General features: G+C 45.0%; 3 protein-coding genes across 3 annotated transcripts; 1 reads left to right on the top strand and 2 right to left on the bottom strand.

The window, feature by feature from the left end:
* Window positions 1-112,438: 112,438 nt before the first annotated feature.
* On the bottom strand, window positions 112,439-118,784 carry LOC138282624 (myelin P2 protein-like). Its single transcript, XM_069220411.1, has 4 exons — window positions 118,629-118,784; window positions 115,029-115,201; window positions 113,826-113,927; window positions 112,439-112,654 (listed from the first exon to the last, which is right to left on the bottom strand). Exons 1-4 carry the CDS (start codon window positions 118,699-118,701, stop codon window positions 112,604-112,606), a joined length of 399 nt encoding a protein of 132 aa, XP_069076512.1. The 5' UTR covers window positions 118,702-118,784; the 3' UTR covers window positions 112,439-112,603.
* A 268,223-nt stretch (window positions 118,785-387,007) lies between these two features.
* On the bottom strand, window positions 387,008-505,488 carry MRPL53 (mitochondrial ribosomal protein L53). Its single transcript, XM_069220409.1, has 3 exons — window positions 505,356-505,488; window positions 438,208-438,320; window positions 387,008-387,385 (listed from the first exon to the last, which is right to left on the bottom strand). Exons 1-3 carry the CDS (start codon window positions 505,445-505,447, stop codon window positions 387,267-387,269), a joined length of 324 nt encoding a protein of 107 aa, XP_069076510.1. The 5' UTR covers window positions 505,448-505,488; the 3' UTR covers window positions 387,008-387,266.
* Window positions 505,489-666,147: 160,659 nt separating this feature from the next.
* PAG1 (phosphoprotein membrane anchor with glycosphingolipid microdomains 1) lies at window positions 666,148-1,149,485 on the top strand. The gene is made up of 10 exons (XM_069220408.1): window positions 666,148-666,709; window positions 747,356-747,446; window positions 874,199-874,261; window positions 990,080-990,248; window positions 1,052,827-1,053,003; window positions 1,065,648-1,065,699; window positions 1,096,556-1,096,652; window positions 1,112,222-1,112,826; window positions 1,128,834-1,128,893; window positions 1,148,070-1,149,485. The coding sequence occupies exons 5-10, from the start codon at window positions 1,052,879-1,052,881 to the stop codon at window positions 1,148,427-1,148,429; spliced, it is 1,299 nt and encodes a 432-aa protein (XP_069076509.1). The 5' UTR covers window positions 666,148-666,709; window positions 747,356-747,446; window positions 874,199-874,261; window positions 990,080-990,248; window positions 1,052,827-1,052,878; the 3' UTR covers window positions 1,148,430-1,149,485.
* Window positions 1,149,486-1,153,433: the final 3,948 nt, after the last annotated feature.

Below are 1,153,433 nucleotides of genomic sequence, written 5' to 3'. Positions count from 1 at the left end.
GTGTGGCATGACGATCTCCACACTGGACATTGGTGTGTGGCATGACAAACTCCACACTGGACATTGTTGTGTGGCATGACGATCGCCACACTGGACATTGGTGTGTGGCATGACGAACTCCACACTGGACATTGGTGTGTGGCTTGATGTTCCATCATTGCCCATTGGGGCTGTGGGATCCTGGACCCGCCTGGGCTGTGACTCTGGCGGTGGTCTCTGGACCAGTAACGATACTTGAGCCCTCCTGGGCTGTGACTCTGGCGGTGGTCTCTGGACCAGTAACGATACTTCAGCCCTCCTGGGCTGTGACTCTGGCGGTGGTCTCTGGACCAGTAACAATACTTGAGCCCTCCTGGGCAATGAGTCCGTCGGTGGTCGCCTGACCAGTGACGATACTTGGGCCCTCCTGGGCAATGACTCCGGCGGTGGTCTCCTGACCAGTGATGATACTTGGGCCCTCCTGGACAATGACTCCGGCGGTGGTCTCTGGACCAGTGACGATACTTGGGCCCTCCTGGGCTGTGACTCCGGCGGTGGTCTCTGGACCAGTGACGATACTTGGGCCCTCCTGGGCAATGACTCGGGCGGTGGTCTCCTGACCAGTGACGATACTTGGGCCCTTCTGGGCTGTGACTCTGGCGGTGGTCTCTGGACCAGTAACGACGGTGCTGGCAGTTGTGTCAGTACCGCCAGAAAATATGGCGCACTTCTCCGCTGTGACACTCACAACAGGTTCAGGAGACTTTTCTCGGGACCTTCCCCACCTTCTTTGGAGTTACAGCTGACTCACCAATCGCCTTGGATCCCATTTCACTTTTTGTCCCACCAGGAGTCTTGACACGGTCCCGTCGTCCACTCTCCAATTTCAGAGCCTTTACAGGGGGTGGGCTGACAGTGCCTTGGCTCCGGGTCCTACTGCCTGCCCTGGTGGATGGGGCACTCCAAAAACCTGGAACACGCACCACTGGTACTGGAGGCTTTTTGGCTGAGGTGCTACGACGGGACTGATGAATTGGAGGGGGGTGGGGGCAAAAAGGTCAATTTGACATAGGGACAGTTTCTGACGTACACTGGGATGGGTAGCTGGAGGGGCTCTGGGAGTGGAGAAAGAGGAGGTGGTTGTAGGAGGTGTCACTTTAGGTGTTTTGGGTGCAGGTGCAGGTACTGGAGGCTGTTGTGAGGTGGATGGATGTTGGGTGAGTGACTGCCGGCGTTTGGGTACTTTGGGAGGGGGCGTCACAGACATACTGGGAGAGGACACAGGGGACGTGTATATGGCAGTGGAGGTGGTGAGTGCAGGAGAGCGGCTTGTGGTGCTGGGTGTCCTGGTGCGAGTCCTAGTGCCTGTAGATGTGGTGCATGCAGGTGTGTGTGTAGACGACACTGGGAGGGAGGAGGGAGAAGAGGAGGAGGGGGACACAGTGGAGACAGTGGATGTTGCTGTATCTGTAAGGGTGTGATGCTTGTGTGAGTGCCTGTGGTGTGTGTGGTGCCTATGTTTGCTTGAGCTACTTGTGTGTGTTGACTTGTGTGCATGCTGGTCTGTAGGTGTGCTTGGGATGGGCTGGGGTACAGGGGATTGGGTCTGGGTGGAGGAAGTTGGAGGGGGGAGGCTGGACACAGGGACAATGGCTGCCATCAGTGGTGAGGCCAGAGATTGCAGGGTTCGCTAAAGGACAGCCTGACCAGAATGAATGCCTTCCAGGAATGCATTACCGTGTTTCAACTCTCGTTCTACACCCTGGATGGCATTCACAATGGTGACTGGGGCAGGGCCTGAGGTGCCTGGGGCGAAGGTGATGCCCACCCTCCTGGGTGAGCGGGCACGGGGCGAACGCTGAGGGGCTGCTGGGAGGGCGGTGCTGGTAGGGGAGGTGGCGGCTGCACCTGTAGAAGTGGGGCGCACAGATGGTGCCGCCACCACAGGGGAGCTCCTATCGGCGGACGAGTCCGTGTCGCTGGTTGGTGAGTCCGTGTCACTGGTTGGTGATCCTGTGGCCGACGTGAAGCTCCCCTCGCCCTCCGTCCCACTGGTGAATTCAGAGTCTGTGGTGTGGCCCTCCATGGCCATGTGGGATGCAGCCCCCTCGTGCTCTGGTTCCACTGTACCTCTGCCTGTTGATGCTGATGTACAGAAGGACAGGGAGAGCAGAAAAAGGGGGGGAGACAGAAGAAAGAGAGTTTTAGTGCATGGCATACCGCTAACGTTGGCGGACAAGACAGACGCAGCAGCCCCATGCATTATGCTGTGCTCCTGCCCTCTGCACATGCTATTTCTGGGATATGACCTACATGGCAATGGTAGAAATCTGCCCACATGGATGGCAAAGGGGCAACTATACATCAATTTGCCTTTTTTTTTAGCTGGGGTAGAGTGCCACATGGCCTACATAACGGAGGGGCCTTGCCTACCTAACTCGCCCTGGGCTAGGGACACCCACAGCCCACCACCCCCATCCAGACAGCTCCACTGCATGCAAAGTCCATAGGATGAGGTTGTACTCACCCCCTTGTGTCTGCTGTGATGTCCTTAAGTGCCCATCCAACTCCGGGTAGGCCACCGCCAGGATCCGGAACATCAGGGGGGTCATGGTGCGACGGGCACCCCTCCCACGTTGGGAGGCCATCCCCAGCTGAGCCTCCGCCGTCTTCTTGCTGCAGCGCCGAATGTCCTCCCATCTCTTCCGGCAGTGGGTGCCCCGTCTCTGGTGGGCCCCCAGGGTCCGGACTTCCTTGGCGATGGCACGCCAAATGTCCCTCTTTTGGTGGGCGCTGACCTACATGACATGCACAAGGAAAGAGGAACAGTCATTACCTACTGCACCGTCGTTGTAATTGGCCCCCTCCCAACTCTATCCCTGTGGCCGATTCATCCCCATGCATGACTGTCTTATGTACTCTGCCCCTTCCCTCATCCACCCAGCCCTCTCCACCCAGGCCTAGCCCATACAACGTGCTCCCTGTGTACTAACCTGTTGGTCTGGAGGACCGTAGAGTAGCGTATACTGGGGGAGGACCCCATCCACAAGTTTCTCCAACTCCTGTGCAGTGAAGGCAGGGGCCCTTTCCCCAGACGCAGCAGCCATCGTCGCTTCCAGACCGAGGTCACAGCAGCACTAGCAGTGTAGGTCATCTCCTGTCGAAGGTCAGGTATCTAGTGATTGAAGAGATAGAAAATGGTGGTGACGTCCGCGGCGGTGCGCATCATCACCGCCAGTACACCTGTTCATTGGCTCCTGGGACCCATAGGGTCCAATGTTAACCAATGCAGCATTGCGCCGCGCTCTACGACCACCTACCACGATGATGTCCAACGCCAGCGCAGTTACCCCACAATTCCATTGCCCCAGTTTAAAGGTCAGGCAGCCGCCATTTCAGGGGCCCACATGGCTTCAATTACTACTGCGTCACACATACCGAGGCCTACACTCAAAACCTTTCCCGGATGGGTTAATTGTCTGGTGTAGTCTTGTGTGTGACTATGGGTACATACCTTGAGGAATGCTGACAGTTTCTTCGCTGTTGTCCTTCTTAGGCACCGTCAGTTGGGACATACTGGAAGATGGCGGAATCCGCCGGTGTACTGACCGCTGGTGGACTTGTTGACAATGGAAGAGCAACATGTCATCGTGACCTACCGGTTTGACCGTGCCACAATCCAGGAACTATGTACCCAGTTGGAGCCAGACCGGATGTCACCAATCCGCCATCCGACTGGAATCCCCCCTGACGTGCAGGTGCTGTCAGTGCTCCATTTCCTTGCAAGTGGGTCTTTTCAGACAACAGTGGCCATGGCATCAGGGATGTCCCAGCCTATGTTTTCCAATGTGTTGTCCAGAGTGTTGTCTGCCCTGCTGAAACATGTAAGGAGATACATCATTTTCCCTGAGGTGGCGGATTTGCCTACAGTGAAAGGTGACTTCTATGCCCTTGGACATATCCCCAACGTCATAGGTGCCATTGATGGGACCCATGTAGCTCTGGTCCTCCCGCAGGAATGAAGAGGTGTACAGGAACAGGAAGAGTTATCATTCGATGAATGTCCAAATGGTCTGTTTGGCAGACCAGTACATCTCGCAGGTAAATGCAATGTTCCCTGGCTCAGTGCATGACGCCTACATCCTGCGGAATAGCAGCATCCCTGATATGATGGGTGAACTCCAGAGGCACTGTGTATGGCTATTGGGGGACTCTGGTTACCCCAACCTGTCATGGCTACTGACCCCAGTGAGGAATCCCAGGACCAGGGCAGAGGAACGGTACAATGAGGCCCATGGGCGGACTAGGAGGGTGATCGAGCGGACCTTCGGCCTCCTGAAGGCCAGGTTCAGGTGCCTCCATATGACAGGTGGGTCCCTATTCTACTCACCGAAGAAGGTGTGCGACATCATCATCGCCTGCTCCATGCTCCATAACTTGGCATTGCAACGCCAGGTGCCTTTTCTGCAGGAGGATGATCCAGATGACGGTGTTGTTGCAACGGGTGAGCCTGTGGAGCCTGTGGACAGTGATGAGGATGAAGCTGATGAAGATGAAAACGACAACAGGGAGTCAGTCATACAGCAATATTTTCAGTGAGACACAGGTGAGTACATTTTCATGTTTCACATAATATTAAATTTCACACGTCTACCTCTATCCTGTACCTACATTTCACTCCCTATTTGTTAACCGAGTTGTCCCCTTCCATTTCAGTTTCAGTAATGTGGTAACCTACGTGTCAACAGCTTGCACCTTTGAAAGGCTTGTGATGTGTGACATTGGTATGTTGGCCTTCCAATGGGTAACCTTTTTTAACACTGTAATTGACAATACAAAGTTCACAATCATTGACTGACTCCAATATTATTAAGGTTTCAAGGGTGTTTATTTAAGTGCATAAAAATGTAGGGGGGGTTGTGAAATGGGGATAGGTCATGGTGGAAGAATGTCCATGGCAGAGTCCAGTCTAGTACTCTCACAGGTACATTGCACATCTGGCCATTGAAAGTGGAGATGGGGCAGTTCCAATGTGGACAGGGTAACAAAGTGGGACAGTGGGGGGACAATCAGGGTAGTTTTATTTCCTGGTGGGGGTCTTGTCATCTTGCTCTGTCCTGTTCCTGGATCTCAGGGACCACTTTCGTGGTGGTTCTCCATCTGCAGGGGGTGGGGTGCTGGTGTGTTGGTCCTGTGGTGGGGCGTCCTGTCCACTAGCGCCGGCGGAGGTGGTGGGCAGTTCGTCGTCCTGGCTAGTGTCAGGGGCCCCTTGGAGTGCCATGGTGTCCCTCAAGGTCTTTTGAATGTCCGTCAGCACCCCTACGATGGTGCCCAGGGCGGAGCCTATGGTCCTGAGCTCCTACCTGAACCCCAAATACTGCTCCTCCTGCAGACGCAGGGTCTCCTGCAACTTGTCTAGGACCATTGCCATCGTCTCCTGGGAGTGGTGGTATGCTCCCATGATGGAGGAGAGGGCCTCGTTGAGAGTAGGTTCCCTTGGCCTGTCCTCCCTCTGACGCACAGCAGCCCTCCCAGTTCCCCTATGTTCCTGTGCCTCCGTCCCCTGGACCGTGTGCCCACTACCACTGCCCCCAAGTCCCTGTTGTTGTTGGGGTGGTGGGTTAGACTGGGTGCCCTGTAGTGGTGGACACACCGCTGATTGACCTGTCCTGGTTAGGGAGGTATGGGCCCGCTGGGTGGGTGCTGTGCTGGTGTTAGCAGAGGGTGTAAGCTCGGTGTTGGGCTGTGGCTGGGCAAGGGGAACTGACTGTCCCGAGGCCCACGATGATCCGGGCTGGTCATCAAGATCCAGTAGGGCAGGGCTGCTGTCATCACTGTGGGCCTCTTCTGGGGGTGGAGTGGTGTTGTCTGGACCCTCTGGTGTGGTGACGTTCCTTCGGGATCCTGCGGGGGTATGAGTACAGGATTATTGCATGTGTGTGTTTCATGATGTGCAATGTTTGGGTGTGCGTGTACCCCAGTGCTAGCATTCCTGTGTGGGAGCTTGTGTGGTGATGGTTGGGGGGTGTTCTGGGTCTGTGCAGTGGGCATGCTTTAGTGATGGGTATCCATGCTTAGTTGTGTCATGCAGGTCTTGGGGTTGGGATGGGTGGTTGGTGTTATGGGTACATTAGTGAGGAGTTAGGGTGTTAGTGGAGGGTGTGAGGGTGGGGGTGTGTGATAGCATGCAGGTAGGGTGGGGGATATGATAGTTGAGATTTGACTTACCAGTGTCCGTCCCTCCAACGACTCCTGCGAGGCCCTCAGGATGCAAGATGGACAAGACTTGCTCCTCCCATGTTGTTAGTTGTGGGGGAGGAGGTGGGGGTCTGCCACCATTCCGCTGTACCGCGATGTGGTGCCTGGATACAGTGGAACGCACCTTCCCCCGTAGGTCGTTCCACCTCTTCCTGATGTCCTCCCTATTTCTTGGGTGCTGTCCCACAGCGTTGACCCTGTCGACTATTCTTTGCCATAGCTCCATCTTCCTGGCTATGGATGTGTACTGTACCTGTGAGCCAAATAGCTGTGGCTCTACCCGTACGATTTCCTCCACCATGACCCTGAGCTCCTCCTCGGAGAAGCGGGGGTGTCTTTGGCATGACATGGGGTGGTGTGTGTGATGTGTGTGGCGGTGTATGTGTTGATGGGTGTGGTGAGTGTAGTGGTCTGTGGTGTTTTGTGCGTGGATGTTGTGTGGGTGATGGTGTAGTGTGCCTTTGTGTGATGGGGTTCTCTATTCTGTGCTGTCTCTCTCTGGCCTTCGTCTCTAATTTTTGGTCATAGGGGTTTGTGGGTGATGTGGGTGTGTGTTTTATATTGTGTTGGGTGTGTGGGAGAGTTGTTTGTATGTGTATCAGGTGTGTGTATTTGGAATTGTCCAATGTGGTGGTGTTTTGGAGATGTGTGTGTATTTTGAGCACGGCTGTGTGTACCGCCAATGGAATACCGCGGTTGAAAGACCGCCGAGTGGATTTGTGTGTCGTAATAGCATGGGCGTGTTTCTGTTGGCGTGGAGGTGGAGGATTTGTTTCTGCATGTTTATCGCTGACCTTTGGTGTGGCGGTATTGTGTGGGTGTCTGAATTTCGGCGGATTCCGTAATGTGTCTCATAATAGCTGTGGGGGTCTCCCGCCGCCGCCGCGGTGTATTGGCGGTCTTCTGCACAGCGGTAAGCACCTTTTCCCGCCAAGGTCGTAATGACCCCCATAATACCCAGAATAGTACTCAACCAACCACACATTCTACCTTTATTACTATTATCTCTAGTATAACTCATGATCTGTAAAGAATCAGAAAAAAAAATAATGCAAAGCAAACAATCAACTTGAGGACGATTTAAAAGCTCTTTTTTTTTTCTCTTCTCTGTGCAAAGTCTCTCTGTCTCTCGAGTATTTACAGCATTTCACTCACTCCAGGACCCCTTTGTCAAATCGGGTTAGCAGCTTGTCATAATCGGTTTTTCAGAGGCAATTCAGGTTCACAGTGTCACATCCGGTAATTTATCAGTCTCTTTTTCATCTTTTCAGCTTTTAATTTCAATTGAACACAGTTTCTTTCTAAGGTTTAATCCAGGTGCCGTAGTATTGACCTGGAACCTCTCGATCAAAACAGAACGCCAAGAATTCTTGTTGCCATTCAGCTGATGTTGCATACGCCCATTCAGGGCCTGCGTACCTTCTGTTTGCAACTCTCTTTCTTTTCAGTTTGCGGTCACACTGTAACTCTCCTTCACTAAGATCTTCTTTCCTGGTTGTGTCAACTTCTTCCTCTATTGTATCATTAGGGATCACTTTCTCTCCTGCAGCTTGTGGCTCCGGCCACTTATCTCCTTTAAGTACTTTCTTTCTGCTTGGCCTTTCAGGGCATTGAACAGCGCCCTCCTCTTGTGCTATGGTGTTTTCTCTTGATGGCTCTGCAAGCGGCTCAGGAGGAGTCAGAACACCTCGACTTCCTTCTGCCTCACTCCCTTCGCCTTCAGGGTCTGTTATGGGCTCAACCTCAAACCCGTATCGTCTACTTCTGGGAGAACATCTCATTGTGTCGGGTCCCTTGTTACCTCAGCTGAGATAGGCTCACCGTCACCCCTCTGGAACTCGTTTTGAGTGACTAAGCCGTCCTCAGCGGGTTGTCCTTCAGTCTCAGTTCCCCTTTAAATACTCTCCGGCCCTGAGACTTCCTTCTCTGCAGCTGTCGTTTTGGACATTTCAAGTTCCTCATCAGTTGGACACGTCACCTTCTTTGTGCGACTGGCATGTATCCAATTTGGAAGACCTGCACATTTCACAGCAGTAGTAGTTGTCAGTATTACTTGATACGGCTCCTTCCAACGTGGCTCCGGACATAACTTCCTCACGTGTTTCTTGACATCCACCCAGTCACCGACTTTCAGGGTATGACCTGGATCACTTATCGGTGGCAATGTCGTAGCCTCCACCTGGTGAGAGAAATAGCGGACCACGTCAGCCAGACCCTTGCAGTAACCAACACCATATCATCCGTGATATTCACAAGTGCATTTGCAGGTACTGCGGGCAATCTCATAGCTCTGCCCATTAGAATTTCATGAGGAGACAGTCCTGTTTTCTTGTCAGGTGTATTTCTCATTGACATCAACACTAAGGGCAATGCATCGGGCCACAAATTGGTAGCTGTGCACATTTTTGCCATTCTCGACTTCAAGGTACCATTCATCTGCTCCACTAGTCCTGATGCTTCAGGGCGATAACTACAATGCAGCTTCTGCTCAATGTTTAATGCAGCACACAAGAGCTTAATCACCTCATTGTCGAAGTGTCTGCCCCTATCTGATTTTAAAGAGATCGGGAATCCGAAGCGTGGTATTAACTCCCTAAGCAGCAGCTATGCTACTGTGAGACTGTCATTCCTACGTGTAGGCTAAGCTTCAATCCAGTGACTGAAAATGCATACAATCACCAACACATATCTCAAGCCTCAACACACAGGCATCTCAATAAAATCCATCTGCATCCTGCTAAACGGACCTCCAGCTCTCCCGACGTGGCTCATATTCACCATAATCCCTTTTCCCGCATTCATCTGCTGACAGATGATGCACCTGTGACAAATAACCTCTGCAGCTTGTCTGAATTTCGGATTGAACCAATCGATTTTGAACAACCTCATCACTGCGTCTCTTCAAACATGTGCTTGACCATGGTAAAACCTCGCAAACTGTGACAAAAGACTGTTTGGCAAAACCATTTTCCCCTCTTCTGAAACCAATAAGTCATCAGACCTCTGTACACACTGCATTCTCTGCCAGGAACGTTTCTCCTCTTTGCTGGCACGTCCCTGCAAGGATTTGAGCTCATCTAATTTGTCAACCCACTCTTAATGCAAAGTTTAAGCATGTCTCATTTTCAGTTTCCGGTAACAATTCCCACTGGTCTCGAAACGATATACAGTTCAATGCACAAAACCTTGCGACTTGATCTGCATATCCATTTCCTATTAACACAAAGTCTTGTGACTTAACATGAGCATTGTATTTCACCACAGCAATTTCAAGAGGTAACTGAATCGCGTGCAACAAATCCTTAATCTTTTCACCATTTTTCACTGGAGAACCAGAAGAGGTCATGAAACCCCTCTGTGGCCATAACTGGCCAAAATCATGTACAATTCCAAATCCGTATCTGCTGTCAGTATAGATAGTGACTTTCAGGTTTTCAGCTGCGTTGCATGCCCTAGTAAGAGCAATTAATCCAGCCACTTCAGCAGAGTACACTCTTTCGAGCCAAGAAGCTTCTAAGATACCAGTGATTGTACACACAGCATGTCCAGCCCTCAGTACTCCTGCTGCGTCTCTCAGGCATGAACCATCAACAAAAATGATGTAATCATTTTCTTCCAGTTGAGTATCTTTAATATCAGGTCTTGGTTTGGTGCACAGATCTGTTACCTCAAAAAACTAATGTTCTACTTCCTCAGCATCATCAATGTCTGCATTTTCAATAGGAAGTAAAGTTGCCGGGTTCAATACAGTACATCTCTTAAGGGATATGTTAGGTGACCCCAGTATAATTGTCTCGTATTTAGTAAGATGACCATTCGTCATGTGCTCTGTTTTTGTTCGGGTCAACAGAACTTAAACTGAATGAGAGACCATTACTTTTAAGGGATGTCTCATCACTATACCTTCACACTGAGTGAGGCTTTGACCAACTGCTGCAACTGCACGCAAACAACCGGTAAAGGCTGCTGCGACTAGGTCCAAAGTAGCTGAAAAATATGCTACTGGGTGGTTTGCACCTCCATGGACCTGTGTCAGGACAGACAAAGAACAAGCATCACGTTCATGACAAAACAGTACAAAAGGCTTTGTGTAATCAGGCATACCTAAAGCTGGTGCCCTGCACATGCTTTCCCTCAATTCCATGAATGCCTTCATCTCTTTCTCGGACATGGTTATGACACCTGGGCCATCCTGAACTTCCTTAACAGTCAATCTCACCAAAGGTTTAGATATAATCGAGAAGTTGGGAATCCACTGACTACAGTAGCCCACCATTCCCAAAAACATCCTGACGTCTTTTTTGTTGTCGGGGGATTCATCTGCAGTATGGCTGTCACCCTTTCCTTGGATATTTTTCTCGACCGTTTCCTAATCAGGTGACCTAAGTACTTCACCTCTCTCTGACAGTATTGCAGCCTCTTTGGGGACACTTTATGTCCGTTCTTTCCCAAATGGTTCAGTAAGGCAATTGTGTCATACCTGCAGTCATCTTTTGTCCTGGATGCAATTAATAGATCATCAATGTATTGCACTAAAGTCAAACTAAAAGTCAGTTCTAATGATTCCAAGTCCTTTTTCAATATCTGATTGAAGATGGAAGGTGACTCAGAAAACCCTTGAGGAATTCTGCACCAACTGTAAACCTTATCCAGGAATTTGAAACAAAACAAATTGGCTGTCCTCATGAAGAGGCACTGAAAAGAATGCTTGAGACAGGTCCACAACGGTGAACCACTCTGCATCACACGGAACCTGAAACATTTCACAGCTGGATTTGGCGCTATGAGCCAGCATTTTACCACAATCTCGTTTATTTTCCTCAAATCCTGCACAATTCGAACTTTCCCACAAGGCTTTTTCAGACCCATTATTGATGAATTACAAGGGCTATTCAGCAATTCTTTCAGAACCCCTTCCTTCACAAAGTCCACAATTATTTGTGTTACTTGAATGAGGACATCTTGTACTATGTGGTACTGCGGTACCTGGGGAAACACTGCATTTGGCTTTACCTCTACTTTAACCGGTTCTACTCCTTTTATTAGTTCCATTTCCTTTCCTGTCAGGTCCCACACTTTCTCTGTCACTGTTCCCTGCAATTCAGGTGGTAAGTCAGTCACTGTAAGCATCGGGAATAAGGTTATCAAAAGGTATTCCTCATTTGCAGTCTCCATCTCTAACTCTGGAAACTGACCATCGTCACCTTCATCATCACTGTTTGTCTGCACCTCAATTCCTTTGTTGGAACAGGTAATCGAACACCTCGTTTTGCACAATAAGTTTCTTCTGAGTATGGATACGGGACTTGAATCACAGACTACAAATTTGTGTAATCCCTGTCCAAGTTGAGTTACCAATCTCAACTTGGACCAGTTCTGTAATCGGATTTGTCAGGAACTGATTTACTACTCCTACCACCCTTATTGTATGCCCTGAAAGTGGCAATTTCGGAACCTCTGCACTTCTGACTGTAGAGCGTGTAGCTCCTGTATCAACTAGGAACGAAACCTTATGACCCATCACCCTTCCCTCTGCATAGGGTCCCCTCTGGTCTACTTCTAGGGACGCTGCAAGCCTGCACTCCTTACTGTCTGAACAATCATCCGACCATTCATCATTTATTCCATCCTCACCCCGCAATGGGAACTGTTGTACTGTATTATTTTGACACATTGTTTGACCTGTGACCTGTTGAGGAAGCATCATCTGTTGCTGTTCCATTGGAGCTAATGGTATCGGCATTTGCTGTCTAGGTACCATAGGAATCTGTTGCTGTGCCTGCTGCATTTGTGCTGGTTGAACATGTGGCATTTGCATCTGTTGCACAGGTTGGAGACCCTGCGTCTGCACCATGTTATTCTGAAAGCTCTGATTTTTACCCCTCATATTTGGATCCCTCACGTTTTGAAATGTACCGACATCATTGCTTTGTTGAACAACACCATCCTGCACCACCATTGGGCATTCCCGCTTCCAATGCCCCACGCACGCGTGACATGGTGACACCTTTTTCATCCCTTGCACATCAATTTGAACCACAACAGTATTCAAGTCTGGACCACGGTTCACAAAACCTCCTCGACTTCTCAGTTGTGCCTGAAATATTCCATTCCCCTGCGGTTGCTGTTGTACCACCTGCTGTATTCCATTCCCCTGCATCCCTGCTTGCGCTGCCTTAATCTGCATTACCATCACCTTCTCCTTCAACTTTCTCTGCTTCAACTCAATCTCGTCACTAAAGTATTTTGCATACTGCAACACCTCCTCAATCTGCTTCGCTTGCCAACAGATCAAATGATTCTTAATGATCTGGCTAATCTCTGGTCTCAGCCCTTCAACAAACCTGAACACAAGATGATTCATGTCTTTCGGCTCAATGACCTCAGTGCCACTGTAGTGTTTGAATGCTTTCAACAATCTCTCATAGTAAGCATGAATCGACTCTTTGGCCTCCTGTGATGTCCGATCGATTTTCTGCCAATCAGTTACTTTCGGCAAGACTTTCTGCTTCAAAAACTCAATCACTTTGTGATAATACTTCATCACTTCTGCAGACGGTGCTCCAGTCACCATATCCCTTGCCGGCTCCTCTGTCAGCCAGTCTACGCCCCTCTTGCAGTCAGGCCATAAGTCAGGTGGAACTATAGTTTCAAACAGGGAATTCAAGTCCTCCCAGAGACATTTTGCAAGCTTCACAAACTTGTCCGTCTGCAGGTACCATTCTATTGGCTTTTCTCTCAACCTGGGATAATCATTTGTGAATGACAAAATGTCACCCCTGGACCACGGTACATGGACTAGAACCCCTCCGGCTGTTTCTCTCATTGATAACATTTTTATTGTCCCTGTGTCCGGTGCGGTTTTAGCCTGCTTTAGTTCCGGACCATCACCTTTCTCTTTATCTCTCTTCTTTGCCCATCTGCCTTCCCACTTCTCTAAGGCTGCCCAAATTTGAGCACTCTGCAGTATTTCTTTCAGATGTGCTTTCATTCCGGTGGACCTCATGTGATCAAAATCTTTAGACTCAAAGTCTAATCTGTAGCTTCTTTTCAAATGTTTAGTACTCTCAACGTCTATGCTGTATTTATCCGCCAGGTTTGCCAACCTCTGATGCACCTTGCTCACTTCTTTAGTTATTTTGGGGCACAGATACCTCAATTCTGGTTCCGTGTATGACTCTAGTCTGTACACCCCCATTGTTCCTTCCACTAGTTCCATGGCTTCTGCACCCAGTCTCACAAAATTCAGGTATTCTTCCCTTTCTGACCTCTCTGCGGTCACTGTAGTAGTCTGCGGAGTATTAAGTTTGTCTAACCACTCGTTCAATTGTTGCGCTGTTAAGACTTGCAACAAAATATTTTCAGACTGCACCATTGGTGTCTGTGTTGTATTTGTGCTCATTATCTGTGGGGTTAGCGTTCCCAACCCTGCTTGCCTCATCGTCTTCAAAGGAACCCCAATCGGACTAAAGTCTAACAAGGACCTAGATCCTTCTGCTGTCTGATCTCTTGGTGTCATTCCTTGGGAAGTTCCTGTGAACCCTCCTCTTATCGTCTCTTGGGTCATTACTCCCCGATCACATGCGCCAGGCTTACCTTGCGCATCCAGCGGTACTGGTGGACCAACAGTAATTGGCAGTGAAATAGCAGCTGGGGACTGACCAAACCCCAAACCCTGTGGAGCATTAACTCCCATAGCTTGATTCATCATTGGTGCTGTAGCTACTGACTGCGGTCCTGCAACAGAAGTGTAACTCGGAACCAGCTGTTTCTGCGGCTGGGGCAGCAATTGCGGAGTTTGCTCAATCTGCACTAACTTTGATCTTGTGTATATTTGATCAGGTGGCACCACCAGACTTTTAGTTGTCTCTAATACTGGAACATCAGGATAAATCCTTTGAATCTGTGGTGGCTGCAACCTTATCTGTGTCTCTGGCGCAGTTGGTACACTGACACCATTCTGTATCAAAACAGTATCACTTGTCTGCACTGTACTTGAGACACCCTTATTTTGTGCCGGGTCTCCGGAACTCACACTAGTGCTCTGTACGTTATCATTTATGGCATATGGTGGTGGGCGATCATGCTACAACTGATTAAGAAACTCTTCATCGTCTGAATCATCTGCATCTGCCCAGGACCTCTGAGTCTCCTTTGGCTTACTAGAGCCCTTGTCTGTCTTACAAGTGGCTTTCTTTCCCTGTGTCTCGTCTTCTTATGTTATTGCCGGAAACATTTTAAGTCCGTCAACTATTCCCCTTCTCCACATCCTGCTCTCATTATCCCATCTAGCCTCAGCTAAAGCCTTTTCTGCTCTCTTCATTCTCCTTTCAAATTTCTGCTGTCTCTGTCGTATGGCCATCAAATCCCAGATTGCCAATACCTCATACTGAGCTGGTCTCGAAGGTGTTTTTTGCACACTTAACATCATTCGCAAATTCTCCAAAATTCTTACATTAAACGTCCCATATTCCGGAAACGTTAAACATCCTTCCTTCTCTGTCAATTTGCACCATTGTTTTAACCAAAGACATGGCGCGACTCCCTTCTTCTCCATTACGATATAAGCTAGAGTACCCTCAGGTGGTGTAGGCTCCCCCACACTCGCTGTAATGTATGTATCTCCCCTCAAAGCACTCTTTAGAGCCTTGAAAAACTTAATTTTTGTGTCTTTTCTTTTGTCTTATAATCTAATCAGGAAGTGACTTTAATTCCCAGACCTCTTTTCCCCATCCTTTCTCAACCTATTGCCTCTCGCGGACGACTGCCAATCCATGCACGACCCCTCTCAGCAACTGACGTATGCCAGCACGGAACCACTGATGTCACACGCACACACACTGCGGCTGACAAAGCCTCACGGCTTGTCGTCATCACGCAAAACTAATACAAAATATTGCGAGCACCTTTAACAACAAAAACCTAAATTTGCCGGTTTACTACAGGAAGGGTAACACAATCACTTCAGAACTGTACAGAGATTTCACTTGAAGCCTCGGCCGCTACTCTCTCCTTCTCAGCTCCCACACTCGCAAGCTAAATTCAACCTGCAAATCCTACTCTCGCTTTGTCATTGGTTTGTTCCAGTGCACTTTTAGAACTTGCCAAATCTACATCGAAGGTTTCACTCACACAATTTGACTCAAACTCGACTTGTCAACCACGCCCAATTGACCTATTAAACGCACAAATTACAACATAAACCCAAGTGTCTCCTACACTTGTCAATATACTCCGGAGTCTTAGACCACGACGGGTCCGTACATCACCAACAACCATGTGGACAATTTTTGAGCACAAAGTGCCACACTCACATGAAGTTCGCCGACTTCCCTACTCTCATACTGTGGAGTATGCCCACTCCTACTAAAACAACATTACCTGACCTAAATCCACACAAACTTCACAAATCACCTGCAATATGCATAAGCTGAGCAAGCACAAATTCTATACCACACAAACTAAAATGCCAAGAACATACCCAACTCACTTAGGCAGGCTTCGAGATTCTGGGAAAGTCATGGGGAATTTAGAAACACATCATACCTCCAATTTGCATTATCTCGAAAAAACAATTTTAAACAATAATCCTCAGTCCTAGGGCTCCAAAGGGCCTAAACTGTCGCTCTGCTACCAGAACTGTTAACGCGTCCCTTTACAACTAATTTACTCACTTTGGGACTCGTTTTAGGCCAATGAATCTTTTGACTGATTGAAGACACCTTAGGACAAGATAACTAATCAGCATGTCAATCAATATGTCAATAACGTCATCAAGGTTTACTGTAATAAGACAATTCAGATTAGTCAAAGACATTAATAAAACTCAGAAACCACCATGACCTTTCAGTCATGAATAACCACACCAGTTTAGTACTATTATATGAAGTGTATTCCTTATTGATTACAATTCTACCAGTAAGTTTATTAGTCTCAAAACCAAGAAACACATTAGCATAGTCACAATATGGCAACTCTGTTAAGATTTCATCAAATCAAGAATCACGAATATTAGAACATAGTACAACGTCAACATAGGTTATCCTTAGCAGAGTATCATTATCATGTTATTCAACAAAGCATAGATTCAGCCATTTGTCTATTTGCGTCTGTTTAGTGGACCCCTCATCTAACCTCGAATTAGCATTGGCATGTTGGGCTTCGTGCAAAACAAATTTGTAACACCAATTTGGAAAAGCATCTAACTATGGTCTCTGTCAAAAGAAGCAGTTGGTACCTAGAAAGGAAAAACAAACAGACAATCACAATTTCATTGTCATATAGTTACCCTCCGTATTGGGTCAGCACTCAGATTAAGCCTTCGTCCTCAGGACATCAGTTGATTCGCCATCAGCCAGGAATTCAGCAAGTCGGGTAAAGGGGCACTTCCCTCATAAGGAGGTAAAGTGTAAACAGCAATATAAGGCAAGAATGGTTTTAAGAACCAAACAGCAAAGTCTCTCTGCAGAGTGACAAAGTGTCTGGGTCATAGCAAATCGCAATAGCATCTCCCCCTCCTCTATCTCCTAGTCTCCTATTCACTTCCTTATGTCAAGGGATTTTATCCCTTTTCTATTGAACAGTCTCCTAATTCTTCATTGGTTGAGGGGGTTGCACCCCACTATCTCCATCCAATAAGTTTTCAATTCGCTCATCAAATTTGTCACCCCATAACTGTTCTCACATAGTTTATTGGTCCTTATGATTGACGTCTTCAGCGGGTAGAATGTCCGGTATGATTACATACTCTTGTGGTCCTGTGTACATCTTCAGTCAGTGGCTCCATTTTCTGTACTGGTTCAGGCGACCTTGTACCTGCGAGTAGTCTACACTGTTGCATTCAGCAAGAATGTTTCACTAAGCAAGTCGAATTTCATGAGAACGGATCTACTACAGTTACATTCATCTTCTAACTCTGGAAAAACAAGAGTTCATGTCCTTCAGCAAGTCAGCACACTGTGCGTTAGAAAAAAACACATTTAATATGAAACCGGGCAGCTAGGCCTCGACTCATGCTAACTAAGGCCTAATGATTTATTAGCAGAACTTTAACATATAACCTTTTAATATTAGTGCAAAATCATATTTTAACATAACATTTCATCATGATTAATCAGTTTCATTAGTCATTGTATATATTGGCGGCCACTCCCCGTGGGCACAATTCAAGTGCAGGTTTAGCAAAAAAAATATATTAATACATTTTCTATGTGGCATTATTACACATTAGTTCATAAACATTTCATGTTAATTTCTAAGTATATAAGCTATGCTCACCCAGGATCAAGATGCTTCTTATGAGAACAGCTATTCAAGTAGGACAAATCCGAATCCTGCTAGAACAATGGCCATTCTGGGTTTGAAAAAATATATAGGTAGTGTCCATTTAGAACAAGTGTCAGAGTTTGCAGTTTGACAAGTAGATCAGTTGTTTTTGTGGATGCTCTTGTCTCCAGTACTTGACTAAAGGTCAGGTGCAGAACCAGTACAGATCTCCAGCTGTACCCAGGGAACGGATTTCTGGAAAAGAAAATAATTCAAATAGTTGGTTTTCAATCTACCCATAGCTTTGTTTCAGTTTGTTTCCAAGTTTCTTAGTAAAACGTTCTGAAGGAATACTCACCAATGATAATAGCTATCCATCTTGAGGGTAAATCAGAAAGGCAATAGAATGTTTTTTTTTTTTTTTTTTTTTTTTTTTTTTTAAAAAAAGGACCGTAGGGTTTAAAAAACAAAGAATTAAGATAATTGATGGTAAGTTATCTTAAAGTAGCTCTTTGATTTAAATAATGAACATTTTTGGAACTATAGAACGGATTTACAGGACTGGGAACAAACTCAGGAGATTTTAACTAGACTACTGATTTTCTAAAAAAAAAAAAACTAAAAAAAAAAAAAGGCTCACTTTCGTTGAAACATGAACAAGAATAATGGTATGATTAGTGAATTATCTAGAAACTAGTTTAAACCTGGTGACCTCCGATCATTGATATACAATATTTTTTTTAGGTATATTTACCAACTAATAATTGTTCTCTTTGTTTATTCATAGTAAGTGTCATGTTATTACAACTTTTAACAAACATACTATCTTACAAGTTATCAAGAGACCGTTTAAGTACAATTTACAATTAGAACCCTGTTAGAACAGTGAGGAAGGGTTTCTTGATTGTGCATGTATATGTGGTGTGTATTTCCCTGGTAATCTGACTGCACCTTTTCCTTTTTGCCTTGAAAAAACCATACCGACTGTCAGAAATTGGGTCTCTAGTTGGCAGTGGTTTGCACCATATCCAAGTAGGGACCATCACTCTAGGTCACAGTAAGGGAGCCACACAGCTAAGGTAAGATAACTCCTCCCCCCCTTAGTAGTTTGGCTGAAGCAGTCAGGCTTTTCTCAGAGACAATGCATAAAGTATTTGTACCCACACACAGTAACAGTGAAAAACAGCACAAAAGTGCTTCAAACCAGTTTGGAAAAATAGCCAATATTTATCAGAATAAATCAAGATCAAAACGACAAAAAATTCAACATACACGAGCAAAGATACAAATTTTCAAAGATTAAACTTCAGGATATCGCTTAGAAACACAATAGCTCCAACTGGGGCTATCACAGCGCCTTGACCGAGTCATTCCCAACAGTCTGACACTACTCACGAGGGAGTGTGAGCTGGTCACGGAGTCGCACAGCCCCCAGGTACAGTACCTTTGAAAAAAGATGAAACAAAGACAGTGCACAGAGTCGGGGAGGTGAGCCATCACTGGAGCTGGGGTGGCGTTGGTTCTTTATTGCTACCGGGAAGGTGAGGCATCAGTTCCTTACTGCAAGGCAGGGAAGGTGATGAGTTTGTTCCTCATGGTTACAGATGATGTGATGTCGGTGGCGAGGCGTCAGTTCCTTACGATCTGGCAGGGTCAATGAATCCAGCAGGGGAAGACGCGAGTTGTCGATTGTGATCATACCACGGGGCCACAGGTGCTGCTGCTGGTTCAGGTGTTCTGGACGTCGGGGACACGGCACTCAGGACTCACATGGTGTCAGGGCCTGCAGCATCGGTCACGGTCATTGCACTCAGCAGGGCCCACTGCTCGGGGCAGCCAGTGGCATGGAGTCGGTCAGTGGTGCCAGTTCTGAAGTCGCTCTGGAGTCAATGTACTTGTTTCTTCTTGGTTACAACTTCAAGAGGACAGGAAGTGGATTTGGCACCACTTGGTGTGTCAGGACTCTCAGCAAGATAGCTCAGGTGCCGGCAGATGTAGTCTTTGATGTACCTGAGACTTCTAACAGGAGCAAGCTCAGTACAAGCCCTTGGAGACCCTTTGGAAGCAGGATGTAGAAAGCAAAGTCCAGTCCTCTCACTCCCAGGACCGAAGCAGCAAGCAGCAGGCTAGCACAGCAAAGCAACAGGCAGAGTGACAGTCCCTCCTACAGCATCCAGCTCTTCTTCATGGCAGAATGTCTTCAGTCCACAAGGATTCTAAAGTTGTGGTCTCAGGTGTCCAATCTCATTTATGCCTTTGAAGTAAGCAAACTTCAAAGGAAAGTCTTTGTAGTGCACAAGACCCTGCATTTCCTGTCCTGGCCCCAGACACACTCCAGGGGGTTGGGGACTGCTTTGTGTGAGGACAGCCACAGCCCTATTCGGGTCCAAGTGTCAGCTCCTCCACCACTCTAGCCCAGGAGAGCTCCTCTGGATACGCAGGGCACACCTCAGCTCCTTTTGTGTGACTGTACAGAGCAGTGGTCTTCAAACTATTTACTGCCACCCAACCCCCACCACTCATGGGGATGGGGGGGGAAAGAGAAAAAATAATTGGGAGCCACCCTGAAAATGTTTCACAATTGTTTTATTAAACCGGCAATGCTTAAGTATGTCTAGACCTATTTAAACATTTCAGTTAAGTTCTGTTACCGATTTAAAATTGCAAACAATTACATGATTGCCAAACATATTATTCTGGTCAGGGAGGCTTTACTAACTTGTAAAAATATCCACATTGTGAGATTATTAGAATTTGGGGTGAGGGGTTTGAAGAATATTTGAAGCCCCTTCCCTTTTGACACCTTCTCCCAGCCAGGATATAAATAACAAAATATGTTAGTGATGCCCCATTCCAGAGCAGCTTACTGCTGCTTGCTAAAACAAAACACTGCTATCAGTATAATGCTCCATTTAGCCAGAGCCTGGCGCCCCCCGGATCACTTGAGCCCCCCCTCAGTTTGAAGACCACTGGTCTAGAGTGAATGCACAAACAGCTCAATTGTTGCATAAAATAGTTAAGCAAGAAAATTCCCACTTTCTAAAATATAACACCTGAAAAACAGTTGCCACTGCTGACCTTACATTGGAAATAATTTGTTTATGTTTGTGAGCACCTCAATCAATGGGTATGATCACCATTTGTTTACTACATAGTATGTGTGCTATTGATTCAAAGATATTTGCATACAAAATTGTCGTACAGAAGAAAACAAAACAAGTATAGCTAAATTATATTCATGCTAATCTTTCTGTAAAGCCCCGTACAACACATAAAAAAATTGTGAAAAAAAACAGTTTGGTAAAACATATAGACATACATGTGTCGTCGTTCTGGCATTTAACAACCAAGAGGGGCTTGTCTCTACTACATGAAATGTTTTGCTACCCCTACAAATGGAACAAAACCAGAAGGTATAGATCAGTTGTGCAACACAGTACTTCAGAGGGTTGCCACTTATTTCAACGTGCCTTATTCCCGTTTGTCCAAAATGTATTTTACAGCACTCCCCGGTTTAACCACTGTCGACGTGTTTGGAACTTCAATTCGACTTTCGAGTTCCCCTCGGGACACAGAACTGAAGGACACTACATAAAAAAAGATCAATTTAAAAAACATCATTCAGAAGATTGAAACACTACCAAGGGATGTAACAAAGTCTGAAGTAGCCCTCACTCTCTTCCACTTACCTCTTGGTGCTCGGTTAGTGAGACAAATGCCCCGTCCAACATCATGCATGTCAGCCGGGTCTAAAAAACAAAGAGATGAATGTGGCTGGCCACGTCGCACGTAGGGCGACAATAAGGGGGACAGCTTCTTAGCGTCGCTCCCCTGTTAGAGGGAAAATGGCCAGGAGGGGCCTCCAACTTAGGGAGGGTGGTCCACCCCCTGTTGATGGCACAAAAGGTGCGAGGAGATTAATGTATCAAGGATCCCCGAAAAAGAAGATAATGGTCAACTAATGTAGTGTATACCGAGATCAAAGGGGAGCTTTGCCTTCAGATTCACATTAAGATTTCGTTCGAATATCGTGTGTTCAGTTGTGTCCCCTCATTACTATGAAGCGAAAAAACATCTAAGTCACCTGGTGGCTCAAAGCCTCAGTGATAAAGCTTAAAGCGAGTTGACGCAAAGGACGCTCGCTGCAAAAAAGGTAATTAAAGCGTTGAAAGAACGAGTGCTGGTTGAGACCTCTGAAGAGAGATCAAAAAATGAGGGGGTTGAGGGAATACATAATCGAGCAAGCGCTGAATACAGTGTAGCTGTTCATACACAGGATACATAATAATTAATTTTACAATCGTGCAAGTGCAGGTGAAACGCACAAGGACTACAAACTTTGCTGGATACAATGTAGCGATTCGTACACACATTCCGCAATTCAAGCCGCTGGAATAAACCTCATTACAATCTTCTCAGCTGCTACAAAGGGCTAGAGGCGATCAAGTGGGAAAACTGGTGGTGAACCCTCGTGCGATAATAGCACTGACACCTGTATCTGTATCTGTCGGGAATAGGCTGCGAGCACTTACTTTGTTAAAGTTGAGAAACCGCTTAAGTCCAGGAAATGTTGGAAAGCCGTCTCGCTGAAGGTGACAGTGCTCGAAATGGACGGAGAAGATTTAAACTAAATCGATCCAAACCGGTGTGAATGGCTGATTGGATGCTGGAGCATTATGGGAGATGTAGTGCGCTCATCGGCTTCTACATATTGTTTAGCTAGAAATGCATTGGTTCGGCTCGCGGGCAACGAGACGGGAGCTGACATGGCAGTCATAAAAAAGGAAAAGTGCTAAAAAAAAAAAAAAAAAGCAAAGTGGATAAAGACCAAGCCTCTGAATAAAAGGGAAACTCGGTGCGGACATCGTGTAAAATGAAATTAGTCAATTAAATCATCTCATACTGAGCCAAATCCAGTGCTTTAAATGGAAAAAAATAAGTGCAGGTACTCACCAAATTGAGTTGTGGGTTATGGGTACGGCTTGGGGGCTATGGGTGGTTCTAAAGTGTGTGGCCAGAAGCACATATTTAATTTGATTGCGATTATCTTGGTGTGCAGATGAGCATAATCATACAGACGATTTTTGGTATCTTTTGAGTATTCCATTTGTCCTTTTTGATACAAAAGGGTGCATTTAATATTATCTTTCAAATGTTACATGTGGATAGATTGCTTCTGTGCTAGGCACATGAAGGACATTTTGAATGTTTACATTATGTGCAGTAATGTATAGTATGGTCACTTTCAGGGGCTGCACCTCTATGAAAGAGGAGGAGCGTCACCCCGCTGTAAAAATGCACCAGAGCAGCTGAAAAATAAAATGGTAATAAAGTTCATTTATCACCATTTTATTTGTCAACAACCAATCCTGAACCGAGTTTCAGGACGGGGCAGGGCAAATGCTGCTGAGTGGCAGCAGGGAGCTCTGCACTTATGATTAAAGTGCGCATGTCACTTTGGCCGGCCGTCTTGCAACAGCCAGTTTGACATGGGCATTTTAAACTTCTCTAACCAAGCTGTCTTAAGACGCTGAGTTAGAGAAAGCACAGGCCTCCAGTGCTCTTAAGAGTGCTGAGAGAGGCCGCTCCCTCCAATCCTGCCACTTCTCTCATGTTGCTTAACAGCATGAAAGCACACCAGGACTGAGTAGTGCAGTTTCCTGGGTCCAGAGCTTCGAGGAGAGAAGACACCAGAGCGAAGAGGATGTTTATTGTAAGTGAGGAAGTTAAGTGCCATTTCCTTTTTTATTATTATTATTATTTGAATGCTACATGTATTTTGCCCGTCCCACCACTCTAAATACATAGCAGTCGCCACTGGTCACTTTTAAGAAAGAAACCTTGAAAATTAGACTCCATAATCACATTCTATTTAGAAACAGCCTTATCTGTTTAATAGCATTATAATAGATCTATAGTACTCAGTGCTCAAAAACTTCAAACCACGTACACCAACCACGTTGTCTTTCAGCATGTTACTCCACTCTATGACCCTTACATTAGCCAGTGGCATTGCCTCTCTTTTGGCATTAAGATGAAATGTAATTTCATTCTTGCACACCCACAGCATCACACCCTTTACAAAGTATGGCAACGGATGTTTTTTCATAGAAGTTGTAGATTCCAGTAAAGAGACCTTGGTTTTGAACGAACTTCTAGGGGGCATTAAACAGCAAAATGGGCACATTTAAAGGGATGCCTGATGAAAACTCCTATTACATTACTTCTAGATTGCAGATTGAAAAAGAAAACATGTCTGTGACTGAATTCACTCCGACCTTCACTTCTGCGGGTTCCAGATCCCACAAGCCAACTTGTAGCCTTCAACGATATGCCTACTCAGGACACTGTATGAATGTAATCACATCCTAGCTTTGAAAGCTTGGCATCACCCAATGTTGACATGGTTCATTTTGTTATTGAGGGAAAAATCCTTTAGCGATATTCGCTGGGCATGAAAATGAGTACTACAATGAAAGGAAGCACCATCATCTTTTGAAAAAAAGCCAAGAATACATGTCAACAAATACATCCCCAACTCTGCAGGCAACAGAGGCCCTTATCATGGGAACTTCTTTGGATTTTCCAGATATTTTTCTTTCCTACGGCTGCATAGCAAAATAGAAGTGGGCTTCCCATGGTACAACACTTACATTACATATGAATTGCACAAGCTATTTTTCATAACATTTTTTGGATCCATAACATTTTTGGGAAATGTTTATCTAAGGTAAAACATATTGTCTCACTGCCTCCTAGCAGACATCACCCAGTTGCTCCTAAATGGTATTGCTTTGCTTCAAAGCTCCTTATCTACTGTAAAATCTGCCTGCCACTCAAACTCTAATTTTACGTGCAAACTATAAAGACAAAACAGTGACCTTTGTTATAAAACATGAGAGAAATTAAAATATAGCTATCTGGTGGCTGAGTTTCACAATGTGAAACCAGAAATTCTGGGATCAATCCCAGCTTCCCCCCTTGCCCAATTTGTGTGCTCCTAGGTAAATATTTCATGTCACCAAACCTTCTTTTTCTTCATTATCTCACATGCTAGTATATTCACATACGCAAATTCAGGATGTATGCCGTACAATCACATCTTGTGTTAGAATTAATGCACTATAGTGTTTGTTTCATCCATGGAAATAAAATAGGCCATACATAATGTACACATGAAAATTGACTTGCTTCTTATTTTAATAGTGGGATTGACATCATGATGGGAGCACAACCATTTCTAACTTCACTTTCACTTTTAATAAACTCCTGTCAATGGTAGGATATAAGCTTATGTACCAAGGTGAAATGCTCCCACATGTTAAAAATTACAATTGTATTTAAAATTTTAATGTTTTCAAGGCTCGACTTCTGCATTTCTCTTAAAGCGAAGCCAGACTCTTGGTTCGGCTCTGACTGGGGTCTCCTTGTTAATTTGTTGGTTGCCCATCTTTGCCTCTCCCAGCTACTCCATTAACCCAAGAGAAAACAGACTATTAAAAACAAAGTACAGTGGTGTAGAGGCACTGCAGAAAAAAACATATCTGCACTGGAGAGAGAGAGTGGCGTTGCACTTGCTACAATTGATTTTTTTAACGTTTGCTTCACAGCCAAACTGTAAATGCAGGGCTTGTCGGGCTGGCAGCTATAGAGTGACTGTGCTGGACATTGCAGACAGCACTCACGCACACAAGAACACGCACAGTCACAAGCACTCATACATGCATACGGGCATTCAGTTGTTTTGTTTTTAGAAATGCTCACATAAGCTGATGTCTGTCCACATTATTAAACCTGGATTCCCAAACGCTCCGCCACAGAGTTACTATCACCACCTTCTTCCTCACAATGGCACCAAACAAGTGCTAACTTACTCTGCTGTACAGCAGGAAGCCTTCACTTAGATTTACTTCAATTACGATGTATGGCTGTTAGATGGCTCTACTCACACACCTACATTGACTCCATTGAGCCTGACTGGACACTGTGTCAATAGTCACAGTGTGACTTGCCCCCCCCCCCCCCAACTCCCTGGCAGCTCTGAATCAAATGTATGGGGCTGCTGCCTAATTAGCACAGTCTAAGGGTAGATTAGCACTCGATTATCAGAGTGCTGCACGAAAACGGGCCGACTTGTTGTCTGCAGTTTTGCGCTTCTTTCTGAGACTCCCATTTTGAGGTTGCCTTGTTGCCCCGTGAGTACCGGTACTCTCTTTGGCCATGGAGAAGTTCCGGTACTCAAGGGCAGAAAATTCAGAAGTGCCGGTACTTAGTACCGGTGAGTACCGGCCTATTTAAAGCACTGGCCAAATCAATAATACATATTAGGGTGGAACATGTGTTAGGCCGGGGAGCGCTACGGTCAATTACTTGCATCTTACTGGAAACCAGTTGGAATCAAGAAGTGACATCTGACTGAAGATGGCAATGCTCCGAACAGACATGGAACTGAATCAAACCAATCCAGTCTCAGAGACTGAATTTATCCCGAAGCTTTCTGTGAAATGTAGTAAGCTCATCCACTTCTACACAATTTGTAGATGGTGCGACAAACTGAAAGCCTGGCGTGGACTGTCTAAGTGACAAGGTAATACATACCGGTTGACTTGCACAAAACAGGGAGGGAGTAGTGCTAAGCTGAGAGATGCATATGTAAGCTGAATCTATGAATAAAAGGGAGCATCTAAAGCGGAATTAGTATGGAAAGGGGATCAATGAATCTGGTCATCTTGTGTAAAACCGAATCGCAATAGTAGACAACACGACTATCATAATCGGACCGGCATGCCAATAAGAAAGCCTGTGTCAGTCTAAATTGCTTTGTGATGACAATTGTCGTGATTTAAAAACATAAGTGGAACACATTACATTGTGCTAAACTAAGTAGCACAATAGAAAAAGTGAAGCGTGGGAAGGTTACACAAAATCTGTTGGAACGAGCCATAAATTGTGAAGTTCTGTCATGTCATTTAAGCTTTTTCTTACTGTTTTAAACCGGACTATTAACCCCTTCGCTGCCAGGCCTTTTCCCACTCAGGTGGCAGGCCTTTTTTTTGGCTATATGGGGCTGTTCGCCCTTAGGCCCTCATAACTTTTTGTCCACATAAGCTACCCACGCCAAATTTGCGTCCTTTTTTCCAACATCCTAGGGATTCCAGAGGTACCCAGAGTTTGTGGTTTGCTCTACAGGAGACCAAGAAATTAGCCAAAATACAGCGAAAATTTAGTTTAAAAAATAAAATAGGAAAAAAAGGCTGCAGAAGAAGGCTTGTGGTTTTGCCCCTGAAAATGGCCTCAACAAAAGGTCTGCGGTGCTAAAATCATCATCTTCCCAGCTTTCAGGAACAGGCAGACTTGAATCAGAAAACCACATTTTTCAACACAATTTTGGCATTTTACTGGGACATACCCCATTTTTACTATTTTTTCTGCTTTTATTCTCCTTCCAGTTAGTGACAGAAATGGGTATGAAACCAGTGATGGATCCCGGAAAGCTAAACATTTCTGAAAAGTAGACACAATTCTGAATTCACCAAAGGGTCTTTTGTGTAGATCCTACAAGGGTTTCCTACAGAAAATAACAGCTGAAATAAAAAAACATTGAAATTGAGGTGAAAAAAAACAGCTATTTTTCTCCACGTTTTACTCTGTAACTTTTTCCTGGGATGTCAGATTTTTCAAAGCAATATACCGTTATGTCTGCGGTACTCTTTTGGTTGTGGGGATATATAGGGCTTGTAGGTTCATCAAGAACCCTAGGTACCCAGAGCCAATAAATGAGTTGCACCCTACAATGGGTTTTCATTCTATACCGGGTATACAGCAATTCAAAAGGTGAAATATAAAGAGTGAAATATAGCTATCAAGAACACTTTTGTATTTCCAAAATGGGCACAAGATAAGGTGTTAAGAAGCAGTGGTTATTTGCACATCTCTGAATTCTGTGGTCCCCATACATGTAAATTACTGGGCATTTCTCAAATAGACATCTTTTTCGCAGTCTTACATTTGGAAGGAAACAAATATAGAGAAAGACAAGGGGCAATAACACTTGTTCTGCTATTCTGTGTTCCCCCAAGTCTCCCGATAAAAACTGTACCTCACTTGCGTGGGTAGGCCTAATGCCCACGACAGGAAACACAACATGGACACATCACATTTTTACATTGAAAACTGACGAGTTTTTTGGAAAATGCCTAACTATGGATTTTGATCTCTAGCTCAGCCGGCACCTAGGGAAACCTACAAAAACTGTGCATTTTTTAAAACTACACACCTAGGGGAATCCAGGATGGGATGACTTGTGGGGCTTTGACCAGGTTCTGTTACCCAGAATCCTTTGCAAACCTCAAAATGTGACCAAAAAACAGTTTTTCCTCACATTTCAGTGACAGAAAGTTCTGGAATCTGAGAGGAGCCACAAATTTTCTTCTACCCAGCGGTTCCCCAAGTCTCCCGATAAAAATGGTACCTCACTTGTGTGGGTAGGCCTAGTGCCTGCGACAGGAAATGCTCCAAAACACAACGTGGACACATCACATTTTCTCAAAGAAAACTGTCCTGTTTTTTACAAAGTGCCCAGCTGTGAATTTTGGCCTGTAGCTCAGCTGGCACCTATGTAAACCTACCAAACCTGTGAATTTTTGAAAAGTAGACACATAGGGAAATTCAGAATGAGGTGACTTGCGGGGCTCTCACCAGGTTCTGTTACACAGAATCCTTTGCAAACCTCAAAATGTGGCAAAAAAACAGTTTTTCCTCACATTTTGGTATCTGAGGGGAGCCACAAACTTCCCACTACCCAGCGATCCTCTAGGTCCCCCAATAAAAATGATACCTCACTTGTGTGTGTGGCCCAGGTGCCTGCAATAGGAAAAGACCAAAAACGTGTAGATATTGAGGGGCTAGCACAGCGAGTTGATAAGCACAATTTTTTCTTTTATATATTTTTAGACCGATTCTGCTTTGGGGACCCACACAAGTGAGGTATCATTTTAACAACAGAAAGATCAACAGATGTGGCTGTGTAAGAATGGTGCGCACTTCCAATATGTCTGCCACAATAGATGGTTGAAGTTTATGCTGAGAGAGTCATTATTCGTGAGGAAGAGTGCTCCAGTGGTACCACACCCAGCCACAAGGTGTGAGGGTCGTAACCTATGTAGGTCACAGTCCATTTTAAGTAAAACAGAAAACCACGGCACATCTCAAGGTCACAGTAAAAGCCATTTATTCCTTGGTGATTGTAGCAAGAGAATTGGTGAAAGAAAACAGCCGACACGTGTTTCGTCACACTGGACTTTTTCAAGGCTGTAAACATATACAAATATGATGTGTGAGTAACAAAAATTGTCTATGGATTGTTGGCAAAACAAATAGTGATGCCAGTCATAGAACAGAACAAATATTAATGGGTCTTAGAGAGAGACCACGTGCCAGAGATACGTGATTGTGAAAAAACATAAGCTATACTAAAAACGAAGGGAGATATCTCCTTCTGTTTCCCATATGTGTGGTAAGACACCTGAAAAAAAAACACCTATGCCGTGCGCTAGTCCAAGCAGTGATCGTCAGACAAGGAATGAGCAAGAATGTCCCAAAGAACAGTAAATAACATACGTCAAAAAAGAGGGTGTCATACATCAAGTGAGTGATAAAATGTTAATTGCTCTGTGAATGAAGGAAATCACCCATGTGGTATACAAGAAATCGACTCGTCTCCATATAAAACCATGCACAAAGAAGAAAGAACAAGAAAGAAAGAGAAACTAGCATACCTTTCGTAGATTAGAGGTATTGGTAATGTATAGTATACTCCAGTGGTCATGAATATAAACCAGATATGTGTGGTATGTCAAGCGTTAACAGGGGGAGTCCGTAGACCATGATACGTATGAGAAGAAAGGAAAAGGAAATATTTTCTCTCTTTTTAGAGAAAAGGAACATCTACAAAACGATTGATGAACCATGTAAGCAGCAATAAGCAGTGAGGCTAGGATCAAGTTAAATCCTGTGTATCGAAAGCTGATTAATGAATGCAGATAACTTTATAGTTGCGCAGATTTATGGTTATGTACTATATGGTGAATGCCAATATTCAGCCAACAAGTCATAACGGGTTGTGCCCATGTGTTAGTATTTCACAGATATTGTAGGCTACATAGCCGGGTCTCAGTACCATTTGAATGGAAATTGGTCATAGATTACTAGTTGATCAACCGGTATTAACATAACTAGCACCGGTGAAGAAAGCCGTCCAGGCATATTAATATAGTGGTGGCACGTCTTTCGGGGAGTTAACGGTGCGTCTTACGGAGAGTGAGCGGTGCGCGAGCCGAACGCGTTATGCAGTTTATAAATGAACTAAATATCCCAGGAGGAGCAGTGTTAGAATGGACAGTGACGCTAGCAATCGGTAGCGTCAGTCACCGTGCATATATCTTTGTTAAGAATAAATCAGAAATGAAGAATACTAAAAAGGTATGGGCAGATGCCCCATTACCTGTTACCGGTCTCCCGTCACTACTGCTTATGGATCGCGTCGCATCTGAAGCGAACGCCGACCCGTTGCTGGGATTTTAAATCCCGACCGCAACCGGAAATGAAGAGTAAACAACAAAAATGGACTAAGAACCCTGAAATAGCGTGGTCCGCCATCTTGGGAGGAGTATAAGGGGTTGTACCGAAAAGGGCATGCAGGTAGAGAGGGGTGGGCCCTTAGAAATAGTAATGATCGTGGCATGCCAACAAGTGATAAATGACCAGTGAGAGGAAAGGAAAGAGACATGCACCCCCGTAGCGATTTGTATGGTAGCATGTGATGCATCCCATTATTCGTTTTCTTTGGAGACATGAAATAAATCGTCAGGATGTACAAACATTGCATTTGCGTAACAGAAAAAACAGAAAAAACAGGTGGATTAACACAAACTTGATCAAATGATTCTTCCGACATCTCGTATATGTAAAGTTATAAAGAAAGGTAACAAAGAAACTTCCAACAAGTAATATGTCTACTGTAAAGATGTGATTTGTTGCGAATCTGTAGATTGCGGCAAATTAATTTAGAAAAAGGGGAAGAAACATGCAGGAACATAATGCATATTAAAAAAGAAAGAAACTTTGTTCTTACAAATTCGTTATATTGACCAACGGTTGATAGTCTAAAGAAATGCATGCAGATCTTTATCAGAGTTTAACCCCTCCTCCACCGTGCGTAATCTGACAATCCATCTACTCTCAAACTGTCTCAGGAGGAGAGTTCACTTGGCAGACTGAGGGGAACGTTGGGTGGTAGGAAATTTGTGCCAGCGCAGTGACCCTACAAAGAAAAGTGAGGATAACATGCTTTTTTAAGCACATTTTGAGGTTTGCAGAAGAATTTGGGTAAGAAAATGTTGGGGGATCCACGCAAGCCACACCCCCCTGGACTCCTCTATGTGTCTAGTTTTTGAAAATGTCTGGGCTTGGCATGTTTCCCTAGATGACCGCCGCACCCGGGACCAAAAACACAGGTGACCCCCCACCTTGAAAAACAGGTAGTGTTGCAATAGATCATTTTGATGTGTCCATGTCCTTCTGTGATGTTCATAACACTAAAAATGTGAAAAGAAACACACTTAGGTTATGTTAAGAAGACCCCAACCCCACCAACACAGTTGGTGGCATGATTCATCATCGGGGTCTCACCGAGACACCTAGAATGTCATGGGTGTGCTCTGACACCTGATTACAGTAGGAGCAGGTTTTGTCATTTTTACCACACAGTAATGTTTACCACACATACTGGTTGGATTTGGCAAGAGTGTGAGTGATGGTTCAGCGGATCAAATTTTATTAACAAGAGATTTAACAAAAAATGAAATTCACTGTTAATAACTGAAGGGCCAAAAAACTGAACCAATGACTCACAGCTCGTGAGCTGTAAAGCTGCGTCAAGGCACCAACCACTTTACAGTCCATTCACACACCTTTCATACCCGACATGCATAAGGCCATTCACGCCACCAGCCACAGGCCCAGCACATTACAACACTCGCATCAGCAGACAGTGCCATTCAAGGGTCCACCACTTTCATATGCCCACATTCCTGATACAGCAGTCACACCAGCTGATGGGAGCATGTGTACTGGCGTTTGGCTGGCAGTGTGTTGCAATGGTAAACAGCAAGTCACTATTTACACTGCCAGCCAAACGTCACTCCACGCACACCTCTATCACTTTTTAAACAAAAAAGAGACCACTAACTAATTACAAATAAGTAAATATCTACAAACTCAAATGCGCTACCTAAATGCATAACAGTAATGCCAACAGTGAAACTGAACAAAAAATATAAAACAATACAGAACAGGCAGTTTTCACTCATGGTAGTTCCCAGTAATTCTTTTGGGTGTGGTAACTTCTAAAACAGCCAGCCACACACCTCCCAGGCTTAAAAAAGGACAATGAGGGCAATAGTTCTGAGTCTCCCTCCGGATACCTCTTCAGGCACAGACTCTACATTTCTTAGTGGGAAAGTCTTTTTTGGGAGTGGGAGGAATGTGATCAGGAAGGTGGTGATCTTTCAATCTAGCCACATCCTCCACCACTGCTTCTCTAGGAACTCTGGCCTATTCCACCACAATAAGGCTCTCTATCACCGACTCCTGAAATTTAACAAATTTCATCCTTGACTCAGGGAAACAATCCTTGAACACAATAAAAACATGAAAAGTTGCTAAATGAAACCAAAGGATGGCCAACTTTTTATACCAAATGTAAGACTTACGATTAGCAGTGTAAGGTTCCAACCTCTGATCTACTCTATCAACACCACCCATGTGCTTATTGTAGTCTAAAATGCACACAGGTTTGCGCACTTCAGCAACTTGACCCCAAACAGCCACAGGTGAAGTACTCTCATCATGTATTGTAGTTTACATGTAGACATCCCTTCTGTCTGCAAATTTCAGAGCTAGCAGCTCATCGTTCCGCAAGGCACTACACAGTCCCCTGTCAAGTTTTTTACAGACAATCTCCCTTGGATAGCCTTTCCGGTTAGAGCGGATTGTGCCACACGCCACACGCAACAGTGTCCACTATGAACAATTCCTTGAACAACTCCACTCCAGCGTAGAAGGTATCTGCATACAAATGTTGACCTTTGTTAAACAGTCTACCAAGTTCCCACACAATTTTCCACTAACTCCAAAAGTGGGCAGACAACCAGGGGGGTCAATACTGCAATCCCTACCAGTGTAGACCCAGAAATTATACACATATCCTATATTACTTTCTGACAGCATATACAATTTAATTCCATACCGTGCCTTCTTGCCAGGAATGTACTGCTTAAAAACCAAACGCCCCGTGAACAGCACCAAAGACTCATCTACAGATATTTCTTTCCCTGGAAAATAAGCCTCTGAAAACCGATCTACAAAATGATCAAGCACAGTCCTAATCTTAAAAAGACGGTCACAGTCAGGGTGATCTTGTGGCAAGGCTAAAGTATTGTCAACAAAATGCAGCATCCGAAGAAGAAGCAAATACCGATTACGAGTCATGGTTGCAGAAAATATAGCCGTTGCCTTCAAGGGGACTAGTAGACCAATGAGAAGCCAGCAACAGCTTCCTTATCAACCCCATCAAAAAAGTCAAACCTATGAACTTTTTCAACTCTTCCAGATTTGTGGGAATCCACTGGGTAACTCTATACTGAGGCCTAAGCCTGGCAGCGTTGTCCCTCAAATACTGCTCCGCATACAAATTAGTCTGCTCAACAATCTTTTCCAAAAATACATCGTCCATAAACAACAGAAAGAAATTGACAGGCAAAAAGTTTTCCGTATTAACTCTATACCCTAGGAGACCAGTAATTGCAGGCAACTGTGCCTGCTCCATGTTTGGGCCAATACAGGTGTCAGGTATTCCAATGGGAAACCCTTCAGCCCCAGGCTGCTGCACTATCGGCACATCAATGTCCTCCTTTAAAACAGGTCCTTCATCTGCACTGAGAGTGGCTTCCTTATCAAAAGATTCCTTGGACAGAAAACTCACTGCCAGAATCTCTCACTTCCTCCTCTGCCTGAAATGCAGAGTCAGTCTCATTATCATGGTCAGAAGACGACTCAAAAAGCATGCCAACAACCTGATGAGTGGTCACTCTGTGGCTAGCCATGATCCTTTCTAAAAAGTTTAATTTGACAAAAGCACCAACAACAACCAGCATTGTCTAAAATAAGTAATAAAAAAAGTGTGGCCTTATCAAAAGAGTTATGTACTCAAAAACTATACCAGTCACTTGCCTGAAAAAGCTAGACTCACCGGCAACTACTCTGCACAGACACAGCAATCACCAATGATATCACCTAAAAAGAAAAAAGAAAAGAAAATTAGACATAAGACAACATAAATATCATTGTGCACAAATCTAAGGACAATTTCACACACAATCCTGCATTGAGTACACCACCTACAAACATGGCATTCATGCATGTCAACAATACTCCTTTGGAGTAAGTTGCTTTTACTCACCTAAAACATGCAACTACGCAAACCGCAGGTCAACTACTGCCAAAACAACAACTATCCACGGGAAAGGAAGCAAAAGCTTTGAACTATAAAAAGGGAGAAATAAACTGTTATAATCACAAATACAAATACTTCTCCAGTTGACAAACACCCCGCCACCAAGTATTTCCAAATTTTCCCTGGTGCCTAAGTGGACTCTGCCCCCCGTGGGGGCAGATGGACCTACAAAAAATAGACCAAGCTGCCCCCAAGGGGGTAGAAATTGGCATCAGTAATGTGCCCCCTTTGGGGGGGCGACCCTTGCCAACGGGGCCACCCCTCACACAAAGCACACACACAAAAGATCCCTTGTGCCTAAGTGGATTCTGCCCCCTTTGGGGGCAGATGGCTCTAAAAAAATAATAGGCAGATATGCCTCAAGTGGGGCAGAAATGGCCAACAGTTCTGTGCCCACTTTGGGGAGCGACCCTTGCCAAAGGTACAAAAAAACACAAAGGGGAAAAAAAATTCCTGCCATCTGGGTGGATTCTGCCCCCCTTAGTGGCAGATGGGCCTAAAAAAAATAGGCCAATCTGTCCCCACGGGGGGCAGAAATGGCCAACACTAACATCCCCCCTTTGGGGGGGTGACCCTTGCCCAAGGAGTGTCCCCAACGCACACAAATCAAATATGGCCGATCTAGCCCTGGGGGGGGCAAAACCTATAAAACAATATTGCGCCCTTGCCTAAGGGGTCGCTGCCCTAAAACATTAGATAAAAGAAACTCCCTGGTGTCTAGTGGCATTTGACCCCCGCCCTCGGGGGCAGATCGGCTGAAAAAACGGCTGATCTGCCCCCAGGGGGAGCCGAAACACAGATATATTTATGCCCCCAGGGGAGCGACCCTTGCCCAAGGGGTCACTCCCCTAAACAAACATCCCTGGTGTCTAGTGGGTGGATTCAAGCTCCACGATCGCAGGCCTCGCCCGTGATTGTGGAGCAGGAATCCACTCAAAACAGGCACAGGGGGAAAGGAAAAACTCTTTCTTTTCTCCCTTTGTCTGTTTTACCCCCTCCAAAAACCCCAACGAGAATGACTCACCTTTACTAGGTCCTCTCTGTGAGCGCGCTGACGTCATCAGATTGCCGGTCGGGGTGGGGGGTCAGGGGTGAAAGGGGAGGAGAAGCAATTCCTTTCCCATCCCCGATGGGGGGTGCGGGTGGGAGGCCCATGGCCGGGTGCAGGATGAGCTGGGCTCGTCTTCCGCACACGGCAAACGTGGCCGAGGGCGAGCCCAGCTCGTTCAAGGCACCTGAGGGGTTAAATGGGCCTCTTTTTTCATTAGTCCTTTCCTCTGCTACCTGATTGAACGGTCAACAGAACTGTCCACCTCAAGTCATTCTTAGACTGTGATTTCTCCATGAAATGATTGAATAAAGGGGCAAACGGTACCTTCCTCCTTATCCGGGACTTGTGTTGCATGATTCTTTGCTTACTTTCTTGATTAGTCTTTCCTATGTACAGTTTTTTGCAGGAGCGGACCCCCTCCATACACGTTTTTCGTTTTGCAGTTTGAAAATTCTCTATGTTTCCATGTAATGTTCCTATGCGTAAATTCCTGCCCCTCAATCGTTTGGCTGTAGCAGGTGCAATTTCCAAATCTATGATGCCCTTCCAATGGCGCTAAGTTCAAAAACTGCCTTAAGTTCCTCACACCTGTGGGTGGTGGTCTGTAAGCACGAACTACTTGACTTACTATTCTACAGTGTTTCTTTAAAGCAAACAAAGGTTACTGGAAAGATTCATGTAAGATTGAAATCAGGTGTAGAATGACTTTTTTGAAGTGGTTAGTTTGGGGGCAGAAGGTCAAAACGCACACTTGCTGTTCTCAGGCTGCTTTGTCCTTCTTGACCTGTAATACTTTGCTATGCGTCAACCAAGCTTGCTTCATGGAATGTTTGAGCAGTTTCTTTAAGTTTATCGCTTAGTATTCGTGCGTGATAAAAGAAATTTGATTTTTCTGAGCAGTTGCGTCGGATCCTCAAAAATTGCCCTAAAGGCACTTTGTCTCTGAGGCCACGGGGTCAGTGTCTAGAATAGTGAAGAGCCTTATTGCGATCCGTGAGTTTAGTATAAAATGTTGTCATCAGCTTTCTATCTCTTGTGAAAACTTACACATCTAAAATCTTGATTATTTCACTACTGCTGTTCAAACAAAATTTGATGTTTGGTGATCCAGTATTTAACCAATTAAAAAATTGATTAGAATGATCCTAATGGCCTGACCAGATGCAATGGATGTCACCTATGTATCTCAATTGAAATCTGCTGTTGAAATGGGTTGTCATGTTAGATGAATTGATCTTCAAATTTTGCCATATACAAGACAGCTTGCTCCAGAGCAAAGGACAACTCATAGACGTCCATTTGACCTGCACAAAAAATTGCTTGTCAAATTTGAAGTAGTTTTTCTTTAACGCTTACCGGGCCAACTTTATTGTGAATTGAGTAGGAAATTGATGTGGTCTGGGTCGTTAGTCCAAAAAAACTTAAATTGCCTCCAATCCATCTTCCTGGGGAGTACATAGAGATACTACATCAAGTGTGACCAATCTTTGTGTGATGGAATTGAAATTTAAGCTTTCTATTTTGTTAATGAAGTCCATTGTACCTCTGAAATATGATGGGACCTGATGTAGTAAAGGCTTAAGCCAAAACATCAAAGTACTGTGATATTGGTTCTAAAATTGAGTCACAGCCAGACACAATAGGTCTTCCAGGAGGGAGTGCTTGGTTTTCGTGTGTTTTAAGGAGGAGATATAGAACAGGTGTCCGAGGGTTGTCTTTCTTCAAACATTCAAACTCATTTAGACCAATCACAGCTTCACCTAATGCCTCCCTAAGAATACCAGTGCTTTCATTGTGGATCTTCCTGATGGGGTCCCCTTGAATCTTCTGGTAGCATTTTTGGTTTAAAACTTGTCTTTCGCCTTCTTTTTTGTAGTCATAAGCAGATCAGATCACTATTGCTCCACCCTCATCTTCTGGCTTGATCACAATCGAGGTGTCATTTTTTACATTGGCTGAGGCAGTTCTTTCAGTCTTTGTGATATTGCCTTTGGCAAACTCTTTCCTCTTTTCAAGGTCAGAAATGGCAGACAAAACTGTGTTTCCTCAAAATAAGGACCTCTTTTGGAATGGTAATAGGCAGAGGGCAGAAGGTGGATTTCTACTTAAGTCCTGATGCTTCATGAGTATGTAGATGAGTAATAGATGAAGTTACTGGCTTTATGTTTGTCGACAAGTTGTCTTTTCCCATTATCGATTGGTGTATCTGTACCTTCCCCAGTTTCCATGGTGGCCTTTCCCTAAAAAAAGTCTGCTGATTCCTTGCTTGTGGATTTTGGTTAGACAAGGAAGAGGTTTCAGAAAAAGCAATAAACTGCCATCTGGATCTTCCTTGATATTCTGTTAAAAACATTCTTGATTTAGATCAGGTATAGAAGTCTTCTTTTAGGTAAGGATCTACTATCTCAGGATTAAGTGACTTTTATCTTTCTCAAACTTATTGCTCTTTTGATTTATTATAGAGTCTTTGAATTCAGCAATTTCTTTTTCAATCTTGTCTAGTGGTGACTTGGCATTTACTATTGCCTGATTATTTCTCATATCTTGCTGCAATTGGAGAATTTCATCCAACTGTTTCCTAGACAGTCTCTGGGCTGCCTCAATAGTCAAAGCCATAAGGTCTCTACTGCATTTGGTGCCAATGCAGCTGTATCCTTTTTTGGTATTCTGGATCTTTGGTAAAAATGAAAGGGATGTTGCATATTTGTAGCCCCCACTGTATTGTGCCCGCCTTCAAATGCTCAAGAAGAGAATAAGCATGTAGTTCAGTGTGAATCTGTTTTTTCTTTGGACTTAATAGCTTTTCTGACTTGTTCTATTTTTTGGCTTTCCAAAAGTGTAATTTTCAAACTTACAATTTAAAAGCCAACTTCGCCAAAATACATATTTTAAATTGTGAGTTCAGAGACCCCAAACTCCAAATCTCTATAAGCCCCCACAGGGAAATTACACTTAACAGATATTTCAAGGCAATCCTCATGTTAACCTAGGGAGAGATAGGCCTTGCAATAGTGAAAAACAAATTTAGCAGCATTTCACTATTAGGGCATGTAAAACACACCAGTACATGCCCTACCTTTTAAATGCACTGCACCCTGCCCAGGGGGCTGCCGTGGCCCCACCTCAGGGGTGACTTACATGTAGTAAAAGGGGAGATTTGGGCCTTGCAAATTAAAACTGCCCACATAGATACTGTAGTGGCAGGTTTGAGATGTCTACTGGGCTACTCCCTTGGGTGGCACAATCATTGCTGTAGGCTCCCTAGTAGCATTTGATTTGAGTTTGTTTGCTTTTGCTTGGTGGGAGTTGTCAGCTCCCACTAACCAAAAGCCAACATTTGAGTCCTGTGGGTGGGCACCCCCGGACATAGCAGGAGCAGGCCCTGGGGGGGGTGGTGGTGGTCCTCAGGGCCATCATTGGCTCTTCGAGGGGGCAGCATGGCCTCCCTCGAACTATGAAATAGCCCCGGGGAGATGGCTGTCACAGGTGCTGCAAGGGTCCGAAACAGACCACCTTTCTTTTTTTTCATGTTTGCCCCAGGAGGTGGTAGTCCCCAGAGCCGGGGGGGGGCACAGTGCAGCCCCCTGCATTCAAATACAATCAAGCCCTGAGGAGGTGGCGGTCCCCTGCATTGAAATACAACCAAGCGCCAGGAAGACGGTGGTCCCCAGGGCTGCATGGGGGGCCTTGATGTCCAGGGATTAAATGAAAATTAAGCCGCTAGGAGGTGGTGGTCCCCAGGGAAATTAAAAGTCCAGGAGGGTGGCCCCATGCACCCCCTCCTTGTTTTTTACTTTGCCCCTGGGGCCTGGCCCACCTGGGGGATTTGAAAAAAACCCAGTTGGGGAGCCCTTGCTTGTGTTTCTTTTTTTTTTTTTTGCTGTGAATTTTTGGGCTGATTTTGTGACAAACAAATTAAAAACAAAAATGCTTTTTAGCCCTGGTGGGATCTCTCTGAGACCCCAGCACCAGTGCTAAGGGTCAGGGTGCACCTACCCTGGCCACTTTTCTTTTCTTTTCACATTTTTTCAGGAGAGATGGCTGCCAACAATTTACAATTTTGGATTATCTTAAATTTCTCAAAAACTACTGAACAGATTTACACCAAATAGGGAAAGCACAATGTGCATTTTGAAAGCTAGCTTTTGCCAAATTTGGTGTAATTCCGTCCTGTGGTTCGAGCTGTAGTCGTGTTCAAAGGTCCTATTGGATTAACATGAGAAACACAACTTTTTTTGACCCCCCCTTTTTTCTCTGCTCGCTTGATGTATCACCCCAAAACTTTCAGTACGAAACAAGAATCACCAGAGTACTTTTTGGGAAAATCTCGTGAAGATTCGTTGAACTTTGCCAAAGACACAGGCAAGTCAAAAAATGCTTTTTCTATGGAAACATGATCCTAACTACAACTACCAAGTGGCGAACGCCACTAGTTAATATATGTGTATATACATATATATATATATATATATATATATGTATATATATATATAGTCATCGTAGTTATAGTTAGAATCATATTTCCATAGAAAAAGCATTTATTGTGTTGCTAATAACTTTGGTGCCGATTCACGAATCTTCACAAAACATATTTCAAAAATGCTCTTTTCTGCCTAAATTGTGCATGGAAAGTTCAGGGTGATCTGTCAAGCAGGAGCTGAGAAAAAAAGGTGAAAAAAGCATTTTCCCTATTCGTTTTCCCATAAGAACTTTAGACATAGCTACAGCCTAAACAGATTAACACCAAATTTGGCAGAAAGCTGGATGTATGTCCAGAAAGAGTGTTTTTGAGCTTTAGTGCAAATTCATTAAGTAGTTTTCGAGTAATTAATGAAAAAAACTTTGTATTTTTAGGGACATGGAGGCTCTGTGGATCCTGACAGAGATCAAACTGAGATCTGATTGGCTGCCACAACCTCAACCAGGAAGTGGTGGCAGCCACTCTAGGACTCAGGACTTAGTCGTCAGTCCTAAAACAAATGCAACAAAACACACAAGGGGTCAGGGTAGGAATACTCTGACCGCCTAGGGATGGTGGTGTGGTCCCAGAGGGAGGCTGCCGGGGGCCAAAAATGTATTTATTTATTTTTTTGCCACAAATTCAAGGAGGATCCACTAATTCATGGCAAGATTAAAAACAACACAAGCTTGGTCTCTCACACGTGTTTTTTTCAAGCCCTCTGGGTGGGGTAGGTCCCAGGGGGAACGAATATTTATTATTTGGGGGAGGAGAGTGCACACAACCCCCCTGCCTGGGCTGATTTCAGCTCCAGGGTCCCCCACCCCCCCAGGGTGCAGCCATTTATTAAAGGGAGAGAGTGGGCACACGGGCCCCTCCACTGCCACGTTCGGCCTTGGGGAACCCGCCCCCTGGGGCCCTGTCGTATATGCAATATGGAGAGACGCTGAGGTGCCACCCTTTCGGAGCCATTAATGGATCTGGGGATCCCAACCTCCAGTCCCAGCTCATATGCTATGTCCTTGGGTCTCTACCCACAGGACATAGCAGTTTCACTGCTCACACTGGCGCATGCAGGGAAACCTGTGTTTGCTCTCACTTGGTGGGAGAATATTCAAATCTCCTCTCACATCGGGTGGGAGCTTGAAGAATGCTCCGGCACCCTGGGAGTAGACCTTAGACCGTTTTCCTGTCAGCAGTGATGAGGGCAGGGAAACAAATCTTGTTTTAGCTGCTGCTGGATGCGGGGAGCCAGCAGGGCTCCTGGGGCATTGGGTTCCCCCTTCAGCCCCCAATGACAGTGGGCTGGGTGCCTAGGGGAGCACTGGAGCACCCACACTTTGTTGGCCAGGCCCTAGCGGATGGGGTCCATGGGGCTGAAATAAAACCCTCAGAGGGACTCACGAGGAGGACACTCCCAATAAATATAGTGCCGAGCCCCAGGGGATGAGGTCCCGGGAGCTAAAATTGGCCTAGGGAGGGGGGGCCACATGCCCCTCTCCCTAAAAATTGCACCGGGATCCTGGGAGATGGGGTCTCTGGGGCCATAATCTGCAAAAGGGGGGCCCCTACCCCAAAGATTGCACTGGGCCCCAGGGAATGGGGGACCCGGGTCAAAATGGGCCTGGGAAGGGGACCAAATGCCTAAGGAAACTATAACTCAAACCCTCGCTATGGACTGCTAATCACCTACATATTACTTCCCTCACGACATCTACTTTGAGATTATGGATAATATCACCATGCATGGTGGGGGAGCGAGTTATAGTTACTTGAGATAACTATAACTGATGAATAACAGTGGCTTTTAGAGTTTAAAACTGAACTTTTCACCTAAGTATAATGTTACTTTAATGTTTGCTGATATATATATATATATATATATATACACATATATTCACTGAAAAAAACAAAGATAACACAGACGTTATAGTTAGGTTCTGAATTTCCACGCAGAAAACCATAGAAATTCAGCAGTTATAGTTATAGTTAACTCAAGTACCTATGACTTGCACCCTAAGGTAACCCCCATTTTTCTTGGCCCCCACTTGAGAGATCGCCTCGAAACTTTCAAGACAGCAGCTGAACTGACCAAAGTATAAGTTTTTAAAAACTTTTGAAGATTCATCAAACAGCGGCAACGTTATTGGCAAAACAAAAAACGATACGTCTATAAAAAAAAGGTCTCAGCTATAAATACCTAGTGGTGACCGCAACTAGGTGATATATTTATATATATATATATATATATATATATATATATACATGTATATACATGTATATATATATATATATATATATATATATATATATATCTTTCTCACTTTCATTGGCGGTGCCAGACTTCTCCTAAACATCAGTGGTGCTTGTTCACCTAACCAACCATACACACCTACAACTCCTCACTCCCTTCGCAATCACAATGAAGGAACAGCACTCCGTTAGCGTGCTTCTCGTATTTATTACACAATCAGCATATCACAGGGAACAGAACACATCTCGTCAGCGAACTACATTTATCAACCTGTATGCCGCCATTTTGTTAACTCTTAAATACCCTCATGTGATTTTCCACCTAGTGAAAACGTAATACATCATCATAGACATAAATACCAGTTCTAAGCAACTTTGCTCTTTTCCCAACATGACAATTATACATGCCGTTTTGATTCAAATACACAATATTTTTCAAGTTTGCAGTGTAACTAACCATCTCTTAGTGTCATACATGGTCTCAAAAAGCAGTCAGGTTCAGTTACTAAAAATAAATCAGCTGTCAACATAAACTCTTGATTGTTCACCCAATTGAGCTAAAACCTTCAACAGCCACAAAATATTGTACATCCAGTCATGCCCTTGTGGGCCTAACTAATATGTATGACATTTGGCACAGGACCTGCATCGTCATAGAAAAGTCCTACATATTAAAAAAGCTCCTTTGCTCTTCCGGTCACTTGTGTTGACTTGAAAAACGACTCTGCAAAGAAAATTAAAAACAAAGTTAAAATCAACAAAACAGCTTTCCCCTTTAAAACAGATGCACTGTTCTCAAGCAATGGCAAATTAAATCTTCTCTGCTTTTTGCATATTGTGTTACAAGTGGACATGCATTTCCTCACTACAATTTAACCCTCTAAGGGCCAGATGTAGCAAAGGGGTTTTCCCATTCTGTGTCAATGGGAAAATGTGTTCGTACATATGGCCCTAAGTTCTTTACTATCCAAGGCCAAGATATACCTACATTCCAAAGTCCTCAAATTCTTCTCTCTGTTGCCTCCTCTAGCATCCTTGCTAATTCCATCTATGACACTGTATCTCAAGTCTTTCATTTCACCTCCATGTTCTTCATGACAGTGTCTAGCAACTGGGTATGTATTGCTGTGATTTTCTATCGCTCTTAAATGTTGTATCACCTTTTTATGCACTTGTAATGTTGTGTCGCAAACATACATCTGGGGACAGCTACACCTCAATATAGTCCATAAAATATACACATAATAAAATGTTTCTTTTCATAAAATAGTCCAACATTTGGATGGAACACTTGAGCCTTAAGTCCAAACAAGAAATGAAATGGGCATAATAGCATTTATAACATCTCACGTCCATTCTATGGCCATCTTTCATTGGGTGGAAACAACAGATTATGAGGGACCGCCGTGCAGAAGACCGCCAGTGGTGGCAGTTTTCCGCTCTGCGTATTATGACTGTTGGCAGCTCTCCGTCCTTTTTCGGACGGAGAGCCGCCAACAGCCATACTGGGGGGCGGCGGGGAAGTGGAGGTTGCTCCACCTCCACCGCCACGTCAACAGAACACCGTATCACGTCCTGTGATTCGGCGTGGCGGTGTTCTGTTGATGGTGTGGTGTCGGCGGAGCAGCCCCCATGACTCCCGTCCCCTCCCGGAGGATCGACGGACCAGGTAAATCGATCGTCCGTTAGGGGAGAGGGGAGGGGGGGTTTGTGCATGTAGAGAGGGTGTGTGAGTGCGTGTATGCTTGCGGGGGTGTTGTATGTTTGGAAATGAATGCATGTATGTCAGTGGGTATGTCTGTATGGATGTGTGCGTGTATGTTTGAATGTGGGTGTGCGTGTCTGACTGTGTGTGTGGATGTTGGCATGTATGTCGGTGTGTGTGCGTGTATGTGTGTTGGTGGTGCCTGCGTGCGTGTCGTGTGTGAGTGAGTAATGTGATGTTGGAGGTCGGGGTGGGGAGGGGGCCCTGCAACCTTTGGGGGGTGGCAGGGGTGGTGGGGGGTGTAGGGGAGGGAGTCGGGGTGGGGGTGGGGGAGACCCCTATCAGTGCCAGGAAAGGAATTCCCTGTCACTGATTGTGCTTACCGCCATGGATTTCATGGCGGTTTCAAACCGCATGAAATCCATGGCGGTCAGCCGGGTCCAAATACCGCCGGCGGTATAGTGACGGCCGCCGAGCTGGAGACCCAGGTCTCCAGCCCGGCCGTCATCTCTGCCCTGGCAGGCGGAACGGAGAACCGGCGGATGACCATGGCGGTAACCGCCATGGTCTTAATTCCTAAAAAACAGACCGCCAGCCTGTTGGCGGTCTTACCGCCGCTTCTCCGCCTTCTGCCAGGGTCATCATGACCCCCATTATTGCATATACTGTACTTTAACATCAGATAAAGTATAAGTGAAAAACTAATATAGACTGTCCAGTGCCATAATAATATCCAAACACTATAAAACAAGCCTACATGCTCACGAGAAACCGGACACAGGACTCAATTCATTACGAATTGGGGAAAGTTCACCAACCCTTAACACATTCACTAAAGGACAGCATAATTCATTATTTTCTGAATTGCTCAATCAGTCTAAAAGGGGAACAAATATGCCTGATTAAGCTCAGCGTGCCTTCCCAATCAGCCTACTCGTCCAGGCCTAACATTTTTCACCTTTTTCTTTCCTTATTAACCCTACTTAAAATAAATATTTGTTTAGGGTATCGACTATATAAATAGCTGTGTCACCCTTTAGTACCCTTAGGACCTCAATGTACCTCCTAATACCTAAATGGTTACAGAGTGGGTGAATCCATTTGCTTCTCGCCTTTTTATATGCAGGGCTGAAAAACAAAACATGACTTAGGGTTTCTTTAGCTGCCAAGCACACATTGAACAGAGATCATTAAGGTCAATGCTCCTGCCAGCATTCCACATGGATGTAAACCCCCATCTCAAATATGCAGTAGGGAAACTTCAAATATAAAGTTTTTGCCAATTACTGTTGGGGAATACCTAAGAATGCCTCGTATGAGGGATTGTCTTTTAAAAGAAGAAGTTTATTCGTCAGTCTCCCTAAGGTGGAAGAATGAGAATGAATGGCTTGAATATAAACCACTTAGCAGGCTTTTAACTGTTTCTTTATGGCATGGGTCATTGATGTGAGGTCTGCCCAGAAAGAGCCAAACCCAGTTTTCCATACCAGGATTGAACATGCCTAAACCACAGGCAAGTAAGCCTCTGTCAATTGACAATAATTCTTTTACTGCATTGAGGTGGGCTTAAGCTCCTCTGTGGTCCAAATACTTACCCAATTTATGAAGGATCTGAGCAAGGCAATATCTCCTACCCTTTTGAGTGCCACATCAAGCAACATAGGTATTAAAGGAGTGCTCTTAGGGAGGTGGAGGAGCGACCATACTCATTTATTTTCACTGAGAGTGAGTGGGTCAGTATCCATGTGGCCCCTCAGTTCGGCGCCATATAAGGCAGCTAATTGGGCTTTAAATTTGTATACCTCTATGGTCAGGAGTAGGGCTCTTGAGGTTTCCCATGATGTTTTTTATGAATAATTGAGGCCTGATATTGAAGCACCGCCCTTCTCTTCTGTATGTGGGGGGACCATGAGGCCCTGCTATTTAGCGTAATGCCCAAATATTCATATCTAAAGACCTGCTCCAGTTTCTCATTTCCTAAGGCTAGAATATCTTTAAATGATCTACCATGAATTTGGATTTTGAAACATTAATCCCCAGGTCCCACAGAAGAAATTAAAGTTATCCAGCAGTTGCTGTAATCCCATAAGGGTCTGTAAGATTAGAAGATTGTCATTGGCAAATAGTAAAGCAGAGATACTATCCCCATCTAGTTTGGGTGCATCTATATTTCCTTTTTGGAGTGCCTCAATAATATCATTAACAAACAAGGAGGAAAGGGTGGGGCCAGCACACATCCTTGGGCACTTGGGAATAATTGTCCTGATGACGTTTAACTAGTTGGCTGAGCAGGGTGTCAGGAAACTCTAGGGTTTTTAATGTCACTCATAGGAGCTCCCGGGGGACCAAGTCAAAGGCTACTCTGAGTTCAACAAAGGCTATGTACAAATGGCCTTCTCTAAGTCTCGTATACTTCCACAAGGTACCACAGAGACAGCCTTCTATTTGCTACTCTAGGTATCAGCAGGTGCAGTCCATTCTTTAGTGGAGCCTCCTTTTGCCAGGTCCATGGAAATGTAGGACAGTCCTTCTTCAGTCCTTTCTCCAGTGTGAACGTGCATCTGACGTCTGGTTTATGCCCAGGACTTGCCCTTGGAGGATGCAGTGACTACTATCCAATAAGCTACCGGGCCCCCGCCTGTCTAATGACAGTTTACTGCATAGTGTGGCATCTATCTATCCCAGACGCAATATTCTGATGACTCCCAAGATGGTAGAATCCCTCTTTTGCTGTGTGGATCTCGGTAACCCACCCTAAAGGTAATCTTTTGGACTCACTCCCTGGTTGGCCTTTCTGCAAGGGAGAAGTAACACCTCATGCAACAGAAGACCCAGTGCGTTTCTTTCTGAGAGTCATTCAAAACTCCCCCTAGGAAGACAGAAGGCTGTCTCATGGCCAGTAACTGTAAACAGTCACTATAAAATTTGGGCAACAGATTGGCAACTTTCTACAGTTGCTATTTAATTACAAGTTACATTGAATTCGACTTGGGCATCAAGTTGGGTTTAATGTAATTTTTTTACCTTGAAGTACCAACTTTCAGTGGCGGCTCGTGGGGCGGCGCACTGAGGGGGGGAATAAACATCAAATTATTAAAAATAAAAATAAAACCACTTACCTGAACACCGAGAGCCACTCCCCGTCTCCTCTGCTTTGTCGCTGGTGCTGCAGGCGCAGGCTCCCAGCCTGCCTTGCGGCCAATCCTGATGCTGCTCGATGCTGTGCACTCTCCCTCACTGCTCGCCACACTGAATAAAACTCAGTTTATTATTGTTTTCTGGAAAAAGGTTTTGCAGCTGCTGCTGCTGGTGGGGGGTAACGCTCCTCCGCCTTATGGAGGAGCCGTCCCTGCCAACTTTAGTAGTCCCACTCAGAAGTTAGCACAGCTGAGTTGTCAGCTTGTAACTCTGTACTCACCAATGGGCTACTAGCTTGTCTACAGCAAATGCTACAGATTGGTGTTTTAATGTTAGGAAAAATGAAAACACATCCCCTACTTTTTAACATACAGCGCCCTGCCTTAGGGGTTGATAGGCCTACCTGGGACTTAACATATATGTTAAAAAGGAAGGTCTAGACTTTGACATTCGTTTAAATAGCAAAGTCGAATCAGCAGTTCAAAAACTGCTCTGCGAGCAAGCAATTGCAAAATGGGAGTCATGCTTTGCTTTGTCACACTTGTGATGGAACAATAAGTGCTGGTCCATGAGGGACACTTTAACTTACAGCTTAGCCCACCCTAGTACCATAGGCTAGGAACTAATAAAGTATGTTAATTTATTTTGGGTGAACCAATAAGACCCATACCTTTTAAGAGATAGAGCACTGGACAGAGGTCGAGGTAGCAGACCTCAGTGCAGAGTCAAAAAAAGAAAGCAGCATCAGTCTAAAACGTTAGGGCAAAAAGAGGCATTTCTTTACAAGTTCCTTAGTTAATGCTGTAGGACCAGTGTCAATGTGTCTTACTTTAAATTACTGATAGCGATATTCACTTCCAGGATACGTGTCCTGGCCTCAGGAATTTCAAACTACTTGCAATGGTGAACCAATCCAAGAAATAGCGCCCATACATCCAGTGGTTGAGTAGCTCGCCTTTGAAAAGATCAAGATGAAAACATTAGCACAGAAAAATAAAATTCAGACCGGAGTGGTGTTTTCAACAGTGCAAATTGCAGCTGCCCACTTAGGCTTGAATGCAAAAATGCAATTTTTTAAATCAACAGCTTTTTACCCAGGAATTATCTGTTCTGCTGAAAGGTTTCTATTGTTTCTTCCTGAAGCCTGTTCCAGAATCTGGTTTGCGATGATAACTCTCTTGTGTGCAAATGTTCCAGCTGAGTGTCTGAGTCCCTTCTGTGTGGCAGAGAGAAATTGAGAATTGCTTCCCTACCTCTATCCCACTAGTTATGTGTTTTTAACTCTTTCTTTCAGGACCCAGCCATTTAACTTGACTGAACCGCTACTTTGGCTTCACCCTGAAACATGTGCATGCTCGAGATCGGATTCTCAATGTATTAAAAATTAACATAAACATATTTCATGACCTTACCTCTACCACTCCTCTTTTATAATATGCAATTTGACTTTCTCAATGTTGCAATTATTGGGGCAGTCCTCTGGTCTTCCGTCACTCACTTTGACTGATACATAACGTTTTTTTTCAAAGATTTGTAGATTTAGCAATAACAATTAACTGTATCTTTAATGATCTATAGGCAATTCTATATCATCTTATCTTATCTTAATATTGAGAGCTCATGTCCTTGGAGAGGGAATGGGAGGAACGCTTTTCTCTGTCTGCAGACAACATACTTTTATATCCACCTAACCCAGAGGAATCTCTGAAGTAGGGAACAACAGATATTCTATGCATAGCAGAAATCATCTACTATTAACTGGGAAAAATCACTGTTGTTCCCAATTGCTGGATGGCAACCCATGTAAAAGCTGCCTCTACCCCTGAGGGTGGAAATTCAAAATTTTAAATCTCTGGGCTTGCGGATTAGTTGGGATGATATCACCCATTATGAGGACAATTTACACCCTCTACTGATTAATTTAGAAATAAATATAACGCATTGGCGAAATCTGCGCTTTCATTGATGAGATGGGCGGTGATCTTTAAAATGATAGCACTACCAAGGTTCACCTTCCTATTACAAAACCACCTACGGAATACACACCCACTTTATTAACTAAATATACCTTCTGCTTCAGACTTTACTCTGGGTGGGAGGCCTACACCAGATCACCTTGGACTCACACCGGACGAAAAGGGATATCTGCACACACTTTACGAGGGAAAGGCAGAGGGTCCGCTCCCGCCCACAACAGATACTGTGTTCTGGACATAGCATAGACTGATTAGGTAAATGGGATGGGAAAAGAGACTAACCCTCAAAACACCTTTGGGTGTGGGAACAGAACTGAGGGAGGTGACTAAACTACCAGGTTTTAAGAAGTAGGATATAATAGGTATGTTTTCGCTTAAACAGATGTGAGATGCAAATTGGTTTGTCCCATTGGAACATCTCCAAACAGTATGAAATGGTCCCATCCCAAATATTCTAATACTTACAGTTACGACATGCCTTACACACTAGGATCCCCACAGACGAAGTGATGCAAGAGAACTCCCTGTTAGAGAGGAGACTGTTAGATGGAGAAATCATCTCTATGGGCATATCTATTACATATAGCACTATAATATATATATATAGCTATGATCAATGCACAAAAATAAGTGGAGGGAGAAATGGCAAATTATCACAGGGTCCATTGAAAATTATGATTAGGGGAAGGGGTGATCCCCCTGCCAAGTGACCATAAGAGCCAGATATAGATTTGTACCACTAAAAATCATGCATATGGTATACTACGGTAGAACTTTGTTGCATGGAATAGGGAGGGCAGAGACAGAGAGATGCCTATGGAATTGCAGGCAGCAGGGTATGTTCTTCCACATCTTGTGAGAATGCCTAAAACTCCAGAGGTACTGGCAATTGGTGATATACAAAGACGTGGAAGCCACCAGCTACATGAAACTGCCTATAAATCTGGGATATATTGTGTCTAACTGGGACATAGCCCCAAAACGGGGGGATCAGCATTTACCACAATGCAATAGCAGGAGAGGGGCTTGGACTCATATATGATCACGGAAAAGCACTTTACAGATATCAGGGCTGCCCTAAGAAATTGGACAAGATATGGGGGTGTGGCAAGAGGGTGGGAGGAGACAACATAGTACCAAATAATCGCAGATCACAGTCCTTGCATTTCCCCCTCTGCCTTTCGTTCCTTCCCCTAACCCCTCCCCCCCCCCCCCCCCCCCCCCAAACAGTCAATATCACTGACATGGGAAAACGCAATGAAATAAATGAATGAAGTACTGTAATTAATGACTGGTAATGTAAACGAGCGGGTTAACTCTTTTGCTGTACGTGAGACAAGAAGATGGTCATGGAAACAATACTGACTTTGTTAATGCCATGATAAAAACTCAATACATTTTGTTAAAAAAATAATGACCGCTTATGAATAAACGTGGGCATATATTTGATTCCTATGAAGTGGTCTCTTTATTTTACATTGGTTATTTTCATAAATATTTCTCAGGTGTCCCATATGTGCTGTCTCATACTTAAAATGTATAAATTGTGGATGAGACTAGCAATTACAGCTTAGTTCACCTAGCCTTCTGTGCAGAGAGATAGATCTATTAGTATAAATACGAATGTGTTGTATCTTGGTGTCTCACAAGAAAGACTGGCTAAACTTCAGAGAGTGCAGAATGCAGCTGCACGACTGTTGCTTAACATCCCGCAACATGTGCCTTCTGGGTCCGCTCTGACTAAACTACACTGGCTCCCTGTGAGGAAGAGAGTTCCCTTCAAGGCTTTGTGTTTTTGTCACAAAATTCTAAATTGGAAGGTACCTCGATATTTACATTCTTTGGCAAAATGGTATGTACCAAACAGTAATCTCAGATCTGGAGCTTCACTGTATTGCTTTCCAAAGGATAACAAAAGCTCGTTTGGGCGGAAGGTCCTTTGGTTTTCGGGCCCCTAAAGCACGGAATTCCCTGCCTCTTGACCTGAAACAGGAGGGCTCTGAATCAGTTTCCACAAGAAACTCAAGACATGTTATTTAGGCAACGTTAGGGACTAGTATTCTATTGTTAGGGGTTGCGTCCATTTAGCGTGAGGACACTCCATTTGGAGTAACCAGGCACTTTATAAATCACTTTATTATTACTTATTATTATTATTACAGATCATTTAGGAGACAGGGAATACTTTGACGTTGCCTCCATTGAACTTTCAATCAAGGAGCGTGCAGCTTTGACCAGCACTATGCTGATCCACAACCTGCCCCCTAATTGAATATTTGACCTATGAAACTGGAATTTTGTGGATTCCCTAGACAAAACCAACTTTGAACATACCAGCTGCTCCACACAAATCCCAAGTTCACTCACATGGTATTTTCATAAAATTTAAACCTCACAAGGGCTTAGCTTGTGATGGAGCAGATATGGTAAGTAAAGAAATTGCAAATGATTCTTGTGTGTTTATTAATGAGAAAAATGCATAGAGAAATTAGTATTAGAAAATAATGTGTAAAATCGAAAATGTGCCCACGGAGAATGGTCACCATATGTTTTAACCAATGCAAAATAATGAGAAAAAGAAAAGAATACCAAAATGTATTAATATATCATAACTGAATGTATAACCTATGTTTTATGTTAATTCATATTCTTAAATCAGCCGGACTAAAGGCCTGGTTTCGCTGTGCCCTGCTTGTTCATAACGTGGAGACTTCAAAAAGCTTTCGTGAGGACTGGTAACTGGAAGAAAGGACCTTGAACTGTTAAGAGTTCAGACGGCTCAGCTAGAACATTCTGCAATGTACCAGCAGACAGGAGATGATGAAGACAATTTGATACAATTATGTGTAGGGTAGGCTAAATGTACTTTCCCAGGACTTGAACAATAGAGGCACTGACTAAAGACTATGGTGGTCATTATGACCCTGGCGGTATTACAACCGCAGGGCCAAAACGACGAGAGCACCACCAACAGGCTGGCGGTGCCTCCTGCCGTATTTTGACCGCAGCAGTAGCATCGCGGTCGCACCACCGGGGCCGGCGGTTTTCCGCCACAATGGCCCCGGCGGATGTAATCCGCCAGGGCAGCGCTGCTTGCAGCACTGCCCAGGGGATTACGAGTCCCCGACCGCCAGCCTTTTTCTGGTGGTCTGAACCGCCAGGAAAAGGCTGGTGGTACGGGGAGTCGTGGGGCCCCTGGGGGCCCCAGCACTGCCCATGCCACTGGCATGGGCAGTGCAGGGGCCCCCTGACAGGGCCCCATGCAGCTTTTCACTGTCTGCTGTGCAGACAGTGAAAAGCGCGACGGGTGCAACTGCACCCGTCGCACGGCCGCAACACCGGTGGCTCCATTTGGAGCCGGCTCCTATGTTGCGGCCGTGATCCCCGCTGGGCCGGTGGGCGGAAACCAGGTTTCCGCCTGCCGGCCCAGCGGGGATCTCCAAATGGCCGCGGCGGGGGTGCGGCCACATTGGCGGCCGCATGGCGGTCAGATCTTGGCGGGCGGCTGATGCCGTAATGACCCCCTATGTTTGCAACAATTTTGTTACCTGAAGAGCCGGATGATGTTCTCATCACAAGAAGGACCAATCAGATTTATGGGGCCTGAAGCCCATGCAGAAATAGAGATTTGGTAAATAAAAACTATAGGTTAGAGTCATAACTTCCGACAGACGGACCAATTAGCAATTAGTGAGATGGACTGGGAGACCCCAATAAAAATGCATGACAAGGGGAGCGAAATCAGAACTGCGAGGAGAAAGTTGGTGACGTCAGGAGACGCTGTCCGAAGTGCTGATAATTGGGCTTATACTCTGTGAGCCTGGTATCTAGCTGACTATTGATGACCTGGGGACGAAGACTGACTCGTTGCTGATCCATCCTGGATAGGTAGCTATGAAAATGTGACTGACAAATTTTGTGCCTTTTTTTCTAGGTGTCAACTGTGCTGTTTCTGAATAGATTTTCTATCATTATATAGATTTTTCCAAATTAATGTTTTATCTAAATTGTTTTTCGCATGAAGACCCACATGCTGATGCTAATCATGGTTAGGTAGGCTGATAGGGGAGACGTTGATGGTGACAAATGACTGACAAATTGAATTGCTGAATTATTCCATTAGTGTTGATAATCACTGACTTATGATCTGCATTGTTATATATCCCCTTAAGCCCAGAAATAACTTTTCCAGATCCTGGATCCTGTTAGTAAAGTTGGATATGTTCTCGGCGTGTTTTTGAGATAGAATGAATGTGGTAGGTTGTGCTTGCACAGGCTTAAGCAAATTGGAGATTAATTGTGAGGTATGTGAGGTATAGGAGGGAGTCTGTGTGCTCCAGTTGAGGTTAGTAGGAGTGTGTGTACTCCGTAGTATGAGAGTAGGGAAGTCGTCGAACTTCACATGTGAATGGCGTTTTGTGCTAAAAATTGACCACGTGGTTGTTGATGATGTAAGGACCCTGCGTGGTCTAAGACTCCGGAGTATATTGACAAGTGTAGGAGACACTTGGTTATATGTTGTAATCTGTCTGGTTTAGTAGGTTGATCGGGCGTGGTCAACAAGTTGGTGTGTGTGGTAAGTGGGTAAAAGAGATTTTGACTGAGATTTGGCGAGTTCTATGTGCACCAGGACAGACCCATTGATCAGTTGAGAGCAAAATTTGCGGGTCGAATTTTGCTTGCGAATGTGGGGGACTGAGAAAGAGGAATAGATATATGAGCCAAGAGAGCCATTGGTGAAAATCTGTAAGGTCTCTGAAGTGATTGTGTCCCTTCCTGTAGTAAACCAGTAGGTTTGTTTAAGTTATTGGGTTTTTGGCAAGTGCTTGCAATAATTTGCATTAGTTGTGTGAATCGAGTTAAGGAGGACGAGCCGCAAGACTTTGTCAGCTGCTGTGTGTGAGTGTGACATCAGAGTGTGCCGCGCTGGGATAGGTTGGTTAGGAAAAAGAGCAGCGACCGGATTGGCAGCCGTCCATAAGAGGCAATTGGTTGAGCAAGCAGGTGAAGGGAATCTTGGGAGTGAAAGTAATTTCATTATTGAATCAAAAGTAAACAGAATAGACAAAATGGCGTTTTTCAAGGCGTTCAGAAGAGCGATGAAGGGTGATATTTACATCAAGGCATCAGTGGGGGGAGCGAAAATACTCCGGCTTACATTGTGATGAAGGAGCAAGGTGTAGCACTGTGTTTGTGGTTGAAGCAATGGGGCAAGTTAACAAAAAATCAAGGGTATTTAGCGTTTCCGGAGGATGGAAAGTTTAATTTGAGAATTTTGGATCAATTGCGGATGTCATTGTATGACATGAAGCCATTACCGAGACCAGCACAGTTTGAAGCTTTAGCGGTCTGGGAGCTAGTGGCTAGACAGCAACAATAGATGAAGTTCAAAAGGAAGATGAAGTGAGTAGAAAAATCATTAGCTGAAGCTAGATGGGATTGGGAGCAAAAGAGATGGAGAGCAGTGACATTACAGGATATCAAATTGTTCCCTACCATTACAGAAGGAGATGAGGTAGAAAAGGAAGATAGCGCCAAAGAGGATGAAAGTGGAGGGAGAAAGAAAAAGAGAAAGTCAAATGTAGATGATGATGATTCTGATGTTGAAGATCTCATTACGCAGTTGTTGAGAGATAGGCCTCCGCCTTCAACAACCTATGCGGGGGTCCAGGCACTACTGCTACTGCCCCTACGGCTGCTGCGACACAAGCCCAGGGAGCTGAGGGAACTGTACAGGTAGAAGGCGGACAGTTACCAGGGCTAGAACAGAGTACACCTACTGAAGGAACTACTATTGTAGTTCAAGCGCAGATACATCCACCTTCGGTGCAGATGTGCCAGTTCTTGATACAGTCTCGAACATCATGGTGCAGAGGGAGCAGGTGCTTCCAAAGCCAATGCTGATTCAAACAGATCCGACACCAATGTTGTTGCCTTCAGCTTAAGCACGGGGTCTACCAAAGTTTACACCATTGACAGAAACACAGTTAGATCTCACACCAGTTATGAATCAGGCAATGGGGGTAGCATTCACACAAGGTGCAGGTGCTAGAGCAGCTCCAGATACAATATTGCTACCAATTACTGTTAGTCCAGTGGTACCCTGATTTGCTCAAAAGAAGTCAGATACAGGAGAGCAAAATCAAGTATCACAGAGCCTCGTAAGGAGGGGGGAGTGATCCTGCGCAGCTAATGTCGTCTGCAGGACAAACTTTCAATGGATCTAGACCGCTAATGGATCTTAGTCCACTTGTAGCGCTTCCAGATGCAGTGAATGGCCCGAATGCGAGTCAGAGTTTGAGACTTCTGACACCGCAAACTTCAGGTGCAGTGGTACAACAACTACCAGTGCCGAATGCAAATAACATTTCATTGCAGGGATAGTCAGCTCAGCAATTAAGTGAATGTTTAGATAGTCTAAACACTCCTCAGAATGCATCCAAGGGTAAGGATCAGATAAATCGTGTTAGACTGAACATAGAAGCCACTGAATTAGTCGAGGGAACAATAGGTGTGAACAGATTGGAATCTTACACAGAAGAAGAGCTGAGGTATTTATGCCCAAAGATTACAAGAGAAGTGAGTAAAATACATCAGAAGCTAGCAGAGTTAGCAGAAAAACATGACATTGACATTGAGAAGACGAAGCATTAGAAACACAGCTACAGATTAGATTTTGAAGCAAAGGATTTCGAACACATGAGATCAGCAGTAATGAAGGCACACTGGAGAGAATTACTGCAGAGTACACAGATTTGGGGAGCATTAGAGAAGTGAGAAGGTAGATGGACAAAGAAAAAAGATAAACGGAAACGGGATTCCCAAGACGGGGCGGAAGGTGTTGACAAAGGGGAATCAGTCAAAATGCTTCCCATGAGAGAAACCCCAGGATGGCAGTTTGTTCATGTCCCGTGGGATAGGAGTGACATATTGTAATTTACAAATGATTTTCCAAAATTGAGAGAGAAGGCAGTTGAATGGTATCAACAGACAGAGAGATTTGTGAAACTTTCCAAATGTTTGTGGGAAGACTTTAACACATTATTGGAAATAGTGGTACCGGCAGACTTGTGGGTTGAATGTAAGAGAGCAGTAGACTGGCCAACAAGTGAACCGGAAAGGGATAAGGTAACGGGTGCGCCTTCATCGGAGGTAATGAAAAATGATTACAAGGTGATTGAGTTCCTGAAGACAAGGATTTCTCCCAAAAACATTGATTGGCAACGGATTGATAGAATGGTCCAAGAGTCTAAAGAATCAATACATACTTACTATGAGGGGTTGTTGAGAGCATTCAAAGAGTACAGTGATAAGGAAGCAATCGAGCCAAAAGGCAGGTTACATTTTGTGTTCAGGTTTGTCGAAGGTCTGAGACCAGAAGTAGGACAGATGATTAGGAATCATTTGATTTGCTGGCAAGCAAAACTGATTGATGAGGTGTTGCAATATGCAAAATACTGTAGTGACGAGATTGAGTTGAAACAAAAGAAATTGAAAGAAAAGGCGATGGTGATGCAAATCAAAGCAGCTCAAACAGGAGCGCAGGGAGCTTTAGTACCGCCTATGCCGCAGCAACAGAAAGCTGTTATGTTCCAACCTCAAGTGAGGGGTAGAGGGCGTGGAATGGACATGATGCGCAGTCCGGGCTTAGGAACTGTGGTTGTTCAGAATGACATGCAAGGTATGAAAACGATGTTACCGTGTCATTTGTGCGGAAACGTGGGACACTGGAAGCCGGAGTGTCCGTTGATGGTGCAGGATGGTGTGGTTCAGCAAGGTGACGTCAGTACATTTCAAACCGTGAAAGCCCCGAGAATGAAGGGATTTGTTCCGAATGCTCAGAATCAAGGACATAATTTCCTACCCGTGCAGCAAATGCAGGTGACCCATGCACAATTTGCTCCATTACCGCCAGTACAGCAGCAGGTTCCCATGGTACCTAGACAGCAAATGCAAATACCTCAAGCCCCGATGGAACAGCAACAGGTGATGCTTACTCAGCAGGTCACAGGTCAAAGACAAGATAATAGTAATAATACAGTGCACCAGTTTCCATTTTACAGTGAGGATGAAATAAATGAAGAATGGATGAGTGATAGTTCGGATGAAGGAGCCTGTATGCTTGCCGCATCCCTAGAAGTAGATCAGAGAGGGCCTTTTGTGAAGGGAAAAGTGATGGGTTACAAGGTCTCATTCTTGGTTGATACGGGAGCTACGCGCTTTACAGTAAGAAGCATAAAAGTTCAAAATTTACCTCTTTCAGGCAGGACAGTTCAAGTTGTGGGAGTGGAAAACAGACAGCTGACAAATCCAATCACGGAGCCAGTGCAGGTTGAAATTGGAAATTATTTGGGAATGCACAGATTTGTGGTGTGTGATTCGAGGCCTGTATCCTTATTGGGTAGAGACTTATTGTGCAAGACCAAATGTTCCATAAACTGTTCAGACACAGGGATAGGAGTCCAAACAAATAGTGATGATAAAGAAGAGCAGGCATCTGCAATGATAGCAATGCCTATGAAGAATACCCATTGATTGAATTTTTCCCAATGCTTACTGTGAAAGAACTGCATGCAGATTTAAGAGGGAACTGTGAAGGAGGAAGTCTGGGATTTGATAGGAAAGGAAGTAGGTCTGATTAAGGGAGTCGAGCCGATTAAAATCACTTTGAAGCCGAATGTAGTGTTCCCGCAGCTTCCACAGTATAACATGGCACATGATGTTTTGATGAAAGTGGCACAAATAATCGGAGACTTTGTGAAACAAGGAGTTTTGAAAGAAGTGCTGAGCAGCCCATGTAATTCACTGATAATGGGTTTGAAAAAGCCATGTGGGAAAGTATGAGTTGTGCAGGACTTGCGAAAAGTGAATGACATGGTGGTTAAGTGTTGTCTGATAGTGCCCAATTCAGCAGTGATACTGTTTCAGATTCCTTGTGATGCAGAGTGGTTCACAGTGGTAGATCTGTCACAAGCTTTCTTTTCTGTGCCTCTTCATGAGGATAGTCAGTTTCTTTTCAGTTTCAAATTCCTAGACAGAGTCTACAGATGGTGCAGGCTTCCACAAGGGTATACGGAGTCACCATCACTGTTTAATCAGATCCTGAAAAAGAATCTGGAGTCATTGGAATTGCCATGCCAATCAACTCTGGTACAGTACATTGATGATTTGCTAATTGCATCCAGAACAAGGGACGAATGTAAGCATAACTTGATTGACCTGTTGAATCATTTGGGAGAGTTTGGACATAAAGGGGGTGATTCTAACTTCAGCGGGCGGCGGAGGCCGCCCGCCGAAGTTCCCCCACCAAAATACTGCTCCGCGGTCGAAAGACCGCTGAGGGTATTTTGGGATTTGCCCTGGGCTGGCGGGCGGCTGCCAAAAGGCCGCCCGCCAGCCCAGGGCAAATCAACCTTCCCACTAAGATGCCGGCTCAGAATTGAGCCGGCGGAGTGGGAAGGTGCGACGGGTGCAGTTGCACCCGTCGCGTATTTCAGTGTCTGCTAGGCAGACACTGAAATACTTTGTGGGGCCCTCTTACGGGGGCCCCTGCCGTGCCCATGCCATTGGCATGGGCACGGCAGGGGCCCCCAGGGGCCCCGCGGCACCCCCTACCGCCATCCTGTTCCTGGCGGGCGAACCGCCAGGAACAGGATGGCGGTAGGGGGTGTCAGAATCCCCCATGGGGGATTCTAAGGGCAGCGGTAAACCGGCGGGAGACCGCCGGTTTACCCTTTCTGACCGCGGCCAAACTGCCGCGGTCAGAATGCCCTGCGGGGCACCGCCGGTCTGTCGACGGTGCTCCCGCCGACCCTGGCCCCGGCGGTCTGAGACCGCCGGGGTTAGAATGAGGGCCAAAGTCTTGCCTGTGAAATTACAGTATTGTCAAAAGTCAGTGAAATATTTGGGACATCAGATTGAGAAAGGATTGAGAAGAATTTCCAGAGAGAGGATCACCATTATTCTGCAGAGAAATACCCCGACTTCACAGAGAGATGTCAAAATGTTTCTGGGAATGGTGGGGTACTGTAGACAGTGGATTCCAAATTTTGCTGAAATAGCCAAACCTTTACAGCAGTAGACACGTAAGGAAGTTACAGATCCTATTGCCCTAGATAAAGACCAGATGAAAGCTTTCACCGAATTGAGAGAGAGTTTGTGCAGAGCTCCAGCGTTGGGAATGCCTGATTACACAAAGCCTTTCACATTGTTTTGTCATGAACGTGATGCTTGTTCTTTGTCAGTCTTGACACAGGTCCATGGAGGTGCTTAGTGCCCAGTAGCTTATTTTTCAGCTACTTTGGAACCGGTTGCAGCAGCTTTACTAGGTTGTCTGTGTGCATTAGCCACAGTTGGTCAAAGTCTTTCCCAATCTGAGGGGGTAGTCATGGGATACCCTTTGACGGTAATGGTACCACATTCTGCTGAGATTTTACTGACAAGGATGAAAACACAATATTTAATGGGAGCCAGACTGACAAGGTATGAGATGAGCATATTGGGTGCTCCAAATGTAACATTGAAAAGATATACAGTGCTGAATCCAGCAACATTACTTCCAAGTGATACTGTTGAAATTGAAAAGGAGGAAGATATTGAACATGATTGTCTTGAAGTAACTGAACTGTGTACAAAACTGAGGTCTGATATTAGAGACACGCGTTTAGAGGAAAATGACCAAATTGTTTTTGTTGATGGTGCGTGTCTCAGAGATGGAACAGGCACACTGAGAGCAGGATATGCTTTGTGCAGAATTACAGGCATATTAGAAGCTTCATGGCTTCCGGGTGTGTATTCTGCACAAGTGGCAGAACTAGTAGCTCTTACTAGGACTTGCTATGTCTCTGCAAGGTTAAGAGTCACAATCTACACTGATAGTGAATATGGATTTGGGATTGTTCTCGCAGCGAGGTTTTATGACCTCAACTGGAACTCCAGTGAGAAATGGCACAAGTAAAATAATTGTTGTATGCAATTCAGTTACCTTAAGCAATTGCAGTGGTAAAATGCAGTGCACATCAAAAGACACTGGATTAAATTTCTTTGGGAAATGGATCTGCGGATCAAGCCGCAAGGTTTTGCGCATTGAACTGTATATAATTTAAAGAAAAGTGAGAATTAATGCCTGAAGAAGAAACAAATTGTGCAAGTTTTGCTTTGAAAATAATTGACACTTTAGAATAATTGGAAATGTTGCAGGAAAATGCAGACAAGGAAGGCTTTGGTTGAAGTTTAAGTGTGTTCAAAGACCAGATGAGATTTGGGTTTCTGAGGAGGGCCAGATGGTACTGCCAAACAGTTTATTGACCCAGATGGCCAGGTACTATCACAGCCAAGCACGTATTGGAAGAGATGCCATGGTTAGATTGTTCGAAGTTAAATCCGAAGTTCAGACAAGCAGCAGAGGCAGTATGTCATAGATGTGTAATCTGTCAGCAAATAAATGTGGGGAAAGGGAAAGTGGTGACTTTGAGCCACATTGGAAGAGCAGGAGGACCATTCAGCAGAATGCAGTTGGATTTCATTGAAATGCCTGTGTGTGGTGGACTGAAGTATTTGTTGGTGTTTGTGTGTGTGTTCAGTCACTGGATTGAAGCATACCCCACACGTAGGAATGATAGTCTCACGGTTGCAAAGATGTTGCTTAGAGAATTAATACCAAGGTTCGGATTCCCGATCTCTTTAGAATCAGATAGGGAGACTCACTTCGATAATGAAGTGATCAAACTCTTATGTGCAGCATTAAACATTGAGCAGAAACTGCATTGCAACTACCGTCCAGAAGCATCAGGACATGTAGAGCAAATTAATGGTACGGTGAAATCAAGAATTGCCAAAATGTGTGCTGCAACAAATCTGAAATGGCCAGATGCATTACCTTTGGTGTTGATGTCAATGCAAAATATACCCGACAAAAAGACAGGGCTGTCACCCCACGAGATTCTCATGGCAGAGCAATGAGATTGCCAGCAATTCCAGCAAATGCTCTTGTCAATATTACAGATGATATGGTGTTGGACTACTGCAAAGGTCTGGCGTATGTGGTTTGATCTTTCTTTCAGCAGGTGCAGGCTGTTACCCTGCCACCCATCCATGACCCAGGTCACAACCTAAGAGCTGGAGATTGGGTCGTCATCAAAAAGCATATTAGAAAGACTTGCCTACAGCCGCGTTGGAAGAGCCCATACCAGGTGGTGCTGACAATCATGACAGCTCTGAAGTGTGCTGGACTACCTAACTGGATACATGCAAGCCATACCAAGAGAGTGGTGAGTCCGCAAGATCATGAGGAAGTGTTGTGGAGAGCTCCAACAGCAGTGAAACATGTGGCACTTCCTGATCCAGAGCAAGTTGAGCCTGAAGTTGACCCAGAGCTGGTGGAAGATGGATCAATTACACCAGTAAGAGACGAAGGTGCAGGAGTACAAGAAGGGGAGCAAGAGCCTAACCTAATGGAAACGACTGGAGAACCAAGCACAGGAGGGGTTCTCGCAGACGTAGACAGTGCTGAAGCACAAGCAGACCAAGTGCCAGACCAAGAGGGGGAAAGCGTCGAGACGGATCAAAGCCAAAGTGATCCTACTCCTCCTGAACCTGCTGCAGGTCCATTAAAAGAAAACACCATAGATAGAGGGAAAGAGAAGAGTCCAATCTTAAAGAGATTACTGATAGAAGGAACAAGGAAAGGAGACAATTGGCCTGAATCGCAAATTGAGAAAAAGAAGGAATTGGTTATAAACGAACCAATAGAGGAAGAAGTAGACACTACAAGAAAAGACGAACTAAGTGAATGAGAACTAGCAGGAGAACGAAGGTTGAAAAGAAAGAGAGTAGCAAGTCGAAGATACGCAGGTCCTGAGTGGGCATTTGCAGCAACAAGTGAATGGCAAAAACGAGTTCATGTCATTTTGCTTTGGCAGAGAAGTTCTGAATCAGTACTTTGATGCAACCTGAAGGGAATCAATAGACTGAGTTGTTGAGCTAATCTGAAGGAAAATTTAAAAAGAGACTGTTGAAATAAACCTGGAAAAGACATTGATAACCTGATATGAAATTTGAAACCTGGATGTGACAAGCTGCTAACCGATGTTGACAAAGGGAGAAAAGGGTTCCTGTGTATGAAATTGAATTGTGAGAAAGAAGCATATTTTTGATTTTTCAATTTGAATTTTTTCCATGTTGCACTTTATCTAAGAGTTATTTCTGCTTTCTGATTCTTTACAGATCATGGCTGAATTAAATAATAGCATTAGAAATATTAGATATTGTAGATATTTGAGTGTTGGAGTGGCAATTATGTGTGGAATAATGTTTATAATAATGATTGTGGGTATGTCTATTCATGAGATGAAAGAAGCTGCCGTTACTCCTGTTCATGAGACTACTACACTAACAGCTTTAGAGAGGGTTCAAGCAAGATGAAAAATATTTGCATGACTATACTATTGCACAAGGAGAGCTTTCTTCTAATGTTTTCTATCGGATGTTGAGTGAGTATGTGGAGGCGATGGATGCAAAGAATTGTCTTGTGTGTACGCAAATCCCTTCCTCTGTGGTAGAAGGGGTTACATATCATAGTTTACCCCTAACATATGGCATAACATGTAGCCTACTGCTAACCAGATTCTATAATCAACAGTATATCCAGTATTTTTACTCCAATCACGATTTAGTGTTTTCGTTTGTACCCATCATTAGATATTTGAGCAAAATAGCTAAAGAGCATGATATAGTATTAGTTAGAGGATTCTTTGAGCCAACACTAACTTTTGGAACTGCTTATGCTCACCGTAATAATATGACCTGCATGTTAATTCTGTTGGAAAATAACGTTATAGGGCATACTGATGTTAGAAGAAAGGCATTAAAAGAGAAATTAGAAAAAGGGCTGGAGAAAAGAACTTATAAAAATGACCATGCTTGCACTGCCATTAAAATACAAGGGAGATTAGCTTTAGATGCATTACACGTGGGAAAGATTTGGATATATAGGCCAAAATCACGCACTGACACTTTATTTGTGGGAACAAATGAATGTAGGCATGTGTTTTTGTTTCAGAGTAAATGGACTTTTATGTTGAATGGTGCGGACCCTGTGATTCCTGGGATTTATTATATTTGTGGACTTAATGCTCATTACCGTCTTCCTAGAGGATGGTATGGGACATGCTATTTAGGGATAGTTTTCCCTAAGATTTATCAGATAGATGATTTAAAGAAAATACCAAAAGTGACGGAATTACATCATGTGGGACAGAGGAGGGAAACCACTTCTGCAATTGTGGGAGATATTTTGGGGGCAATAATTCCTTCTGTAGGAGTTATTTTGAATGCAAACAAGATACGAAAACTGTCTACTATTGTGGATAATATGCTGACAAACTTTACAGGGCCAATACTCCTGTTAAATACTGAATTGCCTGCGGATAAAGCTATGACGCTTCAAAATAGGCTTGCTTTAGACATAATTTTGGCGAAAGACGGCGGAGTCTGTAAAATGATTAATGCTAGGCATTGTTGCTCGTTCAAACCTGAAAATAATAAAGAGATAAGGGACTTACTTACTAAGTTAACTAATTCTAGCAAGGATTTGAAAGAATTGAAAAGGAGTTTGGGAGAAGGTTGGAAATAGGTTTGCCGCGGTGGAAAATTAGTTAAGTCAAATTTGGAATGGGATATTGTGGAAAATTGTCCAGGGAATATTAATTGTGATTGTTTCCATATTAGGATTATGGGGTACATGCAAATTATGGCAGATAATAAAAATTTAAAAATCTAAGAATGATCAGAGGAGGCAAATTTATGGGGAAAATTCAAGAAGAAGGCAAAATACAGATGAGACAAATTTGTAAAGTGTTGACAAGATAGGTGTGATGACACATTTAGTCATCAGAGGAGGGACTGAAGGAGCAGATATGTTAATTGAAGAAATTGCTAATGATTAACGTGTATTTATTAATGAGAAAAATGCATAGAGAAATTAATATTAGAAAATAATTTGTGAAATCGAAAATGTGCCCACGGAGAATGGTCGCCATATGTTTTAACCAATGCAAAATAATGAGAAAAATAAAAGAATAACAAACGTATTAATATATCATAACTGAATGTATAACCTATATTTTATGTTAATTCATATTCTTAAATTAGCCGGACTAAAGGCCTGGTTTTGCTGGGCCCTGCTTGCTCATAACGTGGAGACTCGAAAAGCTTTTGCGTGGACTGGTAACTGGAAGATAGGACCTTGAACTGTTCAGAGTTCAGCTGGCTCAGCTAGAACATTCTGCAATGTACCCGCAGACAGGAGATGACGAAGACAATTTGATACAATTATGTGTAGTGTAGACTGAATGTACTTTCTCAGGACTTGAACAATGGATGCACTGACTAAAGACTATGGGGGTCATTACAACATTGGCGGTAAAAGCCGCTTACCGCAGTGCAGAAGACCGCCAATAGACCGCTGCGGAATTCCGCCACAGCAATTATGACCCACATCTCGGAATCCGCCGAAACTCAGACACCCACACAAGTCCGCCACACCAAAGGTCAGTGTTAAACTGGCGAAAACAAAACCTCCACCTCCACGCCAACAGAAACACGCCCATGCTATTACGACACACGAATCCATGCGGCGGACTTTCAACCGCAGTATTCCATTGGCGGTACACACTGCCGCGCTCAAAATACACACACATCTCCAAAATACCGCCACATTGGACATTTCGAAATACACACACCTGATACACATACACACACCACTCCCACACACCCAACACAATATAAAACACACACCCACATCACCCACAAACCCCTATGACCAAAAATACAGAAAGAAGGCCAGAGAGAGAGCACAGAATAGACAATACCACCACACAGAGGCACACAACACCATCACCCACACAACATCCACGCACAAAACACCACACACCACTACACTCATCACCACATACACCACCTTACACATCACACACAGCACCCCATGGCACGCCAAAGACACCCCCGATTTTCCGAGGAGGAGCTCAGGGTCATGGTAGAGGAAATCCTACGGGTAGAGCCACAGCTATTTGGATCACAGGTGCAGCACACCTCCATAGCCAGGAAGATGGAGCTATGGCAAAGAATAGTCAACAGGGTCAATGCAGTGGAACAACACCCAAGAAATCGGGAGGACATCAGGAAGAGGTGGAACGACCTACGGGGGAAGGTGCGTTCAGTGGTCTCCAGGCACAACATCGCGGTACAGCGGACTGGCGGCGGACCCCCACCTCCTCCCCCACAACTAACAACATGGGAGGAGCAAGTCTTGACCATCATGCATCCAGAGGGCCTCGGAGGAGTCGGTGGAGGAATGGACACTGGTAAGTCAAATCTTAACTATCAGATCCCCCACCCTACCTGCATGCTATCACACACCCCCACCCTCACACCCTCCCCTATCACTCCAACTCCACACTAATGTACTAAGAACACAAACCACACATCCCAACAACAAGCCCTGCATGACACAACTAAGTATGGTCACCCCTCACCAAAGCATGCTCACTGCACATACCCAGAACAACCCCCTAACCATCATCACACAAGCCCCCACACAGGAATGCTAGCACTGGGGTACACGCTCACCCACCCATTGCACACCATGACACACACACATACAATGATCATGCTCTTATGCCCCTGCAGGATCATGAAGGACCGTCACCAAACCGGAGGGTCCAGACATCTCCACTCCACCCACAGAAGAGGCCCACAGTGACGATAGCAGCTCTGCCCTACTGGAGCCTGATGACCAGCCCGGACTATCGTGGGCCTCGGGACAGTAGGTTCCCCGTGCACAGGCACAGCCCAACACTGACCTTCCACCCTCTGGTAACACCAGCACAGCACCCACCCAGCGGGCCCAAACCTCTGTACCCAGGGCAGGTCAATCAGCTGTGTGTCCACCACTACAGGGAACCCAGGATAACCCACCACCCCAACAACAACAGGGACATGGGGGCAGTGGTGGTGGGCACACGGTCCAGGGGACGGAGGCACAGGAACACAGGGGAACTGGGAGGGCTGCTGTGCGACAGGAGGCGGACAGGCCAAGGGAACCCACTCTCCACGAGGCCCTATCCTCAATCATGGGAGCATACCACCACACCCAGGAGACGATGGCGACGGTCCTGGTCAAGTTTCAGGATCACCAGCGCCTGCAGGAGGAACAGTATTTGGGCTTCAGGGAGGAGCTCAGGACCATCAGCTCCGCCTTGGGCACCATCGTAGGGGTGCTGAAGGACATACAGCAGACCTTGAGGGACACCGTGGCACTCCAAGGGGCCCCTGACACTAGCATGGATGATGAACTGCCCACCACCTCCGTCGGCGCTAGTGGACAGGAGGCACCACCACACCAGCACCCCACCCCCTGCAGACGGACAACCACCACGCAAGCGGTCCCTGAGATCCAGGAACAGGACAGAGCAAGATGGCAAGACCCCACCAGGAAATGACACCACCCTGATTGTCCCCCCACTGTCCCACTTTGTTACCCTGTCCATACTTTAACTGCCCCAGCTCCACTTCCTATGCCCAGATGGGCAGTGCACCTGTGAGACTAATAGACTGGACTCTGCCATGGACATTCCTCCACCATCACCCATCACCATTTTACAACCCCCCTCCATTTTTGAGCACTTAAATAAACACCCTTGAACCACAAAACATTCTGGAGTCAGTCTATGATTTAGTAACATGTATGATCAATGACAGTGTCAAAATGCTTTTTCTATTGTTAAGGCAACATACCAATGTCACACATCACAAGTCCTTGAAGGATGCATGCAGATGACACACGTTGGTAACCACACCTGTGAAACCGTAATGGAAAGGAACAACTCAGTTACCAAATAATCCTATTCAATTACACACTGGATAGAGTAAGACGTGTGACAGTGAATGTCATGTTAAAAAAGAAAATGTTCTCACCTGTGTGTCACTGGAAATATTGCTGTATGACTGACTCCCTGTTGTCGTCGTCTTCTTCCTCAGCTTCCTCCTCATCACTGTCCACAGCTGGCACAACACCGTCATCTGGACCATCCTCCTGCAGAAAAGGCACCTGGCGTCGCAAAGCAAGATTGTGAAGCATCGAGCAGGTGATGATGATCTGGCACACCTTCTTCTGTGAGTATAATAGGGAACCACCTGTCATATGGAGGCACCTGAACCTGGCCTTCAGGAGGCCGAAGGTGCGTTCGATCACCCTCCTAGCCAGCCCCTGGGCCTCATTGTAGCGTTCCTCTGCCCTGGTCCTGGGATTCCTCACTGGGGTCAATAGCCAGGAAAGGTTGGGGTAACCAGAGTCCCCTAATAGCCACACACGGTGCCTCTGGAGTTGACCCATCACATCAGGGATGCTGCTATTCCACAGGATGTAGGCGTCACGCACTGAGCCAGGGAACATTGCATTTACCTGCTAGATGTACTGGTCTGCCAAAGAGACCATCTGTAAATTCATGGAATGATAACTCTTCTGGTTCCTGTACACCTGTTCACTCCTGTCGGGGGGGACCAAAGCCACATGGGTCCCATCAATAGCACCTATGACGTTGGGGATATGTCCAAGGGCATAGAAGTCACCTTTCACTGCAGCCAAATCTTCCACCTCAGGGAATATGATGTATCTCCTTACATGTTTCAGCAGGGCAGACAACACTCTGGACAGCACATTGGAAAACATAGGCTGGGACATCCCTGATGCCATGACCACAGTTGTTTGAAAAGACCCACTTGCAAGGAAATGGAGCACTGACAGCACCTGCACGTCAGGGGGGATTCCAGTGAGATGGCGGATTGGTGACATCAGGTCTGGCTCCAACTGGGTACATAGTTCCTAGATAGTGGCACGGTCAAACCTGTAGGTCACGATTAAATGTCGCTCCTCCATTGTCAACAGGTCCACCAGCGGTCGGTACACCGGAGGATTCCGCCATCTTCTCAATTGTCCCAGCTGACGGCGCCTAGGAAGGACAACAGCGAGGATCGAGTCAACTTTTTTCAGGTATGTACCCACAGTTACACAGAACACGACACCAAACACAAAACCCTTCCTGTATGTGTGTTGAGTGTAGGCCTAGCTATGTGTGATGCAGAAGTAAATGGAGCCATGTGGGCCCCTGAAATGGCGGCTGCCTGACCTCTAAACTGGGACAATGGGATTGTGGGGTAACTGCGTTGGCGTTGCACACCGTCGCGGTAAGTGGTCGTAGACCGCGGCGCAATGCTGCATTGGTTTACATCGGACCCTATGGGTCCCAGGAGCCAATGAGGAAGTGCGCCGGCGGTGATGATACGCACCGCCGCGGACGTCACTGCCATTTTCTATCTGTTCTATCACTAGATACCTGATCTTCGACAGGAGAGGACCTACACTGCAAGTGCTGCTGTGACCTCGGTCTGAAAGCGACGATGGCTGCTGCGTCTGGGGAAAGTGCCCTTGCCTTCACTGCTCAGGAGTTGGAGAAACTGGTAGACGGGGTCCTCCCCCAGTACACGCTACTCTACAGACCAACAGGAAAGTACACTGGGAGCACGTTGTATGGGCTAGGCCTGGGTGGAGAGGGCTGGTTGGAAGAGGGAAGGGGGCAGAGTTCAGGGAACAGTAATGCATGTGAATGAATGTGCCACATGGCTAGGGTAGGGTGGGGGGCCACGCAAATTGACGGTGCGGTTGTTAATGACTTCTCTTCTTCCCTTGTGCATGTCATGTAGGTCAGCGCCCACCAGAAGAAGGACATCTGGCGTGCCATCGCCAAGGACGTCCGGACCCTGGGGGTCCACCAGGGACGGGGCACCCACTGCCGTAAACGATGGGAGGACATTCGCCGCTGGAGCAAGAAGACGGCGGAGGCTCAGCTGGGGATGGCCTCCCAACGTGGGAGGTGTGCCCGTCGCCCCATGACCCCCTTGATGTTCCGGATCCTGGAGGTGGCCTTCCCTGAGTTGGATGGGCGCTTGAGGGCATCACAGCAGACACAAGGGGGTGAGTACAACATCATTCTGCGGACTTGGCGCGCAGTGGAGGGGTCTGGGTGGGGGAGGAGTCCTGTTGGTGTACCTAGGCCAGGCAGACATAGGTAGACTAGGCCCCTCCGTAATGCAGGCCATGTGGCTCCCTACCCCGCCGCAGTAGAGTGCCCTGTGGCATCCATGTGTGCAGAGGTCCACCATAGCCATGTAGGCCAGATCCCAGGAATAGCATCTGTAGAGGCCAGGAGCACGGCGTAGTGCAGCGGGCTGTTGTATCTGTAGTGTCCGCCAACGGTCACGGTATGCCATGCACTCAACCTGTCTTTCTTCTGTCTCCCCCCCCCTTTTTGTGCTCTCCATGTTCTTATGTGCATCAGTATCATCAGGCGGAGATACAGTGGCACCGGAGCACGAGGGAACTGCATCCCACATGGCCTTGGAGGGCCACACCACGGACTCTGAATGCACCAGTGGGACGGAGGGCGAGGGGAGCTTCACGTTGGGCACCGGATCACCAACCAGCGACACGGACTCGTCCGACGATGGGAGCTCCCTTGTGGTGGTGGCACCATCTGTGCGCCCCACTTCTACAGGTACAGCCGCCACCTCCCCTACCAGCAGTCCCTCAGCGTTCGCCCCGTGCCCGCTCACCCAGGAGGGTGGGCATCACCTTCGCCCCAGGCACCTCAGCCCCTGCCCCAGTCACCCCTGCTGACCTCAGTGAGGAGGCCATTGACCTCCTCAGGTCACTCACTGTTGGGCAGTCTACCATTGTGAATGCCATCCAGGGTGTAGAAAGGGAGTTGCAACACGGTAATGCATTCCTGGAGGGCATTCATTCTGGTCAGGCTGCCCTTCAGCGAACCCTGCAATCTCTGGCCTCAGCACTGATGGCAGCCATTGTCCCTGTGTCTAGCTTGCCCCCTCCAACCTCCTCCACTCAGACCCAATCCCCTGTACCCCAGCCTATCCCAAGCACACCATCAGACCAGCATGCACACACCTCTACACCCATAAGTAGTTCAGGCAAACATAGGCACCACCCAACCCACAGGCACACACGCAAGCATCACCCACTTGCAGACACAGCAACATCCACTGCCTCCACTGTGTCCCCCTCCTCGTCGTCTCCCTCCTCCCTCCCAGTCTCATCTACACTCACACCTGCATGCACTACATCTACAGGCACCAGGACTCGCACCAGAACACCCAGCACCACACCCCGCTCACCTGCACTCACCACCTCCACTACCATTTACACATCCCCTGTGTCCTCTCCCAGTGTGCCTGTGACGCCCCCTCCCAAAGTACACAAACGCGGGCACCCACACACCCAACATACATCCACCTCACGACAGCCTCCAGTACCTGCACCCAAAACACCTAAAGTGACACCTCCTACAACCACCTCCTCTTCCTCCACTCCCAGACCCCCTCCAACTACCCATCCCAGTGTTCATCAGAAACTGTCCCTGTGTAAAGTTGACCTTTTTGCCCCCCCTCCACTTCATCAGTCCCGTCGTAGCGCCTCAGCCAAAAAGCCTCCAATACCAGTGGTGCCTGTTCAAGGTGTGTGGAGTGCACGGGCCACCAGGACTGGCAGTGTGACCCGGAGCCAAGGCACTGGCAGCCCGCCCCCTGTAAAGGCTCTGAAATTGGAAAGTGGCCGACGGGACCCTGTGAAGACTCCTGGTGGCAAAACAAGTCACAGGGGTTCCAGGTGGATGGCAGAGTCAGCTGTGACTCCTCCAAAGGTGGGGAAGGTCCAGAGGAAGTCTGCACAGCCTAGTGTGAGCAGCATGGCAGAGAAGGGCGGCATCCCTCCCGGCGGTCGTCACTGGTCAGGAGACCACCGCCAAAGTCAGTGCCCAGGAGGGCCCAAGTATCGTCACTGGTCAGGAGATCACCGCCACCGCCAGAGTCAGTGCCCAGGAGGGCCCAAGTATCGTCAGTGGTCAGCAGACCACCGCCAGAGTCAGTGCCCAGGAGGGCCCAAGTATCGTCACTGGTCAGGAGACCACCGCCAGAGTCATTGCCCAGGAGGGCCCAAGTATCGTCACTGGTCAGGAGACTACTGCCAGAGTCAGTGCCCAGGAGGGCCCAAGTATCGTCAGTGGTCAGGAGACCACCGCCAGAGTCATTGCCCAGGAGGGCCCAAGTATCGTCACTGGTCAGGAGACCACCGCCAAAGTCAGTGTCCAGGAGGGGCCCACTGCCACAGCCCCGCTGGGCAATGAGGGAACGTCATGCCACACACCAATGCCCAGTCCAGAGAACGTCATGCCACACACCAATGCCCAGTCCAGAACCGGCATGGCAAAGCACCGCTGAACAGTCCAGACACCACCATGGCAAAGCACCGCTGAAGAGTCCAGACACCACCATGGCAAAGCACCGCTGAACAGTCCAGACACCGCCATGGCAAAGCACCGCTGAACAGTCCAGACACTGCCATGGCAAAGCACCGCTGAACAGTCCAGACACCGCCATGGCAAAGCACCGCTGAAGAGTCCAGACACCGCCATGGCAAAGCACCACTGAACAGTCCAGACACCGCCATGGCAAAGCACCGCTTAACAGTCCAGACACCGCCATGGCAAAGCACCGCTGAACAGTCCAGACACCGCCATGGCAAAGCACCGTTGAAGAGTCCAGACACCGCCATGGCAAAGCACCCCTGAACAGTCCTGACACCGCCATGGCAAAGCACCGCTGAAGAGTCCAGACACCGCCATGGCAAAGCACTGCTGAACAGGGCATGCACCGGGGAAGTATGAAATGTCCGCCACATCAAGCATCGTTATCCCATGTGCGAGTGGGCCAGGGACGGTACAGGAACTTCCACAGGGAGACTAATCCAGTCTGGGCATCAGTCCCCCTCCTTAACCAGTGGAGGATGTTATCTACTTTGGAAACTGTGGCTTTGCACTCCCCAGGATGGTACAGTGGGCAAGCCACCCACTGTTGAGACTTGAGAGACTAGGGCTTTGCACTCCCCAGGATGGTACAGTGGGCAAGCCACCCACTATAGAGACTTTAGAGACTGTGGCTTTGCACTCCCCAGGATGGAACAGTGGGCAAGCCACCCACTGTAGAGACTTGAGAGACTGTGGCTTTGCACTCCCCAGGATGGAACAGTGGGCATGGAGCCCCGTCGTGGATCTGGCTTTGCACTCCTCCGGCTGAGGTGGCCCCCCCCCTTCCCTTCCCCCTGAGATGCCTGTAGTATTTCTATCTGATGCCCCGGCAGTGTTCTCTCTGTGTGTGGACAGGCATCTTTTGTGGGCCTCGCCCATGCATTTTTGGACTAGTGGTGCACGGACATTTATATGTGCATATCTGCACTACTTCTCGAAATGTATATACTTTTGTATGGTTAGCTAATATATCTGTATATTTTTTAGACATGTATATTGATACATTACAAGGTTTGGACTGATTTCGTTTTGTCTTTGCTTTCTTCCGGGGGGGTTGTGCGTTGTTTATGTTATTTTTGTAAATGCTTTGGTGTGTGTGTTGTAATATGCAAGGGTGGGGTGGGGGTGAGGGTGGGGGTGGGCGTGTTGCGTGTGTGTCCCCCTAACTTTTGCCTCCTCCCTCCCGTATGTCATAGGTGCTGTACTCACCGTTGTCGTCGCCGGCGCAGGTCTTCGTAGAAGAGTAGGAATACAAGGCCCGGTAGAATTTGGAGTTCAGGCTCCATGGAGTCCTCCTTCCTCGTGGGATGTGTTCAGGTGAGCTTTTTTTCCATTGCAGAAACTGTTTCCGCCGTGTTTTTATCCACGGAGAATCCACCCCGGAAAAGGTGGCGGATTGGCGGGTTGTGATACTATGGGCGGTACATTGTCCGCCTGTCTGTTGGCGGTGACCGCCGCGCTGCTTGTCTGTACCGCCGTGGCGGTCGGAGTGTTAAAGTGGCTGTCTTTGTTGGTGGTTTCCGCCAAGGTCATAATTCCCAAATTTTTACCGCCAGACTGTTTGCCGTCTTACCGCCGCTTTAACACCGTCCGCTAGGGTTGTAATGACCACCTATGTATGCAGCAATTTTGTTACCTGACGAGCCGGATGATGTTCTCATTACCAGGAGGACCAATCAAATTTATGGGGCCTGAAGCCTATGCAGAAATAGAGATTTGGTCAACAAAAACTATAGGTTAGAGTCATAACTTCCGACAGACGGACCAATTAGCAATTAGTAGGATGGACTGGGAGACCCCAATAAAAATTAATGACAGGGGAAGCGAAATCAGAACTGAGAGGAGAAAGTTGATGACGTCATGAGACGCTGTCTGAAGTGCTGATAATTGGGCTTATACTCTGTGAGCCTGATACTTAGCTGACTACTGATGACCTGGGGACGAAGACTGGCTCGTTGCTGATCCATCCTGGATAGGTAGCTATGAAAATGTGACTGACCAAGTTTGTGCCTTTTCTTCTAGGTGCCAACTGCGCTGTTTCTGAATAGATTTTCTCTCTTTAGATAGATTTTTCCAAAATAATGTTTGATCTAAATTGTTTTCGCATGAAGACCCACATGCTGATGCTAATCTTGGTTAGGTAGGCTGATAGGGGAGATGTTGACGGTGACAAATGACTGACAAATTGAATTGCTGAATTATTCCATTAATGTTGATAATCACTGACTTATGATCTGCATTGTTGCTTATGATTTTCTTTGGAGAATACTGTTTTCCTTGATGCATTAATAAGATTGATTAATAAAAGCTAAATTAACATTTGATTAAAATTGTAATCAATAGGGAATATGAGCTATTAATAAATCAAATAATGTACACACGGTTCCAAAAATGCAAGAAGGTTAGTTTCAAAATTAGTGGTTCTGCAATCAATGGAGACCAAAGTATTCGAAGCAAGAGCCCTCACTCACCCTCTGGTGACATGCTTCATCATAGGGCTATGCTCCTCGTCAGGCCGGCGCTGCAATGCCTGACGGGCCCCACACAGGGGCTCTTTGCCGGAGATCTTTTTGAAAATAATGCACAACCGGTCAAAAGATAATTAAGGATTGGTATAAGCATGGTTAAAAATGACTAGAGGTAACAAGTTATTAATTTATTCTCATGTTGATACCTCTGACATGATTAAAAACAATAAATAGGGATATAGTAAAATAATGTCTACACTCCCCATATGAAAGCAATTTTTAGTAAAGTTACTAGATCTCATAATAGAGAGTAGTAAAGAAAAAAGTAAACACAAGATCCCCTGTGTTACTCTGTCTCGTAGGTCAACATATTTCTCGCTGTTTTTCAGTCAATAAATGATCTTATGCGATTCGTCAGGACCTTAGTACGTACCTAATCCTTTAAACAATTAGGAATCCCATAATAGGGAGATCAAAAACCTAGAAAAAATAGGAAAGAAAGAAACCAACGTCAAAGCATTTCATTGTCGTCAACAGTGATGTGTCTACAAAATCCTGAGATATTACCCCATACACTTGTGAGGAATCCCAAAGGTGCCATGTGACAAAGGTACAACAGTAATAAATAAGAAAAGGCCAACTTGGCGAAGGTTCCACAATGCTTACCCTCCAAATATTAAAGGTAGGGCCTCATCGGGGGAAACATCAGGCTTGAAAAATCCACTATGTTCTAAATATATACACAAAGAACAAAACCTTACATGATACATTAGTTAAATTGGTAGTCTGGCTGTGCAGAAAAAGTATAAAGACCATAACAGGCAAGGTGAGTTATCAACAGCAAAACTCCTATCGAAATAACAGTTAAAAGTCCTTCTGTCATGACATAGCGAGATAAAGCTAAGTGCAGAAGAATAGGGGAGCTGGCGGATACTGATGGCACAATAATCAAGTGAGAGAGAAGTAGTCTACATGTAGCAGTGTTAAACTCTATACGTACAAGTATGCACAAAGTGCCATCAAGGATATTCACTATGGTGTATACTGCGTGTTCCAGGTGAGAGAAATATCAAGGCTATGGTGGGAATAATTATGCCGCACTGGGCAAAGATATCACTGATATGTTTGAAGTGAAAAAGGAGACATGTTAACATTAATCACCTCAAAAACACGGTATGCGCGTGAGATTACTAGCGCAAACTATTACCGTGAATTGCTACAAGAAGCCAAAGAGGTGAACATAGCAAATCAATATGAGCCGAGTGAGCGTGCAGGATTCCCAGCGCATCTCAGCTCGTTCAACGAGCCAATACGAGCCGAGTGAGCGCGCGGAAATCCTAGCGCATCTCAGCTCGTACATCTATTAATAGCAGAGACACCGTAGTGTCCCTGCTTCAGCCCCGCGTGAAAACGCGGGCAGATACAGAGACGAGCTACGGAAGGAAAAAGCGGCTCGTTTCAACATAAGCGCGGGTAAAAATAACGAAACCCGCATCAGGAGGAGATCTGATCAGATAAGGTTTCCGTGCTCCAGAGAGGGTACTTACTTTCAGTGGTGCCGATAATTCTGGACCACCTACGCCTGCTGTTAGTCCCCGGAACTATGGGGAGCAACCATTTAGGAGGAAATTAAAAAGGAGAGGGGTCAGAAATGGAGAGAGGACTCAAAGAAAATGAAACAAAGGAAGGACAACAGACTGTGTCGGCCATCTTTAAAGAGGGTCTACATAAAAGATGTCAAAATTACTATACAGTAGAAAAGGGGGGAAGATCCCAACATTAATCATTGGAATAAAGTTGGACCCACGTTAGAAAATCAGCATATTAGAACAAGATGAGTTTCCCGTGCTATGAAAAAATACCACAACGATGTAAAGAAGGGGCAAGGTAGTAAAAGCACATGGACATAGTTCTCAGTGAATAAAACTAGTCCACTGAATATCGTCATTAAGTCCAGATATATGGGTCTTTAACCTGAAGACCCACCGTTGTTCCTTTTCAAAAAGTCTAGTTGTACAGTCTTTGTTATCTCTAATGGTTTCTAGAACAACCCCACTAATATCATCGGGAGTATGTTGTTTCTCAATGTAATGATTGGTCAGTTTCGTGGAGGACCTCTTGCATCTGATGGTGCTGCGGTGTTCATTGATTCGAATTTTCACCATTCTGGTTGTCATACCTATGTACTTCAGATTGCACGGACATGTGATCATATAAATACAGTCCTTTGTGCGACAATTGGTATGAGATCTCAATTGCATGTCTTGGGTTTGCCTAGGTCCACCTCTTGAGTACTATTAGTCATAGGGCAGACATTACATCCACCACAAGGGTAGTGTCCCTTAACTTTCAGCCATTGACTGGGACCCGTGTTGTCAAAGGGTCGGTGTGTTGTAGGTCTCGTGTGGACTACTAGGTCTCTGATGTTATGGGTTCTCTTAAAGGCAAATAATGGGCATTCTAGTGTTTCACCTGCACGTGAGGATGGGCTAAAGCCTAGGAACAATACCTTTAATTTGGTTACTCAGAGGGGTGAATGTGGTCACGCAAGTCAGCCTGGATTGTTGTGTGCGAGTGTTGTTGGTCAGCAATGTTTCCCTAGGGATGTTGCTGGCTCTCTTCTTTGCTTGCCTGATATTCATTGCATGATAGTTGCGTTCGCAAAGTTTACGACACCACGTATTTGCTTGGGTGTGGAAGTCACTCTTGTCTGAGCAGTTACGTTGTATCCTAAGGAATTGGCCAAAAGGTAAGTTATCTCGCAGTGCCTTGGGATGGTGGCTGCTGTAAATTAAAAGGCTATTCCTATCAGTGGGTTTTTGGAACACAGAGGAGTGGAGGTACCCATCTCTGAGTGTAATTCGTAGGTCAAGGAAGGATACCTCTCTATCAGAGATGGTAGAACTGAAACGAAGATGGGTGTCCAAAGTGTTGACCCACTGAGTGAAAGCTATTGCTTGGTCTACATTACCCTTTCAAATCACTAGAATGTCGTCTATTTACCGACGCCACAGTCTAATGTTGGAAAAGAATGTCTGGTCATTAACCTGTTAATTACACTATTAACCTTTCCATGAGTGATGGTTATTTCTGATTAATATGGTTTTTCCTTTGGGTTTCTTAAGTGGTTGATATTGATTTTTTGTTGTTTATTGGGTCAGTGATCACTGCATGACTAGGATACTCCATGTGATTCAAAAGGTTCATCGACCCATACACGTCCCCTTGTAAGTTTACTTACTATGGACCGAGCGCGCTAGCACTTGCATTGCGGCTTATATTTTAAAGGGGGGAAATTAGTGTGTATGAGAATATGTAACTATAAAACCTAATTTCAATATGCCCACCTACTTTCATTACTTAATTAATATATTATGTCAAATTATATAGCATTTTAACCCTGTTGTCTTGTAGTCAAGTATTCGAAGGGAATGTGCCAGCCATGTACTACCGATAGACAGCTTCAAGGTTGTAGAATTCCTTTCAGTCATCAATGTGCAACAGCTGTCACTCACACGTGTGTCTCTCTGCTCTGTCATTTGAAACATATTTTCAAAAACAACGTGGTATGTGTTTGTTATTAAAAAAAAATAATTGTGTTAAGTGCCATGCATTTGAAAAGGGCAAATCTTAGTTGAATAATCTATGTTAGCACATGTGTAACAAAGGGGTATTTTAAAAAATCAGGCCTAAAATTGAGCTAAAGTGACTTTTTGAGCTTTATGGATACGGCCCCGGCAAGAGAGTATCCAAGCAATCTTATCAGATTAAATTAAATTTCTATCTTGGATAATTTTACTATCATGTTCATTGCACCCAAAATTATCTTTAGTGATAGTTTCCTCTGTTTATAATCATTGAAAATGTGTGATTGGATTTATGTTTTAACAAATAGTGTGAATAAGGATCCACTATGATTTCTTGATTTTGAAAGACATCTGCTTTTTCTTTTTCTCCCTCTTGTGTGCTCTATTCCACAAGGAAGAGAGATCCCTCACATACTGAGATGACTTTGGTTTGCACAACTGTGATGGAAAATACTGTCAACAAAAGGGATATTGTTGTAAAAGTTCTATGTAATGTATTTGTAACAGCATTATTGGTTAATCAGGAACTAAAAAAACACAGATCTTTTACTAAAATATCAGATGAAGTAATTTCAGGCTCAGAGTGATGAACAGCTACATCACAAACTTCAGACGCATGTTGTAGCTAAAACCACATAGAGCTTGTGTCCTATCAAGTACAAAACTAAATTCCTGGGCAAAAATATAATTCATGTCTTTGAACAATATCAATGTTTCTGGTAATAGAATTGTGAAGGCAAAGCAATATAAACTATAGTTTGGTTAAACAGTTGAACTAATTCAATTTGAGTTTATTTTTGACTTTTCAATTCTTTCTGGATGTAGCTCACAGAATTCCTTAGTTTGTCTGACTTTTATTCTCGAAAGTATTAAAATATAATGAATTTACAGTTTGAAATGACATTGCCATGCCAGCCAGAGACCGAAAAAAGATCAGAACTATAGTCCCAACCACTAGTCCTACTAAACCTTTCTCAAGAGGACTGTGAACTAGAGATTTCTGTGAATGAGTTTTCTTTTTTTTCTTTTTTTTAAAAAAATCAGAGATACAACATTGCAAACAGAGGGCCTCATTTAATGTTTGGTGAATGGAGTTTGCTCTATCTCCCTGACGTAGTAACTGGCTGCCAAGTTTAGAAATGACTACCATGCCGATGGTCATTTCTGAATCATTCACAGGAACCTTCATTATGGCAGTTCTTATCATTGTTTTTTTTAGTTTGATGCACAGGTCTGTTAACATGGCAAAGCTGTCTGTCAAATTAAGTTTTTTCAAAAAGAAACACTCGAAGCAAGATATTCTTTTTTAAAATAAAAAATCCCCCCACCCCACCATGGGAGTTATCTCCCATGACGAGAGGAGCATTAGACAGTTTTCATGTCCCTTACCACCAGGGTTTTCCTGGTGATGTATGCCCAACCATCAAAATTAGGTAATTAGGTTGGTTGATATAGAGGTCAACCTCCAACTGACTTTTCTCCAACCTCTGAAGGGGTATAATCAGGGCAGAAATTGAGTAGTCTCCACTGTGGTTACACATTAGGTCCACCTGCATTTAAATTGGGTAGGCGGGCCATTATGTTGGCAGTAAGGATACTTTATTGCCACTGCAATGAAGCATCCTTACCACCAACATATAAATCAGCCTCAGAGTTTTCGACTATATCTCCAATACCACTTTTGCACTTTGGTTCTTTTGAGAACAGAGCTATTATAGAACTTTTCAATAATCACTTGAGGTTCTAATATAATGTGCATACTCAGATGGAAGAAGTGACTGCTCACAGTGAGAAAATCAGTAAATTCCCAGAGTACCACTCCTGGTGATGGTCCTGGTTCAATCAAGGGTTAGCCATATCATTCTTGAAAAATTATGTCGTGCACAAAGACCAAATTGATAGGTGTTAGACTTATCTTTGTAGCTCAACTACAAAACTCTACACAGGAATGTCCAATGTTTATTATAATGTGTGGTCCTGAACATCAGACCCCATATTTGGGTTTCTGGATTTGTAGAAGATTTTCCTCAGGTTAGTGATCCAAGTTGTACCATCAACCTGGCATTTCTGGCCATGGAAACAGAATAATGGGGCCATTTAGGGCACCTCGTAGCTCAATTCTATTTGAGAAAAGTGTAGGAGGCTGGACTGGCTTGTAGTGAGTACCAAGGGGTACTTACACCTTGCAACAGGGCCAGGTATCCCCCTTATTAGTGTAGAGGGGTGTCTAGCAGCTTAGGCTGATAGAAAATGGTAGCTTAGCAGAGCAGCTTGGCTGAACTAGGAGACGAGTGAAGCTCCTACAGTACCACTAGTGTCATATGTACAATATCACAAGAAAACACAATACACAGATATACTAAAAATAAAGGTACTTTATTTTTATGACAATATGCCAACAATATCTCAGTGAGTACCCTCAGTATGAGGATAGCAAATATACACAAGATATATGTACACAATACCAAAATATGCAGTAATAGCAATAGAAAACAGTGCAAACAATGTATAGTCACAATAGAATGCAATGGGGGCACATAGGGATAGGGGCAACACAAACCATATACTCTAGAAGTGGAATGCGAACCACGAATGGACCCCAAACCTATGTGACCTTGTAGAGGGTCGCTGGGACTGTAAGAAAACAGTGAGGGTTAGAAAAATAGCCCACCCCAAGACCCTGAAAAGTGGGTGCAAAGTGCACCTAAGTTCCCCAAAGAGCACAGAAGTCATGATAGGGGAATTCTGCATGAAAGACCAACACCAGCAATGCAACAACGATGGATTTCCAGACGAGAGTACCTGTGGAACAAGGGGACCAAGTCCAAAAGTCACAATCAAGTCGGAAGTGGGCAGATGCCCAGGAAATGCCAGCTGTGGGTGCAAAGAAGCTGCCACCAGATGGTAGAAGCCAAGGATTCTGCAAGAACGACAAGGGATAGAAACTTCCCCTTTGGAGGATGGATGTCCCACGTCGTGAAGAGTCGTGCAGAAGTATTTTACCGCAGAAAGACCGCAAACAAGCCTTGCTAGCTGCAAAGCTTGCGTTTAGGGTTTTTGGATGCTGCTGTAATCCAGGAGGTACCAGGATGTCACCAATTGTGTGAGGGGACAGAGGGGGTGTCCAGCAAGACAAGGAGTCCTCTCAGAAGCAGGCAGCACCTGCAGAAGTGCCAGAACAGGCACTACAAAGTGGAGTTAAACAGTGCTCACCCGAAGTTGCACAAGAGAGTCCCACGCCGCCGGAGGACAACTCAGGAGGTCGTGCAATGCAGGTTAGAGTGCCGTGGACCCAGGCTTGGCTGTGCATGAAGGAAATCCTCACTGAGTGCACAGGAGCCTGAGTAGCTGCAAAACACGTGGTTCCCAGCAATGCAGTCTAGCGTGGGAAGGCAAGGACTTACCTCCACCAAACTTGGACTGAAGAGTCACTGGACTGTGGGAGTCACTTGGACAGAGTTGCTGAGTTCAAGGGACCTCGCTCGTTGTGCTGAGAGGAGACCCAGAGGACCGGTGATGCAGTTCTTTGGTGCCTGCGGTTGCAGGGGGAAGATTCCGTCGACCCATGGGAGATTTCTTCGGAGCTTCTAGTGCAGAGAGGAGGCAGACTACCCCCACAGCATGCACCACCAGGAAAACAGTCGAGAAGGCGGCAGGATCAGCGTTACAATGTTGCAGTAGTCGTCTTTGCTACTTTGTTGCAGTTTTGCAGGCTTCCAGCGCGGTCAGCAGTTGATTCCTTGGCAGAAGGTGAAGAGAGAGATGCAGAGGAACTCTGATGAGCTCTCGCATTCGTTATCTAAGGAATTCCCCAAAGCAGAGACCCTAAATAGCCAGAAAAGAGGGTTTGGCTACTTAGGAGAGAGGATAGGCTAGCAACACCTGAAGGAGCCTTTCAGAAGGAGTCTCTGACGTCACCTGCTGGCCCTGGCCACTCAGAGCAGTCCAGTGTGCCAGCAGCACCTCTGTTTCCAAGATGGCAGAGGTCTGGAGCACACTGGAGGAGCTCTGGGCACCTCCCAGGGGAGGTGCAGGTCAGGGGAGTGGTCACTCCCCTCTCCTCTTTCCTTTGTCCAGTTTCGCGCCAGAGCAGGGCTGAGGGGTCCCTGAACCGGTGTAGACTGGCTTATGCAGAAATGGGCACCATCTGTGCCCATGAAAGCATTTCCAGAGGCTGGGGGAGACTACTCCTCCCCTGCCTTAACACCTTTTTCCAAAGGGAGAGGGTGTAACACCCTCTCTCTGAGGAAGTCCTTTGTTCTGCCTTCCTGGGCCAAGCCTGGCTGGACCCCAGGAGGGCAGAAACCTGTCTGAGGGGTTGGGTGCAGCTGCAGTGAAACCCCTGAAAAGGCATTTTGGCAGTACCCAGGTCTGTGCTAGAGACCCGGGGAATCATGGGATTGTCCCCCCAATACCAGGATGGCATTGGTGGGGCAATTCCATGATCTTAGACATGTTACATGGCCATATTCGGAGTTACCATTGTGAAGCTACACATAGGTAGTGACCTATATGTAGTACACGCGTGTAATGGTGTCCCCGCACTCACAAAGACCGGGGAATTGGCCCTGAACAATGTGGGGGCATCTTGGCTAGTGCCAGGGTGCCCACACACTAAGTAACTTAGCACCCAACCTTTACCAGGTAAAGGTTAGACATATAGGTGACTTATAAGTTACTTAAGTGCAGTGAAAAATGGCTGTGAAATAACGTGGACGTTATTTCACTCAGGCTGCAGTGGCAGGCCTGTGTAAGAATTGTCAGAGTTCCCTATTGGTGGCAAAAGAAATGCTGCAGCCCATAGGGATCTCCTGGAACCCCAATACCCTGGGTACCTCAGTACCATATACTAGGGAATTATAAGGGTGTTCCAGCATGCCAATGTAAATTGGTAAAATTGGTCACTAGCCTGTTAGTGACAATTTGGAAAGAAATGAGAGAGCATAACCACTGAGGTTCTGATTAGCAGAGCCTCAGTGAGACAGTTAGTCATAACACAGGTAACACACACAGGGCACACTTATGAGCACTGGGGCCCTGGCTGGCAAGGTCCCAGTGACACATACAACTAAAACAACATATATACAGTGAAATATGGGGGTAACATGCCAGGCAAGATGGTACTTTCCTACAAAAAGGGACAATAAATTAAGTATCTGTCTTTTACATTTTTCCTCAATTTAGGGATCATTGTACCAAATTTAACTATGCTTAAATGTTAATTAAATAGCACATTCATGCATTGCATTCTTTACTTACTAAGTTTAGTTACCCAGTTATGGAGGTTTTTCTTATAAGCTATATTCTCTTCTGAATCCAGGTTGTGTAATATCTCAAAAGGAAGGGACTTGGGATAAGATCTTTTAATGTGATTGATGCAAACCAATTTCTCCTCTGCCTTATAAACCTTTTTTAAAAAAGGTCTTGTATGTCACAGGAAAGATTATGTCAGTATTAAGAAACTGACTTCTTCAACTGGGGAAGTACATCTGTTCCTTCTTCTGAGGCCTTGTGAAGATGCACAGGTACATTTTGTCACCTCTCTGGTCCTCCGTTTGTTAGTTGTAAGCCCATTGTATGTTTTAGTTCTTTGAACATATCCTTCTAAGTTCCTATAGACATATTTAAAAGCATTATGCACATGTTTCCACAGATTCTTCACATAGTTGTGGATCAGGGGCACAATCAATACTCATTTATAAGTTTGGTACAGGAGACGCTGTGGCAACACCATCTTTCTTCTAGTTTTCAATTCAAATGTGACATATTAGATACCAGAGTACTATATAGAGCCATTACTACCAAGGGGACGTAGGTACCAATTGGCACCTGGATCTTGGACAATTGTTGTTAAGATATTGTCTATAGTTTGTTTTGTTACACCTACTACTAGCAGATTTCTATACTAAGTGGAGTTTGTATTTCAAACCTTGTACCACTCATTTTCAAGTTATTACTTTAGTAGTAAAATGATCCTTTCTATCGGATTCAAGCTTCTGGAGCAGGCCACTCCTTGACAAGATGTGATTTATAATAAGAATGGCCAATTTCTCTGCTTTACAATTTGGATCTGGATGTTTGGAAGCATGGCTGGAGACATGGTTTACCACGTAAGCCTAGGTAAGCAAACTTGAGTAATATACTAAACTTGCTAATGCTGAGTCATTTCAGGGAAGGAAAAGATAATGATCCTTACCAGCATTGTTTTGCTTTCTGGAGAAAGGCTTCACATGCATGAAAAATACACTATGCCACAATTCCCCGATTACAAACTACATTTCCCAGCAGGTCATGAGCTTCTACTTCAGGATTTTATTGAATGACACTGAAAATGCAGAGAGGTATTCAGAAAACGTTTCTGAATCCCAGGGTTCAGCATATGTTATGAGGGGCACACTTTGACATCAGTCTAGGGTCCAAGACCACGGAGAAAGCACTTGAGGATCACGTCTCACTTCAGCAGATACCAGCAGTAGGGTGCAGGACAGGTCCAATTGGAGCTGGTCAGCTAGGAGGGTTATTAAAGGCCACATATAGCTTGTTGTGTAACTGTAGCTTGAACAGGGGGACATCTTTATGTGACTTGGAGAATACCTCTTTGTCCTTGATACAAAAGAGGGACAACAGGTTCAGTCTTCAGTGCTCTTCATAGGTAACAATAGCAGGTCCAGTACTCCCCTCTTCTCCGCATGTCCACAAACTGTTCTGAGGAGGGCACTGTGGGTGTTGGATTTATATCTGGCACTAGTATGTGGGTGTGAAAACTCTTGGCCACTCCCTACACAGTGGGACAATAGTTCACAGAGGCATGAAGCATTTCCTGTGTCCCCTTCTGCAGTCAATCCCACAGTGCCCTGCAGTACCTAAAACCAAGATAGCAGAATCTTCCCTTTACCGTGTAGAGCTCCAGTGCCGAACCTATAGGTGTGGCAAGGGAAAAGAGTAACCCCTCCTCTGTGGTGACTCAAAAGGTAGCTCTTCTCCCATGGATTGGTGCCTGACTGACTAAAGGGACAAACGATGGAGCAGGCCCAGGTGTTCGTTACACTGGCCTGTGACAGGATACACCTCTTTGAAGTTAAATAAATTCCACAGCCCAGATTGTCATCCTGACAAACAAACAGAACACCTCCCCATGCCCAAAGATTTTATGTCAATTCAGGGAGCAAACACACACCTCATCAAAAGGATATCTAGCTCCTGGGTGATAGCTGCAGTCCATGCAAATGGGCCTCTAGAGGTTTTAGACAGGGAAAAGGTAATTTTTCTAAAAATACCTTTCTAAAATATTTATTATAAAGCCAACTTCACCAGTGACTTGGACTTGTAATAAATATTTCAAAAAGTCCAACATGAACTTTGTAGCTGTTTTCTACCCGGATGTAACAATATTAAATATTTGTTATTAATATTGTATCCCAATGCCTTTCTATGGAACAGCCAACCCTGCTAGAGTGAAAATAACCTTTAGGGCCCCTTTTCACTGTAAGGACATGTTTCACATTACCATGCTCCCTGTCTTATGGGCAGTAAGGGCTATGTGGAAGTGACTTATTAATATTTCAAAGGAGAGCTTAGACATGACAAAAGGGTTTATTTTGACATGTCAAATTTGCAGGTTGAACCTGCACAGCCAGGCTGCTCATAACAGGCCTGCAGTCAAATTTTATCACTGTAGTCGATGGCACAATAAGTGTTACAGTCCACCTTCAACATTCAACTTACAGGCCCTGGTAACAAGTGTGTTCCATATATTAGGGTCTTGTAGATAAGTCAAACATGCCAATGATGGGTATGCCAATGTCATTATGTTTAAAGTGTCAGCACAGGCACTTTATCACTGGTTAGCAGAAGTAAAGTGTGAAGAGTTCTACAGCCAGCAAAAACAGTCCAGGCAAACACATCTGGGGGTACACAGTACAAAAGATGATCCTTTCTCCTTGGACCTTGGCATATTTTGTCAATGGATTTTATTTTGGAGTTGCCCAAGAGTCAGGGTTGCACTGCAATTCTAGTAGTTGCAAACCATTTTCTTAATATGAATCATTTTATATTCTTGCCCGGATTGCCTTTTTCTACAGAGTTTGATAAATGGTGTTCAACAGGTTGTGATTACTGACAGAGAGCCTCAATTAATTATACAATGCTAGTCTGCTTTTTGTAAAGGGCTAGACATGCAAATGAGTCTGTCCACCAATCACCATCACCAAGTATGTAGACAAACTAAAAGTTAGAATAAATGTGTTCAACAGTGTTGGGGATTTAAATTTAACTAACTTGATACATAGACACAAGGATGCAAGAAGGACTTGAGCATGCAAGGAAGCAAGAGGATGTAAATGGCAAGGAGTGGTGAGGAGCAGTGGAATGGCAGTTCAGTGGCTCACACCTTAGTGGGCCTAGTGGATCCACAGATACACCACAAGGAGCAAGGAGTAAGTTCCATGTAGCTCTGTGTGTGCATTTCTTGGCAAGACCCCAGTGGCCGTGGGTTTGGGACTCACACGCCTTACCCCTGCCCATTCTTTCTCCCTGCCTTTTAGAACTTCACTGCCTGACTCTGATTGGACCCTGGCACCCTGAATTCTGTGGTAGCAGCCGAGCTCAGTCATGCAGCTGGATTGGCGGCTGTTGCTGTCCCAAGTCTGAATTTTGTGCTATCCATTTTTTGGGGGTCTCAGAGCTAGGGAGCCCGTTATTTGGCTCTGGGTACAAGTTCAAACAGGGGAGGTGTGTCTTGAGCCATGGGAGTGCAGCAGCAGATGATTTTTTTGTGAAGGCGGCCCAGTTGTGGCTTGTGGCTCACACCTCATTGCCAAAGCTGAACTTGTTCCATGAAGAGCAGCAGTCCGGTCTCTTGAGAGGCCTGGGAGGTGGAAATAGTGCCAGATGGATGGGTTGTATATTTTTTCTAGACTCAGCCTTTCCCACTATATTGATATAAATCCAGACAGTGATGATAAATAGCAATCAAAGCAGGACTTTTTTTTATAATCAGCAGCTTTATGTACTGTCATTTTGTACAAAAAAGCATTTTTTATATGTACCGCACTCAATATATTGACACTTCTTAAGTCGACAATATTGTACTATGATAAAAAAAAAACTTCTAACTAGGACTTGTTGGATCACTATGAACAATACAATCCTCACAATCCCAATGATTGAAAGTGCTGTAAGACTGTTACTGTCCACAAGTGATTGTGTGCTGCTTCATTTGATAGATATCCACACTTTCCATATTCCTCCTAAGAGGTTTCTGGCAGCCGATGGTGAAATGTTTTTAATGGGAGGCCCAGTGGTCATCAGTAAATTGTCAGCTGGAGTTGGGGAGCATTGCATTGAGGTAATTGAGACTGAAAAGGGCTGCCGGTGTCGCCCACAGTGGACAAACTGAGCCCTATCCCATTGAGATTTATGGTTTTTTGGGGCAAGAGGCAGGTGCTTACCCAGGAGGAAGTGGTATTTTACCATGAAGGAGCTCTTTTTTCCCCTTTTGTTATATCTCCTCCATAAAGTCTTTAAAGATTAAGCAGCTGTAGAGCTGATGTGGGTATCAATCAGTGGAGGAATCTAAGTACCAAAGTATTAATTAGCTTATTCAAGAAAAAAGGGTATACTGTAAGTTGCATGTGTGTGGGAGCTGAAAGAACAGAAACATTTCATCCAGCATCCTCAGGTCCAGTAAAGATCGAATGGGGCCGAGAGCAAAATCAGGAAGCACAGTGACACCTGAAGTTAAAGGAACAGGAAGTCCCATCCTATCTACTGGATAGTGTAATCAATAAAATGTCACAGCCTTCAACAGAGAGAGAGAAACTGATGCTAGATCTCCTCTCTCAAGCGTCATTAGAAAATTTGTTTAAAAAAAAGTACAGTACAGATTGTCGTCAGATTATCAAACTTCATCATCTTTATTAATATGATGTTTAAATATAAATCAAACATCCTCCTCTGCATTACTAGATGTATTATTGTTGGTATAGTGAAATTTACAAGGTACGTGAGAGGCATAGGTAGTAATAAATAAAAATCTACAAACCCATTCCAATTTCCTGCAGAACATAGCAGATGAAGTTTAAAAGGTTTATATTAGTCTATGTTCATTAATAAGACCAGTAATTGAAACCTAACTGAAGAGACTAATAACACCATTTGTACCTTATGAGAAAGCATCAACATTGATTAAGAAATGCATTCTTATGTTTTACCTCAGACTCCTAAAATTAGCAGGACTTAATGGGACAGAGTATATTTTGTATTGTTCAATGATTGTCAAATGCAAATTTCAAAATAGTGGCTACATAAAACTATCAGCAAATCACAACCTGTCTTATTGAACGCAGTAAAAGTGAAACAGTCCTAGCTGGCACATATAAAAAAGAAGAAAGTGCAAACTATTCATGATTTAAGACATCAAAAAGACATCAAAAAGGAAATCTTTATTAAAAAATAAGATAGGTAATAATTATGTTCAAAATATTCAAACTTGAATAAAGATAGGTAGATTACCCAATTCTCTCAAGAACAATTGTAATAATATCATTGTACAAAAGACATCAGATTATAAGAACGACTCTAGCCAGAAATTGCAACTCTTCAAAGAAAAGTAGCAAAAAATATAAAGCAAAAAAGGATGATAAAGTATCTAATCCCCAAATAACTAAAAGGCCATTTAAAATACGTTATGAAGAGCACAGTAATTGTCTTCAACTTTTTTAATATAAACTGTAAAGGTAAAAGAAACAAAAAATGTTGTCCACTAAAACGATTGAAGCTTCTTTCTGTGTCAAATAAACCCCTGGTCTATTGGACTTTAACATAACTAATCTGAAAGTCATGGGCTTCCTTGAAACAGAAGAAGGCAGGGAAGCAACAAGTGGACTTTACGTCATCCTCCACAGTATATTTAATTTGCAAAGCAGGGCAGGGCTTAAACACTCTTGCTTAAATCATAAGATTGTCTACAGAAGTCCTTTAGCTAAATAGTCAAGGTGCCCATGGGCTATTCCAAAATAGAGACTTTATTGACAACCGAGAATGTTTGTATTCATAACAAGTAATAAATAATCCTCGCCTGTAGTAGAACAATCAGGTCACTCTAGGACTCAGTCATCTACAAACCAAGAGAACTTATGAATCATTTAACCGATAAATTTTATTCAAATAAGAATCCCCCCAAATTATTTGATAAGAATAACCGTTATTCATTATTATCAGATCATGTCAATGCTCATCCCCGGTCTCGTGATCTATTGGCATAGGAACTAAAGCCCTCTTGCAACCTAAACTTTTATAGTTAGAACATTTATGGCTTTCACCAAAGTGCAAAGGTGGGTCCGTTTGATTGACTTAATACATATTGATTTGGATAGCAAGTTGTCTCAAATGACAGTTGTTGAGATGCATAAGGGAAATGATCCATGTGTAATTTTAATTAAAAAAAAAATACTTATTAACACATGGAGTTAAAATCTAATTTGAAAGTTTTCCTGGATAAGCTTGGAGCTACATTTTCCTTGCTATGATTATAATATGAGCAAGGTATTCCTATTACAGGGGGGATTTTAATCTGAAAATCGACCTAATGAAATAGGATGAAGCATTAAAAGATCTTCTTGAATAACATAATGTTTCCTATGCCACATTTCTGGCAGTACATCATTCAAATGAATAGAGCTATATGTGTGAATGGCTAGGATGAAATGGACTGATAGGACTAAGGCGCACATTTCGAGTCTGGAGGTCCTTGGACCGCCAGACTCATGGTGGCGGTCTTACCGTCACTAGCCTGGCAGAAAAGACCTCCATATTATGACTTTGGTGGATTGGCCGAAGCCAAACCACCGAAATGCCGCCAGTACCGCCAGAGCGGTTGGACCGCCGGGCCAGAGGTGAGGACCTCTGGCCCGGTGGTAGCCACAATACCACCATCAGCATTGTGACTCGGCAGACTGACCAGCATTTTCGTGGCGGTTGCACTGCTTCGAAAATTCTGGCGGACAAGCAGCCAGCAACAGGAATATCCATTCCTGTCACCGGCAGAAACACCCCCACATGACCACACACCAACATTCTCGCACCCCCACTCAGCCACGCATACACTTATGACCAACCCCCCACACTCGCACCCAAACACTCACCAGATGCACCCATTCACTCGCTCACACGTCCTCAAACATACACATCCACTCGTATGCACGCACTCAGACATACACCCCCTCTGCCCCCTGCATTCACACAAACACACACGCACTCACACACACACAGACGCCCCTCTTCCTACCCTTGGCATACACGCACTTACACACACACACAGAGACACCCCCTGTATTCACACAAACATCCACGAACTTACTCACACACACACACACACACACACACACACAGATGCCCCCTCCCCCTGCATTCATATGCAAACGCACACACCACTCACATTCCCACAACATGCCCCACCCTTGCACCCCCCCATTCAGATGATCAATTTACCTGTTTTGACGAGGTGGTCGTCCAGGAGGTAGTGGGTCCCTGCACTTTCCACCACCGGCACCACACCGCCAAGCAGGTAACGACTGAGCCATAATACGGGTCGTAATACAGTGGGTAGAGTCCCGCTGGTGTGGCGGTGCCAGTGGTGGAAACTGCCTCCATTACGGCATCGGCCAGGCCGGTGGTGGCAGATTTCCACCCAAAACCAGGTGGAAATTGGCACAACATTAGAATATGGTGGTCTTTTGGTGCCCACTGCTTCGGCGGTCTTACTAAAAGACCACCGAAGTCAAAATGAGCACTTAAATGTCTGATAAGCAGCTGCAGAAACCTTGTGATTCGGCTTACATCTCTGCCCTATTGATTATGTGTTTGTCCCTCTTGATGCTTTTCAATTTGTTTGGGATTCCAATTTAAGAAGCATGAAGGCAGTGATCATTGGGTATTACAGTGCACATGATTTTTTAAATGAGGATCATCAATTGACAAGGTATTAATATTAGAAATAGATTTCCCAAGAAGATTAAATATGCAACTTAGCTCAAGACAATTGCAGGTACTGGTATAAATCCAATTAACTTCTGAGCCAAATAGCAGTTTGTTCTCCTAAAGGGACAAATTAGCCTGTTTCCCTCCCTAACCGACAACATGCCTGCAGGACTACAAATACCAGCAAACACAATTAGTATGGCAGGTAACAATAATTGGCACAATATATCAAAGGGCTGGTTTGATGCAGAGAACACAAAACATGGCTCCAGAAAAGCAGCACTTAGCAAGAGAGGCATAAGTGATATCCATCCAGAATAAATGTGTAAAAGCTAGTATGAGTGAGTTGTTATAAATAAGAAAAAGATGTTCTATAATAATCGCTGGAATTAAATGCTGGAGGCAATACAGGTAGAGGACACGAAAGGTTGTGGATTGGTAAATAATGAACATGATGTAAATACTGTTGCCCAATCCTATATCACAGCCAAAAGTGAATGGGTATCACATGTAAGCAACCTTTATGATTAATTTCTATTACATGTATTAGAAAATCTATATAGAACCGATAATAATATAATAAATTTATTCTGCTTGAAGATACAAAGGAAACAATACCAGCTTTTAGATTGAGAAGAGTTTCTGGACTGGATAATTTTCCAGTGATTATAAAAAGAAGTCAAATATTGATGGGTAGGGTACTAACCTCCAGCTATTATTTCAGTGGATCACAAATCAGCAATTACCCCTGAATCTTGGACTGGTTCAATTATAATGCCATTCTTGAAGAAAGGTGATGGGAAAATCCTTACAAATGATATGCTAATCAGCCATCTTGATGTTGTTTAGAAGATCTTTTCAAATAGTCTGTTGATCCACCTTAAGTACTGGGTAATGGGGTATAATTTATTGCCTTTGGAGCACGGTGGCATTTGGGCTGTCATTCTACAACTGACCAGTGCTTTGCTTGGTGGGCAATTGTAAAGAATCTGATTTTTTATTGAAAGGTAACTTCACATTTGAATTTTTTTGAAAGGTAACTGCATACTTAATATAAACCCTTACCCATTATCAGTTTTTAAGCTGCATCAAAACAAAACAGTGACTTCTTCTCCTAGCCATATAAAAACTTACAGTCCTATACTTTAAAACTAGTGACTATTAATTTATCCATAAATCAATTGTGGTTCCTACCAACACTGATGCTCAAGGTATAAACCAAATATTGAATCGTGTTAAGGGCAATTTCCACCAATCTTCCTTCCTGCTGTGAAGTTTGACCTTTCTGTTTTTTCCCTCCCTCTATTACAAAACCTTCTATTGCTCCACCCTGTGCTACTCTTTCCCAACACCTGCCCCTCTCACAGAACCCATTTGAGCCCATTAATGTGCACAGCCCCTGCAAGCTAACTTCATCCGAACCAAACGTGTAACTGGTGCACTCACTTTGCACCATTGGTGACCCAGTGTTCGACTTTTAATCCTGAGAGTTAGAATTCTGTCTCGTAGTCAGTAGGTTTTTAGCCTCTGACATTCCGGAGAAGGTGTAGAGTTGACCTGAACACTCCACCTTGAATTTCGCTGGTTGAATAATTTGTGCCTGTGCCCAGTTACTTTGAATTATTCAATTAGTTGCTTAAATTCCCACTGGCATCTAGAGGTCTCAAAAGAGATGTCAGTGAAAATTTTAAAAGAAAGAAACATTGTTAACCTTTATGGTTTAAGTTGGATTGCCACTTGTAAATTTTTTCTCAAATTCTGAAATCTTGACGATTTCAAGAGAGTCTGGGGTTTCCTCCTCTCTTTTAGCTGTGCAAAATGCACCATATGATCTACAGCGATTGGCAAGTCTGTCTGAGGTTCTTTAAGAACATTGGTTGAGATCAAAGTAGATAGATTATCAATCATACCCTTATTCTCTTATTCAGGCACCCCACCTGCCATAAATTGGACCACTGCAACAGTTTTCGAGGTCCTCCAATTTAAAATTGATGCTCTTCATCTCTTTCTGAAGCTACAGAAATGCCTCAGACTGAACTGCTGGTACATATTCTAGAGCTGAAGCTCACTGCTCAACTTCTTCACAGTGTGCATTTAAATCTTGCAATCATTTGTCTATCACATCCAATTTTAGCTGTAGCCCACTTGCCAACTCTGCTTGTGTGGCTTTTAGCTCCTGTATTTCAGTAATCAAGAGCTGAGAATACCTTATTGTTAAATTTCTATGACTCCACAAAGAGATTTGGTCCAGTAGGTGCTGTCTTGTGCCTGATTTTTAGCTAACTTCCCTACATCTTCAGGTATCTCAGCATGTTTCAAGGGCTGAGGGATGTTAGAATTGTGAAGTGTGGCCAGTGTTTCATTACCACTGATGTTACTGCTGATGATATCTTGCAACAGCGTTGTGTTTGCCCTATGCTTCCTCCACCCTAGGGGCCTGTAGGTTTTGTTGATTCACTGAGGCCTCTTGATTTTAGGGTGTTATATCTATTCTTAATTTAAAAATTGGATATTGTTGAGCTGGGATGTGGATCAGATATTGTTCAATTGAGGAATTACCAGTTTGCTCCACAGGACAAAATGAAAACAAAGTACAAGAGTAAATCTCAATGGGCACGAACATACTCTTGTAGTCTTACATTGCAAGACTAACACTCCCCATCTGTAGAGTGAAGTTGATTCAGCCACCCTCCACAAATATATGTATGCCTCTAGCTTTATATACTGATTCCTTGGCCACCTGCACATGTCCATGTCACTATACCATTCCGCAAAAGGTGGGGCAGTGGGGACTCTGCAATATCTCTCTCTCTTTTAGCAAGTACTAGACCCATGAATACAAATCTTCCCCAAGCCAGATCTCCATCCTCATCAACCATGGGATCAATGGCCAGTGGACTCCCGCTGATTTGTTTAAGGACATTCTTGACCAAAATACCTGGTTCACTGGGCATTCACACAGTATGTGGATGAAGGTGCCCATATATGAGTGTCATCTAAGACATAGGTCATTGTTACATTTCCCCACTTTAAACAGCCACAATGTCATATATTATATTCTATGGAAATACGTACAGTGTACTAGATGCAGACTGGCCAGTATGACCAAATAATGGATGGTCATCTGAGCCTCAACACACTTGTCTTCATCCAGGGGGCCCAAGTCTAGTTCCCACTTCACTCTGGTAGATTGGAGGGGATCAAGCATGTTTATGTGCAGCACCCTGTCCATTTGGAAGATGCCCCTTCTCTCTAGTTTGCCTAGCACTCATATTTAATCAAGTGGCTTAAATTCGGGAACCATAGTCAATTTGTCCACATAATTGTTCAAAGCATGCTGAAGTTGTCGATATCTAAAAAGCTGTGAATTATGCTGTTGGAATTCTGTCTGTAATTGCTCGGAGAACTTCCTATGGTGAGACTCCCATATGTCGCCCACCTCGGAAATCGCAATGCGTCCCAAATAACATGTCAATTACAATAAGGGTGTTTCCCTGGTTATCGGCTTTTTCCAGCCCATCTTCTTCAGCGCCTGTTGCCATCTGTATATCGGAAGCCTGGAGACCGATGGAAGGACCGGGATGATCCTATTCCCCATACAAAAAGTTGGATAACCCCAGGGTTTCCATCTCAAGGCGAATAGCTGGGCCAGCTCTATTGGCAAAGAAACAGTCATTTATTAAAAATTAAGTGAGCAGTCCAGTAATAAAGCCTAATATCAGCAATTCGCAGGGCCCCCTCATAGGGAGATTGCGCACACCTAGTGAAGGATACTCTTTTAACATCTCCTACCCAAATGCAGCTAGTGATTTCTGGTTGCAATGAAGTAAGGAATCTGTTGCGAAAGAGTAATTTTGCAGTCCATTTAGTAGTCCTTTCCATGTGGAATCTGAGTTTTCGGAGTATTGGAATACTGTTCAGTTCATACTATCTTGTTGGGTCTCTTGTTATATACATGACAAGCTGTTTAAACGCGGACTGCACTCCTGGTGCACAGTCCAAATTACATGTGTCTAAAGGCATGTTCCACTGCAGAGGCACTATTGTGTACTTTCCCCATTTGACCTGGAAGCTTGAAGCACAATAAAGGTCCTCCAGCATGTGAAGAATCCTGGGGACCATGAAAAGGGCCATACTAGCATATAACAGGACATCATCTGTGTAAAGTGCAATGCGATCTTTATGATCACCAACAAAGCAGATTTCTCAGTACTGAGAATCAATTCACACCCAAATCGTTAAGGGCTCAATAGCTAGTAGAAAAGGTAAGAGAGACAGTGGACATCCCTGCTTTAAACCACGCCGAATATGAAACGCATCCAAAAGGACCCTGTTAACTCTGACTCCAGCCCAGAGAGACGTGTAGAGCAATTTTACATCCTATCTGAACATGGGGCCTAAATTCATGTGCTCAAGCTCTTCAATCAATTGAGGCCATCCCACAGTCAAAGGCCTTCTCACAATCAGGGCAGCAGAGGTCTTGCAGATGCTCCTTGTGGGCCAGGGCTATGTGCAGCCTTCTTAAGCAATACCTTGCTCCCCTCTTGGGTGTGAATACATTTTTTATCCTAGTGGACCAGGGTGCATATTGCCTTAACAATCTATTCACTAACATTTTAGTGAGGTTCTTCGCTTCCACATTTATCACCGAGATCGGCCTATGGGAAGCACACTCAGAAGGCTCTTTTATGAGTTTTTGAATAACACTCACTTTGCACATGTTTTAGGACAGTTAGCCATTCTGGAGTATCGCCTTGTACATCACTTTCATATTGGGGTGAGTGTAGAGGCATACTTCTGAAAGAATTCAGCTGGGAAGCTGTTCGGACCTAAAGTTTTTCCTGTTGCCATATCTCACATGAACAACAACGCTCTTCTTCGGCTGCAGGGAGATGTAAGGGCCCTCTGTCTTCATCTTGTATTGGGAGATCATTCAGGATGGACCTCTCTCTCTCAATCCTGCAAGGAACTTACTAGGTTTAGAGTTGTGCATAATAGCTGGCAAAAGCATTAACAATGCCTAAGCAGTCTATTATTGGCCTTTGGTGCAGACCTGCGATTTGGACTACAAATTGAGCCTCCTTCCAGTGTATACGTTTTCCCACATTATCTCCACCCTCATATTTTATGTTCCAGTGCTAGTCACGCCGCCTTTGCCAGATCTAAAAGTTTACCCTTGAACCCACCCTTGCTGTACCCAACCAGTTCAGCATTTTTGGGCCTGGGGAATTAGGCCAGAGATTCCTTTAACTCAGCCAACTGTCATTCTAGCTCATTGACCTTTCTGTCTCCACTCATTTTATGTTTGGCTGTACAGGAGAGTATCTTGTGCAGTATCATCACTTTGAGCGCTTCCAATGGTGTGGCCCTATAGGTCTCCGATTCTTTATTAGTTTCCAAGTATGTATCTACATTTTTCTCAATCATGTTCAGCAAAGTTTTTGTCCTGTGGGAGCCAAGTACTGAGCCACCATCATCCTCCTAGCCAGCTTCTGATATCTTTGAACAGGGTCCCTTTCAGTGAGGAATGATCATCTGGGCACTATACAGTTATCCCCACCCCTCCAAGGTCTGCTGTGGGCATAAAAAGATAACTACCCTAGACTGTGTTTTTTGTGTGTAGGAATAATATGTGAAACCCATTGATTCTGCCCACTTGGGGACGGTTGTAACCCTTGCATGTGTAGGTGAACCAGTGCTATCCAATCCTGGAGACATTACAGCATTGAAATCTCCTCGCATAATTAGCTTTCTCAATAGAGGTTTTAGCAACAGCCCAGAAAAACCCTGCAAAGTATCTACATTCAGGGCTGGCACTACATACAAGCTAAACCACATTCCAAGTTTTCCCATCTATTAAACCTGTTATCACTACCAGGGGCCCAAGGAGTCTTTATAAACTTCTTTGACTCCCATGGAAAAGGTTTTAAGCGACAGTATAGCTCCCCATTCACCCCTAGAATTTTAAGTGAACCTTCTATGGAATATTCAGGTGTAGCCAGGTTTCCATAGGAATGAATAATTAGAGCCTAGGAGATGAGTCCCTTGCAGCCAGAGGGCATCCAGATCCCTCTTCCTAATATACTGAAGGACCGCCCCAGTTGAATTTATTAGTGAGCCCATTTACATTCAAGGAAATTATCTTAGTACCTTGTAATCTCTGGTTCTGTGTTATGCCATGTCTTTACATCTTTCATGCCAAGCAGTGTGGTAAAAGAAGAGACCTAACAAGCAACAACAATGACCCAACTTACACCCAACTCCTCTGACCCTACACTTAACCAAGGGAAGCATCTGTCAACCAAACAATCAGCTATGTGCATATACATTGATGCAAGCGTTAGCCCCCTTTTTGTAACAACTTGTACTTTCGGTGGCATCATCATCAAGTAGTCTCCACACCCCCGAAAGTCAGGTGTAAGGGATCCGGATGCCTTTGAACAGCAATGACCAAGTAGACAAGCCAAGTAGTCTGGATACGTGGGGTATCATCTTCCCTAGTGCCTGACCATCTCCTCCTCATTTGGGATTGTACTTGTCTTCCTTGGTTTGGTGCAACTACATTTCCTGCATCATTGACTCTTTGTGTGCCAACTTCTGACTGCCTCAGTTGATGGGTCACCCTACAGGGCTCCCCTCCTAACAGTTAACAATGTATATTCCTCAACACATTCCCAGACACTTTCAGGGGTCTCAAAAAAGGAGGACTACCTAGCATGCAGGTCTTGAGCAGTTGTTGCACTTGCACCATGTAGTCCAGAACAATTGACACTTAGTATAACATACTTGTCATGGTAGTTCTGTATTCGCATTATCACGGGTTGTGAGGGTGTGCCTGGGTGATGCTTTGGAGTTAGTGCTCTCTGAGCTCTCTTCAGGATAAAACAAGGGGAAAGATCAGACTCTGGGCCCAAGGTCTGAATCACTCCACCAAGAATTGTTCCGGCTTAGTACCCTCAGCATCCTAATCACTTGTAAGTTATTACACCGGGAGCAGCCCTCCACATCTTTGGCCCTTTTCATCAAATCAGTTAAAATCCCACAAATGCAAAACACCTCTTTTGCAAGCAACTGGACTTCATGCTCAACCACTGAGATGCATTGCCCCCTCAGTGGTGGGGTCTGACAGGATTATGATATCTTGCCTGAGCAGCAAGATCTCTGTGCCCACTTCTCTTCTAAGAAACTCCAGCGCCTCCCTGGACTCTCAGATGACGTATAGAATCAGTGTTTTAGAGGCTTCTCCATTAGAGTCGCCCTTTTGAAGGTGCAACCACCTCCCGACCATAGTTTGGCTGGGTGCCAGGTGCCCAGGAGTGCTTATGAATCTTTCCCTGCATGTCAGATTGGGAAGAAGTGGTCCGATTTCTGAAACTAACCTCACCCCCGGCCTCAACCTTACAGTAGGGCCTAGACGACATTCCTGGTCAACAACCGAGGTGCTGCCCTAGTCTTATTAGGTCACTTCATTTCCAGACAACCCACCTCAAAGGCCAAGAGATGAACCCCTTCTTTTGAACAGAAATATTGAAAGCAATCAGGCATAGCAAGTCCAAGGGAAGATCAAGTTGATCAGGGGACCTTCGATGTGCACAGTTGGAACAAGGCTCTCAGGAGCAGCACATAGTCTACATCCTCCAGCTGATCGTCTTAAAACATTCTCGCTCATGTCCCAAAAGGGGACACCTCACAAACAGCCTTACCAACATGGTACTTCAAAAGCACGATCTTAATGGGCCCCAGCAGGCAAAACCAGGGAGTGTAGAGGCCAGACCCAGCAGTTTCCCTGCATGCCTCGCTATAGGGTATGCCAGCTCAAGCTAGCTGAATCCCATCTTAGATGTTTCCAGCAGGCTCATTGGCAATGTGGCTTTACTTTGGTCCTCACAAATACTGCACAGGCTGTTCACAAGATGCTAGGGAGGTTGGGCAGTCTCCTACTCCCCAGCAGTGGGCCATCAAATTAGGTTTCCATGTCACTTCCTCCAGGAACATCAAAGAGACAGCAATGCCCACTCCGACACTGTGACTGGGCAATCCCAGCTCATTTTCATGGCCCTGTCTGCCAAACCACAGTCATGTATGCAGCTGCACGATGGTAACTGTGGAAGCTTCCGCCAGTCACCAATCACACCCTGGTGTACCCTTCCTCTTGGTGCTGGGATGGCTCTCAAATTGAACTGCGATGGGACTCCCGGGGGACAGTCGTTCCTGGAGGGTGGTAAGCCAAGAAGCAGGATTTCAACATAGCCACTATGAAGGATTATGCGGGGGCCAACATAGAGCTCTGAAAGAGTGTGGCAGTCATGTCAAGCTGCAAGCTCACCTGTGCGGCTCTTGACCTTTTGAAGCATTTGATTCCTTAAACTCAGTATACCTGTAGCTGTGCACATGCACCATTAGATACAGGTTCTCTATAAACTCCATGGCCATCGACCAATTGGCTGCCTGACTTTGACAATTAGGTGTTCAGTACGGGGTTCCATTGCAGGATACCAGAGATGTGGTCTCCATATATTCTGATAATATCATGATTTAAGCGAAGGATGACACTGCAGACCTCAATCTCGTAGCGCAGACACTTCATGCATTTGGAGCCTTTTTGGCATTCATGTCTATTAGTTAAAATCATGCATTTTTCCTTTAAATCCAGGGTTTATCCCACTACATTGGATTGTGCTGGAAGGCTAACATAGGAGACCACAACGTATTGGGAATCAAAATATTCCACACGGCTGATATCCATGCTGACAAAGTGGTATGAATTTTTAGGTCACAGCTTGCATTTTGGTCTTCTTGCCATTGTCCGTCATGGGTCACACAGCGGTCATTAAAATGGTGGCACTTCCTGTATTATTTTGGGAGCCTTACTTTTTCAATTATCAAACCGAATACTCAGAGGGTTGGCATGGGCTGAAAATCAACATCAAGTTGCTATCTCTACCCCAAAGCTGCCTACAACAGCAGGAGGACTGGGACTCCCAGATATGGAAAACTACCACCTCACTGTGCATTTGAAGTGAGTATCCAGGTAGCTTTTTGTTCGTTCATTGTATGAGACAGGCCTCCTAGAGAATAGATATAACAATGGCACTTTGCAGAGACTAATGTCTCCTATGAAACGATTGCAAATTCAACCATCCACCCTACTGCGCACAGCATTGGCAGACCAGAAACGTAGCTACTCTTGAAAAACATACTTCCTTATGCCTCCAGTAACTAGTCTACCCATGCACATGGGATGGTTTAGGGAACACCTGCTCCCAAAGTGGACTGAGAAGCGGGGTGGCCACAACTGGGAATTTATTTGTAAATGAGATTCCACTGGACTTTGAAACTCTTGTAGAGCAGTGGTTCTTAACCTTTTGACTTCTGTGAACCCCCACTTAATGATTACTGGAATCCGGGGTCTCCCACTGATTCTTTAATGGAATTCAGTGACCCTCAGTGAGTCAGTGGAATTAGAGGATCCCCACTGAGTCATTATTGGAATCCAGAGACCCCAGTATAAGCCATTTTGATCATTTAAACCACAAAATTATAGGGAGGCAAGCATTCAAACAAACACACAAATGATTTGCAGAATGTTTTAAAATGTTCATTTTTAACGATTCTTCTTTTATTATATGCATGTTATTCTATGTATTTACTTTTCTGAGCCGTCACAGACCCTGGAGTAGGCATTCAGACCTGCAGGTGTCCCCAGACCAGGGGTTAATAACCACTGTTGTAAATTCTCAAAACATTTCTGGGGACAGTTCCTTACCTTAGGGCGGATCAAATGTGTGCTCCGTGAGGTGGGCATATTGGAACACTGAACGCACCTGTGCACCAAGTCTAACACTACACATAGATGGCTCTACAGGACTCCTCTACGTCGCATAGACCAGTGACGGGTCAAGCTCCACAAACAGTGGGACACTTTCATAGCCAGAGAATGGAATGACGGAAAATCCTCATCTACCCAGGCAAAGCACTGTGCAATGCGAAATTGAAATTTATACAATTTAACATTCTTAAATGATCTAAACTTCCCGCCCCTCCCCCCCTCACGTTGCCCAGAATGATACAGTGATGAGGCAGGCTGTTTATTTAAGAGCTTCGAGCTCGCATACATCCTAATAGATTGAGTCATTGCAGTATTAACCCAAATCACAAGAAGCAGGGATCTCAATACCCTTGAGGCCTATGTATTCAGCCTTTTCTCACACCCTCAGGCAGACAAAGCAGACAGCTCTAGACCACCTTTTACTCTTAGCAAAGCGCAGTGCCACAATGATCTGGGGGAGGGAGGGGAAAGCAATCTCATTCAATTAAGACATTTGCTAAATGTATCTATAAATGGGTCGGGCAGAAAGTAAGGGAAGAACGGGCAGGATTGGGGGAAATATTTTATTGATATTGGGATGAAATGCTTAAAACTCTAAAGATGCATGCTAAAGATGATGAACGCTCTCCGTAGAGTTGCTTGGTTTTCTAACATAAATGTTAACTACCGGGACTCCTGTTGTATAGTAGCTGCTGCTTATTTCCTGCAATTTTTCAATACACCATCTATAACTGGATTTGTGATTGAGGGAAGGGGCTTTGTGATACTAGTAGAATTTTCTATAATTTGCTTATGAATTACATACTGAGTGGTGTGTTCCCTTGGTTGTTAGGAATAAGGGGCGGGGATGCATAGTGGTTATTTACAACTTTATTGAAAGCAACAAATTAACCAGCAGATTGATGTTTTAGAAACTTGGGGCCACATGTACGTACCTTTTTTCTCATCCAATCGGGCGTTATGCGACGAGAAAAAAGCATTTTGCATGACAGACTTATTTTTGCGATTCGGTAATCTCTTTACTGAATCACAAAAAGGGTTTGCGAGTCGCAATTAGGAAGGGGCGTTCCCTTCCTAATTGTGAGTCGTAGTCTGATGTATGATTGTTTTGTGTCCACAAATGTGGTCACAAAACAATCGAAGTTAGCACCAGTCTTAAATTGGTGCTAACCCATTCGCAAAAGGGAAGGGGTCCCCAGGGACCCTTTCCCCTTTGTGAATGGCAGCGAAAAATTTTTTCCAGGGCAGGCAGTGGTCCCACTAAAATGGTTTAAATAAATATGTTTCCAATTCAAAATGCCCTCTCCTTAAATAGACTATTTTCTGCACTTACCTTGTATCCGTGCTTGAAAATCCTCATTCACCAATTCCATCCAACCTCTGCTCATTTCCACATCAAACCTTCCATGCACCAAATTCAATGCAAACTACTTCGGAACATCCATACACCACATACATTTGGAATGACAATTTGGGTTAAATGCTTAAAGGAACAAAGGAGGTGGTTTCAGACTCTTTCAGAAGAAAGATACGGGCTTGGTGCAGATATACACAGGGAGAAAATTCCAAACTTAGTAGCCTTCATGGTACAGAGATTTCTCCAACTCCCCCTTAAACTAAATTAGCCTACGTGAGGGCAGTGAGATGGTGGAGGCAGGCCCATCATAGGCACCGACTGGGTGGTATAAAGGGAATAGTTTAAAGAGCCAGTCCAAGGGTGTGTCTTGCAATACTTTGGCACCAGTATTTTGAAGGCAATGTTTTGCTTCATGGCAGGTAGTGAATCAATGTTAAAGTAGGAAAAGACCATCAGCAATTCCTTGTAGTCTTTATAGCTTGCTGAGTGATCTCTCTGGATACAGCCGCTCTTCCCTACCAACGGTCGTCATTCCAGTAATAGATGTGGGAAAGACACTGCTAACACAGGGGCAACACAATTTTGGTCTGAAGTCTTTGGAATATAGTTTGATCCCTCAAACTATTAATACAATTTGGATTACAGAATTAACAGACATTAACTGCTCACTTTGATTTCACTAGGCCTTGGTTTAGCATCTTAAATCAATTTCAATGTACTCTGTGTAGCATTGGGGCCCTAGGCCCTCATGCTACTCAAATAAGGGACACAGACTCAGTAGCATGAGAGAACTGGCTGCAGGCACGTGCACCCGGCACCTTTTATTGGCAGGGTCACCTGACTGGTGACGCCTGTGTTGGGTGGGTGTGGGGTGCATGTAGGACCAGCCCTCAGGCAAGTGGCTGGCATAAACACTAGAACGTGTCCAGCAGGACACTACATCCCTCCCAAACATTATTGTAGAACAAAACAACAAGTTCCAAACTGTGGGAGAGAAACAAAGACACAAAATTTATGTATGCAGTCTCGTCTGAGCTGCGGCACGGAACAGGTGCAGCTGGGCACTCGGCATCAAAGCACGCCTCCGTTGTTCAACCAGACTGCGCTGGACACAAACAGCGGTGCAGATGACTTTCAGATACTTCAGTCGCTTTTCCACGACCTCACAGTTCACTGGATATTGTCGGTCCAGTCCCACCTTGGCTCACATTGTCCAAGTCTACGTACAACTCAAAGTCTATATACAACTTCTGATGCGGGTGCAGTGGGGAGTCCACTGTACACAGTTCTGGACAGCATTCCGGCTCTGGAGATGGTCCACCTCCTAAGACTGCACATGACGTGATGGCCTGGTGCACATGGGAGTCCAACGGCAGTCTTCCCTCTCGTACTAGACCTCCATTGAACAGGAGTCTCCTCTAGGCCCTTTGGCAGGCTGCCACGTGACTATGTGGATTGTGCCGGCCTATCGCAGGCCCAGCAAATGCGTCACAGAGGAACCACATACAGGAGCACATCCCATCCTCGTCGCCATTGTAGTACTGAGGCCCTAGGCCCTCGGCCCTCATGCTACTCAATTAAGGGACACAGACTCAGTAGCATGATAGAACTGGCCGCGGGCATGTGCGCCCGGCCCCTTTTATTGGCAGGGTCACCTGACTGGTGACACCTGTGTTGTGTGGGGTGCATGTAAGACCAGCCCTCAGCTGAGTGGCTGGCATAAACACTAGAATGTGTCCAGCAGAACACTACACTACACTCATTATGATAAACAATGCAAAGACCAACAATCTATTACCACTTCACCCCGCCTTCCCTCGAAATCCTTATGTGAAGAGACAAGTCTTCACTCGTAGATGTGAATAGAAGCAGCGCCTTCCTCTTTCCTTAACCCACCCTCCTCTTTTCTCCCCCACAACCACGGATTCCTGCTTGTCTCCACTTGTTTTCACTTATGCACCCGTGTGCAGAGCCGTGGTTGAGAGGGATCTCTCCCTTGGGACACAACCATGTGCTGGATGAAGCCACGGGAGCGCTTTGCTGCACGTAGCTTCACCAGACAGGTCAGAATGGCATCCAGCTGGGGCTTAGTTTACAAGTCGATAAGTGTAAGCAAGAGGCAGCAGCAGGGCTCTCCCAAAAGCTAACAGGACAGAAATCAGCAGAGTCTTCTCAAAGGTGTTACCACCACTGATGGCGCTGCTGTATCAGGGAGGGATCTTCCTGATCTGGAAGACTGATCGACTCACTATCATGCAAGAGGGGCTACTTCTTGTAGTAATAAGGCACAAGGTCCTAATTAACTGGGAAAGGTCAGGGCTGATCCACTGTCAGGGCAGATGCTTCACTCGTGCAAAGTTTAAAACTAACAGACGTAGTCTCCCTCCCAATGGAGAAGCTTGCCAACATTCAAACTGCTATTTTGAATCTTCTGGCCAAAACAGCTGACAGCAGACTCATGGCTATAGATTCAGAAGAATTACTGGAAGCTTTGGGGCGGAGGTGGGTGGGGTGGTGGAAGGGGGATTTCTACTCTAGTGGAACACTTCCAGGCTCCATGTGCCAGGTATTATCGGAATAGGAATACTACATACATTCTGAGCTGCTTCACACCGACCTCAATCTCAGAACTCCAACATCCAATTCTGCGCAAGACTTAAAATGGTGGCTTGACAATCTTTTGAAGGGGTACTTTTATCCCTGCCCTCTCCAGCCAAAGTTACAACTGATACCTGGGGTCCATCGGATGTAGGGTACTTGGACCCCAATTCAAAGCCTCACATCCAATAGGAGTGGAGTTAGAAGTCCATCATCTAGCCTTGGTTGCCCTCATTTTCAGAGAACAGGGAAGTTCTGGTGAATAGACAATAGGATGGGAAAGAAACAAAAGTGGAGGGTGTTTGGAAGAACAAGATAAGCAGCCCTCTCCAGGATCTCAGATAATTCTCCCTTGCCTGGGCAAAAATGTAATCTGATCTCCATTTCAGCAGTTCATGTTTAGGACGTGTGCAACACAGACAGCAGAGGCATGCATTCTTGCCAAGAGTTGTTCATAGCCAAGTGTTTGCTCAGTTGCATGAAGTGAAGGAATAGGGAGTGTCAATAATACATTAGTTTGCTTTACAGTCCCCCTAGCCCCCCCAACACCCACCCTACCATGGGCAGCCACTGTTGCTCATTGGTTGTGGGCATGGAATTTGGGGAAGGGCAACACCATCCTGCCCATGGCCTCAGGGTGTTTGTTGCAGCCACCTGACACCCTTCCCCCCACCACACCCCCTTTCTCAGATTCTTGTCCAGAGTAAGGAAGAAGGGCAGCAGTGATTTTGGTTGCTCGCTTGATAACAAGTTGGGGTGGTCAGGAGTTTCACTACTCCATCGCCTCAGACCTCAAATACTGTATCAGGAGTCCCGAGTGAGGTTAAGATTGGCAGCATGGAGATTGAAAGCTAAGGATTAACTCGAGGACTTAGCGGGTCGGTTGAAATTACTCTCCTGGCAGCCATTTACTTTTAATGTCCATGCTAAACATTGGGGAATTTGGTAGATGCTGTGTTGCAAAACAGTTTAGACAGAGTGCTGGGGCTGGCCCAGTTTTATCTCCAGAATGGTTTTCACATAGATCTGGAGGCCACCACTTTAAAGACAGTGGCCAGTCAAAACCATCAAATGCATGCTCGAACAATTCAGAGGAGTTTATTGCAGTCCATTTAGGACATTCAGTAATATCCACTGTGCTTTTTCCTCCCATTTACCCACTTGAAACAGCTTTTCAGGGTCCATAGAACGCTCCCTTTAGCCTCTGAAGTCTATTAATATTAGCTAGTTCATATTTAAAGCATCTCCCCCCCAATTGCAGTTACCTCTGGTAGGAGACGGATGCAGATTCCTTAACTTGTAGGCTTTTTTTGCATTCAGGATCAGATTATTCAGGCAGGTCCTCCTTGTGTCAAATTCTTCCTTACATAGGAAAGGAGAGAATCTTGCCTCATTCTTCCCTAAATAAGAGATCAGGAAACAGACTGGATGAACGAAGGGCCCTTGTCCATTTTGAGAGTTGGCTCTTACAGAAGGACTAATTGGTCCACATTTGCATACCATCCTTTCTCACCACAAGAGGATATAAGGCGGGAAGGTCATTTAATACAGAGTGTGCTATGATTAAACGCTGCCCAGCTCTGCCAAACCTTTACCTGCCCGGGAATATGGCCTCACTATACCTACTCCACTTACCAATAACGAAGGGTGGTGGTACATTAGAGGTATGTTTAATCATTGGACCGTGCCAGACCAAATGTACTCCCCTATCCTCCCCATCCTCTCCCAAACCCCACCATTGCTTCAATTGATTCCAGAATCTTTTTTTTTGTTTGTTTTTACTATTCGTACTCGTATCCAGCTTCAAGTTATACATTAAAGTATCTTTCCAATCCGTAAAAGTTGGAGATGAGGCGTCAATCCATTTTTTACAAATCTCTCTTCTTGCCACAAGCATCATATAAAATAACAGTTTAGAGCAATCGCTGCTTATCCGCTGAGGTCCTGCCAAACATCCAAAAATCACGAGCGAGGTGCTTACCTTGAGCCTTATATAGAGTATTTCACTAATAGCATCACCACCCTCTACCCAGAATTTGCTGAGCTTGGGGCATTCCAGGAACATATGAATGTCGTCTGCCGCCAGGGTCCCACACTTTATGCATCTGACCGTGTTGCCCTGATCCATTCTTGAAAGCTTTGCTGGTGTCCAGAAAACTCTGAATTGAAAACAAATGGCTCCTCCTTAACGCAGCAGGTTTGACAGTATTATATAAAAGTGTAGTGGATACTTGCCATAAATCTTTATGCTGGCGCTCCGGCAAGCACTCTTCCCATAACTCCTCTGGTAGGATGAAATCGCCATCCACGATGTCCATAATTAGCCAGTACTGTCTGGCCACCTCCTTCTTCAGCTGGATTTCCAAATGCCACTGATCTTCCCCCTCATTTGTGCCTCCCAGCTCCACTTTTAAATCCCTCTCCCAGCTGATAATCTGAAGGTACTTAAATTTAGACAAATTACCCCCTCATTCAAGTTTTCAAATGATCTAACCTCTCCAATATGGCAAAATTTTCCCCAATACAAAAAACCTGCTACCTTTAGAGGAGTTGCCAATGCATCCTTAGTCCATTCCAGTGACCCTGGGGAGTCCCAAATAGGGGCCTTTTTGCTATAATACGACAATTTTGTGGCTCTCCAGACCGCATACCAGTCTCGCTAAATCTTGTAACACCTTAAATCTGACTTTCTTAAAGTATTTAGGGTCTCCAAACTTATTCATAAAACTTGTCTGTAACTCATTATCCTCTGCCATTGCAATCGGAGCCTGCCCCAGCTCAGACCGACGTGGGTGATTAAAGGTCTCCTTCGCATTCTTCAGGAAGTAGGCCCACGCATAATATTGCATATCTGACACAGCCAACCCTCCTTTTTCTTTCCTCCTCAGTTTTTTCCAGGAAATACGTACGCCTTTAGATGCCCAGATGAAACTACCCATTTTTCCTTGAAGTTTCCTTAAAGAGTCCTTACTAAACATTAATGTTATCGAATTAAAGATAAATGTAAACTTGGGGACAATCACCATCTTAATTAACCCGGCCAATAATAGTTAGGGGGAGATTTAACCATCTCTTCAGTAGGGTATCCACATCCCTCATTACCTTCCTAAAGTTTGTTTCTGCCAATTTATTTATATCCTGTGTTATAGTAATTCCTAAATATTGAACCGCCTCCTTAATTACAGGGCTACCTATCTCCATATTCCAAGCCATCACATCCGTCTTTTGATTATTAACTGCATAACCCGAGATACTCCCAAAATCTCTCATTAGTTCTTCTAATACCGAGTTAGTCTGAGTTAAATTAGAAGTATAAATCATCAGGTCATCTGCATACAAAGACACCTTCATAGAATAATCCCCCACACACAAAGGGGTGAATTTGCTGATCATTCCTAATTATAGTAGCAAGTATGCTCAATATACAAATCAAGAAGTAGCGGGGATAACGGACGCACCTGCCGCGTACCCCTTTCTATCTTGAACGAGGAAGTGAGATCGCCATTAACCAAAATTCTTGCACAGGGATCCTGGTAAATTTTTTGTAAAGTCCTAATAAAATGCCCCCCAAGATTATAACCCTCACATACCATATTTAAATAATTCCAGTTAACTCTATCAAAAGCTTTGGTTGAATCAACCATCACGACTGCTAGAGGGGAGTGGCATGTGGTGTCCAAATCAACCGAAGCTACAATCCCATGTGTCAAATCCTGCATACGTCTTCCTTTCCAAAACCCTTTCTGATCAATATTTATCAGCTTCCCCAAAACACCCCCTAATCTATCTGTCAAAATGTTTGTGAAAATCTTATAGTCACAGTTCAGGAGAGATATGAACGATATGATTTACAACTCCTGGAATACTTTCCTGGTTTTAAAATTATTGTAATAGCTTCCCTCCAAGAAGGGGGGGGGGGGGGGAGGGAGGGCAGGGGGTCTCCCATCAGTCTCTAGAATATTGTTAGAGTTCTCTAAAAAAAAAAAAAAACACACACTACTGCCCAATACTCTATAGACTTCAGCAGGCAGCCCATCTGGTCCTGCTGCCTTACCTAATTTACCTGGTTTTATCGCTTGCTCAAGTTCTACCATATGAATTGGCTCATTAATCACCTTGTTCTCCTCCTCACTTAGAGATGCCAATTCTAATCCCTCTAACCATCCCTTCACCGACTCTGCTGAAACTTCTAAATCATCAGTATATAATTCCTTGAAAAAGTTTTAAAAGGTGTCTTCCACTTCTTTCTTACTCTTCCTAACCTCCCCTAAAATTCCGTCCCGAATTTCTAACACCCGGTTCCTAACTATGCCAGTTTTTATCTTCCATGCCAACAGTTTACCACTATTCTCACCATATTCAAAATCAGACACCCTATTGGCCTCACATCTCATTCTAATTTGATTATAACTGCTGCTAAATCCAATTGAGCCTCTTGATCTTGTTTATATAACTGATTAACTTCTTCCTCCTCAAGGTCCATAGCTGGCAATCTCTGCTCACCTTGCCGAATCAAATTTTCTAGCCTACTTATTTCTTCATAGTACTTTTTCCTCCTATATGCAGCTGCACTTATCAGCTTCCTTCCCCCTCCAAAAGGCTTTGAACGCATCCCATACTACCGCAAGCGAGGCTGATCCTTTGTTAAAATAGAAAAATTCAGTCCCTCTCCGTAGCTCTGCTACAACCTCTTCCTCCAATAATAGCGTTCTATCCAAGGTCCACCTTCTCTCTTTTGTCGCCAAGCCAATTAAGCTTCAAGCTCACAGCCGAATGATGAGCCCCAATATGTGAAACCTCTTCCACAGCCTCTTTTAAACTTTCATCTATTAGAAAACAATCAATTCTAGATTGATGTCTATTTTTTGTTATAAGTATAACCTCTTTCACACCCCATCTTTTCTCTCCAAACATCATATAAGCCCAATTGCGACATTAAATCGAACCTGAGCATGCATTTTCTTGTTAATTTTCGACCTACTCCGTGAAGACCTATCCAGCTCAGAATTCAATACTACATTGAAATCCCCCACCCATATAATAGGATCCCAATATTGGAGGGAAAAAAAAGTGAGTTCTCTCAACAGGGCTTTATCATCCCGATTAGGACCGTAGTACCCCACTAGAGTAAACATCATGCACCGTTAATCTCCCCACCACCCATCTCCCTGACTTATCCAGACCCGCAACAAAAGATTAGCATTTTTTTTTTTATTATAATGGCTACCCCTTGTTACCCCCCGCATAACTAGAACTAGCTATCTGCTGCACCCATCTACATGGTCGAAAAACTTCCACACACTTCCTTGGAAAGATGGGTTTCCTGCAAGATCAACACGTCAAATTGAGCGTCCTTCAAATATTGCACCATCCTCTTGTCTGCTCACCCAGAGGACATTAACATTCCAGGACAGGAGCTTCAAATCAGTTTGACATCCTCCCTCAAGGGGCCCACCGCCCCCGTTAGATCTCGTGTTTCCCCACCATCCAGCACAACACCAGGACCTTTTTTTCCTCCCCCTTTACTACTCTCCACCCAGTGCTCCCCATCACCACGCTCCCCCTCCTCTTCCCCCCCCCAACCCATCCCCTTCCTCCCAACCCCAGGAGAACCCTCCCTATCTTCATAGACCAGTGTTTCCACCTATGAAGGGTCATCATGCAGGACTCTGAGCCTCCTATCACCATAATCAGCCGACTGTTAGAGGCCTATACTGCACCAGAATCTAGCTCCAATTTCTTAATCAGGTCATCAACATTACAATCACTGAAATTATACATCTATTTGCCATGGCTCTTAAGGATGCTGGGAACCTTAATGGGGCAGTTACCCCCAGTCTTCTCAATATATTGATTCTTTTCCCCAGCTCCCATTGCTTATTTAAAGTAATGGATGCAAGATCTGACCTAAACTCAAAAGGAGCACCATTCACCAAAAGTGAATTCTTCAATGCCATCTCCAAAATATGTTCAAGCCCGTATGTAAGAAAGTAAACCAAAATTTCTCTTGGCCTGTCCCTATTGGGAGGCATTTTTGCAGGGACCCTATGTACCCTTTGAATATCTTTTATAATGTCAACTTCAGCATCCTCAAGTTTTATTTCTTGTCTTATTAACTTTACCATAAATAACTTCAAATCATCTCCCTCGGGGACTCTGAGAAACCTCAGGTTATTTCTCCTTTGATTGTTTTCCAAGGATTCCAACTTAGCACCCCTGCTTCTCTTGACTTCAAACCTCTTATTTGCTCTTTATTTTCCTCCACAGTAGCCCTCAGATCACCAACCTCTTCCTCAAGGGCAGCTGTCCGACCTGCCAGATAGTCTATTTTTTTTGCTGAGCTCTTCAGATTCCTGACCTCATCCGGATTAGTTTTAGACATCTTAAAGCCATCCTTTAATTCCATGGCTTGAGCCTTCAACATATCTGTAATGAGTCACTGGGTAGATTTACATCCTCTTCCCCCATTCAGAGGATCTAGTGCCCCTCCAGCCTGTATGTCAACTTGACTGACCCCCTGTCCTCCAGCAGATCCCACTTCCCTAAAACGGAAGCCAGGGATACTTTGCTGCATCAAATCCCCATTAACTGTTGGCGTTATATCCCTGCTTCCCGGCAAAGGCGGTACGGCCTCTTGCACAATTGACATTTTAGGGGTTCCAGGTAACACCCTAAAATAAGTCCTTAATGAGGGGTTAACCCTTATTTTCCTATTTGTGCCGGAAAATAAATTACTTAAAGTAACTTTCCTCTTACATGTATTATTAATTTGCTCTTACTCCTCCCCGAAGTCCGCTTCTGAGGATTCTTGCTAGCTTCTACTTCTGCTTTTTTTGCTGCCTTCGCACTCCGCAGGGAGTGGGCTACCCCACCTCAACAACCCCTAACTTCCCTTCTGGCCTGGCTCAGGGCCACCCCCTCTGCCTTATCCACCATGGGACCTTGGGATGCCAGGAGGATAACACGGTTCCTTACTTGCAGTCCAATGTTTAGAACTTACGCGATTCTTGCAGCAACAAGTATGGAAACGCTTTCTCACCTTCTCCTAAGCCTTTTCCTCTGCTAGAACAACCAGTGCAGACTGCCTCCCTTCCTCGAAGCACCTCCGGTCCGACTCTCAGCAGGGGTGCTGCCTGCCTCTGTCCATGAGTGCTCTGTGCCCCTGCCACCTTCAGGTTGGGGGGGGGGGGGGGGGGGGAGGAGGGGGGGAAGGTGTAAAACCATCCCTCGGACGCTGATTATACTTGTGCCACCGCCTCCTCCAACCCCCGGTAAGCGGCTACAATTCTATTAATTGAGCCGCACTCTGAGCCCTGCTGAGCCCTCTGCGTCCGCCCCTCAGCCAGCTGCATTGTTCTTGCGGATGACTAACTCTTGCCCCCAGTTGGTCAGAGTTGTACCAGCAATAACCATTGGTAGCCTCCCTTAGAAGGCAACAAGCATGGTGTTTTGTCTTAAAAGGTCTATGGGTCAGAACTCTTGGAATTCAATGCAGGCCAATGGAAGGGTATGGGTGAAATTAACTCTTGTAGACTTCCAGGTCCCTCTGTTGCCAAGTAACCACCTGGTCTACACACTGTACTGGTTATCACAACAGGGTGGTGCAGGGTATGTGGTTGATTGTGAGAGGAGTGTTTTCTGCATTTAACCTTTATCACACATCACAAAACAGGAGACATGAGTGAGCGGCAGAGTAGTAATGCCTCAGTTACCCTTGGGTAACTACCTTACTCTGTCTCAGAATCCTTGCTTTCCTCCCTTCAACACATTCACTTCCAGGCTAACTGGTTGAGGTTGTAACTTTTGACTTTGAATCAACAGGACATTTAGTGGTGGCAGTGATATATATATATTCATGCCACTAAGTGGGGGCCTGGTGTCTTGAGACATGCTTGCTCAGTGCAAGGAATTGGCATGAGGAACTAGGGCTTAAACAGTAAATACATCAGGCATTTCCCCACCAGAAATATTAACCATAAGATTCATGATGCCCTACTCTATCTTCATACTACATCTTTGAGCCTTTGCTCCTATGACTACCCCTATAGAAAACACATGCAGACTGCACACTCAATGCACAGTCCAAGTATTTACCATCCTTTCCAATCTGCTTATGGTTACTTTGGAGGTATCAGTCAAGCCTTATGACGTCACAAAGGTAAGGAATTTAAACTACTTACAAAAGATCACATCCACTCCTGTCATACCCAAATGATTTTATAGCACCCTTCTGTCAGACACCAAACAATACTCCCTCTGCCGAGAAAGTGCTCATGACCGGGAGTTACAAGGAGACTCAATACAGACTGACACCTTTACTTTATAGATTTGCATCTAAAAATTCCACTCAAATTTGATCCCTAGACTTATGCCTTCCCCCCCCCCCCCCTATAAATAGAAGTTTAAGTTTCCGATATTAGTCCATTTAGCATGCTTCATGTCCTTCAGCATTACTCTTAAATTGAGTAATGCATTAGTTTCCTTCTTCGAAAAGGAGCCACAACACATGAAAGAATCGCCACACTAAAGAATGCGTTCAGTATTTTTTATTTAATAACCACGGCAGACTTCAGTTAACACACACACTGGGATAGCATTCGAGTCAGTCACAAAATAAAACAAAAACAAAACAAAAACGATTCTGTAGCATGGCTCATGGAACTGAGCATCTTTAAAGTCGACATCCAGTTTGGACTCTATACTTTCTCATAGATCCGTACACATTTTGTTTCACCCATGGTACAAGTCTAGAAAAGACAAAATGAGAAATTTAAACGAGGTACTGATCCTACAAACAAGTACTGCATTTAGTACAACTGTGTGTAAAATTAAGAGCGATCTATTATCTGAAGTGCCGGTCTCAAGTTTGACTATTAACTCTCAAGGGTAGGAAAAACCTCAATTTAATACTTTTAAAAGCGCATAAGGTTTACTAATGCAGAGCATTTCTGAAATACAGTAAAACTATGCACAACTGCTTAAAAACTCGGGCCATTTCATCCAGGTTACCATAAAATGCCTGCTGAAAGGATAACCTTTACATGTAAAGGACTCGCAGGAAGTTCATGTACTGGGAGCACAGCAGGGGAGTAACTGGGGGTATGGTAATACTCACTGGGGAGGAGAGAAGATGACTACTGCACATGCCACCAGTATGGTGGGGTGCAACAAGTTTAGGTGCCAAGGGTGGGTCTAAATGTGCTTAAAAATACAGTTGACATCCAAACTTGGAAATTTTGAAAAAACGTACAAGGCAGATTTCTAGAAATCTATTTTAAACTATGTCAGAGACATGACAACCTCTGAGAAAAGAAGTTTACGGGACACTGAGTGATGCTGGACAGGCCTTAGTCCACTGGGCATTTCCATGGACAGCTAGAGCACTTGGGGGCTTCTATTAAAAGCCCAAGGCAGCTCCTGGTGCCACTGACTTTGCCCACCTCCCAAAGGCTAATTGCAGCAGGCACAGGGAGGCTTAAGAGCTAGATGGGGAGTGGGTAGAAAAAAAAAAAAAAAAACAGGAGATTAAGTGAGAATGAAAGTGCAAGGGAGCAACTGATTGAGCATTTTTGTCTGGGGCCGCTTCTGGTTACTTATTTGACCTGATACAGAGTGGGTACACTTTCAAATGTAACAAACCTGCGTTGCTTAATCATGCAGAATTTCCCCATCTTGTACAAACCGCATATACAAAATTAAGTTTGCTACTCAGAGTAGTCCTGTGATCAGTGTTAAAAAAAAAAAAAAAAAAAAAAAAAAAAAAGTTACTCTATAGAAGGTATATCAGGCTCAAATCTAGGGTTTGACCATTAGGGGACTGATTGCTGGAGGAACATTTGGGTGCAAGGCAGCATAGACACGTTGCAATCACTTTAAAAGTGATGATACTACTATAGTCAAAGAAGTCCAATCACTTACCACCACAAGTTTGCCATCCTTTACTTCCCTTCGGATTGTGGTTTCTTTATCATCCCATTTCTGATGTTGGATTAATGCACCATTATCGCAAGTGACTGTGGTCTGAGAAACAAAGACTATTTTCAATATTGCTGGAAGATGCATTTTCAACACACCCTTTGCCTTACTTGCCCAAAAATCAGAACACTACTACAGTTAACCTGTGACATGAGGTTACGAACTCTTCCTTGAAGTGTTCATTGCTATGTAGGCATGTGCCTAGAAGACAAGGTACGGTGTTTTCAGGCAGAATTTGACCCTTTAAATCAGGCCAGACAGTTTGTTAAGGTTCTGGGTAGTAACTTATAGCGGAGCTGCCAGAACTGTTCAAATAAAGTTTCTTTAAGAGAAGTCCTTGATAAACAGTATGGCGTAAGGGGAGATCTGCCGTTGGTGAGCCCTTTAAAAGGAGTAGAGGACCTGTCCCTAGCCTCACCCATAGAGTTATGAAGGCCAGATAACCTGGGGTATTAATCCCCACACTAGGAGCTTTCAGTGAGAATTAGACTACAAGTTAAGGCCTTGGCGATTTCCTACCACTACAAGGATACGTAAAAAGTCATAAGTACTAAACAAACAGTTATTTAGAGTGACCAGGCGTTACAATCCTTGCTTCTTACCACTTGTCCAAGCAAACAAACTGAGCACATTTTTTATTTTTAATATAAATTAGTGAACACAAAGGGAGGCATGTTTTACTGGATGCCAGTGCAGGATTAGTTTGCAGCCCTCATCTGAAAGTGCCAGTGCAGGATTAGTTTGCAGCCCTCATCTGAAAGTAATGTAATTAACAGAAGATACAGTGAAGTTACTACTTGTGTTTGTTGCAAGTCATAATTTTTGGATTTCAGGATCCGTTACCCTGGCATGTGTCACTAAACTGCCTGGATAGTCAGCTTCTGATGCAAACGGCACCCCGCTCCCAAATTCAAGCTACTTTTGCAGTTAAGCAGTAATGCTACTTTACCCAAATCAGTTCCAGCCACCCCTTTTACACCCTTTATTTTAAGTTGGGCCCAGGATACACTCATTACAGGTCTAGTGGTTCTCAGTCAAGGTTAAGTGGGGGCACCCATTTAAAACATCACAGCTCGAATACTAAAGCCCTCAGCACGTACTATCAGTGCAGCCGATCACGAAGTACGACGGTCACACTGTTCTCACCTTGGTTTTCCTGTTGTCTGCAGTGGTTTCGTCAAATACCTCATCCAGCTTGAACGTGATCTCTGTAGTTGTGAAAGTGCTCTCAGTTTTGAGACAGTACTGGTCCCCATTTTTGCTGATTATCACATTGGGCTTTACCATACCGCCCGCCTTCCTTGTAGCAAAGCCCACACCTGCACAGAAGGAACGAGGAAGCAACATTGAGATACCATAAATGAGATTCTTAAGCATAGGTGCTACACATGAAGTGTAATAATAAGCAACATATCAGGCCATACAAGTATTCATAGGCACGTCCGAGTAAAGACAAGGTGATAAAAAGTAGGATTGGAGACGAGTCTTTACTGGCAAAGAAAAAATTAGACAAAAACATAAATGAACATAGAACTCGTATCCAGTGAAATTACGAGTTTAATATGTAGACTTCCAATTTAGTTGAATTCGTAGAACAGAGCGCCATTTCAATGCATGAGCAAGTCAAACATGTAAACAGACCTATTGCATGTGGAAATCGTATTTGTTAATTCACCGGGCCATGCCAGAGCTTCCACACACAGTTTGTCACCTTGAAAATCCAGCCAGTTTATTGAAACTGGTTTCTTTTACATGACAAAAGGCCCTTCCAAGAAGGGCAGGCATTCAGATACGTTGTTCAATGACTGTAGGGCAGAGGTCTGCAAACTGCCCCCCCCCCCAAAGTGATTCCAAGGGGAGGGGCGGTAAATCAGACACTGGCCAAAAGAAGCATTGTACAGTTAAGACCTTTGTTTTAAGCAGAAACAGGTTATTGCATTTTTAAAAAGATAAAAGTACTTAACTGCAATGTTTAAATAGGTCGACATATTTAAACATTGCCATCTTGATAAAATTATTGAGAAAGATTCTGAGGGGCCCAAATATTTTTATTTTTCAACTGGGGTGGGGTAAGGGAACGGTATTAAAAAAGGTTTGAGGATCACTGCTGTGTGTGTGTGGGGGGGGGGGGGGGGGGGGGGGGGGGGTGAGCGGGTTATTCCAGTACCTTTAATTCACCATTGCTTTTGGAAATGCAGAGTACAAGAATTACTGACAACTATCTAGTCTCATTTGTCGTGGGACAACTTCAGACAGCTAGTCCATTTTAAACAAACTCCCTTGCTTCCTACGCCACATATGATAGACATGCTGGTGCGTCATGTCAGCCCTACACACTGGCCAGAGTGTCACAGCTTAAGCACTTCTTTCGACGCATGCCTGGCTGTACACCAAAGGCGCGGGCGCATGACGCTCCACAACTTCAGGAACAAGCTCCTTCATTGCAGAAGAGAGTAAAGTCCTTTGGGTGTATTCTGGGACTTGTGGTCGTGCAGTTATGACCGTTATAAAACTACATGAGGCAGTCAGGGTCGCCTGCTCATGTTAAATCTGTACTCAAGACAGAACAGCGCACTGCCTCACAGCTAGGACTGGAGGGGTATTTCTTTCTGGTCAAGTTACGCGTTTGAGAGGGGAGGAAGAGGGTAAAAATCACTTCACATCTATAAATGGGAATTGCAGGAGTAGTCGCCGTAAATAGTTACCTGCTGGGTTGTAAGTGTAGTTTGGATTTTGCAATGTTAAATTCAGTGGAACCAACTGGATGCACAGCTGTTGAGCGGCAAACTGGAAAGGTGGTCTGGGTGAGACTTGTAGGTGGAGGGCTAGTTATTCTGGGCGAGGGGAGAAGGTGATGGTAAAATCATGATCACAAACAGCACTTGAAAGGACGGAAGCTCAGGATGAGCACCTGTGGTCACTAAGGAAGTGAGGCAAGGTTGCGTAAGAAGCTGTTTGGGATCCAGAGCAATGGCTGCAGTTTCTCGACCTCATGGCTACCATTAAGAGTCCTTACGGAAAGGGGGAAACAATGCAAAGTCACTAGGTTGGGCATTGGCTCTCAGCCTGGAAACGTGTTTTTGGTCACTGAAGGGGGATGCCCGACTAAGCAAAATTGTGACAAAACCCACACATTTTTTCCATAGTCTCAGAAACTAAAAGGAGCCATTTGGCATGTGGGTCAGCTCCTTGTGAAAGAGCAACATTTCAGCCAAGTTGCTTTAAGTTCTTTGCATAATATGCTGCTCCAGGTCAGGTTCTGTTTGAATTCTAGGATTTGTAGTTTCATTTCTTCCCATTATAAATCAGGACTACAAGTCCCTGAATTCTAAGAAAACACTAGGCTGAAGCTGCACTTAATGCATGGACCTGGGAAACCTGGCAGGGCTAATACCGACATTTAGAGAGAGATAAACCAACTGCTAAAGTGGACTGACCAACCACCCCAGTCCGTAGTGGGTAGAATTAAAATGACCGACAGTTGAATGGATTTAGAGTGCTTGAAAAAAAAAAAAAAAAAGAAAAAAAAAATTGAAAGGGTGGACTACCTCGAGGTAGTTACCCAAACGTCAGTCGAAGTGGGACATTTTCCTTGCGTACACCAGAATCTATATATCCTTGCTACATAGCTACACCACAGGTAGTAAAAGGAATATATATTGAACATGCCATGGCAGCCAGTGAGGCTTTGGCCAGTTCAGTACAATATAGTACAGCTGCGGTTATAGAACTTGATAACTACCAATCAACCTTGTTTGGCCGCTTTTCTGCGCACTTTGAAAGGCAACACAAGCGCTGGCAATGCCAATAGGTCTGGCTTTTAAAACTATGTTGTAGACCAATGTGAAGTAGTACAAGTAGCATGGAAATGGGTATGTATTTAGGTCGAAGCACATAACTAGGCTATTGGTGTAGGTTAAACCAGACCTAAAAATCCATGGAGGTTAACAACTGTCCTCGTCAATGCTGCCGTCAGAGAAACAATAGATTATCTAGTTAACCAAAACAATTTAAGAGCATGTATTTTCCCCTGAAATTTGAATCTCAGAAAGCTAGACAAACAAAACGATCACGGCAGTTTTATATGGAAACACTCCTGCGCAATCAAAACACATACTCCTGGCTCCCAACATGCAGGCAGAACCACTCCTGGTGTGTCAAGTAATTGTCTCTTGACAGCCATGCTGTCACCCAGACCATTAAGAGAGTGCGTGTGCACCCACTTTTTTTTTTTGAGAGGGGGGGGGGGGTTATATATATATATATATAACAAAAATAAAAAGGGGGGTTTAATAGGTGACATAAGGGTGTGCCTTCAGCTCTCCCTACTCCCACAATCTTTAGCAAGCCAGGCCAACATAAGGGATTGCCACGCCACCACTTCAACGTGGTTATTTAAGTCTATCATGACTAGTGTGGGAAGACACCTTGTTATATCACCGGCACAGTCCTATAAAAAAAGTTACACCAGCTGACAACATACTTTACATGAAGCATCCACTACATCTCCTAGTTGAAGTTACAGGGTGTACACCAGTTGCATTTACCCACCATACAATTTTAAACAGCGCAAGAGCCGGTTATCTTAAAGGCTCAGTTTAAAATCGCACCGGTGAAGCAAACATTCAAGCCAGTGAGCTACCTTGCGGGGGATGACGGCGATACGGGATCTACCCCCAAACCCAAGAAAGCCACATAAAAACTGACTTGTAGACTGGATGCGCGTACGTTAAACATCCCTCTTACCGAGTTTCTGCATGTACTCATCGAAACCCTCGCTGCTGCACAGCTTCCAGGTGCCGAACAAAGCGTCAGCCATGGTTTTGTGTAAAAGAGCAACTCAAACGTCCACGCAAAGGTGAGGAGAAGCAGTCCGTGTGTGAGAGGCAGAGCAGCACCTCAGCCTTTTTAAAGAGGAACCGGCTCCCGGCAGCTCGGCTGGACCAATGGGCGGCGCCCGACCGCCCACGAGCCGGGAAGCGCCAGGTCAGCACCATGTGCTGCATAGCCAGAGAGTCACTGGGGCAGGGAGCGCGGGCATGTCCCTGCTGAGCACCCAGGCGCCGTCCCCCAGCTGGCCTCGGTCCCGTGCCTCTGCACGTGCACGCACGCAGTCACCCCATTCACAGCACCAGAAATGCAAACTAGGAATTCAGATACAGCTGACAGAGCGCGAGCCCGAGCTCTAGACGCTGCCCGACCTTTAGTTTTCAGGCCAGTAAACCCAGAGAGGTGACCCTCCGTTTTCAATCACTCTCCTTGAGCTGGAAATTATTCTGGTGGTATAAGTCATGATATTTTACGATTTTCTGGATTCTGAGCGCGAGAAAGTGATTGATATGTTTATGCTTTGCAAACGCCTGTGTGCTGCTATACTTGATTACCGTTGAGGCTTGTGACTGCAGGGTGTGTCTGGGCCTCCTAGAATATCTGCAAAACTGCATTTTACCCCAAATAGTCCACGAGTCCAACTCACTGTCCTAACGCTGGCACTATAAGCATTTAACGAATAACATCTCCCAAATACTGTAAATGAGTGTTAAAACGTGAATAATGGCCTAGGGTCAATGGATAGTGTGCTGGGAGGGCGGATGCAGTACTGCACATTCCAGCCTAAATTACGTCTTGTGGCATGGAGAGGCAGAGATGCTGTGCTCGCATCCACCATAAACTAGAGTTTCAGTCTGGCAAGTGTTGGTGCACAAACACGATGAGAGGTCTTACTGTGGCTAAACAGACCATTATCCCTCCCCAAGTTACTTAGAGTGACACAGTAAGTGGTAAACCCTCATATTAGGAGTAGAGAGGATGCCTTCATTGCATATGTCCTGCTGTAAGTTGCAGGCGATAATAAAATATTCCATGCAGTAACTTATGAGGCCAAGTAGGTTGTGCACTCTTAAATAAAGAGGACGTTTCCTCTGTCAAGACAATGGACAAGTACCAGGGCAAATGCAATTCAAAGTAATCCCTGACTGAAATTTTTATAAAGTTGTAAGAGAACCTCACTATGTCAGCAGTGCCCATTCAAAGAAAATTACCCTCCCATTTAGAGTTTAGAAGCTGCCGCTAAGCCTCCAGGGCTGGAACCCATGAAGGAAGCCTTGATCCGTAAGCAAATGGAATCTGACTAGGCAGCCATGCCACGATTTATGTCACATCTCCATCCTGTGAGGCATACTCCCAAGTCTCTGAAAGTGGATTCTTGGATTCCCAGTTTTGCAGACAAGATTACCATGGTATAGGATGCAACCCTGTTAGGTTTAGTAGGCAGGAGAGTTCTGTGTTCAGCACTGGGTAAGGTGGTGGCTATGCGCAGGCCCTAGCCATGATTGAGTGGCAGATCCAGTTACTCTGTTATATCTCCATGAGTGCAATTAAACCATCAGCTGATTTTTGGTCCATCCTCAGAATAGGTTGTACAGAACAAGAGTTGACATAAGGAAATTTGTATGGCTGCCTGTGGTAGTGTGAAAGCTCAATTACTTATTAATGATTTTCATTTTTTATTGGTTAAGAATTTGCATAGAATTAAGCTAATTTAGAAATAATGTCCGTCTTGGAAATTGTGCATACTTGAGTGACCACCACAAAATACTTTATTAATTATAGGCCTTAAGTTAGCAAGGTTTGGGCCTAGTCTGCACAGCCTCATATTAAGCTTCAATGTCTATCAAAATAGTGGGAAATGTCTGACTTTAGATTTAATGCTTCTATTGTTCACACTCTGCTGACCAAACGTTTAGCAAATGCTTTAGACTTTCTCATGATAACTGCTGCTAGAATGTCTTGTATTAGAAATTTCAACATTGTAAATTTTGATGCCTGAGACGGCGATGTTTCCAGGAACCAATAACTGATGCATTGACTAGAGTTCAGATTGCAACAAGAAGGTTACCTGACGAGTCTGACGATGGGAACAGGAGAAGAAGAGCCAATCATTGGCGTGTGAAAGACAACTTAGTTATATCTGAGATCTGGGTTTTTATTTCTGCTGAACTAACTGTAAACATACAGTTTGCTGACCAATGACCGGATGGGAAGATTCTTTAGGACATTTAGGAACTTCACGTGTGTGGCGCTTTCTGTTAAAAAAATTGTCCACGTGGTTGTTGGTATACTGACCCTGTGTGGTCTAAGAGTCCAGAGTATTGAATAAGTGTAGGAGACACTTGGTTTATGTTGTAATTTGTCTGTTTAATAGGTCAATCGGGCATGGTTGACAAACTCAAGAGTGCTTGTTAAAGGAGTGATAGTTTTTTTAAAGAGATTTGGTGAGTCCTATGCCCACCAGGAGGATCCAATTATCAGTTGAGAGTAAAATTTGCTGGTCGAGTTTTGATTGCGAGTCAGGGAAACTGAGATAGAAGGAGTATCTGTCAGAGCGAAATGCTGCAGTGAAAAATCTAAGGTTTCTGAAGTGACTGTGTTACCTACCTGTAGTAAACAGACAAGTTGTGTATTGATTTTATTTTGTTCTTGCAATATTTGCATTTAGTTTGCACGGATCTGAGTTCGGGAGGGCAAGCTGAAAGGCTTTGTCAGCCTCTGTACGCATGAGTGTGACGTAATTGGAGCCGCACTGGGATAGGTCGGTTAGTGTGAAAAGCTGCAAATGGATTGGTGGACAACCGTGAAGCGTAATTGGTTGAGAAGGGAGGCGAAAAGGATTTTGGTATTGAAATTCACTTCCTGATTCAATTGAAAGTAGTGTAAAATACAGAAATTTAATTTTTCAAAGCTTTAGAGAGTGCCCTAATGGGAGATACGTTCATCCCAACTAGAATAGGAGAAATCACACCGCCAGAAGGTACACCAACCTATATTGTATTTGAAGAACAAGGTGCTGTGCCATGTCTTTGGCTGAAACAATGGTGCAAAGAAACAGAGAGAAATGGGAGCTTAGCATTCCCTGCCCATGGAACATTTAAATAGAGAATTGTGGAAAATTTGAGGCAAGTACTGTATAATTTGAAACCTCCTCTGAGACCTGCACAGTTTGAAGCATTAGCTATTTGGTAACTAGTGATTAGACAGCAACAGCATCTAAAATTTGAGAGAAGAATGAGAAAAGCTGAGAAGACTTTAGCTGAGGCAAGATGGGATAGTGAACAAAAATTTTGAAGAACTGAGACTTTACAGGGAATCAAGTTATTTCCAGCAGTTACACAAGAGAACAGTAATGAGGCTAAAAAGAGCACTAAGAAGAGGCATTCCTATCCTTCAGATGACAGAGAGCAAAAATTCACGGAGTCTAGGAAGTCTTTAGCACACGATGAAGAGTCAGATGATGATGAGTTTATTTTGCAATTACTGAGAAATTGTCCCCCACCATATGCAGCCCATGAGAGAGGTTCAAGTACTAGTGTAGACTCTACAGCTCCGATACCAATTGAATCTACACAGAGCCAGATATTCATTAGTCATAATGTTCCAGCTACGTCTGCTATTCAAAGGCCTATGCCGCAGATTGACATACTCTGAATTTATCCAGATGTACCATTTATAGATACTGCAACAAAATTAGTAGGGCTGACAGGACAGGCTACCCACATGAGACAGGTTTATCAGAAGCCGACATTGATCCAGATAGAGTCTACCCCAAACTTAATGTCTCCAATGCAAACACAGATGATCCCGGGATACACCCCTATAACAGGATCACAGACAGAAATGTCTGCCTTGACAAGTCAGAATACAGGAATAATGTCCCCTAGAGATCCAAATGTCCGACAAAAGTCCAGATAAAGGGTCAGTATGGGTTACCATAGGCCCAGTCATACTGTTGTTTTCCCAGGTAAACAATAAGAGCAGTGAGCAGAAGATCCTGAATCCGAGTGCAGAAAGGGAGAGATTCACTGAAAACTCAAGAATGATGACTCCCATGAGATCGACATTTGATGGAACAGGTCCCTTAATTGATTTGATCTGCCGTAGGACCCCACTGAATGATTTGAGGAGACAGGAATTAGGTCCTTTCCCATTTACAATGACACCAGAGGCTCCGAGCCTAACGTTACAGCAAGGGCCTGCTGTGAGTACAAACAACATTTCACTGCAAGGTTTGACAGCTCAGCAGTTAACTGAATGGTTGGAGAAGTTGAGTACCCAAGAAGATTCCAGCGGAGGAAGTGCACTGAATGTGACCAGTCTTAGACTAGAAGCATGAGACCTAATTGAGGGAACGATGGGGCTGGACAGGATTGACTCACTCCGAGAAGACGAGTTATGTTATTTGTGCAAACTGATTACCAACAAAGCCGGAATTGTACATCAGATATTAGCAGACCTGGCAGAAAAATATGACATAGAAATTGAGAAAACCAAACATTTAAAGAGGAGTTACGGATTAGAATTTGACTCAAAGGACTTTGAGGACATGAGAGTACCAGGAATGAAAATTCACATTAGGGAATCAATACAGAACACTCAGACATTGGGTGGATTAGATAAGTGGGAAGGCAGATGGGTGAAGAAAAGAGACAGGAAGAAAAGTGATTGTGCGAAACATACTGCCAATATGCAGCAGGTTGAGGATTCTGTGAAAATGTTACAGATGAGAGAAGGTTCAGGAAGGGAAGGAGTAAATACACGCATACAATGAGAGATTGTGACAGGGATTTAAACATTACAGTGGGGCAGAAACAATTGAGCCGAAAGACATGATTCATTTTGTGTTCAGATTCGTTGAAGGATTGAGACTCGAACTTAGCCAGATGATTAAGAATCATTTGATTTTTTGCCAAGCGAAGCAGATTGATGAAGTACCGCAGGATGCAAAGTAATGTAGTGATGAGAGTTGAAACAGAGAAAGTTGAAAGAAAAGGCGATGGTGATGAAGATTAAAGTGGCTCAATCAGGAATGAAGGGAAGTTTTCCACAGGAGCAGCAGGGAAACGTGTGGTCACAAAACCAGGTGGAAGTTAGAGGTCTTGGTGGAATTGGAAATGTGACCTGTGGTCTGATTTGAATACTGTGGTTATTCACAATGATGCGCTAGGAATGAGAAAAATGTTACCATGTCACGCTTGCGGAGGCCTCGGACATTGGAAGCGGGAGTGTCCGATGTTAGTGCAGGATGGTGTTGTTCAACAGACAAACAAAATCAATTCTTTCCCACATATGAGAGGACCGAGAACGAGAAGTCAAAATCAAATTTTCCAAAATAACGTGATTCAGGTGTAAGGGTTTAAGCCTGTACAACCAATGCAAATGTCACGTTTGCAGATGCCCCAGTGGAGCAGCAGCAGGTGATGTTTCCTCGGCAGGTCAAGGGCTTAATCAGAGTAATAACACAATACACCAATACCCATTACTAAGTGAGAATGAAGCGAATAATGACTGGGTGAGCAAGAATTTGGATGAAGAAGAATGTGTGTTAGCAGCTTCATTAGAAGTAGATCAGAAAGGCCCATACATAAAGAGAAAAGTGATGGGTCACAAAGTCTCATTTTTAGTTGACAAAGGAGCTACACGCTCTACGGTGAGAACTGAAGAAGTTCGAAACCTGCCCCTTTCATGGAAAAAAGTGCAGATCGTAGGAGTTGCGAACCAATACTTGACAAACCCAATTACAGAACCAGTTCAGGTTAAAATTGGCAACTTTAAAGGATTACACAAATTCGGAGTTTGTGACTCAAGTCTGGTATCCTGATTGGGAAGGGACTTGCTGTGCAAAACAAAATGTTCGATTACTTGCTTAAATGATGGAATTGCCATTCAGACTAACAGGGATGATGAAGATGACTCGTCCACAAAGCCAGATTGTGACACAGTGATGAGGAGTACCCTTTGATCAGTTTCTTTCCAGTTTTCACAATGAGAGATCTTCCTTCTGACTTACAGGGAACAGTTAAAATGAAAGTGTGGGATTTTACAGGAAAAGGCATTGGTCTAATCAAAGGAGTTGAGCCAGTTAAGGTCCCAGTCAAGCCAAATGTAATTTTTACCCAGATTCCCCAATACCACATGACACAAGACGCATTTGAAGGGATTGCACCCATGATTGGCGAATTTGTAAACCAGGGTGTTTTAAAGGAAGAGTTGAGCAGCCCATGTAATTCGTCAATAATGGGACTGCAAAAGCCATGTGAGAAATTTCAGATTGTTCAGGATTTGAAGAAAGTAAAAGACATTGGGGGTCATTCTGACCCCGGCGGTCGGCGGGAGCACCGCCGACAGGCCGGCGGTGCCCCCCAGGGCATTCTGACCGCGGCGGTTCGGCCGCGGTCAGATGCGGAAAACCGGCGGTCTCCCGCCGGTTTTCCGCTGCCCTTGTGAATCCCCCATGGCGGCGGAGCGCGCTCCGCCGCCATGGGGATTCTGACACCCCCTACCGCCATCCTGTTCCTGGCGGGTCTCCCGCCAGGAACAGGATGGCGGTAGGGGTGCCGCGGGGCCCCTGGGGGCCCCTGCAGTGCCCATGCCAATGGCATGGGCACTGCAGGGGCCCCCGTAAGAGGGCCCCACTTTGTATTTCAGTATCTGCTTTGCAGACACTGAAATACGCGACGGGTGCCACTGCACCCGTCGCACCTTCCCACTCCGCCGGCTCAATTCTGAGCCGGCATCCTCGTGGGAAGGTTGATTTGCCCTGGGCTGGCGGGCGGCCTTTTGGCGGTCGCCCGCCAGCCCAGGGCAAATCCCAAAATACCCTCAGCGGTCTTTCGACCGCGGAGCGGTATTTTGGTGGGGGAAGTCTGGCGGGCGGCCTCTGCCGCCCGCCGGACTCAGAATCACCCCCATTGTGATTAAATGTTGTGCCATGGTGCCAAATCCAGCAGTGCAGTGATAATGTTTCAGATCCCATGCAATGCTAAATGGTTCACTGTAGTGGACCTGTCGCAAGCATTCTTTTCGGTACCTCTTCATGATGATAGCCAATTTGTCTTCTGTTTTACATTTTTGGATCAAGTCTACTGATGATGCAGCATTCCTCAAGGGTTTTCAGAGTCACATTCCATTTTCAACCAGGTCCTGAAAAAGAACCTGGAGTCATTGGAAATGCCTTTCCAATCGACATTGGTGCAGTACATGGACAATTTGGTTGTCGCTTCAAAGACAAGAGATGCATGCAAGTACAATACTATTCCCTTTTTTAATCACTTGGGAAAGAATGGACATAAAATGTTCCCAGCACAATTACAGTACTATCAGAAAGAAGTGAAACCATTGGGCACCTAATTGAGAAGGAAACTAGGAACATTTCCAGAGAAAGGGTCACAGCTATATTGCAGATGAATCCCCCAGCTACACAGAGAGCTGCCAGGATGTTTTTGGGAATGGTGAGCTATTGTTGTCAGTGGATTCCCAACCTTTCAATTATTTCAAACCCATTGCAGAAGCTGACTCACAAAGAAGTTACTAATCCCTTAGTGTTAGACCTAGCCTGTATGAAAGCCTTTACTGAATTGATAGAGAGTCTATGCAAAGCCCTGGCTTTGGGTATGCTTGACTACACAAAACCCTTCATGTTGTTTTCTCAAGAGCGTGATGAATGTTCTTTGTCTGTTCTGACTCAAGTCCATGGTGGAGTAAACCGCCCAGTAGCATATTTTTTAAACTACTTCGGACCCAATTGCAGCAGCTTTACCTGGCTGTTTATGTACAGTGGCTGCGGTTGGATTGAGCCTCCCTCAGAGTGAGAGCATTGTGATGGGAAATCCTTTAACTGTGATGGTTCCTCACTCCATTGATGTTTTGCTTACCCAAATCAAGACCCAACAACTGACCAATGCCTGACTGACACGATACAAGACCATCATTCTAGGATCGCTGTTAGACCTGGCAGCTTTTTGGTGTGTCTCCCCTGTCTTTTTGCCTTCTGACCTCCTGGTTTTATGGTGTACTGGACTCTGTTTTTGCTGGTTTATTGTCTCTGCACACTTTCCCCCTGCTAATCAGTGGTAAAGTGCAAATGCTTCCCATATAAATTGTGCTGTGGATTGGTTTATCCATGATTGGAATATCTGATTTACTAATAAGTCCCTAGTGACGTGCACTGGAGGTGCCCAGGGCCTGTAAATCAAATGCTACTAGTGGGTCTGCAGCACTGGTTGTGCCACCCACATTGTTAGCCCTGTAAACATGACTCAGATCTGCCACTGCAGTGTCTGTGTGTGCAGTTTTAAACTTCCAATTCGACTTGGCAAGTGTACCCACTTGCCAGGCCTTAACCGTCCCTTTTACTACATGTAAGGCACCCCTAAGGCAGGCCCTAGGTAGCCCCATGGGCAGGGTGCAGTGTATGTTTAAGGTAGGACATATACTAGTGTTTTTTATATTTCCTAACAGTGAAATACTGCCAAATTCTGTTTTCACTGAGCAAGGCATATCTCTCTCATAGGTTAATATGAGGGCTGCCTTTAAATATCCTTAAAACACAGATTCCCTTTGAGAGCAGATAAAAATTTGGTACTTAGGGTCCCTGAACTCACAATTTAAAAATACATATTTTAGTAAAATTGTTTTTTAAATTGTCTGTTTGAAAATGCCACTTCTAGAAAGTAGGCATTTTCTTGCTTAAACCATTTTGTGACTCTGCCTGTTTGTGGATTCCCCGTCTGGGTCACTTTGACAGTTGAGCAGTTCACACCTCTCCTCTAGACAGTGACACAAAGTTAGCTTGGGTGTAGCCTGCATATCTTGGTGAGCCATCTGAGCTAGAGTGGAGGGAAGAGTGGTCGCTTGCACCTGAAAGGACTGTGCCTGCCCTCACACAATGCAGTCTCCAACCCCCTGGTGTGTGTCTGGGGCCCGCCCTGGACAAGGAAGGCTCTTGCAAAGTCCTGAGACTTTGCTTTGAAGTTTGCCAACTTCAAAGGCAGAATGGGGTATCAGAAGAAGATCCAAAACCCCAGACTTTTAGAATCTTTCTGGAATCAAGAGGAACCTCTGCCCAGGAGAAGAGCTGAAGAGCTGGAGGAGGAGTACCGTCCCTTTGCTGTGTTGCTTTGCTGGACTGGCCTGCAGTTGCTGCTTCCACCTGAAAAGAGTGCAAAGGGTGAACTTTGCTGTGTGTCCTGCTTGAGAAAGTTCTCGAAGGACTTGTAATAGAGCTTGCCTCATGTTGGAAGTCTCAGCGATATCAAAGACGTTAGTTTTCTCTTCCACCAGCACTGGGAACTGTGTGTTTTGTGCTGTTCAAGGAGAAAAACCACCACGATGCCGTCAACGATACTGCTGGCCTGCACCGTGACCTGCTGATGCCGCACGGAGCCTCACTGCCCCTCTTTGCACCATGACCCTGGTCTCATCGACGGCGCCATCGGACAACTTCACCGAGCTGCTGCTCGCACCGCGACCTGTGGGCCCCGTACTCCGCCATCGCCTGCTCACACTGCAGCCTGGGCATCCCTGATGATACCGCTACTGCTGACACCAGCACTGCTGCCTGCACTGTGGCCTGTGGACACCACTCATGATGGTCACGACCGTCCCATCCTGCACTGCCGGCTTGGGCCTACCGACGACAGCGCTTCAGCAACAACGACAATGCTGCCTGCACCGTGACCTGGTGACACCGCATGTTGCAGCGTCCCGCTTCACACCGCAGCCCTGGTCTCATCAACGCCGCTGGACACCTTCACCGAGCCGCTGCCTGCACCGTGACCTGTGGGCACTGCATATTCCATCGTCCCACTTCTCACCACAGCCCCAACACCATCCACGATATCAGCCCAGAGTTTGATCTGCACGCATACAACTTCAAGGGCCCGACGTACTCCACACTGACTCCGGAACCGACACCGCAACACCGCTCTCCAGAACTCACAGTGAGGATCACGACACGCTGCAGGTCCAAAGGTACTGTTTTGCGGGTCTTCCTGACACCGTAGCTGGCCCGCAACACCGCGGCTGGCCTGAACTCTTGGTCTTGTTGATCACGACTCCGTGATAGCCCCAGGTAGAGCTATTGACTTCAAGGAACTATATTTTTAAGATCAATCTCACAAAAATCATATCTTTAGCACTGTATGTTGGATTTTTATCATTTTGGTCTTGTTTTACACAGATAAATATTGGCTATGTTTCTAAAACTGGTGTGGTGTCTTTTTGTAGTGTTTTCACTATATTACTATGTGTTATGTGCAAGTGCTTTACACATTGCTTCTGAGATAAGCCTGACTGCTCGTGCTAACCTACCAAGTGGGAGAGCAGGGGTTATCTGAGCGGGTATCTCCCTTATCCTGACTAGAATAAGGGTCCCTACTTGGACAGGGTGGAAACCGGCTGCCAGCTAGAGACCCCATTTCTAACATTTGCCCAATGTATTGCTGAAAAGGTGTACAGTGCTTAACCCAGCAACTTTGCTTCCAAAAGAGAATATTGAGGTTGACAAATTGAAGGAAGTCGAACATGACTGTCTGGAGGTTACTGATTTGTGCACAAAATCGAGACCTGATATTCGAGATACTCGATTGGATGAAAATGACCAGATTATTTTTGTTGATGTTTCCTGTTTAAGAGATAACATGGGAACATTGAGAACAAGATATACTGTGTGCACAATTTCTGGTATACTCAAAGCGTCCGGACTCCGAGGAGTGTATTCTGCACAAGTGGCTGAGTTGGTAGTCCTTACTAGAGCATGCCATGTCTCTGCACAGCTTAAAGTTACCATATATACGGACAGCCAGTACGGATTTGGAATAGTCCACAAATTTGGCCAACTACGGACACAGAGAGGTTTCCTGACCTCTTCGGGTTCACCAGTTAGAAATGGTGAAAGAATTCATGATTTGTTACAAGCTTTACAAATGTCTGAAAAGATTGCTGTGGTGAAATGCAGTGCACACCTGAAATCACAAGATTTTGTGTCAATGGGAAATGGATATGCGGATCAAGTCGCAACGTTTTGTGCATTGAACTTTATGTAGTTGAAAGACAAATGGGAATTGTTACCTGAGGAAGAAAATTGTGCCAGTTATACTCTAAACTTGATTGACACTTAGGAAGAATTGTAAGCGCTCCATGATAACGTTGAAAGGGATGAAAAGAAAACTTGGCTAAAATTGAAATGTGTTCAGCATGAGGACGATGTCTGGGTGTCCGGGGAGGGACAAGTGTTTTTACCAAACAATTTGTTGACTCAAATGCCTAGATATTATCATGGTCAAGTACATGTTGGAAGGGATGTCATGATTTGAACACTTAGTCAGTTTTGGTTCAATCCAAAGTTTAACAGGTTGTCGAAGCAATTTACCATTGTTGCATCATCTGTCAGCAGATGAAAATGGGAAAAGGGACCATGGTTAATATGAGCCATATTGGAAGAGTGGGAGGACAATTTAGCAGAATGCAGATGGATTTTATTGAGATGCATGTGTGTGAAGGATTGAGATATGTGTTGGTGATTGTATCTTTAGTCATTGGATTGAAGCTTAACCCACATGAAGAAATTAGAGCCTTACAGTAGCAAAATTACTGCTTAGGGAACTGATACCTCGTTTTGGGTTTACGGTCTCTATAGAATCAGATAGAGGAAGTCACTTCAACAATGAAGTAATTAAATTACTATGTTCAGCTTTAAACATTGAGCAGAAGTTGCATTGTAGCTCTGCCCTGAAGCCTTAGGACTTGTTAAGCAAATGAATGGTACTTTGAAGTCAAGATGTGTGCATCCACAAATCTGAAATGGTCAGACACACTGCTGTTAGTTCTGATGAGTATGAGAAACACACCCAACAGGAAAACTGGACTGTCGCTGCATGAAATCCTCATGGGCAGAGCAATGAGATTGCTAACGGTTCCTGCCAATGCTCTTGTGAACATAACAGATGATATGGTGTTGAATTACTGCAAGTGTCTGGCTGATGTGGTTTGCTCTTTCTCTTATCAGGTGGAAGCCACCACACTGTAACCATCCCAGGATGAAAGCTACAACCTGAGAGCGGGAGATTGGGTTGTGATCAGAAAACACGTAAGGAAGACTTGCTTGGAGCCCAGGTGGAAAGGACTGTACCAAGTAGTACTGGTTACTACTACAGCTGTGAAGTGTGCTGGAGTTCTGAACTGGATTCATGCCAGCTATACTTGTAAAGTACCCTGTCCTTTGGACAATGAAGAAGAGTTGTTGAGAGTACCAACAACTTCCAGACAAACCCCAGCATTCAGAGAAAGAGACGGGAGAATCATAGACTCAATCTGGGCAGGCCGAAAACAGTGTAAACACTCCTGTGAGAGATAAAGTGGAAGACATACAGGAGAGTGACAGTGAACCAAACTCAACCGAGGGAGCAGGAGAGTCTAGTCAGAGGAGAGCTCTCCCAGAAGCAGGCGGTCTGGAAAGACAAACAGAACAAACAGACCCCAGGGTGGAAGGAGTTGTGGCGGATCAAAGTCAAAACGATCTGACTCCTCCTGAACCAGTCGCAGGTACATCAAGAGAAAATCCTGCAGAACAAAGAGAAGTTACAAGGTCAGCACTGAAAAGAGAATTAACAAAAGGTCCATTGAAAGGAGATACGTGGCCGAAATCACAAGCCAAGAGAAAAGAAGAAATTACAGTAATAACAATTGGAAAAGAAATAGACACAAGAAGAAGAGAAGACTGGAGTGATGGAGAGTCAAAGGGAGATCGAAGATTGAAAAGAAAGCGAATTGCAAATCGAAGATACGGAGGTCCTGAATGGGTATATGCAACGACAAGTGAATGGCAGAGTGAATTTTTGTCTTTTGTTTTGATCAAGAAATTCCAGGTAAATACTTTGGCAAGTGAAAGAAGATCAATGAACTAAACTTTGTAAAATTGTGAAACTAAGAAAAGTGCAAAAGAAACGTTTGAAAGTAACTGGAAGAGACTCTTTAAATAACCTGGTTTGATAAGCTGCTACATTGATTTTGACAAATTACTAATTTTGACAAGCCACCTACTTTTGACAAGGTCCTGGAAGAAAGACTGAGAGCTGTAAATACCTGCTAAAGAAGACTGAGGATCATTTTTCCCTTCTACTTTCTGATTCTTTACAGATCATGAGTAACCACAGCCAACAGGTTAGAAAGAATAGGTGCTGTAAATACACAGGAATTGGTTTGGCGATTGTGTGCATGATATTGTGTCTGGTGTTGATTGTGAGTATGACTCTTCTTGACAAGATTCTAGCCAACCTAACCTCTGCTTTAGGGACAACTACTACACTCACATAATTAGACAAGTTTAGAATAGATGAGAAGTATTAGCACAAAGACAGTACCCAAGGAGAACCTATTTCTACTGTTTTCTATCGCTTAGTGCGTGAGTATGTTGCGACAATGAAGGCGAGAGATTGTTATGTTTGCACGTAGAATCCTTCATCAGTGGAAGAAGGAATTATTTACCATAGTTTGCCCCTTACTTATAGAGTAAGTTGTAGTCTTTTACCCACAAGATTCTATAACCAGGAGTACATTCAGTACTTCTATTCAAATCATGACGTAGTGTTTTCGTTTGTTCCTATAATTAAGTACCTGAGTAGAGTAGCTAAGGAAAATACCATAGAATTAGTGAGAGGATTCTTTGAACCTACATTAACCTTTGGCATAGATTACGCACACAGAAACAACCTCACATGCTTGCTTACACCTATAGAAAAGAGTTTCTTAGATCAGACTGATGACAGGAGAAAGGCATTAAAGGAGAACTTAGAGAGGGGCTTACAGAAAAGGACATTTAGAAATGATCATGTGTTTACTGAAATAAAGATACCAGGAAAATTAGCTTTAGATGCACAACACGTAGGGAAACTTTGTGTATATAGGCCTAAATCTAAAATTTACACATTATTTGTGTGAAAGAGTAAATGTAGACATGTGATTTTGTTTCAGAGTAAATGGAAGTTCATGTTAAATGGACAAGACCCAGTAGTTCCAGGAGTTTATTATATCTATGGACCAAATGAGTATTACTGTCTTCCAAGAGGAGGGTATGGCACATGTTACTTGGGGATAGTTTCCCAAAGATTTATCAACTTGAGAACCTAAATAGAGTACCTAAAATTACTGAACTACATCACAATCGACAAAAGCGAGAATCATATTCTGGCATAGTTGGAGACATATTTGGAGCAATAATCCCTTCAGTGGGAGTTATTCTGAATTCTCTGAAAATTCAAAAGCTGTCTACTATTGTGGATAACATGTTGACAAATTTTTCAGGAGCCATGATTCTAATAGGTACAGAAATGGCTGCGGTAAGATCTATGACTCTTCAGAACCGCCTTGCATTAGACATCCTTTTAGCAAAGGAGGGTGGAGTTTGTAAAATGCAGAACTCACAACATTGTTGCACATTTATACCTTACAATAGTAAAGAAATTAGAAGCCTTATTAACAATTTGACTAATGATAGCGCTGATTTGAAAGAGCTGAAAGAAGCAGGAGCTTGGGAAAATGTTGGCAAATGTATAGCTTCTGTACAAATTGGCTGGGCAACAAAGGGAAATTGATCATTTTGAAAATATTACAGATAATACTGATTATTGTGACTTGTATAATTGGAGCATTGGGAATTTATAAATTGTATCATGTGAATAAAATGAAGAAATTGAAACATGATCAGAGGAGGGAAGAAATTAAAATGGAGAAGTACTTTAGAGAAACTTTGAAAAGGGAAGCAAGAAATAAAAGTTACAGAGAATGCAAATTTTAGGTGAACACAAATGTATATGGAATGATGTAAAGTGTGATGACATATTTAGTCATCAGAGGAGGGATTGTGAACGCTGAATTACTTATTAATGATTTTCATTTCTTATGGATAAAGAATTTGCTTTGAATTAAGCTACTACAGAAAATAATGTGCGACTTGAAAATTGTGCTAACTTGAGTGACTGTCACAAAATACATAATGCTTTAATAAATGCATATTATTATTCAATTGAGGTGCATGTGTAGAGAAATTGTGGTAACATGTCATATAAATGATTTTACACTATGTATTTAGCATTATTAATTATAGGCCTTAAGTTAGGGAGGCTTGAGCCTAGTCTGCACAGTCTCATATTAAGCTGCAATGTCTAACAAAATAGTGGGAAATGTATGACTTGTGATTTAATGTTTCTATTGTTCACACTGTGCTGACTAAACGTTTAGCAAATGCTTTGCTTTAGACTTTCTCATGAGAACTGCTGCTAGAATGTCTTGTACTAGAAATTGCAACTTTGTAAATTTTGATGCCTGAGACAGCGACTACCCAGGAACCAACAATGGATGCACTGATTGGAGTACAGATTGCAACAAGAAGGTTACCTGACGAGTCTGACGATGGGAACAGGAGAAGAAGAGCCAATCATTGACGTGTGAAAGACAACTTAGTTATATCTTAGATTTGAGTTTTTATTTCTATTGGAGTAACTGTAAACGTACACTTTTCTGACCAATGGCAGGGTGGAAAGATTCTTTAGGACATTCTAACTTAGCCTGACTGCACAGAGGGAAAAGAAGGCTCTTTCTATTCTGATTTTTCCCCATAGTGGTTCTGTTTGAGGAGCTGAACAGTTCCTGACGACTTTATTTCTACCTTTGACTTTATTGCTTAAGTTTCTAATGCTGAATGCTGATCATTTAGAAATAGTTTCTTAAATGGTTCAGATAGCTTAGAGTCCTCTGTGTCTGAACCATCCCCTTATGCTGCCCATTGCTGAAGCAGACTAGACAGATGAACAACTGACGAAGAGAATCATAGCTTGTTGATCCATATGAGGAGTGGTATAACAAAACGCTATTGTCCTTGCTGTAGATTTTTTCTTTTTTTCTAAGTGCCAACTGATATTTTGATACAGCCACAGTTAGATGTCTTCTAAATTATCTTTCAACTAAATTGTTTTGCATGAAGACCAAACATGCTATTCTAATCTGAAGGTTAGTTAGGGAGTGCTAGAATTGTTAAAAAACTGCTTTTAACAAGGAATTGATGTAGCTCACCTGTTGAATCTATATGTATGTAATTTCTGTTGCACAGTTATTCTTGCTATTAGTTTGTACTGTGACTCATGAATGCTTGATTGTTAATGCTTTAGTTAAACTGTAATTCTTTAGAAGATTTGGTAAGCCAGTGTTATTCATGTATGTTTATCATCTGCTATTGAGATTCATTTACGCAACTTTAGCATTGTTAAAATAGGGAAACAAACTTTTTTAACTTTTACATAAAGGTGTAGTTATTCGTGGCCAAATGAGTCATGGTGTGTAAAGATTATTGACTCCAGATTAAATGTTTGCTTATTGATTTGAAATTGAAGGGATTGTCGTTTAGATGTGAAGCTCCTAGTGGAATCACTCCAAGCTCAGTGAAAAGGTCCGTCAAAGCTCTAACTTGTCTCCTTATAAATTAAATTATAAAAGACTAAGGGCCAGATGTATCATGAAATGGCCTTGCGAATCATAAATAGCGATTTTTAAGAAATCACTATTTCCGAGTCGAAATAGTACATGTATCATAATTGCGATTTGGAATTCGCGATTTCTTAAAAATCGCTATTTGTGGTTTGCGAGGCCCAAATACCGAATCGCAATTTGCATTTTCGCAAATTGCGATTCGGTAATTGAAAATCGCAAATTGCGAGAACGCACACCTGGAGGAGCCTGATGACATCACAAGCAGGAAGTGAGTCATCCCAGGCAGTTTGCAGGTGCCAACCCAAACCAGCACTCAGAGTCAGTCCAGCCACACTGAGCAAGTCTCTGAAGAAGGCAGCACAGCAGAACATACATGGACACCTCTGCCCAGGGAAAGGATAAGGGAGAAAGGAAGCGCAAGCTGAAGTTTAATGAGCAAGAGCTGGAGGTGCTCACAGAGGAGGTGGTCAGAAGCCATGACCGGTTGTTTGGCAAAAGCTCACTCCAGGTGCCTGAGAGTGAAAAACACAGACTCTGGGCAGATATCCAGACAAAGATCTGCGCTGTTGGAGTGGCACAGCGCTCTGTTGAAGAAATCAAGAAGAGGTGGTACGACCTGCGGTCCCGTGCCAAGGAGAGGGTGGCAAGACGACTGCAGTAGGCCAAGAGCACAGGAGGCGGACCACCCACAGAGACACCCTCCACCCCGATAGAAGACATAGGTGGTCATTCTGACCCTGGCGGTCTTTGACCGCCAGGGCGGAGGACCGCGGGAGCACCGCCGACAGGCCGGCGGTGCTCCAATGGGGATTCCGACCGCGGCGGTAAAGCCGCGGTCGGACCGGCACCACTGGCGGGGTCCCGCCAGTGTACCGCGGCCCCATTGAATCCTCCGCGGCGGCGCAGCTTGCTGCACCGCCGCGGGGATTCCGACCCCCCCTACCGCCATCCAGATCCCGGCGGTCGGACCGCCGAGATCCGGATGGCGGTAGGGGGGGTTGCGGGGCCCCTGGGGGCCCCTGCAGTGCCCATGCCACTGGCATGGGCATTGCAGGGGCCCCCGTAAGAGGGCCCCTACATGTATTTCACTGTCTGCTGTGCAGACAGTGAAATACGCGACGGGTGCAACTGCACCCGTCGCACAGCTTCCACTCCGCCGGCTCGATTCCGAGCCGGCTTCATCGTGGAAGCCTCTTTCCCGCTGGGCTGGCTGGCGGTCTGAAGGCGACCGCCCGCCAGCCCAGCGGGAAAGTCAGAATTACCGCCGCGGTCTTTCGACCGCGGAACGGTAACCTGACGGCGGGACTTTGGCGGGCGGCCTCCGCCGCCCGCCAAGGTCAGAATGAGGGCCATAGTGGAGTCCACACCCCTCCTGGAAGCAGTCAGTGGGGTCACTGAGATTGACACATCCGGCACACCAAGTACCAGTAAAGGTAAGTGCAATATTGAATTGTAACCCCATATGTGTATGCACAAAAGCCCCTTAGGAATTAGCAAGTAATGTAAAACATTGTGAGAAGTAGTCCATTCTACATCTTAGAAGCAGCACAACAATGCCTTATGGGAGTGGTAGTCCACAACCCAGAGCTGAAAGTAGCACATACAATGTAAGAGGCAGAGCGACACACGGAAGAACACAACACCCACAACACAGTGAAGAGAAGTACCTGTACCTTTATTACCATTGTGTGACCTTAATTGTAACAAACATAACTGACATGCTGCATATTGTCGTTGCAGGTGGGCCAGGCCCGCAAGCCACAGCATGTGCCAGTGCTGGGGAGACAGACACCCATCCTGCTTCAGACTCCAATACGAGTGAGTCTCAGAACATTGCGCCACTCTGACGCAGGCCTAGGGCACTGCCACTGCCAGAACTGAGTCAGGACTCTGATGAGCAGCAGGTAGGCTCACAAACACCATCCCCAACTGGCAGATGCACCCAGATGCAGGAGCCCCATTTGCAGCAGACCACAACACCCCGCAGGATGCCTACATATTCAGGTGCACAGGCTTATGAGGCAGGTGAGGGAACATCCTTATTTGGTGGCCTGGAATCGGTTATGGTACAGCAGCAGCGCCTGCAAAATAAAAAGATCACAACATTATAAAGGCAGATGCAGCAACAAAATGCAAACATGGGGGGCCTGCATCGCCAGCTGGAGTGTCCGAATGCCAACATTGAACAGCTGCATGAGGGACAGGTCCAGGCATTGCAGGATACAAGGGAGCTCACTACTGCTGTGAGGGAACTATGTCAGGAGCTGCGCCATGACAGGGTAAGCCACCGCAGGCAGGAGCGATGCTTCATGAGCATGTTTGGAGGTTTTTGTCACTCTGTAACTAGGCTGGCTAATTCCACCTCCCTAATACCACAGGCTGACAATCGAGGTGCCAGGGAGGCAACTGCGCACTCGAGTGGTGTGCGTGGCCGAAAGAAGTGACTGTAGTGGCCACAGGGGACTGTATGTATGTCTGGAATGAGGACACTATGAAAGGAATAGTGCTTTACTGTGAACTGCTATTGTTTTTTTGCACAATTACTTTTGTTGGTATTCGTTGAACTTATATTACCTGACATTAAGGTAATAAATGTACTCACTACAGGCACATTTGTCAGTGGATTTGTGTTTTCAGACTCACATCTGAAATGGTTGTGTGTGATGTCAGCACTCCTTTGCCTTCCCTCCGCTGCACTGGTCCTGTCTGCTGGCTGTAGGGGTGGTATGGGATCATCATCCTCATCTGATTCAGAATCAGATATTTCCACAGGTATGCCCCTGGTGGTAGATATATTGTGCAAGATTGCACAAGTAGCCACTATTCTACATGTTGTCTCTGGGCTGTACTGTAGTGCACCTCCACTTTTGTGGAGGCACCGGAAGCGACTCTTCAGCAGGCCAAAGGTGCGCTCCACCACATTGCAGGTCGCCATTTGTGCTGCATTGTATCTCCGTTCTGCTGGTGTTGCAGGATTTAGTTAGGGCGTCATCATGTAGGTGCGCACTGCGTAGGCACTGTCTCCTGGAAGGAACAGAGGGTATATTGAGTAACTGAGCCATCTGACATCAGTACGCCATCAATGCACCAGTGTACAGAGGGACAATACCTAGTAGATATCCTTCACCAAACTCCCCAGCTAGCAGTCTTGTGTGAATGCTGCTGTGGCGAAAGATATATGAATCATGGGTGCTCCCTGGGTACCTGGCCACGAGATCAGTTATGATGTAGGAGGCATTGCATATCACCTGTATATTCATTGAATGTTGGTATTTACGGTTGTGGTACACATACTCTGTGGCTGATGGTGGACAGATTGCAACATGTGTCCCATCTATGGCACCTGGGACGTGGGCGAACTGTGCTATCTGGTAAAAATCAATTTTTGTCTGCTGTATTTCCTGTGGGGTGTGGGGGAATCTGATGTACTGGTGTATTCTGCTCAGCATGGCGTTAATAAATGCATACAAAAATCTAGAGAGGGTACTCTGTGAGACCCCTCCAGCTGCTGCTATGACCCCTTGATAGCTCCCTGAGACGATTAGGTGGAGGGAGCATAATACCTGCACATGGGTGGAGATGCTATGAGCCCTATGTGTTCTACGCTGTAGTATGGGTTGTAGCTCAGCTATCAGATCGAGTATCATGGCAGAGCTCAACCTATAACTCTCATATATTTCCTCCTCTGTCTAGTCAAAAAGTGTAATGCGCACTCTGAAAATGCGCTCCTGTCTCCTCCTCCCTCTCCTCAAACCTGCCAGGATCCTCATCCTCCTTGCCATGACGTAGAGTGAAGCCATTGTGGAAAAGAGTCTGAGGCATTCTGGGCCTCTTTATATAGGTTGCACCTGGTTACCACCTGGTTTCACTTAGTGGTATTTTGCATGTGCTAAATCCCATTATGCGAAAAATCACAATTTGCGATTTTTTGATGCATCGAATTGCGACTTGGGTTTTGCGATTCGCATTTTCGCCTCGCAATTTCCTACTTGAAATACCGAATCGCAAAATGCTACTCACAAAACAAGGTTGCAACGCCAAAAAATCGTAATTTTTGCGATTTCTTATTTTTGGACTGCGAATGCCTTTCATGCATTGCAGACCACGTTTTTGCATTCACAAACGGCCAAATTTTGCGATTTGCACCGTTTGCAAATGCTAAATTTTGTTATACATCTGGCCCTAAATAAGGTCAGACGCGTTCACAGTAGTCAAGACAGCCTTCTTAGCAATGATATTTTAGAAACCTTTCCCAGCCACCACAAACCCTGTAGCCTGCACATCAAGTAATTTCCCATGCCTGGCTATACCCAGGTTAAGAAACTGAGTGCCTCAGTGAAGATTGATTAGAAGCCTTAACAAAAATCCTGACTACCTTAGACTGAATCGTTCAGAAGATGGATTGGTTGGAGATCCAATTAAGCCACAACATCTAGGAATAATTTATTACAAATGCTTGGGTCATTGCTGTTGTACGAGATGGCTCTCATATAGAATTCAGAGACCTTCCACAAACTTGAGACAGATAATGATCAAAGGAGCCAGCCATTTGGTACACCTAACAGGAGGGCGTAATATAACTGCTCGAGAAGTAGGGTATTACACCAGTTGCAGGCAAAGGTGGGGAACAGGTTTTCACGTCAAATGGTTCCTGCTGACAAATATCTGGCAGTTTAACCAGTGGTGGATATACGAAAGATGAGAGGTGGGTCAAGAACAAAGAATTGAATCTACCTGCAGCAACTGTTAACGTCTGTGGTTCTCCAGAATGCCTTCCTCTATGTTTGTGTCTCCATCTCAGAACACCATTGTCAGTTTCTAGGCTTCTAAAATGATTTCAAACAGGTCCCAGGGTGTTCATCAATATTAAGGCACTAGTAGTGGGGAGAATGTATGCAGAAGATATTGCTGTACTGGAACAAGCAGCAGACTAAAATTTTGAGACAGCAATCAGGGTGGCAGACTTCATCATATCACAAGGTTGGTTATACCATAGGGACCAAGAGAAGAGAGTTTCTTTTGACCATTATCTCAGGCCACGACAATGGAAGCCAGTGACCTCAAATGGGGAGCAACCATTGGGTCTTATAATGTACATAAGAAACTGCCATCCAACAACCTCCATCACACCTCCAATAAAAGGATAGTGTATGGGAGGAGATGGCCCAGAGGGCTTTAAATGAGCATTTGAGGAGTCCTAATTCAAGTGAAAAGCCTAAAAAACGGGATTACAATTTCCATGAGGCTGGCATTCCTAGCAGTAGATAACCTGTTTTCACTCACAGTAATACACACAGTGTTGAAGAACACTGCAGCAACAAGGCTTAAATTTACAATTGGTGGCAGTTGGTAGGCTTACTTGCATATCCCCTCTAGAATCAAGACTAAGGAATACACAGCATGCAGTTCAATAGTGTAACAATGTATAAATCATGGTGCTACATCAGACTGTACTCTTGCTACCAAGAAACTGTAACTAGAGTGTGGTAGAATACTGCACTCAGTGAGTAAAATGCCCTGGAGCACACAAGGAGTAAGAAACCTAAGTAGTAATAAGGTATGTCATCAATAACCACCAATTATTAGAGTTGGTCAAGTTTCAATTTATTCCCATCTTCAAAGGAATGTAGATGCGTACATAATGAAGTATTACGCCGTGGCCGCGGCATCTCATTTTCGGCCCGTGGTGAGGTCCATTTCCCAGGCCGTCGGACCCACCGCAGGCCGCCTGCTCAACTATGGTGTTTTTCTTGTTGCTCGCGGTGCGGTTGGGTGGCCCAGAGTTGGGTTTTGGACCTTGCCACGTTCAACATGCGGCATGATGTTGTGCCACAAACACTCCCTCCGGCTGCCCTATATTGATACTTACCTCCTTTTTGTCCATGGGGTTCTTTCTTTCTGTTCTTCTTTCTGGGCCATGTTTCTTCTTCCCAGAATGCTGTTTACTTTCCTGCATTTCAGGTGAGAGAGCGTAGCTCATATAATCTATATTAACATGAAATGTTTATGAACTAATGTGTAATAATGCCGCATAGAAACTGTATTAATGTAATTTGCTAAAACGTGCGCTTGAAATGTGCCCACGGGGAGTGGCCACCAACTTATACGGGGACTAATAAAACTGACAAATAATGTTGAAATGCTATATTATGATATGATTTTACACTAATGATAATAGGTATATGTAAAGGTTTTGCTAATAAATCACTAGGCTTTAGTTAGCATGAGTCGAAGCCTAGCTGCCTGACTCTCATATTAAATGTATTTTCTAACGTGCAGTGTGCTGACTTGCTGAAGGACATGAACTCTTATTTTCTCCAAACTAGAAGCTGAATGTAACTGTAGTAGATCCGTTCTCATGAAATTCGACTTGCTTATAGAAACATTTTAGCTGAATGCAACACTGTAGACCAGTCATAGGTACAAGGTCGCCTGAACCGGTACAGACAATGGAGCCACTGACCGAAGATGTGCAAAGAACCACAAGACTATGAAATCATACCGGACATTCCACCCGTTAAAGACGTCAATCATAAGGACCAATAAAATACGTGAGAACTGTTATGAGTAACAAATTTGATGACCTAATGTGAAGTTAATTGGCTAAAGATAGTGGGGTGCAACCCCTTATCCAATCAGATTTTAGGGGAACATACAACGAAAAGGGGATAAAAACCCTTAACACCAGGAAGTAAATTAGAACTAGGGAGTAGGAGACTAGGAGAGGGGGACATGCTGATGCGATTTGCTATGATCCAGACACTTTGTCACTTTGCTTGGTGACTTGCTGATTTTACTTAGAACCATCCTTGCCCTTAAATTGCCCGTTTACAAATTACCTCCTTATGAGGGAAGTGCCCCCCCTTTTACTGGAGCTGAACTCTTGATGGCGAATCAACTGATGTCCTGAGGATGAAGACCGAACCTGAGTGCTGACTCAAACGGAGGGTATCTATATGACAATGAAATTGTGATTGTCTGTTTGCTTTTCCTTTCTAGGTACCACCTGCTTCTTTTGTCAGAGACCATAGTTAGATGTTTTCCAAATTGGTGTTACTAAATTGTTTTGCATGAAGCCCAACATGCCAATGGTAATCAGAGGTTAGTTGAGAGGGGTTCACTAATAGACCCCTAATATTCGCAAATAGACAAATGACTGATTCTATGCTTTGTTGAATAACGTGATGATGTTACTCTGCTAAGGATAACCTATGCTGACGCCGTGTTATATTCTAATGTTTGTGATTCTTGCTTTGATGAAATCTTATCAGAGTTTCCATATCGTGACTATGCTAATGTGTTTCTTGGTTATGAGACTAATAAACTTACTAGTAGAATTGTAATCAATAGGGAATAAACTTCACAAAATTGTACTAAACTGGTGTGGTTATTCATGACTGAAAGGTCATGGTGTTTCCTGAGTTTCATTAAATGTCATTGACTAAGGCGAATTGCATTGTTTTAATAAATATTGATGATGTTATTGACATATTGCTTGACATGTTGATTTGCTATCTCGTCCTAAGGTGTCTTCAATCAGGGTCAAAAGATTTATTGGCCTAAAACGAGTCCCAAAGTGAGTAAATTAGTCATAAAGGGACGCGTTAGAACTGGTTTCTTTTTTCTTTTCCTTTTTTTCTAAGATGGTGTCTTCTTCAGTTACTCCTATGAGCATTCCCAATCCAAGATGGCATTTTTCTTCCTTCATGTTCATTGGTATATAAGGAGCCAGATTGTTTTTCCTCCTGTTAGAGTGGTCTTCGCCAGTGGCGTAGCGTGGGTTGTCAGCACCCGGGGCAAGGCAAGTAATTTGCGCCCCCTAACCCGTGGATTTTAGCACTCGAGTCCACCCCCCAGATGTTGCGCCCGGTGCGGCCGGCCCCCCCTGCACCCCACACGCTACGCCACTGGTCTTCGCTCCTGCTTGCTATCACTAGAGGTGTTTTTCCCGCTTGTTTGTCTTGCAGCCTGCTTCTGGGAGTTCCTGCAAAAGAGGTTTTTTCCCTTTTGGGTTTTTCCTTCGGTACTCATTCTGGAGGGCATGGAATGCCAGGCATTTTCTTGTCAACTGCACCGTGGCTACCGGAAAGGGTTGCCCCTATCTCGGCCAGACCAGAATGTGCAAGAATAAAAGTCGCACTCTAGTTCCATCCGACCAGGGCGGTAAGAGAAAGGCAGATCGTGACAGAAAGTCCCTATGAAGACAAAAATCTGCAATATTATAAATTAAACCAGATATTGATACAATTGTTGTGAAATACTTCTTTAGAAGCAATACAGTTCTACATTTTCCATGGCTGTGTGTTACTTCCTGCATGAATGCTAAAACTGAGTGGTCTCTTGTACTCAAGTTTATTCAATCACAGGAGAATGGTTTTCTGTGTGTTCAGCATACAGCAGATTATCTTTTTCTCAATCTCTGAGCAAACCTTTTTCTTTCACCATTAGTGTCTCACCATCACACACTCACTACTCCCATTTCACAGTGCATCACAACATTGGGTAGCTCCAGGCAATCCATGTGCAGGCAACCCTACGCCTCTTCCTGCAAGGACTCCAAAAACTGCGGATGCCAGCATTTTCTTTTGGGGTGTGACAGTGGTATTCCAGGCGGTACAGGGTCAATAGCCCTTTAGGTAAATGAGAACTATTTCCTTATAATTGGGCATGAAAGAATTGCTCCATCCCTCAAAACTTTTTCTCAGAGATTCACCCATAAGCCAGTCCTCAGAGCTGACAATGTGGTGACTTAGGCTTACATTAACAACATCAGCTCACCCATTAAAAAACTGGCCTTAGAGGTGGGCCGATCAATACCTTACATACGAGGTATAGAAAAAGGTCAAGTGGATGGGAGGAGCAGGAAATCTCATCCTACGTCAGGGTAGGCCTGGGACAGAAAATAGGTCCGGGCACCAAAATGAAAGCTGCCTCAATTGTGAATTATATAGCTAAAAAAGTGGCCTATATTTGCAAATTAGTGCAGTGTTAGGTAAGTGTTTTGCAAGGTATGGAAGACTACATAGATCTGATGCCCTCTGTTAGATTCAGGGTTACCTTTGAAAGGTCATAGTATCTGTCAAGGCACATTCATTGGTGATATAACCATCACGTGTTCCTCCTTTATTTCTATCCTCCTATTGCTCCTGAAGCGACTATCCACCTCTCAGGTAAGTGCTGAAAACTGCAGTGCTGATTCATCATGTTGCTCTCAAAAGGACCGCTGCTGTCATGCCTTCTATCACCTACAGGTAAGTTCTTCCCCAAAACGCCAAATGCTCAATGGTAGCTAGGTTAACTGGACTGGGATATATGAGGCTTGTCATAAAACCTATCTAACATAGTATCTTACATCTAGGTAAACCTGACTGCGTAATCTCACTCCCCAATGAACATGACGGTGCATTTTAGGCTCAGCACCTCACATATGGGTGGAGCTGACTTGTATTTTTGAGCTGTCTCGGCATCTGGATGGGCCTAGTCTGGGTATAGACACTTGATGTGACTCTGACAAAGAATTTGATGCCACAATATGTTTCATCTTTTTTGTATCTACTGATCAAGGTGAACCTTTTACTCACAATTGCAGCTCCAATTAGGACATGGTATGAGAATACTGTGGGTTAACTACTGTCTGTGAAAATATTTTGTGTAATAAATATTGTTCACAGAACTATAGCCCCGTTGAAGTTAATGATACAAAATATACAGTGAATGCAGCAATAGTTTAATAAACAATGATTAGGCCACAATATTTACACCATTCATATTTTTGTTATTGATATTCTGACATAAAAAGATGGATATTCCTCATTTCCACAGTTTTGCCTGTGAGGTCCACATGGCCAAACTTTGTAAGTCCTTACTAACTGCCATCAGTTAAATATCCCACAATGCAACACCTCTGACTAAAATAAAATGTGAAGACATTGACACCTCCTCTCGCCAACAACAAATTCATAATACAAGAGTCAGTAGCAAAACAGACAATGAAATAGAGCATCGCTTATTAACATTTTGACTGCTGTGACCCTCTGGATCACTACTGGAATCATATAAGCAATTTCTACAATTTGAATCTAAAAACAAGACATAAAAAAGGCAAAAACAAATATACATCAAATGTATACACAAATCATGACATCAAAAAATCAAAAAATCAATAGGGATTAGGAGGAATTAAAGGTCCAGTGCATGCCCTCCAATAACTGTTACTAATAATGAAATACACTGTTCCTAAGAGACATGAAAAACAAACAACTAAACAGGGAGAGTGTTAGGAGAACCTACTCAATAGGGAGTCCTATTTAGCAGGAGCAAGAGTCCTCACACACCCAAATGGGTGTCATGCTTCATCATCGGACCAGCTCCTCGTCAGACCGGCGCTGCAATGTCTGACGGGCACCACCCTTTTGGGGGGCTCTTTGCCGGAGATCTTTTTTGATGATGCCGCAATATCCCGCAAATGAGTCAGGAGGAGAGAAAAGAAGAGAAAGGAGAGCGAGAAAAACTAGGGGTAAAATTGGCTCAATAAACTCTCTGTAAGGTTTATCTTTATTGGTACAGGGAGCAGGCCAAGATTAAAACAATTACTGGGAGAGTTTGGTCAATGTGATGTTTGACCATTCTCACATGAAATGGGTGGTCAGGAACTACGAGACCTCCCTCAAAAATTGGGTCGACATGTTTCGCGTCTGTTCGGTCCAAACAGGATCCTATGACGCTTCCTCAGGACCTAATATAATAATGCTTCTCCACATGTAAACTCATAGTACTCAAGCCTATAAATGATGACAAGCGAAAGCCAGGAAAGTAGTATAGTCAGTCACTTACAAGAGTCCCTTTGGACCTAGTTTATCAGTCCTATCCGTCGCCCCTCCCAACTAGAGACAGGGCTTCATGGGATCACGCAGACCGTGGGCCTGGTCCATATAACACATTCGTTAAGGCCAGCCGTCGGATGTTGTTCCTACCCCGGGTCGCGCTCCCGATGATGAAGCATGACACCCATTTGGGGGTGTGAGGACTCTTGCTCCTACTAAATAGGACTCCCTATTGAGTAGGTTCTCCTAACACTCTCCCTGTTTAGTTGTTTGTTTTTCATGTCTCTTAGGAACAGTGTATTTCATTATTAGTACACAAATCATGAAACATTACATTTAATTCACAAATCCTGACAAGGAGGTTGTGCTTTCTCTTATCTTGGACCAAGACTCTGGACTGACCTGCCTGCAAAACTGAAAGAATGTGATTCACTCCTTGCATTTCAGAAACTTTTAAATACTTGTTTGTTTCAATTGTCGGATTCTTTTTAAATAGGACTCCCTTCTTAGCTGGTACGTTTGAGTGACCCATTCTGCAATTGAGCTAGTGCTGGGGAACCTTTTTAGGTATCCATGAGCTTTACAAAATATGCATAATAATAACAAACCAAAAAAATATGAAAATCGACATTTTTATTTTGATGGAAAGGTTGGAGCTTTTCAATGTTTAGTTTTATTTCTAGAAAATTAAGCTCTATGCTAGATTCTACTAAACAGCTGTGTCTTTTTTGCTTCTTTGCTTCTAATGCATGCTCTCTTTTTGTTGGCACATACCAGTGCTTCAATTAGGCCATACTAGATTCCAATTTACGTACTATGCTGCTCCCACAAGTCAAGGACGTCATCTAAATTTACAGCCTCCAAACTCACGGACCTTCACGTTTACAAATACTTTTTAAATTTTAAATTTCACATTTTGCATCATTGTTATATATACTTTAGGAGTATTTTATTATTCAATATTCTAAGCAGTAATGGACCCCTGGAGAAAGGTACATTCTGCTGATCTCTGGCTAAAAACCACTGACCCAGGGGTCAGTAGGAACAGGGAGATTTGGAAAGACCAGTCATGTATACCATGAACGAGAAGCTACTGTCAAACCCACATTTATTTCCTGGTCCCAGATCAGAACAAACGAAACCAAACCAAACAGGGACTGCTCTATACACACCCATGTTTATCATATAAAAGGTAACCAGAGAAAGGTCCACAGAGATAACCACTGATATTTACTACAGCCACACAGGTTTGGTTGGAAGATTTTCTCCTGATGACCAATATGGCAGAAACCCCCCAAGACACATCACCAACACTCATTAGAGTCAGGACACAGTCAACAACCCGCCCCAAAGACCCTCTTGTACAAACACATAGTTACAACTCTAAGTCAGACAAAATGAATAAAGAGACCAGATAATTGGGGAAGGATGTGCCATACAAACAGCACATAACAAATCGGCCTAGATTTACAAATGCTTTGCACCAGCACAAAGCAATGCAAAATGATGCAAAGTTTTAAAAGGGTATATACTATCCAGATCAAAAGGGGTTTTGTGCAGGAATGGTTTCTTTTTCTAAGAGCAAAAAGCCCTTTGCACTGCTTTGTTTCAAGGTGGCACTACTGAGGCAGATCAATGCAATTACCCATAGGTTTTGATGCAAAGCCCAAAGTACTGAGCTCGCCAGACTGGGGTTTGAGTCAGTAACCAACACCTCATTGAAGCATGCATTAACAAGGGGAAATCTGTCTATTTCTAAAACAAAAATCCACACATTGCATGTGTACAGCAGTGCACCGCACATATCCAATTTACGGAAGCCTTTTGAATTTGGCTGGGAATACACATTTGTATTGGAGGGTATGCTTCAAGTACAAATCTTATGCGTGACAGCTCACACTCATCTTGGTATCAAAGTGTGATGCTGTGCATCACATTAGGTACCCTAAGTGTGGACCAACGGTGGGGATGGCAGAAGCAGCACTCCAGGCTTAGTAGATGGGGATGTGTGCTGTTTTTCCCCCACGTGCACAATACTGCATAGCAAAATTGCTGCACTGCATTGCGTGAAAAATGAGTAGATCTGGCCCACAGAGATCTCCCTTCTTGAGCAAAGGTACCAACAAATTAATAAGATAGGGCATTCTGATTGCTGTGTGTGTTGTTTTCTACTTTATTTGTTCACTGAAGAGGTAAGATGTTGTCTCCCACTTGTCAATGTTCCTAGGGCAGGAGAGGTATATTTACCATTTCAAGTAAAGGTAATGAACCTAATTAACAATGTATTTGCTGATACAAGGGGAAACCTGATGTGCAAAAATGAATTATGATATTAAATGCCATATCTGAAAACCAGTATAGGTGGAAATGTAGGAGAGGGCTCTTATTGTGTCAAGTGAACTAGTAAAGAAAAACCTACAAACTGATAAATCTGAGGACACTTGCACACTTCATGTATTCCACACTTATGAAGTGTCAAACATGTTTGGCATAACTGTTTACAGTCTTTAAATAGAGGGGGGAACTACTAACGTTCATGTGTGTTTAGAGACAAGGTTTATCCAGAGGTAAATATGTTTTCCCTGTGGAGAAATAAAAGGAAATAAAGTCAATGATTCTCATTGTTTGAATATTGGTGGATCTGTCGGGCTATTTACAGAGTACTCTGTGCTATGTTTATCAATCTCTGCAAAGTCAGGCATTTAAGAAATAGAGGGCTTTGTGAACCAACCCTTATGAACCTCACGGAACAAGTTGATGGCGTGCAGTATACATTTAATTCTATATACAGTGCACTTACATATAAGTGGCTTGTGTTGGAGAAAATCAGGCACACTGGAACCTACATGTCAAGTTCAGTATCATGAATGATAGATATGTGAATTCCAAGCGTGTATTTTGGGCACAGATATATGATCACATGCACACATGATAACCTCAGCGAGACGGGTGCGCGAACGCAAGATTGTACTGTTGCTGTGGTTTTGATCTGACGCCAGCGGCTGACGCTCTGAGGTGGGACTGACGAGTGGTGGCGACAGACTGTCGGCTGCCGAGGGCCCGCAGTAGAATGTGGTCTACACCTGAATGCAGTTGTGCTGAAGCAATTTTCAGAGCGGGGTGCTGATTTAAGTGTTATGTCACAGAAGTCATAGGGTTTGTGAAAATTCTAATGTCACACAAAGAACAAGTGCAGCAAATAAGCCATGCCCATTCAGCAGCAGAGTGATAAGTGTAGTAGGTTTCCTGTGGTGCATCTTGAGGCACACTATCACAAATGTATTACTAAAGCATGGTGTGGTACTGCTCTTTCATATATAAAGAGCACATTTTCCTTTGAAATACCCACTAAATTTGCACAAACATATAGATTGACTGGTAAACTATGTACCGCACAAAGCATAAGGAATGGAAAACGGGTTTCAGCTAATATTTATCATTTTCATATTTATTATAATAATTGTTTCCATCACACTTCAAAATTAAAAATGCGCCCTATTTGTGTTTTTCTTTGTGCTGTTATTCTTTCAAATATTTTTACACTTCATTTACAAGTATTCAAATGTTGTTTTGTGTTCGGAAAAAATGACATTCCACTGACTTCCTTTCGAAGTCCCTCTGCCCCAACAATATTGTCAGATAGTTTATTTTATAAAGTTCCCCCACTTTACAGGCACAAAAAGAAAAGTAAACACCAGTATCCCTTTCCTTTAAGCAGCAATTTGTCAGAAGACATAAACTGACGTTTGACCCCTGTCTTTGAATGAACGGCCAACGGACCAGGTAGAAACAAAATCTAATGGCATCTTTATTGTTTATTCACCTCCCGAACTCCAGCATGATTATTCTTGGGGGTGCTGCAGCTCCCCTACTTCCAGCACTTATGCCTGGAATGATGCACCGTGCTCTAGAGGATCATTAAACGCAGGAATGCAAATAAGTTGCAAAGCGTGTCCTACATGCCATCACATTGCTTTTTGATACTTTTTTTAGCATTACTCCGATGTTAGGGGTATAATTTTCAAATTTCGAAATATGCATCATGAAAGTACCCCTTTACCGCGCAATATCGTTGCACACAATTATTCAATTTCTTGTGATGGTGCCATCTGTTTAATTCCCGCCTTAGACCAGGGTCTCATCCAGTTTATTAAATACATTGGAAAAAATGATGCATAGTTGAGTACTGTGGATGTTGCAATAAGGTGACGTTGTGACAAAAAATTAAAGCCTGGTATATTAATCAGAGCCTGTACCATTCAGGGGAGGAACCTGAACTTCAGAGACCTGTGAAATAACATGATGACCACCATGGGCGTCAATTCACCAAAATGCCAGGGTTAGCAGGAATTACATCACATACCAATTGATCTTTACTGTGACTCACACGCACATGCTTACACATATACACACATTCACACAATTGTGAATTGTGGTGAAGTACTCAATACATATCCATGTTAAAGCCTGAATCAGACCGAAAACACCGGTGCTCTTGGAGGTCGCCCTTGGAAAAGCATGAGTCGTCCTACTGATGTTCATGAATGGCTGGCAGGCCAGATTATCCGCTACTTCACGCGCAAGGCTGTAAGAGCCGAACTAATTGGGACGCACTAGCAGATGTAGCTGTGAAGTAGGGTGACCACCTGTCCGTAAATTTCACGGACTGTCCGTAATTTCGCCCTGCTGTCCGTTGTCCGTGGTGAAAGCTTTAACGGACGGCATTTGTCCGTAATTTTAGCCTTTCACCTAAAGGGCAACGGAGGCAGGGCGAAATTATGGGCAGATCAGTTTCCCCAGCTGGGCTGGAAGGCAGGGAGTCTCCTGTGCTCTGAGGGAGGGGCAGACAGATAAGAATCAGACCTTATTGCCAGGGAGTCTCCTTCCCTAAAGACATGCAAATGTGCCCAACTGGTAAATCTGCAAATACAAAAGGGCTTGAAAACACTTTACTAAAAGGAATCACTTGAAGTTTTCTGATGGCAAAGACATTACTTTTAGAGAGGTGTTGTAATGGTGTTCCAAGGTGAGCTGTGGAGTGTGTGGTTTTAATGGAGTGTTATACATTTTTTTAGTATTAGGTATAAACTGTATATTATTCAAATCTGTATTTCAGAAGCACTTTTTTTTTATTTAACCAAAATGTAATTGCGCATTTTGTAGCAGCCTTTATTATGATGTAATTGTATTTTTCACAGTTCTTTCAGGTACTTCGGTACCTCATAGTACTAACAAACATTGGCAAAGCAATAGGTCTCATCTACGAAAGAGTTATTGGCTTTGTTAATGTGTTTTAGCCATTAGCCATGTTATACACCAGAGTAGCTGCTGTTCAGCATGGCTTAAAGTTAGTGGCATAGTGGTGTGGTGTGGAATAGAGTAGCATTGGAACAGTGGCGTAGAGCCCAGTGGTGCAAAGTACAGTGCAGTGGGGTACAGTGCAGTTGTTTAGAGTGTGTTAGCGTAGAGTGCAGTGGTTTAGAGTGCAGTGGCATGGTGTGGCGTGGGACAGAGTAGAGTGGCATAGAATGCAGTGGAGTAGAGTTGCATGCATTAGAGTGGCAGAGAGAGCAGTAGCGTAGAGTGGTGCAGTGGCATAGATTGCAGAGTAGACTCACGTTGCAGGGAGTGCAGTGGCGTAGTGTAGAGTGGTGCAGAGTAGCGCAAAGTGCTGTAGAGTGGAGTGATGCAGAGTAGAGTGGCATAGAGTGCAGTGGCATAGAATGCAGTAGTACATAGTACATCGGTGTATAGTACAGTGGTGGAGAGTGCAACGCTGCAGAGTACAGTGTCAGTGCAGTGATGTAGAGTGGCACAGAGAGCAGTGGCATAGAGTACAGTGGTACAGAGTGGAGGGCAGTGGCGTACAGTGCAGTTGTTTAGAGTGCATTGGCGCAGAGTGCAGTGGCATAGAGTGTTGCATGGGGTAGAGTTACATAAAGTGCAGTGGAATAGAGTGGCATACAATAGAGTAGCATAGTGCAGTAATGCAGAGTGGTCAGTGTCATAGGGTGCAGAGTAGGCTCATGTGGCACAGAGTGCAGTGGTGTAGAGTGGTGCAGAGTGGAGTATTGTAGAGTGGTGTAGAGTATAGTGCCTAGAGTGCAGTGGCATAGAGTAGAGTGGTGTAGAGTGCAGAGTTGCAGAGTAGAATGTCAGTGTAGTGGTGTAGAGTGGTACAGAGAACAGTGGCATAGAGTACAGTGGTGCAGAGTAAAGGGCAGTGGCATACAGTGCAGTTGTTTAGAGTGCACTGGTGTAGAGTGCAGTTGCATATAGTGGCATTGGGCAGAGTAGAGTGGCATAGAATGCATTGGAATAGAGTATATTGGTGCAGAATGCAGTAGTACAGAGCAGAGTGGTGTAGAATATAGTGGCGGCCAGTGCAGTGTTGCAGAGTGTCAGCGTGCAGTGGTGTAGAGTGCATTGAACTAGAGTGCAGTGGTCAGAGTGGTATAGAGTACAGTGGCATAGAATAGATTGTTTCAGAGTAGAGTGCAGTTGCATAGAGTGGAGAGGTGCAGGGAGAGTGCAGTGGAATAGAATGCAGTGGCACAGAGTGCAGTGGCATAAAGTAGATTATTTCACAGTAGAGTGAGGTGGCTTAGAGTGGAGAGGTGCAGGTTATAGTGGAGTTGCATAAAGTGGCATAGAGTGTGATGGCGTAAAGTAGTGTAGAGTGCTGTGGCATAGAGTGCAGGGGTGCAGAGTAGATTAGAGTGATGTACAGTGTATTGATGTAGAGTGCAGGGGCATAGAGTTGAGTGTTACAGAGTAAAGTGCATTAGCATAGAGTGTATTAGCTTCGAGTGCAGTGGCGTACAGTGCAGTGTTGCAGAGTGGCAGAGAGTGGAGTTGTGCGGATTAGATTGGTGTTACCTAGACTGGAGTGGTATGGCGTGCAGACGAGCAGAGCGCAGTGGTGTAGAGAGGCATAAAGTGCAGTGGCATAGAGTAGAGTGGTACAGAGGAGAGTAGAGAGGCATAGTGTGAAGTAGCATAGAGTGCAGTGGCATAATGTGGAGTGGTTCCGAATGGAGAAGAGTGCAGTGGCATGGAGTGGAGTAAAGTAGAGTGATACAGACTAGGGTGCAGTGGCGTGTAGTGGTGCAGAGCAGAGTGGAGTGCAGTATGGATGATATGCTAACACACTGCCATTACAGACAACACATTTTTGATTGAAATGACCATTACATTTGCACAAATTTACAGTTTTTCAAATCAAACTATACTGTGCACAGATGATGATGTGTGGAAATTGCATCACCTAATGCAATGATTTGTTTTAATCATGTAAAGGTATTTGTTTCCAGCACAGTTCAGAATTAACAAAAATGTGCTTGATTTGTACTTCTAATTCTGATATATTCTGAAGTTTATTTAAATGTTGTCATGTGATAGAAAAAACTCTTTCATAACCCCAGTATCCAGCAAGATTGTCGCATAAATCCTCTCACTTTGAAGTCAGAGAAAGGAAAAAAAACACTAAAGCAGTCATTCTGACCACGGCGGTCGCCGCCCGCCATGCGGTTACCGCCTAATGACCGCCCCGCGGTCAAAAGACCGCGGCGGCCATTCCAACTTTCCCGCTGGGCCGGCGGGCGACCGCCAAAAAGCCACCAGCCGGCCCAGCGGGAAAGCCCCTGCAACGAGGAAGCCGGCTCCGAATGGAGCCGGCGGAGTTGCAGGGGTGCGACGGGTGCAGTGGCACCCGTCGCGATTTTCACTGTCTGCAAAGCAGACAGTGAAAATCTATATGGGGCCCTGTTAGGGGGCCCCTGCACTGCCCATGCCAGTGGCATGGGCAGTGCAGGGGCCCCCAGGGGCCCCACAACACCCGTTCCCGCCATCCTGGTTCTGGCGGTGAAAACCGCCAGAAACAGGCTGGCGGGAAGGGGGTCGGAATCCCCATGGCGGCGCTGCAAGCAGCGCCGCCATGGAGGATTCCCTGGGCCAGGGGAAAACCGGCGGGAAACTGCTGGTTCCCCTTTTCTGACCGCGGCTTTACCGCCGCGGTCAGAATAGCCCAGGAAGCACTGCCAGCCTGTTGGCGGTGCTTCCGCTGCCCTCCGCCCTGGCGGTCAGAGACCGCCAGGGTTGGAATGAGGGCCTAAGTTCCCACCGAAGACAGAGCCTGACATTTGACTTTGTTCTTTGAATGCACAGCAAATATGATAAGATAAGAACAAGATTTACAGGCCTGTTAACAGAAAGGGAGCACTCGGCAGGATACTGTAAATAAGGTTTTGTCAAGGGAAGGGACGAATTCAAGCTGCATAGCCTAAAACAAATAAAGCCAGCAAATTGAAAACAACAAATTGTGAGTTACAAACCACAAGGTCAATGGCAAGCAATAGGCAGAATACATTCACAAGGAAGCACTATGAATTTACTTAAAGTGACAGCTGTGGGGTACTTTGTGGGGAAAGTCCAGTATTTTAGTCCATATCTTGCAGAGGGTTGGCTACATCAATCACCCAGGTAGTATGACGAGAAGACCTGGAGTGGTTTCCATGTTGCAGGATAGGTCTGTACACCCATTCTATCAGTTTGCCACCATTTCCTATGGTACAGAGCTTCTGGCACACCTCTTGTAGGGTTAGTGCTAGGTGGCAGACATGAAATAGGGCATTTAATGATTATTTAAGGTGGTTGTAAGTAAGGAGTTGACCGGGGTGAAGATGGTAGTCTGCCACAAGGGTTTGGAAATTTAGTAGCTCACTGTTCAGAAACAAAGTCCCCAATTTTAAGACACCTGCAACAGGCCACTGATGGAGTTGCTCTGAGCACAGCCATCCTGTGCGAGTGGGAAGGCTTAGCAAAGGTAGTGCAGGAGCATAGGGATTCTTCGTGTCAGTTTACAGGTTCTGGCAAGGCAAGAGAAAGCTGTGCATGATAACCCCGGATGGTGATCCGTAGAATGGTCAGTAGGAAACAATGAGCAGTGCATTAAGCCTTCCTTAAAAGTCTTTACTGGTAAACCCCATCTCATGCAGGGAGGTTGGCAGAAAGCCAGTGAGCCACCCATTGGACCTGTGCAGCTGAATAATAGCCTTCTCAGTCCAGAAGACCTAATCCACCCGCAGTCACAGTTAGCTTTAGAGTGGAAAGAGCTCCCGATGGCGCCGCAGTGACCAAATAAGATGTGTGGCCTATCTGAAGAAGGAATGAAGGATGAGCAGGGGAAGGTTTGCAAAATAATACTATCATTGGGGTAGCACACCATCTTCACTAGTGCCACGTGGCCTTTACAGAAAGCAGAAGAGAAGACCAAAAAGCAAACTGGGCTTGGAGGGACCGTTCCCTCTGCCGAGATTTTCATCCTGGAAATCAGTGTAAGAATGGTAGATATTAATCACTAGGTATCAAAAGGTAACTGGTTCCCAGTTCAATCTGAGATCTAATTGTATATGAAGGCGAAAACAGTGCCATATGTTAAAGAAACACTAAATACATTTTACAATTTCTAAATTTTGTTTGTGCAATTTACATCCCAAATATTTTGAAGATTCTATGTGTACTTGACACTTAGGGATAACCCAGATCTCTAGTTTGGCTTTTGCTCAATTTCAAAACCATATAAAGACATGGACAATTGCCTTGCACAACCTTGCAAGGGGTCTGGCCCCTGCTCACCCTTCAAAAGCACTAACAGCGGACCATTGCACCAGAAGAGTTTGCCAAGGTGGATGGGTGTTGTTTGTTCAACCACTTGACAGTGCCCCTTCTGTTTCGCTCCTGTGTGCAGAGACAACTCCCCAGGTACCCAATACCTTCAAATAGTCTTGGTGGACCCATCTTGTCTGATTTTAGGAATTGTCCCACCTTGTTCTTCTCTTCTTTATTTATCCAGTTCTTAGCAACAACCCTTTGAATTACTTGCAGTGGATCTCCCATTTGATCTCAGTTTCATCCTCCTCTTTGATTATCTTTGATTGGTAGTCCGGGCTCCCATTTCTGAGATAAATGTAGAGTTCCATTCATACACTCTAGTGCAGTGAGACTACAGACAAGTTATGGGTACATCACATCCTGACATTAGGTGTGAGACTGTCGCCCACACCATCTGCCCTGCCTCTTTAAAAAAAATTAGGTTGAAAGTCCATGGGCGGTTGGGGTAAGCCAGATGTTTTTGTTCAATTTGTTAAAACTAGCATAAGGTTAATTACCTTAATGTGTCCCAAACTGTTTGCCAGGGGTTTTTAAATGTTCAGAAACATAATCAAAATGTTGCTGTTACTTTCTCTTCAGGAAAGATCGGGTAGATTTGGGTAGGGGTGATGGCCTTGCCGCAGTACTGAAGGGCATTAATTTACTACTGAACAAGGACGTAATGTGACACCTGAATGTAGCATACCAGGAGGCAAACACAAAAGGTCCACAGTGAATAAATAGTGCTATGTTAAAAAAGAGTAAATAAATGCACCGACAACATAGTGAGGCATGGCCTCTCTTGCGCGTGTCTGTAAAACTGACGTTTGTTCTTGAATTTTTGTCCTGAATTTTGACCCTTTGTCCTGAATTTTTGTCCTGAATTTTGACCCTTTGTCCTGAATTTTTAACAGTCCTGTCCAGAATTTGCCTCAAGGCCAGGTGGTCACCCTACTGTGAAGGTAACTCGAGTAGAGGAGAAACGGAAACACTGTGCCGTTTTCTGTGCCATTTAACACAATCACTAAATAAAAACGCTTATTAAGTTTACACAATCCTTAAAGTTGACTTCTAAAGCACTCTAAAAAGTATACTGCCCGCTCTTATGGAATTAATACATTTTTTTTATTTATTCTAGGCACTCTCGATGGAGAATGCGTTCGATTTCAGAAGCCCACACATCTTGGCCTATTTACTAATAAAGTTTATGTTTACTATACAAAGTTTGTTTCTAAAGTGCTTGTAATGATAATAATACACATCACTATTATTATTTTCCTAGTTAAGAACAATAACAGAAACTGATCGAGTATATTTTAGTAACTCTAAGGTTAGGCATATCCAGGGCTCATCAAAACAAGCTAATATCACATGAACAGTCTTGGTGCTATGCCCGTGGGCACTTCATGCAGCAGTGCCCTAAGGGCCGCAGAAGCAGCAGGCCTGGTGGCTGAAATGTCCAGACTAAGGCGCAGGACATTCCACAAACGACCTGAAGGTATTAAATGTGAAAATGCAGAGCACACTCCGTTTGCCATTCTTTTTCTCAGGTAAAATAAAGTTGAATAAACCGTGCCAACAAAGATCGCTGCCTGCAATTCCATTTTAGACTGCTACTGTTCATGTTTCTTCACGTGTTTCCTCGCCAGGGCTCAATTGGGATTCCACAAATGTTGCTTATTAGTAGACGGGGATTATCCTATGGCTGCAGAGATTTCTGGTTTCACAAATCGCCCATTTTTGTCGAACTGAAAGGGAAAAAGACATAAAAACACAACGAGGAGTATAGAGTTTGTTTTTCTGCAATTGTCTGTGAGGGGTAACTCGGGCCTTGAGCCGAATGAAAAGGTAGAACGCGCGACCTGCTTGTTTATATTGTTCAGTAAATAAAAGTTCTTATAAGAGGCAATGTAGAAGGCTATCAACAATAGGGCGATAGAAACAGGCGCCGCATTTTAGAGGGCAGGGACAGGTAAAGAATGTCCTGCCTAGTTCTTTCATGTATTCGTCAAAGTTGTCACTGGAGACCATTTTCCAGGTTCCAAGAAAGCACCCTATTGGAGCTGCGTGACGCGCAGAACAAGATGCCTCAGGGAGATGAAGAGCTACTGGAGGCGGAGATGAGGAAGGCGGAGCGTCTGGCACAGAGGAGGAAGCCCACATGTAAAAGCTGTCCCAGATCCTGGCAGGAGTGCGGTATTTATGTACAGCGAGCACGCGAGACCCGCCCTCGGAGAGCCGAAGCAGGGCTTCCTGTGAAGCCAGAGGCCCAGGGCGTGTCAGGTTCCTGGCAAGCTAGAACAGGACCGCGTCTTGGAAGCAATCGCGTCGCGTCCTGGCGTGGGGCTCGTGTGCCTAGACAGGCCTGCTGAAGTACAGCGATGTTTCAGAAGCCAAGCAGAGGTTAATAAAGTTCGCTCATGTCATCGGTCCACACTCCTCTGCTGCAGATGTTGTCGTCCTGCTTACATCCACGCAGGGCTTGAGACCACAAGTCAGCCGCTCCTGTGGACGCAGGTCTAGGTGGCAGCATTCGGTGCTAGCTAACAAAGCCTGCTATCACTAATTAAGAACAGTTTTTTATATAGTGCTCCGTGCCACAGTTCTTTAGTTCTTTTGCTATGTAACAAGGCTCTGTAAATAATAGGTGCTGTATTTAACCAGATTAATGATTTAGTTTGCTGCTCGGCACCTTACTGCCCGGTCTGCAACCATTGCTTTAAATCGACAGGTTTTATCAGATACTTAGTACTTGTATTTCTTTCAGTCGAAAGGGAGGCAGGTCTCAGCACTGCTTCCATGTTACTCTGGGACAAGACGCATTGGCCGCAACCTCTACGGCAGTGGTTGTGGTACCCATGGGTGTAGTTATCAATGGTGCAGCAGGCACAGGGGCACCAGGCCAAAGGATGAGAGAGCAAGCATTGTTAAGAAAATTTGAGTAACCAAAACGTAACAAATAATGTATACTAAAAGGCATAATTTAGAGAAACTCTTATTAGAAATGTAAAACGTCCATGTTTAAAATGCAGCTGATAGCAGTCGCGGCTCACGGTGTTAGAGGGGGCGGGGTGTCGTGCTCGCATAGGGGGAATATTAACAAAATAAATAAATAATAACCTTACCGGGGCTTGCCACCTGGAGAACTGCGCTGCTCCTCAGTCTCTGCTCCCGGCTGTAGGCACAGGCTTCCAGCCTGCCCTATAGCCAATCCTGACGCTGCTCAAAGCAGCATCAGGAATGGCTGGGAGCGCCCAGCCAGGGTGCTCCTAGGCAGATTGGGAGCCTGCGCAGGCTCTCTCCAGCCCAGAAACTGTGTTGCTGGGCTGGAGAGAGCCCTGTGCGCATGTGTTTGGCCGGCTGTCTCAGGCCGGCCAAACACACATGCGCGCTGAAGGGAGTGCACAGAGCAGTCCCCTCAGCTCGTCTCAGCCTGTAGCCCTCACCTTTCACAAGGAAGGGATAATAAACACAATTTATTATCCCTTCCTTGTGAATTGATTTCCAGTGGTTGCTGCTGGCGGGGTTGCGACGCTCATCTGCCCTCATGGAAGACCCACCCTTGGCTTTTAGGTGTCAGCCATATCGAGTTCAATGTGAAAAAATAAATGACTGTGAAAATGTATTGTGACTGACAAAAGATGGTTAAAATTAACAAGCAAAACTAATGATGTGAAATTATTAATTACAAATGTTTTATTTTTCATGTATTAGCATTAGTAAAAAGGCTTATGTTTTAGGATTTGTCCGGAAGCACAATGTTAAAATGTTATGCAGACTTTACTAAAATGGTTTTGGCAACATTGTTTATGAGACATCTCATTGAAAGCTCACAGTGGAAATCTACTGTCCTGCTTGTTCTGTATTTCCTTATGATAATAATTGCAAGTTTTAACAATGGGCATTAGTTTTTGGTAGGAAGTAATGTTAGCTAAATGTCATGTTCTATGCTGTTTCCTACAATGTTAATATTCTGTGGAAACTGCCGACCAGAGACGAGCATTAACATGAGCCTATCTTGGAGAAGGAATGAAGAAAGATACAACATGAAGAAAAGATGTAATTCAATTGGTTGCTCACTAGCACACCTCATAGTCTTGTCCAATAGAAGCCTAGCTAGTGATTTTGGGACTTTAATTAAGAAAAGATTTAGGTGATGTAAGCCAGATTCCGTTCAGTTTCTTTTCAATTCAGTTCTGTTCAGCTCTTGCTAGTTTCAATTCTGTGCAGCTCTCCTGTCCAGCTACTTATGATTTTAACAGTTTAGATACCGTAAGCCCAACATTACTGAACTGTTGCCCCTGTCCATGTTCCTGATGCTGATTCCTGAAGACCTGCTGTTCCTGTACTCCGCTGGCGAATAATCTGATGGCTGTTGTCTCATTTAGGAGAGGTATAACCAATGTGCATTTTGGTTTTCTTTGCAGGCTTTTCCCTTTACGAATCCAACCATCATTATTAACGCCATAATTAGGTGTTTTTCTGAATTAATTTTTGTCTTACTTTTCTTTTTTGCATGTGCCAAGTTCCAGCCCCACACATGCTTTTCGAATTAGAGTATGGTATCTAGGATGTCAAACTCAAATTTTGATTTAAATGTTTATTAATTTATTATAATTGATCCAGCTGCACAATTAATGAAGTCTGTTGTCATTTCTCAGATAATTCTGTTGCTATCCTGTGTAATTCTTTTAGAGTGTCTAATGCTAATTTCTCTTATTAGGCTATGATTCTTCAGATGCTTTGGACAACCTGTGTTGTTTCTGTATTGCTATCATTTAGTTGTGTGCCTCATTTACTTGACCTTAGCATTGTTAACCCCTTCGCTGCCAGGCCTTTTCCCCCTCAGTTGCCAGGCCTTTTTTTTGGCTATGTGGGGCAGCTTGCGCTTAGGCCCCATAACGTTTTGTCCACATAAGCTACCCATGCCAAATGTGTGTCATTTTTCCCCAACATCCTAGTTATTCTATAAGTACCCAGAGTTTGTGGGTTGCCCTGAAACAAACCAAGAAATTAGCCAAAACACAGCAATTGTTTTTTTTTATTTTTAAAAAAGGGAAAAAAGGGCTACAGAAGAAGTCACATGTTTTTTCCCCTGAAAATGGCATCAACAAAGCGTTTGTGGTGCTAAATTCACAATCTTCCTAGCTTTCAGGAACAGGCAGACTGGAATCAGAAAACCACAGATTTCAACACCATTTTGGCATTTTACTGGGACATACCCCATTTTTACTATTTTCTGTGCTTTTCGCCTCCTTCCAGTTAGTGACAGAAATGGGTGTGAAACCAATGCTGGATCCCAGACACCTAAATATTTCTAAAAAAAGTAGACAACATTTTGAATTCAGCAAGGGGTCATTTGTGTAGATCCTTCAAGGTTGTCCCACAGAAAATAACAGCTGAAATAAAAAAATATTGAAATGGAGCTGAAAAAAACAGCAATTTTTCTCCATGTTTTACTCTGTAACTTTTTCCGGCGATGTCAAATTTTCAAAAGCAATATACTGTTATTTTTGCTGGACTCTTCTGGTTGCGGGTATATATAGGGCTTGTAGGTTCACCAAGAACAATAGGTACACAGAGCCAATAAAGGAGCTGCACCTTGCAATGGGTTTTCATTGTATGCTGGGTATACATCAATTTATTGGTAAAATATAACAAGTCAAAAATAGGTAGCAAGGAAACCTTTGTATTTTCAAAATGGGCACAAGATAAGGTGTTGTGAAGCAGTGGTTATTTGCACATCTCTGAATTCCAGGGTGCCCATACAAGCATGAGAATTACAGAGCATTTCTCAAATAGAAGTTTTTTTACACACTGTCTTACATTTGGAGGGACAAAATGTAGAGAAAGACAAGGGGCAATAACACCTTTCCTTCTATTCTGTGTTCCCCCAAGTCTCCCAGTAAAAATGACACCTCACTTATGTGGGTAGGCCTAATACCCGCAACAGGAAACGCAGCATGGACACATCACATTTTTACATTGAAATCTGACGTATTTTCCGGAAAGTGCCTAGCTGTGGATTTTAGCCTGTAGCTCACAGAAACCTACCAAACCTGTGCATTTGTGAAAACTAGACACCTAGGGGAATCCAAAAAGGGGTGACTTGTGGGGCTCTCGCCAGGTTTTAGTACCAGAATCCTTTGCAAACCTCAAAAAGTGGCAAAAGAAAACCACTTTTTCTTCACATTTTGATGATGGAAAGTTCTGGAATCTAAGAGGAGCCACACATTTCCTACCGCCCAGCATTCCCCCAAGTCTCCCGATACATATGGTACCTCACTTGTGTGGGTAGGCCTAGTGCCTGCGACAGGAAAGCCCCAAAACACAACATGGGCACATTACATTTTCTCAAAGAAAACAAACCTATTTTTTGGAAAGTGCCTGACTGTAGATTTTGGCCTCTAGCTCAGTCGGCACCTATGAATCTAAAATGAGGTGATTTGTGGGGCTCTCACCATGTTCTATTACCCAGAATCCATTGCAAACCTAAAAAATTGTCAAAAAAACACTTTTTCCTCACATTTAATTGATGGAAAGTTCTAGAATCAGAGGGTTCCCCCAAGTCTCCAGATAAAAATGGTACCTCACTTGTGTGGGTAGGTCTAATGCCCGTGACAGGAAATGCCCTAAAACACAACGTCAACACATCACATTTCCCTAAAGAAAACTGACCTGGTTTTTGCAAAGTGCTTAGCTGTGGATTTTGACCTCTAGCTCAGCCGGCACCTAGGGAAACATAGCAAACCTATACATTTTTTAAAACTCAACAACTAGGGTAATCCGGGATGGGGTGACTTGTGGGGCTCTCACCAGGTCCTATTTCCCAAAATCCTTTGCAAACCTCAAAAAGTTGCCAAGAAAACACCTTGTCCTCACATTTCGGTGATGGAAAGTTCTGGAATCTGAGGGGAGCCACAAAATTCCTTCTACCCAGCATTTCCCCAAGTCTCTCGATAAAAATGATACCTCACTTGTGTGAGTAGGCCTACTGCCCGTGACAGGAAATGCCGCAAAACACAACATGGACACATCACATTTTCCTAAAGAAAACTGACCTGTTTTTTGCAAAGTGCCTTGCTGTGGATTTTGGCTTCTAGCTCACCCGACACCTAGGTGAACCTAGCAAACCTATACATTTTTAAAAACTATACATCTAAGGGAATCCAGAAAGGGGTGACTTGTGGGGCTCTCACCAGGTTCTATCACCCAGAATCCTTTGCAAACCTCACAATTTGGCAAAAAAACACTTTTTCCTTACATTTCGGTGGTGGAAAGTTCTGGAATCTGAGGGGAGCCACCAACTAGTGCCTGCAACAGGAAATGCCCCAAGACACAACATGGAGACATCAAAATGATCTATTAGAAAACTACCTGTTTTTGTGTGGGGGGGGGGCACTACGTTTTTGGTCCGCGGTGCAGCAGTCATCTAGGGAAACCTACCAAACCCAAACATTTTTAAAAAGTAGACACCCGATAAAGTCCAGGGAGGTGTGGCTTGCAGGGATCCTCCAAAATGTTCTTACCCAGACTCCTCTGCAAATGTCAATTATAGCTAAAAACAAAAAACATTTTCCACACTTTCCTTTGTAGGAACACTGTGCCTGTACAAATTTCCTACCACCCAATGCTCCCCTCGGTCTGACGATAAAAATTATACCTCACTTGTGTGGGTGACCCAGGTGCCTGCAAAAGAAAAAGGCCAAAACGTGTAGAGATTGAGGGGATAGCACAGCGAGTTGATAAGCACAATTCTTTCTTTTATCAAGTTTTAGTCTGACTCTGCTTTGGGGACCCACACAAGTGAGGTATCATTTTACTTAGGAGACTGAAGGGAACGCTGGGTGATGGGAAATTTGTTCCGGCGCAGTGATCCACCATAGAAAAGTGAAGAAAATATGATTTTAAGCAAATTTTGAGGTTTGCAGACAAGTCTGGGTAAGACAATGTTGGGGGACCCACGCAAGCCACACCTCCCCGGACTCCCCCGGGTGTCTATTTTTTAAAAATGTCTGCATTTGGTAGGTTTCCCTAGATGAAGGCTGCACTCAGGACCAAAAACGCAGGTGACCCCCCCAGAACAAGAGGTAGTTTTGTAATAGATCATTTTGATGTATCCACATCCTTCTGTGATGTTCCAAACACTAAAATTGTGAAAAGAAACACACTTAGCTTATATTAAAAAGACCCCCTCACCCACCAACCAAGTTGGTGGCATGCTTCATCATCGGGGTCCTACCGAGACACCTAGCATGTCATAGGTGTGCTGCGACGCCTGATTACAGCAGAGCAGGTTTTGTCATTTTTACCATACATACTGGTTGGATTTGGTATGAGGGAGAGTGATGGTTCAGTAGATAAAATTTTATTAACAAGAGATTTCACAAAAATGAAATGCACTGTTAATAATTAAAAGGCCAAAAAACGGAACCAATGACAAAGCTTGTGAGCTGTAAAGCTGTGTCAAGGAACCAACCGCTTTACAGTGCATTCACACACATTTCATACATGACATGCACAAGACCATTCACGCCGCCAGCTGCAGGCCCAGGACATTACAGAACTCGCATCAGCAGACAGCGCCATTCAAGGGCCCATCACTTTCATACATCCACATGCCTGTGTGAGTGTGTGGACTGGAGTTGGCTGGCAATGTGTTGCAGGGGCCAACAGCAAGTCAATATTTACACCGCCAGCCAAGTGCCAATCCATGCACACCGCCAGCCAAATGCCAATCCTTGCACACCGCCAGCAAAGTGTCACTCCACGCACACCGCCAGCCAAGCACCACTCCACGCGCACCACCAGCCAAGCGCCACCCTATTCACACCGCCAGCCAAGCACCAATCCACACAAATCGCCAGCCAAGTTCTACCCCACGCACACCGCAAGCCAAGCGCCTCTCCACGCGCACTGCCAGCCGAGCGCCACTCCACGCACAGCACCAGCCAAGTGCCACCCCATGTACACCACCAGCCAAGCGCCACTCCATACAAATCGTCAGCCAAGCGCCACTCCACGCACACCGCCAGCCAAACGCCACTCCATGCACACCACCATCACTTTTTTTAAACAACAAAGAAACCACTAACTAATTACAAATAAGTACAAAACTACAAACACAAAAGCTCTAACTAAATACATGGCAGAAATGCGAACCGTGAAACGAAACATATGAAAATATAAAATAGGTAGTTTATTCTCACGGTAGTTCCCAGTAATTCTTCTGTGTGTGGGAACTCCTGAAACAACCAGCTACACACAGCACAGGCTTTGAAGGACAGTCTGGGAAGTACATCCAGCTGTCTCTCAGGATACCTCTTCGGTCACAGACTTTATATTTCTTAGTGGGTAAGTCTTTTTTGGGAGTGGGATTAATGTGATAAGGAAAGTGGCAATCTTTCAATCTAGCCACATCTTCCACCACTGCTACTCTAGGAACCCTTGCCTATTCCACCACAAAAAGGCTCTCTATCACTGACTCCTGAAATATAACAAATTTCTTCCTTGACTCAGGGGAACAATCCTTGAACACAATAAAAGTGTTAAAAGTTGCCAAATGAAACAAATGGATGGCCAACTTTTTATGGAACGTGTAAGGTTCCAACCTCTGATCTACTCTATCAACATCATCCATCTAATTATTGTACTCCAAAATGCACGCAGGTTTGCGCACTTCCACAACCTGACCCCAAACAGTCACAGGGGAAGTTCTCGCATCATGGATGGTAGTTAGCATGTACACATCCGTCCTTTCTGAAAATTTCAGAGATAGCAGCTCATTACTACGCAATGCACTGCACTGTCCTTTTTACAGACAAGCTCCCATGGATAGCCTTTCCGGTTAGAACGGATTGGGCCACAAGCAACAGTGTCCACTCTGAACAATTCCTTGAATAATTGCACTCCAGTGTAGAAGTTATCCACGTACAAATTGTGACCTTTGTTAAACAGTCGTCTACCAAGTTCCCATACAATTTTCTCGCTAACTCCAGAAGTGGGCGGACAACCAAGGGGGTCAATACTGGAATCCCTACCAGTATAGATCCAGAAATTATACACATATCCTGTACTACTTTCAGACAGCATATGCATTTTAATTCCATACCATGCCCTCTTGCTAGGAATGTACTGCTTAAAATCCAAACGCCCCTTGAACAGGACCAAAGACTCGTCCACACTTATTTCTTTGCCTGGAGCATACAAACCGATCTACAGAATGATCAAGGACAGGCCTAATCCTAAAAAGATGGTCACAATCAGGGTGATCTTGTGGTAATGCTAAAGCATTGTCAACAAAATGCAGCATCTGAAGAAGAAGCAAATACCGATTACGAGTCATGGTTGCAGGTAATATAGCCGTTGCCATCAAGGGACTAGTAGACCAATAAGAAGCCAGTAACAGCTGCTTTATCAACCCCATCAAAAAAGTCAAACCCAATAACTTTTTCATCCCTTTCAGATGTGTGGGAATCCACAATCACCTCTAAACTGAGGCCTAAGTCTCCACATACAAATTAGTCTGCTCAACAATCTCTTCCAAAAATACATTATCCATGAACAACTCAAAGAAATTGACAGGCAAAAAGTTTTCCGTATTTACTCTATACCCAGGTAAACCAGTAAAGGCCGGCAACTGTGGTTGCTCTATGTTTGGGGCAACACAGGTGTCAGGTCTTCTAATGGGAAACCTTTCAGCCCCATGCTGCTGCACTATTGGCACATCAGTGTCCTCCTCTAAAACAGGCCTTCATCTGGCGTCCTCATCAGAAGATTCCTCTCAGACAGAAAACTCACTGCCAGAATCTCACTTCCTCCTCTGCCTCAGATGCAGAGTCAGTCACATAATCATGGTCAGAAGACGACTCAAAAAGCATGCCAACAACCTGCTGAGTGGTCACTCTGTGTCTAGCCATGATCCTTTCTAAGAATTGTAACTTGCACCAACAACAACCAGCACTGTCTAAAATAAGTAATAAACAAAGTATGGCTTTATCCCAAAGAGTTATGTATTCAAAAACTATACCACTCACTTGCTAGAAAAAGCTAGAATCACCAGCAACTGCTCTGCACAGACACAGCTCTCACCAATGATATCCCACTAAAAAGAAAAGAGAAAAGCAAATTATACATAAGACAACACACATATCATTGTGCACAAATCTAAGGACAATTTCACACACACTACTGCATTTAGTACACCACCTACAAATATGTCATTCATGCATGGCAACAATACTCCTTTGGAGTAAATAGTTTTTACTTACCTAAAACATGCAACTATGCAAACTGCAGGTCAACCACTGCCAAAACTGCAAGGAGCCACAGCAAAGGAAGCAAAAGCTTTGAACTAGAACAAAAAAGAGAAATACATTGTTATAAACACAAATGCAAATACTTCACCAGTTGACAAATACCCCGCCACCAAGCATTTAGAAATTTTCCCTGGCGCCTAAGTGGATTCTGCCCCCCTTGGGGGCATATGGGCCTACAAAAAATAGGCTGATCTGCCCCCAAGGGGGTGAGAAATGGCCAACAGTTCTGTGCCCCCAACACAAAAAAACAAAGGCACAAACCCCCCCAAACAAACCCGGTGTCCTGGTGGCTTCTGCAGATGGGCCTACAAAAAAAAGAGGCCGATCTGCCCCTAAGGGGAGCAGAAATTGCCAGCAGTAATATTCCCCCTTTGGGTGGCAACCCTTGCCAAAGGGGTGCCCACCCCCCCCCCACAAAACACACACACAAGATCCCTGGTGCCTAAGTGGACAGGCCTAAAGAAATAAGCTGATATGCTCCCACAGGGGGGTAGAAATGGCCAAATGGCCAATAGTTCTGTGCCCCCTGTTGTTAGTTTTGCACAGAGTATTACAGCTCCAGTATCACCACAGAGTATTCAGAAAACAATGATGGTTCATGTGGAATCTACACCTAATTCAGTAACTCATGTGAAAGTTGTTAATCAAGCTCAGACAATGTCAAGGTATTCCCCTGTAACAATATTGCAATCGAGTTCCTCAGTATTTACAGGTCAAATTTCTGGAATTATTTACTTGTGTAATCAGAATACTTCATGAAGTCCAGATGCATTAACAGTTCCTGTCACTATTGGTTCAGTACTTCAGGCAAATAATTAGAGCAATATGCAGAATCCTAATTTAGTTAATGCTAGAATGTTTTCACCCTTTTTACTCAAATGAAGAAATGGATAAACTCAATGCTACTGCAGAAGTTATGTCTCCAATAAAACAGACTTCTGACAAAACAGGTGCACATATTAATGAAACTTGTCCTGTGATTTCACAAACCTTGGTGTCTTCAATTCCAAATTTAGTTCTAGTGTCTCCTGATAGAGTGACAGGTCTGCCATGTAATACTTCACAATCTGTGCCTAATGTCAATAATAATGTTTCTTTACAAGGCTTGACAATTCAGCAGTTAACAGAATGGTTGGAGAAAGTGAGTGGAACATCCCCAATGAAAACCGTTGCTCAAAGGAAAAGAACACTGAATCTGGCAAGATTAAAATTAGAATTAAATGAAATGATTGAGGAAACACTTGAATTAAATAGAATTGACTCATATAATGAAGATGAATTACGCTTCATGAATAAAGGTGTCACAAACCGAGCAGGAGTGGCACATTAGAAATTATCAGAACTTGCAGAAGAATGTGAAGTGGATATTGAGAAATCCAAACCCAACAAGAGGAGTTACATATTAGAATTTGATTTAAAAGATATTACAAACATGAGCTCACCTGGAGTGAAAATTCTGTTAAAGAATTAATCCAAAGTATTCAAACATGGGAAGCATTAGATAAATGGGAAGGCAGATGGGTAACAAAAAGAGAGCAGAGCAAAAGAGAGTCTGGCCATCATTACAACCCTGGCGGTAAATCCCGCTTTCCGCCGTGCTGAAGACCGCCAACATACTGTTGCGGTGGCAGAATTCCGCTACAGGTATTATGGCTCACAGCTCGGAATCCACCACAATACAGACACCCACACAAGTCCGCCACACCAAAGGTCAGTGATAAACTGGCGATACCAAAACCCACACCGTCACGCCAACAGAACTACGCCCACACTATCACGACCCACGAATCAACGCGGCGGTCATTCAACCGTGGTAATCCATTGGCGGTACACGCCGCTGCGCTCAAAATACACACACATTTACAATACGCAACCACATTGGACAATTCAAAATACATACACCTGATACACAAACACACACCACACCCAATCCAATATAAAACACACACCCACATTACCCACAAACCCTTACAACGACCTTTTTTTAAGAAGACCAGAGAGAGAGATTAGCTAACACAACACCAGCATCCACAGACACACAACACCATCACCCATACAACATCCACGCACCTCAAACAACACACACCAACACATCCCCTCACACATCACAACAGACAGCACCTCACACATCACCCACACCACATCATGGCACCTCAAAGACACCCCAGGTTTTCAGAGGAGGAGCTCAGGGTCATGGTGGAGGAAATCATCCAGGCAGAGCCACAGCTATTCGGATCACAGGTGCAGCACACCTCCATTGCTAGGAAGATGGAGCTATGGCAGAGAATCGTCGACAGGGTCAACGCAGTGGGACAGCATCCAAGAACACGGGATGACATCGGGAAGAGGTGGAACGACCTACGGGGAAAGGTGCGTTCTGTGGTATCCAGACACTAGGTAGCAGTGCAGAGGACTGGCGGTGGGCCCTCACCTCCTCCCCCACAACTAACAACATGGGAGGAGCACGTGTTGGCAATACTGCATCCTGAGGGCCTTGCAGGAGTAGCAGGAGCACTGGACTCTGGTAAGTCATATCTTCACTACTACATCCCCCGCCCCACCTGCATGCCGTCACATACCCCACCCTCACCCCCATCACCCCAACACCTCACATATGCCCCACCATCACAACCTACCCATCCCAACACCAAGCCCTGCATGAAAGCATGTTCAGTACAGATACCCACCTAGACACCAAAATCACGAATCACACAAGGGCAAACACAATAATGCAAGCACAGGAGTAGAGGGTAACTCACCCATTGCACAAGATGGCACACACAGATACAATAACTATGCATTTACACCCCAACAGGACCCATACCAAACGTCACCGGACAGGAGGTGCCAGACATATCCAGTCCCCCCACAGAAGAGGCCCACAGGGATGACAGCAGCTCTGCACGCCTGGATCAAGATGACCAGCCCAGCCCATCAGGGACCTCTGGACAGTCAGTTCCCCTGCCACTGTCACAAAACACCACAGAGCCTCCCCCCTCAGGAAACACCACCACAGCAACCTCCAGCGGTCCCATGCCTCTGTCCCCAGGACACGTCAATCAGCAGTGTATCCACCACTACAGGGAACCCAGGCAAACCCACCAACCCAAGACAATCAGGGACTCGGGGTCAGTGTCAGTGGGCACACGGTTCATGGGACAGAGGCACAGGACAACAGGGAAACTGGGAGGACTGCTGTGCGACAGGGGGAGGACAGGCCCAGGGAACCAACTCTCCAAGAGGCACTCTCAAACATCATGGGAGCATACCGTCACTCCCAGGAGACCATGAGCACGGTACTGGCCAAGTTTCAGGAGACCCAGCGGCTGCAGGAGGAACACTACCTGGGGATCAGGGAGGACTTGAAGTTCATCAACACCACCATGGTCACCATTGCAGGGGTGATGGCAGACCTGTCCAACACCATGAGGGACACAGTGGCACACAAATGGGCCCCTGACACTAGCCTGAACGATAAACATCCCTCCACTTCCGCCGGCGCTAGTGGACAGGAGGTCCCACCACAGGACCAACAGGCCACCAGTAGCCCACCCGCTGTAGAAGGAGAACCACCCCGCAGACGGTCCCTGAGATCCAGGAACAAGACAGAGAACATTGCAAAGACCCCCGCCAGGAAATAACACTCTCCTGATTGTCACTCTTTTGTTCCACATTGTCACCCTGACAACTTTGAACTGCCATTACTCCACTTCCTATGCCCCCTTGGACAATGCACCTGTGAGACCAAGAGACTGGACTCTACCATGGACATTCCTCCACCATCACCCCAGCCCATTGCACACACCCTCCACTTATTTGCACAGAAATAAATACCCTTGAATCAAAAATCAATCTGTAGTCAGTCTGTACTTTCACAAATGTGTAATTGCAACCTCTCAGAAATATAGCAATGTCAATGTTCATGTTCACATACCAATATTACACAGTTGTTGGGCAGCAGTAAACATAGCAGAGGGCACAAAGTGGGACCCAGATCTGTGAAATGGAAAGGCAAAGTGACATGTCGGGGGCCATACACAGAGGTAAAAAGACAGATTTATACAATGTCCTACAGTAGTATGATATGTGAGAAGCAGTGCCATCCTCTCACCTGTGTCTCACTGGAAGTATTGCATGATGATGTTGTTTCGGTTGTCTATATCTTCTTCTTCTGCCTTCTCTTCTTCACTGCCTACCGGCTCCACAGCTGCCACAAGACCAGCATCAGGTCCATCCTCCTTCAGAAAAGGCACCTTGCGTCGCAAAGCCAGGTTGTGCCACATGCAGCATGCCACGATTATCTGGCACGCTTTCTTCGGTGAGTAGTACAGGGAGCCACCTGTCAGATGGAGGCACCGGAATCTGGCCTTCGGGAGGCCGAAGGTGCGCTCTATTATCCTCCTAGTTCACCCATGTGCCTCATTATAGCGTTCCTCTGCCCTTGTCCTGGGATTCTGCACTGGGGTCAGTAGCCATGACAGGTTGGGGTAACCAGAGTCACCTGCAAATATCGAGGGACAACTGTTAGACATCCTCCAACCCTTAGGGACTCTCCCATACCCAGACACCTATGTCAACTGTATTGGGACCTCAGGCTCACCTATTAGCCACACCCGATGCCTCTGGAGTTGCCCCATCACACAAGGGATGCTGCTATTCCTCAAAATGTAAGCATCATGCACTGAGCCAGGATACCTGGCATTCACATGGGAGATGTACTGGTCTGCCAAACACACCATCTACACATTCATAGAATGGTAGCTTTTGCGGTTTCTGGACACCTGTTCATTCCAGCAGGGGGGGACAAATGCCACATGTGTACCATCAATGACACCAATGATGTTGGGGATATGTCCCAGAGCATAGAAGTCACCTTTCACTGTGGACAAATCCTCCACCTGAGGGAGCACGATGTAGCAGCGCATGTGTTTCAGCATGGCAGACAACACTCTGGACAACACGTTAGAGAACATTGTCTGTGACATCCCTGATGCCATGGCCACTGTTGTTTGAAAGGAACCAATGGCCAGGAAATGGAGTACTGACAGGACGTGCACTAGAGGGGGGATTCCTGTAGGATGGCGAATAGATGACATCAGGTCTGGTTCCAACTGGGCACACAGCTCCTGGATTGTGGCACGATCAAGTCTGTAGGTGATAATGATGTGTCTGTCTTCCATTGTCGACAGGTCCACCAGGGGTCTGTATACCGGAGCATGATGACATCTCATCACCTGCCCCATCGGACATGCCCTATGGAGGAGAAGGGTGAGCAGAGGGTTATACACCACATAGGTTTCACAAGGCGCTTTAGCACAATCATGATATAATTGGTGTGTGGCTTTGTCTGTCCGTATTCCTGGCCAAAAGTGCTGTGACGAAGTTAGTTGGCCTGTCATGTGGCCCCCTGAAATGTCGGCAGCCTGACCTGTAAGGAGGGACAAGGGGAAATGAGGTTACTATGCTGGCATTGTGCAGCGTCGCGGTAGGCGGTCGAAGACCGCAGCACAATTCAGCATTGGTTATCATTGGGCCCTATGGGTTCCAGGAGCCAATGACGATGTACACCTGCGGTGACGGTACGCACCGCCGCGGACGTGGCCACCATTTTCTATCTGTTCACTCACTTGATACCTGACCGTCAACAGGAGAGGACCTACACTGCAAGTGCTGCTGTGACCTGAGTCTGGATGCGACAATGGCTAGAGTGTCTGGGGAAAGAGCCCTTGCCTTCACTGCAGAGAAGTTGGAGAAACTGGTGGATGGGGTCCTCCCCAGTACACGCTACACTACGGTCCTCCAGACAAACAGGTGAGTAAACTGTGTGCATGGATGATGGCACATGAATGTCGTGGATGGAAGAGACGGGAGGCACAGGCCAGCATGTGAGGATGGTGAGTGTATGTTTTTCTGGGCCAGGGTGGGAGGTTTGTGTACAATGAGTAAGAAGAACCGGACGGGGAAGTAACATCCATTCTTACTTCACTATTCCTCTAGGTCGGCGCCCACCAGAAGAAAGGGATTTGGCGTGCCATCGCCAAGAAAGTGTGGACCCTGGGGGTCTACCATAGACGGAGCACCCACTGCCGCAAAAGATGGGAGGACCTGCGCCGCTGGAGCAAGAAGACAGCGGAGGCCCAGCTGCGGATAGCCTCCCTCGGTGGAAGGGGTGCCCGTCGCACCATGACCCCTCTGATGTACCTGATCCTGGCGGTGTCATATCCTCAGTTGGATGGGTGCTTGAGGGCATCACAGCAGCAACAAGGGGGTGAGTACAGTCTCATTCAGCTGACTCTGCGTCCTTTATGAGGTTTCTGGGTGGGGGAAGTGGGCTGTGGGCTGTGGGTTCCCCTAGGCCAGGGCAGATGCGCCAAGGTAGATCCATTGTTTTGCAGGCTCAGTGCCACTACAACCCCAAAGGTGGTAGTGGCCCTCTACACCTAGTCAGGCTACTGTGGGTTCCAGGTGTGCATCAAATGGGTCTAGGCAGAGTCCCCATGGGCATGTGCTTTTCCCCTGCACTGTTAGTGCATGGCCTAGTGCATAGGGCTGCTCCCTGTGTGTTGCAGGCATTGACCATGCGTCTCTTCTGTCTTTCCCCCCCTTTTTGTTTTGTCACCCTGTCCTTGTGTGCATTAGCATCATTTGTCAAAGGAGCATTAGCCCCAGAGACGGAGGGAGCTGCAACCCACATGGCCCTGGAGGGTGAATTTACAGAGTCTGAAGGCACCAGTGGGACGGAGGCCGAGGGGAGCCCCAGGACGGGGACAGGAGCAGACACCAGCGACAGTGACTCCTCCTCTGATGGGAGCTCCCTTGCAGTGGCGGCACCTCTGTGCCCACCGCAACAACAGGTACAGCCACCACCCCCCTACCAGCACCACCCTTCCAGCAGCCCCTCATCGAGTTTCCCGTGCCCGCTCACCAAGGATGGTGGGCATCTCCTTCGCCGCAGGCACCTCAGGCCCTGCCCCAGTCAATCCTACTGCCCTCAGTGAGGAGGCTATTGACCTCCTGAGATCCCTCACTGTTGGGCAATCAACCATTTTGAATGCCGTCCAGGGTGTCAAGAGGCATTTGCAGCAAACAAATGCATACCTGGAGGGCATTCATTCTGGCGTGGCAGCCCAACAGAGAGCATTTCAGGCTCTGGCCTCAGCACTGATGGCAGCCATTGTCCCTGTGTCCAGCCTCCCCCTCCAACGTCCACTACCCAGACCCAATACCCGGTAACTCAGCCTATCCCAAGCACACCATCAGACCAGCATGCACACTCATCAACACACAAGAGTGGACATGGCAAACATAAGCACAACACATCCCACAGGCACTCACACAAGCACCAGACCCATGCAGACACACCACCATCCACTGCCTCCACTGTGTCCCCCTCCTCCTCGTCCTCCACCTCCCTCCCAGTCTCGTCTCCAGTCACACCTGCATGCACTACATCCTCAGCCACTACCTCCATCACCAGCACGCCCATCACCACACACCGCTCACGTGCACTCACCACCCCCACTACCATGCACACGTCCCTTGTGTCCTCTCCCAGTGTGTCTGTGAGCCCTCCTCCCAAATTACACAAACGCAGGCACAAACCCACTCAACAGCCATCCACCTCACAACAGCCTCCAACCCATGCACCTTCACCCAAATTCAGCAGACGTACACCTTCTACAACCACTACCTCTTCCTCCACTCCCAAACCCACTCCATCTTCTCGTCCCACTGTGTCTAAAAACGTTTCCTGGCTAGCATTGACCTCTTCCCTATACCTCCCTCCCGTCCTCCCCCTAGGGCCAGGATGTCCAGGTCCCAGCCCAGCACCTCAGCCGCCAAATCCTCTAGCACTGTGGTTCCAGCAAGTCCTGTAACATCGCGGGCGGCACCCATTAGGGCTGCCAGTGTGCCACCTAGCGAGGGACTGGTGTCACCCCTTCTGGCAAACAGAACAGCAACCTGTATGGAGGTGGACACCACCACCTGCACATCTGCCACCTCAGCAACAGTCCCCAGCATCATCCCCAGTGAGCAGCCGTCCGAGGCTGCAGGAGACGTCCTGGTGTCTCCCTCCACAGGTGCTGACACATGCACCACCAGCAGCATCTCTGCCACAGACACCCCCGCAACCACCGCCACCAGCCCCGCGACATGCACAAACAGTGCCACCACAGCCGACATGGCAAACATTCCCAGTGGACAGCCGTCTGAGGCTGCAGGAGACATCCTGGACCCTGCACATCGTACATGAGGCACCACACCCAGCACTGTTAGTAGCAGCAGGTGGCAGGCAAAGTTGCAGCAGAGTGGAGTGTGTCTCTGACTCCATGGAGCTTCATGCTACCTGTTCCCAGGCACTCTCATGGCACACACACCCAGGTGAGGGAATGGGACCTGCCACACTGCATGTGCAGCACTCTGGGCACCAATCCCTCTCCAGAACCAGTGGAGAAAAGCATCCCATACCCCAGTCCTTGGTAGGATGAAGCACTCTAGGCACCAAGCCCTCTCCAGAACCAGTGGAGAAAAGCATCCACTACCCCAGTCCTTGGCAGGATGAAGCACTCTGGGCACCAAGCCCCCTCCAGGACCAGTGGAGAATAGCATCCACTACCCCAGTCCTTGGCAGGATGAAGCACTCGTGGCACCAAGCCCCCTCTAGAACCAGTGGAGAAAAGCATCCACTACCCCAGTCCTTGGCAGGATGAAGCACTCTGGGTGCAAAGCCCCCTCCAGAACCAGTGGAACATGTCACCGACTTGAGAGACTGTGGCTTTGCACTCCCTAGGATCAATCAGTGGGCAAACCACCACCTTGAGAGACTTGAGAGACTGTGGCTTTGCACTCTCGAGGACCAATCAGTGGGCAAACCACCCACTTGAGAGACTTGAGAGACTGTGGCTTTGCACTCCCCAGGACCAATCAGTGGGCAAACCACCCACTTGAGAGACTTCAGAGACTGTGGCTTTGCACTCCCCAGGACCAATCAGTGGGCATGAAGCCCCCTCGTGGAGCAGTGGCGTCGTCCCTTCAACTGGCTGAGGTGCCCCCGCTCCCCTTCCCCTTGAGGTGCCTGTTTATTTTCAAGCTGATGCCCCAGCGGTGTTCTCTCCGTTTAGAGTCAGGTATCATGTGTGTGCTTTGCCCATGCATTTTGGAACCACTGGTCCACGGACAATGATTGGAACACTATCTGGACTTTTGTAGTTGCTGTACATATTTGCATATAATGATATTTTACAGAGCTGTTTCCATATCTGAATTGTCGATGATTACACTTGTTACAATCATTTCATTTTGTCCTTGCGTTCTTCCAGGGGGTGACGGGGTGTATATGTAATGTTGATGCATGTATTTGTGTGTATGTTGTTGTGGGTGAGGGTGGGGGTGGGGGTGTTGCGTGTGTGTGTCACTTTCTCTTTCCTCCCCCTCCCCTGTTTGCTAGGTGCAGTACTCACCGTGGTCATCGCCGCCATCTTTGCTGTTCCTGGTAGAAGAGGAGGTAAACCAACATTGGTAGCACCTGAAGTTCGGGCTCCATGGCGTCCTGGTTCCTCATTGGGTGTCGAGAGGTGAGTGGTTTCCGTTCCAAAGACTGTTTCCGCCGTGCTTTTGATGGCATTGGTACTGCCCCGGAAAAGGTGGCGGATAGGCCTGTTGTAATACAGTGGGCAGTACATTGTCTTCCGCCTGTCTGTTGGCGGTTACCGCCGCGGTGTTTGTTTCTACCGCCGTGGCAGTCGGAGTGTTAAAGTGGCTGTCTGTGTTGGTGGTTTCCACCATGGTCGTGATTCTATTTTTTTTTCCGCTGGCCTGTTGACGGTATTACCACCGCTTGAACACCGACTGCCAGGGTTGTAATGAGGGCCATAGTGTTGTCTACGGTAGATATCATTCAGACAGACATGTCCCATTTATATCATGGACAAAGTCAGCTGCGTTCTATTATACAGCTTGGTTGGACATTACAAACATTAAAAAATGGCCGTATTCCATGGAGGTACATTAACAGAAGTGAATTGTTCACTGCTTTTAATTTATCCAGGAAACAACAGACAATGGCTAAAAGGGAAGCGAGTTTCACCATGCTTCATATAGAGAGGTTAGAAAAGTTGCCTTTTACGAATGCAGAGAGTCCTTCGACTGTCTGGCTTCTACATGGCATCATTAATCTGCCCATATCCACCTTTTGTTTTTCAAAATGCCTGAAACATCTTGCCGTAGGCAGGTACGAGCGTCTGGGTGATAGCTATATTAAGGAAGAGTGGGAGTTGCCCTTTGATTACAAATGTCTGAATGGCGAAACAGAGGTCTTTCTTAGCGGAAGCGAATGTGAGACTACTGTTAGTCATTCAATGATCTGCAAGCAGGTGTCCCTTCATGGCCATTGCAATGCGGGGGTCGCAAACTTGGCCTGTTTCCTGAAGGGTACTCCCTTCTCTTTGATTCGACCAGCATTTCATGTACTTTCCAACGGCAGTTATGTGGTGCTGAGTGATCAAAGCTGTTGCGGTATGCGACTGGGAATTGCCTACACAATTTCAGTCTCTAAGGTCGTTACATGTTGTGGACATGTTTTATTCCCCCCCACACGAGAGATAAAGGTATCAGAAATGTGGCCTCACGTTGATACTATTAATGTAAATTATGACAAGCTGAGCAGACTAAAGGCGCTACTGTTTCAAAAACAGGTTGCGTTGACATCCGCTAGGGAGACGTATGTTCTCCAGATTGCGAGATCATCAGGCGAGATACATTCCCTATTAAAAGCCAACTTCCCAAAGCACTTCAGTGAGCTGGTATCCAGAATTTTCAACGCCTCAAGCACTACTGGGATTGTCTATTTCTTTAAGGCTGTTGGGTCTGGATTTGTGTCAGTCTTCCAGACTATCTTCAAAGTCAACCCGTCGGCCATCCATTCACTATTTTCAAGTGTGTTTGGTGGCTTTCCTGTAATTTTGGCATTAATTGGCGGAATACTGCTGCTATTTTTTCTGATTCGCAGTGGTTGTTTCTTTACAGCTACACGGAGCGATGGAGCAGCTGCCACGAGCACAACTGTGCCGCGAACGCATGGTTCAGATCATCGATGCTTCCTTGCTGGAGGAACTAGAGTGAAATTGGTCATTGTCATTTCGACCACTCCTCTGGGGCGTGCAGCCTGTCTTTCGCTGCGTATGGTGCTTCTTTGAACATTTGCCAACAGTGTGTCTTAGCGTCTTCCCAGTGCCTCCTGTGGACCAAGAACTGCTTATGTCCCCGATGAGGGTTCATACACGGTCGTGCCCCATGAGACTAAGGCTGATCCGCGAGGCCACTTATGACTGAGTCGGCTCTTCATTCTACGGAGAATGGCACTAATGCATGTGGACCTGCACAAGAGACTACTGTGCACTTTAGCTCCGTGAATCCATCCGCCCATGTGATCGATCTTACATCTTTTTTTTTTGTTTACCAAACTAAATTTCAAAGTATGATTCTTACTTTGGCCTGCTGTGCCTGTCATAGTTGACATTTAGGTATCTTTTGTATGTTTTTAAACTATTAATTTTAACTTCGTTTTTTTTTTACTTTTGTTTTTATGCTTTGCTTTTAGCCCAGAGCAGTTTGTTAGCTTTTTGGATTCCCTCACCTTCGGTGGCATCCAGTAATGGCATCATACTTGTCATGGCAATAGGGAGGGTGTAGTGAATCCTAGTTTATTTTAATGGGATAAAAGGAGTTAGCTCAGCCTTTGGCTTGCAGACTCGTGCCCCCGTCGCCTAGTGACTTTTAACCTACTTAGCTTGCTCTGTCTTAGCCCATTTATTTAATTAATTCTTCTAAGATGGCTGTCTTGTTTATAGTTAGGCCATTTGTTTAGCTTCATGTTATCAGTGCCACCGTGCTAAGGAATCAAATCAACAACAAAGACAAACAAACTGTAGGTGTTCACATTACGTACTTTCCCTCTTCACGCTTTTGAGGGAATTGTTTATATTAATTGCCATCCCAAGCATGCAGTGTTATCTATTGTTTGGGAACAACCTACCTCAGGGGTCCAAGTAGATCTGTATAAATACATCACACTAGACAGATAATAAGAGGGATTCTAACCAGTTACCATCGCTGCTATCGATGCTGCACGTTGCCTTGACGCTGACCTGGACTTCGTGTTCTTCCCTGTTCTTCCGGAGCCTGAGCACGAGACCTCATTTCAAGGTAACACGGTTTGGGGGCTCCTTCCAGGGACATGGCATTGGCAGATTAGGTTTAACATACCTAGCTCTCCTCTAGGTAGAAGGTTAGGCCTATTATGATAGGGTACTAGGACGTATACACTTTATGGGGGTCATTCCTACTTTGCGGGCGGCGGAGGACGCCCGCCAAAGTACCCCCGCCAGAACACCGCTGCACGGTCAGAAGACCGCCGCGGTGATTCTGGCTTTCCCGCTGGGCTGGCGGGCAACCGCCAGAAGGCCGCCCGCCAGCCCAGCGGGAAAGCGCCTTCAACGAGGAAGCCGGCTCCGACTGGAGCCGGTGGAGTTGAAGGCGTGCGACGGGTGCAGTAGCACCCGTCGCGATTTTCAGTGTCTGCATAGCAGACACTGAAAATCATGGTGGGGCCCCCAGGGGCCCCACGACACCCCATACCGCCATCCTGTTCCTGGCGGCCAAAACCGCCAGGAACAGGATGGCGGTATGGGGGTCGGAATCCCCATGGCGGCGCAGCAAGCTGCACCGCCATGGAGGATTCCCCTGGGCAGCGGAAAACCGGCGGTACACCGCCGGTTTTCCGTTTCTGACCACGGCTGTACCGCCGCGGTCAGAATTGCCCTGGATGCACCGCCAGCCTGTTGGCGGTGCATCCGCGGTACCCTACCCTGGCGGTCTCGGACCGCCAGAGTAGGAATGACCGCCTATGTCTTTCCATGCTATCGCAAGATGGTAGGGGTCTGCATAATCATGACTCTTGTCTTTACAGTTCTATCTCTTGCACTGTTCATTATCCTAATTATTTCAGCCCATGCGATTTACCGCAGATTGCAGATTGTATTAAATAAACACTATTGAAACATTACTGCATCTTCGTTATTGCCTGTGTTTGGTTTAGACATGATGTATCTGTGAGAAAGGGGTAATCTCTGTTTAACCACGACACTCCCTGAGATGTCATACTTCTGAGTCCATGTGTATAGGCTGCCACAAATCACCTTTAACTGTTTGGGTTTTTGGTGAGGTACTGCTAGTGAGCCTGAAGGGTTGGGACTACAGTTGCAACTTGTTGTAGGATAGTCACCTACAAACATAAGTACCGGCATCCTTAAACCAGCAGTCTTGCCCAGAGCACGAGTCCAACTACGACACACCCTCTACTGTCATAACTGCAGAAGTTCCCAATGTGGCACTTACAAGGTGATGAAGCAGCAAATCAACACCTGACCAATCCGTTTACAGAATAGATTCCTGTTAAAATTGGTACTTTCCAAGGCATGCACAAATTTGTAGTCTGTGACTCAAGTCCAGTATGTTTGCTGGGAAGAGATTTATTGTGCAAATTAAGATGTTTGATTACTTGCACAAATTATGGGACTGCTATCCAAACAAATAGTGATGATAAGGAATCATGCATTCCAATTGATTGCAAACTAATTAATGAATAATTCCCATTGTTTACTCTTGTTCCTGCATTTACAGTACAGGACTTGCCAAATGACCTACACGATGCAGTTATTTTAAAAGTGTGGGATCTTTCTGGAAAAGATATTGGCCTAATTAAGGAAGTGAAACCAGTCAAAGTCACAGTTAAACCCAATGCAGTTTTCTCAAATACTCGCCAATATCACATGGCACCAGATGTAATTGAAGGGGTTACTCCTGTAGTTGTAGATTTTGTTGAGCAAAGGGTTTGAAAGAAGTGCTGAGCAGCGCATGTAACTCACCAATTATGGGTTTGCGAAAACCTAGTGGGAAATTGCACGTAGGTCAGGATGTGAGAAAAATTAATGGCATAGTGGTCAAATGTTGTTCAATGGTACCCAATCCAGCAGTGCTTTTGTTCCAAATTCCAGGTGACGCAGAATGGTTCACAATAGTGGACATGTCACAAGCATATTTATCAGTGCCTCTGCATGAGCATAGCTAATTTATCTTTTGTTTCAATTTCTGCAAATTTATGTATTCCTAGTATAGAATTCCACAAGGAATTTCAGAATCCCCATCAATATTTAATCAAGTGTTGAAAAGAATTTAGAGTCATTGGATATGCCTTTCCAATCTACATTGGTTCAGCACATTGATGATTTAATGGCTGCTTCAAAGACAAAAGAAGCATGCAGGCAAGATATTATTGCCATATTGAATCATCTGGGTGAAAATGAACATAAACTGTCTCCAGCAAAATTACAATATTGTCAAAAAGAAGTGAAGTACTTGGACATCAAATAGAGAAAGGTGTAAGCAAAGTGTCCAGAGAAAGGGTTCCAGCTATATTACAAATGAACCCTACTGTTACTCAAAGAGATGTCAGAATGGTTTTGGAAATGGTGAGTTACTGTCACCAATGGATTCCCAACTGTTCTGTTATTTCTAAGCCTTTGCAGAGATTGGCCCACAAAGACATTACTGATCCTGCGCCTTTTGATGAGGCTTGTATGAAAGCTTTCACTGAGTTGAGTGAGAGTATGTGCAGAGCACCAGCTCTGGGAATGCCTGATTTCATTAAACCATTTTCACTGTTTTGTCATGAACCTGATTGCTGTGCTCTTTCTGTCCTAACATATGTACATGGTGGCGTAAAAAGTCCTGAAGCATATTTTTTAGCTACATTGGATCTGGTTGCTGCTGCTTTACCAGACTGCCTGAAACAGATAACTGCAGTTGGTTCCTATTCTTCCCCAAAGTGAGAGCATTGTTATGGGACATCCTTTAACTGTTCTGGTCCCTCACTCAGTTGAGGTCTTGCTTAAGAGGACCAAAACTCAATATCTGACAAATGTTCCATTGACTCGCTATGAGTTACTGATTTTGGGTGCACCAAATGTCACCCTGAGAAGGTACAGGGTACTTAATCCTGCTACCTTACTAACTATAGACACTGCTGAATTAAAAAATTTAAATGAAGTGGAACATGACTGCCTGGATTTTACTGAACTGCGCACCAAACCCAGACTTGATATTCAGGATACTCCGTTAGAGGAAAATTAGCAAATCATTTTTGTTGATGGTTCCTGTTTAAGAGACAACGCAGGAACATTGAGATCTGGTTATACTGTGTGCCCCATCTCTGGTGTACACAAAGCTTTATGGCTTCAAAGAGTATTTTCTGCACAAGTGTCTGAATTGGTTGCTCTTACTAGAGCATGCTGTATTTCATCACAGCTTAAAATTATGATTTTCATAGACAGCCAATATTGATTTGGTGTAGTACATGACTTTGGGCAGTTGTGGTCCCAGATAGACTTTATGGCCTCTTCTGGCACTCCTGTAAGAAATGGGGATAGAATTCATGATTTACTGGAAGCTTTACAATTACCTGAAAAAGTCACAGTTGTGAAATGTACTGCACATTGAAAAGCAAATGATTTTATCTCTTTATATAATGCAAATGCTGATCAGACTGCAAGATACTGTGCAATAAAGTGTGCTACTTTCAATGAAGAGTGGAAACATGTAACAAACACCTACAAGACAAGTCAAAGCTTTCTGTTGACATTGGTTAACACTTGGAAAGAGATTGATAGATTGCAAGATGAAGTTCCAGAAGATGAAAAATGAAACTGGATAAAATTGGGTTGTAATCTAAGAGAAATTGGAGAAATTTGGGTTTCAAATGAAGGGCAGGTAATTTTGCCAAACAGCCTACTGATACAAATGGCTACATACTATCATGGTCAAACTCACATTGGCAGAGATCAATGATTCACACATTAAAGCAATATTGGTTTAATCCAAAATTTAGACAGGTTGCAGAATCAATTTGTCACAGATGCATCATATGCCAACAAATGAACATAGGAAAGAGAACTGTTGTCAATTTGAGCCACACTGGAACATCAGGTGGTCCATTTAACAGAATGCAAATGGATTTCATTGAGATGCCTGTGTGTTGTGGTTTGAGATATGTGTTGGTGATTGTATGTATATTTATTCATTGGATTGAAGCCTACCCTACACGTAGAAATGACAGCCTCACAGTAGCAAAGCTGTTACTTAGGGAGTTAATCCCAAAATGTGGGTTCCTGGCCTCTTTAGAATCAGATGGAGGAAGTAATTTCAATAATGAGGTGATAAAAATGCTATGTTCAGCTTTAAACACTGAGCATAAGCTGCACTGTAGTTACCACCCTGAAGCATCTGGATTAGTGGAGCAAATAAATGGCAATTTGAAAGTTGACTGGCAAAAAATGTGTGCATCTGCTTCTCTTAAATGGTCTGATGCTTTACCTTTGGTTCTGATGAGCATCTGAAGTACTACTGACAGAAAGGTTGGTCTGTTGCTACATGAAATACTAATGGGCAGAGCCATGAGATTGACAACTGTTCTTGCAAATGCACTTGTAAGCATAACAAGTCAAAGAAGAATTTGTCAAATTCCTGCTAAACCAAGAAGAAGCTTAAGTCCAGTTGTGCCATCACTTTCTAGAAAAACTGTGAAAGGAAATAAAAGGCCTTCCTTGTATGCAGCTGAAAAAGTTCCTGATGTGTTGTCGAGCATAAATGAGGAATCAGAAACAACAGAAGGAACAGATCGGAGTGAAGAAGAAATAAGTGCAAGTCGAAAATGAAAAAGAAAGAGAGCTGCGAGTTGAAGATACTCAAGTGGCTGAATAGGCGTAACTTGCAGCTAATGAGTGAGAACACAAGTTTATGTCCTTTTGTTTTGACCGTGAGAATCCAGTTCAACATTTTGGAACTTGAAATCGTGATTGGGCTGAGTTTTGAAATTGCATTGTCAAATGACCAAAAAAGACATTGTACACTGGAAGTAGTAGTTAGTGATCAGCACACTGTGATCTACTAAAAGAGACACTCAAAACTGATTTTAAAGCTGATAGGCAGATTTTTTATGAATTCTGGAGAGTCTGAAAGCTGTTGTAGATAATTACAAAGAAAACTGAAAACTATTTTTGACTTTGTGATTGTGGCTGCATAGTTACATCTATATCTTACTTTCCTTCCACTTTTTGATTCTTTGCAGACCATGAATGCCACTTGCAATAGAAACAATGGGTGCAAGTATGTGTATGTTGGATTGGCAATTGTATGTGTGTTGATAAGTTTGTAATTAATAATAGGCATGAGTGCTTATGAAAAGGCTGAAACCACTTATGCACCTTCTCCAATACAAGAGACTGCTACACTTAGTGAGTTAGATACATTTTATAAAGATGAGAGTTACTGACTCTTAGACAACTCACAAGGAGATCTTTCTTTTAAAGTCTACTATCGTTTCCTGTATGAATATGTTGAGACTATGAATGTGAGGGGATGTTATGTGTCTACACAAATTCCTTCCTCGGTCCAAGAAGGGATTACATATCATAGCTTACCACTAACTTGTGGGATTAGTTGTAGTTTTTTATTAACTATGCTTCCTAATCAAGAGTACATACAGTATTTGTACTCACATTTTAACCTAGTCTTTTCTTTTGTTCCAGTTAATCAACAATAATCAAGAGTACATATGGTATTTTTACTCAAATTGTGACCTAGTCTTTTCTTTTTTTTTTTTCCAGTTAACCAACACTTGAGTTGTATTGCTAAAGCTAGAAACATAGGCATTGCAGGAGGTTTCTTTGAACCTTCACTGACATTTGGTACTGTCTATGCTCATAGAAAAAATTTAAAGTGTATACTTTCACCAATTGAGAAACATTTCCTGAATACGCTTATGATAGAAAAAAAGGTAATGAAGGAGAAATTAGAGAAGAGTTTAGTGAAACGCAATTATAAGAATGATCATGCATATAGTGTAACTAACATACAAGGAAAGCTTGCTTTAGATTATCAACACAAAGGGAAGCTTTGTCTATTTAGGCCTCAATCCAGAACTGATACTAGATTTGTGGGAACAAGTGAATGTAGGCATGTATTTCTATTTAGGAATATACAGGACTTTATGCTAAATGGACAATATCCTGTGATTCCTGGTGCTCATTACATTTGTGGTAAAAATGCCTATTATCGTCTCCCTAGGGGATGGTATGGGACATGAGAGTGTTTTTCCCTAAAATATACCAGATTGACAACATAAATGATACTCATGAGAACTTAAGACCAAGATGAAAAAGGGCAAGTTATTCAGAAATAATTGGAGATATATTTGGAGCAATCTTTCCTTCTGTAGGAGTTTTTCTGAATGACATGAAAATAAGTAAACTTTCAACCATTGAGGACAAAATTGTAATAGATTTTTTTTGAGCAATACTTCTTATGGATACAGAAATGGTTGCAGTAAGTTCGATGGTTCTTTAGAACCGTCTTGCATCAGACATCCTTTTAGGAAAAGAGGGCGCACTCTGTCAGATGCTTAAGTTACAACATTGTTGTTTTATTTAAATTAGAAGCTATATTAAAAATTTGACAAATTTGAATTCTGACACGAAGGAACTGGAATAACCAAGTATGTGAGAAAATATAGGCAAAAGTTTTACTAAGATGGGAAATTAGTTGGGAAATCTTGGTCAAGTTGCTGTGGGAATGATACTGAAACCATTATTAATAGTAGTTGTATGTCTCATTTGTATAATTGGATTTTACAAACTGTATAGATTCATAAAATTACATAGGATGAAAATAAACAGAGGAGGGAAGAAATAGAAATGAAAAGATAAGAAGCAGATACTTTTGTGATCTGAGAAATTTCGAAGAATGGCAAAAGCCTAACTGTAGATTTACTAAAGAAACTAAACATTAAATTGTCTCATTAATGTAGTGTTCTTTTGTGATGGCACACATTGCCATCAGAAGAGGGATTGTTAGAGAGCAAACATTATCGATGAAATTTGATTAACCAAAACATAACACATAATGTGTACTAAAAGGCGCAAAGTACAGAAACTCATATTAGAAATGTAAAACGTGCATGTTTAAAATGTGGCTGACATGGTGTCAGCCACCTCGAGTTCAATGTGAAAAATTAAATGGCTGTGAAAATCTATTTTCACTGGCAAAAGATTATTAATATTAACAAGCAAAACAAATCATGTGAAAATATTATTAGAAATGTTTTATTTTTCATGTATTAACATTAGTAAAAAGGCCTACGTTTTAGTATTTTTTCAAAAGCACAATGTTGAAATGTTATGGTGACTTTACTGAAATGTTTTTGCAAACATTGTTTATTAGACATCTCATTGAAAGCTCACAGTGGAAATCTACTGTCCTGCTCGTTCTGTATTTCCTTATGATAATAATTGCAAGTTTTAACAAAGGACTTTAGTTTTTGGTAGGAAGTAATGTTAGCTAAATGTCATGTTCTGTGCTGTTTCCTACAATGTTAATGTTCTGTGAAAACTGGTGACCAGAGAGGAGCTCTAACATAAGCCTATCTTGGAGATGGAATGAAGAAAGACACAAAATGAAGAAACAATGTAATTCAATTGGTTGCTCACTATCACACTTCATTGTCTTGTCCAATAGAAGCCTAGCTAGTGATTTTTGGACTTTAATATAGCAAAGTTTTAGGTGATGTAAGCCAGATTGCATTCAGTTTCTTTTCAGTTCAGTTCTGTTCAGCTCTTGCTAGTTTCAATTCCATGCAGCTCTCCTGTCCAGCTACTTATGATTTTAACAGCTCAGATACCTTAAACCCAACGTTACTGAACTGTTGCTGCTTTCTGTGTTCCTGATGCTGATTTGAAAAATTACACAGTTTGCAGATGGCAAACACAAAAGCAATGTATCATGTATGCCAACAATCGAGGTTCAGCTGGTGAGTCCCTAATTTTAGGGAATAATGGGTCAGTTTCAGATTTCTTCCACTTTAAAAATCCTCCACTTCAGACCAAGTAAATGGGGAAACTCAAATTATCTGGGTTTTATTCTAATGCTCCCTGATTTTGTTTCCCAAATATAGGTTTGTGTGAACTATACACAGAGTACTTTGCAAGACGGAAATATCTTTCAAACTCGCAAAATACGCTATGTGATCTTTTGCAAATCGGAAGGTGGCGAAGATGTGAAAGGTGCACCCACCCCATTCTTCTGAGAAGCAATGGAGTTCTTTAGTGGTTTGCGATTGAAACTGCAGTTACAAAGAACTGAGAATGCAACCTGTCAAAGCATGAGTACATTCACAAAGTGGAAGCTGTCCGTAGTGGACTGCTTGCACTTTGTGACTGGCAGCTGTGGTCATCTGGGGAGGAAGTTAGCACAGAGAGGTTCAAACGGCCACCTTCTGCAGTGCAGATGTCCCCTGGCATCATGCCAGTTCTCATTTTTTCATTGCTGCCCCTTTCATTTAAAGGAGGCGCAATCATAAAAACATAATTTGTATTTTGAGGTTGTGACTGTAGGGATGGATGACTTGCTGTCACTCTCAGGTCTCCATTCATAAGCGTTCTGCAGGAATACAAAACAGAATTTTGCCTCACTACTGTTATTGAGGCTAGTTAATGAAATGCTAATTTTGCAACTTGACCAATGGAATACCATGCCCAATTTAGGCCAGGCACAGCTCTGTAAAAGACATGGAGTGATGTCAGAGGAACTGATGTCACAGAGCTATCCTATGCTTCTACAGTACAGGCAATCAAAGCTGAGAAAAGGAATTTAAAATATATTCAATATATGAATGTAAACATACGTATAATATGTATTATTCATATCTAAGCCAAACATACGTTCACATCTATCTACTTTCAGTCTGCAAAGACAAATAAGTTAACATTTCAGACAGTACATGACTCTACATTGTAGCATAATTCATGCTTTATAAACATTTTATAATTTGTAGTATAACTTTATGGAGAAATATACATATTTGATGTGCTAATATATTTAAGGAATGCCGACACTGATTAAAGATCTACATGCTCTCAAAGTTCTCATGTACCCTTGGAATTCCTTACATTGTTGTTAAGGATTTGGACAATATTTAAGGACAATAAATCTGATATATTATAAAACTGTGACATGGTGCATGGGATTGTCATCATAGGCACATGTCAGTAGCACTGTGAAATGGCCTTGTAACTGCATGCACACTTTTCAAAGACAACAAAAGCTAATCCCACAAATCTGAATATAACATATTGAATTCACATTTTAAATTCATGAGTTGCATGTTTTCCACACATCAACATGGAACATAGTGTAAAAATGAATCAAATTGCAAACCTTTTTTAAACAATGTGTTGCACTTGGTAATTATATTTTTAAACTGCTTTCACAAGTAAATAATTACATACACGCACATGTTAAGTTTTTCTTTTCTGCTGAGGTTCTTTCACAAGCTTCAAAGCACAAAATCGCCTTAAATTCCTACCTCGCTAAAGGGATGGAAGGGTTAATGGAGTCTGGTTCCCTCAGTCCTTCACTGTTAAGAGATCCGTAGATAATGCCCTCTTAGGCCTAGGGTGACCACCTGGCAGGAAGGCACATTCTGGGCAGTAACTGTAAACAAATTCAGGACAAAAATCCAGAACAACAGGTCAATTTTATGGACACATCTGAGGAGGTTAGACAGTAGTATAAAAGTGGTGAAACAGATGGCCCACACAAGTACAAGTCAAAATAGGTTAAAGAGCTTTGGTTTGTAAAATAGCAGTAATGTTCCACTCTGACATTTATCCTGTTGCCTTCAGACTCAGGGACTGCTTTCTGTGTAGGATGGATGGCCATAACCCAACCATGCCATAATGGCTGCATTCTAGTTAGGTCAGACTGCAGTTTGGGGCCGATTTGGATAATTTTCCCAGGGCTTATTCTGGCCTGCAGTCTGGCCGTGGTGGGGAGGAGTGTGTAGGGGTGCAGGGTGCGGGGTGCGGCGTGCAGAGTAAGTTTGCCACTGCTATTTGAAACAATGCTGGGTAATTGTGAGCTCACCATGTTGTTCTACAAATTACATTGACAGTTCCACATTCTATCACTTGCTTTAAAAAATCATAAGGCCATCAATGCCTTCCGCACATACGTTTAGAAAGGAACATCTTTTGACATTTGTGGGTTTCTTGTGCTCTTTAATCTTTCTTACTATCTCTCTCAAGCTCTCCATAATGTCTGCATCCATGTCTGGGTGAAACTTTTGTTCAATTGCTATGGAAAAAACAAAAGACCTGCTGAGTTGTGCCATTCCCTATGCTCTAGCTAGGATACCTCGGGCAGTTGCATTCAGGAATGCCATAATGGCCTTGTGTGGTCACCCATAGTGCCATCCTCTTCCCACCTCAGCGGCTTTCCATAGGCTGTGTGCTTGCAGGGAAATGCAGAACTTTTCACTTTAATGGATGGAATCCTTCAGAATGTGTGTGTTTTTCCACTACTCTTATCAATCTGCGAAATCTCACAAACCCTATGCTGGACTGTCTCTGTGTGACAAGCCAACAATGGCGCAGACACCGGAACGCAGCAGTTAATTTCATTCTTCTGGTACTAAATGAATATTAACAAGCAAAGGCCCAGTGGAAGGCATAGACATCTTGGTAAAAATCATGCTTTCATGCCCACATTTTCTCCAAATTGATTTCCTTTCCTATTTAGCACAGGCAGTGCAGCAACAGGAGAATGTAGGGTTTAAATATACAAACACAGTCCCCTGTGGCCCCTGCAGCTCAGGTGCCCCCCCCCAACCCTACTGGGAGCCCCATACTGCCCAGGCCCAATATCTGTGAGATACTGGAGACTCAGGGGTCCCTCTTCACAGCGTCACAATTTATGGGGGGTGTCCCATCATTTTACTTCATTTTACATTACGCCACTGGTGCAAAGGAGAACTGTCTGCCACCCCTGGCTTTATAATGTTAATCTATATGTGACCATAGCAAATACATAACTTGTGAATTAATGTTAATCTATTGTAAAGTGGTGCACTCAAACTCAATAATAAGTGCATTTATTGTAGGGTAAAAGACAAAACATGTACTGTGTGCCCTGACATTACTAAATAAAATGTAATCATTGAGTATGTTATATTAATCATCCTCTCTTTATTTTAACGTCATTTCTTTAAAACAAATAACAGTTTTTTGAACTTATGCTTTAATATTTTTGATTAACATTGAGAAATGCAGTTCTCGACTGGATTCAAATATGTTTTAATGTTATTTCGTTTTGTATTAACTATAACATGAAGATTAAACTGAGAAAATGTAATCAGTATTATTTGAATGAAGTCAAATGTGCATAGTACAACATGAGTTAAATGTGCATTTGTGAATAGTATTCTTAGCTTGAACTTACTAGGCCTGAATTTCTTTAACATGAGAAACTGTTTTTCATGTTGTTTTATTGCAGGTATTTTCACTTGAAATGTTAGTTTGGGAATAGATGTGCTATTAATTTTGTCATTGAGAGTCTGAGAAAACAAGCTTAGAGAAGGTACATGGAGAGATTGAGAAAGAGGTGATTGTCCCTATTTAAACATGTTGTAAATGTTGTACAGGAGACCATAGACAGGAATGCTCCCAAGACTGCCATGAGACCTGAGCGGGATGTTTCTAGTTACACAGTGGAACAAGAGAAAACCATGACCATGTGATGGGCTGATGGATGGGAGGTACCCTATTGATCTCTTTGCAGTGTTAACTAGGACTTACACTGACCGATGGTAGGAAAGGTTTCTTTGGACTATAAGTGGTACAGGCCTCTGACTTTCCCCTTTGCCCCTTGCTTCGCTGAGTGTGGCTCAGGCTTACACCCTACTTTCTAAGAAGACTCTTGACCAAGCTTCTGAAATGCTGACACCCTCCTTTTGTTTCCCTTTCCAAGATACTTTTTCTTTTTTCTAAGTTCTTTTTGTCCTATTTTTGCCTTCATGTTATTTAGTTAGAGACGCATTCTGATAGTTAAGGCTCTAGAGAACGTTACCTAATTGGCTTTTGTTAACTTAGCTAGATTCTTTGACTTGCAATAATGTGTAAGAGAAATGACCAGCATTTATTTTCAGATTATGACATTCTGCTGTTGATATTCCGTATTGCTATCATGGAAAGTTTGATTTGTCTCATTCTAACTCAATTAAATATCTTTTGAAGATTTGGTTATCCTATGGAAATACTGTATCATTTCAATATTTTCTTGAGATTTGTTTACATTAACCTGAATGTAATATTGTAATATTTTTCGATTTGGGTTTTCATTGTGTAGCCAAATTGGTTGCCCTGTTAAATTGATGTTAATTGACTGTTGTCTGATTCCCTAGGTGCCCCTTATAAGTGGATCAAAATGTTCGATTTATAGAATATATAATGCTCCACCACAATTGTGGTCATGTCATAGCACCACTGTAATTACAGACAAAAGGCGCCCGTAAAGGAAACAGTAACGGATAACTGATTTTAAGCTCATTTAATGGACAGGTGGTCAACCCATTTCAGCAGTTTTACTGATAAAGCAAATTCTGCCAGAGATAGTGTTTAAAAACAACCCAGTTGCCAAAGTGTACATAAAGGTATGTAATACTGGCAAATGGAAGCAGCCTCTGTGTTGAGGTACAAAGTCACATAACAAATACTCCCTGCCCCTCTCAATCTCTGGCAAATGGGACTAGGAGTCCCCTTTCTTAAAACACATGCTTGTGCAATGAGAGCTTTAGACCTCCATAAATAAGGTTTTGTTCAGGAGGGTAAAGTGATGAAGTGATCAGAGAAATCTGTTTTGGGGGGTCTTAGGGCCACTCACCCTATCAATAGCTTAATTATCAGTTTACTCAAGCGAGGTTTCCCATTTACTTGGTGGCTTTGTTTGTTTTAACTTGGTAAGTCACTTGTAAAAGGATGCTTTATCCTCACTGAGGTAATAGTGAATGTTTATATTGCCCACTGTGTGGAATCATCTTGGTATTTCTTTAAGATTAATACAAGAGGTTTGGGCCATTTTCATGAAGCGTACCACTGCTTGACACCTCTTTGGAGGCGTACGAAGGCTTGAAGTCCCATGTTTCCTTTGGGTCTCCACATCTTGATTGGCATGATTGCTGGATGACCAGGTCTGTGTCTTACTCTCTTCTTCCAGTGTGCACAGTGGACTGTGGCCTTGTGTCCTATGTTTTGGCTATAAATGATCTTAGCTGACCGATATCTGTTCTCTTGAAACATCTCCTTGCACTCTTCTCCTTTGCTTCCTTCTTAATGCTGTGCATCTTCTTTGACAGTGCATCAGACACCCCTTTTTGTTCTTGCCCTTCTTTCTACCACTGGGGCTTGCTGGTTGTCTTTAGCCAGATTACCAGTTTTGGCCCTCTCAAGAATTTCCTGTGATTTTCAAGAAGCTTGTATTGAGTATTTGGTAATAGGCAGGCCGCAGTGGCTGGCATTCGAACTGCAGCCTCAGTAAATCTGTTGCATGTGCAGAGTTGTACCAGGAAACTAAGCCTTACCATTAAAGCTGCTAAGGACACATGCTGAGTTGAAAATATGGCCTTCATGGTTCACATTTTTCTTGAAGGTAAAAGTGCTTCTTTGAGTTTCTTGTATGTCTCAATGTTTAGTAGAGAACATTTTGATTTGATGTTGGCTGAGAAGACCTACTACTCAGAATATTACGTTACTTTTTCAGCTCTTCTTGTGTTTGAAATATTCACAGACAAGTGTGCTTGTGTGGGGTGCTACACAATTCCCTATGGATTCGTGCACGCTACATGCAGCAAGCGCTACCATCTCTCACTCATAGGTACTTTACTGGATGTACAACTGAGTCTGTCCTGTTAGGATTAAAACTTTTAACTTGCTCTCCCAGTATTACTCTTACATCCATTTGTCATTAGTCTTAGCAGCTTTGCTAGTGGATAGTGGTAATTTGTCTTTGTGGCCAATTACAGCCTGATTTATTTATTGGCGGTGAGCATACTCCATCACAACAGCAATGGAATATCCTTACTGCCAATATAATGGCCCACCTTGCAAATGTAAATGCAGGCAGTACATACCTTGGCAACGGTGAGACTCCACCATGGCTAAACATCTCCAACAGCCTGACAGAAGAAGCGGCTTCAGAGAAATATCTGTATGTCAGCTCACCTAATTAAATGAGCAGACATATAGCTGGTTTTTACTCCCCGTCACCACAAGGAGAACCCTGGCAGTAAGGGGCATTAAAAACCTAAAAATGCCCTCCTTCCCACAGGAGATGAATTCCATGGTGAGGGGACCTTTTCTTATTTTCAAAAAGAAAATTTGGCTTTGAGATTTTCTCAAAAAAATAAATCTGATGGACGGCTGTCTGTCAAACTTAAAACTTCAAAAAGCATTGTCAGGTGGTTCCTGACAATGATTTAGAAATGACTTCTGGCTTGGCAGTCATTTCTTAATTTGGCAGGCATGAACTCTGTCAAGGCAATGGAGTAATGTACTCCCTTGTCCTGAAGGACTTAACCTCTGCCCGCCAAAATTTAAATCGGACCCTAAGAGTTTTGTTTGTTACCATTGATATATGTTCTCCTGACGTCTCTTTTTTGTCACTAACGTTTACTTTATTCAGAGGTAGTCATCTGCTATTCTTTACATTGAGGTTGTTTGCATGCATGCCACCCAACTTTCTCAGCATGCCTTGTCGTATATTCAGGCTAGTTGCAGGCTTGCTTGAATCTCATTTGGTTCTGTCTCTTGTGCATCATGGGTTTGTTGATAACTGGTAGTGTTTACATTCATGCCTACATTTTCTTGCTGATTTTACTATCACTTGTTTTGCTTTTCTTAAATTCAGTGCTTCTCTTTACTCTACTTTGGTTTATTCCTGCTTCATTTGTTTTTTGTTTTTCTATTTTATGTTCTTCCAGATATCCTTTACTAATAGTTTCTTCTCATTTTCTAATTTTTATGGCCATTGCATGCTTCAGCTGATACTTACTTTGCTTCCCACCTCAGCACTTACTTCGTCGGTATTCTGGCAAGGCTGGAAGCGGGTACATGCATAATAATTTGTGCAAAATTCACTTTGCAAAAATTGCAGTTCAGACATGATTTGCTTTAATGGCTAAGCAGGAATAATTTTGATAGTGTTCATATACACATTTTTTGTGGTCTCTGAATATTTTCTACAACTGCTATTATTCTGCTTTGTGTTTTACCACACCTTTATTGATTTTTAGGGCAGGGTCTAGCCAACTCCTTTTGATTTCACTACAGTTACATGTATAATATACTTACTTGTAGATGGTTGTGTCATTCATTGGTTTGTTGTTGTGTTAGTCACTCGTTTTTCAGCTAAATACAGAATGGGGTAGTGGGTCAGCCCACTCAGCCATTGGCTAACTTCACTGTGAGTGACAGTATTCTGCTCTATCAGCATATCCACATACAAAGTAGTTCCTTCTGTGCCAGGGACTACTATGAAAATGTTCTTTTTGGAAACCCTAAAATTATTTTTGCTTTGAGACAATATGTTTTTTAATATTAGCAAGGGCACCACTGCTCCCCCAAAAGTAATGCTTTACAAAAACCAAGACAATAAAAAAACCACTGACAAAACTAAAAGGCCAGCCACCAACTACATACCCATTGGCTTTGCCAATGCTTGTTGCTATTGTTTTTGGCAGTTAGTGCTTCATTTTTTTCTTTGGTCTCAATATGCACAATGGTGACTGCTTTCAATATATTCACTCTATTGATTTCAACACTTGAGATCGGGCCTTGGACCGGATTACTTTTCTCCTGCTTGTGCACTTCCAAAAGTAGCCATGCAGGCCATAGAAAAAGAGCCCGCCTCCATTTTTATTTTTTTTTCTGATTATGCACTGACACTACTTAATGTTGTTAGAGAGCTTTACAAAAGAAGTGAAAGTTATATACTTATAAGAATTTATAACAACATTACAAATGGATTATCATAACATAACATAACGCACACAGTGAAAAACAGGCACAATAGGCAAGGCACAATGAAAGTTGTTAGTCAGCAACAGACCAATGGTAGCCTCAATAAGCATCAAGGTTGAAAGAGGTTAAGCAGGTTCTGTGCACGTGATTTGAAGTGATTGTTGGAGGTGTCAGAATTCTGGCTGCTTTGAGTGTTGGCGTGGTGAGTCAGGACAGAGAGCAGGAAGAGGACTGGTGAACAAGAGGGGATCGGAGGAAGGACATAAGCCCTGGCCAGAAGTTCAGGTAGCATAAAAATGGTATAAGAAAAATCAGCCTAGGAAGAATCAGGATAATAAGCTCTAATCAAAATATCTTTGGAGAAGAAAGAGTTTCAGATCACTGTTAAATATAGTGTTGAAGTAGTGATCCCTAGACAAAGAGTCAAAGAGTTTCAGACTTTGGGAACACTGACAGAAAGAGATTGTGCTATTGTGCATTCTTTTGTAAAAGTATGGGGTTCAAGAACCAGTGTTTCAGCACTGCATGAGGGTCTACACCCATTTTAAATCTTTAGCTTTGATGCCAAATATCCTGAGGTGGGGTGTGTGTGGCCTTATGAGTGATGCAGGTCCATTTTATATACAGTTCTAGCTTCAGTGGGAACCATGGGTGTGTTATAAGTACCAATAAGATGTGGTCATGCCTTTTAGGTCTCTCCTAGGCAGCGCATGCACTGTCTCTCTGAGACATACTGTAATCGACTCTGTGGACTCACAGCCCGCTCACCGCATTTGATTGGTGGCTTTGAGTGTCCATTGTAAATTCTTGCTTTTAAGTGGATATTTCTTCTTACATGTCCCTCCCTGTTAGGGTCGGGCGAGCAAGCTCTCCGTCCCTGTTGTAATTTCTCTTTGGGCTTCTAACCACGCCCATTTCATGCCTGTCATTTTCATTGGTTTGTGGGCTGGCCTTTCAAAATCTGCTTCATTTCATTAGTGAAAGGCATGCATACGTCATGCCTTTTCCGGTGTTTAGCCCTCCTCGAGTGCACCGGCCAGCTACTGAAAACATACAAGGCTCCATGGTTTCAGCATTGTATCTGGACTACTTTATCTTTTTATTTTCCACACAGCACGATTGTGCTTGGTTTTACATAGCACAATCGTGCTACTTTTTTGTCTTTAAAAAGTCTGGTTAGGAGTTTACAATGCTAACAGCTCTAACTCAAGTAAATGCGAGACCCGTTGCATTGCAAATGCTTGTTTGTGTGTTGCAATCACCCATGGAGCTCCTCTGTATTACCTGTAGGCTTTCTCCTTTCAGCATTTGTGTTTGTTTGTGCATACTATTTTTTTATTTGCGTTTCTGTTTGTTTTTCCTGAAGCTTAACTTTTCATTCTATTCCATGTCAATGAAGCTTTAATTTGTAGTGTGGTGTTTATTTCAGCCGTACAATAATTTGTTTTCTCTACAGACCAAAACACGCTCATCCGACGTTTTTTTCTTTTTTCAATTTGGAAGGATAATTAACTGTGTTTTGGATTTAGTGAGTCAGCGTCACTCTCTCCTGTGTCTATGAATCTTTAAATTATTTTTTTTGCCTGTTGCATCTCTGTGTTTTTTAGGAGCTCCCGCCCCTCGCACTGCATTTTAGAACTCTGTGGCCCCTCTCTGACCCAGTCTGCACTGCACCGTCATACTCCCACAATAGACCCAGCACTCTAGGCTGTAACAGTGGTTGTAACCGGAAATGTTAATGCATGTTGGATTGCATATTTTGTGTTTTGGATCCTTGTAAGAAAAATGAACTGTGAAAATAATGTTTAGATAAAAGGAATGGCATCACTTCGACACACTCTTTTGCCACATTTGCAAGAGCATAAGACAGCTGTAATGTGGGGCCCCAGGCCCTCATGCTCGTAAATGAGGTGACGCAGACACGGTGGTAGGGTAGTACTGAACTGGCCTCAGGCATGTGCGCCCGGCCCCTTTTATTGGCAGGGTCACCTGACTGGTGACGCCTGTGTTGGGTGGGTGTGTGTTACATATGTAAGACCAGCCCTCAGCAGAGTGGCTGGCAGAAAGACTAGAATGAGTCCAGCTGGACTCTACATCCCTCCCAAACTTTATTGAGGAACCAAACAAAAGTCCAACCTGTAAAAGAAACAACAACAAAGCACCACAATCAGTCTCTCGGCCTCGAACAGGCAGACTGCAGAATTGCAGTGGACATGGTGCAGCTGGGAGCACCCGGACACCTCCGCACGAGTCCATAATTTAACCAGGTACAGCTGGGCACGAACACTGCGTGGACGAAGTCCAGATACTTCAGTTGCTTGTCCACGACCTCACAGTTCGCTGGATATTGTTGATCGGGTCCTGCCTGGGCTCATGTGGTCAAAGTCTATTTACAGTTTCTGATGCAGGTGCATCTGGAGCAGTGGGGAGTCCACTGTACACAGTTCTAGACGGCATTCTGACTCTGGAGATTGTCTACCTCCTCAGACTGCAGATGACGTGACGGCCTGGGGCGCCTGGGAGTCCAGCGGCAGAGAAGCGGCAGTCTTCCCTCTCGTGCCAGATCTCCATCAAGCAGGAGTCTCCTCCAGGCCCTTCCGCGGGCTTCCACAGGACTGCGTGGGCTGTGCTTGCCTATCTCAGGCCCAGCAAAGACGTCTCAGAGGAACAGCCTACAGGACCACATCCTAGTCTCGCATGGAGCCACAAGGGTGGTTGATGCAGGGTCCGCTTGTTCGAGCCATCTGGATTCAGGTGCTCTGGCCATGGTGCAAAGTCTTCAGATGACCGGTCTCTCGATATGAGACCTCCGTGCTTCCGGATACCTGACGTGGAGCTGTCTCAGATGCATTCTCTCTCAGTGATAGTCCGCTCTCACAGGAATTTGTTGGAGGCCCTTGTCCCTGGATTGCGGTGGGACTGCGTGGGCTGTGCGGGCCAACGTCGGCCACACCAAAGGAGTCTCTCTGAACTCTCAACAGGGCCACGTCCCAGTCTTGTGCAACCCCAAGGGTGGATGGTCCAAATGATCTGGTCTGCTCTCACCGGCAGGCGTCTGGTTCACAGTGCTCATGGCAAGTGTTCAGATGATAAGTTTCTACGTTGCCAGACATGCCTTGTCAGCATCGGTTCTTGTTGCTGACTGTCTCCACTCAGGTGGTGCTGTGCTCCTCCTTCGCTGATTGGGCGATGCACCTCATCATGATGATGTTTTTCATCGTTTTGCAGATCAAACAGGTGGCGGCGGCTTCGTCAGTGGAAGGACCACTTGATGGACTTAGTGGCCACGGCGGGTCTTGTGTGGCCTGTGCAGTCGGCGTCAGGGATGCCATCACAGCCAAGCAGCCGGTGACAGGTGACAGGTCGGTCGTACTGGGAAGCGTGGGGGACCACCCGCATCGCTGTCTTCAGTGACATCTGCTCACCCCGGTGACTGTCTTGTACTGATGGGTACCTCCTCATCTGCTCGCACGAGTCCTCAGTTGTGTCACTCTACTTCCTTCCACTTTCACACCTGCGATGGAGTTGATCTGTGGTGTGACCGGTCTGTCACACTCCTCTCCTCATTTCTTGTTGGCATCGTGCCACTCTCTCTTCTCCTTGCTGTGGCATCGTGCCACAGGTCACATGTTGCGGCACATGGACCTTGCGCTGCACCTCTGCTGGTACATCGTCCTCTTCGTCCTCGATGTGGCGTTGTGCCACAGGTCGCATGCTGCGTCACATGGACCTATCACTGCACCTCCTCTGGTGCATCTTGCTCGGTCGCAGCCTCTCACAGGCTGAGTCCTGCGGGTAGGACATGATCTGCTCGTCAGGCAGACCTTTCCCGGTCTGGTCCGTTCCCGGATCCTCTTGGTGGACCTCTCTCTGGCAGGAGGGTCCCCACTCTCTTCCTCCTTCTCTTCACTCGAGGGCGCCGCTCTTGCGCCTCGAGGCTGCGCTGTTACGGCGCTCACTCCTGCCATCTGCTCTGGCAGGGTCGGTCAGTTCAGATGACCTGCTCACTGATGGGCCAACAGTGGCCATCTTCCGTCGCTGCGCGGCCAGCTGACATGGCCTCTTTTCCCGTGCGTTACGTCACGCTCTCGGTACTCTCTCCATCTTCACGGACTTTACCCATGTCGTCACATTCTCGGGCGCAGCTCTCTGTGCTCGCTGCGCACGTGTCAGTCTCTTTTTTTTTCTGGGCGTCCTGTGGCAACGCCTGGCATGTCCCTTTCTTGTCCTGCGGTGATGTCCATCACTGCTGGGGCGTGTGGCGTTCTTTCGTCGGTGGCGGCGGACGACCGCCAGGGGCTGCGCAGACCATGCGCGCTCTCTTCATATCTCACGTAGCACTGGAGTCCGTTTCTCACTGTTGCAGCTTGGCTAGGGCAGCTGCAGTCTTCTCCTTCCCTTTTACAGCGTCGCTTCCTTCTTCTTCGCCGTTTCCGTCTTCTGCGCCAATTCTGTCCACGGGCGCACTCTTGGTTTGGAGCAGTCACTTTCTGAAGGTGCTGCTGTAAACTTTCCTTCATCCAAGCTTGCTTTATCTTTAAAACAGAAATAGGGTGCAATACCAACTCTGGCCACTGGATGCCAGTAGTGCACTTTTTTTCCTAGCTTCAAGACGGTCTTTCCTGTTACCGGCCTCGTTTGTTTCAACAGATGCCGGTGAGGAGGGCATGCTGCTGGGAGGACTCCGTCATGCTGGTGGGGGCTGCAGGTAAGTGCAAGTTTATATATTTTCTTTCTCATCTCCCCCTTTTCTCTTCCTCTTTTTTTTTCTTCTGTCCACTTTTTTTTTTCTTCTAAAACTGCACAGCCTCGTTTGAAGAGGCGTGCAGATGGCACGAATTTTAGTGAGGGGGTTGGTGGCTCCGGGTACTGTTTTTTTTTCTTTTCTAGGTGCGTGTGAGCACCTCACTTCTTCATTCAGTTGCTGTGAGGTGGGGGCGCGGCCCTGGACACCTGGTGCGTGTCTGCACCATATTATTTTAAATTATTTCGGTGCGTGTCTGCACCACTTTCTTCAATTACTGCCAGGACCAGGGGGAAGCCCCTGGGCATTTTAATTTCTTTTCCCTGGTGCCTGGTAGCACCGTTGCGGCCGCAGCAGTTCTCCGGGCTGCGGCCGTTTTGCCGGCATTTTCGAGGTGGGGGCGGCCCTGGGCAAATCTTCTTTGGTGCGCGAGTGCACCATGCTTTAAAAATGACAAGGGGGCGACCGCCCGGCACAATTGGGCACTTCCTCTGTCGGCGCATGGCGCGCGACAGCGCCACTTCAAAACGACAAGGGGAAACGGCCCTCGGGCATTGTCTTCATTCTTGGTCATTCTTGGTGCTCGATCGCACCATATTTTCACACGCGGCCGCAGCAGCCTGACACGCTGCGGACCGCATTCTTTTCAGGGGGCGACCGGCCCCGGCCATATTTGGCACATTCTCTTCTTTTGTTGTTTTTTGTTCACGGCGCGCGACAGCGCCATTTCCCCCACATACCGCGCGGACCCAGCAGCTTTCTCTCACGCTGCGGGTCGCGCTGCGTCCGACTTTTGGGGGGGCCGGTGCGGCCTCAGGGCATTTTGTTTTCTTGGGCTGGGGACAACAGGCCAGCGCGCTTCGTAGCGCTTTATTTTCGGCGCCCGCAGCCGTTTTTGCAGTGCTGCGGGACGCGCTTATCAGCATCACTCACCCCCTTCTTTTACTCCAGTGGGACTGGGGCTGCGACGGCTTCACTTTTCCTCTTTCCTCCACCCATTGCTCCGTCGTAGGTTCATGTCTGCAACCACGTGGGGTTGCAGATCCCACTCGTCGCCATTGTAATGTGGGGCCCTAGGCCCTCATGCTCGTAAATGAGGTGACGTAGACACGGTGGTAGGGTAGTACTGAACTGGCCTCAGGCACGTGCGCCCGGCCCCTTTTATTGGCAGGGTCACCTGACTGGTGACGCCTGTGTTGGGTGGGTGTGTGTTACATATGTAAGACCAGCCCTCAGCAGAGTGGCTGGCAGAAAGACTAGAATGAGTCCAGCTGGACTCTACATCAGCCTTATCTGCACATTCCTATCTGTATATTCCTATCTGTTGTCCTGTAATTGGTTGGAGGTAACATTGTGGTGCAGCTAATTTGAGGAATGGTTTACTGTAATGTTAAAGAAGAGCTGTTGTTTTTCCCTCTTTGAGGAAGGATTAAGAAAATATGTGCCCCATTTCTTTCACATATATTTGTCTCTCATCCTCCATGCCAGTATACAGGCTTTTCATTTTGACCCACCCAGGAGAAACGTTGTCATTTAACAACTCATCCCATAATAAAGGTGTTGGCCACCTTAGTGATTGCACCTCTGCCATCGATGGAGAACTAATGTGAGCAAGAAAGATAATTTTGCTGATCAGTGAGAGATTCTGCGCAAACTCCTCGCCTTTTATAATACAGAAATTATCTTGTATTCTCTCTTCTTGAAGGACACAAGTCTAGTTTAGCAGTCTCCATAAGCCAGTCTGTAACTCACTGACACCATCATTTTAAGTGACTCACAGCTTGGAGCAATAAATCCAGTTCTCTGGGAGTGGAATTTGCTGTTTCCCCATACACTTTATTATCTGTACGCCCAATCACACCCCGGTGTCACTAAAAAGTGAACGTTTTAGAAATCAATCATTTTAAAGGTAGGCTTGCTTGATAACTCATTTTGTAAAAGTGAAATCTTCAGGCAGTGTTCATGGAAGCTAAGGGCCCATAAAGTTTAAGAACCAGTCACTCACCATAAAATCCCATTATAAAGCTCCGAAGGTGTCCTTTTATCGCTCCTGCCAGGAGGCAGCAAAGACTCATTCTGGAGTTTGTTTGTGTTAGACCTGAATGGCTGCTGTTACTACTTCAAGAATGTTTTATTTTCTGAGTTCAGCAGGGTTTTCAAGGAGAGTCGGAAAAGCCAAGCCAACACAAGGGTGTGTTTTTTTTTAATGAATTTATCTCTGTCAAAGCCTTGGAAGTCTTTGGTGTGCTCTAGATGACTGTAGCTAAGAAATTAAAATCCTGCTCTTTATGGTGCAGTTTGAAGAGCAATGTAAAAAGCAAATAATTACTCTATTGGTGTTTAGCCTGCAGTAATTCAGATGTTACAGTTCAACAGAAGGTTGATTTGATCTGTTACAAATTTATTACCTTCCCAGTATTCATTACCAGCCAAGGTGGACACTTCCCATTTAATGAAATTATATTTAGAACACGTGCCTTGATTTTTAAATCCAACAAATAGGTGTTTGCTAAATGTTTTGATTGCTTATTGATTTCTAAAAGGACAAGAACTTTAGATGTATGGCACTGCACAGACTTTGTCTGGAAAAAAAGCAGACAGCTTCACTTTTTATTCTCAAAATGAGTACATGTGGAAAGAAACGTAGAATTATAGCGCTATGTGGTTCACTTCAGCAACTAGTGTTGTACAAAGACAAGGTATCCACAACTAACAATTCCAATCCAACCAACATAATTCCACATTCATCCACTTCACTCCAAACCAAAACATGGCTAAAAGACATTGGCCCTAATTACAACATTGGCGGCAAAAGCCGTTTACCACCGTGCAGAAGACCGCCAACACACCGCCGCGGCAGCAGAATTCCACCACGGTCATTATGACCCACTGCTCGGAATCCGCCAAAATTCAGACACCCACACAAGTCTGCCACACCAAAGGTCAGTGATAAACTGGCGAAAACAAAACCTCCACTGTCACACCAACAGAAATACGCTCACACTATCATGACACATGAATCCACGCGGCGGTCTTTCGACCACGGTATTCCATTGGCGGTACACACCGTCGCGCTCAAAATACACACACATATACAAAACACAACCACATTAGACAATTCCAAATACACACACCTGATATACATACACATAGCACTCCCACACACCCATTACAATATAAAACACACACCCACATGACCCACAAACCCCTACGACAAAATTACAGAGAGAGGGCCAGAGAGAGACACTACAAACTACTACCAAGCATCCACATGCACACAATACCATCACCCACATAACTTCCACGCACCTCACACAACACACCACTAAATATCACCCCATTTATCACTACACACACCACCCCACACATCACCCACACCACCCCATGGCACGGCAAAGACACCTCAGGTTCTCTGAGGAGGAGCTCAGTGTCATGGTGGGGGAAATCGTCCAGGTAGAGCCACAGCTATTCGGATCACAGGTGCAGCACACCTCCATAGCTAGGAAGATGGAGCTATGGCGCAGAATAGTGGACAGGGTTAACACAGTGGGACAGCACCCAAGAAATAGATATGACATCAGGAAGAGGTGGAACGACCTACGGGGGAAGTTGCGTTCCGTGGTCTCAAGACACCACCTTGAGGTTCAGCGGACTGGCGGAGGACCCCCACCTCCTACCCCACAATTAACAACATGGGAGGAGCAGGTCTTGGCGATTCTGCATCCTGAGGGCCTCGCAGGAGTAGATGGAGGAATGGACTCTGGTAAGTCAACTCTTAACTATTACATCCCCCACCCTACTTGCATGCTATCACATACCCCCACCCTCACCCCCATCACTCCAACTCCTCACAAATGTCCCAACATCACAAACCACACATCCCAACACCAAGCCCTGCATGCAACAACAAAGCATGGACACCCATCACCAAAGCATGGCCACTTCACATACCCATACACCCCCCTAAACCACCATCACACACGGTCCCACACAGGAATGCAAGCACTGGGGTACACGGTCACCCACCCATTGCACACCATGGCACACACAGATGTAATAAACATCCTTTTATACCCCTGCAGGACCCCTACCCAACGTCACCGGACAGGAGGGTCCACACATGTCCACACCACCAACAGAAGAGGCCCACAGTGATGACAGCAGCTCTGTCCAACTGGATCTAGATGATCATCCCGGCCCATCAGGACCTCTGGACAGTCGGTTCCCCTGACACAGTCAGAGGGCACCACAGAGCTTCCCCCCTCTGGAAACACCAACACAGCACCCACCCAGTGTGCCCATACCTCTGTTCCCAGGACACGTCAATCAGTAGTGTGTCCACCACTACAGGGAACCCAGGCTAACCCACCACCCCAACAACGACAGGGACCTGGGGGCAGTGGGTACACGGTCCAGGGGACGGAGGCCCAGGAACACAGGAGAACTGGGAGGGCTGCTATGCGACAGGGGGAGGACAGGCCAAGGGAACCCACTCTCCATGAGGCCCTCTCCAACATCATGGGAGCCTACCACCATTCCCAGGAGACGATGGCAACGGTACTGACCAAGTTTCAGGAGACCTAGCGCCTGCAGGAGGAACAGTATTTGGGCTTCAGGGAGGAACTCAGATCCATCAATTCCACCCTGGGCACCATCGTAGGGGTGCTGAAGGAAGTCCTCAACACCAGGAGGGACACTGTGGCACAACAAGGGGCCCCTGACACTAGCCTGGACAACGAACTGCCCACCACCTCCGCCGGCGCTAGTGGACAGGAGGCACCACCACAGGACCAGCACCCCACCCCCTGCAGAGGGAGAACCACCCCGCAAACGGTCCCTGAGATCCAGGACAAAGACAGAGAATGATGCTAGGACCCCCACCAAGAAATGAGACCACCGTGAATGTCATCCTTCTGTCCCACCTTGTCACCCTGTCCATCCTCAAACTGCCCCAGCTCCACTTCCTATGCCCATTTGGGCAATGCACCTGTGAGACTAATAGACTGGACTCTGCCATGGACATTCCTCCACCATCACCCCTCACCATTTTACACCCCCCTCCAATATTGAGCACTTAAATAAACACCCTTAAAGCACAAAACAATCAGGAGTCTGACTGTGATTTCGAAATAGTGTATTAGCAATTACAGTGTCAAAATGCTCTTTCAATTGTAATGTCAACATACCTATGTCACACAGCTCTAGTCCATGAGGAAACAAAGCAGATGTCACACAGTGGGACCCACATCTGTGAAATCATAAGGGTAAGTGACAACTCAGTGACCATACACGGGGTGAAAACGACAGACAGTAGAGAGGTAGTAGTGTTAAAGTACATGTAGTAGGCAAGTTTGTATTCTTACCTGTGTCTCACTGGAAGTATTGCAGAATAACCGAGTTCCTGTTGTCGATGTCCTCTTCTTCTGCTTCCTCATCTTCACTATCCACAGGCTCCACAGCTGCCACAATACCTACATCTGGACCATCCTCCTGCAGAAAAGGCACCTGTCGTCGCAAAGCTAAGTTGTGAATCATACAGCAGGCCACTATGATCTGGCACACCTTCTTTGGTGAGTAGAATAGGGATCCACCTGTCATATGAAGGCACCTGAACCTGGCTTTCAGGAGGCCAAAGGTCCACTCTATAATCCTCCGAGTCCGCCCATGGGCCTCATTGTAGCGTTCCTCTGCCCTTGTCCTGGGATTCCTCACTGGGGTCAGTAGCCATGACAGGTTGGGGTAACCAGAGTCACCTGCAAATGGCGAGGGACAACTGTTAGAGACACACTAACCTGTAGGGATATCCCCAGACCCAGACAACCATTCCCACTGACTTGCTTCCAGGTGCTCACCTAATAGCCACACACGGTGCCTCTGGAGTTGACCATATCACATAAGGGATGCTGCTATTCCATAGGATATAAGCGTCATGCACTGAGCCAGGGAATTTGGCATTCACATGGGAGAGTACTGGTCTGCCAAACACACCATCTGCACATTCATCGAATAATAACTCTTCCGGTTTCTGTACACCTGTTCACTCCTGCAGGGGGTACCAAAGCCACATGTGTTACATCAATGGCACCTATGATGTTGGGGATATGTCCCAGGGCATAGAAATCACCTTTCACTGTAGGCAAATCATCCACCTGAGGGAAAACGATGTAGCTCCGCATGTGTTTCAGCAGGGCAGACAACACTCTGGACAACATGTTGGAAATATAGGCTGGGACATCCCTGATGCTATGGCCACTGTTGTTTGAAATTACCCACTTGCAAGGAAATGGAGTACTGACAGCACCTGCACTAGAGGGGGGATTCCTGTGGGATGGCAGGTAGCTGATATCAGGTCTGGCTCCAGCTGGGCACACAGTTCCAGGATTGTGGCCCGATCAAGCCTGTAGGTGATGATCACATGTCTTTCCTCCATTGTCGACAGGTCCACCAGCGGTCTGTACACCGGAGGATGCCACCATCTCCTCACATGTCCCAGCGGACGGTGCCTATGAAGGACAACAGCGAGCACAGAGTCAACCAACTCAGAGGTACGTACCCTCAGTTTACACAGAACACAAATCATAATCCGAAATTTGGCCTGTATGAGTGTTGAGGCAAGGCCTAGGTATGTGTGACGCAGCTAAAAATTAAGCCATGTGGGCCCCTGAAATGGCGGCTGCCTGACCGGTAAAGTGGGACAATGGGATGTGAGGTAACTGCGCTGGCGTTGTACACCGTCGCGGTAGGCGGTCGAAGACCGCTGCGCAATTCTGCATTGGTTAACATTGGACCCTATGGGTCCCAGGAGCCAATGACGATGTACGCCGGCGGTGACGGTATGCACCGCCATGGACGTGACCGCCATTTCCTATCTGTTCAATCACTCGATACCTGATCTTCGACAGGAGAGGACCTATACTGCAAGTGCTGCTGTGACCTCAGTCTGGAAGAGGCGATGGCTCGTGCGTCTGGGGATAGGGCCCCTGCCTTCACATCGGAGGAGTTGGAGAAACTCGTGGATGGGGTCCTCCCCCAGTACACGCTACTCTACGGTCCTCCAGACAAACAGGTAAGTACACTGGGAGCATGCTGTATGGGCTAGGCCTGTGTGGAGTGGGGTGAATGAAAGATGGGGGGAGAGATTGAGGTGTGCATGAAACGACAGTGAGTGCATGTGCCACATGGCAAGGGTAGGGATGGGGGCCAATGACTGTGACGGTGCAGTTGGTAATAACTTTCCTATTTCCCCTGTACAATTCATGTAGGTCAGCGCCCACCAGAAGAAGGACATCTGGCGTGCCATTGCCAAGGACGTCTGGACCCTGGGGGTCCACCACAGACGGAGCACCCACTGCCGTAAGACGGCGGAGGCCCAGCTGGGGATGGCCTCCCAACATGGGAGGGGTGCCCGTCGCACCATGACCCCCCTGATGTTCCGGATCCTGGCGGTGACGTACCCGGAGTTGGATGGGCGCTTGAGGGCATCACAGCAGCCACAAAGGGGTGAGTACACTCTCATTCAGCTGATTTTGCTCACAGTGGAGGCGTCTGGGTGGGGGAGGTGGGCTGTGGGTTTCCCTAGGCCAGGGTGAGCGTGCTAGTTAGGTCCCCTTGTTCTGGCAGACCCTGTGGCACCCCACCCCACCTGTGGACAGTGCCAAGTACACCTAGTCAGGCTCCTGTGACATCCATGTGTGCAGATGTCGGCCATAGCCTTGTTGGCCATGTCCCAGGGATTGAACAGTGGACCCCAAGTGCGCGGCGTAGCGCAGGGGGCTTCTGTGTCTGTCATGTCCGCCAACGGTAGAGGTAATGCATGCACTCAACATGTCTTTCTTCTGTCGTTCCCCCTCTTTTTGTGATCTCCATGTTCTTGTGTGCATTAGCATCATCAGGCGGAGGAGCAGTGGCACCGGAGCACGAGGGAGCTGCATCCCACAGGGCCCTGGAGGGCGAGACTACGACTCGGAATTCACCAGTGGGACGGAGGGCAAGGGGAGCTCCACGGCGGGGACAGGAGCTGACACCAGTGATACAGACTCGTCCTCTGATGGGAGCTCCCTTGTGGTGGTGGCCACATCTGTGCCCCCGCATCTACAGCTACAGCCGCCAACCCCCCTACTAGCACCGCCCTCCCAGCAGCCCCTCAGCCTTTGCCCCGTGCCCGCTCACCCAGGAGGGTGGGCATCACCTTCGCCCCAGGCACCTCAGGCCCTGCCCCAGTCACCCCTGCTTCCCTCAGTGAGGAGGCCATTGACCTCCTCAGGTCCCTCACTGTTGGGCAGTCTACCATTTTGAATGCCATCCAGGGTGTAGAGAGGCAGTTGCATCAAACAAATGCATTCCTGGAGGGCATTCATTCTGGTCAGGCGGCCCTTCAGTGAGCTTTTCAGACTCTGGCCTCAGCACTGATTGCAGCTTTTGTCCCTGTCTCTAGCCTCCCCCCTCCAACTTCCTCCACCCAGACCCAATCCCCTGTACCTCAGCCTATCCCAAGCACACCATCAGACCAGCATGCACACACGTCAACACACAAGGGAAGCTCAGGCAAACATAAGCACCACACATCGCACAGGCACTTACGCAAGCATCACACACATGCAGACACACCAACATCCACTGCCTCGACTGTGTCCCCCTCCTCCTCATCTCCCTCCTCCCTCCCAGTCTCATCTCCACTCACACCTGCATGCACTAAATCTACAGCAACTACTTCCATCACCAGCACACACACCACCACACCCCGCTCACGTGCAGTTACCACCCCCACTACCATTCACACGTCCCCTGTGTCCTCTCCCAGTGTGTCTGTAACGCCACCTCCCCTGAAAAACAAACGCAGGCACACCCAACAGCCATCCACCTCACGACAGCCTACAGCGCATGCACCTTCACCCAAAGCCACCAAACGAAAACCTCCTACAACCACAACCTCTTCCTCCACTCCCAAACCCCCTCCAGCTACCCCGTCCCAGTGTTCCTAAGAAACGTTTCCTGTCCACCCTTGACCTCTTTCCCTCACCTCCCCCACCCCGTCAGTCTCCTAGGGCCTGACTCTCCAGGTCCCAATCTAGCACCTCAGCCACAACATCTCCAGGACCAGTGGCACGGAGCCACAGCACGGACAGTCCCCCACCTGTCAAGCATCAAAAGTTGGCCAGTGCCCGGCGGGAGAGGAGGAAGACTCCAGCCACCAAAGCCGCTCCCAGGGGTACAGGTGGGAGTGTGGAGTCAGCTGCGACACCTTCCAAGGTGGGGAAGGGGCACAAGAAACTCAGCAAGTCTGGGAAGAGCAGCACGGCGGAGAAGACCGCCATCATCCCCGCTGCCCAGGAGGCCAGCACCAGCCCAGCTGCCCAGGAGGCCACTGCCATCATTCCCGCTGCCCAGGAGGCCACAGCCAGCACCAGCCCAGCTGCCCAGGAGGCAACCGCCATCATCCCCGCTGCCCAGGAGGCCACCGCCATCATCCACGCTGCCCAGGAGCCCACCGCCAGCACCAGCCCCGCTGGGCCAGACAGGACTGCCAGCATCAGCCCCGCTGGGCCATAAAGGACTGCCAGCACCAGCCCAGCAGGGCCAGACAGGACCGCCAGCACCAGCCCCGCTGGGCCAGACAGGACCGCCAGCACCAGCCCCGCTGGCCCAGAAAGGACCGTCAGCACCAGCCCAGCTGGGCCAGATAGAACTGCCATCACCAGCCCCGCTGGGCCAGACAGGACCGCCAGCAGCTGAGTCACTGCCAAGGACCCCGCCGCAACACGCACAGCTGAACAAGACACTGCCGCAACAAGCACCGCTGAACAGGACACCGCCACCACAAGCACCGCTGAACAGGACACAGCCGTCACAAGCACCGCTGAACAGGACACTGCCGCCACAAGCACCACTGAACAGGACACCACCGCCACAAGCACCGCTGAACAAGACACTGCCACCACAAACACTGCTGCCAAGGACACCACCGCAACAAGCACCGCTGGCCCATGAGCGCCAAGGGCACTGACGCTACTGAGTCCGTCACGAGCAGGATGAAGCACTCTGGGCACCAGGCCCCCTCCAGAACCAGTGGAGTAAGGCATCCACTACCTCAGTCCTTTGCAGGATGAAGCACTCTGGGCACAAAGCCCCCTCCAGAACCAGTGGAGAGATACATCCACTACCTCTGTGCTTGGCAGGATGAAGCACTCTGGGCACCATGCCCCCTCCAGAACCAGTGGAGAGATAGATCCACTACCTCAGTCCTTGGCAGGATGAAGCACTCTGGGCACCAGGCCCCCTCCAGAACCAGTGGAGTATCACATCCACTACCTCAGTCCTTGGCAGGATGAAGCACTCTGGGCACCAGGCCCCCTCCAGAACCAGTGGAGATTTACATCCACTACCTCAGTCCTTGGCAGGATGAAGCACTCTGGGCACAAAGCCCCCTCCAGAACCAGTGGAGAGATACATCCACTACCTCTGTCCTTGGCAGGATGAAGCACTCTGGGCACCAGGCCCCCTCCAGAACCAGTGGAGATTTACATCCACTACCTCAGTCCTTGGCAGGATGAGGCACTCTGGGCACAAAGCCCCCTCCAGAACCAGTGGAGACTGTTATCCACTTGAGAGACTGTGGCTTTGCACTCCCCAGGATTGAACAGTGGGTAAACCACCCACTGTAGAGACTTGAGAGACTGTGGCTTTGCACTCCCCAGGAAGGAACAGTGGGCAAACCACCCACTGTAGAGACTTGAGAGACTGTGGCTTTGCACTCCCCAGGACGGAACAGTGGGCAAACCACCCACTGTAGAGACTTGAGAGACTGTGGCTTTGCACTCCCCAGGACGGAACAGTGGGCAAACCACCCACTGTAGAGACTTGAGAGACTGTGGCTTTGCACTCCCCAGGACGGAACAGTGGGCAAACCACCCACAGTAGAGACTTGAGAGACTGTGGCTTTGCACACCCCAGGATGGAACAGTGGGCAAACCACCCACTGTAGAGACTGTGGCTTTGCACTCCCCAGGATGGAACAGTGGGAAAACCACCCACTATAGAGACTTAAGAGACTGTGGCTTTGCACTCCCCAGGATTGAACAGTGGGCATGTGGCTCCCTTGTGGATTTGGCATCGTGCACTCAACCGGCTGAGGTGCCCCCCTTTCACTTCCCCCTGAGGTGCCTGTTTTATTGCTATCTGATGCCTCTGCAGTGTTCTCTCCATCATGTTCGGGGATTGAGTGTGGGCCTCGCCCATGCCGTGTGGGCCCAGTGTTCCACGGACTTCAATGGAGCACTACCTGGACTACTATTCTTGGTGTATATATTTGTTAGTAGTGAATATATATTTTTGCGTACTGGATTTTAATATATTACAATGGTTACTCTCATTTCCTTTTGTCTTTGCATTCTTACGCGGGTTTGGGAGGTGTAACTGTAATGTATCATGATGTATTAGTGTGTGTGTTGTAGTGGGTGAGGGTGGGGATGTGGATGTTGCGTGTGTGTGTGTCACTGTTTTTTCCCTCCCGCCTCCCCTGTGTCGTAGGTGCAGTACTCACCGTGGTCTTCGCCGCCGGCGTTCGTGCTCCTGGTAGAGGAGCAAGAAGATAAACGCTGGCAGGATCTGGAGCTCGGGTTCCATGGCGTCCTGATTCCTCGTGGGGTGTGTAGAGGTGAGCATTTTCCCTTCGAAGTCCTGTTTCCGCCGTGTTTTTGTTTGAGGTGAATCCTCCCCTGAAAAGGTGGCGGATTGGACTGTTGTGATACTGTGGGTGGTACATTGTCCTCCGCCTGTCTGTTGGTGGTGACCGCCATGCGGTTTGTTTGTACCGCCGTGGCGGTCGGAGTGTTAAAGTGGCTGTCTATGTTGGCGGTTTCCGCCACGGTCGTGATTCAATTTTTTTTTCCGCTGGCCTGTTGGCGGTCTTACCGCCGCTTTAAGACCGACCGCCATGGTTGTAATGACCACCATTGTCATTTACACCCATAGCTCTAACTCTCACAAATGCAAGACCGATTGCATTGCAAATGCTTGTTCTTCACTGGAGCTGTAATTCCTCAGCCCTCCAACAGATGAGGGTACCTTGGCTCTCGTGCTGCAGCGGGCTGCTGGGAGCTTCTTTACCTGTTCGCTCCTCAGCTGCTGTCTGTGCTAGAGTGCTAGAGTTCTGAGCTGCTTCTGGGTGGGCACTTTGCTCCTTTCTCTTCCCACTGGGAACTTTCATGCCCTGTTGATTTGCTAAAGGAGATGGGCAAGAGTTCAAATGGGCTAGCTTTGGGGGACAGGTTTAGAGGCCATTTTCCTGGGCTGTAGTGTCATGTAGGTGCCTACTGGGAAACAGAGCGCAGGCTACTCAAGGTTTGTTTTTTTAAGCACTATTGTGCTGCTGGAATGTTTACTGTTGCAGACGTACATGTCCCTTGCAAAATTAATCACCAGTTGTTGTGTTGCATTATGTAGGCTGACAAAAATACTCTGGTGACGGGTAAATGTACTGATCTATTCGTTATTTACATGTCTCTTTCTCAAACATTTCTTCTTTTACTGCTAGGGACATTTACCAGTGCTCTCCCTCTTCCATTCCAATCTGCAATGCCCCACTCTTCCCTACACTTCCTGTCCAGTCCCTGGCACTGGAAGTGGTGAACAGTGTCTCTAGTGGGATTGAGTCCTGCAAGATCCGAGTGTCTTCCTCACAACACTACAAGTGTGAATATTGTAGTTGTTTTCTACCAGGAATACTGAACAACAGTTAGCACAGCAGTGCATATGAGCCCAGCAGCAGGTGGATTACACCCACCAAGCAGTTCAGAGAGAAAGAGTTCATTGAGTTGTGGTTGCCACAAATATCTTAACAAGTAGGTGGCACAAAGTTTATAATAAAAGACCGAGTGGTTATTACCGTTTCATAAGGTTTCATCCTAAGTTCTTGGTTATTCTATGCACTAACATAGCAACCTGTAAACACCGATATTCCTGGTGTAGATCATCTGCAGATCCTTATTTGATTTTTTATTCAGGTTTTCTGACATAGTGTAAGAGAATGTTGGAATGCCCTGATGTGGAGTCTTTAATGGAGTTGCCCCGTGCAACATCCAACTGAGGAACATAGGCATTCTCACTTTTATTATCTGTTTGAGACAAATGGATGCTAAGACAACCTGGGTTCAGAGAACACATATGACAGTGTTTTACAATGGTTTGAAAGATAAAATTATGGATGAGTTAATGAGGGTCACTCACACTTCCTCCTTGCACAATACAAGGAATGTCACTATTTTCCTTGAACATCATCTTCATTAGAGAAAGTTGGAGAAGTGAAAGACACATGGACACATGGACCTGGTGTTATAGGTTCATCTCAGTCTTGGTCATCATACAGTAAATAACTTACCATTAAAAACTGCTTTGTCTGCACATTAACTTATTTAGATTGGTGGAGGTTCCTTGACTGAGACTGTGAAGGAGCAAAGGTAGTAAGGGTTGTGTGTGACTGCACTGATCCCCGTCATTTAGTCACTCCTATGCGCCCTCAGAACACCTCACAAAATGGCCCCTGTCATGGAGAGCAGAACAGGTGTACATTGGATTTCTTGCGTTGCTTCCTCTAGTTCTAGTAACCCTTCCATTTAATGTCCATTCTTTCTCTATTTTACCCAATTTTATGAAAATGTTCCACCTATTTCAATACCTGTCCTCTTGGAGTGGGGAGCTTCGGGTATGTACATTGATGAACATGTACTGCTGATCACCAGAAAGGCTAAACAAACCCCAAAAAGGTACAGACAGTGGATTGTACACTTTTGTCTTCCCAAACAGTTTCTAAGATTGTTTCCATGGGCTGCCATAACAAAACTGTGTCTTTTGATATCATAGCATCTCTGAATTCTGCTACAATATTTATGTTGCCATGGCTGTAATAGTACAATCCTTATATTAATTACCATCGTTTTGTCCTCACAATTCTGGAAGGACCACTGTTATGTCTCTTTGAATTAGTGGTCTCCTGTGTGAAAACCACTTTATGTCTTTACCAGATGAGTACAATGAGTTTCATGGTACATTTTGAAAAGTTGCAGAATTTTAAATCCCTTTTCACAGGGAGTCCTGTTGTGCCACAACTACACCCCCTCACGCTGTAATATATTTGTTACAAATCTATTCCTTGTCAGAGAAAGAGGAGGCCTAAAAGGGGTATTTAAAGGAGAACTTACAATGGCTTCTTTGTTCTTCATTCCCGAGTAGACTTTAGATGTATGGCCCTGCACAGACTTCCAAGATCTCAAACAGTATATATCAATGAACATTATCCTTTCCTACTCATCAAAGATATTTTGGAATCAATACACAGTGCTTCCATATTCACAAAGTAAGATCTGCGTGGTGTGTAACCTCTTCGCATCAAAAAAGGCAATTAATGGAGAAAAAAAAACTTGAACACACTCTTTGGGCATTATGATTATTGAGTGATGCCCTTTGGGCTATATAGTGCTCCTGAGACATTCAGACGTTCATCAGTCATGTGTTGCAGAAGTTGAAAAATCAAAACATCATGGTAGATCTTGATCATATCCTTGTATATTCTAAGATTCTCGAACCACATAAAAAATATTTGTCTCTTATAAAAACCTGAAAATGTGACTTTGAGAAAGATTACATTGAATAACTTGGGTTTTGATTATCAACCAAAGTAATTTACATGGATCTGGGGAAGATTACCATCTACAGTAAACAAGACTCATTGTGGTTCTTTTGTACTGGCCGATTTTTATCTACAGTTTATTTTTTTAAAACCTTACCCTTGTGACATGTCACATCTCTGAGAACCTTAAGAATAAGAGTCTCAAAGGAGGATTTTGTTGATTGGAACAAGCCAATAGAGCTTTCCAAGAGCTAGAGAAGGCCTTCATGGAGGCACTTATATTGAGATCACCAGATCCTTTGAAAAGCTTTGTTGTAGTGTCTGATGCCATTGAAAGAGTCGTTTGTGTTGTACTTTTACAACACTAAGGCGGTCATTCCAACCCTGCGGTCAATGACCGCCGGGTTGGAGGACCGCGGGAGCACCGCCGACAGGCCGGCGGTGCTCCCAAGGGCATTCCGACCGCGGCGGTAAAGCCGCGGTCGGACCGGCAACACTGGCGGTCTCCCGCCAGTGTACCGCCGCCCTTTGGAATCCTCCAAGGCGGCGCAGCTAGCTCCCCCCACCGCCATCCAGTTCCCGGCGGTCCGCCCTAAGAGTTTTAAAATATCCCATACTTTATTTGCCACACGTGTTGATACCATGTGACCTGAACTATTCTGTTTTTCAGACTGACCTTCTAGCAATTAAACATGCATGTGTTGGATGGCGACCATCTGCAGTCAGAACTAACCATAGAACTTCACACTTCCTTCAAATACGCACTGTCGCAGAAGCAGGCAAACATGTTGGGTTTACCTTTTTGACCAATATGCTTTGTCCATTATCTATTGCTGTAAGAATATAGTGACAATAACTTTATCACATTGCTGTGAGGCTGATCAGTCCTTAGGAGAACCTGCTCTTTCCTTCCACACCAAGTTGTTAGTGAGTGTAGAAGAATCCATGATGCACAAGCTCATCAGGCATCTAGAGAACTGAATGGAATGTTAAGAGAAACACTTTAGTACTGTGTCATACCCTCTAATCTACTCAACAGGTCTTATTTGTACCAACTCTGGAGCTTCAACAGGAATTATTAGACATGTATCATGATGTTGCCATTTCAGGTCTTACAACAGTCAAGGCTATTCTTTTGGTGGCCTTCATTTCAAACTGCCATGGAGAAATATGTTTCTGCATGTCCAGTATGTGCTGAGAGGAAGGCGGTACATGTCACATGCTTTCGTTATTTAAGGGCCAATCTTTTATAGCGGTGGCTGGGGGAGTTTGAAAGTGGTAGGGCATAAGAAGGGAGCATTACTTCTGCAAAATCATGTCTCATGGATCTGAAGATGTCCACACTTGAAATGAAAACGGCAGGTTAAAGCAATGAAGAAAATATAAGCTACAGCGGAGAGGTACAATGCTGTCTTTGGGGGTGGACACGATGAGTGAGCAGTGACCAAAACTCACGGACACTCGGCAAATGCGTACTTTTCCTATCAGACGGTTAGCTGTAATCGCTAATAACCTTCTTCTCTGTTTACAGCTGTGTATCCCAACTCACATCCCTGTTACTCAAGGCAGTGCTCCCTTTTCCTTAGTCATAGCTGCCAGCTATATTCACTTACCATGGTTGTACTGTTGTTTATCTGTTAAAGAAACACACTTTAAAAAAAAAAAAAAAAAAGAGATTTTATCATATTTTATGTGGTGTCTATTGAGTAGATAAGCAATGATATAACCAGAAAGAACCCCCATTAGCCATCAATTTTAAAACGATGTTATCAAATATACACGGACTAAAGTCAGTGTGTATGATTTTATCACTTTATCTAGTTTTATAACTCCTCAGTACATTACATCAACAAATAAAACAATATAAAACAAACTAGATCATACAACATTTAAAAACAGGAAATGGAACAATGAAACAATAAATGACGGTGTCCATCATTTAACAAAGATATCCAGAACGTGTGCCTTAGCTACTTTTTAAGGGGTTTTCATTTAGCGGTGTAAGGACGTTCAAGGAGAAAAATGTGCGAGATATGACTGTGGCTCTGACCATGCGCTAAAATTGGTGAAGAAATGAAGAGGAAAAAAGCTTTCATGAAGGTTATGGTACTACAGGTGCTACTAAATCCACGGCACCAGGTTACCAACATTAGCACTGGCATTCTTTGGTTTACCACAGTCATGGTGGTCACCATTACCAAAATAATTGATCAATGAAAATACTGCCATTTACCCTTCAAAATGAGAAAAACACACACACTGCTTTAACTGCACAAAGGCTCAGTTATGATTACCTCGACAATCTTCTTAATACACCCGAGGGCCAACGGCCTGTTCTTATAAAATGCACAGGTTCCTCTCTGCCTGGCTGTAATGGAGTGCATGCAGGGCTCGAGAGAACTAAGGGCCTCATTTACAAGGCCTTTGCCCACCGTTGTGATTTTGATTTTGATGCAGTGATGGCGCAGGCAGTGCTCCACACTGCATCACATTTACAAACTGACGCATTGGGCTCAATGCGTCAGTTTCTAAAGCCTTGGGTGACATTATACCTGCGCATGGTATAATTTGTGCAAGGTAGGTGTTACCACGGGAAAAGCCATGCAGAACTGATGCAGTGAAATTTACATTTCACTGCGTCGTTCTGTGGCGTCACAGCTTCAGACTTTTACTGGCTGCTCAGAGCAGGCGTAAAACTGAAGCAGGGCTTTTCTCATTGGGGGCATCCTGGCATTGCTGGAGTAGCATCATTTTTGTGATGCTCTTCCAGCAATGTGTGAGTTAAGCGCTACAGATGCGTCAGAATTTCTGACTCATCTGTGAAAATATGCACCATGCAGCTCAGTACTGTGAATACAGAGCATCCAAGGCGTTGTTAGGTGGTCGAAGCTGATGCGTCAGATTCTTGTAAATGAGGCCCTAAGTGTCACACCTCCAGTCAATCCAAACATTTCTCTCATGCTGCTATTGTACTAAATAGCATAAGAGCAGTTCTAAGATTGACTGGGACAGACGAACACAACGCTCCATCTGAGACTGATGGAACTGTGTCTGCTTCCCTAGCTCCCTGGCAGAGCTGACTGTTAAAGCCTGAACTGCGCACGTCAGGTTGGCCACAGCAAAATTCCAGCCAGTCTGACCTGCGGAGTCCAGACAGTTACACATTCTCAGCTGGTTGCCCTAAACACACCTACTGCTGAGTCTGACAGCTCCAACGTGGTAGTCACGGCCCCATGTAATGGAAGGAATGATGAATGTCGCGCAGACACCGGTGGGATACAGATAGAGATAAAGTAAAATAAAGAGATATAAAGAGTCAGAATTGAAATATAGCATGCAGTTGGGGTAGGGGGTCAATGCCCTTACGCTCCTATGGAGGAGGAACCGCCCCTGTATCTGGCTAAACACTGGTTATGTTGCTGCTCCTAAATAAGCACATATTTCCCTTTTTTTTTTCATTTATAACCACTGCAAATAACTGACCTTTTCTTACTTTATTTTCTTCTCTATAGCTTTCTTCCTAAGATCTATAGCTGTCATAATAAGCAAAGTTATTAGTGTGTTCTTTTCATGATGACCCCTCTGCCTGTATCATTCCTTTCGATTGAGAATCAGTAGATCGGGAAGGATGAATAGCCATGGAAACAAGGTGTTGGTTATAGCCTCCAAGTCTACTTTGTAGTAATCGATATTTGGTTGTACTATTCTTGCCCCAGCACTCCCATTTATTACCTGTTCTGGGAAAAACATTTTGGTGGTAGGATTCTTTAACTCTCGCTAAAGCCAGCCTTGCTAAACTGGAAAAAGAAGTCCATGTTAGTCAGGGGCATTTGAGTAGTTCACACAATGGCCTCAAATCGTGGCGTGCCATTAGAATTGTAAATGATTTTCAAGTATTTACCCAGCAGCTTGAGCTGTAATGTCTGAGACCTACTCATATATTCTGCCATAGGCTATAATAAAGTTTGTTTCCTCTACTGAATGAATTATAACATATTTCTTGCCTCCCTCAGTTATCAATGTGAAAATATGCAATGAGAGGGAGGATTTCAATACTTTGTATTAATTCATACTGTAATCGCAGTCCTTTATTTCCTTTTCTATGAATACATATTTCCTGAGCAACCTTAAATCCTGCCTGCAGGACAGGCGTTTGAACATCTTGTAGGGTCAACATACCCTTGTATCCTTTTGTAGCCACCAATCTAAGAAGCAGTAAATTGGAAATTAGTAACACATTTTATTTAGAGCACTTTAAATCTGCAGCATGGGGCACTATGTTAAAAGTAAGTTACCATTTAAACAAAATATTAGGAAGGCTACTGAGGCTGAAGTCACCAGACTTTCTGGAGGTATATGATGTTGTTCATTCCCTAGGTCCTTCCCTGACATCTTTTGTCAGGGCTAAAAGAACATATCGGCCGTGAACAAACATTTTATAAACAGACATTAAGTTAGGACATTCAGGGGCTTATTTACAAGCTCCTTGCACTGTTGGCCCTCTCATGTTCTGGAATGAACTGACATCATTACTTTGCTGAACAACACCTTCCTGCACCATCATTGGACACTCCCGTTTCCAATGTTCAACGGCTCGGCAAATATGACATGGCAATAATTTCTTCATTCCCTGCACATCATTCTGAAACCCTACAGTACCTAAGTCTGGAACATGATTCACATTACCTCCATGACCTCTACCTCTCATCTGGGGCTGAAACATCATGTTTCCCTGCTGCTGCTGTGGTAACTTGCTGAAAATTCCCTTGTATTCCTGTTTGAGCTGCTTTAATATGCATCACCATCGCCTTCTCTTTCAACTTTTTCTGATTCAACTCAATCTCATCACTACAGTATTTTGCATACTGCAACACCTCATCAATCGGCTTTGCTTACCAGCAAATCAAATTACTCTTAATCATCTGGCAAATTTCAGGTCTCAATCCTTCCACAAATCGGAACACAGAATTAATCACGTCTCTCGCCTCAGTTGTCTCTGTACCACTGTAATGCTTGAACGCCTGCAACAATCTCTCATAATACCCATGTATTGACTTCTTTGCTTCCTGAGCTGTTCTATCAATCCTCTGTCTATCAATGTTTTGGGGCGAAATTCCCATTTTCAAAAACTCAATCACTTTATGGTAATATTTCATAACCTCAGGAGATAGTGCACCTGTATTCTTGTCTCTCTCTGGTTCACTTGTTGGCCAATCTACACTCCTCTTACACTTGATCTACAGATCAGCTGGGACCACTATCTCTAGTAATGTGTTCAAGTCTTCCCACAGGCACTTGGCAAGTCTCACAAACCTGTCTGTCTGCTGATACCACGCTACTGGCTTTTCTCTCGATTTTGGATAATCATTTGTAAACAATAGAATATCACTTCTTCTCCAAGGGACATGAACAAAGTTCCCTCCTAGAATCTCCCTCATTGGTAAAATGTTGACTGGATCCTTATCCTGCTGCACATTTGCTGTCAGCTCCAGAGAATCCCTTCTGCTCTTGTCTCTTTTCTTTACCCATCTGCCTTCCCATTTGTCTAATGCTGCCCAAGTCTGGCACTTTGAAACAATTCCTTAAGGTGTGCCTTCATTCCAACAGATCTCATGTGTTCAAAGTCTTTAACCTCAAAATCTAATCTGTAACTCCTTTTCAAATGCTTTGTTTTCTCTATTTCTATGCCGTACTTCTCTGCCAGGTCTACTAATTTCTGATGTACATTGCTCACTTCCCTCATAATCTTCCGGCACAAATATATCAACTCTGCCTCTGTGTAGGATTCTAACCTGTTCACACCCATAATTTACTCAATGAGTTCACCCGCTTCCATGCTTATCCTGGCATAATTCAAACTGTCCTCTCCCTTAGGAGCACTCTGTGGGGTAATCAGCTTGTCTAACCATTCAGTCAACTGCTGAGCTCTCAAACCTTGTAATGAAATGTTATTTGCTTGGACTGGTGGCACCTGCTGTGCAACTGCATTCAGGGTCTGCGGTGTCAATAATTTCAAACTCTGGCTAGCATTTGACACTACCGTATTATCTGGAAGTACTACAAATGGACTAAGGTCTCACAATGATCTTGACCCGTCAAAAGTCTGTCCCACTGGAGAGACTACCCGAAGATTTTCACTATGTCCTCCCCGCATTGTATTCTGGGACATGGCTCCCTGCTCACCTACAGTAGGTTTTGTCTTTGCAAATAAGGGTACGGCTGAACCAACAGTAATAGGTAGCGATATAGCATCTGGGGTTGGTCTGGCACTTACGATCTGTGAGAGAGTAGCTCCCATCTTCTGAATCATCATAGGAGACATACCTGACTGTGTCCCTGTTACTGGAGTAAATCTTGGCATTACCTGCAACTGCACTAGGGGCAGTAAAAGTGGAGTTGGTTCGGTCTGAACCAACATCAGTCTCAGGAAAACCTGTTCCATAGGCACCATTAAGGTTGAAGCCGTTTACATAATGGGCATATCAGGGTAAATTCTCTGAACCAGTGGCGGTTGCATCTGATTTTGCATTATAGGAGTAGTAGACAAATTAAGACCACTCTGCATCGCATTCTGTGTCAGGCTAGCATTAACCTGCATCGGACTCATTGTCCTATTAACCTGTGTCGGAGCTGTTGGATCAGCACTGGTACTCGGACCACTCTCATGTGCTGTATATGGTGGTGGGCAATTTCTCAATAACTGTGTAATAAACTCATCATCATCTGATTCCTCCTCCACAGCTGAAGGCTTTCTAGCATCCCTATTTTCGGACGGACTTCTGTTAGTCTTTCTAGTTGCTTTCCTTCCTTCCTTCTCATTGCCCTGCATAATTGCCGGAAACAACTTAATTCCGTGCAACGTCTCCATCCTCCAAACTCTCTGATCACTGTCCCACCTAACCTCTGTTGAACTTTTTTCTGCCTTTCTCATTCTCCTCTCGAATTTCTGTTGCTGTGGCTGTCTGGCTACTAGCTCCCAAATCGCTAATGTCTCAAAATGTGCTGGTCTCGGAAGGGGCTCCAATTCATATAGCATCAACCTTAAATGCTCCAAAACCCTCAAATTGAACGTCCCATTTGTAGGAAATGCTAATTTCCCATCCTTCTCTGTCACTTTGCACCATTGTTTTAGCCAAAGACATGGAGTGGCACCCTTCTCTTCCATTACAATGTAAGCTGGTGTATTTTCTGGAGGTGTAGCCTTGCCTATACTTATTGTAATATACATATCTCCCCTTAAGGCACTCTTCAAAGCTTTGAAAAATGTCATCCTTTCTACCTTTTGTCATTCAAAATCAAATCAGGAAGTGACTTTTAATCCAAGAATTCCTTTTACCTACTTTCCCAACCAATTGCCTCTCATGGACGGCTGTCAATCCGTGTGCTACACTTCTCATTAACCAACCTATCCCAGCGCGGCTCCAATGACCTCACACGTACTGCGGCTGACAAAGTCTTGCGGCTTGTCCTCTCAAACTCTGATTCACACAAACGGATGCAAAAATTGCGAGCACTAATCAAAAACCAAAAAACAAATCTGTTGGTTCACTACAGGAAAGGTAGCACAATCGCTTCAGAAATCTTTTGGATTTTTCACTGATGGCTCTTGCTCTAACAGCTACTCCTTCTTTCTCAGTCTCCCAGATTTGCAAGCAAAATGCGACCAGCAAATTTCACTCTCAACTGATCAGTGTGTCTGTTATGGTGCACATAGGACTCACCAAATCTCAGTCGAAATTTTCTTTCACTCACTTTGACTCACACTCTGACTAGCTGACCACGCCCAATCAACCTACTAAACCAGCCTTATTACAACATAAAACTCAAGTGTCTCATACACTTTTCAATATACTCCGGAATCATAGACCACGCAGGGTCCGTACATCAACAACCATGTGGATAATTGTTGAGCACAAAGCACCACACACATATGAAGTTCGACGACTTCCCTACTCTCTCACTGCGGAGTACACACACTTCTTCTACAACTTCATGTGGAGTCCCTAAACCCCTCACAAACCTCACAATTCACCTGCAATTTGCATTAGCTGTGCAAGTGCAATCTACTTCATTCACACTGTCCTAATACCAATTTTCTAAATAATGTGAATCAATGTGAATCAAGTGCAGAATTTTCAGCCCATGCAGCAGGTGCAAATGCCATGTGTACAAATTAACATGTTGCCAGTGCAACAGCAGGTTCCCATGGTACCTAGACAGCAAATTCAAATACCTCATGCCACAATGGTACAGCAACGGATGATGCTTTCTCAACAGGTCACAGGTCAGAAGCTTAACCAAAGTAGTAGCACAGTGTACCAATTCCCGTTACACAGTGAAAATTTAAATAAATGATGATTGGATGAGCGACAGTTGAGAAGAGGGGCCATGTGTGCTTACAACTTCCTTAAAAGTAGATCAAAAGGGTCCCTATGTGAAGGGAAAGGTTATGGGTCACAAAGCTTCATTCTTGGTTGACACTGGAGCTACACGCTCTACAGTGAGAAGTGCAGAAATTCCAAAGTGCCCCTTTCAAGCAGAACCGGTTAAGGTTAAAATTGGCAACTTTCACGGATTGCACAAATTCCTAGTCTGCAATTCAAGTCTGGTATTCCTACTGTGAAGAGACTTGCTGTTTAAAACAAAGTTTTTGATTACTTGTTCAACTGATGGAATTGAGATTCAGATGAATAGTGATGATGAAGATGCCCAAGCCCCAGAGTTAGAAAGTGAATCTACGAATGAAGAGTACCTTCTGATAGAATTTTTCCCGATGTTCACTGTGAAAGAAAATCATCCTGATTTGCAGGGAACGGTTAAGGAGAAAGTGTGGGATTTGACGGGAAAAGAAGTAGGTCTGATAAAGGGAGTTGAGCCAGTTAAAGTTACTGTGAAGCCGAATGCCGTTTTCCCTCAACTTCCACAGAACCACATGCCGCAAGATGTCCTTATGGAGGTTGCCCAGGTAATTGCAGACTTTGTAAAGCAAGGGGTTTTGAAGGAAGTATTGAGCAGTCCATGTAATTCACCGATAATGGGTTTGCAAAAGCCCTGTGGGAAAGTTTGAATTGTCCAGGATTTGAGGAAAATAAATTAGATTGTGGTCAAATGTTGTCCCGTGGTGCCAAATCCAGCTATGATAATGTTTCAGATTCCATGTGATGCTGAGTGGTTCACTGTCATTGATTTGTTGCAAGCCATCTTTTCTGTGCCTCTTCATGAGGATAGCCAATTTCTCTTTCGTTTCAAATTTCTGTATCGAGTTTACTTCCATATTCAATCAGATCTTGAAGAAGAATTTGGAGTCATTGGAATTGCCTTTCCAATCGACCCTGGTGCAGTACATTGATGACTTGCTTGTGAAAAGACAAGGAACGGGTGCAAGTATGATACGATTGCCCTGTTGAACCACTTGGGAAAGAATGCTCACATAGGCCCATATTTATACTTTTTTAGCCCCGCATTTGCGTCATTTTTTGATGCAAAATCAGCGAAAACTTACAAAATACAATTGTATTTTGGAAGTGTGCGCTGCTTTTGCATCAAAAAATGACACAAATGTGGTGCTACAAAAGTATAAATATGGGCCAAAGTGTCTCTGCTGAAGCTGCAATACTGTCAGAAAGTCACTGCTTGAAATACTTGGGTCACCAGATTGAGAAGGGCTCAAGAAAGATATCCAGAGAAAGGATTACAGCCATATTGCAAATAAATCCCCCAACCACACAAAGAGATGTCAGGATGTTTCCAGGGGTGGTAGACTACTTTCGCCAATGGATTCCAAGTTTTTCAGTTGTTTCGGGACCATTGCAAAAGCTGACTCATAAGGAAGTCACTGATCCTATAGTGTTAGAGCAGTCTGGAATAAAATCATTCACTGAATTAAGAGATGGTCTGTGCAAGGCTCCAGCTTTGGGAATGCCTGACTACACAAAACCTTTCACACTGTTTTGTCATGAGCGTGATTCATGTTCTTTATCTGTCTTGACACAGGTCCATGGGGTTGTAAACCGCCAAGTAGCATGTTTTACAGCTACTTTAGACCCAGTTGCAGCAGCCTTACCAGGTTGTTTGCGTGCAGTAGCAGCGGTTGGGCAAAGCCTTACACAGTGTGAGGCATTGTGATGTGACATCCCTGAACGTAATGGTCCCTCACTCTATTGAGATTCCACCTACAAGTACAAAAAAAACAATATTTGACTGGTGCGAAGTTGACCAGATATGAAACGAGTATTCTAGGGTCACCAAATATGTTATTAAAAAGATGTACATTGCTGAACCTTACTCTCAAATGAAAATGTTGAAATTGAAAAGATGGAAGATATTGAGCATGATTGTCTTGAAGTAACCTGACATTAGAGACTCCGGATTAGAAGAAAATGACAAAATTATCTTTGTTGATGGTTCCTGTCTGAGAGGAAATGCAGTGACACTGAGAGCAGGATATGCTGTGTGCACAAGTACTGGTATTTTGGAAGCCTCTTGGCTTCGAGGAGTGTATTCTGCCCAAGTAACAGAACTGGTAGCCCTTAATAGAGCATGCCATGTTTCTGCTCAGCTGAAAGTTACGATCTATACGGATAGCCAGTATGGATTTGGAATAGTCCATGATTTTGGCCAGTTGTGGTCGCAGAGAGATTTCATGACCTCTTCTGGTTCACCAGTGAGAAATGATGAAAGGATTAAAGAACTGTTAAATGCTATTCAAATGCCTGAAAAGATTGCGTGGTGAAATGCAGTGCACATCTGAAGTCGCAGGACTTTGCATCATTGGGAAATGGATATGCAAATCAAGTCACAAGGTTTTGCGCATTGAACTGTATATTGTTCAAAGATAAGTGGGAACTGTTACCTGAAGAAGACAAAACATGTCCAAGTTTTGCATTGAAAGTAATTGACACCTTGGAGGAATTGAAAATGTTACAGAATAATGTTGACAAGGAGGAAAAATGTTTATGGAGCAAAATGAAATGTGTGCAAAGACAAGATGAATTGTGGGTTTCAGAAGAGGGTCAGTTGGTTTTGCCAAATAGTCTGTTGTCTCAAATGGCTAGGTACTATCATGGTCAAGCACATATTGGGAGGGATGCAATGATTTGGTTGTTCAAACATGATTGGTTTAACCCAAGGTTTAGACAGGTTGCTGAAGCAGTTTGAAATCGTTGTGTCATTTGCCAGCAATTGAATGCGGGAAAAGGGACAGTGGTTAATTTGAGCCACATTGAAAGAGCAGGAGGTCCATTCAGCAGAATGCAGATAGATTTTATTGAAATGCCTGTGTGTGGAGGTTTGAGATATGTGTTGGTGATTGTTTGCATTTTTAGTCACTGGATTGAATGGTACCCTACACGAAGTAATGATAGTCTCACAGTAGTGAAACTACTGCTTAGGGAACTGATACCGCGTTTCGGGTTTCCGATCTCTTTAGAATCAGATAGGGGAAGTCACTTCACCAATGAAGTAATTAAATTACTGTGTGCAGCATTGAACATTGAGCAGAACCTGCATTGTAGTTACCGTAGGACTTGTGGAACAGATGAATGGTACCTTGAAGTCAAGAGTTGCAAAGATGCTTGTGTCCACGAATTTGAAATGTCCTGATGCATTGCCTTTAGTTTTGATGTCAATGAGAAACACGCCCAACAGGAAGACAGGATTGTCGCCGTATGAGATCCTTATGGCTGAGCCATGAGGTTGCCAGTGGTGCCTGCAAATGCACTTACAGATGATATGGTGTTGGACTACTGCAAAGGTATAGCTGATGTGGTTCGCTCTTTCTCTCTGCAGGTGGAAGCTACCACACTGCCACCTATCCATTGCCTAGGGCACAACCTGTGAGCCGGAGACTGGGTTGTAGTCTGGAAACACGTGAGGAAAACGTGTTTGGAGCCTCATTGGAAAGGTCCATTCCAGGTAATTCTGACAGCTACCACAGTTGTGAAGTGCGCTAGAATTCTGAACTGGATTCATGCCAGTAACACAAAGAAAGTGGCATCTCCACTGGATCATGAGGAAGAAGAGTTGTTAAGAGTACCAACAACAGTAAAACAAGTCTCAGGGCCGGAACTGACACCGATTCTGAACCCGTTCAGGATGGTTCAGTCACTCATATGAGAGACGAAGGAGAAGACCTCCAGGAGGATGATGGGGAGCCTATCTCAATTGAATCAGCAGGAGAGCCTAGTCAGAGGAGGGTTTTCCCAGAAGCAGACGATCTTAAGAGACAAACAGACTAATTACCAGACCCAGAGGGGAAAGGAGTTGAGGTGGATCAAAGTCATTGTTATCTGACTCCTCCTGAACCGATTGCAGGTCCGTCAAGAGAAAACACAGCAGAACAAGGAGAAGGTTCAAGTTCAACTCTGAAGAGAACACAGACAAAAGGTCCACTGAAAGGAGATAAGTGGCCAGAGTTGCAAGGAAAAGGAAAGGAAGTGGTTGTTGAGGCAACAATTGAGGAAGAACTCAATACAACAAGGAGAGAAGGTCTGAGTGAAGGAGAATTGAATGGTGATCGAAAGTTGAAAAGAAAGAGAATAGCAAGTCGAATATACGTAGGTCCTGAATGGGCGTATGCAACTACAAGTGAATGGCAGAAATAATTTTTGTCTTTTTGTTTTGATAGAGACATTCCAGGTCAGTATTTTGACACTTGAAGGAAGCTGATGAACTGAACTGTTGAAACAATCTGAGAGAAAATGTTTGAGAAAGAGACTGTTGAAAGTAATCAGAAGAGACATTGATTACCTGATTTGGCTTTTGAAACCTGATTTTGACTTCCTGCTTACTGATTTTGACAAGGGGACCTGGAAGTGAGACTGGAAGCTGTAAATAACTGCTGAAAGAAGAGTTGTTTGTTTTTAATTTTTGCTGCAGTTTTCTAAATTTTCTTCTGCTTTCAGATTCTTTACAGATCATGAGTAACATTAGCCGGCGGGGTAGGAATACTAGGCGCAGTAAATATATAAGCATTGGTTTGGCGAATATGTGTGGGATATTGTTTATGGTGTTGATTGTAGGTATGTCTGTTCTTGATAAGAGTGAAGCCAACCATACTTCTGCTTTTTGAGACACCTACTGCACTAACAGCAATAGAGAGGTTTAGGTTAGACGAGAAGTATTTGCATGGGGATACTAATACACAAGGAGAAATTTCTTCTAATGTCTTCTATCGCTTATTGAGTGAGTATGTTGAGGCTATGGATGCAAGGAATTGTTATATGTGTAAGCAGATTCCTTCGTCAGTTAAGGAAGGAGTTACGTACCATAGCTTACCTTTAACATATGGAATAAGTTGTAGTCTGCTACTAACAAGATTTTATAACCAGGAGTACATTCAGTACTTTTATTCAAAATATGATATGGTGTTTTCGTTTGTCCCTATAATTAGGTATTGGAGTAGAGTATCTAGGGATAATGACATAGTTAGAGGTTTCTTTGAACCTACATTAACGTTTGGCACAGCTTATGTGAACAGGAATAATTGGACATGCTTGCTTACACCTTTAGAGAAAAGCTTCTTAGATCACACAGATGACAGGAGAAAGGCATTGAAGGAAAAGTTAAAAAAGGCTTAGAGAAAGGACTTACAGGAATGGTTATGCTTATAGTGCGACTAAAACACAAGGGAAATTAGCTTTAGATGTGCAACACATAGGGAAACTTTGAATACACAGGCCTAAATCACGCACTGACACTTTATTTGTGGGAACTAGTGAATCTAAGCATGTGTTTTTGTTTCAGAGCAAATGGACGTTTATGTTGAATGGACAGGACCCGATGATTTATTATATCTGTGGTCTTAATGCTTATTACCGTCTTCCAAAAGGATGGTATGGAACATGTTATTTGGGTATAGTTTTCCCAAAGATTTATCAATGGATGATTTGAAGAAGTTTACAAAAGTGACTGAATTACATCATATGAGACAGAGGAGGGAATCCTCTTCTGGTATAGTGGGAGATATATTTGGAGCAGTGATTCCTTCAGTGGGAGTCATTCTGAATTCGATAAAGATTTGAACGTTGTCTACTATTGTGGATAACATGTTGACAAATGTTTCAGGAGCCATACTCCTGATGGATACAGAGTTAGCTGCTACTGGAGCTATGACTCTTGAAAATCGTCTTGCTTTAGACATTTTTTTAGCAAAGGATGGCAGAGTTTGTACAATGATGTAGGCATTGTTTGTATTTTCCTAATAATAATACAGAAATTAGAGACTTAATTACTAATCAGACTAATGAAAGTGCTGACTTAACGTTTAATAAATGGCCATCCTAAAGAGTTAAACTGTGATTTTCCATTTGCATTGTTTAAATGTGCTCATAGCTGAAGAGTTTTCTCATGAGAGCTGACTGATAGAAGATACTGTTCTTGCTAATGTAACATTTTGTGTGTAATGTGTGTGAGACAGACTTTCTCAGGAGGAGAAATAATGGAGACACTGACTGTAGTAGAAGCTGCAACAATATTGTTACCTGACAAGCTAGATGATGAGGACATTGCAGGACAACCAATCAATGACATGTGAACGAGGTAATGCTAGAATTCATAGATTTGGAGTTTTAGTTTTATTGGACAAAGTGTGAACATGCAATTAATTTACCAATAGGGATTTGAGATATAGTTTACTGGGTTTGATTTAACGAGACAGGAAAGCAGCATTTTAGCCTTTAGCATTCTGCATTTAGCATTTTTGCCTTAAGCTTTTTACCATAGCTCATTCTTGCCCATTTTGCATCTTGACAAGAGACGTACTTAACTTTAATGCTTAAAGTCTTTGCGTTTTCTGAACTTTGATGCCGAATCCTGATCCCTTCCTGATCGACTGATGTCTGGGGGACGAAGACTGACTCTGCTTGCTGGTCCACAATGAGGATATGTATTATGAAGTAGAATATTGATTATCATGCATATTTGTTCTTTCATTCTAGGTACCAACCGCACTGTTTTGATAGAGCCATAGTTAGATGTTTTTCCAAATTTGTGTAACTAAATAGTTTTGCATGAAGCCCAACATGCTGATGCTAATCTGATGTTAGTTAAGGAACTTCACTAATGAAATTGTGCTAATAGAGAATAATGCTCAATTAATTTCTCTGCTGAACTTGAATGTATGTAATCTCTTTGACGCAGTTGATTTTGTTATTAATTTGCACCATGACCTTAGAATGTGTCATAGTTCAAGCTTTGATTAGATGACGTTTCTTCCGCCGCTTTGGACAGCCAGTATTGTTTCTGTATGTGTTTCATTTGATATTGAGATTAATCTACATGACCTTAGCATTGTTAATATAGAGAAATAAATATTCTAACTTTTACTAAAAGGTGTGGTTATTCATGCTTGAAAGGTCATGGTGCGTGACAATTACTGACTCTGTTGATTATTACTGTTATTGATTGATGTTGATTATTGATATTGTGCATCGGTTATTGATTATTGATTTGAATGTACTGGAGTTAAGGTAAGAACATCCTAATTGTGAGTCAAAAGGTTCATTGATCTATTTGCGTCCCCTTGTAAGTTTACTTATTAAGGTCAGATGTGCTAACAGATACAAAATACAAAATACACTAAACACAAACTTGACTTATTGCATCTAACTCTGCAAGTTATTCTAGATATTGGTAACATCACATTCTACAACACTACATGTTATTCTGGATATTGGTGGCATCACATTCTATGAATAGCCCACAACAAAATCCTTAAACTGCTTAGGACTAGAGACAATCCTCCCTCTGTGAGTAGTGTTCAAATTCTCCTTCTGATCAGTAGTCCTCTCATCTCTACCATTCAGTGTTCTACTAGCACCCACCCATTCAGATTGCTGTCTCTCCACTCCTCTTCACTGTTCTTTCTGCTCACTGCCATTCCATCTCCACTTCTCCATTCACAACACTTCCACTTCTAGTCTCAACTAACTCAGGACAACTTGTCTCCCTTACATCCAGATCCTGTCATAACCAAGTGTAATTTCCATTCTCATCTATTCCTTTTTCCACACCTTTATTCCAAGATGATGCATTACTACATCAAGACAATTTATTAACATGCCAGATTTTACCATCCAACAATGTGGCATAATAAGCAAACACTTCTAGAACTTGAAGAGGCTGAGAAGACTTGCTACAGCTATTTTTGAAATTGCAGTCCAATTTGACATGCATTCATTCATCTTTCTGCAGCATAATCTCTTTCACACCCTTCTTTTTTTATCATAGTATTTCTTGTTTGTCTTTTGTCCCAACACCAGGTTCTCATAATCACAGTAGAAGACCAATTTCTTCCCATTTCCAAAGACAATTAAGCTTAGTTATACTTGGTAAATGGTTCACGCCCTCTAAAAACTTTAAAGGGACTATAACCAGCTCCTGGGGAAGTGATTCTGTAATCCCAGAATAGTTTACTCACTTCCTTTTACAATTTTTTCCAGCATTATTTGCAGCTTGCACATTTCCCATAATCACTTACTGAATCTCTACATGCATCCATTACCTTCAGAATCCTACACTGCTATGTGCACAGCATAGAAGCCCCTGGAAAGGGCATTTTTTTTAACTTAATAGCCTTAAATTGTGGTCCATTATCACTCAATACCATCTTTGTAATGCCTTCTCTCAAGAATGCCCCCACCAAAAATGAAATAGTTACATCTGCATCCACCTTGGAATGGACATCCAGTTCTGCCCATTTTGAATACAAGTTCATGAGCACAGTATTATACCTTGGCACCCCTTTCTTACCCAGGATGGGACCCAAAATATCAACCACTAAAGTCCGCCATGGAACGTCTGGCATAAAAATCCTTTGTCAGAAACAGATGGCTTCTTGTTGAGCTCCCAAAATTTCTTCCTTTCTTCACTTAGTTTGCTTGTAATGGACCACCATTCCAAAACCAACGTTTTAATCTCCTGCATGTCTTTGTCTTCTTCATAACTTTTCATCCACTCTCTTCCAAAATGGCCTTAACTTCATCATCAATCACAGCCACACAATACTCGTCCCATTCATCATATAATAGAACTTGACTCCACGCAGGAGACCTGCTCAAAAAACTTTTACTTTGCTACTTTATTTTTCTGACCAAAAATGTACTCAACTTTATAAATGTAGTCCAGTAACTTAAATGTCATTCTTGACAAGTGGGGAGTAGCATTTGCAAACCCTTCAGTAGTTAACACCTTCACTATGATTTTGTAGTCTCTACACACTGTGAATTCAGGGCCCATAAGTAATGGCTGAACTTCCTAATTGCCAAGACATAACCCAACATCTCCTTTTCAATCATGGAGTATTTTTCCTCCATAAGTGATAAGGAATGGGAAGCAAATGATACCATATCCTCCCCCTGCATCACACCTCTTGTTGACACTTGTCATACTGCCCCTAAACCTATACCACTCACATCCTTGGTGAGGATGGTATGTGCCTTCAGATCAAACCATGTAACAGTAGCACTGTATAAATGTCATTCTTTAGGTTCTAGAACCCATTAGTGAATTCCTCATTCCATCCAAAAGTCTTTCATTCTTTCAGTAACTGCATCAACCCAAAAGGTGTTTTTGCAAAATTATTCACAAATTTGGAATACAATTCCGATAGCCCTAAGTAGGTCCTAACCTCATCCCTGCATGTTGGAGCAGGTGCATTTCTGATAGCATCTCTAATTCCTGTTTTTTTTAGAAAAGTTCCTCCATCACTGACCTCAAGTCCTAGGTAAGTCACAGCTTTCATACAAAATTAAAATTTGTTCCATTTCACTGTTTATCCATTCATCCTTAGAATTCCCAAAACCTTCCTCAGGTTACCATCATGCTGTTTCTTATTCCCACCCATTACTAGAATGTCATCCCGGAAGTACGTAACACGTCTTTGTCCCTTGAACACTTTGGCCCTCATTACATCACTGGCATTCGGTGATAAAGCGGCGGTAATACCGCCAACAGGCCGGCGGTAAAAAAAATTGAATCACGACCATGGCGGAAACCACCAACACAGACAGCCACTTTAACACTCCGACCGCCACGGCGGTAGAAACAAACACGGCGGTGGTAACTGCCAACAGACAGGCGGAGGACAATGTACCGCCCACACTATGATAGGCACCAATCCGCCAGCTTTTCCGGGGTGGTACCAACGCCATCAAAAGCACAGCGGAAACAGTCTTTGGACGGGAAACCACAAACCTCTCGACAATCAACGAGGAACCAGTACGCCATGCAGCCCGAGTTACAGGTCCTGCCCATGTTGGTTTACCTCCTCATCTACCAGGAACATCAAAGACGGCGGTGACAATGACGGTGAGTACTGCACCGAGCACACAGGGGAGGGGGGGAGGAAAAAGAGAGTGACACACACACGCAACACCCCTACCCCCACCCACAACAACATACACACACACACATCCAGTAACATCACAGATACACCCCGTCACCCCATGGAAGAATGCAAGGACCAAATGAAATGAGTTTAACAAGATTAAAAATCGAACATTCAGATAGCCCAAGATAACTTTAAATCATCAGTATATACAAATATTTACAGCAAGTGCACAAGTCCGTATACTGTCCCATTAAATGTCCGTGGACCAGTGGTCCCAAAAAGCATGGGCAAAGCCCTCACATGACACCTGCCTCAAAATGGAGAGAACACTGCAGAGGCATCTGGTCAAAAAAAACACAGGCACCTCAGGGGGAAGAGGAAGAGGGGCACCTCAGCCGGATGATGGGACGACACCACTGCTCCCCGAGGGGGCTCCATGCCCACTGCTTGATCCTCGGGAGGGCAAAGCCACAGTCTCTCAAGTGGGTGGTTTGCCAACTGCTTGGTCCTGGGGAGTACAAAGCCACAGTCTCTCAAGTGGGTGGTTTGCCCACTGCTTGGTCCTGGGGAATACATAGCCGCAGTCTCTCAAGTGGGTGGGTTGCCCACTACTTGGTCCTGGGGAGTACAAAGCCACAGTCTCTCTAGCGGATGCTGTTCTCCACTGGTTCTGGAGGGGGCATGGTGCCCAGAGTGCTTCATCCTGCCAAGGACTGGGGTAGTGGATGCTGTTCTCCACTGGTTCTGGAGGGGGGCTGGTGCCCAGAGTGCTTCATCCTGCCAAGGACTGGGGTAGTGGATGCTGTTCTCCACTGGTTCTGGAGGTGGCATGGTGCCCAGTGATGCTGCACTAGCGGTGTGGCAGTTCCCATTCCCTCACATGGGAGTCTGAGCCACGAGATTTACCAGTAACAGGTAGCTTGAAACTCCATGGAGGCAGAGCCACACTTCTCCTTGCGACGAGTAAGGCTGCAAACTGCTGGTAGTGCCAGCGCTGGTGCCTCATGTAGTGTGTGCAGGGTCCATGATGTCTCCTGCAGCCTCAGACGCCTGCCCACTGGGGATGCTGCTGATGTCCGCTGTAGTGGCACTGGCTGGGCATGTCGTAGGCAGGTGGCGGTGTCTGACGGGGAGATGCTGCCGGTGGTGCAGGTGTCTGCACTTGTGGAGGGAGACAACAGGTCGTCTCCTGCAGCCTCGGAAGGCTTCCCACTGGGCAGCAGACGTGCAGATGGCAGTGCAGGTGGCAGTGCAGGTGGCGGTGCAGGTGGCGGGCGTTGCAGTGGTGCCCACTGCCGTACAGGTTGCTGGGCTGTCTTGCAAAAGGGGTGACACCAGTCCCTCACCCGGTGGCTCTGTGCCGTGAGCTGACTTCCTTTTGCATCTGTGTCACTTTCCCACCTTGGAAGTCGCTGCTGGGACCTTGGTATTGTCCTCTTTGGTTCTGGAAGAGGCCTTGCTGGGTGGTTGGTGCGGCTTTTCTCTTCGGCATGCTGCCCCTTCTTTACCTTGGCAGGTGGCGGAATAGGGTGGTCCTTAGCCGCACTAGGTGGCACAGTGGCAGCCCTGATGGGTGCCCCCTTCGATGTTCCCGGACTTGCAGGGACCACACTGGACGAGGATTTGGTGTCTGAGGTGCTGGGTTGGGATCTAGACATCCTGGCCCTAGGGAAAGGATGGGGGGGTGCAGGAAAGAGGTCAGTGCTAGCCAGGAAAAGTTTTTTAGACACACTGGGACTGGAAGATGGAGGGGGTGTGGGAGTGGAGGAAGAGGTAGTGGTTGTAGGAGGTGTACGTCTGCTGAGTTTGGGTAAAGGTGCATAGGCTGGAGGCTGTTATGAGATGGATGGCTGTTGAGTGGGTGTGTGCCGGCGTTTGTGTACTTTGGTTGGAGGGCTCACAGACACACTGGGAGAGGACGCAGGGGACGTGTGCATGGTAGTGAGGGTGTTGATTGCACATGAGCGGTGTGTGGTGATGGGCGTGCTGGTGATGGAGGTAGTGGCTGAGGATGTAGTGCATGCAGGTGTGAGTGGAGACGAGACTGGGAGGGAGGTGGACGGCGTGGAGGAGGGGGACACAGTGGAGGTAATGGATGTTGGTGTGTCTGCGTGGGTATGGTGCTTGTGTGAGTGCCTGTGGGATGTGTGGAGCTTATGTCTGCCTGAGCCACTTTTGTGTGTTGATGTGTGTGCATGCTGGTCTGATGGTGTGCTTGGGATAGGCTAAGGTAGGATTGGGTCAGGGTAGTGGAGGTTGGAGGGGGGAAGCTGGACACAGGGACAATGGCTGCCATCAGTGCTGAGGCCAGAGCCTGAAATGCTCTCTGTTGGGCCACCTTGCCAGAATGAATGCACTCCAGGTATGCATTTGTTTGCTGCATATGCCTCTCTACACTCTGGATGGCATTCAGAATGGTTGACTGCCCAACAGTGAGGTATCTCAGGAGGTCAATAGCCTCCTCATTGAGGGCAGCAGGGCTGACTGGGGCAGGGCCTGAGGTGCCTGGGGCAAAGGAGATGCCCACCCTCCTGGGTGAGCGGGCACTCGAAATACGCTGAGGGGCTGATGAGAGGGCGGTGCTGGTAGGGGGGGTGGCAGCTGTACCTGTTGTTGTGGGGGGCATGGATGTGCCCACCACTACAAGGGAGCTCCCATCAGAGGAGGAGTCACTGTCGCTGGTGTCTCCTCCTGTCCCCGTCGTGGAGCTCCCCTCGCCCTCCGTCCCACTGGTGCCTTCAGACTCTGTACATTCACCCTCCTGGGCCATGTGGGTTGCAGCTCCCTCCTGCTCCGGTGTGACTGCTCCTCCGCCAGATGATGCTAATGCACACAAGGACAGGGTGACAAAACAAAAAGGGGGTAAAAGACAGAAGACACACATGGTCAATGCCAGCAACACCACTACCCTTGGCGGGCACAACACACAGGGAGCAGCCCTACGCACTAGGCCATGCACTAACAGTTCTTAGGAAAATCACCTGCCCATGGGGGACTATGCCTAACCCCATTTGCTGCACACCTGGAACCCACAGGAGCCTGACAAGTTGTCGATGGCCACTACCACTATTGGGATTGGAGTGCCACAGAGCCTGCCTAACAAGGGACCTACCCTAGCAAGTTTGCCCTGGCCTAGGGGAACCCACAGCCCACATCCCCCACCCAGACACCTCGTACAGTGCGCAGAGTCAGCTGAATGAGACTGTATGCACCCCCTTGTGGCTGCTGGGATGCCCTCAAGTGCCCATCCAACTCTGTATATGCCACCGCCAGGATCCGGAACATCAGGGGGGTGATGGTGTGACAGGCACCCCTTCCACGTTGGGAGGCCATCCCCAGCTGGGCCCCGGCGTCTTCTTGCTCCAATGGCACAGGTCCTCCCATTTCTTGTGGCAGTGGGTGCTCAGTCTATGATAGACCCCCAGGGTCCACACTTCCTTAGCAATGGCACGCCAAATACCCTTCTTCTGGTGGACGCTGACCTAAAGGAAAGGTAAAGTAAAAATGGAACTTACTTCCCCGTCCAGTTCTTCTTACTCATTGCCCACAACTTCCCACCCATGCCCTGAAACACATATACTGACTAGCCTCACATGCAGGCCACAGCCCTCCCCCACACGCATTTTCCATCCAGACCACTCCATACATTCATGTCCCATCCATCATGCTCACAGCATACTCACCTGTTTGTCTGGAGGACCGGATAGTAGCATGTACTGGGGGTGGACCCCACCCACCAGTTTGTCCAACTCCTCTGCGGTGAAGGCACAGGCCCTTTCCCCAGACACTGTAGCCATTGTCTCTTCCAGACTCAGGTCACAGCAGAACTTGCAGTGTAGGTCCTCTCCTGTTGAACGTCAGGTATCAAGTGAGTTAACAGATAGAAAATGGCGGTCACGTCCGCGGCGGTGCATACCGTCACCGCCGGTATACATCAGCATTGGCTCCTGGAACATATAGGGCCCAATGATAAACAATGCTGAATTGCGCGGCGGTCTTTGACCGCCTACCGCGACTCTGCACAATTCCAGCACAGTTACCTCATTTCCCCTTGTCCCTCCTTACAGGTCAGGCAGCCGCCATTTCAGGGGGGCACATGGCAGGGTGCCTAACTGCATCACAGCACATTTTAGCAGGAATACAGACAGACAGCGCCACACACCAATTAAATCACAATAGTGCAAAACACCCTTGTGAAACCTATGTGGTACATGACCCTCTGCTCACCATTTTCCTCCATAGGGCACATCTGCTGGGTCAGCTGATGAGATGGCGTCATCCTCCGGTGTACAGATCCCTGGTGGACCTGTCGACAATGGAAGACAGACACATCATTATCACCTACAGAATTGATTGTGCCACAATCCATGAACTGTGTGCCCAGTTGGACCCTGACCTGATGTCAGCTGTCCGCCTTCCCACAGGAATCCCCCCTCTAGTGCAGGTCCTGTCAGTGCTCCATTTCCTGGCCAGTGGTTCCTTTCAAACAACAGTGGTCATGGCATCAGGGATGTCAAAGCCAATGTTCTCTAACGTGTTGGCCAGAGTGTTGTCTGCCCTGGTGAAACACATGCGCAGCTACATCGTTTTCCCCCAGGTAGAGGATTTGCCCCCAGTGAAAGGTAACTTCTATGCACTAGGACATATCCCCAACATCATTGGTGCCATTGATGGTACACATGTGGCATTTGTTCCACCCGCAGGAATGAACGAGTGTACAGAAATCGTAAAACCTAACATTCGATGAATGTGCAGATGGTGTGTTTGGCAGACAAGTACATCTCTCATGTGAATGCCAAGTATCCTGGCTCTGTGCATAACGCTTACATTTTGAGGAATAGCAGCATCCCTTATGTGATGGGCCAACTCCAGAGGCACTGAGTGTGGCTAATATGTGAGCCCAAGGTCCCCACACAGTTTGAATAGGTGTCTGGGTATGGGAGAGTCCCTAAGGGTTGGTGTGTGTCTAGCAAATACCCCTCGATATTTGCAGGAGACTCTGGTTACCCCAACCTGTCATGGCTACTGAACCCAGTGAGGAATCCCAGGACAAGGGCAGAGGAACGCCACAATGAGGCACATGGGCTAAGTAGGCGGATTATAGAGCAGACTTTCGGCCTCCTGAAGGCAAGATTCCGGTGCCTCCAACAGGTGGCTCCCTATGCTACTCACCGAAGAAGGTGTGCCAGATAATCGTGGCATGCTGTATGTTGTACAACCTGGCTTTGCGACGCCAGGTGCCTTTTCTGCCGGAGGATGGGCCTGATGTTGGTCTTGTGGCAGCTGTGGAGCTTGTGGACAGTGAAGAAGAGGAGTCAGAAGAAGAAGAAATTGACAACCGAAACAACATCATCATGCAATACTTCCAGTGAGACACAGGGAAGAGACTGGCACTGCTCCTCTCATATCAGACTTCTGTAGGACATTGTATAAGTCTGCCTTTTTACTTTTGTGTATGGACCCTGACTGTTCACTTTGCCTTTACTTTTCACAGATCTGGGTACCACATTCTGCCTTCACTATGTTCACTGCTGCCCAATAACTGTCATACTTTGGTATGTGCGAATGAACATTCACATTGATATTTGTCAGAGAGGTTGTAATAACACATTTGTGAAAGTACAGACTGACTCCAGATTGTTTTGTGATTCAAGGGTATTTATTTCAGTGCTAATAAGTGGAGGGGGGTGTGCAATGGGATGTGGTGATGGTGGAGGAATATCCATGCTAGAGTCCAGTCTCTTTGTATCAAAGGTGCATTGTCCAAGGGGGCATAGGAAGTGGAGCAATGGCAGTTCAAGGTGGTCAGGGTGACATAGTGGGACAGAAGGGTGACAATCAGGAGAGTCGTATTTCCTGGTGGGGGTTTTGGCAATGTTCTCTGCCTTGTGCCTGGATCGCAGGGACCGTTTGTGGGGTGGTTCGCCTTCTGCAGAGGGTGGGGTGCTGTTGGCCTGTTGCTCCTGTGGCGGGACCTCCTGTCCACTAGCCCCATCGGACGTGGAGGGCTGTTCATCTTTCAGGCTAGTGTCAGGGGCCCGTTGGTGTGCCACTGTCTCCCTCATGGTGTTGGCTATGTCTTCCAGCACCCCTGCAATGGTGACCAGGGTGGTGTTAATGGACTTCAAGTCCTCCCTGATCCCCAGGTACTGTTCCTCCTGCAGCCGCTGGGTCTCCTGAAACATGGCCAGTACCATGCCCATGGTCTCATGGGAATGGTGGTATGCTCTCATGATGTTGGAGAGTGCCTCGTGGAGAGTGGGTTCCCTGGACCTGTCCTCACCCTGTCGCACAGCAGTCCTCCCAGCTTCCCTGTTGTCCTGTGCCTCTGTCCCCTGAGCCGTGTGCCCACTGCCACTGACCCCAGGTCCCTGATCGTCCTGTGTTTGTGGGTTTGCCTGGGGTCCCTGTAGTGGTGGACACACTGCTGATTGACGTGTCCTGGGGACATGGCATAGGCCAGCTGGGTGGGTGCTGTGGTGGTGTTTCCTGAGGGGGGAGGTTCAGTGGTGGTTTGTGACTGTGGCAGGGGAACTGACTGTTCAGAGGTCCCTGATGGGCCGGGCTGGTCATCTTGATCCAGGCGTGCAGAGCTGCAGTCGTCCCTATGGGCCTCTTCTGTGGAGGGACTGGATATGGCTGGCACCTCCTGGTTGGTGACATTGGGTAGGGGTCTGTTGGGGTGTAAATGCATAGTTATTGTATCGGTGTGTGCCATCTTGTGCAATGGGTGACTTTCCCTCTGCTCCTGTGCTTGCATTATTGCCTTGGCCCATGTGTGAGTGGTGATTTTGTGGCCTGGGTGAGTCTCTCTACTGGAAATGCTTTGGTGATGGGTGTCCATGCAGGTCTGTAATTGGTGTCCATGCATTGGTGTTACATGCAGGGCTTGGTATTGGGATGTGTGGGTTGCGATAGTTGGGTATCTTTGAGGTGTTGGGGTGATGGGTGTGAGGGTAGGGGTTGGAGTTTGTGATGGCACGCAGGTAGGGTGGGGGGATATAATAGTAAAAATTTGCCTTACCAGAGTCCAGTCCTCCTGCTACTCCTGCAAGGCCCTTGCATGATCGCCAAGACTTGCTCCTCCCATGTTGTTAGTTGTTGGGGAGGAGGTGGGGGTCCATCACCAGTCCTCTGTACGGCTATCTGGTGTCTGGATACCACTGAACGCACCTTCCCCCGTAGGTCGTTCCACCTCTTCCTGATGTCATCCCGTGTTCTTGGGTGCTGTCCCACTGCGTTGACCCTGTCCACGATTCTGCACCATAGCTCCATCTTCCTAGCTATGGAGGTGTGCTGCACCTGTGATCCAAATAGCTGTGGCTCTACCCGGAGGATTTCCTCCACCATGACCCTGAGCTCCTCCTCAGAGAACCTGGGGTGTCTTTGCCGTGCCATGGGGTGGTGTGGGTGATGTGTGGGGTGGTGTGCGTTGTGATGTGTGGGGTGATATTTAGTGGTGTTTTGTGTGAGGTGCGTGGATGTTATGTGGGTGATGGTGTTGAGTGCCTGTGGATGCTCGTTTGTAGATGGTGGTGTCTCTCTGTGGCCTTCTATCGCAATTGTTGTCGTAAGGGTTTGTGGGTGATGTGGGTGTGTGTTTTATATTGTATTGAGTGTGTGGGAGTGGTGTGTGTATGTGTATCAGGTGTGTGTATTTCGAATTGTCCAATGTGGATGTGTTTTGTAAGAGTGTGAGTATTTTGAGCGTGGCGGTGTATAGCACCAATGGAATACCGCGGTTGAAAGTCCGCCGCGTGGATTCGTGGGTCGTGATAGTGTGGGCCTATTCCTGTTGACGTGACGGTGGAGGATTTCTTAGCGCCAGTTTATCACTGACCTTTGGTGTGGCGGACTTGTGTGGGTGTCTAGATTTTGGCGGATTCCGGCCTTTGGATCATAATGACCGTGGTGGTATTCCGCGGCCGCGGCGGTTTGTTGGTGGTCTTCTGCACGGCAGTAAGCGGCTTTTACCGTCAATGTTGTAATGACCCCCATAGTCATCAATGGGTTCATTTTTCCCTTGATTCAGTTGAAAAATATTAAATCTGTCAATAGCAGCTGGTTGATAGTAGCTGCCTAAATCCTCTAGTGCATGTTTAAAAACATCACCATCTGTTGTCAATCTTACTTTCTTCTCCATCTGACCATATACTCTTAGATGTTCTGGTCCTAGACTATGAAGTGATATTTTCTTTTTTTTCTAAGCAGAAAATTCTTCTGAACCCTCCTCTTCTATTGCTGATACTTCATAAATTACTCCTTCCACTCTTGCCATTTCAAGGGTGGAGTACGAGAGAAGGTTTAGGCACACATAACTACACTGTAATATCCTGTAATAGCCTATGAATTTCAAAGGATATAACACCTGAGAACTGAGTGTAAATTATAGACTTATATACCTAAATAGCTGGTACACAACAACAGAACAAATATCCTCACAATAAGTAATACACTGACGACAACTATTACAATAATAATATTATAAATAATGCAGGCTCCAGCAGTTCACTTATGAAACTCAAACCGAGGTGTGTGCATCACCATTGAACGTTGTCAGTAAATGAAATAAAGTACAAGGTGTGTGCAACAAAAATGAAATAACACACTTTAATTATTTACAATGTGGTTAAAGTAAGGTGTGTGCATCGCCGTCGACTGCTGATGTGTGCAATGTAATTAGCTGGCTGCTTTCCTTAAGTTGTAAGATGAGACCTCATAATCACAAGAGCACAACTTGATTTATTTGAGATGTGTGCATCACCGCAATCCAGAAGTGCGCTCTTAGAAATGGGGTCTCTAGTTGGCCGTCGGTTTGCACCCTGTCCAAGTAGGGACCCTCACTCTAGTCAGGATAAGGGAGATACCCGCTCAGATAACCCCTGCTCACCCCCTTGGTAGTTTGGCACGAGCAGTCAGGCTTATCTCAGAAGCAATGTGTAAAGCATTTGCACATAACACACAGTAATAAGTGAAAACAGTACAAAAGGACACCACACCAGTTTTAGAAAAACAGCTAATATTTATCTATATAAAACAAGACCAAATACGGTAAAAATCAAACATACAGTAAGAAAAATATGAACTCTGCAAGATTTACTCAAAACCTTGAAGTTCCTTGAAGTTGATAGCTCTTCCTGGGGCTACCATGGCTTCGGAATCAACAAAACCAAAAGTTCAGGCCGGCCGCAGCATTGCGGGCCAGCTACGGTGTTGGGAAGACCCACAAACAGTTCCTTGGATTTGCACAGTGTCATGATCCTCATGGTGAGCTCCTCAGAGCGGCGTCACTGACATCGCGGTGTCGGTTCCGGAGTCGGTGCAGGAGTCGTCGGGGCCTTGAGATCATACGTGTTGCAGATCGAACTCCAGGCTGATGAAGTCAGGTGCGCCGGCATGAATGGTGTCGGGGATGCGATGCGAAGCGGGACGATGCGACGTGCGGTGCCCACAGGTCATGGTGCAGGCAGTGGCTCAGCAACGGCGTCCAGCGGCATCGGTGGGACCAGGGCTGCAGTGTGAAGCGGGGCAGTGCGACATGCAGTGTCCACAGGTCACGATGCAGGCAGCGTCGTCGTCGTTGCTGAAGAGCTGTTGTCAGTAGGCCCAAGCCAGCGGTGTGGGACGGGACGGTGCTTTGTGACCCTCATAAGCAGTGTCCACAGGCCATGGTGCAGGCAGGATGCCTGGTGACGACACAGGAGTCGATGGTGCTGGCGTCTGTGGACTGGGGCTGCGGTGTGGGATGGGACGGTGCTTCGTGTACCTCACAAGCTGTGTCCACAGGCCACGGTGCAGGCAGTGGCGCCGGTGTCAGCAGGAGCAACGGTGTCGGGAATGCCAAGGCTGCGGTGTGAGGAGGCGATGCCGGAGTGCAGGGCCCACAGGTTGCGGTGCAAGCAGCAGCTCGGTGAAGACATCCAATGACAGCGTCAGTGAGACCAAGGTCGCAGTGCGAAGTGGGGCAATGCGACTCCGTGTGGCGTCGGCAGGTCACGGTGCAGGTCAGCGGCATCGTTGCCGGCGTTGCAGTGGTTTCTCCTCTTGAACAGCACAAAACACACAGTTCCCAGTGATGCAGGTCGAAGAAACTGAAGTGTTTGGTATCCCTGAGACTTCCAACAGGAGGCAACCTCTACTCCAAGCCCTTAGAGAATTTTCTCAAGCTGGGCACACAGCAAAGTTCACCCTTTGCACTCTTTTCAGGCAGAAGCAGCAACTGCAGGCCAGTCCAGCAAAGCAACACAGCAAAGGGACAGTACTCCTCCTTCAGCTCTTCAGCTCTTCAGCTCTTCTCCTGGGCAGAGGCTCCTCTTGATTCCAGAAAGATTCTAAAAGTCTGGGGTTTTCGGTCTTCTTCTTATACCTAGTTCTGCCTTTGAAGTTGGCAAACTTCAAAGCAAAGTCTCAAGTGTTTGCAGGATCCTTCCTTGTCTAGGCCAGGCCCCAGACGCACACCAGGAGGTCGGAGACTTCATTGTGGGAGGGCAAGCACAGTCCTTACAGGTGTGAACGACCACTCCTCCCTCCTCTCTAGCTCAGATGGCTCATCAAGATATGCAGGCTACACCTCGCCCCCTTTTGTGTCACTGTCTAGAGCGGTGCAAAACAGCCCAACTGTCAAACTGACCCAGACAGACAATCAACAAACAGGCGGAGTCACAGAATGATATAAACAAGAAAATGCCTACTTTCTAAAAGTGGCATTTTCGAACAGACAGTTTAAAAAACAACTTCACTAAAAGATGTATTTTTAAATTGTGAGTTCAGAGACCCTAAACCTCACATTTTTATCTACTCTCAAAGGGAATCTGCGCTTCAAGGATATTTAAAGGCAGCCCCCATGTTAACCTATGAGAGAGATGGGCCTTGCACAGTGAAAACTGAATTTGGCAGTATTTCACTGTTAGGACATATAAAACACACTAGTATATGCCCTACCATAAACATACACTGCACCCTGACCCTGGGGCTACCTAAGGCCTACCTTAGGGGTGCCTGACATGTAGTAGAAGGGAAGGTTTAGGCCTGGCAAGTGGGTACACTTGCCAAGTCGAATTGGCAGTTTAAAACTGCACACACAGACACTGCAGTGACAGGTCTGAGCCATGTTTACAGGGCTACTAATGTTGGTGGCACAACCAGTGCTGCAGGCCCACTATTAGCATTTGGTTTACAGGCCCTGGGCACCTCTAGTGCACTTTACTAGGGACTTACCAGTAAAACAAATATGCCAATCATGGATAAACCAATCAACAGTACACTTTATACGGAGCACTCAAACTTAAGCACTGATTAGCAGTGGTAAAGTGCGCAGAGACAATAAACCAGCAAAAACAGACCTAAAAAAATAGGAGGAAGAAGGCAAAAAGTTTGGGGATAACCCTACAAAAAGGGCCATTTCCAACATGCGCGAATGCCCGAAATGTGTCTTTGCTTGCAGCTTCACCTCAAAATCACAAGAGCACCAATAACGTTATTTGAGGTGTGCACAACCCCGCATTTGTAGGGGGCACAATGTGTTCTACTCCATTGACACTTCGCATGTGCCAGGAGGTGCAACCAATTGGCTGTCGCAGGTTCGCAGTCTCCTTGACACGCTGACGAAATGCGTACACATTTTGCACATACTCCTAAGCTCCTATGACATCATAAGCATCAGTGGTTAGGATGAAGGAACTTGTGAACCAGCTTGTGGGCAAGTTGAGCACACCCTCGCACGTAACTTCTCTCTACTTACGCTGCCAAATGATTCATTGTATTACCGCAGCTGATGACAACTGCCTGCTCTTCTGACACATCTGACAATCAAACTGACCATGCAAAGATACCAGCACAATCATCAAAGTGCATCGCAGTGTGGTTCCAATCTGCACATGTTCCTCCTGTGTTGCTCAGCTTAAAATGCCTGCCATAGCACCGTGGATAACTTATCACCAATTCTGTATTGTCACTTCACCAATGGCAGGAATCTCAGGTAAGTTTCGCAACATCTGCTCCTCACTATCTATTCCACCAACTGCCATTCCATCTACAATTCTAGAAGTCCACATTCATGGTAACAGTTCCCATGGTACCTGTGCTGTATCTGCCAATCTTGAAACCACAGTTTCATCACCCTACCTAGCCAGGTATGTCAAAAAAGGAGGTGGGGCATTAGTGCAAAATTCCTTATGCCTTGCACTCTCAGGGGCCCTGTGTTTCCTGTGTGTACTGTTATCACAAAGTGTGTCTGTAAGTGTGTACCTGAGTATATGTGCTTGTTTGTCATGCACATGTGTTTGTGTTAGTAGAAAGAATGGCTGCATTCCTCCGCTGACCTTATTTCTTATACTGATCCAGATAGATATCTGTACTCACCTGCACATGCAGTTTTCTCATCAATATTTTTACTCCATATGTTACACTGATATTATCATAGAAGATGTCATGAGTGATGTAGTAGCCGTGGTAATTAGCAGTGCATGGCGAGGGCATGAGATATAATTACCTTAGGGCATGGGTTATAGTGACTTGAAATAACTCTAACTGTAACAGCTGATTTTCTATGGTTTTGTCTGTGTAAAATCTGAAACTAACTGTAACATCCATGTAACTTTTGTGTTTTTTCAGTGAATTTCTAGGGTTTTCTTAGCATTGAGAAAAATGTGCAGGAGGGTTGGCTGGGCACAGGACCTGGCCTGGCATTTTGCTGCCCTCACCCAAGCTTCCTGCTTCTGTCCCCTCCTTGTCATCCATTGTTCAAGTCCATGCCCGTACTCCACCTTTTACAGCCCTGTGTGGTTGTAGTTCTGCCATTGACTTTCCTGCCTGCCCTAAAGAGTTACTTTGCTGTCCCATCTACCTCCTCCATATCCTATGTTGTCCGAGTCCATGCACCAGTCCCCTCCCTCCTGCCATGCATGGTCTGATGGGCTGCCACTGCTCTCCATTTACCTTGATGTCCCTGCCCTCCATTGCCCAATTTTATGCCCCATCATTGCCCTCCTGCTTAGCCTCCGTGCTTAGCTTGCTGCCCCACCCTCCTTCCCCCTGCCCTCTGATGTATGTGTGCTTGCCCCTGCTCTCTCCTTTTTGCCCACCTTGTTCCATGGGCCTGCCACTGCCCCTCCTATCTACTCTGAGTGTTATGTAAGCTGCCACTGTTCCTCCCACTTGCCTAGCATGGTCAGATGACTGCCAACTGTCTCTTCCAACTCCACCCTGCCTGTCCGAGTTCCATGCAAAAAGAACACCTGGATGGACGGAATGCAGAACAAATCAAACATTTATCCCAGTCACAGATCTGAGATGAATCCATTGTGTTTTTTACACACCATGCCAATCCAGTTTGGACCCTGCTATCTGCAAATCAATCTTGACCCTGCTCCCCGTGGGAACAGTCCAGCCTGAACTGCCAGGCCAGGTCCTCCCTGGACCAGAAACAAGCATCCTGGAAACAGTTTTGGGGTATCACCACTCAACAGCCAGGCTAGCTTAACTCCAGTGGCATGGGGAGCACAGGACCCAGGTCTGGGCATACCCTTCCCACTTGAAGTGACAAATGCTAAAAGACCAGATGATGGACAGAATGTAGAACAAATCAGTCACACCAAGTCACAGATCTGGGTTAAATCCATCGTTTTTTGCATGCCGTGTCATTCGAGTTTGGACTCGGCCATATGCAAATCAGTGTTGACCCTACTGGCTGAACTGCCAGGCCAGATCCTTCCTGGACCAGAAATAAGCATCCTCAGACTGATTCCGGGGTATCACCCCCCATTAGCCAGGCTAGCTGGAATCCAGGGGCATAGCGAGCACAGGACCCACATCTGGGTATGCCCTTCCCACTTGGGGTGACCAAGTTCCATGCCCCTATTCCCTCCCTCCTGTCCTCTTGGGAGACTTATTTGTTATGAAGCTCCCTAGTCTCCTCATTTACTGCAGTATCCTCAATAGATAATCCTTTCAGTTTTCTACTTTGATTCCATCACAATGGCAGTCAGATGTGCCACACTTTTGGCATGAATTCAGAGAATTGGCACTCTAGTTACTTATTAGAACACTGTAGTAAACTGATGATCACCAGGGACTTAATTGGCAGTCTGATGCTTTTGGTGAAATTATATTTTGGTCCACGTGTCAGAATGTTAAAATGAAATAGAAGAGGAAGATATTTGAAAACTAATTTAAAACGTGTCCTAATTTTTCTTTCTACAGCACTAATCATAATTTCTATGATTAAATGAAACACCTCATTTTGTTCCTTTCTAAATCAAATGTTTTACGTTTTACCAGTTTGATTCAGTTCAGATGGCTTCAGATGTGCCACACTTGTGTCATAAATAAGACTGTTAGTGCTCTGGTTGTTCTTTAGACCACTCTGGGAGGCTGCAGTAGAACACAAAGGAATCAACTGAAAGGGTGCTCCCGTTGGAAGTAGTACAGTAAGATATTTTAGAACTCACTTAAAACGTGTCCTAATTTTAGTTTCTACAGCACTAACCACAATTTCTATGACAAAATCAACTCCCTCATTTTGTTCCTTTCTAAACTAAGGCCCTCATTACAACCCTGGTGGTAAATCCCACTTACCGCCGTGCTGACGGCCGTCAAGATACTGTGGCCACGGCGGAAATCCGCTACAGGTATTATGACCCACATCTCGTAATCTGCCACAATACAGACACCCACACAAGTCTGCCACACCAAAGGTCAGTGATAAACTGGTGATAGCAAAACCTACACCGTCACGCCAACAGGAATACACCCGCAGTATCACGACCCAAGAACCAACGCAGCGGTCTTTCAACCGCAGTAATCCATTGGCGGTACACACCACCGCGCTCAAAATAAACACACATTTACAAAACACAACCACATTGGACAATTCAAAATACACAAACCTGATACACATACACACACCATACCCACACACTCACACCACTATAAAACACACACCCACTTTACCCACAACCCCTTACAACAACATATTTGGAAGAAGCAGAGAGAGAGAGAATAGCAAACACCAGCATCCACAGGCACACAACACCATCACTCATACAACATCCACACACCTCAAAGAACACACCCCAATACAACACTTCACACTGCACAACAAATATCACCTCACACATCACCCACACCACATTATGGCACCTAAAAGGCACCCCAGGTTTTCTGAGGAGGAGCTCAGGGTCATGGTGGAGGAAATCATCCGGGTAGAGCCACATCTATTCGGATCACAGGTGCAGCAGACCTCCATTGCAAGGAAGATGGAGCTATGGCGGAGAATTGTCGACAGGGTCAACGCAGTGGGACAGCACCCCAGAACACGGGATGACATCAGGAAGAGGTGGAACGACCTACGGGGGAAGGTGCGTTCCGTGGTATCCAGACACCAGGTAGCCGTACAGAGGACTGGCGGTGGACCCCCACCCCATCCCCCACAACTAACAACATGGGAGGAGCAAGTCTTGGCGATCATGCGAGGGCCTCGCAGGAGTAGCAGGAGGACTGGACTCTGGTAAGGCAAATATTTACTATTATATCCCCCCACCCTACCTGCATGCCATCACAAACTCCTACCCCTACCCTCACACCCATCACCCCAACACCTGAAAGATACCCAACTATCACAACCCACACATCCCAATACCAAGCCCTGCGTATAACACCAATGCAAGGACACCCATTACAGACCTGCATGGACACCCATCACCAAAGCATGTCCAGTAGAGAGACTCACCCAGGCCACAAAATCACCACTCACACAAGGGCCAAGGCAATAATGCAAGCACAGGAGTAGAGGGAAACTCACCCATTGCACAAGATGGCTCACACAGATAAAATAACTATGCATTTACACCCCAACAGGACCCCTACCCAACGTCACCAGACAGGAGGTGCCAGCCATATCCAGTCCCTCCACAGAAAAGGCCCACAGTGACGACAGCAGCTCTGCACGCCTGGATCAAGATGACCAGCCCGGCCCATTAGGGACCTCTGGACAGTCGGTTCCCCTGCCACAGTCACAAACCACCACTGAACCTCCCCCCTCAGGAAACACCAACATAGCACCCACCCAGCGGGCCCATGCCACTGTCCCCAGGACACGTCAATCAGCAGTGTGTCCACCACTACAGGGACCCCAGGCAAACCCACTACCCCAAGACAATCAGGGACCCGGGGTCAGTGGCAGTGGGCACACGGTTCAGGGGACAGAGGCACAGGACAATAGGGAAGCTTGGAGAACTTCTGTGCAATAGGGGGAGGACAGACCCATGGAACCCACTCTCCGCGAGGCACTCTCCAGCATCATGGGAGCATTCCACCATTCCCAGGAGACCATGGGCACGGTACTGGCCAAGTTGCAGGAGACCCAGCGGCTGCAGGAGGAACAGTACCTGCGGATCAGGGAGGACTTGAAGTCCATTAACACCATCCTGATCACCATTGCAGGGGTGCTGGCAGACATGGCCAACACCATGAGGGAGACAGTGGCACACCAACAGCACCTGACACTAGCCTGAACGATGAACAGCCCTCCACGTCCTCCGGCGCTAGTGGACAGGAGGTCCCGCCACAGGACCAACAGGCCACCAGCACCCCACGCCCTGCAGAAGGAGAACCATCCTGCAAACGGTCCCTGCAATCCAGGCACAAGACAGAGAACATTGCCAAGACCCCCGCCAGGAAATAAGACTCTCCTGATTGTCATCCTTCTGTCCCACTATGTCACCCTGACCACCTTGAACTGCCATTACTCCACTTCCTGTGCCCCCTTGGACAATGCACATGTGATACAAAGAGACAGGACTCTACCAAGGACATTCTTCCACCATCACCCCAGCCCATTGCACATACCCCTCCACTGATTAGTACTTAAATAAACACCCTTGAATCACAAAACGATCTGGAGTCAGTCTGTACTTTCACAAGTGTCTTATTACAACCTCTCTGACAAATATCAATGTCAATGTCAATTTGCACATACCAAAGTATGACAGTTGTTGGGCACCAGTAAACATAGCAGAAGGCAGAATGTGGTACCCAGATCTGTGAAAAGTAAAGTCAAAGTGAACTGTCAGGGTCCATACACAGAGGTAAAAAGGCAGAATCATGCATGCAATGTCCAACAGTAGTCTGATATGAGAGGAGCAGTACCAGTCTCTTACCTGTGTCTCACTGGAAGTATTGCATGATGATGTTGTTTTGGTTGTCTATAGCTTCTTCTTCTGCCTCCTCTTCTTCACTGTCCACAGGCTCCACAGATGCCACAAGACCACCATCAGGCCCATCCTCCTGCAGAAAAGGCACTTGGCATCACAAAGCTAGGTTGTGCAACATACAGCATGCCACGATGATCTGGCACACCTTCTTCGGTGAGTAGTATAGGGAGCCACCTGTCAGATGGAGGCAATGGAACCTGGCCTTCAGGGGGCCGAAAGTCCCCTCTATAATCCTCCTGGTTCACCCATGTGCCTCATTGTAGCGTTCCTCTGCCCTTGTCCTGGGATTCCACACTGGGGTCAGTAGCCATGACAGGTTGGGGTAACCAGAGTCACCTGCAAATATCGAGGGGTATCTGTTAGACACACACCAACCCTTAGGGACTCTCCCATACCCAGACACCTATTCAAACTGTGTGGGGACCTTGGGCTCACCTATTAGCCACACACAGTGCCTCTGGAGGTGGCCTATCACGTAAGGGATGCTGCTATTCCTCAAAATATAAGCGTGATGCACTGAGCCAGGATACTTGGCATTCACATGGGAGATGTACTGGTCGGCCAAAAACACCATCTGCACATTCATGGAATGGTAGCTTTTGCGGTTTCTGTACACCTATTCATCCCTGCGGCGTGGGACAAATGCCACATGTGCACCATCAATGGCACCAATGATGTTGGGGATATGTCCCAGGGCATAGTAGTCCCCTTTCACTGTGGGCAAATCCTCCACCTGGGAGAAAGCGATATAGCTGTGCATGTGTTTCAGCAGGGCAGACAATACTCTGGACAACACGTTCGAGAACATTGGTTGTGACATCCCTTGTGCCATGGCCACTGTTGTTTGAAAGGAACCACTGCCCAGGAAATGGAGCACTGACAGGACCTGCACTAGAGGGGGGATTCCAGTGGGATGGCAGATAGCTGAAATCAGGTCAGGGTCCAACTGGGCACACAGTTCATGGATTGTGACACGATCAAGTCTGTAGGTGATAATGATGTGTCTGTCTTCCATTGTCAACACAGGGTGTTGTGTCCGCCAACGGTGATGTTGTTGCTGGCATTGACCATGTGTCTCCTCTGCCTTTCCTCCCCTTTTTGTTTTGTCACCCTGTCCTTGTGTGCATTAGCATCATCTGGGCACAAAGTCCCCTTCAGAACCAGTGGAGAAAAGAATCCACTACTCCATTCCTTGGCAAGATGAAGCACTCTGGGCACCATGCCCCCTCCAGAACCAGTGGAGAAAAGCATCCACTACCCGAGCACTTGGCAGAATGAAGCACTATGGGCACAAAGCCTCCTCCAGAACCAGTGGAGAAAAGCATCCACTACCCCAGTCCTTGGAAGGCTGAAGCACTCTGGGCACCATGCCCCCTCCAGAACCAGTGAAGAAAAGCATCTACTACCCCAGTCCTTGGCAGGATGAAGCACTCTGGGCACAAAGCCCCCTCCAGAACCAGTGAAGATAAGCATCTACTACCCCAGTCCTTGGCAGCATGAAGCACCCTGGGCACAATGCCCCCTCCAGAACCAGTGGAGAAAAGCATCTGCTAGAGAGACTGTGGCTTTGCACTCCCCAGGACCAAGAAGTGGGCAAACCACCCACTTGAGAGACTGTGGCTTTGTACTCCCCAGGACCAAGCAGTGGGCAAACCACCCACTTGCGAGACTTAAGAGACTGTGGCTTTGTACTCCCCAGGACCAAGCAGTGGGCAACCCACCCACTTGAGAGACTTGAGAGACTGTGGCTGTGTACTCCCCAGGACCAAGCAGTGGGCAAACAACCCACTTGAGAGACTGTGGCTTTGTACTCCCCAGGACCAAGCAGTGGGCAAACCACCCACTTGAGAGACTTGAGAGACTGTGGCTTTGTACTCCCCAGGACCAAGCAATGGGCAAACCACCCACTTGAGAGACTTGAGAGACTATGGTTTTGTACTCCCCAGGACCAAGCAGTGGGCAAACCAGCCACTTGAGGAACTTGAGAGACTGTGGCTTTGCACTCCCCAGGACCAAGCAGTGGGCAAACCACCAACTTGAGAGACTTGAGAGACTGTGGCCTTGCACTCCCCAGGAGCAAGCAGTGGGCCCGAAGCCCCCTCGAGGAGCAGTGGCGTCATCCCATCATCCGGCTGAGGTGCTCCCCTCCCCTTCCCACAGAGGTGCCTGTGTTGTTTTCGACCTGATGCCCCTGCAGTGTTCTCTCCGTTTTGAGGCAGGTCTCATGTGTGGGCTTCACCCATGCTTTTTGGGACAACCTGTCAACGGACATTTAATGGCACAGTATACAGATTTGTGTACTTGCTGTAAATATTTGTATATACTGATCTTTTAAAGTTATCTTGGCCTGCCTGGATTTTCGATGATTACACTTGTTACAATAATTTCATTTCATCCTTGAGTTCTTCCAGGGGGTGACAGAGTGTATCTGTGATGTATTTGGATGTGTTTATGTGTATGGTGTTGTGGGTGAGGGTGGGAATAGGAGTGTTGCATATTGCGTGTGTGTGTGTCACTCTCTTTTTCCTACCCCCCTCTCCTGTGTGCTAGGTGCAGTACTCACCATTGTCGTTGCCGCCGTCTTTGATGTTTTTGGTAGATGGGGAGGTAAACCAACATTGGTAACACCTGTAACTCGGGCTCCATAGCGTCCTGGTTCCTCGTTGGGTGTCGAGAGGTGAAGTGAGGTTTCCGTTCCACAGACTGTTTCCGCTGTGCTTTCGATGGCGTTGGTACCGCCCCGGAAAAGCTGGCGGATTAGTGCCTTGTAATAGTGTGGGTGGTACATTGTCTTCCGTCTGTCTGTTGGTGGTTACTGCCACGGTGTTTGTTTCTACCGCCGTGGCGGTCAGAATGTTAAAGTGGCTGTCTGTGCTGGTGGTTTCCGCCATGGTTGTGATTCAATTTTTTTTACCGCCAGCCTGTTGGCGGTATTACCGCCACTTTATAACCGACCGCAAGGGTTGTAATGAGGGCCTAAATGTTTTAAGTTTTACCAGTTTGATTCAATCAAGATGACTGCAGGTGTGCAACACTTTTGGCATAAGTAAGACTGTTAGTGCTCTAGTTGTTCTTTGGAACACTCTTGGAGGCTTCAGTAGAACACAAGGGAATTAACTGACAGGCTGCTCCTGTTGGAAGAACATGTTTCACTGAGAATGACTTCGTTCTCATATGTCTGAGAACGATAGTGTGAATTTACAGAAAATATGCTCTCATTTTAGCTTCTGGAGCACCTTCCATAGCCTCTATGGGAAAATCATGAGAAAACAGTTCTCTCTCAAACATGATTCATGAAATCCCAGCAGGGCAAAATCACCTTAGAACACACCACAATTCCTAAACTTAGCATGGTATCATCAACAAATTATTTATATTGTAACTTACATTTCTTATGACCCTTTATAAGTTCTCCTTTTTTGTGACTCTCAAAATCTGCCGTTCTCTACAATGCATTTCAAAGTGATGCAATCATGTATGTAGGTCCCAAGATGGCTGCCCTCATTTTCTGGTTGAAGTGGTGACAGCCAATCAGATTTCACCATGAGATCTGTGCTTAGGCTCCGCCTAGGTATACAAACTTGGATTTCCTTTAATATTTCCAAAACTACTGAATGGATTTATACCAAATAACAAAAAGCGTGGTTTCTGGACCAAGAGCTACCTTCCTGACAAATTTGGTGTAATTCCGTCCAGCGGGCTGTAGTCCTGTTCAAAATCCCTATGGGAATTTACATTAGAAACACACTTTTTTTGACCAGCCCCCTTTTCTCAACCCTGGCTTGCTGGATCACCCCGAAACTTTCTATGCACAACACAACCCAACAAGACACTTTTTTTGGTAAATTTTTTGAAGATTCGTCAAACGGTGCCACAGATATAGCCAAGTCAAAAAACGCTTTTCCTATGGAAACTAGGTCCTAACTATAACTACTGACTGATGACCGCCAGTAGGTAGTATATATATGTACAAAATGCCCTTTCAAGCTTAGAGTGACATATAAATTATGCAAAAAAAGAGAGAACTATAGGTAGCTCCCAAGTTTAGGTGAAGTGCAGCTCCAGCATAGAGCACCCTACAACATAAGCAACACAAAATTTGCTCACCTCACGTCTGTTTTTGTAGCAAAGCATAGCATTAGCACAGTGCCATCCACTCTGAGCTAGAAAGGGACAAACTCCCTATAATAATATATAGGCTCTCTCCCCCTTAAAATAACACCAGGCTCGGATGGAGTCCCCTGGGCCGAAATCAGGGGAGGAGGAGGGGAGACATGCAAGCCCCCTTCCCCTAAAAACAATGCCGGGCCACAAGGGATGGGGTCCCTGGGACCAACATTTTCCTGGAGATGAGGGCCTCGCATACTCACCTCTCCATAGAAAGTATGCTGAGCCCGTGTGGTGAGGTCCCCAGGGCTGAAATTGGTCTGGGGAGGGAGGGGCTGGGTAGACCCTTCCCCCTAAAAATTATGCTGGGCCACAATGTAATTGAGATGACAATGATGAAATTTGAGATGTCATTTGTGATGTCATAAATGATGTCAAATGATGCCATAGAACATGTCATGAATGTTGTCATACGTGAAGTCATTAGCAGTGAATGGTTGGGGCACAATTTGGTGCTGCTAACTATAACAGGGGAAATTCTGTGGATTTGTTTAGTTAAAAAAGTTAACCCCTGGGTGCCATGGATGTAACGGTTACATCCTTGGCTGCAGCGCTGGTATGTCAAGGATGTAACTGTTACGTCCTAGACCTGAGCCACGGGGGCGCTAGCACACCCCCCTTGGGCCAGCCCCCCGGGCAGTGATGGCAGCAGAAGCGCTTCCGCTGCTGTGCACAACCCACGCCCCCCCCCCCTTCGAGGCATTTAATGAAGTTAGGGCACACCACTTACTGAGGTTATTACAGGTCACCCCATCTGCACTGGAAGTAATTTGCTTCCAGCCTGGCAGAGAGAAACAAGGTAAGACTTTTCCTTTCCCTCAATGTCTCTTTTGAGCATTCCTACTGCATTACTGCATAGTTATCGTGCAGCAAGAATGCCCACTAGGGACTTATTTTATTATTATTTAACATAAGGGGAACAGCCCCTTAGGCAAGGGTTGCTCCCCACTGGGGCATAACATTGATGGACATTTCTGTCCCTCCTGGGGGCAGATTGGCCTATTTATTTTAGGCCCATCTGCCCCCAAGGAGGGCAGAAGCAATTTACACGCCAGGGATTATTTTGTTTTGTTTTTTTTGTTTGAGGTCGGCCCCTTGGGTCACTCCCCAAAGAGGGCATATAACTGTTAGCCATTCCTGGGGGCAAATCAGACTTTTTTTAGGCCCTTCTGCCACCAGGGATTTGTTTTTTTTATGGGGAGGAATATAACTATTGGCTATTTCTGTCCCCACTTGGGGCAGATTGGCCTATTTTGGTTAGGCCCATCTGCCCACACGGGGGCAGAAACCAGGGATTATTTTGTTTTGTTTTTTGTTTGACGGGTGGCACCTTGGGCAAGGGTCGCTCCCTAAAGGGGGGACATAACTGTTGGCCATTTCTTCCCCCGGGCAGATCGGCCTATTTTTATTAGGCCTTTCTTCCCCCAAGGGGGGCAGAAACCACTAGGCACCAGGGATTATTGTGTGGGTGCATTTTATTGCTTGGGGGCCGGCTCCTTGGGCAATGGTCACACCCCCATGAAGGCACATTACTTTTGGCCATGTCTGCCCCACTGGGGCAGATGGGCCGCAGATCAACCTATTTTCGTAAGGCCCATCTGCCCCCAAGGAGGGCAGAAACCAGTAGGCACCAGGGACTACGTTTTCTGTGTTTTCCTTTTGTTTGGTGGGCTGCCCCTTTGGGAAGGGTCTCTCCCCTTTGGGCGGCATTCATTTTGGCTATTTCTGCCCGCCCGCCTTAGGGGCAGAACAGCAAGGGAGGGTCAGAAACCACTAGAAACTAGGGAAAATTAGTAAATGTTTGGTGGCGGGTGTTTGTCGACTGGTGAAGTATTTGTATTTGTGATCATAATGTTATATTTCTCCTTTTTGTGCTAGGTCAAAGCTTTTGATTCCTTTGCTGTGACTCCTTGCGGTTTTGGCAGTAGTAGACCTGCAGTTTGTGTAGTTGCATGTGTTTGGTAAGAAAAACATTTTACTATTTACTCCAAATCAGTATCGTTGCCATGAATGAATGATTTTTTTAAATAAATGATGTACTATATGTAGGATATTTAGATTGTGTTTCATTGTGTGTGAAGTTGCCTTAGATTTGTGCACAATAATATTTGTGCTGTCTTATATGTAATTTTATTTTGTTTTTCCTTTTTAGCGGAATATCATCGGTGCTTGCTGTGTATGTGCATTGTAGGTGCCGGTGAGTCTAGCTGTCTCAGGCAAGTGATGGTATAATTTTTGAGTATATAGATCTTAGTGATAAAGCCACACTTTGTTTATTACTTATTTAACACAGTGTTGGTTGTTGTTGACGTATTTGTAAAGTTACTTTTATCAGGAAGGATCGTGGTTAGCCGCAGGATGAGCACTCAGTAGGTAATTGGTATGCTTTTTGAGTCTTCTTCTGACCATGAATATGAAACTGACTCTGCATCTGAGGCACAGGAGGAAGTACAAGATTCTGGCAGTGAATTTTGTGTCCGACAGGAATCATCTGATGGTGAAGCCACTCTCAGTGTTGATGAAGCACCTGTTTTAGAGGAGAACACTGATGTGCCAATAGTGCAACACCCTGGGGCTGAAAGACTTCCCATTGGAAGACCTGAACTCTGGGTTGCCACAAACATTGAGCAGCCAGTGTTGCCTGCCTTTACTGCTCTCTCAGGGTGTAGAGTGTATACGGAAAACTTTTTGCCTGTCAATTTCTTTCAGTTTTTAACAGATGATGTATTTTTGGAAGAGATTGTTGAGAAGAGTAATTTGTAGGCTGAACAGTATTTGAGGGACAATAGTGCCAGACGTAGGCCACACTCTAGAGCTACCCAGTGGATTCCCACAAATCTGAAAGAGTTGAAGCAGTTCTGGGGTTTAACTTTTTTGATGGGGCTGATAAGGAAGCTGTTACTGGCTTCATATTGGTCTACTCTTCCTTTGATGGTAATGGCTATATTTCCTGCAACCATGAATCACTGTGTGATCTGTGTTTGCTTTTTCTTCAGATGCTGCATTTTGTTGATAATGCTTTAGCCTTGTCACAAGATCATCCTGATTGTGACTGTCTTTTTAAGATTCAGCATTCCTTGATCACTTTGTAGCCCGTTTTTCAGAGATCTATGTTCCAGGGTAAGAAACAGCTGTGGATGAGTCTCTGGTTCTCTTCAAGAGCTGTTTGGTTTTTAGGTGTTACAGTCCTAGCAAGAGGGCACGATATGGAATTAAGATGTATATTCTGTCTTAGAGTAGCACAGGATATGTCTATAATTTCTGGGTCTACACTGATAGGGATTCCAGTATTGACCCCTCTGGTTGTCCGTCCACTTTTGGAGTTAGTGAGAAAATTGTGTGGGATCTTGCTAGATTACTATTTATTAAAAGTCACCATTTGTACCTAGATAACTTCTACACTTGTGTGCAATAGTTCAGGGAATTGTCCAAAGTGGACACTGTTGCTTGTGGCATAATCCGCTCTAACCGTAAAGGCTATTCGAGGGAGCTTTTATGTAAAATAAACTTGAGAGGAGACAGTGCAGTGCCTTGTGTGCTGTGAAATTTGAAGACAGGAGGGATGGTTTCCCGCTGAATACCATCCATGATGAGCGTACTTCATCTCTGACTGTTTGGGGTCAGGTTGCTGAAGTGCGCAAACCTGATGGCATTTTGGACTACAATACGCACATGTGTGGTGTAAATGGAGTAGAACAGAGGTTGGAACCTTACACTGCTGTTCTTAAGGCTTACATTTGGTATAAGAAGTGGGCTACACATTTCTTCCATTTAGCAACTTTTAATGCTTTTGTTGTGTTAAGGATTGTTTTCTGAGTCAAAGATGACATTTGTTAAGTTTCAGGAGTCTGTGATAGAGAGCCTTGTTGTAGTGGAACAGGCAAGAGTTCCTAGAGAAGCGGTGGTGGAGAATGTGGCTAGATTGAAAGATCACCACTTTCCTGATCACATTCCTCCCATGCCCAAAAAAGACTTCCACGCTAAGAAATGTAGAGTCTGTGTCCGAAGTGGTATCCGGAGGGAGACTCGTATGTACTGACCCGTTTGTCCTTCTAAGCCTGGGCTGTATGTGGCCTGCTGTTTCAGAAATTACCACACCCAGAAGAATTATTGGAAAATACTTTAAAATTGAACTGCCCGTTCTGTATTGTTTTATATTTTCTGTTCAGTTTCACGGTTGGCACTCCTGTCCTGTATTTAGTTTGAGCTTTTGTGATTGGGTTTTGAACTTAGTTATAATTAGTTAGTGTTTTTTTTTTTTTTTAAGTGATGGCATGTGCATTGAGTGGCACTTGGCTGCGGACGTGTGTGAGCTGGCGCTTGACTGTTGGTATAAATAGTGACTTGCTGTTGATCACAATAACACACTGCTACCCAAACACCAGTCCACACACTCCATCAGCTGGTGTGTTTGCTGTATCAGGCATGTGGGCATATGAAAGTGATGGTCCCTTGCATGACGCTGTCTGTTGATGTGAGTGTTGTAATGTCCTGGATCCACGGTTGGCGGCTTGAATGATGTTGTGCATCTCATGTATGAAAGGTGTGTGAATGGACTGTAAAGCAGTTGGTGCCTTGATGTGGCTTTACAGCTCACAATTCAGTTTTTGGGCCTTTCAATTACTGACCGTGCATTTCATTTTTGTGAAATCTTTTGTTAATAAAATTTGATCTATTGATCCATCACTCACCCTTGTGCCAAATCTAACCAGTATGTGTGTGGTAAAATAAAAAACCTGCTGTAATCATGTATCGAAGCACACCGTGACATGCTAGGTGTTTCGGGTGGGATCCCAATGATGAAGCATGCCACCAACTAGGGTGGTGGGTGAGGGGTCTTTTTAACAAAACCTAAGGGCATTTCTTTTCACAATTTGAGTGTTTGGAACATCACAGAAGTAAGAGTCTTAGTAGCGTGCTCGCTTCGTCTCTAGGGAAAATGTACCAACTCTAGATAAGTTGAAAAACTAGACACCCAGTACAGTGGTATGCTTCTCGTGGATCCCAACAGGTTTCTTATAAAAAATGCCCTGTAAACTTCAAAATGTGTCTAAAATCACAAATTTGCGTTGTATTTCTGTCCCATATTCTTCCAGAAGCAAAAATACACTAGAAGCGTCCTACCACCCAATGTTCACCCTTTACACCTGATAAAAATGCTACCTCACTTGTGTGGGTGGGCCCAGTGCCCACAACATGGAAGGGGCCAAAATACCACAAGGACACATCAAAATTATCTATTACAAAACTACCTGTTTTTGCAAGAGGGGGCACCTGTGTTTTTATATCCCAGGCTCGTCGGCCATCTAGGGAAACCTACCACACACAGACATTTCTCAAAACTAGACACCCGGGGGAGTCCAGGGAGGTTAGGCTTGGGTGGTTCCCACACCATTTTCTTACAGAGACTACCCTGCAAACCTCAAATTTAGCTAAAACAAGTTTTCCTCACTTTTCTGTGTATGATTACAGCGCCTGCATACATTTCCTACCAAACAGCATTCTCCTCTATACCTCACTTGCGTGGGTGCCCAAAGCAGAGTCAGCCTAAATATTTCTTTTTAAAAAATTGTGCTCATCAACTCGCTGTGATATCCCCTCAATCTCTAAATGTTTTTGGACCTTCCCTGTCGCAGGCACTAGAGCGACCCACACAAGTGACATATCATTGTTATCAGGAGAACCCAGGGAACACTGGATGCTAGAAAATGTGTGCCTGTGCAGTGTTCCTACACAGTAAAGTGAGGAAAATGTGCTTTTTTAGCTAAATATAAGGTTTGCAGGGGATTCTGGGTAAGTAAACTTTGGGGGTTCCATATAAGCCACGCCTCCCTGGACTCCACCAGGTGTCTAGTTTTGAAAAATGTCCACATGTCTGGGACCAAAAAAACGCAGGTACTCCTCTTGCAAAAACAAGTCGTTTTGTAATAGATCATTTTGATGTGTCCCCAGTGCGTTTTGGGCATTTCCTGTTGCAGGCACTAGGCCTACCCACACAAGTGAGGTACCATTTTTATTGGGAGACGTGGGGAAATGCTGGGTGAAAGGAAGCTTGTGGTTCCTCTCAGATTCCAGAACTTTGCAGCACCGAAGTGTGAGGAAAAAGTGTTTTCTAGCCACATTTTGAGGTTTGCAAAGGATTCTGGGTGACAGAGCTCAGTGAGAGCACCACAGGTCACTCCATCTTGAATTCCCCTAGGTGTCTACTTTCCAAAAATGTGCACGTTTTCTAGGTTTCCCTAAGTGGCGGCTGAGCTGGAGGCCAAAATCCACAGCTGGGCACTTTGCAAAAAACACACCCATTTACATTGGAAAAATGTGATGTGTCCATGTTGTGTTCTGGGGCATTTCCTGTCACAGGCATTAGGCATACCCACACAAATGAGGTACCATTTTTATAGAGAGACTTGGGGAAATGCTGGGTGGATGGAGGTTCGTGGTTCCCCTCAGATTCCAGAACTTTGCAACACCGAAATACGAGGAAAGAGTATTTTTAGCCCATTTTTGAGATTTGTAAAGAATTCTGTGTGACAGAACCCAGTGAGAGCCCCACAAGTCACCCCATCCTGGGTTCCCCTAGGTGTCTACTTTCAAAAATGTAGGTTTGGTAGGTTTCCTAGGTGCAGGCTGAGATGGAGGACAAAATCCACAGCTAGGCGCTTTACAAAAAAACACATCAGTTTCCATTGGAAAAATGTGATGTGTCCACATTGTGTTTTGAGGCATTTTCTGTTGAGGGCACTAGGCCTACCCACACAAGTGAGGTACCACTTTTATTTGGAGACTTGGGGGAGTGCTGGATGGAAGGAAGTTGGTGGCTCCCCTCAGATTCCAGAAATTTGTAGCACCAAAATATGAAGAAAAAGTGTTTTTAGCCAAATTGTGAGGTTTGCAAAGGATTCTGGGTGACAGAACCCAATGAGAGCCCCACATGTCACCCCATCCTGGATTGCCCTATGTGTCTAGTTTCCAAAAATGTATGGGTTTTGTACGTTTCATAAGGTGCTGGCTGAACTGCAGCCCAAAATCCACAGCTAGGCACTTTGCAATAAACATCCCAGTTTTCAATGGAAAAATGTGATGTGTCTATGTTGCATGTTGGGGTATTTCCTGTCATGGGCAATAGGCGTACCCACACAAGTGAGGTACCATTTTATTGGGAGACTTGGGGAAACACAGACTAGAAGAACAAGTGTTATTGCCAATTGTCTTTCACTACATATTTGCCCTCCAAATGTAAGACAGTGTGTAAGAAAGAAGTCATTTTGAGAAATGCCCTGTAATTCACATGCTAGTATGGGGACCCTTGTATTCAGAGATGTGCAAATAACCGCTGCTTCTAAACTCCTTATCTTGTGCCCATTTCGGAAATACTTAGGTTTCCATGATGCCTTTTTTTCACTCTATATTTTACCAAATGAGTTGCTGTATACCTGGTATACAATGAAAACCCATTGCAAGGTGCAGCTCATTTATTGGCCGTGGGTACTATGGGTTCTTGATGAACCTAGATTCCCTATATATCCCCGCAACCAGAAGAGTGCAGCAGACATAATGGTATATTGCTTCCAAAAATCTGCCATAGCTGTAAAAAGTTACAGAAGAAAACATAGACATAAATGTCTGTTTTTGTCAACACAATTTCAATATTGTTTTTATTAAATTGTTCCTTTCTATAAGAAAACCTTGAAGGATCTACACAAATAACCCCTTGCTGAATTCAGAACTTTGTTTACTTTCCTAAAATGTTTAGCTGTCCGAGATCCACCATTGGTTTCCCACCCATTTCTGTCACTAACTGGAAAGGGGCTAAAACCATAACAAATAGTAAAAATGGGGTATTTCCAAGTAAAATTTCAAAATTGTGTTGAAAAATTTGGTTTTCTGATTCAAGTCTGCCTATTCCTGAAAGTTGAGAAGATGGTGATTTTAGCACCGCAAACCCTTTGTTGATGCCATTTGCAAGGAAAAAACAGATGCTTTCTTCTGCCTCACTTTTTTTCCATTTTTCCCAACAACCCAAATTTTAGCTGTATTTTGGCTAATTTCATGGTCTTTGCTTGGGGAACCCACAAACTCAGGGTACCTTTAGAATCCCCAAAATGTTGGAAAAAAGGATGCAAATTTGGCGGTGGATAGCTTATGTGGACGAAACGTTATGAGGGCTAAGCGTGAACTACTCCAAATAGCCAAAAAAAAAGGCTTGACACAGGAGGGGGAAAAGGCCTGGCAGGGAAGAGGTTAATATTGTCACTGAAAAATTTACCTAACTTTAACATTACTCTAGCCTTATATATATATATATATATACATATATATAAATATGTGTAAAAGTACCCTGAAGCCCTAGGCCCTATGAACGGGAACCGGGGGGACCTCACTGGCACCAAAAAAGAAAAAGAAAATGCTGTAATCCAGAAAGACACACAAGATTGAGAATAAATGGTAGCAGGGGCTTGTTTATTTATTATAAGCCCTGGGGAGCATATCCCAAGGGCCAAAAACAATTTTTGTGGTGGGGGGACCCGTGCTCCCCCTCTCGGAGCCATTAGAGGCTCAAGGAGCCCACTCCCACAGTCGATCATATTATTATGGGGTGGGGCGCATGACCTTCCCCTCCCTGTGCCCCAAGATGCCATGGGGAGCCCACCCCTTGGCCCACATCACTGTTTATGGGGTTGAGGGGGCCTCATGGCTCCCCTCCCTGAGCTTCTAAAGGCACTGGGGAGCCCACCCACCCTGAGGCCAAAAATGCAGAAAATGGATATGGACGCCATGCAGCAAAGGCCTGAAAAGGCCCCAGGGAGTCCTTCCCCGGGCTTAATTCCTTTAAGGCAGGGGGGCCACACAGCTTCCCTCCCTAAGCCACTAATGGCTCCAGGGAGCCCACCCCTGGGGGCCAGCTCAACAGCTATGCTCCACCCCAGGATAGGGCATTTTCCCTGCTCGAAGCAGTGCAGTGCAGGCAGGGAAACCTTTCTCTGATCTCACTTGGCAGGAGCATTTTTAAATCTCCCCCCAAGCGGGAGCAAACACCAATTCTCCTTCTAGGCTGCATGCCCCTATCCCCAAACAAGCCCGCCCGACTCCAGGGGATGGGGACCCCAGGACCAAAACTGGCCCATGGAGAAGGGCTGCATGCTCTCCACCCCCAAGCAAGCGCACCGGGCCCCTTGGGATGGGGATAAAAGAGTGACCCTGAGGAATGGGTTCCCTGGCCTAACAAGGCATGGGTGGGGGGTGAACACACAGCCTCGCTCCCCTTTATTTAATTAAATAGCTATGGAGGAGGGGGACCCCTGGGCTGATAACAGCTTGAAGAGGGGGGCGGTGTGCCCCCTCCCCTTTAATTAAAAAGAAAAATTGAACCTGGGGGTAAGGACCCCAATGTCAGGCCCTATTGCCAACTCCCCACTGCGCACAGCCACAAGCTATGTGCAGTGTGGGGGATGGCAGTATGGGGGTTGTTGGTGGCAGGGCCGTGCACCAGGCCAGGCCTTGGAGCCCACCACATATGGCCAAACGTCATACATGGCGGGGATTCCCTTTAGTAATGGTAATTAAGTATTACTTTACGTTAAAAAAAAAAAACTAGGAATTCACTGAAACAAATGTTTAAAGTTACATTATAGTTAGGTGTGATAAAAAGATCTGTCTTTTAAAAAAAAAAAACACTTAAATTCACTGAAAAAAACAAAGGTTTAACTAATGTTATAGTTAGATGAATTTGTCAGTGCAACATTAACATTTTAAACCAAAAAAAACACAGAACTTCACCAGCGCTAACTATATCTGGCGCCTCCGCCATCCACTGCTTATGACCTCACATATGACATCACTGATGACATTCTATGACATCATGTATGACATCACTGATGATACCTCAGATGACATCAGTGATGACATCAACAATGACATCAAACAAGAGTTGTTTTCCTGCATATTGCTGTATAAATTGCTATGGCTTTACATGAATCCTAGTTCACATTAACAATCAACCAAAGACTTATGGGAAACACTCAGTGAGTATGGTGTTCAATCTGTATACAACTGTTCAGAGAAAGCAAAAATAGTGAATGCTAATTCCAAAACAAATGCCCTGCTGTGCTAAATATAGGCTCACTTCTCAAGTGGAAGTCAAGGCTGTTGGTGAAAATATTCGGAATACATTATATGTAATTGACTTCGACTAATACAAATGTGTACTAGAATAAAGAACTACTAGTAGGAAAGCTAAGTGTGTTGGTGGACCTACTGCTGAAATTATTGTGTAACTGACAGCTTACATCCTTGTGATGACGAAGAAACTAGTACCATTGAGGTGACTAATAGTGATTGTATTTTTATAGGGCTACCAAACTGCAAAGCAAATATTTACTTATTTAATTGCATAGGAATAATAAAGTGTGAATGATGCTCATAGGCTCTTAAGAAAAGGCGCAAGATGAAAATAAGCTGTCTGTAAAGTAATGTGTAGAGTAGCTCTCTCTTTCACGGGACAGGCCTACCGTTTTAAAATGTATCCATCGCTTGACTTAAAAAAAGATTCATTTAGTAACGATCGCAAAAGTTGGACCTAAAGATCTACTTGAGATGTTTTACATTTACCACATTTTTTTCCATACATTCTTTAGGATAGACCTGCAACCCCTCTATAAAAATATTTAAGTATTTGAAGTTTACAGTGCCAATTTCATTTCATGTCTGCCACATACCACTAATCTACTTCAGATTCATTATTGGAGAGCAACCTTAAACTATCTTTTAATCATGGACTTAAAAAAGAAGTATTTTACATATATTGTCTCAGAACTCCTTTGGGTAGAACCCACGTCCTAAGTTCCAAGTGAATATATTTTACATGTATACAAACTTTCCTTGCTAGTCCCGTAGTCAAACCCAATTTAACATGCTACAAAATGCTTCATTTGTCACTCACTTCCCGAAAAATCTCTGGGGAAGAGTTACAAAAGGAAATTATGTGTTCTAAAATATCATTAATATAGAACCCATTTTCGTAACTATTGTAGTGCAAGAGACCTCCACTAGCCACTCTCAAGTTGGCATTACTTGGGGCTATGGCCCCCCAAAAAAATACTCCCGGCCACAGCCCCTGAGATGTGCAGGCACATCTCACCTGGCATTCCATGCAGCTGCCCTGATATTCTGCATTACTTGTGGCACTCTAGATCAGCAGTTCCTAACCTTTTGACTTCTGTGGACCACCACTCAATCATTAGTGGAATCCCACTGAATCATTATTGGAATCCTGCCCCTCAACCCCCAATCATTACTGGAAACTGGGGATTGCATCCTAAGCAATTACAATGATTAGAACCATATAATACACAAAAATACAGAAACAAGCATTCATCGAATGGATAAGTCATTCAATATTTTATTTAAATTACAAACATTTTGTTTTATTGAAATTTTTATTTTAATGGCAAGATTGGAGCTTTTCTAAATTCAGTTGCGGCCACCTGCTGCTCCCATAAAACAATCTAAGGATGCCAACCTAATGTTTAACCTCCAATTTCAAATTCCTTCCCATTCAAAGAACACTTTATATTTTTCAATTTTACATTTTGCTTCTTTATTTATATACACTTTATAAATCTGGAAGTATTGATTATCCAAGCAGTCAAGGACCCCTGGCGTAGGTGTCCTGGACCTCCGGAGATCCCCGAACCGAAGGTTAAGAACCTTCAAGATCACAGGTCGTAAATTGTTGGCACAGTTTATGGGCTACTGTGTGCGAAATCCAAGCGCCACGGTCCAGGCTAGTTACATGCCCAATCATTAACCAAACAAATGTCACAAACATGTATTTAAAAGTAGTATGGGAAAAAGAACAGCACTTAATGATAGCACAAAAACCTCATTATTCCAACATAACTCGTATAGTAACAGGGGATGAAATGTGCATTACATTCAGATTACATCGGTATTCAAGTGTCCTTCCCTTCGCCGCTAAAAGTGATTTATTTGTATGTATGTTATTTCACTTTCTAGTAAGGCTGACCTACCACAAAGCTGCTTTTTAACCTTCAGGCCGTTTCCTCGCCCCCTTCCAAATCTCCCGACAATTCTTGAGAAATTATGGCTTCTCTAATTTTCCTCACGTCAATGATGTTTTTTTTTAATGATTATTCACTTCGTAGTAATCAATAAACTCAGGGAAATAAATAGTTAACGTAGTGTGCATGAGATGCTTGTCACAAGGCAGCAGCAGCGGTGCTTGTGAGGCCATTCATTCAAGCGATCAAGTGAGGACCTGAAAGTCACAGGAATAGCGCGCTTCGTTGCACGTATAACATCGACTACATTCCTTGCAAGTGTAAACAACAGTTTAAAGGGAAAAGGTATAAGGGTTTGCGTTGCCATCTAGTGGACAGAGATATGTACTGCTGCATTTATTTTTATTGGTTTAGTGAGTATTGATAGTCTGCACAAGTGGGAAAAGCTGGTCTGACGTGGCATCGGGGGCAAAAAACAAAGATTTTAGAATTCAATGCAAATATTTACCAGTTGTTTGTTTTTATTAGTGAGGCACCATAGGTATGACAGGTATACTCGGGCATGGAACCCCTGCTCGCTGTACCAAAGGGCCAGTGCTTAATTTGTAAATAAAAACGTGCAGGTGCTCAAAGCCCTCCTCTTAAACATGCGGCTGCTGCAATTAAATGTGCTAACACGGAATACTGAGGCAGCGTAATCCCAAAGCCATCTCGGGTCTCTTCAATCCATTTAAAGCCCCTCCCTGACCCTTTAGCTCACTCTTGCAGCTTTCTGCTTTCCCCCATTGTGAAGCTTTTTCGTGTTTCTCTTCCTCCGTCTTTCCCAAATGTGTCTTTTGCTCGCTGTAAATGCTTGAGGCAGAACAATAAACGCCGTCCCTCAAAAATAAATGCCAGTTCTTAGCACCGGTTTCAACAAGCACAAATTAAGCACTGCAAAGGACTCAAGCTGCAACTCAGCGAGGAGAAACTGATCTTGAGTTACCTGTTTTTCTGTGTGTGGTGGGCTCCTGGCCTGGCACGGTACTTTTGGCTCTAATTTTCCTAACGGAGTAGGATCAAACGTGAGTTGCATATGCCCGTAATGCCGCCCTAGGTAATTACCAAAGGGTGAGATTAATTCACACAGTTGTCTAATCAAGATGAGCAGCATCAGTTGTGGGCTCAACATACAGGATCAACTGTATGCCCTGCTCGGTGTCTGTAAGCTCCTGGTGCAGGACATGAAGGAGAGGCTGTCATCTGATGTGGCACACCCACACAACACTGCCAGGGACTAGATGGTGGATGGCAGGGTCTGGAGGGGCAGCTGCGTAACTGCAAGCCAGAGCTGTGGCATCAGCAGGAGTTGAGTCAGGAGACAAAGACGGCATGTTAAGAACTGGAGAGTAGCTGCCAAGTTTTCTGGGTGCAGTATTTCTAAGATCCTACAGCTGACGTTTTCATGCCTCTTGTGTGACATTTTGAGTGGCACTTTATCGCCAGTAGAAGGTGATACAATGGTAATAACTCAAGACCTGTTTTTCTTTGCATTCAGGGACTTGTACATTTATTTTAATAAAGAAAATCTCAAAACTACAGTAATGCATTGGGAAAATAAATTACTACAAGAACTACTGACACCTGGCATAGTTCAACTCGGTAAGATGACTTGAGCTTTATGAAGTCTCCCCTTGTCAGGTTACAACATAACACTTTACACACTTTTTAACTTGGAACAAAAAAATCATGAACTTTAAGCAAAAGCACATCCTGACGTGTTTTGCAACATTTATCCAACAAAAAGTTCAGTTTGCTCTACGACAGGTCACAGTAGCTCATTCAGTCATGTTTTCCCTTGGGATTCTGATGTTTAATTTATGTTTCCTACTAGACATGCTGAAATACAAATACCAGAATACAAAGCGAAAAACATATTTGATGATCTAGTTAACACCTCGATAACTACAACTCTCCATTTGTATTTGGGCCAGTTTCTGCTTAGGTACTCAATGTTTGTGAAAATCACAGTTGTCAGCTTATTGTACTGTACAGGGTCCCTCGATATAGTCACATTATTATCCAATGATCCATTAAGATTTCAGTTAAATCTTTGATCCTTTTAAATTAAACCAAGAGTTTCCAACCTTTTCAGTAATAAAAGCTACTTATGCTGAATGAAAATCACCCCAGGCTACGAACTTCATTAGTATTATAACAGTGAAAACACCAGACAAGTTACATTAGTGGTCACCCTATTCAAGATAAGAGCAGTAGTCGCCTTAGTTTATCAGGGAAGGTTGTCAGCAGAAAGGTAAACAAGCATTTGTAATGCAGTGGGTCTCGCGTTTGCTCGAGTTAGAGCTAGTAGAGTTGTAAACTCCTAACTGGACTTTTCTTGCCACATAAATTGAAAATGAAAAGTAATACAGTTTCACATGAGGGAACCGATTTAAAGCGCCACGGCATTAGCGTGAAGCAGCACACAAAAGGAAAAAGAAGGTCGCTCACAGTCAAACGTATCAGCAAAAGTGCAATTAGCCATGTAACAGGGGCAATGTCCAAGGCGGTAACTAAACTGCCCCAAGGAGGGACAAATGAAAAGTATTTACCAACAAAAATAAAGGATTTTGAAGGTCAAGCCCATGAATGAGTGATAGTGATGGGTGCGCGGTGGGTTTGGTTAAAAGTACAAACACATGCTAATACGTCGGAAAAGCAGCGCTTGCATGCTGCTATGCGCGATCTAAAAGGGCTTTGTAAGTGTGAAATACATAACAGCCACAGCTGCAATGCCCCTGGCACCAAGGAAATAATATCAGTAATAGGTATCCAAAAGAGTACATGAGTTATCAGTGAAATATCAGCTTTAAATATATATTTAAATCCAACCACTTTTCTCCAAACATCAGCTCATAAGTTGCAGAAATCCACACATTTCCGACTCAAATACATGCTTTTCAATTTTGGTTCACATATATTAATTCAACCAAGCAGAAGCTTTGCATTTAGTAGGATGGTCAGCACAAAGGAGAGCTACTTAAGGTAGCTGCAGAGCTACCAGTAGCGCACGAGCTACTCGCTGGAGAAGCCTGAATTAAACCTTCATTCGATCAAAGATGTTGTTTCTTCAGCACATTTCTTCCATAGCTGAAGTATTTCAATGTTCCCTAAAAAAAGCACTGCAGTGTTTAGCGGATGAGAGACATTTCCCATCATGAAACAATGTGCAGTGTAAATCTGTTCTGCTCATCCTATGTTGTCAACCAACAGGAGTGTTACCAGCACACCTGCCCTCTCCCTCCTCCCCATGCCGTGTCCCGCTCTGACGGTACACTGAACAGCTGCCCATCTCCATCACTGGTCCAGCCGCCCTGCACCGGCTTCACGCGGGCATTCCCTGCCCATCACCCAATGTCAGTGCGTTGCTATTCCCCGAGCCTGCAGTGCGCACCTGCTCGGCACCATTAGTGCTTTCACCCACACTGAAGCTTGCCCTATTTCACTAGTGCAGGCAACACCGCACAGATTGCACTTGAGGTCTGCGCTGCCCCAGCAATACCCCGAGGCCTGCAGTGAAGATCTTCCAGCTCTGCCATTGCTGTCAGCTCGAAGCATGCATCATTTCCTCAGTGGAGCCATCACCCTTGCAGATTACATTTCACAAGTGCCCCATTCCAGAGAAGCTGTTCCCATCCTCAGTGTGTGCACTGAACACCCACCCTTCAGTGCTTTCCTCAGGTTTGAGGCATCCTGAGGATATTCAGTCATGCCTCCAACTCAGGATGTTCACTGCGCATGTGTCGTGGCCCTTAATTTCTGAGTTCAGCTCAGAGCGTGCACTGCCATGTATAGCGTTCCCTAATTTCTGTCCCAAGCTCAAAGTGTGTACTGAGCAACTTAGAGTATGCGCTGCACATATGCCCTGCTTCGAAATGTTTGTCCCCAGGTCAGAGCGTGCACTGCTATGTGCCCGCACTGCTCCATCATGTCTGTCTCCAGCTGCGAGCGTGCACTGCTATGTGCCCTCACTGCTCCATCATGTCTGTCTCCAGCTGAGAGCGTGTACTGCACACGTGCCCTTCTCCATAGCTCAGAGCATACACCTTCCCCACTTCAGCAGTGCTATCACCCAGTCTGAGACATGCACAGCGTTTTCAGTGCAACCAATGGTGTATCACAGAAGTGCCCTGAGTCAGACTGACCTATAGGCCAATCAGGCAGAGCCTAATGGGCTGATCTGAATTGACAGGATGTGGGCTGTTTTTGTGGCTGTGTCTGGGCCTGTTTTAAGGTCTGCTGACACGGTTTTTACTGTTGACTTCCTCGATATTAAAACAAACATTACCTACTGCAAGCTCAATTTCACAAAGTTTTCCATACCTTGCAAAACACTTACATAGCATGGCTTAACACGTTTATAACTGCCACAATTTGCAAACATGGGCCACTTTTATTTCATTGATGAATGCCACTTTTAGTTAAGTGGCCAGGCCTACGTTCTGTCCCAGTCCGACCCTGTAGGATCCCCGCTTGAACCTCTTCAGAAAGTACAGTCCTTACCTTCTCTTCTCCATTAACGCTGTCATGGTGGCAGACCGTGCACTACACACAAACATGCTTCAGTACTTCCGTATTCTGTGTGCATTGCACACCTACTGCATTGCACTACTGTTACCTCCGCCATCAGTCCATCATGGCTAAGGACTGTAGCCCTGCCTCCTGTGAGGCACACTTCTCTGCCCCTTGCCTCTGCTGCTAAAGAGCGAATTGAACATTGTTCATAAAACACCAGTTTCACGTTTTCATGAACACTGTCAGTGCAGTAGGACAGTCCTCTGGGCCTCCTCTCCAGGCTCCTGATGGAAGGAGGAGCAGGAGGGGCTGTGGCATGATGCAGCTACACACTGTTGTTTCAAAATACAATAGTCGGTAGCTGAGAGACATAGTTCAACTACAGTCCACTCATACAGGCAAAATCATTTGATTTAGCAGACATACTGCACATGCCCCAGGCAGTACAGCATACCTGCTATATTGTGGCTATCAGGACACGCCCTTAAGTGCATCCCCGAGGCCAATGAGGAGCCACACAGTGTAGCAGGCGCAGAATCCGAGGCACTTTCACAGCTTCTTCTAGTCCTATCAAGGGAGAGGCCTTGAGATAGGGCTTCTTAATGAAACCTGCCCATGCTGCTCCATCTGGCTCCTGGTTGGGAATCAGAGCTGGCTGGTTCTAGTGCCCAGCACTAGACTCCTGCTCTGCTGCTGCCAGGAGCCTCCAAGGTGCCATCGAAGGTAGAAGATTAGTCAAAGTAAAAGGGTTGCTCTATTCATGCGTGTGTTTGTATGAGTGTGTTTATGACCGATTGACAGTGACTGGGATTGGGTTAGAGTGTGTGTGAGTGTATTTGAGAGTGTCAATGAGAGTGAAAATGAGTGGGAATCTGAGTTTGAGAGAGTGCATGAATAACTGTACACTAGCGCGAGGGAGTGGGCGAAGGAGTGTGAGTGTGTTATAAGCAGAGGTGTTTTAAAGGATGGGCAAAGAGGACTTAGGCCCGGGGCTCCAGCCTTTCACGGAGGGCCGTGATAGAACAAGCTCTGTTGTGCACAGAGACTCGCCCTGATGACCTTGAGCCATCCTTAAGCAGATTGTTTTAAATGCCGTTTTCCTGTAATATACCTTTTCCTGTAATTTATTTTTAATGTGGCTGATGTGTGAGTCTATTACAGACATTTTGCACAGAAATGTTGTGTCTGTTTCATGCAACATTCATAAAAAAGTTACTTTTAGATCAAAATAGGACCTCAAATATGAGAAATGAGGTGTAACAGAGATTATTTGTAGTAATATGAGTGACCTGCTGCTGTGTTACAATATTGAAAACACACATCACTATCCTTGAAGATAATTTTTAGTATATGGACAACTCTCAAGGAAGATTAAACAAAGATGGGGTGAACTCAAAGCATGTATCATGCCCTACAACTTATAAAGAAAACCAGACACCACTGGTGCATACTGATAGTGCTTTTACTCAGTACACAGCATGCGTTGTGCACTTGCCACGCCACTTGCCACGCTTCTACAGTGATGCCACAAAGCTGGTTCAGAAAATGCTCTGTGCGCTCACCCTGCTCCTTCAGTAAGATCAACACCCTTTGTGAGTGCAGTGCAAGCATGCGCTGTGCGATCCATACTGTCTCCTCTCACTGCACAGCGCGTATGGGTGTGCATGTGATTGCTCATTCCCTGTCACTGTTCTCCCCCTACACAACATTCCACACTGGGATCCTCATATGCATGATTTCACACTGGTGTCCCCTCATACACACGATTCCACGTGGGTCTACTCACACACATAACCCCACACTAGTCTCCCCTCATGCACATAATTCCACACTCGTCTCCTGATACTCATCATTTCAACCTTTGTCTTGTCATACACATCATTCCCCACTGGTTTTCTCATTCACGCTATTCCGCACTCATCTGGTCATACACATTACTCCAAACTGGTCTTCTACACATCATCCACACTAGTCTCCTCATACACACCAACCCACACTGATCTCCTCCTACACATTATTCCACACTGGCCTCCTCATACACATTACTCCACACTGGTCTCATCCTACACATCATTTCACACTGGTCTTCTCATACACATCATTCCACGCTGGTCTCGGCCTACACAAAATTCCACACTGGTATCCTCATACACACTTTTCCACACATGCAACATAAACTTCAGAGTATGTTGATGAAAATATTTGTGTGGCTAAGACGATTCCCTGATTGCTATGTGTTGCTGCAGGATTTTCCAATGAACATTGTTACTGCTTGTCAAACGTCTTTTCTAAGGCGCGTTTACAGAAAGGTAACAACGCGTGCAACACAGGTTTTACACTTCGGCTGAGCACAGTGAGCACCACTTTCATCTGTCTTAGTAGAGTACCAAGTAGTTGTGCCGGGGACAAAACTGGAGAAGCAACCGGTGCAGATTGTCTGCTCTAAGCAGAGGGGCAGTGGCTTATGTAGCATGATCTAAAGAGAGTGAAATCCTGCATGAGGCTAAACCTATATGTATTTTATGTTCAAAATGTTTTATCAAAAAATAAATATAGATAAAGCAGATAAACCTCATAATGCGTTTGGGATACAATAATCAGCAATGGAGGAATTCATAAGTAAGTATGAACCTGTTATAAAAAAATGGCTGAATAAGAAATAAATTAAATGGAAAAACGAAAAAGAACCTGCATAACAACATGCTAAATGGAAATAAGTAACAATGAGCAAATATCAAAGTCCATTAGAGTCAGGAGGCCACCTCGAAGGTGTCTGAATGTAAGACTAATTATCTGAGCTGTTACACATGACATGGAGTCGACATTCTTTAGTCCTCACCGCTGCATGGAAAACAGCCCATTACTGGTGCAGCGGCTGCCAGCGCTTCCTCGCACGAAGGCAGGGGCGCTGGAAGAAGGGGTGCGGGAGGTGCTGCAGAACCCCCAGGATAACACTGGGGATTCAGTACGGGAACGGACAATAAAAGGGACTTTACATTTTGTTCCTATCTTTCCTCATTTGATCTCAGTGCAAAGACAGGGGTCAGGGGTCAGGCCATGTCTCATGCCACGTCTTCCTACAACTGCTGCTTATTTAACATGGAGATTTGAGTTTACTTTTCCTTTCCTCAGTTGCAAAGTGAGAGAATTTTTTTATGTGAACCAAGTGACAGTCTTGCTAAGGTCCAGGAAGTATGAAACGAAAGGCTGTAGTTTTCCAACATGCAACAACATTTAAATAATAATAAATTAATTTTGCAAATATTTCAGAATATATCTGCAGAAAAAAAAACCTGAAAGAGGCACATTGTTTTTAATAATTCCGAACAGTGATGGAAACAATGCTTTTAACAGGACCATTCAATTTCCACCTGTTATAATTTGTGATCTAGATAGGTTGAGCAGTAAAGTTGCATGAGTGATGAAAATTTAGTGGTAATTTCAAGCTGCCTTTCCAATGGTAATTGTGTTCTGTGTAAAAGACAGTACCTTCAGTAGTGTAGCAAGAGTGCCATGGAGCAAAGAAATGGCTTCTTGGTCCTTGGGCTTGAAAATACAGCACTGTCAGGATACAATGGGGCCCTCAAGGCACCAGGCTATGATGCCACTGCACATTCTGTTCCAGTGGTAGCTACGCCCCTGAATATCCTAATACGCCACAGTTTAGGGATATATTTGGGATAATAAGCTCAAAAAATGCACCATTGGCAACACTACTCGCTCATCATTCTACTACCAAATGAGTAGGACTCCTTTGCTACACTTTGTGTAAAACCTGGATTTTTCACGTCTCCTATGACTTCACTGATGTAACATTGAGGGCAGCACCCCCTCTCTGATAATTGTTCCAGCACCACTGCATGAGGGCTCTGCCATCAGGGAGAGACGTTAGTATGGATAGCCAGTGCATTGTCCCTTGTGAGCCTTCTGCTTACCTGCATCACCAGAGGTCCTCACAGGGTCAGATGGACCCACGAAACAGTCAGTATGTGCTGCTTCAAACCCTCATGGTAGCATCAAGTGAAAGCCCCAAAGTTTGATAATGCAGAGACCTTCTTTTCAAGGGGGTGTGTCACCTCCACCTAAATAAAACTCCCATTTTCTATATGTTGCAGTTCTAAAGGAGAAACTAGAAAAAGGGACCTCCATTCTCCATTTTACCCAAGATGTAGGAAGGGCAGAGGGAACATGATGGAGCCAGGATAGACTGTTTCCTATATAGAGAGCTATCTCCAAACCATCCAAGGTTTTGGTGGCACCAAAATGGACATTTTGTGGCACAAACATGCTTTATTTTGCAGCAGTTTTTGCAGTGTTTTATTTTACAGATGTTCCTCAGTTGACCATAGTTTAAAGCCCCCAAAACCTCACCATCTCCTGCAATTAAGCTACTCTGCCATCCTCTTCCTCTGTCTTTAACACCACCATTCTTGCCATTACCATCCTCAATGAACACTTCCTCTGCCAACACTCTCTACTGACATTTTCTTTCTCTGCCACCACCCTCACCTCATCACCTTCTGTTGTATCCGTAAGATGAAGGAAAGGAGGCAGGAAGCAGGGAAGACTCTTAAAAACGAAGTTTCTTCACCAAACCTACACCGACGTCCTCAGCAACCAACTCGAGTCTGTTCAGTACAACTGTCAAACTCGAATCCTGTGAGGTCATCAGAATTCTCTGCAGGCAACCTTCCATAAAGGTGCACCGCCACATACATAACAAACGATCAAACACATAAACACAAATGTAAAACACAACACATCTTCCCCCTTAACAATAACCAGACAAAAACATACAATAAACAATCCTCTTAAATAATACTCCTGTCTAAAATAAAAATATACATCTTATCACATTGACATTCATGCTCTCAAAAACATTTCCCACAACAACCTCCTAATACATTACATATTGACCTAGATATTTGGGTCTAACAATATTCACCTGAACCTCCATCCTGATCACCTGTACCGCCATACGCAAATTTCCTCTTTCCTGTTGCAGTCTGCATCGCCACATATTAACACCTGAACCTACCTCCTGAGCATGATCGTCATGGCCACCACAGTTAAATTCACCTCCAACCCAAACTCCTGAATATTGCACATCAGGAAACACCCGTGTCACTTTCATTACATTCCTCTTGTTCCACCACTTACCATTCTCCACCATAACAGAATGCTTTGATACTCTAACCACCTTAGTAGTTGGAAAAAAACTTTGTCACCCACACTAAATTGAAAATACATAACTCTTTTGAGATTATCATATCTCAATTTGCTTCTAACTTGCAATCTCTCCACCCTATCCTTCACCTGTTTGATATCTGGAGCAACACCACTCTTCAAAGTTTCCTGTACCATCCACTTAGGAGACAGTTCATTGCAAGAGTGTCTCCCTTTTATTAGTACAAAAGGGGCTACACCTGTAGAGGAATGTGGCATGTTATGATAACACCAAATTCTTTACGCCACCAAATCATGTACACTCTTCTCCGCACAAATGGCCAATTGTATAGTCTCCTTGAATATTCTATTTACCCTCTCAACAAGACCATTACCCTGCGGACTATGTAAAGCGGTAGTAAGGTGCTTAACATTAAGCCCCTTCAAAAATTCAACCGTTTGGTGCGATATAAATTGTACACCATTGTCCGTGACCAAACACTTAGGTATTCCCTCCCAATGGAAAATCTCTTTAAAAAATCCAATTACATTGGTGGAATTAGGTTCTCTCAAAAATTTGTACGAAATCCATTTGGAATGATAGTCTACTGCAACCAACACGTATTTCTTGCCTTCATTCAAACCTCCTATGGGACCAATAAAGTCCAATCCTAGCTTTTGCCAAAGCTTATCAGGAAATGACACAGGACATAATGGCACTTCTCTCGTGTGCAAACTCTTATATGCCCCCCTGCAAACACAACAATCCTTAATTGCCAATTCCACTTCCGAATCCATACCCAGCCACCAATAATACAATCGCAACCGTTTTCTTGTGCCAGTGATTCCTACATGCCCTTGATGAGCCAATTTTATCAACTTGTACCTTAACTCACTAGGAGGTATTAAACGTTCCCCCCTCATAATAAGAGTGTCCTCCACATTTAACTCTTCTTTGACTTTACCAAAAGGTCTCATCACATCAGGAATACTATTTCCTCCAGGCCAACCCTCACAAATATACTTCTTATGCATCAAAAGAGAATTATCCTTGTCCACAGACTCCTTCCAGGCCTGTCTGGAAATAACTCCTCCTGAAACAAACATACCATCAATCATCCCCACAACAACATCCTCATCCTCCGTTTGCTTCACCTCAATGGGATTGTGAACAGGACACCTGGAAAGAAAATCTGCCCTGCCATTACTTCCCCCAGCTATGTGCTTCAACTTCATGTTAAATTCATACAACTTAGCTAACAACCTGGTTAACCTAGGACTGGTTTTATTAAAAACTTTAACGTTCCATAAATAAACCAATGGCTTGTGATCTGTCACTAAAGTAAATTCTCTCCCCCACACATACTTTGAAAAGTGGTTGGTACCCCGAACACAAGCCAACACCTCCCCTTCTATCGTGCTGTAATTCGCCTCAGAAAGTCGCCTAGACGCTAACGCAATAGTATGTTCTCTACCCACCATCTGACTCAAAACAGCTCTCAGGCCAATCCCACTCCCATCAACAGTAATAATAGAAGGTTCATCCCCATTGAAAGGTTGAAGAGCAGGAGCCCTCATTATGAGAGATTTGAGTGTAGAGAAAGCTTGCACCTGCTCATCCTGCCACTGAAATATTTCACCCTTCCTCAAAATCTTCCTCAAATGTTCAGTCTGATAAGCAAAATTGTGCACAAACCATGAGTAGTATTCACAAAGACCCCAAAAAGATCTCAATTGGTCTTTGTCATTAGGAGAAGGTGAATTTTCAATAGCACTTAACAAATCCTTCTTGGGTAAAATTCCTTGAGCAGAAATTCTATGTCCTAAATAATCTACCGAATCAACCATGAATTTGCACTTCTCTTTACTCACTGTAATCCCATGATCCTCCAAGATTCCAATAACCTTATCAAGTTTGTGTATGTGTTCCTGAACTGACTCTGAACCTATCAGAATATCGTCCTGATAGGTCAACATGCTGTGTACCTCACCAAACAATTGATACATTAGCTTCTGGAAAACATATGCCACGGAAGCTAATCCGAAAGGCATCCGCCAAAATCTGTAGGCACCAAACGGTGTGACAAATGTTGTAAGACAACAAGACTCTTTACTTAATTCAACTTGATGATAGGCGGATTTGAGGTCAATCGTGGAGAATACTTTCATTACACCCAATTGTGCCAACAGATCCTGTATTTTGGGCAATGGGAAACAATCTACCAAAATGTTCTTATTCAGCGACCTCTAGTCCACGCACAGTCTCAAATCCCCCATTTTCTTAACTGCCACAACAATCGGAGAAACCCATTGGGATGAGTCAGCAGGTTCAAAACCCCTTCATCACATAATTCACGTAGGTGCTCTTTCAACTTCCCTGTAATGCTCAATGGCACATTCCGTACTTTATGCACCACAGGTACAGCATCAGGTTTAAGTATAATTTTGTGCTCATATCCTTTTACTGAACAAAGCTTGTCCCCGAAAATAACAGTATGCTTGTCGAGAACATCTTGAGGCGAATCTAGCTTCATGTCAACTTTCTCAACCAACTTGATTGGTTGATCAATACCTGGTCTGAGATTGGACCCTCTCTTAGCCACATATACTTTAGTACTGATGGTTTTATGTTGATAACAAATCTTCTCAAAAAAATACCCCATCATATCAATTTCTTGATGATCAAATACCACAGTTTTTATATCGGGAGGCAATAAAGTAAGGTTACTCTAATGCAAATGATAATTTGCATCAGAAACGATTTTTATAGGGGAACCAGCATTCACAGTAACATTTAACCTTACATCCCCTATCTTGACCTCACATACAGGATCCTTTGAAGCTTTGCAACATGAATTAATGTCAGACATACCATCAACAATCAAAACACATCTTTTCGTAAAATCCATTTCACATTCATCTGCCTGTCTGTCTGAGGAATGCTGATGCTCTACTATCATAACCTTTTGTGCTTGTTTACATACATGTGCAAAATTACCTGTTTTCTTGCATTTCATGCACACTTTCCCCAATGCAGGACAATTAGAAGAGTTAGACAATTGTGACTTAGAACCACACCTAAAACAAAGTTACTCTTGGCATTGTTTTTCTTTAGATCAGATGTAGTCGACATAACAGTTTTAGATTTCTGTAAAACCATGCTCACATTTTCTACTTGATTCATTTTCATTTTGCTTAATTCTTTAGAAGCTATACCAGAATGCTCAATACCTCTAGCAATCTCTAATGTTTCATTCAATTTCGGATTTTCACAACATAACATTTTTTCCTGAACTCTAGAATCATAACAACTCACAACTAACTGATCCCTAAGGTACTGATCTAGGGGTCCTAAAAATTCACAAGTGGACGCCAATACCCTGAGCTCAGCTACACAATTGTCAATTGATTCATGCTGAAATTGTTTACGAGTAAAAAACATTGTTTCTCCACAATAATACTAAGATCATTCTTAAAGTGGTTTTCAAGTCTATTCACAGCTTCTGTGAAAACATCCAAATGATCAGTAGATAAAGGTTGCGCTTGAGGTTGATGTTAAAATATTCTCTGCCCTTCTGTTCCAAGACAATTGAACAAAATAGCTTTCTTCCAAACAGCAGAAAAGTTTACCCCATCAATAGCCAACTAATAACTTCCAAAAGACTTATACCAGTGTTGTAATTTTATCGTGGGGATAGCGGGTTCAGGTAAAAATGCCACCGGTAAATTAGTCGTTTGCATATTGAGAATAAAGTTGAACAACAGGATTTAAAGTCAATCTGAAATCAAACAAGAATGCTGTAAAAGTCTAATCACCTATTAAGGTGAGTGAGTCACTGGGGCATTAAACACACAAAATAACTGTACGAACCAAAGTGTGCGAAACACTGAGAACTCGCCGTGCTACTCCAACTGTAAAAAAAGTACATAAAACAGGGTGAAACACCATAACATATCACAGGAAACTGCTCCCATTAAGGTGTGCAAATCACTGTAAATTCGCAGACATACATCCTTTGTAACCCTCCAGTTGTAATCCTTTGCACACGTAAGTATCAATTCGCCAACAACAGTTTGACTTGAAGTGTGCGAATCACTGAAAATCCGCATGAAACATGACTCATTAAACTTAATTCGCCAACAACAGTTTGACTTGAAGTATGCGAATCACTGAAAATCCGCATGAAAACATGACTCTTTGAATTTTCCCTTAATATTCTTTTCACCAAGGTGTGCGAGTCTCCGGATTTCCAACTAGTGACCATTCAAAGAAACAATAAACATTGTACTGCATTTCAGCAAGTCTGTATAGAGCTGAGATAATCCACAATCCAAAGGAACGGGGCATGTAAGCCAGTACACGAAAAATTGTATCTATATCTCAAGCGCACAAATACAAGCCCCAAAAAATGAAATGTTAAGCTGGCTCTAGCTGAGTAAATTGCATTCTCCTCGCACGTCCGCAGCCAAGACAACGGAGCGTGCAAACAAGTACGTGAGGAAAGGTATCTATGGCAACTGTGCTGCGCACAAGCGCACGAACACAGGCCAAGAAACTAAATGACAGGAACTCAATAACAACTGAGACCGCTGAAAATCCGCTTCAGAAATCAAACCTCGCAAGGCAGGTTGCTTTGTTCCATAGACAGGCACACTTTATTAATGCGCTAAGTTGCACCTTACTGGAACATGAAAGGAAAAGGCTGCAAGGACAGCAATTTGAAAAACTGTAGGAGGAAGGAAAGGAGGCAGGAAGCAGGAAAGACTCGTAAAAACAAAGTTTATTCACCAAACCAACACTGACGTCCTCAGCAGCAAATTGCTCATTGCCATGCGTATACAATTCTCTAGAAACATAGAGGTTAATAGATACATGTGAAAGAATAATAAAAATGTGGGTCTTAGTATCATACCAAATAGACATAGCAGATTGAGAGACACAAACTATTCTCCTGGGAATTTGGTCATCATCACTCTCACAACGTAAATATTGCCTAACAATATATAAATGCAATCTATCCCTCATGTATGATTAGCAGGAAAACAGATATCCCACCTATACTATCTGGATCTGTGTGTATATATATGTATAATAATAATATGTACATGCTTATTATTAGTCTGTTTTGGCGTTGTATATATATTTTTGTATTTAATGATTTAATCATAATTTGAATGGTTAATAATAATAAGTAGGTTTATGTTGGGATTGATCATGTTTTGACTCGTATTAGGTAGATGTAGGGGGACTGTGTGTCCCAGAATGCACTTGGGTGGTGGTAGGAAAATGCATTATAAATAGAGACTCATAAGAAGGTTTTTTTGAAACTGTGATCAAGACCGAGAGGTTGAAACACGTTGGTGGTGGTGTCTTTTTATACTTCTTTGGATGTAAGCAATACAACTCTCCTGGAGTGCAACAAATCAATTGTTTGACAATTGTTGGTTTTGGAGATTGCAGAGGAATGTTCCTTTCCTCACGTTTGCACCCGTAACATTTGCATGCCACAAGGTGGACCTGGGATAGTGTAATATATATATATATATATATATATATATATATATATATATACACACACTACATCACCTTCTCCCAAAGCAAAAAGAAAAATATAATAGAACTATTCAATGTAACAACAACCCTGGAAAACATAAGAAGAACAAGAAATAAGAATGAGCAAAAACTTTTAACACATCACATAATCTTGAATTTATTCGATTTTTTGATCATCCATAACCTTGTGCATCTTGTATCTGCATAGGAATTAGAATAATTGTTGACATTGTTTCCATTTTCAATACATAGTTTGTGACTTGATCTAACTTCCCTAGTGTTTTCACTAAGTTCTATCCATTGTGTCCAACTGAATCAGACTTGTAACCTGTCATAGAATTAACGATGCTGGCTTGCTTGAAGTGTGAGTCTTACTACATTATGTTTGTTCCACCAGCCTTTATTTTCTAAAAGAACTGGCCCCTTGCCAACTCTGGAGATTCTCATAGGGGAAGATAAAACAGATTGTCCTTTTTTTACAACTCCTAGTTTTTGATTAACACAAAATCTCCAACAGCTAGGCCAAAATCACCACTTTGTGTATGTCAAAAACGTGTTTCATTATTGACCGATTTTCAAAAACCCTTGTTGTGATCTCATCTTTCAAGGCGATGTTCCCTTTTGTTTTCTTCACAACATAACTCTCTAGCCAAGTAGGAAATAAAATTGAGTGATCTTGACGCCCTCTCAATAATAAGAATGGAGTGACTCCAGTTGTGGTGTAGTGTTATATTTCCATACTTTTTGTTTGAGAAACTGCGTAACAGCTATCCCTGCTGCAAGAGCTGTCTGAATACTTTCTTCTTTACTTTATTTCCTTTCTCTACCAGACCATGAGAGGATTGTGAGTACAAATAAATCTTTAAATGTTTGGCATCATGTTTGCTCAAAAACTTGTTCATTTGATCTGATATAAAATGTGAGCAATTGTCAGTCACAAAGGACCTGCTTGATCCCTCAATAGCAAATATGTGCTCTAAAAATGTAGTTGCTTATTATCTAAAGCTGGCCACCAATGATGTTGCTTGATGAGCATACAAGTCTTGGTGGTACCTAGATGCCCCTGAAATGATATATTCTCATAGTCTAAAAGGAGGAACATATAAATCCCCCTCAATACCAGTCAATTAACCAATGAGAGCTCCCCTGCCACTTGAACATAGGTTTTCGATTCCCTATGTAAACGTCTAGTTTCTGGCCAACCATGAATTATGTATAAACTGACTTGTTTAAGGATTTAGGCCCGCATTACGACTTTGGCGGTCTTACTAAAAGACCGCCACAGGTGCCACTATATCACCGGTGCTGGCGGTATATGTGGCTCCCTATTATGACTTTTCCGCTGGGCCAGCAGACGTAATCAGTGTTTCCGTCCGCTGGCCCAGCAGAAAAGTCACATCAACATTGCCGCCGGCTCATAATAGAGCCGGCGGCAATGTTGATGTGCAGCGGGTGCACCAGCACCCGTCGCACATTTCACTGCCCGAAATGCGTGATAGGGCTGTGTCTGGGGGGACCTGCACGGCCCATGCCAAGTGCATGGGCAGTGCAGGGGCCCCCAGGGGCACCCCGAGTCCCCCTTACTGCCAGCCTTTCCATGCCAGTGTTTGCCACCATGGACAGGCTGGCGGTTGGGGATTATGACCACCTAACGGCAGCCTGGCGGTCAGTTGGAAAGGCCGGCGGTATAATACACTGCCGGTACACAGCCAGCCTGTTGACGGTGTTACCGCCGGTGTACCACCGGCCGCCAGGGCCGAAATGAGGCCCTTTGGGGGTCATTCCAACTTTGGCGGGCGGCGGAGGTCGCCCGCCAAAGTTCCCCCGCCAGAAGACCGCACTGCAGTCAAAAGACCGCGGCGGTCATTCTGGCTTTCCCGCTGGGCTGGCGGGCGACCGCCAAAAGGCCGCCCGTCCGCCCAGCGGGAAAGCACCAGCAACGAGGATGCCGGCTCCGAATGGAGCCGGCGGAGTTGCTGATGTGCGACGGGTGCAGTTGCACCCGTCGCGATTTTCAGTGTCTGCCAAGCAGACACTGAAAATCAATGTGGGGCCCTGTTAGGGGGCCCCACGACACCCGTTCCCGCCAGCCTGGTTCTAGCAGTGAAAACCGCCAGAACCAGGTTGGCGGGAAGGGGGTCGGAATCCCCATGGCGGCGCTGCTTGCAGCGCCGCCGTGGAGGATTCACAGGGGCAGCGGGAAACCGGCGGGAAACTGGCGGGAAACCGCCAGCTTCCCTTTTCTGACCGCGGCTTTACCGCCGCGGTCAGAATAGCCCCGGAAGCACCGCCGTGGAGGATTCACAGGGGCAGCGGGAAACCGGCGGGAAACCGCCGGCTTCCCTTTTCTGACCGCGGCTTTACCGCCGCGGTCAGAATAGCCCCGGAAGCACCGCCAGCCTGTTGGCGGTGCTTCCTCCGTCCCCTACCCTGCCGGTCTCGGACCGCCAGGGTAGGAATGACCCCCTTAATCTTCTTGGAAAGCATTCAACCATTTGTCAACTCTAAATGCAGAATTAGCATCTTGAAGATCCTGTACTGCTTCAATGGAAGCAACAGACACAACATTATCTGTGTCAAACACCTCATCTGTTTCGGGCAGGGGCATGAGAGACAGGCAATCTGCCTGGAAAATTTTCCTTCCTGCTACATGACTAATATTAAAAGTGTACTTGTGCAGCCTTGAAATGAATCTTATGAGTCTTGCAGAAACATTGTTATGAATCCTCCCTTTAAAAATGTAAACTAGGGGCTTGTGATCCATTTGTAATTAAAACTATTGTCTCCGAACATACATTTTACATTTCTGAACTGCCCAAATACAAGCTACTGCTTTATGTGCAATTGTGCTGCACAGCTGTTCAAACTTCTTGAATGTTCTGGAGGCAAATGCTACGTTTTGCTCTCTGGTCCCGAATTTTTGGCGCATGACTGCCCTAAACCAAGGAGGGTGGCATCTACAGTAAATATGGAGGTAATATCATCATTGAAAGCAGATAGAGTTGGTGCTTTTACAATCAAGTCCTTTACCTTGTCAAAAGCAGTCTGAACTTCTTCTCCCCAAATAAACGTTTGTCCTTTACGTAATGAAAATGTGAGTGGCTCTACTTCCATTGCATATCCTGAAACAAATCAAGCATATACTCTGCACGACCTAGAAAAGAACTCAGAGCAACACAGTCAGTGGGTGCAGTTGCTTCTTTTTTAGCTTTTACCAGTGAAAACTTGGGTTTGATACCAGAGTCTGTAATGGTATGACCCAAGCAATTTAATTGTTTAGTGGGAAATTTACAATTATCCTTTCTAACAGGTATACCTCTGTGAGTGAGAATGGACAAAACCTTATCAAATATTGCAATTGTGTTGATCTAAAGAATTTTCACAAACAAGTCTATCGTCCTGGTGTGCTTGTACTCCTTTGAGATCAGCAAACATGACATTTATAAGCTTCTGGAAGACACTGGAAGCTGATGCCAATCCGAAAGGTAGTCTGAAATATTTGTAGGCTCCAAAGGGGTTGACAAAAGCTGTCAGTTCTTGTGATTCCTTGTCTAAAGCAATTTGGTGGTATGCCAACCTCAAATCAATGATAAAAAAACATTTAGCATTACCCAAGTTGGCCAACGTTTCATGTATTCTCGGTAGAGGATGGCAGTCAACCAAAATATTGACATTCAAGGTGTGCAAGTCAGCACACAACCTGAGGTCATCTGATTTTTTTCGTGCAACCACAGTGAGTGCAACCCACTGGGATGACTCTACAGGTTCAATAATGCCTTGGCTACACAATTCTTTTAATATTTGTTTGAGTCCTTCCCTCGCCAACAAGAGAACTTGAGGTACTTCATATACAAAGGACTGTGCCTGAGATTTTAACCAGATATGATGAACAAAACCTTTTACAGTGCCCACCTGTTTATAGAATAGCTCTTTATGCTTGGCTAGAATGGTATCAGCTGGTTCTTCAAGACCATACACAGAGCTTGTTGGCATTCCTCCAACAACTACAGGAGTATCAGAACCAAGGACAAGCAAATCTTGGCTAGGTCTTGCCAACCAATAATGTCTTTGTCTTCAATGGCAATATAAATCTTGGTGCTTGTCTCCCTGCCAATGCACTGTACGTTTCCTATAAAGAAACCCAAAAGGTCAAAAGGCTTCTCACCAAAAGCTTTGGGCAGATATCATGGGAAAACAGTGACTTGTCACTACCCCATTTGTCATGAAATGTAATATCACGTAGAATAGTGATTGCGATCCTGAGCCTGCCATAACCTGTAATAAAAAATATTCAATGATAGCTTCACATGTGGGACCTTTCACTGCTGTGGTGATAGCATTACATTTAATAGTTAAAACATTGTTTACAGAATCAGTACAAGATTCGAGTTCAACATTCACATTGCTAATGGTAGGAGGAGTTTTGCTGCTCTTGCATACACTCGGAAAGTGTCCTAATTTTTTACAACTAGGACATTTTCCTATGGCAGGACACCCCAGGAAATTGCTCAAGTGTTTTTTTTTTATCCTCATCTGTAAGTAACTGTGGAACCTCTCTTCATATTTCCTTTTGCTCCTTGTGGTGAGTGAGCCTCATGAGCAGAAGTGGAACTAGCAACAAAATTGATGGTGGTTTCAGGGTTAAACATTTTAGACAAAATTAAGGATTGTTCAATTCTTTTTGACAAATCTAAAACTTCACTAAGAGTAGGATTGCAACAGCTGAGTAATCTTTCAATTGCCTCTAGGTACACATTCCAATTGTCATCAGATACAGGAGGTAAATGATCAAATATTTGTTGTGTGGCATGACCTAAACTGCCAAATAACAGTGCAGATTTCCTTTATGGGCTGTAACTACCTGCATCTATGGCAATAAGATAATTTTCAAAAAGGCAAAACCACTGATCCCATTTGATTGTGGGTTTACCTGGTTGAGCCAAGAAGGGAGGTGGTTGAGTGATTTGCTGAGGAGTGGCCATAATGAGTTTGATAAGAAGTCACAATAGCTTGCATTTTGTGCCAGAAAAGATTAATGGCAAGCAGAAGCTGTGAACTGAATCCAAAACTGATAGGAGGACACACAGGCCAGAATACTGTTTACAGATAATAATAATAATAATAATAATAATAATAATAATAATAATAATAATAATAATAATAATAAGGACTAAGGGGTGGAACTTTCCAAAAGCAATGTGAAAAGTCTGAAAGAATTAATTAAAATATAACAAACTAACACTTTAAAAAATTGTCTTGAATGTGATGTATTATTGAATTAATATATTAATGCTGTTCTTGTTTTACCTTCAGTGTGTACTTGGGTGTGCACTTCACCGATCTGTGCACTGTGCAAAAAAAGAACTTCAGTGGTCAAGAAACTACTTATGTGGGTGTGCACATCACTGGTGTGTGTGCCTGGGATGAATAGTTTCCAGTTTCAAATATGTTTAAATACAATGTGCTTGCATCACGTGTGATGGTAGCTATAAAGTAGAATGGATTCAAATCCAATATGGCCGCTGTGTGTGAAGTCACACACAATGACTGGTGTAAGGTATTGTGCAGTTGGGTGTTGTTAGGCAACTAGGATAGCTGTGCCTGGATAGGCAGGATCCAATATGGCTGCTACATGTGATGTCACACGCAACGGCTTACTGTGGGGCATTGTGTACAACTGGGTGTTGCTAAGCAACCTGAAAAGCTGCACGCGGAGAGGAGGGCGCTGGGGTGAGTTTTCAATACAAGAAATACCTTAAAGCCAATTGGAAGTCAGAACAGCCAGCCACGCCTCTAGACCAGGTGAGAAGTTCAAGCGACATTGTGGAAATTGAGAGGACAGCCTGGGAGGAAAGGCAGGGAGCACAATGGCCCCTGAAAGGTGAACATGCTGAGGTAGGAAGCCGATGGTGTTGATGGGCAAGGCCAGATTGTAACCAAATGAAGTAAGTACTGCAACTGAGTCAGCTGGTAAGGTTGAGGTTTTATTTGCATACAACTTGCACACAACAGGCAGTGACCAGTTGGCTTGGACTCCAGGGCAAACTGACAAAGTCCACTGGAATCCTTGCCAACCGGGGTATATCTCAACATAAACATTCTACAAAGGAACAAGAGCAGCTTGAGCGGGAGCATAACGTTTGAGCTGCAATGAGAACACACACACATATATATATATATATATATATATATATATATATATATATATATATATACACACACACTACAGTAACTTCGTCTGAAACTGCAGCCGTATTACAAGTTCCATAGGCTGTTATGGAATTGTACTACGGCAGACAAGATATCCATCATGTTAGTGAGGGAGATACCCCCCTTCCAAACTCTAAATCCAGTCCTGAATCTTTTTGCATATTTTGTGGAAGCCCAACGTAATCTGCACGGAACCTGTCTTAGGCTGCAAGCAATATCATTTATAAACTGGAGCATCATATCTTATACTGTGTATAATACACAGTTTAAACCCCTAGGGTACATATTCATAGTGCGTTCTGTCACAGCCAGTTGCCTCATATCACTGTAAATGCACAAAACTACTACCCAGTGCACCAACCAGGATCCAAATCAGTGATCTTCATGCTACACACACACAGAAGTCGAATGTGATTGAAATAACCAACAGAGCTTTCCTAGAAACCCAATGCATTTCCCACAGATAAGTGTAACTTGCATTTATTTTTCATTTAAGGTGTCTGCATTTTATGTTATATGCAGTTACTTGTAGGTGAAAAGCCAACAAAATAGTTCCTGAATATTTTGTTGTTGTTAGCCATGTGTCTAACTCTAGCACATTGGTACTTTTTCATGGTCTGGCTTGACAGTGTAGATGTCACCGGAAAATTTGTGATAATAACCAGGAGAGGGGCTTTTGGTCCACCCACATGTTGGGAGGCGGGAGTACATGTTTTGTTTGGGCACAAGTTGTGTGCTTCCCCAAAGAAAAAAAATGCTACCTTCCACACAGCTATGATAATTTTGTTTATTTGTCTGTCTGCCTGAGCTTGAACTTTCAAGGCCATGCAGAGGACATTGTAATAGTATTAAAGTGTCTTAGAGAGCTAGATAAGTTATGGTGTTTTCTCTGGCAGAAGCACAGATGGAAGAAGGAGAGTCATTAATCTACATGGCGAGTTTGGTCTGCCTTGACAGGTAATCTACACTGGTATTATTTTACAGTTTTTTGCTTCCACACAAATACATATCCATTCCCATGCTATCTACTTGTAATGCTTCACATTACCATACAACATTCCTTTAAAGCCAGAACTAATGGCATTGCCAATGCTTGTTTATCAGCTTTGACCACTGTTCCCAAGTCAGTGAACTGCACAAGCATGAAGGAAAAATAGGCATATTTATTCTATATGTGTTAGCACATCCCTGCAAGTCGCTAAGATATTCTGCTCAAATAAGAAAAGAATTGTCCTGGGTCCTCGTACTTTGTCCATTAGCAAGGTGGAGGAGTGGAGGGAGTTCACTGCTCGCCTGTCAGGCCTGCAAACAATTCTGCAGGGAGAACCAAGGTAATCATACGTAGGCAAGCAGACAACCAAATATGGAAAAGCATTTACATCACTACAACCATGCTACTAAGAGGCTCTGACCTGCCCCTGAAAGAAGTAACAAGCATTGGCAAAGCAAATAGGTCTTGGCAATGGGTGAACTCCGAGCTTTTGGAGTTGTCAATGTGAATGTTTTTAGCTGTATGTTTATGAGGCTGTGGATGTGTCATGGGTACCTGTGTTCAAATGTGTGTGTTATTACTTTTGAGGGGGTGCCTGTGGCTGTGTGTTATGTGTGGCAAAGTCAATAGGTCCCGCCTATAAAAGAGCACTTAGCCATTGTGTTTTAGTCAAGTTGTATACCAGCGTGGCTGCTGTTCAGCATGGCTACAAGTTAGTGGCATAAAGGAGACTGGCATGAAGTGTCATAGAGTTGAATGGTAAAGAGTGGAGCACAGTGTTGTAGAGTGGAGTGGCAGACAGTGTCATGATTTGGAGTGGCATAGTGTGCTGTCACGTAGAGTGGCTCACTGAGGCATGCCGTAGAGTTGAGTGGACTGGTGTAGGCTGCATTGGCATAGAGTATTGCAGAGTATAATGGCATAGAGTGCAGCTGCATAGAATGCAGTGGCGTAGAGTGCAGTGGCATTGAGTACAGTGACATTGAATTTAGCAGCATAGAATGCAGTGGCATAGATTAAAGTGGAGCAGAGTGGATTGGAGTGGTGCAGAGTGGAGTAGCAGAGTGAATGTCACAGAGTGGAGTGGTGCAGAGCGGAGTGGCATGGAGTGGAATGGAGCGGTGGTGTGGCGGAGCGGAGTGGCGCGGAATGGAGCAGCACTGCATAGAGTGGAGCGGCGCCGTGTAGTGTTGAGCCACGCTGCATGGAGTGGCATTACGTGGAGTAGCATTGCGTGGAGTGGTGTGGCATAGTATGGAGTGGAGTGATGCTGTGTAGAGTAGAGTGGCATATCATAGAGTGGAGTGGAGTGGTGTGGCATAGAGTGGAGTGGAGTGGTGTTGTGTACAGTGGAGTGATGCTGTGTACAGTGGATTGCCGTTGCGTAGAGTGGAGTGGCATATGTAGGAAAGTACCATCTTGCCTGGCATGTTACCCCCATTTTTTCACTGTATATATGTTGTTTTAGCTGTATGTGTCACTGGGACCCTGTTCACCAGGGCCCCAGTGCTCATAAGTGTGCCTGAATGTGTTACCTGTGTAGTGACTAACTGTCTCACTGAGGCTCTGCTAATCAGAACCTCAGTGGTTATGCTCTCTCATTTCTTTCAAATTGTCACTGACAGGCTAGTGACCAATTTTACCAATTTACATTGGCTTACTGGAACACCCTTATAATTCCCTAGTATATGGTACTGAGGTACCCAGGGTATTGGGGTTCCAGGAGATCCCTATAGGCTGCAGCATTTCTTTTGCCACCCATAGGGAGCTCTGACAATTCTTACACAGGCCTGCCACTGCAGCCTGAGTGAAATAACGTCCACGTTATTTCACAGCCATTTTACACTGCACTTAAGTAACTTATAAGTCACCTATATGTCTAACCTTTACCTGGTAAAGGTTGGGTGCTAAGTTACTTAGTGTGAGGGCACCCTGGCACTAGCCAAGGTGCCCCCACATTGTTCAGGGCCAATTCCCCGGACTTTGTGAGTGCGGGGACACCATTACACGCGTGCACTACATATAGGTCACTACCTATATGTAGCTTCACAATGGTAACTCCGAATATGGCCATGTAATATGTCTATGATCATGGAATTGCCCCCTCTATACCATCCTGGCATAGTTGGCACAATCCCATGATCCCAGTGGTCTGTAGCACAGACCCTGGTACTGCCAAACTGCTTTTCCCGGGGTTTCACTGCAGCTGCGGCTGCTGCTGCCAACCCCTCAGACAGGCAGCTGCCCTCCTGGGGTCCAGCCAGGCCTGGCCCAGGATGGCAGAACAAAGGACTTCCTCTGAGAGAGGGTGTGACACCCTCTCCCTTTGGAAAATGGTGTGAAGGCAGGGGAGGAGTAGCCTCCCCCAGCCTCTGGAAATGCTTTCTTGGGCACAGATGTGCCCAATTCTGCATAAGCCAGTCTACACCGGTTCAGGGGACCCCTTAGCCCTGCTCTGGCACGACACTGGACAAAGGAAAGGGGAGTGACCACTCCCCTGACCTGTACCTCCCCTGGGAGGTGCCCAGAGCTCCTCCAGTGTGCTCCAGACCTCTGCCATCTTGGAAACAGAGGTGCTGCTGGCACACTGGACTGCTCTGAGTGGCCAGTGCCACCAGGTGACGTCAGAGACTCCTTGTGATAGGCTCCTTCAGGTGTTGCTAGCCTATCCTCTCTCCTAAGTAGCCAAACCCTCTTTTCTGGCTATTTAGGGTCTCTGTCTCTTGGGATTCCTTAGATAACGAATGCAAGAGCTCATCCGAGTTCCTCTGCATCTCTCTCTTCACCTTCTGCCAAGGAATCGACTGCTGACCGCGCTGGAAGCCTGCAAACCTGCAACATAGTAGCAAAGACGACTACTGCAACTCTGTAACGCTGATCCTGCCGCCTTCTCGACTGTTTTCCTGGTGGTGCATGCTGTGGGGGTAGTCTGCCTCCTCTCTGCACTAGAAGCTCCAAAGAAATCTCCCGTGGGTTGACGGAATCGTCCCCCTGCAACCGCAGGCACCAAAAAGCTGCATTACCGGTCCCTTGGGTCTCCTCTCAGCACGACGAGCGAGGTCCCTCGAATCCAGCAACTGTGTCCAAGTGACTCCCACAGTCCAGTGACTCTTCAGTCCAAGTTTGGTGGAGGTAAGTCCTTGCCTCACCTCGCTAGACTGCATTGCTGGGAACCGCGACTTTTGCAGCTACTCCGGCCCCTGTGCACTTCCGGTGGAAATCCTCTGTGCACAGCCAAGCCTGGGTCCACGGCACTCTAACCTGCATTGCACGACTTTCTAAGTTGGTCTCCAGCGACGTGGGACTCCTTTGTGTAACTTCGGGTGAGCACTGTTTCACGCATCTTCATAGTGCCTGTTTCTGGCACTTCCCTGGGTGCTACCTGCTGATAAGAGGGCTCCTTGTCTTGCTCGACGTCCCCTCTACCTCCTGGTCCAATTTGCGACCTCCTGGTCCCTCCTGGGCCACAGCAGCATCCAAAAACGCTAACTGCACGATTTGCAGCTAGCAAGGATTGTTGACGTTCTTTCGGCGGGATAATACTTCTGCACGACTCTACAAGGTGAGAGGGATCTATCTTCCAAAGGGGAAGTCTCTAGCCCTTTGCGTTCCTGCAGAAACCACAGCTTCTTCAGTCCAGTTGAAGCTTCTTTGCACCCGCAGCTGGCATTTCCTGGGCATCTGCCCATCTCCGACTTGCTTGTGACTTTTGGACTTGGTCCCCTTGTTCCACAGGTACCCCAGATTGGAAATCCAGCATTGTTGCATTGTTGGTTTGTGTCTTTCCTGCCTTATTCCCCTATCACGACTTCTTTGTCCTTTGGGGAACTTTAGTGCACTTTGCACTCACTTTTCAGGGTCTTGGGGAGGGCTAATTTTCTAACTCTCACTATTTCCTAATAGTCCCAGCGACCCTCTACAAGGTCACATAGGTTTGGGGTCCATTTGTGGTTCGCATTCCACTTTTGGAGTATATGGTTTGTGTTGCCCCTATCCCTATGTGTCCCCATTGCATCCTATTGTAACTATACATTGTTTGCACTGTTTTCTAAGACTATACTGCATATTTTTGCTATTGTGTGTATATATATCTTGTGTATATTTCCTATCCTCTCACTGAGGGTACACTCTGAGATACTTTGGCATATTGTCATAAAAATAAAGTACCTTTATTTTTATTCTAACTGTGTATTGTGTTTTCTTATGATATTGTGCATATGACACTAAGTGGTACTGTAGTAGCTTCACACGTCTCCTAGTTCAGCCTAAGCTGCTCTGCTAAGCTACCATTATCTATCAGCCTAAGCTGCTAGACACCCTATACACTAATAAGGGATAACTGGGCCTGGTGCAAGGTGCAAGTACCCCTTGGTACTCACTACAAACCAGTCCAGCCTCCTACATTGGTTGTGCAGCGGTGGGATAAGTGCTTTGAGACTACTTACCACTCTTGCCATTGTACTTTTCATAAGAGAAAAATATACAAAACAAGTTCAGTGTATATACACATTGCCAAAAAGTTTTGCATTTCCTCTTTTCACTCTTTTCTAAGTGCTGAAAAGTACTTCTAACTTTCTAAAAAAGTTCTAAAAAGTTTTAAAAGTTTTTTTCTCTGTCTTTCTAAAAGCTCTGACACACTTTTTTCTCTTTTTCTATCACTTTAACTCTCTCTAAAAATGTCTGGCACAGGCCAAAATGTTGATCTGTCCAAACTTGCATATGATCACCTTAGCTGGAAAGGAGCAAGGAGTCTCTGCATAGAGAGAGGTTTGAGTGTAGGGAAGAATCCTTCCTTGGAATTGTTACTTAACATGCTTAGAGAACAAGATAAGGCAAGAAGTGCCCCATCTGTTGAAAAAGTAGCTAATGGTTCCCAATCTGATCCAGGCACTCCCCCAGGAAAAGATTCAGGAAAGAAACTTCCTCGCCTGCCCATTACTAGACAGTCTAGCATAGTTGATAATGATGTTGAGTCACACCATACAAATAGTGTTGTCTCACATCATAGCAAAAGCATTTATTCTCACCACAGTGGTACTGATGTTTCTGTTAGCCAAGCTGTTAGGGTGCCCTCTGTAAGGGACAGGTCTCCTTCTGTCCATTCTCACCATACTTCTGTTTCAAGGCATGTCCCTCCCACCCACCCTGATGACAGATTGTTAGAAAGGGAACTCAATAGATTGAGAGTGGAACAAACCAGACTGAAGCTCAAGAAGCAACAGCTGGATTTGGATAGACAGACTTTAGAAGTAGAGAAGGAGAGACAGAAACTGGGTTTAGAAACCCATGGTGGCAGCAGCAGTATTCCCCACAGTCATCCTGCAAAAGAGCATGATTCCAGGAATCTGCATAAGATAGTTCCCCCTTATAAGGAGGGGGATGACATTAACAAGTGGTTTGCTGCACTTGAGAGGGCCTGTCCTGTACAGGATGTCCCTCAAAGGCAGTGGGCTGCTATCCTATGGCTATCATTTAGTGGAAAAGGTAGGGATAGGCTCCTTACTGTAAAAGAAAATGAAGCTAATGATTACAAAGTTCTTAAGAATGCACTCCTGGATGGTTATGGCTTAACCACTGAACAATACAGGATAAAGTTCAGAGAGACCAAAAAGGAGTCTTCACAAGACTGGGTTGATTTCATTGACCATTCAGTAAAGGCCTTGGAGGGGTGGTTACATGGCAGTAAAGTTACTGATTATGACAGCCTGTATAACTTGATCCTGAGAGAGCATATTCTTAATAATTGTGTGTCTGATTTGTTGCACCAGTACTTGGTGGACTCTGATCTGACCTCTCCCCAAGAATTGGGAAAGAAGGCAGACAAATGGGTCAGAACAAGGGTGAACAGAAAAGTTCATACAGGGGGTGACAAAGATGGCAACAAGAAGAAGGATGGTAAGTCTTCTGACAAGGGTGGGGACAAATCTAAAAATGAGTCTTCATCAGGCCCACAAAAACACTCTGGTGGGGGTGGTGGGCCCAAATCCTCTTCTAATCAAAACAAGGAAAAGAAACCATGGTGCTATTTATGTAAAATAAAAGGCCATTGGACAACAGATCCCAGTTGTCCAAAGAAAGGCACCAAGCCTCCTACCACTACAACCCCTACTGCTACACCTAGTGTCCCTACTAATAGCAGTGGTGGTGGGAGCAAACCTACTAATAGCCAATCCAAGGGAGTAGCTGGGCTCACTATTGATAACTTAGTTGGGGTTGGCCTTGTTAGGGAGGCTACAGAGGCTGTGTTAGTCTCTGAGGGGGCTATTGATTTAGCCACCTTAGTTGCTTGTCCCCTTAATATGGATAAGTACAAGCAGCTACCCCTAATAAATGGTGTTGAGGTTCAGGCCTACAGGGACACTGGAGCCAGTGTGACTATGGTCATAGAGAAACTGGTCCACCCTGAACAACACCTACTTGGTCACCAGTACCAAGTAACCGATGCTCACAACAACACACTTAGCCACCCCATGGCTGTTGTAAATCTCAACTGGGGGGGGGTTACTGACCCAAAGAAAGTTGTGGTAGCTTCAGATTTACCTGTAGACTGTCTATTAGGGAATGATTTGGAGACATCAGCTTGGTCAGATGTGGAGTTGGAGGCCCATGCAGCAATGCTGGGCATCCCAGGGCATATTTTTGCTTTGACAAGGGCTCAGGCCAAAAAGCAAAAAGGACAGGGAAGCTTGGATCCTGGAACAATGGACCAAGTGCTCCCTAAATCTAGGGCTAGTCGAAGCAAACCACTTCCTACTATCCCTCCCTCTACAGTGGATTCAACTTCTGAGGAAGAAGAATTCCCTCCCTGTGCAGAACCTACACCAGAGGAGCTTCAAGCAGACACTGCTGAACTTTTGGGTGAAGGGGGGCCTGCCAGGGAGGAGCTGAGTGTGGCACAGCAAACCTGTCCCACATTAGAGGATCTCAGACAGCAAGCTGTCAAACAGGCTAATGGGGATGTCAGTGACTCTCACAGAGTTTACTGGGAGGACAACCTCTTGTATACTGAGGCAAGGGATCCTAAACCTGGAACTGCCAGGAGATTAGTGATCCCTCAGGAGTACAGAAAGTTCCTCCTAACTCTTGCACACGACATTCCCCTAGCTGGGCACCTGGGACAAATGAAAACGTGGGACAGACTGGTTCCCTTGTTTCATTGGCTTAGGATGTCTGAGGACACAAAAGATTTTTGTAAGTCCTGTGAAACCTGTCAAGCCAGTGGCAAAACAGGTGGCACTCCAAAGGCACCCCTTATTCCACTGCCTGTGGTTGGGGTTCCCTTTGAAAGGGTAGGGGTTGACATAGTTGGCCCCCTTGACCCTCCTACTGCTTCAGGCAATAGGTTTATCTTGGTGGTAGTGGACCATGCCACAAGATATCCTGAAGCAATTCCTTTAAGGACCACTACAGCACCTGCAGTGGCAAAGGCCCTCCTGGGAATATTTTCTAGGGTGGGCTTCCCAAAGGAAGTAGTATCAGACAGGGGAAGCAATTTCATGTCTGCATACTTAAAGGCCATGTGGAAGGAGTGTGGTGTAACTTACAAGTTCACTACACCCTATCATCCACAAACAAATGGACTGGTGGAGAGATTTAATAAAACTCTCAAAGGCATGATTATGGGTCTCCCTGAAAAACTCCGCAGGAGATGGAATATCCTGTTACCATGCCTCCTTTTTGCCTACAGGGAGGTACCCCAGAAAGGAGTGGGCTTCAGCCCCTTTGAACTTCTTTTTGGACACCCTGTTAGGGGTCCACTCACACTTGTAAAGGAGGGTTGGGAACAACCTGTAAAAGCTCCTAAGCAAGATATTGTGGATTATGTACTTGGCCTCAGATCAAGGATGGCTGAGTATATGAAAAAGGCCAGTAAAAACCTTCAGGCCAGCCAAGAGCTCCAGAAGCAATGGCATGATCAGAAGGCTGTTTTGGTTCAGTACCAACCAGGGCAGAAAGTGTGGGTCTTGGAGCCTGTGGCCCCAAGAGCACTCCAAGATAAATGGAGTGGACCCCACATAATTGTTGAAAAGAAGGGTGAAGTCACCTACTTAGTTGACTTAGGCACTGCCAGGAGTCCCCTTAGGGTGCTCCATGTCAGTCGCCTGAAACCCTACTATGACAGGGCTGATCTCACCCTGCTCATGGCAACTGATGAGGGACAGGAAGAATACAGTGATCCTCTACCTGATCTCTTCTCTTCCACAGAACAAGATGCTCTTGTGGAAGGTGTAGTTTTGGCTGATTGTCTTACTGCTGAGCAGAAAGACCATTGCATAAACCTCCTAGATCAATTCTCTGAACTCTTCTCTACTGTGCCAGGTACCACTTCTTGGTGTGAGCACACTATAGATACTGGAGACAGTTTACCTGTCAAAAGTAAGATCTATAGGCAGCCTGACCATGTCAGGGACTGCATAAAGCAAGAGGTGCAGAAAATGTTAGAGCTGGGAGTGGTTGAGCACTCTGAAAGTCCATGGGCTTCTCCTGTGGTACTTGTACCAAAACCCCATTCCAAAGATGGAAAGAAGGAAATGCGGTTTTGTGTAGACTATAGAGGTCTCAACCTTGTAACCAAAACTGATGCTCACCCTATACCCAGGGCTGATGAGCTCATAGATACACTGGCATCTGCCAAGTATCTAAGCACTTTTGATTTGACTGCAGGGTATTGGCAGATCAAATTGTCAGAAGATGCTAAACCTAAAACTGCATTTTCAACCATTGGAGGCCATTACCAATTTACAGTAATGCCTTTTGGTTTGAAAAATGCACCTGCCACTTTTCAAAGGTTGGTGAACACAGTCCTGCAAGGGCTGGAAGCTTTCAGTGCAGCATATTTGGACGATATAGCTGTCTTTAGCTCCAGCTGGGATGATCACCTGGTCCACCTATGGAAAGTTTTAGAGGCCCTGCAAAAGGCAGGCCTCACTATCAAGGCTTCAAAGTGCCAGATAGGGCAGGGTAAGGTGGTTTATCTGGGACACCTTGTTGGTGGGGAACAGATTGCACCACTTCAGGGGAAATTCCAAACAATTATTGATTGGGTTCCCCCTACCACTCAGACTCAGATGAGAGCCTTCCTAGGCCTCACTGTGTATTACAGGAGGTTCATTAAGAACTATGGCTCCATTGCAGCCCCTCTTAATGACCTCACATCCAAAAAGATGCCTAAAAAGGTATTGTGGACAGCTAGCTGTCAGAAAGCTTTTGAGGAGCTGAAGCAGGCCATGTGCTCTGCACCTGTCCTGAAAAGCCCTTGTTACTCTAAAAAATTCTATGTCCAAACTGATGCATCTGAATTAGGAGTAGGGGCAGTCCTATCACAACTTAATTCTGAGGGCCAGGATCAACCTGTTGCTTTTATTAGTAGAAGGTTGACCCCTAGAGAAAAGCGTTGGTCTGCCATTGAGAGGGAGGCCTTTGCTGTGGTCTGGGCTCTGAAGAAGTTGAGGCCATACCTGTTTGGCACTCACTTCATTGTTCAGACAGACCACAAACCTCTACTTTGGCTAAAACAAATGAAAGGTGAAAATCCTAAATTGTTGAGGTGGTCAATATCCCTACAGGGAATGGAATATACAGTGGAACATAGACCTGGGAGTAGCCACTCCAATGCAGATGGACTCTCCAGATATTTCCACTTAGACAATGAAGACTCATCAGGTCATGGCTAGTCTTATTGTCCTTCGTTTGGGGGGGGGTTGTGTAGGAAAGTACCATCTTGCCTGGCATGTTACCCCCATTTTTTCACTGTATATATGTTGTTTTAGTTGTATGTGTCACTGGGACCCTGTTCACCAGGCCCCCAGTGCTCATAAGTGTGCCTGAATGTGTTACCTGTGTAGTGACTAACTGTCTCACTGAGGCTCTGCTAATCAGAACCTCAGTGGTTATGCTCTCTCATTTCTTTAAAATTGTCACTGACAGGCTAGTGACCAATTTTACCAATTTACATTGGCTTACTGGAACACCCTTATAATTCCCTAGTATATGGTACTGAGGTACCCAGGGTATTGGGGTTCCAGGAGATCCCTATAGGCTGCAGCATTTCTTTTGCCACCCATAGGGAGCTCTGACAATTCTTACACAGGCCTGCCACTGCAGCCTGAGTGAAATAACGTCCACGTTATTTCACAGCCATTTTTCACTGCACTTAAGTAACTTATAAGTCACCTATATGTCTAACCTTTACCTGGTAAAGGTTGGGTGCTAAGTTACTTAGTGTGAGGGCACCCTGGCACTAGCCAAGGTGCCCCCACATTGTTCAGGGCCAATTCCCCGGACTTTGTGAGTGCGGGGACACCATTACACGCGTGCACTACATATAGGTCACTACCTATATGTAGCTTCACAATGGTAACTCCGAATATGGCCATGTAATATGTCTATGATCATGGAATTGCCCCCTCTATACCATCCTGGCATAGTTGGCACAATCCCATGATCCCAGTGGTCTGTAGCACAGACCCTGGTACTGCCAAACTGCTTTTCCCGGGGTTTCACTGCAGCTGCTGCTGCTGCCAACCCCTCAGACAGGCAGCTGCCCTCCTGGGGTCCAGCCAGGCCTGGCCCAGGATGGCAGAACAAAGGACTTCCTCTGAGAGAGGGTGTGACACCCTCTCCCTTTGGAAAATGGTGTGAAGGCAGGGGAGGAGTAGCCTCCCCCAGCCTCTGGAAATGCTTTCTTGGGCACAGATGTGCCCAATTCTGCATAAGCCAGTCTACACCGGTTCAGGGGACCCCTTAGCCCTGCTCTGGCGCGAAACTGGACAAAGGAAAGGGGAGTGACCACTCCCCTGACCTGTACCTCCCCTGGGAGGTGCCCAGAGCTCCTCCAGTGTGCTCCAGACCTCTGCCATCTTGGAAACAGAGGTGCTGCTGGCACACTGGACTGCTCTGAGTGGCCAGTGCCACCAGGTGACGTCAGAGACTCCTTGTGATAGGCTCCTTCAGGTGTTGCTAGCCTATCCTCTCTCCTAAGTAGCCAAACCCTCTTTTCTGGCTATTTAGGGTCTCTGTCTCTTGGGATTCCTTAGATAACGAATGCAAGAGCTCATCCGAGTTCCTCTGCATCTCTCTCTTCACCTTCTGCCAAGGAATCGACTGCTGACCGCGCTGGAAGCCTGCAAACCTGCAACATAGTAGCAAAGACGACTACTGCAACTCTGTAACGCTGATCCTGCCGCCTTCTCGACTGTTTCCTGGTGGTGCATGCTGTGGGGGTAGTCTGCCTCCTCTCTGCACTAGAAGCTCCGAAGAAATCTCCCGTGGGTCGACGGAATCGTCCCCCTGCAACCGCAGGCACCAAAAAGCTGCATTACCGGTCCCTTGGGTCTCCTCTCAGCACGATGAGCGAGGTCCCTCGAATCCAGCAACTCTGTCCAAGTGACTCCCACAGTCCAGTGACTCTTCAGTCCAAGTTTGGTGGAGGTAAGTCCTTGCCTCACCTCGCTAGACTGCATTGCTGGGAACCGCGACTTTTGCAGCTACTCCGGCCCCTGTGCACTTCCGGCGGAAATCCTTCGTGCACAGCCAAGCCTGGTTCCACGGCACTCTAACATGCATTGCACGACTTTCTAAGTTGGTCTCCGGCGATGTGGGACTCCTTTGTGTAACTTCGGGTGAGCACCGTTTCACGCATCTTTGTAGTGCCTGTTTCTGGCACTTCTCCGGGTGCTACCTGCTGCTAAGTGGGCTCCTTGTCTTGCTCGACGTCCCCTCTACCTCCTGGTCCAATTTGCGACCTCCTGGTCCTTCCTGGGCCACAGTAGCATCCACAAACGCTAACTGCTCGATTTGCAGCTAGCAAGGCTTGTTGGCGTTCTTTCGGCGGGAAAACACTTTTGCACGACTCTACAAGGCGAGAGAGATCCATCCTCCAAAGGGGAAGTCTCTAGCCCTTTGCGTTCCGGCAGAAACCACAGCTTCTTCAGTCCAGTTGAAGCTTCTTTGCACCCGCAGCTGGCATTTCCTGGGCATCTGCCCATCTCCGACTTGCTTGTGACTTTTGGACTTGGTCTCCTTGTTCCACAGGTACCCCAGATTGGAAATCCAGCGTTGTTGCATTGTTGGTTTGTGTCTTTCCTGCCTTATTCCCCTATCACGACTTCTTTGTCCTTTGGGGAACTTTAGTGCACTTTGCACTCACTTTTCAGGGTCTTGGGGAGGGCTAATTTTCTAACTCTCACTATTTTCTAATAGTCCCAGCGACCCTCTACAAGGTCACATAGGTTTGGGGTCCATTCGTGGTTCGCATTCCACTTTTGGAGTATATGGTTTGTGTTGCCCCTATCCCTATGTGTCCCCATTGCATCCTATTGTAACTATACATTGTTTGCACTGTTTTCTAAGACTATACTGCATATTTTTGCTATTGTGTATATATATCTTTTGTATATTTCCTATCCTCTCACTGAGGGTACACTCTGAGATACTTTGGCATATTGTCATAAAAATAAAGTACCTTTATTTTTAGTATAACTGTGTATTGTGTTTTCTTATGATATTGTGCATATGACACTAAGTGGTACTGTAGTAGCTTCACACGTCTCCTAGTTCAGCCTAAGCTGCTCTGCTAAGCTACCATTATCTATCAGCCTAAGCTGCTAGACACCCTATACACTAATAAGGGATAACTGGGCCTGGTGCAAGGTGCAAGTACCCCTTGGTACTCACTACAAACCAGTCCAGCCTCCTACAGCATAGCATACAGTGGAGTGGCATGGAGTGGTGTTGCATGGAGTGGTGTGGTATAGAGCAGTGTGGCATAGTGTGGAGTGAAACAGAATGGAGTGGCATTGAAAGGAGCAGCATGGAGTGGCATTGTGTAGAGTGGAGTGCATTGCATGGAGTGGCACTGCATAGAGTAGAGTGGCATATAGTGGAGTGGACTTGCGTGGAGTGATGTTGCATGGAGTGGCATTGCGTAGAGTTGAGTGGAGTAGCGTAGAATGGAGTGGCGTTGCACAGAGTGGAGAGGCATTGTGTGGAGTGGAATGGCATGGCATTGCATGGAGTGCGCTTCCGAGCCGAGACCTAAAAATGAAAATGCTCTTTGGTGGACTCCATCGAGGCATGCATGAGCATGTTGTGATGTGCTTTGTGTGCACAGCCAATAGTAATGCATCATTAAAAAAAAGGTGTACACTCTGGGAAACGTCTTTTTTAGCAGTTCCTATAATGGAAATCATGGCCATTGCACTCCATTATGGATTTTGTAGAAAAATCACAAAATCGCTAAAAGCGGGGGGGGGGCTGTCCTGTGAATGTCTTATGGTGGGGAGTGTGCTAACAATTTCCTTATTTTATCTTCATGCAAATGGCAGCCTGGGGTATCCGGGTGGGTCTTGGCAGAGTGGAGGAAAGGGGTCTTATAGAAGGACTTGCAAGATGTGTGCTGACTACCTCTTCATCTCTTATCCATGGTGCTGGGGATCCATAGCAATTCTCTTATAGGACCTAACCAGGAAAGGAAAGTTCAAGGGAAAAGGTTATATTGAAATTCCTCATTAATATTGTTGTGACAAGGGGAATTAAAAGTGGAATCTATGAACTATTCAAGAGGCTACATTGTATACTGTTGGGATTACTGCCCATGATGTAGTGTGCAGCACTACCTGAAAACAATTCTCACTGGAAAAATAAAAGAAAAGAGAAGCTTCTATTAATAACACACCATGGCTCTGTGATGATCTGTTCCCTTAGAGGAATCTACAGTTAGTTATACACATAACATATTATTCAGAGTAACAGTAACAGCAAAAGTATCAAGAGGTTTTAAAAACATGTAACAGGCTACTTGTCGATTAATACATTTACAAAAAGAAATGTTAGCACCTCTTCTTGTAAATATTATCCTAACCCGCCAAGTATGAACAGAGACTAATCCGTAATCTGGTATTCTTCGTATTGGTAGAAATTAATTTTTACCACTGAGTAGATAAGAAAGTCATAATCGTTGATTTGAGCAGTGGAGAATTAACATGAAAGTGCATTAGTTTTACATATAATGAAACTGAATCATATGGCTTTCATGACTATGTGCACTTTTTCCTTGTTTACCAGTGGTAGAGTGCTTGTGCGCTCCATTGAAAACATGGTAAAACTGGCATGATTGGTTTGGTACATATAATTTACTTGTAAGTCCCTAATATATGGTGGTTCTCCAAGTACACATAGCCTGTACATTAAATGCTATTAGTGAACTGCAGTATTCACTGTGCCACACACTAAAGGAGCCTTTTTAAACATGTCTGAGGCCTGCCACTTCACCTAGTAGCGTAGTTTTAATGTGCAATTTCAACCTGGGAAAGTAAACCTTTTGCCAAACCTAAACCTTCCTTTTTAATATGTATAAGGCACCAGTAGTATAGTCTAAGTGGGCTCATAGGGAGGGTGCATGGTATTAAAAAAGGAAGACATGTGCATTTAAGTTTTATATGTCCTATCAGTGAAAAACTCCTAAAGTCTTTTTTCACTGTTGTAAGGCTAGCTCTCCCATAGACCAACTCTGAGTTATCTTGCTACACTTTATAAGTGCTAATTTCAGATTGAAAACAGATAGATGTAGGATGATTACACTCAAATGACATGTAATTTGAAATTCTCTTTGATGGTAAACTCAGATTTTTTGTCACAATTTTGATAATCCCACTTTTAGAAATTTGTTTTTTTTCGGCCCAAACCAAATGAGCCTTTCTACCTGTATCCAGGCTCACATGACTGTGAATGTCTTTGCTGTTGTGAGTTGTGTTTTGCTTCCAGACATTGAGACAAAAGAGGCCTAGGAGTGAGATAAGAGTGTCTTCCTGACAGGATGGCTGGGGGGGGGGGGGGGGGGGGGGAGTTGCGTTCTGCACTGATTATATTTCAAATGGTTCTGCCTACAGTGCACACAAATGAACCTTACACTAGACCCGCTCCTGCCTTTGTCAAGCTAGTTAGTTTGTGACCAAACCCAGAGGAAGGAGAAGAACTGACCAGAACCAGCTTTGGGGGTAGGCTATGGAATTCCCCCACTCTAAGGCTGGCAACAGGTATAAAAACAGAACATTCAGAAACTCTCATCAGAGCTCTCCTAGACCTGTGGAAGATTCAGTAGAAGGACTGTAGTGCTGTCTGAGGAAGAGAGACTACCCTACTGATTGAAGAAGGACTGGGCCTGCTTGCTTGCCTTGAACCCAAGCTACCCAGAGTGACTCAAAGAGTCAATTGGCTGGCCTTTGGTTTGAGCTACAGGGACACAACAAGATACCAAAGGCCTGCCCTGCAACTGCCCAGCTGACCAGCACCAAGTAGACCTGCCTGAGACTTGCTGGTGCCCTCTTCTGGAGGGAGTACTGATCCCCAAGAGGTGCTGACCAGGTCCTGGACCCTTGGCTGGCATCAGTGGGAACTCCTCCTGAGCAAAGGGTGAAGTTATAGAAGATTTGAGCTCCTCACAACCATGAAATGACCAATTCATGCTGGGAATTGACCACCTGTGATGACCACCAACATGAAGCTCTAGTGGACCCTACCCTTCACAGTGATCATCCGCAACAATCAATCAACACAAAGCTCCAGTGGAGACCGGCTCTTCACACTACAATGACAAATATCTGTGACGCTTGACCTGATCCACGCACCGTCAGCCTCCTCCTCACAGCCCCTGCCAACGCAAACTGAACTCTTTGTGCAGACTTTGTGAAGGTAACACTTCTCTAGGACCAACCTGGTCCCTGTGCATGGCTCCATTGTGGTCAGCCTAAATTTGTGACTTTCCCCTGATCTTGCATGGTGACTGTGCTTCCTGGTGTCGCTATCTCTGGTTCTACTGACTAGATAGTGATTGCTTTTGTGTTATTTTATTTATTACATTTCACTCAATTTTTCTAAATTTGTTTGGGATATTTCTTGTGTGGTGCTTTTACTTTATTACTGGTTGGTTGATGCATAAATACTTAACAACATTGCCTCTAAGTTAAATCTGACTGATTTGTGTCAAGCTACCAGAGAGTTAAGCACAGGTGACTTTTGTTGTTCACCTTGACAAAGATTGTGTTTATTACTTGAGTGGGGCTTCCACCCCTTTTAACTGATAATACAGTCTCTTACATTTAGTAACTACATCCTGTACCATGACCAAGAAAACTAAAATTAATGCACAGTAACATGATAAGCTGTAGTTGTATTTGTAATTGTATTTAGATAGCGCTCCTGAAGAGGCGTTAAAGTGCAGGGCGCTCCAGATAGGGATGAGGAAAAAAATACATAGGTACAGCACCAGGGATCTCTTGGGCCAACAGGCCAGTTGTACTGACAAGACCTGTTTCACCTGGGACCAGTAAGGCTGCAATAAGGGATAGGCGCACATTATATGAAGGAGATCCACACCCAGAACCAGACATTGGGGGCAATTCGCAGTTGGCCCAGGGAAAATTCTATTATGATGGGCCCATGTAAGGTATGCTCCATTTAGAATACTACATTTGAAATATTTAAAGCTGCCCCCTAGATTCCTTTTGCAGATATTCCCAAGCTTTTACCCATTCCTTATCATGGAGTGGTCTTAAGCAGTCTGGAGAGCTAGGCGAGCACTGTCGATCTGTTGTGAAAAGGCTCAATAAATCCATCTCACTAGTTTTCCTCAAGTACCTGCTGTGTGTAGTATTTGGTATACCTCATGGGTTGAGGTAACAGATGTTGAGTCTAGAAGATTACGGAGAAAGAGCATAATATGCACTGATATGTCAGATATTGCCCGGACAAAAGATCGCAGTCTGCCACAAGTGTTTGAAAGTCCACTACTTCCTCATTGAGAAACAGGTCTCCAACTGTGAAATTATCCCAGGGACAAAGATGTCCCACATACTGGTGCCCTCTCATCAGTAGGCTCAGTAAAGGATTGGTCAGTACGAATGGCGTTGCCGAGCCCGTCAAACTATTTGTCCTTGCTAAGCAATCCCTTTCCACCTGAAGCAGCCTCGTGGACTGAGCATCCAAGCAAGTGTGGGGCGATAAAAGTTATTTCACAAGGCCATTCTGGAAATCTACCATTGTGAGGCCAACCTGGTAAAGAGAGAGTCCGATCAGATATGAGTCACCCACTGAAGTTGTGCAGCTAAAAGGTAGCATTTGAAGTCCGGGAGAGCCATTTCTCCCACAGACACCGGGAGTTTCAACATGTCGAGCACGACTCAGTGCCGTCCAGTTACCCATATTAAAGTCACTAAGGAGGAGTCAAGTTGTTTGAAAGGGGAACATGGGAGTAAGAGTGGGAAGTTAGTGAAATAGTGAAAGAATCAGGGTAATGCCATAATCTTCACCAAAGTCACCCGGCCCTTTACCGACAGGGGCAGAGAAGACCAGAATGTGATCTACGTTCGGAGCCCACATATCGCTCTGCCAAGGTTCTCATTTCATAAGTCAGTAGGGGTATAATAGATGTGGACCTCTAAGTACTAGAACAAAGTTGCTTCAAACTGAATCCTATGATCTTGTAGAGGACGAAGAGAAGGTCTACCCATTTGCTGCAGTGGGAAGACGCAAGACTTTGCCCATTTCATCTTGAGGACAGACAGGTTTGTAAATGCAGACATGACCCTGCCACTGCGACTAAACTGATATTTATGTCACGCACATACAGGAGGAAGTAATCTGCTTATAGCTATACAACATGCATGTGGCTGTGTACAAATATGTCCCAAGTGGCTCCTAATAAGTGTAGACCTGCAGCCAAGGGTTCCACTGACATGGCATTAAGTAAGGGTGACAGGGAAAAACCCTTTGCATGAACAATGAGTTCTGAAATGCATTTCCCAGTCTTCACCCGAGATGTAGGGGAGGCATAAAGGATGCAGCTACATCACTTTCAGTAGAGTCCCATCCCAAACACTGCCATGCATATAGTCCCACCTTAGCGAATCAAAGGCTTTCTCCAAATCCAAAGCTATAAAGTCAGCTGTGGGCTGCCGATTGATTTTTGACCTGCCCCAACCTGTGTAGCTTTAGAGAGGTATTACAGCTCAATATAAAGCCTGCCTGATCTTCATGTATTATAACTGGTATTTCTCATAGTAAATGCCTCACTAGCAGCATAGTGAAGATCCTATAATCAATATTTAATATGGATAGGACGATATAGCCCTTTATGTGGCTTAAGGATAGTAAAGATGAGTGCAGCATTTAATGGAGGATATAGTGCCCCAGCGGAGCATCATATAGTTCCACCAATTTAGGCACCAAATCCAGAGTGAGTTGTGCATAGAATTCAGATAGCAGCCCATCTGTCCCGGGAACCTTACTCCAGGGTGAGCCCTACAACACCAAAAGTATCTTCAGAGTAGATAGGCAGGTGTCTAGGTGTACGCCCTCTAATCAAGTAAGCCCTCCGGCTCCTTTGAGGCGGCATGAATAACTCTTTATAATAGTCGGGGAAAGCAATGTTGATAGCTATTTGTGTGTGGGCTTCATCCCCTGTGATGCTATTAATTGTGTTTGACCAATGACTTTGTGTTTCACCATTGCGCATATTAGTTGCTCAATGTTCACCAGTAGCACATTACATGTTGTGTTCAGTTTAGCTGCCTATTGACTTTAACATGGAGTTAGCCATTACATTCTGTATTCAGTTTAGCTGCCTATTGTCTTTGACATGGCATTAGCCATTACAATCTGTATTCAGTTTAGCTGCCTATTGGCTTTGACATGGCATTAGACATTACATTTGGTATTCAGTTTAGCTGCCTATTGGCTTTGACATGACATTAGACATTACATTTGATATTTAGGTTAGCTGCCTATTGTCTTTAACGTGGAGTTAGACATTGCAGCTGAGACATTGCAGATGAGCTGTGTTTTTCCAAGCTGTGTTTTTCCACATGATAGACCAAGCTGTGTTTTTCACACCAGACTATAGCTGATAGGAGAGAGTACATTTGGTGTTTTCCTTTCTGCTCAGCCTTGGGAAGAGGAGGGGTCTAGGAGATCTGGCCAGTCTCCAAAGACTTGCTTAGTTTTCCCGAGTCTGAGAGGAGGGGGCACGTTTTTGGAACGATGGCTCTGGGCAACAGCAGAGTTAGTTAGATTTAAACTATCTTGACTTCAGAAAGGAACGGAGGCGTCAGTTGCCTGTCTCCCGTTTGGGCAGAAAATCTCTTTCTCGCAGTTGAACCGGAGTCATCAACTTGCAGATCCCAGAAAGATGAAGCTGAGTTATAGGCCCTACAGCCTTGCCCTACGGTGATGCAATTTTGACTTTTATGCTTTGCTTTGAAGTTATGCTATAATATAATCACATGTATTTGCTGTGTGCATTGCAACTGAGAAGTACTTTGATATATTTTGCTTTCATTGCTGCGACTACTTTTGAACGTGTGCTTCCAATCTACTAATTTCGTCTCTCAGGAACCTCGTGGTGAAGTAATAATAACAATAAATGTCTTCTTTAAACTCAGAAGTGCATTCCAGAGAGATTCTGTAAGCTCGGTCATGAGATAAGAACAGGAAAGCAGAACACCCCCACTGAGTCAGGCAGATGCGGGATAGCCAGGTTCACCAGCAGTTAGCTAGATTTATCTCTCTTGTTCTAGGGTGTAGCGAGGTAGGCAGCACCATCATGGCAACGGAGGAGTTCCACCATCTAATAATAAGTGGTGCGTGCCTCCCTTAAGTTATTTAGTTTATCAGGTGAATGAATGATTGCTTGCTCCAACCTCGAAAGAGAGAATTCAGCTGTCACTAGGTCCTGTGTAAGAACCCAATTTTCTCCAAATTTTGTTTTAATGCTCAGTCCCCTTATAACATCTTTAAAAGTGTGTCATTCTATTAGTGGGGTGGAGGAGGTTCCAGCATTTTCCTGAAATTATGAGTTAGTGTGACCAAGTAGAGTCTGGAGAAAGACTGTGTCATCGAGCATGGAATCAGCTAAACTCTACTTGGGGATAGGAGGAGGCTGAATGCCCTGAGCGACTGTCATTACCAGAGGGTGACATCGGACTGTAGTCATTGACATATGAAGTGGTGCATAGCATAGAAATCTGTTCAAGCAAGAACAAAGCTTATGAACTGGAGAATAAAACAAGGGTTCTCACCACCAAGGGTGTTTAACATGGTAGGTGACATCAAGGCCCCAAAAACGTAACCACTGTCGGAGCATGATAGTGTTAATCAGGACAGGGGATTGAGTTGAACGATGCAGATTTCATCAAAGGCCGCATTGAAGTTCACCCCCTCACAATGACCCAGGAGACATCTGGACAGTCAGAGATAATGGTCGGCAATTGGGATGAGTGTGTCAATTGGTTAGTATGGGTAGAGTAAACTACCCCTAAATTGCAGAGGTGGCCATTGAAGGAGCCATGTACTAACATGTAACATCCTTCAGGGTTGATACAGACTTTCTCCCATCCCAAAGGGGACTCCTGCCCTAATCCATAATGTCATCCCTCTGGCGCATTTTGAGAAACTCGCACCTATGGCCTGGCCTCTCCATTTAGCCTGCAGCCTGGATACCTCCTCTGAAGTCAAATGTGTTTGTAATAAATCAGTGTGGGTCTGCCAACGGAGTAAAGCTACGTGCACCTTGTACCATTTTTGCAAAGAGTTCAAACGGCTGACATTCGAAGTGCTCAGGTGGTGGTGGTCAGTGAATTACGTAGATCGTCTAGCTGTGGGAGGGGCTGAGGTGATGATAAGGCAGCCTGCTTGTAGAAGCAGGAGTAAGTCAAAGTCAATTTTCCGAGCAGGATTTAGGAATATAATGGGAGGAGGCTTTCTGAATTAACAAGCAACTGGAGAATGCAAGCTCTTTAGAAGAAACAACATTATTCATAGTGCTCCATATCTGGGGCAGATAGCTTAAACATGTGAATACTAGTGTACTCATCATTTAAACACTTAGAGTCCTGAACAGTTGTGCTCCAAGTCTATGATAGTCCTTTTAAACATACTCTGGACTAGCTCAACCTTGGTACAGGGTAATAACACTACACAGTGGGAGTTGAAACAAAAAAATAAATGGTCTTATGTAAGACCTGCTCTCACTATTCTAACTAAAGTGAGCTATTTGGCACTTGCTGAGAGTGTCTCTCCAATGCACAATCAAATGTATCCCATGTATTGTCATCTAATCTTGTTCAAGTTTATGTTGTGCGTGTTTGTGTATGTAACTATAGTAGTGTATGCATAATATGTATAAGCAACGTAAAGTAGGTTTAATTTTGGACATCCCGGGCCTGTTTCTGTGTGTAAGATGGAGCTGAAGTTATTTTCCCAGACAGTGGAAGTGTATCAGGATGCAGGAGGGAGGAGGCCTAGGCAGTGAAGTGCGGACAAAGAAGAAAAGGCTCCTATACACTTTTGATAGGTACTTCCTGTAGACACTGCCACTTGGTAAATGGTGGGGCTGTAGGGGGCTGTAGTCTGTTGTTTAAAGTGATATGCGTACTTTAGGTGAGACAAGCCTTTTCTTTCTTTCATAATCACTGTCTTTGTGGATGTCACAGCCAGGTGCAAATAGTTCACACCTCTTTGTGCCTTTGTTTTGGCTGCTCCAGGCTGGAGATTACCCTGCTGTGATGAGCATCACCACAAATAAAGGCTGTGTCTACACAACTGCATAGAGAGGCACTTGAAAACGAAGCTACCCCAAACCAGTTCTCCTGCCAGCTACTATTGGCTGGATCCTTTTAAAATTCCTGTTTCCATCACACCTCAGAACAACAAAAAATAAGCTTTTCTCCCGCCCCCTAACTCCTAAATGTGTACAACCCACCTGGATTCTTTCACCTCGATGTCAAGAGCTTCTGGTGCATACTGTGCTCTGGGTGGAGAATTTGGCTGACCTTTCAAGGAGTGTCATCCATGCAATCATCTATGGGCAGAGGCAAAACTGCAAATGAGGGGTGAGTAACCTTATGCAATGGCACGCTCCTACAAGCCGGCATCTCTCACCCAAGAGTGTGACAGGGACTTGACAGAGCACTCAGAAACAGGGAACCAGGGTGGGCCACCAACAATCACCAAAAACAACTGACAGGGTGTGGAGTGCCTGGCAGCAAGAGTTGGTGCCCCAGTGACAAGAAGGACAGAGGGGAACCAGAATCACAGGGGGAGGTTTAAAGTGACTAACTCCAAAAAGCAGGTGTGGGTTGGTGGTGTGGACAGCAAGGTGGGAAAATGTGCATCTCCAAAGACAGATGAGAGCAAAATCTCCAGCATCAAAGAGTTTATGTGGGGAGCAAAGCAACTGACAACAAAGAGTGAAAGACAGCCAGGGAGTGAAATGGCCAGATAGAACTTGGAGAGAGGGGTTACTAGCACCACCGAGGACAAGACTAGATACAAGCGACCTAAAGCTAAGAGACCTGGGCAGTGAACACCAGTAGAGAGCTGTCTAAATCATGGTATTAAGAATGGGGATTAAACCACATTGCTCCTCCGGTAAGAATGCCTCCACCCTAGGCAATAGTCTGGAAGCCAGCACCAGGGAGAGTATCTATGTATCTACATTCACCATTGACAGGGGCCTTTGAGAGGCCAGTTCCTCAGAGTCCTTATCTGCTTTGGACATCATAACTATTGCAGCTTCCTTCATGGTGATGGGATAGGTCCCCAATAGGGAAAACCCCTGATACACCTTGAAGGCTCTATCTGCCAGGCACTTTCCTCCTTGTCAGTCTGCTTATGGCTGCAGCTGCTTCCTCCTGTGTAATATCTGCCTCTAGTTTCAATCTAGCCTCCTGTGAGATTGCCGGAACATCAAGCTGTTCCTGGAAAGTCCCTATGTGATTTCCAACCTCTCACTGGCCAAGTAATCAGCAAGTAACATATTTATACATGCTTGTGTCACCACCCTCATCTCATCAGACCCCATCATGAGAGGGTTAGGGGAGACAGAGCTTGCCTCTTCAGTAACCCTGCTAGCAGACACCATGATTTACCCACCTTAGTGAGGAAACTTTGACAATAGTCTCAGAACTTGCGTTTATCTAGTGTGTGCCTAAGAATGGCTATATTGTGGTCCACGTCTGGCAAATATCCCATCGATGCAAGTACATCAACGTCTCACACTTGTAACCGAGCTTGTATTGTTGACATGGGTGTGAATCCTCAGCTCAGGCAATGTTTGATGCCCTCCTGGAGAGGCACTCCCCTCTTATTACCACTTTCAGTGCCTCACTTTGTCACTCTCACACCTCATTATGCTCCAGGTAAGATTCTAGGGCCTCCTTAACTTCTGAGCAGAAGATTGAGTCAGTCAGGGCCTTCAGGGTTAACCTTAAAGAGAATGGCTGCTGTTGCTGCTGATTGTCGGCATCGGTCATGAACAACATGGAATGGTCTGACTGAAATCTGTTGAAATACTGGGCAAAGTCACAGTCAGTTACCAATATGTGGTCTATTCTACTTTGAGTGTTATGCGCTGCAGAATAACAGGAAAAAATGTATGGTGGTAGGATGTAGGATAGGCCATTTGTCTATGCATCCTAGCCAACCCATTACCTCTGATACTGCGGCCAGCTGTTATGCTTGGTTTCATGTGGGGGTGAGGGGGTTACCTTTCAATGTTTCCTACCAGAACACAGTTAATGTCGCCCTCACCATATGAGGGGCAGATCTATGTGTCACAATAGGCACTCCAGTAAGGTCCAAAAAAAGGTAGTATTGTCTGTGTTGGGTGTGTATATGTTTACAAGACAGATTTCCCTCCCATCAAATAATCCATAAACCAGGACATATCTACCCTCCACATCAGCATACACATGTTTATGATGAAAAGACACCCCTGTGGCCAACCATATTGTAACCCTCCTTTCATAATTAGAGAATGTCGAAAAGAACATCAGTCCCCTACAATTTCTTTTAGGTTGCCTGCCTTCTCCGCAGTCAATTGTCTCTCTTGTAGCATGGCAATGCATATACCATGTCTGAAAAGGTGGGTATGTACCCTTTACCTGTTTGTGTAGGCGTTGAGTCCTCAGTTATTCCAGGTGGCCATAAGTAGTGTCTCAACTGCATCATTAGTCATTTTCCAAGGGTAGATCTTGAGGGCCATTTCTGTCACCTTCCCTCCATTGGGGGCCTGCCAGCACACCTAGATGTACACATGCATAGTGCCTAGGAACCTCTTTGTCGTCACTTGCCCTCCTCATCCCATGTGCAAGAGCAATGCAACTGCCCTTCCTACCTCCTGGGTAAACACTCTAGAAACATAACAACTAGTGCTTTCCCATGACACCCCAAACAGCAGAGCTGTACACTAACTAAATGTTCGCTCTTAGCATGATCCAACTACAAATGTGCTCCTATCTGGTAATCAACTGGCAGAGAGGGCCTACTGGTACCATGTCCACAAGTCCCAGGGCCTGTTGACATTACAGGGCCCATGCCACCCTAATGACCCTATGCACTACTTCTGCACAGTAGCTCTCCATTGCAAAGTATTGTACCCAGTGACCCCTGCAGTCAATATCCATAAATGTCCCCACAACTTGTGTGTTCCTCTCCTCCATTTTCCTCAACATACCCTTAACAGTATGCCCCCCATTATCAGTTCAGATATGTCATACCAAGTTCAGGATTCATGCGTAGTAGTGTACTCAGCCATGTGCCAGTCTTAGAATTTGTACCAAATCGAAATACCATGGACTGAGCATAAATGCTACTAAGAACCAGAAACCCCTCCCCTTTCAGTCTAACGTGTGGACCAGTGGGTCATATCCACACCATTCTTCCTCAGTCAGTCATTTCACAATATTGTTCATGAAGTCCACCAAGGTGCCATCTTGTTGCATCACAACTCACACGGCAGCACATTCCTCTTGCATGCCCCATCTCCTGTGCTACTCCGAGCCACTAGGCCTGTGGATACCCGATCCTCTTGACTTGCCTGTTCTAATTGTCCAGGGTTACAGGTACTTTCAGCCAGCTGTGCACATCCTTCAGCATAGCAAAGAAATGTGAGTGTCATTGATATCACACTAGTAGTTTACGGAGAATAGGAGCACATACCATATGTTCAATTTCTGCAGCTTCTGTTGCACTTTTTTTGTTATGCTTAAACTCTCTTAGTGTAGCAAGGGGAAATAAGGATGATCTGCCCCTCAAATCGCATGTCATATGAAGCACAGCACAGTACTGCATATTCTCATATATTGTGATGGAGATGCGGTACTGCATCACAAAAATATTTAGGTACCGTTAAGGAACTAACACACATGCTGATTCATTATTTTACCAGAGTGGGCCTTTCGGGTGTTGCAAAAGATTTTGCTTTGTGGCAGGAACAATGCTGACGAAATAAGCCATGAGGTAAATAAAGAGGGGTCTAGATTGATGCAGGTGGAGGAGGTATTTGGTGGCAAGTAGGAAAATACATGACACAGAAACACAAGAAATGTAGTGAACTGGTTTGCTACTGAGGGAGACTGGGCCCCAATAAATTACAGAATGCAATATTTTGATCACGCCAGAATTATCTATGGAGATTTGGCTCCAGCACCCTTTATCTAGCGATAATAGATACCACCCTCCATAACATGAGATACAACAAGTAGGAGGGTCAATAAAAATAGTACGGGGACCATTCAATCAATGGGAAGTTAAAGAGTTTTATTACAAAAAAATTGAATAGGCATTACAAAGTAAATCAATGAATGCCATGAAGGCACAGATACAGAAATACTAAGTCAGAAACCATTTGAAATATCTATAATTGTCAGGTTCTCAAAACTCCTTTCTCCCTTGAACTGGGCACTGAAGACAGAAGAATCAAGGAAATTATTTGGGCTTCATTAGTAATCTCCAAGAATAAGGAGATGCTCCTACGTAACCATCCTCTGCTACCAACTTTGTAGGATCCTGAACCCCAATAAATTATAGCACCCCAATATTTAGGTTGCCTCAAAATTATCTCTGGTTATTTGACTCCAGCTCCCTTGAACGATAAGAGACGCCACCCTCTACAACATTAGACCCTATAAATAGAATACTAAAATCAAACATAGTGACTGGGATCACTCAAGAATTGAGTTCTAGATCAATGGGAAGTTAAAGAGTTTTGTAACAACAATTTAAAAATAGGCAATACAAAGTAAAATAATATATGCTGCAAAGGCACAGTTACAGAAATACAAAGTCAGAAATCAGTTGAAATATATAAATAAATAAATAAATAAAGAACGCTAACAGCATTTCTAAAAGAGGAAGAAAGTATCTCAGTACCTGAAGAGAGCTGTAAGAAACATGAAAGTCTTGCTCAAATACAGAGTTGCAGGAGTAAAATAAAAGTTGTCACTATCCACTTAACACCATGGGTTCTTAGACATCTTTTATGCATAAAAAATTAGAACAAAATGCAGATTCAGGTCAGCATGATTATCAACAGTCCATTTTAGACAAATCAGAAATTGGATTGCAAAAAAAAAAATCTGTAACATTAGCCCATTTTTAAGAATAATGAAGATTCTTCCATTACTGTCCACAGCAAAGGAAATCCAGAGATGCAAGACACTTTATGAAACATTCTCTAACAAAGACCAATACATTAATGTGCTAGCATGGCAGAAGTGTCCTTCAAAAAGTTACATCAGAAACACGATAGAAAGCTTAGTTTGCAAAGCATGTTCTCTAAAGAAACTATCAGTTTGTCACGTTGCACTGTGCACCGTGAAAACTGTGGGGAGAGAAGCTCGCCGGGAAATATTGTTTGGCAGGTGGAATGAGCTGGAGCAAAATGAAGAAAACATTAGAGACTTCACCCATTTTAATGAAATGGTGCCCTCACGAACACATCAACTTGTTACAGAATAAAGAGTTGCGAGTGCAGGGCGCATCTGAAATGCACAGAACGCTGGTGGAGATATGTTTTTGAGTAATGTAAAGATTTAAACTGACCATTACAGAACTGAGATTGGAAGTTGACATATTTCGATATATATTTCCGTCTGTTAATTCCTGCACGGGGACACTGTTGTTGTTGGTCCACGTAGTTGTCCGAAAACTAGAGGGAGACTTTGGGGCATATTTATACTCTGTTTGCGCCGGAATTGCATCGTTTTTTTTACGCAATTCCGACGCAAAACTAACTCCATATTTATACTTTGGCGTTAGACGCGTCTAGCGCCAAAGTCCATGGAGTTTGCGTCATTTTTTAGCGTGGACACCTACTTTGCGTTAATGATATGCAAGGTAGGCGTTCCTGTCTAAAAAATTGACTCCGAGGCATGTGCGCCGTATTTACACTCCCGGGCAAAATTCACGCCCGGGAGTGGGCGGGTCAAAAAAAATGACGTCCGCCCGCTTTTGCGCCGTTTTTTAGCGCCTGGTCAGGGCAGGCGTTAAGGGACCTGTGGGCTCGGAAGGAGCCCAGAGGTGCCCTCCCATGCCCCCAGGGACACCCCCTGCCACCCTTGCCCACCCCAGGAGGACACCCAAGGCTGGAGGGACCCATCCCAGGGACATTAAGGTAAGTTCCGGTAAGTTTTATTTTTTTATTTTTTTGTGGCATAGGGGGGCCTGATTTGTGCCCCCCTACATGCCACTATGCCCAATGACCATGCCCAGGGGACAGAAGTCCCCTGGGCATGGCCATTGGGCAAGTGGGCATGACTCCTGTCTTTGCTAAGACAGGAGTCATTTCAATGGGGTTGGGAGTCGAAAAAAATGGCGCAAATCGGGTAGAGGCGAAAAATTTGCCTCAGCCTGACTTGCCCCATTTTTTGGCGACCAAGCTCCATATCCCCCTACGCCGGCGCTGCCTGGTGTACGTCGTTTTTTTTCACGCACACCAGGCAGCACCGGCGGCTAGCGCCGGTTAACGTCATTGAATAAATACGGCGCCCGCATGGTGCTTCAGACTGGCGTTAGCCGGCGCTAATTTTTTTGACGCAAAACTGCGTTAGCGCAGTTTTGCGTCAAAAAGTATAAATATGGCCCTTTGTTTATGGGAAGGCAGCGGCGCATGAAGACACCATGCTATCGTGAGCTAAGCCGGGCTCTGCTCACAGCGTCTGCATCTGTTGTGCTGAAGTGGCCTGTGAGCGCACGTTGCACTTAGTGGGATCAGAGTGAACGAGTCCGCTCTGAGGGGCATATTTATACTCCGTTTGCGCCGAATTTGCGTCATTTTTTTCGACGCAAATTCGACGCAAAACTAACTCCATATTTATACTTTGACGTTAGACGCGTCTAGCGCCAAAGTTCCTGGAATTAGCGTCATTTTTTTGCGTGAACACCTTCCTTGCGTTAATGATATGCAAGGTAGGCGTTCCCGTCTTAAAAAATGACTGCGATGCTATTGCGTCGTATTTATACTCCCGGGGCAAAAATGACGCCCGGGAGTGGGCGGGTCTAAAAAACCTGCATTTGCGCCGGATTTTAGCGCCTGGGTCAGGGCAGGCGTTAAGGGACCTGTGGGCTCAGAATGAGCCCAGAGGTGCCCTCCCCTGCCCCCAGGGACACCCCCTGCCACCTTTGCCCACCCCAGGAGGACACCCAAGGATGGAGGGACCCACCCCAGGGACATTAAGGTAAGTCCAGGTAAGTATTTTTTTTATATTATTTTGTGGCATAGGGGGGCCTGATTTGTGCCCCCCTACATGCCCCCTTGCCCAATGACCATGCCCAGGGGACAGAAGTCCCCTGGGCATGGCCATTGGGCAAGGGGGCATGACTCCTGTCTTTGCTAAGACAGGAGTCATTTCAATGGGGGATGGGCGTCGTTAAAAAATGGCGCAAATCGGGTTAAGACGGTTTTTTTGCCTCAGCCTGACTTGCCCCATTCTTAGACGCCCAAACGCCATTTTTCCCTACGCCGGCGCTGCCTGGTGTACGTGTTTTTTTTTCACGCACACCAGGCTGCGCCGGTCGGCTAACGCCGGCTAACGCCATTCAATAAATACGGCGCCCGCATGGCGCTTCAGAATGGCGTTAGCCGGCGCTAAATTTTTTGGCGCAAAACTGCATTAGCGCAGTTTTGCGTCAAAAAGTATAAATATGGCCCTTAATACCTCAGTACTGTATGCAAATGAGAGGCCGGCACATGACCTCATTCTCGAGCCTCTGGAGCTATAAACATGCACGCGACCTCTTTGTCCTTTGCAATAAGCACTTCTTTTTTGAAGTACTGATAGATTCCCGTGGCTGACAGCTCAGACTTCCATAAACTGACCACGCCATGTTTTTGACATTAACCATATGCTGCCTGTCTGTGGGTGAACGTTGGTGTTTGCACTCAGACCCTGCCTTACAAGAAGGTAAACAATAGCAAAACAATCAGCTGCAGTACCACAGCAATTTGGTTTTAAGCTTGAAAATCAGACATTCTTCTTGCATTTCTGCTCCCTCGGCTGGGCAGTTGTTCTTTATGGAACACGGACCTTAAACAACAGTGCAATTTGTGTTGGCGTTTTGAACGAAAGGTCGGACCCGTTCGAGTAGATGGGAGCCAGGTTAGCTAACATTCACCTCAACAGTACCGCAGTTATTCACTATAGTCACTGTAACCCTCTGAAGTGACACCAGCCACGCTGTTACCACAAAGTGCACTACACACACATAACCCTCACACAAAGGAATAAGTTCAGCACCAGCTACGTGAGACAGAGCATATTTTGGCCTAAGGTCCAGTGGACTCTTCACCCAGTGGAGAAAAGGCTTCTTCCCATGTATAAGCTGCCACCAACCATCAGTCTCCCCACAAGCTATGGCGGGGGCAGTAAACATCCTCCACTGTGACTGCGGGTACAGTGGGCGCACCTCCCAATTTAGCAGAGCCTAAAGGTCTGCTTGAGGAATCGATAACAGAATACACTTGCAATACCTCCCAAAGGGCCCCATTGTCACCGGACAATAGGAGATGGAAAAAGAACTGTACATTTCAAGGTGCCACAAGGGGCTTTCATCCCTCTTGGATCTCACCAGGTATTGCTCCTACGGGAAGCCTTAACCCTTCAATTTAACTAGGAATACAAATATATGTAAAAGGTAAGTGTGATTTTGTGCTCACAGACCTAAAGACCTAAAGAATTGACATTGAATCCCATTTTCAAATCACTAAAACCTTGTAGAATGGCTCTCAGGCAAACTGTTGGGTTTTAGAAACCACAGTTTATTATTTACTATATGGCGGCCCTGGGGGGGAGGGTTATGCTTGGTTATGCTACATTACTGAAATGTGGAGTTGAATGTCCATGCCTTCACTAACTGCTGAACGTCATCCTATCAATATACAAAGAGAGAAATTGAGCTTTGAGCAGCAATACTAACCCTGCCAGAGGTAATCCGGGATGTCTGACAAAACAATTGTACAGCATTATGGGAACCAGTAGCTAAAAGGTACTCCTGGTTTGAGACATCTGCTAATCGACTAGGATATATCATAGGCATCTGCAGGGAGAATTTCATTTCCAGAGTCCTTTCAGTCATTCCTATTGCCCTAGAGGACTAGAAGTCTGGATAAGCGTTACGGGGAGGCGAAGCCTCCTGCTACCATAGGTTGGTGTTGAGGTAAATAGAACACTGAACGGTTTAATGGTCAAAGTCAACACCAAGCATGTCAGGAGGGTCAACTGACAAGCTGAGCCTGTGGAATCAGCAAAGTTGCAAAGGAGGTACTAACATTTAAGAAAGACTGGAGGAAGAGAAGAGGGAGAGAAAATGGTGGAGGAAATGAAAGGAGTGTTGTAGGATAAATGTATTCATATCAAGCAAAATATACAATGTATGTTTTATAGAAACAAGATTACAGCAGTTGGCTACCGACACTAAATTCCTATCAAACTGCAGAAAGATTGCTTAACTGAGGCTTCTCAATTTTGCCTTTCTCTTCACGCTCCCAGTTCTTTAAGTGGGAAGAAAGAGTGGGGGCTGTACAACAGGGTGAATACCAGTGCTTAATTTGTAAATAAAAAGGTGCCAGGGCCCAAAGCCCTTCTCTTAAACACGCGGCCGCTGCAATTAAATGTGTGAACATGGAATACTGAGGCAGCTTAATCCTGAAGCCATCTCGGGCCTTTTCAATCCATTTGTTATGTCTGCATGAACTAGCTAGTATTCCCGATCGACAGGGTCATTTCAGAGGTAAATAAACAAAAGCACAGACCCTATCTACGCTCGCGTTCCACGCTTAACGGTACACTCACAGGCATTTCAGTAGAATGGTTTAATTTAGCGGTCCTCTTTCATATGTGTGTAAACACATTTCATATTTATCGTCCGTCCAAACCAAAGCAATGACATAGATATCCATTCAAAGTTCTCGTAAAGCCAGAGGTTTCATCCTGTTTGTTTCAGCGCTGGGTCGGCAGTCTCTGACATTTGGGCCCGTATTTATACTTTTTTTGCGCCGCTTTTTGACGCAAAACGGCGCAAACCTACAAAATACAATGGTATTTTGCAAGTTTGCGCCGTTTTTGCGTCAAAAAACGACGCAAATGCGGCGCAAAAAAGTATAAATACGGGCCCAAATGTCAGAGACTGCCGACCCCGGCGCAGAAACAAACAGGATGAAACCTCTGGCTTTACGAGAACTTTGAATGGATATCTATGTCATTGCTTTGGTTTGGACGGACGATAAATATGAAATCTTAGCGAAATACACATTGAGGGATAGTGTTCATATGCTGACAGCCATCGACCCCAAACAGAAAAGTGTTTACACACATATGAAAGAGGACCGCTAAATTAAACCATTCTACTGAAATGCCTGTAGATGGCAGAAGTGTACAATACATAACAAAATGCGTTTGGCTGTTCTGTAACTGGGCATTGCATTCGGTGGAAGAATGGATAGTGGAATGAGTAGATTAAGAAAGCTAGCCAATAATTTGTTTACATCACTGCCATTTCCTTTTTACCTACTAAGAACGGCACTTAAGGGGCTTGGGGTATCCGCGTACCCAATTATCATTTCCATGCGGTAACACTGCACAAGTGCAATGCAATTAGGGTTAAGCCGCTCTGAATGGGGAATAACTGCAGACATGGAATTCTGTTTGAGACGGGGGCGGAGGGTAGGAAAGGCAGGGGAGAGAAAGGGAAGAATAGTTCTGGCAGAGGGGAGCATGCAAAGTTTTATCCTGCGAGATAAAATGGATGAGCGGTGCCACGTTCTGAGGCCTGGTTGCGATATTACCGGAGCAGTAAGGCAGACGTGACTAAGTGAAGCAGGAATTCCACTCCGCCCGCCTCTCAGCTGGGCCTAAATGTGAATTATTAACACAGCCTCTGAAAACAGGATCAACGCCGAGTGATTCCGTTTGCTAATGTTTCTGACTCGTTTTTGCGATTCCCAGCTCCCGAATGTTACAGGTTGTCAGAAGAAAACCAACATTTCCTAGGATCATCCACACACCAATCACTGTCACTTAGGAAATTGCCTGGAATTATTAGATCCTGGTTTGTAATATTTTCTAAGAAAAATACAAACGGTTTCAATCAGTGGTCGAAGTGGCGGTGTCTGAAGGGCATGACGTATCCATACTTTCTAATTTGAGAAAAACAGTTCCCCTTACTTTTTGTGGAAAGACAACTGTCCCGGGACAGTTAATTCCAACAGTTGAAATGCTTCTGCTACAGTGTAAATGAAACAAGGACCACCCAATACACCCTTGGGACAGGGGTAATTACAATCAATATAGAACGATTGTCACGTGGGATTTATTCAGTAGTGAAGTTCTCTAATCGGTCTATAAACCCTGTAATCTCATTGAATTATGCGTAATTGACCACTGAATTTGGGTAAATTCTTATCTAAGTATGAATACACCTTAACTTAATACTCATACTTAGATACAAGTGCTGGACACAGTACAATTCTATCATGTTTATATTTTGAATTAGGTTGTCAACAATTATCACTAAAACGACGCAGCAATTAAAAGTGTGAGGAAGTGAATCAAGAGTGCTGACAACACAGGGCTCCAATTTAAATACACAAATGCAAACATATAGGACAATAATAGACTGTATGTTCACAAATGGTGTCTTCAGAGTAGCAAGCAATTGCGGGAGCCCTTATATCAAAGCTACGCCTTTCTCAAAAACATTCCTTAGCCATATGGGGAAGTTTGTTTCCACCACAAATCACTAGTGTGGTTTCCTCAGGACGCCGTTGTCTACCTCTCACACCTGCTGAATTAAACAGAACTGAAATGAAATCCAAGTCCTGCATTTCTCGTTGATTATCAAGGGAAGCCATACTGGTGCTACCAAACTTCAAAGGACTGGGAAAATGTCATAAAAAGTGACATGCGGCAGGAGGGTTGCAGTCTAGATCTTGAGGCAGCCTCAGGCAGATAAGATATGCGCGTCTGCCACGTCTTCTGAACCTTTCACAGACAGAGGTCTGCAAGGACACATTCACCCACTGAAAGCAGTGGGTACCATGGCAAAGGATACTTTTTCATCCACAGAAGAATATATTGCCAAGATCCTGAAAAGGATACTCCTTGTTGAAAAATACTCAAATTACAAGTGGTAATAAGAATACTGCAGATATAGAAGAATTAGAGAGATTAAAAAAGAGGGCAATAAGGACAGAACTACACTTCAAATTAATAGCAGAATATCTCAAAGCAGATGTGATCCCAGTATCAGTGCAGGTTAAAAATGTACCTGTAATTTTTATCCATATTGTGAATTTCTGAAGAACTTTAGTTACATTGGTAACAACTGTTCCCGCCACTAGATAGTGTTAGGGATTGATACTGCCCTAGAAGAGCTCAATCTTTTGAAACGCCAGATTGCTGAATTAGAAGACAAGATCAGAAATTACACTACTATTGAATACGTCAAAACTGTCCTTGGTCATTTGCAGAAAACAATTGAGGAATTTAATTCAAACCAACTAGGAAAGAAAATAGGTGTAATTCATTATTGAACAAGTATATCCTTACTTTATACCAATTTTTCACAACTCACCCAGTCAACATCACTCATATAAATAGGCAAGCAAATAGCAATACACCACTGCGTTTTTTAGGACAATAACCAGTGCTTTAAATGGGCCGGTACTCTCCGGTACTGAGTACTGGCACTTTTTTATTTTGAGAGGGAGAGTACCTGCATTTCTCCAGATAAACGTAATACTTTTAATTGGAGAGTACCAGCACTTCTCAGAAACAAACAGGTACTCTGATACTGAGTACCTGCACTTCTATTTTTTCAATTTCAAGAACTGACAATAACCATACAGATCAAGACCCAGAGCGAGGGCAGGGGCCGTAGCAGAGGATGGCATGGGCCCAATTACCAACCAGAAGACAGACAAACCAGGAACTAATTTCATGACTCTTGAACACACCCGTGCAATCAAAATCCCCTGTAATTAACATTTCAGGATATAGTCTTTCAATTCCTGAGACGAACTGCTAAATAAAGGCCTTGGCATTTGACCTTACGTATCGTCCTAATTTTTTCAACTTGAGGGGTGAATTGTACAGATTTTTCAAATGATTAGACCCAAGCATTTCTTCAGGGATAGATTAGATTTTGAACAAAAAGGGTAGGTGTGGCCTAACCACTGACCAAGATGGCAGAGCAGTTGTAAAGCTCCCAGGACACTGCCAGATTTCCTAGGCAGACTGCCGCCATCCACCACTGTCCCATCCCTCCTGAGGGTTGCTGGCCCTCGAGTAATGGCTGGGAGCCATGCGGAGCGGTGCTGGGGTCGGAGGACATGGTAAGCTGGTCGCAACAGCCTGACATGGTCCCCGGAGGCCCTGCAGCAACAGGGGCCACGGGCAAGCCTGGGGTCGGGCCATGGCGTACTCAGCAGATTGCCCCAGCACTGCCCTGACTCGTTCAGCCTGAGGGGAGCGTCGATTTGGAGGGGCCCACGGAAAGTAAGAGCACCGCTCTAGTCTCCCAGCGGGCTCTTTTGGGAAGGGGAAGTGACGGCGCCCGAACAGGATTGGTCCCCAGGTAAGTGGGGGTGGGCTTAGAGGGTGGGGATAAAAGGGGTGTGGGGGAGGGACCAGCCTTTTTCCACGCAGCCCATCGCGCAGTTAGTTTGGCCGGTCCCAGGGTTTAATTTGCAGGCAAGTGTATGTGGAGGCAGGGCCGGGGGGTGCTTTGTTTAATTTAATAACTAGATTGATGAGCGTACACCGCTCAGACCGTGAAGGTTGTTTACCCTGATTAGTGGCGGCAGCGCTCCTGAGCAGCGAGGCGCCGTCCCTCAACGCACACGTGCACGTTGCCGGGCCGCATTAGCGGCTTTCCGGCAATTAGTTAATTTTACAGATTCCGGTACGCTTGACGACCGGCGGGCGCGTAGGGCCCCACGCGCCGGCCTAGGACATAAAAAGGAGCAATTATTAGCGGCGGTGCAATAGAAACAATGCGCTGCCCCCAGGGGGCCACAAACAAATTCCTGGTGGCACGTTAAGGGCTATAGGGGCACAGAGCTAAGTACTCATAAGCGGCGGCGTGTTTTTGTAGCAGCGCGCCGGCCGCAGGGACCTTAACAATTTCCTGGCTGGCCAGTAACGGCCTACAATTAGACTGTGCAGACAGTTAAGGACATTGGGAATCCCCGCCCCGGCGCCATGGCGACCAGCCACGACGCTGAGGTGGTGCAGGCCGCACTCCGCGTACTAGGCGAAGCCGGCCGGGCTGACCTCCTCAGGCCTGGGGTTTTGGACCAGGCCTGGGTGGGGATGGTACGGCTGATGCGCAGCGCGTCTGGCCGGGTTGCGGCAGTGGTAGCCGCATGCACATCACCGGAAAGGGCCAAAAAGGCCAAAAAAGCGGCGGTGGGGCAGGTACGTGGCGCAGCTTCCCCCTCCAGCCAGTTGGGAGAGGGTGAGGGCCCAGCAAGCGAATCAGAGGCAATAGATGAAGGGGCAGCGCTAGAACAACAGGAAGGGGGCATTGAGGTACAACAGGAACAGAATTTAAGGGACGGGGCCCCATTACAGGACCCAGTGGTACAGGAGCTTCCAGCCCCCATTATAGAGATGACGCCTATGGACCTGTCCCTTCCCAGGGGGGGGCAATCAGGCAGGGGCCACCATGACAGCAAAAAAGAAGGGCAAGGGCCCCAGACAAGGGGCGGACAGGGTAAAGGCAAGGCCAGCAATGGGCAATCCAAGAAAGCCGGGGGGGGGAGCGCCCAAGCCCATTACAAGTGCAGAGTGGCCCCAGGACAGGTAGGCTGAACATGGGCGAAGCATGGGACTTAGAGGCCAGGATACGTGAGCAACGCCGCATAGTGGCAGAAAGAGAAGACAGGTGGGCCCAATTGTGCATGGAGCGGGAGATGGCCGCGCCATACGGTCGGCAGCTAAAGAGGCAAGCAGAGAGCGCAGGGAGTGTAGGAAGCATGCCACAGGAAACCAGTAAAGGTAGCTGGGTCTGGGTTCCGAGCGGTAGGGGTCAGGCGGCTGGTGCGGCCTGTGGGTTAGGTAGCGTGATGGGAGCCAGTGGCGCACACGACCACATTTGGCGCAGAAGGTCAATGCCAACACATGATGTTGGCAGAAAGAAGGCAACGCCAACGGGGTGCAACACGGCCCCAGCACGTTGGTCTGAAGCGCTAGAGGGGTCTTCGACGGCCTTCTCTACTCCGCAGGACCGGGGTTTCCACAGAGATGGTGGGCGCCATGAGGGTCAAGATGATGTTTCAGCTAACTACACGATGATGAGCGGGGTGTGGATAAAAGGATGGATGTGGTGGAAGAAGATGTGTTGGAACTCGACTATGAGGAGGAGCTGGATGAATGGGAAGAGGGGGAGATTAGGGAGGCAGAGATGAGCAGCATGAGGGGGAGGGGAAGAGGACGCAGGAGCGGCGCAACCCCTCTTTCCGCTTCTATTTTTCAGGACCAGGATATTAGCGGAGAACAACATGAAGGGAGACAAGAACAAACACGTGGCCGAGCGGCCCAGAGGGTTTCGTGGCCTGTGGGAACGCAAGGAAGAGGTAAAGGGCAGTGGTGGTCGGTTTGGGGGGATGGCGTGGTGGGGGGATGCTCCGGGACAGAAGTCCATTGGGGTAGGTGACTGTTCTATCCTTGACTCATTATCGGCAAAAGACACGCAGGGCGGTGAGAAGGGTAAAGAGCTACAAGGCAGTGCTTCAACCGAAGGTGAGAGTGGGGCCAAAGTAACAGGGGAGAAGTCAGGGGCAGAGAGAAGGAAGGGGGAGATCACAAAAAGAGGCTTCTCTATATGGGACTGGCTATGCCCTTGGGCTTGCATGTGGCAGAGAAAACAAAGGCCAGAATATGGAGACATGAGTATGTAGACGTTTTTAAACTCTTGCATAGGGACATACAAGCCAAGGAGGGTTCCAAGGAAGAAGAGTGGGAATTAGCCCGTAGGCCAAGGGTACCAATTACTATGGATAATTGGACATCTGCGTTTCTGGTTTTTGCAAGCATATATTACGAGAAATACCCAGACAGGGCCATAGCACTCTTTAAATATATGGACATTATTCAGAAGGCGCAAATGCATTTTGGGGGTTTCGCCAGGTTGAGTTATGATGAGGAGTTCAGGGCCCGAGTGAGTGTCAATCCTGACAAGCCATTGGGGAATGTAGACCCAGAATTATGGATGCAATGGATGGAGTTGTCGCAATCCACGGCATCTACCCATACGGCCAGTGGTCTGCCGGTGGTTTATAAGCCGTGTCAGGCATGACCCGCCCTGGGAAGGGTGGGCATGGTGCAGAGGACACCGTCTAACACCACTGGAGCTTGTTGGAACTTCAATAAGGGGTTCTGTTCCAGACAACCGTGCAAATTTAAACACGATTGCTCCAAATGCGGGGGCCGTCACCCGGTTACGCAGTGTTTTTCGCTTTCCAGGCCAGCCGAGCAATGGAGAGCATCCAAGGGCAGAGGCACACAGGGTGCTCCCGCTCCAAAGGGGGCCTACGCCAGTTAAGTTATACTTCCTCATACCATGGCTGCACAGATATCCAGATAGGGCCACATCGATTAAGCTAGCAGAGGGTTTTCAAGAGGGTTTCAGGGTCAGCTACCAAGGCCCACGTAGGAGGCGATGGGCAGACAATTTGCGGTCTGCAAAAGAACTACCACAGGTGGTAAGGAGTAAGTTGGATAAAGAGGTGTCATTGGGCAGAATTGCAGGGCCTTTTTATGAGTGGCCGAGCCAAACTCTGATGATCTCCCCACTAGGAGTCGTGCCGAAGAAGGCCCCGGGTGAGTTCAGGTTGATACATCACCTGTCATGGCCGGAGGGCGCATCTATCAATGATTTTATTGCGGCTGAGGACACCAGAGTAGTATATGCATTGGTGGATGATGCTATAAAACTGGTCAGGGGATGTGGCTCCGGGGCTGAACTGGCAAAGTGTGATGTACAATCAGCCTTCAGGCTACTGCCGATACACCCAGGAGATTTTGACTTGCTGGGGATGCAGTTTGAAGGGGGCCATTTATGTGGACAGGGTCCTTCCCATGGGTTGCGCGATATCTTGCCCCCTGTTTGAGGCATTTTGCACCTTCATGCAGTGGGTTTTCGTCAAGATCAGTGGGCATTATGTGGTGACCCATTACTTGGATGATTTCCTGTTTGTAGGGACGGGCGATTCCGGGGCTTGTGAGAAGGCTTTGACAGTTTTTCAAGACATGGCGCACCATATGGGGGTGCCTCTGGCCCCGGAAAAGACCGAAGGATCTTTGGTGGTACTCACCTTTTTGGGCATTGAACTAGACTCCATTACCTTGACAGCCGGATTACCGGCACAAAAAGTAAAGGAAATGCTGGAATTCTTGGGTACAGTGAAGGAGGCGCGGAAAATTGATTTGCGAACAGCTCAAAAGTTGTTGGGGTTTCTCAGCTTTGCTTGTAGGGTATTCAGAGGTGGGAGGACTTTCTGCAGGAGGTTGGGGCTGGCTATGTCGGGAGCGGTGATGCCACACCACAGAATAAGAGTTTCAATGGGCCTGAGGGAAGACGTGAGGGTGTGGGAAACATTCTGGAAGCATTTCAATGGGGTATCCATGTTTTTCTGCGAAGAAGAGACAGTATGGCAGGTGCAGACATTTTCAGATGCAACAGGAGCGAATGGTTTTGGGATCTTTTGGGACGGCAGGTGGTGCGCGGAGGCGTGGCCAGCACAATGGTTGCAGCAAGGGAGGAGTATTGCTTTCTTGGAATTTTTTCCCCTTTTGGTAGCAATGGCAGTATGGGGGCAAGAGTTAGCAAATAGGACAGTTTTATTCAGGATTGACAGCATGGCAGTTGTGGAGCTGGTTAGCGGACAGAAGGCAAGGGACCTTAGGGTTTTGTGCTTGTTGCGCCATTTTATGTTGCAGTGTTTATCTTTGAATGTTATTTTTAAAGCTGTCCATATACCAGGAGTATTCAATGAGATTGCGGATTCCCTGTCTCGTTCACAGTGGCAACGTTTTCACAACCTGGTGCCAGGAGCAGAACAGAACAAGACATCGGTCCGGGCAGACATTTGGAAGTGGGGGGCATGATGAACACGGGGCTGGTGGAGATGTCTTTAGCGGAATCCGCTCGGCGAAGTTACCGGCTGGCCTGGTTGGATTTTCAATCATTTGAGCGTTTTTCAGGAAATGTTTGGGTACAGAAGGGTAAACAGTTAGAGCGCCGTGCCTTGCGCTTCGTGCTGTCCATGACACAGAAAGGTTTGTCAGCGGCAACTATTGTTGGAAAACTGGCGGGTGTATCATTTTATGGGATACTGTTTTTTGATCACAACCCGGCTAGAAACGATTTGTTGGGGAAGATGTTAAAAGGTTGGGGCAGGATTAGATCAGCTGAGGGTAGAGTGGCCAGAGAACCCATCGATTTTGAATTGTTACTGGAGTTGTTACATGTGCTGCCTGTGTGTTGCGCAGACGAATATGAGTTAGCACTGTTCCGTTTATGTATGGTGTGGATGTTTTTTGGCGCATTTCGTGTGTCGGAGTTGTTGGGGGTTGGAGCAGCGATTGGGATATGTTACAGGGAGGTTTGCTTACACGGCGAACGATTGGGGATCTAGCTTAGACGATCTAAAACCGACCAGCTAGGCAGGGGGAAGTGGGTGTGGTTGGAAAAAGGGGGCAACGCTTTGGCCTGTCCAGTTTTGGAATGGAGGAATTTTCAATCCTTGAGTATTTCGAATAGGGAAGCCGGGGTGTTTGTGCACAGGTCTGGGTCCAAGCATACAAGTTTCAGCTTTTACGCGTGTTGAGGATGGCGTTGGGATGGACGGCCCCCCGGGCCATGGATTTTGGCACACATTCGTTCAGAATCAGGGCAGCTACGGCCGCAGTGCATTTGGGTTGGGATTGGGCAAAGATCAGGGCAATAGGTCGCTGGAAGTCAAGGTGTTGTGAATATTATGTGAGGCCCTGAGGGGCGAGGAATGACAGCAGTTGGCGGGGTTTGGTGGGGGGGGTGGTACGCTATGTAAACACATGTTACAGTTATTTTTCCATTACAGGAGATGCGTTTGGTCTGTCGCAGGGCAAGATGGTAACCTGGCTTGTAGGCCATTCATTTATCCACTGGGCAGCGAAGTTCGCGGAGAAACAAATCTATGGTCGGACCCTGTGACTTTCCAGAAAACGGCACAAGGTGTTATGGTGGGGAAAGAGCGGCATGCGGTGGGGTAACCTGCTTCCTTTCATCACATCTAACTTACTGAACTGGGGATGTCCAGATTTGTTAATCATCCACTTGGGAGAGAATGATCTTGTTAAACTATCAGGACTCATGCTACTGCAACACATGCAGAGAGACTTGTAGATTAAAAAACAGAAATTACATGGCACATGCTTGGTGTGGACAGAATTTGTTCCTCGTAGGGTGTGGAGAGGGGCAGTCAAATATGGAGCCATGGAGCGGGCTCGCAGGAAACATAACAGAGCGATGAGAGTTTTTTGCTGGGCACAAAATCCTGAAGCATGAGGACATTACAGAGCAGGATGTGGCACTCTTTAGGGATGATGCCGTTCATTTGTCCACTTTAGGGAACACATACTATTTGATGGATTTGAGACTGTTGGTTGAGGATTTGTGGAGGGGAAACATGTGGATCAGGGATAAGGAGTGAAGGGTCAGGTTGCAGTAGCGTGTCGGTGGGGATGGGGCAGCAAAACGCCAGATGGGTTTGTGCTGGTTGGCAGTAGATGGGGGAGGGTGGTGAGTCAGATGTGGGCTTGGCCACCCTTCCAGGGAATAAACAAGCAGGTGAAGGCTGTGAGTGGGGGTACGCACGAACCAAATGGGGCATGAAAGGAAAAGGGGAGTGTGTAGGGGAATGGTAACGAAATAAGGGTTTTGAGGGGAAGGATGAGCGAGGAGATGTTAAAGGGAGGGAGTTATTAATGTTGCGGTTTATGGAGTAAAAGTTCAGGTTATGTTGCTTATTGCAATCCTGTCACAATAAATGACCTTTTACACTAAACGGCTGTCACTGAATTATTTCCCGATGAGTGCTGGTGTCTGGTCGCCCCAGTGCTCTTGGACTGGGGTAGGCCGTGGGGCTCCGTGAACTGGCCTCATGTGGGCCGTGGCCCATGGTGTGGCCTAGTGGCAGTGGTGGCGCGAGGCCTGCTTTGCCTGCCTGATGTCCCGCCCTGATTACTCCTTGCGGTAAAGGTCCTTGGCGAGCTTGGACTCTCTTGATATCCACTGGGCCCCTTGACTATCGGCCCGTGTACCGGTGAGTGCGACCCTTCACCTGCACTCTGAGACCTTGCACCCTGGGCCGGGTTTGGCCTACGCCAGCGGCATTATCCCTGATCAGCAAACATGTGGACTTGTAGATCCTGGTTGCACCGGCTTGTGACAGGCACGGGCCCCGCTGGTCCTGTGTCAAGCTCCCTTGCCCTGTTGAGTGGCCCCTCGTGAACTGAGATTTGCAATTAGGGAGTGTATATGACATGGAGACTGTGGCTGGCCTTACTCTCACTCCACCATAGGATTGTTTACCTCACCCTGGCATTATTGCCTCTACTGCTCGCTTTCTTTCATTGATTGCCGTACAATGGGGCGTGGATACCCCAAACAGCACCAAATATCATTTGACTCAGCCAAGACCCCCAGACACCAGGGGGCTGGAGATTCATCCAGCATTGGCTCTGCAGAAAGGCAGGCTGTGGGCTTCAAGGCCATAAATACACCCTTCAATTCTCTCACGATGAGGCTGGAGGGCATGCATGAGCGCCTTGATGACCACTCCACTCGACTGGGTGCAGCTGAACAGTGGATATCTAACATTGAAGATGGCACGACATGCCTGACCAAGCGCGTGGAGAGAGTTGAGCGCTTACTGAAGACTGTGGTGGCAAAAAGTGAAGAACTGGAGGATTGCACGTGGCAAAACAATGTGCAAATCACAAGTATGGCTGACCACCAACTGAGGGCCCATGAGTACTTTTGTTGAGCTTCTCCTGATAAAGCTATTTGGCAGAGACTCCTTCACTTCCTCATTTGTGGTGGAGAGAGCACACGACTCGAGGGGGCCACGTCCTGTCCCTGGGGCTCCACCACGGACAATTATTGCGAGGATATTGAACTACCAAGACCGCAATGCTGCTATCTGTCAGGCCCATGATAAGACCCCACACAGTTTCAGGGAATGTCACTGCCCTTTTACCTGTATTTCACTCCACTAGCCCAGGAAGCTCGACGTACTACGCTGAACTGATGAGCCTCCTGCAATGAGCTGGACTGTGCTATGGGATGCTTTATCCTGCCCACTTGTGCATTGAAATGGATGGCAAGCACCACATCTTCCGTTCCTCTGCAAAGGCTTCCCTCTTCCTTAAGCAGCAGAAACTTAACTGGGCCGCAGCCAGTCAACCCCGCCGTGGGGTTCCCCAGGATCCTCGCCTGCGACATCGGGGTGCCCCTCTCAGGAGTGAGACTTTTTTTGCATTGGAAGTTGATGACACCCATCTTCTGCTCAGACTACTCCCTGCATTGCCGCTGCATCAATCAATTAATCAGGGGATTTGTAAAGCACACTACTCATCCGTGAGGGTCTCAAGGCGCTGAGGAGGGGAGGGAGAGAAGGTGGGTGCTACTGCTCGAACAGCCAGGTCTTGACAAGTTTCCTGAAGGTAAGGAGGTCTTTGGTCTGGTGCAGGTGGGTGGGAAGAGTGTTTCACGTTTTGGCGGTAAGGTGTGAAAATGATCTACCGCCGGTTGTAGTTCTGCGGACGCGTGGGACGGTTGCAAGGGCGAGGTCAGTGGAGCAGGGATGCCAGGTCAGGGTATAGAAGGAGAGTTGTTTGTTGAGGTATTCTGGTCCGGTGTTGTTCGGTGCTTTGTAAGCGTGGGTGAGGAGTTTGAAGGTGATTCTCTTGTTGACTGGGAACCAGTGCAGGTTTTTCAGGTGGTCTGTGATGTGGCAGTGGCAGGGGATGTCCAGGATGAGGCTTGCGGAGCCGTTCTGGATGCGTTGCAGCCTTTTCTCGAGTTTGGCCGTGGCTCCTGCATAGAGGGCATTGCCGTAGTCCAGTTTGCTGCTTACGAGGGCTTGGGTGACTGTTCTTCTGGTTTCAGTGGGTATCCATTTGTAGATCTTTCGAAGCATACGGAGGGTGTTGAAGCAGGAGGAGGAGATGGTGTTGACTTGCTGGGTCATGGATAGTGAGGGGTCCAAGATGAATCCTAGGTTGTGTGCATGATCGGTGGGAGTCGGAGCAGTTCCGAGAGTGGCAGGCTACCAGGAGTCATCCCATGCGGAGGGGGCGGAGCCAAAGATAGGGACTTCCGTCTTGCCTGAATTGAGTTTGAGGCAGCTGCTCTTCATCCATTCGGTGATGGCCTTCATTCCTTCGTGGAGGTAGGTCTTGGCAGTCTTGGTGAGGGAGAGGATCAGTTGGGTGTCGTCGGCGTATGAGATGATGTTGAGGTTGTGGGATCGGGCGATGTTAGCGAGTGGGCCATGTAGACGTTGAAGAGGGCTGGGCTGAGGGACGAACCCTGAGGTACGCCGCAGATGATTTTGGTGGCCTCCTAGCGGAATGGGGGGAGGCGGACTCTCTGGGTTCTGCCGGTGAGAAAGGAGGTGACCCAGTCCAGGGCTCTGTCGCGGATTCCAGCATTGCTGAGGCGTGAGCGTAGGATGTGGTGGCACACGGTGTCGACCGCAGCCAAGAGGTCCAGGAGGATGAGGGCCGCGGTTTCGCCGTTGTCCAGTATGGTTCTGATGTAATTGGTGGCGGCGATGAGGGCGGTTTAGGTGCTGTGGTTGCTGCAGAATCCGGATTGGGAAGGGTCCAGGGTCCGGTACTCCTCTAGGAAGCGGGTTAGTTGTCTGTTGACGGCCTTCTCAATGACTTTTGCCGGGAAGGGGAGCAGGGAAATAGGCCGGAAGTTCTTGAGGTCCTTTGGGTCCGCCTCGGGTTTTTTGAGGAGGGCGTTGATATCGGCGTGTTTCCAGCTCTCTGGGAAGGTAGCGGACTCAAAGGAGCTGTTGATGATCTTCTGTACTTGGGGTGGGATGACAGAGCTTGCTTTGTTGATGATGTGGTGAGGGCAGGGTTCAGATGGAGAGCCAGAGTGGATGGTGTTTATGATTTCGATGGTGTTGTTGTCTTTGATGGGGGTCCAGGAGAGCAGGAGGTTGGTCGGAGGTGAATCTGTGGTGGTGGTGGTTTTCAGGGCGGTCTGGTTGCTGAAGCTGTCATGGATGTCTGCAATCTTGCGGTGGAAGTAGGAGGCTAGGGAGTTGCAGAGGTCTTGGGATGGCGTGACGTCATTGACGTTGGAGCTGGGGTGGGAGAGTTCCTTCACGACGTTGAAGAGTTCCTTGTGGCTGTATGCATTGTTGTGGATTCGGACTTTGAAGGCGATTCTTTTGGCAGCTCGGATGAGCTGGTGGTGTCTGCGGATGGCATTTTTGAAGGCTGTGTGGTTGCATGGGCCCATTTGCTTGGACAAACCTCCCCAGTTCGCTATGTAATCACCCCTTGTTATCACTGGCGGAACTGCTTTGACTATTGCTTCTAGTCACTCTTTTTCAAGGCAGTTTAAGTGTTCCCTTTAATGGAACATTGCCACTTTTCCTGGGTGTATGCCGCTCTTCTGTTTGTTACGTAGATGTTGGAATTTGAACTTTCACTTGGGATATTTGTTCTCTTTGGTGTGGGTGGAGGGATGGATGTTGAGTATGTTTTTTTATTCGTTGTGTTTTCTCTTCTTTTCCTGCCAGTTACGTATGCAATGAAGCACATTATGGACATTATATCATCCTTTCTGATACATTAGCATACACACGTCACATACTTTCATGGGGGGCTCTGCTCTTAGCATCTGCGCCACATGGAATATTAGGGGGCTAAATGATCCTCGGACAGTCAAACAGGTCCTTACTTATTTAAATAGGCACTGCGTTAAACTCACCTTCCTGCAGGAGACTCATCTGTCACCCTCTACGACTGGCACCTTTGCTGTGCAGTGGGGTAAGAGTCAGTATTTTGCTAATTGTAGTTTCTATCTCTGGGGGGTGCATACCTGTCCATAAGAGCCTACCTTTTGTATGCCATGCATCAATGTCCGACTCTGAGGGGCATTATGTTATAGTACATGGAAACCTGTCCGGTGTCCCTTTTCTCTTAGTTACCATTTATGCACCTTATACCGATTCCTCAGAGTTTTACCAAGACCTGATAACTCAGATTGAACGGTTCCATCCTGAACATATTTTGTTAGGTGATGACTTTAGTCTTACTTGCTGTCCACAACTCAACATCACTAACATATCCGGGGTTACTAAACCTCGCTCAGTTCAAGCACTGTGCAGCCTGCTAGACACTTTTCAGCTCACTGATATGTGGTGCACCCGCAACCCTTCTGCAGCAGTTTACACTTATTATTCCAGACCTTACAGCCTATGGTCCCACATCGATCACTGGTATGTGACCCCTGCTGCATCCCCCTGGCTAGTTGGGCTATCACATCTGCCCCATACCCTGTTTGATCACTGTCCAGTGATAACCAGCATGCATATCACAACCATGCTTCCTCCTGTCAGAGGTCTGCAACGCTATAGTGGAGTATTCTGCTCTCAATGTGGGTACTGTTTCTAAATATGAGATACACTGGGATGCCTTCAAGGCCTACATCAGGGGAGTGTGCATTGCCAAACATGCTGAGGTACTCCACTCCATCCGGGGAGAACTTGCTCTAATTGAGAGAGAGTTACTGACGCTTCATCAGTGGGCTTTATCGGCCCACACAACCTCTACTCACCCACAGAGAGCTTCATTGTTGTGGGACTTTCGTGAGGCCACCGACCATGAGGTGATATACCTCGGTAAATATGCTGCGGCTAGGCGATACGGGGAGGGTGAGTGACCTGGTCGCACTCTCACACACCTAATCCATCCAGCATATCAATCCTCTTATGTCACCACCCTCCAGATGGAATCTGGAGCGATAGCTACGGGTACCCCTGATATCCTCTCTATGTTTGAATCCTATTACCGATCTTTATACCGGACTTGTGGATCTGCCACTGCGGCCACGCTCTCTGAGTACTCGGCTGAGGTCGCTGTGGAGTGGCTTGAAGCTGGTCAAACGCATTTCCTCGCCTCGCCTATCAGTGCCAATGAGGTGTCCCAGGCCATTGATTCTCTTGGTAGTACGAAGGCACCTGGACGGGGCCTTCTACAAGGCGTATAAGGCCATTCTTGTTCCATACCTCCGCGAAGGTTTCTGCAGACTCCCTGGATCAGAGTCTACTCCCCCTTCCATGCATGAGGTGGTAATAGTGCTCCTCCTCAAACCCAAAAGGCCACCCCTGCACTGCTTTTCATACCATCCTTTGTCATTACTTAACCATGGCAATAAGATTCTAGCTAAGGTACTCGCCACATGGCTGTCCTTGTTAATGGAAAGCATAATAGCCCCTATGCAATCGGGATTTGTGCCTCACCATTCCAACTCCATCAATTTACTTAAGTTTTTTGTCATTTTGAACCAGATATCTCCAGAGCTTCCCGCTGCGTCTCTTTTGGTTGATGCAGAAAAGGCATTTGACTCCCTTCAGTGACCTTTTCTCTATGTCCTTCTGCACAAATTGCTCATGACCCTCGGATTCTGCGACTTTATAGCACTCCTCTATGCATCCCCCTCTTGCTAGACTAAGGTAAATGGGGCATTGTCCGATAGATATCCTCTATCTTGAGGCACCAGTCAGGGGCGCCCACTCTCCCCTCTTTCAATCATTGTCACCATGGATCCTTTGGTGGCACCTGCATCAGGGATTCCAGTTCCGCCATGGTCTACTCACTTCTCTTTATGGGGACAACATTTTGCTTTTTGTCAGAGACCCAGTTGACAACTTTGCCCCATTGGTTGAGGAGGTGATCCGCTTTGGTCGTTTCTCCGGCTTTTCCATTAATTGGAACAAGTCAGAGTTGTTCCCCCTTATTGATGCCACAGTACCTTGCTGCCTCGCTTATCTCCTGATCTGGAGGAAGGACTCAACAAAATACCTTGGTACATCTGTACAGATGCAGTGCAGAGGTTATTCACTGGAATTATGTCCTGGCGGTTGATAAACTTATCATGCAGGTGGAGCGCTGGATGGCATTTCCACTGTCTCTTGCCGGGAGAGTTGCCATTATAAAGATGGTGGTCATGTCTCGCTTTCTGAATCTATAACAGTTGGTTTGGGCGGGTGGGCGTCCCTGAGTGCACTGGTCTACACTGATGCTTCCATTTGATCATGGGCGCTTTGGGGTCCCGGACTTCTACCTTATTGCCCAGGCACATTTTGCCTATTTCTAGTACCATCCTGATAATAGAAAACAAAATATCAAGCCAGAGCAATAACAAACCCCCTCTGCTTCTCTTTCTGTCCTACTGCCTAAGGGCCTACTGTGCACCACTGCCATTTCAGTCCTCCTGTGCACTGGCCTGTCCTGTTTGCAATGCACATGGGGCAGGCCGGTGCACAAGACACCTGGCAACTTTTGCTGCCTACTGCTCTGGCCTGAATTCAGGCCAGGGCTGTAGTCAGCGAAATCTGGCATTTCAGACCTTTTGTGTACCGGCCTGTCCCGTGTACAGTGCACACGGAACGGGACGGTGCACAAGAGGCCTGAAACATCAGCTTTCACTGCCTACGGCTCTCTCCTGAATGCGCCTGATCTCGGAAGCGCTAAGCAGGGTCAGGTCTGGCTAACCAGGCTTGACCCTGCATATCGCTTCTGAGATCGGGCACATTGAGGACTCAGCGGGTCACAGAACTCTGCCTCCGAGTTTTTAATCAACTCTGTGGAGTTCAGTGGAGTGGAACTCTGTGAACTCCGCCCAGGCCTCATTTTACACCGTCATATACCACTCCTTCAGCTCTTACTCAATTTGACCATACAAAATTGCACAAATGTCTTAAATGCAATGCCAACCAGGCCGATTTCATTCATTTGTCCTGGACGTGCCTGGTGGTCTCTTCATACTTGCGCATCTTCTGCTCCGTCCTATCCCGCATGATAGATCTGGAGCTCACCCCTATCTACTCCAGGCTCTACTGGGATATGTAAAGACGCTACCAAAATCCACTTGGCGCTATGTTGCATTGGCGCTTTTGCTAGCTAAACGTCATATCGCCCTACAGTGGGGCAGCACCCCTCAACCTATTGAGGTGACCTGGATTAGGAACCTCATTTATTGTGACACTAACAGCAAACTTCACTCCTGCCTTCATCCTCTTGCTTCTCACCTAAAGAATATCTGGCAGCCCTTAAGGACCTATCTTCAAACTTTGTCACCTGCACCTTCAGTGGCGGGCAATGGACAGTCCCCTCTTCATACCATCACATCTCTCCGGGATGGTAACAGTCTATAACTCCTAATGTTGTTCCATATTAGCTGTACCTCATATTGTTTCTTAATGTATCAGTGTTGACTTGCTCTATTTCATTTGATTGGCTTGATGGGCTTTGCTCGCACTGTTCGCTGACTCATTTTGCTGTGCTGTATGTGCATGTACTTATCTAAAAAAAAAAAAAAAAGTTATTATAAAAGATATTGAACAGAAAGAGATGAGGGGTCACCAAGTACCCTCTCTTTTTGATTTCCTGTTCCATCTTATGAGTGTAGAGATTATTGCTTTTGAGAATTTGGTTCTTAAAGATTGAAACAGAAAATAAGAAGAGGTTTATCCCCTATAACATCACTATAGCTGAGAGGGAGGCCTTTGGGCAACTGAATAAGAATACTGACATCACGATCAAGCTAGCAACAAGGGTGGGGCCATTGTCATTCAAGATACGATCAGCTATGAGGAAGAAATCAACAGACAGTTACAAGCCCTTAGGCATTATGAAAAGGTAACTTCTGATCTCTTCAAGAAGGTCCAAAAGATGATTAAATGCATCAATTCTGTAGCTTTAGATGAGGGGATAATTACAGATGAAGAACTGTGATCTATACATTGCCTAAGATTCAAAGGAATGCATCTGAACTCCCTGTATACCCCATACTGCGAGGCCATGGTTCAGTTCTGAACCCCCTATGTAGATTTGTTGATCCGTACATTAAACAAGAGGTCCCCAAGACCCATGTCTATATTAGGAACAGTATGCACTTCATTAATTTAGTTGATGGCTTAACATTTGACCAAGAGAATGGTTGGTTGGTTGCTAACTTGTGATGTGGAATTGTTACATATAAATATCCCCTAAGTTGAGGCATTAGGGTAATTGATAGATGTTTGAGACAGGGTGGAATAGAGGAGACAAGAGGTGACCTGGTAGTGGCATTGACTGAGGTTGCACTTAAGAAGAATTATTTTCTGTTTAAAAAGGACCTTTCAATACAGATGAAGGACTTGACTATGGGGGCTTGCTTTACTACAGATGTGGCAAATCTCTTTGTAAATTAATTTGAAGAGAAAACCATTTAAGACCATTCTATTCCATATCGTACCCAGGTTATGCACTGGAGACGGTACATTTACAATGTTTCTTTATCTGGTAAGTTAGTAGGTTTGAACTGAAGATTTTTTCTAGGTGGCTTAACAGCCAGACTCAGGATTTACATTTCACTGTACACTGTAATAAACATGAAATGCATTTTCTGGACCTGTCGCTTAGGCATAAGGATTGCATATTGTACACCACCCTGTATAGGAAGCACACTGACACTAACTCACTTGTATGGGACAACAGTCATCATCCCAGAGCATTGAGGGATAACTTGCCATATGGGCAGTTCCTTTGCATCAGTAGAAGCTACACACACAAAGATGACTATTTTCAGGAGGGTAACATATTAAAACACAAACTATTGGAAAAAGGTTATCCCATGGAAATAGTCACTAGGGCAATTGAAAGAGCATGGTTTTGCCCATGTGAAGAATTCCTGATACCCCTTCACCCCTCACCCCCAGAGCAAGGACTGATAGACAGAAGAGAGTAGTGATGGTTAGTACCATTTGCCTTGTGAGCAATGATGTCAAGAAAATTATTGTACAACTTTGGCCCATGTTAAATGATACATGTACAGAGCCCACAATGTTTGCGTTCAAGAGAAAAACAAATATCAATGATTATGTGGTAGGGACATATAGGGAAGATACTAGGAAGACAGACATTAGCACCATGTGGTGGCTCCCTGCTGTTGTAGGGGCATTACAGGTAGTAATTGCTCCCTGTGTGAGTTCACTGTGGACACCAAGGAATGGAAAACCAAAGGTATGGATTTTGTGTTGAAAACATTCTCAAACTGTAATACATGTAATGTAGTTTACATAATCCAATGGCCTTGTATGCTGATATAGGTGGGTCAGACATCCCAGATAGTCAAACAGCTTATTGCACAACACAGAAGCCGGATAAGGTGTTGAGTGGAAGGGGCTCCATTGGTGAGCATTTCAAGGAACAAGGCCATTCTGTGGACTACATTCATTGGCAAGTGGTGAAAGTAATCAATGCTTCTAAAAGAGGAAAGATTTTCTTAACCCCTTCAACATCAAATGTAAATGGATGGACATTCTGTCAAGTACTAGTAATGGACTAAATTATGTGAATGATATGAGACTATTGTCAGTTGCACAGTTTTGAATTGGTGCTGTTCCCTATCATCTGGGTGACATAACACCTCTTTATGACACAAGGGTAACCTAGGATGTTGTTTTCAAGTTCAAAGTTTCTGTGAATTACTATTCCCCCAATGTAAGAAATAGTATGGTAGTTAAAACTTTTTATAACTTGTCCCTTAGACTGCCCACATCAGTACACTATTTATATTACCCGTCTAAACCAGTAACACTATGCATCTCCAGTCGGCACTAAGTCGGATGATTGTTCAGGGAATGTTGTCCACTGAGTTGCTAGGGAAGTTGTGATTATTGCCCCCTAGATGGACTTTTTACATTGTTACATAGTTCACATGGCCCTCACTTGTAAGAGCGATCGTATTTGAGTACACATAGTGTTGATTTGGCCCACTGAGTGTAGAAGGAGTGACCTGGATGATATACACATTGGACAACTATTACATGGTGGTCATTGGCTCTAACGTGTTGAGGAATGGCATTTGTGCTAGTGTACATGTGGACGCCCCAGTATGGCAGCCTGAGGATTGTAGACTAGATGTTGCGGCAGCCTCATACAGGTAAGATATGCATGTCTGCCTTGTCTTCTGAATCTTCCACTGACATGACGGTTAGCTTTGACATGGGAAGGAACGTCACCAGTATTAGTGTGCATACGGATGCCCCAAGATGGTGACCAGAGGTTTGCAGACTACTTGTTGAGGCAGCCCCAGACAGATAAAACAAGCGTGTCTGCAGCTTCTTATGAACATTTCACTGATGCACGGCAGGTCGGCGGCTTAAGGATACGTTCCCTTCAACCGCTAACAAAGGAGACCTGTTTCCCCACTATTATTTTAGCAGAATGTGAGTTGGTTTAAACATGCAGCACTGGCTTCTAATTACTTAAGAAAACGTTATATGCAGGACTGCTGGAATCTATAAAATACTCTCTTGTTTACAGTTCTTGCACTGTGTCAAAAGATACTTGGTTTTTACTGGAATGATGTCAGACTACCTTGGAGAATGTGTAAATTGTAGCATGCAGCCACACAATGGAATATGTTGCACATGAACTGGGGTTTACTTCACTTCACCAATATGAGGTTGAAATTATAACAGTCTTATCCAATGTGTTTCAGTGGGCTGATTCGAAGTGGGTCCTAACGACATAACCAGGGACCTGCTGGATATTATACATATATGTAAGTGATATCTTGGCATGCATTGATGAGCATGTGGCTATTGGTGCAAGGATGCAATGGTCTCTTTTCTCACATAAGTGGATGGTGCTTGGTTCATTATGTTTGAAACACTGCCATTGGTGTAACTAGGGCAGGTTTCATTGACTGGATAAGAGCATGTGAACATCATAATGCCAGATAGCATGGAAATCATGGTTGTGACACTATTGATGACATTTCCCCAGTCCTTTGAGATGTCCCTTTGATTGAGAGTTTGGTAGCACCAGTATGGCTTTCCTTGATAATTAAGTAGAAATGCTGGACTTGCATTTAATTTTAGTTCTGTTTATTACAGGTGTGAGAGGTAGGCGAGGTATCCTGAGGAGACGACTCTAGTGATTTTGGGTGGCAATGTCAACAAATTTCCCCATGTTGTTAAGGACTCTTTTTGAGAAAGTATTAGATCTGATATACGGCCTATCCCAGTTACTTCCTATTCTGAGGTCACCACTGAGGAACATAAAGTGTATTATTGTCCTATTTGTTAGTATTTGAGCATTCATATGCGAGCACTGTGTCATCTCAACACCTGCTCCGTCCACAAACACGCAATCGAACTCTGGGACCTACTGACCTCATCATCACCCGACATCGCTTTCCTCACCGAAACCTGGATGAACTCGGCCTCGGAACCAGACATAGCCATAGCCATCCCTGAAGGCTACAAAATCACAAGAAGAGACCGCACCAACAAACCAGGAGGAGGAATCGCCATAGTCCACAAAAACACCATCAGAGTCTAAACCAGCACCCACGACACCCTCGACCCTGCTGAGCACCTCCATTTAAAAATTCACGTCAACGCCAACATCACCCCCAGAGGAACACTGGTCTACAGACCCCCGGGCCCCCGACCTCACTTCTGCGACACCATTGCCGATATCATCAGCGCCCAAGCCCTCGCCTCAACAGACTATATCCTCCTCGGCGACCTGAACTTCCACTTAGAAAACAACAACAATATCAACACCACCAACCTGCTCGACAACCTCGGCCTTAAGCAACTCATCACGTCGCCCACTCCCACCGCAGGCCACACACTCGACCCCATCTTCTCAGCCAGGAGCCACGTCTCCTTCAGCTACACCACCGAACTCTACTGGACCGACCATCGCTGCATCCATTTTTCCTTCCAGAAGCCAGTCTCTCACCACCACCCTACACAACCCCCCTCCGCTAGTGGAGCAAAATCTCGACAGAACAGCTGGTCTCCACCCTCACCCAGGCCCCACCTCCTAGGATCCCGGACCCTAACACAGCCGCCACCAACCTGCATCAATAGATAGGCGACTGCGCCAACACCCTCGCGCCACCCAAACAACCCTCAGACATCCACCACACAACCAAGGCGAGCTGGTTCAACCCGATCTACAGGCCTCCAAACGGGAAAGCAGAAAAATTGAGAAAACCTGGTGCCATGAACCTACCGAATCCAACCACATCGCCCTCAAGACTGCCATCCGCAAACATCACCAGCTGATCCGCACCACTAAAAGAACCTACTACAAAAGCCACATTGACACCAACGCTCACAACAGCAAAGAGCTCTTCGGCATCATCAAAGAGATCTCAAACCCCAGGACCTGCTCCAACAAACCCCGCCATCACAGGAGCTCTGCAACTCCCTCGCCACCTACTTCCATCAAAAGATCGAAAACATCCACAACAGCTTCAACCCCAGACCCACCTGCTAACCACAGACACCCATGACCCCAACGCACCAAGCGACACCAACCTCCGATGCGCCTGGACCCATGTCAACAATGAAGACACCGTCAACACATGGCCTCCATCCACTCCGGCTCCCCCTTGGACCCCTGCCCACACCATATCTTCAATAAAGCCAGCAATATCATCGCCCCCCACCTCCGCGCCATCATCAACAGCTCCTTCTAGACAGCCACCTTCCCGGAGACCTGGAAACATGCCGATGTCAACGCCCTGTTGAAGAAACCCAAGGCGGACCCAGATGACCCCAAGAACTACTGGCCCATCTCCCTCCTCCCCTTCCCAGCAAAGGTCATCGAGAAAATCATGAAGGGCCATTTATCTCGCTTACTGGAAGACAACAAGGCGCTCAACACCTCCGAATCTGGATTCCGCAAGAACAACAGCACTGAGACCGCGCTCATCGCTACTACAGATGACATCAGGACCATGCTCGACAAAGACGAAACTGCAGCACTCATCCTCCTGGACCTCTCTGCAGCCTTCAACACCGTTTGTGACCATACCCTTCGCACACGCCTCCAGAACGCCGGGATTCGCGGCAAGGCTCTTGACTGGATCTCTTCATTCCTCTCCGGCAGAACCCAGAGAGTCTGCCTTCTGCCGTTTTTGGCAGAGGCCTCCAAGACCATCTGTGGCGTCCCCCAAGGATCCTCCCTCAGCCCAACACTCTTCAACGTCTCTATGGCCCCATTCGCCAACATCGCACAAACCCACCACATCAACATAGTATCCTACGCAGACGATACCCAGCTGATGCTCTCCCTCACGAAAGACCCTGCATCCGCAAAAAACAACCTCCACAATGGAATTCACGCCATCGCCAACTGGATGGAATCAAGCCGCCTCAAATTAAACACTGACAAAACAGAGATCCTCATCTTCGGCACTGACCTTTCAGCTTGGAACGACTCCTGGTGGCCTACCCCCTTAGGAACCGCACCCACACCCACCACTCAAGCACGCAACCTGGGATTCATCCTGGACTCAGTACTCAGTATGACTCAGCAGGTCAATGCAATCTCCTCTTCCTGCTACAACACCCTCCGCATGCTCCGCAAGATCTTCAAATGGATTCCTGTCGAAACCAGGAAAACAGTCTCCCACGCTCTTATCAGCAGCTGATTAGACTATGGAAACGCACTGTACGCGGGAGCCACGGGCAAACTCCAAACAAAAATGCAAAGAATCCAAAACGCATCCGCCCGCCTCATCTTTGACGTCCCACACCGCGACCAAATCTCATCCCGCCTCAGAGACCTACACTGGCTACCCGTAACGAAGAGGATCACCTTTAAACTCCTCACCCACGCACACAAAGCCCTCCACAACACTGGCCCAGCCTACCTCAAAGACAGACTCACCTTCCACACTCCCACACACCATCTCCGCTCCGCCAGCCTCGCCCTCACCTCCGTCCCCCGCATCCGCCACACCACTGCGGGGGGAAGATCCTTCTCTCACATCACCGTTAACACCTGGAACTCCCTACCACTCCACCTACGCCAGACCCAGGACCTCCTGACATTCAGGAAATGCTTCAAAGCATGGCTATTCGATCAGTAGCTTCCCCCCCCCAGCGCCTTGTGACCCTGACGGGTGAGTAGCGTGCTTTATAAATTACCTGATTGATTGATTGATTCACTTTCTCACACTTCTGATTGCTGCATCATCTTAGTGATAATTGTTGATAACCTAATTCAATATAAACATGATAAAATTGTGCTATGTGTCCAGCACTTTTATCTAAAGTATGAGTATTAATTTAAGGTGTATTCATACTTCTATAAGAATTTACTAAATTAAATGGACAATTACAAGTAATACAACGAGATTACAGGGCTTACTGACTGATTAGCTAACTGCCGTACTGAATAAGTCCCACGTGACAATTGTTCTATATTGAGGGGCAGGCAGTGAAACAAGCCTCCTTACCAGGGTGTCTGCCTGCCTGAAAGAAACCTAAATGTGGATAACTGGTCAATCTGCAAATGTAAAGGTTGTTTGAAAGTCGGTATTAGCTTAAATTGATGGACTCACATGAAGGTTCCTGATGACACACATTTTTCCTCTTTCTCTTTGAGTGGTTTTGCAAGGGAGTTACAAGATGAGTTGAGAAGTGTGTACTTTTAAGACAGTTATAAAAAACATTGCACTATGTATAGTCTGGGTATTATTTTAAATCTTTATTTTGGAAGCCCTTTTCTTGCGCATTTGGTAGCAGCCTATCTTTTACTGTGGGTAATGCAAGTTTAAAATAATGACTTACATTTTCTCAGGGCCTTCATCACAGACCGGGATCTCATAGCACTAAAAATACACAAGTCACTGTTTTCCACTGCATCAACCATGATTCACTGTGGCTCTGAAGTTACAGACTCAGACCTCAACAGTGCATTAAATATTAGAGGTTTCATAGTGTACAATAGTGCATTTCCCACTGATTAACTAAGCTTGCATTAATTTTTCATTTAAGTTGTGCATTATTTTATATGTAGTTTCTGAAGGTGAAAGACTGACCACAGTTACAGAATATTTTGTTTTTCTACCCACGTCTTTGACCCCACCCGCACGCAACATTACATTTCCATACTACTTTTATTGAACTTTGACTACTGCTTTAAATAAAAGTTAGAGACAACCACTTGCCGCTAATGCTATTGTGCCAACAGAAGAGAAAAGCTGCAATGTTTGTTTGTACCAATTATTAGATGACCATACACATTCTGTATGTGCAGCAAGGGCAGCCCCTCCACAAGAGTGGAAGAGCGTCGACCCTCTAAGAAAAATTTCCCAGGACAGAAAAATAAAATGCTAATAAACTTTGTTTCTTATCATATTTTTCAGCACCCTGTCCTGAACCCAATGTCAGGGCGGGGCAACTGCTGCCTGACATGCGCACTTTAAATATCTCTAACCCAGCTGGGTTAGAGAAGGCACAGGCCTCCAGCGCTCTAGTGAGCACTGAGAGAGCCCACTCCCACCAATCCTGATGCTGCTTTCATGCTGGTTATCAGCATGAAAGCAGCACCAACATTGGCTAGTGCAGTTTCCTGGATCCCATCACGCGTTGGACTCAAGAGAGAAGGAGAGATGTTGAGAGGAGGACATCCATCCAAAGATAAGTGGTGGGTTTTTTCTTGTTTATTTTATTATTATTGTACCCCACTCATACCCCCCATTGTAAGTACGAGCCAGCCACCGATGATGTGCAGAAGAAAGCAGCTGTGTAACAGGGAGTCCTATTTAGGTGCAGACGTTTCCACAGGGTGGTCTGATGGCCTGCTATGATATGCGTTTAAGCAGACAACGGGCTGAATGGTGTGTGATACTGGTCATGGGATTTTCATCAAATGATAGTTCTTTTGCCACTGAAAGAGAGTGCACATTTGACTGCAAGGCTTCCATTAAGAGAGTTTGTGCCAGGGACCTCTACCAAAAGCTTTCTGAGTCTGAAAATGATTGACTCTGAAAGCGGATGAGGCTTCACAAAACAATGAGTTACACAGGTTTTAAAGTTTTTTTCATGTGTGTATTTGGGTGACAAACTACTTGTGCAAATTAGTGAATTTAATTATGCATATGACAGTAACAGCTGAATTAAGGTGAATGCACTTGAAATAATTTCAGAAGGCTGATTAGAAGTGTGATTAATTTTGTAATATAGTTAGACCACATTTTTGTGCAAAACTCCATTTTGCTAGAATAGATGAGGTTCCTGATGTTCAGCTCATCTTCCTCCTTTTTTTTATTAACCTCCTCCCATTCAGAGACCTGTTGTGATTCTTCTTTTTTCATAGTTTCCAAGAAAAAAATCCGATGCACACCTTTACTGTTCGGCCTGGTCTCAGTTAATTCACCATTTTGTGCGCAATCTGGAGATTACTTCCATTAAAGCCAGTGGAACACCACCACCTTCAAAGTCTCTCGAAGCCACTCCTCTGGAACCATATCAAATGCTGCCTTCAGATCTACAAAAGCAAGAAATAGACTACCCCAGTTAATATCCAAACCCCAGTTAATATCCAATGCCTTCCACCTGAGCGTAATAAAACAAAACTACCTGATCCTCTGTGCTTGTCTTTGGTCTAAAGCCAATCTGGAAAGGGCTAAGAATATCTATCATTGTCTAGCTTCCAAACAGTTTATTTATCCAGGATTTGTTTGCAGAACGTCTTCTGTAAATTGCCAATTAAGCTGACTGGCCTCTAGTTACCTGGTATATTACGGCAATCCTTTTTACAGAAGCAGAATTATCTCCGCCCTTTTCCACGTAGGTGGAACAGGAAATACAGCAACAAAAGTGTTGGAAAGAGCATTAATATAAGGTACCCAAACAGAGGTCTCAAAGCGGTACAAATCTGTGGGGAATTCTGTAAACATTTTTGTTTGCTAAATAAGGGTCAACGTGGAATTTGGGACAGAGTGATTCAGTTAATGCCTGGGGTGTGCCTATGTAATTTTCTATTTCATTTGAAGCTCAGATCATCATGTTCATCATCACTTTACTTTATTTTGGTAAAACATACCATAAAAGTACAGTACATAACAATCCAGGAAGGAAATTGTAAAAAGAGTACAAATAAGATAAATAGCAAATTCTAAAAAAAAGGGATACTAAGAACAAGCTAAAACAATAACATAAAAAAAAAAAGATCTTTTTCCATAAATATAATGCTTAAAAACATCCAGTCCCGACTGAAGCATCAAACAAATGGACTTGCGCTTAAATGCAACAGCTGTACACTATATTCCTGCTTCTGGAATCTGCTACCAAGTCTTGTTCTTTAAAATCGCTAATCTAAAACGCCAAATTGATTCAAGGAATTTTGCCACAGGGCAAACTATTTGTACAGATGAATCTGATTTAAGTACTCTCTCAGCAGATAAACAGTTCCTAAAACCCATTTTTTTGCATAAAGGAATGATCCAAAGAGCCCTCTGTTTGCCATATGCACGACATTAAAAAAGGACGTGGAGATCAGTCTCTTCATTCTTACAGCCCATCGGACATAACTTAGACTGGTTAATAGAATTGGGCCATTTGTAAGTTAAAGAACACAGAGGAAGAGACCCTATTCTAAATCTAATGAAGAGAGTACTGCATCCATAAAGGGCTCAAAGTCATAATGACATTTGAATTGCAGAAAATGTCATGGAATAGGGCACAACTTCAGCCAATTGTGCAGTTTGAACTTTGAGCCAGAAAGCATCCTTCAAGGTCTGGACAGCATTTTTGGGAATAGAAGAGGGATCCTTCCAGTGGGACCCCAAACCAAGGTGAAATAAAGACCGTTCAACATAGGCACACCACTTAATTTTGGTATTGAGGTTAGTGCCCACCAGTTTGGGCAGCCCGCATCTAAGTGGAATAAGAGTGTCTGATGACCATAACCGAATCCAGAACAGTAGTGGCCTTAAAGCAGCGATCTGGTTAATTGGGAAAAGATTTAAGTCCATTTGAATAGGCAAAGACGGGGTACTTGAAGGAACTTTTAACAACATCTTTAAAAACTGGTTTTCCGCCCTAGCCAGGTCCTCCAAATTGCAGTGGCCCCATAACTCAGCACCATACAAAGACCCCCCCCCCGGCTTGTAATTTATATATTTCAAGAGCAGGAGTCAAGGCAAAACTAGGGGATCTGGTTGCAAATCTCGCATTGCCACCCGCCCTTCGCTTCAGGCACATTAGAGATTTCTGAAGGTGGGCATGCCAGTAGTGTGAATCTTCTAATTTTACACCTAAGTAATCAAAAGTGCCCACTCTTTCCAGTAAGGCGCCTTCTAGATAAACAGGTCTTTTCATTTTGTACTTTTTGTCTCTAAACACCATATATTTTGTTTTAAGTGAGTTAATTTCCAGACCATGATCATTACAAAACTTCACGAACCTTGCAAGCAAGCTTGAAAGGCCCATGGCTGTTCGGGAAAGTAACAAAGTATCATCAGCGAATAAAAGACATGGAAACTTCTGCCCTCCCATGATCGGGGCATCACTGGAAAAATCCAGGAGGTAGGGATTACATGCGTTGAAGAATAAGAGAAACAGGGTATGTGCAAGTACGCAACCCTGTCTCACACCACGAACTGTGGGAAATGCTGGAGTCAGTTCACCTGCCAGACCCCGTCATACTCTGTCACAATTGCCTGAATAAAGATCTTTAATTATATTAAGCATGGAGCCGGGGACTCCAGCTTTGCTCATAACTTCCCACAGCTTGGGACGCGGGACAAGGTCAAAAGCGGATTTCAAGTCAACAAATGCCACAAAAAGATGGCCTGAGTCCACATCTACGGTCTTCCACTTTACAGTAGTAAAGCGGAAAACCTGGTCGATAGTACTGACCTTGTCTCTGAACCCTACCTAAAGGTGACTTGATGCCTGATTTTTCACTATCTAATGCTTCAGCCTACTTAACAGCTGATAACAGAAATTGTTTTGCAAATTGTCTAGTAGGCTGATAGGTCTATAGTTCCCTGGAAGGTTTTTCTCGTCTTTCTTGTGTATGGGCACAATTATTGCCTCCTTCCAAGAATCAGGGTAAGACCTATTGGACAAGGCAATATTCGATATCCTATTTATATACCGAGTCCAATTAAACAAATCTGATTTATATAGATCTGAGGGAATTCCATCCGGGCCAGAAGCCTTGCCTGATTTTTGGGCAAAAATTGCCAACTCAGTTTCTTTTAAGGTGAAAGGAGGCAAAGGGATCGCCGATGAAAAGAGTGACGGTATCTCTCCAGAGCTAGTGGCAACGGAATCAGAGGTGGAGCCATACAGATCCCTAAAGTGAGTTAGCCAGATGTCAGCGGCAATATGGCATTCTGGGATGGATGAGTGGTTTGAGTCTATACGCGTAACCAGAAGCCAGAAAGATTTGGCATCATGGGCCCTAGCAGCCTCAGCCAATTCGCCCAATAAACTCTCCTCATGCTAGAGTTTGCACATCTTGCATGTGGAGACATAAATTCTTCTTGCCCTCGCAATAGCTTCCCGGTCCTTGAATCTTAACACTTAAGTCAAAAGACTCTTAGCCTCTCAGCACCTCTTGTCAAACCAATTGCTGCTAGACGAACGGGAGGGGTTACTTCGATTCATAACAGTTTTGGTGAACAGCTCCTTAAGGGCCACAAAGAGGTCCACATGAGAAGACATAACTTCCAGTGGAGTTAATATAAAATGGTCATTGAAAAGCTGGTGACTAAAGCACAAAGCTTGTCCCATAACTTATTAGACTTCTGAAACGAATCCCATCTCACAGCACGCCTGTTGCTAGATAGCTTCAAGGCTCCATGAGCTTTGGAAACAGGATGAGACACAGCTCCTGATAAAAGAGATCTGTCATATAAAATTTGAAGAGGCGCGTGATCACTGGTGTGCCGTGGGCCCACCTTCACATCTATTATGGAATGCCAAGCCCTTAAATCGAAGATGACATAATCCAGGATACTACAATATGATCCCCTAAAGAAAGTTGGTCTAGCGGGGGTATCAGCTGGAAAACGGCCATTGCCAAGGCGAAGACCATGGACTGAAGCTCAGATCAATTAGTGGAAAGTACCTGCAAAATCCTTTTCTATATATTTTAATAGTTGTGTATGTTGTATAAAAACTAAGGCACAAAACTAAAAGTAGTACAGTAATATGAGCTGAACTAAGAAAATACATTATTTCTGGGGCATAATTTATACATCTAGTGTGGATTGGCAGAACTGTGCCAAATCTTTTAAATGAGGTTTGTGGTACATGTCAAATTGATTTAATGGATCTCCCAAAAGAATCAATGTTCCATTAATTATTAAGTGTGTAAGTTCAAATCTTCTGGGTGATTCTTGGTCACTATTTCTTCCTATGCCTGCATGCAAAAGCAGGACTTCACAATAAAGTGTGTATTTCATTTTTTGCAAAAGCAGGGCTCCACAGCAAAGGGTGTATTTACTTGTTTGCAAATATTGCTTTGGAGAGAGGGCATCCACATGGTAGTGCACTTTTTAGAGAAAACCATTTTGAAACTGCCAGTTAGTGAAGACATCAGCATGGAAGAGCGCCTTTTAATTTTTTAGGTCTTGCCTACTAGACAGCACATACACAGTCTGTTGCTAGATGTATTGTCAGCTTACAGTGGGCTTATAGCATGCCCATTGCTTACGATTGGCTGGCTTTATGGCCACTCTCATTTGCATGCTGCTTATTCAATAGCTTGTTTGGCTTTATTTGCTCTTTGTGCGTTTGTCTCTCCCTTGCAGTGCGGATGCGATACTTGAGTCCTTCTAATGCTCACTTTTCAGGTGCTACATTTTTATTTTTGTTTAAGCAGTCCACAAGAGTACATCTGTTTTCCAGCTGACACCCTTGTGTACTTCCCTCCTTCGTCACACGTGTTGCTTTTTCTCGACCTGTGTTATTCTCCCTCCTGTGTGATGCACTAGGTGCTTCTCTCTCCTGCTATCCCGCCTGTAAGCTTCTCCCCCTCAACTTTATGTTGTGCTCTCTCATCAATTTGCTTCTCTGCCACTCCACATTCCTCCCCCTTTGCTCCCCAAGCTTGCCCTCTGTGATTCCAAACTCATCCTATGTGTTGCTCCCCCCCTGGCATTGCTTGCCCCCACCGGCTTGCAACACTTTTTTATTTTTGTTTACTGATCCAAATTGGAAAAAAAAAAAAAAAAATACTTTGCACCTTTTTCTAGGCAGGCACAAGATTTCTTCACTTTTTTCGCGATGCTGTACAGCATGGATAAAATCATGGGCAAAGCCAGCAGGTCCCATAAGCACGGTGTATTGGTTTTGCCAATGCTTGTTTCGTTTTGGATGGAGTTGAATGAATTTTTTCTGACTTGAGAGAGTAAGGGTATTTTGTTAACTTCCAACGTAAAATGGTTCACTCTGATATGTGTCATCGGTTGCCAAGCACTTTGGGTCTTGCAAGCCTCTTTATAACCTATCTCTAAGTTTCTGGATCTGGTTAGATGTGCTTAGAAACAAAGGGTTGGTTCTCTTTTCACATAATCTGGGTGGGGCATGATCGACCATTTGTCATGTGGCATTCGGAGTTAGTCCTTTTTCTTCTTTGGTGTCGTTTGATGAACCAGGACTAAACCCGTAGTTTGTTCTTGTTTCTTTTATATTGTATGGAGGTTCACATTCCACTCTAATCAATGCAGTTTGATTTAGTCTGTTGCCACCTCGTTTTTGTGATTGAAAAATGTTGACAGCTGTCATTCAGAATAAGAGCTCTATATCCCAGTAGTCCCATGTTTCTTGGTGTCTTCGTTATCTGTTGTCACAAATGATCTAAAACTTCGACCCTCATTGCTTTGATCCATGACCCTGAGAACCCTCATCCGCCTGATCTTTGGTATGACATTGTGTTCTTGTTATAACAGGTTCCTCTTCTTGTTCCAGCCCAGCTTTGTGTCTGGAGGTTATCTACTACAGGGTTAAAGCTGTTACTTTAAGAGGGTTTTAGTCCGCTAAGGTAGTCCTATCGATTGTCCATAAGCATTATTGAGCTGGAGTCTTTTGGGGTGGGCGTTAGACAGAATTTTAGTTAGACGAGGCATGGCTTGTAATTTAGATGAGCACAGTACATAGGTAGGAGGAGGTAATATTTACGTAACTTTACACCTCACATAGTTGGCAGCACCCAAAACAGCTGATGTAAGCCAGCCTGAAAGGTAGGGCCCACCCATAATCCCTGTATCTTTTTGGGACCCATATGCACAAGCACCCATTGGTGTTAACATGTACACTGTTGGTATGTAAAAGACGTGCGATATTCAGTGCGGTGGTACCATGTTGCCTTAGGCTTTAGATGAAAGTACTGTGGTGTGGTTGGTGGCCTGGTATTTGTTGTAAGGTTGTACCATCTGTTATCACATGTACGTGACAGTTTCATGTAATCAGTTGCTCAACTGGAACATTAGAGATACCCCCGTAAAACAAAATAAAATCTATGGGTGATGAAAAAAGCTCTGAAAAATGACAACGTGTCAGTGTGAGTGCTTTACAAGCCTTGGCTATTGGATGGTGCCTTGCTCGCTAGTTGCAGCTGTTAGACTAATCAGAAAGACAAATATACCCTAAACTTCAACCATTGTTTAAAAGCTAAGGTCATTCACACGAAAGATGCCAATTTCATATGCAGGTCTTGGACACTTTATTTGCACCTACCACAAGAGTCAAAGCCAAAGTCAGTAAAAGCGTGTCAACATGAAAACATTGTGCCCCATTCTGTCTGTACCTATGAGATCTCCGTGTTCATGCATATACGGAGTCTGCATGTCTTGTGCAAATGTCTCTGTGTAACAACTACCATAGCGCCAAAGGCAATATGTCTCTCCACGTACTCACTTCAATCCTTTACTGCTGGCGTTGAGGCACAGCACCCACATCATGTCTCATGAACAAGTCCTCATATCGCAACCAGCACATTGCCAAAAGCCCGCCCACTGTTCACGTGTGATTCTGTAACACTAAACATACACACTCAGCTATCCAAAATGTTCCAAAGTTGCAAAACGGGAGGGAGCACCCAAATGTACGTCAATGGTGCACATCAACACACTCACAAACACAGATATGCATATAGAAATTCCAAGAAGATACTCGATGCACATTCTGGCTCCTTCCTCTGGTAAAAGGAATTCTACAAATGTTAGCGCGTCAGTCCTTAATAAGGAAACTTACAAGGGAGATGCAAATAAGTCGATTAATCTTTTGACTCGCTTCGAGGTTTTCCCACTATATATCCCGTACATGCAGATCAATATTCAGTAACCATCAATAACATTAGTTATCAATATTGACTTTCACTCATGAATAACCACACCTTTATGTAAAGTTAGAATGTTTATTTCCCTATGTTAACAATGCTAACGTCACGGAACTCATTCTCAAGATCAAAACATACAGAAACAACACTGGCTGACCAAAACGACAAAAGAATCGCAATCTAATCAAAGCTTGAGCTACTACACATTCCAAAGTTACAGTGCAAATAACAAGAATACTGCACAAACGATATTACATACATTTAGATTCAGCAAAGAAAAGACATCAGCTGTTATTACATGTAGCAAACGTCATCAGTGAGAACCCTAACTAAAACTAGATTAGAATTAGCATGTTTGGACTTCATGCAAAACAATTTAGTCAACACAAATTTTGAAAACATCTAACTATGGCTTTATCAAAATAGCGGTTGTTTACCTTGAAACAAAAGCAAATGGACATAGCAAACAGACATAGCAAACAACAACATAATCAATATACCTATCATCAGTTTGGATCAGCAAGCGGTGACAGTCTTCCTCATCAGGACATCAGTCTGGTCAACAAGGCATCAGGATTCAGCATCATAGTTCAGAAAAGGCAAAGTCTCTTTAAGCAGTAAAGTTAAGCATGTCTCTTCCCAAGAAGGAAAATGGACAAAATGGTATCATCTTCTCAGTGCAGTCTGGCTAAGTTAGATTTCCTAAAACGACTTTCCACATCCTAATTTGGTTCACAAATCGCATGTACATTTAATCCATTGAAACTAAACCCTCAAATCGAAAATTCTAGTACATGGTTCACGTGTCGATGTTTGGTTCTCATCTCTTCCGTTCTCGTCATTGCGCTCATCAGGTAACAATATTGTTGCAGCTTATACTCCAGTCAGTATGGTCATTGTTCTCTCCTGGGAAAGTCAGTCTTACACGCATTACATTAACAATGTTGCATTAGCTAGTACATCATCTCCTAGCAAGCAGTTTTCATGAAAAAGACTTTTAGCTACGAGCATTTGGTCAGCTCAGTGGAAAATCACAATTTAATTCTCTAGCAGACACTTTATTAAATGCCTAAGAAATACAGCTTGACATGAGGACGTGCAAGTATACAAAGACCTCGCTAAATTAAGGCCTACAATTAATAAAGCAAATACATAAAGAATAGCCCTTAATATGACATATCACTACATTAATCAAACATAAGCTCATCATTTCATATTAATGAGCAATTAATAAGTACACTTCGTGAACATTGGCGGCCACTCAGGTAGTCGCACCTTCAAATGCGTGCATTATCTTTCCTATGTTATTACATTTTCTGTGCAAATTCAACACTCAAAATACATGAATATTCAATAATAAAATCAGCATTAACAATCCTTCCTCTGATGACTAAACGTGTCATCACACTAAACCTTTTCACAAAAAGTTTTGCATCAGCTAAAATTCTGTCATCTCCAGCCCCCCATATTTGTGTTCCCTTTTCAAATTTTCCCTAAATACATTTCCCTTTTCTTTTCTTCCTTCCTCTGATTATTCTTCATCTTCTTTAATTTGATCCTTTTCCACAATTTACATATTCCCCATATTCCAATTAAGCAAATCACAATAATCAATATCCCCTGTTTTATTTTCAATAATATCCCTTTCCCAATGTTGCTGAGCCAATTTCCTACTAAAGCAAATCCTTTGCTAACTTTTTCCCAAACACCTGGTTCTTTTAACTCCTTCAAATCAGCACTATCATTAGTCAGATTAGTAAGCAAGATTCTAATTTCTTTACTATTATCAGGAATAAATGAACAGCAATGCCTAGAATTAAGCATTTTGCAAACTCCACCACCCTTTGCTAAAATAATGTCTAATGCAAGGCGGTTTTGAAGAGTCATAGCTCTTTCAGCAGCTAATTCAGTACCTATCAGGAGTATGGCTCCTGAAAAATTTGTCAGCATGTTATCCACAATAGTAGACAACTTTCGAATCTTTATTGAATTCAGAACAACTCCTACTGAAGGAATCATTGCTCTAAATATATCTCCCACTATACCAGAAGGAGACTCTCTCCTTTGTCTAATGTGATGTAACTCAGTCAATTTTGGAAAATGTGTCAAGTTGAAAAACCTTTGGGAAAACTATTCCCACGTAACATATGCCATACCATCCTCTTGGAAGAAGGTATTAAGCATTAGCACCACAGATGTAATATATCCCAGGAATCGCTGGATCCTGTCCATTCAACATAAATGTTCACTTACTCTAAAAAAAAACACGTCTACATGCACGCACTCATTCCCACAAATAAAGTGTCAATGTGAGATTTAGGCCTATGTACACAAAGCTTCCCTACATGTTGCGCATCTAAAGCTAATATCCCTTGTGCTTTTATAGCACTATAAGCATAATCATTCCTAAAAGTCCTTTTCTCTAAGCCTTTTTCTAATTTCGCCTTCAATGCCTTTCTCCTGTCATCTGTGTGATCTAAGAAGCTCTTTTCTAAAGGTGTAAGCAAGCATGTCAAGTTGTTACTGTGTGCATAAGCTGTCCCAAAAATTAATGTACGTTCAAAGAAACCCCTAACTAATACTGTGTCATTATCCTTAGCTACTCTACTCAGGTACCTAATTATGAGGACAAACGAAAACACTACATTGTTATTGGAGTAAAAGTACTGAATATACTCATGGTTATAGAATCTTGTTAGTAACAGACTACAACCTATCCCAAAAGTAAGAGGCAAACCATGATAGGTAACTCCTTTTTTGACTACTGAAAGAATGTGTGTACACATAAAACAATTCTTTGCATCCATCATGTAAACATACTCACTCAATAAGCGATAGAACACATTAGAAGAAAGTTCCCCTTGGACATTATCTATGTGCAGATATTTCTCATCTAACCTAAATTTCTCTATTGCAGTTAATGCAGAAGTTGTCTCTAACGCTAAAGTATGGTTGGCTTTACTCTTGTCAAGAACAGTCATACCCACAATCAATATCACAAACAATATCACACACACAATTGCCAAACCAATACTCATTTATTTACAGCACCTGCTTGTCCTACTCTGCTGGCTAATGTTACTCATGATCTGTAAAGAAACAGAAAGTAGAAGAGAAAATGTAGAAACTATGCAATGAAAAATCTTCTTTCAGCAGTTATTTATAGCTTTCAGTCTCTCTTCCATGATCCTTTTTTCAAAAATAGGTAAGCTTGTCAAAAATCGGTTTAGCAGCTTGTTAAATAAAGTTTCAAATGTCAAATCAGGTTACCAAAGTCTCTTCTGGTTACTTTCAACAGTCTCTTTCTCTTTGCACTTTTCTCAGATTGTTTCAACAGTTCAGTTCATTAGCTTGTTCCAAGTGCTAAAATATTGACCTGGAATATCTCAATCAAAACAACAAGACAAAAATTATTTCGGTCATTCACTTGTTGTTGCATACAGTCTATTCAGGACCTGCGTAATTTCGACTTGCTATTCTCTTTCTTTTCAACTTTCGATCTCCATTCAATTCTCCTTCTCTCAGGTCCTCCCCCCTTGTTGTATCTACTTTATCCTCGATTGCTGTCACAACAACTGCTTCCTTTCTCTTTGCTTGTGACTTCAGCAACTTATCTCCTGTCAATGGACCCTTGGTCAATGCTCTTTTCAGTGTTGAACTCAAAACTTCTTCATACTCTGCAGGATTTTCTCTTCACGGACCTGAAACTGGTTCAGGAGCGGTTAGATCACATTAGCTTTGATCCACCTCAACTCCTTTCCTCTCGGGGTCTGGAAATTGCTCGGTCTCTCAAATGTGTCTACTTCTGGGAGAGCCCCCTTCTGACTAGATTCTCCTGCTGCCTTAATTGAGATTGGCTTACTATCACCCTCCTGGAGGTCTTTTCCTTCGTCTCTCACAGGAGTGACTGAGCCGTCTTCAACTTGCATAGATCCGGCCTCAGTTCCTCTTTCGTCTCCTTCTGGCTCTGAGGCTTGCTTATTGTAGTTGTTGTTACTCTCAACAACTCATCTTCATTGTCCAAAGGACATGCCACCTTTTTCGTGTAGCTGGCATGGATCTAGTTCGGAACTCCAGCGTACTTCACAGCTGTGGTTGTAATCAGAACTACCAGGAATGGTCCTTTCCAGCAGGCTCCAAACACGCCTTCTGCACGTGTTTCCGTACCACAACCTAGAAACCGGCTGACAGGTTGTGCCCTGGGTCATGGATCGGAGGCAGTGTGGTAGCTTCCACCTGCTGGGAGAAAGAACAAACCACATCAGCCAGACCTTGGCAGTAGTCCAACAGCATATCATCTGTAATGTTCATAAGCGCATTGGCAGGCAGCGCTGGAAAACTCATTGCTCTGCTCATGAGGACTTTATACAGTGACAATCCTGTTTTCCTGTCGGGTGTGTTTCTCATTGTCATCACAACTAACAGCAGTGCGTCAGGCCCTTTCAGATTCGTGGACACACACATCTTTGCCACTCTTGATTTCAAGGTACCATTCATCTGTTCCACTAGTCCGGATGCTTCCGGACAGTAACTACAATGCAACTTCTGCTCAATGTTCAATGCTGCACACAGTAATTTAATTACTTCATTGTTGAAGTGACTTCCCCTATCTGACTCTAAACAGATCAGAAACCCAAAACGTGGTATCAGTTCCCTAAGCAATAGCTTTGCTAATGTGAGGCTGTCATTTCTTCGTGTAGGGTACGCTTCAATCCAATGATGCATACAATCACCAACACATATCTCAAACCTCCACACACAGGCATCTCAATAAAATCCATTTGCATTCTGCTGAATGGACCTCCTGCTCTTCCAATGTGGCTCAAGTTAACCACTGTCCCTTTCCCTGCATTTGTTTGCTGGCAAATGATGCAACAATGGCAAACTGCTTCAGCAACTTGTCTAAACCTTGAGTTGAACCAAATATGCTTGAAAAGACGAATCATGGCTTCCCTCCCAACATGTGCTTGGCCATGACAGTACCTAGCTATTTGCAACAACAGACTATTTGGCAAAACCAACTGACCCTGTACTGAAATCCACAATTCATCCTCTCACTGTACACATTTCACTTTGCTCAATGAACGTTTTTCCTCCCTGTCAACATTATTCTGCAATGTTTGCAATGTATCTATTACATGCAATGCAGAACTTGGGCATGTTTCATCTTCTTCAGGCAACAGTACCCACTTATCTTTGAACGATATGCAGTTCAATGCGCAAAACCTTGCGACTTGATCCACATATCCATTTCCCATTGACAGAAAATCTAAATCTTGCGATTTCAGATGTGCACTGCATTTCACCATGGCAATCTTTTCAGGCATTTGGATAGCATGCAAAAAATTATTAAATTCTTTCACCATTTCTCAATGGTAAACCATAAAAGGTCATGAAACCTCTCTGTGACCACAACTAACCAAAATCGTGGACTATTGCATAGCCATTCTGGCTATCTGTAAGGATGGTAACTTTTAGCTGAGCAGAAACATGGCACGCTCTAGTAAGGGCCAAGACGCTTCCAGAATATCAGCAATGGTGCATACCGCATACCCTGCTCTCAATGTTCCCGAATTGTCTCTTAGGCAGGAACCATCAACAAAGATAATTTGGTCATTTTCTTCCAATAGGGTGTGTCTAATATCAGGTCTTAGTTTTGTGCACAAGTCAGTTGCTTCAAGACAATCATGCTCAATGTCTTCCAACTTTTCAATTTCAGCATTTTAATTTGGAAGTAAAGTTGCCAGGTTCAGCACTGTACATCTTTCCAATGACACATTTGGTGACCCCAAAATACTTGTCTAGTAACGGGTCAATCTGGCACCTGTTAGGTATTAGGTCTTTGTGTTTGTAAGTAGGATTTCAATGGAGTGAGGGACCATGATAGTTAAGGGGGTCCCACACAATGACTTCACACTGTGTGAGACTCTCTCTCAAACTGCTGCAACTGTGCGCAACCAGCCTGGTAAAGCTGCTGCGACTGGGTCCAAAGTAGCTGAAAAATATGCTACTGGGCAGTTTACACCTCCATGGACCTGCGTCAAGACAGACAAAGAGCATGCATCACACTCATGACAAAACAATGTGAAAGACTTTGTGTAATCAGGCATACCCAAAGCCGGAGCTTTGCGCAGACTCTCTCTCAACTCAGAAAACGCTTTCATGCAAGACTGATCTAACACTATGGGATTGGTAACCTCTTTATGGGTCAGCTTTTGCAAGGGCTTGGAAATGACTGGCAAATTGGGAATACATTGGCGGCAGTAGCCTACCAGTGATCTAAGAGCATCCTAGCATCTCTCTGGGTGGTTGGGTGACTCATCTGCAGTATGGCTGTGACCCTTTCTCTGGATATTTTCCTTAATCCCTTCTTAATCTGACAGTATTGCAATTTAAGTGGAGACACTTTATGGCCATTCTTTCCTAAATGGTTCAGCAAGGTAATCGTGTCATACCTGCACTCGTCCCTCGTTATGGATGCAATTAGTAAGTCGTCAATATACTGTACCAAGGTCGATTGGAAAGCAATTCCAATGACTCCAAATTCTTTTCAAGATCTGATTGAATATGGAAGGGGACTCTGAAAACCCTTGAGGAATACGACACCAACAGTAAACTCAGTCTAAAAATTTGAAACAAAAGAGAAATAGGCTGTCCTCTTGAAGAAGCACAAAAAAGAAGGCTTGGGACAAATCAATGATGGTGAACCAGTCAGCACCACATGGAATCAGAAACATTATCACAACTGTATTTGGTACCACGGGGCAACATTTGATCACAGTGTCATTTATTTTTCTCAAATCCTGGACAATTCAAACTTGCCCACAGGGCTTTTTCAATCCTATTATTGGTGAATTACATGGGCTGCTCAGCACTTCTTTCAAGACCCCTTGTTTTACAAATTCTGCAATGATTTGGGCAACCTTTATGAGGATATCCTGTGGCATATGGTACTGGGGAATGTGGGGAAAAATTGCATTCTGGTTCTGTAATCAGGTTGGTCAAATATTGATTTCTTACTCCTGCAATCTGGACTCTCCTTCCTGAAAGGAACAAAGTTGGAACCTCTGCAGATCTTACTGTAGAGCGTGTAGCTCCTGTTTCAACCAAGAATGAAAGCTCGTGACCCATAACTTTTCCCTTCACATAGGGACCTCTCTGATCTACTTCCAAAGAAGCTACAAGCACACATTCCTCTTCATTCGAACTCTCGCTCACCCAATCATTATTTATTCCTATCTCACTGTGTAACGGGAATTGGTGTACTGTGTTATTACTTTGGTTGGACCTGTGATCTGTGACCTGTTGAGGAAGCATTGCCTGCTGCTGTTCCATTGGGGCTTGAGGTATTTGGATTTGCTGTCTAGGTACAATATGAGCCTACTGTTGCACTGACTGCAACTGTGTCATTTGTACACGTGGCATTTGTACCTGCTGCATGGGCTGAACATTTTGCATTTGATTCACATTGTTATGAAAATTTAGATTGTGAAAATTCAGATTGTGACCTCTCATTCTCGGTCCTCTCATGTTCTGAAACAAGTTGATTATTGCCATTAGTTTGCTGAACGATACCTTCCTGCACCATCACTGGACACTCCTGTTTCCAATACCTGACTGCTCCGCAAGCGTGACAAGGCAACAATCTCTTCATTCCCTGCACATCTTTCTGAACCATTACAGTATTCAAATCAGGACTTTGGTTTCCATTACCTCCATGACCTCTACCTCTCATCTGATTTTGAAATACCACATTCCCCTGCTGCTGCTGTGGAAAATTTCCCTGCATCCCTGTTTGTGCAACTTTAATCTACATCACCATCGCCTTTCCCTGCTTCAACTCAGTCTAATCACTACAGAACTTTGCATACTGCAACACCTCATCAATCAGCTTTGCTTGCCAGCAAATCAAATGACTCTTAGTCATCTGGCTAATTTCAGGTCTCAATCCTTCCACAAATCTGAACACAAAATGAATCATGTATTTTGGCTCAATTGTTTCTGTACCACTGTAATGCTTGAATGCCTGCAACAATCTCTCATAGTACGCATGTATCGACTTCTTTGCTTCCTGAGCTGTCCTGTCTATTCTCTGCCAGTCAGTGTTTTTGGGTGAAATTCTCGTCTTCAGGAATTCAATCACCTTGTAATAATATTTCATTACCTCAGGAGACGGTGCACCTATAACCTGATCTCTCTCCAGTTCTTTTGTTGGCCAATCTATACTCCTCTTGCACTCTGTCCACAGGTCAGCTGGAACTACTATCTCTAACAGAGTGTTCAAGTCTTCCCAAAGGCACTTTGCAAGTTTCACAAACCTGTCTGTCTACTGGTACCATTCTACTGGCTTCTCTCTCAACCTAGGATAACAATTTGTAAAAAGACAGAATATCACCTCTGCTCCAAAGGACATGAACAAAATTCCCTCCTGGAATCTCTCTCATTCGTAAAATTATCACCTAATTCTTGCTCTGCTGCACATTTGCAGTCAGCGCTTCAGAATCACTTTTCCTCTTATCTCTTTTCTTGATCCATCTGCCTTCCCATCTGTCTAATTCGCCCCAGGTCTGGGCATTCTGAGCTAACTCCCTAAGATGTGCCTTCATTCTGGCGGACCTCATGTGTTCAAAATCTTTTGCGTCAAAATCTAACCTGTCCTTTTCAAATGTTTTGTTTTCTCTATTTCTATGCCATACTTATCTGCCAGGTCTGCTAGCTTTTGATGCAAATTGCTCACTTCCCTCGTAATCTTTGGGCACAGATATCTCAACTCTCCTTCTGTGTAGGACTCTAATCTATTCACACCCATTGTTCCTTCAATGAGCTCACTCGCATCCATTCCTAGTCTTGCATAGTTCAAGTACTCCTCTCCCTTAGAGGCACTCTGAGGGGTATTCAGTTTATCCAACCATTCAGTCAATTGGGTCAAACCTTGCAGTGAAATGTTATTAGCCTGGGCCTGTGACACCTGTTGTACTACTCTATTCAGGGTCTGCAGTGTCAGTAAATTCAAGCTCTGACTAATGTTCGACTCTATCACAGTATCCAGAGGACCTCCGAATGGGCTAAGGTCTAGTGTAATAAAGAAGAAAGTCCATAGAAGATTTTCGTAGGTTCTTTATTGGAGAAACAGCCCATCCACTGGCACAGCTTTCCTGCACCACTCAACTGCCACAGACACATAAGACATTTTAGAGCCTTCATCACAATAGCGTTCTACTGCCTTTCTCAAGTGACCAAAGAATACTAGATACTGTACAATGCATTATTTAAAGAATACCACACATCTTCCTATTTTACAAACCAAAAAAAAAAAAGAAAAACATTGCAGTAGAATAAATTACTACCAAAGATGGAAAACAAAAGACAAAATAAGAACAACAAATTAAATATCCGCTATATTATCTTTTGACACTTACAACCCTATTGAGGTTCCAAACTTTTCCATCATTCACTTTCACAGCATTGTGGAAAAGTTTAATGACTTTGAATGGACCCATGAACTTTGATTCACTCTTGGACCCCCACTGGTTTCCTAATCAAAACCATGTCTCCAACATGAAAGTGCATACTCTTTGTACCCTTGCGGGAATCATAATATTCTTATCTCAACATTTTTTTTCTCTCTCGTTGCCCCCCACTCATCAATTTCCACAACACTCCTTCACCTTTACACCAGTGCAGCCAACCGGGAGACAAAAGTGTGTTTGACTTCCTTCCTCTGAATATCTCCAATGGAACCTCCCCTGTAGTCATATGTGGGGAACATCTTTAGGCTTTGAGAAATTTATTCAAACCTTCTTTCCAACATATCCCCACATTCAATTCCAACTGAATGCATTCCTTAACACTTTTGTTGAATCTTCCAATAGTACCATTCCCCTTAGGATGATACAGAGAACATTTTTTATAAACAATACCATGCATACTCAAAATATTCTGCATCACAGTAGAAACAAATTGGGGGCCGTAATAAGTTAAAATACTTTTCGGTAGACCTCCTGATTAAATACTTCACTCAGAAATTCAATAATTCTTCCCAACTCTATATTACCAACAATCCCTATCCTTGTCCATCTGGAACATTGGTCAATCAATGTCAGAAGAAAGGTAGTCCCAGTTTTCAAGTTTACAGGTCCTATTATGACAATGGCAACATCATCCCATAGTTTGCTGGGAAAATCTATAAAACCATAGGTGGAGTTCTCACTTTATGTATCGTGTCACTCTGACAGCAATCCACACAATCTCTGATTAATCTCTCTATTATCAAATCCACTCCAGGCCACCAGTAACTAAGTTGAATCCTCGCCTTGGTTTTGCACATTCCTTGATGTCCTCCGTGACCTAGACTCATCACTCTGTCTCTCAACTCCGAAGGCACAACAATCCTTGTATCTCGTAACAATATTCCATTCTCAATAGATATTTCATCTTTAATTTTCCAATAACTGGATATGTGTTAATCTCTCTTTAATTCACTCCTCCACCCATGCAACATGGCTTCCTTCACCCGTTGCAATACAGAGTCATTAGCAACAGCTTTAACCCAATCATCTTGAGATATACAACCACCCCTAGTACTGCAAACTTTCACATAATCATCATCTACCAACACTTTTTCTACAACCTAACCAAGTCTTGACAAACAATCTGCAATATTATTACGTGATCCTGGAATATACTGCATATTAAAACAAAAATTCTACAACTCCACAATCCATTTACAGATACGCATAGAAATCGTGTCAAGGCCTTTTTTTTTTAGTAAATACCTCCACCAAAGGTTTGTGATCAGTGTAGACAGTGAATCTTCTACCCCACAAGAAATGTTTCATTTTTTTCACAGCCCAATAAGCTCCCAACGCTTCCCTCTCAATAGTTTAATACTTCTATTCAGCTCCACGCAAATATATTGAAATATATACTACAGGTCTTAAATGAGAATCTTTTTAATCTTCCTGCAATAATACAGCTCCCAAGCCTTTAACACTAGCATCGGTCATCACCAAACAATCTTTCTTTGGATCAAAACATTTCAAAGATTCAACACAACCCAAATCTCGCTTGATACTTGAGAACTCCACTTCACACTCATTGCTCCATACAAACTCAGATTTCATCTTTAATAGTTTCCTCAACTCAACACTTTTTGATGCTAAATTAGGTAAACATTTTGCGTGAAACTCTACCATACCTAAAAATAAAAGCAAATCCTCCTTCAACTCTGGTGCATGCAATTCCATAATGCTCTCAATCAATTCTTCTTTTGGAAAAATTCCTTCAACATTAGCTCCATGACCTAGATATTCAATTTAATTCATACAAAAAGAACATTTGCTTAGTTTGAGAGTCAAACCACTATCTCTCAGTTTGTTTAAAACTTTTCAATCTCTCTCATTATGTGTCTCTTTGTTTTCACTATAAATCAGTATATCATATTGAAAACATTTTACCCCAAGCATCTCTCCAAACAACTTATACATACGGTTGAAAACCAGCAGCTGCAGATACCAATCTGAATGGCATCCGGGCATAACGATAGGTACCAAACGGAGTAATAAAAGTTGTAGAATTTTTTGAGTCAGGATGCAATTTGATCTGGTGATAAGCTGCTGTCAAATCTAAAGTTGTAAAAAATTTCGCCCCATGCAGTAAAGTGACCATTTCCGATATATTAGGCAGAGGAAAATGATCGCTTATCACACACTTATTGAGAGCTCTCAAATCAACACATAGACAAATTTCACCTGATTGCTTCCGAGCTACCACAATTGGTGCAACCCACTCTGAACGTTCCACAGGTTCAATAACTCCCATTTCACACAATTTCCTAATCTCAGCTTTAAGGGCATCTCTCACTGACAAAGAAACAGGGCGAACTTTAGCCACCACAGGTGTTGTTCCATGTCTCAATTTAATTTGATGTACATACCCTTTCAAACACCCAATCTTCCCGCTAAATACCTCAGGAAATTCTTTACCTAAGTGTGAGTAATCATGCTTCAGGACTAGAATCTTAAATTCATGCACGCTCAACAAATCTTTCACATACTCCTCTATGAGCATAACAGTTGTAGAAGAATTGGGATCAAGGATGATCCCAAGGTCTTTCTGATGAGGCCAACTAATTACACTATCCCATCCTCGTCACCAGTGTAATAAAGGAGAAAAACCATAGAAGATTTTCGTAGGTTCTTTACTGGAGAAACAACCCATCCGCAGACACATATAACATTCTAGAGCCTTCATCACAATAGTTTTTTCCTGCCTTTCTCCAGTGACCAAAGAATACTAGATACTGTACAATGCATTATTTAAAGAATACCACATCTAGCAGTGCTCTCGTTCCTTCAAAAGTCTGTCCCACTGGAGAGACTACTCGGGTATTCTCATTGAGTCCTCCTCTCATTGAATTCTGACTCAGGACTCCCTGTCCACCTCCTCTGTTAATCACCTGTGCAAACAAAGGTACAAATGGACCAATGGTGACTGGTGTGAACACAGCATCTGGGCTTGGTCGAACATTCAGGTTCTGTGGGAGAGTAACTCCTGCGTTCTGGCTCATCAGTCCAGACATATCTGACTGTGTCCCTGTTATCAGAGTATATTTTGGCATGGTCTGTGACTGCACTTGAGGCAGTAAAAGTGGAGTGGGTTCTGTCTGAACTAATATCGGTCTCCGGAAAACCTGTCCTGTAGGCACTATTAAGTTTGTGGCACTTTCCACAATAGGTACATCAGGATAAATTCTCTGGACATTTGGCTGTGGCACCTGATTTTGGACTACTGGGGTAGTAGGTGCATTAAGACTGCTCTGCATTGGGCTCTGTGTTGGGCTAGGATTAACCTGCACTGGACTCATTGTCACATTAACCTGTGTCGGAGCTGAAGGATTTACACTAGTGCTCAGACCACTCTCTTGGGCTGCATATGGTGGAGGACGATTTCTCAATAACTGTGAAATAAACTCATCATCGTCTGACTCTTCCTCCAATGTCAAATATTTTCTAGCCTCCCCACTCTCAGAAGGGCTTATGTTAGTCTTGCTGGTAGCTTTCCTTCCTTCTCTCTGGCTGTCCTGTGTAATTGCAGGAAACAACTTGATCCTGTGTAAGGTCTCGGTTCTCCAAAACCTCTGATCACTGTCCCACCTCGCTTCTGCTATTGTCTTTTCTGCATTTCTCACTCTCCTCTCAAATTAATGTTGCTGTTGCTGCCTGGCTACTAATTCCAGGATTGCTAATGCCTCAAACTGTGCTGGTCTCGGAGTTTTTTTTTAGATCATACAGTACCCTCCTCAGATTCTCTAAACTCCTTGGATTAAATATTGTGTGGGCAGGAAACACTAAACTCCCACCTTTCTCTGTCACTTTGCACCGTTGCTTTAGCCAGACATGGCTCAGCACCCTTTTCTTCGATTAAATTGTAAGCTTGTGTACCTTCTGGCAGTGCAATACCCCCTAAGCTCGTTGTAATGCATGTATCTCCCATTAAAGCACTCTTCAAAGCTTTGAAAAATTGAATTTCTGCTACCTTTATGTTTCTCTAAATCAAATCAGGAAGTGACTTTTAATCCCAGAATTCTCTTCAACCACCTTCTCAATCAATTGCACTTCATGGACGGCTGCCAATCTGCGTGCAGCCCTTCTCACTAACCAACCTATCCCAGCACGGCTCCAATGACGTCACACTGCGGCTGACAAAGTCTTGCAGCTTGTCCTCCCAAACTCAGATTCACACTAAACTAATGCTAATTATTGCGAGCACTAAACAAAATCAAAATCCAATTTGTCCATTTACTATAGGTAAGGTAACACAATCGCTTCAGAAACCTTATGGATTTTTCACTGACGGTGTTTCGCTCTAACAGCTACTCTTTCTTTCTCCGTTTCCTTTATTCGCAAGTAAAATTCGACCCGCAAACCTTACTCTTAACCGATCAGTGGGTCTGTCCTGGTGCACATAGGACTCGCCAGATCTCAGTCGAAAATTCTTTCACTCACTTTGACTCACACTCTGACTTGTTGATCACGCCCGATCGACCTATTAAACGAGACAAATTTTTCAATATACTCCAGAGTCTTAGACCACGCAGGGTCAATATACCAACAACCACGTAGCCAATTTATAAGCACAAAGTGCCACACCCGTGAAGTTTAATGACTTCCCTGCTCTCACACTGCAGAGTTCGCACGCTCCTTCTACAACTTAATTTGGAGTACGCAAACTCCCTAAACCCTCACACACATCACATTTCACTCGTGATTTGCATAAGCTGTGCAAGCACAAAACCTACTCCATTCACACCGTCGGTAGAACACTGAGAACATCCTCAAACAACCATTGGCAAGTTCCAAGATTCTGGGAAAGTCATTTCAGGTACTTAGGGGAACACTCTCTCTCCAATTTGTATCATTAAAAAAATAAATCCAAATCTCAGTCATGCAAACTCTTGAAAGACATTCCTCTACTGGGCATCTATTATGGGCTCTTAAGGAGACAAACCGTCAAGCTGCTACCACCTCTGTTAGCGCGTCAGACCTTAATAAGTAAACTTATAAAGGAGATGTGAATAGGTCAATGAACATTTTGACTCGCTTCAAGGTTTTCCCACCATATATCTCGTACATGCAGATGAATAATCAAGAACAATAGTAATCAATACGAGTTAGTAATTGTCACACACCATGACATTTCCGTCATGAATAATCACACTGTTTTGTAAAGTTAGAATGTTTATTTCCCTATATTAACAATCCAAAATTAACATAACTCATTCTCAAGATCAAAAGATAAACATACAGAAACAACACTGGCTGACCAAAACGGCAAAAGAATCGCAATCTAATCAAAGCTTGAGCTAGTACACATTCTAAAGTTACAATGCAAATTAATAACAATAACTGCACAAACAATATTACGTACATTTAGATTCAGCAAAGAAAATACATCAGCTGTTATTACATGTAGCAAACTTTATAAGTGAGAACCCTAACTAAAACCCGATTAGAATTAGCATGTTTGGACTTCATGCAAAACAATTTAGTCAACACAAATTTGGAAAACATCTAACTATGGCTCCATCAAAATAGCGGTTGGTACCTCGGAACAAGCAAATGGACATAGCAAACAATATCATAATCAATATACCTATCCTCAGTTTGGATCAGCAAGCGGTGACAGTCTTTGTCATCAGGACATCAGTCTGGTCACAAGGCATCAGGATTCAGCATCAAAGTTCAGAAAAGGCAGTCTCTTTAAACAGTAAAGTTGAGCACGTCTCTTCCCAAGACAGAAAATGGGCAAAATGGTGTCCTCTTCTCAGTGAAGTCTGGCTAAGTTAGATTTCCTACTTTCCAAATCCTAATTGGTTCAAAAATTTCATGTTTACATTTAATCTAATGAAACTAAACCCTCAAATCGAAAATTCTAGTACATGGTTCATATGTCGATGTTTGGTTCTCATCTCTTCCATTCTCGTCACTGCGCTCATCAGGTAACAATATTGTTGCAGCTTATACTCCAGTCAGTATGGTCATTGTTCTCGCCTGGGAAAGTCTTACACGCATTACATTAACAATATTGTATTAACTGGTACATCATTTCCTAGCAAGCAATTCTCACAAGAAAGACTTTTAGCTACGAGCATTTGGTCAGCAAAGTGGAAAATCACAATTTAATTCTCTAAGCAGACATTTTATTAAATGCCTAAGAAATACAGCTTGACATGAGACTGTGCAACTAGGCCACGACCTTGATAAGTTAAGGCATACAATTAATAAAGCTAATACATAATGCATAACCCTTAATATGATATATTACTACATTAATCAAACATAAGCTCATCATTTCATATTAATAAGCCAATAATAAGAACACCGTGAACATTGGCGGCCACTCAGTCACACTGTCAAATGTGTGCATTATTTTTCCTACGTTATTACATTTTCTATGCAAATTCAACACTTAAAATACATGAATATTCAATAATAAAATCAGCGTTAACACAAACACCAGATGAATAAAGTCCACAAACTATCTAATCTTTTATTGCAAAGGGTTTCTAAGTCACACACACACACACACACACACTCGACAGCGATGAAAAACGAACTGCAATTAGACCCTGATTTCCAAAACCACAGTAGTGTCCAACATCACATTATTCAGACAGCACAAAGGATCAGTCGGCTGTAACAATAAGATGCCAGTCTGCTTGCATCTTAGTGACATTAATTAACACATATCACCAGACAGAACATAGATGTGACAAAAGCACAACCCCGTCGGCCACAGGGATAAATGATCATAGCAATGTCAGATGCGTACTATACAAACTCTAATAACATAACAAGAATAATATCCTACAAACTAGACACACACTGACAGTCTCAGAAACTGAGACACAGCACACCTCTGTAAAACATCACCCCTCCACACACATAAAAAAACATACTCTCAATCTCTACAATTCCCCAACATGCACACACCGTGACATTGCACACTCAAAGCACACCAATTGTAACATGATTTCATAAGGCACTTACTCCATCAGTACACAAATGTAATAGCACACACCACCAAGGAGCTATGTAAAAGGCACAAAAAGGCTGAGATTTTATTTATATAGAGCTTACTACCCCTGACAATCCATCAGTTGTGATTTATTTAATTAAACAAATGCATAAAAAGGCTTGGGAGAGTGGGTGGGTGGTTGAGAGGGGGAGACAGTTAGGTGCTCAAGACATTCCCCAGTACACATCATATCAGGGCAGGATCTGTTGGGCACCAAAACACATATGGTGGTGTAAGTGATATGTTACGATTAATACTCAGGCTCTAAATATGAAGTAATTAGAAAGCAGTAATTTGTTAAAGTATAGCCACCTAACTATAACATTATCAGTGTGTGTGTGTGTATGTATATATATACAGATATATATATATATATACAGATATTCATAATGTATTTATTCAATTAGATTCAGGAACTATGATTGCTAATACCCGAGATTAGGAATGTATATCGCAGCAGTAGATTACAATTAGCACATTATATATATTTTTTAATTCTGAGATTACTTGCGGGGTTGGGGCAAACATTATGTATGATTAGGGACGGACTAACCACACATTCAAAGATGGCCGGCACAAAGAGGGAGATGGGAAAAGTCCAGTGTTTATGTTTCACGTTGTTTCATGTTTAAAATGAGGATGTAACAGGATGGAATTTATGTGATCAAGCCCGTGTGTCGGGCGAAACGCGGCATGTTCGTGTTGCAGCAAACTGCTTGCAATACTTTCTTGAGTGAGCATCATACTTTTCTAACTGAATAGTATATATGTGTATATATGTATATAATTATGTATATTCACTTTAAAAAACAAAAACATGTGGCCTACCACCAGGCATTGTAGCCAACCCCTCCATTAAGGTTTACAGATAACTTTTTAAGGTAAAAATGCAGAGAAAAAACACTTGCTTTGCTTGACCATGTGCATGAAATTTGGTTGATTGGTACTTTATAGAAGTAAAGCTTCAACTTGAGTACCTGCTTTGTTTATATCTAAATGCTTCCTGTTGAGGTTTAATTTCTGTGAAATGAGCATTGTTCCAGAATGAATCCTGCCCTGTGTATTTATCCAAAAACAGGCCAGCAATTTGTGAAAAATGTCTGCTCAATTGGAGTACTTTCTATAGGCTAAGTAACAAGTGAGACCTAGTTGGGAAAATGTATAGCACGTCTCCTACACTACAGCTGGGTAAATGAAGACGAGGTAATGTCTCCAGTGACATTGTGTGTCTGCAACGTTGTCAATTTGATTGTTCCGCGAGCATCTTCATCACACAACATTACAGGATGGAACTGCAAGGAAAACACAAAAATGTGTTTTCTCTGCAGATGCACTTTGTAAAGTTTTATTTTTATTTACGACGTGGACTGGGGGAGGAACCTCAAGCGACGCGGTCCCAGCCAGCTCCCTGTCTCTTGCAGGAGCCGGTGTTGTTCCCACACCCAGGGAGCTGCTGCAAAGTGCAGCTGAATATTACAAAACCACAGAGGGTTGCCCTATACACCCGAGAGGGGCTGGGTAAGAATTATCAAAAGACTACAATGCCCACTCGGGAACACATATCCTATTATAAATATGCAGCATAATAAAATCAAATTAGAAAACACATCATTTATTACTATACAAAAGATTAAATCACATACAAAACTACAAAAAACCCCGATCACAACCTTAAAATACGAAGGACAGAAGAAAGTGCTCAGAAGTAAAGTGCACGTGATTCTGAAAGAAAAGGACAGCGAAGTCCATCCAGTAGAAACATAAATTCACAGAAGAGGAGCCTGCTGTTTCAACTTTTTTCTCATTGAATCATTGAGATAAAAGCAGAGGTGATAAATCCTCATTCAAGTCCTCCCTGCATAATAAAAGAAAAACTACATCAAGGCTCAGAACACTATCGTCGACGTTTTGACCCATCCAGTTCTCTGGCTAAATGCGGGCTCACATACAGGTCTTCATCAGGACTAAAACAATAGGAGTACTAATTGTAATTCCATTATCACAATCTTCTTCCAAGAAACCACCTCACGTCACATCAGGAATTACTGAAATATTACTCCTTCCATCTACATTACAGCCAATTACTCCACAATGGTCCCTTAAGATATATGAACATTGAGGTATATGAACACTGGCAGCCTAAATCCACGTCCAAAAGTGCAGCTGCTTGCATGCGGGAGCAATAATTTCATCTCTTTTCCTGCCTGCATCTTTTTCCCTGCCTGCTTCTTTTTTCATTTCTATTTGGGCCCGTGGAGGTGGTGGGTCCCGGGACCAGGGGTCTGCACAGACCACCTAGTTAATTCACATTGTAGCCCCGGGGAGGTGGTGGTCCCCTGAACTTGGGAGAGGGGAAGGTGAGCACGCTCCCCCCCAACATTTTGCTTACATTTGGCCATGAGGAGTTGGTAGTCCCTGGACCCAGGGAGTTCTGCACAGCCCTCCAGCATATTTCAGTATTGTAGCCCCAGGGAGGTGGTGGTCCTCGTGGCCTAAGGGGGGTCCGCAGGCCCCCCTATTTATTTTTTATTTTTTGCCCCAGGGGGAGGGTGGTCTCCAGGACCTGGAGGGGGGGTCTGCCCAGCCTCCCCACATGTTGCAAAAATATAGCCCCGTGAAGTGTATGGTCACAGGGCCTGGAGGGGTGGGCTCCAGAGCCTTCCCTATTCATTTTGTGTTTCTTGTCTCAGGAAGGTGGTAGTCACCAGGGTACTGGAAGGTCAGCCACCCCCTATTAATTTTGTGTTTCTTGCCCTTTGGGGGGGGAGGGGTGGGGGTCTGTGCAGCTCCCCGCATATTCAAATAATCTAGTCCCCAAAGTGGTGGCGGTCCATGGGCCTGGGGGGGGGGGGGCGGGTATCTGCAGGACTCCCTTATTGATTTTTTGTTAGTTACCTTGAGGAAGTGGTGGTCCACAGGGACCAGGGGGTCCATGCGCCCCCCACATATTCCAATTATGTATCTCCGGAGAGGTGGTGTTCCCCGGGGCCTGAGGAATCCATGCCCCTATTGACTTCCCCCAGGAAGGTGATTGTCGCCCAGTCCCTGGGGGGTCCGTATGGCCCCCGCACATTTATAAAACATAGCCCCAGGAAGGTGGTAGTACCCTGGGCTTTTAACAGCCATGGGAGGGGAGCCCTGTGCATCCCCCTCCTCAATTATAAAGGTAACTATGCACCCGGGACCTGGCACACCCAGGAGAAAAACGAAAAGCAAGCGTGGGACACAGTGCTTCCTTTTTTTAATTTTTTTTAATATTTGCAAACTTTGCAGTGAATTTAAAAAAAAATGCTGTTTTGCCCTGGTGGGGTCCCAGAGTGACCCCAGGACCATGGCTAGTGGATTAGGGTAAACTCACCCTCCCTTCTTTTCTTTTTGTTTTGTTTGTTTTTGATACCCTGCTGAAGTGAGTCTCAAAATGGCTTCTAGCACTTCCTGGTTGAAATGTTAGCAGTCAATCACATCTCTGCACAAAGATCGGGAGGATTTGTGAAGTGTTTGCACCTCTATATATACAAATGTGGTTTTCCTTTCATAGCTCCAAAACTACTGAACAGATTTACACCAAATTACAAAAAGCGTGATCTAAAGCTACCTTTTAACCAAACTTGGTGTAATTCCGTCCAGTGTTTCGGGCTGCAGGCATGTCGAAAGTGTCTAAAGGAGTTAACATGAGAAATGCCTTTTTTTACTCCCCCTTTTCTTGGCCCCCGCTTGACACATCACTCTGAAACGTTCCATGCACAACAAGACCGTTGAGGGGATTTTATTCTGAAAATTTCTGAAGATTCTTCAAACTGCGGCAAAGATATCACCAAGTCCAAAAATGTTTTGTCTATGGAAACTAGGTCCTAACTATACCTACTGGCGACTGCCAGTAACATTAAAATATATATATATATATATATGTATATATATATATATATATAGATAGATAGATAGATAGATAGATAGATAGATAGATAGATAGATAGATAGATAGATAGATAGATATTTATCACAGACAAAAACAACGTTCACAGGGACATTATAGTTAGGAAATAGAATTAAAAAAACATTAGAAATTCACTGAAAAAAATAGGTTACAGAGACCTTACAGTTAGGTTCAAATTTTACACGCACAAAACCATAGAAATTCACTAGTTATAGTAATACTCATCTCAAGAAACCATAACTTGTGCCCGATGGTAACTAGAACTTTTGCCCCCATCATGCACAGTTTTGTCATCACTAATTTGTTTCCAAATGTTGCAGTTATATTAGGAATGTTGTCATACAAGATGTCATTACTGATGTAATATGTGGGGTAAGTATCAGTGCATGGCAAGGAGCCGCTGTGGCCATGGAGGCCTTTGAGCTACCTGCCCCAACTAGTATGTGGTGGGTGCCCTGGGTGGGCATCCACCTTTAATAGTGCAGGCCTGGGGATTCAGTTCCCTGGGGCTGGAAAAGGCTAGGGAATGGGGGTCACAAAGGCCCTTTCATTTTAGTACGGGCCTTGGGGCATGGGCTCCCCAGGGCCTAACGAGGCTCAGGGGTCACGCAGCCCCCTCCACTTGAATTTTTTTTAAAAAAGGCCCTTGGGGACGGGGTCACCAGGGACTAACAAGGTTCGGTAAGGGGGGGTCAAGTACCCTCCCTCCCCTTTCATTAAAAAAGGCCCTAGGGGTTGAGGTCCCCAGGGCCCAAGAAGACTCAGAGAGGGTACCGACATGGCCCCCCTCAGCTTTAATTTAAAAAAAAGCGCTGTAGGGTATAGGGCTTCCAGGGCCTAATAAGGCTGAATGATGGGAGGCCACTCAAACCCTACCCTTTAATAAAAAAAGAAAACTGTCCTTGAGTATGGGGTCCCCAGGGCCTAATAAGGTTTGAGGGAGGGGGCCACGCGGCCCATGTGCTTTTTAATTTAAGAAATGGCCCTGGGGGATTGGGCCCAAGGGCCTAAAAAGGCTCAAGGAGGGAGGGCATCAGGACCCCTTCCCTTCGGAAAACACTAGGTACTGTGGCCAACTGAGATGGTTGGCTTTAGGTATGGTAATAAAATGTTGCTTTACAAAAAAAAAAAAAAAAACTAGAAATCACAGAAATTAATCAGATATAGTTAGCAGAGCTAACTGTAACCTGCACCCCACCATGTACTGCTTATGATCTCATCTTTTACATCACTCATAACATGTTCTATGACATCATTTATGTCATCACTTATGACATCTCAAATTACATCATTGATGACATCATCCAAGCGTCTTTTTTTAATTTATTTTTACAAATTACTCTATAAACTGCTATAACATTAAAGCTGTGAAAGTAAATGCAAAATAGCTCAAATTAATATGAAGCATCATTACTCCTACCATACATACAATCCCCATAGGTAAATCAAGCTTGTGTTAATGTGCAACATTGACCCTATATCATACTCTTCATGGGTAGCCGAGTTCATGTTGACTTCGAACTGGGATGAAAGAGCAGCCTATCCTGCACACTTTGTTCCATCTGTGTACAATTGTACAGGAAAAACCAAGTTCCTCCATACACTGAAGCCCTGTAACATATCTAATGCCCCACTATGGACAGTCTACCTGTATCAAACCACTGACAGTCACTGAACCTGCAATGAGAAAAGAAGTGGATATAAGTAGAAAAGTTGGTAGTGTTAACACTGTTTACTCTGTGGGGGGAATTTACTCTGAACCACACAGTGTGCAGACAGTAAAGCATTTATGAGAAATACACCACAGTGTAATAAAAAGTATCTACTAAGAACAGTGTACACTCTATGCAAAACCTGTCCAAAAAGCAACTATTCACTTAAAATAACCAAGGGCTGAAAGTGATAAGGATCAGACCACCTGCAGCCTTCATACTGTGGGGAACACTTTACAGATAACCCTCCTCCTGAAGTAAATCAAGCACATGTACATAGGTTAGTACCTAGTGCACACAGTCTTCTATGTTATGTAGAACATGTCATGCTGCGACAATACTGTCTAATAGCTCAATCCTGCTTGCAATATTTAGAATGTGCTCTGCTGGAAACTTTTTCTGCAATAACAAAAAACTTTTGTGGAACATAATGAACACAAGTTATCAATTGTCACCTGAACACAATTACATTTCAATACAAAGATTAATAATGCGTTCATTAGCTCTACCCACCTATGAAGTATTAGAAGCACACATTTTGAAATCACTTAAACCCATTAGCTAGACACAGGCTGTACACAATTGGATACACATGTAATGTGGAAGTTACCTGCCACTATTGAAACTATAAAACAAACTAACATACTCTTTGGATGATGTCATCAGTGAGGTCATCAAAGATGCCATAAATATTGTCACAGAACATGTCATTAGTGAGGTCATATGTGACATTATAAACATTGCATTGCGGGGGAGCAAGTTATAGTTGGCTCTGCTAATTTTTGTGGATTTGGTCATCTGAACACATTAATGGTGTCAATGACATATTAAGCTAACTGTCAATGAAATATATATATATATATATATATATATATATCACACACACAGGCGGTTGCCAGCAGGTAGTTATAGTTAGGACCTAGCTTCTATAGAAAAGTGTTTTTTTACTTGCTTATCTTATATCTTTGGTGCCCCTTGATGAATCTTCACAAAATTTTCCAAAAAGAGTTCAAAGCTCATGTCAGCTGGTGTCTGGAAAGTTTTGGGTGATTCGTCAAGTGGGGGACGAGAAAAAGGGGGTGAAAAGGCCAAAAAAGGTGCCCCCAGAGCATAAAAGCATTTTTTTAAAACATTCTTGGCAGGAGCCACGGAAGATCCACCAAAAACTCAAAAAGAAAAAAACAAGTGCAGGTTCCTGTGCTTGTTTAAATGCAGCCCCAGTAGGCCAAGTAATGCAATTTTCAATGCGGGGCCACCTAGACCCCCCGCCCCCTGCAGCCCAGGGCACCGCTACCTCCGTGGGGCGTAAAACAAACTGAATGAGGGGGGGGGGACATGCCACCCTACAGCCCCAGGGACCAACACCTCCCCAGGGCTTCACAGTAAATGAATGCGGGGGCACTTGCCCCCCCCCACCACAGCCCTGGGGACCCGCACCTCCCCGCAGCTAAATTCGGATAACATGGGGAGTCCGTTTCAGACCCCCCATCCTGGGAACCACCACTTCCCAAAGGCCGTATAGGTTGGAGGGGGGCTGCATGGCACCCCTCGCAGAGCCAATAATAACCCTGGGACCACCACCCCCCAGGGCCATCTCCTGCTATGTCCCAGGGTGCCCACCCCCGGGACATAGCTGTTTGCTGTGACTTGGTGGGAGCTTTGACAGCTCCCACCAAGTCAGAGCAAACACTTCATGTTCTGCAACTGAGAGCTGTCAAACAGCTCTCACTTGCATAATGTGAAGTTTTCATCTGTTTCCCTGCACACAAATATGCGTGCAAGGAAACAGATGAAAACATTGCTACAGCAAGCAAGGAGCTGCTATTTAAAGCAGCTTCTTGTTTGTGGGAGCAATGCCGGTTCCCGCAGGATGTGGGGAGCTGGCTAGGTCTGCAGGGTCTTGAGGCTCTCGATGCAGTCCTGTCACTCTCTCTTGCTCTCTCTCTCTTCCATCCCGTGAAGGGATGGAAGAGAGAGAGAGAGAGAGAGATTGTCATTGCAATGGTCTCTCCATGCAATGACTTCACAGAGTCAGACTAGCAAGGTGTTTAGTATTAATGCTATACTTACGTTGAGTTGCCCAGCAGAACAGAGTCACTTCTTGCCTAATGGTCAAGGTCTTGTGCTGTCACTAGGTAGGCTGAAAGTTCGAATCCTAGTATCACTTGGCAGTGTCCTTGTTTCTAGTATTTGCACTATTAAACATTCCTAGTGATAAAACACTGAAGTTTTTTTCCCCTCAAAATCTTTGGGTTGAATGTCATAGCTAAGCCTGAACCCTGCAAAGTCACTTCTGGTCTAGTGGTTAAGGTCTCAGACCTGGTCTGCATACTAAAGGTTAATGGTTCTAGTCCAGGCGAGTCTGTGGTAATTTCCTGCTTTAGTTTCTTTTCAACTATAGATATTCAAGTTATATACTGAAAGGTGATCTCACTCTTTTTAATTGACAAAAACATTTTTCTTTTCAATGTATCCGGAAATATCTCATTCTAAGTATATTATTCATCAAAGCCTAATTTTTTCTCTCTCTTTCAATCTCTCTCTTTCCCTCAATCTTTCTCTCTCTCAGGGTTAGGTGGTTAAGGCAGCCAACCCCAACGAGCACGGCCTTTGGCCATGCGCGGCACAAAGTAGATTGGTTTTAGGGGGTTTGCCACAGGGCCTAGCCACAGGCGGTTGGATTAACGGCAAGTAATTAAAATTACTATACTTTAAAAAAAATAGAAATTTACTGAAAAGAACAAAGGTTACAGGGACGTTATAGTTAGGAAATAGAATTTAAAAAACATAGAATTTCCCTTAAAAAAAACAAAGTTTACAGGGGCGTTATAGTTAGGCTCACATTTTAAACGTACCAAACTACAAAAACTTGCCTCTTAGAGTTATCTCAAGTACTTATAACTTGTGCCATAAGGTAACTATAATTTGCGACCTCGCCATACACTGCTAATCAATGTAATATTTGCAGTAACATTTTTGACAAAAAATGTGCATGGTGGGAGCGCCATGATGTTCCAGCTATGCCTAAAGATGCAATGCCTCTTGACAAAGGGTCCAAGAACCCTCCCTGCCCTGTTGTTGCAGAACCACATGGCGATAGTGTTGTCTTTGAACACCTGTACTAGCACTACTTGATGGAGGGTAGAAAGACTTCCAATGACAGCCGAATCATATAGGGCTCCGGTAGGTCGATGTGGAGTCTGGATTCCGCCAGAGACCAAAATCCTCTGATCTCCACCTCTCCCAGATGGCCACCCCATTCCAGGAGTGATGCACCTGTCACCACTCTCAGATCTGGTTCGGGAAAAGAGAGGGGCCTGCCTCTGCCCAATCATGGTTCGTAGGCCACCAGTGCAGGTCTTTTGCAGTCTTTTAGAGAGATTTCCCTGATGCTGCACCCACTGGAACTTCTGGCTCCACTGCGGAGCCTGCATATGCCAGTGGGCATGTGTTACCAACAGGATGCAGGAGGCCATGAGTCCCAGCAGCCTCAGAGTCAGACTCGCCGAAATCCAAGATACAGGCTGAAACATCACTATCATAGCCTGAATAACCTGGACTCGCCATTTGGGAGGTTAAGACTGAATCTATGTTGTGTCCAGAACAGCTTCAATGAAGAGGAGCATCTGAGGAGTCAGGTATGACTTTGGCACATTGATAGTGGACATCAGCGAGTGCAGGAGGTCCACTGTAGTCTGGGGGTGTGAGAAAACAGAGTGGGTCGAACTCGTTTTCAACAGCCACTCATCCGGCTAAGGGAAGACCGGCATCCCGATCTTCACAGATGAGCTGCAACCACTGCCATTACCTTGGTGAACACCAGAGGGGCACTGGTAATGCCAAATAGTAGCACAGTGAACTGAAAGTGCTCATGGCCTACTGTGCACTGCAGGTAATGTCTGTGGCCAGGCAGGATACAGATGTGGAAATACACGTCCTGCAAGTCCAAAGCTAGCATCCAGGCTCCTGGGTCCAAGACCTGAGCCAACATAAGCATTCTGAATTTCTCGTTTCTGAGGAACAATTTAATTGAGGGGGTGCAGGTCTAGGGTAGGATAAAGGCTTCTGTACTTTTTAGGCACCAGAAAATAGTGAGAATAGCAACAAGGACCTACTTCTGGTGTCAGCACCCTCTCTATGGCTCCCTTGGCCAAAAGAAGTGTAAATTTCTGGTGGAGAAGGGATAGGTGACTCTCCATCAGCCTGTCATAATTTATTGGCATGGGGAATGGGTAGTCACGAAGAGGAAGGAGTAGACCCTTCAGTTGATCTGCAAAACCCACCTGTCCAATGTTATGGACTGCCAGTGGGGCTGGTGATGGTGAATCCTTCTGCCAACTGAATGCCATTTTTGGTAAAAGCGCAGATTAGGAGGTTTGGAGGCTGTGCATGCCGGGAAATCATCCTATTCACCGGAGCCCCTTTGCTGGCTTTAGACAATGCCCCCAGAAGGACATCTTTGAGGGCCTCGTTGAACGGGAGTAGCAGTTCTGAGGGGGAGACTCTGGGTTGCAACACCTCCATCAAGACATTAGTTTTGACTGCCAGAGAGGGCAAACGAGGTCCAGGACCTCTGCACCACCATAGCAAAGGACACTCCCTCCTCCGTAACCACAGTAGCAGAAGAGAGCAAACCAGTGTCTGGAGAGGTATCCAGTCCACTTGCTTTACTCAGAACCTCACACCGGTCCATGTTAGGGTCTTCATAATGCTTGTATTCTTCAGGGTCCAGCAACACCTCCCTATCCTTCCTGAGTTTAAGCCCATAGGAATATGGCTGAAGCTCTTGCCTGAAAGGCTTGACTCCAGTTGGCGCCCTAGGCACTGGTGAACACCCTTCCAGCTCAGTGTTGGAGACAGGGATGAAGAGTGGGGAGGCCCTGCTGATATGTACTGGAGGTGCAGGGAGCGTCAACATCGGAGATGGGGAAAGTTGATGTAGCATGACCGGCGTTGGTCCAGATCGGAGATTGGATCCTAAGGGCATAACTGTCACCAGAGCCGTCAGTGTGGTACTAGGATGGGCACCTTCCAAACCATCGGGGCCCAAAGGCTCGCTGAGGGAACGGGCCACCCAAATATGAGGAGCATGGCCTCATAGAACTACTTAAGTTGGGTGGGGTTTGCTCTGGCTCACAGAACCTTAGGGTACACGGAAACTGCCCAGGCTCTGGCTCTATCACAGAACCAGGCTTCGATGCATGATGCTGCCTCGTCTCTTTGGCTGATGGACGAGGTGTAATCGAAGACTTCTTTTACTTCTTCTTTTTGTGGTGGTGAGACTCATCAGAGTGGCCCAGTGACTTAGAGTAAGGGGGGGATCTTGGGCTACGCAACCACTCTCAGGACCTTCCTCTCAGCTGAGATCTGGATCATTGCGGTGTCATATGTTGAGCCGCCAGGAACTTGAGGAAGTGCTCCCTCAAGGCCTTCGGGTTCATGATGTGCCAAACAGTGCAGATCTTAGGGTCATGGTCGCACTCAAGGCACCAGGGGCATACAAGATGTGGGTCCATCACAGACATCAATTGATGACAGGTGCAGCAGGGCATGAACCTGGCCTTCCTTGATGACCACGCCAGGAGGAAACAACCTCAAAAACTGTCAACAAAACATCAAAGAAGTAAAAAAATGACTAGGGGTAGCTCTTTTCCAGATTTGCACTGACAGGCTATAACTTGTGCCCTCACCATGCAGTTTTCCCATCAATACGTTTACTGCAAATGTTACAGTGATATATTATCAATGATTTCATAGAAGATGTCATGAGTGATGTAATATCTGAGTAGCTAGCAGTGCATGGCCAGGATGCAAGTTATTTTTACCTTAGGGCACGAGTTATAGTTACTTGAAATAACTCTAACAGCTGAATTTCTATGGTTTTATGCATGTAAAATCTCAACCTAACTAAAACATCCCTGTACCCTTTAGTTTTTTAGTGAATTTCTAAAACATTTTTAAAATTCTACTTCCCAACTATAGCATCCCTGTAACTTTTGTTTTTTTTCAGTTAATTTCTAGTTTTAAAAAAAATGTTAAGTAAGATGCCCACCACAGTGCACAGTGGTGGTTGGGGGTGTGTGCAGGGCCTGGCTCGGCATTGTGCTGCCCCCCACCCAAGCTTGCTTCTCCCTCCCCATTCCTTGCCATCCACTGCCCAAGTCCATGCCCCTGCTCCCTCATTACAGCCTGAGTTGCTGTTGTTGTGCCACTGCCCTGCCTGCCCTGAACAGTTGTCTTGCTGCCCCACCCACCTCCTCCCTACTCTCTGCTGTCTGAGTCCATGCACCAGCCCCATCACTTCTGCCCTGCATGGTCCGATATGCTGCCACTTCCCTCCATTTAGCTTGATCTCCCTGCCCACTCCTGCTGCCTTCCGTTCCCCAATTCTATGCCCCATCATTGCCCTCCTGCTTAGCCTCTGTGCTTAGCTTGCTGCCCCTATCCTCCTTCTCCCTGCCCTCAAATGTCTGTGTGTATGCCCCTGCTCCTTCCTTTTTGCCCACCATGTTCCATGGACCTTACACTGCCCCTCCTGTCTACTCTTGAGTGTTCTGTTGAGCTGCCACTGCCCCTCCCAAATGCCTAGCATGATCCAATGGCTGCCACATGACCCTGCCACCCCCACTTTGCTCTGTTTTGCTGCACCTGCTCCTCCTGCTTGCCCTGCATGGTCTGTTGTGAAGCCCTTCGCCTGCCCTCTCTTGTCTGCATCCAGCCCCTACCCCTCCTTCTGTCCTCCATGGTCCTTTGAGCATGCTTCTGTCCCCTCCCTCTTGCTCACCATGGCTGTTGTGCTGGCACTAACCCTCCCACTTGCAATGGGTGGTCTTCTGTGCTGCCACAGCCCTTAAGACCTGCCTTGTGTGGTCAGCTTCCTGCTCCGGGACCTCTCACACCGTCCCTCCATTGTCTGTGTATATGCCATAATAGTCTCACTTTTGCCATCCATGGTGTGTTGGGACTTACAGAGCCCATCTTGCCTGCTCTCCATGGTCAGCTTGCGGCTCCTGCCCTGCCCCCTTGCCCTCGTTTTCCATGTGCAGGCCCCTATCCCCTCCATCCTGCCCTGTCTGGTCCATTGTTGAGTACCTGTCCCCTCCTACCTTCTCTTTGTGGTACGTTATGCTGCAACTGTTCCTCCTGTCTGTCCAGTATGGTCAGCTTGCTGCTCTTGCCTCTTTCCCCTCTGCTCAGTTTTCTATGTGTATAGCCCTGCCCCCTCTCTGTTGCTTACCATAGTTTGTTGTGCTGCACTGTCGTCCAGTTTGCCCTGTGTGGTATGTTGTGCTGCAGCAATCCCTGACACCTGCCCTGTAAGGTCAGTTTGGTGCCCCTCCTCATCTCCCTCCTGTCCTCTGTTATCCGTGTCCATTCTTTCTGCCCTCTGTAATCTAATGTACCACACTTGTCAACATTTTCAGCTTGGTAAGAGGAAGATTTTGAAAACAAAAATGGGGAACTGATTTTCCCCTTTGACATACTTTGAAAGAGAGGATATTTTAGGCAGGAGACAGCTAAAATAAAGCCCTTTTGGGCTTAAAAACAACTGGAGTCTCCTGCCTAAATCGTGTGTATTGGCATCTATGGTTGTAAGGCCACTGCCTCTTCGTTCTGCTTTCAACGGTCTGGTATATTGCCACAACATCTCTTGCCTGTTTTGCATGGTTGGTTTGTTGTCCCTGCCTCCCCTTCCCCTGCCCTCCATGGTCCATTGTGCTGCCACTGAACCTACTGCCTGCCCAGTGTTCTCAACTTGTTGCCTCTGAAACCTCCTCCCTGCCCTCAAATACCCGAGCCCGTGCCCCTGACCTCTGCCTCCACACAACATTCTAATGAACAACTAGATTTCTAATATTCTATATTTATTACAAAGGTGTGGCATGCCTGACGTCACCTTGATGTAATCAAAACAGTAATACTTAAAGGATTTCCTTTAGAAAGTATAAAAATGATAGGATCTTATTCCCATAGAAATTATGGTTAGTGCTCTATAAAACTAAATTGAGGACATATTTTCTGAGTTCTCACTTAGTGACAAAGCACTTTAAAATTATTTGATATCTTTATGATTTTTTATCCAATTGATCACTTGATTATTTGTTACACTAACGGCAGAGGATGTGGTGTGATGGCCAGAGTTGCAAACTTTGCAGTTGGGCAATCAGGTTTGAGTTTCAGCATCAGCTCAACATCCCTTGATTCTGGGCAATTCACTTAATCTCCCCATGCCTAAAACAAAAATGAATTTTTCCTTGTGTAATGTAGCTGATGCTCATGTAAAGCACTCTAATACCTTCAGGTGAAGTCTGTGCTATATAAAACAGCAACAAAACGAAGAAATTAGTTGTCATTGGGCTATACTTGGGCTACTTTTAGGTAATGTGTGTGCTACATTTGGGCTCTTATTTCTCTGCTGGCCATCTTGGGAGACTTATTTGCTATGAAGCTCTCTAATATCCTCATTTACTGCAGCATCCTCAGTAGAAAATGCTTTCAATTTTCCACTTCGGTTTGTCAAGTCCATCAAGATGGTGTTCAGATGTGCCACACTTTTGGAATAAAATCAGAATGTTAGCACTCTAGTTGCTCATTACAAAACTAGTAAAGCTGCTGATCACCAGGGAGTAAACTGGCAGCCTGCTGCTGATGTTGTGCATGTATGTTTCAGTCTGCATGTTAGTATGTTTTAATGAAATAGATGAGGAAGATATACGAGTACTTACTTAAAACATTGTAAATTTTCTTTCTACAGCACTAACCATCATTTCTGACAAAATAAACCCCGTCATTTTGTTCCTTTCTAAATTAAATGTTTTAAGTTTGAACATTTTGTTTCAATCAAAATGACTTCAGGTGTGTTACATGTTTGTCATAAGGAAGACTATTTGTTCTTTAAAACATTCAGGGAGGCAGCAGTAAAACACAAGGAAATCAACTGACAGACTGCTCCTGTTGGAAGTGCATCTATTAGTGAGAATGTCAGACTTCATTCTCATGTGATTGAGAAAGATAGTGTGAATTTACAGACAATATGCTGTCATTTTAGTTTCTGGATCACCTTCCATAACTTTTATGGGAAAAACCTGAGAAAACAGTTTTCTCTCAAACATGATTCGCAAAATCCCACCAGAAGGCGTTTTCATTGGGTAAAATCACTTTAGAACACTCCACAATTCCTAAATTTAGTATAGTATCATCAGCAAATGATTTATATTGTAAGTAAAATCTGTTATCATCTTTTATACTTCTTTTCGAGACGCTCAAAACCTGCCATTCACTACAAGGCATTTCAATGGGGGTCCATGTCCCACAGTCCTGTAACAGCTGCCACAGCATTGTATTATATATATATATATATATATATATTTATATTTATATATTTCTCCACCAAATGACACAAGGTCAAGACCTTTGGTGGTTGAAACACGTTGGTGGAGTTTGGGTTACTCATCTCTGTTGGAAGAATACATTTTCAAACACAAGGTTTCCTCTGTGTGCCGTGTTTGACCTTGTGTCAGTTGGTGGAGAAGTATTTACAGGGTTGGCCCGTCCCTGACACGAGCACTTGTATTTATGGTTCATTAATGCAAAACATTTTATTATTAGGTTGTGCACTCTAGGAAAATATGGTAAGCTCGGACTGCACTACTGACAGCAGGGGCGGCTCCTCCACTAAGGCGGACGAACAACACCCCACTGGATTTTCCAAAAAGGAAATGTACATTATGTTATTAACATTTTATTTTGACTTGTAGGGCGGGGCAGGGCGGTGCGGGGCTGGAGGGAGGGGGCCCGGGAAGGGCTACGTACACACAAAGTGCGCATGTCTTTTTGGCTGGCCGTGTTTGCAGAATGCTGCCTGGTTAGATAAAAGTTTTTGAAGAAGCCTGATCGCAAGCTTGACGATTCTTTTCTTTCAAAATAAAATGTTCACAAAAAATGCAAAAAGAAAAAAAAAATGACAAACTACTGTGAAATGTTAGGTACAATTTCTTCGAAGCATCATTAAGTAAAATGTGTTGATGCATGCTAATATTTAAAACCAAAAGTTTCATAATAGAAAAATCAGTGTAGCCAGCTTCAACAAGATTATGGGAAATATAAAAATAAACCTGCATTGGCAAAGCCAATAGGTCTGACATTGGTTGTCAGCCTTTCGGTTTTATCAATGTATCTTATTTTGAGATGTTTTTTGTAAACCTTTACTGTTGTGGGAGATGCCAGCCCTCGTAATCATAACAAACATTGGCAAAAAGCAAAAATATTTTTTGGTCTCAAAAAGCACACATTGCCACAGTAGTTCCTGGCACTGAACAAAACTACTTTATGTGCCAATATGCTCCATGTGAAAGTGCAGAATGCTGTCACTTACAGTGAAGCCAGTTGGTAATTGGAGAGATAGAATTTTAATGAAAAAACAAAAGGTCTTTCATAACGAGTTAGGGGCACAATTCTTAAAGAAAATCACAAAGGGACACCTATGGCATATGTCCTTGCATTAGTGCAGATTTACGGCTTTAATGAATTCACAAGAATTTCATAAGCAGGCCAGGAAAAGGTACTCCTAGAAAGTATTTGCAAACTGCATTTTAGGACGAGGAAACATGCATGTGTAGGTTTGTTCTTGCTAGAATCTGTTGGGTGTGTGTGAGTTCACTTTCCCTCCAACTACTTTTTTCCCCCAACCCTGGAAGACGTTTTACGTATTCTCTTGCCAGAAGTAAATTTCCAGCCTTTCTCAGTATGGGTAAAGATTACAGAAGAGCTTATGAAAACACCTAAAACATGCAAGTTAGTAGATTTGCACGGACTCAAAAGGGCTTTCCAACCATGGAACTATTGCTTACCCCTATATCCCACCCTAGTATGTAGATTTGCTGTAAGGTGCAAAATAAGGGACTTGCTAATATTCAAACCCTACAGTAGTGTAAGTCCTGCCATAATCAAAGAGGCTATTATCAGAGCTCTTGTAAAAATTAGATTGCTGCCATAATTTGTCGTCACACTACATGGCACCAAAGGGACACGAGGATTTCTTTACTTAACAAGTAGATTTTTGACGCAACCTGTCCCATGGAAAAGAAGATATTTTTATACTATTTCACACCCCTGAGGAAGCCATCAACAATTGAGCATGGCAGTTTTGGTGCTGTATTTAGATCTGAAATCAGACTGACATGTATGTTGGAGCTATTTTCTATTGTGACGTTTTCTGGTTGAATGGTCAACTACTCTTTCATAATCTTAGTTGGTAATTTTCAAGGTTATTTGGATCTGCATTATTTTATTTCAAAACAGGACAGATATGGCCCACTTTGCAGGAATCAGGGAAGATACCTTGATCCAAAGATAAATTTAGAATATCCAGCCATAAAGGCAAGAGGGCATCAAAATGCTCCTTAGTTGGGGATGGCTCCAATTTGTTACAATCGTCTCCTTGTTCAATGTTGTCATGCAGTTCTGATGATGTACTTGACCTGTCAAAGGAGAAAGGGATGCTATTTCAGAAACAGAGTGATAAAAAGGCTCACTAACAAGCAACACTGTATTTGAATCTCTTTAATGCAGCTGTTAGTTGCAATGATGGGTAATGGCTTCAGTCTCTTCTGAAATTTCATTGGCTTAAATACAGAGGATGGTAAACATTTTGCTGCATTTAACAAAGATAAGAACCTCATGAACCTCAAAGACTTCCAAAAGGTTAAACCATTCCTGTCATGTTACTTCGCAAGAAGTCTTTTGCACACAGAATAACAGATGTCTGTTGTCCGAAGCGTACAAAACATTGTTCCTCTGCTTGAGCCTATCTCTTGGCATTCTCCTTTGCCTGAAGTTCCTTTGCTGTACATCTGGCGCTAAAGGCAGCAAGCATTTCTTTGGAAGTCAACAATGCTCCTTTCATCAGCAGTTTTTCACCATCATCTAGAAGAGAAACACCAAAAGTTTTAACTGAGAGAAATAATAATGGGAGTACCTCATATTTGATAATCTGATAAGGAAAAAGTGTGCCAAGCACCAGAGGAGGAGGTAACCTGCACGTTTATTTTGCAGTTGATACTTTAACATTTGGGAATTACTATGAAAAAATGTAGTACTCACATGTGTTCAAGTCAGAGAATTCTATTATAACAACATCAATATCTCAGTGGAGATAAATGAAATGGCAACACAAAGAATTCAGCAACTAGCTATAAGGTAATAAACAAGGGTCGGCTAGAATCCAAGATTACCTATGACCGGAACCCAAAATACTTTTATTAACAAAGAAAAACAATAAAATGTGTCACATACGTAAAAGTGCATATGCGTTTTAACTCTTTACACTTTTGCAGGTCAGTTCCTTTTTCTGTCAGAACACTGTAAAATAGTCTTAGTTGGTCGATATATGCATCGATTTTTATGTGCAACAGCATGCAGTAGTGCAAGTTAATGATAAAATAAAAAAAATTTGGAAGCCGACAGTGTCAGGGTCTTGTAATTAATGCCTTTTGTTAAAAAGTTGAGGCTCAAGATGAAAGAATGGAAACATGTAAATAACGTTTATCTCACGTGTTATAAAATGAAAAAGAAAGGGGAAATGGACCTTCAATTGTGTTTGCTTTTATATTTGCATTTTTCAGGGGTGCGGACAGGTTGTGTAGCTACATCTCATCCTGGTGTGATTTTTAGGCTTTTTAAAGAATATATAGAATAACTGTGCTAGACCTGACATTTTCTGGCGTGTTCCCCCTGTCTTAATGCCTTTTGACCTCCTGTTTTTATGGTATGCTGAACTCTCTCCCTACTGTTATCTCTCTGTGGGCTTTTAACCATGGCCATCAGTTTTGTTGGTTCATAAGCTTGCCTTTTAAAATTTGCTTGATTTCATTAGTGAAAGGTATACGTACCTTTCTGGTATTTAGCCTTCCTCTACAGCACCGGTAAACTACTGAAAACATACGAGGCTCCATGTTTTCCGAATGGCTTCTGCACTATTTCTTTTTATTTCCGCTGATCATGCTGGGCAGTAGACAAGCGCTTTGCATGACATCGACTCAGTTACATGAATAATTCAACTTCTGCTGATTACAGGATAATTCTACTTTTGCTGGTTAGATGGATAATTGCACTTTTGCTGATAGGTTTCACTGCGAGCAAACTTCTGTTTCCTTTTCTGTGTCTCCTTCATGCTTATGGTGACAGTCGCTCCCATATGTGAAACTGTTTTACTTTTCATTATCAGTTTATCTGGCAAGTAAAGTTCGGTTAGGAGTTTACAATGCTAATATCTCTAGCAAATGCGAGAGCCATTGCATTGCAAACGCTTGTTGATGGTTTATTGTCTCTGCATGCTTTACCACTGCTGATCAGTGCTAAAGTGCAAGTGCTCCCTATGTAAGTTGAATTGGTGATTGGTTCATTCATGATTGGCATACTTGATTTACTCATAAGTCCCTGATAAAGTGCACTATGCATACCCAGGGCCTGTAAATCAAATGCTACTTGTGGGCCTGTAGCACTGATTGGGCCACCCACATGAGTAGCCCCATGAACATGTCTCAGACCTGCCACTGCAGTGTCTGTGTGTGCAGTTTTAAACTACCAATTCGACCTGGCAAGTGCACCCACTTGCCAGGCCCAAACCTTCCCTTTTTGTACATGTAGAACAAGTTACTTACCTTCGGTAATGATTTATCTGGTACAGACATATTCTAGTTCCAGATTCCTTACCTTACAATTTCCCCCAGGCATCAGACTGGATCCGGAGAAAGTTTTTCAAGCAGTACCCTTATGCGCCATTATGTGGTGTCAGTCGACTATGCATCCGACGTTGGCATTGTGGTCACTGTGATGATGTTATGGTCGAATATAAGGGCCGCCTCGGCACAGTGACGTCAGTTTCTTTTCACGGCAAAGCGCGGAGCCATGAAGAACACTGTAGTGGTGCACCAGAGCTAAGGCCCTAAAAGAGGAATCGCTATCCCTAGAAACCAGTTTGCAAGCACGGAGGATGGGTAGGTCAGTAAGGAATCTGCAACTAGAATATGTATCTCCCAGATAAATCGTTACCGAAGGTAAGTAACTTGTTCATCTGATAGAGACTTCTAGTTGCAGATTCCTTACCTTAGAATAGATGCCCAAGCAATACCATCCTCGGAGGAGGGCTGCTAACCAAAATCATACTAGGCCGCCCTGCAGGACCGAACAACCAAAGTAGCTGACCCTGCAGACCTGACTGTCCAGGGAGTAATGTTTAGTAAACGTGAGCAAGGACACCTATGTTGCTGCCTGACAGCTGTCCAGGACAGAAACTCCGCGTGCTAACGCTGTGGTGGCAGCAGTTGCTCTGGTTGAGTGAGCACGCAAATCTTCTGGAGGTTGCTTCGTTGCCAAAGCGTAGCACATTTTGATGCAGAGAAGCACCCAGGCGGTGGAGTCTCTCCTCCTCATGAGAAGGATGTGCGGCTACATAAAAAGTAGGCAAAGTGATGGATTGGATCACATGAAAAGGTGTGACAACTTTGGGAAGGAAAAAGGCCTTTGTCTGTAGCACTACTTTGTCAGGAAGTACAGACAAAAATGGAGGCTTCGAAGAAGGAGCCTGAAGCTCTTTTACTCTGCGAGCAGAGGTGATAGCCACCAGAAAAACAGTCTTGAAGGTAAGAAGCCACAGAGGACAATTGTGTAACGGCTCAAATGGAGCAATCATTAGGTAAGTGAGGACAAGATTGAGGTCCCACTGAGGCATACTAAAATAAATGGGAGGATACATATGAGTAAGACCTTTGAGGAATCTCGCCACAATAGGGGATTTAAAAAGAGAAGGTTGATCTCGCAATCTAGGTAAAGCTGAGGTAGCCGATAAGTAGCCTTTAAGAGTGCCGAAGGCAGAACCCTGACGGGCTAAGGAAAGAATGAACAAAAGGACCTCAGAAAGAGGGGCAGAGAAAGGATTAACGGACTTGACTGTGCACCATGCCACAAGTCTATGCCAACAACAGCCGTATACCGTTTTGGTAGAGGGATGCCTGGCTGCCAAGATAACATTGCAGACTTCAGGTGGAAGGTCTAAAGCCGTCAACTGCCATCACTCAATCTCCATGCAACAAGGCAGACACTGGACAAGTTCGGGTGAACAACCCTCCCCTGCTGCTGCGACAGAAGACCCTCCCGAAGGGGCAGTCTGACCGGAGGTTCTGTGGCCATGCTCAATAGCTCTGGATACCATACTCTTCGTGCCCAGTCCGGAGCCACAAGAATTACTTGGGCCCGGTCATTCTTGATCTTCTTTGGAACCCTGCGAAGAAGTGGTAATGGCGGAAAGGTGTACCGGGGGCCTGAGCTCCACTTGCGATGAAAAGCATCACCAAGCGAGAACCACCTTGGAAACTCCAATGCGCAAAACTGCTGACACTGCACGTTCCCTGCAGAGACGAGCAGATCTAACCAAGGCTCTCCCCACTTCAGAAAGAAACCTTGCGCCACCTCCGGATGGAAACGTCATTCGTGATCGGCTATGCATTGACTGCTGAGTTTGTCTGCTCTGGTGGTTAGAGAGCCCGTCTGATGTTGAACCACCAGAGAAATACCCTGATCTGCCAGCCATGTCCAGAGGCACAGCGCCTCTTGGCAAAGGGTCCAGGACCCCACACGGCCCTGTTTGTTGCAGTACCATATGGCGGTGGTGTTGTCTGTGAACACATGCACCACTTTCCCTTTGATAGAGTGAAGGAATGCTTTCAACGCAAGTCTGGTCGCCCAGAGCTCCAGCAGATTGATGTGAAGTGCGGACTCCGCTGGAGACCAAAGTCCTCTGATCTCCACCTCTCCCATATGGCTGCCTCATCCCAGAAGTGACACGTCTGTCACTATTGTAAATTCTGGTTGAGGAAGGGAGCAGGATCTGCCTTTGACCCAATCCTGATTCGAAATCCAACACTGCAGATCTTTCGCAGTCCCCTCCGAGACCTGGACCATGTCAGAGAGATCCCCCTGATGCTGTGCCCACTGGAACTTCAGGTCCCACTGCAGAGCCCACAAATGCCATATGGTATGTGTCACTAGCAGGATGCAGGAGGCCATGAGGCCCAGCAGCCTCAGAGTCATTCTCACCGAAACCCAGGATAGAGGCTGAAACATCTGAATCATAGCCAGAATAGCCCTGACTCGCTGATCTAGAGGATAGGCCCGAAACTGAGCTGTGTCCAAAACAGCTCAGATGAAAGATAGCGTCTGAGAAGGGGTCAGGTGTGACTTCGGCATGTTCATTGTTTATTGTGAATCCCAGTGTGTGCAGGAGGTTCGCCGTAGTCTGAAGGTGGGAGACTACTTTCTGGGGCAATCCGCCTTCAATAGCCAGTCGTCGAGGAAGGGGAAGACTAAAATAGCCAACCTGCACATATGAGCTGCAACCACCGCCATCACTTTCGTGAACACCCGAGGGGTGCTGGTAAGTCTGAAGGAGAGCACGGAAAACTGAAAGTGCTCATGACCTACCACAATCGTGGGTAACGTCTGTGCACAGGCAAGACGGGAATATGAAAATAAGCGTCTTGCAAATCCAACGCCACAATCCAGTCTCCTGGGTCCAAGGCAGAAAGGACCTGCGCCAAGGTGAGCATTTTGAATTTCTCCTTTCTGAGGAAGAGATTGAGGGTCCTGAGGTTGAGAATAGGATGTAAGCCCTTGTCTTTTTTGGGCACCAGAAAGTAGCGGGAATAACAACTATAGCCTACTTCTGGCACAGGAACCCTCTCTATGGCCCCCTTGGCCAAGAGAGCCACAACTGTCTTGCGAAGAAGTGCCAAGGGACCCTCCGTCATTTGGGCAAAAGATTGGGGCCTGGCCGGAGGGGAAGTCTTGAAGGGGAGGGAGTAGCCCCATCGGATAATCTGCATCCTATCAATCGTGATGGATTCGCAGTGGGACAGGTGATGACATATCCTGCCGCTAACTGGGAGGAGGTGGGGGGGACGGAGTAGGAAGGTTTGGAGGCTACAGTGGGGGTGGACTGGGCAGATCTCTGATCCCCAGCCACGCAGAAGCTAAACAGCATGCGTGGCATGGTGGCTAGGGAAGGGATGCAGAAGGGAGCCACTCCCACAGCCACGAAAGGGACGAAAGGTGGACTGTTGTGGGGCAGTGGAAAGTCCAAGGGACTGAGCCGTAGCCCGGGAGTCCTTAAATCTCTTCAGCGCCGAGTCCACCTTATCACTGAAGAGATGAGAGCCAACAATGGGCATGTTCTTGAGGGTCTGCTGGACATCCCCGCAAACCAGAAGTTCTCAACTAGGCATGGCGTCGTAATGCCACTGTTGATGCAACCGATCTACCTAGAGAGATGGTCGTGTCCGGTCCACAGCGAATGGTAAACTTGGCTACGTCTCTCCTGTCAAGAAGTGAGCATAACAGCCCAAAAGGCATGCAGTGTTCACTGACCGCAATGCCGGACTGGAGGAAGAAATCATCTTCTTCCCAAGATGGTCCAGTCTTTTTGATTTCTTATTCAGGGGAGTGGAAGGGAATTTGCCAGATGACGAAGATGCCTGACTGACCAAGCTCTCAGGCGTGGGGTGTTCAGTCAGGAATTTAGGGTCATTCGGAGCGAGCCGATTCACAGGAGCCCCTGTCATGGGTTTGGACCTGGTATCCAGAAGGACATCAGTGAGGGCTGCACTGAATGGGAGAGGCTCTGAAGCAGATGCCCTGGGCTGAAGCACCACCGTCTGGAGATTAGTCCTGACCACAACAGTAGGCAGTTAAAGTCCAAGGACCTTGGCTGCCCTACTGACCAACCATGGAGTAAGAAGCTCCCTCCGCTGTAGCCATGGTAGGAGGAGACAGCATGTCAGTGTCTGGGGAGGTATCAAGACCACTGGCCTCACCCAATTCTTGAGCCCAGTCCATGTTTGGGTCTTCTTGCTGGTATTCGTAAGGGTCCAGCAACCCCCTCCAACCCTTCCTCGCATTCATACCCATAGAAAAAAGGGTCTGAATCAAACCTGGCTAGGCCCCATCGAAGTCGGAATCTGCGTCGGCCAATGCCGGTGCAGGTCCAGGTTGTCGAGAATCAGGATCAGGTCGATGTTGATTGTGGGCCCAACTGACGTCGAGAGTGTCAACGACTTTGCTGGCACCGGGGAAGGTGTTAGTGGTGTGACCGGCACAGATCCGAATGCGGATCTGGAGGGACCCTCGGTAGGCAGGGCCAGAGCTGCAGCCGTGAAACCCGAAGGGTCCCCCCCCTCCCCCAACTCCCCATGCCCGAAGGTGCCACAGGTGAGTTGGACTGCACAAAATTAAGACGCATGGCCTCATAAAATTCTCTTAATTGGGCAGGGGTCGCTCTGGCTCTCAGATAGTCAGGGAGGCGCAGAGCGGACCCAGAAGCAGGCTCTGCAGAAGGAGGCATAAAGCATTGACGCTCTTCCCGTGTCACATCATCACGAGTGACGGGTTGAAGTCGAAGAATGCCTGGCCTTCTTTGACTTCTTATTTTTGTTACCCAAATGTCCTGATGACTTTGAGGATGACGAGTGGTGGTGACTCCGCAGCTGGTCTTGAGACCTTCCTCTCGAACAAGACCGGGAGCGATGCGGAGTCAAGCGCCAGGCCGCTATTAGCTTTAGTGACCGCTCCCTCAAAGCCTTTGGGTGCATGGTCTGGCACTTGGAGCATGACTTCGGGTTGTGGTCGCGCTCTAGACACCACAAACAAACCTGATCATCATCAAGGTGACAATCCTTGATGCACCAACAGTCACCACAAAATACGACAAAAGTGTTGAGGCCGGTCAAAAAGTGACCAGGGTAGCTCTTCTCCGGATCAGCGCGTGGCATGCAAAGAAAAGAACTGACGTCACCGCGCCGCGGCAGCGCCTATATTAAATCCCTGACATCATCACGGTGACCACGACGCCAATGACAGACGCAGTGTAGACCGACGCCACCTAACGGTGAGCAACGGTACTGCTCGAAGAAAAGTCTCCGGATCCAGTCTGACACCTGGGGGAAATTCTAAGTTAAGGAATCTGCAACTAGAAGTCTCTATCAGATAGGCCCCCCCTAAGGTGGGCCCTAGGTAGCCCCATGGAAAAGGTGCAGTGTATGTTAAAGGTGGGACATGTACTGCTGTGCTTTACATGTCCTAACAGTGAAATACTGCCAAATATGTTTTTTTACTGTTACCATGCCTATGTCTCTCATATATTAACATGGGGGCTGCCTTTAAATATCCTTAAAGTGCTGTTTCCCTTTGAAAGGAGATAGAAATATGGAGTTTGGGGTCTATGAACTCACAATTTAAAAATAATTATTTTAGTGAAGGTGTTATTTAGATTGTTAGTTTGAAAATGCCACTTTTAGAAAGTTGGCAATTACTTGCTTAACCATTCTGTGCCTCTGCCTTGTTGTGTATTCCACGTCTGGGTCAGACTGACAGTTGGGCTGTTTGTGAATCTCCACTAGACAGTACAAAGGGAGCTGGGGTGTAGCCTGCATATCCTGAAGGGCCATCAGTGCTAGAGTGGAAGGAGGAGTGGTCATTTACACCTGAAAGGGCCTGCCCTGGCACAATACAGTCTCCAACCCCCTGGGGTGTGCCTCAGGCCAGGCCTGGGCAAGGCATGATCTTGTCGACAACAGAGACTTTCCTTTAAAGTTTGCCTACTTCAAAGGCAGAACTGGGCATAAGTAGTGGACCCAAATCTCAGACTTTTAGAACACTTCTGCATCAAGAGGAACCTCTGAAGAGCTGAAGAACTACTGCCCCTTTGCTGTGTATGCTTTGCTGGGTTGGCCTGCAGTTGCTACTTCTGCCTTAAATAGGGTAAAGACTGGACTTCGCTGGGTATCCTGCTTGTGAAGTTTCTCCAAGGTCTTGGAGAAGAGCTTGCCTTCTGTTGGAAGTCTCAGGGATATCAAAGACTTCAGCTTCATCTGCCTACAGCACTGGGAACTGTGTGGAGAAGACAGTGAATGCGGGTGATGAGTGGGTTGGTGAATCTGAGTGACTGGATAGATATTCGTCTGTGATCCTGTGAGTAGAGGGTTGGGCTTCTTATGCTAGCGAATAAGTGGGTGAAGGTGGACAGTACAACCACACATGCATAAACTGACAACACAGATGCATTGGTACAGAGACTGGACACACATGCAATGTACTGAAGCCCACATGCACATCAAATGGTGACTAGCACATACTCACACAACGTACATACAGGGGTCACTGTCCTACATCTTGTACAGACACAGAGGCAAGACCACGATTTTACCACTGCAGAGGTGGGCTGTTCTCATGAAAATATACATAGGTGTTGTAAACATAACCATGAGTTTCTGGTGTTACCTAAATATTTCAAAGCCTCCACTTCTGTGCTGTTTTACCTCAAATGGAAGTGGCATAGATCTAACTTCTAATATTCTTTCAGACTTTGTGCATCATGGAGACTTCAAAAATGGAGTATGTCTCCAGGCACTGCTGGTGTCCCAATAGGATCAAATATGCACATTAGGCAGTAGGGGTTAGAAGAACGCTCCTTCTTGTATCCTGTGGCATGCACTATTATGTAAGGATCTATGGTCAGCAGTAGACAAACTGTGTAAGAGCCCATTGGCCTATACGAGTCACCTAATCTTTTTACTTTGCATTCCAAGACTTGTAGTGTTCATTCCTTCTCAAATGATATATGGAGAGCTTTACAAGCAACACCATGCATGGGAGTTGGGGGAAGCCTGTCCAACTCCTCACAGCAGGCAGGGACACGCAGATCTGAGGCCAAGTTCAATGGCTTGCACCCAGACTCATGGTGCAGTAGTCCTAGAGTCCGATGATGCTTATGACCAGAGAACGGCCATATCTGAAATCAGCGAATGACTGTCTTCTGTAAAGCGGTCCGATACCTCTGCAGTCAGCTCAAAGCTGTAAAAATATCTGCTAGGAATTGATAAACTTGTAATCCTCAAATGCAAAATAAAGTACTACCCCCTGAGCATGATATAGAACACTCAACAGCTCCAATTATGGGGACAGGCATTACAGAGTTCTACACTGCTCTGAATCCATAGTGTACAAGTGGTCTCAAGTGGCCCAGAAGTGCTCAAAATAAGGACTCTGTAACTCAAATGTTAATATACCAGAGCTTTTATAATCTTTTTGATCCTTACATTAATTGTCCGAGTGACCAGATCCCATTATTCAAGCTTCATGAGCAATTATTTGCTGAATTGAAAGAACATTTTTGGAAATCAATTCACACAAAGATTTCCAGAAATTCAAGTTCCTCTCCATGGTTTACCCAGGAGTGTTGCAAGGCTAAATCTACACTAAAGTTAAGTAAGGCAATCCTGAAGGAGTTGAACCTTGCAGAACCAACTATTATAAGATCTTGAGCTCTAACAAATCTAACTGGGAGAAAAATAACTGGTCAGATTTACTTGAGGTGTCAAAACTTAGGGATACGGCATTATTTTGGCACATTATTGCCCATGGGAGTGCCAAGGGTTTTACCACAACTGTACACAACAATGAATCGTCTAAGTGTGAGCAACATTTTGCAAAGTTACACTCTGTGGAAGTATTACCGCTAGTTATTTTCCCCCGGGCACAGTCCATCCATTAGAGGGTGGTAATCTTTCACATCTCTTGTACATTGATTTTTTCTTGATAACTGAAACCCTGACTGCCACAGAAAGTTTAAAATTAGGGAAGGCCCTTTGGCCTCACTAAACACCAAGAGATTTATTTCTATCTGAACCAACAATCTGGGTACCTTACATCAATAGGCTTCTAACTTTATTGTAGCAGGTGACCAAATTCCACCTACATGGCTAGGGGCTGAAATAATACCAGTCTACAAAAAACAGACAAAGGACATCCCTCGAACTATTGGCCCATAGTCCTTTTGGCAGTTCATTTGCCAGGTTGCTCACCAGGTCCCTAATAAATCGGAGGACTGGCGTTTACAAAATAGAATATTGTCATCCTTTCAAGCAGGCTTCAGAGCGAAAAAAGGGATAAACGATAAGGTCTTCCGTCTGAAATTAATCTTATGGAAGTACACTAAATTAGCCCTCCCGGACCTAAGAGTAGCATTCATACTTGTTCCAAGAACTCTCTTATGAGGACACTTAGGTCTATGGGAGTTCCACTTTCCCTTCTTAACATCACAGGGGAAATTACGCCTATGTAAAATAGGGCAGCAATGGTGAACTTACTGGACACATCCCTGTTTGGGGGGGTGAAAAGGTGTGTTCTGGCCCCTGCACTCTTTTATTTATGTATAAATCATGTCATTGACAATCTTAATGGCTGGGTCAATGATTCACCAAAGATAAATGGGTGAAAAGTCCAGCATTATTGTTTGCAGTTGATACTTTCTTTATCTCCCGGAACCCAAGGGGCCTGGAAAATGTATTGGCCTCTTTCCAATCATAGTGTATAACTAAAGGTTTGCATATAATACCTCTAATTACAAGACAATGATTTTCAACATCCATAAGAGCTACAGGGGAAAGTCAGACGCAGAGACCAGGTTCTAGACAGAGTTGCTAGTTCTGAGTATCTGGGAATCAAACTTGATAGACTTTGCTAGCGATCACACAGAGAAGAGCAAAGCCACACTCACCCATAAGACAGCCGCCATTTAGAAATTTTTAAGTCGGGACGATCTAGGGCTGTGTCACCAGCCATTGAGGTTTACAGATCCAAAGACCAAACAGCTGCACTTTACAGAACTGAAATTTGGGAGTACTCACCTGTAACCCATGTAGCTGTTCAATAAAATAATTTCATGAGATCATTAAGTTATCTCCCCCAAAGAGCTCCTTTAATTCCCTTATTTATAGATATCCTCCTTAAACGTATTGAGTTTTGTGCCGCCCTGTGACCTCTTATTTTGGATAAGGTAATTGGCCACTCAGTAACTGCAGTTATATAAAGCGGCCTTAAAAGAGTTACTGTCCTCAGCCGGTACCACAAGTCTTTTATGGTTCCAACACATTTTTCAAATGTATCAGAAATTGGGCCTAGATGACTATGGGGTGACCCCTGTACAATCACTGTAAGTTCTAAAGGGGAAGTTAAAGCAGCACTCTAGGAATATGCCCAGAGATGCAACTATCTGGGCACCTTCGCTAGTAGGTTCATCCTTAACAAACCTTTCCTAGGTATGAAACATATATAGATTCCATTTGAAAGCCATTGGCTAGGTCCCTGTTTATGAATCTGTGTTTTGGAGTATTAAAAATCAATACCCACACAAAGGAGTGGGAAAGGGCCCTGTTATAGGGGCCTTATATGAACTGTGCACTAATTAAGGGGTCGGAAGTATCGAACATGTCCTATTTTTCTGCCCAATGTATGGGAAACCTAGACGCAACTACAACTGGGGCTCGGGGACGCGAAAGAAGGCAAGAGAAAGTCAACGAAAAGCAAAGATAGCATTTCCAGAGAACTGGTCCAACCCATAAGTCACTTTTAAATTCTGATAGTGACAATCCACTTAAATGAAGGAGAGATAAAATGAGTTTAAACTCCCTGAAAGGCACGAAACTGATGAAACACTATGTGGTTCCTATTTTTTAATACTAATGCAAGATATAAAATGTCAACCCAATTTCAAGCAAAGACCATTATCTGAAATCTGCAACAAGGTCATCATTTTTCGTGTTGACTGAGTGACAAATGGTGTACATTAAATATGATTTTGAAATAGCACAAGGGAATAACACAACATTTGCAAGGTGCTAAATGATGAAGGTCAATAATGGTATAAGTCATTCAATAATGATATAAGGCAGTCAATAATGTTACAGCGTTTCTAGAACAGGTTTGGAAATCAAGAATATGTTAATCCATCTGCAAAAGACATTAATTCCTGAAGATATGATGCAACAAACCTAGTGCTAGTTTGGTTATCACAGCACTGTGCTGGCCACGATGAGTGCAGTGATTGGTAGAACTATTTTCATATCCAAGCGTATTTCAGTCCCGCCTCCCCCCAACGACCAGAAGAACATAAATAATATATCAAATACATTCATGATCAGGTAAGACAGAGACCATGGAGATCTGATGACAATGATGAATACCACAGTTGTCAAAATCAATGTACATTCTAAATCCATTTCTAAATCATCTAGCCTACACAATTAAAGCTTGGAGAAACTAGTGTGATTTGCAAAATTGAAAGAACATGATATATTTCTTACTCAGAAGACTATCTGGGAGATTCAAGATGGGTTCCATGTCCTCATAAAAGGCTGCCCCTCAGCACTTTGTCACAAATGAAATGGTCAAAGAGGTATTCAAAAATGTGTTAATGATGAGCACCCCTTTTGATATGGAGACTGAAATTCTGTTGGTAAGTGATCTGAAAGTTTCATTTTGATCACGCAAAAACTACATATTGTGTTTCTGGAATCAGTCTACTCCCCTATCCCCATTAGTACTTTGTTCACTATAGGCCATTGTGCTATACTTCATTACAGATTTGTTGACAATGTTATATTTAAGAACATTCATTATTTTATTCTAGGAAGATTTACTGAAGATTTCAATTCTCCTTCCTTTGATTCCTTATTATCCTCTTAACCTTTACAAATGTATTTGTTTATTTGCATGTGTGGATAAGGATAAAATAAAGCAGTGCACAGGTTTACTGGCAAAAATATTGATAACATAAGATCAGTGGGGTGGCGGAGTCATTGTAAAACAAGCAGTGGCAGAGACAATAGGTCTCGTCTATGTGAGCACTATTGGCTTTGGCAATATATTTTAGACATTTTGTATAACAGTGTGACTGCTGTTCAGCATGGCTGAGGGTTAGTGGCATGGAATGGAGTGGAGTGTGGTAGATTGCGTAGACTGCAGTAGACTGGAGTGGCGTAGGTTGGAATGGGGTAAATGGGGCAGACTGGAGTGGGGTAGATTGATGGTGAGTGGGGTAGAGTGTATTTGAGGGGAGTGGGTTAGAGCAGATTGAAGTGGAGTAGACTGCAGTTGATTGGGGTACACTGGCATGGGTGGAGTGGAGTATAATGAAGTGAAGTGAGGTAGATTGGGGTGGAGAGGGTAGATTGGGGTAAACTGGAGTGCAGTGGGGTAGACTGGAGTGGAATTGGGTATAGTGGGGTATCTTGGAGTGGAGCAGAGTAGACTGGAGAAGAGTAGGGTAGAGTGGAGTGGAGAAGATTGGAATGGAATGGAGTGGAGTGGGGTATATAGGAGTGGGGTAGACTGGACCACAGGGAGCTAAATTGGAGTCAAGTGTTGTGGACTGCGGTACAGTGGAGTGAGCGAAGTAGATTGCAGTGGGGGAGGCTGGAGTAGCGTGCTGTAGACTGGGGTGGAGTGGGTAGATAGGGATTTAGTGGAGTGAGGTAGATTGGAGTAGGGTAGACTGGGGTAGACTGAAGTGGATCAGAGTGTGGTAGATTGGGGCAGACTGCAGTAGAGTGAGTAGAGTGGGGTGGACTGGGATAGATTGGAGTGGGGAGATGGGGTAGAGTGGAGTGGGGTACAGTAGGTTAGAGTCGGGTAGAAAGGAGCAGATTGAGTGGGATAGATTGGCATAGACTGAAGTTCATTGGGGTACATTAGGACAGAATGGCATAGGGTGGGGTGGAATTGAGTGGGGTGAAGTGGAGTGAGGTAGACTGGGGTGGAGAGGGTGGATTGGGGTACACTGGATTGAAGTGGGTGAAATTGGGTGGACTAGGTAGCCTGGAGCAGAACGAAATAGACTGGATTGGACCGGGGTAGACTGGAGTGGAGCAGATTGGAGTAGAGTGGGGTAGATTGGAGTGGGATGGACTTAAGGGGAGGTCAACTGGGGTAGAAAGAAGCAGAGTGGGGTAAACTGGAGTGGAGTGCTGTAGACTGGGGTAGAGTGGAGTGAGGCAGAGTGGAGTGGGATAGACTGGGGTAGATTGGAGAAGAGTGCGGAAGACTGGGATAGATTGCAGTAGAGTGGGGAAAACTGGTGTGGAGTGGGGTAGAATGGGGTAGACGGGGATAGATTACAGTGAGGTATATTGTAGTGGAATGGAGTGAGGTACGTTGTAGTGGAGTCAAGAGGTAGATTGGAGTGAAGTGGGGTAGATAGTGTGGTAGACTGAAGTGGGATAGATTGGGGCATACTGGAGCAGAGTGGGGTAGAATTAAGTGGAGTGCTGTGGAATGGGTAGAGTGGAGTGAGTCTGACTGGAGTGGGTTCGATTGGGGTGGAGTTGAGTGGTGTAGATTGGAGTGTGGTAGACTGGAGTGAAGTACAGTGTGGGAGATTGGGTAGACTGCAGTAGAATGAGGCAGACAGGGGTGGAACGGGATAGATTGGAGTGGAGTAGACTGGAGGGGGGCAGATTGGAATAGATTGGAGTGGGGAAAACGGGAGGTAGACTGGAGTGTAGACGGGTAGATTGGTGTGGGATGGATTGGGGTAGAGTGGAGTGGGGTAGATTTGGGTAGACTGGATTGGTGTGAAGTAAGGTAGAGTAGAGTGGGGGAAAGCAGGGTGGAGTGGGGTAGACTAGATTGGAGAGTGGTAGAGTGAAGCAGATTGGAGTAGAGTAGACTGGAATGGAGTGGGATAGATTGGGCTACAATGGAATGAATTGAGGCAGATTGGACTGGGGTGGAATGGGTGGAATGGGTAGAGTGGAGTAGAGTGGAGTAAACTGGAGTGAAGTGGGGTAGACTTAGGTAGAGTGGGGTGGACTGGAGTGAAATTGGGTGGATTGGGAAGTAGTAGAGTGAGGTAGACTGGGCTACAATGGAGTGGATTGAGGCAGATTGAAGTGGAGTGGGTAGACTGGAGTGAAGCGGAGTTGATGGGGATGGAGTGGAGTGGGGTAGACCAGAGAGGGGAGGGTAGACTAAAGTGGAGTGGACTGGAGTGGGTTAGAGTGGAGTAGAGTAGATTGGAGTGGGGTAGATTGGTTTGAATTTTGGGTGGGCTGGAGTAAGGTAGACTGGGGTAGAGTGGGTGGATTGGGGTAAATTGGAGTAGGGTTGTTTGTGGTAGACTGGAGTGGGGTAGGTTGGGGTAGAGTGGGGTGGGGCAGATTGGATTGGGGTAGACAGAGATGATCTACGGTAGACTGGAATGGAGTGGGGTAGATTAGACTGCAGTGCAGTTGATTGTTATGTTATGTGTAGTTGTAAAGTGCACTATCACCAGCGAGGGTATGCTGGTGCTGAGCAGGTGTGTGTGCCTACCGCGAAGTATGGTAGATTGGTTAATTGAAAAGCCAGGTCTTTAGCTTCTTGCAGAATTGAAGAAAAGAGGACGAGGCTCTGATGTGGAGAGGGAGGTGGGTCCACGCTTTAGGAGCGGTGTAAGAGAACGCTCTTCCTCCTGATCTGGTTCTGTATATGTGTGAGATGTTGGTAAGTAGGAGTCCTGCGGAGCAGAGATGTCTAGATCGCGGTTCCCTACCTGTGGTCCACAAAACATTCCCAGAGGTTCCACAGGCATCTCAAGGCCGGGGTCAGCAGGAAAGCACTTCTCCGGGTGGGGGCCTCTCTACAGAAATACGTGTTTTTATATTAAGTTACTTCATTTGTGCAGCAGCACTGCAAAGTTCTTTGTATTTCCAGAAGTTGTCGCCACAAATAGGTGTCAAGATAACTCAGGTGATTAAGGTAGCTGCTGGAGAGAGATATGAGTTTTGTCTAGAGGCATTTTTGACTCATCTAAGGTAGCGCAGGTGGTTAATATACCTGCTGCAAAGAATGTGTAACATGCATATCAAAGAACAGTATTTTATGTCCGTAGAACTTTGGGTTATTGCTTTTGTCACAGAGATTATTTTGTTATTGTGCAGTTCATAAATTACAATCATAATCTAGCACAGTGAGCTATGAACTGCCAAAGCGCTGAATGCAAACTACAAGGTACAAGTTAGAAACTTATGTTTTCCAGACTTTCATTATCCTGATTTTTTTTTACATAAATCTGTTTATTTAGGTTTTACAACATTACAACGTATGCATGAATCATCGGAATTTTAACTTGTTATGCAGCAACAGTATTATTAACCACTGTTCAATTACAGTATTACATAACATTACATTTTAAATAAGTTACGTTACACTATGCAAATCATTTTTATGTTTAGTCTTAGCCTCAGGTCACCTGCAAACTGAGACCAACTGCATTTGTCCCTTTAGAATATTCAGCTGGTAGTTTCTTAGTGTGTCGTGTGAGTCTAGCATGAGGCGTTGAACTCAGTATCGAGAAGGTAAGCATGTCATTAGGCAAAATTCACTTGTGCAATGCTTTCACAAACTTAGATTCATGAGTTTAAGTGTCATTGTTGAGTAGACAGATGTTATTAACACTATGTGAACTAACCGTGCAAACTGAAAACAACTACTGGTTGCGAATAACTACAATATTATTTACACATACTTGCTTTCCGATCAAACAGGAGGGCCAAACTGCTTCATTTAAACATGTCAGCGAAGGGGTAAGGTCGGGTGCACAGCATAACATACTATGTCTTGCAGTCTTCTAGTGGAGCACGAGGCTCATCAACTCACTCATCTAATCTCCTAGCACGTTGCAACACTCCCCCCAGTGGCACTTAGGAGAACTAATCCAAGCTTCCCTCGTCAGGGTCCCCACACATGCCCCGCAATCTTATCATTTCTTCCCAGCTAATACAGTAGAAATTGGCGCAGACCCAGCGCTTCCTCCCTCCTCAGCGCCGCCTCCTCTGCTCCCGCCCATACCTCAAGAGAGCGCCTCCAGGCCTGCACGGGTGGCGGGTCCAGTGATTTCCAAATACGAGTCACCAGCCGTCTTGCCACAATGAGCCCTAGGTCCGTGAAGCGTACTTCTGCTCTATGTCGCTTGCGTCTAGGGAATAGTCCCAGTATGTTTGCTTCCCAAGTGAAGGGGATCCGACAGCTCGTGTAGTTTGCTAGATTATCAATTACCTCTCGCCATTAGGGGCCCAATCTAGGACAAGACCATACCATATGTAACAAGTCTGCACCGATCTCCTGACATCTAGGACAGGCCGCGTCCCGACGGGCAAAGTATTTGTTCACACGGGCTGGTGTGAGATAGGCCCTGTGGACCAGGTAGTATTGTATGAGGCGAAATTTGGAGTTGCGGGGTATGTTAAGGTGCCCCGAAAGAGCCACCCCCCACTGTGCTTCTGCAATTGGAGCGCCCACGTCTGCTTCCCATGCCGCACGCAGTGCTCCGCTATCCAGGGCCTGTGAGTGTCTGCAAGCCAACTAATCAGGCGATGACACCGACCCAACACCTGCAGATATTGCATGCTTTCATTATCCTGATGCTGCTAAAAAAGGTTTGTTAGTGTGGAAATAATGTTTTCTTATTAAAGTCAATGCTAACCACTGTATTATGTTCTGAGTCCTGAGTTTATGCTTCTCCAGACCAAGCACTCTTAAAAATCCCTACCAGTATGGATGACATGTTAATCCTACACCTTGTAGTCCCCTTTGCCTTATGTAACATTTACCATACACTGATTTACATACCTATGATTCATTATCTCTGTATGAGTGTGATGTAAAGTGCTCTGACACTAGACACTGGTATGAGAGGAACTATAAAAATACATGTGACAGAGTGGCTATGGAGAGATGAGACACAAACTTTTACTTCCTTTCCCCACCACATATTTATGTAAAAAAAAAAAAAAAAGCTTTGTCAGATCTTATCTACCTAAAATAAATACAGAAATCACCTGGGAAATGTAGAATCCGACCTGAGGATATAAATTTCCAAAATAAAACCAAACACTGAAAAGTTAATCAACAAGATGCAGCACCAATCTTCCCATTACAATTTTTTTATTTTTGCATATTCAATCTATAATAATGATATCTTAATTCAAGTATTTGTTTGGTGGGTACCTGTTTGTGTATTTTTGTGAATTACTGTTTTAATGCCTGAAATTTAAATCTCACAAATTGCATGGGGGTCCCCAGCTTCCAGTAGTGATTCAGTGGGGTTCTTCAGGAGTCAAAGGGTTGGGAACCATTGATCTAGATGGTTGGTGAAAGGAGATGCAGGTATCCAGGTAGGGGAGCTTAGTTGTGGAGTGCCTTGAATGTGAATTGAGCGCGTTTGTGTATTGGAAGCCAGTTTACCCTGTAGTGTAGTGTAATGTGAGTTCTATGTGAGAAGTTAAGGATGAGCCTGACTGCAGAGCTCTGGATGGTCTGTAGTATTCTAGGGAGTTGTTGGTGATGCAGGCATAGTACAACCTGCTGGTGTCTAGGAACTGGTTGACAGTTTTAATTTTGCAGCTTGGGAGCCAATTGAAGATATTCCTCAGCATCTTCAGGGTGTGGAAGCAGGATGCAGTGACATTGCTGACTTGTGCTGTCATGTCCAGTTTGCTGCTGATGGGTGTTCTGAGGTTCCGGACGTGGGTTCAAGTTCGGCCGGCCACCACTTGGAGTCCAATGGTGAGGTGCTCTTGCCAAAGATCAGTACTTCTGTCTTGTCCGTGTTGAGCTTGAGACAGTTGGCTTTCATCCAGTTAGTGACTATGGTCATGCAGGCGGTGAACTTGTTTCTTGCTTTGGGGGTCTTGTCAGAGAGGAAGAGTACAAGTTCTGTGTCATCTGCATAGGAGAGGATGCTGCTGTTGTATGTGCAGATGGCCCTGGCCAGAGGAATCATGTATTTGTTGAAGAGGGTGGGGGGTGATGGGTGAATCTTGAGGGACTCTGCAGTTAAGTTTATAGGGTTTCGAGGAGTCAGGTGGACAGTTTGTGTTCTATCTGTTAAGAAGGAGTAAATCAAATGGAGAGGGGGTCCTTGGATGAGAATCTTGTGCAGGTGCCTGATGAGAATGGGGTATGAGCCTGTTTCAAATGCTGCAGAGAGGTCCAGGAGAATGAGGGCTCCATGCCTCTTCTGTCAAGGATCATGACGATGTCATATGTAGTGGCAATGAGTGCTGTTTCTGTACTGTGGATGAGCCTGAATCCAGACTGGGTGGCATTGAGGAGCTGGTTGGTGAGGTGTTCTCTATTTTCTCAAAGACCTTTGAATTGATGTGGTAGAAGGGAGATGAGTCTGTAGGTGGGAAGTCTGTCTGGGTCAGCAGATGATTATTTTGATCAGGGACATGATGGTGGCATGTTCCCAGGTCTGGGAATGTGGCTGAGTTGATGAAAGCATTGAGGATGTGTGTTAGTGCTTCACTGATTGGTGAGAGTACTTTGGTGAAGGCGTGGTGGGGGCATGGGTTAGACGGAGCCCACGAGTGGATGGTCTTCATAGTACCAGCGATTTCGACAGTGGTGACAGCAGGCCATGAGGTTAGGGTTCGTTCATCAGCCATGGTAGGAATTTGAGCTGCAATGGTAACAGGGTCCGGTTGGTGGACAATGTTGCTGTATATGAAGTCGATTGTTTTACAGAAGAATTCAGAGAGCTTGTCTCAAAGGTTTTGTGAGCGGGCGATGTTGCTGGAGGCGGCAGGAGGGATGGTGAAATCTTTGATGATTGCAAATATTTCCTTGCTGCTGTTATTGCTGGTGTTGATGCGATTGTTAAAAACTGTGCGCTTCGTTTTCCCTATCTTCTGGTGGTAGCATCTTAGGGCTGATTGGAAATGAAAATGTCACTTACCCAGTGTACATCTGTTCGTGGCATTAGTCGCTGCAGATTCACATGTTTCGCACAGTCCGCTGCCTGGTGTTGGGCTCGGAGTATTACAAGTTGTTTTTCTTCGAAGAAGTCTTTTTTGGTCACGGGACCGAAGGACTCCTCCCTCTTCGGCTCCATTGCGCATGGGCGTCGACTCCATCTTAGATTGTTTTCCCCGCAGAGGGTGAGGATGGAGTTGTTTGCTATAAATAGTGCCCATGCAATGGAGTGAATACGTATGTACATAAAAAGTTTATACTAATTATTTACAAATGTACAAATGTTTAAGATTTAAGATGTACTTCTAAACGGCTACAGGCTTCCCGGGGAGGCGGGAGGGCACATGTGAATCTGCAGCGACTAATGCCACGAACAGATGTACACTGGGTAAGTGACATTTTCAGTTTGATGGCATATGTTGCTGCAGATACACATGTTTCGCATAGACTATAAAGCAGTTACCTCCCCTAAAAGCGGTGGTTTAGCCTGTAGGAGTTGAAGTAGTTTGGAATAATGTTCTTAGTACAGCTTGGCCCACTGTAGCTTGTTGTGCATTTAGTACGTCTACACAGTAGTGTTTAGTAAATGTATGAGGCGTAGACCAGGTTGCAGTCTTACATATTTCGCTCATAGGAATGTTTCCTAGAAAGGCCATTGTAGCACCTTTCTTTCTGGTTGAGTGTGCCTTTGGTGTAATAGGCAATTCTCTTTTGGCTTTAAGATAGCATGTTTGAATACATCTGACTATCCATCTAGCAATGCCTTGTTTAGAGATTGGATTTCCTATGTGTGGTTTTTGAAAAGCTATGAACAGTTGTTTTGTTTTCCTGATTAGCGTTGTTCTGTCAATGTAGTACATTAGTGCTCTTTTGATGTCTAATGTATGTAGTGCCCTTTCAGCCACGGAATCTGGTTGTGGGAAGAACACTGGCAATTCTACTGTTTGATTTAAATGGAATGGTGAGATTACTTTTGGTAGAAATTTTGGATTTGTTCTTAGAACTATTTTATTTTTGTGTATTTGAATAAATGGTTCTTGTATGGTAAATGCCTGTATTTCACTTACTCTTCTGAGGGATGTAATTGCAATGAGAAATGCGACTTTCCAGGTTAGATATTGCATTTCACAGGAATGCATGGGTTCGAAAGGTGGACCCATGAGTCTTGTTAAGACGATGTTAAGGTTCCATGAAGGAACTGGTGGTGTTCTTGGTGGTATAATTCTTTTTAGCCCTTCCATGAATGCTTTAATAACTGGTATTCTAAATAGAGACGATGAATGAGTAGTTTGTAGGTAAGCAGATATTGCTGCGAGGTGTATTTTTATAGATGAAAAAGCGAGATTCGCTTTTTGCAAATGTAGTAAGTATCCCACTATGTCCTTTGTAGAGGCATGCAATGGTCGGATTTGATTGGTATGGCAGTAGCAAACAAATCTTTTCCACTTAGATGCATAGCAGTGTCTAGTGGAAGCTTTTCTAGCTTGTTTTATGACCTCCATACATTCTTGTGTGAGGTCTAAGTGTCCGAATTCTAGGATTTCAGGAGCCAAATTGCCAGATTCAATGATGCTGGGTTTGGATGCCTGATCTGTTGTTTGTGTTGTGTTAACAGATCTGGTCTGTTGGGTAGTTTGACATGCGGTACTAGTGAAAGGTCTAGTAGAGTTGTATACCAAGGTTGTCTTGCCCATGTGGGTGCTATCAGTATGAGTTTGAGTTGGTTTTGACTCAACTTGTTTACTAGATATGGAAGGAGAGGGAGAGGGGGAAAAGCGTATGCAAATATCCCTGACCAACTCATCCATAGAGCATTGCCTTGTGATTCGCGGTGTGGGTACCTGGATGCGAAGTTTTGGCATTTTGCGTTTTCTTTTGTTGCGAACAAATCTATCTGGGGTGTTCCCCAAATTTGAAAGTACTTGTTCAGAACTTGGGGGTGAATTTCCCATTCGTGGACTTGTTGGTGGTCTCGCGAAAGGTTGTCTGCTAGTTGGTTTTGGATCCCTGGAATAAATTGTGCTATTAGGCGAATGTTGTTGTGAGTCGCCCACTGCCATATTTTTTGTGTTAGGAGACACAATTGTGTTGAGTGTGTTCCTCCTTGTTTGTTTAAATAATACATTGTTGTCATGTTGTCTGTTTTGACAAGAATGTATTTGTGTGTTATTATGGGTTGAAAGGCTTTTAACGCTAGAAATACTGCTAACAGTTCTAGGTAATTGATATGAAATTTTGTTTGGTGTACATCCCATTGTCCTTGAATGCTGTGGTGATTGAGGTGTGCTCCCCACCCTGTCATGGAAGCATCTGTTGTTATAACGTATTGAGGCACTGGGTCCTGAAATGTCCGCCCTTTGTTTAAATTGTTGCTGTTCCACCATAGAAGCGAGAGGTATGTTTGGCGGTCTACCAACACCAGATCTTGAAGTTGACCCTGTGCCTGTGACCATTGTGATGCTAGGCACTGTTGTAAGGGTCGCATGTGTAGTCTTGCGTTTGGGACAATGGCTATGCATGATGACATCATGCCTAGAAGTTTTAGCACAAATTTTGCTTGTATCTTTTGGTTTGGAAACATAGCACTTATTACCTTGTGGAATGCTTGCACTCTTTGTGGACTTGGAGTGGCAATTCCTTTTGATGTGTTGATGGTTGCCCCTAGATATTGTTGTGTCTGACACGGTTCGAGGTGTGACTTTGTATAGTTGATGGAGAAACCCAGTTTGTGAAGGGTTTGTATGACATATGTGGTGTCGTTTGTGCACTTTTTAACTGTGTTGGTCTTGATTAGCCAATCGTCTAGGTAAGGAAACACATGTATCTGTTGTCTCCTGATATGTGCTGCTACTACTGCTAGACATTTTGTGAATACTCTTGGTGCAGTTGTTATTCCGAATGGCAACACTTTGAATTGGTAATGTATTCCTATGAATACGAACCTTAGGTACTTTCTGTGAGAAGGGTGTATCGGTATATGAAAGTACGCATCTTTTAGGTCTAATGTGGTCATGTAATCTTGCTGTTTGAGCAGTGGAATGATGTCTTGTAGTGTGACCATGTGAAAGTGGTCCGATATGATGTAGGTATTTAGTGTCCTGAGATCTAATATTGGTCTTAATGTTTTGTCTTTTTTTGGAATTAGAAAGTACAGGGAGTAAACTCCTGTGTTTTTTTGTTGTACTGGTACTAACTCTATTGCATCCTTTTGCAGTAGTGCTTGAACTTCTAGTCCTAAAAGTTCTAAATGTTGAGGTGACATTTTGCGTGTTTTTGGAGGGATGTTTGGTGGGAATTTGTGGAATTCTATGCAATAGCCATGTTGGATTATTGCTAATACCCAATTGTCTGTTGTAATCTGCTGCCAAGATTGGTAGAATTGGCTTAGTCTTCCCCCCACTGGTGTTGAGTGAAGGGGTTGTGTGACTTGAAAGTCACTGTTTAGGTGGAGGTGTTTTTGGAGTCTGGAATCTTCCCCTACTCCTTGGGAATTGACCCCCTCTATATCCCCTGAAACCTCCTCTTTGGAATGAACCCTGATATGGTGTGGTTCTTGTTTGTTGGCTGGTGGTGTCTGTGGGTTGGCCACGAAACCCCCCTCTAAATGGAGTTTTTCTAAAAGAGCCTCTGCTCTGCGGGGAGTAGAGTGCGCCCATGGCTTTGGCCGTGTCTGTGTCCTTTTTAAGTTTTTCAATGGCTGTGTCCACTTCAGGGCCAAAAAGTTGTTTCTCGTTGAAGGGCATATTAAGGACAGCCTGCTGGATTTCCGGTTTGAAGCCTGAAGTGCGGAGCCAAGCGTGTCTCCTTATGGTGACAGCAGTGTTGACTGTTCTCGCTGCAGTATCGGCTGCGTCCATTGAAGAGCGGATTTGATTGTTTGAGATCATTTGTCCCTCTTCAACTATTTGCTGCGCCCTTTTTTGGTATTCCTGTGGAAGATGGTCTATGAGAAGTTGCATCTCATCCAAGTGTGCGCGGTCATATCGGGCCAGCAGCGCTTGAGAATTTGCGATGCGCCACTGGTTGGCTGCCTGTGATGCTACTCTTTTTCCTGCCGCATCAAATTTTCTGCTTTCTTTGTCCGGAGGTGGGGCGTCGCCAGATGTATGGGAATTTGCTCTTTTGCGAGCTGCCCCTACTACTACGGAGTCAGGTGGTAACTGCGAAGTAATAAACACTGGGTCTGTGGGTGGTGGTTTGTATTTCTTATCCACCCTTGGGGTGATGGCTCTTGATTTTACGGGCTCTTCAAAAATTTGTTTTGCGTGCCGTAACATCCCTGGTAGCATTGGGAGACATTGATATTGGCTATGTGTAGCCGAGAGGGTGTTAAATAAAAAATCATCCTCTATAGGATCGGAATGCAGTTGGACATTGTGGAATTCTGCTGCCCTAGCCACCAGTTGCGAGTATGAGGTACTGTCCTCTGGCGGTGATGGCTTTGTGGGGTATGAATCGGGATCATTGTCCGGCACTGGGGTGTCATATAGGTCCCAAGCGTCTTGATCCTGATTATCTTGACTTATGGTAGTTTGCGCTGGTGAGTGCATTTGTGGCGGTGTTTGTGCCGGCGATGCCTGTTGTGGAGGAGAGGGCGGAGGCGTGACTTTTTTAACCACTTTGGCTTGTGGTTGTGCGTCATCCTTGAGAAGTCCGATCCTTCTTTTTCTCATTATTGGGGGAAGGGTTGATATCTTCCCTGTGTCTTGCTGGATGTACAGTCTCTTTTGTGTGTAGTCTGATTCTATACTTTGGAGCTCTTGTCCAAATCTGTGCATCTGGCCACTTATTCCTTGTTCCTCTGTGTAGGATGGAGGTGTGGAACTTTTCGGCGCCGAAAGAGAATCTTTTTTCGGCTTCGGCACCGACAGAATTTTTGTGGCTTTCGGCAGGGTGTCTCGGTGCCGATGTTTTTCGGTGCCGGCATCTTGTTTTTGCCTCTCGGAGCCGCTATCTCGGCTCCGAGGTTGCTCCATGGCGGTCCCTCGACCGGAGTCGGGTGTCTTCGCTATGGGCGTGCCCTTTTTCTGCGCCTTCGACGGCTCGCCGGTTTTATGGGTCGAGCCATGGCCTGTTGGCAGTGGCGTCCCCTGGGCTTTTGTCTTCTCGATGGTTTTAATTTTCGACGTCTTACTCACTGTTTGTTGCTGTTGTTCGACGTCGGAGTCTCCGGATTCTGATTCCGGAACCGAGAATGTTTCCTCTTCGTCGTCGAAACGTTGTTTTGTCGGCGTGGACACCATTTGTAGACGCCTGGCTCTTCGGTCCCGGAGTGTTTTTCTGGACCGGAAGGCTCGACAGGCCTCACAGGTATCCTCCTTGTGCTCGGGGGACAAGCACAAGTTACAGACCAAGTGCTGATCTGTATAAGGATACTTACTGTGACATTTTGGGCAGAAACGAAACGGGGTCCGTTCCATCGGCTTCGATGTCGCACGCGGTCGGGCCGACCAGGCCCCGACGGGGGATCGAAGCTACCCCAAAGTCTTCCGATGATCGGTGTCGATGTACCTAACTATCCCGATACCGAACGGAACAATACCGACGCTTTCTTCCGAGATTCTGACTAACTTTCCGAACCGAAACACGGAGCGAAAAGGAATACGTCCGAACCCGACAGCGGAAAAAAACAATCTAAGATGGAGTCGACGCCCATGCGCAATGGAGCCGAAGAGGGAGGAGTCCTTCGGTCCCGTGACCAAAAAAGACTTCTTCGAAGAAAAACAACTTGTAATACTCCGAGCCCAACACCAGGCAGCGGACTGTGCGAAACATGTGTATCTGCAGCAACATATGCCATCGAACATGTCATTATCTACAGGGTCTTGACTTGTTCTCCAATCGTGCTCCAGTTGTTTGCAGTGATGTTTCATCAGCCTGAGTTCCCCTGCGTACCAACTGGCCTGTGGTTGGTCTCTTGCCTTTGGGTTGTGGATGAGGGGAGCCAAGGTGCTGCATATGTGGAGATCCAGCTGTTGAGGTTTTTTGATGGCATTCAGCAAGTCACTGGTGTGCTAGGCTGATGCTTGGAGAAGGCAGAGATTCACTCCACTTCTGAAATGCTTTTCCAGCTCCTGCAAACGGTTCCTGAGGCGGTAGTTCTTTGATGGTGAGGAATGGGTGTAAACTGACAAGGGTGTGGTCTGTCCAGGTCATAGCTGCTGGCCTGTCGACTGTGATTGTAAGAATGGGATCTCTAGTTGGCAGTGGTTTGCACCCTGTCCAAATAGGTACCCTCACTCTAGTTGGGGTAAGGGAGTCACAGAGCTAAGATACCTCCTGCTCACCCCCTTGGTAGCTTGGAACGAGCAGTCAGGCTTATCTCAGAGGCAATGTGTAAAGTATTTGTACCCACATAGTAACACAGGGAAAACACCACAAAAGTACTCCACAGCAGTTTAGAAAAATAGTCTAACAAGACCAATACGACAAAAATCCAACATACACAAATACAGATACACATTTTTAAAGATTAAATCTTAGTATAGCGCTTAGAAACACAATAGCTCTAAATGGGGCTATCACAACCTTTTGACGGAGTCGTTCCCAACCGTCTGACACCACTCCAGAGGGAGTGTGGGCTGGACACGGAGTCGCACGGACCCCAGGTACAGTCCCTTGGAAAACAAGGTAACAAAGACGTTGCACGGAATCAGGGAGGTGAGGTGTTGTTGGAGCCGGTGCGGCATCGGTTCCTTACTGCAACCGGGGAGGTGAGGCATTGGTTCATTACAGCTATGCAGGAGATGTGAGGCATCCGGTCCTTACTGTTGCGGGGGGGGGTGATGCAGCATCGGTTGCAAGGTGTGGAGTTGATGAATCCAGCAGGTCAAGACGCAAGGCGTCGGCTTTGTTGTGTCGCAATCACACCACAGGGACACTGCAGCAGAGTCGGAGTCGGGTGCCACAGCCGTCAGTGACATGGTGCTCTGGACTCGTGCTTGGGCAAGACTTTAGAGGTTCTGCAGTGGCGTCAGCTGGCAGCATCGGTTGTTGCACTCAGTGGGGACCACAGCTCTGATGCAGGCAGTGGCGCAAAGTCGGTCAGCGGTGCCGGTTCTAAAATAGCTCTGGAGTTGCTGTGCCTGGTTTCTTCTTGGTTGCACCAGAACTCACTTCCAAGGGCCAAGGAACTGGAACTGACACCATTTGGCAAGTCGGGACTCTCAGCAAGAACGCCCAGGTGCTGGCAGATGAAGTCTTTGATATCCCTGACACTTCTTAACAGGAGGCAAGCTCAGTCCGCCTCAGGAGAACCTTTGGAAGCAGGATGTAGAAAACAAAGTCAAGTCCTTTTTACTCCCAGGACCAAAGCAGCAAGCAGCAGACCAGCACAGCAAAGCAACAGGAAAAGTGGCAGTCCCTCCTACAGCATCCAGCTCTTCTTCCATGGCAGAATGTCTTCAGTCCAGAAGGATTCTAACTTTTTGGGGTCAGAGGTCCAGTCCTTATACCAATTTCTGCCTTTGAAGTAGACAAACTTCAAAGTCTTTGTAGTGAACAAGAGCCTGCCTTTCCTGCCCTGGCCCAAGGCACACTCCAGGTGGTTGGAGACTGCTTTGTGTAAGGAAAGGCACAGCCCTATTCAGGTGCAAGTATCAGCTCCTCCCACTACTCTAGTTCAGGAAGACCCATAAGGATATGCAGGGCACACCTCAGCTCCCTTTGTGTAACTGTCTAGCATGAATTCACTAACAGCCCAACTGTCATCCTGACCCAGACGTGTATTCCACAGACAGGGAGAAGCGCAGAATGGTTAAGCAAGAAAATGCCCACTTTCTAAAAGTAGCATTTTCAAACTTACAATTTAAAAACCAACTACACTAAAGGACGTATTTGTAGATTGTGAGTCCAGAGACCCCCAAACTCTAGATCTCTATTTGCTCCCAATGGGAAATTACACGTAAAAGATATTTCAAGGCAATCCTAATGTTTCCCTATGGGAAAAATAGTCCTTGCAGTAGTGAAAAACAAATTTAGCAGTATTTCACTATCAGGACATGTAAAACACACCAGTACATGTGCCACCTTTAACTGCACCCTGCCCATTGGGCTGCCTTGGGCCTAATTTAGGGGTTACGTACATGCAGTAAAAAGGAAGGTTTGCGCCTGGCAGGTGGATGCACTTGCAGGTCAAAATGGCAGTTTAAAACTGCACACACAGACACTGCAGAGGCAGGCGTGAGACATGTTTGCAGGGCTACTCATGTGGGAGGCACAATCAGTGCTGCAGCCCCACTAGTAGCCTTTGATTTACAGGCCCTGGGCAAGCTTGATGCACTATACTAGGGACTTACTGGTCAATCAATCAATCAATCACATTTCTTAAGCACACTATTCACCCGATAGGGTGTCAAGGTGCTGGGAGGGAGGTTTACTGCTCGAAAAGCCATGTTTTGAGGTGTTTTCTGAAAGATAGGAGGTTCTGGGTCTTGCGTAGGTTGGTGGGGAGGGAGTTCCAGGTTTTGGAGGCGAGGTGGGAGAAGGATCTGCCACAGGAGGTGGTGCGTTGGATGAGGGGGACTGTTGCGAGGGCGAGGTGGGTGGAGCGGAGCTGTGGAGTTGGGTTGTTGAAGTTGATTCGTTCATTGAGGTAGGCCGGTCCAGTGTCATGGAGGGCTTTGTGAGCGTGGACAAGCATTTTTAAAATGATCCTTTTGTTGATGGGCAGCCAGTGTAGGGATCTGAGGTGGGCGGAGATGTGTTCGTGGCGAGGAAGGTTGAGGATGAGACGTGCGGCTGCGTTCTGGATGTGCTGGAGTTTTCTCTGAAGCTTGGCTGTGGTCCCTGCGTAGAGGGCGTTGCCGTAGTCCAGTCTGTTGCTTATGAGGGCAGGGGTGACCGTTCTCCTTGTTTCTAAAGGAATCCATGTGAAAGTCTTGTGTAGCATGCGGAGGGTGTTGAAGAAGGAGGATGATATTGCGTTGATTTGCTGAGTCATAGAGAGCGATGAGTCCAGTATGATGCCGAGATTGCGTGCGTGGGTGGTGGGCCACCAAGAGTCATACCATGCTGTCTTGTTGGGACCGAAGATGATGATCTCGTTTTTTTCTGAGTTCAATTTGAGGTGGCTTGCTGTCATCCAGTTAGCAACAGCGAGGAGTCCGGCGTGTAGGTTATTCTTGGCGGTAGATGGGTTCTTTGTGAGGGAGATGATGAATGGTGATAGTAAATGATGATGATGATGGTAAATCAAATATGCCAATCATGGATAAACCAATCACCAATACCATTTAGACAGAAAGCACTTGCACTTTAGCACTGGTCAGCAGAGTCCTAAAGCCAGCAAAAACGAAGTTCAACACAGGATCAAAACAGAAGGTCAGAAAAAAAAAGTTTGGGGATAACCCTGCAAAAAGGGCCATTTCCAACAGTGATGTTTCTGATTAAGGAGAAAATTGGGCCAACTGGTGTCCGGCGGTGTGGGTGGATTCGGTGAAGTGCTGGGGAGGCCAAAGTTTGCAAGGTTTTCTAGAAGGGCCATAGAGTTTGGGTCCGTGCGGTCTTCCATGTGAAAGTTAAGATCTCCGAGAAAGATGAAGGTGCAGGCTTTGATAATGAGTGGCGCAACAACGTTTGTGATTTCGCTGGAGAAACTGGTGTGGGGTCTAGGGGGTCTGTATACGAGGATTCCATCCAGGGAGAAGTTGGATGTGATGTGTATCTTGAACATGAGGTGTTCAATGTAAGCTAATGGAGGTGTCGGTGTAGGTGATGCAGTTGATGGTATCTTTGAATATGATAGCGGCTCGACATCCAGGCTTGTTCTGACGATCTTGCCTAACAATCCTGTAGTCAGCATGGATGATGCTAGCGATGTCTGGTATAGAGGTTGTGATTAATCATGTTTCTGTGAGAAACAGCAGTTGCGGAGTGTGTTCTTGCAATAGGTCTCATACTTCTGTGCCATGTTTGGTGAGCGAGCAGATGTTGAGGAACATGTATGCCAATGAGGAGTGTTGTTTGGGTGGTATTTGATCTGTGTTAGTGAGTGGGGTGCTGTTGGTGCGTGAGTAGTGGGTGAAGGGTGTGGAGAGTGCATGAGAACTTGCAGGAGGTGCATGTTCTGTGGTTCCACATGGTTCCATGTGGTTCTATGTTCCATGTTCTCTGGTGCGGTAGGCAGCAGTGCAGCGAGTGGCAGTCGGGGTTAAGAGCATGGAGGAGCGCAGCAGGGTATTAGTGGGTAGGGGGAGAACCAGGATTGGAGGCACTGGGTGCGGTCCAGGTGTGGACGTGTGCAGACAGGCTTGCCTTTGGCATGCCTTCGGCGCACCAACAGTGCCCCGCTGCACATGACCACTGTGCTTCCACTTTGCAGGCACCATTAAATAGGTAGTAGAAGGAGGAAGGACCACAGAATACGATGGATGAGAAGTCCAGTGAAGTAACTTTCTGTGCAGATGGATGATAGGAAGTCCAGTGATGTCACTTCTTGTGAAGCTGGATAATGGGAAATTAAGTCCTATTGCCTGCCTTTTTCTTTGAAGGGGAGTTTTGGTGGGAAACTAGTGATTTTTACCTACTGTGCAAATGGATGATGGGAAGTACTGTTATGTCACTTCCTGAGCAGATGGGAGATGAGAATAAAATTGGAAAAAAGATTGTAGTGGAGTGGGGTGGATTGGGGTGGAGCAGGGTAGATTGGGGTGGATTGAGATAGATTGGCGTGGGGTAGACTGCAGTAGAATGGGGTAGACTGAGTGGGGAAGGTTGGGATAGGGTGGCATAGAGTGGGGTAGACTGGGGTGGACTGTAGTGGAGTGGGGTAGATTGGGGTAGACTTGAGTGGGGTAGAGTCGAGTTGGGGCGACTGGAGATTAATGGAGCAGACTGGAGAGGAGGGGGTATATTGGGAAAGAGTGGGGTAGATTGGGGTGGAGTGGGGTAGATTGGGGTGGAATGTGGCAGTCTAGAGTGGAGTAGGGTAGAGTGGAGTGGATTGGGGTGGAGTGGGTAGACTGGGACAGACTGTAGCTGAGTGGTGTAAACTGGAGTAGATTGTGGTAGAGTGGAGTTGGGAAGATTTGGGTAGATTGGAGTGGAGTGGGATAGATTGGAGTGGAGCGGAGCAGAGCTGTGGCCATTAGGCTACATCTCTGCGCATATGAATATCGGGCACCTGAAAGCGCTTTCGGTAGAATACATTTGAGAATGAGAACTTAGGCACATATTTTAAGGATAAATGGAGTAGTCGCTGCACACACAAAACTGAAGCGCTTTAAACAGGCACATACTTTGTATGCGCTGTGAAGAGGTGGAATACATATGATTCTGAGGACACAGGTTTTAAGGAGAAATGGATTAACTGCAGCGCTGCCCAGTGTTGAGGCACTCTAAAAGTGGTATTCTTTTGTGTTTGCAAATACAGATATGCCCAAAATGTTTATAGTGGCAGCCTAACCTGAAACATGTGACTGGACTGCTTGTCTGGAAAGACTATGGGAGTCCTGTTTCAGACTACTGTATGCTTTAAACAAACACATACTTTGTAGGCGCAGAGAAGAGGTGCAGCCTACAAACATGCAGTCACAGCTTTAAGATTTTGTGCTATTTGTTTGGTGCTCTGAAAGGAAGCACTGAACAGTAAAACAAAGTACCAAACTGTTTTAATAATCCGTGCCTCTTGTTTGGTGCTGTAAAAAGAATTTATGAATTCCAAAGCAAATTAAAGCAACAACAAACAAACTTGTAGGATGAAAGTAAAAAACAACTCAAACGTCTAACATGGAAGTGAAAATGATGGACAGAAAACAAAAAAAAAGTACACTGAACCACAGCGCAAGCAGCACGAAGACAGCTGAAGGACATTAATCAAATAAAATCAACTAGTACTTGGTCCATGCTCCGGAAACACAAAAGGAGGTGGCATGCGCCATATGTTGGCCAACTAGGAGGCAGTAAAAATAAAAAGGCAATTAACCCAACAAATAAGTAATGGATAGGCTCCAAGCCCTGAACTGTATACAATACCCTTGCAGCAACAGCGCATGAGCACTTTGTTTGGTGCTGTAAAAGGAAGTGCTGAATTACAAAACAAATTAAGGCAGCAACAAACAAACCTGAGGGATGGAAGTTTAAAGCAACCCAAAGGTGTAGCATTGAAATGGAAATAATGGATAGAAAAATTTAAAAAAGTACTCTGAATCACAGCAGAAGCGGAAGGGCACTTATTAAACAAAATCAATTAACACTTAGTCCATGTTACGGAGAAATAAAAGGAAGTGACGTGTACCATATGCTGGCCAATGAGGAGGCAGCCAAATAGAAAGAATATTAAGCCAACAAATGTCAGTCAGTCAGTCAGTCAAAAGAACTTTATTTCGGCTACAGGAGCCACAAAAGCACAGCAACAATAAATAATTACACAGGATTAAATAAAAAATATACAGTAAAATTACAACAAAGAACAGGTGGGGAATGCCATAGACATTCGCACATCGACCTAGGTTTGTCGAAAGTTCGTTTATGATTGTCTTTTTGGAGCAACAGCTGGTAGTGGGTGCCAGGCTAGCCGTGCACCTGCCACCTCAGGTGTCAAAGGAATACCCACTGAGCATCAGTGAGTGATAACCTGTATAATTAGAACAAAAGGCCAGGGCACACCCAAAATTGTGATTTCGTATGGTAGATCCAAATGGTATTTCAGGAATTGAAACAACGTCCAGGAAGCAGGTGAAACTCGATATTTATTAAAGATGATTCCAATCAAGTAATCAAATACAAGTCCAAACAGCAAGAAAACAGCCAACATGTGTTTCGTCTTCAAGACTTTGTCAAGGCTGTGAAATAAATAAACATATATACTCAAGCATGAGATATGGTGTAACTATACAGGTAATTAATCATGAAAATCATTTATAAGCAAAAAAGGAGGGGGAGGAGAAAAAGCTCAACCAATTATACCCAATGTGGTAGAGTTAAGATTTAATTTGTCATTGACTGAAAGGTTGATGAGTCGTAGCAAAGCCAGAGGGATGCGCATCCAAGGCGAAAGAATGTGTACAGAATGAGGAATACACTGTGTATAAGTGGTAGTCACGTACACTAGAATGCCAATAATAGGAAAGAAGGCATAGCAACCAGAAACAATTAGTGTGCCAATAAACCCATGAGTGAAGGCCTCCTGTGACAGTGAAAACATGCTTATTAATGAAAACACGTGATAAAAAGTGGGACAGACAATGCCCTAGGAAGAGGGTATTCTCAGCACCACTGTAGAGTAAAGTAAAATTTATAGGTGCCGTTTTTCATTTTGGCCACTTCCTCTTTCCATTTACTCTTTGCTCCTAGTCCTTCCTTAGTTTCCTTTCAAAAAAAATTTCTTCCCTCACTGGGCTTTAAAAAGCCCTACCATTTACGCGGGAACAGGCTTACTCCTACAAATCCGACGCGACTGGCACGGTTCGATTTGAAATAACACTAGGTAAGACTTTGCACGCTCATGAGCGTGCTCCCCCTTCCCAGCAATGCCCGCTTATTGTACTTTATGTTATCTAAGTAGGGCACAAGTGTATGCCGGATTTTCTATTCTCTTGCGTTTGACATATTCACAGTCAACGCGCTATTATTTTACAATATGTGTGGCTGATATAGATCGCGTTTTGCAGCGCGGTCACGCTTTTATTATCGATACACCCATATCATTGGGCGCCCTCGGCCCTACTCTGCCTCACATTACTTTACAATATGTGTGGCTTATACAGATCGCGTTCTGTAGCGCGGTTACGTTCTTATTACCAATACACCCATATCATTGGGCGCCCTCGGCCCTATTCTGCCTCACATTACTTCCTTTTGTAACCTACTGCTTATCCACAATACTATTGTTGGTGTGTTTACTCTTACTCACCGTTGCTGGTGTGTGATTAGATAACCAACTGATTTCATTTAATGTACCTATACTTTGGACACTTTGGCCTAATACTTGAGCTTTCATATATAGTGCTTCGGTCTAGTGCCAGTCAGATCAGACATTCACCTTGTCTTGACTATTTTTCTTTCACCATAGGCCTATCATAGCCTCTGTTCTGCCATTTTACTTCACATGATCATCTCATCAACAGACTTACCTTTAGTCTAATGGATTCTTGGGACTCTGTTTCATCTTATATATTTAACATATCTCATGCTTGAGTATATATGTTTATTTATTTCACAGCCTTGACAAAGTCTTGAAGACGATACACGTGTTGGCTGTTTTCTTGCTGTTTGGACTTGTATTTGATTACTTGATTGGAATCATCTTTAATAAATATCGAGTGTCACCTTCTTCCTGGACGTTGTTTCAATTCCTGAAATACCATTTGGATCTACCATACGAAGTCACAATTTTGGGTGTGCCCTGGCCTTTTGTTCTAATTATACAGGTTATAACTCACTGATGCTCAGTGGGTGTTCCTTTGACACCTGAGGTGGCAGGTGCACGGCTAGCCTGGCACCCACTACCAGCTGTTGCTCCAAAAAGACAATCATAAACGAACTTTTAACAAACATAGGTCGATGTGCGAATGTCTATGGCATTCCCCACCTGTTCTTTGTTGTAATTTCACTGATTTAATGCCTTTTCTGCACTTGACACCGTGATTTAACTGTACCACATATATTTCTTTCACATTGTTGTTGCTTGTGTGTACTCTGTGCTTTGATTGTATAACATGGACACTTTTGATGATAATAGGGATGCGCTACTTGAAGAGATTTTTCAAACTGGCACTAGTTTCTCTACCACTCACTCCATACCTACTAGACAAGAAGGTCTTAAGATGAAATTTGTGAAACTTGAACTTTAAAAAAAACAAGAGTTATCTAGATGGTGGGATTACACCATATTACAAAAATATTTAGATAAGAAACAAATTCCGAGGGGCTTACGTATTGTACTATTCCCCTCATGTGAGGACCTCAGCCCGGAACTACTCAAAGAGTGGGAACATCTTTTGGTGACCTCTTCCTTTGGCATGATGGACATTTTAATCAGAGATGCACATGCTAAAAGAGACAAACTCATTGAAGATATTCTTGCACTAGAAAAAGACATAGCCTACCAGAGGCCAAAGACAAAAACTATAAAATACTCAAAGTACTACTAAAACACCAAGATTATATTAAGGACAAAGAACTACGCAAAATAAAAAGAGATGAGGGAGATTATCAAAGCGGTAGGGTTTTTACCTACTCACATAAATTTGATAACATTAAACTGGATAGACATGAAGCCACTCCCCACCCACTCAATGAAGGTGCGGCCTCTATTTACTCTACAAGCGAGACAGACCTTTCAAGTACTTCCAGTATCAGTGAAAATGAGACCAGTAACCCAACACAACAGTCTATGATTACAACTAGCAACAAATCCCCTTTTTTATTAGAATTAGAAAGATACAGAAAGGGTCAAACACTAAATCGCAGGAGAGAAGAAACATACACAAACCCATCAGGAGAGGCAAGAGAAAAATCTACAGACACAACAAGGGAAAGAGAAGGGATGACCACGAGATCCACAACTCGCAATCAGAAGTGATACAATCAGACTTGAAAACCAACAAGGTGAGATCACAATTGTAAATTTAACCAATATCGAACTAAGTGCACAACAAATAAATGTTTTAAGCAAAGGTTTGGGTTTTGTGCCATCTTCTCTTCCTAACTTTACTGAACTACATATAAACCTTTTCAAATTTGATCGGAAATGCAAACTGTGAAAATTCTTTGAGGGCAGATCAGCCCAGGTTGCTTCCCAAATGCTGGGGACATGTCCTACGAGCAACTTAACCATTAAGGATGCAAAAGACATTCAGACGCTTCTCTCGTTAGAACAAATGTCTGGTACATCGCCTTCTCTATCTGACATTGTGGCAGACCTAGACATTGATCCTTTTTCACACAGTGATAGTGGTCTTAAAACTTCTTCTAAGTTTACACCTAGTCTAGGAAGTGATAACGTCATTGACATTTTTGACAAGACGGTAACGTCAAACCTATATCGGCTTGAAGATTTTTACCGCTTAGGACGTAAAAACATCACACACAACATCACTATTCCTGAAAAGGAAGCCCTAAACTCTCTCATAAACAATAAAAACGTAATCATCAAAGGAGCTGATAAAGGCGGCAACATCGTGATTATGAACAAATCAGATTATATCAATGAAATTGACCGTCAATTGAAAGACACGACTGCTTACTTGGCCCTATCACATAACCCTATGGCTACTGTCAATGAACATACAATACAAAGATTAACGCTTTGGAGGGAAAGATGTCTTATCACAGACCTAGAGTACAAATGCATGCATAATCCTACGCCAACCTTCCCTTGCATATACATCTTACCCAAAATACACAAACCAGGTCTCTTCCCACCAGGGAGACCGATTATTTCCGGTATTGGTTCACCGACGGACAGAATCTCAGAATATATTGACCTATTTTTACAACCACTGGTCACTAACCTTCCCTCATATATCAGAGACACAAAAGATCTTCTCAGTAAACTTAACGACTTTGAGTGGTCAGATGGACATCTATTAGTGACTCTTGACGTCACCTCATTATACACTTGCATACCAAGAGAGATGGGTTTACATGCCATTCAACATTTCTTAGACACCCGTGAGGTTACATTTTTATAACATTCCAACATGCTTCTAGACTTTATTAAATTGGCTTTGGACAACAACATTTTTACACATAATGGGACATGGTACAAACAGATCCAAGGGGTGGCAATGGGGGCTAAGTTTTCCCCCTCTTATGTCAATCTATACATGGGTTTCTTTGAATGGTCCCATTTATGGAGGAATTGTCCACCCGACTTAACACAACACATTCTGTATTGGGGCAGACATTGATGATGTCCTCCTTTTTTGGTCAGGAAGCCCAGATGCTTTGGGGCTTTTCCGACATCATTTCAATACCAATACCTTCAATATTACCTTCTCTGGTGAACACAGCACGTCACATGTGAACTTCTTAGATCTCACCTTATACATTAAGAACGGTAAAATCTGTTCCAAACTTTACAGAAAACCTACAGCATGCAACGCCATACTACATGCCACCAGTGCACATCCCACCTCGCAAATCAATGCCATTCCCTATGGAGAGTTGACTAGGATCAGGTGAAACTGCAGCGAAGATTCGGTCTTTCAGGAAGAGCTAAAACTGATGAATACACGATTCCTTCAGAGAGGTTACACACACAACACGCTACGACGAGCTAACAATAGAATTAATCATGTAGAAAGATCTGAGCTATTGGTTTCCTCCACCAAAACGAGGGAACCAACTAGACCTCTCTCTTTAATTACTCCTTACAACGCACTGAGCTCAAACATTTTTAAAATTCTCAAGAAACATTGGCCATTTCTGTTAGCTGATGGGCACCTAAAAAAAAATCTCTCTCCTAAACCCAATATTACCTACAGCAGGGGACCGGCCCTACGCAACCATTTGTGTCATAGCTTTCTACCACCAGACTACAAAGAGATCTGGTTACCCACAGCACCACATGGTTCCTACAAATGTGGACATTGAAACATGTGTCACTTTATTAAAGACAAATTGCTTGAATTTCAATACAACATGCCAGTTACATATAAGATCAAGAAGTTCCTCAACTGTAACACCAAATTCGTAGTCTATTGCTTAGTCTGCACATGCAACCTCATTTATGTGGGTAGCACCATTCGACCACTCAAGGAGAGACTACAAGAACACATTAGAGCCATTCGTAACAACAATGTCAATTACCCTTTTGCGGTTCACTACAACACCATACATGGCCAACATGAGGTTCTAGACTTCAGCATGTATGGCATTGATGCGGTTAACACACTACCTAGGGGCGGTAACAGAACCCGGAGTATAAGACAGCTAGAGAGCAGCTGGATCATCAGACTCAGGGCTGTGGAGAAAGGGATTAATATTGACAAAGATTTACACACCTTTCTGTAATTTCCCCTCCGATGTCTGACATTACTGCTACTATCAAGTTTATACAATGATTTGTCTTTCCTACTGTCACTGTTTCTGTTGATATGCTGTACACTTGACTTACTGCAATGGCTCAATTTATTACCAATATTGTAACCATATTAGTCTATTCTGTACCCAATTTTGTTATGAATGTATTCATGCTATTTTTCTCTTGCCTACATTTAGCCTTGCTCCCACTGACTCACTTACAAAACACTGATAACTGTTCAGTTCACATTTAATACGGGTACTCTGCACCCTCTGTTTCTTTCATTCCATATGCACCTTGTATCTTGGGTCACTCCACTTCAAAATGGCCGCCGTTTTTCATTTTGGCCACTTCCTCTTTCCATTTACTCTTTGCTCCTAGTCCTTCCTTAGTTTCCATTCAACATTTTTTTCTTCCCGCACTGGGCTTTAAAAAGCCCTACCATTTACGCGGGAACAGGCTTACTCCTACAACTCCGACGCGACCGGCACGGTTCGATTTGAAATAACACTAGGTAAGACTCTGCACGCTCATGAGCGTGTTCCCCCTTCCCAGCAATGCCCGCTTATTGTACTTTATGTTATCTAAGTAGGGCACACGTGTATGCCGGATTTTCTATTCTCTCGCGCTTGACATATTCACAGTTAACGCGCTATTATTTTACAATATGTGTGGCTTATATAGATCGCGTTTTGCAGCGCGGTCACGCTTTTATTATCGATACACCCATATCATTGGGCGCCCTCGGCGCTACTCTGCCTCACATTACTTTACAATATGTGTGGCTAATACAGATCGCGTTCTGTAGCGCGGTTACGTTCTTATTACCAATGCACCCATAGCATTGGGCGCCCTCAGCCCTATTCTGCCTCACTCTACTTCCTTTTGTGACCTACTGCTTATCCACAATACTATTGTTGGTGTGTTTACTCTTATTTATTTATTTATTGATTTTATATAGCGCACAGCTACCCGAAGGTTTCCCGGCGCTAAAGACAATGCAAGACAAAGGCAGGCTCAGGCGAGCAACTTAGGCAATTACTGGTTAAAGAGCCATGTCTTAAGCTCTTTGCGAAATCTAATGAACACCCTTTCATGACGCAAGTAAGAGGGAAGAGAATTCCAGAGAGAGGGAGCTAGGAAAGCAAAAGAGCGTCCCCCCATTTTGGCACGTCTGAATTTGGGCACCTGGAATTTTAGTTGATTAGAGGATCGAAGTAAACGAGAGGGCCGGTATTGTTGGACCAGGATATTAAGGTAGCTAGGCCCGTATTAATTTTATGCATGTAGCATAGGGCTTTAAATTTGATACGATTCTCAATTCTTAGCCAATGAAGTTCACGAAGTGCACCAGAAGTAGGAGTGATTCTGGGAAGTTGGCAAAGAAGCCTGGCCGCCGAGTTCTGAACAACTTGCAGTTTATGTAGCGCTTCTTTATTCGCACCCAAATAGAGCACGTTTCCGTAATCCCGTCTAGAAATAACTAGCGCTTGGATCACAGTTCTCTGGGCAGCCATAGGAAGCATCCAGAGAATTTTGCGAAGCCACTTCAAGATAGCGAAACAGGTAGAAGCTACTTTGGTCACCTGTTTTTTCATATTCAACTGATCATCAATTATGATGCCTAGGTTACGTGCAGAGAGGGAAGGCATAGGGGGGGCACCCAACTCAGAGGGCCAATGTTGGGGGCCCCAAAGAGATTTTTTATTTCCAAAAATGAGGAGTTCTGTCTTACCTCCATTAAGTTTGAGTTTATTAAAATGCATCCAATTGGCTATCTTAGATAGTCCCATTTGCAAAGAGGGAGGGTTAGCGGTTTCTTTAGAAGAGAGTGAAAAAATAAGTTGAGTGTCATCGGCATAAGAAAAAATAGTTAAACCAGCTTGTTCTGCTATGCTCGCCAAAGGACTGACATATATATTAAAGAGTAGTGGACTGAGAATGGAGCCCTGGGGAACTCCATAAGGGGATGCATGAGTCAAAGAGGAAGCTATATGAGAGAAAACCTGAAAAGTCCTATTAGATAAAAAACTGGATAACCACAGAAGGGCTTTGCCGCCAATGCCCTTAGTATTAAGAGTTTTTAGGAGAGATGAGAGAGATACAGTGTCAAAAGCTGCGCTTAAATCCAATAGGATAAGAGCTACAGTTTCTCCTTTGTCAATTTGTTGGCGGATATTTTCAGTCACACCCAGTAAGGTCGCCTCAGTTGAGTAGCCAACACGAAAACCAGATTGGGAAGGGTGGAGGATGTTATTGGTTTCTACAAACTGGGTTAATTGAAAATTAACATGTTTTTCCAAAATTTTGGAAAAAACAGGCAAAAGAGAAATTGGGCGAAAGTTAGAGAAAATTTCAGGATCAGAGTTAGTTTTCTTAAGTAAAGGAAGAACCATTGCATGCTTCCATGATGCCGGCACATAAGCTTCGGTAAATGACAAGTTAAGAAACTGCATAATGAAGAGAAGTATGGAGGGGTCAAGCTTTTGAAGTACCGAGATGGGGATAGGATCTTGCGGGGAACCAGTTTTAATGCTTGTGAGAATATTAGAGAAAGAGGCAGTATCCATAGGGAGCCATTCATTGAGTAAGTTAGAATGATTGACTTGGGTTGTTTCTTGAATGATAGGAAAAGGTAAAGAGTGAGTAGATTGGGATTTAGTAATAATACTGGCATGATTCGAGTCATTGTGGAATTCAGCATAAATTTTGTCAATTTTATCCACAAAGAAGGTCGCCAAATCATTACATTTCTTGGAGTCAAAGTCAGGGGGCTTAGATAGGCGAGAGCCACCAGAGAGTTCCTGAACTACTTCAAACAGCACTTTGGGGCAATTCTGGGATTGTAGAATAATCTCGGTGGCGTGTTTGGCGCGCGCGATCTTACATAATCGGTGATAATTAAGAAGGGCTAGTTTGTAAGTAGCTTTTCTGTCTGGGTCATAGTTTTTTCGCCATTTCCTTTCCAAGTTCTTGCATCTAGTTTTTTCTATTTTAAGGGTTTCTGAAAACCAAGGGGCAGGAGGATGTTGGTAGCCCTATTTGTTCTTTTTATTTGATAATGGAAGACATTCATCAGTGGCAAATGAAAGCCAATCAACAATGACCCCATCATCTCTTATACTCGTGATTAAAGGTAACGTTTTTCCCAACATCGAGTTCATAATATCAATATCTAAGTTTTTCCAATTCCTGTAAGTGCTGGATTTGGCGGAGGAAGAGGAAAGAGTCAGACCCTGTTTTGGTACAATCGAAAATTCCACCAAAAAATGATCAGACCATGGAATGGGAATGGCTTGTTTACATGAAATCGTAGCAAGATTGGAAAAAATAGGGTCTAATAAATATCCTGCCTTATGCGTGGGGCCTGAGTTGTGTAAAAAAAACATTTAATGCCGCTAAGTTATCTAAAAGAGTAGCGCTCGTAGTACAGGATATATCATTAAAATGTAAGTTCAGGTCACCTAAGATCAGAAAGTTAGTGGTTTCTAATAAAAAGGGAGCAATAAGATCGGGGAAGGTCGATGCCCAGGGACCAGCGGGGCCAGGAGGACGGTATATGAGGGCCCCGGAAAGAGTGAAGTTAGGTGATAGTAAAAGTTTAAAAAACCCGGCTTCACAGTTTTTAAAATCCAGATCTACCCATTTACATGTATGGTCTGTTTTAAAAATTAAAGCTATACCCCCACCAGTTCGGTCAATGCGATTTCTTCCAAGATAGGTGTAATTGGGGGGAAGTGCATAGGCCATATCGGGTCCAGAACTCACATCGAGCCAGGTTTCGGTTAAGAAAAGGGCATCAGGTTGGCGGTCCGTGAGAATGCTCAGAATATCGTCCTTATGCTTAGGTAGTGAGCGACAGTTTAAGCTGAAGAAAGTGAAGGGGGTAAGAGATAAGTTAGTCTTGTTAGTCAGAAGAGGAATTCGGCTAGACTCGTAACGAAGGGAGCTCAAATAAAGGGGTGGTGAAAGAGTAAAGCTGCAGCAAGAGCAGCTGTATGGGGCTATATCAGGGATAAGGAGAGAACAAAAAGGATTGGGAACAGGTCGTAGGATCAAAAGATTATTACGTGTATAAGCAACAGCAGGGGTTCTGGCCCCAGGCCCCGGACGGTCACGGACGGGCGCAGACGGGCTTGCCTTAGGCGCGCCTTTGGCGTGCCAACGGCGCGCCCGCTGCGCGCGTCCGCTGCGCGTTGCGGGAGGCATCTGAATTTAAACTAAATAGTCAGCTGTGGAATTTCCAATTAATGAGCAACCCGGAAGTGGTTAATCACTTCCTGTTGCACCAGTCGTCCCTCCACACAATCCAAACAATTGGCGGTGGATCGGGGACGCAGTGCAGGTAAGGGGAACGATTCAAAGATTAGAATAACTAATCCAAAGGTGCGATGAAATAATGAAAGACAGAGTGTGGTTTTAATTTAAAAGCAGCACACGCGAAAAGTACAATGATTAAAGAAACCGGAGCCCTTTACCAGGCGCTCCGCTGCAGCCAGTGATAAGCGCTGTACTAAAGTTAAAATATGAGCAGATATACCATTAAAATATTAGCGGCGAAAAAAAAAACACAGAGCCCTTTACTCGCCGCTCCTTATCAGCAGATTCAAGTATAGTCATAAAAAAGGAACATTCAATTCGAAATTCGAAATTACGAAATTACAGGCAGCAGAAGACAGAGCCCTTTACCAGGCACTTAGTCAATTTACCAAAGTTAGGGAGAGCTGCCACTCATCCAGCGCGTCCGCTGCGCGTTGCGGGAGGCATCTGAATTTAAACTAAATAGTCAGCTGTGGAATTTCCAATTAATGAGCAACCCGGAAGTGGTTAATCACTTCCTGTTGCACCAGTCGTCCCTCCACACAATCCAAACAATTGGCGGTGGATCGGGGACGCAGTGCAGGTAAGGGGAACGATTCAAAGATTAGAATAACTAATCCAAAGGTGCGATGAAATAATGAAAGACAGAGCGTGGTTTTAATTTAAAAGCAGCACACGCGAAAAGTACAATGATTAAAGAAACCGGAGCCCTTTACCAGGCGCTCCGCTGCAGCCAGTGATAAGCGCTGTACTAAAGTTAAAATATGAGCAGATATACCATTAAAATATTAGCGGCGAAAAAAAAAAACACGGAGCCCTTTACTCGGCGCTCCTTATCAGCAGATTCAAGTATAATCATAAAAAAGGAACATTCAATTCGAAATTCGAAATTACAGGCAGCAGAAGACAGAGCCCTTTACCAGGCACTTAGTCAATTTACCAAAGTTAGGGAGAGCTGCCACACATCCAGCGCGTCCGCTTACTCTTACTCACCGTTGTTGGTGTGTGATTAGATAACCAACTGATTTCATTTAATGTACCTGTACTTTGGACACTTTGGCCTAATACTTGAGCTTTCATATATAGTGCTTCGGTCTAGTGCCAGTCAGATCAGACATTCACCTTGTCTTGTCTATTTTTCTTTCACAATAGGCCTATCATAGCCTCTGTTCTGCCATTTTACTTCACATGATCGACTCATCAACAGACTTACCTTTAGTCTAATGGATTCTTGGGACTCTGTTTCATCTTATATATTTAACATATCTCATGCTTGAGTATATATGTTTATTTATTTCACAGCCTTGACAAAGTCTTGAAGACGAAACACGTGCCGGCTATTTTCTTGCTGTTTGGACTTGTATTTGATTGGAATCATCTTTAATAAATATCGAGTGTCACCTGCTTCCTGAACGTTGTTTCAATTCCTGAAATACCATTTGGATCTACCATACGAAGTCACAATTTTGGGTGTGCCCTGGCCTTTTGTTCAAAATATATACAGTACATGTGGTTAGATAAAATAATAAAATAAAATTACATTAAATGCACTCCCAGAGTTAGTTAGTACATTCTTTCTAAAACCATTATACAGATAAAAGTTTCCCTCTGACGATCCAACTTGCCCCAAGGAATTTGGCAACAGCAATCACTAGCATTGGGCAAGTGTCAGATCTGAGAATTCGGAGGGCTGAGTCGGACCTGCGAACTCCCAGCAGTCTACAAGCCGGGGTCAGCCATTTCCTGCGCGAGGCAGTGTATGCAGGTAAGACAAATAGGACGTGAGGGAGGTTTTCAATGGGTGCTTTGCAAGCTGGGCAGATGTTTGTTTCATCATGTGACCAGCGACTAGTAAATAGTCTTAGTGGCAGGGTGCCAATACGGAGCTGGAAGTACAACTTCCTTTCTCTTGGCACCATAATTATGTCCCAGAAAGCCTCATATTTGCTTGTCTCTTTTTGGTTGGCGAAGTCACATGATAGTGTAGAGTGAAGAGCAGTCCTCATGTCTTCAGAGTCTACCATGTGCCAGTACAATTTTTTGAGGTCACCTTTTGAAGGGAAGGATGTAGTGGTTGGAGAATCCCAGAGTTCTCTAAGCCCAAGCGAGTAAAGTAGCCCCTTGATGTGTCTGAACCAGGTGATACTATGAGAGTGGTCAGCTTCTAAGGTGACCTTCAGGGCTATAGTAAACGAGGCAAGCTCTGGGGTGGTCCAAAGGCGCCGCCAATACAAGAGGGGACATAGGCAGGCTTTTTGGTCGATGCGTTTCATGCCTAGGTCTTTAAAAAGGTGGAACAGTGGAGTACTTGGCGGGAGGGACACTAGATTCCTTAAGAAATTATTTTCAGAAATCTTTATTTCTTGGTCTTTGGCATAGCCCCAAAGTTCAGCCCCGTAAAGGGCTGAGCTCACTGCCTTGGTTTCATATATCCGGATTGCAGGGCGTATTGGTTTAGTATGTGAGAGGTTAAAATCCTTTATTAAGACGCGCGTTGTTTGCTTAAACTTTAGTGCTTGCTTTGCAATATGTGATTTACAAGACATTTTTTCAGTTAACATTATGCCCAGGTAACTAAAAGTGCCAACCTTTTCAAGTGGGGTTCCCTCGAGAATGAACTTTCCTCTAAAGGATCTGTGTGGATTAAGCGTCATCAATTTCATTTTAGAAGCATTGATTTCAAGTCCCCGTGTGGAGCAAAATTCCTCAAAACACACGAGGAGTTTGCGTAATCCACTCGGCGTCTTGGATATCAGGAGTGTGTTGTCTGCAAAGAGCAAAACCGGAACTTTCTGTATGCCTAGCGATGGTGCGACAGCCTCCAGTCTGAGTAAAGAGGCGACGATATTGTTAATGTACAGGGAGAACAGGGTGGGGGCAAGGACACACCCTTCCCGCACACCCTTTGACACCTGAATTCTGTCAGTTTGCTGCCCCCTGACATCCCACCTGACACGTGCATAGTTACCCTCATGGAGCCGAGTTAGTAATACAAGGATGTGCTCGGGGATTCCCATTAGGGAAAGAACTTCCCACAACTTGTTAAGGGGTACTAGGTTGAACGCGGATTTCAAGTCCACAAAAGCAACATACAGGTTTTCCTTTGCCAATAAAAACGTTTTTCTAATATAAAAGCAGAAACCTGAGGGCTTGCTCAATGGTAGATATTTTTTAGCGAAAACCTGCCTGGAGGGGACTAAGGATGTCGCGTCCCGTCATCCAGTCTTGAATCCTGCCCCAGAAGGCAACGACAGAACACTTTCTGCACACAATCTATTAAGCTAATTGGCTTATAGTTACTGGGGAGGGTTCTGTCGCCCTTTTTAAAAATCGAGACAACAATGGTCCCCTTCCAAGACTCAGGGATTGGCGCCCCAGACGCTATTGCATTTGCTATGATGGTAATATATCTTGACCAGATTGCTATATCGGTTAAAAATAGGCCTGTTGGAACACCATCCGAACAAGGTGCCCTACTGCGCTTTAGAGTACCTAGAGAATATGCTATGTCCGCCTGGGAAAATAGTTGCAGCACTGGAGGGGTGGGTGTTAGGGTAATATTTGAGCAAATGTCCTTATGTCCAGTGGTTGAGCTATCATGGTCTTAAGAGTACAACCCACTAAAGTGGTCCACCCAGTCCTTTGGTGCAATATTAGTTGTAATGTTCAATTCGCAATTTGCTGGGCCGCGCGCTGCCAGGGACCAAAATGTGCTGCAGTTTCTCTCTTGTGCAGCGTCACTGAGTGCTGCCCACCACTTGTCGTCTTGTTCACACTTAGCTTTGTCGATAGCTGATTTGTAAGACTTTCTGGCTGAGCGAATTGCATTTACATCCTTAGATTTGATAGCTTGGATTAAATGCTTGCTTGAGGAACGGCACTCTGTTAAACCAGCGATGCCTACCCTTGAGCCACATACTATCAGAGACAATGTCAGCCGAGAAGAGGGCCGCAATACCCTTGAAACATAAGGTGTGAGTTAAGCTTATTTCCTCGTTGGAGATTGCGGAGCCCACCTCTAAGCCCATCAATGAGGTCCTCAAGGTGTTGTTAGCAGCGTCTATGATTGTAGGTCGAGCCAGAACCTTGTTCCACTTTAGGTGGCGTTTGTCATTAACCAGACTAATTCCCTTTGGTGCTTTTACTGAGGTGTTGATCATGAACAGGTGGTTGCACAAAGCTGACATATGGACTGAGAGAGGATTATGGTCATTTTCAGATCTCTCAATAACCATCATGTCAATGACTAGAGGCCATAATCTTATGTCGACTAGACAATAATCAATTCTCCTGGTATGGTTGACTTTATTATACGTGTGACAATCCTTTGCGTCTGATTTGGTCCTGCCATTAAGTGCCCTAAGTTCAAATTCCATAGTCAATGATTTTACTTGGACAGCAACCTGTGACCACCTTTTAATGGGTGGGATGTCCAGGGCAGGGATAGACCATACCCGATCCTCCTCGTGGGAGGACCCAAGATCATCCCAGTCAAGAGGTTCAAAGTTGACTTTGAAGTCACCTGCCACAATGATTTTGTAATGCCGGGGACAGTTTTGCAGAAATGCCTCCAAAATGTGGAGGGTTTTGGAAACCTGATCCACCCACCCCCCCCAACACCTCTGGTGTAGATGATCACAACTGCATCAACCCCAAATGATAGGGGAAGACCTAGCAGGTTGGGAGAATCAATGGATAGCTGTGATTATATGGGAGTTTAGTGATGTTCTAGTCCAAATGGCTAGACCCCTGGAGGGCCGGGTACTGGGCAGAGCAGGGATATAAAAGTTGGAATAGCCAGTTGAAAAGAGTGGGTCGGTTGACCACGTCTCTTGAAGAAGACAGATGTTGTTTTCCTCAATAAAAGGAGGTAAAGGACGGGAGGGGGAAGATAGATCTCACACCTGCCACATTCCATGAGACAAGTCGTACCCCGGTGGTTGGATGGACGGCCCTGTCCACTGACCTATTTGGAAGTTTAGTTACCAGAGGTTGGTTTGACAGGTGAGGTTGATTGAGAGGAGAGGTGTCGTTATCACTATTGCCCAGTGAATCCTGTATCGAGTGATGATAACCATATGGGGGACCTGACCTGGTCCTAGGTGAGGTAATCTCATGCTTTGCTATCTACGCCTCGATTAATAAGGGAGGTTCACGAGGGAGGGATTGTACAATGTTATCACGGCTATGCAATGGGTCACGGGCGGTCTGGTGGAATTTTTAAGGAGAAGAAACGTGAGTGGCTATGGTGGCAGTATTGGGGACTACAGATAGACCAGGGACAGTTGTTTCATGTAAGTCAGGGGGAAGTTCAACATGTATTTCAGATGGTACTTCAAGTCAATCATTCTCACTGAGAGCAGATGGATTACCTGTTGGGCAGTGGATGGAACGAACTCTATAGTGTACTTGTGGACTAGGGTATTTGAACTGGATACAGGATTGCCCTGAAGCACTTGTCCTTGCGTCTAGGGCCACCAAGTTGTCCACCATGCTCCTATCCCTAAATGTCAGCTGTAGAACGTCAAAGTGTGTGCCCAGGTCGGGCCTTCTGACTGCATCAATTATATCCTCACATATTACAGAGTAACAGCCTCTTACGTGGCGTATCCAATGAATTGCCTTATTTCTAATAGAATCTCCCCTTTCTCTTTGTGCCAGTGGGTGTAGTTTGGGGCCATTGACCATTAGAACAGTGCTTTTAGATTGGAGTCGTTCAATGACGGGTTGTGCACTGTATTCAGGGACGGTGTTGCTTGTGTATTTTGTGATGTGATAGCAGGCATTGAATGTTTTCCGTGCGCCTAAGCTATTTTGTGGGGGGGGGGGCTGATCGGAATTCTTGATCTTAGCACCAGCAAGAGGATGGTCAGCACAACTTTTTACTGGCGTTGTGGGCAATTTCGTCATGGTACCTGATTGGTTTGGCGTTGGTTATGATTTACGGAGGTCGTGATGTCTGGAGAAATTAGCTGCTTGACTATTGCAATTAAGGAATTAACCATAGACTTGAGTTCTGACACCTCCCTCTTTAAATCTTGTATACATAATATGTTCTGTGCATTTGATTGGGCTGAGTGCTCATTTACATCTACTGACCCACCCACCCTAATGCCTGCGTCGGGGTCGTCATGCGAGTCTGAGATATTTATTAAGAGGGTGAAGCGGTTGATACACTGAATAGGATCGCTGGGATCAGTTGGAGGCTTATCTCCTGATAATGGGGGAGCATGGGTGATGATATTAGTACCCTCCCCCTGCCCTGTGGAGGCTATAACCTGTTGGCCGCGTTTTACAAATATGTCAGCAATTTTCTTGTGACCAGCCCCCTTCCTGACTGGGGAGCACTCGCCCCCAGTTCCGTTGGGGCCGCTGTCCGGGGAGGAAGTTAAAATTCCTTCGCATTCGTCAAGAAGGTTGTCAATTCTGTCCATAACACAGTTATTAGCTGCATGCTTATGTCTTTTCCGCTTAGTTTTTAACACCGCCCCACCCTCTACTGCTTTCCTTTTACCCATTAAGGCTATAATCGATGGATAAGTGTTCTATAGAGAGTTAGTTCAATGATACACCTACAAGAAGATACAATAGTGGCAAGAGTCAACGGTGCTTGCTTAGAAATAAATGTTAGGGGGCTGGCCCAGCCCAGCCTCCTCCGGGCTACGACGGGCGTGGATGGACCCACCCTTGGCCCGAGCTTCGTGCCTGGTGCGTCCCGCACCGCGAAGTGCCCCTACGCGCTATATAGTGCTCATTGGTCTGGTCAAGTGGATGCAGGTGCTGGTAAGATGGCCGCCTCCTGGGGCCACAAAGCAGTCTGGGATATGTAGTTCCTTTCAGAGTTCCAGGTGTGTCCCGCGCCACGAAGTGCCCCCATGCGCTATATAGCGCTTGTTGGTCTGGTCAAGTGGATGCAGGTGCTGGTAAGGTGGCCGCCTCCTGGGGCCACAAAGCATTCTGGGATATGCAGTCCCTTTCAGAGTTCCAGGCGCGTCCCGCACCGCGAAGTGCCCCCACGCGCTATTTAGCGTTCGTTGGTCTGGTAAAGTGGATGCAGGTGCTGGTAAGATGGCCGCCTCCTGGGGCCACAAAGCAGTCTGGGATATGTAGTTCCTTTCAGAGTTCCAGGTGTGTCCCGCGCCACGAAGTGCCCCCATGCGCTATAAAGCGCTTGTTGGTCTGGTCAAGTGGATGCAGGTGCTGGTAAGGTGGCCGCCTCCTGGGGCCACAAAGCATTCTGGGATATGCAGTCCCTTTCAGAGTTCCAGGCACGTTCCGCACCGCGAAGTGCCCCCACGCGCTATTTAGCCTTCGTTGGTCTGGTAAAGTGGATGCAGGTGCTGGTAAGATGGCCGCCTCCTGGGGCCACGAAGCAGTCTGGGATATGTAGTCCCTTTCAGAATTCCAGGCGCATCCCGCCAACAAATTTTAAGTAATGGGTGGGCTCCAAGCCCTTTACTGTGAGCAAAAGCCTTGCAGCAACAGAGCATGTGCGCTGCTAGATGAGACTTAATGTGTTTGTTGTTGACAGACAGCTAACAAACATGACAAAATGTGGACAAGCTACATGATACAGTTTTAACATTAAACGTATTGAAATTTGATGTTGGGCATCTGCTTACTCATTCTTATGTTTTGACAGCATAAGGTGGCAATTCAGGAGGGCTGTGAACTCCCTGAGTGAGGCATAAGCTCAAACCCAGGGAAGTAGTACGTTTCAGTAGTAAAGATCTAGATATAAGGGGCAGAGAGTGGAATCTAGATGCTGCACTGGGAGCATTGGGTGTTTCCAGCAGCTTCTATCAACTGCACGTGTGCAAAATGTAAAGCACAAAGATCAAACTGTATTTTTAAATGTCGGATATGTAAATAAACAGTACTGGGGACAGGAAGGCACCCTAGAGAAAACTGAAAAAACAAAACAGAGAAAATGTATCTCTGTGTATTGTGTGCCAAACAGACGAGCACACATCCCTAGAACTAACGTGCAGCGGTTTATATAAACGCCTGTGGAAGCTATTTTCAAAACGTATTTATAAATGAAGCAGTATCAGGATGTGTCTAAAGAAGTCAATTGTGTCTTACTTAGGGGGAGTTTGAATAGGTCTACGTCTATTATGCAGTAAAGGGATGTTTTTCCAAAAGATGCTGGTTATTCCTGCCACACATTTCTAAAGGAACTTGGTTGCCACCGAAAGTTATGAAACTTGACAATGATGTAAAGGTTCAGAGGGTTAAAGCCCTTATGAGATTAAAAGGCGCAATCATTGTTTTTCAAATGGGTTTTTCACCTATTGTAGACAACAGCCCTCATTGTCTGTTAAAGCTTAGGGGCCTATTTATTGGTAAACGTCTTCCGGAGATGTTCACCACCAACGGGTACTTTCAAGTTACAGAATTTCAGATAAAGATAGCACTGACAACCTACTCAGATAGCTTAAACACCAGATATATTTTGCAGTTTACCTGCCTAGTCTCATCACTCATAATATTAAATTGGATAATTTTGCATTCTGGAAAAAAAAGAAAAGAATGAGGAGATGGAAGTGCTCATACCGCCGATAACACTGTTAACTTCAAAACCTTGTTTAATGTTCCAAGGACTGGTTACTGGAGACAACACTAGTAATGTGGATTCAAGGGAGCACAAACACAGAGGTAGCATTACTTCTAATAAATGGCTAATTGCGCTGTTTCTTCCAAATATAATTTTGCTTGTAAAAATGACTAGATTCACTCCAGATTTACACTGCCACAAAAAAAGCTCGCCACATATAAAATGTAATTAAAATTACTATGAAAATGCTGCCTAAATTTTGAAACATTCCAAACTCACCAAATGTGATATTGACCATGGGTTCAGACTTGTCATGTCTTATATCTGTCACAGTCTCACAATTAATATTGGTGGAACGAATCCTCTGTTGGCTTATGGTCTTGAGGAATTCTCTACATGGAAAAAGGAAAGAAACAACTGATTCATTATGCCATTGTTCTTGCAAGTTTTTGTGCAGTTCATGTTCAGTTTCATTCAATTTTATAAAGATTGTTTAACTTACAGTTTAAATACATACTCTGACCTTATTTCTCTATACTGTCCATAGCTGAGAAGTAGAAACAACAACACCCACATCCCCCAATCAAACAAAGACTCCCCTCACCCCAGAGCTAAATACTCGAACAGCTGTCCTCCGCCTCAGTGGTCTCTCCTGATGCTGTATTGTTCTACTGAGACCAGTCCAGGTCTCCCTTCTGATCATCCTGGCATAGTTCTCAGGTGTCATAAGAACCCCTCTTGGATGTGTAGAATTCTTAACCACTTCGGGAAACAAAATGCTTGGCTATGTATGCACTAATGGGCACCACATTTTCATGAGCCTTGACCCTCTTTTGTATTTGATAAGCTATTCTCTCCATGCCCAGCAGTGACTAGATACATACCAGCTGTTAGCCAATTTTGGGGACTATTAATGCCTCCCAATAATTATTGGTTTGCAGCCCGTAGCATATGCGAATCAGTTTACCCTCAATGGCATACACAAGATAGATCCCCTCTAACAGTGACTCTGGTCTATCTAACTTCCTGTAGTTTTCCAAAATGTTTCAAGAACATTCACCCAGAATCACTCTTTTGTAGGGCAGGATCAAAACACCTGCACTACTGGGGCCACAGCACTTCCGCTCCTCCAGCAGGTGTCTGTCTGCAGTCTATTATATGCAGTCTCAACTTTCCACCGAAAGACGTTTTATAAGCCTCTGAACCGTGTAACATCTAACTCATTGAATTTAAAGTGAGAAAGAGAAGATTAATTAATTTTTCGGATTTGAGGTAAACGTTTGTGGTAAAATTGCTAAAATAGACTGTAAAATAGGACAACTGCACACTAACTCTTGGACTGTCAATGTCTATCCAGAAGATCAGAATCCAGAAGATGCAATAAGATTCACGATAATTACAGTTACAACCAATATGACTAGGCTTTGTTCTCTTAATAGCTACCTCCGAAAATCTCAGAGTTCCAAGAAAGACTCAGCGTGGGCCTAGAATGTGCCAGGACTGGGGGGCATGTTGCTGGACACGAAGCCTTAGAATTCTTCACTCTTCAGTGCAGGAGGCTGACTATGTTCATAAAAATGGTTCTGACCACGGCAGATACAAATGCTAGAAATATGCTTTTGTCTTGCACATTTAAAGTTTTCCCATCTGTAAAAATGATCGTAAACTGTATAAAACATTACAGTTTTCACCATATTTTCAAACAGATGCTGCACTGTACAGGTAACAAAGTAATGGACAGAATGCTTGAATTAATCTCAGACACTGGTGATTGCTCAGGCTGCATCCCAAACCATCGCTCAAGCAACCCAGAACGGTTTCACCCCTGTAATGGGGTCATCCGCCATGTACAGGTTGATTCCACAGGCACAGCAAGCATGAGACCCACACCTGGGCATCTCTGTCACACTTAGGGCATCAACAAAAATAAAGTGATGGATGGAATGCTTGAATTACTCTCAGCAAGTGGCGATCACTCGGGCCACATCCCAATGCCTAATTTTTCGCCCACCATGCCACCTCAGTTTGGACCCAGCCATATGCACATCAGCCTTGGCCCTATTCCTCATGGGAACAGTCCAGCCCGAACTGCCAGGCCAGGTCCTCCCTGAACTGGAAAACAAGCAACCCAGGAGAGGTTTTGCCATTATTATGGGTTCATCAGTCAGTTATAGTTGATTCCAGAGGCACAGAGCGCATGGGACCCATGTCTGGGCATACTTAGGGGATCAAAAAACAAAGTAATGGATAAAATACTTTAACTGATCGCAGCCACTGGCGATCACTCGGCCACATCCCAATCTATTGTTTTTCATCCATCATGTCACCTGTTTGGACTCGGCCATATGCAAATCAGCCTTGGCTCTGCTCCTCATGGGAACAGTCCAGCCCGAACTGCCAGGCCAGGTCCTCCCTGAAACGGATACAAGCAACCCAAGACCAGTTTCACCCTTATTATGGGCTCATCTGTCAGGTATAGCTTGATTCCCGTGACACAGTGAGCACAAGACCTATGTCACACTTTGGGCATCAGAAAACAAAGTGATGGAGAGAATACTCAAATTAATCTCATCCACTGGCGACAGCTCGCGTCCGCATCCCAATTCATCATTAGCTCATGACAGTGGTATCTTTAAAGTGTTTTGGGGAAACTCAAGACATATGGAATAACGCACAGGTATTCAGGCTGTACTTAACAGTATGACAGAAACTGTAGTCTAAAGATGAGTGTATTGTCAGCCATAGACTAAGTGGAGGACTGTACACACAGACAGGAGGACCGAAGGTAAGCAACAGTAGGGTTTCTGGTTTTCAGTTAAAACTGATTATAACTGATAAAACACTACCAAAGGGAATATGTAATTTTTAGCAGAAACCAGAAAACAGTAGATTTTATGGCACTTTTACTACTGTCTGATTTCAAACCCTCCATACCTCTAAGCACTTTACTGAGGCGGATGCTCTTGCTATGATCACTTGGGCCATGCTAAGCAACTTAATATGCCGTTGTGAACATCTACAAGCTCTCTGGTCATCTACGCCCTACTTCCACTACCGTTTTGAGAGAATAGCTCATATCATATCATATATATTTACGGAGTTTTATAATGCACCCTATCGTGCCAAGGAGTTTCTTGGTGAAAATATCTTAGATTAGTATGGCTGATGACAATTTAAGATTTCTTCATCAATGATCCAAGTTTTCATTGCTTCTCTAAATTTTAGAATGGTGGCCTGAGAGCATATTTCAAGAGAGTTGGTGTGCTACGTGAACACTCGAAGAGTGCAGAATGCTTGGCCTCTCAGTTTCTTGAATTTGTAGCAGGGTGCAAAAATATGCCTTTATTTGCACATCTGAAATTTCGAGATGCAACATATTTTTTTACTTTCCTGGTGAGGCTCCTCAACAAGGACTATTCCCGGGAAGACGGGAGTCATTACTCTTTGACAACAATAGTTAGGCCACACTAAAATTTCTGTATTTCAAGATACTGAATGACTGGTATTGCGCCCCCCCCCTTCTGCCCCCCACTCCACCCCAGGGACTGAAGAAAGCCATGCTTTTGCCCCACAACCTTTGCTGGAAATGCAAAATGGCAACTACAATCTGTATCACAACTTCTGGTCTTGCCTGCCCCTAACCTCCCGGGGTGAATTGCCACTTGGGACATGTTGTATGTGCTTCTCATTTACAGCAGCAGTCTGTCAGTTTATTCCCCAGTGTGTGACTGGAGGTTCACCATACAGATTTCATCAACTTCTAGAGTGCCAACATTCTACATTCATGTCAAGCATGAGTCACACCTTTATGACTTATTGCTTGGATAGCCACGTTTGAAGCATTTTCTGTGGAGCAAGCTGCAGTAAATGAGAATCATTGTATTAAACTAGCTATTTCAAAAATAGTAAATGGAAGCATGGGTTTCTAATAATTTAATAATGTATTGCTGCCACCTAGGATTATATGCCATAGGGACCTCTTTCATATACGACCAGAGGGGGGTTACATCCTCTCAAAATGGAAGCTGGTGACTTACCTAATCCCTGATCACTCGCCTCCTCAACTCCCCTGATCCATTCAGGCCACTCTTCTCCTCCTTGAATCACAGTCCTTTGTTACCTCCTCTCTCCAACGTTACCCACATTGCCCTTGCTTAGTTCTCACTTACAAAATGTTTAGAAGGTTTGATTCAGATGTGTGTTTGTCTTCCATAGGTCCCCCAACATGCAGAGGGTACTATTGAACTGTTTCATATGTGATCAACCACATTGGTCATTCAATGCAGTTGCACCGGCTTCGCTTTTGAACTTTTATCATCTTCCCACTCCAGAAATCCTAATAAATAAATGTTGCAAGAAGTACTATTTCCTAGTGAGGAAATTAGTTTTTTTTTTGTTCCATACTTTGTATTTTATACAGGATGTTTTAAAGAATATTTTTTTTATGGGCAGCAACTGCAATTGTTTAATATGTACGATTACAGTTTACAATGTTTTGAGTCAAGAAATGGTTATCACTGTGAAATACTGAATGTTTTGCAGCCAGATGTTAGGTTTAGTAGGCAATCCTAGATAGACTGAGTTGAAATAGTGAGATCTGGATTGTACAAATCCACTGGCAGTCATAATTCTTTGTGCAAAACAAAGAAAACGAAAATGTGCCTGAAGAGATAACTGTACAAATGTTGCAATTTGATGGACTAGCTTCGAATTAGTATTCAGAAAGATTCCAAGATTATGAATAACATTCTCCCAGCAGAGAATGTTACAGCATATTGTCCCATGAGTTTGGATTGTCGGCTTTGGGTAAGATCTCTGTTTAGGATAGATTATGTTTGTTCATTTACATTAATTCAGAGACTGACATCAGAATGGAAGTGAGACCTGAAAAAGGGGGCTGGAGGGGAGTTTTCCTCTTAAAATAATGGGGATTTGTGTGTCATCAGCATACAGGTAAGTAATTGTGTTAAAGCTGTTAAGGAGTTTTTGCTAACGGTTGAAAGTACATATTAAAAATAACTTTCAAGACATGGAAGAGCCCAGCAGGACAACCCATTGTAGCAGGGCAATCAGAGAGGAGAAGGGGTTGCTCTTTATTGAAATTGTCACTGTGGAATGTGTTGAGCTTGATTTATTTTACCTGGCGGTAAGAAATCTGAAGGGCTGACAAAGCTTTGCTTTCTGAAAGCTCCGGTATCATGACTGTGTCAAAAAAGATCTCTAAGCAGAAAATATGCCTCCTGAACCAATGTCCTCGCGCACAGCACTGAATCGAACATTCTTGTTCTTAGTTTTATACCATGATGGCCTGAATAGCATGTCAATAGGAGCTGCATTCCTCCACACAGATGATCAGGTGCCATATCATGAACATGCTCAGTGCCCTTCTGCCATGCAAAGAGATCCATGAGCTGGATTTGCTGAAACTGTGCTGCTTTTTGTGCACACTAACTCAGAAAATGTATGAGTTAGAGTATAATCTAAAGACAGTACAGCTAATAGTTTCTTTGCTGCAATAGTTGCAATTTGTGGAAAACTTGGTGCATGGACCTGTACTGGCCTGTTCGTTGCTGGAGAACCAAGCCTCAAGGTGATGACGTTTAATTTTCATTCCTAGAATTTCCATTAAAAAGATGCTTGGAACATAAGGTGTCGAAACAAGTCTTGCCACTTGGCAACACTTCCTGTACAAAACGCTGTCACCACATTTAATGGAAACATTTTGAGATACACTCATTCTGCCCCCCCCCCCCGCACAAGATGGAAACTGCACTTTAACAGTGCACGCTGCACCGAATACAAAGGTGCAGTGCCTTTTTTATGCAACTGTGACAAATGCCCAGAAGGAACACATCTATGCAACTGCTGAAAAATGGACAAAGAACTATCTACATGCTTGGTACAAATCAAAGCTTAGAGTATCACAAAGAAACACAAAATCTTACCGACAGGGCTCAGAAATGTAATATAAACTTCATTTTCATCGCAAACTGCTCAGGCTAATGACCCAAGGCTTCCTACAAGTGATGAAACTTCTTAATAACTTTAACTGCTGATGCACACAGCAGCTCAAGTAGCTGTCACCAAAGTCCGTTAACAAGCGTTTCCCCTTGTGGACTAGATTAAGATTACAGTAAAAATGCATGTATTAGCCTAAATTCATCTATATTTATCTCAAGGCAAAGAACAGGGCAGAGTGACAATGGTTTGCAATAACTGAGCAGAGAGCACCATAGTGTATTCCCCAAGTAGAAAATCTCCATTTAACAAATCGTTGCCAGTTGCCTGGAAAACTGAACAGCAGGAATGTGTGCTAAATGTCCATCTTTACTCTTTTATTTTTAAACAATGGGGTGCAGAAATATCACCATTCGTGCACATTCTGGACATGGGGTGGGACAGGACTGCTGTAAAGAGGGATAGAAGTAGTGGGAAATAGACAGGGTGATGAGAGAAATAATGAAAAGTTACTTGAAGTGCAAAGTCACTGGAAGGACATAAATAAGGGAGTTGGGAGAAAGAGAGAATATTGGAATAATTGACAATAGGAATGAATGAGGGATGGGACGAAATCAAAGCAAATTTCATTACAAGCACTGGAAAAAACACCACCCCCGTGATTAATTACGAAGCGATTAAGGATAAACACTGTTAACCACAGATTTTTTACAATTTTTAAAAACATTGGAACCCTCTAAAAAACGCCAGGATTTACAACAAATAGAAACTGAAAAGAGGAAAGCCTCAGCACAGTCTATGTTGCAGACACCTGGACTGCATTGATCTGATGTACCAAATTAGTCAGCAGTGTACACAACAATCCAACCTAGCAACAGGTTCTCTTTCAGCTGCTGCCGGTCACATACTTGGACATGCTTCTGCTTCCAGTAACAAACACCAAGACCCTCAGCAGTGTATCAGGCGTTGCAACGCATCTTTACCTGCAGCATTGCTCTCATGCCTCCACCGCTAGGACTGCTGAGGCTGGCTATGATAAGAAACGTCATTTGAACCCTATTAGAGTTGGTGAATCACACAGGTGAAAGGAGAGGCAAACTTGTCACACAGTTGGGGTTTCACCTGGTGCTAGGGAAGAGTAGCCAGGAGGTGGAAAAGGCTGCCTCCTCTTTCCTTACCTAGTGGGCTGCAAGAGCAGCGCCGGCAGCATACAGGGAAAATAACTATACTGCTTGATGCTCATCATTAAAAATAATTTTTTTCATAAATGGAATACCTCATCCTACATCGCTTCATAATCACGTTCAGATGATAGCTATCTTAGATGATTGGATTTCCCTATAAAATCCATTGAGTTTGGTTGGTCCATTTTCATCATTAGCGATACATCTGTTTTACCTGTGGCCTCGCTCACTGCAGTGTTGCCATACTGCAGTTCTCTTGGTGCAGCAAAATGGATCAAAGCAAAGCTGGCAAACAAATGCAGCAAGATTCCTCTCTACAGCTTCCTGGAATTTACTCCCCTTCAGTGACTATCTCATAACCTGGAAACCCAGAGATGGACTACTCCTTTCTGGCCAATCATATCGGCAAAAGTGTAAGCTTGTGAATTACTTCTGTGGGCTCATCAAAAATGTGTAGATATTTTAAAGAAGCAAAAAGTGAAAAAGACCAATCCAAAGCAAACCAGTGGGTGAAAGGGGTTGGCCTTCTCTGTTGATGCTCAACTCATAAATCCTTTGGCTAGCCACAAATCTATGAAACATTGGCAAAGTCAACAAGTCTGGCCTTGGTAAGCCTGCATTTTCTTTATCTTATTTTTTTTACAAACATAAGCAATATGCATAAAAAGTATAAAAGTAACAAAAAGTAAAATTGCTGCTTTCTAAAGGTAGCATGCATATGTCTGAAAAACAGTAAGTGAAAAAAAAAAGACATATCACAAAAAATAAGCAAAACAAAATGAAAGGATAGCACAAATGAAAACTAGGAAATTATCTTTCTGCCATGGCAGCGAAGCGCACTACTTTCTGGGTGAAGAGAACCAATGAATGTAGTGGGCTCAGCTGTTGTCCCATGCTATTGGCTGTGGTGAGTGGAAGCAAATGTGAATGACACATGGACAGGCCAATGGTGAAGAGGGCTAAATGAAAGCCAATTTGTGGACGTATATATGTATATATTTTTATTTTTATTTTTTTTTAAACATGAGGCTGGATTGAAAGATAAAGTTGTATCTAGGCTAGGCCGAAAAGGAGAAAATTAACAACACTGCAGTAAAAAAGGAAGAAATGACAGTACCTCTCCACTGTATGTATCTGGCTAAACAGATTTTAAGGGGAACAATTAAGAAAAATGCACACAAATTTCATAATTCTACTGTGAACCGATTCTTTTAACTACATAGTGTTTGTTCAATTTGCAGGTGAAATGAAAACTCACTATTCTACTTTTGATTAACGGGACTAGGATGGGAATTGAAGAAGTGTGAAACTGGATGCTTGCTGACAGTGAACAAGGAGTGAGAGACTGGTGTGAAGGATTAAGCAAGAGAGGCTGGATTGGGAGTTTGGAAACAGGGTGAGAGTGGATGGAATGAGACCAGATGGGGTGAAAGGATGATTAGAGAAGAAGAAGGAGAGAGAGAATAGAGTGAGGGAGGATGGTTGGCAGGATGGGGTGACAAGATAGGATAGAGAATGGGTAGGGGTTGGACTTGTTTGGTGAGAGAGGACGGGATACGAGATGGGGTGAAAGTGGATGGAGCAAGAATAGATGGGGTAAAAGTGGATGAGGAGAATAACTATAAGTGCGAAAGTGGATGAGATGAATGCGAAAGGAGTGACAGTGGATAAGGCAACTATGGATGGGAGTGAGAGAGAGAAAGAATAAGAAACAAGCTGAGAGAGAGAAGCATGGATGTCGAAGTGGATGGGCAAGCAAGAAAGGATAGCGGGACAGCAAAAGGGGAAGTGAAATCAAGCGAGTCATTGGGGAGAGGATGGGAAGGCAGGAGAGGATGGGATGACAAGAGTTTGGGGAAGGAAATGGAGAAGCTGGATGCAATAGAGATGATGGAGAGGTGCTGCAGTGAATGGGGTGGTGAGAAAGTGAATGGTAGGTGAGAGTGGCCTGGAGGTGAAACTGGTTTAGAGGCAACAGAGTGAAATTAATGTGAAAGAGATTAAATGAGAATGGATGTCACCACAAAGTGGAGTGCACAAGGGTGTGATTACGAGGAGAGAGTGGATAAGGCAAGAAGGACGGCTCGGCCAAGGGAGACCGAAGGGGCAAGGGGAAAGATGGGGGGATTTGGACAGGTGGTGCTCTTTCGTTTTCATGTTGAATCGTTTCATATCATTGTTTCCTTAAATTACAAATTGGTTTCAACAGTTTGCAATTGCCTTCTTTGGCAAAAAACTGACTTAGTTACTCGGTCTAAAACAAAACAAAAACAAAATTGATCGAAATGCGACCTCCAGTAATAACCTTTCCAGTTTAGGAAAATTAAAGACTCACGAAACAAACAACTGTGTTCATTTTTATGCTATCTTTATTAAACTGAATCGCAGAAACCAATCTGAGAATCCGAATTCCCCTTTCCAGCTGTTACTGGTATGCATTTGCTAATGGGTACTGAACAAGTGGCTGTGATCTTTGGAGTTCCATCAACAAACCCTTCGATCTTATGATTGCTAGACTAATTTAGCACTACATTAATGTCTGTCAATCCCATTCATCCAAACAAGGTAGGGCAGAGAGGAAGATGACGTTGACGCATTGAGGTGAGTATATGAACAGCGGGGATTAAAATTTCATATATTTGCTTCTGATGCAAGATAACTGAGTTTAATCATGGGCCGAGGAAATGTAATCACTGCCCAAAGCTCACAAGAGCTCCAGATGCATCAAAGGGGCAATGTACAACAGAGTCTGAAAAAAACATACGCTATGAGTTTCGTCTGATGGAAATCCCATGACACTCGCAGAGCAAAGGACCATGCAGGGCAAGGACTGCTGTAAAAATGGGAGGAATAGTGATTCCTGGATCTGGAAAGGCCGTGTAGAAATATAAGTGGATATGGGAATGCCATGCAGAAGCAGAGTTGTATTTGCGACCAATAATTAACTTCACGATTCTGTGGATTTAGTGCTTAGGAATCTGAGAAAATCTGTCCATTTCTGAGCTTGTCTAAGAAGTGAAAGTGGAGGGCAGGAGGTGATAGGGAAATACATGGAGAGTGGAGCGTGGGCAGGGAAGGCTGGGGAAGCAAACCAACAATGGAGGGTGAACAACAGGGGTAGGCCAATAAATTGGACAAACGGCTGGTGGGGGAAGCGAGAACAGCAAGGGAGCTAATGGTGGGCAGTAGGCGGGCTGTAAGTTAACAAGTCTTGCAACACAAAACCTAAAAACACACGTTATAGTTACAAATAGATTGCATATGTACAGCACAATATTAAAACAACGTGTTCACCTATATACAGCAAATGTCAAAGGGGAACATTAGGTCACAGTTTAAAGAGTATAATAATATAAAAACGGACCAAATAAAGTATAGAGTTCGGATGAAAAATGTATCAATTATGCGCAGCAAAATGCCCAACTATTCACAGCAAAGGTACAAGCTGAAAATACATCAGATGTTCTAACGTGGGTTATAGTGGGTGTTAGAGATGTGGTAGCAGATTATAAAAGCTATCAAAAAGAATCTGGAGAATAGAAAGAACCATGATTTGAGGGAAGTCCAGCATTAAGTAGATTGCGACTGGAGTAGAAAAGAGAACATGAAAAGAGACAAAAAAAGGAGAGAGATTGGAAGAAGGATCATAGGGTCAAGCTAGCTAAAGAGCAAATCGAAAAGTGCTTAGGAACATAAGTAGTTTTATCTCCTTCCTGAAGGTGTCTAACGAGAGGGTGGTGCAAAGGTTAGGAGAGTTAGATGGACATTCTGGTTGCACTGCCAGAAAAAGCCTGTACTGTTGTGCATTCCTTCTTGAGGAATGAAGGCTGTGGGAGCAGCATTGGAACATTATGAAGCAATTTGATGCCACCTGTTTTAAATTTTGAGGTAGGATGTAAGGTAAAGGAGGTGAACAGGATCTTGTGAGTAATGCAGTCTTCTGTATAGCTCTAGCTTCAACAGGAACCCCGTGAAATGTTAAACGTGCCAGAGAAATATTATTAGATGTTTACCCCTGAAACGAATTCAGTTACTGCTTTTACATGGGGTGAGATGGATTTTAGGGAGAATGGTCACAAAGGTGTTCCCTTAGCCAATCCGTCCGAGTATCAGGGCTTTAATAAGGGTTGATAGGTCTTGTTCAGGAATGAACTTGCAGATTCCACACATATGTCTTAGATTAAAACGTACGCTTTTGCCCATCATATTGATTTGAGTTTGTAGACGGAGAGCCCCATTACGAGTCTGGCAGTCCTGGGACCGCCAGACTCGTGATGGCAGTCAGACCGCTGCCACAGCAGCAGTCCTGCCTCCATATTATGACTGCAGGCACTGCCAGGTTGCTGCCGGTTGACAGCCTGGCGGTCTCGGTGGTCTTAATTTGCCAGGGCAGTGCTTCAAGCAGCACTGCCCTCTGGATTACGAGTCCCCTTTCCGCCAGCCTTTGCATGGCGGTCTGACCTCAATGCAATGGCTAGCGGAAAGGGGGCCCCTGCACTGCCCATGTACTCAGCATGGGTAGTGCAGGAGCCCCCATGCACAGCCCCGCTGTGCTTCGGGCAGTGAAAAGCGCGATGGGTGCTGTTGCACCCCTCGCACCACAACATTGCCACTGGCTCTATTACGAGCTGGTGTCAATGTTGTGGTGAGCTTCCCGCTGGGCCAGTGGGAAGAAACGCTGTTTCGCCCACTGGCCCAGCGGAAAACTCGTAATAGGGCCCGCAGAGGGACATCCGCATTGCTAGCCTTAATAAGTATATAGTGCCCTATTGGGTCAGACCATGTCTTGTGCACCTTAGCAGCAGTCCCTTCTGGATCAATATAGCACCCCTCCTTTATGGTAAACGTTTTTGGAGGGTGTCTCATAAATGTATTTTTGGTGAATAAGTTCTGTGTCCGGGTGATGTGTGCAGGAAGGTCAGTATTTGTTTACGCTTAATATAAGGGTAAGTCTATTAACGCTAAGAGAATTAACCTCAGGATTCCTGGTATGTTGCATATAGATGCCATTGGGTACATGATTGCTTGGTGCCCTGGACAAAACCGTGAGTCCAAGGGCTCAGTAACTGTTTAAAAAAAAAAAAAAAGGTGGAGCTAGGCAGTGGCCTTTGGTAGGATAGGTGGAAGGGAATGTAGTATGGTTGGAATGTTGTGGAACCGTGAACCTAGTAGAGCTGATGTGAAGCCAATAGGTGTCTAGCAGAAGATGGCTCTACCTGTGATGTAATTATCAACCACCAGAATGGAACAAAATAAGTCATAGGAGGAAGGTGTAAGGACCCAGAGAACGCCCTGCTGCCTCTAGGTGTAATGGGAGTCATTCAGGGTGGTGGCCAAACATTTGCCACAGCAGATCTTGTCTATAGTTAGAAAGAAAGGGAGGGAGAGCTTTGTAAGTGAGCAAAGCATTTCTCAGTGAGTTAGAATCGTGTGAGGGTGATTCCTGATGACTGGGAGGGACTGTACCGGTATCCCACATTGTTTCACATGCACTGACTGAGTGCACTTGAGGTCCTGAGGGGGAAATGTGCAGACTACTAACGTTGCCCTCTTTGTACGAGGTTTGTTAAACTAGCCAATGTTACAGTATTTACCATCCCCTTTTGTGAACAACCCAAATGCTCTGTACTTCGCCAATAGAAATTAAATATAGTACAATTTCACCTGGTCTTAATCTACGAGTGAGCTATCACACAAGATGAAAGCAATCGTTTGAAGGGCCTGCTGCTATCAATGATACACAATGATAGAGTGGGATCCATACCACACGTAACATCAGCCTATCATTTAAGATTGCTGGCACGTGTTCTGTGGCAAGTGCAGGAGGACGCAATGAGAAAATAATTATTTCACTCAACGTCTAAAAGGCCTTTGACTAGGTGGAATGGATTATACAGTTATAGACTACTGGACGCTATGGGTCTGGGTAAAGGTTTTCTGAAGAAATTGAAATGGCTCTATACCAAATCCAAATCCACAGCATTGGTCTTCTGCAATGGGCGTACCTCACAACCTTTTTAGATTCAAAGGGGAACGTGGTAGGGATGTTCACTTTCCCCACTGCTTTTTATCCTTGCCCTGGAGCCATTAGAGATAGTTATCAGAAACCATCCAGAGAAATGAGGCATCCCCATCCCAGCTGGGGAGTTGAAGGCATTGTTTTACTTGGAAGACATCTTCCTGACTTTATCCACGCCTACAGCTTCTCTCATGCATCTAACGACTCTGTTCTTGAAATTTTCAGCCTTCCCTGTCTACAGTATTAACTGATGGAAATGCGTGGCACTACCGCAGACTCATACCTCCACTGTATCCACCCTGGGGGTCCATCCTTTTATATGAAAGCAAACTAAATTAAGATACCTGGGTCTTGCTCAACTATAGCCTCTCAAATGTCATAGAGGATAACATTACTCCACCACTTGCCAAGATTCAATAGTATATGGACAGATGGTTCACTCTAAAACTATCTAAATGAGGCAAAGGACAAGTCATCAAAATGAATGTGATGCCCAGGGTCACTTATGTATTTTCAATACTCCCCATGATGATGCCAGACCTTTCCCTAATAATCAAAATGTTTATATGGGAAGGAGTAAACCCCGGTTGTAAACTGACAAGTTAAATGCTAGCACGGAACAGGGAGGTCTTCATTGGCAAGGGAGTGACCAAAATAGACCATCTGCTGACAGAATCCAAGATAAAGCCCACACCTCCCACATGCTTTCATTGCACCAGTCCTGGAAGTATCATCCAATATCACACTGCCTGACTATGATCTTGTGTCCACAACTCTGTATCCTCTGAAGTCTTAACTAAAGTCTTACCTACAGACCCGGGGTGCATATAAGGAAGCGGTCTTGGAGCTTTTTAAAATTCTAATTGATTTTAACTTCTCGTCCCAACTATGAATTCAGCTCAAACTTTGGTGGTCCACCCAACTGTATCTAGAATACACAGATGAAGATTGGTCAGAACTATTATTGCACCACCATAAATATCTAAGGGAGGACAGATCAAAGGTACCAAACTACAAAATTGTACATGGGTGTCACTTGTCTCCCTACAGGCTAAAGCAGGTGAACAGCTCCAGCAACTCAGCTTGCTGGAGGAGCCAAAGCCTAGATAGTGACATAGTCTTCATGGAATGGGAGTGCCAGAAATTGAGGTAATTTTAAGACAGCATTTGGACGGAAATGAAAACTGTGTCTGGGGTAGCAGGGGCTTTGGTGGGTTCTGCAGTAATGCTTCATAATTTTTCCCTGTGCCTAGTCACTGGTTCGCCACAGCTTTAGCAGTAGTGAAAACATGTATTCTCCATTTTTTTTAGTCTGACACTATTCCAGTTATTGACTTATTGCTTTGAGATACATTTTGAATGGCATTTTATGAGCAAGTCATATATAGAATGGAGGATTACCTACCTATCTTCAAAACATTTTAAGGAGAGTTTCTTCAGAATCAGAAGTGCTTGTACAGTTTCAAGAGTGGGTATGTTATGTTAATTATTGAGCAGGTGGAGCCCCTACAGGTTCCGGCGGGGGTACACGAATATATGTTAACCACACTGTCATACCTCTCCCTCTCCTTTTTGATTTAAGTATTGGACAATATTGCAATTGTTGTACCATTATTGAGGATTCAATAGGGATTCTAGAAGAGGTTGGTTCTATTTTTTAGTATTAGGTCTTACTGCTATTGGTTATGAAAGAAGGGGCGGAGGGATAGCAGTGCAGGGATGGGGGAGGGTTTTAGGATGATTGCCAGGTGGTACATTGTAACATGAGCTGTACTGTATGTTTGACTATTTCTGTATACCTGCTGGAACAAATGTGGCTGCATCCGCACACACAAATTTGTTGATTGGTTGATTCAAATAGTGTATCACAGGTATGGTTTAATACTCAATAAAAAAAAATTGTAAAAGGTAATGGGAGGAACTCTTGCAAAAAGTCTAACCACTCGCAGTACCTAAGGGTGGTATTCCAACCCATTGTTTTTTTGCTCATTCAACAGCACTCAACAGATTCATGTCAAGTCAATGCTATAGCTTCTAAAACAAATGATACTTTTATTTATAGCTATATACGTGGAACAGAGAAAACTATGATACACACAAAATAGCAGATGCTAACACCTTCTGGGACAGAGATATGCCAACAAGTGTGTTCACAGCTTCCATGCACTTATCTGTAACACTGACCTTCTAGCCAATATCATCCTAAGGGACTATACTTGAGTCAACCTGGGGTACTTTGGGACTTGTATCCTTCCATATTATGTTGATTGTGTGCTCTTTCAGTCAATCTGACAGAGAAGTAACACATAAAATGGCATATTGTAGCAATTTTGCTACCATACACCAGACCCTCAGTTTCAATAGCTCTGATTCTGGGTGCAAGGCGGGGCAACTCAGCAGGACAAAGCTTCAGCTGCTGAGCTTCCAGCACACACAGTAAAAGATGTCCGAACCACAAATGATCCCACCCAGTAGATTCAAATATGCAATTCTAAGATAATTCAGAGTTTTAGTGTCCAAGGCAATGGTGTCCAGGCAACCATGTACCAGGGTCTAGGGAGAGCACAGTTCACTGTTTCAAAAAACTATTTAAAATCCTAACTTTCATTAGGGGGGGGGCATAAAACTGTGCATCAGCACTCAATGTGAAGTTTTCTGGTAGTCTTGAAGGGCCCACAGGTAAGAATATACAAGTCACCAGCCAAGTAGACCAGGTGGAGAACCTTATGGTCTTTCTGGCAATGTACAATAGGTAATATGTGCCTGTAGTATTCAAACCTAAAGGCTGGAGTGGAGACTCAATTTTCAATGCTGCAGAGGTGTTGCTGCAGTACCACAACCCAGATTATAATGCACTTAGATTTCTGTTTATTTGTTTGGCTAGCTTAGCTTCAGGGTCTCATGCCTCCTATGCGGTCTTGGTCCACAGAAGCAGCATTCATGTACATTTTCCAATCAACTAAGCTTTGTGCAGATCTTGGAATCAGGCCAGCATTTCTTGTGGTATGAGCAATATAACCCTCGTACAAGCAGACAAACTTGACTTCATTTCACAGGTCACAGGAATACAGACTTAGCTACAGCTTTTACCAAGCCCAGCAATTCAGCAAAGGAACAGCTACTGGCAAGACATTTGCTTTGCACATATGTATAGTGTGTATCGATATACAAGGTATTGGTGCAAAGATGCCAGAATATCGCCTCCGGTTGTCAAAGTAAGAAACCAGTCCCAACTTAAGAAAAGATCTTCCCTTTTGTTCTATTTTCTTGTGTTTATTGCAGCCGTCCCCTCCACCAGTCACCACATGGTCTGTAGGGATGAGACGAACAGAAGGATATACACAATTGAGTGTCTCTATATAAGCAGAACACTACACTCAGCTGACGGATGGACAAACATTTTCTGTGGACCACTCATTTGTGGAACCGTCTCCTTTGGACTGTGACGAAACAGAAACACTAAAATCTTCTACAAATAGCCTTCACAGCAACCGGCCCTATGGAAGCACAACATACTTCATTAAAAGCCAACAAATAAGCATAAGATGACCAATAAATTGACAGCCTCACTGTTAAACAATTGCTAGCTAATTCCCAAGAAGAATACCCGTAACGAATTTTAGCAGAAAAATAAATGTGTATGTTTCAAATTCTTAGGATAATTTTTTTTAAACGACTAACAGAGGTACCCTTACACATGTTGCTGTGGTCCTATGAACACAAAATTCTCACTAAAACTTTAATTTATTTCTCATTGTAAAGTGAGCACCGTGCACCTGTCTGATCGAAAGATTCAGCAGCATTGGTATTGGCGGAACGTCAACACACAGCTGTGTGTAACTACATCAGGCGTGCTGCGCACAGGCTCTTACAACCACGACGCCAGCACTTGACATTAATTGCGCTGAAGCAGCTTTAACAAGCTGCCAATTAAAATGCTAATTTGTGGAATGATAATAGATGAGTCACAGGCAAAGCAGTGAGAAAAAAAACATATTTCCCGAATTGCTGCACGTTGACACATTTCAAACGTAGGCTGCAATAATAAACCAAAAAAAACCCACACAAAATAGCTTAGCATTTCAAACCAAAACCAGAAGTGAGCTGTCTAGAATCCTGAAACCAAAATTAACAAGGCACCTCCGGCTTCTAATTTCGACGGAGCTATATAATTGGATTCTTTATTTATGGCAGTTTTTATTCCTAAACGCTTCAGGACAACTGAAGCTACGATGTGACTGCATGAAGACAACGCGGAGAAGAATATAAATGGCAAGAAAATTTAGTGAGATGGGAGGCAACCTAAAAAAAAAATGTCACAAAACCGCAAAATGATGTAAAAGGAGATTACAGATATGTCTAGTATTTTCAAACTATGCCCACCTGCAACCAACTCATGATTCTGTTGTGATCCTTGAGCTACTGGACTGTTAAAAGAATTTCTACTTTACACAATTCTCTTAACATACAAAAACATGACATGAAGATACCAAGAACAGTACAAAAGGCTGTGAGCAGTTTGGTTTAGGTGGTGTAGTGGAAAGCATGTTGGATCAAGGGTTTAGATGAAAACAAGACCGCAACAGCCTCCCTGACTCCATCTCCAACTTCTACGGCAGGGTCACCGTCTGCGCTGACAGGGTCCGACTGGCCAATAGGGTAATCTGACAGTGCCCAAAGAGTCAATTTTTGGGTCTGTTTTAATGTTTAGTGATCTTGTTTTTACTGTTGATTTCCCTGATATTACCATAAACATTGCCTGCAGTCAGCATAAGTGCATGCAGTCTTCTACACACCTTGGGAAAAACCTATGAAGTTTGTCTTTACAAGTTCAAGACTGCCAAGATTTGCATTGATTCGCTAATGAGTGAGTGAGGTCACTGTATGGTTGGAATGTTGGAGAGTGTGCTTGGATGAGTGGACAGTTGGCGTGAGAAGGGCCGAGTGGCAGGATGTTGCTCCTGGTGGGGCCTTTTATAACCTACGAGTATCAATCATAGATTGATTGGAACAAATATGATAGCACAACATTTCACTTCACATTTTGCTAGACCCCACAAGTCATAAAAAAAAAAAAGCCAAACTAACATTTGAGTAATCATTACCTGACCACTTGCTGCGGACCAGTCTGAGGTTTTTGATAACGAATCAAAGGTGAGGAGGTGTTTTGCCCCTGGATTTTGTTGGTGATCTTTCTATGAGAATCTTGGGAGTACTTGAACTGTATGGAAGAAACATTAGATCTGGTAAGCAGGAAAGAAGCGGGAAGAGGGGTAACAAAAGGAAGGAGGCCCTGGTGCATTGATTACGGATGGCCATTAAGAGTGAGCCCTGCATTTGTTAGGAGTGACCCATGCTGCTCCTGGATTGGCTACGGTGATAATCAGGGTCTGATGGCGCTGTGGTGGGATTGACTGCCATTGCTATTGGAAGAGCGCGAACCTAGGCTAGGAAGCTCAGGCATGGAATCACTACCGTCTTGGGTGGTGGGATGAACCATCTAGAGAGCAATGTCTCGGATTCTTGGGTGATGAGGCAGCAGAATAAGCCTCAGGCCTCCTTTCTGCATAGGACTGTGGTCTCAGATTTCACCAATCAAGACATGGCATGAATCCAAGCCTCGATGGACGGGGACAGTGGAAGATTACACCTCAAGGTTATGGTCCTTTTTGGCAAGGATGAGGGCAAGATCAAACAAGACTGCCACAGTTTTTTGCCTTTGGGATTGCTTGTAAATGCTGAGAGCCCAGTTTCTTAAAAGCCCAGTCCCTTTATTCCTATAACGTCTTTGAGTCTCAACAGCACTGCCTACCAGAAAGGGTGGGTCTGCGGGCAATCCCATAGCATGTGTTTCAAACCTACCACTGAGGTGCTGCATCTGGCACCCAAATCTGGGGCTCTGGGGAATATTCTGGTGATCTGCTAGGAAGCATATAAAACTGAATTAGTTTTACATGTGCATTCCAAGAGATCTTTCTTGGGTATGCCAATGTTTTTGCCCACTCCTTGTGGACAGGAATACCTTCAAATCCGCCATCAGATGCTACCACCATCTGATCCGAGCCACCAAACGCTCTACATTAGCAGACTGCATCGAGGCTAGTACCAACAGTGTCAAAGTGATCCGCACCATTGGGAAAGACTTCACCTCCCTAGAAGTCAGCTCCACCAGCATCACCCTCTCACAGGACCTCAGCAACAACCTGTCCAACTTCTTCTACAAGAAGTTAATCAGCATTGATGACATCTTCAATCCCCAACCAGACTCTTCCGACCTCACAGCACACACCTTCCTATCACAACCAACACTCTATGAACCACACTGACTGCATGGCCCACCATCACCACAGATGGAATCAGTACCACCATGAAGTTCATCTACACCGGAGCCTCACTGAACCCTTGCCACTACAGTGCCTTAATTAAAAAACTGATCAAACCCTCAGCTCAGTTCTCACCCCAATCCTAAATGCCTCTTCCACAACAGTCACCTATCTAGACGTCAGGAAGCATGCTGCTGCACTCCCCCTCCTCAAGAATCCCTCTGTCGACCAACAACACTAGCCAACTACCCACCGGGTCAAAGTCATGGAGAAGCTGATCAACAAATGCCTAGGCACCCACTCCAACGTAACACATCTCCTCTAATCCACTCAGTCAGTTTCAGACCAACCGCAGCACAGAACTAGCCCTGATCACCAAAGCAAATTACATTTGCATGATCATGGCCAGACAGGATAGTGCATCCCTCATCTTCCTGGATCTCTCTGCAGCCTTGAACACCATCTCACACCCTATACAATGACTGCATGATGCCATCATATAAGGGCCTTCTCTCCACTGGATATGCTCCTTCCTGAATGGACACACTAAGTCAGCTTGGCCCCTTACTGCTCGAACACCTTCATCCTCATCTATGGAGTGCTGCAAAGCTCATCACCATCACTCAGTCTGACTCTCTTCTGCATGTACACCATCCCACCTGCCAGCATCATTCATACCCACAGAATCAACATCTTATTCAACACCAGTGACACACAGCTGATACTTTCTCTCTGAGACAAAACACCTAACACCCAGAGAAAGATTCCCCCAGCACAACCGAAGTTGCCGACTGGATGAGAATCAGCTGTACTAAACACTGCCATGACATCAACTGTAATCTTTGATTAACACTCCTCACCATGGGACTCCACCTCGTGGCCAGCAGAACTCGGACCCAGTCCATACTAACCACCACACCAAAAATCTCAGCATAATTATAAAAAAATCAGCTGGCTCTTCAGTTCTTGAATTGAGCAATAAGCAGAAGATGTGAATTTTCAACTGTCTCTACCAGGCTAGCCCCATGGCTGCTTCTGCACCAGGATACCCTCCTGGGTAATAGCACACACAACAGGACATGGCATAGCATGATATGACATTTAATATGATACCGATATGATACCTTTCTAACAAATGAATGAAGCAATTTTATTCAGAGATTAAGGTGATGATGTAAGGTGGAGTTTGGTCCCAGGGGGTTGGGAATCCAGAAAAGAGGGATGGGTTAAGGGGACAGAGGTATTATTAATCATCCGTATTGGAGTTATACTTTGAGGTTGGTCTCGAACATGTGGAATAAGTTGCAGCTTTACTGTCAGCTCACAGAGAATTTTCAGTGAAGTGGTCTCAGCAAGTTCAAGATCTACAATATGGACGCAGTGCGGAGTGAACAGAAGTGGCAATGGGTTAACTCGAAGAGAGCAAAATGCATGTAGACGTGACATATAAGGGTTTAAAACAGGTATGTGGGACAAGTACTATGGATAAATTTGAAAACAAGGGTATTAAGTTTTTAAACAGGTCTATTCCTTAACAGAGTCTGATAGCCTGGTGATGGCAGGGGCAGGGCAGGTGGTGGACTGAGGTTGAAAAAGAATCAGTTTAAGCTATTTATAACTTTGCACAGCTGAAAAGTAACTGGTGTTGTAGACTGGCTAGGTCTACTTTGATTTTATCTCTTTCTTGTGCATAGATTATTGGTCTGGTTGTATGGAAGGCGTAGTAAGGGTGCATTTTCTTTTATTTAGTGCTTGACACATTAACTGATGACAGATGAATAATTCCAGCTCCATTAAAAGAGAAAGCATTGAATCTGATGGAGGGTGGAGTCAGGGTGTTGAAAGTGAAGAAGATTTAGTTAAAATTAGAAAAGATGTGACTTGGACTTCAGGTATGATGGTCATGTTGCCCTAGAGCCCTGTAATGCGATCTACTCACTGGCTCTCGAAGTCCTGAACCAAGCCTGAAAACCCTAACGTCCTTCTTTTGAGGATCCATCACTTCTTTGGAGCTCCAGAGATGAATGAAACATGGACTCCCTAAGTGTCACACAACCAAACCTTTAAAATAGTGTAGATGACACAAGTGGGGAGTGGTTAGGAAAGATGTGCACTGATGTTAGACCCAGGCATTGGATGCCTATCACACAGCATCATCTAACGATGAAACACCACACACCATGGAGGCTGATGTTCATATCACAAAATTGTACAGTACTGACTGCTTTTATAGCGAAAATATGAATCGGTAAGGAACAAGGGCATCCCCCTATCATTTTAGGGACATCCATATAAATGATGGGCTAATCACTCCAGCTGGAGGTGAATAGGAAAACCAAGTCTCAACTTCTTTAAAGTTTTTTTTAATTGGTACTGGTGTTTCCAGAATATTTTAAGTCTTTGTATTCTAATTACCTGAATACGTGAACCTCAAAAAGTAATTCTGTTTCTGGTACAACACTGCATCACTCAATCATTCTCTCATTCATGATAAGTTAAATGGCATCTTTATTTAAGGATTAAAGATACTTTTGTTCGACTTCATGTCTTTAAATTTAATGGCTCTTCATGTGCAAGGAGTCACTTGAACCTGAAATGCAGTTCTGGATGCTCTACACAGTGGTATGGTGAATGCGAACAACTGAAGAGGACGGTCTTTTTTACTTTCCTCGAGGACGTAAGTTTGCTTGTATATTTTCCATCTCTCTCACCCATGCCGTGAATCTCAATGCTTTCTGCAGTTCATACAGTGAATGTTAAGAGCCATAGCAGTTCAGGGCTGTTCTACTTGTTTGTCCTCAAAACACCACAGCGTAGAGCATCCAGAGCTGCATTTTTGGGGTTTCTACCCTCAGACCTCAAAGACCTCCAGTAGAAACATAAATCAAACTTCAAGAAACAAATAATGTTTATTTACTTATAAAGCACTTAGTTTCCCTGGAAGGCTTCAAGCTGCCACAAACTTTTCTCAGAAGCACTGAGTTTGAGGATAATGTAGGTATGACTGGTAGCACAGGAGATACTGGAGGTGGAGCACAAAGTACCACAAACATCAAACAGGTCTAAAGCAGAAAGGAAAGGTTTTGGAGTAACAGAAGCTGCTGCGTATTCCCTCCAATTCATATGTGAAGAGCTTGAGAACAGTACTGGAGGCAACAATGCCTGGTTCTGTATTGTGGCCGAAGAGACTGAAATCTTCTAATATGTACACCTGCTGTTTGTCCAAACCCTTACACTCAAGCACAACAACACTGAGGGCATCAAGAGAGCTAGTAGAATGGACACAAGGACGGGTGAGAATAGAAACCCAAGTAGCATTGGGGTTTAACTCTCCAGAAAGAAGTACTCAAGAGAGAAGATAAGATGCCTGGTGTTGGCTTGTTATTTTCCAGGATGATTGCTTGATTCTCCACTCATATATGGCTCACAATACCTTTGCAAAGAGGAGAATGTTCAGATCAGTCATGGAGGCACCAGATGTCGCAATGAACAATGACAACTCCACTGGGTATTCGAGGACAGAAGGTAGAAATTCTGGTGACAAACCTCTCAAGCGGCATAGAAAACATTGAAGCTGAAGGGGAAGATCTAGGGAACTTGAAGAAGACTGAATCACTGCTAACATCTCTTCGATATATGATGACCCTCTTTGCAATGCTTCATTCCTATTTCATTGTGCGTACATTCTTTTGAGAGCCTTTTTCTCTGACCTAAGTCAAAACTCAACATGAACCGATAAAACTGGCAAATGCGCTATTCTTCGCTTTCTTTTTTTGTTGCTCATAAGGAGGGCTGAGGCAGACCCAATGATAGAGTCAGATGTAGGAGTTCATGTGGATTACATAGAATTACTTTTGGGCTTGTTGATTTCCTTTTGTTATTTTGTTTGTCTATTTGTTCGGATTTTCTTTTTACTTTGTTTTAGTGCGGTATACTTTCCTTACCTATAGTTTCATATACAATACAATACAATACAACGTTCTGCTCATTAGTGTTCAAGTACTTTCAAGGAGATCACCTCACAACGCCTAGGTCAAGGGTTCACAAATTTTTAGAAAGGGGCAATTCTGTGATGCATCAAGAAACACATTTGAAAACAGGGGAATCTGACATATTTAAATCCACATTCAGTTCCCCACATTGGTTGGGAGTAAAATGTATGCAGTGGTTATCCTGTGCAATAATTAAATGGAAGAGAAGACTAGATAAGCATTGGACATATTGTCTGGTTAAGGGCAAGAGAGAAACCAAGACGCTCACTAGTGTGGCAGCATATGCTCCCAATCAGGGTCAGGACTGCGTTCTATTGAGACTACTCGGAAAGAGCGGTGTTATGGGATGGTACCTTAGTTTTGGGCAGCAAAATCAATCGGGACTTATGCTCTAATACTGGATAGGTCAGGCACGGCCTATCATCCTCTAATGTCATATCAGAAGATTTTAAGAAGTGCTCCTTGCCTGAGTCTAACAGATGTTTAGTGGTTTCACCACCCAGGAGAGAGGGATTACTCCTTTTTTACACAAGTACAATACTGTCATAAATCTTCAACGAGTAGAATAAATGCCAGATATAGATATTCACAGTTTCTTGTGAAATTACAAAGGAACAGGCACAATGAGGCAATATTCGTCTCTTGCAATTACCGGTCGCTCACCAAGACCTGGGAGGAATGTAGGCTCACCACCAACACCTGTGGGGACGTAGATATAAGATGGCGAATACCCATGCGTGGAGTAATAAAACTTCATTGCCTCTGCGGATCATTCTCTAACAAATAGGAACACATTGGGGAACAATATGTCTTTAGGTTTGGAGGTGCGGGGTAATGCAGGTGCATATATTTCCAGGGTGTCATTGCAGTAAGTGAGGTCTTCTATCCAGTCCTTCACTCACCGAGTGGGCAGAAGAGTCAGCGCAGCAAATCTGAGTAAGTGCTTCGGTAAATCTTTAAATAAGGCTATAACTGGGGATAGGGAGATCAACCAAGTTAAAACCTTGGGAGAGTGTAAAAAAAAATGCCCTCCCAGAAATTAGCAACGGATGAGCAGGTGCAGGCAATATGAAGGTAATCAGCTCAATGATAAAGACATCTTGCATATTTCGGGTCACAGAATTCCCACAGCATGCAGCCCTGTTGCAGTATAGTTAACCCTATGAAGGAACTCGAAATGCAGTAATCTGTGTTAGTTGTTTGCTGTTTAGCTGAATACAGCAAGATTTCCAAAAGTAATTTGTCATTTGTGTGCCAAGCTCCTCTTCCTACTTCTTCTGTGCAATTGTAGCAGGGGTTAAACTTTTTTTGCCATTGTGCTATAAAGTTTTGTAATCATGCCTCGTGGAGAAATGGAGGCAAAAGCCAGGCATATGGTCAGGCTTAAAGCAAACAGAGTGGGAGGCATGTTAGGGAAAGTCGGATAGTAGACCTGCAGGGTATTTTTAATTTGCCAATATAAGAAAATATCTAGGGAGGGTGCACAGCCTTTTTTCTTACATGTCTCTAAAGTTATACATTTTCTGTCGAGGAAGAAACCTCAATTGTAACTGTCACAACCCCGTTCAAAGCGCCACGGGGCAAGCAGGAGCTACTGGGTCCAATAGTAGGTGTTGAGGCTGGTTTATTCTCGATGTCCAGAGGCCCTACCTATTATGGATCCTGAACAACTGGGCCAAGTATCCCTTCAGCACATAATTCTCAGTGATAGGGTAGGTCGGGCAGTCCAAGGCTTATTTGGGAGTATTCAGTAGACACAGGGGTGAACACAGGCTCACAACTCAAAATACATTCTTTTATGAAACAAACACTGGCATAGCCAATAGGTCTCACCTTATGGATGTGAGTGCAGGTTTACTATTTTTGTTATATTTTTGTTGTTATTGTTGTGCATTAGTAGGAAAAAGTAAAGTGTAATGATATGCCTGCGTGCATATGTAATTAAAAGCTTGGTTGGTGGGTTGTGTAGTGCGAGTCTTCAAGAATACATTTATGCAAATAAAGATTACTTTTTTCTGTTGTTGAAGAGTTTTATTTTTCCTTGTATTTTAATTTTTTTGTAATATACATTTTTGTTTGCAGTAAATCATTTTATTTACATTTAAATATACTGGGCAGATTGTTTTGAATTGGAGTGAGGTGGATTGGAGTGGGGCAGATTATTGTGGAATGAGTGGGACAGATTGTTTTGGATTGGAGTAGGGCAGATTGTTTTGAATTGGAGAGAGACAGATTGGAGTGAGGCAGAGTTAGAATTATTAAAACACAGGCACCCCTAACCCGCCTTCTTGTGACCTCACTGTAGTGCTTGAAATAAATTCTCAGTGCAAAAATGGGCAGCCAAATAGGCATGCACATTGCACACAGCACAGACAATGCACACAGTAATATACACACAGTATCAAACACACAAATACATAGGCCCAAAAGCATATCACACACACAAATTCACAGTGATACCATTGCACTCATGCACACAACGCATACATACACAAATATGTGATTTACACAAAATCTCATACACACAAATAAACAGATCCAGAGGTACACATGCACACAGTGATAAAACCACACCCATGCACACAGCACAGACTCACACACAGAGTGATACACCCACACATGTGCACACAGCATAAACACCCACCATGGTGATATACACAGATAGATACACTGACTCAAAGGCTCACATCCACACTCAGAGTAGCACACCAACAACCACACACAACTAAACCCTCATTGTAATACAATCACTCATGCACCTCCCACATATTCACATATAGTTATACACACACACACACACACTGATATGGACAGGCAGAAAGACCCACAGGATCAGATAGGGGCACACAAAAATACACACACATCTACAGTATTTACCGGCGCAAATGTAGGCAACAGAAACAGAAAAGCACATCAAGTGATACACACAGTTACACAGGCCCACAGGGACACACACATGGTGTCCTCCACTTAGTTTTGTTATGTTTTGTGTGGTCTAGGAATTAAATATCTCTTTCTCCAGCATTTGATTTCGACCTTCCCTGTTACCAGGATCAGCTGTGCTAATTTTGGTGCATTATTTATTATATGTTCATGTTGTACAGGATGAGCTGTTGTATTGTTTAACTTATTGAATATATATTTGTTGTTGTTCAAATTAGAATAGTTGTATCCAAATTAATATAGCGCTCATATGCCAAGAGAGCAGGTTTAAAGCACTTACATAGAACAAGCAGCAATAAGTACTAACTAGACAAAGGTAAAACAAAGGAAGACAACAGAGTATAACAATATGTTCAGGTGTGTAACTGCACCATCTTGTTAGCCCCATTGTGTTTTTGGCTCCTTAATATATCATATGTTTAGCAGTTACTGTCAGAGATATTGTTCTCAGTAAAGCGCTCTCTCCCCCCCCCCCGGCCTTCTATGTGCTATAAAAAAACCTTCAAATTAACCATAGATAGACAGACCCACACAAACATGCAAGCACGCATACATGCAAACACAGACACAAATGCACACACAGACGCAGACATGCACGCATTTTAAAACAGTCACCTGCAGCCACATAAACAGATGCATGCAAACACACAAGCATACATACAAACACACATGTACATACAAACCCACAAGCACATACAGACACACACACAGACAGACATGCACATATACAAGCACATAGAAACACACGAAGGCACTCCTACATGCCTATGCACATATGCACACTCCGACACACACATGCATGCAGGCAAGCACACGCGCGCACACACACACACACACACACACAAAATCATTGTGTCATCAGGTTTGTTGGGACATGATAGGACACCGGACCAACTACTGAGTCTTTATTTTCAGCGGAGCTCTGCGGCTAGCTTTAATTTCTAATACAGAACATAGATCAGTTTCAGGGTGCATGGGGCCTTTCCCTCTGCAGTACAGGGTTTGCAGAAGATCGGACAACGACACCAGTTGAAGACAGCAGCCTTGCAAACTAGTTGCTGCCCGCAGGCCTCGATTCTCCTGATTCTGGCTTTGCCATCTTGCTCAAGCATGGACATATATATAAGCACACTCACATACATACACACACATGCACCCACACAGCTCTACATAGTTACCCACACACGGACGTTCAGACACACACGCACATACACACACGAAAGCACAAACACAGGCACGTAGGCGTGCATGTGCACGTACATACACTCAGGCAAGGGCGCATATACATAGACACCCATACACACACAGAAACACAATCTCACAGGCACATTAACAGACAACATTCAAGCGCATACAGAGAATTACACATGTATGTTAAGTCCTGGATCCTGTTGCATTGTTCTCATGCTTAAACCAGTTTTCCTGAAAGTTGCAGGTGAGATTAACGTTTATTCTTAGATTTTTCTTCCTGATGCTAAATAAATCTTGATATGGTGATGCCGTCTGTGAAGAGTTAAAATTTATGACAGCATCTGTAAAAACAATCACTAATTACTAGATTATTGGAGGGGTGACATATGGAGGGCTCGAACTGGAGATGGTGGACACTGAGTGATAGGCATGGTGTGGGTGCTGGTCTGCTTTCCACAATACAAAAAGGAGCTGGGCAATAGGTGTGCTTGTCTAGCTTGTGGCGCGCCCCTCCCAACACTTTCTGTATTGCCATGACAACTAAGAACGAAAAGAATACCTACCACAAACAGAGACAAAAAGAGAAAAAAATAGTGCTCACAACAAAACGTAAATGCACGTAAGTTAAAGGAGACAAGTAATGCAGGTGTGCTCCATGGGTGGCAACAACACGCCAAAAGGAAGGACGTGAAAGCTGCAACAACCACATACAAGCAAGCCTTTGCAAATGACAACAAAAGTTACCAATTAGAAGCAATGAGTGGACTAGAAGCTCACAAAGTGAATACAGCATGTCTCTACGAGACAGCGCAGGCACGGCCTAGGCCCGACCTAAAAAGGAGTATTTATAATGAACACAAAGTAAAATACGGCATTCACAAACAATACACAAAGTCCCCTGGGATCAGAGCTCTAGCATTTTATAGGCAGGTTCCTGAGTCCCACTCCCCTCTCTCTTGCAACAGTAGTTATTCCCCTTTCACTATAGGTGATATTCAGCTTAAGCCCCACTTGTAGGAAGAGTCAGGGGTCCCACTCAGACTCTCTACTAAAGTCAAAATTGTTCCAGCGCCAAAGCACTCTACGGCAGGAACTTTTTCCTGGGGCCTTCTGGCCCATAAATCAGTCTTACCTGCACCAGCAGGGCCTGAACAACATTAGCCTCTGAGAACGCCCTCTTCCTGGGCTCTGGCGCTGCAGCAGCTCTGGTAAGTTCTTCATATGTGGCCCAGGAGTTGGGTGTCCTTGGGTTTTTCACACAGTGTACTGTGGGTGCAGCAGCTGGTGGGGTCACCAGCACTCCTCCTGTGTTGGTAAGTTTCCTTGGATCCACACCATAGGAGGGATGACATTCCTGGCTCAGATCATCAGTCATATCTTGGGTCAGCACAGTGTCCTCTTCTGCTCCGCATCTGTCTCAACCAGACCACGCTCCTTGCTTTTTTCCCAGTAGGCCCACCGGGCATATGGGGTCACTATCCTTACTGCACAAACGGACTATGGCCCGACCTCCACAGCAGCAACCTTCACAGTGACCCAAACTGGCATACAGAGTTATTTATTTCCCTCTGCATAAAGGCTACGAACCTATGGTGGAGAAGCCTTCTCTTCACGCCTTGCTTCAGAGATCCAATTACCAGGATATTCCACTGGGCCTCATTCCCTCCAGTGCTCTCCCTCTTCCTCACAGGAAATACTGGTCTTGGCAAGCAGGCGGAACTGGTGCTCCAGACTCCACGACAGGTGATCTTGGATTCCTTATTTGATGTCTTCTCACCAGGCTGAAAGACTGCCAGGACTTAGCCTCAAAAGTGTCACATTGATATTCGACAATTTTGAGGGTCTCAAGCTCCCCTTCTGATAGTCCATTTACCGATACAAAATGAGATTTAGGCTCTGAGTCTTTGAAGAATATGTTAGGGGGTATGTTTCCTTTTAAGGTGCAGGATCCTCTGCCCTGCCCATCCGCCAAAAACATCAGTCTGTCACAGTAGGAGTAACTCCAAATCTGATATGGACAATATAGGCCATAAGAGTGACTACAGGTCACCTGGATGTCAGCCACAGCGTTATGTGTAGCAATAGGTTACCTAAGGGCCTTAGCCCTACTCTTTATAATTCTCCTATCAGCCCAATCTCCTTCTTGAGATGTGCCCAAGCCCCTTCCTAGTGACCTCTCTCTGAATAAAAGAGCACCCTTTGAAGTATACTGCAGAGCCTAGCTCCCTCTTCCTCCAGTGTGCCCCATCCAGCTCACAAGAATGCAGCAATCCACAAATCTGTCTGGGTGATTCCTCTACCTCCTCATATCCCTCCAGTTAGTCCTAGGTCCAAAATGGAACCCAGAATCTTTCATGTACTGTACCATTCACAGGCGCAAATACACCTAGCAAATGCATACAACACAGACCGTGCACAGCACTACATCGCCCATGTATTGTACCATTCAAAGACCCACATACATGCAGCACATGTAGAAAACAAACACTGCACAGCACTAAACACCAAGCCGATGTACTCTAAGGATAGGTTAAGCACAAAGCAGGATAACTATTAATGAGCGAGCCTGTAGGTCAGTGACACAGGTAAAAAGGCCTGCTCACTCCTACTGATCACTCACAGTATGCTGCCACAGCGCACTTGTGATGCTTAACTCCTGGCAAATCAGTAATTCTGTTGGAATGGTTTTAAATAAATTAACAAATTTTGTTTGGCGAGCAGTATTTTTTCCCTTCTATTAGTTTGCATTCAATACAATAATTAAAGACCACCAAGCTCAAGGTTCCATTTAAAATGTATTGTCTAATTTCAACAGTCTTTTACAGAACAAACATGATGTGTTGGTATAATAGTGAAATAGTGCTCGTTTAGTGCAGAAAAATTGCTGGGATTAAACAATTAGATGCTCTCTTAAACAGAACGTTACATAGGTTTTTTGTTTTTATTTGACAAGACTGGGTCACAATCCATACGCTAATGTCCTAAAAGGCTAAAAGAAGGACAGGGCACTCACATTCTCTTTCTTCCAACTGGGTGTTTATAGTCCAAGTAGTTTAGTTAAATCATTTGCGTCTGGACCCCTTGCTCAATGCGTATGACAAAGGAAAATCTGTGTGGTCTTCATCAGGACCTAATCAAAGAGCAAGCCCATTCTGTATGACAACAAATGTTCAAAAACCCGACATGAGCCATAACGCTAAAAAAAGAAAACCATACCCATGTGAAACAATCGCTTACCAAGCCTTTCGAGTATAGAGATCCCCAGTCTGTGGCCTCATGTTAATTCCTGAATCAATCAAAAGGATTGCACTGAGAAATAAAAAGAAAAGTTTGTTGTTTTCATCCCTTAAGTAAGCGAACCAGTGACTGCACAAATCCACTGCATCATAGTAGAGAAAATGTCCCAGAGCTCGAAAAATGTTACCACAGAAGAGGGGGGTGGAAGTTTATAAAATATCTACTTGTCCATGGGACAGGTTGCATCATAAATCTGATTGTCCTGTGAAAAGATCCACTTGTCCCTTTGGTGCCATGTAGTGCTGTGGCAAATTATGGCAGCAATCACATTATATAAGAGCTCTGATAACAGCTTCTCTGATCATGCCAGGGCTCATACTATTGTAACCCTAATCAATTCTAGCAATTCCCTTTTTTTGCCAACTTTTAGCATCTCTACATACTGGGGCTCGAGATAGGGGTAAGTAAATATTTCCAGGGTTGGAAAATCTTTTTGAGTCTCTGCAAACCCACTAACTTGCACATTTTAGGGGTTTTCATCAGCCCTTCTTTAATCTTTACCCATACTGAGAAAGGCTGCAAATTTACTCCTGTCAAGGGCAGAAGTAAAACTTCTTACAGGGTTGGGAAAAAGTGTTGCAGGGAAAATGAACTTGTAAATGCTCAACCGATTTTCACATGAGCAAATGTACACATGCATATTTTCTCATGCTAAAATGCACTTTACAAAATTTTTCTAGGAGTACGATTTCCTTGTCTACTTATGAAATTCTTGTGAATTAATGAAAGTCCTAAATATGCACTAATGTAAGGACATATACCATAGATGCACTTTTGTGATTTTCTTTAAGAATTGTGCCCCTAATTTGTTGGCCAAAAACGTTTAATTTTATTAGAATTATATCTCTCTATTTATCATCTGGCTTAACTGTAAGCAACATAAATCTGCTCTTTCACAAGGAGCATAATGGCACTTAGTGCCAGAAACTACTGTGGCAATCGATGCTATTTGAAACCAAATTATATTTTTGCTTTTTGCCAATTTTTTTTATGATGGTCAGGGTCCGGCAGCTCCCACAACAATAAAGATTTACACAAAAATCATGTCAAAACAAGACACACACTGCCCAAACCCAAAGGCTGACCACCAATGTCAGACCTATTGGATTTGCCAATGCTAGTTTATTTTCGTGTTTCTCATAACCTTGTTGAAACAGGCTACACTGATTTGCCCATTATGAATATTTGTTTGGAATTACTAGCATACAACACATTACTAAATGGTGCTTTGAAGAAATGGTACCTAAAACTTCACAGTTGTTTATCAAAATATGTTTTTCCTAGTTGTTTTGTGAATATTTTGAAAGTAAAGAATCATCAACCTTGCTTTAAAACTTCTGCAAATGTTCGCATCCAGCCAGACGGTATGCTGGGAGCATTATTTGTAGCCTCATATTATTGAGCTTTGCAAATGTGTGTACACTTTTTTATATAGGAATCACGGTCAGTAGTGCGAGTGGCGTTGGACTGCCGGGAACGTCTCTGTCAAGACATTGTGATAGCCCCAGATGGAGTTATTGTATTCCTAAGCGCTATGCTGAAGTTTAACCTTTGGAAATGTGTATCATTTTGGTCTTGCTTTATTCAGATAACCATTGCCTATTTTTCTAAACTCGTGTGGAGTACTTTTCAAGTGTTTTCACTGTATTACTGTCTGCGTGTACAAGTAATTTACGCATTGCCTCTGAGATAAGCCTGACTGCTTGTGCCAAGCTACAAAGGGGGTGAGCAGGGGTTATCTTAGCTGTGTAGCTTGCTTACCCTGACTAGAGTGAGGGTCCCTACTTGCACATGGTGCAAACCACTGCCAACTAGAGACCCCATTTCTAACAGGTCGGCCTGCCTGGGAGAGTGCAGACAGTAAACAAAAAACCTATCGCTACTATGAAATTTTAGGTTCTATTTCTTTGAAGCATCATTTAGCTAAATGTGTTGATGCATGCTTGTATTTCCCAAAAATATTCCTAACGGAAAATCAGTTTAACATTTTCAACAAGATTATGGGAAGCATGAAAATAAACAAGCACTCACAAAGCCAACCAATCCAACATTTGTTGTGAGTCTTTTGGTTTTGTCAATGCATGTCTTGTTTTAACATGGCTTTTGTAACACTTTATTGTTGTGGGAGCTGTCAGACCCTCACCATTGTAACAAACACTGGCAAAAAGCAACAAGAATAAAGTTTTGGTCTCAAAAGCCACACATTGCCACTAGTGGTATAAAAAAGTTCCTGCAGTCCCCACGGTGCAGGGAGACTTCTCCAGGGGACCCCCCTCAGCACAGCACCTGCCTTATGTGGGTGCTGAGGGGGGCTCCATGTTCTTTGCAAAGGGACTCTCTCCAGTTTCTTTATCCCACTGATTGCCACATTAGTTCCTGGCACTGAACAAAACTATTTTGTGTGCCAATATTCTCCTTGTGGAACAGTAGAATGTGATCACCCACAGTAAAGCCAGCCGATAGATAGCTACATAGAGAAATAGATTATTAATAAAAACAAAATGTCTTGGTCAACGCCAGACCTAATTAGGGAACCAATTCTTAAAGAACGTGACAAAAGTGCACCCATGCTATTTGTCTTTGAATTAGTGGCTTTCCAAAATTCTTAAGAACTTACAGAAGTAGACAAGGAAATAGTACTCTTAGAAAATATCTGTGAACCTTATTTTAGGACAAGAACTTATGCATGTGTAGATTTGCTCATGCGAAAATCTGTTGAGCGTATATAAGTTCACATTGACTCCAACCACTTATTTTCCCAATCCTGGAAGACTTTCTAGTTCTGCCATTATTAGGAGTAAATTTCCAACGTTTCTCAGTATGGGGAAAGATTACAGAACAACTAGTGAACATCCTTAAAACATGCAAATTAACATCCTTAACACATGCAAGCTAGTAGGTTTGCAGACTCAAAGGCATTCTAGCCCTGGAACTATTGATTACTGCTTCCTCCAGCCCCAGTACGTAGATCTGCGGAAAGGTAGCAAAATAACGAAATTGCTATAGTAGGGTTTGAAATTGCAGGCATTCAAGCCCTACTATAGTATTTACCCTGGCTATTATCGGAGCTCTTACAGAATTAGATTGCTGCCATAATTTGTCGCCACACTACATGGCACCAGAGGGAAAAGTAGATTTTTTTACGGGACAAGTAAATTTAAGAAGCAACCTGTCCCCTGGACAAGTAGATATTTTATTAAATTCCACACCCCTAGGTAAGCTCAATTGTAAAGTAAAGTTATAGATGCCCTCAATGGTTGAACGTCTCTTCCTTAGTATCAACGTGCTCATCAACATTTCTGAAAATATGAAATAGAAAGTAAAGATTTGCATGATGAGGACTCCACCTCCAGACTGCCCCTTAACACTAAACAGCAAACCAGCAGTGGGTGAAAAAGGAGGAGATGGAGCCCACACTTAGGTGGTTACCATCCACTTCTTCCTTGTCCTCATCAGCCTTCTGTGCCCCGGCCTATCACTTGACTGAAGTTCTGCCAAACCAGGATTGGGACAAAGCTTAAACGCCCAAATGGAAACATATTCAGCACTTCTAAACATTTCCACGCCTAGCACTGTGATGTCACTGTCCTGGCTTGTGCCTGCAGGGCGAGGACTTTCCTGGCTCGACACATGCTCAGGGCTGTCCAGACACAGAACATACCTCACCCAAAAAAAAAAAAAATCACTATAAGCTGGTATATTTATTAAAAGCATCACGCAGCCCTCTAAACTGCTCGACTTCTCCCTTCTTCTTCTCCCCACTGACAGTAGGACAACGCCCCCTACCCTCGTGAACACCAGTCACCTGTGGGAAGCACACTCCCCTCAACTAAATTTGATAGTTGGCCCAAGGGCATGGGGTCCCTCAGGCCTCTATGTGGCTCGGGTGGGTGCTGCATGCTCCTTCCTCTGCAAAAAAAATAACTGCATCAAACCCCCTGGGCCCTGGCCCAACCCGGAAGGCTTATTTATGAAAATTGGTGGAGTGCTTTTTTAAAGCATTTTTAGTACTGCCACAAATCTGTGGTCCCGTTTTAAAAATGATAATAATAACTTTTTGGTTGGGGTCTGGGACCCCCACCAGGTCCCCTACCCTGACGCCTATATGTATTTATTTATTTTTAATCACAGGACACGGGACTGAGTTCCCAGGTTCTAAAATGACTGCCCCCATATCATTGTTCATGTGGTGACAGTGCATGTTCGTCCCACTTTCTGCTTAACACTTCACAGTCACAATGAGTGAGATGTACCTAGACAGTGTCTGAAGGAAGCTAGGTAATGGCTGAATTGGAACAGTTAGAATTAAAAAGTTCATTAGAGAGGATAATTTGAATGAGACAGCTAGTATGTGAAAAGGCTACAGTCTGTGACACAGAGAGGGGAAAATATAAAAGTGAATGAACATTAGGGAGACTAAACAAGACTAAAAAGATATTAAGAGAAGATGCACATGTGCAGATCTATTAAAAAAAAAAAAGGATGATAAAGCAAGAATGGAAAGGTGAAAAAGTGAGAGTCGGTGTTAACTTTAAAAGGATGAAAAGGAGAGGAAAGGGAGACATGGAACGAAAGGGAGATAGAGGGGAAAGTGAGAGAACAAGCAGCGAGGAAGATAGACAGGAAGAAAGAGATAGACATAGCGAAAGAACATGGATTTAGAGGACCAAGACACCCGGCCATCCGGTGATCCTGTAATGATGCCCAGGTATTCTGTCTCTCAGTAAATGATGGCCAAGCAGCCTGTAGTGTAGTAACTGATTCTACGCATCCAGTGACCCAGCAACTGATGGGCAGGTATTATAAGCCCAATAACTGTTTATCACATGTGATGCAACCCAGAACTGACACCCAGGCACTCTATAGCCCAGGAGCTGATGGACTGCTACCACAAGACCATGTAACTAATTGGCAATCATTATGTGGCCGAAAAACTTGTGGGCAAGCAACCCTGTGGTCCTCTGATAGACAAGTATGTATTATGTTTCTCAATGTCATCAGGCTGGATCTTTTCCATCTTAATGGATAGACACAAGCTGTCCGCCTGGAACCTTAGTCTTCAGAAAACCGCAAACTCATCAGCAGAGTGCCTCTAGGCTCATCGGTTAGACCCACCATCTTCAAAACATATATTATCCCTTTGGAAATGTCATCCACGCACACAACTTCAATATCCTCTCCTATGCTGACAACACACAACTCATAATCTCCTTCTCGGACAAGACATCCAACACAAGAAACAAGATCACTGCTTCCATGACTGAAGTTGCTAACTGGATGACATTACCACTGGACTCCAACTGGTGGCCACCGAACACTGACCCACACCCAGAAACCCATGCCTGGAACCTCAGGATAATCACTGACAACAATCTGGACATGACTGTACATGTCAACAAGGTCACTGCATCCTCCTCTTGCCACCCTCAAGATGCTGAGGAAGATCTTCAAATGGCTCCCAATCAACATTAGGAAACTCATTTATGCCCCAGTCCCCATAGTTTTGGGATACAGTGATGCCTTTCATGCCGTGATCACCAAGCAACTCACTAGAAGATTACAACCCATCCAGACCTCAGCAGCCAGATTCTATTTCAGGACCGGAGGCTCCGATTATGCTTTCTCTTTCTTTACTGTCTCAATACAGCAGCCAATCAACAGACAGTAAAAACAAAAACAACAAAACCCATGATGCTTTACAGCAGGTCACATGTACCAATCACCATCAGAGACCCCTTTCCATAAATATCATGACCTCTAAAGTCACTTCCTCTTTCTTTGCTGCCCCGTAGCAGATAAGTACTCACTTGATTTACTTGATCATTTCAAATGTATGTAAATTTCTTGTGCATGCCTTTTTTCTTTCAGGACTTGTATGTGAAGCGACTCTGCTTCCATATCTTTATTTCTATTAGCGCTTCGTGCTTGGTAATTTTTGTCTTCTTGACGTTTGTTAGCCCTTTTTCGTGGAGTGGGAGCGTGTAGGAGGCTGGACTGGCTTGTAGTGAGTACCAAGGGGTACTTACACCTTGCACCAGGCCCAGGTATCCCTTATTAGTGTATAGGGTGTCTAGCAGCTTAGGCTGATAGATAATGGTTGCTTAGCAGAGCAGCTTAGGCTGAACTAGGAGACGAGTGAAGCTCCTACAGTACCACTAGTGTCATATGCACAATATCATAAGAAAACACAATACACAGATATACTAAAAATAAAGGTACTTTATTTTTATGACAATATGCCAAAAGTATCTCAGTGAGTACCCTCAGTATGAGGATAGCAAATATACACAAGATATATGTACACAATACCAAAAATATGCAGTATAGTATTAGAAAACAGTGCAAACAATGTATAGTTACAATAGGATGCAATGGGGACACATAGGGATAGGGGCAACACAAACCATATACTCCAAAAGTGGAATGCGAACCACGAATGGACCCCAAACCTATGTGACCTTGTAGAGGGTCGCTGGGACTGTAAGAAAACAGTGAGGGTTAGAAAAATAGCCCACCCCAAGACCCTGAAAAGTGAGTGCACTAAAGTTCCCCAAAGAGCACAGAAGTCGTGATAGGGGAATTCTGCAGGAAAGACACAAATCAGCAATGCAACAACGATGGATTTCCAAACGAGGGTACCTGTGGAACAAGGGGACCAAGTCCAAAAGTCACAAGCAAGTCAGAGATGGGCAGATGCCCAGGAAATGCCAGCTGTGGGTGCAAAGAAGCTGCTACTGGACAGTAGAAGCTGAAGATTCTGCAGGAACGACAAGGGCTAGAAACTTCCCCTTTGGAGGATGGATGCCCCACGCCGTGGAGAGTCGTGCAGAAGTGTTTTCCTGAAGAAAGACCGCAAATAAGCCTTGCTAGCTGCAAGTCGTGCGGTTAGGGTTTTTGGATGCTGCTGTGGCCCAGGAGGGACCAGGATGTCGCCAATTGCGTCAGGGGACAGAGGGGGTGCCCAGCAGGACGAGGAGCCCTCTCAGAAGCAGGCAGCACCCGCAGAAGTGCCGGAACAGGCACTACGAAGAGGAGTGAAACAGTGCTCACCCGAAGTTACACAAAGGAGTCCCACGTCGCCGGAGGACAACTCAGGAGGTCGTGCAATGCAGGTTAGAGTGCCGTGGACCCAGGCTTGGCTGTGCACAAAGGATTTCCGCCGGAAGTGCACAGAGGCCGGAGTAGCTGCAAAAGACGCGGTTCCCAGCAATGCAGTCTGGCGTGGGGAGGCAAGGACTTACCTCCACCAAACTTGGACTGAAGAGTCACTGGACTGTGGAAGTCACTTGGACAGAGTTGCTGGATTCAAGGGACCTCGCTCGTCGTGCTGAGAGGAGACCCAGGGTACCGGTGATGCAGTTCTTTGGTGCCTGCGGTAGCAGGGGGAAGATTCCGTCGACCCACAGGAGATTTCTTCGGAGCTTCTAGTGCAGAGAGGAGGCAGACTACCCCCACAGCATGCACCACCAGGAAAGCAGTCGAGAAGGTGGCAGGATCAGCGTTACAGAGTTGCAGTAGTCGTCTTCGCTACTTTGTTGCAGTTTTGCAGGCTTCCAGCGCGGTCAGCAGTCGATTCCTTGGCAGAAGGTGAAGAGAGAGATGCAGAGGAACTCTGATGAGCTCTTGCATTCGTTATCTAAGGAATTCCCCAAAGCAGAGACCCTAAATAGCCAGAAAAGAGGGTTTGGCTACTTAGGAGAGAAGATAGGCTAGCAACACCTGAAGGAGCCTCTGACGTCACCTGCTGGCACTGGCCACTCAGAGCAGTCCAGTGTGCCAGCAGCACCTCTGTTTCCAAGATGGCAGAGGTCTGGAGCACACTGGAGGAGCTCTGGGCACCTCCCAGGGGAGGTGCAGGACAGGGGAGTGGTCACTCCCCTTTCCTTTGTCCAGTTTCGCGCCAGAGCAGGGCTAAGGGGTCCCTGAACCGGTGTAGACTGGCTTATGCAGAAATGGGCACCATGTGTGCCCATGAAAGCATTTCCAGAGGCTGGGGGAGACTACTCCTCCCCTGCCTTCACACCATTTTCCAAAGGGAGAGGGTGTAACACCCTCTCTCTGAGGAAGTCCTTTGTTCTGCCTTCCTGGGCCAAGCCTGGCTGGACCCCAGGAGGGCAGAAACCTGTCTGAGGGGTTGCCAGCAGCTGCAGTGAAACCCCTGGAAAGGCAGTTCGGCAGTACCCGGGTCTGTGCTACAGACCCGTGGGCTCATGGGATTGTACCAACAATGCCAGGATGGCATAGAGGGGGCAATTCCATGATCTTAGACATGTTACATGGCCATATTCGGAGTTACCATTGTGAAGCTACACATAGGTAGTGACCTATATGTAGTGCACGCGTGTAATGGTGTCCCCGCACTCACAAAGTCCGGGGAATTGGCCCTGAACAATGTGGGGGCACTTTGGCTAGTGCCAGGGTGCCCACACACTAAGTAACTTAGCACCCAACCTTTACCAGGAAAAGGTTATACATATAGGTGACTTATAAGTTACTTAAGTGCAGTGTAAAATGGCTGTGAAATAATGTGGACGTTATTTCACTCAGGCTGCAGTGGCAGGCCTGTGTAAGAATTGTCAGAGCTCCCTATGGGTGGCAAAAGAAATGCTGCAGCCCATAGGGATCTCCTGGAACCCTAATACCCTGGGTACCTCAGTACCATATACTAGGGAATTATAAGGGTGTTCCAGTATGCCAATGTAAATTGGTAAAATTGGTCACTAGCCTGTTAGTGAAAATTTGAAAGAAATGAGAGAGCATAACCACTGAGGTTCTGATTAGCAGAGCCTCAGTGAGACAGTTAGTCATAACACAGGTAACACATACAGGGCACACTTATGAGCACTGGGGCCCTGGCTGGCAGGGTCCCAGTGACACATACAACTAAAACAACATATATACAGTGAAATATGGGGGTAACATGCCAGGCAAGATGGTACTTTCCTACACAACCTCCCCCCCCCAAACGAAGGGCAATAAGACTAGCCATGACCTGATGAGTCTTCATTGTCTAAGTGAAAATATCTGGAGAGTCCATCTACATTGGAGTGGGTACTCCCAGGTCTATGTTCCACTGTATAGTCCATTCCATGTAGGGATATAGACCACCTCAACAATTTAGGATTTTCACCTTTCATTTGTGTTAGCCAAAGTAGAGGTTTGTGGTCTGTCTGAACAATGAAGTGAGTGCCAAACAGGTATGGCCTCAACTTCTTCAGTGCCCAGACCACAGCAAAGGCCTCCCTCTCTATGGCAGACCAACGCTTTTCTCTAGGGGTCAACCTCCTGCTGATAAAAGCAACAGGTTGATCCTGGCCCTCAGAATTAAGTTGTGAAAGGACTGCCCCTACCCCTAATTCAGATGCATCAGTTTGGACAATGAATGTCTTGGAGTAACAGGGGCTTTTCAGGACAGGTGCAGAGCACATGGCCTGCTTCAGCTCCTCAAAAGCTTTCTGACAGCTAGCTGTTCACAATACCTTCTTAGGCATTTTCTTTGAAGTGAGGTCATTAAGAGGGGCTGCAATGGAGCCATAGTTCTTTATGAACCTCCTATAGTACCCAGTGAGGCCTAAAAAGGCTCTCACCTGAGTCTGAGTAGTAGGGGGAACCCAATCTATAATAGTTTGGATTTTCCCCTGAAGTGGTGCAATCTGTTCTCCACCTACCAGGTGTCCCAGATAAACAACCTTCCCCTGCCCTATCTGGCACTTTGAAGCCTTGATAGTGAGGCCTGCCTTTTGCAGGGCCTCTAAAACTTTCCATAGGTGGACCAGGGGATCATCCCAACTGGAGCTAAAGACAGCTATATCGTCCAGATATGCTGCACTAAAAGCCTCCAGCCCTTGCAGGACTGTGTTCACCAACCTTTGAAAAGTGGCAGGTGCATTTTTCAATCCAAAAGGCATTACTGTGAATTGGTAATGGCCTCCAATGGTTGAAAATGCAGTTTTTGCTTTTGCATCTTCTGATAATTTGATCTACCAATACCCTGCAGTCAAGTCAAAAGTGCTTAGATACTTGGCAGATGCCAGTGTATCTATGAGCTCATCTGCCCTGGGTATAGGGTGAGCATCAGTTTTGATTACTTGGTTGAGACCTCTATAGTCTACACAAAACCGCATTTCCTTCTTTCCATCTTTGGAATTAGGTTTTGGTACAAGTACCACAGGAGAGGCCCATGGACTTTCAGAGTGCTCAACCACTCCTAGTTCAAGCATTTTCTGAACTTCTTGTTTTATGCAGTCCCTGACATGGTCAGGCTGCCTATAGATCTTACTTTTGACAGACAAGCTGTCTCCAGTATCTATAGTGTGCTCACACCAAGAAGTGGTGCCTGGCACAGTAGAGAAGAGTTCAGAAAACTGACCCAGGAGATTTATGCAGTGGTCTTTCTGCTCAGCAGTAAGACAATCTGCCAGTACAACCCCTTCCACCAGAGCATCTTGTTCTGTGGAAGAGAAGAGATCAGGGAGAGGGTCACTCTCTTCTTCCTGTCCCTCATCTGTTGCCATGAGCAGGGTGAGATCAGCCCTGTCATAGTAGGGTTTCAGGCGATTGACATGAAGCACCCTAAGGGGACTCCTGGCAGTGCCTAAGTCAACTAAGTAGGTGACTTCACCCTTCTTCTCAACAATTGTGTGGGGTCCACTCCATTTATCTTGGAGTGCTCTTGGGGCCACAGGCTCCAAGACCCACACTTTCTGCCCTGGTTGGTACTGAACCAAAACAGCCTTCTGGTCATTCCATTGCTTTTGGAGCTCTTGGCTGGCCTGAAGGTTTTTACTGGCCTTTTTCATGTACTCAGCCATCCTTGATCTGAGGCCAAGTACATAGTCCACTATGTCTTGCTTTGGAGCTTTTAAAGGTTGTTCCCAACCCTCCTTAACAAGTGTTAGAGGACCTCTCACAGGGTGTCCAAATAGGAGTTCAAAGGGGCTGAAGCCCATTCCTTTTTGGGGTACCTCCCTGTAGGCAAAAAGGAGGCATGGTAACAGGATATCCCATCTCCTGCGGAGTTTTTCAGGGAGTCCCATAATCATGCCTTTGAGAGTTTTGTTAAATCTCTCCACCAGTCCATTTGTTTGTGGATGATAGGGTGTAGTGAACTTGTATGTAACACCACACTCCTTCCACATGGCCTTTAAGTAAGCAGACATGAAATTGCTTCCTCTGATACCACCTCTTTTGGGAAGCCCACCCTGGAAAAGATTCCCAGGAGGGCCTTTGCCACTGCAGGTGCTGTAGTGGTCCTTAGAGGAATTGCTTCAGGATATCTGGTGGCATGGTCCACTACCACCAAGATAAACCTATTGCCTGAAGCAGTAGGAGGGTCAAGGGGGCCAACTATGTCAACCCCTACCCTTTCAAAGGGAACCCCAACCACAGGCAGTGGGATAAGGGGTGCCTTTGGAGTGTCACCTGTCTTGCCACTGGCTTGACAGGTTTTACAGGACTTACAAAATTCTTTTGTGTCCTCTGACATTCTAGGCCAATGAAACAAGGGAACAAGCCTGTCCCAAGTTTTCATTTGCCCCAAAAGTCCAGCTAAGGGAATGTCATGGGCTAGAGTTAGGAGGAACTTTCTGTACTCCTGAGGAATCACCAATCTCCTGGCAGCTCCAGGTTTTGGATCCCTTGCTTCAGTGTACAGAAGATTGTCCTCCCATTAAACTCTGTGAGAGTCACTGACATCCCCATTTGCTTGTTTTACAGCTTGCTTCCTTAGACCCTCTAGTGTGGGACAGGTTTGCTATGCCACACTCAGCTCCTCCCTGGCAGGCCCCCCTTCACCCAAAAGCTCAGCAGTGTCTGCTTCCAGCTCTTCTGGTGTAGGTTCTGCACAGGGTGGAAATTCTTCTTCCTCAGAAGAAGAATCCACTGTAGAGGGAGGGATAGTAGGTAGTGCTTTACTTCTATTAGCCCTACCTTTAGGGAGCACTTGGTCCATTCTTCCTGGATCCAAGTCACCCTGTCCTTTTTGCTTTTTGGCCTGAGCCCTTGTCAAAGCAAAAATATGCCCTGGAATGCCCAGCATTGCTGCATGGGCCTCCAACTCCACATCTGACCAAGCTGATGTCTCTAAATCATTTCCAAGTAGACAGTCTACAGGTAAATCTGAGGCAACCACAACTTTCATTGGACCAGTAACCCCCCCCCCAGTTGAGATTTACAACAGCCATGGGGTGGCTAAGTGTGTTGTTGTGAGCATCGGTTACTTGGTACTGGTGACCAAGTAGGTGTTGCTCAGGGTGGACCAGTTTCTCTATTACCATTGTAACACTGGCACCAGTGTCCCTGTAGGCCTGAACCTCAACACCATTTATTAGGGGTAGTTGCTTGTACTTATCCATGTTAAGGGGACAAGCAACTAAGGTGGCTAAATCAAAATCCCCCTCAGAGACTAACACAGCCTCTGTGGTCTCCCTAACAAGACCAACCCCAACTAAGTTACCAAAAGTGAGCCCAGCTACTCCCTTGGATTGGCTATTAGTAGGTTTGCTCCCACCACTACTGCTATTAGTAGGGACACTAGGTGTAGCAGTAGGGGTTGTAGTGGTAGGAGGATTGGTGCTTTTCTTTGGACAACTGGGATCTGTTGTCCAATGGCCTTTTATTTTACATAAATAGCACCATGGTTTCTTTTCTTTGTTTTGATTTGAAGAGGATTTGGACCCACCACCCCCACCAGAGTGTTTTTGTGGGCCTGATGAAGACTCATTTTTAGATTTGTCCCCACCCAGACTTACCACCCTTCTTCTTGTTGCCATCTTTGTCACCCCATGTACGAACTTTTCTGTTCACCCTTGTTCTGACTCATTTGTCTGTCTTCTTTCCCAATTCTTGGGGAGAGGTCAGATCAGAGTCCACCAGGTACTGGTGTAACAAATCAGACACACAGTTATTAAGTATATGCTCTATCAGGATTAAGTTATACAGGCTTTCATAATCAGTAACTTTACTGCCATGTAACCACCCCTCCAAGGCCTTCACTGAATGGTCAACAAAGTCTACCCAGTCTTGTGAAGACTCCTTTTTGGTTTCTCTGAACTTCATCCTGTATTGTTCAGTGGTTAAACCATAACCATCTAGGAGTGCATTCTTAAGAACTGCAAAATTATTGGCATCACTTTCTTTTACAGTAAGGAGCCTATCCCTACCCTTTCCACTAAATGATAGCCATAAGATAGCAGCCCACTGCCTTTGAGGGACATCCTGTACAACACAGGCCCTCTCAGGTGCAGCAAACCACTTGTTAATGTCATCCCCCTCCTTATAACGGGGAACTATCTTGTGCAGATTCCTGGAATCATGCTCTTTTGCAGGATGACTATGGGGAATACTGCTGCTGCCACCATGGGTTTCTAAACCCAATTTCTGTCTTTCTCTTTCCACCTCTAAGGACTGCCTATCCAAATCCAGCTGTTGCTTCTTGAGCTTCAGTCTGGTTTGTTCCACTCTCAATCTATTGAGCTCCCTTTCTAAAACTCTGTCATCAGGGTGGGTGGGTGGGTGAGGCATGTCTGGAGACAGAAGTATGCTGAGATAGAACAGAAGGAGACCTGGCCCTAACAGATGGCACCCTAATAGCTTGACTAACAGAAACAGCACTTCTACTATGATGTGAAGGGATACTCTTACTGTGATGTGAGACAACACTATCAGTATGGTGTGACTCTACATCAGTACCAGCTATGCTAGGTGGTTTGCTAGGAGGCAGGCTTGGAAGTTTCCCTCCCAAATCTTTTGCTAGGGGTGCCCCAGAATCAGAGTGGGAACCATCAGCTAACTTTTCAACAGAATTGCCACCTTTGGCCTTATCCTGTTCAACAAGCATATTTACCAACAGTTCTCTAGAGGGATTCTTCCTTACACTTAAACCTCTTTCTATGCAGAGACTCCTTGCTTCTTTCCAGCTAAGGTGATCATAAGCAAGTTTGGACAGATCAACAGTTTGGCCTGTGCCAGACATTTTAGAAAGTGTTTAAGTGATAGAAAAAGGAAGTAAAAGTTTTTCAGAACTTTTGGAAAGACAGAAAAAAAACTTTTAAAACTTTTAAAGAACTTTTTAGAAAGTTAGAGGTACTTTTCAGCACTTTAGAAAAGAGGTGAGAAAAGAAATGCAAAACTTTTTGGTTAGGTGTACATACTCTGAACTTGTTTTGTATATTTTTCTCTTATGAAAAGTACAATGACAAAAGGGGTAAGTAGTTACAAAGTACTTATCCCACCGCTGCACAACCAATGTAGGAGGCTGGACTGGCTTGTAGTGAGTACCAAGGGGTACTTACACCTTGCACCAGGCCCAGGTATCCCTTATTAGTGTATAGGGTGTCTAGCAGCTTAGGCTGATAGATAATGGTTGCTTAGCAGAGCAGCTTAGGCTGAACTAGGAGACGAGTGAAGCTCCTACAGTACCACTAGTGTCATATGCACAATATCATAAGAAAACACAATACACAGATATACTAAAAATAAAGGTACGTTATTTTTATGACAATATGCCAAAAGTATCTCAGTGAGTACCCTCAGTATGAGGATAGCAAATATACACAAGATATATGTACACTAAACCAAAAATATGCAGTATAGTATTAGAAAACAGTGCAAACAATGTATAGTTACAATAGGGACACACAGGGATGGGGCAACACAAACCATATACTCCAAAAGTGGAATGCGAACCACGAATGGACCCCAAACCTATGTGACATTGTAGAGGGTCGCTGGGACTGTAAGAAAACAGTGAGGGTTAGAAAAATAGCCCACCCCAAGACCCTGAAAAGTGAGTGCAAAGTGCACTAAAGTTCCCCAAAGAGCACAGAAGTCGTGATAGGGGAATTCTGCAGGAAAGACACAAATCAGCAATGCAACAACGATGGATTTCCAAACGAGGGTAACTGTGGAACAAGGGGACCAAGTCCAAAAGTCACAAGCAAGTCAGAGATGGGCAGATGCCCAGGAAATGCCAGCTGTGGATGCAAAGAAGCTGCTACTGGACAGTAGAAGCTGAAGATTCTGCAGGAACGACAAGGGCTAGAAACTTCCCCTTTGGAGGATGGATGCCCCACGCCGTGGAGAAGTGTTTTCCTGAAGAAAGACCGCAAACAAGCCTTGCTAGCTGCAAGTCGTGCGGTTAGGGTTTTTGGATGCTGCTGTGGCCCAGGAGGGACCAGGATGTCGCCAATTGCGTCAGGGGACAGAGGGGGCGCCCAGCAGGACGAGGAGCCCTCTCAGAAGCAGGCAGCACCCGCAGAAGTGCCGGAACAGGCACTACGAAGAGGAGTGAAACGGTGCTCACCCGAAGTTACACAAAGGAGTCCCACGTCGCCGGAGGACAACTCAGGAGGTCGTGCAATGCAGGTTAGAGTGCCGTGGACCCATGCTTGGCTGTGCACAAAGGATTTCCGCCGGAAGTGCACAGAGGCCGGAGTAGCTGCAAAAGACGCGGTTCCCAGCAATGCAGTCTGGCGTGGGGAGGCAAGGACCCAAACTTGGACTGAAGAGTCACTGGACTGTGGGAGTCACTTGGACAGAGTTGCTGGATTCAAGGGACCTCGCTCGTCGTGCTGAGAGGAGACCCAGGGTACCGGTGATGCAGTTCTTTGGTGCCTGCGGTAGCAGGGGGAAGATTCCGTCGACCCACGGGAGATTTCTTCGGAGCTTCTAGTGCAGAGAGGAGGCAGACTACCCCCACAGCATGCACCACCAGGAAAGCAGTCGAGAAGGCGGCAGGATCAGCGTTACAGAGTTGCAGTAGTCGTCTTCGCTACTTTGTTGCAGTTTTGCAGGCTTCCAGCGCGGTCAGCAGTCAATTCCTTGGCAGAAGGTGAAGAGAGAGATGCAGAGGAACTCTGATGAGCTCTTGCATTCGTTATCTAAGGAATTCCCCAAAGCAGAGACCCTAAATAGCCAGAAAAGAGGGTTTGGCTACTTAGGAGAGAAGATAGGCTAGCAACACCTGAAGGAGCCTATCAGAAGGAGTCTCTGACGTCACCTGCTGGCACTGGCCACTCAGAGCAGTCCAGTGGGCCAGCAGCACCTCTGTTTCCAAGATGGCAGAGGTCTGGAGCACACTGGAGGAGCTCTGGGCACCTCCCAGGGGAGGTGCAGGTCAGGGGAGTGGTCACTCCCCTTTCCTTTGTCCAGTTTCGTGCCAGAGCAGGGCTAAGGGGTCCCTGAACCGGTGTAGACTGGCTTATGCAGAAATGGGCACCATGTGTGCCCATGAAAGCATTTCCAGAGGCTGGGGGAGGCTACTCCTCCCCTGCCTTCACACCATTTTCCAAAGGGAGAGGGTGTAACACCCTCTCTCTGAGGAAGTCCTTTGTTCTGCCTTCCTGGGCCAAGCCTGGCTGGACCCCAGGAGGGCAGAAACCTGTCTGAGGGGTTGCCAGCAGCAGCAGCTGCAGTGAAACCCCTGAAAAGGCAGTTTGGCAGTACCCGGGTCTGTGCTACAGACCCGTGGGCTCATGGGATTGTACCAACAATGCCAGGATGGCATAGAGGGGGCAATTCCATGATCTTAGACATGTTACATGGCCATATTCGGAGTTACCATTGTGAAGCTACACATAGGTAGTGACCTATATGTAGTGCACGCGTGTAATGGTGTCCCCGCACTCACAAAGTCCGGGGAATTGGCCCTGAACAATGTGGGGGCACTTTGGCTAGTGCCAGGGTGCCCACACACTAAGTAACTTAGCACCCAACCTTTACCAGGTAAAGGTTAGACATATAGGTGACTTATAAGTTACTTAAGTGCAGTGTAAAATGGCTGTGAATTAACGTGGACGTTATTTCACTCAGGCTGCAGTGGCAGGCCTGTGTAAGAATTGTCAGAGCTCCCTATGGGTGGCAAAAGAAATGCTGCATCCCATAGGGATCTCCTGGAACCCCAATACCCTGGGTACCTCAGTACCATATACTAGGGAATTATAAGGGTGTTCCAGTATGCCAATGTAAATTGGTTAAATTGGTCACTAGCCTGTTAGTGACAATTTGAAAGAAATGAGAGAGCATAACCACTGAGGTTCTGATTAGCAGAGCCTCAGTGAGACAGTTAGTCATAACACAGGTAACACATACAGGGCACACTTTTGAGCACTGGGGCCCTGGCTGGCAGGGTCCCAGTGACACATACAACTAAAACAACATATATACAGTGAAATATGGGGGTAACATGCCAGGCAAGATGGTACTTTCCTACAGAGCGGTCTATGCATTTAGCGCGTAGTCCTATTTTTATTTCCCTCACCCTCATGGCGTCGCACTGCAGTGTTACGAGCCGATCTTTTCATTGTTATTCCTCTAGGAGATCAGCTCGTGTATTGCGTGTATTGGGAGGCCCCCTATGTTCCTCCTTTGTGCTGAAAACATGAGCAGGAATAATATAAAGAGGCTTTGCCTAGAGTGCTTTATTTTGAATTACAGGCTGCTCCCTCCACATTTTATTGGGCTTTCCAGCCTGTCAGGGGTTTTTGCACTCCCCCTATAATAATATCCTTTATTTCCTTGAATTGTTTTATATATATATATATATGTATGTATGTATGAAAATGTCTCAATGGGATGAGCATGAATCAGGTTATTATCCTAAGGAGATTGGAAATCAGTTGGAGGTAAACCTCGTGGAAGCCCTTGATAACAGGGTGCAACAGTCTGTTAATGATACCCTTGTCAGGGCTTTAGGACCTTTTTCTGGCCAATTGTTTGATTACGCCCGCACCCAGGGCTGGCTACAGGAATCTCAACTTCAAAATGAAGGGTCTAGATTTACATCTAAATCAAAATCTAAGAATTTGGATAAGGGAGTAGATGCTGTTTTAGGGGGTGTCCATGCTGATGCATTTGAGAAACTTCGACGTAAGCGTGCTAATGAACATAACTATAGTTCTAAAAAAGATTCTGTTTTTTCCCCATCCTCGTCAGATCAAATCTCCTCTTAGATGATTCCAGTGACTCAGAGGCTCCGGGACCCAGCAAGAAACTTAAAAAGCAAGCTTCTCCTCTCCGGGTCCTGGATTTTGACCCTACAGAAAATGTTCACCCCAGGGCTTCCAATTGGGTTCCTTCCCCAGAAGTGGTGAAGTATGTTCAATCCAATATTCGTAGGAGCTTTGATAAAGAGGTATGATCCCACCTTTGCACTGAATGTCTGAGACCAGCTCTAGATGGTAAGGTTACTGACACTCCAGAAATAGACCATACCATGGTCACCTTCATGAAAAAAATTGCTAAAGACTCAAAAAAGGGTTTGGATAGGTCTTGGCATAACTGCCAAGATAAGTTACTTGACTTTTCTGGCCAGTTAACAAAGATTCTTGATATGACTTTCCAAGCCAAGGAATCAGGGACTTCTGTGGACACTAGTTGGTTGGGCTCAAAGAGCCGTATGTCAACTGGGCAATACGAATTTCACAATTTCTTCTGAACGCAGAAAGTCCATACTCATGCATACTGATCCTAAACTAAATGATTTAGCCACTTAGGATGCGGGTCTTTCGGCAGATGGTTTACTTTTTGGTTCTTCCTTTATTAAAGAACTGGCTAGGGTCTGTTCTACTTTCTCCTCCCTCGACAAGGCACAGATGTCCCTTAAAAATGTTTTGAAACAAGGCCTTTTTCTCATGGCCGGTCGTTATGAAGGACGAATGCCGGGCCGAGGATCTTTTGCAAGTCCTCAGAACTACTACCCGAGAGGGAGAGAAAGTTGGTACGGAGATCAATCTGACTCTACCTGCTACCTCACCCGCTCCAGAGGAGGATGCTCCAGGTTTCGTAGAGGATCCCCAAGGGGACAACAAGGAGCAATTCAAGAAGCTAGTTAATCAGGTGAGCATTATTCCACATTCTAGGGTACTTCTTGGGGGCAGAGTGGGATTGTTTCTGGACAATTAGAAAAAGATTTCTGGGGATCCTTGGATTCTTCAGACGGTCGTGGGTTTTCGTTTGGGGTTTATCAGTACTCTGAAACAATTGAAACCCCCTCTTCAAATGTGTTTTCCCCCTACAGATCAAACCTTTATAGATTTAGAAGTTAAAACTTTGATAGATAAGGGGCAGTAAGTTTTTCCTCCCCCCACCCGTTCGGCTTTATCAGCCCCATTTTTGTAGTAGACAAAAAAGGCGGGGGTCATCGCCTGGTATTAAATCTAAAAGATTTCAATTTTTGGATCTTATACAGACACTTCAAAATGGAAGGGATTCACATGTTGAGAGATATTCTAATAGAAGGCAACTGGATGGTCTGCCTAGACCTAAAGGATACTTTCGATTTCCATTTTTCTCCCACACAGGAGGGTTTTACAATTCCTGTGGAAGGGCCACTGTCTGGAGTTCAATGTGCTATCTTCTGGCCTGTCGTCAGCCCCCTTGTGCTTCACGAAGCTGATGACACCAGTGGTGGAATTTCTGCGTGCCAAGGGAGGACGTGTGATCATATATTTGGACGACATTTTATTGATGGCTCAGGATATTCAGATTCTTCCGACTCATTTAGATTGGACCATTCGTCTCCTACAGGATCTGGGTTTCTTTATCAATGTGCAGAAGACATTGTTGAATCAGGTGATAAGCTTACTGGGATTCAGGATAGATTCAGTCCACTCTCAGTTTATTTTTCCTTCTCAGAAAATTTGCAACATCAAGAGGGAATTAAGGTCTGCATTACTCAGCCCGACTGTATCATTGAGGAAGATTGCCAGGTTAGTGGGCCTTCTAGCCTCATTTTTCAGGCCATCCTTCCGGCTCCCCTCCACTATTGTGCTGTGCAAAGACTCAACATACGTCACTTGCAGAAGGGCCTGAGTTATTCTGAGCTGATTCAGTTAACCAACGAGGTGAAGTCGGAGATTAATTGGTGGCTCCAGCACATGGAAGCTTGGAACGGCAGTGCCATTTTTGGTTCCTACCCAGAGGTGGTGATCGAATCAGATGCCAGGTGTTGGGGGCTGGGGAGCCTGTTGCGGTTCTTTGGTGACAGGGGGGGTTGATGGTCGAGTTCAGAGCAGACTCTTCACATCAATTGTTTGTAACGTCTGGCGAGCTCTATTGCCATAAAGAGTCTATCTCCTCAGAAGACGGACTGCTGCATATTGTTGAAGATAGACAATATATCAGCAGTGCGATACGTCAACAAATTAGGGGGGACAAAGTCCAGGATTCTGGCAGAGACTGCCTCAGTCATCGACTGGTTGTCTTAGCAGAATATTTTCCGGGTACTAAGAACACAAGAAAGGACTGGTTTTCCAGATTTCGAAAGGATTCCAGCGATTGGAAACTGGATCCAATGATTTTACTTCAGATAATCAGAGAGCGGGGCCCCTGCGATGTGGATCTTTTTGCTTCACACCTCAACTCTCAGGTAACAGCATTTTTCAGCTGGCGTCCAGACCCTCTGGCTCTGGTGACAGATGCTTTTCTTCAGGATTGGACGCAGTTTCAGAGGTATGCTTTTCCTCCATTTCTGATAATTTCCAGGGTTCTGTCTCATATACGATGACAGAAAGTAGAGATTATCTTGGTGACCCCATTCTGGAGAGCCCAACCGTGGTTGCCAATTGCTCTACATTTAGCTTGTGCTCCCCTCTTCTCATTCCTCCTCGTCAGGATCTTCTGATGAGCCCCGAGGGCCTTCAATACCCACTGATCATGTCAGAGAAACTGGTATTGATGGTTTAGATGGTTTCAGGTCAAGATGGAATTCCCAAGGCCTTTCACAGCAAGCTATAAATTTCATCAATCAGGCTTGGGCAGCAGGCACTCATAAGAGATACTCCTCAGCCTGACGCAGATGGAGTAGTTGGTGTGACGGAAGGGGTATCAATCCCGTGGGGTCGGACGTTGAGTTGATTGTGAATTTTTTAGCTGAACTCGCAAGTTCACGTTTGGCATATAGAACGATTAATAATTTCAGATCAGCCATCTCGGCTGGACATGTACATATTGAAGGTAAGCCCGTAGGGGAACATCCCCTGGTTTGTAAAGTATTGAAAGGTATCCGCTTGTCAAATCCTCCTCAAGCCAGATATTCTGTTTCATGGGATGTGAATATTATATTGAGGTTTTTAGACGCTTGGCCCTCTAATAAGTATCTTTCTTGAAACCAGATTTCAGCAAAATTGACTATGTTACTATAGGGGTCATTTTGACCAGTGTTGGCGGTTTGCCGCTCGGCCTATTATGACCGTTGGCAGCTCTCCGTCCTTTTACGGATGGAGAGCCGCCAACAGCCATACTGGCGGGAGGCGGGGAAGTGGAGGTTGCTCCACCTCTACCGCCATGCCAACAGAACACCGCTCAGCGAATCACATCATGTGATTCGCCGTGGCGGTGTTCTGTTGGCGGTGTGGTGTCGGCGGAGCTGCCCCCATGGCTCCCGTCCCCTCCCGGAGGATCGTCGGACCAGGTAAGTCGATCGTCCGTGAGGTAAGGGGGATGGGGGGGGTGTTGTGTGGGTGCATGGGGGGTGTGCATGTGTGTATGTAGAGGGGGTGTGTGAGTGCGTGTATGCTTGCGGGGTGTTGTGTGTATGGGAATGAGTGCGCGTATGTCTGTGGGTATGTCTGTATGGATGTGTGCATGTATGTTTGAATGTGGGTGTGCGTGTCTGACTGTGTGTGGATGTAGGCATGTATGTCGGCGTATGTGCATGTAAGTGTGTAGGTGGTGCCTGCGTGCGTGTCGTGTGGGTATGGGTGATTTGATGTTGGGGGTCGGGGTGGGGAGGGGGCCCTGCCACCTTTGGGGGGTGGCAGGGGTGGTGGGGGGGTAGGGGAGGGGGTTGGGGTGGAGGTGTGGGGTGGGGTGGGGGAGACCCCTATTAGTGCCAGGGAAGGAATTCCCTGGCACTGATAGTGCTTACCGCCATGGATTTCATGGCAGTTCAAACCGCTGGAAATCCACGGCGGTAAGCCGGGTCAAAATACCGCCAGTCGTCTAGTGACGGCCGCCGGGCTGGAGACCCAGGTCTCCAGCCCAGTGGTCGTCTCCGCCCTGGCGGGCGGAACGGAGAACCGGCGGATGACCATGGCGGTAACCGCCATGCTCATAATTCCACAAAGTAAGACCGCCAGCCTGTTGGCGGTCTTACCGCCGGTTCTCCGCCTTCCGCCAGGGTCATAATGACCCCCTATGTCTGATTTCCTGTAAAAGGGTATCCGACGTCAGAGCTTTGGATTTGGCTGGGAGAGTTTATTCTCCTGAAGGTGTTACTTTTACCGTCACCAGAAGGACAAAGACTAATTGCAGGTCAGTAACTTATCCAATGTTTCCTGATAATTCAAAATTATGTGGTGGTTACGGACGAATTCAGGCAAGATGCTAGAGGTCAATTATTCATATCTTTACAAAAACCATTTAAGGCAGTATGAAATGGTTAATGAATGAAGCTGGTATGGATACCAAACAATTTGGTGCTCATTCTGCAAGAGTAGCCATAGCTTCCAAGACATATCTTGTCTTCTGAATCTACTTTTCGTAAATTTTACCACAAACCTGTTGTGGCTGTTGCTACTACGGTATTTGGACAGCTTTAAACGAGCATAATCGGAGCCTCTGGTCCTGAAATAGAAAAAACAAAATTCTAGCTTACGCGTCAAGAATTTTCAATTCTATTAAGGACACGGAGGCGAGGATTATCCCTCCCATATACATCTATTTATATCTCTTATCAGATATATAATTGTATTGAACCTTTAGTATTGAATGGTTATTTATGTTATGAATTTTGCCCTCTCTTACATTATTTTAGATTTGCTTACAGAATCGTTGATATGTTTATTTTGAGAGGTATTACCTTTCATTATTTGTTGTGCTATTCTAGGATCTGATCAGAAGGCTACGTGAATTGTGTCGCTGTTCTGTGCATGGAGAAGACGACGTTATGGGCTCCGTTATCTTCGGAAGTTGCTTCTGGATATGGCTCATGTTGAGCTTGTCCTGTGTTTTTCCAGACTTCCGGTTCTGATGATCATAGGAACAGTTCATCTGTAAGAAGTTTTGTTTCGGATGTTTGATGTTTACCTGACTCTGACAAAGAAATAGGAAGTGACTTTGGAGTTCATGATATTTATGGAAAGGGATCTCAGATGGTGACTGGTACATGGGACCTACTGTAAAGCATCATGGGTTTTGTTGTTTTTGTTTTTACTATCTGTTGATTGGCTGCCGTATTGAGACAGTAAAGAAAGAAAAAGCATAATCCTCGCCTCCGTGTCCTTAATAGAATTGAAAATTCTTGACGCGTAAGCTAGAAAATGTTTTATTCATCCTCGACTTCCTACAAAGGACTTACATCACACCACACCTCAAGGAACTCCACTGTCTCCCAATACACAAACATGCTAAGTTCAAACTCCTCACACACTCAAGGCACTACACAACTCAGGCTCTCACCTACCTGAACACTTGCATCTCTTTCAATCAACCATCTAGACAACTCTGCTCCGAAGGACTCCTACTACTCACACACATACCACAAATAGAACCAAATCAGGAGAACAGGTGAACTCTTGCATTGCTTCTAAAGTGTGGGACAGCCTCCCACTCCACATCAGAGCCTCCTCCTCTCTCCTTGAATTCTGCAAGATGCTGAAGACCTTGCTCAGCACCAGCATACCCTTGCAGGCAATAGTGTGCTTTACAAATATGCATAACACAGCATATGTTGCCTACTAACTGATGACTAAGTGTTTTTTAACTAGTGACTAATAGATAGATATTATGTGGCCGGTAACGGGAAAGGCATTCTTTCCATGACACACCAATGTAGCACTTTAATAAATAGGTCATTGTGTTCAGAGGAACCTATGGTCAGGTATTCTGTCACAAAGGTGGCAGAAACAGAAACTAATGGGCCTGTTTGCAAACAAGGTTGTAATGAATACCTCTTTAATATGTGGTTAATTAAAACTGTCCCAATTTATCATTACAATAAACAAAAAGTTAGTCACTGTACAGACTGCAAATATAAAATAAATAGCAACAATATAAATCTGCAAAAGTCAGTGCAGGGAATTAGGGCCACTGCTGAACATCTATTAAAACAAATCCCAACACACAAACTAGGCGTCAAAGCAAAGCTAAACCAAGTCAAACAGAATTTGTTTAGTTCTACTCTAAAAATGGATCTCAAACCTATGCTATATCGACATTCTTAAATATTCCATCCATGAAGAGTGGTCTTAGGATTTTGCACAACCTGGATGAACACACATACATTTAGGCCATGATTACAACCTTGGAGGTCATGAGACCCCCAGGGCGTGGTGGATGTCGGACCGTCGCCAAAGCAGTGGTCTGGCCTCCACATTATGACCCTGGGGCAGCCACCACGGTCCGACCGACGGCATTGCCAGGTTGCCGTCAGTCTACAGCCTGGCGCTGCTGGCGGTCTTAATCTGCCAGGGCAGTGCTGCCCTGGGGATTACGACTTCCCTTTCTGTCGGCTTTTGCATGGCAGTTCCACCACCATGCAACGGCTGGCGGAGACGGAGTGCAGGGGCCCCCATGGACAGCCACGTCACGCTTTTCACTGCCCGAATTATGGGCAGTGAAAAGTGTGACAGGTGCTGTTGCACCCAACGCACCGCAAAATTGCAGTCTGCTCGATTACGAGCTGGCGTCAATGTTGCGGTGAGTTTCCTGCTGGGCCAGCGGGAAACTCACAATAGGGCCAGCAGGAAACTCATAGTTGAGCCAACGGGTGGAAAACCGGAGTGGCGGTTTTCCGATCCAAAGAGTTTGGCAGGCGGCCTCCAAAGCCCACCAAACTCTTAATGAAGCCCTTAGTCTCCACAAAATTTATAGTGTGCACTACATTAGTTATATGTTTAACATTCACAAAATTGCTATTATCAACAAGTGTTAACACATTACTGTTCTCTGAAACACTCACTCAGATGTGCATATGGTGTCGCATGAGCCCCCATTGCCAGATTCTGGTGCTCATTACAAGTCTGGCCGTCCTGGGACCGCCAGACTCACGGTAGCAGTCGGACCGCTGCCAAAGGAGGGTTCCTGCCTCCACATTATTACCCCTGCGGAGCCGCCACGGTCCGACCGCCGGCATTGCCAGGTTGCCGCCAGTCGATAGCCTGGCGGTACCAGTGGTCTTAATACGCCAGGGCAACACTGCAAGCAGCGCTGCCCTGGGGATTACAACTCACCTCTATGCTGGCTTTTGCATGGCCGTTCCACTGGCATGCAAAGGCTGGCAGAGACGGGCGCCGGGGGGCCCACATGGGCCCCTGCACTGCCTATGCACTTGGCATGGGCAGTGCAGGGGTCCCCATGGACAGCCCTGTGTCGCTTTTCACTGCCTGAATTACGGGCAGCGAAAAGCGCGAGGGGTGCTGTCGCACCTGACGCACCGCAACATTGCCGTTGGCTCGAGTACAAGCCGGTGTCAATGCTGTGGTGAGTTCCCCGCTGGGCCAGCAGGAAACTCAGATTAGGGCCAGCGGGCAGAAAACCGGAGTGGCGGTTTTCCAACCAAAAGAGTTTGGTGTGCGGAGGGTCTCAGTGTCATTTAAAAGACCTTAACTTAGTTGTAAACATGTATCTTTTCAAAGGTTATAATACGGTTGTTCTTTCTTGCATTATATATCCCTCCACATGAAAATAACAAGCAATGAGTGTGAATTTTGCATAAGATCCAAACCAATAATGTTTTTTGTGCAGCAAAGCCCTGGGAACCACTGTGAGCTCTATATCTCACTTGCATCTAACCACATTTGTTATAAGTCAATGTAAGTACTATTAAACTTACAATTTGGCTAACTAAACAGCAGAGCCACTTGGATGCTTGGCCACTGTAAGGAAGAACCCAGCCTCTCTCCATATATTCAACTGGTAAGTGGCTTGATCTCAAGGTGGAAACAGCGTTTGTGTGTCTGTACACACCCTACTCCACCACCACTACAAGATGGGGAAATATTATCAAAAGGAATTCAGATTCAAATCAAACCTGTACATTTTATAACCAGAGTAAATAGTTTACAATAGTACAACCAACTTACTCCATGCCATTACAGACACTGTCTGCATTCCTGAACTTTTCACCTACACATCTTTGTTTTCAGGTGTGTTAGTCTGATTAGATCAAAGGCAGCAAAACAAAACTACAAAGGCCGAGAATGCAGCAGGTAATCACAACAAATTTCCGACCTGGAAACAGAGTCCATAATGGCCTAAAATGTGGCGGTCATCCTAGGTTACAATCATCAACTGAATCTTCAGCTGCACATGGTAGCATAAAATGTTAGTTACTACTCACCATGAGAAGGGGCTCTGGAGAGGTGGAGTTCCAAAGGGGCGGGTTCCAGTTCATAGGCAGGGCACTAGTCGAGGGTAGACACGGGTAGACCGTGTCTTCCCACTTTTATTTACAGGATGGACCACATCTACCCTGCCAAGAGGTTGGGCCCCATAAAAATATGCTAAGCTTGCCCAAGTGTAATTTTTAGACACTGGGACACATTCAGCACCATCTGCACGTTGTCTGCTTTTGTTTCGAGCAGCAACATTCAGGCGGGGTGGAAGCTTATCAGATTCCAGCTGGGCCCAAAACAAAGGCCGAAGTTAAGGGGCTTTTGTTGGAGTATCTTGGATGAGAGCTATCGGGAGTATCACACATAAATGCAATTGAGGGGAAACAAAGGCACACAGCTAGTCACTTCACAGTTAGTTAAGAGAGGCACACTTTTGACTTTGTTCAGTCCCTGTATATAAGACATATGCATGCACTGTAAGAACGTCAGATGTGTTGGTTTGCCCCAGTATTTACACAAATAACAATTTAAATGCCACTATTTTGTTTTATTTCTTTTATACTGCTACTCATCCAAATGTAGGGTGTCAGAGCCCTTAACATCACAGATGATTTACCAGGCACACAAAGATCTCTGCAACATGTGTTATAACCGCATAAAACATTTGAAAATGCAGACTTTGCAACCAATTAAGCAGAACATATTTACTTCCACGTGTCTCCTTGTTGCCAATTTCTTTGTGGCATGGTTCTAAAAAATAAATGTATAAGTTGAGGCCCAGATTTTGTGTTAGGATTGCATCACTTTTTTGGCACATACCTGACGCAAACTCTCATTTGTTAAATTTTGTAATGCGCTCAAACGTACTCATGTAGACCTACTAAACAGATGTGTGAGGTCTTAAGATCTGATATCACTTCCTGTGAGGTCATGGGCTGCGATGCCACTTCCTGTGATGTCATGTGCGGTGTCACGCACCGAGATGTCATGCACTGTGGAGTCACATGCCACAGTCACTTGCATACTGCAGACCTACCAACTTCAACAAAAACACAGTGTGAGGAGGCAGGGGATCCTAGGAGGGGACGTGGCCTCGAGCCAGGAAGCACCTAAGAGGCACTTTTGCCCCCACCCCGGTCCAAACCAAAAGGCTTGTTGAGGCTGCTGCCGATGTACTGTACTGTTTTCACACCAATTAATTGAACTCAGGAGTTAAAAGTCTCAGAAAACATGCTGAAAACAACTATTTACAGAGGGTTCAGCTTGTTTTTCCTGCCACCATGTGATATTGGGTTGTCATCGGGTGATCGTGTGATGGGAACCACTAACGTGTGTCACACAGTGGCACCATTGCAGTTGACAAGTCTGATACTGCCTAATTTAGTTAGTCCCCCCCCACACTTTCTTTTAGGACTTGTGCATTGTTCATAGGGGTGTCAATTTTATTGCTGGGGCCACTGCCGTACTAAAGACCAACTTTAGCTTCACTTACTTCTCTAAATTTATGGTCGGGAGGGTTGCGCCTCTGGCCTGGACACACAAAAGGGCCATAACTTTTTTAACTAAAAAGCCCCCAAAAAACCCTTCCACCTAAAAAGCACCTACAGAGGTAAAATATTCATCCTGGAAAAATATTGCTAACATGTAATTAAACAACCTGCTGAGGGAGTCCCATCCCATAATTGAAAGTGGCTTTGAACAAGTGTCAGCCAACTTTGCCGACTGTACTGATGCAGCACACCCAGCGAGCTCCCCTAAAAACTAGGACAAATCATAGGTCCTTGCCCTCCGCTCCATGGTATTAACAGGAACTCAGAAAGTTTGAACAGAAGTGCAGGTGCCAGAATCAACTCTGGAGACTAAACTATAGCCCCAACAAAAAAATGAAATATAAAGTCATGATTAAGGAATATAAAATACTAGAAGTATTTGCAGAAAAAAATTAAACAATGCAAAAAATTCCACTAAGGAACTTTTTAATACTGTTAAATCACTCTCCAGTTTGCAAAATAAAAACACTGCTACCCCTGAGCAATCATTGTAGAAAAAAATAGCTGATTGATTTTTTTCTAACTAAAGTTAATAACATTCTTGAAGTTCATCATTCTGCCGGTAAACTCTGAGACTCTTGTCGTTTGAGGCGTTATAGGAAGCTGCTGCCGCCAATCCAGAGCAAGGCCCATTAACACTCACTACCTTCACCCCTCTTAAAGAAGAGAAGGTGGCAAAATGAACTTAAACTTCCAATTCAGGTGCCCCATCGGATCCCTGCTACGAAGATGATTTCAGTCCATCTCACTGCACTCCTGAGTAAAATACTAATCCCCGGACACTTCCCACCAGCTTCTAAGAAATAATCCATAATGACACTCTTAAAAAAACCCTTGCTAGATCCCCACGAGGTAAAAAAAAAATACAGGCTGATTTATCAAAATTATGGGCTTTCTTGAAACTTCTAACTTCTTTGATCCATCGCAGGGCAGGTTTAGACCCAAACACTGCACGGAATCCGCTCTTGTGGAAGCCACAGAAGAAATTAGAGCCATTGTAGCCAATAGTGGTAAGGCGGCTGTTGGAAATGGCCCTTTTTGCAGGGTCATCCCCAGTCTTTTTTGCCTCCTTCGTCCTATTTTTTCAGACCTGTTTTTGTTGGCTTTAGGACTCTGGGCACTTTACCACTCATAACCAGTGCTAAAGTGCATATGCTCTATATGTAAAGTGTACTGTTGATTGGTTTATCCATGATTGGCATATTTGATTTACTGTTAAGTCCCTAGTAATGTGCACTAGAGGTGCCCAGGGCCTGTAAATCAAATGCTACTAGTGGGCCTGCAGCACTAGGTTGTGCCACCCACAGTGGTAGCCCTGTAAACATGGCTCAGACCTGCCACTGCAGTGTCTGGGTGCTCAGTTTTAAACTGCCAATTCGACTTGGCAAGTGTACCCACTTGCCAGGCCTAAACCTTCCCTTTTACTACATGTAAGACACCCCTAAGGTAGGCCCTAGGTAGCCCCATGGGCAGGGTGCAGTGTATGTTTAAGGTAGGACATATACTAGTGTGTTTTATATGTCCTAATGGTGAAATACTGCCAAATTCAGTTTTCACTGTGTAAGGCCTATCTCTCTCATAGGTTAACATGGGGGCTGCCTTTAAATATCCTTAAAGCGCAGATTCAATTTGAGAGCAGATAAAAATGTGGAGTTTACGGTCTCTGAACTCACAATTTACCTCTTTTAGTGAAGTTGGTTTTTAAATTGTGCGTTTGAAAATGCCACTTTTAGAAAGTAGGTATTTTCTTGCTTATACCATTCTGTGACTCTGCCTGTTTGTGGATTGTTTGTCTGCGTCAGTTTGACAGTTGGTCTGTTTTGCACCTCTCTAGACAGTGACACAACAGGGGGTGGGGGTGTCCTGCATATCCTGATGAGCCATCTGAGCTAGAGAGGAGGGAGGAGTGGTCGTTCACACCTGAAAGGACTGTGCCTGCTTTCATACAATGCAGTCTCCGACTCCCTGGTGTGCGTCTGGGGCCTGGCCTGGACAAGGAAGGATCTTGCAAACACTTGAGACTTTGCTTTGAAGTTTGCCAACTTCAAAGGCAGAACTTGGTACAAGAAGAAGACCCAAAACCCCAGACTTTTAGAATCGTTCTAGAATCAAGAGGAACCTCTGCCCAGGAGAAGAGCTGAAGGAGGAGTACTGTCCCTATGCTGTGTTGCTTTGCTGGACTGGCCTGCAGTTGCTGCTTCTGCCTGAAGAGTGTAAAGGGTGAACTTTGCTGCGTGTCCTGCTTGAGAAAGTTCTCCAAAGGCTTGGGGTAAAGCTTGCCTCCTGTCGGAAGTCTCAGGGACACCTAAGACTTCAGTTTCCTCAACCTGCAGCACTGCGAACTGTGTGTTTTGTGCTGTTCAAGAGGAGAAACCACAGCGACGCTGCCAACGCCGCCACTGCCCTGCACCGTGAGCTGCCGACGCCACACAGAGTCGCATTGCCCCGCTTCACTCCGCGACCCTTGTCTCCCCGACGCCATCATCGGACGACTTCACCAAGCCGCTGCTCGCACTGCGACCAGTGGGCCCCGCACTCTGGCATCGCCTGCTCACACCGCAGCCTGGGCATCCTCGATGACGCTGCTCCTGCTGACACCGGTGCCGCTGCCTGCACCATGGCCTGTGGACACCGCTTGTGAGGCACACAAAGCACCGTCCCGTCCTGCACCGCAGCCCCGGTCCACCGACGCCAACACCATTGACTCCTGTGTCATCACCAGGTATCCTGCCTGCACCGTGGCCTGTGGACACCATACGTGAGGATGAAGAAGCACCGTCCCGTCCCGCACAGCTGGCTTGGGCCCCCCGATGACATCGCTTCAGCAACAACGATGCCACTGCCTGTACCGTGAACTGTGGACACCGCACGTCGCCCCGCCCCGCTTCACACCGCAGCCCTGGTCTCACCGACGCCGCTGGATGCCGTCACCGAGCCCCTGCCTGCACCGTGACCTGTGGGCACCAAACATCGCATCGTCCCGCTTCGCACCGCAGCACCGATGCCATCCACGCCGGCGCACCTGACATCATCAGCCTGGAGTTCGATCTGCAACATGTGTGACCTCAAGGGCCCGACGACTCCTGCACCGACTCTGGAACAGACACCGCGACGTCAGAGACGCCGCTCTCCGGAGCTCACCCCGAGGATCATGACGCCCTGCAAATCCAAGGTACTGTTTACAAGTCTTCCCGACACCGTAGCACGCCCGCAACTCTGTGGCCGGCCTGAACTGTTGGTTATGCTGATCACGACGCGGTGACAGCCCCAGGTAGAGCTATCAACTTCAAGGAACTACATTTTGGAGCAAATCTTGCAGAACTGATTTTTTTTTTTTTTACTGTATGTTGGATTTTTATCGTATTTGATCTTGTTTTATATAGATAAATATTGGCTATTCTTCTAAAACTGGTGTGGTGTCCTTTTGTATTGTTTTCACTTATTACTGTGTGTTATGTGCAAATGCTTTACACGTTGCTTCTGAGATAAGCCTGACTGCTCGTGCCAAGCTACCGAGGGGGTGAGCGGGTATCTCCCTTATCCGGACTAGAGTGAGGGTCCCTACTTGGACAGGGTGCAAACCGACTGCCAACTACAGACCCCATTTCTAACACTGGTTATCAGCAGTGAGGATAGGACTCGCATTTGCACTTGATCCACAGTGATTGGTGTACACTACTACCATGTCGCAGACCACTACGTACCACATACTGTGTTTTTCCTTTTTGTTCTCTGGCGTTCTCCTAGAGATATTGTGATATTTTTGGACTCTGTTTTTTGGTTGTGAGGCCTTTCCAGAATGGAAGTCAACTTCTGACACCTGAATTACTACACGTTGAGGGAGCTAAAGGTTTTCTGCAAGGAAAGGGGGCTGGCTGTGAAGAGAAGGTTCCTGAGATGGGTGTTTGAGACCCCCCTGTTTCAGTATGAGATGAAACGCTGGGAAGCAGCCATACCAGATCGTTCCGAGGAGGAGGACTACTCTGATGAGGAAAGGGAACCGGAGAGATAGGAATGGCTCCTAGCTCAGGAGCAGTGGATGAGAGAGCAGGACGAACAGCTCGAGAGAGCTGAGGCTAAGAGAGCCTTAGCCAAGAAAACAGAAATGTTGGCAGCTCAAGAGCTGAGCTGGGAAGAGCTGAAGCTGAAAGCCATGAGGCTGAGTCCAGTTCAGATGGTGGCAGCAAAAATCTTGTATCCAGTGCAGTTGAAGAAGTGCACATGCCCAGAGACTTGGTGCCCTACTTGAAGGAGGGGGTTAACACACACCAGAAGCTCCAGTGATGCACAGGGTCCCTGAGAACTGGCATGGGGAGTCATATTCCTAGTGACAGGAGGGACACTCTAGTGGCTCTAGGTGAGAGTTACAGGGAGAGGGGATCCCCCCTGGTAGAAGTCCTGGTTATGGAGTGTGGAGACATCCCAAAAGAGTGTGGGTTGAGTGTCAGGTATTGTCTCACCAGTCTCAGGAGGGTGATGTAGGATACTTTTTCAAGGCTGAGTCACTGGATGGTTGGGTGAAGGGTAGTTTGGTTAATTCATGTGAGGAGCTGAGTGATGCAATTGCTGGAGGGCATATATCTAGTCCTTATTTTCCAGAGCTACGCCAACACCAGGTGGAGTGCGAGTTCTCTGACCCTAGGGAACGTACACTGGAGGCAGACCTCTTGGTGAGTACCAGAGTCTGAAGAGGCATTTGGGGGTGCTCCTGAGGGGAGTGGTCTAGGTATTTCCCAACCAGGTGAGGTGGGAAAGGATTGTAGTGTCCCAGGTAAGTCCCAGTGTAGTGGGATGGGTGAGGGATCCCATGTCCAGTCTCTGAGGAGAGGGAAAGGGGTTGGGCTGAGGCCCAGGGTTGGGCTGAGGCCCAGGGTGCCCGAGATCCAGTCCCAGGTCCTGGAGGGTTTCATGAGGGAATGCCAGGAAGGGAGCCTAGCCTGTGCTGTAGGGCCGTCTGCTGCGGGTGACCCCCATAGTGTCAGGAGAATTTGGGCGGGGCGGCTGTAGCCAGCATCCCACCAGTTCTGGTGTCTGGCAGTACCACTCCTAGTGAGGGGGTTCAGAAGTCCAGACAGAGGGTTGAGAGGGGGTTGCGGACCCCAGTGAAGAACCTGGAGGGTCAGGGGTTAGCTCTAAGGTCAGAGCACCCCAGGAATGACCTTGGTGAGACCATTTCGAGTTGTGGGGAATCCAGACTCTGTGAGATGGGCAGAGGTCAGGAGACCTGCGCCAGCCAGACTTTTGTGTGGCCCTTGGGGAAGGTGTTTCCCTTGTGGGGGATAGGTGTGCCCCCAGGATGTCCTGGTACGCCAGGCAATGGTTCAACCACAGGGTGGTGACTCTGGGTTGGATGATCAGGTTCAGGAGGAAAACTATGACCTGATGGGGAGTAGGTGTGCTCCCCAGGAAATCCTGGGTTGCCAGGCAGTGGTCCAGTCTGAGGGTACAGACCCTAGACTCGAGGATCAGGTACAGAAGGTAAACCCTGACCTGAAAATGGGGGGGGGGGAGGAGGTTTGCCCAATCAACTCCCTGGTGTGACTTTTAGAGGTACTCTCTATAATGGGGGGAGGGGTGCAGAACCCTGGGAGTAGGGGCATGGGAGGGAGAGACTCACCCCTGACCCCAGTTCAATCTAAGGGTACAGACCCTGGATTGAAGGGCCAGGGTGTCCCCCCTAACCTGAAGGGAGGGGCTTCTGCTAACAGTGCCTCTACCGTGTTGTCTTCTGGGAAGGCCACTCCTAGTTGGGGAGTGCAGGACCCCAGAAGGGGTGGGAAGCCTCGCCCCTGGTCAAACCTGGAGGTACAGACCCCAGGTTGGAAGACCAAATGCAGGTTAACATCCCTGCACTGGTGGGAGAATTGTGCAGGACTGCTTCTACAAGCAACCTGACAATTCTGGACTCTGAGGGTGCCGCTCCTAGGGGGAGGGTACAGAGCCCCAGAGGGAATGACCAGGGTCAGGCTGTCATCCCTGACCTGGTGGAAGGGAGAGTGGTCACAGGGTGCCAGGCACCTGGGGCTACCGCTCCCCACTCTCCGCAGTCACAGTGGTTGGAGAGCCATGAGAGGCCTGGAGCCTGGCTCTAATCCCTGACAGCTGTCAGTGGCCACTGTGTCCTGGTGGAAAGAGTTGCCCCTGGGAGGGGGGGGGATAAGATTCACACCCCGGGGGTGGAGTGGGCAACACCACTGTGTTGGCCCTGGTGTTCCGATCTGGCCCCTGGGATATATCTGTGAGCAAAGTAAGGTTAGGTGCTGCACAGATGGTATCTGCAGGTGAGGAGAAAGGTTCCCCAAGGCTTAGCTTAGTGGGCCCTGATAGTATGGACAGAGGGATCCAACTGGAGTCTGGAAGGTGTAGAACTGGAACATGCCCCTGCTGTTGTGGGCCTGGGTTCCTGTTCTATCACCCCAATCAGGGAAATTCATCCAGGTATTGATTGTTCTTCCCTTGTTTTTAGGCTGGTGGGGGATTGTGTTGGAAATGGCCCTTTTTGCAGGGTCATCCCCAGTCTTTTTGCCTCCTTCCTCCTATTTTTCTGGCCTGTTTTTGTTGGCTTTAGAACTCTGGGCACTTTACCACTGCTAACCAGTGCTAAAGTGCATATGTTCTCTGTGTAAAGTGTACTGTTGATTGGTTTATCCATGATTGGCATATTTGATTTATTGGAAAGTCCCTAGTAAAGTGCACTAGATGTTCCCAGGGCATGTAAATCAAATGCTACTAGTGGGCCTGCAGCACTGGTTGTTCCACCCACAGTAGAAGCCCTGTAAACATGGGAAACATGACCCCATTTCTAATAGCAGCCTTGATCTGACTTGATTTTTCAGCGATGTTCAATACGGTCAATTACTCTATTCTAATCGACTGGCTTGAATGCATCAGCATCAAGGGTCTGGCACTAGAATTGCTCAGCTCCTTTTTGTCCAACACAGAGCAAGTTGTTGCTCTGGAGGACTTTACCTCAGACCCCTTCATACTCCCTTGCGGGATCCTCCAGGGATCCTCGCTTAGTTCCCCTCTTTTCAAAGCGTATGTCACCCTTCTAACTGAACTTATTCCCAGTCCTTTCCTATGCTGACAACACCAAGATAGTAGTGTCAGTCTCTCCTAACCCGGAAAAAGTAGCCAAACAATTTAACATCTACATGTGTAACATCATTTACTGGATGCAGATTTCTTTTTATTAAATTACATTTTGAGCAGACCGAGGTGTGATTTTTGGAATACTCCCTGGTGGCCCCCGGATCTAGGGTCGCTTCTAGTCCAAAAAGCAAATACTTTAGGGGTCATTTTTGACATCAAACAAGCATTCGCTGATCACATCAATCGGGTTGCATCTTCTTGCTCCCTCACATTAAAAATCTTAAAGAAAATCCTACCTTTTCTACCCTCAGAGCTGCAGAAAACTGTATTAGCTCTTGTAATCTCAAAACTAGATTACTACAATGCTTTTAATGTAGGTACCCAGCAGCACCTACAAAACAAACTACAGACTCTCTAAAAATGCAGCAGCCCAAGTGTTGATGAACCTTCCCAAATTTAGCTCAATCTTACAAACCATTCTTGATCTGCGTTGGCTACCAATTAGGGAGTGGATCAAATTCAAAGCCTTGGGCTGGGCCCATAAGATTCGCCCTCTCTGTTCCCAAAAGATTTTTAAATGGTATGCACTGACTCCAAACTTGTGGTCGACCGCGGCGAGAATAGTAGCGATCCCCAGAGTAAAAGGGCTCACTGGGGCGGAAGAAGTTTCTCCCATTCCACACGCAAATGGTGGAATGACCAGCTGCCTGACCATCTCAATACCTAGCCAAATCTCTTAAACTTCACAAAACAACTAAAAACCTATTTTCCCCCCATTGCTAACCAGCCCTTTAGTAGCCCTTTTCTCCTTAGGACCCAGTTTCGACGTCAATCGGCATTCGCGCTCCACAAATTATTAATGTTAACAGTTCTCTTCCTCCTCGGAAGCCAAACTATCAATGCCAGCTGCCCATCACTCTGTCTACAGGAGGAGGCAACTTAACCATGTATTTTTCTTTGTGCGTCAAAATAACTACCAGTGCCCACAGGCTGCTATAATGTATTCAGATAAAGCGCGGAAACCCATTACTACAGAGCCCAGGAGAGTGAATGAGAAGAGACATACATAATGGAAACACTTCTCAAGCGACAAAAGAACAGAGGGCAGCCGAAAACACTGTTTGAAAACGGAGCTATGTTTGAACTGTGACCCACTGTCCTAAAACTGAACAACTTTCCGCCAGTATTGCATAGGTGCTACGGTACTTATTTATTTATGCCGGTGATACCGTCCACTTTCGTATAAAACTATACACATACAATCGTGCAACCTCAGCAACTAACTCACTTAAGTCCTATTAGCATCAGGAAGCACAACAATGCTAGGATTGAAAAGGAAAATCCTTATATCTCAACAGAAACACATAATTCCTTGCAGAAAAACGAATTTTATCATCCCTGAACATTACACTACAACTTGAATCAAAGACGTTTCGAACAGATTCGTTTTACCAGTGCAGTAGGTATAGTTTCACTGCCAAAGAATAACACGACTTTCAGTGAAGCTATCTTCTTGATTTTGCCTAAATGATTTACATTCTATCTATTCGTTGATGTGTCAAAAAATTCTACACGAAAACCGATGGTCTCTATAAATAATCTTACCGTGTCGACCTTACGTTGGACTCAAAAGGGCAAAACTGTATTACTATTTTTTTCACCGATTTCAGCACCAACCCGCCCTTGGACGCGGCCATCTTGCTTTGCTCCCTGATCTGTCACCTTCTCCGACAGTAGCCAATCAAAATGTACAACTACATATCCCAGCAGGCATTTAAAATAAAGTGCTGCACACGACCGGTATTAAATGACAACCCTATCAAGGGATTTGTAGTCCACTGCTCGAATAAGCCCGAAACTATATTAAACCAGTTGAACGAAAATGTTCATTATAGTTGGAGATATTAACGAGTGACCAGGTGCGTTTACGGTATATTCCAGCAGAAGGCACTAATTCCCGAACATGGAATCGTGTTAAATCTTCTTAAATGTAAATGTAAATAATATTAAAAGTATCCTATACGCGAGCCTTGTGCAAACATGCTGATAGACCCGAATCAGGCGAAAGACTACATTTTTGAAGCTAGAAATGTATTTTGGTTGTCTCCCGCTTAAAATTGCCTCTATTTCAATAGCGGTTAGTGAGGGAAATACAGTCTCGTGATTATGTTTTTTAAATTGACAAGTGTTTCTTAGCCCTTCCTCGGTTATCCCTTTGTCTTCATTGTTGTGATCTACAGTTGTTGTGTGCGTACGTACATTCTGTGTGTGTACGTACATTCCTTGATGTAATGTATGACCGGTGACACAAGGGAATTCCATTGTCCATGACGCTGGAGTTCCCTTTGAGTCAGTTGAGCCTGGACGCACAGCTGATCAGACCTGTTCCCTCATCCTACTGTCTTACTTAATAAAGGAACAACCAGCGCTCACCGTGGTTCCTGTCTTACTTCCACTGTCACCACTTCAACCTGGCGACGAGGATGGGATGGAAGAGTAGCAGTGTGGTGGTACGACTACGAGCATTTTACCTCACTTCAACCAGCGTTTACTGGTGGTGATCTATTGCTCCATTCGTCGTTGTGGAGAAGGGTATTTCCGAATGTTTCTTTTTTTTTATTTTCTTCCATTGTTGCATTTTTGGACTCTGCTCTTATTCTGCATACGCGCTCCTTACTAGACACGCGGCGTGAGCGGAAACTGTTGACCTCCCCGGCGCGAGCTGTTCAACGTGCATTCTATAGCTGCATGCGCTTGTCCCGTGCGTCCTGGAAGAGTCAAAGCGTCTCCACGGGAACAGAGACGCAACACATGCCACGCAGCTCAACGCGCATTGGAGTGTCACATGCGCTCGTCTGCATGTTAGAGATGCGTTTCCAAGGAAACGGACACTAACATCTGACGCGTTATCTAGCGTCATCTCTAGAAGATTGGAGCGTCTCCATAGGAACTGCAGCACGGCGCTACCACGTGCAAGTGAAGCGTCTCCAGGGAAACGGAGACGCTCTGCACGTTGTTGCGCCGATTTTCCTTTAAAAAAAAAAAAGGAAAGAGAGAAGAACATTTTTTTTTTTGAGGGAGCAGGACTGAAGAATTATTACAGCCAGTACTACATATTTTGGTCATTGCACTACTTCACCGGGACTCTGCATCTAGGCGCGGGTGACATGGCGCAGCCTAATTTTACTATTATTCCCCCACAAGCATTTTGGGCTGCAGGAAGTGACCCACCTGTTAAATGGTCAGAATGGAAAGACTATTTCTTGAATTATATAGGTGCCATTGATATAGAAAATAAAATGCCTGCGGAACAGAAGAAAAGACTCTTACTACATTCGTTAGGGCCATTTGGTTTGAAAACATACAATAAGATGCAGAAAAGTTCTGAGAGTGGAGATGGATGTGTTTTTAATGCGGCTATGCAAGATCTTGACAAATATTTTGCGCCAAGGGTTTGTGTTGGAATTACTCGCTACAAGTTTTTCCAAAGAAAGCAAGAGAAAGGGGAGTCTGTGGATGACTATGTAGCGGACTTAAAGAAATTAGCCCTTGATTGCAAGTTTGGTTCAATATATGATGACCTGATAAGGGATCAAGTAGTTATGCATAGCAACAATCAATCCATCCAGGAAAAATTATGGATAAATGGTGATTCCCCGCTAGAGGAGATAGTAGCCATTGTGAGGAAGGCGGAAATTTCAGAGAGATGTGTCTCTGACTTAAAGGCAACAGAGAAAGGTGTCGACAATGTTTACAAACTGACTAGCCGTAGAATGTTGAAGGAACATAGGACCTCACAATTTGTGGTCCTAAATCTCTGTTCCCCTGCGCACCGCGTCTCCCCCTCGCCGCCCGTTTCCCGCCGCCGCGTCCCGTAGCTCCGCCCCCTCGCACCCCATTGGCCGCCCCGCTCCCACCTCCCAGCTGCTCCTCCCTCCCTCTCCCACTCATATGGAGGCCGCGCAGCGGTAGAGAGAGCGACCTCTGACCCTGTTTACCAGGCAGGTCGCTCCCCTCACCGCCACGCAGCCCCTGTGAGACCGCTGACCGCTGCTTTATTCCTGTGTCCTTTTGCTGCCTTGTACTGCTCCCCTCACCTTTTTCTGCCCAGTTTGTGTTCCTAAATCTCTGTTCCCCTGCGCACCGCGTCTCCCCCTCGCCGCCCGTTTCCCGCCGCCGCGTCCCGTAGCTCCTCCCCCCTCGCACCCCATTGGCCACTCCGCTCCCACCTCCCAGCTGCTCCTCCCTCCCTCTCCCACTCATATGGAGGCCGCGCAGCGGCCGCGCGCAGCGGAAGTGCCGCTGGCGCGCCGAAGGCAAGCCCGTCTGCGCCTGGCCCGCGCCCAGCGCCAGACCCCCTGGCCCCCGCAGAGGCCAGCCCACCCGCAAGACCTACAACACCGCCACTCTCATCGCAATCAACACCGGCCGGATCCCCGGCTGCTGCAGAGCCACCCCTAGACGCACCCACGGGCCCTTCACCTGCCAATCCTGCAAGTTCTCCTGCATTCAGACACGGACCGCACCCGCCAAGCCAAGCACCAGCAGCAACCACCTGAAGTGCATCCTGCTCAACACCCGCTCTATCCACAGACACGCCGTGGAACTCTGGAACCTGCTCGACACCACATCTCCAGACGTCGCCTTCCTCACAGAAACCTGGATGAACGCCTCCTCAGCGCCCGACATCGCCATCCCGGACGGATACAAGATCACCCGGAGGGACCGCGTCAACCAGACAGGAGGAGGCATCGCCATCGTCCACAAGAACACCATCCGCATCACGACCAACTTCGACGACACCCTCACAGCCGCCGAACATCTCCACTTCCAGATACACACCGACCCCAAGACCACACTCAGAGGCACCCTCATCTACAGACCCCCAGGACCCCGCACACAATTCAGCGAAGACATCGCAGACTTCATCAGCCCACACGCCCTCCCCTCCGCTGACTACATCCTCCTAGGGGACCTCAACTTCCACCTGGAGAACAACAACGACAACAACACCACCACCGTGCTGGACAACCTCGCCAACCTCGGACTCAAGCAACTGGTGAACACCCCCACCCACTACGCCGGACACACGCTTGACCCAGTCTTCTCCCCCAGCAAGTACATCTCCTTCAGCCACTCCACCGGACTCCACTGGACAGACCACAGTTGCGTCCACTTCAGCTTCAGAAGAACCACGACTCACCACCACCCACAACAGGCTCCCCGCAGGAGCTGGAACAAGATCACCACCGACCAGCTCTCCACATCACTGAGCCAGAACCCTCCCGCCAGCTCAGCGGACCCCAACCAAGCAGCCAACAACCTCACACAGTGGATCACCAACTGCGCTGACAACATTGCACCTCTGAAAACCCATCCCACCAGGCCCAACAGCAAGAAAGCCTCCTGGTTCAACAACGACCTCAAGAACTCCAAGAAGAACTGCTGCACCCTCGAGAAAGCCTGGCGAAAAAACAGCATCGTCAAAGAGCTCTCCAACCCCAGCGCCGTAAACAACGACATCACTCCCTCACAAGACCTCTGCGACTCACTCGCCTCGTTCTTTCACCGCAAGATCGCCGACATACACAACAGCTTTGGCGCACAGACCACGCACCCAACCACCAAACCGACGCTCCCCAACACCACCCTCCGCGCCTGGACCCCGGTCAGCACCGAAGACACCATCCAGATGATGAACACCATCCATTCCGGTTCTCCAACCGACCCATGCCCCCACCACGTCTTCAACAAAGTCGACTCAGTCATCGCACCCCATCTCCGGGACATCATCAACTGCTCCTTCAACACCGCCACCTTCCCGGAGAGCTGGAAACATGCCGAACTCAGCGCCCTCCTGAAGAAACCATCAGCAGACCCCACCGACCTCAAGAACTACCGCCCCATCTCGCTCCTCCCGTTTCCTGCCAAAGTCATTGAGAAGACCGTCAACAGACAGCTACCCGCCTTCCTCGAGACTAATGGATCCCTCGACCACTCGCAGTCCGGCTTCCGAGCCAACCACAGCACCGAGACCGCCCTCATCGCAGCCACCGACGACATCCGAGCCCTGCTCGACAACGGGGAGACAGCGGCCCTCATCCTCCTGGACCTCTCCGCAGCGTTCGACACTGTCTGCCACCGCACCCTAGTGCAGCGCCTCAGCAACATCGGAATACAAGAGAAGGCACTAGAGTGGATCATCTCGTTCCTCGCCGGTAGAACCCAGAGAGTCCGCCTCCCCCCGTTCAGATCCGAGGCCACCGAAGTCAGCTGTGGCGTACCACAAGGATCATCACTCAGCCCCACCCTCTTCAACGTCTACATGAGCCCCCTCGCAGCCATCGCACGCCAACACAACCTCAACATCATCTCCTACGCCGACGACACCCAGCTGATCCTCTCCCTCACCAACGACCACCGCCAGAACCAACCTGCACGAAGGGATGAAAGACGTAGCCGAGTGGACACGGAAGTCCTCATCCTTGGATCATCACCCTCTGCCTGGGACGACTCCTGGTGGCCCCCTGCCCTGGGCAGCGCACCCAAACCAACGGACCACGCACGCAACCTGGGCTTCATCCTGGACTCCTCCCTCTCGATGACCAGACAAGTCAACGCCGTCTCATCATCATGCTTCAACATTCAACATCCTACGCATGCTCCGAAAGATCTTCCGATGGATCCCCACCGAAACCAGGAAGACGGTCACCCAGGCACTCGTCACCAGCCGACTGGACTACGGTAACACCCTCTACACCGGAACCACGGCCAAACTACAGAAAAGACTCCAATGCATCCAGAACGCCTCCGCACGCCTCATCCTTGACATCCCCCGTCACAGCCACATCTCCGGACACCTGAGAGACTTGCACTGGCTCCCCGTCAGCAAGAGAATCACGTTCCGTCTCCTCACCCACGCACACAAGGCCCTCCACGACCTGGGCCCCAGGTACCTCAACAACCGCCTGACCTTCTACACTCCCACCCGCCAGCTACGATCGACCAGCCACGCCCTCGCCGCCGTGCCACGCATTAGAAAAGCCACCATGGGAGGAAGATCCTTTTCCTACCTGGCAGCCAAGACTTGGAACTCCCTCCCCATCCACCTCCGCCTGACCCAAGACCACCTCTCCTTCAGGAAGCAACTCAAGACCTGGCTGTTCGAGCAGTAGCAGTCCCCCCTCCCCCAGCGCCTTGAGACCCTCCGGGTGAGTAGCGCGCTATACAAATTTCTTGATTGATTGATTGATTGACAAGGTAATGAAGGCGAGAGAAGGTGCTATAGATGTGACAGCAAGGAGCCCTAGGCATACGCTAAAACTTCCACCGTCACCACTTCAACAGTGACAGAGCATAAAGTTTAGTAATGTTTACGTGTCACAAATGTCATCAGAACGTGACAAGTTTAAGTTCATAAACATGAAAGAGTGAAAAACGAACGTAGAAAGCTGCATTTACACACATTTTAAATGTGAACTTTGCTTGTATTTCAAAGTTGACATTAGTGCCTTTCCAATTAAATCACATGCTAGAAAGTTAAAAGCTATGTTAAAATGTAACTTAGACTCTAGACTGGTACGATCTTGATTTTCTAATGATTAATGATAGATGTATGAGTTAAAAAATACGTTAAGAAATGAAAAATGCACTTCTCTGTTATATTTAATGTAATACAATAACGTTTTCCATTTATATGAAATGTTTTTTCCTTTACTGATGAAATAATAATAATGATGAATGGAAAAGTATGCATATTAAATGTGATTTACTAAAAGCATTAAGTAACTAGATTTTTATGGCTCTTATGTTAGCTTAAATGAAGCCTGCAGGGCTTTCATTTTGCAGTCATGTAAAAGTGTTGAATTATTTTTTCATTACATGAAGTCTTCTTTCAGATTTTGTTCTCATAAGAAGCAACACCTCATGTGTAAAAAGTCTATTGCTTAATTGTTGAGAACCCTACTCATTTGTCCTTGAGAACGTTGTAGTACAAGAACATGGACTGAATACGTATACCTTTGTTTCGAACTGTTTGGACTCACACAGAAATGAGACGATCCCGTGACAAACCAAACCTGGGAACTTCTCAAACTGTTGCAAACTGATGTCTGCCGATTGATTTTAATTGGATCATGCCCCTTTGTGTGACCTGAACTGATGTCAGTTGACCAATTGGAATGCTTTATGAAATTTGAAATTGGGACCGTTAGTCACTCTGTCTGCTATTTTTCTCTGAGCAGACACTCTCTTCAGCTGCTATCCTGATGCTTGCTGTCATTCTGCTGATGATTTGCTGATAAAGATTCTGTTGCGATGCTCGCGCACAGTGCTTCGCGCACAGTGTGTTTACACTGGGCACGAGCATCGCTAGGCAACGGGAGTTGGACGGAGGTTGAGGAAAGACAGTTGCGAAGACAACGCGCTTCGGATTTCCTGTATCGGGGTCGCATTTAACGTTACAATAAAAGCTTGTAAATCACATGAATTTCGTAACGTTATTCATCTCAACAAAATTGGCGACGAGTTATTAGCGACCCGAGGAAGAACCCACACATCCAGCAAGCACATTTCTTTACAGCTTGAGGCAGGATTTAAAGGAAGTTGTAGGACTCGATATTTTCATGCTGTTTTCAACAGGACTTGGTGATTGATGTAGCGGTAGGATTAAGACTTTGTTTATCAGTTGTTTTGTGCCAAGTAAACCAGACTGAAAATGTCTACACGCCGCATCTTACGTTTTCAGATTGTCTGACAGTGTCAAGCAAACAAGACTCTTGTGCTCTTGCGCAGGGCCTGCGCACGTTTGATTATTATTATTTTTTTCGTAAGTCCATCATTTTTTCAAACTTAGCGAACTTGCTGGATTAATATTTTCTCCTTTCCAAGGAAATATTTGTTGTAAAGTTGTTTCATCATAATTTTTGGTCATGGCTTCTGGAAATGCATGGAATCTTAGCGCTCCTGAGCCATTCTTGCCAAAAGATGGAGAAGCTACTCTAAGATGGGAGGAATGGCGAGAATATTTTGTAAACTACATTTCAACTTTTGAAGATGAAGAAGAACTTACTCCAGAAAAGAAGAAGAAAATTCTTTTACACTGTTTAGATGCAAAGGGTTTGAACATTTACAACAGTATTAACAAAAAAATTAGAGCACCTGAGCAAGGAGATGTTTTTAGCCATGCTCTTGAAGATCTCACAGAGTATTTTAGACCTGCCGTGTGCGTAGCTGTTGACCGATTTAAATTTTATCATAGGAAGCAACAATTTGAGGAATCTGTAGATGATTACGTTGCTGCACTCAAGAATTTGGCTTTGTCATGCAAGTTTGGTAATCTTCATGACGAACTCATTAGAGACCAAATTATAATGCACACTGCCAATCCACATATCCAAGAGAAACTTTGGTCTAGAGGGGAAGCACCGTTACGAGAGGTTATTGACATGGTCAAAAGCGCTGAACTCACTGGAAGATGCGCAAAGGCTGTTCTGCGCAGTGAGGAAAAATCATTTTCAAAGTTGGAAGACAATGCTCCTATTGCCATAGTCAAGAAAAACAATTAATTATCGTCTAAGAGAGTCCATTTCTATCAAGGGGAGAAAGATAATTCATTCCTGAAAGACAAAAAATTTTGTTTCAGATGTGGCAGCAAATCTCATCTGGCAAATGATAGGAAATGTCCGGCTCGGAATCAGAAGTGCTCAAACTGTGGTGTTTTGGGACATTTTGCCAAAGTGTGTTGCAGAAGGAAATTTGGTGGGGGTGACGCGAGTGTTAAATGTGTGAGGGAATGTGACAGCGGTTCATCGGAGGAGTCTGATTCTAATTTATGCATTCTTAATGTTGATGATAAGGTACAGAATGTTAAAAACAACATGAGTAGACCCTTATGCCATGTTACGATTGCTGGCATTGATATTTCGGTTGTTGCGGATTCTGGTTCTCCCTACACTATTCTGAATGAGGAGATTTGGCAACAATATTTTGAACCTTTTTTAGGTAATTGCTTTGAAAAAACTGACATTTCTCCAAAAACATTCACGGGTGAACCTATTAGAATGGTGGGTTACAGAAATTTGCTAATTGAATTTAAATGCAAACAAGCGTACGTATGTAGCGGTTTCTGGGCCGTCCGTTCTGGGTTGGAAGGACCAAGGAATGTTGGGTATTATTTTGAACCCCAGTAGTAGTACACCTGTGTCTATTGTACAACATACCGAAGATTTATCAGGAAATATTGCAAAAAAATTCCCCAATGTCTTTTCTGGCCAAATTGGAAAACTAAATGGTTTCCAACATAAAATACAAATGAAAGCTAATTCCACACCTTGTATTCACAAAGTCAGAAACATACCTGTTTCTGTGAGGGACCAAGTAGAAGAAGAACTTAAAAAACTTCAGTCAGATGGCATTATCGAACCCGTGGAATCCGCAGAATGGGTCGCACCTTTAGTTGTAGTTCAAAAAAAAAATGGCAATTTGAGACTCTGTGTGGATCTCAGAGATCTTAACAAGAATATTTTAATTGATCAATTTCCTTTGCCAAAAATAAACGAAATGTTAACTCGCACTAAAGGTATTAGATGGTTTTCTAGTATTGATCTTAAAGCTGCTTACCATCAGGTGCCTTTACATGCTGATAGTAGAAGTTTAACAACTTTTGTGACACCTGTTGGTTGTTACAGATTTAAAAGAGTACCTTTTGGGTTGGCTTCTGCAGCAGCTATGTTTCAGAGGTTAATGCACAAGGTATTATCGGACATAAAGGATGTACTGATTTTTCAGGACGACATTTTGATAATGGGGAAGGACAGAAATGAACATGATCGTAATTTAGATATTGTTTTGCATAGACTGAGCACACACGGTTTGACAGCAGAAATTGAAAAATGTAGATTTGCATTTAACAAAATTGATTATTTAGGTCATGAAATTTCAGATGCTGGTATTAAACCCAAATTGGAATTAGTTAATGCTGTCAAAAATGCCCCAAGACCTCAATCTAAAGATGATTTGAAAGCTTTCTTAGGATTGGCTGAATTTTACGCCAAATTCGTCCACAATTTCTCAGAAAAAACATATATTCTGCGTCAACTTCTTAAAACTAATGTTAAGTTTGTGTGGAGTGAGCCATGTGATGAAGCATGTGAGGTAATAAAGAATGATGTGGCTTATGCTCCACCACTTCATGGTTTTGACCCCATGTTGCAAAGTGTGGTCACAACGGATGCCAGTTCTAAAGGCATAGGTGCAACGTTATCCCAGATCGATGAAAAGGGAGTTGAATGGACCATAGCTTTTGCCTCGCGTTCGATTACATCGACTGAGGAAAGGTATTCTGTGATCGAGCGTGAGACACTTGCATGTGTTTGGGGTTTGGAACATTTCAGACAGTTCATTTGGGGTTTTCATGTGTTGTTAAGATGTGACCACAAACCGCTCACTAAAGTGTTGACAACAAAAGGGTTAATTTCAGCGTCACCACGTATAGCTCGTTTGTCGGTTAGACTTTTAGATTTCAATTACAGTGTACAATATGTTCCGGGAGTCAAAAATGTGGTGGCAGATTTTTTAAGCAGGATGCCTTTACCTGTTGTGTGTGATGAAGATACGGATATTGAACAGTTTACAGTAGCCAATGTGTTAACTGATTGTCCAGGTATTACCAAAGAGGATTGGGAACAAGCTCAAGCTCAAGATAACATCTTTGGTGTGGTTAGCAGATATATCAAGAATGGATGGCCTAATAAACATTTGTTAGATCATAGTATGCGTGTGTTTTGGGAACTGAGACATGAACTCTCTCTGGAAGGTGGTCTAATTTTTAGGAATGGCAGGGTTATTCCCCCAACATCTATAAGAAATAGGATTATTGATATATGTCACGAAGGTCATCTTGGAATTGGTAAAACCAAATACAAAATTAAGTGTACTTATTGGTGGCCAGGTTTGGACTCAGACATTGAAAGGAAAGTTAGAGACTGCTATGCATGTAATTCATCTGACAAGACTCAGGTAACATTAAAACCACCTCTCCATCCTATTCCGTGTCCAGATGGACCTTGGGAAAGGATAGGCATAGATATTGCAGGGCCAATAATGTACAATGATAAACAAAAGTATTTATTAGTTTTGGTTGATCATTTTTCTAAATGGCCAGAGGTTGAGATTGTTAATAGGGCTGATGTGGATTCAGTTGTACACTTCCTGGACAAGGTGTTTCTGAAAGAGGGTTTACCTAAGTGTATAGTAAGCGACAATGGACCTCAATTTATGTCTCGCATTTTCAAAGATTTTGTACAGGGGAAAGGTATTGTACATAATACTACGGCTTTATATCATCCGGCAGAAAACGGTGCTGTGGAGAGATTCAATCGGGTGATTAAGGGCGTCATCCAAATGGCAAATTACAACAATTTGGATTGGAGATGTGAATTAATGCGGAATTTATGGTCATACAGAACGACACCTTGTGTTTCTACAGGGTATTCTCCCTTTGTGTTGATGAGAGGGAGAATTCCCACAGGGAAAGATAATGTGGGTTGGAGTTTTGGGGATAAAAAGACTGATTGGACACTTAAACAAGTTAAACACAACATTAAAAGTTCCCAAGTGCATAGTAAGATGTATTATGACGCAAAACACAAATGCAAAGAACAAGCCATAAAAGTTGGTGATGTGGTTAGAGTTAAGAAACCAGGTTTCATAAAAAAAGGTAATAATCGATTTTCAGATCCCCTTAAAGTAAATAGAATTTTTTGTAATTCTGCATTATTAAGTGATGGTAAGGTTTGGCACATGTCTTCATTGTCCATGTGTAGGAATGTTAATTCTGGGTTGGTTGGGAAGGAAGGAAAAGTTATCAGCCCAGAACGCAAGGTATGCAAATTTGACTGGTTAGATGATTGGAAGTATACGCCTTCCTATGATTCTGATTATAACTCTAATGTACAGTCTAACGTACCTACTGTCAACAATCATTTTGATGTGCCTGCAAGGAAAACAAGCAGGTGTGGTCGTTTAGTCAGGACACCAAGCAAATTTCAGGATTATGTTTGTTTTGCATAATGCTACGAATGTGAATGTATTATTCTTGGAGGGTAAAATTGTTTTCGTTTTCGGAATTGTTTTTTATTTTTTCCTCGTTGTATTTTCTGTTTGTTAGGGGGAAGATGTGTTGCGATGCTCGCGCACAGTGCTTCGCGCACAGTGTGTTTACACTGGGCACGAGCATCGCTAGGCAACGGGAGTTGGACGGAGGTTGAGGAAAGACAGTTGCGAAGACGACGCGCTTCGGATTTCCTGTATCGGGGTCGCATTTAACGTTACAATAAAAGCTTGTAAATCACATGAATTTCGTAACGTTATTCATCTCAACAGATTCCCTGAATGCTTCTACCCTTGGAGAGGTATCTTCCTCTCTGACAATTGTCATTGCCCCTTGAAATGCCCATTTAGATTAGAAAATCCTTCATGGTGATGCTCTATTTTTCTTTTATTTAGTAGCCCAAGTTATTCTTTTTCTAAATTATTTTTGTCTCTTTTTGTATTTTGTCCACGTGTTCCTCCCCACACATGTATGTCCCTAATTTGGTTAGCTGTAGGATTGACCTGTGCCCAGCCTAAGATTATTGACTCTGCTAATTTGAATTGATAAATTATTGTTAATTCTGAGCTATGTCTTGTCTTTGTAACTGAGATCATTTTGTTCATGCTATGTATTATTCTTCTTGGATGTTTAGTTTTATCAATGTTAGTTGGCCTGAATTTATTTCGTCACCTTTGGCAACCCTTGCTGATTATGTATTTTTATAATTTGTTTTTACGCACTGTCTTCATGAATTTGAGTTTGTGGTTGTAATAAAGTTTGGACTTTCCGCTGATTGGAGATTCCCTTCCGTGGCCACATTGGTCATGGTGTCTAAATAGTTTAGGGTGATGTTAATGTGAATTTGTATAAAGTATAAATTTAGTCATAAACTTAAGGTAATTTCCCATCAGAAGAAGTCTTGTGGATGACTTGACAGAAATTAGATGAGAACGATGAGGCAAAAACTCCACCAGGCACATTTAAGTGCAAAAGGCCGCATTAGTAGAACAGGTCTACACACAAATATCATAACTTAGAAGTAAACCTTACAGACTAGACAAAAAAAATCTCACTGATACAAAGTCATACCTAAAAAACTCCTCCACCCTTAAGCCTTGCCGAGTATAACATATCTTGTTTAAACTAACACAATTTTATTAAATATCCACGTTCCAAGAGGCTGTAATGTGAATCACTCTAGTGAGCAGCTGCTCAGCTGATAACATGTTTTCTCAGCCTCAGCACGTCCCTGCATTTAATCCCCACACCAGGTGCTTAGACAGTACCTGCTGTAGCTGTGAGCTCAGTTAGTGCTTAATCCTTATTACATGATCATTTTCATAGACCAAAAGTCACAGTGTCTTTCTTCCTTTCTTTACTGTGCATAGTTACACTCATGTGACCAGACTGGACATTACTTATAACAGATGGCATCGCATTTAATGACATGTTTGCCACTTTTACAGTTTTGTTTCTAATAGCTACATTGCATTAACTGAACTCGAATTCTATTTGACTTAGAAACTGCAGGCCTCATACTCCATTTTATTTGTAACATTTGAAGTCAATGTTTCCTGTCACATGGGCAAGCTTTTATTTTCATCTCAGTAGAATGTTGTTTGAATATGCTTTTACAGGAAAGTCCAAGTCCTTCACAAGAATGTTAAAGTGTTGTTTCAGTAGATCTGTACATATACTAGGTTGTACCTAGCTATCCTAGTAGAATCATACAGAATGTAGGGCCAGATGTATCAAAAGTTTTTACATTCGCAGATGGTGCAAATCGCAAAATTTGGCCGTTTGCGAATGCAAAAACGTGGTCTGCGATGCATGAAAGGCATTCGCAGACCAAAAATAAGAAATCGCAAAAATTTAGATTTTTTTGCGTTGCAACCTGGTTTTGCGAATCGCATTTTGCGATTCAGTATTCCAAGTAGGAAATTGCGAGGCGCGAAATGGGACTCGCAAAACCATGTCGCAATTTGATGCATCAAAAAATCGCAAATTGCGATTTTTCGCAGAGTGGCATTTTGCACATGCAAAATACCACTAAGTGAAAGCAGGTGGTAACCAGGTGCAACCTATATAAAGAGGCCCAGAATGCCTCAGACTCTTTTCCACAATGGCTGCACTCTACGTCATGGCGAGGAGGATGTGGATCTTGGGAGGTTTGAGGAGAGGGAGGAGGAGACAGGAGCACATTTTCAGAGTGTGCATTACACTTTTTGACCAGACAGAGGAGAAAATATTTGAGAGGTACAGGTTGAGCTCTGCCATGATACTCAACCTGATAGCTCAACCTGATAGCTGAGCTACAACCCATTTTGCAGCGCACAACACATAGGACTCATAGCATCCCCACCCATGTGCAGGTATTATGCTCCTTCCACCTACTCGCCTCAGGCAGCTATCAAGGGGTCATAGCAGCAGCTAGAGGGGTCTCACAGAGTACCCTCTCTAGATTTTTCAATGCATTTATCAATGCCATCCTGAGCAGAATACACCAGTACATCCGATTCCCCCACACCCCACAGGAAATACAGCAGACAAAAGTAGATTTCTACCAGATAGCACAGTCCCCCCATATCCTAGGTGCCATAGATGGCACACATGTGGCAATCTGTCCACCATCAGCCACAGAGTATGTGTACTGCAACCGTAAATACCAACATTCCATGAATATAGAGGTGATATGCAATGCCTCCTATATCATAACTGATCTCGTGGCCAGGTACCCAGGGAGCACCCATGATTCATACATCTTTCACCACAGCGGCATTCACACAAGACTGCTAGCTGGGGAGTTTGGTGAAGGATATCTACTAGGTATTGTCCCTCTGTACACTGGTGCATTGATGGCAGTGTGACGTCAGATGGCTCAGTTACTCATTATACCCTCTGTTCATTCCAAGAGACAGTGCCTATGCAGTGCGCACCTACATGATGACGCCCTACCTAAATCCAACTACACCTGCTGAACGGAGATACAATGCAGCACACAGGGCGACCCGCAACGTGGTTGAGCGCACCTTTGGGCTGCTGGAGAGTCGCTTCCGGTGCCTACACAAAAGTGGAGGGGCACTACAGTACAGCCCAGAGACAACATGTAGAACAGTGGCAACATGTGCGATCTTGCACAATATAGCTACCACCAGGGGCATACCTGTGGAAATATCTGATTCTGAATCAGATGAGGATGATCATCCCATACCACCCCTACAGCCAGCAGACAGGACCAGTGCAGCAGAGGGCAGGCAAAGGCATGCTGACATCACACACAACCATTTCAGATGTAAGTATGAACAACACAAATCCACTGACAAATGTACCTGTAGTAAGTAAATGTATTACCTTAATGTCAGGTCATATAAGTTCCACTAGTACAACAAAAGTAATTGTGACAATAAATAAAAGCAGTTATCACAAAAGCACTATTCCTTCACAGTGTCCTCATGCCAGAAATATATACAGTCCCCTGTGGCCACTACACTCACTTCCTCCGGCCACGCACGCCACTCGAGTGCCCAGTTGCCTCACTGGCACCTCGAGTTTCTGCCTCTGTGACAGTGGTGTGGCTGGCACTGCGACGTCTGCCATCCGTAGTGGGCACAGCTAAGCTGCTGATGCTCAATGTGTCCTCCATGTCCCCCAGTCCCAGTTCACTTGGTGTGGCTGACCGGTTACCCATAATATTGTCTATCACATTCGTGACCTGGACCAGTCCTTGGGCCACATCCCTGCTGCTGTTCGCTGGCTCAACCTGTGCAGCCACAGCACGACGCGATATTAGAGCTGTAGAATTTGCAAGCCTAGTGACAGAGAGACAGAAACCGCCAAACATACCCATGAAGCGTCGCTCCTGCCTGCTGTGGCTTACCCTGTCGTGGCGCAGCTCCTGACACAGTTCCCTCACAGCAGTAGTCAGCTCCCATTTATCCTGCGATGCTTGGACCTGTCCCTCATGCAGCTGTTCGATGTTGGCATTGAGACACTCCAGCTGGCGATGCAGCCCCCCCATGTTTGTATTATGTGCCTGCATCTGCCTTTGTAACGCCGTGATTTTTTTGTTTTGCAGGTGCTGCTGCTTTATCATAGCCGATTCCAGGCCACCAAATAATGATGTTCCCTCACCTGCCTCAAAATCCTGTGTGCCTGCATATGTAGGCATCCTGCGGGGTGCTGTGCTCTGCTGTGAATGGGGCTCCTGCATCCAAGTGCATCTTCCACTTGGTGTGTGTGAGTCTTCCTGCTGCTCATCTGAGTCCTGGCTTAGTTCTGGCAGTGGCAGTGCCCTAGGCCTGCGTCGGATTGGCGCGATGTTCTGTGACTCACTGGTATTGGAGTCTGAAGCAGGATGGGTGTCTGTTTCCCCTGCAATGGCACATGCTGTAGCTGCTGGGCCTAGGCCACCTGCAACGACAATATGCAGCATGTCAGTTATGTATGTATCAATAAAGGTCACACAATGGTAATAAAGGTACAGTTACTTCTCATCACTATCTTGTGGGTGTTGTGTTCTTCTGTGTGTCGCTCTGCCTATTACATTGTATGTGCTACTTTCAGCTCTGTGTTGTGGACTACCACTCCCATAAGGCATTGTTGTGCTGCTTCTAAGATGTGGAATGGACTACTTCTCACAGTGTTTTAAATTACTTGCTAATTCCTAAGGGGCTTTTGTGCATACACATATGGGGTTATATTTCAATATTGCACTTACCTTTACTTGTACTTGGTGTGCCGGATGTGTCAATGTCAGTGACCCCACTGACTGCTTCTGGGAGGAGTGTGGACTCCACTAGGTCTTCCATCGGGATGTAGGATGTCTCTGTGGGTGGTCCGCCTCCTGTGCTCATGGCCTCCTGTAGTCGTCTTGCCACCCTGTCCTTGGAACGGGACCGCAGGTCGTACCACCTCTTCCTGATTTCCTCAACAGAGCGCTGCGCCACTCCAACAGCACAGATTTTGGTCTGGATATCTGCCCAGAGTCTGCACTTTTCACTCTCAGGCACCTGGAGTGAGCTTTTGCCGAACAAACGGTCATGGCTCCTGACCACCTCCTCTGTGAGTACCTCCAGCTCTTGCTCACTAAACTTCAGTTTGCGCTTCCTTTCTCCCATCTCCTTTCCCTGGGCAGAGGTGTCCATGTTGGTTCTGCTGTGCTGCCTTCTTCAGAGACTTGCTCGGTGTGGCTGGGCTGACTCTCCCTGAGTGCTAGTTTGGGTGTGGCACCTGCAAACTGCCTGGGATGACTCACTTCCTGCTTGTGATATCATCAGGCTCCTCAAGGTGTGCGTTCTCGCAATTTGCGATTTTCAATTACCGAATCACAAATTGCAAGAATGCAAATTGTGATTCGGTATTTGGGCCTCACAAACCACAAATAGCGAATTTTAAGAAATCATTAATTCCGATTCGCAATTATGATGCATGGCCTATTGTGACTCGGAAATAGCGATTTCTTAAAAATCGCTATTTGCGATTCGCAAGGCCATTTCATGATACATCTGGCCCGTAGTGTTCTAGCACACACGGCATCTGTGAGAATCTCCAAGTTGGAGAATTATCAGAGACTTTCAAAATGTATTTACTTACAACTGTTTTGTTCTGTCTAATTACGATTGGTCCCTACAAAAGTGTGCTTCCGTTCCCTTTCCTACTGACCTTAGGAAGTGAATCAATTGCTCTCCTATACACAATATTTTGCTGACTTGAACTTTAATGAATTTTTTGATTGACTCTGTACTTTAACCAAGCTTTGCACTCTGAACTATTGATTAATTGATTTTGACTATATTAATTGATTTCTGTATGACTTATGACATGAAAATAAACCATTAAGGTTTAAGCCTTCTCTGTCTGTCTGTTTGTCTTGTAGGGTTAGATTGGCTCTACATGTCTAAAATGAAATTGTCAACCAGAATGCTATATAGAGAACCAAGTCCAGCCACAAGCATCAAAATGAATAAGGGATTAACACTGCTCCTGGTCCATCAGTTGCACAAGAGAATGAGGTAGAGCACAATGTCACAACTTCCTCCCAGTTTTGTGTGTGCTAGGGCTAGACTACAATTCCACTACACACACCACTTTACATCAGGTGGCAAACTCCTGGGCCTCAGAATATTCTGAGGCATGTCTGTGGACTCTGCAGCCATTCTCATATCAATTCTGCCTGTAATTATGGAACAGCTGCAACAGAAGTTAGGGGGCTTCCAAGAACTGAGCTCCTGTAGGCAGCAGGCTAGCTGTCGGAGTGACCCCATCATGAGAGTTAAGCTGAACTGTGAGAAGCACAGCATGTGAAACAGGGAACATATGCTTCACTGCCAGCCAGCAGAATGCTGTGTGGGTGTTTCTGTTGTAAGTCTTTACAGGAGAGAACGGTCGGTGCAAGGGTATTGACATGCTTAAAATGGAAGATTGCTTACAAGGCAACCGGTGCTCAAGTACCCATAGTGCTGTATGGAACACAAGCCTTTATTTGATGTGTAACAGAGTGGATTAGTTATTATGTTTAAATATTAGTAGGGAGGAAAGGGCATGAACGTTCTCAATGCTTGACTTCAAACTAACTCTTCCTTTTATATCAAAAACCCTGCTTAAAAAGTCTGGGGTTTACTCCTGAAATTTGTGATTCTGAGATGCTACGATGATGGAAAAACAAATAGGAATTGGTCAGGACTGAGCGTATTACGATAGCAACCACACAAACTGAGATGTGTTTCAAATTTGTTCTGACCAGCGTATTATTTCTCAACCTCGAGCATGAGCGATTCTGGATTAAATTGAAATGTTGCAGTTAAATGATTTCTTTACAGTTTATTCTGCTGTCACAAAAAAATCAGGACACTAATCTTTGAAATGGGAAGTAGGTCTGTAGCCTAGCATAAGCACGTTAAAAGAGTAATGGATGTTTAAAAGTTGAAGCTAGACCAATAAAATCCCAGTGGTAATTTGTGTATTTCCTTTCATCATATTGAAGCAAGTGCTTTCTTTTTATGGCAGTAAGGTGTCACTCAAAGAGTCACACACAGGGCACCGAAAAGTCAGATGTAAGTACTCCGAAAAGAAGGAAATGTCACACCTAAGCAAACTGAAGACCTGACAGTTATGCCTTAAACCGTTCCCGAAACAACCCATGAAACATTCAAAGAAGCACAGCCTCACTTCCACGTGGCCTTGCACCCCCTGTCACCCCACACCGTATTTACCTAGTAGATGACCATAGATAAAAGCTGTACTTTTGCACCCCGACGCAAATGGTTTAACCGACCTTCATCTTGTACCCCATGCGACCTCCTGCCAAAACACTTACATGCAGACCTTGTCCTACCAGTGGCTTAACAAACTGCAACATTAAAAAACATATGGAACTTAAATACTCACCCACCACCCCGAGCTCCTAAAATGTACAAAACCAAGGTAAGCAACCAGCTGCCCAGACACATTTCCAAGGAGGCTGTTATGCCCCTGACCTAACCTAAAAACCCTGCCCTACACATACGCTCACCATCCCTGCCCCAGCTTGAAAGAGCGGCCCGCTACACTTGCCCAAGGAGCCCATGCGATACCTCCCCCACTGTCCTCACTCTCACTGGGCCCCACTGATGTGCCAAACTGGAGGACGTTGGCTAGTCATTACCAGACATTGAGAACTACCATTTAGCCACAGTTTCATAAGTCCTTCAGTGTCTGGTGATTCCAGAAATGAACCACCAATTAATAACGCCTTTATTCGGGAAACCACTAAAGAATACAGTTTGTACAGCATTGCCCCAAATTAAAGCTTGTCAATCTTTTAAACAAATTAGATTTGTTTTTACTGTGTGCTAGAGCTATGGCAATTGGATAAAGAGATTGAACTTCACAGAACAAATAACTTATCTAACGTTTTCCTACAGAGCTTGGATCGTCTGCTCTGGAATGCAGAGAAAATACGATTGTAAAAATTGTTTGAGCCAGGCTGTGTGCTTCCATTTGCTACCATTCAGGAGTGATATTGGGCTGAATTTTCAGGACATTCTGTACAGATTTCAAAATACGGCTTTTTTAAAGACATATGAAGAGGACCCCCACACTAAGACTTTATTCCCAGCAGCACTCGGGAGAGACGCTCAGTACACCACAGATACTTGTAATAGGTGCAAACTGCTGTTTTAATAACAAGTATTGGCAAAGCCAATAGGTTTCGCCTTTGTCTTTTTTTAAATGTAACTGGCTTACAAATATTTGAAAAATGTTATAATAATGTTTGTTTTATTAAATTAAAACTAAACATTATTATAACATATTTCTAATATTTGTAAGCCAGTTACATAGAAAAAAAGACAAAGGCGAAACGTATTGGCATACAGGAAAGATGGAAGAAGACAGCAGAACACAGAGGAAGTCAGAAGATGGCAGAACACAGAGGAAGACAGAACACGGCAGAATATAGATGAAGACAGAAGACAACAGAAGAGAGAAGAAAGAAGCCAGAAGAAGAGAGAAGACAGAAGATTTCAGAAGACGGAACAAGAGAGAAGAAGAGAGAAGACAGATGAAGGAAGCAGAGAGAAGGCGTGAGAAGACAAGTCAGAGGAAGAGAGAAGATGGGAGACGAGAGAAGACAGAAGACGTGAGAAGAGTGCAGATGTCAGAAGACGGCATACTGTAAAGAAAACAGAGAAGACAGAAGACGACATGCAGAATGAAAAAAGAAGGCGGTCGGCAACGAAGAAAGAAGACAGCAGTGAAGAAGGAAGACGTCAGCAAAGAAATAAGATGGCGCACAAGAAGAAAAGACAAGTACCTGCAGCTTCACAGCAGCGGGATGGACATTGGCCAGTGTCCAATAGGGAGTGACCGGAACTAGTACTAGGTCCACAGGCAACGCAACGGCAAGATCAGCGAAGAAAATGACAGGAAGTGACATGAAGACGATGTGCTGGCCAATCCGAGGCAGGTACATCAGAGTGACATTAGAGAAAGCCAATGGTAAGTTCATGTAAGTAAGGGACTGGTTCCAAGCCCCTTTTAATTTTTTTTACCAGCAAAAGATTTCGCAAGCATGCGCACAAGCACGCGTGCAGGTGAAATCTGAAAAGGTCTTCGCTAACCAAGAAAAAAAAACTGGAAATACCTTATAGCCTAGAATTTCCACCTCACTACACATTAAACAAACCTACCACCACCCCAATTGTCCTCTACCCGTCTTACATTCACATTCTCTTTCTCTTTCCTTGTTCCATATTCCGACCACTGTACTCCTCTGCATTTCCTATGTCATTCTCCGAACCCCACAGCTCCAATGTACCCCTGTCCCCACAACTCCATCCATTAAGCTGGCTTGTCCAATCAGTGACAAAGGTTTCTGACTTTTTCTCAACCTTTCACCCCCCTTTTTTTTTAGCCATGCCACCTAACTAACAAGCACACACAACCATTACATTAGTTACAAAAACAACTCGCTACTTCCCTTTTTCAAATCCACTTCTATCATCCTAGCCCTACCTCAAACTCTACTAATCACTCAAGAAGTCAAGAGAACAATCTAAAACACAAGAAAAAAAATTGTACTAGCCTACTAACTATTAATCTTACATCCCTGAGGAACAAGTTACTTACCTTCGGTAACAAATTATCTCGTAGAGACATATTCTAGTTGCAGATTCCCTACCTTAGAATTTCCCCCGGGCATCAGTCTGGATCCAGAGATTTTTCTTCAAGCAGTACCTCTGTGGGCCGTCAGGTGGTGTCAGTCGACTTCGCATTCGTCATCGTGCTCGCTGGATATGACATTGTGGGTCCTATATAGACGCCACCTTGGTGCACTGACGTCAATTCTTTTCACAACTTTCCACGGCAGAAGTGCGGAGCCATGAAGGACACTGACACTGGTGCGCCCTAAAAGGGACGTCCGTGGCCCTAGAAAGCAGTTCTCATAGCAGGGAGGATGGCTGGGCCAGGAAGGAATCCTCAACTAGAATATTTCTCTACCAGATAATTTGTTACCAAAGGTAAGTAACTTGTTTATCTGATAGAGACTTCTAGTTGCAGACTCCTTACCTTAGACTAGATACCCAAGCAATACTATCCCAGAAGGTGGGTCTGCAAACTAAGATCATACTAGGAAGTTCTGCAGGATCGAACGGGCAAAGAAACCGTCCCTTCTGACCTGACTGTCCAACCAGTAATGTTTAGTGAACATGTGCAAATATGCCCACGATATCCAGGACTGGGACTCTGTGTGCTAATGCAGTGGCTGCAGCTGTCGCTATGGTAGAATAAGCACACAAGCCCTCAAGGGTTTGCTTCTTAGCCAATGTGTAGCATATTTTGATGCAGAGAAAAAACCCACCTAGAGGTGGTTCTCTTCTGCACTGCCTGACCTTTCTTTGCAACCATGTACCCAACAAAGAGTTAATCATCCACCCAGAACTCTTGGGTACGATCAAGATAGAATGCCAGTGCTCTTTTTAGGTCCAGGCAGTGGAGTCTCTCCTCCTTAGGGGGATGTGGTGGTGCATAAAAAGTAAGCAAGGTGATGGATAAACCTACATGGAAAGGTGTAACCACTTTCGGAAGAAAGAAGGGCCCAAGTGCGAAGCACCACTTTGTCAGGATAGATGGTAAGGTAGGGCAGCTTAGATGACAAAGCCTTTAGTTTCACCCTACCGGCAGAGGTAATGGCCACAAGGAAGGCTGTCTTGAGTGTCAAAAGCCTGATAGGACAATGATGAATTGGTTCAATAGAAGCACACATAAGGAAAGTGAGAATCAAATTCAAGTCCCATTGGGGCATGATAAAGGTCACAGAGGAAACATGTGGATAAGACCCTTAAGGAACCTACTGACAATAGGAGACTTAAATAAAGAGGGTTGATCAGGGAATCTCAGAAAGCTGATGTAGCAGATAAATAACCCTTAAGGGTGCCCAAAGCAGAGGTGTGCTGGGCCAAAGACAGTACAAACAAAAGGACCTCTGAAAAAGGGTGGCAGAAAGGTGGTCAACTGATTTTTCGGTGCACCATGGCACAAATATGTTCCATCTACAGGCGTATACTGTTTTGGTGGAGGGATGCCTGGCTGCCGAGGTAACATCAAACACTTCTGTCTGAAGGTCAAAAGCTGTCAACTGCCACTGCTCAATCTCCATGCATGCAAGAAGGGAGAGACAGGACAGGTTCCGGTGGAGAACCATCCCCTGCTGCTGCGACAGAAGATCGTCCCGAGGGGGCAGTCTGATCGGAGGATCAAAGGCCATGCTCAGTAGCTCTGGATACCAGATCCTTTATGCCAAGTCTGGAGCCACAAGGATTACTTGGGCCTGCTCATTCTTGATCTTCTTGAGAACTCTGAGCAGAAGTGGTATGGGCAGAAAGGAAGCCTGAGCTCCACTTGAGACGAAAAGCTTCGCCGACGTGCACAACTCCTGACATTGCACGTTCTCTGCGGAGGCGAACAGACCTAATCGAGGATCTCACCAGTGTTGCAAGAGACCTTGCACCACCTCCATATGGAGACGCCCTTTATTATCGGCTAGGCATTGGCGGTTGTGTTAATCCGCTCTGATGTTCAGAGAGCCCACCAGATGTTGAACCACCAGGGAAATGCCTTGATATTCCAGCCATGTCCAGAGGCGCAGAGCCTCTAGACAAAGGGCTGATGACCCCGCCCCACCTTGCTTGTTGCAGTACCACATGGCGGTGGAGTTCTCCGTGAACACCTGCACCACTTTTTCTTTGAGAGAGGGAAGGAATGCTTTCAATGCCAGTCTGATCGCCCGGAGCTCCAAAAGATTAATGTGGAGCCCTGACTCCACCAGAGACCAGATGCCTCTGATCTCCACCTCTCCCATGTGGCCGCCCCATCCCAGGAGTGACGCATCTGTCACTACTTCCAGGTCTAGTTGGGGAAGGGAGAGGGATCGGCCTCTGACTCAATTGCAGTTTGTCAAACACCACTGCAGAGCTTGTGCAGTTCCTTCAGAGATCTGAACCATGTCGGAGAGATTTCCTTGATGCGCGCTCACTGGAACTTTAGGTCTCAGTGCAGAGCCTACATATGCCATCTGGCATGTGTCACCAGCAGGATGCAAGAGGCCATAAGGCCCAACAGCCTCAGAGTCATTCTCACAGAAATCTAGGATAGAGGCTGAAACATTGGTACCCTAGCCTGAATATTCTGGACTCGCCGCTCTGGAGGATAAGCGCGAAACTGCCCAGTGTGCAGAACAGCTCCAAAGTAAGGGAGTATCTGAGAGGGAGTCAGGTGTGACTTTGAGAAGTTTACAGTGAACTACAACAAATGAAGGAGGTCTGCCGTAGTCTGGAAGTGGGAGATGACAGCCTGGGGCAAGCCTGCCTTCAACAGCCAGTCGTCAAGGTAGGGATAGACTGAAACCCCTGACCTGGGCAGATGATCTGTGACCACTACGATCACCTTGGTAAACACCCAAGGAGCACTGGTGAGACCAAAGGGGAGTATGGTGAACTGAAAGTGCTCTTGGCCTACAATGAACCCCAAGTAGCATCTGTGGGTAGACAGGATGGGGATGTGAAAATAAGCATCCTGCAAGTCCAACACAACTATCCCGTCTCCTGGGTCCAGGGAAGATAAAACCTGAGCCAGAGAGAGCATTTTGAACTTCTCCTTTCTGAGGAAGAGATTGAGGGATCGAAGGTCTAGGATAGGGAAAAAGGCCCTTGTCATTTTTGGATATGAGAAAGTAGCGGGAATAGCAACCATGGCCTACTTCTGGCATAGGCACTCTTTCTACAGGTCCCACGGCCAAGAGAGCCATAACTTCCTGGAGGAGGAGTGCTGAATGATCCTCTTTCATGCGACTGTATGATGGTGGCATGGGCGCAAGTGTAGTCTTGAAGGGGATGGAGTAGCCCCTTCGGACCAGTTGCAAAACCCACCTGTCCAATGTGAAGGACTTCCAGCGGGGCAAGTGATGGCGAATTCTGCCACTGACTGGTCCCTGATGGGAGAGCGCCAAACTAGGAGGGTTTGGAAGTTGCAGCAGAGGGAGGGGCGGTGAACTGGCTATACCTCTGACTCCCTGATCCACGTGGACCCTGGATCAAACATCCCTGGTCATGAAAGGGGTTGAATAGAAGACTGAATGGGGCTATGGGCAGCTGCGAGGCCAAGGTACCGGACTGTAGCCCGGGACTCCTTAAACCGCTGGATCGACGAGTCTGCTTTGTCTCCAAAGAGACAACTGCCATCAAAGGGCATGTCCATAAGAGTGAATTAGACATCCCCTGAAAAGCCAGATGTCTTCAATCAAGCATGGTGCCTCAAGGCCACCAGCGAAGCAACCGACATGCCCAGAGAGTTGGTCGTATCCAGCCCTCAAGTTATTGTGAACTTAGCTGCGTCTCTCCAATCAGCAACAGCATGGGAGAGAATGGACCTGTGGCAGCACTTGAGTGACGGTGTCCATAAAATATGGTTGTAACGGCCCAAAGGCATGTGGTGTTCACAGACCGTAATGCCAGGCTGGAGTAAGAAATCCTCTTCTTCCTAAGATGATCCAGCCTCTTTGATTTCCTATCTGGGGAAGCGTAAGGGAATGTGCCATGAGATGTGGAGACTTGGATAACCAAGCTCTCTGGGGTAGGGTGTTGGGTCAGGAAAGCTAGGTCAGTAGGTGCAGCCAATGACGGCGGGCAATTGTCTTGTTCACAGGAACCCCTGTGCTGGGTTTGGACGAGGTCCCCAGCAGGACATCAGTGAGGGCTTTATTGAGAGCAAAAGGGGTTCAGAGGAAGAAGCCCCAGGTTGAAGCACCTCAGTCAGGAGGTTAATCCTGACAGCCACTGAGTGCAGCTCGAGGCCTATGACCTCGGCCACCCTCTGCTCCACCTTTGAATATGATGCTTCCTCCTCCGTAGCCATAGCAGGGGGAGAAAGCATGCCAGTATCAGGATCGGTGTCTAGTCCGCTGGCTTCACCCAGTTCCTGAGCCCAATCCATGGGATCATCAAGCTCGCATTACAAAGGGTCCAACGACCCCTCCATACTCTCACCCTATCCGTACATATAGGAATAAGGGTCAGGATCCTCCCTGGGAGCAAGGTGTCGAGCGCCACCTGTCCGGACCATGACGGAGTCGGCAATGAGTATGGAGTTGACGCCAATCATGGGCCCGGTCAGCTTCAGGAGTTGGGACATTGGAACAGTTGCTGGGGAAGGTAGCGGTGGCGCGACCGACACCAGTTCACATCTGGAAGCAGATCCCAGGATGCCCTCGGAGGCTGAAGCCGCCGGCGTGGCAAGTCAAAAAGCAACGGTAGAGGTAGCTCTTCTCCGGATCTGCGCATAGGCTTCTGCGGAAAGAAAAGAACTGACGTCAGCATGCCAGGGTGGTGCCTATATAGGACCCGCAATGGTAATGACGAATGCAGAGTCGGCCGATGCCACCTGTCGGCGTGCAGAAGTACTGCTTGCAGAAAGATCTCCGATCCAGCCTGGGGGAAATTCTAAGGTAAGGAATCTGTAACTAGAATTCTCTATCAGATTTGGGTGATACTCGCCACAAAAAGCCCTTCAGTGCTTCGTCAGGTGTGCTAAGAGCTGTATAAATACATTTATAATTTACAATTTACAATAATAAAATCTAAATGAAAATAAATATAATTTCTCGCTACAAATAACATTAGCATGTCTATGTGTTACTCTCAATATTAATGTAAAATATTCAATATATAAATTTTTTTTACCAAAACCCTTTGTTCATCCTGCTTGGCCACCCATTTTACATAGGAATGTCCTACAATCCACACCATTATGCTTTCTTCCTTGGGTCCTGGGACACAACTGCGTCAATCCTAAGAGGCGAAAAAGAAGGAGGCAACGGAAATGAAAAGGGAAGTACTAATGGTGACAAGGGGAGATGAAAGAAAAGTAAAGCCAGGAAACAAAATACTAGCATTAGAACTATAAATGTATTTCCACTCCACCTTGAGTTAAGCCTGCAACACTCAAATCTCTAAGGAGATAAGTCCTATATATCCATCTCTGAAAATCCCATGCTTTCTGCCTCTGTCACCACCCCAATTCTGGATGAGTTAGGCAGTATTGCTCACTTGGAATACCGATTTCCTTAAGCTGCTCCACTAGCACCCTCAATCCCTAAAAACTAGATGAGGCCCCTCAATTATCATGAACAAATACTGATGCTGTAAGGTCATCCTTTATTAGCAGATACCTCACTCAAACTGGGCAAAAGTCATCTCCACTTCAAGCAAACCAACCAACCACTCCTAACTTGATCCTTCTTGAATTTATTTTTGCCAGAAATGTATTACTATCCCCTGAAAGACATATCTTGCCTCTGTAGTCTCTTCTTTCCATTATGCTCTAACATCTACAATACTCTAAATACCCCCCAAAATAACCACGCCATGGACAGCTTAAATAAGCATGCCTCTACTGCTGAATAATCTACTTCCCCTAATACCATCAGTATACTCTCAAAATGTTCACGGCAACCACTGCTGCCACTTCCTCCCCCCAAAACAGTCCTGCACCCGCCCCTATTGCATGGTGTGACTCATTTTTTATGCCGAACTACAACTACATCTGATAACTTACCCACTTTTGGTACTGTTGACAGGTTCCTAACCATCAACCCAAACATGTAATTTACTACATTCTCCCGTATTTTCTCATCAACTATCCCTAAAAGCCTTATTTTAGCCTCACAAGGTAAGAATCCCACCTGCACTTGCCAATAACTCATTCTAGTTGATGACACCAACAAACCTTCAATTTATCGAATCTGCCTAATCCTTTTATCTCCCAAAGCTCCTCTGACAGTGCAGTGTTCACTCTGTCCTCCCTTGGTGCCATCCCACAGAATCTGTGCCACCGCAAATGAACCAAAACACGTACAGTGCTGTTATCAGCCCCAGAATTATGTCATGCTCCAAAGATGATGTTTGTTGTTAAGAAGCCCAGCACAAATATTCCCAGCAACCTAACCACCTTTCTAACCTTTGACACTTTCCTGTTAACTAACACCACCACTGCCTCATTATATCATTGTAGTTTACTTTTTTGCCTGATACCTGCCTCACAGCACCATACCTATCAATTATAGAAACAAATCCAGAAGTGCAATGCTTCTCCCAGTCTATAACAAACTGTCTGACCAACATTTACCACACCACCCCCACTGGCAAAAGAGACCAACATACCCAGCATATTGTGTAAAATATGCACACGCATCTCTGCGTTCTCATCTAGTCATCTCATAATGACTTCATTAAATCTGTTTAAACAGGCTGTTCACGCCTCAAGGCCTGTTCAATGAACATGATGGTAAACTCTAAGGAACATCATTAGAATTTCATCTTGCCGCAAAGAAAAGATGGCAACAATGCCCTTAATATTCCAGCCGTCCTCCTCTATGTATACAGCTCAATTCACAACAATATCAGTTTGAAACTTGCCTACTGTCTGGTGCCACCAGGGCGACCACATTCCTTCAGGTCATTGTGAATGCTGTTTCAAGTCCAGGACTTTGTTGTTATTAGGTATTGCATTCTGAGTGTTGTAGTCTTGTTTTGCTTCAATTGAACTAATTAAACTAACATACCTGAATTCAATGATTTGTAGGTAAAATGTTCAGGATTGAAGATGGTATCTGAAATGACATGGAGTCATTTGGTCAGCCTAAGTACCAGTGGCACACCTGAATTTTTAATTTTTAATTTTCAGCCGTTCTTCTGTCTCTAGGACTATCACGACCCAAATGAAACACTTCTGTACACTTTACCTGTAGTTTCTCAGCTGTTGTACGATCTGGATAAAATGTAAAACAATCTTTCAAACTCCACATTTACTGGTGTAGGAGTCACTTGAAGGTCCCTACCATTTCCCTTCTTTTACCTCACATTTATTATGTTCATTGTTTAAATTTACAAAGAGCTCTACTGTAAAAAAACTTTTTTGAGAGACCAACAAACCCTCTAATCTGCAACCATCCCCTTGAATACTGGCCCCGTGGCCGTTTAGTGTCCTAAAATAGATCCATTATTATCAAAGAGCATACTAAATGGTGCTAAAGAAGGGGCTCCGTGAACCACAAACAGAACCCCCACATGCCACAAAGAGGTATGCTGTGGGATCGTGAACCCACATATTTCCTACAATGAGGGCTTTCAGACACATTCTTCCTTCACCCAGAGAGAGAGTAATACAACTGTGGCTGAAGACATTATGCAGCATTAACTGGTAAACCATGCTGGCACAGGAACATCTATTTTGGGGAGGTAGTGTACTGAATTAGGTTAGTACCCTTTGGGGCTTTCATGATCTCTAAACTGGAAGGTGTTCTGACAGCATAGCTATAAGCTCACTTGTAGACCAAATGCATAAAAACCAATTCCAGATATTTCCATTTGTGTCTGCCCTGCACACACATATGAGTGGCTTGGCATAACGACTTTGAGGCCAAACTCATCTGGGGGAACTTGAGACATATAAAGATATCTTCGCTACACTACTCCCTGATCATACACAACCCTGACACTTTCGGTGCTCTTCGGTGAGCATGGGAGAAAGATGCAGGAGAACTTAACGAAGATGAATGGCAGGAAGCAAAGATGGCATCATAGAAGAAATATATAGCTACTCAGTTCAGAATTTATTCAGCTTAACGTTTCCCACTGAGGGTACATCACACACACACAACTTTTTGGAAGTCTTGCAGGACTGAGTCCACCAATTGCTATAGTTGCAGTGGAGGCCCTGGAGATTTCACACCACATCAACCATTTCTACGATCAAACCATATTGGCAGTGTGTAGTAAATATATTGGGGGATATTTTAGATTTAGATCCTAATCTTGCCCTTCTTCACCTAAACTCTGATTAAGAAATTAAAAGATATAAACTGTTGCTATTGCATCTGGGTTTGGTGGAAGAGAAACATGATAGGTAGAGCATAGAAGAGTGGGACTACGCCAGACCTGGTGAGGGAACATAGGAAATAGACCACTGTATGAAGCTTGAAATCCCGATATCTGAAGCACGAGGAGGCCTAGATAAACGTTTCAAAATACTAATAAATGTCTTTGAAAAAAAAGTATAGCATTACATGGGTAAACCACTCATCGTGTGGGTTGTAGACATAACCCTCAGTACCATCCATTGCAACCATAAATGATTATTGCAACTGTAAATGATTATCCAACTCACCCCATTGCCTCTCCGAATCCTCAGTCATTCTCACTCTATATTCCACATCATACCCACAAAATTGTTCTGTGCTTTACGCATCACATTAATATATTTGAGATTGCAATGCACCATGGTGGCATTCGCAATATATGCTAGAAAATATAAAAAGGTTTGACATCCAGTTCTCAGTCGTAACGAGCACTCTTGGCCTCATAGTCAAATCCTGTTACTCATCCTTTGATCCCTCCTTTGCCCAAACACCTCCACATAATAAATACATCCACAAATACACCTTCTATATTTTTTCTTCTTTCAATGGCATGTCGCTAGCATCATGTGTGACCCCAGCTGTTTCTTGATGTCCATCTAACATAATCTCTTCTTTGTGTCCTCCTGACTCTATAACATCTTCCCTTTTCTCATACTTATCACGCCTTTAGAATAGCATTTGCTTTCCTTCTTTTCCTTGCTACCCCTTTCCAACCTTGTCAACTCCTTCCAGCTACTTCTTTCCCCCTTAATCCTTTCTACTCTGATGGCTCAGTGGACTAATACATCTACTGCAACAATCAGTATTTTACTTGAAAGCCACAGGTTTGAATCCCAGCGGGTCAACTTAGCATCTCATCCTCCTAACACTGATAAAATGGGTGCCATTGAGTTGGATATCTTTATTCAATGCCATGATACCGCTGGGTAAATGTGTGTTTCACAAATCCATATGATTTATACATGTCCCTTTGTATTTTCCATAACCACTCTTTTGTTCATCTACCTTTTCACCATTGGCAGGCCTTCCTGGTCCACCAAATCACTCCTCTTTCACCCCCTTTCACAACTCTGTACATTATCCTTGCATGCCTTCCATACATCCCAATAATCTCCTTTATCTGAGTGTAGACATGCTGTCCCTTACGTTCTCCATTTCTACTTTCCTTTTCATCACTCTGTATGTCTTATTTCTCACAGCTCCTCATTGTTCCAGGGACTCATACCACCTCCAGCACTCTGTCAAACATAAATCTGTCATCCACCATTAGGTTTGTACTTGCTTCAATTTCCTTTTCTATTATATTCCCACCACCCCCTTCTTCTTCTTTTTCCCTAACTAGATGTTTACCCCTGAAAGGTTTCCCCTGCAAACCATCTTCTTTCTCCTCTGGATCCAGCTCTTCAGTTTTCAAATTTTCTACATGTAACTTATCTTTTCCTATCACTCCCCCCAACCTACTTGTTCCTGGCATCTCTCCAGATCCCATAGCATCATCAGAAATATCTCTGTGCGGTCAGACAGGCAGTACTGATCTGGTCCCTCCCTTAAACCTGGTATCCCTGAGCTGCCTTAACTATAGCAGCAGTCATAACACTTGACCGACCCTTTTTGCCAACTCGAATCACCTTTCCCATGCCTTACCCTTCTCCTCAAGCCTTGCATTCACTATCTACCCATACCCATCTCACTGATCCTTCCTCTTCCTCAAATTGCCCTCTTGCTGCTCCATCTTACTGCCCCTCCAAATCCTTTCCTACATGTTCCTGTGCCTATCCCATTCACACCAATAAAGTACCTCACTCACCCTTTGCAACTCCACAACTCATCTTGCCCCTACAACTGATCTGTCTCAATCTGTCCCATTCCTTCTTTATCTGATCAATACACACCTTCCTCAATGAACTTGTCCCATTTAAACCTCCTCCCTGCATCATACCCAGCTTCTTTACCTCTTCTCCTCCCTTTCCTTGCATTCTTCTAGCAATAACTGCTGCTGTGCTTGTTGATCGCACTCAAAGCCTCACCAAATGTACATACTCTCCAGCATTCCCTGCTTTGTGTGGCTACTCCCCTCTCTCTACCGGACTCCTCCACCGGTCCTGTGCACAGGCCTGAATGGAACTTTGCTAGTGGGGTGAAAGATTGGGGTTATGTAGGCGCTCAGGATCATAAATAGCATAAACTCAGGTCAAGTAGGCATGAAAGCAAGGAAAACAAGGGTGCCTGCACAAGGGAACACCCCCATCCCTTATAGGTTTGAACAACCCAACAAACAATGTTACATAGTACGGCACACCTCACAGGAACTGCGGTTAACACTTCGGCCATTTTGTTTGGGCTCTAATTAGAGTGTCCACTAAACCTCTTCTTCTTTTTGTTAACTTCGAGGACTAAGTTGTAGTATTTTGGTTTCTAACTCAATGAATATATTTACAATTTTAGCCCTGAAGAAGTCGTTTGGGATTGGATTGGAGTTTTCCCAAGACGAAACACGTGTTGGCTTGAGTTGTACCATTATGGAGACATGTGCATACTTATGAGGAGCAACTATTTAAAGCACTGAATTAGAATGGACTTTTCAAATACAGTATGTATTAAAAGTTGATACTTGACTTTGTTTAATTTTCTACTGATTATTCATAATAAGTTCCTGTGAGGTGTGCCGTACTATGTAAAACTGTGCACAGGCCTGGCCTGCCCTCAGTTTCCCCTCAAACTCCCAACCATGCACCTATGCCTCCCCCAGCTCCTACTGCCATGGCCTTGCCCATATGCACCTTGCATGTGCCTTAGTTTAAAAGCCACACCCTGTCTAGAACTCTATGTTCACCTGTGAGACTTCTGAACAGGAGACAGCAGCATCTCTTCTGGCTCCAGCTTTTTATACTCTGGACCAGCTGATCCTACCATTTTACTCACTTCCTGCAGTGCTTCCCTGTGCTCTCTGGTGTCGAGGTGCTAGAACTCATCAGCTCTAGAGTTAAAGTTCCAGCACCTGCTTCACATGTTTTACATCACTACCTGCAAGAAGATCCAATCAAGGTTAGGTAGTTAGTCAGGGAATTAGTTGGCATGCCTCACATGGATTTCGCAGACTAGGTTAGAGGCTAGTGCACAGACAGAATTTTACCAAATGGTCCCTGGGGTGGGGCGCCTGGCTATGCAAAATGGCTGTCTAGATGTATAGCAGTCTAGCTTCCACATCCATACGTGTGTGCTGTGACATCCTTCAGGATTCCCTGTCACCGGTAGGGCCCACCGCCATGGTTTTTGTGGTGTTGCTAACGCCACCAAAACTATGGCGATAGGTTGGCTCATAATGCTGCCAGCTGTACTCTGTGTGCCGCCAGGTCGGAGATTGACATCTCCGGTCTAGCGGCACACACTCATAGTGTGGCGGTATGTACCGCCAGCCTGTTGACCAATATGTCTCCATGCTACATAAATTTAGCAGAATAGCAGGTTTGCGGGTTAACTAATCAAAATCATGTGTCTTTCCGGTTAGGCCTGGGGCACCATTAACTACTGTAGACATAGGAGGTGGCCCTGTTCCTGGAAAGGAACATCATTTTGTTACTTTGGGGGTCACTTTTTATCATAGAGAGCAAGACCCATATGAGGGCAGTTTTGTCCAAGCAGCGACGGCTCCGCAAGCGCCAATAGGGTTTTGGAGGGGACTTCCAGGGGCTGTTACTGGACACATTGCCCTGTCCAAAATGATATTGCTTTCCTAGTTCTTGTATTATTTTACCAGTGTTCACTTCCATCTCCTCAGAAAGTTTGTTAAGGACTTGGATGTTATGCTGGTTGACTTAATATGGGGTGCTGGTCAATGCGTATGCATTAATCAAGTTACACCTACCGACGGATAAAGGAGCATTGGTGGGGCATGTTTATGAACAATACTATCTGGCGGCCAAACTGCAACAAATGTCATATTGACTATCTGGTAAGTCACAGAATTATATTTTTACTACTCAAGGCCCACTGACTACCGCTGGTCTGGCGCCTCTCTTTTTGCCATAGGCTAAACCCATTTGCAACTTACCGCAGCTAGTAAGTGTAGCCCGCAGGTGCTTCCACCAGAGTTTTCAACTAAATAAGCATGTCCCGGCAATGCCACTGGTTGGATTTCCTGCGGGTAAGGAATTTCCCACAAAACAATAATTACACCAAGCTTGTACGTTGATGGTGATCTTTTCTAACAAGACCTTCTTTTTGATAAATTAACAAATCAATATGTTCTACATAGAGGACAGTTCCTAACTGTTAGAAATGGGGTCTCTAGTTGGCAGTGGTTTGCACCCTGTCCAAGTAGGGACCCTCACTCTAGCCAGGGTAAGGGAGACACACAGCTAAGATAACTCCTGCTCGCCCGTTTAGTAGCATGCACAAGCAGTCAAGCTTATCTCAGAAGCAATGTCTAAAGTATTTGTACACACACAGTAACATAGTGAAAACACAACAAACGTAGCACACACAAGTTTAGAAAAATAACCAATGTTTATCTAAATATGACAAGACCAAAACAACAAAAACCAAACATACACAAGTTTTAAAGGTTTAAAAGTCTTAATCCATAGGAATAAACGGTTTTATCCTTTTAACACACAGTACCTGGAATGCGTCAAAAACAAAGACGATATGGGCCACAAAGGAGGTGATGCGTCAGAAAAGCAAAGCAATGCGTCAGTTCCTTACTGCACAGAGGAGGTGATGCGTCAGTTCCTTACTGGCAGGGGAAGTGATGCGTTGATTCTCTCCTCACAGGAAAGGTGATGCGTTGGTTCCTTACTGGAAGGGGAGGTGGTGCGCCAGTTCCTTACAGGCAAGGGAGGTGATGCTTTGGTTCTCTACTCACAGAAGAGGTGATGCGCTGGTTTCCGATCATGCAGCCTGGGTTCCTTACTGAGGTGCAGGGTTTGTGAGAAAGTGACACCCAGATACAATGCCTGGAAAATTCAGACACGCTGTGATAATGGAGTTGCAGTGGAACAGGAGCTGCATCGATTCTTCCACCGCAAGACAGGCGCTGTGTTAGTTCTTTTACCGCAAGACAGGCACTGCGTCAATTTCTTCAGGCGTTGTGTCAATTTTCAGCCACAATGCGTTGATGCGTGGGTTTCTTCCTTGGGACACCAGTTTCCACTTTTAAGGTCCCAGGGGCTGGATTTATCACCACTTAGCAAGTCAGGACTCTCAACAGAAGAGCCTAGGCACGGGTAGATGAAGTCTTTGATGTCCCTGAGACGTCTTAAGAGCAGCAAGCTCAGTTCAAGCCCTTGAAGAACCTTGGGAAGCTAGATGTAGAAAGCAAAGTCCAGTCCTTTCACTCGCAGGACAGAAGCAGCAAGCAGCAGGCCAGCACAGCAAGGCAATAGGCACAGCGGCGGTCCCTCCTACATCATCCAACTCTTCTTCCTGGCAGAATGTCCTCAGTCCAGAAGGATTCTAAAGATATGGTCTCAGAGGTCCAGCACTTATACTCATTTCTGCCTTTGAAGTAGGCAAACATCAAAGCAAAGTCTTTGTAGTGCACAAGACCCTGCTTTTCCTGCCCTGGCCACAGACACACTCCAGGGGGTTGGAGACTCATTTGTGTAAGGACAGGCACAGCCCTATTCAGGTGCAAGTGTCAGCTCCTCCCACCACTCTAGCCAAGAAAGACCCAATGTAAAATTACACTTAAAATATATTCAATGGCAATCCCCATGTTACCTTATCTGAAAGATAGTCCTTGCAATAGTGCAATCCGAATTCAGCAGTGTTTCATTAGCAGAACATGTAAAACACACCAGTACATATCTTACCTTTTTTAATACACTGCACCCTGCCCATGGGCAGCCTTGGACCTATTTTAGAGATGACTTGCATGCAGTAAAAGGGAAGGTAGTTTAAAACTGCCCACACAGACACTGCAATGACAGGCCTGAGACATGTTTGCATGGCTACTCATGTGGAGGAACAATCAGTGCTGCAGGCCCGCTAGTAGCATTTGATTTACAGGCTCTGGGCAAACCTGGTGCACTATAATAGGGACTTACTAGTAAATCAGATATGCCAATCATGGATAAACCAATCACCAATACAATGTAGACTGAGAGAATATGTACTTTAGCCCTGGTTAGCAGTGGTAAAGTGTCCAGTGCCCTAAAGCCAACAAACACAGGTCGGACAAAATAGGAGGAAGGAGGCAAAAGGTTTGGGGATGACCCTGCAAAAAGGGCCAGCTGCAACACTAACCTACAATCAAATAGTCCTGGCCTGTGATATGTAGGGATCCACACATTTGTGGAACTGGACACCCATGCATTAACACCAGCGTATTTAAGCATCCTAAACAGGATAAGTTTGTTGATTTGGCTCTTTTGGCAGGTAAACGCAGTCTCACCCTTAAATGGAGGGCAGCGCCTCATCCCTCCCTTTTGCCCTTTGGCAGCACTTCTTGATTCATTAGGTGACAGCTGAAAGTGTAGAGCTGCTGCATGAAGAAGCAAGCGGCCTCCATAAACACACTAGCTCCATGGAGTGGTGCACTATTCCAGCATCAAGAAGCAGGCAACCATGACTTGCAACCCTCCCGTACACCTAAGTGAGGTAACAAAGAGGCATTCCATACTGCCATGGCTCTGGCTTTATCATGTTGCTTGCTCCCACATTTACTTTATTCTCTCCCTATCACTGAGAGTCATGGCTAACTTGGATAGTCACAGAACCCCCACCATCATTTTGCTGTTGTAAAAATGCTACTCTATTCCTGTCCCACAATAAAAAATATGCTTTTCTCCGCTGCTGCCAATGCTGTGTATGTTGGTAGAATACTAAGTTAATATATTTTTTACTGCTTATTTGTCCTATATGAAGTTTTGCATTCTACACTGTAGGGATGAAACCCAATAATTAACACTGAATTACACATATAAATAACAAGTGCACCTGTTACACTTGTGATTTCTAACCGATGTATTGAAAATTGCACCTCTTTATACTTACCATATATGTTTGTAAACAAATTGATAGCCTGAAGTGTAGGACCAGACATAAAATACAAATAACATGGATGGAGATTAAAAGATCAAAATCAGGGACCTGGAGACTGTGGAAGATCTGACAGTGGCAGATTGGGCTAAGATTGGTCTTCCAGGTCAGTCGAAGAAGAAATACTAATCAGAACAACAGAAGGACTGCTTCCAGGACCATTTAAGCAGTAGCACAGGAGGAACAAGTTGCCTCCCAACTAATTGATAGTATGGGTCCCGTAAGCTCAGTTTGTTCAGCATATTTGCGTTCCCCTGTACCTCTATTTAGTTTTTCCTCTTCCTTCATGTTTCTTTCTGCTTACCTATATCACCCATGAAGAAGGTTTCTCTGTGTTCCCTCCCACGAGAACTTGGAAATTTGAGGGAATACAAGTCTCAGCCCACAGCTCTTATTTGGTTTGAGTGTGAATACGCCTTGGGTACCTCTCATTTAAAGCTCCCAGACAATGCTTCTAGGTCATAACTGTCCAGCGGATGCACAGTATCATTGCATTACTGTTGACATAGAGTAATTGTTATGCAAAGAAGATCACAGCACACAATATACAATAGTCGAACACAAACGTGATTGAAACATTTTGTCGTTGTATGGTAGAGATGAATAAGAGAAATTCAAGCACATCGGTATTCAAATCTTGTCTCCAGGGATAATTGTGGTTTACCTGCATGGCACGTGTAACAGATCCTGCAATATGGGCTCAAAGGACACTGCAGGAAGAGGCTAGTGGTTGAACTGTGTGACAAAATTGTTCAAGTACACTGACCTAGTTAACAGACACTTAAAGAACAGATTGGTTTTTCAAGCATGTTCCCTACATGGAAATCACCATCTCTAATACCTCTGCTTTGAACTGTGTTATCACCCCCTCCCTTTGCACCTTTTTGCTTGAGCTCTTTCTACAGCTCCTGATAGGACTCAGAAATGGTCATATTCAAGCAATTGGAGTTCTCAGTTTCACAAGCTTCAAAGGCGGGCAAAGAGACACACGAACGTCTAAACTGCATCAGACTACCAAAATAGGTACCCTCATGCAAGCAGAGCAATTGAATGCAATATTGCCTTCTATAGGTTAAACCTAGTAGGCTTTGGAGCTTAGGTTTGATACAACAGCCTTGGATTTGGGCCTCTTCAGAGTTGATTAGACCAAATCATCAGAGAGAATTGCAGAAGTTGAGTCTATCTTGGCTACAGCATGCCTTATGGTAAAAACAACTCCAAGATCATATAGAGGACCTTAAAGAAATATTGAGGTATCTGGATTACAAATCAGAGGACTCAAAGAAAATCAATGGGCCCAGCATTGAACTTTACTTGGAGGATTGTTTTTGAGGCTGGTTGCCCTGGGAGGCCTATCAAAACATTTCATGATGGAAAAGACACATAGAACTCGGACGGTGCTCACCCCCAGGCTAGGTGCAAGGATCACCCTCCCCTTAACCCCCACCAGTAATGATCTGCCTACTCCATTATAAGGAATCGGGCTACATGCCCTAGTAGACTCGATATCACAGTGCTTATCTGGTGAAGAACAGGTTCTGGTATTTCAGCAGATAAACTTCTTCCTTTCTGTATTCACAGGGGGCACGGATCAAGGTACATGCTACTTTTATCTGTGAAATTAAGGGCTATTGACAGATATTCTACTTCGTTCCCCTAAAATGGCACCTGACTTGTCTGTTGTAGTTCTGAATTACTGACATGATGTCATAACAGCCTCCCTCATACTAATACACAGCAACACGTACAACCCAACCCAACCTAACCCAACAGCAGACCAGAATTAATTTTCAATGACTGACTACAAACCACATATCACTCCCTTAGTGTTCATCCGCAAATGATGAGAGGCTCTATTGTTTTCTTCCACATTCACAAACAATTTTTTACTCATACCTTAACGCCGTGCTGCACACCCACGTATGAGTGTACCATACCACTTTTCTCTCCGCCAATGCCGCAAGATCCAGTTATTTATCTACTGTGACTCCAGCTAGATGATTACTCTTGTACGCCACTCTTGTCCAGATATTATCATTTTCTTACACCTGATTCCTAAGGACCTTCTTAATTCCCACATTCCTCTTGATTTTCCATTTTGTTTTCAATTCATGAATAATTCTTGAGATTTTCTACTAGGTGTTGTGAACGCTAGGGTCCAATAGAGGAGCATCCCCAACTTTTCTATTCATTCATGCATGTCACCAGCACCTAGATACACACACTAAGTTTTTCTTATATTTTATTCACCCCTTCAGATTTGCAGTTTTACATTTCAGTAACACAGAGTGGTATTCAGCTTACTCTTTCTCTGCCCATGCTGCTCTTTATTACTTTTCCCATTTATTCTCGTTTATTGTACAGTTATACTATTTAACTTGTTTTTATATTTCAAATGTATTAACTACAACCTTTCCTTCATTACTGAACATGCACACGGTTAGATCATCTGCTGGGTTCCGAAATGGCTTTGAAATGAGGGTTTAATTGAAAAACAGAATATTCATATTATTCTCCCACATATCTTGTTGCATTCTGATCCTATATAAGTACAAATACCATGTGCTGAATACCTTACTCGTAGGTTATCGGTTTACTGTCCTCTACCAGCACATCTACAATGGGCAGGAAACAGCTCATCTTCCCTCATAGAAATTGCACTCAACCTTGTTTATAGATGTTGTTTTTCTGGCAACAACAATATTTTTCTGATAACACAGGCTCCACAACTGTTATCACATTTGTAGAATGGGCTGCCTTTAAGGTGTTCAAAGGAAAAATAATGCATGGCAACCAGGCTGAGAAAGGTGGCAGTAGAAGTCAAAAGGGGGTTCGATGAGGCAGAGAGGGTATTGCAGATTTAGCAACATAGATAGAGCAAGAAGACTGCTTGAGACTCTGATTATACAGAGAACACAGCCAAGCACAAAGATAATGGCTATCTCCTGGCCTAGTTAGCTTGGATGTATGACACGCAGTTCTACATTGCTGCACTCAGGAACACTACTGATGCCGTGGTTGATACACAAATGGAAAGCAGAGATGAAATGTCAGCACACTATAAACAACTTTAAATTCCTCCGCCCCCCTAGCTTGAGGCATATGTGAACTCATTAGGCATGCATAAACGTTCTCCTCCTCAGATAAACGCGCTCAAGGCTCCTCTCACACTTGATAAAATCAAGCTAGCAATGAAAGACGTGAAACTGGTAAAATCCTCAGTTGCAATGCACTGTCCACCAATTTGTACACTGCTTTCCCGTGCCTCCATAGCCCCTACACTGAAGTCCATACACATGGAGGTCTATGAATGGGATGCCTTGCCACCTTCCATGAGGGAGGCCATAATTGTGTTGTTACCCTCACTACATTGGGACAACATAGACGTATCTTCCTATTGTCCCCTCTCCGTGCCACGCATGGATTGTAACATTCTGGACAAAATAATGGCCAACAGAATGTGATGCCTCATCAATGTTTTGATGCAATGTCCACCACAAGCAATACTACCAGTGACCAGACCAGTGAGGGTCATCCCTGGCACTGTCAGTATCTAACTGTGGTGTTAGAAGAGCTGGGTAAAGGTGCAGAGATATTGCACCGGATCAGACTATTATACTCTGAACTGATGGCTAGAGTTAGAACATAAAGGAAAGTATGCAAGCCATGGCTATGTAACCAGGTAGATGTCTGTGTAGCTGTCTCCCCTTCTCAGTGCTTAATTTGTAAATAAAACGGTGCCGGTGCCCTAAGCCCTCCTCTTAAACTTTGCGGCTGCTGCAATTAAATGTGTGAACAGGAATACTGAGACAGCATAATCCTGAAGCCATCTCGGGCCTCTTCATTCCATATAAAGCCACTCCCTGCCCTTTCACTCACTCTTGCAGCTTTCTACTTTCTCCCTTTATGACGCTTTTTTCGTTTTTTCCTTCCTCCGTCTTTCTCATATGTGTCTTTTGCTCGCAGCAAATGCTTGAAGCAGAAGAATAAGCCCCGGCCCTAAAAAATAAGTGCCGGTGCTCAGCACCGGAAACAACAAGCACAAATTAAGCACTGCCGCCTCTCCTGTTCACCCTGGTCATGGAACCTCTGGCTACGGAATTTTGACAAAGGGGCAAGGGATGGGGCAGTACAGTTGGGGGCTGCAGTCATATAAACTCCTATTTTGAGGACAGTGTGCTATGTTCTTTTGGAGGTGCAGGGTATGACCTAGGTCAAGTGTTACTACTACAGGAAAGGGTTGGTGAAGTCTCGGGCCTAAGGATAAACAAAACCAAATCTTCCCTGTTCCCAATGAGATCTATAGATGTCAAAATGGATCAGAAATGATTGGAGCTCTTCCTGTGTTGCCTTTATCCTGGAAGTGGACTACGCTTTGTTAGTTGGGCATCCAGGTGTGTCATTTTGATGAAGTTCCTTATAGTAGGTAATTTGACCAGGACCATGTCAAACATCCGGGAGTTGTTCATGATTTGGAAGCATCCACATTGTCCATCGTGGATAGAATCGCCTTCACCAAAATGATAATATTCTATATTTCTCTGAGTTTATTCCATTATGCATGCCCAAAACCATTTAAACAAAATCAGTAGCACACTGTCGGATCTTGTCTGGGAAGAGTATAGACACAGAACTTCATTGCACAAAGTGAAACTTCCTGCCACTGAGTTTGGATTTAGAGCACCAGATCTGGAGCTAAATTGCTTAGCTACATAGTTACAGTGGTTGGTGCAATTACTAAGTGAGCCAGAACAACTGGAAATGAACTATTTTTCTAATAATGAGCCTAATGCCACCGTGGTCCTGGCACATTTACTTGCTCTGCAGAAGTGGCATGACGATTTTCCAGCATTAGCATTAATAACAGTGCCTAGACATTATTGGTGTAGGACTCACACACCTATACAACCGTGCCTAATGCAACTTACTTTCTATTGTGGTCTCCATGCTTTCCAAATGCTGTCAAAGCAAGCTGTAATGGATACTTGGCACATATAGAAGTGCTACCACTAGGAAATCTGGTCCATGGAAACTAATGACATGCATTTCAGAGGCTTAAATAGGCATGGCAAGTCCCTAAATAATTTCTTTTTAGTTTTTATGTACTCAGTCATTCACATATTCACAAAGACCTTAGACATTTCCCTTGCCATACAATATCATCCTTGATGCTTCCCCAGGGGCATGAAAGGAGGACTGTAGCGTTACTATAATCAGCATCATTGCACAACTAAAATAGATCGGACTGCACTGACAACAATGTGAATGGAAGATCTCAAGAGGAACTGACAGAGAGCCAATGCCGACCTATTTTGTGGTACCCAAAACTAGTTTCCAGGAATGTTAGGTTTATAATGATACTGTACAGCATACTGCATTGCTCGTATTTAACACCTAGTAGCTTACACAAAATATACATTTTAGTATCAGATGTGTGCCCAAGATTTCAAATTGCAGATACCGGTGTGAGAGCGTGAATTTTCTAATATGTATATTAATGGTTTTGGTATTAATAACGAGTGATGAACTAATGTGTAAAACGAGAAAACTTTTAAAATTGTTGTTTTTCTGTTCTTGGCTGAGCAAAATTATATTCAGATTCTGTAGTTATTTTCCATGATTCGAAGCTTCAAAATGATGAATGTTTTCAACCTTGTGTAGAGGTATCCACAGCTACCCCTAGCTGGTTGAGGTGACATGTCTTACAAGGTCATATATTAACTGAGCATTGCATAAGTTGAAATGTTCTATTGTTTGAGAATGTTACTAATATTTGGTCTTTCCTCAAGGATGGAAGTAATGTAGCAGAGATTTTATTTTTTCCTGAGAACAAGAAATGCGAGAGGCGGATGAGACAATGGAGTTACAGACGAGACGGAAGGAGAGTGTATCTACTGAAAGAAAATGTTATAGTTAGCGTAGGTTTAGGTCATCAAATTAGTTGTCGATTGGCTGAAATGAAAACACCCCATAGATTGGCCAATCAGGAGTTCATTAGATTTTAGTATAGTAATCTGTATGGACTAATTAGGAGGAGGGGAGAGCTTGAGTTAGTTGGGAATGAGTGAACCATGGGTTCGTTGTTCTTTGAGATCAGACAAGTGTCGAGATTAGCTGTCAATAGGCCTAAAACTGTTGATGGTGTCCTCAAGTGGAAGCTGATAATTTGCTGTTACTACTATTGTGGTAATGTATGTTTTTAAATGTGAATTATGTCTCTCTTGCTTTTTAGGTACCAACTGCAACTGATAATTATATTGCTGCACATTGTTAGTTTTTATATATTGACATAATTGAGTTAAGAGTTTTTCTAAATTTGTGTTTCTAAATTATTTTCGCATGAAGCCCAACATGTAATGCTAATTTGTGGTTAGTTAGGAGAATAATCATCTATTGCTTATGATTTGGTTTGAATTTATTTGATGCTGAACTAAATGTATTCTGTACCATCATTACTAGTTTTTGTATTATTAATAAGTGTGATTCTTTTAGAGATAATTTGCTTAACAGTATTAATCAAATTGAGATACATATGCCGTTTCAATGAGCCACTGTTGATTCTGTACGCTTATCATTTGTGTTTGAGAGTTATCTTCGTGACTTTAGCATTGTTAATATAGGGAAATAAATTTAGGTATTCTAGATACTAAGCTGGTGTGATTATTGACTGACACTTTATAATATTGAATATTGTTGTTTTGTTATTGATTACAGTGCTTAATTTATGCTTGTTGTTTCCGGTGCTGAGCACCGGCACTTATTTGTGAGGGCCGGGGCTTATTCTTATGCCTCAAGCATTTGCTGCGAGCAAAACACACATATGTGAAAGACGGAGGAAGGAAAAACTAAAAAGCGTCATAAAGGGAGAAAGTAGAAAGTTACAGGATGAGTTGAAGGGGCAGGGTTGGCCGTAAATGGATTGAAGAGGTCAGAGATGGCTTCAGGATTACGCTGCCTCATTATTCAGTGCTGGCAGATTTAATTACAGCAGCCTCGTGTTTAAGAGAAGGGCTTTGAGCACCAGCACCTGTTAATTTACAAATTAAGCACTGATTGATTAGATGGTTCTCACAATTCCCATTGGTGACATCCCCTCAAACCTGTGTCACTTCGATCTATCGTCCTCTAGCGCAGGATCCATTATGTACTATTAATAAAAGTTTGGATCTCGTGGCATGCTCGCACCGGCTTTATGCATATGTGTTTGTCTCGCCCCTTAATACAATCTTATTGGAATGGCACACTCACCATCACAGGGCAGCTGACCAGCAACATGACGTGTTTGTTGTAGTTAATGGTGAGGACCTATAAGAACAAAATGGCATTTGAGTTTGCAGAAGCTTACCTTGATTCTTGTCAGAAGACAATTAGCTATATTTTGGAAGAGTATGACACTCCACAAACATCACACTGGATGAAGGAGCTATCCAAGTGAATCACGCTGTTTGAATTTGGTTCCTGAAGTTTTTGTTTTCATTTGTCACATTCTTTTACTAAATGTCCCATTATTTTACTAAATGATGCACGTCTCGCAGGTCCAACTTAGTGTATACTGCTGCAACCTTCTCTTGATCTGCATGCACAGGTTACTGCTCTTAACTGTGAGCATGTTAATAGCTCAGAAGTCATATAGGTCCTTAACGTAACTTTTTTTGGTATGGAAAAGAGGGGACAGGATGCAGTTGATATAGAGTGTCTGAAGCTATGACTAGCCTGTGGATGCAAACCAACACAAATTGAGTCGATCGAGTAGCTGAAGAGGCCAGTTTTTCCTGTGTGTATCTAATTTCCTTTTCACTGCCCACATGGGTCCCTCGCCCCATAACACTTTTTAGTGCTAGTGGCAAGTGTGTGAGGGAGTGGGGGTGTAGATCCATATCACCTTTGGAAGACCAACACGGCACAATACATGTTTGCGTATGTCATCCCTTGACACCTACAGCACTGATCAGCTCTCCATAAATCTAGTTTCCTGCCCTGCATTGCACCAGCCTGGTTCAGTTTCTGCCTAATCTTTGGAAGAGTATTGGCTTATGGTATTAACGTACTCCTGTGCCATTTAGAATTTTGTGTTTTTTGGTATACTAATTGCCACATGGCTGTCTGAAAAATTGGAGGTCCATTGAGGTTCCTTCTTCTGATGCTTGTGTCGAAGTTGGCATTGAATTGTTGGCTGATTTTTTATCAATGAAGAGTTCAATTGAAAATGTGTAACGATATGTAGGGACAAAACCCCACATTGAACTAATGGATTTGCACCGAATTACTAGTCTAGTGTTGTTTATTTCTGAAGGCCACCCACACATCTCTTTTGAAATTTATTTCTATATTCTTGTAATTGGTACAACGTATGTCCTAGTGTGGGATTTAGTGATGCTTTGTACTTTTCTACTTTTCCAGTTTACAAAGGTGTCTTGCACATTTGAGCGATGCATAGAGTCATTGCACGCCCCACTGTTAATATTTTACATATAAATCAACTGTTTTTTCATCATAATTGGTCTTCGTAAAATTTACAAAAAATACTCCTCAATGTAAAAGTCGGATAACTTGCCAGTAATCTTCAATATCACCAAAGTAGAAGAGTTTGTGAAGAATGCAGGAAGCACTATCTCATGAGTCATAACAGTGGAAAAGGAAAGCAGGGGCAGAAACTCTGTACCTCTTAACCAATGAAATACCACATCTGGGAAAACTGATGAATATGGAGGAGCATCAATCAATAGTCCCAGCTCCCCAGATGTTTAGCCAAAGTTATTGTCACTAAGCGTCTTTAAGCATAGACCTCGTTTCACCAACATTTCAGGAGTCATAGATGTGACATCACAAATCATTTGACTCAAAGGAAGGGATATCACTTGACTTCTGGTGCTGATGACCTAACAGAAAGAGATGCTGCATGGCCTTAGTCCCAAATTGGAAATCAACTTCAGAGAATTAACAAAATAATAATAATTGTAACATTTTTAAACAACACGTCTGCTAACAGATAAGCACCGATTTTAGTTGCAAATGAACGAGGACGCTTCCATGATATGCCCGAAAGTGCAGCCACAACATTTTACATCTTAGCACATCCTTCACATACAGCATTACGTGGCCATTTAATGCCACAAATGTCCCATTGCAGCTCCAGTTTACATTATACATTGATCGTAGGCACAACCACAAATGTCTATCAGAGCATCAAATTCTCACGCACTGCCTCCGATTTCCAGACAAAACCATCTAATTACAAAAGACAGCTGCAATTGCCCAATTACGATGTAAAATGCCAACTCAAGGAGGCACATTATTAAATGCTAAGAGCACAGATCAATTTCAGATAAAGCATCAAATACTTAGGCACAGCGTCAAGCAAACATACGGTTTCAAACGTTTGTTAACCAAGCATGGGTTAAAATTACATAATTTATATATGTGCTTCTACAGCCGTGTACGAGGCAAAATGGAAAACTAATCAACATGAATGGCACAGGCTTGTGTGGAAGTATCTAATAAACACGCATTGGCAAAGCCAGTAGGTCTCATAGGCCTACACAGGAAATGTGTTTTGCCATTTTGTACACCAGTCTGGCTGCTGTTCAGCATGGCTAAGTGGCGTGGAGTATTAGAGTGGAGTGGGGGAAGAGAGTGTCATAGAATGGAATGTTGTACAGTGGAGTTTGAGGAGTAGAGTGTCGTGGAGTTGAGTAGAGGGGAGTAGAGTTCAGTGATTCAGTGGCAGAGTGTGTTGTGAAATGGAGTGGGGTGCAATAGGGTGTGGTTGGTAGGAGGGGAGTGATGTAGTGGGTGGATTGGTTTGAAGAAGTAGGTGGATTGGATTGGTATAGAGGAGGTAGATTGCATTAGGGTAGAGTGGGTGGATGATTGGGTGTGGTGTGGATTGGACTGGAGTGGGGTGAATTGAAATGGGGTGAGGTAGGTGGGATTGAGTGGATTAGATTGGATTGTGGTGGGTGGTTTGGATTGGAGTGATATGGGATGGGTGGGGTGGATTGGATTGCAGTGGGTGGGTTAGATTAGGCTGGAGTGGGATGGATTAGATTTGAGTGGGTGGATTGGATTCACTGGATTTTAGTGGGGTAGGCTGGATGGATTTGGATTGGAGTGTGGTAGACTAAACTGAGGTGGGATGGATTGGGGCGGGTTGGGTTAACTGGAGGGGGTGGATTGCATGAAGTTGAGGTGGATGGATTGGCATGGGGTGTCCGGAGTGGGGCAGATAGTTTTGGATTGGAGTGGGGTGGATTGGGTTTGGTTGGGTTGTTGTGGGGTGGATTGGATGGGGGTGTGGTGGATTGGAATGAGGTGAATTGGAATGCAGTGGGGTGCATTGGATTGGGGCAGATTGTTTTGGATTAAAGTGGGTTATTTAGGACTGGAGTGTGGCAGGTTGGAGTGGGGGAGGTTGTTTTGGATTAAAGTGGGGAAAATTGGAGTGGGGCAGGTCATTGGATTGAAGTGGGGCAGATTCTTTTTGAATGGAGTGGGGTGGATTGGATTGGTTTGGTGTGGGGGCAGATTGGAGTGGGGCAGATTGGCAAAGGGCCAATTATTTTGGATTGGAGTGAGGCAGACTGGAGTGAAGTGGATTGGAGTGGGGCAGGTTGTTTGTGGTTGGAGTGGGGAAGACTGGAGTGGGGTGGATTGGAGTGGGGCAGATTGTTTTCGGTTGGACTGGGACACACTGGAGTTGGGCGGATTTGAGGACAGATTCCTTTGGATTGTAGTGAGGCCGATGGGACTGGTGCGGACTGGAATGGGGCAGAATGTTTTAGATTAAAGTGGGGCAGAGTAAGGTGGTCTGGAGAGGGGCAGGTTGTTTTGGATTCGAATGGGGCAGATTGTTTTAAATTGCAGTGGGGCATATTGTTTTGTATTGGAATTCAGCAGATTGCGGTGGGGCAGACTGTTTTGGATTGGGGCAGATTGGAGCAGGACAGATTGTTTTAGATTGGTGGTGGGTAAGGTGTGTTGGATTGGACATTAACCCTGTCCCTTTGGTGGTGGAAGGGGTACCTCTCTGATTTGCTTCTGCAGACTGAAGACTTGTCACTCTCAGAGGATGCACGTGCTGGAAAGAGCCGAAGAAACAATGTTGCAGAGTCGTCACTGTAGCTGCAGATTCTAGGTTCCAGTGGAGTCAAGTTGCAGTTCCAGTGGCCAGAAGTCGAAGTAAACATTGCAGATGAGTTCTGCTGGAGTCTTGCACATCGAATCTGTGGACCCACCCAAGAGGGAGACCCTAAATAGCCCCGGAAGGGGGAATGGTCACATAGCAAGCTGACCACCTATCAGGAGAGGGCTGTGACGTCACCTGCCTCACCTGGCCACTCAGATGCTCCCAGAGGCCTCTGACCACCTTGGATTCAAGATGGCAGAATCAAGGGGCCACCTGGAGGAACTCTGGGGTGGTGATGGACAAGGGAGTGGGTTCTTCCCATTCTATTGTCCAGTTTCATGCCAGAGCAGAGTCTCATGGATTGCAGTGGGCGGATTGGTGTGGCTTGAATGGAGTGTACTGCACAATTATGTGTTAAAGCAGTGGTTCCAAACCTTCTGTGAACCCCCACTTTATCGGTACGGGAACCTGGGGACCCCCACTGAATCATTATTAGAATCCGGAGAGCCCCCCAATGAGTCATTACCGAAAGGTGGGGACCTAATCTGTTAATATTATTAACTTTTCTAAGCAGCCACAGACCCCCTGAGGAGGCTTCGCAGACCCCCAGGTGTCTGAGGACCACAGGTTGGGAGCCACTGTGTTAAAGCATTATTTCAGAAATTACACAAAATAAAGAAACAATGTAGCGTTGCAATATTTTAAACAAGATAATCATCATCTTTTTTGTCCACAAGCAAAAACAAAAGAAAATATGGGTGGAAAGTGAGAAAAGACGTCTTGACAAAATGAAAGAAAGTTAGCTAACTAAAAATAAAACTTTGCAATTTTGATTGTCCTGCTCGGCACAATTTTGGCAAATACAAGCCTTCTGTTTGCAAGACATTAGATGTTAAAAATAACAAATATTACCTCGATCATGTCAGGAGCAGCGGATGGGCACTGATTAAAATGAATCAATCAGTGCCTTGTCCCTGCTCCACAGAGACAAACGGAAATGATACCAGGCCTGCAGTGACGAATTACCAGGCTGTAAAGAAGAGTGTCACTGTAGGAAGCTGGCCTAGTATGCAGTGAGTACATATGGTATTGCCACCTTATACCATGTCCAGGTATCTTCTAATAGTGAGGTGTATTCAGTGTCTAGGAAGCCAAGCTTTCCATAAATAGCTGCGGTCCAGGTATCCCCTATTAATGAGGTGTAGTTAGTGTCTAGGAAGTCAGGCTCTCCAGAGCTAGCTGTGGATGAGCAGCCAAGACTTATCTGGGAGACATGTAGAGATATGTAATACCACTGTAGTCACACAGCATTTACACACATGAAAGAACCACACAGTGTTATGAAAATAAAGGTACTTTATAAATGTCACAAATGCTAAGTTACTATATAGGCAATACCCCAACTGGAGATAAGTAAAACACACTATTATATGTACAGTACCAGTCAGGAATTATCATAGAATGTAATAGAAAACAGTGAAAGCAGTAGTAAGTACTGAAGGCCTGGAGGGGGACCAAACCACATACTAAGAAAGTGGAATGCAAAGGTTGGGCCCCCACCCAAGGAAGTAGAATTGGTAGAGGGGAGCTAAAGGAACTAGGAAACCCACAAGGTAAGTACCAGAGCGCCCCCAAGCGAACCGGAGAAAAGAGGCAAGTTGGTGGTTTTCCGCAAACCCACCAAAAAGACTTCAAAGAAGGATACTGCAAGACCCAGACAAGACTGCAAGAAACCAAACATGAATCCTGGAAGAGGAAGACCTGGAAAAGAAGAGGACCAAGTCCAGTTCATGTTGGAGTGTCCGGTGGTGCCAGGAGCCACTACCCATCCATCTGTGGCTGCAGGATCTGATCGACAGTGAGGCGAAGACAGTCAGCAATGCAGCCCTGGAGCAGCTGAAGAGTTCCTGAGTGATGCAGTTGACGTCTCACGCTGGATGAAGAATTGCAATTGGTGTGGTGTGGAAAAACCACCAACAGGCCTTGGCAAAGGCAATGTAGCAAGTGAAGAAAAGTGGATCTGCTGGGGGCCAGCAAAGTCCAGGGGGACTCAACCCATGGAAGGGACCCTCACTGGTGACCCTCAGTGACCAGGGGAGTCAGTAGAAGAGGAGGCGGCCCCCACAGATGACCCACAGGCAGCAAGCCGAGGAGTCGCAGTGAGGTCCATGCAGCACACTTGGAAAGGAGTCACTGAAGAAGCATGCAGAGGGCTGTGCATCACAGGGAAGAGTGCTGTGGGCTGGGGCTACAAAAAGCCTGAAGATATCTTGGAGGAGATGCCAACAAGCCTTGGTAGCTGCAAGAGATGCGGTGCATGGGGGTACTGTCCTGCGTGGAGGGGCAAGGACTTACTGTCTCCAAAGATGGACATCTGGCAGAGAGGACCAAGGGGACCATTCCGGACCACCACACATGATGCAGGATCCATGCAGATCAGGAACAGAGGAGATCCACACAGCCAGCCATCATTGTAGTTGATGCCTGCAGTCACAGGGGAGTGACTCCTTTGCTCCAAGGGAGATCCTTCTTGCTTCATGGTGCAGACTGAAGACTTAAAAATAAAAAGATAAGAAATAACAAGAAAAACATTGTGTAAAGTATGGTCTTCAAATAGTAATGTTTGGAGTATAGTGACATTGGAAAACAGGTAATAGCCCTATACTTTTCACCTTGTATATATAACTTTTAATCCTGTCTTCCTGGACTTGAGCTGGTCAAGCAGCAGGAGGGGAGAAACCCATCTGAGGGGTAGCAGCATCGTGGGCTGCCCAGAAAACCTCAGAAAGCTGGTAGGAGCAAAGCTGGGGGTCCTCTAAGGAGCCCCCAGAGTGCATTGAATCATACAACCAATACTGGCAACAGTATTGGGATATGAATCCAACATGTTTGATACCAAACATGCCCAGGTTCGGAGTCACCACAATGTAGCTAGACACAGGTAGTGACCTATGTCCAGTACACGTGTAACATGGCCTCCCTGCACTCACAAGTCCAGGAAAATGGAGCTGGAGTTTGTGGAGGCACTTCTGCTTATGTAGGGGTGCCCTCACACACAGGTACCTGCACCCTGCCCTCTGGGCTAGGAGGGCCTACGATAGGGGTGACTTATGGTGACCTGGTGCAGTGACCTGAAGTGTGAGCGTGCATGCACCTTTCCACGCAGGCTGCAATGGCAGGCCTGCAAACACATTTTACATGGGCTCCTATGGGTGCATAATACATGCTGCAGCCCATGGGGAACCCCTGGTGCCCCAATGCCTTGGGTACCTGGGTATTATATACTAGGGACTTATATGGGTGGCTCCAGTATGCCAAATGTGGGGTGTGAGAAGTCCCAGCAACCAAATTTAGAGGGCAAGAGCACAGTCACTGGGGTGCTGGTTAGCAGGATCTCAGTGAACACAGTCAAAACATACTGACATCAGTCAAAAAGTGCACTCTGAGGGTGTTGATGAGTTGCTCTTTTGTGGTCTGGTTCCATTTCCTGTGGGGGGGTGAGTGGTGTAGGTGTGCTCTGTGAATGTGGAGATGGAAAAGTGGATGCAGTAGTGGTAAATTATGTGCAGCGGGGCTGAGGTGTCGATGGTGACGTTGTTGCTGGTGGAGAAGATAGGGTCCAGAGTGTGTCCGGTGGTGTGCCCTGGTGAGGTGACCAGTTGCTTGAGCCCAGATTGTGACCAGGTTTACGAGTAGCGATGAGGTGTGAGGAGTATGTAGTTGCTGGTGGCGAGTGCGTGGGGGCCTATGAGGTCGACAATGGAGTCGCTGAAAGCTGGGCATGGTCCGGGTGGTCTTTAGATGAGGGTGCCATGGATGGTGGTCTTCAGGGTGGTGTGCACTTGGAAGTGGAGGTATGCCATGAGGGGGGAGAATTCCTGTGTGTTGATTGTTAGTTTGAGGGTGGTCTTGTGGGCAATGGCTATGCCACCTCCTGGTCTGGAGGGTCAGTCCTTGCAGAGCAGTTTGTAGTCATTGGGGATGGCGATGGAGATGTCCGGTCTGGATGTTGTGTTTGTCCATGTCTCGGTGAGGAAGGCGATGTCTGGCCCGGTGGCATCTATCAGGTCCCAAAACTCCACGGTGTGCTTGTGTAGGGAGCGGACATTGAGGAGGATGCACTTGAGGTTTGCCTACTCACTTTCTCCCCTATCAGACGTTTAGCATCTGCTGTGCCCTTGACCTAATAGAATAAAGCCTTTGCCACAAATCAAGCAAGCATCCACTTCTGAGAAATCAGGCCGAGGTAAATGCAGATATTCCTTACGAGGATGCTTTTTTCTAATGTGTTAGAAATGGGGTCTTTGGTTGGCAGTCAGGTTACCCTCTGTCCAAGCAAGGACCCTCAATCTAGTCAGGGCAAAGGAGAAACAAACCTTGTAAAGTCCCACTCACCCCATTGGTAGCTTGACACGAGCAGCCAGGCTTAACTCAGAAGCAATGTGTAAAGTAGTTGTACCAACACACTCAGTAATACAGTAAAAACACTACAAAATGGACACCACACCAGTTTAGAAAAATAGGCAATATTTATCTAAATCAAACAAGACCAAAACAACAAAAATCCAACATATACATGTTCAAATATGAATTTTCAAAAGAATAAGAGTCTTACTCCATAGAAAACAATGGAAACAATGATTGTGCATAAAGTACCTATGGGAGTCTGTGCGTCATTTCTTCTCCGGTCGGGTCGGTGATGCGTCATTTTTTTCCCTCACAAGAGAGTGATGCATTGATTTCCGGACAGGGCACCTTGGTCCATGCAGAGTCGGGTTGACTTTGACACCCAGGGACGATGTGTGGAAAATCCTGTTGCACAGTGTTAGAAAACGGCATTGCGTGGGGTTTGCGTTGTCATCAGCAGCCAGAAGCTGGTGTTGCACGTCGTTTCTCCAGCCACGATGCATCAATCTCCCAGCCACGATGCAGGTGGAGTGTCGGTTTTAGCCACAAAGCCGGTGGCCCATCGTTTATCAGCCTGATTGCAGATGGTGCATCGAAAATGTCCCCGCACGGCGTTCTGTGCATGGATTTTCAGCTCTTGTCTGCCAACTTCACCTTTCCAGGGCCCTGGGACTGGATAGGACACCACTTGGAAGGGCAGGAGTCTCAGCAGAATGTCCAGATGCTAGCAGAGGAAGTCTTTGAAGGCCTTGAGACTTCAAAACAGGAGGCAAGCTCAGTTCAAGCCCTTGGAGATTCTTCTCAAGCAGGAATACACCACAAAGTCCAGTCTTTCTCCCCTTTCCCAGGCAGAAGCAGCAACTGCAATATAGCCCAACAAAGCACGGTCACAGGTAGGGGCTGCACTCCTCATCAGCTCTTCTTCTTGGCAGAGGTTGCTTTTGGTTCCAGAAGTGATCTGATTTTCAGGGGGTTTGGGTCTAATACTTGTACCCCTTTCTGCCTTTGAAGTAGGCCTACTTCAAAGGAATGTCTCTGTTGCTCACAAGATCCTGCCTTGCCCAGACCAGTCCCCAGACACACACCAGGGGGTTGGAGACTGCATTGTGAGAGGGCAGACACAGCCTATTCAGGTGTAAGTGACCACTCCTCCCTCCATTCTAGCACAGATGCCTCATCAGGATATGCAGGCCACACTCCAGCTCCCTTTGTCTCACTATCTACAGGGGATCCACAAACAGCCAAACTGACCCAGACAAGGAATCCACAAACATGCAGAGTCACAGAATGGTTTAAGCAAGAAAATGGCTACTTTTTAAAAGTGGCATTTTCAAACAATCTAAAAGCCAACTTCGCTAAAAGATGTATTTTTAAATTCTGAGTTCAGAGACCCCAAACTCCACATTTCTATCTGCTCTCAAACGGAATCTGCACTTTAAAGTTATTTAAAGGCAGCCCCCATTTTAACCTATGAGAGAGACAGCCCTTGCAACAGTGAAGACTGGATTTAGCAGTATTTTACTGTTAGGACATGTAAAACACACCAGTACATGTCCCACCTTTAACATACTGCACCCTGCCATGGGGCTACCCAGGGCCTACCTTAGGGATCCCTTGCATGTATAAAAAGGGAAGGTTTAGGTCTGGCAAGTGGGTACACTTGCCAGGTCATATTGGCAGTTGAAAACTGCACACAAAGACACTGCAGGGCAGGTCTGAGCCATGATTACAGGACTACTAATGTGGGTGGCACAACCAGTGCTGCAGGCCCACTAGTAGCATTTGATTGGGCACCTCTAGTGCACTTTACTAGGGACTTACTAGTAAATCAAATATGACAGTCATGGATAAGCCAATTTACACATACATTTTACATAGGAGCACTTGCACTTTAATACTGGTTAGCAATGGTAAATTGTCCAGAGTATCAAAAAGAAGTAAAAACAGAGTCCAGCACACATCAGCAACCTGGGAAGCAAAGGCAAAAAGTTAGGGGAGACCACGCCAAGGATGCCAAGTCTAACACTGGGTTACTCATATTGATACGCTCACTAACTCACATTTTAATTATTTATTTGCTTTTGACGTATATTTAGGCTACATTTCTAGATGTGGAAATGTGCACAAATGGTAAAAGGCCTCTCTTTTTAAAAAGTATACAGCACAATATTGGGCCCACAGTAGAGCTAGCAGATAAAAGAGAATTTAGAACCTCAGAGCTAGGAGAGCGAAAAAAATATTGGGTTTTATTAAATTGCACAAAAAAATCCAAGTATGTTAATACACCTGTTGCAGGGACCTGCATGCAGCATAATGGACACAGTTTCAGTTCCATTCTGTTTATTCATCTTTCATCATACTAAGTGCAATACAATGAGTATTACTGAGTCAGTAATTCTATCGGCATGAGAGATATTTGAGTTTGATGTTTGAGGTGCATAACATTTTCAAAAGATATCGAATCATTTCACCTAAGGTTTATTTGGACTTCTCTAGCATAAATCTACTAAAACCACCAGTATCCTTACACAAAATAAAAATGTACTGAACATTTACCATGGTCATGTATTGCTGTGAGAAAGCGTAGCCTATGTAATCAAATATTAACATGAAATGTTTATGAACTAATGCATCATAATGCTGCATAGAAAATGTATTAATATATTTTTGCTAAACGCGTGCTTGAAATGTGCCCACGGGGAGTGGCCGTCAATGTATACTGAGACTAATGAAATTGACTAATAATGATGAAATGTATTAATGAAATATGGTTTTACACTAATATTAAGAGGGTATATGCTAAAGTTCTGCTAATAAATCGTAAAGGCCTTAGTTAGCATGAGTCGAGACCTAGCTGCCTGGCTCTCATATTAAATGTGTTTCTCTAACTTAGTGTGCTGACTTGCTGAAGGACATGAACTCCTGTTTTTTCCAAAGCTAGAAGATGAATGTAACCGTAGTAGATCCGTTCACATGAAATTCGACTTGCTTGTAGAAACATTTTAGCTCAATGCAACAGTGTAGATTATTACCTGGTACAAGGTCGCCTGAACCGGTACAGACAATGGAGCTACTGACTAAAAATGTGCAAAGGACCATGAGAGGATGAAATCATACCGGAAATTCTACCCGCTCAAGAGGTCAATCATAAGAACCAATAAACTACATGAGAACTGTTATGGGGTGACAAATTTGATGAGCTAATTGAATCCTTATTGGAGGGAGATAGTGGGGTACCGACTTTGACCAATAACATTTTAGGGGACTGTACAACGAAAAAGGGATAAAAACCTATGACACGGGGAATCACTTAGATTAGTTAGGGAAATGCTATTGATATGATCCAGAAACTTTGTCACTCTGTTTGGTGACTTGCTAGATTGGTTCTTAAACCATTCTTGCCTTATATTGCCCGTTTATACTTTACCTCCTTATGAGGGAAGTACCCTTTACCCTTTTGCCCGAATTGCTGAGTTCCTGGCGGATGGCGAATCGACTGATGTGCTGAGGACGAAGACAGAATCTGAATGCTGACCCAATAAGGAGAGTAACTATATGACAATGAAATTGCGATTGTCTGTTTGCTTTTCCTTTCTAGGTACCAACTGCTTAATTTTGACAGAGACCATAGTTAGAGGTTTTCAAAATTGATGTTGCTAAATTGTTTTGCATGAAGCCCAACATGCCAATGCTAATTTGAGGTTAGTTAAGGGGCTCACTAAATAATGCAAATAGACAAATGACTGACTCTATGTTTTGTTGAACTGACGCATTAATGATACTCTGCTAAGGTTAGCCTATGTTGACGCCGTGTTATGTTCTAATAATTGTGATTCTTGCTTTGATTAAATCTTATTTGAGTTACCAAATTATGACAATGTTTATGAGCTTTTTGCTATTGAGATTAATAAACTTGCTATTAGAACTGTAATCAATAGGGAATAAATATCACTAAATCTTACAAAACTGGTGTTATTATTCCTGACTGAAAGGTCATGGTGGTATCTGAGTTTTATTAATGTCTTTGACTCAAGTGAATTGCCTTGTGATAGTAAATATTGATGACATTATTGATATATTGATTGTCATGTTGTTTAGTTATCTCGTGCTAAGGTGTCTTCAATCAGGGTCAAAAGATTAATCGGCCTAAAACGAGTCCCAGAGAGTATAAACTAGTCATAAAGGGACGCATTAAGAGTTCTGGTAGCAGAGGATGGTTTGGTCCTTTGGGGGCCCTAGGACGGAAGACCATTGTTTAGAATTGTTTTTGAGATAATGCAAATTGGAGGTATGATGTGTTTTTAAATTCCCCATGACTTTCCCGGAATCTGGGAGCCTGCTTAAGTGAGAGGGGTATGTTCTTGACGTATTAGCATGTGTGGTGTAGAATTTGCGCTTGCTCAGCTTATGCATATTGCAGGTGATTTGTGAAGGTTGTGTGTTTAGGACAGGTAATGTTGTCTTAGTAGGAGTGGGCGTACTCCGCAGTATGAGAGTAGGGAAGTCGGCAAATTTCATGTGAGTGTGGCGCTTTGTGCAAAAAAATTATCCACGTGGTTGTTGGTGATGTACGGACCCGTCGTGGTCTAAGACTCCGGAGTATATTGATAAGTGTAGAAGACACTTCGGTTTATGTTGTAATTTGTGTGGTTTAGTAGGTCGGGCGTGGTTGACAAGTTGAGTTTGAGTCAAAGTGTGTGAATGAAACCTTCGATGGAGATTTGGCAAGTTCTAAAGTGCACTAGGATGAACCATTGACAAGTCAAGAGTAGGATTTGCAGGTCGAATTCTGCTTGCGTATGCGGAAGCTGAGAAAGAGAGAGTAGCGGCGAGGCTTCAAGTGAAATCTCTGTAAAGTTCTGAAGCGATTGTGTTACCCTTCCTGTAGTAAACCGGCAAATTTGGATTTTTTGGTTACAGGTGCTTGCATTAGGTTTTGCGTGAGGAGGACAAGCCGCAAGACTTTGTCCACCGTAGTGTGTGTGAGTGTGATGTCAGTTGAGCCGCGCTGGGATAGGTCAGTTCCCGAGAGGGGTCGTGCACGGATTGGCAGCCGTCCTTGAGAGGCAATTGGTTGAGAAAGGTGGGTGAAGAGTGTTCTGGGAATTAAAGTAACTTCCTGATTAGATTCTAAACAAAATAAAAGACGCAAAAATGAATTTTTTCAAGGCTTTAAAGTGTGCCTTAAAGGGAGATGCATTTATTACAGCGAGTGTGGGAGAGCCTACACCGCCCGAGGGTACTCCAGCTTATATCGTAATGGAGGAGAAGGGAGTCGCGCCATGTCTTTGGTGAAAGCAATGGTGCAAACTGACAGAGAAGGAGGGATGTTTGGCGTTTCCGGAGCACGGAACATTTAATACGAGAATTTTGGAGAATTTGCAGTGGATGTTGAGCATACAAAAACCGCCTCCGAGGCCAGCTCAGTATGAGGCCTTATCAATCTGGGATTTAATGGCCATACGACAAAGACAGCAGAAATTTGAAAAAAGAATGAAACGCACAGAAAAGACATTAGCTGAGGCTAGATGGGATAACGAGAACAGGATGTGGAGAAGGGGAGTAGTTGATGGACTTAAGATGTTTCCGGCAATATCTCAAGAAGATGAGCCGCAGGGAAAGAAAGCTGCTTGTAACACAGATAAGGGCGCAAGCAAGACAAAGGATACGCAGAGGTCTTGGGTAGACGAAGATGACTCAGACGATGAAGAGTTCTTAATCAGTTGTTACATGATTGCCCGCCACCATATGCCATGAATGAAAATACACAGAGTACTAGTATGGGTCCTGAAGATCCGGTACAGACTAAGGGAATCATAAGTACAGTGCAGACAAGTGATACAGTTTTGATACAAAATGGTGTCAGTGTACCCACTGCACCAGACACGCAGATACAGTTGCAGCCACCACAGATTCAGAGGCTCTATCCAGATGTCCCAGTACTAGAGACAACTACGAGCTTAATGGTGCCGCCTGATCCGGTATCCACAAGATCAAAGTTAGTGCAGATTGACCCAACTCCACAATTGCTGCCGCAGCAACAAATGGTTCCGAGTTACACTTCAGTTGCAGGGTCACAGCCAGTAGCTATCGCACCTATGATAAATCAAGCTGTGGGAGTTAATGCTCCGCAGGGTGTGGGACTTGAACAGTCACCAGCTGCCATATCGTTGCCCATTACTGTTGGTCCACCAGTACCGCTGTATGCGCAGGGTAAGCCTAACGTATCTGATCAGGGAGTAATGACCCAAGAGGCGATAAGAGGAGGGTCTACAGGAAGCTTGCAGGGAATAACACAGGGAGGAAAGTCAGCCGAAAAGTCTAGATCCTTGTTAGATTTTAGTCCAATTGGGGTTTCTTTGGAGACGATGAGGCAAGCAGGGTTAGGTACGCTAACCCCACAGGTAATGAGTACCAATACAACACTGACACCAATAGTGCAGTCTGGAAATGTCTTGTTGCAAGGCTTAACAGCGCAACAGTTGAATGAGTGGTTAGACAAGCTCAATACTCCACAAACTACTACTGTGACTGCAGAGAGGTCAGAAAGAGACGAATACCTGAATTTTGTGAGACTAAGGGCCAGATGTAGGAAGCCTTTTGCGCCTCGCAAACTGTGAAAAACGCAGTTTGCGAGGCGCAAAAGGCCAAACGCGATGCACAACCACAAATTGTGAGTCAGTACCGACTCGCAATTTGAGGCTGCGACTCGCAAATAGGAAGAGGTGTTCCCTTCCTATTTGCGACCGCATCTCCATGCTGAGTTGCTTTGGGACCGCGAATGCGGTTACAAACCAACTCGCAGTTACCATCCAATTGAAGTGGATGGTAACTCATTCGCAAAAGGGAAGGGGTCCCCATGGGACCCCTTCCCCTTTGTGAATGCCAATAAAAATATTTTTTCAGAGCAGGCAGTGGTCCTCTGGACCACTGCCTTCTCTGAAAAAAACGAAACCAAATGGTTTCGGAATTTTTTCTTTTTGCAGCTCGTTTTCCTTTAAGGAAAACGGGCTGCAAAAAGAAAAAAAAACTGGTTTATTAAAATAGCAGTCACGGACATGGTGGTCTGCTGTCTCCAGCAGGCCACCATCCCTGTGAGTGCATGGTCTCGCTATGGGGTCGCAATTTGCGACCCACCTCATTAATATTCATGAGGTGGGTCTTTGCGACCCCATAGCAAGTCACAGAAGGTGTCTGAGACACCTTTCTGCATAACATTTTGCAAGTTGCAAATTGCGAGTCGCTATGACTCGCAATTTGCAAGTCGCAAAATGGTATTTTGCTACATCTGGCCCTAAGTGTAGAAGCCACAGAACTAGTAGAAGGGACAATGGGTGTGAACAGATTAGAGCCATACACAGAGCCAGAATTGAGGTATCTGTGCCCCAAAATAACCAGAGAAGTGAGCAAGGTGCACCAGAGGTTGGCGAACTTGGCAGACAAATATGGTATAGACATAGAAAATACTAAGCACCTGAAGAGGAGCTACAGGTTAGACTTTGAGCCCAAAGACTTTGAACACATGAGATCTACTGGAATGAAGGCACATCTTAAAGAAATACTGCAGAGTGCTCAGATTTGGGGAGCATTAGAGAAGTGGGAAGGCAGATGGGCAAAGAAGAGAGATAAAGAGAAAGGTGATGGTTCGGAACCGAAACAGGGTAAAGCCGCACCGGACACGGGGACAATAAAGATGTTACCAATGAGAGAAACAGCTGGAGGAGTTTTAGTCCATGTACCACGGTCAAGAGGTGATATTCTGTCATTCACAAATGATTATCCCAGGTTGAGGGAGAAGCCTATAGAGTGGTATCAGCAGACGGACAGGTTTGTGAAACTTGCGAAATGTCCCTGGAAAGACTTGAATATCCTGTTTGAGATCATAGTTCCGCCTGACTTATGGCTTGAGTGCAAGAGAGGTATGGACTGGCCGCCAGAGGAGCTGGCAAGGCATAAGGTTACTGGAGCACCATCACAAGATGTGATGAGGTATTATCATAAAGTGATTGAGTTTCTGAAGCAGAATGTGTCACAGAAGGTTACTGATTGGCAGAAAATCGATCGGACCTCACAGGAGGCCAAAGAGTCGATCCATGCTTACTATGAGAGGTTGTTAAAGGTGTTCAAACACTATAGTGGCACTGAGACCATAGAACCGAAAGACATGAATCATCTTGTGTTCAGGTTTGTTGAAGGGTTGAGACCAGAGATTAGCCAGATGATTAAGAATCATTTGATCTTTTGGCAAGCAAAGCCGATTGATGAGGTATTGCAGTATGCGAAAGATTGCAGTGACGAGATGGAGCTGAAACAGAGGAAGTTGAAGGAGAAAGTGATGCTGATGCAGATTAAGGCAGCGCAGGCAGGGATGCAAGGAAATGGAATACAGCAGATGGTAAAGCAGCAACCGCAGGTAAATGGAATGTTTCAGGCACAGCCAAGAGGACGAGGTTGAGGAGGTTTTGTGAACAGGGGTCCGGATATTAATACCGTTGTGGTTCAAAATGATGTGCAGGGGATGAAGAAGGTGTCGCCATGTCACACGTGCGGGGGCGTGGGGCACTGGAAGCGGGAATGTCCAATGGTGGTGCAGGATGGTGTTGTTCAACAAAGCAATGATGTCAATACATTTCAGAATGTGAGGGGTCCAAAAATGAGAGGTCAAAATCAGAACTTCCAAAATAACATGGTTCAGATGCAAGGGTTACAGCCCATGCAGCAGATGCAAATGCTGCGTGTTCAGCCAGCACAAGTACAACAAGTGCAACAGCAGATTCCCATGGTACCTAGACAGCAAATGCAGATACCATTAGCTCCGATGGGACAGCAACAGGTGATTCTTCCTCAACAGGTCACAGGTCAAACAATGAGTCAAAATAACACAGTACAGCAGTTCCCATTGCGTGGTGAGGATGGAATAAACGATGAATGGTTGGATGATTGTTCAGACAGTGAGGAGTGCAGGCTTGCAGCTTCCTTAGAAGTAGATCAGAGGGGTCCCTATGTAGAGGGAAAAGTGATGAGTCACAAGGTTTCGTTCCTAGTTGACACAGGAGCTACACGTTCTACAGTCAGAAGTGCAGAGGTTCCGAAATTGCCACTTTCAGGGCGTACCATGAGGGTGGTAGGAGTAGCAAACCAGTTCCTGACAAATCCGATTACAGATCTGGTCCAAGTTGAGATTGGTAACTTCCAGGGATTACATAAATTTGTAGTCTGTGATTCGAGTCCCGTATCCCTACTGGGAAGAGACTTTCTATGTAAGACGAGGTGTTCAATTACCTGTTCCAATGACGGGATTGAAGTTTAGACAAACAGTGATGATGAAGGGGATGATGTTCAGATCTCTGAACTAGAGACGGAGATGGCAAATGAGGAATACCCTTTGATAACTCTATTCCCAATGTCCACAGTGAATGAATTACCAGCTGACCTGCAGGGAACAGTGACAGAGAAAGTGTGGGACCTGACAGGAAAGGAAGTGGGATTAATAAAAGGAGTAGAACTGGTTAAAGTAGAGGTAAAGCCAAAAGCTGTGTTTTCCCAGGTACTGCAGTACCACATGGCACAAGATGTGCTTATACAGGTGACCCAGATAATTGCAGACTTTGTGAAGCAGGGGGTTCTGAAAGAAGTATTGAGCAGCCCATGTAATTCACCAATAATGGGTTTGAAGAAGCCTTGTGGGAAGGTTCGAATTGTGCAGGATTTGAGGAAAATAAATGAGATTGTGGTAAAGTGTTGTCCCATAGTGCCAAATCCAGCAGTGATTATGTTTCGGGTTCCGTGTGACGCAGAGTGGTTTACAGTTGTGGACCTTTCACAAGCATCTTTTCAGTGCCTCTTCATGAGGATAGCCAGTTTCTCTTCAGTTTCAAATTCCTGGATAAGGTCTACAGTTGGTGCAGAATTCCTCAAGGGTTTTCTGAGTCACCTTCCATCTTCAATCAGATATTGAAGAAGGATTTGGAATCATTAGAGTTACCTTTCAGTTCAACTTTAGTGCAGTACATTGATGATTTGCTGATTGCGTCCAGGACAAAAGATGACTGCAGGTATGACACAATTGCCTTATTGAATCATTTGGGAAAGAATTGACATAAAGTGTCCCCAAAGAAGCTGCAGTACTGTCAGAAAGAGGTCAAATACTTAGGTCACCTGATTGAAAAGGGGTCTAGGAGAATATCCAAGGAGAGAGTGACAGCCATATTACAGATGAATCCCCGACAACAAAGAGAGATGTCCGGATGTTTTTGGGAATGGTGGGTTACTGTCGCCAGTTGATTCCCAACTTCTCGATTATCTCTAAACCTTTGGTGAGATTCATGGTTAAAGAGATTCAGGATGGCCCGGGTGCTACAACCATGTCAGAGAAAGAGATGAAGGCATTCATGGAGGTGAGGGAAAGTATGTGCAGGGCACCAGCTTGAGGTATGCCTAATTACACAAAGCCTTTTGTACTGTTTTGTCATGAACGTGATGCTTGTTCTTTGTCTGTCCTGACACAGGTCCATGGAGGTGCAAACCACCCACTAGCATATTTGTCAGCTACTTTGGACCCAGGTGCAGCAACCTTACCAGGTTGTTTGCGTGCAGTTGCAGCAGTTGGTCAAAGCCTCACTCAGTGTGAAGGTATAGTGATGGGACATCCCTTAACAGTAATGGTCCCTCACTCAGTTGAAATCCTGCTGACCCGAACTAAGACGCAACACATGATGAATGCACGCCTTACCAGATATGAAACAGTTATTCTGGGGTCTCCAAATGTTTCCTTGAAACGATGTAATGTATTGAACCCGGCAACTTTGCTTCCTATTGAGAATGCAGACATTGATGATGCTGAGGAAGTGGAACATGATTGTCTTGAGGTAACAGATCTGTGCACCAAACCGAGACCTGACATTAAAGATACTCAATTAGAGGAAAATGATTACATTATGTTTGTTGATGGTTCACGCCTGAGAGACGCTGTAGGAGTACTGAGAGCTGGATATGCTGTGTGTACAATCACCAGTATCTTAAATGCTTCATGGCTCGAAAGAGTGTACTCCGCTCAAGTGGCTGAATTAGTTGCTCTTACCAGGGCATGCCACGCAGCTGAAAATCAGAAAGTCACTATCTATACTGACAGCAGATATGGATTTGGAATTGTGCATGATTTTGGCCAACTATGGTCACAGAGGGGTTTCATGACCTCTTCTGGTTCACAAGTGAAAAATGGTGAGAAAATTAAGAATTTGTTGCATGCGATTCAGTTACCTCTTGAAATTGCCGTGGTGAAATGCAATGCTTTTGTTAAATCACAAGACTTTGTGTCCATGGGAAATGGATATGCAGATCAAGTCGCAAGGTTCTGTGCACTGAACTGTATATTGTTTCGAGATCAGTGGGAATTGTTACCTGAAATTGAAAATGAGACATGCACAGGGTATGCATTAAGAGTGGTTGACACATTAGATGAGTTAAAATCATTGCAGGGACGTGCTAGCAAAGAGGAGAAATGCTCCTGGCAGAGAATGCAATGCGTACAGAGGTCTGATGACTTGTGGGTCTCAGAGGAGGGGAAAATGGTTTTGCCAAACAGTCTTTTGTCACAGTTTGCGAGGTTTTGCCATGGTCAAGTACATGTAGGGAGAGACGCAATTATCAGGTTGTTCAAAATTGATTGGTTCAATCCAAAATTCAGACAAGCTGAAGAGGTTATCTATCACAGGTGCATCATCTGTCAGCAGATGAATGTGGGGAAAGGGACCGTGGTGAACTTGAGCCACATTGGGAGAGCTGGAGGTCCCTTTAGCAGGATGCAGATGGATTTTATTGAGATGCCTGTGTTCAGTCACTGGATTGAAGCCTATCCTACACGTAGGAATGACAATCTCACAGTAGCAAAGCTATTACTTAGGGAACTCATACCACGTTTCGGGTTTCCGATCTCTTTAGAATCAGATAGGGGCAGACACTTCGACAATGAGGTGATTAAGCTTGTGTGTGCTGCATTGAACATTGAACAGAAGCTGCATTGTAGCTATCGCCCTGAAGCATCAGGACTAGTGGAACAGATGAATGGTACCTTGAAGTTGAGGATGGCAAAAATGTGCGCAGCTACCAATCTGAAATGACCAGATGCATTGCCCTTAGTGCTGATGTCAATAAGAAACACACCTGACAAGAAGACAGGACTATCTCCTCACGAGATTCTAATGTGTCGAGCTATGAGATTGCCTGCAGTGCCTGCAAATGCTCTTGTGAATATCATGGATGATATGGTGTTGGACTACTGCAAGGGTCTAGCTGATGTGGTCCACTCTTTTTCTCACCAGGTGGAGGCCACTACATTGCCACCGATCAGTGATCCAGCTCACACTCTGAAAGCCGGTGACTGGGTTGTTGTCAAGAAACACGTGAGGAAGTCGTGTTTGGCGCCACGTTGGAAGGGGCCATATCAAGTGATACTGACAACTACTACTGCTGTGAAGTGTGCAGGTCTTCCAAATTGGATACATGCCAGTCACACAAAGAAGGTGACGTGTCCGACTGATGAGGAATTTGAATTGTCCAAAACAACAGTTGCAGGGAAGTCTCAGGGCTGGAGAGAAATCAAAGGGGAACTGAGACTGAAGGAGAGCCTGCTGAGGACGGCTTAGTCACTCAAACAGTAAACGAGTTCGAGAGGGGTGACAGTGAGCCTATCTCAGCTGAGGCAGCAGGGTAACCGACATCAAGAGAGGTTCTCCCAGAAGCAGACAGATATGGGTTTGAAGTTGAGCCCATAACAGACCCTGAAGGCGAAGGGAGTGAGGGAGAAGGAAGTCAAGGTGTTCTGACTCCTCCTGAGCCACTTGCAGGTCCATCAAGAGAAAACACCATAGCACAAGAGGAGGGAGCTGTTCAACTTCCTGAAAGGCCAAGGAGAAAGAAAACACTGAAAGGAGATAACTGGCCGGAGCCACACGCTGCAGGGGTGAAAGTGATCCCTAATGACACAATAGAGGAAGAAGTTGACACAACCAGAAAGGAAGATCTCAGTGAAGGAGAGTTGCAGGGTGATAGCAAATTGAAAAGAAAAAGAGTTGCAAACTGAAGATACGCAGGTCCTGAATGGGCGTATGCAACATCGGCTGAATGGCAACAAGAATTCTTGGCGTTGTGTTTTGATAGAGAGGTTCCAGGTCAATACTACGGCACCTGAATTGAACTCTAGAGAGAGACTGTGATAAAATCAAAATTTAAATTGAGAGCTGAAAAGCTGAGAAAAAGACTGATAAATTACCGGATGTGACACTGATAACCTGAATTGACTCTGAAAAACCGATTATGACAAGCTGCTAACCTGATTTGACAAAAGGGTCCTGGAGAGAGTGAAACACTGAAAATACTTGCTGAGAAAAGAGAGACTTTGCATAAAGAAAAAAAAAAAAGAGTTTTATATCGTCCTCAAGTTGATTGTTTGCTTTGTAATGATCTACCTCCTGATTCTTAACAGATCATGAGTTACACTAGGGATAATAGTAGTAAGGATAGGACTCATGCATGTTTAGTAGTTGGTGTGGGAATTATGTGTGCAGTATTAATTATAAGTGTGATTGTGGGAATGCCGTTGGTGGATAAGAAAGTGACTAACAATGCTTCAACTCCTGAAACTGCTACACTAACACCGTGGGAAACGTTTGAGCAGGATACTAAATACTTGCATGAGGGAACTAATTCAAAAAGGGAACTATCTACTAATGTCTTCTATCACTTGCTGAATGATTATGTTGACACAATGGATGCGAAGAATTGCTATGTGTGAACAAAGATTCCTTTGTCAGTACAAGAAGGGGTTACTAACCATAGTCTGCTACTCACTTACGGAATTAGTTGTAGTTTACTCTTAACGAGATTCTATAATCAGGAACATGTGCAATAATTCTACTCTAACCTAGATGTAGTGTTTTCTTTTGTGCCTGTGATTGAGTTTCTAAATAAACTAGCTAAGGATAATAACATAGAAACAATTAGGGGTTTCTTTGAGCCGACACTGACATTTGGAACAGCTTATGCACACCGCAATAATCTAACTTGCTTACTAACGCCTGTAGAGAAAAGCTTCTTAGATCATACTGATGATAGACGAAAGGCATCAAAGGAGAGGCTAGAACAGGGCTGAGAAAAACGCACGTTTGCAAATGATTATGCTTACACTGCAATAAAGACACAGGGTAAATTAGCAATAGATGCACTGCATGTAGGAAAGCTTTGTATAGATAGGCCGAAATCTGAGCATGACACTTTGTTTGTGGGAACGAGTGAATGTAGGCATGTGTTTTTGTTTCAGAGTAAGTGGACGTTCATGTTAAATGGACAGGATCCAGCGATCCCTGGGATCTATTATATATATGGACTTAATGATTATTACCATCTTCCTGAAGGATGGTATGGGACATGTTACTTGGGAATAGTTTTCCCAAAGATCTACCAGATTGATGACTTAAAACAACTACCTAAAATGTCTGAATTACATCATGTGAGACAAAAGAGTGAGACAGCGGCTGCTGTCGTAGGTGATGTATTTGGAGCCATAATTCCTTCAGTAGGGGTTATCTTAAACTCCATAAAGATTCGAAAGTTGTCTCCTATTGTGGATAACATGCTGACAAACTTCACAGGGGCTATACTCCTGATGGATACTGAACTTGCTGCGGAGAGGGATATGACTCTTCAAAACCGGCTTGCTTTAGACATTCTTTTAGCGAAGAGTGGCAGAGTCTGTAAGATGCTTAACGAGCGCCATTGTTGTACGTTTATTCCAGATATTAGTAAAAAGATTAGAGGTATGCCTACTAACTTAACAAGAGACAGTGCGGAATTGAAGGAGCTGAAAGAACCTGGAGTCTGGGAAAAGGTTGGGAAAGGAATTACCAAAGTAGGCAACTGGTTTAGTAGCATTTGGAATGGGGTACTTGCAAAAATAATAGGGGGTATACTGATTGTTCTAATTTGTCTATTGGGACTGTGGTTATCATGCAAAATTAATAAAAGAATTAAAAGAGATCTGGCAAAACGCAATAAAAGAAAAGAAGAAGAGGAAAAAGAGAAAATGTTTAAAGAAATTTGAGAAAGGTCACATAGGGAGGAAGCAATTGAAATGCATACATTGAAGAAAATGAAAGGTTGCGAAGGGAAAGGTTTTGTGTGATGACAAGTGTCATCAGAGGAGGGACCGAGAGAGCGTAGCTTATGTAATCAAATATTAACATGAAATGTTTCTGAACTAATGCATAATAATGCTGCATAGAAAATGTATTAATATATTTTTGCTAAATCCATGCTTGAAATGTGCCCACGGGGAGTGGCCGTCAATGTATACGGCGACTTATGAAATTGACTAATAATGATGAAATGTATTAATAAAATATGGTTTTACACTAATATTAAAAGGGTATATGCTAAAGTTCTGCTAATAAATCGTTAAGGCCTTAGTTAGCATGAGTCGAGGCCTAGCTGCCTGGCTCTCATATTAAATGTGTTTTTCTAGCGTACAGTGACTTGCTGAAGGACATGAACTCCTGTTTTTTCCAAAGCTAGAAGATGAATGTAACCGTAGTAGATCCCTTCTCATGAAATTCGACTTGCTTGTAGAAACATTTTAGCTCAAGGCAATAGTGTAGATTATTACCTGGTACAAGGTCGCCTGAACCGGTACAGACAATGGAGCTACTGACTGAAGATGTGCAAAGGACCACGAGAGGATGAAATCACACCGGAAATTCTACCAGCTGAAGACGTCAATCATAAGAACCAATAAACTACGTGAGAACTGTTATGGGGTGACAAATTTGATGAGCTAATTGAATCCTTATTAGATTCAATAATTAATTAATTTTGACAGAGACCATAGTTAGAGGTTTTCTAAATTGATGTTGCTAAGTTGTTTTGCATGAAGCCCAACATGCCAATCCTAATTCGAGGTTAGTTAAGGGGCTCACTAAATAACGCAAATAGACAAATGACTGACTCTATGTTTTGTTGAACTGACGCGTTAATGATACTCTGCTAAGGTTAACCCATGTTGACGCTGTGTTATGTTCTAATAATTGTGATTCTTGCTTTGATGAAATCTTATTCGAGTTGCCAAATTATGACAATGTTGATGAGCTTTTTTGCTATTGAGATTAATAAACTTGCTATTAGAATTGTAATCAATAGGGAATAAATATCACTAAATCTTACTAAACTGGTGTGGTTATTCATGACTGAAAGGTCATGGTGGTTTCTGAGTTTTATTAATGTCTTTGACTAAAGTGAATTGCCTTGTGATAGTAAATATTGATGACGTTATTGATATATTGATTGTCATGTTGTTTAGTTATCTCGTCCTAAGGTGTCTTCAATCAGGGTCACAAGATTCAGCGGCCTAAAACAAGTCCCACAGAGAATAAATTAGTCATAAAGGGACGCGTTAACAGCTGCAAGAATCCCAAATGCAAAACAGTAACAAAACAAAGACTACATACAGGGTTAATCATATGTTACGGGTAACTTAAGGCACAGCTGCAGAGAAATCACAAGCATTGACAAAACCAGAATGCCTGCTCTTGGCAACTAGTGCAGTGGTTTCATTTTTTTATTGCAAGCATATGCCACAAAATAAAAAGATAAAGCATGCGTCCACTTAAAAGTCTCCATCATAAGCTTGCAAAAAATGTAAATGTATAAAACCTTCACTGATGTGGCCGTGTTATTAGCGATGTTCTTAAATAACAAGCCTTTCAGTTGAACTTGGCATTTTATAATTATTACTCAAATGTGGCTATGTAACTTTCACACTTTATAAGAACAGCTTCAAAAAAGGAGACAGGAAATAAATCACCCCCTAACCGAGCACCTGAAATGAAGGCAAAAAACATAGGGGGTCATTCTGACCCTGGCGGTCCGAGACCGCCAGGGCAAGAATGACGGAAGCACCGCCAACAGGCTGGCGGTGCTTCCATCCTCATACCGCCGCGGTCGCAACGCCGGGGCCGGCGGTTTCCCGCCGATTTTCCCCCAGCGGTGATAATCCGCCAGGGCAGCGCTGCAAGCAGCGCTGCCCTGGGGATTATGACCCCCTTACCGCCAGCCTGTTTCTGGCAGTTTACACCTGGCATGGGCAGTGCAGGGGCCCCCTAACAGGGCCCCGGCCAGCTTTTCACTGTCTGCATAGCAGACAGTGAAAAGCACGACGGGTGCAACTGCACCCGTCGCACGGCCGCAACACCGCCGGCTCCATTAGGAGCCGGCTCCTGTGTTGCGGCCTCATTCCCGCTGGGCCGGCGGGCGCAAACTTGGTTTGCGCCCGCCGGCCCAGCGGGAATGTCGGAATGGGGACTGCGTGAGTGCAGCCGCATTGGCGGCCGCATGGCGGTTTCTGCCTGGCGGGCGGCAGTAGCCGCCCGCCAAGGTTGGAATGACCCCCATAGTTGTTTAAAGTTGAAAATAAACAAATAAAAAGAGCACTTTGAATATTTGTTACTAAAGAGAAAAATTTATGTAAATAGGTCGATGTGTACAATATGCACAGACTCTGATGTGAAGTGAAGTGAGCCAATGGTAAAGTGGGCTGATCCATTGCCCCATGCTGTGGTGTTTAGAAGGAAACTGTGAATGACAGTTTCAAAGATCAATAGTTGAAGCCCGCTGACCAAAATCCCCTCTATGTATGTATGTTATCTATGAATTCTTTCATACTGCAAGGCAGTTAAAAGTGTGTGATGCAGATTGTTTATTTGTAAAACAAATGTGTGAGCAGAGGAATGTTAATACTTCTACTCAGTGCATTAGAAGAGAGCCTGGCAGGCCTATGAATCATCAAATGATCAAATGATGACCACAGATGCTATAAATTGAACACAGCGATGCCTTGTGTCTGCCCAGAATACAAACGATGCAGAGGTTTAACTAACTGCAGTGACTAAATGGCAGAATGCATTGAAAATTAGAGTGAAAGGCTGAAGTTGTATGTAGAGTGAAAGCCCAGCACCCTACAGCATAAAGCAAAGGCCTTGACACCAACAGCCACTTCACTATAGTTGGGGGAGTACTGTAGAGTAGAGCGAGAGATGTGAAAGGAAAGATGGTATTTATCTCAGTTGGCAATGAAACTGGAGAGTGGTGTCATATAAATGCACTCCGGCCCTGGGTGGTAATGGAAAACCATCTAGTGAATGGAAAAAGTTATGGATACTCCTTTGGAATCACTTTCACCATGCTACCCCAGTGCTGGCAGTGACTCTGTTGGTAGATTCTCCCTCAGCAGTGATTCCTTAAAGAAAGGATTTATCACTGCATCCACAAATGGGAGGATTTTACATTCCCACACATGCTCTAGCACTGCCAGGATTGGTCTGGGAGGCCTGGTCTGCCGCACAGACAGTGCATTGGAGTCTGTGTTGTTTATCCAACACAGCTGGGTTGGAGAAACCTATGTGTGCATGTCTGTTTGGCCGGCCTAACACGCCAGCCAGACATGTGCACTTAAGTGCACTTCACTCCACTCCTCGTCCTCACTACCATGGCCCAGCCCAGCACCCCTGAACACGATGGCACAGCCAGAACCTAAAAAATAAAATGATAATAAAGTATTGTTTTATTTTTCAGCTGCTTGCTCTTAGCCAGTGGGGCGACGCTCCTTCGCCATTGCAGAGGAGCCACAGGAGTGCCCCATCACAGCATCCTGCAGGCCTCTGAGCCATCACCCTCATCGGTGGGGCAGGGAGGACCCCTCTCGGCGGAGATCCTGCCTGCTTTCCCTGCCAATGCAGTGAGTTTAGTGGAGGAAGCCTGGCAGGCCTTTTCTTCCTACCCTTGAGATACCACAACCTGGGACCTGGATGCACTCTTTGGCAGTTTGAACGGCGACCTGTGGTGGGCACTTGGTCTGGGAAGACAGTGCTGGGACAGGGTTCATCTCCTTGGCCTTAATTTTGCTACTGTACTTCAGTGATTGGATCTGGGAGCTCCATAGTGCATAACCTTGATACCCTTCAGCACCATATGAAACTGGCCTTGTCTGTGACTCTAGTTTCTGGCCTCCACAGCTGCTTCATTCACCACCACAAGTGCGGACCAGTGAGGACAGCCTTTTTTCCTGACCCACTTGCCTACTGCTGCCCCTGGGCTCCCTTTGTGGGTTGCCCCTCAGCCTCTAGTGTCTTTGAATACACTGGTGCCAGCCTGAGGGGGAGAGCAGCACCACTGAACGTTATTGGCCTGTCAGGTTAGTCCACATCCAAATCCCTCGCCTGCGGGGATTTCCATTGTTGCAGTGGCCACATAGGGAATAAGACTGGACCAGTCTTCAAGAGGTGGTGGACACTTTTCACAAGGACACTCAAGTATCTACTGAAAGCAGTATCTCTGATAAACAGGATGACTGACTGAACCTGATCGAACCTTTTTTATTTAAGGGGTGAGGTAGAGGGAAAGAAATATCTGAGATTGTTTTCTGGGGTTAGTCTGCAACACACTCTCCTCTCCTGCTCTGCAGCTATCAGTGGGCTCTCTCCCTCACCTTTTCTCCCTATTTCATTGTCTGTGCTCTGAATTCGATTGGTGGGCACTCAGGGATAGGCACACTGGCACACTTCTAAAGCACATACCTACGGATCCCCCACTCTTGCTTGCTATGCTTCCCTTTCCTGCAGTGCTCCAGATGGGCTGTCTCCTCGCTGCAGGTACTTTCTCCTTACATTATTGTCCCAGGGCTGCTATCCCCTATAATTGGGTCAGGGTTTGTGTGGTGCTGTCCGATTGGTGCATGAACTAGCTCACTACTTAAAAGGTGATTTCCCCTTCCTTTTTTCTTTTCCTCTTCTTTGTACCCCCTTTCCATTTCCCTCCACCAACTCCCTCCCTCCTGTTAGGGAGTCTCCATCTTCTGGCAGTTGCCCTCCTCCATGGTCCTTGTGTCCTGGGCAGCGGATAGCACGGGTTCTTCCTACTTGGGGTTGCTGAACGGGTATTCTTCTCTGCTTTTTTCCTTTATTGCCTAGGGACTTAAGTGGGGCACTTTTGTTGCCCTCTGACCACATTTCGGGGATATTCAAATCTCTATCACTATATACCTGGAATGACAGTGGTCTGTTGCATTATATTGAACACAAGAAGGCCCAGAACAACCTTTACACAAAACATGTGGTCATTGCTCTTCTTCAAGAATTCCATCTCTTCCCGGAGGAGTCCTTCAACCTTAAGTGAAAATTGGGTGGGTACAGTGGTGAGCAGTAGTAGAACTCTGGGAGCAAATGGTGTGACCTCCCCCTCTAGTAGAACATCCAAGAAACTGTGGGGTGGCTAATCTCATTGGGTGGTGGCTTTGCAAGACTGCAGATGGGTCTTTGTCAAACTTTACATCATGGTTAGGATGCTGATAGTTCAGAAGTTCAGACAAGACATGCTTGGCTTGTCTCTCCTGTCTAAAGCTTTCCTGTGGGCATACACACTTATTCATGGTCAGGGACTGGAATCTATCTCCAGATCCCACTCTGGACTTCATTGGCCAATCTGACTGTCATAGTTAATTGGATATGGTCCTTTTTCAAAACGTATTGCCTGACCATGCCCTGCTGGACATGTGGTACATTCTTCATCCTTTGGTGAAGGACTTTACCTTCTTCTCCTGCCCCCATGGCACCCAGTCACACATTGACTTCTTCCTCCTACAGAGGTGGCAACTGCCAGACAACACAGGTTGTGATACATTGGAGGCTGTCATCTTGCATCACATACCTGTGCTGTTAACCTCAAATTGGGTTTTAGTGGCTCCTTCATCTATCAGATTTAAGATGAAGGCATCTGCATACAAGCTGTCTGAAATAGTGAAAAGGTCTCCACTCACATTTTCTGCATCAGCTGAAAAAGCCATAGTTAAGGTCCAGTGGCGGAAATACGATTACGGTGAGAAAGTAGGCCGCCTCCCGAGGGTATCACAGATGACTATCCCCGGTGATTTGAAATGCATGTGATGCTGTATTCACTCACACCCACGACATCCCAGATCATTTTTCCTCATTTTATTCTGCCCTATATACCCCAGAATTCCATATCACTCATGAGTGCACATATGTTTCATGGTGCCTTGTGTTATCTGCCTTCTTACAATAGTTTTACAAGTGCCTTGTGTTGATTTAGAAGTTTCACTCTGCGGCATCTGATCCCTGTTGTTCTGGGGCAATTACCTCTCCCTTTCTTCTGTCCTTCCCTTGAGTTCCCACCCCCTACATTTCTTTCTTCTGTTGTATTGCGATAATGGAATCTCATATCTTCTCAATTCAATTCAATTCAATGATTTTTATTATCACATTTTGGAACTTCTGAGAGATTCACATGAGTACAGATACAAGTTCATAAAAGTTCCACATAAAATGATACACATTTCTAAAAAAGGGCAGGTTACATAAATACATAATAAAATAGTACATTGTTTAAACATGAAAATTCAAAATATCTGCAAGAATGATTGGAAAAACTTAAAAGTCCTGAAACAAAATCTTTCATTGTGGGGGGAGTAACATAAATCCAACGCCTCTCTGTGAGATCTAATATTAAGCTGCAAAAAAGAGGGGTTTCAACCAAAATTTCCTTGGAGCCAGACAGACAAACAGTACATGTGAAAGAGATTGTACCCCACCTTGACACAGATGACAAACGCTAATAGAGCCGTCCCACCTAGAGGTGAGATCTTTCAATGGCAATCTATTAAGTCTAAGCAGGATACACAATCACCTCACCCCATGGTTTAAATTCCAGGTCAAATAGGGTTGCACCATTTTCATAGTTCACGAGGTAGTTAACTTCTCTAGACCTCTTTTTTGGCGACACACCTCGAGTCCATCAAAAAGCCTTTTAACCATGATGCTTCTTTAAAAAAAAATGTTAACGAGACATAGGGAATTGAAGGACAAAGGTCCAAGTCTAGCTCTAAGAGCCGAATAGCTTTGATGTAATTTCTAAAAAAAACTGATTTTTCCCTCAGATTGTTAAAGATCTCACTGTAGGCCAGGTGTCTCAATGTACAATCCACACTGTCCATGAGGTTGTGCGCCCTTCTTATCATCGGCCACAAGACCTTGCACAAAGATATTCCTAACCCCCAATTCAAGACATAATGCAGCCCCTGAGACTGCATGATTACAGGAAACCATGCAACTCAGAATGCGGCCTTCTATCTTGTCCAGAAAATCCCATTTCGTTATATCAATGTACTCTATTGCATATAAAAGAGTCACTGGGATCTTGACCTGATAGGCCGATAGTAAATGTGAGAAATGACGCTTGCCATTTTCCTTATAAAAGGCCAACAGGCCTTGGGCTAGTGAAAGAGCCTTATTGGTATTATGGCAGATGTGATCCTGATCTTTTGTTGAAGCCGAAAAGATCTTACCCAGAAACTGGTATGATACTTGTTGTTTCAGCTTATGTTGACCCAAAACCCAAGGGAACAATACTTTTCTTCTAAGTATCTTCCCAGAGAAGCAAACCACCTGTGACTTTGCTGTATTAATTTTCAGGTAGCGCTTCTCTGAATAGACTTTTAGGGCGGCCAAGCGATGATTTAGGCCTTTTGGGGTAAGATCATACACTACTATATCATCTGCATACATTAGGCACACAATTGGCTGGCCCCCCACCACAGGGGCATCGCCGGAGAAGTTCCTGAGACTTATGGGTAGATCATGGATATAGAGGGAGAAAAGCAATGGGGCTGGTAGGCAACCTTGTTTTAAGCAATCCCTGTTCTCCACCCATTAAGATTTTACACCAGGTTGATGAGTGTAGGGCAATCACCAATTGCAGGAGACCAGATGGAACCCCTAGATCTTGGAGTTTCTTCCACAGTATTCCCCAATCCACTCTATCAAATGATGTGGAATAATCGATAAATGCTGCATACAATATACCTCTCCTAGTCTGAACATACTTATCAATTATGGTTTACATTATCAAGATATTGTCTAAGGTATTATTGGCTTTTCTAAAGCGTGCCTGTTCCACTGGTAAGATACCATTTTCCTCCACCCAATCGGTCAGTTGTAGGAGGATACGTTTTGCAAATATCTTTCCTGTTGCATCTAATAAAGCAATTTGTCTATAATTTGATCTATCTCCCTTTTTATGTATAGGAATTATTATGCTACCAGTCCATGATTCCGGGATATTGCCATGGGCATAGCAGAAGCGAAAAACTGGTTGTAGTAATTTTGCCTAGAGCAAAAGATCCCTTTTAATTAGGGTCATTGGGATCTCGTCGGGACGCATAGCACCTGAAGAACGCATTGATGTTATAATCTCTTCTAGTTCTGCCACTATTGGGGCCCCTGTATTACCCATTTCTCCACCTCTATTTAAAACTATCTCCTTTCTGCCCGGGTCAACACCCTGATTTTCAGCGTAAAATTCTTGAATATATAATTTCCAATCTTCATCTGCTATCGGGGCAGCGGTTAAGGATCTTCAGTTTCCGCACCCCTCTGAAATAATAGCCCAGAATAATCTGGGAATTCTATTTACGGCCGCTTCCCTCAGTGCCACCCAATTATGGTTCTCTTTTTGATTCGAATTGTCAGTTTCAGCCGCGATCTTCTTCTCTTTAGTTTTGTTATTTCCCTATTCATTTCCTTAGACTTGTATTCCAATTGTCGCTGTATTAGCTTATTTATTACTCTATTTAAATTCAGAATAGGAAGCTGATCTTTTTCCACTTTTGTTATATTATGCTCAGGCTGCTTACGCAAAGTAATATGCTTTATTAAGTTGGAAAATTGTTTTAAAACATGTTTTCCCCACACCTCCAGATTTCCTGTGATGTTCTCCAATAATGGCTTAATCGATAACATTTTAACTGTCGTCCAAGACATTCGCCTGTTTTTTCCATTAATACTTATGTTTACGCCTTTTGTAGACTACCAGTCTGTAGCCCCTAACTACAAGCTTAAAGAGAGTCTTAGGATTTTGTGATCACTGTGTGGAGTATCTAATACAGCCATGTCCTCAATTTTTTGAGCTAGGTTATACGAAACAAAGATGTGGTCTCTAATGGAGTTAATCTTGAATGACTTATGGGTGGGGGCTGCGGGTGAGTCCATACTGTAGCGCCCATTAAGAATGATACAACTGCAAGCCCTTAGGCCTTTCAAAAGAGATATTCCTCTTTTATCTGTCCTAATTCTAGGAGGAAACTTGATAGAAGGGATATTCAGCGCTTTTTCCCTATCTAAGTTACTAAAGGAATAAAGCGTAGTATTCGAAACTTTGCAATTTTAGTCCCCCATTATGATTAGATTAACAGGATTTCCTATAGCACGCATTTGTAAAAAGAGTTGTTGTAATATAGTATCCATTCCTTTTTGGGACAGATATATGCATTTATAATCGTTAGGGGTATTTTCCCACCCTTCTCCCCTCTAACTTGTACTCGTACTATTTGACAAACATTTGTAGAGTCGGGGAGGCTGACATATTCACAATTATATCTGTTACTTACAAGCATAGCAATGCCCCCTTTAGCATGCCCTTTTTTTGAAGGGAGTGCTTTTTTGCTTAAAACCGTGTAACTCAGAAAGGTGAACTCATTTGAACACCAAGTTTCTTGAATGCAGATCAAATCAAACATCATTGAACACAAGTTTTGTAATTTATATTGATCCTTCCCTAGACCAGCAACATTCCAGGAAACCAAGGAAGGGCCAGTGCTACTAACATGGCTGATTCAACTTATCCCTAGGCTTAGGTCTATTCAGCGCCCCCGCTAACCAAATCCAGTTTTCTTGATTGGTACTGTAGTCCTGTGACTTAGGCCTTTCCACAACGTTCACTAGTCCTAAACCTTGATGTAGAGAAACTTGCATACTTTCTCCTGAGGTAAGAGAAGATTTTACCCCCCAATTCATGACTGAGTTTGTAGAATCTGATCCGTGAGTCTTAGGCAGCCCACCAGAATAAAATGTCTTCTCCTGGACTGGGATAACATCTATACCCCTGCGTTGTAATTGGGCACAATTAGCACAATTAGCCAATATTAATTTCAAAATAGTTTTGGAAAAAAAAAAAAACCTTCGCCTTAATCCTGCTCTTACTGTGGCCAACAAAGACCCTCACAATATCAGTACTCTCAATTAAATTAAACTTGTCTATTTCCAAAAAGCATGATAATAGGAACGGCCGATTTAGGCATACATTTGGATCAAATATAGCCAAGAACTTCAGATAGTCAGGTAAGTCAGTCAGCCCATCAGGGGCTTGGTCCCTTCTGAGTTTTCCTCCCACATTCTGGAAACCAAATCCAGGATCAGTCTCCTTGGCCATAGAGTGGGCAAGATCAGGCGGAATCATGATGGTAGAGTTAGATCTAGCACATGTAAAACTGGAATCACTGGGTCGTCCGTCTAAACCTGGGCTTGTGATTGTCTAGCTACAAACGCACCCTCAGTCCTGTTCTGAGAATTCTTCAATGGGAGGACCTGTTTCATGGTGTCCATATATTCCACCTATTCTCTCTCTTCAAACTTAACCTTTTTTTTTTTTTAATGATTCTCTGGTTTCTTTTCTTTCCAGTCTTTTTCCCTCTTATTTTAGATATTCTGCTGACCTGATTCGTATCAATTTCAATTTGTTCAATTTGTTCAATTTGTTCCACCTGCTTTATAGGTGGGTGAATTTTAGGAAGAAAAATTGGAAATGGTGCTGCACTGGGAATAGGGACAGCTTCCTTCATCTGGGCGACATGCGCCAGTGGCGTAGTATTAAGCGAAGAGTCCGTATTAGTAAACAGATTGTCCAGAGAGTATATCTCATTCTCCTCAAAGGCCTGAATTACTATATTAGTATCTCCTTCGCCCACCTGTGGTTTTCCAGCTTGAGTTCCTCTTTCTAAGTGAGAGAGTTTATCACCTTCGATCTTCAAGTCCTCAACATTTGGGAGCTGCAGGCTAATATCATTTGAGTTCAGGCCTGAGCTCTTACATGCTTCTTTTTTAGTTGTCATAATCCACTCTGTAGGGTAATGGCCCATTGTTAGAAATGGGGTTTTTGGTTGGCAGTTAGGTTGCCCTCTGTCCAAGCAAGAACCCTCACTCTAGTCAGGGTAAGTCACACACAATCCAAAATCAGCCTGTGCTCACCCTCCGGTAGCTTGGCACGAGCAGTCAGGCTTAACTTAGAAGGCAATGTGTAAAGCATTTGTGCAATAAATCATACAACACCATAGCATAACACCACAAAAATACACCACACAGTGTTTAGAAAAATATAGAATATTTATCTGGGTACTTGTAGGTCAAAACGATCAAAGTTGCAATATGAATTTGTAAAGATATCACTGAAAAGTGATATTAAGTGTCTTTAAGTCTTTTAAAAAGCAATAAAGTGTCTTTCAAGCACAGAGTACCTGGTTTCTGGTGGGAAATCTCCTCAGAGGGCCACAGGAGAAGAGATGCGTGGAAAAAGGGGTGTGTGCGTCGATTTCTCCTCAGCACACCCAGACTTGCGTCGTTCTTTTCCACGCGGGGAAGTCGGGCGTCGTTTTCCGGCGCGCAGACAGTCTCTTTTTGTGGATCGCGGGGATTACCAGATGTCCCGGGTCTGTGCGTGGATTCTCCTGCTTATTTTTCGGCTGCGCGTCGTTCTGCGGGGCTGCGCGTCGAAGTTTCGATCTCACGGTAGGCGTCGCGTCGATTTCTCCTTGGAAGTCGGGCGGCGTTGTCCTTGCGAGGCCGTGCGTCGAAATTTTGGTCTCACGGCAGGCGTCGCGTCGATTTCACCTTGGAAGTCGGGCGGCGTTGTCCTTGCGAGGCCGTGCGTCAAAGTTTCGCACTCACGGTAGGCGTCGCGTCGATTTCTCCTGGAAAGTCGGGCGGCTTTGTCCTTGCGAGGTTGTGCGTCGAAGTCTCGATCGTCCCGAGGGCGTCGCGTCGATCAGCGTCGGTGTGCGGCGTTTTTTCTCGCCGCGAAACAAGCTGTGCGTCGAAATTTTCGGCGCACGGAGCGTCCAAGTGAAAGGAAGAAGTCTTTTTGGTCCTGAGACTTCAAGGAACAGGAGGCAAGCTCTATCCAAGCCCTTGGAGAGCACTTTCACAGCCAGACAAGAGTTCAGCAAGGCAGCAGGGCAACAGCAAGACAGCAGTCCTTTGTAGAAAGCAGACAGGTGAGTCCTTTGAGCAGCCAGGCAGTTATTCTTGGCAGGATGTAGTTTCTGGTTCAGGTTTCTTCTCCAGCAAGTGTCTGATGAGGTAGGGCAGAGGCCCTGTTTTATACTAAGTTGTGCCTTTGAAGTGGGGGTGATTTCAAAGAGTCTCTAAGAAATGCACCAAGTTCCCTTTCAGCTCAATCCTGTCTGCCAGAGTCCCAGTAGGGGGTGTGGCAGTCCTTTGTGTGAGGGCAGGCCCTCCACCCTCCCAGCCCAGGAAGACCCATTCAAAATGCAGATGTATGCAAGTGAGGCTGAGTACCCTGTGTTTGGGGTGTGTCTGAGTGAATGCACAAGGAGCTGTCAACTAAACCTAGCCAGACGTGGATTGAAGGGCACAACAAGATTTTAGTGCAAAGAAATGCTCACTTTCTAAAAGTGGCATTTCTAGAATAGTAATATTAAATCCGACTTCACCAGTCAGCAGGATTTTGTATTACCATTCTGGCCATACTAAATATGACCTTCCTGCTCCTTTCAGATCAGCAGCTGCCACTTCAACAGTGTATGAGGGCAGCCCCAATGTTAGCCTATGAAGGGAGCAGGCCTCACAGTAGTGTAAAAACGAATTTAGGAGTTTTACACTACCAGGACATATAACTACACAGGTACATGTCCTGCCTTTTACCTACACAGCACCCTGCTCTAGGGGTTACCTAGGGCACACATTAGGGATGACTTATATGTAGAAAAAAGGGGAGTTCTAGGCTTGGCAAGTACTTTTAAATGCCAAGTCGAAGTGGCAGTGAAACTGCACACACAGGCCTTGCAATGGCAGGCCTGAGACAAGGTTAAGGGGCTACTGAGGTGGGTGGCACAACCAGTGCTGCAGGCCCACTAGTAGCATTTAATCTACATGCCCCAGGCACATGTAGTGCACTCTACTAGGGACTTACAGGTAAATTAAATAGTCAATCATGGATAAACCAATCAATAGTACAATTTACACAGAGAGCATATGCACTTTAGCACTGATTAGCAGTGGTAAAGTGCTCAGAGGTCAAAAGCCAACAACAACAGGTCAGAAAAAAATAGGAGGAAGGAGGCAAAAAGTTTGGGGATGTCCCTGTGAAAAAGCCAGGTCCAACATGACCCCCCACCAGCCTAAAGCCAGGGGAGAACAATCACTATCCTGATGTACTTCCCTGTTTGAGGCGACAGAACAAGGACCCAGGCCCACAACAGCAGGGGCATGCTCCAGTTCTTCGCCTTCCTGACTCCCATTGGATCCCTCTGTCCATACTCTCAGGGCCCACCAAGCCCATCCATGGGGAACCTTTCTCCTTTCCTGCGGATCCCATCTGTGTAGCACCTAACCTTACTTTGCTCACAGATGTATCCCAGGAGCAGGATAGTACCACCATGACCAACATAGTGGTGTTGCCCACTCTACCCCTGGGGTGTGACACTTGTCCCCTCCCCAGGGATAACTCTGTCCACCCGGACAGCAAGCCACAGTGATTACTGACAGCTGCCAGGGATGAGAGCCAGGCCCCAGGCCTCTCAAAGCTCTCCAACCACTGTGGCTGTGGAGAGTGGGGGGCGGTAGCCCCAGGTGCTGGGCACCCTTTAACCACTCTCCCTTCCACCAGGTCAGGGATGACAGCCTGAACCTGGTCCTCCCCTCTGGGGCTTTGTACCCTCCCTCCTGGAGCGGTACCCCCAGGGTCCAACATGGTCAGGGTGCTTACAAAAGTCACCCTGTACCATTCCTCCACCAGTGCAGGGCTGTTAACCTGCCACTGGCCCTCCAACCTGGGGCCTGTACCTTCAGGTTGGACTAGGGCCCGGGGTGAGGCTTCCCTCCCCCTGCCCTCCCTTCTGGGGTCCAGCACCCTCCAACTAGGAGTGGCCTCCTCAGAAGACAACATGGTAGGGGCACTGTTATCAGTAGCCCCTCCCTCCAGGTCCGGGGGGACACCCTGAACCTGGTCTTCCAGCCCAGGGTCTGTACCCTCAGACTGGATCACTGCCTGGCAAACCAGGACTTCCTGGGAGGCACACCTACCCCCCACCAGGTCAGAGTTTAACCTCTGCACCTGCCCATTCAACTCAGAGTCACCACCCTGAAGTTGAACAATTGCCTGGCACGCCAGGACTTCCTGGAGGGCACCCTGACCCTCCACCAGGTCAGAGTTTAACCTCTGCACCTGACCATTCAACTCAGAGTCACCACCCTGAAGTTGAACAATTGCCTGGCACACCAGGACTTCCTGGAGGGCACACTGACCCTCCACCAGGTCAGAGTTTAACCTCTGCACCTGACCATTCAACTCAGAGTCACCACCCTGAAGTTGAACAATTGCCTGGCGCACCAGGACTTTCTGGGAGGCACACCTACCTCCCACCAGGTCAGAGTTTAACCTCTGAGCCTGGTTCCCCAACCCAGGGTCACCACCCTGAGGTTGGGCAATTGCCTGGCACGCCAGGACTTTCTGGGGGGCACACCTACCCCCCACCAGGTCAGAGTTTAACCTCTGAACCTGGTCATCCAACCCAGAATCAACACCCGGAGGTTGGACAATTGCCTGGCACAGCAGGGCTTCTTGGGAGGCACACCTACCTCCCACCAGGTCAGAGTTTAACCTCTGAACCTGGGTATCCAACCCAGAGTCACCGCCCTGAGGTTGAACAATTGCCTGGCACGCCAGGACTTTCTGGGGGGCACACCTACCCCCCACCAGGTCAGAGTTTAACCTCTGAACCCGGTTATCCAACCCAGAGTCAGCACTCTGAGGTTGAACAATTGCCTGGCACGCCAGGACTTTCTGGAGGGCACACTGACCCTCCACCAGGTCAGAGTTTAACCTCTGAACTGGGCCATTCAACTCAGAGTCACCACCCTGAAGTTGAACAATCGCCTGGCATGCCAGGACTTCCTGGAGGGCACACTGACCCTCCACCAGGTCAGAGTTTAACCTCTGAACCTGGTTCTCCAACCTAGGGTCACCATCCTGAGGTTGGACAACTGCCTGGTACACCAGGGCTTTCTGGGGGGCACACCTACCCCCCACCAGGTCAGAGGTTAACCTCTGAACCGGGATATCCAACCCAGAGTCACCACCCTGAGGTTGAACCATTGCCTGGCAGGCCAGGACTTTCAGGGAGGCACACCTACCTCCCACCAGGTCAGAGTTTAACCTCTGAGCCTGGTTCTCCAACCCAGGGTCACCACCCTGAGGTTGAACCATTGCCTGGTATACCAGGACTTTCTGGGGGGCACACCTACCCCCCACCAGGTCAGAGTTTGACCTCTGCACCTGGTTAGCCAACCCAGAGTCACCACCCTGAGGTTGGGCAATTGCCTGGCACCCCAGGACTTTCTGGGAGGCACACCTACCTCCCACCAGGTCAGAGTTTAACCTCTGAACCTGGCCATCCAACCCAGAGTCGACACCCTGAGGTTGGACAACTGCCTGGCACGCCAGGACTTTCTGGGGGGCACTCTCACCCCCCACAAGGGACACGCCGTCCCCAAGGGCCACACAAGAGTCTGGTTGGCGCAGGTCTCCCGACCTCTGCCCATCCGGCAGAGTCTGGGTTTCCCCCCAACCAGAAACGGTTTCACCTGGGTCATTCCTGGGGGGCTCTGCTCTCAGAGCTGACCCCTGACTTTCAAGATCCTCCACTGGGGTCGGCCACCCCCTCTCAACCCTATGTCTGGACTTCTGCACCCCCTCACTAGGAGTGGTACTGCCAGACACCAGAACTGTTGGGATGCTGTCTACAGTCATCCCCCCAAGTTCTTCTGACACTGCGGGGCTTCCCTCAAAAGGTAGCCCCACGGTACAGGTTAGGCTCTGAGACCTACCTGGGACACTACAATCCTCTCCCACCTCACTTGGTCGGGAACCACCTAGACCACTCCCTTCAGGAGCACCCCCAAATGCCTCTTCAGACTCTCTGGTACTCACCCAAAAGTCTGCCTCCACTGTAAGTTCCCTGGGGTCAGAGAACTCACACTCCACCTGGTGTTGGCGTAGCTCTGGAAAATAAGGACCAGACATATGCTCTCCAGCAATTACATCACTCTGCCCTTCACATGTATTAACCACAGTACCCTTCACCCAACCACCCAGTAACTCAACCTTGGAAAAGCACTCTACTTCACCCTCCTGAGACTGGTGAGACAGTATCTGTCTGTCCCTGACACTCAACCCAAACTCTTCTGGGATGTCTCTACACTCTATATCCAGGACGTCCACCAGGGGGGAACCCTTTTCTCTGTCACTCTCTGCTAGAGTCAGTAAAGTGTCCCTCCCCCCAGTAGGAATATGACTCCCTGTGCCAGTTCCCCAATCCTTCTCAGGGACCCTGTGCATAACGGGAACTACCTCATACCCTTGAACCGCCTGGGGTGTGTCAACTCTCTTCTTCAAGTTGGGTACCACATCTCTGGGCTTGTGCCCTTCTTCAGCAGTACTAGATGCAAGATTTTTGCTGCCACCATCTGAACTGGACTCAGCCCTTCCGGCCTCCAGTTTCAGCTCTTTACAGCTCAGCTCTTGAGCTGCAATCTTTTCTTCTTCCAGGGCTAAGAGACTTGCTGCCTCAGCCCTTTCAATAAACTCATCTAGCTCTTCCATCCACCGTGCTTGAGCCATGAGCCATTCTTTTTTCACTGGGTCTCTTTCCTCATCTGAGTCGTCCTCCTCCTCCTCTGAGGGGTACTTAGTCATTTGGTTTCTTGCTGCCTCTCTCTCTGCCCATCTGTCTTCCTCCCAGACTATGTAGGCATGTAGCATCTCTGCTTTAGTAGATCTCTTTGCTACAGGAAGGCCACATTCTCTGCAAAGCTTCCTTAGGTCAGCCTTAGTGAGGTGGTCAGTAGGCAAAAAGAATAAGTAGGTAAGCGATCCCATTCTGATAGGATCTTACCAGCAAAAACCAAAATCCAAAGTCCAAAATATCAATAGTATATCCAGGAGGACATCAGAGACCAAAAGTCAAAAAAGAGATAAAAAATCAAGTTGACCTTCAACTGTGGGTAGGTAGTGAAATACTTAGCTACTGTATGTCACTGCACAAACACAAGTCCTATCCTCACCGCTGATCACCAATGTTAGAAATGGGGTTTTTGGTTGGCAGTTAGGTTGCCCTCTGTCCAAGCAAGAACCCTCACTCTAGTCAGGGTAAGTCACACACAATCCAAAATCAGCCTGTGCTCACCCTCCGGTAGCTTGGCACGAGCAGTCAGGCTTAACTTAGAAGGCAATGTGTAAAGCATTTGTGCAATAAATCATACAACACCATAGCATAACACCACAAAAATACACCACACAGTGTTTAGAAAAATATAGAATATTTATCTGGGTACTTGTAGGTCAAAACGATCAAAGTTGCAATACGAATTTGTAAAGATATCACTGAAAAGTGATATTAAGTGTCTTTAAGTCTTTTAAAAAGCAATAAAGTGTCTTTCAAGCACAGAGTACCTGGTTTCTGGTGGGAAATCTCCTCAGAGGGCCACAGGAGAAGAGATGCGTGGAAAAAGGGGTGTGTGCGTCGATTTCTCCTCAGCACACCCAGACTTGCGTCGTTCTTTTCCACGCGGGGAAGTCGGGCGTCGTTTTCCGGCGCGCAGACAGTCTCTTTTTGTGGATCGCGGGGATTACCAGATGTCCCGGGTCTGTGCGTGGATTCTCCTGCTTGTTTTTCGGCTGCGCGTCGTTCTGCGGGGCTGCGCGTCGAAGTTTCGATCTCACGGTAGGCGTCGCGTCGATTTCTCCTTGGAAGTCGGGCGGCGTTGTCCTTGCGAGGCCGTGCGTCGAAATTTTGGTCTCACGGCAGGCGTCGCGTCGATTTCACCTTGGAAGTCGGGCGGCGTTGTCCTTGCGAGGCCGTGCGTCAAAGTTTCGCACTCACGGTAGGCGTCGCGTCGATTTCTCCTGGAAAGTCGGGCGGCTTTGTCCTTGCGAGGTTGTGCGTCGAAGTCTCGATCGTCCCGAGGGCGTCGCGTCGATCAGCGTCGGTGTGAGGCGTTTTTTCTCGCCGCGAAACAAGCTGTGCGTCGAAATTTTCGGCGCACGGAGCGTCCAAGTGAAAGGAAGAAGTCTTTTTGGTCCTGAGACTTCAAGGAACAGGAGGCAAGCTCTATCCAAGCCCTTGGAGAGCACTTTCACAGCCAGACAAGAGTTCAGCAAGGCAGCAGGGCAACAGCAAGACAGCAGTCCTTTGTAGAAAGCAGACAGGTGAGTCCTTTGAGCAGCCAGGCAGTTCTTCTTGGCAGGATGTAGTTTCTGGTTCAGGTTTCTTCTCCAGCAAGTGACTGATGAGGTAGGGCAGAGGCCCTGTTTTATACTAAGTTGTGCCTTTGAAGTGGGGGTGATTTCAAAGAGTCTCTAAGAAATGCACCAAGTTCCCTTTCAGCTCAATCCTGTCTGCCAGAGTCCCAGTAGGGGGTGTGGCAGTCCTTTGTGTGAGGGCAGGCCCTCCACCCTCCCAGCCCAGGAAGACCCATTCAAAATGCAGATGTATGCAAGTGAGGCTGAGTACCCTGTGTTTGGGGTGTGTCTGAGTGAATGCACAAGGAGCTGTCAACTAAACCTAGCCAGACGTGGATTGAAGGGCACAACAAGATTTTAGTGCAAAGAAATGCTCACTTTCTAAAAGTGGCATTTCTAGAATAGTAATATTAAATCCGACTTCACCAGTCAGCAGGATTTTGTATTACCATTCTGGCCATACTAAATATGACCTTCCTGCTCCTTTCAGATCAGCAGCTGCCACTTCAACAGTGTATGAGGGCAGCCCCAATGTTAGCCTATGAAGGGAGCAGGCCTCACAGTAGTGTAAAAACGAATTTAGGAGTTTTACACTACCAGGACATATAACTACACAGGTACATGTCCTGCCTTTTACCTACACAGCACCCTGCTCTAGGGGTTACCTAGGGCACACATTAGGGATGACTTATATGTAGAAAAAAGGGGAGTTCTAGGCTTGGCAAGTACTTTTAAATGCCAAGTCGAAGTGGCAGTGAAACTGCACACACAGGCCTTGCAATGGCAGGCCTGAGACAAGGTTAAGGGGCTACTGAGGTGGGTGGCACAACCAGTGCTGCAGGCCCACTAGTAGCATTTAATCTACATGCCCCAGGCACATGTAGTGCACTCTACTAGGGACTTACAGGTAAATTAAATAGTCAATCATGGATAAACCAATCAATAGTACAATTTACACAGAGAGCATATGCACTTTAGCACTGGTTAGCAGTGGTAAAGTGCTCAGAGGTCAAAAGCCAACAACAACAGGTCAGAAAAAAATAGGAGGAAGGAGGCAAAAAGTTTGGGGATGTCCCTGTCAAAAAGCCAGGTCCAACACCCATGTTTTGATTTGCTAATAAGACGTTTAAGCTAGAGACCAGAATGTCTTGAGTATGATCTGAATTTTCTACAGTTTTCTCCAAAAGTTCCAGGATAGATGATAAAATTCTTTCAAGGCACTTGAGAGAATTGGAGAAGACTACATTTGTGCAGGTGGACACACTAAATCCGGGGTATCTGATGGAGTTAAGTCAGAGAGAAAATTATCCGAGGGGGCACTACTGAATAGATTTAGCATGGGGGATTCAATATTAGAGTGTGCTTCTACGGGCATCTTTGGTATAATCGAAGGAGTTAATCTGCAGCCAAGCATCTCATCCAGATCTATATCAGAGAGAGTGAAATCTTTGACTTTGACCTGACTTGACCCCCTGACAGGAGGGGTGACAGCAGAACCAGCAGGCCCTCCTTAACAGTAGCGTCCTCACCCATCAAAGCATTCAGAGCATTGCTCTGAGCGGGACCTTGAGAAGATTTATTAATGACACCAGGTGTGTTTTCTGGCTGAACCATTATTTTCTCACAAGGATCCTTCGAAAGGAATGGCAGGATAGAATTCAGACTTTTCATGTTTAATTGTTGCGCTCCTTTATTTCTCAGGGGGTTTGATTTTTTTTTTTTACATGCTCGGTTAAGGAAGGACCTACTCCTTCTTGTACGTTTAGACGTCATTCTGTTGACGCTGTTCTTTGATCACACTCTCGGTACGAAGTGGTTCCAGGCTCACCACAGTCTTTTATATAAGCAATGTCGAATATTGTAGGAAAGAACCCCCAGATCACAGGAGCAGCAGGGATTAAAGGTGGAGACAGGAACAAGGAGAGTGGAAGTAGAAAGACCAACACGACTCCCAGCCCTCCTAACTCTCAACACTCCTGATCCGCTCCCCCTACCGCAGGCTTCAGCCTCAGGGCTTCAAGACAGGCCACCGCACAAAAAGCAACCCAGCCAAGCAACAGTCATGGCAACTTTGGGAGACAAAGGAGGTCAATGGGAGGCAATGGAAGTCGGTGAGGGTGAAAAGGTACCTTTTATGTCTCCTACAAGTCAATGGAAGTGGTTAAAGTGATTGATAATATGAGGCGGTATGAGGCAGGCAAGCAGGGAGGTAGGGAAACCAGCAACCAGGCAGCCAAGTGACCAGAGGGGTGAGGGTGAGACAGCCCCCTCTCTCCCTTACCTTAGTCGAAAGCCCAAAAAGCCAAGGGCCAGCTGCGCTGCTGCCCTCCCACACTCGTGCGCTCGAGTCCTGCTCTCCGGTCTCCTCCACCTCCTTTTCTGATCTTCTAATCCTCCTCCTTTCTTTCGCTCCTTCAGTCCTCCTTCTCCTGCACCGTTCCTCCTTTTGCACTGCTGCTTGCCGGCACCCTGCGCGCACGGCTCTCGGCCCGACTCGGCCCGTCGAACTGTAGCTTCTTGGCTCCGGGCTCCAGGGGCAATCACCGACCAGCTCACAGCGCGCCTCTGTCTCACCCAATCACCCTTTGGAGCCCGCTGACTTTCCGACTCGCTGGAGGGCTCAGAGATGGTCTCAGGAATGGGTGGGGGCTCAAGTGGGCTCAAGGGGGCTCAAGGGTCGCGCCCTCTGCTGGGCTTCGACAGCATCAGGCGCCTGGCAGAACCCAGCAGCAGCAGCTCACGCTCACAGCGTGTAACTCGGAACCAGAAACCACGTCACAGGAAGCACCAGCAGGACGAGTCATATCTTCTTTCCACTTGTTTCCTATATAGAAACCCCTATTTAATGTACTACTTCTGTTTTCCCGTTATACAGCAAACATTCTCTATGGACTGTTGATGTATCCTGGATGTAATCTAATGAATAAATAACTATTACAAAAATAAAAGACAAACAACTGCCATACTATCTGGTATAAATATGGCACACACATTTTTTAAAACATATTATAGAAATTCATATGGATTTTAAAAAAAATATAAGAAATTGCTGACTCCAGCACATTCATCCAAAACCACAATTATGGTAAGACTGTGCTTCTTAGATTTGATATACATCACATGCATTGTAAAACTTCGGATCCTTTCAGTATGTTTTTACTATATTACGGTATGATATTGAACACCACACAACTTTGGACCGAGGCCAGTTAGGAAGAGAATCATCGCCTGAATTTTTTAAAATATAAATCCAATTTTTATATGTATGTTTTGAATAATGCAAATATATATTTACAAATATATATTTACAAACAGAATACATAATAAATAGTCAAAATAATTCATAAAGCTATCCAATGACCTTACCCTGTGGTTTCTGCAATACTCATAGTTTTAGGTAATTTTAATGTCCATTTGGATGAGCCCAATAATAAAGGTGCTGTGGAGCTTGTAGATGTTTTCTGCAACCGCAATCGTCCCTCTAAATTGGTTGACCCTACGCATAAATTAGGCCATACTTTAGATCTGTTTTTCACAAACTGTGATTTTCTTTAGGTTGGCAAACCTTATCCAGTGATCTGGTTTGATCCTCCTTTCCTTTGCAGTTATGGGAGATGCCACATATTCTGAAAGTGGCATCATGCCCTTGGCACAAAATTAGAGATGCGATCTCTTAAGGCTGTCTGATATTTGTAATAACTTAGTGCAGGGCAAGATGGAAGTGTATATTAACTTCTGTACACATGGTCTTACTCAGTTACTTGACAAGATTGCCCCGATTAATAATAGGGGGCCTAGAAGCAATCAACCATCACCAGTGCAATTTTCTCCCCATCTGCAAAGCGTGCAGCAGGCATGTAAAAAGTTAGAGAGAATCTGGAGGAAAAACTGTGACAGAAGGATAAGGCGGTAAAAAGGCTGCTTTGAAAAACTTTTGAAAATTAATCAGGAAAACAAAAAAGCTGAGTAATATGCTCACTAAATTGCTTAATCTGAAAACTCCTCCAGGGAAATGTTTGAAATTGTAAAATATTCTCTGCCCCCTTTCACAAATCAACAAAAAATCCCCCTTCTCAAGCATTCATGATTAAACTGGCAACTCATTTTCAGAAAAAGGTTGCAGATATCCATTTGACATTCCCTACAGGGAATGTAATGCGCAAGATCGCTCTGGGTCCCTTGATATGTCTTTATGAGGAGACGTTTTTAATTAATTTGGCCTGGTCCCACATGAAGATACTGAAATGTGCATTTTAGTGGTTAGATCTTAGACCCTTGCCCTCTCAGGCTAATAAAGAATGTAGCCCTGTGTTTTAAAAAATATATAAATAATTTCTTCAATCAATCATTATCTACTGCTGTTGTTCCTCGTAATTGGAAACAAGCACTTGTACTTGGGCGGATATTTGAAATCTTAATAATTTTAGACCCGTTTCCTTGCTCCCATTGTTGGCTAGGGTTCTTGAAAAGCTGGTCAATACATACATGATACAATTCCTGGAGGACAATAACATTTTGCATGCTACCCGTTGTGGGTTTCTGCCCAGGGCATAGCATGGGGACTGCGCTTTTTGGAGGTCTCCACATTTGTTGACTTGGCACTGGATGAAAGTAACAATCTAATGGTTGTTCTCTTAGATCTGGCTGCAGCATATGACACTGTATTTCACAATATTCTACTAGAACATTTGGAAACAATATGGGTTAGAGATGTCCTCTTAGGTGGTATCAATCTTTCCTTTCTGATTGAGGGCAGGCTGTACACCTTCCTCTTTATTCACAGATTAATTTTCGGTGTACCACAGGGTCCTGCCCTGAGCCCTACTCTTTTTAACATTTACATGGGTCCGTTAACGGAGATAGTTAAAACTATGGGGCTTTAAGGTAGTGTCATATGCTGATGACACACAACTCTAACTCTTTTTTTCAGCAGGTTGACAGATCATTAGAAGTGCATTTTTAGGGCTGCTTGAAGGCTGAGTCAGACTGAATGCAATCAAATTGTCTGATGTTTAATCAAATAAGTCTAAAGTAATGTTTTTTGGAAATTCTCCGTTTGATCTAGCTTGTCTTTGGCCACATTCTCTGTGAACTCCTCCTGTGCCTACATAGATCTCTCTCTGTTTTTCATATTCGGGATATCACTGCCATATGTTTTGGATTATTAAAATCTCTATCCACGTTTTTCAAATTTCTACCAGAGTATACTAGAAAACTAATCATACAGGCCTTGTTGGATTGCTCCAGCTTCATCCAAACCTCTCCACAAGTGCCAGACAGTTCAAAATGCTGCCACTCGTCTCGTCTTAAGGATCCTGAAAAGACATTCTATTAGACAGGGTCTCAGTTCACAAGAAGGGTTCCCTTTTTCTTCAGCAGCGATTCAGTTGGTACAGACCAGGAAAGTTTTAGCAATAAGTTGCTCTTGGCTTTACCTGCTGTGAAGCAGGCTAGAACAGGGCTCCATTCCGTCTCCCATCGGGCTGCCAAGTTCTGGAACAGCTTGGCCCCGGGGTCTAGGGAACCGGACTCAGAAACACTGTTTATAAAAGAACTGAATACTTTTCTGTTTAATCATAGTTAGTCATCTGGTCAATGCCTTCCTACTGGTTAAGCACCGGGACACTTCGAAGCAGGTGTTCGCGCTATACAAGTAGTATTTCGTACGTTCAAAGTACACCATAAGTAACATGCATTTGATATTGACGAAATTCTTACTAACTAAATGACATATGCAATGCATCATTAAATATCTACATTTTATTACATTTCCTGAAGCTTTGTTATATCTAAAAAAACTGCAGAATCGAGCATCTTTGGCTCGTGAAATTCTTTCACCATGCTCACAAGGATGGGTCATCTTTATTCGTACAGCTCTTGCTAATCAATTTCCTTACAATTACTACAGCATAGACTACAGCCTTCTCAATTGTATGTGGAAAAAATGAAAGCAGATTAGGATTAAGATGACAATTCAATATTCTGCTTAAAACAGAGAAGATATCAGCCAGGAACTTCAGCAAGACAGGTCACGTGGTAAACGTATACAGCTGCCTATGTCACCTCGTGCACCTTGCATTAGATTTTCTCTTCCCTGTCACTATATGTGCCGGTGTTATATGAAAATATTATGAAGTATGAGGGTGCTGTGCTTTGAGTCTTACTGGGCTGGTGACTGAATGGATTTCAGACAAAGCCATATGAACAGAACTGCATGGTTTGGACTGCTTATCCAATTTCTCAGCCCAGCTTAATAAGTCATCCGTTTTACTAGCTACAAAGCATTCCTAAAATGTAGCTATGGTGGCATATTTAAGACTAAAAATTAACCACAGGAACAAAGACTTCTGTCGCAAGCTTTCTTCTTGCTCTGTGTACAGTTTGTAAAGTAGTTGCAGAATATCCTAAAAATGCCTACTGACTGATCTACAGTTCTTTTTCCAAAACCTGGAAAGACTTAATGGTGGTATAATAAAAAAAATGCCAATACTCCAGGGAGTGGGCCATGTGCCACGTGGTACAGTAGGAGTCTTGGAATAAAAATGGGAAATATGAGAGATGAGGGTGTCCCATGGTATGCTACTGAAATGAATCTAAACAAGCTGGAGAATATTTATGATTTCTCCATGGATTGAAAAAAATGTAGACCGACTTTTAAAGACAACCTGCCTGAAACACCCGAGACTGCAAAAGTTGAATAAAATGTGCTAACACGTCAGTGGATAAAAAATGCTGAAAAAAGCTAGCATGTGATCATAATTTTAGGACAGATGAATTTATCCTGGCTGATAAAGGGTGATACCCTGAAACTGGTCCTAAGATGCTTGTTTCCAGTCCAGGGAGAACCTGGCTTGGCAGTTCGGGCTGGACTGTTCCCATGGGGAACAGGGTCAAGACTGATTTGCATACGGCTGGGTCCAAACTGGAATGGCATGGGTGGCAAACAAACAATGGATTTAGGCCCAGATCTCTGTACTGGTGTGAATGTATGACATTGTTCAGCATTCAATCCATCACTTGTTCTTTTGAAAAGTGATTTATTAATTGCATAAATAATGAAAGTAGTGATCTGTTTCAGAACAAACTCCCTTTTCAAAAGTCACTTTTGAAGCAACACATCCACGAAGGAGTGCAGGGTCATCTTTCTGTTAAGAGGGCAGTTTTTTTCTTGGAATACTGCTGTGCCTGGATGCTGTTGGGCACCAGGTTCGATAGGGCAGAACGGAGGCCAAAACAGATCAGACAGATAACTATAAGTGTTGATTTTCAGTGATTTTCTTCATTTAAAATGGTGTGTTTTAACTGACATTTTCACCACTAGAGCATCCCTTTATCCTTTTTTTCAGTGAAGTTCTAAGGTTTTTTTCAATGTAAATTAAGATATTATTTTAAACTTCCTACCTATAACTTCTCTGTAACCTTTTTTTCAGTGAATTTCTATGTTCTTTTTAATGTTATGCAAGATGGCTATTGCTGTGTGTGATAAGGGTGATTAGGTGCAGTGCTTAGCATGCATCCAGACCCTGTGCCCAACTCCCCTTGTGAGCCCATACCCCAGCTGTCCATGCCCTTCCGTCTTGCATGGCATGATGTTTGGTGTCCACCACTTGCCACATATGGCCTTTGCCCATGTATGGCATGGAATTTGGCGCAGGGCCTGGCTGCAAGCACCCAAACAACACGGGCACCCATCCAGCTATACACAGCTGACTATGTCATGCTACAAAATAAAGGGTGCCATTATAGGTGTGGCAGATCTACTGGCTTTGTAAAAGGGTCAGAACACCAAAATATAAAAATCAGAGGGCCCATTAGCCTTATCAAGGGGTCAGCATATAAGCACAGATCTGTTGGCTTTATCAAAATCACCAATAAATATACTCAAATAAGTATTTCATAAATTCACACATTGTAATGTTTAATAATAGTGATTGTCATAAAACATTTTCAATAAAGTATATTTGAAAAAACATTAAACATGTCTGAGTCTTTTTTAAAACATTTTTCTGGTCACAAAGTGCAGCCATAGAACCAACCACAAGGCGTCCCTGCACTCCAGTGGAAGAGCAATTATTCCCAGTTTTGACTGCTTTGAAAACGTATGAGATGCTCTTCTGGGGTCATGGGCTTAATTACACATGAGACTTAAATGGTTGGTGGCGCCACTGCCCCTTTTAGGGTTACAATACTAAAATACACAAAATTATAAAAAGTAGGCCTATTGGCTTTATCAACGGTGAGCATATCAAAATATGCATCAATATATATAAGCAGCTCTATCATCTTTCTCCAAAAATGTATATTTCAGTAATTCATACAATGCAATGTCTAATAAAAGTGATTAATATGAAATTGTTTAATAAAGTTTTAATAAAATAACTTGGGCCCCTCTGACCACAGTGTTGTCATCAATGATGTCATTTCAGATGTTGAAGCGATGTTACCAATGATGTCATAGAACACGTCATTAGTAAAATATGTAATACTTTGTGCCAGTTTAACAATGATTAATTTACATGTGTAGATCTACTCCTACACTAGGTGAAATGTTCAACTTTATTTGCTATTCATCATTTCTGATTGGAGAGCAATACCTAGGTGTAGACCTACATGCTACATCCCCTCCAATTAGAGTTTGAAACCTCCTATGAATTAATTCATGACCATCACTTTAGTACAGGAAAGTTTAATACCATATCTTTCGTTCCAGCTAGTACTCAAACATGTCCGCCAAAGAGACAGGGACCTCCACCATCTTGGTAGAGACATCCTGCGCCTAGATGGATAAATCTGAATGGAAGGGAAAAGGCAAACACTGTAGAGGTGACCCAAATCACACACCTTACAACAATTCACTTAAATTACATGAATAGAGCCCACACCCTAGGTTCTGCCTTCTTCCCTCTGGACTACAGGATCCTGTAGTAAAAAACAATCACATTCACCCTCCAGAATACAGACCACATAAATCAAGAGGAAAAAGGATTTCACTAGGTGAAGACAGCCCCTGTAGCTACATTAACAGTCAAAAACTACAAACAGCTACATGGTCTACCCCCACACAATATCAAAAGTCAGCCCTCTGGCAGGAAGTAACAGACTCTATAAATGCATTGGTGAAGGAGGCATGCACCATGGGGGGAATAAAAAGAAATGGCAAGATGGGAGAAGGTGTGTGAAGGAGAAGTTATTCAGGGGGCAAAAGCTGTTCCTGGATTTGCACATGGATACCAGCTCTGTCTCAGCTCCCTCGAGGAGTCTGTCCTCCCCACAATCCAGTCTCAGCTGCTAAGGGCCTGCTTGTTGCAGACAACCCTGAAATAAAGCCAGGTAAAGAACTAAACACCCCTCTCTTTCCCTAAAAGTTAACATATGGTCTACTCACAGCACTCTATCCTTCCCCCTCCCTGTACGGTTATGGAGACATCACACACATATCCCTCACACCCAGTCTCTAACACGCCCATGCTTTATGTCTGATACTATTTATATTTAATTCCTTTGACTGTTCTTTCATGTCGCATACAAACCATAACGGAAAATGTAGTTGCTAAAGTTGGGGCAGGAGGACTACCTAATGCGTCAAGGCAACACACAGGGCTTTTCACCAAAAGCAACCCTAAAACACAGAAAGGTATGCCAGGATGCTATCAATGTCAATAAAACACTATGGTGTATTTATCAACCTTTGTTTGTTACACCACAAATGTTTTATTTTAATGGTGTTTAATTTTGATGATCTTCTCTACTAATTAAAACTTATATTTTTAACACAAATATGCTCATACAATTATTTTATTCAACTTTAAAGGGCCTGTTTTGATGTCCAATCCACCAACTGTCGCCATCTCTACTTCTTCTCCTAGCGCTGCACCAAAACAAGGACTGGCTACAGACCACAGATGGATCGCAGAGACAGATAAGTAAACAATGTGCTCTTTTAGGTTTTGGTCTTAAATCTCTCTCTCATCGTAATGACAAGCTAGGTGTATACCTACTCTTCCACATCCCTATATCCACTTTTGCTCCCATTTTAGTCAATTATTGTCTGTGATTTTCTTTGTCAATTTTCAAGATGCTATGACATGACATTGTAATGGCAGTACAAGAATCTTTCCTCTAGCTCATTTGTTAAAGTCAAGGAAGAAACCATGTGTATTTGTTAAGCTGTGTATTACAAACATCACCATACCATCACCACGAAAGTCCTAGGGCCTCATTACGAACCTGGAGGTCATGAGACCACCAGGGCTGCGGGGGAGGTTGGACCGCTGCCAAAGCAGCGGTCTGGCCTCCACATTACAACCGTGGCAGAGCCGTCACGGTCAGACCGCCGACACTGCCATGTTTCCACCAGCTGACAGCCTGGTGGTCTCAGTGGTCTCAATCCTCCAGGGGGGTTATGAGTCCCCTTTCTGCCAGCCTTTGCATGGCAGTAGTCCTGCCATGCAAAGGCTGGCGGAAAAGGGGTGCCAGGGGCCCCATGGGAGCCCCTGCACTGCCCATGCACTTGGCATGTTCAGTGCAGGGGCCCGTATGGACAGCCCCATCAAACTTTCCACATCCCGAATTATGGGCAGTGGGAAGTGCGACGGGTGCTACTACACCCGCTGCACCGCCATATTGTTGCCGGCTCGTAATGTTAAGGCCCTGTTCACCGCAGGGCTTGCCGGCTCTGCAGTGAACTCGTAATAGGGCCGGCGGTGTTCTGGCTGCACTGGTGGTCTGGTGGTGGTACGATTTTGGCGGCCAGCCTCTGCAGCCCGCCAAACTCGTAATGAGGGCCTTAGTATATTTCTCTCATGTCAGCTACAGTATGAAACTGCCTCTGGTTTCCACGTTGAGAAACAATACCACAGATGACATCAGGTCACATTCTTTCGGGCTGGACTGTTCCCATGGGGAACAGGGTCAAGACTGATTTGCATATGGCTGGGTCCAAACTGGAATGGCATGGGCAGCAAAAAAACGATGGATTTAGGCCCAGATCACTGTACTGGGGGTGAATGTTTGACAATGTTCAGCATTCCGTCCATCACTTGTTGTTTTTGCTTTGTCGCCCTAAGTGGGAAGGGTATGCCCAGACGTGGGTCCCGTTCTTCCCATGCCACTGGATTCAAGCTAGCCTGGCTGATGAGGGGTGAAACCCCGAAACTGGTCCCAGGATGCTTGTTTCCAGTCCAGGGAAGACCTGGCCTAGCAGTTCGGGCTGGACTGTTCCCATGGGGAACAGGGTCAAGACTGATTTGCATATAAATGGGAGATATGAGAGATGAGGGTGTCCCATGGTATGCTACTGAAATGAATCTAAACAAGCTGGAGAATATTTATGATTTCTCCATGGATTGAAAAAAATGTAGACCGACTTTTAAAGACAACAAAAGTTGAATAAAATGTGCTAACACGTCAGTGGATAAAAAATGCTGAAAAAAGCTAGCATGTGATCATAATTTTAGGACAGATGAATTTATCCTGGCTGATAAAGGGTGATACCCTGAAACTGGTCCTAAGATGCTTGTTTCCAGTCCAGGGAGAACCTGGCCTAGCAGTTCGGGCTGGACTGTTCTCATGGGGAACAGGGTCAAGACTGATTTGCATATGGCTGGGTCCAAACTGGAATGGCATGGGCAGCAAAAAAACGATGGATTTAGGCCCAGATCACTGTACTGGGGGTGAATGCTTGACAATGTTCAGCATTCCGTCCATCACTTGTTGTTTTTGCTTTGTCGCCCTAAGTGGGAAGGGTATGCCCAGACGTGGGTCCTGTGCTTCCCATGCCACTGGATTCAAGCTAGCCTGGCTGATGAGGGGTGAAACCCCGAAACCGGTCCCAGGATGCTTGTTTCCAGTCCAGGGAAGACCTGGCCTAGCAGTTCGGGCTGGACTGTTCCCATGGGGAACAGGGTCAAGACTGATTTGCATATGGCTGGGTCCAAACTGGAATGGCATGGGCAGCAAAAAAACGATGGATTTAGGCCCAGATCACTGTACTGGGGGTGAATGTTTGACAATGTTCAGCATTCCGTCCATCACTTGTTGTTTTTGCTTTGTCGCCCTAAGTGGGAAGGGTATGCCCAGACGTGGGTCCTGTGCTTCCCATGCCACTGGATTCAAGCTAGCCTGGCTGATGAGGGGTGAAACCCCGAAACCGGTCCCAGGATGCTTGTTTCCAGTCCAGGGAAGACCTGGCCTAGCAGTTCGGGCTGGACTGTTCCCATGGGGAACAGGGTCAAGACTGATTTGCATATGGCTGGGTCCAAACTGGAATGGCATGGGCAGCAAAAAAACGATGGATTTAGGCCCAGATCACTGTACTGGGGGTGAATGTTTGACAATGTTCAGCATTCCGTCCATCACTTGTTGTTTTTGCTTTGTCGCCCTAAGGGTATGCCCAGACGTGGGTCCCGTGCTTCCCATGCCACTGGATTCAAGCTAGCCTGGCTGATGAGGGGTGAAACCCCGAAACCGGTCCCAGGATGCTTGTTTCCAGTGGGCAGCAAAAAAACGATGGATTTAGGCCCAGATCACTGTACTGGGGGTGAATGTTTGACAATGTTCATCATTCCGTCCATCACTTGTTGTTTTTGCTTTATCAGGTCACATTCTGGCAGCTGCAATTCCACCTGCTGACATCTGTCAATCAGAAAGGTGTGTAAACATCTGACATGTACTAAGCTTGTCAATTTTCTAGACATCTTTTATATGTTGTTTCAGGTGTTTCCTTTTTTTTATAATTTATTTTTAATGAGTGTTTGCTTATTATTCATGCATATCTCTCTACATTGACATCATTTGTGTCAAATACTCTTTCATTCATAACTCTTTGATACGGTTTTCACATTAATCTTCTTTCAAGCTACTAGATTAGGAGATACCTTACCATCACTACCTTTAAAGACATTGGTTAAGCAACTGATAAATTTGTAAATAAAAATGTGCCGGTGCCAAAAGCTCTCCTCTGAAACAAGGGGCTGCTGCCATTAAATGTGCGAGCACAGAATACTGAGGCAGGGTAATCCTGAAGCCATCTCAGGCCTCTTCAATCTATTTACAGCCATCCTCAGCCCTTTCAGCTCACTCTTGCTGCTTTCTCCTTTCTCCCTATGTGATGCTTTTTCGTTTTTCTTTTCCTCAGTCTTTCCATATGAATCTTTCATTTGCAGTAAATGCTTGAGACTGAAAAGTGAGTGCGGCCCTCAAAAATAAGTAGAAGCCACCAGCACAGATTAAGCACTGAGGCCTCCCTTACTGGAGCAAATTAGTTATGATTGAATATGTATAGTGATGCCATGCAGGGATCAACCCTTACCTTAATATCTTTAAATACTCACTTAAGTGCAACTTCTTTAAAACATCTATTGTGAAACACACAGCGGCGGCTCCTCTGTAATGTTGGAGGGGAGTTGCACTGCTGGCTCAGAACCAGCAGCAAAAAAATAAAATGATATTTCAATGATATTTTTATTTTTCTGCTGCTGGCTGAGCCGGCCTGTGCATGGAGGGGCAGGGCTGGGCCATGGGAGTGGGGAGTGGAGTGTGCCCTTAACTGCGCATGTCTGTTTGGCCGGCTGTTCTAGGCAGTTAGGTTTCTTCAATATTTAACAGCCGGGTTGGAGAGACAGCACAGACTCCCTGTGCCTGAGCGAGCGGCAAATCAGCCCGCTCAGGCCAATTCCCGTTAGGTAATAGCATGAGAGCAGAGCAGGGATTGCACAGGGAGTCTTTGATGCTGGGACCAGGAAGCATAGGAACGCGAGATGGACAGCAGCACCAGGTAAGTGTGATTTTTTATCAACACCGCGCTTCTCCCTTGAGCGCCACCCCTCCCCCCACCCCACCACTTTTAATTTATGTCAGCCACCGCTAGAAACACACAGCCACTATTGTGTAGGAGGAGACTTGGCCAACCACAAACCTCCATTTCCAAGAAAAATAAAAAAGAATTACCAGTTCAATGCTCAAACATTTACTTACTCATACACAGTTGAATGAACCTCTGTATGCACTACTCAAAAATCAACATTTATTAAAATGTCATATGGTAGTACCATTCAAAATAAAACATTAGTAAACCTCACCTAAAGTGTAGGTTTTTATGTGTTTGTTACAATGTTAAATGTTCATGGTGTTAAAATGTATGAAGTAAGTTTCTAACATCATCTGTAGGTCTATACATTTTACAGTCAGTCCAGAAATTGGATTATTAGTTCATCAAGAATCACTTATTCTCAAACAATAAAGAAAACGTAAGTTATTTTTTTGTTTTTATATTCTTAAATTTTAAAAAATGTTTTCTAATCATCATGACAAATAATGTATGCAGTCAATGGAAAAAATAGTGTCTTTTATCAGAGAATAAAGGTAAACTTGGAGAGGTAGGCAAACTATAAAAACATTCGGAAAGACAGGGACGTTTAGATAGATTAGCATAAAATCACAAAAATGATATAATAAGAGTAGTCCAACACATGCAGTGGAAAAGCTTAGGGAAAAGTCCTAAGATAAAGTCTTATGTTTAACCCCTTCACTGCAAGGCCTTTTTTTGGCTATTTTGGGCAGTTTGCGCTTAGGCCCTCATAACTTCTTGTCCACATAAGCTACCCACACCACATTTGTGTCCTTTTTTTCCAACATCCTAGGGATTCTAGAGGTACCCAGAGTTTGTGGGTTCCCCTGAAGGAGACCAAGAAATTAGCCAAAATACAGCAAATTTTTTTTGTTTTTATTAAATAGGAAAAAAAGAGTTGCAGAAGAAGGCATGTGGTTTTTCACTGAAAATGGCATCAACAAAGCATTTGTGATGCTAAAATCAGCATCTTCGCAGCTTTCAGGAACAGGCAGACTTGAATCAGAAAACCACATTTTTCAACATAATTTTAGCATTTTATTGGGGCATACACCATTTAAAAAAAAAAATCAGCTTTTATCCTCCTTCCAGTTAGTGACAGAAATGGGTGTGAAACCAATGCTGGATCCCAGAAAGCTAAACAAGCGATTGCGCGCTGACTTAATCAAATGCCATAGGGGGTTGAGGGGGGTTTGGGTGGAAGGGGAAGGGTTTCCCTTTCCATCCATACCCAGAGGAGGTGGGTGCCAGGCCCTCAGGGGAAGCACTAGCGCTTCCCCCGAGGTCCGGTAGCAGGACGTAACGGTTACGTCCTAGGCACCCGAGCGGTTTTGCCCAGGACGTAACCAATGCGTTCAAGGCACCCAAGGGGTTAAATTACGAATGGGGTCACTCTCCCAAGCCAGACAGGGTATCTGAAAACAGTTCCTGACATTCCTCTGGTTCACTTTTCACCATCACAACATTGATAAAATATTCAGATGCAGACATTCTGTGGCTGGCCGTGGTAGGAAATATGTAGCCACAACTTAACTGCATGTATGTTGACCTTGCCCTCTAGGCACTGGGCCAGCTTGGGGGCATTGATTTGGCCACTCTGCTTGGAGCTGGTCTATTTGAGTGCCCCTTTCCAAAGTGGTATTGTGAAATAAACAACATGCAAATGATGAAATTGCACACTACTTGTGGAAATACAGTAGCAGCCCCTTGTGAAATCAAGACATCTGAAGTGCAACTTGAGGATGTCAAATGTGTGCTCTTTAATGCCTCAGATCAGTGCGTGTGCTCTGTTATACACTGCAGAGGCACAGTAGTTGGACATCTAAAGGGAGTGAAAGGGTGGGAAGAGAGGGCATACACAGCTTTGCCTGCCATAAAGGCCTGGATAAATATAAAAACGTTTGTCCTCACTTACAGTGCTTCACATACTCAAAACTGAATTCTCAACTTACAACAGTGGTTATGCAGGGAAGAATCTAATGAAAGGTGCCAGTTACTGTAATGTCATGCGCCAACTTTAACATGCATGTCTAGGGGGTGTTTGCTGTAGTAAGCAAACAGCCACATATCTCTGTCACCCAGAGCAATCAATTGCTGTGCAATTACCAAATGAAAGAAGATCAATCAATCAATCCATCAACCAGTACATTTGTAGAGCGCGCTACTCACCTGCAAGGCACATGGGGGGAAGGAGAGAGCTGCTACTGCTCGAACAGCCAGGTCTTGAGGTGTCTCCTGAGGGTCATAAGGTCCTTGGTCTGTCGTAAGAGGACGGGGAGGGTGTTCCAGGTCTTGGCTGCGAGGTAGGAGAATGATCTGCTGCCGGTAGTTGTCCTGTGGATGCGTGGGACAGTGGCAAGGGCGAGGTCGGTGGAGCGTTGCTGTCGGTTCGGGGTGTAGAAGGTGAGTCGATCATTGAGGTACGCTGCTCCAGCGTTGTGGAGTGCTTTGTGGGCATGGGTGAGGAGATTGAATGTGATCCTTTTGTTGACGGGGAGCCAGTGTAGGTCTTTCAGGTGGGCAGTGATGTGGCTGTGGCGGGGGATGTCGAGGATGAGGAGTGCGGAGGCGTTCTGAATTTGTTGCAGTCTTTTCTGGAGATTGGCTGTGGTTCCCACGTAGAGAGCCATAAAGATTCTGTGATACACCAGGAAAAGCAGTGTACACATGTGTAAAGCAACCTGTTACACCACATCCAGCTTGCACATTGATGGAGTGCCAGCGATGTAGATTTGATAATGGATAGTGGAGCGTCATCTGTCGACGTAGCTGAATGTGTGTAGTTGATGGCTCCTAGGACACAGCAAAAGTGGACTATGGCACAGAATCGCTGTGCCACTTGTTGTGGCTGCATGATGGAGACAAACTGCTGCAGGTAAATACCTGGTGCACTTACTAGTCTTGGCTTGTCGATTATGTGTCATCTTGGACCATGCTGGTCCCCTGGAAAGAACCAATGGCCAGAAGTGGAGGGGAGTCCATTCCCTGAGAGGGTCAGGATGGCATGAGAGAGGTTTATTGGTGACATTAGCTCTAAAAAAACATGGGGCAAGAGCCTCTGTACTTATAATCCCAAAATGCCTTTGTCTAGGGAGTAACTTCAAAAGAACCTTTTCAAGTGAAGCGCAACACCCTTTCACCCCAGTCCTCTCTCCAGACATTAGTAGGGGGCAATCAGTCCATTGTGTGAGGGCAGGACCCAGCCTATTCACATTTTAAATGTAAACGACTCTCCCTCTCCCATCCCAGGAAGACTATTAGTATGCAGATGCCGGTTCTGTCGCACCCAGCCCCTCCTATGTGATGGCGGTCTGGAAGGTGTGAACCAAGTGGAGCTGTCATTCTGTCCCAGACGTGGATTGGAGTCAGGCTGCAAAATACTAGCTTTATAAGCACAGAGAAATGTCCACTTTCTAAAAGTGGTATTTCTAAAATATTAATGTAAAATCCACCTACACCAGTAAGCAGGATTTCTCACTACCATTCCAAACATACCAAACATGCCCATGCTACTCCCCACAGATCAGAAATTATTCCTTAGACATATATAAAGGAACTCCCAATGTATGCCTTTTAGAAGAGCAACACTCACAACAGTGAAAAACAAAACTGGCTGTTTGTCACTACTGTGACATGTAGCACATAAAACTATATGTCCTACCTTTTACACACACAGCACCCTGCCCACAGGGCTATATACAGTGTCTTAGATGTAGTAAAAAGGGTGTTTAAGCTTGGCAAGTAGTTTGACTTGCCAAGTCAATGTGGCAGCAAACAGTGCACGCAGGCACTGCTGTGGCAGGCCTGAGACAAATTTGAAAGGCTACTTCTGTCATTAGTAGCACTTAATTTACAGGCCCTGGGGATATGTTATACCACTTTACAAGGGACTTACAGGTAAATTTAATAAGCCAAATAGGTGTAAGTCAATCATATCAAGTTTTAGGGGAGAGAGCACATGCACTTTAGCACTTATTAGCAGAGATAAAGTGGCCAGAGCTCTAAAGCCAAAACAAAGAGGGTCAGAAAAATAGGAGGAAAGGGCAAAAGTTTGGGGATAACCCTGCAGAAAGGGCCATTTCCAAAAACCACCCTTCTTTAATTTGACAAATTTTAGTTTTCACAACCATCCCCTATTACTAAGTCTGATCAAGAAACCACTAGACAATGTAATCTTCGTACACTTTCAAAGGATTGAGGCATTTACCTACACAACCTGGACATTGACTTTTGTACCAATGCGAAGATCTACAAACTGGTCTGTTCTTCTCAAAGAAGATCAGCTCACCTACCATCTTCTCTATTATTTTCTCAGCCAAATGTTTAAATGTGAAAAACCAAAAAGAAAACATGCTACTTCCTAAAATGAAATAATAAGGAGTGTATGGGTATTGTTTACTGCCAACCATTCCCATTTCTGAATCCATTGATCATAAATCATCTATTGAAAACGTTCTAAATATCCTTGAAAAAAGAATTGGCTCTTATTACTAAAGTATGTATACAATCTCATATTTTGCTGTGGTGTGTTTTGCAATGAAAGGCCCTTTAGCCAAAGATGTCACCAACAGAGGGTTTAATGAACCCATACCACTAAAACAAATAATTTAAAATCTTTTTTAAAGGGACCAAAATTAATTATTAATTTCATTAGCAAAAAGTATGGGTGTAGAACATTTTAAGACTATTCAAGAAATACTTTCCCTAAGTTACACATGGTCATATGAGTTCCATCTGAGTCTAACCGAGATGTAGCATTGCTCTGTGTTAAATTATTGTCAGTTGAACATAGCTCTTGAAAATCAAGTTTTTCTTTAATTCTATATCCAGTTAAAAATACGAAACCATAAAGAAAAACTATAAACATTACAATATAATAGAACAAAAATTCATACAAATTGTTACAATATTTATAAGGCCATCATATTTCTTTTCCTAGTTGCAGCGGATAGAAAACGACTTCCAGCAGACCATATTAGAGGGCTGACATAGGGGTAGTAAGGGTGAAAGGCGCCGCACTTCTAGGCAGTAAACATATAGGCCCTCATTCTGACCTTGGCGGTCTTTTCGCAAGACCGCTGAGTTACCGCCGCGGTGAAGACCGCCGACCGCGGCGGTATGCCGCTGTGCGCATTCTGACCGCTGGGAGCGTTCCGCCGGAAAACCGCCAGCAGCCACACTGGCGGTCGGCGGGAAAGTGGAGACTGGTCAACCTCCACCGCCACGCCAGCAGAACACCGCCCACAGAATTACGACCCACATTTCTGTGTGGCGGTCTTCTGTTGGCGGTCTTCTGTTGGCGGTCACCTCCCCATGGCTCCCGTCGCCTCCCGGAGGACCAACGCACAAGGTAAGTTGACCGTCCGTGAGGGGAGGGGGTGGGGGGGTGTTGTGTGATGTGGGCGTGCATGGGGGTGTGCGTGTGAGTGTGTAGAGGGGATGTGTGAGTGCGTGTATGCGGGCGGGGGGTGCTGCTGTGTCTATGGGTAATGTGTGCTGTTCGGCAGGTGCGCATGTCTGTATGTATGTGTGCGGGTATGTGTCCCCGTTGTGTATGTGTGTGTAGGGGGTGTGTATATGTGCATGTTGGGGGGGTGTGCATGTCGGGGTGCATGTATGTGCATGTCGGGGTGGGGGTGGGGAGGGGGTTCGTACCACCTCTGGGGGGTGGCAGGGGGGTGGAGGGTGTGGGGGGAGGACTCGGGTGGGTAGTGGGGGGTGGGGGAGACCCCTATCAGTGCCAGGGAAGGAATTCCCTGGCCCCGATAGTGCTTACCGCCATGGTTCGCACGGCGGTTCCCGCCCGCAAGAAACCGCGGCGGTAGGCAGGGTCATAATACCCTTGGCGGTCTTGGGACGACCGCCGGGCCGGAGTGCGCAAACTCCAGCCCCGCGGTCATGACCGCCGTGGCGGTCGGAGTGGAGAAGTGGCGGTCGGTCGCGGCGGGGACCGCCGCGGTCAGAATGCCATTTTTAATACCGCCGGTCTGTTCGCGGTCCGACCGCCGTCTCTCCGCCGACCGCCAGGGTCAGAATGAGGGCCATAGTATCTTAATAGGTATAAACGTACAAAGCAAAAGTCTGGTGCAAACTGGCCCGGTGCCTTACTACCCGATAGGCACCAAACGGGTACTAGGAGTACCCCAGGACAAAATGGGACAAGGAGGCCACAGCACACAGAGTATAATGTCCAACAGTATAGCACGAAAACGTAATCCTGGTGACGTGTTGCAGGTAACAGGAAATATCAAGTTGAAGAAAGTCTCAAGTCCTTTTTTGTGTGGCAGATGATGTCTTTATTAGTAGGTGTTTAGAGATGGTTGTGTCATCATGGAGAAACAGCCAACACGTGTTTCGTCACACAAGTGACTTCATCAAGGCTGTAAAACAGTAAGGAAAGCAAAATATGGGCATATGTGTGGGTATGGAATCTAATGTGCACCAGTCAGGTAATTGTGTGAGGAAGATTCCAAAGTGACTAATAGTAAACATGTAGTGAACACGGCATAGACGATAAGTGTAAAGTGAAAGGGACCCAAACCATAAAAAGTGAGAGTGACCGGCGAAGCAAACTGGTCACTAAATATCAACTGTGAACAGAAGACTCAGACAGATTGAGTCTACAATGCTATGTATCTAGAAACCATGTTGTCAACACGCCTGGTATGAAGTGAACTGTACTAGATGAGAGAGTGTTGCAGGATTGAGAGAGGCCAGAGAAAAGGGAGAGTAGCAGACATAGAAACATGAAAAAGAGGACGGGCTAGAGCAAAAAGTGAGACTAAGGTAGACTATGAAGACAGGAGTAGAAAGATTAGTACATACCTATTAGAAAGTAGTAGATCTGCATGTGGTATGGCTGCTCAAGCAGCTGTCGGTGCGTGCAGGAATTCGATATGTCTAGTACAATCGGTAATGCGGGCCCTGATAAGCCCGTGGTCGTAACCTAGGGAGGTTTCGGATAAGATGTGGTTGGAGAAATATATTAGAAATGTACAAGAAGGCCAGAGACTCAGAGGATAATTCGTTATAAAGATAGGGCATAACCCAGTCACGGGTGGTATGTTTATACTAATATGGTAACAGCCAGAATAAAATGAAGCAGTGAAGTGGCATCAAGGTAGTTAAAATGGGTCAAATCAGAGATAATCAAAGTATCTGAGCGTATGGCACGTTAGGGTGCAAGCATGGCTTCCAAGGGTAGCGATCACTAAGGTAAGAAAAATGGAGCCATTCGAGCGTGTGATAAAGATGTACTAGAAGCGTATTTTAAAGAAGTGGCGATCAATAAGGTGGGGAACATTAGCCGCACTAACGTGGGGCAGTATTGTAGAGAAATGCCTAGAACGCGGTGAATGGGAAAATGATACGGACCATATAAGCAGAAGCGCGGTCGGAAATACGTATAAAAAACGTCCGTATAAGTATAAAAGTAAACCAGCCGGTCGCGTAATGAGCGATGGCTGAGTGGTGTTAGGACTGCTGAAACACGGAGAGAAGTATGGTAGCGGTGATCCAGCTGGTCGTGTAGTGACCGCTGGCTAAGTGAAGTTGTAACTGTAGAAAAGCCGGGAAGCGTTTGGTAATTGAAAATTACCAGGAGTCGGGGCGTACGGCGACAATAAAAATTAGAGTGAAATGTCAAAGGCAACGTGCAAAGCCGGGCCTGGGAAAGAGAGTGAGTGGAGCTTACAACAGAGTGGCAATAGCGGCAGAGTAACAATACCTTGGAAGAGGAGCAGCGTCGGGCTTCGTGAGAGTTCGAGAGCGTCTAGTGGTCTGTGAAGACCTACGTTCTTACGTAGAAATAGAGGGTGGGAGTATCAACGAAAGAGAAGAAGGACTAGCAGGACTGTTGTGGTAGCTAGAACGGTGGCCATCTTAAGTGTACCAAGGAGAGAATAGTACAACTATAAAGTAGATACGAACAGGCCAACAGCAGGAGCCGGTAAAGACTCAAGCATATTTGAACAAATGTAAAGTGGAGGGTAAGTGAATGGAGTAAGATAAAAAACAAAACACAACACATAGGGAAGTTCAATCCAGTGAACGAGCAGTAGAGAGTGTAAGAAGAGCCATGTATAAGTGTGAAATGGGTAGGGCATTAAGGTAATGTGAATAACTAAGGGATAACAGCAGATAACGAAATAGTCAAAAAAATATTTTGTCAAGAAACATAATCGTGTCAAGTTGGCCAGTGAGAGTTATGGGCCAAAACTATGACGTATAGTACATAACAGCAACAATCTGTACGCTTAGGTAGACGTACAGGTACAATGATGGAGTACAAAGTAGGCAACAACAATGTAAAGATCAAGAAAAATGTGAAGTGTACATGTCGAGCACAGATATAGTTATGCACATAAATATAAAATCGAAAAGGATGCAACACGGGAGATACACACATGGAGCAAAAATACAATCATGTAAGAAAAAAATGTAGTTCACTATCCGTATTCAGGCCTAATTCAACTGCACGGAGTTTTATGATCCATTTAGACTCGCATCTCCGAAGGTCCCTGGTTCTGTCTCCCCATCTCGGTGAGTTGGCGATCTGAGTGATGCCATGGAATCTAATGTCCAAGAGGTCTTTTTCCCGTGTGCGGTGTTGAAATGAACAGCAAGGGGATAGTTAGTATTGACATTCCTAATGGCTCTCACATGTTCCTGAATACGTTCTTTCATTGGACGTATGGAACTACCAACGTAAATTAAGCCACATACACAGATCAGGCAATATACAGTATACTTGGGGCCATATTTATACTTTTTGACGCAAAACTGCGCTAACGCAGTTTAGCGTCAAAAAATTTAGCGCCGTCTAACGCCATTCTGAAGCGCCATGCGGGCGCCGTATTTATTGAATGGCGTTAGCCGGCGCTACCAGACCGGCGCTGCCTGGTGTGCGTGGAAAAAAACCACGTACACCAGACAGCGCCGGCGTAGGGGGAAAATGGCGTATGGGCGTCTTAAAATGGGGCAAGTCAGGTTGCGTCGAAAAAATCGTCTTAACCCGACTTGCGCCATTTTTTAACGACGCCCATCCCCCATCAACATGACTCCTATCATTGTAAAGATAGGAGTCATGCCCCCTTGCCCAATGGCCATGCCCAGGGGACTTCTGTCCCCTGGGCATGGTCATTGGGCATAGTGGCATGTAGGGGGGCACAAATCAGGCCCCCCTATGCCACAAAAAATAAATAAAAAAATACTTACCTGAACTTACCTTAATGTCTCTGGGATGGGTCCCTCCATCCTTGGGTGTCCTCCTGGGGTGGGCAAGGGTGGCAGGGGGGGTCCCTGGGGGCAGGGGAGGGCACTCTGGGCTCATTTTGAGCCCACTTGTCCCTTAACGCCATCCCTGACCCAGGCGTTAAAAAGCGGCGCAAATGCGCCGTTTTTGGCCACGCCCACTCCCGGGCGTCATTTTTGCCCGGGAGTATAAATTCCACGTAAAGGCCTGGGAGTCATTTTTTAAGACGGGAACGCCTCCCTTGCATATCATTAACGCAAGGAAGGGGTTCACGCTAAAAAATGACGCACACTCCGGGCACTTTGGCGCCCCGAAGCGTCTAACGCCATAGTATAAATATGGCGTTAGTTGGCGTTAGTTTTGCGTCGAATTTGCGTCGAAAAAAACGACGCAAATTCGGCGCAACCAGAGTATAAATACGGCCCTTGGTGTTACAATTCATGAAGGACTTCACGTGGTATGTGGTTGCAGTATTGTAAGAAAAGGAAGGAAAAAATTGCGCAAACTTGTCAGGGATGACAATGATTACAGCAATGGCAGGATCTACACCTTCGCTCGAAGGTTTGACCAGGTTAACAAAGACTCTTACAACAGACCCACCGACTCCAAGACACCGGCTACAGCCGTCGCTGGTAGTCTGCCTGACATTTCCAATGTATCCAGTGATTGCTCGGACTCGCCTATTGACGGGTCCTCTGCCAGCACACTTCCACAAAACACAACCCAATGGTCTCATTCTTTTTTAGAGGAACTTGGCCGATACAGGAAGGGACTACGACAGAACTACAACAGGTCAGGCTTAAACACAAACCCACCCATAGGGGGGGCAGGAAACACCACAACAAACATCAGGGAGGGCATGACAACTCGCTCCACCGCAAAAACCCTGAGGTCCTGAAGGGCCTCTCCTCACAGCAAACCCTCATCACGTCAGATGATACAGTACAGGTCATGAATCTTTCCAATTTGAAACTGTCTGTGCATGAAATAAATGTCTTGAAAAAGGGTCTGGGCTTCTGTCCTACTTCCAAACCTGACTACACCAACATACACATAGATCTCTTCAAGTTCATACGCAATCTCAAACTGAAGAAATTCTTTCATAACAAACCTGATACTCACAACAGTGCTCGCGCTTTAATACCGACTTGTAACCAAACGATTAAGGACATACAGGACATTCACACGGTTTTCTCCCTGGATAGCACATCTTCACCACCACCTAGTTTCAATGAGTTATTGTCTGAACTTAACATTATACCGAATTTAGAAGTCAACAGTGGTCTCAAACCCAATTCCAGGTTTGTCCCCATTTTGCCTCCAGACAACCACATCGATGTATTCTACAAAGCTGTTAGTACGGCTCTCTATGACCTAGAGGACAAAAATAGTGCCTGCACCCGTAGACCAACCGCAAATCTCAACCCTGATGAACTCCGGGCACTGCACAAACTCTCTACCTGTTCAGACATAGTCATTAGGGAGGCTGACAAAGGAGGTAACGTTGTCATCATGAACAAGGCGGACTACATCACAGAAATTGACAGACAACTTAGTGACACCCAGGCCTACTCTGTACTATCGACCAATCCCCTTCCCGATATCACCAGCTTGATTGGAAAGAAATTGACATTTTGGAAAAATCAGTGCCTTCTGACCGACTTAGAATACAGATATCTGTACACTGAGGCACCCCGGGCTCCTTGCATATATATCCTACCCAAAGTCCATAAACCAGGCGGTTTTCCTCCTGGTAGACCTGTTATCTCAGGGATTGGTTCTCCTACTGAACACATATCTGAGTACATTGACTCGTTTCTCCAACCATTGGTACATAACCTCCCGTCATATATACAGGACACCCGTGACTTGTTGTGCCAACTTGAAGACATAGAGTGGACGGAAGGTTGCGTGTTTGTTAGCCTTGACGTTAGCTCCCTCTACACGGCTATTCCCCTGGAAAGGGGTCTTGAAATGCTCCAACTCACGCTTAGTGCCCGTGATGCCACATTGTATGAACACACACAGATGCTCCTTGACCTCACACGACTGGTACTGGAAAACAATGTATTCCTACATGACGGCAGGTGGTTTCGACAGTGCCAGGGTGTAGCCATGGGAGCCAAGTTCTCTCCCTCATATGCCAACCTCTATATGGGCCAGTTTGAGAAAATACACTTGTGGTCCAACTGCCCGACACATCTCACTGAACACATCCTGTATTGGGGAAGGTATATTGATGATATTCTTACTATTTGGACTGGTAATATCTTGGATCTCAATATACTTATCGAATACCTCAATACGAATGAGTTCAACTTGGTGTTCACTCACAAGGTTGACACTAATCGAATAGAGTTCCTGGACTTACTCCTGTACATCACTAACAACAAGATCATGTCGAGACTATACAGGAAACCCACTGCTTGCAATGCCGTTCTACATGCGCACAGTGCTCACCCCTTCTCACAGATTAGGGCCATCCCATACGGAGAAATGGTCAGGATTCGACGCAACTGCACTGATACTCAAGTGTTCAAACAAGAACTTAAGAACCTGACTCACCGCTTCCAAGCCAGGGGCTACACTAATAAACTCATCTCGGCAGCAAGCAAACACATCCTGAACAAAAACCAACATGATTTATTGATCAAAAACACCAAAAAACCTGTTACCAAGGGTCCCCCTAACAAAAGACCGGTCTCTTTCATTACACAATACAGCTCTGCTAGTAACACTGTGCTACACATTCTTAAGAAACACTGGCACCTGTTAATGTTGGACACCTGTCTCAAAGAATCACTGGGTGGGACACCCTCCATTGTACATAGCAGAGGTCGGACCCTTAGGAACATTCTGTGTCCCAGTTTTCTCTGTCCCTCCCCTCAGTCACAACCCTCAATGTGGCTGCCAGAGAGACCGAATGGTTTTTACAAATGTGGTTGCTGCATATCCTGCCAACTAGCCCTCAACAAAACCACTTCCTTTTCTTACAATACTGCAACCACATACCACGTGAAGTCCTTCATGAATTGTAACACCAAGTATACTGTATATTGCCTGATCTGTGTATGTGGCTTAATTTACGTTGGTAGTTCCATACGTCCAATGAAAGAACGTATTCAGGAACATGTGAGAGCCATTAGGAATGTCAATACTAACTATCCCCTTGCTGTTCATTTCAACACCGCACACGGGGAAAAAGACCTCTTGGACATTAGATTTCATGGCATCACTCAGATCGCCAACTCACCGAGATGGGGAGACAGAACCAGGGACCTTCGGAGATGCGAGTCTAAATGGATCATAAAACTCCGTGCAGTTGAATTAGGCCTGAATACGGATAGTGAACTACATTTTTTTCTTACATGATTGTATTTTTGCTCCATGTGTGTATCTCCCGTGTTGCATCCTTTTCGATTTTATATTTATGTGCATAACTATATCTGTGCTCGACATGTACACTTCACATTTTTCTTGATCTTTACATTGTTGTTGCCTACTTTGTACTCCATCATTGTACCTGTACGTCTATCTAAGCGTACAGATTGTTGCTGTTATGTACTATACGTCATAGTTTTGGCCCATAACTCTCACTGGCCAACTTGACACGATTATGTTTCTTGACAAAATATTTTTTTGACTATTTCGTTATCTGCTGTTATCCCTTAGTTATTCACATTACCTTAATGCCCTACCCATTTCACACTTATACATGGCTCTTCTTACACTCTCTACTGCTCGTTCACTGGATTGAACTTCCCTATGTGTTGTGTTTTGTTTTTTATCTTACTCCATTCACTTACCCTCCACTTTACATTTGTTCAAATATGCTTGAGTCTTTACCGGCTCCTGCTGTTGGCCTGTTCGTATCTACTTTATAGTTGTACTATTCTCTCCTTGGTACACTTAAGATGGCCACCGTTCTAGCTACCACAACAGTCCTGCTAGTCCTTCTTCTCTTTCGTTGATACTCCCACCCTCTATTTCTACGTAAGAACGTAGGTCTTCACAGACCACTAGACGCTCTCGAACTCTCACGAAGCCCGACGCTGCTCCTCTTCCAAGGTATTGTTACTCTGCCACTATTGCCACTCTGTTGTAAGCTCCACTCACTCTCTTTCCCAGGCCCGGCTTTGCACGTTGCCTTTGACATTTCACTCTAATTTTTATTGTCGCCGTACGCCCCGACTCCTGGTAATTTTCAATTACCAAACGCTTCCCGGCGTTTCTACAGTTACAACTTCACTTAGCCAGCGGTCACTACACGACCAGCTGGATCACCGCTACCATACTTCTCTCCGTGTTTCAGCAGTCCTAACACCACTCAGCCATCGCTCATTACGCGACCGGCTGGTTTACTTTTATACTTATACGGATGTTTTTTATACGTATTTCCGACCGCGCTTCTGCTTATATGGTCCGTATCATTTTCCCATTCACCGCGTTCTAGCCATTTCTCTACAATACTGCCCCACGTTAGTGCGGCTAATGTTCCCCACCTTATTGATCGCCACTTCTTTAAAATACGCTTCTAGTACATCTTTATCACACGCTCGAATGGCCCCGTTTTTCTTACCTTAGTGATCGCTACCCTTGGAAGCCATGCTTGCACCCTAACGTGCCATACGCTCAGATACTTTGATTACCTCTGATTTGACCCGTTTTAACTACCTTGATGCCACTTCACTGCTTCATTTTATTCTGGCTGTTACCATATTAGTATAAACATACCACCCGTGACTGGGTTATGCCCTATCTTTATAATGAATTATCCTCTGAGTCTCTGGCCTTCTTGTACATTTCTAATATATTTCTCCAACCACATCTTATCCGAAACCTCCCTAGGTTACGACCACAGGCTTATCAGGGCCCGCATTACCGATTGTACTAGACATATCGAATTCCTGCACGCACCGACAGCTGCTTGAGCAGCCATACCACATGCAGATCTACTACTTTCTAATAGATATGTACTAATCTTTCTACTCCTGTCTTCATAGTCTACCTTAGTCTCACTTTTTGCTCTAGCCCGTCCTCTTTTTCATGTTTCTATGTCTGCTACTCTCCCTTTTCTCTGGCCTCTCTCAATCCTGCAACACTCTAGTACAGTTCACTTCATACCAGGCGTGTTGACAACATGGTTTCTAGATACATAGCATTGTAGACTCAATCTGTCTGAGTCTTCTGTTCACAGTTGATATTTAGTGACCAGTTTGCTTCGCCGGTCACTCTCACTTTTTATGGTTTGGGTCCCTTTCACTTTACACTTATCGTCTATGCCGTGTTCACTACATGTTTACTATTAGTCACTTTGGAATCTTCCTCACACAATTACCTAACTGGCGCACATTAGATTCCATACCCACACATATGCCCATATTTTGCTTTCCTTACTGTTTTACAGCCTTGATGAAGTCACTTGTGTGACGAAACACGTGTTGGCTGTTTCTCCATGATGACACAACCATCTCTAAACACCTACTAATAAAGACATCATCTGCCACACAAAAAGGACTTGAGACTTTCTTCAACTTGATATTTCCTGTTACCTGCAACACGTCACCAGGATTACGTTTTCGTGCTATACTGTTGGACATTATACCCTGTGTGCTTTGGCCTCCTTGTCCCATATTAGAGGGCTGTTAATCACCTGTAAACAGGGAAAACCATTGTACAAAGTTAACACATTTAAGGACAGTGACAAGGAACTTTCATCTAGGAGCCATAAAAATTATACAAAGCAACCCAACCCTTGGGAAATAACCCTTGGGAGATGACAAAGAGTAATAGAAAATTCAATTCCTAAAATGGACTATCAGACAACAGTCCCAAGTTGCACAGACATTATAAAGTAATGGGAGCATATATAGGAAAACATTTTCCCATAGACACAAAATGGTACATAGTTCCATAAATAGTGTTATTTTCAACATAACAAAGGGTTTTACAGATGGCTTTTATAATTCCAAAGAGTCTATTTTTGTCTTATAAACTAAAAAAAGTAGTCTTGGTCCAGATCCTGTCCCTTTTCAGTTTTAGTTTCGGGATGCATAAACATATAAAATCTGTCAAGTTCAGAACATAAGGATTTTACATAAATCAACCATTTCAGGTTATAACAATGGTCCAATGATTTGCCTATTTACATTGGCACAGTGATTGGATCATGCGTAATCCACAACGAAAGTAGAGAAAGCTTTGTTATGTTCTCTAAATAAGAAAGGCCAAGTTCTTACATGGGCAACCTGGAAGCAAAGATGGTAGATGCCAACAAAATTTATTTTCTTCAACCTGTAAGGGGCAAGTGTCAGAGTAGCCCTAAACCCCAGCATGGTAATGTGTTAGAGAAACACATTTACTGTTATACAAAGTAAGCATGTGAGGTAATGACTTCATGTCCAATCTGGACACACACATCAGAAATAGTATAAAAGATTTTCTTCTAGACAAAAGGTGATGGAACTAGCGGGAGTGTTGTGAAAAGTAACTCCTAAATATGAGAAAGCCTGAATTTTATAAAGGACATGAGCTTTAATTGAAAAGTTTCTAGATTTGGTATATTAAGTCCCAAAGTCATATTAAAGGACTTCATCTAACTGGTCCTGAGGTCTATCTACCCATAAAGAACACAAATCCATCAAGAGGTTTTTCAGACCATTGGCTGTCAATGCTATTAAAACTGCCTCATCAACATAAAGTAAAGTGGGAATAAAGCTGATGCCCACACGGGGCTGGTCCTGTCTCTTATCTATCAGAAAGGTACAAAAACATTAATATATAACATGAATAAAAAAACAATTGGAGCCTGCACACACCCCTATCGGATACCCCTCTTTAATTTAAAAGATTATGGGGGTCATTACAACCCTGGCGGACGGTGTTAAAGCTGCGGTAAGACCGCAAACAAGTCAGCGGAAAAAAAAAGGGAATTATGACCGTGGCGGAAACTGCCAACAAAGACAGCCATTTTAACACTCCGACCGCCACGGCGGTACAGAGAAGCAGCGCGGCAGTCACTGCCAACAGACAGGCGGGAGACAAAGTACCGCCCACAGTATCACAACCTACCAATCCGCCACCTTTTCCGGGGCAGATTCACCGTGGATAAAAACACTGCGGAAACAGCCATTTCAATGGGAAAACGCTCACCTCTACACACTCCACGAGGAACTAGGGCACCATGGAGCCGGAACTCCAAATACTCCCTGCGATACTCTTCCTGCTTCTGTACGATAATCAGCAACGCCGGCGCCGAAGACAACGGTGGGTACTGCACCTATGACATAGGGGAGGGGGAGGCAAAAGTCAGGGACACAAACACGCAACATCCCTACCCCCACCCCGACCCTCACCCACTACAACACACACACCAATGCATATCCAAACATAACAGTAACAACCCCAAAACCCCCCGGAAGAATGCAAAGACAAAAGGAAATGAGTGCAACCATTGTAATGTAGCAAAATACAGTAACCAAATATATACAGATATATATAGACATTCAACAAAATATACATCACGATTAGTAGTGCAGGTATGCACCATTCAATGTCCGTGGACCACTGGGCCCAAAATGCATGGCAAGGCCCACATCAGATACCTGAGCAAAACGGAGAGAACACTGCAGGGGCATCAGATCGAAATACAACAGGCACCTCAGGGGGAAGGGACGGGGGGGCACCTCAGCCGGATGACAGCACCACGCCAGATCCACGAGGAGGCTCCATGCCCATTGATGTATCCTGGGGAGTGCAAAGCCAGAGTCTCTCAAGTCTCTACAGTGGGTGGGTTGCCCACTGCTTTATCCTGGGGAGTGCAAAGCCACAGTCTCTCAAGTGGATGACAGTCTCCACTGGTTCTGGAGGGGGACTGGTGCCCAGAGTGCTTCATCCTGTTAAGGACTGAGGTAGTGGATGCTGTTCTCCACTGGTCCTGGAGGGGGACTGGTGCCCAGAGTGCTTCATCCTGTTAAGGACTGAGGTAGTGGATGCTGTTCTCCACTGGTTCTGGAGGGGGACTGGTGCCCAGAGTGCATCACTCTCCCCGTGACGGTCCCAGTTCCGTCACTGCCCCTGCCTCACATGGGCTAGCGGTGCTTGAGTTGGCGGTGCTTGCCCTGTTCAGCGGTGCTTGCCATGGCGGTCTTTGCCCTGTTCAGCGGTGCTGGACTTTGCAGTTTCTGACCTGTTCAGCGGTGCTTGCCATGGCGGTCTTTGCCCTGTTCAGCGGTGCTTGCCCTGTTCAGCGGTGCTTGCCCTGTACAGCAGTGCTTGACTTTGCTATCTCTGACCTGTGCAGCGGTGTTTGCCATGGCGGTCCCTCATTGCCCAGCGGGGCTGTGGCTGCCGGTGCCCTCCTGGGCACTGACTCTGGCGGTGGTCTCCTGGCCACTGACGATGGGACTGCCCTCCTGGGCACTGACTCTGGCGGTGGTCTCCTGACCACTGACGATGGGACTGCCCTCCTGGGCACTGACTCTGGCGGTGGCCTCCTGGCCACTGACGATCGGGCTGGCGGTGGCCTCCTGTGCAGCGGGGATGATGGCGGCCTTCTCCGCCGTGCTGCTCTTCCCACACTTTGGCGCTTTCTTCTGCCCCTTCCCCACATTGGGAGGAGTCACAGCTGACTCGACACTCCCCCCGGGACCCTTGTGAGAGGCTTTGCCGGCTGGTGTCTTCCCCCTATCCCGTCGGGCACTGTCCAACTTCTGGTGCTTCACAGGGGGGGACTGGCAGTGATTTGGCTCTGTGTCACACTGGCTGCCCTGGTGCCCGATGCACTCCACATACCTCTAACAGGCACCACTGGTACCAGAGATTTTTGGGCTGAGGTGCTAGTACGGGACCTATGAATTGGAGGGGGGGGGGAAGAGGTCAACGTTGCTCAGGAAAAGTTTCTTAGGAACACTGGTACGGATAGCTGGAGGGGGTCTGGGAGTGGAGGTAGAGGAAGTGGTTGTAGGAGGTGTAACTTTTGATGATTTGGGTGCAGGTGCATGTTCTGGAGGCTGTCGTGAGGTGGATGGATGTTGGGTGTGTGTGTGCCCGCGTTTGTGTACTTTGGGAGGGGGCGTCACAGACACACTGGGAGAGGACACAGGGTACGTGTAAATGGTAGTGGGGGTGGTGAGTGCGGATGAGCGGGGTGTGGTGGTGGGTGTGCTGGTGCGGGTCCTGGTGGCTGTAGTGGTAGTGCATGCAGGTGAGAGTGTAGACGACACTGGGAGGGAGGAGGGAGACGAGGAGGAGGGGGAAACAGTGGAGGCAGTGGATGTTGCTGTGTCTGTATGTGTGTGATGCTTGTGTGAGTGCCTGTGGGATGTGTGGTGCCTATGTTTCCCTGAGCTTCCCTTGTATGTTGACGTGTGTGCAGGCTGGTCTGATGGTGTGCTTGGGATAGGCAGAGGTACAGGGGATTGGGTCTGGGTGGAGGAAGTTGGAGGGGGAGGCTAGAGACAGGGACAATGGCTGCCATCAGTGCTGAGGCCAGAGATTGCAGGGTTCGATGATGGGCAGCCTGACCAGAATGAATGCCCTCCAGGAATGCATTAGTGTGTTGCAACTCCCTTTCTACACCCTGGATGGCATTCACAATGGTAGACTGCCGAACAGTGAGTGACCTGAGGAGGTCAATGGCCTCCTCACTGAGGGCAGCAGAGGTGACAGGGGCAGGGGCGCCTGGGGCGACGGTGATGCCCACTCTCCTGGGTGAGCGGGCACGAGGCGAAGGCTAAGGGGCTGCTGGGAGGGCGGTGCTGGTAGGGGGGGGTGGCGGCTGTACCTGTAGAAGTGGGGGGCACATGATCCGGTGACCCCCGTGAAGCTCCCCTCGCCCTCCGTCCCACTGGTGCATTCAGAATCCGTGGTGTGGCCCTCCATGGCCTTGTGGGATGCAGCTCCATCGTGCTCCGGTGCCACTGTACCTCCGCCTGATGATGCTGATGCACAAAAGAACAGGGATAGCACAAAAAGGTGGGGGGGACGACAGAAGAAAGACAGGTTGAGTGCATGGCTTACCGCTACCGTTGGCGGACAATACAGACACAGCAGCCCCCTGCACTACGCCGCGCTGTTGGGCTCTACTGATGCAGTTCCTGAGATATGGCCTACATGGCTATGGTGGACATCAGCACACATAGATGACACAGGGGCATGCATTCCTGTACTTCCTCTACAGAGGTGGGGTGGAGTGCCACATGGTGTGCATTACGGAGGGGCCTAGCCTACGGAACTCGCCCTGGCCTAGGGAAACACACAGGCCTCCTCCCCCACCCAGACACCTTCACTGCACGCAAAGTCCACAGAATGATGTTGTACTCACCCCCTTGTGTCTGCAGTGATGCCCTCAAGCGCCCATCCAACTCAGGGTAGGCCACCCCCAGGATCCTGAACATCAGGGGGGTCATGGTGCGACGGGCACCCCTCCCACGTTGGGAGGCCATCCCCAGCTGAGCCTCCGCCGTCTTCTTGCTCCAGCGGCGAATGTCCTCCCATCTTTTCCGGCAGTGGGTGCTCCGTCTCTGGTGAACTCCAAGGGTCCGGACGTCCTTGGCGATGGCACGCCAAATATCCTTCTTCTGGTGGGCGCTGACCTACATGACATGTGCAGGGGAAGAAGAGAAGTCATTACCAACTGCACCGTCGAAGTGAGTGGCCCCCATCCCTGCCCTTGCCATGTTGCACATGCATTCACAGTCCTTCATGCTCGCAGAACTGTGCCCCCTTCCTTCTTACAACCAGCCCTCTCCACACAGGCATACCCCATACAACTTGCACCCTATGTACTCACCTGTTGGTCTGAAGGACCGTAGAGTAGCGTGTACTGGGGGAGGACCCCGTCCACGAGCTTCTTCAACTCCTGTGCAGTGAAGGCAGGGGCCCTTTCTCCAGACGCACGAGCCATTGTCTCTTCCAGACCGAGGTCACAGCAGCACTTGCAGTATAGGTCCTCTCCTGTCGAAGATCAGGTATCGAGTGATTGAACAGATAGAAAATGGCGGTGACGTCCGCGACGGTGACGTCCGCAGCGGTGCGTATCATCACCGCCGGCGCACTTCGTCATTGGCTCCTGGGACCCATACGGTCCAATGTTAACCAATACAGCATTGCGCAGCGGTCTTCGACTGCCTACCGCGACAGTGTACCACTCCAGCGCAGTTACCTCACATCCCATTGTCCCAGTTTAGAGGTCAGGCGGCCGCCATTTCAGGGGCCCACATGGCTTCATTTTCAACTGCGTCGCACATACCTAGGCCTGGACTCACCACACTTACAGACAACTTTTTGGATTATGTTTCGTGTTCTGTGTAGCTGTGGGTACATACCTCTGAGTTGCTTGACTCTGTGGTCGCTGTTGTCCTTCCTAGGCACCGTCAGCTGGGACATGTGAGGAGATGGCGGAATCCTCCGGTGTACCGACCGCTGGTGGACCTGTTGACAATGGAGGAGCGACATTTAATCATCACCTACAGGTTTGACCATGCCACAATCCAGGAACTGTGTACCCAGTTGGAGCCTGACCTGATGTCAGCAATCCGCCATCCCACAGGAATCCCCCCTCAAGTGGAGGTGCTGTCAGTGCTCCATTTCCTTGCAAGTGGGTCTTTTCAAACAACAGTGGCCATGGCATCAGGGATGTCCCAGCCTATGTTTTCTAACGTGTTGTCCAGAGTGTTGTCTGCCCTGCTGAAACACATGAGGAGCTACATAGTTTTCCCTCAGGTGGAGGATTTTGGCTACTGTTAAAGGTGACTTCTATGCCCTTGGACATATCCCCAACATCATAGGTGCCATTGATGGGACCCATGTAGCTCTGGCCCCCCCCACAGGAGTGAACAGGTGTACAGGAACCGGAAGAGTTATCATTCGATGAATGTACAGATGGTATGTTTGGCAGACCAGTACATCTCCCAGGTAAATGCTATGTTCCCTGGCTCTGTGCATGACGCCTACATCCTGCGGAATAGCAGCATCCCTTATGTGATGGGTCAACTCCAGAGGCACCGGGTGTGGCTATTAGGGGTCTCTGGTTACCCCAACCTGTCATGGCTACTGACCCCAGTGAGGAATCCCAGGACCAGGGCTGAGGAACGCTACAATGAGGCCCATGGGTGGACTAGGAGAGTGATCGAACGCACCTTCGGCCTCCTGAAGGCCAGGTTCAGGTACCTCCATATGACAGGTGATTCCCTATTCTACTCACCAAGGAAGGTGTGCCAGATCATCATCGTCTGCTGTATGCTTCACAATCTTGCTTTGCGACGCCAGGTGCCTTTTCTGCAGGAGGATGGTCCAGATGACGGTGTTGTGGCAGCTGTGGAGCCTGTGGTCAGTGATGAGGAGGAAACAGAGGAAGAAGACATTGACAACAGGGACTCAGTCATCCAGCAATATTTCCAGTGACACACAGGTGAGAACACTTTCTTGCCTACTACAAGTACTTTCACACTTCTACCTTTATCCTGTCTGTCCATTTCAAGCAGTATTTGGTAACTGAGTTGTACATTTCCATTACGGTTTCACAGGTGTGGTTACCAACGTGTGTCATCTGCTTGCATCCTTCATGGACTTGTGATGTGTGATATAGGTATGTTGACATTACATTTGAAAACGCATTTTGTCACTGTCAGAGCTAATACACATTTTCAAAATCACAGACTGACTCCAGATTGTTTTGTGCTTCAAGGGTGTTTATTGAAGTGCTAATTATTGGAGGGGTGGTAAAATGGTGATGGGTGATGGTGGAGGAATGTCCATGGCAGAGTCCAGTCTATTAGTCTCACAGGTGCATTGCCCATATGGGCATAGGAAGTGGAGCTGGGGCAGTTCAAATATGGACAGGGTTACAAAGTGGGACAGTGGGATGACAATCAGGGTGGTCTCATTTCTTGGCGGGGGTCTTGCCATCGTGCTTTGTCCTGTTCCTGGATCTCAGGGACCGCTTGCGGGGTGGTTCTCCATCTGCAGGGGGTTGGATGCTGGTGTGGTGGTCCTGTGGCGGGGCGTCCTGTCCACTAGCGCCGGCAGAGGTGGTGGGCAGTTCATCGTCCATGCTAGTGTCAGGGGGCCCTTGGAGTGCCACAGTGTCCCGTCCCTCATGGTGTTCTGTATGTCCTTCAGCACCCCTACGATGGTGCCCAGGGCGGAGCTGATGGTTCTGAGTTCCTCCCTGAACCCCAAATACTGTTCCTTCTGCAGGCGCTGGGTCTCCTGAAACTTGGCCAGGACCGTAGCCATCGTCTCCTGGGAGTGGTGGTATGCTCCCATGATGGAGGAGAGGGCCTCGTGGAGAGTGGGTTCCCTTGGCCTGTCCGCCCCCTGTCGCACAGCAGCCCTCCCAGTTCCCCTGTGTTCCTGGGCCTCCGTCCCCTGGACCGTGTGCCCACTACCACTGCCCCCAGGTCCCTGTTGTTGTTGGGGTGGTGGGTTATCCTGGGTTCCCTGTAGTGGTGGACACACAGCTGATTGACGTGTCCTGGGGACGGAGGTATGGGCCCGCTGGGTGGGTGCTGTACTGGTGTTTCCAGAGGGTGGAAGGTCAGTGTTGGGCTGTGCCTGTGCGAGGGGAACCGACTGTCCTAAGGCCCATTATGGCCCGGGCTGGTCATCTGGATCCAGTTGGCCAGAGCTGCTGTCATCACTGTGGGCCTCTTCTGTGGGTGGGGTAGAAATGTCTGGACCCTCCTGTCTGGTGACGTTAGGTAGTGGTCCTGCAGGGGTGTAAAAGCATGATTATTGCATCTGTGTGTGTCATGGTGTGCAATGGGTGGGTGTTTGTGTACCCCAGTGCTAGCATTCCTGTGTGGGGGCTTGTGTGATGATGGTTAGGGGGTGTTATGGGTATGTGCTTTAGTGAGGGGTGACCATGCTTTGTTGTGTCATGCAGGGCTTGGTGTTGGGATGGGTGGTTTGTCTTATTAGTACATTAGCGAGGAGTTGGAGTGATAGGGGATGGGGTGAGGGTGGGGGTATGTGATAGCATGCAGGTAGGGTGGGGGATATGATAGTTAAGATTTGACTTACCAGTGTCCATTCCTCCACCGACTTCTCCGAGGCCCTCAGGATGCATAATGGTCAAGACCTGCTCCTCCCATGTTGTTAGTTGTGGGGGAGTAGGTGGGGGTCTGCCGCCAGTCCACTGAACCGCGATGTTGTGCCTGGAGACCACTGAACGCACCTTCCCCCGTAGGTCGTTCCACCTCTTCCTGATGTCCTCCCGATTTCTTGGGTGCTGTCCCACTGCATTGACCCTGTCCACGATTCTTCGCCATAGCTCCATCTTCCTAGCTATGGAGGTGTGCTGCACCTGTGATCCAAATAGCTGTGCTCTACCCGTACAATTTCCTCCACCATGACCCTGAGCTCATCCTCCGAAAACCTGGGGTGTCTTTGCCGTGCCATGGGGTGGTATAGGTGATGTGTGGGGTGGTGTATTTGGTGATGAGTGTGGTGATGTGTAGTGGTGTGGGGTGTTTTGTGCGTGGATGTTGTGTGGGTGATGGTGTTGTGTGCCTCTGTGTGGTGGGGTTTTCTATGCTGTGCTCTCTCTCTCGCCTTCGTCTATAATTTTTGGTCGTAGGGGTTTGTGGGTGTGTGTTTTATATTGTGTTGGGTGTGTGGGAGTGGTGTTTGTATGTGTATCAGGTGTGTGTATTTGGAATTGTCCAATGTGGCGGTGTTTTGGAGATGTGTGTGTATTTTGAGTGCAGCGGTGTGTACCGCCAATGGAATACGCGGTTGAAAGACCGCTGCGTGGATTCGTGGGTCGTGATAGCATGGGCATGTTTCTGTTGGCGTGACGGTGGAGGTTTTGTTTTCGCCAGTTTACCACTGACCTTTGGTGTGGCGGACTTGTGTGGGTGTCTGGATTTCGGCGGATTCCGAGATGTGGGTCATAATAGCTGTGGCTGAATTCCGCGGCCGCGGCGGTGTATTGGCGGTCTTCTGCACGGCGGTAAGCGGCTTTTACCGCCAATGTTGTAATGACCCCCTATGTGCACTATCTTTTGGCCCCATATTGGACCCTAGCAGATAGATCAACATGTACATGTTGTAAAAAAGAAACAATGTCACATCTACTCCCATTAAAGCAAGAAGGGACCAGAGCTTAGATCTTTTGACTCAGTGAAAGGTCGAGCTCAGGTCCACAAATACTATATGTAACAAGCCCTTTTTGACGATGGCATGTTTCTTAATAAGATTAGGGAATGGCTCTATAGTCCAAAGACCTGCCCTAAAATCATATGGGAGATTTAAAGGATCTGTTTATCCTCATACCAACACAATATCCATCCCATAATTACTCTGAAAACTATCTTTACCACAGGGTTAATTAAGGAAATCAAGCAATAAGAACAGGGATAATAGCATTTTCCCTTTCTAGAAAACTGGTACAATAATAGATTGCGGCCAAAATGCTGGTATGCTAGAACTACTGGCTGCATGAACTCTGGTCACATTAAGTGCCCACAGGTCTATGTTTTTTTTTTTTTAAACACACAAAATAAAATGATGGCCGGAGTGTTGAAACTTTTCAAACACTCACCTGAGTCACAGAACTGGGTTTAATCCATCATTATTTTGCTCGCCACGTCAACCCCGTTTGGCCCAGCCATATGCAAATCAGTCTTGACCCTGCTCCCCATGGGAGCAGTCCAGCCTGAACTGCCAAGCCAGTTCCTCCCTGGACCGGAAACATGCATCCTAGGGCCAGTTTTTGGGTATCACCCCTCATCAGCCAGGCTAGCTTGATTCCAGTGGTGCAGCGAGCAAGGGACCCACGTCTAGGCATACCCTAGCCACTTAGGGTGCACATAGCAACACCACAAAATAAAATGATGGATGGAGTGATTAAACTTTTCAAATACCCACCCCAGTTACAGATCTGGGTTTAATACATTATTTTCCTTGCCACCTCATCCCAGTTTTTAAAAAGATCCAGAGGGACTCCACCAGACCTGCTGCTTTTGCTGTGGGAGTATTAGGAATGCCTTTCCTTCTGGATCACCTGTGGGTCTTCAAAAGTACTGTAGTTGGAGTTTAATATTCAAACCTCATTTTAAATTTTCGGAAAGTGATTGACCTACTTATTCAGCAAGAGAGTCAAATCTACTGAACAATTTAAGGTGCATTAAAAAACAGAATTTATGATTTTCCTAAAACGCCTGCGGCCCCTCCTTGAAGTAGTGGCAGGTGGTTCGTTCCAGACATTATCCCTTAATTCATTATTTCTCATGGAGATGACTTTTTCATAATGTGACCTACATTGTGCAATTTAATTTCTATCTATAGGTGATCTGCTAAGAACCTGTATGAGCGTTTGGTTAGCTCCGCAACTTGAATTATCAAACCATGAATGATTTTCAACAACATAGTAACATATGACAAATACTATTAAAAGGATAAAAAACAAAACATCAGATTTGTCAGATTTATCAAACATATCCAAACAATTAAAAATATCATTAAAGTTGAAACAGATGATTTCTTAGGAGAAGCGGAGGGTCAGCGCATTCCCATTTCAGCCTCACTCCTCTTTCTGTGACAAACAACCCTCCCTTCGCCATGCAAATGCTGTGGTAAGACAATGAGAACAATAAAGGCTGTAGCACGTAGGACTGGCAAAAGATGGTGAGATATTATTAGCCAGATCACTAGAAATGCAAATGTAATCAATGATGCCTGAGCAGCTCCTTCCAGCAGAAGCAGGGTGTAGCCCTCAACACACTCTGGGACATCATGAGTAGCGATCGGATTTCTGCTTACATTTGAAAGGAAACAACCTTGTTTATCTGGTTGGCTTGATAGGAAGCATGTCTCATATTCTTCGTGGTCAGGCTACAATTATCACTCGTTAATACTGTCTGTGACTTGGAGTTGAAATCACGAGCAATAATAATTGGACAGCCCGACGAACAAAATCAGCCACAGAATTCAAACAGTTATCCACATAATTAAACAAAGCAATAATATCGCAAAGGTTATTGCTAATAAAACGATTGTTATAAAAGCTTTCACCAGATATAAAGCTCCTTCTCCACTTAAGTAGCAGAACCTGAAAGTTTAGGGAATCCGCAGGTAATAAACTGGCCTGACAATCAGTAAGTTGCCACACATGCCAAAAGGCCCCATTGAGTTCTTACTGGTGCAGAGTTGGTAAAGCGAAAATAGCATAACAGTGAGAGGCGCAGATCATTGTTTGACCTGTGCTTCACTCACACATGCAAGGTATTCATAGAGCTGGTCATGCTGAAGAACAAAATGTTACTGGTGTCATAACATACTGGTTTTGGTGCCCCTCTATGCATATAATATAGAGATACATTTAAAATCTTTTCACGTGTGAGCCCAGTTTAGAGGAATCACAGACGAGTCACACGGCCTACTTGTACTACTGGAATTGCCAAAGTAGCTATTGTGCGCAGTGTCTATGGATTTTAGCACTGATCTTTCAGTGTTACAAAAGAAAACTGCAGATCTAATAACTGTAAATAAATACTCCAAGGACATCATTCCATTTACTCGGTTGTTGTGCCATCAGTAAATATTTGTTAGTGCAAATATTATCTTCAAGGCCTACCATCTGTGGCATTGAGTGATGTAGGCACAGTGTTTGGGTCCAGGTTGCAGAAGGTTCTGAGTGCTCTTTTAAGAAATAAATCACACCAATTCATATTTCAATACCCAGCCACGCCACATAGACAAGAAAAGAGAACCAACAAAAACTTTGCAGCAGTGCTGTTAATATTTCATAAATGCTCAACAACATAACCAGGTTGAACAGCTACCAAGGACATAATGCGATTATAATAATGCATTGTAATCGTCTACATGGTTCTCTCCTTTGTTTTCTTTGCAGACTTGTAACCCTTGTTCTTTCTTTTGTTAGCCCAAATAGTTCAGTGCCAGGTGGCTAGAGATGTGTTCAGTATTAGCAAGAGGTACATGTGCAAGCTTATGAACAGATGGAGACTTCAAAGAGAAATTACAAATTGTGTGCAGATGTTGAGAGAGAAAAAGCCAGCTTATCAAGGTGCATATGGAGTACAGCGGAACATTAACAATAACCAGACTCCAAGGTACTTTTTAAAACCATTGCCTCCATTTGTCGTTCATTCACTTGTGGTGCTATGAGGCAGGGTTGCACTGGTTCGGAAAATAGGCCCGGTCACCAAAATAAAACCTTTCCCCATTAGCGAATCTAATAGTTTGATAAATGGCCCACATTTGCAAATAGGGGCAGATTTGAACTTGCAAAGACAAGCTGTTTTGCAAGGTAGGAGAGACTGCATTTATTTGTGCTTAGTGCAGGGAATGTTTGTAGTAATATCAGAGAATTTACCAAGGAAACCCTGCCCACCAGGCCATAAAACAGGCCCACAAATAGCCTGAAAACACAGCTCACCCACTGGCCTGTCAGACCAGCCCCTTGGGCACTGCCAGACTGCCCACTTAATCAACAACCCAATAGCCCTACACTGCTGCAAAAGCTGCATGTATGCCACTTTCACAAACCCACCTGAATGTACGTGTTCTTAATGACTGTATTAAATGATGATTGGAGATATGAGGCTACTATAGAAGTTAATTGATGATGACCTGCACTCATTGTCAAGTTTGAGGATGACTCATGGCCCAATCATGCATAATTGTCTGTAAGAAAGGTGATGTGTGATACAATATTTAATGCCTTTGCAATCATTATTTTGGGGTTGAGACCTATGCCTGCTTTGCAGCTAGATTACTATATCCAAAGAACTTAGCTACATTTCTTTTGAGAGAGCGTAGCTTATAAAATCTATGTTAACATGAAATGTTTACGAACTAATGTGTGATAATGCCGCATAGAAACAGATGTAGTGAATCTTGCTTAAACATGCACTTGAAATGTGACCACGGGGAGTGCCCACCAATATATATATGTGGACTAATAATGATGACTAAAATGTTTATAAAATGTTATAATGAATAAGTTCTATACTAATTATTAATCATTGCGTTATTGAATTTGTGCTGAAATCCTTGTAGGCCTTAAGTTAGCATGAGCCGAAGCTTAGCTGCTTGGCTCTCATATTAAATGTATTTTTCCTATCTTGCAGTGTACTGACTCGCAAAAGGACATGACCTCTTGTTTTATTCAAACTAGAAGCTGAAATGTAACCATACTAGACCCTCTCCCATGAATTCCGCATTGCTGGTAGAAAATATTAAGATGAAATGAAACAGTGTAGATTAATGTAAGGCCATTCAAACCAGTGAAGACAATGGAGCTACTGACCAAAAGATGTGCAAAGAATTACAGTAGGATGAAATCATACTGGACGTGCCACCTCCGAAGACGTCAATTATGAGGACCAATAAAAGGTCTGTAAAATAATATGGGGTGAAAGATTAATGACATAATTTGTTTTCCCATTGGATAAAGATAGTGGGGTACAACCAACAACCAATGAAATTTTAGGGGAATGTACAACGAAAAAGGGATAAAAAACCATGACACAGGGAGCCATTTAGGTGGGTTAGGGAATGCTATTGATCTTATCCAGAGATTTTGTCACTCTGTTCGGTGACTTGTTGGTTTTGCTTAGAACCATCCTCGTCCTTAGTTTGCCCATTTACACTTTACCTCCCTACGAGGGAAGTGCCCCTTAAACCCCAGAGTTGAGTTCTGACTGATGGCGACTTGACGGATGCCCTGAAGACGAAGACTGAACCTGCGTGCTGACCTAAACCTTGGAGGGTAACTATGACAATGATATTATGATTTGTCTGTTTGCTTTCCTTTCTAGGTACCAACTGCTTACTTTTGACAGAGACCATAGTTAGATGTTTTCCAAATTGGTGTTCTAAATTGTTTTGCATGAAGCCCCACATGCCATTGCTAATCAGTGGTTAGGACAGGTGTTCATTAAACTGACGCAAATAGTCAAAAGACCGAAATTATGCTTTGTTGAACTGACGTATTATTGACACTCTGCTAAATTGATCTATGTTCACGCCGTGTTATGTTCTGACGTTCGTGATTTTTGCCTTAATGAAATCTTATCAAAGTTGCCATATTGTGACTATGCTATTATGTTTCTTGGTTTTGAGATTAACGCATCTGCTTTTAGAATTGTAACCAATAGGGAATAAAGCTCATAAAAATCCTACTAAATTGGTGTGATTATTCATGACTGCAAGGTCATGGTAGTGTTTTGAATTGATTAATGACTTTGACTAAAGTGAAATGTTTTGTTGTGATAAATATTGATGACATTATTGACGTACTGATTGACATATTGATTAGCTATCTCGTCCTAAGGTGTCTCTCAACTGGGTCAAAAGATTCATTGGCCTAAAACGAGTCCTGATGTGTAATGAATTATCATAAAGGGACGCATTATCAGTTCTGGTAGCGGAGCGACGGTTTGGCCCTTTGGGGCCCTAGGACGGAGAATTACTGTTTAGATTGTTTTTCTGAGATAATGCAAATTGGAAAGATGATGTATTTCTAAATTCACCATGATTTTCCTGGGATCTCGGAGCCTGCCTAAGTGAGTTGGGAATGTTCTCGGCGCCTTAGCATGTGTGGTGTAGGATTTGCGCTTGCTCAGCTTATGCATTTTGCAGGTGATTTGTGAAGTTTGTGTGCATTTAGGCCAGGTGATGTCTTTTTAGTAGGAGTGGGCGTACTCCACAGTATGAGAGTAGGGAAGTCGGCGTACTTCATGTGAGTGTGGTGCTTTGTGCTCAAAATTATCCACGTGGTTGGTTGTTAATGTACGGACCCGTCATGGTCTAAGACTCCGGAGTATATTGACAAGTGTAGGAGACACTTGGGTATATGTTGTAATATGTGCAGTTTAATTAGGTCAATCAGGCGTGGTTGGCGAGTCAAGTTTGAGTCAATTGTGTGTATGAAACCTTCAATGGAGATTTGGCAAGTTCTAAAGTGCACTTGAGCGAACCATTTGCAAGTCAAGAGTAGGATTTGCAGGTCGAATTCTGCTTGCGGGTGCGGGAACTGAGAAGGAGAGAGTAGCGGCCGAGGCTTCAAGTGAAACCTCTGTAAAGTTCTGAAGCGAATGTGTTACCCTTCCTGTAGTAAATCGGCAAATTTGAGTTGTTGTTGTTAAAGGTGCTCACAGTATTTTTGCATTAGTTTGGTGTGAATCCAGTGTGGGGCGGACGAGCCGCAAGACTTTGTCAGCTGCAGTGTGTGTGAGTGTGACGTCAGTGGTGCCGCGCTGAGATAGGTCAGTTGTCGAGAGGGATCGCGCACGGATTGGCTGCCGTCCGTGAGAGGCAATAGGTTGAGAAAAGTGGGTGAAGAGTGTCCTGGGAATTAAAGTCGCTATATGATTAAATACAAATAAAGGAAAAGACGCAAAGATGAACTTTATCAAAGCTTTTAAGAGCGCTCTGAAAGGAGACGCATACATTATGGCGAGTGAAGGGGAGCCTACACCACCTGAGGGTACTCCAGCTTATATAGTCATGGAGGAGAAGGGTGTCGCGCCTTGCTTATGGATGAAACAGTGACACAAATTGATGGAAAAGGAGGGATGTTTGCCGTTCCGGGAACACGGAACGTTCAATACGAGAGTTCTAGGGAATTTGAGGTGGATGTTAAGTGTACAGAAGCCACCTCCGAGGCCAGCTCAGTATGAGGCTTTAGCAATTTGGGATTTGATGGCTTTTAAACAGAGACAACAGAAATTTGAAAGGAGAATAAAAAGGACGGAAAAGACTTTCGCTGAAGCTAGATGGGATAATGAGAGCAAAATGTGGAGACGGGGAATAGTTGACGGACTAAAATTGTTCCCGGCAATAACACAGGGAGACGAGACGCAGGGGAAGAAAGCCACATGTAAAACAGACAAAGACTCTAGTAAGCCTAAAGAGACTAAGAGATCTTGGATAGAGGAAGATGATTCAGATAACGAAGAATTTCGAAATCAGTTATTGCATGATCGCCCGCCACATTATGCGGTAACGACAATGTCCCGAGCACTAGTGCGGGTCCTGGGAACCAGACGCAGGAGAAGGGAGTTACTGATACAGTGCAGACTAGTGATACAGCTTTGACACAAAGTGGTGTCAGTGTACCCACTGCACCAGACATGCAGATACAGTTGCAACCTCCACCAAAGATACAGAGAATCTATCCAGACGTCCCAGTACTAGATACTACTACAAATCTGATAGTGCCACCAGATCCGATGTATACAAAATCGAGGTTAGTGCAGCTCGAGCCAACTCCACAATTGCTGCCGCAGCAACAGCTGATACCAGGGTATAATCCAGCAGCAGGACCTCCATTAGTACCTGCCCCAGCTTCAGAGAATCAAACTTTTGGAGTTGCTGCTCCACTGAGTTTTGGACCAGGTCAGACACCTGCTGCCACATTGTTACCAATTACTGTTAGTCCACCGGTGCCATTGTATGCACAAGGTAAGCCTGGTATGTGTGATCAGGGAGTAATGACCCAAGATGCAATAAGAGGAGGGTCCATAGGAACTCCCCAGTTAATGGCCCCGGGAGAACAAGTGGTCGAAAGACTGAGGTCTTTGTTAGACCTTAGCCTGGTTGAAGCACCGTTGCAGGCAATAAGACAGGCAGGGCTAGGCGTGCTGACCCCGCAGTCAATAAGTACAAATGCTTCACAGACGCCAATGATGCATGCAGGGAATATTTCACTGCAAGGTTTTACGGTACAACAAGTGAATGAGTGGTTAGAAAAAACTTACTCTCCAAAGACCACAGCAACTGTAGAGAGGTTAGAAAGGCCTGAGAAAGATGAGTACCTGAACTTTGTGAGACTGGGAGTGGAGGCTGCTGAATTAGTGGAGGCAACAATGAGGGTAAACACATTAGAGTCATACACATTAGCAGAAATTAGGTATCTGTGTCCTAAAATCAATTAAGAAGTAGGTAAGGTACATCAGAGATTAGCGAACCTGGCAGACAAATACAATATTGATATTGAGAATACTAAACATTTGAAAAGAAGCTACAGATTAGACTTTGATTCAAAGGACTTTGAGCACATGAGGTCTTCCGGAATGAAAGCGCATCTGAAAGAAATACTGTAAAGTGCTCAGATTTGGGGAGCCTTAGAAACGTGGGAAGGCAGATGGGCAAAGAACAGAGATAAGGAGAAAAGCGACAGTCCGGGATCAAGCCAGGCTAAAGCTTCACCAGATACGGGATCAGTAAAGATGTTACCGATGAGAGAAACAGCTGTTGGGGTTCTAATCCATGTACCGTGGACTAGGGGAGACATTCTGTCATTCACAAATGATTATCCTAGGTTGAGGGAGAAGCCGACAGAGTGGTATCAACAGACGGATAGGTTTGTGAAGCTTGCAAAATGTCTCTGGGAAGACTTGAATACCTTGTTTGAAATCATTGTTCTGCCCGACTTATGGCTTGAGTGCAAGAGAGGTGTAGACTGGCCAACACAGGAGCCAGCAAGGGATAAGGCGACTGGAGCTCCCTCTGAGGAGGTGATGAAGTACTATCATAAAGTGATTGAGTTTTTGAAGCAGAAAGTGTCGTCGAAAGTGACAGATTGGCAGAAAATCAACCGGACCTCATAGGAGGTTAAAGAATCGATACATGCTTACTATGAGAGGTTGCTAAAAGCGTTCAAACATTATAGTGGCACTGAGACTATTGAGCCGAAGGACATGAACCATCTTGTGTTTAGATTTTTTGAAGGGCTGAGACCAGAGGTTAGCCAGATGATTAAGAATCATTTAATTTGTTGGCAAGCGAAGCTGATTGATGAGGTGTTGCAATACGTGAAATACTGTAGTGACGAGATTGAGCTGAAGCAGAGAAAGTTGAAGGAGAAGGTGATGCTGATGCAGATAAAGGCTATGCAAGCAGGTACACAAGGGAATGGAGTTCAGCAGATGGTGCAGCAGCAACCGCACCAGAATAATGTGATTCAAATGCAACCGAGAGGTCGAGGTTTTGTGAATCGCGGTCCAGACTTGAATACAGTTGTGGTTCAAAATGATGGACAGGGGATGAAAAAGATGTCACCATGTCACACGTGCGGGGGCGTGGGGCATTGGAAGCGGGAATGCCCCAATGTGGTGCATGATGGTGTCGTTCAACAAAGCAATGATGTTGGTACATTTCAAACTATGAGAGGCCCAAAAATGAGAATTCAACTTCAAAACTTCCAGAATAACATGGTTCAGATGCAGGGGCTACAGCCCATGCAGCAAATACAGATGCCACGTATGCAACCAGTACAAATGCAGCAAGTACAACAGCAGATTCCCAGGGTACCTAGAGAGCAAATGCAATTACCCTTGGCTCCAATGGGACAGCAACAGGTGATGCTTCCTCAGCAGGTCACAGGACAGGTAGTGAGCCAAAATAACACAGTACAGCAATTCCCATTTCGTGGTGAAGATGGAATGAATGAGGAATGGTTGGGTGACAGTTCTGACAGTGAAGAGTGCAGGCTTGCAGCATCCTTAGAAGTAGATCAGAGGGGACCCTATGTTGAGGGAAAGGTGATGGGTCACAAGGATTCATTCCTGGTTGACACCGGAGCTACACGCTCTACAGTCAGAAGTGCAGAGGTTCCGAAATTACCACTTTCAGGGCGTACCATAAGAGTGGTAGGAGTAGCAAACCAGTACTTGACAAATCCGATTACAGATCCGGTGCAAGTTGAGATTGGCAACTTCCAGGGACTGCATGAGTTTGCAGTCTGTGATTCAAGTCCCGTATCTCTATTGGGAAGAGACTTATTGTGTAAGACAAAATGTTCAATTACCTGTTCCAATGATGGAATAGAGGTGCAAACAAACAATGATGATGAAGCGGATGACGGCCAGTTTTCTGAACTAGAGACTGAAACCGCGAATGAGGATTACCCTCTGATAACCTTATTCCCGATGCTTACAGTGACTGACTTACCAGCTGAGTTACAGGGAACAGTAACAGAGAAAGTGTGGGACCTAACAGGAAAGGAAGTGGGACTGATAAAAGGAGTAGAACCGATCAAAGTACAGGTAAAGCCCAATGCAGTGTTATCCCAGGTACCGCAGTACTACATGACACAAGATATCCTTATTCAGGTGACACAGATAATTGCAGACTTTGTAAAGCAAGGAGTTTTGAAGGAGGTATTGGGCAGCCCATGTAATTCACCAATAATGGGTCTGAAAAAGCCTTGTGGGAAAGTTCGAATTGTGCAGGACTTAAGGAAAATAAATGATATTGTGGTAAAATGTTGCCCCATAGTGCCAAACCCAGCGGTAATCATGTTCCAGGTCCCATGTGAGGCAGAGTGGTTCACAGTGGTAGACTTGTCACAAGCATTATTTTCGGTGCCTCTTCATGAGGATAGCCAATTTCTCTTCAGTTTCAAATTCCTGGACAAGGTGTACAGTTGGTGCAGAATACCTTAAAGGTTTTCTGAATCACCGTCCATCTTCAATCAGGTATTGAAAAAGGATTTGGAGTCGCTAGAATTGCCTTTCAGTTCGACTCTAGTGCAGTACATCGACGACTTGCTGATCGCATCCAGAACAACAGATGACTGTAGGTATGACACAATTGCCTTGTTGAACCATTTGGGAAAGAACGGACACAAAGTGTCCCCAAAGAAACTGCAATATTGCCAAAAAGAGGTGAAATACTTAGGACACTTGATTCAGAAAGGGTCCAGAAGAATATCAAAAGAAAGAGTGACAGCCGTACTACAGATGAACCCCCCAACAACAAAGAGAGATGTCAGGATGTTTTTGGGAATGGTGGGCTACTGTCGCCAGTGGATACCCAACTTTTCAATTATCTCGAAACCATTGATAAAACTGACAGGCAAGGAAACTAAGGATGAACCGTATACCATAGCTTTGTCTAAGGAAGAGCTCGAGTCATTCATGGAGTTGAGAGAGTGCATTTGCAGGGCACCAGCTTTAGGTATGCCTGATTACACGAAGCCTTTTCTACTGTTTTGTCATGAACGTGATGCTTGTTCTTTGTCTGTCTTAACACAGGTCCATGGAGGTGCGAACCGCCTTGTAGCATATTTTTCAGCTACCTTGGACCCCGTCGCAGCAGCCTTACCAGGTTGTTTGCGCGCAGTTGCAGCAGTTGGTCAAAGCCTTACGCAGTGTGAAGGCATAGTGATGGGACATCCCTTAACAGTAATGGTTCCGCATTCAGTTGAAATACTGTTGACTCAAACTAAAACCCAGCACATGACAAATGCCCGACTTACCCAATATGAGACAATTATTTTGGGGTCGCCAAACGTCTCCTTGAAGCGATGTACTGTATTGAATCCGGCAACTCTACTTCCAGTTGAAAATACTGAAATTAATAATGAAGAGGAAGTGGAGCATGATTGTCTTGAGGTAACAGAACTATGTACCAAGACCCGACCTGACAAACAAGATACGCAGTTAAAAGAAAATGACTGCATTATGTTTGTTGATGGATCCTGTTTAAGAGACTCAGTTGGAATACTGAGAGCCGGTTATGCTGTGTGTACCATAGCTGGTATCATTGAAGATTCCTGGCTCGAGAGAGAGAGTGTATTCCGCTCAAGTGGCTGAGTTGATTGCCCTTTAAATCAATTATTGGTCATTTAAACCGGTGAAGACAATGGAGCTACTGACCAAAAGATGTGCAAAGAATTAGAGAAAGATGAAATCATACCAGACGTGACACCTCCGAAGACGTCAATTATGAGGACCAATAAAATGTATGTAAAATAATATGGGGTGAAAGATTAATGACATAATTTGTTTTCCCATTAGATAAAGTGAGTGGGGTATAACCAACAACCAATGAAATTTTGGGGGAATGTACAACGAAAAAGGGATAAAAAACCATGATACGGGGAGCCATTTAGGTGGGTTAGGGAATGCTATAGATTTTATCCAGAGATTTTGTCACTATGTTTGGTGACTTGTTGGTTTTGCTTAGAACCATCCTCGTCCTTAGTTTGTCCATTTACACTTTACCTCTCTATGAGGGAAGTGCCCCTTATACCATGGAGTTGAGTTCTGACTGATGGCGACTTGACTGATGCCATGAAGACGAAGACTGAACCTGAGTGCTGACCTAAACCTTGGAGGGTAACTATGACAATGGTATTATGATTTGTCTGTTTGCTTTCCTTTCTAGGTACCAACTGCTTACTTTTGACAGAGACCATAGTTAGATGTTTTCCAAATTGGTGTTCTAAATTGTTTTGCATGAAGCCCAACATGCCAATGCTAATCAGTGGTTAGGACAGGTGTTCATTAAACTGACGCAAATAGTCAAAAGACCGAAATTATGCTTTATTGAACTGACGTATTATTGACACTCTGCTAAACTGATCTATGTTCACTCCGTGTTATGTTCTGATGTTCGTGATTTTTGCCTTGATGAAATCTTATCAAAGTTGCCATATTGTGACTATGCTATTATGTTTCTTGGTTTTGAGATTAACGCATCTGCTTTTAGAATTGTAACCAATAGGGAATAAAACTCATAAAAATCCTACTAAATTGGTGTGGTTATTCATGACTGCAAGGTCATGGTAGTGTTTTGAATTGATTAATGACTTTGACTAAAGTGAAATGTATTGTTGTGATAAATATTGATGACATTATTGACTTACTGATTGACATATTGACTAGCTATCTCGTCCTAAGGTGTGTCTCAACTGTGTCAAATGATTCACTGGCCTAAAACGAGTCCTGATGTGTAATGAATTATCATAAAGGGAAGCGTTATCAGTTCGACATTCATTACCAGGTCCCTTTTTCTGAACGTTTTTGGTCAAATGCCTCCCTCCTTGCCCTTTAGAGTTGTTTATGTAAAAGGTATGTTGTTTTAACAAAATTATGTAGAAATGTGCTACAAATGCATCACTCTTGTTTGCTGTGAAGCCATATTAGGTGGAGCACTTTGAGCAGCGACATTCTATAATGATTTTTCTTCATCTGTCTTTTTCCCTTGGAAATCTGATTCATAAAGAGCATTCATAAAAAGGAAGGAAGCCTCACCTTCAATCTTACGTCCTCCTGGTCCTGAAGCTCTGACAAGCAATCAACACTCAATTCAATGAGGCTTCTCACATGACTTTTCCCAGCTCTGCCTCCACTCTCAATCTCCCACCTTCTGGTCCACCTACAGACCTCATTCTGTTCAGAACAAGGACTCCATGGATGTATCCTTTCGCTTCCTCAGTACCTCATCTAGCCGGCATTGACATGCCAACACCACCTTCCTTGACAGCTTTAAACACCTAGATAACTCAAGCAGTAGGAAAACAAGACGTTCTTCTCAATCACATCAAAACGCATTCAATATTGCAGAGCATGCCCCCAACCAAAACACTGCAAAGCCTAAAAGAGAACAACAAACCTTCAGATCATTCCAAAACTTCTTCGTTAACTGTTAGAAATGGGGTCTTTGGTTGGCAGTCAGGTTACCCCCTGTCCAACCAAGGACCCTCACTGTAGTCAGGGTAAAGAGGAATCAACCTCAGTTAACCCCGCTCACACCCTTTGTAGCTTGGCACGAGCAGGCAGGCTTAACTTCAGAAGCAATGTGTAAAGTATTTACCAACACACAGTAACTCAGTGAAAACAGTAGAAAATGACACAACACAGGTTTAGAAAAATAGGTAATATTTATCTAAACAAAACAAGACCAAAACAACAAAAAATCACCATAAAAGATATGAATTTTTAAATGAATAAGAGTCTTAATCCATAGAAAACAGTGAGAATGTTGTTAGCGCAAAAAAGTACCTGGGTAGCGTCAAGATAAAACCGCACGGACGAGTGTGCGTCGAAAAAGGACAGCGATGCCTCGATTTCTCACCCACAAGGGAGAATGTGCGTCGCTCCTTCTCCGGTCGGGTCAGTGTGCTATGTTTTTTCTCTCCTGCAAGACAGCGATGCATCGATCCAGACGAGCACCTCGTGTCCAGGCAGGCTTTGCATTGATTTTCCACACCCAGCGATGTTGTGTTGAAATCCGGTCGCACGGTGCCCAGAAACCCCGTGCGTGGGAGCTTGTGTTGTTAACAGCAGCCGCTGCGGGTGTTGCACATTGTTTCTCCAGCTGCGTGGTGTTGATATTCTAGCCGCGATGCAGGTGGAGCGTCGATTTTAGCCACCAGGCCGGCAGCACATCGTTTATCAGCCGTGAGGCGGGTGGTGCATCGAAGGTTTCCCCACATGGTGGCCTGTGCATGGATTTTCAGTTCTTAGCTGCCAGCTTCAGCACTCAAGGGCCCAGGGGCTGGATAGGGCACTACATGGCAGGGCAGGAGTCTCAGCAGAGAGTCCAGGTGCTGGAAGGGGAAGTCTTTGATGGCCCAGAGACTTCAACAACAGGAGGCAAGCTCAGTTCAAGCCCTTGGAGATTCTTCTCAAGCAGGAACGCACAACAAAGTCCAGTCTTTGTCCCCTTTCACAGGCAGAAGCAGCAACTGCAGGATAGCCCAACAAAGTACGCTCACAGGCAGGGGCAGCACTTCTCCTCAGCTCTTCTCCTTGGCAGAGGTTCCTCTTGATTCCAGAAGTGATCTGATTTCCAGGGGTTTGGGGTGCTCTTCTTATAGCCCTTTCTGCCTTTGAAGTAGGCCTACTTCAAAGAGAAGTCTCTGTTGTTTTCAAGATCCTGCCTTACCCAGGCCAGGCCTCAGACACACACCAGGGGGTTGGAGATTGCATTGTGTGAGGGCAGCCACAGCCCTTTCAGGTATAAGTGACCACTCCTCCCCTCCCCTCAGCCAAGAAGGCTCATCGGGATATGCAGGCTACACCCCAGCTCCATTTGTGTCACTGTCTAAAAGAGAGGTGCAAACAGCCTAATTGTCAAACTGACCCAGACAGGGAATCCACAAACACACAGAGGCACAGAATGGTAACAAAATGCCTACTTTCTAAAAGTGGCATTTTCAAACACACAATCCAAAAACAAACTTTACTGAACAATGTATGTTTAAACTGTGAGTTTAGAGACCACAAACTCCACATGTCTATCTGCTCCCAAAGGAAATCTGAACTTTAATAATATTTAAAGGGAGCTCTCATGTTAATCTATGAGAGAGATGGGCCTTGCAACAGTGAAAAACTAATTTGGCAGTATTTCACTGTAAGGACATTTAAGACATATAAGTACATGTCCCACCTTTAACATACACTGCACCCTGCCCATGGGGCTACCTATGGCCCACCTTAGGGGTGTCTTACATGTATACAACGGGAAGGTTTAGGCCTGGCAAGTGGGTACACTTGCTAAGTTGAATTGGCAGTTTAAAACTGCACACACAGACACTGCAGTGGCAGGGCTGAGCCATGTTTACAGGGCTATTTATGTGGGTGGCACAACCAGTGCAGCAGGCCCACTAGTGCCATTTGATTTACAGGCCCTGGGCACCTCTAGTGCACTGTACAAGGGACTTACTAGTAAATTAAATATGCCAATCTTGGAAAACCAAGGATGCCAAGTCTAACAGTTGCCCCCCCCTCCGCTGAAAGTCGGGAGCAACTACCCAATCTCATGGGAGTTCTCATCACTAAGGCGTAAGAATCTGGACAGACCATCAACATTGGAATGTTCTGTACCAGGGCGGTGGTCCACTGTAAAGTCCATCCCCTGTAGGGAAATGGCCCACCTCTACAGTTTTGGGTTCTCACCCCTTATCTGCATTAACCATCTGAGGGGTCTCTGGTTGGTCTGAACCCAGAAGTGAGTCCCAAACAAGTAGGGTCTTAGCTTCTTCGGCTTCCAAACCACAGCAAAAGCTTCACACTCTATTGCACTCCACCTACGTTCCCTGGAAAGTAACCTCCTGCTAATGAAGGCTACGGGGTGATCTAGGCCCTCTTCATTAAGCTGTGAGAGTACTGCTCCTATACCATGCTCTGAGGCGTCCGTTTGCACAACAAACTCCTTGGAGTAGTCAGGTGCCTTCAGCATAGGTGTGGTGCACTTGGCAGCCTTCAGGGCATCAAATGCGGTCTGGCAAGCCTCTGTCCAGATCACCTTCTTTGGTTGCTTCTTGGAAGTCAACTCATTCAAGGGGGCAACAATGGTGTCATATCCTTTGACAAACGTCCTGTAATAGCCAACGAGGCCTAAAAAGGCCCTCACCTCAGTCTGGGTCTTGGGGGCTTCCAAGAATAGTGTCAATTTTTGGCTGCAGGGGTGGCCACCTGCCACTCCCTACCTGGAGTCCTAAATACACCACTGAACTCTGCCCTATTTGGCACTTGCTTGCCTTAATAATGAGACCTGCCTTTTGCAGGGCCTCCAACACTCTGAAGAGGTGTTGCAAGTGTTCCTCCCAAGTGTAACTAAACACTGCAATGTCATCCAGGTATGCTCCGCTGAAGTCATCCACCCCAGTCAACATCTGGTTGACCAACCTCTGGAATGTGGCTGGGGCATTTTTTATCCCAAATAGCATCACTTTAAACTGGAAGTGTCCATCTGGGGTAGAAAATGCTGACCTCTCCTTGGCTCCCTCAGTTAAGGCAATCTGCCAATAGCCAGACATCAAATAAAACATGGTGAGAAATTTGGCGCCTCCCAACCGATCTATAAGTGCATCAGCTCGGGGATGGGTGCAAATTACTTTTAGTGACCACATTGCGATCCCAGTAGTCCACACAGAACCGGAGTTCTGGGGTGGCACAAGGAGCAGCAGACTTTGGGACCAAGACCACAGGGCTAGCCCAAGGACTGGCAGAAAACTCAATGACCCCTAGGAATAACGTCTTAGACACCTCATCTTTGATGCTAGCCCTGACCTTATCAGTCACCCTGTAAACCTTCTGTTTAATGGATGGGCTGTCCCCAGTGTCCACATCATGTATACATAAGTATGCAACCCCTGGGATAAGGGAGAACAGGGAGGCAAACTGTCCCAACACCTAGCGACAGTCCCTCTCTTGTTCTGAGGTCAGGTGGGGGGAGAGGTTCACTCCCTCAACAGACCCATCTTTCTCTCCAGCGGACGGGAGGTCAGGAAGAGGCTCACTCTCTTCCTCCACCCCCATCATCTGTCGCTAGGAGCATGGACAATTCAGTCCACCCAAAGTGTGGCTTGAGACAGTTCACATGCAGGACCCTTAAGGGGTTCCTGGAAGGTCACAAGTCCACCAGGTAGGTGACTTTGCTCTTGCACTCCACCACCTCAAATGGCCCAGTTCACTTGTCCTGGAGCGCCCTGGGATCCACTGGCGCCATCACCCACACGTTTTACCCATCCTGAAACTCGACCAGAGTGGCATTCTGGTCATACCACCGTTTCATGTCTGCCTGGTTTGCTTCCAGGCTCTCTTGTGCAAGAGCTCTGAAGCAGGCAGTTTGGTTTCCAAAGGCCAGCATGTAGCTAAATACATCCTTGGGGGGGTTTATTGGGGCTTTCTCTAACCCCTCCTTCACCAGACTCAAAGGTCCCCTAACAGGTTGGCCATACAGTAACTCAAAAGGACTAAATCCAAGCCCATTTTTGAGGCACCCTCCTGTAGGCAAACAGAAGGCATGCCAAGGGGACCTCCCACTTCCGCCTCAAGGGCTCTGACAGGCCCATGATCATGCCTTTCAAGGCACAGTTGAATCTTTCAACCAGACCATTGCTTTGGGGTGGTAAGGAGTGGTGAACTTATACGGGTTACCCCATACTCCTGCCACAGAGACTTAATATAAGTAAATATTAAGTTGGTACCCCTATCAGATACCACTTCCTTTGGGAACTCTATGCGGGTAAAAAAAAACATCAATGCACGACCTACCACAGGGGAAGTGATTGACCTCAGAGTAATGGCTTCTGGGTCCAGGGTGGCATGGTCCACCAAGACTAGGATGAACCTGTTGCTCATGGCTGTCTTGGGATCCAGAGGCCCCACAATGTCAATACCAACCCTTTCAAATGGGGTGCAGACCACTGGAAAAGGCTGGAGGGTAGCCTTACATTTCCACCCACTCTTGCCACTTGCCTGACAAGTCTGGCAAGACCTGAAAATAGCATTGAGAGCCTGTGCTTTAGAGGCCAGTAAAAGTGGGTGACAAGCTGTTCAAAGGTCTTGTCCTGCCCCAAGTGTCCAGCTAAGGCACATCATGAGACAGACCCAGTAGGAAGGCTCTGAACCCCACTGGGGTACCACCAGCACACGGGCTGACCAGGGCTAAGGCTCACTACACAGGAGGCCATCCTCCCAATAAATCAGGTAGGATCCTCGGTCCTTGCCAGCAGCCTGCTGCCGCAAACCCACTAGAGTAGGGCATGTACTCTGTGCCTCACAGAATGCCTCCCTGGTGGGTCTCCCTTCCTGCTGCCACAGCGACAGCTCAGGGACCTCCCTCAGCTTAGCCACCTGTCCCCCCTGTAGGCTCTGGGGCATCACCCTCAGGCCCACCTCCTCTTGGACCGTGGGAACTTCTGGAGCCGGTTTCCCACAAACCCTGCCCTTACTCTTTTTAGCAGTCCCCTGGGCCACTGTTTCAGGCTCCAGAGCCTTCTGACCACCCTGATGAGCTGCCATTGACCTGGTGGATATGTATACCCACCGAGGAAGACCCAACATCTCCAAGTGTGACCTCTGTTCCCCCTCCTTCCAAGGGGAATCCTCCAGGTCATTGCCAAGCAAACAATCCACAGGCATGGTTACACTCACAGCTAACTTCAAGGTACCTGAGACCCTCACCCCATTCAAAGGGAACCTGCGCCACTCTGCACAGGCACTCTGAGTTGTCTACTGCAACTACTTGGTGAAGTACATGGGGATGTATCTGCTCTTCAGACACTAGGTGACTCCTCACTGTAGTCACACTGGCTCCTGTGTCTCTCAAAGCTGTCACCCTCTGTCCATTAATGGTCACCCACTGCCTGTACTTTTTAGTGTTCTCAGGCACTAGGGTTCTCTGGACCATCTCACTGGCCTCTAGGTGAGACAAGGGTCATCTCAGCTGGCTCCCACCCACCTAGAACCAACTCCTCCCCAAGTAGTACACTAGCCAAACCCTGGGACTGCGCACCAGCGGGTGCTGGGGTACGCTTGGAGGATTTGGGTTCCCCCCTAACATGACCCAGCTGGTCACATGCATAACACTTATGTGGGGGACCTCCCTCCCTTCCCTTTGGAGAACCATGGCTTCCTTTCACTGGGGGGGCTGGGAATGTCTTACCCTGGGAACTAGGTTGGGGCCTTTTAGAGAACTCCCCCTGTTTACTCTTACCCCCCCTTTCTTATGAGAGGGACCCTGCCCACCCTTGGCGTGGTCTCCCCATACCTCTTCAGGACCCTGGTGCTCTCACAGTGGTCCGCTCCCTGCGCAAGCTTCCTGGTGTCCGTCAGCTTGCTATCAATTAAATGCTGGCAAAGCTCTGGAAAACATAAACTGTACAAGTGCTCCCAAGCAATTAAATTGTAAAGTCCCTCATACGTGGTCACCTTACTGCCCTTCACCCAACCATCCAGTGACCTACAAAAAGAACTAACACATTCAAACCATGTTTGGGATTCCTTCTTCTATTAGGACCTAAACATGTCTTTATACTGCTTGGGGGTGAGACCATAAGTTGTGAGTAGGCAATCCTCCGTGATAGAATAGGTGAGCCCCTGAGGATACCCTAAGGATGTCAGAACATTCCTCCCCTTTACCTCAATGTGCTTTCACAGACCCACCCTCCAATGAACTTCAGGGACCAGATCCATATGGAGGGCAGACGCATACCCCTTGAACCACAAGAATATGTCAATCCTTAACAAGGTCTTTAGGAATGTGCACCCTTCTCTCAAGCTGCACTGTGATATTGCTCTCACCATCCTTACTGTACCAGCTCCTCTGAGCCAGCTCCCTGAAGCTGAGCTCATGAGCCAGCAGTATCTTCTTCTCCTCTATGGCCATCCTCCTTTCTTCCATCTCCCTTTGCATCCTAAACTTTTCCAACTCCAGCTGGTGAGCCCCCTCTGCCTGTCTGTCCTGTAACCCCTTAGGAGTCAGACCCTTGGATGACACACTGCTACCTGCCCTGTAGACTCTCTCCCTGGCCATAACAGGCCCACCCACTATACCATTGTGTATGGATTGCACCTCCTCACCCTCCTTCTCCTCCTCCTCTGTGTGTCCCTCGGCTTCCTTGGCTGTCACCTAGGCCCTCGGTGTCTTTTGCAGCTCCTCCTTCCTGGTGGAGCCCTTAATGGGACATGCAAGGTTTTTGCAGAACTTCCTCAACTGAGCAACTGTATAGCTCTCCAGTTTCCCTAAGTCAAAGGCAGCTCCAGCTGATGCATCACCAGATTGAGACATGATGAAGAATCAACAAAAGTGCAAGTTCCAAGGCAGAAAAATAGTTCCCAATGAAGGTCAAAAGTCAATCGAAGATCAGCAAAAATATGGAAGTAGGAAAAACAATCCAAAAAGGAAAAAAGCAAAAACATGCTGCATGTGGTCATGGAGAGATCTGCACTTATAACAGTAGTGTATACTTAATCACTGTATGTCAAGTAAAAACACAAGTCCAGTCCTCACCGCTGATCACCAATTTAAGAAATGAGGTCTTTGGTTGGCAGTCAGGTTACCCCCTGTCCAAGCAAGGATCCTCACTCTAGTCAGGGTAAAGGAGAATCACAATCAGGCAGGCTTAACCTCAGAAGCAATGTGTAAAGTAATTGTACCAACACACACAGTAACTCAGTAAAAACACTACAAAATGACACAATGCAGGTTTAGAAAAATGAATAATATTTATCTTAACACAACAAGACCAAAATGACAAAAATCCAACATGCACAAGTCAAGATATGAATTTTTTAAAGTATAAGAGTCATAGGCCCACATTACAACCCTGGGGGTGGTTGATAAAGTGGCGGTAATGCCGCCAACAGGCTGGCGGTAAATACTGCCAAATTATGACCATGGGGGAAAGAGCTCAGGCAGACAGCCACTTTAACACACCGACCGCCAGGGCGGAATCAACAGGCACCACGGTGGTAGCCGCCTACAGCCAGGCGGAAGTCAACGTTCCGCCCACCGTATTAAGGCCCTGGAAACCACCACCTTTTCCGGAGCGGTATCAACGACATCAAAAGCCTGGCAGAAACACTGCACAGAAGGGATACGACTCACCTGTGGAGACTCAGGGAAGGACCATGCCACCATGGAGCCTGAACTGCATATATTCCCAATGCTGTTCTACACCCTGCTTCACCACGAACACCAATGACGGCGAAGATGACCACGGTGAGTACAGCAGCCTAGCACACAGGGGAGGGGGGGAGGAAAAAGAGAGTGACACACACACACAAAACGCAACATCCCCACACCCAAAACCATACACACAAGCAGATGCAGTAATAAAACATATACACCCCGTACCCCTATGGAAAAATTCAAGGACAACACGAATAGATAAAAGTGAGTGTAATAATATAAAGTAGTAATACGCACATCCAGTCTAAAAGTATATACATGCCCAGTCCCCAATGTCCGTGGGCCAAAGGGCCACATCATAAAGTCCAGGGCCCCACTTGACTCCTGCAACAACACGGAGAGGACACTGCAGGGGCATCAGTTTGAAAATAGGCAGGCACCTCAGGGGGATGGGGAATGGGGGGCAGCTCAGCCAGCAGATGGAACATCACCACTGGTCCTGGAGGGGGCAACATGCCCTGTGTGCTGTACTCGGGAGTGCAAGGCCACAGTCTCTTAAGTGGGTCACTTGCCCACATGCTCTGGAGGGGGCAACATGCCCTGTGCTTGGTCCTGGGGAGTGCAAGGCCACAGTCTCTCAAGTTGGTGATTTGCCCACTGGATCTGCAGGGGGGCAACATGCCCTGTGCTTTGTCCTGGGGAGTGCAAGGCCACAGTCTTTCAAGTGGGTGACTTGCCCACTGGATCTAGAGGGGGCAACATGCCCTGTGCTTGATCCTGGGAAGTGCAAGGCCACAGTCTTTCAAGTGGGTGACTTGCCCACATGCTCTGGGGGGGCAACATGCCCTGTGCTTGGTCCTGGGTAGTGCAAGGCCACAGTCGCTCAAGTGGGTGATTTGCCCACTGGATCTGCAAGGGGGCAACATGCCCTGTGCTTGGTCCTGGGGAGTGCAAGGCCACAGTCTTTCAAGTGGGTGACTTGCCCACATGCTCTGGACGGGGCAACATGCCTGTGGTTGGTCCTGGGGAGGCTAGGATAGGTGGGTGTCTTACCCACTGGTTCTGGAGGGGTCATCATGCCCTGTGCTCTTCATCCTGGGGAGGATGGGGTGAGTGGATGGCCTCTTCACTGGTTCTGGAGGGGGCATTGTGCCCTGTGCTTTTGATTCTGGGGAGGACGGGGTGAGTGGATGGCTTCTCCACTGGTCCTGGAGGGAACATCGTGTCCTGTGCTTCTGATCCTGGGGAGGGTGGGGTAAGTGGATGGCTTCTCCATTGGTTCTGAAGGGTGCATCGTGCCCTGTGCTCTTCATCCTGGGGAGGATGGGGTGAGTGGATGGCTTCTCCACTGGTTCTGGAGGGGGCATCGTGCCCTGTGATTCAGGTCTTAGGGAGTGCAAGGTCACAGTCTCTCAGGTGGGTGTCAATCCCACAGGATTTGAAGGCAGCCTGCACAACAACCCATGGACGCAGAACTACACACTGTCCACCGGCGTTGATGGCTGCTCAGTGGTGGTGATGGTGATGTTGCTGTTGGTTGTGGGGGAAGCTCCTGCCCATCCCCTGCAGCCTCAGATGGCTGCCCACTGATGGTGGTGGTGCTGGTGCTGCTGGTGGTGGTTGTGGGGGGAAGCTCCTGCCCATCCCCTGCAGCCTCGGACGGCTGCACCACCATGGTTGGTGGTGGGGGCTCCGACTGAGTCCCAGCACCAGGCCCCCTGTTCTTTCAGCCTGCGGGTGCAGGCTCCTTGCCCTTCCAGGCACGAGTTGCTGGGGACACTACTTGGCCCATGGACTGGGTGGCTGAGGTGCTTGCCTGGGTTTTACACACCCTGGCCAGACGTGAAGGACGGGTGGGGGAGAGGTAGGGAAGAGGTCATTGGTGGAGAGGAAAAGCTTCTTAGGGACATTGGGGCGGGAAGAGGGAGAAGGTCTGGAAGTGGAGGAAGAGGGAGTGGTTGTAGGAGGTGTCTGTCTGCTGATTTTGGGTGCAGGTGCATGGGCTGGTTGCTGTTGTGAGGTGTATGGCTGTTGGGTGTCTGACTGCTTACGTTTGTGTACTTTGGGAGGAGGGGACACAGTGGAAGAGGACACAAGGGACGTGTGCATGGCTGTTGGGGTGGTGACTGCCAGTGAGCTGTGTGTTCTGATAGGGTTGCCAGTGATTGTAGTAGTGGATGAGGATGTAGTGCATGCAGGTGTGAGTGTAGACACAACTGGGAGGGAGGTGGAGGAGGAGAAGGAGGGGGACACAATGGAGGCAGTGGATGTTGGTATGTCTGCATCTGGATGGTGTTTGTGAGAGTGCCTGTGGGGTGATATGTGGTGCCTGTGTTTGCCTGTGCCACTCTTGTGTGTTGTCTTGTGTGCATGCTCATCTTCCTGTGTGTTTGGGATAGGTTGGGGTTGAGGGTAATGGGATTGGTAGAGGAAGTTGGAGGGGGGAGGGTGGAAACAGGGACAATGGCTGCCATCAGAGAGGAGGTCAGAGCCAGGATTGATCTCTGTTGGGCCGTCAAGCCAGTGTGAATGCCCTCCTGAAATGCATTGGAATGTTCCATTTGGGTTGCCAGACCCTGGATGGCATTCACAATGGTTGACTGCCCAACAGAGATGGATTGCAGGAGGTCAATAGCCTCCTCACTCAGGGTAGCCGGACTCACTGGGGCAGGGCCTGAGGTGCCTGGGGCGAAGGAGAACCTGGGTGATCGGGCACAGGCTACTCACTGAGGGGCTGCTGGGAGGGCAGTGCTGGTACGGGGTGGCGGCTGTACCTGTAGACGGGGTGGGCACAGAGGTGTCCGCCACCACCAGGGAGCTTCCATCGGAGGAGGTATCTGTGTCAGAACTGTCCCCTCCAGTCCCTGCCGTGGTGCTCCCCTCGCCCTCCATCCCACTGGTGCCCTCAGCGTCGGTGGACTCTGCCTCCTGTGGGATGCAGCTCCCTCCATCGCCAGTGCCTCTGCTCCTCCGCCAGATGATCCTATTGCACATAAGGATAGGATGACAAAACAAGAAAGGGGGGGAGAGAGACAAAGGATACACTTGGTCAATAGCTGCACCAACACTACCATTGGCGTACACAGCACCCTCACACACAGGGGGACAGCCCTACGCACTATGCATGGCACTACCTGTAACAATGCTAGTCACCAGGGCATGGGGAGGGACACATACTGCCCATACATGCAGCATACCTGGGACCCACACACCCCTGCCCAGTAGTGGATGCCTACTAGCTAGGTTGGAGGAATATCACATCAGAACCCTGCCCAACATGGGACCTACACTGCAATGTCAGCCCTGGCCTAGGGACACCCACAGGCACACATCCCCCACCCAGATACCACCCCACCAGACATAAGTAGTAATTATGGGCACTGAACTCACCCCCTTGTTGCTGCTGTGATGCCCCCAAGCGCCCATCCAGCTCTGGACAGGCCACCGCCAGTATGCGGGCCATCAGGGGGTCAGGGTTCGACAGACACCCCTTCCTCGTTGGGAGGCCATCACCAGCTGGGCCTCCACCGTCTTCCATGCCCAACGTCTCAGGTCCTCCCACCGTTTCCGACAGAGGGTGTTCCACCTGCCGTAGACCCCCAGGGTCCGCACGTCTTTGGCGATCGCATGCCATATACTCTTCTTTTGATGGGCGCTGACCTGCAGAGGAAATATACACAGGGAAAGGTATTAGTTAGACCGTCCTGCCTGTTACACTCATGGCCCACCATAGCCCTCCCATCCCCTTATGCACAGACATGGCCCAGCATACATGCTGCACGCTGCCCAGGGCCCATCCACCAACCCCCCCCACATGAGGCCTTCACACACACCACTCCATACATTAATGCCCCATGCATCGTTCTCACAGTGTACTCACCTGTTGGTCTGGAGGCCCATACAGCAGTCTGTACTGGGGTAGGACTCCATCCACCAGTTGCTCCAACTCCGCCGAGGTGAAGGCAGGGGCCCTTTCCCCAGTCACACGGGCCATGGTAGGTTCCAGACACAGGTCACAGCAGCACATGCAGTGTAGGTCCTCTCCTGTTGAAGGTCAGGTAGCAAGTGAGTGAACAGATAGAAAATGGCGGTCACGTCCGCGGCGGTGCATACCGTCACCACCGGCGTACATCACCATTGGCCACTATAGCCCATAGGGCCCCATTATAATCAATGAGGAGTTGCACAACGGCACACAACGTCAGCGGAATTACCTCACTTCCTCCTGTCGCTCCATACAGGACAGGCGGACGCCATTTCAATGGGGAGCGTGGTAGATCATGGATCCTAACTGCATCACAGATCAGAATTGTACATTCAAGACATATGCCACTAATACATTAATAAATTACATCATGCATTGAATTGTATTATGACCGGCTCCTCACTCTTTTGCCCCTAGATTGCAACCGCTGCGGTTGAATAGGAGTGTGTGCCCAATTGGAGCCTGACCAGATATCTGCTATCCGTCCCCTCACTGGGATCCCCCTCTTGTGCAAGTGTTATCTGTGCTCCATTTCTTGGCAACTGGTTCTTTCCAAGTGACAGTGGGCTTGGCAGCAGGAATGTCACAGCCAATGTTCTCAATAGTGTTGACCAGAGTGTTGTCTGCCCTGATTAAACACATGTGCAGCTACATTGTTTTCCCCCAAATGGAGGATTTGGCCACAGTGGAGGCTCACTTCTATGCAATGGGACATATCCCCAACATCATTGGGGCGATTGATGGAACACATATTACATTTGTCCGTCCCCCCCCGCCAAAATGAACAGGTCTTCAGAAATCGTAAAAGTTTTCACTCGATGAATGTGCGGATGGTGTGTTTGGCGGACAAGTACATCTCCCATGTCAGTGCTAAGTATCCAGGCTCGGTGCATGATGTGTTTATCCTGAGGAATAGCAGCATCCCAAATGCGATGGCCCAACTCCAGAGGCATAGGGTGTGGCTAATAGGTGAACCCTGGTTCCCACCCAGTGACTGTTGGTGTATGGGTATGGTGTGGGCCGTATGGCATAGTGTGTGGCTAACAGTTGTCCCTCGAAATTTGCAGGTGACTCTGGTTACCCCAACCTCTCATGGCTACTGACCCCTGTGAGGAATCCCAGGACAAGGGCAGAGAAACGTTACAATGAGGCACATGGGCGAACAAGAAGGATAATAGAATGTGCCTTCGGCCTCCTGAAGTCCAGGTTTCGGTGCCTCCATCTAACAGGTGGATCCCTGTGCTACTCACCCAAGAAGGTCTGCCAGATAATTGTGGCATGCTGCATGTTGCACAACCTTGCCTTGAGACGCCATGTGCCTTTTCTGCAGGAGGAGGAGGAGGAGGAGGAGGCTGGAGATGGCCATGTGGCAGCAGTGGACCCTGTGGACAGTGAAGATGAGGAGAATGAGGATGAGGACAACAGAACTGCAGTGATACGTCAATACTTCCAATGACACACAGGTAAGACAGTGTAACTTCACATTTAATTGACGGTTTTGTGTTTGACATTGTCACTAGCAGGCTGTGAATTCCCACTTCCATGCCCACTCACTATAGCCTTTGCCAACTCTTTTTGCAGATGTTGGTGCCCCACTATCGCTCCTGGTGTGTTCACTGCAGCCAACTACAGGTCTTTTCTATGTATACATTACTGTACAGTTGAATTGCAGTGTTTAAACCTTGTTAAACAAATACATACTTAAATCATTTGACATACTCCATACTTGCATACTTGTATTTTTATAAAGGGTGTTTATGTAAGTGCTATGAGGAAAAGGGGGTAGTGCAATGGGCTGGGGTGATGATGGAGGAAAGTCCAGGGTAGAGTTCAGTCTATTGATAGCACAGGTGCATTGTCCAAGGGGGCATAGGAAGGGGAGCAATAGCAGTTCAAGGTGGACAGGGTGATAGAGTGGGACATAAGGGTGACATTCAGGAGAGTCTTATTTCCTGGCGGATGTCTTGGCAATAGTCTCTGGCTTCTGCCTGGATCGCAGGAAACGTTGGCAGGGTGGTTCTCCTTCTGCAGGGGAGGGGTGCTGGTGGCCTGTTGGTCCTGTGGCGGGCCTCCTGTGAACTAGCGGCAGCAGAGGTGGAGGGGTGTTCAGATGTTTGGCTAGTGGCAGGGGCCCGCTGGTGTGACACTATGTAGGAGGCTGGCCTGGCTTATAGTGGGTACCCTGTGGTACTTACACCTTGTGCCAGGTCCAGTTATCCCTTATTAGTAGAATAGAGGTGTTTCTAGCAGCTAGGGCTGTTAGAGGTAGCTATGGCAAAGCAGCTTAGGCTGAACTAGGAGACATGCAAAGCTCCTACTATACCACTTATATCATATAGCACAATATCATAAGAAAACACAATATTCCGAGTTACTAAAAATAAAGGTACTTTAGTTTAATGACAATATGCCAAAAGTATCTCAGAGGATACCCTCACTTAGGAGGTAAGTAATATACACAAATTATATGTACACAAACCCAAAACAGGTAAGTAACAGTAAGAAAATAAGAAAAGTAGTGCAAACAATTTAGAATCACTATAGGATGCAATAGGTAGACATAGGCCTAGCGGCAACACAAACCATATACTCCAAAAGTGGAATGAGAATCACGAATGGACCCCAGGCCTATGGGAGATTGTAGAGGGTCGCTGGGACTGTGGGAAAACTGTAAGGGTGTCCAAAATACCCCACTCCAAGATTCTGAAAAGTAGAAGTAAAGTTACCCTACTATCCCAGAAAAACAGTATAGTCGTGATAGGGGATTCTGCAAGAACCACAACTGCTACCAAAGCACTGAAGACGGATTCCTGGACCTGAGGACCTGTAAAAGAAGGGGGCCAAGTCCAAGAGACACGCAAGTGTCTAGGGGGGGCAGGAGCCCACTAAACCCCGGATGAAGGTGCAAAAGGGCTGCCTCTGGGTGGAAGAAGCTGAAGATTCTGCAACAACGGAAGGTGCCAGGAACTTCCTTTTTGGTGAGAAGATGTCCCATGGCGTGCTGGAGGTTGCAGAAGTGTTTCCACGCAGAAATACCACAAACAAGCCTTGCTAGCTGCAAGAGTTGCGGGTGAGGATTTTGGGTGCTGCTGGGGACCAGGAAGGACCAGGATGTCGCCCCTTGGAGAAGGAGACAGAGGGGGCACTCAGCAACTCAGAGAGCCCCCACAGGAGTAGGTAGCTCCTGCAGAAGTTCAGGAACAGGCACTTAGAAGACCTGAGGACAGTGGTTGACTCAGAGTCACAAAGGAGGGTCCCACGATGTCGGAGTCCAACTCAGTGAGTTGGGCAATGCAGGACGGAGTACTGGGGACCCAGGCTAGGCTGTGCACAAAGGAAGTGCACAGAAGCCGGAGCAGCTGCAAATCACGCAGTACACAGGTTTGCTGTCTGGCGTGGGGAGGCAAGGACTTACCTCCACCAAATTTGGACAGAAGGGCCACTGGACTGTGTGAGACACTTGGACCCAGCTCCTGTGTTCCAGGGACCACGCTCATCAGGATGAGAGGGGACCCAGAAGACCTGTGATGCAGAAGTTTGGTGCTTGCGTTGGCAGGGGGAAGATTCCGTCAACCCATCGGAGATTTCTTATTGGCTACCAGTGCAGGGTGAAGGCAGACAGCCCTCAGAGCATGCACCACTAGGAAACATTCCAGAAAGCCGGCAGGATGAGGCGCTACAATGTTGCTGGTAGTCATCTTGCTACTATGTTGCTGTTTTGCAGGCGTCCTGGAGTAGTCAGCAGTCGATCCTTGGCAAAAGTCAAAGAGGGAAGTGCAGAGGAACTCTGGTGAGCTCTTGCATTCGTTATCTGAGGAATAGCCCAGAGGAGAGACCCTAAAAAGCCAAAAAAGGAGGTTTGGCTACTAAGAAAGGAGGCTTGGCTACTGAAAGAGGTAAGCACCTATCAGGAGGGGTCTCTGATGTCACCTGCTGGCACTGGCCACTCAGAGCCGTCCATTGTGCCCCATCACCTCTGAATCCAAGATGGCAGGGGTCTGGGACACACTGGAGGCGCTCTGGGCACCTCCCCTGGGAGGTGCTGGTCAGGGGAGTGGTCACTACCCTTTCCTTTGTCCAGTTTCGCGCCAGAGCAGGGCTGGGGGATCCCTGAACCGGTGTAGACTGGCTTATGCATAGATGGGCACCATCTGTGCCATCAAAGCATTTCCAGAGGCTGGGGGAGGCTACTCCTCCCCAGCCCTTCACACCTATTTCCAAAGGGAGAGGGTGTAACACCCTCTCTCAGATGAAATCCTTTGTTCTGCCTTCCTGGGACTGGGCTGCCCAGGCCCCAGGGGTGCAGAAACCTGTCTGAGGGGTTGGCAGCAGCAGCAGCTGCAGTGGAGACCCCGGAAAGGCAGTTTGGCAGTACATGGGTTCTGTGCTAGAGATCCAGGGATGCATGGAATTGTCCCCCCAATACCAGAATGGTATTGGGTGACAATTCCATGATCCTAGACATGTTACATGGCCATGTTCGGAGTTACCATTGTGACGCTACATATAGGTAGTGACCTATATGTAGTGCACGTGTGTAATGGTGTCCCCGCACTCACAAAGTCCTGGGGATTTGCCCTGAACAATGTGGGGGCACCTTGGCTAGTGCCAGGGTGCCCACACACTAAGTAACTTGGCACCTAACCTTCACCAAGTGAGGGTTAGACATATAGGTGGCTTATAAGTTACTTATGTGCAGTGAAAAATGGCTGTGAAATAACGTGGATGTTATTTCACTTAGGCTGCAGTGGCAGTCCTGTGTAAGAATTGTCTGAGCTCCCTATGGGTGGGCAAAGAAATGCCGCAGCCCATAGGGATCTCCTGGAACCCCAATACCCTGGGTACCTAGGTACCATGTAGAAGGGGAATATAAGGGTGTTCCAGTGTGCCAATGAGAATTGGTAAAATTAGTCACTAGCCTGCAGTGACAGTTTTAAAGCAAAGAGAGAGCATAAACACTGAGGTTCTGGTTAGCAGAGCCTCAGTGATACAGTTACGCACCACACAGGGAACACATACAGGGCATACATTATGAGCACTGAGGTCCTGCCTGGCAGGATCCTAGTGACACATGGGCAAAAACAAACATACATACAGTGAAAATGGGGGTAACATGCCAGGCAAGATGGTACTTTCCTACACACTGCCTCCCTCGTAATGTTGGCCATGTCTGCCAGCACCCCTGCAATGCAGACCAGGGTGGTGTTAATGGCCTTCATGTCTTCCCTGATCCCCTGGTACTGTCCCTCCTGCAGCCACTTGTTCTCCTGCAACTTGTCCATGATCTAGCCCAGCGTATCCTGGGAATGTTGGTATGCTCCCAGGATTGCGGTGAGTACCTCCTTGAGAGTCGGTTCCCTGGACCTTTCCTCCCCCTGGCGCACAGCAGTCCTCCCAGCATCCCTATTGCCCTGTGCCTCTGTCCCCTGAACCGTGTGCCTACTGCCACTGACCCCAGGTCCCTGATTGTCTTGGGTATGGGGGGTGCCCTGGGATCCCTGTAGTGGTGGACACACTCCTGATTGACGTGTCCTAGGGACAGAGGTATGGGCACGCTGGGTGGGTGCTGTGATGGTGTTTCCTGAGGGGGGAGGCTCTGTGGTGGTGTGTGACTGTGCCTTCCCCCGTAAGTCGTTCCAACTCTTCCCAGTGTCATCCCTGGTTCTTGTGTACTGTCCCACGGCGCTGACTCTGTCCACGATCCTCCGCCATAGCTCCATCTTCCTAGCAATGGATATCTGCTGCACCTGTGCTCCAAATAGCTGTACCCAGATGATTTCCTACACCATGACCCTTAGCTTCTCCTCAGTAAATCTGGGGTGTCGTTGTGGTGCCATGGGTGTAGTGTGAGTGGTGTGTGTGTGAGGGTGATGTGTTGAGGTGTGTTATGTGGTGTGCATGGGTGGTGTATAGATGATGGTGGTATGTGGCTCTGGTTGTGTGAGTGGTCTTGCTGTCTCTCTCTTGTGCCAATGGCTTGTAGTCGTAAAGGGTTTTATGTAATGTAGGTGTGTGTAGTTTGAATTGTCCAATGTAATATTGTTTTGTTTGAGTGTGTGTATTTTGAGCGCGGCAATATTTACCGCCAATGGTTTACTGCGGTTGAATGTGCACTGTAGTGATTCGTGGGTCATAATGTGGTGGCCGTTGTTCTGTTGGCGTAACAGTGTGGGTTTTGATACTGCCAATTTATCACTGACCTTTGGTGTGGCGGACTTGTGTCTGTGGCTAAATAGTGACGGATTGGTGTGCATGTGTCATAATATGGTGAACGGATATCTGCCACCGCCGCGGTATGTTGGAGGCAGTCAGCATGGCGGTAAGTGGGATTTACCGCCAATGCCATAATGAGGGCCTTAATCTTTAGAAAACAGTGAGAACGCTGTTAGCGCACAAAACTACCTGGGTAGCATCAAAATAAAGCTGCACGGGTGAGTGTGTGTTGAAAAAGGCCAGTGATGCGTCTATTTCTCACTCGCAATCGAGAACGTGCGTCGTTCCTTCTCCGGTCAGGTCAGTGTGCATCGTTTTTTCTCTCCCACAAGAGAGCGATGCGTTGATCCAGATGAGCACCTGGGGTCTGGGCAGGCTTTGTGTTGATTTTCCACATCCAGCAATATAGTGTTGAAATCCTGTCGCACGGTGTCGAGAAACCACGCTGTGTGGGGGCTTGCGTCGATAACAGCAGCCGCTGTGATTGTTGCGCGTCGTTCTCCAGCCGCGTTGCTTCAATCTTCCAGCCACGATTCAGGTGGAGTGTTGATTTTAACCACGAGGCCGGCAGCGCTTTGTTTATCAGCCACGAGGCGGGTGGTGCGTCAAAAGTTTCCCCGCACGGCGGTCTGTGCGTGGATTTTCGGTTCTTAGCTGCCAGCTTTGCCTCTCAAGGGCCCAGGGGCTGGATAGGGCACTACTTGGCAGGGCAGGAGTCTCAGCAGAGAGTCCAGGTGCTGGCATGGGAAGTCTTTGTTGGCCCTGAGACTTCAACAACAGGAGGCAAGCTGAGTTCAAGCCCTTGGAGATTATTCTCAAGCAGAAATGCACAACACAGCTCAGTCTTTGTCCTCTTTCACAGGCAGAAGCAGCAACTGCAGGGTAGCCCAACAAAGCACAATCACAGGCAGGGGCAGCATTTCTCCTCCGCTTTTCTCCTTGGCAGAGATTACTCTTCATTCCAAAAGTGATCTGATTTTCACAGGTTTTGGGTGCTCTTCTTATACCCCTTTTTGCCTTTCAAGTAGGTCTACTTCAAAGAGACGTCTCTGTTGTTTTCAAGATCCTGCCTTGCCCAGGCCAGGCCCCAGACACACACCAGGGGGTTGCAGACTGCATTGTGTGAGGGCAGGCACAGCCCTTTCAGATGTGAGTGACCACTCCTTCCCTTCCCTCAGCCCAGATGGCCCATCGGGATATGCAGGCTACACCCCAGCAGCTCCCCTTGTGTCACTGTCTAGAGGAGAGGTGCAAACAGCCCAACTGTCAAACTGACCCAGATAGGGAATCCACAAACATGCAGAGTCACAGAATGGTTGAAGGAAGAAAATGCCTACTTTCTAGAATCTAATCCAAATCAAAAACAAACTTTACTATAAGATGTATTTTTAAATTGTGAGTTTAGAGTCCCCAAATTCCACATGTCTATCTGCTCCCAAAGGGAATCTGTGCTTTAATAATATTTAAAGGGAACCCCTATGTTAACCTATGAGAGAGATAGGCCTTGCAAAAGTGAAAAACGAATTTGGCAGTATTTCACTGTCAGGACATGTAAAACACGTAAGTACATGTCCTAACTTTAACATACACTGCACCCTGCCCATGGGGCTACCTAGGGCCTAGCTTAGGGGTGCTTACGTGTAAACAAAGGGAAGGTTCAGGCCTGACAAGTGGGTACACTTGTCAAGTCGAATTGGCAGTTTGAAACTGCACTCACAGACACTGCAGTGGCAGGTCAGAGCCATGTTTACAGGGCTATTTATGTGGGTGGCACAACCAGTGATGCAGGCCCACTGATAGCATTTGATTTACAGGCCCTGGGCACCTCTAGTGCACTGTACTAGGAACTTACTAGTAAATCAAATATGCCAATCATGGAAAACCAATTACACATAGATTTTACATAGGAGCACTTGCACTTCAGCACTGGATAGCAGTGGTAAAGTGCCCAGAGTATCAAAAACAGCAAAAACAGAGTCTAGCACACATCAACTACCTGGGAAACAGAGGCAAAAAGTTAGGGGAGACGATGCCAAGGATGCCAAGTCTAACATCAACCAACTGAAGTAAAAACTCATCACATTGCCAGCCACCTCTATTGCAACATCTACTCTTATAAATGAGTTTCTGTAGAATCCTGTGGATGACAATGTTTCAATTAAAGGATGCAATTATAAGCCGAGCCTCTTGACACTTTGTATTTCAAAGTCCTTGTCAGCAAAAGTTTAATCTGAATTCAGGAAAGAAAATGGAAGGAAAGCAGAACATTTGATGACCTTGCACTACTAAAGTTCCTGCCCACAGCATGCTGACAACCAATCACATTCGGCACTGACATCAATGAAGCAGTGAACAGAAGCTGAATGCTCTCAAAGATTATCATACAATGCTGCAATCCCCGGCTTAACTCTCCAATTCAACATTCCACTGGCAAGAGTAATGACATTAATCTCTTCTTCAGTAAAAAAATAGAGACGATCTGACAGCACATTAACAAAACCAAGCCTGTTTCTCCTCTTACTCCCACTCCTCCATGCCGCTTCACACAAGGATCATCCTTCAAACACCTTTCTCTCTTACCATTATTCTCAACTGCCTCAAAGTTACCTCTTTAAAAGATGATGTCTTTCCCCATTAATCATCAAAGCCCTTGCCAGGAAAGTGCGTTCACCCTTACTCACCATCCTCAAGACCTCACTCAAAGCATTGTCTGAGAAGCGCGCAAGGCCAACCAGATGCTCCCACGCCTGATGAAATCTACACTAAACTGTTTTAGCTGTGCCAACTACTGGTCCATTACTCACCTACCCTTCTTTGGCAAGATTACTAAGAAAATTGACCTATCTAGAACTCCATAGTCACATCATGCCAACCATCTCCAGAATCACTACCAATCCGGCTTCATATAATGCTGCAGAATGAAAACAGCTACAGTACAAATAGTGGACTACAGATACAGATGTCCCCTGCTTTCTGATACCGCTGGACCTATGTGCCATCTTCTTCACTGTTGACAATCTTACCTTCAACCACACCCCGCAATCTCAAATAAGATTTACTAGCTATATTCTCCAGTGGTTTTCCTCTTACCTCGCCAATTAACAATAGTTCTTTTGTATGTACTCTTCCAAACCCTAGAAGGACCCCATAAGCTGCTAGTCTCTAAAGGAACCATCATCTCCTACCATCTTCAGCTGTTACATGGAGCCACTTGTAAATGTATTCACAGTAATGGCATCTAACTCCATCAATGCACTGATGACATACAACTTTACACAAAGTTTCCTCCGTTTTAGAGACTAAACCCCTACAGCACACTTTGTACTTCATCCAGACCTGGATGCCCAGCCTCTACATTAAATTTTTATTCCACCAAAATCCAGTTCCTTCTAGTCTCCAACACCTACAAGCAACAAGTAGTCCATGCACAAACTGATGACAGAAATCTGTATGAATTCAAAATCCAACTTTTGGCCAAAGCCCAGTCTCTCTGATTCATCCTGCATACCGATCTCACCCTCAAAGTGCATTTTGCCAGGAAAACCAAAATGGCTTGGTACCAAGTCTTCCTGCTAACGTAAGTAAATCCTTCCTCTCAGACAGCAATTAAAAGCGGCTGTTGAAGCTTTCTGTCTCTTGCATCTGGATGGCAGCAATGTCCTGCTATGTAGCCTCCCAGAATCTGCAGTGCCCCTCCACCCAGAGGCATCATATACACCACAATATGACTCAATATGGGCCTTACGAAATATGATCACAGCCCCTCCACCCTGATGGCCCCACCTTCAAAGCCAGCTACATAATCTACAATGCCATTACTACCCGCACTCTGGTCATCTGGCTGATAACCTCACCACCTCCGGTGACTCTCAGTTCACTCACAGCCAGAAACCATCATACTGGAGATGAAGAAGTGCAAGAAAGGAACTACAATACCAGGCAACAAAACCCTAACCAGCTTATCTCAAGAAAAATGTAATACTTTTAATTGGAGAGTACCGGCACTTCTGAGAAACAAGCAGGTACTCTATTACAGAGTACCTGCACTTCTGAGAAACAAGCAGGTACTCTATCACAGAGTACCTGCACTTCTGAGAAACAAGCAGGTACTCTATTACAGAGTACCTGCACTTCTGAGAAACAAGCAGGTACTCTATTACAGAGTACCTGCACTTCTATTTTTCCATTTAAAGCACTGCCTCTAACCATCACCCTTTTCCAATTTAGGAAACATCTGAAGACATAAGTCTGTAAAGAACACTCCATCTAGATGCTGCAAACTGTCCTCCCTTCTCCCAGAACTCATCACTCCCTGTCTGACATCACTCTCTGGTTGTATCTCTGCCTTCTGTACAGCGCTGCACTGCATTCCAGGCAAGTGTGTGCTATATAAGCAACATATACGGGCCCCTTTTACCATGCCCAAAATGTCTTCCCATATCAATGGACGCCAAATGATGTTTTAAGAGGGACTAGAATTTAAATAAAAATGGACCCTCTTTACAATAATTACAGGCTGTGAGAAAATGAATTGGTATAGGGCAGTGCCACGATTCTTTTTTTGTGCTGCCCTATGTCAATTTGAAAGGGCAGGAATGCAGACTATTTATGAGATACCATGCATTCCTGTCCATTCATCCAGCGCCAGTGCACAATTTGGTGCCTAGCGCCAATGCAGGCACACTCGCACCATGGTGCAAGGGTGCCTGCATTGTTGGCAGGATTGTTCTGTGCAGGAAGGAAGACCCTCCTGCACAAGACCAATCCATGGAATCATTTCCTCTTTCTAGGCATGCTGCAAGATGCAGCATGCATAGAAAGGGGGAAAACAAGAATAAATAAATACATTTCTCCGTGTTACCCCTTCCCTGGGGAGGTGACGCATTCACAGGTTTTGACTTTATTATGATATCTTCTAAGACGGGGGCTAAACAACTCGCAGGTTTCTGTGTGCCAGGTTTGCCTCTACTGACGCTACACAGGCTTGGTCCAGACAGCAGAATTATATGCTTTGCGATTGGTGGTTTGCGAGGAATTCACTTGTCATGCATGGCTCGTGAAGCTTAGCTACTGTGAGATTAACATGACATGTCCTCGTATAATTGGTGCATGACTAAGGAGTTTCTGTCCTCCCAGGCGGGTATTACTGGATCTGTCACTGCTGTGTTAGTTTCTGTGGAAACTAATCTGACTAAAAAAAAATGTATTATTAATTTTTGCCCAAAGATTCCTCCAATAGGTTTTAATGTATCCGGCCAGACATATAGACTATTAAATCAAAAAAGTCTGCAATGTTTGTGGCACTGAAAATCATCCAGCCATGATGGCATCTGACAGCAGAATGCACCTTCATCCCCTTATAGGTGTAGCACGGTGCAGCGATAACCCTTCCCAGTGAAAAATATGGAATGTTCCCGTTCTCTGTCTTACACAGTTGGGACAAGGCAAGGGCATTCAAGGCACAGTGCACGTAAATTGTGTGATGTCCCGTGCAATCATTCTGTTAACACACTGCGCTACCGTGACGTGCGCGTGTGAGAAATGAGAAAAGAAACTGCAAAGAGTGGATGCCTGTATGTAAGGTGTTTGTGTGTGTGCCTAGAGGGTAGCTGTTATTCCGTGTCTCCTTGCTTGTAAGTGCGCTCTTTATGTGATGCACGTGTCTGTGATAAAATTGTCTTTCAAAAGCATCCCTCTATCATCGACTGCATTTTCCACTAAGAATTTTAGTTGTAGTATTTCCCTACCTCTTCCCATTCTTATTTGATAAATCCTTGCCTCTGTAAAGAGCTCTGAAGCAGTAGGGCATTGAGTGCGCTACAAAAGTAAAAATCTTAATAAAATAACCAGGACACCAGATTTATCGCTTCTGGGTTGTTAGAAGCATTGGCTCGAAGGAACCAAGGCAACCTGCACGCTGGATTGGGTTGTCAGATTAGGCTGTCAAACGGAAGCCATGACTGGAAACGTGGTACCCTGATACTATGGAGCGAGGTGGCCATCCCACAGATGCCAGACCAGAGAAGTAGCGGGTCCCGGAGGCTCGCCAGTGGCAGCGCTGTGTATCCTCACACGTGCGCCCGTGGTGTGTATGGATCGGGTCTCCTCAGGCGGTGGCGCTCGGCTGTCAGTGGCGGTGGCAGGCCTCCTGGCTCACAGCCCGGCCCCTCCCCGCGGCCGTCAGTGCTGCGGCTGCCACTGAATATGCAGCAGGAGGAGGCGGAGGCTGCAGGCCGCGGCGCTGCCCGGGAGGCGGGGGAGGAGCGAGGGAGCATCGGCGGCAGCTGCGGGGAGCGCGTCCCGTTATCACTCGGGCTGCGGATCTGAGGGAGGCTCCTTCTCGCCGGGAGCCCGCCGCGCAGTCTGGTGCTCTGCCCATCCCCGGGGCCGCGGGCTGGCTGGGGCGAGGTACAAGCTCTGCTCCCTCGGGGCTGGGTCCGCTCAGTGCCCGCGCCGGGCCCGGCTGCCGCTCCCGCGGGACTCTGCGGCTGGTGAGTAGTGCCCTGATATATTACACACTGCCTGACAGCGCGTGCACCGCCCGCACCGCCATTCACCATTGATACGTTGCTTCTCTTTCTTTACACGTTGTGGATGGTGTCTCAGCTCTTTCCCACGGTGGTGGGCGGGGAGGGGGCTGGGGTGTCAGACCTCAGTACAAGAACCCCAGTCTCACCAGTGCAGCTGACCTTCAATTCGGGGTGCTTGGATAACCCACACCCCCATGAGAGATGTTACATGCCTCTCTCTGCCTGTTCGGACTCCCTTTTATTGAGGGGGGCAAATGTACATTTGTTGGGATCTGTGGACCCACCCCCTTTGGCTGCGCTCAGAAATCAACGCTAGTTTTCTCTCCCTCATTTGCGCATCCCGTCGGTGAAGCTGTACTTTTTGGGGTGCAGAGGGAGATTCCGCGGCGGGCACGCGCCCACTTTCTGTACAAACTTGTGTGCTAATGCTTTGCAGAACTTGAGCAGGCCCCTTGTGACGCGACACCTGCTGCTTGCGAGAAGTGTCCAGGTGCCGACGCAGTGTCGTAAAAAACTGGAAGGGGCCCCCCTGCATAGAACGGGGAGCGCCCCCTACCACCGGACTCACTCGGGCCAGGTGCTGTGCTGAGGGAGGGGGTGGGGGGCCGGAGCTTGCCACTCCTCCTCCCCCTACCACGGGGGCCTTTGTTACGCCCCTGTGCCAACCATGTTGGATTGAAGGTGGCAGAGTATTGTCTGCTTGTGGTACTTGGAAAGGGCTATAGCAGCAATAGTGCAGGTCTACCTTAAATGGGCAGGTACGAGTACCTGCACTTAAATATAAAAAGGAGAGTACCTGCAAATCTGCGCACTGTTGCAATGCATTTATTGATAGAGTACCAGCATTTTACAGGGGCCAGCAGGTACTGTAGAGTGAGTACCTGCACATATACTATTCCATTTTGAACGCTGTTGCAGGTATCTACCAACCATCGGGGTCCGCAATTAAACGTTCTCACGCAGAGACAAACTTATTGTGTGCTGTTGGAATAAACAATCATTTTGCCCAAAGCTTTCCAGCCGTGGCGCTCCCCAGATCACATAACTACAGTGAGTAAATGCAGGCTGCTGCCAGGCGGGAATGTCGGACACTGAAGAGCCGCACTTGACAAACGATGACAGGTGCCAGGCCCTCCTCTGGCCCTCAGAGCATGGTCATCCCAGTTCATGCAGAGGTCGATGCTGCTAGTCCACATTCGGTCTCAGCAAAGCAACAGCACTCTGTTTGTGTTGAGAAATTTGTGGACAGAAAGTGGTACAGTGCATTTCTGAGCACGGTCCGCCCAGACTACAAAGTGCTTAGTAGCCCACGCGGGTTTAAGCGCTATTGATATGCGCTGTCATGTGATCGGATTAAATACTGACGCACCGTGAAAGCAATCATCGACCACGTGAAGCTGGTTGGAAATAAACAGATGGCTGAAAAGGAAAGGGTACAGAGATAAAAATGTCAGTAATTCAATCCCCATATGGAGCAGATCTGTATCCCTGGCCAGAGTCCCAAGGAAAGGTTGGCTGTCACATGCTACTAGTTCACAGATAGTTGATGTGGGCCGGATCCCCTCCCATCTCCCCCCCCCCCCACCATTAACACCTTTTACATCTGACGTTCTAGATAAATATGTTCTCAACCACGGTGGCAAGACTTCATTTTTAAAATGGAGGTTTCCAGTGCCTGTTGTCTTATCATACAATGGGCATAGATGGTGAGGCATGGACCAGACTAGCCATTTACTGTATTAGCAGTACAAAATAAAAAAAGACTATACAATAACATTTGTAAAGCGCACAGCTGCATCCGAAGAGGCGTCCTGGTGCTAGCTGCTTTAAAGTAGAAGTAGATTGATCAAAAACCAGGTGTGAGAGGCATGCATATATATATACACACACACACACACAGTATGTAAGAGGTTCATCTTAGATCAAATCTATCTTGCATTTCTGCCGAGGTGAGATCTACTTCTCAGTTGGGAAAAAGAGCTTCAAAGGTCCAAACACTACCCTTCTGTCAGTACCTATTTTCAGTGTGGGTGGTAAGACACCAGTTGAGGTTTTGGACCACTTGTTCCTCAAACTTATTCCTGTATTAGAGAAAATTTGGTGGGGACCACCCAACAATTTCTTTAGATCATCAGAATCATTGAGATCTTAGTCCCAGTCAAAATGAACATTCATTCCTTTAATTGATTTGAAGGTGACAGCCAGTGAACATTCAGTCCTTTAATTGATTTGAAGGTGACAGCCGACATGTGTTTCGCCCCTTACATGGCAGTAAACCTGGGGCTTTCTCAAGGCTATAAAGTGGAAAAGGAGACAAAAGAGACGAAAAGCTGTGGTTGACAGGGTAAATTGCCAATTAAAAAGTAGATGACCAAAAACCCATTGTGAGAAAATGAAGCCAAAAAACAGATTTAACTGCACCCAGTGAAAAACAGAGAAAATTCAGATGGTCATGGCTTTTTAACATCCGAAAGTAGTATTGCCGAGGGAACCTAGATTTAGGCTCTCTTGGTGGGGCAAAATCTCTCCCAGCCCAGAACCTTAAACTAATCAGGTGCACAATGTTTGTGTTTTGGAAAGTTAAACCACTGCCCCCTCGGAAGAATTACAAATACGGAATGCTAAGGGCTACATTTAGAGCTTGGTGGTGATAGAAATGCTTCAGATTTCTGGGAAAAAAGCAAAAAGAAGAACAAAATCCACCTGTGAAACTTTCTCCATAGTGGAGGAAATTCAGCTGGTGATGCTCCTCCAGAAATGAGAGGATTTTCTATTACCAGCCAATTCCAAATTGGGTCGTAAAGTGTTAATTTTTTCCTTACAATTTACTGGCTAAATATGTTGTGTATGGCTTCCATGCGAAGCTGTTAACCCAAATCAGTGCTTGAAATCCCTGTAATACACTTCAGTAACGTAACAGCAGAGGCTGTAGCAATAATGTAGTATGGGATGTGGTGCTTGCTTTCCTGACCACCTTCTGACATCTCCCCAGTCTCCTCAGACCTGGGAGAAGTGTCTGAATACTGGTTGACACTGTACCTTCGCCACCCACTCCTTCCCAAGCCTCCTGGGAGCCTGCACTGACCTGCAGGTGCGAGAGTACCTATGCCATCCACAGAAGCTGCTCTGACAGGGCGGCTGCCAGCCTGGACCCTTTGCTACACACTCTCACTGTGCAAATATGATCTCCCCTAGGAAAAGGGGAGAAGGAAGTCCAGAGGTGTGTGGGGCAGGTTTTCAGATCACTAAGTACCTTTAGAATATATGATGGAATGGATGTTGCCTAAAGAGGAAAGTGGGGCAGGGTGAGGACATGTTGCATGTCTTAGAGAGTTTAAAGGATGGAAGAAGGGGGGAAGGCGATGGAGAGATGTCAGTACACCACGGGCTGTAGTACACAAAGCGCTCTGGTGCCTCAGATGGCATATGCAGCCGTTGTTGACCCCCACAGTGCACTTTGGTATTACAGAAGGGAATGCAGAAGCTTGCTTGGGCCGAGCTATAACATAGATATCATGATCACAAGGTGCATTCAAAGTGATGGAACCCTTTGCCCTGACACCCAGAGCGTTTTACAGACATGGGCACAATGTCAAAGAAGCCATCAGAAGAAACTCTATCATAATGGATGGCTTACTGTCAGTGATTCCCCAGAGGATGCTCCTTGGGACAGGTTATAGGTGTTCCATGGACCCCTCCAGACATTCCTGTGGGGGAGCCCTGTCCTCTCGTCATAGTTCAGCCAATGATCTCTAGTTAAAGAGTGAGTTGCAAAATCAAACCTCAGTTGTGGACACCACATTTTTTAGTGTGATAGAGCACATTGTCCTGGTCTGCGCCTTGTGCACTGTGTCGCAACCAGAGACAGTGCGCCAGAGGTATAACTCGAGCCTAGGTATATTTCTTTTTAGGATATGTGAAACGTGAGGAAGTCTGAGGGGGCTGTGGAGAGTGCAAAAATCTGTATTATACATGCCTTAATTCTTCCGCATCACTACACCTATGCAGGGGATGTGAGAGGGCATACCAAACATAAAACTGGAGATGTGTTGGTGTAAGCAAAGGGATGTTGTAACCTCTTGGTTATAAGTAAGACTCCCTGTTTTCCATTTTTTTTTCTTCTGATTTTTACAGATAACTATAGAACAAAAACTGTTTATTTTCCTGTATGCATTTACATTTAAATGTGGATAAAAACAGAAAATGGGTTATTTTTTTGAGTGATTCTAAATGCTACCAGTCATGACTGAAAGGCTAATAGCTTTGCGATTGACAAGTAAGGGGGCTAAAAAAACAGGAAGTTTGGTAAAAAGGCTACATATGCACAAAGTTGATATTAAATTTGAATGTTTTCGTATAAGTGCATTGGTTTGTCATCTGTGAGTGTTCATATCATTGAAGCCTGTCGGGTATTTAATCATGACTGAACATTTATTGGTTAAATACATGTGGCAATATACCAGTTTCAGCTACATTAAAAAAAATATATATGGATCAATACAGATAAAATTAGCAATAAATATGGATAAAAACAGACGGAAATGTAACAACAATAAATGCCATAAAACCGAGAGCACTAGTTAGAAGTGACCACACAAATAACTCCAATTTTGTTCTAGTTGTCTTTGATATTATTTTGTAAACATGCTGCAAAAAAGCTCTGTTACTGAAACCTGTCCTCCTATAATTCTGTACATTACTTGCCTGAGTCCCATAAATGGTTATCAACATAGCATTTTAAAATACAATTTACTACGCTGATATCACAGCAGAGAAAAAACACTGTTTCTCAAAGAAAGAACCTCGAAGCAAAGAAGTCTCGCCATAGCAAAAGAAACTAAAGGAGGCAAGCCCTCAAAGCAAAATACTTTTTCCATAAATGACCTTCATCTAATACTTTTCTCTGATAAATGATAGGACCTTTCGAAAGAAAACATTGACTATCACTAAGTAAAAGTAAATTAGTGAACAATTCTGGTTTTGTTTTGTTGTCTATGATTTCACTTAGAACCCCTAAGTGATAAATATCCTCCTTTGTTAAAATGCATTGAAGTAATTTGTGTTTGGGCTTCCATGTCACTTGTTACATGGTGAAGATCTCAGTTTGTGACTGGCCTTCATTGATGTTTGGTATGTCCCGCAGACTTTAGATTGTGATTGAGCTTCATTCAAATGTTTAAGGTCTTGCAGATCTCAATTTATGAATGGCCTTACTTGACGTTTGGTGTGTCATGCAGATTTCATTTTGTGATTGGGCTTCTTTGTCATTTGTGAGGTTCTGCAGATCCCAGTAAATTTAGGCTTCATTGGTGTTTGGTAGGTCGCACAGGTCTCAATTTGCGATTGGGCTTCCTTGATGTTCTTTGGACTGCAAAGCTTGCTGTCCGCTGGGTGGATAGTGTGACATGACTGTCTACTGTAGACAAGATGCTGAAATGGAATATGATGTGCAGGATTGCTCTTTTGATTTACACTGTGCCCCTCATTTACTATATGTATAAAACATAAATAGTTATGTAAATAACACGTCCAGACTGATATCGGCTCCTTTTCCATGGCGCCGTGATACAAAATGTAAGCCCACACGTAGTAATACCAGCAAAACACGCCTTGATTGCCTGTTTTCCAAGAAGTTTGTTTTTATGTTTTATTTGACTTCTCAGCCACCTTGGTCTGTTACTGCTTCTCTTTGCCATTTGCTTCACCACGTTCATCTTCACTCGCCTCTAATCATTGCTTTTTAATCATGGCCTTAGACACACTTCCCGCATCTAACACACTGTCCTTCCGTCCACCTCGGCCTCCTTTCTTCTAGCTTCTATCCCTGAAACCCCTTCTCAGATCAGAGGCCGTGGGGCGGCTGAGGGTCGTGGCCTAGACGGTGCAGCATTTTTGGGCAGGTTGAAGGAGGATTTCACCCTTGGTGAGCAGGCAGGTGCGCGCTCTAGGGATGCTGTGTGCAAGCCCAGCTGTAAGCTGACTTCCCACGGTTACCCTGTGCCATTGGCTGTGAACCACATGCCAGTGGAGGAGGGGAGAGGGCGAGTCTCTGTCCTGAATGCAAATGTCCATTGGCGATGAAGGTGAATATTAATTTAGATACTGTGTGTGAGGAACAAAACAGAACATCTCCATGACATGCGGAACAATTTCTTTAATGATGGTTTATCGTATTAGTGCAATTTCTGGCTATAAACCCCAGTGTAGGTGGGTAGAAACGGGAAGGCACCATTGAATTTCAAAGGAGACGCTCGGGATACTAGACTATAAGCTATACAATGGCATATTTAAAGTTACTTGGAGCCCGCTGAAGTTGGCGGAAGGATCCAAGAGCACTGCCTGCACTGTTAGTGTTGGGTTGAACCCGTGCCCAACAGGAAAGCTGTCAGTGCAGGAGGGATTTACACCTGTCACACCCATCATTGAGGAATAACAACATGCAGGAACACAGAACTATAAGTGTCTCCTCCCCTCCAAAGCTCTGATTGGACAAGAGTGATCTTCAAGGGGGCTGAGGCAGCTGCAGTCACTGCACAGTGACGGTGTGTGCTGCACAGAAATATCTGACCTGCGAGTGGCTCTTCATTCCTTTTTCCCTTTGTGATCCTATGTGCTTGGCAGCCAGAAAAATATTACAGCCAACGGGGGCACCACCCAAGGAAGGGACAACCTGTTTCTCGAGTCAGTTGGCCCCATTGCTCTCATAGCAAATCCTTCATTGTAAATGCATGTGCAGCAGCGGCCGAAAGATGCGCCCTGCGCACACCGCACGGATGACATCTCCGATTCTTTTGTCTGCGATTGGATGGATTCATGTGGTAATTACATGAGGCTGGCGCGAGTCCAGTTTTCCCAGTGGGAATGTCCTGGCATCCAATGGTGCATCTGTATTGATGGCTCCTTCACAAAGTCGTTTGGTTATTTCTCCCAAGTAAAGCTCCGAGTTCTCAGGAGCAGAGGCCTGTGCCAACATTTGATTTGGTGGCAGAGGCGTAGCGTGGTCGGTGAGATCGGTGGTGGGAAGGGGTGTGAGCTTCAGATTTTCCAACAGTCACTGTCGTATAATGCTACAATACATCCTAGGCCAAGCAGGGCACGTGAGCGTGGCTAACTGGGCAATGTAAAGGGCGAGTAATGCGGGTTCGTAGGGGTACTGAGGGAGAAAACACTCCATCATTTGTAAAATAACCAACATTATTTAAGGCTTTGAGCGAGGGAGAGAGTGTGTGTGCACGTTTTTTGTCTGTAATGATGTAAAAATCCCTGGTGAAATCCGACAGGAACCTCGCCATACCCGGATGAAAGCACCTGTACCCAACTTTTCACCAGAAAATACATTTATTGGGGCGGGGGTGAAACACCCCCTTGAAGCTACGCCCCAAATTGGTGGAGTCTTTTTTTACACGCTTTCAAACCGCTCTGGTGGTGCCTGTGTAGATGTGTTTCTGTAAGTAGACTTGTCAGTTACTGCTAGAACAAATGGCATTTGCAACTTAAGGAAAAACGCGGAAAAATAAAGGAGAGATGGAGGGGAAAAGACTACATGCTAGTCTCTAAAGTGACTTGAGTTGTCTAGACTATGAAGATGGGGAGAGGAAATGGACCAAATAATGGAAGATCCAGACGAGGCACAGAAAATGTTTAAAACTGTATCAAAGGGATAGTGGTGGGTTTTTTTCTTTTCTTTTTTTTTTTTATACATGAAGCAGATACTTTCTGCTCGTGACATTACATGCACTGCTGGTAAAACGTTTAGTGCACAGCTGGCAACGTCAGCGGTGGATCTGTGGAAAAACTGCGTGGGAGCATTTTTCCACCTACACATGAAATGAAATATCTCTGTCTCTTCGCTTTGTATTGATCTGGCGCGGTATGCTTGATTAGCCAAGATTTCCAAATGTCGAGCCACCATCCATACGTCCTCTAGGAAATTGATGGCAGGACTTTGTGCCGTTTTGACTCTCTCTAGCCCATCAAACTACAATTCTTTCTTTTTTAAGAATATCATTTTGAAAGATCTGTAGGAGAACACAAAATACAAACTTGTACCAATTCAAGCTCTTTTGCCGCCATGTCCTTGGAACGCAGCTATTCGGATAATAAACAGTTTGCTATCGGGGTTGCACGTAAGGCACAGCTCTTTTCACAATGTATTTAATATGCAGAGTGGGTTGTCCTGACCAGATTCAGGCTATAGTCCCTACCTCCCCCCCCCCCCCACAAGTTATTCTGCACTGGGCGGAGACTCTTCACACAGCCTCTCCTGTAAAGGCAAACATTTTTAAATTTAACTTCTGAGTCACACCTCTTCCATCTTCTTTGCAGGACACCCATTGTCTCTGTGTTGGTCTGTTGTATGCATGTATGTTTGTTTATGTGTAAGAATGTCCAATAGTTGTCTTGTCTAAATTTGCCAATCAATTCAACTATATTTAGTGGACAGACGCCATTGTTATCCAATTCAGCTACTCACAAGTATGAAAGTTCCAATCACCAAGTCATCGTTAATTGATTTGTACCTCATGTATCAAACTCGGTGTCAAGAATATCCAGACATTTGTTCCGTTGGTATCATTGTTTGTTTTCATGTAGTTTGCCCAAATGTAAACTCTAAAATGTAAGACGTCGTCTTCTTTCAATACATAATTTGAATTAATATTCAGTATTGAGAGTATTATATGGCCTTAGTCCCCTATTAACTTCCAAAAGTTGTAGCATTGAGGTTTCATTGAGCGAGCCCACACAGTCTCCAAGGGTTACAATTGTGCATTTTATCCCACATATAGTGCAATAGGCCCTCAATGGGGACTTAATATGGACATTTGCCAGTATTTACATGCTGTGTTAATCTAACCCCACCCTTCACAAGAGTGTTGCAAATTCACCTGCGCCAAGACAACTTGGGAAGATAATGGGAAAATATTGGCAATGTGGGGCATTTTTTAGCACAATTCCCTCCCGAAATGCTGTAGGCAATGCGGGTAGCTCTGAGGATGTCATTTAATCTGCCCTATCATATACCGTAATACCTATATACACTTCTACTTTCTAGTTAATGCGTCCATTTTCTTACGATAATGGCATTACTCCTAGTCCTACTCCCTCGCCTTCCTTTAAACCAATGAGGCTTCCTGCCTCCCACTAGACCCTCCCTTCCCCTTTTAAACCCCCCCCCCCCACCCATACCCCCTCCTGTACAAAAACCAAGCCCAAGCAGCAACTCAGACAGTCCGTACCGGGAGGCCGGGAGGGAACGGAAAGGAAGGCGAGGGAGTAGGACTAGGAGTAATGCCATTATCGTAAGAAAATGGACGCATTACCTCCCGTCCCTCCCTCGCCTTCCTTTAAACCAATGAGACATAGCAAGAAACACACAGGAGACGGACACTGAGTTGCAAGAAGTTTAATATCATGCACAAAGGCCACCAAAACCCCACCCCTATTACTTCATAGAGGATAAGACCTGGTGACCCAATACCGACTCCAAACTACCCAAGTCCGACAGCCCATAATGCCGAACAAACGTCAAAGGAGAGTCCCAAGCGGCGGCCCTGCAAAATTCCACCACTGAAGTCCCATGAAGCTCTGCCACCCCAGCCGCCATACCCCCGGTAGAACGACCCTGAATCCCAAGAGGAGGAACAACCCCTTACAAGGAAAAAATCAACAGAAACAATGATCTCACCCACCGACTCAAGGAAGCCGTGGAAGGCATCTCCTCTACGGGCCGGCCCGAAATTTACAAAAAACGAAGCACCCTTACGGAAAGGAGCCACCACACGCAGGTACTCCAACAAAGCCCTGCGTACATTCAACGAATGCAAATGAACCTCCTCCACCGAAGCGGGATGCGGACAAAAGGAAGGAAGGCTGACCTCCTGGCGAGCATGAAAAGAAGAAATGACTTTCGGGATAAAAGAAGGTACCGGAACCAGAACCACCCGATCCTGAAAAACTTTACAAAAAGGAAAGGAACAGGCCAAGGCCCCCAATTCCCTTAAACGGCGAACCGAAGTAATGGTCACCAAAAAGAACGTCAATAAGGAAAGATGTCGTAAATCACAGTCCCCCAGAGGTCCAAAAGGTGAATCCGTAAAAACATCCAACACCAAAGAAAGAACCCATGAAGGAAAAGAACGTACAGGGCGAGGAAACAAATTAAGAAGCCCCTGAAAAAAATCCCGGCATCAAACGACTCTCATCCGGAAGACTACGCCACGGACCACTAAATGCCTGAATAGCCGCCGACCGTACCAGCAGAGACGCCCCTGACAACCTCAACTGTGCACCGTCCTGCAAGACCTGCATCACATCAAAGAGAGACGCGCCGGTAGGATCCAAATCATGCCTCAAGCACCAAGAAGAAAAAACCTACCACTGCCTACCCAAGAAAGCAAAGTGGAACGCCGCCTGGAACCCAGCAAAGTAGAACTCAAATCCACTGGCACCCCCAGACCCGTCAAACCTCTGCGATCAACTTCCAGGCCTTCAAGTGTAACCTCCTCCAAGACCCCATCGAGAGGCAGGGAAACTCCAGGGGTGACGGACACAGAGGAAGAGGCCACATCCGACCGGATGCCCTCAGCCGCAGCAATGGGAACCAATTCGCCCTAGGCCAGTGGGGAGCAATCAGGATAACCCTGTCCCCCAGAAGCCGCACCCTTCAGAAAAGACCTGAGTAGCTGAAACGGAGAGAACGCACACACAAGGCCCCTCGGCCAAGGACACGACATCCCGTCCACCTCCCAGGCTCGGGGACACCGAAACCGGGAGCCGAAGTGACCGAGCATCGCGTATTCCTCGGACGCGAACACATCCAGCACTGGAAGACCCCAGAGCCGAACCAGATGAAGAAACAGCGATCTCCGGAGGGAGAAAAGTTGAGAGGAAGTAACACCCTGCTCAGCAGATCCTCCCGCACATTGACCACCCCCGAATGTATGTAGCCCTGAGAGAAGGAACCCCCCCCTGAGCCCACACAAAAATCTACCTGGCCAGACTGAATAAAGCCCTTGACCTGGTCCCCCCGTGTTGGATGACATAAGCCCTGGCCACTAAGTTGTCCGAACAAGCACCGCAGTTCCACCAAATGACCTTGCAGCCGCAACCCTAGAAGAGCACGGGGGGCAGTCTGTACCACAACCAACCTCACCATGGACCGGAGCACCACTAACCTCATCTCTGACACTGGCACCAAGCCAAGAAGAGTCCGAAACCGAGACCCTAGAAAAACCAGAACCTGGGATGGGACTAAATCTGATATCCCCCAGTTGATTAAAAACCAGTTGTCTGCCGGACACCAGAACTTGGGCCACCTGCCTCTGTAATAGGGACTGCGAGGTTGCATGGATCAAATGTCGTCCAGATATGGATGAGTAAACACCCCTTCTGAATGTAGCAAAGCAACCAGGGGGGCCAGCACCTTCGTAAAAATCCGAGGAGAAGACTTGAGGCCGAACGGCAGTACACAAAACTGATAGTGCACCAGATCCACAGCAAACCTCAGGAACCTCCGCGAAGACCTTGCCACAGGCACGTGCAGGTAAGCATCCTGCAGAACCAGTGACACCAGAAAGTCCCCTTGACTGACCAAGGGAAAAACCGTCAGAATAGACAGCATGCAGAAATGCACCAACCCGAACCAAGCATACACCTCCTTCAGATGGAGCACAGGCCGAAACCCCCCGATACTTACTGAACTAGAAAAAATAACGAATAAGTGCCTTGACCCCTTACTTCCAGCGGGGCGCGGGCAACTGCCCTTTGACCAGCAAGTCCCGTCCTGCAGGTAGAGGAGGGGGACGTACCCCCGAATCTGGAGGCATCACCCCAAAATCGATGACGTAACCATTGGCCACAATGTACAGCACCCAACGATCGCTGACACTCTCCAACCAAGTCGAAAGAAAGTGACTCAGCCCTCCCCCAACCAGCTCTATGCCAGGCCCACAGTGATTGTCAGGACCCCCTCTTGAACCCACCCCGGTTCGAAGGCGCCGACATCTTAGGGGAAAAATGCGGCTGAAAACGCAGTTTCCTAAAAGAAAAAGATTTGGCCCCCATCTTAGGAGAAGAACGGGAATGCTCCTTCCACCCTTTACCTGAAGCAGAACCCCCATTATAAGGCAAGGCATGCTTCCGTTCCATAAAAGCTTTGTAAAGCATGGAAGGTAATTGAACCCAAAACAAGCTATGACCCTCAAAAGGTAGTCTCAGCCAGGCAGACTACCCCCCCCGGGCCGGCCTTCCAGGCTCGTAACCAGAGCGGCCTCCGGGCCCCAATCAAAACACCAGATGCCAGAGCCGAAGTACGGACCACATCTGAAGACACATCTGCCAACAACCTGGCCTGCTGCTCCATACTAGCCAGGAGCTCCGAACACCTTGCCCCAACCTGAACAGCCACCGCCAGTTTAACCAAGTCCTGCACCAACGACTGGGCCGCATAAGCAGAATCAATACCTGCCCTCCGAGCCAGATTCACAGCCGCAAAAGCCCTCTCAAGCCCCGAGTCCACCTTACGGTCCAAGGCATCAGAAGGCACACAATTCTACGGCTTGACAGCCGTTCTGCCAATCAGGGTAGCCAAACTTGAATCCAGGAGGACCGAGGGAGGACATACCTCCTCACTCACAAGTAAATAAAGTGTCTGAACGAACCGTGGAACCTGAGCCTTATCCACATCCTCCATTCTCGAAACACCATATCCTCCACAGGTCCCCGAAAAGGCATGGAAAATTCAGACGGCGTCTGATATTGTGGAAATAAGTGAGAGCCAGAGTCGGTAGGTCGAAACACAGGAAACCCCAAATAGTTCCGTCCATGTGCCAACACAACCCACATCACCTACCAGGAGCCATATTCACCCCCAGAGGACGTAGATGGAGCAACCCCCCCCCCCCTCACTCTCTGAGGAGGACTTCCCTGTAATTGCAGGAGAATGGGTAGCCCTAGCCCCACTAGGCCTGGCCATCCCCGCATGAAGAGCTCTGGAAACAGCCCCCGCGAACATCACCTGCACCTCCTCCCTGGACAGGAGGGGCGCAGCACCACCACCCTGAATCTGGGGGCTCCCAGGAGTGGAAATGCCATCAGCACCTCCCTCCCCTGAGGCGGAAGAAGAAATAATCCTCCGTCCATTAACTGAATCTGTAGGCATGATCTCATCCACAGAACACATTGTCACCATCTAAAGGTCAAAACAAGAATTTCAGTCAAAAATGCGGGCAGAACGCCCGTCCTACCCGCACAGAAACCAAAAAACACTCTTCGGCATCACTCCGCGGCGAAGAAAAACCGGAACTCAACGCCCCAGCCACCAAGAGCCGGCTGACCCCGTCAGCCACCTCCCAGGACGCGTCTTACGAGCAGCCCCGCCTGCTCAGAAAAGACGCGCCCGGCCGAAGCACACCTCGCGGAGCTCCGCGTCCCGAGGAGTGCATCCAACGATGTCCCCCAGGCCCCGCCGTGAAGGTAAGTGAAAGGGAAAGTCTAGCGTGGGCTAGACAAAAACAACAGGAGGGGTATGGGTGGGGGGGGGGGTTTAAAAGGGGAAGGGAGGGTCTAGTGGGAGGCAGGAAGCCTCATTGGTTTAAAGGAAGGCGAGGGAGGGACGGGAGGTAATGGCATTTTCCAGTCTGCCTCCTAGCATGTAAATTCTCACCCATATTACTGAGCACACCTTGGCATGTAGGGGTGCAAAAATAAAATACATTTATACTGTCTTGCAAAACCAAGTAGCGTATAGCAGTGCATAGATCTCAACTAATTGTATAGGTTCATACAGCAGTGATAGTATTGACAACAAAATCTTTAAAGGTTTAGATCTACTTGGAAATGCAATAATTTTGTCTTCAGACATCAGCTGTTGGTTTCTGAAAATACATACATTTGGTTATTACATGTACGTTTTACTGTGAACAATAATCTTGATTCCCCGAAGAAGAGCTTATCATTTAAGAAAGTGTATTTGTTGTTATGGAAATACCACCTTTTGCATGTTTGATACATGCATGTTTTCTGTCCTAACATCAATTTATAATTTTCATCAATAACTTATATGTAGCTGACATATAGATAGATTCTGCTTTACATGTCCATGTATCACCTCATGGCATCATAGATACAACCATTATACAGGAATTACCATCAATATACTAGGTGCCCGGCATTTTATCCAGGGTGGGCACCATCATACGAGGGATGCTCCCCTTTATACGAACAGTAGCCATCAGTATGCCAAGACCAGCATTCCGCCCAGAGTGGGAAGCATCATGCAGTAGATGCATGTAGGAAAGTACCATCTTGCCTGGCATGTTACCCCCATTTTTCACTGTATATATGTTGTTTTAGTTGTATGTGTCACTGGGACCCTGCCAGCCAGGGCCCCAGTGCTCATAAGTGTGTCCTGAATGTGTTACCTGTATTATGACTAACTGTCTCACTGAGGCTCTGCTATCCAGAACCTCAGTGGTTATGCTCTCTCATTTCTTTCAAATTGTCACTAACAGGCTAGTGACCAATTTCACCAATTTACATTGGCATACTGGAACACCCTTATAATTCCCTAGTATATGGTACTGAGGTACCCAGGGTATTGGGGTTCCAGGAGATCCCTATGGGCTGCAGCATTTCTTTTGCCACCCATAGGGAGCTCTGACAATTCTTACACAGGCCTGCCACTGCAGCCTGAGTGAAATAACGTCCATGTTATTTCACAGCCATTTACCACTGCACTTAAGTACCTTATAAGTCACCTATATGTCTAACCTTTACCTGGTAAAGGTTAGGTGCAAAGTTACTTAGTGTGTGGGCACCCTGGCACTAGCCAAGGTGCCCCCACATTGTTCAGGGCAAATTCCCCGGACTTTGTGAGTGCGGGGACACCATTACACGCGTGCACTACACATAGGTCAATACCTATGTGTAGCTTCACAATGGTAACTCCGAATATGGCCATGTAACATGTCTATGATCATGGAATTGCCCCCTCTATGCCATCCTGGCATTGTTGGCACAATCCCATGATCCCACAGGCCTGTAGCTCGGACCTGGGTACTGCCAAACTACCTTTCCCAGTGTTTCACTGCAGCTGCGGCTGCTGCCAACCCCTCAGACAGGTTTCTGCCCTCCTGGGGTCCAGCCAGGCTTGGCCCAGGATGGCAGAACAAAGGACTTCCTCAGAGAGAGGGTGTTACACCCTCTCCCTGTGGAAAAAGGTGTCAGGGCTGGGGAGGAGTAGCCTCCCCCAGCCTCTGGAAATGCTTTCATGGGCACAGATGGTGCCCATTTCTGCATAAGCCAGTCTACACCGGTTCAGGGACCCCTCAGCCCTGCTCTGGCGCGAAACTGGACAAAGGAAAGGGGAGTGACCACTCCCCTGACCTGCACCTCCCCTGGAAGGTGCCCAGAGCTCCTCCAGTGTGCTCCAGACCTCTGCCATCTTGGAAACAGAGGTGCTGCTGGCACACTGGACTGCTCTGAGTGGCCAGTGCCAGCAGGTGACGTCAGAGACTCCTTCTGATAGGCTAGCAACACCCGAAGGAGCCTATCTTCTCTCCTAAGTAGCCAAACCCTCTTTTCTGGCTATTTAGGGTCTCTGCTTTGGGGATTTCCTGAGATAACGAATGCAAGAGCTCATCCGATTTCCTCTGCATCTCTCTCTTCACCTTCTGCCAAGGAATCGACTGCTGACCGCGCTGGAAGCCTGCAAAACTGCAACAAAGTAGCGAAGACGACTACTGCAACTCTGTAACGCTGATCCTGCCGCCTTCTCTACTGTTTGCCTGGTGGTGCATGCTGTGGGGGTAGTCTGCCTCCTCTCTGCACTAGAAGCTCTGAAGAAATCTCCCGTGGGTCGATGGAATCTTCCCCCTGCTACCGCAGGCACCAAAGAACTGCATCACCGGTACCCTGGGTCTCCTCTCAGCACGACGAGCGAGGTCCCTTGAATCCAGCAACTCTGTCCAAGTGACTCACACAGTCCAGTGACTCTTCAGTCCAAGTTTGGTGGAGGTAAGTCCTTGCCTCCCCACGCCAGCCTGCATTGCTGGGAACCGTGACTTTTGCAGCTACTCCGGCCTCTGTGCACTTCCGGCGGAAATCCTTTGTGCACAGCCAAGCCTGGGTCCACGGCACTCTAACCTGCATTGCACGACTTTCTAAGTTGTCCTCCGGCGACGTGGGACTCCTTTGTGCGACTTCGGGTGAGCACCGTTTCACTCCTCTTCGTAGTGCCTGTTCCGGCACTTCTGCGGGTGCTGCCTGCTTCTGAGAGGGCTCCTTGTCTTGCTGGGCGCCCCCTCTGTCCCCTGACGCAATTGGCGACATCCTGGTCCCTCCTGGGCCACAGCAGCTTCCAAAAACGCTAACCGCACGACTTGCAGCTAGCAAGGCTTGTTGGTGGTCTTTCTTCAGGAAAACACTTCTGCACGACTCTTCACGGCGTGGGGGATCCTTCCTCCAAAGGGGAAGTCTCTAGCCCTTGTCGTTCCTGCAGAAACCTCAGCTTCTACTGTCCAGTCTTTGCACCCACAGCTGGCATTTCCTGGGCATCTGCCCATCTCCGACTTGCTTGTGACTTTTGGACTTGGTCCCCTTGTTCCACAGGTACCCTCGACTGGAAATCCATCGTTGTTGCATTGCTGGTTTGTGTCTTTCCTGCAGAATTCCCCTATCACGACTTCTATGTCCTTTGGGGAACTTTAGTGCACTTTGCACTCACTTTTCAGGGTCTTGGGGTGGGCTATTTTTCTAACCCTAACTGTTTTCTTACAGTCCCAGCGACCCTCTACAACGTCACATAGGTTTGGGGTCCATTCGTGGTTCGCATTCCACTTTTGGAGTATATGGTTTGTGTTGCCCCTATCCCTATGTGTCCCCATTGCATCCTATTGTAACTATACACTGTTTGCACTGTTTTCTAATACTATACTGCATATTTTTGGTATTGTGTACATATATCTTGTGTATATTTGCTATCCTCATACTGAGGGTACTCACTGAGATACTTTTGGCATATTGTCATAAAAATAAAGTACCTTTATTTTTAGTATATCTGTGTATTGTGTTTTCTTATGATATTGTGCACATGACACTAGTGGTACTGTAGGAGCTTCACTCGTCTCCTAGTTCAGCCTAAGCTGCTCTGCTAAGCTACCATTATCTATCAGCCTAAGCTGCTAGACACCCTATACACTAATAAGGGATAACTGGGCCTGGTGCAAGGTGTAAGTACCCCTTGGTACTCACTACAAGCCAGTCCAGCCTCCTACAATGCCCACAGAGCATCCAGAATTTCCACCAATATTGAAGGGCTAGTATGGTGTGCCCATAATGTCAAGAATTGCCTCCAATACTCAGGGACCTGCACGAAGGAACTAAAAAATATCAAGAACTGACACAAATATGTCCACAAATTAGGAAGGCCTGGTGTCATATACAGTGCAATTGACAATGCACGGCCTGATTGGGCTCTGCACTGTCTCTCAAACTGTAAGTGTGAAGCGGGTCCTTTGAATTAGTGGAGTGGGAAGAAGTAGGGAGAACGTCCATATGCCCTTTGGGGTGTGCCCCACCGATGTTTGCTGTTTTTTGGGATGACTCCTAAGATGTGCATGTCCGTCGGTCTGTGATGCCTTTGAAGTGCTCTGCAAGCTTTGCCTCAGAGGTAACACTGCTACAATGCGACCCCAGTTTACATTACTTGGGTGTACTATGCACTGTACAAAAGCCCTACCTCAAATGAGACAAAATGTATCACATTTGCATGGTACACTCTTCTCTGCAAGGGCCTGCCACACGGAGCCAGGGCTGGAGTGCCCTTGCGGGAAATTTATATACATACATTTATTTTTGTAGCACTCGAACACCCAAAGGGTTTTGGGTGCTAACAGCTGAACCGTACGTTATTACCAAAATGTTAGTAATATAACCAGGGATAAGAGACAGAATTTAACTGTCTGTATGAAATGCGTAGGACCTCTGGGCTCCCCAAATGGAAATAATTCAGCTCATAAAGTGAAAATGGCAGCTTGCTGTGCTACTTTGGACCCGAGATAAAATCCTCTCTTTTCATAAGCTCCCTCTGAAAACGAGATGCAGCGGGCAGCAAATACCTACTGACTGAATTGAAAGTGCATGTTCGGCACTAAGGGATTATCATATTCTGGGGAAACAACAGATACTCACGCTGCTCGTCCTCCCAGGGCAAAGCTTTTAAAATGGCAGCTAGCGACTGGAAGACCTGTCGATGAGAAGGCAAACCCGTGATCCCATTCTGAGCAAATTTGAGTTGAATCTAAGTTTCCTTCTTTATTTGTGGGATTATTTTTCATTGGTTTTTAGTCCAGGATTGAAAAATCCATGTTATATTCAAACACGAGCGACAGTGAGATAGCAAAGATTAAAACCGATCTCTCTCTAACAAGTCACATAAGGTCTATCATCTCTACTGGGGAAGGAGGAAGAGTAGTAAACAATAGGGACATACAAGTGTAGATGAAGACGATTTGTCGTACTGAAGAGATTGTCAAGTGCTAAAAAGTAAAGTAAACAAGGGGGGCGATAGAAGAAAGCAGGAGAGAGAACAGTGAAAGAGAGGCACTCTGGAGTAGCCATCCTTTCGTATCTTAAAGCATCCTTGTATGATGGTCAATAGAAAGGGTGTGAAGTGATGGGTATCATATCATAGATCATTGGTAGGAGTCTGAGCTTAGGTTCCTTTCATCATTTGATGGAAGCAAGCAGTTAGCCTACAGTGGCAGTGTATGGCACATGTTTATCCAAATAACTCGTGATTTATGTATAGACATTTCTTACCTGCAAAAGTCTGCAACTGGTAAGCCTAATATCACCATGTGTTTAGTAAACTAGTAAAACAAGTAGTTCCTTGATCTGCCTGTGAATGGGGACTCTGTCTGCTGGATTCTGTGCAAGGAAGTGTGGGGCAGCCAGCCCAACACGGCATCAAGGGCGTGCGCTGGGTGCCTGCAGTTGAGAATGAACCGAAGGTGCCGACACAATGGAGAATCAGCAACAAATTGATGCATCAACTAGGACTTTCAGCGCTCCTTGCAGGAATTGACCGTCCCAGCGAACTAGTTGGATCCCTATTGCTTAGGGTTGTGGATGGAGCCCACAGGCACTCCAGTGTGGGGAGCGGCCCTTATTTTTCCTCTTCAGAGAGGGAGGAAGAAAAAGGAAGATTAAGACAGAAAAACATTAAGAAAAGGAGAAAGCCGGGATGAAAAATAACCTGCAAGAGTGAGATAAAGAGAGAGGGAGTGTCTGTCTGGTTGAGGCATGAGGTGGAAACCAGGATGGATGTTATCACGGGCCAATAAGAGATTGAGAAGATTCGAGATCATTGCAGTGGTCCAGCATGTGACAAACGTCCTCTATCACCTGCCTCTGTGCCGCATCAGTTGTGAGTGCCGGCCTGATAGTGCCTCAGTAAATTAATGTTAGTGACCTCCTTTGCAACTTGGGCAGTGAAACTTGCCTCCGAGACCAACAAAATATGCCAGGTGAGCTTTGATCGAAAATTCACGATTTATACATTAGATGTTAATTCCGCCTCTGAGCTGGGGAGGCATCCAATCAGGGAAGAGAAGCCTTAAAATATCATGACGTTTGCTGCTAAAGCATGGTCATTGTAATAATCGCGTTTTAATTTAGTATCCAGCATGTGGAGGCTTCCTTATATTGACTTGTCCTCACATGCATAGACTGTGGGGATCCTGCCTTAGAACTTAGACTGCTTTATTGTGGAAAATAGTTTGCCTTAAACGTGAACCTTGCTTCATGCGAGGCTGGCTAATCCTATTAAGAACAGCCTCTATTTACGTTAAGGCCGTACGTATAATGTAGTGCTTTCCTATTTGGGAAGGGGGAGGGAGGATTATTGAGGGTATTTGGGGCCGTTTCGACCATTTCGCGGTGTCGTCTTCGTACACAAAAGCTATTTATTTTTTGTTTCTGGCGACGCCCAGCATGCACTGCTGCGTGCCATGACTTCAGCTGTTCTTCTACATGGAGTTGTGTTGCCTGCGGAGTGCGGGATCACGGTGTCTTCGTATGATTTCCCAGTTCATTAGCTCAGTACAGAGCTCTCATTCATGAGCGATGAACGCCCCCTCGCATTTCCCGCGGTTTCTGTCTGCCTCAGGAACAATCCATTCTGTCTTAAAATGTTCCTCTCGTGTGATCTAAGGGTGTGACAGGCTTACTTTACTTAGATGCTTCTAGTTTTTACGACCGTCCCGTGCTCTTCTATCACTTTTCTTAAATCTGATTTAAAAAAAATTAAAACTCTTAAAAATTAAGATGTTTCTTGTACGTACCAAGCAGTTTATTTTTCCACAGAAAATGTGTCTTGCGTTCCATTGCAGCAGATCCTGAAAGTGACCGTAAACAAACCATTTTTGGCAAATAAAACTCAGTGGTACCTTTTGAGCAATGTGGATGGTGCTGTATGCATTGTTTTTGGTCTGCCATTAGCCATGACCACGTGATTTTACTAAAGTTATAGTGGCTTTCAGCCATCCTTCTTCTTCCATTGGTCTGTTGTCATTCACATTTTTCTTCTGCCTTCTACAACATACAGCGCGGGGCAGTTGCCCAGCCACCTTCAGCGATTGGCTAAGTTCACTGTCAGTGACTGGCATTCTGCTCTTTCACAGGGAGCGCTTCCGCAATGTAGTTCCCTTCTGCTCTGGCAATGTGCCACAGACTGCTCTGGCAATGTGTGCCATTAAGACCACAAAATATGCGTGCTTTTAACCAATGGTTCTAATTTTTGGTATTTCGAGGGGGGTCAGCAGCTTCACCAAAAATAAAGTTTTACAAAAACCATTCCAAAACAAGCATTGACAAATCCAAAAGGCTAGCAGCTAAAGCCAGACAATTTGGCTTTAACAGTGCTTGTTAGAGGTGAGTTTGGCAGGACGTCGAGTCTTAGTAACTGATGATGTCCAAATATCTGCTTTCCTCTACTGTTGCGTTTGTGTATATTATCAACAAACCTGAACTTATTTTATAGGTGCTCAAAGCATGTATTACAGTAATTATGGTAAAAGGGTGAGGTTTCCAAACAAGCACTTCCCTTTTCTAGGTCTGTACCCCTGGGAAAGCACTGTTATTTTCGGCTTTCCTATTTTTTTTGTCTTATTATGTAATTTGTTGAGTTCGCAGTTCGTGCCAGAACGTCAGTGCGGCCTCTGTTGTGTCAAACGTTGCCCAGTTATTTGCAGGAAGTGTAGTATAGGCTTCTACGTCACTTCAGAGAGGTGTTCTGTGTTAAAGGGTTGAGCAAATAAAAGCATTTATTCAGTCATCCACTTTAGGTTTAGTAAAGGACGCTTAACTCGTCTGTGGTGCCACAGTATGTATGCCACATGCAGCCTCTTAAAGCATTGTCCCTTTATATTTCAGCAATGAGTGAATCCTAACCAGTCACCGTTAACAGAGGGCGGTTCATTGAAACTTGTAGCAGGCTGTTACCGTACACTGCAGTGCTCATGTTGGCATAAAACCATGGCCCATGCACATAGTGTGGATGCATAAAATACTTATAGTGTTTTTACTCTTCATTAACTTCTCAGGGCTGGGGACAGCACCATTTTAAAGATTTGCCAAAATGACTGGTTCGCTCCCTACACTGTCCATCACATTGTTACCAAGATGTGCTTGAAGGTCAAGTTGACTGTAAATCTGGCATGTGGTCTGTAGGCCCGGGTGGTCTTCATTACTCTGCCGAACCCTAACACCTGGTCCGCACTGTAGGGCCAGCTTAATAAACACCCAGCTCCATCTTCATTCGCTGCCATGAAGATGACTTCTTACCATTGCTTCTGGCGCAGGCCAAGCACTTTGATGCCAGTAGCCCTTCAATAGTTGCCTGTTCACTGGTGCTGTACTTCCAGTCCCTTATTCACCACCTTTATCTATCACGATAACCCCAAAGACATTAATGATCCACGGTATGACTCTGAGGTGAAGGCGGTGCTGCCTTCGCTCACACCCAATCTCACTGACTGTCTGATTTTACTTGTTAGACTTGACTCTGAGGTTGCACTGTACGTCCTTCTCTCTGGTGGAGTATCTCAGCCACAACCTTTTCTAAAGGGAAAAGGTTCCTGGGAAAAGCTACCTTCTCATTATAGGTACTTGACAGAAATACCACCTATAAAATGCACGCGTACAAACAGCCTAGGAGATCCGAGGCACGCGGAGCTAATCGGAGCAGGCCAGACCTGGGTACAAAGGTGGCGTCTCGGAGGTGGAGTCCTTCATACTAGCAAGGACTAGGAAGAAGAAGAGGAACAAGTGGTGTGTTTGTGTTGTGGAGCCTGGTGTTTTGACAACAGACATTTTTATTCCCTGTCTTTACAGCACACGTCTTGCCAGACCATATGTGATCAGCAAAGAATAGCCTTCATAGTACTACTGAGAGATGAGCTTAGAATCAAACTACATTTTGGTAACCAGAGTACTGTATTTGATTGGGCAGAAGTTGTGGTCTTCCACTGAAAGGAGTGTTAATACTTCACTTTTTGGCTTGTGGCAAAGCTTATACTCAAAACAGCACGACCGAGCTAGTAACAGTAGCAAGCCAATTATAATTGGTATATTTAGGCCTGATCGGTTTATTATGAAATGTTGTGATAGTCAGTAGGCCAGACGTATTTATTGTGAAAACATTTATTAATATTAATAAATGTTTTGAAAATCAATATGCATTTTTGAGCAGAAATTATTAGACAAATGTAGAACATCGAGCTGAAACGATGCAATAGCCTTCCGAACACAAGGCAACCTCATGGTCATTTCATATACAATGATAATTGATCAGTTAAAGATCCTGAACATCAATTCATTGAAGGGTGAATTATTACTCTGTACAAAAGCCTGCAGAGGGGGATTTTGTTACATGAAATCTTGCAGATAACAGTAGTAGTCATGAGTTTTGGTGTTTGGTTATTCCTCCTGCTACATCACGGGTATAAAAGATTTGCACTGTAAGAATTCTTGGTAGTCCCTCTTAGGAAAGATGGTATTTTGCTTTGCCAACTGTAATTGTATATACTTTTGTAATTTTATGACTATATGCCAGATGGTTGCTTTGTGGAAAATCTTAAACCAATATAGTGGAACTGAGTTGGTTACGATGACAAGTCAGTGATACCACCTAAAGCCCTAATTGTTTCACTAGGAAAAGGTATTTCAGAGGCTGGAGTTCTGATCTGTTTAATATGAAATGCCTGTAAAGTAGTGTCCGTAATAACCAGACAAGCACAGCTACACTGTGCTTGTCTTGTGATTATAGACACTACTTTATAGTCACATCATGGCCCTTCATGCACTTTAGTTATTAGGGCGATGTACTCACATCTCCTATTAACTTTGGGGCTCACCTACAATAGAGCAGTTTGGCTTTTCTTCTACTCTAGAATCCAGTCCTACTCGGGTTCTGGACCATAGTAAACATTACAGCCTTGAAAAAGTCCCAGTGACGAAATGTGTTGGATGCTGTCCTTTGAATGTATTGTTATGTGCACGAGAATTTGGAAAGAATTTGAAGAATAAAGACAATTTGAAAAGAACTGTTATTACACCTTTGGATCTGTTATTGAACATTTGTGTAATGTGGTACCTTCTGTGTAGCCAAGTTTACAGATCTATCTCACAGATTATTGCAGGGTGAATTTACCAGGTGAGCACCTATCTACAGACAGTTGCAAAGTGCTGTGCTTTCACTATGCCGCCTTATATCGGCCATCCCTTGATGTGCGGACATTGAAGCATTCTCACCATTTACATTTGTACCTTGCATTTATTATGAAATGTGATCAAAAAGGTAATAGATGTGAATGATTTACTATGTAACACACATTTTAAAGACAATGGCCCTCATTACAACTTTGGCGGGCGGCAGAGGCCGCCCGCCAAGGTTGAACAGCCGAGCGTCCGCCTATGCGGCCGCAAACCCGCCAGCCGCGGAAACAGCGGGGATGTCGGCCGTAACATTGCAGCCGGCTCCTAATGGAGCCGGCGGTGTTGCGGCCGTGCGACGGGTGCTGCTGCACCTGTTGCGCTTTTCACTGTCTGCTGTGCAGACAGTGAAAAGCAGGGTGGGGCTATGCCTGGGGGCCCCTGCACTGCCCGTACTAAGTGCATGGGCAGTGCAAGGGCCCCCGCGACTCCCCTTCCCGCCAGCCTGACAGGCTGCCGGGAAGGGAAGTCATAATCCCCAGGGCAGCGCTGCCAGCAGCGCTGCCCTGGCAGATTATAACCGCCGGGACAACGATGGCGCGAAACTACAGCCACTGTCAAAATATGGCGATATGGATATGGCCTGTTGGCGGCACAATCGCCAAAACAACCCTGGCGGTTCTTGACCACCAGGGTTGTAATGAGGGCCAATATGCCTTTAGAAGTTGATTGGTTGTGCATCAAGTTAAAGCCTTCACTTTGGGATTTTGTTTCATGAAATCCAAAAGATTACATGTGTTGGCAAGGATTTTGGTGCTGATTGCCCCATTTGACAAACCCTAGGGGTTAGGAGATTTGCTGTGTCATTTTGTCTCTAGAATCAGTTCAACAGGCCTGAAAGGCTTAGATGCCTCCCAAGCTCTTGTAATAAAAAATAAAAAAAATTAAATACATACATTAATATAGATACATAGAAAGCCTTTGGGTCAGCCCTGTTCTACCATTGGGTGGCTTAGTGTAATGTATACTCATCTTCCTCCATGATAGCGAACTGCATGATATAATGGTTTAGTCCACACCAATCATTGTCAAGGCTGGTTGGCCAGTTCTTTAGTTTTCAATTACCACCTTTACACATCCCTTTTCGTTTCTTGACTTTTTGTAATTGTAATTTTTCTTAAGAGGATACTACAGCTCCCTAGAAAGTGGTAACGGGCAGCTCGCTTGCTGTTCATTTCAGCTGCAGTATGCTGCATCCCACATGGACATCTCCTCTAAACCAGATGATTATTATGGAATGCTGTTGTCCATGGTGTTTCATCGTTTTATCATTTCAAGATGTCTAACATGGTGATTTTAAACATGGTAGCCATTTATGAATGTCAAAACTATAGATTGTGTAAATACCACTGCAAGCATAGGTGCTGGAAATAAGGTTGCTGGAGTGGTGGGGACTGGGGAGGCAGCGGGGGCAGGGGGGTAGTTGCAGCACCCCCAAAAATAATCATGCTGGAGTTCAGAAGGTGAATGAGCAATAAAAATGCATTTAATTTTTTCTTTATTCTGTTACATTTGCTGTGTGTTCAAAACCAGAACTCAGATGTCAGGCTGTCTTCTGAGAAACCACTGCATATTATTTACATTTCATTTTCTGATTGCAAGTGAAAGGATTTTTTGAAACAAACTATGTGCCCATCTTGCTGGAGTCCAAGGTATAGATAAACAACCTTACAGTTTTTTTACGCAAACTTACAATATTTAAAGGAAAGGCTGTAGGATGTCATTTGTTTGCAATATAATACAATTTAAGTACATGTATAAATATATTGTACAAATATTTCAAAATACTTCAGCAGTTAAGAAAGCACCGTTTTTGTGACTCTGAAGTGTGATAAAAGCAAAGATTTTTTTTATAGGATCAAATCAAGATATTTAGTGATGTACATATGATAATTAGTCACTAAAACTCGATTTCCACACAGTCAGTTGTGTGCTGTATACCTTTATCAGTAAAATTTCAGATCTGCAAAAACTAAGTAGCCACTTGAATGGAAAATTTACTGACTGTAAATGATAATGGGCTAACATACCATGATATATTAATGTATTTGTGACAGTGTGCTCCAAAATACACCACAGACTACATATCATACCCTTACTACTCTCTTGCTGAATGAGCGTGAATCATTTGCTATACTTGTTCTTTGTGATTCTGGATTTTTCACAAACCCTATGGCTTCGATGAGGTAATACTGATGGAGGCACCCCTGCTCTGAAAATTGTTCCAGCACCACTGGCTGCAAGACCGGCACCCACTGCTATTTTTAATTTAATCACTGTAAGCATATCCCTCTATGTTTAGACAACAAGCATGTTTTCTTTTGTCTACTTGTATTATTTTAATTTATGTTGCATGTATTGTTGAGTTTGTGTTTGTTTTATTGCGGTTGTGTCAGAGGGTAGATGCAAGATTGAGCCAGTGGCTAGGTCAATGGATGCATACATGTTCTTCTGCTCTTCCGATCTTCTGTTCTTCTGTCTTCTGTTCTTCTGTCTTCTGTTCTTCTGCTCTTCCGGTCTTCTGTTCTTCTGTCTTCTGTTCTTCTGTCTTCTGTTCTCCTGTCTTCGGCTCTTCTACCTCCTCCGTCTTCTTCCCCCGAGCCTGCCCTCCTGCTCCTTCCTCATCCCCCTCCCTCACTCGCCTCCCCCTCTCTCACCCCTAGCTAACCCGTTCGCTATCTACCTCCCTCACTCCTCCTATCTTCCTATCTCTCTAGCTCCCTATCTCACTATCTAACTCCCCCACTCTCCACCTCCTCCTACCTACCTATCTGTCTATCTATCTATTTCCCTATCTATCGACTTCTCTATCTATTTTCTCTATCTATTTCTCTATCTCTCCCCCCTCCCGCCACCCCCTCTACTACCTATCTCCCTATCCTCTCACTCTACCTCTCTCCCTCACCCACCTCTACAACCCCCCCTCCCCTATCTTCACAACCCTACTCCTATCTCTCTCCCTAATCTCCAAACCTCCTAACACTCACCCTCCTCCACCCTAAACCCCCTCCCCCAGCTCCTCTCACTCTACCTGTCCCCCCCCTCCCTCGCGCTTTCCCGCCGCGACCTCCTGCACGCCCCCGCCCCCCAGCTCCCATTCGCCCCCAGCTGACCCCTCCCCCCCCTCCTACCTCTTATGGCGGCCGCTGCGCGACTGCGCAGCGGGCGCGCGCAGCGGGCACGCCGCTGGCGCGCCAGAGGCGCGCCAGAGGCAAGCCCGTCTGCGCCCGTCCGCGCCTGGCCCGCGCCCAGCGCCACGACCCCTGGTCCCCAGCTCCCCCAAGCCCCGCTGATCCGCTACGACCCCACCACCCTCCACGCCTCAACCCAGGGCGCTCCAAAACCTGCTTCCTAGCTCACCCCAAACGCACCCATGGACCCTTCGCCTGCAACTCCTGCAAACGCATCTTCCACCACGCAACTACCACGACCACAAGCCCACGCGCCATCAACCACCTCAAGTGCATCCTGATCAACGCTCGTTCCGTCCACAAGCACGCCGTTGAACTTTGGGACCTCCTGGACTCCACAGCCCCGGACGTCGCCTTCATCACGGAGACATGGATGAACGCCTCCTCTGCTCCAGACATCGCTACCCGCCATCCCCGAAGGCTACAAGATCTCCAGAAAAGACCGCACCAACCAAGTAGGAGGAGGTGTCGCCATCATCTTCAAAGACTCCATCAGCGTCACCACCTCCACCGAAGACCCCCCCCTCGCCGCTCAACACCTGCATTTTCAGATTCACACCGACCCAAGGACCACCCTCAGAGGATCCCTCGTCTACCGTCCTCCCGGACCTCGCGCCTCTTTCAGCGACGCCATCGCCGACTTCATCTCCCCGCACGCCCTCGCCTCACCGCACTACATCCTCCTAGGCGACCTCAACTTCCATCTGGAACAAAACAACGACCCCAACACCACCACCCTGCTCGACAACCTCGCCAACCTCGGCCTCAAACAACTGGTGAACACCGCCACCCACATCGCCGGACACACGCTCGACCCTATCTTCTCCGCCAGCAAACACGTCTTCTTCAGCCACACCTCTGCCCTACACTGGACCGACCACAGCTGCGTCCACTTCACATTCCGACGCGAGACCTCCCACCTCCGCACTCAACCCACCCCTCGTCGACAGTGGAACAAGATCCCTGAAGAGCAACTCTTCTCCGCTCTCGCCGCCAACCAACCCACCCTCACCACCGACCCCAACGACGCAGCTCTCAACCTCACAAACTGGATCTCCAACTGCGCTGACAACCTTGCTCCCCTCAAACGCACGCATCGACAGACCAACACCAAAAAACCTCTCTGGTTCTCTGACACCCTCAAAGAATCAAAGAAAACTTGTCGTGCCCTTGAGAAGGCCTGGCGCAAGGACCACACCGCGGACAACATGACCGCCCTCAAGAACGCTACACGCGAACACCACCACCTGATCCGCACTGCCAAAAGGAACTTTTTCACCGACAGACTAGACAAAAACAGCCACAACAGCAGAGAACTCTTCAGCATCGTCAAAGAGTTCTCCAACCCCAGCGCCAGCGCCAACGCCGTCACACCCTCACAGGATTTGTGCGAATCCCTCGCCACTTTCTTCCATCGCAAGATCAGCGACCTCCACGACAGCTTCGGACACCAGACCCAACCATACACCACTGAACCCGCTTCCCCGGACATCACCCTCAACAACTGGACCCACATCAACACGGAAGAAACCAAATCCATCATGAACTCTATCCACTCCGGCGCCCCTTCGGACCCCTGCCCGCACTTCATCTTTAACAAAGCCGACGACATCATCGCCCCGCACCTCCAGACCGTCATCAACTCTTCTTTTTCTTCTGCTACCTTCCCCGAATGCTGGAAGCACGCTGAAGTCAACGCCCTACTAAAGAAACCTACGGCTGACCCAAGCGACCTGAAAAACTTCCGCCCCATCTCTCTTCTACCTTTCCCAGCCAAGGTAATAGAAAAGACCGTCAACAAACAGCTGACCACCTTCCTGGAAGACAACAACCTGCTCGACCCTTCACAAACCGGATTCCGAACCAACCACAGCACGGAAACCGCCCTCATCTCAGTCACAGACGACATCAGAACCCTGATGGACAACGGTGAAACAGTCGCCCTCATTCTCCTCGACCTCTCGGCTGCCTTTGACACCGTCTGTCACCGCACCCTAATCACCCGCCTACGCTCCACCGGGATCCAAGGCCAGGCCCTGGACTGGATCGCCTCCTTCCTCGCTAACCGCTCCCAAAGAGTTTACCTCCCTCCGTTTCGCTCAGAACCCACCAAGATCATCTGCGGCGTACCTCAAGGCTCATCGCTCAGCCCGACACTCTTCAATGTCTACATGAGCCCCCTCGCCGACATCGTACGCAAGCACGACATCATCATCACCTCCTACGCCGACGACACCCAACTTGTACTCTCCCTCACCAAGGACCCCGCCAGCGCCAAGACCAACCTACAAGAGGGTATGAAGGACGTCGCAGATTGGATGAGGCTCAGCCGCCTAAAGCTGAACTCTGAAAAAACGGAAGTCCTCATCCTCGGCAACACCCCGTCCGCCTGGGACGACTCCTGGTGGCCCACGGCCCTCGGCACCGCACCGACCCCCGCAGACCACGCCCGCAACCTCGGCTTCATCTTGGACCCTCTTCTCACCATGACCAAGCAAGTCAATGCCGTGTCCTCCGCCTGCTTCCTCACTCTCCGCATGCTCCGCAAGATCTTCCGCTGGATCCCCGCCGACACCAGAAAAACCGTGACCCACGCCCTTGTCACGAGTCGCCTGGACTACGGCAACACCCTCTACGCCGGGACCACCGCCAAACTCCAAAACCGCCTGCAACGCATCCAAAACGCCTCGGCCCGCCTCATCCTCGACGTACCCCGCAACAGCCACATCTCCGCACACCTGAGACACCTGCATTGGCTCCCAGTCAGCAAAAGGATCACCTTCCGTCTTCTCACCCACGCACACAAAGCCCTCCACAACAAGGGACCGGAATACCTCAACAGACGCCTCAGCTTCTACGTCCCCACCCGCCCCCTCCGCTCCGCTGGCCTCGCACTTGCTGCCGTCCCTCGCACCCGCCGCTCCACGGCGGGTGGGAGATCTTTCTCCTTCCTGGCGGCCAAGACCTGGAACTCCCTCCCCACCAGCCTCAGGACCACCCAGGACCACTCCGCTTTCCGGAGACTCCTAAAGACTTGGCTGTTCGAGCAGCGATAACCCCCCCTTTCCCCCCTAGCGCCTTGAGACCCGCACGGGTGAGTAGCGCGCTTTATAAATGTTAATGATTTGATTTGATTTGATGTAAAGAAGAGTGACAGAGCACAGTTATGATGACCTATTGAGTGACTAAACCCATCAGTGATACAAAAGGCACTTCAATTCATAAGTCAGACTTTCTGCCATTGCCAGTGCTTGTTACATACTCTCTGGTCTGCTTTGGCACTATGTTTATGAAGACCCTACAATAGATACAGCAGACATTATTTGTGGGGTCTTGAAAATCTTCAGAGAAAACATTTGCCAGTTTTCAAATTATAATTAAACTATAAACATTAAAGCAAATGCCTTGGATTGTCACTATTAGCGTAAAACAAATGTATTAAGACCCTAAAAGTAGTGCATTTTAATAGCTCCTCCATGCATATTTCAAATTTAATTTGTAGCTTACTGATAATTCTGTACTTATGCAAAAATCAAGCCGCCGATCTCAACCCTCTTTTATCGAGAAGTGGGGTTACCTGTTTTTCAAGTGCAGGCAGACACAGTTTGTGCTGCTTCTTGTTCCCGAGAGGGGAAGAGGTTTAGGGCCATATGTACAAACACTTTTTCCCATAGACACAGAATGGGGAAAAACCTTTGCTACATCTGGCCCTTAGTTTCTCACAACTATTCTCAAAGAAATGAAGTCATCCATTTGCGCAGTACTTTATTTCTGTTTTTTTAGGCATGGAAAACAATTGTCTGTGTTATTGGCTGGTCCGACCCTATCTGCAACATGAATTAGATACGTAAGCCACACTTGTTGGAACCGCTGTGGCCTTTAGTTACAACAAAAATAATATTTTCTCTATTCAAGAAAGTTTCGTGCCTCAAAATCTGTGATTTTCATAACTCTATGTGTACACCTGCTTCTTATAACAGTGCTGCTGTGGATAATTCTTTGTGCAAGGATTGTTAGACCCTGAGCTAGTGCTTAAAATGGAAAAACAGAAGTGCAGGCGCCCCAAACCAGAGTACCTGCTTGCTTCTGACAAGTGCTGGTATTCTCCAGTTAAAAGTATTGGGCTTCTCTTGAGAAGTGCAGGTACTCTCCATCTCAAAATAATAAAATGCCGATATACAGAACCTAACTGTACCAGCCCACTTAAAGCAGTGCCTTGTAGAAAAAAACATAATTTCCTTCAGGCAGCAAAGCAGTTTTGGAGGAAATTTACCTTGGACAGACGACATCGGCAAGGGTTATGAAATCACTGTGTTACACCAAAGCAAAACTAGACATTGGCCCTCAATACGACCTTGGTGGGCGGCTTCGACCGCCGGGCGGCCGCCAATGCGGCTACGCTCCCCCCGCGGCCATTATGAGATCCCCGCTGGGCCGGCGGGTGGAAACCTGGTTTCCGCTCGCCGACCAAGCGGGGATCTCGGCCGTAACACAGGAGCCTGCTCCAAATGGAGCCGGCGGTGTTGCGGCCGTGCGATGGTGCAGTTGCACCCGTCGCGCTTTTCACTGTCTGCTATGCAGACAGTAAAAAGCTGCACGGGCCCCCAGGGGCCCCACGACTGCCCGTACCGCCAGCCTTTTCCTGGCGGTTCAAACCGCCAGGAAAAGGCTGGCGGTAGGGGGACTCGTAATCCCCTGGGGAGCGCTGCTAGCAGCGCTGCCCTGCAGGTTAAATCCGCCGGGACCAACGTGGCGGTAAACCGCTGGTCCCGGCGGTGCGACCGCGGCGCTTTCCGCCACTGTCGTAATGACCTGGGAAGCAGGTCCAAGACCGCCAGAGCTGTTCTGATAGAAGCACCGCTAACAGGCTGGCGGTCTTGGACCGCCAGGGTTGTAATGACCCCCATTATGCCAAAAACACGGAATCTAAATACTGGGAATTGAAACGGGTCTGTTCTTTGGAGCTTCACATAGTATTCCAGGATGCAACTTGCACCCCAACAAACCTACATCTCCTTCTGAAGGACTTTAATGAGCAGTTTACTCATGCATGTCATTATATTGTCTTGTACTGTAGATTCATGACCTCGGAACACACTGGTTGATTCTCTGTGGATATGGTCGGTGTTGAGGAAAAGCTCCATCAGCTTTAGAAGAGTTGACATCATTTATTTAGAACTGAATCCAAAGCTGGACAGAGAAGATAAGACCGATCGATAAGTAAAGGTATATTTTAGTCTAAGTAAGATTATGAACACTTCTTAAACAGTGAAACCACTTTTTTCAGCCTTGTCAGAACTTTCACCCGGGTCACAATACATCCAGACAAGCCTTGAGCTGACATTGGTAAATTGCTTGCAGCTCATTTCCTAAATAAATGGAGCACATTAGAACAGGCGCAGAAAAGCCATACTGCAGTTTATACCCCACTGATTGAGCGAAAACAAAGTAAGGACTCCTTTTCAATCAAGCAGGTTGCTATACTCCTAAACAACACCTGGCTTTCGTCTAGATCCTTCCCGAGCTACGTGAGTGAAATCACTCTGGGTCTGATTTAGATTTCAGTGGACGGGTTACTCAGTCACAACGGTGACAGATATCCCATCCGCTGAAATACGAATCCCATAGGAAATAATGGGATTTGTATTTCAGCAGATGAGATATGGTCACAGTTGTGACAGAGTAAGCCATACGCCGAAACCTAAATCGGGCCCTCTGTCTGGCGATCGTGGAGGACTTTTAAAGACTAGTCTGTGACTCTGCAGTTGTGAAGTGATGACTGGGGTGGGGGGTGGGTAGGAAGCAGTTGTTACTCCATTACTGAAAGAACCTTCTTTGGGCTTAGTCAATCTCAAGGACAACTGGTCTATTTCTCAGCTCCCGCATCTTTCCAAAATAGTGGAGAAAGTGGTGGCCGCCCAACTGCTAGAACTTGTTCACATTACAAAATCCCTTCAACAAGAAGGTTGCCGACCTAGAATGTTTCTGTGGTTATTGAATGTTTCTGTGATGAATTATTTGAACATGGAGACTAACACAGGGTCATTGCAGTGAGGCTGCAGCCTGGGCCCAGCTGTCAACGACCCTGGACTCTGTCAGCCATATGTGATACTGATGAGGCATCAGGGAGTTGATGTCCGGGACAGAGCATAGACTTGAAATGCTACTTTTCTCCCTGGATGTTGCCAATGTGTGACTATTCCCCCCTTACAGCTTCCTTGTGCACATTGTCATGAAGAGTCCATGAAAGTTCTGCTCTTTCCCCATTCCTTTCAATATCCACATTGCTCCCATTAGAACTCTTGGTGGAATCTTTTCAAAATTGATTTTATTTGTATGGCAATAATACCTAGGTTATGCTTATGGAGGGTAATGTCCTGAACCACTCATCGTAAAGATTTTCAGGAACTCCCAATAGTGATTGACGATTGTATATACTTGAAGAAACTAATTTGGAAAAAGGCAGTCATTTTGCCACTTTTAAAAAAAAAAAAAATTTTTTTTAGAACTTCTATACTGGATCTAGTATATTTTGGCCCCTCTCTTACAGTCTCCCTTCTGAACCACTTCACCCGGTGAAGAACCCAATAGACTTAAAACTATCCTTAGACTTACAAATTGAAGTGGCTGTGAAATCATGTTTTTATACTTGTGAAAGTAAACAAACTCCTCCACCTGGTTTCTGTCCTAGAGTAACTGTAATCAAACCACCCATGTCCGCTTGAATAGATGTCTGCAATGCAAACACATTAGCTACAAAGAAGACATACTGAAACTCCACCTGATCCAAAACATAGCAGCCCAAGCTCCCTGAAAGTTTAAATAAGTGATCGAATTTAGACAGCTTTGAGCCAATTGCACTGCTTTCCAGTACAAGAAAGAGTGACCTGTCAAGCAAGTACGGTACGCAAAGTTGGATATCATTCAACGTTTCTGAATGCCAATTCGGAGTTTCCAGATTAGTTGGGATCTCCATTCTAAGGTGCCTGTGCTCCTGGATGTTACATCCACTAGGACAACTTGTGTGAGAGTAAGATCTTTGTCATTTCAGGTGGCCAAAATGGGAGACACTTCACAAATAAACTTCCAAAACGAGATCGATCTGTGGACATTTTAAAAAATGCCTTTAATACATGACGCTCTTCCCTTTTAGTTGTGTGCAAGTTATCGGACAGTGCTCAATAATGACAAGATTCCTAGGGGCATACACTACACCCCATATACTCGAGTAAAAATTTGTTGCCATCTTTTTGTGACCATTAGTTGCGGTGCCTTAAATCGACTTCCTTTTTTGGACCTTTGCGTAGTACACACCCTGCCTGCTGAGTGCTTGCAGAGAGGTTAAGAAAATGTGCATTTGCACAATTGCTTATTTCCCTTTCATTTTTTAGATGGAGAAAACCCTTTCTTCTTCACAAACACTCCCATAAACAAATGAATATGTTAGGGCCATTTTCCACAACTTGCTATGCCTTATACCAGTTTTATTGAGGGCTACTTTTAAAAAAGTGTAGAAAGACTGTTGCAGATGTGTGTGAACACCTCTAAGGTGCTCATCCCCTTTTGCATTGCGCACTTCCCAGAGACTTCTGCCGGACGACCCATGTCCCTTCCCATGGTGGCACTTACGACTTCAGATAGACCATCAGTTTGTGCATTGGCTGCAATCGAGCTATCGCTAGACTTCAAATGTCTACAGATTTGACCATGTAAATCTGGTTCTGTAATTATTAAAATTACATTTCAAAGTTATGCACACAAATTGCAGATAAGTGGCCACCACACTGTAAAAGAATACAGTATCATTTGGGCCAACACAAAGTTTAAAATGTGATGTTTTAACCAGAACTTCTGTCTCCCATTCTGACCAAACAGTTGGTCAGCACATAAACAGCGCTGTTGCAGCTAAGTCGAGATCATAATATGTGCCCCTGGTGCATGGTCCTTCTTTGTGGTCTGGTTTGTTGGAAGATGATTCACCAATGATGTCTATCAGTGTTTCCAGTAGTAAGAAAATGCATATACTTTACAAAGAATGGTTATTCATGACACAGACCAAATACATTTTTGTGAACATCCCAGGATTAGCTAAATGGTATGTGGTCTCATGCAATCAAGGCATGTAAACTACGGAGACTTCCTTGTTAAGTTTGTCTTGTGAGCGTCCATAATTTTGTAGTGAGAGAGGTTTTAGTAATGTAATGAAACTTTCACTTGATTTAGCTCATGCGGTTTCTCCTCAGAGCAAAAATATTCAATAACCATAGATTGCTGTGCAGACATATCGGCAATCTAGAACCTTTTTGTTCAAAAAGCCTGTTCCCAACAGAAAATGACAGAAAATCCCCCAGTCATTAATGTGTTAGAAAATGTAAATCTTAATCATTTATGGTGAGTTGAGGCTGTTGGTTGACCCACCCATCTATTGGCCCATTTCTGATTTGAAATATCTTGGCAGATTCTTGCAGCGTGCAGCTATTGCTAGCGCGCCTGGTCCTTAGTAAGTAAACTTACAAGGGGATGTGTATAGGTCGATGAACCTTTTGATTAGCATGTAGTATCCTAGCTATGATGTAACCAATGTGCATCAAAATCAGTACACAAACCGATAACCAATAAGCCAAATATTAGTCAATAATCATGAAAACCACTACTCAATTATACGTCTTATCAGTTTTATTTCCCTATTAGTTACAATACTAAGTCATGAGGTTAATTCAAACTTTATTCAACCCACTCAAGATTAATTCATTAGTGACCACCAATAACATAATCTAATCAGAACTTGGAAAAAGATACGTTCTAATGCCTCAGCATAAACTAATAACGATGAATATGTAAACATGAGTAGCAGAGTTCAACAAATCAGTCCATCAATCATTTGTCACTGTATATGTCAACGTCTCAGAATTAGAACCCTAACTAATACAGATTAGCATTAGCAGGTGGGACTTCATGCGAAAACAGTTTAGAACATGAATTTGGCAAAAACTTCTAGCTAGGAGAAAAACAATAAAACAGTGCAGATGGTACCTAGAAAGAAAAGGCACAACAAGTCAATCAGTCACTTTGTCATACCTACCTATCCACGGTATGGATCAGCAACAAAGTCAGTCTTCGCCTTCAGGTCATCAGTCAATCAGCAACGCATCAGGCTCTCAGGAGCATGAGCCCATTGACAAAGTCTCGTATCAATTTCAGCAAAAGGTCTCTCCCAATCATCTGCCTCTAACACCTCCCCATCAGTTCTCTATCGGTTCTGAAGTTTTTCCCCTTTGTCACAACATTATATTAAAGTTGCCCAGACTATCCCCCAAATCCTAATTGGCCAATTAGTCACAATATATGACGCTATCCAATACTTTCAGTTCTTCAAATCTATGAATTCTAATATTAGACTGTTCTCAGGGTGTCGATTGGTTCACAGTACGATGTCCTCATCATCCGGCTCATCAGGTATCGAAAATGTTGCATCTTCTTCTCCAGTCAGTGTCTCTAATGTTCCAGTCCTGGGAAAGTACATCTCGTCTGCTTTACACAGACCTTGATACAATTTTGATTCCCTCATCTCCTGTTCATCGGTACATTGCAGAAAATTCTAGCTAAGCAGATTTTATTAACACAAGTAGTTCAGGGTCAGTTCAACACATCAGCTTCTGTACATTGCATGATTATTCAGCTTCTGCATGAGGCCTGGCAAAACTAGGCCACAGCTTCAGCTAAGTTAGCTCTACAATATAATGCAAAACATATGTTATAAAGCTCAATATGACATATTACTACATTATTATTATGCATTTTCAACATTTTCACATATTTTTAGTCATTTTAGTATAATTAGTGAATTTTTGGTAGCCACTCTCTGTGGGCACATTTTCAAACGTGCACATTATTTGTCTACATTAATTTTCACTACAGTTCATTTTTACTATTCAAAATACATAAACACTCATTAATAATTTTTAATTGACATATCTGCGTCAGCACTAGCAAACAGATTCCGACTGTAATAGAGGGGAGTCATTTTCCCAGGGATCGTCGTAAATGGTCATGTTTTCAAACCTTTATGTTCATCGTCAAACTTGAATGTTGATTTATTGCTTCTTTTTGTTTTGCTGGTAATTACAATTCCAATAACACCAAGATTGTGACAGATCAATATGAATAATGTTTCATTGTTGGCTAAATCGATATATTGTCCCAACAGAGTTGGTTGGTGGATTCAGGCCCAGGATAAATGTCAGCAGGCCAAAAATGATGGTCTTTAGTGATGGTGGCGGTGTGGGGATTTGAGGGTGTTCCTGCACCCCTTCTTTCTATCCCTTCTTATTGACAAATGTCCTGGTGTCATAGGTTTGAAACAAGGCACCAGTCATGTTTGCTCTAGCTAAAAAAACAAGCATTTGCAATGCAACTGGTCTCGCGTTTGCTTATGTTAGAGCTGATAGCGTTGTAAACTCCTAACCCGACTTTTCACCTATTGGCAAAAGTGCATTTATGTACGTAACTCGAAAAAGTGCAATTAACTATGTAAAGCACTCGACTTCTGCCAAGCGAAATCGCACTAGTAAATTAGAGAAAAAGTAGTCCACGAGCTGGACAGAAAACAGCGAGCCTCGCATGTTTTCTGTACTTGGTCGATGCCCTCGAGAAGGGCTAGCCACCGGAAAAGGCATGACGTATGCATGCCTTCGACTAATGAAAGCAAGCAGATTTTATTAGGCAAGCCCACGAACCAATGAAAAACACTGACATGACGTCGACAGGGCTCCGAGCCCTTTTCTAAACACTAAAGCATCTTGCTGTGATACGCATGCGCGAACGCATACAACGCAGGCTCGACCCTAAAAAGGAGGAATTGGTGTCACTGCTTTTTAGCAGACAGGTGTTTTGATTAACTTGGCCCTGATTGCTTACGCCCTGATTATGGCTATGGCTTCTTTCTAGAAAAACCTGCACGTCTCATTCACCGGTTGCTGGAGATCCAAATTGGTGTATGTACTTGGTTTCCATTGAAATTATTTGCCAGTTGTTCTCTTTTATTATTGCCTATTATCATATGTTGACCAGTGGCGGCCGGCAGCTTTGGGAGGGGGGCGGGCGGGGCACACACACACACACACACAGACAGACTCATTCTTTCACACACAGACACGCATGCACGCTCATCCATTAACAACACTCATTCCATTCAAACATGCACGCACGCACCAAACATTCACTTTACAAGATCACACACATTCATTCTTTCACACTCGCACGCACGCACATCCATTAACAACACTCATTCCATTCAAACATGCACGCACCAAACATTCATTTTACAAGATCACACACATTCATTCTTTCACACACACACACACACGCACATCCATTAACAACACTCATAACACTCAAACATGCACACGCGCACCAAACATTCATTGTAAAACATAACACACATACATACACACACACACACACACACACACTTACCTTTAGCCTCCAGGTCCCAGGAGGGTTGGGACTGCTGCCTTCCCTCATTGGCTGACCTGAGGTCAGCCAATGAGGGAAGGCAGCAGTCCCAGCCTCGTCACAGAGTGGGATGGGGTCAGTGAGACTGCTGACCCCACCCCACTCTGTGACGAAGTGTCACTGATTGACACTCGCCCTGGGCGCTTCAGGGCTTAAACCTGAAGCACCCAGGTAGAGTGTCATTGGTGACGCTTTCCTCGTCACCCTGGGGAGGGCCTCGATGCACCTTTGCTGGGCCGAGGAGGTCACGTCCATAGGAGCTGCGATCTCCTCAGCCCAGCAAAGTTCAGCTCATGCAGCCAGGAGTCTGCGCAAATCGTGCATGTCTGCTCCTGGCTGCCTGACCTGAACATGAAGAGTGTCTGTCAAGCTGACCTTTGTTCAGCCTGACAGACACTCTTCATGGGGTGGGGGGGCGTGGCCCCTCCGCCCAAAAGGACGGGCCGCCACTGATGTTGACCTTTCCCAAACGTATTCACTACACTCAAGGTCTGTTTTCCCCTTGATTTACGATTTTTTTTTTGTTTTGATGTGATGTGCCCCTGATCAAGGGTGTGGAACGTTTTTAACACCTGCAGCATTTTGCCTTGATCACGGTTATTGATCCTTCTGTAATTTGCTACGTTTCCCACTTATCCTATTTATAAGCACCCCATAGGTGTTCCATGCAAACTGGCAATATTTCCTCACTGGTGCTAGATGATGATGAAAATGGATGATATTTTTTCGACATTTATCTTAAAATCTTTGCTTGGGAATTTGAAACTAGATTTATGACAACTCGAAGACTACCAAAAGATCCTTATTTTCACTTGGAAACTCGCATGGCTAAGCCTTGCCTAGTAGAATACAGTAATGTGTATTATATCTCCTACTGAGGCTGGAAGCCATGTTGAAGTTGATTTGATTGTTGCTTCCGTCCGATTCTTTAGTCTTTGCACGTAAGCCTCACATGTCATAAGCCACGGTGAAGCTATATCTAGGCGCAACGAACGCTCTGTTTCAATGAGAAAAAAACTTCCTTCTACAATGTTAGATAAAGCTCAAGTGCAGGCACCTTTCTATATGCAAAGAAATGATTCTAGTGTGCAAAATGTACTCTAAACCCAGACTGTTTCTAATAAATGTTTCAAAAACATTTCTGTTCAGACAGTTCCTGCTGCCTGCATCAAACGAGCTTGTAGCATCAAGACATTTTTATTTAGAAGGATGCACCAGTAGAATGACCTGGGTTAGAGTGGCATAGAGTAGAGTATTTTTTTTTTTTTTGTCTTTTTTTTTTGTCCTCATATTCCTCGCCCCTGCTTTGGTTAAGTAGGAAAGGCATTGGCGCGACAAACGACAACATGCCACCAGTACATAGACCAAACCTTAGTAGATCATCCCCTCTGATCTACTGATTATCCTTTCTCATACGGGTGTCATTGATCAAAAGTTGTCACTTTCAATCATAGCCAAAGCAGCACCTCCAAAGAGCGAGGGGGAGATCTTAATCATTGGACTTTAAAAATTCAAAGTGTAAGGAGCTTATATGACAAAGAAATAATATGTTATTGATACACATTTTCCCAATATAACCAAAAATCATCTTTTCTAGACAGGGGGCCCCGTTGTTCCAATGTACAGATTCGATTTACAGATATCTGCCAATCCGACACACGAGGAGGAAGAGGATCAATCCATTTACGACAGATTTCTCTCCTAGCTAGAAGAATTAATATGAACAGCAAATGCTCCTGCTGAACTGACAATTTCTGGTAATATGTATCCTGTTCCCGCACCCCAAACACCACTAATGCTGGATTTACAACTAAGTTTACATTAAAGATTATTTTTAAAATACTCTCTATATCCCCCCAATAATTCAACAACTTAGTGCAATGCCAAAACATATGGATATCGTCCGCCTTATCATCCCCGCACCTTGGACAGTTTTTCTGAGTCTTCCCAATAGCTGTTAATTTGGCCGGAGTCCAATAAACCCTATGGAGTGTGAACAAATGATTTTTCTTCAGCCCCGCAGGACTGGTAGTAAGCCACAATATTGAACAAGACTTTTGCCACAGTGTTGTAACATCTAGAGTTGGAAAGATCGCTCCCCACTTCGACAAGGGAAGGGAAGCGCTATCATCTGATGTTTCTAACAAAGCGTGGTACCACAATGCAACCTCTTTGTTGATGGTTCTCTGATTTAGCTTCCCTTCCCATATACTCCTCCCTATTTCTCCATTTCGGCGGGACTTTGCCCAACTAGATATTTGAAGGTACTTAAATCTAGAAACTGCCCCACCAGTACCTTCCTGGAATGCGCCCCAACTTAACACTTCAACTCCTTCTATTAACTGGCCCCATCTTTCCACCCCACTTGTTCTCAAAGGAGTTGATAGTTTGTCTATAAGGCATTCCGGAGTGCCAGGCGAGTCCCAAATGGGAGCTGAACTACAAAAATAAGGTATCTCTAACATCCTCCGAAAATGCATCCAAACGATGCATTCGTGTCTGGGGAGTTTCAAACGAACTTTCTTGAAGTAACTGGGATGTCCAAATTTATATAAAAAATGGTCTGCTCCTTCTTCAAGGTGAGCCGTTAATGCTCCCCAGACTGAATCGTACTCAGACTTTTTATACAATAAAAATCTAATATTTTTTAACTGAAAAGCCAAATAGTACTTAAAAAAGTCTGGAGACGCAATACCTCCCCATTCCCTTTTTCTACTCAACTTCTTCCAAGCAATCCTAACTCCCTTGGAAGCCCATACAAATGAGGATAACTCCCCTTGTAGTTTATTAAACCAGCTCTTCTCAAACTCTAATGGGATAGTATTAAACAAAAAAGTAAATTTTGGAAGGATACACATCTTCAAGATATTAGATCTCCCAATTATCGTAAGAGGAAGAGCAGCCCACGCTTTTAACAGTCTTTTGGTTTCCCTATATACTATATCAAAGTTCAATTTAGCTACCTCGTTAAGATCAGCTGCTAATCGAATACCCAGATATTTAATCTCTTGTTTAACTAAAGGGGAAGCATACAACAAGTTCCAGCACATTATTTCTGTCTTTTCTGCGTTTATGCTGTACCCAGAAAGTTTACCAAATTGTTCCATCAAGGCAATGACCCTAGGTAGAGTAGACCTAACATCACTCGTGTATATCATCAAATCATCTCCGTATAGAGCTAGTTTTTTTTCCCATCCCCCAGTTCGAAATGGGATAATCTCTTTAGAAGACCGAAGTAAAGTAGCCAAGAGTTCGATGTATAAATTAAAAAGCAAAGGAGATAGGGGGCATCCCTGTCTCGTACCTCGCCTGATCCTAAATTCTTGTGTTAATTGGCCATTGACTAAAATTCTCGCTAGGAGACATCTATACAGTTCCCCTATCTCCCTAATAAAAGGGATTCCCAAGCCCGCTTTTTCCAGAACCACCTTTAAAAACAACCAATTAACACGGTCAAAGGCCTTGGCCGCGTCAAAAGACAAGATCGCCAATGGCGCCTTCTCGTGCGCCGCCAAATCAACTGCAGCAAATAACTCGTGAGTTATCTCGTGAAGCTGCCTCCCCTTCATGAAACCCTTTTGGTCCGGATGGATTAGATTGCCAACGACTCTCCCCAATCTCTTGGCTAAAATTCCTGTATAAAGTTTATAGTCTGCGTTCAGCAAGGAGATGGGCCTATAGGAGGAACAAGACGTGGAATCTTTACCCGGCTTTAACAATAAGCAAATTATCGCCTCTCTCCAGGAATTGGGAGTTTGGGCCCCTTCTATCAACATAGAGTTGAATAGCTCTAATAAAAATGGGGTAAGTTCCTCCCCCAAAGCCTTATATAATTCATTAGGGAGACTATCTGGCCCCGCTGCCTTACCTTTTTTTAGAGCCTTTAAACCTTCCGCCAACTCAGCCTCATTTAACTTATCATTCAATAGGAGCATCTTAGACTCCTCTAAAACTGGGAGATCTACATTATCTAAGAATTCTCTTACCGGCTCTTCCAAGTTAACCGAACTTTCTGAGTATATCTCCTGAAAGAAAGATACGAATGCCCCCTCAATCTCCTCTTGCTCCGTACAGACCTGATTCATGGGCTCTGATTTGACTGATAAGATGTGCCTTTTGGAAAGGTCCGACTTAACCTTCCACGCTAACAGATTACTGCAACCTTCTCCATATTCGAAATTAGCATACTGACTACTTTCCCATTTTAACCTACAATGATTTTCCAAAAAAGCGTCTAAACTAGACCGGACCTTTTCCTCTTGACAAGACAGCTCCATTACTAATTCCGTTTTCCCTTCTAACTGCGCATTATACCTTGCTACTTGAAAGGTTTTCAATGACGATTCCATGTTTCCCAACTTTTCCCTCTCTTCACGGTACTTATGAGCTGCAAGGTTAACTAGCCTCCCTCTTATAAAAGCCTTAAACGCATCCCAAACACACCACAAACCTGCTGTTCCTTGATTCACCTGAAAAAATTCTCTAGTATCTTTTTTTAACACTTCTACTGATGCGTCATCTAAAAGTAGAGCACGATTGATTGTGCTCCTAGTTATCCTGTTACTAACCCTAATATCTAAGTGTAGTATTACTGCAGAATGGTCTGACATGTGTGCTGTGTTGTGGGCTACCCTTCTTACCTCCGGGCATAAACTTTTATGAATTAAAAAAAAGTCTATTCTGGATCTATGCCCATATTTTTTATTGTGAAATGTATATCTATCTCCTTCTCCCCTTCTCCAGTGCCAGGCATCTACCAAGCCTAAATCCTGCATCGCTTGCTTCACCAATGCCCTTGTTTTAGGTGAATTAACCGTACCCCGAGGGGTTGACTTGTCCTGTGCAGGGTCTAGCAATATATTAAAATCCCCACCCAACACCACTGGGTACCTAGCTGAAAGTAGAATATTAAATAAGTCTTGAAATGGCGATGGGTCGTCAATATTCGGCCCGTAGTAACCCGACACTGTAATCCAGTGACCGCCTACACACAGCTCTACCACTACCCACCTCCCTCTGGGGTCAACATGTACTGTTCCAACCCTAAACCTCATGGATTTCTTAATCAAAACTGCCACACCTTTTATTGTACTAGTTTGAGAAGAGCACACGCTGAACGCAACCCAATTCAGTTGTTTAAGCCAGGTCTCCCATTCAGTTTGGTGAAGATGGGTTTCCTGCAGTATAATAATCTCCTCCTCAACCAAACGCAAATACTCAAAGATCTTCCTCCTCCTACCAGACACCCTTAACCCATTCACATTCCAAGAGAGGAATCTCAACTTTTCAATACCCTGCATGATCGTTCATAACGAAAAGGAAGAAAAAGGAAGAACACCAACCTCCCGACCTATATTAGTAACATATGAGGACTTTCTTATTTTATCCTTTTCAACCCACCAAACCCAAAACAAACCCCGACCCCCCCGTGCCACCCACCCCTGCACCCAACACCAACATGCCCCCACGGCCCCACTCCCCCCCCCCCCCCCCCCCCCAGAGGAACCCTCCCTGTTTCTACTGGGATAACCATCCTGTTATCCTATCTTCGAACCCCATGCCGGACGGGGGCTTTCCACTAGGTCTTATTGAGACGCCTTGATCTGGTCTATAAATATACTGACCTCCCCCGGGTCTCTCATATTGTACATTTTATTCTTCCACATTATACGGAGAGCTGCCGGGAACCTTAGTTGGACTGTCGCCCCTAGTTCACGGAGCTCCCGCATAAAATTTCCCAGCACCCACTGCCTATCTAACGTTGCCTTAGACACATCTGATCTTATCCTAAGAAACCATTCCCCCTTGGGAAAAGCCCCTACCTTGAGGGCTTCGGACAAGATTCTTTCCTTAATAGAGTATGTGTTGAAATTTATCAAAATCCTCCTGGGGGTTTTCCTTCCTGGATTTTTCTTGAAAGGATCACGATGGACTCTCTGAATGTCATCTTCCAGATTGATCCCTGCCATACTGGGGAGGACCTCCCTAATCAGCGAGATCACATAGCTCTTAATATTTTCCCCTTCCAAGCCCTCTGGAACTCCCAGTAGCCTGATATTGTTTCTCCTCATGTTATTTTCCAACATTTCCAATTTATCTTGCAACAACTTTTCTCCCCGTTTCAATTGTAAAATGTCCTTAGATTGAGCTAACACTCGTTCCTCGTGGGCCTCCACCACAGCCTCTAGTTTCCCCAGCCGGTCTGATAACAAATTGATTTTACTTTCCAAGACCTCACAGGCTTCCCGAATCCTAGTTTGATTAGTTTCTGAGATTTCGAATCTCCCTCTAATTTCTTTAGTAAGAGAAATTAACAGAGCCTGTACATCCAAGTCATGTGGTGTTGATCCACTGGAGAAATTACCATCAACTTCCAGCAAGGGCAGTGTCTTAGAAGGGCCCTCTCTCAGTGTAGCTGGTCCCGTATCTAATAGTTCTTGTGCTGGGCCGACAGCTGAACCGCCTTCAGCTAGCTTAGAAACCCCTAACTCGCCTAAGGCCGATTGAGCGTTTGCCATGTCCTGTGGTTGAGAAATTGTGGACTGAAAGTACCTTGTGATCAACGAGTCGCTCCTCCCCTGGATCTCAATTTGACTCTCCTCCCGGTGGGGTAAAGGATGGTCCACGAGTAATGTTGTGTAGGATGACCCTTCATCATCGATTTTAGGATCTAATTCTGCAATGCCTGTTATTATAGATCCAGACACCCGAGTCCAAAGATTAGCACTTGCACCACGGGTGCCGGGCTTACTTTTCCTGGCCACAATCACCTCGTTGACTTCTGCCCGGGCACCCCTGGGGCGACGCTTAATTAATGACATGCACTGCGAGGTTCCAACACTCTCACACTCCTTTCTTGCCCCCTTCCCACTTAAGTTGGTTCTGGTGAGGACCCCTGGGGTCTCCGGGAGGCTCCCACGAAGCGAGCAGCGGGCGGTATAGGATCTCCCACGTCGCACACCCCTAGCCGCTTCTGTCCAAATACTGGAATTTAGAGCCTGTTTCCAAATCACCCCGCCACCCCACCCTGTGGTCAATCACCCCCTTCTTGTTCGCCGTTTTCCTTCCTAGTTTTCCCGACAAAAGTCGGAAAAGGGAAAACACTGTAGAGAGGAAGAATGAAATTAACAAGGCGCAATAACTGAAGTATTCTTCTTAACGCCCTCTCTTTCTCTCTTTCTCTTTCTAACGCCTGGAAGTCCAGGGAGACACAGCACAAGATGTGAGGGACCAAGTACCCCCACCCAACGGGGAACCTATCTAAACGATGGTCCACCTCTTTTCTCAAGACCTCTAAACCTTTAAACCTGAGGAATTCTCAATTGAAACAATAATTTACTTCTCAGCCCTTCCAGCAAACGGCGAACCACCACGAGTACAAGAGTGTTGAATATTTGGTGTCCATCTATATCTCACCCTCCTTCTATGTAGAGAAGCGAGATTTACACAGGTTTTGTGATTATGGAGTAAGAAGCGCTGAAACGTAACAACCCCAGGCGAATATGCAGCTGTAAAACGCGGTATTTAGGCACGAAGTTCCTCTAGTACAAACTTCTAGTAGAAAACTCTTGCGCCTGCTTATTTTTACCATAAGCAACACTTTTCATATGTATACGCGTTTTCTTTAAGCCCCCAATACTCCTGGGAAGGCAGCCTCGGTATTGCTAACAGTCTCTGCCTGCTGAGAACAGGTTATAACCAAGCTATAACCCAGGCTCCCCCCCCCAGCTGCCAGAAATATACTGTCACCGTCTTTTGCCGCTCCTTGCTCCGCTGGCACAGCTCTAGGGGCCTCTCCCAAAGAGACGCCAAAGCGGGAGCGCCGAATCTCAGGCTCCCTGGTTCCCAATCCGATGCGCGAAGGCGCGAGGAGGAAATCCTCACCCTCGCCTTCCTATCAAACAAGCCGTCGCCAGGGGGGGCCGGGAGCATAAACAAACTCGAATCCGGGGGAAAAACTTCCGCAGCTTTCCCGAGCAGAGACCGAGGGGAGGTCTGCTCACAGTCCAAGTTGCGCGATGTTTGGCGTCACATCCGTCCGAAGGGAGTTCACGGGCAGCTCGTTAGCTGACCGTCATGTTCCTCATGGGTGCACTACCTATGCTCAGATGCATCTTGATAGTACTGAGCTGTGGCGGCATAGAGTAGAGTATTGTAGAGTGGCACAGAATAGAGTGGAATAGAGTAGTGGCTAGAGTAGGGCGGCATGCAGTAGACTGAGGTAGAGTGGTTAGGAGTTGCTTAAAGTAGCGTAGAGTGGCATTAGAATCAAGTGTCATAAAGTTGCGTGGTGTAGAGTGGCATTTTGTAGATTGAAGTGGTGTAAAATAGAGTGGAGTGGCGAAGAGTAGAATGGTGTACAGTGGAGTGGCATAGAGTAGAGTGACTTAGAGTAGTGCAGTTGTGGGGTTAGGTATCTAAAGTGTCAAAGGAGACAGCAGATAGGGTGATATCAACATAGATAGGAAGCCATATGCCTGTGTTAAAAGAAGTAGGAAAGCACATTGCTCTTCCAGGAAAAATAAAATGCTTGTAAAAAATAGTGCATTGCAAAAAAAAGGAAGGAAAAACCCATGTACTTGTTCTGTTCTCCAGGGAGGAGCTCAGAAGAAAGTCAAGGAAGCCTTTGGGAGTTAAACAACTGAAAGATTGAAAATTTGAGTGGCAACAGAAACTAATGGAAAGCTGTGGGCGGGTTGTGAGCCCACTGAATTGTAAACAATGTGTTACAGCACATGCAATGTGTAGGCAAAGCCTAAAATTCGGCCCAGCAGACCATAAAATGAGACCCCAGACCGCTAACAAAATCAACCCACACATTGTCAAATCATCACGTTTGGCACTGCCTGATTACCCAATAGGCCTTATGGAAGATGTGAATGAAGTGTTAAAGGGTTTAAACTTGGTAGTGCAAACCTAATATTGGAACAGGCACCACCGAGGCCTGGTGCGCCATTTGCGAGGAGCTCTGAACCGTGGAGTATGAGAGCACTGGGCGCATTCGGGGCAGTGTGAGTGGCAGGCAAAAGCAGAAATGACTCCTCACAGACGGCAGCTTTAAATACCCACGGATGAAATAGCAGCGCATTTCTTTATTTTTAAGCCAGGAGAGGAGCCATCTCTGCCCGCATTGAGACAGTGGCCAACTACATGAAGGAACTCTTCAAAATAGTCCACGAACTCTCCAATCCAATGGCCAATGAGAATTCCTTGCAACCCTCCCAAGAATTCTGCAGCACCCTTTCGGACTGCTTCCACAGCAAGAATGCCACCATCTACAACAACTTTGACCCCAAGCCCACCAATCTCTGCCTCAAAAACCTCAACCAACCAATGAACACTAGTCGAATGATCAACACCTGGTCCCTGCTCACCGCCCAGACCACTGCAGCCATCCTGTCGTCCATCCAGTCCGAGGCACCTACTGACCCCTGCCCCTACCATATTTTCGACCTTATACCCAACCCAATCAACATGGAACTCACCACCATCCTCAACACCTCCATCTCCACAGCAAACTTCCCGGACAGATAGAAACACTCAGAGGTCAAACCCCTCCTGAAGAAACCCTTGGCAGACACGAGTCACCTCAAAAATTACCAATCACACTGCTCCCATACCCAGCCAAAGTACTAAAAAAAACCATCAACCAACAGCTCACCAAATACCTTGAACAGAACCACTTACTTGACGCCTCACAATCAGGATTCTGTGCCAACCAAAGCACTGAGACCGCGATGATTGCAGCCACCAACGACATTAGAACTCTGTTCGACCGCAGAGAAATGGTAGCCCTTATCCTCCTGGACCTCTCCACTGCATTCAACACAGTCTCCCACCACACCCTCTTAGACTGACTCTGCAACATCACTATATAGCAAAACACCCTCAAATGGATTGCCTCTTTCCTGACAGGATGCACACAGAGCGCCCAACTACCTCCCTTACACCTCTGCACCTAAGGATGTCCTATGTGGCCTACCCGAGTATCATCCCTCAGCCCCACCCTGTTCAGCATCTGCATGACCGCACTCACAGACGCTGTCAGATACCACAGACTCAACATAATCTCCTAGGCAGTTGACACTCAACTAATCCTCTCACTCACTGAGGCCCCCTCCCATGCCAAAACCAACTTCTGCAATGCCATGACCAACATAGCAAAATGGATCAGAAACAACTACCTCAAACTGAACTCTGACAAAACGGAAGTGCTAATCTTTGGATAGAACGCCTCTGTATGGGACCACAGCTGGTGACCGGCATAACTTTGACCAACACCGACACACCTCACGTGCAACCGTGGTGTCATACTCGACAGCCAACTGACCATGAAATGATGTCAACACAGTCGCCTCCTCCTGCTTCGACACTCTCTGTATGCTCTGCAGAATCTTCAGATGGATCTCAATCAACACCAGAAAAAACGTCATGCAAGCCTTCGTCACCAGCTGCCTTGAGTACGGCAATGCCCTCTATGCCTAAATCTCCACCCAGCTCCTCAGAAGACTCCAGACCATACAGAACACTGGAGTCAGACTCATCCTGGGCCTCCCAGAAGGACTCGCTTCTCCCCTCATCTCAGAGACCTCTACTGGCTCTCCATCCAAAAGAGATGCCAGTTCGAGATCCTCATGCTTGCCTACAGAGCTCTACACCACCAGGGGCCATCCTACATCAACCATCGACTGAGATTCTATCTGCCCACAAGACACCTGTGTTCGATCTCACTTGCTCTCTCACACCTCCCACATCCACTGCAGTGGGGGTGGCTCTTTCTCTTACATCTCTGTCAAGACCTGGAACGACCTGCCTCCTCTCCTCCGAACAGCGCCCACCCTAGCAGACTTCAGAAAGAAACTCGAGACCTGGATTTTTGACGGAGACACAGCACCCCATCCCCAGATACCCATAGGAATGCAGGGGTGCAGGATTCAATAAAATATCTACTTGTCCATGGGACAGGTTGCTTCTTAAATCTACTTGTCCTATAAAATATTCTACTTGTCCCTTTGGTGCCATGGAGTGTGGCGACAAATTATGGCAATCTCATTATGCAAGAGCTCCGATAATAGCCTCTCTGATTATGCCTTGGCTACTACAATAGTAGGGCTTGAATACTTGCAATTTAAATCCCTAATATAGCAATTTCCCCATTTTTCTACCTTTCCGCGGGTCTGCATACTGGGGCTGGAGGAAGCAGCAAGCAATAGTTCCAGGGCTGGAATGTATTTGAGTCTGCAAACCTACTAACTTGCATGTTTTAAGGATTTTCACCAGCTCTAAATGTTTTCCATAATGAGAAAGGTTGGAAATTTACTCCTGACTATGGCAGCAGGTAGAAGTCCTTCTAGGGTTGGGGGGGGAAAAAGTGGTTTGAGGGAAAGTGAACTTGTGAACGCTGAATAGATTTTCTCATGAGCAAATCTACTCATGTATATTTATTCATGCTAGAATACAGTTCACAAATATTTTCTAGGAGTACGATTTCCTGGTCTACTTCTTTAAGTTCTTGTGATTTCATGGATGCCACTAATTTAAAGACATATACTGTGGGTGCTATTTAGTGACTTTCTTTAAGAATTGGGCCCCTAATTAGGTCTGGCATTAACAAAGACCTTTTGGCCCCAATTATGACCCTGGTGGTCTTTAGACCTCCAGGGTTGCGGTGGTGGTCTGACCGTCACCAATGCACCGGTCCAGCTTCCTCGTTTTGACCATGGTGAATGCGCCACGGTCGGACCGCCAGTACCGTTACGTTTCCGCTGGCCGATGGCCTGGCGGTGCTTGCGGTCTCAATCCACCAGGGCAGCGATGACCTGGGGCTTATGACCCCTCTCTCCGCCGGCATTTACATGGTGATTACACCGCCATGTAAAGGCTGGCAGAGATGTTGTGCAGGGGGCCCCATGGGAGCCCCTGCACTGCCCAGGCACTTGGGATGGGCAGTGCAGGGGCACCCATGGTCAGCCCCCTCGCGCTATCAGCAGACAGTGAAAAGCACGACGGGTGCAGGTGCACCGTACGCACCGCAAAATTGCTGCTGGCTCAATTATGAACCGTCGGCAATGTTGTGGGCTGTTTTCCGCTGGGTCAGTGGGCATAAACTCTGACCCAGTGGGGAAACTTGTAATAGGGGCCGCAGGAAGGTCACCGCACTGGTGGTGACCTGACTGTGGGACTTCGGCCGACAGGCTTTTCCAGCCGCAAAAGTCAAAATGAGGGCCTTTTGTTTTTATTAAACTTCTATATCTCTCTCTATCTATTGGCTGGGTTTACTGTGAGTGTTCGCATTCTCCTCTTCCACAAGGAGCATATTGGCACACAAAGTAGTTTAGTTCAGTTCCAGGAACTACTGTTTCAATCAGTGGCGTAACGAAACTCGAGGGGGCTCCACAGCAAAGAACATTGAGTCCTCCCACCCCCCTCCCCCAGACTCACTCAGGGCCGGTGCTGTGCTGAAAAAGGAGCGCCTGGAGGGGGCTGCTGGGCCTTTGTTATGCCACTCGTGGCAATGGGTGCTTTTTGAGACCAAACATTTTTTTTTCTTTTTGCCAGTGTTTGTTACAATGGTGAGAGCCTGGCATTTCCCACAACATTAAAGTGTTACAAAAGCCATGCCAAAACAAGATGCGCATTGACGAAACTAGAAGACTCACAAAAAATGTTGGATCGGTTGGCTTTGCCAGTACATGTATATTTTCATGCTTCCCATAATCTTGTTGAAAATGGTTACACTGATTTTCTATTAGGAATATCTTTTGGAAATACTAGCATGCATCAACACATTTTACTAAATGACTCTTCAATGAAATAGCATTTTTTTCTGAACATTTTATTTTGAAAGAAAAGAATCATCAGTATTGCTTACAAGCTTCTGCAAACAGTTGCACCTAATCAGAGAGCATTCTGTGAGCATTATACTTAGCCCCATATTGTTAAACTTTTCAAATGTGGGTACATTTGTTTTTTACCGTCAGTAGTGCAGTGTGGCCTTAAACAGTTTTTTTTTTTTTTACAGCAGTCACCCTAATAACGAAGGCTTTTCATTAATGAACCATAAATACAAGTTCAAACAGCATTAACATATGGACACATATTACCTTGACTGCAGACAGTTCCCTTCTCTATAAACTGGCAGCCCTTGACCCCACACTGATAGGAATTCCACCTCCCTGGGGTGACAGTGCTGTACTTTACAAATGCTGATTGATTGATTGAATTGCAAAACTTTCCACTCCTGTAATCTTTTTTTGTTTTTTCTTGGTTCTTAGTCAAGTCACTTATGGACCAATGGCAACAAGCTAGCAATATCTATATGTGGGCCTAGGAGGCAGTGGCAGAGCAAGGCAGCTTTAGCTCAAATGCCAAACAAAGAAAATGGACCTCACTGTTTGAAAGTAAAATATAAATAGGTTGCTGCTGGACCCTCAGACCCTAGGGACACTGCACCTGCTGCAATACTGGCCACAGTGACCTTGCAATCCGATAGCTGTGGTTCGATACCCTATTTAACGAAAGCGGCAACAGTTTTATGTCAAGAAACATGATTGCTTTTTTCTTTTCACTATTTTAAGACTAGTTGAGCTCCCAGAAGTGAAATAGGTTTTGAGTACACATGCAGCTTAAGTCAAAGTTTGCTTTACACTTAAATGGCTGGATCGAAACCAAATGATCTACTGGTTAGAGATATCTGAAATTTGAAATGATCTCGTGGTATTACTAGGTTAAAAGAAAAATTCTAACTTTCATGACATTATTCTACGAACTCAAGAAGCGTAGGCATGGTTTTCCATGGTTATGCAAGTGTAATAATACACAAATACAGAATTTCAAGTTATACCTCGCGAAGTGATAGACAAATGTATGTTTTCACATTTAGCTCTCTTGTTCCTCCATGTCGAAAATATTCACCATTGAGGAATCCCCTGCAAGAAAGTTCTATTAATTGTGATTTTATGGGCTTGTAAAATGTTTCCTGCATCTCGGAGGCTGCCTGAAGTAGATGAAGAGATACCAAGAGAAGGAAGGGAGAGACTTAAAACATAACAATTTTTTTTGTTGGCGATATAGTGCATAATGGGTAGCCAGTCTTAACCGTTTGGTCAGCTAGGTTGTAACAGAAGAGAGATGATCTGTCGGAATTACAACCAAAACCCTACCCTGGAGATTTTTCCCCGTTCCTGTAATGGAAATACACTTACAGCTTCACTTAGGGCCAGATGTCAAAAGCCATTTTGCGATCATAAAATCTGTGATTTGCACAGCAGTGTCCGCATCCACAAAATGTCATTTAGGTATGTATTGATCTCATTTTGAATGCCATTCCAACCCGCAAAATGGGCTCAGTGGCCATTAGCGAATGGTAGTTAGGAAGAAGTGGGAAAGGGACTCTTAATTGCAGTTTGATGCAACATGGCATGGATCAATGGTTTGCGACCTCGGAGGTGGTGGCACCAAATTTGCAAACGGGAAGGAGTCCCCGTTTAACAACTTCTGCTTTGTGAATGGTGCATCTGATGACTATGGGGGGAGTATGCAGTGGCTCCCCTCAGAGTTTCCCAAATGGAAAATATTTCTATTTATTCGAAAGCGGTACCTGGCCCCTTAAGGAACATGAGCTTCTTTAAAAATAGATGTTTCCCATTTGCAATGCAAACACAGGGATGGTGGTCTGCCCTTCCTTGCAGGCCATCATCCCTGTGTTTGTAGCGAGTCAGAAGGGGTCACAGATAGCGATGTGCCTAAAGAATATTCATTGGGCAGGGCATTATACGATCCCTAGCCACTAGAGAGCTCGTGATGCAACCAGTTATTACACAGGTCAAGTTGCAGAATCAGACATCGGTCGCAAAACGTCAGTGTGCAATTTGTAACCACTTTTTTGCCACCTGTCTCTTAGTAAAACTGGCCATTAGAGAAGTAAATTTGCAGTATGTCCAGGAATACCTGCAAGCATAGCAGATAGTGGGGAGCTCGCTACTGTTAAAGGTAGCGCCTTCCGGGAATGCCTTCAGGCCTGCCTCAGACTTTACATCTGCAGATGTATTTCTTCCACCACCATACTTAGGATTTTGCCCTCGCAAATGATCATTCAAGTTGAACCTGTGCGTGACTGTCTGTCTGTTTTAAAAGTGGCCCTTTGTGGTGGTACAAACCTGTAAATGTCTTTTTGGGGCTACATGTGACTGCTCAATCACCTGTAGTTACTGTTGTAAAGCAGCCAGAAAGCATTGTTCAAGGGTACTCTTGTGGAGAAGCAATATAAAAATCAAAACATGGGGCCTGGAGCAAATAAGCCCCACCAAGTACCAATAAGTGTCTCATCCCTCTGCGTAATAGCATAATTTTTTTCCCCAATAGTTATCTTTTTGGAATGCCATATTTTATATTTATAAAGTTACTTCATAGGACTGCACTTGAATTGTTCCTAATTAGAAGATAATTGTGTTCCGTGGACAAATGCAAAGTTAAAGGACGTTAAAGCGGTAGAGGTTGGAAGTGTTATGGAGCCAAGGCGACTTCAGATCCATTGAGCCAGGACAGTCAATCTGAGTATTTGTTAGATTCCCAATAGAGTGTGATTGGGATTATTATGATCCACAGGTTGCGAGGCAAGACACCATGGGGGTTGATACCAATACAGGTAAAGTTTAAGTCTCCTCTTCCATAGTAAAATAAAATATGAAAGGAATGTCACAGAATTAGTCTCTCGATTTTACCAGAGCATGCATGAACGCCTCACGGGATTCCTCTGTGGACACAGATGCCACAGAATGCTGTGTGGACATTCCAGGAGCCAGCAGATGGTATTAAATATACTGGATCTAGAAATACCACTTTACTCCTAGTAGTATTCCTTTTTGTTCCCCATTACCTGAAAAAAATACAATGTATCCTGGTGAGCTACTTGGTTTACCACTTCAGACGAGAGCACAGACCCTAAGTTATTGCATCGTTTCAGTATTTGAAGTGAATATTCTTGTGAAGCTAGATTCTCGCTCAGGCATAACAATGCAGCCTGACCTCCAGTATCAACTTTTATGGTGAAGTATTTGCAAATAATATAACAGAACGTATTTTGGGGCTATATAAACCAGAGGAGACTGTTTCCACAAGGAGTAGGCGTCCTTTGAGAACACCAGCTTGTTGCGTGATATTGTGGGTTTAGCAGAGATGTCAGCTGAGTCTTAGATGATGGTGGCCATGAAGGGTAGATCTGTGTGATGAAATGGTACGTAAATTCCTGATTTATGAATCTTTGAAGCTGTGACCTTATATTTGCCTCAAAGTTATCAAAGTCCAGTACATACTCCTCAAGTCTTTGTACCTGGGCATGTCCCTTCCCATGGTTACCTAAGAACACAAAGTAGGGTTGTTCACTTCCTCTCTCAAGTACATATTATCTCCAGACAATAAAATAAAGAAAGTGGGCCAGTCAGATTGCCCAGGAAAGCATTAACAATGTAGGTATGTCGAAGTTAGCTTACCCAACATATACATCAAAGAGCTACTGAAGATCACATATAATTAATCATTCGCTAGATACATGTAAGCATGCAATGTGTTGTGTTTAAACTGAGCCTGATAACAGTAAATGTTTGGAAAATCAATTGTTATTACAGTGCTATTAAAGTCCGACAAATAGTTAAAATAATTAAACTGGGGTTCTTCTTATCTGCTTTTATAAGAAGTATTTTGCTGCTTCTGCTAGCCTGTAGCTGGCAACCTGTATCCTACATCTTTAACCAATGCCTGGGTAGGGCCGAGGGTTAAAGTAAAGTTGATTGCAGGAGACTTCTGGGGCAGATGAATAGTGGCTGCAGGATTCCATCATACCTCTAGGATTCTCTATTTGTTAATTGATTAATACGTTTAAGTGTGAGGATTCCTGACCTTGGTAGCCTTGGCACGGAGATATTGATTGAAGTGATCCTTTGTCTGGGTGGAGATAGATGGATTACCGCTCCTCTTTGACTTCATACAGCACATATGTTTCTTTTAGTAAGCGGCCATTTTCCTGAAACCTCTGAAATACCAAAGGTCTTACTAGCATGAACCTTTTTTTCTAGTATGCACATGGATCAGATTATTTTTGCCAAGTGTAACTCTGATTGGATGAGAAGAGGGATAATGCAACAAAGATAACTTTTTGAGTTGTGGTGTCCTGCTGGGATCTCTGCTTTCTCCTTTCTTGTTCAGTTTCTATGTAAGGCCCCTTGCATCTCTAGTCCATCGAGCAGGAATCCACTTCTACTCTACATGATTATGGAAGGTACCCAAATCATCTTTGGAGTCTATTGTACACCCCCTACCACATCACTTCACCAAAGCCTGGGCACAATGGCAAAACAACTGTCTACAATTCACTTAAATTGAATATAACCAAAACATTGATCTGTTCACTTCATCACCTCCATCTGATTCAAAACTCACTTTCTGACCACAGTCAATGACTACTCCACCTGCCTCTGCTAAAGATGTTCACATGCATAGTGAACTTATTGACTACAATTTGATCATGGAACCCCAACGTCTTAAAGGTAACCAATATTTACTTTGCCCAGCTATGCATCCTGAAAAGAGTTCTCCTGCTCTTGACAGCATCCTGCACATCTCTGCTATAGACACTTTCATTAATTCAAGATTAGACAATGCAAACTCTGTTTGCTTCAGAAAAAAAGTTCTGCCATCTTCAGCTTGCCAAAATGACGTGGATCGACGCTCATTGCATCTTCTACACTACCAGGACCACATTATTCCCATTTTTAGCTTCCTTCCTTGACTGTCCGTCAATTCCAGAATCATCTTCAAAGCCTTGTCTGTTATCATCAAGGTGATAAATAGCAAAGGCCATCCCTTATTAATGAGCAAACATATTGTCCTACTCATTCACTGAATTGCTGGCAATTCCCAAAACAGGGACGGTGTCTTATCAAGATAGGTCAGTTACAGTAGCTGCTGTGAAGGTGTGGAACTACTGGCCTTATAATCTATGAGCTGAAACAAGTCAAGCTACCTTAAGCAACCTACCTCAAGAAAATTATTAGTGATCTCACACCACAAATAAGATCAGCGGTCTTTAGTTTCAAATAAGATACATGTTCCAAAAAAGCACCATTGCATCTGTTATGTTAGTTCACATAGAATTTATTTTGCCAGATGGTCCATTTATTTATTTTTGCAATTTTTCAGGACCATGCATCAGATAAAATGGTCTGTTGTAGGTTAGTGAGTCACTATAGTTACAAATGCAACTAACTAGCCGTTTCAAAATGCAAAACCGTAGCATTGTGGTTTCATAGTGAAATATTTGATCAACATAGCATGACACCTTAGAAGAGCTGTGGGAGAAGCAATCGTGGAAGAGGCTCCCTGCCTAGGAAAAGTGAGAGCAGTCACTGATGGACCCCAGCACTTCGAGAGAGGCTGGTATAACACAGTCACTTCCGTTTCCGTGGCATGGGTTTTCTTGGCATTCTGTTAAGCTCTAAAAAGTAGGTTTTCTCTCCTTAAAGCAGCCTGGTTGAGTACTCTTGGCACGCCCATCTTTCTTTCATGATTGAAGTGATGTCTTGACCTTTGTAGACAACATGCTCTAATCCTCAATGTTTACTTGATCGGTTTCTTGATTGTACGTTTGAAAGTCACTGTCAGTTTCTCATGAGGTGTCCTTCATGTTGGTGCCCTGTCTCTACTCATCACCTCTTAAATGCTCACAAATGTTCACATTTGAAACAGCTGAATATTGACATAACTTGGGCTGCATCATCTTAGTGAGACGGCCAAACACCGATGTGCACTTAGGTGCCCTCTCTCCTCCTCCCCCGTCCCTCCCTTCTCATGCTGCTGGCTGAGCCACCGGCTGCAAGATAAAACAAGATTTCATTGTCGGTTTATCTTTCAGCTCTTGGCTTAGCCAGGGAAGCGACGCTCCTTCGCCATTGCGACGGAGCCACCCCTTTGTGACTCCTCCCTGGTACTTGAAAAACATTTGGACATTCTGGTCCGCATGCTTCCGTCACCAAAGGAGTTGTACACAAAAGGGGTTGAGTTCGTATTATGCTAGCAAAGGTTAGAATCTTGCACTGTAAATAACCACGAGCCAGTGCCTCCCCAGCATTCATTTCATATTCATCTGGAACAGTTTAATAAATCAATAGTGTTCCACATAAAACATACCCATCGCGCGGATTCTCTTCTTTGTTCAGTATAATGATGTCATACTACATTGAAGCGTTAATAAAAAATAAATCATCTGATTGAGTTGAACGTATAGTTTCAGAAAAACCATCACTAGGGAATATAGTGTACACTGTGAAATAGTTATTAGTACATGAAAGTCTTCATCGCTCAATTTTAAGTCTAGACTAAATCCTCATTTTAAAAATTGTAAACTCTTCGTGGGAGTTCAAGTCTAAAATAAGATTTTATGCAACTGGATCATGCCACGCTGGTGCAGCTCATTTGTTCCACTATAACTCAGTGTGTCCCTGGGGTAGGTGAAGAGAACAGACACAATGTTCTCTGAGACAGAGGCAAGCGTTTTTGGATGTTGTATCTGCCCCACCAGGATTTTTCAAAGATTACAATGCTCCCCTGTGGCAATGTGTACGTTCCGACCTGTAATGTTTCAAGGGTCTACTCGGGACTGGGACCTGGAGGGTAAATCCTTAAAGGGTTTAGTGGCAAAAATAGAGCACCCATACTCATTGCTAGGCAGAGGCTTTCCCCCTGATTATTAGTTGCTGCAGGGCTCAGGAGAGGGAGTTGTGCCCGATGTGTCCTCAAACTCTGACTCTCTGAAATGACGAGCTGTCGACCATGGCAACAGTAAGTGGGTTAATTTGGGACTTTACCACCAGGGACAGCTCGCTACAATTAAAACTCTGTCTCTGCGGGGCCCCTTTTCACAAAGACCAGACATAATGTGCCCCACAAAGTAGTGTCCCTGGGTGGGATACCCCTCTGCATGATCACAACTCATCTGCTGTTCCCACACCTGGTTGTCCATGCCAGATCTACTCGATTTCCCTCCCCTACCCTCCGAGCTCCCAGTCCCTTCGCCCAGGAAAGCCACTGCTCCCACTTACTACCTGTTTAAAGCAGGTGATAAAAGGGGGGATTAAACCACTCAAAACAGGTATTGCCAGTTTTGTGGGGTCTAACTTGTAAAAGGCAGAATTCCATGTGGAGATATTGACCAATAATGGCAATTCCGGATGCTGGGAATCTCCACGAATTCCACCTGACTCCCAGTCCAGGACCATTGTGTTTCACTCTATGGTGGCAAAACCCATGTGAACGATTCTCAGAAGTGAGTACGAGTACTGCACGGTGATAGTTTTACTGATGTAAAACTTGATTGCTTCTTTTTCCGGAGAGATCTATGAGCTGTAAAATGAAGCAGCTCTGACTGACGGCTCCAAACCCCCACTCAGGTCCTCATTGAGTACGTTGGTACGTATCTTAAGCGTGTGTAGCACCTGTGATTAATTCCAGCTCACAGTGTTGTGTTAACAATGAGCATTGCTGCACTGTGTGTTGGTAGTGCACATCGCCTCAGTGTAGATTAGTAAATCTTGGACTCTCGGGATAATTGCTGCTGGCCATCTCCCTGCAACCAGACAAATTCTGCTTTGCTGAAGTTGCAAGTTAACCCCAAAACAGGCTGGACCTTTGCTTATTCAGCACTTTGATACATTGAAGTTGCTAATCACTGGCAGTGATTAATCTAACAGCAGGTGGGAGCGCCTCAAACGCTTCCAACTTGCTAGCTATCAAAGTACAACCCTCATAGGACTACTTACTTCATTTATACCAACAGGATGTTGTGAGTCTGTTGTGAGTCTGTTGTGAGTCGTGCAATCAAGACTTTCGGATCCCAATTGGAAGAATTAGTTTACAACGGTGCGGAAGATCATAAGCTGATAACTCCAGCCCTTCCCCCTCCCACCCACACCCAGAGGGAGAGGTTTTGGGTTTTACCAGACATGTAATTAGCTTCATCCAGGAGTTCCATTCATCCCTTTAATGACAGGGGATGTGGCTGGTGCAGTTCCTTTCCTGAACAGTATTTGCTGCAGCTAGCCATCTCTCCAGCAGCAGCCAAATCACGACTATCCTGAAAAAGTGGAAGGAAGAATTCCTTGGTGCTCCAAGGTCTGGCAATTAACCCTCTCAGACTCCCGAAACCTTCATTTTTATGAAAAAAAAGTTACTTCCTTGTTCCAACCTCTACTTATTGGTGCCCTCCCAAACTTCAGGGGTTGCAAAAAATGGTAGGCAATGCAGTCCTTATGCCAATACTAGGAAAAAAGTGGGCAGGTTTTCTGCTCATTAATAATTTTGGTACAAAATTTCCAGGAGAATTTCAGCCTATCCTGGACTTAAAGATCGTAAATTCTTTCATACCTTACCAACTTTTTAAGATGGTAACTCTTTAAACTCTCCTTCTACTGGTAGCTCCAGGAATGTTTCTAGCATACTGGTGAAGCCTCATTAAAGATTCCTCAGGTTTTCCATCGCTGGGAATTACTTCCAGAATCATCAAGTTTTCTGCCTTTGGGAACTAGTTCCAATTTTGTATCCTGCCATTTGGATTGGCTTCAGCTCCAAGAGTATTCGCCAGGACTCTGGCTCCTGTGACGGGTAACCTACAATCTAAGGGATGGTTTGTTTTCCCACATCTCAACGATAGGCTAATATATGCTACTTCTTTTTCTAAGGGGCTGAAAGCAGTTAGGAAATCTGTGATTTCCTAATATTCCATGGATTTCTCCTGAACAAAGTCAATTCTCATCTTCGTGTGCCCTGGTGATGAAGTATGCCACTACTAGTGTGTGGAAGGTTTCATCTATTTAAAAGATGTTTTCACTAACTCTTCAAAGAGAAAATATAAGCGGTAGTACTCTCTTTCTGGAAAACATAAAGATATAGAGTAGTTCTACCAAACCTTGTGGTATAACGCTCACAGAAGCCATGTATTTTGGTGTTCATCAGAAATCTCATCATCTGCCAGTTCAGAATCTATAGTTCATAAGAGCCCTGTTCAGAACCGACCTGGGGAATGTCCTCTTGCCTTCAATGAGACGAGGGAAACTGAGATAACAGCGGAGAGCCTATCTCAACTGTCAAAAAGCCCCAGTAATAAAATGGTTGATGGTTCAAAGAGACATGGCAGCTGACTTGCTGTTACTCCCATGGGGTCGCCTTCATCTTTTTTATATAGTATCCTACTCCACTGGGATCCAAGAACAAACCAGCTCTGGCAAAGCCATGAAGTCTTGGCAGTCCGAGAGCTATAGGCATTGGCAATGTTAATGCATTTGTGTACATCAGTTAAATGCAGCCCCGGAGCTGTACACAAATATATTTACATAGCCAACTCCTATAGATTGCTCGATAGCCAATTCCTATAGGCTTTGCCAGTGCTTAGTTAATGTTTATTATTTTACTTGTATTTTTTGTGTTCACATGCCTGACTCCATTCAGTTTGTTTTGCCTTTTCATTCTCTTGCTCCCTTAAACTTAGTGTCTCTTTTTCGCTTTTCTTCCTCAAAATGTGGTTTCCTCCTTATCTCCTATTATTGTCTGTTGGTTTGCTGCATTACTTTTAATCTCTTTTTCTACCATATTCTGTTATTCTGCTTTTCCTTGGAAGTTCAGTTTTCTTCTCCACCTATTTCTTGCTTGTGGTTCGTCTACCACATTTTCTCTCACTTCCCTTTCCTCTTTTCTGCCACCCTGTTCGCATGCACGACTGCGGGTGAGGTCACGAGTGCTGGTTAAGTCATGAGTGCAGCTCCTCTAGGAGCAGTCGACATTGTGCGTGCACAGGTCTCTGCACAAAGCATGTCTGTATGCAGCAGCACACACCTGGCCCAGTCACCTTTGGAACAGGGATGCTCGGAGCACCAGGAAAAATTACAGTTTGCCATTCGCATGCTCCCCATCGCCTAACAAGACAGTTTTGGAGGTAAACCCCCACAACCTTTTGTGGCTTTTCTGGTAAGGCAGCTGCTTAGAGCGGCCTTCACGTGTCACCAGCCACACCAGTGGAGCAAAGAAGTAGTATGCGCCATGATTCTCTATTTTCAGGTCACCCAGTGGCACTCTATGACAACCAGAATTTTACACAAAAATGGATAACATAGTGTTTTTTGTCTTACTTTTGTTTATTACTTATTTAAAATTAAATTATGTCACTTTTGCAGTTTCTCAATACATTCAGTCATGACTGTCAGATCAAAAGCTGTCGAGATGCCAGAAGAGACTTACAAAAGAAGTTTAAGTAGATGAACAGGTGTGTTTACTACTATGAAACTCTTTTCAGAGTAGTGCGTCTTAATGTTATGTACTCTGCTGTTTGTAACACTAAATTTCGACAGGCATCCATGTATGAGTGTATGTTTATCAAGTAAGTGGGGCAGTACACTGCTTGGAACTTCATTTTTCACACACCACAAATGTAATTTGCATAAACAGTGAGAAGGCAAGCTGATAACAGTGCAGTGTTCCTGGCTTGTTACAGGAGAGGCGACTGCACCACTTCAAGCCCACCCAACATGATTTATCTGGAGTCATCCTCATAGCACACAGTACAGCCAGCCAGACGGCTCAGTAAGTTAAGTGATCACTGCTGATATCTGCTGTGACTGCCATATCACGAAGCTGAAGCCACTAAATCAACTCAACCCTTCATCCTTGTCACATCGAGAAACCACACCTGACACACAATGTGCAGCATATATTTCAGATTTCAACAACAAAACTAGTTTAAACAGATCAAACGTTATTAGAATTGCAGCACACGCAATGCAGCGCCATGCCAAGCACTTTTTAAAAGTTAACCGGTCACCTTCAGTTGCTGTAATCAGGCACCCAAAAGAGGTGACAGTCTCCAAGAGGCAATGTAAACATTGACACTTCAGTTACTGGGGATGTTGTTTGTCTGTAGCAAGAAACAACAATCAAAATACATAGACGTAATTCAAACAAGGTGAAAAAAGGTTCCTTCTTACTCATAATTTTTTTCCTTTCACTATTAGAGAAATTCCGGCCACATCATAGAAAATCGGTGCTAATTAAAACAACAGCGCTCCTACTTTGGGGTGAACTTGTCACCCATTTAAAAGAAATAATGAATATAAAAATGGCTGCTGCGTAGGATTACAGTACTTGGCTGGTTCTCTCGGGGAGGGCTAAACACGGCATGCCCTTGTCAAATGGGGAGAGCAAAAATTAGAGCGACAATGGTGCCAGCAAATGGGAAGCCTATGGGTGGGCTGTAGGCCCACGAAGTAGATACAGCAGGTCTCGTTTCGAGACAACGCATGCACACCGTCTAGAACTGAGACCTAAAAACTACAAAACTTTAGTTCTCCTTTCCCAATCCTTACCCTGAAGATGTAATGGTTGTTAGTTCCTTCCAGTCCGAGCATCAAAGTATCTTTGTCCCTTCCTATCTCAGTAACAGTTCCAAGAGATGCAAGCTGTTTTGGCATGGCTGCCACATTGGGAAGTCTCTCAGCTCTGGGTTCGTGCTCCAGTTCAGAGCAGGCTACATCGTTCAGTTGGAAGGAACTGGCTGCAGTTCCATAGCCCTACTGTTCTTTGCCCCTCATCACCTAAACTTGGCAGTCTTATTTTCAAACAATCAGGTCACAAAGTCCTATGTACATCACCTAGTAGGCACCAGAGTCCCCCTCCTAGCCTAGCGTGCAGAGTTAATAGGGACTTAGGCTGAAACAAATCTCTCTCTAAAAGAGATAAATGATCAAAATGTCTGGTGAGGCAGAATGGGTGTGCAGACAGGCTGAGTTACTGTTTCGCATCATCATTATCAATGATTCTCCGCTGTCTTCGGTTTAGGGAATTCAGAAGAGGTTTAGGATCAATATTTGAGCCTCTTTGCCTCTCTCCAGGATGCTCTTTTCACCAGACTATTGTTAAATCCAACATATCAAGAAGCCTGGTGGATGAATGTGGTGAGCTTTGGTTGGCCGGTGGGGGGCTTCTTTTGTTCTTTTTCCTTTCCCCCTTTGTGTTTTGCAGTAAAGGTCTTAGCAAGATCTGAGAGGAGCAGGTGCAAGTTCTCTTGGGTGCTCCTTTCTTGGTAGCTCCTTATTGAAGCCACCATTCTTGTTTCTCACTGCTCCTCCAGCTAGTGGTGAGAAAAATCCATGGATTTTTCTAGTTTCTCCATCTCCCCTGAAGTTTCTCCCAGATATCAGAGAAGATTAATCACCCACTGTCCTCGGGGCTTTGGCGATTAAGAGGCAAAGGTTAGTAGCTTTAGGATAATATATAATATTGTAATGTCTATCTAGAATTCAAGAAGGCAGAACATTTTGAAAGTTTATGAAAGGCATCAGAGGCATGTCAGTTCCTTGGGTAGTTCAGAACATTTTGTATCTTCCTCCTACGAAAGGGGTAAGCTACTGGAATTCCCGAGGGATAGTTTTCTTTTGGGGATTGCAGTTGCATCTTTACATAGTCAGTGGACAGCTGTTAGGGCCATTAGGAGTTCTTCAATTAATTGATTACCTAACAGCTAGACCTAAACGTTTTCCACCAAGAAGGCCTTTTGTTCACATGATTCCTTTCTGGGATGTGCCTTTGTTGATTGAGGTTCTTCAAAAGACTCCCTTTCTGGCCCTTGATCAGTTTTCTTGTAGTTCTTAGCTCTAAAGTTTGTTTTTCTTGGTAGGGATCTCTTCAGGGCATATGTTAGGAGAAAACTGGGGCCTTTTAACTCTCTCAGGATCTAGTTCTTCCTCTTTTTCCCTCTCTTTTTTTTATCAGGAAAAGATGTGTGATTCATTAGATCTATCTCTTCCGAGCTCTTTCTATTTTTCTACAAAGAACGTCCGCTTTCAGACAGGTAGACTCATTATTTTTCACTTTTGGTTTAGTTAATCAGAGTCTCCCCCCACCCCCAACTTCTACCTCTACCTAAAGTAGATGGCTCAAGGTGATCATTTCTTTAGCATATTCAAAGGCATATGCAATAAAATGCTACCTTCTCTGCAGTACAGGACGTGGAAGACAGATTGGGTTGGATGCATAAATTGGGCTAGTCTGCAGTCCAGAGCTGAGCCGGACATTCGTTTTAAGATTATTAACAAATTTTTGAATAAATTATATTTATTTTACTTATTATTTTAATTCCTAAAATCCATTCCTCTAAATGTTTGAGGACGTTTTTTCTGTTTTTGGTGGGGATTTGTGAAGGGAGTGTAGGTAGAATAAAAAAAAGAAACCTCACAGGTCGCCCAAATTTGAACATCATCTGTTGTCATGTCCAAATGTAGTCATTGTGTGGACCAAAGAAGGCTTAATAGCCAAGTTAACCCTGCAGATCTGCAGGATATGCACAAATGTACACATCAAGCAAAGCGTGCCAAAGTAACTAGACTGCAGATTCTAATACGAGCTGTGCAGCAGGCTCAAACTCCCCTCGTTCTCTCTGATCTACCCTACAGGGATCAGAATCCCCAACCTTCTTCAAGCACATTATCAATTTAAACTACAGTACTACTGTTATTAATGTGTGACGAGCAGGTTAGACAGACACGCCCTTGCGCAGAAGGCAGGTGAAAAGCGCAGCAGGTGCATTAGCTTTATTCCAGGACACCGTCCTGATCACATCACACAACCCAATGGCAAGTGCGCTAACACTACCACGCAGGCATCTGCGGCAGGCTCTCGGTCCCCTCTGCTCCTGAAATTCTTCTGAAATCTGTAACCTACAGAGTTTTCTGTACATCTCAAGCTCCTTTGTGCCGTTTGTAGAAACGCTCTTACTTGGATAACTTTTTCTCGCTCGTTTTTTACCTATTCTTTGCTGTGGTTTATATGAATATTTGGAGTACACAGATGAAACTTCCATTTTAGAACTGTAAAGTAAATATAATCCAGCATTGACAAAGCTAATAGATCGGAGCTCTCCTGCAAATTTAATGAGTTTGTTGCTAAATTAAAGCTATGTACAGATCGCTAGTTTATAAAACACTACCAGTATGATTAATGTGTTTATGATATTTTACTGTGAGAAACGTACCCGTGCTCTGGAGTATCTTTTCTCCGATAATTGTTTGAGAATGAAACTGTAATTGTTCTTGAAAGCAATTGTAGGATTCACTTTCTTGTTGACCATTCAGTAATGTACAGAAAATATTTGGTATTTACATGTAACAACCTTCATGTGCAACGGCTGTAATAACAGGTTGTTTATGTAACTTTGTTGGAAAGTTTGGACCCTTTAGTAACCTCTCGGCTTCCTCTGATCTCTGAAATGTGGGCTGTAAAGGATGGCTCTGCGGGAGGTATCCGAGGCACGTTTCCGCTGTGCCGCTCAGAGTAAGGCCACAGACATCTGGAGCCAGCCTGCGGATGAGCTCACACTCTGAGGTTTGAGGTAAAAGGTCACTTCTTAAGCAGCCAGTGGAGAGTCAACCAGCTCCTGGTGGCAGGCGGCCTCTCGTCACCTTGACCGATATTGCAGGCTGCTGGGTTCAGAAGAGCCTCGAGCTGAGAAGCGAGACATTAATTAGACTTCATGGAAATGGAAGAAGAACATTTGTAATTTCTCTTCTACCTGTGCGCGAGCAAGGTGACCCACGTCATCTCCTCACGTCACTTGCTTGTCATGTCTGCCTTTAATTATTGTGTCTGAGAGGCGGGATTACCTGGAACGCAGTGAAGAAACGGGGGAGAGAGGGAGTTTGGAGCAGTTGATTGTGATGGCAAACTAAACAGAGGCTCCCGTATGTTTTTTCTCTTTCTATTTGGTTGTATCGTAATAGAACCACCATAATGCCGCAGGATTGAAAAAGATGGTTCGAGTCCCCATTTACGGACATTTAAAAGCAGGGGGTGCATCAGAGTGGTATGGGTGTGATGGCAGTATAGAGCATGGTTAGACCTATAGGCAGGTTTATAGCTGGTTTTGACAAGGCCATGTCGTTCTGAAGTTGTCAGCTTGTTTGTTTGCTCCTGGAAACCAACTCCAACGCCTGGCAATCTGTAGTGAGAATTGTCTGCCACCCATTGACAACCTGGTGTTTGATGGCCTAAAGTAGTGTGGGAACAGAGGCTCCGTCTCGTGTGCACTGGGTGGCCCCAGAGCACAGAAGGAACAATGGCTTGTTGGTCATTTCCTTGTGAACCCAAGGGAGAGCCCAGTGTTTACTGCAACTATGTACAGGCAGTGAATGCAGAGAGACTAAGGCAGCGTTAATATGATCTGAGTCTCAAGGTTTCGATAAAATATAGGTTGCCACATTTTGCATCAGTTGCAGCCTGCCTAAATAAACTGTTTTACAGAAATTGCAGTACAAAGCCCCCCAGAAAGGTTGGCACACTAAATCACTTTAGTAAGTAGTTGTAAAAATGAAGAGCTGATCAGAGCCTTGACCTGCAGGATTATGCATAATTCTCAGTCGATCTATCCCCAGCATTATTTAAAATATGGATTTTAATGTGAATGTTCCTACGGGTCATAGTTCATGACTGTAGACCAAAGCAGATCTCCTGAACCTGAACCAGGATTTCTATCTTGCACCATTCATTTTCAGACAGTTAGCAAAGCCAATCTACAGAACTCAAGCTGCCCTTAAAGATATCGGAGTTGGTGCCCATGTCTGTCAGAAGCCCGAGGGAGGACCAAGGTGTAGTCAGCAAAATGTAATGCTAAGCGATTTGATCAGGAATGCCAGAAGAGAAACACATATAAGTTGAAAGAACCACGGCACATCCAAGCATTCCAAATGTAAGTCCTTTATTCTTCTTGGGTATTAAAAGAAGCAATAAAAGAACCACCAAGGATTATACTCAAGAATCATACCTCATTAAAGACTGTAAGTTATTTGATCTGTGTCACAATATGGTCGTCTTGTAATATTCGGTGTAGAAGTTGCTTATCACATGTGTAGATATATCAATATATATTTGACGGTACACCTTGGTAATGAATCAAACCTTCTATACAGATATCTTCTCTCCTCCTCTTGTTTGTTCGCCACTAGGGTCATTGATATGCATTTTTGTAATCTTGTACACTGGGTGATACAACGACTCACTCCATTAAATTCTTATTGATGGGCTATATCCATTCAGCATGCCTATTATTCCTTTCTCTGGCAATCTAGGCGAGCACCAATCGGTTATTTGCTAACCCACCTAACATAAAAGGAGGGGTACATTTTTTTGGTGATGGCAAAGATCGTACACTAGGCATTGGAACTATTGGCTGACCATGATATGTTTTGGATATTGTTTCACAGCCTTGAAAAAGTCGTTTTCACGACGAAACACGTGTCGGCTGTATATACATGGATTGGTACAAAGTTTGCTGTTTTCATTGAATACCCAAGAAGAATAAAGGACTTACATTTGGAATGCTTGGATGTGCCGTGGTTCTTTCAACTTAATTCATTCATTGTGGACCTTCGTGATCACAATCTACACACCTTGTGGCTGGGTGTGGAGCCACTCTGGCACTCTGTATACTATATATATGTCTAACTGTCAATAATATGTACTTTTTTGGATTTTAATACCAGCAAAGAAGAAAACATTTTTTGGAAGTGCGCACCATCTTAGTACACAGCCACTGGCTATCTCTATGTTTGAGAAACACATATACATTGGAAAAGAACCCAGAGGGCCAAACCGCGGGGAAGTACACAAGTCAAAGCTTGACTGGACCAGTGATGAGGCAAACTAAGCCACCATTTAATCTTGTAATGGTGTGATCAAGTCTGTGTGCTTGTATCCATAATGCTAGTTGAGTATAGAAAAGCTATAAGAAGCTGTTGGGCAACTGTGTTGAAAGCTACCAATAAATCAAATTAGACCAGAGCTGCAGCCGTTTTTATGGACCCCAAGCTGTACATAGCAGCAGCTACCACTGACTCAGTCTCCTGGCATGTGTGAAGTCAGTAGAAAAAAAACTAGAATTTTGCATTTGACTGCTTGCCTTATCCAGGAATTTGGTAAAGTAATGCAGTTATGATACAGGTTGGCAATTAGCTACATTGGCTGTGTTCGTGATTAGCTTTTCTTAATAGTGGAATTGACACAGGTTCCTTAAAGGTAGAACAAAATTGACACCAGAGAGGAAGGTGTGGTGAAAATAAAGCATAGTTCCTCTCCAATTAAAGATACTGAATGCCTTGATTTCTTGATGACTATTACAGGCTTGTGCCATTAGCATATGGAAACCTGAGGCTGTATTACAGATAGGACTCACTGTCCCACTCTGAACAGCGGTGCACCCTTAACTGGGTGTGCCAGCAGCTCCCTGGGACAGTGCATTCTTTTACAGTCACATTACAGTCAATGCCCTGGTCAGAGTGCAGGTGCAAACGTGTGCTTGCCTTGTGAACAGCACACAACTATTTGAAGTTGTCTGGTCTACCTTTGGCTGCAGGCAGAGGACCCTCCTCAGAGTGAGTGTGAGTGAATGACTGCACCTGCTTGCAAGGAGACACTTAGAGGGAAACCGTTCTAGGTTCCTTCCATCATAATGGGTGCCATCTGGGGCGCATTCCTTGTGCGTCACTTCTATATGGCTCGTTATCGGTGTGCATTCTAACAGCTTATTCAGCTTCGCACCCACAGTGCATGTGCAAATGCTTCTCTCATTTGCAGGGAATCCTGCCCCCATGCAAATGAGGGAAATACCTCTGAGCATATGTTGTGCTGGTGCTTTCCATGTCACAATAGGGTCCCTACAAGAGTTTGCAGCCACTTAAGTTATAAAAAAAAGTGTCCCACAGGTGCAAACAGCTGGCACGTACACCTGTTGCACCCCAGTGAACTTACCCCTTTTGGTGAGAAATTGATAAAATAATGGGGTTTGTTAGGGTAGAAACAGCTAGGTTTAGTAAAAGGTGGAACTTTGTGTTGAAGACATAGCCAAACATAATATCAGTCTTCAAGTGACTTGAGTCTGCAAGTTATTTATATAGTTCTGCACAGTGAGCAGTTCCAGAAGCTGCATTGCCAAAGCAGCAAAAAGAAAAGGAAGGACTTTTTAGTTCTGCTGAGAAACTTAAACATTATTCCAAATGTTACATATGTGCAAGTGTTTCGTACTGCTGAGCCTGTAGCCTCCATTGCAGCTCGTAAACCATTGACTTTCTAATTGATGGAGGTGATTTTTCTCCATACTTAGCTGAGTACACAGACACACTTCTAAACTGGAGTGAGTGCATGGAATGGTTTGCTTGAGTGCACAAGACTAATTCCAATAACTAATTGCACTGGACTAGCCGGTGACATTTGGTTCTGATTTCGCATGCTGTCTGGTGCAAAGGGCTTCAGCACCTTGTCAGGGTAGTAAGTGCTTTATACATGAAATTACAATAAATACTACTTGACTGCACTGCACAGTAGAGTGCAAGATTCAATTAAGCATTTATTAAGATTAGTCACAAAATAATATCACAATCATCTGTGGGTTTTGAGGTTTCTAGAATCTGACTTGCAGATTGTAGAGTGAAATTTAGGTTTCACCTGCACAGCACTTGCACTGTGCTTGCGAAATCGCTTGTATTCGAATAAAAAAAATCTTAAAAGGGAATTGGAGCCTGCCAATTATTTACCTTTACATACCATTGGCTGGCTCCCACGTCACTTTACTTACCGTTGACTTCCACGTCACTCCTGTTTCCTTGCTGGTCAGCGCCTCCTCCTCGCCTCTTTCTTTCTCTTGGGCTTCAAGTCTTTGTCCTGCCATGGAGCCTGGACCAAGTACTGCTTCTGGTGTCCAGTGTCCTTCTACTGCAGGCTCCTGCAGGTCCTTTTTTTTCTTCTTTCAACTGCTGTGCAACGTGTAAAAAACATGTGAAAAAAACATTGACAAAGCCAAAAGATTCAACAAAGGCGAAAGCTACTGGTCTTGGCAATGCTCGTTTCCCTTTGCAAGTGTAATACCAGCTCATTCTTTTTGATTTCACAATCTGTGCAGGTCGACTCATGCACCACATAGAGCTGCTTTTTTAGAGGCTTTGTACAATCAACAATAACTGAATGCATTAAAGTTGCTAAACTAAATCCTAAAATTGACATGTTTCTTCTTATTTGAGATTCTTAAGGTGACACGTTAAGCAAAAAAATGAGACAGGTAGTATGTGCAGATAGCCTTGATAAAGTGTTTATACGCAAAACGTGTCTGCTGAGGATTTGTGTCATATACAAGTGATACCATTGGTGATATGTTTTCATTGTTGTGAAATCAAAAGAAAAAAGCTAAATTCACTTTTAGTATAGGTTTTGATTATAGCTACAGTTTGGAAGGCATCTCCCTATTTTAGTAATTGTCCTGTATGCATGTTGCACTGGAAGGTAGCTCACATCGAAGGTTTCGCCCAGGCCTCTTAGCCGACTAACCTCAAATTGAGCTGTATGTTAAATGTTTCTTAATTATTTGTCCTTATGCTACTGTTATATTGATGTGATTACATATACTGAGAGCCTTACCAGAGGCTATCATGATGTGATCTTTGCTTTATTCTGCTTTAAACTTTGCCATTGCATTTTATATATTCGTTTATTCAATTTAATATTTCATAAATTTAAAAACATGTTCTATTTAATGTGGTTTGGTTTGAGAATTTGTGGTCTGCAATTTGTGTATTTACACCTATGCAGCTGTAATGTTGATGTAACCACATGTACTGAGAGTCTTACCAGAGGCTGTGAGAGATTGCTGTCGAACATTTCGTTTCTACCATTGAAACGAGTCACTGAACTCACTTTAAACTTCCAACTTTGATGCGAAAAATGAATTATCCTCCTGATCAATGATAACATACTCATGATTCCGTCTTCCTCTTCAAGGGCCTATTTCTGTTGAGGAACACATTCTTACGGAAGGGAAAACAGACCTGGATCAGACTTTTAAAGCTTGTGATGTCTACATTTCTAGTGTCCAGACTAATACAAATTCCTACTTCTTCTTACTTCCAATGCCTGTCCTGCTATATATCCCACTCAGTGCCCCCTTAAACAATCAGATGTATATCACCTTTAAATTTAGGTATTACAATGTTAATGCGGTTCCCACTTCCACAGCTTTCAAAGAAAAACAGGGTGTGTCAATCAAACTCTTCGCGTCTTATTCTGTAAATACCTTACTCCATGCGATAAACCCATGGGTCATATAGATTCATCAGTAAATGAAGATCAAGGTTATGGGAGTTCTATATAACAATACCAAGGTGCCTGTCAACGCATCATTACTAAAAATGTATTTTGTGTGCCCATTGTTGTAGATTGGGTATTTTCTAATACTTCAGGAGTTTTGTATTTGGCGTTGTGCTGAGTGTTTAGGGATTCCTAGGGCCATAGTTCGGTTTCAAACTCTGTGATCATCTGTCATGTTGATACTTTGTTATTCATTGTAGGAGGCTGGACTGGCTTGTAGTGAGTACCGAGGGGTACTTGCACCTTGCACCAGGCCCAGTTATCCCTTATTAGTGTATAGGGTGTCTACGAGCTTAGGCTGATAGATAATGGTAGCTTAGCAGAGCAGCTTAGGCTGAACTAGGAGACGTGTGAAGCTACTACAGTACCACTTAGTGTCATATGCACAATATCATAAGAAAACACAATACACAGTTATACTAAAAATAAAGGTACTTTATTTTTATGACAATATGCAAAGTATCTTAGAGTGTACCCTCAGTGAGAGGATAGGAAATATACACAAGATATATATACACAATAGCAAAAATATGCAGTATAGTCTTAGAAAACAGTGCAAACAATGTATAGTTACAATAGGATGCAATGGGGAAACATAGGGATAGGGGCAACACAAACCATATACTCCAAAAGTGGAATGCGAACCACGAATGGACCCCAAACCTATGTGACCTTGTAGAGGGTCGCTGGGACTATTAGAAAATAGTGAGAGTTAGAAAAATAACCCTCCCCAAGACCCTGAAAAGTGAGTGCAAAGTGCACCAAAGTTCCCCTAAGGACAAAGAAGTTGTGTTAGAGGAATAATGCAGGAAAGACACAAACCAACAATGCAACAACTGTGGATTTCCAATCTAGGATACCTGTGGAACAAGGGGACCAAGTCCAAAAGTCACAAGCAAGTCGGAGATGGGCATATGCCCAGGAAATGCCAGCTGCGGGTGCAAAGAAGCTTCAACTGGACAGAAGAAGCTGCGGTTTCTGCAGGAACGAAAAGGGCTAGAGACTTCCCCTTTGGTGGACGGATCCCTCTCGCCGTGGAGAGTCGTGCAGAAGTGTTTTCCCGCCGAAAGAACGCCAACAAGCCTTGCTAGCTGCAAATCGTGCGGTTAGCGTTTTTGGACGCTGCTGTGGCCCTGGAGGGACCAGGAGGTCGCAAATTGGACCAGGAGAGAGAGGGGAGGTCGAGCAAGACAAGGAGCCCTCTCAGCAGCAGGTAGCACCCGGAGAAGTGCCAGAAACAGGCACTACGAGGATGCGTGAAACGGTGCTCGCCGAAGTTGCACAAAGGAGTCCCACGTCGCCGGAGACCAACTTAGAAAGTCGTGCAATGCAGGTTAGAGTGCCGTGGACCCAGGCTTGGCTGTGCACGAAGGATTTCCGCCGGAAGTGCACAGGGGCCGGAGTAGCTGCAAAAGTCGCGGTTCCCAGCAATGCAGCCCAGCGAGGTGAGGCAAGGACTTACCTCCACCAAACTTGGACTGAAGAGTCACTGGACTGTGGGGGTCACTTGGACAGAGTCGCTGGATTCGAGGGACCTCGCTCGTCGTGCTGAGAGGAGACCCAAGGGACCGGTAATGCAGCTTTTTGGTGCCTGCGGTTGCAGGGGGAAGATTCCGTCGACCCACGGGAGATTTCTTCGGAGCTTCTGGTACAGAGAGGAGGCAGACTACCCCCACAGCATGCACAAGCAGGAAAACAGTCGAGAAGGCGGCAGGATCAGCGTTACAGAGTTGCAGTAGTCGTCTTTGCTACTATGTTGCAGGTTTGCAGGCTTCCAGCGCGGTCAGCAGTCGATTCCTTGGCAGAAGGTGAAGAGAGAGATGCAGAGGAACTCGGATGAGCTCTTGCATTCGTTATCTAAAGTTTCCCCAGAGACAGAGACCCTAAATAGCCAGAAAAGAGGGTTTGGCTACTTAGGAGAGAGGATAGGCTAGCAACACCTTAAGGAGCCTATCACAAGGAGTCTCTGACGTCACCTGGTGGCACTGGCCACTCAGAGCAGTCCAGTGTGCCAGCAGCACCTCTGTTTCCAAGATGGCAGAAGTCTGGAGCACACTGGAGGAGCTCTGGACACCTCCCAGGGGAGGTGCAGGTCAGGGGAGTGGTCACTCCCCTTTCCTTTGTCCAGTTTCGCGCCAGAGCAGGGGCTAAGGGGTCCCTGAACCGGTGTAGACTGGCTTATGCAGAATTGGGCACATCTGTGCCCAAGAAAGCATTTCCAGAGGCTGGGGGAGGCTACTCCTCCCCTGCCTTCACACCATTTTCCAAAGGGAGAGGGTGTGACACCCTCTCTCAGAGGAAGTCCTTTGTTCTGCCATCCTGGGATAAGCCTGGCTTGACCCCAGGGGGGCAGAAACCTGTCTGAGGGGTTGGCAGCAGCAGCAGCTGCAGTGAAACCCCAGGAAAGGCAGTTTGGCAGTACCAGGGTCTGTGCTACAGACCACTGGGATCATCGAATTGTGCCAACAATGCCAGGATGGCATAGAGGGGGCAATTCCATGATCTTAGACATGTTACATGGCCATATTCGGAGTTACCATTGTGAAGCTACATATAGGTATTGACCTATATGTAGTGCACGCGTGTAATGGTGTCCCCGCACTCACAAAGTTCAGGGAATTGGCTCTGAACAATGTGGGGGCACCTTGGCTAGTGCCAGGGTGCCCTCACACTAAGTAACTTTGCACCTAACCTTTACCAGGTAAAGGTTAGACATATAGGTGACTTATAAGTTACTTAAGTGCAGTGTAAAATGGCTGTGAAATAACGTGGACGTTATTTCACTCAGGCTGCAGTGGCAGGCCTGTGTAAGAATTGTCAGAGCTCCCTATGGGTGGTAAAAGAAATGCTGCAGCCCATAGGGATCTCCTGGAACCCCAATACCCTGGGTACCTCAGTACCATATACTAGGGAATTATAAGGGTGTTCCAGTAAGCCAATGTAAATTGGTAAAATTGGTCACTAGCCTGTTAGTGACAATTTTGAAAGAAATGAGAGAGCATAACCACTGAGGTTCTGGTTAGCAGAGCCTCAGTGAGACAGTTAGGCACTACACAGGGAACACATACATATAGGCCACAAACTTATGAGCACTGGGGTCCTGACTAGCAGGGTCCCAGTGACACATAACAAACATACTGAAAACATAGGGTTTTCACTATGAGCACTGGGCCCTGGCTAGCAGGATCCCAGTGAGACAGTGAAAACACCCTGACATACACTCACAAACAGGCCAAAAGTGGGGGTAACAAGGCTAGAAAGAGGCTACTTTCTCACATTCATTGACTAATCAGTACCACATGGCCTACTGTTGAGCAAGCAGAAGTCCATTTTCCACATAGGTGCAAACCCAATGATGATCCAAGCCACATGAGGAGGGTGAGAGTTTGGGACGCACTATCCTGCCACTAACCACTTTCCATGATCACTTTCCCTCATAGGTACCATGTTGGCTCTAAGTAGGCTTAACCACATGAGGCATCACATATTTATGCTTGTCCACAAATTGATTGTGGTTGTTAGCTATATCCTCTTGCTAAAATGTGTCCCAGCCTCCCCTAGCTGGTAGGTAGGTGTCCATTGAAGGAGCTGTAACATCCAGGTTGGGTTTAAGATGGTTGCAATGAGGCCCTTAGCTGCTACTTATATTCAAGAAAATGAGAACGAGGTTGCATATAAAGCCTATTTATCATGTAGGGAGTTTAGCAAAACGCCTTAATGCAGGTAATTGGTTTTCCTTAAATTCTCAGAGACATCTTTTGAGCAAGGGCTTTGATGGCCAGAATACTTCAGATGAACTTCAGACAGGCTGTGGAGTGTTCCCTTTAATTTGCATCCTGAAGTAACTGTCACTCGCACCCTTGCCGTGCATGGTTTATACCCTCATATAGTACATCTCTCAAGACATGTTCAATAACAGCATTCTTAACATCATAACAAATAACTATAACTCACGCCCTCGCCATGCACTTCTCATACTGTTACATATTGCATCACTCATAACTTGTACAATGACGGCATTGATAACATCACTGATGATTTCTAAAATTACATTTATGACAATAATGTGCATGGTGGGAGAGTGAGTTATAGTTACTGCAGGTCGAGACTTAGTTACTTCAGTTAACTATAACTGATAAGTTTCAGTGGTATTTTTGGTTATGTTGTAACTGACACTGTCACCCAGCTATAACGTCACTTTAACCTTTGTGCATCTTGCAGTGAATGGCTTTTTGAAAGAAGTGCACTTCATTGCCAGGATAGATGTGATTGCTGTACTTTTCATATGCCTTTTGCATTCTTTTTTTTAAAGATGTGTGTGTGTGTGTGTGTGTGTGTATATATATATATATATATATATACACAGGGAGTGCAGAATTATTAGGCAAATGAGTATTTTGACCACATCATCCTCTTTATGCATGTTGTCTTACTCCAAGCTGTATAGGTTTGAAAGCCTACTACCAATTAAGCATATTAGGTGATGTGCATCTCTGTAATGAGAAGGGGTGTGGTCTAATGACATCAACACCCTATATCAGGTGTGCATAATTATTAGGCAACTTAACAAAAAACAAATATATACCCATTTCAATTATTTATTATTACCAGTGAAACCAATATAACATCTCAACATTCACAAATATACATTTCTGACATTCAAAAACAAAACAAAAACAAATCAGTGACCAATATAGCCACCTTTCTTTGCAAGGACACTCAAAAGCCTGCCATCCATGGATTCTGTCAGTGTTTTGATCTGTTCACCATCAACATTGCGTGCAGCAGCAACCACAGCCTCCCAGACACTGTTCAGAGAGGTGTACTGTTTTCCCTCCTTGTAAATCTCACATTTGATGATGGACCACAGGTTCTCAATGGGGTTCAGATCAGGTGAACAAGGAGGCCATGTCATTAGATTTCCTTCTTTTATACCCTTTCTTGCCAGCCACGCTGTGGAGTACTTGGACGCGTGTGATGGAGCATTGTCCTGCATGAAAATCATGTTTTTCTTGAAGGATGCAGACTTCTTCCTGTACCACTGCTTGAAGAAGGTGTCTTCCAGGAACTGGCAGTAGGACTGGGAGTTGAGCTTGACTCCATCCTCAACCCGAAAAGGCCCCACAAGCTCATCTTTGATGATACCAGCCCAAACCAGTACTCCACCTCCACCTTGCTGGCGTCTGAGTCGGACTGGAGCTCTCTGCCCTTTACCAATCCAGCCACGGGCCCATCCATCTGGCCCATCAAGACTCACTCTCATTTCATCAGTCCATAAAACCTTAGAAAAATCAGTCTTGAGATATTTCTTGGCCCAGTCTTGAGGTTTCAGCTTGTGTGTCTTGTTCACTGGTGGTCGTCTTTCAGCCTTTCTTACCTTGGCCATGTCTCTGAGTATTGCACACCTTGTGCTTTTGGGCACTCCAGTGATGTTGCAGCTCTGAAATATGGCCAAACTGGTGGCAAGTGGCATCGTGGCAGCTGCACGCTTGACTTTTCTCAGTTCATGGGCAGTTATTTTGCGCCTTGGTTTTTCCACACGCTTCTTGCGACCCTGTTGACTATTTTGAATGAAACGCTTGATTGTTCGATGATCACGCTTCAGAAGCTTTGCAATTTTAAGAGTGCTGCATCCCTCTGCAAGATATCTCACTATTTTTGACTTTTCTGAGCCTGTCAAGTCCTTCTTTTGACCCATTTTGCCAAAGGAAAGGAAGTTGCCTAATAATTATGCACACCTGATATAGGGTGCTGATGTCATTAGACCACACCCCTTCTCATTACAGAGATGCACATCACCTAATATGCTTAATTGGTAGTAGGCTTTGGAGCCTATACAGCTTGGAGTAAGACAACATGCATAAAGAGGATGATGTGGTCAAAATACTAATTTGCCTAATAATTCTGCACTCCCTGTATATATATATATATTTTTTTTCTTTTTTTAATTTCTGCTAAATATAAACTATGATTTCAAGTTACAGTAATTAAAATCCCATTGTATATTTTTTGCACCATTTATCTTTTCCTGTAATTATGAAATCCATCCACTGGGGAGCACCCACGGACCCCTGCCCCCACCACCTCTTCAACCTAGGGAGTAAAGATTTCAGCCGCCATCTTACCACCATCCTTAACGCATCCATTGCCACAGGCACCTTTGCCGACACATGGAAACACGCAGAAGTTGGACCTCTCCTCAAGAAAACCTCTGCAGACCCGAGTGAACTCCAGAATTTCTACCCCATCTTGCTGCTCCCTTTTCCTGCTAGAGTCTTAGAAAAGATCCTCAACCAGCAGCTCACCGAAGATCTGGAGAGAAACAACCTGCCAGATGCCTCTCAATCTGGTTTCCGAGCCAATCACGACACAGAGACCGCCCTGATCGCTGCCACTGAAGACATCTGCACCCTACTCGACAGGGGCAAATCAGCAGCTCCGATTCTCCTCAACCTCTCCGCAACATTTGACACTGTATCCCACCACACACTCATCAAGAGACTGCACCACACCGGGATCCAGGGAAACGCACTCAGATGGATTGCACTGTTCCTCATGGGCCGAACTCAGAGAATCTGCCTACCTACCTTTACCTCGGAACCCAAGAGCACCATTTGCAGCATCCCTCAAGGTTCAGCCCTCAGCCCCACCCTCTTCAACACCTACACAACACCTATGGCTGACATTGGTGGAACCCACGATCTCAACATCATAGCCTACTCTGATACCCAGCTCATACTCTCACTCTCAGTAGTCCCCACCACCTCAAAGACCAATTTCCACAATTGCATGAGAATGTCAGCAACTGAATGAAGGCCAACTGTCTGAAGCTCCGCATGGACAAGACCGAAGTGCTGATCTTTGGAAACAACACCTCATCTTGCAGCAACACCTTTTGGCCCGCTGCCCAACTCGGACCCCTTCCACCACACCGACAGACCTTGCCCGCAACCTCGGCATCACCCTGGACAGAAAACTCACCATGAAACGACAGATCAACGCCATCTCCGCCTGCTTCCACACACTCTGCATGCTCCAAAGATTCTTAAGATGGTTCCCCATCGCATGAGAAAAACCGTCACTAAAGCCCTAATCACCAGCAGGCTGGACAATGGCAATGCACTGTATGCAGGAACCAACACTGAACTCATGAGAGAACTCCAGGCAATACGGAACTCAGCAGCCAGACTCCTCAACCTGCCCAAACAGACCCACATCACCCCATACTTCAAGAATCTTCACTGGTTCCCCATCCAGAAAAGATGCCATTTCAAGATATTGACGCACACCTACAAAGCCCTCCACAACTAAGGACCAGCCTACATGAACCTTCGCCTGAACTTCCACCAACCATCCAGAGACCTATGCTCTGCCCCTCTTTCCTCCCGCACAGACACTGCGCATCTGCAAAGCCACAGTGGAGGCCTTTCCTTTTCCTACCTCACCGCCAAGTCCTGGAACAGCCTCCACCTCCGAACATAACAATTACTGGTGGACTTCAGAAAGAGACTCAGGACCTGACATTTCTATGGAGCCAAGTAACCTAGCACCTGGATACCCTCACGGGTGAATAGCAGTGCTGTACAAGTACCATTTGATTGATTGATGTCATGTGCATTATTGCTAAAATAGAGTTTCTTTCTATGTCCCAAGTACACTTGTTTGTTAGGAATTGTACTGTTTTCTTTACATTAAAAGAAGGGTTTAAAAAAAAATGTATTGCAAGCATCAGGCAGGTTTAGTTCTCAGCATATTTTCTTTTTTTTAGCCACACGTGTGCATTAAAAAATAATTATCATGCCAGCTTGCTAAAGCCAGACGTATTTGGATTTCCCACTGGTTGTTTTCTCCTGGTGGTAGTTGGATAGTTCAGGCAAAGAGAGTGATCCAATATTCGGTGTATATTTCGAGTTAACAAACCACTCGGCTGCAGATGATTTTTTTGGTCCGGTGTCGTAAAACACCAGTGGTAATGTAATCAGCGCGTGCCAATCCAAGAGTGTTTAGAGGCCACAACCAAACTTTTCACATCACCTTAAGAAGGCATCCAATACATCTCTTTCAATGTGTGGTGGTCCCTAGTGTGTGTTACTCTCTAGAACCAAACGTGTGTGTTGTGCCCATCGAGGATGGTCTGGGTCATCAGGACTCTAGGCAGGAGTCGCTGGGAACAATAGGCCTCTCGTTATGAGTCCGTTGGACTCGGACCTCTCAGAGTACCTGCCTGGTTTGTTTCCCCCATACCTGGGATTACTGGGTACAGAGACATCCCACCTGGGGTTACTGGATGCCAGTCTCTGGCCGGACCCAACCTGATGCCATGCAGCTGCATTGGTGGGTGCACGCCTGCCGCTGTCCCTGCTCGTGACCTGGATTAACCTTCATTCTCAAATTTACCACCAGGTAAGAAGAGCACGTGGAAAATCTGAGCAGCAAAGTCCCTGTAATCTGCAAAAATGACAGAATTTCAGGGTTTGCGACAAGAAAATGCATTTATACACCTGGCCCTAAACTCCTGTCTCTCGAGCACGAAACTGTTTCATTCTCAAACGTTTTAGTAGCTATGTAGGCCATTAATTATTAGTGTTTTGCACTTTTTTGCAGGCTACGTATAGACCACAATGTTGATGTATTTGTTTAATTAAGAGTGAATATTGACACCTGCTACGTCTGCTGCTGATGTTTTACGGCCCCAATATCTGTGCTGCTAGAATTTAAACGACTGTTAAATATACATTCACAAAAGGCCTGAAATGTTAATAAGTATGAAAAAGAAGCGATCGACCGCGCAGTGGCTGATGAGGCTATCGACGTTGCTTCTGATGGAAACAAAGCTATTGATCTTTAGGTGGCTGAACTGAAACCCCCCCCTAATGATGGAGCTCTGTAACCTTTGTGTTGTATGTCTCCATAGGGATCTCTGCCCGAGGCTGCCGCACGTCATTCCTGGCATCGAATACTAAACTGGATTAAGGTTGTCAGAGGAGCGGATTGCAGAATACCTGGTAGGTGCTGAATCCTTCGGACTTCGCATATAAACACAGAGTAATCGATAATAACTGCCTCTCGTTAGGCAGGAGAGCTTTCTGTTAAAGCTGAAATGCCCTTACTTGCCTCCTGGGATTATATTTTACCTAAAGGATCGGTGTTTTACATGATTGCATACGTACAGGAAATTCAGTCTGGAAATTAATCGGTTGTGAATTATTGTATTTGAGTGAATTACTTTTAGTGCTTTAAAAATAAGCAGTGGCAAAGCCAATAGGTTTTGCCTAATAGCTTTGTCAATGGTTTTTAGCAATGCTGAGCACGGTAAGAGAAAAAAATAAAAAAAGCCTATGACTCTGCAAGCCGCTTCATTTTGTAAGCGTGCACATCATGCGTGCACGCACCCACAAAATGACTGGCCGTCTTTTTTCATTTATTTATCAATCTAAATTTGTTCTTTCAATAGAAGAAAGTAAATGTGCTAAAGCGTTTTTTTGTTTTTGGAAGGAGGTGGGGGTGCAGCAACACATGGGTGGAAGCAAAACCGGGGCAGAGGAGAGGAGAAAGCAACACAGAGGGCGTGAGTGGGGGGTAGTAAAATGAAGGCCTGGGTGGGGAAGCAAACAACAGATAGGAAGCAGTGTAAAGTGCAGGAGGGAATGCAATTGGATGAGAAAGACACCAACATGGAGAGGGGGGAAGAGAAGCACACAGGTGAGAAAGCAATGCCAAGGAGAAGCTCACGAGGGCAATTGCATCATGGAAGGGGCAGAGAAGAAGTACACGAACAAAAGAGAGAGCAATACAGAGTGTGGTAGAGGGGGAAGAGAAATGTATGAGGGAGACAGCTGGAAAACACATGCGCTGCCTCACTCTCCACCTCCTCCTATCCACCTATCTCTCTATCTACCTATTTCTCTATCTATCTACTTTCTCTATCTCTCCCCCCCTTCCCGCCACCCCCTCTATTACCTATCTTCCTATCCTCTCACTCTCACCCTCACCCACCTCTACAACCCCCCCTCCCCTATCTTCACAACCCTACTCCTATCTCTCTCCCTAATCTCCTAAACCTCCTAACACTCACCCCCCTCCACCATTAAACCCCCCTCCCCCAGCTCTTCTCACTCTACCTGTCCCCCCCTCCCTCGCGCTTTCCCGCTGCGACCTCCTGCACGCCCCCGCCCCCCAGCTCCCATTCGACCCCAGCTGACCCCTCCCCCCCACCTCATATGGCGGCCGCTGCGCAGCCGCGCCGCTGGCACGCCTGTGGCACGCCAGAGGCAATCCCGTCTGCGCCCGTCCGCGCCTGGGCCGCGCCCAGCGCCACGACCCCTGGTCCCCAGCTCTCCCAAGCCCGCTGATCCGCTACGACCCCACCACCCTCCACGCCCTCAACCCAGGGCGCTCCAACACCTGCTTCCAAGCTCACCCCAAACGCACCCATGGACCCTTCGCCTGCAACTCCTGCAAACGCATCTTCCACCACGCAACTACCGCGACCACAAGCCCACGCACCATCAACCACCTCAAGTGCATCCTGGTCAACGCTCGTTCTGTCCACAAGCACGCCGTTGAACTCTGGGACCTCCTGGACTCCACAGCACCGGACGTCGCCTTCATCACGGAGACCTGGATGAACGCCTCCTCTGCTCCAGACATCGCCACCGCCATCCCCGAAGGCTACAAGATCTCCAGAAAAGACCGCACCAACCAAGTAGGAGGAGGTATCGCCATCATCTTCAAAGACTCCATCAGCGTCACCATCTCCACCGAAGACACCCCTCTCGCCGCGGAGCACCTGCATTTTCAGATTCGCACCGACCCCAGGACCACCCTCAGAGGATCCCTCGTCTACCGTCCTCCCGGACCGCGCGCCCCTTTCAGCGACGCCATCGCCGACTTCATCTCCCTGCACGCCCTCGCCTCGCCGGACTACATCCTCCCAGGCGACCTCAACTTCCATCTGGAACAAAACAACGACTCCAACACCACCACCCTGCTCGACAACCTCGCCAACCTCGGCCTCAAGCAACTGGTGAACACCGCCACCCACATCGCCGGACACACGCTTGACCCAATCTTCTCCGCCAGCAAACACGTCTTCTTCAGCCACACCTCCGCTCTACACTGGACCGACCACAGCTGTGTACATTTCACATTCCGACGCGAGACCCGCCACCTCCGCACTCAACCCATCCCTCGTCGACAGTGGAACAAAATCCCCGAAGAGCAACTCTTCTCCGCACTCGCCGCCAACCAACCCTCCCTCACCACCGACCCCAACGACGCAGCCCTCAGCCTCACGAACTGGATCTCCAACTGCGCAGACAACCTTGCTCCCCTCAAACGCATGCATCGACAGGCCAACACCAAAAAACCTCTCTGGTTCTCTGACACCCTCAAAGAATCGAAGAAAACTTGTCGCGCCCTCGAGAAGGCCTGGCGCAAGGACCACACCGCTGACAACATGACCGCCCTCAAGAACGCTACCCGCAAACACCACCACCTGATCCGCGCTGCCAAAAGGAACTTTTTTACCGACAGACTGGACAAAAACAGCCACAACAGCAGAGAACTTTTTTGCATCGTCAAGGAGTTCTCCAACCCCAACGCCGTCACGCCCTCACAAGATCTGTGCAACTCCCTCGCCATCTTCTTCCATCGCAAGATCAGCGACCTCCACGACAGCTTCGGACACCAGACCCAACCAAGCATCACCGAACCCATTCCTCCGACCATCACCCTCAACGACTGGACCCACATCAACACCGAAGAAACCAAAACCACCATGAACTCGATCCACTCCGGCGCTCCATCGGACCCCTGCCCTCACTTCATCTTCAATAAAGCCGACGACATCATCGCCCTGCACCTCCAGGCCGTCATCAACTCCTCTTTTTCTTCTGCTACCTTCCCCGAATGCTGGAAACACGCCAAAGTCAACGCACTACTAAAGAAACCTACGGCTGACCCGAGCGACCTGAAAAACTTCCGCCCCATCTCGCTCCTCCCCTTCCCCGCCAAGGTAATAGAGAGGCCGTCAACAAATAGCTGACCACCTTCCTGGAAGACAACAACCTGCTCGACCCTTCACAAACCGGATTCCGAACCAACCACAGCACTGAAACCGCCCTCATCTCAGTCACAGACGACATCAGAACCCTGATGGACAACGGTGAAACAGTCGCCCTCATCCTCTTCGACCTCTCGGCTGCCTTCGACACTGTCTGTCACCGCACCCTAATCACCCGCCTCCGCTCCACCGGGATCCAAGGCCAGGCCCTGGACTGGATCGCCTCCTTCCTCTCAAACCGATCCCAAAGAGTCTACCTCCCTCCGTTTCGCTCAGACCCCACCGAGATCATCTGCGGCGTACCTCAAGGCTCATCACTCAGCCCGACACTCTTCAATGTCTACATGAGCCCCCTCGCCGACATCGTACGCAAGCACGACATCATCATCACCTCCTACGCCGACGACACCCAACTTATACTCTCCCTCACCAAGGACCCCGCCAGCGCCAAGACCAACCTACAAGAGGGCATGAAGGACGTCGCAGATTGGGTGAGGCTCAGCCGCCTAAAGCTGAACTCTGACAAAACGCAAGTCCTCATCCTCGGCAACACCCCATCCGCTTGGGACGACTCCTGGTGGCCCTCGGCACCGCACCGACCCCCGCAAACCACGCCTGCAACCTCGGCTTCATCTTGGACCCTCTTCTCACCATGACCAAGCAGGTCAACGCCGTGTCCTCCACCTGCTTCCTCACCCTCCGCATGCTCCGCAAGATCTTCCGCTGGATCCCCGCCAACACTAGAAAAACCGTGACCCACACCCTCGTCACGAGCCGCCTGGACTACGGCAACACCCTCTATGCTGAGACCACCGCCAAGCTCCAAAAACGCCTGCAACGTATTCAAAACGCCTCGGCCTGCCTCATCCTTGACGTACCCCGCAACAGCCACCGCACACCTGAGACACCTGCATTGGCTCCCAGTCAGCAAAAGGATCACCTTCCGACTTCTCACCCACGCACACAAAGCCCTCCACAACAAGGGACCGGATTACCTCAACCGTCGCCTCAGCTTCTACGCCCCCACCCGTCTCCTCCGTTCCTCGGGCCTCGCGCTCGCTGCCATCCCTCGCATCCGCCGCTCCACGGCGGGTGGGAGGTCCTTCTCCTTCCTGGCTGGCAGCCAAGACCTGGAACTCCCTCCCCACCAGCCTCAGGACCACTCCGCATTCCGGAGACTCCTAAAAACCTGGCTCTTCGAGCAGCAGTAACCCCCCCCCCCCTTTTTCCCCTAGCGCCTTGAGACCCGCACGGGTGAGTAGCGCGCTTTATAAATATTAATGATTTGATTTGATTTGACTGTTATGGAGTGCCTAACCAAAAAGAAAAAGGGTAGGCACTGGATAGACACGAGTAATATGGCAGTGCTTCAGGGGAAAGGCAAACGCACGAAGAGGAATTAACGCACACACAAGCTAATGAATAAGCAGCAAGTGCATGAGAGCGACAACCAGTAGTAAGCATTGAGCAAGATCTAACCCCCTGTAAACTTGCAATGTCTTTTTTGCAAAGCAGACAGTTTGCACTCTTTGGTATGCAACACATAATGAGCCCACTCTTACAATATATCATGCAGAAACCTAGCACAGGAAGGGAGGGTGGCACAGAAAAGCTAGCAAATTACAAAATTAATTAATCTAAATGTACAAATGCAGAAATATTACATCGATGAATAGCAGAATGAATGATTACAGAGCACATGGAGTGAAGGAGCTCCAGCGAACTGAGCCAGAGAAGTGGGGGCAGGGTTGAGAAGTTGTATGAAACAAAGGTAGAGCTCCATAGGGCTGTTCCATAATTACACTCCATTTTCTCAAAGGTTGGAATTTGTATCCTTTAAATGAAAGCAATAGTGTGGCCCTTACACGATTTGTTAACGCAAAACAGGCTTCATTGTGTGCATGTGTGTTTTTGGGTGGATCGGAATACATATGGTTATGAATGTGTGTGTCTGTATATGTTTTTACATGTCGCTGATTGCCTGTGCTGTATGTTTGTTCGGCATAGCTTGGTATGTCTAGTTAGTGTGTTTGTATCAACATATGTCAGAGCATATTTTGGTGAGTTTGTATCTATGTCTGACTTTGTGTGGCTGTGATTGTACGTTAGTGTGACTGTGAACTTGTTTAAATGTCGCTGTGTACCATGCAAGCATGTTTGTGTGTGGGTTTCTATCTCTGATGCATGTTTGTGTGTGTGCAGAATTGTCAGTGTGTGTGTTGCGCTGTGTCAGTGCATGTCTTTGTGTTATTGTTTATGTGAATGCCTTTGAGTCTGTCCACCAGGTGCTTATTAGTTTATGTACCCATGTGTTTCTTTGTGCATAGAACTTTCTGCCTTCCTACGATGTTTTTCACTGTGTATGTCTGTGTGTGTGGGTGGGGATTGTGTGTTTCTGGGCCTACATAACACTGTATATTTCTGGATGTTTAGAGTTGAGTTGGTATGTAGCTCTGTATTTTTCTCTGTGTCTTTTTCAGTGTGTGTATCAGCGCTTCACCAATATTCAATTGTAAGGAAAAGTTGGACATGTTACTGCACACACTCTCAAACAACATGTTTCACAAATATACTTCTATGGCGCACTAAAGTATTGGTACATAAACAATATATTTGTAACAAAGGACAGTATCTCTTGGTTCAGAACGGGTGACTAGGTAGTCACCAAGACCTCATGTACTGTTCCATCACCTGTTGATGGACACCAAGGACCACCACCATCTGATATGGTTATGGTGACTACCTCCTTGCGTTTATTCCAAGTGAGATCTTATTTTTCAATGCAAAAGTTCTTGTTCACAAATCAGTTTGTGAAACATGGTGGCTGAGATCCTGATAAAAATGGTGCAGTGTGTGTATCAGCGCTTCACCAACCTTCAATTGTAAGGAAAAGTTGGAAACGTTACTGCACACACACTCAAACATGTTTCACAAATATACTTCTATGGCGCACTAAAGTATTGTTACATAAACAATATATATGTAACAAAAGACAGTATATCTTGGTTCAGAACGGGTGACTAGGTAGTCAACAAGACCTCATGTACTGTTCCATCACCTGTAGATGGACACCAAGGACCATCACCATCTGATATGGTTATGGTGACTACCTCCTTGTGTGCGTTGGCCTAGTGCCTGTGACAGGAAATGCCCACAAAACACAACGTGGACACATCACATTTTCCAAAAGAAAACAGAGCTGTTTTTTGCCAAGTGCCTAGCTGTGAACTTTGGCCTTTAGCTTAGCCGGCACCTAGGGACCCCTACCAAACCTATGCATTTTTTAAAACTAGGCACCTAGTGGAACCCAAGATGAGGTGACGCACAGGGCTCTCACCAGGTTCTGTTACCCAGAATCCTTTGCAAACCTCAAAATTAGGAAAAACAAAAACACTTTCTTCACATTTCTGTGATGGAAAGTTCTGGATTCTGAGGGGAGCCACAAACTTCCTTCCACCCAGCATCCCCCCAAATCTCCCAATAAAAATAGTACCTCACTTGTGTGCGTAAGCCTAGTGCCCACCACAGAAATGGACCACACAAGGGCCAATGGCAGTCCTTGCATAAGGGATACTGTTAACCCTGGAGTGATCCGTTCCTGACACAAGCATTAGGCACAGGCATACAAGTGGGGCTGTGTTTTTATCAGGACAAATGGGGAAACACTGGGTTGTAGGAATTTTGTGGATCCCTGCATATTCCTGTAGTTTGTGTGATGAAAAACAAGGAAAAATATTGTTTTTAATCAACATTTCACTTTTGCAGGGTATTCTGGGTGAGAAAACTTTGTGAAATCCAAACATGCCACACTTCCATGGACTGCCCCAGGTGTCTAATTTTCAGAAATGTCTGGGTTTGGTAGGTTTCCCTAAATGGCCGCCGAGTCCAGGACCAAATACTCAGGTAACTGTCTTACAAAACCAGGCCATTTTGGGTACTTCCCAGTTGTGGTCACTTGCCCACCCACTAAAATGAGGCAATGTTTTTCTCTGGAGACTTAGTGGAACACTGGGTGGTAGAAAATATGTAACTGCAGAGTGCATGCGCGGGGAGAGACACCAGGGGGAGTTCCTTTTACGGACTAGGTGGTCTCACACACTATATAGTGTCATGCTTCATCATTTGACCACCTAGACCCACCCAGGTAGGACAGTGCCACCTGGGCGGACTCAACCTCACTGTTAAAGGAACAGGAGGGAGTGCGTAAATAAACTTGTTTCTGGAAAGATCGGGATCCAGCTAATCTAGTGAAAAAATTAAAAACACCTAAGCAGACACCTGTGAGGAGTGACAAATGTAATGGTGGTGTCTGATTGGTGTAGTTAAAACAGGGGTTGGGACACCTCTGTGAGGATAAGGACTCACAGGGTCACCTAACTAATAGCCAACATGTTTCTGCCCTCAGAAGTGAGCCAATAGAGGTCTTGGGGCATTCGTCAGGGCCTAGGATCCCTACGTCTCACGTTGGAGGAAATTTACTCTATGTGAAGGTCAAAGAGTGTGAAGTAAAAGGTCTACCTTACCCAAGGAATTACCTTGAGGCGGCCTATGGGGGATAAACAAACAATTAGAAAAATAGTGGCACACGACACTGCAAAAACCAACCAACTACACACGTGTCAAGGGGATGCATTCATGCACATAACACATATGTTCATAATAGGCAATATTCATGCGTAGAGTGACCAAGTGGGTACATCTAACTATACATGTGGACAGTCCTACCACTGCAGGGAATTACAACTCTTACCCTTTCATAGAGGCTACTAGCCTCTGGTATCCAGGAGGGGGAGTGTCCCCTTATAGTCAAACACTAAGGAGAAACACAGAAAGAGATGGACACAAAGACAAAGTGAGGAAGGGAAGGGAACAGGTGTAACCAGTACAAATACAGGGGAGAACAGGACTAGCGTTGGGGTTCCCACTAGGAACCCACTGTCATTACTAAATAAAAAGATACTGCATAATGAGTAAAGTAGTAACAAGGGATGGCTACAATTAGTAGTCGAAAAACAGATAGAAAGTAAAAAATAATAGAGGGAGGGAGAGGAAGAAGAGAAGTCTTATCTGTGCTGCCTGTGATCCATTCAGTCACTCACTACATCAAAGGGGGCGCTCACCGTGCGCCTATACCGTCCTCTCCTTGGACCGCTTGGAACAAGTGGCTGAAGGAAAACGGTCTTTTTAAGGCTGCTTGATGTTCCACGTGCGCCCTATTAGCGCGGTAATTAGAGATTATGTGCAGTGAATCACCGCCGCGGGCCTTTAGGTGCGTTTCTAGCCTCGATGTGGTCGCCGTCATTACGGTCGCCCCAGCTGAGCCGAGGTGCCGGCATGGATGCGTGCGAGTGCTCGGGTGGGGCCCAGGCCAGAAGTCTCCGGCCCGAGCGTCACAACCGGAAGCCTCGCGCTCCGTGCGGGCCGCTGGGAAATGTAGTTCCCAGCGGTCCCGTGGCCCGGTGCGAGGAAGGGAAGGAAAGGAAGAAATGAAGGAGAGAAGGAGCCAGGAGCAGAGGGGGGGGGGGGGAAACCAATGCAAAAGCGGGGGACAGAAGAGGGAGGGGGGAAGGAAAGGGGAGGGAGGGGGTGACAACCGGGAAGGGGACAGGGGGGCATGGGGGAGGGCAAAAGAGAGTAATGAGGGTGGGAGAAAAAAGAAAGAAAGGAAAGGAGGAAGGGGAAAAGAAAGAGGAGAATCATGAGAGAGAGAGGAAGTTGGAGAGAGCAGGTAAAAGGAACGTGGGGGGGAAAAAATAAGGGGAGGTGGTACGAGGTCTGGGGAAGAGGGGAGAAGAAGGAAACAGCGGAAAGGAAAAGAGGAAGGAGAAAATTTTAATATAATTAATAAAGAGAGAGCGAGGAGAGAGACGAAAGAGAGATCTAGAGAGCGGAATAAGGGTAGGGTGGTGGTATCAGGGGACGAGGAAGGAGATAATGGTAAAGAAGAAGAAAGGAAAGAGCAAAGGTAAAGGGAGTGCGGGAAGAGGAGACGAGGTAGAGGGTTAGACAAACGGGGTGAGAAAGAAGAGCAGGGGAACAGGGGAGTCGAAGGATTGGAAACAGAAAAGGGGAAGGGGAAGGAAGTAAAGCCAGGTGGGGGAAGAGCAAGAGCTTGGGGTCAAGGAAAGAGGGGCGTGGGGGAAAGCAAGGAAGGCACGGGAAGAGGAGGAAGGATTGGAGGATTCATAGATTTGTAAAAGGACTCATTTATTGAGTGTGAACCAGGAGATCTCGTCATTAAGACCGTCGGTGTCCGTGTGTAATCTCCAGACCCAACGTTGTTCGGTCTGGAGCAATCTCTGTGTCATATTAGAGGTCGACGGAGGTAATTGCTCTATGACCGTCCAGTTTAAGTCATCTGCAGAATGTTTTTTCAAAAGGAAGTGGTTAGTCAATTTTGTTGCTTCTCGTTTACAACGGATCGTACTTCTATGTTCACAGATTCTCGTGGCGACCTTTCTCGAGGTCATTCCCACGTATTTGAGGTTACAGGGACATCTGATCAAGTAGATCACATTCTTGCTGTTACAGTTGGTTAGGGATTTTTGTACCCATGGGGTCTTAAGGTCTAGGTCTATAGTTGTCGATTTTTGAGTAAAACGACAGACACTACAGTTGCCACATGGGTAGTGGCCTGTTGGTGGTGGAAGACCCCATAGTGTGGTCTGTGTGGTGAGGGAATTGATTTTTTCCTTGGGTCTTGTGTGGACAACCATGTCCCGTATGTTTGCGGCTCTCCTAAAGGCATGTAGTGGCTGCTGAAAAGGTAAACCCCCAGATGTGAGGATTTTCCACTCCTCTTTAATGATTTTCTGAATCTTGTTGGAGAGCGGGTTAAAAGTGGTCACACACACTATTTGTTCAGTGTCAGATGTCCTAGCGCGTGGTTGCAATAGTTGGTCCCTGTTATTATTGCGCACTCTTTTGTATGCTCTCTTCACCAGATATGTAGGATAGTCTTTGGTTTGTAGCTTAATAGCCAGTTTATCAGCGTGTTTACGGTAGTCAGTGAGGGTGGAGCAATTCCGTTGAAGACGTAGAAATTGACTTACAGGGAGGTTCTCCTTCAGGGACCTTGGGTGGAAGCTCTGAAATTGAAGCAGGTTGTTCCGGTCTGTGGGTTTATAATAAACCTCTGTGGCCAGTGCCCCATTGTTTTCATAGATGAGTAAATCAAGAAATGCTAGTCGGTTGTCACCTATGGTCATGGTGAAGTTCAGGAAAGGATTGGCTGCATTCAACCAATTTGCAAAAGTTATAGCCTCCTCTCTAGTTCCTGTCCAGACCAGTAGGATATCATCTATATATCGTTTCCAGAGTTTAATCTGCTGGAGGAACGGGTTGTCATCCTGATTGACCACCTGTCTCTCAAAGTGATCGACATAAAGGCATGCCAGGCTAGGTGCAAATGTGCTGCCCATGGATGTTCCTTGTATTTGCAAGAAAAAGTTATCCTTGAACTTGAAATAGTTCCTTGTGAGAGCCACATGTGCCACGTCCAGTATGAAGTCAGGGGGCGTGCATGACTCTCCTCTATTGGCTTCCAAGAGATCGCTGATGACCTGCAAAGTGGCCTCCTGGGGAATGTTGGTGTAAAGGGATTCCACATCCAGGGTGATCAACAATTCTCTAGTTTTGTCAAAAGACACAGAGTCTAGTAAAACTAACACAGATTTGAATTACTATGAAATACTATGGTATTGCAACAATACAAAAACACAAACGTGGGGGCGATAGGATTCAAAGATTGAGACGGTTGGAATCTAGATACATTATTAGACTAAAAATGAAGATGCCATATGGGATTAATTATGATGAGGAGTTATATTGCCATCTCTGATTTCAAATGCAAAGTAGAAATATAGGTTTCACTGTCTTTGGGAATTTAACAACTAAATTAATTTTGAATAATTTCAATCTAGTGAAAATTGGGAGTTGTCTCCCTATGGCAAAATGAGGATGCATAGACTTAAATTACCGATAAAGATGAAAAGTATGATCTTAGAATTGTAAATGAATATTAGCAAAGACAGTTGGACATTATGTCTTATAATTATGATGAGTATTGTATTTGCTGTTGGATTTATGATTCTATGTTTCTCTTTTTTCTGTTTGATTGCACGGATGTGGCATATTGATGCACATGTATTTTGAGCACCTTTTGTTATATTAGCAACACTTATGGCAGGATTTAAGTTAATGGTGTGGCACATAGTACTGTGTAATTTGTGAAACACTACACATCCCAGAATGCCACATAAAGGCATGGCTTAGAGGAAGAGTATAAGTAGTGCATGTAATGGATTCATGATTTACCGTGATCAAGACCGGGAAGGTCGAAACGTGTTGGTGTCAGTTGGTGGAGTTTTCGTGTACTAAATAAAAGATTATTACTGGAATCCTGTGAGTGCGGCATCTTTAACTTCAATGTTAAATTTGTATCAAGATTAATGGGAATTAGGTCCTTCCCCGATGCCGGCACCGATGCAGAGCGCGCCTCTTTTTAGGATCTGTTGGAGTTTGATATATATATATATTATACAGACACATATCTATAGAGAGATTTGTTGCTCGCTGACTTCACAGAGGGGCAGGTGGGAGAGACGCAGAAGTTGTTCTGCGCCTCCCGTGGTAAAAATAAAAAAGGATTTTTTTAACCCCCTCCTTGGTCTCGGCCACTGGTCGTGACCCGCTCCAGGGAAGTAGTGCGGGCATTGGCCAATGGCCAACACCTGCACCAATGGAGTTAAGGATCAATACGTGCGTGCTTTCCTCCTATTGGATCACTGTTACATGGATTAGTAAGAGGATAGATCACCAAAACCCTGCTCCAGGTGCACTTATCCTTGAGTTAACCTCCATCTGTTTTTTGATGCCTGAGAGTATGTGTGCACTTAGCTGGTCAAGTTGATAGCAAAAACCCTGCACATTAACGCTGTACTTTGTACCTGTGTGCAGTGTTGTTTAACTGTGTGCCAAGCAAGCCACTACTCCTGTCTCAAGAGTATGTTGACACTTTTCCTATTTTGTTTTGAGTGCATCATTACCCTTGGAGGTCACCCATTGGGCTGGTGTCTGGAATTTCTGTCTGACTGCACAACAGAGTGTGGGTGAGGGCAAGTAACAACTTGCATCAAAAAAGGAGGGTGGGTGGTCCAAGCAACAACATGGAACAAAACAGACAAGTGGTGGGAGGGTGCAACCAACAACAGTAAGCACAACAGATTGAAGGTGGACAGCATGTAGCAAAACATACACAAGCTGATGAGTGAAAAGCAAGGGCATGAGAGTGACAACCAGTAGTAAGCAGTGAGCGAGATCTGAGCCCCCTGTGAAAGTGGACGCAGACAACCGCATGGAGCAAAACGGAGAGGGAGGGTGATGGCAAACAAAACAGCATGGAGCACAAAGGGTGGGTGGATGAATGGGTCAAGCAATAAAACAGAGCACGGAGTGAGGGTTGGTGTGGGCCTGCAAAAAAACAGAGCACAGTAGGAGGACAAGCAACAACACGAAGCACAATGGGAGTGGAAGCAACATTACGGAGCACAAAGGAGGGTGGGTGTTCAAGTAATAACACAGAACACAGCGGAGGGATGGAAGGCTATTGGGAGCAAGCAACAACATGGAACACAATGGAGGAATGGAAGGTGGCTGCAGACAATAGTAACACTGTAGACATGGGCATGTAGTGGACAGAATGGGCAAAGCATGTGTGGGTAACAAAATCAAATGGGTGAGAAAGAACGATGCGGGTCCCTGGGGTCCACAGCTCACAAACACATATACTCACAGGGGAGTGCTCCAACAAAAAGAAAAAAGTAGTTCCTATAATGCAGGCAGTGGAGGGGCACAAGTACTTTGGTAAGTACCAATGGTAAGCAATGGACGGGCTCTAAGTCCACTATGAGGTTAAAAAAATAATTCTCCCAAATGCGCAGTCTCAAGTAAGATCTAAGAATGTGAAAGATGTGAACTCATGAAAATAAAATACATAGGTTACAAGGAACAACAACCTCCTGGGAGAATAAGTGGGCTCATATTCATTTGTTGGGTGGTTATTTTCCGAGGGCAGTAGGTCTGAGCATTGAGCTTATGGAGTACAATAGTTTATACCTTCATTTTGAATTTTTTGAAAACTTTTCATCAGTCTAGTAGAGCTTCACAACAGCTACCCGCCTGTATATATTTAGTGTTTAAAAACCACAAACCAAACCTTGGATTTAGAATTGGGTAGTGACAGAAAACATTCAAACTTTTTGAAGTGCAGAAGCCACTGACTGAACATCCTTTCTTTTCCAAACCAGTGTTCTAAACGAAATTATTTATGTAGCCCAACATTTCCATGCTACTGGACTTGCACACAATACAGGGAGTGCAGAATTATTAGGCAAATGAGTATTTTGACCACATCATCCTCTTTATGCATGTTGTCTTACTCCAAGCTGTATAGGCTCGAAAGCCTACTACCAATTAAGCATATTAGGTGATGTGCATCTCTGTAATGAGAAGGGGTGTGGTCTAATGACATCAACACCCTATATCAGGTGTGCATAATTATTAGGCAACTTCCTTTCCTTTGGCAAAATGGGTCAAAAGAAGGACTTGACAGGCTCCGAAAAGTCAAAAATAGTGAGATATCTTGCAGAGGGATGCAGCACTCTTAAAATTGCAAAGCATCTGAAGCGTGATCATCGAACAATCAAGCGTTTCATTCAAAATAGTCAACAAGGTCGCAAGAAGCGTGTGGAAAAACCAAGGCGCAAAATAACTGCCCATGAACTGAGAAAAGTCAAGCGTGCAGCTGCCACGATGCCACTTGCCACCAGTTTGGCCATATTTCAGAGCTGCAACATCACTGGAGTGCCCAAAAGCACAAGGTGTGCAATACTCAGAGACATGGCCAAGGTAAGAAAGGCTGAAAGGCGACCACCACTGAACAAGACACACAAGCTGAAACGTGAAGACTGGGCCAATAAATATCTCAAGACTGATTTTTCTAAGGTTTTATGGACTGATGAAATGAGAGTGAGTCTTGATGGGCCAGATGGATGGGCCCGTGGCTGGATTGGTAAAGGGCAGAGAGCTCCAGTCCGACTCAGACGCCAGCAAGGTGGAGGTGGAGTACTGGTTTGGGCTGGTATCATCAAAGATGAGCTTGTGGGGCCTTTTCGGGTTGAGGATGGAGTCAAGCTCAACTCCCAGTCCTACTGCCAGATCCTGGAAGACACCTTCTTCAAGCAGTGGTACAGGAAGAAGTCTGCATCCTTCAAGAAAAACATGATTTTCATGCAGGACAATGCTCCATCACACGCGTCCAAGTACTCCACAGCGTGGCTGGCAAGAAAGGGTATAAAAGAAGGAAATCTAATGACATGGCCTCCTTGTTCACCTGATCTGAACCCCATTGAGAACCTGTGGTCCATCATCAAATGTGAGATTTACAAGGAGGGAAAACAGTACACCCCCCTGAACAGTGTCTGGGAGGCTGTGGTTGCTGCTGCACGCAATGTTGATGGTGAACAGATCAAAACACTGACAGAATCCATGGATGGCAGGCTTTTGAGTGTCCTTGCAAAGAAAGGTGGCTATATTGGTAACTGATTTGTTTTTGTTTTGTTTTTGAATGTCAGAAATGTATATTTGTGAATGTTGAGATGTTATATTGGTTTCACTGGTAATAATAAATAATTGAAATGGGTATATATATTTTTTTTGTTAAGTTGCCTAATAATTATGCACAGTAATAGTCACCTGCACACACAGATATCCCCCTAACATAGCTAAAACTAAAAACAAACTAAAAACTACTTCCAAAAATATTCAGCTTTGATATTAATGAGTTTTTTGGGTTCATTGAGAACATGGTTGTTGTTCAATAATAAAATTAATCCTGAAAAATACAACTTGCCTAATAATTCTGCACTCCCTGTATGTCAAATGTTTAAAGCATTTGTTGTAACTGGAGATTTTATTTTGCATTGACGATATACAACAATATTTTATAATTGCTGTCTTAGAAAGGCCTCAAATAGTATTCCTACCTTCATACGAAGAATGAGTGAACATATGTATGTCTGTTGCCAGAATCCCACTATACCCACTTTCAGGAAGTGATTCAGGCAGAACTGCATCTTGGTTGTATTCAACGTCTTAGCCAGACTTTGCTGGGGAACCAAGGACCCTGCCTGACATGGCTGTCAGACTTAATTCCTATTAAAGATGATCCCATGCCAAATTAAAATGACTGTGGGTTTTAGTTATTAGCATGACTACAGTAGTTGATCAAAGGAATGAGGCTGAGTTTTCGTTGTTTATGTGCCTGGCCTGCAGCGAAAGCCTCCGTCCCTGCCTGTTTCAATGGTTGTAGGAGCCAGGCACACACATCATCTGCAAGTCTGGATCTAGGAAGAAAAGCAGAGCATTCTGAAATGGCACCGAGCGCCCGCAGTGTTTGCAGAACAGCATGTTTGTAGCCGTGGGCCAGCAATCGCTCTCAAAATTGCCACAATGGCTCGCCCGCAGCTTCTCCTGGCATATTTAATTCTGTGCATATGCTTCACGGTATGGGTCTGCGTGCCATGAACAGGAAAAACGACGGTCGTTCTATGGAGCCTGTAAAGGCCATATGCAGGAATGAGGTTCAAAAGAAGTCAGGAGGTTGTAATGAAAGTAAAACTCAAAGAACAGGAAGCGATAACAGCCCACGCAGGCCACTTCGTGTGTTGACAACCAAATTCCCGTAAAGTTTTAGTATTCTGTGTTAACCACTGCATTTCTAAGAACACTTTCTCCCCTCGGAGTCAATGGTCGTAAATTTAATGAGGTTCGCGTGGAGTTGTCAGAGGCCGTCTACGGCTCCCGCAGGAGCTCGGTATGGATGAGAGGAGAGGTAGTGATGTATGCCAGGTTAGAGGGACATCTGTGCCTATAGGACCGTCGGTGATGACGACAGTTGAGATGTGTATCATGCGTACCTTTTCCGAACCATGTGCCCTGATGCGAGAAAAGGCCCAGTCAGAGTGTGCCTCAACGTGGGCCCTCAGCTGTGAACGGTGCTTCTTTTCCTAGTGCGCAGCATGTTAGGTTGCAGTTACAGGTGTTCCGGTTTCCAGGAATCTCTGGAGTATCGAAATCTGCCCTAGAAACTTCCACTGTACAGGAACGGTTCCATAATCTTTAAAAGCACCCCCGCAAGGAGTGAGGACGTTATTTGGAGAGAGGAATATAACGAGACCGAATGAGACTTTGGCCAAATAATCCCCAATTACACACCGGCTCCAGTTTTTCTTCGAGACAGACTTCCTGATGCATAAGAGATAACCTAGGATGGCACTCTATAGGCAGACTTCATACAAGCAAATATCCATTGGTGCTTTGGCTTTGTGGGCTGGGGAGCTGGGAAAGAAGGAGGTTTACTGCAGCAATCTACTATTTGACGCCTGTCTATAACCAATACATTTGATTTTACAGAAATTGTGCATATAATATGTTTATTTGTACGGAGTTCAGGCTGCCCTCTTCATCCATTGATCTTTTTTGTGTCGTTAACGTTTTGCTTCTACGCACCACAATATGGGGCAATTGGTCATCCCATTTGAGGATTGGCTCACTTCACTGTGAGTGCATTGTGCTTGTGTGTAGAGCCTTCCTACCAAAAGTAATATCATTAAATAGTTCTTATTCTGCAAAGCCAAGTAGCTCTTCAGATTCTGCTCCTGGGCCCTCTTTGCCTCTTGCAGTGCAGTACGTCATATGCTGGCTGCAAGCATCGTACATTTTTAACCCCTTCTCTGCCAGGCCTTTTCCCCCTCCTGTGCCAGGCCTTTTTTCCCTATTTGGGGCAGTTCGCGCTTAGGCCCTCATAACTTTTTGTCCACATAAGCTAACCAAGCCAAATTTGCGTCCTTTTTTTCCAACATCCTAGGGATTCTAGAGGTACCCAGACTTTGTGGGTTCCCTTGAAGGAGGCCAAGAAATTGGCCAAAATACAGTGAAAATTTCGTTTTTTTAAAACAAAATGGAAAAAGTGGCTGCAGAAGAAGGCTTGTGGATTTCCCCCTGAAAATGGCATCAACAAAGGGTTTGTAGTGCTAAACTCAGCAGCTTCCTAGCTTTCAGGAACAGGCAGACTTGAATCAGAAAACCCAATTTTTCAACACAATTTTGGCATTTTACTGGGGCATACCCCATTTTTGCAATTTTTTGTGCTTTCAGCCTCCTTCCAGTCAGTGACAGGAATGGGCATGAAACCAATGCTGGATCCCAGAAACCTAACCATTTCTGAAAAGTAGACAAAATTCTGAATTCAGCAAGGGGTCATTTGTGTAGATCCTACAAGGGTTTCCTACAGAAAATAACAGCTGAAAAAGAAAAATATTGAAATTGAGGTGAAAAAAACATCAATTTTTCTCTACGTTTTACTCTGTAACTTTTCCCTGCAATGTCAGATTATGGAAAGCAATATACCGTTACGTCTGCTGGACTCCTCTGGTTGCGGGGATATATAGGGCTTGTAGGTTCATCAAGAACCCGAGGAACCCAGAGCCAATAAATGAGCTGCACCCTGCAGTGCGTTTTCATTCTATACCGGGTATACAGCAATTCATTTGCTGAAATATAAAGAGTAAAAAATTGCTATCAAGAAAACCTTTGCATTTCCAAAAAGGGCACAAGATAAGGTGCTGAGGAGCAGTGGTTATTTGCACATCTCTGAATTCCGGGGTGACCATACAAGCATGTGAATTATAGGGAATTTCTCAAATAGATGTCTTTTTTACACACTCTCCTATATTTGGAAGGAAAAAATGTAGAGAAAGACAAGCGGCAATAGCACTTGTTTTGCTAATCTATGTTCCCCCAAGTCTCCCGATAAAAATGATACCTCACTTGTGTGGGTAGGCCTAGCGCCGGCGACAGGAAACACCCCAAAGCGCAACGTGGACACATCCTAAATTTTGGAAAAAAACGGAGGTGTTTTTTGCGAAGTGCCTACCTGTAGATTTTGGCCTCTAGCTCAGCCGGCACCTAGGGAAACCTACCAAACCTGTGCATTTCTGAAAACTAGAGACCTAGGGGAATCCAAGGAGGGGTGACTTGCGGGGCTCGGACCAGGTTCTGTTACCCAGAATCCTTTGCAAACCTCAAAATTTGGCTAAAAAAACACATGTCCCTCACATTTTTGTGGCAGAAAGTTCTGGAATCTGGGAGGAGCTACAAATTTTCCTTCCACCCAGCGTTCCCCCAAGTCTCCCGATAAAAATGATACCTCACTTGCGTGGGTAGGCCTAGCGCCGGCGACAGGAAACACCCCAAAGCGCAACGTGGACACATCCTAAATTTTGGAAAAAAACAGAGGTGTTTTTTGCGAAGTGCCTACCTGTAGATTTTGGCCTCTAGCTCAGCCGGCACCTAGGGAAACCTACCAAACCTGTGCATTTCTGAAAACTAGAGACCTAGGGGAATCCAAGGAAGGGTGACTTGCGGGGCTCGGACCAGGTTCTGTTACCCAAAATCCTTTGCAAACCTCAAAATTTGGCTAAAAAAACACATGTCCCTCACATTTCTGTGGCAGAAAGTTCTGGAATCTGAGAGGAGCTACAAATTTCCTTCCACCCAGCGTTCCCCCAAGTCTCCCGATAAAAATGATACCTCACTTGCGTGGGTAGGCCTAGCGCCGGCGACAGGAAACACCCCAAAGCGCAACGTGGACACATCCTAAATTTTTGAAAAAAACAGAGGTGTTTTTTGCGAAGTGCCTACCTGTAGATTTTGGCCTGTAGCTCAGCCGGCACCTAGGGAAACCTACCAAACCTGTGCATTTCTGAAAACTAGAGACCTAGGGGAATCCAAGGAGGGGTGACTTGCGGGGCTCGGACCAGGTTCTGTTACCCAGAATCCTTTGCAAACCTCAAAATTTGGCTAAAAAAACACATGTTCCTCACATTTCTGTGGCAGAAAGTTCTGGAATCTGAGAGGAGCTACATATCTCCTTCCACCCAGCGTTCCCCCAAGTCTCCCGATAAAAATGATACCTCACTTGCATGGGTAGGCCTAGCGCCTGCGACAGGAAACACCCCAAAGCGCAACATGGACACATCCAAAATTTTGGGAGAAAACAGTGCCTACCTGTGGATTTTGGCCTGTAGCTCACCCGGCACCTAGGGAAACCTACCAAACCTGTGCATTTCTGAAAACTAGAGACCTAGGGGAATCCAAGGAGGGGTGACTTGCGGGGCTCGGACCAGGTTCTGTTACCCAGAATCCTTTGCAAACCTCAAAATTTGGCTAAAAAAACACATGTTCCTCACATTTCTGTGGCAGAAAGTTCTGGAATCTGAGAGGAGCTACATATCTCCTTCCACCCAGCGTTCCCCCAAGTCTCCCGATAAAAATGATACCTCACTTGCATGGGTAGGCCTAGCGCCTGCGACAGGAAACACCCCAAAGCGCAACATGGACACATCCAAAATTTTGGGAGAAAACAGTGCCTACCTGTGGATTTTGGCCTGTAGCTCAGCCGGCACCTAGGGAAACCTACCAAACCTGTGCATTTCTGAAAACTAGAGACCTAGGGGAATCCAAGGAAGGGTGACTTGCGGGGCTCGGACCAGGTTCTGTTACCCAGAATCCTTTGCAAACCTCAAAATTTGGCTAAAAAAACACGTCCCTCACATTTCTGTGGCAGAAAGTTCTGGAATCTGAGAGGAGCTACAAATTTCCTTCCACCCAGCGTTCCCCCAAGTCTCCCGATACAAATGATACCTCACTTGCGTGGGTAGGCCTAGCGCCGGCGACAGGAAACACCCCAAAGCGCAACGTGGACACATCCTAAATTTTTGAAAAAAACAGAGGTGTTTTTTGCGAAGTGCCTACCTGTAGATTTTGGCCTGTAGCTCAGCCGGCACCTAGGGAAACCTACCAAACCTGTGCATTTCTGAAAACTAGAGACCTAGGGGAATCCAAGGAGGGGTGACTTGCGGGGCTCGGACCAGGTTCTGTTACCCAGAATCCTTTGCAAACCTCAAAATTTGGCTAAAAAAACACGTTCCTCACATTTCTGTGGCAGAAAGTTCTGGAATCTGAGAGGAGCCACTAATTTCCTTCCACCCAGCGTTCCCCCAAGTCTCCCGATAAAAATGATACCTCACTTGTGTGGGTGGGCCAGGTGCCTGCAACAGAATAAGGCCCAAAACCTGAAGGGATAGAAGGGATAGCACAGCAAGTTTATAAGGGCATATTCTTTTATACATCTTTAGACGGACTCTGCTTTGGGGACCCACATAAGTGAGGTGTCATTTTACTTGGGAGACTGAGGGGAAAACTGGGGAGTAGGAATTTTGTGCTGGAGCGGTGATCCTACTAAGAAAAATCAGGAAAATATGCTTTTTTATGCAAATTTTGAGGTTTACAGAGGAGTCTGGGTAAGAAAATGTTGGGGGAGCCACACAAGCCACACCTCCCTAGACTCCTTGGGGTGCCTAGTTTTAAAAAGTTTCTGGGTTTTGTAGGTTTCCCTACATGACGGCCGCACCCAGGACCAAAAACATAGGTGGGCCCTCCCCCCCAAACACAGGTATTTTTGGAATATATCACTTTGATGTGTGCACATACGTCCGTGATGTGGCAAACACTAAAATTGTGAAAAGAAACACACTTAGGTTATGTGAAGAAGACCCCTCACCCACCAACCATGTTGGTGGCATGCTTCATCATCGGGGTCCCACCCGAGGCACCTAGCGTGTCTCAAGTGTGCTGCGACGCCTGATTACAGCGGAGCAGGTTTTGTCATTTGTACCACACATACTGATTGGATTTGGCACGAGGGTGAGTGATGGTTCAGTAGATCAAATTTTATTAACAAGAGATTTCACAAAAGTGAAATGCACTGGTAATAACTGAAAGGCCACAAAACTGAACCAATGACTCACAGCTCGTGAGCTGTAAAGCCACGACAAGGCACCAACCGCTTTACAGTCCATTCACACACCTTTCATACATGACATGCACTAGACCATTCACGCCGCCAGCCACGGGCCCAGCACATTACAAGACTCGCATCCACAGACAGCGCCAGTCAAGGGCCCATCACTTTCATACGCCCACATGCCTGATACAGCAATCACACCAGCTGATGAGTGTGTGGACTGGCGTTTGGCCGGCACTGCCAGCCAAGCGCCACCCCACCCACACCACCAGCCAAGCGCCACCCCACCCACACCACCAGCCAAGCGCCACCCCACCCACACCACCAGCCAAGCGCCACCCCACACACACCGCCAGCCCAGCGCCACCCCACACACACCGCCAGCCAAGCGCCACCCCACACACACCGCCAGCCAAGCGCCACCCCACACACACCGCCAGCCAAGCGCCACCCCACCCACGCCGCCAGCCAAGCGCCACTCTACACATGCCATCCCCTTTTTTTTGTTTTTAAACAACAAAGAAACCACTAATCATAAATTAGTACAAAACTACAAACACAAAAGCTCTAACTGAATACATGACTAATGCCAACCGTGAAACCGAACATATAAAAATATAAAACACCAGTTTACGCTCACGGAATTTCCCAATAATTCTTCTGTGTGTGGTAGCTCCTGAAACAGCCACCCACACACAGCCCAGGCTTTGAAGGACAATCAGGGCAGTACATCCTAGTCTCCTTCCTGATACCTCTTCGAGCACAGACTCTACATCTCTTAGCAGGAAAGTTTTTTTTGGCCGTGGGAGGAATGTGCTCAGCAAAGTGACGATCTTTCAATCTAGCCACATCCTCCACCACTGCTTCTCTAGGAACTCTTGCCTGTTCCAGCACAACAAGGCTAGCTATGATAGACTCCTGAAATTTCACAAATGTCATCCTTGACTCTGGAGAACTATCCTTAAACACAACAAAAGCATTAAAAGTTGCCAAGTGGAACAAGTGAAGCGCTAATTTCTTATACCACACATAAGACTTACGAGCAGCAGTGTAAGGTTCTAACCTCTGATCTACTCTATCAACACCACCCATGTGCTTATTATAGTCTAAGATACACACAGGTTTGCGCACTTCGGCAACCTGACCCCAAACAGCCACAGGTGAAGTACTCTCATCATGGATGGTGCTTAGCATGTATACATCCCTCTTGTCTACAAATTTCAGAGCTAGCAGCTCATCATTCCGCAAGGCACTGCACTGTCCCTTCTCAAGTTTTTTACAGACAAGCTCTTTTGGATAGCCTTTCCGATTAGAGCGGATTGTGCCACAAGCAACAGTGTCCACTCTGAACAACTCCTTGAACAACCGAACTCCAGTGTAGAAGTTATCTACATATAAATGGTGACCTTTTTTAAACAGTCGTCTACCAAGTTCCCACACAATTTTCTCACTAACTCCAAAAGTGGGAGGACAACCAGGGGGGTCAATATTGGAATCCCTACCAGTGTAGACCCGGAAATTATAAACATATCCTGTACTACTTTCTGACAGCATATACAATTTAATTCCATACCGTGCCCTCTTGCTAGGAATGTACTGCTTAAAAACCAAACGACCCTTGAACAGGACCAAAGACTCATCTACAGATATTTCTTTCCCTGGAACATAGATCTCTGAAAACCGATCTACCAAATGATCAAGGACAGGTCTAATCTTAAAAAGACGGTCAGAATCAGGATGATCTCGTGGCAAGGCTAAAGCATTATCTACAAAATGCAACATCCGAAGAAGAAGCTCATACCGGTTACGACTCATGATGGCAGGAAATATAGCAGTTGCCATCAAGGGACTAGTAGACCAATATGAAGACCGCGACGGCTTCCTTATCAGCCCCATCAAAAAAGTTAAACCCAAGAACTTTTTCAACTCTTCCAGATTTGTGGGAATCCACCGGCTAGCTCTAGAGTGTGGCCTAAGTCTGGCAGCGTTGTCCCTCAAAAACTGCTCTGCATACAAATTAGTCTGCTCAACAATCTCTTCCAAAAATATATCGTCCATAAACAACTCAAAAAAGTTGACGGGCAAAAAGTTTTCCGTATTAACTCGACACCCTGGAAAACCAGTAAACGCAGGCAACTGTGGCTGCTCCATGTTTGGTGCAACCCATGCGTCAGGTCTTCCAATGGGAAGCCTTTCAGCCGCTGGCTCCTGCACCATTGGCACATCACTGTCCTCCTCTAAAACAGGCCCTTCATCAGCACTGAGAGTGGCTTCATCATCAGATGATTCATCTCTGACAGAAAATTTACTTCCAGAATCCTGCACTTCCTCCTCTGCCTCAGATGCAGAGTCAGTCTCATATTCATGGTCAGAAGATGACTCAAAAAGCACACTAAAAACCTGCTGAGCGGTCATCCTACGGCTGGCCATGATCATTCCTACAAAAATTAACTGGACAAATACACCACCAACAACCAGCACTGTGTAAGATAAGTAACAAAGTATAGGTTTATCACTAAGAATTATAAACTCAAAAACTATACTGCTCACTTGCCTGAAAAAGCTTGACTCACCAGCAACTACTCTGCACAGCCACAGCAATCACCAACGATATCCCACTAAAAAGAGAAAAAAAAAAGCAAATTAGACATAAGACAACACAATAATCATTGTGCATAACTCTAAGGACAATTTCACACACAATCCTGCATTCAGTACACCACCTACAAACATGTCATTCATGCATTGCAACAATACTCACTTGGAGTAAATTTATTTACTTACCTAAAACATGCAACTACGCAAACCGCAGGACAACTACTGCCAAAACTGCAACAAGCCACAGCAAAGTCAGCAAAAGCTTTGAACTAGAACAAAAAGGAGAAAAACTGTAATTATCATAAAAGCAAATACTTCGCCAGTTGACAAACACTCCGCCACTAACCATTTTTTCATTTTCCCTTGTGTCTAGTCTTCTCTGCTTGGGGGAAGATGGGCCTAAAAAAAAATAGGCCAATCTACCCCCAAGGGGAGGGGGCAGAAATCGCCCAGATTACATTGCACCCTTTGGGGGGGGCGACCCTTGCCCAAGGGGCCACACCCCCACACAAAGCACACACACACACACACACACATATATAGTATCCCTGGCGCTATGGGGATTCTGCCCCCCTTGGGGACAGAAAGGCCTAAAAAATAGGCATATCTGCCCCCAAGGGGGGCAGAACTGCCCAAAAATACATGTGGGCCCCTGGGGGCGACCCTTGCCCAAGGGGCCGCCCCCCAACACAAAAAATAAAAACCAACAATAAAATCCCTGGTGTCTAGTGGCTTTCTGCCCCCCTTGGGGGCAGATCGGTGTAAAAATAGGGCCAATCTGCCCCCAAGGGGGGCAGAAACGACAATACATTGCGCCCCCGGGGGAGCCACCCTTGCCCAAGGTGCCACCCCCCAACACAAAGCACACATACATACATACTATTTCTTGCGCTACTGGGATTCTGCCCCCTTGGGGGCAGATCGGCCTAAAAATAGGGCCAATCTGCCCCCAAGGGGGGCAGAAACGACAATAAATACATTGCGCCCCCGGGGGGAGCGACCCTTGCCCAAGGGGCCACCCCCCAACACAAAGCACACATACATACATACATACTATTTCTTGCGCTACTGGGATTCTGCCCCCCCTTGGGGGCAGAAAGGCCTAAAAAAAATAGGCCTCTCTGCCCCCAAGGGGGGCAGAACTGCCCAAAAATACATGTGGGCCCCTGGGGCGACCCTTGCCCAAGGGGCCGCCCCCCAACACAAAAAATAAAAACCAACAATAAAATCCCTGGTGTCTAGTGGCTTTCTGCCCCCCTTGGGGGCAGATCGGCCTAAAAATAGGGCCAATCTGCCCCCAGGGGGGGCAGAAACTACGTAAAATACATTTGCCCCCAAAGGGGAGCGACCCTTGCCCAAGGGGTCGCTCCCCTACACTAATAAGCACACACACAGAGAAATCCCTGGTGTCTAGTGGGCACTCCTGCTGCCCGATCGCATCGCGATCGGGCAGCAGGAATGCTCAAAGAGACATCGAGGGAAAGGAAAACCCTTTCCTTTCCCTCGATGCCTCTCTCAGAGCACCCCCACCCCGCACGAAGGTGAAATACTCACCTTCTCCCTTAGACGCGCTGGAAGCAAATGGCTTCCAGCGCGTCTTTCCCCCTTTCCATGAAATCAGCGCGCGATCGCGCGCTGACGTCATGGGGGGGTGGGGGGGGTGGGCGTGAAAGGGGAAGGGATTCCCCTTTCAGCCCTGGCCTGGGGGTGTTGGGGGGCGGCCCTCGGGGGAAGCGCCAGTCCCAGGACGTAATGGTTACGTCCATGGCGCCACACGGGCGCTGCCATGGACGTAACCATTACGTCCCTGGCGGGGAAGGGGTTAATCAATTTTAAGTCCATTCAAAGATGGCTTCCATTGCGTGGGTATGTGCACGCACAGGCAGCCATCTTTAAATGCTGCTGTAAAACTTTATTACAAAAACATTGAAAGCTGACCGGCTGGGTGTGTGAATGCATGTTCAAGAATGATGTGTCTATTTTGTATTTGTAATTAAGACTTACAAAACAAAAAGTAAAAAAAAAAGAATGGCAAAGTAAAGAGTCTGGGACCAACCGCAATATCTATTTTCTTTGCCAGTGCCGGTCTCGGTATGAGATTCAGTAGTGAATTTGTGATGAAGCAGAGAGGCCTGTTTCTGTACCACATTATACACTGAGGCGTGCATGTTAGTCGACAGTTGCAGCCTCACTACACTTGTCGGTCACAGACTGAGCAGCTGAGTTCATTTCTTTCATAAAAACATTCTTGGATATCCACAAACCCTGCTTCCTTTCTGACGGTTCCACTGCCTTTGTTTGGTACAGGTGTTGAGGTTTTCTCTTACCACGTATCCTCTGTGGTAGTTCGAACTGAATACTTCATCTTTGCTGCAGCACTTGTTCTCTTATTTGATCTACGCTAAAGACATCTTGGAGACATTCGGAAAGCTGACCTCGGAATGCATTCCACCCATTACTTTCCATTGGCTTTGTGGTTTGTAATGTAGATTTTCCATATAATTTACGATGGAAAGTCTTAATTTTAATAAAGACAGGAGGAGAGTATTATGCTTTTCTTTTCCTGCTTATTTTTCAATAGCAGCTCCAGTCAAGAACGTTAACCAATCCCAGAAGTTTAGCAAAACAGGCTACCAATGGGAAACCATAAGAAATAGTGAACCAATCAAAAATGTGATACGCATAAAAAAATACCTAATTTGACTGCAAGCAGCCCTCTTTTCTTCTGCAAGAATAAGATTGAAATATTGGAAAAATACACCCTATTATACATATAGCTAAAATTTGAGAAAAAAACAAGTCTTGAATCCAGTCCAAATGGAAAACAGTATCAGCCATGTACAGAGGTGGTTGGAAAGAATCCTTAAGTAGCACTGGAGGAGGGAGGAAATCCTGTTCAGTAGAGGATGTGGATCGAAGAGAGTTGTTAGGAACAGGTGTTCCTAGGTGTTGTAGCATTTGTAGAAACTATAGGGAGGGAAGAAAACAGACATAATTATAATAGATAAGCGGTGGGATAATACTCACCTCCATGTCTTTAATAAAATTAAGACTTTCCACCATAAATTATGTGGAAAATGTACATTTTATGTCAAGATCGGAGGCTCATATTATGCTTGTTCAAAGCATATCAATCACAACAGGAGATGCAGTATTAATAGGTTTACAATAGAATGGACAAAACGTAACGTCATTTGACCAATCTGCTGATCTCAGAATGTCTTCTAAATGGGATCCTGCCCAAAAGGCTTTGGAAGCCATGGCTCCCTGGGAAGAATGGGCTCCAAATTTGGACGTATCAATTCCAGCAAGGGACATGACCCATTTAACCCAATGAGCTAAGGTGGGTGAAGAAACTGGCTTATGGGGTTTCCGAAAAAAAGAAATTTGATGGTGGGTGGCAGAGGATGTTCTGAGATCAATAGATTTTTGTTCATAAACTTTTAAACAGTTACCAACACACAACTTTGGATGATTGGGAAAGAAGAGGTAGAACACAGTAGAGATATTGGCTTTAGTACACCTTGTAACATTAAAGAGAACACCTGTAGGAGTAAAATGATGCAGAGATATATCAAGGGCTCTGACATCTGAAAGACGTTTAAGAGAGCATTTTGAGTGACAATCCACAATTCTCTATATTTGGGTATAGGAGGATTGGAAAACTTTACTCCCTTTAACAAACGGCAAATGAGGGGGTGTTCGCCAGCTGGTTTACCATTGATGAAACGGTGCTGTAAGGAGATGGCTGAATGATAGAGATTGTTAGTTCTGTAAGATTTACCGGAACTAGCCTGAGAGGCAAGGAAGTTAGCTATTAAGGTAATATCTGCTGAAAAGGGATTACTAGATTTTTCCATACACCAGCTGGACCAAATTGACCATGCAGAATTGTATGCCTTAGATGAGCCTGGGGTCCATGACTTGTTGAAATAGGAGGATGCTTCGATCGAAATTCCTGGATAGGGAATTGAAGACCTGTAACCTTCCAAGCTGAAAGAAGCAGATAATTGTTGAGAACCAGTTCGTGCGGAAGACCTTGTGGGTTGAGAAGGAGATTGGGAAAGGAAGGGAGGAGGACTGGGAAATCCATTGCTAATTCTAGGAGGAGGGAAAACCAGACCTTGGACTGCCAAAATGGCACTACTAGAACTACGGTGGCCATCTGACCGACGCACTTGGGCGAGAACTCTGTTGGTCATCAGGAATGGTGGGAAGGCATAGTAGATTGAGACTGATCAATCTTAAAGGAAAGCATCTGTTGCTAAAGCTTGAGGATCCGGTCTCCAACTGAAGAATTGGGGAAGTTGTGCGTTCAGACGAGACGCAAAGAGATCTATATGGAAAGGACCTCATTTGTGGTAAAGCAAGTTGACGATGGATGGATGAAGTTTCCAATCTCTGGAATCTAGGAGATGGTGTGAATACCAATTTGCTATTATATTGAGAGAACCTGGCAGATATTCAGCTTGTACGGAGATTTTACAATCAAGGCAAAATTCCCAGAAACTGTTGGCTAGTTCTGCCAAAGGTTTGGATCTGGTACCACCCAGATGATTGATGTATTTGACTGCCGTGAGATTGTCCATGCGAAGAAGTACTGAGCATTGGACTTTGTCTTTTGTAAAACTTCCGATCACAAAGGAGCCTGTAAGCATCTCTAAACAATTGATGTGCAATGAAGCCTCCTGTAGAGCCCATGTGCCTCCAGTCGATATTTGACCACACTTTGCTCCTCAGCCTGTTAGGCTTGCATCGGATTGTAATACAAGATCTGGGGCTGATGCAAAGATAGTCTTGCTGTGCCAAGTGTCTAGGTGGTCTAGCCACCATTGAAGTTCTGTACGGGATTCTTGATCTTGGGGGATAGAATCTGAATAAGCAAGACCCTTGTGCAAATGTCGGCTTTTCAATCTTTGGAGGGTGTGATAATGAAGGGGAAGATCGCTTGAATTGAAGAGGAAAGAAGACCTACAAGCCTTGCAAGGGACTTAGGGAGAGAGAAGTCTGCTGTAAAGAGTGGATTATCTCCGATTTTATGGAGTTTATTTTTGATTCTAGTAATTGAAGGGTGCCTTGAATGGAATTCACGAGGAATCCTAGAAACTCTGTGGTTTGGGAAGGAATTGGGATAGATTTCATTTTGTTGAGTATGAAACCCAAGTCCAACAGAAGCGAATATGTGTAAAAGAGATGTTTGAGTAGAGTGTGCACATTTCAATGCATGAGAAGGATGTTGTCTAGATAAATGATCAGTCTGATACCTTGTGGTCTGAGATGTGCAACTACTGGTTTCATTAACTTGGTAAAACACCAAGGGGCCGAGGAGAGACTGAAAAGAAGACAAGAAAATGTATAGGTTTGGTCCTGCCATTGGAATTGTAGAAATTTCCTGTGAGCATGATGGATAGGGACAGTCAGATAAGCGTCTTGGAGATCGAGGCGAACCATTCAATCGTTCTGCAGAAGAGCTGCTCTGAGATGTAGTATAGTTTCCCTTTTGAAATGATGATAGACAACAAATTGGTTGAATTGTTTTAGGTTTATGACCGGTCTGAACTTTTTGTTTTTCTTCATAACTAGAAATATGGAACTTAAAAATCCTGACGGGTGAAAGTGAGAAAGCTGAATGGCGGGTTTGTGGAGAAGAGTTTGGATTTCTAGGGAAATCAGGGCTTACGTGTCTGTGGAGAATTTTAGAGGGGGAGGAAAGGACGTTTGAAAAGGATTTTTGTAAAATTCTATGGAATAGCCTTGAACTGTGTTGAGGACCCAAGGGTCTGAAGTAATGTTTTTCCACCTGTGAAAAAATAATTTTAGACAACCCCCTGCAGAAAGATGGCAAAAGTTTGGGTTTACCTGAGGATTGGTAGGACTTGACACTACCTTGGTTTCTGCCTCTGAAGCCTCTTGACCTTTGGGGGTAGAAATGAGGTCGGAATTCTTGTGATGTGCTATAGGAGCCTCTGTAGCCTTGGTATTTGGCGAAACGGCTGGCAAAGCGACTCCTTCCTCTACCGGCCCTGACAAAAACACAAGCGTGGAAGACTTTAAGTGATTCTTGTGCTTTGTCGAGTGACGCAGACGTTGTGACATATTTACTTAATTCCTTAAAGAAGGAATCACCGAACAATAAACCGTCAGCTTTGGGGCCTGGATCAATAACAGCGAGGTTAGCAAGTTTAGAGTCTAATTTCAGAAGGATACCTTTACGTCTCTCATGAGTCATTGCGGAGTATGCATTCCCTAATAGGCAGAACGCTTGTTGGATCCAAAGTGAAAGTTCTTCAGGATCAATCGGATCGTTTTATAATCTGGCGGATTCCGCCATATCAAAAATGCGAGCTAAAGGTCCAACTATATCCAGCAATTTATCTTGACAGACTGATCAAGCCCTAGCAACACCTTTACGAGGGTCTTTTCCGAATTTAGAAAAGAATGTGATCATGGAGGGATCAATGGCAGGGGTAGAAGTAATGTGAATTGGAAGGGAAGGTCTGGGACTTTCGGAACAAAGTTTAGCACATATCTGTTTATCCAGCGGAAGGCGTAACTTGGCCGTAATATAATCTGCAACATTATCTGAAGGAAGCCATTCTGTAGAATTGGGGTGATGAATTAGTTTGGGATTGAACATGGGATTCCCTTCTGCGTCCAGAATAGGCATGGCGGTGAGTGAATCTCCCGAAGAAACTAATTTATGGTTTTTGGTAGGAGGACCAATCCAAAAATCAGAATTGCTAGCATTATTCGCATCTTTGTCTGACTCTGTCTCATCAATGTCATCATCAGTATCTTTGATATTATTAATCACAATCTTATGAGCCAAGAGTAAGTGTTTTGTTTTCGCTTTACTCTTAGAGCCCAAAGTTTTCCCCTCCTTGCTTAGAGGCCTGAGAGGAACTTCGTCCTCGGTCCTGTGTGAGGAAGACTCACTGTTCAAAAGCGCAGAACTTAAATTGGATTGAGTGTCTTGAGAAGCCGCCTTGGCTTTGCGCTTTCTGCTTCCCCCTGCAGATAGGGCCAAATTAGATTGTGATAGGAAGGATGACACAGTATTTTCCAGCTGTTTAGATACTTTATTCATTGAGGCAGTTACCGCCTTTGCTACAGAGGATTGAATGAATTTGTTTAAATTATTTGTAAAATCCTCATTGTTGTCATTGTTTTCCTCAAAGAATGAGGAAAAATCCATTATAATGGTAAAATAATTGAAAAACTGGCAAAAAAGGGGTTAAAACTGAAGGAGGAGGTCCCAGGGCTAAGGGACGTGGAGGCAAGGTGAAAACTGCCAACCGGAGTGAGTAGAACAGGAGGCACCGCCTCCGGGAGGAACAATTTAATAGTCAGGGGCCGGGAGACGTCGACAACAACGAATGCCAAAAATAGAACGCGTGTTGAAGCGGTATGTGAGGAGACTACCGAACGCGGTAAGAACTCTGGAAACAGTCACGTCGACCAAAGCTTTTAGAAAAGGGGGGGAATCCACAGGGAAGAGAACATATATGCGAGCGGACGCGAGTATTCAGGGCATTTGAACTGAATAATAGTAGCGTTAAGAGGAAATACGGTTCAATATATAAAAAGCATTGGCGCAATAAAAGATATACTTATCTTGACTGCGAGCAGCAAGAAAAGAGGGCTGCTTGCAGTCAAGTTAGGTATTCTTTATGTGTATCACGTTTTTGATTGGTTCACCATTTCTTATTGTTTCCCATTGGTAGCCTGTTTTGCTAACCTTCTGGGATTGGTTAACGTTCTTGACTGGAGCTGCTATTGAAAATAAAGCAGGAAAAGAAAAGCATAAAATGAGCCTCCGGTCTTGACATAAAATTCACATTTGCTTGCTGGCTTTATTTTAAGCTGTCCACCATGTCGTCATCACTCCTTTGAAGTATAGCATGTTTACCATTGCTCCTTGTATTCCTCCACAAGTAGTAGCTTTTTGTAACAGGCCTTTAAATTTTATTCTTAGCTTGTCAAATTTGCTCTGCATTAAAAAAACAGAGGTCAAATGTCAGGGTCTGTGTTCCGAAAGAGCTTGGTATTTACATTTCTTTCTCTGACTTCAAAGTGAGAGGCTTTAACAATATGGGGGTGCGAAAGGGGGTGTTTTTTACCTTTAAATCTGTGTAGGGTTTTCTTCACTTTATTATTTGCGCTCCCTGCCTATGACACTGGTTCTGGGTTTTGCTAGTGCTGTGACACCTTTGGGTACTGTGAGCGCTACAAAGTTATTTTACTTAGTTACTAAATACTTTTTCTATCGCACAACACAATTTAAATGTCTGTAAATGAACTGTGCAACTATTTCAGAATATATCATAATTGGGAAAGCACAAGTGAAGCACATTTTTTCTAATTATGGAGTGTGGTAGAAAGACATATTTGAGTTCCTCAAAACACATCTATATACTATGGGATATTTCCACACATTACCATTTGTACACCATATAGTTTTATCAGTAAAGCTGTGTGTGTGTTTGTGTGTGTAAATGTAATTATTTCAGTTGAAAATGTGTTGTTTGTGATGGCAATGCACTACCACATCATGCATACTCCACTCTACTCCACCCTACTCTGCTACGCTCTGTTACACTCTATGCCACTTCATTCTACACCCCTCCACTCTACTCTACACCACTTCGCTCTAGGCCACTCTTCTTTACACTGACACAGCACTCTACTATATGCCACTTTGTGCCACTCCGTGGTACTCCACTCAACTACTCTGTATGTCACTTTAATCCACTCTACAGCACTCCACTTGAATCCACTCTTTGGCACTTTACTCCACCCAAAGACATTTTACTCCACTCTATGCTACATCCCTCCACAGTATGCCCCACCACTCTATATAACTCCACTCTACAACACTCCACTCAGTGCTACTGTACACTACTCCACACTCTCCTCCGCACCACTTCACTGTGCTCCACTCTACTTTGCTCTGATACTTTACTCCACTCTACACTCCACTCCATTCTACTGTACTTTACTCTAATTAATCCCCTTCACTCTACCACAATCCACTCCACTAAACTCTATTCTACTCTACAGTACTCTACACCCCTCCACTCTACAACAGTTTACTCCCCACAACTCTCCTCCACTCTACCCTGTTCCATTCTGCCCCTTCTACTGTGCCTCATGAAGCTGTATGCCACTCCACTCTTTCCCCTACACTCTATGCCCCTGCACTTTATGCCCCTCCACTGCTCTGTGCACCTCCACTTTAAACACCTCCACAGCACTCTATCCCGCTCCACTCTACTACATTCTACAACACTTTACTGCACTCTGACACTTTACTCCATTGTATGCTATAATTCTCCATTCTTCTCCACTCCATGCCACGCCACTCCTGCCATGCTACTCCACTCTATTCCACTCCATGCCTCTCTAGGGTACTCCCATTCTATCTACTCTACTCTACAGCACTCTGCACTACTCCAGTCTACGTCACTCTACTCCACATCACTCTCCTCTACACTACTAACTTATAGTCATCATAAATAGCAGCCATGCTGGTTTACAGAATGACTAAAACCCATTGGGAAAGCCAGTAGCTCTTTCATATGCGAGTCCTATTGGCTTTGCCAATGCATTTTACTGTTTAACATTTGCCCAAATCATTGCACCCTGATCCCGAATATAAAGAGTGTCCTCAAACCAAACTGCTCTGCTGACAATTACCACCAGAAATGTCTTTTTGATCGCTATCCTTTCTTTTTAGTGAAATCTTATTGCACATTCAGGTGTAGAACACGGAGCTGGGTGATCCGCTGCACATGGCTGTCACTAGAAGGACGTGACTAAAACCAGCTACAGTATTGCACAGATGAAGTGGGTCACCATGTTAAATGCACTTTTATGCTCATTCTTGTCCGGTTAGTGTTAGTGTGGGGATTCTTGCACGGTGGAACAAGTCAACTCTGGTTATCCCCTTGCATCACTGTCACAAAGACGTGCAGGAGACAGCTCTTTAAAATGCCCTGACAGGGTACATTTGTGAAAACAATACAGGGAGTGCAGAATTATTAGGCAAATGAGTATTTTGACCACATCATCCTCTTTATGCATGTTGTCTTACTCCAAGCTGTATAGGCTCGAAAGCCTACTACCAATTAAGCATATTAGGTGATGTGCATCTCTGTAATGAGAAGGGGTGTGGTCTAATGACATCAACACCCTATATCAGGTGTGCATAATTATTAGGCAACTTCCTTTCCTTTGGCAAAATGGGTCAAAAGAAGGACTTGACAGGCTCAGAAAAGTCAAAAATAGTGAGATATCTTGCAGAGGGATGCAGCACTCTTAAAATTGCAAAGCTTCTGAAGCGTGATCATCGAACAATCAAGCGTTGCATTCAAAATAGTCAACAGGGTCGCAAGAAGCGTGTGGAAAAACCAAGGCGCAAAATAACTGCCCATGAACTGAGAAAAGTCAAGCGTGCAGCTGCCACGATGCCACTTGCCACCAGTTTGGCCATATTTCAGAGCTGCAACATCACTGGAGTGCCCAAAAGCACAAGGTGTGCAATACTCAGAGACATGGCCAAGGTAAGAAAGGCTGAAAGACGACCACCACTGAACAAGACACACAAGCTGAAACGTCAAGACTGGGCCAAGAAATATCTCAAGACTGATTTTTCTAAGGTTTTATGGACTGATGAAATGAGAGTGAGTCTTGATGGGCCAGATGGATGGGCCCGTGGCTGGATTGGTAAAGGGCAGAGAGCTCCAGTCCGACTCAGACGCCGTGGAGGTGGAGTACTGGTTTGGGCTGGTATCATCAAAGATGAGCTTGTGGGGCCTTTTCGGGTTGAGGATGGAGTCAAGCTCAACTCCCAGTCCTACTGCCAGTTCCTGGAAGACACCTTCTTCAAGCAGTGGTACAGGAAGAAGTCTGCATCCTTCAAGAAAAACATGATTTTCATGCAGGACAATGCTCCATCACACGCGTCCAAGTACTCCACAGCGTGGCTGGCAAGAAAGGGTATAAAAGAAGGAAATCTAATGACATGGCCTCCTTGTTCACCTGATCTGAACCCCATTGAGAACCTGTGGTCCATCATCAAATGTGAGATTTACAAGGAGGGAAAACAGTACACCTCTCTGAACAGTGTCTGGGAGGCTGTGGTTGCTGCTGCACGCAATGTTGATGGTGAACAGATCAAAACACTGACAGAATCCATGGATGGCAGGCTTTTGAGTGTCCTTGCAAAGAAAGGTGGCTATATTGGTCACTGATTTGTTTTTGTTTTGTTTTTGAATGTCAGAAATGTATATTTGTGAATGTTGAGATGTTATATTGGTTTCACTGGTAATAATAAATAATTGAAATGGGTATATATTTGTTTTTTGTTAAGTTGCCTAATAATTATGCACAGTAATAGTCACCTGCACACACAGATATCCCCCTAACATAGCTAAAACTAAAAACAAACTAAAAACTACTTCCAAAAATATTCAGCTTTGATATTAATGAGTTTTTTGGGTTCATTGAGAACATGGTTGTTGTTCAATAATAAAATTAATCCTCAAAAATACAACTTGCCTAATAATTCTGCACTCCCTGTATATGTTTAGCGTATGTAAGGCAGTCCGGGTCTGCTCAGTTTTGCCATTAGTGTGTGCCTCACTTCCACATTGTCCACCTCACAAGTGGTTAGTGTGGTATGTAGGACCATCATTTTCCTTTGCTCGGTAAGCATCTCTGTTACCAAGCAGGGCGGCTCCTCCATGTGGGCAGAGTAGCGTTGACCGTCCACCAGCAGCGGCAGCTGCAAAACCTTCATAAGGAAACAATAATATACAGTGTTTATAAACAGTGTTTGTAAAGGGGCTGGGTCACGTGGGTGACGAGTGTGTGGGGGAGTGCTCAGCACTCCCTCTCAGAGCGCATGTGTGTTTGGCCGGCCGTCTTAGGCCGGCCAAACACATATGTGCCGAGGGCTCTCTCCAGCCCAGCAACTGTGTTGCTGGGCTGGAGAGAGCCTGCACAGACTTACATTCTGCCTGGGAATGCCCTGGCATCACCAGTGTTCTATCACAAAAAAAGTATCATTGTTTCCACAATTGGCACACCCCTTGCACACAGATAAGTCCCTTGTAAAAGGTACCCGTGGTACCAAGGGCCCTGTGACCAGGGAAGGTCCTGGTGGGGAGAAAAAGGCATAGTCGATTTGGCATCCTCCTCAGGGTGCCATGCACACAAAACACTGCCTGTGGCATAGGTAAGTCACCCCTCTAGCTGGCATTAAAGCCCTGAGGCAGGGTGCACTATGTGACGGGGGAGGGCATAGCTGCATGAGGAATATGCCCCTAAAGTGTCTGTCCATTCTTAGACATTATAAATACTATGTGGCCATATTAAGTATATGGTCTGGGAGTTTGTCAGAACAAATTCCACAGTTCCATAATGGCTAAACTAAATACTGGGAAGTTTGGTATCAAACGTATCAGAATAACAAACCCACACTGATGCCAGTGTTGCGTTTAATAAAAAATGCACACAGAGGGCATTGTAGAGATGTCTTCTGTATTTTACCCAATCCTCTAGCGTAGGACTGACTGGTCTGTGCCAGCCTGCTACTAGCAGAGGAGTTTCAGACCCCCTGGGGTGAGAGCCTATGTGCTCTCTGAGGCCAGAAACAAAGGCTGCAATTGGTGGTGGTGCTTCGCACCTCGTCCCTGCAGGAACTGTAACAACTAGCAGTGAGCCTCAAAGGCTCAAGCTTCATGTTACAATGCCCAGGGCACTCCCGCTAGTAGAGATGCCCAGCCCCAGGACAATGTCCCCACTTTTGGCGGCAAGTCCAGAGGGCTAATTTGGAAAAACAAGGAGGAGTCACCACCTCAGCCAGGACCACCCTTAAGGTGTCCAGAGCTGAAGTGACCCCCTCCTTGCAGAATTCTCCATCTTGGTTTGGAGGATCAGGGCCAATAGGGATAGGAATGTGCTCCCGTCCCCAAAGGGAGTGAGCACCAGGAGGGTGTAGCCACCCTCAAGGACAGTAGCCATTGGCTACTGCCCTCTAACTCTAAAAACGCCCCCAAATCTTGTATTTAAGGGCTCCCTGAACCAAACTAGTCAGATTCCTGACGACCTCACAAGAAGACAAAGGGTGATTAGATGAAACCCCAGCAGAGAAGGAAAGGAGATAACTGACTTGGCTTCAGCCCTACCGGCGTGTCTCCTGCTTCAAAGAACCCTCTGAAGAAAGGCGACATGTCCTGCAGGTCAGACGACCTCTAAAAAACCTCCAGAGGACTGCCTGCATCACAGAGGATCAAGAACTCCCGTGGACAGGGGCCCTGTCCAAAAAAGTAAAGAAGAAACCTCTTCTAAAGGACCCCCACCTCACTCCAGAAGCATGAGTCCTAACCAGTCTGCACCGGATGCCCATGGCCCGAGTCCAGGTGTCCCAACCGACCAGAGAAGACCCCCAGGTGACGACCACCAAGTGCCCATCCTGGGTTGACCTCTCCACCCCACCACGATGATGCCTGCAGAGGGAATCCTAAGGACCCCCGCGACTGCCCTGGGTGAAGATATCTGCCGCCAAAGGACCCCCTGCACCTGCAGCCCCCCAGGCCTTGGTGAAACCGACACCCAGTACTGCGACAATCAAAAGGCGGCCCTCCTCCCTGTCCGACCAGTGGTGTGCCCGAGACACCCCCGGACCTTGCCTGCAGCACCTGAGTGACCCCCGGGGTCCCCTCATAGAGTTTCATTGGAAACCTGACGCCATGTTTGCACCCGGCTGCCCCAGTGCCACTGAGGGTGTGGGATTGGTGCCTATGTGGGGCCCCTCCAGTGCTCCTCTAATCCCCCCTGGTCTGCCCTCCGAGCCACGGGTACTTACCTGCTGGCAGACCGAATTCCGAGTACCCCCGGTCTCCATAGGAGCCCATGTTAAAATTGCTCATCTTTGACCTCTGCACCTGGCAGGCCCGTGTTGCTGGTGGTGGGTGTTTGGGTTTGACTTGAACCCCCAACGGTGGACTACCTATGACCCGGAGTCTGGAACTGTATGTCAGGTACTTACCTCTAAAACTGTACTTTTTCTTCCCCCAGAAACTTTTCTAAAAATGCAGTGTCCACTTTTAAAATAGATATTCTCTGTTTTCTTAAAAACTGTTTCTTTGACTAAAGTGAAACAAAGTTACATTGATGTCTATGCTAAGTACTTGCCTGCAACAGTATTTACTTCTGAACTGAGTCTTGTGGTTCTAGTAATAAAGTAACAAAAATATATTTTTCTATATAAAATCTTATTGGTCTTTTTGGTCTGGAGTTAAGTCATTGAGTGTGTGTTTATTCTATGGCTTGCGTGTACACAACAAATGCTTAACACTACTATCTGATAAGTCTAACTGCTCAACCACACTACCACAAATGGAGCATTTGTATTATCTATTATTGCCTCTGTCAAGCCTCTGGGGAACCCCTGGACTCTGTGCACACTATATTTCATTTTGATATAGTATATAAAGAGCCAGCTTCCTACAGTTGGCGACCGCATTTAAAATTGCAAAATATTAACCAGTTACTGGCACCTCAAAAGAGGTGATAACTGATTTGCAGTGGGAAGAGGTGCCTTTGGGACCTTTTGCATTTGGGATTTGTGTTGACAGCCTCAGGGGAGAGTAGGAGGTGCTCCCCATGAAGTTTTCCTAATAGTAAAACGTTTTTTTTTTTAAAACAGCAATGGCAAACATATATGTGTGTGTATGTATATATTACATTTGGGTATGCAAACGCAGGGGTGACAGTCTTTCGTCCTTTGCAGCTGTCATCCCTTTGGTTATAGCAAATCACTGGGGGCTGCAAATAGGGACAACGTAATTAATATTGAATAGAAAGGTCGTTCTGCGACCCCCTGCGAATGAGGTTGCGACCAGTTTGGACATAGGTTCACAAAATCAGTGAGTGCGCAAAATGTTGGTGTACAGTTTGCGGCTTCTTTGTGTGAACAGACTCTTAGTACAGCTTGCCCTTTTGTGTCTTGCTCCGGTGAATCATGATCTCAACAACACTTATGAAATGAATAAATGGCAGCTCAAACCTGCTTCTGGTCACCAAACTCCTGTAAGGCTGCACAGGAACGCGAGCTGCAGCTCTTAGGCTAAGCCTTAACTAATACTAAATGAAGCGTTGCAGCTCACAATTCGCTGACCTGTGCTAAAGTACTCTTTCCCTTTATTAATACTTTATGTGCCTGCATGCTTGGATGATTTTTCATTCCCATTTAGCCAAGAAATTTTAGACCACAGTTTCATAGGTGTCCCTTTAAGACAGAAAGCCTTTCTCAGACTATCAGAAGAATATTGCCACTCTTGTTCTCCTATGTCTAGTTCCCCTTTGTTCAGAATCATTGATACATTACTCACAGGACAGAGACCAGAGTTTTATTTATATATTGCATCAAAATGAAAGAGCAAAGCCAGGTTTCGCACGCTGCTGCACATAGCTTCACATTTTTTCCACTCCTAATTCCAGATTGGCCCCTGTCTCTCCATATTTTATTCGTTTTTCTCAGCACTCAAAGAGAGTGGATATTTGTCTAGAATTACATCATGTGCTGCTCTCCTCAGTGTTCCTTTTTGGCTATGTTACTGCAGTTTCACTGGTGTTTTTTGCTTTACTGACTTTCTTAGTCTGCACACTTCCGGTGCAACTTGTTTTCTTTTCTAGCTCATGCCTCAGATGACCAGTTCCATTCAGGAAGTGCTAGGCAGATCCCTTGCCCTTTCTTGCAACTGACCTGTTCAATCTATGGGTTTAGTCAAAATTCCCCTTGTCTAATAAAGCACTTTGTGAGCATCAGTCATGTTTTTTGAGACGCGGTATTCTTCCATGGGCTTCGTTGTTTGTTACCTATTTAAAGTTATAAAGAATTCAAAGTGCATAAGCAAAAACTAACCTGTCTAAGCCTATATTTCCACCAATTAAAGGATTTGCTTGTCTTTGATGAATGGCCTTGCCAGGGAAGGATCCTTTAACTCTTACACTGCATTGTTCTTTCCACACTCCAGTTTCATTTTTTACGTTGAGCATAGCAGCACGCTAGCGCTGCTCTTCTCGACATGTTGTATTCTAATCTGTGGGCTTTAATCATGCCCACCACTTTCATTGTTTCCTGGGCCTGCCTTTTAAAAATCCCTTACTTTTATTGGTAAATGCTTTACATTTGTACTGCCTTGAGGCTGGTTTGTTACCACCTTGGAGACTGACCCTGTACATTGGATTATTGCATGATTGGCAATGTAACTTAGGGTAGTGCCCTATTTTTCTCTTCAGCCTCGCATCTTCGTGCTGTGTGGCCCTATGTTGTTTCTTCCTTTTCCTTGTTTTTAGGCATCTTGCTGTTTCTTTGCGATGTCTGCGGGGTCTTTTTTTTTTTTGTTGCAGTTTTATGTAGCGCGAACGCAACACAAAAATATTGGAGCGCTTTATTTCGCAGCTTTATGTACCGCAAACTGAACACTAAGGTATTGGAGGGCTTTATTTATTTCGCAGTTTTATATAGTGCAAACTCGTTACAAAGGTATTACAGTGCTTTACATGAGCACTGGCTACATTACACAAGAACATATTCATTTTTGGTAGCAAGGGAGATGAACTGATTTGCCCAGAATCACAGGATGTTGAGGCAGCGCAGAGAGTCCAATCTGTGTTCCCCAGCTCCAAAGTCAGCAGCTCTGGCCCTTACTCCACATCCTCTCCCCTAGGGTTCTTTGTCTGGTGCATTTTGGGGCAGTCTGTGAATAACTTGTTTTTTTTAAATAGCTCTTGGTAATACAGGTTCTGCCATTTCATAGTGCTGCAGAGCAGGTGACATTCTTCACAAAATCACTATAATTTATTTGCATCGACCTTGCAGAGATGAAGAGGTGAATCAACTATGTCCGGTTTGTAATCTGTGATATTCTTGTTCTGACAAGACCTCCGCAGTGGGTGCATTAACCAACTGACTCAAGGATAACTTAATACTAGGAGATAGCACGTGCTCTTGATAACCTCCGGAGGATCACCAACCAAGCACATAGGTTAGTTCTAGGCAAGATGATAGCAAAAGATGTTGTCTCCAAAATGGGTGAAAAGGACTCGCTACTCCAGACCCAAGCACTTCACAGCCTCAAGCTTGATAGGAAAAAACATCTAGCCTTTGGATGTAAATTGGACCTTTCAAAAAGAGTTCAGTTATCCCGAACTTGATACAAAGGTATTACAGCACTTTACATAAGCACTGGTTACATTACACAAGAACACATTCATTTTTGGTAGCAAGGGGAGATTAAGTGATTTGCCCGGAATCACAGCATGTTGAGCCAGAGCTGAGACTTGAACTGTGTTCCCGAGCTCCAAGGTCAGCAGCTCTCGCCCTTAAGCCACTTCCTCTCCCCAGGGTTCTTTGTCTGGTGTGTGTTGGGGCAGTCTGGGAATAACTTGTTTTTGTTATATAGCGCTTTGTAATACAGGTTCTGCCACTTCATAGTGCAGCAAAACAGGTGCCACTCTTAGCAAAATTGCTATAATTCATTTGCATCGACTTCGCAGAGATAAAGAGGTAAAAAAGCGATGTCAGGATTGTAATCTGTGACATTCTCGTTCCGTCAAGACCTCGGCAGTAGGTGCATTAACCAACTGACTTCAGTAGAGCTTAACACTAGGTGATAGCACGTGCTTTTGATAATTGAATGAAGGTTCATAACTAAGCACATAGGTTCGTTCTTGGCAAAAAGATGGCAAAAGGTGTTGTCTCCAGAATGGTGGAAAAGGCGTTGTGACTCCAGATCCAAGCACTTCACGGCCTCAAGTTTAATAGCAAAAAACATCAAGCCTTTGGGTGTAAAGTTGGCCTCTTCTAATAGAGTTTAGTTAATAGAGGCAGCCATTTTCATAACCGTGTAGCGCAGAGAAGCTAACATAAGGGTGCCACCGTGAGAGGAGCAGCGTATCCTAGGGCACAAAGGTGGAGCAAACCCCATCACTTCCTCCTCTCAGGATTCACTGGTTTCATGGCTTTGACAGTCCCCTCACAGCTATTGCGACCTTGCAGATGCCACTTCCTAAAGCCAAGTCTAAAACAGCGCTCAAATAGCACTGCTTTCTGTTTGAAGAGGCCCTGCCTTGAATACCCCCCACAGTCGCTGTCACAGGCACAGAGCGATTCACCATCACCCTCTGGACTCCTGTGTATAATATCACAGCCAGTCTGTAGGAATGAGGCAAAAGCACTCCAAAGATGGCGGCCTTGTTGTGTCCTTTCTCCTGCACCGAGAGGCCTGGGAGAGTTGCTGCGGCACCTTGCATACATCCACTACACTCCAAACCAAAACACATAGTTAAAAGACATTGTCATTTACAACGCCAATATCTCTAACTCTCACAAATGCGAGACCTGTTGCATTGCAAATGCTTGTTTAGGTCTGGCACCAGCCATGACCTTTGATTTTTACTAAAAGGCTTTCAGTCAGCGTTCTTCATCCATTCATCTATTGATGGGTCATTCACATTTTTCTTTCACCCACTACAAAGTACAGCGAGGAGCAGTGGATCAGACCACTTCATCTATTGGCTAACTCCACTGTGAGTGATAGCATTCTGCTCTTGGAACACATCTGTACACAAAGTAGTTCATTTCAGTGCCAGGGACTACAACAATGTGTGCTTTTTCAGATCAGTAAATATATTTTTGCTTTTAGCCAATTTGTTTTATATATCGTTGGGAGCCCAGCAGCAACCCCAGTAACAAACTTTTACAAAAAACATGGCAATACAAAACAAGCATTGACAAAGCCAAAAGGCTGGCAACCAACGCTAGACCAATTGGCTTTGCATTGTTGGTTTTTTATTGCCTTTCAATAGGTCAGACATGTCTACACCTTCATCTTGCTCAACAACACAACTGATACATTGATTGGTGCAGCTCTGTAATCTTGAATCAATATCAATATACATGCTAACGATAAAAAAGTAAAAAACTGATAAGTACTTTTTGTTTTCCTAAATTGTAAACCAAAACCAGTAAATTATGCGACGTGATCCAGAAGCAACAATTATTGTGAGGACATGTTCCTACTGCCCTAACAGATTTCACTCGGAATTGGCAATATTCTACCTCATTTCTAAAGAAGCTATTCCTAGACCCCCTGTTGTGATTTAAATCTTAAATCTGTTACACGACTATGCCTACAGATACTAGAAAAGCTCTTACCATTCGGTTAGAACATAATAGAACTTTGGGAGGGAGGCCCTCAGGATGTAGGGCAAGTATGCACAGGTCATGATATAAAGTAGATTAAATGGAGGATTGCCAGTGATTTTCATGCTGTTGGATGTGTTTTGCACGTCACCTGCTCTTACTGTGTTGAGGGAGGTGTCAGGGGTGTCATTTACAGTTAGGAAGTGTTTCAGTTGCTGTTTTTGTGTGCCAATTACAAATTGGAACATTTGTCACTGAGCGAACCCCTGTGTGTTTCCCCCTTTGTGTTCAACAATGATGTGCATCTCATCCACGGCCTTTTATGGAGCATTGGAGTGAAACTCCTGTAACTCTGCTGATGACGGGTAGTGCTGAAGTTTATACATTAAAACGTGCTTTAATGTAGGGAGCAGGATGTGATCACTGGGCCTGTTTACATGCCCTCTCTCCCCTGCCTGGGTCGGTAGAGGTAGGATGCCTGAGCTCTCACATTCTCCTAAATTGTAGTCTGTTGTCTACTACAGATTTGTTTCAGGAGGCGGGCACTGGACAGAATGTTCCTCCTGTGCAGTGGCTGGCTGCGTGTGTGTTGGTGCCAAGGGAGGGGTGCTATTGAGCCACAGGAAGTGTGAGCCTTGGTCTCTTTTTGAGGACCCAGTGTGTGGACATGCTGATGCTCAGCAGTCTCCTCTCGGTGCTTCTAGACCCCATACCTATTGTGTTCATAAGAGCAAGCCGAGGTATTCAGGTAGGCAATGCTTAATTTGTAAATTAAAAGGCGCCGGTGCTCAAAGCCCTTCTCTTAGACACGAGGCTGCAGTAATTAAATCTGCCAGCACTGAACACTGAGGCAGCGTAATCCTGAAGCCATCTCGGGCCTCTTCAATCCATTTACGGCCACCCCCGCCCCTTCATCTCATCCTGCAACTTTCTACTTTCTCCCTTTATGACGCTTTTTAGGTTTTCCTTTCACGTATGTGTCTTTTGCTCGTAGCAAATGCTTGAGACATAAGAATAAGCCCCGGCCCTCACAAATAAGTGCCAGTGCTCAGCACCGGACTCAACAAGCACAAATTAAGCACTGCAGGTAGGGTGGTGGATGGTGTTGGGTTCCATCCAGTAATTTCTCATCTCCCTCAGTCTGCCTAATTCCCTTCCTCTCCATTAGCCACACGTTTGCTATGAACCAGATAGTACAAATCTGGGCCCGTTCACGAGGAACACTCTCACAGTTACTGTTACCTAACTCACTGTATTCCGAACTTCCAGCGAACACAGCACACGATGAGTAAACAATTTTATAATTGCAAACTTCCACTTAAAAGACACTCATCTGCTGGTTCCCAGTAGACACATATAATTGCCTGTTCTTTGTTAGTATGCATTAGTGAATGTTTGTGGGGGAGCAGTTAGGCAGGCACTTTGCCACTTCCTGGTCTGAGCGGAATGCTTACTTTTTTGTTCCTATTTCAGCTTTGTTAATCCCTTCCTCATTCCTCTCCTTCCATGACCCGAAGCCAAACTGGACACTTTACCTTCAGCGAAGCTCGTTCATACGCAGCTGAAGTGATTGGTGAGTGGGAGGAAGAGATGGGAGAAGCTACTTCTTCTCCCACACCTTGGCCACCTCTCCTCAGTGGGATGCTCCAGTTTTGGAGTGGGCGAGAGAGTGGTCGGGTGGCAGGACCAGGAAGCACCCGTGACTACCCAACACCAAAGTGCGTAATTGCCCAGGACTCTCGCCTTCCAAGGGGCCCCCTTGGATCCATCTATTCTATTTCTCTAGCTAAACTGCCCTCCTTCTCTGCCCATTGCTACCACTGATTATCTCTTTTTATATTTTGCCATCCTAACCAATCAATATGTCAACTATTTTTTGTGACCCTGTTATGGTGTACAGTGTAGTATTGTTTGGTATCTTGCACACTTGAATTAGCAATTGGTAATGAAATTCTAATTTGTTCTGTGCAGGGGCCCCCCAAAATGTTACCAGAGGTCCCCAAAATCCTTAAGATGACACTGACATCAGCAATTAACTGTGGGCCAGAAGCAACATTTGAGTTGTCCCAGTCATTCTGCTTAGTGCTCCAAGCGCTCCAATACGCACCTTGGATTGGAAAAGACAGGGAGCATCTGTCTGATAGACAAGAGGAAGGAAACAGATGAATCTTTAACAGATTCTTCAAGGAGATCTTATGTTCGTAGGTGATATATACATGGTCAGTTGACATAACAGACCAATTACTTCCAAATAGTTTTATTACAGAACAGTTACCATCTCTAAATGTGTCCGCCTCTAATAAATGTGTGATTAAAATCTGTCTCCACCTTCTGGGCAGGTGAAAGTGGTAGAGCTGTCCATTTTCTAGGTTTCCATCATTGTAAACATTCCCCCCAAAATCACGCATACTAAGACCAGAAATGAGCTTTAAGCTGGTAGACTGTACCGTCCGAGTCGGGTGAGAGATCTGATTAGCATTGGGCAGGGTGGGATGCTACCATGGAGAGGGAAGTCTGGCTGTGAAGCGCAACTCTCGGCCCTACCATTGCCCCAAGTAGTGTTCTGTAGGTTACCGGATGGCGATAACTAGCCCATCCGCGCCGCAGCCCACTTTACATAGGTTGGGCTAGGATCCATCAACATTATCTGTCATCACTTTGGTTCGTAACGAGATTTTATAAGGGTTTCATCAGCAAAAACACTAGGCTTGCGTGTGCGGGGACAACTCAACCTAGACGCAGACCTTTGCAGTATTTGTTTAAGCTTTGCAGGGCTGTAAAAATCGTCTGCGGGCACAGAGGCAGCATGTGCCGTGGAGGTGAGGGAAGAGAAGGCAGCAGCATCCTTATATGCTTTTCTTTAATGAAGTAGGTAGCAAAATGTAGCCCAAGTTTAAACATGGCGCTCCGCTTTTCTGATCAGCAAGGAGATGTGTATCTACTGCTCTACTGCAGCATTAGAAATAGAGATGGGATAATCCCAATCCTGGGTCAAATGACTTTACTGTCTTTTTTCAGTAAATCCATTGTTTCTCTAAAAAGTTAAATAACTATGCAAATCAGCTTTTTTTTGTTTGAAATCTTTGCTAAATAATCATGCTGTAAGTCGTGGTGGGAAACATGAAATTACACCTACAAATAAACCATCCGTGTTGTAGCCGCTAAGAAGGCATACACTATGAAATGCGCTTCACACAAAGCATGGTGAGTGAGTCAGAGGAAGCTTGAGCAGTAGGGCCCATCCTGGCCTCTTCTGTCGACCAGCACGAACTGGACAGTCAAGTAACGTCATCCAGAACCCTAGATTAGTACTCCCAAGTTCCAAATAAATATTAGAAGACACAGAACATATGTTGATAATTCCTTTTTTCTTTGGTATATATTTTAATAGTTGTAAACTGAGAAAACAAATAAAACAATATGCATAATATTTGGTGAAAAATGCAAGGTAGTACCGAATATATACAAAAGAAAAAAGAAATGTAACTATGAAATATTAATACATGCACTAAATAGTATCAATTGAAGTCTGAGAATAACTGAAAAATATACCAATAGTTATGTGATGGCACATAAATATATAGGATGGATTTTACTATTCTGCAATCGTAAGAATAAAATGGTACCAGGAAGAGACATAAAATAATTTACATCTACTGATAAATATATGAATATTACCAGTTTCCAGAAAAAAAGTAAAATACATAAAGGTAATAGCTAGGAATAATGCAAAGTACTATTTACTGTGGTTTTCAATTAACAATAGATAAGTGAGATAAATGATCCATATAATATGGCGATGGTTGCCAGATTTGATCTATTTTAATTCATAATTTTACAGATGTAATCTTGTACGTGTCCAGTCTGTGAATTTTGCAAGCTAGGTTTCACCAGATCGTTGAACAGATATTTCCTGTATCTTTCCAATATGATGTAATAACTTGAATAGCTATTGCAATCAAAATATCAATACATTTAACAATAATGTCCTTGTGTTTACAGGAATATTGACAACCTCTTAAAATATATTTTAATAAGTAAAAGGAGCCATCAAACCACAGATAGTTCTGATTATATGCCACACTTGAACCCAAGAGTTGCGAACAGCAGGGCATTCAAGAAACATATGCATGTAAGATTCAATGTGATTAGGACATGACCTAAAAGTGTCCTGAGGAAGGACTTTAATTTTAAAAAGATGTGTCGGGGTACGGAGCAATTGTTAATTAATAAAGCAGTGTCTCAGTACTATTAGCAGACCTCAATATAGAATGAAATTTAGACCAAGTCTGGTCCCATAGCTCAATAGAAAATTCAGTTCCTAAGTCCATTTCTCATTTCATCTCTGTTTTGCTCTAGGATATGGCACCATATTTAATTGAGAGGGAAGCACATAGCAGCCCCAAAAGGCTGATTTCGGCCCAGGTACCCCATTCCCCAGGGCCTGGCACATTTTGGGGTGGGGGGTACTGTTCCCCCTCCTTGGGCTAATTTTGGCCCGGGGACACCATACCTGGGGGCCTGGTACATTTTTCAGGGGAGGGGCATGTGACCTCCATCCCAGGCCGATATTGGCCCTGGGGACCCTAGTCCCCCTGGGGCCACCATATTTACAGGGAAGGGGGCACGCGGCCCCCTTTCCTAGGCGAGTTTGGGCCCCGAGGACCCCATCCACCAGGGTCCAGCCATACTGCAAAAAACGGGGGAGGGGGGACACACAACACCCTTCCACTGGCCGATTTCAGCCCCGGGAGGAGCCATCCTCCAGGGTCCAGCCATATTGCAATATTGGGAGGAGGAATGCAGCCCCATTCCCCAGGCTATCTGCCCCCGGGACCCCAGTCCCTGGCCAATGTCCAAAGGAGGAGGGGGGAGCATGGCTCCCTGCTTGGGCCGATTTTGGCCCCAGGGACCCCACCTCCCAGGACCCGGCGAACAAAGGGTGGGTGCCCTGGTGCCAAGTTAGAGCAAATAGAGTTTTATCTGTCCACACAATTGCTTTAGGCACGTGGGTTCGCTGATCCACCGCCGCAAGATAAACATACATCTTTTTTCTTTAATAACTCCAAAACTACTGAAGAGATTTACACCAAATTACAAAAAGAGATCTTTCAGGACCAAGATCTAGCTTTCTGCCAAATTTGGTGTAATTCTGTTCAACGGCTCGGGTTGTAGAAGTGTCTAAAATCCCTATGGGATATTGCTTGGGGAAAATGCGTTTTAGTACTACCCCTCCCCCCTTTTTTTGTCCCAGCTTGATGAATCACCCTGAAACTTTCCAAACAACAGCTGAAGTGAGTGGCAAACTAGTTTTAAAAAATTCATAAAGATTCGTCAAATGGCACCAAAGTTATTAGCAGAACAAAAAACACTTTTACTATGGAACCTAGGTCCTAAGTATAACTACATAGACTGGTGACAGTTAGCTTTTATATCTATATCTATATCTATATCTATATATATATATATTTATATATATATATCCATCCATCCACTGTGTAATTCTAGTTTCGTCAGAGTTTCCATGGAAAATGTTTGTTTTTTTTGTTTGTTTCACTGCTAACATTTGCGCCATTTGACAAATCTGAACACAGCTGTCCAAAAAAAAGTTAATCTACCTTAGCTCCTTCGTGTAAAGATTTGCTCCGATCCATCAAGTAGAGGCCTAAAAAATGAAGGAGGTCCCAAAATGTTGATTTCCCATGTAATTCCCATAGAAACTTTGCTGTCCAATACAGAAAAAAACACTGAACTGAATTACACCAAATTGGGCAAACATGTTTTAACTTTACTCAGAAAGTGTGCTTTTTGTGATTAGCTGTTCAGCCGTTTCTGAAAAATTCATGTTTAAAGAGATATTGGGGTTGGGCTTTAACAGGTTAGAAATATAGGTAGATGAAAATAGTTGTTCACATGGGAGTCCCGAGGGAGTCTGCATACTGAATATTTAATTAATAGTAACCTCTGATTGGGTGAGAGAGCTTTTTCTCCTGCTGGCAATTTTGGTGCTCTGGGGCTAGTCCTGCTGCACCGGGCGATTTGAATGGATGGCACAACTGAAAAGAAAATGCTGTGGCCACCATCACATGCCTTCTGGATTCTGTCGCAGTGTTATGAAAATGTTTAAAACAAATAGCACCTAAGGGGACATAGTAGGGACTCCCCGATCCACAGGCACGTGTGGGGAGAACCCAGACGGACACCTAACCTGGGCCAAAATTTTAAAAGAAAAAAATTCATGCCACTTCCCACGGGAGCAAGCTCAGCCCTCCTCTGAGGTACTGTGGTACTGCTGCAAGAGATGTTGATCAAGCTTCACCCCAATAGTACTCCGATACCAATGGTGCGAATTATGAGCAGCTGGTATCGCAGTACTGCTTTACCTGAAGAAAGTTAAACAACAGATAAATAATTAAATGTGTGTTTGGTGTCCGCGGGTTGGTGACTTACCTTGGTTGGGGTTGGTCGCAGGTCTTGGCCTCAATCCAAGCTGTGCAGCCAAACTCTGCTGTGCTTCTCAGTGACGTAGTTGGCTGTTGCCTGAATATAATCAAACACCCCAGAAATTCCCTCTAAACCAAATGTTAAAGTTCTGCTATATTGGAGTATCATAATAAAGATCTCACCTTATGTTAGGGAAAAAAAACAGAAATTCACTGAGAAAACTAAAGATTAAAGAGATGTTATAGTTGGGTATGGTAATAAGATCTTAGCTTACATTTTTTTTAAATCCTAAAAAGTCACTGACAATACCAAAGTTTGAAGTAGCGTCGTTGATGAGTATAGTAAAACAATTTTACCTTACATTAAAAAAAAAAAAAGAAATTGGCTGAGGAACCCAAAATTTTAAATAATGTTATATTTAGATATGGTAATAGGATCTTAGCTTACAGAGCAAAAAAATGAGAAATTGACGAAAAAAACAAAGGTTAAATAGACGTTATAGTTAAGTATGGTACAAAGATATTACCTTAGGTTAAAAAAAAACAGCACTTAGAAATTCACTGAGAAACAACGAAGGTTAAAATGATAATAAAGTTAGATGTTAATTTAGCAAGCGAAGAGCTATTAGCATTGTCAGTGTCATTTAGCCATATGCTGTAGAATGGATATATGTGGTGTGATGTTAAATTATGTGTGGCATAAATATGTGGAATGGTGTGGAGTGTATTATGCAGCATGGTGTGGATTTACATGCAGCGGCATGTAGTAAAGTTGAATGATGAGGCATGATGTTGAACTATATTGTGTGGATTGGAATTATGTGGAGTGGGATTATGTGGTTTAGAGTGGAATTGTTTGTTTTAAAATTGTGTGGTGTGGAATTCTGTGAAGTGGGGTAAGTGGAGTGGAGGGGCATAGAGGTGAGGGGCATGATGCATTCATGCAATGGCCAAATGGAAATGAAGGATATGAGAGTGACGATGGCACAAACAAATGGTATGCCTATGGGCCTGCAGAAGCCCACTAAATTGAAAACATGTCTTTACAAGATATCACGTGCTGTCTAGCCGAGACCTAAAACGGCAATCCAAGTGAAAAAAATAAAGGGCATGGATTCTGATGGCAGAGGAGGAAGCATTCTTTGAACACTGCTACTCTAGGTGTAGTCAGCATTACCCACAGACTGTTAAGATATAATACCCTGAAGAGAAAAACAATATTATGTTTTTGACTATTTACTTATGTTGTCTTTACTTTTTAACTTTCCATCTGGTTTTAGGAGTAAACAATTTATTATGCTCAGGGTTTTAAGTTGGCCGGGTCTCAGACCAGGTAATCCTTACAAACGGCATTGAAACAGGTACCTATCGGACCCTATATTCTGGTCTTTTACTTGCAAAAACTCTGACCTATTTCTTAACAATGAATATAAAAAACCATAAGATATTCCATGTCCTTGATTTAGTTCCTGTTTATATTTCACATGATTAACACTCCTAGGGAATGCATGATTAAGTAAGCTATTTCCAGGATGTTGTGTTTCTCCTACAGCATAACGCTCTTGTAAAATGCATATTTTGAATGGCGTCGCCTCCAGGTGTATAATGCTGGAGAGGAGGCTGAAGACCGCGTGAGTGTCTCATAGTGCTTGTCAGTGGGTCCCAAAGGTCTTTAGATTACATGGTCATCCAGTCCTTGGCCTCTCTGCAGAGCGCACTGATCAATGGTCGTGCATTTCTGTTGCAGTTGTGATTATGCGCAAATGTTCCGGAAGGAGATAAACAGTTGTCAAAATATTGATAAGTTGAAAGTAAAAGAAAATGCAGTGCTTACACAAGAGTTTGAGCGCATTCAGAACAGAGTGAAGGGAGTGTGCTAAAAATGAATGCTGAGGTATAAGATAGGCAGATGGACTAGATGTGAAGAGAAAAAGTGTACCCGGTGAACAAAATATAAATGATTGAGACACTCTGAAGACCACTAGCCCTGCTACGTGCATTCAGTGTTTAATTCTATGTCTCAATTTCAGAAATGGAACATTTTCTATATTATTAACAACAAAACCATTTTGTTAGTCATTTATCTTAAAGAGTTAACAACCATTGACAAAACCAATAGCTCTGGCTTGTTTTTAGAAGTAGGTTGCATGTGTTCTGTATCTGAATGCGGTAACAGAAAGCTCAGACAGGAACCAAAATACTAGTCAGGTGGCACACCATGGAAGTCACAGAAATTTAGTACGTTTTTAAGACACCCATAATTACATAGTCATGATTATGCAACTTATGATGGAACATGTGCAACCGCAGTAAGTCTGCGAACGTGCAGAAATCTTCACAGCCACACAATGGCATAAATGCTTTGACCCTACCAATCACATGCTTCATTACACTACCCACAATATCCCATCGCGTCTGGCACATCCTGCTTAGAATGTCAGCAGAGGCCAAGCAATGAACACACATTGAGTATGAGTATGCCATAAAGTCCCCTCTATGTGACAATGCTTGAAAGGTATAAACTGTAAATAAATAAAACCTCTGGTACAGCTTATAAGGATATGTCTGCTGCTATGATCATAGGTCCACAGGGACCTCAAGCCTCCCTTTCACCAGTAGCTAAGCTGAACCTGAGGTTCTCTGAAGTGCCTAGATGTTCTTCCGTTCACAGTAAGTGCTAAAATTAACAAGAAACACACACAGCCTTCGTGACCACACAAATTCAAGGAGTACGTGTCCCTTATGATATCACAGTTTTCGATATTTCAGGGAAATACAGGAATGCAATTGAGTTTTTGGAAAAGCATCCTTATTTGTGATGCCATTATGTTTAGTATAGATGGCAAAAGACGTGTGTGCACATGTCTGTGGCTTGCTGCCACCACATGCACAGAAGTACACCTCTTAAGACAGGCAATACAGGACATTAATTTAAAACAATCATCCCACTTTGAAGTCAGGGAAAGAAAAGGGAGCAGTGGATACATAGTAGTTATTGGTCCATACCCTCAGAGAGGGCTAAACACAGGAAGAGGCATTGCACATGCATGCCATGGACAAATGTGGTGAAAGAATATGAGAGCGACGATGGAGCCAGCAAATGGGAAGCCTACGGACGGGCTGCAGCCCACATATTGAATAGAACATGCATGCCATGGACAAATGTGGCGAAAGAGTATGAGAGCGACAATGGAGCCAGCAAGTGGAAAGCTTGTGGGCGGGCTGAAGCCCACCTATTGAAAATAGGAGTCATCTTCGAGACAGCACATGCGCTGTCTAGCTGAGACCGAAATACCATTATTTCCAAACCAAAAAACAACACACTTCACTGGTTTTTAATTAAGACCACAGCACTCCAGCAAAAGTATATGGAACAGAATTGATAATTATCCAAATGTATAGTACTTTTGGGCCAGCAGCCTTTAAAGAAAACAAAACGAAAATCTTCTCTAGTTGTAACCTTGTGGTTTATTCACGTCAATGAAAGTCCTTTATGACTTTGTTCATTCACATAGAGCCATTGACAAAACTTTTCCATTGTCAATCTATACAGTAACAGCCCGTAGTCAATCCATACAATAACAGCCAACACGTGTTTCGTCATGAAGGTAGTTTTTCAAAGCAGAGACGTTAGAGTAATGAGTCCTTTTTTAATATAAATCAGTTGTGTGTGAGAAAGTTGTGTTTCAGGTGTAAGTTAAGACATCAGTCATTATAAATGGTTCAAAGACCGTCTCTTCCGTAATGTCCCCAATATGGATGAGTTCCAAACTTCCAAAAGTATACATCTATAATAGCTGTTTACAGGACCATGATAAGACCTACATCCTCTGTACGATGAGCCAAGTGTCCGCTCTCAGCGTTTAAGGAATTTCAATTCATATGCAGAAGATCTACCTGCTGCTCTCATAATAAAACTATTGTAGCACCACCAACCCATGGGAACCCAAGCTTTGAACCTGTGCCAGTCGGATGAAAAGATGAGAAAAAGTAGTGTATAACTAGTCTTCTATGTGATGCAGATTGGTTGAGGTAGGGAATTCCAACAACGACCAGCATGACAGCTGGCGGATCTCTCCTCTAAACTACCAATAGGGCTTTCCCATTAGAGCAAAGGATTCTGGTAGGATCGTTTTGAGTCAAGGCAAGGGGTTTTGCTAAGAGTCTCAGCTTAGTCATTGCCAACAATTAGGAGGGCAGGGTGTCACTAAATGTGTAATAGACATTTTGAAGGCCTCTATGTGCTCTGTTTACTGACGAGAAGCATACATGGAGACTGCAGGTACAGCTGATTGCTGAGACATGCAAACCACGTGTGGGAGACAGCATAAATGTGGCACTTCTGAAGCCACATTAAACTGTGTTCTTTTAATTCAGGTATGTTTGCCGTCTATAGTGGTGGAATGGGGAGCTATTCTACCACTTGAAGCACTATGAAAGGCCATCGGCAATAGTAAAATATGAAAACCTGTTTTTTAACATTGCTGTTCATCCCTCCCAAATGACAGAAGACCAGAGAAGCTACCTTTCCACATCCAGATTTCTCTCACTGCAGTTCTGGCCCTCGCATTTAAGCTTCTCTGAAGACATTTGCTACCTTTGAGACATCGTCTCTGACCACCTTGCCACCGTCCACCCAGTAGGTACCAATGAAAGAACGTCTGGGCATTCACAAACTCCTCGCCAAACCTTTGCCACACTGGAATTGCTTAGAGATTTCCTCCAGAAAAGGGCTCAGGTAAATCTCCTTACAGTTTCAGAAAGGGAATGTATTGCTCCAAACATGTAGAGGTGTAAAATAAGGCGTTTATATTGGGGGGGTTCTATTCTACCCCCATGCTTAAAAGGAATGTCAATTTGCACAGAGGAGCTGTTTTCCCCGGTGTGTTATTGTACTGCGTGAACAACGTGTGAAAAGGTAACACGTGCATTAGTACTCGTGGAAACCGGCAACCAGCACGGCTTTTCAGATACGCTACTAGTCATGTTAGTTAATTGTATGCAGGAGTTTCTAAAGCGGCTGGCATGCCTTTCCTACTGCAATCATATCTATGCTGCAAATGCCAGGATTTCTCTTTGGACACACACACACCATTTAGGGTTTAATTAATATCCCTTGCACGAGGTTATGAATTGATGGGGTCACTACTTAGAATGCATTATTATTGATAAAGGCCTTCAAGGCGCAGTTTGACAGGCGGACTGATTGAAGCCAACGGAGTAAGCAACCCTCTCGAGAGATGCTAGGAAACATCTCAAGAGGAAATCGATGTTCTCCCCACCGCCCCCTCCGTGTTCTGCAGCCTCTGAGTGCTAAAGATTACTCTGAGGTGGAAATGTGGTCGGGGAGTGAAGAAGTATTGGGAGCTAATGAGCCGCAGACTCCTGGGGCCTGCTATAAAGGGAGTGTCTGAACCATTAAGCTAAAAGGTTTTGTTTTGGTGTTCGCTGATACCACTAAAAGCATTATACAACCAAAAAGCAAGTGCCCTTGGTGCTTTCTCTGTTTGGTCACTTTGTTTTACACACGCTTGCACATTTTTATCTGGTGTTGTTTCCAGTTGCATTTGCAGACATGTGTGCATTGAAGTCAGAACTTGGGCACACCTTCTGACACAGCCACGCATTTCGTAATCTCTGACGTGCAGTCCTGTTTGTGGTATTTTTATGTAAATGTTAGCAGATCATGTATGCCAAACGCATCTGTACAGCAGCTTTGCCATGTTTCTATCTGTGTGCACCAACATGCAGAAGCCTTCAAAAATGTACACTTTCTCAGTCATGTCAGAAGCTTTCGTGGATCCAGGGACCCCAGCTTTGGTGGGGCTGATCTGATTCAAGCAGCAGCTTGTAATAGAGGAGGCAAGTAGTGTTTTACTGCCCTTGTTATACTGTCTGCCACAGGAGAGTTAGGCCTCAAAGTGCAGGGAACTGTGCATGAAACACCCCCGCTTCCCTTCCCTTAAGACGGCCCTGCGCTGTCTCCTCCTGCTAATTAAATGTACAGAGCACTGACAAGGGCCCCTGATCTAATGTTCTACTCCCTGTTATTGATTACTCCCGCGCAGTAAGTATTGCAGATACCCTTGCCCCTCACCCCTGTGGAGTTCCTACCTTTCTTTCTCAAGAGCTGTTGGATTTTTTTAATGAACCTATTTCGAAGCAATGAAAACACAAGTTGAAAGGTTCCTTCAGATGCTGAATTCTTCAGTGGTGGAAGTCGACGACAGAGTGTCACGAGAGGTGTGAGTGTACTCGCCAAAACAGCAGCAGTGCCCTGCAGCACACAGCCTGTCCGAACTGGTGTGATCCAGTTTGTGGCAGAGAGCGACCAGATCTGTGCCATGTACTAACAACAGTTACATGTACTCTTACATGTAAAGCCACAAGCCCAATTCTCTCCTGCCTTGAGAGCACTACACTGTTTACTCGTTGCCAGAAGATGCACCTTCAAGCTGCTTTGTATCACCCACAAAGCTGTACATGGAACAGGACCGCTTTTTATCAAAAACAAAATAACCAAATACATTCAACTTAGAAACCTCCACTCAAGATTGGCACCCACCTTAGTACACCACCATACAAGAAAAAGACTATAGGTGGTACATCCTTCTCCGTTCAAGCAGCCAAACTATGGAATTCATTACCCCCAACTATAAGATCCACAGATAACTATCTTGTCTTCAGAAAACTACTCAAGAGTTGGCTCTTTCCTTCAGAACCACCATATTTAAACAGCTATGGACTGTGTATGCCTGTGTTGATAAATATTTTAAATCTGATTATGTGTATATTCTAGTTACATATTTTCTAAAGAACTATATATATCACTACTATGTCATAACAATAAACTACACACATGCTCTTTAAACCTGTTTAATGTATATTCACTCACGGTTTAAATATGTGTATGTATGTACATATATGTGTGTATGTAGGTGTGTGTGTGAATATATACAGTATGTGTATGGTATTCTATGCTTAACATGTTCATAGGCCATTGCATAGCTCCTAGATACGTTATGTTAGATACTTATGAATCCCTGCTCTCATTTTATATCACACTGATCAAATGTTTATTATCATAGGTATTTGGCTATTCAAAAATTGAGCAAAGATAAATAAATGTTAGAAAAGTACACTTATTAATTAACTTCAAATATTACAAATCTTGAAAATCTGTGTTTATACAATACTACTTTTCTTTTCATATTATACCTATTATTATATTCCTTCGACATATATTCCCTTACTATGTACTTACATATCTATGTATTTATTACTCTAGTCCTGCTGTACTAGAGGTAAAATTAAATAAAAATAAAATATAATCTATAAATAAAATTATAAATAAATCTAAAAATATGTGTATATATGTATAAATAATGAAGACTAAACAAATTAAATACAAATAATGATAAAAATGTGTGTACATATATATATACTTATACATATAATTATAAATAACAATTATATTTTTAGTCTCTTGTAAGCTTTACTTTGTCTACCCATAACCATATGTCACGTCTCCATCAATTCATCCTCCATTCCCACTCTGACTCATCCCAAATCCATTCTACTATGTTAATCTCCTAAATAACCCTGCCTAGGCTCTTCACTCCTCTTCCCAAACTCACCCAAACCTCAGTTTACTACCGTGATCCCCCAAACAACCCTACTAAATTCTCCCTCATTTATCTCACCGTTAACTCATCCAAAACCTCTCCTGATACTATGATCTCCCTAACCCTTTCCACAGACTCTTCCCTCCTCCATCCCCCCCCTTTACTCATCCCAAGCCTAAATCCTCTTAACATAAACTCAAAATTAACACTTCTGGATTCTTCCCTCCTCCACCCCTCCATTACTCCAGTCAGTCCAGCTAACAAACTCACATATCCGCGGTTCAAATTAACTAATGATAATACTAAAACTGTACTCCTATTTCCCTATACTAATCCACCACTAATTCCTTTTGGGTTCCGGAGTAGCGTGCTTCTCACCGAAAAACGCTTTGACGCCTCGTCAGGGGTAGTAAGCACTATATAAATACTTTTACAATACAACTGGGGGAGAGCATTCTACCCACGTTATGGTTAGGTTTTTCGTTCCTGAAAGGTGTTTTCGGGTTGAATCAATATTTCTGTCAGTAGAAAGGTTAATTTTTTCAGGTTCATACTTTACCTCGCACTATTTCGTAGTATTGGGATAGCAGGCATGCTAAGATGGCACGATTTTCTCTAGATGTCTGTACCATTTAAAAAAATATATATATATCATATTTACAATATATTAAATGGGGTGTGCTATTGCTTTTCACAGATGCGATCATTTGCTCTTCCATTTTCAGCCATGAAAAAAAAGATTGAGTCTACATGCCTTTGAAAAAATAATCAAATGGTTTGATTGATGGTTACTATGGTCCTGCATATGTTTCCAGGACTATTTTGTTAAAAAACATTTACTTTAGTCTGTTTCTGCCCCCGGGGGATGGGGCACCAGGGATTGGTGTGTATGTGTGTATGTGTTTTGTTTGGGGGGGCAGTCCCTTGGGCAAGGGTCACTCCCATGGGGGGCACATTACTGTTGGCCATATCTGCCCCCTGGGCTATTTTTGGAAGGCCATCTGCTCCCAAGGGGGGATGAAAGCCCACCAGAGACCAGGGAATATTTGTTTTTAAAATAAGAGGGTGAGGGTATGGCCATACCCCCACCCCAAATAAATGGGGCAAAGGTTCTGCCCACCTGTGGGCAGAGGGGGCAATTACCCCGTATCCACTCCCCAGAGGGACAGAAAGCATACTAGATGCCAGGGAATTAAAAAAATATATATATATGCGGTGGTGGCTACCAACAAGTATGGGCCTGGTTATGCACCCAGCCCAACTGAAAGGGGTAACAGTCTTTCAGCTCTTCCCCCGCACACTAAAACATCTTATCCCACGGCAAGCAAGAGGACATTTGATTATTTGGGGTTTTGGTTTTACATTTGGGCCATGAAAGCTAGGCTAACTCTCAAAATCGTCCCACTTGGAATGGTCAGGGCTGCACTTTATGGACTTTGGGACGCTGCCATGTACATGTAGAAACATCCACAATATCTAGACACATCTGAAAACTAAACATCTGGGTGATTCCAGGGTGGTGTGCTTCACATGCAACCCGCACCATTTTCTTACCCTCAATGCCCTGCAAACCTCCAACTTTGCTGGAAATCACAAATTTTCCACACATTTGTGTGATGGAACCTTCTGGAATCTGCAGGAATCCACAAAATTCCTACCACCCAGCATTGTCTCATCTATACCAATAAAAATTCTGCTGCATTTGTCAGCCTAAAATGTTTTTTTTCAAACTGCCATTTTGGACCCGCTTTGGTTCCCCCTCAATTTCGACATGTTTTTGTCTCTTCCCTGTCACAAGCAATTGGTCCACCTACACAAGTGAGGTATCATTTTTATCAGGAGACTGACAGGAACATTGGGTGGTAGGAAATTTGTCCTGGTGTGGTGATCCCACACAGAAATGTGGAAACAAATTGATTTTTTAGCTACATTTGAGGTTTGCTGACGATTCTGGGTAAGAAAACATTGGGGGATCCACAAAAGTCACACCTCCCTGGACTCCATTGTGTGTCTAGTTTTCAGAAATGTCTGGGTTTGGTAGGTTTCCCTAGATGGCTGCTGAGCCCAGGACCAAAAACGCAGGTGCCTCCCCACCCCCCAAAAAAGTATTTGATACTTTTGATGTGTCCAGATAGTGTTTTGGGTCATTTTCTGTTGCGGGTGCAAGGCCTAACCACACAAGTGAGGTACGATTTTTATCGGGAGACTTGGGGGAGCAGTGTGGTGGAAGGACATTTGTGGCTCATCTCAGATTCCTGAACTTCGTGTCACCGAAAAGTGAGGAAAAGGTGTTTTTTTGTGTTTTTTTTTTAAGCCACATTTTGAGGTTTGCAAAGGATTCTGGGTAACAGAACCTGGTGAGAGCTCCACAGGTCACCACGTCTTGGACTCCCCTAGGTGTCTAGTTTTCAAAAATGCACAGGTTTGGTAGGTTTCCTTAGGTGATGGCTGCGCTAGAGGCCAAAATCCACAGCTAGGCACTTTGCAAAAAAACAGATCTTTTTTCTTTGGGAAAATGTGATGTGTCCATGTTGTGTTTTGGGGCATTTCCTGTCTCGAGCGCTAGGCCGACCCACACAAGTGAGGTGCCATTTTTATCGGGAGACTTGGGGGAACACAGAATAGCATAACAAGTGTTCTTGCCCCTTGTCTTTCTCTACATTTTTTTCTTCCACATGTAGGACAGTGTGTAAAAAAGACATCTATTTGAGAAATGCCCTGTAATTCATATGCTAGTATGGGCACCCCGGTATTCAGAGATGTGCAAATAACCGCTGCTACTCAACCCCTTATCTTGTGACCATTTTGGAAATTCAAAGATTCTCTTGATACCTATTTTTCACTCTTTATATTTCAGCAAATGAATTGCTGTATACCTGGTGTAGATTGAAAACCCATTGCAAGGTGCAGCTCATTTATTGGCTCTGGGTACCTAGGGTTCTTGATGAACCTACAAGCTCTATATATCCCCACAACCAGAAGTGGCCAGCAGACGTAATGGTATATTGGTTAAAAAAGTCTGACATTGTAGGAAAAAGTTAGAGTAAAATGTTTAGAAAAAATTGCTGTTTTTTTCACCTCAATTTCAATATTTTTTAATTTCAGCTGTTATTTACTGTAGGAAAATCTTGTAGGATCTGCACATATTACTGCTTGCTGAATTCAGAATTGTGTCTACTTTTCAGAAACGTTTAGCTTTCTGGGATCCAGTGTAGGTTTCACACCCATTCCTGTCACTAACTGGAAGGAGGATGAAAGCACAAAAAATATTAAAATTGAGTAAGTCCCAGTAAAATGCCAAAACTGTGTTGAAAAATGGGGTTTTCTGATTCAAGTCTGCCTGTTCCTGAAAGCTGGGAAGCTGGTGATTTTAGCACTGCAAACCCTTTGTTGATGTCATTTTCAGGGGGGGAAAACACAAGCCTTCTTCTTCAGCCCTTTTTTCCCATTTTGTTTTTTGTTTTTTCTTAAAAGGAAATTTTCACTGTATTTTGGTTAATTTCTTGGCCTCCTTCAGGGGAAACCAGAAACTCTGGGTAACCCTTGACTCCCTAGAATGTTGGGAAAAAAGGCGCAAATTTGGCACGGGTAGCTTATGTGGACAAAAAGTTATGAGGGCCTAAGTGCGAACTGCTCAAAATAGCCAAAAAACGGCTTGGCACCTGAGGGGGGAAAAGGCCTGGCACCGAAGGGGTTAATTTGCTTTTAATATTTGAGGGAGAAACATGGAGGCGGAGTCTTATTAGCATTTGTTAGGAAATGCCCGCATAAAGGTCACATTAAAGTGTTTTTGGTATCTTGCAGGGTGATAATTGATTTATTATTGACTCGCCAGCAGGGTTTAATAAATAACGTCCCCTTTGCGGAAAAGGCCATTAGGCGTTTGTGCAGAACAGTCAAGGGGTTAATAACAAACCTATTTCTTCAGCACAAGTCATTTTCGTATTTATAGATGCCACTGTAATCACTTAGCACCCTGCTAGTTACAACGAGCGATTTCTTCTACGCTGAGGACTCTGTTCGTAAACATACCTATTTACCCCACTCAAGCCTGTAAGCAGTCGGAATGGTTTCCAGTTATTGACCATGTCTAGTACATCAGACCAACCCGAAGGCCTTTAAAGTTTATTGAAAGTATTCTTAATTTACTTCAAAGAGGTAAACTGCAAACACCTTAAAATCCTCGCCGTCGATTTCCCTGTAAAAACCAGAATCCTTCCTTTTGGGCCCGGCGCAGAGGTCCTGCATCTTCTACCCTATTGCATGCTCAATTTGTTGGAATGTGGCATTTCAAATATTTGTTTTGCGATATGCTTCATTAATATGTGCTGTGCTTGCAGCTTCCTGCTGTAAGGCATCGTTGTCTGACAACGACAATGGTTCTGTAAAGCTCCCCAGTGGTGCCTCTGAAAGAGTCTGCACGTGATCTGTGGCAGCCATTTCCATCTTTCTTTCTTTCCCTCATTAGGTTGCCATGGAATGATTGAGTGCTCCCGTCCCTCTAGGTATTTGTGAAAGGCCATTAAATGCACAGCCGCCAGGATAGAACTGGCCAGGTTTCATTGTGTCATAATTCACACGTTATTGCCAAGACAGCCTTGTGGCTCAATCCTGGCACAACTGAGCTAGGTCAGGAACTGAGAATAATAACTATCATTTTCTCCGGATGCCAATAAGACGGTACTGTGAAGGACTGACAGAGGGAGGTGGTTCCTCAAATAAAGCCAGGGATATGGAGTCCATTGCTGAGGGACTTCCGTACATTAAAAAAAAAGTAAAAGATGTTTCCTATAAAGGTGAATGAGCCAGCCCTCTGTTAATTAGAAGCACGTGGACAAGTCTCTGAGATTGGGAAAACCTCTATCTCCCAGTGAAATATTGTTTATCATCATGGTATATCACATCAGATAAGGATAGGCATATGGATACATTGTTAGTGAGGTGCACAACTGTTTGTGCCATGGAACCAAAATATTGTTAAATAAGTTAATTAAACACCAAACTTATTTAATGACTACCATTTTGTAATTCTACTTTCAACTTACACCTGCACAAAATCTATGGCTTAACTAGCAGTTCTGATAAAAAATATCAGGAGCAGGAGATATTCGTGTTAATCTATGGAATAGAGAAGAGTATAAAATCAGCAAGGGTGATGGATTTGCCATTGTAGAAGTTCGGAACATAGTTGTGCCCAGGGAAGAAGGGGAAGAGGGTCGACCATTGGGAGATAGTGGGCACCCTTAAAGTTTGAAATTGAAATTACTCACAGTTTTCACAACCAATTGGTGCTCCTGCAGTTAGTCCCAAAAAGCTGGTGTTTGCAATTTGGACATAAAAACACACACAAATAATTCATGTTTAGTGGGGTTGGAGAAGAAGGGATTTATGATTTTCTACACTTGGTAATATGTCTTCCAAGCAGAGAATAAAATTGAAACTTGTTAAAGAACGTTTGCATCTTAATGGTACACTGGTGAATTGCCGTTCATAGGCAGTAGGATGTTTTTGAATCTGATGAAAAAAAATAACTTTACTCTTTTCTTTGTGAGTCAGTCAAAATTGCTGCTACTATGAAGGCCACCCCCTCGGGGCCTCCATCTGATCCTTTCCCCACCACGTCTTTGCCAAAGGACTCCTACTAATTAGTGAAGCACCAACACTCATCCTCAATACCTCCATTGACTATGCCACATTTCTGGACATCTGGAAACATGCCACAGTAATGCCTTAGCTCAAGAAACCAATCGCAGACCTAGCCACGCTTTCCAACTACAGACCCATCTGCCTCCTACCATACCCAGCAAAGGTTTTAAAGAAGCTAATCAACTGGCACCTCATCGAGCCCCTCATCAACCACCTGCTCCTTGATGCCACACAGTCCGGATTTAGGCCCAACCACAACACAGAAACAGCACTCATTGCTGCCACTAACATCCGCATGATCCTTGACAGAGGAGGCAAGGCTTCTCTCAGTCTCCTTGAACTTTTTGCAGCATTTGATGTGGTCTCACACTCCCTTCTCATCAGGTGCTTTTACAAGATTGACACCATTGTATACTGACTCTGCTCCTTAACAGATAGAACATAAGCTGTCAGCCTGGTATCTTACTTCTTTAAACCCACAAATTAATCTGCGGAGTGCCTCAAGTTTCATTGCTCAGCCCCACCCTCTTTAATTCATACATGATCCGTTCAGCACACGTCATCTGTGCACAGAACATCAACATCCTCTCTTATGCACATGATGCACAATTCATACTCTCACTCTCAAACAAGACCCCCAACGACAAGAAAAAGTTCACTGGCTGCATTGCCAAAGTCGCTAACTGGATGAAAGCTTATCTCAAGCTCAGTATCGTCAAGACAGGACAGAAGGAGTGACTGGTAGCCGACTAGACATGGACCGACACCCAGAACCTACGCCACTAACGTCTGAATAATCATTGACAGCAAACTGGACATATCCGCACAAGTCAATGCTTTCAAGGCATCCTGCTTCTACACCCAGAAAATGCTGAGGAAAATCTTCAAATTGTTCCCTAGCAACATGAGAAAAAATGTCACTCATGCCTTAATCAACACCAAGTTGGACTGTGGGAACAACTTTTACTCTGGGCTCACCACTAACTCACTAGAAGACAATGAACAATCCAGAACTCGTCAACCAGAATCATGCTCAACCTTACACACAGAACTCACATCACACCACACCTCTGGGAGCTCCACTGGCTCCCGATAAAACACACTTGATTCAAACTCCTCACATACATATTCAAGGCACTCCACGACTCAGGCTCCACCTACCTGAACAGTTGCATCTTCTTCCACCAACCACCCATACACCTCTGCCCTGCAGGGCTCCCACTCGCACACATCCCACTCATCCCACTCCTACACAGAACCAGATCAGGGGGACTGACATTCTCTTGCAAAGCCCCTAAAGCGTGGAACGGCCTTCCACTCCAGATCAGAGCCTTCTCTCTTCTTGAATTCTGCAAGAAGCTGAGGACCTTGGATTTTAATTAACCAAACGATTGTAAGCAGTGTTAGGTACACACACCAGCCTAGTGCCAGGATACCCTTGCAGGTAATAGTTCTCGTAACAAATTAACATAACACAACACACCAAAAAGGGTTACGTATGATGTACTCTGCATGGAAGGAGTGAGTCCTGATAGTGAATCCACCTGCTGCACTTCTTGGGCCATTCTTCTCTTTCACCAAGGAAGAAAAGAAACCTACATCGGATAGACATCTTTTAACATTCTTTTAGGGAGCTGTAAAGCTGACTCATGTGGATTGTAGTAAAAGTGTGCAAGATTGGAGCCAAAATGTTTTTCAATGAGATCATAAACGTTAGAATGCAAGAGGCATGCAAGTATATCTCGACTGCCAAAGAGAAATTCTTTACAATAAATTAAATACATTGGTCTTGAAGCTCGCCTTATCCCACCTCCCTGCAACTGACTAAACATAACATTAGTAGCTGTTTAGTCACAAACAGTTGGCACAGATCACGTTTTTCATACTGTTCTTTTCCTACTACTTTTCATACTTTCTTACCTTTGTAACATCACAGAACACCATAAAGGCATGCTCACTGTACAATTAAATCATATACAATATCACAAATTATGACATTTATATAAATTAACCAGTGTACATTCAGCTGGCCTAACTAACCAGAATTCATTGCTAATCAAAAGCCTGTATCACAAATATCATTTTTAGTAGATTAGACTTGAACAAATTACTTTGTTGAAGCATAACTCGAAAGTAACCCTACAGGCTTCCTAATTCAATAGGAGGTTTCGAATCTAGCTTTGCCATTAGCACAGCTCAAAGTAGCTTTTGGTCCAGATCTCAGTGCCAGGAGAATTAGTAGATACTCATATTATTGCCATTGTGGCATTTTCTGAACATGTGGCAGCAGAGTTCCCCTCACGTGGATTGCTGTTTCCTCTGTAATTTTCTTTCTAAAGGTCAAAGTTACAAAGACAATTTATTCTTTGGGAATTCTCAATAACTGCACTGTACAAGCATTACATAACGTGCTGCCTCCGTTAGTTCAGCATATCACATCATCAGGATTTATAAAGCACGACTAATCGCTATAAGGCGTTGGAGTTGCTAGCTGCTTCATGGTGCTCTGTTCATTCACATTATTGTCATATGATTCCCATGATAAGGGATGTGGCTTGTGTTTCCATGTCTTGTTTATTGAATACTTGTGTTGTGTGATTATTTGTTTCCAATATTGCTGAAAGCCCATTAAAGTTGGGGGGTTGTTTCAACAGGAAACTGTCTCAGCCAGCAAACTTGGGAAAGTAGCTATGCATCTCTCAAAAGTATGAGTTGGAATCAGTTTAGAACCATACTAAGGAGGTTTTAGCTTGGAAGCAGCTTATTACTAGTATTCATGCTTAAGTCACACTTCATTTGCACCTAATTACTTGGGCTTATTAATAGTCGTAAAAATAGAAACTGCTTAATCTGACTATTTGTTTTCATGAAGTGCTCTAATGAACTTGCTTCGAAGTGCAATTTGTTTCTTTCTTACTCAGTTGTCTTTCATATTATGTTCGAGGCCTCGTCAGGGGTAGTAAGTGCTATATAAATACAGGGATGTGTCCTTGGGACAAGTAGGCCCAACCCTCTGCAGCACAAACCCTTTGGCTGCCTGTTTACAAAGAGTGGAACTCTCTGCAGTTGAGGTAATGTGTTTCCAAAAGATAATGCTGTTCGAACTTGTATTTATGGTTCATTATTTGAAAGTCTTCATTATTAGGGTGAGTGCTGTAAATAAATGTTTTAAGGTCACACTTCACTACTGACGTTGGTTCCAGTAAAAAAAAAAAAAAAAGTGTATACACATATTTGAAAAGTTTAGGCTATGAGGCTAAATATAATGCTCCCAGAATGCTCTCTGATTAGATGCAAATGAAGTGTCATTTAGTAAAATGTGTTGATGCATGCTAGTATTTCCCAAAAATATTTCTAATGGAAAATCAGTGTAACCATTTTCAACACGATTATGGGAAGCATAAAAATAAACAAACACTGACAAAGCCAACTGATCCAACTTATTTTTATAAGTCTTTTAGTTTCATCAATGCGTGCCTTGTTTTGACATGGCTTTTGTAACACTTTATTGTTGTGGGAGCTACCAGGCCCTCAACATTGTAACAAACACTGGCAAAAACCACCCAAAATGTTTTTGAACTCTAAAAGCACACGTTGCCACCAGTGGCATAACAAAGGCCCGCAGCCGCCCTCCAGGGGGCCCCTTCAGCACAGCACCTGCCCTGAGTGAGTCTGGAGAGGGGTCTCCTCCATGTTCTTTGCAAAGGGGCACACTCCAGTTTCGTTACGTCACTGATTGCCACTGTAGTTCCTGACACTGAACAAAACTACTTTGTGTGCCAATATGTTCCTTGTGGAAGAGCAGAATGCGATCACTCACAGTAAAGCCAGCCGAAAGAGAGAGAAATAGAAGTTTAATAAAAACAAAATGTCTTTGTTAACACCAGACCTAATTAGGGACCAAGACCCACATGTAGGTAGCTTTTTGCATGTCGCAAACAGCGACTTTCGCTGTTTGCGATGTGCAAAAAGCACATTGAGATGCACAAACCCAGTTTTGCGATTCGGTAACCTGGTTACCGAATCGCAAAACTGGTTTGCGACTCGCAATCGGGTGTTCCCTTCCTAATTGCGACTCGCAGTGCAATGTAGGATTGTTTTGTGACCGCGAACGAGGGCGCAAACCAATCGCAGTTTGCACCCATTTCAAATGGGTGCTAACACTTTCGCAAAAGGGAAGGGGTCCCCATGGGACCCCTTCCCCATTGTGAATGTCACTGTAAACATTTTTTCAGAGCAGGCAGTGGTCCTGTGGACCACTGCCTGCTCTGAAAAAATGAAACTAAAACGTTTCATTTTTCGTTTTTGTAATGCATCTTGTTTTCCTTTAAGGAAAACGGGCTGCATTACAAAAAAAAAAAAAAAAAATGCTTTATTGAAAAGCAGTCACAGATATGGTGGTCTGCTGTCTCCAGCAGGCCACCATCCCTGTGAGGGCCGCCATTCGCAAGGGGGGGGGGTCGCAAATTGCGACCCACCTCATGATTATTCATGAGGTTAGCATTTGCGAAGCCCTTGCGAATCACAGATGGTGTCAGGGACACCATCCTACATTCGGATTTGCGAAATTGCAAGTCGCTCTGACTCGCAATTTGCGGGTCGCAAATCTGAACCTACCTACATGTGGCCCCAAATTCTTAAAGTCACAAAAGTGCACCCATGGTATATGTCGTACCCCTATAAAATATTTGTGAACTGTATTTTAGCATGGGTAAATACGATGTGTAGATTTGCTCATGTGAAAATCTATTGAGCATTTGCAAGTTCATTTTCCCTCCAGCCACTTTCTTCCCAACCCTGGAAGAAGTTCTAATTCTGCCATTGTCAGGAGTAAATGTCCAACCTTTCTTATTATGGGAAAATATTAGAGAGAAGCTGGTGAAAATCTTTAAAACATGCAGGTTAGTAGGGTTGCAGACTCAAAGGCATTCCAGCCTTGGAACTATTGCTTACTGCGTCCTCCAGCCCCAGTATGCAGATCTGCAGAAAGGTGGCAAAATAAGGAAATTGCTACAGTAGGGATTGAAACTGCAAGTATTCAAGTCCTACTATGGTAGTAGCTCTGGCATAATCAGAGAGGCTATTATCAGAGCTCTTCCATAATGAGATTGCTGCCATAATTTGTCGCCACACTACATGGCACCAAAGGGACAAGTAGATCTTTTTACAAGACAAGTAGATTTGAGAAGCAACTTGTCCCCTGGACAAGTAGATATTTTAATAAATTCCACACCCCTGAAATACTATTACTATTACAATGTACTTTTCCCTGATTATTTTTGTCAGTGATTGGCAGAGCTTCTGACGTTGGGTTCATCTTCAAATTCTTTGTAGTCATCATCAATATGCTATTTTCTGTAGTTCTTTTCTGTCCAGACTTTTTCTCAAGTCCTTGGTCTAAAGGTCATGAACCAGGGTAACTCCTTGTGCTTGGCCTTAGGTTTGCTGAAGCATCAACTCTATTACAGATGAGCCCACTCAGTGTCCGAGGAGGCAGCCTCATTAGATCCATGGAATCTCCCTGCAACAATATCTGTTTTATCCATTTTGATCACTTAATTTATATATTTCTTTTGGAGCGACAATGAAGCAGTGATTCAGGTCGTATCAATATATTCCATTCATTAAACAGACTTTAATGACTGAGATAGAAGTAGGTCTGATATAACTGAAAGCGTCTCGGAAACAGACTGTGGCTGTCAAGATTGGAAATTGTGGCGTAACATCACTCTGAGCCAAGCTTAGGGAGTCCCTCTCCAGGAGAGTTAGGAAAACGGAGTATAAAGTGATACATGTGCCGAGCAGCCCAGTAAGGTCTCTGATGTCGCAGGAATGTCAGTTCACAAGCAGGTGCAACAGTGCTCATTAAAACATACCCAGTAACCCTTTCCAACTGGTTGACTTCAAATTTTCCCTTAAAAGCAGCGCTTTAAATGGGCCGGTACTGTCCAGTACAGGGTACCGTCACTTTTTTTATTTTGAGAGGAAGAGTACTGCACTTAGGATAAACGTAATACTTTTCATTGGAGAGTACCGGCACTTCTCAGAAGCAAGCAGGTACTGTGGTACAGATTACCTGCACTCCCACTTTTCCATTTCAAGCGCTGCTTAGAAGTGCATTGTAATCGAGCTTTATAAGTACTGCTCTTCAGTTGGCCTGTAACTCATGATAATAGAGGGGTAATTCATTTGGCCGTATTCGTTTTTCCCATAGCCTTCTCTATTCTATACGCCATCTTAGAAGAAAAAACAGCATTCGCATCTCAGAAAGGGACGAAACACAGCATGAGAGTGGATGTGAAACAAAAGCTTGATGCCCTCAGGTTTATAAATGAGAGATGCACATGGGGACTCTTGAACCGGTGAAAACATTCTCCGAGGTCTCCTGCCGTTCCAGGGCAATACTAGGTTCACAGGAAGTTCCGGGGTCATTTTGTATTTAGAAGATAACAGAAAATGGACCGTAAGGATTTTGTCACCCAGTGAGCTGGTTTGCATCTGGTTCTTAGCTTGCTTTCCGTAGGGTTACCGGCCACTTATTACTGTTTTATTTAGATTTGTCTATGGTGCTACGAGTCTGCGTGACAGGCTGGCTGATTTTGTGTCACTAGTCACGCAGGAGGCTGGGCCTATGAATTCTGGGAAGGTTGGGCCCCAGTATTTTGTGTCGTGCCAATTGTCCCTGCAGCTGGTTTTACAATCCCTTCACTGCAGAATAGAAGATGTTGACTTTGGTCTTGTGCTGACGCTGGAGTAACCAGATGGACATTCCAAATGTTGCTGAACTGCATTTTCCCCAATGGAACCACAGCTACACCACATTTGGGGAACGCGGGACTTTATTCCAAATCTTATTTTTTGCTACTTTCTAGAAATTTACGTTTTTTTAGACTATGGAAACAGTAACTATAAACTACTGAAGGGAGGCACCATTCATTAGCTCGTTGTTGCCGTTTCCATAGTTGCTTTCTTTTGAAATAGTTTGATCATTTTTTTCGTGTTGTTTTTCTTTTTTGTTTGTTTGTTTATTGCATTTTTTTTTGTGCTTCAGTTATTGGCTTTGCTGCGGTTCCTCTTTTCACTCCCGGATAGGATGTCCTCTGGTTTTAAATCAGATAAGAGTCTGTGCTCTTGCTGGGCCCTTGCAAAATAATTACAGTGCCATTCAGGAAGCAGTTTCCAGAACCCCAACTAAATACTTGTACTAAAAAACTGTGTGTGGTGTGTTTTCGGTATAATAACACTTTACCATTAGTATGCTTAAACTCACTGTTAACATGTTGGAAAAATACAATAAATGAAGGAAAGTCCTATTCAGTTTTAGGAGTTTGCTGTCCCTCGCTGCCTCCGTGTTTTCCTTTAAATGGCATCTCTTCGGGTGTGTGGGGAAGCACAGCGACACATCATTGTTTTAATGTGGCTTTGCACAGCGCGTGCTGGCTCTGCCGCAGCTGTCTGCATGGTGGCTAGATTAGCGAGGCTCTGAAAGCCGCCTTTATCTGTTGGTACGGTCTGCGTTTAATCCTACGGTTTCCCTTCCCCTGAAGCTCCATGTGTTTCCTCCACAGATGTGTGCATCTGTCATCCTCTTGTGCCCTGGGTTCTGCTTCTACCCTGGGCCACTAGAATTATGCAGCAGTGGTGGACTAAAATATAGGGCAGTGTTGCCTGCGCCACGCAGCAGAAAAAGGCCAGTTGTGTGACACAACCTTGCACATTCTGTGGCAGTCGCTGTGCACCTTTCTGTCATTGTAACACAATACCGCCCGGGCAAACGTTTTACATCATGGGTACCGGTGATCATGCCCTATGAACATTGAGCACCGGGCTTGGCTTTGGCCATGCTGGAGGCCTAGTACTCAAGCTAACTGTCCTGGGGCCAACAAGTTTTGTATTTTGCTTCCCAATAGTTGCCTGTGGGTGTTGAACGGGTAATACAATGCATGGATTGCCTTTGTTTACTTTGCGGTGTCTTGGCTGATCTACACAAAGCCTTGGAAGACCACATGTTGGGTTACAGACTTGTTTTTGGAAAGTTTTTAACAGCTACATGAAAGTGGGCGAAGGGTATAAAGAATACAAGATGCACATAGGTTGGCTTAGCTGCATTCCCGTTATGTACATTTATTGATATAAAGTGGCACTGGCAGCATCCTCCTCCCAGTACTTTTAGGTACCAGTGTTTACAACTGCTTCATGCAGGGTCTACCTAGAAACGCTCCCCTTTCGGGATCCAGATTCTCCTTGGAGCCAACAAATTGCCTGAAAGTGCTCACATGACCAACATCAGCAGTTCTGCTCTTCTGCTCTCCTACAGCCGACTCCAGTGTTACCAGTGTTCACCTGCAGGGACTTGATGATCATTTTGTTTTCAGACAGTAATATACATCCCAGGAACACACTTGTTGAAAGTGTCAATGACGACCTCTGAGCCGACCTTCAGCTTTGGAATTGCTCTGCTCTCCTGGTTCATTGAATTTCCTCGTCATGTTGGTATCACTTTGTTTGAGTTGGAAGGAGATGGAGAGGTCTGCTTTGCCCAGGATTTTCGAACTCTGCATTATATTTGCACAAAGCATCAATCTCATTTGCCCTGAAGATCCTCTTCCAAGAGCCACATTTGTCCACTTTAGAGTGGGCCAAACTAAAACCTGTCCCGTTGTGACACAATTGATGTTATTGGGAGTAGCTTTGGAAGCAATTCAGTGATCTACATCTTGCAATATTCAAAAAGTGATGCTAATGTGTATTGATACTTTTGTTACATCAAACATAACACGTAGACATTTTAGACTTGCCATTATTATTATTTTACCTCCCACTGCTCTGAAAAAACGTGGTTTGAGACCTGAAAGAGTAAAATTAAACCGTGTGTCTAACTGTATGCCCTTTAGGAATTATTGTTCTAAAATATTGACTACTTAATGGCACTGTGAATCAGTTACAGCTGTAACCTTACTACAAAGTTATTGCAATTCTAAAGAGATTTCCAAATAAAGTACATTTCGTTCTTCTCTGAAGGTTGCAAAGCGCGTTACAAACCAGTCAAAGTAACTTTAGTTTGCATAACACTTGCACTTTGTGCTTAACTGGTTGCAGGGAAAGGCAGCGACCATGAAAAATTGACTTAGTTCATTTGGAAGACCACTGTTTGCATCCTGTTATCCATCTGCCTGCTGGTGGAAAGATATATGGTTTCGTTTTTACTTGATAGACAAGTAGCAAATGGACAAGAATTATTGTAGTGAGTGGTAATGTAGGAGTAGGTACATAAATCAGCTGTGAAGGGCGTACATAACACCAGTGCAGTGCTATAGGGGTCTGGTTAAGCGGACACTCACGAGGGCATGAATTGCATATTTTCCATGGAAACTTCTGCAAAGCTTCAGGAAGTTACTCTCAACCTCCAGCATGCTTTGCAGCAATCGTTATGTATGCCGGGTGAATAAAGCATGTCTTGGACAAGGGAAGTTAGTTTGGTGAAGCACAGAATATGAAGGGCCTAACCTTTTAGACAGCTTTTTGAGGCTTGGTCGTTGGAAGGCAGTGTTGAAAGTGAACTTTAAGAAGGGAAAGTGGAGAATGAATGTGTTAGGGTGGTAATACATGACCTTGAAGACTCGACTGAGGAATTAATCATGAGATCTACCCTGTTGCAAGAGAAAGCCTATTTTATGCCAGAGGGTTGAAGAGCTCAGGATGACCATATGGATAAGTATGTCACCGACTGTAATGGGCAGTGGACGTCACAGACGCTGGCTTGTCTCTGTGTTCTTGTTTAAAGGAGTGACTGACCTTAACTAAGGGCATGATTACGACCTTGGCGGATGGGATACTCCAACACAGACGTGATGGATATCCCACCCACCATTTTACAAGTTCCGTTATAGCCTATGTAACTTACAAAACGGTGTGCAGGATATTAGTCACGTTTGTGGCAGATTATCCCATCTGCCAAGGTTGTACTAGGCCCCAAGTCTCTAAATAAAGCAAGCATGCTAACATATTAATGGTGCAAAGCACAGGTGTCGGGCCATAGGTAGCTGTAGTACGAAAGAAAATCTTTGTAGTAAAGGGATGCAAGAACATCTAGGTGAAAAGGATAGAAGAATGGTTCACTGGGTTAACAGGAAATAGTAACAAAAGTAGCAATCATAATAAAGTATACCATACAAGAACCAGGAAAGCCATGTAAAGGACTATGGTCAACTTGTAAAACTGGTGAGATTAGTGCAGCAGTGGTTTTCCCAAATACTGCTGGACCGGAAGCAGCCTTCCTGCATTCTCCCTTGCTGACACTTATGTAAACACCATCATATCACACATATTGTGTGTTCTAGAAACATGGCTGGTCCACTTATCAGTGCAAAGTGGAGGATGCTCACCCCAGGCATAGATTCAATCTCTGAAGGACACCAGCAGCTGTCATGTGCAACCCCTGACCATCAGCACTGAAAGAAGTATTCAAAAGACTGGCATTACTTACTACACACCCCTTATCACAGAAATCCCATATGCCACAGAGAACCCCAAGAATAGCCGTGAGTCCAATCCATTAATGTGAGACGCAGCTGTCATTTTACAATAGTGGATAACAGAAAAGCACCTGGCCTGAGTTAGAGATCCTTAACAGTAAGATTGTGTCTTCAAAATATTAAGAAAAATAAGGTATAAGGCAGAGATGAAATCAAGAATGAGTGTAGATAACATTGAGTGATAAAGTGAGTACTGTGGTTTGTGGATGGGGTGAAGGGTCTAGGGCATACATCGGGAAGGAGACTGGCAAGTTGAGAGTTCAGGCTCCAGTGATGATCGGACATCCGCTGTTTTGGGTTTGCCTACGTTGAGCATAAGTAGTGAAACATGATCCAATAAAGAATTGCAGTGTGGTAGTCTGTGATTTTTTTTAATGGAATGTGGGAGTAAGACTAAAACCTGCATATCAGCAAGAAATACATAATAGCTGAAAGGGAGTACAAAGTAGGGGTGATGTCTCCTAGAAAGGGGTGTCCACAGATATGTTGCAAGAATGGTTTGCCCTGCCTTGCTGAGAGCTGACTTGGGTGCAGTTTCCTATGATAACCTTTGAGCACACCTTGGTGGCCATCAAATGACAGGAACTTGTGATCATGTTTTATTTGTTGACTTTGCTCACTGTTCTAGCACCAAGTAAAACTTCAGGTTTCTGTCTCAGATTACTTGGATTGAATTGCACTGGAGTACCACTACCATTATCTCAATGAAGACCCATGGATAAATGCTATGGGATTGAAACTCCAACAAATGCCTGTGTGGACCGAGAATACATAACTAAAGCTTAGCATACATTAGATCAGATGTCTCCAAACCTTTTATAGTGAAAGGAGGAAGTGGTGAGGTTAAAAATACAAACCAGGATAACCTTGAGTGGAAAGGCAGCAACCGTGAGGCAAAAGGCAGGACCCAAATGGGAAATTTGGCAACCATGAGGCAAAAGGCAGCAGTGGAGAAGCACTAGTCTAACAGCAAAGTAGAAGCGTGTGGGAGCTCTATGCACGTCGGTTCTGACCGTTCTACATGCTTACTGGCCACACTGCTTGGTTAGTCCAATAAGAGAACCTTATTCGAAATGTGATACAGCACAGGCAGCAAACACATGATGCAGGAAGCAGCACAGGCAGCACACATACGATGTGGGAAGCAGCACAGGCAGCAAACATACGATGTGGGAAGCAGCACAGGCATCAAACATATGATGTGGGAAGCACCACAGGCAGCAAACACAATGCGGGAAGCAGCACAGGCAGCACACACGCGATGCGGGAAGCACCACAGTCAGCACACACGCGATGCGGGACCACAGGCAGCACACACGCGATGCGGGAAGCACCACAGTCAGCACACACACGATGCGGGAAGCAGCACAGGCAGCACGCATACGATGTGGGAGGCAGCACACACACGATGTGGGAAGCAGCACAGGCAGCAAACAAATGATGTGGGAAGCAGCACAGGCAGCACACACACGATGCGGGAAGCACCACAGGCAGCAAACACATTGCGGAAAGCAGCACAGGTAGCAAACACACGATGCAGGAAGCAGCACAGGCAGCACACACACCATGCAGGAAGCAGCACAGGCAGCACACACACGATGCGGGACGCAGCAATAGAATATGGAATGGTGAGGTGGAGTCCGCGCCTCCCTGAGGTGATGCCATGCTCCTCCATAGGGGGGGCGCTTCACACGTTAAGGACCTATGCATTAGATATAGTTGGTCATTGCAAACATTTGTGAAAATCAATCACCAGCATGTAATCTTCTGTTGTGCACTTCTCTAAATTGTTGTTCCAGGTACTAGTATTTTGCACCAAGTGTAGATAACTCTGCCAAATGCACCAGTGTATTTTGTTATGTTTTCATTTGTGAATAAGATATCTTGGTTAATACCACCAGTCCCAGGGCAGTACAAACATAATTTGTCACACGCTGTCCTTGTGATTGTCTTACCACACAACTCAAACCCGACTGCTGTAAAGAGACCGAACTCCACAGTTGCATTGAGTATGGCTGGTAGCTAGATTGATTTCCCTCTCGTCAGTGTTTTGCAGACAAATGTGACTTATGGTGCATCATAGGATGGGAAAGAAAGTCAGCCATGCTGGAGCGAAAAAAACTTGATGGTTTTTTAAAAACGATGACTCTGTTCTTAATAGCGGGAAAGGCCTTTATAAAAGTCTCATGCGTGAAAGGCTATTCATGTGAGTTTTATGCTATATAGACGTCTTCGGAATAATGAATAGACTAGGCTTTGTTCCCAGGTCACTTAGGCTACTCTTTCCAGTCGAGGACCTTTGTGTGATAGCCTAATGCATTCTGGGTGTTGTAGTCTTCTTTTGCTTACATTGACGTAAACAGGCTAACAAACAAGAAATCATTGATTTGTAGGTGATAAGCTCAGGGTTGGGTAAAGCGTCCATAACGACCTGGATTGAGGTGTCCACATCCTAAACCTCAAAAAGGAAACGGATTTGCAGCGCTAGGCCGCTGCTACGTTGCGGTTGCGCGCTGCGTCAGCGGAGCACCTTGCGGTGTTCCCTTTCAGCAGAGCTCAGGTGGTGAGGTCCATGGAAATAAACAATGAAGGTATAAAATGACATTAGCTGAGCACTTAAAGCCTCTTTCACCAGTGTGCTTCTATGAATAAAACACCTGTATCCTGGCACGGGGTTTCCTATTTTAGCCATCTTTTGTGCTGGGAGTTGGGCATGCTATCATGTGACTTGTCGTGCTGAAGAGGTACCTTTCCATATAGAAGAAAGGCATTTCTCAGCAGTTCTTCAAACAATCTGAAAGCCTACCCTGCGCATGCGCGGTAAATATTAGGTTAGTGGCTGCTCAGTGGCAGGAGGCCGGGTTGTCTTTGACCCGGTTATAATAGCCCGTATCAATGGCTCTTGGCTTCGCTTCACCTCGCAGCGCATGAATCATTTAATTGTGCAAACTGTGCTATTTGTTAAACTTGTAATCGAGGACACAAACACTCTGGCATCTCTTGGTGGACTTGTAATCAGCTTTGTGTACGGTTGCTCCGGTGCATTGTCTGCTAAGCGGCTAGTGGGTTACCTCACTGACCACAGGAAACAGTAAATCCCCACTGTTCACTGAAAGCTGCGAGTGTCGCCACTCCGTTCTCTGCCATTGTCTATGCACGATCTGTTTAATGAACCTTAAAAGTAGAATTGTGGGATTAGTATTACAAAAGCACCTGCAGAATTTGACATTTCGTCTCCGCCGAAATTTGCAGATTACAGCGTTCGCGCCTTTTCAAATAAATTTTAGTCACACCGCAAATCATCCGCGCTGCTGTTCAGCATGGCTACAAAACATTGCCAAAGCCAGTAGTTTACATATGCGAGACCTTTTGGCTTTGCCAATGCTTATTTGGATGGATATTAAATTGATTGCCCTGACAAGATTGGGACACGATACAAGTTTGTGGGATCTCAAAACAGAGTGGTATCAATTCTTTAGCCCCAAAACAGGATTTGTTTTTGGAGCACGACAGGGATCTGGCTAGCCTCCAGAAACCCTGACATCGTTGCCTCTTGAATTAAAAGCATGACGCCTTCTAGTGCCTACTGAAATCCAGTTTAGCTGAGGCATCTCAGTGGCATCCGTCGTTACCATTGTGGCTACCATACACAGTCATTGTGATTTGATTATTGTGGTTAAGGTATTGTCAAGCAGGGGTGAGCCAACTCACAACTTTAGCAACTAAAGTCCAACATTTCCTGTCACATTTCATTTTAGTTTCTTCAGCCTTACATTCCCTCTCTTTGTATGTCGATCCAGTTTTAGCTCGTCTGAGGAGCTTCCTGTAATTATTCCTTAATATTAGAAGATGCTGTAGTTCATAGAGGCTTGCCTTATTTTTCTTCTGTTTATTCCCGCTCCTAATCAAACATCTGCACAAGTCAGCACATTCTATGGTGTACCATGTGTGGGTTTGTGCTTCAATTTGTCTGTTAATGTTGTTTTTTTTCTGACTGGGCCTGTTTGACTATACGTCTGTTAGACTGCCAGTTCTACCACAAATCCTTTAATATGTTAGACCGTATTAGTTTGTAGCCTGCTGAATCCACATAGGTAAAGGCAGTGAGCTCATGGCACCAAAAATCCTGGGAAAACAGAAACTACAAAGGTGTATAGCTTAATACACGGTTTTAGCACCCTTATCTGATAAGTTGCCTCTTTAGAAAATCTTTGTCAGTGGTATGTCAAAGAGTGCTAACAATTGAGGACAGGCAGCATGTGTCTGACTAGAACTCTTTCTTTGCAGCCATTGATGAATCTTTCATCAATAATACAATCTTAAATTAGGTGCTTTATTTAAAGGTTGGCAACTGGGTACTCCATCACAAAAGTGAGGTATATCCTGTCCACATTATTACAAGTGCATATCCTCTTATAATAAGGTGGACAGGATGCCCATCACTCATGTGCCAGGCTGTGAACCAGGCCCCAAGTCATCATCTTTCAAAAATGACATAGAATTCTATTGGAACACTGGAATGTTAAGAGCTCCGTTGGAAACCATGAAGTAGCTTTGGGCTTAGAATGGTTGATATAAACTTTCTGCACCTACGTCCCAATGATTGTCTGTTTTCCCCTTTTTAATAGCCCTTCTGATCAGCCTACACCAGTTGTTAACCCCCTCTCCCTAGTTATAGGGCCTCACAAGCGTCTTGGGCCTATAACTCTGGCTCAGGGCTTTTAACAACCGGTATAGCCCTCAGCGGCGGGCTATAAGGCTATATTCATTCATGATAATAAAATATGCTTTCTGATAACGTAGACAAAAACAAAATGAAAACATAGTGAAATTGTGGCTTACAATAGAATTACATGTTCTCCATCAACAGTATTTTCCATCCTGGGCTCTAGCAATGAAGGAAAACAGAATATACCATGCGTTTAAGTGCAAGTGCCTTCAAAGAGAATATTGTATTCTCTTTTATTTTGGAACCCTCTTGATAGCTTTCCATGCAGTCTCCACGAGCACATTTACTGCAAAGATTGGCAGAAAAGCAGTTGGATATATGTGGACACTGTTGTTGGATATTGCCATGCCTGGCCTTGTCTGCTAAGTACTGTAAAATCCAATTCGTCTCCAGATCTGCCAACGCTCTTTAAATAAGGGAACTATCCTGGAAATGCTTATTCAAATAATACAATGGCAAATGCTATAGCTTTAACATTTCCAATTTTTCTGTTTATGCTGTCTCACAAGCACATGTTTGTGACACCACTGTTTACAGCTCCTTTAACCGGGGGTAAGCTTATACAAAAAAGATGTATGATTGTGCTAACAGCACATTACATTTTCACTAAAATCAACTACTGTTTTTACCATTGTTCACTTTCCACAGTGGTATTTTTAGGAATAACGTCGGGAAGGGGGAGTAAATGGTGCTGTAGGAGGTGACATGGTGGAGAGGCACCACGGATGGAACAAGCAGAAAGTCTATATTGTGTATTTTATTTGCAAGCATTTTGCATGGATACCTTCACCCCGAAAGCACGAATAACTCTGTGCTGAACAAGTAGGAGTAAGTGTATTCGGAGGATGGGAAATGATGTATATTACTCATACATTTTGTAGAGGCGGGGCAGGACCCAAAGGAACCTTTCCACTGCACCACTGTTACTCTGGTCTTCTATAAGTGAACTGAGAATCAAGGCCCCAATACCTTTGTACGGGTTAGGGCTCATTACGGCCATGCTATGCCACTAGATTCCCACACTTGTAGAAAATATATAGAAAGACAAACTTGCTAATGTTCATGTCCACCATAAATGTGACTGTGAACCGACTGGATTTTCTGCCGGTGAAAAGTCTGCCGTTTTAGAGTTACCCCTAAGCATGGAAATGTGTGATTTTCTTGCATTTTGTGTGCGTAAGCCGGAAGATTTTTGCAGATGCCAACAAAGGTTATGACAATCTTTGGCATAAGCCTACGTCTTCTGAATATCCTTCTGTCTCTGTAAATGATCCCACCAACCATTGTTTTAGCAAGATCATGTGACCCACATACTCTTAGTCAGTGCTTGAAATGGAAACATTAAAGTGCAGGTACTCTGTGCAAGAGTACCTGCTTGTTTCTGAGAAGTGCCCGTACTCTACAATTGAAAGTATTATGTTTTTCTTGAGATGTACCAGTACTCTCCCAGTACAGGAGAGTACCTGCCCATTTAAAGCACTGCTCTTAGTTATAATGCCCCCATTAATAGTCGTTCGTTGTGTAAGGCCATACATAAGGTCCTTGCCATACATTAGCTGTACTATATCCGTGTCTGGACACGCCCAGAGTGGCTGCATCGTCATCATTTGCCAAAGTCAAGAGCAGTGGGAGCTCATTGGCTGTGTCATACGTCAGTGACGCAGAGATAGCCAAGGCTCGTGGGCGCTTACAGAAGCGGCCTGTATCAGTGGTGCACCCAGAGCAAAGCTTGCCGACAGGGCGAACTAAATAAGTGTCAAATAGCAGACAACGTGTCTGTTCAGTTACATCTCATGCAGATGCCCTGCTATAAAAGGTCCTTTCCTGGTGGAAAGAATGTTCAGCTATAAAAAGTTCAGGTATGGCACGGAATAGTACATTTATTACTTTGTGTCTGCATACTTTCTCGATGAATGTGGTGCATTCCACTGGGAGGTTTGCTGATTCGAGACTGTCCCGCTCGTTTCTGTGGCCTTTGGGACAAGCCTGTGTTTAGACTACGCGCACGTTTTTGAAGCACGTTTTCAAAAGTTAAATAACAACAACATATTAATATTTAAAGCATTTTTGTTTATGCATTTGTACATTTTTCACTCAAGAACTTTTTCTGGGTCTTGGCGTCATTTGGCAACTGCCTGGTTCGTGTCAAAAGAGAGCTTTTAAAATATATATATATTTTTATTGTAGCAGGAGTATTTCAAGCAAGCAGTGGCACATTTGATAGGTCTGACCCGTACTGGCAGATTTTTCTGGCTCGGTTAGTGCCTGTTTTATTTTTTCGTTTTTTTGTGCAACTTTATTGTTGGAGAGAAGGTCTGCCCTTGACAATATAAAACAACATTAGCTAAAAGTTAAATTATTTTTTCGATTGCAAAAAGCACACACGGCCATATTAGTTCCTCACACTTGAGCAAGCTACTTTGTGCGATGTGTTCATTGTGAAACAGCAGACTGCTGTCACTCAGAGTGAAGCTAGTCAGTGACTGACGTGAGGTGACCCGTTTCCCCATGCTGCATGCTGTAGTAATGGATGAAACATGTGAGTGACTCGTGAACAGACCAATAGAAGAAGAGTGCTGGATGAAAGCGTCTGCAAGTAAGTATATCTTATATATACGTTAAAGGAAATACAAAGGTCTTGGCCAGTGCCTGACCAAAAAAGAACCCTATATGTCACCGTATTGAGTTGGGAGGGGGAGGCGGGGTCAGGATTAGACAAAAAAAGAGACATTAAGATGTAGTGGGAACATCACATTATGTATATTGTTACAATACATATAGGGCCAGATGTAGCAAGCAGTTTTGCCCAGTCTGTGTCTATGGGAAAATGTGTTTGTACATATGGCCGAAAGTTACAGAAGAGGCTGAAGGAGCTAGCTCTTCACACAGAATATCCAGATTATTTTGAGTTTGACTCTTTTGTTCAAGTCGCAGACCGTACTTCTCCGAAGTAGTCTTTAACATGTGGGCATGCTCTGCCTGTAGGGCCCCACTTAGGCCTGGTCAGGGCCAGAAAGCCGGTCTCAGCCACAAAGGGTCCTGTTTTGTAAAAGCCTTCAAAAAGTGGAAGTAATAGGGACCACTGTTGCAGTGGGAGGAGTGGTCTAAGGACTGGATTGCGCATACAATAATAAGCAGTACGCAAGGCAGTACACCTCCTACATCTCCTCTTCCCTGTCCTGCTCTTTATTGAAGTTATGCCCAAGCATGTTTCAACTTCAACTGACTGGAACCTGATACATTTCAACAAGAAACTCCTGATACATCTGTGAATTCTATAAAAGACAAACCAACCCAAGCGTCCCACACCGTTAAATCATACGGAATAGCACTAGCAGCTCCCACAGCCAGCCTGCAAATAGGAACCAAAGTAGAGAAAATAGAAGACAATAGAAATCTGTTTCTGGCCAGGATGAGACTCTAAAGATCACACCCTGGAATTCAATCCGGAAACGAGAACTGTCGAACTGACCTGAGCTGGATCATACATTAAGGTAATAATCAAATGCCAATATGAAAATTAATGGGCTACACAAACTGAACTCGCTAAAAAGAATTGCCACTGAGATGAAAACACACCTTGGTAGGAACTTTATTTATTTATTTATTTCGTTAGTTAGTTATTTCTAAAGCTCAGGCAGTCCCCCGAAGGTATCTTAGGACAGGGCCTCATAGAAACCATAGTTAAACCAAACAAGTCGGTCTACTTTTTTAGGAAAAGTAGTTTTCAGTGATTTATTTTTTATTTTTTTACGGAGCACCAATGAGTCTTGGGAAATAATCGATAGTGGAAGTGCATTCCAATGCTTAGCAGCGGATACTGAGACCGCACATCTCAAGGGAGGAGCACTGAAACCTGGGTACGAACACCTAAAAAGCATTCTCATATCAAAGCATATGCCTTTGCATATAGTACACAAATTACTGAGGTAATGGATTGAGTTGCCACTAAGCAAAGGCCTGATTGATGACATAATTTGAACAGGTTTTGTGCTTGGCGCAGAGCCTGCGGAGTGACCTTAGAGCTGGATTAATTGAGATTGGTCTCCTCAAATTCAAAACCATCCTGGCGGGTCCATTGTGCACAAATTGCAGTTTTTGTAGCCTCTTGTGTGTATAATCTCTAGGAATTGCATTACAGTAGTCCAGATTAACTGCAAAAAATGCATTCAATATCTGGACTTTATTACCATCTCACAGATGACGAGATGAAGGGATTAGAAAACATGTGCATCAAAAACATTAGTAATTTGGAGTGAACGCCTCAGGATTTTAAGCATGACCAGCTGGATCCAGTCGGTGGGTGGGGGCAGCTCGGCTCAAGTTGTGAGGAATCACACTGTGGGCATGTGATAGAAACAAATGAAGACCTTCATGGGACTGACCTGTGCCATAGAAACCTCCTGCAAAGACCTTGAAGGAGCACCCCAAGAAGCAAACAGCACCAGGGACGAGCACTAGATAGAAGAGGGAGAGATGATGAGACCGAGAGAGAGCAAAAGCTGCCTGTTGAAAGTTGCCAACACAGTGTCAAAGGAATGTAACTAAAATAGGTGGTGACTGATCACCCTCAGGTGAACTACCACCCAACCAGGTAGCTACAAGTCTGTGAGAGACTCAAAAGAGGACACATCTTGAGGAGACATATTTGCAAAACACCAGAATGCCAGTAGACAAAGCCTGAAAAAACCCATATTTGCTTACCTCTCATCACCATGTCACACAAAGGCGAGGTAAAATAGTCCAAGGGAGAAAAAGTACAAAGGACCCCTCGAATTCTTTGTTCTAGAAGTAGGGCTCATTAGGCCAGTAATAGGACAAAGGCAATGTGGTCCAAAAGAGAACTAGAAATGGCCCTGGGCCTTTCCCATTCAGATTTGGGCTAATAAAAGGATCTCTCAGAGATAATGTAATGTAAAATGTAGTATGGCTGGTAAAGGAACCAATGAAATATCCACCATCCATTCCCTGCACTGGGAAGTATTGGTGGAAATCTTTGAAGTACGGTAATTGCTGCAGATGTAACAATTGTTGGACCCCAAATCTCCCAGATGTGCGTAGAAATTCCCCAAAGAAGCAGAACGTCTTTGAGACAGAAAGCTGACTTTCAAGCAATACATCGTGGTGTAGCCCACGGCCCTGATGTGAATGGCTGATAGGTCTAGTGGAAGAGCGAGGTTTCTGGATGGTGTCATTTGGCAGACGCATAGACCACATACTCAGTATAAGACAGTATATTATTTTTGTACCCCTGTTTTGTGACTAAAATTGCTGCCATATTTTGACTTCTAAACACATCGTAATGCACGTGCTTTGAACCGTACACCATGGCGTGTAAATTGGCCAACCCCAATTGGCTTATTTAGCTTTTAGGTGAGGCCACTCTGTATTGTTTAAAAACTGCAAAAGTGGTGTAGATGCCAAATGTCTCCCGTGGAGTGCAGTGTGGCTTTGAACCACTTTCATGAGTATGAAAAGCATAGTTTTAGAACATATGTCAGAATAAACTTGTCAACCTATTTAAATAGCTACTTACTACATTAAGTGTGTCACCTGTAGAATAATTTATTGAAACCCACGAGGGCAGGTACATAATATGAGGACGTGAGGCATGCCAAGTTCATAGCTGGCACGTCTCTATAGCAAAATGGTTCAAAAAATCTATTTAAAGCAAAGGGTGATGAGGTTTTTTCCATTCACCAGTGCCTGCTTCATGTATAAAATCCACATATCTATAATTTGGCTTATGAATACTCTAGCTAATTCATAGTAACTGAATTTTGCCACTTAAAAAAATAAACTTCATTAATGAACTTTATTTTTTATATAAATGTAACAGATTGTTATCAGAAAAGGTATTTATCTGACAGGAGCCATAGCAAGATAATAGTAATGCCTTATTTCTTCGGGCAGACTGGCTCCTCACATTAGAAGTTAGGCAAGCGAGCAGGACTAGTTTGATGAGGTTGCTCACTGGTAGGGAGAGGGAGGTACCCCATTTTAATGGACAAGCCAATAGGCAAGCTGGGTTAAAAGAACACACCACAGAAAAGGATGTAAGTTGACTCTGCCAATATTTCACCAGCCCCTAAACTGCTCATAAACCAGCATACATCTAGAAATGGGTGAGAGAACTGGAGGGAGAGACTGACGACGACTCATGGCCACACATCTTCTGCCTCTGTATGTAGCCAATGGAAAGAAAATGGTTACAAAACAGTGATGAGGTGACACACCTTCATGCCATGTTTGGTGACTTAGCTGCGATGGAAATGCCATGGGGAGAGGGGAACAACGTCACATCTGTTGGAGTTATGGGGAGATACAGACATACTGGAAAGGGATCATTCCCCAAATAAAATTATAATTGAATACACTAATACTGGTCCTGGGAGACACAGGAGACGAATTGGAGTACCCACTGACTACAGAGATTGGCAAACTTGTTAGCAGCCAGACTGACAGTCGCACGGTTCTGGAAAGCCCCCTTCTTTCCCCGCATTAACATTTACTGGGCTAAAGTATGGTTAGTCTATGCCATGGATAAACTCACAACAATACTACATGACACAATACAGAAATTTGAAAATATTTGACCATCCTTCTGTACTTGCGAGAAGAATCTGGGAGGAATGAGGTTTGGCCCACGCCAGGTGCCTGAAGTTATACATGAATCCAGACTATGCTACACTAGGCCCTCGAAAAGCTCTTTAGGTTCTCGACTAGAAGAAGGTTGGAATTCTAACTAAAAGATTAAAAAAAAAGGATCTTCAGGCAAGATGACAAGATTAATATAGTCCAAATGCCACAAAGTCTAGTAGAAGACAGCAGAACAATATGCGTGCAGTACCTTGAATAAGTATGAGCAATGGGCCTGGGGACGTATTTCTGACTGATATAAGTATATGCAAATTCATTGAACGTGAAGATGTAATTGTGTTGAGTATTGATATATTGCTGTTAAAATAACATTTGGAAAAAAAATATTTTCAGAAAAGCGACTGTAGCCGTACATATAACTGACCTCAGTTTACCACTGGCGGTGCTGCACTGGCTTTTACCTGCCCTGTGATTATTTTTTCTAGGTTGGTCCTGGAATTGTATCTGTTTCATTTCTTTAACTCTAACGTTTTGGTTTGCCAAATTTCTTAATAAGCATTCCTTCTTGGCTACTGGGTCACTTAACATTTTGGTTGTTCATGTTCTGCTTCTCCACCCTAGTTCACAGCCCAGTTCCTCACGCCTCAGTTACGCATGACGTGTCGGGGGCCATGCTTCATGAGCTCACCGCGACTGCCCAGGCCTCTGAAACAGACTGACCGGCACTAAGAACCAGCACAGTGCTCATCCCTTCTCTTTAATCAGCAGAGGAAGCTATGCCCAGGAATGATCACAGAACTAGTGCCAAGAGGTTCCCTAAAGACATTTTGCCGCCTGCAGCCAATAACCTGTCTTACCCACGCAGATAGACATCTGCCAAGGGAGATCATAGGACGCCCCGTATTCAAATCCAAGAGAAGTCAAAGTGAATCCCTGTGCACCCCAGGGCTGAGCGCGAGGCCAAGAATCCCATACACAGAGGGTATCATCCCCCTCCCTGAACCTGTAGGAGTAAAAGGCAATGTCTAATGGAGGTGCCGGGGAGCTTCAGGCGTACAGTACCCCCAGCAATGAAAACGGCTACTCTGTCAATATCCCGAGGGCCAATTTCAGGTGCAAAATAAAACCAGCAGACCTCAAGAGGTAGCTCCAAACTAGAACCCAGCAGAAGTGTTGTACACACCTCAAGTAAAACTGCAACTGAGAAACCGAAAGCCGCCCCCTTGCCTCATGCTTTCAGTGCGACCAAGAGCCACGAGGGGGTGATCGTAGCGACAAATGGACTGGATCTGACAGCCACTAGAAAGGTCTCTGCATGCAGCCCTGACGAATCACCTCCTTGCGTGGCCGAGCATGCGGAGCCTTTAAGTGAGTAGATGACGTCTTTTATGACGCATGTCGCGCTTTTCATTTAAGGGAACCTCTTACAGAGGGGGGGAAAGCTTGCAGCGCACATCTTTAACTGTTTACAACCTGTTGATCTAAACACCTCAGTTTGATCATTGCTGCCCTGGTGCCCGCACTTTCACCAAGAGGAGCACTTGTAGTAAGTAATTGTATGATTTTTAACGTCTCACTAACTTTCAAATAAAAAGAGTCTTGGAAAACGCGTCCCTTCCGTGTTTGCTGTCAGTTGTATCGTCTTCTGGTTCAGCCGATCTCCGGCTATCCAGATTGTTTCTGTTTTTTTTAAACTCAAGCTCTTTATTAGGTTCTGTTACCATCTGCAGCATAAAGGTCATACTATACATCGCAGTATAACCCATAGATGTAGGTACATCTTGTCTGACAGCCGTTTATCATCTTACTGAGTGCAACCAATAAACTGTAATAATACTAGTGCAAAGGGCCCGGTTAATAATTGTGTTGCAGTAACTCTCAGCCAAGCAAGTGTAGGCATCTGCACGACATTAGTAATTCAAAGGAAATACATTCCATTTAGTCGCATCTGTGATTCGTGCCTTTACCAAATTGTTTCTTAGACATGCACAATTCATCACTTTCTTTCGAGTATCCTGTACGACTTTAGCACAACGCATTCTGCAAGGTAACACAACACCCAAAACACATTTTCACAAGTGTAAATGTACTGACTCTGTTAACGCTTTTCAGGACAAGAGTTTGAATACTCTTCTTTTTAAGGTCTTAAGCTAGCTTAATAAACTAGATTTACTGACTTAACCTTAGAGAGGGAGTGCCTCAAAACCCGAAGAATAACACTTCCGAAAAATACTCCTCAATTATTAGTTATAGAAATGAATACTTAGAAAAGGAACACTTCCTAAAATGTTTGTTACCCGAATGCATTACGGTAAAGACAATTTGAAAGGTATTAAGGGTTTATGGTTTATGGGATGAGGGTCCGGGATATGGGGTTAGAGGTACAGGATTTAGGACTTGGGCGATAATATCGTTAGTGATTAAGGATTTAGGGTACTTTGTCAGAGATTGCGGTTTTAGAGTTAGGGGTTAAGGATTTAGAGTACAGGGGTATGTACGAAAGTTAAGGGTTAGGAATTCCTGGTGTAGCATTTGGATTTAACTGTTATAAGTATATGGTTAACTGTTTCTGAGACATGACTTAGGGGTGAAGGGTGTTAGGGGAGGTCTGAAAATTTAAAAGGACATGCTTGGTGCATTCTGATACTAATACCAAAGGCACCTCTCTTGGAGAGTGAGACAGTTCCGAGTGACAGCAGCTCGGAACACACATTATTGAGTAGGGGAAAATAAGAATACGTGTTAGAGAACCACCAGAGGCATTCCATACCAAGTTTGCCTGTATTGCGGATTCCTCCCGGTACTGTCCAGATAAATGGACGTAGGTGATGGTTAGTACACGCTCCACCACAAACCCTACACCAATCCTGGACGTAACCAGACTCTTTAAAAAGGTGGCAGGAACAAGCCAAGAGTACTGGCAAACCTCTGGCAAATTAAAGACCCTGAGTCCTGGGGAGCAAATGAGTCCAGTTATGACAGCTAAGAAGCCAGAGGAATGTTAATGGAGGAAGCGCAAAAGGAACTCGCTAACAAGGTATGTTCAGAGCATAACTTGTATGTTTAGACACCAGATAGAGGTGCAAGCAAGCTGAGCAAAGTAGACACAGCAGTTTAAAAAGAAAAACTCACGGGTGGCAGGTGGGAGGTCTACAGCAGGGGTCCAGTCCAGATCCAGTTCCCACTGGTCAGCTTGGCAGTTTCGGGGTAAAGGCCTCTTGTCGCTTGTTGTGGTCCTTTAGCTTTAACAGGGGGTCAGATCTATGACCTTGGAGTCCAGCTATTTGTCCTGGGTACTAGAGGGAGGCTGGTTCAGTCTTATTGTCTCAGACAGCAGGTTCAGTCATCCCCTGAGCTTTCAGAAAACAGACAGTGCATGTTACAAAATATTTTGGTGTTCGTTTTACCTCCTTTCAGTTGCGCCTCAAATATTACATGTAAGCCTAGCAGACCTGTCAAACAGACTGTGGTTCACTGAAACTGGAGCCTAACTAGCTGGAAAGACAACAGAAGGGCCCTGCCCAAGTGTAAGCTAACATTTGCCTATGACAGGGAAGGCCTCTGAACTGCGTCCCAGGTGTCTGAAGAAAACCCCTGAGCTTACCTGTTAAGCTGGATATGACTTTCAAGCAGGACTTGATACTTTAATATCAAAGAGGATCTCTCCAGCCCCCCTTGCATGTTCTGTCAGGTTCAGAGGATCATATCTGGCTATTCAGGTAAGCCTATTGTTTTACTTCTGGGAGCAAGTGCACACCTCATGCACACCTATTTAAATGCTTATTACTGGCTGGACAATTGTAAATGTAGTTTCCAGTGGCCTCAGGCAGGCCAAAGGTAAGTTTTCAAAAGTTACTTTTCATAATATTTAATACCATTCCGAAATCACTGTTGAATTGGAATTTTAACAAGTATTAAAAACAATTGTTTTATTTATTTTTTAACTAGTTCAATTTTTGAAATACAGGATTATTATTTAATAATACATGACACAGTTTTCCTTTGGAATAACCAAACCTGTTACAATAAAAATAGCTTTGAGGGCAATTTCAATGTAAGGATATGTTTAACATTAAACGTTTATATGTCCTACTTTTAAATACCAAGCCCCTTGCCTTTATGGGCAATAACACCTATTTGGTGGTGGGTTATAAATATTTAAAAGAATGTTTTAAGCTTGTAAAATAAGTTATTGTGGCAGGTCAAATCTTAAGTTAAATTCTGAACAGCTAGGCTACTGGTGGCAGGTCTGTGGTCCTGTTTGCATTGCCATTGTTTTAGAAGGCATAATGGATGCCGCGGTCCACTTATGACATTTCACTTGCAGTCCCTGGGGACACCTTGGTACAATATACTAGGTATGTTAAATATGTCAATCAGGAGTATACCAGTTTTACCATGCAGAAAGGAGGAGCACAATGACTTTACCTGTGGTTAGCAGGGGTAAAGTGCACAGAGTTTTATAGCCAATAAAAAGAGGGCTCTGCAATAAGGCCAATAACTTCACGGTGACCCTTCAGAAAGGGAAAATTTTCAACCATTAGAAATGTACTCGTGGGTAATTCAAATCTTTAAAATGGCCTTTATTGGGGCAGGTGATTACCTCCGTTAAGCAATAATTACAACCCTTGTGAGGTTAAAGCCTTAAAATCACCAAATTAACATGATCCCAAACCTGGAAGCTAAGGCATAGAGCTATTAGGCTAAACTTGGAGTAATATGTGATAAAATAGAGTAATAGGTAAAAATGCAATACAGTAGAAATCCTGAACAAATTAGGAAAATAGAGTAAAATGTATCAAACAAAATCATGTCCCATTTTGTATACTTTAGGTCAAGTAGTTGCAAATAAACTCGGGTTTATTGTTATGACTGGCTGAAGTAGGTGCTGTGGGTGGAATAGAGTAAACAACCACATTTGGAAGATGCTGGGGGTACAGGAAACATGCATATATAAAGGATCTGGCAGCTGGAATTTGTCAGTGATTCAAGTAAGTTTATACATCTTCTATCTCTAAGGCACTTAGATTTCTAGAGCTTATTTGGACCCTGGGTCTCAAGGTGTGTCCTCTAGGTCAAGTGGTTTGGTTGTGCTTTTAACTGTAATCTGAACGTTTCTAGAAACCAGGGTCATGTACTCCTGTACTTTATTTGTGTTTGATCCGCCTCAGTAACAGTAAACAAAGCTGGAAGTTTATTGTGACTGTGATGCAAATTGGACAGAATGTTTTGCTTGATCCACGTCGTAAACTTACCTGAGAAGAACACGATATGCTTATCATGCATTCGGGCAACATGTCAGTGTACTTTGTACATGGCTGGTATCCCCCGCTGCATAGACCATGCCAGGTTTTCTGAACTTGTGATCAACTGGAGGGATGCTCTGCAACTTGAATGAAGCACCATGTAGGGCCTAGTTTAGACTGCTGGGTCGTGCTTCAGAGGAAAGATGTCAAACTTGGGTTTCTTCTTCATGTACTTTGGTGATGCCATGTGTACATTATTTTTTCGAGGGGTCAACGTTGTGTTTTTTGTATCAGTAAAGCTCAAGATCCTTGCCCCTGTATTAATTACACAGCTTTAAATCAAATAACAATCAAGGACTGATTTGTTGTTACCTCTCATAAAGGATATTCTGAGGACAGTCCAAAAAGCAAGAAGAATGTTCTCTTGCCATAACTTGTGAGGTGGTTCTGCATAAAAAGGTGTATGATGAGTAGAAAATGACTTTCTGCATCCAATTTGGAGAGTTTGAATATTACCATTTGAGTTGTGCATTGCCTCTATCGTTTCAATGCTTGTGGATTCTGTATTTTCTGATGTTATGGATCAGTTTGTATTGCTTTATCTAGACCTTTTGGGAACATAAAAATGTGAGTTTCGTGTTCTCAAGACTCCAGCATAATGATTTGTCTTCTAAACCTGAAGTGTGAATGTGAGAATGAGACTGTGTTTTTTGGATTTCCATAGATCAAAAGAAGGCTTCAGCTATACAAATGTTAGAGACTTTAAGCATTCTTGGATTTGCAAATTTGTTTTTATCCGCAATGTATTAGGAATTTTCTAGATAGAACTAGTGTTCTAAAAAAGGAGAATATGAAAGGAAGTGTTTGCAAGGACAAACAAGCGGAAAACGTAACTAATTTGCTTAAAAGCATTTGTATTCAAGCATCAATTGTGTGTCATATGATAACTTTAAGAGGTTCATTGTGTGAAGAGATACCTCTGAAATAGTTGCAAGGACGATTGTATTACATAAAGACAATGATGGAAAAGAACATGCTATCTTTTGTGTTCTATGTATTTCGTGTTTTGTCAGAGAGTCAATAGAATTAAACAGTTCTCGAAAGACAGCTTAGCACAAAAATGGCCAGCAAGGAATGGAGACATCTTTTGATGCTCAGTAGAGACTTGCTTGAAATTCAAACTGATATTCATAATTTATTGTGCCTACGTAATCCAGTGTGCAAGAACTGCCTTCAAGTTACATGGGCATTTTTTTCTTTTTACAGTACAATTTCACTTTTTTTATATTCCCAGTTCAAATAATCTTGCAGCCTGTGCCTTGTTTCATGGTTTCCTCGAGTCATCAGTCAATTATGATCAACTTGTGATTTCTTCACATCTCCTAGTTGGGATTGTTCAGTCTTTGTTGGGCCCGTTTAAGATGGCTCAGAAACAAATGGAGCCCAAAGAATTAGCAAATCTACATCTCAAGGCACTTGTAGTTCAACAAAATGTGGTATATTTCAGTCAACAAGGTATTTTTGTTCTGACTTAAGAACTGTCGCTTGATATTATGAGAATGTGTCATGGCCAAACATAGCTGAGCCATTAGTGAGTTAATAGTACAAATGATCTAAGTTGCAATCTTTTGGTGGCCAACTGTTCATTCTAATGTTCAGGAATATGTTTGTGCTTATATCAACATACATCATCATATTTTAAAACGTTGGCATTACCGCCACTACCAGTGACTCCTGACCCTAGCCATGAGATTTTATACAGATTTGATAATGGATCTCCTTCTTTCAGAAGGGTATCTTGAAATAAGGTTTTCTCCTTTATCCACAGTACTTACAGAGGAAGCAATGGTCCATTGTTCTTTGACAGACCTATTTCGTCTTCATGGGTCACTTCATGCAATTATTTCTGACAGAGGAACTCAACATCTTTAATGTGTTTGGAAAGTTTGTATGAAGAATTAGGAATTGAACAAGTTCTTTCCTCTGGTTATAATCTCCGGTCTAGCAGACAAACGGAGAAAACTAATCAATATTTGGGACATTTTCTGAGATGCTGATGTATTGAACTCACGATAATTGGGCTTCCTGTTAACTAATTATAAGAGTTATTTATTATACAATGCTTCTCATAGAGTTACTAATGCTCTCATTTTTTTGTACAAGGTTTTTATCTAAGAGCTTTTCCTTCTTCTCCTTGTATCTATTTGATTCGAGCATCTGCTGTTTCAGTCCGTACAGAAGCACAGATAATTCGTTTCTGAAAAGTTAAGCCATTCTAAAGTCAAGCTGAAGGAGCATGCTGACAAATCAAGATGCACTTTTTTCCTGGAGTTAAAATCTGGTCATCTTCTCATTTTCTATCTGTTGACACCACTGAAATTACGACAACAATATTTTGGGCCGTTGTTATTACTAATCAGCCAAAACCTGTGACTTTTCATTTGACGTTGGTTCACACTTGGAAGGTTCATTCTGCCTTAAATTCTTCACAATGGGCACCATGTTTTCCTGCTCCTTATCAATGGGTTCCATCTGAACCTCTGCTAATCGTACATGTACAACCAGAATATGAGGTTCAAGAGATCTGTAAATTCCTGATTTTGTTATGTTATCTCCAGTTTTGATTCACTCGAAAGTGTATCTGTTTAGTGAACTGTCTCTGGAAGATGCTTATTCTGTTAATGCCAGTGGGCACTAGTAATCCCGGATTTTCAAGAGAGGAGAACACTTTAAATTCACAGCAGCTGTCAACCTAAGGCAGTGAGTGATGAGAAAAAGACTTTGCCTTCTCACAATGTCAGGCTGCACCTTTCTGGACTTTGCACTTGGTGCACCAATGGGCATATAATATCCTAGACTCTTCCAGCACTTCAGTGTGTGCAGTCACCCGGGGGCTGCTCCACAACTGTTGTTGATTGTTGACGGGTAAGGGCTGTGTTTGGACTGTAGTGCCATGCATTGGAGGAAAGATGGCAAACATGGATTTCTTCTTCCTGTGCCTTCTCAATGCCAAGTGTTAGAAGAAAATGGTATGGCCAAGGCTTATAAATGTTCTTTCTAAGGTGGTGGTCTGTACAAGGTTCACAATTCAAGATAAAGTTGCCTTTTCCTGTGATGTCACTTCATGTTTGAATCATATATAAAGAAGGTATTAACGAGGGATGGATGCATCACAATGCATTTGTTTCCTTATTTTATATCGCATTCATTGCTCAGTTGCTACTATTTTTGCCCCTCTTTTATGCTTCCTGGAACTAAAGTTTCCCCTTTAGATTCTCTAGTAGAAGTCATTGCTTGGATATGTTCACTTTCCTGATTTCAGGAATAGCTTAATGCCTTGCTTATTTTCTTCTGCATAAATCTTCATTCATCTTCAGTCAAGAGCTATAAACCTGACGAGTTTTTTTGCCCTTTTTGTTTTTTCCTCCAAATGGGACCCCCTTACGAACGCGCTTGACACCTTTCACATGTATCGTTAAGTGCAGGGTGGCAATGTAGCTAATGGGATGATTGCACCTTCCTCCTGCAATAAAGAAGGAAACCTAACAAACCATTACAACAGCCATCTCCTGAGATTTTTTATCTTTTAATGTACAATATAAAGAGGCTGCACCAGGTTGCACGATTATGATGTTGTGAAAATCAGTCACTTTTTTTTAGTCTGGGTGCCAACAGCTATGGCTTTTGGAAGACTCCATGTTTTCAGTTCTTCCAAAAAGTACAATAAGTAGTCCAGAGCGAGAGAGAGAGAGGGCTTTGTGTCGATCTCCTAAAACCAACCATTTTTTATGGTTTGGGCTATTGATCAAAGCTATTGCATTTTCAGAATTATCACATTGACCTATTTGTTTTTTCGAGAGGTTTTGATGTTGGAGCATCGTGTAGGTCTTTTGTTAGACTGCAGATGTCACATGTTGCCAGAGACCTATTGTGTGTCATGGCAAAATTTTAATGACTGTTTTTTGTTTTTACGAAGTAATTGTTGTTTGGATGGCTCAACCTTTCATAATTAGACGTGGAAGGATGATTGATGAGTAGCAGTGCATCTTAGTGTCACTGTTCTGTAATAACATTTTGGGTTTTCAGCTTTTTTGTTCACAAAGTAAAGAAGCACATAGGCTTCCTAAACATGCAACACAATTATGCTTTTTTGCCAAAAGTATCTTTTATGCAGTATTTTGCTCTGTGTGCCTTTTTTGTTTACCACTTACAAAGCAGCGTGTCACCTGATTCCTTTTGATAGCACTCTACTTTAAAGGCAGCTTAACTCTGCTAATGCAGTCTGTTCTGCAGAAGGGCCTTACTCCCATCTGCCACATTTTTGCAGCCCAGAATGATGCATACATATTGGATTTTCTTTTTAGTACAGTTGGCGCTAACTCACACAAAGTTGTTCAACAACTGCCATAGACTGCCCTTATCAAAAATTCGAACCTATTGGATTTGCCAGTGCTTGTTAATGCTTAAAATTATTAATATCCTCCGATTCGCTTTCCTTCTGGGCATGTGTTCACTTGAGTGTTTCTCGTTAACTGTTACTTTGTTTGTCTCGATTCCCATAAAGCGTTCTAGTGTCTTGACTGTGTGTTTTTCCCCTTTGGAAGAATTGAAGCTACAGTTTGTTATTTAATTCCCCTTAACAAATGTTTGGTTCCGAAGCTGCGAGCTTTTACAGAATCAACTGCCATAAATATTACAATCAAATGATATGCGGAACTTTGTCTGTTGCCTTAGAGGCTTGTGGGTTACTTTTCACGAGGCGGTGTATATGTTGTCATCTAAAATGAACTGTAATACCGCCTGTGTATTATCCAAGTGTGACAGCCTATACATATGTATTAATAACTAGGATTGGCAGATCATAGAGAGTGGGCAGGACATGGAACCTGCTTCTCAACAAATCAGCATGTCTATGCATAATAGACGGAAGCCACACAAAATAGGTATTTTTGTTTTTTTCCACATTCACAGAATCCGAAGAACAAAATCCCAAACCATAGGTAACATGTTTTGAAAATCTATCAAAATCATACTTGCTAAACGTACTCCTTGTAGTTTAGGTACTATTTCTGATGGTTGACTGCAGATGTATAACCATCACGTTTAAGGGAACCTGCAATTGGGCATTTTTGCCTCTGTGCTTTTTCCCTCATTATGGGAAATAGTTAATTCCATTGGGATGATTCTTTACCTAGGTCCCCTTTAAATATCAATCTCTCTGGGGATATTTACTCCGGTGCAAATTTATACTTTTTTTTTTTTTTAGGTTTAAGTATGTTTATTAAAGAATAGAAAAGAGTGAATGACAGGAATGTTAAAGCCAAACATGTTAATGAAGCCCTTCAGGAGTGGATGGATGGTTTAGTCTTTCGGGCCTATTAAAAGAACAGGATGGTAACGATTATTCCAGTCCCATGTTCCCCAGCGAGGAGGGAAGGGGATGATACAAAACATGATGGAACTGTATTGGTGACATTTCTGGGCTGGTAAGACCTGTTTTAGGTAGGGCAACACCAAAGAAAGTGGTACTGGGCACATTCATGCTTTTTTATTTCCAGTCTCAGGGTTGACACCCTGGCTCATAAGAGGAGCCTGCTAGCGGTCAAGAGGTGCATGGGTTTGTGTGGACTCAGGTCTTCAGTGGGCTTCCCAAATCACATATACATGGAACACCAGGTGTGAGGTTTTCTTTCTTTCTATAGCTAAAGCTTCACAGGTGGATAATCTGACAGCATAGGGCAGGGAAGAGACGTGATTTGTACCTTTTAAAATGTTTTTACTCTGTAGAGAACTACCTTTCCTTATACCACCATGGAATACAGGGGTGATGCTGTGATATGATCCCGTTCATGCCCTGAAAACAAATGCACTTTTGGTGTTTGTTGGAGTAAGTTGGCATTTCCCATGTAACTAGGACATCCACCATTTACTTTATCCCATGGAACCATCTATCAAATGATTTGGCTTTTGTTTGTGATTCCTGCAAGTAAATCTTGATTTTCTTAAATCCGGATTTATTTAATGAATGTAGAACTCATTTTCTTCTGAATCTGTGGAGGACAGAGCCATAAAAACTTCCCGAAATACCCCCACTGTTCAGAGTGTCTTCAAGTTTCAAAAGGACAGGTCAGTGCATTGGTTTTGGGGCCAAATGAAGTAAATAATTCCTTTTGTGGCTGCTACCAGGAAGGGGTGGGAGTGCAGCGCGGGGTGGGGTGGGCAGTTAAATAAAAATAAAAAAATGAACATACCTGCCCCTCCATAATGCACCACTCCACTCCAGCCACCTAGTCTTCTCTCCCCAACCTATCATGATGCTACTTTCATGCTATTACACAGTATGAAAGAAGTGCCGCAGTTGGCCTGAGCGGGCAGAAATGCCGCTCAGTGGGAGAGTGGGGCACTCTGCTTGGTCTCCACCCTGCTGTAAAATACAGCCGGTTGGAGAATTTTTATAAGTGCGCATGTCAGTTTGGCCGGTCTCAATTTGGCCATCCAAACTGGCATGGACACTTAGAAGTGTACATACCACTCCTCCACTTGACGTGAAGGAGGCTGGCACTGCCCTACGAAGGTGGAAAAATAAATGGATAGTAAAATATTTTTATTATCCCTTTATTTTTCTGCTTTTCGTCAGTGGGGCGATGCTCCTCCGCCATGGCCTGAATATCTCACACTTATGGGCTTTTGAGAAATAGTGGGTAGCCCTTTGTTGCATGTGAACACTAGAAACCTTAAGTAGATTGATTCCTTGATCTCACTTCAGGAATGGCCAGAAGTGAAGAACGGAAAGGTATCACTTGAGTGTAAGGCAGCACAGGTTTGAGTCTAGGTCCCTCAAAATTATAAGACCAAATAATTCGAGGGCAACCCCAAAACTAGGTGTAGTAGTAATACCTGTTGCTGTGCCATCTCTCCTTTGCAACCAGGCCTACTTAGATCTCTAACACCATGGGCCTGATTACAACTTTGGAGGAGGTGTTAATCCGTCCCAAAAGTGACGGTAAAGTGACGGATATACCACCAGCCGTATTACGAGTTCCATAGGATATAATGGACTTGTAATACGGCTGGTAGTATATCCGTCACTTTACCGTCACTTTTGGGACGGATTAACACCTCCTCCAAAGTTGTAATCAGGCCCCATGTGTGGCCCTTCCCTGGTGCATGAGTATCTCATTCAAAATTAAAACAATGCTTTGGTCACATTTGGAGGCTCTTCCAGTATACAGCACAAACCAGTAGCAACTGGCGCTATCTGCTTCACAAAAGATATATTACAAAATCCAACACAACCTCCTTTTGTGATACACAAATACATTTAGCAGTGACAGCAAGGGGCCCTCCAAAGAGCAGGGTTTGGGGTAAAATAGTTCTGGTGGGTGAGCCTCCACCCCCCACTACCTCCTCCCAAAACCCTCATTGTGACAACCCAACTTGCAACAGGCGCTGACAGTGTTCGGTAGGTCATTAGGTCCCTACAAGAGATGACGAGTCTGGACATTGAATTTCACTTCCTGTGACCAGCAGGTTCTGGAAGTGAAAGAAGGAAAAGCACACTCCTACAGGCCAGCATGGTGAATGATAAGCTACTCGAGAAGTAGAACTTTGTTTCAGAGAGGGTCAAAGTAATAACCAATAGTAGGTCAGTAAGTCCCTAGGTCTTGATATCATCTGTCCATTTGCATCTCCAATACATGCATCAGCAGTGCTGCCAATAGTTTTCAGAAACATTTAATTAGTAAGATTAAAATACTACCTAATGTGGTATTTATGGGGTGAGAGAAGTATTTTAAGAATCTGACATAGTCTGAATCTTTGCAAATAATCTCCTGAGACATTTCCCAAGGGAAACACTGACTGCATTGATAAAGCCAAACCGTGCTCATTTTAGGAATATATTAACATTGTATGGTCTGGTTTGACAGCACATTTTATGGTGGGCTGAACAGCTCATCTTTTGCCAGACAATTATGTGAGCATCACCAGAGAGAGGAGGGGGGTCACTGCACCACCCGTCCACCCCCAGGCATCCACGTTTTGGTTGGACAGAAGTCAAAATGTCTTAGATAAGTAGGAATTTGATGGTGTTTTTCTCTGGTAGCAGCACAGATAGGAGGAGGGCAGTCATTGACCTACATGGATGTTTAGGTCTGGATTGATAGTGCAACTGTCATCTGACCTTTTAACCTACACCAATATTATTCAACACTTCTTTGCTTCCCCACACATACATATCCATTCCCATGCTATCTACCTGTGATGCATTGCCAAAGCTTGTTACTTTTAGTATTTGGTTTTGTAATACTAGGTTGTGACCAGAAAACAAATTAAAATCATGTGCATTCCTAAATGTAGATCACTTCAGAGAATGCAGTACATATTAGCCAAACTGTGTTAGGTGCTGCATTGCATTATAATAGCGAAAAGAATAACAAACCGCACACAGTTGCATGATTGTAAAATTTGCAAAATACTGCTATTTTAAGGAGACCTCTAGCTAGTTCCTCCTAACCAGTAGATAACTAATTTGTTTGTAATTGTAAGACAACACTCATCCTATGTTCTCTGATTTCTTTCCAAAGGCAGGGAATGCAAAACCTCATCAGCAACTGTCAGTTCCCCGGCTGCAGACTGGGGGAAGTTTTTAGAGCAGTGAATGTTTGGTAAGATCCATCCATGTCTCCTTTTCAGAGACATAAATATCATCTGCCCATAATACACATCCTGAAATGCCACGTCCCTAAAAGGTCCTTTGGTCACCCTAAAGGATTGTCACAAGGAAGACTCATACTTGGAGTGATTAAGGTTACCAGTAAGCAAGCAAGGCACTACCTCCTCGCCCTACTTCCTTGTTTCAGTCATTGCATCGTGAGATGTACCAAAGCAAAGAGCCCTGACCACAGGGGTGTCAGAGAACAGAAAAGCCCAGAGGTGAATTCCTGTAGCAATGGTTGAAAGTTTATACCAAAAAATAAAACCCATTTTAGTAGTGCACAGATATCAGGACAGCTAAGCTAAAAGTTCCCCCTTCCCTTCTTACTTGAAGCCTGCAGTGGGACACGAAGTTGTGTTTGATCTTCTGGGGAAAGCTCATATTAGATGAGTCAACTGTTCCTCTCTCTAGCTCATAAAAGAGGCGGGTCCACATCTGTAAAAATAGCCCCAAGTAAATACAGCCACACTACATAAGGTAAGCAAAGTGGTTTACTGCCTCTAACCAAGACAAAAAGATGACGGTGTGAGATACGTACATAATGATAGCTGCCATACCAGCCCCAATACCAATTAGTCATTGTCTGTAGTTAGCGTCTGGCACTGCGAGCTCGGAGAACAGACCATTACTGGGCTGTAAAGACACGGTCACAGATTTGAAGAGGAGAGCCGCAAGCAGAGGCGGTGGACTGAGAGGCTGATAGTCTGTGCTACCATGAGAATCTTGCACGGTCTTCGAAGGATGCATGATTGCACTACGGGCTTTGGGTAAAAAAATGAAATGCTAGATCTCCTCTGTACTGAGGGGCCAGAATCATGAATTATTTTTCAGACAGCCAGAGATCAAATGTTTTTTTTTTTCCAGAAAGCTCCTACTTTTTAGGTCATAGTGGGTGAAAAACTGTTGTTGGCTGAGACTTTTACAAATATTCCACCCATCACCTTTGTATTTTCCATGGTGCATTGCCCTAAATGTACAGATATGTCTCGACATGGGTTCTGTGCTTGCTCTGCCTTGGAATACAAGCAGCTCCTCACTGAAAAGACCAAACGTGGCTGAATTCAGTCTGGGGTGCTTGTGTTCCTGCTCAGAGGTGACCTTACTTACCATTTCTAGCTGCATTGCTCTTATTGGAGAAGGAAGGACAAACTCTGATTTGCATAAGAGGCCCCCTGTCTGAAGTGGCACACAGTTGGTGAAACACAATAGACTGGAAAGTGGCCTTAGTGAGTACTCGCAAGTGAGACTTTTGCGAGCATTCCACCCATTGCATGCACGTTTTGCTCAGTGAGACATTAATGCTTGTAACCAGTTTGTGTATGTCTGATGTGGCCTATTTGTTTGAAGGGATAGTCAACGCTATTACTTCAACATGGGGCCATTTAGTGAAGCATACATTAAATTGTGCACACCCTCTCTTTATGTTTTAGACTCTACTCTGAAGTACTCCACACTATAGCATATAACATGTCAAGAATGCCGTTTGCTAAACATGCAGAGCTATGATACCTATAGCTGACCACATGCGTCACATGAATGTTCTGGATGTCTACCATGTTTTTTTAATCCTCGAGACAGTGTTAGACAACACATGTATCTTAATGCCCCTCTTTACACGAGACATTAGAATGCTTCATTTTTTTAAACGGGTGCCACATTGCCGCTACAAGCCAAAGCAAGCATTGACAAACTCAGTAGGACTGGCTTTTATGTATTACATGCAGCTTAAGCCCTTAACAGGAGCGGGCAGACCGATGAATGTAGTCCCTAATGTATTCCAATGAAAGCACTTGAGTAGGTGGAGGACACAAGCAAACAGCCAGTAGTAATAGGCGAGAGATGAATTCTCCACTCGGCTGAGCCAATTGACAAGGTCTCAAGGCAGTGGCTGAAAAAGGCTCGTCGAAGAAGAAATCTCATGGTTGAAATGGGGCTTTTAGCAACTGGTCTGTTTAACAGCTGCACTGCCAAAACTCAGAGCTAAACACTTCCTGGTGCTGTGAGCAAAGGCAGCAAAGATCACTTCAAATAAGGAGGGAACATCTCCAATGACCTCGCTTTCGCATCTCAAAAAGAAAAGGCAACAATTTGGCAGCACTCTTCTAAAGCGATTGTCTACTTTACAGCTCCTTTCTGGCAAAAAGCGTAACATCTAATGAAACCAGTAGATGTAAAAATACAAATGTAAAACTTCTTCGGAGTTCTTTTTCAATTGACTTAACAAACGACAAAAAGTACAGACCCTGTTAGAATTCATACAAACCATAGACAACATGCAACTGCAGGTCCCATAATACAAAGTGCTGTTGGCTAAAGTGGACAAAACTGTCTGAAGATGTCACTTATGACAGCTGGTCAGCTCGCAGCTTTCTAGCACAGTATCTGACTGTGGCACTTTTCCATGTGCACCGCACCTACCAGAGCTCGCTGCCACCTCCTGGGGCAGTGCATCCCCCTGACTGGTGTGAAGTTTGTCGGCTTTTTACCGAGTGAACGTGCCCACATAGATTCTGTTCCCCTTGTGGCTGCGTCTCAGCTTGGCTGGCCAACAAAGAGTGGTGTTTTGCTTGGCACCACATCAGATCCCTTTCTCTCTGCACTTTACAGTGACCTATTTTTAGAATATTGTGATCAATTCCTGATGACCAATTAAGTATGAACCGAATGGGCTTCATGGTTCCTTAATGGAAGCTGATACGTAAGGGGTAGTGGATTTGGGCCATTACTGTAATTAATAAGCCATTCTGAATAAAAACCCACACTCACTTGTGACACGGCCCACAGATGTGTTCTTACAGAGCGCTTACCTACCCCGGGGTGGGCTAAACTGAGATTAAAACGCTTCTTTATATTCACATTGTGGCCTACATTCGGAATTGCATCCCCAGGGTAACCGCGCTGCCCACTCTGCAGCAGCCACCGCCCGCCCAGGACAGGGCACAGAGTGACTTTTTTCGTGCTTCAGAACTACCGTTTGTGATACTAAAGATTTAACGCCCTTTGTGTATTTGTTTTGACATGAGTCAATAAAGATACATTTAAGAAAAAAAAAGTTTAAAACAGGAGAAGCTTGTCCCTTAAAACACAACAGCAGCTTAATGTGGAAAACGCGCACTATTTAGAGATCTCGTTCTCAAAAAATAACAGATGAAAAAACATGAGTAAGAAGGTACGTTTGTAAAAAGTATTAATTACAGTATTACAATGTTTCCTTACAGGATTATATTTCTGAGGCCAGACACAACTCCTGCAGGTCCCTCCAGACCGGCCGGGTGCTCAACCCTCTTGTTGTATTGTGTGGTATTGTATTGTACTGCAGCATTTATATAGCGCTTAAAACCTCTGTGTGGGGCAATGAAGTGCTTGCCTACATGTGCCTTACGCTAAGCCATGTGGGGTGGGTGGTTGGAAGTGTGTTTAACTTGCTTTTTGTTCCTGGGTGGGAACAGTTTCCATGGCGTGTGTGATGACCACCAAGGTGCGGTTATTGTGTTATGGGACACCACGCTTACCATTGTAGCGGATGAAGAGGTGTGAGAGATAGATGTGCAGAGTACGGTTTTCAGTAAGCAGCTTTGAATTGCTCCACTAGTCCCTTTATAGTATTTCTTATGCTCGTAGTCTACTTAACTTGTTTCTGCACTGGGTTCTCCAACCCGATAATTTGTTTAACATTTTTGATCCTGAGCAGGCACAGCTGCAGAGAGAAATGGTGGGGAGGTCTGGCGGGATTGACTTTGATTCCGTAGGCAGCGGTGAGGCAGGGATGCCATGAACCTAAAGACAATCGAGAAAAATAGGCCTCCTTGCCCTCAATTGGATTGTAAAGTCAGCAGTTTGGGTGCAGTGGGCACACATTCATGGACCCTGGTACCATTGCCAATGCTGCCCCAAAGACAAGTGTGGCCCTAGCTGGGGGGCGTTTGCCTTATATTGCTGTAAAGCGGGCAGTTGCACATTGAGTTGAGCATGGGATGAAGTTCAGGCGAATCCTGATATTATGCTGCTGTGTAGTCACAAAGCTTCATTACCCCCATCAGGTTTATACTCCAGAGTATTTAAAAGGCCTTAAGAATATATTACTTACAGTCAACCAACTTGTTTAGAAGCACCATTCCAATAAAACATCCTTTTGGAAGTGGCTGACATTTTGTGTATGACCTGAAACTACCGGAATCCATTTTAAATGTGTTAGGCAAATGTAGATGCACAATGCACCTATCATGTATAACATGACCCTGACACCCTTGTATTGCTAAGCTCACAATTTTATATTTTAAACCATCTTGAGGAGTAATACCAGAGCAATGATACTAAAAGTACTGCCTGGGGTCCGCATGCGGCCCTCCTGACCTATACATGTGGCCCACTGGCCCTTCAACTCGGCACTAAAGGCAAGCATTTGCTTAGAGGTTAAAGAAACTTGGGGGGCCCTGCACTCCTTAACTTTATAAACATTGTCATTTTTAAAGACCTCTTGCAACAAACATGTAAAATTGTGATAGTCTATTCAAAATTTGAAAAGTGTATTTCATCAATATGTAGACCTGTTTCACTTTAGTACATCAGATTATATCTATGCATTGTAGTATTTTTTTCAAACATGAATTTAGAAACATTTATGCTTCCACCCACCCTAACAATGCCAATAGTGAACTAAGAGGCAATTCAGTGTCATGTGCACTCTCTGGGTGGCTTGGGTTGCTGTTATATATGGACAATATAATGGTTTGTTAAATCAAACACAAGAGATGGTTTTGTAGAGTAGAGGTCCTGAAGTCATGTATTTCAAGGTCCTCTTTTATGTGATAATGAAGAAAAAGAAGGGAAAGTGAAATATAAAAATTGCCTAAGATCAAGGAATTTGGTCAAGTGGGGAAGGCGGGATTGATCCCAGGTTTTCTGGTATCACATTGGGTAATTCAGCCATTAGATGTACATGCTTTGCTTCCTTTACAACCTCCTCCTCCATCCCTACCGCCACCCTGCTGACATCAATGCGGCCTCGGTCACACCACCACTGACTAAATGTTATGGCTTTTGGGAAAATGTTTGCGAGTAACCCATGTACTAGAGGAAGTAGCTGATCTGGAGTTGACAATAGTTTTACAGAGAAAAGAATTATAGAAACATTGCAATTTCTGCCAAATAAGTGTTTCTTCCTCTATTTAGTTCTCTATTTCAATTCCTTTCCGTCCTTAAGTGCAGAAACCACTAAACAAAAAATAAACTTTCATTTTTTTAAATCTGCTTAATATATTATAGCCCTATATCCCGCTGCCGAGGGCTATACCAGTTGTTACAGACCCTGAAACCTAATTAGGGAGAGGCACTTTTAACAACCGGTATAGCCCTCGGCAGAAAGTCTTTAAGACTATTAAAACATTTCTCCCACTAAGGGTAGACTGTTCTAAATTGAAAAGGGAGAAACCTGAAGACAAGCTTTGGAATGTTGGAGCTCCAGGTTCAAACCATCCATTATAAGCCCAGAGCTACTCCATTGTCTTCAAGGGCGCGCACAACATCCCAGTGTTTTAATATGAGCTATGAACATCTTAATATCTTAGCGCTATACCATTGACACTAGGCAAGGGATTCAGGAACTGCCAAGAAAGGTAAATATTTAGGCAGAAAAGGAACGCTTCAGGCCTGCGTTCCAACGAGCAGGTAGCAGAGGTCCTGAGCATGGATCCTGATGTACAAAGTGATTTTACATCACAAAGCCTGTGATTTGCAAACCGACAGACTTTAGGACATCACAATCAGGAGTCTTAATGTCCTAAAGGTAAAGGGCACTTTGCAACTCATAAAGTTTTTTTCTGACACTCAATGTAATTTTGTAACCCATTCCGAATTTTAGAAGGATGGGAATGTGAAAGAGGTTTCGTTTCCCTCGTCTCTGCAATTGGGAAAGCCAGGCTTCAGTTCTTTGAGGCTACAATTGCTGGTGCAAACCGGCGACAGCAGATGCTGCTTCAGATCCGATACTGACACCTGAGTTGGGATGGTGTCCGATTTGCAGAATTTGTTCATGTTGGAAATCCTCCACTTTGTGATTGGTGGTCACCAGCCTCGTGGGGTGCAGACAGTGGCCCAGCGGACCTCTGCATGCTCCCCTGGGTTTTATTCTCTGTATCTTTCGGTGATAGCTGAGGCTGTAGCAACAGACGGCAGTAGTAAGGTAAATCAAGGTATTTGGTAGGTTACCACCCCAACAACCACATGATTTGGGGGAGGAGGACGTGAAACGCTTGAATGCATCTAGCTGGAAGGGATGCTTTCTCAGACATTTTCCCCATGGATGTGGGGTGGGTAATACAGTGGAAGCTGGTGAGGCTGGCTGAATCCATTGCTGTTTTCTTTCACAGGGGAAGGAGGTGACCTGTCTCAAGGATGCCTGGGAATTTTCTTTTGCTTAGGAAGGTGTTGACTGTGTGGAAAATGGGTGTAGGAGCCTCTCCTTGGAGAGAATAGATGACAGAAGAAGAAAGGATGTAATCTCCATAGGAGGCACACGGGAGACTGCCAAAGTTAATGATGTGCTGATGAATACCTCATATTCAAAGCAGCCAGGCATGGTTTGGTCCTCTTCGTCAATGAGAATCCCTCCCACCTAGAGTCGTGCTGTGCAGAACCCAAAATAATGGGTAAATTACTATGGAAAAATACAATGTTTCATTTAAAAATATCAGAAATCCTTCATACATAACTTCGCACAGAACCAATGTTGGCATTTTCTTCAGCAGTGTATACAAGGAGCAGCAGTAGGGGGGTTCTGTTGTACTTGTTACAATAAAATGATGTCTGTCACTGCGCCCCCCTCCTTGGAGCTGGTCTCCGAATACTTCAAATAAAGTAGAGATAAGCTATGGCCTCCTGAACACAATAACCCGCGCTTCATGGAGCACGTGCCAGAAGAAACACACAAAGGTAAGGTGAACGCCACCGCCATCATTACTTATGCAGGGCACCTTGGCATAGAGCCCGAAGTGTCAGTGTTTCAGTGAATATTTATAGAGTACCCTGTCACCGCAGAGAATGAAAGGAAGGAGCTGGGGCGCTGCACGAATAGCGCGACTATAAAAAGGTGCATCGATATCAAAGGCTTCCTGCTCGCAGCAGGCAACGAAACATGACAACTTGAATAAACATCTCCACCGGGCAAGTCATGTAAACCTGTGTTTGTTTAATATGGCTTGTCTGAGGCGGTTACTGCCACCACTGGAGGACGGTGCACACCAGAGCATCCACAGGGGGTTCGGAGGGCAGCTCATGCCGTGCTCACATAGGAACCTTCCAGAGACTGAAGTTTGGGGATAGACAGATCAATGATGAAAAAACAAACAATTACTTTTTTAGGTCTGGCTGAAGCACTTTTTGCCAGCATTGTGAAGGTGTAGAAAATAGGAAGGAACAAATGCACATGCCAACTGCAAGATGCCCATTTGTAGCACCAGTTAACAGCTCGATTGGGCTGAGCACCTTCTTTGTAAATGCAAGGCAATCGGACTGTGAAATGGGCAGGGCCCTCCTCGCTCGGTACCAGACTCTGTACTGAATAATACTTGTGGCGCTGGAACCCACAGGGGCCTCACGCTCATCCCTGAACTCTTCAGGCAATAATTCAAAAGTACAAGCTGTCCACAAGCAGCAACCGTTGCCTGGTAAAATTAATTGAAACAAACATATACAAAGCTAATAGGTCTCACTTGCATTTTCACTTATGTCAGACTAAATTGCTACGCTAATGCTTGTCTTTGAGTGTATGTGTCTACATATGAGGTTCAAGGCTTGTGAAACCTCTTCCCCTGATGCAACTTTCAGTCTTCTGTGTATTTACGTCTATATACAACTATTTGTAGATATATTGGACTCAGCAGTTGTATTACTACATGGCTGTATACACACCCACTGCCGGGTGGAAGCTCCCAGTGTTTGCGACGTGGCCCCCATGCTAGTGGCAGAGGAGCATCAGTGGCACTGCCATAACCGCAGTCCTGGGTCCTGCAGCTAATGATGAGGCCTCTGAGGAGCAGCGCCCCGGAGGTAAGGGCTGAGTGAATGTCCCACAGGGAGGACAGCGTGAGGCAGTGGGCTCACCTAGTGTGCTGGGCAGACCCAAGCCTGTGAGGGAAGAGAGGACTTTATTTCCATGTTTGCTTGGCGTGGTGCTGGTGGGTATGCAGAACCAACACCTTCCCAGGTGCTGCATTACATGCACAACTTCAGCGCATAAAACTGCTAGCCACAGTACACAAGTTCACCGGATGAGGCTCTTAAAGGCCAGTGAAAACTCCCTGGAAAGCAGTAAGCAGCGACACAGGTGCAGCAAGGACAGGATTGCCAGTGCATGAATATGCTGGAGAGTCAGTAGTAGTGGAGGGGTTGGGACAGTACTTCAAGCTGACTGATGCCCTGAGCCTCCTCATGGTGAACAGTAGATGCTTGCCAGCTGGGATAAATTAACAACCGGTCTCCTTTTTCAGTCAGGGCACTAGTTAAAAATAATATATATAAACAACCGCAGTGTGTCATAGACCGATCCCAAAATAAGAGCCAACTCATCAAGCCAATGGATCGCGGAGGTGCGCCCAAACAAGTGAGTAAGCAATGCCAGGCGGTGTGATTTTCAAGTGTTAACACAAGCATGCTCACGTACACATTCTTACACACTTGTGTTTGCATTCTGCTGGTAACAAAGGGTAAGAAAGAGGAGTAGTGGTGAAGGCTAGTCGAAAGTGGTGGTGGGAGGATGGCATTTTGATCAGTTGTATGGAGGATACTAGTAAGCATGTGGTAGGAGGGCAGAGGTGAGCTGAAGAGGTGAAAGGAGGACTGTGATGAGAAGATGGCAGGAGAGTAGGGTTAAACATGGATGAGGGTGGCAGGGGTGGTGAGCAGGTGGTGGGTGGATGGCAGCAGTGACTGACTGGCAGAAGATTAGCGGTACGCAGGTGTCTAAATAGTAATATCAAGTGAGCGGTAGGAAGTTACTAGTGAGCTGAGCCTGTGCACATGATAAGCAGGTTGTAGGACAGTAGAGGTGAGCAAGTGTTGGGCAGCAGTGGTGAAGGTGATGGTAGGAACCTCTATGTGAGTATGAGATAGAATCGTGCTGAGCAGGTGTTAGGACGGTACACATAATTTAGTGATAGAAGTGTTGCTGGCTAACAGGGTAGTCGGAGGGCAACGGAAGAGACCAGAGGATTGAGAGGGTAACTATAATGAGAGGATAAGGGGGTGCGCAGACGATACCGGGGTAGTAGGTCGTCGGTATTGAAAAGGTAAGTAGATAGTAGTAATCAGGTAGTAGGAAGGCAGCATGCAGGAGTAAGTAACTGGTAGGTCAGTATTGGCAGTGAGCTGTTTGTAGATCAGTATTGTAGGAGGGTAGAGATCTCAGGTGAGGTGAGGGTGCCAGCATTGTGAAAGTATTAGTGGTGTGAAGGTGGTATGAAAATGACAGTGGGGAGCAAATGGTAGATGGATAGAGCCAAGAAGTTGATAATAGTTTTAGAGATGAACACATTACCAGAAAGCAGATACTGTTCAGTATGTGGTAGTGTAAACTTAGTGGTGAGTAGTTTGCAGGAGGTACCATGGGGATTAGGGGGACTAGAAGGTAGAAGTCTGCAGACAGTGGCATAGGCATGTGAAAGGAAGTAACTAAGGTGGGCGCAGTGAACAGGTCCTTCCCAGCAGAGTACAGGCTGCTGCTGCATTGCTCCAGCATAGGTCACACAAGGCCCTCCGCCACCTGCTGAACAATGGCCACCTCTGCTCCCTGCACCATTCGGGACCTTGACCAACACCTGCCACAGACTCCAAAAGATGAGCCTTAGCCTGTGGGCCTCACGCGACAGTGTCAGTGAGTCTTGCCAAGAAGGGTTGACCAGAGGAGTGCAGGCTTGCTACTGCCTGTGATGGAGAGACCAATGACTGCTAATCTACCTCCTCCCAGTTGTCAGGGCTCATGCAGATGTGAGGCCTAGAAAAAGAGGGCTGTTACAGATGACTTGATTAGGCTTAGCAGTTTGTTTTCACACATGTAGCCTGTTACATGACCTGTGCTAGAATACCTTAGTATCAGGGACACTCTCTACAACAATGACTAGAGCATGGCACTTATCTAACTGCATGTGAGGGGCTATTTTAAAGTTCTGGACTAGAAGAGCTGTGACTTTTCACACAGTCCAGCTTAAACAGTTGGCTCAGGCATGCGACCATTTCATATTGTGGGATATAGTTTGCTGTGCAGGGGATAAATACGCCTCATTGGTCCCACTTTGAGGTGGGTGGATGATGTGTGTGTGTGTGTGTGTATATATATATATATATATATGTGTATATATATAATTTATATATAGTTAACATACAGTTTTCATATAATATTTATTCCTTGAAAAAAAACAAAGACATTGATGTTCAAGTTAGGTGGAAATGGTAGTTAAAACATACTGTTTTAAAGAAACAAAACCACCAATATATTTTGCCCTGGGTCCCCAAAATCCTTAAAATTACACTGATCATTCAGATTCAGAGCAAGGGACTATTAAAAGGATCAGGACGTATGATTTCAGGGTAGCTTCCCAGCTTGCAGTGTTGTAGCTTTCTTTCAAAAATTATTATTTTTTCAGTAGCAATCATAGTAATCTCCAGGGGCGGCTCCTCTGCAGTGGCGTCACCTCCCCGGATGAGCCAGCAGATGAAAAATAAAACCATAGCTTGCTATCTATTTATTTTTCATTTTTCATCTGGTGGCTCAGCCAGCAGGTGCAGGGAGGGGCTGGGCTGGGCCACAGGGAGGGGGGAGGGGGGATAGCGCGCTAAGTGCGCAAGTCATGTTTGGCCGGGTCTCAGGCCAGCCAAACACACATGTGCACTTAGGTTTCTCAGACCTGCTGTATGCACAACGTAGCTGGAGAAACAGCACAGACCCCAGGCTTTTGTCAGAGCGGCAGTGACTGCCGCTCGGACCAATCCTGACGATGCTTACATGCAATGTTTAGCATGTAAGCAGCGCCAAGATTGGTGGGGAATGCTAGGACACCAGAAGAGGATCAAGGCAACAGGAGCCGGCGACGGGAGACGGGCGGCGCAAGGTAAGTAGTTTCTTTTCTTTAAAAAAAAAAAAGTTTCCCCATCATTCGTTGTCTCCCCCCCCCCCCCACACCTCTCCCCCTCACCCACTCCCCAACCCCCCTCCTTGACATATGTGGCAGCCACCACTGGTAATCTCTAAAAGCAATTCTGCATTTTCCAAGTTTACTGTGCGTGCACGTTTGCGTGTTGTATGGAACAAGTCAGTTTAAAAAGTGTTAAGAAATTCATAAAAAAAATGTAATCTCATGTCGGTCAACCAGAAGGCAAATAAAGTTGGTCATAGGCCCGGTTATATCAGCCGTTCTGAACATTTTTGAGGGACCTTCTTTACATCTCTTAAGAGCACTTTTTTCATAGTGAATGTTGCAAACCTATAACTGGAAGGGAAAGGGGCCAGCCGGTGAATGGTGTCGCTATACATCTCAAAACCCAAACTGATATATCAAGCAAGCCAATATTCTACAACCCAATTCTTAGTGATTGTTAGAGGTGCAGGCGTGGGCAAAGAGAGCTATTTCTCTTTTTCTAAACAGGATGGCACCTTTTAGGGCAGTTTCTAAAAAGTGCAAAGGCTCACAGCACATGAATGCTGAATTATTTGCAGTACATCTTTTGCCTTGCTTTGGCCCAAATTTGATTGCTGAATAACACCAACCAAACTGCTCTAGTGTAGATAGTAGCAGAGGGAACGTAGGTTCAAGATACAAAAACTTAGTGTCATTTTCTTAGATGCCTGGTTAGTCTCTCAATGGTCTGAAGACTTGGGCCACAACAGCCTCTTGCAATCCTCAGTTTGAAAAATAATAAGTGCCAGGGCATAACATTTTACTCCAAAGCCAAATACTAGGTCATCGCTATCTTGAATCCACCCCATATCGCTTTAATCGACCACCAGACACTCCCTGCCTCCTTATCTTAATCTTATAGGTTCATTTTTGTTTTCTTCTTTTATCACTGTTTTTTCCATCTTTCTCCTTTTTCCTTTTTTGTATATTTTTCTGTCCCTAGTTTCGGTTCTAAGTTTCTTGAGGAAAAATCTGTGCTGATCCCCAAAACTGAGTGCCAGTGGGTCCCGACACAAACCACCAGCTAAAATTAAGCACTAGTCTTTTCACATGGTATAAATGTTTTGAGGTGCCTACAGTGCTTTTCTTTCCTCCTGGAGTAGCTCTTGTGTGAAGATGGAACTTTTTGCATCACTCACTGAACACCTGTCTCCTGGTCCTGCATCGGTGGCGCTCCCTTCCTTCCCCTGCAGGTCACCCATCAAGGCTGCTGTCATTTGCTGGATGCAGAGTCTCACTGATACTATGATCTCACCCCTACACACAACTACATAGTTGTGTATAACTTTTTAAATGTTTTGAAGTTGCCTACCTTTTTTCTCTGTTGAAGATTGTGCTTAGTTCATGTGACAAATGCCGATTGCAATTCAGCTGCGAACAAATAGAGGTCCAAGGGTCTCCCGAGCAAGCTGAAGTGGACCTGAGGTCTCTTCCCGAGGCTTTCCATCAGATGGTGCTCACCACTCATCCGGGGTCCTTGGGTTGGTTAGCTGGAATAGGGATGGAGCAAGTTTAAGGTTGCACTTGGGAGCTAAAGGGGTGGTCAGCCTCTGTGGCTCTCTGTATTCCTGGAGGCAGAATTAGATTTTTGTGAAGTCCCTTCCACCGTGCCATTTTGCTGCATACTACGTTTTGGGAGTTAGTTGGCGTTTTTTACATTGGATTAGTCAGTTAGCTATTTATGTTAGATCTCCGCTGCGACAGTGCATTCACTGCATATGCTCTTGCTCGATACAACAAGCAGCTTGGAGCCAACCCATTGCTTACCCTTCGTTGTCATCATTGACATTTTCATTTGCTGCCTCCTAACTGACTAGCGTACGCAAGCTTCACTTCTTCTTTTGTGCAAAGCATGGACCAAGTACTGATTCATCTTGATCATCTTCATCTTGATTAGTGTCCATCCGCTGCTCATGCTGTGATTGCGGTACTATTTTCCTTTATATCCTTTGTGTCTTGTTGCTTTTTCCCTCCCGCCCCTGTTGTCTGTGTCGCATTGAAGCCCCTTCACTCCTCCGTTGTCTGTTTCTTTTAACCTCTCTCCCCCCTTGTCTGTGTGTTGTTTTGAACTCCCCCTTCCTTTTCTGTGTTGCTTTAAACCCCTGGTCTCATGTCTGTGTTGCTTTTAACTGCACTCCCCTACTTTGTCTGTGTTGCTTTTAACCCATTCACATGCCATTACGAAAAAAAGTGCTGTGACTCGGCCAGAGCTGGCCTCATCTTTGTGTTTCTTTAACAGCCAATTGCCTGTGACGCCATCCCCCCTATTGTCTGTGTTGCCTGCTCCGTACCATCCTCCCTCCAGGTGTCTGCATCGTCCACCCCTACACTCCATAAGAAAAAAAAAATCGATGTGACTGTCCAGCTGCTGCTGTACAACATGGCTAAAGTCAATACCTCTTGCATAGGCAAGACCTATTGAGTTTTCCAATACTTGCTTTAGCATTGAGTTGGGGAGAATGCTTTTGTTTTGGAGTCATTTTTCAGGTTGGGGTTATATTTTTCACATTATTGTAGTGGGTTAGCAATATGTTTTTTAGTGTGGTTTGCTTTGATAACTTAGGTCTGATTACGTCCTGTTACGTCTATGGGTTTGAAAGATTTGGAATTAGCTGCTGGAAGAACAGGTGCTATTTATGATGACAAGAGAACAACTTATTCTTCTGGGTCCCTGAAGTTTCAGTTCCACCACTATCAGCTGAAAGGCAGTGCTCAGGAGGGACTAGCCAGCAATCCACTACTGAAACGGTATCATAGACTTTTTAAAGGAAGCCCTGTCTTTATCTCGCCACTCAGCATTTTGCTCTACGTTGATCTTCTAATGAACTCAATAAAAAGCCTTGAAGTATTTCCTCCAACGAATGACAGGGAACACAAGTAAGTTGCTGGTATTTATTTCAAGAAAGCTGGCAGCGGCATCTTCTCTGCACAAAGTTTATCTCCACCTGCCAGTCCCTCACATTCCAGAACACTTCTATCCTAGGTGACAATTACAATGGTACCAGCACTGTTTCAGGCTGGCCCTGATACCACAACCCCATTTCACCGCACTGCATTGTTAGAGCCACTAGACCACAATAATGGGCATTTCCAACAAATGCAAAGCCACCATATTGAGCTGCATCTTATGGACACTAAATTATCAACCTACAGCATCATAAGCATCCTAATACACTGTACTAAGTAAAAATAATGCGCTTCACCTTAATGCTGCCAAACTAATGACATGCTTCTTAAGGATTAGTAACCCATCATTTTAGGGACAATAACCCACCTAACAACATCCTATGTATAGACCATATGCATTGTGGGAATACTAGAACACTACATGAAATCCTAGAATAACGCATCACCACACTCAATTGCAGCCTTTTAATTTAGACACACCACACCATTGTACCTGATGGATACTAACCCGCCAGTCCACACTGCATCCAAAGGGCTCTGAACCAACAAATTGCCCTACATCCTAGCAGCACGAACTCACCACCTATTTCTTAATGTTATTAGCTTTAACACATCACATTGCATTGTACATTATTGTACACTAACTACCTATGCTCAGCTCCGTACTAAGGATGCCCTCCAATCACACAGCATTGCCTCTTGGAGATGCTAACTCACTGTACTGCATCGTGGAGACACTATCACACAACAGCGCACCACATCATAACTAACCAACCCCACCGCACTGACTGCTTGTGGGAACGCTGACCTATTGTGGCGTTGACATGTGCCTTTGGCTTCATCCATTAGCCACTGGAAGGAATGGTGATGACGCGTGCGGTGAAGTACTACACTATGATTTCACAGAAGCCGTGCTCTGGGATATACTCTACCATCTGGCGAGATCATATAAAAGAATGGGCCTGGTCCACAGAGCATCATGCTCACGCATCATTGGTTTAGTATTTTGAAAGGAGTGACAATATAGTCTCAATCGGTTCCTCCTGGGAGTGTGTTAAGAGGGCACCATCCGCAGAGGTAGCGTCTATTAAGCTATAATTATAAGCTTCGAGCTATGTGCAGCTCAGTTATTCTTGCTGTTCGTGTTCTCTATAGGCGAGGTAAAATCCTGCTGCAGTCCGGCGCTCAGTTCTCCAAGTAGCCTCAAAGCAGTCCATTTCCTGGTTTCTTTCACTTTGTGTGCCTCGCGGCATGTGCCATGGCTGCTGAGACGAAAAGCTCAATGCAATTTGTGTAATGTGGCGACATCTAAATATTGCTGTGGGTGTGGTAGACGTGACGTTTTAAGCAATTTTTATGTAGAAAATGCTCAAAGCGTTAAAACCTTACCAGAAGTGTACGCACATTTTAGTAACAGTGTTTGGAAGGATAAGTTATAAACACATTTATATTCAATAGGGACCTAACTAGAATTGTATTTTTGGTTTTAGTGAACAAATCTGTTGAGTGGAACTTGCAAAACAAGCCAGCATTGTGATTGTTAAGTATATTTGAAAGCCTTGCCATTCTGAGGGCAGTGCAAGCTCACTTTCTGAGGAGCCTTACATAGCTCCATTTTGAATAACTGGGATGTTTTTCACTGGGGTAACCTGAGTGACATCAACTTGACAAGGACACCGAAACTCAAGTTGTCTCCGATACCAATAAGACCCTCAGGTAAAAAACATCCCCTTTACACACACTTACCCTTATATAGGTCTAAATTATGGATGTCTGCTCATGAGTAGCGTAGAAGTAGAGAATCACAGGGGGCGTGCACAATATTGCATCAACTTCCTCTACAAAACTCACATTCTATGCAATTATCAAACTGTGATTTGTATAAAGATGAATGAACACATTTTTTGGAGAATATTTTAATCTTAATTGATAGTAGTGATGTTTGTATATTTTCCCCCATGTATGGTTTTAGATAACTAAGATATGAATCGACTTGACAGAACTATTAAATATAGACCTGGTTACCTTCCATCAGCCCCAACCACCATCCTGCAACTATTACCTCCCCAACTAAACAATATTCCCCTCCTCAAATGCATAAGTGCTTGGTCTCCTGTCACCCAGCCTTACCACACATTAATACACCTACCCCATCTCCCACGTAGAAAAAAAACATTAAATGGTTTCCCGACAGCCTCCCACACCCCGTGTTAGCATTCCAGCCGGAAGCTTTCCACTCTCACAATGAGAACAGAGAGTCAGCACCACACTGACAGAGTTTAGGGGAACTGTTCATCACTGCAGCTTCCTTTTTCTTGTCAGTGCTGCGACCCACTGTGACAGGGAAGAAAGCAGTTGGTGGTGTAGGAACTGCACCTGCATTCACTTGCCTCCTCGGATATCTAAATACCCCATAGAGGCAGTGGATCACATCCACTTAAAATCAGTGCATTCAGGTGGACTAAACATTATACCACCCGATTGTTGCAAGACTCCATTGATTCCACATTCAAAATGGAGTCAGTACTCTTGATGCCTTTAGAAAATCCAACAGTGTCATAAGAACAGTCATTCTGCGAAGTTTTATACTGTCTGAGGAAGGAGGAGGCCCCAAATATCTATCTATCTATCTATCTATCTATCTATCTATCTATCTATCTATCTATCTATCTATCTATCTATCTATCTATCATACATACATACCTAGGCAGCAACATTGCTTGAAACATTCCAAAAAAAGGCTTCATCCAATATTTGGGCTTGGCATGGATAGTTTTAATTCATACCCATCATGTTTGTAGGAGAGGGTGGGAAACAAAGATGGTGTCAAAAAGTGATTTTTCCAATTTTATGTCCCCTAGGAATTTTTGCTCTCCAATACAGAAAAAAACGCTGCATGGACATACACCTACCTAGGCATGTCAGTAGACCTTTATTCAAGGAAATGACTTTGCTTAATTTGATCTGCCCCGTAGTTTTCAATAAATTAGCTTTTAAAAATAATTTTCTGGTGGAATTGAAATAATTAAAACAGTAAAAATCCCTGAACCATTAGTCTTCATAGGTATGGGAAACTGGATTCACGTGCTTTCTGCAGACCAAAATTAGGAAACAAATAAAATAAAAAATATGATTGGACTATGGCACTTATACTGTTGCCCTTTCCGGTCCCTCAGTCCCAAGTCCTGGTCCGAAAGCCGGAAGCCCACTGACTGGTTGGTCATTACTTGAGTAAACTGTTACAACTGTCATTACAGGACTCCAGGCCTGAGTCCAGAGTCCTGAAAAATAAAAACGAAGGCACAATAGGGATCAGAGGGAGTATACCCTGACTGTTTGTCCCAAATGCAGAGATCTTTAAGTCAAACTTTTCTAAAAATATATATATATATATATATATATATATATATATATATATATATATATATATATATATATTTTAAGTAGTTTTTTTCGAAGGGGTCACAGATCTCGAGGCAAGGTTTCTGGACTCCAGTATGGCATCAGAGGTCATGGAACTCTGCCGTGAGGTCTGCCAAACCTCAACAAATGGTTGTGGACTCATTTTAGACCTTCCACAAGGATTTGTTCTGATGAGATACTGGATCTGTGGCCCCTGAAGGAGTCCAACCTTTGTTCACAATCTTGTGTAGGGTCATGAACCCAAACGCAGGTGAATGAAATAGGAGACCAGCCTCGACTTGACCGCCCAAAGGTTGTGTGAAGCAAGGGTTGGCACCCAGGTGGGTTTGGTTTAGCCCACAAGACAGGCCCTGCTGCCAACTTATATTATGCTAGGCTGAAGGCTATTCATAACTGTGTGGAGCAGTGGCTGACTGTCTGTGGCAGGGCGGCCTGAACCTCCTCTGTGCATGGCCAAAATCCAGGTAGGGTATAGTTTCATGGAAAGTGCTCAACGCTGGATAGCTGAACCACTGTTGACTGGAAATGCGGTCAGGATGTGTGCATGCACTGTGAGACTGCCCATAATGTAAACATACTGGAGAGCAGCTTGGTTCAAACTCCACAAACATTGCTAACATCAATCGATCATTTCTAGAATGCACTACTCACCCATAGGATCTCAAGGCGCTAGGGAGGGTCCTCAGAGATCAGTCGAAGAGCCAGGTCATGAGGTCCTTCTTGAACTGAGGCAGCGATGGTGACTGTCTGAGATGCAGTGGTAAGATGTTCCAACCTTTAGCTGCCAGGTATAAGAATGATCTTCCTCCAGCCGAGGACATCTTTATGCGGGGTACATTGGTGAGCGACTGTTGGGATGAGCGGAAAGGTCTGGAAAGGGGAGTACCAGGTGATGCAGTGGTTGAGATCAATGGGTCCGCTGTTGTGGAGTGCTCTGTAGGCGTGTACGAGGAGTTTTAAGTTGATCCTCTTCTGGACGGGGAGCCAGTGGAGGTTCTTCAGGTGTTCTGTGATGTGTTCTTGGCGGGGAGGTCTAGAACGTGTCTGGTGGCATTGTTCTGAATTTGTTGCAGCTTGTTTATGTTCTTCTTGGAAATTTCAGCACAGAGGGCGTTGGCGTAGTCAAGTCTGCTTGTGATGAGGGCGTGTGTCACAGTTTTCTGGCAGTTGGTATCCAGCTGAAAATCTTTCAGAGGAGTCAGAGGATGTGGTAGCAAGTGGAGGCAACGGAGTTGACCAGCCTGGTCATGGTGAGCATTGAGTTGAGGATGACACCGAAGTTTCTAGCGTGGTCTGTAAGGGTGGAGCGCCTGCTGAATGTAGAGAGCCACCACGTGTCATCCTAGGCTGATGGGGATGGTCCCAAAATTAGGATTTTGGTTTTGTCGGAGATCAGCTTTAGGCAGTTCTCCCTCATCCAGATGGTGACTGCTTCCATTCCATCTCTGAAATTCTTCATGGCTGTTGAGGGGTTCTTGGTCAGGGAGAGGATCAACTGGGTGTCATCAGCATAGGAGACGATGCTCATGTTCCTGACGAGGGGGGCGAGTGGGATCATGTAGACGTTGAACAGCATGGGGCTCAGCGATGATCCTTGGGGTACTTCACAGCTGATGTCAGTGGGTTCTGATAGATGTGGCGGGGGCCTGACTCTCTGTGTTCTTCCTGTTAGGAAGGAGTTGTTTCTCCACTTCTTCTCCAGCCTCCTGCATAAACACTTTGATTCCTGGAGTGTGGAAGTGAACCAACTGACTTTCTTGGAGGAGTGTTTCCCTGAAGTTGTCCGGAGAGGGGCTAAGGTGTCAGCGCAGTTGGTGATCCATTCGTGGTGGTTGCAGGCTGTTGTGTCTGGGTAGGGAGTTGCTGAGGGTGCTGGTAAGTTACTCCTCTGAGATCTGGTTCCATTTTCTGTAGGCGGGTGTGTTGAGTGGGTTTGCACTACGGGCACTGAGATGACAAATGGATGTTGTGGTGGTCCGTCCAGTGTAGCGCGGTCATGTCGGTGATGATGATGTTGCTGCTCGTGGAGAAAATGGGGTCGGGAGTGTGTATGGCGGTGTGCGACGGTGAGGTGACGGTTGATTGAGCCAGATTGTGTCCAGGTTCTCGAGTAGTGTTGATGTGTTGTGGTCACTGAGATCATTGAAGTGGAAGTTGAGGTCACCAAGGAGAATGTAGTTGCTGGAAGCGAGTGAGTGGGGGGCTATGAGGTTGACAATGGTGTCGCCTAACGCTGGGCGTGGTTGGGTGCTCTGTAGATGAGGGTGCCTTGGGTGGTGGTCTTAAGGGTGGTGTGAACTTGGAAGTGAAGGTGCTCCATGATGGGGATGAATTCCTATGTGCTTAACGTCAGTTGAGGGTGGTTTTGTGTGATGGCTATGCCGCCTCCTGGTCTGGATGGGTGATCCTTGCGTAGCAGCTTGTAGTCTCTGGGGATGGCGATGTCCAGTCCAGATGTTGTGTTAGTCCAAGTCTCAGTGAAAAACGCAAAGTCCGAGTGCGTGGTTTCTATCAGGTCCCAAAATCTCCACAGCGTGTTTATGTAGGTAGCAGACGTCAAGAAGGATGCACTTGAGGTGGCTTAAAGACGGTTGTGGCGCTGTGAGGGCTGGCGTTTGTCGTGCTGAGAATGTGAGGTTGCAGTGGATTAGGAGAAAGGTCCGTGGGTGTCTTTGGGGGAGACAGGGTGACAATTGCTCCGGCAACACCATTCTCTCCAATCATTACCCTGGCAATCATCCTTGACTCTACTTAGATTGCCTTTCTGACCATACATAGATGGCTGATGATTTCCATTGTTAAAATTATACATACTGCTACATTGACGTTCACCCGCCACTCCAACACTTGACAAAAGGCTACCCGAATTCCTTCAGATCACCCACTGTGAGCACATTGTGTAGAAGATCACAGACTGACTGCCTTTGACAATATTTGGCGCCCCTTTCTCCTGGAGAAAGGTGTTAGTGCATCAGACCTTAATAAGTATACTTACAAGGCGACGCGAATAGGTCGATGTACCTTTTGACTCACAATTAAGTTCTTACCATAGCTACAGTACATAATCAACAATCAATACACAATAATCAACAATCATTAATAATCAATAATCAATGGAGTCAGTAAATGTCACGCACCATGACTTTCAGCCATGAATAACCACACCTTTAGTAAATGTTTAGTAAGTTAATTTCCCTATATTAACAATGCTAAGGTCATGTAGATTAATCTCAATATCAAATGAAACACATACAAAAACAGCACTGGTTGTCCAAAGCGGCGGAAGAAACGCAATCTTATAAAGGCTTGAACCACAACACATTCTAGAGCTACAGGGCAAATCAATAGTGGAGTCAGCTGCGACAAAGATATAACATACATGGAATTCAGCAAGATAATTCATCAATTGTTACTCCCTGTAATTTTCAGTCATTTGTGAGGGCCCTAAACTAACGTCAGATTAGCATCAGCATGTTGGGCTACATGCAAAACAATTTCGAAACACAAATTTGGAAAACATCTATGTTTGAAATGGCTTTTCTGCAGGGTCACCCCCAAACTTTTGGTCTTCCTCCTTTTTTTCTGACCTCATTTTTGCTGGCTTTAGGACTCTGCGCGCTTTACCACTGCAAATCAGTGCTAAAGTGCATATGCTCTCTACTTAAAACATGGTGACATTGACTCATACCCAATTGGCTTATTTAAATTACTTGTAAGTCCCTAGTCAAGTGCAGTACATGTGCCCAGGGCCTGTAAATTAAGTGCCACTAATGGGCTGCAGCACTGGTTGTGCCACCCACATAAGTAGCACCCTAAACATGTCTCAGGCCTGCCTCTGCAGTTGCCTGTGTGTGCAGTTTCACTGCCACTTCGACTTGGCATTTAAAAGTACTTGCCAAGCCTTAAACTCCCCTTTTTCTACATATGTCACCCCTAAGGTAGACCCTAGGTAGCCCATAGGGCAGAGTGCTATGCAGGTAAAAGGCGGGACATGAACATGTGTGTTCTATATGTCCTGGTAGTGTAAAACTCCTAAATTCGTTTTACACTGCTGTGAGGCCTGCTCCTTTCATAGGATAGCATTAGGGCTACCCTCATATACTGTGAGTGGTAGATCCTGAAAGGGGACCTTTTGCACTTCTAAGCCACTCTTTGAAGTCTCTTCCACTTCAAAGGCACATTTGGGTATTTAAGCAGGGTCTCCGACCCTACCAACTTAGACACTTCTTGACAAGACATTCTTGTCACAGACATTTCCTTGAAAAGAGAACCTGAACCAGAACCTGCAACTTGCCAACAAGAACTGCCTGGTTGCCCAAAGGACTCACCTGACTGCTTTCTGATAAGGACTGCTGCCTTGCTGTTGCCCTGCTGCCTTGCTGCTCTCTGGCTGTGCTGAGAAGTGCTCTCCAAGGGCTTGGATAGAGCTTGCCTCCTGTTCCTTGAAGTCTCAGGACCAAAAAGACTTCATTCCTGCAGGAAGAAATCCCGGTGTGGCAAAAATTGACACACTGCCTGCCAGAAACGACGCACCGCCTGCCAGAAATGATGCATAGCCTGCATTGCGATGAGAAAATCACTGCACGCTGAACCGGAATGATGCAGCCCGACTTCGCAAGGGGAAAATCGACGCAGCGGCAGCGTAGTGACTGGAAATTCAAACCACGGCCCACTGAATCGCACAGCCGAGCCGGAATGACGCAGCCCGACTTCCTGAGTGGAATTGACGCAGCACCTGCCGTGTGGTAGAAATTTCCAAGCAACGCCCAGTGGATCGACGCAGCCCCTGTGACTGCGTCCTTTCAGCACTGGATTTCAATGCATCGCCCCTGGGCCATACAAAAACCCCGCAACCCGAAGAGGATCCAAGACCGAGCGCCAGAAATCAATGTAAAGCCTTCCCTGCGTGAGAATAAACGATGCATCGCTGTGTGCGGCCCGAGAAATCGACACACACCTCCCTGTTTTCCACGCATCTCCTCCTCTGCGTTCTTTGCAGAGATTTTGAACACAGACCAGGTACTTTGTGCTTGCAAGAGACATTTATTGCTTTTAAGAGACTAAAGACACTTTATATAATTTTTACAACGATATTCCAAAATATACTTATTGCTTCTTAATCGTTTTGACCTGCATTTATCCAGATAAATATTATAAATTTTCTAAATGCTGTGTGGTGTATTTTTGTGGTGTTCTACTGTTATTGTGTGATTTATTGCACAAATACTTTACACATTGCCTTCTAAGTTAAGCCTGACTGCTCAGTGCCAATACTACCAGAGGGTAGGCACAGGATAATTTGGATTGTGTGTGACTTACCCTGACTAGAGTTAGTGTCCTTGCTTGGACAAGGGGTAACCTGACTGCCAACCAAAGACTCAATTTCTAACAATCTAGCTGTGGATCTATCAAAACAGCGCAGTTGGTACCTAGAAAGAAAAAGCATAAAATGCATAGCAGTCACGTTTCATTATATATACCTAACCTCGGGATGGGTCAGCAAAGCAGAATCAGTCTTCGTCCTCAGGTCATCAGTCGATCAGCAAAGCATCAGGCTCTCAGTCAGAGAAAATGAGCCCAATGTCAGTATGAATCTCAAATATCTCCTAAAGTCTTGTCTTCTCTCAAAATCTGAATGTCTCTCTAGATCTCAAGTCTGAAGGTCTTTTCCCTCTGTCGCATTGTTATATCAAAGTCACCTAAACTATCCCCTAATTCTATATTAGTCAGGTAATCATATGTTCATACTTTACCCAATAATATTTCTATACCAAATCTATGAATTCTAATATTTAACTAGTCACATGCAGTAGATTGGTCCGCCTTACAGTGTTATCATCTGGCTTGTCAGGTAACAATATTGCTGCATCTTCAGTATCTTCATTGTTCTTGTCCTGGGAAAGTCAGTCTCACGCACATTACACATAAAATGTTACAGTAGCAGGAACATCATCTCCTAGCAGTCGGTTCTCACAAAAAGCTTCTGTTAAGCACATTTATCAAGACAATGGACATTTCACAGTTTAATTCACTCGGTCAGCGTTTTTATTAAACGCTAAGAAATACAGCTTCTGCATGAGGCCTGGCGAAATAGGCCAAAGCCTGCTAAGTTAAGGCCTACAATAAAGCTAAAGCATACTTCATAACCCTTAATATGACATATTACTGCATTAATCTAGTACAGATATTTAATAAGTATTCATCATTAATTAGTGCATTTCGTGAACATTGGCGGCCATTCTTCGAGGTCACATTTCCAAATGCGTGTATTATTTTTCTGCGTTATTTCATTTTCTACATAAACCCAATATTCAAAATACATAAACACCCAATACAACTTATTAAAGACACCTGTGCTAGCAAAGGCTAGGACTAAATTGTCCTGCACATACATCTGCTACTGTTATTGCATTGATGCTTGCTTATGGATGCGCCCGGGCCACGACCGTTGGATATGATCACCATTTGACATACTTTCTGATCTCACTAGTCTCAGTGTCCACTAGCTGTTGATGCTACGTCATTTACACTCAGCTTCCTACCTTCAGACAGAGAATGTGGTGATTAGTTGTTGGCTTTTTATGTTGCCTCTACATGTTAGTTAAGAAAACTTTGTAATCTCTCATCTCTAGAGTGATTGGTGTTGTGCCTTCTCTGATCTGTATACTTTTGTTCATCTTTGTTGCGGCCCACCCAGTTTCCCCACCTTTAACTCCCCACCCATCCCCTGCTAAGGGATGTGATACCAGAAGGCATATACTTAGTTCTTAATAGATTGTTACTCCATGTTATCCTTGCCTGACGTAGCTGTGTATAGAATGATGCAAAAATAACTTGTTAGCACCTGAAATCTTGAAGTTGTCTCAGCCAATTGGATGCTACGGAAAACATTCGTCAACTAATACATCTTTCACAGTGATAGTGTTGTAGTGAGGAAGCTTGTCTTATTATTATTTTGGGAGTTTAACAGCTAAGCTTGACCACTAGGAGCATTTAGTAATAGAACTGTGGTCTTGAAGTATGGGTAAGAGAGAAGGAGCAGAGTTCCAAATATTTGTTCCAAAATGGAGAAAAATTATGATGAATTAAAACACAACTTCTAGGTTATTGGTCGGACCACATTTGATTTCTGAGGTTATGTTTTGTGTGTGGTTTGTGATCTCACTGCTCAGTAAATGTGTGTAGTTTAAAAGCACTGCTGACCACTTCTGTCGATTTAAGTTAGAGAGGACTCTCAACAGTTATTGCGGTGATGGGGGAACCGCTAAGTACTATTGGCCACATTGGCCAAGTATACTGGTATTGGTAGCCCCATGGAGTTACCAATAGCAGGGTAACAAGCAGACTTAACTGGGGATCACAAGTGGACCCTTTGGTTCCACTGAGAAATTATAATTTACTAGGGAATCTGGAATACGAGACCTGATCATCTGGTAATCCCGCATTTTCCCCTGGGTTTTCTGTAGGAGGTTTGGCTGGTTTAACTCAGTTACTGGTCCCATAGTGAATTCCATGGGACTAGTGCTGAGTCCCCTTGCAGGTAAGTACTTCATGCTCCAAGAACGTCCATTCCTCTGGAGGCACGGAAGTGGAGGTGTGTTTTTTCGCATATAAGCAGTGCTAACATTGTTTTATTTCTACATATATTTTTAGCTAAAAAATGCAGTGTAAAACCATAGCCAAGTAAATGATTAGCGCTATCTGTAACTGAAGTAAGTTGCTTAAGAATTAGATGTCTCTCGCACATTGTAGACTGTGCACATCAATATTAAGATGACGTGTACAGTGAACTGAGCTGAAGGACACAAGTAAGAAGTATGAATGCGACTTTATGTAAAGTAAATGGGGTCACCCAATACACTTAGGTCGAGTTTGTGCTGTATAAAACAGAGAGAGGGAGAGTGTGTGTGTCAAAAAACAAAATACATTTGACACTTTCAAGCTGTTACTAATTGAAATATGGAACGATCAGAAACGCAGTGCATTCAGGTCCTTTTGGTGTCTAGGATGAGAAGATTCAGTTTAATAAGCATTAATACGGTGCTTTTACATTCCAGTACATCCTGCTAAGAAAAGCCTTTGAGGCCGAATACCAGTGCAGATTTGTGATCTGCTGACAGTCTAGGCTTTGCTAGAAAGAAACGCCGATCCTTTATATGGAGAGGAATGCGCCTCAAGTTGGGCATTTATTTGCGCGCGACCTAGGAGCTCTGGGTAACCAGGGACCACAGATCTCCCCTTAAACTCATGCTCTTCCGAAGCCAGAGGAAGCTTCTTAGTGGTTGCTAGGTAAGGAGCAGTATTAGCTTACTCGCTCACTGGTTTGGTCGCTTTCCTGATTTACTTTCAGTTCAAGTGACAGTATTTCCAAGCGCATTTTCTCATTTTTTACCATTAAAATGTTAATTATAACACTATACTGCTCGGCAGAACTCATGTGCGCCGAAAGCAGAATTTTGGCCATTGGCGCAACTAGGCTGCGTTTATAACTTCAAGTCCAGTCTTAAAGCTTCTTTCTTTATGTGACTATTTATATATATTTATATAATGGATTTTACTGCACCGTGTTAACATATATATTGTATTAATTACTTTTCTTTACATAAGTATATACATTATCTTTCTTTTCCTGTATGAAATTGTTCCAATGAGAAATACTTTATCACAGGTTGGGTCTTGTCCATACTGTACAAAACCGGTAATAAGTAAATACATGTAAAGTGTGTAATCTGTTTACCTCTCTCCTGGTTGTCTCTTCTCTGAAAACTCTAAAGATCATCTGCAAAGAGGCAAAGTTAAACTTCAGCTTCTTTACACTCTCACTGGTTAGAGAACTTAGAATTATGGCTCTCACTAACAGACGGAGCGACAGAAAGAAGGAGCGAGTCTCTCTCTCTCTCTCACACACACACACAAACTCTCTTACTCTCTCACACACACTCTCTCACTCACACTCTACTTTACTTGCAGCCTCGCTCTTTCTTCCCCTCTTACTCACACTAGCAGGTTTCTTATTCTGTCTGCCCCCTCTTTTCCTCACAGAAATTGCCACCTAGACCCTCCCGCTTCTGGTTCATGACCTCTGCCACTCCCTGGTTCTTTGCCGCCTGGCCCCTCTCCCTGCCTGTCCAGCCCCACAATGCCTCTTCTCTTCCTACCTCATTGTCCAGCCTCAGATACCTAAATCTGGCTACCCATAATGCACTTCTGCTGTGCTGGCCATTGCGCCATGAGCGGCTAAGAGTAAAGTGTTCTTTTCACAAAGCTTCTCCCTCATTCCGTTTCTTACTAGTTCCTACTTCCCTCTTACCTGGTCCTTCCGTTCTGCTTCTTATGCTTCCCCAGCGCTCTAGAGGTGGCCTCAGGTCTGCATTAAGCACCTTATGATGAAACACCATAAAATAATCCCTCGTCATTTTTTTGTTGTTGTTGACTTGACACAGTATATTAAATGCCTTACATCGCTCTAAATATCATAATTTTGACATTTCTAAGCAATGTAAATAACGAATATTGCTCCTTTGCTGTAACCATGAATTATTTGTTGCAAGGCGATGATTTGTCCCATTATCTATCCCCACAACACTTTTTCAGGACCTGGAGGTGGCCATTGTTAGACTTCCAGATGCCTTAATGACACAGGCTAGTTGGCCGCCTGGCAGGTCTCTTGCCCTGGCTGTGCTAACAGTGGTTCTCGGGGTCCTGTTAGTTGACTGGAACCTGTGGATTTGATGGGACAGTTCCGTTTTTTTGTCATCTTCCCCTACAGAAATCAAGACATTTAGATTATATCCCGGTTGTTCGGAGATGCCCGACTGACCTCAGTGAAGGAATTATTAGCACTGCATATCTGAAAACAACGCAATTACATAACTGATATGTACCAATGGCGCCTACTGAGCCCTCTACCACCAGGGACCTGCCTACCTGAACCACTGGCTACACTTCCACCACCTCTTGAGGAACCATAGCTCCACACACCTTGCCCTCACACAGATGCCCCACGTACGCTACTGCCGCACCGGAGGACGCTCCTTCTCCCATCTTCCCGCCAAACCTTGGAACAACTTCCACCTCCGCATCTCACCTTCGCTGACAGACTCCAGAAAGGGGCTAAAGACCTGGCGCTTCGATGAAACCCACAGCAAAGCGCCAGGAAACCCTTGCGTGTCACAAGCTGTGCTATATAGATACTACCCAGTTGATTGATTGCAAAGGTTATTTTCAATGACCCCTCAGTACCTCATTTTCTGTGTCTTGTATGTTGGTGAGTGACGTTAGTTATCCAGGGGAGTCCCACTACTGGTCAGCATCCTTCGTAAATGTGGAAGTGGCCAGGGGAATAGGGAACAACATCCTCAAGCTTTTTCATTTAATCAAAGCAGTTCGGATGCTCTTAATTTAAAAAAAAAAAAAAAAACAGTTCCTGAATGGTTGCGTTCACGAGGGTTGAGAGGGGAGAAGAATCGTCTCCTCTGCTGTGAAGTGAGGAATTGGAGTGTTGGCTGAAGAAACAAGCCTTTTCTAGAAGGTGCCTGCTGCCTGATAAAATGTTAATGTGTGTAGTTGGTTAATTGAGTCTGAAGGGTGGGACTCAGTACAGGCTTTAATTGATAGAATCTTGAAATCGTCATTTTAATTGAAACAATAAGTTTTGAAAGCACTGTAAAAGTTTAAACATACTTATTGCACATTTTAGAACATGTGTATAATATGTGCAGCCTTATACGGTGTGTAATATAGTTTTGTTAAACTGCACGGTACACATACACATCCTCCCATCACATATGGATCTTCTTGGTGTGTGCATTGGCTCAGTGATCTAATACTTAACTAATGCATAATTAGTGACGTGGCTGTGTTGGTTTTTCAGAGGCATGAATAAGGCCCAATGTTGTGTTTTTTTTCCTCACAGAACATTCTTAGACGAGTCCTTCCCATTCACTGAGTCACCTGGACCACCGCGCGTGACTGGAAGGTAATGTGTCCTCCATGTCTGTTTTTTTTCTTAACCATAGGTGGCATGTTTGTCCTCTTTCTTTAAAGTCCAGGATGTTGGTTATAATGTAGTGCGCTCCAGCAAAGTAATCAAAATAGGATTATTTGGATTCACAAGTATAAATGTGTCCACCCTGGTGACCACATCCGGAGTGCTTCACTTGAGGACCTGTCAGATACATTTGATTCATCTTGGATGCAGTGGATGGCATGATCTTATGGGCGGTTACGAGTTTATGGTGTTGCTTGTGCTATGTAATGCTTCCTGAGTACTAGTGTTGAGGGCTGCAGTCGTTGTGTGCAGTGTTATAACGCAGGTATTGGTATTTGCAGGGACTAGTGTTGTATTGCCTGACAATTGCTTTGGCACTCTCTTTGTCCCTTGCGAGGCCTAAAGCAGGTTCTGGGTGGATTATGATGGGTTTTGGTGCATGCAAGCACAATATGAGTGGGAATGCTTGTGTTCGAGAGAAGGCAAGACAATAGGGGCGAAAAATGTAAATGTGATGTTGACAACAACACATTGATCTTGGGCACTTTAGTTACGTACTTTAGCTACTCACGTGTCAATGAGAGGTGTAGGTTGTTGGGATCTGTGTGTGGAATGAGACGCTTGGATGTTGTGATGGGTGGTGGAGTTATATTATTGGAAAAGTGGGGCTTAACTTGGTAGAAGCTGCTTGTTGAGGAGAAACGTGTGTGAAGAGGCTGCCCTGGTTCCTACCGTTGTGTTGCGTTAGTAGTGCGGGAGCTGATGGTGCATGTGTGCATTGATGACTTGTGAGCTATGTGTGTTACGTAGGCGACATGCAAGAGGATCAGATATATGCTCCAGTTGGTGGAGAGATCTGTAGACAGGGTCAAGTCAGATGTTTTATTGCATGCCTGCGAGGTCACTACCAGTCCAGTTTGTTCATAAGTTGTCGCTGAACACACTTCAGGTCATTCAGAATGTGGCAGCCCACCTTATTCTGAAGGTGCCTGAACATCTGTCAGTGAGGGATGGCATTTGCTTCCTTCATTGATTGCCAGTTATAAAGCGGGTGATATATAAAGCTCCTTTGCGGGGTCTACCTGGCCCTCCACTATCAAGGTTCTGTGCTTTTCACAACAGTTTTTCAGAGGTATACCCCGAAAAGACTGCTCAAATTTTCTCTCAAGAAGGTGACTGGCCCCAGATTCTGTAAAGCCAAATGGGGTGGCCGCTCCTTCTCGGTGGCAAAGGCTAAATTTACCTGTGCACATTGTGGCCCTGGGACCCTGCCCTTTGTTCCAGAAGCAGCTTAAAACATGGCTCTTTTCTCTTCCGTGAATATGGTTCCTTGGTTGTTTCCCCACATGCACTAGCGCTTTGACACTTTTGAGTTTAGTGCACTTTACAAATATTATTCCATTCCATCATTGTGTAGTTTTATTAGACCTGGTGGGATCAAATTTGGTTCATCCGTTTCCACTAACAGATGTAGTGCATATTACAATATCCTACAGTGGGACAATGGTTAATGGAAAAGGCATATTTTCAGTCCTGTCCTTGAAGATTATCTGATCAGAGAACATGTTTCTGTGCTGTGCAGCCTTAATCAAGAATGTGAATCCCCATAATCCAGGATTTATTGCAGACCGTGATTTCAATTCAGATGTGCATCTTTGAGCAGAGTCTTCATATGGGGATGATATGTAAATATGTCCCCGTGGAGCGAGGGCGGTACAATCCCTTTTAATGCACAATGGAAGATGAGAGGGCCACAAAGGAATTCCTGCCTACAGCTGTGGGTCAGCGTAGAGCGCTACAGGTTGGCCTGATAACTCCTAAGGTTGGCTGTGTAGCTGATTTTGTAACATATTCCTCCGGCTTCGCTGCGCAATAGGCGTATGTGTTTGTGTGATTATATAGAATGGGGAGAGGCAGATCTCAAGATCCCAGTTTGTAGCCCCCAACGCAGTACATACGAGCAAGGAGACCCCTCAGAGCCGATACTATCAGTGACGTTCACAATGTAGAGAAGGCACCTAGTGTAAACTGGAGAGTGCGCTGGGCCTGGGGGTCCTTCTGCTCTGACTTAGGAAAGAGCCGAACCGTCGGCTGTCGTAAGCTATAGGTTTGTTTGCCATAGCTGGCTGTTACTTGAGAGATAGAATTTTAGCTCACTTGTGTTTTTCAGTCATCATTCTCGCATTGGGCTGTGCGATCTTTGCTTCGGCGTCTGTTTTGTCATACTCTGTTGTATGTTGAATATGTCTGGTGTTCAACACGCTGGCTATTTAGCGTTGTAGTTTTTGCCTAATTTACATTTTGTACAAAACGTGTTTGTAATTTTCCTAAAAAATAAAAAAAAGCGTAGAAGGGGACCTCCATTAGTGAGCAGATGGCGCCTACCAGAAAATCCATAGATGAGGAAATAGATCTGCAGATGGAATCCATGTGGAACGAAAATAAGAGGACAAATTAATGGGGAAAGGAACAAATCCCAAGAGTTGTTTCAAGCCATCCATGACCCCTGCGCAGACGTGAAACACACTACAGCGTGTCATTAATAATCCGCTCGGTGCGTGCGGCCCTCCTGAGCACCGCGCGCACGTTGTTTATCAGACATGGCAGCAGGTGTTTGGTGGCTGTGATCCATTTAGATATTGTGGAGTGACGTGCACAATAAAAGCATAACACTACTGCTGAACCCTGGCATTTAAACAGCACAGAGATTATGTGGGAGGATGGCATGAAAAGGGAGGTGGGCGCCTGTATCCCGTGACCACATAGACCGGAGGTCGGACTAGGGCATTTTCCCCTTGAACTAGCAACTGGTTTATAGTTCTGGCTTTCCAAGCGGGGCACAACCTTTCACCCTGGGTGAAATCACTTTTTTTCAGATCATCTAAAAGTGTATATTTGCTTACATTTTACAGTTCCTCTCCTTTAATTACCTGTTCATTGCATGTAATGATGGTGCAATGTCAACTTAAAACGCTGTGATGTCATTCAATATACGTGACGTAAGTGCAATATAAAAGAGCAGGGATGTAAATGTGTACATTAATACAATCGCGTGGTCCACGTCAATCACGAGTCTAGAGGGATACAGGATGTAGTATGTGCCTATATGGCAGCAGAAAAACAATTATGGGAAAAGTGTATTTTGTAACGTTGCTTAGGACGTTTAAATGCTTGCATCCGCCTTGGAGCAGCAGGTCGTCTGGTTTTTGGGAAAGTGCATGGAACTAAGGTCACCATGTGATGCAAGCATAGCAAGATTGAGACTGAGCATCCGTGGGAAAAGACTGAGCTCAGCGGCGGATTGTGCGTGTGCACATTGGCGATGACAATCTCCTCTGGAAATACTGTTCTCCTGAAGAAAGGTCATTCCTCGCGTCCGTTTCTGCGGGGCGGGATGTAGACCATCTGTGAATGTGGACATTTCTCCTGAGAAACGCACAGAATGCGATGATATCGGGTTTTACTGCATCTCTGGAAGTCATTGAGATTGCATCTTCTAACTCCTCCAAGGTAGGGGGTGGAAGGAAGTCTGTTCATGGAATGAGGACATAATTCACGAGGGCAGTTTGTGTGTCCGACCGTCCACTAGGGTCGCCACTTGTCAATGGAAGCAGCGTCTTCTGTGGAATCCGATTGCTTTTTAAACTGTTTGTGGGAATGGAAACGGGTGCTGCATGCAGCGAGGAAGGATGTTCTTATTTATTCATCTGCGGCTCTGCGTGCCGAAGGGGCGCATTCTCAAGGCTGAGAAGGTGATGGATAGACTAAAGGCCTGTTTCAAATACAGCTTTTCAGTGTACAGTGAACGGGCTAACAATGGTGCCACCGAGGTATCCAACAACGGGCTAACAATGGTGCCACCGAGGTACCCAAGTGAAGCGGTCAGCAGGGCTCCTGCAGCCACTGCAGACCTCAGATCGTCAATGAGGAGAGGGTACCAGAATGGAAGTAGATTAATTGGGTTCACTCCGGCAGATCATTAGTTACTATAATAGTAAATCCAATAAGGTTTTGTGTAGCCATAAAACAGACCCTACCGGCACTATGCTAGACAAAGAGAAAGAAAGGCTAGTTAATGATAATTAAAAAAAGAATCTCCTCCCGTTTCCTCAATTCATAACAATCCTGTAGCTGACAGATTGGCAGTGAAGGTCATTTCGTTCTTTTGCTTCCTGAAAAATAAGCTTCTCTCACTTATTCCAAACCCCACTCTAGGGAATGAGTAATCATATCGGAGAACTGCAGTGTCCCATAGGCCTGCATCCCTCAACTTTGTCTTAGGAATCATATGGTACTAATGTAGGAAACAACACAAACTACATTGAAACTATGTGCTTCATTAGCAACCAGTTTAATGGACTCAAGACCGCAGCAATCTGCAATCTTCTGGGGGTGCCACAAGAGTCCTGGGTGCTTAGGGCCAGATGTAGGAAAGGTTTAGCGACTTGCAAACGGCGAAAAATGCCGTTTGCGAGTCGCTAAAGCTCATCTGGTATGTAGAAATGCATTTTGCGAGTCGGAACCGACTCGCAAAATGCATTTCCGAGTCGCAAATAGGAAGGGGTTTTCCCTTCCTATTTGCGAGTCGCAATGGTATGCAATTTAAATGGACTCGCAGTTACCATCCACTTGAAGTGGATGGTAACCCAGGCGCAAACGGGAAGGGGGTCCCTTTGTGTCTGGACCAAAAAATAATTTTTCAGAGCAGGCAGTGGTCCAATGGACCACTACCTGCCCTGAAAAATACCGAAACAAAAGGTTTCGGTTTATTTTTCAAAGTGCAGCTCGTTTTCCTTTAAGGAAAACGGGTTGCACTTTGAAAAAAAAAAAAACTGCTTTATTTAAAAGCGGTCACGGACATGGAGGTCTGCTGTTCCCAGCAGGCCTCCATCCCCGTGAGTGCCCTGAATCACTATGGGGTCGCAAATTGCGACCCACCTCATTAATATTAATGAGGTGGGTCTTTGCGACCCCATAGCGACTCGCAGACGGTGTCTGAGACACCGTTCTGCATAGCAAATTGCGAGTTGCAATTTGCGAGTCAGAAGAACTCGCAACTCGCAATTTGCCTTCTTGCTACATCTGGCCCTTAGTTCTGAATCAACTGTACCCGATGATCCAGTCCCAGCTGGTATTAGAATAGCCGAGCTGAGCTCCCACAACAGCCAAGACTGAGAGCAATGATAGGAACAAGCTAAAAGTGATAGGTAGGGCAGCGGTCCTCTACACTCACTTCATGTGTTATAGGAAGGGTGGAATCCAGGAAAGACCCCAAAGCCTTGACCAAGGGTGGTAGCGTGGCAGTGTTGCTAAACTTTATGGGAATCAACAGGTACAAATTCCTGACTCCTTCCAGTTGTGAAGTGTCGCACAAAGAATGAACTTGGGGTTTGCATCCATCATCCGGTCTAAGCAGTTCCAGTCCTGAGTACCAGCATACATGTAGTGGAAACTGTTGATGTGGGAGATAAAATCGCTGGACAATCTCACAACTAACTGCCTACATGTACTTAGGGTGCTTATGAAACTAGATCTAGATGGCTGGTGTAAGATCTACACATAAACATTCAACATTCAACACGTTGGTGACCAGCAGAACCACTGTGGGACACCACAAGTAACTGGACTCCGCTGGATTCTAGGCTGTTCAAATGGCTCACCACCAGCGATTATCTGAAAAGGAAAACGTCAGTCCTTGGCCACTTCACAGAGCCCCACTAGCCTCAAAGGCTGCAGAAGGTTTGTAACACAGTAGGGGCTGATTCCATACACCTCTGGGGTTAGGCCTAGTTTGCATATAATTGAAGATTGCCATGATACTAACTTCTCCTAAATCTTAATGATAGTTACCTGTTTCAAGGCTTTCAGTGGTAATTGCTTGACTGCAAAAGCTGAACTTAAGTTTGGGTTTGTAACTAAAGGTATAATCCACACTCTTTTCAGGATATCAGGAAGCCCTGCCGAGTGCCACACGTGGCGGGTTAGTTCAACACATTTTAGAGCGTTTCCCCACATGGCTGCACTTAAATTAATTGTCCTGCATTTATAGCTTCTCTGCATTGGTCAGGTGCTATGCTCTCAGTGCAGCATCAATCAATCAATCATAAGATTTATAAAGCGCGCTATGTATCCGGGGGGTGCAGCTATCGTTCGAAGAGCCATGTCTTGAGGAGTCTCCTGAAGGTGAGGAGGTCCTGGGTCTGGCGTAGTGAGGTGGGGGAGAGAGTTCCAGGTCTTGGCGGCAAGGTAGGAGAAGGATCTGCCGCCAGAGGTCTTGCGCTGGATTCGGGGGACGATGGCGAGGGCATGGTTGGCAGAGCGTAGTTATCGTGAGGGAATGTAGAAGTTGAGTCTGGAGTTCAGGTAGGTGGGTCCGGTGTTGTGCAGTGCCTTGTGTGCGTGGGTGAGGAGTTTAAAGGTGATCCTCTTGTCCACAGGGAGCCAGTGGAGGTTCTTCAGGTGGGGGGAGATGTGGCACCGGCGGGGTACGTCGAGGATCAGGCGGGCGGATGCGTTCTGGATGCGTTGGAGTCGTTTGATGTCTTTCGTTGGGATGCCTGTGTAGAGTGCGTTGCCGTAGTCGAGTTTGCTACTGACGAGGGCTTGGGTCACCGTCTTTCTAGTTCCTGTTGGAATCCACTTGAAGATCCTGCGGAGCATGCGGAGGGTGTTGAAACAGGAAGAGGAGACAGCGTTGACCTGTTTGGACATGGTGAGAGCGGAGTCGAGGATGAAGCCTAGGTTTCGTGCGTGGCTGGCTGGGGTGGGTGGGGGGCCGTGGGCGGTGGGCCACCAAGAGTCGTTCCAGGCCGAGGGAATATGGGCACTGCCAGTGGGGGCATTGTAAACTGGGCGTCAAGAAGAGGTAACTGTGTTTTTATGAAAACCGCATCAAGGACCTGCTTGTTACAATTTACACAATTTTTACTCTGGCTTCTCGCTGTGATTGGGTGCATGGAGTATGCAGTTGTCATGGTCATCAGGCTCTCTTCAACCCAAAGAGGATGGCACCAAACCACCCAGGAGAGGTGATGATTCCAGTGGCTCACAAGCTGGCTTCTGAGTAGATCGCAACACCACTCGCACGACGAGTTTCGGCGCTGCGTCTGCAGCCCCCAGGACTGGTTGGAGCCTTCCCAAGAACCCAGCACCACCAAACCTGAGAAGTCCAAGGTGCTCAGTATCATGCTCAGTCCTCTTTTCTTCAAGTCAGAAGATTGCTGTGACTGAGAGCAGTTGCACTGAGTCAACCGAGCCGGCACACCGAACTGCAGCAGGGACTGTGGGCTAGTTCATCTCATGTCCAACTACATATTGCATTCCCTTGCATGCTGACAGCAGCTGTCACTATTCCAATTCCATATATGGCCTGGGCTCTAAGCTTTCACCTAAACCCACCATATGCTTACACAAACGGAGACTTCAGCCCGCACTTCTGATAAGTGACATCTAAATTACAAAAGAATGTTATATGAAGACTTCCAAGTTAATATCATGTAAGTTGGGGGAAGGTGGGGAGAGAGAGAGTGGAAAGATGGGAACATTGCTTTCTGAATGGGGTGGTGACTCTTAGTTCCTACAGTATGTATGATTTAACCCAACAACGTGTTAATTAAGGAACTATGAAGGATGTTACTGATACACATAAGGTTGGTGCTTAACTGATGGGCGGTTCCATTTGAAGGGATCAAGGACTCTATTGCACTAATTTACCAAGACAACATGGCACAACCATTTGCATCATTTGTGTTTTTTATGTAGTGATTAATCTGGCAAACAGGGCATGTACAAAGATGAACATGACACATGTTAGAAACGTGGTCTTTAGTTGGCAGTCCAGTTACCCCCTGTCCAAGCAAGAACCCTCACTGTAGTCAGGGTAAAGGAGAATCACACTCAGTTAACCCCTGCTAATCCCCTTGGTAGCTTGGCACGAGCAGGCAGGCTTAACTCAGAAGCAATGTGTAAAGTATTTGTACCAACACACACAGTAATACAGTGAACCACTACAAAAAGAGAAACATCACAGGTTTAGAAAAATAGTTATTTTAACTAAATAAACAAAACCAAATACGATAAAAAAATTCACAATACACAGTTAAAAATAAGAATTTAGCACTTAAACGCACAAATGCTGCAAATTGGTATTAAGCAACATTGTGACAGTCGTTTCCTACAATGGACGCCAAAGGCACCATTTACGGAGTCGTTTGACCCCCGGTACAGAACCATAGCAAACAAGTAGAAAATAGGCCGGGGCACGGAGTCCGGGAGCGAGGCGTCACTGGATCCAATGCAGTGTCGGTTCTGGGGCTGTGGGGCAGAAGAGCAGAGGCATTGCTTACTGTAGAGCGGTGGAGGTGAAGCAAACTCGGTCCCTCGGTTCCAGCAGGTACGAAGTCCGGTGAAATCACGATGCTGCGGGGCGAACTCACAAGGTTGCGATGACATCACAGGGCCGCAGGCGCTGCAATGACAACGGATGTCATGGACGTTGGACTTTCAACACTCTGAAGTCAGCAAAGTCAGGCGGGATCAGCGGCTGCAGCGACACAAAGCCTACAGGGTCGTTTGGGTCATCTCACTTCTGCGAGGTCCACGGCCTCGGGGCAGGCGGCGTCACAGTTCCGGTCAGCGGCGTCCTTTACGAAGTCCCACTGTATCGTCCAGCATCGTTAGACATGTTTTTCTCCAGAAATTCACTTCCAAGAGCCCAGGAACTGGTATGGCTTCCTCTGGCAAGCTAGAGTCCACAGCAGGCAGACTCAGAACTGGGTGGTAAAGCCTTTGCTGTCCCCGAGGCTTCAAAACAGGAGGCAAACTCTACTCCAAGCCCTTGGGAATACCTCTCAAGCAGGAATGCAAAACAAAGTCCAGTCTCTATCCTCTTGCACAGGCAGAAGCAACAACTGCACAATAGCCCAACGCAGCACAGTCCTAGTCCAGGGCAGCACTTCTCCTCACCTTTTCAGCTCTTCTCCAGGCAGAGGTTCCTCTTGAATCCTTGAAGTAATCTGATTTGCAGGGGTTTTGGGCCCAATACTTATACCCCTTTCTGCCTTTGAAGTTGGCAAACTTCAAAGCAAAGTCTCAAGTGTTTGTAAGATCCTTTCTTGTCCAGACCAGGCGCCAGCCACACACCAGGGGGTTGGAGACAGCATTGTGGGAGGGCAGGCACAGCCCTGTCAGGTGTGAGTGACCACTCCTCCCTCCCCTCCTAGCACAGATGGCTCATCAGGATATTCAGGCTACACCCCAGCCCCCTTTGTGTCACTGTCTAGAGAGAGGTGCAACCAGCCCAATTGTCAAACTGACCCACACAGGGAATCCACAAACAGGCAGAGACACAGAATGATTTAAGCAAGAAAATGCCTACATTCTAAAAGTGGTATTTTCAAAAGCACAATCCAAAAACCGACTAAAATATGTAGTTTTAAATTGTGAGCCCAGAGACCCAAAACTCTATATTCCTATCTGCCCTTAAAAGGAATCTGCACTTTAATAGTATTTAAAGTCAGCCCCATGTTTACCTATGAGAGGGATAGGCCTTGCACCAGTGAAAATCGAATTTGGCAGTATTTCTGTTAGGACATGTAAAACACATCAGTACATGTCCCACTTTTAACATACACTGCACCCTACCCATAGGGCCACTTAGGGCCCACCTTGGGGGTGCCTTACATGTATAAAAAGGGAAGGTTTAGGCTTGACAAGTGCGTAAACTTGCCAAGTCAAATTGGCAGTTTAAAACTGTAGGAAAGTACCATCTTGCCTGGCATGTTACCTCCATATTTCACTGTATATATGTTGTTTTAGTCTGTGTCACTGGGACCCTGCTAGGCAGGGCCCCAGTGCTCATAAGTATGTGCCCTGTATATGTTCCCTGTGTGATGCCTAACTGTCTCACTGAGGCTCTGCTAACCAGAACCTCAGTGGTTATGCTCTCTCTGCTTTCCAAATTTGTCACTAACAGGCTAGTGACTAAATTTACCAATTCACATTGGCATACTGTTACACCCATATAATTCCATAGTATATGGTACTGTGGTACCCAGGGTATTGGGGTTCCAGGAGATCCCTATGGGCTGCAGCATTTCTTTTGCCACCCATAGGGAGCTCTGACAATTCTTACACTGGCCTGCCACTGCAGCCTGAGTGAAATAACGTCCACGCTATTTCACAGCCATTTACCACTGCACATAAGTAACTTATAAGTCACCTATATGTCTAACCTTCACCTAGTGAAGGTTGGGTGCCAAGTTACTTAGTCTGTGGGCACCCTGGCATTAGCCAAGGTGCCCCCACATCGCTCTGGGCGGACTTTGTGAGTGCGGGGACACCATTACACGCGTGCACTATACATAGGTCACTACCTATGTATAGCGTCACAATGGTAACTCCGAACATGGCCATGTAACATGTCTAAGATCATGTAATTGTCACCCCAATACCATTCTGGTATTGGGTTGACAATTCCATGATCCCCCGGGTCTCTAGCACAGAACCCGGGTACTGCCAAACTGCCTTTCCGGGGTCTCTACTGCAGGCGCTGCTGCTGCCAACCCCTCAGACTGGTTTCTGCCCTCCTGGGGTCCAGGCAGCCCTGGCCCAGGAAGGCAGAACAAAGGATTTCATCTCAGAGAGGGTGTTACACCCTCTCCCTTTGGAAATAGATGTGAAGGGCTGGGGGGGAGTAGCCTCCCCCAGCCTCTGGAAATGCTTTGATGGGCACAGATGGTGCCCATCTCTGCATAAGCCAGTCTACACCGATTCAGGGATCCCCCAGCTCTGCTCTGGCACGAAACTGGACAAAGGAAAGGGGAGTGACCACTCCCCTGACCAGTACCTCCCAGGGGAGTTGCCCAGAGCTCCTCCAGTGTGTCCAAGACCTCTTGCATCTTGGAAACATAGGTGTTGGGGGCACACTGGACTACTCTGAGTGGCCATTGCCAGCAGGTGACGTCAGAGGCTCCTTCTGATAGGCTCTTACCTCTTTTGGTAGCCAATCCTCCTAACTTGGTAGCCAAACCTCCTTTTCTGGCTATTTAGGGTCTCTGCTTTGGGGAATTCTTCAGATAACGAATGCAAGAGTTCACCAGAGTTCCTTTGCATCTCCCTCTTCACCTTCTACCAAAGGATCGACCGCTGACTGCTCCAGGACGCCTGCAAAACTGCAACTAAGTAGCAAGACGACTACCAGCAACATTGTAGCGCCTAATCCTGCCGGCTTTCTCGACTGTTTCCAGGTGGTGCATGCTCTGGGGGTAGCCTGCCTTCACCCTGCACCAGAAGCTCCGAAGAAATCTCCCATGGGTCGACGGAATCTTCCCCTGCTAACGCAGGCACCAAAAGACTGCAACACTGGTCCTCTGGGTCCCCTCTAATCCTGACGAGCGTGGTCCCTGGAACACAGCAACTCTGTCCAAGTGACTCCCACAGTCCAGTGACTCTTCAGTCCAAGTTTGGTGGAGGTAAGTCCTTGCCTCCCCACACTAGACTGCAAAGCTGTGTACTGCGAGATTTGCAGCTGCTCCGGCTCCTGTGCACTCTTCCAGGATTTCCTTCGTGCACAGCCAAGCCTGGGTCCCCAGCACTCCGACCTGCAGTGCACAACCTTCTGAGTTGTCCTCCGGCATCGTGTGACTCCCTTTTGTGACTTCGCGTGGACTCCTGTTCACTTTTCTTCTAAGTGCCTGTTGGGGTACTTCTGCGGGTGCTGCCTGCTTCTCTGAGGGCTCTCTGAGTTGCTGAGCGCCCCCTCTGTCTCCTCCTCCAAGTGGCGTTATCCTGGTCCCTCCTGGGCCACAGCAGCACCCAAAAACCTCTACCGCGACCCTTGTAGCTAGCAAGGCTTGTTTGCAGTCTTTCTGCATGGGAACACATCTGCAAGCTTCAACGCGACGTGGGACATCCGTCTTCCAAAGGAGAAGTTCCTAGTCCTCTTCTTTCTTGCAGAACTCCAAGCTTCCTCCAACCGGTGGCAGCTTCCTTGCACCTTCAGCTGGCATTTCCTGGGATCCTGCCCCTTCTCAACACTGTCGCGACTATTGGACTTGGTCCCCTTCTCTTACAGGTACTCAGGTCCGGAAATCCATTGTCACTGCACTGCTGGTGTGTGTTCTTCCTGCAGAATCCCCTTATCACGACTTCTGTGCTCTCTGGGGGTAGTAGGTGCACTTTACTCCTAATTTTCAGGGTCTTGGGGTGGGGGTATTTTTATAACCCTCACTGTTTTCTTACAGCCCCAGAGACCCTCTACAAGCTCACATAGGTCTGGGGTCCATTCGTGGTTCGCATTCCACTTTTGGAGTATACGGTTTGTGTTGCCCCTATAACTATGTGCTCCTATTGCAATCTATTGTAATTCTACACTGTTTGCATTACTTTTGTTGCTATTACTTACCTAATTTTGGTTTGTGTACATATAACTTGTGTATATACATTACCTTCTTACTGAGGGTACTCACTGAGATACTTTTGGCATATTGTCATAAAAATAAAGTACCTTTATTTTTAGTAACTCTGTGTATTGTGTTTTCTTATGATATTGTGCATATGATATAAGTGGTATGGTAGGAGCTTTACATGTCTGCTAGTTCAGCCTAAGCTGCTTTGCCATTGCTACCTTCTATCAGCCTAAGCTGCTAGAAACACCTCTTCTACACTAATAAGGGATAATTGGACCTGGCACAAGGTGTAAGTACCTCTGGTACCCACTACAGGCCAGGCCAGCCTCCTACAAAAACTGCACACAGACAATGCAGTGGCAGGTCTGAGACATGTTCACAGGGCAACTTATGTGGGTGGCACAATCAGTGCTGCAGGCCCACTAGTAGCATTTGATTTACAGGCCCTGGGCACCTCTAGTGCACTTTACCAGTAAATCAAATATGCCAATTATGGATTAACAAATTACACATAAATTTTACATAGCAGCACTTGCACTTGAGCACTGGTTAGCAGTGGTAAAGTGTCCTGAGTATCAAAAACAGAGTCCAACACACATCAACAACCTGGGAAACAGAAGCAAAAAGGTTAGGGGAGACCATTCCAAGGATGCCAAGTCTAACAACACACAATACACTACGTATGGTTTTAAAATCACTTATCACTGTTTTGCATTAGTGCAAAATTCTTTGATATAAACAGAAGCAATAGCTATTTTCTCGATTGACATCTCACAAAAGTACTAAAAATGGTAGTGCTGCCTTTGTATTGGTTGTTCTTTTTTCTCACCAGAGTAAATATTCTGGGATAAGATCCACTCCTACTTTTAAAAGAGAAATAAATGAACATGCAACCTTGAGTAAATATATTAGCTCTTATCATGAGTGTTAACACTGACTTTAATTTCAGGGTGTGTAAAAGCCAGGAGCAGGAAGAAACAGCAGGCTCGTGGGTCTTGAAATCAGGCAGCGGGCACATAGGTAGCTGCCCTGGAATGACTGGCCGATGTGGTGACTGAGCTACTGTCTTGACCAACCTATTGCACCTACTGATTGTCCTAGGGTACACTTGGAACACCTGTGAAATGTACCCAGGTCTGACTGTCAGAGCTGGTGACCACTTTAGGACTTAATTGGACAGAAGGTTGTATATTTCCATTCACTCCATGGCTGAGATGTGCCCTTTTGTTGTAAGTCTGGCTAGACTGATGACTCTCCCATGATTTCTTGGCAACACTCATGTGTCTCCCAGCGTCCTCAAAAGATGCCCGAAGGCACTGGAGTATTTCCCAGCTTTACCTGGCAGTGGTGAATTCCCTTTCCGCCCCAAGAGCTGCCTGCACAAAGCTGCGGCCTGCTGAGGCGAGACTCCTTTCAGGTTAAAAGTGGGTTAATTAAGGCAGACCTAGAGAGCCCATTTGCTTTTTCCAAACAGTGAGTTTCTGTAGTTTTAGTTCATGCAATATGGGGCTCTTATGTAGTGCATAGCGGTACACGAGTAGACTCTAGGGGCCTCTGTACGTTCGGGTTGTCATGCAGCACCTCGAGAGACCGCTTGCGATGGGCCCGATACCCCGAACCGGCACCCAGCATCAGTAGTAAATACTGTATCCTCTTTCATGATTATTTTTTTTTAGATCCATTTTAAAACACTATCATTGCTCTCTCTGTAGTTTTTTTCCAAAGTTCAAAAACCCCATATTTTCATGAATTCTCTCACAAAATGGAGATTGGCATTTCTTTTAGGAGTTAAATATGATTCAGCGCAAGGCACTGGGGTGGACATGATAATCTGCTCCGCTGCACACATTGAGAGGGTGCTCTGTGTGCCCGCCTCTAGTAATTTGAAGGGCAGACTGCCATCAGGCGTTACTATTTTAGTTTTATGGAACCAGGACTTATCTGAGTGACAGTGAGGCTTTCCCTCCTTCCCTGCCCTTTCAGGATGGCAGACGATCCGAAGGGGTACCCTGCTCGCAGTCAGGTCTCAAAAGCTGGGACCGCCTAGACCTGCACCTCACGTCGCCAGATTAAACCACATATTCTACAAACGTTTATTCAGACACCGTGGAGTGGGCCACCTTCTACTTGGCCGGGGTGGGAGAACACCAAAGGCTGTACGAGGCTTGACTGCTGACACCCAGAATGCACGAATAAATGTCCTCTCAAAGTGCTGCCCATGATTGCAAAGGGCGGTATTTCATATGTGACTCGGTAGCCCATACTTTTAGCCAACTTTACCAAGCCGAGATTGAGTCCATTGTTGCAGTAGTAAATGAAACTAAAGGTCCATGAATCCAATAATGCTGTTGGCTAAAATGAAAATTGTCCCCGTGTCTTCCGTAGTATTTGTCTTTTCAGCAGCTGCTAATATAGCCTTAGAACCCGCCGTAGCGGGCTCTACCGGCTATTAAAGGCCCGCTCCCCGCGTTAAATGCCCGAGCCGAAGGCGAGGGCATTTAACAAGGGACAGGGACTTTAATAGCCGGTAGAGCCCGCTACGTCGGGTTCTAAGGCTATTAGAACATTCTGCCACACAGGGCAGAATGTTCTATTAAAAAAAAAAATGTTCACGGAGCCCGAGGGGATTTAAATCCCCTCGGGCTCCGTGAGGCTTTGTTCACAGCTGTTGCTGTGAACAAAGCGAACATTGGAATGTTGGCGCTGCGGGCTTTTACCGGCCTGTAAAAGCCCGCAGCACTCCATTGTCTTCAATGGACATGCCAACATTCCAATGTTCTAATATCCATTAGAACATTGGAAGTTGGCAGCTCCATTGAAAACAATGGAGTGCTGCTGGCTTTTACTGGCCGGTAAAAGCCCGCAGCGCCAACATTCCAATGGGCTTTGTTCACAGCAGCAGCTGTGAACAAAGCCTCACGGAGCCCGAGGGGATTCTAATCCCCTCGGGCTCCGTGAGCAATTTGTTTTTTTTAAGAGAACATTCTGCCCTGAGTGGCAGAATGTTCTAATAGCCTTAGAACCCGCCGTAGCGGGCTCTACCGGCTATTAAAGGCCCTTTCCCTTGTTAAATGCCCTCGCCTTCGGCTCGGGCATTTAACTCGGGGTCGGGCCTTTAATAGCCGGTAGAGCCCGCTACAGCGGGTTCTAAGGCTATAAGATCTCTCTGCAAGTCCGGGCTGCACTGGCCTTGCAATGAGGCGAAATGAAGTGAATGATTCTATTGACAGAAGTAATAGGGATACATTTAAAACATGTAAATAATTAGTCTTAATGTATTCTATCAAATTACTTCCAAACAAATATGCACTAGATTTCGGAAAATATTTTCAGAATTCTGTCCGTAGGTTGCAGTGCTCATGATGGATGCTTGCTGAGCGATGAACAGTGTAGTACTGTTACTTGCTGATGGCATACTTTATTCCTCCTGTATCTGTCTGTGCCACGGTCACTGGGTATGGGGCAGGCGCGAGCGAGGAGTGCTCAAAGCTGCAGGGTATAGCTGTGTTTACTGTGTGGAACAGTGAGTTTGTCTCTGAGGATACAGTTGGATATGGAATAACTTAGGTTTCGTTTGTAAATTAAGGACCTCTGTGGGGCTTTTGCATGTTCAGTGTAGATGGGAGGTGTCTGCGCGACTTTCGATGCTGGATCGCTGTTCCATTTTCATTGTTGATTCGCACATTCCTCTGTGCCCTGGCTGAGGGGTGGATACCAAGTCGCCCCAGAACAAAGCACTGCTGCCTACACAGAACTTTCAGAAGAGGTCGTGCAGCGATCTGTAGGCAAGGTATGTTGGGGATGCTTGCCCGACAAGGATAATGGTCTTGTCTGCTAACTCTCCAGCCCATACTTACTGCCCAGCTGCATTCACCAGTTCAGAATCAGTGGGAGTGCTACCTGGATAGGAGCATAAATGGTGTGCCGTTCTGCAATGAGAGGGTAGCACTGTTGCCTACGTAGATCTGACATATTGTCATATGTGCTTATCTATCCATGAAGGCTTGTTCCAGAAAGATCATGATAAAAAGGGGGTAGGACGGTGACATTGATAAGGATGTCAACAGTGTCAGTAGACTTGTGGCAAAGTGTCACTCGAAGTGTCACACATAAGGCATTGAGATGTCACACACATATACACTGAAAACATGGAAATGTCACTCTTAAGCAAAATGAAAACTTAGCACCTTTTAAACTTAGCACCTATGATCAGGCATAATCACTCTCAATCATAAGTGTGTAGTAACAGAAATTTGATGCCATTTTTGTGAATAACTTTCTGGGCTTGGCTCGCAGTTTGAACTATCATCTTTCCCTTACTGAGATCAAGATGTAGAACGTCAACATTTTGTGTACCCATTCCGGGGATTAGACTTCTTGCTTAATTTTTCAGCATCTAGTGTTTTTTTTTCTTTCACTGTGGAATGATGACTTTCTCACAAAGGGTTTTTATAGAAGATAACAGTTGTTCAATGACTATTTTTTCTGCATTTGAGATAAAGTGATGTGTGTTTTTACCCACCCCACAATAGGATGAAGTTTCTCACTTAACGTGCGAGGTCTAACACCACCCTAGAAATCTTGGTGGTTAGGATATCCTTCCTTCGTTATAGTTGATTTGTGACTTTGACTGATGGCTGTTAACTTTCAACTTCTTGCTAATTAATACTAAAAGCAAAAGAGCAATCATTTTATTTACATTCACTTTCGCCATCAAATGTTATCTGGTTTTGATGGTAATCCCTCCTTGTGGCTGCTACTGATTTTTAAATGGATGTATTTTAACATTTGATCAAGCAATATCCGATTTTACCAAGATGCAGTAGCATGCTTCATGTAATCACCACTTTAACAATTTACTGTCAAGAAGCTGGTTCGCTGGCGTCTTTTAGTTGTATTTTTTCAGATCTGTGTGCCTGAAGATGCATCAGCAGCAAATAGTTGGGATAGTCAATCAGGCAGCTTGGAAGTGGTTACTTCATAATTATCTAAGAAAAAAAAAATATCAAGGTGGCCGTTTAGTTTGTAACTTGGATTTAAGTATTGGAATCCAGGTGCATTTACTATAGGAAATTTTGGATCTGCTTTGAGGATTGTGGCGAGTCCCAAGTAAAATGTTCAGATGGGCTTCATTAATTCAGACTTATATTTATTTGTTCCCGGATAGTTATAAACTGCACTTAGAATTTGCAAAATGTATAAATTACTTTTTTGTGACTTGTGAATTGGAACATGTTTAAATTTTCTTTTCCCATCACAGTTAATTGAGAAGACACCCTAATTACTGTTTTATAAGCTTGTTGTTCTAAAAAGATATGAAAGCTGATTTCCCTTGGCGATCCAATATTTAATTTTATGTCTTTAGGTCAAGTAACATGTTAGTTTATTTCAGCTTCATAGTTACCCTAAAATACTCTGCCATAACATTTCCAATTCATTCGCCAAACTGGACCCTACCAGACCAGTATAAAATACAATCTGGGGTTGTACTAACTAATAAAGTGTTCAATAAAGAGATGTTTGCAGTAAAAAGAAAAAGTTGTCAATTGGAATCAACATGTATTAAGACAGCGACTATCACAGACAAAACAAATTGTAAAATGCAGTGTGTATATATACTTAAACGGCATAGTTTATGATGCACATTAGTGAGACACCAAAACCCTCCTGAGAGATCTTCTGGATTTTTCAAATATGTGACAGAGCCAGGAATTATAAAAACACCAAGTGTGTCTAACCGCAACATTATAATGACCTCAGGTTGTTCTTTGAAGCTAAAATTTCTGACATTCGAGAACATAGTGGGTCAGAACGATCCCATCCTCATCCTTTTCACCCACCTCTTAAAATACTGTCACTCGTGTCATTCCTTTGGAGGAGGAGGTGGTATTGAGTAGAACATTAAATACAAAAGCTTCAAAATTTTCACCAGAAACATGCACTGTGGCCTGCATGAAATAATTAATAATTCCACGCATTCAAAACATCAATTGTGTAAATAACGCATCACAGCTAAAAGGCTCAGGGTACCACTGAAGCATGCCCTGTTAAGCAGGCTCACAAAATCTGGCAAACTACCAAACATGATTTCACATTTTGCCACATTGGGCAATTAAAGGCACAATCTCTGGATTGCCCAATGGGGCAGTATGAGAAAACTTATGCCGGAGGATATGTGAGAGCACGTCTGCTCAGTACCGAAAAGTGTATTTTAGGGAAGTTTAACACCTAATGTAAAATATTTGCTGCATTCCACGTTCATCAACTTACATTTGCTAAAATTGGATATCTTTTCCACAACTTATTTGGTAAGTGACTTTTGTTACCCATATTTGATGTCGTAGAAGTAAAACAATATGGGAAGTAGTACGGGCATATCATACTTTACAGACAGATTGAAGCTTGCCAGGAGATTTGCCATGTATGGGGGCATCACACCCACGGGTCTTCGTTAATAAAGTCTAAATTAACGATATTCGGGAAAAAAATGATGGTCTGGAATGTAGCCTGACCAGTGGCTGGGAATCATTCTAGCATTCCACTCATCAGTTTTCCTTTTTTCTCTAATCTACTGATTGCAAAATAAACGTTTCCTGTTGCCTTTTTACCATGCGTTTTGTAGAGAAAATCCTCCCTTTATAATGCAACAGATGATTTCCATTATGACTACTCCAGTGCGCTGAGAAGTGGCTCCTGCTTCTGGTCTCGTTTAAAAAAGAAGGCTCCTTGCCCCTAACCTTCACTGCACAAAGGAGCAGCCTGCTGAGTTAAGCATGGGAAGACACCCACTCTAGCCCCACATCTGAAGAGAGCTTCCCAGGCTCCCGGCTTAACGCTTGAGACATGTGAACTTCCGCCTTGTAATGGCGACTCTGTTCCGGCTTGACCCCTCCTTAATGGGCGCACGCTCTACTCTTGGACTTACTCTCTCAGAGGCAGCGGGCTGGATCAGGCTACCTCAAAAGAAGCTGTAAAACTGGCGGCGAGGTGAGAGATGCTCATTTTCTTTAGTCGTAGACAAGAGTACTCGTGTTTATTGCATTCAGAGCTTAGCTCTATTGACATTATTTGTTCAATCGGTCAATCAAATCAAAGTTTATTTTAGATAAATACATTCATAAAAGGTGCTCTACAAAGCATAATCCAAAGCAATACAGTAAAGTAAACTATGACAGAATACAACATGTATCTAAAGAATTTCGCATATCTTTACTAACAAATATATTAAAGACGCGTAATTGTATCATTTTACACGGATTGCTTTTCATTTCAAAACGTACATAGTTAGATTGCCTTCTGGTGGCATGCATATAAATGTGCGGTACTTTTGGGATACAACATTGCTATGTGTACGTTTAGTATGTTTGTTTAGCTTATTCTTCTATTAAGTAGAAACCATGGGACCAGTGTTCCCCACAGATGGCATGGCTCTCCACTCCCAAGGGTGGTGCTTTGCTCCCCGACAGAGAAACTAAGCTTTCATGAGAGAACGAGGTGATCGCAGACCTTTTCTGAATAATACATTTCATCTGCATGTGGCTGTCCCTTGTAAGACTGGCCTTGCTGGACTGCGGCAGGTATGGGCGCGCCTATGGTGATTTTGAAATAAACGTGGTAAGAACTTGGCTGCCTCACCCACCAGATTTCACGCAATTGTACGCTGAAGTCGAATTGGTATTGTGAAAGAGAAGGTGTAGCTTCCAGGGGCGCAGCTGACTTTGGTGTAGCAAGTGCAGTGGCACCAGGGTCCATTGTGTTAATAGTTTCTATATTTTACTTCCAATTGGTGGCCAAAGGGGGCATTTTCCTTGTACCAGAACCCATGACATGCACGCTGTGCTAATGGTAGCTTCATGTGCTCCTGAGCGCTTCGAGCAGTGCACCAGGAATGATTCTGCTGGCAGGGCCGCCCCAATCCAGTGGGAATTGATTCCATGGGAGAAGGCGTAGTGCCAGAGGCACTTTAGCTAAAGGCATTAGGAGCAATAATTAACCCAGAGCTGAGACTACTGATGATTCCCCCGTGTTTAGAACCACATGCATTACCTCCTCATCCGTCTTCCTTGTCCCTTTCCATACTAATGAGGCTCCCGCCTCTAAGGATGGCAGGCAAGAAGAGCTATGACTCGGAGTAGAGAAGATTGCCGGCATCCGACCATTCATGCTGCTACATTTCACACACTATAGCCACATTCTCTCGTATTCCCTTCTGATTTCCTTCGATTATACCTTGCATGCTTACAGTCGATGCAAGAGGCAGACATTACAGGGAATGCCTTAATTTCTTTTGCTGTGAAATTAAAGTTATCTGGAAAGCAAACACCAAACAGTGGTGCCAGTAGACTGGTAAAATAAAAGGGTTTCGATAGATACGAATCCTTATGTGATGCCTACTTCTAAATGAAGTTTGATTCGGCCCCTGCATTCTATACGCTACACTCTCTAAGGCCTTTCAAGGTTATCACCCACTGCACTGGTCTTTGCCGATCGTTGACAAAGCCACAATAGTTTCCTGGTGTGTGCTTGCAGTATTATGTAAATATGTGCAGCGTCACCATCTCTTAACCATGTTTTTCTCAGTTCGTCAATTTTTGCCACTTAATATGACGCCACTCACTCCACTGATTGCTACAACATGCGCCCCGACCTTCGTGTTTTGCGGCATCCAAATGTATAAACGTTGACACGCTGTTATCAAGCCTTTCGACGAATATATTATGTCCCTCATTCAGTGGTCAATTCAGTGCGCGAACAGGTTTTGACAATTCAAATGCAAATGGAAAATCAATACAAAGGACTGTGCACTGTTTCGTGTTCAGCGGAAAACTCGTACACTGAATAGAGCACCCGAACAGCCCACTCGTGAGAATTTGTAGCCAGATTCCTCGTTTTGTAGAATCTCTATCATAAGGGAAGCGCATGTATACATCTAATATGTATACACCTAATTGCGCGCCTAATGGGAGGGGTGTCCTAAAATAAAGGGGCGCCCCAAAGTGTGGACGACTTTTCCACGTATCGAGAACCAAGTGACAAGTACATGTGATATTGTTGCTCTGTTGTACCGGGGCGCGGAGTGAGTCACTGCCAGGCTGACAGAAACACCTTCTGTGTGCGCGCGCGTGCGGGGTAAGGTGTAAGATCACAGTCCCAATATAGGAGAGCGTGGGGTCTGCGCAGCCACATGCGGAGTTGTGTGAATGACACGAGTGTCCACACGGTGTGTGTGTTACCTCTCGTCGCTCACCCACCCACCGTGGTGATTTACATATGAATACAGCCAAGATGGAGGGCGGAAGTGCGCGTGAGAAGACCTCCACCGTTCACACGACGCTTTATGAATACTTGGACTGAGCTGTTTTTAATAATAATAATAAAAGTGCTCGAAGCCAGCTTTTGGCAGATCTGATGACTGCTCCACCGTATATTGATTGTTTTCCCTCAGATCGACGTTTCCGCAGAGCGCTGCATTACTATTCATGAAGCTGCAGTGGTGTCTGGCAGGCGCTACCGGCCTGCAGGTGTGTATGTAGCCTGCAGAGCAGGGAAGCCGCCCGACGTCTGTGTTGCTCTGCGAGGGTATTTGCAATCATCCTCTTTGTAACAGACAAGAAACAAATGTACCCTTTTATAATTGTACATTACCTCCCGTCCCTCCCTCGCCTTCCTTTTAACCAATGAGGCCTCCTGCCTCCCCCCTAGACCCTCCCTTCCCCTTTCAAAAACCCCCCCCCACCCTTATCCCCTCCTGTTCTTTTGTCTAGCCCACGCTAGACGGTTTTCTTTCCCTTTCTTACCTGCACGGCGGGGCCTGGAGGTCGTCGATGGAGGCACTCCTCGGGACGCGGAGCTCCGCGAGGAGTGCTACGGCTGGGGCGCGTCTTGAACGAGCAGCATGGTTGCTCGAGAGGCGTGTCCTGGAGGCCGGCTGACGGGGTCAGCCGGCCCTCTGTGGCTGGGGCGTTAGTTTCCGGGTTTCCGCGCCGCGGAGCCGCGAGGACCGAGGAACTTCAATTTTTGGATGCTGGTCAGGTAGGACGGGCGTTCTGCCCGTGGTTTTTTGGATTTTTACAAGGATTGTGACCTTTTTAGGGTTTGGTGGAGCCCTGTTAGGGAGGACCAGGGTCCTATATGTAGGGTAGTGTTTTGGAATGAAAGGCAGTGTTATTTTGGTTACCATGCCTAAAGCTCCAGCATAGAGACGTGGTTGTCTCTTCTTCCTCCTCGGAGGTGGGAGGGGAGGGTAGCATTGCTCTTCCTGAGAACCCACAGGTACCTGGCAGGGGTACTCCCCTCATGTCTAGTGAGGAAGTGCAGGATATGGGTGAAATGGCTGTCACCAGGGCACTGCAAGCTGGCGTGGCCAGGACTGATCAGTCTAAGCGCGCGCAATCATCGGTAGCAGCAAGAAAATCCTCATCGGAGAGTGAGGATGAGGCCCCATCAACGTCATCTGGGGGGAAATAGGTTTCCAGAAGAGGTAATGTGGGAAGTGATGACACATGTTCGGGACAGTTTAGGTTTCCCTGTGTTTCAACCTACAAACTCAGAGTCTCATTTATTTCCTCAAATATCAGACGCCTTTTATGTTTGCCATGCCTTTCCAGGGACCTGTGAAGGATATGGTGTTTCGTGAGTGGAAGGATGTGGAGAAGGCTCAGGTTCCACGATTCCTTCAGAAACTTTACTTACTTGAGGGTGAGGGGGTTTTTCCTCCTTCAATACGCCTGGACTCTATTCTGGCTACTCTAATTGGCAAAACGGCAGTCAATCCGGAGGATTGTGTGCCTACGTATGCCACAGACCGTAAAGTGGATTCAGGTCTTAAGAGGGCTTTTTGCGGCGGAGAATCTGGCGCTGAAGGCAGGGATTTATTCTGCTTATGCGTCACAATCATTGGTTCAAGGCTTTGATAAACTGGCGGTGGCTGTACAGGAAGGGGCGGAGTGTTCGGTGCTCCTGGCTGGTATGGAACAGCTGGCCAGATTATTGGCGGATGTGTCTTCAGATATAGTCCGTTCTTCGGCTCTGGCATCTGGGTCTTTGATTAGGGCTCGTAGGTCCCTCTGGTTGCGTTCATGGAAGGCTGATCCAGGGGAAACGGCGGCCTTGTTGAGACTGCCGTTTGAGGGTTGTAAACTTGTTTGGAGAACTATTACCATCCATACTTTCCAAGGCGTTTAAGGAGCGGAAGCATGCCTTACCTTATAAAGGGGTTTCTTCTTCGGGTAAAGGGTGGAAGAAGCATTCCAGATCTTCTCCTACTAGGGTTGCTAAATCCTTTTCGTTTAGGAGACGGCGTTTTTATCCGCGTTTTTCACCTAAGAAGTCTACTCCTGAGACCCGGGGTGGTTTCAAGAAGGGGTCCTGGCATTCGCTGTGGGCCTGGCAGAGGGCCGGTTGGGGGATGACTGTGTCACTTTCTTTCAGCTTGGGAGGACAGTGTAACCGATCATTGGGTACTAGACATGGTGACCAATGGTTATGTCATAGATTTTGTGGCGGTTCCTCCAGATTCCGGGGTGCATCCCACACCTCTGCCTTCAGAGGGGTCTTGGAGTGGAGCATTATTGGACGGAGTTCGGGACTTACTGGTCATGGGGGCCATTTCCCATGTTCCACTAGACGACCGAGGTCAGGGCACTTATGCGGTCTTGTTTCTTGTGCGGAAAGTTTTTAGGGGGATTTTCAACCGGTGCTCAATCTGAAGGAGGTGAATACCTGGATCAGGACAGTGCATTTCCGCATGCTGTCCATTCGGACTATTTTTCCATTGGTCAGGCAAGGGGATTTTCTGGTGTCACTGGATCTGCCGGATGCTTACCCACACGTACCGGGGGCATGGTCCTCTCAAAAGTTCCTGAGGTTTGCTGTGGGGCAGGATCATTTCCAGTTTTGCGTTCTGCCTTTCGGTCTGAAATCTTCTCCCCGAATTTTCAGGAATATGCTGGCTCCTCTAGTGGCTTTGCTTCATTCAGAAGGGGTGTTTCTGCACCCTTATCTAGTCGACATTTTGATTCATGCCCATTCACGAGACCTTTTGCAGAGGCAGGTGGCCCAAGTTCTGGGGGTCCTGCAATAACACGGGTTTTTGATTAATTGGGTGTAATCAGACTTTGTGCCGTCCCAGGATCTGGTTTTTCTAGGGGCTCGGTTTCAGCCTATTCCAGGGTTGGTGACTGTGTCCGAAAAGAGGTTGGATGCTCTCCAGGCTTTGGTAAAGAAGGTATGGTTACTATCTGCTCCCCGAGCTCTTCTATGGTTGCGACTGCACATTTGCCGTCAGTGATATTTTGGGTTCTTGGGCACGTTTCCATCCCCTGTGCTTGATGACGTGGTTCTTGAGTAGGTGGGATCCAGGGTCCGGTTCTCTGAAGGACGGGGTTCCAGGGTCCGGATTGATTCACAGAGAGTTGCAATGGTGGTTGGATGCAGACCACCTGAGGGTAGGGGTGTCTTTGTCACCTCTGAGACCCGTGGTGGTGACGACGGATGCCAGCCTCTCCGGTTGAGGGGCATGGATGGGGTCAGCTCAGATTCGGGGGTTTTGGTCCCCTCGGGAGGCGAGTCGGTCATCTAATTGGCGAGAGTTGCGGGCTATATTCCTGGCTCGGGTCCATTTCCAGGATTCCCTGAGGGGGTTGGCGGTTCTGGTTCGCACAGACGACTTAGTGGCCGAGGCTTATGTCATTCGGCGAGAGTGGTAAATGTTCGGGCGGATCTACTGAGCAGAGTGATTCCTTCCTCTCAACTTTTCTCTCTCCGGAGGTCTCTGTTTCGGCATCTGGTTCGGCTTTGGGGTCTTCCAGTGCTGGATGTGTTTGCGTCAGTAGAGAATGCGATAGTGGAGTGCTTCTGCTCCCGGTTTCGGTGTCCCCAAGCATGGGAGGTGGACGGGATGTCATGTCCTTGGCCGCAGGGCCTTTTATATGCGTTCCCTCCGTTTCAACTATTCAGGGCGTTTCTGTTAGGTGCCAGTGGCTTTGAGTTCTACCTTGCTGGCTTCATGGAGACGTTCAACTTTGCTTTCTTATGGTAGACAGTGGAAGGTGTTTTCGTCTTGGTGCTTAAGTCGTGAGTTGGATCCTTCCTGCGCTTCTCTCTTTGAGGTGATGCAGTTCCTGCAGGACGGTGCTCGTTTAGGGTTGTCAGTGGCTTCTCTTCGGGTACAGTGGGCGGCTATTCAGGCATTTAGGGGCCATGGCGTAATCTTCAAGTTGAAGGGCGATTGATGCCTGGATTTTTTTCAGGGGCTTATTAATTTATTTCCTCGCCCGGTCCGTTCTTTTCCCTCATGGGATCTGTCCTTGGTTTTGGATGTGTTGACGGGGGCCCCTTTTGACCCATTGGGGGACTATGATTTGCGACGTCTATCTTTGAAGACGTTCTTTTTGGTCGCCATTACTTCGGCTCGTCGGTTGGGGGAATTGGGGGCATTGGCATGTTCCTTTTCTTTTTTGTAAGATTTTTCCCGATAGGGTGGTTCTGGTTCCGGTGCCTTCCTTTATTCCAAAAGTCAATTCTTCGTTCCATTCCAGGCAGGCGGTCATCCTTCCTTCATTTTGTCCGGATCCCTCATCTGGGGAGGAGGTCCGTTTGCATTTGTTGGATGTACGTAGGGTTTTGTTGGAGTATCTGCGGGTGGTGGCTCCTTTTCGTACAGGGGATTCACTGTTTGTTACTTTTGGTCCGGCGCGCTAAGGTGAGAAACCTTCCACGGCTTCCTTGAGTCGGTGGGTTCGATCTTTGATTCTGTTGGCCTATTCCTTGAAAGAGGTGGTTCCTCCTCTAGGGATTCAGGGGAGGTCTTCCAGAGGCATGGCGGCGACGGTGGCAGAGCTTCAGGGGACTTCAGTGGTGGAGATTTGCAGGGCCGCCACTTGGGCTTCTCCTTCGGCGTTTGTGCGTCATTATAGGCTATCGGACTTGGGTGGTTTGGAGTCGGTGTTTGGTCACCGGGTCTTATCCTCTATGAGATAATGTTTGGGATGTTCTTGGTGCAGGATATTAACTAAGGGTCTTGCAACTCGATGTCCGTCTCCGGTGTGTTTTTCTTGCTATGTCTCATTGGTTAAAAGGAAGGCGAGGGAGGGACGGGAGGTAATGCTTCCATTTTCTTACGATAATGGCATTACTCCTAGTCCTACTCCCTCGCCTTCCTTTTCCGTTCCCTCCCACCCTCCCGGTACGGACTGTCCGAGTTGCGGCTTGGGCTTGGTTTTTGTACAGGAGGGGATAAGGGTGGGGGGGGGTTTTGAAAGGGGAAGGGAGGGTCTAGGGGGGAGGCAGGAGGCCTCATTGGTTAAAAGGAAGGCGAGGGAGTAGGACTAGGAGTAATGCCATTATCGTAAGAAAATGGAAGCATTTTCCGCAGGCTTCAGGACTGCTGTTAGAAACATGATGCGCGTCACAGCCTGGACCCCCTTCACAGCGTGTGACCACTGCACTGAAGCGACCATTGACGTTATTTCGGGGTTCTTATTTACTCTTCTAACTCCAGCTAGAGGCGCTAGAGACAGGCTGAGGTTTTGGCTTTGGTGGAGGAAGTGAGTGACAACCACCTAATGGGAGCGCACTATTGGAAGCAACTCGGAAAACAGAGCAGTGCCGGCCCCTAACGCCCCCATTAAAATCTACGCTGTAGCATCCTTAAGAAAATCCACCCCTTGCTGCCCTCCCCCTTGACCTCTTCAAGGCCAGAAACATGCCCGAGTCTGCACCTTTGTAATTTACGAGCACGTGATTGACACGATTTATCAAGTGTGACATGCTGCCCATCTGATCCAAATGAATGTTTGACAACGTTGTCTTTTTGTATCGAGTTGTGCTTTACAAACATTCCAAGCCGTCTTTCTTGTACTGCAGCAGTATATTGATTTAAAATGCTGGTGTTCATAAGACATTTTTATAACCTACTTTATACATGGGGTAGCATATTGAACATTGAGCACATATGTAAAACACTGCTACAGACTCATACCAAACATTTCCAATAGGCCCGGGACACAACTATGATGCACCAAACTCCTGAATCACTCACTACGCTTCATTTAAATACACTCTAGCACAGTTTTAATAATGACCTAGAGCACATATAGATCACTGTAGAGATGTGTCTGTTGTACCACGACTGGCTTGCACTTAATCCCACTGCCCTTCTTATATGAGTCTTGAGTGCGGAGACCACATTGCTAGAAGTCTCGGATACCATAAGGCTAGCGGTGGATCAGGAGAAGCAGGTAGCTCGGATTCTCCTTGATCTACCCGCAGCCTTTGACACGCTCTCACATGCTACACTTTAGCAATGCTTAGAGGCTATTGGTGTCTGCGGTCCTGCTTTAGCTTGGCTCCGCTCCTTCCTGACTAATAGGTTTCAGTCAGTTTGGATGGCCCCATATCTCCCAGATCCTAAACAATTGGACTATGGGGTCCCACAGGGGGCATCTCTAATTCCCACATTGTTTAATGTGTACATGACCCCCTTGGCTACCCTAATAGAATCTTTGGGAGTACAGACTATATCTTATGCATCCATAAGCAGTTGCTGCTTACTCTTGATAGAAAGAATCCCAATGCACTGCATAACTTCCAGGCCTGCTTGACTTCTGTGTTTCAGTGGATACACTTCTGTGGCCTCCAATGGAAAACTAATAAGAAAGAAATTCTGCTCTTTGGGGTCCCTAAGCCCAGCTGGGATAGCAAATTTTGGCCTAAGGAGGCTCCCCTGCCTTCCCCCTCTCCACCCACCCAATACAGGAGCGCGTAACCTTGAGTTAACTTTGACACCACAGCTTCCTTTGCCTCTCAGTAGCGGGGTAGTAGGCACTTATTTTGGCCTGTTAAAATGTTGAAAAAGATTCTCCATCTAACTTCCCCTCCTGCAGCAGAAGACGGCGATCCCGGCATTGATCACATCAAGGCTGGATTACTCCAGCTTCCTATAGTGGGGCCTACCAGCTTACCTCCTGAAAAGACCATAGCTGTTGCAGAATGCTGCTGCCAGGGTCTTATTACATCTTCCCAGAAGATATATATTCAACCAGGCATAAAGGGACTTCACTGATTGCCTAAAAAAGAACAAGTGAGATATAAAAGTTTAGTCCTGGCCCACAGAGCTTTCTGCCTTAATTTGTCCAAGAGATTCACTCCTTACCGACCAGCACAGTCTTTTCTTTCTTCCAACGCTTGGTTGGTAGCCACTCCACACATCAGACGAAAAAAGTGGGCCAGTAGTTCCTTCTCATATCTGGCCACCAGGGAGTGGAATTCCCTTCCAGTTCAGATCTGCGCTTCTAGAGGCATTGTGACTTTTAAGGGACTTCTTAAGACCCGGATCTTTAGTTCTGCCTTCTAGTCACGTTGTTATTCAGGTATCAGACGTGCTATTCAGCCCTGGGACACTCTTCCGAGTAGCTGTCAGGCTCTACAAATCCCTAAATATATGAATAATAATAATTAGGTTTTTGTATCAGTCGCCTAACCACTATTTTACCAGCCCCTGAAGGAGTAGCTGATATGGGTGTCTTGTTAAGTAGCTGCTATTATGAACCTCTGTGATAAAAGGCAGTTAATCAGCTCGTATCTTATACCTAAATCTATGTGGGAGGAACTCCTTTTTGTGCCAGATCATGTGAGGCCTTCTCCTAGTCAGTAAGACATTACTGGATGGTAACTGGCAAGACTATTGTTGTTTATCACTGGTGGCCTTTCACCATCATACTGTTACAATCACACTGAAGGACCAGGTACACCCTTTGAATCTTCGACTTGCACAGGGGAGTAGAGGCTCACTCCAAGAGGAGGTGTGGGTTGAGAAATTCAGAAACAATATAACACTTTAGATAGCACTTAATAGCTTCAGAAGGACTTTGTTACAAGGAAACACAGTGTTCAACACCTTCTGGGCCAGAAGTATAAAGTGAAAATATTCCTAGCTCAGTTCGATACATGCTATTTTTTTTATTTAACATTGAGCCCATTGGCCAAATATAACCTATGGGAAGCCAAAGAAATCTGCCCGGAAATGTACATCTGCCACGAACTTTAAAGCCTAGATTAGCCTACCAACCAAAGAATGGATTGCCCATCCTCCATTCTGCAAAAAGTGTTTGTAGGTGCATCCAAGAGTCTTTCTGGTCGGTGATTCCAGTGTCTCATCACTGGTGCTGGCATAAGTCTAGTTGCCTGAAGGGCAAAGGCCCAGAAGATACCAGGCTGTGGAGGCCACAGCGATGAGCTAGGGTCCTAGCAGACTTTATATCTCCTTCAAATGGTCAGGGAGTTGGGAGTGTGTATACCCACAGCCACTGGTCTCAGTTGCGATTTTTCAGTGAGAGGATGCTGATGGGTAGGGGACACCCACAACGAGCATTGACAAGTCTAGTTTCCAATTGGCTACTGGAATCGCAACACATCAGTTTCTTACAGATGATGAAAGTGGACTTCAGACCAGGAACGACATTGAGATGTTTCAATATGCCCATCAACAGTCTCAGATGTAAATGCATGCACCCTGAAGCCAACTGACCCTCCTGGCACTCTTCTCAATTGTGAAGGTAATGGAGCAGCTCTTCAACCCGGCTGCTGTTGATGAATCTTTTTCAGCTCCCAGGGACAGCATTGAGACTCCTGTGCAATCTTGGTTCTTCACCTTGTATTCTTTGAAAGTCTGTTCAATCATTTGAGCTTTGGCTGTCGTCCAGGGGTCTGGCCACATCCTCACTACAGGCTCAGTCTAGCTCTGCATGTAGGCAGGCAGGTTTTTCCTTCGTTTGGCACATCTAGCAACAAGGAAACTCTGTAGAATTCCCACACTTAGGCCCAATGTGGAGAGAGGGGATGACTCAGCAGCAGTCGCACTCCTGATTCTTCCGTATCTTCTTTCATGCACTGGATAAAGTTGACCACCATCTTGTGCAGCACACAGACATAAAGATAAATGGATGTCATCCCCAACCCGACCAGGTACACTCCCGATGCCAAATATACACATAAACATCTAGTGACCTTCCCTGTTTGATCCAGGCATGAGAATGGCAAAGGACCTAATTTCTGGGGTACTGAACAGACTCTTACACAGGGCACCAGTGGCCAGCCCCACTGCCACCGCTGTACAAGGAAAAGGCCTGCTTCCATCAATGTCTTGTGCTTCATAATGTGGACAAGTTGTTACTCTCCCGAGGGAGAGATGGGCTTTGGGCCTCCCTTCAAAATTAGAGCCCACTCTAATGTCTCACACATGACAAGAGGGGAGAACCCTTAGTTGGGCCCTCAGGATCGTCAAGCTCACTGGAGAAAAAGCACAGGGTTGGTTAGAAAATGTACAAGATCAGTGCAGCCAACTTTAATAAGCCATTTAGATGACCTTCATCTTAACAGGTCCCACAATATAGCTCAAATGCACCTCATTAGGCAATCCATAAACCTAGAAACTCACAACTCCAGAGGCCCCACAATTTGACTTTGCACGAATGATTAAACCTATGTATCTCAGTTCCTAATGTCAAACATAAGTCTCCTTGCACCCATAGCATAATTAGTTTTATCAAATTAGATATTTTTGCACTACAAAATAGGCATTGAACAAGAACTAATTGAGGGAAATAGTGGGCCTTAAGTCCTTGCAATATGCAATCTGTACATAAGCACATAGCATGTGTGTAATTGGCACATAACAGGATGGATGAAGAAATGAGCAGAACCAGGATTCAAGCCAGTGGCATTTAGGCTTCTCCGTTAGCTCAACAGTGACCTTACTGAGCTATCATGCCAGCAATGGAAACAGAGATATAGTAAGAATAATGTAAAATAATTGTTCATTTATTTTCGGGAGGAGTCCTTTGGTGAAGGTTTGGAGGCGGGGGGGAGGGAGGAAGGGTCATGGAGTGAATGGTCACAGTAGCAGCCATTTCCACAGTGCTGACAGCTGGAGAATTTCATGTCCGGGTTCTTTCATCAGCCATGATGGAAAGTTGAGTTGCGTCTGTGACAGAGTCTAGTTGTGGATCGAATTTCTGTATATGGAGGTGATTTTGTTACAGAAAAATTCTAAGACCTTACTGCAAAGGTCTTATCGGGGGTGATGCTGCTGGATGTGGCAGGAAGTGCACAGTTATCTTTAATGGCAAAGATTTGTTGCTGTTAGTGCTAGCATCAATGCGATCTGCAAGAGCTGTGTTCTTAGTCTTCTGTATCTGCTAGTGGTAGCGTCTTTAGCTGATTTGAAGATGTTTTTATCTGTGCTGTCTCAACTTGTTCTCCTTTTGTGCTAGAGTTGCTTGCAGTGGCGTTTTCGACAGCCTGAGTTGTCCATGTGTTGTCTCTATCAGGACTAGTCAGCAAAATAATTATGCAGCCATGAACTTAATTCTCAAAGCAGAGACGAAGGAAATCAAACTGAGGCAACCACAGAGTATGAGGTAGTGAATTTCAGATCTGGGTTGTCAGGCCAGTAAAGGATTGGCTAAGTGTGAATTGAATGTTCCACGGGGCAAATATTTAAGAGTTCTTTAGTAAATGGCTTTGAACTTTGAAGGCAATCTTGCATAAAAAGGGAGCCGCATAGGCTCATGTAGAGTTGGGCTGGACACATACTAGGGAACAACACACGTGAGACACCCAACCTCTGATACCACACTGAGGTCTGCGGTGAGGGAAGAAAGCAAGGATGGCTCTGGCCTGAAGAGCACTGCACTCCTCACCTCCCACCCCCCCCCCTGCCCCCGGTGGCCACCTACCATCACCAACAGCGACGAGGAGAGAGCTACATGTTAGCCGAAAAGGCCTCCCCCACTGAGTATGTTATGCCCGCCTCTATAGCACTGCAGCAACTCTGAAGATACCAATACAAAAGCCAACAGTGTCACTGTGAAGCCGCTCTGTGTCTTGGTTAGAGCACTGCTGGAAAGAAACAATCTGCGTGGAGTAAGGATGTTCCAAGCCTGCAACGACACTGTGTTTCTGCACTGGCAGCACCAACACAGGAGAGAAGGCTGATACCCACCTGGTCTGAACGCCCCACACGATGCATTGGAAATATGCAGTGGCCTGGCCAAGACTTGCAGTAAAGAAAAACAAGCCTCCCCGCACAAAAAAAGCCTTTCAATTAAGCAACTACGGCCGGCTGTGATAGAGGTAACAAGCCACGAGCACTGCACGCCCCTCAGCCATACACCTACCTGCTCCCAGAGCTGAGAAAAAACGTAGAGAAAGACTGCCGACTGTGCTTATAGGGAAAACAGCAGCACGCGGAAAAACAGTGCTCCCTGTACAGCAGCAGCAGACCAGCATGAGGCCGGGTGACTGAGTACGCCATGACAATAGAGCATTCCGTACCCCCTGGTGGCTGTTCGCTACTGCCACACAGACATGGACTGTCAGTTCATTTCACACAGCAGCCCAGTTGCAGAAGCTTTGGGAATAGAGCAGCAGAGCGAGAGCTGGGTCAGTAGAAGTGCAAGAGTGCAATATGTGCTGTCCAGCTGAGACTGCAGAGGCCATTGCATCCCCTAGTGGCAATAGGCCACTACTGCTTTGCCACTACAGTAAGAGACTGGCCAAGAGAGCATCACATGCTCCTGTTGGTTGCCTGTTGTTGCCACAAGGAGGGGAGAATCTAAACCCGTGCAAGGAGCCCCAAGAAGCTTAAAGCTGCCCCAGCCAAGAAAGCTGCCAAGAGTCCAGTGAAGGCCAAGGCCATGAAACCCAAGGCAGCCTAGCCCAAAGCAGAAAAGACTGAAAAGGCAACAAGCCCTGCTAGTCAGCCAGCAAGCCCCCTAAAGGCAAGAGGAGCACTGTGTGCTGCACTTGCACCATCCCTAGTGATTGTCTGCTGCCATCACAATCAGGAAGACTGTGCTGCACGCCCCTAGTGGGTGAACGGCCATCCCCGCAACAGAGGAAGCACAAGGCACCAGCAGAGGGCACTCCCTGTGAGACTGTCTGATAGCCCCACCACTGCCTGAAAGGGCACCAGCACAAACTCAAGGGGCCAGAGACAATGCATGACTGGAAGGATGAGACCGTACCAGCCCACCGCCACAGCACAGATGGCCACTGCTGGCTCATCAGTGACAATGTCACACGGAGTGAATACGCCTGCATGAACCCAGGCAGGACCATGAGCCATGATGGCACAGTCTTGAGATGCAAGCAATGTGCCCTCAAGTGAAAAGAAAGCAGAAGGAAGGTGACCTTCTACGGATCAGAGCACCAAGAAGATCCCTGACAAAGGGATAGGACCTATGAGAGGTCCATGTGGAGGAAGAGTGAAGTCCTTGTGAAAGGACCTAAGAGAGGTCCACGAGGAGAAAGAATCGAGTCCTGTCAACAGGACTGGGCCTGCAAAATGTCCACTGCAGAAGAAGATACAGTCCTATGAACCGGATGCGACCAGCGAGAGGTCCATGTGAAGTGAACATGCAGCTTGTGGGAGGGCGCCACATCACAGTGAGGAACCTGGTCAGAAGGAGAGAAGAGTGTGGCATAGCACCACATCTGGTAAGAGAGTGGGAGAGGAGAGAAGAGTGTTGCATGACACCTCATCGTGAAGAAGGATTGAAGAAGAGAGAAAGGTGTGTGACAGACCTGTCACACAGAAGATCCCAAAAACCGCTAGTGCACAGGAGGAGTGAAGAAATGTATTCAAGATCGAGGACTTGTACCACCACCCAAGAGTGCATCCATCAACACAAGCCTGTCACTGGGGACAACACAGCCGGAGTACCAAAAATAAGTCGCCTGCATGTGTGAACTGTGTACCTGCCCCACGCTTCAAAGTGTGACCATTCAGCACCTGTCACCAGCTGCTTTAGGCAGATGGCATCCCTGCCCCTAACTGCACATGCTAAAGAAGAAAAAGAACCACTGCACATAACTACAAAGTCCCTCCAGTCATCCTCACTCCAAGCAATATATCGCCCCCTGTAGCACAAGTTGTCAAATGGTAAAATCGTCATCATTACCAGAACCAGCTAAGAAGCATCACACCACCAGAGTTTAGCCTTAGAAACATCAACATCAGGAGTCCACCGAGGCATTCTTGGCGCCGTGGGAAACAAGTCACCCAGAGACCATCTGTTAGACCCAAAGTGCACCTGAGTCCTGCTGGCAAGAGCACACCCGACCTTGTGGTTGCATGAGTGACTTGGCCGTGGCCCTGTTGGCGGTTCTGCAGCAACCCCTTCAAGCAGCTTACGTGATGCCCTGCACAGCCCATGCAGTCCTGTGGCAACCCAGCAAAAAGGGCTTCAAGGGAATTCCTGCATGAGCGAATCCCGGTATGGGAGATGAGTCTGAAACTGCTCCAACGACCGAGGTCTCAGAGGAAGACGTCCAAACATCCCACTGTCGTCCCAGACTTTATGGGTTTGCCTGTCACAGAGCCAGGGCACCTCCAAAGAAACCTCTGCAGCGGAATCCACTAACGCTCTTGATGCACCCCAGTTTAAACTGTTAATGTCATCTTCAACACCATGAGAGCAGGCAGGATCGAACAGCATTGCAGAGGTGGACTGTAATCCCCCAGGCCTGCTGTTGAAGGACCCAGACCCCATATACACGGCTTTCATGTCCTCAGTCAGATGGTTAAATTACTGATGTGTGCCATGATGCCTGAGTGCTCCTAGCGGTACCTGTCCACTTACTTTGTACTGTCTTGCGGACTGCCTGAAGAGAGTCAGTGGTGTTTTGTTTAATTTTTTATTCATTCCCACAGACTGGACTCATTCTGTTTTTTTTCAATAAAGTTTGGGAGGGATGTAGAGTCCACCTGGACTCATACTAGTGTTTGACAATTATTGTGTAACTAGACACTCCCTTAAGGGCTGGCCTTCACACTCACCCCAAACCCATCCATCATAGGTGTCACTGGTCACGTGACCCTGCCAATAAAAGATCCCGAGCGCACATGCTCAGGACCATTTTCAAGTACCCCAACTATGACTTTGTGTCATTTATTTATCTAGTATGTGGGTCCAGGACCCATGACATTACAACTCATACTATTTGTACTCCGACAGAAACTGCACAGTTACATGTAGCACCATTTTGAGGAGATGATGTATACTTAAAGGGCAGCCAGATCTGCATTATGTAAATCCAAATGAGAGAGCCAGGGATTTGACCACCGTGCCCAAGTTATACTATTGGATATGATGCAGAAATAACTCCAATAAAAATAATTGAGTTTTTTGGCATGCCAGTATCCAGGAGATTTTGATTCAGTCTGCACAAATCGAAGATGAAAATTAAAAAAAAAAAATGTGCCTGGGCAACAAATGCTTGAGTCTTCTCCCCTTGATCCAATATTGAACAACAAAGGAAAGCAGGAACTTAGTCGGAAAATAATTTAACTTAAAGCAGTACTGGTCCATTTGGTCCTTAATAATGCCCCATCAGTGCCTCACGTGTCAGATATCCCTGACAGTGAACACATGACACTTTGTTGTTTGTCATGTGTGTACTGGTGTATGGCAGCCCATCACATCTCCAAGTGGCCGCACACACAAATTTATCATGGATACACTAATGAAATCCCAAGGAACCCAAAACAGAACTGGGAGCATGTCCTAACTCAGCTACCCAATCCTACCTCTGAACTACATATGATTCCCAAAGGAGCCTTATTAGTAAGACTCCCACTTTCCCGTTTTACTGATTGTTACTAATAAGCATTTTCCTGTCTGCATTTATTTTTAAAAATGGAAAAATACAGAAAATGTGGCTTCTTTTGTGTGACTTTCCCTACTGACTTCCGTCAGTTCCAAGCCAACCGCTGAGCAGATAGATGGCATGGAGAGTTAAAAGCAAGATGAGATGTCCTTAAGTAACACAATATGTCAACATCGATTTGTGGCATAATGCTAATATTTACCTGTGAGTGTATTTTTATGCTACATTTGGCTGCTTAATTTGCTAAAACATGACAGGCGGCAATGTATGAGCACTCGTTTATTAGATTATTAAATTTGGAAATTCACCATTTTACAAGTTCATTTATTCACAGAACCTGAAATAAATATGAACAAATACCAACAAGATGGCTACAAAATATAAATATGGATAATTACAGATGGAAATGATAAAAATAAAAAAAACATAAAACCGGGACTCCTACTTTTTCGTGACCAGTGGTTGGTAGCACATGTTCAAGTAATTGTATGATAGAGAATGACGAGCAGACAGGCACCCACAACATTAGTTATGCTCAAAGAAGGCTGTGGGGTATGGCAACACCCAGACCTGAAACGCGACTTTTGTGATTGTGGCATTCAAATACTTGGCCTACTTTACACATGGCATTTCTTCCATGCCCTTTCTCAAAAATGGGAATTGATGAATTGCTATAACTGAGTCAAGGGTTGATTTTCTTTAAAGGTGAACACTGATATGACATCGGACCGGGTACACGGTAGAACATGTTCTTAGCAATGGAGGAAAGTTAATGGTCAGAAGTACCATAAGTGGTTCTTACACTTAAGCATTCACCTACAAGATGACTTTTTTAAAATTACAGAGCAGGGCATTTAAGAGGAGTGGATTTTCGACGCCCCATACTATACTGACATGTATCTGACACATTTTAGGGGAAAAGGGCACTAGTTCAGGATACTTGGTCAAACTTAAAATATTAAAAGGATTGTTGATTTATTAAGATAATTTTGGAACTTCTCTGAAAAGTAATGCAATCCAGCAAAAAAAAAAAAAAAATGTATACTTCTTACAAACCTCAAGCATCTAGGCTCTTCAACAAATACAAACCTGTCTCTTTATGTTCAAATTTTGACATAGATGAAAAGATCAGGACTGTGATTGCGTTTATTCCTAGGGCTAGAATTATGTTGTTAAGGATACCTTTCCTGCAATCCCTCACCAAATTGCAAAGCAAGAGGAACCTGACTAGAGCACGTCAGGTCGTCGAAAGCTGAATCATGGTAGTCGGGAAGCCTTAGAATCCTCCAGTCCAGTTTAGGAGGGTGTGTAGGAAGAACGAAGCCAAAGGGAAGTAGTACCTTCTGCCAGCAAAGAGGTTATTAATTTCTTTCACTTCAGTTACTCAGCAAAGGCACTCGAAGCACTACAGCAGAATCTTGGGCATCATGTAGAGCAGTGGTTCCCAACCTTTTGACTTCTGTGGACCCCCACTTTGTCATTACTGGAGCCTGGGGACCCCCACTGAGTCTTTATTGGAATCCGGGGACCCCGCACTGAGTCACTACTGAAAGTTGGGAACCTAATCTGTTAATATTATTTAATTTCCTAAGCAGTCGTGGACCCCCTGAGGAGACTTTGCGGATCCCACAGGGGTCCCCGGACCACAGGTTGGGAATCACTGATCTAGAGGCCCCAGCACAGCTATGGCCACAATGTTCTTTATAGGTATTCCAGAGACTGGCTGATCTATATATTAGGGGCGCTGTTTTTAGGTCGTGCTTGGCAGCGTGCAGCACTGTCTGCAAGTTCTGTTTAATATGGGCTTTTAACTACAACCACTTGCCATTCCTTCTTTGATGTGCTTGTTTATGGTTGTGTTTGCTTTACGTTGTAACAATCCTTGATGACCACAGGAAGGTGGTGTCTGTGTTGTTCTTCCTCTTTCTTCCATTCCACACCTGCCTGCAGTCTTTCAAGTTAGATACAAAGAATCTATTTTAAGCTCATTTCAGGTTTTATGAAGGCATATATTAGATTCTTACAGAAAACAAATGAAGAGCAAAGAGTTTTCTTAATGGGTGCGTAGGAAATCACCTTTACCTGCTTGATTGCCACTTTTGAAATTCCTTTGTGCAAAAAACCAGACCTCCTCTTTTTCTTGCAAAATCTGTGTGCGCCTCAGCACCATGCGAAATCTATGTTGTATTTTCACCCCAACTCTTAAAAAAACACTTCTGCGTCAGTTTTACCACTGAGGCAAGGTACCCTTTTAAATTCTGACATCTACCACAAAAGCAAAACTGCTGTAAACCGAAGTGGGCGTTTGATGCAAAACATCTGACTCTGCCACCAAATGTATGTTGCTGTGAATTTTACATGGTTTTGTATTGATTGTCAGACCTAGAATCATTGGAACTTTATGCAAAATTCAAAAGGAATACATTGGCTCTCAAATGTATCATAGTTTTAATTTTTTAGGGGATTTTGCTTTTACCAATTAGTGTCATGTATTCCTGTTTTCTTCATGATGATCACCCAATATAGTCCTGATCACACAAAGGGGACGAGGCTTTCCTCCTTAATGTTTTCTTTTGTTTACTTTCATGTCATCTTTATTGCCTCATCCCTGTGCAATGTGGCCTCCAGGGGTGCAATTCCTTGTATATTTTCTCCAACATGTTTCCTGTACCAAGTACTCATTTAAAAAGTTAATGCAATATTTGTGGCATTGAAAGCTCGCATCCTTGGCGTAGCTTAAAGGTCAAGATTAGCAACGCATAGTGACTTACTCAAAACCTGTATTTTATCCCCCAAGTAGACAAACAAATGAACTACGCCGTTACATAATCCCTTTACTTGATGAAAGGTTTTGCATTGTCCTATAAATGCCCCACCTTTCAGATATTTGACTTTGGTAATTAATTTGTTGGAAATCTCTGAAGTCTGAGAAAGAACTGGTTGTATATTCAGTAACCTAGTTTCTCCTAATATGCTACACTTTGCACTGTCAGTGAACAAAAGATGACCCACCCCCCCCATAGCCATTGAGGTCTGTAATGATGCCTGGTTTTCAGGATTATCATGGGCTGCGTAAGTATTTTTTAACTACGTTTGTTGAAACTAAGTTTATTATATGTGGTGTGATTCCAGCCATGCGGATGGTGGATGCACACCCTGCCTTAAATTGCTGCTAGATCAGATATTTGTATCTGTCCAGTCTTATCCTATCAAGACCTTGGCCAGGGCAAAAGGGTAAATAACAAGGAGCAGAGGAACTGAGCTTCAGAACGAGGCTGAAAGACTGATGAAATGGAAAGATTTACCCTTTAAAACTAAACTTTTCCAAAAGCTTCTGTAGCAGTCTTTGATCTTGTGGAAGTGGTAGTATGGCTTTTTAAGTCCACATAAAGACCACCATATTCTGCAGTAGAATAAAAATGCAGTACAATAGAAACGTTTGCCTTTTTTGTGTGTCCCTTGACTTGGTGTTGGATGTTAATCAAGCAGTTACTAATTCAGTAAGCACTGATAAATACAATAGGTTTGACTTCTGCAGTTGACGTAAACAATAAATATGCCTGCCACTGTGTAAAACAATAAACAGATACAAAGAGTTTCTTTGTGTGCTCATTACATGGTAATACAACGAATTAAATGTGTGATGTCAGCATATACTTTTCTGAGCTAAAATAGTCCCTCGTGCATTACAGTAGAGGTGGAAGGTACACTTAAGAGCCATAGAAGGAAGATGAGTGTAAAATACCTGTTTGCTCACCCACATGTTATTTGCAGCGTCTCAAGCCAATGGGTGAAGGTCTTGTAGAAAACAGGCTGGTTTGTGAAGGAGGCTGAACCAAAGCCCGTCTGTCGATACAGAGTATGTATTGAATACAGTATTTTTGCCAAGGATGGCACAAGCGCCATCACATGTCAAGCCTAAAAACAAGTGTACCATTAAATTTGACCCATGATGCATTTGTTATCTTTAATTTAGAGAAACTAGAACTGCATACCCCTTGGAAAATACCAAATAACTGAACCTTAGCAATGGCTGGAAACACAGAAACTGACAAAAAATATTTATCGGGCCTCCGTACTCAATCACAGTGATGCCGTTTAAGGCATTGGATACAAATTCTGATTACCATACTAAAATGTTTATATACTTGAAGTATAGTGACAAATGCATGATTTACCTCAGAGTGTCACAAAGAAGAAACCATAATGGGAAAGTGGTAATGTGCTCTGCAACAGGATAAATGTAAAAGGTTACAAAGTGAGAGTAAAAGAAACAATCTGGGAATGATGATTCAGAAACCAAAATAGAGAGCACTTAGCTATAAAGAATGTTTGATTTCAGGAAATACTAGAATAGTTGCTCATGTGTGGCTACTCTGCGGCCTTTTTAAGCCGTTTTTCAAAGTAATGAGAATCCTGGCAATAAGTCACTATTTCCCGCTCATTTTTGTCAGAGTCCCTCGAGTCTTCCAACACTGTGTGTCATAAATAGAGTTAATAGTCTGACAGCAACATCGTTGTGTAGATGTGTTTTCTGCTTCTAATATAAAAATGTAGGCCCTGGAAAGGACCTGCAAATTGTTTGAATGATTCTCTTCTGTTATTGACTGTCCCTCGGGGTTGAAACGACTAACAGTGAGGCTGGTGCTAGAAAGGAATGTACAATTGATCCATCTGGCATCTCACCCATATCAGACCTTCCTTTTATGGGCAATATTTTAGCTGTTGAGGCAACAGACCAAACTGAAGGAAAGTTTGCAGATTATCAGTCAGGATTTCAGCTGTTGCTGTAAAGTAATAAGACTATACCTGCACTATTTTTTGGGGGACATTGTTTTAACTGATTTTACATTCATATTAGCATTTATAATATCCACTTCCACATAAATGAGTTTACAATCTTTGCTTTGTGTCTTCCCAGTGACCTAATGTACAATATTGACCAGTAGTGACGGCGATCTATCTCCCTCCTGCTGAAATGTGACCAGTCTTGCAACTCAGGACATGTATTTGTATACTTTTTGGGGGTGGGAAAGAGCTTTGTAATACCTGCCATTCACTGGGTATTAAATCCTGATGCACAATCCACCGAAATCTGCAACGGTTTCAGCATATTTGTTTTTTTTGGGATTCACGAAAATCTCTAGGAGTACAGTGAGAAATCGATACAAGACATGGATTTGTAGTTTTTTTATGTTACGAGAACCTACCAGTCACAACGGCGCACTGCACTGTAGAAGCCTTAAGGCACCCTCACAGGAAGAGAAGGTGGTTCTTTATAATCTGCATAAATCTGACATATATCAGCTGAAAAAGTCAGCAGGGTGTTATTGGTTTCAGTGGTAAATTCCCATGCGCTCCCTTTTCCCTGCACTTACTCCTGTAAATTGTCTTCAGAGCAGACAGTGCCTTGGATTAGGTGTTATTCCAATGTAAAATCACACTTGTTACTTCTGTTGCCAATATGGAAAATATACCTGAGGAAAAATCTACCAAATCAAAAAATAATTCTAAGTGAAGAAAGCCCTTCCTTTACTTCTAAGGAAATATGTGTGTTTGATGATTTGTTTTACACCAAATGTGCTAATTTACTACACCATTCTTGTCAGTGAGGACAGGTGTGCAATTGTGGTATTAAAAACCAATTGAAATCACTACCCTATTCCTGCCCACACAAACTATTCAAGCCATTCAGTCCATCAACCAACACTGCTCTCGCCCAATCTTCCAACAATACTAACAATCCCAGATCTTACTTCTCACCTAAGATATCTGTATAACCGTGGCACCCTCATATTCTCCATTACTGCACCCTGGGACACAGCCATCGCTTATCGCACCGATCCACCCTCCCCATCAAAGCTCATTACAGTCCTCAGGACAACTAAGCCCTTGTGTGCCCCTTCTGATCACTTTAACCCAGAACTAAATAAAGCTGTTGCTCTGTCTGATAACTTATTCACCCAATTTGCACGACTACTAACTTGTAACTACATCATTGTCCCACTATTTCATATCACCTGCAGGATCATCCCACATAACTGTTCTAGTCGCACCGTACTCTACAGTTGACCTGTCTACTCTACCGAACTATTGCCCTGTCAAATATAGCTTCTAATTTTTTTAATCTGATATATCAGGTTTTCGGATCACACTCTCCACCCACTTGGTACTTGTTCTGCTTTTTTCAGATTTCAGCTGCCTCCATAGAAGTGCCACATTCGTGAGTCCCTCATATCACAGTCAACCGCTTTCCACCGCCCTCACCCTTCTTGACCTCTCCTATGGCTTTGACATAGTCCACCTCTAGACCTCTCTGACAATTCTTTCGAGAGCTGCCACAGCCCTTGCACGTTTCCCTTCTACTTTGAGGACCGCTCTTTTGCTGTGTAACGCTGCATAGCCCAGTGCATGCCCTCTGCTGAGGAAGTCCCCAAATGTATTACCCTGGTCGCTCTTCCTTTCCTTCTGTACACCATCTGACTTGGAAATATCGTCTTATCATTAGCTTGTTTTATAACCTATTCTCAGAAGGGACATTTCCTCCTCTTTTCCAACCTTCAGTTCTCCCTTTCATGTGAAAACAGTAGATTGCCATGCAGCAGTCTGTTACTGGGTGGCCCTGCAGAGCCCTGGTGCCCAGAGTAGTATGTCTCTGTATCATGTTCTGAGTCACATGTCTACTGATAGTGATAGATAAGGTGGTATTTGCACCACACAAACTTGGTGCAAGCTCTGAACTCCCCTCTGCCAACAAGGTTGAGCCTTTATCTCAAATTAATCCTGAAATCACGAATTCAATAACATCTCAATGACAGTGAAGTAGATTTTGCCCTACAGTAACACTAACAACAGAGAAAAGTAAGTTTGCAAACCATGAAGGGTTATTAGCAAACTAGTAAAGTTACAATTTCAAATCAATTAAACATAAATCAGTAGTAGTAACCTGAATAGCATGTATGAATATAATACAGGCAATTCAAATCAGCCAGTGGAAGTACATTGTATTAAAGACAGCATATGAAAAATGAGGTAAAAATATGTTCCCATGAAGCTAAGGTTGTGGTTAAGTCACCAAATTTCAGAAGTAGCAGGTGTCAGCAAATATAGCATTGAAAGAAGAACCAAACAAAGGTTGTGAATAGAATGAGAAGGAATGAGAAGGAATGCACTTGCTCTCAAGAGAAACTGTAAACAGAAAAACAAGCATTTGCAATGCAACGGGTCTCGCGTTTGCTCATGTTACAGCTGATCGCGTTGTAAACTCCTAACCCGGCTTTTCATCTATCGGCAAAAGTGCTTTAATGTATGTAACCTGAAAAAGTGAAATTAACTGTGTAGTGCGCTCGACTTCTGCCAAGCAAAATCGCGCTAGGAAAATAGAGAAAAAGTAGTCCACGATCAGACAGAAAACAACGAGCCTTGCATGTTTTCTGTACTTGGTCGCTGCGCTCGAGGAGGGCTAACCACTGGAAAAGGCATGATGTGGGCATGCCTTCCACTAATGAAAGCAAGCAGATTTTACTAGGCAAGCCCACGAACCAATCAAACACACTGACATGACGTCGACAGGGCTCCGAGCCCTTTTCTAATAACTAAAGCGTCTCACTGCGATACGCATGTGCGAGCGCATGCAACGCAGGCTCGACCCTAATAAGGAGCATTGGGTTTCAAGAGAGGGACACCTGCCTGCAAAGCTGGACAGTGCATGTGTTCTAACTAAAAAGCTTCACACATTTAAAACGTAAAAGTTAATCCAAGTGATACATTGTACATGGTCCCACTGAGTAAGAACCAAAAAACATTGCTTTGTATCAGTCTCCTTCTCATTAATAATACAATGCCAACTTCTTCCAAAATCATGGCCTTCACAGTAACTCACAAAGGAGTATTCACCTCCTGTGTCTCCCATCCCATGTAGGTGCCAAGAAACATTCAGTCCATTTACTTGCCATAAACAAGACTGTTGCACAATAAACTAACAGAAACAAGTTTTCACGAAAACTTGGTAACCCTGGTGCCTGAAACAAAAAAGAGACAGATACACAACAAGCAGACATGCACCATTTACTTTCCAAGATGGAGCTGGGCCCCAACGTCCACTCATGCAGATGTTAAGATGTATATGTTTTAAGTATATCAAAAACAAATAAACCTCTAATTTCTCTAAATCTAAGTGTAAAATAACGTGCACACATGTAAGTACTGGTTATGCGTGTTACATGTTAACATTTCATTAAGTGAAAATAAATGATAGTGACAATTCGGCAATAATTCTGAGAAACATTCTTTTCTCCCCCTTATTTCTGCTCTCATTTTCTCTCGGCTGGATTTGAATACTTCCCTCTTTCTATTTGCAATCTCTTCTGTTTTATTAAGGAGCTTGGTCCTAGTACCAAGCCACCTGAAGAGCCTGCCATGATGCTGCCCACAGTGGCACCTTAGATAGATGCCGGTGTCTGTTTTCATATCTTTGTTTTGACAAACTAAGTTGCAGGATAAATTCAGCTCCACCTTCTTTGGATTGACCAGGTGAACGAGGGAGGCACAGACAATCCAAAGATCTTGTTATACTCTTCACATCACTTTGTGCTTCACTTACATGTGTGGCACCTTTAACCTGATGTTTAAATAACTCAGAAATACTTCTCTGAGCCTATGACCCAGACCCCTTAGGGGTGGACATAACTTTTGGTGCATGCGTGGGAAGTCTCCTTTTAGCCCCTTTTTAGGGTTGAGCCTGCGTTGCATGCGCTCGCGCATGCGTATCGCAGAGAGACGCTTTAGTATTTAGAAAAGGGCTCGGAGCCCTGTCAACTTCACGTCAGTGTTTTTTATTGGTTCGTTGACTTGCCTAATAAAATCTGCTTGCTTTCATTAGTCGAAGGCACGCATACGTCATGCCTTTTCCGGTAGCTAGCCCTCCTCGAGCGCAGCGACCAAGTACAGAAAACATGCGAGGCTCGCTGTTTTCCATCGGGCTCGTGGACTTCTTTTTCTCTAATTTACGAGCGTGATCTCGCTTGGCAGAAGTAGAGCGCTTTACAGAGTTCATTTCACTTTTTCGGGTTATGTACATAAATGCACTTTTGCCCGATAGGTGAAAAGTCGGGTTAGGAGTTTACAACACGATCAGCTCTAACATGAGCAAACGCGAGACCCGTTGCATTGTAAATGCTTGTTGTTTACTTGCCTCCGCTGGCCCCTTTTATGTTTTTGATCCATGCCTTAAGGCGACCTCTTCTATCCTCTGCTCCTTTTTCATCTCTAGCTACTACAGCGGCTGCATTCAGCACTTTCTTAGTCTCAGGGGAGCGTCATATGCTAGAGTACTTACTTTCACAGAACCCTGGACATTCTGGAGGATTCTCTAAACTAGTTTTTGGCAACCTCGCTATGCCCTCAGGCAGTTTCATAGACTCGCGAGCAGGGGCTTGGCAGGGAAAGGCAGGTGCACTCAAAAGGTCAAATCATCTACAATGATTCTTAGCCAGGGGTTTCATTATACCAGCCTCTCCTACATTTTTCCAATCCACTCCCCCTTTTTACCTTTTAGCATTAGGGTGGGTTATGAAGAAGTTCGTAATTTCACATTTGCACTTGCAGCATGCCCACCACCTCCTCTTACGGTGTCTGCCGGCCTCAATCTAGGCCTCTTGTAATTTCATGGAATGAGTTATGCTACAACATAAAATCAAATATCAATTATCCTTTAATTTCGACTGGTCGCTTTTTCACAGTCCACCAATCACTTAGGATAGTATCATTACATATCTGCATTTATTGCAGGCAGGGCTTTATGTTCCTTATTGTAAGATTACTATTCTGTGTTTCTGTGTCTTCCCCCAAGCGTTATTTTAGTCTAATTCTCGTTCTATTAAAACCGTAATTGCTCTTAACATATTAGGTTATTTTCTCGGCTGAAAAGCTCAACTAGTTGAGAATTTTTATGATACGTATGAGGTTGCCAAACTGTTTCTCAAGCTGTTTTTTGCCGTCTGTATCAGGCTCAAAATCAGCACAGAGAAAGATATGCAGCGGACCCTCTTCCTGCAGCCCCACCAGCAGACCATAAGTAACAGGGTTGAAGATGTGATGACCCTGATGGATGGGGAGTCTGGGATAGCAACAGAAAAGTGATTATGTTTGCTCCATAGCGAGGATTTGTAAGCAGATCACAACAGATTAGCATTCAGCGCCTTTTGCTCCCAGTCTTCAGCATGAGTTCCGTAGAAAACTCAGGGTGATAGTGATTTTCAGCTGAGCTCCCAAAGAAAGGAAAATTATTCTACAGAGATGGTGTCAGTGGAGAGAAGGCTAGCTGCCCTTCCAAGCTTCTGAGAAAGGGAGGGGGCTGAGAAAACCATGGAGCGTAGAGTTCTGTGATGATCCAGTTCTATACTGCCATGGTTTGTTCATCAGAAAAGTGGGCACCTGAGCACTGGAGGCACAATGATCCATGCAAAGGGCTGTGAATGAGACACTACATACAACTGGCAAGCGGTGTGATTCCCAGGTATGAAGGAAGATATGATCTCTTAAAGGACTCTAGCCGGGAGCCTTGTCCGGTGAAGTTGATAGCTGACATATACCTGACTTTCCAAGTACAAGGAGTTACTATATGTTCGATGGCATGTGTAGCTGCAGATACACATGCTGTGCACAGTCCGCCATCTGGTGTTGGGCTCGGAGTGGTACAAGTTGTTTTTCTTCGAAGAAGTCTTTTTTCGAGTCACGAGACCGAGGGACTCCTCCCATTTCGACTCCATTGCGCATGGGCGTCGACTCCATCTTAGATTTTTTTTTTTCTGCCATCGGGTTCGGACGTGTTCCTTTTCGCTCCGTGTTTCGGGTCGGAAAGTTAGTCAGAATCTCGGAAAAAAATTGTCGGTATTGTTTGTGTTAGGTATCGGGTTAGTTAGAACAAATCGACACCGAATTTTGAAGAGCTCCGGTGGCCCTTCGGGGTTTTTTCGATCCCCTGTCGGGGCCTGGTCGGCCCGGCCACGTGCGACTTCAAGGCTGATGGAACGGACCCCATTCCGCTTCTGCCCAAAATGCCATAACAAGTATCCGTATACGGATCAGCATCTGGTCTGTAACTTGTGCTTGTCCCCCGAGCACAAGGAGGATACTTGTGAAGCCTGTCGAGCGTTTCGGTCGAGGAAGACGCTGAGAGACCGAAGAGCCAGGAGACTACAAATGGCGTCCACGCCGACAGGTCAAGAACGTTTCGAGGAGGAAGAAGAAGCTTTCTCCATCCGCGAGTCGGATTCTGAAGAACTCGACGCCGAAGAAACACACCAAACCGTGAGTAAGACGTCGAAAATCAAAACTCACGAGAAGTCCACAAAAGCCCAGGGGACGCCACGGCCAACAGGCCATGGCTTAACCCGAAAACTAGGTGACCGATCCAAGGCACCAAAAAAGGGCATGCTGGTGTCGAAGTCATCCGACTCCGGTCGAGATACCGCCACACAGCAACCTCGGAGGCGAGACAGCGGCTCCGAGAAACTTCGGCACAGAGACAGCGGCACCGAAGAATTTCGGCACCGAGACACCACGCCGAAAACAAAGAAGGTTTCTTCGGAGCCTAAAAAGACTTCCGAAAAGGTTTAGGTTCTGAAACATCGAGCCTCGGAGCCGAAAACTAGTTCCTATACAGAGGAACAAGGATTAACCTCCCAATTACATAGATTTGGAGAGGAGCTTCAAGCTGTAGAGCCTGACTACATGCAAAGAAGGCTTCATATTCATGAGGACACAGGGAAGATAACCACTCTTCCCCCCAATCAAAATAAAAAGGAAACTTGCCTTTCAACAAAAGGACAAGCAACCACAGGCAAAAGTGGCAAGGAAAACAACCCTGCCACCGTCTCCACCACCATCAACACATGCATCACCGGCAACAACTCCACCACTGATGCACTCACCAGCTCATACTACAATGAGTCAGGATGATCCCGATGCATGGGACCTTTACGATGCTCCAGTGTCTGACAACAGCCCAGACTCCTACCCCACAAAACCGTCACCACCTGAGGACAGTACATCCTACACACAGGTGGTCGCAAGGGCAGCCGAATTTCACAACGTCACCTTACATGCTGAACCAATTGAGGATGACTTTCTGTTTAACACCCTATCCTCCACCCATAGCCAGTACCAAAGCCTTCCCATGCTCCCAGGAATGCTAAGACATTCAAAACAAATATTTCAGGATCCAGTCAAAGGCAGAGCCATAACTCCAAGGGTGGAGAAAAAGTACAAGCCACCGCCAACAGATCCAATCTATATTACAACACAACTAACACCAGACTCAGTAGTTGTCGGGGCAGCTCGTAAGAGAGCCAACTTTCATACCTCAGGAGACGCACCACCTCCAGACAAAGAGAGCCGCAAATTTGATGCTGCGGGAAAAAGGGTTGCAGCACAAGCAGCAAATCAATGGCGTATTGCCAATTCACAAGCACTTTTGGCAAGATACGACAGAGCTCATTGGGATGAAATGCAACATTTCATCGAACACTTACCCAAGGAGTTCCAAAAAAGAGCGCAACAGGTGGTAGAAGAGGGACAAAGTATCTCAAATAATCAGATACGGTCTTCCATGGATGCAGCAGATACAGCTGCAAGGACAATAAACACTGCAATCACGATACGAAGGCACGCATGGCTGCACACTTCAGGGTTCAAGCCGGAAATCCAACAAGCTGTGCTCAATATGCCATTTAATGAACAGCAATTGTTTGGGCCGGAGGTGGACACTGCCATTGAGAAACTCAAAAAAGACACCGATACAGCCAAAGCCATGGGCGCACTGTACTCCCCGCAGAGCAGAGGCACATTTCGGAAAACACCTTTTAGGGGAGGGTTTCGAAGTCAACCCACAGAAACCATAACCTCACAAACAAGGCCTACTTACCAGGGTCAATATCAGAGGGGAGGTTTTCGGGGGCAATATAGAGGGGGCCAATTCCCAAGAAATCGAGGAAAATTCCAAGGCCCCAAAACTCCTCAAAATAAACAGTGACTCACAAGTCACACAACCCCATCACATAACACCTGTGGGGGGAAGACTAAGCCAATTTTACAAACTTTGGGAGGAAATAACAACAGACACCTGGGTCTTAGCAATTATCCAGCATGGTTATTGCATAGAATTTCGCCAATTCCCTCCAAACGTCCCACCGAAAACACACAATATGTCAAAACAACATATAGATCTTCTAGGACTAGAAGTTCAAGCATTGCTACAAAAGGACGCAATAGAATTAGTGCCAAATCTACAAAAAAACACAGGAGTTTACTCACTGTACTTTCTAATACCCAAAAAGGACAAAACTCTGAGACCAATACTAGATCTCAGAACACTAAATACCTACATCAAATCAGACCACTTTCACATGGTCACGTTACAAGACGTAATCCCACTGCTCAAACAGCAAGATTACATGACAACATTAGACCTAAAAGATGCGTATTTCCATATACCAATACATCCTTCACACAGGAAATACCTAAGGTTCGTATTCCAAGGAATACATTACCTATTCAAAGTGTTGCCATTCGGAATAACAACTGCGCCAAGAGTTTTTACAAAATGCCTGGCAGTAGTAGCTGCACATATCAGAAGGCAGCAAGTACATGTGTTCCCGTACTTAGACGACTGGTTAATCAAAACCAACACGCTAAAACAATGTTCACAGCACACAAACTACGTCATACAGACCCTTCACAGGCTAGGTTTCTCGATCAACTACGCGAAGTCACACCTTTTGCCGTGTCAAACACAGCAATACTTAGGAGCGACAATCAACACAGCAAAAGGGATTGCCACTCCAAGTCCACAAAGGGTTCAAACATTTCACAAAGTAATACAGGCCATGTATCCAACACAAAAGATACAAGTAAAAATGGTAATGAAACTCCTAGGCATGATGTCTTCATGCATAGCCATTGTCCCAAACGCAAGATTGCACATACGGCCCTTACAACAGTGCCTAGCATCACAATGGTCACAAGCACAGGGTCAACTTCTAGATCTGGTGTTGATAGACCGCCAAACATACATCTCGCTTCTATGGTGGAACAGTACAAATTTAAACCGAGGGCGGCCTTTCCAAGACCCAGTGCCACAATACGTCATAACGACGGATGCTTCCATGACAGGGTGGGGAGCACACCTCAATCGACACAGCATCCAAGGACAATGGGACATACATCAGAGGCAGTTTCACATAAATCACTTAGAACTGCTAGCAGTATTTCTAGCGCTGAAAGCATTTCAACCCATAATAACCCAAAAATACATTCTTGTCAAAACAGACAACATGACAACAATGTATTATCTAAACAAACAAAGAGGGACACACTCGACACAGTTGTGCCTCCTAACACAAAAAATATGGCATTGGGCAATTCACAACCACATTCGCCTAATAGCACAATTTATTCGAGGGATTCAGAACCAGTTGGCAGACAATCTCTCTCGAGATCACCAACAAACCCACGAATGGGAAATTCACCCCCAAATACTAAACAATTACTTTCAAATTTGGGGAACACCTCGAATAGATCTATTTGCAACAAAAGAAAACTCAAAATGCCAAAACTTCGCATCCAGGTACCCACAAGATCAATCCCAAGGCAATGCTCTATGGATGAACTGGTCAGGGATATTTGCGTACGCTTTTCCCCCTCTCCCTCTCCTTTCATATCTAGTGAACAGGTTGAGTCAAAACAAACTCAAACTCATACTAATAGCACCAACATGGGCAAGGCAACCTTGGTACACAACACTACTAGACCTTTCAGTAGTACCTCATGTCAAACTACCCAACAGACCAGATCTGTTAACACAACACAAACAACGGATCCGACATCCAAATCCAGCATCGTTGAATCTAGCAATTTGGCTCCTGAAATCCTAGAATTCTGGCACTTAGACCTCACACAGGAATGTATGGAGGTCATAAAACAAGCGAGAAAACCTACCACTAGACACTGCTATGCAAATAAGTGGAAAAGATTTGTTTATTACTGCCATAATAATCAAATTCAACCTTTACACGCATCTGCAAAAGAAATAGTAGGATACTTACTACATTTGCAAAAATCTAATCTAGCTTTCTCTTCCATTAAAATACATCTTACGGCAATTTCTGCTTACCTACAAATTACGCACTCAATTTCATTGTTGAGGATACCAGTCATAAAGGCGTTTATGGAAGGCCTAAAGAGAATTATACCACCAAGAACACCACCAGTTCCTTCATGGAACCTCAACATTGTCCTAACGCGACTCATGGGTCCACCTTTTGAGCCCATGCACTCTTGTGAAATGCAATACTTAACGTGGAAAGTTGCATTTTTAATTGCCATCACATCTCTAAGAAGAGTGAGTGAGATTCAAGCATTTACCATTCAAGAACCATTTATTCAAATACACAAAAATAAAGTTGTTCTACGGACCAATCCTAAATTTTTACCAAAAGTAATCTCACCGTTCCACCTAAATCAAACGGTAGAATTACCAGTGTTCTTCCCACAGCCAGATTTGGTAGCCGAAAGAGCACTACATACATTAGACATCAAAAGAGCACTAATGTACTACATTGACAGAACAAAACTAATTTGAAAGACAAAACAATTATTTATCGCCTTTCAAAAGCCTCATACAGGAAATCCAATTTCAAAACAAGGCATTGCTAGATGGATAGTTAAGTGCATTCAAACCTGCTATCTTAAAGCTAAAAGAGAACTGCCTATTACACCAAAGGCACACTCAACCAGAAAGAAAGGTGCTACCATGGCCTTTCTAGGAAATATTCCAATGAACGAAATATGTAAGGCAGCCACATGGTCTACGCCTCATACATTTACCAAGCACTACTGTGTAGATGTGCTAACTGCACAACAAGCAACAGTAGGTCAAGCTGTATTAAGAACATTATTTCAAACTACTTCAACTCCTACAGGCTGAACCACCGCTTTTGGGGAGATAACTGCTTACTAGTCTATGCACAGCATGTGTATCTGCAGCTACACATGCCACCAAACGGAAAATGTCACTTACCCAGTGTACATCTGTTCGTGGCATTAGTCGCAGCAGATTCACATGCGCCCACCTGCCTCCCCGGGAGCCTGTAGCCGTTTAAAAGTAGATCTTAAACATTTGTACATTTGTAAATATATTACTTAAAACTTTATTATGTACATACGCATTCACTCCATTGCATGGGCACTATTACTAGCATACACAACTCCTACCTCACCCTCTGCGGGCAAAACAATCTAAGATGGAGTCAACGCCCATGCGCAATGGAGTAGAAATGGGAGGAGTCCCTCGGTCTCGTGACTCGAAAAAAGACTTCTTCGAAGAAAAACAACTTGTAACACTCCGAGCCCAACACCAGATGGCGGACTGTGCACAGCATGTGAATCTGCAGCGACTAATGCCACGAACAGATGTACACTGGGTAAGTGACATTTTCCATATATGTCCCAGAGTCCTGTAATGGCTGTCCAAAAATTCTGTTCCTGTTGTGGCCAGCCAGTCATGGGGAGTCCCTTGGGGACATCTCTCATGCCCCTTGGGGTCAGGGTGTGCTCACCGTAACCACTGCCCAAGCTTCGCAGCTGTGGCACCCACGCAGAACCATTCAAGGTTCTTCCCCAGTCCTGCGATACCTGAGAGGGACCCTCGAGCAGGAAGTCCCATGTGAGTACTGTGGTACTGCACAGAAGGGCCGCGCTGGGTCCTGCGTGAGTACTGCAATACCTGCAGCAGATCTTTTTTCCATTTAATGACCACTGCGAGCGCAATACAATTCCCTAAAATGGCCAAAGTAATTTACACCAAGTAAAGAAAGCCACACTTAATGAGTAAAGATTTAACTTTTTTCCAGCTTTGCTGTAATTCCGTTCAGCCGTTTTTTGTCGTATCACTACCCAAAATGTCATATTACAATTAACATGGGAAACAACATTTAGAGACCCTCTGCCTTTTATTTCCTCTGACTGTGCCCCCCACCCCAAATTTTTTAGGAAGGAGCAGAGGTGGATGGGTTTTTTGGGTTGTTTTGTACAGATTGTCAAAGGGATCAAACGTTATCGGTGAAACAAAAGATCACCTTTCCAATGGAAAATCTGACCTAACTATAACTACACAGTGGTGACTGCCACTGTGTAATATATAAAGGTTTTAATCGGAGACCTGAAAGTTCTCAGAACCTGCAAGTGGAAAAAGAGAGAAATAAGCAACTAAATTGACCTGGATTTTGAGGAAACCTTAATCTAGTAAAAATAAATACACATTTTTAACCCTTGCATAAGGGATGGCACAGGAAGTCCGTTTTGTGAAGCCAAAAATAGGACATCTAGGTCCATGTAGTCCATTGCCGCATAACTTTGGTTTTGTACAAGTTAATTTTTAGGAAGGCTCACCAATCCAGCAAAGGACAAGATACACAAAATGCCACCTATTTACTATGCTTCGAAGGGTTGACCCCTGATTTTGCCGTGTCTCCCACTTTCCAGGCTGGATTTTCTGTCTAATTGCCATGCTGTATCTTTCGATCTGTTGCAGCAACATGGCCGGTAAGACTTCGAAATGGGCAGCACTCGCTTTAGGCGGAAGAGCCCCGATGGTTTTTAAGTTAAAATGGCATTCATTTTCCTTTCAGAGTATTATTACCAGGTTTGCTGGTTTGTTTATCTTTGTGATGTTTTTCGTACAAACACTGTTTTTATCCATGACCTCTGGCTGCCACAATTATCTCTGGACTGTAAAACATTTTCTCAGCGGTCAGAGAATTAAAACTGCAGCAGAGTCCACATCACAGGGCAACAAGGTGGTGCAGTTAGGGGAAGAACGGGGGCTGATGGGTGGGTGAGAGTCCCAATAGGGCAATGGGAGCAATGGATATGCACTTCTGCAGTGGTAACACCCAGGCATGAATGAACCTTTATAAAGGCAACTAAATTCTTACTTTATCCCTCTGCCTCTAAATCCATGTCCTTCAGAAAAAAACAGAAGCTCGCTACTGCAGGAAAATTACTCCCTCTCCCTCTTTTTTCCTCGGTGGTTGGATTACTCACTGGTGAAATGAAATGTAAATTTTATATAGCGCGGCTTATCACCCATGAGGGTCTCAAGGCGATGTCCGTGGGCACGAGGGGTGATTTGCCCAGAATCGCACGAAGTTGCGCCGACACCGAGGATCGAACCCGGGTCTCCAGCTCCGCTCTAACCGCTGCGCTAAATCCTCTCCCTCACTAGTAATCTTCGGTACCCCAATTCTGCCTTTGTTGGTGCACTATTTACTGTATGAGAACACTCCATTCCGTCAGGCCAAGGACCTCTTGGCAAACTCCTCAAATCCCTTAAAAAACAAAGATTTTTCCTCACTCCCTATGTGACTCCATAAAGGTCAGGCCTGCCCGATCCTCATCCTGCTCTATACAAAGCAAGTCACAGGATCGCAGATAAACCACTCCTGAGAGGCAGTGAGGGAACATAAGTATTGGGACAAGGAAGGGAGACTCCAAGTTATTAATATTACCAGTAAGTAACTACCCCCTCACCCCTTTCCTCATCCCATTCCTTATTCTGCGAGGTTATACCAAATTGGTACAAATTGTTCTTGATCCAGGACATCCAAAACTAAAACTATACATCACTTTAATCAATGTGACACCAAATACCAGTTGTGTCTTTCAACTACTGGAAGACAATTTAAAGAAATCGGCCAACCTTGAGAAACAGCAGAATGGTACCAGCAAAACAGCGACTGCCACACCCCTGTGACCTAATAACAATAAAGGGGCCAGCAACAATCATCCAAACGCCCCAGAAACCTAACCTTTGACTTATGAAACCAACTGAGAAGAGGGAAGCACAAGAAGGCGGGTGGGCGTGGGGAATGGATCAGACCCCAATCCAGCTAATTTGATCCCCGGAAAAACCTTACTTCACTACCTCAAAGGGGCACATGGCTTCACATCAGTGCATTTGACAGACAAAAAATACTGTACTCTCCCTGCCTCAAACAGGGAATCAAATCGTTTCCTTTGTAGTCACCTGGCAATCCTGTCATCCCTCTTGTAGAAACCCCAGGAGGCAAGCACCTATCAGAATAACAGAGGCAGCCTAGCACCCCCAGATAGAGGAGTGGTGAGGGCAGGTATAGTGTCTTATTCCTATCCTGGAGACTGACACCTCCCAGAGGTTCTCCTTCTCTGTGACAGGCCACAGGACTACATTGATGGAGGCATGAGGGAGAGGTGTGCATTTGAACCCACATGGAAATTGAAGAATGACATTCTTTGATTCTACCCAAGAGGACAGCAGTGGAGATCAAGCAAGCTCTCTCCTGTAATGCGATATGGGAAGGGATGAAGTTGTTTTTTCTCTGCAACAAAAAAGCCATGCCCACCAATGTGCAAGCTCCAGATGCCCCCAGGTGGCCAAGGCAACCCGGGTGAGAGTACTAAATTCCATTGAGTTCCCAGCAGTCCACTGCACCCCACCTCTGAGCAGATTCACTGCAGAGTAGCCTGTGGCTTCTTTTGAGGGAACCTCATGTGATCTAAACCTCACTAAGCACTGGTTTGTGAGGATGGAGCAGAGAGAGTGATCAACTGAGGGGACAGCAAAACATATCTTTCCAGTAGAGTGCCTAACACCACCTACAAGCACAGCGCCAGCAGGGGAAATCCTCGCTCAATTAAGGGGCCTTACTTTGTGTAACATAGAAGGCTGCTTTGGCCCTTCAAAGACTCCAATCAGTGACCCAAACACCAACTCATTGGGTACCCAGGTGGAGCCAAGGTTAACTTCATTCTCATCAGCCAGGGCTGCCTTTCACTGTTGCAAGCCCATGAATGACTCAGAGGGGAGACCCTTGCAGCCGCAGGTGGCTAAGCCAAGCCACAGCAGGGATCCCATGAATACCTATAAGTCAAGCGACTGAGTCAATGAAGTGCAACAGGAGTTTCCTTGTGCTGCTCATAAAGTGACTCAAGGACAAGGGCTACATTCAGAAAAGGAGGAGGGGCTCTGGTGATCCTGTGTCATCACCAAACATCTCAGAGGCCTCCCCCTCTTGCATAATTAGATTTCGGAACACAGGATGCCTGTCCCTGGACAAATGAACATAAAAGCAAGATGAGACTCAGGCAGGCCTACCTTTAGGGAGTCATACAAATGGTATGGCCTGTGCAGGGAGTAAGGACAAATCTTAGTTTATTCAGGAACTTAGGTAGTTTCTCAAGGGTGCCTGGCCTCAAGGAACCGCTTGTTGTACTCCTACAGTAAGGAGGGTCAAGGGACGTATGACCCACTTACACTGTATTCATTTAAGTTATTTTCATACAATCTGAGCTAAACTTCGACTTCATTCCCCTTGATATATTTTTTTCCAAATAAAGCCAAAAGTACTTCACTTTCATAGAATGCTCAATTTCAGGGATTGAAGTGGGCTGTGTCTCAGACCCGATAGTAATTGAAACCTAGAGTTTGCAACTGGTCGGTTTCGGGCTCCACATTAATGGCCAAAACCTTACTGGTAAAAAGACGGATCGATTTCTCAATAAAGACTGTCAAAACTCTTAAGATATAGCATCTCAGCGATGCAGTCCCTGTTTCCATTTTGTGTTTTATTTCATCTTGCTTTCCTTATGCATTATGTTTTTCAAGGTGGTGTGTTTTTTTTAGGTCGAGCATGCAAGCGCTGTGGCCGGTTGTAATCTATCTGTGGGTTTTTAACCACACCCACTGCACGCCCATCACTAGCACTCATTCATGGGCTTGCCTTTCAAAAATCCTTTACTATAATTGGTAAATGCCTTACATTTGTCCCTCCATGGGGCAGTTTTGTTACTGCCTTGGCCATTGAGCCTGTTACATGGATAATTGCACGTTTGCCAATATGTTTGACTGCAAGCAAACTTCATTTCCCTTTAGTGTCTCTCCTTGGTGCTCATGGCAGCCATGGCACTTTGAATCAGCTTGCTTATGTCAACTCTTTTACTTTTCATTTTCAATGTATGTGGCAAGAAAAGTCCAGCTAGGAATTTACAACCCTAATAGGCCTAACTCGAGCAAACGCAAGACCAGTTGCATTGCAAATGCTTGCTTTTTTTTTCCTTGCAGGATATGACCCTTGTATAGTGAATACTTTAAACTGAGCAGCCTCTTGTGTGAGCAGGTTCGGGCTGTAGTGTGCTTTTTATGAATGTGCACAGCGGAGAGCTCTGACGTTGAGGCAGAAGGCAGTGCGAGATTCTCACAGTACATATCAGTGGGTGATAGAGGAGTGCAGCCTACCTGCACATACAATCATAGGCCTCTCTGCAGATTGCACGTAGCGATAGTTGCATGTGTGCCAAATGGTAAGTGTATAAAAGAGTGAGATCTGCAGATTGAGGATTTCATAAAAATGTAAGCAGAAAAAAGGGAGTTTGTAACTGGGTGGGAGAGTAGAAGAAAGTGAAAGCAAGGGGTCTGAAACGCCAAATGCCACTAAATTAACCGTCTCCTATTCACAATTGAAACCGTTTCAATTCTAATTATTCACAACAAAATCTTAGTAACTCATTTATTTATCCGATGCAGCCAACAAGCATCAGCAAAGCCTAGAGAGCTGCCTTGTTTTACGTAGGTATGTTTGTCGTGGTGTGACGTCTGCATACAGTATCCGAAAACTCGCAGAGCGGCATCCAGATACCGGCCAGGGCACTCTGTGAAGCACAGATTTCAGTTCACATGTTTTTTGCCACGCCTCTCTGAAAGAATTCCTAGCCACGCCCCTTTTAGAAATCCCCACTTTTAAAATTCCATTTAAAGAACTGCCAAATATTGTATGCTTTTAAGAACTTCAATCCCTTAGAAATGGTGTACCTTCCTGAAAACACCCTTTTTCGTGTCTGCATTATTTGTACAGGTTTCAGCTGCAAAGAGCCCCTGGGGAAATTTAGCATCAAAAAGCAGAACATCTAGCCTGCTCCCTCGTTTCCTGGGCGGGGGTTGCTATTATTTGTACATTCTGTGGGGCACAGTAACGGCGAGTGTGGTGGTAGACCTCCGATACACAGGCTGGTGGCGGCAATGGCTTCGAGAGATTACGTCAGACCATAAATCACAGGAAACCCTCCCTGCGATGTTTAATGTCTGGAGGCCGCAGAAATGAGGTCTCGTGGGCCGCGCCTTATCTTCCCCCAGTCTCTGGCTCGCGTCCAATTAAATGTAGTACGGCTGCCTCAACCTCATTCTCACCCCGTGAGCATCACTGTACGAGCGACGTGGGTAATAAGCACGTTCAGCGAACAACACTAAAATTACTGCAAGAAGAAAACCCATGCCAGGTGTTTAAGGAAAAACATGCATTATTTAAATTACTAGCTATATAGTCATATTCGTTGCACAGTGCTTTGATAGTCTTTTTATAGTGCTTCAGGGCAATCCCCCATTGTAATACGAAGGTGCCCTTGAACTGCACACACTGTGCGTTGTTTGCATATAATTTTAACCCTCCATACACAAATGCTTGACAGACGCGCGTCTGAGAGGTGGTGTAACGCGCTCTTTAATCTGTACAGGTGCCTTGTTCTGATTCACGGTGGCTTCAGTGCGCTGGGTGCACCAGGGTGTATAATTCCGAGATGTGCTGCCCAGGGAATGTTCCCGTTCGGCCACACAAATGGGAGACATGCCCATCTCTCTTGGCAGGTACATTATACGCCCTGATGTTTTTGGAAGCATATTGTTGAGTTGAAATTAATTCCCTTGAAAATTGCCTGAAAAGCTTGATGGTTGAAATGTGCACGTGCACCTGACAATTATGCCAGACGCGGCCAAATCGAGTTGCGCGCTGACAGGCAGAGCAGCCCGCTGGCTCTGGTTCATTCTATCTACACCAGCCTCTTTTTTGCATTCACCCCTTATTATATTTGTTGGCTTTTTAACTCTTTTTATTTTTAGATTTATTATTTGAGACAGCTTTAGCTATCTTGTCAGACTGTTGTTTTCCAAAACATTTATGCATGATATAAGTACATAGATGGGCTTTTGGTCATGGGGGTCATCAATTGGGCTGTTTAATTGACATTCACGTGTTGTTTCCACAGACGACCCCCCCACCCCCGCCCCCAAAGTATATTTCTTGCCAAAGCTAAAAAGACTGGAATACTCTCGTAGTCTACTTTCTTTGTGTTTGCACAATTAAGAGTTTTTTTTGTTGGTTATTGTTCAAAGGTCATTTGGGATTATACATTTGCAGGGTACCTCTTGTGACCCAAGCTAATTTCTTTTGACATTTTTAATGTAATTGTTTACACAGCGCATGAGCAAGACCCAGTGGGTGACAGGTCACCCAGTACATATGAACAGATTCTTTATTTATTTCATAAGGACAGTTTTGTTTGGTTTCACGTGTTAAAGTAGCTCTTGTTTAATTTTCACTGATTAATTAGCATGAGAACAGTTTAGTCTTCATTGTGGGATAATACTACAATAAACTTTATTTAAAGAGGGTGTTTCTTAAGGTTGCACAGGTATGAGTCTGACCTCTGATGGACCTGTGCTTTAGTTGTATGCACTGCCGCATTACATGATTTCTTTGGAAACTAATCGTGTGCATGCGATGATCTTTTTGACATCCCAGCCTTGTGGAGTCTGTGGAGCTCACCTCTGCAGAGGAGAGAGGCGTGGCTGTGTTGGCTATACCTAGATTTTAAGTGCACTCAAAATAAGCACCATCACGCCCTCCTCTCAACATGCAAAAGTTGCAAGTTTTCTGCCCTTGAACTATTTAGCTTTTTTTTTTTTTTTAGGGCTGACGTTAGCCAAGCAAGTTTGATTTCGCTAACATTATATACATAGCATAATTGCCTGTAATGGTAACATACGTACCAAAAGGGGCTTTCAGCCAGCACTCTTAATCCATTGTCACATGGATGAAATGGATCATTCACATTTTTCTTCCGTCCACTACAGCTCGTGGCAATGGTCAGCCCACTGTAGCCATTGGCTAACTTCTCTGTGAGTGACAGCATTCTGCTGACTCACTATGGGCACTCCCACACACAAAGTTGTTCATACTGGTGTCATGGACTTCTGTGGCAATGTGTGCTTTTTGAGACCAAAAATTTATTTTTTCCTTTTAGCCCCTGTTTTTTTCATATTGATGAGGGTCCAGCAGATCGAGCAGCAATAAGGTTTTACACAAACCATGACAAAACAGTACAAACATCAAAATAGCGAAAAGGCTGTTAGCCAACTGCACACCTATTGGCTTTTCAAGTGCTTGTGTCTTTCAAGGATGCACTTGGAGATGTCTCGTCTTGGACAGTTTTGCCTTGACTCACCTTAACATAGGAATCCAGCAATTGGGTTTACTATCCTTTTTCTTGGGCAACCTCTTAGGTGATAAGGGTTCTGAAGCTGGCTATTAAGCTATCACCCAATATGTAGGAAATATATATATATATATGCTGTGTTTTGCTATTGCTTTAGAAAATTGCAAAATAAATGCCCAAATAAACTTCTCAAAGTCCAGGTTTTTATTAAAGATCAACCTGTCAAGGATACAGGGGTACTGACACTAACCCCCTCTCCCACCCTCAAAACCATGTCAGGCACGCTTAGTGGTATTTTCATAGGGCTGGCTGGTAGACTTAATACCTCACTGCTCCTATTTTGTGGATATGGTGCTTTAACAGCTTTCTGCACACGTTCCCTGCTTCAAATATCAGATACCATGCTCATGGATCCCACAAAGATCACTCCATAAACTCCAGTCTTTGCAGCTATGAAAACGTGTGACAGCAGAAAGGGATCCTCAACTGCTGCCTGGCTATATGCCATGACTTTTACAAGGATCATTAGATAGTTTGAAACGTAGGAACATGCAGGAAGGGGAATAATTCAATATTGTTGTATATGCACTTTTATTTTCATACTCAGACAGTGAACCCTTATTGTTATATCCAGACTTGCTGTACCTCTGGTGTGTGCTTTATCAACGCTGTTCTACACTCCTTGAGAGCAAGAGAGAGACGGGTGCAATCCTGAACTCTGGGAGACGAGCCTAAAACCTTCAATGTGTATGTCTTCTACGTCCTTCCTCCCTTGCTCCAAAAGAGAATCTGTAGGTTGAGTCTATTGAATCCCGCAGCTAATATTTCATGGAGAACATGGATTTGCGTTGAGCCTGCTCACCTAAACCTACTATGCGACCGAAACACTGTATGGGTAGCTATCCTGCGAAAGGCAATGCTTAAACAGTAACACAGAAGCAACAGTGGTGGATTCACAGTCTCCTCTTCTGCTCTCACATTCTAGACTTGGGCCTGGTGTGAGGATGAGCTTCCACAACATCATCAGTGGTAGAACCACTGATCTCTTTAGATTGAAAGAGCCTGAGTAATGCCCACAGCACAATTAATTCCTGTTTTCATTAGGAGCAGAAAGTAACTCTTGAATATGGACTAATACATCTCACAAATTGGGAAAAAGTCATGTTTTCAATCGACATCACAAAACACATCAACATGAGCTAATTTGTGTTCCTGCCTGTAGTGTATTCCTGTGTAGTATTTGCCTTGATAAAGAAGCAAGATCAGGCATCTTGAGTACAGTTGACACAAGAAGTGGTCCAGAACCATAATGAATGGGCAAATACAAAGTATAATTATAGTGGCAAATGTTATCAGTTACGGACTCTCTCCACTCAGAAAGCGCTCTCAAGGGGCTTTGAGCCGTTTACTTCTATACAATAACAATAAATGAAAACTAAGGCATGGGACTCTCCCCCTTGAGCTGAATGTAGGTACCGTCAGCCTCTACAAAGCCCTTCGCTGTAGTGATGATGACACACATCTACCAGTACCTGGACAATTGGTGGACCGTAGCTTCTTTATCGTCCACATATGGAGCAGCAGATACCTGGCCTTAGATACACTCTACTCCTCACTGGTCATTATCCAGAGCACAGAGATGGGACACTTCCCTCAGTGCAGTCTAAGTCTTGTAACACATGGTTCGCTTTCGTCATCCAGACAGTGTGAAACTAGACATTATTTCCACAGACGTTGTTCCACTTGAACTTGGTGTGTTCATATAACACCCTGATTGGCTCCATTCACAGGCTGGTTGTCTGCCTCCAGTGCAAGGTTCATGCTCTCTACAGGACCGAGACTGACCTCTCCCAATTGTCTAGTTTCATTACCACAGCTTAGAGAAACCAATGATCAGCTACACTTATCCTTCTTCAACTTTACGCTGCTGTCATACTCAACACTCATGCCTCCCTTACATTTTCTGAAGCACTCCTCGAATGGGTCCTGCACCCTGATATGTGTTCCTTGCCCAGAACATATTTGTATTACTTCTTATGTCCCCAGTTTGCAGCAGGCACGGCCACAGAGTGTGGACGGTGCAAACCGTGGCTGTGCACCCTTTTTTAATTGTCACATGTGTTTAAATTATTTGGTCATATTTTGTACTCTACAAAGCTGCATTAACAGTAATTCATGCTTGTGGAATTGTCATACTCTATTTGCCAGTTTTATCTCGAGCGTTTACCTATAATTTGGTTTGACAGTTAATTTAGATGTCTTATTTCCCATTTCCCGATGTCGATCTACTTCAGCAATTTAATTCATGCAATTAAACGGATGGCATCTCAGCTCCTCCATTAAAAGTGTTCCTCTTGGTTAGCCGGGTCAGGCTGAAGTATTTTGATAGGTCTTACATTTTTAATTCCTACCTTGATGCATCTGAAATTCATGGTTGGAGTGGCTTAAAGTCTGATTAAAGATTGGAAACTGTCCATGCCTGTCAAGAACTCCATCTCGTCAAATACTCGTCTTTTCTGCAGGCTGACAGCTACTGCAGATAAATAGTGGCAGTGAGTTAAAAAGAAAATGAAAGTCCTGTCTCAGCTGGAACTGAAGGAAGTGAGCGCAGGAGGCAGCCATTTTATCCACTTATAATCCAAGCCCTAGGGTGCGGTTGCAGCACCATCTCAAGGGTGTTAGATTGAAAGTAATAACAAAAGCAATCTGAGGGCAAGATCATCCCAGGTGGGTCTGTGTCGAAGGCAAATATCTACGTTGGAAAGATAAAGAGGAGGTGTTATGGCAAACCCACACTTTTTTTCCAGTTTTCTTGTATGGTGTGTAATGCAGGTAAATAGGTAAACTGGATCACCGGCATATGCAGTGCCCTGACTACACGTCCATAGGAATTACTTTGTTTCAAAGCTCACTGATACCAACATGACAAAACCCAGAGGAACAACACTGTGGGGGTCATTCCGACCCCGGCGGTCATTGACCGCCGGGGTCGGCGGGAGCACCGCCAACAGGCTGGCGGTGCCCCGCAGGGCATTCTGACCGCGGCGGTTTAGCCGCGGTCAGAACAGGAAAACTGGCGGTGTCCCGCCGGTTTTCCGCTGCCCTATGGAATCCTCCATGGCGGCGCAGCTTGCTGCGCCGCCATGGGGATTCTGACACCCCATACCGCCATCCTGTTCCTGGCGGTTCGCCCGCCCAGGATGGCGGTATGGGGTGTCGTGGGGCCCGTAATAGGGCCCCACAAAGAATTTCAGTGTCTGCCTAGCAGACACTGAAATTCGCGACGGGTGCAACTGCACCCGTCGCACCTTCCCACTCAGCCGGCTCCATTTGGAGCCGGCTTCCTCGTGGGAAGGGGTTTCCTGCTGGGCTGGCGGGCGGCCTTCTGGCGGTCGCCCGCCAGCCCAGCGGGAAACACAGAATCACCGCAGCGGTCTTAGGACCGCGGAGCGGTGTTCTGTCGGGGGAACTCTGGCGGGCGGCAGAGTTGGAATCACCCCCTAAGTCATGTATAAAGTTTTACTTCTATGCTTTCTCGTCCTATCCTCGTTACCACATATCCTCATCCCAGAAGTGCACGTCTGCTACCACCCCTTACCCATCCCACCCATTATCTTACACTCTCCCTCACCCCTTCACCCAAGATATATCTCTCCCCTTTTTGTATAGAACTTCGCATCGTTTAACTAGGTTTGTGCTATAGAAGTCTCCAGGTACGCACACATACATGCCACATACTTCTTGTTACTCTAGAAGGTGCCATATTACCATTGATTTCCAAAACATAGGTCTTGGGAAATAGAAACCGTGTTCTTTGCTTAATTGGACATCTCACACATACGTATAAGTTGCCATTTGCAAAAATAAGTCTTACAGTTTCAACCAACGTTTCTCTTTACTAGTGACAATGATACTTTTATTTGGCACAATTTGGATGGTGGGTGGAAGCGGATATTACTAGTAAATCATTAATAAACAATAATGCTGTACTATTGGGTTTAAGTTACCAATTTCCATATTAGTTTTGGTAGACTGTTTGAAATTTAACTGATTTATACAGACCTCTCACATTTTGAAGCAGATTTGCGGGCGACATTGCTGATTTTGGAGGGAAACGTCTGTTTTTCTTTCCTTAGAATGCCATTATTTTACCTCTCAATCTTGTAGTTAAATCCTTAAGTTTAAACACCTTGGATAAATATTGATTCAGGTGCAAAATGTTTTAGAAAGTATTATTTTTTATACATTTGCTCTTCCATTCACTCTTTTCACAGCTTGAGCTCTGCCATGCAAACCTATTTTTAGGTCTTAACTATGCGTGGTCTCTTGCGAGGCCTTTTATAATCCAAAATGGGACTTGGAGGCCACCCATTGCTTACCTTTTGTTGGCTTCATTGTCACTTTCATTTGCTTGCTCTATTGGTCATTTTCCATAGGCTTCCTTCTTCAATTGTTTGTCCCTGCTCCAGTCCCTGCCCTGGAGCAGGGATTCATTACTTGTGTTCTTCCAAGAGCACATTTTTTTCAGACACTAATTTTTATTTTTATCTAAGCACTCTGAGAGGGTTTCCCAGCTGCCTCTCTCTCTTGTACTTCTTCCCCCTCTATGTTACTCCTCTAGTCCATCCCGCCCTCTGACTCTTTCTCCATCAGCATCTTCCCAGCATCTCCCTCCCACCCTCAGTTCACCATCTACTTGTCAGTGTGCTTGCCCCAGCCTCTCATTCCCACACTCCATTACCCATCTGCTTCCCCCTGCCCCTTGAGCACCCCCGTGTTGCCTCCTGCTCACCCTCCCTCCATGTTGCCTACTCTCCCTCCCTGCCCGTTGCCTCCCTCATGTCTTCCCTACCTCTTTGTTCCCGCAACAGATCCTGCCCTCTTCTGTGTTGACTAATCCCTCAGAGTTTCCTTCTGCCCTCCCTATGTGTTTCCTTGGTGGAGCAATAAAAAAATGCAATATGATACGATCTGTGCTGGGTGCGTCATATCGCTTTTACTTTTATTTCTCCTTGACCAGCGCCCTTATCATCCCACCCTGCCTCTCTCTGTTTTGTTTTGCTCTCCTCCTTCTTTGATTGGTTTTGGCTTCCATAGTACTTAGCACTAGATTTGAGAAGATAAGAATTAGCAATATAAGTCGAATTTTTATTGAAAGTAAATTTAGCTGGAAGTAATTCATTGAGGCAACTTGTGGACTTGGAAGAGTAATATAGATTCTCTAATTGTTTAATACTATCCATCAAATGCTGTAATTTTTCAGTAGTTTTCTCTTTTATTGGCAACATAAGAAATAATAAAATCCCTAGAGGCCGCTTTGAAAGTGTCCCAAATAATTTGAGCAGATAGCTGAGGGGTATTGTTTTCTACAAAATATTGTGTTGCAAACGTCTGAAAAAGTGGAGTAAAATTAGTATCAAGTAGTAATGAATTATTAAATCTCCATCTATTACTGGGCTGGTTATGTGCGATAAGATCAAGATCCATACTCACTGGAGCATGATCAGAGATTAATGTAGACCAAGTTTCCAAACCCAAAACATGTTGTACAAGATGCTGTGCGACAAATAATCAATCCTTGATTGGGAAGAGTGTACGGGGAAAAAATGGAAAATGCCTGTAATGTGGGGTTACACAATCTCCAAACATCCGTTAACGCTCTTTGTTTAATTAAAGAGGTAAACTGTGAAACTATGGTGGATGATACAAATCTAGAGTTGGATTTACGATCAATAAAAGGGTCCATAACCATATTACAATCTCCCCCCAAAATTAAATATCTATCTGACAGATTCATTAACTTAACTAATATTTCACTCCAAAAAGATATATCAGGTTGGGTTGGAGCATAAACATAAAAAATAGTTAAAGGTACTTTAGTAATATACATTGAAACTATAACCCATCTACCCATTACATCAAATTCTTGAGAAATATCTGAAATATTCAAAACTCTATGGCAAAGGATATTAACTCTGTTTCTCTTCCCTGTGACGGAGATGAAAAAACATAACCTACCCATTGTCTTTTAAGTTTGGCCACCTCATTATCTAATATATGAGTCTCTTGCAACAGAGCAATATCAGCTCTCGATTTTAAAATATGTTTTAAAACTCTTTAATGCTTTGTTGGGGATCCCAAGCCTTTAACATTCCATGAAAGAACTCTAATTGTCATTTAATATAAAGAATAAATAATATAACCATGAATTAATGCAATAAAACCAACTAGTATTATAGAAAAATGTAACCTGTAGAAATAATCTAACGTAAAAAAAGAGAAGAATAGAACTATGAACAGGTGAAAATAGAACTAAAAGAAGGAAAAATAGTAAAAGAAGAGGAAAAAGAAAAGAAAGAAGCAAACAAAATAGACTATAGAAGGAAACATTAAAACTATAGAAAAAACATAGAACAATTAATAAAAACATACCTATAAGACAAATACAACGCGAGGGTGGTGAAACCACAAAGGGAAGATGATGCAACCTCCACTCCACGACTGCAGACACGGAAGGGAAGAGGGACCAGGCCACTCAGGCTGCTACCAAAAAAAACGGATGCTATAATGAAGCAAGATCTAAAAAGAGAGGAAAAAGGGAAATTCAAATCCTTTAGATAATCTGTCACTTTTAAGATTACATAAACCATGAATGGACATAACCATTAAATAGAGAAATAAGAAAGAAAAAGCAAGAAAAAATCAATACAATAGTCAAGTTTCCGATTTTTAGAAGTGTCCATAATTTCACCTCTACAAGAGTCAATAAACTGCTGAAGTAATACTGGGTCTTCATACGTTGTGGTCTTATTATTGTAAGTTACCTTGAACAAATATAGATGGAAGAGACCATATCGAGCATTAAGCAACTTTAATGCCGGATGCATATCCAGAAATTTCTTTTGTTTATCCGCCATTGACTTAGCATAACCCTGAGCAAAAAAGAGATTGGAACCTGACCACGTGACCCTGCCTTTAGCCCTTGCTGCTCTGAGAACCTTTAGAAGTTCTGCATATTCCAAAAAATAAAGTAATATTCCTCTTGGTTTCTTAGACGTTGAAGCCAAGTGGGAAGGATGACCAAGTCTATATGCTATTTGTATATTTAAAGCAGGAGAAGTAGGCAGATACATTTTTTTGGGCAGAAACGACTGAAAGAAAGATAATTAGTCTGAAACTTCAGTTCATTCAGATAGACCATAAATATGTAGATTATTTCTTTGGTTCTGGTTTTCTATATCCTCTGCATGCTTCTTCAACATAATGACTTTAGATTGCAGAGACTTAATAGACGCAGCTGAGTCCTCAAGCTCTTCCACTATTCGTTCCATAAGAGAGAGGCTGTTCTCCACACAAGACCATTTGTCATCCAATAATTGTAATTGTTTATTTGTATCCTCCATATATGGTTTAAGAGCCCTTATTTCCTCAAGAAGTAACTCCATAGATATAGTATCTACAACCTTAATAGGAGGTGGAGGATCCTTTTTAGCTCTTATTCGTAGTCGTCGAAATAGTTACTGGAAGCTTGGACGATATTTTATTAACAGCAGTAGAGGGAGAAACAGGCGTTGAAGGTGTAATATTAAGATTAGTAGCACCCTGTACTTTCCATATTTGACAAAGGAGCAAATGAGCTCAACAGAGGAATATTATCGGAACTTTTATTACTTTGTACTTTATTATTAGTCAATTGAAGGTTCCTAGATCTGCCCATAAGCAAAAGTATACAGTTTTGCCCAATGTGTAGTAAATCTTGTATTGTATGAAGTCACCACAGAAATGTCAGGTAGCAATTTATAAAGAAAAAGAAAAAATTGTGAGGTGAAAATAAAAACAAAATGGCAGTCTCATTCCAATACTCAAACAACCGCATTTAATTGAATGAATTAGGGCATAAAAAAATACTTTAAAGTCATTTTAAGGGGAACAATGCACTCCAGGCATATTCCCCTAACTTTTCCTCCCAAACGTATTATAAACAATACAAGCGGAAAACAAGTCTGCTCCCTCGCCTCCCACTGACATCACGGAGCTCCTTAAAAGGCAGCCATCTTCATACGGCGCCAAGCCACGCCCCCACCATTCACAGTCTTAATGAACTGTATTGCCTTTTGTGCATTGATCTCTATCCATTTCAACATCTGGATTGCTTATATTGGTTTATGGTGCAAGCCCTGCATTTTCTGTGATGGAAACTTACTTGCTCACAATGAGTAAACAACTTCCTGTGAGACGCTGCAGAGAATGCAGCTTCCTACAACTTGTATTGCAGAACGCAACCACTCGGCCCTCACATAACTTAGTGTTTTTTTCTCTGCATTATCACATCTGCCAGTAAGAGCAACTAGAGAATGAGTTTTGCTGGCTTCGGGATTGAAATTAGCCCTGGCAAACTTGCCTCTAGTGTAGTTGGTATTGGGGTTTTTGCTTCCTATTGTTTGTGACCTTCTGCCATAACTCCCTTATCTTGGGTCACTCCCATCCTAAATGTAGGCCGGTATCTTCAGTTCATGAGCACCTTGGGCATCTGTTGCTTTATGAGGGGTCTTATTTGTGCTTGCATATAGGTAAGGCATAGCACCTGAGGAGCAATTTCTGAGTAATCAGTCAAGAAACACTCATCAAAAAACCTTAGTAATGGCAGATCAAATGCTTTGCGCTGTCAGTTACTCAATGCCTAAATTATGAATTCACTGTGCAACCAATATATCGTAGAACCAATGGTGAACATTTGGGCACTCCTCTAAACACCCTCCTAAAAGTTTACAACCGCATTATACTGTCACCAAGTTTTGGCACAGTTTATTGGTGAATTAAATGTTCAACATAAGAATCGTCTGTGTCTTTCTCTGTGCATAGTTTTGACAATTAATCCATCTACCTAAGAAGGCCCATATGTGCTTTCAACACTAATTACAAGGGGTGTGCCCTCAGAACTCACATTGCAAGTACCAATAGCACTTTGATATTTTCTTTTATGGTTGAAAAATATGACATTAGAACCCTGACTCTTTATTTTGATCACTTACTATGTTCCATTACCTCTCATGGACATACTGGTTAATGTACGTCGTGTGCTGGCACTTTTGGATAAATGATATGTCCATTAGTTGTATTTTACACTTTATAACTAGTTTACAGTGCTTCATGGCAGTATCAGTATTATATGTAATACCAATACTGTGTGTGTGTGTGTGTGTGTGTGTGTGTGTGTATATATATATATATATAATATATATATATATATATATATATATATATATATATATATATATATATATATATATATAGTGGCAGCTGACACTGGGGAGTTAGAATTAGGACCATGTTTCCATAGGAAATTGATTTTATGGTTTGCTTATAACTTTGGCACAGTTTGACATCTTCACAAAACTTTCCAAAAAAACGTCTTCTCTATCTAAGCTTCTTCCTGGAAACTTTAGGTGTGATCAGTCAAGCAGAGGTGGAGAAAATAGGGGTGGGACGTGTCCCAAAATTCATTCTTCTCATGCAGTTTTCCATGGGAAATTTAGAGACCGCTCCAGCCAAAATAGCTGCATGGAATTACACCATATTTTTTATAAAGCTAGATCTTGACCCAGAAAACAAGTTTTTTGTGACTTGGAGTAAATGTGTTCAGTAGTTTTTGTGAAATTAAGGATACATTTTTATGGATATTTCATGTCACGGTTCCACCATGGATCTACTGTGGTGGATCCGCAGATCTACAAGCTCAAGCATGCATTATGATTGGCTGGCCGAAACCTGAACAAAAAGTTGCAGCCTCCAGAGGCAGGTTAGGGGCACTCTGACCATGTGGTTCATGTGTTGTGGGGTGGCGGGGGTGGGGGGGAGAATCCCAGTGAAACTCCTCTTAGGACCAAGTTTAAAAAGAAAACAATTTAGGGGGTTCTGTGGATCCACCACAAGCCCCAGTACGGCCTCCTGGAAATCTGTGGTGGATAAGTGGCACAGCAAAATAAAAAAATGAAAAGGGAGGGTTTGCATGCCCACTTGGGGTTGGGTGCAGGGTTTGGACGCAGGCTACCACCGTGACTCTGCCAGTGGCATCCTGCCCGGCTCCTGTGACTGAGGTTCTCTCGGGCAGATGGGATGCTTGATGCCGGTGGAGAGTGTAAGAAGCACACCGGCAAGTCGCCACAAAGTCTGCTTAATCCTACACTGTGATGGCCAACCCACCAGTGTCGCCATCTGCATGCCTGTTGTTGCCGTGGTGTGTGGCACATGGAAGACACCATTGGCGTGTCCATTCTGCCAGCCCTTTTCTGTCCCAGAGTTCCCTGGTAAGGAACTCTGAGTCTTAAATGTAGCCCAATCCAAAATGGCTACTGCCCAACTTATTCAAATAAGAACTCCCAATCCATTATGTCAATATTAGTATTTCCTGCCTTTTGGGTATACAAGAAATTAAGTTCTCATTTTTTTCTTGTGTTGTTACATTTCATGCTAGTTTGTCTTAGTGTTCATTCATCCTGATTGTCTGGTTTTGTTTCCAGTGGTAGTCTTGCCCTTTCTTGTTTTTCTTCCAAAATTACAGTATCTCCTGTTGCAAATTGTCTTCTGAGTCCAAACTTTGTTTTCTCCTTCTGGAATTCTGCTGCCTTCTTGGAGGTTTTTTGCCCTCTGGCTTTTGCTTCTGTTTTGGGATTCCTTCTGTAGGGCACTTTCTGCTTAGGTGCTATCTGTGTCAGAGACAAATTGGCTACAACGAGTGATCACCCTTACCTCTGGAGACCAAGACCATCAAAACCTGGAATCATTCATCAGTCCATCCCCAGAGATCCTAGGCATCTGAATCCTGACAATCAGTGCAGGTGTTGGGCACTCGCATGGGATTAGACCTTTGTGAGGCCCTGCTCCTAAGCCGCACAAGGCTGAAGACCTTTAACAGCCAAGGGTTGGGCACCTGCTGGTTTTTGGGCACAGGGCCCTCCACCTGACCCCACATCTCACAAGTGATGGACATCTTACTTTACATTAAAAAATAAAAAATAAAATAATCACTGAAAAAAACAAAGGCTAAAGTGTCTTTATAGTTAGAAATTATATTAATGTGTTAAGTTACATTAAAAAAAACTTAGACATTTGCTGAAAAAAACAAAGCATTAAGGGACATCATTGTTAGGTGAAAAAGTCAGTTAAAACATAACGTTTTAAACTAAGAAAATCACCAGTTATAGTTATCTCAAGTGTCTATATCTTGTGCCCTAAAATAACTATAACTCACACCCCCACCAAATGCACTGTTTGTACCCTAATAAATTACATCACTCATGACATGTTCAATGACTGCATTGATAACATACCTAATGACATCTGAAATAGCATCATTGATAATAACACTATGCATGCAAGGGGGTGAGTTATAGTTACATTAGTGCAAAGAATTCTCAGTTACATTTGGGAGCATGTACCATATTAACACCTCTTGACGTGGAGTGTGATGATTATAATGTTATAGAGCAATTCTCTTCTCCACTGAGGAAGCTGAAAACCTGCCCTGGTCTCAGTAATTTTTAGGACTGTTGTAAGCAAAGGCCTTTTTAAAATATATATTAATATGGTATGCTTTGGATTAGCTACCTTTAACCACTGGCTTCCTTGTATTTGGACCCTTTAGCAAATGGTATTAGACATTATCAATCATGCCGCTGATCAGCCATCAGGAGCACTTTAGTATCACTTTCTTTCTATTGGCTATTTGTGTGTATTGTATAGGCTGTTTGCGTCTTTCCTTCCAACAGACTACATTAGGCACTATTTTACATCTTTAAAGTATGATCAGTCATAATTCTTTTTTTCCATATTTTAGCAGTTATGAATTAGTTATGTCATATACATTTTATTCTTAAAGCAATTATTTTCAATTAACTTTTTTACCACTATAGCACTGATTTTCAGATACAATTGTCGGCACTTAAACGTGCAGCTCATGAGCCTTTGTGCCAACTTAGTCTAAACCTGACAGCTAATTAACTGTATTGAACATTGTGTATTATTTTTCTGCACTTGCCACAGGATGGCCACTATGTTTAATATGAACATGCTGGACAACTTGTTGTATTTTCCTCCGCTTGCAGCACCCGCACTAAGACTCTACCTTCGTGTCAATGATGTGAAAGTAATCATAGACAATACAAACTTTGCTCTTGTTTATTTGATGTCACTCAGAACCCCTCGGTGAAAAGCATCCCTGGTATTAACTGTTATCCATCTATGATCTGTATGTTATGCATGGCTCTCATGGACCACCATTTGCATGAATGTCTGGATTCTGAACCCAGTTATTCACTTCTATGATGTAGCAGCAATGGGTGACAAAACCTCTTAACCACTTTTGCTACTTCATAAAGGAATTTCAGGCTGCTCTGGCTGGGCTGTCTGAGAGCCTGTCAGGGCAGTGCTGAAAAGCTGGAAGGACAGCTTCTGGAGGGGAGGGAAAGGGGAAGAAGGCTCAAAATGTGGTGGAATTGTCGCAGGCGGTTCTATATAACTTTTTTTACATTTGGGACGAGGAGGTGAGGCCATATGGTGTGGCTCCCCTCTTTACTCTTCTGACCCTGTGTAGGAAGTGAAAGTAGGGGCAGAGGATTGAGGGGAACATACATAACAAAAAATTATAGATGTGTAAAAAGTCTATTTGATGTCACTCAGAATCCCGTGTTCACTGTTACCCATTGATAATTCTATGTATTTGTTCTTTAAAACTAGTTGTGATAATTACATGGACATGGTCCCTTTTAAAGTGGATGTGTCACAATATTCATTAACCGAAATGTGTTCTAAAATTGTTTTTAAAAATATCATCCAGTAGGGTATGGAATTTCTATTTTTAACTCTAAAAGGTGATATTTATGTAAACATTATTTAAGACACAAAGGGTGACATTTTTTGTGAACAATATTTAGGTAAAGCAAAGAATTGTTTCTGATACACTCGTAGCATATCTTTGAATCCCAATGAGACAAGGACATTGGAGATTTTTAGTAAATGTGTAATAAACGGTGTGGGGGAAAGCACTCCTCGCCAAGAAAATTGATGAAAAATGAATTGAACATTAATGCACTTATACATGGAGTTGTGAGGTTTCCCTTAAGGAACATTTGAGGAAATGTGAGCAAACCCTGCATTTCTAGGCTGATTTTACTAACAGCCAGTGATGACCATTTCAAATACATTGGCATATAGTTATGATTACACTGACATCAGCACTGCACTGATTGTACCAGGCTCTTGCAGGAGAGACCTCGTTGAAGCAATGGGCAGGACAGGAAGACAAGGTAGGTATAGGTTGCTGGAGCTGCATGTGCACAGCTCATTCAGTGACTGTGGTGAGGAACTTGTTTCTAGTAGTTACAGAAGCAAGCACTAGCCAGGCAGCCGTCCATCTATCATTCCAGAGCCATTGACCAGTGCTTATCTTGTGCAGAGTGTGCTCTGTCAGCTCTCTCCATACTAGTCCACAAAACTTTGCTCCTCTTTGCATTTCTGGTTTAGCATGGAGCGGTCTAGATCACTCTCCTATAACAGGCATGTGCCCCATCAACCCTTTCTCAGGTGGCAGACGCATAAACACTACTTCCATAAACTGCATGATATTTGCCACGCTGACAGTGCCTGGCCAGAATTTCCCAGCCTTTTCCACAAGTAGACTTTAAGAGTGAAGCAGAAATCTTGTCCTCCGTTTCTTCTTGGAGACCACTTGCCAACAAGTGTCCAAACCTTTAATCAAATGATACCTTTCCAGGTACTAAGTGACCACATGGTAGAAAGTGCTCTCAAGATCTGGTAGGATTTGGAGCATGAATACAGCTTCACCTTCCCCTGTTTTGAAATGAGGTTTCTGGTTGGCTGGGGTATGCACGTAAGCCACATAGAGCCCACCACTCTAGTCGGGGTGAGAGAGCTACACACCCAAGATAACCCCTGCTCACCCCCTTGGTAGCGTGGCACGCGCAGTCAGGCTTATCCCAGAGGCATTGTGCAAAGCGTTTGCACAACACACACAACACACGTGACACAGTAAATATAATACAAAGGACACAACAACAAGTTTTATAAAAATAAACTGTATTGCCTAAAACATCATTAGTTCAAACACTACATGTATCAGCAATACCCTGCTACACAAGCAGTTGTCAGAACATCACACAGGTTACTAGTACTCTGCAAAAGGAAGCAGTTTTCAGGTAAACATATAGGTTACTGGTATTCTACAACACAAGCAGTAGTCAGGTCATTATTATCACCAAAAATTCACAAGTCATAGTAAACACATTATCATGAATGCCAAGATACCATTTGGAATGCACATTGTATGAAACATTCCCAAAAGGCAGATCAGCACTCGCCCCTAGCCTGCAACATGTCCTCATAAATGCCCATACAAACAAGCCTTTCTATAGGCCCCATGTCACAAACGAAGCATTACTGGGCAAGGTTTACAGCCTCTAAAGACCGTCCCGGTGCTCTTTTCAGAAGAATCATGACCTACTTCCGTTTTGGAACCTAACTGTGGTAGTAAGAAGGGCAAAAAGAATCCTGGGGGGAGAAAGCAGCGCTTGTGAGAGTCACCGTGAACCTCCTTCACGAGGGTTGCAGTGTACCTGTGCTTTCCTCTGAGTTTATGCGGTAACCAGGGACTCTCTTGTCCAAATGTAGGAGCTCCTGTGCCCCAATTACAATAATTATGGTGCTGTAATGGCATAGCAGGGATAGGCCTATGTCAAGGGTTTCCTTCCCATCCTCCTGGCGAAGTGACATAGGCCCCTGAAAGTATGCCCCCAACAGGAGGGGCACGCAGAGTAAAGAATGAAGAGGAACCCTTCCTGGACTTCCTGTATGGGATTTCCAACCGGTAGCTGTCTGTTCCGACAGGGAGACCTCACCTGGTCCTCCCCTGCAGGCAGGAACCTCCATGAATGTGGTGTTGAGAGGAGGGAGGGGCGGCTCCAGCCAGCGTGTCTCCCTCCATCGTTGGAGACAGCATGTCTCCTACAACAACACGCCAGGCGGGGCAAGCCTACTCGCTCAGGACCCTTCAGAGGAGAGAATCAGGCTTGGCAGAGGAGGGGCTCTAGCAGGGGGATCCTCTCCTGTGGGGGGGGTAGGCAGCACGCGAGCGCGTGACACTGCTCCTGTCCGCATCTTGGGCCGGAGTGGTGACGGGCTCCTAGCAAGGTCACGCTCGTCTGCACTGCTCAGTGGGGTTCCTTGAAACAGCTCCTGTGATGGGGGAGCCTCACAGAAGGAGCCTCGGGGTGCTACCAGTGCCTGAAGGGGGGGGGGGGGCTGGGGGGCACACTAAAACTACACAGTCAAATGCTCTCCAGTTCGGGTGAAGCGCTCCACAAACGCTGCACCTTTCCAAAGAGAAAGGAGGAGAGAAAAAAGGAATGAAGGGCTAAAAACAGTGGAAAGTGGAATGTTCCTCCCACAATAGTTTTTGTAACAGGGGCTAAGGAGCTGGATGTAGCGCTCCCCACACGCTGGGCTCCTCAGGAGGCAGCGGGGGTGGAACACCAAGGGGCAGACAGGCCAGCACACACAACGAGATGTTAACATGGTGGTTCCTTCTAGCTGCCCCACTGAACCTTGGCCGTCCAGAGTTGCAGCAGGGCAACATACAGAAATGCAATCTAGATAAGTCATTTAGGCCACTCAGCAAACACCAGGCAGCAGGCAAACTAAAGACCAGTCCAGATGAGTGCTTTGTGCAATCAGGCAGTCCCTCTGGTAGAGGTTTGGCCCCAAGTCCAAAAATGCTCTCTAATTGTGGGGAACAGTCCCCTGTATTTATACTCATTTTGTGCACCTTCCACAACAGGGGGAGAGGGGAGTTGCAACCAGCACCAGGAATGTCCCCTCTACGCCTCCAGCACTGGCTTCAGACATTATTAGGGGGTATACAAGCCCTTTATGTGAGGCCAGGGCGTAGCCTTTACAAATGAAGGTGTGCCCCGCCTCTACCTCTCTCAGCTCAGGAAGACCATTCAGTATGCAGATGCACTCTTGTGACACCTCCCAGTGTACAGTGTGTCTGAAAGGTATGCACAAAGCCCAGCTGTCACTCTGCCCCTGACATGGATTGGAGGCAAACACTGGAGTCATAAGCACAGAGAAATGCTCACTTTCTAAAAGTGGCATTTCTATAATGGTAATAAAAAATCCACCTACACCAGTAAGTAGCATTTCCCACTATCATTCCAGTCATACCAAACATGTCTACGCCACCCCTCAAAGATCAGACAATGCCACTTACACATATGTTAGGGCATTTGCAATGCAATCCTATGATAGGAGCAGCACTCACCGTAGTGAGAAACCAAGTAGGCTGTTTGTCACTACTAGGACATGTAGTACATAAAGACATATGTCCTACCTTTTACATACACAGCACCCTGCCCATCAGGCTAGCTTGGGGGGGTATCTTAGGGGTCACTTATATGTAGTAAAAGGGGAGTTCCAGGCCTGGCAAATAAAGTTAGCTGCAGGCCCACTCATAGCATTTAATTTACAGGCCCTGGTTATAGGGCTACCACTGTACTAGGGACTTACAGGTAAATTAAATGTGCCAATTAGTTATAAGCCAACCATACCAAGTTTAGAAGATATAACACATGCACTTTAGCACTGGTCAGCAGTAGTAAAGTGCTCAGAGTCCTAAAGCCAGCAAAAAAAGTTCAGAAAAAATAGGAGGAGGAAGGCAAAATGTTTGGGGGTGACCCTGTAAAATGGGCAAGGGCCAACACACTCCCACAAGGTATGGACAAAGAAAATAAAAAACCTTGCTGTGACGTCCCTTCTGGGGCTCCATCTGAAGGTCTTGGAACACTCATTTCTCTCAAGCATGTGCTCAATCTAGCTCTGAGTTTTGAGGTATACAGCTCTTTTCTTTTCATTAAAAAACAGCAAATGAAAAAATATTCAATGTGAAAGTCCTGTAGAGCCAAAGAGAGCATTGTCATACTCTCTCCGTTAGTTTTTCAGCCTGCCCTGTGTTTACCAGTAGCATTCAGGCACAAGCTGTCAGAGTAGTGACCAGATTTGCAAGACCATGGACCGCATCGCATTGAGGCAGCTTGTAGTTATTTGAATGCTGTGTCGAACCACTAGACTGCTTGTTTTACATATACTTGGCTTGTCAATCAATGAAATCTAGAACAGAAGAGACTTCTCCACACTTCAAACTCCACACGCCCACCTGATGTTCTGCACAGCTTGCCAAGTTTGGGCTGCTCCTTAAATGCATTCATTAACGTGTCTCAGGTCCTTCACGTGACTCAGTGAATTACCATCCAAGCAATGCACGACCTTTATTTGAATCTAGTTCAAAGTAACCGTAAGAGTATTCCAGTGGTGAGGACTTCTCTTCCCCTTGCAAGACTGAAATATTGATTTCGATCAAAGACAGTTGTCTGGCTGTGTTAATAGCAAATGCTAGAAACTTGCTCCTGAATCAAAGGGCTCAGATCTACTTGCTGGATTAATTGACTGCAGCTTGTCAAAAGAGCACAAGAAGAGAGCAAACATAGAGAGCCAAAAGCCATTTTTGACTTCAAGTTGTTTTCAACTTGTGAGCCCTGTTATTTCTTACTTGAGAAAGAACTCCACCTCCTGACTGACAGAAGAGTACACTTTGAACGCATGATTAGTAAATCACTCCAAGAGCGAGACGCACGTTTCCAGACAGACCCACTCCGTCCAGTTTCATGTGTGCGGTTGGTGGGAGGTAGAGAATGGGATTTGAAAGGTGTAGGTAGATACAGACATTTCACAATTGTCTTCTGTATTTAAATGTTTACAGGTGACGCTCTGTAAAGGTACCTGATAGTGTCCGGGATCTGGAAATTCTTATTTTCTTTTTTGCGTTCACTTTTTCCCATTCTGTTATTTCCCTGATATTTGGTGCTAAAGATGGAGAGACAGGGGCGGAGCTAGCCAGCCAGCAAGATGGCCGGCACTCCGTGAGGCTCTGCCGTGGCGGTGGCCCAAATAACTTATTCACCCGGCCAGGACGAAGCTGGCCGAGCAGTGAGGAGGTGGGGGGGCGCCTGAGATCGGCGTCGCCCCCTTGATGCAGTGAGCGGGGGCGGATTGGCGGCGCGGAGGGGAGAATCAGATTCCCGGGGGCGCTGGAGGCAGAGCCGCTTCGCGCAGCCCCTGAGGAGTCCTGGAGGGCTCCTGGGGCTGAGCCCGTTAAGACGCGTTGGGGGGCCTGTTCGGCGGTGGAGTCGGCCCGCGGCCTTCCCCCCCCCCCTCTCTCCCTTCCCCTCTGGCTGGAGTTGGACGACTGCGGATGGCTGCCTGAAGTTGCTGCAATTGGAGCGGATGGCAGTGTGGAGTGACAGCTCGGCGTGACTTGGCCCCTGCACCTTGGGACTGGCTTATAGAGGTCAGTGGAGCTGCGGTGCCCTTTGGTGTAAACATTGTGCGAACTACTGGTGTGACGGAGCTGGGTGTGCGAGTTGGAGGACTGGAGTCGGACGGGGCTGACTGGCAGAAGCCTAGCGGAATTTATGTGAGTGACCTGTATACCTGACTCCCTTTCTTGAACTTCCACGGAGGTTGGAGATATCTCCTTGGTGCCAACTTGTTGATTGAGAGATGGGGAAGGTGGAGCAGAGGCAAGCTAAGCTCTCCTTTGAGGGAGGCCGACGGAAGGGGGGTGTACCTACTGCTCGGCTGGAGGAGCCTGCGACGGATGGGGAGCCATCAGATGGATCGGTCAGGGCTATGTTCCTGGACTTAAAAACCAGCCTGGCTGGCATAGATGGGAAGCTAGACCACGTGACGGAGCAACTTGATTGCATTAAGACTCGGGTGGACGAACATGACTCCCGTCTCGACCAGTTAGAGGCGCATACCTCCGGGCTGAAGGACACGCAGCGAGGGGAGAGTGAGCAGCTGCTGCGCATGGAGAGGGTGCTGGAGGTCATCCGGGCTAAAAATGAAGATTTGGAGGCCCGGTCGCGCCGGAATAACCTCAGCCTGCTAGGACTTCCCGAGTCCACGGACATGGGCAGAATGGAGGGCTTTGTTGAGGAAATGCTGTCGGATCTCTTCCCTGGTCAGTGGAGAGGGCGCACAGATCGCTGGAACCGCGGCCCCCGTCTGGGACCCCCCCCGCGCCCTTTTTCCCGGACTACACCCCTAGCGTGCAGGCGGCACGTAGGGCCTTTTTGCCGGTAAAGCGCTCTCTGGCCCAAACGGCGGCTAGGTTTTTGCTAATATACCCGGCCAAACTAAAGGTGCAGCATGGCGGGTCTCTTCAATTCTTCACGGATCCGAAGCAGGCGGCGAGGTATGCTAAGTCTCTCCCACGGAGGTCTGAGGCGGCTCCTGCGGAGGACCGTGCCGTGAGCGGGAGTCGCTAAGTGACAATGACTGATCGACGCAGCTGCCTTCCAGCAGAGAATATGTCGCTATATCTGGATGTGAGATAGTTTTGTGCCACTCGTCCTGAAGACACTCCTTTTGCGTTGGGCCCCCTGCCTGCCCTCCCTGCCGTTAGTAGGCAGGTTGGGCGGTTAGCTTCCGCCCTCTGGATGAGTCCCCACTATTTACATGATTGGGTAATTGTGGTTTTTGGGGGGAGGGATATGCATTTGACCCGTTTGGGGGGGTTGGTGTGGGTGGGGGGTGGTGGGGTTTTCGGGGCTGTTGCAATGTGCGATTTTTTTTTTTTCTTCTGTGTTCTGTGGATGGAGGAGTCTGGCCGGGATGGAGGAGTAAAAAAATTCTGCTGCATGTCTGCTGGGGAACGGGGATGACACCGATGAGAGCGTCTTTGATTCGTTGCTTAACATGGAACGTGCGTGGCTTGATTGATAGACGGAAGGTGCGACTTATGTCAGCCTATGTTAAGAGGCAGAACATAGATATATGCATGTTAAGAGACGCACCTGGTGGAGAATACTTTGCATTACTTAAAGGCAGGATGGATTGCGGAATGCCACGGCTCTGTGTACTCGTGTTATGCTAGAGGCGTAGTGATCTTGATACGGAAGGGGTTACAGTGGCGTACTCGTAAGGAAATTGTTGACCCTATGGGACGATATGTACTGCTTAGTGGAGTGTTGATGGATAAGCTGTGTCGCCTCGCGTCGGTGTATGGACCCAATACAGATGACCCTGAGTTCTTCAGTGAGGTCTAGCGGTTGATTGAGTCTTTGGGGGGAGGAGACTTCAATGTGACCCTTGATCCTATTCTTGACAGAGAAAGTGCGGCTCGGGTACAGCGCTCTGCTGCTGCTCGCGTCCTGTCTGCAGTTACGGAAGATGCGTCGTTGGTAGACCTGTGGCGGATGAGATATCCTGCGGCCCGGGAGGGCACTTGCGTAAACTATGTGCATACTAGTTGGTCGCGACTTGATCGCTGGATAGGCTCGCGTGATGTGGCCTTATGGACCCACTCGGTCGACCCTCTGGCTCGTACGCTGTCGGACCACTCCCCGGTACGGGTGGAGCTGGAGATACCTGGTGGGCCGGCTCAGACCTATGTATGGAGGCTGCCACTCAGGGCACTTAGAGATGAGGTGTTCCGTGAGGAACTGCGACGGGATCTCAACCTTTATTTCGAACAGAATGCGGGCTCGGTGAAGTCTGCTGGCACGTTGTGGGAAGCCTTTAAGGTGGTTGTACGTGGGACATGCATTTCAAGGCAACATGGTGTACTACGCGTGCTGCGGCGTGAGCTGGCTGACCTGGAGAGCCAGGTTGCGGATCTGGAGGCCCAGCTGATGTCGCACTGGCCGGAAGATACATTGGCGGCCCTGCGGACTGCGGTCTCTGCATACGAGGAGGCCTCTTTGAGAGAAGTACATTTCTTAGGGAAATTTGCACGAGCCAGGTGCTATGGAGAGGGTGACAGAGCTGGGCGCACTTTGTCGAGTTCACTCCGCAGGCCATGGGCTAGCCGCTATGTGGCTGAGATAGATGATCCGGGTGGGGAGCGAGCAATGGGTACGACTGAAGTTTTGAGGGTTTTCACTGCATTCTTTCAGGATCTTTATTCTGCTCCCTCTGCGATTCCCGTGGAGGTGATTCAGAGATACTTCTCGGACATTAGCCTCCTCTGGTTTGACAGGGCGCATAGGGAATATATGGATGTTCCCTTCACTACGGAAGAGGTAAAGGCTGCAATTCGGAGCCTTCTGGGAAACCAGGCCCCTGGGTTGGACGAGTTGACACCGGCGTTTTACAAAGAATACGCTGACATCTTTGCACCCTATCTGCTGGAGATGTATGATGAGGCCTTGTGGGAGGGTATCCTCCCAGCTTCTGTGCGAGAGGCGCTTATTGTCACTATTCTCAAGCCTGGTAAGGCTGCAGCTAGCTGTGATTCGTACCGACCTCTGTCAATGATCAATATTGACAAAAAGATATTGGCTAAAATGATAGCTGCTCGGTTGCAGCCTCTTATGACAAGCCTAGTGCTGCCAGATCAGTCAGGGTTTATCCCGGGGCGGTCCACCGCACACAACCTGCGTACATTCTTTGCCATTGCTGGTTCAATTTCTGCCGATGATATGGCTGCGGCGGTGTTCCTAGATGCCACTAAGGCGTTCGATTCATTGCTGTGGCAATATCTGTTTGTGCTTCTTGAAAGGGTGGGAATGAGCGGACGATTTGTGAACTGGATACGTCTGCTGTATTCGCAGCCAGTGGCTCGCTTGCGGATAAACGGCTGTGTGTCGGAGCCTTTTGTGGTGGCGCGCGGAACTAGGCAGGGATGCCCCCTGTCACCATTGCTTTTTGCGATCGCAATGGAGCCTCTGGCGGTCTTTTTGAGACAGCATCACAGTGAGCGGGGGCTTCCGTTCCGTCAGAGAGCGATTCTGATCGCCATGTATGCCGACGACGTGGCACTGTATGTGCACGACCCTGTACGCAACTTAGACGTGTTGTTAGATGAGATTGTTAGGTTTAGAGGTATTTCTGGAGTGGCGATAAATTGGACTAAGTCGGTCGTGTTACGTCTGTCGTCTGGAACGGTGGAGTGTTGATCCCGTTACCCTATTGTGTGGGCGGACGGGCCTGCCAGATACTTAGGCCTTTGGCTGAGCTGTGATGTTGAGACGCTCTGGCTGGCCAATTATGGTAAAGCCATGGCTTGGCTAGAAGACAGAATTACAGCATGGCGTTCATTACCAATGTCCCTGACAGGGCGGATCGCGGTAGCAAAGATGATTGTATTGCCTAAATTTTGGTATTTGTTCATTAACCTCCCGCTGGTGCTCACGGTCAGCTTTTTACAGTCCCTTCGCTCTGCGCTGATCAGATTGGTATGGGCGGGGGGCCAACCTTGCATAGCTTGGAAAACACTAGTGCTGCCATTCGAGATGGAAGGACTCACGGCCCCTGACTTGGAGTTATACTATTACTGCGCGCAGGCACTATTTGCGTATTATTCGATCAGGCCGATTCGTTATTTACCACATCTAGCTCCTGAAAGCGAAGCGGTGTGGCCTGACGGACTTGAACAAATGTTGGGCAGTCTGAACAGGGCTCGGCCTCGGGGCATAGATACAGTGGCTTCCACGGTCCGGGCCTGGTCAAACTGACTGAAGCGTTCTGGAACGAATGTGTCGTTTACGCCGTCTATGCATGTGGTGGCTGCGGGGGATGAGGTGATGTTTCGAGACTCGCAGCTCCGGAGTTTTCTCCAGGCCTTTGATTTGACAACCCTAGATGATTGGTTTGTTGAAGATAGACTGATGTCCCCCGAGGAGGTCCTGGGCGATAGACCTGCCACCGCGCTTTACCGCTTTTATGTGCTGCGGATATGCGCCATGCTGCGCGCTCGCTTCCCCAGTTCGCCTGCGGCACCGGCGCACTGTCGCGCGCTGGAGGTGCTGTGGAGTGCGCGGTCTCCTAAGAGGCTCATCACTAAACTGTATGGTTGTGTACAGAAACAAGGGGAGGGGACGGGGCTGTCAGCAAGGGTGAAGTGGGCGGAGGATATAGGAGAGAACATTTCAGAGGATGTTTGGAGAGCGTGTTGTGCACATATGAAGGAGCTGTCACCCAACTACAGGCTACACCTTATACATTTTAAGTTTTTGCACCGCCTGTATTACACCCCTCGAAGTCTGTGTGCGATGGGGCTGCGGGCGGATGACAACTGTGCAAGATGTCGGGCCCCTGCCGCTGATTTTTTGCACTTGGCGTGGGCTTGCCCGGAGGTGTGTGCCTACTGAAGGATGGTTTTTTGTGCACTTTCTGAGATGACTGGTCAGGAGATCTCTCCGTCTCCCTTGATGGTGCTGCTGGGCGAGATGAGTGGAGTGCAGACCGTGATGCGGCGCCTGATTGGCATGTTGTTGCTGCTGGCTAGGCGCAGGGTGGCAATTTGTTGGGGCTGGGCTCGGTCTCCTCGGGTCTCAGATTGGCTGCGAGATGCTGCGTTCTGTCAGGCACAATTAACAAATTACTGGGAACTAATGCCGGCTGGCTCTAGGCCACGGGATATCTGGGCGCTGCTGCGAGCATCCCTTGAATCTGGGTCTGTCTGAAAAGCCTGCTATGGATGGGCATCTTGCGGTGTCGAGTGATGTCCCCGCTTCTTTAGGTTGCAGTCATGTGGAACGGATGTTGAGAGAATGGCTTGCTCCTCCTGGCTCTTTCTTTCTGTCCTCCCTTATATTTTGTTGGGATTTTTGTTTCTTCCCCTCTGCCCTATATGTTTAGAGTCCGGACATTGAGCTTGATGGCCTGCTGAGTGCTCGGCAGGGGGCTGCTGCATACATGCAATGGACACCTTTTTCGGACTCACTTTGAACGTTAAGAATTTTTTGAGATTCAAGATATGAAGAACACTCTTAAGTGCTGAGGATCTACTATTGCTTAACTGTTTTTGGGTTACAACTGCCAGGGCAAAGGAGGGAGCTTTGTATGTTTGTTGTATGTTGTTTATATAAAATCATAAATAATAAAAATTAAAATTAAAAAAAAATGGAGAGACCGGGGCATGGGACAGAAGGTGTTGTTAGCTTCAGTTTTGGTCCAGTGGTGACCATTAGCCTTGGACAGCCATTGAGTATGATTAGTTTAGCCGTAAGGTTTACTTTCCCCCTTTTGTCACTAGAGGGCTTACACTGTCTGAGGTTTTTTTTAGAACAAAGGGCCTGATTTAGAGTTTGGTGGAGGGGTTACTTCATCACAATGGTGAAGACTTTCTTGTCCGCCAGAATATAAATCCCATTATATCCTATGGGATTTATATTTGGCGGATCAGATATAGCCATCACTGTTGTGACGGAGTAACCCCTCTGCCAAACTCTAAATCAGGCCCAAAGACTATTAAAACCTACGTGAAAAACCCTAGTATTTTGTTTGGGGAACAATATAACCCAGTAAAGTATCTATATATGTATATATATAGTGCTATATGAGACAACACTTCTTCTTACAGTGACTTCTGGATAAAACTGCAGTGCATTCAGTATGCAGTGAATGGGAATGGTGTTGGGCTCGTCATGAATGCACTTAAAATGCACATGATGCAAATGTGAAGAATGAGCTAAAGTAACTATCAGCTCCAGCTTTCAGACTCAATTCCATCTTTCTAATTTGCTCAGTATTTATTATTGGTAAACCTTGAGTGGAGCTCACGGACAATTGGCCATATGTTCAAAGAATGCAATGCAAAGACACCAACTATATCGTTTTGCCAAAGGCATTTCCACTCCAGAGAGAGGGCCTGTGCTAGAAATCTAGAACATTTCTAAGTGACACTGTGGACATTCACGTGAGATGCAGGCATGAAGCAGGGGCAGTCTTCGTGCAGGTTAAACCGCAGAGTAGGATCTTCGGACAGATAGCAAAGCAGTGATAAACACCTCTGCATCGGTAGAAAAACAACAGAATGGTTGGTAGGTATGCTTTGGCCAAAGTCTGTCAGCAGTCTTCAGTTACTGTCTGTACTTGGCGTGGTCTATTTATGGCAGTCAAGTCATGGTTGTGTGTGTGTGTGTGTTTTGCATTAGGATTAGGCAGAACTCAGAGTATTATTTCTGGATTCTGGCTTGCAAGAACTATCGGTCCCACTGCTCTACTATTCTTGCCATATCGATGGCGCTTCTTAGAATTTTGAGTTGGATAAACCAAGTTTGTCTCTTTTGTAGAAACGGGTGCTGGCAGTGGCAGCTGCCAACTATGGATAGTGATGAGGCAGGCAAATGAGTAATGATTAACTAAATTAATGCTGACATGCATTACATTATTGTTTTAAAGTTGAAACGTTTAACTTTAAAACAGTAATGATATTCATGTTGGCGATTTAGGGCATATATATACATAAAATACAATATAAATACACATAGAAACAGAAACGTACATTAAAAAAGGAAATAAAAGTCACTTACCTTGCTGCACGTCCATGATGTGTCCCGGTGTTGTTCTCTCCTCCAGCGTGGGCCCAACCAACTCCCCTAACCAAACCCGACACTGCTCCCATGCTGTTAGCCAGCATGAGAGCATTGTCAGGGCTGGATGGAGTAGGCTCTCTCAGTGCTGAAATGTACATTGGAGGCCTGTGGTTGCTCTCAATCCACCTGTCCAAGACAGACATGTGCACCTTAAACCTCTCAAACCAGCTGACTGCCCATCACAAGACAGCGGCTAAAGAGACATGCGCACTTTAAACTTAAAGTGCCCAGCCCACCACTCCTGTCTGCTGCTGTCACTCAGCAGCCGTCCCGCCCCATCCTGACACTCAGCTCGGGGCACAGATTTGCCGAGTTAATGAAAAATAAAATTATAATAATGTTTATTGCCATTTTATTTTTCAGCTGGGGGCATTTTAATTAGTGGGGCAATGCTCCTCTGCCCAAACGGAGGAGCCGTACAGTTCATAAAAATTGTTCACATACTACCACATGGACTGCTGAACATCTGAAGAGAGTACTCTAGGGGGACGCCACAGTTGTCCTCAGTTGTCAAGGAATTGTGTGCAGGTGCAAAGTGAAAACTTAAGCTATGCTGACATTGCCACCTCAAAAAACCTTTCAAGAGCTTGCAAGGGAAGGATTCAGAAATAGTCAATGTGTTTTATGACATTTGATAGAAGAAAGAACGAAGTTAAAGTTTTACTGACAAGTAGATTGTAGTGCTTGGGGACAGCTTTGATTGTATTTGGTTATACTTTTATTGATCTTTTGCAGGTTTTTGCCAAGAAGTTAGTGTCTTACCTCTAAATTATTGGCTCAATGTTAGCATGTTACAATCGAGAATTATGACGAGCTGAAATAGAAGCATACGGTGGATGTTATCTATTTGTAAGGAAGCTACTGCTAGTTCACAGTCTTATCCAGGGCTTTCAGAGGGGTGGGTCCCTCCGGGTCTCAGCCCTGATAGTAATTAAAAATGGACTTTGAAAGAGGCCCCAATGGGGCCCAATATCATTGTCCTTAAATGTACTGTAAAAAGCTTTGATTTCTGAACAATCATTGAAAATAAAAAGTTTGCGGATCCCTGGTCGATTTAGTTCATATTTCACGTATTTTACTTAATCTTGTGAGTGTTTGCTATTTTCAGAATGTAGTGTTCTGTATTGTTTCCACGCACATTATTACTTTTGTATAGTGCATACTTTGAGCTGAGTAGCCTGCAGGTATTTATAACGGGACACCATTGAGAGATCTGGAGTTGAGGCTGAAGGTAGTGGGAGCTTCTCCCAGTGCTTGTCAGTGGGTGAAAAAGCTATTCAGAATACATGGTCATCCAATCCTTTTGCCTCTTTGCAAGCCACACAGATCAATGGTCAAATATTCTGGTTGCAGTTGATCTTATGCAGATATTGACAAGGCAATTTTTTTTTTTTTTTAAACGAGAGAGAGAAAAAACTGCAGTGCTTGCAGGTGAGTGGATGCATTGTGTGTTTGGGTTGTGAAGTGAACGAGATGCGAAGAAGTCCATTAAGGAGAGAGAAAACTGAGTTCTGAAGAGGAAAGAGATGAGGTGTAAAATATGCAGATGGAGGAGATGTAGGGAGGAAAAGAGTGCACATCTAACAAAGTGAACCTCACGAGTGTTTGAGACCGTCTGAAGACAACTATTCCTTCCACAGGCCTCAATGATGTTTATTCAGTCTCACAATTTCTGAATTGAAACATTTTTAATATTATTTGCAACAAAATCATTAACAATCATTGACCAAGCCAAACCAATATTCTGGCTGGTTTTAGGTGTACTTCCGTTGCTGCATTATATGTCTGGGTGCAATAACAGAAAGCTCAGGGAGGCACCAAAATACCAGTTGGGCGCCACACTATGGGAACAACAGTGATTTAGTTAATGTGTTTAAGCCACACTCTTAATTACAATGGCCATACCCTTTTTCTAGAGACCCCCAACCCCACTTTTTTCATGCCAGTCAAAAGCCTGGTGTTATAAGGGCTTCATCTATATCTCCATGCCTCATGCAAGGCTCTGTCCCCAGTACTCTTGCAAGTAATATCCCTTGGTGTTATTGGTACCACCGCCTTGGGTTTGCTGTGCTGTACTACAATGCCTTTGTGCGTGGGTTTTCCGCTAACACTCCTTTGGCCTGGTACTTGGATGGTGGGGCTTTGTTGAGTGTGTGTTCTACAGGACAACCGGCCCACGCTTGCAGTGTTGTCTGTTCTCTATCACTTCTCTCCACACATTGCACATTGATCGTCCCCACCCTCTGCACCACGGCCCAAAATGGCTCTTCTCTTGACATCTCCAAGTTGTTCTGACCGGTGCTTTAAATGGGCAGGTACTGTCCGTTACTGAGTACCTGCGCTTCTGTAACTTGAATGCGAGAGTACCTGCACTTGTCAGCACTGCTGCAATGCACTTAATGCGAGAGTACCGGTACCTGTTAACAGCAAACAGGCGCTGTAAATAGTGAGTACCCGCACTTCTATAGTTACATGTAAAGCAGTCTTTCAGACTAAAATAACAGGTTGCTTAGTGAGGGAGAAAAAGGTGAAGAAAACTGTAACCGGAAGAGCGAAGGGACCCGCCCAAAAAATCCAGGGCGAGGCCTAGTCAGGAGAAGCAGGCGCGAGGACCTCTGGCTCTGTCCTAATTAGTGCTTTAAACATTGCGACCTCTTCTGCATGGCTGGTAATAAAGCTGTACTGCTCCGCAGTCTGCCATCTGTCACTCAGCTGTTACCGTGCCCCGCAGTGACAAACAGTTTCTTAATTAGGCAAAATATGTTCATATTCAGAGACTCGTGCGTAATTTATGAAGGAACCCCTTTCCATTTGCACTAATATGCCTATATTGTTTAGGGGCTGCTACACTAAGACATGTAACCGTCTAAAGAAAGTAAACTCGTGGCGATTAAAACCATCCCCGGGGGTGCTGCGACGGGTCCTTCTTAACATGACACCATGTGTTTACCTGACACCATCTGACGACCAGCGATGCGGACTTCACACACGTCCTATATTTCATTGCTGGCTTAGAGGGCTTTCACCTGGCATAATGCAAAAAGTGGAAGTATTTTCCTCGAGTGTTCAAAGATAAATTCATAAAGTGCAATGTCAACGCTGCCAACAGCATAGAAGCCGTTTAATTTACACTGTCAGATGGGATAGTAAATGTGTTTAAGGAAACCTTGAGTGCAGTAAATGGACTGCGTACAGGAACTACTTTCAGACACGCTGTGAGGAGCACAGACGCTGCTATGGGTCCAGGAAGTAATTGGAAAGGCAGGACATGTGCCTTGGTCATTGATTTTTATTGTCAAATGTATTAGGCGCGCGCGTAATATTAATAGTGACTCCGTGAGACGATCTCCCATTACAGAGCGGGCAGTGTGGAAAAAGTGTTTGGGAGAAGCGCGGCCTATGACACGCAATACTTGCAAACTAACGACTTGATATTTTGCTGCATGCTATTGGCAGTCTAGTGCAGCCGATTCTAAAACGATCATCGTGAAGCATTATGGGAGTAAATTCTACTGAGGCACCAGCGGTTACTTTATTCAGTAGCAGTCGTGTCATAAAGCATCGAGTGCTTTCATTGTGGCACCACAAATTATAGCACTTTTCTGCACCGCATCTGTTAAAATATTTACCAAATAAAAAGACAAATATTCCTAATTTCCCCAGAAAACATTTAGTATCTTAAAATGTTTGACTTTTTGACTCCTCACACTGACTAGATATGGAACTCCTTTAGATCTAGAGTGCTTCCTTCTTTAGGTCTTGCCTGCAGCAGGGAAATCACTGCATGTGCTCTGTTGCGATAGATATTGCATACCAGGGGCTTGGAGCCTGCCTATTGCTTACCATTCTTTGGCTTAACTGTTTCTGCCTCCTCATAGGGCAGCGCCTGCCGGCTTTACTTTCTCTTTTTATCTCAGGAGCATGGACAGATAGCTTCATCTTGATTAGGGTCTTTCAACTGCTGGCGCTGGGAATGAGGTACTATTTTTTGGGTTGCTTCTTTTTTTTTCTTTCCGTCATGTTGATTCTTCCCTCCCACCCCAACCCTCCTTTGTCCATGTGGCCACTTCCCTGCTACGGTCAACCCTCCTGTTGTCCTTGTTGCCTTTTCTCTCCTACCCCCCACCCTCCCATTGTCTGTGTGGTATCACAAGAAAATAATGCGCTATGACGCAGCCAGTCCTGGCTCTGTCATAATGTTTTTTTTCTTATCGCAATACCCCCTTGTCCGTGGTGCTTCTTCCCAATCTGTGTTGCTTCTTCCCTCCCCCCCTGTTGTCCATGTTAACTCTTCCCTCCCACGCTTGACCCTCCCATTGTCTGTGTTGACCCCACACCTACCCTAATTAAGAAAAGAAAAAACGCTCTGATGCCCCCAGCGCTGGCTACATCATAACGATTTTTTTTACCCTCATGCCTAATAGCACTTTGAAAAAAAACGTATAGATCGCTTTTAAAAAAACTTTTATAACAGTTTTTTTGTAACTTTTACCCATGCTGCACAACAGCCACACTGCTGTACAACACGGCTAAAAGTCATTGGAAAAGCAAATAGCTCTCACATAGGCCAACACTTGTTTCCCCTCTCTCCATTGGGAACTGCCCCGTCCTTAGCATATGGTTCACGGGAGTCTGTTTTTTGTTGTTTACTATTCCCCATGGTGTGCGTGTTGGCTTTTCCCCATTAATTTTAGCTCAACATAATGCAGTAGGGTTCAACTCTTATCTAGTTGCTCTGAGAACCTTGCCCAGCCAGCAGGAGCTAAGGCATACTGTAGCACTTGCCTTACTTAAATGTAGATAGCCCAGCAGGCCAGGCTTTGGCCACATGTCTTGCAAGGCACCTTCCCACTCACCAGAAAGGCAAGGCGAGGCACAGAGTGGATGGGTTACACTTTGTGTGTAGTGTCCCATGGCACAGTTCCACTGCAGTGTAGATGTAGGCCTTTAAAATGACACAAGTTTAACAATTTGTCATTGTTACACCACGATTCCAGTAGCTGAGAGACTCGAGTTTCTTGAAATAGGCTTAGTACAGATCCAAATTTCCCTGATGGGCAGCTATGAAGTTGGGCAGAAAACATACTTAGAAGAGACCTCATGTCTCGAAAATTCCTCTCCTGCATCTGTCTCAGAGCCAGTGCAGCTCCCGCAAACTCCCACTAAACCTGTGTACCAGTCACAACAAATGCCAACATGAGGAGTGTGATTTCTTCAGCATGCAATTTCCATCTTGGAATCATATTCATATAAGAATAATGTGGAGCGGAAAGAGGTCAAGTATTCTGTGTCAGTTGCTCTAATGTAGTTTCTAGTATCAGTTGCTCCTCTATTAATGGGTGAGGTGCAGTGCTTAATTTGTAAATAAAAAGTTGGCGGTGCCCAAAGCCCTCCTCAATCACGCGGCTGCTGCAGTTAAATGTATGAACACGGAATACTGAGGCAGTGTAATACTGAAGTCATCTCGGGCCTCTTCAATCCATATAAAGCCACTCCCTGCCCCTTCCGCTGACTCTTGCAGCTTTCTACTTTCTCTCTTTGTGACGCCTTTTCGTTTTTCTCTTCCACTGTCTTTCCCGTATGTGTCTTTTGCTCGCAGCAAATGCTTGAGGCAGAAGAATAAGCCCCGGCCCTCAAAAATAAGTGGCGGTGCTCAGCACCGGAAACAACAAGCACAAATTAAGCACTGGTGAGATCTTCTTAAATAAACTTGGTTTTAGGATTTTCTATTACATCCATATAAGTGCGGGTATTCCTCAGATATTAAGAGTGGTTTGTGTATGTAGTTAAGTTTGGCTACTGCATCCACTTAAGGACCTTGCCAGAAACGTTTTTTTCCTTAGATTGTGCTGCCAAATTGCCCCTCAAAAAAAGCTCCTTGCAAGACTACCCATGTGTTTCTACAAACTGCAACAGTATTTTTGGCGAGTGCCGGGGGTTTACTTTAGTCTGTTTCTGGACCCCTTCCTTCCAGTTTCCATTGCGATTCTAGTAGCTCAACCCCTTGCACTGGATGTTGAGATCGCCAACAGATACCTGTGCACTGGCGCTTTTCAGTTAATCCATTGCGTCTCCTCTGCTGTAGCCCCAGTCATAAGAATTCGAAGTTCATTCTTTAAATCAGAAATATTGCCTACGAACTTCAAAATCTTATCAGCCAAACTCTTACTAGGGAGTGATATCAGTGATTCAGCCAGTTGCGTGCCCCTCACTGAGGGAGACCTTCTGGCAATGTCAATAGAAAAATAAGTCTTTCTACAGCTGAGTTTATCTTGATACATTTGTGTGGGATGACTGACAAGTTCTCATTAGCTTGCCTGTTATATACCTGGCATCAGAGGGGTCTAGCGCCTGGTGTCCCCCTGCTGTACATGTGACTAGGAATGGAAATCTCTGTTGGGCTAGGGTCTCCCACCACCATTGCTAGACTCGGGCCCACATGGCCTCCGACAGCAGGGTGCTTGTTGAGCGTCTACGTAACTACCATTGCCTTTCCGAGGTGGCCTGGGGAACGCTGTGCAGCCAAGAAAACCAGCCCTCTTTCTCAAGGCCTCTAGACTCAATGCCCTCCTCTAAAGTAGACATATGGCCTATATAGAAGTCTCAAACTTTTTTATATTGAAACCAAAAATGAAATGTATCTACTCACCACAAAGCGCTACACCCCCTTGTCAGGAGTAGGAAGCACTATACACATACAATTTACAATTGCACTCCCTTAATTTGCCATTACAAGGGATAGGAACGAGCAACTAGATCGTCGCTTTGCACCGCTCCATTCACTCGTTAATCTCCAGTTGACGTGTACTCCCCCGTTTTGTATGAGGATTGTTGTGTGAAGGAATAATCCACGTTAGTTTGATTATCTCCCGCCGTAGTCGGAGATGGCGGAGGGGGCGGTGCACGGGGCGCACACAGGCGGCCATTGTGCCGCCCGGGGCCCGCGCGCACAGAGGCGCCATTGTTCTCTGCCCGGTGGGCTTGGCAGCCTCTCAGGGCGCGAGCTGCTCCCGCATACAGATTCGGACCGTGACCGGGGCAGACGCCAATCTCTGAATTCCAAAACGGAATTGGATTAACGAGGGGAGGGGCTGAAGCGTACTTTCGGCTCTTTCCCTTCTTTGGTGTTCAGAGCGGACTCCGAGGCGCGCAGTAGATACAAATGTATTGGCGGCAGCATCCTCTGTGAGCATATTCAGTACTTTGCGGTTTTGTATTCAACGCAGATCACCGTAACTACAATAAAACAGCTTGCTTTAATTTTAAATCGATGTTCGCACCGACCAACCAGTACAAAAACATGTGCACTGGTTAACTAGGGCCAATGGTTTATATGACGGGCCGTCCCTGTTTGTGCCGCCGGGACACTTTAACAGTGTGCGCCGGTTGCTGACAGGGACGGTGTCCTACTATGGACAAAGCGCGGCTCCCCAGGACAGATGCAGCCTCGCTGCTGCCCAGGTAGCGGTGCTCTAGGGAAAGCAGCAAATCCTCCCCCGACACCGCAGGCGCAGCTGGCCTGCACTCTAATGGGGACCGAGATCCTCCCTCCCCCTGCGAGGGGGGTCCAGGGAGTGACTGCACCCACCCGCTGTGCAATAATGATTCCTATATCTAAAGAGAGCAAGGCTGCAATGGCAAGCCACTTTTAGGACCCTTATCACCTAAGCATCAAAACATTCAACAAGGAGCATCAGTTGTACATGTTGAAAGGTCTCAAAGCAAACCTACCTACCTTTTGTTTTAAAATATTATACATTTGAGTCATTTATAAGGTCAACTAAATCTTACTGTTTGGAAAATATGCATCTGATTTACAATAAAGAAAATAACATTCAAATGTTCTTTTCACATATCCTTTCGTGTTATCTCGTTTATTGTTTTGTAAAGTGCTCAGATAATTGCGAGGCCTCTTCAATGGACTAACAACAGAAGAAGATCACACACTTCTGAGATGTTTGTAGGTAGCTCAGGTATCTAGATAAACATTGTGACCAGTATGGGACATTCGTATTCACTGGAACGTTTTTACCTCTGCTATTACTGCGAAGGTGAGGTTGTGACAGCCCTTCATTTGATAAAGTGATATTGTTGCGCATTGTCTCAGCTAATTGTTATCTTCGTCTATTTTAGGACATTTGCCCATCTGTTAGGGTTCAAGGAAGGGCAGCATGAGAGTCCATCGCTGGTGGGTTAGTGCTTTACATAATTAATAAGTGGCTTATTCATGATTCTGGAGTCTGTGAGCGTTTGTTTATTCCTAGATCCTTTGTATAGACTAACCTATTGCACGTGGTGGTAAGGCATCCCACCTCAGTGGCTGCTCCTGTGACATGAGCCCCACCCTGGCTCCTGTGGCGCTGAGACTTTCTGTATGACAGAAGTGGCCTCGTGAACACCTGCAGCCATATCTGCAGTATCAGTGCGCCCCCGGGCGCAGAGAGCGGGCACAGAATCCTGTTTTGCCCCCCCAGGGGAACTGGGTAATGCAGCCCCAGGGACGGCATTTCAAACAGGGTGCAGTGCCCCTGTTTGCACTGCAGCTTAGTTTCTAATTGGTGCACTGGATACGAACAGGGACAGTGCGCCCTATTGCTGATAATGGGCTGCTTATGTAACTTGGTTCTACGCTGGGAGCAGCGCATAAGTAAAAGGCGGATCGGCAGCTTGAAGCACCGTGTCCACCTTTCACTGTGCAGGTGGCACGCGCCTGCACAGCACTTCAGGGAGACAGAGCTCCACCTGTAGGTGGGTGCAGTGAGCGGCTGCGCCAGCCTGCAGGGAGGTATCTGGGAAGGCAGGGGTCTATGCTACCTGCTTCCCACCCTCAAGAGCGCTGCTCTCAGGGGGCATACTGACAGGGCACCCGTGCCTATAATGCGGCGCAGGCACAGAGGCAAAGTGTTAACCGCATTAGCATGGGGCCACAACTCCTTCGTAATGAGGGAATAACCATGTGACGTAAGATAGCACCAGCGCAGTCCGTACTACAACCCTCTGCACCCCTTCTGGAATACTAGAGTGCTCGAAGGACGCAGAAAAGTACTCATACAGTGTTGCACTCTTGGGGATCTGTATATAATATGGCCCTCAGAACCCCACTAATGCATTCTTCACAAAATCTGGCCACCTTTGTTATGATTTTATTTATTTCTGAAGTTGTTTTGATTTTACAACATTAAATGATCGCAGAACAATAGCTGTGTAAGTTGCGATTTAGGTTCACAATGACCTAGCACCCCCGCAGCTATATCGTACTCAACGTAGAGCAAAGCATGCACCTGTTTGCCTTTCCCTGACGGAACAGAGGTACTATTGGACCCTGGTGCATTCTGGTTAATGCTTAGTGATCTGTGTTCGTAAAACTAATCAAACATTTGGCAAGGGGAGGCTGGACACATTATTCATCCAGGTAACAGAAGTGCAAACATGTTAAGACGTATGCATCTTGCGAGTGTGCAGTAGTTTTCTTTTCACTATGTTGTGCATCTAATTTATGCTTTGATACTGTAGACTTTTCACCCCCTCGCATAGCATGGCTCTATTCTGGGCTCTTTACCAGTGTATTTTGAATGGATGTAGTAATTTGTTAGCATAGTTAATCATTCGTTTCTGGGTGTGCTGCAAGCAGGGATTGCTGCTTTTGGTGGATGGATTGGATGCCCTATTCCACTCAGTGGGTGCAAGTAGCTTGAAGTTACTTACACCCACTGAAGCATCCCGCTTGCTCATCTGGATGAAATAACCAACCTTTTAAAGGTAGCTAGTTACTTATTGGAAAAACAGCACATGCATGTAGAAGGCTGCTTCTGCATCTGACTGGTGGAGGGTGTAGAAAGGCCCACAAATTATCCCTGCAGAAGCAAAAATCAGTACACCGTGGAGGAGGAAGGAAGCATGACGTGCCATAATCAATGCAGCAGCATACCGAGCAGCTGTCACTCTCCAGTTGTAAGTGAACAACTGCTACAGTTCCAAGTGCATGTGTATCCCCTTGCTGCTGTTTGCAACCCAGCTCCTAAAGTATGAGGGCAAGGAGATGTGAGGAGGTATGAGGAGGCGGGTAATAATTGGCAGGAGTAGTGTGGGGGCTATCTCGACAATCTTGCCATCCTTGGCCTCAGAAAACTGATCACCGTGCCCACACACGCCGCAGGACACACACTAGACCACATTTTCACCTCAAGCAACCGGATTACCATTAGGAATATCTCCACCCCAGACTGGACCGACCATCACTGCCTACAGTTCGCCATCACCGCACCCAACAGCCGCCTCCACATCCCCCGGGCCCCCCACGGGAAATGGAACAAAATCACAGACAAGTGACTCACCACGACCCTTGCCAAATAGCCCCGCCTCCCACTAACGACACCAATGCCGCAGCACACAACCTCAACTCCTGGATCACGAATGCGCCAACTCCTTAGCCCCCCTCTTATCAACTTTGGTCAAGTGCATCCCCAAAAAAGCCAGCTGGTTCACCACCGAACTCCTTCCAAATGCACCTGCAGGCGCCTAGAGAATAAATGGAAAAACAACAAAACCAGAGAAGACCTCGCCTCCTTCAGAGCTGCCACTTCCACCCATCACCAACGCATCAAAAACGCAAAAAAGCCTTACTCCATGAACGTATCAACATCTGACCCCACAACACGATAGAACTCATCATTGCTAATCAACTAATTTGCCAATCCTCCCTCCTAAGCCACCAACATCCCCCCGTCGCAAGACCTCTGCGACAAATTGGCCACTTTCTTCAACCGCAAGATTAAGGACATCCATGACCGCTTTCTCCCACCGAACCCAGCATCAGAACCTACAACCGACCCAGCCCCCCCTACACCCCAAACCCACCCAAACTGTCCACAGCTGGTCCACTCTCACCACAGAAGAAACTGAAATCATAATGAACAGCATTCAGTCTGGAGCTCCCACAGACCCCTGTTCTCACCACATCTGCAACAAAGCCAGTGCATCTATTGCCCCCAAACTCTGCAAGACATTGAACTGCTCTATCAAAACAGCCACCTTCCCCGAAGTTTGGAAATATGCCAAAGTCCACCCCCTCCTGAAGAAACCCACAGCCGACCCATCAGAGCTCAAGAATTTCCCATCTTGCTTCTACCCTACCCAGCCAAAGTCCTCGAAAAAGTCATAAGCTCAGAGCTATGACAATTACTCGAGGACAACAACTCTCTGGATACCTCTCTGTCTGGCTTCCACAGCACAGAGACAGCGCGTCTTGCAGCCACCAATGAAATCCACGCACTCCTCAACCGTGGCCAAACCGCACCACTCATACTCCTCGACCTCTCAGCAGCCTTCAACACGGTCTCACACAGCACCTTGTGTACCAGACTCCACGACACAGGAATCCGCAGAAAAGCCTTGCAATGGACTCACTCCTTCCTCACTGGAAGCCTCCCACCCTTCATATCAAAACCAACAGAAGTCAGCTTTGGAGTCCCTTAGGGATTCTCCCTGAGCCCAACACTCTTCAACATCAATATGGCCCCGCTTTCAGCCATCGTCCGAGACCATGGAATGAACATCGTGTCATATGCTGATGACACGCAAATCATCATATCCCTCACTGAGGACGCGGACAAAGCTAAGAGGAACTTTCACACCGTAATGAAAGCCGTTGCCGCCTGGATGTGGAGAGCTGCCTCAAGCTCAACTTAGACAATACAGAGCTCATCATCTTTGGAAACTCTGCTTCTGCCTGGGACGACTCCTGGTGGCCCACATCGCTCAGCACACCACCTTCTCTGACTGACCACGTCCACAACCTAGGAATCATCCTTGGCTCTTCCCTATCAATGACCCAACTGCGTTTACTCTTTCCTGCTGGTACACCCTCCGCTAACACTGCAAAATCTTCAAATGGATCCCGGTCGACTGCTGCAAGGTAATCACCCACGCCCTAGTCATAAGCAAGCTCGACTACACCAACGCCCTCTGTGCCGGCACCGCAACAAAGAACATCAGGAAACTACAACTCATCAAAAACGCCGCCGCCAGACTCATCCTGACCCTTCCCTGACAGGAACACATCTCCCAAAACCTGAGGATCCTCCATTCGCTCCAAGTGGAGAAGAGAATCAACTTCAAACTACTCGCCCACACCTACAAGGCCCTTCACAACATCGGAGCGGCCTACCTGAACCATCGCATCTCATTCCATAACCCCGCCAGTACCCTCCACTCCATCCAGCAGGCGCTAGCCACCAACCTATGTTTCCGGAAAACCACTGCCAGAGGAAGATGTTTCACCTACCTCGCAGCTAAGACAAAGCCCACCCCTCACCATCTTCAGGAAGAACCTCAATACATGTGTCTTCAAATGAGGCCCAAATCCACAACCAGCTCCTTGACCCTCATGGGTGAGTAGTTGCTCTTTATAAAAAACTGATTGATTGATGGTGCTTGACTGAAATGGTTATTATATACTGAGACAAATGGGCTTCGGGCCCAACAGTGGTTCTGTGCGTAACTGTGGGATGTATAGTCTGTCATGACAATGGTGCTGTACATATCTGGGACATGTGAATATCTGCAAGCTTGTCAATGGTGCCATACAAACCAGGGCAATGTGGATGCTTGTGCTTCACTATGTACCAGACTCCCCCGCTGCACATCCTACCAACAAAGACACAACAAATGATATGAAAGTTCCTCATTCCAGTACCCATATTTAACACCCCCAAAGGGTTTTACATCTTTACACCGATTCACTGTATAAGTAAACACATCTCTTTGCTGCCTGCGGCTCAAAATGCCATCTTACCCTGAAACTGAATATAAAACCTCCTCCTAAGATTCCATCAATTTAGCTGAATTCCTATTACAGATTAAGGCACAGTCAGAATCTCCAGAACTCTAACTCTACCAACAAAGAACAACCACAAGCTACACTTCAATCCATCACATATCACACTGGCCCAAAGTACATCTACACCTGAAGGTACCTCTGTTATTATGGCTGAAAATTTGTTTAGTCTGCTCCTCATATCAGTCAACCCACTATTACAACATAATCATTATCAGCAAACATTGACATCCTATATGTAGAGCTAACATGGTTAGACTACGCAAGTCATCAAACTCTCATGCTAAAATTCTCCCTTTAGGGATGAATCCCACATTCCTGTCACTCATCCACGAATCTGTAAGGTAGCCAAGAGATGATTCTACCAATCCAAACCTATTCTTGTGGATAGTACATACCGTCCACCCAAGAATCACTTACAGTGTGTTCTTTTGAAATGTATGTCCTCAAACTCTAACTGCACAAATCGTTCAACAAGCACCCTGAATCATAACCTCAATCTTATCATTGCAATGGAGGCATGGCTGAATGACTCCTCCCAGACCCTCATCGTCACTCTTCTCGAGTTCATTTATTCTACCTTCAGAAAGGACCCCGAGTGCGAGCATGGAGGTCGAATTACCATCATCCACAAAGCATTCTCTCATCTACCGCCATCCTCATACAACCCTTCAAAACATGAAAGATTCCCAGGGATTCACCCCCATGTCACAAATTCATTCACTGAACTCAACCCTTTCCTTATCAGTTCAGTCAACAGCCTTCCTCTCTATAATTTCTATGCCAAATGGGACAACTCTTAAAATGCTTCTATCCTTGAACTCCATTAACTTATCCTAGCAAACAGCCTATCGCAGCACCGCATCAAACACCTGCACTCATGGGGCATATTCTCATGGCCCCAAGCAATGTGGTGAGCATTCTCTGTTATGTCCCCTGTGTCAGTCACATCCATAACACTGAATCTGCCTCTGTGGATTCACACCCCCTTATCAACTTGAGAACTCTGGCTAAAGGGGCATGTGTCAGGAACTGATCCACTGCCAAATCATGCTCTTTCGCGAGTCTAACAAATAGCACAAACGTGCTGGAGTCATATAACTATCCCACCTGAGTGATGGGTGCCCTCAGCCTCTACACAGTATGGGGTGTTTGGTACATATCTGAACTTGGCCAGACACCACAGCGGCTACTCGGGATGTACACATCCAGCAGTACAGACTTCAACAGATACCTATTCCAGCTGTATTTATCTGTACGTGGAAGGATTATGCTTGATTACTTGCCCCACGGTTTAAAATAAGTAGTCATCTGTTGCAGCGGTCAAAAAGAAAAAAGGGAGCACACTGCCTCACACTCAAGCAAAAAGTTAGCCCCAATGCATCATGGTAAATGCAGTCACTTCGTTTTGTGCTGAAAAAGTAATCAAAAGTCTTTCACCTAAGTAGGTGCAGCAAGTGCTGTGTATCTCTGGACACGTGTTTCTAGGTTTAGCCCGTCATCAGCAGAGAGCAGCCAAGTCTGTGGGGTTGCTTGAAATGCCGCCAAAAGTCTTCTCGGGTTTATGTACCACTCACTGGCGCACAGGTGCCTCTCCAGAGCTCGTCAGCTCGTTAGCTCAAGGGAGCAGTCATTGGACAAAAAGAAAAAAGGGAGCACACTGCCTCACACTCAAGCAAAAAGTTAGCCCCAATGCATCATGGTAAATGCAGTCACTTCGTTTTGTGCTGAAAAAGTAATCAAAAGTCTTTCACCTAAGTAGGTGCAGCAAGTGCTGTGTATCTCTGGACACGTGTTTCTAGGTTTAGCCCGTCATCAGCAGAGAGCAGCCAAGTCTGTGGGGTTGCTTGAAATGCCGCCAAAAGTCTTCTCGGGTTTATGTACCACTCACTGGCGCACAGGTGCCTCTCCAGAGCTCGTCAGCTCGTTAGCTCAAGGGAGCAGTCATTGGACAAAAAGAAAAAAGGGAGCACACTGCCTCACACTCAAGCAAAAAGTTAGCCCCAATGCATCATGGTAAATGCAGTCACTTCGTTTTGTGCTGAAAAAGTAATCAAAAGTCTTTCACCTAAGTAGGTGCAGCAAGTGCTGTGTATCTCTGGACACGTGTTTCTAGGTTTAGCCCGTCATCAGCAGAGAGCAGCCAAGTCTGTGGGGTTGCTTGAAATGCCGCCAAAAGTCTTCTCGGGTTTATGTACCACTCACTGGCGCACAGGTGCCTCTCCAGAGCTCGTCAGCTCGTTAGCTCAAGGGAGCAGTCATTGGACAAAAAGAAAAAAGGGAGCACACTGCCTCACACTCAAGCAAAAAGTTAGCCCCAATGCATCATGGTAAATGCAGTCACTTCGTTTTGTGCTGAAAAAGTAATCAAAAGTCTTTCACCTAAGTAGGTGCAGCAAGTGCTGTGTATCTCTGGACACGTGTTTCTAGGTTTAGCCCGTCATCAGCAGAGAGCAGCCAAGTCTGTGGGGTTGCTTGAAATGCCGCCAAAAGTCTTCTCGGGTTTATGTACCACTCACTGGCGCACAGGTGCCTCTCCAGAGCTCGTCAGCTCGTTAGCTCAAGGGAGCAGTCATTGGACAAAAAGAAAAAAGGGAGCACACTGCCTCACACTCGAGCAAAAAGTTAGCCCCAATGCATCATGGTAAATGCAGTCACTTCGTTTTGTGCTGAAAAAGTAATCAAAAGTCTTTCACCTAAGTAGGTGCAGCAAGTGCTGTGTATCTCTGGACACGTGTTTCTAGGTTTAGCCCGTCATCAGCAGAGAGCAGCCAAGTCTGTGGGGTTGCTTGAAATGCCGCCAAAAGTCTTCTCGGGTTTATGTACCACTCACTGGCGCACAGGTGCCTCTCCAGAACTCGTCAGCTCGTTAGCTCAAGGGAGCAGTCATTGGACAAAAAGAAAAAAGGGAGCACACTGCCTCACACTCAAGCAAAAAGTTAGCCCCAATGCATCATGGTAAATGCAGTCACTTCGTTTTGTGCTGAAAAAGTAATCAAAAGTCTTTCACCTAAGTAGGTGCAGCAAGTGCTGTGTATCTCTGGACACGTGTTTCTAGGTTTAGCCCGTCATCAGCAGAGAGCAGCCAAGTCTGTGGGGTTGCTTGAAATGCCGCCAAAAGTCTTCTCGGGTTTATGTACCACTCACTGGCGCACAGGTGCCTCTCCAGAGCTCGTCAGCTCGTTAGCTCAAGGGAGCAGTCATTGGACAAAAAGAAAAAAGGGAGCACACTGCCTCACACTCAAGCAAAAAGTTAGCCCCAATGCATCATGGTAAATGCAGTCACTTCGTTTTGTGCTGAAAAAGTAATCAAAAGTCTTTCACCTAAGTAGGTGCAGCAAGTGCTGTGTATCTCTGGACACGTGTTTCTAGGTTTAGCCCGTCATCAGCAGAGAGCAGCCAAGTCTGTGGGGTTGCTTGAAATGCCGCCAAAAGTCTTCTCGGGTTTATGTACCACTCACTGGCGCACAGGTGCCTCTCCAGAGCTCGTCAGCTCGTTAGCTCAAGGGAGCAGTCATTGGACAAAAAGAAAAAAGGGAGCACACTGCCTCACACTCAAGCAAAAAGTTAGCCCCAATGCATCATGGTAAATGCAGTCACTTCGTTTTGTGCTGAAAAAGTAATCAAAAGTCTTTCACCTAAGTAGGTGCAGCAAGTGCTGTGTATCTCTGGACACGTGTTTCTAGGTTTAGCCCGTCATCAGCAGAGAGCAGCCAAGTCTGTGGGGTTGCTTGAAATGCCGCCAAAAGTCTTCTCGGGTTTATGTACCACTCACTGGCGCACAGGTGCCTCTCCAGAGCTCGTCAGCTCGTTAGCTCAAGGGAGCAGTCATTGGACAAAAAGAAAAAAGGGAGCACACTGCCTCACACTCAAGCAAAAAGTTAGCCCCAATGCATCATGGTAAATGCAGTCACTTCGTTTTGTGCTGAAAAAGTAATCAAAAGTCTTTCACCTAAGTAGGTGCAGCAAGTGCTGTGTATCTCTGGACACGTGTTTCTAGGTTTAGCCCGTCATCAGCAGAGAGCAGCCAAGTCTGTGGGGTTGCTTGAAATGCCGCCAAAAGTCTTCTCGGGTTTATGTACCACTCACTGGCGCACAGGTGCCTCTCCAGAGCTCGTCAGCTCGTTAGCTCAAGGGAGCAGTCATTGGACAAAAAGAAAAAAGGGAGCACACTGCCTCACACTCAAGCAAAAAGTTAGCCCCAATGCATCATGGTAAATGCAGTCACTTCGTTTTGTGCTGAAAAAGTAATCAAAAGTCTTTCACCTAAGTAGGTGCATCTGTTGCAGCGGTGTCCACCTCACTGTATATGTATCCCACTTCTGGACTTCCTGATGGGCGCAACCAGAGCACAACAACTGGAGTTGTGTCACTGGGTAGTAAAATCTTGTTGCTCCCACAAATCAGTTCAGTTAACAAGAAGTTAAAGATCACAGGAAAAAAATGTGTGCATTACTCTGGTATATTCGCAACATAGTACAACATTCAGTAGAAGCACCATTTTGAACAATACTAAGCAACCCATTACTGACAGTGGTAGTTGTTTCCATAATCCACTATATATATTACATTCCTTAACTTTGTGGGACCTTCACGGCAGCTCATATCGAGGCTAAGGCCTTCTCCACCCTAGAAACTGACCTAGTTAACAATCAAGTTCCCTACATCAAATGTCTGTCAAGGTGAGCAGCGACTACATCTCGCCAATGCCCACTTAAGTTTCTGGTTTTGCACCACAAGCACTACATGAGGCTGTTTTTACCATGTTTTATTTTATTTATGCAGTGACAGAAAATTAAATATTACATTATCCACTAAGTAGGCCAGGCTTGGAAATCTGTTTTGAACCGCGTTTCGTGAACATTCTGTAAGTAATACATTAAAAAGATTTATTTGAACGTATGACGTATGGAAACTTATGATTTGATTATCTTATTCAGGCCTCAAAAAGCTTTGTATTAAACCATTCAATCAAAATGAGCCACCATTCCTCTCCTACCCCAGTCAACAGATGTAAAATGTTGTTTTGATGTTGTGGCTATAGTGCTGCACTTATTATAAAGCTCTTAAGACTGTAAAAGCAGGATGCAGACAAGGAGGTCGGCTGAAGGATGCATCTACATCACTTGTAAAGTGAATGGTGTGGCAGTGACTCCTAGTTAGCAATCCAGACAGTCTAGTTTTTGCTAAAGCATTGGTCTCTAGCAAGAACATCTGTGTGTTATCTACACAGGTAAAAACACTGTAGGCTCTGGCTTATCCACGTGCTGGCATGAGCATCTTCTGGCGCACTGGTGGCCATTCTTTGTCTCTTCTTGCAGTCCAACATTGGAATGCACTACCTGCCACCATGCACTCCGTCATCGATCGCCCCACATTTTGTCCACATCTGAAGACCTTATTCTTCAGTTATTCTGCTGGCCAACATCTCTTCTAGTTTTGTCTCTAAATTCCTCAGTGTAGTACACCCTTTATAGGTTAGAAGTATTACCATAAAAAAAACACACGAGGCTCTACCTCAAATGAGCATGACCGTTCAGGGAGAGAGGGCCCAGTCCGGATCACTGTTACCTGCCACAGCCTCTTGTCCTCTGTTTATGGGCAAGTACAAAGTGCTCCGTCCATTCTGTAATCTCTCTTTGGGCTTGAAACCACGCCCATGCCACGTCAGTCACTTACATTGGTTTGTGGGCTTGCCTTTTAAAATCCGCTTGCTTTCATTTCTGAAAGGCATGCATACATCATGCCTTTTCCGGTGTTTAGCTCACCTACACAGCACCGGTAAAGTACCAAAAACATACGAGGCTCGATGTTTTCAGCCTGGTGTCCGGACTACTTTATCTGTTTATTTTCCACGCAGCGCTGCATTTTACATAGCGTTTTTACATAGCGTTTGCTTTACAACGCTAATAGCTCTAACTCGAACACATGCGAGATCTGTTGCATTGAAAATGCTTGTTTTATACCTGAGATCATCCCTACGTCTAACCCCGATACCCTAGGAGGCCAAACGATACACGTGCCAACTGTCCACATTCATTTCCAGATTTTAAATATTTCCCATCATCCCTTGAATGGTGCCACAAGACTCAGATTGAAAACGCATTTTCTCTTTTTTTCTTTCTGAATATATGCTGTGATTATTAAAATATATCAAGTTATTTCTTTTTACTTGGAAATGTTATCGGTCAAAAAAGTATCCAGGAGCAATGTTCATTGTTGCGAGGAAACGTGCGATACGGAGGCAGGCAGAGTGTCAAGGGAATTAAAATTTGCAGAATAAAAAAAATAAAAAACAACCACGCTAAGAACTTACCACACAGAGACAGAAGTCTGTATTTATGAGTGTGAAAGCCACGGGGACGTGAACAGAGACGACGGAGACAGCAAAACGTGCTAAGCGCTTTTGGTTGGAAAGTAATTAGATTATATCTCAGGTTCCAGATGTTGATTGTTTTGTTATGCATGCTCGGGCGTACTTCATCCTTACCATAATTTGTTTTTTTAATTTTATTTATTTATTTATACAAGTTTTACAATAGAAAACAGCAACAACAGCCCCAAGAGCTAGTAAATACAGCGCAAAGAATCCATCAGTGTACTACCGCTAGGGTCAACCAAAAGAGTAGTACAACGAGAACAAGGTTCCCAGCATGCCCAAATCAACAAATTCAAGCAACATCCCGTATGCTCGACAAGAGCAAAAACATGAAGCACACCACTGGTAGAAAATCTGAATACTGAAGCTCTCCAGGGTACAAAAACTCAACAACAGCCACAACAATATAATAATGGAGGCGGCAGAGCAGACTCATGTAGCAGGATCATCAACCAAACAGCACACACTGCGCTTGCGGGGAACAACAACCAATCCAATCTACCATGTGCATGGCCACTCATATGTAGCCGAGGCCCTCTCAATTCAGCTAAGAGACTCAAAAAAGGAGCAAAAAGGTGTCCAAATGTCTCTAGGGCGAGAGCACGCAGGGGCCAGCTCCCAAAAAGTTGACAGCTGCTCCTGGCAGAACGCAGCATCACGTAACCAATCAGACCCACGCGGGCCCTACCCCGTCCCCAGCATATCGCCACTCTTCTCTTTGCCAACAAAAGCAGCATACCCACGAGACGCCTCCACTCCGATGGCACCCAATCCAGCAGCCCAAGCAACGCCAGCACAGGGGAGAAAGGCAGATCCAAGCCAGTCATTCCAGCTATCGCATGCATCACCTCTCCCCAAAAGGCACGCACCTCTCCACAATTCCACGCCGGATGCACAAAAAATCAGCGTCCGGCGCATGGCATCGTTTGCAGCGTGCATCATCACGCAGCCCCATAGCACACAAACCGCGTGGGGTGTAATATAAACGATGCAAGAATTTAGTGTATGAGCCGCAGTCTGTAGTTAGGCGAAAGTGTTCTCATGTGTGCGCAACAGCTTCTCCACATAGCTTTAGAAATATCCTCCCCAACATCAATCTCCCATTTAGCCTTAGCAGCCTCAACCACCGCCCTCCGCTGCTCCTGCAAGCACCCATACAGTCTTGTAATAAACCTACGCGGCGACTGCGCGCGCCACAGCAGCTCAAGCGCCTGACAGGTCTTAGGCATTGTCGGGAGGCCGGTAAATCGCGCACGGAGCATCGCATACACACGCAGCACATATAGCCGATGCAACGCATTCTCAGCTCCAGCACTCATCGCCTCCTCTGGCGAAAGCAAGCGCTCGCTCACAAACCAGTCCCCCAGCAATGAAAACTCAGAAGCAGCGAGAAAATCTCACAACCGTGCATCTCGGGACATCCTCTCATCCGCAACATCCAGCACCGGCATCGCAGGGGCAAAGGGTTCACTCGTCCCCGACCGGTGTAACAAAGCTGCCCAACCCCCCGAAGTACACGCAATGGTATCCACTCCCCGAGATCGAGTCTGGGACATGCATCCAAGTACCCTCTGCAGCCGGTCCGGCCACACCGCGTCGCTCTCAGGCGCAAGATGAGGTAAGTACCTTATGGGGTGAAAGAAATACACAAAATGAGCCTGCGCACAATAATAATAAAGCTCCAGGTCAGGGGCGGCAAGGCCCCCCATTTCGAACGGCAGTGTCAGCTTCTCCCAGGCAATCCTGGGCTGCCCGCCCGCTCACACCAGCCGCACCAAAGCTGATCTAAGCCTCCGCAAAAAACTCACGGTAAACACCAACGGGAGGTTAACAAAAAGATACAGAAATTTTGACAGCACGACCATTTTAGCAATGCCAATGCGCCCAATAAGCGAAAGCGGCAGCGAGCGCCACACCTCAAGCCTGTCCTCCAACCAGGCTACTAACTTGCCATAATTGGCAAGCCAAAGGGTTTCTGCATCGCAACTCAGCCAAACTCCCAGATAGCGAACCGGGCCGTCTGCCCATTCAAGTGGATATTGCGATGAGAAGCGCTCAGTGCCACCAGTGAGGGGAAGCACGACTGATTTAGACCAGTTCATCATTATGCCGGAGAAGGCACCGAAGCGTACAACCTCAGTAAGCAAAACATCAAAGTTCCCACTCGGCTCCCGCACATACAGCGCAATATCATCAGCATACATCGAAATTAAAATCTGGCGTTGCCTGAACTGCAGCCCTCTGTGATTATGATGTTGCCGCAAATAAGCCGCCAGCGGTTCCATCGCGATAGCAAAAAGCAGTGGGGATAGAGGGCACCCCTGATGAGTCCCCCGGGCCACCGGGAAGGGGCCCGAGACGCAGCCATTCAGCCGCAGCCTCGCAACCGGATCCGTATACAACAAGCGAATTAGCCTTATAAATCGGGCACTCATGCCCATCCTACCCAGCAGCGCAAATAGATATGACCAAGCCAGAGAATCAAACGCCTTTGTTGCGTCTAAAAACACTGCAGCAGCCTCATCTTCCGCCGTAAGGCCGCCCAGCACTGCAAAGAACGTGCGCAAATTATGTGTCGTCGACCGCCCCGGCACCAGTCGCAACATCAATGGCTGCAGACGTAGCGCTATGAGCTTAGCCAAAATTTTATTATCTACGTTGATCATGGAGAGCGGGCGGTACGAATCACAGCTACGGGGATACTTTCCCGGCTTAAGTATCGTAACGATCAACGCCTCCCGCAGGGAAGCAGGTAGAGATCCAGCTTCCAGCGCCTCGGCAAAGACCTCCAGTAGATAGGGAGCCAAAATATCAGAGTACTCTTTATAAAAAGCAGGGGTTAAGATGTCTAATCCCAGGGACTTGTCCCCGGGCAGTCCACTGATTACCACCTTAATCTCTTCCACCTAGAAGGGCTCATCAAAGTAAGCTCTATGTGCATCATCGAACCAAAGCAGATTAATCTCTGAAAAATAAGCTTGCGCTGCATCAAGATTCAGCTCGGCAGGGGCCGAGTACAGGTCCTCAAAATATCTCGTAAAGACCTTCATGACACCTTCCGTTCCAGCCACCGGCTCACCCCCCCGCCCGTCTATTTCGGTGACATATCCACTTGCCCAGGGTTTGCGTAGCACATTCGCCAGTGTTTGTCCTGCTCTGTCTCCCTCCCCGTAACGCCGGGCCCTGGCATATTTCCCCAAGAAACAGACCTCCCGCTGGGAGGCCTCTTCATATTAAGAGACCACATCTCGTAAAGCCACCAGCGTCTCACCAGCCCAGTCCGCCACCAATTTCGCCTCCAGCTCCACAATCTGCGATTCCAGCTCGGTTAACTCTCGACACAAAGCACGAAGCACACCATGCTGCTTAGAGAGGCACACTCCTCGAATAACCACCTTGAAGGCCTCCCAGAGCGTTCCGGCAGAGCTCACCGACCCGCTATTCTCAGTGAAAAAATGTAGGATGGCCTCACGAATCTCCTTGCAGAACACCGCATCTCGAAGAGCTCCCTGCGGCAAACGCCAAGCAAACGCCGCACCCAGGGTCCCCGGTATCAACAACTGCAGCTTAACCGGGGAGTGGTCCGGGAGGGTCCAGGCCAGATGCTCCACCGATTGCGTCCACATCTCCACATCCCTAGTTCCCAGCCAGCGATCTATACAAGACCAGCTATTATGCACATAATTGACACACGTGCCCTCTCTCTGATCACCATGCTTTGCCCTCAATAGGTCAACTAAGGCGCCATCACTCATTACAGTCATTAAGGCAGCAGCAGAATGTCGAGGTCTAGTCGAACTCTCCCGGTCTCTCTCCGGATCTAGAACCACATTGAAGTCCCCCTCCACCCCCCGCCAAATCACAGCCCCACTCCCCATCGAGTCAACCAGGCGCCACACCTCACAGAAGAATCCAGGGTCATCGACACTAGGGCCGTAGACCGATACCAGCCGACAGGGCCTGTCCATCAGTGTCCCACTCGACCGAACTTAACGCCCATTCAGATCCAAAATCGCACAGTGCGTTCGCTATTGCAGCCCCTTACGAAGCAAAATCGCCACCCCTCTAGCATACCGCGAGTACACCGGTCCATGGCACTCACCAATCCACCCAGCCTTCAGCCCATTCAACGTGGACGCCTCCAAATGGGTCTCTTGGAGCATACACACATCTATGTGATGACGCTGGATATAAGCAGACATGAGCCGCACCTTACGCTGGTCATTCAAGCCACGCACATTCCAGGTAAGGCAGCTAACTGCTGTCATCGCCCCCAGCCTCGTCACTACAGCACTTCCATTCGTCCGCCACAGAGCCACCCGCCACCGCCTACCAGTCTCATTCGTCACAAAAGGACAGTAGTAAGAAGTCTAAACATCACAGAAACAACGAACCTGAACACAAACCCACTCCCACCCACGCAGACCCCCCAAACGGTTGAGAGCAGAGAGCCCCCCCATCATCCCCCAACAGAGGAGATCAGAAACCCACAGCATAGTAAATTTACTCATCCAGGGGTCCTAAGCCTAGCCACCCAGCCCATCAGCAGTGCAGACGGGCTGGAAAGGACAAAGGGCTAGAGAAACAGGTATATCGACACAGCAGCTCTTAAAGAGGAAACCAAAGACACCACAACAATAGCGCCCGACAGGAATCAGGGCAAAGCAGCGTCTCGGCTCCAAAGGCAGTCAATCAGTGTCACTAAGGTTTGCCTGCTCTGAGCCAGGATCTCCCGATTCCTCAGCCGAAGACCGCCGAGGAAGCGTCTTAACGAATTTGGCCGCCAGCTTCGGGTCCGTAAAGAAATGCAGTGTGCCGCCATGCTGTATCCGAAGCCTCGCCGGATAGATAAAAGAAAAACGAGCTGCAGTCAGACTTAAAGAACGCTTGATCGACAGGAACGCCCTACGCGCCGCTTGCACACTCAGAGTATAATCTGGAAAAAAGTGCAGCTCTGTATTTCTATATCTGTCGCGATAATTCAAGAGGTGAAAAATGACAGGTTGCGGCGGAGTCCCGGGAGGGGGCCTGGGACCCAGCGATCTGAGCCCTCTACACCACCAGCATTCGAGAAAGCTCACCAGGAAACAAGTCGCCAAGCATTTTCTCCATGAAGTCTTCCATCCTGCCCATGTCTGTGGACTCGGGAAGGCCAATCATCCCAATGTTGTTGCGCCGGGACCGCGCCTCCAAATCTTCATTTTTATTCCTTATTACCTCCAGCACCCGCTCCATCTGCAGCAAGCATTCTCTCTCACCATGCCACTGATCCTCCATCTCCGAAGCGAGCATCGTGCTCATCCACCCTGGCCCGGATGTGGTCCATCTGCTCCGTCAAGTGGTCCAGCTTGGCATCTATGACGGTCAAGCTACTCTTTAGATCCCAAAACATTGACTTAACGGAGGCATCTGAGGGCCCATCGTCCATCTGCACCTCTCCAGGCTGCGGCGCGGGGATGCCCCCCCTCCGTTTGCCGCCATCGAAGGAAAGCTTGGCCTGCCGCTGCACCGCCTTGTCCATAGCGACCACTACTGTAAGCCCCAGCAGTGAACACACCAGCGAACTCCAAAAAGCAGGCGGGCCACACAGAAAGTATAGGACCCGGGCGGCGGCCCGCAAATTACTCCTAGCTGCAGTTCAAGATCCTCCAGCCAGTAGTCACTCGCTCCTAGGGGTAAGTACTGTATATCCTCAAGGCAGGTCAGTCACCTCCCAATGGACGCCAAATGCAAGACAGAGTCCCATTCAGGCCTCCGCAAACGTCGAGACGTCTCCTGTCGTAGCCAACAGACCAGCAAGCTGTAAAAGCGGTCTGTAAAGGGCCTGTAGTCCCCAAAAGGCTCCCACCGGCCCGACCAGGCCGGCGAAAAATTCCATCGGGCTCCCCCAGCAGGGGCCGACCGCCAGGAGGTCCAGGGTGAGCCCACCCGGCCTCAGGACCCAAGGCCGGGCCCCCCGCCACGCAGGAGAACCTCTCAGCTACCGAATCCTGGGGGCCCCCACACTCCAAAGGCGCCGCTGCCAAGAGTGCCCCCGCCGATCGCCGTCAAGCCGGCTCAGTCACCGCCGCCGATCCCGCCAACTCCAAGGCAGGACAGGCCGCACTCCCCCAGGCCGTGCTGCCAGGCAGCAACGTGCTGCAAGGCCACAGAGCACCAGAGGCCCAGGGCCACAATGTCATGGGGGGGCTGTGGCCCGATTAGACCGCCGAACGGCCCCCCAGCAGCGCCCCTTCACAGCCCGCTTCAGCGGGAGCACAGGGGCCTTCTCCAGCGCATCCACAGCACCACGCAGCAGCCGCCCGAGCCGAGCGCACCACTTCCTGGCAGGCACGACGCCGGCCGAACCCTCCTCCGCGTCGCCGGCCCACGGAACCGTAGGCAGCCAGATTTTCGGGGCGGGCGCAGGCACCGTCCCAACATTCAAGTCTCCTGGCCGGGGGGCGCACTCCTAACGCCGCTCTGTCAGGATAACTGAAAAAATAGCCCTAAGTCCGACAGAGCCTCACACGGTGACGGCCATCTTGCCGGCAGGCTAGTTCCGCCCCCCATCCTTACCATAATTAAGAAATTTACAGGTCATTTTTGCTTCATGCTGCCCCTTAGTGAAAGCATTGACCTTGACACCTATATTGATTAATGTAGTTTGCATTTCCATTCTTTTTAATGCAGAAAGGTGACTGCCTCTTGCTAGTTTTGTGTTCTACCTTACAGTCGAAAAGAATGACGAATCTTTTACTCTTTAAACTCGGCGCCATCAAAAAGATTGGGGAAGGGATGGAGGGCAAAGGGGCCCAGGCCTCAGAATTTTTTAGCCTCCCTCACTCGTGCTGCAACATGCTTACTTTTACATTTTAAACCAAAGGTGCTATCTTTATTCATCACGGGGTAGCCAAAACGGCTTCTCTTGATTGCTTCGTGGCCATGGCTTCATGATGGCTTTATGGCTTTGTATGCTAATCTACAGTTTTTCCCTTGTGAACATATTTTTCAATTAAAAAAACCACCCCCCACCCCCTCTTGGCCCGCTTCAGATTGATGACTCAGGCCCCACAAGAGCCTCTGACATGTCCACTTTAACCAGTTGCACATTGTAGATATTTTGTGGTTGGGCCTATGTCACAGACACACCAAAACCAGCCTTATCTTTTTCATTCTAATTTGGTATGCGTACACTTAGTACTGGACCTTATAAAAAAAGCACTTCTGACAGGCGAAGACTTTGATCATCATCTTGGAACAAACACATGAGAATTCACTGAATTTAAATCAGTTAATCAGTGTTCTTGTGTAGTGTGGCTAATCAACCGTTAGGGTCTCAGGACACTAGGGAAGGGCAGTTGTGGTTCAGTCTAAGAGCCAGGTCTTGAGGTCCTTCTTGAATTGAGGCACTGAGGGTGATTGCCTGAGATGTAGTAGAAGAGCATTCCAGGTCTGTGCAGTGAGATAAGAGAAGGATCTTCCTCCTAAGTTCTTGCATATCCGTGGGATGGTGGCCAGGGCCAGTTCTGCAGAGCAGAGATGTCTGGTGGGCATGTAGAAGGACAGGCAGTGGTTGAGGTATGCGGGTCTGATATTGTGGAGGGCCCTGTAAGAATGCGTGAGGAGCTTGAATATGATCCTTTTGTTGATCTGGAGCCAGTGAAGGTCTCTCAGGTGAGCGATGATGTGGCTGTGGCGGGGAATGCAAGTGAGGTGCAGCATCTTAGCCAGGAGGGATTATGCAGTCCTTCCCATTGTACATTAGGAAAGGAAAAAAAAGAACAAATAACTCCCCCGCTATCAACACTTAACTGATCTTCAAAGCTGTTTCTAATACCTATGCTAACCAGTTTGAAATATTAAGAAAGATTAATCTAACAAATGGCCATATTAGGCAACACACACCAGAATTGCCATATAACTCCTCTTACAAAAACGAAACTCTTTGAGATAAGAGGAACCAGTCAATCTATTGACACTTATAAGAAAACAAGAAGAGCTGTTTCAGTAATAAAAGCTATAAAGAAAACTGACCAGGCATATTATTTCAGATATTTTGAAAGGTTTTTATTCTCCACTACACCAAATAATGCACCAAACCAATAAAAGGTGCCAGATCCACATGGAGAAATCCACCAATTTCTTTACTCGACAAATCTGCAAAGTTTAAGATAATCAGATTTTAGCACTAGAAAAGCCAGCGTCTTTAGAGGACGTTATAAAAAAGTATAATTACACTTGCTTGTGGGAAATCACTGGGCTGAGACTTTTTATCTTAGAAGTCATTAGGAAGATTGGTAAAACCAGAAACATCTGTATCATGTGGGTAAAGACACATATTGTGTATTTTTTAAGAAGGAACAGTATTGCTGGAGTATGTCCACTATCGTCTGATCTCTTAATTTAATATAGATTAAAAAACTAAATTAGAATATTGCAAAGTTGGGAGTTCCAGTAAAGACAATGAAGTCTTCTGCTCCAACATTCCACGGTTTGTCTTTGTTTCTCTCTTTTTGATTTGGAACATTTTGCCCTCAGTGGTTAGAATGTTCCAATAGCCTTATAGCGCTGCCGCCTCTGGCTGTACTTGTCATTAAACGTCCTTTCCCTTATTTTAGGCCCTCGCCTAAAAAGGTCTAGAACTCTGGTTCAGGGTCTTTAACAACTGGCATAGCCCTCAGCAGCAGGCTATATTCTAAAATTCTAGCTGAGTATATTAGTGAAATGATCAAGTTCCTCGTATATCCTATGCAAAATAGGTTCTTCCTAGGTAGAGACACTGTCTGCCATACTAACTAGCCTGTGAGCCTTATTGATGGAGCACAAACTCTAGATTTTCCCTTGCAATTATACTACTCAGAGGAAGCCTTCGATCAGAACTTGTAGCAGTTCTTCTAGGATGTGATGAAATCTGTGCGCTTTACCTTGCTTTATTAGTGTCGATGCAGTCATTAATTCAGCAATCATAAACTTCAGTGTCAGTAGATTTCAGTGCTTCACAGCCTGTAATGATAAAATGTGGAACAAGACAAGGTTGCCCATGATCACCCTATTTTAATGCAATCTATATGAAGTCCCTATTTGTGAAACTAATCGACAATGATTGACACAAGCAGAATAAATATTTCAGTACTCTTGCTGATGATGTTCCACTTTTTATCCTCTGTGTTAGGAATAATTGTATCTGCTGTTTAGGAGGTTGCATAGAATTTGGCAAATTATATGGCTTTAATTTTGACAAAAGCAAAAAACAAAAATAAGTTTTGAAGACTAAAATCCAGGTTCCTGGCTGGAGTAACTTCAGCAAAATACTCAGGGGTTATGCTTGTTACTCCTTTAAACGAATATCGTTAGGTCATATTAAAACAAGAAGAGACGATGTTTTTTCAGCTACCTTACTTCCACGCAGCTGAACGTTGTCAGAGTAGTGATTGCATTTCTGGGATGCAAAAGCTCGATGCTCCTATCCTCCAACGAGGTCCTCTATCATTTTGTAAATATTTGTTATGAATTGTTTAGATGTGATATTCCATTTAAATTTGGAAACCCACATTTTCTACGAGAACCAAATAATGAACAGTGGCACTGCTTTTCCATGTCTTGGCTCAATTGCAAATAAAATATCCGAGATAGGAAAATTCACAATTACAGGAAATCTTTCGAATATTCACTGTCCGATCTGACAAGCCAGTTCCATCATGTGGGTCCAGGACTTAATAGTCGTTGTTGTTGAAAGCCTTACAATTATCCAACCAGAGTTTAATCTACGAGGAGCACTCTTCAAACCCTGTCCCATCAGACACTTCTTTAAAAAGAGGCTTGTGGAGGTGGTCCTTGTTCCAAACCCTTTCTATAGATAATGAATCGATCTAATACTTTTACAGTACTGGTATATTATGGCTATTTGGCAGAGTGCAAAGAAGGTGGCTTGGGGATTTGGACAGAAAAATGCCCAAAATGGGATAATCGTTAACTTCCAGCCATGAATATTGCTCAAGGGCTCCCCTTTTTATACTTCGTGACACCACCAGAATCTACACTGTATTGGTGCAAAAAAGTTTTAGATTTTTACATTGCACTGGATAAGCTTTCAAAGCGTTACTGTGGTTAAAAAATGGTGTGCCCAATTGAGAAGGTGGTAACACCTCCCTTGTTCATATGGTCTCTGCCTGTCCCATGCTGGGCGTATACTTGTGCTGTATCGTCACAAATTAAACAAAATGCTGAAAACTAACATTAAACTGTGATCCTCAAATAATCAAGCATTTTTGTTGGAAATCACAAAGTTGGTACTGTATGCTATAGTGATTGGAAGAATTATCATGGTTAAGAAATGGAAGTCAAAGTTTCCGCCCTTATTTACTGATTGGTGGAGGGGGGCGTGGAAAGAATATTCCATGGAATTAAATAGCACAAAGATGCCTGGAAATGCTCCCAAAGATCAGAAAACCTGGGCAATCTTTCAATGCGATGTTTGTTACTTTGCTCTATCCCCTTCGAAAGCCATCAGCTTTTGTTCACCAATGAGTTAATTTTGACCCTGATAATAGAGAGCTCATTGTTGTTGGCTGAAAGGCTGGGACTATTGGAAAATGCCACAGATGGCAGGGGTCCCTTTAACTCCCTCTTGCATTGCTGCAAATGTCCAGCCAGGATTACGTCTGTTTATTGTGGGCGTGCTTCAAGATGTAATTCATATGTATTTGTTATGTATTTCAGGTGCTATAGTGACGTCCAAAGCAGAGAAGATGGAGCACTGGCTTCTTCTGAGCTGAGCTCTCTCCTTTTCCTGTAGCACTTGTCTCAATCAATGCAGGATCCTCGGTCTCTCTGCTACCAACACACCTAAGAGCCTCATCGATCCTCCATTGGTGCACAGCCAGGATGGGTAAGATGGAGACCTTAAATATGTATGGGCAGTGCCTCTACAAAGTTCCTCATTAGGGCTTTTAAAAAGGATAAACCATTGTAATCGTAAGAATTTTATATTTTGATGCTCAGGACACAACAGTTTTAGACTTGGAGACCCAGATGCTTTCGCTACATCAGCACTTCATCCAAGCGCTTTTCACGGATATTTTATTGCCTGTCAATTAGTTTTTTTTTTTCATGATTCCATAAGCCAGTGCAGAGTAAGAATGTTTACATCCCGAAAAGTGAAGATGTTCATAATTTATCAAATGGAATTTAAACACCTTCAATACTTATTTGACAATATACATTGACGATGCTGCAATTAGCAGCATCGTCAGTGCTGCTAATTGCAGCATGTACAACTGTACAAAATGTACAGGTAGACACCAATTAAAACCCGTTTGCAAGCATAGAAAAATTAAACACTTTTTTAATAGAACAAGTCTGTGAAAGAGGTAGTCCTATTTCGTAACCACGTCTAGTTAATCAATAAATGACAAAAGTATACAGGCATAAACAATACTAAGTACATGGCATCTTTACCAGAGTCAAGGTAGTCAGTAAATGATTTTGCTCTTTACAAAGTAGAGGAATTCCCTTTTTCAGGTTTATAGGGCATTGTCTAAAAGGATTTTGCATCTTAAGGTTTTGTTTTAATGGCTCACCAGATGTGCATTAGATAACACTCATAATCTTAACAGGCCATATACAGAATTCACAAACGCTGGATTAGCCATATTTATGTACAGCTCTATGTGACCATATGTATTATATTACATTTTTTTTGTCATCTTACATTTTATTTTTGCCTGTACACTCCCACCTGACTGGTGGTGCTCTTCACATCCGCTTCATTTCTGTATCTTAATTCTTGGCAATACGTGAGGTTCTCTCTGTAGGTCATTTGCAAGGTGCTTCCTTCTTGATGTACTTGTTTAGAGGCTTAGGGCCCCAGCAGGCGCACAGCATAGCTCCTGCTTTCGCCTTCCCCTGCCCTTGGTCCTTTCTTCCTCTCCCTCCTGCTTTGCCTTGTAGCTTGACACATCAGTCTTTTCCCCCTAAATATTTTACAAATTCCATTTAAGGCAAAATAAGTCCTCAGATATTTCACCAGAAAGAGGTAAGCCAGGGCCAAGTCTTAAATCACTGCAGCACTTTCATCTTCTTTCTCCGCGTATCTTTGGTGAATGTATACATGAATCCGTACAGCACACTACAGACATACCGCTTAGTTTTTTTTTGCATCAACCCTGAAGGGGAGAGGGATGATTTTAATGATTGTTTGATATTCTCTCTGATTCAATGTACTCGTACAAAAAGCCTCAACAGTCTCACAAATAATTCCTTAAGTCAGCATAGTCATGTCGGATGATGAACCATTACCTTGTTGGGCCCGGGACCCATCCACAAGTAATTCTATGGTTCAGCCACTTTTTATCTTAATTGTGGGGCCCTAACCTGAACTAAGGTAGATGTTGTAGGCCCATAAATAGACAATACTATACTCTAGTTAGCTCCCCTCAATCAAGTTAAAGAGTAACTCCAGGGCAGTGGTACTTGTGTGTGATGCCCAGTGGTAGATGGAGGGACCTTACGAGGAAACGAGCACTAGGTGGGCAAGAGGTCATGATGTAGGGGATTCCTTCTGAGGCTCTTGAACTTCTTGTATGACTCTTTTAATTGTGGCAGAAGGTCACATCGAGGGAGAAGAACATTATACTGCAAACACGCTGACTAATCACTACAGCCCTTTTAATCCTTTAACTATTAGCCTTTAAAGTGCAGCATCTCATAGCTCTGTAATCATACTGTGGTTTTGGAATTTCCTCGTTTTATGAGTCTGGAAAGTTCCTCAGCTTTCATCTGTGCAGGTGCCTTGTAAACCAACTGTAGTTCAGTGATCAGTGAGACCTAGCTACAAGCCCTTTCCTCCTCATTCCACCTTAAGCACCATTCATGCTGTGCAGTACTCAGACATAGTTTCTCCAATTCTGGTGTTCAATTTCTGCTAGATTAAATTTGTTACAACTGGTGGTGGGATCTGGAAAAATTAGGGCAATGCTTCAACTATAACGAGGCTCGTGGTGTTCCAGAAAGAGATAGAGAAACAGTTCCAAGGAAATATCCCCGTACATGTGAGGCATGACAAACAGAGACTCATTGACAATGACAACTGTTAGAGACTTGCACCATCACCCAAAACTATAACAGGTTCTTTCTCAAGTATTATATCAACCTTCTGTGAGTGAGTTGAGTGACTCTGCAAGGAGTACCCATTCATGTTTAGTGGTTATGGGTATTAAGGGAAGATTGTTCTTCATCAGGAGAAAATTAGCTGGGATCTGATTTTGTTTTTTTTTAAGGAAGCTCTTTTGTGGTCTTGGATCTTTCATTCAGTCATCACAATTTGATTGACTCTTCCACTGGCCAAGTTCTGTCTAGGTTCCATCCTGCAAAGAGGGCCATGTTGTCTCCCATTCTAGGCAGGTTACGTGAGAAGCACTGGCATTATGGGGTGTTTGTTTCAATGAAACTTATTTTGTTTATGTTTGGTCTCTGCATAATGTCTGACCTTTGGGGCAGTCTGTTTTTGTTCTGCTGCTGCTAATGTTTTCCTGGGGGATCAGAGCTCCTTCTTTCAGTTATTATTTCTTGCAGGTGGGAGTCTTAATTGAATTTTTTGCGTGTTACATTTTTCTATTCCTGCATTTTGGACCTTTTTGGAAGCCTCGGATAATTCCTCTGAATGAAGTCTCATCCTTCTGTGGAATCTTTTACACTGATAAGAATGCCTTATTTTTTACTTTGACTAGAGCTCTGTTCCTTGAGAATCATAGGTTAAAGCAAGTTCAGTTCCTTTCCTATCATCTCAGTGAAGGATGGTATTCTGCTCTCCATGTGCAAATATCACCTTATTCCTGGCCTGTGGAGGTCCTACTGTATTGTTATACTGGTCTGGCTGACCATAACCTTTTCACCACACACCCTGGAATTTTAGCAAACAACGCTATCTAGGCTTGGAGTAAAACTACAGCATCTACAATTAATTACTTGTGTTTTACTCTTACTGCAGCAGATCAATATGACTGGGCGTTAACAGGATAAAGCTATTTTTTTCCCACAGGTACGGTAATGCTGCTTGCCGAGGTCTTTTGGACAAATTATTGCAGATTTTGATTATGGTCTCTCTTGGAAACAAATCCCTACTGTTGGAAATGGGTCTCCCAGTTGGCAGTGTTTTGCACCCTGTCCAAGTAGGGACCCTCACTCTAGTCAGGGTAAGGGAGCCGCACAGTTAAGATAATCCCCGATCACCTCCTTGGTAGCTTGGCTCAAACAGTCAGGCGTATCTCAGAGGCAATGTGTAAAGTATTTGTACACACTGACAGTAACAAAGTGAAAAACACCACAAAAATACTCCACACCCATTTAGAAAAACAAGACCAAAACAATAAAATCCAAAATATACAAGTAAAGATGTCACTTTTTAAAGGTTTGGATGAGTCTTAATCCATAGGAATCAATGATTGTATCTTTTTAACACAAAGTACCTGGGATGTGTCAAAAACAGACTATGTGAGCCGCAGAGGAGGTGAGGTGTCAACAAAAACAAAAGGATGCATTGGTTCCTTACTGCGCAGAGGAGGTGATGCATCAATCCTTTCCTTGCAGGTGAGGCGATGCGTCTGTTCCTTACTGGCAGGGGAGGTGATGCGTTGATCCTTTCCTCACAGGTGAGGCGAGTCATTGGCTCCTTACTAGCACGAGAGGTGATGCGTCGGTTCTCTCCTCACAGGAAAGGCAATGGGTTAATTTCCTGTCACGCAGCCTCAGATCCTTAAGGCGGTGCAGGGTCGATGAGAAAGAGATTTCCAGAGTCCTAAAACTCGCAAAAATGGTCTTCCTCGGTATTCTAAAGAAGTCCCTGGATAAAGGTTATGACATGATGCCATAACAGTGTTGGGCAGTGCTGTACAAATGCAAAATATTGTAGAATACCTACCTACTGTTGCAAATCTGCCATTCCTAACCAACTATACATAAGATACTATACCTATCATACATTGACTAACGACCATACCAGTTACCACACATAAGATACTATACCTGGCTACCTAGAATATCTAAGATAATACCATGCCTAATCTATATAATATCCCAATACATATATGAATATATTATAATTTGAATATATTAACAATAACATACACGTATAACACAAGATCATTCTCACTCAACATCTTTTTCAGGAAACGAAACAACTATTGCATAGGACATAAAAAGTCAAGTGTGTTGGCCCTGCCAATGGTTGTTACTCTCCCTGACTGCATGGGTATGTCTCTACCCCACATCTGTGCCTTGCTGCAGACGTTCTAATGAAAGTATAATTTTACGGCAACTGTTAGAATTGCACCTGCTAAATAAGTTTAGCAACGTGTGTGCAGTCAGAATTTAAGACTTCGTTTTAAAATGCACATTTCATTTTAATTTAAATGGCAGATGAGCCACTGTGGATCGGAGGCAAGCGCCTGCCTAGTGCCTCTGCCATCACATGATTATAATAATCCAAAAAGGGGCTAAGCATTCATCTGCCGACTTGCAGTGCAAGATCCAGGCCTATTATATTTGATGTATTTTGGAGAGAGCGGACAGCCTGTGATTATAGTTTCAGAATCTGTTTAATACTATGGAATCAAGCTGTTCTGTAAGAGAAATAAATCTTATTAGTTGCTTAGACTGTGACCGGCATAATCCCCAGACAACACCCCTCACCACCCTTGAAGAATGTAGTGCTTTAATTTTTCTCTGTGTCTATGATAAGTATAGGTTGGCGTTAACTTATGGTAGCCTGTAGTGAAGAGCTCTGTCCTAAAAAATTTAAACATCCTAATATTTGAGCGAGATTTGGCATAACTATGTGAATTTTAATTTCCATTCTTTCGTTCTCCGAAACAGTCATTAGTATAATAGTCTGATTTTTTTTAATGTCATTTAAAACCTCAATTTTTGAATTTTTGAATTGTTGCAAATAACAAGTGTTAATATCACTCAATTAATGGCATGCAATATATATGTATTTGTTATATAGGTCTGTTGAGAATGTATCAGGATGTATCTGGGCTCGGAATACATGTATGAATTTCTGGGAATAGGCAGCATGCATTATCAAGTGTGTGTGCATGCTTGCGGATGTATACACACATTTGGACAATATTGGTTCATTTAGTAGTTGATCACTCACCTCCTTAATTTAATGTGTATAGTTATTTTGTCGTGTTATCCTAAACTTTTGAGGCCACACCTGCTAGACTCCATGTAATTGTGGCCTTTTCTTTGAAAAGGACAACTGTCAGGTGCATAAGCCGATAACTGTGACCTTTTCTTCGAAAGGGACAATGGCCCAGTGTCTCCCACTCCTCTCAGACAGATATTCTCTGGTAGGTGGGAGTTGTAGGAGTCAGGCAAATCTTTCAGAGAATCTCTCATCTGTAATTGGTATATACAAATCCATGCATGTACCCTGAAATCAGTACACACACTGGTTGGTACTTCGCACTACATTATTTTTATACTCTAATCATCTAGATATCATGTTTGCTAGAATGACAGTGAGCATTATAATTAATTCAGCAAAAATGATGCATAGTTTGGGTGAAAAAAGCCCCAACCATATTTCATCACACATCTCCATCATGTTCACAACCTACCTGAGCAATAACCAGATAACAGAATGGTGGCACAAGTTTTATATCTGCCAAGTCATTTAAAGCCTCTCTGCATACCTTATTACACCTTCAAGCCTAAAGACAGAACTCCATAATTCAGCATCCTCTCCAGCAACACAGTTCATCAGCAAGGATCATTGAGTATTTGTTCTTGGAACATAGAGGGTCTCCAGGTAAAGTTGGAAGATCTGGCTGTTATTCAATTTGTGGGCTCCTTTGATATATTAGTGCTGCAGGAATCATAGACACTCATGGGTCTCCCTTTAATGGTATATGAAGAATTCAATAAGCCAGCAGAGAAACACAATATGTTTGGAAGGGCAAAAGGGGGTTTAGTAACTTATATCAGTACTAGACTTACTGCTAAGACATCGGAACTTCAGAGGGAAGATCAGCCGTTCCTGCTAGTTTGCCTGGATGGTTGGGCAAAAAACATATGTGACCCCTGATCCTAATCAATGTCTAGGTTAATCCAAAAAGAAAAGTGATTGAAGCAAATACACTTCTAGAACATCTGCTGCACATAAAAAACTAATTTGGCCGAGCCTATTGGCTTGTCTCAGGCGATTTAAATCTTAATTTATTCCAATTGCCAATCCAGGACCAAGGGCAAATAGCAGTCCCAATGCCTATTCAAAATCTGCCACTTCACAGAAAGAAAGATAAAATCGTAGAGAAGTTAATCAAGAGCTGTGAGCTAGCAGTCCTATTTTCCCTGAATGGGCGGTTGCCGGCGGACACCCTCCCTGCTTGGACAAGAGCCTGGGGAAAGGTGGTCTCATATCTAGACTATACCCTGGTAAATGCACCATTATTTAAATTTGTGAGTGACTTTAGAATTCAAGACCATCCAGAAAGTGATCATAACCCCAAATAGTTACAGTATAGAGTAAAGTATGCATTCAGGAAGAAACAAGACTCCTCAAGGGAGAGCTCCGCTCTGAAAACTTAAAGCGACTGAAATGGAGCTTTCACTTTGTCAAAGCCCAAGAAGAAGAAGCGGTCACAGTCCTGGAAAGCATGGCCAATGAATCTCCAAACGTGGTCTCATTATGGGAGTCATTCTCAAAAAATCTTATTAATCAAGGTTCTGCGAAAGGAAGTAGTAAGGAGGCACCCTTGGGGCACAGCAACAGCATGTTTATGCCACGAGCAGTACGGAAGAGGCTATCAGTGGTGAATAGGTTTTTGAGGCAACTGCGGAAACATCTGGAAGATAAAACACTCTTAAAAACTCTCCGGAAGTAAAGGAAACATCTAAAAAGGGACATCTGGTTCTTTAAAAAATCAAAGCAGGAAACGTTATGGGCTAAACTGCACCATGCGTCAGTATCTGCGGACTCAAGATGCTTTTGGAGATTGGTCAACAACATTGAAAAAGTCCCAAGGGCGGCCAAATATAACCGAGGAGTCCTGGGTGGGACACCTAAAATCCCACTTTAAAGAAATGCCCCTGGCAGATGCTGGCATGGCCCAGTGGGAGAGGAATCTATTATGTTTCCTTCTCTCGATATATCTAAGATAATTGAAAAATCACGTCCGACTGTGCACTTAGTCCTAATGGCCGTGTTCAAGCAACTAACAAGATGGGCAGCCTTCTTTGCTGCAATGTTCAATTATATCCTGTCAACCGGTATTGTTCCGGTTAGTTGGAAGGGCTCAATAATTCCTCCTATTTACAAAGGAGGGAAGGCCTCCCAACTACATATAACCCGTGGTTAATGGCTTAAGAGAGTGCCCAAGGATTGACTTTGCCAGGATTCCAAAGGCACGATTTAGAGCTTGCGCCTTCTCCCTTATCAACTCCCTATGTCCTGCAAACAAACCTCTTGATTCAATCCTAAACCCCCAAGTATGTGTAAGTTGCCACTTCCTCAAAACACTGACCATTCAAATGCCATTTACGATGTAAGGTGGGTTTCCGATTAAAGGTGATTATTCTAGTTTTACCTTGATTTATTGCCAGGTCATTAGCCTGCGTATACCCTCCTAAACTATTCAGAAGTCTCTGTAGACCTACTCTAGAGTTGCTAAACAGCAACAGATCATCTACATAAAGAATGTTAGATAGTTGGTGCCCACGAAGAGCTGGGGGTTGGCAGGCTGATTATGTAATAATGGGGAAAGGTCTGCTATATATAGGTTGAAAAGAAGAGGGGGCAGCACACAGCCCTGCTTCAGACCAGCTGTAGTCTTAACGGGTCTAGATAAGTAGGAACCATCCCCAAGCTTAATCTTTACCCATGTGTTAGTAGAGCATATTAATGGCATTCAATAGATTTGGTGGCCGCCCCCACTGCTGTAGTTTTGCCCACAGTTTATCACGAGGAACACAGTCAAAGGCAGCTTTAAAGTCTACAAAACAACTGTAGAGAGGCGTCCCTATGACCTTTGCTCTATTGATTATCAAACTCGGTGCCATAAGGTTGGTTAAAGTATCCTGCTTCTTAATGAAGCCGGTCTGATTAATGGGAGCTTGCCATTATCCAAGGCCCCTAGTTCTAGATGCTGTAAAAGTCCTATAGAAAAATATTTGAGGTCCACATCTAAAAGGGCAAAAGCACAGAGTACTACAAAAGTAAGGGCCAGATATATCATTTTTCCTAATAGCGATTACCTAATTGGGATTTTCTGCGAATTTCAATTAGGTAATCGCCATTTGAATGTATGAAACTCCAGGAGTTTCATTAAGTGATTCCCAACAGCCCGCAAATCGACCTACCTCATTAATATTCATGAGGCAGGTTGCAGTTTGCAACCCATTGTGATTGGATACAATCACCGGGATAGTGGCAAGCTGGTCTCAGTAGACCACCATGTCTGTGGTTGTTTTTATATAAAGCATTTTTTTTTTAAATGCAGCCTGTTTTCCTTAAAGGAAAACGGGATGCGTTTAAAAAAGAAAAAATAAAAAAAATTAAAAATTTTTTAAGAGTCGGCAGTGGTCCGCCAGACCGCTGCCTGCTCTTAAAAAAAGAAGTCTTTGCATGCATACCCCTTCCCGTTTGGGAATGAACTACCACTTACTTGAAGTAGGTGGTAAAATGCGAATGTTTTGTGACCGCATTTTGGTCACAAAACATTCCTTCATACCTCTGCGTTTCGGTATTAGGAAGGGACTCCCTTGACACGCCCCTTCCTAATACCGAATCAGTATGTAGTCGCAATTCCTCTTGCGATAATTAGGAAAATTATGTAAAAAATTCGTAGATTACACTTGAATTGCAAGACTATTTTTTTATTTGTATTTTAAGGTGAAGGTAGCAGCAGTCGCAGAGTTTGAAGCTGACAGCAGATAAGCATTGCAGTGCAGCTGTTCCCGTCGGTAGGCTCTCGAAGTATAGGGTTCATCATTGAAACATTGCTGCACTAGGAAAATCCTGCTTTTCATCTAGTGAATATATGTGTTTATTCTGGGAAATGATTCGCTTAGCATAGAAGCCCTCACTAGGCTCATTTGTTCTTAGGACTCCTGCAGTCTGGCTGTCAGCACGTGGGTACGTGGCACATTTATTTATGAATAATGTGTACAAAATCACCTATTTCTTTCAATTAAAAGGCGCTGCATGACGGTGAAGTGTGAGTACACTATCTACAGTCTCTGTTTCTTGAGCCAACGGTTTATCACTTTTGTAGTTGTCTCAGTGGTAAGGCCTGCCTAGCTGCCAGTGGAACCAATAATCCAGGCAAAAGGCGCCAATTCTTTCTCCTGCAGCAGTGAGTGACACTCAATTTGTCTTGTTATCATCGCTTTCGCCCTTCGCCCTCCACCCGCGCGCGCACTGTTGAAAGAATCCGCAGGATCGATGCCCTGGACATCGGATCCATTACATGCTGCTGACAGGAGTCTTCAGTTAATCAGGACAGCATACCCTGAACTATCGCCGGAAGAAGCTGCCTCGGCCCTGGGATTACTCAAGTGGACACTGTCTCGTTAAAGGGGGCTTTTGAGGGATGGGTCCGGGTTGGTAATGGCTGACGTCTGATTTGTAGGGGGTCTCTTAAAACATGGACTAAGGGAGAGTTCTGTGCTGACACTATTCTTGCAGATGATACTTACATAAGGTTGAATTGTACCAAAAACATTAAAACAATATTCAGTATAATTAAAACAAACTTATAAAAAACAAACATTGATGTATCTATTCGTTTTGTGCAGCTTAAAAGCTGAATTAATAACTGCAGGCAAATAACAGTTGTTGCTGTTACGATGTCGGTGAGAAGCTGAAGAGCAGAAACAACTTACAAATGAAAACAAATCTAAGAATTGAATACTATTGTTACACGGTGACTGTAATTTACTACTTTGCAAGGTGTATGCATAGACTAATTAACAACTCCAAAAGTCACTCCATATTTGATGATAGGTTTGAACATAATGAAGTAATTTGTTCAAAGTCCTTCCAGAGAGAGGTGGTTGTAGTATTTGTGTAGTCCAGGATGTTATTTTTTTAGGAACGAAAGCACAAGCGCACTCACGCAGATACACTCGTGCAAACACACGCATGCGCACACTTGTATTGTATTGTAATAGTATTTATATAGCGCTTACTACCCCTGACGAGGCATCAAAGCACTTTTTGGCGAGTAGCACGCTACTCCGGAACCCAACAAGAATTAGTGATGGATTAGTATTGGGAAATATGAGTACAGTTTTAGTATTATGAGTTAATTTGAGCCGCGGATATGAGAGTTTGTTAGTTAGATTGACTGGAGAAATGGAGGGGTGGAGGAGGAAAGAATCCATAAGTGTTAATTGGGAGTATATGGTAATAGGATTTAGGCTTTGGATGAGTAAAGGAGGAGGAACATTTCAACAGATATAACTCTAACAATTGGTGCCATTTTAGAAACCCACAGGCCATGTGCATGGCGAAACTGTCAACAGCCTTCAGTGAGGACCTGTGCCCAGGCACTGCAGAATAGAAACATTGTGATTCTTTTAGCCTTGGGCTATGTATTGTAGACTATTTTTACAAGAAAATCCCATTGCGTTTTCGTGGCAACAACTTCACTGCAGGTTAGCGTGCAGAGTTGTTTATGGCCCAGTTCCTTTCTCCACTTTCCAGTATGACTTTGTGCTATACCTCTCTATAACTCTCTTCACACAGCTATGGCCAAATACCACCATCTGTGGCATGTTAATGGCCCATCATAATCATACGGACGACTGCACAGAACATGCCTCATATTTCCGAGAACTTCCTTTTTGGCTGTGCTCTATTCCTAGTTTTTGTACATGGCGCGGCAAGATCCTCCTCAACCCTCAGTGGAAACCACTGCCAAAGCTAACCCTGACATCCACAGTTTCTGATACAAAATGTGTAATTATTTTAGCTTTACACTTTGGATTTTAGCCTTAGGTTTTTGTTATCTGCTAATGCAACACACCTGACATTTATCTACAAAATTGAGTGAATGGGGAAGTACCTGCACATAGTAAGTCTCCCATTGTATATTTGCCAAACAGTCATGGTGACCTCATTAGACATATCAGCATACTAAACAGTGGCGTACAACCTGCAAGCAGCATTAATTTGCTGCACGGTTACAAAACAAATCCTCAGGTAAAAGTAGAAACACCAGATTGATCTCTCTTATTAATTAACAAAAGTCAAATAAAATCTCGTCAAACTGAAAGATGTTGGAGGGAAAGAGCACCACTAATTGAACAGCAGTTCCTCATGCAAAATTCTTATGTTACATAGCACAAATCCAGGAGGCCAAAAATACTTATGTCTCTGATCACATTATTAAATACCTCAGAATTTCCAAAAATATTCAGGATTCTCTACTTGTTACATTAGGTAGAACGGTTGCACAAGACTGTCCACCTTCTTGATGGACAGAATCTCAAAGACAAGATGAGACATTAAAAATGAATTCACTTCTTGTCCCGTTGTGTGTATCACCAAGTTGTTCTGTACAACACCGAGTGTCTGCACAAATTTTTTCTAGATAATCCCAGGCTTGGAATGTTCCCTAGTCATTTCTAAAAATCACCTTTTGAGGCTTGTTTCATCATCCAGGTCCTCAAGAATAATAATATGGGTAGCCTTTCATCAGATGAAATACCTGACCACTCTGTTGTTCTTTAAAGAATGCTGAGCTGACAACTGTGTAGAAAGCTGCTTTTGTGGAGCTGCTGCTTCAGAAACCCACTCCCAAACCTGAAGGCATAAACTAATTTGGCCCTAATTCACCCAAGAGAGAATATGCATTCTTGACACGCCCTAATCTTATAATTAATTTGCAGTATTCAGGACACCACAAAATTCAGATTGTTGCAGAATTTACCTTATTGTTCTGCTCCCTGTTGATCTTGCACTAAAGGGCAACCTCCACAACATTAGTTCTAGCAGAGTAATAATTCCAGTTAACCAGGAGCACTCAATAACGGAGTTCCAGACCACAGAAAATGTATAGGGTTTTATTACAAAAGTTTCAAAATCAAGCAGTACAGAATAAATGCCATGAAGACTCAAATACAAAGTTATATAGAGAAATCAAGAATCAGAAGTATTCAAAGTCCCAAATAAACAGCAAAATTAGGGAAGAATTGGGTAGCTTCCCTAGTAGAAAAGGAAAATAATCTGGCACACACCCAAAACCAAGGGGTTCTTATATACAATCCATGCATAGCAAATTAGAGAAAACACAGTCTCATCGAGGCATGATTGGAAATGACAAGTTGTAGACAAATCAGAGGATTAAATGTCACTGTTAAATTCATAAGTACAAATGCACTTTCAGGAAACATCGAGCATATTCTGTTTTATTGCTAGCCGGAGATGTCCAAAATAATATACACTATTTAGACAACTAAGCTTCACACCAATGAATAAGGCCAGGCCCAGCAATGGAACTTGAGCAGAAGGGCCATGAAAGGGGTACAGTTAGGCGCACTAAAAAGTTAATTTACAATATACGCAAACGTCACTGTAAACATCCATGACCTCAGTTTGTCTGCGGCAATAGATGGGAAGGGGAGAAGAACAGGAGTCGAATGTAAAAGCAGCATCAGAACAACATAGCTATTATCCAATATGGCGATTTTGTGGAAATGTGCCACATCTAAATTACATTAAAAATCACACTTCTATTTATCATAATAAAATCGTTTCAAATGCAATCATGTTAATGCAGCATTTGCATATTGGAGCCATCGTATAAATCATTAATCATCATGATTATTTCCACAAAAATATAAACCATAAAAATGCTACCACACAAACAATGCAACGTCAGAGGGATTTAGAGATGGGCAGTGGTGCAATGGGATCTACTAGAGTTGTGTTGCACACTTCTGACCTGCTTTTTTAAGGGATGATGTCCTTTCAAAGTTATACACACAGTTGCACATCATAACAGGAGGAGCAAATAATTGCGTACAGCAGTGATGGAATAGCAGTATTCATTATATTCTAGAACTTTGAGAATTAAGCTACATGGAAAGCAATGGTCTCTCAATTACAACAGAAAGATTATTACACAGAATATTTACAAGATGATACCCTGTAGTCAGTAAAAGATTTTAAGTAATGGTAGCAAACATTTGTAAAGATAAATTATTTACATGTATTTATATTTGTGAATACGCATGTCTGGTGCTTTTATTGTGCTGACCTAGCTATAAAGCATCTGGTGCACTGGAGCCCTGATGGAAGATGGTACTGCATCTTTGAGGGTCAGGTAGAGTACCACTCTTCAAGCAGGCCCAGTGCTGGAAGAGAAGGCCCTGTTACGTTTTGTGGGTAAGGTATTCCAAGGACAGGTGGTACCTTAGCTCCTCCCCAAAGTGGATACGTGATGTTGTTAGGCTGATCTTCATCTGGGTGCTGTTACTGATCATTGGGGTGTAGCATGTTCTCATTTTTTCTTTTTTATTCAGTTTTAAGAAATGTTCATCTGCTTACCCCAGGTTAGCTCATACAAAACTAGCCAATCGACTTATTTGGGATTAGTTGAGCTGGATAATAGAAATATCATCAACATAGTAGTAAAAGATCTCAATAGATGACCTGATCAAGGCGGTCGGGGACTGAGATATGAAGATACAAAGCAAAAGCAGAGAAACAAAGCTGTGATGTGCGCACCATGTAATATTGATCGGGTCTAAGGTGAAAAAGATAAACTGAATATTACTAGCTTTCTAGAAACAAATACATACAGTTGGGGCAGTTAGTTTAATTTCCTTACCCAGGAGGACATTTATAGGACTACTGAGATTACTATCGATGGTTGTCGACAAGTCTACGGAATCGGCCTTTCTGACTCCATCTGAGCCCGCAGCGCGCTTGAGGTCTTCTAGCTCACCAGTGAGCACTAGCCGTGCTCTGGATGCTCAGCGCAGGTCGGTACCCGGCCTCCTGAGAGATGACTGATTCGGAGTTTGCACGTGCACCGCCCACGCTACATGTGTTCTCGGTACACCTGATTTGCAAAGCTTCTTGTTCTGTAATTGAACGTATCTTCTGCCCGCAAACTCGGGAATAAGTGATGCCAACTCCCGGAAGGAGGTTTGTGATTCCAGCCATGGTGGGGAATCTTGAATTGCTCCAGGCGCTGAGGAAAGACTGTGCTGCGGCTGCCGGTGTGGCGCTTGCAGTGAAACTCATGATAACCTTATCGTTACAGAAAAGCCAAGAACGCATTTCACTTCATCAATGGTTGTTCACAGCCAGTTTGCTGTTGCTTGTGAAGATACTGTGGGCATGCTGGTTCCAATCGTAGAAAGATGTCTCTGGTAATAGCACACAAATAACACACAAGCCTATTTCCAGTACATTTGGGAAGAAAAATGGGCTTTAACTTCTGGCCTTCTGTGATTACAGTAGAGCTGTCTGATTGGACCGAGTACTTACCCCAGGCCATTTAATGGGTAGCACAGTCACAGGCCAGATTACTGCACAGCAGAGAGAAGTCAATACCATTCAGTGAGGTTGCCTTGCTTCATGTTCATCTTGAATAGTGAAATGAAACTTCAGCAGAGGCCGGAGATCATATGCTGCAGGCTCTTATCCCAATGAAAAGCATACAGGCTTTAAAATAAATACAGACCAAGTGCCATTTGTAGGAGAAACCAAACCAGCATTTATGAAAAATCTGCTTTACTAATGAGTTCTGCCAGCAGTGCTTGTCAGGACATGCGGTCTCACAAAATTAATTACTATAATTGAATGCATCGTAGTATTTTTCATTAACAAAAGCCACTTTCTTTTGCAAATGCACACAGATGGGTAGTGCATGAATCGAAAACAGTTGGCAAGACACCCATATAGGCTTTGGCCTGCATGAAAAGGTGGCAAAATAGCTTTAATTACCGTCATTAGTCAAAACACAGCTAGATTCTAATCTCGCTAAAAAATTACAAACCATCAAGAACTCAGCAGCCAGGCTCATCCTCAACTTCCCACACAGAACTCACATCCCACCACACCTCAGGGAGCTCCACTGGCTCCCGATAAAACAAACACTTTCACTTCGAACTTCAAGGCACTACAAAACGTAGGCCCCTCCTACCTGAACACTTGCTTCTCCTTCCACCGACCACCCAGATAGCTCTGCTCCACAGGCCTTCCATCTGCACACATCCCACTCATACACCACATCAGGAGGACAGGCATGCTCATAAGTTATCCCTAAAGCATGGAATGCCCTCCCACTCTACATCAGAGTTGCCTTTTCTCTTGAATCTCGCACGATGCTGAAGACCTGTTTTTTAAATTAACCATCCGACCGTAGGCAGGGCTAGGCACACATACACGCACAGGGCTCAAGTACCCTCGCGGGTGACAGTGAGCTTTACAAATACACATTACATAACATAAACAAATATTTGCAAACTGCCAGCATTGTGAACACCTTACCACAAAAAGGTGTCAGAATGCCTATAGAAATAATTACAGACTTATTTATTTAGCTCTGACAAGGCCAACTTCATCCCTGAAAACATCAAAATGTTTTACAAAAATTACAAAAGTGATTGCAGAACTTACATTCCCAAATAAGGTTTGGCAAAGCCAATAGGTCTTATAGTTTTTTGTTTTATTGCAAACATATGCCACAAAGATAAAAAGAAAAAAAACATAAAACATGCTGCCCAAATGCAGAGACCATTAACTTGCAAAAAAAGTGTGCTTAGGACAGATTTAGAAACCCTTTGTAGTTTAAATGCCCATCACAGGGAAAAAATCTTACTAGCACAAGGAAATGGTACTATTTGCTTCAAATTACTGTAACCTGAAGACAAGTTTTAACAACTAAGAATGACTGAAGAATGTAAAAAAGAAATGGAAAGCAAAAATATTTGCAGAGTAGAGTATTGGCCCACCATTCCTGATGCTGAAGTGCATTTCTGTTTAGGCAGATGTGGACATTAAATTGGGGTAAACGAGTCACCGGCAATGCTTCCATTTTCTTACGATAATGGCATTACTCCTAGTCCTACTCCCTCGCCTTCCTTTTAACCAATGAGGCCTCCCGCCTCCCCTCTAGACCCTCCCTTCCCCTTTCAAAAACCCCCCCCACCCTTATCCCCTCCTGTACAAAAACCAAGCCCAAGCTGCAACTCGGACAGTCCGTACCGGGAGGGTGGGAGGGAACGGAAAAGGAAGGCGAGGGAGTAGGACTAGGAGTAATGCCATTATCGTAAGAAAATGGAAGCATTACCTCCCGTCCCTCCCTCGCCTTCCTTTTAACCAATGAGACATAGCAAGAAAACACACAGGAGACGGACATCGAGTTGCAAGACCTTTATTTAATATCCTGCACCAAGAACATCCCAAACATTATCTCATAGAGGATAAGACCCGGTGACCTAACACCGACTCCAAACTACCCAAGTCCGACAGCCTATAATGACGCACAAACGTCGAAGGAGAAGCCCAAGTGGCGGCCCTGCAAATTTCCACCACGGAAGTCCCCTGAAGCTCCGCCACCGTAGCCGCCATGCCTCTGGTAGATCTCCCCTGAATCCCTTGAGGAGGAACCACCTCTTTCAAGGAATAGGCCAACAGAATTAAAGATCGAACCCACCGACTCAAGGAAGCCGTGGAAGGTTTCTCACCTTTGCGAGCCGGACCAAAATTAACAAACAGTGAATCCCCTTTACGAAAAGGAGCCACCACCCGCAGATACTCCAACAAAACCCTGCGCACATCCAACGAATGCAAACGGACCTCCTCCCTTGAGGAGGGATTCGGACAAAATGAAGGAAGGATGACCTCCTGCCGGGAATGGAACGAAGAATTGACTTTAGGAATAAAGGAAGGTACCGGAACCAGAACCACCCGATCGTGAAAAATCTTACAAAAAGGAAAGGAACAAGCCAATGCCCCCAATTCCCCCAACCGACGAGCCGAAGTAATGGCTACCAAAAAGAATGTCTTCAAAGATAGATGGCGCAAATCACAGTCCCCCAAAGGTTCAAAAGGGGGCTCCGTCAACACATCCAAAACCAAGGACAGATCCCATGAAGGAAAAGAACGTACCGGGCGAGGAAATAAATTAACAAGCCCTTGAAAAAATCTCGGCATCAAGCGCCCTTCATCCTGAAGATTACGCCATGGTCCTCTGAATGCCTGAATAGCCGCCCACTGCACCCGAAGAGATGCCACTGACAACCCTAAATGAGCACCGTCCTGCAGGAACTGCATCACCTCAAAGATAGAAGCGCAGGTAGGATCTAACTCACGACTTAAGCACCATGACGAAAACACCTTCCACTGTCTACCATAAGAAAGTAAAGTGGAACGTCTCCTCGAAGCCAGCAATGTAGAACTCAAAGTTACCGGCACCCCCAGACCTGTCAATCCCCGTCGTTCAACTTCCAGGCCGTCAAGTGTAACCTTCTCAATGACCCCAATGGGAGGCAGGGAAACTCCAGGGGAGACGGACAAAGAGGCAGAGGCCACATCCTCCCGTCCGCCATCAGCCTCAACAAGGGGAACCAATTCGCCCTCGGCCAAAGTGGCGCAATTAGGACAACCCTGGACCCCAGATCCCTCACACGTAACAGAAACGCCCTGAGTAGTTGAAAAGGAGGGAACGCATACAAAAGGCCCTGCGGCCAAGGACATGACATCCCGTCCACCTCCCATGCTTGGGGACATCGAAACCGGGAGCAGAAGCGATCCACTTTCGCATTCCCTACTGACGCAAACACATCCAGCACTGGAAGACCCCAAAGCCGAACCAGATGCTGATACAGAGACTTCCGGAGAGAGAAAAGTTGAGAGGAAGGAATCACTCTGCTCAGCCGATCCGCCCGAACATTCACCACCCCCCGAATGTACGTAGCCCTGAGAGAAGGAACCCACTCCTGAGCCTACACAAAAATCTCCCTGACTAGATTGAACAGAGCCCTTGACCTGGTCCCTCCTTGCCGATTGACCTAAGCCTTGGCCACTAAGCTGTCTGTGCGAACCAGAACCGCCGAACCCCTCAGGGAATCCTGAAAATGGACCAGAGCCAGGAATACTGCCCGCAATTCGCGCCAATTCGACGACCGACTCGCCTCCCGAGGGGACCAAAACCCCTGAATCTGAGCCGACCCCATCCATGCCCCCCAACCGGAGAGGCTGGCATCCGTCGTCACCACCACGGGTCTCAGAGGCGATAAAGAAACCCCTATCCTCAGGTGGTCTGCATCCAACCACCATTGCAACTCTCTGTGAATCAATCCGGACCCTGGAACCCTGTCCTTCAGAGAACCGGACCCTGGTGTCCACCTTCTCAAGAACCATGTCATCAAGCACAGGAGATGGAAACGTGCCCAAGGAACCAGAAATATCACCGACGCCAAATGACCCTGCAGACGCTACCATAGAAGAGCTCGGGGAGCAGACCGCAACAATACCTTCTTTACCAAAGCCTGTAGGACACCCAACCGTTTTTCTGACACAGTCACCAACCCAAGAAGAGTCTGAAACCGAGCTCCCAGAAAAACCAGATCCTGGGACGGCACTAAGTCTGACTTCTCCCAATTGATTAAAAACCCGTGGTTTTGCAGGACCCCCAGAACATGGACCACCTGCTTCTGCAAAAGGTCTCGTGATTGGGCATGAATCAAAATGTCGTCTAGATAAGGATGCAGAAATACCCCTTCTGAATGAAGCAAAGCCACTAGAGGAGCCAGCACCTTTGTGAAAATTCGAGGAGAAGATTTTAGACCGAAAGGCAGAACGCAAAACTGATAATGGTCCTGACCCACAGCAAACCTCAGGAACTTTTGAGAGGATCTTGCCACCGGTACGTGTAGGTAAGCATCCTGCAGATCCAGTGACACCAGAAAGTCCCCGTGTCTGACAAATGGAAAAATAGTCTGAATGGACAGCATGCGGAAATGCACTGTCCTGATCCAGGTATTCACCTCCTTTAGATTGAGCACCGGCCGAAATCCCCCTGAAACTTTCTGCACAAGAAACAAGACCGAATAAGTGCCCTGACCCCGCTCGTCTAGCGGAACGTGGGAAATGGCCCCCTTGACCAGTAAGTCCCGCACTCCGTCCAATAATGCTCTTCTCCGTGACCCCTCTGAAGGCAGAGGTGTGGGACGTACCCCTGAATCTGGAGGAACCACCACAAAATCTATGACATAACCATTGGCCACAATGTCTAGTACCCAATGATCGTTTACACTGTCCTTCCAAGCCGAAAGAAAGTGACTCAGTCTTCCCCCAACCGGCCCTCTGCCAGGCCCACAGTGATTGTCAGGACCCCTTCTTGAAACCACCCCGGGTCGCAGGAGCAGACTTCTTAGGTGAAAAACGCGGCTGAAAACGCCGTTTCCTAAATGAAAAGGATTTAGCATCCCTAGTAGGAGAAGATCTGGAATGTTTCTTCCACCCTTTACTCGAAGAAGAACCCCCTTTATAAGGTAAGGCATGCTTCCGTTCCTTAAAAGCCTTGGAAAGCATGGATGGCAATTGTTCTCCAAACAAGGTACGACCTTCAAACGGCAGTCTCAACAAGGCCGCCTTTTCCCCCGGATCAGCCTTCCAGGAACGCAACCAGAGGGACCTACGAGCCCCAATCAAAGACCCAGATGCCAGAGCCGAAGTACGGACCACATCCGAAGACACATCAGCCAACAATCTGGCCTGCTGCTCCATACCAGCCAGGAGCTCCGAACATTCCGCCCCTTCCTGTACAGCCACCGCCAGTTTATCAAAGTCTTGAACCAATGACTGTGACGCATATGCAGAATAAATCCCTGCCCTCAGCGCCAGATTTTCCGCAGCAAAAGCCCTCTTAAGACCCGAATCCACTTTACGGTCAGTGGCATCCGTAGGCACACAATCCTCCGGATTGACTGCCGTTTTGCCAATCAGAGTAGCCAAAATAGAGTCCAGGCGTACTGAAGGAGGCAAAACCTCCTCACCCTCAAGTAAGTAAAGTTTCTGAAGGAATCGTGGAACCTGAGCCTTATCCACATCCTTCCACTCACGAAACACCATATCCCTCACAGGTCCCTGAAAAGGCATGGCAAACTTTGAAGGTGTCTTATATTGAGGAAATAAATGAGAATCCGAGTCTGCAGGTTGAAACACTGGGAAACCCAAATTGTCCCGAACATGTGCCATCACTTCCCACATATCTTCTCTGGAAACATATTTCCCCCCAGATGACGTCGATGGGGCCTCATCCTCACTCTCCGATGAGGATTTCCTAGTTGCTACCGATGAATGCTCACATTTAGACTGACCAGTCCTGGCCACGCCTGCTTGTAGTGCCCTGGTCACCGCCACCTCAATCATATCCTGAACCTCCTCTCTGGACATGAGGGGAGTACCCCTGCCAGGTACCTGTGAGTTCTCCGGAGTAGTAATGCTAGCCTCACCCCCCTCCTCCTCCGAGGAAGAAGAGACAATCCTACGTCTCTTTGCTGGAACTTTAGGCATGGTAAACAAATAATCACTGACTTGAACCCCAAAAAACTACCCTCTATATAGGCACCTGGTCCTCCCCCCAATCAGGGCTCCACCAATCCCTAAAGAGGTCACCTATTTCATCAAAATACATAAAAACCACGGGCCGAACGCCCGTCCTACCTGAGAGCATCTCAGAGTTGAAGTCCCTCGGTTCCCTGCGGCTCCGCGGCGCTGAAACCCGGAAATCAACGTCCCAGCCACAGAGGGCCGGCTGACCCCGTCAGCCGGCCTCCAGGACACGCCTCTCGAGCAACCATGCTGCTCGTTCAAGACGCGACCCAGCCGTAGCACTCCTCGCGGAGCTCCGCGTCCCGAGGAGTGCCTCCATCGACGACCTCCAGGCCCCGCCGTGCAGGTAAGAAAGGGAAAGAAAACCGTCTAGCGTGGGCTAGACAAAAGAACAGGAGGGGATAAGGGTGGGGGGGGGTTTTGAAAGGGGAAGGGAGGGTCTAGAGGGGAGGCGGGAGGCCTCATTGGTTAAAAGGAAGGCGAGGGAGGGACGGGAGGTAATGCTAGTGATCCAAGAGCTAAAGTGTGCTCACCCACTGCTCGTGCTGCAAGCTGTGGTTGAGGGAAGCAGTATGTGAATGACAGATGAACAAGAACCAATGAATGAAGAAGGCTGCTTCAAAGACCTTTATGCATGTCTATATGTAGTGCTTATTTTGAACAGGTATTTGCTGTTTGCGGCCATTGACACTCATTTTTGGGGACCGGCACTTATTTTTCTGCATCAGACGTTTACAGTGAGTAAGGGAGAGAAAACACACAAAGCAGAAAGACAGAGGAAGACAGAAAAACCATTAGAAAAGGACAACATGGGAACCTGCAAGAATGAGATAAATAGATGGGGAGTGTCTGGTAGTAGAATAAAGAGTCGTGAGGTGGATTTAAGACTACACTGCCTTGGTATCCGGTGTTCTGACATTTAATTCTACTTGCCTCGGACTTCTGGGCAGAGCTTCAGGCATCAGCACTTTTTACAAATGTAAGCACTATCCATATGCATATTATTTTATTTATTAACTTTTTTGATTATATGAGAATGACTGCCTCCAGGCCAGACCTAAAACAAGCCAATCCCTTTATTCTATATGTATCAACCTTTGTGATTATCCAGCTACCACTTTCCATATGAAGACTCACTGTGTTTAGCCTCCCGTTTTATGAACACTCGAAGCTTTACCTCTGGTACAGGCTGATTGGTATATTTAACGTTTGGCATATTTAACGTTTGTGGTCGACATGTAATGTTTTGCTTCAGCACGTTATATTATGCAGATTTTCCTAATATTGTCTGACCTTGGCATAGCTCGGATTCTACAAGCTTTTCCTTATTTTTTCCATACTTAATTAGAATCATTCATTAACGGAAGGCAATATATCTAACCATCTTGATATCAATAATTGTATTGACAAAATTGATGTGGAAAGCCATAGATAGTGACAGCACCCTTGACCAGTGCTTACCTTCCCAAACGGTTTCATGTCCTCCTAGTTTTTGGCACCATAAACATGGAAGTCTTGAAAGCTCCAACCAAGTAGATCACAGTTCAGACTGTGGGTTTACGGCATTAGAAAGGGTGAATGAAAGGAGAGAGAATAGTTGTGTAAGTGGATTATGGGACCTAGTCTAGGGCAGAAAGGAGGAAGGAGTAATAACTACGCTGTAGAGTATCAACCTTTACTAACTGAATACAGTATTTTTTTCTCCCTCCAACTACCTGCAGTGGTGGGGTGGCGTGAGGGATGGCACACTGCCACACAGAGTTACTGCACTCCGCAGGACACCAGTAAACGATTATTAGGATAGAAGAAAGAGTTCGTAGTTGAAGACCGTCCAGAAAAAGAAAAAAATGTTGTTTCCAAGGGCGAAACCATCACCTGTCGACTGTTTTCTGCCTTGGGCTTTCAGAGTGTCCACTGCAAGATTTCTTGTTTCATTTGGAATACACAAGTCCTGCAAGTGTTGGCAGTTTGCGAGAGTTAGCAGTTCATGCCATTGACCGCAGAAAAGTGACATATATAGAAACATTACTAGAGTTTTGACACATGGCAACCAGCATTTTGCCATCCCTCATGACTGTAGTAATGCTCCTGGTGCCACATTGCATGCTGTAAAGGGGGGCACAGCTGCTGATGGGACTTGCTGCCTGGCGTCTGATTGGGTCAAGCTCTGAAGAGCATTTGATGAGGTGCCACACCCCGAGTCCTGTAAAGCCTCCCATGGCTGAGGGACATTCGTGGGTGTGCAAGTCGGGCAAGTGATAGAGAAAGGGGAGCGCACTTGGGAAGTTGTCTGATGATAGCCAGCGTTTTTACCTGACTCTCTTGTCTTATGTGAAACCCTAGCCTGCTTTTGGACATGTGTTTTCTCAATAGCTGCAACCTGCTTTAGGCTCTCTTTGTTACTCTGCTGTTCTCTATTTACACATGCCTCGGATTTGGAGACATTAGAATATCAACCAGGTTGTCAATCTCATAATCTCTCATTAGACCTGAGATTTTTATTTTTGTTTTAGCAGAAAGGTGGCAACAGGAGCAATATATATTATTTAGTTAGAGAAATGCTTCTTCTACCTAAAAGCGTTAGTTCTGAAAATATTACCTTTTCTCCTAATGGCATTAAATAGGCATTTTCAGGTCATCATTTTCTTGAATACGTTTTTACTCCCCCATGCGTTTACTCTCTGGTTTTATAATATAGCAGACGTTTTATATGGAATCTTGTGGCAGAGGCGCATGATTAATCTGTAAATACCGTACTCAGTTGATTCACTACGCACTTTTCAGATATTTATTTTGTATGTAGTTCAGTCTATCTGCACCCTTCATTGTAATTGTGCTATAGAATTGGGTAGTTGAATTGGTGGAGACATTTTGCCAATGAGTTGTCACCACACTGCCTTACTAGAACCACCTACTTTAATAGGCACATTATTGTTAGAGAAATCTCTCTTCCTGTGGATGTGACTCCTTGTTATTTGACCCTTATGTTGTATATTTTTATTATAATATTTGACCCAGTTTTTGGTCCCGATTTCTGCTTTTGCTTCCAGCTTCTGTTCTTGAGTCTAACTTATAGTCCCAACTCTCAGTTTCAAAAACTGGATCCACAGGGCCTTTGTCTACTCCTCCAATATGTGTTATACAGTCCAGCTCACTAACGGCCGTATTATACAATACAGCACATTTTCCTTGTTTGCCCCAGGCGCACCTTTCAAAAACTACGTCCTGCGCAAACAGAGAGTGCACTGTGTTAGATTGAATGCGCTGCTCCCAGGGCAGCCATGAACTCGCGCTTCCCTGGGGGCAGCACATTCAAGTGAAATACAGAGCAGCTTTGAAGCAGCCATTCGGTGTTTCACTCTGCAGGTGAGAACTCTCCTGCACTTTTAAGAGAGGTGAGGGATCTCCTTGTAGGCAGGTGCATTGAATGACTGCACTCACCTGCAAGGAGATGTCTGGGGGTCCACAGGATCCCCTTTACCCCCTTCAGAGGTATGCCATCACGGGGCTGCATCCAGATTTGGCCACCTTTTTGTGGTGCACTGTTAGTGTGCCTCGTTGTGGTGTATTTGTCTTTGTGTCCGCGTCTATAATACAGTACAGGCGCAGAGGAAACGTGATTCCCTCATTTGCATGGGGCCACACCCCCATGCAAGTGAGCGGATGCCCTCTGATGATCTCACTTGCACTATATGTGCACCAGTGCTATCTGTGTTACAGAAGGGGGCTGCACAAGTGTCTGTGTTTCCTTCTGTACAAGTGTCTGCGTTCCCTTCTGTAATACTAAAGTGCCCCAGGGGCACACAAAGTGGGCAAAAATGCCTGTTGCACCCCCAGGGCACTTTGTATAATACAGCCCCAGGTGCCCATGGTTTTCGGTTGAGCCTCTGGCCACTCTACCTTTTGTATTATGCATCTGTGGTTTGGACACAATGAGTCAGGGTTTACGGAGTGTATTAGCATAAATGATCAATGGTGATCATAAGAAAGCAAAGGTAAGGAATCATCATTGCGCATCTACCTTAACTTTGATTATGTGCAGTGTACTAAAAACAACATTACAAAGGACTAAAGATGGTGCGATGCGATCTCCAGTTAAGTCTTATCAGAAATGTGTTTTTTCTGGCCTTGCGATCTATGAGATTGTGGTTGTCATCTTTGTTGTGGTTAGCTATTTAAGCATTGAATCAGGGTCGCATTATTGCCTCACTACTGAATTTGTAGAGATGCCATGCTTGCTGGATTTCATAGGCTTATCAGACTTCTTCCTTTTGCTTAATTGATCTGCTTTTGAAAACCTCAAGTTAGGGGTTTCCCAGGATCAGTACGATCGATGGGAAACAACATTGTGAGTACAAATGTTTGGGAACAGATAAGAATTAATTGTGAAATAAAACAGGGTACTGCAATTTTTGGGTAATGCTGCATTTTGTATTTGATAAACACTTCTGTATATGACTGGTGGGATAATGAACACAAAATTAATAAAAAAAATAATTGTGGGTATCATAGTGTGAAGTAACTCTATATACGGCCTGCAAAACTATTGTATACTTTCAACATGCTTTAAACGAATTCCTTTTTAGTTTGAGGAATGTTCTCAAGAAAATCAGGGAGAGAATAGCTTAGAACAGAGAGTCTTTGAAAAAACTATGAGCCAAAGAAGGTTTTAAGAGGTGAAGCATATTCAATACCAATTAGTCTTTCTCTTCTCATTCCCCTTTCCCCTTTCCCCTTTCCCCTTTCCCCTTTCCCCTTTCCCCTTTCCCCTTTCACTTTTTACCTCTAGTATGGGTGGGTCAATTTATGAACTCCTAGGGCCTGATTACAACTTTGGAGGAGGTGTTAATCCATCCCAAAAGTGACGGTAAAGTGACGGATATACCACCAGCTGTATTACGAGTCCATTATATCCTATGGAACTCGTAATACGGCTGGTGGTATATCCGTAACATTTGGGACGGATTAACTCCTCCTCCAAAGTTGTAATCAGGCCCATAATGCTAGATTGGGCCTGGGTGAATCATCATCATGTCGTGGCATTCCTGCAAGAAGTATTTAACCAAGAGAAAAAACAATCAAGGTTCTGACACCGTGTTCTCCTGCATGCAGCCCACTCTGGCTTCACTCTCCACTGCTTAACCCCTTCGCTGCCAGACCTTTTCCCCCTCAGGTACCAAGCCTTTGTTTGGCTATTTGGAGCAGTTCGCGCTTAGGCCCTCATAGCTTTTTGTCCACATAAGCTACCCACGCCAAATTTGCGCCTTTTTTTTCAACATCCTAGGGATTTTAGTGGTACCCAGACTTTGTGGGTTCCTCTGAAGGAGACCAAGAAATTAGTCAAAATACAGCGAAAATGTCTTTTTAAAAAAAACATTTTTTTAAATGAGGAAAAAAAGGCTGCAGAAGAAGGCTTGTATTTTTTTCCCTGAAAATGGCATCAACAGAGGGTTTGCAGTGCTACAATCACCATCTTCCCAGCTTTCAGGGACAGGCAGACTTGATTAAGAAAACCCAATTTTTCAACACAATTTTGGCATTTTACTCGGACATACCCCATTTGTACTATTTTTTGTGCTTTCAGCCTCATTCCACTTAGTGACAGAAATGGGTGTGATATCAATGCTAGATCCCAGACAGCTAAACATTTCGAAAAAGTAGACAAAATTCTGAATTCAGCAAGGGGTAATTTGTGTAGATCCTACAAGTGTTTCCTATAGAAAATAACAGCTGAAATAAGAAAATATTGAAATTGAGGTGAAAAAACAGCCATTTTTCTCCACGTTTTACTCTGTAACTTTTTCCTGTGATGTCAGATTTTTTAAAGCAATACACCGTTACATCTGCTGGACTCTTCTGGTTGCGGGTATATATAGGGCTTGTAGGGTCATCAAGAACCCTAGGTACCCAGAGCCAATAAATGAGTTGCACCTTGCAATGGGTTTTTATTCTATACCGGGTATACAGCAATTCATTTGCTGAAATATAAAAAGTGAAAAATAGGTGTCAAGAAATCCTTTGTAGTTCCAAAATCGGCACAAGATAAGGTGATGAGAAGCAGTAGTTATTTGCTCACCTCTGAATTCCGGGGTGCCCATACTAGCATGTGAATTACTGGGCATTTCTCAAATAGATGTCTTTTTTACACACCATCTTACATGTGGAAGGAAAAAATGTATAGAAAGACAAGGGGCAATAACACTTGTTTTGCTATTCTGTGTTCCCCCAAGTCTCCCGATAAAAATGGTACCTCACTTGCGTGGGTAAACCTAATGCTCACGACAGGAAACACAACATGGACGCATCACATTTTTACATTGAAATCTGACATGTTTTTTGCAAAGTGCCTAGCTGTAGATTTTGGCCTCTAGCTCAGCTGGACACCCAGCATTCCCCCAAGTCTCCCGATAAAAATGGTACCTCACTTGTGTGGGTAGGCCTAGCGCCCGCAACAGGAAATGCCCCAAAACACAACGTGGACACATCACATTTTCCCAAAGAAAAACGAAGCTGTTTTTTGAAAGTGCCTAGCTGTGGATTTTGGCCTCTAGCTCAGCCAGCACCTAGGGAAACCTAGCAAACCTGTGCATTTGTGAAAACTAGACACCTAGGGGAATCCAAGATGGGGTGACTTGTGGGGCTCTGACCAGGTTCTGTTACCCAGAATCCTTTGTAAACCTCATAATTTGGCCAAAAAACCCACTGTTTTCCTCTCATTTCGGTGACAGAAAGTTCTGGAATCTGAGAGGGGCCACACATTTCCTTCCACCCAGCATTCCCCCAACTCTCCCGATAAAAATGGTACCTCACTTGTGTGGGTAGGCCTAGTGCCTGCAAAAGGAAATGCCCCAAAACACTATCTGGACACATCAAAATTATCAAATGCAAAACTACCTGGTTTTTTTTGGGGTGGGGAGGGACACCTTCGTTTTTGGTCCTGGGCTCAGCAGCCATCTAGGGAAACCTACCAAACCCAGACATTTCTGAAAACTAGAAACCCGAGGGAGTCCAGGGAGGTGTGACTTGCGTGGATCCCCCAATGTTTTCTTACCCAGTATCCTCAACAAACCTCAAATTTAGCTAAACAAACCCACTTTTTTCCCCACATTTGTGTGGGATCACCGCACTGGGACAGATTTCCTACCACCCAACGTTCCCCTCAGGCTCCCGGTAAAAATGATACCTCACTTGTGTAGGTGGGCCAAGTGCCTGTGACAGGGAAGAACCAAATACATGTCAAAATTGAGGGGGAACCAAAGCGTGTCCAAAAGGGCAGTTTGAAAAAAAAAACATTTTTAGGCTGGCAAGTGCAGCAGAGTTTTTATCGGTATAGATGAGACAACGTTGGGTGGTAGGAATTTTGTGGATTGCTGCAGATTCCGGAAGGTTCCATCACAAAAATAGGGGGAAAATGTTTGATTTCCAGCAAAGTTGGAGGTTTGCAGTGCATTGTGGGTAAGAAAATGGTGCAGGGTGCATGTGGAGCAGTGAGAAAAGAGAGTCCAGCCAGTCGACTTCCTTAGAATGCCGTATTTATAAGATGGTTGTGAGAACTCTAAACCAGAAGGCCTGGACTCTAAGCCTCCCAATGATTAAAATGTCAGATTAAATGTAGGTGAGTTCCCACTTCAAAAATTACTGAATAGTAAGCACAATGCTGAAATAGTTGTTTATTACATAAGAAAAATAAGTCAATTCCATAAGTTTGTAGTCCAATTGATTTATCACAGTCTTAGAACTGAAATTAAGTTCCAAAAGTCAACAAAGTAGTGATCCAATCAACTAGTGCCTGAGTTGAGAGAAAAAATCAAGAAGCCATATTCGATGAAGGAACAGCCAACACGTGTTTCGCCCCGTAGGCGTCTTAGCGATTAAACGCAGGACGTGTTGGTGATTACACCGGCAGATTGTTCGGCAGGTTTTCCTTTTGTCTACCGCAATTACAGATTCCTATTCACGATAGTGACTATTGATGTAAGAAGTTTGTCATTGTGCTCTACACTGGCCTTGAGAAAGCCCCTGCCTACCCGCCTACGGGGCGAAACACGTGTTGGCTGTTCCTTCATCGAATATGGCTTCTTGATTTTTTCTCTCAACTCCGGCACTAGTTGATTGGATCACTACTTTGTTGACTTTTGGAACATAATTTCAGTTCTAAGACTGTGATAAATCAATTGGACTACAAACTTATGGAATTGACTTCTTTTTCTTATGTAATAAACAACTATTTCAGCATTGTGCTTACTATTCAGTAATTTTTGAAGTGGGAACTCACCTACATTTAATTGGTGCATGTGGAGCACACCACCCTGGAATCAACCAGATGTTTAGTTTTCAGATGTGTCTGGGTCTTGTGGATTTTTCTACATGGCAGCGTCCCAAAGTCAAAAAAGTGCAGCCCTCACCAATCCAAGTGGGACGATTTTGAGAGTTACCAAGCTCTCATGGCCCAAATGTAATACCAAAACCCAAAATAATCAAATGTTGTCTTGCTTGCCGTGGGATAAGATGTTTTAGTGTGCAGGGCAGAGCTGAAAGACTGTTACCCCATTCAGTTGGGGTAGGGGCATAACTAGGCCCATTCTGGTTGGTAGCCACCACCCACATTTTTTTTTTTTAATGCCATGCCATCTAGTAGCTTTTCTGCCCCCCTCTGGGGGGTGGACCGGGGTAATTGTATGGTCATACCCCCACCTTCTTATTTTGAAAAACAAATCTTCTCCGGTCTCTGGTGAGCTTTCTGCCCCCCTTGGGGGCAGATGGGCCTTCCAAAAATAGGCCAATCACAGCCAACAGTAATGTGTCCCCATGGGGAGCGACCCATGCCCGAGGGGCAGCCCCCCAAACAAAACACACATCAATCCCTGGTGTCTGGTGGTTTCTGCCCCCCTTTGGGGCAGATTGGCCTAACAAAAATAGGCTGATCTGCCTCCAAGGGGGGGCAGAAATGGCCTAAATACAATTTTCCCCACCAGGGGAGCGACCCTTGCCTAAGGGGTCGCTCCTCATACATAAAAACATAAAGTAAATAAAAAAATATATAACTCCCTGGTATCTAGAGGTTTCTGCACCACGCCCTCACCCCCTCCCCCGGAGGCAGATCGGCCTAATTATATTAGGCTGAAAAGGCCTACAAATATCTATTTCCCCCCACCCGGGAGCGGCCCTTGCCCAAGTGGCCGCTCCCCTTATGCGTAAGGATAATTAAGAAAAAAAAAAAAACTCCCTGGTGCCTAGTGGTGCCTAAAAACAATGTGTCCCCCCCAGGGAGCGAACCTTGCTCAAGGGGCCACTCCCCTTATGCGTAAGTGTAATAAAGAAAAAAATTCCCTGGTGTCTAGTGGTTTCTGCCCCCCCTGGGGACAGATCGGCCTAATTATTTTCAGAAATGGCCTAAAAACAATTTGGCCCCCCAGGGAGCGACCCTTGCCTATAAATGAAAAAATAAATAAATTATCCTTGGTGTGTAGGAGTTTTCTAATTATATTAGGCCGATCTGCCCCCAGGGGGGCTGAGGGGGGGGGGGCAGAAGTAGCCTAAAAATTATTTACCCCCCTGGGGAGCGGCCCTCGCTGGTGTCTAGTGGGCATGCTTGCAGAGACATGAAAGGAAAGGAAAGGCCTTTCCTTTCCTTTACTTTCAAGCCTCTGCTGGCCCCCTCCTCCAGAGCAGAAGAGAAATGCAGAGCATTTCAGCGCGATGGGAGGTGACCTCTGATAAGGTCAGCCATCACGACAGAATATGCCACACTAAATATTGCATATCACACCTTACCACACCAAACTATAAGGTACCAGCTAACCACACTCCAGCCATATTAAACTGAAAAGACATCAAAACACACCGGTCAGCAAATGACTCAACATCAAACATCCATTCTGCCACGCTTCCTCTCATTACAGTACATCCTATCATATTGTAGTACTTGACTCCATAGCAAACCCAGTGTCCTGACACTACACTGTGTTATAACGCTATATGGCATCATAATACTACTCAGCACACATCACAGAATACAAAACTTCTTTATTCAGTAGTGCATCATGTCACACAATACCGGTCCAGACCTAAATAATGTTATTGGGATGCAAACATAGGTAATTTTACTAGAAGTTGGGAAGGACAGATCTGATGGGATTGATCAATCCACCACTCGTGGGACACTCAGATATTATGCTTAGTGCCCCACAATAGGAGAGCTCACAATCATATGAAGGTGGATACGTGCTTCTTGATATGGCCTAGGTTTTCACTCGGGGAACTAGAATTCACCTTGGCACATGTGGTAGCGGGTGATGCATATTCATGGCCTGGTTAGTGCTGGCAATTGTGATGCTTCTTCTGTGCTCCTTTTGTACTTTAAACCCAGTGCAATACCGAAACATGCAAGACTTCTAGCCTTTGAGCCTTGGAGATATTCTGAGGCAGGCTGATATTTGGTTTCTTTCTATTCAGCAACTCCATCTCGGTAACTCAGCGCCCGGGACATCTTGTTTGGGGTCAAGGGCAACAAGTTTTTATGTTTACTTTGTCCTTGGGACAAGTAGGCCCAACCCTCTGCAGCACAAACCCTTTGGCTGCCTGTTTACAAAGAGTGGAACTCTCTGCAGTTGAGGTAATGTGTTTCCAAAAGATAATGCTGTTCGAACTTGTATTTATGGTTCATTATTTGAAAGTCTTCATTATTAGGGTGAGTGCTGTAAATAAATGTTTTAAGGTCACACTTCACTACTGACGTTGGTTCCAGTAAAAAAAAAAAAAAAAGTGTATACACATATTTGAAAAGTTTAGGCTATGAGGCTAAATATAATGCTCCCAGAATGCTCTCTGATTAGATGCAAATGAAGTGTCATTTAGTAAAATGTGTTGATGCATGCTAGTATTTCCCAAAAATATTTCTAATGGAAAATCAGTGTAACCATTTTCAACACGATTATGGGAAGCATAAAAATAAACAAACACTGACAAAGCCAACTGATCCAACTTATTTTTATAATTCTTTTAGTTTCATCAATGCGTGTCTTGTTTTGACATGGCTTTTGTAACACTTTATTGTTGTGGGAGCTACCAGGCCCTCAACATTGTAACAAACACTGGCAAAAACCACCCAAAAAGTTTTTGAACTCTAAAAGCACACGTTGCCACCAGTGGCATAACAAAGGCCCCGCAGCCGCCCTCCAGGGGGCCCCTTCAGCACAGCACCTGCCCTGAGTGAGTCTGGAGAGGGGTCTCCTCCATGTTCTTTGCAAAGGGGCACACTCCAGTTTCGTTACGTCACTGATTGCCACTGTAGTTCCTGACACTGAACAAAACTACTTTGTGTGCCAATATGTTCCTTGTGGAAGAGCAGAATGCGATCACTCACAGTAAAGCCAGCCGAAAGAGAGAGAAATAGAAGTTTAATAAAAACAAAATGTCTTTGTTAACACCAGACCTAATTAGGGACCAAGACCCACATGTAGGTAGCTTTTTGCATGTCGCAAACAGCGACTTTCGCTGTTTGCGATGTGCAAAAAGCACATTGAGATGCACAAACCCAGTTTTGCGATTCGGTAACCTGGTTACCGAATCGCAAAACTGGTTTGCGACTCGCAATCGGGTGTTCCCTTCCTAATTGCGACTCGCAGTGCAATGTAGGATTGTTTTGTGACCGCGAACGAGGGCGCAAACCATTCGCAGTTTGCACCCATTTCAAATGGGTGCTAACACTTTCGCAAAAGGGAAGGGGTCCCCATGGGACCCCTTCCCCATTGTGAATGTCACTGTAAACATTTTTTCAGAGCAGGCAGTGGTCCTGTGGACCACTGCCTGCTCTGAAAAAATGAAACTAAAACGTTTCATTTTTCGTTTTTGTAATGCATCTTGTTTTCCTTTAAGGAAAACGGGCTGCATTACAAAAAAAAAAAAAAAAAATGCTTTATTGAAAAGCAGTCACAGACATGGTGGTCTGCTGTCTCCAGCAGGCCACCATCCCTGTGAGGGCCGCCATTCGCAAGGGGGGGGGGTCGCAAATTGCGACCCACCTCATGATTATTCATGAGGTGGGCATTTGCGAAGCCCTTGCGAATCACAGATGGTGTCAGGGACACCATCCTACATTCGGATTTGCGAAATTGCAAGTCGCTCTGACTCGCAATTTGCGGGTCGCAAATCTGAACCTACCTACATGTGGCCCCAAATTCTTAAAGTCACAAAAGTGCACCCATGGTATATGTCGTACCCCTATAAAATATTTGTGAACTGTATTTTAGCATGGGTAAATACGATGTGTAGATTTGCTCATGTGAAAATCTATTGAGCATTTGCAAGTTCATTTTCCCTCCAGCCACTTTCTTCCCAACCCTGGAAGAAGTTCTAATTCTGCCATTGTCAGGAGTAAATGTCCAACCTTTCTTATTATGGGAAAATATTAGAGAGAAGCTGGTGAAAATCTTTAAAACATGCAGGTTAGTAGGTTTGCAGACTCAAAGGCATTCCAGCCCTGGAACTATTGCTTACTGCGTCCTCCAGCCCCAGTATGCAGATCTGCAGAAAGGTGGCAAAATAAGGAAATTGCTACAGTAGGGATTGAAACTGCAAGTATTCAAGTCCTACTATGGTAGTAGCTCTGGCATAATCAGAGAGGCTATTATCAGAGCTCTTCCATAATGAGATTGCTGCCATAATTTGTCGCCACACTACATGGCACCAAAGGGACAAGTAGATCTTTTTACAGGACAAGTAGATTTGAGAAGCAACTTGTCCCCTGGACAAGTAGATATTTTAATAAATTCCACACCCCTGGGTCATTCATTCCCAGGTTTTGAGTATGAACATATTTGGATTTCCAAATGGGGTTAAGTGATTTGGGCATGGAATTTTGTGATTTTCTATAAGACTACTTTAACTGAATGTCTTTGGCTTGTAAAATGGACAACACTGAAAAGAACTGCATCTGAAGCCTGTAGTCTGGTCATGTGCACACCCCTTAGCGTGTGTCCAATCCCTCTAGTGCCTTCAGCCATGGACAGCAGGGGCTGGCCTCTGGCCAAGCCCTGCACCCAACACACTTCACTTGGCGAACCCCCGCTGTGCATGACTTCCATTAGCCACAGGGCCTTTACTGCGGTTAAGTCCCTGACCCCACTCTGCAATGTGCAGCCACCCCTCCTTAGTAAGGTGTTTGGCCTTGCACAACTGGAGGTTGTGTCACATGGCATGGACTACTACCCACCCTGCTTTAGTGGGACAACCCCCAAACCTCAATAGACCAAGAGCAGCGGTTATACTTTTCTCCAGTGCTTAATTTGTGAAAGAAAGTGCCGTTGCCCGAAGCTCTGCTTAGAAGCCAGCAACCGGTGCAGTTAAACGTCGGCACGACAAAATCTAAAGCTGCCCCTTTTCCCTTCTCTTGCAGGTTACTGCTTCCTCCCTTTGTGACGTTCTTGCTGTCTTTTCCTTACTCCGTCCTTCTGATCTGTACTCTTGCACTTGTAAATCTGAGATATGGGGAAGTAGGTCACAGGTCCCTGCCCCCAAAATTAATTAAAGGCACTTCCCTGAGTAAAGTTTTACATGCCATGATTGGTGTAGTTCGAATCAACTGTTTTTTTCTGTATTGTGGAGCAAATAATCTAATGGGATTTACAATGGGAGATGTTACTCAGGGATCCCCCTATGTTAATATTCTCACTTGACAGGTTTGTTTATAACTTGTCATGAAGAACTCAAAATAGATGCCCTTTTTTTTTTTTAAGATTCATGCTGATTTGGTAAAGGGTGTCAAATTTATTAAGAACATTTTAAAAAATCCCTTTTTGGGACTGGCCTGTCTTAACCATAACTACAAAGGCACTATTGCCACCTCTTTGTATATGCGTGTGTGTATGTATGTGTGTGTGTGTGTGTGTGTGTGTGTGTGTATATATATATATATATATATATATATATATATATATATATATATTACAGCTACAAGACAGTGAGGGCACGCTCCTGCTCGCCGCTGGTGTCAGTTAAAGCATGACAACCCACACACTTCACATTTGACAAACCGCCTCTCCATTCCGAAAAGCAAAAACGACACTCCCAACTTCTGTGTTTTCTGTTTATCTCAGCCAATAACAACCAACGTCCTCTTGGCACCTTGGTCACGGTTACGTACTTCATTTTGCTATCTACATTTAAACATTACTAAAAATAACATAAACAACGGACTAGTACTGACTACTCACCAGTAATGAAATTGTGGCAGGCATCTTTACAAAGTGCTATTTTCAGCTTATTCATTTAGTTATTTACCACCAATTTAAAGAAAGAGTCTGATACTCACTTCAACCAATAAAAAAGTATAAAAACAGAAACAAATAGATTTCATGGACCCTATTAAATGTGTTGTTGCTTTTGCAATTATGCACACCTATGTAATTACCACCCCACCATCTTTAAGGGGTATAAATTACTACTTCTCTGATAACATTACAGTGATAAAACACTTTTCAGAATCCTAATTCTGCACAAGTGGGCTTGCATATAGCTGATGCAAAGTTAGGTCTCATCTTCTTATTATAAGAAGGGTATCACAACGCTAGCAGGACTATGTAGGACTGATTGTGAGATATAGCCTTTAAAGCCACTAGGTCTTTGAGGGTAGATTGTTATTTCACTGTTTTGAAGGTTGTACACTTGTATTCTGTTATGTAGAATTTTACAGATTATTTTATTACCCAGGGATGAAGGTGTTGGTTGCCCCCTCAGATAATCCTCGTAGGTTTACTCAACAACAAAATGGCAGGCAGAACATTTGGAGAGTTTAAAGACACCCTCTGAACAATAACTAGGACGTACCATTTTTTTCTACAGCAAAAGCCAATTAAAGACTTTCGAAGTGGACGAAGAATGGTTCTTTTTACGGAGACCAGCAGTCAGTCTTGTTGTGGGCTCTGGCCTACCGCTTTTCATCTATCCTCTTAGCAGGCACTGCCAGATAGATATTATTACTGTAGTCAAGTGGGCTTGAGTTAATACTTTGGCTTCTGGGTTAAGAAACATTTTAAGAATGGAAGTATCCATTCTAGCAGGTGTTAGACGCATGCACATGGCAGCTCGCATAACTATGTTGAAGAGACACCTGAGAATCAATATAAATTGCCATATTTTTTACAGCAATTGCAGGCTTATGACACGGACCTATAGTTGGGACAACAGTGTAGCCCTTAGCGATGGTAACTCATAAAGTTTTGAAATATATCATGCGAGCACCTTGAAAAGCTCTGGCGTTCTGGCCATTTCATCAGAAATGTGTGTTGGACTTGGTCCCATTTAAAAAAAATCTTCTTGGAGAGAGAATCTCTGAACCACTCTGGAAAGAAGTAGGCTCGCTAGTTGCTCCATGCAAATCAAGGCATGGATTTTCACCCCACAACTTTCAAAGTTCGACAGCTGATGCAGACTATCATTTTTATCAGGGGATTTCTGTTCAGACACAGGCCTGAAAGAAGCAGATACTGTAGCCAGTTAATATGTAGGATTCTGTGCTTAATGTACTATCTCCACCTAACACTGCAGTGCAGGCTTCCCCTATTTGCTATTATTTTCATGATTCAGATGTGTGGCATATTCTCACACAAAAAACTACCTTTCCGTACTGTCTATATCAAACCATCTTGCTGAAAACCTGACAGGAAGGCCTAGTTTTTCATTAGTTCTTAATATTTTCTAAATTACATTGGTTGCAAGTAATTAAATCTCATAGTAACATCTGCCGCTGCAAGGATAATACTACTTGCTAGTTCTTCCCAAGGGACTGTGCGGTAGCTTTCATTTCTCTTGCCTAGTGTCAGCGTTTGCAATTATGCATACAGCAGTAGACGAAGAAGTGGAAATTATGTCAGGGATTGATTAATAATGTCGACATCCCATTAACGGAGTATGGTACACTGTCAGATGACCTTTAGTTACTAGGAGTATCTATATATAATCATTTTGTTTTCATCTTCAGCAATAGGTGATATTAGTAGCGACCATTATTAAGAGGTCCATGTTCTCTTGTAGTACATTGATCAGGAATAATTAAGTAATCGGTTAATCACCTTAAATTAAGTAGTAACTTAATGGGGTCTGTGGTGTTAAATCCATGAGAATATTCGATATCTTAGCATGAATGGAGATTACATATCTGTTGTCAGTATCTTTGTATGTCCCTCGACTAACATATCCTTCCTTTTGAGATATATTATGCCAACTCTTGCTAGCGCGCCTGGTCCTTAGTAAGTAAACTTACAAGGGGACGCATATAGGCCGATGAACCTTTTGAATCACATGGAGTATCCTAGCTATGTAGTAATTGATGAACCTCAATTATCAATGTAATCAATGAACAATCATTAAGCATGAGACAATATATCAACATTTCATGAATAATCACAACTCAGTTATATGTTTTATCACTTTTATTTCCCTATTAGCTACAATACTAAGTCATCAGGTTAGATCAAACTTTATTCAATCAACGCAGAATTAGTTCATTAATGACCACCAATAACATAATCTAATCAGAACTTGAGAAAACATATGCTCGAATGCTTCAGCATAAGCCAACAAAGATGAATATAACGGCTTTAATAGCAGAGTTCAGCAATCAGTCCGTCAATCATTTGTCACTGTCAACGTCACCCAGAGGACCCTTACCTAACCCAGATTAGCATTTAGCATGTGGGATTTCATGCAAAAACAATTTAGAAAACGTGATTTTGGAAAACATCTAGCTAGGAGAAAAACTATAAAACAGCGCAGTTGGTACCTAGAAAGAAAGGCATAAAAGTTAATCAGTCACAATTTCATAGCTACCTATCTACGTAATGGATCAGCAACAAAGTCAGTCTTCGTCTTCAGGTCATCAATTGCTCAGCAATGCATCAGGCTCTCAAGAGCATGAGCCCAATGACATAATCTCGAATCGCGTCTTCTGGCATCAGCATTTCTCCCCTCGTATCTGAAGTTTTAGCCCCTTGTCATGACATCTTATTAGAGTTTTTCAGTCCATCCCCCTAATTCCTAATTGGTCAGTCAATCGGCAGATATGACTCTAACCTATAATATTAATTTTACAAATCTATAAGTTCTAATATTTCTCCATCCCCAATTAGTTGATTGGTTAACTGCACGATGCCCTCCGCATCCGGCTCATCAGGTATCGAAAATGTTGCGTCTTCTTCTCCAGTCAGTGCTTCTTTGTTTGTGTCCTGGGAAAGTACATTGAGTCTGTCTTACATCAAACTTGTTACATTTCCTAGTCCCTCATCTCCTGTTCATCAGTACATTGCAGAAAATTCTACCTAAGCTGATTTTTATTAACGTTTGCAGTTCAGGGACAGTTCAACGCACCAGCTTCTCTGCAGTGCGCTAGAAATTCAGCTTCTGTATGAGGCCTGGAAAAGCTAGGCCACAACTTCGGCTAAGTTAACTCTACAATATAATGCAAAACATAGGTTATACATCTCAATATGACATATTACTACATTATTCTTATACATTTTCATTATTTCACACATTTTTAGCTCCTTTAGTACAAGTTCGTACAAGTAGCTGACGTACCCTGTGGGCATATTTTCAAACATGCACATTAATTTTTCTCTACGATTAATTTCTCTATGAACTTTTGTAAATCATAACATATAAGCATTTATTAATAATTTCTAATTAGCATATCTGTGTCAACACGCTCAATAAAACAAGACATTTCAAATTTGTCTCTTGGTCAAGCTGTTCCGTTTCGTGATCACTTTTCACTTTTCATTTTTTATGATGAGAAACTTTAAGGTGAAGCTTTTAATTCCAAAGATAATAATTACAGCTGTAAGGTGCCAAGAAATTGTCGATCGCTGTGGCTATCAAAATGATTCACATTATAAGTGAAAAGTAGATGCCATAAATCTGCTCCTATTCTCCTCAACAATTATTGATCGCTTCATTCAATGCTGTGTTATGTGCACCCTACCATGCAATTCTTTGGCATCAAATGTTTAGTTAAATAGTCCTGGGTCCAATGTTATAAATATTTGCGCACCAAATTGAAACTTAGATGCAGAGATAAGAGCCTGGGTCTGTTGGTGTATCCCTGTGCTAAGGGTGGAAAACTGTGGGTATTTATTAACAATTGCGATATAATCCCAAACCAAAATTCACACCTAAATTTGCACCAAAATAAGTTAGCCAAAAGGGGTATATTTGGGGTGAGAACAGGCGTGGAACACTCCTGTTAAATGAGTGGGGATGAGTGTTAAAGAATTTCTGTACATAATTTATTAACACGTGTAAAAACAAAAAAGAGGGAAACAAATGTTTGTGTGTGTCTGGGTGGCGTGTCCGATCTGCATGAATTTCCATGGGTAGTCCATTGAGCATTAGCACCTCTGAAATCCTGAAAAGGAATTGTTTCGTATAACTCAAACAGCAGCAACACTGCAGTATCAAGACAATGGTGGAAATTTGAAGTTACGCTGCGCCTTCAGTGTGGAATGGCCACACTTCTTTCAGTGTCTAGAGTATGGCAGTGGTGGAGAGAAGGAGGCGATACGTTTGCATAGCACACAATACAAACACATACTTCAAAGTCTGAAGAAGGCGTATAAAGACCTCATGAAGGATCTTCATGAATTTCTTCCAATTACATTAAAATGAATTATTATGAATAATCAAGGAGCATTCCTTGGGATGGCCATCTGCGATCTTGTTTGTGCATCCCGTACAGCATCCCTGACACTTACATTCCCTGTGGGCACCAGATATTATAATGTGTGACCATGGAGAATTTGTAGAAGGAATTTCTTCTTCTGCATATTCACATAAATTCAATTTAGGAGTCAGCCTCTTGCTTGTCTTTGTTCCTTTGAATTCACTCAAGCACAACATTATTAGCTGCGAAGAAGAAAATTGCTTCATCGTGTCAATAGCTGGTAGGACAGCATGTTAGAGTAAACCAGCACAGCTTTTGTCTCAGGGCAAAGAAGCCATGTCAGGGTCAGATGCGATGTTGAAGTGACCGGAGATGCGCAAGTACGAGGGTGGTAGACGTGTTGGGTGGCGCTATTTGAACTATACTTATGAATGAGGAAGTTTATGAAAATTTGAATGATTGCTTAATCATAAAATGTTGACTTTCATCAGTGCACAATTTGTTCCTTTTCCCGAAGTGATTAGGCAAGCAAAAAAGACTTTAGAGGAAACCAACTTGAGCATTATCTAATAAATGTAAGATAGCTCAAAAAAGGCATTTTGCCTATACTTTTGGTACTTATTTAATGTATTTTGAAATATGTTTTTCATAAGCTTTTGAATTAATTGTAAACTAACAATAAGCGCCAAATATTTACATCTGTCAATATTGAATCTAAAAGCAGTGACACAGTGAAAGGACCAACAGCAACTCTCCGGCAGAAAATTATATTCTCAGGGGCCTCGGAATTTATATCCTTTATGAAAAAACTCTGCCACCGTTTTGTTAGTGCTGAAAAGTTGGCAACAGTATAAAGCAAAATTTCCAATTCTTCTAGAAACACATTTCAGAGTGGGCCTTTTCGAAACTTAACCTGTGCTTTTACCAGCTAATGCTGCACCAATCCTTTCTATATAAGCTGTAGGGGGATTCAGTTACCTGTCGAGACAGGTTAAAGTTTAAAAATGGAAAATATTCGGGTTTACTTACTTGGAAAGTCTGAATGTAAAATGCAACGAACAATTAAATAGATGTTATCGTCAAATATGAACTAATTAGTCAGTTGTTTAAAAAATGGCTCCCCAGCTTAACGATCATGCTTAACGACATTGAGGTGTTGAAATGTGCATCTGTATTTGCTTTTCAATCAGTGTTACCTAGCTGATTGCACTTGTGCTTTTTTTAATCATGCTTAACATTTTCTGACTGTATCAAAGAGTGCATTCATGCCACAGTTTGTGTTGGTGATGGTTCAATTTGGCAAAAGTATTTCACTGTTAATTAAGGCGTGAGGACAACGCAAGCAGAAACACTATTATATGATTTAATCTAAAAGTAACTTTGAACCTGCTACATTTGAATTCAAAATAGAATACTTCCCTCAAAACTGGGAATATTCAAAGTTGAGAAAAACCGTGAGAAAAAATATCATAGAACTCCTGTCATCTGCTGGGTCTGAAAGATAATACAATTCAAGAGAAACATCCAACAACTGCCAATGATTCCTAACAAGTGAGAGAGTGAGATTTTTTAAATCTTTTTAAAGGAAGCAATGAAAATGGAGAGAAAATAACATGTAAGTAGTCACAGTACTTCTTTTTTCTGTCTCTACCACAACTCTAAATGCATGAATAGCGAACTGCAAAAGTAAAACAGATACCAACAAGCATTTGCAATGCAATGGGTCTCTTGTTTGCTCAAGTTAGAGAGCTATTAGTGTTGTAAATGCCTAACTGGACTTTTCTTGCCACAGAAATTGAAAATGAAAAGTAAAATAGTTGACATGCGCGAGCCGATTTAAAGGCCCATGAGCATGAGGGAGAGAGACTAAAGGAAAAAGAAGTTCGCTCACAGTCAAACGTATCGGCAAACGTGCAATTATCCATGTAACGGGGTCGATGGCTAAGGCAGTAACAAAGCTGCCTCAAGGAGGGACAAACGTAAAGCATTTACCAATGATAACAAAGGATTTTTGAAAGGCAAGCCCATGGACGAGTGAAAGTGATGGGCGTGCGGTGGGCGTGGTTAAAAGCCCACAGATAGATTACAACAGGCCAGAGCACTTGCACGCTCGACCTAAAAAGGGTAGGGCAACAGTGCAGTACGATGAACAGAGGAGACAAAACCACAGAGAGGGTATAGAGGTCCTGTTGAGTTAAAAACAAAAACATGAATGGCAAGAGTAAAAGAAAATGAAGGGTGAAAAGCAAAAAACTGGAGGCAAGTAGATGTGCATCCCAACACAAGCAGAAGAGAAAAAGAAAAGTCTGAAGAAACAAAGTGAAAACAAAGGGATGATGAGACGAAGACAGAATAAAGACAAGAAGTGAAAACAAAGGGGGAAAAAGGAGGAAGGCACAATGGTCCTCACCCATTCAAGAGAAGACAAAGTCATGGGACCATAGTATACCCAGTGGGAGTAGAATGGATAAAGAAAAAAACGATATGTGCTATCTTTTCAGCAACCAAACTTGCTAAATACAGTTTCGAGGTAAAATGTTTTCAGTAGTGTTAATTTGAAAATATGTTCAATGTCTTTATCTTGGACTTGGACATTTGGATGTCAGTCTTGGCATTTGCTGGACTTTGTTTCTCAGGTAACACATAGGACCAGCGCAGACATTGTACTTGACTTATTCCAGTGTTTTATAAAGCAGCAGCCAGGTACCCTTTGGCCTCTTCACAGTCCTTGGTCCATCATGTGATATCCAGTAATGTGGCAGAAATGACATGAAGCATGTGCGCGGACTCTCCCCCCCTCACTGGGTACATTTGGTGTGAGTGCCACACTAACAACATCAGTAAAATCGAGAGCTTGTGGATTTGCAGCCACAACTTATTTTTATTTTTTGTTTTGCTCCTGACGAAAAACATTTATTCCTGAGGAGAACCCACTCCCAAGGCTGCCACATGGAGCATGGGTGGGGGCTCTTACCATACCTTACCCAACGTAGAAACATGCTCCAGCTTCATGCAAGATTAGTTTTACGTGTTACCATGGTGGGAAATGGTACCCAACATTTGTGCATACGCGCATGGGTCTCCGCTTGTTTTATCCATTTTGCACGTCACCCACTTTGTTTCCTTTCATTTCCTGTCTCTCTCCTTACACCTAGTGTGGCGGGAAATCCACTGTACTAAGGTCCCTATCAGCCTCTCGTGACTTTAACCTCAGATAGCTTTTTGAAATTCAACTTAGGTGCCGAAAGCTTTTGTGAAGGAGACCCTAGTGGCCATCAATACCTTGTCTAAAAGAGGCTCTGCTGTCCCCCGCGGAGTGTGGCCATGCTCCATAAAACATAACTAAGTAATATATGTATTTCAAAGAGTCTGAGAATGTGCTGCCGGGAGGAAAACCATTTTAATGGTTAAAGGCTGGTTAAAAACCGTTTAAAAGACGGTATTCTTGGGCAATGGAGTTAGTAAACATGACCCTTGCTTGCTTTTCTTTACTTGCTGAGCCCCTTGCAAGTCCAATGCTTAATGCCGCCCTCTTGTTTTTTAGTGCTGTGATGGCGGGTGTTGCTTATACCCTGGCCAGTGGTGGCACTTTGTGGCTCCTTTGCGCTGTGTTCCAAATGTAAACACTGTAAGCCGTCGGTTCTAATAATACGTAGTACAGAAGGACAGTTTATCCCTGCTGTTACTTAAGCATATGAATGATTATTATGCTTGTGAAAACTATATACTTCCTGGACACGGAGCCAAAATCATACAAATGAAAAATCCAGTGCTTAATTTGTGCTTGTTGTTTCCGGTGCTGAGCACCGGCACTTATTTTTGAGGGCCGGGGCTTATTCTTCTCACTCAAGCATTTGCTGCGAGCAAAAGACAAATATGGGAAAGACTGAGGAAAGGGAAAACGAAAAAGCGTCACAAAGGGAGAAAGCAGAAAGCTGCAGGAGTGAGCTGAAGGGGCACGGAGTGGTTTTATAGGGATTGAAGAGGCCCGAGGTGGCTTCAGGATTACGCCGCCTCAGTATTCCCTTCTCGCACATTTAATTGCAGCAGCCACGTATTTAAGATATTTAAGTGGAGGGCTTTGGGCACCGGCATGTTTTTAATTACAAATTAAGCACTGGAAAAATCAATGTATGTTTCCTATACTGCCTCATCCCTGCTGACACTCCATGCTAAGAAAGTGCCATTGTGGTAGGTGGTGTCAGTGATGAGCAAAATGGTACATTCCAAGGCAAGACAAATGGTGCGCCAGCATGTAGCCATCTTGTCTGTGAGGAGTGGATAGTTGGGTAGATCCGTTTCTGTAGATGGCTTGTACTTTTAGTACCTCACAATACAAATATGCGAGGTAACCAAATGGCACTCGCAGCACATCTAGCTACTTAGGAAGTTGAGGTTTTATTTTCATTTCAGATGAGCAGTCACATCTCCAATCAGTCCTTTTAGTGGGGTAAAATAGTGCGGGCTTTGAAGGGGTGAGGCATAAGAAGCGTTACTGAGAACCATTTACAAGACTTATGACTAAAAGAACCAAGGCAGCAATAGTCAGAACCAATATGCAGAAGTAGATGGCCATCAGAGAGGGGTGCTGGAAGGGTACGGTGCTGTGCACACCAGAGGGGTATTTATTTACATGCCACCATCACATGTGCTTGCTTATGTAATTAAGCTCTAGTAGTGCCCAGCAAGGCTGGTCTTTCCCTCACACAGGTTGCCTTGTATTCCTCCTCGTTCTCATCCCTTACAGAACATCTCAGGTACTTGAATTACAGCCGATTGTGCTGAAGGAAGTAACACGCCAGACGGGACCAAAGCAGTGGTCAATGAGCCCTCCTCGACCAAGGTCAAACAGCAGCTTTGATCCTCCTCGACCTCTTAGCAGCCTTCAACACTGTATCTCACCACATGCTGATGAAAAGACTGCACAACAGCAGAATCAAAGGGGATGTGCTCAGATGGATCATCTCCTTCCTCACCAGAAGAATCCAGAAAATGTACCTCCCACTTTTCATCTCCGAACCCAAGGAGATCACATGCGGTGTGCCCCAGGGCTCATCCCTCAGCCCCACGCTCTTCTTAGCATATACGACCCCGCTGTCCAACATCGTCGGATCCCACGGTCTCAACACAATTTCCTACACAGACGACACCCAACTCAGCCTCTCACTCACAGACGACACCTCCAACACCAGAACCAGCTTCCACAGATGCATGACGAGCGTCGCTGATTGTATGAAGAACAACTGCCCGCAGCTGAACACAGACAAGACAGAAGTACTGATCTTTGGCAACAGCAGCAACACATGGAACAACTCCTGGTGGCCATCAGACCTAGGACCCACACCCACTCCCTCCGACCATGCAATCATTGACAACAAGTTCATCATGAAATCACAGATCAACGCCAACTCCTCCACCTGCTTCCTCACTTTGCACATGCCGCTTAAGATCTTCAAGTGGCTACATACTTCCTGCATCTACCGAAGCAGTAAAATCCTGGAACAGCCTCCCTACACACCTCCGGACCATCACTGCACTTCCAGAATTCCAAAAGGCCCTCAAGACATTGCTGTTCAACTAAGCCTCTGGAACCTGCAAGGGCCTGGATACCCTATCGGGTGGTTAGCTGCACTTTATAAATCCTGATTGATTGATTGATGATTGATGGGCTTCTGCTTTCCTCCCTGGTCCTGCTAAGAACATAAAGCTAGTTTCTTAAACTGGCAAAAACATAAGCCTAAAATAAAGTAAATGTGTCTTTTGAATGCCCACGCACAGATACATGCTACAATTAATGTATTATGAATTAAAGTCATCACATTCTTTCCAGCACTGTTTGTGTATTCAGCAGGCTTTCATGCCTGTTTACACCTGGGCCACAACTCCAGGGAGCTGGTTGGCAGTAGTTGCAAGCCATTTTGGTTGGGGATTTTTACATGCTGCTTGCTTCACTGTATACTGCTGTACTGCTCTTGAAGGCACAGGGTCGGCAGAGAAGAGACTACAGAGAGCTGTATCAAGATCTAACGATCTAACAAAGGATGCCACAGCAAATTATTTCCCCCTCCCTGTCAACTGTTGCAGGTATGTATGTCCACCTCCTTAACATAACCTCGCATCCTGATGTTTTCAGGCACTACCTCATTTCTCTCTATGATGGTACAGTTCTCCTCTTACTATTCCCTTCTGATTTATTTTCCAGCCTCCCTGACACCTCCCCTGAAGACATTTATTTCATGGACACTCTAGAAGGTACTGGTATGTCTGGGTGGTTGGCAGAGGGGCAGCAGATGGCTAATGATGCCCAGATTGCTGGTAGATATTCTTCCCCTGGAGGGCAAAAGTGCCACGGGTACAAGCAGTTGATCTGGTCTAAGCACTTTGCACCCTGAATGTTGCATCAACATGTCATCTTGGACGTCCTTTATGCTACCTATGTTAAACTTACATAAGGGGAAGGAATTAATTCTTGCACTAAGTCTAACATCTGGCAGTGGCTTGGGTAGCATTCCAATCACCCATTCTTTAGCCCACTATGCCATGTCAGTTTGGACCTAACATTATGCAAATCAGTCTTGACCCTGGTCCAGTAGGAACACTCCTAAGTAGGTCAAAACTGCTCTGGGTTTACTTGTAGTCACTTCTCGATGGGGTCTAGCTGTCCGGGACTGACAGTTCCATGAGGAGCAAAGTTCAATACTGATTTGCATAAGGTGGGCTTTTGTCTAGAGTGGTATGGTGGGCAAAAAACAATGGACTGGAATGCGACCCAGGTTGTTTGCCAGTGGCTGAGATTAATTCAAGAATTCCATCCATCTCCTTGTGGTTTTTGCAGTTTATGCCCAAACATGAGCACAATGCGCTCATTGTGCCATAGGACTCAAGCTGTCTCACTGATGAAGTAGGGTGAAACAAGTTTGGGGTTGCTTGTGGTCCCTTCTGGAGGGGACCTAGGCTGGCAGCTTGGGGCAGATTGTTCAAATGTGGAGCAGGTTCAGTACTGATTTACATAGGACAAGACTTTGTCTACAGTGTCATGGTGGGCAAAAAAGATGGTTTGGAATGCAGCCCAGGCCAGTTTCCAGTAGCTAATTATTAATGAGAATAATTGAAGCATTTCACCCATTATCTTGTTGTTGCATCATAGGCCGCCAAAGAGCTGCTTCTAAGTTTTGCAAGAGAAAGGGAAATAAGGAGTGAGGGAAGGACAAAGGTAGGTTACAAAGAGGGAAACGGAATGAGAAAAACAGCGTGTACAGACTAGGAGAGATTATTTAATGTCATGTTAAACAGTGTTATGATTCAGTACCAGCCTTTAGTCAAGGCAAAGCCATGAGACAAAGCAGTCCGCATCTTGCATTTTATATAGCACAAGTGGGAGTCATTGTGACAGTAGATCTGGTGCGTGTCAGGTGTTGTGCAGAAGGTGAAGAACCTGTATCCCCAAATGATTAATTATCACATGATGCAGAAAAGAACTGAAAAAAGTAGAAATATTGTGTGTGAGGAGTATGTTCTGCCTTGAATGCAGTATGTAAATTATTATATAAGTTGTGTAGCAACACTGATAAAATTGCCACTCCCACTGAGTGGTCAAAGTCTGTATGGGCATGGTGACTGAACTCCCTTTCCGCACTCTGGGATGTTTTTGGTGCACATTAGTGGGCACTCAGGAGGATTTTCACTACTGCGTCACATTTCAGGCTTCCATTAAACAAAATTCTAATTCTTATCCTGTATGGAAAGTCTCCCTTATAATCATATTCCCATTGGTTAATTTATAAAAGAATAAGTGCAAGTACCCAAAGTTTTGTCCAGAAGCCCACAGCCAGCAATATCGAAGCACAGAGTGCCGTATATCAAGGCTGCATTGGCTTAATTCCACTTCATGCCTCTTTAATCCACCACAAGCACTCACTGCCTCTATATCTCGAACTTGTAAGTTTGGAATATGCAGCACTGCTTTCTCCTATGTCACTGTTTTTCAGCCTTTCTCTCCCTCCTTTCCCCTTTTCTGTTTTCTCTCTCTTGCTCTGGATCAAAGTCTGTTGAGAAAAATAAGGGCCAGTCCCCAAACATAAGTGTTCTGTGGGCCCCACCTGCCATCACCAGATCACATTAAGCACTGCATATTCCAAGCCTGACCTGTGTAAAATCAAAAGCAACTTTGTTCCCAGGTGCAACAGGCAACATCACCTCATAGGAGTGATTCACCATAGCTCTCTTACTGCTGGTGACAGTCACCTATGGGTCAGTCTCTTAGCACAAGTCCCATGATTGAGAGAGGCAGAGGAGCAAGTCATTAAAGAGGCGGCCAGACTCTGAAAGCAGTAGTCATCCAACCACACAACTCTCTTTGCCTGGCAGGATCAAAGAGCAGAACAAGTCATTGGCTTGCAGTTTGGACCTCTAGAAAATAATCCACCTGAACTCCAGACTGACCAATCAGTTCCTCCTCTGCCAAGTTCCTCCCTAGCCTGTCTGCTGTGCATGCACAATAAAGTTTAAAAAAATAACTCTGCAGTATGCATACTTTGTCTGTTTAATGTAGCTATTCACAGTCTTTCTTCCTCTATGGCGTTGGGCTGTTTAAGTAAATTCAAAGCCTCGTTTTTTCTGCTTTGCAAGGCCTTGCCCAGGCAGGCTGGCTCATTTAGAGCCATTTCCCAAATATAGCTTTATTTACACATCCCACTCTGCTTACATATTCACTATTTAGCCCCTTTTTTCTTTAGTTCTCAATATGGAAAAGACCATTTGTGTAACTAGTTATGGAAATTGAGATAATTTACTTTGGGGACCCATAAATTGGGGGGCAAGGTGTGGCAGCACAAAGGGGGTGTAGTCACCAGGGGAGGAGGCTTGTAAAGTGCAGTGTGATCGTCAACTAATGCATTTATTTATTGTTTTAAACTCTGCCACAAAGAAATTGGCTACAAGTTCTCATGTGATAGAAAATCTGTTCCGGCATACTTAATTTGTCACAAAAGGCTGCATTTTAAAATATCTTGTAGGTTAACACAGCAGCTGCAGAGCTCCTTATGTGCCCAGTTTTTTTTCCATAAGATAACAACAGTAAGATAACTATGGTGATTAATGCACTTCCTGGAGAGATCTGCATTGTGTCTGTTCACAGCTGATGTTCCTTTAAGTGAAGCCTTTGTGTTGTATAGCTGCCACGTTTCCCAGGTCCATACTGTGCCTTTTCAATCCAGGTTTTTGCTTTGAATTCTGGGACTTGTTGTCCTGTTTTATAACGGAATATACAAGACTGCAAGTCTCAGAATGCAAAGAAAAAACCGGGACTGGAGCAGCATGTCACGCATGGTCCGGGGAATCCTGGCAGGGCTGGTGTTGTGCCAGGCTGGAAGTGAAAATAAGAAAACGCACCCACCGCCTGCTGGTCGCTGCTCTGAACACAAAGCACACAATGTATGGGCGCAGCTGAACGTGTCCAACTGTCCACACGTTACACTGGGATAAATTCAGCATGCTTCTCTGAGGCCAGCCTGGATCTGCTCAACAGCAGCCGCTGGACCCCACTCATTTCCTGCCCTGTGTGTAGGACAAATTACAGGTCACCTTCCTTGCAGTCAGGACTGAGATTATGAAACGCATGGTCTTGTAGACAGAATTTACTAACAAAATCCGAAGAGTTTCCATTCTGATTTACTGGCTGTTATATTACTAAAGATGTGACGTCGTTTATGTGGCAACGACTTTTAATAAGGGAATTTGCATCACTGCATTTCTTTCAGAGGAGAAAGGGAAGTTGGGAAATATTATCTGAGCATTTTAATTTCTAACCAAGATTTTGCTTGTTATTTCCTCTCGTCCATTCTGTGTTTTGTAAGAGGAAGTGTCTCGGCTTGAGGCTGAGAGGGACGCTGAGCGCGCAGGGCGCGGAGGGTTCCGAGTGAGGAGTTCACGACTAAAGAGTGCGCAGAGGTTTATGATAGGGTTCTGGGCTGATCCTCATCCGCGCTTCGTGTAGGTAAGACAGCACCTAGGCACTTTTAGTCGGAGTTTTCTGTTGACGCACAGTTTTTCAACTTTCATTTTAAAGTGTTGAACGTGGAGTGATTTACCCAGGTTAGCAGTAAGCACTAATTACGACTCTAGTTCACATGAAGTGAATGACTCTGACTTCTTTGACATCACACGCTGCTGACTAAAGTGCATTTTGGCATCTGCCAAATACAGTACAATAGCGATCACAAAAGACTGTTTTTGGTTATGATAATGAGCAGGAGAAAAGTCTATAGCATTGCATCAGAGACATTAGTCAGCCTTCTGACTGTTTCCGAAGGGCTTTGTGTATGCAGTCTGGAGATTACCTGTCAAAGAACAGAGAGGAATGCCTACAAGCACGGGTACTATCAGGTCTCAGAACACGAACATTGATCTTGCTGGGCCGGTGCCAGCTATTATACCCAATATTTGAACTATTCTATTAAGGATGAAATGCAGATTTCGCACCTTCCAATGTTAATTTGCGGTATGTTGGGGAAAACGTAAATGCGCCACATGTCAGTATGTTCACATAGTGCAACATACTCTGGCACTGGTGTAGATGTATGGAATCCTGGCCAGAGATTCTTAAATGTAGCTCAGTCAGCTATATGGACCAAGTGGTGAGGCCTTGCGAGCTCTTTCTTAGACTAATATGTAAACCGGATGAATATGAAATATCGGATAGAATGGGGAGGCAATAACTTCTAAAACAAAGAGCTACCTCAGAAGCACGGTTGAAGGGTCATAATGGCCACAATGATTGCTAATAAGGAAAATGTTTTGGGTTTGAGAGGATTGAACAGATTGTGAAAGACATTAGGACTTTGATTTTATGGGATGTTCTAAGATCAGCCAATATTTTCTCTGGTTCAACTGAAGACAAATGCAAATCATCATTGTTTTGGCATAGAGACTCATATCTAAACAGAGGATTGGTTTAGGCGGCCCAGTGAGGTGGACATACACAAGTGCATTATTTACATATGAAAAATAACCGCAGTCTACTCAGAAATGATGAGGAACATAAATGCTAAACCAGAGAAAGTAGCGAGGAATCACAAGGAACCTCACCATGGTCTCTTTAAAGAGGGTGGCCAATTGAAGATGTTACATATAATGGAGGAAGACTCACAGTCCTTACTGTAGCCTATCAGGAGCTCCCAACATGGTATAGGGCAGTCTGAAGACGTTTAAGCTTCACTGGTCCAGACGCAGCTGATGTGACGAGGAGGATGAGCTGGCCCAGTGTTAACTGCAATAAGTATGTTGCTCCAAACACCTCACAGCTGCTTCTATCTAGATTCCCGAATGGAAGTCCAATAAGAAGGTATAACATTTGTGGTTTACCCTCAGGAAGGCCTACAAATAGAATATCGCTACTTTCCTTATGCCTTTGTTGGCCAACGAGTGCCTGTGCAGCTTCTCATGAGCTTATCCTGGGCCTTTTTAAGAAGGGAGATGGTGTATTTGAACAGAGTTGACAATTGAGAGATCAGGTCTGAAAGATGAGGAAATGTGGAACAGAGGAGTTTTAAGGTGGCAAAACAATATTTGACTAGGCTTTTGCACTGGATATCAGTGATGTAAATGAAGGGTTTTAATTTGTTCTAAGTCTGCAGTGAATAGGTGTGAGACTGCCGCAAAGAACAACCACAATTTGAGGTTGACAGGGACAATAATAATGAGTTAATTTGTGGCCCATTAACCTTGGAGGTCTAAGGAAGAACTGGCCTAAGTTGGTGTTTTTGTCGACATATATTGTTATTATATATTGTTACTAAGTGACTTCAATGGAGGATGTCAGGATTTGGGTGTACTTCATGATAGGGCTGTGGGGCCTTATTGTGCAGGACACTCACCAATATCATTTTGGGTCCATTCAGGCTTGTTTACTTAATCTCAAGCTCAACCCTGAGTAGTTGTGGCTGTGAGCAGTAAGGTTCAGTTAAAGGAACTACGTGTAACTCATTTAACACCACCAAGCAACAAAATAAGAAAACAACGCACAAAAGGAAGACAACACCAATTTATAAAAATACATTATAATTTTATGATTTTTTTAGAGACCTTGAGTCTACCACAGGGTTCAGGAGATACAGATTTTAGAAGATATTATCACTTAAATGCAACCGCAAACAAGAATTGGTCAACAAAAGCTTTGGAAACTTTTGAAAAGTTTGAAAAAGTTAGTTTGGCTGCTCTGGCCCTGATTGGGTGACCAATTCCAGCAGGGCAGAGGTCTCGGGGGCATGAGGGGACACTTTGGGCAGTTACCTGGCCACCACACCGTTTTTAAAGCAAGATCCAAACTTTACAGGACAACCGCCATAGACACCAACGGAGTGGTCCTGTTGCTGAAGGATGCTCCGTTTGTAGTGCAGTCGACAGAGGTGTCTTTGTGAGTGCTCCTCCTCCATGGGTGGAGGGTGAAGTGGGGCAAACTTAACAACCGAGATCTGGGTCCCTCGAAGTCCTCTACATTGCAGTAGCAAGCCAGCAGATGCTGGACTACTGGTCAGTCTGCGTCAGCGTTGGGGCAAAATCTGTATATGGGGGCTAGTGTCCCTTGGGGGGACAAATCTGGACTTGGATAGCACTCCTAAGTCAGGCAGACTAAGGTTCAACTTTGAGCTATGTCAGCTCTTGTCTCTCTGGAGCTTCTTCCAGGAGATCAGCCAACTGATCCTTAGAGCCACTGCTGTAGGCTGGAGCTGGGAATCAACTTTTCCAAGAGCCAGGAGCCACAGGTACAGTCCAAAATTTGCTAGCCCAAAAGTGTAACAGCTGCATTGCTTCCAATGGTGCAGCCTCTCTTTTTGTGCAGCTCGACAGTCCTTCTTCGGTCCTCTCTCCGATTCCAGTATGATATTAGGTCTGGGTGCCATATTTATCCCAGAACAACATGGTCAGTAGCCTGTGGGCTAGTATGTTCCTTCCTCTTGGGTGACAAAGTTCCCGTCTGGTGTGGCACCTGACTACCCCAGAGTACAACATTCTTGCACCTTCCAAGATGGCACGACTCCTGCTTGACTTTCAGGAGCATGATGGCCTACCGAGAGGTATGGCTATATAAGGGCTACACGCCCACAGGAAAATCAATTCTGGCACTGGGCTTCCCTTTCTGTCCTGGTCTCCAGCCGGTCTACAGGACCAAAAGACAGCCTGCTCTGGAGTGTTATCACCATTTGCCCTTCAAAGCTGGCTTCCCCTTTGAAGCTCTCCTTTAGGGCTAACATGCCAAGTTTTGAACCTGGAGAAGGAGGTCACACCTCACTCTGCGGCAATTGCTTTTGTTCCTGTGCCTGAGAGTCATTCACAGGTCTCCCAAGGTGGGCAGAAAGCTTTCTGTGTGCCAGGGTCTGCATGAGGCCACTGGACTAGCTGGGGCATAGAGTGGCAACTTTCTAAAAGTTTCTTAACTTTACAAGTTACGTAAATGTCGACTTGACCATCAGGTCGCACTGAGTGCCCCAATTAATTTGATACCCTGCACTACCCAGTTAATTACTCCCACTCAGAAGTTAGGCAGGCTGGGATGCCAGCCGGTAATTATGTGTTAGCGAATGGGGCTACTAACCTCAACAAAATTAAAACTTTTTGGGTTTTGCTGCTGAGACGTGTATGAAACTATATGTCTTGCTAAATAATATATAGTTCCTTGCCATAAGGCTTGCTAGGCCTTCCTTGGAGGAGACTTACATATTCTATTAAAGGGCTTGGTGACTTTGTGATTATTGGCAATGGCAAAGTGGAACTGACAGTGTGCCACTGCCTTTCCAGTCTGCAGCAGTTGCTCTGATTTCATTTGAATCGTGTATTATTGCGGTACCTTCAATACCATTGATCTCTGTGCCACCTGTTTATGTATTCAGTGTATGCACCTGTTTATATATTCAGTTTTCGGTATGTATTCAGTATGTACAAAAGAAACCATATATATAAAATTCTTAAAAACACCTGGCTTCTAAGATATAAATCTGGTATTTACACAAAAAACCACAGCACTTTATGGCTTCCTGGCTGGATATGTTGCAGGTATACTTTCACTGCAGTATACATATTTAAAATCTTGTAAATGCTTATGTTAGGAGCACTGTCCTTTTACTCTCACCTTGTAGGAGCACAGACGTGTATTCACTTTACCTTAGATTTCCAAGGCAAGAGCGGCCCCGTGCCAAGCAGCTAAAGGGTGAAAGGAAAACTTGGCAAGTAACACACATGCACGCATACTGCAAGGACCACACAACAGAAGATTCCATAACAACCCTAAGATCATCATAACTGTTTGATACACCTTCCAGTGTCTCAAGGCCCTGCCTTACCTAGTGAACTAAGAACAGTTATACCACTGCTGCCTCAGTGTGAACTGCCCTTCATAGAGCCCACGACCTACAGCTAGCTGCCTTATATGGGGAATAATATAACAAGAATATGTCCATCAACTGCACAAGGAGGACATTCTCCATTCACTTGGGTCTCATAAATTCTGCGGTAGTGATGTAGCTGCTCTAGAAATAAGGGATAGAACCTGCCACCAAACAACAAGCAGTAATGACTATATCAGACTTGAAGCCAGAGTACTCACCTTGGAGAAAATTAAAGCCACAGTGAGCCCTGAGAAGTGTTAAAAGAATGGTGTGAGAGATGGGTGCCCTCAATCTTACACTATGGTTTACAGCAATAGTCAGTGGCGTAACAAAGGCCCCTGCAGCCCCTGCTGTGCGGGTGGGGCCCCTCAGCTCAGTATACTGTGCTGGGTCCAGGGGGAGGGCCCCGTCAAGTTTCGTTACGCCACTGGCAATAGTGGATGTGAAATGGAAACTAAACAGATAGAATTCATGACACTTTGAACCGACCACCACCAGGAGCCTTCAACCTGGCAAATACCTGACACACTGAGACCCGTTACATGTCTTAGATCTAGAAACCAACACGGGACACACAAAACAGGCTTACTTTATTTACTCTGTTTCCTGTAAAAGTAGTTACCCTGATCACCTCAAGGTCAAAGCCTTCCCCAAATCTCGGGTATCTTCACGTCGTTAACCAAGAACATCAGTGCTGACCACACAAGTTTGAGTAGCCACATCACTGTTTGTATGGTGACCCTTGGATTCTCTGGGCATCCAGTTTTTGGATCTGAACATGTGTGTGCATGTAATTAATGTCTCTGCCATTACTTCCTCTACCGAACGAACATGAGTGCTTATTCCAGCCATATCCGGTATCAGAGCTACATTCAGTTAACAACAATCTGTGATCACTTGAACCCCCAGCAACCAGCTCTAGAATGGTCGTATATTGTCAGTGGAATCGACTCACTTTAAATTGGCACTGCCTAGAGCACATCTTTTATTGTTGACTGGTACTATACTGTCACTGCCACAATGCTGATGCATGCAGTCTCAGATATGCTTGACTCCTGCTGTATCCAGCCAAGACAGGCCAACTTCCTCCTGAAGGAGGCTGGCATGTGCTTGAGACTCAAAGGAGCAGCAGACTTAAAACTTCAAAAGTGAGAAGTCCTAACCCGAAGCCTCGTCTGCCTCTCCTGTCATCATGCAAGGTCAGTGAAATACTTCAGGGGAAGGGGAAGGAAATGCCACAACCTTGCTCTCCGGTTTAGCCCTTAACTGTGTATCTCAACAGGACTGAAACCTAAAATGTCTACCTGGATCCAAATTTGTTATATTTACTCCAGAGACAACCGGAGAGCAACTAATCAGTCACTACTGCCAACTTGCAAGGCCGAGTGGATAATTTATTCGCTATGATGATCTTCCTTCCAGCCAAGACCACAACTAAGTGTATGAATTTCAAGGATCTGGTGAAACTGGCGATCCTCTTACAATGAAGCTATTGACCTGACTGAATCTAACACCCCAAGGCGGTCCTAGCATTTGACCATGACAGGACATAACCTCAGGATGTCGCTCAGACCAGCTTCTACAGAAACTTCCTGTAAGCCTGCTTGTTTCCATCATGCAAAATATGAAGGTACTTGGGTAATAGCACAAAACAGTCCTCAAATCTCCTTTGAGCTCCTATTGTGACATTGGTGGTTCTTATGTTGAATGGTAGTCCAATCTTTGCTATTGCGTGCGTTCCTGCATCCAGGACCAATGGAGTTCCCATGTGCAGTTGATTTGCTGTCACAGAGCAGGTGGTCTGTTCAAGTTTCCAACACCTGCTTGGTGTCTGCAGCTATAATGCTCCTCAGAAAATAAATTGTGGCCAAGACCTCTACGTGGGAGCCCAGTGCCTCCTCCAAAAGACCAAAGACATCCTGGAAGCGGAGTCCAGCCACATCCGAAGATGTTTCTCTGGGCGTCGGAGGTGGGGAAGTCACCCAGGGTTGTGGTGCGGATGATTTATCTCTAGCATTACTGCATTATCTACACCCTACCTCAGCACAGGCTCAGAGAACATGCTAGGAAAGCCGGTTCAGGCCAATGTTGAGAACGGCAAACCAGACCTAATTAGTGTGATGCAATCCCTAGTTTGGAGGAATGCTTCTCCTGACAGAATTTAGAGTCCCTTTCTCCAATGAGACAGGAACACTTTGGGCCCCAACTTTTGCTTTATTACTAGACCCTGAATATCGAAAGGGCTTACAGGAACAGGTCGTCTTTTTTTCTTGAAGAATTTAGCAAGGTGGGCCAGTCTGATGTGGTGCACACATGTCAAATTAGGAAGAACCGGGGCGAGTAAATGGATGAGGATGAAATGCCAAACAGATTTCTTTTTTTGTGCCCCAAGTTATTTTATACTTAATGTAAAGCCTTGTATGAAAACCAAATACTGCAGTTTAGTAGGCTTTATGTTCACTTTTTTTATATTGTATTTCAGATTTTTTTATTGAAACATCCCTGTCAGGACCACAACTATGCACAAACTCTCAGAAGGGACAACCCAGTACAGTAACCAGCTAAGCAGACTGTATCATATGGAATACCATAGAGGAACCTGCAGAGCTGTTCGGAGCTACCAGCATACTGAAAACCTTCAAACTGTGTGTTTGCTTCTCACACTTGTGTTCCATGACACAATAACCTCACCTGGGCGTTCATCAAGCACGACATGGGAACAATTCCCACATAGGATTAAAACAAAAACAACATCCTTCCAACCACACACCCTACATGTTAAAGTGTGCTACACGTGTAGGTAAGCGCTTCAGCAACCCCACATAAGACCAGAAAGCGCTATACAAGTGCTGCAATAGAATACTATACAATATATTCCCTAAATCTGTTGTGCAATTGAAGAAGCAGATATCCTGTGGAGTTACACGAAATGCACTACCTAATTACTATTGCATTAACTTCCCATCACACAGCATACCGTTCTCCACTGCTGGCACCTTGAAAGCATAGTCGTGTCAGAAATTTACTGTTCTAGCAAACTGCAAAGCCTTGTAGCGACAGCTAATTTATAGCATCAGAGACATTCTATTTTGCATTCCGTGCACACATCCTCATTTGAATCCTTGGCGTTTGCATGTGGCACCTGCGCTTCTCCCCGACACTGCACAGATCTGTGATGCGTATGTTTACAATATTCTTATGACTTGAATCGTGCGCTTCTGCATCCGAGCTAGGAAGAACAAGGTGGCGAGGCAGTGCCCCCTTGTGTTCATAAATGGGAAGTGTTCAAGGGGACAGAGTGGATGCAAGTTTGCCGATATACGTGACGCTCCATGTGTGTTTTATTATTTAGGTATTTAGTGGGGAGAGGTTAAACTGCTTTGCCATGATCAAATGTTGCTTATCAAATAAGGTTGCCAGGGCCTAGTGAAGTTTTTGATCTCATTTTGCTGCCAGGGATGGTCTCTTATCATTGGCCAATGTCTGTAATTCTGTTGTTGAGACTACATCCTCACCTAAAGACGCCCCAGTCCCTGTGGTGTGCTGTGCAAATGCAACCTATCTATTCATCACTGAGCACCTAGAGTAGGAAGTCGAAATAAATTTGGTGCAGCTGATTGCTAAATGGAAAACGAGTTTTTCCAAAAGGAAAAATATTGTCTTCAAGAAGAGAAAAATGTGCATTTGCACAGCAGTGATGCCTTTTACTAAAGTGGAATTGTACTGTGTGTGCAGCTCAGTGTTGGGTAAATACCTGTGACCGAAACAGTCACTTGATATTCCCTGGACAACACCCCGTATTCTGCAACAGGCGCAGGTTTTTTAGACATACCTTGGGAAAGGTTTGTGAATTCCAAAAACTCAACTAATCTTACCGGAGAACAACTCTGCGAATGTGATTTTACACTTATTTTTAATCCGGGCTCAACTCTACTTTCCTTCCAGGTTTTTTTATTTGTGGTCGTTTGTTGCGCTCTTTAAACTTCCTTCACAGACGTAGCTTTCCATTGCACACATATTTACGATTTGTTTAGGGCGGCCATGTTAGTTTTGAGGCATTCAGTGGCCTAGATTCGTTGGTGTGCAGGGGGTGCTATCCTTGGAAGCATTCCAAGCAATGAGGAGGGACCTAAAGACGAAAGATGGAGAGGGTGTTTTTAGGTCACATACCTTGCTGTCTCGGAATTTCAAAGCAATCTGTAACAAGCGGGTTCACTCGGCGGGAGAAATGCCCCTTACATATGAAAAATACTTAAATATATTTCTTGTGCTATGTGGCAATTAAGGATATTTTTTGCAATCTTCGGCAATTTTATTACTTAACATGATGATTTTAACGATAGCAGAAGGTGGTCGGAAGATGTTTTTTTATCAAGTGCACAAGCCTCTAAAGCGGTTTTTAGGGTCGAGCCTGCATTGCATGCACTCGCGCATGCGTATCGCAGTGAGACGCTTTAGTGTTTAGAAAAGGGCTCGGAGCCCTGTCGACGTCACATCCATGTTTTTCATTTGGTTTGTGGGCTTGCCTGTTAAAATCTGCTTGCTTTCATTAGTCTAAGGCATGCATACGTCATGCCTTTTCCGGTGCTAGCCCTCCTCGAGCGCATCGACCAAGTACAGAAAACATACGAGGCTCGCTGTTTTCTGTCCGGCTCGTGGACTACTTTTTCTCTAATTTACTAGCGCTTTCGCTTGCCAGAAGTCGAGCGCTTTACATAGTTAATTGCACTTTTTCGGGTTACGTACATAAATGCACTTTTGCCGATAGGTAAAAAGTCGGGTTAGGAGTTTACAACGCTATCAGCTCTAACATGAGCAAACGCGAGACCCGTTGCATTGCCAATGCTTGTTATTTTTGGGTAGAAGATGGGCAGCCCTCCTCCACACTCGCCTCCCTTTGTTTTGCAGTGCATGCAGCTATACGTCACTCCAGAGAACGCAGGACTATATATTACCCATATTTTGACTATACACTTAAGACGTGTGTGTGTGTGTAACAAATGAATAGAACTGGACAATGAAGCATATTTTAAAAGCAGTAATTAAAGAGTGAGTACTTAAAGAATTAAAAGCACTGAAATCTGCAGTTAGTCTTTGCCCAGTGTTCGTTTGATTATCAAAATGTATGCTTCAAAAAGATTTGCTCCAAACTTTGTGTAGGGTAAAAATGTCACTGTGGTCAATATAAAATTGTTGACTTGCAGGTCCTTTTTACCTCTCCCTTCGTTCTACTTCTGTGACCAAAGCAGGACAGGTTTACAAAATTTATGTAGGAATTGTCATGTCAAAAATGTGATGCCTGGTCAGAGAAGGGAGAGACTGACTCAATATATTTTTTGCATCCTACTATTATCGGTAGACTTCTTCATGTATTTCTCAATCCTCCACTCTAACAAGCCGGTGGTTTGTGGTGGAGCAGTGGGTGTTCGGACAGGGAACAAGAAGTGCGACATGGTAGGATAGATTCAATTCAGAGTGCCGGAGAGATGCTGCAAGAAGCCTACGTTGGCGAGTCGCGGAAAGGTGCTAAATTGGACATGATGCAGCCATGATGTTGGAAAACCAGGATTGGTGCTGAAATAATCCCTGGTGCAGCGGGGTGACAGTATGTCCATGATGTAGTATGGTTATTTGCTGTGGATGGTTTTGTGCACTAAAGTGCAAATTCATTTGACAACATGGTGTAAGACACTGTACTCAGTTCATCGTGGTAGAACTAGAACCTGTACTCTTGGTGTGGTTGCCAGCTCAGGTAGTGTGGTTTTGAGTGATTTTGGGTGGGTAGTATGTTTCTTTGGCTGGACTGGGATGACCGGTGCTTAGTTTGTAAAAGAATGAGAGCAGGTGCTCAAAACTCTGCTCAGAGGGCTCCGGCCTGTGCAATTAAATATCGACTTATGAAATGCTAAAGCTGCTAGCCTTACGTCCACCTCACGCCCCTCTAATGCCACTGCCAGACACTTCCTGCCCCTTTACCTTACTCTTGCAGGTTCTTGCTTTCTCCCTGTGTGAGATTTTTTTCAACTTTCTCTTTCTCTATTTTTCTGCTTTGTATGGGTTTCCTTCTCTTGCTCTTGGTAAATTTCTGCTGCAGTAAAATAAGTGTTGGTTCCCAAAAATGAGTGCCGGTGGCCCCCACTGGCTCAAATTCAGTACAGGGGACAACCTAGCTGTAATAGTTTAGTTTCGTAGTCGATACTGTACGCGATATAAAGGTGGTAAAAGTGTGTGCCATAGTTTAGAAGGAAGACCCTACAGCTGTTGTACTACAGGGGATATGCTTGTCTGCACTTGAGTGCGTAGTCATTAGCGAGGGCATCATTTTTTGGTGTGAGTAAATTGCATATTGAACAACTGGATCCTTTTGTTGCTCCTGTAGCGGAAAGGCCAAGTGTTTGAGAGCATAGAGTGGTTGACATATGGACTTATTCAAAAAACAACAAGTGATGGACGGAATGCTGAACATTGTCAAACACTCACCCCCAGTCATAGATCTGGGTTTAATCCATCGTTTTTTTGCTCACCATGCCACCCCAGTTTGGACCCAGCCATATGCAAATCAGTCTTGACCCTGTTCCTCATGGGAACAGTCCAGGCATGGGAAGCATTCCGTCCATCACTTGTTGTTTTTGCATTTGTCGCCCTAAGTGGGAAGGGTATGCCCAGACGTGGGTCCCGTGCTTCCCATGCCACTGGATTCAAGCTAGCCTGGCTGATGAGGGGTTAAACCCCGAAACCGGTCCCAGGATGCTTGTTTCCAGTCCAGGGAAGACCTGGCCTAGCAGTTCGGGCTGGACTGTTCCCATGTGGAACAGGGTCAAGACTGATTTGCATATGGCTGGGTCCAAACTGGTATGGCATGGGCAGCAAAAAAACGATGGATTAAACCCAGATCTGTGACTGGGGGTGAATGTTTGACAATGTTCAGCATTCCGTCCATCACTTGTTGTTTTTGCATTTGTCGCCCTAAGTGGGAAGGGTATGCCCAGACGTGGGTCCCGTGCTTCCCATGCCACTGGATTCAAGCTAGCCTGGCTGATGAGGGGTTAAACCCCGAAACCGGTCCTAGGATGCTTGTTTCCAGTCCAGGGAAGACCTGGCCTAGCAGTTCGGGCTGGACTGTTCCCATGTGGAACAGGGTCAAGACTGATTTGCATATGGCTGGGTCCAAACTGGAATGGCATGGGCAGCAAAAAAACGATGGATTAAACCCAGATCTGTGACTAGGGGTGAATGTTTGACAATGTTCAGCATTCCGTCCATCACTTGTTGTTTTTGCATTTGTCGCCCTAAGTGGGAAGGGTATGCCCAGACGTGGGTCCCGTGCTTCCCATGCCACTGGATTCAAGCTAGCCTGGCTGATGAGGGGTTAAACCCCGAAACCGGTCCCAGGATGCTTGTTTCCAGTCCAGGGAAGACCTGGCCTAGCAGTTCGGGCTGGACTGTTCCCATGTGGAACAGGGTCAAGACTGATTTGCATATGGCTGGGTCCAAACTGGAATGGCATGGGCAGCAAAAAAACGATGGATTAAACCCAGATCTGTGACTGGGGGTGAATGTTTGACAATGTTCAGCATTCCGTCCATCACTTGTTGTTTTTGCATTTGTCGCCCTAAGTGGGAAGGGTATGCCCAGACGTGGGTCCCGTGCTTCCCATGCCACTGGATTCAAGCTAGCCTGGCTGATGAGGGGTTAAACCCCGAAACCGGTCCCAGGATGCTTGTTTCCAGTCCAGGGAAGACCTGGCCTAGCAGTTCGGGCTGGACTGTTCCCATGTGGAACAGGGTCAAGACTGATTTGCATATGGCTGGGTCCAAACTGGAATGGCATGGGCAGCAAAAAAACGATGGATTAAACCCAGATCTGTGACTGGGGGTGAATGTTTGACAATGTTCAGCATTCCGTCCATCACTTGTTGTTTTTGCATATGGACTTATTCACCTTTCAATATCGTGTCCCAATCTAGGTATGCCCATCTCTGCATTTCAAACATTATTTTTGAAGCAGTCCAATTTGTTTAAAGGGAATAGTGCTGCTTTCTTTAAATCCCCTGGATCATTGCCTACTGCCACTGAAGCTGCCACTCCAGTTCACAGAGGGAGGTGTTCCAAGGCGACCCCTTACACGTGAGTTACCACCCCAAGGTGGGTGTCAGTAACTTAATCATGGTTTGCAGCCAGAATTATGTTTGCATAGTATTGGTACATAGGGTACTGCTTTAGCGTGTGGAAGGGACTTCCCAAAACATATAATTTGTCTCCTCTGCTGCAAAGCCCCAAGTCTGATGACACAAGTTTAAGAGGAACTTGGAGTTCACACATTTATATCAGATTGTCCTGAGTTGTTTCACGGGCCACTGCTCTGCAGCTCCACTCTCTTGGCTTTGTCGCCTCTACTTTTATGGATTAGCAAGAAAAGACCGTAATCTTTTGTTATGATAACCCAGTCCGGTGGTATGTATGACGCGCTGGATGAATCATTGCTGCGTTTCTTGTGCTTACTCATTGCTGGTTCCACGCAGATCCAGTCAGTGAGCTCTTAGCTTACTGAGTAGTCTTTCTTGCTTATTTTCCTTAATTACATTCCTGTAATTTAATTTGAACATGCTCAGGCCAGTCTGCCTTGACCAAAGCATCTTTAATCCAATTCATGGACTGTAACTTGTTTACAGACAGAGCTGGTGTTTAGATGAAAACACGAGGATTTATTCAAGAGTTTAGCTTCACAAATGTTATATGGTGTAATAATGTAATTTGAACATTACCAAATGTTATTACTTTATGTATTCTGTTCTGCAGTAACCAAAATGACATAATAATTAGTGTTGTTTGGACTTTTGTTTTTACAGAAAGAACATTTCAGATTTCCTGATCACGGCGGCTCGTGTACTGGTGGATATCATGGGGCCTGAAACTGGTTTGCTAAACAGTGGGCATGTTCCTGTCATTGCCTTGGGAGGCCTGGCAGCTGTGGCTACATTCCTCCTCCTTACTCTCCTCACCCTTTTCTGTTCCAGCTGTGACAGGTAAGGCACAGTGCAGTATATATGAGAGGTGTGCAGTTCCAGCTAACCAGAATGGGAAGTGAGCAGCACATACACATTCAGACAACACAGGCTGTGTTAGGCAAAACCAGACCCTTATTTGTCATATTACATTTAGCTTGATCCTCGGTTTCCCCATTCTAATCCATATACATTTGTATCAACTTAATTGCTGCAACTGTGTTGCTACACATCGATGGGGGAAAGCATAACACAAATGGCCAGTCAACGATCTGGGTTTAATCCATTGTTTATTTGCTCACCATCCAAGTTTGGACCCAGCCATATGCAAATAAGTCGACCAGTTCGGGTCGCACCGCACGGACGGGACGGGGTGGGGCTGCGTGCAGGCGGGGAGAGTCGGGGGTGGTGGTGCGAATAAAAAGTTAAAAAAATAAAAATAAACACTTACCTCCTCCGTCACGCCGCTCCTCTGCTCCATCGCTGCAAGCAGGCACAGGCTCCCAGCCTGCCCTGCGGCCAATCCTGATGCTGCTCAGAGCAGCGTCAGGATTGGCTTGGAGCACCCAGCCAGGGCGCTCCCAGGCAGACTGGGAGCCTGTGCAGGCTCTCTCCAGCCCGGCAGCTGTGCTGTTGAGCTGGAGAGAGCCTACTGCTCATGTGTGTTTGGTCGGCCCCAGACAGCCGGACAAACATACATGCACTCTGAGGGGGATTTTTGTGTGAGAAAAAGGCCACTTTATTGGAAATGGGTGCACTTATATTAAAAGCCCTGGCCTTTGCCTTATAAAACTGAGGGCCTCACTATCCAACAATTTAACTATGTATAACTCCCCCCTCCCCCTTCCTCCCTGACCTTGTAATCTTGTATTTCCTTAAATATTTAGACTACTTCCTATCTTTAAACTGCCTTCTAGTTTTTCATAACCGTGTCTGTAACTAATGTAACAATATTTAACTTCCTGGCTTGTCCATGCATGCTGTCTACCCCCCCCCCTCCTATTACCCTGGACTGCCAGTTTGAACAACCGTACATTTCTGTACACCTTGGCAACTTGCCATGCCCCCTCCACCCAGAAAAAGGCTCCCAGACTTTTTCTGCCCCGCCCCCACCTCCCACCGGGCAATGTTCAGTAGCTGCTTAAACTGATCTGGAAAAGCTAGAGCTCTATGCCCATGAAGGGCAAGTGTACCCCGTTCCCCCTAAAAAACTCAGCACCTTTGAAGCACAGATCCGTGTGTTCTAGTACCATAATACCTCTACTTGCACAAAACACCCTAATTTCTTTATACATTTTACTCCTGGTCCTCTCAATTGCCTCCGCCTGCTGTGCTCCTCACCATACTCTCCGCGGAACAAAGGCTGTCCAAATAATGACAGCCAACCGACTGTCCCTGAATTTCCTCCAAGTCCTTTTGGATAGTCTTGACCACCTGCAATCCTTTTTCTCTCTCCCAGATGCAATAACAAGATGTCTGGGCAGCGACCCCTCCCCATGTACCTATTCAGGCAAAGTAACAAATCTTTCCATCGCATTCTCCCTCTTCTCTCCCAGCGCATCCTAAATAATTCTGGATCCAAACCCAGATTCCGCCCCTTGCTGACTCACACACTTGTCTTTGTGCCCATCTGGCAAATGAATGTCCCACCAACCAAATTGACAGGCTGCTGGATTCCGGTCCTGGCACCTAACCTGGAAAACACAAATAACAAATCAGTGACTCCCCACCCCTCGTACATTCTCTGTCCCCTTACAAAACTATCACTGGTAACAGCCTGACTTCCACATACCTACGTGCATGATGTCCTCCCCACCCCAACCCTACCTACCAGCATCCATGGCCATACCTATTCTACATTAGTGGGTACCAAAAGATGCTGCATCTAACCACACCCTCCTCAGTCTTTTGCATAGGATTGACAATAACTGGAAGGCAGTGGCAGGCCAACCATCCTTGTGCCTGAAAACCTTGCCTGAGGGGTTTGGGCACTGTGTGTGTAAACACCTTCTTCCATCATAACGGCAGAGTGCTGGCGATGGGTACTCCCGCAAATGCACCCACTTTCCTTTTCTCCTTTGATCTGTCTTGGACCCCTGCAGCCAAATCTGTACCCTGTCTCGACTCATATGTGTCTCCTCCCACTGTAATACCCCCTTTCCCTGCCGCCCAGGAGCTCTGATACTCTGAAAGCCCCAAAGAACATCCAACACATTAGCGTGCTAAAGAGGATGGTTTTGTCCCTGTCACTGCATATTGCCGGGAGGGACCTGATAATCTGCATCAAGAGGGCTACTGTGATTGGTCTTCTTGCCTGTCCTGACCCAGCCACCTCCCTTGCTCACCCCTACAGCATCCTTTTGCCCTGCTGACAGGGCATACCCCCACAGCATTATGCCCTGAAGGCAATTCCTGCTAGCTTGCCGGCAATTGTCACCCCTGACTGTCTTCTCTCTATGGGTCTCAGGATAAATTGTACTACATCCCCTACCCTCTACCATTCTTCCTGAAGCTTCTGTGCCCCCTGCTGTAGAAATTTCTGCCACATCTGCGCATATGCCTCACTCATGGACACTGCTAGTGAGTTCACCACCAACTGAAGGAACCTCTGTCTCCTCCATTCCACAGCTGCACCGGCACCAGAGTCCTGTAAGGTTATGCATCCATGGCCAGTCCATGGAACCTCTTCCACTGCAAATGAGACAAGAAATCCACAATGTCATTCTCTACTCCCAGAACATGTCTCGCCCTGAACGCTATGTCATGTCACAGGCAGCCTAACACCAAACCCTCATCAACTGTAACACTTGGGGCTCCCTGGCCATCTGTTGACCACCTGTAGTACTGCCAAGTTGTCGACCCTGAAAACCACTATTTTGTGCGCCAGCTGGTTGCTCCACACATGCACTGCAACCACTAGAGGAAACAGCTCCAGGAAGGCAATACTCCTACCACCTTGCTTCCACTTGTGTGCCCATTCCTCCACACACCACCTGCCCTGTCAATAGATGCCAAAGTCTTTCCAGCCTGCGGCGTCGGAGAATATCTGAGCATCCCAGTCCAGTTCCTGCAAAGCCTGCAATGGTATGCCATTGAACTCCTCTAAAAAGAGCCACCACATGCGCAGATCCTCTTTCACACCCACCGACAGTCAAACATGATGGTGTGGCAGTCTCTTCCCTGATAGTGACAGACCCAGGCGCCTACAGAATGTGCATCCTGCCTGCTTGACCCTACAAGCAAAGTTAAGGTGACCCAACAGCATTTGTATCTCTTTGACAGTGATCTTGTGTCTCCCCAAGATACTCTGCAGCAATCCCACTATTAAGTCCTTCTTATCCTGAGGTAGATTAACCACCATTGTCTGAGAGTTAATTTCCTCACTGAGGAATGTCGGCGCGGTGCTCGGCCCCACCAACTTCTCGGAGGCCAGTGGGACTCCTAGTTTCCCCATAATGGCCTTAAATCTGTCGAACATAGCTTTGCATTGCTCCGATCGTGGTGCGCCCACAAGAAAGAAATCCTCAAGATAACGTGTTACACCATTGTGTCTTGTCTGTCTGGTGAAGACCCATTGCAGGAAGGTGCTAAAACATTCAAAGAGGGCGCATAATATGGAGCATCCCATTGGAACTGCCTTGGTATGCAGCGACTTATGAACAATGTGGTGAGATTCTCCCCCTTCGTCACCGATCCCCCTCACCACCCTGTGTTACCTCCCTTTGTTCCTCCACGTCCCCCCTTATCTCCCCCTCTGCCATACTCTCTTCATCATAATCCAACACTGACTGCTTCTCCTCCCTGTACCAATAGGAGGTCCCTGCCCATGATCTGCATCACCTCCAGTACCTTTCCATGAACGGGGATAAAAACTCCTGTGATCGCTGTTGAGGGGCGTAATGCGCCCTCTCTGCCATTCCTCTGCACCCGGATGTTACCTCTGTAGTGCTGTGACGCTGCAGATGCATTGTCCAGATCGTCTCATGGCATTCTTCCCTTGTGTGCGCGCCATCCAATCTGACAACATCCGGCTAGCCATCGGGGGCCCTGTCTTTACTTCCCCCCCAGGGCTGCCGAGCCATCACAAGTGCTCCTGGGTCTGCTACCTCCCACTAGAAATCTTCCTGCGAATGATAACACAGGTCCGGAGTGATGGGGAACCCCACCTCCGACGCTAATTCCAAACCGATGTCCTGCCAGGTCCATGAACATGCCGCTCTTACCTCCTCCACACGCTCCCCCCACCAATGCCGTGTGACCCTGCCACCCCTCTCCTCGCCCGCGCTTCCCTCCTTCGCCAGCTTCCCCCACCTCCCCTGCCAACGTCGTGCAAACCTGCTGCCTGCTTCTGTTTGCCAAATACCTTTTTAAGAGGGATTACTGCCCATGCGTGGCTCGCTTCGCCACTTGTAGCTGCGTCACACACATCACCCATGTCCTCCTCTTCTTCTCCCCTTCGTCGCTACATTCTAGGAGCGCTGCCACTAGTGCCGATGCTGGTCCTAAACCCCCCCTCCCAATTTGTCCTCTGCCCTCTTGCCCTACCCGCCCTTTGAAGCCCCTCAAACCTGTGACCCTTTGCCCCTGGGAATCTCCCTGCTCCTGTGGGTCTGTCTGCCTGGGGCCCCCCACTACTCCATGGGGGGAACCTCTGTCCGCCCTAATGCTCTTCCTCCTCTGATGAGGCCACATCCCCGTCCCCTTCCACCCAGCTGCCCTCTTCCCCCTTACTATGGAAATTCTCTCTCCCCCTCTTGCCCTTACCCCTCCCCCCTTTCCGCCCACCGCGGATATCTGCACAGGCTTCCCCAGCCCTTCCTGTCCCTCGACCCTTTTCTGCTGCCAAGCGTGAGTTGCTGGAGGCCCCTCCTTCACCACCACTTCTCCGTCCTGCTCAGCCGACCCCCTTCCTTCGTCTGCAGCCATGCGTATGCCATCGCAAGCCAAGGCTCGCTGAGTGTGACGCCTCACCCGGCCCTTCACTTTGGGATTGCACGCGACGTACCTTCGCCGCCAACACCACCCCGTGTGAAAGCAATGGCAGAGATCGGGTTCCCCTCAGCCTGCCTCGCCCACCCACAGCTGCTCTCCCGACTCGGAAACAGCCCTACCTGCTACCCTCCGGGCTCATCCGAGGGGGCGAACAGGCAAGTACAGCTGCCGCCACCCCCTCTGACGCCTGTCACAGAGGCCTGCTGCTTACCAGGGCACCTTCGTTCAGATGGTCTAGGTGGCCACCTCAGTCAGCAGGTGCACCACCTGGGCAATCTTCTCCACTGAAGACATGTTCCTGAGGCCGCTGCTGGACTCCCAGGTGAGTTTGCCAAGGACTTATTCTAAGAGTGCCACCAAACAAAAGCGAACGTGCGTTACAGCCCGACCTGACACCTCCTCAAAGTCTGTGCTACCACACAAAAGGACCTGTGCTAAGCCCCAGCTGCTGCGTCACCAACAAAATAGTGGCATTGTGCACAGAATGCCTGCTTAAATACCAGGGCTTAACGTAGCCCAAAATAGCCCATGGCAGTCATGGACTGCTCCATTTCCCCAAACCTCCGGGGGGGGCAGATCTCCTGGTGGTTGGCTCCCTCTCCCCCCCCACCCCAACAAAGACCCACTTCTCTAAATTTAATGAGAAGCACTGAATCCGTTATCAAACAAATTCAAGCATTTCCTTAAAATTGGTGGTGTGGTGGGGAAACTACCATAAACTATAGCTTGGGACAAAAAAGTAGAGAGGTCAGCATTGCAGTGATAGAGTAGACCATCAATATACAAAAACTTGTATTTAAAATAATGTTTAACACAAACCTGGTGCTCTAAATGGTTTCAGCTCACATGTAACTGGGAGTCATTTTTCGAAAATCACTGTGAAAAAAGGATGTTGTGAGTTAGTCTGGACTGCCAGAAAGTGGGTCAGTTGTATTGTGTTTAAGAGGTTGTGTAAACTGACTGTCATGTGCTTGAGCACCTAACTCTGAAAGCTCTGCTGTGAAGCGCTATGTTTGCTGTAGCATAAGGTCAGTGGTCATAATGCATTATAAAAAGTATGGGAACTGTCATGCTGTGCTCAGACAGGGTGAGTGAGCGTGCAGGAATGTTGAAAGGCTTGGCTTAAAAAACGTAATATTCACTAACTTTTTTAGGTCTTCCACCTTCAGATAACTACATATAAAATAAGGCACAGCTTAAGTGAAAAATAAATGCAAGTTAAGTTAATCAGTGGGAAATTCAAAGGCACTGTCGTAAATTATGAAACCTCTATTAGTTAATGCACAGCAATGGTCTGAGTCTGTAACCAGAAAGCCACAGAATTGAATCCTGGATAGTGTAGCGGAGAATAATGACTAGTGTATGTTTACTGCTACGAGGTCCGAAGAAAGCACTGTGATTATGTAAGTCATCATTTTGAACTTGCATTTACAGAAAGCTTCAAGTGATTCCATCGATTAAAGCCAGTACTGGCTTCTAAGCACCCTTTACATTTACAGATTAAGCAGATGTACACACTTACATTTCTTTCAAGCAAGTAGGGGCCCTGGCAAAAAAGTCTGTTTAGCTCTTGCCCCTCCCTCAGTTTCTCAGCACCGGAGACTTCAGCAGAAGCATTTCAGCTCTATGAATTAACCATCCCAAGATGGTTGTCTCTTCACAAAAAGTAGAGAAACTGTATTTCTTAAATTAAAAAAGAAGTATAGGCATTTCGTGCCCCTCCGATCCCTCCCACTTCCACCACTACGTAGGGTACACCATAAGATCCTGGCAATAACCCAATTCTAAACTGTCATTGGCTCTGTTTATGACCATTGAGAATTAAGTTCACTTAATTATAACACACATCAATCCCAGCAACCCAGTTTCAAGGTGCCTTATAATAACAGTAGCAGACAAGATAGGTTAAAGCAAAGCATAACATCACATCTCCATAAACACAAAGCCACATTTTGGTTCCTACTGTGTTTGGTATTGTATCTACATGAGGGAACTGACAGTCTCTGCGCTTTGTTAGAGTACTACATCTAGTGCAGGCACAAATGTAAAGACCATACATTTCTAAGTTAACAATGTTGGGTCACTTGGTAAAGGCTATTTGTAGAGATGGATGTCTACCCTAATGCCCTGCTAGATGTGTTTTTAAAAAAAAAGTCAAATAGTAATCTACTTAATTGTAAAATGTTTTTGATGCGCTGGGGTATATCTCATATATTTACTTATTTTGGCTGGTTTTGTTTATGCAACCATTTTGATTGGAGTGGGGTTCCATGTATTGGTCAGTAGCTGAGGTAGGTTATCGTGGAGGTGGGGCAGTTGTTAACAAGAAAAAGACTTCATCTCTATGGAAAATTGTCTGCTATGTCTAGCAGTCAGGGTTCTTCCTTTGGATTGCTTGTTGTGCTGCAGGCACACAGTTGCATTTCCTTGATACTGAGCACACAAGGGGGTGGTATATTGATAAACGTTATAACTTGGAATGTCTGTAGCCTCAATAATCTAGTGAAGCTTCGAAAAGTAATCTCATTCAAACAGGCTGAAGAGTACCGTTCTTCTGCTGGAGGAGATTAATGTCCTGAAAGTGTACCCTGATGAGGTTGCTACCAGAGAGGTCCGAAAAGCACTCTGCTTTATGAGATCATGAAAAGTAATTATTGTGATCCACAATTCCATCGATTTTACCCTGCACTCCTGTGTATTAGATCACCAGGGTCAGTTTCTAGTGGTCAGAGGGACTATCCACCTACATAATAATGTAGGGAGCAATCTCTGTAGATCATCTACAGTACTATTCTGGGAAAACATTTGATTTCTCAGGAACTCTTCAGATTGTGTCATGATTTCTTTGGAGATTCATTGGTAAGTGAGGGAACCAGAGCTGTAAGTCAACACCAGACAGGTACCTGGCTCAAGTCCCCTCCTGTTTCCAGCCAACTATCTATGGCCACCATCATTGCTTACTTTGTTAAAAAAGAAATTAATAAATACATAAAAAATTAGTGCCAGTGCCCAAAGCCTTGGTTTGAAGCCCACAGCCAGCGCTATTAAATGTCACCGGGCTGAATGCGTAGTCTTGAATCAACCTCATACCTCTTCAATCCACTATCAGACACATTTTATCCCTTTATCTTCCTCTTCCAGGTTCCTGCTTTCTCCCTTTGTGCTGATGTTTCCACCCAGCAGTGTATTAGAGTGACTTTGGATAGTGGGTTAGAGTGCAAGAATGTGGAGGTCTCCAGTCGCCCTTCATGTTATGGTGCCTACTACGGGGATACTTAACTCTATTACATTGCATCATATAGGAGGACTTGTGCAGTGTTGTACAAACATCATGCAATTGGTGGTTGTTTGTGGAGGAGGCCGAAATGAGGCTTATTGCCCACACCTGGTGAGGAGATATAACACACATCAAAGACATGATCCAGCATGAGTTATCATGAGAATAACGTTTGTTTTCAGAAAACTGTCCACAGTGACTGCGAATCCTTCGCTGTGATGTCACAGTAACTCTGCTCTCCACATTCATATGCTTTCATTCACAACCTTTCGGTGAACTATAGGGTTTCCTGATATTTTGAAACGAAGGGGAACTAGTGACTGCCGTGATGAATGCCACACAACCCTTCCTCGATAAAATCGTCTTGTTCCCAACTCTGCACATGACCATTTTTCTTTGTTCAGATCAGGGAAGGGCATGGCGTGGGAGCTGCTTAATTCCAGAGCACTACTCCTTGAACTGCATTCAAATCTGCTTATGTTTAACCACAGTCGTATGGGTCATTCTTCCTCCGAATTTGGGAACCTCTTTTGTTTGTATGCCACTAACTTACGACATGTATCCTTCAAATCTCTACACTTGTGGTCTGAGAGGAACAGCCTAAACAATGCGGACTAAGCCACACATACGTTTAGCAGACAAGCAGAATGCTTGCCTTAACCACGCAGATGCCTAAACCACGCATAGTCTAGTGGTGTGAGTGGGCAGAGCAGGAAGGGTCGGGAGGATGCCGTGAGGTAAGTAGGGCAGTGGCAGAGTTTGGGGGGATAGTTTTTAGGGTTGCGAATTGGATTTATGGCTTTTTGGGGGTCTTTTTTTTTTTTTCTCAGGCTCAGGGTTTTAAGACTCAGGGTGGGGAGGGTCTGGGGCCAGGTTGTTTTGGTGTGGGGGGGTTGGGGTGGGCGAGAGTTTATGGCTGGTGAGGGGTGTTGGGGGTAATTGAGTTTTATGGGTTGGGGAAGGTTTTGTGCTCAGGGCGGGTGAGGGGGGTCGGGTTTCAGTGCGGGTGAGGGGGGTCGGGTTAGTATTTATTTTTCTATAACGGGGACAGGGCTTTGGGGGGTGGGGTAGGGGTATTTTAATTTATTTTATACACATATATATTTTTTTAATTATTTATTTTCTTGGGCAGGGTTTTAGGGCTCAGAGCAGGGAGGGACTTGGGTCAGGTTTTGGTGGAGGGGGGGTTTAGGGGAGTTTTTTTTAGGTGTCAGGGCGGGTGGGGGGTCAGGGTAGTTTTTGTTGTTTACAGGGGGCGGTGTTGTGTAACACAACCATTCATGACATTACCACATATTCCTTTTCTAAGCATGCTTTTTACAACAAAATTCGTTGTAAAGACATGCATGCTAAAGGCATGCGTGGTAAAGACGTGGTCGTGGTTACGACTGCGTTGTTAAGGCATGTGTGGTTCTGGCATGCGTGGTTATCATACAACCGTGATCTGACCTGCTGAGGAATGGATTTGAGAAGTAGCCAATTACAACTATTTTTCTAAAACTATTATTATATGCTTTTACATCTGTTTTATGATTACTGCCACATAAACAAAATATTATGCACATATGTCGTGGATCTGTGTAAATAAGTATGACATAAGTAGTGCTTATGTTTTGTTTCCAATTCTCCTGTTGTAAAAACCCTCAGCTGTTAAATGATCTCCCTTGAACCCAGACTTGATACACACTGTAATCCTCAAGCCAACAATAACTCTCTAGTCACAGTCCTTTGCTTGGTTACAAGACTTCTGAAGTTAACATAGGAACTCTTGATGCACATACTTTTTTTTCAAAAAAATGTGTGTCCGTCAGTGCTTTCATGTCAAACATCCTCTTTCAGCTGGAACACCTCCTATCAAGCAAGGAAGAAGCTGCTTTTCACACCTTTCATTACAATTTGGCCCCTCTTAGCGGTAGCACCCAAACGCTTCTACCTTAAAGCTCTGTGGAGGCACTAGCTCTGGTGGCTACACTTTATTCTTATCAACACTTGGTACGCTGGACTATTAGTTTCTGCTGCATGCTATACTCGTTAACCTCCAGCAGACATTCCATGGGGATGGCCTTGTTTTCTCATCCCAAATCAGGATCCTGAGTACCAACTTCCATCACGGATTAACAAAGATGCAATGTTTTATCCAAACTGATTCTGGATATGTTACACATTACATATATAGCAATCAAGTTGGCAGATTCTGGTCAGCCTGCCAGATGTAATCTGAGGTAACTCACTCATTTCTTGAGAGGGATCGGTGTAGAAATCCCTGTAGTGAAAGCTCTAGATGCAGATAAGCCACTTGACTGTGTGATGGGTCTCCCTTCATAGCACGTAGAGCACGTATGCCTTGGAGACCATTTAATCTTATTTGCCTCTATACTGTAGACGTCCTCACAGGAGGATGTAACTATTGCACTACATTCCAGAAGGGGTGTACTGTGGTGCCAGTACTGTTTGTGTTGACATCGAAGCTCCAGGCATAAAAAATGTTTCGACATTTAAATGCTTTTTAATGTTTCAAGGACTGTTGTCCTTGTTAATGGATAACTTTCTGTTATCAGTACAGGATTTGATAGCAGGAGTTCCAACTGCACTGGAAATAGCAAATTAAGTTGGGGTTTTCCAAATTTTTAACTAATTATGAGTTAATAATGTTAGCCAAATCGACTTGTGGTGTTTTTTCCATCTTCAATAGCCCTGGAAAATTGTTTAGGATGAGTCCGTGACCTGTAACCCTCCTCCTCACCTTCGCAGTATGAGAGGTCTCACATCCAGGCATACAAATCACACTACATGCAACAGAATCCGCTTGTAGCTAGAGAAAAGGTCAGTTTTGCAAATGGACTTTGTGGTAGAGATAATTTTACAGACTATATTGAAATAATACTGTCACTTCAATAATGTGATATTACTCCCAATTGTTTATGAGCTTAGGAAAACAAACTTTGTTTCAGTAATGCTGGGCATGGAACACTATTACAATATACTCAAATTGACTGGACGATGACTACATTAACACATGGCATTAAGGTCCAGATGTATCAAAGGGTTTTACCCATTTTGTGTCTATGGGAAAATGTGTTCATACATATGGCCCTAAACACTTTTGAAGGCAAACCAATGATGTGTTACTGAAACCTAAATTGGGGTGGTAACTGATTTACAAAGGGGAAAATATCCACTTTGGACCACTTCCGCTTTGGCAGCTTCAAGGGGAGTAGGCCATGATCTGAAGGACTACTGCCTGCTCTCATTGACATTTTCCAAAACATAAAATTATTTTTCTTTTTGAAGCAGCCCGGTTTTCTTTAAGGAACACAAGTTGCTTAAAAAAGCATTCTCAATTCTGGAAAGCAGTCAGATGGGTGGTGGTCTGCTGTTCCTTACAGGCCACCATCCTGGTCACTGTAGCAATTACAGGGTGTCGCAGACTGCAATCTGCATGGTTACTATTAATTGGGTGGCTCGTTGTGCCCGCCTCTGCAAATCGATATTTTGTAAACGAACCGTTGATGTGCAATTTGCCACCATTTTTTGTGAATGCAGTCTTTGTGCATCACCCCCATAGTGCCCTGAATTATTGGAAGGACTATTTGAAGCGGTGGTATTCGAAAATTTTTGATGAAGAGACACCATGGTGTTTATAGTGGAACTTGGAGTGACATCAGTAACCTATTTCACCTTTTCCTCTGAATGCCAACCATTACCTGTAATCACCCTTGTGTCTGTCAACCATTGGGCAGGGAGTCTTTCCACCTCTGTGTGCTCTATTCACCTGACTCATATTGCATAAACCTTTGCACCACTAAAAAAACATTGAGCAAATCCATGGTGCACCATGCTTATAATTATAAAAATAGTGGTTAAAGCAAACTGGATTTGCTTCAAAATAAAGTTTGTCAATGGGCTATTAGTGGAGCCAACATATTTTACAAAAAGTGTTTCCCATTTCATGGTAGGGAAGCAGGGGAAATAGTGCAAAATCATTTTGCTCCTTTTTTTAACCACCAAGTGTAATCCTGAATAAAACTGCACTGCGCACACAGATTGTTTTTATAGCAGTTGATTGATTATTTATATTTTCACAAATGTGTTTTCCCCATGGTCCAGACATCGTTATCTAATGTGGAGTGATTCTAAATCGGTTTGCTCTATTTTCTTTTAAGTAAAAATGGGGCAAATGAATTTGGTTCATGTTTTATAAGTTTGTATGATATGATCTTTAAGAACAGCTCCGACTGTTTTCATTTCAAGTGTTTGTTTCTTGTAAGGGTCCCCTCGCTAAATATCTGCCCTTCAGATCGTTGGCTTAGTTAACATTTCCTTGTTTTTTTTTAAGTAGCACAATTTATACAGTTTTCTGATATGTGAACATTTCTTTGTTTTCTGTCTTTCAAAGAGAAAAGAAGCCAAAACATCAGAATGGGGACCATGAGAACCTGATGAATGTGGTAAGTTGCCCTCCATTCAGTCTTTCATCTCAGAATATTGTGCCCGAACACTTTTCTTATGTACTTTTTCTAGTGCTTTTGCTTGCCACCTGTTTGGTATGTTTTGTTGACTTATGTTTTTATTACTATCTAATCGTGGATTCTTGTCCTAAAACATCAGCAGTCTGTCTCGGCAACGCCTGGCCGGATTCCTTGTAAATCCTTTGCATGGCTGCAGATAAACAGATATCCGGGCACTCCGCTGACACTGCGGCTGTTGTAAAGCTTTGCGAATTATTGTATTGTATTGTATTGTATTGTAATCGTATGTTCGATGGCATCTGTCGCTGTAGATACGCATGTTCTGCAATAGCTCGCCATCTGGTGTTGGGCCGGAGTGTTACAAGTTGTTTTTCTTCGAAGAAGTCTTTCGAGTCACGGGACCGAGTGACTCCTCCTTTTGTCTCCATTGCGCATGGGCGTCGACTCCATCCTCGATTGTTTTTTTTCCGCCATCGGGTTCGGACGTGTTCCTGTCGCTCCGAGTTTCGGAACAGAAAAAATAGTTAATTTCGGAAGATTTTCGTCGGTATTGTTGCGTTCGGGATCGGCATACTTAGATTCAACACCGCATCGAAGATCGAAGAGCTCCGGTGCCCTTCGGGGTAGTTTTTCGATCCTCCGTCGGGGCCTGGTCGGCCCGACCGCGTGCTGAAGAACGCCGATGGAACGGACCCCGTTCCGTTTCTGCCCCAAATGCCACAATAAATACCCCTACACAGACCAACACTTGGTCTGCAACCTGTGCCTGTCACCTGAGCACAGCGAAGACACCTGCGAGGCCTGTCGTGCGTTCCGGTCCCGAAAAACACTCCGAGACCGTCGAGCCAGAAGACTTCAAATGGCGTCCGCACCGACAGCCCGACGGGAGTTCGAGGAACAGGAAGAGGAAGGTACCTTCTCGATCCAAGACTCAGACTCCGAAGGATTCGACGATACACAAACCGTGAGTAAGACGTCGAAAACCACACAAAGAAACATTTACAAGGCCCAGGGGACGCCACTGCCACCAGGCCATGGCTCAACCCATAAAATCGGTGACCGACCGTCGGCACCGAAAAAGGCCCAAACAGTGCCGAGATCGTCCGACTCCGGTCGAGACACCGGCACGCAGCCTTCTCGGGACCGAGAAAGTGCTGGAGACAAGCCTCGACACCGAGATGCCGGTGTGGACACGGCTCGACGCCGAGACAGCGGCACCGAAACAGATCGACGCCGAGAGGTTTCGGCCCCGAAAAGGAAAAAAGTCACCTCGGAGCCGAAAAAACACGCAGACAAAGTTTCGATGCCGAAACAAACTGCAAGCGACCCAGCTTCAGGCTCTTATACAGAAGAGCACTCGCTAACCTCCCAAATGCAGAAGCATAGGTTTGAGGAAGAGCTACAAGCAACTGATGCGGACCATACGCAAAAACGTATTTTCATTCAGCAGGGGACAGGAAAAATAAGCACCCTTCCCCCCATTAGGAGAAAGAGAAGGTTGGAGTTCCAGACGGAACAAGCACCACAACCAAAAGTGGTGAAAAGAGTTACACCACCACCCTCTCCTCCGCCCGTGATTAACGTTTCACCAGCACAAACGCCATCACACTCCCCAGCTCACACCACCATGAGCCAGGGTGACCAAGACCAGGACGCATGGGACCTATACGACGCCCCAGTGTCAGATAACAGCCCAGAGGCATACCCTACAAAACCATCTCCACCAGAAGACAGCACCGCGTACTCTCAGGTGGTGGCTAGAGCAGCACAATTTCACAACGTAAGCCTCCACTCAGAACAGGTCGAGGATGATTTCTTGTTCAACACACTCTCCTCCACCCACAGCTCCTACCAAAGCCTGCCTATGCTCCCTGGTATGCTCCGGCACGCAAAAGACATATTTAAGGACCCGGTCAAAAGTAGGGCAATCACACCAAGGGTGGAAAAAAAGTACAAGGCGCCTCCTACGGACCCAGCTTTCATCACAACACAGCTGCCACCAGACTCTGTTGTTGTAGGAGCAGCTAGGAAAAGGGCCAACTCTCACACATCTGGAGATGCACCACCCCCAGATAAAGAAAGCCGCAAGTTTGATGCAGCTGGTAAGAGAGTCGCAGCACAAGCTGCAAACCAGTGGCGCATCGCGAACTCCCAGGCACTACTTGCGCGCTATGACAGAGCCCACTGGGACGAGATGCAACATCTCATTGAACATCTGCCCAAAGACTTCCAAAATAGGGCAAAACAAGTGGTTGAGGAGGGACAAGCCATCTCCAACAACCAGATCCGCTCCTCCATGGACGCTGCAGATACAGCTGCACGGACAATTAATACATCTGTAACTATCAGAAGGCATGCATGGCTCCGAACGTCTGGATTTAAACCAGAGATTCAACAAGCAGTTCTCAATATGCCTTTTAATGAAAAAGAACTGTTCGGTCCAGAAGTGGACACAGCGATTGAGAAACTCAAAAAAGATACGGACACTGCCAAAGCCATGGGCGCACTCTACTCCCCGCAGAGCAGAGGGAATTACAGCTCATTCCGTAAAACGCCCTTTCGAGGGGGGTTTCGGGGTCAAAGCACACAAGCCAGCACCTCACAAGCCACACCGTCCAGTTACCAAGGACAGTATAGAGGAGGTTTTCGGGGACAATATAGAGGAGGGCAATTCCCTAGAAATAGAGGAAGATTCCAAAGCCCCAAAACCCCTACTACTAAACAGTGACTCACATGTCACTCACCCCCTCCACACAACACCAGTGGGGGGACGAATAGGTCATTATTACAGAGCATGGGAGAAAATCACTACAGACACTTGGGTTCTAGCAATTATCCAACATGGTTACTGCATAGAATTTCTACAGTTCCCTCCAAACATACCACCAAAAGCACAAAATTTAACAACACACCATTCCAATCTCCTAGAGATAGAAGTGCAGGCACTATTGCAAAAGAATGCAATCGAATTAGTGCCAAACACACAAATAAACACAGGAGTTTACTCACTGTACTTTCTGATACCAAAGAAGGACAAAACACTGAGACCAATCCTAGACCTCAGAGTAGTCAACACTTTCATCAAATCAGACCACTTCCACATGGTCACACTACAAGAAGTATTGCCATTGCTAAAGCTGCACGACTACATGGCAACTTTACACCTCAAGGATGCTTATTTCCATATACCAATTCACCCATCGCACAGGAAATACCTAAGGTTTGTATTCAAAGGAATACATTACCAATTCAAGGTACTGCCTTTCGGATTAACAACCGCACCAAGAGTCTTTACCAAATGTCTAGCGGTAGTCGCTGCACACATCAGAAGGCAGCAAATACATGTGTTCCCATATCTAGACGACTGGCTAATCAAGGCCCATTCGTTAATAGAGTGCTCAAATCACACAAATCATATCATACAAACCCTCTTCAAACTAGGGTTCACCGTCAATTTCACAAAAATCCAAAATTCGGCCACGCAAGGTACAACAATACCTGGGAGCCATAATAGACACATCAAAAGGAGTAGCCACTCCAAGTCCACAAAGAATTCAAAATTTCAACACCATCATACAACGCATGTATCCAACACAAAAGATACAAGCAAAGATGGTATTACAACTCCTAGGCATGATGTCATCATGCATAGCCATTGTCCCAAACGCAAGACTGCACATGAGGCCCTTACAACAATGCCTAGCATCACAGTGGTCTCAAGCACAGGGTCACCTTCTAGATCTGGTGTTAATAGACCGCCAAACTTACCTCTCGCTTCTGTGGTGGAACAACATAAATTTAAACAAGGGGCGGCCTTTCCAAGACCCAGTGCCACAATACGTAATAACAACAGATGCTTCCATGACAGGGTGGGGAGCACACCTCGATCAACACAGCATACAAGGACAATGGAACGTACATCAAACAAAACTGCATATCAATCACCTAGAACTTCTTGCAGTTTTTCAAGCACTAAAAGCTTTCCAACCAATAATAGTTCACAAATACATTCTCGTCAAAACAGACAACATGACAACAATGTATTATCTAAACAAGCAGGGAGGGACGCACTCCACGCAGTTAAGCCTGTTAGCACAAAAAATTTGGCATTGGGCAATTCACAACCAAATTCGCCTAATTGCACAGTTTATACCAGGGATACAAAATCAACTCGCAGACAATCTCTCTCGAGATCACCAACAGGTCCACGAATGGGAAATTCACCCCCAAATACTGAACACTTATTTCAAACTCTGGGGAACACCTCAGATAGACTTGTTTGCGACAAGGGAGAACGCAAAATGCCAAAACTTCGCATCCAGATACCCACACAAGCAATCCCAAGGCAATGCCCTATGGATGAACTGGTCAGGGATATTTGCTTACGCTTTTCCTCCTCTCCCTCTCCTTCCTTACCTGGTAAACAAACTCAGTCAAAGCAAACTCAAACTCATATTGATAGCACCAACTTGGGCAAGGCAACCCTGGTACACAACGCTGCTAGACCTATCAGTGGTACCCTGCATCAAATTGCCCAACAGGCCAGATCTGTTGACACAGCACAACCAAAAGATCAGACACCCAGATCCAGCATCGCTGAATCTAGCAATCTGGCTCCTGAAATCCTAGAATTCGGGCACTTACAACTTACCCAAGAATGTATGGAAGTCATAAAACAAGCAAGAAGGCCATCCACCAGGCACTGCTATGCAAGTAAATGGAAGAGGTTTGTTTGCTACTGCCATATTAATCAAATACAACCATTACACACAACTCAAGAACATGTAGTGGGTTACTTGCTTCACTTACAAAAATCTAACCTAGCTTTCTCTTCCATTAAGATTCACCTTGCAGCAATATCTGCATACCTGCAGACTACCTATTCAACTTCCCTATATAAAATACCAGTCATTAAAGCATTCATGGAGGGCCTTAGGAGAATTATACCACCAAGAACACTACCTGTTCCTTCATGGAACCTAAATGTTGTCCTAACTAGACTTATGGGTCCACCTTTTGAACCCATGCACTCCTGCGACATACAGTTCCTAACCTGGAAGGTGGCATTTCTCATCGCCATTACTTCCCTGAGAAGAGTAAGCGAGATTCAGGCGTTTACTATACAGGAACCTTTTATACAACTACACAAAAATAAAGTCGTCCTAAGGACCAATCCTAAATTTTTGCCAAAGGTTATTTCACCGTTCCATCTAAATCAAACAGTGGAACTTCCGGTGTTCTTTCCACAGCCAGATACCGTAGCTGAAAGGGCACTACATACATTAGATGTCAAAAGAGCATTAATGTATTACATCGACAGAACAAAGAACATCAGAAAGACTAAACAACTCTTTATTGCATTTCAAAAACCTCATGCAGGAAACCCAATTTCAAAACAAGGTATAGCCAGATGGATAGTTAAATGCATCCAAATCTGCTACCTTAAAGCTAAACGACAGCTGCCCATTACACCAAGGGCACACTCAACCAGAAAGAAAGGTGCTACCATGGCCTTTCTAGGAAACATCCCAATGCAAGAAATATGTAAGGCAGCCACATGGTCTACGCCTCACACATTCACCAAGCACTACTGTGTAGACGTGTTATCCGCACAACAAGCCACAGTAGGTCAAGCTGTATTAAGGACATTATTTCAGACTACTTCCACTCCTACAGGCTGATCCACCGCTTTTGGGGAAATAACTGCTTACTAGTCTATTGCAGAACATGCGTATCTACAGCGACAGATGCCATCGAACTGAAAATGTCACTTACCCAGTGTACATCTGTTCGTGGCATCAGTCGCAGTAGATTCGCATGTGCCCACCCGCCTCCCCGGGAGCCTGTAGCAGTTTGGAAGTTACCTTCAATTATTTATATATGTATCATCTCAACCTTAAATAAGTGCATACTTAGTCACTCCATTGCATGGGCACTATTACTACAATTCAACTCCTACCTCACCCTCTGCGGGGAAAAACAATCGAGGATGGAGTCGACGCCCATGCGCAATGGAGACAAAAGGAGGAGTCACTCGGTCCCGTGACTCGAAAGACTTCTTCGAAGAAAAACAACTTGTAACACTCCGGCCCAACACCAGATGGCGAGCTATTGCAGAACATGCGAATCTACTGCGACTGATGCCACGAACAGATGTACACTGGGTAAGTGACATTTTCATTATATAGCGCTTACTACCCCTGACGAGGCGTCGAAGCGCTTTTCGATGAGTAGCATGCTACTCTGGAATCCAACAAGAATTAGTGATGGATTAGTATCAGGAAATAATGAGTACAGTTTTAGTATTATTATGAGTTAATTTGAGCCGCGGATATGAGAGTTTGTTAGTTGGATTGACTGGAGTAATGGAGGGGTGGAGGAGGAAAGAAATCCAGAAGTGTTAATTGGGAGTATATCCTTCATTTACTCAACCCAAAGGCTTGGGATGAGTAAAGGGGGGTGGAGGAGGGAAGAGTATGTGGAAGGGTTAGGGAGAGCATAGTAGCAGGGCGAGATAAATACGGGAGAATTTAGTAGGTTGTGTGGGAGGTCACAGTAGTAGAGTGAGGTTTGGTGAGTTAGATGTGGAAGCGGAGGGAAGAGCTTAGGCAGAGTTATTTAGGAGATGAAAATAGTAGAAGGGATTTGGGATGAGTCAGAGTGAGAATGGAGGATAGTTTGATAGAGACATGACATATGATGATGAGTAGATCAGTGTGATAAGATGAGAGCAGGAATTCATAGATATCTAGTATAACAACCCACCCAGGAGCCATGCAATGATCCACGAACATGCCAAGCACATTTATATATATATACACAGACACACACACACACACGAATACACACACATATGCACATACAATACATAATTAGAACCATGGGTAAACAATACTTAGTCAGACAGGTTTAAAGAGTGTGTGTGTATTTTATTGTTATGACATAGTAGCGATACATATTTTCTAAAGAAACTATAAATAAATAGAAATATACACATAATCTGAAAAAATATTTATCAACATAGGCATATACAGTTCATAGTTGTTTGAATATGGTGGTTATGAAGGAAAGAGCCAACTCTTGAGTAGTTTTCTGAAGACAAGAAAGTTATCTGTGGCTCTTATAGTTGGGGGTAATTAATTCCATAGTTTGGCTGCTTGGACGGAGAAGGATGTACCACCTATAGTCTTATTCTTGTATGGTGGTGTTCTAAGGCGGGGTGCCAATCTTGAGCGGAGGTTTCTTTGTTGGATGTATTTGGTAATTTTCTTTCTGATAAAAAGCGGTCCTGTTCCATGTATAGCTTTGTGGGTGATACAAAGCAGCTTGAAAGTGCATCTTCTGGCAAAGGGTAACCAGTGTAGTGCTCTCAAGGCAGGGGAGATGTGGGCTTGCGGCTTTACATGTAATAGTAGCCTAGCTATGTGTAATTGGCTTTCCCACGATTGGCAAATTTGATTTACTAGTAAGTCCCTAGTAAAGTGCACTAGAGATGCCTAGGGCCTGTAAATAAAATGCTACTAGTGGGCCTGCAGCCCTGATTGTGCCATCCACATGAGTAACCCTGAAAACATGACTCAGACCTGTCACTGCAGTGTCTGTGTGTGCAGTTTTTAAACTGCCAATTCGACTTGGCAAGTGCATTCACTTGCCAAGCCTAAAACGTCCCCTTTTATCAATCAATCAAAAAATGTGAATAGCGCTCTACTCACCCGTGAGGGTCTCAAGACGCTGGGCGGGGGAATTTTGGGGGGCAAGGGGGGTTACTGTTCGAACAGCCATGTCTTGAGGTTCTTTCTGAAGAGCAGGAGGTCTTTGGCTTTGCGAAGGTTGGTGGGGAGGGAGTTCCAGGTTTTTGGGGCGAGGTAGGAGAAGGACCTGCCTCCTGTGGTGGTGCGTTGGATGCAGGGGACTGTGGCTAGTGCGAGGTCGGCAGATCGGAGGTTGCGGGTGGGAGAGTGGAAGTTCACTCTTTCGTTGAGGTAGGTTGGGCCAGTGTTGTGGAGGGATTTGTGTGCGTGGATGAGGATCTTGAAAGTGATCCTCTTGTCAATGGGGAGCCAGGATGAGGCGTGCGGCTGTGTTCTGGATTCTCTGGAGTTTGCGTTTGAGTTTGAGTGTGATTCCGGTGTAGAGGGCGTTGTCGTAGTCTAGCCTGCTGCTGATGAGTGCGTGGGTGATGCTCTTCCTGGTCTCTGTGGGAATTCATTTGAAGGTTTTTTTCAGAGTGTGTGGAAACAGGAGGAGGTAACTGCATTGATTTGCTGGGTCATGGAGAGGGAGGGAGGGGTCCAGAATGATGCTGAGGTTGCGTGCGTGGTTTGCGGGGGTGGGTGCAGGGCCTAGGGTGGCGGGCCACCAGGAGTCGTCACATATGGTTTTGTTGGGGCCGAAGATGATGATTTTGGTTTTGTTGGAGTTGAGCTTGAGGTGATTTGTTGTCATCCAGGTGGCGGTGTCAAGGAGTGCAGCGTGGAGGTTGGTTTTGGAGGTGGTGGGGTTGCGGGTGAGGGAGAAGATGAGTTGGGTGTCATCTATGTAGGAGAGGATGGTGATTCCGTGTGGTCGGAGGATGTTGGCGAGAGGGGTCATGTAAATGTTGAAGAGGGTGGGGCTGAGGGAGGACTCTTGGGGAACTCCACAGATGATTTTGGTAGCAGTGGAGTGGAAGGGTGGGAGGCGGACTTTTTGGGTTCTATCGGTGAGGAAGGAGATGAGCCAGTCTAGGGCTTTGTGTCGGATTCCTGTGTTGTGGAGGCGTGTGCGGAGTGTGTGGTGGCAGACAGTGTCAAAGGCAGCGGAGAGGTCTAGGAGGATGAGTGCGACGGTTTCGCCCTTGTCGACTCTGGATCTGATGTCAGTACATGCGATGGGAGCGGTTTCCGTGCTGTTGTTCTTGCGGAACGCGGATTGGGAGGGGTCGAGTGTGTTGTTTTCCTCAAAAAGGGAGATAGGCGGGCGTTAGCCAGTTGCTCAGTGACCTTGGGTGGGAAAGGGAGGAGGGAGATAGGGCGGTAGTTGGAGAGGTCCTCAGGGTCGGCTTTGGGCTTTTTTAGGAGCGCGGTGATTTCTGCATGTTTCCAGGGGTCTGGGAAGGTGTCGGTGTCGAATGAGGAGTTGATAATGTCGCAGAGTATGGGGGTGATGGTTGGGCTGGCTTTGTTGTAGATGCGATGAGGGCAGGGGTCAGAGGGGGATCCAGAGTGGATGGAATTCATGTTTTTTTCAGTTTCTTCGTCAGTGGTTGGGGCCCAGGTGGTAAGTAGGTTGGGGGGGGAGTTGTGAGTGGGGTCTGTGTTGGGAGGGTGAGGGGTGTGTGTGTGTGGTATGAAACTGTTGTGTATGTCCAGGATTTTGTGGTGAAAATGGTTGGAGAGGGCGTCGCAGAGGAGCTGTGTGTGTGTGTGTGGGGTCTATGTTGCTAACTTTGGGTTTGGATAGCTCTTTAATGATGGTGAAGAGTTCTTTGCTGTTTTGGGAGTTGTTGTCGATGCGTTCCTTGTAGTGTGCTTTTTTGGTGGTGCGTATGAGTTGGTGGTGGGTGCGAATGGAGGTTTTGAGGGTGGAGAAGTTGGTTGTTGAGGGTAGTTGTCGTCAGGCTTTCTCCGCTTGGTGGCATTTACGCTTGGAGTTTTGGAGTTCAGTGGTGAACCACGGGGCGTTCTTGATGTTGCGGGTGGTGATGTTTTTTTTGAGGGGCGCTAGTGTGTGTGCGCAGGTAGTGATCCTTTTTGAGAGGTTGTGGGCTGCGGTGTTGGGGTCGTTTGGGTGTGTGTGTGTGGGGGGGGGGGGGGAGTTCTGTGCCAGTTGGGAGTTCAGGTGTTCTGTGGAGATCTTGTCCCACATGCGGTAGGGCGTGGTGTGTTGGTGGTGGTGTGTGGGGGTTTTGGCGAAGGAGAAGTGGACGCAGTGGTGGTCAGTCCAGTAGAGTTCGGTGGTGTGGGTGTAGGTTATGTGTTGGCTTGAGGTGAAGATTGCATCAAGCGTGTGTCCTGCTGAGTGGGTGGGAGCTGTGACCAGTTGTTTGAGTCTGAGGTTGGAGAGGTTGTCTATGAGGGAAGTGGAGTTGTGGTCTTCAAGGTTCTCCAAGTGAAAGTTGAAATCACCGAGGAGGATGTAGTCTGTGGAGGTGAGGGCGTGTGTGCTGATGGTGTCGGCGATGGTGTCGCAGAAGGCGGGCATGGTCCTGGGGGTCTGTAAATTAGTGTACCTCTGAGGGTGGAGTTGTTGTTTATGTGGATTAGGAAGGTCATGTGTTCTGCGCTGTCGAGGGTGTCTTGGGGGTTTGTGGTGACTTTAATGGTGTCTTTGTGCAGGATGGCGAAGCCACCTCCTGGCTTGTTAAGTCGGTCTTTGCGTTGGAGTTTGTATTCCATGGGGGTGGCTGTGGCTATGTCGGGCTCTGAGGAGTGGTTCGTCCAGGTTTCCGTGAGGAAGACGATGTCAGGTGAGTGTGATGTGATGAGATCCCAGAGTTCTCTGGCATGTTTGTGTAGGGAGCGGGTGTTGAGGAGCAGGCAGTTGAGATGTTTGTGGTGGGTGTTGTCGTTGTGTTGTGCGATGGTGTTGTTGTGGGGTGTGTTCAGGTTGTGAGGTGCTATGTGGTGGGGCGGGTTGGTGGGTGTGGGGGCAGTGTGGGTGTGTATTGCGTTGAGGTTTTTGTGTTTGGCGGGGGCGCTGAGGTTGGTGTGGGGTCTGTGGGATGTGGAGCTGGAGAAATGACAGGTGTAGCAGGTGAAGGGGCCCTGTGTGTGTGCGGAGCTGGATAGGGTGCAGGTGGGGCGAGGGCCTGGGTTGAGTGAGTGGAGGGTGAGAGGGGAGTAGAGTAGTCTGGGGGGACCAGGGGGACTGGCGCTGGGCGCGGTCCAGGCGTGGATGGGCTTAGATGGGCTTGCCCCTGGCGCGCCAGCGGCGCTTCCGCGCAGCAACCACCATTAAGAGGGTGGGGTGGGAGGGTGGAGCAGCTGGGAGGAGGGAGGGAGCCAATGGGTGTGCACGGGGGCGGGGCTGCAGAGGCGGCAGGGAGTTGGAGGGCTGAGAGAAACGGGCGGGGAGAGGGAGAGCGAGGCGAGAGAAGAGCGCGGGTCGATAGGGGGGTCAGAGAGCGCGGAGAGGAGCGCTCAGAGCGGAGGGGCAGAGAAAGGAAAAAACAGGCTAACAACAGCGCGTATTACAAAGTATACAAGAATACAAAGGCATAAAACGGAAAGCAGAAAATACAGAAATAGACACAAGAAACACTTACACGGTCGTCGGAGATCGGAGAAGCCTACCACTAGGCACCAGGGATGAGGCGCAGGCGGGGGCCTGCGATGGAGGCAGGCCTCGAACTGCTGTCCAGGCAGCAGTTGGGGGGGTCAGGAGCACGGGGCAGGCTGGAGGAGCCGAGTGGACTCCTGGCCAGAACCAGGCTTATACATGTAAGCACCCTTAAGGTAGACCCTAGGTAGCCCCATGGGCAGGGTGCAGTGTATGTTAAAGGTAGGACATGTACTTGTGTGTTTTACATATCCTGACAGTGAAATACTGCCAAATTCGGTTTTCACTGTTGCATGGCCCATCTCTCTCATAGGTTAACATGGGGGCTGCCTTTCAATATCCTTAAAGTGCAGTTCCCATTTGAAAGCAGATAGAAGTATGGAGTTTGGGGTTTCTGAACTCACTGTTTAAAAATACATCTTTTGGTGAAGGTGTTTTTTAGATTGTTAGTTTGAAAATGCCACTTTTAGAAAGTGGGCATTTTCCTGCTTATACTATTCTGTGACGCTTGACTGTTTGTGGATTCCTTGTCTGGGTCAGACTGACAGTTGGGCTGCTTGTGCATCTCCACTAGACATTGACACAAAGGGTGCTGGGGTGTAACCTGCATATCCTGATGGGCCATCTGGACTAGAGTGGAGGCAGGAGTGGTCACTTACACCTGGAAGGGCTGTGCCTGCCACCCCACTTCAAAGGCAGAAAGGGGTATAAATAGTGAACCCAGAACCCCAGACTTTAGATTACTTCAAGGATTCAAGAGGAACCTCTGCAAGGAGAAGAGCTGAGGAGAAGTGCTGCCCATGCCTGTGACTGTGCTTTGGTGGGCTATCCTGCAGTTGCTGCTTCTGCCTGTGAAAGGGGACAAAGACTGAACTCTGTTGTGCATTCCTGCTTAAGCGGTATCCCCAAGGGCTTGGACTGAGCTTGCCTCCTGTTTTTGAAGCCTCAGGGACGCTGAAAATATTATTTTTGTGGGGGGAAGTGGATGAAGGTCTTTATTTATTTTCTTTAGGAGTGGTGAAATTATAGTTTAAAACATAAATTTTGCCCCGCCCTGTTATTCTCTGTACAGCAATTGTAGGATGTACGTACCTATAATCTTCCAGTTGAGCAGATGTCTGGGCCGTGGGCACTTGGTCAGATATGGAACCAGCCTTATTCCATATCTGACAGCCGGTACTTTTAGTAACCACGCTAACATTGAAGCAGGCGCTCAAAGAAGCAGTTGGCAGACCTAACAATATCAATTTGTGGTATTTATTACAAGTGTGTGTGCTGCTGCCCATTATATAAAAATCTCTTGGCGACGGGGGCTCGCTGTTGGTAGAAACCAACATCCATTAGTGCTAGCAGACAGCTGATGTTTATTTAATGCTGAATAGGACATTATAGAACCAGGGAAGGGGGGGGGGGGTGAACAACAGCAAGTAGAATATTGTACACGAGGAGGAAGTATATTTAATTCACCAGGCAATTTAACAATACTGTCTCCCAAATGGATGGTTGAGATCTAGCGTCATCCTGTTCGTTGGTTTCCTGCGTTACACCTTGGAGGACTTGTTAGGCCTTTTGTTGTTCGAAGGCAAAAGCTGGGAACATGCACCAAAGTGTGATCCTTGTGCATGAAATTGGCTATTGTCCCCGTGCAGGTCTTTACAGTGACCACAGCACTGCATTTTCTTGCAAAGCTATGAAAGTCCAGGGCTGTGTCAATTGCTGAGGGTTGTTTAAGGGAAATATTGAAATACTCACCTTTGTGAGTCAATAATAACATTGTTTGGAAAGTATAACAAAACAATTGTAATGGTATGGCCTGGGAGTCTAAAGGAACAATCATTTCCTACTTTGTCTCGTGAAAACTTGTGGCACATACAGAGGATGCTGCACACACAATCTGACAGACAAAGATTAGTATGAGCCCTCCCATATAGAAACTGTTATTTTTGGAAACCAGAGGACTGTAATTTCAACACAATGTATTAAGCACCCCATGCTTAAGGATTACAAGGTTAATTAGTTTTACTCAAGGCTCTACGTTTGTGGCAAAGGAACAATATGCTAGGTAACTGCATTTTCATTTTTAAACGAGTGTGACACTTGTTAATATTTTTGTCAACTGTTTGCCATATTCCATAGTGCTCAATTTAGCTCGAGAGGTCCAGCCTCGTAGCTATCAGGTTAGATCTAACCACAAGTGAAAGACTGTGGTCAAGATATGGTTGAAATCCTATGTCACATAGAACATCACTGCAGGAGCCCTTGTCACCACGGGAAAGGTGAAACAACATTCAAGAGCCCCTACACAACCTACAGAATACTGGGACTCTGTTGTGGATGTCAGAGTAGAACCGGGAGAGAATGATTTCTAATGCTGTTCTCTGAAAGCGAGACTGTATAAGATTTTGGCATTCAAAGAAAGAATCATAAAAGATGTGGAGGAACAACGAAACAGCTCCCAGCAGCCATGCTCTTTCAGAGAGAGTCACCAATATCACAGATGTGATCCGCATCCCAGTGTAAGCCGTCTATGGGTGCAGCCACGAACCCTTGTGCTCAGAGAAGAAGGGCAGGCTTATATTTATAGGGGAGGAGCCCACATCAAACTCTTGTTCACAGTCCTTATGCTGTTTCCTGGTATTCACAATCGCAGATATCACCCTATCAGACATACGTGAGAGGGAATAGACAATATTACCCTTTTATGCTTCTCCATATTAAACTCAATACATACAGCAAGGTCTGCGAGGTGTTGATTCCCGACACTGCCTTTTCTCATGCAAATGTGTGGACTGAGAATGGCTATGACAGTGAGGTCAGAACAATGATAAGAAGAGGGTGCAAGCTTGAAAAAAAGATCAAATGGGTGACCACAAAGGGCAGATGCTGGAGGAATTCTTGATTCCTCCATTTCTCAGGAATTGACACCAGAGTATATCTGATACCGGTCTCAATAATAAAACACATATTAACTATGGCATGTTGAAAAGAAACTAGACGTTCGAGGTGAGGTCATCTCAGGACAGATCAAAGTGAAAATGAAAGATTCTTAAGATTTAGCGTTGCAAGATATTGTTGTGACTGAGATTACAGCAAGGATCTCTAAAGAAAGAGTAAAACGTAAGGCTTTACACATATGTGTATCTATAAATACGTATTAAAAAACAACACAAAAACCTGGTAAAACATAATCTGTTCCTCCTTCACTGTTAAACCCACATACCACTTTTCTACTAAATTGGACAGAGACAGCTCGCTGTTTTCGCTACTCACATAATATTTTGAAAAATGTATAGCTTTTGCATATCATCCTGTTCTCCAGTTAAAACTGTCTTATCTTATCACCCTCTAAAGGAATCATCAATCTATGTTTAGCTAAAATTCCAGTTAAAACCCAGACTCCTCTCCCTTCATTTTCAAGGCACTAATTCAATCCCGGTTAGTCTGCAGTGATGTGAAGTCAACCTGCTGCCCTTTAAGCTTTCGCAACATAAACAATATGCAGTGAATCTCAGCCTACAACCTATTTGGAAGCATGGCAGGTTTTAGCGTCAATCTCTGACAGACACTGCATTAATTCAATTGATCCTCACACTTCAGCACCATGTAGCAGATTCGGATCCAGTTTAGATTCATATACTTTAAATACAGACTGCACTAATGGCAGCCAAGAGGTCGGTTAAATAGGAGAACGACAACGTTTTCGGCGATTTATGAAACAAGTTTATAATAAAACCACTTCTGCAATTAACAGGTGGTTATGGAGACGATTTCTATGTAACATGGAGAACTGTTAAGTGAATGACACGTCCTAAATGTTGCTCAGTGTAGGCACAGGTGCATCAGAATATACGAGGTTGACTGAGGTAGAACACGGAATGAATGAGAACAGCTCTGCATTATGTGTAATTGCAGGGAAGCTCCCTTGTGATTATTAATTAGCAACGCTTTCACTCTGTTGTACGAGTCTCATCTTGAATGTGCCTGCCCTCCATGAAAAGCAACCAGGCACCAAAGTTCTGCAGCCCACTTATTACCTATATTTTTGTCAGAAATCATCACTGTGTAATAATGAGATAAGGAAAGATAATAATGAAATAATGAGATACTTCCAGATCCAGAAAGAAAGAGCCAAACTGCAATGGAACAACAAGTATTAGAAAACACCTTTTGGCAAGGGGATGAAGATGCTTTTCCACACATTAAACGAAACGCCTATCTTACGGCAACTCTGAAAAGATAGGAGTCCTTAACTTTCCAAGCAAACAGAACAAGATTAAACACTCAGACCGAATCCTAAAGAAGACCCCACAAAGACATCGCTCATGACAGTCAAAAAACGCCCTGACTTATTTTTAAGGAAGAACAAAGGCAAAAATATAATTTGAATATTTTAGGAACTAACTCCTAACACTAAAGAAACGTTTACTCAATAATGAATTAGGACAAATGTACCTTGATCCCTTGAAATAGTAGTAAAAGAGAAAAACAAAAGTAGAAAATGAAAAAAATGTGCCCAACTGTTGGAATACATGGGATAGTTAAAATGATTTGTTGATGACATGTTGTATACTGTATTATTAATTTCTCACATCCATGGTGAAAATGTGCATTTTCTCACTAACAATACATTACTCTATGTGATACAAATTGAAAAATGCACCCTCTGCCCCCAGAACATGCATAATGTTTCTTATAAATAACTCTTTTCATCATGTTCCCTTTTTCTATAACATATTTCCCATTTGTAATCTGTCACCTGACACGCGGACTACTTTGGCTGCTCAATATCTAGTACATTGTTAAATAGACAGCAAACAGAAGCTTTAGACCTTGATGCTTATACAACTTCATCTAACTGTGCATAAGCAAAGTGTGCAGAGTTTATAACCAAGCAGAGGACTTGTTCATCTTTGAATGATGATGTATATGGGAAGCACCATGGCAAGTTACTTGACCTCTGCACTGACCCACACTGTTTCACTTGTCTGTACAAGCCTTCCCTATATTCGTTATGAAACATGTGCTTTTTATCAATGTCCATGCATTTTCCTTGGACGAGGCCACACTTTAGGCTAATGACCTACTGGCCAGAATTCTGAATTTGTATACTACATTACTGCCTCCAGTGGTAAACGGTTGCAGGAAAGAGCCATTTTATTTGTGGCACATAATAGAAACCTTCCTCTCCCTAGCTTTTTCAGCCAGATTCCTCAAAGCTCTTTATTGGAAATTATGCCAAAAGCTTATAACACTTTCATATTATTTTCACCAATGTCGAGCCCTCCCTTAGGCAACTAATCGCTCAACCTACATGAGCAGTTGGTGGATTTGTCATATACCACTGCTGTTGAAACCTCATGCCTGGGTTAGAAAACATGCCAAAATGATTTTGAGTAGTATTTCCCACAAATTGGTTTCCTACATTTCAAGTTCTGTTTTCAATTGTCGCAATGGTGTTCCATGATTTAATAAGAACTTTGCGCGCTTTATATCTTTGTTTAAAAAACAGCCGTCCACCATAAATGACCTCATTAAGGCTATACATTCCATTTTTTGAAGCTTCAGCGAGGTTCGCAAAGAACTCTGAAAATGCATCGATATTGCCTGAGATGAAGAAATTCGGCTTTCTAACACTGTATGGCTCTTACCATGGACATCACTCTGCCACTCTCCATCCCAACATGCTCTATTCAGACCCTGTGCCAAAGGTGGCATGTCAAGCAAAAATAAAACAATCCATCTGTAGGAAACTATTTATACTTGCATGAGTCCTAATGGGGAAAGTGAGGAAAACCAAACTTCAAAGGCATGATTTAACACACCCTCAGCGTATCCATTATGCAGGGCTAATCCAACCGGATGCAAACCTATAGGCCTGATGTCGTTTGATGAAGTCAACGACAGATGATTCAAATATCAGTAAAGGATCCAAGGTGGATCCTGTTAAATACATATTCTGGGAGTGGGAAGCTTGTGAACGTTTGTACGATTGGTTCTGGCTCTGAGGTTATCAACTGTAACTTATTTTACCCTCTAAAGTAACCTGCTTAACGCACTCCAAGGAGAGAACTCAAATTAATCTGAAGGGGGAGTGAATGTTCATGTTGCAGTGTCGAAGAATGTCTATCAGTGGCCTATGGAGAAAGTAACTTTGATCTTAGACTTGATCTTCTACATTCTTGAAACTGGTTGGAGGACTGGTGAAACCAGTTTCATGCAAATCCCACAGAGATACAGAGGTTATCATCTTGCAACATTAGCCTCCTTGCCGCTGAAAAATATCACTCCTAAGGCTGTGCTGGTGACAAATGTACTGTAATAGAGGGGACAGTTGCTTGCCAGGAAGAAAACAGGTAGACCTGTTTCTACTGGATATTTATCCTGCTTGGTTCGGTGGAACATCACTCCTGTATACTATGCATGTTTCATTGTAGCAACCTGTTGTGGGTCAGTGTTATACTTCTGAAACATGCACTCTGGCCATTGTTGGTCTGTGGACAGAGGATGATGGTGCTGGAGAGGTATCCAAAGGACCAGTTGGAACTGGGCTTTTGCATGTAGGCATGAAACAAGAGTTGAGGAAAGCTTTGTGTAACTGGCATTCATATTTGGGGTCTGAAGAACATGCCCTGGATATTTGAAGACTACAAATCTAATTTTCTGCACAGTTGGGCATTACTGCTGCAACCGTGGCTAGCTTGGGAATCATTTTATTGCACACATCGTCCTAACTAAAGACAAATGCACTCCAAGACGCTGCTGGCAGATAATGGATTCCTTTCAGTGCTAAAAACTAAAGCACTGTTGCACCGTTGCCATTTTAAAAAATAAACCATTTGAGTTTGCTACACTGTGCTGTCTTTAGCAGTATATAGATTCCTTTTTAGATTTTGCCTAAGACAGCACGTGTGCTGTCTTTTGCAAGAATGCTATCTTATAATGGGCTTAGAACCTGCCAATTGCTTACCAATGGTTGGTTTCATTGTCACTCATTTGTTTGCTTCTTACATGTTAGCTGTGTAGGTTTTCTGTTTTTTCTTGTGTTTGTCTTGCCGATGGAGCATGGACGCATTAAAATGTTGTTCCACTGCTTGCTTTTTCAGGCGCTACTTTTCTCTTTTTGTTAAAGCACTCTACAAGAGTGCATTAATTTTACCACAGTCTCTCCTGTGCTTCTCAAATTGGTAACTAAAAAGAAAAAGATGTGTGCTTTTTATAAAATGATGCAGTCAACTGCATCAAAAGCTTTTTTTCCCTAATTATGTTAGCAATGTGGAACATAATTTAGGATGCTGAGCTTCATGGCAAAAACAATTAGCAAAGCCAATAGGTCATAAAAGGTGCCACCTATTGCCTTTGCAAATGTTTGTATCTTTGTTGTGGCTTGCTGCTAATGTACCACCGGTGTTACATTGTAAAAGATTGGTTTTGTTTGTAACTACACTAAGTCTTTGTGGGTCAGAGTGTTAGGGTACTGTGGGGACTCATTCAAAGGTCATTATGGCATCTTACACCAAAAATAAATAAAAATAACAATCAGATTACCTACAGAGTTCGATAAGGACTTTTAGTAAAAGTACAACTGTTTAATATAATTGGTGTGTGTGGGCCACATCTATCGTCAAAACAAAGAACATGTACCCACAGAGATATACAGAAAAGTATACTCTTGACAGACACTGCTCAGTTATGGGAAGATATATCAGGTTCAGCCCTACCTTATATGAATAATGATAACCTTACATTGCATGAGGACCGACACTCCCCGGAAAATACTTTCAAAGAAAACTGGAAAAATGTACTTTCAACACATAGACGCAATGAATAAATACAGACCACTGTATCAAGTTAACCTCTCAAATGGCAAAGTTTAAATGCATATCAACTCGGTGGTAACGCATCACAATACAATTTTAAATGCATGTGTTCCTTTGAATTAAACTAGACATGTATTTGGCTAAGTATAATGGCAGCATTTTTTTTTTTAACAAGTCACAGAACGTTACTTTAGGGTTGAGAAAGCCCTTCAGCCACTACACACAAAACAGTGGGGGGTTGCTTTGGCCATCTCTGAATGGGATGAACATATATAAATCAAACACTGATAAACCTTCTAGAGAAAAAAGTCCATAGTACTTGATTTCACCCAGGAAAGGTAATTCACACCAATTAGACTTGCAAGGTGGGAACAGGCCGGCCCAGATGCCTAACAGGCTACTGCTCTTACTCATAACATAATCAATCAAAAGAAAATGGCAATTGATTACAAAGGGACAATGAAGCTGAGGTCCATAATCTTAGTCCTGTGACATTTTGGAATTACAGGAATAACACAAGACAATGCACAATGCTTCTGTGAAGCTTCCTTACTATAAAGGTTAATTTATAGATAGCTTATCATTAATGGATTTTAGGCTAGAATAGTGCACCAGTAGAAGGTCAGTGTTCCCCCATGTATAGCCTTCTTGAGGCTCACCAACTCTGTTCCAACTATGTGCCCTAAGAGAAGAGGAAGGCGAACTCCAGGGATCAAGTCCATGTTTCACAGAATCTGTCGCCCAGATTTGAACCAGCTCATATCTGTGACAAAGTCACCAAAAAGTCCACACTATGGGATAATAAATCTTAAGATGTGCATTTGAATGAAAGTTAATGACAATAATGATGACCTTATGATTCTAATGTGAAACTGTCAGTCATTTACCAAACTGTGATAAACTTTAGATACAAGAAGGGGTTTGCCTTTTTATGGTCTGGCTTGACAGTGCAGCTGTCGCCAGGCAATTATGTGGGGCTTTGCCACTATGCCCACATGTTGGAAGTCAGTACTACATGTTTTGATTGGGCGGTTGTGTGCTTTCACAAAAAAATGCTTGCCCTCTGTTATAATTTTGTTTATCTAGCTGCCTGAGCTCAAACTTTCAAGGGCATACACACACACATGCCACTGGAATGATACTAGAGAACTGGATAATTTATGTAGTTAGGGTCGAGAGTGCAAGCGCTCTGGCCCCTGTTGTAATCTCTCTGTGGGCTTCTACCACACCCACCGCACGCTCATCAGTATCATTGGTTTGTGGGCTTGCCTTTTAAAAACTGCTTGATTTAATTTGTGAAAGGCGTGCATATCTCATGCCTTTTCCAGTGTTTAGCACTCCTCGAGAGCACCATTAAGCTACTGAAAATATATGATGCTCCATGTTTTCAGCATGGTTTCTGGACTAAGTTTTCTTTTTATTTCCTACGCAGCGCGATCCCGCTCGGCAGTAGTCAAGCGCTTTGCATGACATCGACCCTGTTACATGGATAATTGCACTTTTGCTGGTTACGTGGATAATTGCACTTTTGCCGATAGGTTTGAGTGTGAGCGAACTCCTGTTTCCATTGGTGTGTCTCCTTCATGTTCTTGGCAGGCGTCGGTTCGCTTATGTGAAACTGTTTTACTTTTCAGTTTATGTGGCAAGAAAAGTCCGGTTAGGAGTTTATAACACTAATAGCTCTAACTCGGGCAAATGCGAGACCCATTGCAAGGCAAATGCTTGTTTTTCTCTGGCAGAAGCACAGATGGGAGGGGGTCAGTAATTAACCTACATGGATTTTTAGGTCTGGCTTTATCATGCAACTGTCACATTACCTTTCAACCTACACCTTCATTGTTCTACAGTTCTTTGCTTCCACACAAGTGCATATATATTTCCATGCTATTAACTTGTAATGCTTCACATTACCATGTAACTTTACTTTAAAGCCATACCTCTGGCATTGCAAATGCTTGTTTTATTGTTTCCTGCATTTCAAATTTTAGGGCTGAAGTATAACATCAGGCGATTAGCACACCTAATTAGGGAGTAACACAACAGGGGTATTGTTTTGAAAAGGATTCACTATCTAGTGGTATATTGAGTATCCTTGTTGTGTACAATATGCAAAGTACAACTACATCCAACACAATACATCTACACCACTGGAACAAGCATTCACCTATTTAGAAATAGAAAACAATCTCAAATTACTTCAGAGACTACTATTTGGGATTTTAATGATTGGAGTTTCTTGTGGATCGTTTGTTGTGGGATGAAATGGGGTGTCCCAAATGTGGTGACAGACTACAGGGTTGTCGGAGACCGCTCCGTACCTGCAGACATATCATCGCATCCGTTCTGCGCCTCAGATAAAATGCTATATAAACAGTGCCTTTATTATAAAAACTGCCTCTGTGCTACAGTATCTCACTTAAAAATGCTCCTAGATGAATTATTTAGATATAGTTTGTGTACATATAATCCAGTTTTTTAATTAATGAATAGGACAACTCCGGACTGTTCAAATCCAATGTATTAATCAATAGGATTCAGGAAGTTCAAAAAATGTACAACAAATATAACAACTGTCCATCTCATAAACAACAACACTGCATATAACCCCCAAGATCACATGATTGAATCCCAACAGAAGATCCAGGAAGGGGTTAAAACCCTCCTCTTGACACAGTCCTTTAAAATAATTGCCTGGTTTTCAGGCCCAGTTCAAGCAATATCATGGTTTTTCAAATCAGCTTGTCAAATGAGAAGGTATTGTTGATGTTTCATTCTGTAATGGCAGTGTTGTAAAATAATACCTACACATAAGGAAAATTAATTATAAAACAGTCTGTGCAATCTACCAAATCACACCATGTGTACCGCCTGCTGAACCCAAGAAAACACCACAAACACAGTTGTGGATACTAGTATAAGCCACCACCTACTTGACACAGAAAGTTCAAAAAAGTACTTTAAAAACATAGAAAACGTGCACTATATATTACACTGTGTCAGGCTCCCAACCAGAATAGCTACATTCCGCTACTTACAGCAGGTTGCAAAAAAAGACTCCATAGCAACACACAAGGGAACTTCAACCTGCAAGCCCAAGTAAACAAATATTTAAATTGCTTAACCGCCATACAACATAAACTCTAGAAAAATGCAGCCTCCATTGCAGCATATTCATACCTTTTAAATATGGGACTGCTAGCATCTGTCTCCATCCGCATCTGCTCAACCCATGCGAGTCAGAATCAAGCATTGCCGGCCTTCCCGGCGTGTTTAAATAAGGAAGTGAAAGGTCATGTGACCCTTCCAGTGACTGTGGCAGCCATCTTAAAATGGTAAAAATGCCTAATTAATACCCAGAGTTTAGAGAGCGCTGTAATTACGGTAAGTTTACTGTTGTGGACCTCGATAACTTAATAAATAAAATATCCATCTAGGCCATCTGCTCAGTCCGTGTTAGTAAGATACACACGCTGCCGGTCTCCCTGATGTAAAGCATTCAAGTAGTAACATGTCACTTAACCACTGCAATGACTGTGGCAACCATCCTTAAATGTAATAATGGCCCATCTAAATACTCTCCAACACTAAATCCACTTTAACAATCCTGCTGTAGGTAGCCCCAGAGTCTACCTTATACATAGAACAGAAAGAAAAGATTAACCCAATCAATTATTCTCAGAGCATTAATAGACTGCAACCACAACAACCAATACAACTTAATGTCAGAAATGGCAGTACAGATAAAGGGACTCACAACCCTCATACCATCCATAAGAAACAAAAGGACACAGTAGGTAACCCTGAAAGGGACCATACCCTATCTAGTAGAATTGCTCGATATTGATTCAGCATCCGCAATTGCAGGCACAGAACCGTAAAAGGAGGTTAAGACCCATAACCCTCTATGTGGAATATATCACATTAACTGTTCCGTTCAAGATAGTCCATCTATGATGTTGCCAGTATTTGCCATTCGACCTGTTGATTCAGGCCCTTCTTCACTGTATCTGCAAGCCAAATCCATTGGTTCACTTTAATGGTCAACAGGCGGTCCACATTTACACATCTTTTCGAGAGTTTTATAACATCAAGTACAAACCAGTGCATATCGTTGGGGGCATGTTTCATAAGACTGTAATGTTCAACCATAGGAAAATTCACAACAAACGTATTCGTGATTGAAGTTGAATAAGGACTTCCTGAGTTATTTTACCAATGTAAATCAAAGAACATAGGCATTGAATACAATAACAAATATTTTTAGAACCACAATTAGTGAAATGTTTCAGCTGCCGAGTTCTCTCATTTAGACTACGTTTTCACAATTCTGGTGGAAGCGCATGCACTACAGTTCCCACACAGGTAATGTCCGACCCTCAGTGTTAGCCCCCAGATGTTACTCAGTGTGCGTGGTTCTTGTTCAATGTAGGCCCTCACTAGACTGTCTCTCAAGTATTTCCCCGTTTGAGAGCAAATAATGGGTTCTCAAGTGGAATGTCAAGAGAGGCTAATAAATGCCAATTTTTTAAAATAATCTTTTTTATTCCATTTGACTCTGAGCCAAAAGTTGTAACACAAGTCATACGAGAGTGAACAGCTTTCTCTATGAACTGGATTAAGGCTTGAAACATCAGGTCTTCAGCTTCTTCTGGAATTCAAAAAGTGAGGAGGAGGTTCTTACGTATACCAGCAGGTCGTACCACGCTTTAGGAGCAATGTAGGAGAAAGTTTGATTGCCAGATCTGGTTTTTCCTACGTGTGGAATTTGTGCAAGTAGGAGTCTGGATGAGCTGAGGTGTCTGTAAGGTTTGTCAAAGCAGATGCAATTGTTGAGGTATGCTGGGCCAGTGTTATGTAGTGCCTTGAAAGTGTGAGAGTTTGAATTGTGTTCGCTTGTGAATGGAGAGCCATTGGAGCTCCTTCAGGTGTGGTGTGATTTGAGTGCAGTATTGGAGGTAGACATTAATTGTGGCCACCGTGTTCTGAATGGTCTGCAGACGTCTCGTGCCCACCCAGGCACCATAAGCCTTCTTTCAAATTGAGGCAGCGCAGGGAGCCCACTCCTTCGCTGCCCTGCCAGCTCACCGCTAGGCTGATATTGGGCTGTGCCAATGCGGGAAAGGGGTATTCCTTCTCTACGGTCCACAGTCTATACAGAAGGGAGCATTGTTCAGTCCTGGCACATTCAGACTCTCCGGGGTGTCGGGATAGGGTTCTGGGCCCCCTCTTAGGTAGCCCAGGGGATGGGGTTCCTGAGCCAAATAGTCAGAGGAGTGGGAACCCCAAGCATGCCCACTCTCTTCGGCTTTTTTCCCCATGAGTGTTGTGTCATCCCCAGTGGGCTTTGTCCACTTGGGGGGAAATCAGGAGAAATGCAGTGGAGCCCAATGTGCTCATTGCCCGGGGCAAAGGTAAAAAGTCTTTGAATGTGGATATCTCAGGTCCCAATGGGCTGATTTTAAAGTTCTTTGACTAATTTTTCTCCAAAGGGGGCCTTAGCTACACCCGCGCTAGCGTCACTATCAGGGCCTTTCCCATCAAAAGTTTAAAGATAATTCCTCTCCTCCACCCCCATGTTGGATCCCATTGTCTGGGCTTCCTCTGTCCTTCCATTTGACAACTGATTAACAGATTCTAATTTTCTTCCCCATCCCTTAATACTCAGGAGCTGAGGGAAGCACTGTTTATTACTCCTTTTGTGTGGGGAGGCCTTTGTTCTCTCTGCTGGTGGGGGCAATGTTATTAACTTGGCCCTGCAGTGTGACAATAGGACTGGGCTCTGATTCTGAGCTATATCAAAGAAATATGAAAATTGTGGATGATCCATAAGGGGTATATATATCTGCTTGGAATCTGCATAAACAATCTTGGGGCACACTTTTCACCCCAGTTTGATATCTTCCTAGACTTTGTAGACCAGTGGGAAGCAAACTGCATTCTAAGGCAGATTTCACCCATGTACATAATAAAGTGTAGATGCAGGCAAAACAGTAAACCATGCTGAGGATACCTATGTGTGCCCACTAATAAGATCAGGCCTGTCCTAGGTCATTATCTAACCTTGCATATTACTCGCTTTCCAGGCTGCGCGTGACTGTAGTCTTACACGGGCAAATCTCACACATGGGTATATGTGTGTACACGTGTTCATGTGTAGCCAGCCAAGTGTACCTACTCTTGCTGCGTTGCAGCAGCCTTACCTTAAATGGCAGACACTGGCAGTAAATATGTGCAATCTGTTTACCATGTGGTTTTCCGTGGGTGAGACGCATACAGTAAGACTCACCCACAGTAAAAAGCCCAAAAAGGTGTGATCAAAAACAAAACACCCAAACATACTAAATGGGTGTAATCCATTTGGCAACAGTCCTTCTCCCAACCAATCCTTGTTGACTCCCTTTCACCACAGACAAAATGAGAAACTAATTAAACTGAGTCTCTATCTTTGGAGTCAACCAAATTGAGTCTGTCAAAATGTCTGGGTAAGCTTAGCAGATTATCCCTGTTTAAGATATCATAGTGCCTTCAGAAGCATATAGGAGTGTGTGATCTAATTTATTTTCATCAAAGGGCCCCCACCCTTTATGGAAAGTGCTCAGTGTACTGGTTTTCTGGGTCTTCACTTTTGCTGGGGAGAAGCAAGGAACATTGACATTAAGGTTTAAGACCAAAGCTGGAAAATATGGCAAATTTGCTGTATCGGCCACATCAATGTTCAGAAAGGTCGTGATTTGGGGTCAACATAAACTAAAGTAGTAGCAGCAATAATGAATTGGGGATTAGTCACTTGCACATCTACAATAGCATTTGTCAGAAGTAGGGCGTTGTCAATATGGGAAGATTTTCAAGCAGAAATCTGCTTATAGGCCAGGGTCTGCTGAACTGGTCAGATAAAAAAAAAAAAAAAAAAAAAGGTACGGCAGACTATCGATCCCCATGATGTTGCTCTCTGCACCTAGACTGGATTTTGGTGCTAACAGACCCACCTTGTCCTTCAACCCTTTTTTGAAAAATATGAAAACTTTTCTCTTACTATAAACCGTTTCAAGATCCCTCTCTATACACATCTATATAACTAGGACTCAGTCATAAGCTGGCTGGGTGTCAGGAGGACCTTTCAGAATATGAGCTCCAATTTGTTTGACAATATTGTGGACAAACTTAGAAGTACTATTGGATTCTTTTTCAGGAAGGACAATAAGGGCTTTGTTTAGGTTTATTTTACCCTTAAGCCCTTTAGCTTGCAACAGTTGTGGGCACCATTGAAGCTGGAATTCGTAGGAACAATGTTAAATCATCCAATGAGAGGTGGTTAGAGATAAGAACTGATGCGTTCCCTTGTCCAGAGCACTGTGGATAGTTTTGATTATATTGAGGGAAGACTAAGCCTTCCCGGTCCACCTTATGTTCAGTATCTGTAGTGAGGGGTTCTATCCTTCCAAACTTCTAGACCAACTTCTCTTAAAAAGTTTTACATTCTCACAAGTAGTACTCTAATTTCTTCAGTGATACTCTGCACCTGTGGGTGTTAAAATGTATCTTAAGTGACCCAATAGCTGGTACAGTTGTTCTAGGGCCTAGCTCAGCCATAGATTCCTAACTAATTTCTTCAGAAATACCCTGCACCTGTAGGTGTTAAAAATGTATCTTAAGTGACTCAAAAGCTGGTACTGTTGTTCTAGGGTCTAGCTCAGCCATAGATTTCCAACCATTAAGAAGGTTGGTGATCTTATATAAAGCTGTCAGTTGTTTGTCCCTTTTATCTGATTAAGTTGCAAATGACATGCTAATTGAGTCCAGGGTTATAGCAATTGCGTTATTAATTGCTTGGATAACTTGAAAAACTGGACGGACATCATTCAGCACAAAAGGCCCCTCTGCAAGTCATCAACAGGAACCTTGGAGTCACTCATACAGCTGGCAGAGAAGAATATTGAAGTATCATCAGGATCTTCTGGATCCCCTACATCCTGTAAAGCAGTGGTATTCAAACTTGTTAATGACACGCCCGCCAGTGGGAAAAAAATAAATAATCAGACCTCCCCCTCAGAATTTTTCATAAATATTCTGTTAAGTTGGCAATGTTTAAATATGTCTAGACTTATTTAAACATTGCAGTTAAGCTCTGTTACCTTTTTACAAATGTAATAAACATTTTGTCTGCTTAAAACAAAGCACTATTATCTGCATAATCTTTCATTTGGCCAAAGCCTGGAGCCCTCCTGGGATCACTTGAGGCCCCCCCAAGACCTCTGCTGTAAAATGTCCAGCATCTTCTCAGCACCAATTCTGGATCCACTACATCCTTAATGTGTCAAGCATCTTGTCAGAAACAATCATAACTTAAGTATTGTGGGTGCTGCCTGGTGTACTGTCAAGGAAAGCCAGTCGTGGGATCCATAGTCTTGCAGTCATATATAGTAACAGTTGTCAAGTAATTTTACAGATGGATCCCTCAATGATACAGTAGGAATCACCCTTGGGGTCGTATTAGAGCATATCTTAGTGACTGGCACAGCTAACAAGGCTGGACCTGGCAGGGAGGACTGCTTAAGATGAGCATCCTACTTGGCTTTCATGGTGAAACAAGCATTGGCAAAGCCAATAGGTCTCACCTTTGGGACCTATTGGCCTTGCCATTGAGAGCGATGGGGGTAAAGTAAACATGGATGAGAGAGCGCAAGACAGGCGCAGAGAAAGAAACTGCTCACAAGTCCTTCCCTCTACTTATTCTTTTTTTTTGCACTCAAAAATAGCATAAACCCCAAAAATGTGTAGCCACGCGCGCCATGTAAGGTACCGCTGTTTCCAGCCAGTGTAAGAATGCTATGAAAAGCAACTGCAATACAAAGAAAGGAGTGGGTCAGTACATTAAAACACACATATGGTTGTACACTGCCCTGCAAGCAGTCACTTCCATGATGGCATCAGAGATTGGGAAGCAGTGATGTATTCCATGACAGAGTACAGGCTGGGTGGCTCAAATCAGTTCTAAGCACCAAACGATGTAAAACTGCACAGGTAGCCAAGTTCGAGTCTCAGCATCAGCTCAACATCCTGTTGTTCTGAGAAAATCACATAAGCGCCCTGTGCTTGTGCTTACTTGAAATACAATTGCGTAAAGAAGGCTTTCTGGATGTGAGATTTGTGCATAGGGAAATGGCATCACTTGTATGCCCACATTTGTATCTCATGGAAACATGTATTTCCCATTGAGAAACGTCTTCCTCACCTATCCACCATACCCTAGACTATGATTTACTTTTACCTTTAGCAGGAGTTACTCTACAGCCATTTACAAGATGGGACGGATTTGTAATTTTTTTTTGATTTCCTGCTAAATGGTACATGTGGGTGTTCCCAAAATTACCAGGTATTCCTGCCTTGGAATGCCCACTCCCCACCCCTAGAATATGATTTACACTTACATATCATTGCACCATTGTGGTGATGCATGGGTAACTGGAAGTTGGTGTGCTGGCCATATTTTGTGCACTCCTTTAACCAGTACCTTTAGCCATTTATGCTCCAAGTAGAACTTAAAAATGCAATGACTTTGACGAGCGCTTCCTTTGATTTTAAGGTCTGCAGTTGTTGCTTCCTTCACAGTCAACCTTAGCAATACCACAATATGGCTGATGACTTAAAACACTGTAACCTGTAACAGTGACTTGCTTATTGTTTAATTGAAAGTTTTACTTTGCACTTTTAAACCTCAGCTTATTTGACTTTGATCATAAAGAACATACATTCATAGAAAACAGAAAACTTTTTCAAATAATTACTATTTAAAAGGTAATGACTCTTCCACTTCAAACTGCCCCTTGGTACACATTGTACGTGCTGCACTCAGCAACGAGCAAAATAATAATAGTTCAGCGAGGGAGACCCAAGGATCACCGGGCACATGTGGGAGTAACTATAACAAAAACACACTGATCCCTAGTAGCAATACTTAAGATGCGATAAACAAATGGCAAATAAAATGTGTTCAAAGGAGTTTTTTAAAAACAATTTCAAGACACAGCGGCGCAGTAAATATTGGTGCTCTCTTTAGAGGTGACTCAATCAAGTGGTAAATCGTGATCAACAAGTCTATCAACAGGAGCAGCTTGGCCCTTTACAGGAAATTCTCAGCAGTCACATAGGGTCCGTGTTTTTAAAGTTGACATCATTTCTATCACAATTAAAATGGCAGGATCATCATCAGAACTTGGGGGGTACAACGAGCCCAGGGGAGAGCTGAAACGGTAATAGAGAGAGGGTGATCAGAGTGAGGCTAAGAAAAAGGAGAGAGCCAGTACAAGGCATTGGCAAGACCCATGGGATGTACTTATTTTATGAAAGATAATGCAGTTGCTACCAGAGGGAGTTACTGATGACAAACCTCAGGGAAAAAGGTGGCCGCTAATGGCCTACATAAAATAAAAATGGAAAGAGGAGCTGCTTAAAACCCTCAAAATGGGTAATACAGGTGAAGGAGAGTCTGTGCAGTAGTATGAGAGGCACTTACCTGAGATGGAAATGTGCTGGATTCCCATAGGGGGCTCCAATCAGCACGCAGTGGGCAGCACATGTGCGGTATGGGTCTCGAGGTTGAGTGACAAATTCCTTCACTGGACTCCGCCCAAAAATGGAGATTCAGTGGTAAAGCTGTCTGGCAGTAAGGAGATGTTTCAGGACAATGAGTTCTCCGAGGGGATTGGTTCTTCGCATCTAAAGTATTGGTACTAGGGGCCAGCGTGTACTATTGTTATAGCACTCATCACCGAAAGCAGACTCAATGAAGAGAACATCCCATCAATAACTGGTCAAAAGTTTAAAAACTCATCACCTGGATGCCTCAGCACGTTAGAAATCTAACTGGCTATTAAGAATTGAGAGCTAATAAAAAGTCATTTCTTCACAACCCATGCTCTACAGCTATCCTACAAAATGCTACGAATTGCCAGCACATACATCACCAGCACAGAAACCCTTCGACATTAATTCTGACAGGCATGTGAAGTCTAAGACTGCACATGAATCCTTTGTACATAAAATATTCAACAAACAGTTCCAGGATACATATGATTAACATAAGTAGTTGCCAATTGATGTAGGCCTTTCCTCAGCGGGTTTCATTCACAGGATGAACAGCACGCATATTTCTCAGGGGAGAGATCTGTGAATCACTTCTGTATGAGAGTGGTTTTATTCATGGATGATGAGTGATAGTGCAATGTTTGCTCCCCTCTGCCTCACTTCCATTTTACTTTCTAGTCACACTAGAGGTTATGAAAATGTGGAGTTTACTTAGACAGATATAGTTGGCATGGTCTTAATGTGTTGGTCTACGTGGCAGCCATTTGAGGCATTTTTCACAAACGAAGAATACTTGGAACAGCTAACTAGAAGACGTTTTTCAGACAAAATCAGGAAATGAATTAAAGGAAGTTTCAGAATAAAAGTAGATAAACTTGTACTAAGTGTTCAGAGTTAAATCTAAAGTTCTATATGTGTAAAGAGCAGGCAGAAGGTACCAGACTAGAAGAAATGGAAGGGCACGTCAGTTGTCAGCCACCGTTCTAAAATGGTGGAGACTTTCTGAAATGGCATTAACAGACTACTACTATGCAAAATATAAATAACACGTTAGTACACTTGCTGCATGCCATCTTGGGTTATTTGACAGATTTATAGTAGGCCGTTTGTAGAGATAGAATTATTCAGACATACTTATGTGCTGTTAATTCAATTCCATTGATTTTGTTTTTCAGCCTTCTGAAAAAGAGACGTTTAGCCATTCTGTCACAAGTTTGGCAACTGATCCTCCCCCCAGCACCTACCAGAATGGTGGAATTAGTAACGGTGATGGTAAGTAGTGAAGTTTGTCATGCAGTTGCAGATATTAGTGTACTTAATAAACACTGAAATTTTGATATGCGAAACTTCTAGAAAACTCCTGTGCGTTGATTCCACTTAACTTACCTGCCTGACTTTTCATCCTTTGTAACACTTGTCCTGCAAAAGTTATAATTAAAGACATTTTAGATTCACGGTAGGTTTCTGTCATTCAAAGTGGTCTTCATAATAAATCCACATTTTATCCTCATATTCGCATTGTATGCCGGTCTCTCTCTGCCTGCTAGAGCGTTAATGTTGCTAAGTTGAGTACTATGGAGTTGGTTAATAGGTATTTACTGGGCTAATCTTCTCTTACACGTATTACAATTATTTTATCTGCATATCCACTCAAATTAAAGCATTCATATATATATAAATAAAATATTAAAGATATAAACTATAACCCTATCTTCAGATTTCCTGAAAACATATGGACAACAGAAGAGTAGGAAATCCTGTTTTAGGTATTTTTACACCTACAATGAGTTATACACGTTTTAATGTGGTGTGCACAAAAGTTTGCCAAGTAAAACTTTGCCGGTAGACAGGTTTCCCAAATCAATCAATGAGGGATTTGTAGAGTGTGGCTATTCACCCGTGGGGGTCTCAGGGTGCCAAATCTACCCACAGCCCACGCAATAGAGTTCATGACTGCTGAAGATGTTCCATCAATGAGGGTGTGGCATTCTGTGATGGAAGCTGAACTATAAGACACAAGCACAGCAGGGGATATGATGTTGTGGGGCTTGGAGATATCAGCAGGGTGCTAGAGGAGCCGGGAGAGCATGATCTTTTATTTTATAAAAGGGGTTGGCATGTGGTGGGACTTAGACACTGAGAGGTTGTGGTAGCCCAGACAGTGGGCAGCTGCCAATCTATATCTGTTGCACATCACAGCTAAAGAAGTGGTTTCCCGCTGCTGCAAAGGGCTGCTGAAGCTGTCTTTTAAATTTTCATCAGCTTCGCACTTGGTGAACTTTCGGACGTTTAAAATTAGACAGCTCAAGTCTCCTCCAGTTTAGGAGAGTTGGTTGGGCAACCAAAGATCCCCAACCAAACCAATACACTACTTGAAATTACCACGTTTTTTACAATCCTTTTTTTTTAAAAAGTATAGAAATACTGATGACCAAAAATAAAATTAGTGTTTCAGAAAAAATGTGTGTATAAGAAAACAAGATTTGACAAACTTTAACATAATAAATGATGAATTAATCCTTTTCCTGATAATATTTTCTAGCTTTTATGTGCTTATGAAAATGGGAGGAATAAAAGAAGAAACGTAGTGTCTTTTTGGAAGTTTTGTGTTTTTTGTTTTTAGTTTCGATTTTTTTTTTTTTTTTAAAGAACTACTAGTCTTTGCCTTAAGCCAAGTTCTTGCCTTACTAGTAGGATAAACACTAAATATACTATTCGGTACCTATCTCATATCTGATTTATACATCTCAATTTCAGTCAGGAGTTACACATGTTATACTTTTATACAGCCAGCGAGAGAGGGCCAGCTTGATTATGCAGCTGAGATTTGAAGAAAGCTCATTAGGAGCTGCAGATGTTCTTTCTCGAGATATTTGTTGCTGCCGTGCCTCAAATGACTTCTTAACCAGCAGAGAGCTTTATCTGCAGGATAAAGCCTAACTTTTTCCAGGAATCTGTCAAGTAATTACAGAATTAAATTAACATTTTTCCCTGGTCTATTCGGAAGATTCAGTTTGGCACTGTGGCTCCAGGAGGCATCCTGGCTGCTCTTGCAGTGGGTGCTTCTTCAGACTCCCAGCTGCCATGGTCCACTTCCCCAGGCTGGAAGGATGTGCTGCTTGTGGGGGAGGGACATTACACCCTCAGCTTGGAAATCTCTCTGCCTCATCCCCAACTTAAATTCGGGCAGCACTGGGATGGGGAGAGGCAGGAGTTCATCAGAAAGGGACCAATGCATTATTCTGGCAATCTCTATATTAGGGCACAATTAAATAGCTTCAAAAAGCTAAAAAAAAGTGACCAGAAAATATTTCATAACATTTCTTTTGCATACATGACCTGTGATCTGTGGGTGTGGCTTGGAAACCAAAGATTGTGGACTCATGATTCTAACGCTCCGCTCTTACCCTTGCAATTATCCTATTGCATCACTGCACTGGGTGCCCATCCAACCACTTAGAATCATTGCCCCACTAGCTGACACCGTGCTCTGGGTGCAGGATCGGGTTGGTGCAGTGATATGCCCGGCACATGGAGCAGCGGCCTCCGTGCATGCGCTTAGCCTGTAGGTGAATGAGACCCGCATGGCAGCTGCTGGAGTGAAGGAAAGGGGGACACACCTACCTCCGGCACAGCTGAGGATGACGGCACTGCTGGAGAAAGTCTACTGACCTGTGGGGCCACTGGGGCGGTCCTCTGCTCTGGGGCCAATCGGTGCGGGAGGGCAGCCAGATGGCTCCCTTCATCACTTTTCAGGTACGGTGACTTAGGGCCCTGGGAGACAGGCAGTGGGGGCAATCCTGATGACTTCTGAGCCCCTGTGAGCTGCAAAAGGAGCACTGGCCATGCTCCTGCGGCGTGCAAGTGAGCCAGAAGCGCCCAAGAGACTTCCAGAGAACACACGAGGCACAGGAGAGGGCCCTGAAGCACCTGAACCTTCCGCAGTGAGCCACACTCATACAGCTATGACTTGATGCTCTGGAGTGGGTCCTAAAGCCACCAACTACTCCAGGTGGATGGTCCTATGGATGAAACACTCCCCCTTTGCCCATAATATAAAGTGATACTAGAGGCCTGGTCCCCGCACCCTGCTGTGCAAAATTTTTGAATGGAACCTTGGCTCTGGGTAAGGCTACACAAACTGCTTGCATGGCTGGGTGACCCCCCAGGTCTTGAGACAAGGAACAGCTGGGGTCGCCCTTGCTGATAAGTAAGCTGTATGAATGTATGTATATTGGCAGTGAGGAGGATTGAGAGAGGAGGAAGGATTCCTTGAACTTCCATGTCGGAGACACTGTCTTACGATTGTGAAGAACAGCTGGATACTTCTAGCCAGGCAAATGAGCCATTTAGACAGTGTGGGGGCTTGTCGGACCTCTGGGGTCCTGAAATACATGAACTCTTAGCAAGTGGGGGTGACGTCTTGGTTGTTGCTTAACCACACTGGGATGCTGTTGTTGGCCTTCATATCTCACCTGATACACAAGTGTTAGAAATGGAGTCTCTAGTTGAAAGTGGTTTGCACCCTGTCCAAGTAGGGACCCTCACTCTAGTCAGGGTAAGGGAGTCATACAGCTAAGATAACCCCTGCTCACCCCCTTGATAGCATGGCCCGAGCAGTCTGATTTATCTCAGAGGCAATGTGTAAAGTATTTATACACACACACACACACACACACATATACAGCAACACAGTGAAAATGCTACAAAAGTACTACACACCAGTTTAGAAAAATAGCCAATATTTATCTGAGTAAAACAAGACCAAAATGACAAAAATCCAACATACACAAGAAAAGATATCACTTTTTAAAGGTTTAAATGAGTCTTAGGAATCTCCATTGGAATCAATGGTTGTATCCTTTAAAAACACAGTACCTGGGATGCGTAAAAAACAAAGATGGTGCGGGCCGCGTAGGAGGTGAGGCAATGGAAAAGCAAAGTGATGTGCCTATTCCTTACTGTGCAGAGGAGGTGATGCGTCAATTCTTTCCTCTCAGGTGACACAATTCGTCGGTTCCCATTCTGGCAGGGGAGGTGATGCAATGATTCTTTCCTTGCAGGAAATGCAATACGTTCACTTCTGGACACACAGCCTCTGTTCCTTACTGCGGTGTGGGGTCGATGAGAAATTGACGCCCAGGGACAATGCGTGGAAAATCCAGATGCGCTAAGTAGATGGAATCGTGCTGAGACTGGCGCTGCGTCGATTCTTCAGCAGCGGGACAAGCGCTGCAACGATGTTTCTGCAGCAGTGTGTCAGTGCATGGAGTTTCTCCTTAAGTTCACTAGCTTCCACTTCCAAGGGTCCAGGGACTGGAGTTGGCCCCACCTGGCAAATCATGACTCTCAGCAGAAGAGCCCAGGAACTGGTAGGTGAAGTCTTTTATGTCCTGGAGACTTCTTAACAGGAGGAAGCTCAGTTCAGGCCCTTGGAGAACCCTGGAAAGCAGGATGTAGAAAGCAAAGTCCAGTGCTTTCATTCCCAGGACAGAAGCAGCAGGCCAGCACAGTAAAGTATCAGGCAGAGTGGAAGTCCTCCCTACAGTATCCAGCTCTTCTTCCTAGCAGAATGTCCTCAGTCCAGAAGGATTCTAACTTTGTGGGGTCAGAGGACCAGTACTTATACCCATTTCTGTCTTTGAAATAGGCAAACTTCAAAGAAAAGTCTTTGTGGTGCGCAATATCCTGCAATTCCCTGCCATAGACACACTGCAGGAGGTTAGAGACTGCTTTGTGTGAGGACAGGCACAGTCCTATCCAGGTGCAAGTGTTAGCTCCTCCCACCACTGTAGCTCAGGAAGACATGTCAGCCTGGTGATGGGCCTGCATGATATGCAGAGCACACCTCAGCTCCCTTTGTGTGACTGTCTAGAGTGAATACACAAACAGCCCAACTGTCATCCTGACTTAAGCATGTATTCAGCAGACAGGCAGAGGCACAGAATGGTTAAGCAAAAAAATACCCACTTTCTAAAAGTGGCATTTTAAAACTTACAATTCAAAAGCCAACTTTACCAAAAGATGCTTTTTTCAAATTGTGAGTTCAGAGACCCCAAACTCCAAATCTCTATCTGCTCCCAATGGGAAATTACACTTAAAAGATTGTTCCAGGTAATCCCCATGTTACCCTATGGGAGAGATATGCCTTGCAATAGTGAAAAACGAACTTAGCAGTATTTCACTATCATGTAAAATACACCAGTACATGTCCTACCTTTTAAATATACTGCACCCTACCCATGGGGCTGCATTGCACCTACTTTAGTGGTGACTTACATGTAGTAAAAGGGAAGGTTTGGGTCTGGCAAGTGGGTGCACTTACCAGGATGACATGGCAGTGTAAAACTGCACACATGGGCACTGCAATGGCAGGCTAGAGTCATGTTTGCAGGTCTACTCATGTGGGTGGCACAATCAGTGCTTCAGGCCCTCTAGTAGCATTTGATTTACAGGCCCTGGGCACACCTGGTGCACTATACTAGGGACTTATTAGTGAATCAAAAAAACAATCACCAGTACATTTTAGGCTGAGAGCATATGCACTGGTTAGCAGTGGTACAGTGCCCAGAGTCCCACAGCAAACTAAAACAAGTCCAAAATAATAGGAGGAAGAAGGCAAAAAGTTTGGGGGTTATCCTGCATAAAAGGCCAGGTCCATCAACAAGTGATTGCCACTGTGTGCATGTGGATTGCTGTGACAAAAACACCTGCGAGACATGGGAAAACCTTGACTTAAACAATTTAGTGCTCATGCTGGTACACCTAAATCCCAAGAGACCATCTCAAAGAGCACTGGGGGGACAGACAGCATGACATCCCCTATGCAACTACAGTTTGATAAAATATTGGTGGCCATTGATATCAAGGCTGCCCTCCAACGGTACATAAGCGCGGTCACAGTGGAGCTCAGACTGTTGAAGCAGAACACCACAAGTTGGCAGCCACAGTACGGGAGGCCAAAGTTGGGATCAAAGAAGTGCCCTGGCACAGAAGGACCTCACTGGGCAGGTAGTGCCACTGTCAGAGTGCGAATACTGGAGTGGAGGATGCGGAAGGTCGAAATAGGTGAAACAACATTTACATTGTAGGCATCCCAGGGGGAACTGAGGGTCACAATATGGTGACCTACCTTGAGGACTGGATGAAGACTGTGGTTTCCCCAAATCATCTAACACTCTTTTCCACCTTAGAATGGGCACACAGAGTGCCTGCATATCCTCCGGCCCCATGCTGAAAGCCATGACCGGTGGTTACCAAGCTACTGCAGTTTAGGGTAGGGATGCCCTGTTACATAGAGCTCGAACAGATGGCCCCTATCACATTGGCAATGGAAGTGTCTCCCTATTTCCAGACTACATAGCGGCAGTCCAAGTTAAAGAGCTTCATATATTTAGGTAAAAAAAGGCGTTAGAGAAAAAAGCCTACAGTACTCTCTAATGTTCCTGGCCAAACTGAAAATTATGTTAGAAGGCAAAACTCACTTCTTTGGGGAAATACAGGAGGCCTGGGACTGATTGGAGGCATATAAAGCTGGAACAGTTCGAGTAGTAATGCAACGAGTTTCGTGGGAAGGCAAGCGCTGGCCCAAAAAACAACCCAGACGGCCCAGAAGTGGAGGCTTCCTGAGGAGACTGACCAAGAGACAGGCTGAGCAAGAGATGATGGCAGCAGTCCAGGCAGCAGAGGATATCACTCTACGTACCACATCGGAACCAGAGAATAGCTCCATCTCAGAGCATTCCTCAGCATCAGCAGACTCTGAATCAGAGAAATCCATCCAGGAGGAGGGTGGGCTCCCCGTGGTGACTCCACAAACAGTTGATGACCAGATTTAATGCCACATCCCTACGCAAGCATCTCTATGCTGTGCTAACGTTTGGAGCCCCTAAATGTCTAGGAGCTTACAATAAACTCCTGGGAAACAACATTGATAGCCAGAGATGCAGAACCAGCCTTTTTTGCGGCTCCCCCAAGTAGAGAGGTATAAGAGTTGCTTCACAATATGTCTCCTGATAGACTTTGACATTACCCAGCTGGAAGTTCAACTGACAGACTTTCCCTGCACCCGGTGTAAGTACTTTATATGGGCCAGAGCGACACCCTGAATATTGAATTATGAGAGCCTTTACCCCACTACCTGACCCCTTGCAGGAGCCGGTGGAGCTTCACTCATGACTGTTTGTCTTATGGGTTATATTTCGTTTGGGCAGACAGCCGTTGCTGCTAGGCCCTGGGGATGGGGAGTAAGCTGTTGGGGATCTGTTGTTTCTGATTGTGGCGGGGGGGGGCTACCTAGGTGAATGGAGGAATGGCGTGGATTCCATGGTGGTTTGGAACTAGTTAGATATGCTTCCCAATAAGGTATTCAGAAAGGCTAATAGGACAGGAGGATCCATTTTCCTAACCTGGAACGTTTGGGGGATGGGGTCTGCTTCAAAACCTCATAATGTCCACAGGTATTTGTGGTGTAGAGGGGTCTGTATGGCAATGTTACAGGAGACTCGCCTTCTGTGAGTGGAGGTAGAGTGCTTATGCCATAGACGGCGTGGACAACTATACGCTACCTCTATTTAGTGTATGCAGGGGGGGCACTGATATGGGTCTGGGCTGACATCCTGTTCAAACTTACAAAGTAACTAATCAATAAAGAAGGGAGGTGTGTGCTAGTGAATGGCAGGTTATTGGGGAAGAGGTGACCTTGGGGAGTGTTTATGCACTCAGTTCAGACAACCTTACATTTCTCCAGGCACTAACAGCTCTGCTGGGCCAGATGGTGAGAAGAGACTTACTTCTGGAAGGGGACTTTATGTCTCAGACGTCCTTCTAGACCATTCTATGCCTCCTTTGCAGAGAGCACCAACCCATAAAATAGTGGTAGGGTTTAGAAACACGCTGTAACATTGGGCTGGCTGATATTTGGCGCACTCAGTGTGGCCTAGAACAGGACTTTTCATATTTCTCCTACATTCATGCCTTTCACACCAGGCTGTACAGATTTCTGTGTCAGAGATGTTGTGCTGATGCTTGACGTTCACCGAATATCTAGGGTGCACCCTCTCAGACCACAGCCCTCTCCTCCTGGGGTTTGCCTGCTTGATGACAGGTTGGCGATCCCCCTATGGCAGCTTCAACCCATGGTACTCAAGAACAACTATTACAGGAATTGCTTGCCGACAGCTATCACAGGTACTTTACAACTAATAAAGGCTCAGCATCTTCAGTCCTGATGGAGTGGGAAGTCTCTAAGGTTAGGATTCGGGGACATTGTATGGGTCAGTCAGTGAGTGTTCACAGAGAGCTGCATAAAGGACTACATACACTAGACAACACCTAAGAAACTACTCTGTGGTCAGACCACTCTACACATCAAAAACTTTTAGATGCAATATAACACTCTCCTGGACAGACTGAGATGCCATGACTATAAGAATTATGCAGTTAAAACCTATGACGAGGAGTGTAACTTTGGGGGGGGCTACTAGTATGGCTCATGCATCCAGTGTTGCACGGCACACCCATGACACACCTAATGACCACCACAGGAGCACACATTTACTCACTGGGGCCCAATAATGATGAGTTCCTTCTAATGATGAGGACCCTCTACGGTCCCCCGGATGCTCTCTTAGTCCTTACAGAGCAGGTTTCTGGATTATGTACACCTCCAGACCCTACCTCCTGGAGCATGTATGGCACTGGGGGACCAATCACAATTCTAGAAATAAGACATGCTGTTAAATAGATGGCCACGGGCAAAACCCTGGGACCTGATGGATTACCAGCAGAGTTTTACTCGACCTACTTAGATATTGCAAATATTCTATGCCGACTCTCTGAGCAACGGCTACCTGCCTTACTCCACAAGGAGTGCACTCTTGATCTCCCGCCCCAAAACAACAGTTTCAGGTGCACCCACCACCGCCTTTCGCCTGTTGTCCATGTAAAACATGGACTTTAAGATCCTTAGTATGGTATTGGCAAGTAGACTGCTCCCTTATATGCAGACGCTCACTCATAAAGATCAGAATGGATTTATACCGAACCGTAGTAAATCCCTTAACCTACGAAGACGCTACCATTTTCTGTTTCACCCTGAGGTGCAGGCCCAGACTCGCACAATGCTCATGTCAGTGGACCTTGAAAAGGCTTTTGATTCGGTATGATGGGACTTCCTAACGGAAGCCATGCAAAAGGTGCGTCTAAGAGAAGATTAGATTCAATGGGTCACACTACTATATACCGATCCAACAACCAGGGTCAGGATGGGCTCCACGGTATCCATCACCAATGATATATTTGAAGGTGTCACCCTTACTTTTCACCCTAACCATAGAACTGTTGGCGGAACTGTTCTGAAGGAAAGGGCAGCAGCATTGCAGTGTACAGATAGTAACATATTATCTTGCTTTATGCGGATGACCTCTTGTATTTGGCAGATGGACCCAGGGGAGCGCAGGATGCGATTAGTTGCCTTGAGGAGTTCGGAAGGGTGTCTGCCTACACCTGAACCGTACTAAAACCTGTCTGTTCTCCTGCGTAGAGGGCACATCTGTCTGCAGGGTACTCCCTCTAGACCTCAGTGGGCGTCCACCTCGTTTAAGTATTTAGATATCCATGCATACCATAACATGGAGGACTCTATTTAAGGGGAATCTGGGGGGGGGAAATATCACTTGCTTAGGGGTTGTTTCTTCACAAACCTCCTGACCTAAATTCCTGTAGCTTGGGTTTAGGCAGGTAGATGCTTTGCTTTGTGAGCTAATCTGGGATGGTGGCTGGCACAGGGTGTCCCTTAAAATACTGCAGCGCTCGCCAGAGGAGGGTGGTCTTGGGACCCCGGACTTTGAACTCTAGTATCTAGCAGCCTAGCTGCAATGGCTAGCTAGATGAGTCCCAGTGGAGTGCCTTGGATTTGATGGGCCTGGCCCCTCATCAGGACCTCCTCCTGCCCAGGTTACTGCGTTCTGACGTGGCCCTCACACACCCAAACACTCTGTTAAGAGTGGCCCTAAATGCTTGGTGATGGTGCCTGCAGCAGGCTCAAAGAGTTATACTATACGCACCTGCCTTGCCACTGGTGGGTCTCCCACATGGCAACCCGGTCACATGTTTTACCTCTGCCCAGCTCTATGACTGGACGGAAGCAGATCTGAAGAAAGTGGGGCACTGCTCTTTAATGGGCACACTCGTACCTGAAGGAACTAACGGAGCAATACACATTGCCCAGGGGTCAATTCCTGAATTATGAGGCCTTAGTGTAGACCTTCGTGAATCTTGTGGGACTGTGGGCGGGACAAGCTCCCTACACATATGCCACTCCAGCTTTTGGTTTCTATGGGCTCAGGGATATGGGGAGGAAGTATTTGATGGACTTTAGAGAGAGATGGGATGGTATCCTGGGGCAACGAGATTACATATCTTGCACCTCATAGACTACAGGTCATATACGGTGAAGATTTGCGATACTGCCCCCAATGCAGGCATCCTGATGCTGACTTCTGCCACATGACACGGAGGTGTTACGACATGGGCAGTGGCTGAGGAGAGGGCCCTTCGGGAAGATATTAGGGGAATCCGATTACCCTAAGTTGAGCTGTGGACAGAAATTCTGTGGAATTGGGAACACCCGGGAGGTGACACAGATTCAGATCAGGGAGCTACTGCCGACTCGGGAGACGAACCCCAGGGCTCTTGAAGGATGGAGAAAGGGGAAGATGGGCGACTGATGAAAAATTGTGAGACCACCCAGATTGACTGCCCTGAACACGTCACAACCCAAGGTGCCAGTACTGCCACCCATCTCCCACTACAGGCTCACAGATACATTCCTCCAGTACTGAATGATGTGTACAAGAGTTTGACTTCTACTAGTGGATGGCCCCCCTGTCCTACCCATTCCCAGAGATAGCCTGAACTAAACGAGATGCTTTAGTTAGACTTAAGTACCTTTTTTTTTTTAAATTGGATATTGAACAGATTGTTACAGTTCTCCCACCACAAGATGCTCCTTTCCCATGATTAATCCGAGCTACTCCCCTCACCCCGTTCTGCGCCTGTTACGTAGGCACCGGGATATATATCAAATATATATACATATAATACACACACACCAGTCCCAACCCCTCCTCCCCCCCCCCCACCCACCTACCTTAAGAGACCTGCCAGTGGCCTAGTTCAAGCATTGCTGACCAATAAAGGAAGAGACCACACATTCAAGACAACGTACGTGGATCCTCATAGATACCACTCATACATGTAGTCTTAAGAGAATTACATGCTACTATCATGTTACAATAGATGTATGACCTCTGCAGTAATGTTTCTAATACCAAAGAGCTTGCATTGGTGACAGGCGAGACCATGGTTCCTCAGGAAAAGTACCCCCAAATCCCGTCTTCCAGCAGCACCGACTCTGTGAAGTAATTACAACCAGAGGATCGAAGTGGCCAGATGCGGGAAAGGGTATTACGGAGGGTATTGCGGGGAGGGAGACCTGGAACAGACAGCATCTGATGGTTAGTACAGGATGCAAACAAACTGTTCAATGAGTGTCGCACACTATACTTCCTTACCTGTAAATAAAACTTGACAAGGCTTTGGATGTTGGTACTAATTAAGTCTTTCAATATCAAGGTCTTATTGGTGTATGGAACAATTGAGTGACTGGAATACTTTTGTGGTAATGTGGCCAATAATGCGTTATGATCTGTCCAACATCTGTAGTATCAGAACCTTATCAGTACTTTGATCAGAATGCAATAATATCAGAGTTAGATGCTCCAGAGAAAATGCAGCTTGACTATGGGTTTAGTGCAAATGCTTCTCATAAATTTCCAATAGGGTTTGTACATTCCCTGTATGTATGAGCAAGTCAGTTTGCTGTGTACAACTCAGTTCACCAACTTGATATACTGCAGTTGAACAAACCATAGTTCTATTCATTGTTTTGTGAGCGCCTAATCAAAATATGTTCATGTGCGCTCCCACTCTGTTTTTTTTTTATTTTGTGCTACAACACAAGTTCATCATACTCCACAATGGAGCGTAGCTACAGAGCAATCCAATAACTCAAATCTGGGCTGTGCAACAGTGTCATAAAAAATAAATAAAAAATGTGTGAATAGACACGCCTTACCAGGATACATAGGGGGTCATTACAACATTGGTGGGCGGCAACCGCCGGCCGCCAAGTTGTAACCGCTGTGCGGCCGCCAATGCGGCCGCACTCCCGCGGTGCCCATTATGACATCCCCGCCGGCCCAGCGGGGATGTGGGCCGCAACATGGGAGCCTGTTGCGGCCGTGCGACGGGTGCAGTTGCACCCGTCGCGCTTTTCACTGTTTGCTATGCAGACAGTGAAAAGCTGCACGGGGCCCTGTCAGGGGGCCCCGCGACTCCCCATACCACCAGCCTCCAGGAAAAGGCTGGCGGTAGGGGGACTCGTAATCCCCTTGGGCAGCGCTGGCGGATTATCACCGCCGGGGCAAATGTGACGGGAAACCGCCGGCCCCGGCGGTGTGACCGCGGCGCTACCACCGGCCCCGGCGGTGCGACCGCGGTGCTACCGCCGCGGTAGTAATCCCCTCTGAAGCACCGCCAGCCTGTTGGCGGTGCTTGAGCCAAAACAGCCCTGGCGGTCTTGGACCGCCAGTGTTGTAATGAGGGCCATAGTACCTAAACTACTTGCGGTGCCGGGCTGGAGCTAGAACACTTCCCTGTAAGCATCTGTTGCAGGGTGTAGCCGGTATTTACGGGGAAGGAGTGTTGCTTGGCAACCATAACATCAACAAAGCATGAGCTTGCAAGTATGGAGCTCAAGTGGTTTCTGCCCCCCCTGGGGGCAGATCAGCCTAATAGAAAAGGCCTGAAATAAATTTGCCCCCCAGGGGAACAAACCTTACCTAAGGGCTCAGTCCCCTTGCGTAAAGTTGGCACAAAAAAAAAATCCCCAGTGCCTAGTGGTTTCTGCCCCCCTGGGGAGCAGATCAGCCTAATAAAAATGGGCCCATCTGCCCCCAAAGGGGGCAGAAATGGCCTAAAGATAATTTGCCCCCCAGGGGAGCAAGCCTTGCCTGAGTGAGATGAAACCACAGCCCTCATCCTTCTGGACCTCTCAGCCACCTTCAACACTGTCTCCCACCACACCCTCTGCACAAGGCTTCACAACGCCTGCATCCACAGCAAAGCCCTGGAAAGGAACCTCTCCTTCCTCACCGGCCGAACCCAGAGAGTCACTCCCATCACATCTGAACCTACAGAGATCAGATGTGGCGAACCCAAGGCTCCTCCCTGAGCCCCAACCTTTTCAACATCTAACATGGCCCCGCTAGCAAACATAGTCAGAAAGCATGGACTCAACATCGTCTCCTTATTTTGACGACACTCAGCTGATCCTCTCCATCACCATCGAACCTACAGTAGCAAAGACAAAAACTTCCATAACGGGATGAAGGCAGTCACTGCCTTGATGAAAGGCAGCTGCCTCAAGCCCAACTCTGACAAGACAGAAGTCCTCATTCTGGGTACCACCCCGTCTGCCTGGATCGACTCCTAGTGGCCCACAGTGCTCGTAGCCACCCCCCCACTGCCCTTTCCCCCACCGACCGACCATGCATGTAACCTTGGCAACATCCTCAACCCCTTGCTGTCTATGAACCACTAAGTCAACACAGTCTCGTCCTCCCGCTTCCACACGCTCCGCTTTTTTTAAAAGGTCTTCAAGTGGATCCTCATTGAATCCAAAAGAACAGTTACCCAGGCTCTCGTCAGCACTAAGCTCAACGTTTGGCAATGCGCTGTATGCAGGCACCACCCAGAAACTCCAAAGGAAGATGCAAAGAATCCAGAACACCATAGTCAGACTTATTCCTCACCGCAGCCACATCTCCGTGCACCTGAGAGACCTCCACTGGCTCCCGATCAAAAAAAGAATCACCTTCAAGCTCCTCATGCATTACTACAAGGCCCTCCACAACATCGGACCTGCATACCTCAAGCACTGCCTCACCTTCCACACGCCCACCAGACAACTCCTCTCCACTCACCTGGCCCTTGCCACCATCCCACGGATCTGCAAGACCACAGCTGGAGGAAGATCCTTCTTCTACCTCGCCGTGAAGACCTGGAACTCTTTTCCTCTTCATCTCAGCCAATCTCCCTCTCTGCCTGAATTCAGGAAGGACCTCAAGAGTTGGCTTTTCTACTGAACTGGCCATCCAGCAATAATTAGACTGTGCCACCGAATCCCCGTCCCCCTCCCCCCACCCCCAATGCTTTGAGACCCAAACGGGTGATCAGCCGCACTCTAGAAGAACCCTGATTGATTCAGTGCTGACCCCAGCCAGTGTCTCTATGCCACTAGTTCCGTGCCTCGTAAGAGCTGCATGACAAATGGTCTCCTGATGGTGGTGATGTTTTTGGGATTATGTAATTAACTGTATGAGATATCTCTAAATGTCACTAGAAATTTTAAAAAAATAAATAACCTGGTCGTGGATATGTTTTTTAAGGAAACCACTTTTTGGGAAAATTAATATTCTTCACAAAAGAGTTTCTCCATTTTGGTTTCATCTACAGTGTGTTGTCTGGGCCAGGTTTCACCTAGAAAAGACATCTTGTTCAAGGGACCTACGCATGAAATCCACACGTCCAAAGTCCTGTTTCATGGCTTCTCTGCAATGGATGAACATGCAGTGTCTAAACGTTTCTTGACCCTGGCTCCACTGACTGTCCATATGCTAACTGATAGATGAACTGGGTGTATACACTGGATAGAAGCAGCATTTAAAAAAGGACATTGGGTAAAATTAACTTCGCTAAATAGCCCAGCTGTGATTGTGTAACTATTTGTTTGTTTAAAAAAAAACCTGGAAAATAGTGTTGCTTGTTTTGTACGTTTCTTCTCAGTGCTGACTGTACTGACTACATCCTTTGACTTGGGTTTGAAATGATGGTTGTGTTAAAAATGCACACCCCAGGCACCTAACCGATTTCAAAATAGCCAAAGTATGCCGTTGAAAATATGACCATGGTATGCAGTGCTTTAACGGATTGTCACTTAGCCGAGAACGTTCTCTCAGTCATGGGGCTATAGCAAAGTCATTGATTGTCTCCTTATCGGGATCTGAGCGTCACCCACTTGTAGCTGACGATCGAGGCATCGGTTTATAGTCATCTGTGCTGAAAAAACAATTGAAAAGGCAGAGCTATGTTGCACTCGAGTAGATCTCTTGCCTTTCGTTTGCAAAATTGAATAGATATGTTTTCACCCATGTCACAATTGTTTGACTTGATAAACACACGAAGAGCTAACTTTGGGGTGTTCATGAGTCTGCCCAATCACACAGTGAATCGTGTCGAAAACAGACATTTTTAGAAATATTTAATTTCGAAGTTTGTATTAGCAAAGCTTGTTTGATCCTTAATCTTATTCATGACTTGAGGAAAAAGAAAAGTAACCATCACCAGGTTCCCTATGACCAGAAAATGCGGCTGTTGGGTCTACCTGCAAGGAAATTGTGTCACCATCTTCACACTATTCGGTGTTTCATTGTCCTTGCTTGGGCAGACTTGAGCTTTGAAATGTTAGATTACTGGAGGGCATTCTGGAATCAATCTGAAAGAGAATATCTACATTTTTTCTAGACAGCAGTATTCATGTTTCCATTTGGTGCATTATAAATAAATATATGCTGAGAATATGGTAATTTTTGTTTGTTAAACATCTCTAAACCAGATGGCGCTTAATTTGTTTTTATGAAGCGGATCTGTAGCCAACTTTACAATAGCATTCATATGCAACCTACTAAAATATAAATTATGTATCATTTCTTTTGCAGTGATTTCAGAAGATAGTACAACTGCCTGTATTGAGCCTTATGAAGAAGTACAAACCTCCTGCCCTGACTTATGTGACCCGCAGGATACAATGGGGAAGTCTACAAAGCATCCCCAGAGCAGAGAGCTACCAAGCATCCCCCCGAGTCCCAACATGGTGGAACCCATACCTCCCGTGAATACGGATGTGTGCCTCGGGACAGAGGGACCATACGAAGTACTAAAAGACAGTATTTCCCAAGACAATATTCTTGAAGACTGCCTTTACGAAACTGTAAATGAAATAAAGGAATGCAGTATCAATGATAGTGTAGAGACAAGCAAGAAATTAGATGTTATAATCTTAACAAACAATTTTCAGAGTAACGACCCTAGCCCTGAATGTGGGTCTGAATCTGCTGAATACGCCTCTGTTGATCGCAATAGGAAGAGTCAGCAGTGTGTGAGCGCTGACAGCACTTACTTCTATTCCCTGGACAAAGAGGATGAAGCCCCTCCTCCAGTTCCTGAAAAACTCCTTGACGAAAATGAGAATGTGCATGCAAAGGATGCGGATCAGAACCCGGAAGTAGAAGAGGAATGTGAAGGGGCTAGTCAACTTACCAAGGTGAGCACTTAAGTTATGTCTTCCATTTCATGTGGGAGTTTTATGTTAATCATCATTTGTGGCACTCCACATAGATATGATTTAAGATTACTCACCCTTCCTTGGTCGACAAAAAGAGTTTGAAATGTATGTTTTAGTACACGTTTTACATGGAGCACTTCAGAATTACAAAACTGTGGCTTGAAGTGGTATAAAGAAACGTAAGTTATAGCATGTCTAGATTAATTCCCCACCTGCGGGAAGATATAACTAATATGCATTGAAAAGTAATCTAAGGTAAAAGAAAGATATTAACAAAATTCTGGTAATGTGTGAAACAGCCTAAGAAATCACCTACTAAAACAAATATAAGTTCTCCTGAAGTTGTGGTGGCAAACTAGAAGCATTCTGTGCTATGAGTCAAGCAATTGAGGTGAGATATGATTAATCATTTTATTCAGTCTCTGTTGTTTAATGTCAGTTTTTCACTTTTACCAAGGTCACTGGAATTCTGAGGCAGGAGAGCACCAAATTATGCTGCAATGCTGACTAAATCATGCGTCAAGAAAGGCAAATTATGTGGCATAATGCATCATTTTTTATACGTTATTGCTTCATTATTTTGTCATTTTTACGAATGGTAAAACTGACTAGGCAAAGGCTTCACCTCATTACTTCCACTTTAACAAGCAAGTACACAAAAAAGCAATAAAAAGTTGACCAGTTAACTTTTGCAAAGGGCCTTCCACTCCGTGCAAACACACATCGTGGCATTTTTAGTAACTTTTGTTCTGTTTGAGCTTGAAACATTTTTTTCTTTAAATCTGCAGATAATGCAGAAGATGATGGAACATGTGGCAAATGCATAATTATGTAGAAAAAGCAGCGACCGCGAAATTGCGTAATTCCAGTGGCATTGACAATTACTGATCACTTGTGAACAACTGATGCATGGAAATCGGGAATAGGCCAAAAAAAATTCAAAATATTTGTATTATATGGTAACCCTTACTGTAGTTATTCACTTATTTGAATCAACTCGCACAAGGTATTGAAGATAATAAGAAAAGAAGTGTTTGGATTGTCTAAGGAGAAAATATTAAATATTAGTTTAGCCTGAATGACATCTTTCTTTCCATTGTTACATTGCTGCACTGTTACTGCAGTATCTTGTGAGAGAAATCACGAGGCCCAAAATAATGTGGCTCAAAGATCTCCTATGAAGTACTGTTTGTGACAGTGCACCTTCTTAACTGCTCGGCCTCCCTGGCAAACTCCATATCCCTTTATGCAGGTGTGTAATATCTATCTAGTGTCTGACAAGTGTCTGCCATTCGGGGTTGTGACAGTTGTGCCCGTATGTGTGTCGAAACTATCATCATTCCCAGCTCACAAAGACTATAACTAGCTTCAGCTTTTTTGGTCTCATCTTACCATGCATATGTATGTATGTATGTATTGCGTATTTATAAAGCGCATTCCAACCCGTGGGCATCGAAGCGCTGACTGAGGTGGGGCAGAATCCATGTACCAAGGGACTCCCCAGTTATTGCGGGAAGAGCCACGTTTTAACCAATCTCCTAAATCTTAAATGGTTATGTTCTTGCCTCAAATTCAACGGGAGTGAATTCCAGATCTTGGCGGCCGCAATGGTAAACGCTTTATCTCCCCATTTCGCCTTCTTAGTACGGAAGGTTTGAATTCGATAGGCAGAAGCAGATCGCAGCGGCCTATTAGGCCTATAGAATTGTAGCTTGGAGGTCAAAGCGTTGGGCCCAATCCCATGGACAGCTTTATGAGTGATGCAGAGTGCCTTGAAGGAAAGCCGCTGGGCTACCGGAAGCCAATGAAGGCTTCTGAGGGAGCTCTTAGCAGAGGCCCCACGAGGTAACTTCAATACAAGCCTAGCCGCGGTGTTCTGCATCACCTGTAACTTGTTGAGGGATGCTTTATCCAGGTTAAGCAGCAGCGCATTTCCATAGTCCAGTCTAGAAATGACTAGAGCCAGAGTAGCGGCAATTTTGCAGGAGGGTGGAATAAAAGGGAAAACTTTCTTTAATTTCTTCAGCATCCACATACAGGACTTAACTATCAGATTAACTTGCGGTTTAAATGACAGTTGGTCATCAAACAGTAACCCTAAGTTTTTCGAGGTGGATCCTGGCTCCGGGAGGGTGCCGCATTCTTTCGGCCACCACATGGAAGACCAGAGATCCCTTTTCACCCCGAAACACAGGATTTCCGTTTTTTCACAATTGAGTTTTAGCCAATATGCACCATCGCTTGCAAGTCTTTTGTTCTTAAGAAAAAAAAAATGTAAACGGCTTAGAGCACACCAACTACTTACCATTGGTTGGCTTCTTAACCAATTTCCTTGCTCCTCATTGGTCACCGCCTCCTGGTTTCACTTTATCTTCATCTTTCGGTCCATTCTGTGGAGCGTGAACCCAGTACAGTCTCCTGTCTCAGGCCAGTGCCCTCTCACTAGCCTGCACTTCTGGAGGTTTTTTTATTCCTAAATTGTTGCACTCCATAAGAGTGCATGTGTTTGCAGTCTCCCTTCCCACACTGCCCGCAGTTGCTTATTGCTGAATCCACTGGTTTTATTTGAGCTGTTTCACTCCACAGGAGGGCACGTTACATCAGCAAATCAGTTATATTTTCATTTAACATAATGCATTGATTTGTACTCTCCTTTGCCTGCGCATCGCCACTCTTGTCAGCGCACTTTACTGACTTTTGACTTTGAAAACAGGTGCTTATATAAAACCTTGACATCACTTGATTTTCTTACCTACACGAGTTATTTGCCTCGCATCGAGAGAAGCATGCAACACCCCATTTCCATTTTGCTTCCTCCAACTGACCGGTAAATTAATCATGTGATTTTAAAGTCAGTCACACACACACACACACACACTCACAATTAATGGCAAAAACAGAAAGTAAAACAAGTACGGCCACAGGACAGACAACGCGGTAAATGCGGCAATGGGGCATTACGCTTATATATCACTACAATTTAGGAACTTTATTTACATTCTAATGACGTTCTCCCACTAATATAGCTCGGAGCACTTGAACACGGCCAGTGTTTCCTCGATTTCGCTGTGTAACATTAATTTGATTAATTATAGCACTTTTATTTCATTCAATATTTGCCGGGATAGCATAACTTTTATTAGTGATAGCAATTCATTTTATTGTATGCACGCGCGAAAATACATTGTTTACATCAGGTTGTCTGCACTTATTCCGCATTGGCCTAACTTTTCGTCTTTGCTGTGTAAAAGTAATGATATACTGGGAAATTGTATTCACACACCCACCACAAAATGCTCCAGCTTAAAATGGAGCACTGAGTGAGTGCACTCTAATAACTGTCCGGGAACTTCCACTGTTACCCCCCAGGCACGCGGACACCATTTCCCAGCATAACATGATCATAGGTGTCATTTAGGGGTTACTCCCCCTTTTGCTCCCTAGAACTGGCTTTGTAACCCTTGGCATCAGAAGTTGCCAAAGCAATGGCAAGAGCAGAATGATTACAGGGTTTTGAGTGATCTCTGTTCACTTTCTGCAGCACCTGCTGTGAGCCGAGGTAATTTATTTTCAGTAAGATACATAAATTCAGTAGAGAACACTCCTAATTAAATACAAACAAATGCATCCAGAAAACAAGACCTTTTTTAAAGGATCTGTTGCTATGTTTACTGCTAAATAATTGTATGATTGAGCCTAATTTTCCCCTCTGTACTTCTCATGAGTGACACTGGCGTACAAGTGATCATAGATGAATATGTACTAATAATGAGCAATAATTTATGTCAATAGCATCGTTCATCTTCAATGTATGGGAGCTGATTTAAAAATAATAGTAGCAAAACTGCACTCTTATGTTTTTTAAACCTATGTCCAAGTGTAGTTTTACTACATTTTGGACTTATCAAACGCTGATTGAGATCAGTATGGAAAGCTGCACTTGAGGTAGGATTCCTTCTAAGGGAATCACACGGTTTCCAAGTTTGGAATCCTTTCTTCCTGTACAGTGGTATTAATGTAGAGAACTCCACACAGGGGGAATGGTTCACCTTTATAGATGCACTTTCTTGGTGTAGTTGGTCTCCTAGCTCTGGAAAGAGTTTTACGCCTGCACTTGGCTGGAGTGAAAATATGACTCATTCCAGACTGGAGAGTGCAATGGTTGGCATTTGTGAATGCCCATAAATATATTAGATTGTGGGCTTGCCCAAACTTGCTATACAAACCACTCCTTGGCACACCCAGGGCCACTTTCACTCCAACCCCTTCAGTAGGATTTATGACTGCGGAGAACTCCGCACCTATGGTGAAAATCTCCACAGCCGTAAAAAGGTTTACTTCTGCCAGGAATCCCTTTGTGAATTCCTGCCAGGCGTAAGTGAGGTAAATTCACTCAAACGTATGTCTACAAATGAATGTTTCTTTCTGAATAGGCCATGGCCAATATAAATTAAAATTCTGGTGAATAAAACTACTATTTTTTTTTGTAATCTATTTTTGCCTCTCCCTGTGATTTATTACTACATTTCCCATTGAAGGACACACTACAGGAACCATTAACTCATAACAGTTTGTGGTATAAACAATTTAGGTTCCCAGCGTTCTGTGTATTATGGCACCGCATCCCCCTCTACCAACAAACAAACATCATTTTTCACGAAGGATGAAAATAATTGAATAATGCTCCTGTGGCATATCATGTCAGCACCGCAGGTAAATTATAGTTGGTATCTAAAATAAACATTTATCAGTGTTGGGTTGTCATATTAAAAATGTAGTTAATGTGGAACTTCAGCAATGTCAATTGTGGTGATGGCATTAGGGTTAAGGTCATGTGACATCACTTTCTGCAAATATTCACGGTCAGAAGTCATATGACGACACTTCCTGTGATGTTATTGAGGCCAATGTGTGTGTTGTCACTTCCGCTTCCCTTGGCTTTTTGGTGAATCAACGCCCATGTTCATTACATTTATCAGTTATAGCACTTTTATTTCTTCCAACATTGCCCTGTATTACCACGATCATGCGTGCCTATTTAGTATCTGGATATATAAGTCAATAGAGCAGGGCCTAGTAAACAACGGTAAGCAGCTATTCTTAATTTTTTTTTGAAATATTTTACCCTGGCACAGCTTCGCCATAGGCGCTGGAGTTAGGGTTGCGGGGGATGCAGCAGTGCCCCCAAAATATCTATGCTGGTGTTCAGAAGGTGAATTAGCAATAAATAGGACTCCAATTTTGTTTTAATCTTGTCACATTTATTGTGCTGAAAAAAGACAGAGGCCTAGGATAGTCTAGTCTTCATATAATTTCTACCTATTCTTTTAGCTCGAGGAGACTGGTGTTTACTTTTCTTTCTCTAACTGCAAAGTGTGAATATTATGTAAAATGAACTATGTGACAGTATTGCTGATGTGCAAGGAAATGCTGCAGGATGTTGTTTTCATCTAAAACACAACAACATTTAAATACCTGCAGATGAACTGTACAAATATATCGAATAAATAAACAATTAGAAAAGCACAAATGTAGCACCTTTAAAAAAATTCTGCAGTGTGATGAAAAGAAAGATTTTAATAGGATCAAAAGATAACAAGACACTTGGTGATAAGGAAATGGGAAAAGCCAATTTTTACACATAATTGTTTGTGTGCTATATAGTTTTATCAGTTAAACAGTATGTCTGTGCTAAGTTAATGGTAATTTCAGTAGAAAATGTGCTCTGTAAATAAGTGTGCTACAACATAGTGCTTTAGTAATATATGTGTGACTATGTGCTCCTAAACACCAGCAACATACTACACCCCTACCGCTCTCCAGCTAAATGGAGGTGGCTCATTTGTGACATGTCCTTTGTGTGATGCTGGATTTTTCAGAAACACTAGAAGTTCAGTGATTTAACAATGATGGCAGCACCCCCACTCCGAAAATGGTTCTAGCACCATTGAGATTCGCTAAAGCAAAGTCAGCAAATTTTAAATTGCATAAAGGCTGTAACATTTAAAATGTCCTGTTTGTTAGTGAAGCCTACAAAAGGCTTTCAGTAACCCCCCCAACATCTGTATAAGCTCCTCAACTGTTTCTACAGAGACCAAGAGGATACACTCCACTGTTGATGCTCATCTCCATCTCAGAATGTAAGTAACCACAGTCTTTTCCATTTGGTAGGGGAGTGTGACTTTACCCCTTGCCTGCTCTGCGTGAGCAGGTTGAAAACAAATGAATCCTTCCCGCTGTTTTCTCTTTTCCCAGTCTGTGTTCAGCATATTCTTGCCAGGGGCATACTTTAGCTATAAAACAGAGGTCGTCCAATTTAGAAGGCCCACTCCCCTCCACCTCCCAAAGGCAAGCTGGAAAACCATTCTATAGCTTTCCCTATTACGTTCTAATCCCTCCTGCCTAAATCACCTTTACAAACTTTTAAAACATGCACTTACATCAGGCTTCTGTCACTGCAATGTTAAGAGTTTAAGTGCATTTTCACGAACGAAACCAAACAAAGGCAAAGCCAATAGGTCCTGCCTACGCAGGAGATATTGGCTTTGTCCATGTGTTTTAGTCATGGTATACAGTATAAAATAATTATTGAGTGATTAATAAAAACCATTGCAATATAATGCTCCTTAAACTCATTACTAACTAGAAGAAAAGAGAAAAATCACATCCAAGACCATCTTTTTTAAAATACATAGTAAAAACCCAACTATTATTCCATTTAAAATAGCATGTACAAAAATTATATAAACTCTTGTCCATACATACATTTAAAAGCTAGGAAAGAGGTCCCCTTAGCCCCTTTAATCCAGGGCCATATAACAATATGAAAGTTAAAGTGCACAAGCTCATATTAAGTTCTATGCTAACCGCCCTTCCATGCCATCCTGGACAACCTTCCTTGGAATCGGGAAGTGAGCCATTTTAAAGTGCGTGTGCCTTCCCCAACATGCGCGCCTCTCCGCCCCTGATAAAGCGCATAGGACAATATGGGCACTAAAGTGCAAGTGCACAATGAAGTTGTATATGGCAGTGTTTAGAGTGAGAGAGCTAGTACATATTACAGTTTTGTGTTTGACAAAAGAAGGTCAATCACTCTGATAGTTGAAATCAGAAGGAGCATATCTTGAGACGCTTTGCCTTCCCCAAATAGGTGCGCAACACCTGCAGTCTGTAGCAACAGTTCATGAAGGCTGCTTTCCGAGGCAGTGATTGTTTAACAATACCAAACTCCAACTTAATTTGGGCCAGTGAGGTATGTAATGGTAGATGGACCTATACACTTTAAGTATCATTTTGTCCACCATAACACTATCCCTTCCCATCAAGGCCTCGCTTCCATAAGTCAGGGAAGAAAGGACTTTTACTTGAGCCACCTGCAAAATTGGCGTGAGTGTCGGACCTTTCACTTTATCCTAAAAGGTCCTCAGACCAAAAGTCAAAGCATTATTTTTCATTCTTATTTCCTCCAGTTGATCACTGTACCTTCAATTCGCATTGAAATAAACCTAAGATACCTGAAGCAACAACACAAGAGCAAGGGGGTGGTACAGCAAGCAAATGCAGGAGGGGGAGCTAAGAAGGGTTGCAAGTGAAAGGCAAAGAAATACCTCTGAAAGCAGTGGGCAGTGGAAGGACACTGGGCAAGGGAAGCCATAATTGCACCATGCTCCAATGTAGCGGCAAACACATGAAGAGGAAGTGAAACTGGCACTCACTGAAGAAAGGCAACCAAAGAAATGAGTGACAGTGAAACCAACCAACAATAAGCAATGAGCGTGATCTAAACCCCCCATGTAGGTTAACAAAATGTCTCACAAGAGACAGCATATTGCTGTCTCAAGCAAGACCTAACATATTTTTATGTTATTTAAAAACAAGTGATTTTAGCAATTAGGGATGAATTGAAGGAAGGGAGATAAGGGTGGATGAGTTTAGAGGTTGGTAGAGGAAAATTGAGGTAACAGTGAATATAGGGTTCGGGGATGGGTAGAAGTAAAAGGGTGTAAAGGTCATTTTAGAGTTCATATGTGGGTAGAAATAAAGGGACGTAAGGGTGATTTTTAGGGTTCAGGTGGGTAGCGGTAAAAGGAAGTAGGGTGATGTTAGGGCACAAGTAGGTAGAGGAAAAGGAAGGTAAGGGTGGTTTTAGGGTTTGGTGATGGGCGGAGGTAATGGGAGGAAAGGGTGATTAAAGTGTTCTATGGTTGGCAGAGGTAACAGAAGGTAAGGATGATTTAAGGCTTCAGGGGTAGGTATAAGGGTAATTTTAGGGATTGGGTTGAGGAATGGAGAAGTAGTGTTGAATTTAGCTTTGGGGATGAGCAGAGGTAAAGTAAGGCAAGTGTGATTTTAGGGTTTGGGTAGGTGGCAGTAATGGGAGGTAAGGGTGATTTTAGGGTTTAGGGGTGAGTAGAAGTAAAGGGAGCTAAGGATAACTTTAAGGTTTGGGGTAGGTAGAGATAATGGAAGGTAATTGTGATTTTAGGGTTCAAAAGTAGATAGAAGTAACAGAAGGTAAGGGTGATATAAGGTTTCGGAGGTGGGTAGAGGTAAGTGTGATTTTAGGGGTTGGGGATTGGTAGAGGTAAAGGGAGGCAATGGTGATTTTAGGGTGGGTAGAGGTAAAAGGAGATTGAGTGATTTTAGGGTTCACAACATCTGGTGTCTTGGGGCCTGAAATGATCTGGTCTGTAGTTTACCAACCTGATAGATCTTGGCCTGGAGACACCAGAGCATTCATAACTGAGAATGACAGAATTCCATGTGACGTTATCACTGCGGGTAAAATTCCACTGTTCTTAACAAGGGCCTTAATAATATCTATTTTACTCACTGGAGAAAAGTTGTCAATGATAGCTTTTTTCCACCTTCATACACATTCATGGTGTTTACCTAGAGCATGGGTACTCGCAAACATTTTCATGGGGGCTGCAGAGTTTGGTCTTTGATGTGACCAAGGGCCGCACTGATGGCAGCAGGGTGGCAGTCGGGGGTTGGTAGTAAAGTGGGTGTAAGGGACGCAAAGCTATACTTCTAGTGTCTGAATAGCACAACGTGAAACCATAAACTAGGGAATAATCATGGCTTCTCCACTTAACCAAACTGTGTGATCCTAAGCAAATGTTTTATTTCACTTTCCCTCCTTTTTGTTCATTATCACATATGAGGACCTCGCATGACTTTAGGATGTGTGCTGCACAAAACCTTTTTTGTGTTTGATTTAATAAACTATATTGTTTTTGTATAATTGAAACCTAGGCCACCGAAAGAGTGCACATAGCCGACTTGCCTCTTAGCTCACCAAAGGCATTGTTGTCGGGGTGGGAGATGGGGGAGTGAATGTTTCTAAATTCTGGTTAGAAAATTATCACTTTGAAAACATATATTTATTCAATGCACTGATATAATCTGGTGAACTAAGGTGAAGTTTGTGTGTTAATGAAATATACTTTTTGAATTTTGAGCAGACTTGATCGTGCTTTGACGTTTTTGCTTCAAATATGTTTTTAAAAATGAAGGTGTTTCTGATGTTACGTTGTACAGAACCCCTCTGATCTCTTTTCTTAACCTTCAACTCAGCTTAAATAAATGCTTGCCTGTTTATTTACATTTTTTTAATGTTAGTGGCAAGTCTAGCTAAGAGCAGCCCAGTGCTGCTGGGCCTCATGTAAAGGTCAGGAGGGCCGCATGCGATCCCTGGGCCGTACTATGAGTATCACTGACCTAGAGCCTGAAAACTTCAGGAATAGTCTGCTCATGTTTTAAAAAGACCAGATGAGTTGTGCAATGTGGATAGACGCCAGGTGAGAAACACCGAAGAGTAACTGTTAATTTTATATTTATAAATGATTATTTCAATTGCTGGATTCAAAGAGAAAGTGGGGCAATGGTTCAAGAACTCACCGAACATAAGCGTCAGGGCCTGCAATGACCTTGAAATTTCACTAATTTGAATGAAGTCCGCCAGTCTGTCCAGGTGAACGCACCCATTAACCAAACACAAGCTGACCTCTTGAATAAACTGTAGCAGATTAGTACCTCTGTTAATCAAGTGTATTTAATAACAAGTGTGTCCGTTGGAACAGAAAAGTCCTATGCATCGTAAGACATGTACCCCTGTCTTGAGTGCCCAACTGTATTGTTGTCTGGATCCCTAATGCTGTTTTTTCTCATAGGTAAACAAGACTAAGGGTGTGTGCCTATGGCATAGGACTGTCTCACGAATTGTAGTCTTGTTGGACCAGGAAGGGCATCCAAAGCACTACCATCGTAGTGGTGAAGTCTACTACCTTCACCAGGATTAAAGCAGCAAGATCACAGTGGTGGCAGGATAGTGTGTAGTGATCAGTAGTAGTGAACAGGACCTTTTTACCCTGTGTCACTGGAGTGAGGCCTACAGACTCACTCACCTTTTTTTTTAAAGTTCAGCTGCTGTGTGCTTAACTCACCGTTGGCCTACATCAGATAGGTGTGCAGTGCTGTCTTTGTGCAGGAGTAGTGACTCAGCTCTCTATGCATGTTCACCTGGGAACAGCACTGTACGGGGATACTGTGCAGTGCATGTGTGCTTAGTGCATACACTGAGTGTATGTATGCCTGCAAAGAATATATTACATGAAAGATGTAGTGCTGTGCTGTATGTGTGTAATGAAAGCATGTGCTGGGGGTATGTGTGCTTTCAACACATGAGTTACCAACAAATGTATTCTGTGCCACAATTGCAGCTTGTGCTCTGCTGGCCCTTTTGCAGGCATTGCATTTCCTACCAAAAACGGATGAACAGCACAGCTGCTGATGAGAAAGAAAGGCTGTCTAAGGACGTTCTTTAGAAAGTTTTCTTCCTGTATCTATGGCTTACAGATAGGAAGCTCCAATCAGTCAGCCTGGCTTTAGTTTCACCGCTGAAAACAATTTAGTCATCCAAACAGATTTTTTTCTTAATTTTACAAGTGTAATGTCATACACAGAATGTGCTTATTATTTATACTAAAAGCTCTTTCTCACTTAAGCATAAATTAGAAGCTAGAGTTCCACTTGCCAAGTGCTTCTGGCCAAATATTATATCAATGATATAAAACTGGATTTACGAGCAGACCGTAATGGCCCCAGCAGTATGCTTTGCAAGGCACTCATAATTAATTAGCTAGTCTTCTACACACATCAAAATATCACTGTGACAACTTCAGTTGTTTTTTATAACCCTATGTGTATTTTTTTCACTTTTGGATATTACTCTGGTGCAGATTATGTAATAGGATCACAAATTTGTTGGTGCACGAGGATGTCAGAGATGCTACAGTGAGTTAAGCACTTGCTGGTCACGGACGGTCCCAAATTCCCAACATAGCCATCTGACTTTCAACTTTCAAGGTAGATTAATGCATAACCTTTAATTAATAAGACCTGGTATTTACAGCAGTAAATTGCTGTCCTAAAGGCTAGATAAAAAAGTAGCTATTTTTGCTGCTTTGTGTTCCATAGGAGCATTTTGCAATGCACCCCAATTGTATGAAAAATGCCAGTTTTACAAGAAGCTGCAACTGAGACAATCTTAAGGCCCCCTAGTGTCGTTCTTAACACTGTACAGGTGGTAGTGGATTGAATTGACCTAAAAGACCGTGTGTCTTCTTGTACCCCCAAAAGACAGATGTCACAGACCAGCTCACTCCAATAGTGCTCTGCCATGCTGTATTGCACTCTAAACAGTTTCGTGACAGACTGAGAACGGTTGACACACATTTCATTCCTGGAGTGAAATGAAACATGTATTTCTTTCCCATGAAATCCGGGATTTGACTCTTTTTCTGGCTCTGATTGTTCCTGTTTAGTTTGCAGCCTACGAGGCAGCACAGCTGTGTGGTTTGCGAAAGACATCTTGGGGGCTTTAAGAAAGTTGACCTAGGAATGCATTACGCCCATTGATTACTATTGGCTTTGTGGTTTGTAGCTCGCATTGTCTGGCTTTTTATTTGCAGGCTTTATTTGCTTTAGGCTCTCCAGGTTCAGTTTGTCCCTCCTGTTGCCTAAACTGTGTTTACTGTATTCTTCCACAAACTTACTTTCTGTAAACAGGCTTTTAAATCTTGTTCTTATCTTGTCACGTTTGCTGTGCTTTGAAAGACCAAGGTAAAATGTCAAGCTGTGTCTTCCAGTGAGCTTGGTGTTTACTTTGCTTTTGGCTGACTTCAAAGTGAGAACCTTTAAAGGAACGAGGAATGCAGATTAGTCCCCCCATGGGGCCCTCTTGTGTTCCTCCTATCCTCCATTTATGTGGCTAGAACATAACCCTTAAATGGCACATCATGTAACATGCGGATGACAGATTTTTATCTTAGCTAGATAGGTAATATGTATGTTATGTAACACGCTCCTATACCCTGCACTGGGATTAGCCGCACTTTATTGGAAATAAAATAGTGGTATTCACATTGTTATTTGTGCAGATACTGGGACAGGCCAACACATCTGACATTCTTACAGTCCACTCTATGCCACTCTACTCTATTCTGTACCCACTGCCCTCAGAGCCAGCCTACTCTAAATCACTGCACTCTACCCCATGTACTCTACACCACTTTACTCAAAACCAATGCACTCTATGCCATTGCACTCTATAGCAACTAATTTGTACCACTGTACTGTACGCCACTGTACTCTACACCACTAGACTCTAATGTGCAGCACTTTATGCCACTGCATGCTACGCATCTCTAGACAATTGTGCTCTACATCACTGCACTCTATGCCACTGTATTCTTCTCTGCACCACTGTAGTCTGCACAACTCTATTCTGTGCCACTGCACTCTACAATACTCTACTCTGCAATATTGCACTCTCTGCAACTGAACTCAATGGCACTCTACACCATTGCGCTCTACGTCACAGCACTCTACGCCACTCTGTTCTGCTCTGCACCACTGTATAGTATGCCACAGCTCTCTACAGCACTCAATGCCACTGTCTACACCAATGCACTCTACACTAATACTTTCTACACAACTGCACTCTAAAACAATCTACTTTGCAAGACTGTACTCTCTGCCACCACTGAACTCTACAGTATGCACCACTACACTCTGCCATTGCTCTCCACTCTGCACCACTCATCTCTATGCCACTACACTGTACACCACTGTAATTTACTCTGCACCACTGAACTCTACACAGCTCCTCTGCACTCTATCCTGCACCACTCCATTTTACTCTGCACAACTTCACTCTACTCTGAAATAATCTAATACATCACTGCACTCTGCGCCACTGCACTCTACACCACTTTACTCAAAACCAATGCACTCTCTGCCAATCTACTCTCCACCACCATACTTTACACCACCTCACTCTGACACTCTACTACACTTTCTGCCTCTGTACAACACTACTCCACTCTACCATGCTCTATGCATCTCACTACACTACTCAATGCCATTTTACTCTACTCTGTTCTACGACACCACTCCACTCCTCTTCATTACTCCACTCAATGCCACTCCAGTACTCCACTCTGCCCACTTCACTCCATGCCACTCCACTCTGAGACTCTACCCCACTCCGTACCACACCACTCTGCAACAATTTTCTCCAGTCTACACCTCTCTACTCAACAGCACTCTACTCCACTCTATGTAACATTCTCTACAACACTCCACTCTATACCACTCAACAACACTCTCCATGCCACTCCAGTCTACAACATACTCTACTCTGTCATTCTATTCTACACCGCTTAACAACACTACCCCCTCAATGTCTCTCCACACTACGACACTCTATTCTCTCCACAACACTATGCCACACTCTGCCACTCCACTCTATGCCATTGCACTCCATGCTACTCAACTCCATTCTACACCACTCCATGCCTCTCTACGCCCCTCCATAACACTTCACTCAACCCAATAGCTTTTGCAAACGCAAGACCTATTGGCTTTGCCAATGCTTGTTTGTCTTATCACAGTCACAAAGTATCCTACCTCTCAGTTTTCTTCCTTTATTTCTTGCTCCAGCCCCCAGCTTATGTTTCCTTTTAGATGTGTCAGTTCTCTGGTTCTTTCATGTTTCATTAGACATACCTAGTGAACGCCCCTGTCCCGTTGAACCTTGTAGTCTGCATCTTGCTTTGTTTTCTGTGTATTGCTTTATCTCCTTAAAGCCCTCCTCTCACTTTATTCACTGATAACTATATCTATATTACTTTTCCTGTCAGACCCAATACTTCAATACTTTCACAGTGTTGAGTAAAATGGTTATGCGACAAAAACGAAATTGCTGAAGTCCCATTTGAGTTCCATTAATAGAGTTTTGAGTGGATTGCAAGTGAGCTCAAGTCTGGAGAAGCGGAGCAAATGAAGAGCTTAGAGTCATTCAAGTGCCCACTGTTCTGTTCAGACACAGTGTGTACAAAGGTGAGGCCTGGACATAAGGTTTACCTCGAAGCTCTGGCACAAGAGAACAACTTTAGACTACATTTGTGTGTGTCCTTTTCTCGCTTTGAGTACAGAATGTCGTAGTAGGATTTGCTTGTTTTCTTCCATTTATAATGTCATTGATAAAGCTAAATTGAAACGTATGCTTGCTATATTAAAGCAGTACTCCGCAAATGTAAACATGAGTGCCTTGAATTTGCCTTGATGCGCGCAACCATTTACAGTACCACTGGGATATTCTGAATTAGTCTCCAGTTCATGCAGTATTGACAACCTAGTATTCTGTATCTTGTTTTTTTAATTTTAAAATATTTTTTTCAGGCATTATGTTTATCGTAGTATGAGACATGTCACATTTATTTAAAACTATATTTTGGGGATTTTTAGCATTTTGTCCCAGTTACAGATCTTTTGTTCGAAAGCTAAGGTTGCAAAGATGTAAACGGATAAGTTACTAATGCCCAGTGTATTCTTCAGAGGCGGCCCCTCCATTATGGTGGAGGAGCATCGCCCCACCGCTGAAAGGCAGCAGGAAAATAGAATGATTATAAAACTATTTTATTATCATTTTATTTTTGGCTTCCTCCTCGGCTAGGTCTGCCGAGTGTAGGGTGGGGTCAGCCTCTTCAGCAGGAGAAGGAGGAGTAGTGTGCTCTCTAAGTGTGCATGTCAGTTAGGCCGGCCATTCTAGGCGCTTCTTTCATGCTGGTAACACAGAGGTGTTGCTGTTTTTCTTTCACCCCCGCTAAGCCCCCCACCTCACACCACCAAGCGTTATTGCCAGCAGCCACTGCTGACATTCTTTCATATTGAGTCCTCTGACCCACATGTAGTGAGGCTGCCACAAGCCACTGCTAACTTATGTTACATTGTAGAGCCCATACTAAAGCCATATCACTCTGCCAGTGACGGAGCTCAAAAGCATATTGCCATATGCTGATTTTGTATAAGGTTGAGGATTCTGCATTCCGTATAAGGACATTCTGAATGTCATTATGTCATCTCCATAATGAAAGGAATGTACCCCAAATTTCATTAGGCTGGGGTCAACATAGTAAGAAACTGAAAAATGTTCAGTGTGTAAAGTATTTGCCTATAAATCACTGTTTATAAAAATACTTTTCTTTTATTATAGAAAATGTATCTTATTTCTTGCTTATTTCGAAAAAATGCATTTGATTACAAAACAACATCATTCTCTAAGATTCACTCTACAGTCACATATCTAGCCCCCGAACTAACCTTTTGTCTTTTGTTCAAATTAGTATTTACATTCAAGTTAGATGATGCTGGGTTTCTGCATATGACATGGTCGTATGCACTTCTGACAGACTGTTGGCAGAGGTGGGTCAGATGTTCACACAGCCTAAGGGGCTAGAGTTAGAGGAGTCACCTGTCCCGCTGCCTCGACTTAATACTACTTTTACATTTGACAGATAGAATTGAACTGAACAACTGAATACTGTTAATTGAGATGATTGAAACCCCAGCTGATGCAAAGACAGGGTGTCATAAGCATCATATAACAGAAGTGTGAATGTTCTCTTTCTTTGTTTCAGAGGAACAGTTCACTGTCTTACAAGTCTTTGAAGGATGAGTCGAGTCAGCAAGAGGATGATGTAAGTTCAGCTGCAGTACTGTGCCTTTGAAGAACTCTGTTTCGAGACCTCAGTGTTATATTGTTTACTATATAGAAGAGTAACTATTGCTTTGGGTTTACAGCTCACATGATAAATTTCAGCCAGTTTTAAACAGGAGTCGTCGTATTGCCTTAGATTGATGCTTCTTCTGGGTAGAGACAAAGTGTGTCAGTGAAGGGAGGTAGGTAGAGTAAACATATGACATGCTTTCCATCCTAACTTTTAAGATTTACCCTGCACTTCTGAGAGGTACACTGAGGGTAATCACTGCCGCTAGCAATATCAGGGGAAAAAAATCTTGGACTAGAGAGTACATTGGAGTACCTGCCATGCAATCTACCCTGGCACACCACCTGGCTCCTCTTGCCATGACTGGTGTCATAGCGCCAACACAGCTTTTCTGAGTATTGCCTTAGAATAACTTGTGCTGGGAAGGTGTCTAAGTCACAACTCAGCTGACCTATTCTACCTTCTCACCCTGACTTTGGCCGGGCAATGGGAAGTGAAGTCTTTTGCCTGCCGGATTGTCCATGATGGTCATGGAGGCTGTACGTATATTTTGAGGCTACTACTCGTCAGCTCCTCCGGTGCAGGTGAATTTTTCTGCAGGAATCTACAGTGTGTTCTGCATTGCAGGATGTCTGCATCTTATCTGCAGAAGCCTCTATTAGTGATCAAGACCTCCTAAAGGCTAAACCATGAACAAAATCCAAATATCACACCATCTTCTGCTCCATGCCCCACAATGCATGTGTCGCAGATGTTTACTGCCTATGAAGTTCATTTAAAGAGGATTATGCATATAAAGCCACTTCAAAGTGCATGCTATCTTTGTAAAATAACTCCCCCCACACTGCAGAGTCCAAAGGTCCAGTTAAAATCTCTTATTCAGTTTCAAAAAGCTTCTTGCTGATAAATAGTCCTTGCAATAAGTTAAAATCAACATGTAAGCAGCCTGACCAATATGGTTTGTTTTGGGCTGTTAGCCTTCCTCCCTAGTTAAAGGGAAATACAGAGGATGTGGGTGACTTTATGAAGGTCATCTGTTGAAGAGATGGCCATGATAGCCATCTCTTCCTGTACAAAATGTTCCTAATCCTGAAATGCAAGGCAACTATAAGTACATGAAAAAGGGGATCTGTGTGGAACACAGATGGGTATGTAAGTCTTAAAGACACCCTGTCTGCAAAAAACGTGCATTATTTTCAGTTTTTTTATCCGTCTCGCTTCAGTTGTGTCCATCCATGAATATTTGTGGACACTATGTTAAGGACCTTAGCCCCCTCAGCCCTTCTCTTTGGCTACCTGCTTTGAGAATGTGCAAGCTGTGGTGGAAAGAACCCCTTTATAGTACTGTCCGCAGTGCCATTTCAAACATTTGTGGCACGATCACCACTAGGTCTGCAACCTCTGTTTGTTGCCAAAGCATGAGGAGACCTCTTATTCCACCTCCCTTGCATTCCTGTCCAAGAACTCCCTCAGGAACAGATGTAATGGTGACTTGCTCAACGCAAAATGGAGCAGTAGCAAGACAAAGACACCCCTGACATCTTCGGTGAAGACATCTAAGAGGAAGGGGGCGTCTTGCATCTGCAAAGCAATCAGCCTGCTATAGTCAGGAGCTGAGCTCTCCTTCAGGCTCTGAGGCTGATGACCAGCCCCCGCCAATGGGACAATTCTCAAAGACATCAGCTGTGAGTACTGTTCCTGATCACTCATACCAGCTAGCCACCCTCCACCCTTCAGGTGGCTAGGCGTCAAGCCCAGTACCAGCCTAACAGCCTTCTGGGCTGCCATTGCATCCCAACCATGGCTGGAACCGACACAAGGCCTCAGAACTGACCCCGACTCTTACTCTAATTCCCAGACAGCCACACAAGACTTTGCTTTTCTCTGTGCCATTGCTGCCTTCCTGTTCCTCAGCGTCTGCACAATTAATCAATCAGTAATTTGTAAAGCGCACTACTCACCCATGAGGGTCTCAGGGCGCTGAGTGGAGGAGGAAGGGCGGGTGGGGAAGGGGGGGGGAAGTGGTGCTACTGCTCGAACTGCCAGGTCTTGAAGTTTCCGAAAGGTAAGGAGGTCCTTGGTCTGGCGCAGGTGTGTGGGAAGAGTGTTCCAGGTTTTGGCGGTGAGGTGTGAGAATGATCTACCGCAGTTGTAGTTCTGCGGATGCGTGGGACGGTTGCGAGGGCGAGGTCGGCAGAGCGGATATGCAGGGTCGGGGTGTAGAAGTAGAGCCATCTGTTGAGGTATTCTGGTCCGGTGTTGTGCAGTGCTTTGTGAGCGTGGGTGAGGAGTTTGAAGATGATTCTCTTGTTGACTGGGAGCCAGTGCAGGTTTCTTAGGTGGTCTGTGATGTGGCAGTTGCGGGGGATGTCCAGGATGAGCGTGCGGAGGCGTTCTGGATGCTTTGCAGCCTCTTCTGGAGTTTGGCTGTGGCACAGCTTTACCCTTTGGAGCCAATACAACCTTCATCGCTGATACCTACTTCAAAGCCAAAACACCTGTGGACGGTGACTCTACCATCCACTGCGCTTTCCTCAATGGACTCTGAGGACCTCAATGACCCAATTCTACAGCACCCCCAAGAGGAGTTGGACAGTGAGCAGAAGTGACTACTGATCCACCCTCAAATGGGTAAGATCATTGCCAAACCGCCACCAAAGGGTGCAGGGCACTCTTCCTCGCAAGAGGAAGCTTACACATTTGAGGAACAACTTACATTGGAGCGAACATCTCCTCCAAAGCCCAAGAAACATCAAGGTAGGGACACCAGCCCACTGCCTTCTCAGCTACCTCCTCTTTCCTCACCTCCTCCTCCTCCACCCAACGTTCCCACTCCTCCGCCTAAAACATTGACCCCCTTCCACCATATACGCCACCTCCACCAGCCTTCCCAGTGGGGACCCCACAATCCTCATATGGGGATGGTAGCCCCTAGATCCTATTGACCCATACGATGCGCTGTATGACCCAGAGCCCCAAGATTATCCTTGAGATGACTATGGCATTATCCTCACAGGTGGCAATGACCCTGACCTCTACCCCACCAACTCATCCCCACTAGATGGTACCACTTCATATCCCAAGGCTATTTACAGAGCAGCCGCCTTCCACAAGGTGGACTTGCACTGCATTACTAATCGAGTACCTGCCCATGCTAAAAACCACCCAAGATGTCTTTAAAGACTCAGTTAAGACCAGAGTACTCACACTCTGGGTTGATAAGAAGCACAAGGCCTCCCCCTCAGATCCACCCTAAATTACAGGGCAGCTCCTCCTGGACACTCTGGTTGTTCATACCACATGAAAACAAGCAAATGCAAAAGGTACTGGTGATGCCCCGCCACCAGACAAGGAAAGCAAAAAGATGCACCCACCCACTGGCACATCAACTCAGTCAGCCTACTCTCTAGTAACAACTGAGCTAAGTGGCATGAGATGGGAGAACTCTTCCGACATCTCCCAGACCAACACAGAAAAAGGGCTTGGAAACGTGTCATCTGGATGCATCTGAAAACACCACCATGGATATCAACTCCAGTATGCTGATCCACCGGCATGCCTACCTCCTTGCCTCTGGCTTCAAGCCAGAAGTCCAGCAGCATCTGCTCAACATGCCTTTTGATGGCGAACACTTCTTTGGTCTCCAAGTTGATCATATACTCAAGAAAATAAAGAAAGTTACGGCACTGCCAAGACAATGTGGGCTCTCCAGTTCCCATCGCCCCGTGGGTCCTTTCATCGCCTGCAGTTTCAGTGCAATCCAAATCCCCCTTCACCCCATCAGTGTCATACCACGTATCAGAGGCAACAGCAGCACCAATCCTCCCGTGGTTATTCCAGAGGTGCCTACAAAGGGAAACATTCAAAGGGCAGAGTTGGTTCAGCGAAGGTGTTGAAAAGATGAAGCATGAATCAAAAAAGTATGAAATCTGGTCCTTTATTGGAGCATCCCATCCACAGCCAACTACACTCTTCTCCTCTTAGCTCTGCTCTGTTCAAACCTTTCTAACATTCCAAATTCTACATGATGTCAGACTATGACATCAGCCTGAGAGCAGAGCAAAGAGAACAATCTACATTGATTTTACAATTGATTATATACCACACACCTCCCTCCTAAAATAAAATTGCTCCAGACAACTATATACAAAGTTTGAAAGAATTCACAATAGAATAGATAACAAAATACAATGCATAAAAAAACACTAATCTTAACAATTTCCAATGAATTTTACAATTCTGTTAAAATTCCATATTCTACCATCTTTTATCTTTACGGCATTTCTGAACAGTTTAACAACTTCAAAAGGTCCTTGGAATTTACTCTTGCCTTTACTCAGTCGGTTTCTTGATCAATATCTGATCTCCAATCTTTATGTCAAGCTCACACACACCCTTCTTGTGGTCATAATACAATTTCCTTTTTCGTACATTTACACTCTCATGTACATTCTTCTCATCCATTATGTCCTGATCCATTACTTCCTTCCTCCAATACACCCATGCAGGTGCAAGTGATGTGTTAGCCTTCCAACCTCTGAAAAGATCGAAAGGGATCTTTCCTGTTGTAGAATGAGGTGTCACCCTATAAGCATAAAGAAACCCTTTTAAACCTTCCTTCCAGTCTCTATTTGAAGCATTCTCTAGTTGTAGACATTCTTTCACGCACCTGTTGAATCTTTCAATTATTCCATTACCTTCGGGATGGTAAAGAGAACACCTTTTGTGCCTTATACCTGACTTCCCAAGGAACTCACTCATTTCTCTTGAGACAAACTGCGGTCCGTTATCCGTGACCACGGTATCAGGGAAACCCTCACGCCCAAAAATGTCATTGAGAAACTCAATTATTTTCTTAGTTTCTGTACTGTGACATATACCAATCTCAGCCCATCTAGAAAAATTATCAATAAGCACTATCAAGTAAGTGACACCACCCCTACCATGTAACGGACCCACAATGTCCACCGCAAGTAAGTGACACCACCCCTACCATGTAACGGACCCACAATGTCCACCGCAATTTCTTGCCATGGTTTTAGTGGCATGTCTCTTACACACATTGGAGGTACTCTTGTTTTATAAACTTTGTCACTATTGCTACATTCAATACATTCTCTCACTACCCTCTCCACTCTCAAATCCATTCCCGGCCACCAATAGTCCAGACAAATTCTAGCCTTTGTTCTGCTCATACCTTGATGACCAACATGCGCAAGACTAACAATTCTATCTCTCAAAACCATAGGAACCACTAATCTCAGACCTCGCAACAACAAACCATCCTGAATAGATAATTCATCCTTTATCTTCCAATAGCCACACAATTCTACATCCTTTTTGGCATCATGAGTCCAACCACCTCTGATCTTTTCACACACTCGTTGCAAAACCTCATCCTCTGCAACTGCTTTCTCCCATTCTTTCTGTTCTACAATACCACCTGTCACACTGCACACAGAAACATCCCTTAAACCATACTCACTCGAACTCTCCTCTGCATTTGAACTCAATCTAGAGAGACAATCCGCAACTCTATTATACGAACCAGGAACATAATGCACAGTGTAATCATACTCTTGTAAACTAATCACCCACTTACTCACCCCTCCTGAAATAGAATCTAACCCTTTCCTCATGAATACCTCAACTAAAGGTTTGTGGTCAGTAAAAACTTCAAATTTTCTCCCCCACACAAAATTCCTAAGTTTGTTAACTGCCCAATGTACACACAAAGCCTCTTTTTCAATTGTTCAGTAGTTGAACTCCGGTCCACGTAACGTCCTAGAGCAAAACACTATGGGTTTGCGAATCAAATCCTCATTCTCTTGTAACAACACAGCTCCTAAACTTTTTTCACTCGCATCAGTCATGATTACACTTTTATTCTTGGGGTCAAATGATTCCAAACACCCTAAAGAAGACAAAATACCCTTGATGTTCTTAAACTCCTCTGAACACGCATCATCCCAAACAAATTCAATTTTTTTTTTCAAAAGCTGACGCATGCACACAGTTTTTGAAGCAAGATCCGGTAGAAACTTTGCGTGAAACTCAACCATTCCCAAAAAGGACATCAACTCATCTTTCTTCCCAGGTGCACGGAGATGCAAGATATTATCTACTAACTCCTTCTTAGGATGCAGACCTGTTGCAGAAATCTTGTGACCTAAATAATCCACCTCAGTTTCCTTGAAATGACATTTTTTCAATTTGAGCGTGAGACCATGATCTCTAAGAATGGTAAGAACTTTCCTAACCCTTTCGTCATGCTCAACCATTGTACTTCCGTATACCAAAATGTCATCCTGGAAACACTTGACACCTGCCATGGAACCAAACAGATTATACATTAACCTTTGGAAAACCGCAGCTGCAGAGACTAATCCAAAAGGCATTCTTAGGAATCTGTAAGTACCAAACGGAGTGATAAACGTAGTAAGATCACGTGAAACAGGATGTAACACGACTTGGTGATATGCTGAGGTCAAATCAAATTTCGTATAAAATCTAGATCCAGATAGTAAAGTGACCATTTCTGTGATGTTGGGTAACGGAAATTGATCACTGATGACACATTTATTAAGATTCCTCAAATCCACACATAGCCTCAGCTCACCAGATTGTTTTCTTGCTACCACAATGGGCGAAATCCACTCCGATGACTCCACAGGTTCGATGATACCTTCATCACACAGTCTCCTAATTTCCTTTTCCACATCATCCTTCAACGAGATAGGAATAGGTCGCACTTTAGCTATAACAGGAACTGATCCTTTCCTTAATTTTATTTGATGAACATAACTCTTCAAACAACCCAACTTTGAACTGAACACATCTTTAAATTCATCAACAAATTCTCGGAAAGACTCCTCTATTCCTGTACTTATTTCACATACCTGACCAAGAGCTTTTACATATTCATCCTTAACCATCACTGGAGAAGGAGAATTAGGATCCAAAATGACTTTAAAACCAGCCTGATGAGGCCAACTCAATACACTTCCTCCCTTGACTGGAACATAAATTTTCCCAAAAATCGTGTTGGACTTGTAGATAAGATACAACCCCTTGCAAAATGACCCAAGTCAGAGAGAGAAAAAAAAAATGACACAAATCAGCACGAAGTAGCCTGAGAAATGGTGTTAAGATGCTCCACAGGATCCCATCCTCGTCGCCAGTATTGACAAGATGAAGCATGGATCAAAAAAGTATGAAATCTGGTCCTTTATTGGAGCATCCCATCCACAGCCAACTACACTCTTCTCCTCTCAGCTCTGCTCTGTTCAAACCTTTCTAACATTCCATATTCTACATGATGTCAGACTATGACATCAGCCTGAGAGCAGAGCAAAGAGAACAATCTACATTGATTTTACAATTGATTATATACCACAGAAGGGAGTTGCCTCTGCCAATCAGGGACTCCTTCTCACTCCTTCTAGATCACACACCTGTTGAGGGCCACATACAGGAGCTCATCTCACAGTGTCAAAAAATCACTTCTGTCCAGTGGGTTCTGTCCATTGTGCAACATGGCTATTGCCTGGAACTCACTGCTCGACCACCAAACATCTCCGTGGGCACATACTCCATGCAGATTGACCACCAGCCCCTCCTCCAGGAGGAAGTAGATGTGCTACTGTTCAGAGGGACTATAGAGCCTGTTCCACCCCCCTACCAAATGAAAGGGGTATGATCTGTACATTCTCATCCCCAAGAAAGACTGGTCCTGCAGGCCCATACTCGATCACAGGCCCCTTAACAAGTACATTCTGTCAGGGCACTTCCACATGGTCTTGCTTCCGGATGCCATCTCACTGCTGCAGCAAGGCGACTTCATGACCACCCTCAACTTGAAGGATGCTTGTTTCCACATCCTGATCCACACTCAGGTTTGTGGTAAATAGACAGCACTTCAGTTCAAAGTTCTGCCCTTTATGGCTGGTACAGCACCAAGGCTTGGTATCAGATGCCTTGTAGTGGTAGCCACTCTGCTCAGGAGGAATGGTGTCACGTATTTCCATACCTTGATGACTGGTTGATGAAGAATGCGAGCAGGGAGCACTGCCTCGCCCACACCCAGATCACCTGAGATCACCTCCGTGATTTTGGCTTCATCATCACTGTCAGCAAGTCTCACCTCCAACCACTTCAGATACAGCCATTTTTAAAAGCAATTCTAAACTCAGTCAGTGGGAAAGCTTATCCCAGCCCTGCGTGGGTTCAAGCCTTTCAAAACATGCTGCCTCTTTTCAGCTAAATCACCAATTGACGGTCAGGACGTTGATGTGCCTCCTAGTCATGATGGCCTCCTGAATTGCCATTGTTCACTTCGCTTGATTAAACATGTGACTGCTCCAGGAGTGCATGGAAGCTCAATGGTCACAAGCAGAGGGTCTATGGGAGGATCTATGGTTGATTTGTGCCATCACCCATCCCTCTCTGCAGTAACAGAGCCCCAACAACCTGTTGCAGAGCATGCCCTTTCTAGACCCTATCCCACGGATGACCATTACCATGTACACCTTCTTCAAGAGTTCGAGGGAGTATCTGCTGAATTTGAATGTTTAGGGTCTATGGACACCCATTCAGCAGTCCTTTGATATCAGTCACCTGGAGTTACTGGCAGTCCAACTGGCTCTCAAGGCCTTTTACTGCTGCATAGATCACAAAACAGTCCTGATCACACCAGACAACATGACTGTCACGTATTACCTTCAGAAGCAGGGGGCACACACTCCCCCAGCTCTCCAAGCTGGTACAGAGCATTTGGCATTGGGTGAGCCACCAAAGGGTATACCTGCTAGCTTCCGGGAGTGAACAACAACTTTGCACACCTGCTCAGCAGGATGCAGCAACAAGTCTACGATTTAGGAACTCCACCTCCTAGTCCTACTCCCGTACTTCTAAAATTCGGGGTTTCTCAGCATGAACTGCAGAAAACGCCAAATGTCCAAGCTTCGCTTCCAGGTTCTGCACTCGGAGTCCATAGACAATGCACCTTGGATAAACTGATCAGTTATTTGCCTAAGCTTCTCCGCCTCTCCCATTTCTTCCATATATATTGTCCAGGGGCTGCAGCATACCTCCTTCACCCTCATCCTGGAGGCCCCCACATGGCCAGGCAGCCATGGCTCACAACCCTACTCGAGTTGTCAGTAGTCCCACATGAGAAGCTCTCCAACAGGCAGAATCTTTTCATTCAAGGCCAGGGCACAGCTGGACATCACAGCCCCAGGCAGCTCAACCTAGCAATCTGGCTTCTGAGGCCTTAGTGTTTGGGTATCTCAATTTGCCACCTGAGTGCATGTCCATACTTAGAGGCTTCACACCCTACAATCCAAGTGTGCTATGCAGTAAAGTGGAAAAACTTTGTTCACTACTTCCTACCCAAACACATTGACCTACAGTACAGAACATTGCCTGCTATCTCCTTCATGAGCAGTGCTCAGGTGTGCTTATACTTCTATTCACTTGCATTTGGGTGCAGTGGCAGCTTTATGGAGGGACTTAATACGGTTATCTCTTCCAGCTTACTCCCAGTCTGTCCCTTTAACCTCAAAGCAGCACTCCTTAGGCTCATTGGACCCTCTTTCGAGCCTGTGCCTTCTCTAGTTTCTGTTGTGGAAGTTAGTGTTTCTGGTTGCTATTACTTCCATCAGGTGGGTCAGTGAGATTCAAGCCCTCACCCTGCAAGAGCCTTTCGTCAAGGTTCATGCTGACAGGGCAGTCCTCAGGACTAACTCAAAGTTCATGCACAAGGTGGTCTCTCTTTTCCACCTCATCCAAACGATTGAACTACATGTGTTCTTTCTGCACCCAGGTTTTGTAGTGGAGAGAGCTCTTCACACACTAGATGTTAGGAGGGTCCTCGTGTATTATATTGATAGGACAAAAGCTCTTTACAAGACTCAGCAACTGTTGGTCGCCAACAGTAAGCCACACAAAGGTAGTCAGCTAGTCAGGTGTATTAAAACCTGCTGTGCCAAAACCCAAACGTCAGCTCCCTGCTCCACCAGGCCGCATTTTACACTCAAAAAGTGGGCCTTCTTGGCCTTGCTGGGAAACAACACATTAGCGCAAATCTGTAGGCAGCTACCTGGTCCACACCACACATAGGGCCAGACATAGCAAAGGGTTTTTCCCATTCTGTGTCAATGGGAAAATGTGTTCGTACATATGGCCCATATACACTAAACACTACAGTGTGGATGTCCTAGCTCGTCATTAAGCCCAAGTGCGCCAGACTGTACTTTTTTCAGTCATCTACAATATACCTTGGCAAGCCTCCTCTTTATGGGACAACTGCTTTATAGTCTGTGGATAGCATGTCTGTCTACAGCTACACATGCCACTAACATAAATTGTTACTTACCCTATAAGCCTATGTTTGTGGCATGTAGTACTGTAAATTCACATGTGCCCGCCCTTCTCCCTGGAAGCTTTCAACTGTTGCTGATCTATTTACTCTACTTAACTTTCGTTTTCATACATTCCCTTGCATGGTCATCTTCTGTCGCATTCTTTTCTATCTCCAACACTAGATCACAGGAGTATGCATAGCATGTGAATCTAAAGCACTACATGCCACAAACAGATGCTTAGAGGGTAAGCACCATTTCACTTATGTGACACAGCTCTAAAAGTGAAAATGAGTTAGCAACTAATATTCCAGAATTTTTTTTCTCTCAATGTTGTTTTATTAGATTTTGCATCAAACAATTAAACAAATAACACAGCAAAGCGGTCCAGAAACACACAGTACATTTCACCATAGGCATGACGTTTTGAGTTTTGGCTTTCATTAACTCCAAATAATAAGTACATTAGATTGTGAAGCTTGGGAGGCATAAAAAGGAGAATTTACATAGTGTGTCATGATAATGCATTCAAGACAACTCCCTGGTCCACGAGAATCCACAATCCCACCCACAGCACCCACGTGGTTGTCATTCATGGCAGATGCTGGTGATGGCCAGAGGGGGCCCCTACTGTTCAGTTTCTGATCTCTCTGAGGAGGCATTATTATCATCAACAGTAAAATTATTAAGAACCACTCTCCATGTCATAATCTCTGCCTCAGCTTTTTAGTCAGTGCATATGGGTCTCCGCTGCTCCCCAGTCGCCAACATTTTGCATCCATGAGCTCAACTATGGTTTCCTCACACTGATCCACACAATTGCCACTCTTCCCTTCGCTAATAGAAGGGTATGCTGGGCCATCTTATAAGGGATCTTGTGCCCCTGGGGTTTCTTAACCCCTTCGCTGTCAGGCCTGTTCCCCCTCCTGTGCCAAGCCTTCTTTTGGCGATTTGGGGGTAGTTTGCGCTTAGGCCCTCATAACTTTTTGTCCACATAAGCTATCCATGCCAAATGTGCCTCCTTTTTTTCCAACATTCTGGGGATTTTGGTAGGAGACCAAGAAATTAGCCAAAATACAGCTAGAATTTGATTCTGCGTTTTTGAGAAAAATGGGGAAAAAGTGCTGCAGAAGAAAGCATCTGTTTTTTCCCTGCAAATGGCATCAACAAAGGGTTTGGGGTGCTAAAATCACCATGTTACCAGCTTTCAGGTTACAGGCAGACTTGAATCAGAAAACCATTTTTTTCAACACAGTTTTGGCATTTTACTGGCATATGCCCCATTTTTACTATTTTTTTGTGCTCTCAGCCTCCTTCCAGTTAGTGACAAAAATGGGTGTAAAACCAATCGTAGATCCTGTACAGCTAAACATTTCTGAAAAGTAGACAAAATTCTGAATTCAACAAGGGGTCGTTTGTGTAGATCCTTAAAGGTTTTCCTATAGAAAGTAACAGTTGAAATAAAAATAATATTGAAATTGAGTTGACAAAAACAGCCATTTCTGTCTACGTTTTCTTCTGTAACTTTCTCCAGGTATGGCAGATTTTTGAAAGCAATATATTGTTACATCTGCTTGTAGGTTCACCAAAAACCTAAGGTACCCAGAGCCAATAAATGAGCTGCACCTTGCAATTGGTTTTCATTGTATACCGGGTATACAGCAATTCATTTGGTGAAATATAAAGAGTGAAAAATAGGTCAGTGAACTGCTCTGCTTCCCGTAGCTCCACCTGCTAAGTAGAGCCCTCGTTCCTCTGAACTCCTGACCCCTGTCAGGAGTTCGAGGTGCTCCTCCACCCGCAGGCTTCTGCCTGCCCCTCATCCCTGGTGTCTAGTGGGAGAGCTCTGCTTTTCTACTAGGCTGCCTCTCTCTTCCTTTTCTCTACTTCGCTCTCTGTGTGCTCTCTCTTCCATGTCTGCCCCCTTGCATCCCTTTCTGCCATTCGCTCTCCTATGTGCTTTTTTGACTTTTGCTTTACTTCTGCGCTTTCCCTCCACTCTCTCTCTCTCTCTCTCTCTCACTCTTTCTCTCCCTCCTCTGTCTCTCCCCTGCCGCTGCTACCCCTGCGTCCCCGCCCCCCTCCTCTCTCGCGCGCTGCACTCCCGCTGCCCGCTCCCTTTTTTAGCACCGTTTTCACCCCCGCCTCCCAGCTGTCCTCTCCTCCGCCTCCCTACTTAATGGCGGCCACTGCAAGGTAGGGCGTGCAATACCACTGACCTGGTCAGTGAATTGTTCTGCCTCCCATAGCTCCACCTGCTAAGTAGAGCCTGCTAAGTAGAGCCCTGGGTCCTCCCTGTCAGGAGTTCAAGGTCCTCCTCCACCCGCAGGCTTCTGCCTGCACCTCATGCCTGGTGTCTAGTGGGTGAGCTCTGCTTTCCTACTAGGCTGCCTCTCTCCTTCGCTCTCTGTGTGCTCTCTCTTCCGTGTCTGCCCCTTTGTGCCCCTTTTTGCCACTCGCTCTCCTCTGTGCTCTTTTTGACTTTTGCTTTATTTCTGCGCTTTTACCTCCACTCTCTCTCTCGCTCTTGCTCTCCACATCTCTCTCCACCACCCCGCCGCTGCTGCCCGATGCGGCCCGCCCCCCTCCTCTCTCTCGCAATGCACTCCCGCCGCTGCTGCCCCCACAGCCGGCCCGCTTTTTGTGAACCGTTTTCACCCCCGCCTCCCAGCTGTCCTCTCCTCCCCCCCTCCCCACTTAATGGTGGCCGCACGCAGCGGGCACGCCAAAGGCAAGCCTGTCTGTGCCCGTCTGTGCCTGAACCGTGCCCAGCGCCAGAACCCGTCTCTCACCACCGCCCACACCACCCCTACAGCCATCTTCGTTACGACAGCATCACCTTCCACTCCCTCAACACCGGCCGCTCACCTGCCTGCCATCAAGCCACCCCGCAGCTCACCCACAGACCCTTCTCTTGCTGGACCTGCACCTTCACCAGCCTCCAAGGCAACAACCCACCCACCAAGGCAGGACGCAGCCATCTCAGATGTATCCTACTCAACACCCGTTCCGTCCACAAACACGCTGTTGAACTTTGAAATCTACTCAACTCAGCTTCCCCAGACGTCGCCTTCCTGACCGAGACCTGGATGGAACCCCTCCTCAGCGCCTGACATTGCCATAGCCATCCCGGACGGCTACAAGATCACCAGCAGGGACCGCTCCACCAAATCAGGAGGAGGCATCGCCATCATCCACAAGAATACCCTCAGAATCACGACCAGCACTGAAGATGCCCTCGGTACCACCGAACACCTGCACTTCCAGATCCACACCGACCCAAACACTACCATCAGAGGGACCCTCATTTACAGACCACCTGGCAGCAGTTCAGCGACTCCATCACCAATGTCATCAGCACGCACGCTCTTGCATCCATAGACTACATACTCCTTGGGGACTTGAACTTCCACCTCGAGAACAACAACAAAAACAACTCTACCACCCTGCTTGACAACCTCTCCAACCTTGGCCTCAAACAGCTCGTCACGACACCCACCCACTCCGCAGGACACACACTTAACACCATTTTCTCCACTAGCAAACACGTCTCCTTCAGCCACACCACCGAACTCAACTGGACCGACCACCGCTGCATCCGCTTCTCCTTTGAGAAACCCACAACACACCATCACCCGCAGCGTATTCCCCACCACAGATGGAACAAGGTTACCGAAGACCAACTGATCACTACCCTCTCCTGGAACCCACCCATCAACACCACCGACACTGACACAGCAGCCCGCATCCACGATGGATCGACAACTGTGCCAACACTCTCTCCCCGATCAAAAATCCTTCCAACAGACGCACCAACAGAAAGGCCTTCTGGTTCACCGCCGACCCCCAAGAATCTAAGAAAACTTGCCGAAGACTCGAAAAGAAGTGGCGTCAAGATCAGACACTGGACAAGCACACAGACTTCAAGAAAGCCATCCGCAGACCCCACCAACGCATCTGAACCACCAAGAGAACCACCTTCAAAGAACGCATTGACAACAACGCGCACAGCCGCAAGGAGCTCTTCAACATCCCGCCATCACAAGACCTCTGTGACTCCCTAGCCACCTTCTTCCACCGTAAGATCGCAGACATCCATGACAGCTTTAGTACTCAGCCCCCCGTCAACCACCGACACCACAGACTCACCAGCCTCCTGCTCTCCTGGACCCATGAGAACAACACCATCGAAATCATGAACACCATCCACTCCAGCTCACCATCCAACCCCTGCCCTCACCACATCTTCAACAAAGCAAGCTCTGTCATCGCACCCCAACTCCGGAAGATCATCAGCTGTTCCTTGAAGTCCGCCACCTTCCCGGAGAACTGGAAACATGCAGAGTTCAAAGTCCTCCTCAAGAAACCTAAAGCTGACCCAAAGGGCCTCAAGAACTTCCGGCCCATCTCCCTGCCCCCCTTACCGGCAAAAGTCATAGAGAAAATTTTCTCCAAACAACTGACCCGTTTCCTCGAGGAAAACAACACTCTGGAGCCATCCCAATCCGGATTCTGCAGCAACTGAAGCACCAAAACTGCCCTCATTGCCGCCCCCGACATCAGAACCATACTGGACAACGGCGAAACCACTGCCCTCATCCTCCTGGACCTCTCAACCTTATTAGACACAGTGTGCAACCACAACGTACGCACAAGCCTCAGCGACGCAGGAATCCGCGACAGAGCCCTGGACTGGATCACCTCCTTTCTCAGAGAGTCCGCCTCCCTCCATTCCGCTCTAAAGCCACCAAAATCATCTGAGACGTACCCCAGGGTTCATCCCTCGGCCTGACCCTCTTCGTCTGCATGGCTCTGCTCGCTAACATCGCCCGATCTCAAAACCTCAACATCATCTCATACGTTGATGACACCCAGCTGATCTTCTCCCTCACCAAGGACACCGCCAAGACCAACCTCCACGAAGGAATGAAGGCCATCGCCGAATGGATGAATAACAGCTGCCTGAAACTGAATTCTGACAAGTCTGAGGTCCTCATCTTTGGCTCCACACCCTCCACATGGGACGACTCCTGGTTGCCTGCCACACTGGGAAATGCCCCGACACACACTGACCATGCACACAACCTGGGATTCATCCTGGACTCTTCACTATCTATGACCCAGCAAGTCAACACCATCTCCTCCTCCTGCTTCAACACCCTCCGCATGCTCCGGAAGATCTACAAATGGATCCCCACTGAAACCAGAAGAACAGTCACCGTAGCCCTCGTAAGCAGCAAACTGGACTCCGGCAATGCCCTCTACGCAGAAACCACAGCCAAACACCAGAAAAGACTGCAACGCAGCCAGAACGCCTCCACACGCCTCATCCTGGACATCCACTGCCACATCACAGCCCACCTGAGAGACCTGCATTGGCTCCCTGTCAACAAGAGAATCATCTTCAAACTCCTCACCCACGCTCATAAGGCACTGCACAGCACCGGACCAGAATACCTCAACAGACGGTTCTCCTCCTACAACCCGACCCGACAGCTTCGCTCCACTGACCCTGCCCTCGCCACTGTCCCATGCATCCGCAGAACAACCACCAGCGGCAGATCATTCCTGCACCTCACCGCCAAGACGTGGAACACTCTTCCCACCCACCCGCTTTAGATCAAGGACCTCCTTACCTTCAGGAAACATCTGAAGACATGGCTGTTTGAGCAGTAGCAGCTCTCCCCCTCTGCCCCCAGCGCCTCGAGACCCTCACAGGTGAGTAGTGCACTTTACAAATCACCTGATTGATTGATTGATTGACGGTGTATAGGGAATTTCCACTTCTGCTGGCTTTTCTAGAATACACACCACCTCCTTCCAAAATCTCTGAATATCGACATGCCCATGCCAGATGTATAAATGAGGCCCCACGTATCCCACATCTCGCACAACCAGCGTCTCTCTTGAGATCCATCCTTATCAGCTGCCTAGGAGTCACATATGTACGATGCAAGAAATTTGAGGTTACAGGATACTTGCCTCACCAAACTATAAGCCCGGGCCCAGTCTATGGGGGTCATTCTGACCTCCGCGGGCGGCGGAAGCCGCCCACCTGGCGGGAACCGCCAGAAGACCGTACCGCGGTCGAAAGACCGTACGGCGGTCATTCTGAGTTTCCCGCTGGGCTGGCGGGCGACCGCCAGAAGGCCGCCCGCCAGCCCAGCGGGAAACCCCCTTCCATGAGGATGCCGGCTCTGAATGGAGCCGGCGGAGTGGAAGGGGTGCGACGGGTGCAGTTGCACCCGTCGCGATTTTCAGTGTCTGCTTGGCAGACACTGAAAATCTTGGTGGGGCCCTGTTAGGGGGCCCCTGCAGTGCCCATGCCATTGCCCCACGACACCCGTTACCACCAGCCAGGTTCTGGCGGTCAAAACAGCCAGAGCCAGGCTAGCGGTAAGGGGGTTGGAATCCCCATCATGGAGGATTACCTTGGGCAGCGGGAAACCGGCGGGACACCGCTGGTTTCCCGTTTCTGACCGCGGCTGTACCGCCGCGGTCAGAATGCCCATGGGAGCACCGCCAGCCTGTTGGCGGTGCTCCCGCGGTCGTTGGCCCTGGCGGTCCATGACCGCCAGGGTCAGAATGACCCCCTATGTCTTATATAGGGTCCTCTAAATCAACATCCTAGGCCCTACGGGCTGCAAATGTGTGATCCTCAGTATCCCCTTGGATGACACTAATATTCCAGAAAATAATAGTCACGGGTAGGGTCAACAGAAAGTAAACTAAGCCAGGCACCTATATTCAATAAATGAAATAGAATTTGAATGGACTAGCATAGGATTTTAACAGTGGAGTGTGTTTCAGATCTTCCTTTTAGTTCACTGTAACAAAGAGGCAGATCAGGCCAATGAAAATGGGCTTCTCAAGGAAAATGGCATGTACATCAAAGGGAGGGATTGCGTGGACATTTCCTAATGAGAGCTTAATAAAAAGGACTCCACAAAGTACTCCACAGGTGCATGCCAAACCAAGTTAATCTGGGTTTAGGTCCAAACATGAGTAAAACAAAAATGTCACCCGGTGGCATTGAATAAGAGGGCATAAACACACTTAGAGCCCCATACAGCCCATAAACACACTTTTTATCCGTTTTACCTGAACATAAAGTAACGTAAAGTGCACAGGTTTATCAGGACAGTAAGTAAAAGAATTCAGGTCAAAGTACTTAAGTGTTACAACTATAATGGGTTTTGATACCCCCACAGTGCTTCTCCTTGTTCTGCTATTAAAGATAAAATAAAGGAGCACTGTAAAGATTTAGTTCGTTTCTTGAGCCATCAGCTCATGCATCCTGCACCATTGTGTACATGCTCTGTATTTCCTCTTTTTGGCCCATAGAGGCCCCATTCTCAAGTCATCAGAAAAATACTCTACCTGGTCCGTTTACCATTATCTAATGTTTCCAGTACCATTGTTCTCTCTGTATTTCCCATCGGCCCAGTTCCCATTCTCTTAGCCCTGTTGCAGTGTGTTTGGACTGAATTAGTTTGTTTTAAAGGAACTTCTAATCACATCCTTTGATATTCAGATTGTCCCCCACCTCATCAATATTGCAGCCAGCGAGGTCTTCAAATAGATTATACCTGGATAGCTGCTGCATCGGGCCAGCGCCTATTGAGTGGTGTGATGAGTTATTAAATGATCCATTTTGGGTGTGCGATGGCGATGCAAGGGGTGCTCTTTATGGGCCGTTTGGTGTTGTGAAGCCTGAGTAGTCATCCTTTAAGAGAGACACAAGGTAAGCATGACTGGTATTCAGAGGGTAACATTGCGTGTTATAAGCAACGCTACATGGCTACAAGAGATAACAATTGTAATGCGCACTGTTGGTGATATTAAAATGCTCTGTACACCACGATCGTCTGGAAACCTGGTTGTTCCCTGCGAAAAACACAAGGAAGTTCAGTGCAGGCCCCTTAATTTTACTCACACTGACCAAACCTCATCCATTGACTAGTCTCAATAAAATAACAGTAATAGAGATTCAGGCATGGAAACCAGGCAATGAGGACACACTTGCAGAACGCGCTGGGCTCTTTAACCGCTGCTCCTCCACCGCTCCTCATCTCCAGCATGAGTGTAGTGGAAGACCTGCAAGTCAAAGGACCTTCAGGGACATGTTGGGTGGAGGTACCTGGGTTCTGGACCTACCTGTGATCCAACAGGTATAGTGTTGTATCCTGACTTTAAGGAATAAAGTGGAATGTAAAATGTAGTGTGCGGGCTGGCGTGGCGTTCGTTCACCCCACAGTTACTCTACTGGCTGGTGAGGTGATGCCGCACGGAGCCGTTTCTCCTGCAGTAAAGTAACTTTTCCATTTATGTTGTGTTGGAGTTTACTGAAGACGCACAATGTATAGTTTGATTCGATCACTACTCAGTTCACTCAGCCTGACCGGCTTTCCCATCAACTGTCTTGTCAGCCAAACCACTATGTTTCTTTGTAGATAAAATCATGTCCTACATACCACAGTCATGTAAACCCGTGCTGCACCCACCTCACAATATGACAACCTGACAATTCCTATATGCAATTCCTATAGTAAGCCAAAGAAGAAATTTAACTTTGGGGGAGGTGCTTTTTATCTTGTACTTCTTAAAGGTTTAAATATTTTGATTATGAGAAAGATCCTTAAATGCTTTACTAATGAAGGAAGTGTGAGTGGGCTTTAATCATATTTTTTTCAGGTGAATGAGTGGTTTATGAGAAGGCAGGTTTACAAGAAGGCAGTCAAGTAGGTTTGTTCTCTAAAGCTATACTGTTGTTTTTCCATAGATTGCTGCTATGTACTCTTCAGTGAACAGAACAAGCCAGTCCATCCTGATTCAAGATGAGCTAGCCAATTATGCCTACATTCAAGATATTGCAACTCGACGATCTCCATCAATTGGCAGTGAGCTTTATGCAACAGTCAGAGACTTGGAAAACACCTCAAACCACTTTGACGGGTCTGAGTCATCGCTCAGAACATACGATGGTCCAGATTCAGAGTATGAAACAGTCCAAATTATGTGCAAAGAAGATGAAAGGACAATACCCATGCCTAATGACTTCCACAATGCTCTTGCGCAGGAAGAAAGCGACTATGAAAGCATTGGAGACTTGAACCAAAACGGTGATATCACTAGACTTTAATACCTTTAAAAGTAAGGTTTTACAACAAATAGTGTCCAGTTATTTCAAGAACATTGTGCACCACGAGCGTCACGCCTATCGTTTTAGAATTTCGGATGTTAAAACATTTATATGAGCAATCAAATGAAGGCCAGCAGTGGAAGTTCTATATCACTCTGTGTTATGAGTGAATAGCTTTTATATTCCTGAAGTACAATCATCCATGTGCTGACAAGGTTTGGTAGTTGGGTGGTTATCGTGCAGCCAGTATTGTTGCACACTTAATTTCTATCCAGTGAGAAATTAACATTTTATCCCCAAGAAGATTTCAAACTGCTTTGAACAAATCTGGCATCGTTCTATATTTTACAGAAGCATCTTTTAGATGTCCATCCAGACAGCTTCAGAAGCAATGGACTTGGCTTGTTGTGCTGCTTCTTTCTGGTTAACTTGGTCTTCCTGTGAAGTAATACCTTTTCTTTGAAGCATAAAAACATGAATATGTGGCTGTGGTTTGAATACATCTTCCCCATACAGGGCATTATCTTGTTTTGTGCGCTAGGCAATGCTCCATGTCGCGCAAACCAAACAGGAGACATATTTCCAGTGTCTTTTCTTTCTTGTCCATGTTTGCAAAACGAAGGTACTTCACAAGTGACCTACACAAAACCTGTACTTGAATGATTATGATTACAATAAGTTGGTACCCTAAAGCTTTATTACCTCTTGGTACTTATGGAATTGTTTGGTACATATCACAATATGTGAATTCGTATATTTGAAATGGTACTGTCTACAAACTGTAGCCTTAACATTGGGAATTTCAACTAGCCAAACGTATTCGAACAGCTGCCAAAACAAATCTGCAGAAGCTATGGCAATGATTGAGGTCCACGTTTCTTGGGTTGTCTGAAGATAAAAGGCATGTATAACGTTTTTTGTATTTTCAGGTACTTAAGGCTGATCATCAAATCCTATTTATATTGCACAGAGATATGGGTAACTCTTTTACGCTTAATTTAAAATTTGTAACATCACGCACAATATAAAATATATCAAAATCTTTTATCATCTACAGTGGCTGTGTTTGTCATTTTCCTGATGTTGTCTTAACTGGAATTTTTGAACTGAGCACCATGCTCATCACAAACAATATCCCATGGATTCATTTGTAGCTCCTTGCAAACAAGCAGTGATCTTATATGTTAGACCTGGCTGCTCATGGTGTGGTTTCTCTGTACATTTTGCTTCTGACCGCCTGTTTTTGGATCCTGTGCTGTAAATCGTTTTTGTTGGTTTTGATACTCTGGGGACTTTACCACTGCTAACCAGTACAAGTGTTCTCTGTCTAAATTACATTGGTAATTGGTTTATCCAGGAGTGGCATATCTGATCCACTAATAAGTCCCTAGTAAAATGCACTAGAGGGCCTGTAAATCAAATGCTACTAGTGGGCCTACAACACTGATTTTATCACCCACATGAGTAGCCATGTAAACATGTCTCAGACCTGCCACTGCAGTGTCTGTGTGTGCAGTTGCTAACTGCCAGTTCGACCTGGCAACTGTACACACTTGCCAGGTCCAAACTTTCCCTCTTACTACATGTAGGTCACCCCTAAGGTAGCCCCATGGGCAGGGTGCAATGTATTTGGGTAGGTTCTGTACTGGTGTGCGACTGGTGCGGCTGCACCGGGTGCTGACCTGGATGGGTGGGTGCTGACCTCAGTGGGCACTGTGTTTAGCAATAACTTACGAAACTTGTGATTTAAAGGCACCTGCTGGAACGTTCTTTTGTGTCCAGCCTTCAGGAAGCAATTACAATGTCAAGAAAACTCTTGTGATTAATGTTCTTGCTAGAGAGAGAGAGATAGAGATCAGTGTTTTGTCCAGTGGAAGTTTTGACCCCCCCATAAAATAGTGCAGAGGGTTAATATGCCTGATGCAAAGAACACAACAGAATTTTATGTGGACAGCTGAGTGGATTAGTAAAGCGAGCCTTTAACAGCCCTATATAACAAATGAAATGTATGAGAGAGGGGCTATGGAGAGATGAGGGGCAGTTTTGCTGGGTGATAGTGGGTGAATCCGAGGAGGTGGTCATGGGATGTGGGGGGCAAAAAAGATTGCTCAATGGGCGCCACCAGCACTAAAGCCGGCCTTGCTGGTGGTTTTTGCATGTCCTAATAGTGCAATACAGCTAAATTTGTTTTTCACTATTGCAAGGCCTATCTCTCCCAGAGGTTAACATAGGGATTGACTAGAAATACCTTCTAAGTGTAATTTTCCATTGGGAGCAGATAGAGATGTGGAGTTTGCGGTCTATGAACGCACAATTTAAAAAATACTTCTTTTAGTGGCATTGGCTTTCAGATTGTAAGTTTGAAAATGCCACTTTTAGAAAGTGTGCATTTTCTTGCTTACCCATTCTGTGCTTCTGCCTGACTACTGAATACACATTTGGGTCAGACTGACAGTTGGGCTGTTTGTGAATTCCCTTTAGTTAGTGGCACAAAGGGAGCTGAGGTGTGTCCTGCATTTCCTGATGAGTCTTCCTGGGCTAGAGTGGGAGCTGACACCTTCACTTGAAAGGGCCGTGCCTGACCTCTCGCAATACAGTCTTCAACCCCATAGTGTGTGTCTGGGGCAGGACAAGGAAGAGTCAAGGTCTTGTGCAACTACAAAGGATGCGTACTTGAAAGGCAGAAATGAGTATAAATATTTGACTGCTGACCCCAACATTTTAGATTACTTCTGGTCAAGAGGAACCTCTGCCAAAAATAAGGGCTTGATGCTTGAGGAGGATCTGCCACTCTGACTGTTGCTTTGCTGTACTGGCCTGCTGCTGCTGCTTCTGCCTTGGGAGTGAAAGGACTGAACTTTGCTTTCTGAAATCTTGGTAGTGAAGTTTCTCTGAGGGCTTGGACTGAGCTTGCCCCCTATTCTGAAGTCTCAGAGACATGAAAGACTTCATGTGCCAGCACCTGGGCTCTCCTGCTGAGACCCCTGACCTGCCAAGTGGTGCCACATCCTGTCCCTGTGCCCTTGAAAGGAGGCGTTGGTGAACCCAATGTGGAAATCCTTGCACTGGAGCGGAGCTGCAGAAAATCGATGCAGCACCCCATCACAGCTGTAAAATCGATACAGCACCTGCCACGCAGCTGCAGAAATCAATTAATTGCATGCTTAGTGCGGATTCATCGTTGCTGTGCATCTGGATTTTCCACACATCATCGCTGGACATGAAAATCTGCAGTATCACATCACAGACCCTAGGCTGCGGGCCCAGAAATTGATGCACTGTTCAACTGTGGGAAAAAGATTGACGCATCGCCTACCCGACGGGGAAAGAATCTATGCACAACCTCACTTGCGAGTAAGGAATCAACCCATGCTTTGCCAATGCGTTACCTCGTCTGCGGTTTTATTTTTATGGATCATATCTGTTTATTGGTATTTAACATACAAAAACCAATTACAGAGCTCTGTATCAACATCCAACTCCTTCGGCTATCAACATATCACAGCGTCCCTTGCCACGCATGTTTGAGGGCGGCCCAGCAGAGCAGCGTCATTGACACAGGAAGACATACTCCCTCCACCCATCTGCCCTCCCCTAGGGACTATAGTCTCGGCATATATGGTATGACAGTCCGGTTCACAACAGAGCTAAAAACAAGAACAGACACAACACAAATGCATAACCGTGCTTCCCCACGCCAGCACCCCCAGTACCGCTACCCCCATCCCAGCCGCCTTTCACACCTATGCCCGACCCTCTCTACGCTCCACTGGCCAAACCACGCCATCAAATGTCTCGGATCAGCCCCAGGACCATTAAATATTCCAGGCAAGTCAGCTCATTAAATTCCGTGGACAAAATCTGGAGTAACGGTCTCCATAGTGTACAAATGTCTCCCACCCTCTGCCTGGAAGCCAGTGTTAGATTTACCATTGCCAGGATGAACCACAGCTTCTGCAGCCAAGAAGTATACGTCAGCAGCCTGTCCGAGCCCCAGAGGGCTAGGATCGTCTGGAGTGCAGCATTAAGGGGCAGGGCCATCTGCCACCCTCTCAGCAAGCGAAGAGGGAAAGTGAGAGGGTTGGGTAAGCCCAATATAACATATGACGGCAATCTAGGAATCTCTGTATGGAATACCTTATCGATGTCATCCAGGATACCCTTCCAAAATCTCTGTAACTTGTGGCAATGCCAAATTAGGTGTACTAGTGTACCCGTGTTGCCGCAGCCCCTCCAGCAAAGACCCGACTTAGAGGGGTCCCATGCATTCACCCTTGCTGGGGTATAGTACCAATAGGAAGCCAACTTATATGCTGTCTCTGTCCCTGCGGTATTGTACGCCGTGTGATGCGCTCTATAATGTATACTGTCCCATTCTTCCTCTGTCAGCTCCCTCCCCAGCTCCATCTCCTCTGCCCCTTTGATTTAGGCGGTCGCTCCACCCGCTGCAGAAGGCTATACAATTCCGATATCACCCACTTATCGTCTTTCTTTATCAGCAGCCATTTCCCAAACGGAGTAAGCGGTCTGTCTATCAAGGGCCTATTCACCGGCAAAAGGGCCCAGTGCCGTACCTGATAATACATAAGCCTATCTGCTTCCGTCAGCCCATACCTCTCTCTCAACTGGTCAAAAGAGATTACTCCGTCCGCATCAAATAAGCTCCCCACCCTTTTGCAGCCCCCGTCATACCAACGGCGAAAATTCTCCACCTGCAGACCTGGCACAAAGTCGGGATTCGCACAAATCAGTGACATAGGAGACGGGAATGTCGTCAGGCCAAGCCTCTTCGCCACCACATCCCATACCCGAAGCGTCGCGCCCGTGATCGGGGAAGAATAAAGCCCCGGAGCCCTGTGCCTACACCGAAGCCAGGGCTCCTTCCAAATGTGGGACCCAGCCACCGCCTGGTCCATGAAGCACCAGTGCTTTTCAGTGAGGGGGCGGCTCCACTCCAGCAGAAAGTGCAGCTGAGGAGCCTGGAAATACCTCAGCAGACAGGGG

The sequence above is a fragment of the Pleurodeles waltl genome, chromosome 2_2, assembly GCF_031143425.1.
Source record: "Pleurodeles waltl isolate 20211129_DDA chromosome 2_2, aPleWal1.hap1.20221129, whole genome shotgun sequence".
In the NCBI taxonomy this organism is placed as follows: Eukaryota; Metazoa; Chordata; class Amphibia; order Caudata; family Salamandridae; genus Pleurodeles; species Pleurodeles waltl.
Note: the sequence above shows the minus strand (reverse complement) of the source record. Positions and strands in the feature narration are given on the sequence as shown.

Excerpts from the sequence above, each read along its gene's own strand:
- LOC138282624 (XM_069220411.1), bottom strand. The coding sequence starts at position 118,701 with ATGGCTGACGCTTTGTTCGGCACCTGGAAGCTGTGCAGCAGCGAGGGT. Across the intron at positions 115,202-118,628 it reads TGAGTACATGCAGAAACTCG|GTGTGGGCTTTGCTACAAGG; the intron begins GTAAGAGGGATG and ends CCTTCTGTGCAG. Across the intron at positions 113,928-115,028 it reads CAGACAACAGGAAAACCAAG|ACCACAGTCACTTGCGATAA; the intron begins GTGAGAACAGTG and ends TTTGTTTCTCAG.
- MRPL53 (XM_069220409.1), bottom strand. The coding sequence starts at position 505,447 with ATGGCCGCGTCCAAGGGCGGGTTGGTGCTGAAATCGGTGAAAAAAATA. Across the intron at positions 438,321-505,355 it reads TCCAACGTAAGGTCGACACG|AGAATTCCTCAAGACCATAA; the intron begins GTAAGATTATTT and ends TTTTCCATGTAG. Across the intron at positions 387,386-438,207 it reads CATGGTCAATATCACATTTG|ATGATGGTGAAAAACTGCTG; the intron begins GTGAGTTTGGAA and ends TTTCTCTTCTAG.
- PAG1 (XM_069220408.1), top strand. The coding sequence starts at position 1,052,879 with ATGGGGCCTGAAACTGGTTTGCTAAACAGTGGGCATGTTCCTGTCATT. Across the intron at positions 1,096,653-1,112,221 it reads TGGAATTAGTAACGGTGATG|TGATTTCAGAAGATAGTACA; the intron begins GTAAGTAGTGAA and ends TTTCTTTTGCAG. Across the intron at positions 1,128,894-1,148,069 it reads CGAGTCAGCAAGAGGATGAT|ATTGCTGCTATGTACTCTTC; the intron begins GTAAGTTCAGCT and ends GTTTTTCCATAG.